The following is a 1153433-nucleotide window of genomic DNA, read 5'->3' as shown; positions in this document are numbered from 1 at the left end:
CCTTTCCTGTGGTTGTAGCCAAAGTCTGATTTGCAAAAGCTTCTGTGTGAGAATACCTGGTGACAGCCATTCAAATCACCCCACCCTGGACTCCCCCAGGTGTCTGTTTTTCAAAAATGAGCAGGTTCATCTTGTTTCCCTAGGTTCTGGCTGAGCTACGGCCCAAAATCCACAGTTACCCACACTGCAAAAAACGTCCGTTTTCAGCAGAAAAAGCTAGTGTATCTATTTTGCGTCTTGGGCCCTTTTTTTATTGTGGCCACTAATCCTACCCTCACAAATGAGATATCATTATTATTGGGAGACGTGGGAAGACACAATAGTATAACATTTGTTATTACCATTGGATTTCTCTGCATTTGTGCCTTCCAAACTTAAGCCAGTGTGTAAGAAAAAATATATTTTGAAAATGTCATCTCCATCACATGCTAGAACGGGTACCACTAATTCACAGATTTAGAAATACCTATTGCTTGTAAACTCATTATTTTGTGTACATTTAAGCAATATATAGGTTTCCTTCCTAGTCATTTTTCCCTCTTTATGTTTTACCATATGAATTTATTTATAATTGGTAAACAACGAAAAACCATTTTATGGTGCAGCTTGGTTGTTGGCTCTGGGTATCACTCGTTCTTGAAGAACCTACAAACCCTATATATTGCCACTACCAAAAGGTTCTAGTGAATGTAAATGTTTTGCAAATATGGCATTGTGACATTAACTTACAGATGAAAACATTGTCACAAATGGCTGTTTTTTTCCTACTCAAATTCAATTTTTTCTCAACAGTTAGGCACCAATTCGTGGTTTGCGATTCAAGTCCTGTGAGCTTATTAGGACGTGACCTGTTTTGTAAGCTAAATTGTTCTATTAGCTGCACTCATGAGGGAATAGTAATTCAGACAAATAGTGATGATGAAATGCCCAGTAAAATTGAAGAAATGTGCCATCTCATTTCATTTTTCCCAATGATGACAGTTAAGGATTTACCCGAGGACTTGCAAGAGACAGTTATGGTTAGAGTTTGGGATTTTTTAGGAAAAGATATTGGACTTATAAGAGGATTTGAGCCAGTTAAAAGCACAGTGAAGCCAATTGCAGTATATCCAAGGATTCCTCCTTATAACATGACTCCAGAAGTAATTGCTGGAATAACTCACGTAATTGAAGATTTCATTGAGTAAGGGGTTCTGGAAGAGATCCTGGGAAGTCCAAGCAAAACGCATATTTTAGGACTGAGGAATCCCAATGGAAAATACCACATAGTTCAGGATTTGAGAAAAGTTAACAAGATTGGCGCTCCATGTTGTCCTGTGGTGCCAAATTCTGCAGTGATTTTGTTCCAGATTCCTTGTGAAGCGGAGTGGTTTTCTTTCATTGACATGTGTCAGGCATTTTTCTCCATTCCACTCAATGAAGATAGCCAATTCCTATTTGTGTTTAAATTTAGAAGCCGTGTTTTTTCATGGTGTCGTAGGCATCAAGGGTATATGGAGTCACCATCCACTTTTAATCCGATTTTCAAAAAGAATTTGGAGTCCCTTAAAATGCTTTCTCACTTAGTGTTGGTGCAGTACATCAATGATTTGATGGTTGTGACAAACACTTGAGAAGCCTGTAGAAGACATACAATTGCCCTGTTAAACCACGCAGGTGAAAACTGTCATGAAGTTTCCCCCCACAAAATTGCACCCACCAGTGACACTAATAGATGTCAGAATGTTTCTGGGAATGGGAATGGTCAGTAACTGCCACCAGTGGATTCCGAATTTTTCACTTTTGTCCAAGCCATTATTAAAGTTGCCACACAAGGAAGTGTCTGATCCAGTATCAATTGATGAGACATGCATGAAGCCCTTCTTCAAGCTGAAAGGAAGCCTATGCCGAGCTACAGCTCTAAGAATGCTGAGGTACTCAGAACAGATAATCTCCATGGCCAGTAAACGCATAACATTCAAACAACACAGTACAGTACGTTGATAATTCTTACAAAGACTAAGAACACTAAAAGAAAATAATTTTTTTTCGTGATTACTAGATACAGTCAAGCACGCACAGCAGTATATCGAATATGGAAGAGACATTGGCACCTGTTACTCTTAGATACTAGTCTTGGCAAAACGTTAGGTAAAACACCCTCTATTACGCATTGTAGAGGACTGACTTTGAGGAACTTGCTCTGTCCTAGTTATGTTGCACCTTTGACACAGGAAAGTACTAAGACGTGGCTGCCTACTAGACCCAAAGGTTTTTACAAGTGTGGGGACTGTATTACCTGTCAGTTTGCACTTAACAAAAATTTGACATTTTCATACAACACACAGGAAGCCCACCATGGTAAACAATTTATTAATTGTAATACCAAAAATACGGTGTACTGCATAGTGTGTGTCTGTTGACTCATATATGTGGGCAGCACCATCCTTCCACTTAAAGAATGGATTCTGGAACACATAAGATCAATCAGAAACTTTAACACCAATTATCCACTAGCAGTACACTACAATTCGAGTCATGAAGAATTAGAGATTTCAAACACCAGATTCCATGGTATTACTCAGGTCACAGCCACTCCAGACTAGGTCACAGAAATAAGGAATTAAGAAAATGTGAACCTAGATGGATTATAAAATTGCGGGCTGTTGAAAATTGTTTAAATATGGATAGGGAACTACATGTGTTCTTGGAATAAAATCGTCCCCTATTTGACACATAGGCCCTCATTTTGACATAGGCGGTAAAATACTGTCGCCGTGGCTACCTACTGTGCACCATATTATGACCGTAGCCGTAATTCCGCCAGAAGGCTGGTGGAATTCCGGCTATGGTCATGGCTGGGAACGGCGGTAAGGTGACGCTGCAGCCAGCAGCACCGCCACGCCAGTAGACCGCCGCCGACTGCATCATGACAAATGATACGGCCTGGTGGTGTTCCGCTGGAGGACATTGTCCCGTCTACTGCTGGAGGACCCCCTGCAAGCAGGTAAATCGGGTGCTCCGACAGGGGAGGGCGGTGTTGTGTGTGTGTGTGTGTGTGTGCATGTTTTTGTGTGCGTGCATGCGTGTGTGGGGTGCTTGGAATGCGTGTGTGTATGAATGGGTGTGAGTGTGCATGTATGTTGTGTGGTGTGAATGTGTGTGTGCTAGGATGTATGTCAGTGTGTGTTGATGTGTGTGTGAATGAATGTATGTATGCATGGATGAATGTGTGTATGGGTGTACAGTATGTATGCATGTGCATGTCTGTGCATGTAGGTGTGTGTATGTTGGGGGCCAGGGAAGGAATTCCCTGGCACTGATGGTGCCTACCGCCATGGTTTTCGTGGCAGTAGGATTGCCACGAAAACCATGGTGGTAGGCGGGGTCATAGTCCCGAGGTTGGGACTGTGACGATCACCTGGCTGGAGACCAAAATCTCCAGCCTGGCGGCTGTTATCACCCTGGTGGATGGAGTGGTACATTGGCGTTTTGGCCTCAGCCAAACCGCCAACATCATATTTTGGGGAAAGGTACCGCCAGCCTGTTGGCAGTACCTTTCTCCAAAATACCGCTGTCATCTAGGGACGTAATGAGGGCCATAATTTTAACATCAAAACTGTTTGGTTAAAATCTGCCATGGTAAATGCAATGTGTTGTTTCAATGTTTTTTCTGTGACCAATAATCCATTGATATAGCATGTAACCTTACCATTTTCTGTTATGGGACACTTGATTCTTGTACTTTTGAATTTTAATGCTTACAGTATACAATACTTGGTATTTCCATTCCAGTACTGCCCCTAATTATTATCTATTGCCTCATGGTGGTGTGTTCTATCCCGCTTCCCTTTCTGGTTTAGTGATTACATTCCTGTGCTCCTTTTTGACTCTTCACCCCTTCTCTCACATACCCTTCAGACATTTGGATTTCTTTACCGATGGAGTGACATATATGAGTCTATGGGTTTATCATCTGTAGAGACTTCTTCCTATTCCGGTATACCGCTGCGAATGATCAATATATTGGGATTACGCTCCCAGTAGTTCCAAATCCTAATATGGCTGTTAACACTTGGAAAGGAATTAGACTCGTTCAGAGGGAGATATTTTTCCACTTCCTTTTCAGGCACACAACTTTCATCTCTTGAATTACTTTTTTCATCACGCTTTTCATGAAAGTTGTCGGATGAACGGACCACAGGCTCTTGGAAGACAATGACCGTGTCAAAGAGTCATTTGTCATTGAAACATGACAACGTTTGTTGGGATTATTTAAGAACAATAGCTCTTACGTGGGGATTTCCTTTATCTAGCATGACTGCCACAATCACGTACGATAGGAGGGTCTCTCCCATCATTAGTCCTCTCTCTATTTTCAGTACCGGTTTCTCTAACAAGTCACGCCCACCACGTCTCTTTTACACTCTGCATGATACGAGTACCTCTTACGTAACTAGTCCTCTTTCTGTTTTCAATACAGATGTTCTTAACGTACCACGCTCACTACATTTCTTCAACATTATGTCACTCCTAATCTCAAGGTATTTACCCTCACTGCTTATGCCTGCTCATTACATTTTGGTTACATCTGGACCTTAGTTTTTACTACACTACTGACCTTTGGTTGTTTCAATATAGTTTGTAAACATGATGGGCATAACATCCAGCTTTATATATATCTCAGCTGGTTGTTTAATATTTACATGGACTCAAAGTTCTTTTAGGCTTTCTCAATACTTATGGACTGCAACTCTTTTATACTTCTTGGGAGTCCCTCTCCAATATGATGTTACGGTCATAGATTTACTAGCATTTCGTACAGCTCTGTACTTTTCCTTGGCTGGACTACATTAATGGACTCAAGCTGTTTTGTGTGTTTTATTAGTTACATAAAATAATTTTAGCTATTCAAGCTCCCTTTTACGTGTCCTACCTCACATAGAGTACTTCATGCTATTTTTTGGTACTTTTCTTAGGTCCTTTTCCATAGGGTGGTTCATATATGATAACATGGTCATATATGCAATCAATATACCTAATTTACTTTTCATCAACACAGTAACACTGAGTGATTAGGGTCCATGTGCTTTACATTTTGTATGTGGTCACGTTTTATTTTATTTTACTACTTAGTTCTCTATTCATGTTCCCTTCTCCTACGTCTCTTTTTTTCCTTGTCTGGACACTGGATGTATCATGGTCCAGCAACTCTCCATTCCTGCTGTACATCTTGTTACAAACCTTTGATGTCTCACTTTCTCTGGAGATTTGCTAGAGGAGACAAACTTTTGGAGTAATTGCATCATTTAATCTGTTCCAGATACTAGACACAGGTACCTATCCTAGAATCCCTTTGCTCTTCAGTCTTAAGTTCCATGTGAAAAGGACCTAAGAGAAGTACCAAAAAATACCATAAAGTCAATGCGATGTAGGGCACATAAAAGGGAGCTTGAATAGCTAAAATGATTTTATGTAACTAATAAAACACACAAAACAGCTTGAGTCCATTAATAAAGTCCAGCCAAGGAAAAGAATAGAGCTGTACGAAATGTTGGTAAATCTATGACCGTAACATCATATTGGAGAGGGACTCCCAAGTAGTATAAAAGAGTTGCAGTCCATAAATATTGAGAAAGCCTAAAAGAACTTTGAGTCCATGTTCATATTAAACAACCAGCCAAGATATATATAGAGCTGGATGCTATGCCCGTCATGTTTACAAACTATACTGAAACACCCAAAGGTATGTAGGGTAGTAAAAACTAAGGTCGAAATTTAATGAGCAGGCATGAGCAGTAATATTAAATACCTTGAGATTAGGAGTGATCGTCCGTACGCGGTATCTTCGTTTCAAATGTCGAAGAAATGTAGTGGGCATGGTACATTAAGAATATCTGTATTGGAAACAGAAAGAGGACTAGTTACCTAAGAGGTACTCGTATCATGCAGAGTGTAAAAGAGACATGGTGGGCGTAAATAATCCCAACAAAAATTGTCATGTTTCAATGACAAACGAATCTTAGACAGGGTCAATGTCTTCTAAGAGCATATGGTCCATCCATCCGACAACGTTCATGAAAAGCGTGTTAAAAAAAGTAATTCAAGAGATGAAAGTTGTGAGCCTGAAAAGGAAGTGGAAAAATATCTCCCTCTGAACGAGTCTAATACCTTCCCAAGTGTTAACAGCCTTATTAGGACATGGAACTACTGGGAGCGTAATCCCAATATATTGATCATTTGAGGCCGTATGCCGTAATAGAAAAAAGTCTCTACAGATGATACACCTATAGACTCATATACGTCACTCCATCATTAAAGAAATCCAAATGTCCGCAAGGTATTTGAGAGAAGGGATGAAGAGTCAAAAAGGATCCCAGGAAAGTAATCACTAAACCAGAAAGGAAAGCGGGATAGAACACACCACCATGAGGCAATACATAGGCCCTCATTACAACCCTGGCGGTCAGTGATAAAGTGGCTTTAATGCTGCCAACAGGCCGGCGGTAATACATAGGGGATTATGACCACGCAGGAAACAGCTCAGACAGACAGCCACTTTAACACACCGACTGCCAGGACAGAATCAACAAGCACCACAGTGGTAACCGCCAACAGCCAGGCGGGAGACAATGTTCTGCCCACAGTAATATGACACACCTATCCGCCACCTTTTCTTGGGTGGTACCAATGACATTAAAAGCCTGGCAGAAACACTGCACAGAAGGGAAACCACTCACCTCTGGAGACCCAGGGAACAACCACACCGCCATGGAGCCCGAGTTGCATGTCTTTCCAATGTTGTTTTACGTCCTGCTCCACTATGAACACCAAAATCGGCGAAGACGGCCACGGTGAGTACAGCTGCCTAGCACACAGGGGAAGGGGGGGAAAGAGAGTGACACACACACGCAACACACAACACCCCCAACACCACACACACAACCAGATGTAGTAACATAACATACCCACCCCGTACCCCTCAGGAATAATGCAAGTACAACTGCTATAGTGTAAAAAGGTTGCAATAAGATAAATATTGTTGAAATCCGTGCATCCAAATCAAAAAGTATATAAATATTTACAATGCAAGGGACACTGCCCAGTCCTCAATGTTCGTGGGCCACAGGGCCCCACCTCACTCCTGCAGCAACACAGAGAGAACACTGCAGGGGCATCAGGTCGAAAATAGCCAGGCTCCTCAGCGGGACAGGGAACGGGGGGCACCTCAGACGGAAGATGGTCCTGGAGGGGGCAACATGCCCATTACTCTGTCCTGGGGAGTGCAAGGCCACAGTCTCTCAAGTGGGTGACTTGCCCACTGGCTCTGGAGGGGGCAACATGCCCTGTGCTCTGTCCTGGGGAGTGCAAGGCCACAGTCTTTCAAGTGCTTGGCTTCTCCACTGGTTCTGGAGGGGGCATTGTGCCCTGTGAGCTTCATCCTGGAGAGGATGGGCTGAGTGGACGGCTTTTGGTGGGGGTATCGTGCCCTGTGAGCTTCATCCTGGGGAGGATGGGGTGAGTGGATGGCATCTTCAGTGGTTCTGGAAGGGGCATCATGCCCAGTGAGCTTCATCCTGGGGAGGATGGGGTGAGTTGATGGCTTCTCCACTGGTTCTGGAGGGGGCATCGTGCCCAGTGAGCTTCATCCTGGGGAGGATGGGGTTAGTGGATTACATCTCCACTGGTTCTGGAGGGGGCATTGTGCCCTGTGATGCAGATCTTGAGGAGTGCAAGGTCACAGTCCTTCAGCTGGGTGTCATACCCACAGGATTTGCAGGGGCCAGGCCGCTCAATAGCCCATGGACGCAGGACTACACACTGTCCGCCGGCGGTGACGGCTGTTCATTGGTGGCAGTGGTGCTGCTGGTGGAGCACAGCACGGACGGCTGCACCACCATGGTTGGTGGTGGGGGTCACCAAATGAGTCCCAGCACCAGGCCCCTTGTCCTCACTGCCTGCTGGTGCAGGCCCCTTGCCCTTACTGCAAGCAGCTGGGGATGGCTCCTTGCCCTTCTTTCCTGCAGCACTTGGGGATGACTCCTTGTCCTTCTTTCCAGCAACACTTGGGGCTGCCTACTTGCCCTTCCTACCTGCAGCAATTGGGCCAGGCACCCTTTCCAGCTGGCTGCCTGGTGTCCGGGATCCTTTCCCAACACGAGTGGGTGTGGAGACTACTGTGCCCGTGGACTGGGTGGCTGAGATGCTTGCCTGGATTTTGACCACACTAGCCCGACGTGAAGGGCGGGTGTGGGAGGGGTAGGGAAGATGTCAATGGTGGAGAGGACAAGCTTCTTAGGGACATTGGGGTGGGAAGAGGGAGATGGTTTGGGAGTGGAGGAATAGGGAGTGGTTGTAGGAGGAGTCAGTCTGCTGCGTTTGGGTCCAGGTGCATGGGCTGGATGCTGTTGTGCGGTGGATGGCTGTTGGGTGTCTGAGTGCTTGCGTTTCTCCTGTTGAAGGTCAGGTAGCAAGTGAGTGAACAGATAGAAAATGGCAGTCACGTCCATGGCGGTGCGTACCGTCACTGCCGGCGTGCATCACCATTGGCCTCTGTACCCCATAGGGCCCAAAAAAAAACAATGAGGAGTTGCACAGCGGTTCTCACCCGCCTCCCGCAACGGCGCACAATGTCAGTGGAATTACCTCATTTCCACCTGTCCCTCGATACAGGATAGGCGGACGCCATTTCAGGGGGGGGCAGGCCATGGATCCTAACTGCATCACAGTACACGAATACACATTATGGACATATCCCACCTCATTATTGTAACAATTACAAAATGCATTGCTCTGTAGTGGTTAGAATGTACAGATAATGACAAACTTCTCACTCCTTTGCCCCATAGATTGCAACCACTGCAGCCGAATAGGAGATGGAGACATCCCACGTGTACAGACCTACGGTGGACTTGGCAAAAATGGTGGACAGGCACATCATCCTCACCTATAAACCTGACAGGGCCACAATCACAAAGCTGTGTGCCCAATTGGAGCCTGACCTGATATCTGCTATCCGTCACCCCACTAAGATCCCCCCTCTTGTGCAAGTGCTATCTGTGCTCCATTTTCTAGCAGCTGGTTCTTTCCAAGTGACGGTGGGCTTGGCAGCAGGAATGTCACAGTCAATGTTCTCAATAGTGCTGACCAGAGTGTAGGGTGCCCCGATTAAACACATGTGCAGCTACATTGTTTTCCCCAAAGTGGAGGATTTGGCCACAGTGAAGGCTGACTTCTATGCAATGGCGCATATCCCCAACATCATTAGGGCAATAGATGGGACACATATTATATTTGCCCCCTCCCCCGGCGAAATGAACAAGTGTTCAGAAATCAAAAGACTTTTAACTCCATGAATGTCCAGATGGTGTGCCTGGCCGACCAGTACACCTCCTGTGTCAATGCTAAATATCCTGGATCTGTGCATGATGCCTTGATCCTGTGGAATAGTAGAATCCCAAATGTGATGGCCCAACTCCAGAGGCATCGAGTGTGGCTAATAGGTGAGTCCTGGTTCCCACCCAGTGGATGTTGGTGTATGGGTATGGTGTGGGCCCTAATGGTGAGTGTGTGGCTAACGGTTGCCCCTCAATACTTGCAGGTGACTCTGGTTACCCCAACCTCTCATGGCTACTGACCCCTGTGAGGAATCCCAGGACAAGGGCAGAAGAACGTTACAATGAGGCATATGGGTGAACAAGACGGATTATAGAACGGACCTTCGGCCTCCTGAAGGCCAGGTTTCGGTGCCTCCATCTAACAGGTGGATCCCTGTGCTACTCACCAAAGAAGGTCTGCCAGATCATCGTGGCATGCTGTATGTTGCACAATCTTGCCTTGCGCTGCCAGGTGCCTTTTCTGCAGGAGGAGGAGGCTGGAGATGGCCGTGTGGCAGCAGTGGAACCTGTGGACAGTGAAGATGAGGAGGCAGAGGATAAGAACAACAGAAGTGCAGTCATAAGTGGGATTTATCGCCAATGTCATAATGAGGGCCATAATAATTAATGGCAGTACTGGAATGGAAATACCAAGTATTGTATACTGTGAGCATTAAAATTCAAAAGTACGAGAATCAAGTGTCACATAACAGAAAATGGTGAGGTCACATGCTATATCAATGGATTCTTGGTCACAGAAAAAACATTGAAACAACACATTGCATTGACCATGGCAGATTTTAACCAAACAGTTTTGATGTTAAAATTATGTGTCAAATAGGGGACGATTTTATTCCGAGAACACATGTAGTTCCCTATCCGTTTTTAAACCATTTTCAACAGCCCACAATTTTGTAATCTATTTAGCTTCACATTTCCTTAATTCCTTATTTCTGTGACCTAGTCTGGGGTGGCTAGTGCCCTGAGTAATACCATGGAATCTGGTGTTTGAAATCTCTAATTCTTCATGACTCGAATTGTAGTGTACTGCTAGTGGATAATTGGTGTTAAAGTTTCTGATTGATCTGATGTGCTCCTGAATCTGTTCTTTAAGTGGACAGATGATGCTGCCCACATATATTAGTCCACAGACACACACTATGCGGTACACCATATATTTGGTAAGACAATTAATAAATTGTTTAACATGGTGGGTTTCCCGTGTGTTATATGAAAATGTCAAAGTTTTGTTAAGCGCAAACTGACAGGTAATACAGCCCCCACACTTTTAAAAAACGTTGGGTGTAGTAGGCAGCCACGTCTTAGTACTTTCCTGTGTCAAAGGTGCAACTTAACTGGGACAGAGTAAGTTCCTCAAAGTCAGTCCTCTACTATGCGTAATAGAGGGTGTTTTACCTAAAGTTTTGCCAAGACCAGTATCAAAGAGTAACATGTGCCAATGGGCCTGATTCTAACTTTGGAGGACGGTGTTAAACCGTCCCAAAAGTGGCGGATATACCACCTACCGTATTACGAGTTCCATAGGATATAATGGACTCGTAATACGGTAGGTGGTATATCCGCCACTTTTGGGACGGTTTAACACCGTCCTCCAAAGTTAGAATCAGGCCCAATGTCTCTTAAATATTCGATATACTGCTGTGAGTGCTGGAATGTATCTAGTAATCATGGAAAAAAGTTATTTTCTTTTAGTGTTCTTAGTCTTTGTAAGAATTATCAACGTACTGCATTGTTTGGATGTTATGCGTTTCCTGGCCATGAAGATTATCTGATCTGAGTAGCCTTTATTGCAGAAACTATGTACCAGTAAGTCAATTTCTTCTAAAAATACCTCATTCTCACTGCAATTACATCTAGTTCCTATCATTTCCCCATACGGGATTGCATTAATCTGGGCACGTACTATGTGCATGTAAAATGGAATTGCACACACTTCGTTTCCTGTACATTCTAGAGAGTATCTTTTTATTTCCTGTATATAGCTTGAAGTCCAAAAATTCAATTCGGTCTGTACCCACATGGTGTGTAAAGACCACATTATAGTTGTTTGCATTCAAATGGTCAATAAAGACAACTAAATCCTGACTTGTACCAGTCCAGATAATCAGTATATCGTCTATGTATCTTCCCCAGTACAAGATATGTTGTGAGATATTTGGAGGACAATCTGTCCAAAGGTGGTGTTTTTCAAAATGTCCCATGTAGAGATTTGCATATGACAGCAAAACTTTCGCCCCCATTGCAACTCCCTGAGCTTGTCTGCACCAGTTACCATCATGCATAAACACATTTCTTTCTAAAATAGGTCTATCAACATTATTGGTATGTTCGTATAGTGTTGCATCCCTATGAGAAAGTCTAGTAGACAATGGGGGTCATTCTGACTCCCGCCGGGTGCGGTCACCGCGCGCCCGGCGGGAGGCGCCAAAATACCGTACCGCGGTCGGAAGACCGCGGCGGGTATTTTGAGTTTTCCCCTGGGCTGGCGGGCGGCCTCCAAAAGGCCGCCCGCCAGCCCAGGGGAAAACGACCTTCCCACCATGAAGCCGGCTCGTAATCGAGCCGGCGGAGTGGGAAGGTGCGACGGGTGCTACTGCACCCGTCGCGTGTTTCACTGTCTGCTATGCAGACAGTGAAATACAAGCGTGGGCCCTCTTACGGGGGCCCCTGCAGTGCCCATGCCATTGGCATGGGCACTGCAGGGGCCCACAGGGGCCCCGCGACACCCCCTACCGCCATCCTGTTCCTGGCGGGCGAACCGCCAGGAACAGGATGGCGGTAGGGGGGTGTCGGAATCCCCAAGGCGGCGCAGCATGCTGCGCCGCCTTGGAGGATTCTGACGGGCAGCGGAAAACTGGCGGGAGACCGCCGGTTTTCCTGCACTGACCGCGGCCAAAGCGCCGCGGTCAGAATGCCCTGCGGGGCACCGCCGGTCTGTCGGCGGTGCTCCCGCCGACCCTGGCCCCGGCGGTCTGAGACTGCCGGGGTCAGAATGACCCCCAATGTCTCCAATCCCCTTTCTAGAGGAATAGACATATAGAGTGAGTTCACATCCAAACTAACAAACTTGCTGTATTCTGTCTAATCTACATCCTCTAATTGGCATAATAAATCCCTTGTGTCCTAGATATAAGATGGTAAGTTACCTACCAAGGGTTGTAAAAAAGAGTCAATGTATTCTGAAATATGTTCCGTGGGTGACCAGATTCCATATATGATGGGTCTACCTGGAGGAAAAGTACCCGATTTATGAACTTTGGGGAGTATGTAAATACACGGTGCTCGTGGTGCAGAAATGTACATATATTTAAATTCAGTCTGAAATGAGACATAGATTCCTCCAGTAGAAGAGTCTGTTCTCTATCAAGCGTGTGACCTCCAGCAATGGGTTGCCAGTAAGACATAAATATGCATTTGTGTCCCCTAGTTGTCTGCTGATTTCAGACATTGGAGTCCTCTCTGTTCATCACTACCAGGTTACCACCTTTGTCTGCTTCCCTGATTATGATGTCCTTGTTAGTGGATAGTCTGTTTAGAGCTCATAGTTCCAGTGGTTGGAGATTATTCCTATGACCAAATCCAGCTGTTCTATGCTTGTCCTTCAAGCGATATAGATCTGCACTAACTGCTTTATAGAAAATATCAATATGGTTGTCCCAGGGTAAGGTAGGGATAAAGGAAGATAAACAGTATAGCTAGCAGTTTGCTAGTATCTGCTGCAGATGGTGCAGGTTTACACATGCATGGACCAGATATGAGCCTGCACACTGGTGTATCTTGAGTCCTATGACCACCAAGTTCATCTTTCTTCTGCCTCCCTGTTAAAAAGAAGCTTGGAAATTATGGTGCAGAAACAAAGCTTCACACTTGGCAGCATCACCTGTACTAAACACTGTGATCACATTAAAAGGAAACATTCTGAGCTGCCCAACTTCTTTAGCTCAAGATGGAAAATACATCATAACAGTGCATACTGCACAGAATGCAAAGATAAAGGCCCTCATCCTGACCTTGGCGGGCGGCGGAGGCCGCCAGCCAAAGTCCCGCCGTCAGGTTACCGTTCCGCGGTCGAAAGACCGCGGCGGTAATTCTGACATTCCCGCTGGGCTGGCGGGCGGCCGCCTTCAGGCCGCCCGCCAGCCCAGCGGGAAAGAGGCTTCCACGATGAAGCCGGCTCGGAATCGAGCCGGCGGAGTGGAAGCTGTGCGACGGGTGCAGTTGCACCCGTCGAGTATTTGACTGTCTGCGCAGCAGACAGTGAAATACATTTAGGGGCCCTCTTACGGGGGCCCCTGCAGTGCCCATGCCAGTGGCATGGGCACTGCAGGGGCCCCCAGGGGCCCCGCGACCCCCCCCTACCGCCATCCGGTTCCCGGCGGGCGGACCGCCGGGAACTGGATGGCGGTAGGGGGGGTCGGAATCCCCTCGGCGGCGCAGCAAGCTGCGCCGCCTTGGAGGATTCCAAGGGGCAGCGGAAAACCGGCGGGAGACCGCCGGTTTTCCTGCACTGACCGCGGCCAAAGCGCCGCGGTCAGAATGCCCTGCGGGGCACCGCCGGTCTGTCGGCGGTGCTCCCGCCGACCCTGGCCCCGGCGGTCTAAGACCGCCGGGGTTAGAATCACCCCCAAAGTGCCTTATGCAGCTGTCACAAGTGCCATGTGGAAACAATGTTCCCATGCTGCTTTTGAAAAACAAAGACCTGTCCAAATGCTTGGTGCGAGATTGAAGTAGGAAAGGCAGAGAATCCACAGTTGACTGCCAGATCCATGATCAGGCCACTTGGTGAGAAGATGTTTTTATTAATGTGGATAACCTCCTTGCTTGGGTTGGCTTGACTGCTGGTGCATGTGGTGCATGTACAGGAGATGGTGGATGGGCAGGAGGAGAGCAGCTGAGAAGTAAGGGGGTATTCCATAGAGTACATCATTGCACAATGAGTGATCTGTCAAACTCTGAGCCTATGCAAGTTGGTAGACTGTAGTTTCGGAAAAAAAGATCTAAAATTAGAGGTTGGAAGACCAAAAGTGTTTGGTTAAGTACCTGGGGAGGGACTGGATTGAAGTGGGGATAATGGAAAAGGACTTACATTCTATTATCTCTTTAACCAAGATCCCATGGATTTACCTGGCGGAAGGCACAATTTTGTTATTACTTCTTAGGTAAATATGAGTCGAGTGGCATTGTTCTGTCCCGTTGGATCTGGCAAGTGTCTTCTCAGATAATAAGAACAGTTTTGGAAAGACCTAGGCCTAGCTTTTTCAGTCAGTTTGAATAATGCTATGTATTTCCACTTGAGAAAGCTTTAAAAATATATACATTTTTTTATTATGATTATTATTTATATTTTTAGCCAATTTAGTGATATCCACACTGTTAGACTTGGCATCCTTGGGGTGGTCTCCCCTACCTTTTTGCCTCTGTTTCCCAGGTTGTTGATGTGTGCTCCACTAGAGGTGCCCAGGGCCTGTAGATCAAATGCTACTATTGGGCCTGCAGCACTGGTTGTGCCACTCACACGAGTAGCCCTGTAACCATGCCTCAGACCTGCCACTGCAGTGCCTGTCTGTGCAGTTTTTAACTGCCAATTCGAAGCGTATCCACTTGCCAGACCTAACCCTTCCCTTTTCTTACATGTAATACACCCCTAAGGTAGGCCCTAGGTAGCCCCATGGGCAGGGTGCTGTGTATATTTAAGTTAGGACATATACTAATGTGTTTTATATGTCCTAACAGTGAAATACTGCCAAATTTGTTTTTCACTGTTGCAAAGCCTATCCCTCTCATAGGTTAACATGGGGGCTGCCTTTAGATATGATTAAAGCGTAGATTCCCTTTGAGAGCAGATAAACATGTGGAGTCTGGGGTCTCTGAGCTCACAATTTAAAAATACATCTTTTAGTAAAGTTGATTTGTGTGTTTGAAAATGCCACTTTTAGAAAGTGAGCATTTTCTTGCTTAAACCATTCTGTGACTCTGCCTGTTTGTGGATTCCCTGTCTGGGTCAGTTTGATAGTTGGGCTGTTTGCACTTCTCTCTAGACAGTGACACAAAGGGAGCTGGGGTGTAGCCTGCATATTCCGATGAGCCACCTGTGCTAGGAGGGAGGGGAGAAGTGGTCACTCACACCTGAAAGGGCTGTGCCTGCCCTCACACAATGCAGTCTCCAACCGCCTGGTGTGTGTCTGGGGCCTGGCCTGAGCAGTTCGGGATTTCACAAACAAGAGAGACTTCCCTTTAAAGTAAGGCTACTTGAAAGGCCAAAATGGGTATAACCACGGCACTCAAAACCACAAACTTTTAGATCACTTCTGGAAATCAAGAGGAACCTCTGCCTGGAGAAGAGCTGAAGAGCTGAGGAGAAGTGCTGCCCTGCCTGTGACTGTGCTTTGTGAAGCTATCCTGCAGTTTCTGCTTCTGCCTGGAAAAAGGGGACAAAGACTGGACTTTGTTGTGCATTCCTGCTTGTGAAGAAATATCCAAGGGCTTGTCCTGAGCTTGCCTCCTGCTGTTGAAATCTCAGAGCCATCAAATACTTCCCCTGCCAGCACCTGGACTCTCTGCTGACACTCCTACCAAGGGATGCCCTATCCATTTCCTGGGGCCTTGATAGGTGAAGCTGGCAGACCAAGATTGAAAATCCACGCACAGACCGCTGTGCGGGTAAATTTCCGACACAACCTCCGAGACGCGGCTGAAGAAACGATGCGCCACCGGCTTCACAACTGACATCGACACTCTGCCTGCAAGGTGGATGGAAGATCGATGCACGCGGCTAGGAAAACGACACGCCACATCGCTAACGGAGGCTGGTAACATCGCAACCCACACAGCGCGGTTTTTCTGATACCGCGTGACAGGATTTTTTATGCAAACCTTGCTGGGCACGGAAAAATGATGCAACGCCTGCCCGGACCCGAGTGCTTGCCCAGATCGATGCATTGCTCTGCCACGGAGATTAAAAAAGACACACACCGACCCGACCGCAGAAGGAGAAATGACACACGATCTCACTTGCAGGTGAGAAATCGACGCATCGCCAACCTTTTTCGATGCGTGTTATTTTGATGCTACCCAGGTACTTTTCAACGCTAACAGTGTTTTTTTCTGTTTACAAAAGGATTTAAGACTCTTTTGCTTTTAAAATTAATAACTTGACTTGTATATGTTTGATTTTTGTTGTTTTGGTCTTGTTTTGTTTAGATAAATATTTCCTATTGTTCTAAACCTGTGTTGTGTCATTTTGTTGTGTTTTCACTAAGTTACTCTGTGTGTTGGTATAAATACCTTACACCTAGACTCTGAAGTTAAGCCTGCCTGCTCGGGCCAAGCTACCAAGGGGGTAAGCGGGGTTTAGATGAGAGTGATTCTCCTTTACCCTGACCAGAGTGAGGGTCCTTGCTTGGACAGGGGGAGCCTGACTGCCAATCAAAGACCCCCTTTCCAACACACACTAGGTAGATGGTTTCTTGCAAAGCTGCTCCAACAATTCAAGAACACTGATGTCCCTTCCTATGAGGTCACTTCATGTGATGTCACATCATTCAGGGGCCTCGCATGTTCCTTTTCTGCCCACGGCCCCATAAGCCCCAGTTGAGAGAGACTGGAGTGATAGAAAAAGGGATTTGAGTACTGGAAAATCAGACAGGCAAGCAGTTGAGAGAAGTAATGCATTATTACTTCTAAGCTCAAATTCATTGAAAGGGAACAAATAAAGGAGCTAGGAGTCGGAACGAACATATGAATATTTAGGAATAGTTGACAACAGGAATAAATAAGGGAAGGAAAGAAATAAAAGCAAATTTCTTTATAAGTACTAGAAAACACCATCACTGTGACAATATATTGAGCAAAAAAGAATAAGCACTGACAAACACTTCTTTTAATACGTTTTTAATACATTGGGAAACACTGAAAAAAACAGGATTACAACAAATAGAAAGTGAAAACAGGGCAGCATGTGCATGTATTAATGTCAGTTATTGTCTAATTACAAACTCACGTGCAGGTAAAGGTGGCTGACCACCCGCCAATAAACAGCCCACTTAGGGTGACACACTAAAGTATACACAACTGATCCAATTGGAGCAGGGTCAAGACTGACTTGCATATGGCTGGGTCCATCCTGAGGTTGCATGGTGTGCGGAATAGCAATGGATTGGAATGTGGCCCCAAGTAATTAGCAGTGGCTTAGATTAATTCAAGCAATCCTTCCATCAATTTTTTGTATACTTTAGTGTGTCACCCTCAGTGGGATAGGTTTGACCAGGTGTAGGTCATGTGCACACTGTGTCACTGGAACCAAGCTATACCTGACTAATGAGCCCTAACCAGAGCAAAGCTGGTCCTAGGCTGCTGGTGTTCTGGTTCAGCGATGACCTGGCCTTGAAGTTCAGGCAGGACTGTTCCCATTGGAGAAGGGTCAAGACTGATTTATATATGGCTGAGTCCAAACTGAGGTGCAAAATAATGATGGACTAAGAAATGCCTGAGCAACTACACCCATCACTGTTTTGTAAACTTGAGTGTGTCTCCATAAGTGGGATGGGTATGCCCAGACATGGGTTCAGTGTACATTGTGTCACTGGAACCAAGCAATACCTGGTTGATAAGCCCTAAGTTGGGAGAAACTGGTCCTAGGTTGCTTGTGTTCTGGTTCAGGGTGGACCTGGTCTGATACTTCAGGCTGGACTTTTCCCATTGGAGCAGGATCATGACTGAGTCGCATATGGCTTGGTCCAAGCTGAGGTATCATGGTGTGCAAAATAATTATAGACTAGGATGCAGACTCGAGTAATTATCAGTGGCTGAGAATAATTCAAGAAATGCTGATGCATACTTTAGGGTTTCACAAAAACTAGGCCCAGCTACTTATTCTTGGAGTGATGGTTTTCTAGGGGAGAAAGTACCATCAAAATACAGACACTGACTGACTCACGATGCAGGAAAGGCTGGGCAGTGGAGAGTGGGCTTGTAGGAGGCTGGCCTGGTTTGTAGTGGGTACTGTGGGTACTTACACCTTATACCAGGTCCAGTTATCCCTTATTAGTGAAGTAGTAGTGTTCTAGCAGCTTAGGCTGATAGAGGTAAATATAGCAGAGCAGCTTAGGCTGAACTAGGAGACATGCAAAGCTCATGCAATACCACTTACAGTAACTCAGTGCTTATACACAAGTAAAGACAATACTCAGTGTTACCAAAAATAAAGGTATTTATTTGGGTGACACAGTACAAAAAATATCTTAGAGACAATACTCCTTCTGGAGGTAAGTACTATACACAATATATACAATATATACACTAGACACCAAAATTAGAAAAGTAAATAGTCATAGAACAATGCAAGCAATAGGAAATGCTGTAGATTGCAATGGGAGAAAATAGGTCTGGGGCAACACAAACCATATACTAAGAAAGTGGAATGTGAATCACATATTCCCCACTAGACAAGTGTAGTGTGTGCAGAATCGCTGGGAGAATACAGTAAAGGTAAGTACATTACCCCACCCCAGAGGCCAGAAAAGCAGGAGTAAAGTACTGGAAGTTTCCTTAGGACACACTACACCTCGTGATTGGGATTTTGCAGCAGCCAACCAGGTCTGCAAATAACAACTGCTGGATTCCTGGACCTGAAGACCTGCAAAGGAAGGGGACCAAGTCCAGAAGTCAAAAGAAGTTCCAGGAATGACAGGAGCCCCTGCCAACCCAGAAGAGGGTGCAAAAGAAGAGTCCCCAGTTAGACGAAGACTGCAGGAAGGCACCCTAGGAAGATGCCAGCGGGTTCTTGCATGATACAAAATATGTCCCTCAGTGTGAAGATTGTTGTAGATGTGATTTTGTGTTGGAAGTCACCAACAAGCTTTGGCTACGACAAAAGAGTGTTTCGCATCAAAATGGCACTGGATGGACCCGGGAGGGACCTGGGGGCCTCAACTCTGTGTGAGGAGGAGGGGGCTCTCAGCACTTTAGAGAGCCCTCAGGGTGTCAGCCAGCACCCCCAGGAGCCACAGGAGAACAAAAGAAGGTCCCACGCCACCGGAGAACAACTCAGCGAGTTGAGCAGTGCAGGATGGAGTGCTTGGGACCTTGGCCAGGCTGTGCATGAAGGAATTGTGCACAGGGGCCTCAGGAGGTGAAGAAGATGCAGTACACAGGGGTACCATCACTCTCAGGGAAGGCAAGGTTTTACCTCCTCCAAATTGCGTCAACAGGACCTCAGGACACCATTGCACGCGTGCACTACATATAGGTCAATACGTATATGTAGCTTCACAATGGTAAACCCAAAAATGGCCATGTAACATGTCTAAGATTATGCAATTGTCCCCACATTCCAAATCTGGTATTGGGGAGCCAATTCCATGTATCCTTGGGGCACCACTATGGGTCCCCAGTACTGCCAAACCAGCTCTCTGGGGTTTTCTCTGCAGCTACAGTTGCTGCCACCCCACAGACAGGGTTCTGCCCTCCTGAGGTCTGGGCAGCCCAGTCCCAGAAAGGCAGAACAAAGCATTTCCTCTGAGAGCAGGGTGTTACACCCTTTCTCTTTGGAAATACGTGTTAAAGGCTGGGGAGGCTGGGTAGCCTCTCCCAGCCTCTGAAATGCTTTGAAGGGCACAGATGGTGCCCTCCTTGCATAAGCCAACCTACAGTGGTTTAGGGAACCCCCAGTACCTGCTCTGGCGCGAAACTGGACAAAGGAAAGGGGAGTGACCACTCCCCTGTCCATCACCACCCCAGGGGTGGTGCCCAGAGCTCCTCCAGTGTGTCTCAGACCTCTGCCATATTGTATTCAGAGCTGTGGGGGCACTCTGGAGGCCTCTGAGTGGCCAGTGCCAGCCGGTGACGTCAGAGACCCCTCCTGATATGTGCATACCTGACTAGGAGGCCAAACCTCCTCTGAGGGCTAGTTAGGGTATCTCCAGTGGGCTTTTGTTCAGATTACGACTTGCAAGAACTCGTCAGGATTCCTCTGCATTTCTCTCTTCGACTTCTGCCAAGGATCGACCGCTGACTACTCCAGGACGCCTGCAAAACTGCAACAAAGTAGCCAGAAGACTACCAGCGACATTGTAGCACCTAATCCTGCCAGCTTTCTCAACTGTTTCCTGGTGGTGAATGCTCTGGGGGCTGCCTGCCTTCACCCTGCACTGGAAGCCACAAAGAAATCTCCTGTGGGTCGACGGAATCTTCCCCCTGCTCCAGGAGACACCAAACTTCAGCTTCATTGGTACTCTGGGTCCCCTCTCATCCTGTCGAGCGTGGCCCCTGGAACACAGGTGGTAGACCCAAGTGACCAAGACTGTCCAGAGGTCCAACTGTCCGAATTTGGAGGAGGTAAGTCCTTGCCTCCCCTCCCCAGACAGTAATCCTGTGCACCGTGTGATCTGCAGCTACAAGGGCATTTTTAGAGTGAAAGTAAGACTGTTAAGTTTACTTGTGTATATTTCTAAGTATTAGGAATATGATTTTCTTATGAAAAGCACCAATGACAAAGTGGTAAAGCAGTTACAAGTACTTATCCCACTGCTGTACCACGAATGTAGGAGGCTGGCATGGCTTGTAGTGGGTACCACTGGTACTTACACCATATGTCAGGTCCAGTTATTCCTTATCAGTAGAGTGTAGTAGTGTTCTGGCAGCTTAGGCTGATAGAGGTGGCTATAGCAGAGCAGCCAAGGCTGAACTGGAAGACAAGCAAAGCTCATGCAATACCACTTATATCATATAGGTACTATATCATAAGAAAGACAATACTCATAGGGGGTGATTCTGACCTCGGCGGTAAAATGCCCTTACCGCCGGTCAGAAGACCGCCATAACACCGCCGCGGCCGCGGTCAACCGCCACGGTCATTCTGACCCACAACGGCCAAACCTCCAAAAATCCGTCCTCCACTGCAGCCCGCCACATCGGCGGGCAGCGATAAACTGGAGATGACCAAACCTCCACCGTCACGCCAACAGAAATACGCCCATGCCATTACGACCCACGAATCCACACGGCGGTCATTCAAACGCGGTATTCCATTGGCGCTACACACCGCCGCGGTCAGAATACACACACAGCACCAAAACACAGCCACATTGGACAATTTGAAAAACACACACCTGATACACATACACACACCACTCCCACACAATCAACCAACTATAAAACACACACCCACATCACCCACAAACCCCTGCGACTCCAATTAATGAGAGAAGGAGAGAGAGACACAGCAGACAATCCAAAGCAAGACACACTGAGGCACACTACACCATCACACACACCACATAGTAGCACAAAGCACCACTCACCAACACACTCCTCATCACATACACCACCCCACACCTCACCCACACCACCCCATGGCACCCCAAAGGCATCCACGATTTTCGGACCAAGAACTCCGGGTCATGGTGGAGGAAATCCTAAGAGTGGAACCCCAGCTCTTCGGCTCGCAGGTGCAGCACACCAGTATAGCCAGGAAAGCGGAGCTATGGCAGCGGATCGTGGACAGGGTCAACGCGGTGGGACAGCATCCCAGGAATAGGGAGGACATACGTAAAAGATGGAACGACCTACGGGGGAAGGTCCGATCGATGGTCTCCAGACACAACATCGCGGTCCAGAAGACTGGCGGCAGACCCCCACCCACCCCTCCCGAATTTACATCGTGGGAGCAAGAGGTCTTGACCATCCTGCATCCTCAGGGCCTCGCAGGAGTAGCCGGAGGAATGGACTCTGGTAAGTCCCATCTCAACTACTATATCCCCCACACCCCACCAGCATGCCAACCCACACCCCCACCCTCACCCCCAACCCCCCAGCACACATCCTTCCTGACAATGTCTCACCAGCACAACCCACCCATCCCAACACCAACTCCTGCATGCCAACACAAACCATGGGCACCCATCACCTAAGCATGACCACTGCACTAACCCCTCCCCCCCACTAAATACCCTCACAACACCTCCCTCCAGGGAATGCCTGCACTGGGGGACAAGGGCACCCACAACACGCATGCTATTGCACACACAGAAACAATAACCAAACTCTCTTACCCCATGCAGGACCCGAACGACAACACACCAGCCAGGAGGGTCCAGAAGTGTCCATCCCACCACCGGAACAGGCCCACACTGAGGATAGCAGCTCTGTCGACAGTGAACCTGATGACCAGCCCGGACCATCGGGGACCTCTGGGCAGTCGGTTCCCCTCACCCAGACACAGGCCACACCAGACCCGACCCCCTCTGCCGACACCAGCACAGCTCCCACCCAGCGGGCCCATGCCTCTGTCTCTAGGACAGCTCAATCAGCGGTGTGTCTGCCACTACAGGGCACCCAGGCTAACCCGACACCCCAACAACAACAGGGACCTGGGGGCAGTGGGAGCGGGCACACCGGCCAGGGGACAGAGGCCGGGGGAAACCGGGCAGCTCGGAGGGCTGCTGTGCGACAGGGGGGGGAGGAGAGGCCCAGGGAACCCACTCTCCTAGAGGCCCTCACCACCATCATGGGGGCATACCACCACTCCCAAGAAACGATGGCGACGGTACTGGCCAGGTTCACTGAGATCCAGGCACAGCAGGAAGAACGCTACATGGGGTTCAGGGAGGAGCTGAGAATCATCGGGACCGCAATGGGGACCATCGTCCTGGCCCTCCACAGGATAGAGGACGCGTTGCGGGACCATGGTGCACCACACAGGGCCCCTGTCACTAGGCCGGACCAGGAACAGCCTACCACCTCCGCCGGCGCTAGTGGACAGGAGGTCCCAACACCTCGACAGCCCCCCAGAACCCCACCTCCTGCTGAAGAACAACCACCCCGTAAGAGGAGCCTGAGACCAAAGAAAAAGACAGAGTAGGATGTCAAGACCCCCGCCAGCAGGACATACCCCCTCAAGTCTTCCCACTGTCCCACATTGCCACCCTGTCTAACCATGAACTGCCTATGCTCCATCCTTCCACAGGCAAAAGAACAATGCACCTGTGAGACTGAGAACTGGACTCTGCCATGGATATTCCTCCACCCCCACCCATCACCCTTAGAATCACATGTACCGGTATCTAGCACTGTAAATAAATCACATTTTGCACACAAACCTGTTTTGAGTCATGCTGTATTATTAACAAAGGGATAACATATTACTGTTCAATTTCTGTCCTGTCAATTAGTCATGACAACATACCAATGTCAATACGCTGTATTTCATGGGCGAACCAAGCAGAAGTCAGGTACTGAGTCAGACAGCACTGAGAAGGGAAGGGAAAGGCATAAATTAATAAAAAACATCTGTGGGGAACTACAGAAAGTATAGATGCAGGAGGCTAGAAGCAATTGTGAAATGGCGTGGGTGATTCTTACCTGGGTGTTACTGGAAATACTGTTGTATCACTCTGTCCCTATTGTCTGTGTCGTCCTCAGAGTCTTCCTCCTCTTCACTCTCCACAGGCTCCACGGCTTCTACAACACCACCATCTGGACCATCCTCCTGCAGGAAAGGCACCTGGCGTCGCAAAGCCAGGTTGTGAAGCATACAGCACGCCACGATGATATGGCACACCTTCTTTGGTGAGTACATTAGGGATCCACCAGTCATATGCAGGCACCTAAACCTGGCCTTCAGGAGGCCAAAGGTTCGCTCAATCACCCTCCTTGTACGCCCATGGGCCTCATTGTAGCGTTCCTCTGCCCTTGTCCGGGGATTCCTTACTGGGGTCAGTAGCCATGGCAGGTTGGGGTAACCAGAGTCACCTATTAGCCACACACGTTGTCTCTGTAGCTGCTCCATCACATAGGGGATGCTGCTATTTCGCATCACATACACGTCATGCACTGACCCTGGGAACTTGGCATTTACATGGGAGATGTACTGGTCAGCCAAACAGACCACCTGGACATTCATCGAATGATAATTCTTTCTGTTTCGGTACACCTGCTCATCGTCTTTTGGGGGTACCAAAGCCACATGGGTCCCATCAATGGCACCAATGATGTTGGGGATATGTCCAAGGGCATAGAAATCACCCTTCACTGTGGGCAAGTCACCCTCCTCGGGGAAAATGATGTAGCTCCGCATGAGTTTCATCAGGGCAGACAACACTCTGCTCAAAATCTTAGAAAACATAGGCTGAGACATTCCAGATGACATGGCCACTGTGGTCTGGAATGACCCACTGGCCAAAAAATGGAGGACTGACAAAACCTGCACCAGAGGGGGAATCCCTGTGGGTTGGCGGATGGGGGACATCAGGGCTGGCTCCAGCTGGGCACACAGTTCATGGATAGTGGCACGGTCAAGTCGGTATCGAAGGATTATATGGCGTTCTTCCATTGTCGACAGGTCCACCAGCGGTCGGTACACGCGAGGATTCCTCCTTCTCATCCCAAGTCCCAGCGGACGGTGCCTAGGAAGGACAACATGGAGCACAGAGTCAGCCAAACCACAGGTACGTACAGACAGCTTGCACAGTTAAAGAATGGCAATGGGTTGAAAGGCGTGTATGTGTGGCAATGCAAGGCCTAGGCCTGTGTGTCGCAGTCAAAATTAAGCCATGTGGGCCCTTGAAATGGCGGCTGCCTGACCTGTGAAGTGGGACAATGGGATGTGAGGTCACTGCGCTGGCGGGGCACACCGTGGCGGTAGGCGGTCGAAGACCGCGGCGCAAAGCCGCATTGGTTAACATTGAAGCCTATGGGTTTCAGGAGCCAATAACGAAGTGCGCCGGCGGTCGCGGTACGCGCCGCCGCGGTACGCACCGCCGCGGACGTGACCGCCATTTTCTATCTGCTTAATCACTCGAGACCTGATCATCCACAGGAGAGGACCTATACTGCAAGTGCTGCTGTGACCTCGGTCTGGAAGATACAATGGCTGCTACGACTGGGGAAAGGGCCCCTGCCTTCACGTCTGAAGAATTGGACAAGCTCGTGGATGGGGTCCTCCCCCAGTATGCGCTACTCTACGGTCCTCCAGACCAACAAGTGAGTACCCCGGGTGCTAATGGAATGGGCTATGCCTGTGTGGATTGGGGTGGATGTAAGTTGGTGGGGTGGGGGGCGAATGAGGAGTGCAACGCCCGACAGATGAGAGCATGTGCCATATGGCAAAGTGGGTGGGGGGGGGCCAATTACATCTAACATGCAGGCCATTGATGATTTCCTCCTTTCCACCCTGTACATGTCTAATAGGTCAGCGCCCATCAGAAGATCGATATTTGGCGTGCCATCGCCAAGGAAGTCCGGACCTTGGGGGTCCACAACAGACGGGGCACCCACTGCCGCAAGAGGTGGGAGGACATCCGCCGCGGAACAAGGAAGACCGCAGAAACACTGCTGGGGATGGCCTCCCAACCTAGGAGGGGTGCCAGTCGCACCATGACCCCCCTGATGTCCCGGATCCTGGCGGTGGCCTACCCTGATTTGGATGGGCGCTTTAAGACATCACAGCAGACACAAGGGGGTGAGTATCAGCACATTCTCCTATCTTTCTGCGCAGTGGAGGCGTCTGGGTGGGGGAGGAGGGCTGTGGGTGACATTAGGCCAGGGCGCTTTCTGTAGTGTAGTCCTCTCCCTTAGGCATGGCCCTGTGCCCCCGGCCCCCACCTCTGTAGGGTGACAAGTACAGCCATTGAAGGTCCAGCATCTCCCATGTGCGCGTTTGACGTCTCTTGGCCTGTTGTCTTAGTCAGTAGTACTGAGTAGTGTACCCCGAATGTGCGGCTTAGTGCATTAGGCACCTGTGTCTGTCCTCTCCGCCAACGGTGTTGACATTGCATGCACTCAACCTGGTCTTCTTTTTTCTCCCCCCACCCTTTCTCTTCATCTTCTTGTGCATGTGTGCATTAGCATCATCAGGCGGAGGAGATATGGCATCGGAGCACGAGGGAGCTGCAGGACACAAGGCCCCAGTGGGCCCAGGAACAGACACCGAGGGCACCAGTGATCCGGAGGGCGAGGGGAGCACCACGACGGGGACCGCTGGTGAGAGCAGCGAAAGCGACACGTCCTCGGATGGGAGCTCCCTAGGGGTGGCGGCAACATCCGTGCCCCCCGCCTCTACAGGTACAGCCGCCACCCAGCGCACCAGCCCCGCCCTCCCAGCAGCCCCTCAGTCTTCGCTCCGTGCCGCTTCGCCCAGGAAGGCGCGCGTCTCCTTCGCCCCAGGCACCTCAGCCCCTGCCCCTGTTGCCCCTGCTGCCCTCAGTGCGGAGCTCATTGACCTGGTAAGGACGCTCATTGTTGGGCAGACGACCCTTCTGAATGCCATCAAGGGTGTGCAAAGGGAGGTGCAACAGAGCAATGCGTACCTGGAGGGCATTCATTCGGGTCAGGCTGCCCATCAACGAGCGTTCACTGCTCTGGCCTCAGCACTGACGGCAGCCATTGTCCCTGTTTCCAGCCTCCCTCTTCTGACTGCCTCCAGCCTGTCTTTGTCTCCTGTTCCTCAGCCTATCCCATCCACACCATCAGACCAGCCTGCACACACCTCAACACCCAAGAGCAGCTCATCCAAACACAAGCACCACAGATCCCGCAAACACTCACCCGAGCAACACCCAGATGCAGACATGCCAACAGCCACTGCCACCCCTGTGTCCCCCTCCTCCTCGTCTCCCTCCTCCCTCCCTGTGACGTCTACACTCACACCTGCATGCACCCCAACATCAGCCAGTGCTTCCATCACCACCTCACCCTCCAGTACAGTCCACACTCGTGCAGTCACCACCCCCACTGCCATGTACACGTCCCCTGTGTCCTCTCCCACTGTGTCTGTCACCCCCTCTTCCAAGACACACAAACGCAGGCAGCCACCCACCCAACAGCCATCCACCTCACGACAGCCTACAGCACCAGCACCTTCACCCAATGACAGCACACCTGACTCTCCTACAACCACCTCCTCTACCTCCACTTCCATCTCCACTTCTCCTACCCTTTACCTTGGCCCTAAAAAACTTTTCCTGGCTAACCTTAACCTCTTTCCCCCCGATGACCTCCCCCATCCATCTTCAAAGAGTCCCAAGAGCACCGCAGCCACCACCAGCCCAGCTTCGGGTGTCACTGTTGTGCCTGGGTTCTGGAGCCCACCCTTTGCCAGCAGTGACACATCGATCAGCAGCAAGGACACGTCCAGCCCCCCCCCCGGCAAGAGGACCCGCAAAACCAAGGACCGCCGTGCGAGGACCGACAGGGCTGCCCCCAAGGAGCAATGTGCGGCCACTTCACCACCCACACCATCTGGGGGAGGCAAGGGCCCGAGAGCCCCATCAAAGGAGCGGAAGGGCAGCAGGAGCGCGGAGAAGGTGGACCCCACATAAAACATCCCAGCTGGGAAGGAGGACACTAAGGAGGCCAGGAGTCCGTCCCCGAAGAGTCCAGAAACGTCACGGTCCGAGGGCGACTGAACAGGGAGTCCAGGCCAGGTCTGGCTCCCTTGACCTGCTGGATGAGCACCGCTGAACAGGGCCCCGCCGTGGCGGTGCAGAAGAGCACCGCTGAACAGGGCCCCGCAGTGGAGATAGGCACCGCTGAACAGGGCCCGCGGTGCAGAAGAGCACCGCTGAACAGGGCCCCGCCGTGGAGATAGGCACCGCTGAACAGGGCCCGCGGTGCAGAAGAGCACCGCTGAACAGGGCCCCGCCGTGGAGATAGGCACCGCTGAACAGGGCCCGCGGTGCAGAAGAGCACCGCTGAACAGGGCCCCGCCGTGGAGATAGGCACCGCTGAACAGGGCCCGCGGTGCAGAAGAGCACCGCTGAACAGGGCCCCACCGTCTCAAGCACCGCTCTGCTGGGCCCCGCCGTCTCAAGCACCGCTCCGCTGGGCCCTTCCTCTCAAGCACCGCTCCGCTGGGCCCCGCCGTCTCAAGCACCGCTCCGCTGGGCCCTTCTTCTCAAGCACCGCTCCGCTGGGCCCTTCCTCTCAAGCACCGCTCCGCTGGGCCCTTCCTCTCAAGCACCGCTCCGCTGGGCCCTTCCTGTCAAGCACCGCTCCGCTGGGCCCCGCCGTCTCAAGCACCGCTCCGCTGGGCCCTTCCTGTCAAGCACCGCTCCGCTGGGCCCTTCCTCTCAAGCACCGCTCCGCTGGGCCCCGCCGTCTCAAGCACCGCTCCGCTGGGCCCTTCCTGTCAAGCACCGCTCCGCTGGGCCCTTCTTCTCAAGCACCGCTCCGCTGGGCCCTTCCTCTCAAGCACCGCTCCGCTGGGCCCCGCCGTCTCAAGCACCGCTCCGCTGGGCCCTTCCTCTCAAGCACCGCTCCGCTGGGCCCCGCCGTCTCAAGCACCGCTCCGCTGGGCCCTTCCTCTCAAGCACCGCTCCGCTGGGCCCCGCCGTCTCAAGCACCGCTCCGCTGGGCCCTTCCTGTCAAGCACCGCTCCGCTGGGCCCCGCCGTCTCAAGCACCGCTCCGCTGGGCCCTTCCTGTCAAGCACCGCTCCGCTGGGCCCTTCTTCTCAAGCACCGCTCCGCTGGGCCCTTCCTCTCAAGCACCGCTCCGCTGGGCCCCGCCGTCTCAAGCACCGCTCCGCTGGGCCCTTCCTCTCAAGCACCGCTCCGCTGGGCCCCGCCGTCTCAAGCACCGCTCCGCTGGGCCCTTCCTCTCAAGCACCGCTCCGCTGGGCCCCGCCGTCTCAAGCACCGCTCCGCTGGGCCCTTCCTGTCAAGCACCGCTCCGCTGGGCCCCGCCGTCTCAAGCACCGCTCCGCTGGGCCCTTCCTGTCAAGCACCGCTCCGCTGGGCCCTTCCTCTCAAGCACCGCTCCGCTGGGCCCCGCCGTCTCAAGCACCGCTCCGCTGGGCCCTTCCTGTCAAGCACCGCTCCGCTGGGCCCTTCTTCTCAAGCACCGCTCCGCTGGGCCCTTCTTCTCAAGCACCGCTCCGCTGGGCCCTTCCTCTCAAGCACCGCTCCGCTGGGCCCCGCCGTCTCAAGCACCGCTGAACAGGGCACCGCCGTCTCAAGCACCGTTGATGGTTCACTGTGCCCACCATGCCTCCTCCTTGACCAGTGGAGACTGTCATCCACCTGATGGACTGTGGCTTTGCACTCCCCAGGATGGTCCAGTGGGCAGCCCACCCACTGTAGAGACATTGAGAGACTGTGGCTTTGCACTCCCCAGGATGGTCCAGTGGGCAATCCACCCACTGCAGAGACTTGAGAGACTGTGGCTTTGCACTCCCCAGGATGGCCCAGTGGGCAGCCCACCCACTGTAGAGACATTGAGAGACTGTGGCTTTGCACTCCCCAGGATGGTCCAGTGGGCAATCCACCCACTGCAGAGACTTGAGAGACTGTGGCTTTGCACTCCCCAGGATGGTCCAGTGGGCAATCCACCCACTGCAGAGACTTGAGAGACTGTGGCTTTGCACTCCCCAGGATGGTCCAGTGGGCAATCCACCCACTGCAGAGACTTGAGAGACTGTGGCTTTGCACTCCCCAGGATGGTCCAGTGGGCAATCCACCCACTGCAGAGACTTGAGAGACTGTGGCTTTGCACTCCCCAGGATGGTCCAGTGGGCAGCCCACCCACTGTAGAGACATTGAGAGACTGTGGCTTTGCACTCCCCAGGATGGTCCAGTGGGCAGCCCACCCACTGTAGGGACATTGAGAGACTGTGGCTTTGCACTCCCCAGGATGGTCCCGTGGGCACGGTGGCTCCTCGTGGATCTGTCGTCGTGGACTCATGTGGCTGTGGTGCCCCCCCCTTCCCTTCCCCCTGAGGTGCCTGTAGTTTTTACATCTGATGCCCCTGCAGTGTTCTCTCCAAAGGACTCAGGTCTCCTGTGTGGGCTTTGCCCTTGTTTCTCAAGACTTTGGCCCACGGACATGCTGAATTGGTAGGATGTGCAGGACTTGGTACTTCAGTTATACACTGATGTGTATGTCATTTGTTTTGTTGTGGATATCTTTCATGGTTGTACGCTAATTTTCTGGAGCTTTTTGGTACATAAATATTTATTCCAAATATGATTATGTCCTAGCATTTTTCAGGGGTGTTTGGGTGGTGTCACTGTGACTTGGTGCTCTGCATTGGTGAGTACATGATTGGGGGGGGGGGGGTCGCATATGTGTGTGCCCGTAACCTTTCGTCCTCCCCCTCCCGTGTGTCGTAGGTGCAGTACTCACCGTTGTCGTCTGCGCCGGACTTCGTACTCGTGGTAGATGAGAAGGTAGACGAGAGCAGGTAGGATGTTTAATTCGGGTTCCATGCTGTCCTCCGTACTCGTGGAGTGTGTTTTGGTGAGCGTTTTCCCGTTCGTAGTCTGTTTCCGCCGTGTTTTTATCGGCGGTGCTCCCGCCCCGGAAAAGGTGGCGGATTGGTGAGTTATGATAGTGTGGGCGGTACATTGTCTGCCGCCTGCCTGTTGGCGGTGACCGCCGCGCTGTTTGTCTGTACCGCCGCGGCGGTCGGAGTGTTAAGTTGGCGGGCTGTGTTGGCGGTTCCCGCCAGGGTCAGAATTCCATTTTTTGGACCGCCAGCCTGTTGGCGGGTTGGCTGCCGCTTTAACACCGACCGCCAGGGTTAGAATCACCCCCATAGTTACTAAAAATAAAGGTACTTTATTTTAGTTGCAATGTGCCAAATATATCTCAGGGGATATACTCCCTTAGGAGGTAAGTAACATACACAAAATATACACAACTAACCAAATCAGGTAAGTAAAACAGTCAGAAAGTAGTGCAAACACTGTAAAACACAATAGGATGCAACAGACCTAGGGGCAACACAAACCATATACTAAGAAAGTGGAATGCAAACCACAAAGGCACCCCTAGGCAAGTGTAGTGTGTAGAGGGTAGCTAAGAGTGAGAAAACACTAAGGGTGTAAGGGAGACCCCACCCCAAGACCCTGGAAAGTAGGAGTAAAGTACTACCATTTCCCCCAAAACACACTAAAGTCGTGATGAAGGATTTTGCAAGGACCACAACAGACTGCAAAGTACTGAAGATGGATTCCTGAACCTCAAGACCTGCAAAGGAAGGGGACCAAGTCCAAGAGTCGCTAAAGTGTCCAGGGGGGCAGGAGCCCACTAAACCCCGGATGAAGGTGCAAAATGGCTGCCTCTGGTTGGAAGAAGCTGCAGTGTTTGCAACAACGAAAGGAAGTAGGAAGTTCTTCTTCATGCAGAAGATGTCCCACGGTGTGCTGGAGGATGCAGAGTTGTTTCCTTGGCAAAATACTGCAAACAAGCCTTGCTACCTGCAAGAGTGGTGGTTGGAGAAAAAGGGTGCTGCCTGGGCCCAGGAAGAACCAGGATGTCGCCACTTGGGAGAGGAGACAGAGGGGGCCCTCAGCAATGTAGAAAGCCCACAGACAGGAAGGAAGCACCCGCAGAAGTCCTTGAACACGGGTACAGTTAAGATAAGTAAATTACCCCACCCCAGAGCCCAGAAAAGCAGGAGTAAAATACTGCAAGTTTCCTTAGGACACACTATACCTTGTGATTGGGATTTTGCAGCAGCCAACCAGGTCTGCAAAGAACAACTGCTGGATTCCTGGACCTGAAGACCTGAAAAGGAAGGGGACCAAGTCCAGAAGTCGAAAGAAGTTCTCGGAAGGACAGGAGCCCCTGCCAACCCAGAAGAGGGTGCAAAAAAAGAGTCCCCAGTTAGTTGAAGACTGCAGGAATGCACCATACGAAGATGCCAGCGGATTCCTGTGTGATGCAAAAGATGTCCCATGGCATGAAGATCGTTGCAGATGTGATTTCGTGCCGTAAGTCACCAACAAGCCATGGCTATGACAAAAGTACGTTTTGCATCAAAATGGCACTGGATGGATCCAGGAGGGACCTGGGGGCCTCAACTCTATGTGAGGAGGAAGAAGGGGCTCTCAGCACTTTAGAGAGCCCTCAGGATGCCAGCCAGCACCCCCAGGAGCTGCAGGATATGGGTACAAAGGAGGTGCAGCACAACAAAAGAAAGTCCCACACCGCCGGAGAACAACTCAGCGAGTTGAGCGTCGCAGGATGGAGTGCTGGGGACCTGGGCCAGGCTGTGCATGAGGGAATTTTGCAAAGAGTGCACAGAAACCTCAGGAGGTGAAGAAGACACAGTACAAAGGGGTACAGTCGCTCTCGGGGAAGGCAGGGTCTTACCTCCTCCACATTGCATCAGCAGGACCTCAGGGCAGCCTATGCCGATGATGTCCACCCTCCGTGTCCTTAGGAGCACGCTCGTCACTGTGAGAGGAGTCCAAGGGTACCGGTCGTCATTTTGGAAGGTGCCTGCTTGGAGCAGGGGAGTGACTCCGTCACTTCACAGGACATTTCTTTGGCCCTTCTGGTGCAGGATGAAGGCAGGGACTCCCCAGAGCATGCACACCGTGGAACCTGTTGCAGTTGCTGACTTGGAGCTGAGGTTGCTGAAGAAAAGTGTCTCTTGTAGACACTTTGTTGCAGTTACAGTGTTTCTTGGAGCAGGCTGCGGTTGATCCGAGGTCAGAGGAGTCTGCAGTTGTTGCAGAGGATTCCTGAAAGAAACTTGCAAGCAGAATCTGAAGGGAACCCACAGGAGAGACCCTAAATAGCCCTGAGAGGGGGATTGGCTACCTTATCATGTATGGACCTATCAGGAGGGGTCTCTGACGTCACCTGCTGGCACTGGCCACTCAGAGCCCTCCAGAGTGCCCCCACACCTTGCAAAGCAAGACGGCTGAAGTCTGGGACACACTGGTGGAGCTCTGGGCACCACCCCGGGGTAGGGATGGACAGGGGAGTGGTCACTCCCCTTTCCTTTTTCCAGTTTCATGGCAGAGCATGGGAGAAGGGGTCCTTGAACTGGTGTAGACTGGTTTATGCAAGGAGGGCACCATCTGTGCCCTTCAAAGCCTTTCCAGAGGCTGGGGGAGGCTACCCCTCCCCAGCCTGTAACACCTATTTCCAAAGGGAGAGGGTATAACACCCTGCTCTCAGGTGAAATGCTTTGTTCTGCCTTCCTGGGACTGGGCTGCCCAGACTCCAGGAGGGCAGAACCCAGTCTGTGAGGTGGCAGCAGCTGTAGCTGCAGTGCAAGCCTCAGAGAGCTGGTTTGGCAGTACTGGGGTCCATAGTGGAGCCCCCAGGATGCATGGAATTGGCTCCCCAATACCACATTTGGAATGGGGGGGACAATTCCATGATTTTAGACATGTTACATGGCCATATTCGGAGTTACCTTGGTGAAGCTACATATAAGTATTGACCTATATGTAGTGCACACGTGTAATAGCGTCCCTGCACTCACAAAGTCCGGGGAAATGGCCCTCACACATAGTAACTTTGCAGCAAACCTTCAGCAAGTGAAGGTTAGACATATAGGTGACTTATAAGTTACTTAAGTGCAGTGAAAAATGGCTGTGAAATAGTGTGTGCACTATTTCACGCAGGCTACAATGGCAGTCCTGTGTAAGGGTTTGTCTGAGCTCCTTTTGGGAGGCAAAAGAAATGCTGCAGCCCATATGGATCTCATGGAAACCCAATGTCCGGGGTACCTAGGTACCATCTACTAGGGACTTATAAGGGGGGTCCAGTGTGGCAATTGAATTTGGTAACTGAAGTCACTGGCCTACAGTAACAAATTTAAAAGCAGAGAGAGCATGAGCCCTGAGGTTCTGATTAGCAGAGCCTCAGTGACACAGTTAGGCACTACAAGAGAATACACATTAGGCCATAAATTATGAGCACTGGGGTCCTGAAAACAGCAGGGTCCCAGTGAGACAGGCAGAAACATACTGAAATACAGGTAAAATTGGGGGTAACATGCCAAGGAAGATGGTACTTTCCTACACGGCTCATGAAAACAACAAACAGTACAACATAGCCTCAATAGACATGTTCACTTCTGGCTTGTGAGCACTTCTTTAGTAGATGTAAGAGAGTCAGTACATGAAGCTGTTTCAAACATGAAGTGGATGCTTGGAAACATACTGGGCCCGATTTACAAGCCCTAGCGCCACCTTGCCCCACGTTAGCGTCATATTATTTGATGCTAAGGTGGCTTAATGAGGCAAAAATCGCGGTGTCATATTTACAAAGTGGCACAATGCATGCATTGTGCCACTTTACAACCCCTTGGGCCACATTATGCCTGCGCCAGGCATAATGCATGGAAGGGGGCATTTCGGTATTAGGAGACCCACAAAAATGGCGCAATGAAATCTACAAGATTTCATCGCGCCATTTCTGGTGGAATTTTTAATGCCTACTCAAAGCAGACATTAAGAGGATGCACCCATTGAAGTCATTGTGGCTCTTTGCACCTTGCTGCACTAGAATCAACATTTTTTTACACTAGTGCAGCAAAGCACCACAATAGCGTCATAAATGTTGACACTATTGGCCTAACAGGCGCCATGGTGTGTTGTATTGTAAATACGGCGCACCCATGGTGTCGTTAGGTGGCGATGGGGGGTGCAAGAAATCTGGCACATCAGTACTGATGAGCCAGATTCATGTAAATCTGGGCCATTGTGTTTTTACTGTGGTTTTCTCTGCTTTTCTTGCTTCGCACCACTACTTCCATCCCTTCATCCTTATTGTTTTCACACTTTCAGACCCCTCACCGTTAGGGTTCTCAGCAGGTGTCACTGGCAGTCCTAGTGTCTCCAAAAATAAGTCCTTGGAAGCGTCCACTTAATGAGACAAATCCATTCTGAGAGAGAATCTAGTTCAAGATCTCTCTTTACACTTGTCCCTGTTCACCCTCTGGTCCCTCTGTCATTTCTGGGATACCTCTGCACAGTATTTAGGGACAGCAGGGTTCCCAACAGAGCGCGAAGGCAGAAACTGAGGCCCTCATTCTGACCTTGGCGGGCGGCGGAGGCCGACCGCCAAAGTCCCGCCGTCAGGTTACCGTTCCGCGGTCGAAAGACCGCGGCGGTAATTCTGACTTTCCCGCTGGGCTGGCGGGCGGTCGCCTTCAGACCGCCAGCCAGCCCAGCGGGAAAGAGGCTTCCACGATGAAGCCGGCTCGGAATCGAGCCGGCGGAGTGGAAGCTGTGCGACGGGTGCAGTTGCACCCGTCGCGTATTTCACTGTCTGCGCAGCAGACAGTGAAATACATTTAGGGGCCCTCTTACGGGGGCCCCTGCAGTGCCCATGCCAGTGGCATGGGCACTGCAGGGGCCCCCAGGGGCCCCGCGACCCCCCCTACCGCCATCCGGATCTCGGCGGTCCGACCGCCGGGATCTGGATGGCGGTAGGGGGGGTCGGAATCCCCGCGGCGGTGCAGCAAGCTGCGCCGCCGCGGAGGATTCAATGGGGCCGCGGTACACTGGCGGGACCCCGCCAGTGGTGCCGGTCCGACCGCGGCTTTACCGCCGCGGTCGGAATCCCCATTGGAGCACCGCCGGCCTGTCGGCGGTGCTCCCGCGGTCCTCCGCCCTGGCGGTCAAAGACCGCCAGGGTCAGAATGAGGGCCTGAGTGTGCCTATCTGTATGCTCGGATTATGCCTGTGAGCTTCCAGTATCAGTGCTGGCTGTGTCTTGCATTTGTTCCTATATGAATGTGGATGTCTTTGCACTATGGAACAACCCGACCTCTTGACTGTTACATTTCTTTTATAAAGTAGTTACATTTTATTAAATGGTAACAGTATGCATATATACATAATTTAAATGTAATCAAAATCATCTAAAGCTTCGAATCACTATTAGGCTCTTCGGGAATCTGAAGCATGTTTCTAGTTCTCGCATACATGCAATGCTTGGTTTGTAAAAACGAATTGAGTGCATGAGCTCAGGGTTTTACTTAGTTGCCTGCCACTGGGGATATTGAGCGGCAACTTGCCAAATAGAAAGGATGGCTACTCTTCATCCCACCTCATGCCTCGTTCTTCCACCACCTACACGTCTCGCAGATTCTATCGCCTACAGTTGTAGTCGTCTTAATTTTCTGTTTCCTCCTTCCCTTTCCCATTTGCAGCCTTTCATTGGTCCTGGGGCAAGGTCTGATAAAGAATCATTAAATGCTAGTCACTAAAGATGAGGGCCGTTGACCAACACCTAGAACCACACCCTAAGCAAGTCTTATGATGTAACAGCATTCTCTGGATAATGTTATTGCTCCTAGAGTTTTCGCTTTTCTACCAATGCTTACTAAAACTTTGAATTTCTACTAATTTTCCTGATTAGCTGTGCTACAAATTCTCAAGTGTGATATTACTTTATCCAAAAGCATAAAAATAACCCAGTACTTTGTAAAGCCGTTCTACCTGTGCAATGGTAGTCGTGGTACCAACTTTGGAAAGATGATGGTCGTAGTAGGTCTGACATATATCAAGCCTTTGGAGAGCACGTTTGTGCATAGTTCTCAAACCGAGCACTTAGGCACATATTTATACTCGGTTTGTGCTGAATTAGCATCATTTTTTTAACGCTAATTCAGCGCAATCCTACCTTGCTTCAATGAGATGCAAGGTAGGCGTTACTGTCTAGAAAATGACAATATGGCCTTAGCGCCATATTTATCCCTGTGCTAAAATCTAGCACGGGGGCCTTAAATAATGGCCCTAAGCTTGCTTAGGGCCATTATTTAACACCTGGGTCAGGGCAGGCATTAGGGTACCTGTGGGCTTTTTCCATGGTCAGAGACCATGGAAAAAGCCCACAGGTGTCTTTCCCTGCCCTCAGGGACACCCTCACCCACCCCCACCTACTCCGAGAAGACAACTAAGGATGGGGGGACCCATCCCAGGTAAGTCCCGGTAAGTATGGATTTCTTTTTTTGGCACCTGACTTGGATCCTCTGCATGGCCATTGGGGTGGTGGGCATTGCTCTTGTCTTTACTAAAACAGGAACCATGTCCATGGGGTTTGTGCACCAGGAAATGGCGTTACACTGCTAAGAGGCATTTTTTGCCTCTAAACAGTGTAGCACCATTATTCAGTGCACAAGCTCTGGTTTCCTCTATGCCTCCCCCACCCGGTGAGCGTCCTTTACAAGGACGCTAACAGGGGATTAGCGCCATTCCATAAATATTGCGCCAGTCCGGGACCCTGGAATGGCGCTACCCAGCGCTATACTTTTACACGCAAAACTGCGCTAACGTAGTTTTGCGTGTAAAAGTATAAATATAGGCCTTTTTCCTCCTTACCAACATGAAGATTAGACATATTTATAAGGGAAATAAAAGAATAGGTGGACGTGAAAACAAGTGTTAAAATACTCTTTGTTCATTTCCATAAGATTTCTAAAAATAAAGCAGCGTGCGAGACATTTTTCAGTGAGCACTGGAGCAAGTTGAGGAATATATATATGAAAGGCATTGAAAATACTTATGAAAAAGATTAGGAGCTGAGAGCAGACCACGAACGCTGTAAATAAAACCGAACCAAAAGAACTGTAGCAATCTGGGGTGGAGACATTAATATTGGATTATATATACAACTGTTGAGTTTTCTTAAAGTTGTCATACATAAGGAGGCTCTGAGCAGCCTGCGAGATGCGAATTCAGGAGTCCTCTATGATTAAACAGGTTGTAGAGAACTTGGAAATAGGTTGCACGATTTGTTCTCTCTCTTGAATTTAACGAATGGAGCGTCATTGTGCAACTTCAATATATTATGTCACGTTCCTCTTTGTAACCAGGTGACAACGGTACCGTTTCAAACATTCCATGGTGGCAAAGACGATGACAATGGATGTTGTTTTATTGTGCATTGTGTGCGTGCGGGGCATAAAAGGCTATACTCGCAAATGCCACTGTAGTAATCTAATACTACGAAACATTTATGCAAAGCCCTGTTTTGTCTGAGTTAACAACGTGCTTTGTTCCTAGGATGGACACCTCAAGGAAGTACCCTTGAAAAACTCCCTTGACGTTGCATGTCTGCAGCAGGATGCTGGTCAGTGTTTGCTTGCTGTTCTCCAAACTTTCTTCTCCATCGCAACCGTGGGGAAGTTGATTGACGTCCATTGTTCAAACATGATGCCTTAATGTGCAGCTGAATATCACTAGCATACTACTGTGCAGATACGTTAACAACTTTCAGTATATCTGACAGGGGCTCACGGTTGAGAGTTATTGTGGTGGAGATAGGATAGAGTCCCAGGATACACTGCAATACACACTGAAGTATGAGGAGCAGTTGTTACCTATTTTAACCAGGTATCTACGATTAAGAAGATGGGGTGAGAACGAAATTTGGACGCAAATGCCCATTTTGTATTCAGGCAAGTTTAGCTATCCGGCATGATCGGCAGTGTTGAACGCTGGCTGACTGGTCCAGTAAAACCAGGAGGAAAGGATCAACCTTGTCAATAATATTATAGATGCCATCAAACAATGTCAAGGTCACTGTCATCCTGGTGAAGGCAGATCTGAAGCCAGGTTAGTGTATAATGAGGAGATTGTTATCATTGACATACTTGGTCAACAGTTGGAGGCACAATCTTCAATGGCTTTGCCAAGCCACGGTGATCTGTGATTGACCTGTAATTGTAAGGATGCCCCTTATTCAGTTTAGGGTTTTTAGGACGGTAGTGGTTTGGTTATTTGTGAGACAATTGTGGAAGAGACCTTGCAAAAGGGAAGAATTAATAATGATAGGCGATTCTATTTTAGAGGTGGAAGCTGTGTTTGATGATTCAGACAAGGATGATTTTCATATGAAAGTAGTGTGTGTAGGCTTCAGAGATTCAATATAGCGATCAACTGAGGATAGGAGGGAGAAGGAAGCCCATATAGTAGCACATTTGGGAGGTGGATTGAATGTATGTTCAGAGATCATTCGAATTGTGTCAAGCATACCATACCTGTGAAAAAAGGATTTGTTACCAGTCCAGTAAACTGGATGGCTGCAGATGCTCAGGCCCACATTCTGTCATCTCATTTCATGAACAATATAAACAGGACCTAACTCTAAGCAGCATACAGCATTAAGAAAGTAATTTTTAGGTTTGGGTACAGGCAGTTTACATCGGTCTCACAGACAAATATACAGAGAGGACTATGGTTTAACCCCCTTAAGCCATTATATATTGTTCAGGCCCCTTGAGCAATTGCTTGTTTAAAGTGTATTTCATATTCTGTATTTGCCCACAGGGGTACTGCCCATTTACACATTTTGCAATAGTGACAGGAAAAGATGTCCATCTCCACCATCATATACAGGATGCAAAGTGAAACTAGATTGCAGTTGAGCATTTTCATATTTAAAACGTTGTTTCAAAATGTTTAAATTAAAGATTGCAATATTTATTTGTTTCCCTGTCTACTCACGTAGATTCCCTGTCTGTATGTTTCCCTGTCTACGCACCTCTTTGAAATAGTCCGTTTCAGGGACTAGATGATAAAAGTGGAAAAAAATAGCAGCACTGTAGCATCTCTGCCAAGTAATCATGGCTATGCTAATGAATCCTGGAATGGCTGATTACATAAAGTGTGAATTGAGAGATACAAGATACACAGCAATATAATATGAAGATCTGTGTTCTTATGCCAGTGGAATATTCAACACATGGAAAAGCAGCAAAAGGACTCACAAGTGATTGTTTGCAGCTTGAAAACAGCCCTACCGAAGTCACTTTTGAAAGACAAAAATGTATTAGTGACATTTTTCATGAGTTGATTAAGTACATATTGCTTCAGATTTGTTACAACGAGCAGTCCTTTCAGGTTGCAGATATAGCAGCACCATGCGCACCTTACAGTTGTTGTTTTCAATACACAGTTAGCGCAAAGCACCAGTGAATCAAAATACACCCAGATCTATAAACACCATTTAGTGAAACATTAAGCCTTTCTTAGTGCAAAGATTGTGGGTATTTCTATGTCAAAAATAATTTCAATAATTAATAACCTTAAGTTTAAGCTTTCACTGCCGCACAAAGTGCAATGGGATCAAGGAAAACACAGTATGAAACTTTTTCTTCCTAATAACAGATGGCGCATAAAAACTGCCATCCTAATAGTAGGATCCCTGCAACGATAGTGTGAGTTGATCTCATAAAGTTCAACCACACTTGGGAAAGCAAATAGCACTTCACACAAACTATCAAGCGCAACATACATTAAAGAGTATTTTTTCTACCGTAAAAAAACGACTGGAAGAATTTATGATTGTGCAATCGGTTGTGGGTATGTTATTTAATAAAAGGATTGTAGGCGGTATGTGGAGATCTGGTCCTTTTCAAGTAGCTGGCCTGCTGGGCGGGGAGGCCTACGGGTCAATTATATAAATGACAGGGAAACGAGATTATTATAAAGCTGGAACGAGACTACCGTCTGCCCCACCCCTGTGCTCATTTATTGGAAACATCAGTGTAATGCTGGGTTATACCAAAACCCACATGCACTCGGGTGAATTAACTAACTTACACCACTCCATATGCGGTGAGGTGGTACAGTACTGTTAGACTTTTGAGTTTATGCAGGGTCATCCCCAATCTTTTTACCTCCTGCTTCTTATTTTTCTGACCTGTTGCTATTGGCTTTTGAACTCTGAGCACTTTACCACTGCTAACCAGTGCTAAAGTGCATATGCTCTCTGTGTAAATTGTATTGTTGATTGGTTTATCCATGATTGGCATATTTGGTTTACTAGTAGGTCCCTAGTTATGTGCACTAGAGACACCAGGGCCTGTAAACCAAATGCTACTAGTCGGCCTGCAGCACTGGTTGTTCCACCCACATAAGTAGCTCTGTAATCATGTCTCAGACCTGCCACTGCAGTGTCTGTGTGTGCAGTTTTAACTGTAAATTCGACTTGGCAAGTGTACCCACTTGCCAGGCCTAAACCTTCCCTTTTCTTACATGTCGGACACCCCTAAGGTAGGCCCTAGGTAGCCCCAAGGGCAGGGTGCAGTGTATGGTTAAGGTAGGACATATAGTAATGTGTTTTATATGTCCTAGCAGTGAAATATGCCTAAATTCGTTTATCACTGTTACAAGGCCTATCTCTCTCATAGGTTAACATGGGGGCGACCTTTAAATATGATTAAAGTGTAGATTCTTTTTGGGAGCGGATAGACATGTGGAGTTTGGGGTTTCTGAGCTCACAATTTAAAAATACATCTTTTAGTAAAGTTGATTTTGAGATTGTGTGTTTGAAAATGCCACTTTTAGAAAGTGGGCATTTTCTTGCTTATACCATTTCGGTGACTCTGCCTGTTTGTGGATTCCCTGTCTGAGTCAGTTTGACAGTTGGGCTGGTTGCACCTCACCATAGACAGTGACACAAAGGGAGCTGGAGTGAAGTCTGCACTTTGCATTGCCTTCCTTCTTGTGAAGAACTCTCCAAGGGCTTGATTTAGAGCTTGCCTCCTGTTGTTTGAAGTCTCAGGGACAGCAAAGACTTCTTTCTGCCAGCACATGGAGTCCATGGAGAGACTCCTACTCTGCCAAATGGTGCCCATCCAGTTCCTGGGACCCTGAAAGGAGAAGCTGGCAGCCTAAGAGTAAGAAATCCACGCACCGACCGCTGTGCGGGGAAAACATCGAGGTGACTCCGTTCTGCGGCTGAAAAATCGATGCGCCACCAGCTTCGTGGCTGAAAATCGACGCTCACCTGCAATGCAACCTGAAGATCGACGCCTGGGGCTGGAGAAACGACGCATAGCATCGCTGACGGAGGCTGGTGAGATCGCAACCCACGCTGTGTGGTTTTCGGATCATCATACGGCTGGATTTCTGACGCAAGCCCCTTTGGACGTGTAAAACAATGCAAGGCCCACCCGGACCCGAGAGTGCTGGCCGGATCAACGCATCGCTCTACTGTGGAGAGAAGGAATGACACACCCCGACCAGACGAAAGGAGAAACAACACAAGGTCTCGTGAGTGAGTGAAATCGATGCATCGCAACCCCTTTTTGATGCACACCCGCCCAAGGAGGGGTATTTATGATGTACCTAAGATACAATTTCAGGCTAACAGCGTTCGTGTGTGTTTAAAACTACATGAAGACTCTTTTTGCTTTTTAATTGATAACTTGACTTCTGTATTGTGGATTTTTGTAGTTTTGGTCTTGTTTTGTTTAGATAAATATTCTCTATTTTTCTAAACCTGTGTTGTGTCATTTTGTAGTGTTTTCATTAAGTTACTGTGTGTGTTGGTAAAAATACTTTACATCTAGCACTCTGAAGTTAAGCCTGCTGCTCGTGCCAAGCTACCAAGGAGGTAAGCAGGGGTTAGCTGAGAGTGATTCTCTTTTACCCTGACTAGAGTGAGGGTCCTTGCTTGGACAGGGGGTAACCTGACTGCCAACCAAAGACCCCATTTCTAACAAGTACATTTCTCCCCAAACTTTTAACAATTGTGACAACAAACAGTCAAACATAACAGATTACTCAGACAAGTAATGTAGTTACCATGGTGCTGATTTCGACCAGTGCAGGCAACCTCTTCACACTAGAAAGTCTGTCAGTCAGAAGGAGGGCACTAGATTGGATGCCTTGAACAGTCGTTGTGACCTGAGAGGCTCCAGGCACTGACCTCCTAGGGTGATTTGGTGGAGACCCATTGGCTGGACTAGAGTTTTTCTGTTTCTCATCAGGATCTGGGAGCTTTCAGTGAGTGCCTTGGGATGAGGTGAAGATGGTGCATGCTCAGCACTGTCATTTGGTAAGTCATAGTCAGTGAGGGGGTTCAAAGTCTCTCCGATGGTTCCTCTGACTTTCTTGAAGCACACATTTCGAGTAATTCATTGTCACCTTGATGTGCCATGATCATTATGGGGGTCATTACAACATTGGCGGTAAAAGCCGCTTACCGCCGTGCAAAATACCGCCAACACACCGCCACGGCCGCGGAAAACCGCCACAGCTATTATGATCCACATCCCGAAATCTGACAAAATTCAGACACCCACACAAGTCCGCCACACCAAAGGTCAGTGATAAACTGGTGAAAACAAAACCTCCACCGTCACGCCAACAGAAATAAGCCCATGCTATCACGACCCACGAATCCACGCGGCGGTCTTTCAACCGCGGTATTCCATTGGCGGTACACACCGCCGCCCTCAAAATACACCCACATTTACAAAACACCACCACATTGGACAATTCGAAAGACACACACCTGATACACATACACACACCACTCCCACACACACAATACAATATAAAACACACACCCACATCACCCACAAACCCCTACAACAAAAAAGAAATCTGAAAGAAGGCCAGAGAGAGACACCACCATCCACAAACTAGCAGCTACAGGCACTCAACTCCATCACCCACACTACTTCCACGCACAAAACACCACACACCACTACATATCACCACAACTATCACCACATACACCACCCCACACATCACCTACACCACCCCATGGCACGGCAAAGACACCCCAGGTTCTCTGAGGAGGAGCTCAGGGTCATGGTGGAGGAAATCGTACGGGTAGAGTCACAGCTATTTGGATCACAGGTGCAGCACACTTCCATAGCTAGGAAGATGGAGCTATGGCGAAGAATAGTCGACAGGGTCAACGCAGTGGGACAACACCCAAGAAATAGGGACGACATCAGGAAGAGGTGGAACGACCTACGGGGGAAGGTGCGTTCCGTGGTCTCCAGACACAACATCGCGGTACAGCGGACTGGCGGCGGACCCCACCTCCTCCCCCACAACTAACAATATGGGAGGAGCAGGTCTTGACTATTCTGCATCCTGAGGGCCTCGCAGGAGTCGGTAGAGGAAGGGACTCTGGTAAGTCAAATCTTAACTATCATATCCCCCACCCTACCTGCATGCTATCACAGACCCCCACCCTCGCCCCCTCCCCTATCACTCCAACTCCTCACTAATGTACTAATAACACAAACCACACATCCCAACACCAAGCCCTGCATGACACAACAAAGCATGGACACCCATCACTAAAGCATGCCCACTGCACATACCCATAACACCCCCCTCAACCATCATCACACAAGCCCACACACAGGAATGCTAGCACTGGGGTACACGCTCACCCACCCATTGCACACCATGACACACAAAGATGCAATAATCATGCCTTTACACCCCTGCAGGACCACTACCCAACATCACCAGACAGGAGGGTCCAGACATCTCCACCCCACCCACAGAAGAGACCCACAGTGATGACAGCAGCTCTGTCCAACTGGATTCAGATGACCAGCCCGGACCATCGTGGGCCTCGGGACAGTTGGTTCCCCACACCCAGTCACAGGCCACCACAGACCTTCCACCCTCTGGTAACACCAGCACAGCACCCACCCAGCGGGCCCATACCTCCGTCCCCAGGAAACGTCAATCAGCTGTGTGTCCACCACTACAGGGAACCCAGGATAACCCACCAGCCCAACAACAACAGGGACCTGGGGGCAGTGGTAGTGGGCACAATGTCCAGGCGACGGAGGCCCAGGAACACAGGGGAACTGGGAGGGCTGCTGTGCGACAGGAGGCGGACAGGCCTAGGAAAACCCACTCTCCACGAGGCCCTCTCCCCCATCATGGGAGCATACCACCACTCCCGGAGACGATGGCAACGGTACTGGCCAAGTTTCAGGAGACCCAGCACCTGCAGGAGGAACAGTATTTGGGCTTCAGGGAGGAACTCAGAACCATCAGCACCGCCCTGGGCATCATCGTAGGGGTGCTGAAGGAGATACTTAACACCAGGAGGGACACTGTGGCACTCCAAGGGGCCCCTGACACTAGCATGGACGATGAACTGCCCACCACCTCCGCCGGCGCTAGTGGACAGGAGGCACCACCACAGGACCACCACACCAGCACCTCATCCCCTGCAGAGGGAGAACCACCCCGCAAACGGTCCCTGAGATCCAGGAACAAGAAAGAGCACGATGCCAAGACCCCCGCCAAGAAATGAGACCACCCTGATTGTCATCCCACTGTCCCACTTTGTAACCCTGTCCAACCTTAAGCTGCCCCAGCTCCACTTCCTATGCCCATATGGGCAATGCACCTGTGAGACTAATAGACTGGATTCTGCCATGGGCATTGCTCCACCATCACCCCTCACCATTTTACAACCCCCTCCAATATTTAGCACTGCAATAAACACCCTTGAAGCACAAAACAATCTGGAGTCAGTCTGTGATTTTGAAAATGTGTATTAGCAATGACAGTGACAAAATGCGTTCTCAAATGTAATGTCAACATACCTATGTCACACATCTCAAGGCCATGAGGAATCTAAGCAGATAACACACGTTGGAAACCACACCTGTGAAATCGTAATGGAAATGTACAACTCAGTTACCATAAACTGGTTGAAATCGACAGACAGGATAGAGGTAGAAATGTGATAGTACTTGTAGTAGGCAGGAATGTATTCTCACCTGTGTGTCACTGGAAATATTGCTGGATAACTGAGTCAATGTCTTCTTCCTCTGCTTCCTCCTCATCACTGTCCACAGGCTCCACAGCTGCCACAACACCGTCATCTGGACCATCCTCCTGCAGAAAAGGCACCTGTTGTCGCAAAGCCAAATTGTGAAGCATACAGCAGGCCACAATGATCTGGCACACCTTCTTTGGTGAGTAGAATAGGGAACCACCTGTCATATGGAGGCACCTGAACCTGGCCGTCAGGAGGCCGAATGTGCGTTCGATCACCCTCCTAGTGCGCCCATGAGCCTCATTGTAGCATTCCTCTGCCCTGGTCCTGGGATTCCTCACTGGGGTCAGTAGCCGTGACAGGTTGGGGTAACCAGAGTCCCCTAATAGCCACACCCGGTGCCTCTGGAGTTGACCTATCACATAAGGGATGCTGCTATTCCGCAGGATGTAGGCGTCATGCACTGAGCCAGGGAACATAGCATTTACCTAGGAGATGTACTAGTCTGCCAAACATACCATCTGTACATTCATCAAATGATAACTCTTCCGGTTCCTGTACACCTGTTCACTCCTGTGGGGGGGGGAACCAGAGCTACATGGGTCCCATCAATGGCACCTATGATGTTGGGGATATGTCCGAGGGCATAGAAGTCCCCTTTCACTGTAGGCAAATCCTCCCCCTGAGGGAAAACAATGTAGCTCTGCATGTGTTTCAGCAGGGCAGACAACACTCTGGACAATACGTTGGAAAACATAGGCTGGGACATCCCTGATGCCATGGCCACTGTTGTTTGAAATGACCCACTTGCAAGGAAATGGAGCACTGATAGCACCTGCACTTGAGGGGGTATCCCTGTGGGATGGCGGATAGCTGACATCAGGTCTGGCTCCAACTGGGTACACAGTTCCTGGATTGTGGCACGGTCAAACCTGTAGGTGATGATCAAATGTCGCTCCTCCAGGTCCACCAGCGGTCGGTACACCGGAGGATTCCGCCATCTCCTCACATGTCCCAGCGGACGGTGCCTAGGAAGGACAACAGCGACCACAGAGTCAAACAACTCAGAGGTATGTACCCACAGTCTACACAGAACACCATTCATACACTGAATCTGGCCTGTATTTGTGTTGTGCGACAAGGCCTAGGTCTGTGTGACGCAGTTGGTAATTAGGCCATGTGGGCCCCTGAAATGGCGGCTGCCTGACCTCTAAACTGGGACAATGGGATGTGAGGCAACTGCGCTGGCGTTGTATACCGTCGCGGTAGGCGGTCGAAGACCGCGCCGCAATGCTGCATTGGTTAACATTGGACCCTATGGGTCCCAGGAGCCAATGACGATGTACGCCGGCGGTGATGCTACGCACCGCCGTGGACGTGACCGCCATTTTCTATCTGTTCAATCACTCGATACCTGATTTTCAACAGGAAAGGACCTACACTGCAAGTGCTGCTGTGACCTCGGTCTGGAACAGACAATGGCTCGTGCGTCTGGGGAAAGGGCCCCTGCCTTCACTGCAGAGGAGTTGGAGAAGCTCGTGGACGGGGTCCTCCCCCAGTACACGCTACTCTACGGTCCTCCAGACCAACAGCACGTTGTATGGGCTATGCCTGTGTGGAGAGGGCTGGATGTAAGAAGGAAGGGGGCACAGTTCTGCGTGCATGAAGGACTGTGAATGCATGTGCCACATGGCAAGGCTAGGGATGTGGGCCACTCACTTCGACGGTGCAGTTGCTAATGACTTCTCTTCTTCCCCTGTACATTTCATGTAGGTCAGTGCCCACCAGAAGAAGGATATTTGGCGTGCCATCGCCAAGGACGTCTGGACCCTGGGGGTCCACCACAGACGGAGCACCCACTGCCGGAAAAGATGGGAGGACATTCGCCACTGGAGCAAGAAGACGGCGGAGGCTCAGCTGGGGATGACCTCCCAATGTGGGAGGGGTGCCCGTCGAACCATGACCCCCTGATGTTCTGGATCCTGGCAGTGGCCTACGCGTAGTTGGATGGGCGCTTGAGGGCATCACAGCAGACACAAGGGGGTGAGTACAACATAATTCAGCGGACTTTGCGCGCAGTGAAGGTGTCTGGGTGGGGGAGGAGGGTTGTGGGTTTTCCTAGGCCAGGGCGAGTTACGTAGGCTAGGCCCCTCCGTAATGCAGGCCATGTGGCACCCCACCCCACCTCTGTAGAGTGTCAAGTACAGGTATACATGCCCCTGTGTCATCTATGTGTGCAGATGTCCACCATAGCCATGTAGGCCATATCCCAGGAATTGCATCTGTAGAGCCCAACAGCGCGGCGTAGTGCAGGGGGCTGCTGTGTCTGTATTGTCCGCCAACGCTAGCGGTAAGCCATGCACTCAACCTGTCTTTCTGCTGTCCCCCCCCCCCCTTTTTGTGGTCTCCCTGTTCTTGTGTGAATCAGCATCATCAGGCGGAGGTACAGTGGCACCGGAGCACGAGGAAGCTGCATCACACATGGCCATGGAGTGCCACACCACGGACTCGGAATACACCAGTGGGACGGAGGGCGAGGGGAGCTTCACGGCGGTCACAGGATCTGCAACCAGCGACACGGACTCGTCCTCCGATGGGAGCTCCCTTGTGGTGGCGGCAAAATCTGTGCCCCCCACTTCTACAGGTACAGTCGCCACCCCCCCTACAAGCACTGCCCTCCCAGCAGCCCCTCAGCCTTCGCCCCGTGCCCGCTCATCCAGGAGGGTGAGCATCACCTTCGCCCCAGGCACCTCAGCCCCTGCCCCTGTCACCTCTGCTGCCCTCAGTGAGGAGGCCATTGACCTCCTCAGGTCACTCACTGTTGGGCAGTCTACCATTTTGAATGCCATCCAGGGTGTAGAAAGGGAATTGCAAGACACAAATGCATTCCTGGAGGGCATTCATTCTGGTCAGGCTGCCCTTCATCGAATCCTGCAAACTCTGGCCTCAGCACTGATGGCAGCCTTTGTCCCTGTGTCTAGCCTCACCCCTCCAACTTCCTCCACCCAGACCCAATCCACTGTACCCCAGCCTATCCCAAGCACCCCATCAGACCAGCATGCACACACCTCACCACACAAGGGAAGCTCAGGCAAACATAAGCACAACACATCCTACAGGCACTCACGCAAGCATCACACACATACAGACACAGCAACATCCACTGCCTCCACTGTGTCGCCCTCCTCGTCGTCTCCCTCCTCCCTCCCAGTCTCGTCTACACTCTTACCTGCATGCACTACCGCTACAGCCACTACGTCCCGCACCAGCACACCCACCACCACACCACGCTCACGTGCACTCACCACCCCCACTACCATTTACACGTCGCCTGTGTCCTCTCCAAGTGTGTCTGTGACGCCCCCTCCCAAAGTACACAAACGCAGGCACACACCCACCCAACAGCCATACACCTCACGACAGCCTCCAGCGCATGCACCTTCACCCAAAGTCACCAAACGTACACCTCCTACAACCACTACCTCTTCCTCCACTCCCAAACCCCCTCCAGCTACCCGTCCCAGTGTTCCTAAGAAACTTTTCCTGACCAAGCTTGACCTCTTTCCCACCCCCCCCTCCAATTCATAGGTCCCGTACTAGCACCTCAGCCAAAAAATCTCCGGGACCAGTGGTGCCTGTTGTTACAGGTATGTGGAGTGCACCGGGCACCAGGGCAGCCAGTGTGACACGCAGCCACAGCACAGCCAGTCCCCCCCCTGTAAAGCACCAGAAGTTGGACAGTGCCCGGCGGGAGAGGGTGAAGACTCTAGCCAGTAACGCCGCTCACAAGGGTCCCGGGGGGAGTGTCGACTCAGCTGTGACTCCTCCCAAGGTGGGGAAGGGGCAGAAGAAATCACCAAAGTCTGGGAGGAGCAGCACGGCGGAGAAGACCGCCATCATCCCCGCTGCCCAGGAGGCCATCGCCAGCCCAATCGTCAGTGGCCAGGAGGCCACCGCCAGAGTCAGTGACCAGGAGGGCAGCCCGATCGTCAGTGGCCAGGAGGCCACCGCCAGTGTCAGTGCCCAGGAGGCCACCGGCAGCCACAGCCCAGCTGGGCAATGAAGGACTGACAGCCCAGCTGCGCAATGAAGGACCGCCATGGCAAGCACATCTGAACGGGGCAAGCACCGCTGAACAGGTCAGAAACTGCAAACTCAAGCACCGCTGAACAGGGCAAAGACCGCCATGGCAAGCACCGCTGAACAGGGCAAACACTGCTGAACAGGTCAGAAACTGCAAACTCAAGCACCGCTGAACAGGGCACAGACCGCCATGGCAAGCACCGCTGAACAGGGCAAAGACCGCCAACTCAAGCCCCGCTAGCGCATGGACGGCAGGGGCAGTGAAGCAACTGGGACCGTCACGGGGTGAGGGATGCACTCTGGGCACCAGTCCCCCTCCAGAACCAGTTGAGACATGCATCCACTCCGTCTGTCCTTCACAGGATGAAGCACTCTAGGCACCAGTCCCCCTCCATCCACTCAGTATGTCCTTCACAGAATGAAGCACTCTGGGCACCAGCCTACCTCCAGAACCAGTGGAGACATGCATCCACTCCGTCGGTCCTTCACAGGATGAAGCACTCTGGGCACCAGTCCCCCTCCAGAACAAGTGGAGACATGCATCCACTCCGTCTGTCCTTCACAGGATGAAGCACTCTGGGCACCAGACCCCCTCCGGAACCAGTGGAGCCTGTTATCCACTTGAGAGACTGTGGCTTTGCACTCCCCAGGATGGTAAAGTGGGCAAACCACCCACTGTAGGGACTTGAGAGACTGTGGCTTTGCACTCCCCAGGATGGTACAGTGGCAAACCACCCACTGTAGAGACTTGAGAGACTGTGGCTTTGCACTCCCCAGGATGGTACAGTGGGCAAACCACCCACTGTAGGGACTTGAGAGACTGTGGCTTTGCACTCCCCAGGATGGTACAGTGGGCATCCCACTCACTGCAGAGACTTGAGAGACTGCGGCTTTGCACTCCCCAGGATGGTACAGTGGGCAAACCACACACTGTAGGGTCTTGAGAGACTGTGGCTTTGCACTCCCCAGGATACATCAATGGGCATTGAGCCCCCTCGTGGATCTGGCATCGTGCACTCATCCGGCTGAGGTGCCCCCCCTTCCCTTCCCCCTGAGGTGCCTGTTGTATTTCTATCTGATACCCCAGCAGTGTTCTCTCTGTTTTGATCAGGTATCTAGTGTGGGCCTTGCCCATGCATTTTGGGCCCAGTGGTCCACGGACAATGAATGGTGCATTACCTGCACTACTAATTGTGGTGTATATTTTGTTTAATGTGTATATATATATATATATATATATATATATATATATATATATATATATATATATATATATATATATATATATATATATATATATGTATATATTTGGTTACTGTATTTTGATATATTACAATGGTTCCACTCATTTCCTTTTGTCTGCATTTTTCCGGGGGGGTTGGGGGTTGTTACTGTAATGTTTGGATATGCATTGGTGTGTGTGTTGTAGTGGGTGAGGGTCGGGTGGGGGTGGGGGTGTTGCGTGTGTGTGTCCCTGTCTTTTGCCTCCCCCTCCCCTATGTCGTAGGTGCAGTACTCACCGTTGTCTTCGCCGCTGGCATTGATGATCGTCGTATAGGAGCAGGAAGACTAGTGCAGGAAGAATATGGAGTTCCTGCTCCATGGTGTCCTCGTTCCTCGTGGAGTGTGTAGAGGTGAGCGTTTTCCCTTTGAAATTCCTGTTTCCGCCGTGTTTTTATCTGCGGTGAATCCACCCCGGAAAAGTGGCGGATTGGTAGGTTGTGATACTGTGGGCGGTACTTTGTCTCCCGCCTGTCTGTTGGCGGTGACCGCCGCGCTGTTTGTCTGTACCGCCGTGGTGGTCGGAGTGTTAAAGTGGCTGTCTTTGTTGGCGGTTTCCGCCATGGTCATAATTCCAAAAATTTTACCGCCGGCCTGTTGGCAGTCTTTCTGCCGCTTTAACACCGTCCGCCAGGGTTGTAATGACCACCTATGTCTTGGAACCTCACCACTACCCAAGGATGTTCTTCGAAGGGTGGGCAAAATGTGCTGCCAGGGTACCTGGCTTCGATGATCACCAAGTCTACTGGCCTGATCTCGGTGGGCTTGGCTCTTCATCGATCACCGTCTCTCAGGTCAGTAGCTCTTTTTTTTGCTGAGAACTTCATAGTCTTTTAAGGCATGTGGAGTCCACCTCAGGTGGGGAGGAATTGTGTCAGTGATTATCCATCCCAAGCTAGCATGCCTCGGAGCTTCGCCGGTGGTTGAATGAGACTGGAGAACTTTAATTATGTCATGGGTGCCGACTATCTTCTCCATCTTTGCTATAACCACCGGGGTTAGACTGCAGATGCTCATCTTCTTTAGTGGTGCAGTGAAGCATTTCTAAGGATAGCAGGAGTGGACAAGATCTTTCTGCAACATACCGTACATATGCTTCAGTCACTTCAGCTTCCTCCACTTCTTTGAAGGCCACTGCCCTGAGATGACAGGAGAGACAGTCTGCCAGACTGGTGGAGCCAGGCTGAAAGCCAACACTGTAGGCATATTTTTGTAGTTGTAGCACCCGCTTCTTGATGCAGGGAGGAGGTGCCGACCCTTAGAAGAATGGTACGAGTGGTTTGTGGTCGGTGGGGACAACAAAGGGAAGAGAAGGACATACACATATAAATGGAAGTGTCTGCAAGCCCAGTGAATAGGAATAGCCTTGCACTCGATTTGTGACTATCACTGTTTGGTTTTGCTAAGCAATCTGCTTGCATAGTGACCAGGGTCTATCCTCCGTGTTTCAGGCTAGTGCTCATTGCAATGTTTGTCCATTTTGTGGGATCAGAGTAGGATTGGGTAGTGTCTGCTGGAAGTGCCTCTTTGGTCTTCTGAAAGGCTGCCTTTTGTTCGGCACCCCAGACCTAGGGGGCGCTTGCTTTGGTGAGTTCTGAGGGGTTGCATGAGGCCAGTTAGGTCAGGGATAAATTGCCCACAGAAGTTGACCATGCCCTGGAAAATCCTTACTTCTGAAATGTTGGTGAGTGCCAGGGCATCTTAGACATCTCACACCGTTTTCGGGTGTGGTGCTATTCCTTCTGCTGAGAATGTGTACTCAAAGAAACTAATTTTCTGTTTGAGGTACTCACATTTTTCTTTGTGCAGGGTTAGTCCGCAGTCTTTGATTCTCTGAAGAACTCTGCGGAGAGGTTCATGGTATTCTTTCAAGGACTTGGCATAGATGAGTGTCATCACTAATGTTGATGACTCCTGGAAGGTCATTGAGCATCTCCCAAATGGCATTTTTGAAGGCTACAGCAGTGCTAGATATGCTGAAGTTGCGGTGGTATCTTCACAGTCCTACGTGTGTTGAGAAGATGGTTATGTATTGCGACTCAGGATGCAGTGGCATCTGATTGTATCCTGAGCGGAGGTCTACTTTAGAAAATGACTGGGCACCACTGTTCTGTCCTAGGATCTCATCCACCACACAAGTCAGGTGCCACACTCTTTTGATGGCAACATTGGGGAGTCTCACGTCCACACAGATGTGGATTTCCCAGGTGTTAGAAATGGGGTCTGTAGTTGGCAGAGGTATACACCCTTGTCCAAGTAGGGACCACAATCCTAGTCAGGGTAAGTAACACACAATCCAAATTATCCTGTGCCCACCCTCTAGTAGCCTGGCACTGAGCAGTCAGGCTTAGCTTAGAAGGCAATGTTTAAAGTGTGTGTGCAATAAATCATACAGTAACACAGTGAAAACACCACAGAAATACACCACACATGTTTAGAGAAATAGATAATATTTATCTTAATAAAATAAGGTTAAAACGGCAAAGATCCAATAAGCACAAGTTGAAATATCACTTTTAAAGGGCTTAAAAGAGTTTCAATCCTTGGAAATAAACAGTTGTCTCTGTTACACACAGTAACAACGCGCGGGAACCGCAGAAGAGGAGAAGTATAAAAAAAATAGGGTATTACGTAAAATTTTCCAGTGCAACACAGATGATGCTTTGTTTATTTCCACGCTGCAAGGGATTTGTGTCATTTTTTGGCGCGCAGTCTTGGTTCCTCACTGCAGTGCGGGGATATTTTGAAACTCAGGGACAATGCAGCGAAAATACTTGACATTCTGGAAGAAAGCATGGGTGCTGCATCGATCCGGTAGGCGATGAGTCAAATTTTTCATTGTGAGGCAGGCACTGCATCAAATTTCCAGTTGGGGCTGCGTCGTTCCTGTCGGCTGTGCAGTGATTTCTCTATCCCAATGCTGGCCTCATGTCGATTTAGGCAGACGGTGCATCTATTTTCAACACACCAGGAGTTTCCAGAAGAGATTAAGGGGGTCATTCTGACCCTGGCGGCCGGTGACCGCCAGGGTCACCGACCACGGGAGCACCGCCAACAGGCTGGCGGGGCTCCCGAGGGCATTCTGACCGCGGCGGTTCAGCCGCGGCCAGAAAGGGTAAACCGGCGGTCTCCCGCCGGTTTACCACTGCCCTTGTGAATCCTCCATGGCTGCGGAGCGCGCTCCGCAGCCATGGGGATTCTGACACCCCCTACCGCCATCCTGTTCCTGGCGGGTCTCCCGCCAGGAACAGGATGGCGGTAGGGGGTGCCGCGGGGCCCCTGGGGGCCCCTGCAGTGCCCATGCCCATGGCATGGGCACTGCAGGGGCCCCCGTAAGAGGGCCCCGCAAAGTATTTCAGTGTCTGCTAAGCAGACACTGAAATACGCGACGGGTGCAACTGCACCCGTCGCACCCCTGCAACTACATCGGCTCAATTCTGAGCCGGCGTCCTCATTGCAGGGGCATTTCCTCTGGGCCGGCGGGCGTTCTTTTGGAGAGCGCCCGCCGGCCCAGAGGAAATGTCTGAATGGCCGCTGCGGTCTTTTGACCGCGGTGCGGTCATTCAGCGGCGGTACCTTGGCGGACGGCCTCCGCCGTCCGCCGTCCGCCAAGGTCAAAATGACCCCCTAAGTCTTTTTGGCCCTGAGACTTCAGAAAACAGGAGGCAAGCTCAATCCAAGCCCTTGGAGAGCACTTTTGGGGAAGGCAGAGTCCTTCTCAGAAAAGGCATAGGCCAGCAGGGCATCAGAGCAGCAGCAGGGCAGCAGTCCTTCTCAGCAAAGCAGTCCAGATGAGTCCATTGGGCAACCAGGCAGTTCCTCTTGACAGAGTGCAGGTGTAGTTCCAGAAGTGTCTGAGTTGGTGGGATCAGAGACCCAGTTTATATACCCAAAATGCCTTTGAAGTGGGGGAGACTTCAAAGAGTGGTTTTGAAGTGCACAAGTTCCCCTTTTACTCCAGTCCTGTCTGCCAGGGTACTAGTGGGGAGTTGATCAGTCTATTGTGTGAGGGCAGGCCACTGGCCCTTGAAATGTAAGTGTCAGGCCTTCCACCCTTCCAGCCCAGGAAGACCCATTCAGTATGTAGATAAATGCAGATGTGACTGAGTGTCCTGCATTTGTTGTTGTCTGGGTGAAATGCACAAGGGAGCTGTCAACCAGCACAGACCAAACATTGATTGGAGACAGGCTATAAGGCACAGATAGTTTCAAGAGCAGAGAAATGTGCTCTTTCTGAAAGTGTTATTTCTAAAATAGTAATATAAAATCCAACCTCACCAGTAAGCAGGATTTTCCATTACCATTCTGGCCATCCTAAATATAATGTGGTTACCACTTTCAGATCAGAATCTACCACTCAAAACGTTTATGAGGGCAGACCTAATGCTTGACTATGAAAGGAGCAGGCCACACAGTAGAGGAAAATTAATTTAGGAGTTTTCCACTACCAGGACATTTAAAACACTTATGTAAATGTCCTGCCTCTTACCTACATATCACCCTGCCCTATTGGTTACCTAGGGCCTAACTTAGGGGTGATTGATATGTAGAAAAAGGGGAGTTTAGGGCTTGGCAAGTACTTTTAAATGCCAAGTCGAAGTGGCAGCGAAACTGCACACACAGGCCTTGCAATGGCAGGCCTGAGACATGGTCAAGGGGCTACTTATGTGGGTGGCACAATCAGTGCTGCAGGCCCACTAGTAGCATTTATTTTACAGGCCCTAGGGCACATGTTGTGCACTTTACTAGGGACTTATAAGTAATCAAATATGACAATTGGGAATGAACCAATGTTACCTTGTTTAAGGAGGGGGCATATGCACTTTATCACTGGTTAGCAGTGGTAAAGTGTGCAGAGTCCTAAAACCAGCAAAAACAGTGTCAGAAAAGTGGAGGCAAAAAGTTGGGGGATGACCACCCTAAAGCTGTCAGGTCTATCACCTGGGTTGTTTGTGTTTTTTTCATCACTACAATCAGAGAAATCCCTGCGGTGAGTCCTGTCACCTTCTCAATGATGCCGGCACATTCTAGTTTCTCTGGCACTTCCTCAACTTTTGCCCAGAGATAAAAGGCTATGCGCCAGTGTGATGTGAAGTTTGACCTCTTTGCCTCATAGACAGCCAATGCCTTTGAAGATGTCAGCAAATTCTTCTAGCATAGCGCATTTTTCTCTTTCTTTTACTACAAGGGCAAAAGATATTAACTCTGGGGCTTCTGCAGTTTGTCCACTTACCAGCATGCTGTGTCCTTCCTATGCTCCATAGGCAGTTGAGTCGACGCTGACTCCTCTGTGGGACAATAGGGATTTGAAACACCCTAGTTGTATGTAGTTCATCTGGGTGCATGCATATGCTCTTTCATGCACATGCGTATATTGTAAAGTATGCAAGAGTACGCATGTAAATGACTTGAAACATAAGCTGAGGCCCTGAACACTGCATTTGTCTGACCATGGAACCCAACTTCCTTAGGTAGGACATTTATGGCGCTCTTCGTACTTTTCTTGCTTTCCTTACACAAATGACTTCTTGGGCAGGGATTTTGCTAAAACTTTACACGATGAAGGACAAAAAGTGGAAAAAAAAACAAATAAAAATAAAGTGCATTGTTATTTCCCGGAGAAGAGGAGGCTTCTGATCACACTTGGCAAGTTGTCATCTGGTAATTGGTTATGGGACTACACCCTTCTGAGGACTTTGAAGGGGCGTCTATTAATTACTTAATTTCTGCAGTCTGCAGAGGGACATGGATTAATGGCCTGCAGCTTTTCACCTTTTGTGATCGCTTTAGAGCAGAGGCCTTCAAACTGGGTCCACCCCCCAGGGGCCCGTGTATGTGTTTCCAGGGGAGCGCAAATGGCTTTTCAATTACACAGAAATGAAGAATGCCTGGAAGAGGGAGGGGCGCATTTCTAGGCTCTGTAAATTTACACGCAGCAGTTAAAGTACATAAAAAAAGTCGGGGGACTGTACTACTGAGTGGATTGTGGCAGGATCAGTTAGTGTGAAGACGGTGTCAAAGACATAGCTAACAATATAAAGAAGAAGAAAATCAGCATTTTACCGTTATTATTCATCTTTGGGTAACTGCATATAAAAAGCACACACACACCTCAAATGAAAAATAAATGCAAGTTAAACTATTCAAAGGGACTCTTTTACCTTATGCTACCACAGTTAGCTAATGTGATCACTCCAGATGCCTTTGTGTGTGACCAGAGAGTCATAGAATGAAATCCTGATTGGTTCAGTGAGGAATAGTGACTTGTATATAGGGCTACGAGGCCCAAGTCTGTCACAGAATGTACTGTGAATTTCATTACTTTAAAATTGTAGCACACTATATAAAGCAGGCTGCTGCAAAATACTGTTTTAATGGGCACATATATTACCTCTCAAAAAGAATGAATATTTGTGACCATGAAGCTGAGTGACTCCATTAATTAAAACCTACATTGACCCCAAAGCAGCCTTTATATTTGGTGATTAACCATTGCACATATTTACATTTCTTCCAGGTAGTGAGCATCTTGGTTGGAAGGGATGTTTTTTCTCAAGTTCTCTACTATCTGCTTCGCACCACAGGAGCCCCACACACCCTCGGTGAGTGGGAACTGGACCCTAGTTATGTCAGTCTTACTATGAAAAAAAAATGGGTGCATTTTCCTTGGTAGCAATAGGCCCCATTTTACCATTGTTGCGCATGGAACAGGGCCCAAGCAACAGAGTGCAGGGCTAAAGGTGCTTTTTGTTACTAGGCGTAGAAGTAATGGTCCTGTTGAGTGGGTACAGTAGACAACTTGCTTCGCAGACATACATACCGAAAGACATTACAATTATGATCTGCATGTTACACTTTACAGCAGGCACATTAGCCATCTGTGCTACTTAATGAGGAGCCAAAACTATAGACAAAACACAGAACGGTACGTTAACCAGCAATGTTATCTTGCCATTATTACCTTCAAAAATTGCATGTCACATAAAGGTCTCAGCAGGCTGTTATTAACTCATCAGTCACACTTGATCTGTCTCGACTCACCCCCCTCCTATTATAGTGTAAATGGCCCCATCGTCACCCCCACCCCAGAGCTGAGGCTTTTTTCTCCCCAGTGCTGAGTCATTTTTTGGCTATTTGGGGTACTCTGCTCTTAGACTTCCATAACTTTTTTCCACATAAGGTACCCATGCTAAATGTGTGCCCATTTTTCCCAACAACATGGGAATTCTACAGGTACCCGGGGTTTGTGGAGTCCCATGGAGGGGGCAGAGGAAATCGGCAAAATATAGCTACATTTTGAAAAATAGAAACAAATGCTCCGCATTAAAAAGATTTTATGTACTACAAGTCCCATCTTCCCAGCTTTCAGGAACACGCAGAGCTGAATAAAGAAAAAAAAGAATTTTTACAATGGTTTTGATATTTTTCAAAGAGATAGCCCTTTTTTCCTATGTTTTGTGCTTTCAATCTACTTACAGTTTGTGGGAGAAAACAGTAGTGTCCCAGAAAAGCTATACATTTATGAAAAGTAGACAAAATTCTGAGTTCTACAAGCGATTATATCTGTACATCCTTCAAGGTTTTCTGAAGAAAGTAACTAGAAATATAAAAAAAAATCTTGAAAATTAGTAGGGAAAAAAGCTAATTGTGACAAGGTTTCCATCTATAACTACTTGTCACAATGGCTGATTTACAAAAGCACTATATTATTATGTCAGCTAGACTGTGAATTGTCCAAGAATGGAATCAACCCAGAGCTAACAATTGAGCTACACCATGGTTTATTGTGTATTGAGTATGCCGCAATTCATGTGGTAAAATTTAAATATTGAAAAATGGGTATGAAGGAAATCACTGTATTTCTGAAATGTACAACATATGGTGATTTTGTGGGTACCCATTCTAGCATGTGATTCCAAGGGAATTTTTCAAAATGTCTCCTTTCTTACACACTGGTGTACACTTAAAAGCACAAATGCAGAGAAATCCGTTTGGTAACAACAAACGTTCTACCACTCTGGGTTCCCACAGGTCTCCCAATAAAAATGGCACCTCATGGACATATTTCATTTTCCCACTGAACAATTACTGTTTTTTGCAATGTGAGTAGCTGTGGATTTTGGGCTCTAGCTCATCTGGCACCTAGGGAAGCCCACCAAATTTGTAAATTTTTGAAAGCTAGACACTTAGGGAAATCCAGGGTGGGGTGACGTGCTGTCTCCCACTAGATTTTCTTACCCAGAAGCCTTTGCAAACCTCAAATATTGACTAAAAATACATATTTTCCACACATTTTTGTGAGGAAAACTACTGGAATTTTTGGGGAGCCACAAATGACCTTCCACCCAGCAATTCACCAAGTCTCCTGGTAAAAACAGTACTTCATTTGTGTGGGTAGGCCTAGCACCCATGACAGGAATGTGCCCAAAACGTGAAATAGATACATCATATTTTTCCATTGAAAACTGATCCCTTTGTTGCTATATGGGTAGCTGTCAATTTTGGGCCATAGCTCATCTAGCACCTAGAGAAACCTGAACCTTTTTGAAAACTACACAACTGGGAGAAACAGGGGTGGGGTTACTAGCATGGCTCTCATAAGGTTTTCCTACCCAGAAGCCCTTGCAAACATCAAACTTTGACTAAACACACATTTTACTCACATACCTGAGTTTGAAAGTTCCAGGATCTCAGAGGAATCCAAAATTTGACATGCCACTCAGAGATCCTGTGTGTCTCCTAATAATACAGGTTTCCCCAATTGTGTGGGTGAACCAAGCAATTGTGACATTAAAGTGCTACATAGAGAGATCAGAGCTAGAGATCAGAAATAGGGGAATCTGCTTGTATTTGGGACCTTGCTCATCTGCCACCCATGAAAACCCACCAACTACAGACATTTTTCAAAACTAGAACCCAGGGGATTCCAGTCCCTCAATCAATACATTTGTATGTCACAGTTAATCACCTGTGAGGGTATCCATGTGCTTTCAGGGTCTGAGGGACTCAGTTGGATAGCCAGGTCTTGAGCGCTTTTCTGAATTCCAGTAGAGAAGTGGAGGTCCGGAGCTGCAGGGGAGACCAGTCCATGTCTTTGCTGTGAGATAGGAGAAGGAGTGCCCTCTGCTTGTGCTTCTCTTGATGCAGGGAGTGCGAGCAAGAGAGAGGGAGGCAGAGCATAGTTGGCTGAATGGTTGGTGGAAGTTCAGGCAGTGGTTGATGTAGGTCAGTCCTATGTTGTGTATGGCCTTGTATGCTTAGGTCAACAGCTTGATCTGACATCTCTTCTGTACTGGGAGTCAGTGGAGCTCCTTGAGGTGATCGGTGATGTGGGACCATCATAGAAGATCAAGGACGAGTCTGGCTGAAAGGTTTCTGACTTGTCTGTAATTTCTGGAGGTGGTGTGCAGTGATCCCTCAGTAGAGGGCGTTGCCGTAGTCCAGTCTGCTGGTGATGAGGGCTTGTGTGACAGTGCATCTATTGTTCAGGAGAGGCCACCTGAAGATCTTTTGTGGCATACGGAGAGAGAAGAAGCAGGTAAAGGAGACTGTGTTGATCTTGACTTCGATGAGTCCAGAATGAGACAGCCAGGCCTGTGGTGAACGTCTCCTGAAGGGAATCAATTCAGAATGGCTCAAAAAGTCTTCACTGGCTCCCTGTCAAGCAAATAACAAAATTCAAAGCCTTGACACTAACATTGTGAGCCACTCAAAGGAAAGGCCCTGTGAATCTGCAATAAAATCAAAATATATCTTCCTCACAGAGCCCTATGCACAGCTGCTCATAACCTATTATGCATAATCAAAACTAAAAAGGCCAGAGCTCTTTTCTGGCCCTGAAACCCTGGAACCTCTACCCAGAATATATTAGAGGTGCCACTTCAGTGAACTTATTCAAAAATCTCCTTAAGACCCACCTCTTTAGTGAGATCTTTTGCTGATTAAGCCCTGTAGTGCTTTCCACCTGTGTCTTGCTTTCTCACCTAGCGCACAGTTTCTCCCCTTTTGAGTAGTTGTTTTGCACTTTATAAATCTGTTTTATTCATTCATTCATGATATGATGTTGAGTCCATAGGATCTGACGATGTTAGACAGGGCTGTCATGTAGGTGCTGAAGAGGGTGGGGCTAAGGGATGAGCCCTGAGGGACACCAAAAATTATTTCATTGGGTGAAGAGTAGAAAGGTGTTAGGCAGACTTTCTGTGTTCCTTCGTTGAGGAATGAGGTGATCCATCTGAGAACATCCCCTTGGATGTTGATGTCATGTAGCCCTGTAGCTTATGGTGGGAAATGGTGTGTAATGCTACAGAGAGATCGAGGAGAGTCGGGCTGCCATCTCTCCTCAATCAAGGAGGGCTCAGATGTCATTGTTGGCTGTGATCAGAGTGGTCTCAGTGCTGTGATTGCTGTGGAATCTGGACTGCGAGGAGTCAAGGAGTTGATTATGATTGAGATATTTGTTGAGTTGTTTGTTGATGGCTTTCTCCTGGACTTTGGCAGGAAAAGGGAGTAAGGAACTGGGCTGGTAGTTCTTGAGGTCACTGGGGTCAGCTAACGGCTTCTTGAGTAGGGTTTTTAAAGTGTGTTTCCAGTCTTCTAGAGTAGGGTTTGTGAGACATATTTTCTATCTTCTGGAAAAGTGGCCATGGTTATTCAGGTGTTGAGGAGGGAAGTAAGATTGTGGCCGATTCTGTCACTCCTGAGGCTAAAGATGTGGTGTGAGCAGAGCTCCTTGGGGGCCCCTGAGTGGGTGGAGTCCCTGATGGTGGTGGTTTCCTGGGAAGTGAGCAGGTTCCATTTAGTTAGTTGGTGGTCAGTGCTGGTGTCAGCGTCCAGGTTAAGGAAGTCTGTCGGTTTGGGCTCGGATTTGAAGTTTTTGCAGGTGATAGAGATCTTGTCTTGGAAGAAATGTGAGAGGTTGACACAGAGCTCCTGGGAAGGTGTGATTTCAGTGGTGTCCTTACTAGAGCACCATCTTCTTTCCTGTTGTCTGCAGCTGTGTTGTGCTGCTCCAAGTTCTTTGGTGTACCAGCTGGCCTGTTTTGTGGTTGCTGCCTTTTGACGGGGCAATCTTGTTTGTGTAGTTCATGAGCCAGGTGTTGAAGTTCCTGACACTCTGGTTGAGGAATGTGACAGGATTGGGGCCATTAAGGGCCTCTGTTAATTGGTTCTTGGATATTTCACTCCAGCAGCATTGAGGGGTGTTCTTCTGAGAGTGGTTGGTGATGTGTGGGCTGCCGACGTTGAAATAGATTATGTGGTGGTTGGTCTGGGTGAGCTTGGTGATGTTGTTGTACTTTTATGCGGTTGCTGAAGGTGAATATGTGGTTAAAAATGTGTCCTGAGGTGTGAGTTGGGGCGTGGAAGAGTTGGGTGAGTCCTATGTTGTTCATGCATTTGAGGAGGTTAGTGGTGTTGGTGTTGCTGAGGTCATTGAGGTGGGAATTGAGGTCATAAAGAATAAGAAGTTGTTGGAGGCAATAGTAAGGGGTGCAATGAGGTCAGTGATGTAGTTGCAGAAGCTGGGTTGTAGTCCAGGTGACTATTTGGCGAGGGTGTCTCTGATGGTCAACTTGCCATCAGTTCGGAGCCTAAGGTGGAGGTGGGGTGGTCTGTAGTTCGGGTGCACTGGATGATTTCATTGGTGATGATAGCAATTCCTCCTTTGGGTTTGTTGATGCTGTCCCATTGGGTGACGGGTACTGCTGTTGTGATGTCGGGCTGGATGACGGATTGAGCAAGGTCTTGGTGAGAAAAACAACATCAGGTGCAAGAGTGGAGATAAGGTCCGACAGCTCATTGGCATGCTTGCCCAGTGAACACGTGTTGAGGAAAATGCACCCATGGAGGGGGGCCTGCACTGTGGTAGGCTGTGTGTTTATGGGTGTGCTGTGGCAGGTGAAGTTGCAGAGGGTGCAGGTGAAAGGGCCTACTGCAGTATGAGGGGTACGCCTTGAGTGCCTTCCACTGGGTTTTCTTATCCACAATGCCCTGCAAACCTGAAAAGTTGCCTAAAATCACACATTTTCCTTACATTTCTGTAATGGAAATTTCCATAATCTTCTGGAATCCAAAAAATTCCTACCACACAGCGATACCCCACTTCTCCCGATAACAACGCTGCCCCACTTGTGTGAATGGGCCTAACACCTTCACTAGGAACATATTAAACCAAGCTCAATTGGAGTCCGCTGAGAGGACTACCATTGCCCATGGTTTGATCCATTCTTGTTTAGGGCAGCTGGGGTGGGGTGGGGTACAGAAAGACTATTTCCTAATTTCTAGGGTTGGGTATGGCCATGCCCCATGGCCATGTTCATGGAGGGCAGCACCCACACCTATGTTTTTCTATAAATATTGTTCCCTGGTGTCTATTAGGAGGAAACCACCCTGGGAAGGGAGGGGGGACTTGGGGGTAAACGTCCTCATCCAGCTCCTGAGGGGGCAGAAAGACTAAAGTGTTTTGGGGTCTTGGGTGGAGCAAAAGCCCTTGGCTAAGGGGTCGTCCTCCCTGGCAAAAAATCTCTGGTGTCTAGGAGGTGTGTACCTGCTTGGGGATCACTCTACTGTGGCAACACCCAAGCAGGGATCTACTGGGAAGAGATATCTTGAAAAGGGAAGATTCCCCCTTTCCAATGGAACCTCTCCCACCTTAATCAGTGCTCAGGTCTGAGATATGTCTCTAGGGCAAAAATTCAGTGAGCCAATTGGCTCGGTTTTCTTCACCTTTTATAGTATTGATGTCACAGAGCTGTGCATGGATCATGATTTCGCGTGACAAAACAGCCTCAGGCTACTCAGGAAACTCTTCCTGAGAAGCCTGAGTAAAAAGAAAAATGTAATCCCTCTGGTGTAAGTACACGAGGGTCCTATAAAACCACTCCCAAGAGGGCCATTGGTCTTCAGGTGCACAGGGAAAGGAGTGCGGGTAACGAACATTGGCTGACGTCTGCACTTATGTGGATGTCATTAGGTTAGTCTACTGAGAGGCAAATTTATTACTGCTCATCCCCCTTCTCAATAAATGTGAAGCACTGAAATAGTGTGAAAAAATACATCATTTTGTGTAAAAACTGTGTGAAAATATCCATATTCCATCATTGAATGTACTCCAACTAAACAACCGAGATTGCAAACAGGTTCTGACTGACAAAGAGTCAATACATCCAGACTATGGTGACGAGTGAGCCGAGTGATGATATAGGATTGATGTTAGAACTGACAATGTTAGGGTGGTCGTCCCCCGAACATTTTGCCTGCCTCCTCCATTTCTATGAACTCGTTTTTGCTGGTATGTGCACTTTACCACTGATAATTAGTGCTAAACTGCATGTGCTATCTCCCCTTCACATGACAATATTGTCTTATCCCCAATTGGCATATTTAATTTACCTATAACTCTCAAGTAAATTGCACTGCATGTGCCCAGGGCCTTTGAATTAAATGCTAATTTTGGGCCTGCATCACTGATTGTGCAACTAACTTAAGTAGCCCTTTAATCATGTTTCAGGCCTGCCAGTGTAGTACCTGTGTGTGCAGTTTTACACTGCCATTTTGACCTGGCAAAATAACCACTTTCCCAAACCATCCATTTTTATATGTTTAAGCTACTTCCAAGGTAGGACCTAGAAAATCCAGAGGTCAGGGTGCAATGTATTTAAAAGGTAGAACATGTACGTTTTAAATGTTGTATATAATGGTAGTGAAAAACTCCCAAAGTAATTTTTCAATACAGCACGACCTATCTCCCCCATAGGATAACATTGGGATTACCTTATTACATCTTTTAAGTGTAATTCGCAATCTGTAAGAGAGAAACTTTTTGAGTTTGGTGTCTCCTGAATCACAATGTAAAAGCACAACTTCGGGTGAAGTTGAATTTTAATTAACAATTCTGAAAATGGCACTTTTAGAAAGTTGGCGCTTTCTGACTTTAGCCGTTTGGTACCTGCTGCCTGTCTTTGATCACTTGTCTGGGGTAGGTGGCAGCTGGGCTTTGTGTTTTCCCTTTAGAGTGTCACACACAGTGGGAGCTTAAGTGTGACTTGATGAGTCAACCTGGGAGGGAGGGAGGGAGGGAGGAGCTGGACATCGTGTTGTTTATACCTGAACAAGCTGTGTCCTGCCCCCACACAAAGGGTTGTATAACCCCCTGCTGTGATTCTGGAGCCAGGGCAGGAAGGGCAGGACCCCTGTGCACATCAAATGCCTGTCTTTGAAGTCTCCCCCACTTCAGAAGCCCTACTGGGTATAAGTACTGGCCCTCTGACACCGCTAACTCATTACACTTCTGGACCTGCGAAGACTCTGCCAGGAAGAACAACTGCTGTGGTTCTGAAGGACTGACACTCTGTTTTTTGCTAGACTCCTGCCTTTCTGTGCTACCCTGCTGCCTGCTGCTCTCTTTTGCCTCGGTAAGATGGTCTGGGACTGCATCGCTTGTGTCTCTCAGGGCTAGCTGGCTGGCCTCCTAATCTGAAGTCTCAGGAATATAAAAGACTAACCTGCTGTTGCACCTAGACCTTGCCATCTGTGAGTCTGCCCTGCCAAATGGTACCACCCCAGTCCTGGACCTTTAGAAGTGGGTCTAAGATGTTTGCTCCAGCAGAACTGATGCATCCTCTGCTTTGGGTTCAGAACTAAAACCACACCGCTGCTGTGTGGATCAGAACTGGCGTACCACCGCAACTGCGTGGGTCAGAACTAGTGCAACAAACTTGCATCACTGCATCTTTAGAACTGCCACTGTAAGATGCTCTCCTCGGCACCAGCTCCACGCATCCCTTGTCGACAACAGCTTCAACAACAACGCTACAGTTCCACATCGCAGCCACTCCGCTCATCTGAACAGTTGGAAATGGCCCTTTCTGCAGGGTTATCCCCACATTTTTTTACTTTCTCCTCCTATTTTGCAGACCCTCTTTTTGTTGGCTTTAGAACTCTGGGCACTTTACCACTTCTAATCAGTGCATGTGGTCTCTCCCCTAAAACTTGGTGTAATTGGCTTACACCTGTTTGGCTTATTAAATTTACCTATAAGTTACTTGTAAAGTGGTATATCATGTACCCAAGGACTGTAAATTAGATGCTACTAGTGGACCTGCTGTGGTAATTGTGCCACCCACAGAAGTAGCCTTCAAACTACTTGCCAAGGCCTAACCTCCGTTTTTACTACACCTAAGTCACCCAGAAGGTAAGCACTAATTAGCCCTATAGGCATGGTGCTGTATATGTAAAAGGTAGGTCATATATTTTTATTTATTACATGTCCTAGTAGTGACAAACAGCCTATTCAGTTTTTCACTACTGTAAGTGCTGTAGGGTTGCATTTGGAATTCCCTTATATATGTCTAAGTGGTAAATTCTGATCTGTAAGGAGTAGCGTGGACATGTTTGGTATGTCTGGAATGGTAGTGGGAAGTACTGCTTACTGGTGTAGTTGGATTTTACATTACATTACTATTTTAGAAATGCCACTTTGGGAAAGTTGGCATTTCTCTGTGCCAATAACTCTAGTGGAGTCTAGCCTGACTCCAATCCACATCTGGGGCAAAGTGACAACTACACTTGGTGCATACTTTCCAGACAGCCAACACACAGGAGAGTATGGATGTGATAGAAGAGGCATCTGCATAGTGATAGTCTCCCTGGGATAGGGAGAGGGAAGGTCGGTCACACCTTACATGTGAATAGGCTGGAGACAGGGCTGGGTTGAAAGGATGTTGTACTGCACATGAAAAGGTCCCTTTCAAGTGATACCCTGAAAAAGGCATTTTGGAGTATAAGTAAAAGGACTCTAACCCCATGATTTTAGAGCACTTTCAGAACTGGGACTGAACCTCTGTCAGAAGGACTGCTGAGTGGCACAAAGGACTCATCTGGACTGCTCTTTTGTGGTTGCCCTGCTACCTGCTTCTGCTGGGGCGGGGGTCAAAAATGACTCCCTGGATTGCTCTTCTGCTTGTTGCCCTGCAGCCAGTTGTTCCCTGACTCTGGACTAAGTAACCGTTGCTCATCGCTAGAAGGAACTGTCACTACTGGCATCTGCTGAGTTGAGTGGGCCTTCCACTTAATGAGTCCCAGGCTGAAGGAGGAACTACTGCTGCTAGTACTTATCAGGGTGGGCTGGCCTAACTACTTTGTGCCCCATTACAAGTGTTATCCAAGGAACTCTGTGGTTCATGCACCTGGCCTCTTCATATTCGATGATTGGTGGGCACTGCATTTTTCCCTGCTGTAACAAGGATAGAGCATTAGCAGTGCCCATCCAGGCTCCTGCCCTGGCATGGGTTGCACTCCTTACATCGGGAAGCGCCCTGTGACAGCTGAGTCCTTGTTTTTCAGGATGTCCCCGGCCTAGGGGACCGTGACAGGCCACCTGGTAAGGGATCAGTGCTGTCCAGTGGTACCAACTCCCCCCATGGGGATACTCGCCCCGCCCATCTGGAAAGACCCCTCCCCCCCAGCGGGGTCCCATTCCAGGAAGAAGCCACTGAGCTGGGAAAATAACTCTCCTGTGGTTGGTATATCAGAGAGCAGGTCCCCAGGGAAGCAGGGACCACTCCAAGCACAACTGGGGCCTGCATTTAGGGATCATTCCCACCAGGAGCATAGAGGGTGAGTTGGGCCTACGGGGAGTTGTGTAGCTGCCCGCACTGCCTTAGCAGGCAGCCTTGCTCTTTTCTCTGAGCCCAGAGGGAATTGTTAACCAGGGAGTTGTTTTGTGCTTTTGGTAGCTGTGCCACGGACCGGCAGGCAGCTGCCTTTTTCTCCTTCTGCATGCATCAACAGTGTAGGTGCCACTTCCTGTATGGACATACCTTGGGGGCCACTCCACAATGAAGTAGTGGATCACCCTGGAAACCCCCTCAGGAAAAGCATGGTCTTGCCTTCCTGACGGCCCACACGAATAACCATATTGATCCTATTAGGAGAGCAGGTGCGCTGGGTCAATTCCGGGATTGTCATTTGGGGGGAAATTGGGGACTCACAGTGATACATGGTGATTTTTTATGATTTGTGTACTGCTAGCAATGTTTGGAAATTTGTGTGTCTTTTCCTGTTTTCTGATGAATTTCATACACTGATGCCCTAATGAATACCCTGATAACTGGATATATGCCATTCTACACAACAGCAGTAGCATAAGAGTGAATGCTGTTTCTGTGATCACATGCTATGCACAGTACCTGTGATTTATGTGTCTCCAAACAGGGTTGTACCTCTTTTATTGGTGGTGACACAAAGGTGGGTGTTTATGGGAGGTACTCATGGTGATTAGTGACTCATGTGTCTTCCCTATCCATGGTACATTACTCACATTGTGTAACTTGTTTATCATGGCCCAATGATTTACTGGTGTTCATCTTCTGTTACTATGGTTGACTGCATTTCATGATATAACATGTGTCATTTTGGCATGCCTTAGTAAAATATTAGGAACTGTTCAGCAACTGCACAAACTGCATCATATGGTTGACATATGGTCAGTGAACTGCTCTGTCTGCCGTAGCTCCACCTGCTAAGTAGAGCCCTCGTTCCTCTGAACTCCTGACCCCTGTCAGGAGTTCAAGGCCCTCCTCCAACCCCTGGCTCTCCCCCTCCCACTGCCGCTACACCCGTCTTCGTTATAACACCACCACCCTCCATGCCCTCAACACCGGCTGGTCACCCGCCTGCCATCAAGCCAACCCACAGCTCATCCGCGGACCCTTCTCCTGCCGGAACTGCACCTTCACCAGCCTCCACGCCAATGACCCACCCATCAAGGTAGGATGCAACCATCTCAGATGCATCCTACTGAACATCCGCTCTGTCCACAAACACGCCGTCAAATCTACTCAACTCAGCTACCCCAGACGTCGCCTTCCTGACCGCAGGGACCGCTCCAACAAACCAAGAGGAGGCATTGCCATCATCCATAACAATACCATCAGGATCACGACCAGCACCGAAGACACCCTCAGCACAGCCAAACACCTGCACTTCCAGATCCACACCGACCAAAACTCCACCCTCTGGGGGACCCTTGTTTACAGACCCCCGGCCCCAACAGCAGTTCAGCGACTCCATCACCGAGGTCATCAGCACGTACGCTCTCGCATCCACAGACTACATACTCCTTGGGGACCAACCCTGCTTGACAACCTCGCCCTCAAGCAGCTCGTCATGACACCCACTCACTCCGTAGGACACATGCTCAAGCCCATTTTCTCTGCCAGCAAACATGTCTCCTTCAGCAAAACCACCGAACTCCACTGGACCGTCCACTGCTGCATCCACTTCTCCTTCAAGAAACCCACAACACACCATCACCTGCAACAGATTCCCCCCGCAGATGGAACAAGGTCACCGAAGATGAACTGGTCACTACCCTCTCCCGGAACCCATCCATCGACACCACAACACTGACACAGCTGCTCGCAACCTAAGGCAATGGATCGACGACTGTGACAACACTCTTGCCAGATCAAATATCCTTCCAACAGACGCACCAACAGAAAGGCCTTCTGGTTCAGCGCCAACCTTCAAGAACCTAAGCAAACATGCCAAAGACTTGAAAAGAAGTGGCACCAAGACCAGAAACCGAACAACCACACTGTTGTGTAGCCATTTTAGTTATAGCTCCATGCACGTTATTTTAACATGCTAGGCCTGCCACTGTGGACTTTAACCTAGATATATTTTATTCAGCTTCGATTTATTTTTGTTGCAATAGCCACTTTTAAGGTCTTGTTTCTCTATCTAACTGTTTTTGCATAGGCCACCACTCTGTTCTCAAAGAAGACATTCTTGCTCACTCTGTGCTTCTTCCAAGGCTGCAGCAAGATAGGTTTCCGGTGAACATGGTATAAGTTTAGTCTCTGACATTCATAGAAAATACACATCCTTACGCAGGGACATTTTCTCAGAACATCAGCTGTTTTATTATAAAAACCCTTCCCTGTCCCTTACACGTTAGAGGGAGATTCCAGCCAGAGAACCTGCACCAGATTCCCCCCGCAGATGGAACAAGGTCACCGAAGATGAACTGGTCACTACCCTCTCCCGGAACCCATCCATCGACACCACCAACACTGACAAAGCTGCTCGCAACCTAAGGCAATGGATCGACGACTGTGACAACATTCTTGCCAGATCAAATATCCTTCCAACAGACGCACCAACAGAAAGGCCTTCTGGTTCAGCGCCAACCTTCAAGAACCTAAGCAAACATGCCGAAGACTCGAAAAGAAGTGGCACCAAGATCAGACACCGAACAACCACACTTTTGTGTAGCCATTTTAGTTATAGCTCCATGCACGTTATTTTAACATGCTAGGCCTGCCACTGTGGACTTTAACCTAGATATATTTTATTCAGCTTCGATTTATTTTTGTTACAATAGCCACTTTTAAGGTCTTGTTTCTCTATCTGTTTGTGCATAGGCCACCACTCTGTTCTCAAAGAAGACATTCTTGCTCACTCTGTGCTTCTTCCAAGGCTGCAGCAAGATAGGTTTCCGGTGAACATGGTATAAGTTTAGTCTCTGACATTCATAGAAAATACACATCCTTACGCAGGGACATTTTCTCAGAACATCAGCTGTTTTATTATAAAAACACTTCCCTGTCCCTTACACGTTAGAGGGAGATTCCGGCCAGAGAACCAAGACTGTATGCTGATTGATGAATGCTTCGCTACAGCTGCTAATCCAGACTTCAGGCATTTGCTCAGGTATGGGGGATGATGGCTTCCCAGGGGAACCTGAAGGGCAGAATTAGAGCTAAACACGCTGTGCTCTATTATAGCCTAGGTAGGAATTAGTCTATTGACTGTAATGACAATATGGTAGTGTTATTTCTATGCTTTACTCTCCTTGTCACAATTTTAATCTTGTCATGCTGTATTGCATGGTTATTGCAGCCCACGCTTTGCTATCTAAGATGCAGTTGCTTCATTAGAAGCATTACTGAAACATATATTGCCTCTGTTTGTGATTGTATGTATGAGACTAATGTAACTGAGAGAAACAGATGAGAACTAAATGACCACGACTTCCCTGGGAAACTAGTTATGTCATGTGCTCGGGTGCCCAATTATCCCTGCCCTTGGGTAGAGATGAGGCACTGCTAGTTAGCCTGAGCAAAATCCGGATTGGAGCGACAAGTGTTACCTGCAGTGGGTCAGACTCAGTCTCCCACACTGTAGGCGATTCTGTCACTTGAAATCCAGTAGTCTCATTAGAATAATGAGAGCCTACATGACATGGCACCGCCAACATTTGGTCAGGCTCTAATTTTCAGGTCCTCCTGAGTATCTCTGTCTCATTATGCACAAAGAAACCTCAGTACTATATACGGAGACGTCTGTGGTATTGAGGATTTCCTCCTCAGCTAAGTAGGACACCCTATCTGACGCTGGAGGTTGTACAAGCTTGAACTCTAAAAAGAAAACCCCTATTTGGCGTGCCTTCTCTGAACAAATTTACTATTTATTATGGCAAATCCGCAACAGGTAGCAATTGCAGTAAATATGAGACAACCTCTAACTGCATACATACTGGCAAATGGCCTAACGGCCTGGGGGGTCCAGTCGCATTTGTGGTGGATGCCCATCCAGCTTATAGAACAGAACTTTTCTATTCTTGGGTCACATTTCCAGCAGCTGATGGGAACACAAACACATTTCATCACTCTACACTTGCAAACATACCTGGACAATACAGAGCAAATGCATATTTAGAAATACCTTTATCGTATCAAGAACATAATAATTGGCTAGATGGCGTCCTACCCCACACGATATTACCAGTTAGGTTAGGTCATCTAAGTAATGGTGGTCCTTCCTGGCCTTTATTGGCCACTTATACACCTCACCCTGCAGTAGCAAATTTAGCAGTAGCTGAGGTTTATCGCTTAAATACTGAACTGACAGCAATATACAGACGATTAGTACAGTTTGTATGCAAACACTGAATACAAACCCAGCACGTGCTGCTCCAGCACAACCACATGCAGTGACACCAGGTATTGACCCTGCAACTGTTCATTCGATCATGGGTAAAGGTACCCGCCAAACAAGAGGAAACTCTGTTTTGGTTAGCTAAAAAATGTAATGCACTGGGAGCGATATTTCCCCATACAGGACCTAAGGATAAACATAGAATTCTAACGATGTGCTTGTCATTTGGTATGGTCCCAACAGTGGATAGCTGTAATACATGGGGCATGGTGTTTGCCGCACTATACACTACCGCACACAGCACACCGACACTTGCCAACTTGCCGGAAGTGTTGAAACAAATTCAAGATGAATACGAGGCTGCCCCAGCCCTAGACTTGGGGATGCAACTAATGGGCAATTTTGCCACAGTACCTCAATTATTGTAAGTAATCTTAAAGGGGAAGCAGTCGTACTAACAGTTCGCATGCAGCTCTGGGACGTTGCTCAACAGGATCAAGAACGTAAGCTGCCAAAGATCATCGCAGAGACCTATTCTAGTATTGGTCAAGATAGTCTAGGGGCCAGACCAACTAAACCACAGTTTCAGGGTAAATCAAAAAAAGATTTTTCCAAGCAAGCTCCTGAGGGTAACAAGAAATGCTGGGATAAAAAACCAACAAACTCCTGAAAAAGAAAGGGGAGAATCTTGGCGCACGGAGACACCACAGAATAGATATAATCTCTGAAATAGAGATAATATAAAAACGTCTGATAAATATCAATATACTAATACATGCCAATCTCGTTCCTTTCAGGACTCATTGGAAAAACGCAGTGAGAGAGGTGGGCGATCAGAGCGAAGAAATGAGTCCGTATAACCAAGACAGGAATCACAACGCTCATCAGAGGTTTCTATTAAAAAGGAAGAGAAACTTCCCCAACAAAAACCCCAATTTGAAAAGAAAAAGGTGGCAGCAGTTGCAGTACGACATGCCGCTCAAGAAGAGGGTCCTCTTGAAGAACAAGAAGTGGGCACTACGCTGCTAGGCAGCGCGGCAGAGGTCACAATAGTTCTCTGGAGTCTTCTAGAGCATCTGGAGGTGAAAGCAACTGATGACTTTCTATAAGTAGAGACAGCGGACATGCGAGTCTCCACGCATGATAGGGTGTATAAAGTAATGCTACAGTTAGAAGGAGACACTGAACGCTCAATAGACTAAGGGGGTCATTATGAACATGGCAGGAATCCCTGCCGTGTTCATGCTGGCGGTCTTATCAGAGACCACCAGCCTCCTTGAGACCCTGCTAGCCGAATAATCAACATTCTGCTGGGCCGGCAGGCAGAAACAGTGTTTCCACCAGCCGCCCCAGCTGAATGCTGGGCAGGGACATTGCCAACGGCTCCACATGGAGCCGCCGTCAATGCCGCTTTGCAGTGGGTGCAGCAGCACCCGTCGCACAGATCACTGCCTGTAAATCGGGCACAATGGGGCTCTGCAATTGGCATGGGCAGTGCAAGGATCCCCAGGGGGGTCCAGGAGCACCCCTTCCGCCTGCCTTACTCTGGCAGGTGAACCTACCAGGGAATGGCTGGCGGAACAAGGGTTCTTTATCCGGAGGGCAGCGCTGCCCTGTCCGATGAAGAATTCCACCATCGTCAGGCTGCCTGTCGGCGGTAGCCTGCCAGTGGCGGAATGCCGTCTGTGGAAGTCCCCACTGTCTTCATTATGTGGCAGTTGAGACCACCATGCCGGTGGCAGAAATTTCCATCTTGACCGCCAAGTTCATGACGAGGGCCTAAATCTTTTAGGATCGTGTGGTGAATATATATGTTTTGTTAGCCAAACAAGATTGGCCACCTCAATTTGTCTGTACCTGCCCATATGGGGAAGAGGTTATTAAACCGTCTTTCTCGCCCCTTGTTCCGGAGGAACTTGCTGAATCCTACGCTATCGATTGGGCATTTTGTGCAGGCACCCTCGTTATATCGCAATCACGTAGGATGGGATAAAGATTCCCCCTACCATGTAATTCCTATTAAAAATCAACCCCAACCTCAACCTCAGTATCCAATAAAACATGATGCAAAAGCACCTGTGAGAGAAATTCTCACACAACTAGAGTAACAGGGCTTAACTCAACCCTGTGTCTCCATAATCCTTTATTCCCTGTAGCTAAACCGGACCATTCGTACAGAATAGTCTTAGACTACAGACACTTAAACAGTCATACACGCACATATGCTATACAAAACTCACATGGCACAGCACTGATGAACAACATAGTGCGCAAAAAATACAAAACAACACTAGACACTTCCAATGGGTTTTTTTCTGCCAAAATATAGCACCTGAGAGTAGAGACTTAACAAGTTTCAGCGCACTAAGCTCTCAGAAAAAATTCTGTTGTTTACCCCAGGGATATAAGAACAGCCCAGGACTGTTCGCAGCTCGTGTGATGGCAATTTTGCACAACATTGACCCTGAAGCATTGTCCTATGTAGATGATATCTATCTTACGAATGATGAATTGCTACAACATTTAAAATGGGTAGCCCGCATTGTCGTGGGATTTGCTGAGTTTGTCTACAAATTCAACTTAAAAAAAACAAAAATAGCCTTCCTCACCGTCCTCTTACTGGGCTATGAGCTATTGAGTGAAGGAAAGAGCCTAATGCCACAATTCTTAGAACAATACGCACAATTACAGCCGTTAAATACGATTTAAAAAACTCCAGTCTCTTATTGGGTTTCCTAAATTTTGGCAGAACTTACATTCCAGATTATGCGTCACACATAAGACCCTTATATGACTTAATACGTCCAGATAGTCGAACACACACGCATTCTCAGAGACCTGCAGACAAACATGCTTGCAGCACAACATCTACACACGAGGGACAACAAAACACACTTGGTCATCAGAGTAATTGCTGGTGCCATTGGTTTCACCTATGTAACCTTTAATGAGGGTGAGACCTTCCCGATTGCATACAAATCACATTTGTACTCAGCAGCAGAACAACGCTTTGCTCCCACTGAGAAAATTCTCACTGCTGTTCAGATGGCTGTCATTAAAGAAAGACCTCTAGCCCAGGGCAAACACACCATTGTCGTTTCTCCCATCCCAGCCCTAGAGGCTGTCACAAAAGCCAGTGTTCCTAACGTTAAAGCATTGCATCCACGTTGTATACAATGGGCCACATCTTTGACAGCCACTGATGTAGACTACATTTTTTACCCAAAATTACAAACTCAAGAATTTTTGCAATATGAACTAGAATACCCAGTTCCAGCAAAGACACTACCTATTGAACAATATCATCGAGTCATGTACACCGATGGCTCTGCACAACCTGCAATTGCCACAAAGCACCAATACTCCGCGGCTTGCTCAGTCGTAAGTGGTTACATGGAGGATAATACATTTTGTCCCCAACACACATTCACGCAAACCCTAGGGGATTGCACAACTAGCAGAGCTGAAAGCTCTGGTGATGGCACTGGAACATACAGATCCTACACAGCACACGCTGATTGTCTGTGATTCGTACTATTGTGCCCAGTTCTTCAATGAATACCTGCATTACTGGCGCCAGAATCAGTTCAGAGATTCTAAAGGCAACACCATTAAACACAGACTTCTGTGGGGGAAAGTAGCGGATCTGAAGGAAACGCTACCAAATGTCCATGTTGTACATACACTTGGACACCAGCGCGTTGGAAAACACGTGACTGGGAATACACTGGCTGATAAAACTGCAAAGTCAGCAGTTGCTATGGCCACTCTTGCTGCAGTAACCCACTCAGGAGTGAAACCGGACAAAGATATATGGGCTGCCGTGAAAGCTTTGGCTGATGGTACGCCCTATCCAAATGCATTTCCTGCTAAATATTCCTACCGAATGAGCGGCTGCCTAAACGCTGAAGTTAAGATACCAGGCGTAGGGGTTAGAGAAATTCCCAATAAAGATATAAGACCAGAGTTGATTAAAGGAGTGCATGAGGGGGCAGCATCTGCCCATACTGGTGTGGCGGCTACAATATCATTGCTAGAAGCCCATTTTTGGTGGCCAGGCCTATACAAAGAGGCCAAGCAGTATGTCCTTTGTTGTGACATCTGCCAAAAAATCAAAGTTTCCACTGCTAAGCGCCCACTGCAGACACCCCTCCTAATTTCTAATAAACCTTTAAAATGTGTGTACTTGGACCATTGCAGTCCCCTAGCACAGGCACGGCATACAAATACATCCTAGTCGCTGTTGACTCTTGCTCCAGTATTCTATGGGTGTGGCCACAACGCTCAGCTGAGGCTCAGACTGTTATTGAAGATTTGCGAGTCCTTATCGATAAATATGCAGTTGCGGCATTCCATTCAGAGCAGGGCCCTGTATTCGCCTCCAGGGCATTCAGGGACGCCATGGCTTAATTTGGGGTCCACCTCCAGTACTCGTCTCCATTTCATCCTGAGGGAAATAGTGTCATGGAGTGATTGAACTGTGATTTAAAGCAATCCTTAACAGCCAGAGTCTTAGGTACGGGTCATAGTTGGCTTAATCACCTGTATGGAGTCCAGAGAGCACTTCATAATCTGCCTAGAAGGTCCCTGGGGGGGTCATACTTCATATGAGTGCCTGTTCAGAACTCAAATGTATGTTCCAGATCTTGATGGTCCTGGCGTGGACGCGGCAGAAACACCTTTTGACATAAATGAATGAATCACTGTCTCACAGGAATTACAACAGTTCAGTGATGACAACTCTTCTACCAGTGCTGCCTACATAGGAATTAAGGATGTACCTGTAAAGTCTATCGGCTGGATTCCTAGTGTGGGGCATCTAGTACTTGAAAAGGTTGCTGTGAAAAAGGAATTTGGACCTTATTATTGTGCACCAGTCCCAGTCTTGGGAGTGCACGGTACCAGAACTGTCATTCTACCACTGTTGGCAGGTGCCAAAGAAAACTGTTTTGTCTCTATCGACAATGTAAAACTACACCATGCGGCCGATCCTGCACAGCCGACCAAAAGGAACAGTCAGTAGCTCTCGAATCCCTCTCACTACTGGTCAAGAAGTTCCTCTACAAGTTGTAAGCAACAACATTGACACCTCTCCGAGCTTGGGGAGGGAGAAAAATGATCATGCATTGGTTCCACTAACACCAAATAATACAGAAACAACTGATCAATTTGACACAGCTTTGACAAAGACGGATGGTGCTATTGATTCGGTGCCACCATGGGAAACACCAACTCCACCAAATAACACGGCTCCCGTTTTTGCAAAAAACTGCTTCTGAATATTTTGCCAACATCAACGATGACGTCTGTGACTCATTCGCCTCTTCGACACCTGAACTGTCAAAAACACATAAGCTGATAAATTGGCTTAAAGTAACTTATTTCATTCTTCCATGGAGCTATCCGTGGCTTTCTCTGACTGTACTAGCCTTCCTTCTTTGGATTGGGTTTGTCATCACTTTCTTTTTTATTAATACATGGTCATTTTCTTCCTGAAAAATCAACAGTTGAACTGGTGGATGAGGTAGTAAAACCACATTTTACCTCTCACAAGGTCTGCAGAGACTTGTCTTTTGTGAAAATTTCCACTACACCAATTCCTGATGGGATTGTTTGGGATAAAGTAACATTTGATATGTACGGCCCTACGGAGGTCATTCAAATACCATATGTGTTTAACCTTTCAATAAATTATATTATAATACCCGGAGTTGTTTCTGACGATTGGGATGTGAAAACAGTTGATGCAATGATGAATGAATATACTGTATTTGAAACCAAAGATGTTTATCAATCTAAAGAGAATTATGGTGATATGTTTTGCTATAATTACTATGGGCACCAGTTCATCCACAGAGCAAGCAGCCCAAATACTTTTTTTAATTATATACAATGGGAACATTGTCCGACTCCACCACAAGGGAGTTCCAAAACGTATTCTGAAAAGTTTACATATTTTTCTGGGCACAATGTTAAAAATGCTGAGTCCTATTATTTTAAATTACCATCTACAGAAAACATACCCATATTATTGACAAATACAAAATTCATATATTCGGATTCCTTTGTTTCCCAGTTGACTATAGAAGGCTATGAATATTGGCTGAAATTGATTGACTTAAAAGGTGTGTGGAGAACTGACATTGGCAAATACGGGGGAAGGAGGCTTTATTTAGAGCATGCCTGATACCTGTTCAAATGGTGTTTTTAAATTAAACTGTACAACAAACAAGTTGGTTAGGCTAAGCAAAAATTAAGGAAATGAACATGCCCAGTATACCTATCCCTGCTAAATTTTACAAATGGCAAAAATATATAAATGCAACTGAAGATCAGCTCAATGAATGAATCTAGAATGGCACATTTAATGTTTCACTGACACGTCCTGGCGGGTGGTTATTGTGACCAATAGATACCAATGGGTGTCACAAACGTGTTATCAACTCCTCAGGGGATTTTAGAACTAGTCGGCCGGACCCTCGCTATATATTGTCCGAACATGCGGGTATAGTAACAACATACAGTGTAGGGGAAACTATGCCAGCAATGTTTAAGAACTTCTTCACTAGATGCAGTTAGAGAACACCTCAGCTTCCTGTTTAATAACACCGACTTACAGGACTTCCTGTTATGCCCCAGAGAACAACACAGAAAGCGCTTCTTATATGAAGTATATAATGATATCTGGAAGCTTCCTCAACAAGAAGCTGCTGCTCGGTTAAGGCAAATAGACCAGGAGAATTTTAAAAAGGCATTAGCTGTTGTAGATAATGGGATTAATACCCTGTCCGACCGGATATACACCTTAAACAACATTGTTTCTTCTGGCATAGACATTATACAAACGGATATGTATCATTACATCATGGGCAGAGTCAACTAAGGTCCATTATGCAGTTGGTTGAACACTGAAGGCGGGTCGCGTTCCCTGGCAACATGTCAGCGCAAGGGAAATATTTTCTTCTTTTAATTTAATGCAACAACAACAACTAATGGCTAAGAAAGAAGCGACTTATGTAATGCTAAACATCGAAAACTTTTACTGAAATACCATCTGCTCAGTGGTTAATACATGGGGTCATTAATCTGCCTATTTCCACACTACAATTCTCCTCCTGTTTAAAACACATTCCAGTAGGCAGATATGAAAGGCTGGGAGATAGTTACATCCATGAGGTGTGGGAGCTACCCTTCTCATACAATTGTCTCAGTGGCATGAAAGAAGTCTTTCTTAGTGGTAGTGAATGCGAGACTTCTGCCAGCCATTCGATGGTTTGTAAACAGCTGTCCTTGCATGGGGCGTGTAACACGTCTGCAGTGAACTTAGCTTGTTATCTAAAGGGAGTTCCAATCCCCTTGATTAGACCTTCATTCCAGGTGCTTTCAAACGGCAGCTATGTCTTCCTCAATGGTAAAGACTGTTGTGGGATTCGAGCCGGAATAGTTTATGTTGTTTCTGTCTCTAAGATTGTTACATGCTGCAGGAACGTACTTTTTCCTCCCACTAAAATAAAAGAGGTAGCAGACATTTGGCCTTGTATTGCTACTTTTAATGTGAATTTTGACAAGTTGGGCAGACTCAAGGCTTTATTGTTTCAGAAACATGTGGCTCTTACATCTGCACGCAAGACATACGCAGTTCAGGTGGCAAGGTCGTCAGCATAGATACAGTCCCTTTTAAGTACCAACTTTCCGAGACACTTTGGTGAACTCGTGGGACGGATATTTAATGCACCCAGTATTACTGGAATCGCAAATTTCGTTAAGGCTGTTGGTTCTGGTTTTGTTCACACCTTCTCCATATTCGGTTTAATACCATCAGCCATCCACTCAATATTTTCCAGCATTTTCGGGGGATTTCCAATAACTTTGGCTGTAATAGTTGGCATTTTGCTGTTGCTATTTTTTATGTGCAATGGCTGTCCCGCTGCATCAAGGAGAGATGAAAGCGCTCCCAGCAGCGCAGTTGTGTTGTGAACGCATGATGCAGAATTTTGAAGCAACACTCCTGGAGCAATTGGAGTGTGACTGGTCCCTGTCATTCAGACTGGTTTTACATTGTGTGCAGCCCGTGTTTCGGGAGCCTTTGGTGCTCTTTCGAACATGCACTTGAAGTTTGTATTCCTCCACAACGCTTGCTTTCATTGGACTCTGATCTGTTGATGTTCTATCGGAGGGCTCATCACCAGACATGCGCGTTGAGGGTGCATTTGCTACGGGAAGCTACTTATGAGTTGCCCTTCCGTGAGGACGTGGCTCTTAACTCATCATTGGGCACACCACGAATGTCGCCTTTGCTGAGGTCCAGGTTATGGAACATTACTGCACCTGCCGAAGTGGAAGATTTCCTGTCCTCCATTGTTCCAGAATCGATTGGAAATTCTAAAAATAACTCTGACTCTTGAAATTCGGTCCCTTTTATGCCACATGTTGACAGTTTTAAATTGTCCTTTTATACGCTCATGTGTCCTTTTAACTTGTCATTATTTACTTTTTTACATATATATCTTAGCTTTTAGCTAAGTAGCTTTTATGTATACTTAGGCTTAGAACCACCTTCAACTGACAAGGGGAGGGTGTTGTGTAGCCATTTTAGTTATAGCTCCATGCACGTTATTTTAACATACTAGGCCTGCCACTGTGCACTTTAACCTAGATATATTTTATTCAGCTTTGCTTTATTTTTGTAACAATAGCCACTTTCACGGTCTTGTTTTATTTCTCTCTATCTAACTGTTTTTGCCTAGACCAGCACTCTCTTCTCAAACAAGACATTCTTGCTCACTCTGTGCTTCTTCCAAGGCTGCAGCAGATAGGTTGCAGGTGAACGTGGTATAAGTTTAGTCTCTGACATTCATAGGGACATTTTCTCAGAACATCAGCTGTTTTATTATAAAAACAGTTCCCTGTCCCTTACACGTTAGAGGGAGATTCCATCTAGAGAACCATGACTGTATGCTGATTGCTGAATGCTTCGCTACAGCTGCTAATGCAGACTTCAGGCCTTTGCTCAGGTATGGGGATGATGTCTTCCCAGGGGAACCTGAAGGGCAGAATTAGAGCTTGACACGCTGTGCTCTATTATAGCCTAGGTAGGAATTAGTCTGTTGACTGTAGTGACAATATGGTAGTGTTATTTCCATGCTTTACTCTGCTTGTCACAATTTTAATCTTGTCATGCTGTGTCGTCCTGGTTATTGCAGCCCACGCTTTGTTATCTAAGATGCAGTCACTTCATTAAAAGCATTACTGAAACATATACTGCCTCTGTTTGTCATTGTATGTATGAGACTAATGTAACTGAGAAAAACGGATGAGACCTGAGTGACCACGGCTTCCCTGAGAAACCAGTTATGTTATGCGCTCGGCTGCCCAATCATCCCTGCCCTTGGGTAGAGATGAAGCACTGCTAAACCTGGAGCAAAACCCGAATGGGAGCAACAGGTGTTACCTGCATTGGGTCAGACTCAGTCTCTCACACTGCAGGTGATTCTGCCACTCGAAATCCAGTAGTCTCATTAGAATAATGAGAGCCTACGCGACAATACAGCCTTCAAAAACACCATCTGCAGACACCACGAACTAATTCGAACCGCCAAGTGAACCGCCTTCAAAGAAAGCATCGACAACAATGCACACAGCCACAGGGAGCTCTTCAACAGTTGTTTCTTGCTTCTAAGCCCCTTTTTACAATGTATTCTTTAAAAATTCATAACTCAAGTTCTACTTATTGAAATTTGTCATTTTGGTTGTTTCAAAGTTATTTTTCTAACCTGGTGTGGAATCTTTTTCTGTGGTGTTTTCACTGTTTTACTGTTAAAGGTGTTGCACAAGTACTTTACACATTGCGTCTAAGTTAAACCTGACTGCTCTGTGGCAAGCTATCAGAGGGCGAGTACAGGTTAATTTAGGATTTACCAGACAATTACCCTGACTAGGACCGTGGTTGTTTCTTGACCTGGGCCCATACCCCAGTCAACTACCAATCCAATTCCTAACAATTGACATTCTTTTACAGGAGTTTGAGTTATTCTTAGATCATGTTATTTGAAGAGAATAAGCACTACAAATTGATGCTAAGACCTTGTAAATTGTCTTTCCTCTGGCCTCAATACTTGTTGTGCTTTTATTGCTAAAGGAAGGATGAACTGCAAGCCAATAAAATATTTCCCTTGACCTTCCTTGCTTTTTTGACCTAAATGATAATTTGCAGACTCAGTACTGCACACCTTCTACTGAGTAAATAGGAATTCCTATTAACAGATTATGTAATACTACACTCTTCTGGTGGTACTACACCCTTCTACTGGCTTTATAGGGACTTGCAGTAACTACCTAGGGTATTGCACATTTCTGCATATTTCATATGACTCTCTAGTAGTGGCCTGTATTACTGCATCCTTTCTAATGGCTTCACCCTTGTAGAGCTGGCAGTTTAAGGTTGACGAAATCACTATTGAGCACGGATGGTGATGGGTGTATTTTTATCCACAAAAACAGAATGGGGTTCATTTAGTGTTTGGCACAATGCAACAGTGTGTAAAACTCGCTTGATGAATACACAGGCCTTTGTTTTCCAAAAATGCAGTGCCAGGGTAAGCGAATAGCAATTATAATAGCATGGCAGTCAGCACTGAGTAATTTAGTTAGGACCACCTTTCCTTATTGGTTTGCTTTTAACTGTGTTGCCATTTGGTGAATCTTCACAAACCTTCCAAAAAATGTCTCATCCATCTCAGCTCGTTCCTGGAAAATGTTGTGAAGCTAGGGACATGAAAAAGGGGGCATGCATGCCAATTGAAAAGATTCAGAGGGGAGGCTTCTGATTTTTTAAGCCCAAATTGATTTATTGTTCCTCGCCGCTCCTGAAACTGCCTATGCTTCAAGAGAAGTCACTGGGGGAAATAAGTTCTCCCAAATATGTTTTTAAACTCTCCCACTTTCTCTTATAAATTGTTGGCATGTATGGGGGTGTCCTGAAACCAGTTTTTTCAATGCAAGTTTCCATAGGAAAATTAGACACAGCTACAGCTAAAATGGCTGAATGGAATTACATTAAGTTTGCAGAAAGCTAGATCTTTACCCAGAAAGCATGCTTTTTGTTATTTGGTGTAAATCTGTTCAGTAGTCTTGAAGAAATGTAGGTTCAAAATGTTTGTCTAAATAGCAATGCAAGCAATGCAGAGGGTTGGTGGATCAAACAGATCAAAGGATAACATTTGAGTGTTTTTCAAATTTAAGCCCCTGTGGTGGGCCTGGGCCGGGGTGGGGTCAATGCAAGCTTAATTTAAGGTTAGGGAGCATGCAGCAACCCCAAACCATTTGAAGGCCCTATTGACACCATCCCCCTATGTGAAATCATTTTTATGGGAAGGGGGCATGTGGCCTCCCCTCCAAACCTTTTCAAGGCCCCAGGAATCCTATCGCCCAGGGCCTGACATTTAATTTCAGGATGGGGTTGTGAGGCGCTCTGCCTGAGCCGTAAGATAGGCCATGGGGCCACATTCTCTGGAACACTGACTTGTTCTCTGCCCAGGAAAGAACAGGCAGGGAAAATAAATGTAATTTCCTGTCTGCACTCTCCAGGAGAGGGAATTTAACAGCAGCAGGAGTAGAAATAAAAGCTGCTCCTGCCAGGTAGGAGCAAAGCAATAGAACCAGTTTCCAGCAGCACCCAAGATGGGTGCTGGCAGGGGGGCGGCGGGGCGGAGGAGGCTATGGGGCTCCGCCCTCAGCCCACAACATTTCCATATATTGTAAACAAAATAGAAAAACGAACATGGGCAGCACGGGGTAAATAATCCATGTAGGCTGTAAATATAGCAAATGCAAAAAAAGAAAAGCAGCATTAGCTCTTCATTACTATAGCGGCAATGCTGCTCATAAAATATTCACTACTCCCTCCTGGGTGTCCCATAATGCCCTGCACAGGCTTTTTTTCTTCTTTTTTTTTTGGGTGGATGTTTTAGTATCCGAAGCAGGGGCACTACCTCTAATTTCAAAAAGTGTTTTTGGGGGCTGCCAGAAGCACACAGCCCCCAAAAAGCATTTAGGGCCAGATGTATCAAACGAAATTGCATTCGCAAACGGTGCGAATTGCTAAAATTGGCCGTTTGCGAATGCAAAAACATGGTCTGCGATGCTTGAAAGGCATTCGCAGACCAAAAATAAGGAATCGCAAAAATAGCGATTTTTTGCGTTGCGACCTGGTTTTGCGTGTCGCAATTTGCGACATGAAATACCGAATCGCAAATAACGATTCGGTATTTCAAGTCGGAAATTGCGAGAAGCAAAATGCGACTCGCAAAACCAAGTCGCAATTCGATGCATCAAAAAATCACAAATATCGATTTTTGCACATGCAAAATACCACTAAGTGAAACCAGGTGGTAACAAGGTGCAACCTATATGAAAAGGCTCAGAATGCCTCAGACTCTTTTCCACAATGGCTGCACTCTATGTCATGGCGAGGAGAATGAGGATCTTGGCAGGTTTGAGGAGAGGGAGGAGGAGACCGGAGCGCATTTTCAGAGTGCGCATTACCCTTTTTGAACAGACTGAGGAGGGCATTTTTGAGAAGTACAGGTTAAGCTCAGCCATGATACTTGACCTGATAGCTGAGCTACAACCCATACTGCAGCGCACAACACACAGGACCATTAGCATACCCACCCATGTGCAGGTATTATGCTCCCTCCACCTACTTGCCTCAGGGAGCTATCAAGGGGTCATAGCAGCAGCTTGAGGAGTATCACAGAGTGCCCTCTCTAGATTTTTCAATGCATTTATCAACGCCATGCTGAGTAGGATACACCAGTACATCAGATTCCCCCACACCCCACAGGACATACAGCAGACAAAAATAGATTTCTACCAGATAGCACAGTTCCCCCACGTCCTAGGTGCCATGTTGGGACACATGTTGCAATCTGTCCATCATCGGCCACAGAGTATGTGTACCGCAACCGTAAATACTAACTTTCCATGAATATAGAGGTGATATGCAATGCCTCCTATATCATAACTGATCTCGTGGCCCGGTACCCAGGGAGCACACATGATTCATACATCTTTCGCCACAGCGGGATTCACACAAGACTGCTAGCTGGGGAGTTTGGTGAAGGATATCTACTAGGTATTGACCCTCTGTACACTGGCGCATTGATGGCGTTGTGACGTCAGATGGCTCACTTACTCATCATACCCTCTGTTCCTTCCAGGAGACAGTGCCTACACAGTGCGCACCTACATGATGACGCCCTACCTCAATCCTACAACACCAGAAGAATGGAGATACAATGCAGCACAGAGGGCAACCCGCAATGTGGTGGAGCGCACCTTTGGGCTCCTGAAGAGTTGCTTCCGGTGCCTCCACAAAAGTGGAGGGGCACTACAGTACAGCCCGGAGACAACATATAGAATAGTGGCTACTTGTGCGATCTTGCACAAAATAGCTACCGCCAGGGGCATACCTGTGTAAATATCTGATTCAGACTCTGATGAGGATGATGATCCCATACCCCCCCTACAGCCAGCAGACAGGACCAGTGCAGCAGAGGGCAGGCAAAGGCATGCTGACATCACGCACAACCATTTCAGATGTAAGTAATGACAACACAACTCCACTGACGTTTACTTGTAGTTAGAATATTTATTACCTTAACGTCAGGTAACATAAGTTTCACTAGCAGCACAAATAATATTATGTAACTTTAAAAAAAGCAGATAGCAGTATCTCACTATTCAATCATAGTTTACTGCATCACACAATGAGAAAACAGTCCCCTGTGGCCATTTCTGTCACTTTCTACGGCCACGCAAGCCACTCCAGTGCGCAGTGGCCTCACTGGCACCTCTGTTTTCAGCCTCAGTGGCAGTGCTGTGCCTGGCACTACAACGCCTAGCATCAGTGGTGGGCACTGCTACGCTGCTGAGGCTAGATGTGTCCCCCAGTCCCAGTTCACTGGGTGTGGTGGAGCGGTTACCCAGCATATTGTCAAGCACATTTGTGATCTGCACCAGTCCCTGTGCCACATCCCTACTGCTGTGCGCTGCCTCTACCTGTGCGGCCACAGCACGTTGCGATATGAGGGCTGTTGAAGTTGCAAGACGATTGACAGAGCGACAGACGCCACCAAACATCCCCATAAAACGCCTCTCCTGCCTGCGGTGGCTGACTGTCGTGCTGCAGCTCTGTACACAGATCCCTCACTGCACTTGTCAGCTCCCTGGTGTTTTCAGAAGCTTGGATCTGTCCCTCATACAGTTTTGTGAGGTTGGAATTGAGGCACTCCAACTGCCGATGCAGCCCCCCCATGTTGGAATTGTGTGCCTGCATCTGCCTTTGTAAAGCTGAGATTTTCCTGTTTTGCAGGCGCTGCTATTTCAACATAGCAGATTCCAGGCCACCGAAGACTGATGGCCCCTCTTCTGCTTCAATATGCTGATGCGCCTGCATACAAAGGCCGCCTGCGGGGTGTTGTGCTACGCTGGGGCTGGGGCTCCTGCATAACAGTGCATCTGCTATCTGGGGAAGGTGTGTGGCCGTCATCCCGCATGTCGTCAGAGTCCTGGCTCAATTCAGGTAGCGGTACAGCCCTAGCCCTGCGTCTGATAGCCGCTATATTCTGTGACTCACTGCTGTTTGAGTCAGATGCTGGGTGGGTTTCAGTATCCCCCACAATGGCACTTGCAGATACTGCTGGGCCTGGGCCACCTGCAACGACAATGTGCAGCATGTCAGTTATGTATGTATCACCAAAGGTTACACAATGGTAATAAAGGTACAGTTACATCTTATCACTATGTTGTGGGTGTTGTGTTCGTCTGGGTGTCGCACGGCCTAATTACATTCTATGTGCTACTTTCAGCTCTGGGTTGTGGACTACCATTCTTATAAGGCATTGTTGTGCCGCTTCTAAGATGTGGAATGGACTACTTCTCACAATGCTTTGCACTACTTGCCAATTCCTAAGGGGCATTTGTACATACACATATGGGGTTACATTTCAATATTGCACTTACCTTTACTGGTGCTTGGTGTGCTGGATGTGTCAATGTCAGTGACCCCACTGACAGCTTCTGGGAGGCGTGTCGACTCCACCAGGTCTTCCATCGGGGTGGAGGGTGTCTCTGTGGGTGGTCCACCTCCTGTGCTCCTTGCCTTCTGCAGTCGTCTTGCCACCTTCTCCTTGTCACGGGAATGCAGGTCGTACCTCCTCTTCTTTATCTCCTCCACAGAGCGCTGCGCGACTCCCACAGTGCAGATTTTGGTCTGAATGTCTGCCCAGAGTCTGCGCTTTTCACTCTCAGCAACCTGGAGTGAGCTTTTTCCAAACAGACGGTCATGCCTCCTCACCACCTCCTCAGTGAGCACCTCAAGTTCCTGCTCACTAAACTTGAGTTTCCTTTTCCTCTTTCCCTTCTCCTTTCCCTGTGCAGAGGTGTCCATGGTGGTTGTGAAGTCCTGCCTTGTTTACAGACTTTCTCACTGTGGCTGGGCTGTCTCTCTCTCAGTGCTCCTTTGGGTGTGGCACCTGCAAACTGCATGGGATGACTCACTTCCTGCTTGTGATGTCATCAGGCTCTGCCAGGTGTGCGTTCTCGCGATTTTCAATTACCGAATCGCAAATTGCGTTCTCGCAATTTGCGATTCAGTATTTGGGCCTCGCAAACCACAAATAGCGATTTTTTAGAAATCGCTTATTCCGAATCACAATTATGTTACATCGCATATTGCGACTCGGAAATAGCAATTTCTTAAAAATTGCTATTTGCAATTCGTAAAAGCCTTTCTTGATACATCTGGCCCAAAGTCCCTAGAGTTCTTGAATGCATGACCCCAGGAGAGTTCACTATTTAAAAAACAAATCTCCTAGCTGGAGCTGTATGTCACATAACCTGTGGGGACTCCTCATGGCTAGTCTATGGCTGCATCTTGTGGCCTGAAGAGTGTTACTGAAAGACTCAAACATCCATAGTTGTTTGGAATACAAATGCTCTATTTTAAAATTGTCTGTGAAATAACTGTTATGCATTACCATGCGTACTTATTGATTAATTATTGTGGTGACCTATGGACAAAGCTGGTAGGTCTGCCATACTTATATTTAGTGTTCTTTATATTATTACTTTATGTTTTAAAAAAATAGAAATTCACTGAAGAAACCAAAAGTTAAAGTGACATTACAGTTAGGTCTGGTAGTAATGATATCTTACTTTGCATCAGAAATCCCAGAAATTCACTGAAAAAAACAAAGGTTAAAGTTATGGTAGAGTCACAAGTTATAGTTATTTCAGCTAGACTATAACTGGTGAATTTCAGTGTTTTTTAGAACTTAAACATTACATTTTCACCTAACGGTTGCGCCACTTTAATCTTTGTTTTTGTCAGTGAATATGTGTTTTTTTTTTTACTGAAACAAACAAAGGTTAAAGTGAAGGTATACTTAAGTAAGTAGCAAAGTTTTAAATTGCATTACAAAAACCTTTGAAATTCACTGAAATAAACAAAGTTTAAAGTGGAGTTATTCATAGGGCGTCTAGTGGCAAAAACAAAACTACAGTTTTAAAACAAAAACAACTCTGCAATTCCCCAGTTAGACATAAGTATAACTTGCACTGTTGTAGATTTCAGAGGTTATGTAAAATAAACAGTGCATCATAGCGAGTAATATTTATGTATAGGTGACTCCCATATTCTATTACAAACACTGTGATGCTATGCCCTATACAACATGCCATTTCAAAGGTGATGATTTTTAAAGACTACACAAAGCGGTCCTTTTCTAGCAGTCACGCTGATACTTTGTACTATGAAATTGGACTAAATTCTGCGGTATCAAGCTAAGCTGAAAGATAATTTCAACAGGGAACACTTTCTTGAGCTTGGGAGTGGGTGCAGGAAAGGAAGGAGAGGAGCTGTAAGGTCCTGGTAAACGCAAGGGTTCAGCCCTGCCTCTTGGGTACCTGCCACTATGCAAATGCTTAGAGAGATAAGAGGTCAAAGGAAGTGCTTTGCCCATTTAACTTCAAAGAACTGCTCAGTTGACTGAGGTGACGTAGGAGGGAACGAACTCGGAGGATGATGGGGCCATGTCAGATCAGGACTTTCCTCTGTGCACTGATACTAATGGTTATGCACAATACAGACGTTTGTTTGGTCTTTTGTCTCTCTGCAAACCTTGGAACAGAATGCCCCCTGTTTCTTTGGGTGAGGAATTATTCCTCCTTGCCTATCTCCTTTCTAATATTGCCCAGTACAACAAATGACTAGACGTTGGCAGATGAATCTGCCACCATTTTTATTAGGACTGTGGCAGGGATGTGATGGAGGAACCAGTTGGCGGGACAGGAGAGACTGGACCTCTTTTGGCAATGTATTGTTTGTCCTCTCCTCACCTGCTCCTTATTGCAGGTGCTGGGGTGGCTTCCCCTGCCTTCACTTCACATATTACATCAAAGGATGATTTATCAGATTAAGATGGCATATGATGTTGGGACATTTCCTCAATTATCACTGCTGTGGTTTAGATAAGAACCTTTTTCATCTTTATTCTTAAGTTCTCTGTGGTGCTTGTCATGGACCACAGTTTGGGCAAGCAATGTTTCTGAGATAGAAGTTGAGGATGGGGGTGGTTTGACGGGGCTGAGGTTCTTGCCTGATTCTTTTACTGTGGTTGCTGTTTTCTAGTTACTGTCATTTGATTCGACACAGATATGACCCTCCCCTCTGTATAGAGCATTGCAACGGAAGCAGGCTCCTCCCTACCTCCCACGCAGATTGTGGACACTGCCCTGGATCATCAATGAACTCAACAATAGGCTTGAGAGAGGGGCTGTCGTGCAGTTTGCTAACAGACATTCCCCCACTGCCCTACTAGTAATGAAAATACATCTTTTGGGTGCTAATTGCCTTTCTTGGAGGTATATATTTAGTTAGACACTGGCTTACTGAGGCCTTCACTAGGGGTTTAAGAGGGGTGACTTTAATAAGTATGCCTCCTTTACAACGTATTCACATACACAAGGTTAATAGGTAATGTTGGCAAGTAATCTGTAAGGCAGGCCATGAGCACTAACCTGGATCTGCAGCCCCCTACCTTGTAAATATACTAAATAAAATGGACTTGTTGCGCACCCGATAAAGATGCCACAATAGAACATAATCAATTGGAGTGATCTTAACAGTCATTAATCACATGCTTGAACTGTGTAGGAGGCTGCTAACCTGTGCCAATCTTGCCAGCTCAGAGAATGGGCGGCTCCACTCAGATTGAGTGAAGTAAGGTTCTCTTGGAGCCCTCAACCTAGGAAACCCACCTCTCATTGGTTCTTGGTGCAAAAGCCGGTATTTTACCTTGTTGTTTTATGTTACCACACACCACTAGAGCTCAATGTTGGGCAACACTGTGAGGTGCAGCACAGTATTTGGTGTCCTGATGCCTACCTGGTGGTTGACTGACACCGCCTTGGTGAGCCCCTTTGCTACCAGATAGATGTATCTCACTTTGCACTGCGGCAGATAGACGTTGATGCAGCCAGAGTGCCATAAGTGACTTCACAACAAAGCATTGCAAATGTATATTAATAAAACAGAGGCATTGTTTTTGGGATCACTTCATGGAACAATACAGGGCAGATAACCTTTAAGATTTGTACTGCTCCTGAAACTTTGATTACTGGAGCTGTGGCTATTGCCAATTGCAGATTTCTACAATGACCTGTTGAATCCATGGAGACCTGATAGCTCGCAATAAATGCAATAAATGATGATTGATCCCAGAGTAGTGCTGGGCCTTCTTTAACAATGGATACCTACTTCTTCCTGAGGTTGCAGTATACTTCAGGGTCAAATGCAATCCCATTTGAAATGTTTAAAAACAGAGCATTCATCCTGATGCCATACCTAGGTGCAATGATCAATGAAGTTGCTCAGTGATTTACCTTCGCACTGAAGACGCCCATACTGCTACTATTACAGTAGTGCTTAAACTGGAACGTCTCACTGGCAGATGTAATACAAGTACACCCCTGTGCAGATGTCCTATCGGCCCATTCACAATTGAGGCCAAGGTCCTCACTGAGGGCGTGGTCTAATGGTTGGTTATGTGATTTGCTCTTCGATCCACAAAAAACAAAATCGCTTTACATCCTTGCATGCAAACCATCAAGAAAGTGTCAGAGAATTATGTTGCCTTGGTTCTATTTTGAGAGAACTGGGAACATGGCAGGTATTCCGTTTCTATCCTCTGCTCCTCTACCTCACAATTGAACCTCTTGCAGCTTGGATCTGACATTACTGTCTTGTCCAGGATTTGTAATGGGGAAATAGCTTTGATGACCACATTTGCCTGTATGCACATGACTAGTTTTGGTTTACTATGTGTGATGTACCTATGGTGGACAGGCTAACGACTGATGGAAATACTAGATGTATTTGGGAGAGCCTTGGGATTACTGGTTAATTGTCCTAAACCAAGGATATAGATGGTTCAATGGGACGCACTTGCAGTCAACTGTTGATTACATCTATGGTGGTCAGAGATAGCTTCAAATGCTTCAGTTTGCATATCACAGAAGACCTGTAAAGATGTTGGGGGTTTAATTTTCTACCCATCTCAGCTACTTTGCTTAAGTGGCATTTTGGGTTGGAACTCTCTCCTAAACCCTGGGTTTAGTTGGGTAACCCTTTTGAGGATGGTTTCCTATCCCTGACTCAGCTATGTCCTCCAGAGATATCCCTACAAAATGCACCTGTATTTCTTTTCAGAATGTTTGTGCCTCTTTCTATGCCCAATGGAACGAAACAATCTGAGTTTGTTTATAATGCTGGGCTAGCTACAGGAGGCCTGCAGCTGCACTATTGGGTATTACAACTCATTGAACACAATGATTGACTTAGGGCAACTTTAGCAACACAAAAAGATGATGGACGGAGAACTGAAACCTTCCAATCACTCACCCCTAGTCACAGATCTGGGTTTAATCCAGCATGTATTTGCTCGCCACGCCACCCCAGTTTGGACCCAGCCATATGTAAATCAGTCTTGACCCTGTTCCCCATGGAACAGTCCAGCCCAAACTGCCAGGCCAAGTGCATCACACACTGGTCTTTAATGGTCTAGACAGGTTTGATGAAATGAGACCAAATTCAGCTTGGTTTCCTAGAGGAAAATGAAGGGTGTTAAGCTAAGATGGTCACTCAAGATCTGTCACTTTCCAATATATTGTGCCTCATCCAATTCTAATATATCCACAGGTACACTACTCACCAGGTCGGTTTGGAGGATGGTTGATGGCACCTCCCTCAACTGCCTTTGGTGTTACACACATACTTAGGATTTCTTACATGTTATTTAAGAATGTACCGACATCCAGAGTTATTGGGTAAAGATCACATGTACACTGTTGACTGAGCTTGGCTGACAAGTAAATTGTCCCCCAAACCGGCATTATTGGGTGCTATGGAGGTGGAAGGCTTCCCGAGTTCCTGATATTCTCTTACTGGCCTAGGATTCCTACTTACCGACAGTTATATTACCAAAAATTGGTGGTCAGCTACTTCCCTACTCCACTAGGAATGGCTGTGAGGGATAAATAGGCAAGTTCGCTTAAAGATATTAAGATCAGCAATCATGGTCAGAGCATTTTCAGATCACTGTATGATAGTCCCTGTAACGGTTTTGTAAGTTTGGTTACTCCTTTTGTCTTCTGCCTTCTGTCTGAGAAATTTTGGTCATGCCATATCCTTGAACTATTTGTGCATCTATACTTGTTAGACCTGACAGCCTTAGGGTGGTCACCCCTAACTTTTTGCCTGCATCCCTCCACTTTTTAGATAGTGTTTTTTGCTGGTTTTAAGACTCTGCACACTTTACCACTGCTAACCAGAGCTAAAGTGCATATGCTCTATCCCTTTAAACATGATAACATTGGATCATACCCAATTGGACTATTTAATTTACTTATAAGTCCCTAGTAAAGTGCACTATATGTGCCCAGGGCCTGTAGATTAAATGCTACTAGTGGGCCTGCAGCACTGATTGTGCCACCCACTTAAGTAGCCCCTTAACTTTGTCTCAGGCCTGCCATTGCAAGGCCTGTGTGTGCAGTTTCACTGCCAAATTCAACCTGGCATTTAAAAGTACTTGCCCAGCCTAAAACTCCCCTTTTTCTACATATAAGACACCCCTAAGGTATGCCCTAGGTAATCCATAGGGCAGGGTGCTGTGTAGGCAAAAGGCAGGACATGTACCTGTGTAGTTCACATGTCCTTGTAGTGTAAAACTCCTAAAATCGTTTTTACAATGCTGTGAGGCCTCTTCCCTTCAAAGGGTAACATTGGGGCTGCCCTCATACATTGCTTGAGTGGTAGCTGTTGATCTGAAAGGAGTAGGAAGGTCATATTTAGTATGGCCAGATACAAAATCCTGCTGATTGGTAAAGTTGGATTTAATATTACTATTTTAGAAATGCCACTTTTAGAAAGTGAGCATTTCTCTACACTTAAATCCTTCTGTGCCTTACAATCCACGTCTGGCTGGGTTTAGCTTACAGCTCCTTGTGCATTCACTCAGACACACCCCAAACACAGGATACTCAGCCTCACTTGCATACATCTGCATTTTGAATGGGTCTTCCTGGGCAGGGAGGGTGGAGGGCCTGACACTTGCATGTCAAAGGACAGTAGCCTGCCCTCACACAAAGGACTGCCACACCCCCTACTGGGACCCTGGCAGACAGGATTGAACTGAAAGGGGACCTTGTGCACTTCTAAGCCACTCTTTGAAGTCTCCTCCACTTCAAAGGCACATTTGGGTATATAAACAGGGCCCCTACCAACTCAGACACTTCCTGGAGAAGAAACTGGAACCAGAACCTGCATCATGCTAAGAAGAAGTGCCTGGCTGCCCAAAGGACTCACCTGTCTGCTTTCTGTGAAGGACTGCTGCCTTGCTGTTGCCCTGCTGCCTTGCTGCTCTCTGGCTGGAAGAAGTGCTCTCCAAGGGCTTAGATAGAGCTTGCCTCCTGTTCCCTGAAGTCTCAGGACCAAAAAGACTTCGGGGGTCATTCTGACCTCGGCGGTAAAATGCGCTTACCGACGGTCAGAAGACCGCCATAACACCGCCGCGGGAGCAGGAAACCGCCACAGTCATTCTGACCCGCAACAGGCAAACCGCCAAAAACCCGACATCCACAAAAGTCCACCACACCAATGGCCAGCGAAAAACTGGCGATGAAAAAACCTCCACCGTCACGCCAACAGAAATACGCCCATTCCATTCCGACCCATGAATCCACGCGGCGGTCTTTCAACCGTGGTATTCCATTGGCGGTACACACCGCTGCGGTCAAAATACACACACAGCTCCAAAACACTGCCACATTGGACATTTTGAAATACACACACCTGATACACATACAAACACCACTCCCACACGCCCAACACAATATAAAACACACACCCACAAACCCCTACGACCACCATTTATTGACTATGGCCAGAGAGAGACACCACCAGCTAGTACAGAGCATTCACAGGCACATAACACCATCACTCACACAACATCCACGCACAAAACACCACACACCACCACACTCACCACACTCATCACCACAAACGCCACCCCACACCTCATCCACACCACCCCATGGCACCCCAAAGACACCCCAGGTTTACAGACGCTGAACTCAGGGTCATGGTGGAGGAAATAGTTCGGGTAGAGCCCCAGCTCTTCGGGGCACAGGTGCAGCACACCACCATTGCCAGGAAGATGGAGCTATAGCAAAGAATAGTGGACAGGGTCAACGCTGTGGGTCAGCATCCACGAAATCGGGACGACATCAGGAAGCGGTGGAACGACCTACGGGGGAAGGTGCGTTCCATGGTATCCAGACACAACATCGCGGTGCAGAAGACTGGCGGCGGACCCCCACCTCAACCCCCAGAATTTACAACATAGGAGGAACAGGTCTTGGCGATCCTGCATCCTGAGGGCCTCGCAGGAGTAGGCGGAGGAATGGACTCTGGTAAGTCGAATCTCAACTACTTCATCCCCCCCAACCCACTGGCATGCCAAATCATACCCCCGCCCTCCCCCCCACCCCATCACACATCCTCCTTGCTAATGTCTCACCATCACAACCCACCCATCCCAACACCAAGCCCTGCATGTGACCACAAACCATGGACACCCATCACCTAAGCATGCCCACTGCACATACCCATCCCCCCCCAAACCACCGTCACAACAGCCCCCACAAGGGAATTCCAGCACTGGGGTACACGGGCACCCACCCATTGCACGCTATAGCACACACAGAAGCAATAACCATACTCTTATACCCCTGCAGGACCCGAACGCCACGACACCGCCCAGGAGGGTCCAGAAATGTCCATTCCACTCCCAGAAGAGGCCCACAGTGATGACAGCAGCTCTGTCTCCCTGGACCCAGATGACCAGCCCGGCCCATCGGGGACCTCGGGACAGTCGGTTCCCCTCAGACAGCCACAGGCCACAGCAGACCTACCCCCCTCTGGGAACACCAGCACAGCACCCACCCAGCGGGCCCATGCCTCTGTCTCCAGGACACGTTAATCAGTAGTGTGTCCACCACTACAGGGCACCCAGGTTAACACACCACCCCAACAACAACAGGGACCTGGGGGCAGTGGTAGTGGGCACACGGTCCAGGGGACAGAGGCCCAGGGAAACAGGGGAACTGGGAGGGCTGCTGTGCGACAGGGGGGGGAGAGGCCCAGGGAACCCACTCTCCACGAGGCCCTCTCCTCCATCATGGGAGCATACCACCGCTCCCAGGAGACAATGGCGACGGTCCTGGCCAGGTTCCAGGAGATCCAGGTACTGCAGGAGGAACAGTTTATGGGGTTCAGGGAAGAACTCAGAAACATCAGTTCCGCAATGGGCACCATCGTTGTGGCTCTCAATCAGATTGTGAGCACATTGCGGGACCATGTGGCACCACAAAGGGCCCCTGTCACTAGCATGGACCAAGAACAGGCTACCACCTCCGCCGGCGCTAGTGGACAGGAGGCCCCGACACAAGAACAACAGGCCACCAGAACCCCACCCCCTGCAGAAGGAGAACCACCCCGCAAGCGGTGCCTGAGATCTAGGAAGAAGACAGAGTAGGATGCCAAGACCCCCGCCAGGAAAGGATACCCCCTGATTGTCATCCCACTGTCCCACATTGTCACCCTGTCCAACCTTAAACTGCCCCTGCTCCACCTTCCACAGGCATATGGACAATGCACCTTTGAGACTGAAAATCTGGACTCTGCCATGGACATTCCTCCACCATCACCCATCACCGAATTGCAACCATTTCCCAAAATTTTACACTTCAATAAACACACTTATTGCACAAAAATAATCTGGAGTCTGCCTGTATTTTTGAACAAATGTATTACACAGCACCGTGCCAAAATGTCCAGTTACATTGTGATGACAACACACCACTGTCACACAGCTGTAGTCCATGGGGAAACAAAGCAGAGGTCACGGAGTGGGGCCCACATCTCTGAAATTGGAAGGGAAAGTCACAACTCAGTCAACATACACTTGGGGGAAACTCAGACAGTAGAGAGGCAGGAGACTTTAATTAAATGTAAAATGCTGGTGTTGATTCTTACCTGTATGTCATTGAAAATACTGCAGTATTACTGTGTCCCTGTTGTCTGTGTCGTCCTCTTCGTCTTCCTCCTCTTCACTCTCCGCAGGCTCCACAGCTGCCACAACACCACCATCTGGACCATCCTCCTGCAGGAAAGGCACCTGGCGTCGCAAAGCCAGGTTGTGAAGCATACAGCAGGCCACGATGATATGGCACACCTTCTTGGGTGAGTACATTAGGGATCCACCTGTCATATGGAGGCACCTAAACCTGGCCTTCAGGAGGCCGAACGTCCGTTCGATCACCCTCCTAGTCCGCCCATGGGCCTCATTGTACCGTTCCTCTGCCCTTGTCCTGGGATTCCTCACTGGGGTCAGTAGCCAGGACAGGTTGGGGTAACCAGAGTCACCAATTAGCCACACATGGTGTCTCTGAAGTAGTTCCATCACGTAAGGGATGCTGCTATTTCGCATGATGTACGCGTCATGCACTGACCCAGGGAACTTGGCATTTACATGGGAGATGTACTGGTCAGCCAAACAGACCACCTGGACATTCATGGAATGATAACTTTTTCTGTTCCTGTACATCTGTTCACTCGTGCTGGGGGGGACCAAAGCAACATGTGTCCCATCAATTGCACCAATGATGTTGGGAATATGTCCAAGCGCATAGAAATCACCCTTCACTGTAGCCAAATCGCCCACCTCAGGGAAAACAATGTAGCTCCGCATGTATTTCAGCAGGCAGACAACACTCTGGACAACACCTTGGAAAACATGGGCTGAGACATCCCTGATGAAATGGCCACTGTTGTTTGAAATGACCCACTTGCCAAAAAATGGAGTACTGACAGCACCTGCACTAGAGGGGGGATCCCTGTGGGTTGGCTGATGGGTGTCATCAGGTCTGGCTCCAGCTGGGCACACAGTTCCTGTATAGTGGCTCTGTCAAGCCTGTATGTCAGTATGACATGTCTTTCTTCCATTGTCGACAGGTCCACCAGCGGTCTGTACACGGGAAGATTCCTCCATCTCCTCGCAAGTCCCAGCGGACGGTGCCTAGGAAGGACAACATGGAGCACATAGTCAATCAACCCACAGGTACGTTCCCACAGCTTGCACAGTACACGATTCTCAATGCATTGAATGGCTTGTATGAGTGTTGATGCAAGGCCTAGGTATGTGTGACGCAGTAGATATTAAGATATGGGGGCCCTTGAAATGGCGGCTGCCTGACCTGTGAAGTGCGACAGTGGGATGTGAGGTCAATGCGCTGGCGTGGCACACCGTGGCGGTAGGCGGTCGAAGACCGCGGCGCAAAGCCGCATTGGTTAACATTGAACCCTATGGGTTTCAGGAGCCAATGAGGATGTGCGCCGGCGGTACGCACCGCCGCGGTACGCACCGCGGCGGGCGTGACCGCCATTTTCTATCTGCTTAATCACTCGGTACCTGATCATCCACAGGAGAGGACCTATACTGCAAGTGCTGCTGTGACCTCGGTCTGGAAGAGACAATGGCTCCTGCGACTGGGGAAAGGGCCCCTGCCTTCACTTCTGAAGAATTGGAGAAACTCATGGATGGGGTCCTCCCCCAGTATGCGCTACTCTACGGTCCTCCAGACCAACAGGTAAGTACACTGGGACCATGCTTTGTGGCCAATGCCTGGGTTGAGTGGGGTGAATGAAAGATGGTGGGGAGGGGAGCGAATGAGGCATGCATCAAATGAAAGATGAGAGCATGTGCCACATGGCAAGGGTGGGGACGGGGGGCCACTCACATCGAGCATGCAGAAGGTGATGTTTGTTTTTCTTTCTCCCCCTGCACATGTCACATAGGTCAGCGCCCATCAGAAAATCGACATTTGGCGTGCCATCGCCAAGGACATCCGGACCCTGGGCGTCCACAACAGACGGGGCACCCACTGCCGGAAGAGGTGGGAGGACATCCGCTGCGGGAGCAGGAAGACCGCGGAGGCTCTGCTAGGGATGGCCTCCCAACGTAGGAGGGGTGCCAGTCGTACTTTGACCCCCCTGATGTCCCGGATCCTGGCGGTGGCCTACCCCGATTTGGATGGGCGCGTGAGGACATCACAGCAGACACAAGGGGGTGAGTACAAGCACATTCTGCTGATTTTGCGCACATTGGAGGTGTCTGGGTGGGGGAGGAGGGCTGTGGGTATCCCTAGGCCAGGGCGTTTTCTGTAGGCTAGGCCCCTCCGTTAGGCATGGCCCTGTACCCCCGCCCCCCACCTCTGTAGGTTGCCTAGTACAGCTAATCATGGCCCTGTGTCACCTATGTGTGGAGTTTTCGTCCATAGGCTTGTAGGCCATGTCCCACGGATTGAGTAGTGTACCCCAAGTGCGCGGCGTAGTGCAGGGGGCTTCTGTGTCTGTCCTCTCCGCCAACGGTGTCGCCAATGCATGCACTCAACATGTCTTTGTTTCTCCACCCCCCCCTTTTTTTGTGGTCTTCCTGTTCATGTGTGCATTAGCATCATCAGGCGGAGGAGAAATGGCATCGGAGCACGAGGGAGCTGCATCTCACATGGCCATGGAGGGCCATGCAACTGAGTCTGATTTCACCAGTGAGACAGAGGGCGAGGGGAGCTCCACAGCGGGGACACGTGGTGACACCAGCGACACAGACACGTCCTCGGAAGGGAGCTCCCTTGTGGTGGCGGCTACATCTGTGCCCACCGCAACAACAGGTACAGCCGCCACCCAGCGCGCCAGCTCCGCCCTCCCAGCAGCCCCTCAGCCTTCGCCCCGTGCCCGCTCACCCACCGCTGAACAGGACACCGCCATCTCAAGAACCGCTGAACAGGGCCCTTCAAGTCAAGAACCGCTGAACAGGGCCCTTCAAGTCAAGAACCGCTGAACAGGGCCCTTCAAATCAGCAGCCCCTCAGCCTTCGCCCCGTGCCCGCTCACCCACCGCTGAACAGGGCACCGCCATCTCAAGAACCGCTGAACAGGGCCCTTCAAGTCAAGAACCGCTGAACAGGGCCCTTCAAGTCAAGAACCGCTCCACAGGGCACCGCCGTCTCAAGCACCGCTCCGCTGGGCCCTTCAACTCAAGCCCGCTCTGCTGGGCCCTTCATCTCAAGCACCGCTCCGCTGGGCCCTTCAACTCAAGCATCGCTCCGCTGGGCACCGCCGTCTCAAGCACCGCTCCGCTGGGCCCTTCATCTCAAGCACTGCTGAACTGGGCCCTTCATCTCAAGCACCGCTCCGCTGGGCCCTTCATCTCAAGCACCGCTGAACTGGGCCCTTCATCTCATGCACCGCTCCGCTGGGCCCTTCAACTCAAGCACCGCTCCGCTGGGCCCTTCATCTCAAGCACCGCTGAACTGGGCCCTTCATCTCAAGCACCGCTCCGCTGGGCCCTTCAACTCAAGCACCGCTCTGCTGGGCCCTTCATCTCAAGCACCGCTGAACTGGGCCCTTCATCTCAAGCACCGCTCCGCTGGGCCCTTCAACTCAAGCACCGCTCCGCTGGGCCCTTCATCTCAAGCACCGCTGAACTGGGCCCTTCATCTCAAGCACCGCTCCGCTGGGCCCTTCAACTCAAGCACCGCTCCGCTGGGCCCTTCAACTCAAGCACCGCTCCACTGGGCACCGCCGTCTCAAGCACCGCCCCGCTGGGCACCGGCGTCTCAAGCACCACTCCTCTGGGCCCTTCAACTCAAGCACCGCTCCGCTGGGCACCGCCGTCTCAAGCACCGCCCCGCTGGGCCCTTCAACTCAAGCACCGCTCCGCTGGGCACCGCCGTCTCAAGCACCGCTGGCCCATTGGCAGAAGGGGCAGGCCCGCAACTGTGTTGGGCAGGGCTGCACGAAGCACTCTGGGCACCATGCCTCCTCCAGAACCAGTGGAGTCTGTAATCCACTTGTGAGACTGTGGCTTTGCACTCCCCAGGATGGCACAGTGGGCAATCCACCCACTGTAGAGACTTGTGAGACTGTGGCTTTGCACTCCCCAGGATGGCACAGTGGGCAACCCACCCACTGTAGAGACTTGTGAGACTGTGGCTTTGCACTCCCCAGGATGGCACAGGGGAGCAATCCACCCACTGTAGAGACTTGTGAGACTGAGGCTTTGCACTCCCCAGGATTGAACAGTGGCCAGGGAGGCCCCTCGTGGATCTGGCGTCGTGGACTCATCTGGCTGAGGTGCCCCCCCTTCCCTTCCCCCTGAGGTGCCTGTAGTTTTGCTATCTGATGCCCCTGCAGTGTTCTCTACATTGGAGCCGGGTATCGTGTGTGGGCTTTGCCCATGTGTTTAGGCCCATTGGACAACGAACAATGGCTGATACCCAATTTGGACTGGACAATTTACATATGTATATATAGTTAGAGATGTTTGATATTTTTTTACTTAGCCGTACAATATACTTCAAATTTCAGGATCATTTATTTTTGTCTTTGCATTCTTCCGGGGGGATTGGGGGTGTCACTCTGAGTTGTTGCTCTGCATTGATGTGTATGTAGTTGTGGGTGAGGGTGAGGGTGGGTGTGTCGCGTATGTGTGTCCCCGTAATTTTTTGCCTCCCCTGTGTCGTAGGTGCAGTACTCACCGTTGTCTTCTGCGGCGGCGTTCGTGCTCCTGGTAGAGGAGCAGGAAGACAATAGGTGGTAGGATGTGTAGTTCGGGTTCCATGCTGTCCAGATTCCTCGTGGAGTGTGTAGAGGTGAGCTTTTTCCGTTCGTAATGTCTGTTTCCGCCGTGTTTTTATCGGCGGGGCTACCGCCCCGGAAAAGGTGGCGGATTGGTGGGTTGTGATAGGGTGGGCGGTACATTGTCTCCCGCCTGTCTGTTGGTGGTCACCGCCGCGCTGTTTGTTTGTCCCGCCGTGGCGGTCGGAGTGTTAAAGTGGCGGTCTCTGTTGGCGGTTCCCGCCAGGGTCAGAATTCCATTTTTTTTACCGCCTGCCTGTTGGCGGGTTGGCCGCCGCTTTAACACCGACCGCCAGGGTTGGAATGACCCCCTTCATCTCTACAAGAAGGAAACCTTGTGGGACAAAATTCGACACACAGCCTGAACCGGAACGATGCAGCCAAACTTCGCAAAGAGAAGATCGATTACTGTAAATTCGACGCACGGACCACCGAATTGATGCACAGCCGAGCCAGAACGATGCAGCCTGACTTCCAGAGAGGAATTGACGCAGCGCCTGCCGTGTGGTAGAAAATTAGACTCAATGCCCACCGGATCGACGCAGCACCTGTGACTTCGTCCTCCCAGCGCAGGAAATCCACACATCGTCCCCAGGGCGTCTGAAAACCCTGCAACCCGAAGAGAATCCATGACCGAGCCCCGGAAATCAATGCACAGCCGTCCCCGCATGAAAACTAAACGACGCATCACTGTGTGCGGCCCGAGAAATCGAAGCACACCCCTTTGTTTCCACGCATCTCCTCTCTGGTTCTTTGTGAAGATTTTTCACGCGAACCAGGTACTTTGTGTTTGAAAGAGACTTTGTTTGCTTCTAAGAGACTTAAGACACTTTGGGCCTGATTCTAACTTTGGAGGACGGTGTTAATCCGTCCCAAAAGTGGCGGATATACCACCTACCGTATTACGAGTTCCATAGGATATAATGGACTCGTAATACGGTAGGTGGTAAATCCGCCACTTTTGGGACGGTTTAACACCGTCCTCCAAAGTTAGAATCAGGCCCTTTATATCACTTTCCAGTGATATAATTTACTTATTGCATCTTTAATCGTTGTGACCTGCATTTATCCAGATAAATATTATATATTTTTCTAAACACTGTGTGGTGTATTTTTGTGGTGCTATATGGTGGTATTGTATGATTTATTGCACAAATACTTTACACATTGCTTTCTACGTTAAGCCTGACTGCTCAGTACCAAGCTACCAGAGGGTGGGCACAAGATAATTTGGATTGTGCGTGACTTACCCTGACTCGAGTGAGGGTCCTTGCTTGGAGACGGGGTAACCTGACTGCCAACCAAAGACCCCATTTCCAACAATACTACATAACATTATCTGAGTTGCTGTTTAGCTCTAACATGGCAATGAAACGTTTTATACAAAAAAATGAAAAAGTGCACATTTGAACAAAGCAATCCTGATGAATGTGTCATGGTGCAACTCATATCCTGCATTAATATTATGTAGTAATGTGGCAAAAGGTAAAATGCACTATGGATCCCTGAGTAATGGGGTAAATCTAAACAGACAGTTAGAAATAATAATGGAAGGTGTAAATCTGAACAGGCATTAAGTATAACTAAGTGATTGAGGAAATCAGACGAAGTAAAATGTTGGTAATTCCTGATATGTCACAATTCATGACATGAAGGTGCCCATTCATATAAACTTCTTGCACTGTTATAATGGTAGTTATCACAATCATGGTCAGTGTAAGTCGCCAACAGACCTTAAATTAACCCGTGCTCACCCCTTGGTAGCTTGGCACAGAGAAGTCTGGCTTATCTTAAGAGGCAATGTGTTAAATATTTGGGCAACACTTCAAACAGTAAACCAGTGAGAACACCACACAAAAAGATAATGATTAAAAAGGTAGTGTTTAATTTAATGAACAAAACAAGACCAAAACAATGAAAATCCAATAAGTAGAACTTGAGTTATGATTTTTTAAAGAATAAACTAAATTGTAGTGCTTAAAAACATAAAGCACCAACTGGGACTATCCGGTTCTGCTGGACTGAGTCAAATCTGGAAAGTCAGGCTGACCATGATTGAGCACAGGGCAGATACAGGGAACAGCCTTGACCTGCTGAAAAAAGTACCTTGTTTGTGTCGATGTGGAAGAATATGCGAGAAGCAGAGGGGGCGATATGTTGTCATCGACCCTTGGGATGGAGGTGATGTGTCTGCTCTAAGCTGCACAAATTCGGAGATGCACTGGAGGTGATGTGCTACACAGTCAGCAATGCTTTGCACTCAATCCTTGCAACAGCAGAGATGCATCAGCATCGACTGAGATACGCCGGTTCTGAGTGGCGCAATGGCTTTGATGCGGGGATTCTGGTTGAAGCAGCACTTTATGCCCACTTCCAAGGGCCTAGGAATGGATTAACACCACTTGGCAGGGCATGACCCGCAGATGGCAGAGTCCAGGTGCTGTAGCAGGAAAGTTGGAAGTCTTTTGAGCCCCTGAAACTTCAGAAAACAGGAGAACAGTCAGCTGACCCTTTGAGTCACTGTGGGTGTTGGGTTCAAGTGTTTTGGTTCCAGTCCATCTCACCAAGGCAAATAGGGCAGCAGGCAGGAGGTCAGCACAACAAGAAAGCAGTTCTTCCCGAGCAGTAGTCCAGCAGAGTGGCAGTCCTTTTAGAAGCACAGCAGTCCTTCTTCCTGTCAGAGTATCGACAGGTCCAGAAGTGTGCTGAGTTGGTGGTGTCTGAGGTCCAGTACTTATAACAAGTTTTCTCTGTGAAGTGGGAGCGACTTCAAAGAGAAACATTTGAAGTGCGTGGGAGGAGTGGCCAAGATGGCGACCGCGACGAATGCCTGAGTTGTAGACTCCGTCTTGGTCCCACCTAAACATCCTGAGCGGCGCCTCCGGAGACGCCATGGAGTGGAGGTCGTTGCCTCTCAAGGCGATATAGACCACGGCGGCGCATCAAAGGAGGGTCGGAGCGGAGGGGACGGCTCCCGGAGGTTCCCGGACCGTGTGAGGCCTCCGCATCGAGGAGTCCTCGGCCATGGCGTAGCTGGGGGAGGCCCGCCCACAAGCCGACTTCCGGATTGCCAGGCCTCTCGAACTGAGCGCCGGGGGACGGTGAGTGAGGGAGGAGATTTGCAGGGGGGCCGTGGACACCCTGTCGGCCCCCCACCGGTGGATCGCTTGTTCCCCTCTCTCCCTTCCCCCCCCCACCCCTTCCGGCAAGGTAGCAGACACGCGCGGCGGCGCGTTGAAGAAAGATCGGAGAAGAGGAGACGGCTTCCGGAGGCTCGCGAACCGTGCGAGTCCTCCGCACCCGGGAATCCCGGTCCGTCGGGCTCTCTGCGGTCTGGACTCACGGGGGAGCCGTTCATATTCTACCGGCCCCCCCGCTGGAGACTCGCTCGTTCCCCCCTCCCCCCTCTACCAGCAATATTGAAGACGCACGCGGCCCCAGGAAGAGCCGCGCGCCCCCCCTCTCCCAACAGGAACGGGAGAGAAGAAAACGCAACGAGGAGGGGGGCCAAGGGGAGAGAGTGGGGAAGAGGCTAAAACTGACCTGGGTGGTCAAAGAAACACAGTCTGTGGTACTCGGGCTGGCTGGAGACGACAGGAAGGCCCCCCAAATGCACATAACTGCAGCAAAACTTTTCTTTTTTCCTTTCTGGCCCATGCCAGACAAGAATACCTAGGCTGGTCATAAGAGAGCCCCCCCCTCCTTTCACCCTACCCCTCCCCTCTCCTCCTACTATTCCGGAGTCCTAGAAGGGCAGTGAGATAAAATAGTGAAACAATAAGGAACAGCGAAGGTATCCCAGGCGGAGTCGTTTGCGAGACGCAGGAATAAGTTTGGTGCGCAGATCTGAACTGAACTGGGATTGAAACGAATGTTACAATGGGCCCTGCCATAGCACAAGATTTCGGTGCGGCGGGTCGCTGCTCTGGCAGCCGATAACACATGGAGTGAATAGGTAAAGACAACAAAGGATAAAGAAGGTGCTGCAACTATAGGATTTTCTTAGAACCCTAACTAGCCTGAAGAGAGAACATCTTCGAGACAACCCAGTGAAACAAACCCAAGGTCATAATTATATACTTAATTAAACACAGAGGAGCACTGCAAAACAGTGACTATGGCAGGGAAATCGAAGGCTGCTAAAGCCCAAGAGAGAGCCACCCTGGGCCCAACACTAGCTGATCAACAAGTGACGCCCAGCCTGTCCTCTTTGGAATCCACATTACAAGCCCACTCAACTCAATTTGAGAAAATTCTGCAGGCAGTACTGGACACTAAATCCTCACTAGAAAATAGAATTGACACAGTGTCCCAAGACCTCAACTTATTAAGAGTAGATCATCGCAATCTGGCGGAGAGAGTGGGTACAGTGGAAGACACACTGAGTGGACTGCCCCCATTGGTACAAGGAAACCAAAAACAGATTCTTCGGTTGGAATCTGAAGTGAAGATCCTATGGCGCAGGGCGGAAGAGGCGGAAAGCAGATCTCGACGCAATAATGGCCGCTTCTTGGGGTTCCCCGAGAAATCAGAGAGCCAAAACTCAGAACTATTTTTGGAACAATGGTTAATAAACGAAGTCTTGCAAGGCAACCCGACAAATATTTTCTCGGTGGAGAGAGCACACATGGTGCCCGGGAGACAATCGGTACCAGGAACGCAACCCAGGCCATTAATAACCAGATTTTTGAATTAGAGAGACCGAGACGCTATACTGCAACACTTCCGTAATGAGGGCCCTATCCAATTTGAAGGGTCATCTATCACTGCCTATCCAGACTTTACCCAAGAAGTGCAGAAGCAACGTAACTCTTATTTGAGGATCAAACAACGGATCAGGCAACATAACATCAAATATGCCCTAATGTTCCCTGCAAAACTGCGACTGATATCAGAGGACAAAACACACATCTTTCACTCCCCAGAAGATGCATGGACATGGCTACATGCCAAAGGGCTGGCACAACCCCGAGAGGGTACGGGGAAGGATGAAGAATGGATCACACCATCGGACCAAAAGAAAACCATGTAACGCTCTAAATTACAACCCTCAGTGAAACAAGCAGCGGCGGAGAGGGCAAAGGTAGTGCAAGAGACTTCCGTGCGCACACAAAATTCCTTCAATGTGTTGCGGTCTACTGTAAGCGACCTCACAGACTCCGACTCAGTAAGCTCCGACTCAACTTTGCTCGAGGCATTAAGAGGCCCAAAGGTTACTCCCAGATCAGCAGATGCACTATGATGGTGGCAAAAGAAAGAGTGAAAGAGACACCACTATTAATTAGACACAATGGGACTCTCATGAAAATTGTAGCGGAAACTCAAGACAAGACAAATGAGAAATGGTTTGAACGTAGTAGGTATGGGGTGCCATAGACCTGGGGGGTAGCTGAGGGGGGGGGACTTATTGCTCTGGCATATCACTGGGGCGGGCGTGTACCGGAGGCGCCATCGCTCGTAATTTTTTTTCTTTACTAGACATGTATATCTTGACCAAAGTTGGAGACCCCATATAAGGGTTGTCTCCAGTTGCTACTATGCCTCCCCAGAAAGTATCAACATGGATACAGTTTTTTGTTACTAGAAGTGTCATGTGTGCGCTGTATATTCAAGTTAAGTATTGTAGTGGAGACTTAGAGGGGGAGGTGGGAAAAAGGGTTAGTAGGGAGTTAAGTTTCACAGGTCTTTCTAATCAGCCAAATAATCTGATGCAACTTGCGGTTATTGTCGCTGATGCGGGGCGGGCGGGGTTGGGGGCGGATGGGCTGAGGACACCGGACTGGGAATACTGGTAAAATGCTTTAGAAGTATACAAGTCAAAATACAAATTGTATCATGCATGAATACAACATAATCACATGGAATGTGCGTGGAATGGCATCTCAGAGCAAAAGATATCGTGTACATGCCTATCTCAAGCGCCAGCGGGTACACATTGCCATACTTCAGGAGACACACTTACTGGAGGTTGACCTGAAGGGATTGCGGGACGATGGGGAGGACAGATAATAGGCACATCATACTCGGCTTACGCCAGAGGGGTACTTATATGGATAGCCCAGGGAGTACCATATGTGCAACACACACACAAAATGGACCAAGGAGGCAGATACGTTGTACTAGAGGGGCAATTAGATGGTAAACAACTGACACTGGTGGGGATATATGCCCCTAACAATGCACTGCCTGAATTTTTACGCACCCTCTTGCCAGCCCTATTAGTTAACACTGAGGCTCCAGCGGTGTGGGGTGGGGATTTTAATAGCATACCAGATAAGATACTCGATCGTTCCACCCCACCTCAGAGTGGATCGACACACAGAAATAACTTGGGGCCACTGGTGGGATGGGCTAGTGATTTGAGATTATATGACACTTGGCGCATAAGTCATCCAACACAACGGGAATATTAGTTCTATTCCATACCCCACAAAGTACACACCAGGATAGACATCATGTGGGGATCTCATGAAATATGTTCATTAGTCAAAGATGTAGAATATTTGGCCAAAACTTTATCTGATCACTCACCCTTGCTACTAATGTTGCGATGGGGGAAGAGGAGATCCACGATACCTACATAGCATCTGCAAAGGGAGGCTCTTCTAGACCAGGCTTTCAGAATAGAACTAAACACAACTATAAAGAACTATTGGGAAATTAATAAGGGCACCACAAACACAAGAGCGACAGAGTGGGATGCTCACAAAGTCATTGTTCGGGGACACTGTTTGTCTGCCACTTGGGGGGTCAGGCGCTCACTACATATCGAAGTCTCTACACTGGAGAAGGAACTGAGGAGACTAGAGGTCGCACAGGCACAGAATGGAGTAGCGCAGGAAGAATTAGGAAACACCCGATTAAAGTAAAAAGAAGCAGATTTGAGACTCCGGCGACATGACTACAAGTATTATTTAATGCGCCTGCAGACGGAAGGAGATAGATCAGGGAGATTATTGGCGTGGTTACTCCGCGAGGACCGGCAGCAAGCGCCGATAGGAGCTATTAGACAGGCAGATGGAACCATGGCTACTAGTCAAGAAGCAATCAATAAAATTTTGAAAACTATTATACAAACCTACACAAGGGACGGGGATCAGGCACTAGTCAACAATTTGGGTCATTTCTTAAGGGTGCGACCTTGGTACAACTGTCACAGTCGGATACTGAAGCACTGTAAACCCCACTGGCAATGGCGGAAATAGAAGCAGCCATAACATAAATCTCTAGAAACAAAGCACCTGGTATAGACGGATTACCAATAGAATACTATAGCATGTACTCCACACAGTTGAAAACGCATTTACTGGAGGTGTTTGAAGAAGCATGGACACGCAAAGTACTTCCATGCTCACTGCGTGAAGCATTAATAGTGGTTCTGCCTAAACAAGGCCGTGACCCCACAGATGTTAGGTCTTATAGACCACTCTCACTACTAAACCTAGATTGTAAGATACTAGGTAAAATCCTAGCAAACAGACTAGCCCCCATAATACACACCCTGATACACGAGGATCAGAATGGGTTTATCCCAAAACGCAACACATTCTTAAACATTCACAGACTGCTAAGCATACTAGGAGATATTCCACCAGAGACACAGGACAGTGTGGCAATGTCACTTGACATTGAGAAAGCATTTGACACACTGGGATGGAATTATCTGTTTGAAACGATGCAAAATATGGGGTTTGGACCTACCTATATAGGCTGGGTACAGACATTATACGCACAACCCAGAGCCAGAGTAAAGACAGGAAACACCATCTCAGACAGTTTCCCTATTGAAAGGGGCACCAGACAGGGTTGCCCACTATCTCCTTTATTGTTCGCCATAGCAATGGAACCACTGGCGACCAGATTACGCAAGGAAGGGGAACGATGGGGAGTGATTTCTGCAGGAACATGCCATACAATTTCATTATACGCAGATGATGTAAGAGAATGTAATGAAACTATACCGCTAGTGATATCCCTATTAGAAGAATTTAGCGCAATATCGGGCTTAAAGATAAACTGGGATAAATCATCTGTGTTTCCGCTGACTGTCTGGCCTACCGAGAATAGGGATGCAACACAAGAAGGGCGCTTGAAATGGTGCTTTGATACCTTCAAATACCTGGGAGTACATATATACCATAAACCCGAGGATTTGAGAGATGGGAACCTAGGACGCGCACTGAATTCTATAAAGGGGTCTCTGCGGTTTTGGTGCGCACTGCCATTATCGCCGTTGGGTAGAGTGGCAATAGCTAATATTCTGCTACTCCCCCTACTCTTATACTTCTTTGCGGCCTTACCCGTGTTAGTGCCCCAAAAATTATTTCGAGAATTAAATGCAGCTTTGTCGAGACTCATATGGGGGAATGGTAGAATATGTGTGGCCCTTACCACACTACAGTGGCCGTTAAAGGAGGGGGGAATGGGAGCTCCAAACTTTGAACTGTACTTTGCCGCCGCACAGTTACAGTGGATCCTGAACTGGATACATAGACCTGAATCTGCTGAAACCAAATGGATCCTGAGGCAGCTACATAGCAAACCATTGCTGGAGTGGTTGTTCAATGTCCATGCCAATAGAGCAACCGATAATCTATTAATGGTAACCGCACATGAATGCTGGACAAAATAAGTACAAAAAGGCCAAAAGGGAACCCCGTACTCCCCTCTCATCCCTCTGAGATACATCCCAGGTAAGGGTAACACATTGGGCATGTACTCTACTGAGATTTGGTCTGAGGCAGGTGTACTGGCAGTGGGAGATTGCTTTGAAGACAGGAAGCTAATGACATTCGGAGCCATGAGAGAACTCACCTCAATAGGAGTGGGCCAATTTATGGCATATTATTCCATTTGTCATTTAATTAAAAAGGCATGGTCGACAGGAGATCAGGAACCTAATATATCCCCTTCACTGCACCATATGCTAGTGTACGACAATCAGAACAAAATCATAACAAACACGTATAAAGCCCTGCATACACTCCCCATAAATAGACTAGAAAATGATAGAACTAGATGGAAAGCAGTGCTACCGGACCAATTGGCTGCAGAAGAATGGGCTCAAGCAGTAAGTCATACTCGCAATGTGTCAAGAAACCCTCGGTTTCGATACACTCAATTTAATTACATACATCAAACATATCTTGCACCTGCATGACTGAAGCGTATGTTCCCTGGCGCAGAATTCCAGTGCCCCCGATGAAATTCCCCTTCAGCTAATTTTTATCATATGGTCTGGGAGTGTGGCTCTCTGGATTCAACATGGCAAGCGGTAGTGACTGATATATCAGCAATTACAGACCTTGTATTTATACTGGATCCTAGCTCCTGTCTGCTCGGAATTAGGAAAAGAGACAAGAAACATAAACACATACATAGGTTTGCAGATCTAGCGTTTGTAATGTATAAAAGGTTGATCGCTATGAACTGGAAAGCCTCCAAACCACCAGATTTGAAAACATGGCGAGGCTTGACACTACGCTGGGCACGCACAGAGTATCAGGTCCTACGGAAATTGCGAGACGAAGGCCAGAAACACACTGGGTCCGAAGTTTGGGAAACATTTGTGGCCAAACTAGAGGTCAAAAATAATGAGCGCCCACCATGAAAAATTGACAGAGTTCTAGGCAAACATACAAGAAATTAATTATATATAATCACACATGAAAGGAAATTCTCCACATGGCTATAATGTGTATTAGTGGGACAAGCACAAACAAAATCAATAGTTATCCCCTGGCCCGGGGTTCCCCTTCCCCCCTCCCCCTCCCGCCCCCGCGCAATTAAGCGACACATGGAAAATAAGATTACATAGACCACCCGCTAAGATCTGACACCGAAGAGAGCGAGTGATTTAATTGCAAGATGTAAAATGTGCAAATAGATGGAGATAAGACCTGAGTTGTTGTTGTTATTGTTATTACGATTTACCTCAGATATATGTTATATCTGATACCATGACAATTGTAGATGTTATTGTTTGATGTGCAGAAAAACAATAAAACAGATTAGTAAAAAAAAAATTGAAGTGCGTGGAGACCCTGCCCTTCCTGCCCTAGCTCCAGATGCACTACAGGGAGGTTATGCAGCCCTATGTGTGGGGACAGGACACTGCCTATTCAGGTGTGTCAGCCCCTCCCGCCCATCCTGCCCAGCATGGCCCTTCAATCACACCTAAGCTCCCTTTGTGTGTGGCTGTCTAGAGGGAATGCACAAGCCCAGCTGTCAACCCAACCCAGACATTTATTAGACAGGCAGTAGGTACCAAGTGGCTAAAGTAAGAAACTACCAACTTTCTAAAAGAGCCTTTTGAGAAATACAATTCAAAATCCGACTTTCACCATAAGTTGTCATTTTAAATTGTGATTCCAAAGACAATAAACTTGGGGGTCTCATCTCCTCCCATTTGGAAATTACACCTATTTAAGGTAAAAAGGTAATCCCAATGTTGACCTATGAGAGGGATATGCTCTTTAGTTGTGAAAAACGAATATAAGAGTTGTTCACTACTAGGACATGTAAAACTTAAAAGCCCATGTCCTACTTCTTATACACATTGCAAAGTGCCCTTGGGCTGTCTAGGGCCTACTTTATGGGAGAATTGTATGTATCAAAAAGAAAAGTTTGGACATAGCAAGATGGTTAATTTGCCAGCTCGACATGGCAATTTACAACTGCACACACTGGTTCTGCAATGGCAAGTCTGAGACATGTGGAAGAGCTACATAAGTGGGTGGCACAATCAGTGCTGCAGGGACCAGCTTTGTTGGCTTTGCCAGCTTTGTCTGGACTCACAGCATGCCACTAATTATTTGTGGCGGATTCCCCACAATGCAGTCGGGTTAGGTTGCGGAACCTAGTAGTCCTTGGCACTAGTGGTCTCCGGGGCTCATATTTCACTCTATTATAACTCCTTCAAGGTGATTTCTTTTGAGTAAAGACAAGTTTCTTGCGCTCCTGTGAAAAGGGTATTTTTTTTTCACCCCTTTGCGCCCTCATTTGCCATATTGACGGCACTTCTGCTGTGACTTTCACCTGGAGGACTGATACGACCCTTGATTGTAGTCCCTATATCCTTGGCCATAGTATTGTGATTGACTGTTGGAGGTCTCTCTCCTCGGTTACATTTTCAATTTGTGTATTTTCACCACATGCAAGCATTTGTTTGTCCGAATGATGATCCTGTTATTATTAATGTGTCAATACGTCATAGAGTACAAACACTCTGACACTCATAGATGTGTTTGACTTCCTACGGGTGCAGAAGTGTTTACATAAGATTGTGACCACAAATACTTTATGTTATTGTTGGGTCAACCAATTTTGCCTAGTGCCAGCCTACCCGAGCTGCAAAATGACAAAAGCCTTTCTTCGCTCCAGGCACAGTATTACAGCTTTGGACTGGTAAAATACCATCCAAGCTAACCTGGAATAAGTAAAAGCAACCTCTGACATGTGTTTCTATGTCATCACATCTCTTCAGAGAGATTTGAGAAAGCATATGCACATCTTTATTATGTGAACAACATAAAGCTATGAAACCAACATGTTATCAAAGACAGCAAAGTGAAACAAAACAACAATCCTGGTTCATTACTGAATCGTTATGACAGGCTCAGTCACCCAACAGCAAGTGCTTCCTAAACAGAAATTCTATAAATCAGTAATCAAAATGTCATTGTGTCAGCAAATTAAAAACATCAAAGAAAACACAGTGGATCTCCATTACAAGGTATGTGTTCCATATGAAGTTTAACAAAAGGAGTGCTTGATGCCTCTTCACCCAAAACTAATGAGCCTACAAAAGAGACAAGGAAACCGTCCTTACAATATCATGATCTTAATGAACACCCAGACCAATCAATGGCAAACCACACAAAATACATAAAAACCATTGGCTAATGGTGACTAACTATCCCCCCAGTCTTTCTATATCTCTTTTAATGTTTTTGAATAATTGTTAGCATGAGGTAATTCACAAATTTAAAGCTAGACCTAGAATGATTCCCATTGAGAAACATTGCTTCATCCAATGCAGCCTGCAGTGCTCTCATTATTCTTTATTTTATGTTTGATATATGTATGCCCAATTCTTTCTTGACATGTGTGCCATTGTACCAATGTTTGCTCTACATCCTCCCACCAGGTGTATGATGCTCATTTCACTTTGAAGTATGATTCTTGTACTCTTGCCCTCCATCCCAACACACTACAGACTTCAGTGACTAATCTAGTTTAAATTAAATAACAAACAAACCTTGAAGTGTGCATGCTCCCTTCATCTATGCCTCAGCACCAGTTGCCCCCTACCCTCATTACAAGGAGCTGGTCGATCACTCCCACACCTTTGTTCTTAAAGAAAACAAAGCATGCATCATTCAGTCTCCAAATTTGCTGTTTGAAGTCAAGTGGGTATGTTTCCTATTGCACATTTTAGAAAATATGAGCCCAACAGTCCCTTGTGCTGCACTTTCCTCCCTTGTAGCCTAGAGTGCCCCACTCTCCCCAAGTCCTTCTTTGAATCGTTCTTGTGTTTGTTTGTGTTGTATTTTTTTTATTGAAATAGATTCATGAACATTAGTTCCAACTGCAACTGCAGCATATTGCAAAAGGCAAAACAAGTAGAACGCAAAGTCCATCATATCGGGAAGAAAATAACGTGAAGGGGACAAGCTGTATATGACTGACGTGTAGCGTGATCTGCTTGGAGAAATTAAAAGGACAGAAGAGCAAGACACCCTTGGGACACCCTGGGGAGGAGAGAGGACCAAGTGAGGTTCATTCCTGGAAGAGATGTGGGATAACGGAAACCTATACGGCATAGTTATATGGCTTTTGGAGACACAAGTAATAGGTAAAGCAGAGCCAGAGCGGCCATGGTGGGGAGGGGGGAGAGGAAAACCACAGAATGGGGGGGATAAACCACAATAAACTAATATACTGATAGCAAAACATGTTATAAGATAGAGGCAAGGGCGGGAAGGCAGTACTGCAGGCTCAATGACCGAGTGGAGGAGGCGAAAATGGATGGGGCCTCCGGAAGGGGACAGTGGGGGAGGGAGAGAGAAGAATAAAGGAGGCTGGGGCAGGAGGGGGGTGGAGAGAAAGGCAGAGGTAGGGAGAAGTGGAGAAAGAAAAGGGCAGGAGCAGTGGGGAAGAGACTGAGGGATGGGGAGGATGGTGGTGTAGGGAGAGGAAGGAGGGGTGGGTGGGGGAGTTAAAGGCCAGACGCTGTCATTGTTGCAGTCGTGGCACTGTACGGGTCATCAAGTGGCCACTGGGGCATCCCTTATGAAGGGTGCCCATGTCTGCTGAAATTAAACTGCTTGATCTTAACAGGTTATAAATGAAGCGTTCATGGACCTCCATCTAAACTATCGCCACCATCCATTCTACTGGTGATAGAAGCATGGGAAAGCGTCAGTGCCAAAGTATGCAGATCTAGGTGCTCACAAGGGCTGTTTGCAAAAGATGGCGTTGTGGGCTGGTTAAATCCGGGGTATCCCTTGTAACATGGAGGAGGATCAGTGAAGAAGAGAGATGTTCTGTAAGCATCATAGAGGCACCCATGGTATCACCAATCGCTCCCTAAAAAGGCCGAAACGAGGGGCATTCACAAAGGATATGGGTGAGGTCACAACAATTAGATGGGCACTACCAACAATTTGCATGTGGCAGTAAGCCCACCCTGTGAAGTTTCACAGGTGTCCAATGCCACTTGTGGAGGGTTTTGAACAGGCAGAATTTCAAGCGGGCTTCCCACGTACCCCTGGCCAAAGCCTCCAAGATGTCCGACCAGTCCTCTTCCTCAGTATCTACCTGCAGTCGAGATTGCCATTTGTGGAGAAGAGCAGCCATGAGAGGCTGCAAGAAGAGGTGACGTGTCAGAACCTCATAGAGGCCCGACATTAACCCCCGGAAACATCACCAGGTCCTCAGGTACGATACCAGGGGTGAAACCGGGAGGGGCCATGGATGGGGCCCCATGCAACGCTGTAGGCAATGCGATAGTTGGTGGTGTCCCCAAGCCTGGTGAAGGGGGAGCAAAATTCCTCCTGGAGATGCTCAAACGGTTTCAGTACGCCATCATCCAGGATCTGGCCTAGGGTATGGATATCCGCCTCATGCCATTGTGACCAGTCAAGGGTCTTGCCTTCTATGCATATGCGGTCATTGCCCCAGATGGAAGCTCCCAAGTGAAAATAGGGTTGTGCCCTGAGAAGGCAGTCGGCCCTGAACAAGGTTTCATGCATAGCCTAAAGCATTGGGTTGGGTCTGATTGTGTGAGGAGGAGTGACCATGTAGAGGAGCTTGAGGCCTCCAGTGTCAGAGAGCAGCCGTCGTTCGATAGAAATCCAGTGCAGAGGGTCCGGCACTCCAGGTATCATACATACCAGTTGCGATAGGTGAAGTGCCAATGTGTATTGTTCTATCGAGGGAAGTCCCCTACGCCCATGTGAGCAACGTGCCATTAGCTTGGCAGCTGCTAAGCGGGGTCGAGATGATCCGCAGGCAAAGGCTCGGATTTCCGAGTCTATAAAGTGGAGGGTCCTCAGAGGTACTAACAGGGGGAGCATGCCCAGCACATATGTGTTTCGTGGTAGCATGCTTATCCTTATCGCCTGCACTTTACCCCAAATGGACAGCCCTGAGAGCGACCACTTCAAAAAGTCTTGGCGCATACGAGCGATTAAGGGGCCAAGGTTATCTGTCACCATATGTTCCAGCACTCCATTGACAAGAATACCTAAATACTTACTTAAGATGGCATAGTGTCCATCGGAAAGTGAAATCATAAATAGCCTCCCTCGTCATAATGGTTGAGAGGGGCAAGGCTTCACTTTTATCCCAGTTCACCCAATAACTTGACAGTACCGCAAAACCGTCTATAAGTTGTAATAGCATCAGCACAGAACTGCACAGGCTCCGCAAAGTGAGCAGGATATTGTCCGCACATAAGTAAAGTTTAGATTTCCCACCCCAAAGTGAGATGCCGGTAAGGAGGGGTGATTAGCGGATGGTAGCTGCCAGAGGGTCCAAAGCTGTAGATCCCTGGCCTCCCACAGGTATGTGAAAGAGTGCAGAGATGGTTTCTAGAAGTGCATACCGGTATGAATCCCACTTGTTCGTTATGCACCAAAGAAGGGATCACCTTGCGGAGACGGACAAGCATCTTGATATCACCATTCAAAAGTGAAATGGGGCAATCACTGCCACACTTCAGAGGGTCCTTCCCTGGATTGGGGAGGACTGCTCTGAATGCTCAGTTGGAAATAGGACCCAAGGAACCTACCTGGACAGCTTCTCTGTAAGCTTCATAGAGGGAGTCGACAACCTGTCTCCCACTTATAAAATTCCATGGGGAAGCTGTCGACCCCAGGTGCCTTGTGGTACAGGAGTTTGGGTATGGCTTGTCCAATTTCTATTTTGCTTATTTCACCCTCGAGGAGGGCCCTACCCTCCTCAGAAAGGCTGAGTAGCTGTATGCTTTGCAGGAACTCATCCACCCGGTCTACATCAACCAACGATTCAGAAGCATAGAGCATGCAGCTGCAAACTCCCCCACCCGGTGTACATCAACCATCGTTTCAGGGGTATAGAGCATTCAATAAAAGGCCACAAACTCGTTCACTATCTCTTGAGGGTGGGTAAGGAGCACACTGCTTGAGGAGTGAATGGCGGGGACTGCCTACGCCTCTATTTGGCGTAATTGGGCTGCCAAAAGACAGCCAGGTTTTTCCCCTTGTTCATAGTGGCGGTCCTTCAGGCGAAGTAGTGAATATTCCTCCTTTGACATGAATAGCTCATTAAGAGCTATTCAATTCTGTTCAATATGACGGTGGTTAGGTAGTGTGGGATGGGCTGTGTAACTACAGGTGAGAGATGCAAAAGCAGTTTCTAATTCTTTTTGATGAGCCGCTCATTGTTTGTTAGCCAGCGATGTATCATGCATCATTTACCCCATACAGTTGCCTTCATGGCTGCCCACAGCACCCTCTGAGATGGGACTGAACCCTTATTGTCCTCTAGATAGGTGTTGATATGCAGCGGTGAGAATCCAGGACTCCCATATGTGGGCCACTAGTCTTTGGGAGACTAAGAAATAGTCCAAATGTGATTGTTTACCATGTACGGGGGACAGAAAGGTATACTCCCTGTCTACCGGGTGGGCGAGTAGCCAGTGTAGCCAGTGACCCACCAGACCGTGATCTGAGAGCACACCCCCTAGCAGGACTCAGTCTGAATTGTTACTTGCCTCCAGTGGTCCCTTCCTATCAAGTATTGCATTGCGAGCGAGATTCCAATCACCTCCAATTAAATACCGAGAGGCTCTAATCTCTATAAGGATGCAGTTAAGTTGTAGGAAAAAGGAGCATTTGGGGCCCGTGGGTGCGTATACTGAGCCAATACACAGCATGCTGTCCCCCATCTTTAGTCTGACAAAGGCATATCTGCCCTCTGCATCATGCCAGGACTTAACAATTGTAACAGACAAAGGCCCTCATTCTGACCCTGGCGGTTCTCTACCGCCAGGGCCAACGGGGGCGGGAGCACCGCCGACAGGCCGGCGGTGCTCCCTTGGTCATTCTGACCGCGGCGCTTTGGCCGCGGTCAGAACGGGAAAACCGGCGGTCTCCCGCTGGTTTTCCACTGCCCCTTAGAATCCTCCAAGGCGGCGCAGCTCGCTGCGCCGCCGAGGGGATTCTGACCCCCCCTACCGCCATCCTGTTCATGGCGGGAAAGCCGTCATGAACAGGATGGCGGTAGGGGGGGGTCGCGGGGCCCCTGGGGGCCCCTGCCGTGCCCATGCCCATGGCATGGGCACGGCAGGGGCCCCCTAACAGGGCCCAACTAGGCTTTTCAGTGTCTGCGATGCAGACACTGAAAAGCGCGACGGGTGCTGCTGCACCCGTCGCACGCCTTCCACTCCGCCGGCTCGATTCCGAGCCGGCTTCCTTGTGGAAGGCGCTTTCCCCGCTGGGCCGGCGGGCGATCTGAATCAGATCGCCCGCCGGCCCAGCGGGAAAGTCAGAATACCCCTTGCGGTCTATTGACCGCGGGGCGGTATTCAGGCGGCTTCCGACGGCAACCGCCGCCCGCCTAGGTCGGAATGACCACCAAAGTCTTACAGAGCAATATTGCTACTCCACATTTCCTTGACACCCCCAGGCCCATTGTCATTGGGGCTGGACAACTACTGTGTATCCCCAGTCGTGGCGCCGCTTCTCAGATTCAAGGTCATGCAGATGCGTCTCCTGCAACAGAGCCACATCCTCCCGCTTCGACTGGAGATAGAATAGCACTTTCTTGCACTTCACAGAGTGCTTTAGCCCATTCACATTCCAAGAGAATACTCAAAGGGAATGGAGAGTGGGAGAGGTCAATGTAGCCATGTTTGCGGCACTGAGATGTGTTGGGGTGTGAAGGAAAGGACAAAAAGGGGTAAGACAGGGAGGAGGGAGAGCAAGAAGTCAGGGGGAGGGAAGGTGGTACTGGCACTAAGAGGGTGGGCAGGAAGGAAGAGGCCTTGGGGAAGAGAGAACCTAAGGGGCCAGTCCAGAGGAGGGAAGGGGTGAAGACCACGGTTAGGGTGTAAAGGAAGAGGGACAAGGAATGTAATGTATTAGAGTAATGTAGGAGGAAGTAGGGAAAGAGAAGATGGGATGGAGGGAATGTGAGGAGTCGAAGATTGTGCAGTACTCTGAAAGGGGACGGGGAAGAGAGGATAGTCGGGGAGGTTAATAAAGAGCCCAGCACCAGGCTGGGGAAAGCTTCATGGGTCTAGGTCTGTAAACCACAGGTCCAAGCTTGTGGTGCCAGCATGCCAGATGGGAAGCCCCAGGAGTCAGGCAGTAATAGAGACAGGACACTCGAGGACTCAAGCGGGGAGAAGTGGAGGGGGAACAGACAGATCAGAGGTCTGAGTGGAAGGACCACTGTAGACTACAGAGTCTCATCATAAGATGGCATCTTGAAGCCTTTTCCTGAATTTTTGTAGAAATTTACCCACGGGCTACACTGTCGGGGATAACAAAGGTTGTGGGGGTGTCTTAGTGGTGGTGGAAGGCCGTGGAGGGCTGAATCACCCGGGCTTCCCCGTAGGGTAGAGCTCAGAGACTGTGTCATGTCCAGTGGGTGAGATATTGAGAAAGGGCAGGAAGGCTGGAGAGCATCCTACAGGATAATAGGAATTTACATATACAGAAGGCACTAACTAGTAATCTCCTGTACAACATACCTGGATAGACATATGAAACACATGATACCTACAGGTGCCATGCTGCATTTTAAACATCAATAATGCTAAGCAAAACAATGAAAAGGGAACAATGATCAATAGCTGTACCTGAGCACCAGGAGGGACGGGAGAGATGAGAGGGAAGAGACACATGATACCTACATTTGTTGTGCTGTATTTGAAAAAGCAATAATACTAAGCAAAACATTAAGGAGGCAACAATGAGCAAGGGTCAACACCTGAACAAGAGGAGGAATGGGAGAAATTCAAGGGAAGAGGTAAGGGAGGCAAAGAGGATGAGCTGCGGGACGCAACAAGGTACATGGGAAAGGATAGCTTGGAGGATGAAACACAGTGCCAGTTCCAAGGGGGGGGACAAGACTAAGACAGAGGGCAGACCAGAACCAACAGTTCATAAATGTTCAGGCAACAGAATACTCAGCCATCCAATGAATACATGGCGCGACCCCAGCAGTCACTCCATGACGGGAACAAGACCAAAGTTTGCAATACTAGATGGAGACCTTAGTCCAGATCAGGAGAAGGTTTCAGCGGCGATCATGATTTGTCCCTGTGAGTAAAATTCACCACCTCTTGGAGCGCCAAGTCCTTGTCATTGTGTGGCCTAGAGACTCTTTCAGTGATCCTGGCTTGGTGGTGCGGTCTGCCGTCAGTGTGATTCTATCCTTGTTTGTGGGTTGGGTCAGACTGGGGAGCCATGGAGCCACTCTGCTGCGAGGGAGAAGGGCTGGAGGATGCAGTGTTCATGTCTTGGGGTGAAAGCTCATTGAGGAAGAGGAACAAATCCTCTGGATTGTAGAAATCCTGCGAGGCAACATCCTTTGTGATCCACATCCGGGCTGGTCCAAATAGGCCATCTTTGATGATCAGGTGACAATGGCGGGCGTGAGAGAGAGGAAGGCCTTACAACGGTCATTGCTCTCCCTAGAGAAATCCGTGGCAATGCGTACCTCAGAACCTTCATGGTGGTATGGGCCATAGAAGCGTGCATTGGAGAGGAGCTGTCTATCCTGCTCATGTCACAGGAAGCAGGAATTGATGGGACGAGGGTGTGATGTTCTGTCTGGCAGTGGAGGGCCCACTCAGTGTGCCCCCTGGAGCTCCAGGGATGGGTCGAAAGCAAAGCCAGTGAGCGTGGAGAGAATATTCTTCAAAAACACTTTGACGTCCAAGCCCTCCACACGCCAAAGAAGCGGATGTTGTCCCTCTGACTTCTGTCTTCCAGATCGACAACCTTGCTGCAAAGGAATAGGAGTTCCTTATCCCTATCCATAATGTATTGAGGCGATCCTCCACCGCCGTGATGCTATGCTCGAGGTCTGTCACGCGATTCTGGAATTCTGCTATATCAGTGAGAAAAGATTTGGTCTCAGCTGTGAGTGCAGAGATGTTAGAGTCCATGCCTTCTAGACTGTGCCCCACCGCCATGATTTCCATGGGGCTTCTGGTGTTGGACCCACAGGGTCGGCAGCTTGGCCAGGTGTCGACAGACCCTTCGCAGCCACCATGGGGTGGGTCTGGAGGAGGGCTTCTGTAAGTCACAGCATTTGGAGGTAATCACTGATGCCCATGCATATCAGCAAACTCTGGAGCTTTCGGAACAACGCTCCCTGTCCAGTTTGGTGCCCCATAGTAGAGGAGAGAGCATGTATGTGAGGTAATTAAGCAATTAACAGCCCTAGGGAGGTCACCAGGGCAAAGCATATCGTTTAAACAGTGCTTCAAACAGTGCCTCCCCGCCAGAAGTTTCCTCCGCTGTGTATGATACCGCCGGGCTCCCTCTGATTTGGAAGTGGTCCTGAAGGGTATATCAGACTCCCTCCTTAGTGTAGAATGTTGCCAGGCAAATAAGAACACAGGAATAGTTTTTAAGGGGTTATAGCAGGTTCCCTCAGAGGTTCACTGTGCTGGTTAATGCGCAGGGGTGGGAGGGCCGGTGGTACAGTCCGATATGGTAATGGGTAGTACCAGTACTCACTGTGAGCTATGGATTTCAAGCGCCAAGTCTCATTCAAAGCAACCTCAGCAGTGGCGGTAGATGGTGATGGATCCCTCAGGAGTGATTCAACAGGTGACTGTTCAGGCTCCCCCTGGGGTGAGACGAGATTTCTGGAGAGCCTCTTGCAGGTTGGAGCCCAGAAACAGCCAGGGTAGATGCTCAGGCTTCCCCTGCAGCGTTACTTTAGGTGGGACACTCACAGAAAAGTCCCTCGGCCCCAGATTCAGGCTCCCCCATGGTGGGTGATGCCACTGGTCCTGTATGGAGGTCAGGACACTGTTCTGTACCGCGGCAGGTGGCCGCCTCCATCAGCGTGGGTTGCGGCCCCGTCCCTTGCACAGGCTGGATTCCAGGCACCTGCACATGTTCAATGAGTTATATACCCAGTACATATATTCCACTCATGCTCTGCACAGGAAAGTGCAGCATGTGAAGGAGAGGGAGTTAAATCTATATGCAACTCACACTATGCAATAAGACAATCAACCCTTATTTTGTCGTGAATCAATCCAGCACATTTAATTAGCAAGGTTTTAATGTTGCCAATATCCATCACGTCCCTCAGAACTCCCAGACCCAACAATACATTTCTTAAAACAATCACCATTGACACATCTTATTATTATTTCCATAACTCTTAAAGCACACCCTTATTCTCTTGACTCGTCCAATGGTTGATCTTGTGGGTGTCTAAATTCTTAGTCCATGTACCAGTCCACCATAGAAGTAGTCCACCATCCAGAAGATCACAACCAAAAACCTTTTCAATTTGTTGGTCCTCCTTGTATATCGCTTGAGCACTTGTTTTCATCTGTACCAGACTCGTCTTAAGAACTGTTGACGCTTTTTGGCCTTCTCCAACTATAGCCTCCTTAGGACAGAGGGGGAAAGACACTTTGCCTGCAGCAGTATAATTTGAAATACTCAGTCAATACACACTAGTAGGGTCATCTTAATCCGCCACCTTGTGCATCATTGTATGAATTCAATGTGTAATTTGGTGCCTACTAAACAAACTCAAATCATATACCAAAAGAGGTGCACTACTGAATGACACCATGTGCTGCCTTGTACGGATCACACTGGGGGACAACCCGTGGGTAGGGCAGCCATGCACCTAAGACCTTGGTGTGCCATCATCACCCAGAAGTGACAGAAATTCACCAAAACCATTTTACCTATTGACCTGAACCTGAACGAGTGCCAGACACTTGTATTCCGGGTATCTACCCACATCAGTGACACAGTGAGCAAGGTACCCACGTCTGGGCAAACCCTTCCCACTTTGGGTCACAAAAGGAAAAAGAACAGATGATAGCTGTAATGCTGAACAATGCAAACATTCACTCCCAGTCACAGATCTGGGTTTAATCCATTGTTTTTTTGCTCACCACATCACCCCAGTTTGGATTCCATCATATGCAAATCAATCATGATCCTGCTCCCGATGGGGACAGTCCAGCCCGAACTGCCAGGCCAGGTCCTGTCTGGGCCAGAAACAAGCATCCTGAGACCGGTTTTGGGGTATAACCCCTCATTACCAATGCTAGCTTGAATTCAGTGTCACAATGAGCACAGTGAGTTAGTTTTGCCACTGTATTCCAATATTTTTATGTAATTGAGTGTGAAGTATCTTCAGAAACAGGAAGGACTTCCAGCAAAGCATTAATATCCAAAAAGTATATGGCGATAGAAACACTTGCTTATTAAATATATTAACAAAAAAATCATAAGAAAGACTATAAGACATTGACAATTTGTGGCTCCTTCAGAAGAAGGGAGAAGATTATACATCAGGTAATTTGTAACCCCCATAATGTCCACATAATCCTTCAATACACTTCCATATATATTATATTTAAAGCTACTAAATAATTGCTCCCTATGTGTCAATCGCTCCCTACGTGTCATTCTGTAATGTTCAAATTCATTGTGTACTATAGTTAATTCAATCTGTGAGGAAGCACATCCTGCTGGAGAAACCGGGCATAGGAAAAGGTCAATTAAATCTACAAATATCACTATTAGTGAAATCAAAATTATAGTTTTGCTGCATCTGTTGTATGCCATTTTTATTGAGATCAAAAACAAAAATTAAAAGAAAATTCAGAACTCAAAATAATTTTTCAAGAGACATTTGTTTCCAAAACAATAAGATTTCTTTTATTCTCTTTTTAAAAAAATATAGTCAAAATCAGACAAATCAAGCTTCAAAGTTCTCTTTTTAATCAGTTAATTTGTTAAGTTTGTATTTTCAATACTGTATTTCTTCATCTGGTCTCCTAAATAGGGATAAAAAGTAATTTCTTGCAAAGTCAAAATCCTAGTTTCAAAATTCCACTAATTTGTCTTCAAAGATGAAAAAACAATAGTTTGCTGGATTGTAGACTTCCATATCTGATGCTTCTTCTTCAGATATGAATCCAAGATATGTCCACTCAGGTGAAGCACACTTTCTGTTTGGGATTCTCATTCTTGTTGGTCTTCTGACAATAAACGATTAACTATCACTATTCTCTGATTCAATTCCAATTATTTCTGGTTCTTCTCTGATTATTTTTGATCTCTCATTTTCCTAGTGTATTTTTCTGCATGTTCTCTTAGCTGCGTTAGGCCACTTATCTCCTCTGTACACCTTCTTATGTCTTGTTTCTTCACTTGTAACTACTGCTAAGTTTTTTTCATTCTCAATCGAACTTGCACTTTGGCCAGCATCAGTAACTCAACTCACTGTGAACTGCTGCCTTCCCTGGAGGTTCTTGAGACTCTAATTTTCAGATGGAGGTTTTCATGAACTGGATCAGAGACTGTTTCTTGCTGTTGCTTGTGATTTAGCAGACAGCTCTTCACTCTGTTTCTGAAAATGAAACTCCCTACTGTTGATTTCACCAGGCTCTTTGACTTCATCAACATCACCAGCTTCAAAAGGTCCAAGGTTTACTTCTCCAACTTCTCCTTCTGACTCAACGCTTCAAACTTGATCTTGACTGTGAATTACTGGTTTTTGCCACACTTGATCATCTGCCTCCTTTAACCATTTTGTCTGAGTAGTGTTGATCCGCTGCAGGATTCCAGCACACTCCACAGCAGCCTCAAGCACAATTTAGTGTGGTCTTTTCCTCCTGGTCTGGAGGCAGCTTTCACAAATATGCTTCTTAACCAGGACCCAGTCCCCTTGTTGCAGTAGATGACACTGAGATTCTATTGATGGTGCTGTTGCCATTCACCTGATGCAAGACAGATTTCACCACATCAATCAGACCTTTTCAGTAATCTATATAATCAGTTATTGGCACAAGTCTTGCAAAAGCAATGTATGCAATTCTCAGAATTCTGCCCAATAAAACATCATGTGATGAGAGACCTGTCTTTTTTATCTGGAGTGGTTGTAAGGCTCATCAGAACAAGAGAATGAGCATCTGGCCATTTTAGATTCATGGATGTTCATATCTTAATCAGCTTGTTTTGGATTGTGCCATTCACTTTCTCCACAATTCTAGATGATTGTGGATGATAACTACAATGGAACTTCTGCTCAATCTGGAGAGCAATACATAATAACTTAAGCATCTCATTTTTAAAATGAGTTCCACGGTCTCTCTTAATAGAAGTAGGCAGGTAATATCTTGGCTTCTCTGGGTTGGATAGGACTTCACCCATTTAGAAAACAAGCAGACAATAAAATAACATGTTTAAGCCCAATATAAACAGACCTCTTAATTAAGTCTGCTTGAAGACCTGTGAATAGCCCCTCTGATTTGTCAATATGGCTCATGATGACAAAAGGTATTTTCCTCTGATCGTTTCTCTGATAAATGACACATCTCTGACACAGGTCTTACTCTATTCTCTTAACTTTACATTATACCATTACTTTTTGGTCATTGAATCCCTCCTTACATGTGTACACCATGTAAATAACAAGCGATTAAGTATAATATTGAGTATATATAGACATTTAGGAGTAACCCACAGATCTTTAAAGTTCTTTTTGCAAACAGCTAATTTCCACATCTGTCTTTCATCTTTTGGTACTTCGTCCTGGAATTCCCTCAGTTTGTTTAATCTGGTCTGCATTGTATTTAACAGAAAGAATTGACATGATTTGCACTTTCAGCAGTTTTTACATTGTGTTCATTTTGCTCCCATTCTTGTACTGTGATTTACTCATTCAATTTCACAGTCACATTCTCAAGGGCACAGTACTTTACCACTTCGTCAGCATAATTAATTCTAATTATGGTTATATTGTCACCCTCCCAATGGGCTGTACATTTCTTTAGGTTGTTGTCTTGCTTCCAAAATATCAAGATTATAGGAATCATTCCTGATGGGAGTACCAACAGATGTCATAAAACCTCTTTATGACCACAGCTGCCATAAATCATATACCACTCAAAATCCATATTGACTGTCTTTGTAAATCATCGCACTCAATGGGGAGCAGGGCCATAAATGATGTGGATATGACTGGGTCCGAACTGGGGTGGCGTGGTGGGCAAAAAACAATGGATTAAGCCCAGATCTTTGTGACTGGGGGTGAATGTGTGCATTGCTCAGCATTCCATCCATCATCTGTTCTTTATGCCATTTCCTTTTAAACAATATTGATTTGTGCTTTTAAATGTCTTTTTTCTTGGCTTATGGTACAGAGGCCTCAACACCATCTTCTTCAAAATGGATCATGTCACATTGACAGTTGATTTTTTCTGCTGCACATAGTCAGCACGTCATGTTTGTTTTTTCTAAATTAAGCTTCTCAAAGAAGACTTTCTAGTATGGGCTCACTAAAGTTAAATTTCTTCACGGTTCTTCCAACTACACACAGTATTGGAATCATTTACAACAGTTCGCTGTTGTTTTTTAACTAGTTTGTTCTGACACACAGGATGTGACACTAACACAGAGGGGGGCTAAATCAATATTCATGTAGTGGGATAGAACTTAGGTGAGAAGGCTGTATGATATTGTATACTTCTATTCTCCGATTTGATGATAATGTGTTGCTTTTGCTCACACCATGATGAATCTGCACTTCCCATTTTATTATAGGAGAAGATTTCCTACACAAACCCTCACATTTTGGGGATCAGCCAGATGACTCTGTGCTACTGGGGATCCAACCCAATTACTTGCTGTTTATTTGCGACCTAGGGGTAATTTACATGTAGGCTGGAGGCCCACCTTTCCGCCACATGGATAGAGTAAATTACTCTGTCCCTGGGATGGCAGTCATTTATAAAATCACTGCCAGGAACCACCATCACAACGGTTCTTGTCAGTACCGTTTACTCTTTGCTCCAAAGCTTCGTCATCAGGACATAGCCTGTAGCATAGAGCATTTTTTTTCTTTACAAAAAGAAATTGCAGAAACGGTATCCTTCTTATTTGGATGTGTTTTTGATCTGCTAATATTAATATAAAGACCAAGGCACTCGTAGAATAATATGTAGTTGAAAATCTGTAGTTTGTGATCCTTGAATTCGTAACTCAATGATCCGATTCAAGTGGCGCGCATACATGAACAAAGTTCAGAGGAAGTCCATGACGTAAAAGGTTCATCTTTAATGTGTTACACACCAAACAGCCAACACGTGTTTCGTCATGGGAGTAAATACCCCCGTGACTTTTTCAAGGCTCAGTTAGGTACGATGTAGAGAATAATGACCACCTCAGAATCCGTGATCAGATAGGTGAACCCACTCAAGAAACACTTGTTAACGCGTCCGTCTATGTTAATTTATACACATCAGGACTCGTTTTAGGTCGATGATCTTTGGGCCCAGTGGTGAGTCTCCGTAAAACGAGATTACCAATTATCAAATCAATAACATTATTAAAAGTTATCATCAAAATATATTTCACAATAACCATTAATGAACCTTCGGCGCATTCATTAGTTCTCAGACTCAAATGACCACACCTTGAAGAAGAATGTTTGTGATTTTATTCCCTATTGATTACAATCTAATAATAAATGTATTAGTCTCAAAACCAAGAAGCATAAGAACATAATCACAAGGTGGCAACTATGATAAGCTTTCAATAATGCGATGAACAGAAACATAAGATAGATTCGTCAGAGTGAATAGAACACAGTGCATAATGATCCATAGAATATCAGTTCAGCATAGCTATATGTCAGTCAAGTCAGTTCCGTCAGTCAAATGAACACCTCATCTAACCTCAAATTAGCATTAGCATGTTGGGCTTCATGCAAAACAATTTAGAACATCAATTTGGAAAACATCTAACTAAGATACCTAATTAAACGTACAGCAGTTGGTACCTAGAAAGAAAAGGCAAAAAGATTCCGTTAGCATTATAATTACCCTCCTCGAGATAGGTCAGCATGCAGGATAGGTCTTCGTCCTCAGGACATCAGTTAGTTCACCGTCAGTCTCTCTAAGTTAGAGACAAGGGGACACTTTCCTCATAAGGAGGAAAGTGTAATGGGGCAGTCTATGGGCTAGGATGGTTTTGTCTAAGTCTCAAATCACCAAATAAAGTGACAGAGTTTCTGGATGCAATCGATATCATTCCCTACCTAATGCATCTCGTCTCTCGTGTCATGAGTTTTTATCCCCTTTTCGTAACACATTCCCCCAAAATTCTATTGGTTAATAACTACACCCCATTATTGGTAACCAATCAAAATATACATTAAGTAATGCATTTGTCATTTCTTGATATTAGCTCGTCTTCTAATTGGTCTTCATAATCGGCATTTTCGTAGGTGGCATGTCCGGGGTTACTTCACCATTTTGGCACACGTTTCAGGTCAAGAGTTCTTTTCTCCTCGCCTCAATGTCCTTGGAAGTGTCTATGTTTGTTTCAAATCACACAATTTTGAACTAGAAGCTACTAGCATGTGAATGGGAAAATTCCGCTATGTTGCTAACAAGTACAGAAAAGAACAATAGCTGGGTTATGGTTGTTTGCAAGTCCGCATACTGGAGAAGCAGAAAAATACGCCTTTAAATGAGAGTTACACAGTTAGTTCGTGACTCATGCTAACTTAAGACATACGAGTTCTAATGAATACAGTTTTGATCGTAATAATACATATAATTGAAAGATTATTATTAATTCAACATTAGTGTTCACAAACGAGTAAATCTTCACGTTTATTAATACATTTCAATTATTACTATTAATATTGCATTGTCAAATGTAAGCATTTCACGTCTATAATATATTATTTAAACTACGCTCTCTCAGTCCCTCCTCTGATGACGCTCGTCATCACACAATTCTTGATCTTCAATTTTTCACCTTGCGCATAATACGCATTTCAACATCTTGTCCTTTATGTGAACTTTCCCATATTTCATTGAACATTTTCTCTCTTTCACTTTCCTCATTCAGTCTGGCTCTTTTTGACAGGTTTCTTTTAATTTTGTCATTAATTTTGCATGCTCCCCATAATCCTAATAGACAGAACAAAATAATTAATAGACCTAACATAATTTTTGCAAGAACTCCGTTCCAAATGTTGGTAAACCAGCTCCCTACCCGGGCAATTCCTTTTCCAAAATTTTCCCAAACTCCAGGTTCTTTTAAATCCTTCAAATCTGTACTATCTCTAGTAAGGTTAGTAAGCATACTTCTAATTTTCTTACTATTATCAGGTATAAATGAACAGCAGTGACGTTCATTAAGCATTTTGCACACACCTCCATTCTTTGCTAAAAGAATGTCTAAAGCAAGCCGATTTTGAAGAGTCATGGCTCTTTCTGCAGCAAGTTCAGTATCCATCAATAGTATTGCTCCTGTGAAATTTGTCAGCATGTTATCCACAATAGTAGACAACTTTTGAATTTTCATAGAATTTAAGATAACCCCAACTGATGGGATTATTGCTCCAAATATGTCACCAATGACAGCAGCCACTGATTCTCGTTTCTGTCTAGAATGTTGTATTTCAGAAGATTTAGGTATTTGTTTTAAGTCATCAATCTGGTATATCTTTGGGAAAACTATTCCCAAATAACATGTCCCATACCATCCCTTTGGGAGACGGTAATATGCATTTAACCCACAGATGTAATAGATTCCAGGAATCGCTGGGTCTTGTCCATTTAACATGAAGGTCCATTTACTCTGAAACAAAAACACATGTCTACATTCACTCGTACCCACAAACAAATTGTCTTGATCAGATTTTGGTCTATATATACATAGCCTACCTACGTGTAATGCATCTATAGCTAATTTGCCTTGGGTTTTAATGGCTGTGTAAGCATAATCATTTGCATAAGTACGTTTTTCTAAGCCTTTCTCTAACTTCTCCTTTAATGCTTTGCGTCTATCATCTGTGTGGTCTAAAAAGCTTTTCTCTACTGAAGACAATAAGCAAGTTAGATTATTGCAATGTGCATAAGCAGTTCCAAATGTAAGTGTCGGCTCAAAGAATCCTCTAACTAGTTTAATATCATGTTCTTTAGCTAGCTTATTCAAAAATTCAATTACAGGCACAAAGGAAAACACAACATCCAGGTTTGAATAAAAGTATTGTACATGCTCTTGATTATAGAATCTTGTTAGTAGCAAACTACAGCTAATCCCATAAGTAAGAGGGAGGCTATGATAAGTAACTCCCTCCTGCACAGATGAAGGAATTTTAGTACACACATAGCAATCTTTTGTATCCATGGTTTCCACATACTCATTTAATAAGCGATAGAAGACATTAGTAGAAAGTTCCCCTTTTGTATTAGTTCCCTCATGCAGATGTCTAGCATCTTGTTCAAATTTCTCCCATGGTGATAATTTATTAGTAATAGTAGTAGTCTCTGGTTTTGAAGTTGCGTTAATAGTTTCTCTCTCTTTCCACGGCATTCCTACAATCACTCCTACAATCATTATTGCACATGCAACACCTACCACAAATCCTAACCAACCACACACCTTACTTCCTTTGTTACTATAAGCCATGTTTGTATAGAATCAGAATAGCAGATCAACAATCAACTCAAGATGATAAACTCTCTCTGCGTATTTACAGCGTCTTCTCTCACTCCAGGACCTTTTTCGTCAGTTCAGGTTAGCAGCTTGTTGTAATTCGGTTTCTTGATGTCAAATCCAGGTTTAATTGTCTCTTTCAGGTAAATTTATAAAGTCTCTTTCTTTTAATTTTTTCAAGGTTTTCTTTTGTAGTTTTCCTTCAGGTACCGTAGTATTGGCCTGGCACTTCTCGATTAAAACAAAATGCTAAGAATTCTTGTTGCCATTCAGAAGTTGTAGCATATGCCCATTCAGGACCTGTGTATCTTCGGTTTGCTATTCTCTTTCTTTTTAATCTTCGTTCACCTTGTTGTTCCCCTTCACTCAGATCATCTGCCTGTGAGGTATCGATTTCCTCTATTATTGTTTCGTTTGCTAATTCTCTTATTCTAAAATTTGAATTTTCTGGCCATTTATCACCTCTATGTGTCTTGTTTCGGTGTTTTCCTTGAACAGCACCCTCCTCTTGTGATATGTTGTTTTCTCTTGATGAACCTGCAATCAATTCAGAAGACTCTGATCCGTTTTGATTTGAATCTATGATTTCTCCTTCCCTGTCGTCTTCTGGTTCTATGCTGTATTCAGGCTCAGAATTATATTCGTCTGCTTCTGGGAGAACCTCTCCTTGTCTTAGTTCTCCTGTTGCCTCAACTGAGATAGGCACTCTGTCACCTCTCTCGATCTCACTTTCAGCTTGAGTGACAAGGCTGTCCTCAGTGGGCTCATCTGCAGTCACAGATCTTTCTTGGTTGATCTCTGTTTCTGTGGCCTCTCCACCTGAAGTTACTGTACCAGACTCTTCAATTTCCTCTTCAACAGGACACGTTACTTTCTTTGTATGACTGGCATGTATCCAGTTGGGAATTCCGGCACACTTCACAGCAGTAGTGGTAATCAGTATTACTTGATATGGCCCCTTCCAGCGTGGTTCAAGACACGATTTCCTCACGTGCTTCTTGACAACCACCCAGTCGCCAGCTTGCAAAGAATGTCCTGGTTCACCGATTGGTGGCAATGTGTTAGCTTCCACCTGGTGAGAGAAAGAGCGAATCACGTCAGCCAAACTTTTGCAGTAATCCAACACCATATCATCTGTAATATTCACTAGGGCATTTGCAGGTACCGCTGGTAACCTCATTGCTCTACCCATGAGGATTTCATGGGGGGACAGTCCCGTTTTCTTATCTGGTGTGTTTCTCATGGACATCAGTACTAGCGGTAATGCATCTGGCCACTTCATGTTTGTTGCTTCACACATTTTCACTATCCTTGATTTTAAGGTACCATTCATCTGTTCAACTAGTCCTGATGCTTCAGGGCGATAGCTACAGTGTAACTTCTGCTCGATGTTAAGTGCTGCACACAGAAGCTTGATCACCTCATTGTCGAAGTGTCTTCCCCTATCTGATTCTATAGAAACTGGAAACCCGAATCTTGGTATTAACTCCCTGAGTAATAGTTTTGCAACTGTGAGACTGTCATTTCTACGTGTATGGTATGCCTCAATCCAATGACTTAAAACACATACAATTACCAACACGTACTTCAATCCTCCACAAACAGGCATTTCAATGAAATCCATTTGTATTCTATTAAATGGACCTCCAGCTCTTCCAATGTGGCTCAAATTTACCACTGTTCCTTTTCCAGCATTCATCTGTTGACAGATGATGCACCTGTGACAAGTAATTTCTGCGGCATGTCTGAATTTTGGATTAAACCAATCAACTTTAAAAGATCTGATCATGGCATCTCTTCCTAAATGTGCTTGCCCATGATATAATCGGGCAAATTGTGACAGAAGACTATTGGGTAAGACCAACTTTCCATCATCTGAGACCCATATATCATCTGCCCTTTGTACACATTGCATTTTCTGCCAGGAACGTTTTTCTTCTTTGCTAGCACGGTTTTGTAGTGTCTTTAATTAATCTAAAGTATCAACCACCTGTAATGCTAGACTCAAAGTTGTGTCGTTTTCAGGCTGTGGTAGCAATTCCCACTGCTCTTTAAATGATATACAGTTCAATGCACAAAACCTTGCAACCTGATCTGCATAACCATTCCCCATTGACACAAAATCTTGTGATCTGGTGTGAGCACTGCACTTTACCACGGCAATTTCAAGAGGTAACTGAATTGCATGTAACAAATCTCTTATTTGTTCTCCATTTTTCACTGGTGATCCAGAGGAAGTCATAAAACCCCTTTGTGACCAGATTTGACCAAAATCATGTACAATTCCGAATCCGTATCTGCTGTCAGTATAGATTGTAACTTTCAAATTCACAGCAGCATGGCAGGCCTTTGTAAGAGCTATTAATTCTGCCACCTGTGCAGAGAATACCTTTTCAAGCCAAGAGGCCTCAACTATGCCAGATATTGTACATACTGCATAGCCGGCTCTCAATGTCCCTGTTGAATCTCTTAAACAGGACCCATCCACGAACATAATGCAATCGTTTTCTTTTAACTGGGTGTCCTGTATGTCTGGGCGAGGTTTTGTACAGAGGTCAGTCACCTCAAGACAATCATGCTCAAATTCTTCCCCATCTTTGATTTCTGTATTCTCATTGGGAAGTAGAGTTGCCGGGTTCAGTACTGTGCATCTTTTCAGTGTAACATTTGGTGACCCCAAAATAATCGTCTCATATTTGGTAAGTCGTGCATTTGTCATGTGTTGTGTTTTCGTTCTTGTCAACAAGATTTCAACAGAATGTGGGACTAATACTGTCAAAGGGTATCCCATGACTATGCCCTCACATTGAGAAAGGCTTTGACCAACTGCTGCAACTGCTCGCAAACAACCCGGTAAGGCTGCTGCGACAGGGTCCAAGGTAGCTGAAAAATATGCTACAGGGCGATTTGCATCTCCGTGGACCTGTGTTAAAACAGACAAAGAACAAGCATCACGTTCATGACAAAACAACAGAAAAGGTTTCTCATAATCGGGCATTCCTAATGCTGGTGCCCTGCACATGCATTACTTCAGCTCTAAGAATGACTCAAGCTCTTCTTTTGTCAAAGTGATTTTGTATGGTTCATCTTTGACATCTTTCCCTGTCAACTTTACTAGGGGCTTTGCGATGATTGAGAAGTTGGGTATCCATTGACGGCAATAACCCACCATTCCCAAAAACATCCTGACATCTCTCTTTGTTGTTGGGGGATTCATCTGTAGGACAGCTGTTATTCTCTCCTTTGATATCCTTCGGGATCCTTTCTCAATTAGATGCCCCAAATATTTTACTTCTTTCTGACAATATTGCAGTTTCTTAGGTGACACCTTATGCCCATTCTTTCCCAAATGGTTCAACAATGCAATAGTATCATATTTACAACTGTCTCTGGTTTTGGATGCAATCAACAAGTCATCAATGTACTGCACAAGAGTTGAATTAAAAGGCAGCACAAGAGGTTCCAGATCCTTCTTTAATATCTGATTAAAGATGGATGGTGACTCAGAAAACCCTTGAGGGATTCTGCACCAACTGTACACCTTATCCAGGGATTTGAAACTGAACAAAAATTGGCTATCCTCATGTAGCTGTATTGAGAAAAATGACTGTGATAGGTCTACTACAGTAAACCATTCAGCATCACAAGGAACTTGGAACATTATTACCGCTGGGTTAGGTACCACAGGGCAACATTTTATCACGATTTCATTTATTTTTCTCAAATCCTGCACAATTCGAACCTTCCCACAGGGCTTTTTCAAACCCATAATAGGTGAGTTACACGGACTGCTCAAAACTTCTTTCAAAACTCCTTGCCTGAGAAAATCTGCAATTATCTGTGTCACTTCAATGAGTACATCTTGAGTCATGTCATATTGTGGTACTTGTGGGAATACTGCATTTGGTCTTATCTGCACCTTGACTGGTTTGACCCCTTTAATTAATCCAACCTCTTTTCCTGTCAAATCCCACACTCTCTCTGTTACGGACCCTTGTAGGTCAGCAGGTAAGTCGATTAGAGTGAACACTGGGAACAAAGTAATTAAAGGGTAATCTTCACTCGTCTCCCCTCCTTCTATGAACTGGCCCTCATCTCCTTCATCATCACTGTTTGTCTGAACTTCTATTCCATCGTTGGAACAGGTAATTGAACATTTAGTCTTACATAGTAAGTCCCTTCCCAGTAGGGATACTGGACTTGAGTCGCATACGACAAACCTATGCATGCCTTGGAAATTTCCAATTTCAACCTGTACTGGGTCAGTAATTGGATGTCAAATACTGGTTAGCCACACCAACCACTCGTATAGTGCGTCCTGATAAGGGTAGTCTCGGTACTTCCACACTGCGGACTGTAGAGCGTGTAGCTCCAGTGTCAACCAAAAATGAAACCTTATAGCCCATTACCTTTCCCTCTACATATGGGCCCCTCTGATCTACTTCTAATGAGGCTGCAAGTCTGCACTCCTCACTGTCTGAACTGTCATCTGACCATTCCTCATTCATTTCATTTTCACCTCGTAATGGGAATTGTTGTACAGTGTTGTTTTGACTTGTCACCTGACCTGTGACCTGCTGAGGAAGCGTCACCTGTTGCTGACCCATCGGAGCTAGGGGTAACTGCATTTGCTGTCTAGGCACCATAGGGATCTGCTGCTGCATTGATTGTACGTTTTGAAAACGCGGCATTAACATTTGTTGCATAGGTTGTACCCCTGGCATTTGCATCAAATTATTCTGTAAGTTCGGGTTCTGTTGTCTCATTCTTGGACCTCGCGGATTCTGCTGTGCACCAACATTTATGCTCTGCTGAACTGTACCATCATGCACCATATTTGGACAATCCCGCTTCCAATGTCCCACGCCCCCGCATGCATGGCATGGTGACATCCTTTTCACTACCTGCCCGTCATTTTGAACGACGACATTATTCATGTCCAAACTACGATTCACAAAACCTCGGCCTCTACCTCTCGGCTGTGCCTGAAACCCACCATTCATTTGCAGTTGCTGGTGCATCATTTGCTGAATACCATTTCCCTGAATTCCAGCTTGTGCAGCTCTTATCTGCATCACTATCACTTTCTCTTTCAGCTTTTTCTGCTTCAACTCAATTTCATCACTACAGTATTTTGCATACTGTAGCACCTCATCAATCGGTTTAGCTTGCCAACAAATCAAATGGTTCTTAATCATCTGACCAACCTCTGGTCTCAGCCCTTCAACAAATCTAAACACAAGATGATTCATGTCTTTCGGTTCGATCGTCTCAGTACCACTGTAATGTTTAAATGCCTTTAACAATCTCTCATAATAGGCATGTATTGATTCCTTAACCTCTTGCGAAGTCCGGTCGATTTTCTGCCAACCGGTCACCTTCGGTGACACCTTTCAAAAACTCAATAACTTTATGATAATATTTCATCACCTCTTCCGAAGGTGCTCCAGTCACCTTATCTCTTGCTGGTTCCTTTGTGGGCCAATCTACCCCTCTTTTGCACTCGAGCCACAAATACGGTGGAACAATAATCTCAAACAAGGTATTTAAGTCTTCCCAAAGACATTTTGCAAGCTTCATAAATCTATCTGTCTGTTGATACCACTCGATCGTTTTTTCTCTTAACCTTGGGTAGTCATTCGTAAAGGACAAAATATCTCCCCTGGACCAAGGCACATGGACTAAAACACCACCAGCTGTTTCTCTCATGGGCAGGATTTTTACTGAATCTACATTGGGTGTGGTCGCTGTTTCAATAGACCCTGGGCTATCCCTCTTCCCTTTGTCTCTTTTCTCTGCCCATCGGCTTTCCCATTTTTCTAATGCTCCCCAAATTTGCGCACTCTGCAGCAATTCTTTCAGGTGTGTCTTCATGCCTGCAGATCTCATGTGATCAAAATCTTTAGTGTCAAAGTCTAATCTGTAACTCCTTTTCAAATGCTTCGTATTACCAATATCAATATTGTATTTGTCTGCCAAATTTGCTAGTCTCTGGTGTATTTTCCCTACCTCTTTGGTAATCTTAGGGCATAAGTATCTCAGTTCTGCCTCAGTGTAGGATTCCAACCTGTTCACTCCCATTGTTCCTTCTACTAATTCAGCAGCTTCTGCTCCTAGCCGTACAAGATTCAGATATTCATCTTGTTTTTCCCTTCAGGATTGACTTCGGTTACTGTAGTTTTTCGAGAAGTAGAAGTTTTTTCCAACCACTCGTTTAATTGCTGTATTGTAAAACCTTGCAGTGAGATGTTTCCTGCATGTATCACTGGAGTATGTGAGGTATTCGTACTCATAGTTTGGGGAGTCAAAACTCCCAACCCTGCTTGTCGCATTGCTTCAAGAGGTGCCCCTATTGGACTAAGGTCCATTAAGGGTCTCTGTTGCTCACATACCTGTTCTTCCTGGGCCTTTATCTGTGGAGTTCTAATAGACCCTCCTCTTATCGCTTCATGAATCATAACTCCCTGTTCACATGTCCTTGTTCTCTCTTGGGCATATAACGGTACTGGGGGACTGACAGTGATCGGTAGTGATATAGCGGCAGGTGTCTGACCTGCACCCAGGCTTCTAGGAGCCGCAACACCATAGGTCTGTTCTAATGTACCTGGTACAGGTACTAACGGGGGTCCTGCTACAGGGTTATATCCTGGTATCAGCTGTGGCGGTTGAGACACTAGCTTTGGAGTTGACTCAATCTGAATCAGCCTTGATTTTGTATATATCGGGTCTGGCGGCACCACCAAGTTCGTAGTAGTCTCAAGCACTGGAACATTGGGATAAATTATTTTTATCTGTGGTGGAGGCTGTAACTGTATCGGCACGTCTGGTGCAGTAGGTACACTGTCACCATTCTGTATCAAGGCTGTATCGCTAGTCTGTACCGTATCAGTAGCTCCCTTCTCCTGCGTCTGGTTCCCAGGATCCAAGCTAGTACTCGGAACATCGTCACTCACCGCATAAGGTGGTGGTCGATCATGCAGCAATCTATCCATAAACTCCTCATCCTCTGAGTCATCCTCTTCTTCCCAGGACCTTTTTTGTTCTTTAACTTTGCCTGAATCTTTGTTAGTTTTGCAAGAAGCTTTCTTTCCCTGTGTCTCTTCTCCCTGTGTTATCGCTGGAAACAGCTTTAACCCATCTACTATTCCTCGTCTCCACATCTTATTCTCGTTGTCCCATCTAGCTTCTGCATAGGATTTTTCTGCCCTTGTCAACCTTCTGTGAAACCTTTCCCGCCTATGTTTAAGAGCCATCAGGTCCCAGATCGCTAGAGCCTCATATTGTGCCGGTCTCGGAGGTGGTTTCTGCGTACTTAACATCCACCTCAAATTTTCTAATACCTTTGGATTGAATGTCCCATGTTCTGGAAACGCTAGGCACCCTTCTTTTTCCGTCAGTTTGCGCCATTGTTTTATCCATAAACAAGGTGCAACACCCTTTTCCTCCATAACTGTATAAGCTGGAGTACCCTCGGGTGGTGTAGGTTCCCCATCGGTTGCGACAATGTACACTTCTCCCCTCAAAGCGCTTTTGAATGCCTTAACAAAATTCATTTTTGCAATTCTTTTATTTTGTTTTAATCAGAAAATGGCTTAAATTCCCAGGACACTCTTCACCTACCCTTTTCTCAACCTGTTGTCTCTCACGGACGGCAGCCAATCCGTGCGCGACCCTTCTTAACATCTGACCTATCTCAGCGCGGCACCACTGACGTCACACTCACACACTCTGCAGCTGACAAAGTCTTGCGGCTTGTCCACACCTCACTAATTCATATAATCCATACAAACTAATGCGATTTATTGCAGACACTTTAGAATGACAATACAAATCTGTTGGTTTACTACAGGAAGGGTAACACATTCGCTTCAGAACTTTACGGAGATTTCACTTGAAGCCTTGGCCGCTACTCTTTCCTTCTCAGTTCCCACATGCGCAAGCAGAATTCGACCCGCAAATCCTACTCTCGACTTGTCAATGACTCACTCTAGTGCACTTTAGAGCTCGTCAAATCTCCATCGAAGGTTTCATACATACGTTATGACTCGAACCTGACTTGTCAATCACGCCCGATTGACCTATCAAACCGCACAGATTACAACATGAACCATAATTCTTATCCTACTCCGGAGTCTTAGACCTCAACAAGTCCGTATAATTTTGAACAATAAGCGCTGCATTCACATGAAGTACGCCGACTTCCCTACTCTCATACTGTGGAGTACGCCCACTCCTGCTAAACAACACTTAGGGGGTCATTCTAACCCTGGCGGTCGTCGACCGCCAGGGCTAAAATGACGGGGGCACCGCCAACAGGCTGGCGGTGCCCCGCAGGGCATTCTGACCGCGGCGGTTCGGCCGCGTCAGAAGTGGAAAACCGGCGGTCTCCCGCCGGTTTTCCGCTGCCCTTCTGAATCCTCCATGGCGGCGCAGCTCGCTGCGCCGCCATGGGGATTCAGACACCCCATACCGCCATCCTGTTCCTGGCGGTTCGCCCGCCAGGAACAGGATGGCGGTATGGGGTGTCGTGGGGCCCCTGGGGGCCCCTGCAGTGCCCATGCCAATGGCATGGGCACTACAGGGGCCCCCGTAAGAGGGCCCCACAATGAATTTCACTGTCTGCATTGCAGACAGTGAAATTCGCGACGGGTGCCACTGCACCCGTCGCACCTTCCCACTCCGCCAGCTCCATTCGGAGCCGGCGTCCTCTTGGGAAGGTTGTTTTACACTGGGCTGGCGGGCGGCCTTTTGGCGGTCGCCCGCCAGCCCAGTGTAAAACCCAGAATACCCGCAGCGGTCTAATGACCGCGGTGCGGTATTCTGGAGGGGGGAACTCTGGCGGGCGGCCTCCGCCGCCCGCCAGGGTGAGAATCACCCCCTTAGTTTGGCCTAAATACACACAAATCTTCACAATCTCCTGCAAAATGCATAAGCTTTGAGCAAGCGCAAAGACCCTAATCACACATACTATGGCGCCGAGAACATTCCCAACTTCATCTAGGCAGGCTCCGAGATCCCGGGAAAGCCCATGGCGAACCTAGCCACTCATAGTTTTGCCAGATTTCATTATCACAGAAAACAAAATTAACAATAAAAACTCCGTCCTAGGGCCCCCAAGGGCCAAACCGTCGCTCTGCTACCAGAACTGTTAACGCGTCCGTCTATGTCAATTTATACACATCAGGGCTCGTTTTAGGTCGATGATCTTTGGGCCCAGTGGTGAGTCTCCGTAAGACGAGGTTACCAATTATCAAATCAATAACATTATTAAAAGTTATCATCAAAATATATTTCACAATAACCATTAATGAACCTTCAGCGCATTCATTAGTTCTCAGACTCAAATGATCACACCTTGAAGAAGAATTTTTGTGATTTTATTCCCTATTGATTACAATCTAATAATAAATGTATTAGTCTCAAAACCAAGAAGCATAAGAACATAATCACAAGGTGGCAACTATGATAAGCTTTCAATAATGCGAAGAAAAGAAACATAAGATAGATTCGTCAGAGTGAATAGAACACAGTGCATAATGATCCATAGAATATCAGTTCAGCATAGCTATATGTCAGTCACGTCAGTTCCGTCAGTCAAATGAACACCTCATCTAACCTCAAATTAGCATTAGCATGTTGGGCTTCATACAAAACAATTTAGAACATCAATTTGGAAAACATCTAACTAAGATACCTAATTAAACGTACAGCAGTTGGTACCTAGAAAGAATAGGCAAAAAGATTCCGTTAGCATTATAATTACCCTCCTCGAGATAGGTCAGCATGCAGGATAGGTCTTCGTCCTCAGGACATCAGTTAGTTCACCGTCAGTCTATCTAAGTTAGAGACAAGGGGACACTCTCCTCATAAGGAGGAAAGTGTAATGGGGCAGTCTATGGGCTAGGATGGTTTTGTCTAAGTCTCAAATCACCAAATAAAGTGACAGAGTTTCTGGATGCAATCGATATCATTCCCTACCTAATGCGTCTCGTCTCTCGTGTCATGAGTTTTTATCCCCTTTTCGTAACACATTCCCCCAAAATTCTATTGGTTAATAACTACACCCCATTATTGGTAACCAATCAAAATATACATTAAGTAATGCATTTGTCATTTCTTGATATTAGCTCGTCTTCTAATTGGTCTTCATAATCGACATTTTCGTAGGTGGCATGTCCGGGGTTACTTCACCATTTTGGCACACGTTTCAGGTCAAGAGTTCTTTTCTCCTCGCCTCAATGTCCTTGGAAGTGTCTATGTTTGTTTCAAATCACTCAATTTTGAACTAGAAGCTACTAGCATGTGAATGGGAAAATTCCGCTAAGTTGCTAGCAAGTACAGAAAAGAACAATAGCTGGGTCATGGTTGTTTGCAAGTCCGCATACTGGAGAAGCAGAAAAATACGCCTTTAAATGAGAGTTACACAGTTAGTTCGCGACTCATGCTAACTTAAGACATACGAGTTCTAATTAATACAGTTTTGATCGTAATAATACATATAATTGAAAGATTATTATTAATTAAACATTAGTGTTCACAAACGAGTAAATCTTCACGTTTATTAATACATTTCAATTATTACTATTAATATTGCATTGTCAAATGTAAGAATTTCACGTCTATAATATATTATTTAAACTACGCTCTCTCACACTCATCCCATCCATAAGGGTCCTTGAGTGACGATATTATGGCATTCTCATCTGCAAAGTCTTGCAAGATAATAAGTATAGATCGGAGCCAAAGTAGAGGTTCCGAAAAAAACGAGTGGCGGACACGTTGCTTAATGAAAGAGTCTTTATGGGTGTAAGATTTTGGGTTGCACTGCGCCCACATGTGAGATCGGGGAGGGAAAATGACAGTAGAAAAATGGATTGGTAGGTAGAATAGGGAACTATCAGATCGTGACCACATTCTAAGAAATATGATTGGCCGAAGGAGCTCGAACATTGCCAATCATGTTCTAATTGGCATTAAACATATTTCAATGTAACCATGGAACACTATTTAAACTGAATGGGTAACAGTAAAAAAAAATCTTTTTTTCATAACACTATTTTTGTCTCCCTTTTCTCTCGTTGCTAAAGTGGGATTTGTAAAAAAAACATTGTGCATGAACATCTCATTTAGCGTTTCAAACTGTCCAAATCCGTGAATTGTTGATGCCCGGCTTAGAAACACTTTTGCACAGCAGACCTGTTTTTCTGGTCAGACAGGAAATTATATGGTGCCAGAAAAGTTGTCATTTCAAGAGAAAAGCTATCTACTGTCATGTAGCCATTCAGAGACAAAAGAAATCTGCCAGTAAAAACCTCGTGGTGGTTTTCTAAATCAGCTGAGCTATGGCGTGCATTTGCAGTCGCACTTGACGTTAGACAATAGTTGTCATAGATGTTTATCTATAAAGGTAGGTTCTTACGATTCTCACGAATGCACAGTGAACATTATTGACATTGCAGAAGAAGTCACAGGTAAAAAGGCTGACTCATCTCTTAGCAGATTCGAGACTGTGATTTGCAATCCTTCTCCGAATGTTAAGACTGTAGAACAGAAATGTTCTTTTTTTATCCGCTTCAGAAGGCTTTGGGTCACAGCTGCAGCGCATGCGAATGATCCATTCCCGGCTCCCACCCGAGCTTCTGCCAATTAACGAGGAAGCATTTAGTGCTCCTCCCTGGCTGACATCATATTTCCCTTCACCCGCAGCACTTCCCCACACCCTCACTAGCACAGGAAGCTACAAGACGCGTCGATGATATGGCAAAGAGAGCAGGAAAGAAATGCGCATTGAGTGCTAAGGGAGGAATGTGTTCAAGGCACCTCTCTCAGTTGTGCTTGTGTTAGAGAAGCTATAGGAGTAACTGTGGAGGTTCTGCTCTGAAGAAGTAGCTTATAGTAGTGTTGATTGATAACAATTTCAAGTGGATTCAGGTTCAACAGTGGGAGAAGCAAATACATGTTCATTGATAAGGTTTCAATGAAGGTATTGGGTTCCAATTTTGGGCACTAGTGTGCAGCTTTGCTCTGAAAAAATGCGGATGTTCCTGAATTGCACTGATATTGAGTAGTATAGAAATGCACTGCTTAATCCCAAGTTAAATGTATTAGTTGAATAGTTAACTGTATACTGAATGCACATTTACACTTGCTCTCACTTGTAGTAGTAGTATGTGTAAGTTAGTTGGAGCAATGGGGAGGTCACATCAGATGCTAATGGTCATCTTTTGTGCCTTTAGAGAAGGGAGCCGAGTGCTGAGGTATTGTTTGTGTTAAATAAATGTGTTGTAAAGGGATGCATTATGTTCAAGAACTCAGAGTGGCTTGTGTGATAAAATGTGGTGGTGTGTTGGGTGAGGAGAGACATGGATTACAGAAGAAAAGTCAAGGTTGGTAATGTGGGTAGCATAAGAGCCTCTATGTAGCAAAAACGGTAAAGTGGCTGCGAGGAAGTGTGTTAGCGCATCTGTTCTTATTTGTTCTTGGATATTTATTTCATAAGGATATGCGTTAGAGGATCCATAGACCTTTTTGACTACGTTTAGAGTGATTCCACCATAAGTCTCTAATTCACTACAATTTCAACATCATAATAAATAAACATCATCAAATATTCTTTGGAGTCAGTAATCTTTACACCCCATGACCCATGTGGTCACTAATAACCACACCTTTATGTAAAAGTTAGAACGTTTTTTTTACCTATATTAACAATGCTAATGTCACGTAAATTCATCTCAAAACCAACTGATAAACATATAAAAATAACACCGGTTGGCCAATCTTCTAAAGAATCTCAATTTAGTTAACGCATTGACCACTAAACATTCGAGAGTCACAGTACAAATCAATATCAAGAACAACTGTGCAATACAAATAGCATACAACTAGGTTTAGCAAATGAGCAACATCAACTTTATTAATAGTTTGTTAGCATTCTTTGGGTCTCCCTAACTAACCTTCTGATCAGAATAGCATGTTTGGACTTCATGCAAAACAAAATTTAGTCAAAGTAAATTTGGAAAACATATAACTATGGCTCTATCAAAATAGCGGTTGGTACCTAGAAACAAGGAACAATAGCATTTTGTTATACCGTTACTCATATGGATCAGCAAGCTGCAACTATCTTTGTCAGTTGGACATTGTTAGACCTGAGAGCCTTAGAGTGGCCACCCCTAACTTTTTGCCTGCCTCCCTCCACTTTTTGGACACTGTTTTTGCTGGTTTTTAAACTGTGCGCACTTTACCACTGCTAACCAGTGCTAAAGTGCATATGCTCTCTCCCTTTAAACATGGTATCATTGGATCATACCCAATTGGACTATTTAATTTACTTATAAGTCCCTAGTACTGTGCACTATATGTGCCCAGGCCATGTAGATTACATGCTACTAGTGGGCCTGCAGCACTGGTTGTGCCACCCACTTAAGTAGCCCCTTAACCTTGTCTCAGGCCTGCCATTGCAAGGCCTGTGTGTGCAGTTTCACTGCCAATTCGACTTGGCATTTAAAAGTACTTGCCAAGCCTAAAACGCCCCTTTTTCTAATTATACGTCACCCCTAAGATTTGCCCTGGGTAACCCATAGGGCAGGGTGCTGTGTAGGCAAAAGGAAGGCCATGTACCTATGTAGTTTACATGTCCTGGTAGTGTAAAACTCCCAAATTCGTTTTTACACTGCTGTGAGGGCTGCTCCCTTCATAGGCTAACATTGGGGCTGTACTCATATATTGTTTGAGTGGTAGCTGCTGATCTGAAAGGAGTAGGAAGGTCATATTTAGTATGGCCAGAATGGTGATATAAAATCCTGCTGACTGGTGAAGTTGGGTTTAATATTACTATTTTGGAAATGTCACTTTTAGAAAGTGAGCATTTCTCTGCACTTAAGTCTTTCTGTGCCTTACAATACACATCTGGCTGGGTTTAGTTGACAGCTCCTTGTGCATTCACTCAGACACACCCCAATCACAGGATACTCAGCCTCACTTGCATACATCTGCATTTTGAATGGGTCTTCCTGGGCTGGGAGGGTGGAGGGCTTGTTCTCACACAAAGGACTGCCACCCCCCCTACTGGGACCCTGGAGGACAGGATTAAACTGAAAGGGGACCTGGTGCACTTCTAACCCACTCTTTGAAGTCTCCCCCACTTCAAAGGCACATTTGGGTATATAAACAGGGCATCTGTCCCTTCCAACACAGACACTTCCTGGAGAAGAAACTTGTAACCAGAACCTGCATCCTGCCAAGAAGAACTGCCTGGCTGCCCAAAAGGACTCACCTGACTGCTTTCTGTGAAGGACTGCTGCCTTGCTGTTGCCCTGCTGCTTTGCTGCTACCTGGCTGTGGGGAAGAAGTGCTCTCCAAGGGCTTGGATAGAGCTTGCCTCCTGTTCCCTGAAGTCTCAGGACCAAAAAGACTTCTCTCTTGCAACTGGACTCCTTGTGCGGCAAAAATTAGACGCACAGCCTGCCCCCCGGTGAGAAAATTACCGCACGCCGAACCGGAACAACGCAGCCCGACTTCGCGGCGCCTGCGTTGCGACTGTAACTTCAATTGCCAGCCCACCGGATTGACGCACAGCCGACCAGGGACGATGAGGCCCGACTTCCAGAGGGGAAATCGACGCAACGCCTGCCATGCAGAAGAAACTTGTACGCAACAACCACCGGAACGACGCAGCGCTTGTGTCTTCGCTCCACAAGCCCAGGATTCCACACACAGACCCCGGGGTGTCTGAAAACCCCGCAACCCGAAGAGGATCCACGACTGAGCGCTGGAAATGGATGCACAGCCGTCCCTGCGTGGAAACTAAACGACGCATCACTGTGTGCGGGCCAAAAAATCCACGCACACCCCCTTTGTTTCCACATTTCTCCTCCTCTGCGGCCCATTGCAGAGATTTTTCAAGCAAACCAGGTACTTTGTGCTTAAAAGAGATTTTGTTTGCTTTAAAAAGACTTAAGACACTTTGGCCCTCATTTCAACCTTGGCGCCAAGGTTGAACCGCCAAACGGCCGCCTATGTGGCCGCAAACCCACCGGCCACATTTCAACATCCCCGCTAGGCGGAAACAGAGTTTCCGCCCGCCGGCCCAGCGGGGATGTGGGCCGTAACATTGCAGCGGGCTCCTAATGAAGCCGCCGGCAATGTGGCGGTGCAGCGGGTGCAGCAGCACCCGTCACACTTTCCACTGTCTGCTAAGCAGACAGTGGAAATCGCGATGGGGCTGTGCCTAGGGGCCCCTGCACTGCCCATGCTAAGTGCATGGGCAGTGCAAGGCCCCCCGCGAGTCTCCTTACCACCAACATTTCCATGGCTGTGTCTTCCGCCATGGACAGGCTGGCGGTAAGGGGAGTCAAAATCCCCAAGCAGCGCTGCCCTAGCGGATTGCGACCGCCGGGACCTCAATGGCTGTGAACCGCCAGTCCCAGTGGTGTGACCGTGGCGGTACCGCCGCGGTCAAAATGTGGCATTTCGTACCGCCAGCCTGTTGGCGGTATGAATGCCACTTTAACCCTGGCGGTCGGTGAACGCCAGGGTTGAAATGAGGCCCTTTATATCACTTTTCAGCGATTTTCATTTACTTATTGCATCTTTGATCGTCTGACCTGCAAATATCCAGATAAATATTCTATATTTTTCTAAACAGTATGTGGTGTATTTTTGGTGGTGCTATATTGTGTTATTGCACAATTTATTGCACAAATACTTTACACATTGCCTTCTAGGTTAAGCCTGACTGCTCAGTGCCAAGCTACCAGAGGGTAGGCACAGAGTACTTTGGATTGTGTGTGACTTACCCTGACTAGAGTGAGGGTCCTTGCTTGGATAGGGGGTAACCTGACTGCCAACCAAAGACCCCATTTCTAACAGACATCAGTTCGGTCAGCATCAGCAACAGGCAGTGAAAGGGAATGGTTCAGACATAGGGGTCTCTAAAGCAATCCCTGAACCATTTAAGAAGCAATGTCAGCAAGGTCAGCATTCAGCATCAGAATTTTTAAGAAATATAGTTTAAGATAGACATAAATCATCAGGGACTGTTCAGCTCCCCAAACACAAAGGAATAAGAACACCTCTCCTATGTACAGTTGGGCTAAATTAAAATCGCCTAAAGAACTTCCCACACTGTAATTGGTCAGAAAATTGTACGTTTACAATTTGTCCAATAAGAATAAAACCCCAAATATAAGATATAACTAAACTGTCTTTCACATGTCGATGATTGGCTACTCTTCTCCTGTTCCCATCGTCAGGCTCATCAGGTAACACTTTTGTATGCATCCGTACTCCAGTCAGTGCATCCGTTGTTAGCTCCTGGTAACATCGCTGTCTCCCACATCAAAATACAGTGTAATAAACTACTACTACAAGATACTCTAGCAAGCAGGTTCTCATGAGAAAGTCAAAAACATCTGCTAACGTTGGTCAATACATGCAGGCATACATACATGCATTAATTTTTTCTGGACATACATTCCCACAATTTTATTAAACACTGCAGCTTAATATGAAGATGTGCAAACTAGGCCCAAACCTCGCTAACTTAAGGCCTACAATTAATAAGCAAATACATAATCTAAATTCATTAATGTAACACACTGCTACCATAGTCTAAACGCAGGCACTTCAATTAATATAAATAAGCATTTAATAAAGACACTTCATACTTTAATGACGCCCACCCAAGTGGGCACATTTTGCAAATCGCACATTATTTTCTATATTAGTCAAATTCTATGCAAATTCAGAATCCAAAATACACGAAAATCATTACTGATAAATTTTGATTTCACAATTGCAAAGAAAAAGAAGGGTTCCTAGTCAGCAGAAAGTTTCTGTGATGATATAAATTGCTTGCATATAAGAGCTCTGTTTTGAACTGGATTTGTTTTTACATGTTTTTCTTTGGTTTTGTTCTTCTTTTTATGTACCGCATGACTATAATTGTGTTTTTCTTAAAGGTGATGTGGTGATGTAGAGGGGTTACCAAGGCACTGTAGGAATGCTGGGAGAATGGTTAGAGCTAGAAGCAGGAATTCTGTGCTTTTGCCTAGGCACTTTACATATTACTGCTGCTAAATTGTATTGCCTAGATTGGTCTTTAAAGCACTTTTAAAATATTGTGAAAGCATTTTTAGTCCATGTGAGATCGCCCGTATTTTAAAGGTTTTACTTTCGCACTTTACAAGTCTGTTGCAGTTGAGGGCTGATCGATTGTTGGGAGGTATTATTTGCAGAACGGGGCTTGTAGGGCATGGGATCATTGGTCTGCAGTGGTGTGTGTTCAGCCATGCAATCAGGGGGATTTCAGTGCCATTTTGGTCAGCACTCTAGTCTTTATAGAAGCTGAACATAAAAGCAAGGGTACTGTGAGGCTGTGCAGTGGGCGCACCAATGTCACACCAAAGTTGCAGCAAAGCAAGCCTGTCTGCGCCCATCCACGCACGGATGGAGCCCGGGGTCAGGACTCCTGGTCCTTTCAGGTTAGTTCCTATCCCATGCACAAAATGTGAGCTTATCTGCCTGCACCTGGCTTCCTCTACAGCTTGCAGTGGGTCCCTAAATGTAGGGAAGCTAGACTGCAGATGCAGCCTTTGTGGCTTCTCCCTCCCAACAGCCACAACCTTGGTAGCCAGGCTTAACCCTGTGGCACCAGAACACAATCATTGTAAACTCCTACCTATCAATTGTAGGTCACTGGTTAAACATAACATTGAGGGGCTTGATTTCATTGAGGAGCTTAGACCCTGTGCAGTTTTTTTTACCGAAACATGGCGCAATGGGGACTCCTTCCCCGATATCCTCCAGTTAATTCCGCAAGGCTATCTGATTGTTAGGCAAGATAGATTATTGTGGGGAGAGGGGTAAAGCTACAATTTTTAAAAGTGATCTTAAATATTCTTTCTCTTACCTTCCTATTGAAGTCTGTGAAGCTGCCTTTTTTTCTTTGGCCCTCACAAAAAACGTTGTTGTGTCAGGAGCTCTCATTTAGTGTCCCCTGGGGCTGAGGTCTAATTTCCTCTCTGCATTAGCAGACTCACTGTCCCTCCTAGCTCCACGCTATTCTAATTTAATGATTCTAGGTGATTTTAATATTCATTTTGATGACACAAATTGCCAGATAGGTAAGACTGTTATGGGGACCTAGACAGGCTACAGCTTTGACAACAAGTACTTAATCCCACATACAAAATGGTTCATATTCTTGACCCTGTGTTCTCTAACATGGCTAAAAATGAGATCTGCACACTCATTACATTGGTATGGTCAGATGACCTACTCATTCTTATAAAAGTGATCTACGCCAGGATGCCAGCAATCTCCAGGCCCACCCACATTCGGACTCGGAAGTGCTTGATAGTGACTCCGGTGAGACTTAATCAGTCCTTGAAAACTAATAGTTTGAGCCTGGATCACAATGTAAGCAAAGCCAGTACTCAACGGGACAGCTGGTTAAAGGAAACTATTGGCCAGATTGCATCCCGGGTCAAACAAGCTGTTTGTAGGTAAAAACCCTCTTTTGAACTTTTTGTCTTTAAAAAATAATTGTAAGAAGCCTGAATGCCTCTGCCATAAAAACTGTGACCCCTGTTGTAAGGCAACTTAAAAAAACAGCGTTAAAAGCATACCATCAGCTTATTTCTCAGGCAAAGTGGGAATACTTTTCACAGAAGATTACAGCTGCTAATATTTCCTCATGAAAAGTCTTTCAGATTGTAAAATTGCTCACTGCATTAGACGCTGTGTCACTTTATTCTTTGCTCTTGGAGGAGAATTGTAATGCACTAGCTTCCCTTTTTGTGGAAAAAATAGAGAAAATATATATTGCCTTCCCTACAGGCTAGGTATTACCCACAGCTGGAATTGCGGTCTGATCCGCCTACCACTAGTGCTCAGCTACTACAACTGTTGCGTAGGCTCTCATTATTCTAATGACACTACTGGATTTGAGCAGTAGAATCACCTGCGGTGTGGGGGACTGAGTCTAACCCACTACAGGTGACACCTGTCGGCCTAATCCAGGTTTTGCTCAGGCTAACTAGCAGTTCCTAATCTCCACCCAAGAGCAGGGATGACTGGGCAGCCGAGCGCATGACACAATTGACTCCTCAGGGAAATCGTGGTCACTCAGATCTCATCCGTTTCTCTCAGTTACATTAGTCTCACATATACAAGGACAAGCAGAGGCAGTATATGTTTCAATAAGGTTTTAATGAAGCAACTGCATCTTAGACAATAAAGCATGTACTGCAGCTCCCACACCTCATGGATGTAACTGTCTCCCAGCCTTTCATACCTGCCTACTGGGATGTGTTTCAAACAGGATGTGAGCTGGAGTGCTGAAATAGGCAGATTAATGACCCCGTGTATTAACCATTCAGCAGATGGTATTTCAGCCACAGTAAAAGGCAACTTCTCTAACTTTTCGATGTTTAACATGACCTAAATCACTTCTTTCTTAGAAGTTGTTGCCGCATTAAATTAAAGGTAGAAAATATGTCCCTTGTGCTTACGTGTTGCCAAGGAACGCGACCTGCCTTCAATGTTTGAAGTGTCCAACCCAACCTCATAATGGACCCCAGTTGACTCTGGCCATGGTGTAAGGAAGACATAGGGGGTCATTCTGACTCCCGCCGGCCGCGGTAACCGCGGTGCCGGCGGGAGCCGCCAGGATACCGCTGCGCGATCAGAAGACCGCTGCGGTTATTCTGTGTTTCCCGCTGGGCGGGCGGGCGACAGCCAGAAGGCCGCCCGCCCGCCCAGCGGGAAACCCCTTTCCACGAGGATGCCGGCTCCGAATGGAGCCGGCGGAGTGGAAAGGGTGCGACGGGTGCAGTTGCACCCGTCGCGAATTTCAGTGTCTGCTATGCAGACACTGAAATTCTCAGTGGGGCCCTGTTACGGGGGCCCCTGCAGTGCCCATGCCATTGGCCATTGGCATGGGCACTGCAGGGGCCCCCCGAGCGTTGTTGCCACACCCATAGAAATCTGGAGCAGGAGTCAACAGCGACTAGAATGTATTTCTATGAATTATCCACTGTTAGGGGACCACAGTGGTCCAAGTACACACATTGCAATGGTTTGTTAGAAATTAGAAGGGGTGTCTGTGGTGGGCGTTTGGCGGTGGAACCTTTAATTTGTTGGCAGATGTCACAACAAAGGACATACTGCTTGGCGTGTTTGTATAGGCCTGGCCACCAATAACATGCTTGCAAGAATGATATTGTAGCCGCCACACCAGCATGGGAAGATACTACCCCCTCATGCACTGCTTTAATCAACTCTGATCTTATATCTTTGTTGGGAATTACTCAAACGCCCACATCTGGTATCTTTTCTTCGGCGTCTAGAAAGCCTCCCATTCAGTAGGAATATTTTGCAGGAAATGCTTTTGGATAAGGCGTGCTTTCAGTCGTAGCTTTCACGGCAGCCCATATGTCATCGTCCGGTTTTGTTCCAGAACGGGTTACTGCAGCAACAGTAGCCGTTGCTACTGCTGATTTCGTGGCTTCATCAGCCAGTGTATTTCCAGCAACGTGTTTTCCAGGTGTATGTACAACATGGACATTTGGTAGCGTTTCCTTCAGATCCGCTACTTTCCCCCACAGAAGTATGTGTTTGATGGTGTTGCCTTTAGAATCTCTGAACCCATTCTGGCGCCAGTAATGCAGGTATTCAGTGAAGGACTGGACACAGTAGTACGAATCACAAATAATCAGTGTTAGCTGTGCGGGATCCGTATGTTCCATTGCCATCTCCAGATCCTTTAGGTCTGCCAATTGTGCTGTGTAATCCCATAGGGTTTGCATGTATGTATGCTGGAGACAAAATATATTAGCCTCCATATAGCCACTTATGACTGCGCAAGCAGCTAATATTGATGTTTTGTGCCAATTGCAGGTTGTGCTGAGCCATCGGTATACATGACTCTTTGATATTGATCAATAGGCAGTGTATTTGCTGGAACTGGGTATTCTAGTTCACATTGCAAAAATTCTTGAGTTTGTAATTTTGGGTAAAAAATGTAGTCTGCATCAGTGGCTGTCAAAGACATAGCCCATTGAATCCAACGTGGATGTAATGCTTTAGTGCTTGGAACGCTGGCTTTGGTAACAGCCTCAAGGGCTGGAATTGAAGAGACAACAATAACGTGTTTGCCTTGGGCTAGTGGTCTTTCTTTAATGACGGCCATCTGAACAGCAGTGAGAATTTTCTCAGTTTGAGCAAAGCGTTGCTCTGCTGCTGAATAGAAATGTGATTTGGATGCAATCGGGACTGTCTCACCCTCATTGAAAGTTACACAAGTGAAACCAATTGCACTAGCAATTACTCTGATGACCAGATGTGTTTTGTTGTCCCTTGTGTGTAGGTGTTGTGCTGCAAGCATGTCTGTTTGCAAAGTTCTGAGAATGCTTGTATGTTCGACTGTCCAAAATTTGCTTGAAAAGTTAGGACGTATATTAAGTCTGCCAAAACTTAGAAAACTCAATAGGGATTGGAGTTTTTTAATGGTACTTGGAGGTTGTAACTGTGCACATTTTTCAAAGGATTGTGGCGCTAGGCTCTTTCCTTCACTTGATAGCTCATATCCCAGAAACAGGATAAGGAAGGCTATTTTGGGGTTTTTTAAATTGAATTTGTAGCCGAATTCGGCAAATCCCACAACAATGCGGGCTACCCGTCTTAAATGTTACAGCAATTGAGCATCCTCGAGATAGATATCATCTACATAATACAATGCTTCAGGGTCTATGTCGTGCAATATTAAGTTCACACGAGCTGCAAACAATCCTGGACAGTTCTTGTACCCCTGGGGTAAACAACTGATTTTTTTCTGGAAGCCTTGTGTGCTGAAACTTGTTAAGTCTCTACTCTCAGGCGCTATATTTTGGCAGAAGAAACCATTGGAAATATCCAGTGTTGTTTTGTATTTTTTGTGCACTATGTTGTTTATGAGTGCTGTGCTATGTGAATTTTGTATAGCGTATGTGCGCGTATGACTGTTTAAATGTCTGTAGTCTAAGACTATCCTGTATGAATGGTCCGGTTTAGCTTCTGGGAATAATGGTTTATTCATGGGTGAGACACAGGCTTCGATTATGCCCTGGTACTGCAGTTGTGTGAGGATTTCCCTCACGGGTGTTTTAGCTTCATGTTTTATTGGATATTGGGGTTGAGGTTGATTTTTAATAGGGATTACATGATAGGGGGAGTCTTTATCCCATCCTATGTGGTTTGCGATATAACGCAGGTGCCCGTGCCAATGCCCAATCGATGGCGTAGTATTCTGCGAGCTCCTCGGAAACAAGGGGCGAGAAAGAAGGTTTGATAATATCTTCCCCCTATGTGCAAGTACGGACAAATTCAGGTGGCCAATCCCTTTCGGGCAGCGGAATATCATATAAGTTTACGACGGGGTCCCAAAAGATTGCGTTGATTATGCGCTCAATGTCTCCTTCTAACTGTAGCGTTGCTTTGTACACCCTATCAGGCGTGGAGACCTGCATGTCTGCAGTTTCTACTTGTTGGAAGTCATCAGTTGCTTTCACCTCCAATTGCTCTAGTAGATTCCGGCGAACTATTGTGACCTCTGCTGCGCCGGAAATAGCGCTAGTGCCCACTTCATGTACTTCAAGAGAGCCCTCTTCTTTAGTGGCATGTCGAACTGCAACTGCTGCCACCTTTTTCCTTTTGAATTGGTGTTTCTGTTGGGGAATTTTCTCTTCTTTTTTAACAGAAACTTCTGTTGAGCGTTGTGTTACCTGTCTCGGTTTCACATACTCAATTCTTCTGCTCTGACCGCCCACCTTTCTCACTGCATTTTTCCGATGAGTCTTGAAAGGAACCAGATTGGCGTTCATCAGTATATCGATATCTTTCAGGTGTTTTTGTATTATCTTTATTTCTGAGATTATATCTATTCTGCGGGGTCTCCGTATGCGAAGATTCTCCCCTTCCTTTTTTAGGTTTTTGTTGTTTTTTTATCCCAGCGTTTCTTAGTACTCTCAGGAGCTTGCTTGGTAGAATCTTTATTAGATTTACCTTGAAATTGTGGCTTTGTTGGTCTGGCCCCCAGACTATCTTGACCAATACCAGAGAAGGTGTCTGCGATAATCTTTGGCAGCTCACGTTCTTGATCCTGTGGAGGAACGTCTCGGAGCCGCATGCACACCGCTAGTGCGACCACTTCCCCTTTAAGGTTACTTAATATAATTTAGGATACCGTGGCAAAGTTGCCTATTAATTGCATCCCCAAGTCCTGGGACGGGGCAGCCCCGTATTCATCTTGAATTTGTTTCAACACTTCCCGTAAATTGGCAAGTGTCAGCGTACCGTGTGCGGTAGTATAGAGCATGGCAGATACCATGCCCCATGTATTAGAATTATCTACAGTGGGAACTATCCCAAAAGGCAAGCACATTGTTAATATCCTGTGTTTATCCTGAGGTCCTTTATGGGGAAATACTGCTTCCAGTGCATTTATTTTTTGAGCTAACCAAAATGGAATTTCTACTCGTTTGGTGGGTACTTTACCCATGATCGAATGTACAGTCGCAGGGCTAATACCTGGCGTTACTGCATGTGGTTGCACTGGTTCAGCACTAGCTGGGTTTGTGTTTAATGTTTGCATTACAAACTGTACTAATCGTCTATATATTGCCATCAGCTCAGCGTATAAGTGACGAACCTCAGCTACCGTTAGGTTTGCTGCAGCAGTGTGAGGTGTACAAGTGGCCAATAAAGGCCAGGTAGGACCATCATTACTAGGAGGACCTAACCTAATGTGTAAAATTGTGTGGGGTAGGACGCCATCAAGCCAATTATTATGTTCTTGATAAGATAGAGGTTTTTCTATATGCATATGCTCTGTTTTGTGCAGGTACGTTTGCAGGTGTATAATGGTGAAATGTATTTATATTCCCATCAACTGCTAGAAATGTGACCCAAGAATAAAAAAGCTCTGTTCTATAGGCTGGGTGAGCGTCAACAACAAATGTGACTAGACCCACCCGGGCCATTAGGCCTTGTGCCAGTAAATGTGGAATAAGGGGTGATCTCATATTGACTGTAATCGCTACCTGTTGTGGGTTCGCCATAATGAATGGTAAATTTGTTCAGAGATAAGCACACCAAAAGGGGATTATCTTTTTATTGGTTCAAGTTTGCACAACCTACAGCATTAGTTAGGTACTCCCTACTTATCTGAGAAGGAAAATCCTCAATACCACTGACGTCTCCGTATATAGTACTGAGGTTTATTTGTATGTAGTGAGACAGAGATACTCAGGAGGACCCAAAAATTAGAGCCTGACCAAACGTTGGCCGCGCCATGTCGTCTAGGCTCTCATTATTCTAATGAGACTATTGGATTTGAGCGGCAGAATCACCTGTGGTGTGGGGGACTGAGTCTAACCCACTACAGGTGACACATGTCGGCCTAATCCAGGTTTTGCTCCAGCTAACTAGCAGTGCCTCATCTCCATCCAAGAGCAGGGATGACTGGGCAGCCAAGGGCATGACACAATTGACTCCTCAGGGAAATCGTGGTCACTCAGATCTCATACGCTTCTCTCAGTTACCTTAGTCTCACATATACAAGGACAAGCAGAGGGAGTATATGTTTCAATAAGGTTTTAATGAAGCAACTGCATCTTAGACAATAAAGCATGTACTGCAATTACCAGGACGATAAGGCATGACAGGATCAAAATTGTGACAAGGAGAGTGAAGCATAGAAATAATGCTACCATATTGTCACTAGAGTCAATAGACTAATTCCTACCTAGGCTAAATTATAGCACAGCATGTTAAGCTCTAGTTCTGCCCTTTAGGATCCCCTGGGAAGACATCATCCCCCATACCTGAGCAATGGCCTGAAGTCTGCCTGAGCAGCTGTAGCGAAGCGTTCAGCATCAGCACACAGTCGTGGTCATCTGGCTGGAATCTCCCTCTAACATGTATGGGACCGGGAAGTGTTTTTATAATAAAACTGCTGATGTTCTGGGAAAATGTCTCTAAGTAAGAATGTGTATGTTTCTATGAATACCAGAGACAAAACGTTACTATGTTTTCCGGCAACGTTTCTTACTGCAGCCTTGAGAAAAGCACAGAGTGCTTGTTTAAGAACACAGTGCTGGCCTGGGCAAAGAACAGCTAGATAGAGAGAAATAAAACAAGACCGCAAATGTGGCTATTGTTAAAATAATAAACAAAGCTGAATAGAATATATCTAGGTTAAAGTGCACAGCGGCAGGCCTAGTGTGCTAAAATAACATGCATGGAGCTATAACTAAAATGGCTACACAACACACCAATTCTGTCCAATTTCTCCTACAGGTTTTTTTTTTATGTTGTACTGTTAAATCTGGCTTTCCTGCGGATGCAGTTTTTTCCACCATCTTGGACCAGACGTGTGAGATTATTCAACCTGCTGAGCACAAAGTGTTCAACATCTCTGTCGGTTGGCTATGATGCCCAACAATGGAAACAAGCAATGGTGGTTCCTTTGTTGGAAAAAACATTTCTGGATCCATCTAGGCCTGCAAATTACCAGCCCATTTCACTGATGCCGCCATTTGGTGAGCAAGCAGAAAAGCACGTAAATAAACAACTGTCCAGTTTCTTGGAGGATGATAAGATACTATCTGATTTGTGTCACTTACATTGCAGAGTCAGCTTTGCTACTTGCCTCTGAATCGCCAAGACAAATTATGGATGAGGGCAATACAATAGCCATTCTTATGCTTGATCTCAGTGACGCGTTTGGCACTGTCTCCTGCAGTATCTTGGTCAAGGGGTTATGGAACTGCAGCATTTGTGGCATTGCACTTCAGTGGCTGGTCTCCTTCTTCCAGAGGCGCACATTTCAGGTGACACAAAGACCATTTTAGTCTTCAACACGCTTTCTGCATCAAGGTGTGCCTCAGGGCTCATCATTGAGTCCAATTCTTTTTAATTACTATGTCAGCCTGTTGGCTGAGATCATTGAGCAATATGGTTTTACCATTATGTCATATGCTGATGACATTCAACGTGTCATCACTTTATCCCACAATTATGAGCGTATGGCCTCCTTTCTCCGGGCGTGTCTGTCAGGTGTGACCACCTGGGAGGATCTTCGGAGATTCTGTCACTGGGCAAGCATCTTAATATTTGGTCCAGTGAGTGGGGGCCAGACAACTTGGGCTCTTTACCATCCCCTGAACCCAAGGTTAAGAACATAGGTATCTGGTTTGCTGAGAAGCTTTCTTTTGATGCCCAGGTGGCAGCAAACTGTTTTGGAGCTTGAGATTGTAATAATTAGAACTGGGGTCTCTAGTTGGCAGAGGTATTCACCGCCACAGTCCTAGTCAGGGTAGGTAACACACAACCCAAAGTATCCTGTGCCCACCCTCTGGTAGTTTGGCACTGAGCACTTAGGCTTAACTTAGAAGGCAAGGCAATGTGTAAAGTATTTGTGCAATAAATCATACAGTAACATAGTGAAAACACCACAAAAATACTCCACACAGGTTTAGAAAAATATATGATATTTATCTGGTTAAATTAAGGTAAAAAAGATAAAGATTCAATTAGCACAAGTTGAGATATCACTTCAGCAAGATTAAAAAGAGTTTTAAATCTTAGAAATCTACAGTTGTCTCTTGTGTGCACAAAATATCTGGTTTGCGTAAAAAATAACACCCACAGAGACCACAGAGGAGGAGATGCATGGAAAAATAGGGTGTGAGTCGGACTTTCGAACACAACACAGATGATGTGTTGTTTCTTTCCACGCTGTAAGGGGCTTTGCGTCGATTTCCGGCACACAATCTTAGTTCCTCACTGCGATGCAGGAATCTTTTTGACACCCAGAGGCAGTGCGTGGAAATCCTGGCCGTGCAGGATGATGCCACAGGCATTGCTTCAATAAGGTATGGTGATGCGTCAGATTTTCTGTTGCACGACAGGTGCTGCATCAATTCTTTACACTGGAAGTCAGGCTGCGTCATTTTGATTTGGATGTGCATCAATCTGATAGGGCGTTACGTCTAATTTCCATTTGCAATGCAGGCGCTGCGACGAATCTCCACTCGGGAAGTCGGGCTGTGTTGTTCCGGTTCGGCTGTGCGGCGATTTTCTCGTCACAAGGCAGGCTCTGCATCATTTCCGTCAAGCTGTGCAGCGATTTTCACTGCACAAGGAGTTCCCTGAAGCGATTAAGGGGGTCATTACACCCTGGCGGAAGGCGGAGAACCGGCGGTAAGACCGCCAACAGGCTGGCAGTCTTATTGTATGGAATTATGACCATGGCAATCTGCCGGTTCTCCGTTCGGCCCGCCAGGGCGGAGACGACCGCCGGGCTGGAGACCTGGGTCTCCAGCCCCGCGGCCGTCACTATACCGCCGGCGATATTTTGACCCGGCTTACCGCCGTGGATTTCCAGCAGTTTGAACCGCCATGAAATCCATGGCGGTAAGCACTATCAGTGCCAGGGAATTCTTACCCTGGCACTGATAGGGGTCTCCCCCACCCCTCACCCCCACCCCGACTCCCTCCCCTACCCCCCCACTACTCCTGCCATCCCCCAAAGGTGGCAGGGCCCCCTCCCCACTCCGACCCCCAACATCACATCACCCATACCCACACGACACGCACGCAGGCACCACCTACACACTCACACGCACACATGCCCACATACATGCCTACATACACACACACAGGCAGACACGCACACCCACGTACAAACATACACGCACACATCCATACAGACATACATGCACTCATTCCCATACACACAACACCCCCGCAAGCATACACACACTCACACACCCCCTCTACATACACACATGCACACCCCCATGCACCCACACAACACACAACACCCCCCACCTCCCTCCCCTCACGGACGATCGACTTACCTGGTCCGACGATCCTCCTGGAGGGGACGGGAGCCATTGGGGCAGCTCCGCTGACACCACACCGCCAACAGAACACCGCCACGGCGAATCACAAGACGTGATTTGCTGGGCGGTGTTCTGTTGCCGTGGAGGTGGAGCAACCTCCACTTCCACGCCTCCCGCCAGTATGGCTGTTGGCAGCTCTCCGTCTGTAAAAGGACATAGAGCAGCCAACAGTCATAATATGCTGAGCGGCAAACCGCCACTACTGGCGGTCTTCCTCACGGCGATCCCTCTGCGGTCTTGGAAAAAGACCGCCGAGGTCAAAATGACCCCCTAAGTCTTTTTGGCCCTGAGACTTCAGAAAACAGAAGACAAGCTCAATCCAAGCCCTTGGAGAGCACTTCTCAGCAAAGTCAGAGGGCAGCAGGGCAGCAGTCCTTCTCAGCAAAGCAGTCCAGATGAGTCCTTTGGGCAGTCAGGCAGTTCCTCTTGATAGGTTGCAGGTTCAGGTCCAGAAGTTTCTGAGTTGGTGTGGTCAGAAACCTAGTATACCCAAAAAAGCCTTTGAAGTGAGGAGACTTCAAAGAGTGGTTTTGAACTGCAGAAGTTCCCCTTTCATTACAGGTCTGTCTGCCAGGGTCCCAGTAGGGGGTATGGAATCCAATGTGTCAGTGCAGGCCACTAGCCTTTGAAATGTAAGTGTCAGGCCATCCACCCTTCCAGCCCAGGAACACCCATTCAGCATTCAGATGAGTGCAGGTGTGGCTGAGTATCCTGTGTTTGTGGTTGTCTGGATGAAATGCACAATGAAGCTGTCAACCAGTCCAGCCCGGACATTGATTGGAGAAATGCTGTAAGGCAGAGATGGATTTTAATTGCAGAGAAATGCTCACTTTCTAAAAGTGGTGTTTCTAAAATAGTAATATAAAATCCAACCTCACTAATAAGCAGGATTTTGTATTAACATTCTGGCCATAATAAATAGGACCTGGTTACACCTTTCTTATCAGAATCTACCACTGAAACATCATATGATGCTATCCTATGAAAGGTAGAAACTCACAGTAGTGGAAAACCAATTTAGGAGTTTTCCACTACCAGGACATATAAACCACAGATGTGATGTCCTGCCTTCTAACTACATAGCACCCTGCCCCTTGGGTTATCTACGGCCTATCTTAGGGGTGGCTGATATGTTGAAAATGGGGAGTTTAGGGCTTTGCAAGTACTTTTAAATGCCAAGTCGAAGTGGCAGTGAAACTGCACATACAGGCCTTGCAATGGCAGGCCTAAGAAATGGTTAAGGGGCTACTTATTTGGGTGGCACAACCAGTGCAGCAGGCCCGCTAGTAGCATTTAACTTACAGGTCCTAGACACACATTGTGCACTTTACCAGGGACTTATAATTAAATTAAATATGCCTATTGTTACCATGTTTAAGAGAGAGAGCATATGCACTTTAGCACTGGTTAGCAGTGGTAAAGTGCATAGAGTACTAAAACCAGCAAAAACAGTGTCAGAAAAATGGAGGGAGGCAGGAAAAAAGTTGGGGGATGACCCCCCTAAGGTTCTCAGGTCTAACAATAATAAATCCTTTAACTCTATTCCTCACAGGAGTTTTCCTTCCGTGGCCAATTGGTCATAGCATCTACCTTAATTGGTTTTGTATTGAAGTTGTGTTAATGGTTCTGCCACACGCTGTCACAGGGTCCAAAGATTCATCAACCTCGAAGGGCACTGATTCCTGCAAGGAGCAAAATGCTCCAGTAGGTGTGGTAGTAGAGGTATGGTTTGTCCCACAAGAGGGGAAAACCATTCAAATGCAGTGGTACGGAGTTAGGATTGACCGATTCAAATGCCCAGTTCAAAAACTGTAAGCCCCAAATTCTGTACCAAGGTACGTTCTGAGACTGATGATGTTCCATTGTCATGCCTACAAGGAGGCTTAAATATTGCAGTGAAATGCTATGTTGGGAAGTGTTTTGGGAGTGGTCATACTCTGAATTATTATGATGCTTGTTGCTCAGAAAGTCCATGGTTGTTGTTGTTGACGGCTCCTTTGTGGCCTAAGATCCCGGTATTGCACACAAGTGTAGAAGGCACATGATTGATCTATTGTCTGCAGTAAGGTACTTGTCATGAGACGTTGACAGTGGCAATAATTTTCCTTGAGGGAGTGCAAATTATTGGTTGGTATTAAGTGAATCATGAGTGCATATGGAGGATCTGTATCAACCTGAGTGAGAATTGCTGGCCACGTTTAACTCGTTGTGTAACTGTGGAAGCTACAGCAGGAAAGTGTGACCCCGTAAAGCTTTGGAGTGTTTGAGTTCCTACCCATAATGTGCACACAGTTTTTGCTTGCATTATTTTGCCTTTGACGTGCATGTGAGCAATTATGTGAGAGACAAAATCTGAAGCAAATGCAATATTGAAAGACGTAACATGTCATTTTGTGCCTTGCTGGTATAGGTCAGTTGATGTGAAACTGCATTGGTATAGGTCGGCTGGTGTGAAGCTGCTCTGGTATTTGTGGACAGTGCCACGCTGTTATTTGTTGAGAACCTTGAGAGAAAAGGATTTTGTGATTGAAGTTACTTTCTGATTTGATCAAAAGTTATTGTTATTAATTGAATTTGACTGAAAAATTAAGTTTTTCAAAGCATTACAGTTTGTGTCTGTCATAAGGACTCTCATATCTCAATGAGACTGCTGGATTTGGGGCGGCAGCAACACTGCTTGTAGGGGACTGAGTCACTCCCACACCAGTTGGCAGATGTCGACCCAGTCCTCCCGGCTCTCTAGCAGCACCTCACCCAAACTCAAATGGTAAAGGTGATTTGTGGCAGCCTACCACATGGAACTCTGAAGACCCCTCAGGAAAATCATGGTGAACAAGTCTTACCCTTTTCTATCTAAAATAGAAGTCTCTAACACACACACACACACACACACACACACACATACACACACACACGAGATGCAGGACAGTTTTTAATACATTTATTAAAAAGACTGCAGTCTACGATAAAATGCATTAGCAGCAATGATTAGGATAGTGAGGAACAAAATCAAGATTGTGAAGGTCAGAGATGTGAAGATGAACAACCTTATAATCTTATAATATTGCAATAAACATGAATACACAATTCCTACCTAGAATCCCCTCTAAAGCCCTTCATCCTAGAAGGTGTTTATATAAGGAACATGTTTTGTTCTTGCAAAATAAGCCTGACCCAGGAATCTACCAAAGTGTTAGACTGTTTGCTCAGTCTTGTGGTGGGAATACAAAAATATTATCCTTTGTTCTTCGCATTCTGTTCTTGTCAACCCAGGGCAGAAGAACATGACGAAAATATGTCATGCATAATACTGATAGTGACGCTCTCGCATAATTGCAACTGATTACAAAAATAAAAACATCACCACTAAAATAAACTGTACTAAAATGAATAAAACAAATAAATGAAAACAGATCATATTATCTGGGTGACATAGCACAGTTCACAAGCCTAAGTTAAACCAAATACTGTGCCCAAGCAAGGAGCTAAAAATGGACCCACACACGTTAAGAGAAGATGCATTCATTCTAGTTAGAGAAGGTATAGACTTCCCATCTGAGGGAACTCCAGGTCTTTATGTGTCATTTGTCAAAGGATCTCATATGTGTGTATGGCTTGAACATGATTGCATGCATGATTACTGAGAAAGAAGGTGCCTTAGCTTTTTTCCGTTATGGAACTTTTAGTTTAATAATTAAAGATAACTTGAGGCAAATTATGTATGAGATGAAACCGGCTCTAAGACCAGCACAGTTTGAAGTGCTTAGTCTTTGAGAACTCATAGCATGAGAGAAAATGACAGCCAAGTACAAGAATAGAATGGAAAAGGCAATTATGACACTTCCAGAAGCTAGATGGGATGCAGAAAATGAGGAGAGTAGATGTGATTGAAGATGTCAGAATGTTTCCAGCTATTTCAAATGAAGAAGGTGAAAACACTAAACCTAAGAGTAGAAAGAAAAAGACAGTAAAGGCAGAACAGGCAACAAAAGCTGAGGATAAAAAGACAGTAACGTCTGACAGTGATTCAGATGATGAGTTTATAATTCAGATCCTGATGAATCATCCGCCTCAATATCACTCAGTTGACGTAGGAGCCAGAAGTAAAGCAGCACAGACCCTGAATCAGACAGTACCCAATACACCTGCAAATTCCGGGACACAAGTTCCCATAGTGTTTTCACCAGTTCCGATTGTTAACACAGTTCAGCCTGTACCAAGTCCAGTTGCAAATCAAGTCACACAAAGTCCTAATGTGAGTCGTATGGTGCAGTCACCTTATGTGAATCTGCATGTGCAACATTACCCTGAATCAATGTGTGCCAATGTTTAGTCGGGTTCAGTCATTGCCAAATGTCACCCCAAACAAAACAGGACAAAGTTTCAGTAATGTTATTACAGGACAGAGTGCTAGAATGGCAATTCCTAGAATCAGATCAATCATATGCGTCCCAATGTATTACCAGTTCCAGTGACAATACGTTCAGTTGTTCCCTTGTATGCTTCAAGTTCGTCATCAAGTAATGTCCACTCAATAAATGCCCCGACTATTCCTGATATACCAGTTACATCTGTTGGGATATCACTATTTGTTATGTGTCAATCAGTATATTCAAATAATTTGGAGATGGAGAGAACAGCTTCTCTTGTTTCGCATTTGACCCCACTCAAATTGCAGAACCTAACCCGATGTTAAATCAAGCAGGACTTACTCCCGATGCAAGGTTTCCTCAGGGAATCCCACCTCACTTTATGCTCAGACCTGATCAGATCCCGAATCTACAATGCAGCACTCTGCAAGAATAAGTATCACAAATAAATAATATCAGTTTACAAGGTTTTAAAGCACAACATCTGACAGATTGATTAATTAATCTGAGTCCTCAAGGTGCAACAGGTGTGACAAATTGCAGTACCAGAACAGAAGATACACCAGGGAGAGATAGATCAGTGAATGTGCCTAGATTGAAAATAGAATTAAATGAAATGATTTTAGAACGTTAGACACAGCCCAATTGGAAACTTACAAAGAAGATAAACTGCGGTACATGTGCAAAGATGTTACCCAACGTGCAGAACAAGTTTATGAGAGATTAGCTGAAGTGGACGAGAAATATGATGTGGATTTAGAAAAATCAGGAACCCTAAAGAGAACTTACAGATTGGAGTTCAGCACAAAGGACATAGTTAACATGAGATCACCCAGAATGAACCCACACATAAAGGAATTGATTACATACATTTAGGCATGGGGAGCCTTAGATAAGTGGAAAGGTAGATGGGCAAAGAAAATAAATCAGAAGAAAGCAAAGCAAATGTGCCTCCGGCAGGAGCAAATCAAACAGAGGCCAATGTGAAAACAATGCCCATGAGAGAAATACCAGGTGGAGATTATGTGCATGTACCCTGATGTAGGAGTGATATATTGTCATTCACAAGTTATTACCTGAGATTGAGAGAAAAGCCTGTAGAGTGGTACAAGCAAACAGAGAGATTTGTGAAACTTTCAAAATGCCTGTGGGAAGATTTGAATACGTTGTTTGATACTGTGGTCCTTACTGATTTATGGAATGCATTCAAAGAGCATGTTGATTGGCTTGATAGTGAACCTCAGAGATTTGGTAACAGGTGCACCATCTGAAGAGGTGATGAAAAAGTATTACAAGGTGATTAAGTTCCCGACAAATGTGTGCCCAAAAGATATTGATTGGCAGAAGATTGACAGAACAGCCTAGGAGTCTTAAGAGTCGATTCATGCTTACTATGAAAGGTTGCTGCAGGCTTTCAAACAGCAAAGTGGTACCAAGACTATAGAAACTAAAGCTATGGGTCACTTTCAGATACAAGTGAAATGATTCACAGGCACCTTATTTGTGGCAGAATAAACCGATTGATGAAATCCAGCGCTACTCAGAGTACTACAATGATAAATTGGAACTTAAGCAGAAGAAACTGAAGGAAATAGCAATGGTCATGCAATTGAAAGCTGCACAGAAAGCCAATCAGAGTCTGCTGATTATGGTGAACACTAGTACAAGGAGTGCCACAGCAGGTGACGAATGTTGTTCAGCCTAGAGGTAGAGGACATGGTTTTCGAGTAGATCAAAGTGGAGGTGGTCTTGATGTCCAGGCTTTAAAGAGGACTAATCTGTGTCATGTGTGTGTTCATTTTGGTCATTGGCAACTGCACTGCTCATATAATAATGTGAATAATCAAGTGCAGAATGATAGGGTTGCTCAGGCAATAATCAAGTTCAAGGTCAAAGACTTCATAGAACCCAAGTACAAAATGTGAATGTGTCCCCAGGACAGCAGATGCAGGTGCCACAAGGCCCGATGACAAAACAGCAAGTGATCATTCCTCAACAAACGTGAACCAAATTGAAAATGCAAATGTGAATCAGATAGCATCATAGTCTCCCCTAATGGACCTTAGTGTTTAGGAATTTTTAGAAATTCTTCCAACTGATAGCTCTGATAATGAGGATTGTATGCGAGGTGCATTCGTAGAACTAGATCAACGTGGTCCCTATGCAAATGCTAACGTCATGGGCTATGATGTGTCATTTTTAGTTGACACAGGAGCTACATGTTTCACTGTCAGAACAGCAGAAGTGCCAAACTTGCCCCTTTCAGGAAAAATAACTCAAGTTGTAGGAGTCACAGATAAGAAATTGACCAACCCTGTAACAGAATATGTTCCTGCACATATAGATTCATTTCAAGTTGAGCACCAATTTGTGGTCTGGATTCAAGCCCACTAAGCTTGCTAGGACATGATCTGTTGTGTAAGCTAAACTGTTCTATGTGCTGCACACCTGAGGAATAGCAATTCAGATAAACAAGGAAGATATGCCCTGTAAAAATGTAGTAATAATACAAGCTACAGGGGAACCAGTAAACTATGTTGAGACATGGGTAATTAGTGGCATCAGAAACAATGTATTAACAGGTATCAATCAAAAATGAACATAAACAAAATGTGTCTAAAGTGTATAGCTACTTCCGGCCGTGGCAGCTGCATTTTGATAGGGGGCAACTTGTTCTCTACAATGAATCCCAGATTCATTCTGGTCGCTAATGCCTCACTACGAAGCGATTCAGTTTGGTGCTGCACGAGTTGATGTACATACAATTGTCTTTTTGCTAAGATTATTCTGATTGATTCATACATTGTGGACAGATGTGAAGTACAGGGCCTTCCTTTGGACCAAGGTTTTTTTAATTGGGCCCTTTGCGATCCCCATTGATTGGTCAGGGATTTCTATCCATCCCTTCAACATCTTTTGTTGATTCATTAATGGTTACATTCCACTTAATGGCAGCCTTTCAGAACTTTGTTTTAACAGGCTGCGTCACATTGTCTACGTGCACTCTTGGTCCTGATGGTGACCGTAAATTAATATGGTCAAAACATCGACAACTAAAGCAGCAACAATCAAGGCCTTTCTTACATGATAATTTCAGTACTTTATAACATTGTTAACTTCATGTATCCTAAAGCTACACAATTGGTCTATATGCAAGCTGCTTCTCATTTTATGTTTTCTGTTGTGTTTCACCTGAGCTGATTTGGGGTACGTATTCACCAGCACTATGTGTTCACTTTTCTTTAATCACTGCACATTTTTTAATAAATGTGAATGCTATAATTTTCTTATGTTTACTTAATCTTTAAATACATTCGCAATATACTAGCTGCAGCTTCCCACTTTTCTTGTTTCTGTATGATTTTGTCATTGTTCATGATATTTTGATTGATACCTGCTGAGTCATTGTTGCTGATATCTGTACAATTGTAGAGCAGGATCCAAGAGTCACATTGTACCCAAAGATGACATGTGATGAGTTGCCCAATGATTTAAAGGAAACAATTATACCTGAGTTTTGGGATTTGTCAGGAAAAGAGATAGGATTCATTGAAGGAGTTGAGCCTATTAAAATAAAACTGAAGCCAAATGTAGTGTATCTAAAAACAACCCGGTCTAATATGTCCCACTAGACAATTACTTGAATTATCCCAATGATTAACTGTCTGATTGAGCAAGGTGTCCTGAAAGAGATTTCGGGAAGTCCATGTAACTCTCCCATTCTAGGGTTGTGGAAACCCAATGGAAAGTACTGCATAGTTTAAGACCTGAGAAAAGTGAACAAGATTGTTGTTCCATTTTGTCCTGTGGTACAGAATAAAGCAGTGATTTTATATAACATTCCCTATGAAGAAGTAGGGTTTACTGTGATTGATCATTGACAAGCCTTTTTCTCTATTCCGCTGCATGAGAAGAGCCAATTCCTTTCTGCATTCAAATTGGGCAGCCGTGTTTTGGCATGGTGCTGAAATGCACAAGGCTATACTGACTTACCATTCATTTTCAACCAGATCTTGAAAAAGAATCAAGAGTCCCTCAAAATGCCCTATTATTCAGTCTTAGTGTGGTAAATACGTGATTTGTTGGTGGGTCAAATACCCGAGAAGCATGCAAAAGAGATACAATTTCTCTTTTAAATCATTTAGGAGAAAATGGTCATAACATTTTCCCTGTAAATCTATAGTATTACAAGAAAGAAATCCTGTATTACAGTCACCACATTGAGAAGGGTGTGAGGAAGGAGTCAAAAGAAAGAATCTCAAAAAACATGAAAATGAATTACCTTGGAACACAGAAAGGAGTCCGAATGTTTCTGTGAATGGCAGGTTGGCAGTGGATTTCTAACTTTTCCCTTTTGGCCAAGCCTTTCAAGAGGCTAATATACAAGGATGTGTCTGATCAGGTACCATTGCATAATAACTGCATACTTGCTTTCCCAGAACTGAGAGAGCCTATGCCGAGCCCCAGCTCTGGGAATGCCTGATTATAACAAATGCTTTTCTTTATTTTGTTTTGAAAATGATGGATGTGCTCTCTCAGTTTTGGCACAAATGCATGAAAATGCAAACAAGCCTGTGGCTTATTTTTCTGCTACACTTGATCCAGTAGCAACAGCACTACCTGGTTGTTTAAAGGCCTTCGCTGCCCTCAGCATCAGCATTAAATAGTGCAAAGGCATTGTTACAGGCCACGCACTGAACCTTTTGGCCCCCCCCACAATCAGTGTAAATTTTGTTGACCCGTATCAAGGCACAGTACCTTACAAATGCATGTTTAACTCATTTTCCTTGCTTCCTCATTTGTGAGTATTAGCAGTTGCACTGTCCTAAAACCTGCCACATTGATGCCTAACCCTGTTGAAAATGCAAGTGACAGCGAGGATAAGTTTGAGCATGACTGCTTCGATGTGTCTGAATTGTGCACCAAACCAAGCCCTGACATTTAAGATATTTCCTTAGATGAAAATTACTGCCATTTTTGTTGATGGCCCCTGTTTTGGAGATAAACATGGTACCCTGAGAGCAGACTATGCTGTCTGCACAATCTCAGGTGTGATAGAAGCCTCTTGGCTTCGAGGAGTCTTTTCAGCACAAGTAGCCGATTGGTTGCTCTTACCAGAGCATGCTGTGTTTCTGAACAGCTTAAAGTGACAATTTTGATTGATAGAATGGTTTTTGTGTGGTTTATGACTTTGGGCAGTTGTGGTCCCAGAGAGGTTTTATGACCTCTTCTGGATCCCCCATATCAGAAACTGTGACAATAATTACAATCTGTTGACCACATTACAGTCAACTGCAAACATTGTTGTCGTAAAGTGCATGGCTCACAGAAAAGTTTTCTGATTATGTAACCTTGGGAAATACTCATGAAGATGAAGTTTCCAAATATTGTGCCCTTAGTTATACCTCCTTCTATTGGAGAGTGGGTCAGTGATACACAAGATGAGACAAATCAAAATGTCCTATTAACTGTTGTTGATACATGGAAGGAAGTGAAGAGATTGCCAGAAAAAGGGGTAGAGAAAGAACAGCAAAGTTGGGTTAAAGCAGAATGTATTAAGAGAAATGAAGATGATGTTTGGGTTTCAAAGACTAGTGTTGTCAAAAAGCTTACTGTCCACTATGGCAAGACATTACCATGGACAGGCACACGTAGGTAAAGATGCAATGATCAGAACATTCGGACAAACATGGTTTAACCCTAGATTCAGAGTGATTGCAGAAGCCATATGCCACAGATGTGTCACATGTCAACATTTGAATGTAGGAAAACACACAGTTGTTACACTGAGTCATATTTGTAAATAAGGAGGACAATTCAACAGGACAATTCAACAGGATGCAGCTGGATTTTATCGAGCTGCCAGTGTGCAATGGACTGAGCTATGTCTTAGTCGTATGCATTTTCTCAGACTGGGTTGAAGTCTAGCCCACTAAGATAAATTATAGTCTCACTGTAGCAAAGCTGTTACTTAGGGATCTGATACCTCATTTTGGCTTTCCAACTTCTTTAGAATCAGACCAAGGAACTTCTTTCAACAGTGATATCCTAAAAACATTATGTGCAGTATTACAAGTTGAGCAAAGACTGCCTTGCAGCTACAGACCTAACACTACAGGACTTGTACAACAAATTAATAGCACTTTAAAGTCCAGATTGACTAAAGTATGTGCATCCACCACACTGAAATGGCCAGACGCATTGCCTCTTGGCTTGATGAGTATGCGCAGTACACCTGACAGACAGACTGGATTGTCCCCTCATGAGATCACCAGCAGTGCCTGCAAACTTACTTTCTGAACATTACAGATGACTTAGTGGTGGATTATTGCAAAAGGCTGGTTGACATGGTGCGTTCTTTGTCTCACCAGGTTGAAGAAAATACTGTACAGCTACAGCAGTGTTAGAAATGGGGTCTTTGGTTGGCAGTCAGGTTACCCCCTGCCCAAGCAAGGACCCTCACTCTAGTCATGGTAAGTCACACACAATCCAAATTATCCTGTGCCCACTCTCTGGTAGGGTCTTAACTTCTTCAGTGCCCAGACCACAGCAAATACTTCTCTCTCAATAGCACTCCACATCTGTTCCCGTGGTAATAGCCTTCTGCTAATAAAAGCTACTGGTTGGTCTGAGCCCTCCTCATTTAGCTGTGCTAGAACAGCCCCTATGCCATGCTCTGAAGCGTCTGTCTGCACAATAAATTCCTGGGAGTAGTCAGGGGCCTTGAGCACGGGGGCCGTGCACATGGCTTCCTTCAGAGAATCAAAGGCTTTCTGACAAGCCTCCGTCCGATTCACCAACCTAGGTTGTTTCTTGGAAGTGAGTTCTGTCAAGGGTGACACAATGGTACCATAGCGCTTGACGAATCTGCGGTAGTATCCAGTGAGGCCAAAAAAGGCTCTCACTTCAGTCTGTGTTCTAGGTGGTTGCCAGGCCTTGATAGTTTCAATCTTGGCCTGGAGTGGCTGCACCTTGCCACCACCTACTCGGTGTCCCAAGTACACCACGGAACCCTGCCCAATCTGGCACTTACTAGCCTTGATGGTCAGGCCTGCCTGTTGCAGAGCCTGAAGCACCTCCTTGAGGTGGAGCAGGTGTTCCTCCCAGCTGGAACTGTAGACAGCTATGTCATCCAAGTAGGCTGCACAATAGGCATCCTTGCCAGCTGGGACCCAGTTAACCAACCGTTGGAAGGTAGCGGGGCATTTTTCAACCGAAATGGCATCACCCGGAACTGGTAATAGCCATCAGGTGTAGAAAATGCTGATCCCTCTTTGGCCCCCTCAGTCAGGGTGATCTGCCAGTACCCTGAAGTAAGATCAAACGTACTCCGGAACTTGGAAGTTCCTAGTCTGTCAACGAGCTCATCAGCTCGTGGGATGAGGTGAGCATCAGTCCGTGTGACTGAGTTGAGACCCCGGTAGTCCACCCAGAACCTGAGTTCTGGCTTTGTACCTGGGCAGCGGCCTTAGGAACCAGCACCACAGGACTGGCCCAGGGACTACTGGATTTCTCCATAACCCCTAAAGTCAACACCTTAGAGAGCTCCTCCTTGATGCTGGCCTTCACCTTATCCGATAACCTGTCAATTTTGTTCTTCACAGGGGCACTGTCACCCGTGTCAATGTCATGAACACATAGGTAGGTCAGTCCAGGAGTAAGGGAGCACAGGGAGGAGAACTGCTCTAACAGCTCATAGCAGTCTCCTCTCTGGTTTAGAGTCAGAGAGTCAGAGAGAATGACACCCTCCACTGACCCATCACCTTCTTTGGCAGAGAGGAGGTCAGGGAGAGGTTCACTCTCCTCTTCCATGCTCTCATCTGTGACCAGAAGCATACTGATCTCAGACCTCTCAAAGTGAGGTTTGAGCCTGTTGTGATGGAGGACCCTTAGGGGGTGCCTTGGGGTCTTGAAGTCCACTAGGTAAGTGGCCCACCCTTTACGCTCCTTGATCTCACGGGGGCCAGTCCAGCGGTCCTGGAGAGCCATGGGCTCTACTGGCTCCATCACCCAAACCTTGTCTCCAGGTGAGAACTCAACCAGAGTGGCCTTCTGGTCATACCACTCCTTCATCACCTCTTGACTTGTCTCGAGGTTACTCTTGGCCTGCTTCCAGAAGCGTTGGGTTTGGTTGCGGAGGGCCAGCATGTAGCTGACCACATCCTGGGGAGGTGTCTTGGGAGCTTTCTCCCAGCCCTCTTTAACAATGCTTAGCGGTCCCCTGAAAGGGTGACCATAGAGAAGCTCAAAGGGGCTGAACCCCAGCCCTTTCTGGTGAACCTCTCTATAAGCAAACAACAGGCATGGTAAGAGTACGTCCCACTTACGCCTCATGGCTTCAGTCAGGCCATTAATCATCCCCTTCAGGGTCTTGTTGAATCTCTCAACAAGCCCATTGGATTGAGGATGATAAGTGGCGGTAAACCGGTAGGTCACCCCACGCTCATCCCACATGGACTTCATGTACGCAGACATGAAGTTTGTGCCCCTGTCAGACACAACCTCCTTAGGGAATACAACATGGGTAAATATTCCCAACAGGGCTCTGGTCACCACCGGTGCAGTCACTGTTCTCAGAGGGATTGCCTCTGGATACCGGGTGGCATGGTCCACCAAAACCAGGATAAACCTGTTGCCCAAGGCAGTTTTGGGGTCCAAGGGACCAACAATGTCGATGCCCAACCTTTCAAAGGGGGTGCCAACGACGGGGAGTGGGAGCAGGGGAGCCTTAAGCTTTTTCCCTGACTTCCCACTAGCCTGGCAGGTGGGGAAAGCTCTGAAGAAATTATCTGAGTCGAACCTCATTCTGGGCCAATGGAAGTGGGTGACAAGCCTGTTAAAGGTCTTGTCTTGGCCCACGTGTCCTGCCAGGGGGATGCCATTAGCCAGACCCAGTGGGAAGGCCCGGTAACACTGGGGGACCACCAGCACACGTGCTGCCCCAGGACCTGGAACCTTAGGCTCACTGTAAAGGAGATCATTCTCCCAGTAAATATGGTGAGTGCCAGAGGCGTCACCTGCTGCTTGGGCTGTGGCCTGTTGCCTCAGACTTCCTTTTCTTTAAGTTTTTCTTCCCCCTCTTTCCTCTGTTTGGAACCCTGACAACCTTTGTGGGAGTCCCCCCCAGATGCCTTTTTGGTCACTCTGGTGCTAACCCAGAGGTCCGCAACCTCAGCAAGCTTCCTGAGGTCAGTCAGCTTACTATCTACCAAGTGCTGGCGCAACTCTGTAAAAGAAATATTGAGTATATGCTCTCTGAGAATCAAGTCATACGACCCATTATAATCATCTACTTTGCTGCCCGCACTCATCCATTTAGTGCCTTACTGGAAAAGTCAAAGAAATCCACCTATGTTTGTGCAGACTGTTTGGTGCTGTCCCTGAACCTCTGACGGTGTTTCTCAGGGGTCAGCCCAAACTTGGCAAGTAAAATGGCTTTCTGAAGTGGGTATGTGTTTTGATCCTTTGGGTCCAGTGTGAGAAGTGTGTCCCTCTCCAGGGCTGGCACATAACTCCACATAGCTGTACCCCATTGCCCTTCAGGAACCTCATGAGCCCTTAGTGCAACTTCATAAGCAGCTAACCTTTTATCTATGTCATCTCCCACCACAAAACTGGGCACCACATTTTTGGGTATACAAACCTTCTTTTCTCCAGCAGGTCCTGCCTGTCTGCTGCCACCATTACTGCTGGACTCAGACTGTCTCGCCTTGATCTCTAGCTCCTTGAGACTCAGTTCATGAGCCAACAATAGTTTTTTCTCAGCCAAGGCTCTCTCAGCTGCAGCTTCAGCTCTTTCAGCTCCAATCTGCTTGCCTGCTCTTTCAACCTCAGCTTGCTTGGCTTCTCTCTCTGCCCTCCTTTCTTCCTGTTGAGCCTCAATTTTTAGCCTTGCATTTGCAACTGAAACTCTCTCTTCTCTCTCCTTTCCTCTGCGGTCAGGCTTTGATCAGAGACACTGCTCCCTGGTTTGGCAGGGGGCACAGTTGCAGTGGTAATATCCACTGATGGCAAACAATCCTCTGGGGGGCCATCTCCTGGCACCTCCTCCTCAGCATCCTCCTCTCAATGGGCTTCTGCCCAGGCCCTCAGCGCCTTCTCCTTTCTGGAGGCACCTTGGGTGGGTACTCCCATATCCCTGCAGAACCCTTTCAGCTGTTTGAAAGTGTATGTCTCCAACAGGGCTAGGTCAAAATCTCCTCCTTGAGACCCAGCCTGAGACATGTTGAGTGAGGATTTTGGTCAAAAAATTTACAGGAAAAACGAAATTGCAGAACAAATATAAAAATCAAGTTGACCTTCAACTGTGGGTATGTAGTGAAATACTTAGCTACTGTATGTCGCTGCACAAATACAAGTCCTATCCTCACCGCTGATCACCAATGTTAGAAATGGGGTTTTTGGTTGGCAGTAAGGTTACCCTCTGTCCAAGCAAGGACCCTGACGCTACTCAGGGTAAGTCACACACAATCCAAAATTATCCTGTGCCCACCCTCTGGTAGGTTGGCACTGAGCAGTCAGGCTTAACTTAGAAGACAATGTGTAAGGTATTTGTGCAATAAATCATACAATAACACAATATAGCGCCACAAAAATACACCACACATTGTTTAGAAAAATATATAATATTTATCTGGATATTTTCAGGTCAAAACGATCAAAGATGCAATAAGTAAATGTAGAGATATCCCTGAAAAGGGATATAAAGTGTCTTAAGTCTTTTAAAAGCAAACAAAGTCTCTTTTTAGCACAAAGTACCTGGTTTGCATGAACAATCTCCGCAATGGGCCGCAAAGGAGGAGAAGCGTGGAAATAAAGGGGGTGTGTGTCAATTTCTCAGGTCGCACATGGTGATGCGTTGTTAGAAATGGGGTCTTTGGTTGACAGTCAGGTTACCCCCTGTTCAAGCAAGGACCCTCACTCTGGTCAGGGTAAAAGAGAATCGCCCTCAGCTAACCCCTGCTTACCTCCTTGGTAGCTTGGCAGAGCAGTAGGCTTGACTTCAGAGTGCTAGGTGTAAAGTATTTGTACCAACACACACAGTAAGTTAATGAAAACACTACAACATGACACAACACCAGTTTAGAAAAATAGGAAATATTTATCTAAACGAAACAAGACCAAAACGACAATAATACACAATACACATGTCAAGTTATCAATAAAAATGCAAAAAGAGTCTTTAAGTAGTTTTAAACACACACTAGCGCTGCTAGCGTGAAAATGTACCTGGTGTGCGTCAAAAATAACCCTGCACGGACGATTGAGCGTCAAAAAGGGCTTGCAAGGTGTTGATTCCACTCACGAGCGGGACCGTGCATCGTTTCTCCTTTGGCCGGGTCTGGGCGCATCATTTCTTCTCTCCGCAGGAGAGCGATGCGTCAATCCGGTCAGCACTCTCGGGTCCGGGCAGGTCTTGCATTGTTTTTCCACGCACAGCGGTACGTGAGTCGGAAATCCAGCCGCACGATGATCCGAAAACCCATCAGCGTAGGTTGTGATCTCCCAGCCTCCGTCAACGATGCTGCGCATCATTTCCCCTGCTCCGTGCGTCGATTCTTCGGTCGCGTTTCCTGCGAGTGTCATTTCTCAGCTGCCGAGCAGGCGGCACTTCGTTTTTTCAGCCGCAGATCGGAGTTGCGTCAATCTTTTCCCTGCATGGCGCTCTGCGCGTGGATTTCCTTGTCTTTATGCTGCCAGCTTCTCCTTTCAGGGTCCCAGGAACTGGATGGGCACCACAGGGCAGAGTAGGAGTCTCTCCAGAGACTCCATGTGCTGGCAGAGAGAAGTCTTTGTTGTCCCTGAGACTTCAACGGGAGGCAAGCTCTAAATCAAGCCCTTGGAGCTTTCTTCACAAGATGGAAAGCAGACAAAGTCCAGTCTTTGCCCTCTTACTCTGGCAGAAGCAACAACTGCAGGATAGCTCCACAAAGCACAGTCACAGGCAGGGAAGCACTACTCCTCAGCTCTTCAGCTCTTGTCCACACAGAGGTTCCTCTTGATGTCCAGAAGTGATCTAAAGTCTATGGTTTTGGGTGCCCTTCTTATACCAAATTTCACCTTTGAAGTATGCCTACTTCAAAGTAAAGTCTCTTTTGAATGTGAAATCCTGCCTTGCCCAGGCCAAGCCCCAGACACTCACCAGGGGGTTGGAGACTGCATTGTGTGAGGGCAGGCACAGCACTTTCAGGTGTGAGTGACCACTCCTCCCCACCCTCCTAGCACAGATGACTCATCAGGATATGCAGGCTACACCCCAGCTCCCTTTGTGTCACTGTCTAGTGTGAGGTGCAACCATCCCAACTGTCAAACTGACCCAGACAGGGAATCCACAAACAGGCAGAGTCACAGAAATGGTATAAGCAAGAAAATGCCCACTTTCTAAAAGTGACATTTTCAAACACACAATCTTAAAATCAACTTTACTAAAAGATGTATTTATTAATTGTGAGCTCAGAGCCCCCAAACTCCAAATGTGCATCCGCTCCCAAAGGGAATCTACACTTTAATCAGATTTAAAGGTAGCCCCCATGTTAACCTATGAGAGGGACATGCCTTGCAACAGTGAAAAACTAATTTAGCAATATTTCACTGTCAGGACATATAAAACACATTACTATATGTCCTACCTTAACCATACACTGCACCCGGCCCTTGGGGCTACCTAGGGCCTACCTTAGGGGTGTCTGACATGTAAGAAAAGGGAAGGTTTAGGCCTGGCAATTGGGTACACTTGCCAAGTCGAATTTACAGTTAAAACTGCACACACAGACACTGCAGTGGCAGGTCTGAGACATGATTACAGAGCTACTTATGTGGGTGGCACAACCAGTGCTGCAGGCCCACTAGTAGCATTTAATTTATAGGCCGTGGGCACCTCCAGTGCACTGTACTAGGGACTTACTAATTAATCAAATATGCCAATCATGGATAAGCCAATTACATGCACATTTTGTAACAGAGCACTTGCACTTTAGCACTGGTTAGTAGTGGTAAAGTGCCCAGAGTAACAAAAACAGTAAAATCAGAGTCCAGCACACTCCAACAACCTGGGGAACAGAGGCAAAAAGTTAAGGGAGACCACGCCAAGGATGAAAAGTCTAACATGCGTCGTTTAGTTTCCACGCAGGGACGGCTGTGTGTCGATTTCCGGCGCTCGGTCATGGATCCTCTTCGGGTTGCAGGTTTTTCAGGCGCCCCGGGGTCTGTGCGTGGAATCCTGGGCTTGTGGAGCGGAGTCACAAGCGCTGTGTCGTTCCAGTGGGCGTTGCGTGGAAATTTATTCCGCACGGCATGCGCTACATCGATTTCCCCTCTGGAAGTCGGGCTGCGTCGTCCCAGGTCAGCTGTGCGTTGATCCGGTGGGATGTGCGTTGAAGTTCCGGTCGCAACGCAGGCGCCGTGTCGATCTTCTCCTTGCAAAGTCGGGCTGCGTCGTTCTGGTTCGGCGTGCAGTGAATTTCTCGCCGCCGGGCAGGCTGTGGGTCGTTTTAAGCAAGCTGTGCATCGAATTTTCACTGCACAAGGAGTCCAGTTGCAAGAGAGAAGTCTCTTTGGTCCTGAGACTTCAGGGAACAGGAGGCAAGCTCTATCCAAGCCCTTGGAGAGGACTTCTTCACCACAGCCAGGGAGCGGTAGGGCAACAGCAAGGCCGCAGTCCTTCACAGAAAGCAGTCAGGTGAGTCCTTTGGGCAGCCAGGAAGATCTTCTTGGCAGGATGCAGGTTCTGGTTACAAGTTTCTTCTCCAGAAAGTGTCTGAGTTGGAAGGGGCAGAGGCCCTGTTTATATACCCAAATGTGCCTTTGAAGTGGGGGAGACTTAAAAGAGTGGCTTAGAATGCACCAGGTCCACTTTCAGTTCAATCCTGTCTACCAGGTTCCCAGTAGGGGGTGTGGCAGTCCTTTGTGTGAGAGCAGGCCCTCCACCCTCCCAGCCCAGAAAGACCCATTCAAAATGCAGATGTATGTAAGTGAGGCTGCAAGTGATCCTGTGTTCGGGGTGTGTCTGAGTGAGTGCACAAGAAGCTGTCAACTAAACCCAGCCAGACTTGGATTGTAAGGCTCAGAAAGATTTAATTGCAGAGAAATGGTCACTTTCTATAAGTGACATTTCTAAAATAGTAATATTAAATCCAACTTCACCAGTCAGCAGGATTTTATATCACCATTCTGGCCATACTAAATATGACCTTGTAGGAGGCTGGACTGGCTTGTAGTGAGTACCAAGGGGTACTTGCACCTTGCACCAGGCCCAGTTATCCCTTATTAGTGTATAGGGTGTCTAGCAGCTTAGGCTGATAGATAATGGTAGCTTAGCAGAGCAGCTTAGGCTGAACTAGGAGACGTGTGAAGCTACTACAGTACCACTTAGTGTCATATGCACAATATCATAAGAAAACACAATACCCAGTTATACTAAAAATAAAGGTACTTTATTTTTATGACAATATGCCAAAGTATCTTAGAGGGTACCCTCAGTGAGAGGATAGGAAATATACACAAGATATATATACACAATAGCAAAAATATGCAGTATAGTCTTAGAAAACAGTGCAAACAATGTATAGTTACAATAGGATGCAATGGGGAAACATAGGGATAGGGGCAACACAAACCATATACTCCAGAAGTGGAATGCGAACCACGAATGGACCCCAAACCTATGTGACCTTGTAGAGGGTCGCTGGGACTATTAGAAAATAGTGAGAGTTAGAAAAATAACCCTCCCCAAGACCCTGAAAAGTGAGTGCAAAGTGCACCAAAGTTCCCCAAAGGACAAAATAGTCGTGTTAGAGGGAAAATGCAAGGAAAACACAAATCAGCAATGCAACAACGATGGATTCCTGACTGAGGGTACCTGTGGAACAAGGGGACCAAGTCCAAAAGTCACAAGCAACTCGGAGATGGGCAGATGCCCAAGAAATGCCAGCGGTTGGTGCAAAGAAGCTCTTACTAGGCTAAAGAACTGTGAATACTGCAGGAACGACAAGGGCTAGAGACTTTCCCTTTGGAGGATGGATCCCACACGCCTTGGAGAGTCGTGCAGAAGTGTTTTCCCGCCGGATGGACGCCAACAAGCCTTGCTACACGCAAATCGTGCGTTTGGCGTTTTTGGACGCTGCTGGGGCCCAGGAGGGACCAGGAGGTCGCAAATTGGACCTGCAGAGAGAGGCGACGTCGAGCAAGACAAAGAGCCCTCACTGAAGCAGGTAGCACCCGGAAAAGTGCCAGAAACAGGCACTACGAGGATGCGTGAAACGGTGCTCGCCGAAGTTGCACAAAGGAGTCCCACGTCGCCGGAGACCAACTTAGAAAGTCGTGCAATGCAGGTTAGAGTGCCGTGGACCCAGGCTTGGCTGTGCACGAAGGATTTCCGCCGGAAGTGCACAGGGGCCGGAGTAGCTTGCAAAGTCGCGGTTCCCAGCAATGCAGCCCAGCGAGGTGAGGCAAGGACTTACCTCCACCAAACTTGGGCTGAAGAGTCACTGGACTGTGGGGGTCACTTGGACGGTGTCGCTGGATTCGAGGGACCTCGCTCGTCGTGCTGAGAGGAGACCCAAGGGACCGGAAATGCAGCTTTTTGGTGCCTGCGGTTGCAGGGGGAAGATTCCGTCGACCCACGGGAGATTTCTTCGGAGCTTCTGGTGCAGAGAGGAGGCAGACTACCCCCACAGCATGCACAAGCAGGAAAACAGTCGAGAAGGCGGCAGGATCAGCGTTACAGAGTTGCAGTAGTCATCTTTGCTACTATGTTGCAGGTTTGCAGGCTTCCAGCGCGGTCAGCGGTCGATTCCTTATCAGAAGGTGAAGAGGGAGATGCAGAGGAACTCGGCTGAGCTCATGCATTCGTTATCTAAAGTTTCCCCAGAGACAGAGACCCTAAATAGCCAGAAAAGAGGGTTTGGCTACCTAGGAGAGAGGAAAGGCTACTAACACCTGAAGGAGCCTATCAGCAGGAGTCTCTGACGTCACCTGGTGGCACTGGCCACTCAGAGCAGTCCAGTGTGCCAGCAGCACCTCTGTTTCCAAGATGGCAGAGGTCTGGAGCACACTGGAGGAGCTCTGGACACCTCCCAGGGGAGGTGCAGGTCAGGGGAGTGGTCACTCCCCTTTCCTTTGTCCAGTTTCGCGCCAGAGCAGGGGCTAAGGGGTCCCTGAACCGGTGTAGACTGGCTTATGCAGAATTGGGCACATCTGTGCCCAACAAAGCATTTCCAGAGGCTGGGGGAGGCTACTCCTCCCCTGCCTTCACACCATTTTCCAAAGGGAGAGGGTGTCACACCCTCTCTCAGAGGAAGTTCTTTGTTCTGCCATCCTGGGCCAGGCCTGGCTGGACCCCAGGAGGGCAGCTGCCTGTCTGAGGGGTTGGCAGCAGCAGCAGCTGCAGTGAAACCCCAGGAAGGGCAGTCTGGCAGTACCAGGGTCTGTGCTACAGACCCCTGGGATCATGGAATTGTACCAACAATGCCAGGATGGCATAGAGGGGGCAATTCCATGATCATAGACATGTTACATGGCCATATTCGGAGTTACCATGGTGAAGCTACATATAGGTAGTGACTTATATGTAGTGCACGCGTGTAATGGTGTCCCCGCACTCACAAAGTTCAGTGAATTGGCTCTGAACAATGTGGGGGCACCTTGGCTAGTGCCAGGGTGCCCTCACACTAAGTAACTTTGCACCTAACCTTTACCAGGTAAAGGTTAGACATATAGGTGACTTATAAGTTAATTAAGTGCAGTGTAAAATGGCTGTGAAATAACGTGGACGTTATTTCACTCAGGCTGCAGTGGCAGGCCTGTGTAAGAATTGTCAGAGCTCCCTATGGGTGGCAAAAGAAATGCTGCAGCCCATAGGGATCTCCTGGAACCCCAATACCCTGGGTACCTCAGTACCATATACTAGGGAATTATAAGGGTGTTCCAGTAAGCCAATGTAAATTGGTAAAAATGGTCACTAGCCTGTTAGTGACAATTTGAAAGTAATGAGAGAGCATAACCACTGAGGTTCTGGTTAGCAGAGCCTCAGTGAGACAGTTAGGCACCACACAGGGAACATATACATGCACACCTATGAGCACTGGGGCCCTGTGCGACAGGGTCCCAGTGACACATACATATAGGCCACAAACCTATGAGCACTGGGGTCCTGACTAGCAGGATCCCAGTGACACATAACAACCATACTGAAAACATAGTGTTTTCACTATGAGCACTGAGGCCTAGCCATCAGGATCCCAGTGAGACAGTGAAAACAGTGACAAACATCCTGACATACACTCACAAACAGGCCAAAAGTGGGGGTAACAAGGCTAGAAAGAGGCTACCTTCTCACACAACCCCCCCCCCAAACGAAGGACAATAAGGCTAACCTTGGCCAGTTGAGACTTTATTGTCTAAGTGGTGATAAGTAGAGAGTAGCTCTGCAATAGACTGGTTACTCCCTTTATCATCCACTATATGGTTACTTCCCTGTGGGGATGTAAACCACCCTGTTTGAAGTTTTTTAGCTAAGCAACAATGTGAAGATGTATTTTCAGAGTTTCTATCAGTAAGTTTTAGTTTAGAGCAGTGGGAATTGTCCACTGAACCTATTTGTAGTGATGGAAATGCCAGACAGGGATGCTGTCTCAGTAAAGCCATAGCTGGGCAAAAACTTTGTCCATTTGGCTGGAAGAGGGAACAGGGATGCTGTTTCTCTTGAGTTGGAGCAGGGCAGGGATGCTGTCCTATGAGCTCCACACTAGGGCAGGGATGCTGTCCTAAGTGTTGTGAGGTAGTGCAGGGTTTCTGCACTAAAGTTTCTCTGGGAGGGTTGGAGGGATGCTCCATGTTAACTAAAATGGTGCTGTTTTTCTCACCAATGTTAGTTATCCCACAGAGAGGTACTTCCACCTCAGGGAGTCCAGCTTTTCCAGCTGATGATTCCCTTGGAACAGGTGCCACCCCAGGAGAGGTTTCTCCCACCACAGGAATAGTATCCTGAATGGTAGGGTGGTTAGGGGATATTGTGATACCCTTTTTACCTGTTGATGGAGAGGGATCCTGAGTTTTCAGGCCTTCTCTCCTTAGCTTTTTCATTTCACTTGAAATGAGAGGGAACAATTCCTCAGGGATGCCCAGCATGGCTGCATGGGCATAAAACTCTACATCAGCCCAACCTGAGGCCTCTAGGTCATTACCTAAGAGACAGTCTACAGGTAAGCTAGGTGATACCACCACCTGCTTAGGGCCAGTAACTCCACCCCAACTAAACTGAATTATAGCTAAGGGAAGAAACTTAGTGGAGTTATGGACATCAATAATCTTATACTGTTGTCCAATGATGTGTTGTTCAGGAGGCACTAGGTTTTCAGTCACCAAAGTGAAACTGGCACCTGTGTCCCTGTAGGCCAAGGCCTCAACACCATTTATTGAAACTGTCTGCCTGTACTTATCCATTGTAAGGGGACAAGCAGCCAGTGTGGCAAGGCCAATGCCACTAGGTGTGACAGAAACTGTCTTGGGACTGATTACATCAGTTTCCACTATGGACCCATAAGTGAACCCAACTACACCCTTTGCTTGACTGTTGCCAGCAGTCCCACCACTAGTACCACTACTGCTAGGGGCACTAGAGCTTGATGTATTAGTGGTGGTAGGCTCAGGGGGTTTACCTGGACAGGACTTATCCCCTGGCCTATGGCCTCTGTTTTTACACACAAAGCACCAAGGCTTTTTAATGTGTGCAGGTTGGGAAGAAGAGGAAGAATTTGTTTTATCCCCACCCTCTGAAGAGTGTTTAAGATTTGAAGTGGGATCTTTGGTTTTACCCTTATCCCCATGCTTATCTTGAGATTTTTCACCATCTTTCTTCTTATTGCCATCTTTGTCACCCCCTGTATGAACTTTTCTGTTCACCCTTGTTCTGACCCATTTGTCTGCCTTCTTTCCCAATTCTTGGGGAGAGGTCAGATCAGAGTCTACCAGGTACTGGTGCAACAAATCAGACACACAATTATTAAGTATATGCTCTCTCAGGATTGTGTTATACAGGCTTTCATAATCAGTAACTTTACTGCCATGTAACCACCCCTCCAAGGCTTTCACTGAATGGTCAATGAAATCAACCCAGTCTTGTGAAGACTCCTTTTTGGTCTCTCTGAACTTTATCCTGTACTGTTCAGTGGTTAAGCCATAACCATCCAGGAGTGCATTCTTAAGAACTGTAAAATTATTGGCATCATTTTCTTTCACAGTAAGGAGCCTATCCCTACCTTTTCCACTAAATGATAGCCATATGATAGCAGCCCACTGCTTTTGAGGGACATCCTGTACAGCACAGGCCCTCTCAAGTGCAGCAAACCACTTGTTAATGTCATCCCCCTCCTTATAAGGGGGAACTATCTTGTGCAGATTCCTGGAATCATGCTCTTTTGCAGGATGACTATGGGGAATACTGCTGCTGCCTCCATGGGTATCTAAACCCAACTTATGTCTTTCCCTCTCTATTTCTAAAGACTGTCTATCCAAATCCAGCTGTTGCTTCTTGAGCTTCAGTCTGGTTTGTTCCACTCTCAATCTATTGAGCTCCCTTTCTAACAATCTGTCATCAGGGTGGGTGGGAGGGACATTTCTAGATACAGAGGTATGATGGGAATGAACAGAAGGAGACCTGTCCCTTACAGAGGGCACCCTAACAGCTTGGCTACCAGTATAATGTGAGAGCACATCATCAGTATGATGTGATTCAACCTCTGTACCAACTATGCTAGACTGTCTAGTAATGGGCAGGCTGAGAAGTTTCTTTCCTGAACCTTTTCCTGGGGGAGTCCCTGGATCAGATTGAGAACCATTAGCTACTTTTTCTACAGATTGGGCACTTATGGCCTTATCCTGTACTCTAAGCATATTAATTAACAGTTCTAAAGAAGGATTCTTCCCTACACTCAAACCTCTCTCTATGCAGAGACTCCTTGCTCCTTTCCAGCTAAGGTGATCATATGCAAGTTTGGACAGTTCAACTTTTTGGCCTGTGCCAGACATTTTTAGAGAGAGTTAAAGTGATAGACAAAGAGAAAAAAGTTTTCAGAACTTTTTGGAAAGACAGAAAAAACTTTTTAAACTTTTAAGAACTTTTTGAAAGTTTAGAAGTACTTTTCAGCACTTAGAAAAGAGTGAAAAGAGGAAATGCAAAACTTTTTGGCTATGTGTATATACACTGACCTTGTTTTGTATATTTTTCTCTTATGAAAAGTACAATGACAAGAGTGGTAAGTAGTCTCAAAGCACTTATCCCACCACTGCACAACCAATGTAGGAGGCTGGACTGGCTTGTAGTGAGTACCAAGGGGTACTTGCACCTTGCACCAGGCCCAGTTATCCCTTATTAGTGTATAGGGTGTCTAGCAGCTTAGGCTGATAGATAATGGTAGCTTAGCAGAGCAGCTTAGGCTGAACTAGGAGACGTGTGAAGCTACTACAGTACCACTTAGTGTCATATGCACAATATCATAAGAAAACACAATACCCAGTTATACTAAAAATAAAGGTACTTTATTTTTATGACAATATGCCAAAGTATCTTAGAGGGTACCCTCAGTGAGAGGATAGGAAATATACACAAGATATATATACACAATAGCAAAAATATGCAGTATAGTCTTAGAAAACAGTGCAAACAATGTATAGTTACAATAGGATGCAATGGGGAAACATAGGGATAGGGGCAACACAAACCATATACTCCAGAAGTGGAATGCGAACCACGAATGGACCCCAAACCTATGTGACCTTGTAGAGGGTCGCTGGGACTATTAGAAAATAGTGAGAGTTAGAAAAATAACCCTCCCCAAGACCCTGAAAAGTGAGTGCAAAGTGCACCAAAGTTCCCCAAAGGACAAAATAGTCGTGTTAGAGGGAAAATGCAAGGAAAACACAAATCAGCAATGCAACAACGATGGATTCCTGACTGAGGGTACCTGTGGAACAAGGGGACCAAGTCCAAAAGTCACAAGCAACTCGGAGATGGGCAGATGCCCAAGAAATGCCAGCGGTTGGTGCAAAGAAGCTCTTACTAGGCTAAAGAACTGTGAATACTGCAGGAACGACAAGGGCTAGAGACTTTCCCTTTGGAGGATGGATCCCACACGCCTTGGAGAGTCGTGCAGAAGTGTTTTCCCGCCGGATGGACGCCAACAAGCCTTGCTACACGCAAATCGTGCGTTTGGCGTTTTTGGACGCTGCTGGGGCCCAGGAGGGACCAGGAGGTCGCAAATTGGACCTGCAGAGAGAGGCGACGTCGAGCAAGACAAAGAGCCCTCACTGAAGCAGGTAGCACCCGGAAAAGTGCCAGAAACAGGCACTACGAGGATGCGTGAAACGGTGCTCGCCGAAGTTGCACAAAGGAGTCCCACGTCGCCGGAGACCAACTTAGAAAGTCGTGCAATGCAGGTTAGAGTGCCGTGGACCCAGGCTTGGCTGTGCACGAAGGATTTCCGCCGGAAGTGCACAGGGGCCGGAGTAGCTTGCAAAGTCGCGGTTCCCAGCAATGCAGCCCAGCGAGGTGAGGCAAGGACTTACCTCCACCAAACTTGGGCTGAAGAGTCACTGGACTGTGGGGGTCACTTGGACGGTGTCGCTGGATTCGAGGGACCTCGCTCGTCGTGCTGAGAGGAGACCCAAGGGACCGGAAATGCAGCTTTTTGGTGCCTGCGGTTGCAGGGGGAAGATTCCGTCGACCCACGGGAGATTTCTTCGGAGCTTCTGGTGCAGAGAGGAGGCAGACTACCCCCACAGCATGCACAAGCAGGAAAACAGTCGAGAAGGCGGCAGGATCAGCGTTACAGAGTTGCAGTAGTCATCTTTGCTACTATGTTGCAGGTTTGCAGGCTTCCAGCGCGGTCAGCGGTCGATTCCTTATCAGAAGGTGAAGAGGGAGATGCAGAGGAACTCGGCTGAGCTCATGCATTCGTTATCTAAAGTTTCCCCAGAGACAGAGACCCTAAATAGCCAGAAAAGAGGGTTTGGCTACCTAGGAGAGAGGAAAGGCTACTAACACCTGAAGGAGCCTATCAGCAGGAGTCTCTGACGTCACCTGGTGGCACTGGCCACTCAGAGCAGTCCAGTGTGCCAGCAGCACCTCTGTTTCCAAGATGGCAGAGGTCTGGAGCACACTGGAGGAGCTCTGGACACCTCCCAGGGGAGGTGCAGGTCAGGGGAGTGGTCACTCCCCTTTCCTTTGTCCAGTTTCGCGCCAGAGCAGGGGCTAAGGGGTCCCTGAACCGGTGTAGACTGGCTTATGCAGAATTGGGCACATCTGTGCCCAACAAAGCATTTCCAGAGGCTGGGGGAGGCTACTCCTCCCCTGCCTTCACACCATTTTCCAAAGGGAGAGGGTGTCACACCCTCTCTCAGAGGAAGTTCTTTGTTCTGCCATCCTGGGCCAGGCCTGGCTGGACCCCAGGAGGGCAGCTGCCTGTCTGAGGGGTTGGCAGCAGCAGCAGCTGCAGTGAAACCCCAGGAAGGGCAGTCTGGCAGTACCAGGGTCTGTGCTACAGACCCCTGGGATCATGGAATTGTACCAACAATGCCAGGATGGCATAGAGGGGGCAATTCCATGATCATAGACATGTTACATGGCCATATTCGGAGTTACCATGGTGAAGCTACATATAGGTAGTGACTTATATGTAGTGCACGCGTGTAATGGTGTCCCCGCACTCACAAAGTTCAGTGAATTGGCTCTGAACAATGTGGGGGCACCTTGGCTAGTGCCAGGGTGCCCTCACACTAAGTAACTTTGCACCTAACCTTTACCAGGTAAAGGTTAGACATATAGGTGACTTATAAGTTAATTAAGTGCAGTGTAAAATGGCTGTGAAATAACGTGGACGTTATTTCACTCAGGCTGCAGTGGCAGGCCTGTGTAAGAATTGTCAGAGCTCCCTATGGGTGGCAAAAGAAATGCTGCAGCCCATAGGGATCTCCTGGAACCCCAATACCCTGGGTACCTCAGTACCATATACTAGGGAATTATAAGGGTGTTCCAGTAAGCCAATGTAAATTGGTAAAAATGGTCACTAGCCTGTTAGTGACAATTTGAAAGTAATGAGAGAGCATAACCACTGAGGTTCTGGTTAGCAGAGCCTCAGTGAGACAGTTAGGCACCACACAGGGAACATATACATGCACACCTATGAGCACTGGGGCCCTGTGCGACAGGGTCCCAGTGACACATACATATAGGCCACAAACCTATGAGCACTGGGGTCCTGACTAGCAGGATCCCAGTGACACATAACAACCATACTGAAAACATAGTGTTTTCACTATGAGCACTGAGGCCTAGCCATCAGGATCCCAGTGAGACAGTGAAAACATTGACAAACATCCTGACATACACTCACAAACAGGCCAAAAGTGGGGGTAACAAGGCTAGAAAGAGGCTACCTTCTCACAGACCTTCCTTCTCCTTTCAGATCAGCAGCTACCACTCAAACAATATATGAGGACAGCCCCAATGTTAGACTATGAAGGGAGCAGGCCTCACAGCAGTGTAAAAAATGAATTTGGGAGTTTTACACTACCGGAACATGTAAACTACATAGGTACACGTCCTGCCTTTTGCCTACACAGCACCCTGCCTTATGGGTTACCTAGGGCATACCTTAGGGGTGTCTTATATGTAGAAAAAGGGGAGTTTTAGGCTTGGCAAGTACTTTTAAATGCCAAGTCGAATTGGCAGTGAAACTACACACACAGGCCTTGTAATGGCAGGCCTGAGACAAGGTTAAGGGGCTACTTAAGTGGGTGGCCCAACCAGTGCTGCAGGCCCACTAGTAGCATTTAATCTACAGGCCCTGGGCACATAGTACTAGGGACTTATAAGTAAATTAAATAGTCCAATTGGGTATGATCCAATGTTACCATGTTTAAAGGGAGAGAGCATATGCACTTTAGCACTGGTTAGCAGTGGTAAAGTGCACAAAGTCTAAAAAACAGTGTCCAAAAAGTGGAGGGAGGCTTGCAAAAAGTTAGGGGTGACCACCCTAAGGCTGTCAGGTCTAACAAGCAGGAACTGTGTCAAGACCTATGCCCCGGCGACAGGGTCATGATAAGAAACATGTGAGGAAAATGTGCTTGGAACTGCGTTCTAAAGGCTCTCTCACCAGGTTGTTCTGCTAACCACTACAGCTGTGAAGTGTGCTGGTCTCCCAAACTGGGTATACATCAGCCACACTCACAACATTCCAGGTCCCCTAGAAGAAACAGCACCTGTTCCAGAAGGGTTGGTTACAGTGAGTGAGAGTGATCAAGTTAGTCAAGCTGTTGGGACTGGACAAGTGGCTGCTGCAACAAGGTTTGATGGGGTTCTGAGCAAGTCAACAACATTTAATGTCACAGAAAGGTTGAGACAGAATCAACTGACTTATGCTAGCTCATACACTGATGAAGGACGTATTGTTATAAGTGTTAGAGCTGAACTAGGAGCCAATGGGCCTAAAGAGCAAACTGCACCAGCTGTACAAGTGTCTTTTACTATTGCTGCAAAAAACTGAAGAGTCGAGTCAAAGTGACAGTGATGCTGAGAGCCAAATAAACAAAAGGTCAAAGAGAAAAAGTATCAAGTTGAAAGTATTCAGCTCCTGAATGGACATATTTTGCTGCCAATTACTGGGAGCAGTTTTTTTTTAGCTTTTGAATATGCTAATAATTTGAATTAATTTATTTATTCTTGAGATTGAAATTGCATTGGAGCTGAACTTTGAACTCTCTTTGCCACCTGATGAACAAAGACATTATATTTTCGAAGTGATTGTCAGTGATTATGAACTGTGCCTTCATTAGAGACATTTTAACTTTTAGTAGAAAGCTTTTTGAACAGTTGCAATTAGAGAAAACTCTTGATGAACTTTCTAGAAGATCAAGAGACTTTGTGAATAATTACTTTTTAAATTACTTTTGATTTGCTCAAAAATAAAAAGGGCTGAAAAGATACAGTAATATTTTGAAGCTACTTTGAATTTTAATTTGTTTATGAATTTGGACTTTTGGTCTGGAATTTGAGAACTCATGGAGTCGAATCGAAATAGAAGTGGTAAATGTAAATACATATGCGTAGGCTTAGCAGTAGTGACAGTTATCATGATTATATTAATGCTCAATGGCTTGAGTTTGCAGATAGCAAATGATTCAGGGATGATTGCACCCACACTTGTCCAGAATTTAGCAAAATCTGTTGCAGATCAGAGTTCACGCAATGATGAGAAATATCTACACACTGATGGTTCTGGAAGTGATTTATCAACAAATACGTATTATACATCGATTTACAAATATGTTCACATCATGGAAGCTAGAAACTACTACATGTGTACACAATTACCTTCATCAGTAAGTGAGGAAATCACATATCACAGGTTTGGTTTGATGTTTTCAAACCTTTCAATTGTCCCCATCATGCAACATTTGAGTAACACTGAAAAACAAAGAACATTGACACTGTGGGAGGATTCTTTGAGCCTACATTGACATTTTGTACAGTATAGTCACACAAGAACAATTTGACCCACATTTTTAGCCCACTAGGAAGGGAGCTCATTGGACAAGTTGAACAGAGAAGAAGAAGAACTATAAAAGCAAAAATAGAAAAGGGATTTGTTTTACAGAATTGGGAAAAAGATGCAACACATCCAGTAGCTGTAAATCAAGGATTCCTGGCTATAGATTGGCAGCATGTAGGGAAGTTAAGTATTTACAGACTTAGATCAAAGATTGACATGCGTTCTGTAGGAACTAGTGAATGTAGACATGATTTGTTGTTTAAGAGTGTTTGGAATTTTATGCTAAATGGCCCAGACCACACCATACCAGGTATTTATATCATATGTAGGAAAAATGCCTATTATAAGCTGCCGAAAGGCTGATATGGTACATATTACCTAGGAATAGTGTTTCCAAAGATTTTTCGTGTATGGAGTGAGAAATCAAACTTCAGAGTTAAAAGAGGAGTTAGTACTTCAGAAGATTGCAGGAGACATTTCTGGGGCCATAATACCATCACAGGTGTTATCTTGAATGATTTTGAGATTAGAAAGTTGTCAACAATAGTAGATAAATAATCTACAGACAATGCAGGTGCCATACTGGTAACGGACACAGAAATTGTTGCTGTGAGAGCAATGCTTTTGCTAAATTGCCTTCCATTAGACCTACTCCTTGCAAAAGAAGGTGGAGTTTGCAAAATGTTACATGCGCAACAATGTTGCACTTGTATACCTGACAACAGTAAGGGGATAAGAAATTACAGGGCTCATTTACAAGCCCCTTGTGCCTCCTTGTACCACCATAGTGTTATTTTGTTTTACTCTAGGGTGACGTTAAGAAGGCCCCCATATGTACAAAGTGGCACAATGCACGCATTGCACTACTTTGTAACCCCTTGCTGCACATTATGCCTGCGCCAGGCATAAGGTATGTAAGGGGAGCGTTCCCCCTCAGAGAGGCCCTGAAAAAGGGCCTAGTGAAATCTAAAAGTAGTAATTTGGTAACGCCTGCTCAGGGCAGGCGTTAAACTGACGCTCACATTACACAAGGAGAGAGATGAGAGTTTAATTCTCCTCACATCCTCCTAACGAAGAAGCAACATACATAAAAGGTGTGGAGGAATAAACTTACTCCATACTGCCACATTTCACTTTCACATTTACCACCACTTGTCTCTTTTCCACACCGCTGTGTTGATTAGCTTGCAGGGCATTTCTCCTTATGGAAGAGGTGGTCTCACACACTTGGTTGTGTAATGCTTCATCACTGACCACCTCTACCTACCCTGGTAGGACAGTGCCACCAGAGCAGACTCAACCTCTTGGTGAACTGCACCTAGATGGAGTTCTTAGATAAAGCTTGCTGGATAATAGTGGGATCCAGCTCAGTTAAAAATACCTAGTGATTTACTGGTAAAATGTATCTTTAATAATGGTGTCTGATGGTATGGTTAAAAACATATGTCACTAAATTGTATTGACTGATGCTTGCTAAACCTGAGCACTACTTAATTTTTGTGTCAGAGTTTTCTTTAATGATAGTTATTATCATTCTTGAAAGCATAGTTTTGTTAATGTTTGTTCGCTTGAACTTATTTCATCGCCTTGGGCAATCCTTGCTGATACTATATCTTTATAACCTGGTTTTGTGAATTGTTTACATGACTTTGAGCTGGAGTTTGCAATAAATCCTTTAAATCTATTCCCGACTGGAGTTTTCCTTCTCTGGGTACATTGGTCATGGTGTGCAACTTCACTGGGTTTGTATTGAAGTTGTGTTAATGGTTCTGCTACCCCCCATTGCAGGGTCCAAAGATTTATCAACCTTGAAGGGTACTGATTCCTGCAAAAAATGAAAATGGTCCACAACATCAACATGAACTTATGAAATCTACAAGAAAGACAGGAAAAATTGTGCGGCCTCAGCTGCACATTTTTTTCTGTAGGTGATTTATATTCTTTCTAAATGTGTGTGTGCTTCGCCAACTGTATAAAAGTAGTTTAATTAATAAGGAGAAGTCTTTATATGAAGGGTCTGGCAATCATATGTTTTGTTAAGGTCAACAAATTCTAACAAATTTGCCACAAATAAGGAAAGCTTTACTTGTAACAAGAAGGTTGCTATTTCTTTTGCTGTGGAAATAGCAATCCTTTGATAATTTATAATTTGATATGTTCCTCATGTTAAGTTCAAGCCTATGTTAAGTAACATTAAGAATGGAAATTAAAATAACTTACTTTGTTATCCTGTTCAATACTTTACTTTTTTAGTTCACTAAATACCCTTTGATCTTACATAGTTTAAGGGAAGGGCAAAGTGTCAGAATTAAAGAAGCGGTACACTGTATGGTACACTGCTGGTGCAGTTCCTTAGCAACGGATGTTTATTTTTACATTTCATCAACATGATTAAAAAGCTTCACAATTATTTATTTGCTATTTCTCCATTTCTTTACACTTATGCACACACTTTAGACTTTTTGTACTGTTATAATGTGTCCTTATTTTCCTTGTATCTACAACAGTAAAACTGATATATATATATATATATATATATATCAGTTTTACATTATGTCTAGGAGTAGTTTGGTGTTATGCGTCCGGCTTCGTAGCTATGAGGTGCTTTGGTGCACTTCATCAATCACTGTATTTCTATCTTGATAAATTATTGAGGATTATACCATGGAATTAAAGAATCATGCAGATATCTACAAGCCAACAATCAAATCATTCACTGACTGCAAATGGGAATGCTCGACTTAAAAACATATAGCGTCTATCACAGCAGGGCAAGGACAGATCATTATTCACATCATGTATCACAAAACAATGTAATAAGCATTATGACTATGCACTCTTTTGTTGCCCTTTGGAAGGTTAATCTGATACTTTTGTATTTTGTACGTTTTCCTTATTTCCGCTGCCAACCACATACTACACCAGTGCATTTTATCAGCAATTTTGAAATAGTTTTAATCATTTTTGAAGACTTTAACTTAGCTTCCATTGTTTGATTCATTAATACATTCATATTGCTAATATTTATTTTAATTTCTTATATTTTTGGAGCAAATGAGGGAGCCTGGCCCGCACCCTTCATGTTGCACAGTTACACTAATTGATTTGAAACATGAAGAAGCTTTAAAAGTTCATTCTTGAAACTTTGAAACATACAAGTTCATGCCCTGATAATGATGTCGTTAACACTGTTGACTGACACTGTCTGCACAAAATGTTTGACTAAACCATTTCCAATCTTTCCATGTTTCAGCTTTTTTTAAGCAGATATCGTTTGCTTAAAACCGATTGTTTTTCATTTGTTCTAATAAACTGTTAGTGGGGTAACAAGTACTATGCAATCCAGTTATCACACACTCACTACTGCACTCTTCTACCAACATTTGATGCTTTAATCCCCGACTCACTGCTGCAGTTTCCCACTGAAGTAGTTATTTATTCATAAATAAATTCAGTGCTATGTTACTTTTCTCTTCACTCATTCACATATAAGCACTCAATTATTCATTAATTCTTCTCATTCATTTACTGCTACCTTCTGTACACTCTGCCCTCCATTTCTGGAACAGCTTATTTATTTCTGCACTTATTTGCTCCTGTGCACTCACTAGTTGATACCTATACCCACTCATTCACTCTGTGTATTCAAGCTTTCATTAATGCACTTATTCACTACTGCAGTCGTTCACTACTATAAAACAACAAATCCATTCCTGCTATCACTGTACAGTTAATACATCCATGTACTCTCTACTGCACTCATTCACTACTATAAAACAACACATCCATTCCTGCTATCACTGTACAGTTAATACATCCAGGTACTCTCTTACACCTCCTACCCTCATTCACTACTCTACACTCATGAGTTAATTTTTCCAACCAATGCTGTTTTAATCGCTGAATGCATTCACGCCTGTTCTCTCACTCATTCCTGTTCTCATTTAGTCACCAATGCACGTATTTACAAATGTAAACTCACCTTCTTTCCTGAAGCATCACGTCCACTGAAGCACTCATTCACTCCTTTATAGTTAATGCTTTCATGAATGTTGCTGGAAAGGACAAGTCATCTGCACGGTAAGAAAGGTGTACTCCTGCTCTGAATGCCCAACTGTACTTTTGTCTGGATCCCTAATGTTGAATTTTTTGTCTAGGTGAACATGGATCATTTGTGTGCGCCATTACATGGGGCTGCCTCACAAACTGCAGTCTTGTTAGACCAAGAGGGTTGCCCAAAGCCCTAACTTCATAGTAATGGAAGGCTACAGGCTCACTCATCTTTTTAAAGGTTTTGTTGGTGTATGCTCAACTCACCGCTGGACTACCCCAGGTAGATGTTGTGTGTGTACTGTGCAAGAGTGAAGACTGAGTTAATTGTATGTGTGTTTGGGAAGGGTACAGTACAAGGATGGGGCAGTGTTGTGCAGTACATGGGTAGTTAGTATGTGTGCTGGGAGTATGTATGCCTGAGAGGAATACAGTAAATAAGAAATGTAGGGCTGTGGTGTGATGTGCTGCCTGTGCTGGGTGTATGTGTTCTTGTGTGAAATACAATACATGAAGGGTGAAGAGTTGTGCAGTGCACACATAGTGTGTGTGCTGGCAGTGTGTGTGTTTCGAACTAACATAACCTGGTTAAAGATAGGAAAGCTACAGTGCTGGACAGTGCATGCAGATGAAATGTGTGTGCAGAATGCATTGGTACATGTGAGGATACAATGCGTAGATGTATTAGTGCTGAACTGAGCTTGTGCTGCGAATGTACACTGAGTCTGCCTGAAACGGTACACTGTATGGATCACCATGGGTTCCATTTCGGAAGCACAGGTTTGTCTGGTGAAGACATGAGGAGGAGAGGAAATGCCGACAGACAGTTTAGTGTATTGATGGGTGGAGACACACTGGAGGGAAAAAAAACTTTATTTCTCAAAAGACTTCTCTTTGATTCAGTGATAGATCGTAAGAAAGGTGCCTGGACAAATCTCAGGAGCAGAGATCGGGCTGATAACAGGATCATAAAGAGGAGGCAAGGGGGTCTGGAATCAACCCTTTGATACACGTCACTGTGGCTGACACCCAGGTGTAAACGCTGGACACTCCCAAGAATTATGTTGCAGACAACTTTTTTGTGAGAAACAAAGACAATTACCTTAATTTTGCTAACACGAGAAATAAAAAAATTAGCATTGCAGCACAATGTTTGGTGGACACAGTTCAGATAAGATTGTTTCTACCTTCATAAAATATTATGCTTTTGATTGGTGATAAATATGCCAATGCATATTTCAATCATTGTATTCCAATATATGCTTGTGCACATGAAGCTTTATGTTAACCAGTTTTGTAATAGTAAAGATGTTCTTTCCCAAGATACAATAATGAGATGATGTGATTTGGTCCTCACAATTTCCATTGTAATTAATTTTTATGTCAGATTTTATTTTTGCAAAAAACCTCGCCTCAATTATTATATTGATTATTAGGGTGACCAGTACTTCTTACATTTTGTGCAGTAGATATGGTTTTATTATATAGACACCACATTTCTTATTGACACTCAAAATCTCATAATACTTAATGATGAGGCGGTAACCTTTTAGGTCCTAGCTGTTTATACATATGCTAATACAGCTTGTCCACTATGGATATACCATACATTTATCTCATTGATTATTATTTATGATTTGGTATTATTTTTGACAATAACGTAGATATAATTCAGCTGTACCCATGTCAACTGTATGGATTCGCATATGCAATAATTGTGATATTGTGCCATATATTTTATAAGATGGCACCATCTTTATACTTGCTTTCATAGTCCTTTTTTAGGTTTTACTTGCACGCATGCTCACAAAATATTTTGTTAGTGGGGGAAAAAAAAAGACAAAAAAAACTAAAACTTACCTACCTGAACTTAACATTGGCTTAATCCAACGTCGCTCTGATTTACCTGCTTCGGACTGGCCAGCACGTCGTCTTCATGTCAGTTCCTGTTGTTGTCTTCTTCGCTGATCTCGCCGTCGCCTCACCTGTGGACTAAGTACTACTTCCAGTCACTTCCTATTAGAAACTGCCCAGTGCCCTTCCTATGGATGCAACACTGAAGGTTCTTCTTTTTAGGTCTAGCGTGAAAGTTCTCAGACATGTTGTAATCTATCTGTGGGCTTTTGACCATGCACGGCGCACGCCCATCACTAACACTCGTTCATGGGATTGCCTTTCAAAAACCCTTTGTTATCATTGGAAAATGCTTTCAGTTTTTCCCTTCTTGGGTCATTTTTGTTACCGCCTTGGCCATCGACCCTGTTACATGAATAATGGCACGTTTGCTGATACGTTTGACGGCGAGAAAACTTCTGTTTCCTTTTAAGTCTCTCCTTCACGCTCATGGCGGCGTGGCGCTTTGAATTAGCTTGCTTATGTCAACTGTATTATTTTTCATTTTCAATTTATGTGGCAAGAAAAGTTCAGTTAGGAATTTTCAATGCTAATAGCTCTAACTCGAGCAAGCGCAAGCCCCATTGCATTGCAAATGCTTGTTTCTTCTTGCATGCAGTCTTCTTTCCTTGCTGTCATCTTCTTTCTTCGAAGCCTTCTTCTCTTTCTTTCTTTGTTGCGTCTGTCGTTTTTTATTTTTCTGCATACTGCCTTCTGTCTTCGCTGTCTTCTTAACCGCTTGACGTCTTCTGTCTTGTCATACCTTCCATCTTCTTCCGTATTGTCACGCATTCTGTCATCTTCCGTCTTCTCACGTCTTTTCTTTCATCTTCTTTATTCGATCTCCTGTGTGTCCCAGTGTGTTTTAGGAGATGTGGATGCACAGCATGCCAGCGGCATGTGGTAAATACGTTTGCAGTGGCTTGTGCTTTCTGTAGTACACTGATTACTGTGAGGTGCCTAGTTTGCTCTTTGTGCACTGATGGCTGTTTAACCAACTGAGTGTGTGAGTGAGCATCGTCATTTATGTGCTCAAATCATGGCACAGTATATAGCATTTAAAGATTGGTCATCAAGTGGGTATCATCTTAAGGTGTTTAGTGCACCACTAGCAATGGTCATCTGCGAATGTGTCCTTGTAAAAATGTGTTGCGGTAACTGGAAAGAGGTGAGACTCGCTAGAAAAAATATTCTGCACAACATTTCTTACGAGACACCTGTCAACCACTTCATTGTCGACGAACCCGAGACATCAGGCTCACTCTTAAAGAGAATGGCACGGTTAATGTTCAATAATCTTAATTACTCTGAGTTCAGTTTTTTTTTTTCTAAGCTCAGTCCAAGGTTGTCCTAGGGTGTGCTAGTACCAAAGTGCAGAAAAGAGAATACAGACATACCTTAGAAGATTTGCAGACACGTTGTTCCTCCGCAAGGAATAGAAACCACAAATTGACAATTTACTCTGTGTATTGCTAGCCTGAGCAAAATGCCTGCATGCAAAGGGATTTAAAAAATATTGATGTGGGGCTGTGCTTTGGGTGGGTAATTTTGATTCCTTTATAACAGGAATCCATTACTCCTTAGGACTGCCGTGGCTACAGACTGCTGGGTTGGCTCGAATCAGGATTCTTTAACCACATGTAGTAGTAGTGTGAAAGCACTTTTCGACTGTGTATCAAGGAGAATGTTCATGGTTGGCCTATTGGGTTCTGCATGCCATTAGGTTGTACACACCCAGGCAGTGGAAAATACACGTTAACTGCATCCTAGATGTCTGAAGGTAAGGAATGTGCTTTGTTCAATCACATAATTTATGAAAAAACATCATATTAATTTCTCTTTTTTTATTATATCCAACAAGAGAAGCAATGCGTCCATGCATTCAGGGCAGCTTGGAAAGTGTACTTTTTAGGGTTTGCTTGTGCATATGCTTGCAAAATATTTTGTTGGTGTTGGGGGAAACTGAAAATGGGATTGGAACCAGCCCCTTATTTACCTAAACTTAACATTGGCTTGTTCCAAAGTCTCTCTGATTTAACTGCTTTGGACTGGCCAGCACGTCATCTTCATGTCACTTCCTGTCATCGTCTTCTTTGCCAATCTTGCTGTCAACTTCCCCGTGGACCAAGTACTCCTTCTGGTCACTTCCGATTGGACACTGGCCAGTGTCCTTCCTCTGGCTGCAATGTTGAAGGTACACCACTTTTTTCTTCTTTCGTGCAGTCTTCGTACTTGGCTGACCTTCTATCTTCAATGCCTCCTTCTCAATCTTCTTTCTTCACTGCTGTCGGTCTTCTTTTTCCTTTCTGCATATCATCTTCTGTCTTTTCTGTCTTCTTTAGTGCATGCTGTCTTTTGTCTTCTCACGTCTTCTGTCTTCTCTTTTACATCTTCTCTCTTCTCCCGTCTTCTGCTGTCTTCTTCAGTCTTTTACTGTCTTCTGCCGCCTTCTGTCTTCTGCCACCTTTTGTCTTCTTTCTTCTAACATGCATGCCAATATGTTTTGTCTTTTTTCTATGTAACTGGCTTGCAAGTATTAGGAAAATGTTATGAGTGTATGTTTTTAATTTAATAAAACAAATATAACATTTCTCTAATATTTGTAAGCCAGTTACATAGAGAAAGGGTTTCCCATTTTAATTTCCATAGAGATTTTAGACACAACTATAGCCCAAACTGCTGGACGGAATGACACCAAATTTGGCAGGAAGGCAGCTCTTTGTGCAGAAAGAGTCTTGTTTGGTGTAAATCCGTTTAGCGTTTTTTTTAAATATTGAAAGAAACCTAAATATAGAGCGGTGAACACTTCACAAATCTACCAGTGGCGTACCTGGGAAGCCTAAAGCTATAGAAACATTCGTAATGGCTGGCTGCAACCTGATCTGAAAGTTGCGCTGCCGTTTGTTATAACGGGGAATGGTTTCTGGGCTGAAATGAGGTAGTCTGACACCCATGAATGAAGTGGGAAAGTGATATTGTGACAAAGTTACGATTTTTAAAAATGGGAAGGTGTTTCCTTTTTTTAATGACATGGATATCTGCCGTGACGCCCAGTACGACCCCCCTGTGTAATGCTTCGGCTAATTCGCAAATACCAGAAAAAACAGACACACCCAAAAAACACTGGCATACTCATTCACCCACTCAAACAGTTATGGAAATACTTTCAGAGGCACTCAGTCATGCACCCACTCACAGACCCACTCAGAGACACATGCACCCACTCACAGACCCACTCAGGCTCATGCACCCACTCATAGATCTCATAGATCCACTCAGACACTGACACACTCACTCAGACTCGTGCACCCATTTTGAGCCACTCAGACACTGACACATCCACTTGGAGACCCACTCAGAGCATCAGGCACCCACTCACAGACCTACTGAGACATTTATGCAATCACTCACTGTCAAAGGTTAGTGGTTACAAGAAGGAAATAAAATTTTAAAAACCTTTAGAAATTCACTTAAAAAAACAAAGGTTACAAGGACGTATTAGTTCCGAAACATTTTTTTTAAAAACTGAGAAATTCACTGAAGAAAACAAAGGTTACAGGGACGTTATTGTTAGGTACTGAATTTACTCGCACAAAACCATAGAAATTCAGCAGTTATAGTTACCAGCTCTAACTATAACTTACACCACTGCAATGCACTGTTTATGACCTCACATATTACATCACTCATGACCTGGTCATTGACATAACTCATGACATCATCCACTAACAGAACTACACCCCAATCACACACACCCATACAAACCTCTCGTACATCTACTCACCCTCACACAACAGTTTACGTTTTATAGATTGATTTAATAAAACGACTGCATTTTAGATAATAAGGCGTGAGCCGCAATAACCAGAACCATACAACACAGTAGGATTGAAATAGTCACGAGAAGAGTGAAACATAAGAATAACGCTATCATAGTGTTAATAGATTACGTTACCTCAAATTAAGTTCTATTTCGAGCGCAGCATGTTAAGCTCTAAGCTTGCCTTTCAGATTCCCTGGGAAGACATCAACCCTCATACCTGAGCAAAGGCCTGTGATCTGGATCAGCATCTGCAACAGGGCAGTCAGTGTCTAGTTGTGGTTCCCTGGTCGGAATCTCCCTCTTACGTGTATTAGGACAAGGAAGTGTTTTTATAACTAACATGTCGATGTGGTAACAAAACGTCCCTACGCAAGAATGTGTATCGTCTACAACCCAAAGACTAAACTCCTACCACGTCTATCGGCAATGTACCAGACTGTATCCTTGACTGAAGCACAGAGTGAGCAAGAATGTGTTATTGAGAACTCCGGTGCTGAAGTAGGCTAAACAGTGTGATATAAAAAATAAAACAAGACCGTAGAACTGGCTATTGAAAAAATAACAGTACGAAGCTGAGTAAAATGCATCTAGAGCAAAGGAATAAAATGCATCCAGGGCAAAGTGCACAAAGGCCTAACGCCTGAAGCAAACGTGCAAAGGCTACATAAAAAAGCTACACTACACCCTCCCCTTGTCGGTAGAAAGTGGTTCTAATCAAAGCATAATAAAAAAATTTAAAAAATGCACCAGATATAAAAATCTACAAAACACATTTCGACAAGTCCAGAGGACACCAAAGCACGAAAAACTCTAAATTTAAAACTGTAAGTATGTGACTTGAGAGCCAAATTCATACAATATCAATTTTGAATAAATCCAATTCAAATGGAAGTCACGGAAAGCAGGATATTCTCCACTTCAGCAGATGACAAGACCGGAAAATCCACGCCAAACACTATCATGGAGCAGGTGTGTTCCAAAACCCCAGAACCATCCAAGGCGGCATCCCGTGCAGGGCCTATGAACGAGTTAATATCATCTTCCTCCAGGAAGGGAATCTCGTAAACTGCCTCACTAAGCAAACGCAGCCGCATGGCGCATGTCTGGGAATGAGCCCTGACTGGGAACATCAACAGATCAGCATCAACCACTGGGGGGCGCTGCAGTGAGAAACAGAGAGCTAGTGCATGTTCAAATGAGCACCAAAGGCACCGAAACACGGGTTGCACACAATCCAAAACTGGTCTGAATTACAGGGACCAGTCACACTCAAATGTCCCAGGAGTGTTGCTCCAAAATGCTGCATCATGCGTTCACGACACAGCTGCACCAATGGGAGCGCCCACATTCGCTCTTGTTGCGGCGGGACAGCCATTGTGGAAGAACAACAGCAACAGCAAAACACCAGCCAATAAAGCCAAAGTTATAGGAAATCCTCCAAAAATGCTTCTGAAAATAGAATGAATAGCCAAAGGTATCAAACCGAATATGGAAGAGAAGGTATGAGCAAAACCAACACCTACGGCTTTGAAAAAATGTGCTAGTCCAGCAGTGCTGGACGCATTAAATATACGTCCCACAAGTTCACCAAAGTGGCTCTGCAAGTTAGTATTTATCAGGGACTGTATTTCTGCTGATGACCTCGCCACCTGAAGTGCGTGGGTCTCGCGTGCAGATGTAAGGGCCACATGCTTTTGAAACAATAGAGCCTTTAGTCGACTCAACTTGTCGAAATTCACCTTGGAAGTAGCAATGTGAGGCCAGATATCTGCCACCTCCCCTAATTTAGTAGGGGGAAATAACACATTCCCGCAGCAAGTAACAACCTTGGTGACTAAAACCACGTAAACTATTCCGGCACGCATGCCACAACAGTCTTCACTGTTAAGGAGGACGTAGCTGCCGTTCGAAAGCACCTGGAATGTGTTTTTAATCACGGGGACTGGAACTCCCTTTAGATAGCAAGCCAAGTTCGCAACCGAGGCATTACACGCCCCATGCAAGGACAGCTGCTTACAAACCATTGAATGGCTGACAGAGGTTTCGCATTCACTACCGCTAAGAAAAACCTCTCTCATGCCATTAAGACATCTGTATAAAAAGAGAAGCTACCACACCTCATGTATATAACTGTCTCCCAATCTTTCATACCTGCCCACCGGAACATGTTTCAAACAAGAAGTGAATTGTAATGTGGAAATAGGCAGATTAATAACCCTGTGTTTTAACCATTCAGTTGAGTGAATCTCGACAACGGTAAAAGGCAACCTCTCCAATTTTTCAATATTCAACATAACATATGTCACTTCCTTTTTCGCCATCAGCTGTTGTTGACGTGTCAAATTATTAAAAGAAAAAAATATCTCCCTGGCTCTGATGTGCTGCCACGGAACGCGACCCGCCTTCAGTGTCTGAAGTGTCCAACCCAACTGCATAATGGACCGCGTTTGACTCCGTCCATGATATAAAGAAGACATATCTGATCTAATAATGTCTATAGCAGAGGAAACAATGTTGTCAATCATATATATACGGTCGGACAGGGTGTGTATTCCATTATCCACAACAGATAATGCTTGTTTCAAATGTTCCTGATCTTTCTGTCTTAACCGGGCCGCTGCCTCCTGTTGGGAAAGATTCCATATCTCATTGTACACTTCGTACAAAAAACATCTTCTCCGGGGCACTCTCGGGCCTGACAAAAAATCTTGCCAGTCAGTATAATTAGACAGAAGTGTGAGATGTGTTTTAACTGCATCTAGCGTGGATGATTTTAACCATTGTTGACATAGTTTCCCCACGCTATATGTAGTAATGATATCAGCATGTTCAGGTGATATGTAGTGAGGGTCTGCCCTACTTGTCCTGAAACCCCCTGAGGAGGTGACAAAACGTTGATGACACCCATTTGTGTCTATGGGCCAAAATAACCACCCGCCTGGACGTGTCAATGAAGTGTTAAACGTACCATTCTGGACCCACTCTGTAAGCTCACTAAAAGTGGCATTGATATATTGCTGCCAATTTTTTCATTTTGGAAGGGACAGGTATGCCAGGCATATTCAATTCTCTAATGGTTGCTAAGCCCAAACAGCTAGTCTGTTGTACAGTGTCATTTAAGAAAATCATTTGGACAGGAATGAGACATGCTCTAAACAATGTTTCTCTACCCTGCGTCTGCCAATGTTTTGTTCCCCAAACACTTTTCAAATCAACATTTTTTGACCAATATTCATACCCCTCAATAGACAGTTGGGAAACAAACGAATTTGAATACAGGAATTTCATATCAGTCAACAGTATTTGCTTATTTGCATGCGGAGTTAATTTAAAATAATATGACTTAGCACATGTTTGATGATGTCCAGAAAAATATTAAAATTTGTCAGAATATGTTTTAGAACTTCCTTGCGGAGGAGTCAGGCAATGCTCCCATTGCGTATAGTCAAATATTGTTTTAGGACTACTGGCTTTATGAATAAAGTGGTGCCCATAATAATTGTAACAAAACATGTCACCATAATTATCTCTAAACCGGTAAGCATCTTCATTTTCATAGACAGTATAATATTGCAACTCTGTCAACATAGAATCCACTGTCTTCACGTCCCAATCATCAGATACAATGCCTGGTATTACTATATCATTCATTGATAACTTTAGAACATACGGTATTTCAATTATCTCAGTGGGACCAAATATATCAAACATTACTCTATCCCACACAATCCCATCCGGAATTGGCACAGCGGAAATGTTCACAAAGGACAAGTCTCTTCGAACCTTGTGTGACGAAAAAACGCTGCTTCAACACCTCTTCCACCTGCTCAACCTCTGATCTCTCAGGAAGAAAATGACCATGTATTACTAGAAAAAAGGTAACGACAAACCCTATCCACAGAAAAAAAGCCATCAGAGTCATGAAAGGCACAGATAGTTCCAAGGAAAAACAAAATACGTATCTTTAAGCCAATACATCAGCTTACATGGACCCGGGTCAGGTGTTGAAGAGGACAAAGAGTCCGATAGACCATCGTCGTTGGTATTAAAGCATCCGGAGGCAGTTCTAGCAAAAGGTGACACCGTAAACAAAGGAGTAGCAGGTGTCTCTCGCCGTGGTACACTGTAGATAACACCCTCAGCAACATCAGCAGTCACAGCGACTTGATCAAAGGATTCCAAATTATTTGTCATCAGTGGAACAATCGTAAGATCATCTTCCACCCTCCCCAAGCTCGGAGAGGAAACAGCGTTGGTGCAAATCACCTGCAGGGCAACATCTTCCCCAGTAGTGAGAGGGATTCGGGAACTACTGGGCGTTCCTCTTGGTCTGCTGTGCAGAATCGGCCACATGTTGTAACTTGACATTGTCGATGGAGATAAAGCGATTTTCCTTGACACCTTGCATTGGCGGCAAAATCACAGTTCTTGTTCTGTGGATTCCCAGTACAGGGACTGGTGCTCGATAAGAAGGGCCAAATTCTTTTTTCACTGCGACCTTTTAATGTACAAGATCCCCAAGTCTGGGAATCCAACCAGTAAGCGTTACTGGCTCATCCTTAATTCCAGTGGAGGCAGCACTTGCAGAAGAGTTATCTTCACGGAATTGTTGTAAATCCTGCAAAACAGTGACATAATCATTTATGTCAAAAGGTGTTTCCGCCGCCTCCACACCAGGACCATCTAGATCTGGAACAAACATTCGTGTTCCGAACAGGCACTCATATGAAGTAAGACCCCCCAGGGACCTTCTAGGCAAGTTATTCAGTGCTCTCTATACTCCATACAGGCGGGTTAGCCAACTACGACCCTTACCTATAACTCTAGCCGTTAAGGATTGCTTTAAATCGCGATTTAAACGCTTCATGACAGAATTTCCCTCAGGATGAAATGGAGACGAGAACTGGAGCTGGACCCCCAACGAAGCCATGGCGTCCCTGAATGCCTTAGAGGCAAAAGCAGGGCCCTTGTCCGAATGGAAAGACGCAATTGCATATGTACCGATAAAGATGCGCAAATCTTTAATAACAGTTCAAGCGTCAGCCGAGCGCTGTGGCCACACCCACACAAATCTGGAGCACGAATCTACAGCTACCAAAATATATTTGTATGCACTATCTGGTGTCAGCGGACAAAAATGGTCCACGTACACATACCGTAATGGTTTATTTGATATCAGAAGAGGCGTCTGCGGTGGGCGCTTAGCCGTCAAAACTTTAATTTGTTGACAGATGTCACAAAAAAGGACATACTGCTTCGTCTCTTTATAAAGACCAGGCCACCAATACCGGGCCTGTAACAGCGAAATCGTGGCAGCCACGCCAGCATGTGCAGATGCCGCCCCCTCATGTGCTGCAGTAATTAATTGAGGTTGCACTATTTTATTGGGCATGTCGCGTACACCTACGCCTAGAATCTTAACCTCAGCGTTCAGCATACCACCCATTGAGTAATGATATTTAGACAGAAATCCTCTAGGATAAGGCGTGCCATCAGCCGTAGCTTTTATGGCTGCCAAAATCTCTGTGTCTGGTTTGGAACTCGAACGAGTAACTGCGGCCACAGTGGTAACTGCCACTGCCGATTTCGTGGCTTCATTAGCCAAAGTATTTCCAGCAACGTGTATTCCAACGCGCTGGTGTCCAAGAGTATGTACAACATGGACTTTAGGAAGCGTCTCCTTCAGATCTGCTACCTTCCCCCACAGTAATCTGTGTTTTATGGTGTTACCCTTGGAATCTCTGAACCCATTTAACCTCCAGTAATGCAAATATTCATTGAAAGACTGAACACAGTAATAGGAATCACAAACAAGCAGTGTAAACTTTGCCGGATCAGTATGTTCCAAGGCCAATAATAGAGCTTTCAGCTCAGCCAACTGTGCCGTACAGTACCCCAATGTCTGTGTATAACTATGTTGGGGGCAGAACTTCTCCTGCTCCATATACCGCTCACCAACGCACATGCAACAGAATATTGATGTTTTGTTCCCACCACGGGTTGCGCAGAGCCATTGGTGTACATGACTGTAGGAAGTTGGCTCTGTATGTGCTATTTCAAAGTAAGGAATAGCATGCACAGAGTCCAAGGGTTCCCCTTAGAGGTAAGATAGTGGCAAAAAGAGATAATACTAATGCTCTATTTTGTGGTAGTGTGGTCGAGCAGTAGGCTTACCCAAGGAGTAGTGTTAAGCATTTGTTGTACATACACATAGACAATAAATGAGGTACACACACTCAGAGACAAATCCAGCCAATAGGTTTTTGTATAGAAAAATATCTTTTCTTAGTTTATTTTAAGAACCACAGGTTCAAATTCTACATGTAATATCTCATTCGAAAGGTATTGCAGGTAAGTACTTTAGGAACTTCGAATCATCAAAATTGCATGTATACTTTTCAAGTTATTCACAAATAGCTGTTTTAAAAGTGGACACTGCAATTTTCACAGTTCCTAGGGGAGGTAAGTATTTGTTAGGTTAACCAGGTAAGTAAGACACTTACAGGGCTCAGTTCTTGGTCCAAGGTAGCCCACCGTTGGGGGTTCAGAGCAACCCCAAAGTCACCACACCAGCAGCTCAGGGCCGGTCAGGTGCAGAGTTCAAAGTGGTGCCCAAAACACATAGGCTAGAATGGAGAGAAGGGGGTGCCCCGGTTCCGGTCTGCTTGCAGGTAAGTACCCGCGTCTTCGGAGGTCAGACCAGGGGGGTTTTGTAGGGCACCGGGGGGGACACAAGCTCACACAGAAATTTCACCCTCAGCGGCGCGGGGGCGGCCGGGTGCAGTGTAGAAACAAGCGTCGGGTTCGCAATGTTAGTCTATGAGAGATCTCGGGATCTCTTCAGCGCTGCAGGCAGGCAAGGGGGGGGTTCCTCGGGGAAACCTCCACTTGGGCAAGGGAGAGGGACTCCTGGGGGTCACTTCTCCAGTGAAAGTCCGGTCCTTCGGGTCCTGGGGGCTGCGGGTGCAGGGTCTCTCCCAGGCGTCGGGACTTTAGGTTCAAAGAGTCGCGGTCAGGGGAAGCCTCGGGATTCCCTCTGCAGGCGGCGCTGTGGGGGCTCAGGGGGGACAGGTTTTGGTACTCACAGTATCAGAGTAGTCCTGGGGTCCCTCCTGAGGTGTCGGATCTCCACCAGCCGAGTCGGGGTCGCCGGGTGCAGTGTTGCAAGTCTCACGCTTCTTGCGGGGAGCTTGCAGGGTTCTTTCAAGGCTGCTGGAAACAAAGTTGCAGCCTTTCTTGGAGCAGGTCCGCTGTCCTCGGGAGTTTCTTGTCTTTTCGAAGCAGGGGCAGTCCTCAGAGGATGTCGAGGTCGCTGGTCCCTTTGGAAGGCGTCGCTGGAGCAGGATCTTTGGAAGGCAGGAGACAGGCCGGTGAGTTTCTGGAGCCAAGGCAGTTGTCGTCTTCTGGTCTTCCGCTGCAGGGGTTTTCAGCTAGGCAGTCCTTCTTCTTGTAGTTGCAGGAATCTAATTTTCTAGGGTTCAGGGTAGCCCTTAAATACTAAATTTAAGGGCGTGTTTAGGTCTGGGGGGTTAGTAGCCAATGGCTACTAGCCCTGAGGGTGGGTACACCCTCTTTGTGCCTCCTCCCAAGGGGAGGGGGTCACAATCCTAACCCTATTGGGGGAATCCTCCATCTGCAAGATGGAGGATTTCTAAAAGTTAGAGTCACTTCAGCTCAGGACACCTTAGGGGCTGTCCTGACTGGCCAGTGACTCCTCCTTGTTTTTCTCATTATTTTCTCCGGCCTTGCCGCCAAAAGTGGGGCCTGGCCGGAGGGGGCGGGCAACTCCACTAGCTGGAGTGTCCTGCTGGGTTGGCACAAAGGAGGTGAGCCTTTGAGGCTCACCGCCAGGTGTGACAATTCCTGCCTGGGGGAGGTGTTAGCATCTCCACCCAGTGCAGGCTTTGTTACTGGCCTCAGAGTGACAAAGGCACTCTCCCCATGGGGCCAGCAACATGTCTCGGTTTGTGGCAGGCTGCTAAAACTAGTCAGCCTACACAGATAGTCGGTTAAGTTTCAGGGGGCACCTCTAAGGTGCCCTCTGGGGTGTATTTGACAATAAAATGTACACTGGCATCAGTGTGCATTTATTGTGCTGAGAAGTTTGATACCAAACTTCCCAGTTTTCAGTGTAGCCATTATGGTGCTGTGGAGTTCGTGTTTGACAAACTCCCAGACCATATACTCTTATGGCTACCCTGCACTTACAATGTCTAAGGTTTTGTTTAGACACTGTAGGGGTACCATGCTCATGCACTGGTACCCTCACCTATGGTATAGTGCACCCTGCCTTAGGGCTGTAAGGCCTGCTAGAGGGGTGTCTTACCTATACTGCATAGGCAGTGAGAGGCTGGCATGGCACCCTGAGGGGAGTGCCATGTCGACTTACTCGTTTTGTCCTCACTAGCACACACAAGCTGGCAAGCAGTGTGTCTGTGCTGAGTGAGAGGTCTCCAGGGTGGCATAAGACATGCTGCAGCCCTTAGAGACCTTTCTTGGCATCAGGGCCCTTGGTACTAGAAGTACCAGTTACAAGGGACTTATCTGGATGCCAGGGTCTGCCAATTGTGGATACAAAAGTACAGGTTAGGGAAAGAACACTGGTGCTGGGGCCTGGTTAGCAGGCCTCAGCACACTTTCAATTGTAAACATAGCATCAGCAAAGGCAAAAAGTCAGGGGGCAACCATGCCAAGGAGGCATTTCCTTACACAACCCCCCCCCAAACGAAAGAGGATGAGACTAACCTTTCCCAAGAGAGTCTTCATTTTCTAAGTGGAAGAACCTGGAAAGGCCATCTGCATTGGCATGGGCAGTCCCAGGTCTGTGTTCCACTATAAAGTCCATTCCCTGTAGGGAGATGGACCACCTCAACAGTTTAGGATTTTCACCTTTCATTTGCATCAGCCATTTGAGAGGTCTGTGGTCAGTTTGAACTAGGAAGTGAGTCCCAAAGAGGTATGGTCTCAGCTTCTTCAGGGACCAAACCACAGCAAAGGCCTCCCTCTCAATGGCACTCCAACGCTGCTCCCTGGGGAGTAACCTCCTGCTAATGAAAGCAACAGGCTGGTCAAGGCCATCATCATTTGTTTGGGACAAAACTGCCCCTATCCCATGTTCAGAGGCATCAGTCTGCACAATGAACTGCTTAGAATAATCTGGAGCTTTGAGAACTGGTGCTGAGCACATTGCTTGTTTCAGGGTGTCAAAGGCCTGTTGGCATTCCACAGTCCAGTTCACTTTCTTGGGCATTTTCTTGGAGGTGAGTTCAGTGAGGGCTGTCACAATGGATCCATATCCCTTCACAAACCTCCTGTAATACCCAGTCAAGCCAAGGAATGCCCTGACTTGAGTCTGGGTTTTTGGAGCTACCCAGTCCAGAATAGTCTGGATCTTGGGTTGGAGTGGCTGAACTTGGCCTCCACCTACAAGGTGTCCCAAGTAAACCACAGTTCCCTGCCCTATCTGGCATTTGGATGCCTTGATAGAGAGGCCTGCAGATTGCAGAGCCTTCAAAACCTTCCTCAGGTGGACCAGGTGATCCTGCCAGGTGGAGCTAAAGACAGCAATATCATCAAGATAAGCTGTGCTAAAGGACTCCAAGCCAGCAAGGACTTGATTCACCAACCTTTGGAAGGTGGCAGGGGCATTCTTTAAACCAAAGGGCATAACAGTAAACTGATAATGCCCATCAGGTGTGGAGAATGCTGTTTTCTCTTTTGCTCCAGGTGCCATTTTTATTTGCCAGTACCCTGCTGTCAAGTCAAAGGTACTTAGGAATTTGGCAGCACCTAATTTGTCTATGAGCTCATCAGCTCTTGGAATTGGATGAGCATCTGTCTTGGTGACAGAATTGAGCCCTCTGTAGTCCACACAAAACCTCATCTCTTTCTTTCCATCTTTGGTGTGAGGTTTGGGGACTAAGACCACTGGGCTAGCCCAGGGGCTGTCAGAGCGCTCAATCACTCCCAATTCCAGCATCTTGTGGACTTCCACCTTGATGCTTTCCTTAACATGGTCAGACTGTCTAAAGATTTTGTTCTTGACAGGCATGCTGTCTCCTGTGTCCACATCATGGGTACACAGGTGTGTCTGACCAGGGGTTAAGGAGAAGAGTTCAGGAAACTGTTGTAGGACTCTCCTACAATCAGCTTGCTGTTGGCCAGAGAGGGTGTCTGAGTAGATCACTCCATCTACTGTGCCATCTTTTGGGTCTGATGACAGAAGATCAGGGAGAGGTTCACTCTCTGCCTCCTGATCCTCATCTGTTACCATCAACAGATTCACATCAGCCCTGTCATGGAAGAGCTTAAGGCGGTTCACATGGATCACCCTCTTGGGGCTCCTGCTTGTGCCCAGGTCCACCAGGTAGGTGACCTGACTCTTCCTTTCTAGTACTGGGTAAGGGCCACTCCATTTGTCCTGGAGTGCCCTGGGAGCCACAGGCTCCAGAACCCAGACTTTCTGCCCTGGTTGGAACTCAACCAGTGCAGCCTTTTGGTCATACCAAAACTTCTGGAGTTGTTGGCTAGCCTCAAGGTTTTTGGTTGCCTTTTCCATGTACTCTGCCATTCTAGAGCGAAGGCCAAGTACATAGTCCACTATGTCTTGCTTAGGCTCATGGAGAGGTCTCTCCCAGCCTTCTTTAACAAGAGCAAGTGGTCCTCTTACAGGATGACCAAACAGAAGTTCAAAGGGTGAGAATCCTACTCCCTTCTGTGGCACCTCTCTGTAAGCGAAAAGCAGACATGGCAAGAGGACATCCCATCTCCTTTTGAGTTTTTCTGGGAGCCCCATGATCATGCCTTTTAATGTCTTGTTGAATCTCTCAACCAAGCCATTAGTTTGTGGATGGTATGGTGTAGTGAATTTATAAGTCACTCCACACTCATTCCACATGTGCTTTAGGTATGCTGACATGAAGTTGGTACCTCTGTCAGACACCACCTCCTTAGGGAAACCCACTCTGGTAAAGATACCAATGAGGGCCTTGGCTACTGCAGGGGCAGTAGTCGACCTAAGGGGAATAGCTTCAGGATACCTGGTAGCATGATCCACTACTACCAGGATATACATATTTCCTGAGGCTGTGGGAGGTTCTAGTGGACCAACTATGTCCACACCCACTCTTTCAAAGGGAACCCCCACCACTGGAAGTGGAATGAGGGGGGCCTTTGGATGCCCACCTGTCTTACCACTGGCTTGACAGGTGGGGCAGGAGAGGCAAAACTCCTTAACCATGTTGGACATATTGGGCCAGTAGAAGTGGTTGACTAACCTCTCCCACGTCTTGGTTTGTCCCAAATGTCCAGCAAGGGGAATGTCATGGGCCAATGTTAGGATGAACTTCCTGAACAGCTGAGGCACTACCACTCTCCTAGTGGCACCAGGTTTGGGGTCTCTGGCCTCAGTGTACAGGAGTCCATCTTCCCAATAGACCCTATGCGTTCCATTTTTCTTGCCTTTGGACTCTTCAGCAGCTTGCTGCCTAAGGCCTTCAAGAGAGGGACAGGTTTCTTGTCCCTTACACAGCTCCTCCCTTGAGGGTCCCCCTGGGCCTAAGAGCTCAACCTGATAAGGTTCAAGCTCCAAAGGCTCAGTTCCCTCAGAGGGCAGAACTTCTTCCTGAGAAGAGAGGTTCCCTTTCTTTTGCTGTGCTGCAGTTGGTTTCCCAACTGACTTTCCTGTTCTCTTGGTAGGCTGGGCCATTCTTCCAGACTCCAGCTCTACTTGTTCACCCTGTGCCTTGCATTGTGCTCTTGTTTTCACACACACCAGTTCAGGGATACCCAGCATTGCTGCATGGGTTTTTAGTTCTACCTCAGCCCATGCTGAGGACTCCAGGTCATTTTCAAGCAGACAGTCCACTGGGATATTTGAGGAGACCACCACCTGTTTCAGGCCATTGACCCCTCCCCATTCTAAAGTAACCATTGCCATGGGATGTACTTTTCTCTGATTGTCAGCGTTGGTGACTGTGTAAGTTTTTCCAGTCAGGTATTGGCCAGGGGAAACCAGTTTCTCTGTCACCATGGTGACACTGGCACCTGTATCCCTCAGGCCCTCTATTCTAGTCCCATTAATTAAGAGTTGCTGTCTGTATTTTTGCATGTTAGGCGGCCAGACAGCTAGTGTGGCTAAATCCACCCCACCCTCCGAAACTAGAGTAGCTTCAGTGTGGACCCTGATTTGCTCTGGGCACACTGTTGATCCCACTTGGAGACTAGCCATACCAGTGTTACCTGGATGGGAGTTTGGAGTGGAACCTTTCTTGGGACAGGCCTTGTCTCCAGTTTGGTGCCCATGCTGTTTACAGCTATGACACCAGGCCTTTTTGGGATCAAAGTTTTTACCCTTGTACCCATTGTTTTGTGAAGAGGCTCTGGGCCCACCCTCCTAAGCAGGTTTTTGGGGGCCTGTAGAAGACTCTTTACTATTTTTAGTTTTGGTTGTCTCATCACCCTTCCCCTGGGGAGTCTTTGTGACCCCTTTCTTTTGGTCACCCCCTGTTGAAGTCTTGGACACCCTTGTCTTGACCCAATGGTCCGCCTTCTTTCCCAATTCTTGGGGAGAAATTGGTCCTAGGTCTACCAGATGCTGATGCAGTTTATCATTGAAACAATTACTTAACAGGTGTTCTTTCACAAATAAATTGTACAGCCCATCATAATTACTTACACCACTGCCTTGAATCCAACCATCTAGTGTTTTCACTGAGTAGTCAACAAAGTCAACCCAGGTCTGGCTCGAGGATTTTTGAGCCCCCCTGAACCTAATCCTGTACTCCTCAGTGGAGAATCCAAAGCCCTCAATCAGGGTACCCTTCATGAGGTCATAAGATTCTGCATCTTTTCCAGAGAGTGTGAGGAGTCTATCCCTACACTTTCCAGTGAACATTTCCCAAAGGAGAGCACCCCAGTGAGATCTGTTCACTTTCCTGGTTACACAAGCCCTCTCAAAAGCTGTGAACCACTTGGTGATGTCATCACCATCTTCAAATTTTGTCACAATCCCTTTGGGGATTTTTAACATGTCAGGAGAATCTCTGACCCTATTTATATTGCTGCCACCATTGATGGGTGCTAGGCCCATCTCTTGTCTTTCCCTTTCTATGGCTAGGAGCTGTCTCTCTAAAGCCAATCTTTTGGCCATCCTGGCTAACAGGAGGTCATCTTCACTGAGAGCATCCTCAGTGATTTCAGAAATGTGGGACCCTCCTGTGAGGGACTCACTATTTCTGACTAACATAGTTGGAGACAGGACTTGAGGGGTCCTGTTCTCCCTATTTAGGACTGGAGGAGGGACATTGGCCTCCAAGTCACTAATTTCTTCCTCTGTGATGTCATCATCAGAGGGGTTGGCTTTTTCAAACTCTGCCAACAGCTCCTGGAGCTGAATTTTGGTAGGTCTGGAGCCAATGGTTATTTTCTTTATATTACAGAGAGACCTTAGCTCCCTCATCTTAAGATGGAGGTAAGGTGTGGTGTTGAGTTCCACCACCTGCATCTCTGTATCAGACATTATTCTGCTAAGAGTTGGAATACTTTTTAAAGAATCTAAAACTGTTTCTAGAATCTAATTTCAAACTTTTAACAAACTTTTAAACTCTAAAAGACAATGCTAAACAGGGACTTAACACACAAGGCCCTAGCAGGACTTTTAAGAATTTAGAAAAATTTCAAATTGCAAAAATGAATTTCTAATGACAATTTTGGAATTTGTCGTGTGATCAGGTATTGGCTGAGTAGTCCAGCAAATGCAAAGTCTTGTACCCCACCGCTGATCCACCAATGTAGGAAGTTGGCTCTGTATGTGCTATTTCAAAGTAAGGAATAGCATGCACAGAGTCCAAGGGTTCCCCTTAGAGGTAAGATAGTGGCAAAAAGAGATAATACTAATGCTCTATTTTGTGGTAGTGTGGTCGAGCAGTAGGCTTACCCAAGGAGTAGTGTTAAGCATTTGTTGTACATACACATAGACAATAAATGAGGTACACACACTCAGAGACAAATCCAGCCAATAGGTTTTTGTATAGAAAAATATCTTTTCTTATTTTATTTTAAGAACCACAGGTTCAAATTCTACATGTAATATCTCATTCGAAAGGTATTGCAGGTAAGTACTTTAGGAACTTCAAATCATCAAAATTGCATGTATACTTTTCAAGTTATTCACAAATAGCTGTTTTAAAAGTGGACACAGTGCAATTTTCACAGTTCCTAGGGGAGGTAAGTATTTGTTAGGTTAACCAGGTAAGTAAGACACTTACAGGGCTCAGTTCTTGGTCCAAGGTAGCCCACCGTTGGGGGTTCAGAGCAACCCCAAAGTCACCACACCAGCAGCTCAGGGCCGGTCAGGTGCAGAGTTCAAAGTGGTGCCCAAAACACATAGGCTAGAATGGAGAGAAGGGGGTGCCCCGGTTCCGGTCTGCTTGCAGGTAAGTACCCGCGTCTTCGGAGGGCAGACCAGGGGGGTTTTGTAGGGCACCGGGGGGGACACAAGCTCACACAGAAATTTCACCCTCAGCGGCGCGGGGGCGGCCGGGTGCAGTGTAGAAACAAGCGTCGGGTTCGCAATGTTAGTCTATGAGAGATCTCGGGATCTCTTCAGCGCTGCAGGCAGGCAAGGGGGGGGTTCCTCGGGGAAACCTCCACTTGGGCAAGGGAGAGGGACTCCTGGGGGTCACTTCTCCAGTGAAAGTCCGGTCCTTCGGGTCCTGGGGGCTGCGGGTGCAGGGTCTCTCCCAGGCGTCGGGACTTTAGGTTCAAAGAGTCGCGGTCAGGGGAAGCCTCGGGATTCCCTCTGCAGGCGGCGCTGTGGGGGCTCAGGGGGGACAGGTTTTGGTACTCACAGTATCAGAGTAGTCCTGGGGTCCCTCCTGAGGTGTCGGATCTCCACCAGCCGAGTCGGGGTCGCCGGGTGCAGTGTTGCAAGTCTCACGCTTCTTGCGGGGAGCTTGCAGGGTTCTTTCAAGGCTGCTGGAAACAAAGTTGCAGCCTTTCTTGGAGCAGGTCCGCTGTCCTCGGGAGTTTCTTGTCTTTTCGAAGCAGGGGCAGTCCTCAGAGGATGTCGAGGTCGCTGGTCCCTTTGGAAGGCGTCGCTGGAGCAGGATCTTTGGAAGGCAGGAGACAGGCCGGTGAGTTTCTGGAGCCAAGGCAGTTGTCGTCTTCTGGTCTTCCGCTGCAGGGGTTTTCAGCTAGGCAGTCCTTCTTCTTGTAGTTGCAGGAATCTAATTTTCTAGGGTTCAGGGTAGCCCTTAAATACTAAATTTAAGGGCGTGTTTAGGTCTGGGGGGTTAGTAGCCAATGGCTACTAGCCCTGAGGGTGGGTACACCCTCTTTGTGCCTCCTCCCAAGGGGAGGGGGTCACAATCCTAACCCTATTGGGGGAATCCTCCATCTGCAAGATGGAGGATTTCTAAAAGTTAGAGTCACTTCAGCTCAGGACACCTTAGGGGCTGTCCTGACTGGCCAGTGACTCCTCCTTGTTTTTCTCATTATTTTCTCCGGCCTTGCCGCCAAAAGTGGGGCCTGGCCGGAGGGGGCGGGCAACTCCACTAGCTGGAGTGTCCTGCTGGGTTGGCACAAAGGAGGTGAGCCTTTGAGGCTCACCGCCAGGTGTGACAATTCCTGCCTGGGGGAGGTGTTAGCATCTCCACCCAGTGCAGGCTTTGTTACTGGCCTCAGAGTGACAAAGGCACTCTCCCCATGGGGCCAGCAACATGTCTCGGTTTGTGGCAGGCTGCTAAAACTAGTCAGCCTACACAGATAGTCGGTTAAGTTTCAGGGGGCACCTCTAAGGTGCCCTCTGGGGTGTATTTGACAATAAAATGTACACTGGCATCAGTGTGCATTTATTGTGCTGAGAAGTTTGATACCAAACTTCCCAGTTTTCAGTGTAGCCATTATGGTGCTGTGGAGTTCGTGTTTGACAAACTCCCAGACCATATACTCTTATGGCTACCCTGCACTTACAATGTCTAAGGTTTTGTTTAGACACTGTAGGGGTACCATGCTCATGCACTGGTACCCTCACCTATGGTATAGTGCACCCTGCCTTAGGGCTGTAAGGCCTGCTAGAGGGGTGTCTTACCTATACTGCATAGGCAGTGAGAGGCTGGCATGGCACCCTGAGGGGAGTGCCATGTCGACTTACTCGTTTTGTCCTCACTAGCACACACAAGCTGGCAAGCAGTGTGTCTGTGCTGAGTGAGAGGTCTCCAGGGTGGCATAAGACATGCTGCAGCCCTTAGAGACCTTCCTTGGCATCAGGGCCCTTGGTACTAGAAGTACCAGTTACAAGGGACTTATCTGGATGCCAGGGTCTGCCAATTGTGGATACAAAAGTACAGGTTAGGGAAAGAACACTGGTGCTGGGGCCTGGTTAGCAGGCCTCAGCACACTTTCAATTGTAAACATAGCATCAGCAAAGGCAAAAAGTCAGGGGGCAACCATGCCAAGGAGGCATTTCCTTACAATGACTACTTGATATTGATCAATAGGCAACGTGCCAGCGGGAACAGGGTATTCTATTTCATATTGGAGAAATTCCTCTGTCTGTAGCTTTGGGTCAAAAATGTAATCTACATCAGTGGCTGTCAAAGACGTAGCCCATTGTATCCATCGCAGGTGTAATGCTTTCGCATTAGGAACACTCGCCTTTGTAACAGCCTCTATGGCCGGAATTGGGGAAACGACTATGATGCGTTTGCCCTGGGCAAGAGGTCGTTCTTTAAAAACAGCCATCTGTACAGCAGTGAGAATCTTCTCTGTTTGTGCAAAACGTTGTTCTGCAGTAGAATACAAGTGAGACTTGTATCCTATCGGGACCGTCTCACCTTCGTTAAAGGTGACAGCCGTAAACCCAACGGCCCCAGCTATAACCCTGATGACCAGATGTGTCTTATTGTCCCGTGTGTGTAAATGCTTTGCAGCTAGGAGATCATTTTGCAAGTCTTGAAGAGTATGTGTATGCTCAATCGTCCAAAATCTACTTGAGTAATCTGGGCGAATCAACTCGTACAATGGTTTTATACGTGTAGCATAATCAGGAATGTAAGTTCTGCCAAAATTTAGAAATCCCAACAATGACTGGAGTTTCTTAATCATATTAGGAGATTGCAATTGTGCACATTTTTCTCAAAAGCGTGGCGCTAGGCTCTTACCTTCATTCGACAGCTCATATCCCAAGAAAATGACGCTGAGAAAGGCAATTTTCGATTTTTTGAAGTTGAATTTGTAGCCTATATCTGCAAATCGTACAACAATGCGGGCTACCCGCCTTAAATGTTGTAGTAACTCGTCATCTGTGAGATATATATCATCAACATATGACAATGCTTCAGGGACCAGTTTGTGCAATATTTCAGTCACACGAGCCGAAAACAGTCCTGGGCTATTCTTATACCCCTGAGGCAAACAACATTTTATCTGAGAGCCAAACGCACTGAAGCTCGTAAAATCCCTCCTTTCGGGCGCTATATTCTGGCAAAAGAAACCATTTGAGATATCTAAAGTGGTTTTGTATTTTTTACGCACAATATTATTAATGAGTGCTGGGCTATGTGAATTTTGTATAGCATATGTACGTGCATGTCCGTTCATATGTCTGTAGTCCACCACTATTCTATAAGAATAGTCCGGTTTAGCTACAGGGAATAAGGGATTATTCATCGGCGAGACACAGGGTTCAATAACTCCCTGGTACTCCAATTGTGTAAGTATGTTTCTCACTGATGCCCTCGCTTCATATTTAATAGGATATTGCGGTTGTGGCTGAGGTTCGCCCTTAATCAGAATTACATGATAAGGAGAATCCCTATCCCACCCCACATGATTTCTATATAAGGCGGGTGCTTGTGCCAGAGCCCATTTAATGCTATAGGACTCTGCGAGTTCTCCCGGAACAAGTGGTGAGAACGAAGGTGTAATAACCTCCTCCCCAACTGGACAGTCGCGTACAAAGTCAGGGGGCCAATCCTGTTCGGCCAGCAAAATGTCATATATCTTGACTACACGATCCCAAAAGATGGCGTTTATAGTGCGCTCAATGTCCCCTTCCAATTGTAAAGTTACTGTATAAACTCTATCGGTATCAGAGACACGCATATCTGCTGTTTCGACTTGTATGAAGTCATCAGTTGCTTTCACCTCCAGATGCTCTAGAAGATTCCGGCGAACTATTGTGACCTCTGCCGCGCTGTCTAACAGTGCTAGTGCCCATGTCTTGTTCTTCAAGAGAACTCTCTTCCTGTGTGGCATGTCTAACAGACTGCCGCCACTTTTTTCTTTTTAAACTGTTGTTTTTGTTGGATCGGTTTCTCTTCCTTCTTTACAGAAACCTCAGACGAGCGTTGTGAATCCTGTCTTGGCTTCACGTACTCTGTTCTCCGCTCTGATTACCCAACTCTCTCATTTCTCTTGTCCGATGAGTCCTGAAAGGAATGAGATTGGCGTGTATCAGTGTATTGATATCTATCAGGCGTTTTCAAATTATCCCTATTTCTAAGATTATATTTTGACTGAGGGGTCTCGGAGATTCTCCCCTTTCTTTTTTAAGTGTCTGTTGTTTTTTCTCCCAGCGCTTTTTATTACCCTCAGGTTGTTTAGTAGTATCCTTACTACCCTTACCCTGAAACTGTGGGTTCTGCGGTCTAGCCCCTAGGCTATCACGACCTATACTGGAATATGTTTCCGCTATTATTCTCGGCAGCTCCCGCTCCTGATCTAGTTGCGGGACGTCACGAAGACGCATACGCACCGCTAGTGCTACTGCCTCCCCTTTTAGATTACTCAATATAATGGAAGAAACCGTGGCAAAATTGCCCATCAGTTGCATCCTCAAATCTAAGGCTGGGGCAGCCCCATATTCATCTTGAATTTGTTTGAGCACTTCCGGTAAGTTGGCCAATGTCAGTGTACCGTGTGCTGTAGTGTAGAGCGCGGCAAACACCGTGCTCCATGTATTACAATGGTCCACTGTGGGAACCATACCGAACGGTAAACACATCGTTAATATTCTATGTTTATCCTGAGGGCCCGTATGGGGAAATACTGCCTCCAGCGTATTAATTTTTTGCGCCAGCCAAAACAGAGTCTCCTCTCGTTTAGCCGGTACTTTGCCCATAACAGAGTGTACAGTCGCCGGATTGATACCCAGAACTATTGCATGTTGTTGCGCTGGGGCAGCACGCGCTGGGTTTGTGTTTAGTGTCTGCATCACAAATTGTACTAAGCGTCTATATGTAGCCGTTAAGTCTGTGTATAAACGACGAACATCAGCCACCGCCAAGTTAGCAACCGCTGGATGTGGTGTATATGTAGCCAATAAAGGCCAGGTAGGACCATCGTTATTAAGTGGACTTAGCCTAACAGGTGTTATGGTGTGGGGTAGGGCGCCATCAAGCCAATTATTATGTCCTTGATAAGATGGAGGAATTTCTAAATATGCATATGCCCTGTACTGTCCAGGGGCGTTCGCAAACGTGTAGTTGTGAAATGTGTTTGAATTCCCATCAACTGCTGGAAATGTGACCCAAGAATAAAAAAGTTCTGTTCTATAGGCTGCATGGGCATCCACCACAAACGTGACTGGACCCCCCTGGTTTGTTAGACCATGTGCTAGCAAATGAACTGTGAGTGGTTGTCGCATATTAACTGCTATTTGCATTGCCCGGGGATTCACCATTATGAAAACAGCTATAGTTCAGAGAAGGCACACCAATATCAGGGTTTTCCTTTCAGAGTTCAAGCTTGAACGACCAACCGCTATAATTAGGATCTACCTATGTTGCGGTGGCGGAAGTCCTCAGTGCCACGGACGTCTCTGTTAACGGAACCAAGGAGTCCATATATATATGAGACAGCCGGACCCGAAAATTAGAGCCAGACCAATCATTGGCGGCACCATGTCGCGTTGGCTCTCATTATCCTAATGAGACTACTGGATTTCTAGGTAGCAGAGTCGTTCCTGGTGTGGGGGACCCACTAAGAAGGACCCCTGTCACCTTCAATCCGTTTTTGCTCCGGCTAACTAGCAGTGCCTCATCTCTCCCAAGGGGGAGGGATGATTGGGCAACTGAGTGCATGACATCTTTAGAACTTCTCAGGGAAGTCGTGGTCGCTCAGATCCCAACCAGCTCTCTCATTTACGGTATGATCTCATATACAAATGACGAAGGCAGTTTAAGTTTTATAGATTGATTTCATAAACAACTGCATTTTAGATAATAAGGCGTGAGCCGCAATAACCAGAACCATACAACACAGTAGGATTGAAATAGTCACGAGAAGAGTGAAACATAAGAATACCGCTATCATAGTGTTAATAGATTACGTTCCCTCTAATTTAGTTCTATTTTGAGCACAGCATGTTAAGCTCTAAGCTTGCCTTTCAGATTCCCTGGAAAGACATCAACCCTCATACCTGAGCAAAGGCCTGTGATCTGGATCAGCATCTGAAACAGGGCAGTCAGTGTCTAGTTGTGGTTCCCTGGTCGGAATCTCCCTCTTATGTGTATTAGGACAAGGAAGTGTTTTAATAACTAACATGTCGATGTGGTAACAAAACGTCCCTACGCAAGAATGTGTATTGTCTACAACCCAAAGACTAAACTCCTACCACGTCTATCGGCAATGTACCAGACTGTATCCTTGACTGAAGCACAGAGTGAGCAAGAATGTGTTATTGAGAACTCCGGTGCTGAAGTTGGCTAAACGGTGTGATATAAAAAATAAAACAAGACCGTAGAACTGGGTATTGAAAAAACAACAGTACGAAGCTGAGTAAAATGCATCTAGAGCAAAGGAATAAAATGCATCCAGGGCAAAGTGCACAAAGGCCTAACGCCTGAAGCAAACGCGCAAAGGCTACATAAAAATGGCTACACTACAATACCACTACACAAAAAAGTCACTCATAGTAAAATAAACTCACACCCAACCCTTCCCTCATGTACCCACAGTATTCACTTTGCCTTGAAATTACTTTCACACTGACTTACACAGTCATAATACCCATATAAGTACACAGCCATCTTACACAGGTAATATAATCTTTACTTATTCTCGTATACAGTCAGACTCACTCACATACCCAAACACATACTCATACACCCATTTACTCAACTATACAGCAAAACATACACCAAATCAGACATAGCCACCCAGACAATAGTCACTCACCTATACAATTACTTCTACTCCCACTCACTCATAAAACAAATAAAACCAAACACCTACCCACACAACTACTTACACACCCAATTGCGTACGCATATACATAGTAAAACATATGCTCTTCTATACACTCACTGACATGTACAAACTCAGCCATACATTCATAGACATACTCACTCACACAGTCACTGACACATCCACTAACTCGCCCATAGGGATGCTGACAACTTCAAAATTACTCAAATACATACTGAGCTATAAACACCCACAGTCACTATATTACCACTACAATTACTGAGAAAACTACTCACTCATGCATAGTACTAATCACATCCACTTGTTTATCCATACCACTACACAGAGCCCCACTCACTGAGTAAAACAGCTATTGACACAACCAGTCACCCAACTGTATTGCCACTCACATATAAATGCAGACACACCCACATCCACTCAGATGACATAGATTACAAATACTATCATTGATCAATAACTCTGGAAGCATACTAATATAACTTAGGCAATACATAAATATGTTTATTTAACTAATGTATACAATTTTTTACACACTTACACAACAGACTAGATGATGATATTTGACATGTCATCAGTGATGTCACTGGCCAGGCATGAGTGATGTGGCGGGGCCGGCGATCGTGGAGCAGGAATCCCCACTAGGCACCAGGGATTTGTTTTTTTGTTTAGTTTTGGGCGCTCCCATTGGGGGCTATTTTTTTCCTACTTCGCCCCCCCCCTGGGTGCAGATCGGATGATTTTTAGGCCGATCTGCCCCCGGAGGGGGTGGGGGGGTCCGAAAACCACTAGACACCAGGGAATTTATTTTCTTTGTTTTTGGGCAGCGACCCCTTAGGCAAGGGTCGCTCCCAATGGGGGCTATATTCTTTTCTATTTAGGCCCCCCCTGGGGGCAGATCAGCCGATTTTTCGGCAGATCTGCCCCCAGAGGGGGTGGGGGGGGTCCGAAAACCACTAGACACCAGGGAATTTATTTTCTTTGTTTTTGGGCAGCGACCCCTTAGGCAAGGGTCGCTGCCCCCGGGGCAATAATTTTATATGTTTCAGCTCCCCCTGGGGCTAGATCGCCCATGTTTTTGGCTGATCTGGCCCCTGGGGGTCGAAACCCACTAGGCGCCAGGGATTGTGTGGTGTGTGTGTGTGTGTGTGTGTTTGGGGGCACCCCTTGGGCAAGGGTCGCCCCCCCCCAAAGGGGGGAAATTTCGTATTGGCCATCTCTGCCCCCAAGGAGGGCAGAAACCACCATACGGCAGGGATTTTTTTCTTCCCCTTTTTTGTTTAGTGCTGGGGGTGCCCTCTTTGGCCCCCTTTGGCAAGGGTCGCCCCCTAAAGGGGGCACAGAGCTGTTGGCCATTTCTGCCCCCCCATTGGGGCAGATCGGCCAATTTTGTTTACATCCATCTGCCCCCAAGGGGGGGCGGAATCCACTTAGGCACCAGGGATCCTGTGTGTGTGTTTTGTGTGGGGGGGGGCGGCACCTTTGGCAAGGGTTGCCCCCCCCCAAGGGGTACGTTAGTGATGGCCATTTCTGCCCACCTTGGAGGTAGATCAGCCTATTTTTTTTTAGGCCCATCTGCCCCCAAGGCGGGCAGAAGGCACCAAGATGTCAGAGATAAAAATTTTTGGTTCCTTTTTTTTGTGCTGGGGGCACCCCAATTCGCCCCCTTTGGCAAGCCCCCCCCCCCCCCAAACAGGGTACAGAGCTGTTGGCCATTTCTGCCCCACTTGAGGGCAGATCAGCCTATTTTTTTTTTAGGCCTATCTGCCTCCTTGTGGGGCAGAAGACACTTATGCACTAGGGACAAATTCTAAGTTCTTGGTGGCGGGGTGTTTGTCAACTGGCAAAGTATTTGTATTTGTGATTATAACAGTTTATTTCATCTTTTTTTCTAGTTCAAAGCTTTTGCTTCCTTTGCTGTGGATCCTTGCGGTTTTGGCAGTAGTTGTCCTGCGGTTTGCATAGTTGCATGTTTTAGGTAAGTGAAAGCAATTTACTCCAAAGGAGTATTGTTGACATGCATGAATGACATGAGGTGTATTAAAATGCAGTATTGTGTGTGAAATTGTCCTTAGATTTGAGCACAATTATACTTGTGTTGTCATATGTCTAATTTGCTTTTTTCTTTTTAGTGGGATATCATTGGTGATTGCTGTGTCTGTGCAGAGTAGTTGATGGTGAGTAGCTTTTTCAGGCAAGCGAGTGGTATAGTTTTTTAGTACATAACTCTGTGATAAACTACACTTTGTTTATTACTTATTTAGTGCTAGTTGTTGTTGCAATCTATTTGTTGTTAGTGAGGATCATGACTAGCCGCAGAGTGACCGCTCAGCAGGTTGTTGGCATGCTCTTTGAGTCGTCTTCAGACCATGATTACAAGACTGAATCTGCATCTGAGGCAGAGAGGGAAGTGAGTGATTCTGGCAGTGAGTTTTCTGTAAGAGAGTATTCTTCTGATGAGGAAGCTACTCTCAGTGCAGATGAAGGGCCTGTTTTAGAGGAGGACATTGATGTGCCAAGTGTGCAGCAGCCTGGGGCTGAAGGGTTTCTCATTAGAAGACCGGACACCTGGATTGCCCCAAACATGGAGCAGCCATAGTTACCTGCATTTACTGGTCTCCCAGGGTGTAAAGTCAATACGGAAAACTTTTTGCCTGTCCATTTCTTTCACTTGTTTATGGACGATGTATCTTTGGGAAGAGATTGTGGGGCAGACTAATTTGTATGCAGAGCAATATTTGAGGGACAACGCTGCCAGACTTAGGTCTCAGTCTAGAGCTACTCAGTGGGTTCCCACATATCTGGAAGAGATGAAAAAGTTTTTAGGATTGACTTTTTTGATGGGGTTGATCAGGAAGCCGTCACTTGCTTCTTATTGGTCTACTAGTCCCTTGATGGCAACGGCTATATTTTCTGCAACTATGACACGTAATCGCTATTTGCTTCTTCTTCGTATGCTGCATTTTGTAGACAATGCTTTAGCCTTGCCACGAGATCACCCTGTTTGTAACCGTCTTTTTAAGATTAGGCCTGTCCTTGATTATTTTGTAGATCGGTTTTCAGAGGTCTATGTTCCAGGAAAAGAGATAAGTGTGGACGAGTCTTTGGTCCTTTTCAAGGGGTGTTTAGTTTTTAAGCAGTACATTGCTAGTAAGAGGGCACGGTATGGGATTAAATTGTATATGCTGTCAGAAAGCAGTACAGGATATGTGTATAATTTCTGGGTCTACACTGGTAGGGATTCCAGTATTGATCCTCCTGGTTGTCCGGCCACTTTTGGGTTAGCGAAAAAATTGTGTGGGAACTTGGTAGACGACTGTTTAACAAAGGTCACCATTTGTACGTAGATAATTTCTACACTGGAGTGCAGTTGTTCAAGAAGTTGTTTAGAGTGGACACTGTTGCTTGTGGCACAATCCGTTCTAACCGGAAAGGCTATCCAAGGGAGCTTGTCTGTAAAAAACTCGAGAAGGGACAGTGCAGTGCCTTGCGGAATAATGAGCTGCCAGCTCTGAAATTTTCAGACAGGAGGGATGTGTACATGCTATCTACCATCCATGATGAGAGTACTTCCCCTGTGACTGTTTGGGGCCAGGTTGCAGAAGTGCGCAAACCTTCGTGCATTTTGGACTACAACAGGCACATGGGGGGTGTTGATAGAGTAGATCAGAGGTTGGAACCTTACACTGCTCTTCGTAAGTCTTACGTGTGGTAAGAAAAGTTGGCCCTACATTTATTTCATTTGACAACTTTAATGCTTTTATTGTGTTCAAGGATTGTTCATCTGAGTCAAGGATGACATTTGTTTAATTTCAGGAGTCCGTGATAGAGAGCCTTATTGTGGTAGAACAGGCAAGAGTTCCTAGAGTAGAAATGGTGGAGGATGTGGCTAGATTGGAAGATTGGCACTTTCCAGATCACATTCCTCCCACTCCCAAAAAACACTTGCCCACAAAGAAATGTAGAGTATGTGCCCAGAGAGCAATCCAGAGGGAGAGACGGATGTACTGCCCAGATTGCCCTTCAAAGCCTGGGCTGTGTGTGCCTGGCTGTTTTAGAAGTTACCACACCAGGAAAAACTTTTGGGAAATACCGTGAGCGTAAACTGCCTATTTTATATTTTCATATGTTCAGTTTCAAGGTTGGCATTACTGTCATGTATTTAGTTAGAGCTTTTGTGTTTGTAGTTTTGTACTTATTTTATAATTAGTGGTTTCTTTGTTGTTTATAAACAAACAAAAAAGTGATGGCGGTGTGCGTGGGGTGGCGCTTGGCTGGCGGTGTGCGCGGGGTGGCGCTTGGATGGCAGTGTGCGTGGGGTGATGCTTGGCTGGTGGTGTGCTTGGGGTGGCGCTTGGCTGGCGGTGTGCGTGGGGTGGCGCTTGGCTGGCGGTGTGCATGGGGTGGCGCTTGGCTAGCGGTGCCAGCCAAATGCCAGTCCACACACTCATCAGCTGGTGTGATTGCTGTATCAGGCATGTGGGTGTATGAAAGTGATGGGCCCTTGACTGGCGCTGTCTGTCGATGCGAGTGTTGTAATGTGCTGGGCCCGTGGCTGGTGGCGTGATTGGTCTTGTCCATGTCATGTATGAAAGGTGTGTGAACGGACTGTAAAGCGGTTGGTGCCTTGCCGTGGCTTTACAGCTCACGAGCTGTGATTCATTGGTTCAGTTTTTTGGCCTTTCAGTTATTACCAGTGCATTTCACTTTTGTGAAATCTCTTGTTAATAAAATTTGATCTACTGAACCATCACTCACCCTCGTGCCAAATCCAACCAGTATGTGTGGTAAAAATTAAAAAATCTGCTCCGCTGCAATCAGGTGTCGCAGCACACTTGTGACACGCTAGGTGTCTCCGGTGGGACCCTGATGATGAAGCATGCCACCAACTTGGTTGGTGGGTGAGGGGTCTTTTTCACATAACCTAAGTGTGTTTCTTTTCACAATTTTAGTGTTTGGCACATCACAGACGTATGTGGACACATCAAAATGATATATTACAAAACTACCTGTGTTTGGGGGGGGAGGGGGCACCTATGTTTTGGGTCCTGGGTGCGGCCTTCATCTACGGAAACCTACCAAACCCAGACATTTTTTTAAATTAGACACCCCAAGGAGTCCAGGGAGGTGTGGATTGCGTGGATCCCCCAACATTTTCTTACCCAGACTCCTCTGCAAACCTCAAAATTTGCTTAAAAAAGCGTTTTTTCCTTATGTTTCTTTGTAGGATCACCGCTCCAGCACAAAATTCCTACTCCCCAGCGTTACCCCCAGTCTCTCAAGTAAAATGACACCTCACTTGTGTGGGTCCCCAAAGCAGAGTCAGCCTAAAGATGTATAAAAGAAGAATATGTGCTTATCAACTCGCTGTGCCCATAATCTCTATAAGTTTGTGGCCTTTTTCTGTTGCAGGCACGTGGCCCACCCACACAAGTGAGGTATCATTTTTATCGGGAGACTTGGGGGAACGCTGGGTGGAAGGAAATTTGTGGCTCCTCTCAGATTCCAGAACTTTCTGACACCAAAATGTGAGGAAAACATGTTTTTTAGCCAAATTTTGAGGTTTGCAAAGGATTCTGGGTAACAGAACCTGGTGAGAGACCCACTTGTCACCCCATCTTGGATTCCCTTAGGTCTCTAGTTTTAAAAAATGCACAGGTTTGGTAGGTTTCCCTAGGTGCCGGCTGAGCTAGAAGCCAAAATCTACAGGTAGGCACTTTGCAAAAAACACCTCTGTTTTCTGTAGGAAAATGCAATGTGTCCATGTTGTGTTTTGGGGCATTTCCTGTCGCTGGCACTAGGCCTACCCACACAAGTGAGGTACTATTTTTATCGGGAGACTTGGGGGAACATAGAATAGCAAAACAAGTGTTATTGCCCCTTGTCTTTCTCTACATTTTTTCCTTCCATATATAAGTGAGTGTGTAAAAAAGATATCTATTTGAGAAATGCCCTGCAATTCACATGCTAGTATGCGCACCCCGGAATTCAGAGATGTGCAAATAACCGCTGCTCCTCAACACCTTATTTTGTGCCCATTTTGGAAATACAAAGGTTTTCTTGATAGCTATTTTTCACTCTTTATATTTCAGCAAATGAATTGCTGTATACCCCGTATAGATTGAAAACCCACTGCAGGGTGCAGCTCATTTATTGGCTCTGGGTACCTAGGGTACTTGATGAACCTATAAACCCTATATATCCCCTCCAACCAGAAGAGTCCAGCAGACGTAACAGTATATTGCTTTCAAACATCTGACATTGCAGGAAAAAGTTACAGAGTAAAACATAGAGAACAATTGCTGTTTTTTTTCACCTCAATTTAAAAAAAAAAAAAAACAGTTGTTATTTTCTGTAGGAAACCCTTGTAGGATCTACACAAATTACCCCTTGTTGAATTCAGAATTTTGTCTACTTTTCAGAAATGTTTATGTTTCTGGGATAAAGCATTGGTTTCACACCCATTTCCGTGACTGACTGGAAGGAGGCTGAAAGCACACAAAAAAAAAATCGTAAAAATGGGGTATGTCCCAGTTAAGTGCCAAAATTGTGTTGAAAAATTGGGTTTTCTGATTCAAGTTTGCCTGTTCCTGAAAGCTGGGAAGCTGGTGATTTTAGCACCGCAAACCCTTTGTTGATGCCGTTTTCAGGAAAAAAAAAAAAACAAAAAAAAAACACCACAAGCCTCCTTCTGCAGCCCCTTTGTCATATTTTTTTTGAAAAACGAAATTTTCACTGTATTTTGGCTACTTTCTTGGCCTCCTTCGGGGGAACCCACAAAGTCTGGGTACCACTAGAATCCCTAGGATGTTGGGAAAAAGAAAAAAAAGGATGCAAATTTGGCGTGGGTAGCTTATGTGGACAAAAAGTTATGAGGGCCTAAGCGAGAACTGTTCCAAATAGGCAAAAAAAGGCCTGGCACAGGAGGGGGAAAAGGCCTGGCAGCGAAGGGGTTAAAAAAAAAAAAAAAAAAAGGTAGGGTATGGTCCCCACCCCAAATAAATGGGGACAAAGTTGTTCTGCCCACCGGTCGGCAGATGGGGCAATTACCCACGCTCCACTCCCCAGAGGAGGGGGGTGGGGGGGGAAGAGAGGCAGAAAGCCTACTACGTGCCAGGGAATTAAAAAACAAAAACAAAAAGTGGGATGGTGGCTACCAACCAGTATGGGCATGATTATGCCCCCACCACAACTGAAGGGTTAACATCTTATCCCGCAGCAATTAAGAGGACTATGATTATTTGGGGTTTTGGTTTTACATTTGGGTCATGAGAGTTTGTCTAACTCTCACCATCGTCCCACTTGGAATGTTGAGGGCTGCACTTTGGGACGCTGCCATGACGAAAAATCTATGAGACCTAAACACATCTGAAAACTAAACATCTTGGTGAGTCCAGGGTGGTGTGCTTCACAAGGAACCGCACAATTTTCTTACCCACAATGCCCTGCAAACCTGCAACTTTGCTGGAAATCACACATTTTTCCCACATTTTTGTGATGGAACCTTCCGGAATCCACAAAATTCCTACCAATCAACATTGTCGCCTCTATACCGATAAAAATTCCGCCCCACTTGTCAGCACAAAAACTTTTTCTTTTTTTTTCTTTTTCAAACTGCCCTTTTGGACCCGCTTTGGTTCCAACTCATTTTAACATGTTTTTGGCTCTTCCCGGTCACAGGCACTTGGCTCACCTACACAAGTGAGGTATCATTTTTACCGGGAGACTGAGGGGAGCGTTGGGTGGTAGGAAATTTGTGCCAGTGAGGTAATCCCACACAGAAGTGTGGGAAAATGTGATTTTTCTTTAAGCTAAATTTGAGGTTTGCTGAGGATTCTGGGTAAGAAAACACTGGGGGATCCATGCAAGTCACACCTCCCTTCACTAACTTGTGTGTCTAGTTTTCAGAAATGTTTGGGTTTGGTAGGTTTCCCTAGATAGCTGCTGAGCCCAGGACCAAAAACGCAGGTGCCCCTTCTGCAAAAACAGGTTGTTTTTGATAATTTTGATGCGTCCAATTAGTGTTTTGGGGCATTTCTTGTTGCGGGCACTAGGCCTACCCACACAAGTGAGGTACCATTTTCATCGGGAGACCTGGGGGAACGCTGGGTAGATGGAAGTTTCCAGAACTTTGCAGCAACGAAATGTGAGGAAAGTGTTTTATTTGTCAGATTCTGAGGTTTGCTAAGGACTTTGGGTAACAGAACCTGGTGAGAGCACCACAAGTTACCCCATTCCTGGGTTACCCTAGGTGTCTAGTTTTCAGAAATTTCCAGGTTTGCTAGGTCTTCCTAGCTGCCAAGTGAGCTAGAGGCCGAAATCCACAGCGAGGCACTTTGCAAAAAAAAGGACAATTTTCTTTGGGGAAATGTTATGTGTCTACGTTGTGTTTTGAGGCATCTCCTGTTGCGGGCACTAGGCCTACCCACACAAGTGAGGTACAATTTTTATCTGGAGATTTGGGGGAATGCTGGGTGGAAGGAAATTTGTGGCTCCTCTCAGATTGCAGAACTTTCTAGCACGAAATGTGAGGAAAAGGTGTTTTTTTGTGTGCACATTTTGAGGTTTGCAAAGGATCCTGGATTATAGAACCTGGTGAGAGCCCAACAAGTCACCCCATCCTGGATTCCCCTAGGTGTCTAGTTTTAAAACATTCACAGGTTTGGTAGGTTTCCCTATGTGCCGGCTGAGCAAGAGGCCAAAATCCACAGCTAGGCACTTTCCAAAAAAACATGTCAGATTTCAATGTAAAAATGTGATGTGTCCGTGTTGCGTTTCCTGTCGCAGGCATTAGGCCTACCCACACAAGTGAGGTACCATTAACACAGAAAAACAAAACAAGCATTATTGCCCCTTGTCTTTCTCTACGTTTTTTTCCCTTCCAAATGTAAGACAGTGTGTAAAAAAAGACGTCTATTTGAGAAATGCCCTGTAATTCACATGCTAGTATGGGGACCCCGAAATTCAGGGAAGTGAGAATAACCACTGCTTCTCAACACCTTATCTTGTGCCCATTTTGGAAATACAAAAGGTTCCCTTGATACCTATTTTTTCACTCTTTATATTTCACCAAATGAATTGCTGTATAACCGGTATACAATGAAAACCTATTGCAATGTGCAGCTCTTTTATTGGCTCTGGTACCTAGAGTTCTTGATGAACCAACAAGCCATATATATTCTAGCAACCAGAAGAGTCCAGCAGACGTAAGGGTATATTGCTTTCGAAAATCTGACATTGCAGGAAAAAGTAAGAGTAAAACGTGGAGAAAAATGGCTGTCTCATTTTTTACCTCAATTACAATAAAAAAAATGTAGCTGTTACTTTCTGTAGGAAAACCTTGAAGGATATACACAAAAGACCCCGTGCTGAATTCAGAATTTTGTCTACTTTTCAGAAACGTTTAGCTGTCTGGGATCCAGCATTGGTTTCACACCCTTTTCTGTCACTAACGGGTAGGAGGCTGAAAGAACAAAATATAGTAAAAATGGGGTATATGTCCTAGTAAAATGAAAGCATTGTGTTGAAAAATTGGGTTTTCTGATTCAAGTCTACCTGTTTCTGAAAGCAGGGAAGATGTTGGTTTTAGCACCGCCAACCCTTTTTTGATGCCATTTTCAGGAAAAAAAACATAAGCCTTCTTCTGCAGCCTTTTTTTCCCCATAAAAAAGAAATGCTGTATTTTGGCTAATTTCTTGGTCTCCTCCAGGGGAACCCACAAACTCTGGGTACCTCCAGAATCCCTAGGATGTTGGGAAAAAGGACGCACATTTGACGTGGGTAGCATATGTGGACAAAAAGTTATGAGGGCCTAAGTGCAAACTGCCTCTAAAAGCCAAAAAAAAAGCCCTGACACCTGAGGTGAGAAAAAGGCCTGTCAGCGAAGGGGTTAATGTTCACACATTAAAGGAGTATACACTGCCATTTGGAGGGCGGTCTTTTTTTCTAAAATAAAGAGAAAGTGGGAATATATATATACACTTACCTGCAAGTATAGTTGTCCAGTACTGGATTCTTTCATAGATTCACATGCTTGAATCATTCCTGTCGTTGAGTACCTTTTATAAAGTAGTATAGACTTAGGCCTAAAGCTAAAGGCCCTAGGCCTCTTAGTTTAGTATACTATCAAAGTAATTTTGAGAAAAGTACTAAATTTGAGAGTCCATCCAATCAGGCAACACCACCAATTAGATCCCTCATGACAGAAGCTCCAGGCCCTCATATTTTTCGGGCACTAGTGCGTAGTCATAATAACAGTAAATAAGATATGGGAGATGGGTAGACCACATGTGAATCCATGAAAGATTACAATACTGCATAACTATAGTTACAGGTAAGTAACTCATTTTCTTACTCCAGTCTTGGAACTTTCATAGATTCACATGCTTGAATCAAAGTAGTAAGCAGGAGTGAAGCACAATGTAGTATAAACTATGATTGTTTCAAATGCATATAAACAAGTAAACATAAGAAAGCCTAGAATCTAGATACTTGGATGTGTTACAAGAAACCATACTGTGTATCAACCTTTCATTTTTGATAGAGTTTAAAATAAACAACGTGCAGATCTGACCTTATGGCAAGATGGCAGAGATAGCTCACCTTTATTGGAACAGATGTCTTAGGACCCCCTAGCCCACGGCTACATCTCCTTGAGGAACTGCATAAAGGCAGTAATGTTGGGTGAATGTGTGGCAGTTCTTCCAGGTTGCTACCCTGCAAATGTCCTGCAGCGGCACCCCTGCAAACTGTGCAGTGGAAGTTGATACTGCCCTCGTAGAGCACGAACAGAAGCTCGTAGCGGCCTTCCTGCAGATTGATGGGAAAACCAGATTGTCGATGAGATCCATTTTGCATTGCTTTGCTTGGAAAGTGGATGACCTTTTCTAGGTGCACTATAAGCCACAAAATTGACTAGACTTGCGAAAGAATTCAGTTTTTTATTCAGGTAGGACTTTATGCATCTTTTTACATCTGGGTGAAGAGTCCTTTCTACTGCTGGGTTTGGAAGAACGTCTTTAGGACCAGCGGTTCATTGATATGAAAGTCTGAGGGAACTTTGGGTATAAACCGTGGGTTTGTATTTAGAACTATCACATCTTCCCTAATGTGTAAGAAGGGTTCTTGAAAAGACAGTACTTGGATCCCACTGACTCACCTGGCTGATGTAAGAGCTACCTGAAGAGCTACGGTCCATGAAAGAAATTTGAGAGTAGCCCTGTGAACTGGCTCAAATGGTTGTTTCAGGAGCTGCGCGAGGACTATGTTGAGATTCAATGAAGGAGGAAGAAGGCCTGAAAGGCGGAAAAGCGCTGAATAGGGCCTTTAGAAATTATTTGATTATTCTGGATGATCACAGCAAAGGTGAATTGTATGAGCGTCTAAACGATGAGATAGCCCCCAAATGAAACCCTAATGGATAAATGAGCTAGGCCGGAATGTGCCAGATGTAATAAATATACCAATATTCGTTCTGGTGAGGATAATATGGGATGCATCTCTTGCTGGTGGCACCATAGACAGAATCTCTTCCACTTACATAAGTAAGTTTTATAAGTGCTGAATGCTCTGGCCTGGACATTATAGCGCTGTACTCCACAGGGATGTTTAGATGTGCAAACTCACTGTGCTTAGGAGCCATGCTGATAAGTGTAGTGACTGAAGATTTGGGTGCAAGGCCTGCCCTTTGGTCATTGTCAGCAGACGCGGAGATATCTTCAGTGGGATGTGAGGCTTCTCTGAGAACAGGACAAACTCTGAATCAATGCTGTTAAGGCTACGTTGGAGCTATTAAGATCGGTGTGCACGGTTCCATCTTCATTTTGGTGAGAACCATCGGAATCAGGGGAATAGGCGGAAAGGCGTAGATTTTGCACCATGCCATGGAAAACGCATTTCCCTGTGATCTCTGATGGTGATGCCATCTTGCGTAGTATTGGCATTTGGTGTTTGATAGGTTGGCAAAGACACTGCGGTTGGGTGTCCCCATTGAGAAAATACATGAACTGATTTTAATCTGCTGAGAGAATCTGCTATTTTGTTTTGCTTCCAGGGGACATGATCCGCTCCTAGCAGCACTCCATGTTGCATGGCCCGTTCCCAAATTTCCTGTGCTTCTCAGGACAGAAGTAGAGATCTTATACCTCCTTACTTGCTGAGATAATGCTTTTTAGTGATATTGTCTGTTCTTATTAGTACCTGCGAATTGGCAATTCTTGGAAGGAACACCTGCAAGGCTAGGTGGACAGCCTTTAGCTCTAGGAGACTGATGTGTAGTTTCCAAAAAGGCGGTGACCATTTGCCACTGATCCATAGATCCTGCAGAAACGCTCCCCAACTTTCTAATGAAGCATCCGTGGTGATGACCCATGGAGGTGGCTGAGGCTGGAAAGAGGCTGATCTTTAGATGATCCTTTTGAGTCTACTAGCCTACAGCTTTGATCATGGGCGGAGTGATCTTGACTTGTCAAAGCTGCCTGTGGCTTGAATCCATTGTAGGCTGAGCTATTCTTGGAAGGGGCGCATTTTTAGTCTGCAGGACATCATCCCCAATAACGACTTGTAAAGGTGTACTGAAATCTTTTTTCTTCTTTGAACTGACTTTGCTAAGGCCATTAGCTTCTGCTGCCTTTCCGTAGTATGGCAGGCTATGTAGGAGTTGGTGTTCAGGTATGCTCCTAAGAAGGTGATCGTACCTGATGGTTGAGGAATGGACTTTTCCAAATTAATGGTTAGGCCCATGCTGTCTAGCAGGGCAATGCACTTTTTTGTTTACTTAAGTGCTGCTGAGAACGACTTTGCTTTTATCAGCCGGTCATCCAAATATGGGAATACTTGGTGCCTTTGTCTTCTCAAGAATGCGGACACAGTGCTCGGCACTTCGTAAATATTCTGGGGGGTGATTTCAGACCGAATGGCAGAACATGAAACTGGTAGTGGCTGCTGGCTACCGTGAATCTTAAGTAATGTCTGTGGGAAGGGTGGATTGGGATGTGAAAATATGGGTCCTCAAAATCTAGGTTGGACAGGTAGCCTCTGTGGTTCAAACAGAGGAGGACGTCCTGTAGAGTTATCATGCAGAATTATTGTTTTTCAGATAGGTGTTTACATCTCTGTGATCGAGGATAGGTCTCCAGTCTTTCTATTTTTTACAAATGAGGAAGAACCTGGAGTAAAATCCTTTCCTCCACTGAGACAGTGGAACTTTCCCTAATGCGCCTTTGAGAATCATCTTGTTGACCTCCAGTTTGAGTTGGTGGAGATACCTGGGAGTAGATTTGCAAGAAGGACTCGGAGGTGGCATCTGGACAAACTCCAGTGTGTGCACAATTTAAACCAGTTGCAAGACCCAATGGTCTGAAGTTATGGATTGCCACTGCTAGAGGAATGGTGAGATCTTGCCCCCTAGTTTGAAAGATAAAGGGATGGGGGTACCCAGAACCTTGGATGGATCACTGTCTTCGAGTTGAATCCTTTGCTTGATGAGCTGGTCATCCGCTAGACAGTTCTACTGTAGGCCGCTTGCGGCAGTTGCCTCTGAGCATAATGGTGGTGAAATGGATTGGCAGGTGGATGAGTATGAGGGATATCTGCATTGTTGATAGCACCCCCTAGCCCTTGTAGTATTCGTTGTCATCATCTTGATATTTTACATTCAGCTGAGAATGACTATGTGCTGTTCCACAGGGTCCCTCCTCATCAGATGTGTCATCCCCGTCCAACAGGTGGGCTGGTATCAACTGAGTTACCTTACTCGGGGAAGTATGTGCTGGGGTTATTTTTACAGCTTCTTGCCTTTTTTGCCATTTTCCACGAGGTTGTCGACGGTGCTGAAGATAAAGATGTCAATAATGCAACAGGTGCGCTTGTCGGCAGTTAAGTTGCTGTCATCAACAACTTAGAAGATATCTTTATGAGACTACTGCCCGACGAGGTAGTCATTGGAAGAGGCAGATAAAAAGGCGATGGTAACCATCAGCCTTGACGATGATGGCAATATCTACGTCTTCACCGACTATGCCCTCGTTGGCGTGGATAACACAGCGGCGCAGTAGGGTCATTGATGGAATTAACAATGAAGTTGTCGTCAACAGTGGGGAGCTCATAGATCGTCTGTCGACAGGTGGAACAGAGGAAGGCTTAAATGTATGAGACACCTTAATAGGAGGTGTAGGAGGCTGACATGATGATTTGTTTAGCCCTCTCTGTACTGCTGATATGCTCTTTCTTGTCCTTAGAAAAGTGGTAGTTGGATCTTTGAGATGAAGAAAGGCTGCAGCCTTAGTAAGACCCTTAGGTGGTCTTTCTATAGGTCTTCTTTGGCTGCTCTGAGGAGGGATCTTCCCTGAGGTGATCTCTCTCTTTTTTCTGTGATCTTCTAGAAGAGGTAGAGAAGTCTGCACTATCAGAATCAGGTTGATCTCTTGACTTCGGTTTCTGCAACCAGATTAATAACCTGCCTTTCTTGTCCTTCAGGGTTTTGGTGGAAAAGGTAGGTCATACCTTAAAATCCTTTGCAGAGTTGTCTGGTAGAGGCAGTAGATACAATTCTGGTGTGGGTCTTCAGAATGTAATCTCTTCTTATCACAGGTTTTAGAGGTTCTGAATAGACCCTTTTTAGGGTTTAGCGCAAAGCGCTCTGTCCCTGTTATCTCCCTACAGGCTTGTAACCACACCCATGAGTTCAGTTGGTTCGTGGGCTTGCCGTTTACAATTCGCTTCATTAATGGAAGGAGCATATGTCATGCCTTTTTCTGGGTTTTAGTCCCTCCTCGAGCTGAAAACATACGAGGCTCCATGTTTTCAATATGGGTTCTGGACTACCTTTTCTCTTTAGCGAAGTTCTGTTTCCTTTTGTGTCTCCGTGATGCTTCACTGTGGCTGTGGGCTCGCTTATGTGAAACTGTTTTACTTTTCAGTTCATGTGGCAAGAAAAGTCCGGTTAGGAGTTTAAAAAACGAATAGCTCTAACTTGGGCAAACACAAGACCCGTTGCATTGCAAATGCTTGTTTTTTGTCAGACATGGTGACAGTCTTCTATAGATCTAAGAACTAAAGGTGAGACCTTTAGAACCCAGATAAAAAAAAAAAAAGAGGCAAAATCTTTTGAATATTCAAAAAAACTGAGAAAAGCAGAGCAGAGCTCTGTGAAGACTCCCTAGAAGGATGTGCGGTAGAAAATCTGAGGGACTTCTGAGCTTCTCTCAGGAGGGGTCTTAAGCGGGGTGTCGCCTGATTGGTGGACTCTCAAATGTAGTCCATTTCTCAAAATGACTCATACTAAACGGAGAGGCTCAATCAGTCAATCAGGAATATGTAAAGCGCACTACTCCCCTGTTAGGGTCTGAAGGCACTGAGGTGGATCGAGTGGGGGGGTGCTGCCACTGCTCGAACAGCTAGGTTTTGAGAAGTTTCCTGAAGGTAAGGAAGTCGTTGGTCTGGCGTAGGTGGGTGGGAAGAGTGTTCCACATTTTGGTGGCGAGGTGTGAGAATGATCTGCCGCTGGTTGTATTTCTGCAGAAGATTGGGACGGTTGCGAGTGCGAGGTCAGCGGAGCGGAGACGCTGGGTCGGGGTGTAGAAGGAGAGCCGTCTGTTGAGATATTCTGGTCCGGTGTTGTGCAGTGCTTTGTGAGCGTGGGTGAGGAGTTTGAAGGCGATTCTCTTGTTGAATGGGAGCCAGTGCAAGTCTCTCGGATGGCCTGTGATGTGGCGGTGGATGTCCAGGATGAGGCGTGCAGAGGTGTTCTGGGATGCGTTGCAGCCTCTTCTGGAGTTTGCCCGTGGTTCCTGCGTAGAGGGCATTGCTGTAGTCCAGTTTGCTGCTTACGAGGGTTTGGATGACTGTCCCTCTGGTTTCGGTGGGGATCCATTTGTAGATCTTTCAGAGCATGCGGAGGGTGATGAAGCAGGAGGAGGGGGTGGCGTTGACTTGCTGGGTCATGGATAATTAGGAGTCCAAGATCAATCAAAGGGTGCGTGCATGGTCGGTGGGAGCCGGCGCTGCTCCGAGAGTGGCAGGCCACCAGGAGTCATCCCATGCGGATGGAGTGGAACGGAAGATGAGGGCTTCCGTCTTGTCGGAATTGAGTTTGAAGCAGCTGTGCTTCATCCATTCAGCGATGGCCTTCATTCCTTCATGGAGGTTGGTCTTGGCGGAGTCCTTGGTGAGGGAGAGGATCAGCTGGGTGTCGTTGGCATATGAGATGATGTTGAGGTTGTGGGATCGGGCGATGTTAGCGAGCGGGCCATGAAGACGCTGAAGCGGGTCGGGCTGAGGGACGAACCCTGGGGTACGCCGCAGATGATTCTGGTGGCCTCTGGGCGGAATGGGGGGAGGAGGACTCTCTGAGTTCTGCCAGTTAGAAAGGAGGTGACCCAGTCCAGGGCTCTGTTGTGGATTAATGCATTGCTGAGGCGTAAGCATAGGGTGTGGTTGCAGACTGTCGTACGTGGCTGAGAGGTCCAGGAGGATGAGGGCCACGGTTTCGCCGCTAGGCCTATGTCAATATTACCTTATAAAAGGTACCAGGGACTCCCATCTCTACGAAGGGGAATGATTCAACTATGAAAGTTGCAATACTGGAGTGTATATATATCACATCTTTGAGTGACGTCAACAGACCAACAGTGAAAGTGTTGATTGGGAAGCTGTATATATGTTTTTATTTTTAGTATGACATTTTTGGAAAACATAAGACTAGCAATGCAGCTAAAGCGGTCTTTAGGTCAAACCTAACAAGAACAAAGTCACCACTAACTTGCATGTACCTTGTAAGTTTCATATTGCTCAGAGAACACTTGTCAAACTCAGTGCATTGATGCTAAATACAAGTTACTCTTTCATTATGCGGTGCACAATTAAATACATCCATGAATAACAAATTAGCACTGAGTTAAGCCTAAAATAAAAAAAGGCAAATTTAAATTTGTTCTTATATATTTATTGTGAGGTTTCTGTTGGTATTTTATAAAGTATTCTCCAAAAAGTACACACATTAGAAACAAAGTCAAGCCCTATCCTCCATTCAGTATATAGACAATGGCACAAAAATACAAATGTTATTAAAATGGCACAAATATTATAATTAACAGTGCTAACTGTACCGGAATTTACATTGCAATTGATACAAAAAAAAAATCAAAACAGGGTTTATATCTTTCGGTGGAGGACATTTAATACAGGCACATAAATAAAATTATGTGGTGTAAAAAAGATAATCCAGTATCAAAGACTAGCATGTTGAGCAAGGAAAGTTCTTATCCTTTGTAAAAGTTCTTTTTTAACACTGTCTGGAACAAGAGCTGAAAAGGAAGAATAGAAGAATACAACGTTAAAGTAGTTCAGTGATCTTTCAAGTAAAAAAATACCAATTCTCATGCATCATAGTTTTAAGAAATAAAAGTACTTAATCCCACAGAAGGAATCTATCAAAACATTAACCATCTAATAGTCCCCATCAACGTGCTAGCTCTGAAAAAAATGGCATAGTAAAAAATGTATTCCCCCTTTTTATAAAAAGGCTCTCTGCCGAATATATCGACAGCATTTAATTTATTTTCCATTCAAAAAGAAGATAGTTCACATTTAAAGATTATTTTTAGAGAACCATTTTGAAAGGAAAATAAAGAAAATTTGTTAAGCTGAGCAACAAAGGAGGCAGTTTCAAAAAGTAGATATTTGCCATTGTGCCTTCATGGTAGCAGAATCTCAGCAGTACCTCTACTAGCACTTTCTTCTGAAAGTAACTTGTGATCCAGTTTTGATATGGATTGCCGTTCTGATACCACTGTTGAGAATAAGAATGGACTGTTCAGGACTTTCATGATAGTTATCCTGATGTAAAACTAGAATAAGAAATAATTGATGTTTTTTTCTCCTCCATCATGGGGATCTTCCTTAACAGTCCACATCGCTAAAGAAAAAAGCAAGCACATCCCCAACCAGAAGCGCTCATAACAGCAGGAGTGCAACCACCAGAAAGGAAAAAAAGAATCAATCACACACTTCATGAAGGCCTGACTGACTTAGGTGGGCGATATGGAGTCTGATTTTAAACAGTATTCTCTGAATTTAATACTAGTCCCCTATTTTCGAATGTCGTAGAAGGGATTATTTTTCAAATCCAAAGCTGCTGCTGTTCCTCTTTATGGAACGCATCCTGGTTTTCCCAGGAGGTGTTTTGGCCTTTAAACAACAAAGAGGTTGTAGTACACTGTCTACCCAGCTACAGAATGCTTAAAGAGATGCAAATTTTGTGTCATCAACCCACTCACCAGTGTCAGACGAGTTTAAACAGATAAAACAGACCTGGCCAGGCTGCACCAGTATGGTGGTAAAAATCAATATTTGCAAGGGTTCTTGTTATGCTTAGAGAGCCAAGAGTCTTGCTTCCCGTGTGCTTGGTGCTAGAACTTTCAACACCTCTCCTAATTCCAAGACTTGCTATATGGTACTTATAGCAAAAAGGTAATAAGTGATAAGAAGCAGTCAGCCAACCACTGCAGATCAGAAGTTCAGCAACTCTTCTCCTGCCTCCATTCCCTCTCCTGCGATTACAAGTTTATTTTTCAACTTTTTCTAGGCCCTTCATTGAAAATATTTGTAGGTATGTTTCCACATCACATCACTGTGCACTTGTCTTTTCTGTTAGAACCACCAGAACTTTGCCAAGCCTCACTTTGGAATACCGGTAGCCTAACATTGGAATAACAGTACGAGTAGGTGGATCACCTGTTTTTAGTAAGCCAAGACAGCACATTTCCCAGTTTACCATAATAAGCATCACTGGTTGACATGACTTATATAATAAAGAATCTGCCTGTCAATTCGTACGTAAAAAAAACTGTGCTTTTGGAATAGATTATTACCCAGTGTGCTACTTTCGTTGGTCTCTTCCAAGCTAAATATGTATTCATTTTAGTGTCTGCCTTAACTTTTCTTGGTCTCCCAAGAGAGATTTTAAGATACCATTGTGACAAGGTGGGCAACCATTGCCATGGGTAGATGATGCTGGCATTTCTGTTGAATATCAAATTAATTTTACAACAGAATGAAGAAAGGAAAACCACAAAGACCAGCAGACCATTCATCTAGATAAAGTCCATGGGGTAGAAGAAAGGCTCCCTCAAAACTGCGAAGAGAAGGGGTGTTGGTGTTTCATACAATAAATTAAGCTGCTTTATTTTTGGGGGTGTGATGTAAGAAAGAAGTCATCGATTAAGTGCAAAGAGAGCACATATTACCCACAGTTTTGTACTTAGAGACACCTACAGGTCATAAGTGACAAACAGTTTCCCCAGCAGATGGCTTAGGGGCTACTGGGGGGCAGTTTAACCCCTGGTGCCAAGGACAAGACCAGCTATGGGCCCCCGGGAGAGTGCTAGCCAAGCCAAGCACCCCCCTCCCCTGGGCAGGGATGGAAGGGGAAATCGCTTCCCCTTCCACCCCCTCATTCAAACCCATTGGCGTCTGATGAGGTCAGTGCGCAATCGCGTGCTGGCCTCATCAGGGGCCTAACTGATCGGAGGAGAAATGCAAAAGCATTTCTCCTCCGATCACGTGGAGGGGTCAAGAGAGGCACAAAAGGAATGGAAAGGCACGCTGACCCGACGAGAAACGACGCACGGTCTCGCTTGCGAGTGAGAAATCGACGCATCAATGGCCTTTTCTGATGCACACTTGCCCGCGCAGTGTTATTTTGATGCTACACAGGCACTTTTGTACGTTAACAATGTTCTCACTGTTTTCTAAAGGACTGAAGACTCTTATTCTTTGAAAATTCTGAACTTGGTTTGTGTATGTTGGATTTTTGTCCTTTTGGTCTGGTTTTGTTTAGATAAATATTCTCTATTTTTCTAAACCTGTGTTGTGTCATTTTGTAGTGCTTTCGCTGAATTACTGTGTATGTTGGTACAAATCCTTTACACATTGCTTCTGAAGTTAAGCCTGCCTGCTCGTGCCAAGTGGTGAGCGGGGGTTAACTGAGGGTGATTCTCCTTTACCCTGATTAGAGTGAACGTCCTTGCTGGGATGGGATTGTCCTATAAAAATATTTACTCTATTATCATCGATAACCACAATACAGTGCAGGTAAGTATTGTTTTACATTTCTTAACTCAACATCTAAGTACACTGATCATATATATGGATATTATGGGCAAAATATTTTTGCAGATCAATATTTAAAGCTCAATATTCTGGCGGCAGACCTTCTGTAGGCCTGGTTTTCACCACCAGGGTCACATAGAACATCAATAGTATTGCTCACATGCATTCAATAAAAAAATACCATGAAAATGTCTGGATTCTTAAAACAAACAAAAATAAATAAATAATCAAACACAAAGTATACATTTCTCACCTCTGCCTTTTGGAGTAATTTCTGCAACTAAATCATCAACAGTAACTTTTTCTAATCCCTTTTCTTTGATCACATCTACAACAAGGAATACATAAATTATTGACACAAGAACTACATAACTCACAAAAAAAGCTTTAATGCACTGTACAAAGCTCACCAGAGCTCAACAAGCTGAAAGTGTAGAACGTACTAAAATGCAAAGGTAAAAGTTGAGCTGAACGCAAATATACTTTTATAATAAGTAGTTCTAAACTAGTTAAACCTAATGCCTTTATCTGAAAAAATAACTTCTTGAATTATTTCTTCTTAGTAGTGTTTGAAACCTTTGCACATTACATAAGTAGACTTATTTCCAGTTGTGTAAAAATAGTAGAGAAGCCATATTATCATCAAGTTGATTAATAGTTAACCGTGGAATGGTGTATTCTCATCATTTCTGCACCAGTTTAATACACTTCAGGGTCATTTCTTCAGTAGACTAATGGCCCTTCAGCAGCATCCTACCAGGAAGGCAGAAATGAAGGCCCTCACCCCGGTATATAGCCATCTGACAAATTTAGAGTTCTCAGTCTGCCTGGTGGAAATCTCTGTGCCTTTTTGTAATTGTATTTATATACTGCTTACTACCCCCGGCGAGGCGTTGAAGCGCTATTTGGCGAGTAGCACCCTACTCCGGAACCCAACAAGAATTAGTGATGGATTAGTATCAGGAAATAGGAGTACAGTTTTTGTATTATTATGAGTTAATTTGAGCCACGGATATGAGAGTTTGTTAGTTAGATTGACTGGAGTAATGGAGGGGCTGGAGGAGGAAAGAAATCCAGAAGTGTTAATTGGGTGTATATCCCTGATTTACTCATCCCAAAGGCTTGGGATGAGTAAAGGGGGATGGAGGAGGGAAGAGTCTGTGGAAGGGTTAGGGAGATCATAGTAGCAGGGTGAGATAAATGAGGGTGAATTTAGTAGGGTTGTTTGGGAGGTCATGGGGGTAGAGTGAGGTTTGGTGAGTTAGACGTGGAAGCGGAGGGAAGAGCTTAGGCAGAGTTATTTAGGAGATGAAAGTAGTAGAATGGATTTGGGATGAGTCAGAGTGGGAATGGAGGATAGATTGATAGAGGCATGACATATGATGATGGGTAGATACGTGTGATAAGATGAGAGCGGGGATTCATAGATATCTAGTATTTAACAACCTACCTAGGAGCCATGCACTGATCCACGAACACACACACATATATATATATATATATATATATATATATATATATACACACACACACACACACACACACACACACACACACACAGGTACATACAATACATAATTAGAACCATGGGTACATATATTTAGTCAAACAGGTTTAAAGAGTGTGTGTATTTTATTGTTACGACATAGTAGCGATTAATATTTTCTAAAAAAATATAAACATAACTAGAAATGTACACAATCAGAAAAACATATTTATCAACATAGGCATATGCAGTCCATAGTTGTTTGATTATGGTGGTTATGAAGGAAAGAGCCAACTCTTGAGTAGTTTTCTGAAGACAAGAAAGTTACATGTGGCTCTTATAGTTGGGGGTAATGAATTCCATAGTTTGGCTGCTTGAACGGAGAAGGATGTACCACCTATAGTCTTTTTCTTGTATGGTGGTGTTCTAAGGCAGAGGTTTCTTTGTTGGATGTATTTGGTTATTTTGTTTCTGATAAAAGCGGTCCTGTTCCATGTATAGCTTTGAGGGTGATACAAAGCAGCCTGAAAGTGCATCCTCTGGCAATGCATAACCAGTGCAGTGCTCTCAAGGCAGGGGAGATGTGGTCTTGCGGCTTTACATGTAATAGTAGCCTCGCTGCGGAGTTTTGAATACATTTTAGTTTTTTCATAATAGATAGAGATGATCCACGGTAGAGGCCATTGGCATAATCCAGTTTGGATAGTACAAGCGAGATAGTAGCTTGCACCTTGTGTGGAAATCCGAGGTGGGGGATGATGCGTCGTAAAGTCTTCAAGGTGATGAAGCTTGTTCGTGCTAATTTGTCCACTTGGGCATTCATAGTTAACTTGGAATCCATGGTGATTCCAAGGTTTTTAACTTCCTTGGATAATTCAGGAGGTCGTCAGGCCAGACGCACAGAGGGCAAGCAGTGTGTCTGTGCTGAGTGAGAGGTCTCCAGGGTGGCATAAGACATGCTGCAGCCCTTAGAGACCTTCCTTGGCATCAGGGCCCTTGGTACTAGAAGTACCAGTTACAAGGGACTTATCTGGATGCCAGGGTCTGCCAATTGTGGATACAAAAGTACAGGTTAGGGAAAGAACACTGGTGCTGGGGCCTGGTTAGCAGGCCTCAGCACACTTTCAATTGTAAACATAGCATCAGCAAAGGCAAAAAGTCAGGGGGCAACCATGCCAAGGAGGCATTTCCTTACAATGACTACTTGATATTGATCAATAGGCAACGTGCCAGCGGGAACAGGGTATTCTATTTCATATTGGAGAAATTCCTCTGTCTGTAGCTTTGGGTCAAAAATGTAATCTACATCAGTGGCTGTCAAAGACGTAGCCCATTGTATCCATCGCAGGTGTAATGCTTTCGCATTAGGAACACTCGCCTTTGTAACAGCCTCTATGGCCGGAATTGGGGAAACGACTATGATGCGTTTGCCCTGGGCAAGAGGTCGTTCTTTAAAAACAGCCATCTGTACAGCAGTGAGAATCTTCTCTGTTTGTGCAAAACGTTGTTCTGCAGTAGAATACAAGTGAGACTTGTATCCTATCGGGACCGTCTCACCTTCGTTAAAGGTGACAGCTGTAAACCCAACGGCCCCAGCTATAACCCTGATGACCAGATGTGTCTTATTGTCCCGTGTGTGTAAATGCTTTGCAGCTAGGAGATCATTTTGCAAGTCTTGAAGAGTATGTGTATGCTCAATCGTCCAAAATCTACTTGAGTAATCTGGGCGAATCAACTCGTACAATGGTTTTATACGTGTAGCATAATCAGGAATGTAAGTTCTGCCAAAATTTAGAAATCCCAACAATGACTGGAGTTTCTTAATCATATTAGGAGATTGCAATTGTGCACATTTTTCTCAAAAGCGTGGCGCTAGGCTCTTACCTTCATTCGACAGCTCATATCCCAAGAAAATGACGCTGAGAAAGGCAATTTTCGATTTTTTGAAGTTGAATTTGTAGCCTATATCTGCAAATCGTACAACAATGCGGGCTACCCGCCTTAAATGTTGTAGTAACTCGTCATCTGTGAGATATATATCATCAACATATGACAATGCTTCAGGGACCAGTTTGTGCAATATTTCAGTCACACGAGCCGAAAACAGTCCTGGGCTATTCTTATACCCCTGAGGCAAACAACATTTTATCTGAGAGCCAAACGCACTGAAGCTCGTAAAATCCCTCCTTTCGGGCGCTATATTCTGGCAAAAGAAACCATTTGAGATATCTAAAGTGGTTTTGTATTTTTTACGCACAATATTATTAATGAGTGCTGGGCTATGTGAATTTTGTATAGCATATGTACGTGCATGTCCGTTCATATGTCTGTAGTCCACCACTATTCTATAAGAATAGTCCGGTTTAGCTACAGGGAATAAGGGATTATTCATCGGCGAGACACAGGGTTCAATAACTCCCTGGTACTCCAATTGTGTAAGTATGTTTCTCACTGATGCCCTCGCTTCATATTTAATAGGATATTGCGGTTGTGGCTGAGGTTCGCCCTTAATCAGAATTACATGATAAGGAGAATCCCTATCCCACCCCACATGATTTCTATATAAGGCGGGTGCTTGTGCCAGAGCCCATTTAATGCTATAGGACTCTGCGAGTTCTCCCGGAACAAGTGGTGAGAACGAAGGTGTAATAACCTCCTCCCCAACTGGACAGTCGCGTACAAAGTCAGGGGGCCAATCCTGTTCGGCCAGCAAAATGTCATATATCTTGACTACACGATCCCAAAAGATGGCGTTTATAGTGCGCTCAATGTCCCCTTCCAATTGTAAAGTTACTGTATAAACTCTATCGGTATCAGAGACACGCATATCTGCTGTTTCGACTTGTATGAAGTCATCAGTTGCTTTCACCTCCAGATGCTCTAGAAGATTCCGGCGAACTATTGTGACCTCTGCCGCGCTGTCTAACAGTGCTAGTGCCCATGTCTTGTTCTTCAAGAGAACTCTCTTCCTGTGTGGCATGTCTAACAGACTGCCGCCACTTTTTTCTTTTTAAACTGTTGTTTTTGTTGGATCGGTTTCTCTTCCTTCTTTACAGAAACCTCAGACGAGCGTTGTGAATCCTGTCTTGGCTTCACGTACTCTGTTCTCCGCTCTGATTACCCAACTCTCTCATTTCTCTTGTCCGATGAGTCCTGAAAGGAATGAGATTGGCGTGTATCAGTGTATTGATATCTATCAGGCGTTTTCAAATTATCCCTATTTCTAAGATTATATTTTGACTGAGGGGTCTCGGAGATTCTCCCCTTTCTTTTTTAAGTGTCTGTTGTTTTTTCTCCCAGCGCTTTTTATTACCCTCAGGTTGTTTAGTAGTATCCTTACTACCCTTACCCTGAAACTGTGGGTTCTGCGGTCTAGCCCCTAGGCTATCACGACCTATACTGGAATATGTTTCCGCTATTATTCTCGGCAGCTCCCGCTCCTGATCTAGTTGCGGGACGTCACGAAGACGCATACGCACCGCTAGTGCTACTGCCTCCCCTTTTAGATTACTCAATATAATGGAAGAAACCGTGGCAAAATTGCCCATCAGTTGCATCCTCAAATCTAAGGCTGGGGCAGCCCCATATTCATCTTGAATTTGTTTGAGCACTTCCGGTAAGTTGGCCAATGTCAGTGTACCGTGTGCTGTAGTGTAGAGCGCGGCAAACACCGTGCTCCATGTATTACAATGGTCCACTGTGGGAACCATACCGAACGGTAAACACATCGTTAATATTCTATGTTTATCCTGAGGGCCCGTATGGGGAAATACTGCCTCCAGCGTATTAATTTTTTGCGCCAGCCAAAACAGAGTCTCCTCTCGTTTAGCCGGTACTTTGCCCATAACAGAGTGTACAGTCGCCGGATTGATACCCAGAACTATTGCATGTTGTTGCGCTGGGGCAGCACGCGCTGGGTTTGTGTTTAGTGTCTGCATCACAAATTGTACTAAGCGTCTATATGTAGCCGTTAAGTCTGTGTATAAACGACGAACATCAGCCACCGCCAAGTTAGCAACCGCTGGATGTGGTGTATATGTAGCCAATAAAGGCCAGGTAGGACCATCGTTATTAAGTGGACTTAGCCTAACAGGTGTTATGGTGTGGGGTAGGGCGCCATCAAGCCAATTATTATGTCCTTGATAAGATGGAGGAATTTCTAAATATGCATATGCCCTGTACTGTCCAGGGGCGTTCGCAAACGTGTAGTTGTGAAATGTGTTTGAATTCCCATCAACTGCTGGAAATGTGACCCAAGAATAAAAAAGTTCTGTTCTATAGGCTGCATGGGCATCCACCACAAACGTGACTGGACCCCCCTGGTTTGTTAGACCATGTGCTAGCAAATGAACTGTGAGTGGTTGTCGCATATTAACTGCTATTTGCATTGCCCGGGGATTCACCATTATGAAAACAGCTATAGTTCAGAGAAGGCACACCAATATCAGGGTTTTCCTTTCAGAGTTCAAGCTTGAACGACCAACCGCTATAATTAGGATCTACCTATGTTGCGGTGGCGGAAGTCCTCAGTGCCACGGACGTCTCTGTTAACGGAACCAAGGAGTCCATATATATATGAGACAGCCGGACCCGAAAATTAGAGCCAGACCAATCATTGGCGGCACCATGTCGCGTTGGCTCTCATTATCCTAATGAGACTACTGGATTTCTAGGTAGCAGAGTCGTTCCTGGTGTGGGGGACCCACTAAGAAGGACCCCTGTCACCTTCAATCCGTTTTTGCTCCGGCTAACTAGCAGTGCCTCATCTCTCCCAAGGGGGAGGGATGATTGGGCAACTGAGTGCATGACATCTTTAGAACTTCTCAGGGAAGTCGTGGTCGCTCAGATCCCAACCAGCTCTCTCATTTACGGTATGATCTCATATACAAATGACGAAGGCAGTTTAAGTTTTATAGATTGATTTCATAAACAACTGCATTTTAGATAATAAGGCGTGAGCCGCAATAACCAGAACCATACAACACAGTAGGATTGAAATAGTCACGAGAAGAGTGAAACATAAGAATACCGCTATCATAGTGTTAATAGATTACGTTCCCTCTAATTTAGTTCTATTTTGAGCACAGCATGTTAAGCTCTAAGCTTGCCTTTCAGATTCCCTGGAAAGACATCAACCCTCATACCTGAGCAAAGGCCTGTGATCTGGATCAGCATCTGAAACAGGGCAGTCAGTGTCTAGTTGTGGTTCCCTGGTCGGAATCTCCCTCTTATGTGTATTAGGACAAGGAAGTGTTTTAATAACTAACATGTCGATGTGGTAACAAAACGTCCCTACGCAAGAATGTGTATTGTCTACAACCCAAAGACTAAACTCCTACCACGTCTATCGGCAATGTACCAGACTGTATCCTTGACTGAAGCACAGAGTGAGCAAGAATGTGTTATTGAGAACTCCGGTGCTGAAGTTGGCTAAACGGTGTGATATAAAAAATAAAACAAGACCGTAGAACTGGGTATTGAAAAAACAACAGTACGAAGCTGAGTAAAATGCATCTAGAGCAAAGGAATAAAATGCATCCAGGGCAAAGTGCACAAAGGCCTAACGCCTGAAGCAAACGCGCAAAGGCTACATAAAAATGGCTACACTACAATACCACTACACAAAAAAGTCACTCATAGTAAAATAAACTCACACCCAACCCTTCCCTCATGTACCCACAGTATTCACTTTGCCTTGAAATTACTTTCACACTGACTTACACAGTCATAATACCCATATAAGTACACAGCCATCTTACACAGGTAATATAATCTTTACTTATTCTCGTATACAGTCAGACTCACTCACATACCCAAACACATACTCATACACCCATTTACTCAACTATACAGCAAAACATACACCAAATCAGACATAGCCACCCAGACAATAGTCACTCACCTATACAATTACTTCTACTCCCACTCACTCATAAAACAAATAAAACCAAACACCTACCCACACAACTACTTACACACCCAATTGCGTACGCATATACATAGTAAAACATATGCTCTTCTATACACTCACTGACATGTACAAACTCAGCCATACATTCATAGACATACTCACTCACACAGTCACTGACACATCCACTAACTCGCCCATAGGGATGCTGACAACTTCAAAATTACTCAAATACATACTGAGCTATAAACACCCACAGTCACTATATTACCACTACAATTACTGAGAAAACTACTCACTCATGCATAGTACTAATCACATCCACTTGTTTATCCATACCACTACACAGAGCCCCACTCACTGAGTAAAACAGCTATTGACACAACCAGTCACCCAACTGTATTGCCACTCACATATAAATGCAGACACACCCACATCCACTCAGATGACATAGATTACAAATACTATCATTGATCAATAACTCTGGAAGCATACTAATATAACTTAGGCAATACATAAATATGTTTATTTAACTAATGTATACAATTTTTTACACACTTACACAACAGACTAGATGATGATATTTGACATGTCATCAGTGATGTCACTGGCCAGGCATGAGTGATGTGGCGGGGCCGGCGATCGTGGAGCAGGAATCCCCACTAGGCACCAGGGATTTGTTTTTTTGTTTAGTTTTGGGCGCTCCCATTGGGGGCTATTTTTTTCCTACTTCGCCCCCCCCCTGGGTGCAGATCGGATGATTTTTAGGCCGATCTGCCCCCGGAGGGGGTGGGGGGGTCCGAAAACCACTAGACACCAGGGAATTTATTTTCTTTGTTTTTGGGCAGCGACCCCTTAGGCAAGGGTCGCTCCCAATGGGGGCTATATTCTTTTCTATTTAGGCCCCCCCTGGGGGCAGATCAGCCGATTTTTCGGCAGATCTGCCCCCAGAGGGGGTGGGGGGGGTCCGAAAACCACTAGACACCAGGGAATTTATTTTCTTTGTTTTTGGGCAGCGACCCCTTAGGCAAGGGTCGCTGCCCCCGGGGCAATAATTTTATATGTTTCAGCTCCCCCTGGGGCTAGATCGCCCATGTTTTTGGCTGATCTGGCCCCTGGGGGTCGAAACCCACTAGGCGCCAGGGATTGTGTGGTGTGTGTGTGTGTGTGTGTGTGTGTTTGGGGGCACCCCTTGGGCAAGGGTCGCCCCCCCCCAAAGGGGGGAAATTTCGTATTGGCCATCTCTGCCCCCAAGGAGGGCAGAAACCACCATACGGCAGGGATTTTTTTCTTCCCCTTTTTTGTTTAGTGCTGGGGGTGCCCTCTTTGGCCCCCTTTGGCAAGGGTCGCCCCCTAAAGGGGGCACAGAGCTGTTGGCCATTTCTGCCCCCCCATTGGGGCAGATCGGCCAATTTTGTTTACATCCATCTGCCCCCAAGGGGGGGCGGAATCCACTTAGGCACCAGGGATCCTGTGTGTGTGTTTTGTGTGGGGGGGGGCGGCACCTTTGGCAAGGGTTGCCCCCCCCCAAGGGGTACGTTAGTGATGGCCATTTCTGCCCACCTTGGAGGTAGATCAGCCTATTTTTTTTTAGGCCCATCTGCCCCCAAGGCGGGCAGAAGGCACCAAGATGTCAGAGATAAAAATTTTTGGTTCCTTTTTTTTGTGCTGGGGGCACCCCAATTCGCCCCCTTTGGCAAGCCCCCCCCCCCCCCAAACAGGGTACAGAGCTGTTGGCCATTTCTGCCCCACTTGAGGGCAGATCAGCCTATTTTTTTTTTAGGCCTATCTGCCTCCTTGTGGGGCAGAAGACACTTATGCACTAGGGACAAATTCTAAGTTCTTGGTGGCGGGGTGTTTGTCAACTGGCAAAGTATTTGTATTTGTGATTATAACAGTTTATTTCATCTTTTTTTCTAGTTCAAAGCTTTTGCTTCCTTTGCTGTGGATCCTTGCGGTTTTGGCAGTAGTTGTCCTGCGGTTTGCATAGTTGCATGTTTTAGGTAAGTGAAAGCAATTTACTCCAAAGGAGTATTGTTGACATGCATGAATGACATGAGGTGTATTAAAATGCAGTATTGTGTGTGAAATTGTCCTTAGATTTGAGCACAATTATACTTGTGTTGTCATATGTCTAATTTGCTTTTTTCTTTTTAGTGGGATATCATTGGTGATTGCTGTGTCTGTGCAGAGTAGTTGATGGTGAGTAGCTTTTTCAGGCAAGCGAGTGGTATAGTTTTTTAGTACATAACTCTGTGATAAACTACACTTTGTTTATTACTTATTTAGTGCTAGTTGTTGTTGCAATCTATTTGTTGTTAGTGAGGATCATGACTAGCCGCAGAGTGACCGCTCAGCAGGTTGTTGGCATGCTCTTTGAGTCGTCTTCAGACCATGATTACAAGACTGAATCTGCATCTGAGGCAGAGAGGGAAGTGAGTGATTCTGGCAGTGAGTTTTCTGTAAGAGAGTATTCTTCTGATGAGGAAGCTACTCTCAGTGCAGATGAAGGGCCTGTTTTAGAGGAGGACATTGATGTGCCAAGTGTGCAGCAGCCTGGGGCTGAAGGGTTTCTCATTAGAAGACCGGACACCTGGATTGCCCCAAACATGGAGCAGCCATAGTTACCTGCATTTACTGGTCTCCCAGGGTGTAAAGTCAATACGGAAAACTTTTTGCCTGTCCATTTCTTTCACTTGTTTATGGACGATGTATCTTTGGGAAGAGATTGTGGGGCAGACTAATTTGTATGCAGAGCAATATTTGAGGGACAACGCTGCCAGACTTAGGTCTCAGTCTAGAGCTACTCAGTGGGTTCCCACATATCTGGAAGAGATGAAAAAGTTTTTAGGATTGACTTTTTTGATGGGGTTGATCAGGAAGCCGTCACTTGCTTCTTATTGGTCTACTAGTCCCTTGATGGCAACGGCTATATTTTCTGCAACTATGACACGTAATCGCTATTTGCTTCTTCTTCGTATGCTGCATTTTGTAGACAATGCTTTAGCCTTGCCACGAGATCACCCTGTTTGTAACCGTCTTTTTAAGATTAGGCCTGTCCTTGATTATTTTGTAGATCGGTTTTCAGAGGTCTATGTTCCAGGAAAAGAGATAAGTGTGGACGAGTCTTTGGTCCTTTTCAAGGGGTGTTTAGTTTTTAAGCAGTACATTGCTAGTAAGAGGGCACGGTATGGGATTAAATTGTATATGCTGTCAGAAAGCAGTACAGGATATGTGTATAATTTCTGGGTCTACACTGGTAGGGATTCCAGTATTGATCCTCCTGGTTGTCCGGCCACTTTTGGGTTAGCGAAAAAATTGTGTGGGAACTTGGTAGACGACTGTTTAACAAAGGTCACCATTTGTACGTAGATAATTTCTACACTGGAGTGCAGTTGTTCAAGAAGTTGTTTAGAGTGGACACTGTTGCTTGTGGCACAATCCGTTCTAACCGGAAAGGCTATCCAAGGGAGCTTGTCTGTAAAAAACTCGAGAAGGGACAGTGCAGTGCCTTGCGGAATAATGAGCTGCCAGCTCTGAAATTTTCAGACAGGAGGGATGTGTACATGCTATCTACCATCCATGATGAGAGTACTTCCCCTGTGACTGTTTGGGGCCAGGTTGCAGAAGTGCGCAAACCTTCGTGCATTTTGGACTACAACAGGCACATGGGGGGTGTTGATAGAGTAGATCAGAGGTTGGAACCTTACACTGCTCTTCGTAAGTCTTACGTGTGGTAAGAAAAGTTGGCCCTACATTTATTTCATTTGACAACTTTAATGCTTTTATTGTGTTCAAGGATTGTTCATCTGAGTCAAGGATGACATTTGTTTAATTTCAGGAGTCCGTGATAGAGAGCCTTATTGTGGTAGAACAGGCAAGAGTTCCTAGAGTAGAAATGGTGGAGGATGTGGCTAGATTGGAAGATTGGCACTTTCCAGATCACATTCCTCCCACTCCCAAAAAACACTTGCCCACAAAGAAATGTAGAGTATGTGCCCAGAGAGCAATCCAGAGGGAGAGACGGATGTACTGCCCAGATTGCCCTTCAAAGCCTGGGCTGTGTGTGCCTGGCTGTTTTAGAAGTTACCACACCAGGAAAAACTTTTGGGAAATACCGTGAGCGTAAACTGCCTATTTTATATTTTCATATGTTCAGTTTCAAGGTTGGCATTACTGTCATGTATTTAGTTAGAGCTTTTGTGTTTGTAGTTTTGTACTTATTTTATAATTAGTGGTTTCTTTGTTGTTTATAAACAAACAAAAAAGTGATGGCGGTGTGCGTGGGGTGGCGCTTGGCTGGCGGTGTGCGCGGGGTGGCGCTTGGATGGCAGTGTGCGTGGGGTGATGCTTGGCTGGTGGTGTGCTTGGGGTGGCGCTTGGCTGGCGGTGTGCGTGGGGTGGCGCTTGGCTGGCGGTGTGCATGGGGTGGCGCTTGGCTAGCGGTGCCAGCCAAATGCCAGTCCACACACTCATCAGCTGGTGTGATTGCTGTATCAGGCATGTGGGTGTATGAAAGTGATGGGCCCTTGACTGGCGCTGTCTGTCGATGCGAGTGTTGTAATGTGCTGGGCCCGTGGCTGGTGGCGTGATTGGTCTTGTCCATGTCATGTATGAAAGGTGTGTGAACGGACTGTAAAGCGGTTGGTGCCTTGCCGTGGCTTTACAGCTCACGAGCTGTGATTCATTGGTTCAGTTTTTTGGCCTTTCAGTTATTACCAGTGCATTTCACTTTTGTGAAATCTCTTGTTAATAAAATTTGATCTACTGAACCATCACTCACCCTCGTGCCAAATCCAACCAGTATGTGTGGTAAAAATTAAAAAATCTGCTCCGCTGCAATCAGGTGTCGCAGCACACTTGTGACACGCTAGGTGTCTCCGGTGGGACCCTGATGATGAAGCATGCCACCAACTTGGTTGGTGGGTGAGGGGTCTTTTTCACATAACCTAAGTGTGTTTCTTTTCACAATTTTAGTGTTTGGCACATCACAGACGTATGTGGACACATCAAAATGATATATTACAAAACTACCTGTGTTTGGGGGGGGAGGGGGCACCTATGTTTTGGGTCCTGGGTGCGGCCTTCATCTACGGAAACCTACCAAACCCAGACATTTTTTTAAATTAGACACCCCAAGGAGTCCAGGGAGGTGTGGATTGCGTGGATCCCCCAACATTTTCTTACCCAGACTCCTCTGCAAACCTCAAAATTTGCTTAAAAAAGCGTTTTTTCCTTATGTTTCTTTGTAGGATCACCGCTCCAGCACAAAATTCCTACTCCCCAGCGTTACCCCCAGTCTCTCAAGTAAAATGACACCTCACTTGTGTGGGTCCCCAAAGCAGAGTCAGCCTAAAGATGTATAAAAGAAGAATATGTGCTTATCAACTCGCTGTGCCCATAATCTCTATAAGTTTGTGGCCTTTTTCTGTTGCAGGCACGTGGCCCACCCACACAAGTGAGGTATCATTTTTATCGGGAGACTTGGGGGAACGCTGGGTGGAAGGAAATTTGTGGCTCCTCTCAGATTCCAGAACTTTCTGACACCAAAATGTGAGGAAAACATGTTTTTTAGCCAAATTTTGAGGTTTGCAAAGGATTCTGGGTAACAGAACCTGGTGAGAGACCCACTTGTCACCCCATCTTGGATTCCCTTAGGTCTCTAGTTTTAAAAAATGCACAGGTTTGGTAGGTTTCCCTAGGTGCCGGCTGAGCTAGAAGCCAAAATCTACAGGTAGGCACTTTGCAAAAAACACCTCTGTTTTCTGTAGGAAAATGCAATGTGTCCATGTTGTGTTTTGGGGCATTTCCTGTCGCTGGCACTAGGCCTACCCACACAAGTGAGGTACTATTTTTATCGGGAGACTTGGGGGAACATAGAATAGCAAAACAAGTGTTATTGCCCCTTGTCTTTCTCTACATTTTTTCCTTCCATATATAAGTGAGTGTGTAAAAAAGATATCTATTTGAGAAATGCCCTGCAATTCACATGCTAGTATGCGCACCCCGGAATTCAGAGATGTGCAAATAACCGCTGCTCCTCAACACCTTATTTTGTGCCCATTTTGGAAATACAAAGGTTTTCTTGATAGCTATTTTTCACTCTTTATATTTCAGCAAATGAATTGCTGTATACCCCGTATAGATTGAAAACCCACTGCAGGGTGCAGCTCATTTATTGGCTCTGGGTACCTAGGGTACTTGATGAACCTATAAACCCTATATATCCCCTCCAACCAGAAGAGTCCAGCAGACGTAACAGTATATTGCTTTCAAACATCTGACATTGCAGGAAAAAGTTACAGAGTAAAACATAGAGAACAATTGCTGTTTTTTTTCACCTCAATTTAAAAAAAAAAAAAAACAGTTGTTATTTTCTGTAGGAAACCCTTGTAGGATCTACACAAATTACCCCTTGTTGAATTCAGAATTTTGTCTACTTTTCAGAAATGTTTATGTTTCTGGGATAAAGCATTGGTTTCACACCCATTTCCGTGACTGACTGGAAGGAGGCTGAAAGCACACAAAAAAAAAATCGTAAAAATGGGGTATGTCCCAGTTAAGTGCCAAAATTGTGTTGAAAAATTGGGTTTTCTGATTCAAGTTTGCCTGTTCCTGAAAGCTGGGAAGCTGGTGATTTTAGCACCGCAAACCCTTTGTTGATGCCGTTTTCAGGAAAAAAAAAAAAACAAAAAAAAAACACCACAAGCCTCCTTCTGCAGCCCCTTTGTCATATTTTTTTTGAAAAACGAAATTTTCACTGTATTTTGGCTACTTTCTTGGCCTCCTTCGGGGGAACCCACAAAGTCTGGGTACCACTAGAATCCCTAGGATGTTGGGAAAAAGAAAAAAAAGGATGCAAATTTGGCGTGGGTAGCTTATGTGGACAAAAAGTTATGAGGGCCTAAGCGAGAACTGTTCCAAATAGGCAAAAAAAGGCCTGGCACAGGAGGGGGAAAAGGCCTGGCAGCGAAGGGGTTAAAAAAAAAAAAAAAAAAAAGGTAGGGTATGGTCCCCACCCCAAATAAATGGGGACAAAGTTGTTCTGCCCACCGGTCGGCAGATGGGGCAATTACCCACGCTCCACTCCCCAGAGGAGGGGGGTGGGGGGGGAAGAGAGGCAGAAAGCCTACTACGTGCCAGGGAATTAAAAAACAAAAACAAAAAGTGGGATGGTGGCTACCAACCAGTATGGGCATGATTATGCCCCCACCACAACTGAAGGGTTAACATCTTATCCCGCAGCAATTAAGAGGACTATGATTATTTGGGGTTTTGGTTTTACATTTGGGTCATGAGAGTTTGTCTAACTCTCACCATCGTCCCACTTGGAATGTTGAGGGCTGCACTTTGGGACGCTGCCATGACGAAAAATCTATGAGACCTAAACACATCTGAAAACTAAACATCTTGGTGAGTCCAGGGTGGTGTGCTTCACAAGGAACCGCACAATTTTCTTACCCACAATGCCCTGCAAACCTGCAACTTTGCTGGAAATCACACATTTTTCCCACATTTTTGTGATGGAACCTTCCGGAATCCACAAAATTCCTACCAATCAACATTGTCGCCTCTATACCGATAAAAATTCCGCCCCACTTGTCAGCACAAAAACTTTTTCTTTTTTTTTCTTTTTCAAACTGCCCTTTTGGACCCGCTTTGGTTCCAACTCATTTTAACATGTTTTTGGCTCTTCCCGGTCACAGGCACTTGGCTCACCTACACAAGTGAGGTATCATTTTTACCGGGAGACTGAGGGGAGCGTTGGGTGGTAGGAAATTTGTGCCAGTGAGGTAATCCCACACAGAAGTGTGGGAAAATGTGATTTTTCTTTAAGCTAAATTTGAGGTTTGCTGAGGATTCTGGGTAAGAAAACACTGGGGGATCCATGCAAGTCACACCTCCCTTCACTAACTTGTGTGTCTAGTTTTCAGAAATGTTTGGGTTTGGTAGGTTTCCCTAGATAGCTGCTGAGCCCAGGACCAAAAACGCAGGTGCCCCTTCTGCAAAAACAGGTTGTTTTTGATAATTTTGATGCGTCCAATTAGTGTTTTGGGGCATTTCTTGTTGCGGGCACTAGGCCTACCCACACAAGTGAGGTACCATTTTCATCGGGAGACCTGGGGGAACGCTGGGTAGATGGAAGTTTCCAGAACTTTGCAGCAACGAAATGTGAGGAAAGTGTTTTATTTGTCAGATTCTGAGGTTTGCTAAGGACTTTGGGTAACAGAACCTGGTGAGAGCACCACAAGTTACCCCATTCCTGGGTTACCCTAGGTGTCTAGTTTTCAGAAATTTCCAGGTTTGCTAGGTCTTCCTAGCTGCCAAGTGAGCTAGAGGCCGAAATCCACAGCGAGGCACTTTGCAAAAAAAAGGACAATTTTCTTTGGGGAAATGTTATGTGTCTACGTTGTGTTTTGAGGCATCTCCTGTTGCGGGCACTAGGCCTACCCACACAAGTGAGGTACAATTTTTATCTGGAGATTTGGGGGAATGCTGGGTGGAAGGAAATTTGTGGCTCCTCTCAGATTGCAGAACTTTCTAGCACGAAATGTGAGGAAAAGGTGTTTTTTTGTGTGCACATTTTGAGGTTTGCAAAGGATCCTGGATTATAGAACCTGGTGAGAGCCCAACAAGTCACCCCATCCTGGATTCCCCTAGGTGTCTAGTTTTAAAACATTCACAGGTTTGGTAGGTTTCCCTATGTGCCGGCTGAGCAAGAGGCCAAAATCCACAGCTAGGCACTTTCCAAAAAAACATGTCAGATTTCAATGTAAAAATGTGATGTGTCCGTGTTGCGTTTCCTGTCGCAGGCATTAGGCCTACCCACACAAGTGAGGTACCATTAACACAGAAAAACAAAACAAGCATTATTGCCCCTTGTCTTTCTCTACGTTTTTTTCCCTTCCAAATGTAAGACAGTGTGTAAAAAAAGACGTCTATTTGAGAAATGCCCTGTAATTCACATGCTAGTATGGGGACCCCGAAATTCAGGGAAGTGAGAATAACCACTGCTTCTCAACACCTTATCTTGTGCCCATTTTGGAAATACAAAAGGTTCCCTTGATACCTATTTTTTCACTCTTTATATTTCACCAAATGAATTGCTGTATAACCGGTATACAATGAAAACCTATTGCAATGTGCAGCTCTTTTATTGGCTCTGGTACCTAGAGTTCTTGATGAACCAACAAGCCATATATATTCTAGCAACCAGAAGAGTCCAGCAGACGTAAGGGTATATTGCTTTCGAAAATCTGACATTGCAGGAAAAAGTAAGAGTAAAACGTGGAGAAAAATGGCTGTCTCATTTTTTACCTCAATTACAATAAAAAAAATGTAGCTGTTACTTTCTGTAGGAAAACCTTGAAGGATATACACAAAAGACCCCGTGCTGAATTCAGAATTTTGTCTACTTTTCAGAAACGTTTAGCTGTCTGGGATCCAGCATTGGTTTCACACCCTTTTCTGTCACTAACGGGTAGGAGGCTGAAAGAACAAAATATAGTAAAAATGGGGTATATGTCCTAGTAAAATGAAAGCATTGTGTTGAAAAATTGGGTTTTCTGATTCAAGTCTACCTGTTTCTGAAAGCAGGGAAGATGTTGGTTTTAGCACCGCCAACCCTTTTTTGATGCCATTTTCAGGAAAAAAAACATAAGCCTTCTTCTGCAGCCTTTTTTTCCCCATAAAAAAGAAATGCTGTATTTTGGCTAATTTCTTGGTCTCCTCCAGGGGAACCCACAAACTCTGGGTACCTCCAGAATCCCTAGGATGTTGGGAAAAAGGACGCACATTTGACGTGGGTAGCATATGTGGACAAAAAGTTATGAGGGCCTAAGTGCAAACTGCCTCTAAAAGCCAAAAAAAAAGCCCTGACACCTGAGGTGAGAAAAAGGCCTGTCAGCGAAGGGGTTAATGTTCACACATTAAAGGAGTATACACTGCCATTTGGAGGGCGGTCTTTTTTTCTAAAATAAAGAGAAAGTGGGAATATATATATACACTTACCTGCAAGTATAGTTGTCCAGTACTGGATTCTTTCATAGATTCACATGCTTGAATCATTCCTGTCGTTGAGTACCTTTTATAAAGTAGTATAGACTTAGGCCTAAAGCTAAAGGCCCTAGGCCTCTTAGTTTAGTATACTATCAAAGTAATTTTGAGAAAAGTACTAAATTTGAGAGTCCATCCAATCAGGCAACACCACCAATTAGATCCCTCATGACAGAAGCTCCAGGCCCTCATATTTTTCGGGCACTAGTGCGTAGTCATAATAACAGTAAATAAGATATGGGAGATGGGTAGACCACATGTGAATCCATGAAAGATTACAATACTGCATAACTATAGTTACAGGTAAGTAACTCATTTTCTTACTCCAGTCTTGGAACTTTCATAGATTCACATGCTTGAATCAAAGTAGTAAGCAGGAGTGAAGCACAATGTAGTATAAACTATGATTGTTTCAAATGCATATAAACAAGTAAACATAAGAAAGCCTAGAATCTAGATACTTGGATGTGTTACAAGAAACCATACTGTGTATCAACCTTTCATTTTTGATAGAGTTTAAAATAAACAACGTGCAGATCTGACCTTATGGCAAGATGGCAGAGATAGCTCACCTTTATTGGAACAGATGTCTTAGGACCCCCTAGCCCACGGCTACATCTCCTTGAGGAACTGCATAAAGGCAGTAATGTTGGGTGAATGTGTGGCAGTTCTTCCAGGTTGCTACCCTGCAAATGTCCTGCAGCGGCACCCCTGCAAACTGTGCAGTGGAAGTTGATACTGCCCTCGTAGAGCACGAACAGAAGCTCGTAGCGGCCTTCCTGCAGATTGATGGGAAAACCAGATTGTCGATGAGATCCATTTTGCATTGCTTTGCTTGGAAAGTGGATGACCTTTTCTAGGTGCACTATAAGCCACAAAATTGACTAGACTTGCGAAAGAATTCAGTTTTTTATTCAGGTAGGACTTTATGCATCTTTTTACATCTGGGTGAAGAGTCCTTTCTACTGCTGGGTTTGGAAGAACGTCTTTAGGACCAGCGGTTCATTGATATGAAAGTCTGAGGGAACTTTGGGTATAAACCGTGGGTTTGTATTTAGAACTATCACATCTTCCCTAATGTGTAAGAAGGGTTCTTGAAAAGACAGTACTTGGATCCCACTGACTCACCTGGCTGATGTAAGAGCTACCTGAAGAGCTACGGTCCATGAAAGAAATTTGAGAGTAGCCCTGTGAACTGGCTCAAATGGTTGTTTCAGGAGCTGCGCGAGGACTATGTTGAGATTCAATGAAGGAGGAAGAAGGCCTGAAAGGCGGAAAAGCGCTGAATAGGGCCTTTAGAAATTATTTGATTATTCTGGATGATCACAGCAAAGGTGAATTGTATGAGCGTCTAAACGATGAGATAGCCCCCAAATGAAACCCTAATGGATAAATGAGCTAGGCCGGAATGTGCCAGATGTAATAAATATACCAATATTCGTTCTGGTGAGGATAATATGGGATGCATCTCTTGCTGGTGGCACCATAGACAGAATCTCTTCCACTTACATAAGTAAGTTTTATAAGTGCTGAATGCTCTGGCCTGGACATTATAGCGCTGTACTCCACAGGGATGTTTAGATGTGCAAACTCACTGTGCTTAGGAGCCATGCTGATAAGTGTAGTGACTGAAGATTTGGGTGCAAGGCCTGCCCTTTGGTCATTGTCAGCAGACGCGGAGATATCTTCAGTGGGATGTGAGGCTTCTCTGAGAACAGGACAAACTCTGAATCAATGCTGTTAAGGCTACGTTGGAGCTATTAAGATCGGTGTGCACGGTTCCATCTTCATTTTGGTGAGAACCATCGGAATCAGGGGAATAGGCGGAAAGGCGTAGATTTTGCACCATGCCATGGAAAACGCATTTCCCTGTGATCTCTGATGGTGATGCCATCTTGCGTAGTATTGGCATTTGGTGTTTGATAGGTTGGCAAAGACACTGCGGTTGGGTGTCCCCATTGAGAAAATACATGAACTGATTTTAATCTGCTGAGAGAATCTGCTATTTTGTTTTGCTTCCAGGGGACATGATCCGCTCCTAGCAGCACTCCATGTTGCATGGCCCGTTCCCAAATTTCCTGTGCTTCTCAGGACAGGAGTAGAGATCTTATACCTCCTTACTTGCTGAGATAATGCTTTTTAGTGATATTGTCTGTTCTTATTAGTACCTGCGAATTGGCAATTCTTGGAAGGAACACCTGCAAGGCTAGGTGGACAGCCTTTAGCTCTAGGAGACTGATGTGTAGTTTCCAAAAAGGCGGTGACCATTTGCCACTGATCCATAGATCCTGCAGAAACGCTCCCCAACTTTCTAATGAAGCATCCGTGGTGATGACCCATGGAGGTGGCTGAGGCTGGAAAGAGGCTGATCTTTAGATGATCCTTTTGAGTCTACTAGCCTACAGCTTTGATCATGGGCGGAGTGATCTTGACTTGTCAAAGCTGCCTGTGGCTTGAATCCATTGTAGGCTGAGCTATTCTTGGAAGGGGCGCATTTTTAGTCTGCAGGACATCATCCCCAATAACGACTTGTAAAGGTGTACTGAAATCTTTTTTCTTCTTTGAACTGACTTTGCTAAGGCCATTAGCTTCTGCTGCCTTTCCGTAGTATGGCAGGCTATGTAGGAGTTGGTGTTCAGGTATGCTCCTAAGAAGGTGATCGTACCTGATGGTTGAGGAATGGACTTTTCCAAATTAATGGTTAGGCCCATGCTGTCTAGCAGGGCAATGCACTTTTTTGTTTACTTAAGTGCTGCTGAGAACGACTTTGCTTTTATCAGCCGGTCATCCAAATATGGGAATACTTGGTGCCTTTGTCTTCTCAAGAATGCGGACACAGTGCTCGGCACTTCGTAAATATTCTGGGGGGTGATTTCAGACCGAATGGCAGAACATGAAACTGGTAGTGGCTGCTGGCTACCGTGAATCTTAAGTAATGTCTGTGGGAAGGGTGGATTGGGATGTGAAAATATGGGTCCTCAAAATCTAGGTTGGACAGGTAGCCTCTGTGGTTCAAACAGAGGAGGACGTCCTGTAGAGTTATCATGCAGAATTATTGTTTTTCAGATAGGTGTTTACATCTCTGTGATCGAGGATAGGTCTCCAGTCTTTCTATTTTTTACAAATGAGGAAGAACCTGGAGTAAAATCCTTTCCTCCACTGAGACAGTGGAACTTTCCCTAATGCGCCTTTGAGAATCATCTTGTTGACCTCCAGTTTGAGTTGGTGGAGATACCTGGGAGTAGATTTGCAAGAAGGACTCGGAGGTGGCATCTGGACAAACTCCAGTGTGTGCACAATTTAAACCAGTTGCAAGACCCAATGGTCTGAAGTTATGGATTGCCACTGCTAGAGGAATGGTGAGATCTTGCCCCCTAGTTTGAAAGATAAAGGGATGGGGGTACCCAGAACCTTGGATGGATCACTGTCTTCGAGTTGAATCCTTTGCTTGATGAGCTGGTCATCCGCTAGACAGTTCTACTGTAGGCCGCTTGCGGCAGTTGCCTCTGAGCATAATGGTGGTGAAATGGATTGGCAGGTGGATGAGTATGAGGGATATCTGCATTGTTGATAGCACCCCCTAGCCCTTGTAGTATTCGTTGTCATCATCTTGATATTTTACATTCAGCTGAGAATGACTATGTGCTGTTCCACAGGGTCCCTCCTCATCAGATGTGTCATCCCCGTCCAACAGGTGGGCTGGTATCAACTGAGTTACCTTACTCGGGGAAGTATGTGCTGGGGTTATTTTTACAGCTTCTTGCCTTTTTTGCCATTTTCCACGAGGTTGTCGACGGTGCTGAAGATAAAGATGTCAATAATGCAACAGGTGCGCTTGTCGGCAGTTAAGTTGCTGTCATCAACAACTTAGAAGATATCTTTATGAGACTACTGCCCGACGAGGTAGTCATTGGAAGAGGCAGATAAAAAGGCGATGGTAACCATCAGCCTTGACGATGATGGCAATATCTACGTCTTCACCGACTATGCCCTCGTTGGCGTGGATAACACAGCGGCGCAGTAGGGTCATTGATGGAATTAACAATGAAGTTGTCGTCAACAGTGGGGAGCTCATAGATCGTCTGTCGACAGGTGGAACAGAGGAAGGCTTAAATGTATGAGACACCTTAATAGGAGGTGTAGGAGGCTGACATGATGATTTGTTTAGCCCTCTCTGTACTGCTGATATGCTCTTTCTTGTCCTTAGAAAAGTGGTAGTTGGATCTTTGAGATGAAGAAAGGCTGCAGCCTTAGTAAGACCCTTAGGTGGTCTTTCTATAGGTCTTCTTTGGCTGCTCTGAGGAGGGATCTTCCCTGAGGTGATCTCTCTCTTTTTTCTGTGATCTTCTAGAAGAGGTAGAGAAGTCTGCACTATCAGAATCAGGTTGATCTCTTGACTTCGGTTTCTGCAACCAGATTAATAACCTGCCTTTCTTGTCCTTCAGGGTTTTGGTGGAAAAGGTAGGTCATACCTTAAAATCCTTTGCAGAGTTGTCTGGTAGAGGCAGTAGATACAATTCTGGTGTGGGTCTTCAGAATGTAATCTCTTCTTATCACAGGTTTTAGAGGTTCTGAATAGACCCTTTTTAGGGTTTAGCGCAAAGCGCTCTGTCCCTGTTATCTCCCTACAGGCTTGTAACCACACCCATGAGTTCAGTTGGTTCGTGGGCTTGCCGTTTACAATTCGCTTCATTAATGGAAGGAGCATATGTCATGCCTTTTTCTGGGTTTTAGTCCCTCCTCGAGCTGAAAACATACGAGGCTCCATGTTTTCAATATGGGTTCTGGACTACCTTTTCTCTTTAGCGAAGTTCTGTTTCCTTTTGTGTCTCCGTGATGCTTCACTGTGGCTGTGGGCTCGCTTATGTGAAACTGTTTTACTTTTCAGTTCATGTGGCAAGAAAAGTCCGGTTAGGAGTTTAAAAAACGAATAGCTCTAACTTGGGCAAACACAAGACCCGTTGCATTGCAAATGCTTGTTTTTTGTCAGACATGGTGACAGTCTTCTATAGATCTAAGAACTAAAGGTGAGACCTTTAGAACCCAGATAAAAAAAAAAAAAGAGGCAAAATCTTTTGAATATTCAAAAAAACTGAGAAAAGCAGAGCAGAGCTCTGTGAAGACTCCCTAGAAGGATGTGCGGTAGAAAATCTGAGGGACTTCTGAGCTTCTCTCAGGAGGGGTCTTAAGCGGGGTGTCGCCTGATTGGTGGACTCTCAAATGTAGTCCATTTCTCAAAATGACTCATACTAAACGGAGAGGCTCAATCAGTCAATCAGGAATATGTAAAGCGCACTACTCCCCTGTTAGGGTCTGAAGGCACTGAGGTGGATCGAGTGGGGGGGTGCTGCCACTGCTCGAACAGCTAGGTTTTGAGAAGTTTCCTGAAGGTAAGGAAGTCGTTGGTCTGGCGTAGGTGGGTGGGAAGAGTGTTCCACATTTTGGTGGCGAGGTGTGAGAATGATCTGCCGCTGGTTGTATTTCTGCAGAAGATTGGGACGGTTGCGAGTGCGAGGTCAGCGGAGCGGAGACGCTGGGTCGGGGTGTAGAAGGAGAGCCGTCTGTTGAGATATTCTGGTCCGGTGTTGTGCAGTGCTTTGTGAGCGTGGGTGAGGAGTTTGAAGGCGATTCTCTTGTTGAATGGGAGCCAGTGCAAGTCTCTCGGATGGCCTGTGATGTGGCGGTGGATGTCCAGGATGAGGCGTGCAGAGGTGTTCTGGGATGCGTTGCAGCCTCTTCTGGAGTTTGCCCGTGGTTCCTGCGTAGAGGGCATTGCTGTAGTCCAGTTTGCTGCTTACGAGGGTTTGGATGACTGTCCCTCTGGTTTCGGTGGGGATCCATTTGTAGATCTTTCAGAGCATGCGGAGGGTGATGAAGCAGGAGGAGGGGGTGGCGTTGACTTGCTGGGTCATGGATAATTAGGAGTCCAAGATCAATCAAAGGGTGCGTGCATGGTCGGTGGGAGCCGGCGCTGCTCCGAGAGTGGCAGGCCACCAGGAGTCATCCCATGCGGATGGAGTGGAACGGAAGATGAGGGCTTCCGTCTTGTCGGAATTGAGTTTGAAGCAGCTGTGCTTCATCCATTCAGCGATGGCCTTCATTCCTTCATGGAGGTTGGTCTTGGCGGAGTCCTTGGTGAGGGAGAGGATCAGCTGGGTGTCGTTGGCATATGAGATGATGTTGAGGTTGTGGGATCGGGCGATGTTAGCGAGCGGGCCATGAAGACGCTGAAGCGGGTCGGGCTGAGGGACGAACCCTGGGGTACGCCGCAGATGATTCTGGTGGCCTCTGGGCGGAATGGGGGGAGGAGGACTCTCTGAGTTCTGCCAGTTAGAAAGGAGGTGACCCAGTCCAGGGCTCTGTTGTGGATTAATGCATTGCTGAGGCGTAAGCATAGGGTGTGGTTGCAGACTGTCGTACGTGGCTGAGAGGTCCAGGAGGATGAGGGCCACGGTTTCGCCGCTAGGCCTATGTCAATATTACCTTATAAAAGGTACCAGGGACTCCCATCTCTACGAAGGGGAATGATTCAACTATGAAAGTTGCAATACTGGAGTGTATATATATCACATCTTTGAGTGACGTCAACAGACCAACAGTGAAAGTGTTGATTGGGAAGCTGTATATATGTTTTTATTTTTAGTATGACATTTTTGGAAAACATAAGACTAGCAATGCAGCTAAAGCGGTCTTTAGGTCAAACCTAACAAGAACAAAGTCACCACTAACTTGCATGTACCTTGTAAGTTTCATATTGCTCAGAGAACACTTGTCAAACTCAGTGCATTGATGCTAAATACAAGTTACTCTTTCATTATGCGGTGCACAATTAAATACATCCATGAATAACAAATTAGCACTGAGTTAAGCCTAAAATAAAAAAAGGCAAATTTAAATTTGTTCTTATATATTTATTGTGAGGTTTCTGTTGGTATTTTATAAAGTATTCTCCAAAAAGTACACACATTAGAAACAAAGTCAAGCCCTATCCTCCATTCAGTATATAGACAATGGCACAAAAATACAAATGTTATTAAAATGGCACAAATATTATAATTAACAGTGCTAACTGTACCGGAATTTACATTGCAATTGATACAAAAAAAAAATCAAAACAGGGTTTATATCTTTCGGTGGAGGACATTTAATACAGGCACATAAATAAAATTATGTGGTGTAAAAAAGATAATCCAGTATCAAAGACTAGCATGTTGAGCAAGGAAAGTTCTTATCCTTTGTAAAAGTTCTTTTTTAACACTGTCTGGAACAAGAGCTGAAAAGGAAGAATAGAAGAATACAACGTTAAAGTAGTTCAGTGATCTTTCAAGTAAAAAAATACCAATTCTCATGCATCATAGTTTTAAGAAATAAAAGTACTTAATCCCACAGAAGGAATCTATCAAAACATTAACCATCTAATAGTCCCCATCAACGTGCTAGCTCTGAAAAAAATGGCATAGTAAAAAATGTATTCCCCCTTTTTATAAAAAGGCTCTCTGCCGAATATATCGACAGCATTTAATTTATTTTCCATTCAAAAAGAAGATAGTTCACATTTAAAGATTATTTTTAGAGAACCATTTTGAAAGGAAAATAAAGAAAATTTGTTAAGCTGAGCAACAAAGGAGGCAGTTTCAAAAAGTAGATATTTGCCATTGTGCCTTCATGGTAGCAGAATCTCAGCAGTACCTCTACTAGCACTTTCTTCTGAAAGTAACTTGTGATCCAGTTTTGATATGGATTGCCGTTCTGATACCACTGTTGAGAATAAGAATGGACTGTTCAGGACTTTCATGATAGTTATCCTGATGTAAAACTAGAATAAGAAATAATTGATGTTTTTTTCTCCTCCATCATGGGGATCTTCCTTAACAGTCCACATCGCTAAAGAAAAAAGCAAGCACATCCCCAACCAGAAGCGCTCATAACAGCAGGAGTGCAACCACCAGAAAGGAAAAAAAGAATCAATCACACACTTCATGAAGGCCTGACTGACTTAGGTGGGCGATATGGAGTCTGATTTTAAACAGTATTCTCTGAATTTAATACTAGTCCCCTATTTTCGAATGTCGTAGAAGGGATTATTTTTCAAATCCAAAGCTGCTGCTGTTCCTCTTTATGGAACGCATCCTGGTTTTCCCAGGAGGTGTTTTGGCCTTTAAACAACAAAGAGGTTGTAGTACACTGTCTACCCAGCTACAGAATGCTTAAAGAGATGCAAATTTTGTGTCATCAACCCACTCACCAGTGTCAGACGAGTTTAAACAGATAAAACAGACCTGGCCAGGCTGCACCAGTATGGTGGTAAAAATCAATATTTGCAAGGGTTCTTGTTATGCTTAGAGAGCCAAGAGTCTTGCTTCCCGTGTGCTTGGTGCTAGAACTTTCAACACCTCTCCTAATTCCAAGACTTGCTATATGGTACTTATAGCAAAAAGGTAATAAGTGATAAGAAGCAGTCAGCCAACCACTGCAGATCAGAAGTTCAGCAACTCTTCTCCTGCCTCCATTCCCTCTCCTGCGATTACAAGTTTATTTTTCAACTTTTTCTAGGCCCTTCATTGAAAATATTTGTAGGTATGTTTCCACATCACATCACTGTGCACTTGTCTTTTCTGTTAGAACCACCAGAACTTTGCCAAGCCTCACTTTGGAATACCGGTAGCCTAACATTGGAATAACAGTACGAGTAGGTGGATCACCTGTTTTTAGTAAGCCAAGACAGCACATTTCCCAGTTTACCATAATAAGCATCACTGGTTGACATGACTTATATAATAAAGAATCTGCCTGTCAATTCGTACGTAAAAAAAACTGTGCTTTTGGAATAGATTATTACCCAGTGTGCTACTTTCGTTGGTCTCTTCCAAGCTAAATATGTATTCATTTTAGTGTCTGCCTTAACTTTTCTTGGTCTCCCAAGAGAGATTTTAAGATACCATTGTGACAAGGTGGGCAACCATTGCCATGGGTAGATGATGCTGGCATTTCTGTTGAATATCAAATTAATTTTACAACAGAATGAAGAAAGGAAAACCACAAAGACCAGCAGACCATTCATCTAGATAAAGTCCATGGGGTAGAAGAAAGGCTCCCTCAAAACTGCGAAGAGAAGGGGTGTTGGTGTTTCATACAATAAATTAAGCTGCTTTATTTTTGGGGGTGTGATGTAAGAAAGAAGTCATCGATTAAGTGCAAAGAGAGCACATATTACCCACAGTTTTGTACTTAGAGACACCTACAGGTCATAAGTGACAAACAGTTTCCCCAGCAGATGGCTTAGGGGCTACTGGGGGGCAGTTTAACCCCTGGTGCCAAGGACAAGACCAGCTATGGGCCCCCGGGAGAGTGCTAGCCAAGCCAAGCACCCCCCTCCCCTGGGCAGGGATGGAAGGGGAAATCGCTTCCCCTTCCACCCCCTCATTCAAACCCATTGGCGTCTGATGAGGTCAGTGCGCAATCGCGTGCTGGCCTCATCAGGGGCCTAACTGATCGGAGGAGAAATGCAAAAGCATTTCTCCTCCGATCACGTGGAGGGGTCAAGAGAGGCACAAAAGGAATGGAAAGGCACGCTGACCCGACGAGAAACGACGCACGGTCTCGCTTGCGAGTGAGAAATCGACGCATCAATGGCCTTTTCTGATGCACACTTGCCCGCGCAGTGTTATTTTGATGCTACACAGGCACTTTTGTACGTTAACAATGTTCTCACTGTTTTCTAAAGGACTGAAGACTCTTATTCTTTGAAAATTCTGAACTTGGTTTGTGTATGTTGGATTTTTGTCCTTTTGGTCTGGTTTTGTTTAGATAAATATTCTCTATTTTTCTAAACCTGTGTTGTGTCATTTTGTAGTGCTTTCGCTGAATTACTGTGTATGTTGGTACAAATCCTTTACACATTGCTTCTGAAGTTAAGCCTGCCTGCTCGTGCCAAGTGGTGAGCGGGGGTTAACTGAGGGTGATTCTCCTTTACCCTGATTAGAGTGAACGTCCTTGCTGGGATGGGATTGTCCTATAAAAATATTTACTCTATTATCATCGATAACCACAATACAGTGCAGGTAAGTATTGTTTTACATTTCTTAACTCAACATCTAAGTACACTGATCATATATATGGATATTATGGGCAAAATATTTTTGCAGATCAATATTTAAAGCTCAATATTCTGGCGGCAGACCTTCTGTAGGCCTGGTTTTCACCACCAGGGTCACATAGAACATCAATAGTATTGCTCACATGCATTCAATAAAAAAATACCATGAAAATGTCTGGATTCTTAAAACAAACAAAAATAAATAAATAATCAAACACAAAGTATACATTTCTCACCTCTGCCTTTTGGAGTAATTTCTGCAACTAAATCATCAACAGTAACTTTTTCTAATCCCTTTTCTTTGATCACATCTACAACAAGGAATACATAAATTATTGACACAAGAACTACATAACTCACAAAAAAAGCTTTAATGCACTGTACAAAGCTCACCAGAGCTCAACAAGCTGAAAGTGTAGAACGTACTAAAATGCAAAGGTAAAAGTTGAGCTGAACGCAAATATACTTTTATAATAAGTAGTTCTAAACTAGTTAAACCTAATGCCTTTATCTGAAAAAATAACTTCTTGAATTATTTCTTCTTAGTAGTGTTTGAAACCTTTGCACATTACATAAGTAGACTTATTTCCAGTTGTGTAAAAATAGTAGAGAAGCCATATTATCATCAAGTTGATTAATAGTTAACCGTGGAATGGTGTATTCTCATCATTTCTGCACCAGTTTAATACACTTCAGGGTCATTTCTTCAGTAGACTAATGGCCCTTCAGCAGCATCCTACCAGGAAGGCAGAAATGAAGGCCCTCACCCCGGTATATAGCCATCTGACAAATTTAGAGTTCTCAGTCTGCCTGGTGGAAATCTCTGTGCCTTTTTGTAATTGTATTTATATACTGCTTACTACCCCCGGCGAGGCGTTGAAGCGCTATTTGGCGAGTAGCACCCTACTCCGGAACCCAACAAGAATTAGTGATGGATTAGTATCAGGAAATAGGAGTACAGTTTTTGTATTATTATGAGTTAATTTGAGCCACGGATATGAGAGTTTGTTAGTTAGATTGACTGGAGTAATGGAGGGGCTGGAGGAGGAAAGAAATCCAGAAGTGTTAATTGGGTGTATATCCCTGATTTACTCATCCCAAAGGCTTGGGATGAGTAAAGGGGGATGGAGGAGGGAAGAGTCTGTGGAAGGGTTAGGGAGATCATAGTAGCAGGGTGAGATAAATGAGGGTGAATTTAGTAGGGTTGTTTGGGAGGTCATGGGGGTAGAGTGAGGTTTGGTGAGTTAGACGTGGAAGCGGAGGGAAGAGCTTAGGCAGAGTTATTTAGGAGATGAAAGTAGTAGAATGGATTTGGGATGAGTCAGAGTGGGAATGGAGGATAGATTGATAGAGGCATGACATATGATGATGGGTAGATACGTGTGATAAGATGAGAGCGGGGATTCATAGATATCTAGTATTTAACAACCTACCTAGGAGCCATGCACTGATCCACGAACACACACACATATATATATATATATATATATATATATATATATATATACACACACACACACACACACACACACACACACACACACACACACAGGTACATACAATACATAATTAGAACCATGGGTACATATATTTAGTCAAACAGGTTTAAAGAGTGTGTGTATTTTATTGTTACGACATAGTAGCGATTAATATTTTCTAAAAAAATATAAACATAACTAGAAATGTACACAATCAGAAAAACATATTTATCAACATAGGCATATGCAGTCCATAGTTGTTTGATTATGGTGGTTATGAAGGAAAGAGCCAACTCTTGAGTAGTTTTCTGAAGACAAGAAAGTTACATGTGGCTCTTATAGTTGGGGGTAATGAATTCCATAGTTTGGCTGCTTGAACGGAGAAGGATGTACCACCTATAGTCTTTTTCTTGTATGGTGGTGTTCTAAGGCAGAGGTTTCTTTGTTGGATGTATTTGGTTATTTTGTTTCTGATAAAAGCGGTCCTGTTCCATGTATAGCTTTGAGGGTGATACAAAGCAGCCTGAAAGTGCATCCTCTGGCAATGCATAACCAGTGCAGTGCTCTCAAGGCAGGGGAGATGTGGTCTTGCGGCTTTACATGTAATAGTAGCCTCGCTGCGGAGTTTTGAATACATTTTAGTTTTTTCATAATAGATAGAGATGATCCACGGTAGAGGCCATTGGCATAATCCAGTTTGGATAGTACAAGCGAGATAGTAGCTTGCACCTTGTGTGGAAATCCGAGGTGGGGGATGATGCGTCGTAAAGTCTTCAAGGTGATGAAGCTTGTTCGTGCTAATTTGTCCACTTGGGCATTCATAGTTAACTTGGAATCCATGGTGATTCCAAGGTTTTTAACTTCCTTGGATAATTCAGGAGGTCGTCAGGCCAGACGCACAGAGGGTCATAACTTTTCCATCCACCACATATGAGTATTTCTGTTTTGGAGGTATTTAGTTTGAGATGGCTCCAGGTCATCCACTGATCAAGGGCTCTGAGGCAACTGAAGATTTCTGAGTTTTCAATGTTTTTGGGGCATTCTAATTTAAGTAGTATTTGTGTGTCATCTGCATAGTTGTAGCATGTGAGATGAAAATCATTGATTAGTTCTGGTAATGATATCATGCAGATGTTGAAAAGCAAAGGTGAGATGATTGATCCTTGGGGGACCCCTGCTTTTGTGAGGTAGGGTTCGGACGAGAAGGGGCGCGACTAGATGATATTAGATCTATTTTGAGGATAGGAAGTAATCCAGTCGAGAGCAGTCCCTTGTATGCCGGCTTCGTGGAGTCTTTGAATTAGGGTGTCATGGTCAACCGCATCAAAGGCAGCCGAGAGGTCCAAGAGAAGTAGTGCAGAAACTCCATTGCGGTCGACTGTGTTTTTAAGAACATCCCAGATTGCTATGAGTGCTGATTCAGTGCCTCTTCCTGGGCGGAATCAAGTTTCGAAGTCTGAAAGTATAGATTTGTGACATCTGGGCAAATGCTGCTCTTTCTATCAATTTGCCCAGGAAAGGTCCATTTGTGATTGGTCTATAGTTGTTGGGGTCTTGCAGGTCTAGGTTTGTTTTCTTTAAAAACTGTCGTATGTATGCCTTTTTCAGGTCTACAGGAAAAGTTCCTGTAGTTAAAGAGTTGTTGATGATTCTTCTTACAGGTGTGGCAGCAGAAGTAGATAAAAGAATGTTCTTGAAGATTTGTGGTGGACAAGGGTCAGAAGGGCAAACGGAAGGCCTGCTTGCTTTGCCCAAATCCATAAATTCACTTTGGGATATTTGTTGCAAGGACTGTAGAGGCTGGGTTGGTTTATTCTTAGAGAGTATTTTAGAAAAGGGGTTGGTGCTGATGGTTTTCTTCTGTTTTAAATACGAGTCCAATGTGTCTGCCTTGGTTGTGTAGTGAGTTGCCAATTTGTTTGTGAAATCTTGAGTAGTGGGATGGCTTCCTTCCATGCATGTAGGTTTTCAAAATTCATTGAGAATTTTATAAAATTCCTTGGTTGTAGATTTAGCATTTTGAATTCTGTCTGAGTAGTACCTTTTTTTTTTTTTTTAGCTTTTTTGATTGATGATTTGTATATTCTGTTAAGTTTGTGTAGCTGCCGTTTGTCTTGACTGTTGTTTGTTTTGAGCCAGGTCCGCTGCAACTTTCTGGTTTGATGCTTTATCTTTTTACGTTCTGTGTTTCTCCAAGGTGTTGGCTTTCTTTTGCTTTGTTTAGTTTTTCTGAGTGGTATTAGGATATCAAAAGCTTCCTGTAGCCACTCAAAGTTTTGGCACAGAATTAATTGTATCTAGGTCTGTGTTGGCTGTTAGTTGTGTTTCTAAGTCATCCAAATTGAGTTTTCTCCGTGGTCGGTAGGTGCATGTAAGTAAGTAGTTGTGGGGTGTGTCAATTTGTGGAGTTTTATGTTGGAGTTTTATCAAATGGTGGTCTGACCAAGTGATTGGCGTGATGCTATGAACGGTAACTAATTCAGCCTTAGCAAAAATGACATCTAGAATGTGTCCAGCGATGTGTGTGGGACTGTGTACAATCTGATGTAGGTTCAATGCGACTAGGCCAGTGGTGATAGCTTTTGGATGGGGCATATTGGTTTTGTCATACCATAACATTTAGATCCCCAAGAATGCATAGGTTGGAGTATAGTGTAATAAGGTTTGAGCATGTATCTAGAAAAGCATCTGGGAATGTGGAGTTGTTAGGTGGGGGTCTGTAAAGGAGGATAAAGTTACAGGAGGAAGATGGAGTAGGGTGGCATCTGGTGAGGAGGGCTTCACAACCTTATATGGAAATGTTGTCTGTTTTAGTGAGGTGTATTGCCTGTTTGAATATAATAGCTAGTCCACCTCCTCTCTTGCCTATACGGTTTTGTGTGATGGTTTGATAGCCCGGAGGAAGGGCTTCGTGCAACACTGGGGCCATGTCATCTCCCAACCAGGATTCAGTTATGAACATTAAGTCAGGTTGTGGGTCTGAGCAGGTCGTAGATGTGGTGCTTGTTTTTTGAGAGTGATCGAGCATTTATGAGCTGGCAGTTTAGAAAAGGTGTGTTAGCTGTAGTGTTGTTTTGTTTAGGAGAAGGGTAAGTAGTATAATATGGGCTTGAAGCAGGAGTGTGGTTAGTTGTGATAACTGTGTGAGGCTCACAATAGTCTTGCTTTTCAATATAGTGTTCCTCTTTCAGCAGGTTAAGGAGGCATTTTGTTGGGTGTGTGTGTGGGTGGTGGACTTGGTGGCTGAGAGAGACATGATGAGTGTACTGTTTTTTGTAGGGTAGTCTTATTATGTAATAGACAAGGGGATGCGAGGTTGTCCAGAGTGGCATGTTGTTTATTTTCTTTACGTCTGTTTAGTGTGGATGGAGTATGGGTTAGGGGTGGTGGAGGAGCATGTGGATCATGATCTAAGGCTTTAGGGGAGCTAACGCCATTGCCCCTCTTCTCAAGGCACCAAGTGGCCAGATTGCAATGTTTTTGTTAATAAATTTTTTTTTTTTTTTTTAAAAGCTCCACTTGGAAATAAACAAAAATAAAAACCGCCAACCCTAAATTATCTAAAAATGACACAAATACATAGTAAGAAGGAGCACGACATAATGACCTGCCAAAGATCTGCTTAGCCCTGGTAAAACCAGTTCTACATGCACAAGTCAGCTTCAACTCAAAACGATCTGCGCATAGTACCCACACTACGGCCAATTTTCAAGAGGCTGGCTATTAAGGGAAACTGCTCCTTCAAAACATCATCCATGACTTAATATACGCAGAAACCCAACAAATGTATTGCTTTGACATTGGTATTGATCTCTTAGAAGCAGAAAGAGAATAGTGATTCACATACCTTGCATAGAAAAAGCACCATTGGTAGATCTTTTTCAGGCCAGGCAACTAAAATTTAGACACCTCTTTAACGACATCAGAAATACATTAATTATGATCAGCTTTTCTCTATGCAATTTATTTTCAGAGAACCACTATTACTGATCTTCCATATAACTGCTAAAAACATTAGATAAACAGAGCAATGGATGAAGAGGGCTTGTAAGAATCCATTTTGAATTGCTCCATTTCCTTTAACACGTGTAAGTTTGAGCTCTTTTCTCTCTGAACGCACTGCCTATCACAAATGTTATCTTATATCTTGCTCTGTGGTCTTCTGCCTTCTGCTCTTCGTCTTCTGTATCTTCTTTGTTGATCTTCTGTTCGTCTGCTCTTCTGCTTCTCCATCCCCTGCATCTCCCTCTGTGTTCTTCTGTTCTTCTGTGTTCTTCTCTTCTGTTCTTCTGTGTTCTTCGGTTCTTCTGTGTTCTTCTCTTCTGTTTTCTTCCGGTCTTCTGTGTTCTTCTCTTCTGTGTTCTTCCGGTCTTCTGTGTTCTTCGGTCCTCTCCGACTCCTGTCTCTTCCCGCCCCCGTCTCTGCCCTCCTGCTCCTGCCTCACCCCCCTCTATCTCTCGCTATCACCCACATCTACCGTTTCGCTACCTGCCTCCCTCACTCCTCTACCTATCTCTCCACCTAACTCCCTCACTCACCCCCTCCTCCTATCTACCTATTTTTCTATCTCTCCACCTATCTATCCATCTATCTATTTCCCTATCTCTCCCCCCGTCCCGACACCCCCTCTGTTACCTATCTCCCTATCCTCTCACTCTACCTCTCACCCTCACCCACCTCTACCACCCCCCTCCCCTATCTTTTCAACCCTACTCCTATCTATCTCCCTATTCTCCTAAAACTCTAACACTCACCCCCCCTCCACCCTTAAACCCCCCCAGCTCTTCTCACTCTACCTGTCCCCCCCTCCCTCGCGCTTTCCCGCCGCGACCTCCTGCACGCCCCCCCCAGCTCCCATTCGCCCCCAGCTGACCCCTCCCCCCCTCCCTCTTATGGCGGCCGCTGCGCGACAGTGGTAGCGACCCTTGACCCAAGGGTAGGTCACTCCCCCTGCCGCTGCAGCTCCTCCAGGTTCCTGAGTTCCTGAGACCCACCTCACAGTAAGTACCCCCCACCTCCCAGCCCCTCGCCCTGCCCCGCGCTACTCACCTTCTCTCCTGCTCCTGCTTCTGCTTCTTTTCCTCCTCTCTGTCTCTTCCTCCTCGCTCCTCCTCTGCAATCTTCTTCTGTACTCTTCTTCTCCCCGTCTTCTCTCTTCTTCTGTGTGCTCCTCAGCCTCTCCTGTCGCCTCTCTTCTTCCTCATCTTGCTCTGTGGTCTTCTGCCTTCTGCTCTTCGTCTTCTGTATCTTCTTTGTTGATCTTCTGTTCGTCTGCTCTTCTGCTTCTCCGTCCCCTGCATCTCCCTCTGTGTTCTTCTGTTCTTCTGTGTTCTTCTCTTCTGTTCTTCTGTGTTCTTCGGTTCTTCTGTGTTCTTCTCTTCTGTTCTTCTGTGTTCTTCCGGTCTTCCGTGTTCTTCTCTTCTGTTCTTCTGTGTTCTTCCGGTCTTCCGTGTTCTTCTCTTCTGTTCTTCTGTGTTCTTTGGTTCTTCTGTGTTCTTCCGGTCTTCTGTGTTCTTCCAGTCTTCTGTGTTCTTCCAGTCTTCTGTGTTCTTCCAGTCTTCTGTGTTCTTCCGGTCTTCTGTGTTCTTCCGGTCTTCTGTGTTCTTCCGGTCTTCTGTGTTCTTCCGGTCTTCTGTGTTCTTCCGGTCTTCTGTGTTCTTCCGGTCTTCTGTGCTCTTCTCTTCTGTTCTTCTGTGTTTTTCCGGTCTTCTGTGTTCTTAGCTTCTTCGGTCCTCTCCGACTCCTGTCTCTTCCCGCCCCTGTCTCTGCCCTCCTGCTCCTGCCTCACCCCCCTCTATCTCTCCACCTATCTCTCACTATCACCCACATCTACCCTTTCGCTAACTGCCTCCCTCACTCCTCTACCTATCTCTCCACCTAACTCCCTCACTTACCCCCTCCTCCTATCTACCTATTTTTCTATCTCTCTACCTATCTCTCCATCTATCTATTTCCCTATCTCTCCCCCCGTCCCGACACCCCCTCTGTTACCTATCTCCCTATCCTCTCACTCTACCTCTCACCCACCTCTACCACCCCCCTCCCCTATCTTTTTAACCCTACTCCTATCTATCTCCCTATTCTCCTAAAACTCTAACACTCACCCCCCTCCACCCTTAAACCCCCCTCCCCCAGCTCTTCTCACTCTACCTGTCCCCCCCCCTCCCTCGCGCTTTCCCGTCGCGACCTCCTGCACGCCCCCGCCCCCCAGCTCCCATTCGCCCCCAGCTGACCCCTCCCCCCCCCTCTTATGGCGGCCGCTGCGCGACCGCGCCGGATGCGCGCCAGAGTCAAGCCCGTCTGCGCCTGGCCCGCGCCCAGCGCCACGACCCCTGGTCCCCAGCCCTCCCCTACCCCGCTGACCCGCTACGACCCCACCACCCTCCACGCCCTCAACCCCAGGCGCTCCAACACCTGCTTTCAAGCCCACCACAAGCGCACCCATGGACCCTTCGCCTGTAACTCCTGCAAACGCATCTTCCACCACGCAACTACCACGACCACCAGCCCACGCGCCATCAACCACCTCAAGTGCATCCTGGTCAACGCTCGCTCTGTCCACAAGCACGCCGTTGAACTCTGGGACCTCCTGGACTCCACAGCTCCGGACGTCGCCTTCATCACGGAAACCTGGATGAACGCCTCATCAGCTCCAGACATCGCCACTGCCATCCCCGAAGGCTACAAGATCTCCACAAAAGACCGCACCAACTAAGTAGGAGGAGGTATCGCCATCGTCTTCAAAGACTCCATCAGCGTCACCACCTCCACCGAAGACACCCCTCTCGCCGCTGAACATCTGCATTTTCAAATTCGCACCAACCCCAGGACCACCCTCAGAGGATCCCTCGTCTACCGTCCCCCCGGACCGCGCGCCCCTTTCAGCGACGCCATCGCCGACTTCATCTCCCCGCACGCCCTCGCCTGACTACATCCTCCTAGGCGACCTCAACTTCCATCTGGAACAGAACAACGACCCCAACACCACAGCCCTGCTCGACAACCTCACCAACCTCGGCCTCAAGCAACTGGTGAACACCGCCACCCACATCGCCGGACACACGCTCGACCCTATCTTCTCCGCCAGCAAACACATCATCTTCAGCCACACCTCCACTCTACACTGGACCGACCACAGCTGTGTCCACTTCACATTCCGACGCGTGACCCGCCACCTCCGCACTCAACCCATCCCTCGTCGACAGTGGAACAAGATCCCCGAAGAGCAACTCTTCTCCGCACTCGCCGCCAACCAACCCACCCTCACCACCGACCCCAACGACGCAGCCCTCAGCCTCACAAACTGGATCTCCAACTGCGCAGACAACCTTGCTCCCCTCAAACGCACGCATCGACAGACCAACACCAAAAAACCTCTCTGGTTCTCTGACACCCTCAAAGAATCAAAGAATCAAAGAAAACTTGTCGCACCCTCGAGAAGGCCTGGCGCAAAGACCACACCGCTGACAACATGACCGCCCTCAAGAACGCTACCCGCGAACACCACCACCAGATCCGCGCTGCCAAAAGGAACTTTTTCACCGACAGACTGGACAAAAACAGCCACAACAGCAGAGAACTTTTCAGCATCGTCAAGGAGTTCTCCAACCCCAACGCCAATGCCAACGCCGTCACGCCCTCACAGGATTTGTGCGAATCCCTCGCCACCTTCTTCCATCGCAAGATCAGCGACCTCCACGACAGCTTCGGACACCAGACCCAACCAAACATCACCGAACCCGCACCCCCGGCCTTCACCCTCAACAACTGGACCCACATCAACACTGAAGAAACCAAATCCATCATGAACTCTATCCACTCCGGCGCCCCTTCGGACCCCTGCCCTCACTTCATCTTTAATAAAGCCGACGACATCATCGCCCCGCACCTCCAGGCCGTCATCAACTCTTCTTTTTCTTCTGCTACCTTCCCCGAATGCTGGAAACACGCCGAAGTCAACGCCCTCCTAAAGAAACCTACGGCTGACCCGAGCGACCTGAAAAACTTCCGCCCCATCTCTCTCCTGCCTTTCCCAGTCAAAGTAATAGAGAAGACCGTCAACAAACAGCTGACCACCTTCCCGGAAAACAACCTGCTCGACCCTTCACAAACCGGATTCCGAACCAACCACAGCACGGAAACCGCCCTCATCTCAGTCACAGACGACATCAGAACCCTGATGGACAACTGTGAAACAGTCGCCCTCATCCTCCTTGACCTCTCGGCTGCCTTCGACACCGTCTGTCACCGCACCCTAATCACCCGCCTCCGCTCCACCGGGATCCAAGGCAAGGCCCTGGACTGGATCGCCTCCTTCCTCTCAAACCGTTCCCAAAGAGTTTACCTCCCACCGTTTCGCTCAGACCCCACCAAGATCATCTGCGGCGTACCTCAAGGCTCATCGCTCAGCCCGACACTCTTCAATGTCTACATGAGCCCCCTCGCCAACATCGTACGCAAGCACGACATCATCATCACCTCCTACGCCGACGACACCCAACTTATACTCTCCCTCACCAAGGACCCCGCCAGCGCCAAGACCAACCTACAAGAGGGGATGAAGGACGTCGCAGATTGGATGAGGCTCAGCCGCCTAAAGCTGAACTCTGACAAAACGGAAGTCCTCATCCTCGGCAACACCCCGTCCGCCTGGGATGACTCCTGGTGGCCCCCGGCCCTCGGTACCGCACCGACCCCCACAGACCACGCCCGCAGCCTCGGCTTCATCTTGGACCCCCTTCTCACCATGACCAAGCAAGTCAACGCCGTGTCCTCCGCCTGCTTCCTCACCCTCCGCATGCTCCGCAAGATCTTCCGCTGGATCCCCGCCGACACTAGAAAAACCGTGACCCACGCCCTCGTCACGAGCCGCCTGGACTACGGCAACACCCTCTACGCTGGGACCACCGCCAAACTCCAAAATCGCCTGCAACACATTCAAAACGCCTCGGCCCGCCTCATCCTCGACGTACCCCGCAACAGCCACATCTCCGCACACCTGAGACACCTGCATTGGCTCCCAGTCAGCAAAAGGATCACCTTTCGACTTCTCACCCACGCACACAAAGCCCTCCACAACAAGGGACCGGAATACCTCAACCGACGCCTCAGCTTCTACGTCCCCACCCGCCTCCTCCGTTACTCTGGCCTCGCGCTCGCTGCCGTCCCTCGCATCCGCCGCTCCACGGCGGGTGGGAGGTCTTTCTCCTTCCTGGCAGCCAAGACCTGGAACTCCCTCCCCACCAGCCTCAGGACCACCCAGGACCACTCCGCATTCCGGAGACTCCTAAAAACCTGGCTTTTCGAGCAGCAGTAACCCCCCCCCTTTCCCCATGCGCCTTGAGACCCGCACGGGTGAGTAGCGCGCTTTATAAATGTTAATGATTTGATTTAATTTATGTATATTTGTTTAAGTAAAATAAGCCTGGCTCCACACCACAGGCTTGCAGCTGGTTTCTTTCCCTAGCTGGGGCACGTTACTCATTATAATCATGTGGTAAAAATAACTAACTGACCTCGGCTGTTGTATTTTGGGGAGGGAAAGGCTGATATCTATACCTTTGAACCACCCAATCCTTTGTGGGGAGTCAGGCAGCTGAAGAAGGGAATCGAGGACAAAGCAGGGAATGGAACCGGTGTGTGGAAACTGATTACCTCCTTAAAATATCTGTATGACGTATATCAGTATTTACATACTTATTGTATCCTTTGATGTATGAGTATAAATGTCACTGTTAAACGCTCCATGGGAGCACACTTCACTTCGGGCCAGGGATGCCAGTGGTAAACCTGTCCTCTTTTGCTGCAGCAAAAATAAACAGACCTTTGGTCATTGATTTTTCACTCCGGCTCTTAGTTTCAAAACTCCTTTGTAAATGCATTTGTAAGTATCTACAAAAACGTGCCTGACAGGCTGACTGAAAACCCCTGCATGTTTTTTTTACACAATCTATCGTAATATATTGTCTGTCTTCCAATCATGATGTTTGGAGACAAAATTTAATTACTAACCAGTTTAATGTTGTTGTTGTGTAGGATTTGAAGTGCTGCTTTGATACAAGTAAGATGCTGAGCGTTCTGCGCAACAAATGGTTATTTAAACGTAACTCTTCTAATTTTCAGTTTCCAATATTTCCCTTTCCAACTTGTGACCAAGAACATCAAAAAGACAAACACCGACTTTACTACAAAAAAATGCAAAACTAAGTTAACCATGAGCATAAGGTAGTTGGTAAAAATGACAGTACACTGGGAACCTTTCTGCTGCAAGGCTCATTGCAAAACCAATTAATGTACATGGGACCACATCCCAAATTCTTTTTTACATGGGACTTCTATCCCTCATGGATGAATAATCTAGTTAAAGAAGGGGAGAGGTGATGGGGTGAAGATGTACCTTTGCAGTGTGCCTTTAATTGGTCTTTCCAGCCGCACTCTATTAACTTGGCTCGCAGCAACTCTTTAAGCCTGGAAAATCAGAGAGATATTTATGACCTCAGTTTAAGCACTTTAAAGACATTTTTTTTAAACTGCTATGTTAGCATCTTCCTCAAACTGCAACACTTTTTGCCCTTCAGACAATACCACTTGAGGATAAATAGACACATTTCGGTCTCATTCATTTTAAACTACTTACCTTTCTCGTTCCCCAGTCTCGATAAGCTTCTGATTAATAGCTGCTCTCATTTGTGCATCTTTATTCATTTTGAAGACCAGGATCTATGAATGCTTGGATAGCTATGAAAAACACATTACAAAAGTGTTAAGACTCAGATCAAGTGGATCGGACATATATAGAAGACTTAAGATACCTGTGTTCAATAGGACTATTCAACATACAGGGAGTGCAGAATTATTAGGCAAATGAGTATTTTGACCACATCATCCTCTTTATGCATGTTGTCTTACTCCAAGCTGTATAGGCTCGAAAGCCTACTACCAATTAAGCATATTAGGTGATGTGCATCTCTGTAATGAGAAGGGGTGTGGTCTAATGACATCAACACCCTATATCAGGTGTGCATAATTATTAGGCAACTTCCTTTCCTTTGGCAAAATGGGTCAAAAGAAGGACTTGACAGGCTCAGAAAAGTCAAAAATAGTGAGATATCTTGCAGAGGGATGCAGCACTCTTAAAATTGCAAAGCTTCTGAAGCGTGATCATCGAACAATCAAGCGTTTCATTCAAAATAGTCAACAGGGTCGCAAGAAGCGTGTGGAAAAACCAAGGCACAAAATAACTGCCCATGAACTGAGAAAAGTCAAGCGTGCAGCTGCCACGATGCCACTTGCCACCAGTTTGGCCATATTTCAGAGCTGCAACATCACTGGAGTGCCCAAAAGCACAAGGTGTGCAATACTCAGAGACATGGCCAAGGTAAGAAAGGCTGAAAGACGACCACCACTGAACAAGACACACAAGCTGAAACGTCAAGACTGGGCCAAGAAATATCTCAAGACTGATTTTTCTAAGGTTTTATGGACTGATGAAATGAGAGTGAGTCTTGATGGGCCAGATGGATGGGCCCGTGGCTGGATTGGTAAAGGGCAGAGAGCTCCAGTCCGACTCAGACGCCAGCAAGGTGGAGGTGGAGTACTGGTTTGGGCTGGTATCATCAAAGATGAGCTTGTGGGGCCTTTTCGGGTTGAGGATGGAGTCAAGCTCAACTCCCAGTCCTACTGCCAGTTCCTGGAAGACACCTTCTTCAAGCAGTGGTACAGGAAGAAGTCTGCATCCTTCAAGAAAAACATGATTTTCATGCAGGACAATGCTCCATCACACGCGTCCAAGTACTCCACAGCGTGGCTGGCAAAAAAGGGTATAAAAGAAGGAAATCTAATGACATGGCCTCCTTGTTCACCTGATCTGAACCCCATTGAGAACCTGTGGTCCATCATCAAATGTGAGATTTACAAGGAGGGAAAACAGTACACCTCTCTGAACAGTGTCTGGGAGGCTGTGGTTGCTGCTGCACGCAATGTTGATGGTGAACAGATCAAAACACTGACAGAATCCATGGATGGCAGGCTTTTGAGTGTCCTTGCAAAGAAAGGTGGCTATATTGGTCACTGATTTGTTTTTGTTTTGTTTTTGAATGTCAGAAATGTATATTTGTGAATGTTGAGATGTTATATTGGTTTCACTGGTAATAATAAATAATTGAAATGGGTATATATTTTTTTTTGTTAAGTTGCCTAATAATTATGCACAGTAATAGTCACCTGCATACACAGATATCCCCCTAACATAGCTAAAACTAAAAACAAACTAAAAACTACTTCCAAAAATATTCAGCTTTGATATTAATGAGTTTTTTGGGTTCATTGAGAACATGGTTGTTGTTCAATAATAAAATGAATCCTCAAAAATACAACTTGCCTAATAATTCTGCACTCCCTGTATTGTTATAACATTAATGGGAGTGTGGGCTGTACTGCTCATCCAAATATAAATAGAAACCTTTATTATATAGTACTGAAAGGATTAAGATCTGCACAAAAATAGTTAAGATTGGAGTAAGGCAGTTCACGCACAGCATGGATTACTGTAGTTACCTGTATAAGGTAAAATGATTAGTACACAAAACCCCTCACTAGGAGCTAGATTTTCTCTTGTCCAGTCCCCTTGATACACCGAGCTTCTCAGGTGACGCATGCAATAATCACTCTAATTAACACCACCAAATAACTAATCACCTGAAATCTTAAGTCCCATAACTTAACAGTCTCCACACTCGACTGCATAAAGCAAGAGGTTTTTGCAGGGATAATTGTTTTTTTTCCATTTAGATTTTATCTTTGCTCATATTAGTGTATGTTATTTGCTATTTTTAGCATTTTTGTTCACAATGATGCAAGCTGTAACACCTCCAGCTCCTTTTCTACAGGATCCTGGGAAAGCTCCACTGAAGTGGTGATTCTGGCTCAGGTCTTTTAATGCTTATTTAGGAGATATTGACATAATCAAGTTTAAATCAGATCTAAAGAGAAACTTGCGATATTGTTATTTGAGGGGGGTGAGGGAAAAATGTGTTTGATCATTTGCCAGAGTATACGCCAGCTGAAGAAACTCATAAGTTTCAAAACACAGTAAAGCAACTGGAGATTAATTTTGAGGGTTTACGTTAATTTGGTAGTACACAGACAATTTTTTTATTTTTTTTTATTTTAACCAGAGTTGAAGGTTCTTTGGTGTCCGTAGACACATTTGTCATTGCATTTAAAGTTCTGGCATCATATCATGAACATGCTAATCTTACTTGACAGCTAATTTGTGATAAAATTGTTTCCAGGTGTAATTCTAAAACAATTCAGGAACTGTTCTTATCCTGCAAAAAACGCAATCTTGATGAAGTAATTGACTAAATTCTAGCATCAACCAAAATAGTTGCTGGTAGCAATAAGCACCAATAGTCAAGCGAAGAATCTAAACGTACTGACGACAGGTTAAACAAGTTAGTACTAGCTATAGAAATTTAGGCACTTTGAGGTGTAGATAATAAGGGTTATTGTGATCCTTATGTAGACGTTACTATTGAGACCAATCATATTTCTCACTTACTATTACTAGGTCCTGGAGCAAGAATTACTGTCATTGACATTGTTGTAAGAAATGTGAAAAACAAACGCATTACCCAGACTATGAAATGTAAAACATTGTGCAACTTCAAGCATCAACAGAGGCTACACCACTGTCACAATCAAAAAGCAGTTTAGGTCAAACCGTCACACTGACTCAAGCACTGTGAAAAGTTCATTCAAGGATGTAGCAGAGTAAGAAACAAAAAAGTGTCTTCTGTTAAAGGCCAACCCATGTCTGACCAACCTTCAGGTATTTACAACAGTAGCACATGAGTCCCCGGCACACCATCTAGGCCTTACCACAGATCACAGACTGATTAGATACTTGGCACATAACTGAATTAGGCCAAAGCACACAGGTGCGCGATTTAGAGTGGGTGCAAGGAAGGAAACCAAATTCCAAAAGCTCAGGAGTCCTGGACCAACAATGCTGTCAGCACACACTTCAAATAAAAAACATTTACTACAGAGCACGTGGACACTCACAGGTCAAAGAATGCTCAGTTATAAACCTTTGTTGAATGTACAATAAAGAGAGAATAATGTCTAAACCTAGAAACTTAGTGTTACGGGGTCACATGTTTCAGAGGGTTTTCCATTTTAAACTCCAACTTGAAAGTTATCAATTGTTAATCGTGTGTAATAAAATATTGTACAGGTTTGTATAAAAGGGCCTGTCTGAACAGGCTGATGAAAAAATGTAGAGGTAGGTCATGCAGGGCTGAGGCACAGTCCGCAATGTATTTCTCCCTGCTGTGTCAGTTAGCAAATACTGTCTTTGGAATTGCCAAGAAGAGTCAGTGCGTTCATTTCTGAGTCAAGAAAGGTATTTAGTAATTGTCGTTCAATGCCAGCCCACAAATTCGATATAAATCTTTTATTAAGTGAGGCTGCGCCCGCAGCCTTGTTCCTTAGGGAAACTTGGCTGCATGAAGGGCCGGGGCCAGATATTAACCTGGCATTACCTCCAGGATACCCGATAGCCAGGGTGGACAGAATTATCTCTAGAGGGAGAGGACTCGCGATTATTTATAAGGATTCTTTTAAGATGACTTACCAGCCCCTCCAGCTATCAGAAGGGGAAGGCATGCTCTTTTCCCTCGCGCTTAATTCTCTATTTACACTGTAAGGAATCTTACTCTATCGTCCTCCCAGCTCGCCAGAGAACTTTTTAGAGTCTCTCCCAGACCATATTGCCGATTTAATATGTAAGAGACCCAATTTCACCATCTTAGGCGATTTTAATATTGATGCTGAGAACCTAGATCAGCCGGCGGCGAGACGTCTCCTGGGCGACATGGACTCGCTGGGACTAGAGCAATTGGTGTGAGGCCCGACACACGAAAAGGGACACACCATCGACCTAGCGTTTAGCAATCTAACAGCTTAAACTTCTAAACCCCCTATTCCTTTGGCTTGGTAAGACCACTTCCTAATTTCACTGGATTTAGCCATTGATATCGTAGGAAGCAGCCCCAAACCAGTTGCGCAGCCCGGCAGGCCGTGTTACAAGCTTAGTACAAATGAATGGATTGTTGTGCTGAAAAAACGTAAACCCCTGTTTTTAACAGGGCTGATACCAAAGCGGAGTCATTCAATGATTGAATCATTGACAGTCTGGATATAGCACTCCCTCGTAGGGTAAAAAATGATATTCGTGGGAAAGCTGGTGCTCTGTGGTTTACCCCTCACCTGCAACTTCTTAAAATAAAGATTAGAAAAGAGAAGGTAGAGAAAATCATACGACCTGGCTGATAGGGATGCGTATGGGAAAGCAAGTAGATTTTACCACGCCGAGATAAAATCAACACAGGGCACCTATTATGCTGACAGAATTGAAGAAGCCTCTGGCTCTCCCAAAGAAGTCTTTCAGGTGTTAAAAGAAATTCTCCAGGTACCCCTAGAAGAGAATCTCATTGAAGCTTCCCTAGAGCATAGCAATAAGCTAGCCGGTTTCTTCCAACAAAAAATCCTGGACATACATTCAGATTTTTCTAACAGTATGCCCAGGTTAGAAGAGCAGGATAAATCCACCAATTACGGCATAGCAACTATTTCCCAGTTCGCCCTCCTCTCCCAGGAGCAGGTTGCTTCGCCTCTCACCTCACTCAAGACAGGATCTCCTTTGGGCTCTTCTCCCCCCCCAATATACTAGCTCAAGAAGTGGCGGCGATTGTCCTGGTTCTGACGGAAATTCTGAATGTATCAATATCTAGGGAGTCAGTCCCGGGTCAGTGGAAGCACGCTATAGTTAAACCACTGCTAAAGAAATCCATCTTGGATGCCGCAGCACTCAAGAATTACAGACCCATTTCTCTACTACCCACTCCGGCCAAAATATTAGAATGAAAATATGAATGTTTAATACTCAACTCTCCACCTTTCTGGAAGAAAGTAACTGTCTCCATCCTACCCAGATGGGTTTTCATCAAATTCTGTCCTCCTGTTTACAAGCAGTCACAGGATGGATGACGGACAGTAGATTGCAACTAAAAGGTGATCAAACGGAGCTAATGATCTTGGCCCATGATCCTGGTCCAGGCAAGCCGCTTATGATTCCAAGCGCACTGGGGGGGAACTTCCTCCCCCTAAGAAACATATTAAGAGCCTAGGGATATAGTTGGACCCCGCTGGAACAGCATGCTAGGCATATATCGGCCACTTGCTGTGACTTATTGAGACTCTTGAGGAAGGTTTTTACAATTCTTCCATCCCTGGCAAAAAAAAAAACGTATCATTCAGGTAATCATTCTCCTCAGACTTGATTACGGCAATGGTTTATTTCTTGGCTCTCCTACATATGTGAAAAAGAAACTGCAGTTGGTACAAATTGCAGCAGCCCATCTTCTACTCGACATCCCCAGACCTACCTCTGTTAAATCAGCATTAGTTTTGTTACACTGGTTGCCTGTGAAACAGCGCATAAAATTTAAGGCTTTGTGCTGTATTCACAGGTCTCTCTACAACAGAGGTCCTCTGCTACTAAAGAACTTTGCTTCCTTCTATAAGCCTAATAGAGACCTCAGGTCGGCATCAGCAGCTTTGGCCACCCTAACTAGAGTTAAAAAAGCTAGATGGAGTGGTGCCACAATGGCATATTTGGGAGCCAAGCTGTGGAACTCCCTCCCAGACCTCGGCATATAAGCCATGAATATAACTTTCGTAAGGCACTTAAAACCTGGCTGTTTTAGAATTGCCTGCCCCCTCTGCCTTGTTCAGGTTGCGGTCCGTCAGGGCTAGGAGGCCCCAGGGTAGCCATGTGCTTTATAAATTTTATAACATAACATATTCGTTCACCTCGCAACAACCTTGATAAGTTCAAAGAGAAGTGGTCTGATAAAAATCTATTGCCACCTGACGTCTTTCATTACCTCTGTCTTTCAGGGTAGCAGAAGTGATCGTAATGGGTACTTTTAGGCTGACATTGGTTTCTGTGACAGAATGATAAAAGGTAAAGTATATCTGGCTAAAAATTTATTCATGTTCTGGGTTGGGGGCATGAGGTAGATTTTGGTATGATAATCAGACCAGGAAAGCCATGTCCTGTGGCTTTACAAGAAAATCACTGGGGGTGCCTGCTTTGTCTAGGCATCAACAATTGAACATTTTTTTTTGTGTGATACAGATAGTAAAAAAAAATATTTAAAAAAATTTAAAAAAAGCTTTTGTTCACACCATTAGGGCTAAAGATGGTTTTCTTCCTGCGAAACACAAGTTGAACAATGTTCCTCTGACTGCGAGAGATGTCCTCACCAAAATGCTGAAGAAAATGCAAGCTAATAGCATTATTGAGGCAGAAGAAACCACGTTGTGGTTATCACCAGATATTTTCGCAAAAAAAATATATATATATAATGAAAAAAATATATATATTTTTTTTTTTTTGGCGTGAATTACGACCACGCACCGGGGTGAGTCCTAGTGATGTACCAAATTAACCACAAAGCAACACATCACCAGGTTTATTTTGGCTGAGAATTCACACCATTTTACCACTTTTGTTACTCCTGGTGGCACCTTCCAGTTTTGCAGGATGCTATTGGGGCAGGCGTCAGCTGCTTCGGTTTTTCTGAAAGTAAGGACTACAATATTGAAAGGGGTTAACAAACCTATTGCATTCCAGAATTATATTTTTATCTTTACCAATATCATTGAAGGGCACGACATTGTTTTGAGAAAATTGGTAAGCGCATTATTGTAAAATGGGGTCACACTGAGAAGGGATAAATGTGTTTGTGTGGATGAAGAAGAGCACTCAGGGTGTGTTTTGTCTCCTGAAGGTGTTTAGCCCAAACCGGGAATGGTTGATGTTATAGTGAAAGCGTGACACCCATGTGAAAAGGAACAATTGCAGTCTTTTCTTGGAATGTTTTATTCCAAACTCATGAAGGTATATGTTAATTTGGCTGAAAGTTATGGAGATCTACTCAAGCGTAATCCTGATTTTGTGTGGTCACAACTGTGTCAAGAAAACTTTGAACTCCTAAAATGCAGCATTGTGTTGGCAACATTTTTACAAGCTTATTCTGAGAAACGTAAAACTTTTGTCACAGTGGATGCCAGTGTTTATGGTATTGGGGCTGCTTTGTTGCAGTGGGAAGGCACCAAAGAAGTCACTGTTGGCTTTGCTTTGAAATATTTAAAGGAAGCTGAATCAAGGTATTCTAGGACTGAAAATGAAATGTTTGCCTGTACATGGGGTGTTGAGAAATTCAAGCCATATTTGTGAGGTGTGACATTTTAGCTATGCACAGATCATCAACCTTTTGCTGGTATTTTGCCTAGTGGAAAAAATAAATCTACTGTGTAGTTGGCTAGATTATCAACTAAAATGCTGGAATTCAACTTTCACATTGTTCATATTGCTGCTTACAAAACGTTAAGGATGACTGTTTGTCGAGATTACCGGTGGATGGACCGACATAGAAATGACATTGATATAGAAGAACGTATCATTACCAACACTGAAGATAGCATTATGTGTGACAGCATGGATGCACGGTGCAAGGAGGTTAATAAGGATATAATTTTGCACCAAATTATTGTTTTGTGACAAAAGGATGGCCTTTTGAGAATTACGTTGGTGTAAATTTGCAGCCCTTTTTTAAGATTGCTGATGAGTTATATGTGGAAGATGGTGCGCATGTGAGAGGTGTCAAGTGTATTCCTCCCATGAGGAACAGATCATTGCAACTGCTCATACTAGACACCTTGGCATGAGCTCCACCAAATGAATGTGTTGTAGCTTTTTGTGGCCAGGCATGGATAGAGATGTTAAAGAGCTGGTTAGCATTTGTTCACAGTGTCCTATTAGTGACAAACATCTTAATACCAATGCTCTGTGCCCTAAGGAGGTGCATTGTCCTGAGGTGTGGCAGACAGTCGCGGTAGATTTTCGTGGACCATTTAATGTTCTATCTACCCATATGAGAAATTTTATTATAAACAGATCATCATTAGAGGTGGGTGGAATATAAGAGTGTGGCTGAGCCCACAAATGACGGTCTCAATGTTTTTCAAGGACATTTTCGTTAGAGTTTCTTTGGAAATTTTGTTCGACAATGGGGTTCAATTCACGTCTATTGTTATGCAGAATTTATTTTTTAAATGTGGAATTAAACATTTGCACACTCCATTGTACTTTCCACAAGTTAATGGAAAGCGGAAAGACTTAACAGCTGTTATTTGAGTACATCAAAAGTTCAATCAAGTCTCATACTGATTGCATAGAAGTGTTCAGAAAGTTATTATGGGCTTATCGTACCACACTGCATTTTTTGACGAGTCAATTCCCTTTGAACTAATGAGGAGTACGATCGGTTTGTATCTTTCGCCACTTTGGATGGATACTGTTAAGGGTCACAAGGTGACTATGGTGCAGGTACTGCTACTCAAAGTGCCAGTAAAATGTGTTTATAATGAGTGTACTTTAAGAAGAAAAATACAGATTAACAAAGAATTAAGAAGAATTTGTGTTGGAGATTGGGCCCGTATTAAAGATTTGTTATTGTTTATATAGGGGTCTTCTAAATTAAGGAATCCAACACAAGTTATGGTAACGCATGGAAATGCTGTATGAGGAACATCTTGAAAAGTGGCCAAATATCTTTTTCATATTAAGGGGTGGAGGGTGGGGGAAGGGGTGATGGTATGGCTTTGTGCCCCAGTCATGGTATTCTTGTTTGCAAACGTTATTTAAAAAAAAAAAGAAAAAAAAAAAGGGAGTGCCTCAGAAATTCAGAGATTAAATCTGCTCTGGTTTTGATTTGCTTCTGGAATGTGCGCGATGTTGTTGTTTCTAGGTGATTAGTTAGGATGTTGGAATTTCTGTTTTTTTTAATATGCTATGTTGCAAAAATTGTGTTGGGTTTTAGTCTTCGTTACATTGTGTGTGTAAGGAAGATATGTGGTGTTCTCATTGTCATTGTTCAGCAGACTTTCTTCAGCTCATTTTTTTATTGGTGTTTTCTACTGGCCATTTCAATATTTTATGTTTAGAATGGGATGCGTTTAGAATCACATGGCGGTTGCCAGTAGGTAGTTATAATTAGAACCAGGTTTCCATAGAAATCTTTTTTTGACATTGCTATATCTTTGGCGCCGTTTGATGAGTCTTCATGAAATTTTCCCCAAAAAATGTCTAATTGGGTCTTGCTGTGCATGGAAAATTTCAGGGTGGTCCGTCGAGCGGGGGCTGAGAAAAAAGGGGTGGTGATGGCAAAAACATGAGTATCCCCTGTTAATTCCCTTAGACTCTTTAAACATGCCTGCAGTCCGAACCACTGGACGGAATTACACCAGATTTGGCTGAAAGGTAACTTTTGATCCATAAATCGCATTTTTTTTGGTGTTAATCTGTTCAGTAGCTTGAGATATTAAAGGAAACTCTAATTTGTATATCTAGAAGCGTGAATACTTTGCAGACAGTCCTGATCTCCTGTCAAAATTTGATTGGCTGCCAACATTTTAACTAGGAAGTGTTGGCAGCCATTTTGGGACTCTGCATCAGCCGAGTTCCCCATCAACCCCCTCCCCCCCCCCCCAAAAAAAAGAGGCAGGTTAGGAATACCCTAAACCCTAGCCTTGTTCCAGCAGTCCCCCTGGGATTCCACCAGGGCAAATAAGCATTTTGTGTTTTTAATGAACAGCAAATTTGCACATTTTTCAGTGAATCACACACAAAAAAAAAAACACGGAAGAGTTAGATTGCTCTCTTGTGCTTGCTTTTGATGTTTCCCCCACGCCGGCCAGATCCCAGGGAGGGGAGGCCATATTTAAAAATATGAATGGGGGGCGTGCATGGACCGCCAGGACCACCACCTCTGCTAAGCTAAATGTGGGTGGGGGGGGGGGGGGAGAGAGCCTTGCGAATCTCCCGAGCCCCTGGGACCTGCACCTTCCCGGTGCTACAATAGCATTTATCAAGGAGGACAGTGCAGGTCCCTGACCCTGGGGTCCACCACCTCCAGGGGGGGCAATTGGATAGTTAGAAAGAAGGAACCATACATGGCCCTGGAGATCGCCTCCTCCCAGGGTCGGCTGCTGAGATGCCCCTGCTGTAGGCCTTTGATAGCCCAGAGGGCAAGGTGTAGTGTATTTAAAAAGTTGGACATGTACTTTTAAGTTTTACATGTCCTAGTAGTGAGAAACTCTTAAATTAATTTTTCCACTACTCCACGGTCTATCTCTCCAATAGGATATCACTGGAGTTACTTTATTACATTTTATTTGTTTACTTTCCATAAAGGAAGGGATTATTAAGTTCTGTCTGGTGTCTCAGGAATCGCAGTTTAAAATCCTAACTTACAGTGAAGTCAGATTTTAAATTGCAATTCTGAAAATGGCAGTTTTAGAAAGTATGCATTGTCTTATTTTCGTGCCTTAGCCATCTGGTGCCTGTAGCCTGCCTCTGTTCACAAGATTGGGTGTAGTTGGCAGTTGGAGTTTGTGTATTCCGCTTAGGTAGCCACACACAATGGGGGCTCAGGTGTTACTGAATGGGCCATCATTGCAAGGATGGGAGGTGGTAGCTGGGCCCAGCCTTATATACCTGAACATGCTGTGTACTGTTCCCACACAAAGGATTGCATAACCCCCCCAACCCCCCCACAACCACGTATCCACAACTAGCGCTTTGTGCTTTTTTGGTGCTATTTTTACTTAAAACCTTGAAAGTCAATAACTCCGGTTCTACTATCTGGATTTTTGTTGTTTTGGTCTTGTTTTAGTTATCAAATTAAGCTCTATTTTTTTTAGGTTGAGCGTAAGCGTATGGCCTCTTGTATACTTTTGGTATAACTACTGTGGGCTTAAAGCTATTTAATTTGCTTGTTTCAGTGTCATTTAAAAATCCTTCCTTGCTAGTGGTCAGTCATGCCTCTTTCTCTTTGGAAGCATATTATCAGTACTGAATCCAGTGTCTTGCTTCAGACTTTAGAAAACTTTTAGGTGTATAAGCCAACCAAGTTAGTCTCAACATGTTCAGTATCCTAAGCTGCAATGCATAAATTGGAAAAAATGGAGGATGTGTATCATATTAAACATGATAGAGTGCATTTAGTAAGTTTACCAGTGACAAACAGGCCTATAAAAAACACACAAACCATATAAAATTCAATAAACATATATATTCACTAATAAAATGTTGACTCGTCACTTATTAATTGGGTCACATCATACAACTAACTATATTACGTAACTAAAGCTGTATTATTAAATTATCATCTTTGTAAGAAAAGGGGGTTTAATGGTGGATGTGAGTATTCACCTTAAATAACAACAATCCTTGAAAGGGTAAACCACTAAATTGACCTGAGCTCACCTCCTTGGTACCTTTTAGGGATTTTTCACTGTAAAGACATGTCTAACATTAAAGCTTTTCATATCTTCCATTTAATACCATGCACCTTGTCTTAAGGTAACTCAAAGGTGACATTTATTTTTTAAAGTAATGTTTAGCCCTGTCAAAACAGTTTATTTCGACAAGTCAAATTTGTAATTTAAACATGCCTAGCCAGGCTACTGGTGGCAGGCCTGAATTCAGAATTAAATTGCTGCTGTAGCGGGTGATGCAATGAGTGCTGCAGCCCAGTTGAGACATTTACCTTACAGGTACTGGGTAGCCTGTGGTACCATATACTAGGAATTTACAGGTAAGTTAAATAGGCCATAGGTAAGTAAACTGGGCAATCAGGGATATGCCAATGCCATTATGTGAAAATGGGGAGCACAAGCACCTCACAACTGATTAGCAGGGGTAAAGTGGACAGACTTCTACTAGCTAGCAAAAACAAATCAAGACAAAAATCTAGGGAAGTACCACGCAAAGGATGGTTATTTCCAACAATCTTAAATGTTAAGGTACTGCTAAACAGAGCACAAATTACTCTGGTTCTAGAAAGAAGATTCAGTACGTTCTTTCTTTATAAAGTACAATATTCTATATAAAAAATAAGTGTTTAGAATATTAGCCTCTTTATTATCCCCAATAACAAGCCAACAATAGAAGGAATACATTGCAATTTAATTGTACTATACACAGACGCGCCATCTGCCCGTCTGACTTTTGGCAAAATACCCGCTATGTTGCTTTCTCGGGCAACCCTCAATCAAAAGCATGGCAGTTAATTTAGCAAGAGGAGGACTGAACGTATCAGCACATAACAACATGTAGTACTCTTAAGCATCTGAGAAGTCTTTTTCATCTATGCACTATAGATCTGGAATAACATAGCCATATCCATCAGGGCTCCTCTAACGCTGCTCATATGTAGAAAAAGGTTGAAGACAACTCACTTTAAAGAATACTACATTGTTATGCATTAACTATCCACAACTTCACTTCCTTTCCTATTACTTCTTGAATTTTACCTGGCCTTTGACAATGTACAACACACAGCTACCTTTTAGTTAGGTATGTGCTATAGAAATATCATGTACGCACGTAAATACTATTTTGACTGATTAGTGCCCAAAGCACTTGGTCTAGCTTGACTCTGTTCACTGAGGCCGAACTGGGTAACAGCATAGTGTGCTTCAAGGAAAAAATAATTGAGGTGGCTCATGGAAAGCATCATGGGCTTGTGAAAAAGAGAACTGCTCTTGATCATTTACAGATGAGAAGAATAGTTCTAGAATCACCAATATACAGCTAAGGCAACCAGCAAGCTCATGCAATATGGGCCAGATGTATGAAGACTGGATCTGCAAAAAGCAGTTGCAAAATGCACACTGACTTTTAGTCAATCCAATACGATTTTGTGAACTGACCTGTGTACTACTAAACCAGTTGGCAAAACTGGAAACCTCACAGGGTCACACAACAAACTCTCCAAAGACTATCTATTAGCTTAACTAGCTAAGACACATTCTTTAGGAAGTTTGTTGTGTGACCCTGTGAGATTTCCTTTTTTGCCACCTTCAACTGTCTACTATCACAGGGATGGTGGCCTACAAGGGGCAGCAGACCACCAGCCCTGTGATTCTATAAGGAAAGAGATGTGCTTAAAGAATTAACAAAAAAAAAAGCAACAGTGAGTTGGCAGTGCCCCACCAGTCCCCACCCCAACCGGAAGTTGCGACCTATATTCTCACAAAGGGGGAGGGGCTATAGTGTGACCCCCCCTTCCCTTTGGCAAACCAGTTACCATCCCAACCTGGGAATTGGCAACTGATCATTAATTTGATACCAGAACTTCAGTCACAAACTATTAGTACACACCTTACTGGCTCTCGATTTAGAAAGAACAGCCAAAACATGCTCCTTCGAAATTATGATTCAGAAGTTGTTTAAAAAAAAAAAATTGTGATTTGGAAATCTTTTTCTGAATGACAAAATGAGGCCACAGGATTGGAAAAAAGGATTTTGCAGTTGTAAACCCTGTGATTTTGAGAATCACAAAGTTTGTGACCGCAAAAAGCCTAAGTACATGGGATGCAGTGCCTCTCATCCCAGCACAGTTTACCCCATTGCATCCTGGTAAATGAAGTAAGCTTACTTCAAAGCTGTTGTAGTTGTTCGCCAAATGTGGCTAGTAGTGCTGTTATCCAGAGACACATGTTGCCAGGTTTAGCACTTCATCAGTATAGAGAAGTAGTAGAGAGCAGAGAAAAGTCATCTGAGGTTGCTGAAATCTGTCCAAGTCTTAAAAGAACTACTCCACAAGCACACAGGTGCATCCCGGCGAGCTTGTCATCTCAAGGGAGCCTTTTAAAGCGAGCGTGTCATCACAAGGAGAGGTGTTACACTGCCTCATCTCAAATCCAGAAACGCATTCATCTGTCTGGAGATATAGAACACTATCTGCATCAACTTTGGTGAAAATCTACAGTCAAATTCGAATTAAGCACTACTTGTGTACCACATTTACCATAATGCAAAGGGGCAAACTGTGCTGGGATGTTAGGCAGTGTGCTCCCAAGCCCTCTTTAGTTTCCAAACCTGTTAAAGGAACTACTGGATGTAGACATCTGAGGTGCGTTCAGTACTTTAAGAGAGGGGCAGGTATGCTTTAATGTTAGCCAACCAATTATAAAAGTGGGCCGGGGAGTACATCAAATAAGTTACTAACAGCACTGTGTCATACTTAGGAAAGGATGTTGAAAAACAATGAGGGTTCTAAAGAAATTGGAGACCGAACGTTAAAGGGTCCATAATAATTAGGGCTCCCCGTTTTATGGTATATATTTTTTTTTTACATTTCTGTCTGTATTTGCCCATGTTTATTTTTTGGACATTTTATTGGTATTTATCCATATTTATTTTGTGGTTTTAAACTACATGGAGTAGCAAAATGGTATATTTCCATATTTATTTAACTGAAACATTTACTCATACATTGATATTCCTGCTGAGCTTCAGCAAATTAAGCAAAACACTACATCTACAGGTAAATGTTAGCATTATACACAAATGTATGTTAATATATGCCCGTATTTTGGGAATCTCATCCTGTTTTTAACATCCCATGGACTATCTGCTTAGCAGCTGGTCTGAAATTTGCGAAATACAGTGTGGGGGAGTCACTCACAATAAGAACAATTGTCTATATTTTTCGACTTTTCAAAATAAATACAAAGAGAAAACAGATTGTTTTCTGCCTGTATTCATCTGTAACAATCAGTAACAAATATTTGCAATGCAACGGGTCTCGCGCTTGCTCGCGTTACAGCTATTAACGTTGTAAACTCCTAACCTGACTTTTCTTGCCACATAAACTAATAATGAAATTGAAAAGTAAAACAGTTTCACATATGCGAGCAGATGGTCGCAATGAGCGTGAAGGAGAAACAGAAAAGGAAACAGAAGTTCGCTCGCAGTGAAACGTATTGCCAAAATTGCAATTATCCATGTTACCCGCAAAAGTACAATTATCCATGTAACAGGGTTGATGTCATGGAAAGCGCTCGACTTCTGTTCAGCGAGAACTCGCAGGGCAGGAAATGAAAAGATAAAGTAGTCCAGAAACCAGAGCCTCATATGTTTTCAGTAGTTTACTGGTGTGCTCGAGGAGGGCTTAACATTGGAAAAGGCATTTGACGTATGCAGGCCTCTCACAAATGGAATTAATCGAATTTTTAAAAGCAAGCCAACGAATTAATGAAAGCGACGGACGTGGTAATAAGCCTACAGAGAGATTACAACGTGGGCCAGAGCGCTTGCGCGCGCTCGACCCTAAAAATGGAAATCAGGGAGCCTTAATTATAATTCAAAGAAAAGATGGGATCTTGTTATTGGATTGTGCACAAACGGTAAACAACTCGGCGCACGAGAAATAAGCGTGGATCATAATTAGAGGGCTGGTGTGTGAAACATTACTGATGTACTGATCTACTCTGCTAAGGCGCGGCTGACAATATATGCCAATAAGGAGAATGGCATCAAGGTGAAGTGAGAGAGGTTACTTGAAACAAGCGGGTAAGGCTGAAGGAGACTATGATAGCTCGTTGTTAGGCGAAGGGAGAAATTAGGAGAGCCATTATGATCAAAAGGAAAGGAATGCAGAAACTTAAACTGGAGTGAACATAAGGGAGGAGAACGTGACGCGCGACTTTGTGTTGGAATTTAAACATTATAAAAATATATATATAAATAAATAACCTCTGTAACTGGCACATGCCAACACTTGCACCGACCTCTGCATTTTAGAGCATAGTTGGTAAGTTTTTCTTATGTCATGATTGACGTTTTCAAACAGAATGGCGTTTTAACCAAAAGCACGTTACATCTTGGGTCCAATAGATTCGCATGTAGCACTGTAATGATTGCCTCAAACCTATCTCAGAAAGTAAATATATAATGGGGCGTATTTGGTAGCCGTTTGAAAGATAAATGCCACACTCACCGCAATTTCAGGAGACTGTGACAAAATCACTCCAACAAAGTAACCCTGCACAAAGACGCTACTCGCATTAGCAACTGCACTCCGTAGAAACACAAGTAAGGGGGCGGGAGTCACAAACCGGACGTGACGTTTCATGATCAGGGTAGAGCCCGAGTGGCTCTCTGGTGCCAGGCAGCGACACGCACACGCTGCTTACGCGGCGCAGTCGGTGTCCGGTCACGTCCAGCCTTCATGGTGGGAGATGCACCCAGACATATTAACCACCTCCGCAACAGATGATTCCAGGCACATCTAAACCTAGAATGTATCACGTCGACAAACAGGATGACTCGGGTTGCTAGATTTCTCATACCCAGTTAACCAATCAATTACAAACAATACAAATCCAAGTTTCCAGTTCACTTTATCTTTCAAACACCCTATTTAAATATTCGAAAAGCAGATGATTCTGTGTCTCTTTAGATGTGCTGTGTCCACTGCGCAATGGCGGTGATAAACATTTTTTTTTTTATCGCCCGAGACTCAATCAATGCCTAGATGAATGCTTCACACAGCCTCAGAGCCAATAAAAGATTTCAAAGAGGACCCTCCAGACTACCTGACGCTACTTGCTATCCCTCAGCCAATAGGAATTTGATGGGATACTATTTAGCCAATCCAAGGTGATCACACTTGTCTCTCCCCAAATTAATGTTTCCGCTTGTCTGATAGGTTTTGAGCCTAGGGATGAAATAGTTCTGGTCTCGCGTGCTGTCTATTGCCATAATTATAAAACAAAAAAAAACTCCAGTATAGGAGTATAGACTGATAACGGGTTTCTTTTTAAAATAAAAGGATCCCTTTAGGAGTTTCTTTGACGGGTGGTCACTTTACTGGAGCAGCTATGGAGGCGGCTAACTGCTCGCTGCAGGTGAACCGGAAGCTTCTCGACCCAAAGTTTGAAAGTTACAAGTTATCGCTGGACCCTTTGCCCTGCTACACTCTGCAACTGGACTCAGGTGGGTGCTGGCTGCACATCTGTCAAAGAAAATACTGCCTCATTGGCAGCCGCGTTACGTTACCCAGCAGAACACAGCCCCAGAAAGACCTGGCATTGCACAGCCACTGTCAGCATACACCTCCTTCTTAGCATATGGCATTGTTCCTAGACTATGCAACCTCCTCTCCATCAAGAGATGCCAGGCAACAAGTAACCCCCTAAAATGTTTACTAAGCTTACGTGACGCAAAGAGGGGCGGAAGGGGGCGAGGTGGATAGAACTCGCGAAAGTAACAGCATGAACGGGGCACTGCCAGGGCAGTAGTTCGTCTTAGTAGCTTATGTGGGAATGAATGGCTTACTGATGCAGGGTAGTATTAACCTGAGACGGAGTAGCTGCAGGAATGAGTATGGATTAAACGAGCCTCATCTTCAGTTTTTAAATATATGTGAGGACAGGGCAACAGCCACATGAGATAAGCGCAACCATCAAAATATACTGTACTGTTTTTAATACTGGAGCATTTTTTTCCTTCGCAGGAATCAATGGCCCAAGAGGTCAACGGATCTTTGGACCCAGCATAAGGGTGTGGACAAATTAAACAACACATTTAAATACAAACCAATTATATTACACAGTATGACCCATGTGACCATACAAGAAAAATTCCAGCCAGGGAGTTTTATTACCAATTTAAGCTCAAAGTCGTGTAGACAATACTCAAAACAAAGTGATAAAGATACAGTTATCACCATGGGTTGACCAAGGTAGTGAAATTTTTTTTTTTTTTTTTTTTTTGTGGTTTTATGTAGTGCAAACTCAACCCAAAGGTATTGGATCACTTTACATGAGCATCAGTTATGTTACACAGGAACACATTCATTTTAGGTAGGCACGGTGAGATTAAGTGATTTGCCCAGAATCACAGAATGTTGAGCCGACTCCCAGACTAAACATGGTTCCCCATCTCCAAAGTCAGCAGCTCTGGCGGTTACGCTACATCCTCTCTCCAGTTCAGTCGAAATAACATTAAGAGAACTAAGCATACAACAAATACGATACAGAACATCAGTAAAATTATCTGATGTACAGAAAACATGCGCTGCTCAGTTTTAATAAGCATTTAGGCAATTCACAACATCAAGGTTCTAGTTTGGACAAGAGAAAACCGTGCAGATTAAGCCAATCAGGGTACAACATATGTTGGGCGGAACACATGGGCAAAAACAAAAAGGGCAAAAATAATTTAGAAAAAGGTCATTTTAGGCAACAGATCACTAACTAGAATGGACAAAAGTGAATAAAAAGGGAAAGCGTCAGCATGTCAGAAGCTCTGTCAAGAGGCGGCTTCTTTGTGTTTAGAAATCTCTACATCTCAGCAAGGCATTTCAAATGGGCAAGGGCAGAGAGGGCAATACCTCTTGAAGTCCGAGGTGCTCGGCATACAGGGTAAAGAGAAAGAAGGATTCTGATTGGACCTCCATGGATCATCTCTCGGATCTGACAAAAATAGAACTGTGCATCAGTATATTAAAATTCATAGGGCAGGATGATGTGTCAGTACATCAGTCCATCTGATGGTGATGGGCCGCATCCAGTAGATATTGATCATGCGACTCCAACTTGCAACATTATTATGGTTTCCCAGGTTTGTTATGAGAACGGTGTATATCTGTATTGTTAGAAGGAAATCTGTTAATAAAATAAGACAGATCAATTTGACACAGTAATATAGGTTGAATCGATTTTCAGCTGGGAACAACAGGCAGCCTCAACATAGAGGCCATGACTGAAGTTCAAAGTTCTAGTTCACAAGCAGTGGTAGTTATACTGTAAAAGCCACAAAAAACTATGCTGACCAGTTCAGCATTGACGTAAGCAAGAACAAGCAGTACAGATAAGATAATAGGGGAGAGGTACCTCTTGACAAGAGCACTTGCACAATTATTGGTCATCTCATGGGTGGGTAAGTAGCACTGTCGTCATTCTGCATCTCTATCTTTTCTGCACAACAAGTGATTATTTGTTACATGATGCTCAAGGTAGACCTGCCTTGTGCAAATGCTTATCTGACCCTTACACGGTTCCCCTCACCAAGATATGAATGACTTGTGGTTTTTAGGACCCTTGTGCTAAGGCAGGATACACCCTTTTGTTCCACCCTGTGTGCTAAGTGAAGATTTTGAAAGCAACAGTTGGTGCAACTTTAAAGAAAAACTCTCATTCCAATGTGGCTTGGACCTCTTGTGTGTTTCTAACTTAATAATGCAGCATGTGTATAAGTAATAAGTGTTTGTTTGTCCTAAATATGACCTACCTTTTCTATTGAATCCACAGTCTGTCTTTCTTTTAGCATGTCATGTATTAAGCCTTTCACTACTTACATTAGTTTACAACTATCCCTAGCCTAAAATGTTTGTATTGGGATTTGGGATCTTATGTTTGTAAGTATGTGATGGATATGATGTGTTCCTATTCTTCCTACATCATTCCCCCCTCTAGTTGATTATTCAACTACTTTTCCTACCTTCCCATCTACTAATGAAACTAGGAGAATCACCACATACCCACTACTCTGCCCACTCCCAATTTAGCTGTCATCCTTTTGCAACATGCTATTATTACCTGAAAAATAAGACACATCAAGAGCACCAACACGATCAAAGGCAAGAAGGCCTTGAACAACCCTGACACCCAGGACGGCACCCATTCAAACCAGCCATTGAACTACCCATCAGGGGCACTCCCCTTGTTGATCATTTTCTTTTGTAGATCATGCAATGTCTGAATGGCCCGAGTTAATGTCCCATTGTCCGCATCATTGGCCGGCACATAAGTACAACAGGCCGATCCAATCTTCTTACACACCCCTCCTTCCATGGCCGTCATTAAATCAAGTACATATCTGTGTTGCATTACCATCAGCCTAAGGGCTCGGTGTTCTTCCTTGATAGCATTGAACCCATCTTCGGTTGCATTTATGGTCTTCATCAATTCAATGCGTGTGATCTGCAGCCTGCATGATGTTGCTTTCACCTGAGTAAATGGTAGGATGCTACCAAAAAAGATTCGGGCATCATTAAATAGTCTATGTTCCTGTGGAACGTCTTTCCACACTGCAGTACCAAAAAACTCAGCAGCTCGTTTTGTCTGGTAATGGTGAAGCAAGGTTGTTGGATGGCTCATGGGATGGTCATGTAACTGAGAGATGTCCACACCTGGTATCACCAGGGTGGGGGTGTGCAAAGTCACTAGGGAGCAGAGGCCATTCCAGTTTGGGGGTGGTTGCATGTGGAGCCGGGCCCCACACATCCAGTAATGATCCATCAGGCTGGAGGTGCCGCCCTGCATATCAGCATTGTAGGTGGTGATGTTGCAGTTGAGGTTACTCCCCACCTTCACTGTCCCATTCCCTCTGAAACAAAGAGAAAACAGTGTTAATTTCATTGCTATTCTAGGGTGTATGGTAGTTCCTGTCCATGTATATCTCTGTATGTCCGCATCCCATATTTCCTGACATTGGCTTATTATCTTATTAAAACTTAGTGTGTCTCAGTGCCATTCCATAATGATATTGCTCTACATATGACTTTGGCCTCTGTATGCCATTTATCATGGGCAAATACTGATCCTGTGATACTAAGAACTGGCCTGCCTGCGCAATCAGGGGGCAGGGGTTTAGCTAAATAGTTACTACATTCAGATGATGGGTAAGACATTACAAAAATACCTTGATGTAATACCCCTATTTTCCCAATCTGAGTGAGACCTTTTTTGCCCTGCTTTCTTCTTTTTTGATATCTTTTCCATTATCTTTGGTTTTCCTGTCCGGACTTGTAGGACTTCTGGGGTGGTGTCAAATCTAGTTGTGTTAACTAGTGCAGTAACAGGACTAACATGAGTTGGTTGTAGCTGTGCTCTCATTCTGCATAAAAGTAGGTGCAGGAGACAATGCGTAATGTTTGGGGATACCTCTTTTGGGAGATGCAGTCTATCTACTCCAGCAGCATGGGGGATGAGAGAGCATACACAACAACTGGTGTTGGACGTGGATGTGCCTGTATTATGCATGTGCTGGTACCACATATTATCAAACAAAGCAGTATGGAGAGGGTGATGGTCAATATCATTCTCAACAGTTCTACGCATGCGTGTAATAATTAATATAGAATCAAAAAAATTAAAACATCCAAGGGCTAAAAACATCAAAATCAGTGCACCGAGGAGGAAAAACAAACATAAAATACATAATTGGAAAAAATAATTGTCTAATATTGGAGCTTTAGAGGGAGGCTTTACTCCGGTTGTTTCTCCTGTTCTCCCACCCCCCCCCCGCTCGGTGTACAAAGAGATGGATGGCACGGTCGGGGCCAGGCGGATATCCTGGAGGTGGTAACATGGTTTGTGGCCTTGGACTTTCACTGCTGTAGTCGTGCTGTCTGTAACTGGGAAGGGTCCATTGAATTTGCAGTCCTTCCACTTTCTGACAAAATTGCAAATATATAAGTTCCCAAAGGTAATGGTGTTTGTTGATCCTTTACAGGAGATGCATGGGCGCACTTCTTGGCTGCACGTGTAACCTGTTTAGAGAAGAACTTTGCAACTTTGGTTAGCTCAGACATGTACTCATTCATTTCAGTTTGTACAACTTCTGGTGCACTCTCAGTCTCCAACTTATGTCTATTTGATGGCACAAATGTGCTCATTGTTCTACCTGTCCCTATTTGATGAGTCAAATGGTGATCTGATCCTGGGGTATTTCTCAAAGCAAAGAGTGCTAATGGGAGGCAGTATAGCCATTTCTTTTTCAATGTCACACATAGTTTACTTATTTTGTTCTTGAGGAGGCCATTAAGGCGCTCCACAATTCCTAAGCTGAGGACAATTTGTGTGTTATTCCTAACAAGGTGGTGAGGTGAGAAAATATATTATTGACGAAGTGGGTGCCATTGTCGGATCTGATCCCCTCAGGGACACCCCACTGTGGTATTACCTCACAGATCAAAAAATTATCAGCAGGCTTGACATCACAGTGAACACAAGGTCTTGCTTCAATCCACCTTGAGAATGGGCAGACTACAACTATAAGATAGCGATAATGATTGCATCTGTCAATCATATCAATATAATCAATGTGCTGTTCCTTAAAGGGACCTTGTGGGCGAGGTATAGTGGAAGCTATTACCTTAGAGGTGGGACTTGGTGAATACTGCTGTCACACTGTGCAGGTGTGTATGTACATTGTAATCATCTCACGTAAGTTAGGGACAAACCAATCCTGACGTATTTGGAGGGACATACTGTCTCTAGCAGTATGTGAAGGAAGATGTAGCTGGTTTAGAGCTATCAGTAGCAATGCTTGGGGCATGACAGGCTTCCCTGTTGACATTTGTCTGTATATTAAATCTGTTCCTGTCTGTGTGCATCCTCTTGTTTCCCACAACTGTTTCTTATGCTCTGGGGCATTTTCTTGTATCTCTTATATGCAGATAAGCTGTCTCTGTGTAATGTCTGGATGCATTCAAAGGGTCTGAAGGTGTCAGTGTTTCACTAGCTAACAAAACTGTGGTATGTGTGTCACTAAGAGTGCGTGTTGCTGCATCTTTGGCTGCCCAATCAGCCAGAGCATTTCCACGGGACACAAAATCCTGACCATTAGTGTGGGCTGCGCATTTCACTACTGCAACTGCATGTGGCAGTGTTAAAGCTTGTATCAAGTCCTCTAAAAGATGGCGGTGCATGACAGGGCTTCCATCAGACTTGAGAAATCCCCGTCTGTTCCACCGCATAATGCTGGAATGCACTGTCGTAGTAACATAGGCTGAATCAGGGTATACTGTTATTGTTTCCCCTTCCCCTTGTTTGAAGGCTGCCACTAAAGCTACTAATTCAGCAGCCTGGGCTGAATATTGAGATAGCAAAGTTATCTGTTCGGTTATCTACAGTGTGTCTGAAGAGTTGTGCTGCATCGCTCTGACCACTACAGCACCTGTATGTCTTACCCCTGTGTACTGATCTATTGAGGAAGACCTATCCACAAAATATACAAGACTATCTAGAATGGGGTCTTCTGTTGCTTGGCTACCCTCATCTGGAGTATATGTGGTACAATCATGGGCATCATCGTCAGTGTCTGAAATGGTGTGTGCAAAGAAGGTAGCAGGATTGACTATGTGGTATTTAACCACCTTCAAGGATGGTAATGATAATATTATCTCGTAGCCTGATGCTCTCTGTGTTGTTAATCTTGTTTTAGCTTTCTGAATTATTGCAAACACAGCATGTTCAGCATACAGTGTCAGAGGTGCACCCGTGACAATGGGGACACTTTTCTCTATTGGAAAGGCTGCTGTGGCTAGTGCTTGTTCACAAGGGTAATGGCTTTTCATGACAGAATCAAGTAGGCCACTAAAATATGCAATTGTTTGTGGCCTAAAGGATACTTTTGGGTGAGGACAGCCGTCATCACCTGGCCATTACAGTGGCAAAAAAGAAAAAACTCTTTGTTGTAATCTGGTGTTCCTAACACTGGTGCATTTGTTATCTCTGTTTTTAGCTTACTGAAGGTTTGTTCCATCTCTGTAGTCCATGTTATCCTGTCTTTCTGTGTTTTCGCCTGTTTGATAGATGCAAGCAGTGGGGATATTAAAGTACTGTAGTCAAAAACCCATTGTCTGACATAATTACATAAGCCTAGGAACTTCTGCATTCCTTTCACAGTCTCAGGCTCTGTCATCTGCCGAATGGATGCTGCTCTCCGGGGCATAATTCGGTGGCCTGATGCTGACAGTAGTTGACCCAAGTATTAAACTTCCTCCTGGCAGTACTGTAATTTGTCTCTGTCCACCTTGTAACCTCTTTGTGTCCTTTTTGCACTGCTCCTCTGCTGGACTACAGATCAGTAGATCATCAACATACTGCAACACTGTGCTGTCACATTGAAAATTGGTGAGGTCATTCTTGACCATCCTGTTAAAGACACTAGGGGACTCACAGTACTCTTGAGGTAATCGGGAATGAAGGTACTGTGAACCGCTATAGGAAAATGCAGTCAAATAGTGACTGTCTTGGTGCAGGGGAATGCTGAAAAATGCATTCTTCAAGTTTAGGACTGAAAAGTATTTAGCATCTTGGGGTATGTTGGTTAGGTTGATGGAAGGGTCAGGTACTACAGGGAATGCTGGTATCACTATGTCATTAAGGGGATGCAGGTCTTGAAACATGCGCCACAAATTTCCCTTGGCCTTCCTTATAGAGTAAATTGGAGTGTTGCCGGGGGATACACCTGGGTATATGACTCCCTGCTCCACCAATGCCTGTATAACAGGTGCAATGCCCTACTCTGCGTCTTTGGGTAGAGGTTATTGTCTCACTCTTGGTAGTATTGTTCCTTCCTTCAAAATTATTCTGAATGGTACTGCAGTGCGGATGAGGCCTACATCATAAGGGCCTTTGTCCACAAGTTGGAGGGTACCTGCGCAAGGTCATTATCTTTGATAGGACTGGAGACATTTATTGGTATCACAGGCTTTGTCTCCAGTCTGGTGTGTAGAGTTACACTGTTTTGAAAAACAATCTCTGTCCTTCTAAGGTCATCAGCAAACAAATGGTCATCTGATATGTTGCCCACCTGCATGTTGGGATCATAAAAGATGACACATGCCCACATCGCACAAGTGTGGTCACTTGCAATCAGTGTCCCATAGGTGGGGGACACTTCTAGAGCCTCTAGTTCCAGAATGAGGTAGTTGTCTAATATTTCAAAATAGGGGCCCTGACGTCTAAAGAGAAAGCTCTTGGGTAATTCAACTAGCCTCCCTGTCAGTTCCGGTGTGCTTGATATGATGGTGTACACTGCTCTAGTAAAAGCTTAAATGTCTACAGGTCTGGTACTAACTTGGTTACCATCTGGGGGGGGGGGTTGTAACCATTGTCATAATGCGTGTACTAGATACCCCAGGTGTTGAACAGATCATAGTCCCATCCTCTTCAAAGTGAATAGTCCTGTTTAGTTTGCCATGAGATCACGTCCTAACAGATTCGCTGGTGCATTTGCGGAGAATAAGAAACATCCTTCAACATACCTTCCCCATATTTCCATCTCCACAGGTTTAGTGAATGGAACCATCATTAGAACCCCGGAGAACCTCTGTGTGTCCATTGATAAATTTGACAATGGCAGTCCCGTCTCACGGATACAGGACCTAGTGGCCCCAGTGTCAATGAGAAAGGTTTACTCCTTGTCATTTATGGCTACCATCACAGTGGGTTCCTCGTCTGGCCTGTGGGTTACCGATAAGACACATGGAAACATGAGACTTCTCCTTGGGCACCTTCATTGGACATATCCTCCCATGTAGTTTTGCTGGGATGGGTTTCCTCCCCTGACAGTTACCCCTGCTTGTAAGTTATGATGCTGCAAGGTGGGCTGCACTGTCTGCTGTGACCCATACTGTATTTGGGGCACTGATTGCTGTAACTGCTGAGGCTGTATCTGTGGTTGAGGCTGCAGTTGTATTTGGGTGCTGTGGGAGATATATCACTTTGGGACTCGTTGCAGGTTGTGCTACAATGCCACCAGGCGGTGCCATTTGTTGGACATAAGTTGCCCTTGTCTGGTTGCTAAGTTCATCTTCCTTTTTAAACCTACAGTCTCTAATGAAATGTCCTGTCATCTTGCAATAGTGGCATGTCTATCCACTCTGGAATGTGTTTACTCTATTTCCCCCAAACCTTCCTTGCCCTCCCCTTCCATTATTCCTGTTATTGCTTTTCTAGGCATACTGGTAGGGTTGCATTGGGATACCTGAAGGTGGCACTCCCAGGGAGGCTGCAGCTAACTGGGTGGTGGCAGTGGCAATTTCTTCCTCTGTTTTCTTAGCCAGTTTCTGCTGGACCAACTTAGCTGCTGCTTTCTCTATTTTATCGTTCTCGCGCTTTTCCTTTTCTTGTCTCTTCTTACTACATTTTTGTATGTGTGCTTGTATCTCTATCAATGGTTTGGCCTATAAGGCCACTATATTATCTAATGTATCCTGCACTTCAGCTGGCAGACCCTTTTTCACTATATTGTAAAATAGTATTGCATTCTGTCCAGTTACATCCCACCTCTATCCCACTTCCTGTGTCCATTTTTCCTTCATTATACTAAGGAATTGGGCTGGGTCCTCATTTGGCTGCATTGTTTGTGCCAAAGGGACCCAATGTCTGGCCTGTCTGGATACATTTTTCTCAGTTGTTTCCAAACAATTCCCCTTACTCTATTAAAGGGTGCCCCATCACGTTTTGGGTTGGTCAATGTCCCATCCTTTACTCCTGCCTTTGTGAACAGTAGGTCTGTCTCATCTCCTATAAGGGAACTTAGTAAACTCTTAATGTCCCCTATTGCAAGAGTAATCCCTGCAGTATGTTTTTCGAGAGCTGCTATCCATTTCCCAGCACCCTCAGCAAGTTGTGGCAACTGTTTTTAAAGATTTTCTTTGTCCATCTGGGGCCATGATATATACTGAGGCGCCCCTGGGCTCTTGAATATCAAGGGCAGTTGTGACAGGACTGTAGTCCTATTGCCAGTAGGGTGACGAGAATCATACTTAGGAGCATATTTCTGCCACACTGTTAGACCTTTCTGCATATAGGGATAATCCCAGTAAGGATCCCCTGTGCCCTGAGAAATGCACATTTCTGCATTAGCCATGTCTCGGGATTCAAAGGAACCTTCTCGCGGCCATGGTGTCATCCGTGATGCCAATCCTTCTGTCCAACCTGCTAGGTTGTCAGTAAAAGAAACAACATTATACCAACTATTTTCATACTGAGCTACTATTTCATTGGGTGTCAAATTATTGCCAGGGCATACAGGGAATGCATGTGCCATGTCTTTCCTCAGTGTAATTTTTCCTGCCATATCAAATGTTTCCTTTCTCTCATATGGGCGTGCATGCGCCCCATCAAATACTAATCTCTGTAATTCTCTTGGCTTTTTTTTTTGTAAAGTCTGTCCTGTCTTATTGTTTTCTTCTCCCTCACAGGCATATTGTGACTGTTCCCTGTTATGGTCCTCAAGAAGGGACATTCTTTTAACATGTTCAGTGATGTCATCTAATGCCCCCTCTGATCCTTTGTAGGATTTTTCTAAATCCAGATCTTCTTCACCTAAGCTGCTATGTGTGGAGACTGTGAACAAGAAGGACTAGAGGACAATCATTTGTGGCCCAGTGAGGCCCCTTGACTGCCTCAGGGGCCGTTCCTCCTTTTCCCAAGTCACTCTTTGGTCTACCCGTCCATCTTCCTGCACTGTGACCCCCTTGCCTACACTATTCTCCTCTGCTCCTGCGTGCATGAACCTCAAGCACTCTGTGGGAGGACTTTCTGGTGTGTAAGCTAACCTTGTCTAATTTTTAATGTTGGTACTTGGTTTTTCAAAACGCCTTCTTTTTTTCTAGCCCCCATCCATTCTCTGTGCCTCTCTGGACCCCTCATTAGGTATACCTTCATTTTTCCTAATGGGGGACATCTTGCCCTCTAAATGAAGTGTAAATGTGGCATCTACTGTCCCTATGTATTTAGTACTGTCCCCACCTAACATTTCCCATGGTGCACTGGCCATTTGAGGACACGGAGATGGGTGGACATATTCTCTATGTTCGGAAAAAGATTCTAATGGTGGGCTATACTCTGGGTCTGTATATCCCACAGTAGGGGGATGCGAAGAGGTGGGTAGTGAGTGTGGGGAACCAGGTTGCATCGTATACATGCCCTGTACCTTTGCACTGCCTAACCTTAATTGCCGTTGTGATAGGTGGGTGGAGGAGCCGAAGGGAGGGTCTGAGGCTTTGTCTTTGACTCATTCATATTTGTTTCACAAAAGACCCTCCATAGGTCTAGTATGATCTTCCTTTTCTCTAGTTTATTTCCCTTGAATTTACTCTGTAGGAAGGTGGCCATGTGTTCTATTGTTGTATTATCAAATGTGCCCTCTTTGGGCCACACATGTGCAAGTTTTAATGTTGCTTTGTGCCATTCCTTACATTATTTTCCTATCCTGTCCTTATCTCCTTGAGAACACTTTAAACATGTGTTCTAAAGGAGACCCCATGTCTGTTTAGTGAACTTAATCCTTTATACTATATGGTTTACACTGTAAATGGACTTCTATTTACTTCCTGGGGTATTTCCAGACTTCACATAAACTGTTACTAGGCTGTAAAGGTAAACATCAGATATATATATATATCCCTAATCTCTGAAAGACTTTGTTCACTTATATATATATATATATATATATATATATAAGGTAGGTGCATTTATGTGTGGCCTAAGTGGTTTGTTTGCCTGACTCAAACAATAATGTTATTGTGATATATATACATGTTTATAAGTTACTCATATCCTAAATTCCACACTGGGAGGTCCCTAATAAATGCATACAGTAAGAGGTCTAATGCTAAATATGAGTCGGTTGTTATTGCAGGGAATTCACGTGACTGTTGCCAATGGTTCCACTGAAAAATTGCAGTGAGTTCAATATATTCACTTTCTGGCCACAGGTGGGCACCAGTGTCACACATGAAAAATGAAACTGAATATTTCAAAGGCCTTCAAAGGGGTGCCTCACCCTTGGAAAGACAACTGCAACAGGTTTTGTAGATTTCAAAACAAACTCTTTTATTCTAATTATGCGAAGGTCCTGTTCACATCTATCTGAAAGGTAGTTAAATATATTTGTATGTATAGTAGCTGATAATTCTTCTTCTATTTGTATTCCCTCAAGATATGTGTATATGTCCCAGTCTCTGCTGTTTGATAATTCATCTTGCCTCCAATCTTGAGGCTCTATAGTTTCATAATGGGGATAATAGTTAGTAGTGTCAGTATTTCGTATGGGGTTCATGAGGCTACTACACTACATTTAACTTGGAGGACAATGTCCTTATATTAGTTCTTTGAATAATTATTTATAATTGTCTAACAGGCATTTCTCTTATGTCTATGTAGGTTGTTTTAAGGCCTACAGGTGATATACTATAAATAACTAGACATTCATAAACTTCTGACTTAAAAATACATGATTCTATGATATTGATATTACTGGTCTACTAAGGTCAGTACTGTTGCAGAGGGCGACAGCCTGACTGTTATAAAAATGAATAATTAATTCAGGGATGTGGGATTAATTAGTTGACTTTTTTGGGACATTTGCTCAATCCAGTCAATTACTTTACTTTTGAGTATACTGTTATAACTTAACCTTCATAAGAATAGGTGGTCTGATACTTATTCCTAAATTATACACTAAATAACATAAACTTATATAGTGACATTATTATGTGGCCACATTTCTATCTATACATGCATATACATACACAGTAATTCTTAATTTCATACTAGGGCAAACAAGATACTACTGGTCACTTTCTTCAAGATTCATTGAGGGGACATCTTTTCACTATTTGCAACTACAAATTGTGAGTTCCAGACTTAAGGTCTGGTTAGGTTGACTTGAGTGTTCTTTAGACATACATTGATTGCTCAGCCCCATGTCCAATACTACTCTTGACCACTTTTGACTTACTTAGTCAAGTTCCCTGTATCTTCTGGACTTACTACTGGGATCCCTTAATATTGTATCAATTCATACACAATCCTGCATGCAAACACCAAAATTATATACATTACAGTGTCAAAATTGTAAATGTCTTTATAAAATAAAAGGAACAGACCTTATACTTTGCCTACCTCAATGCCAACACCTGAGTCCCATCTGTCCCCACAAAATCAGATTTTTACTTAAATGTTGGCATCTCCCTTACCTCTTTAAAAAGTGTGCAAATCAACTCGTGGAGACAGGCAGGGCCCCCAGTCCAGCAGTTGGTGAGATCAAAGTAGAGGTCCTGGCTTAGCTGGCCAATATGTTAGAAGGAAATCTGTTGATAAAATAAGACAGATCAATTTGACACAGTAATATAGGTTTAACCGATTTTAAGCTGGAAGCAATGGGCAGTCTCAACATAGAGGCCATGACTGAAGTTCCAAGTTCTAGTTCACAAGCAGTGGTATTTATACTGTAAAAAACACACAAATCTATGCTGACAAGTTCAGCATTGACGTAAGCAAGAACAAGCAGTACAGATATGATAATAGGAGAGAGGTACCTCTTGACAAGAGCACGATTATTGGTCACCTCATGGGTGGGTAAGTAACACTGATGTCATTCTGCATCTCTATCTTTTCTGCACAACAAGTGATTATATGTTACATGATGCTCACGGTAGCCCTGCCTTGTGCAAATGCTTATCTGACCCTTACACAGTTCGCCTCACCAAGATATGAATGACCTGTGGTTTTTAGGACCCTTGTGCTAAGGCAGGATACACCCTTTTGTTCCACCCTGTTTGTGCTAAGTGAAGATTTTGAAAGCAACAGTTGGTGCAGCTTTAAAGAAAAACTCATTCTAATGTGGCTTGGGCCTCTTGTGTGTTTCAGTACAACTAACTTAGCAATGCAGCATGTGTATACGTTTCCTAAGTAATAATTGTTTGTTTGTCCTAAATACGACCCGCCTTTTCTATTGAACCCACAGTCTGTCTTTTTTTTTTTTTTGCATGTCATGTATTAAGCCTTTCACTACTTACATTAGTTTACAACCATCCCTAGTCTAAAACGTTTGTATTGGGATTTGGGAACTTATGTTTGTCTGTATGTGATGTATATGATGTGTTCCTATTCTTCCTACTTCAGTATTCTTCCATGCTAGATTGAAACAATTATACAAGTTGTCAGTCCACAGTCAAGGATGTGCGATCCCCAATTACGTTTTCATATGCTCTCTATATGTAAAAAAAAAAAAAAAAAAAAAAAAAATAAGGCATCTATTACCAAGCTAGCATTCTCTTGGGAACGAAATCTGAAAGAATGGTATGCATCAGCAAGATGACTTAATATTTTCTGTACTGCCAGGCCTCACTTAGGCTAATGCAGATAAATGAAACAGGATGTTAATCATTCAAATAATACATTTTAATATGCAAACTATAAATTAAGCATTACAAATCTTCATTAGCACTCATGTCGAAGTAACTTTAAAACAAAATAGCTTTGTCAATATATGTCCATTAGTGTGGCGCAGAACTGCATTTCTCTAATTTGCACACGCATTTTTAAAACACAACATTAAAAAACGAATATCGTTCCAATGCAAATTATTGGTTTAGACTTCAAAATGTAACACAATGACAAATCAATTCTTCAAACATGTAATTTAATCTCAATACCACCTAGGTCTGAAGTTAATGCACACTAACATGACTTCTCAGTGCATCTTATAACAATCAAACTATTAGTAATTCAATTAATATAATGCATAAACTGTCACATGTAGATGAGCACTCTGACATGTGGGACGATCTCTCCCCTTATCTGTTCACCCTAGCCCAACTTTCTGCACAAGTTTCTTCTGATCATCACATCTCTCCTAGTTTCTCCCTTCGACTGACAACGAGATATCATGGTCTGTGTCAGCCTTTCCGCTTGTTGCAAGTAACCCGACTTCAGCTCAATGCCATTCTCTTTATTGGCATATATTGTCTGCTACACCATAGCATAGTAGATCGACACATCATTACTAAAATTTCTGCCACTTCAGTAAACACCACAGATCTAGGAGGAAACTCTTAATTCACTAGCGTCAACAGACACATATTGGTTAGCATAAGAAAACAAGTAAGTAACTCTGCATTGTCACAGTGGGCACTAATCAACTAGTCCTAATCTGCAGTCGTAGGCATGCCAGCACTTCTGATTTATGTGGGGGGTTAGATTATGGATTTTTTTGGTAAAAAAAAAATATATATATATATATATATTCTATCTTTCCACACACTTAAAACCCCCTGCTTCAGTGCATTTTCAGGGGCCATTAGGCCTCAAGGACTATTCCCGGTAAAAAACTGTGCAGTAGGCCAAGGACTGCAGGGCCCAGGGAATAGGTCCCTGTTGCGCTTGAGGAGTGTCTTTCACCAAATCACTAAGACTTGCTATGATGTTTCCTGAAGCACAAAGTTTATAAACATGTAAAACCTTACACAAACATAAATGGAGGTATCCTTTATTCCGTGTAGGTTTATCAGTTAGTTATGTTAGTTTGCGCCCTGCTAGCGATAGTTCTTCTTTACCTCTGGGAATAGCGAAACAGACATCAAAATACAAACAAAACCGGTCTGGAAGAGCTACTCACATTTGGCTTAGAGCAAGTTGACATCTATTAATCTTTTGTCATTGTAGATCAATTATCTCGTTTTGCTTTAGTTTGAAACACATTTTTGTTTACTCTTCCAAAGAAATAAGTTTTGAATATGAAATACAAATCTAGACTTGAACCTAACATATGGCAACTTCATAGATCTCAATTTTTATTGTTGTCCTACGTTCATGCGTAAGCAGTTTCTAAGATCTGTTCTTTTTATGTTGCATTCTGCTGTTAGGAAAATTCTGATATCGTTTTTGTAAATTTACAATTGTATGCCTTGGGGCTAAAGAGACAACAGTATTTGGGGGTTATACTGGCAGTTGTCTCACTGCAATTTGAAGGAAGTTCCATTCTCCGCAAGGCATCCTTTTGGCCTTAGGACTACTACAACAAACTAGGCCTCTGGGGCGACAAAGGCTCTCAAAGGAAATTACACCCCTAGCGATATATCCCTGTAAGTAAGTGTGATAAAGCAGATAGCGAGCCCAGGATTGCTTATCTCTTTTATAATTTTTCACTCAAAGGTGGCAGTCGGTCTACGAAGAAGGCAGGCTTCCCTCTTCACTGAGGACAGTGTCTATGGAGCTCCACACACCTGGGTGGATTTTTATGGATTAGGGGACTACCTAGTCCCAGTAGCCAGTTGGTCGTGCTATCTTTGTCTTATTTATCTGCTGATGTGTTGTTGTATGTGAGACTTACTCTATAAACTGTCCTCTCCAAGATCAGTGCCTCCAAATAGTTGACCATTCCTCTTGGTAAGTTGCACTTGAAGGCGATCTTTCTCCTTTGATAATGGCTAGAGCTAGTCTGGCATTAAGGAAAGGGCAACCCAATAACCCTTTCATGTTTAGGTATGTAAATCTAACAAAATAAATGCAACCAAGTGGATAATTTACAAACCCGAATCAGCGAGTATTTACAGTGTGTCCTTTATAAAAGGGGTAACCATGAGTTTATGTAACAAACAACACAGAATCAATTAAAAAAAATACAGAAAGCTGTGTACATGTGGAAAAAAAGTAGTCTTTTTTTTTTTTTTTTTTTTTAGAACAAAAGGGATTCAGTTGAGTTCGATCTTTACTGTCATAAAAGGGTTCAGTTGTAGCAGATACCACATGTATGTCCAGGGTATACAGAAAGTTTTATAGTGTTCTGCGCTGGGAGGCACATGTTCTAATCCACTCTTGTCTGTACTAATGTCTATTTCAATTATCCATTCCTTGTACTTAAGTCATTCTTAATGATTCTGTGGTCAATGTTCAAAAGACAAGAAGTGGAACACACACCCACATTTTCGTCTCGTGGCTAATCAGTATGTTAAGTCAATCTTCAGAACAGTATGCTTGTGACAAAAATTGATGACCCCGCTATTTAAGATCACCATTCGGGGTCCCATCCAAATGGAAAAGTGCCAGACCACAGTGAAGGAAAAGTATGTAATTAAAGAGAAAGCGTACACAAGTCAATGTTGTCTCCAAGCAACTAATTTGTATCAATCTGAGAAATCCATGATTTCCTGTGAATAAACAGTTCTGTGTACTGTTTGCCATTGCCTCCCTGTCCTGATCTACCTCTTTAAATAATCGTGCATGCATACACACTCAGGATAAACTGAATGAACACACACACACACACACACCCACCCCCCCCTTCAGAAACCTATACAAACCCCCAGGCACAAATAGACCCCGAGGACACTGGCACACACCCTCAAACCCTGTAGACAAACACTTGCTGCCGCAGAAACATACCCCCAGCAAAGTTCCCCACCTGTAAACCCATAACCCCACTGGTGGATGCTGGTACCCGGATCAGGTTATGCACTAATTAGGATTAGGAGCAGTACAGAGGCTGCATTCATGGGGCTAGAGAGGGAATGTTGCCAAGGATATAGGCAGGGAGTTAGTAGCTCGGTATTCAGGAGAGGAAAGTGAGTTGTGCTACAGATGCATCCCTGAGGAGAAAACGGTGAGAACGCTGGCGGGATACGAGGACAAGGACAGTAGAGAGCTTAGATTGAGGCAGTGAGTCGGTGACTACAAAAGGGATGATTTTGGACCGTATTGCCAGTCTATGACTATATAAGAAAAGCTGGCAGTGGTACCAACGCAGCATGGTTAATGAGGCCTGGGGGCTTGACACTGAGGAGTTAAAGCAGACAGGTGCTTAAGGGAGAAAGCTGGGCCATGATAAGAAGTTTCAGTGGCTGAAGCACTGTGATCCAGTCCATTTTGCTCAGGCGGCAGCATTACTGCTGAGCCTGGACCACCTACAGAAATGGGAGCCAGGTTTTGTGCTTCATACACTGTGCTGGGTGTCTGGTCTTGTGCTAAATGTTCTTCAGTTTGCCTTTCCTTTATAAGCACTGTTACATCTGTGCTATGGCAATGATAGATGTGGCCCAGTTAAGCTCAAACTTGAAATTTGTCCTGTTTTTGTTTAATGGTATTTTTTTCATTTATTAAAGTAAGCCACGTCTGTAGATTACAATCGGAACAATTAAGTGTTGGAAGAAATTTTTGTTTACATTGTGCTTTTTATTTCTGAAATATATTATTATTCTATGAAAGCACCTGATTGCCAGAGTCCTTTTATGTTTTATGTATTTAATTTCTAATTATCTGTTGAACAAAACTGATTTAGAGTTTAGCAGATGGGGATACTCCGTCACAAACATGACGGATATCCCGTCTCCCGTATTACAATCCCATTATATCCTATGAAATTCGTAATACAGCAGAAGGAATATCTGTTGCATATCTGACAGAGTAACCAGTCCGCCAAACTCTGAATCGGGCCCTAAATCTTTTGGCTCCTCTCGTGCCAGCCCCCCCAATGAAATTCACGTTTCTTGGGCATCCGGAGATATAATTTCCACAACCTGCTCTGAAAAGTGTCTTGTTTTCCTAGTGGGTCTTGTAGGGTTGCGTAAAACTTCAATGAATAAACATGACAAAGTAAAGATAATTCACATCAGTTTGTAAGACTGTCTCAACCATGGCTCGAGAAGTGATTGCAGAACTATATATATATATATATATATATATATATATATATATATATATATATATATATATATATATATATATATATATATATATATATATATACATGTATAATGTCTTTTAATCTTTGAAGCCAGGGTAAAACCGGAATGACTTCTAGTCTTCAGGCCAGGCAATTTCTGCCACAAGTTTGTTAAAGTGACTTTGATAATGGCGAAGGTATTTGTTTCCCTGTCAAATACTAAGTAGTGCTTGATATACTACTCAGGTGCCATTTATTCTGTTGAAGACGGGATGGAATTCACACAAAACGCATTTCAGTATGATTCAGATTTAACATCTTTACTCGGCACATGAATGTGCCATAGAAGGATACCAATCAACCAAAAAAGTAACATAAAAATACATCAAGCGAATAGATAACATTAAATCCCCTAAAGCACGCATAAGTGCAATATAATTTGAAAGAATTTAGTTTAAAAAATATTAAAATTAAAGACTATACAATATTAAAAACCATAAAATAAAAAAAAGCTAAAATAAGCCAGTATTACTCAGGATGCATAGAACTTCTTGATCGTAAGGCTGAACGGAGGAACAGGCAAGTCTCCTCATCTGACAGCTGTTGCAAGTAAAAAATGCCTCATTACAGTTCCTAACATTCCTAAACGTCAAAAAGGATCACATATTGTCTAGTGTAAATGCTGCAATACCCGCAGAAGAATAAAAAGTGTAATATGGACTGGGGCGAAGAATGATTTCATGGGCAAATTCTGCTATCTAGGTTACGCTGTTAAACGTGGGAAGCACCGAAGATATTTAATAGTGCCTGCTCGGAACATAAACAGCAGTGCATGACCCTTGTGTTCCACAAACAACTGGTCGGTGAGATTGCCGGATCCAAAGTCGTATAACACACCACCGATGATTTCAATCGCTCCACAGCTTCCCTAACCTCTTGTAAATGGACCAGCACCAAATCTTGCAACTGCATCCTAGAGGTCTCCACACAGTGTTCCCTTTCAGTGAAAAGATAGCACAGTCCAATTTCATCAAATGTCTTGTTAATATATACCAACCAGGGAATCACAAGACCCTTATCGCAGGTCAGACAGTCATCAGTTATATCCCTGGTTAGGGCTGCCTCCTCTTTTTTCCAAATTGACAGCCACAGCCACAGCGGTTTGGCCCATATACAGTCGTTCATATAACCAACCCCAAGTTCCCTGTGGCATACACAGTGCAAAGTCGAGGGAGGTGCTCCTACATTTTTATCTAAAGAAACAATGTTCCTCCCTCTGTAGGATTTCACAATCATTAGTCCCCCAGATCCCAGCCCCATTTGCCGACGTGAAGAGACACTGTGCATTGTAAATCTGGAGCAAGGGTGTTGGCGCCCGACCTGATGGACAGGGGAGGCTGAGGAGCGACCCTATTGTTCTAGACAGTTTCGTTCTGCTGGTGCCCATGAATGGTACAATGGTACCTTAGGTGCCCATGAATCTGAAGAGCTAAAGAGCACCACCTGGTAGGAAAAACTGTCTACACTAGTCAGACGATAGCCCCCCTACCTGGACACTTGCCAGTTTGCTGCACTTGGGGCCACAAGGCATAGTAAAGGATTTAGAAAAATGAGTTATTAGTCTAAGGTTCCCCATAAATTTTACAAAAGAATCAAATAACTTGCACAATGTATTAGGGGTACGATAAATGAGCATGTCGTCATCCGCATAGAGCAGAATTGCTAACAAGACGACATTTATTCTGGGAACATCAATTTCATGCGCTTTATCCGTGCTCAAGCCTTTATGCCTACCAAGCCAATAGAGAACTTTATTACAAGCCTGCTCCCAAGATTCAGTTTGATTTTTCCTTTAAAGGTGGCACACCTTTCAACCTGTCAACACCACAAAATATGGGCAGACAGCAGGGGGAAGATTGAGAATCCCTCCATTTTGGACCAAGCTGGCCCTATCCGTTAAATCCACTCCACCTGTTGAATTATTCCGTGGATTCGGGCTACTATTCTGTGTGACCGAAATTGATTTGTGAGCAACTGCCCCATTTAATGCGGCGTTAGATCCAGGGTCATATACCATAATGGAGTGATTACCGGACACAGGTTCTTGGGTCATTTGCCATGGCACATGAACTAAGCACTCCGGGTCAACACTGGGGCAACATCAGTCTCTATATGACCGGATGGCTTATACAACTTGCTGCTAGGGGCAACCAAGGCAGCTAGATGCCTTTCATTGGTGGAGAAGTGATCAGCTAATGGTTCTAGATTTTTGCCCAAAATGTTCACAAAAGCATACACAAGTTTTGTGCATACTGCTTCTATGGAGATGGCCCCAGAGTTTGTTGGTACCAGGCCCTCTTTCTTCCCCTCTCCCCCACCCCCGCTCCTCTTAAGGGCTGTTTTAATTTGGGGCACACATGCTGTGGCTGGTCCTCCTTTCTTTTTCTTAAATGCCTTTGTTCAGGATCAAATTTGACGTGTTACCCGACCCTGTAACGGAGCAGACAACAGCGTTAGTGCCTTTTTAGGCACCGTATAAAGCGTGGCAAGAGAGTCTGGTACTGATGCTGCCCACGCACCCAATGCGACACCCTCAATAGTCCCCACCTCAGAGCTCATTCCTATGCAGCCGTTTGGGCCAGCGAAGATATCTTACCCTTTACAAGATTGTGCGCCACAATCCGAAGAAAGTCTTCACTCCGTCAGAGCTCTTTCGATAGGGACAACACCAATCACCCTTTTCAACATGGCATTGATACTTGTTGGCTTGTGTGGTTGCATAGCATGTCCGTTTGTGTTCTGTTTGCCATTTTAACAACAAAGAAACTCTTACCGTATGAAATGTAAGTAAAAAAAATTCTGCATCAACTTCAAATACTCTCAAAAAAGCAGGCATTAGAGGGGTGGCCCAGCCTCGTCTGGCTACGGATGGGCGCAGACAGGCCCACCCTTGGCCCTTGCACTTCCTGTGCATTGGGGTGCCTTCTGCACTATAAGCTCCTTCTGCAGCGTTCTAGGTGGTGCAGCAGCTCTCCCTGCTGCTGAGGAATCTTGGGAAGTGTAGTCACAGCCCCCGTTACCTCGGGGCTAAAAATCAGCTGCTGCTGGGCGCCCTCTGCACTATAAGCACTGCCACATTTCAGTCATAAAGGCTTGGGGTACTTTCATTCATCAAATAATGTGTCCATTGAGTAGCATCACCACCAAGGTAGGATATATAGAACACAACGTTTGACCATAGATGAGTAAGAGTAACAATATAGCAAATTTATATTTGTTTTGCGTGGTAAAGGTTTGGCTTTTACTTGTCTCACCATAATATCCCTTTAGGGTGGCCTGAGTCATAGATGGAGGATAAATAATGCAAGGGCCTACAGTTAGTTCTGTATAGGGATGAGCCGGATTATCAAGCAGTGTGACAACCAGTTGCTATTGCAGCTGATTTATGTGCACTATTCGACACATGCCTTTGAGAGAGAGACAATCCCTGCCACTGGTCATATGGACCGTTGTTCGTCGACAAGGAGAAATTAAAAGGACCAAACATCTGCATCAATCCAATGACATGATAAATCAATAATGACTTTAAGTAGTGTCAATAAAGAGAATATGTGTGAGTTAAAGGGTTTTATTTTTAGTTCTTCTTAACGTGGTCAATAATTAATATTTCAACATAAGGTAAAATAGAATATTATTCAAGATAACAGTGAAGTTTATAATAAAGCAGCAAGAGTGTTCCATAAAGGAAATTCCCTAATCTAAATAAATTGGAGTAGTAGAGAGTAAGGTATTAGTTCAGCTTCTCAATAAAGAACGCCTGCAGCACTAAATGCAGGAATGTCCATTTTAAATTTAACAAAGGCTTCCTCCTTGGTCAGGACCACACAGCCACAGTTGAATTAAACAATTTATCTCTCTCCATTATTTGACCAAATAAGTGTATATTTACTCATCCACCTACTTTTTACAAAATCCCTCTGGGATGAGTGTTTTAAAGATTTTAGGGCTGACTTATTGCCAGTAGTTTTGCATATAGCTTGCAGTGTATTTTTCCCCTCTTTGTTAATAACCATATTGGTTGCTTCCTGTACTTTGCCCGTTGCTGCTTCTGTTGTTGAAAAGTGAAGAAATAGTGGTTTTATTGTCTTAAGAAATACTGTTGACAGAATTTATAAAACCTGGCAGAGAATCTGTTGTTCCCTGATTTAAGTAATTGTATGACAGTTTCAACCCATTCTCTTTGTTAGCAGTCACTGTCTGATACAGAGGGGAGCTCTAGCTTCTTAATGGTAAGCATCACTCATCACTTAGAACAGTGGTTCCCAACCTGTGGTCCGCGGACCCATGGTAGTCCGCGAAGCCTCCTCGGGGCATCTGCGACAGCGTAGAAAATTAAACAATATTAATAGATTAGGTCCCCAGCTTTCGGTAATGACTTGGGGGGGGGGGAAGGGGAGGGGGGGACTCCAAAAATGATTCAACGGGGGTCCCCAGGTTCCAGTAATCACTAAGTGGGGGGCCCACAGAAGTCAAAAGGTTGGGAACCACTGACTTAGAACACAGTAATTAGATGTATAGATTAAATGAATGGAAGGCTGCAAGAGTGTCGTTATTATTTGTATGTAGCGTCCCGTCTTCACTTCAATGGCAGCAATATTTGAATAGTGTCTTTTAAATTTCAGATGTGAGGCAAGTATGTTCCCCGCTCAATTAAGGTCATATAGTTTCTTTGCTTGGTTAGAGCGGACCCATATATGAGTTCTAGTATTTTATTTTATTATTATAGTCCTTCTTGGGGAGGCAGAGCTCTGACGTGGATACCTAATTTTTTGTTTGAGCGACAACATTCAAGGGTAGTTTTTTTTACTTCTCCAAATAATTCAGTATAGCATTATTTTCACCAGCTCATAACACCTATCTATACTCCACTGATTTGTTGCCTTGATAACATCCCAAAGTACTTAGGAGGAAGAGTAAGTTGATTCATTATCCCAAAGAAAGAGCTATATTCCCCTAATGGCATGGGATTTAAATTCCTCATGTTTTAATATTTCTTCATTCTTATTCCATATCTTTTGTTTACGAATTGGCTAACCAGTTTCGTATTCCATTGATGGGCATGACCAGAAATTGTAATGGGTCCTATTTTTGGGTTCACAATCACACCAACATGTGGTGTACATACTAACATATTCTATTCTTGAGAAAGCGTGGTGTGGTTGGTGAGAGTAAAATGCTAAATCGTGTCCTTCTGCGTTGAATAGCCTCCAAATGTTTTAAATTATGTTTTACAAAGATTAATTATTGAAGAGTGTAATGGGGTTGGTCTAAATTTAAACAGGGAGATCTTATCTAAGACAATTTCTTGTATAATTTGACCCAGAACTCTGTAGCATTTTTGCTTACATGGTAATTACAAATAATTCAGAACCATCTTTTTGTAATCTCTTGATAATCCAGTGTCCCTTTGCATTGCTGTCCAAGACAGTCCCGACTTTTTCAATATTATTGTAATCACCCAATGTTTCATCTTTGGGAAGGAGAACTTGTTGAGTAACCTATCCACTATTTTCTCATTGAGAACTCCTCACGAACCCCAGTCGTAGTCTTCGTAAGGAATACCACATCTCCATGAAGTTTTTAAGGTAGTCCAATACATTTTTTTTCTTTTTACAGGCTGGTTCAGACCACTTGCGGTTAAGGGAAAGAACTCTGATTCTAATCACGATCCATAATTTGACTTGTTAATGAACTCATTCATTCAAGTAGTACAATAATCTCTAACTAGCCAGTTGAGAAACTTCTTCTGATAATACATTGCAATTAGTAGCGGAACAGTCTTGAACATGCATTTTAACAAGCGTGGAACAAGCAGAGGTAAATTAAATAAAAAACAAAGAAAAGGAGAAGAACAAAAAAGTCAAGGTCCATAACCACACAAACCTCCTGTCCCACATAATTTCCCTAAACCCCAAAACTGTTAAATGGAGAAGAGGAGACCACTAGGCAGATTTCCACAGTAACTAATAGTCAACAGTGGGTAAGGTTGCTCCTCTTCTGACTTGAAAATCTATTAAGGCTGTATCTCTTTAGAGTCTACAGTACACTGTGAGTAAGGAAGCACTAGTCCAAATCAGTGTTGGGATGGTATAACACAGTGCATGGTTTTGTAAGTAAGCTATAACTTTTCAAATTGTTTTCCTCCCTCATCCATTGCATTAAATCTTGAGAGCAGAGCAGCCTATAACATTCAATATCAAAAACTATCATCAGCCTCCGAAAAGTAGATGGAGCGGGACAAACACAATGTAAACAGTAAGATTACATAATGTGAGTGTGTTATCTTTGCTTCAGTATTGGCTGCCGTGCACTTAGCAGACAAAAAGTACCAATATGACTTAAGGTTTGATTTAGAGTTTGGCGGACGGGTTGCTCCATCACAAACGTGATGGATATCCTGCCTGCTGTGTTACGTTTTTTATAGGATATAATAGATGCTGGTGCATGGGAGAATTTATGAGGTGAGGAATTCACAGTTAGCTAGTGTATCCACCAGAAAAAGCGTTACCGAAGGTAAGTAACTTGTTCTTTTGGTTTATAAGATTGTATTCGCTAGGCCCGCCCAATGTGGAAGCACATACTTACCTCTAAGTTCATTTTTAGGCAGGGGTAATCAATGCCTAAGAGTGGTACAACAACCTTTGTCCCTTCCAAAACTAAGCACTTACCGTAATTCAAGAATCTGGACATATAGGGAGTTATGCACATTATGTGTGATATTGTAATTGTATTTATATAGCACTTACTACCCCTAATGAGGTGTCGAAGCGCTTTTGAGCAAGTAGCACGCTACTCCAGAACCGAAGAGGAATTAGTGGTGGATTAGTATATGGAAATATGAGTACAATATTAGTATTATTATGAGTTAATTTGAGCAGAGGATATGCAAGTTTGTTAGTTGGCTTGACTAGAGTAATGGAGGGATAGAGGAGGGAAGAATCCAGAAGTGTTAATTGGGAGTTTATAGTAAGAGAATGTGTTACTTGAGATAACTTACTTGGTTATGCCCCATCTCAACTAAAGGGGGTAACAGTCTTTCAGCTCTCCCCGGCACACTAAAATATCTTATCCCAATGGCAAGCAATAAGACATTTGATTATTTTGGGTTTTGGTTTATCATTTGGTCCATGAGAGCTTGTCTAACTCTCAAAAATATGGGGCAGCATGGTCTAAGGACAATGTAACGTTGATCATGTGGGTGGTAAATAATTGAAACTATTGTTTAAGGTTGTTTTAGCTGAAAAGTCTGAAAGTCGGTTGCACAAATTCATATCAATAACAACGGCCTTATCATGTTTTTAGTATTTTTTGTAATTTTGCTTGCCCTGTTGGATCGGGCATTGAAAATGATCATTTAAACAGCTACTTAGTAATTAGATTCGTCCACCTTAATAGGGTCTGAATGGAGAAAATACGAGAAACCATTCTACACTGTAAAATGTTGTTCTTGTTTCCACATGATTGCACAAGAAATCAATTATCCCTTGTTAGAAATGGGGTCTCTAGTTGGCAGTCAGTTTGCACCCTGTCCAAGTAGGGACCCTCACTCTAGTCAGGATAAGGGAGATACCCACTCAGATAACCCCTGCTCACCCCGTGGTAGCATGGCACGAGCAGTCAGGCTTATCTCCAAAGCAATGTGTAAAGCATTTGCACGTAACACACAGTAATAAGTGAAAACACTACAAAAGGACACCACACCAGTTTTAGAAAAATAGCCAATATTTATCTATATAAAACAAGACCAAATAAAAACCCAACATACAGTGAGACAAATATGAATTCTGCAAGATTTACTCAAAACTACGGTTCCTTGAAGTCGATAGCTCCACCTGGGGCTATCATGGCGTCGTGATCAACAAAGCCAACAGTTCAGGCCGGCCGCGGCGTTGCGGGCCAGCTAAGGTGTGGGTAAGACCCACAAACAGAACCTTGGATTTGCAGGGCGTCGTGATCCTCGCGGTGAGTTCCGGAGAGCAGGGTCACTGACGTCACGGTGTCGGTTCCGGAGTCGTTGGGCCCTTGAGGTCACACGCGTAGCAGATCGAACTCCAGGCTGATGAAGTCAGGTGCGCCAACGTGGATGGCGTCAGGGCTGCGGTGCGAAGCGGGACGATGCGACGTGAAGTGCCCACAGGTCACGGTGCAGACAGCGGCTTGGTGACGGTGTCCAGTGGCGTCAGTGAGACCAGGGCTGCGGTGTGCAGCAGGGCGGTGTGACGTGCGGTGCCCACAGGTCACGGTGCAGGCAGTGCTGTTGTTGCTGAATGCGCTGTCGTCGGTAGGCCCAAGCCAGCAGTGCGGGACGGGACGGTGCTTTGTGGCCCTCACGAGTGGTGTCCACATGCCACGGTGCAGACAGGATGCCTGGTGACGATACAGGAGTCCATGGTGCTGGCGTCGGAACGGGGCTGCGGTGCGGGATGGGATGGTGTTTCGTGTACCTCACGAGTGGGGGTTCCGCAGGCAGCAGCGCCGGTGTCAGCAGGAGCGTTGTCGTCAGGGATGCCCAGGCTGCGGTGTGAGCAGGTGATGCCGGAGTGCGGGGCCCACAGGTCGTGGTGCAAGCAGCAGCTTGGTGAATTCGTCCGATGTCGGTGAGACCAGGGTCGCGGTGCGAAGCGGGGCAATGCGACTCTATGTTGCGTCGGCAGGTCACGGTGCAGGCCAGCGGCTTCGTTGCCGGCGTTGCAGTGGTTTCTCCTCTTGAGCAGCACAAAACACACAGTTCCAAGTGCTGCAGGTCGAGGAAGCTGAAGTCTTTGGTGTCCCCGAGACTTCTAACAGGAGGCAAGCTCTACTCCAAGCCCTTGGAAAATTTTCTCAAGCAGGACACACAGCAAAGTTCACCCTTTGAACTCTTTTCAGGCAGACTGCAGGCCAGTCCAGCAAAGCAAGACTGCAAAGGGACAGTACTCCTCCTTCAGCTCTTCTCTTGGGCAGAGGTTCCTTTTGATTCCAGAAAGATTAGAAAAGTCTGGTGTTTTGGGTCTTTTTCTTATACCCAGTTCTGCCTTTGAAGTTTACAAACTTCAAAGCAAAGTATCAAGTGTTTGCAAGATCATTCCTTGGCCAGGCCAGGCCCCAGAGACTCACCAGGGGGTCGGAGACGGCATTGTGTGAGGGCAGACCACTCCTCCCCTCCCCTCCAGCACGGATGGCTAATCAAGATATGCAGGCTACACCCCACCCCTCTTTGTGTCACTGTCTAGAGGAGAGGTGTGAACAGCCCAACTGTCAAACTGACCCTGACGGGGAATCCACAAAGAGGCAGAGTCACAGAATGGATTAAGCAAGAAAATGCCTACTTTCTAAAAGTGGCATTTTCAAACTAACAATCTAAAAACCAACTTCACTAAAAGATGTATTTTTAAATTGTGAGCTCTGAGACCCTAAACTCCATATTTTTATCTGCTCTCAAAGAGAATCTGCGCTTTATGGATATTTAAAGGCAGGTCCTGTGTTAACCTATGAGAGGGATAGGCCTTGCACAGTGAAAAACGAATTTGGCAGTATTTCACTGTTAGGACATATAAACACACTAGTATATGTCCTACCTTAAACATATACTACACCCTGCCGATGGGGCTACCTAGGGCCTAACTTATGGGTGCCTTACATGTAGTAAAAGGGAAGGTTGAGGCCTGGCAAGTGGGTACACTTGCCAAGTCGAATTGGCAGTTTAAAATGGCACACACAGACACTGCAATGACAGGGCTACTAATGTGGGTGGCACAACCAGTGCTGCAGGCCCACTAGTAGCATTTGATTTACAGGCCCTGGGCACCTCTAGTGCACTTTACTAGTAAATCAAATATGCCAATCATGGATAAACCAATCAACAGTACTATTCCTATAGGGAGCACTTGCACTTTAGCACTGATTAGCAGTGGTGAAGTGCGCAGAGACAATAAACCAGCAAAAACAGACCTAAAAAAAATAGGAGGGAGAAGGCAAAAAGTATGGGGATAACCCTGCAAAAAGGGCCATTTCCAACATCCCTCAAGCTCTGAACGACATGCTTTACCACAGACCATTACTACGAAATTAAAGTCCCGTCAAAGGATTTAAGGAAACGGTCATTCTAATTTAGGAGAGAAGTCAGAAAATGTCCTAAAAACTGAGCACAATCACTGAGAAGGTGACGCGCTTCCTAGAACAGTTAGGCAGCTTGAGTTATCCGTTACAGATCTGAACTCTAATTTAAAAGAAGAGAAAGAGTCTGGGGGTACTAACCCTCCTGAGAGGGTATTAATGGAAGTTACAATGACTCCGCCCCTTCTCATGAAATCCTATCAACATCGGGCTTGGAATTATGGCTGCCTCCCTGTACAGCATGGGTCCACTGTTTTTATGTTTGAAGGTACATAAATTGTTGAAAAGAGTTACTTTAATTACATATCATTGTTCACTGAGAAAACTGTGTCTAATTCAGGCTCTCCATTTAGGTAATTTTCACACTTAAAAAGAAAAAACAAAAGCTTTCATGTACTTCGATTATATGCAAATCCTCCATATTTGTGTCTTAACACTGATGGGTGAAATCTTGAAAGAGGAATTGAATTGGGATAAGGGGAAATGGTCTAATGGTAAGTAAGTACATTGATTTATAAAATTATATGGTAATGTAAACAACCGTCTGAGGTGGAAAAATGTATCCCACTTTAAGAAGAATGCCAGATGCTTGGAAATGGATAGCTACATTGAGGTTAAATGCCGATGTGAAACAAGTGGAGCAAATATGAACAGTAATGAACTGATGATTGTGGACTCTCCGCGCTTCACTTCTGGATTTTTTTTTTTGCTTTTAGGTTACTGTATATATTTTAGTATGCCTTCTCCAGAGTGCTGAAATGTACAGAGGGTGGCGCTAGTAGTGGGCAGTTGCCCAGGATGCCACTCCTGCTCACGACCAGGTGGCCCACACCAGTGCACCACAGTATAAAACAAGCATTTGCAATGCAGTGGGTATCGCATTTGCTTGAGTTAGAGCTATTGGTGTTGTAAATCCATAAGTGGACTTTTCTTGCCACATAAATTGATCAACCCTGCCTCATAGTTTTTTTTTTTTCTGCCACATAATTCCAGGGCTCTGCATATAACTAAAGCACTTCCATTTACCTTCTTCCTCTGTTTGCAGCCGAACATGAAAATGTTGCCATTTAGCATCCTAAGTTAAATCTGCCATGCTAATTCCAATAGAATACCACTTTTACCACTCAACCATCAGAATTGCTTGCTAACACAATTCCCCCCCCCCCCAAAAAAAAACACAAGACTGCCACAGAATAGAAGTAACTAGAGAAATAAACTAGAAGGGTCACCTAAACATGTCAAGAGTGTTCAAATAGTCATAGTGAAATAAAGATGTTATGTGGACATAATTGCAACATGGAGAGATCAATAAAACATATACAATTATCATATAAACCCAATGAAAACCTTTATCTGAAATAAACGTATGGTATTAAACTATAATGCTCAGAATAGCCCCTAGAGGACATCACAATGAAAGTAGCATTTGTAAGAAACATGGTCATGCAAACATATAGTTAGTCCCTAGAGGGCATATCCACATGTAAAGAAAATGACCAAAAGTAATGCAGTGTAAGCATAATATATATTTAGCCTCTAGAGGGCATAGCAAATTCACATTTTCAGGGATAGCGGGTCTACTGCAATATTACAAACACGACCCTTAAAACACAAACTGTTCTCAACTATGAAACAGAAGTTCCAGCCCTAAGAGAGGTTAAAAGACACTGAATGGAGGGAGGGGTTATTATTTTGGGATCCCCGCTAACTTAGTGTGGGGGACCAGGGGTGATCTAGACAGAAAGAGTGGGCTGTGGTGAACGTTGTGAAGATGGTCTCATTGTCCTAGGACCACCAGAGGCTGAGTTATGAGAAACAATTTTTTGTAAAAGAATGCCCTGCAAAGCATTATGGGATGACCAAGTGCAGTGAATATTGTACTATGTTGACTGCAGTGCTCAGAACGGCCTCTAGGGTACACCGCAATATAAATGGCATTTGTGAGAAACAAGGTCCTGTAACCATATAGTTCGCTCCTAGAAGGCATAACCAAATGAAAACTGAATGGCTGAACGTAGTGCAGTGCAACCATATATTTTAGCCCATAGAGAGCATCGTGCCTTACTCATTTTCAGGCCTAGCAGGCCTACTGCAATACTAAGTCCCTTAGAACAAAAACTACTCCCAGCTGTTAAACAAAAGTTCCAGCGCTTAGAAAGGCACTGAATGGTGGGATGGGTTATTATTTTGGGGTCCCCACTAACTTAGTGTGAGGACCCAGAGAAGACCTAAACAGAAAGAGTGCCTTGTGTTGAATATTTTGGTGGTGGTTCCATTATCCTAGGACCACCAGAGGCTAAATGTTTAAAAAAAGAATGCTTACAAAGCATGGAGCAAGTTTTCCAGAGTGCAGTGAACATTGTGGTATCGGCTCTCCCGCTGTGCCGGGAGAGCTGTGTTGCTAATTTCTATGTTTTTTTTAGTAAAGCTTTTATTAATTACAAGTGTTTTTGGGAAAGCTATGGAGCGCAAAGGGGAGAGCCAAAAGAAATGACTCTGATTAGAGACCAATGTGACCAGTGCTCCAATACCGTCCCTGGAGTTTGCACTATGAGCGCCATGGCCGCCATGGGGCACGAAAGGGAAAAGATAAAAGAAAAAAATAGTTTGCCCACACTGAAGTATATCGGCAATCGTGCAATAATCCGTGCAACAGGCTCAGTCTGCAAGGCGGTAACAAAACCGCCTGAAGGGGGACAAACGTAAAGCATTTACCAATGACATCAAGGGATTTTTGAAAGGCAAGCCCACGAACAAGTGAAAGTGATCAGTGTGAGGAAGGCATGGTTAAAAGCACACAGATGGAACAAAAGGTTGGAAAAGGCTTGCACACTTGACATAAAAACGTAGTGTTGCGAGGCCCAGGGATCAATGGTGGTCAGTGCTGTGAGGCAAAAGAAAGGGGCACTACTCCCCTGGGCTTCACAGCAACTTGCTGAAAGGGCTTCAGAATCTAATCGCTGCAGCTGGTTAATTTATGTGCCCTTGCCTTAGGAGCGAAGAGCGCCCTGTACTGGCTTGAATTAACAAGCACTGGCAAAGCCACTTGGTTGCACCTATAAAAGAGCTGTTGGCTTTGGCACTGCGTTTTAGCCATGTTTTACACCACTGTAGCTGCTGCTCAGCATTGCTAAAAGTTAGTGGCCTCTAGTCTCCTAGAGTGAAATGGGGGAGTAGTGTGTCGTAGAGTAGATTTGTTGGAGTTGAGTGTTGTAATTTTGAGGGGATTGATGTAGTGGGGTGGAATAGATCGGGGTAGAATGGGGTGGATTGCATGGTGTAGAGTGGGGTGGATTGGAGTGGTGGACTGATTGGAATGGGTTGGTTGGAATGGGTGGATTGGATTGCGGTGGATTGGATTAGTGTGGGGTGGATTGGAATGGGTGTATAGGAGCCGATTTGATAGGAGTGGAGTGGATGGATTGGATGTAAGTGGGGTGGATTGGGTGAGGTGGAGTGTAGTGGATGGATTGGATGTGAGTGGGGTGGATCGGGTGAGGTGGTGTGGATTTGTTTGTTGGGGTGGTATGGACTAGAGTGGGGTAGATTGGAGTGGGGTGGTGTGATTTAAATTGGGGCAGATTAAACTGGCTTGGATTAGGGTGGATTACATTGATGTGGATTGGACTGGAATGGGGTGGATTTTTTTGGAGCGGGTGGATTTGACTGGATTGGGTAGAGGTCAGTTGGATTGCCTTGGAGTGGAATATCATTGATAGGATTGTCCTGGATTGGATTAAGGTGGGTTGTGGTGGATTGGAGTGGATTAAAGTGGATGGACTGGATAGGTTAAACTGAAATGAAGTGGCGTAGATTAAGTTGGATGGGAGTGGGTGGACTGGCTGAGGTGGATTGAAACGGGGGGGATTGAGGTTGATTAGATTGGATTTGGGTATATAGATTGAAATGGAGTTGGAGGAATGAGGTGGATTAGATTAGATTAGGTTGGATTGGATTGGGTTGGGGTGGAGGGGGTGAATTGGGTGGGGTGGAGTGGGGCGGATTGGAGAGAGGTGCATTGGAGTGTGGGGATTGTGGTGGGGGGTGTATTGGAGGAGGGTGTATTGCATTGAGGTGGATTTGATTGGAGTGAGGTGGTGATTTTTGGATTGGGATGGATTGGAGTGGGTTGGTTTTGATTGGAGATAGATTGGATTGGATAGGAGTAGTTTGGATTGATGGGGGCTGGATCGGATTGGAGGGGCTGGATTAGATTGGAGTGTGCAGGGTTAAGATGGTTTGGAGTGGGGTGGATTGGAGCAGGGTGGATCAAGGTGGATTGAAGTGGGGTGTATTGGATGTGTGGTGGATTGGAGTGGGATTGATTGGAGTGGGGTAGATTTAACATCATGGATTGGAGTGTGGGGTGGATTGCGATGTGATTGGGTGGGTTGGAGTTTAGTGTGGTGGATTTGGGTGGAGTGTGGTAGACTGAATGGTGCTGATGTGGGGTGGATTAGACTGGTGGGGTGGATTATGGTGGATTGGAGTGGGGGGGATTTGATTGTTGTGGGGGGATTGTTCGGTGGGTATTAGAATAAGATAATCATAGATATAAGAGGCAGGACCATCATGAGAACTTAAGTGGCTGGGAGAGGGAATGGTGGGAGGTGGAATGCAAGAGGGAAGAACCAACAAGAGCAGGCAAGAGGCTGAGAGAGAGTAAGGGGAGTGGTAGATGTTAGAGGGGGTAGAACACACAAGATAAGGTTAAGGCTGGGGAGAGATGAAAGGTAACAAGTACAGCCGGGGAGGTGAGAGATGAGCATAATCGATCAGAACGGTAAGAGACCAAGGGAGATAAAGTGCATTGAAAACCGTGAAAGGAGCGCTGGATGTAAGAGAAGAAGAAACAGATTAAGAGACAAAGTAAGAGACTGTTGGGGATGTAAAAGGGGAGAGGTAGATTTAAAGGTGCCAAACCAACAAAAGAAAGTAGGAGACTGAAGGGGGAGATTAGAGGCGAAGGGCAGTACATGGATGAGAGATGTAAAAGAGTCAGAACCAACAGGAGAACTTAAGCAGAAGGGAGAGAGAGGGGATGTGAGAGGTGGATGTGGGACAGAATCAGTGAGTAAGGTAAGAGGCAGGTGGAGAGAAGAGGTGAAGTATAGATGATTGTGATGGATATACGAGAAACAGAAAGGGAAGGGACAAAGATAGAAGAGAGATGGATGTGAGAGGGGGAAAATCCTCAAGCTAAGATTATGAGGCTGGGGAACGATGAGAAGAATAAAGAATAGAGGATGAAGATGGGTATAAGGGTGACAAAGTGAGTGAAAACGATAGGAGGCTTCAGGCGGATGGAAATGGAGAGGTGGATGTAAATGGGACAGAACAAGTGAAAAGGATAATAGGCTAGGGGAGTGATGAGGTGAAGGTAGTGCCTGAATAAGAGGTACGTTTAAAAGAGAGGCTGGTTCTGCCACATGAGCAGAGTGGTGATATGTGGATGTAAGAAAGCAAAACCATCAAGAGATTGTCTGGGAGAGGTGGATCTTAGATGGGCAGAACCAGCAGGAGGAAGTAAATGGTTCGGTGAGGGGTGAAGAGTAGATAAGAGAGGTAGAGGTCAATGTAAGGGGGGCAGAATCAGCAAGAGAAAGTAAGAGGAGAGAGGGAGGAATAAAAGGGAGAGGTCTGTCTAACTGGGATAGAACCAAAGTGTCACAGTGTACTTTGCTCGGGATCTGCATGTTGCTGAACAAAAGGCCCACCTCCTGGCGTCACCAACTCAGAAAGCTATTATAGCACAGAGTTATGATGAAGCCAGTCGGGGGGAGGGAATTAGGGTAGGGAACAGCAGGGAGAGAGATCTGAAAAGAAAAGGTTAGAACAAATATGCACTTACTCATTCATAGCAGTATAACACATCAATAGACTCTTGACTAAATGCGTCTCCATAATATCAGACGGAGACCCCTTTTGAAGTGAGGGCAAAGCCCCTCCTTTGAATCATGGAACAAGAACAAACTACAACCTCAGAACCAAGAGATGGCAAGAGCTTTGGACTATGATCATACTCTGAATATCAATCCTGTAACATCTATACATTCATAACATAAACCTTTGATCATGACCTAGAAAATCTCAAATAATTAAATATGCTTTTCACATAGTATGTTTCCCAAAAAACAATGAAAACTAAGATTTGCTAATCTCCAAAAATACTTTTACATTCACAACTATAAAGGCCGGAAAGGTTTTACCCATTGAACTTGAAGCGCTTTGTTCCTTATGCCAGATAGCGCTTTCATTTGTTTCATCTGAAGCGCTGTGCTCTGCCCGTTATGCTAAGGGGCGCCTTACTCATGTGGTCTGGATCACCTTGATTGTTGTGCCAAGGGCTTTTTATGCATGTGGATTGAAGCGCTTTGATTGCTGTGCCAAGGGCGCTTTACTCATGTGGACTGAAGCGCTTTGATTTTTGTGCCAAGGGCGCTTTACTCATGTGGACTGAAGCGCTTTAATTACCATGCCAAGGGCGCTTTACTCATGTGGACTGAAGCGCTTTGATTGCTGTGCCAAGGGCGCTTTACTCATGTGGACTGAAGCGCTTTGATTTTTCTGCCAAGGGCGCTTTACTCATGTGGGCTGAAGCGCTTTAATTACCATGCCAAGGGCGCTTTACTCATGTGGACTGAAGCGATTTGATTTTTGTGCAAAGGGCGCTTTACTCATGTGGACTGAAGCGCTTTAATTACCATGCCAAGGGCGCTTTACTCATGTGGACTGAAGCGCTTTGATTGTTGTGCCAAGGGCGCTTTACTCATGTGGACTTAAGTGCTTTAATTACCATGCCAAGACCGCTTTCCTCATGTGAACTGAAGTGCTTTAATTACCGTACCAAGGCCGCTTTCCTCATGTGGACTGAATCGCTTTAATTACCGTGCCAAGGCCGCTTTCCTCATGTGGACTGAAGCGCTGTAATTACCGTGCCAAGGATGCTTTCCTCATGTGGACTGAAGCGCTTTGCTAGTTGTACTAAGGGGCGCTTTACTTCTGTGCTCTGAAGCGCTTTAATCGTCGCGCCAAGGCGACTTTACTCTGAAAACTGAAAACGCTTTGCTCATTGTGCTAAGGGGCGCTTTACCTTTTGGTAATACAACCCCCTTCAAGATTTGTCTCATCTAGACCTTACCGCTACGAGTACGACCTACTCGTATCTGAATTCACCATGGAAACAAAGGTACTCCATTTGCCGTCTATCTGCCATGCAGGAAATCTGCTCTTCAGAGGAACCCCCACGAGGTCTGACTGCGTCAAAGACTTCAAAATAGTGAGCCATGTGTTTGGGTGTGGCTGGGCTTTATAGGCCTGCCACACCCCAAGATGGCTGCTTCCTCTAAAAACATGGGAATTGTAGTCCCTTCATGGAATAGCACTGATAAGTGCATCTTGTCCACCAATGTCCTGAACCTGCAGCTTTATGAGCTTTGCCACGGGGCAGACGATGCTGATGGCCACCTTTTGGAACAAGAGGGCATGGCAAGTGGTGCGCATAAAGCGCCGCAGAGCCGCGCAGCGGAGCTTCGGGCTGGACCTGGACCGTACATGGCGTTATTCCTGACACAGAGAGAGAAGATAAAAGGAAAAGGGAGAAGCTAAACAGCTGGGTGGAAAGTTGTGGGCTGGGAACTGAGATGCGCCTGGAAGAGGCAGCAATAGCAAGAGATGGTTGGAAATATGAGGTATAAAGAGTAGAGCATTGAGGGGAAAGATAGATGTAAGATTTGCAGAATCTGAGAGAGAAGGTAAGATGCTTGGAGAGAGATAAGAGATTAAGAGAAGATAATGCATGGGGCAAATCAGATAAGAGGGGCTGAACCAACAACAGTATTTCACCAGCCGGGCAAGAAATGAGGGGAAAAGAAGAGCATGGAGGTGAGAGGTGGATATAAGCGGCCAGAATCCGCAAAAAAAGAGCTCAGAAAAGAGATAAAAAATGACTTTAAACCAGTGTGTCCTGTTAAGCCTTCTGGCAAAGTGTGCAATTCCCTATATCTTAATTTTCAATGTAAACATTTTAAAAATGTGTCTGTTTTGAGACATATGTGTCACCCTTCACCAGTGGTTGTGATCTTGAACCATCCTTGACCGGTGTGCTAAATGTCAGCCTGTTCACTGTGTACTCTATTGCTCCTCTTAACTTTTCTATTAAATCTCACTCTCAGTGGAACCCTTTCCTGCCCATATCATGACTAGAGAGTGAGAAATCATTGCTCCTGCCCTGGCCTCCATTTGCAATATCTTGCTTGCCTCTTCATCAGTTCCTACCAATAAAAACAGGCCTTGGCAAAGTAGATAAGTTTCACCTATGCCAAATCTATTGATTTTGTCAATGTGCTTTACATGTTGCACAGCAGTTGAGATGCTGTGCAATGTAGCTTGAAAAAAAAGCACTGATGTGCCAGCATTATCCTCAGCTAGTGTACTCAGGTGCATTTTAGACGAAATAATTTTGAAGGACTGCTCAGAAATATTTGTGGGGAAGTATGACTTAATAGCAACAACAAGTGCACCTAGGTTTTACCATAACAAGTTGGCATTATACTACAGTGGGTTAATGCATCTGTTTAGTTTGCAGATGCACACTTTTTTTATCTTCTGGTTCACCTTTTCATTCTTTGGAGGTAGATGAAAGGAGTACCATTACATTGTGTAATTGTCACATTTGTTATTTACAGCGTTGTAAGACTGACAGCAACACTGTTTAAAACATATTGTAAAGTGGAATCCCGAAGTTCCTGGGTGTGCTGGCAGCTGCTCGTTGCTCATTACCTACTTTGTTTGTCTGCTGCGGTGTGAATAGCTTGTGTCAGAATGTGCAGACAGAGGTGTGTTGCAATTGTTTGCATCCCGTTGGACAATGTTTGAACCTTGTTGTGCATAATTGTTGGATCTGGCTTTTTTGCGGGTTCATCCCCAGACTTTTTACCTCCTTTCTCCTATTTTTTCTGACCTCTTGCTGATGGCTGTAGGACGCTGAGCACTTTACCACTACTGATCAGTGCTAATGTGCAGGTGTTCTCCCTACTACTGTTGGTGTGATTGGCTTATACCTATATGGCATATTTAATTTACCTGTAATTCCCTTGTACAGTGGTATCTCTATACCCAGGGCCTGTAACTTAAATGCTACTTGTCAGCCTGCAGAGCTGCTTGCGCCACCCACTGAAGTAGCCTTTTAAATCTGTCTCAGGCCTGCTATGACAGGGCCTGCGTGCACAGTTTTCTGCCACAGGGACCTGGCATCTAAATTTACTTGCCAGGCCCAGAACTCCCTTTTTACTACATGTAAGTCACCCCTAAGGTAGGCCCTAGCTAGCCCTATGGGCAGAGTGCTATGTGTGTTGAAGGCAGGACATGCGCATGGTTACGTGGCCTGTCCTGGTAGTGACTACCAGCCTATTTGGTTTCTCACTGCTGTGAGTGCTGCCTTCTCAGAGGATTGCATTGGAAATGCCCTACCTTATGTCTAAGGGGTATTGCCTCATTTATGAGGGGTAGTCTAGGCATGTTTGGTATGGTTATAATGGTAGTAAGAAATGCTGCATACTGGTATAGGTGAATTTTTTATTACTAATACAGAAATATCACTTCTAGAAAGTGAGCATTTCTCTGTGCTTATGACTGGGCAGAGTGACAGTTAGGCTTTGTGCATACTTTTCAGACAGCCTGTACACAGGTGAAGATGTCACAGAGGTGCATCTACATTTTGAATGGGCTTCCTGGGCTGAGAGAAGGAGGAGGAGGGGCACACCTGCATCTGTAAAGACTATGCCCTGGCCTCACACAAAAGGGTTGTTTATCCCCAACTGCTGTTTGGAGCCTGTGCCGGAGGAGAGGGGGGCACTCCCAGAACCAGTTGTAACTGGTTGGCACCTCCTCTCCCCTTCTTTGTTAAACCTTTACAAAACTGAGTATAAGTACAGGAGATTTTTTTCCCCACAATATGGAGACACTCTGAACTTACCTGTTACTGGACACAGAATGCTGCTGGAGGGACTCCCCAGGAACCGCCTTGGACTGCTGCTACTGTGCTGACCTGTGACCTTCTGGGTCACTAGGAGGAACTGCCAACTGCCTGCATCCACCTTGTGCTGGCCTACTGCTGGACCCTGCCCCCGTGCTCCATTTTGAGTGGTCCCCCATGGGCTGGGTGCTGTGCCCGACCCCTGCCATCATCTGTTAAAGCGCAGGAGGAGCATTTTGTTTGATTATCTCAAAGCACCTGGGAAGCGCTTTTGATTTGTTTTGCGCTCTGAAAGCACGTTGCTGTGCCAAAACCTTCCCCCAGCTCTTTGGGGAAGCACGTTGCCGTGAGGGGGAATCACCGCTGCAACACGGGTGTTGTCAGTTTCAAGAGCACTGGAGACACGCTGCCCATGGGACCCCCAGGGCACCACTGAAGCAAAGACAGGAGTGAGCACGCTCTTACCGTGCCCCGGGCTGAAACACACTCCGAGGAGTGCCCCCGGGGCACAGGCAGGCATCTCACCGCTGCGACCCGGGCGGGCTGCAGCTGACTCGCGCACAAGGCCGGGTGTGGGCAAGTCAGCCCTCAATTTAGATTGGGCGGGGAGGAGGCCTCGTAGGAGGCTCCCTGCCCCACTGAGCCCCATTTCATTGTGGAGATTGTCTAGGAGGAGGCCTCATCGGAGGCTTCGTGCCCCCACCGGGCCCCAGTTCCATGTGGAGATCGGGCGGGGGAGGAAGCCTCATCGGAGGCTCCCTGCCCCATAGGAGACCTGATTGTTGTTTTGGAGACCGTGGGTAGGCGGAAGCCTCGCCGGAGGCCCCCAACACCGCAAGGTACCCTCTTTGGCCCCTAATTGTTTATTGTAGCTTTGCCCCCTCCCCACTTTTCGGAGGGCCAATCTTGGCCCGGGGGGAGGCACCAGCCAGCGCAGGCCCCAGGAGGGGCTCACAACATACAAATCAGAGGTGGTGCGTGCCAATCCCCTGCCCCCAAAATCACCACTCTGTCCCTGTTTTGCGCAGCGGAGTGCGGTGGCCCCCTTGTACTTCACAGCACTAGAGGTTCCTTTTTCATCATAGAGACAGGTACTCTTTTACAGAACTACCCTTTTCAAATGTTCCTGGTATGGGCATTATGGACTGATGTGCTAACCTGTTTTCTATGTGATGTGACATATATGTGCTGATGTTCCTTTTATGGGCATTCTATGCTAATGGTTTTGACTTGCCATATGCTTTCTAATGTTCCTGGTATGGGCATTTATGATATTTTTATGACAAGTGCATTTCTTTAGTATTCCTGACTACTGCTTACGTTGCAGCATAGTAAGTAACCTATGTGTTGTGTGACTCCTGCTGGTTTCTGCAGAGTAACTATTGTGTAACGTACTGGCAACTGCTTGTGTAGCAGGGTAATACTGACATGTTGTGTTTGGTCTAATAATGTTGTGTACAATAAAGTTTATTTTTATATAACTTGGTGTTGTGTTTCTTTTGTGGTGGGGATAGTGTGTCACGTGTGTTGTGCAAACGCTTTACACCTTGCCACTGGGATAGGCCTGACTGCTCGTGCCAAGCTATCAAGGGGGTGAGCAGGGGTTATCTTTGACATGTAACGCCCTTGCCCAGACTAGAGTGGGTGGGTTCTGTCTGGCTTAGGTGCATATCCTAGCCAAAAGGAAAACCCATTTCTAACAATAATGTTCTGGGAAGTACCTGGCAGGGGGAGCTGCACCAGGCCTGAGCTGATTGTGCTACCTATATCTTCCTACTGGCTGCAAGAATAGCTCCTAATAGCTCCCATTAGCACCTGAAATCTCACAAATGGAAGACCTTCTTATCAAAAGGATCAACCAACTGGAAAGGAAAAAACAATAATTTGGAAGGAAGTATTGGAAATTCTGAAGAACAACACACTAGCATGCCCCTTGTTTGAGAATTTACATAGCAAGGTAAATGTGTTCATCAAGAAGACTTAGATACTTGTCCAGCAGGCAGAGAATCTGGTTGCAGTTAAAGACTGAATCCCATTTTTCATTGTAAACTAGCCTAGGTAATGGTTAGTGTTTAACTAAGGAGAATATTATTTCTGTAGATGAATGTCAGATTAAGAGCAATGGAGCTGAGTGGGAGCCTAAATCTACTCATCGGGGTACGAGACCAAAAGAGAATACGTAAGGATCTTCAATGATACAAAAAGCAAAAGTGATGTACATACAACATGTGGCCAAAACCCCCTTGTATTCCCCCAACCTTGCTCCTGAAACAATGCAGAGGCTGTTCTCTTTGGCTATCTAGATGGGTTGTCTTTATCCCTCTTTTAGTCTTCCTTAGTTAGATCTCTTAGTGCCTGGAAACCTTGTGAGGTAACCATCCGTTTTATAAATATTGACATAGCATAATAAAACTAATGCTGTCAATAAACATTTCCTAGCAAAATAAATGGTTGCAGCATTTCCCCCCGAGCTGGAAACACTAAGAGTTGTGCATTGTACAAAATGGCCTCGTGTGGAACCCCGAAAGAGCAGAAGAGTTAATGAAACCTATAAAGACTAAGAGGGGGAGGCAGGGCCTGCTAGAAGAGAAGAAGCAAATGTAGAACTTGTATTGATGTAGTGAAATGGTTTGGAAGATAAGATCTTCACTAAGGAGATACGGCAATGAATGTACAGGGTTGCAACTGAAAATTTACACAAACTCTCTTAATATTTAAATTGTACTATTAATGGTCACCGCTTTTGTACCCCACAATTATGCAAGCATTAATTCAGATTCATTCACTTTCACATTTCCATGCTGTTTTAGTCACAACAGTGTTTACCTTTAGAGGAGTGCCTAGTCCTAGTGGGGAAAGCCCACAGATCCAGGCAAACTGCATAGCATGCAGCCTTCTGTAGCAGGGAGGAGGCATACTTAAGAGTATGGCTGCATGTCAAAAAGTTAGAAAAAACAAAAGTGCCTGCACCGCAGCAGCCTACAGTGGAAGGACTTTGGCCACCAGCAGCAGTACTTAATCCAGGCTCCACGGCAGGACTAAGGTGAGGAGGAGGTGCTGACCAATAGAAAGCAAGGAAATGAGAATGACATAGGAGCCAACCAAATGATTAGTAAAATGACGTGGGAACCAGACAGTATTAAAGAAATTAAAGAAAGATAACTAATGGGCAGCCCCTTTTTAAGTTTTTTTTTTTTTAAATACGAGACATTTCACAAGCACAGCACAAGTGCTGTGCAGGTAAAACCTAAAAAGTAAAAAAAAAAGCTGTGGTTGTTCCACTGCTCAAAAACCTTAGGAGAGAGGCAGAAGTATATGGTGAGACCTTTACTTTGGGTCAATTGGGGCAATAGGTCATTATATGGCAGCATCTGTGGTGGATACGGTTGTATACCATGGCTTTTTTTAGAATTGACAGTTTCATTTCATTTGGAGAAGAGTTTTTCATTTTACAAACTTACCTTTCCAAAGGTGGCAATACTGAACAGGCAACACTCACTTCATGAGATAACGGTATTGGAAATTAAATATAGTATGTCATGATATTTTACCCAATAAGCACCTTATACAGTCAGCTTAGCCATGTCTTTTAAAAGGGATTTAGAGAAGGTGGTTATAGAATGAAAAAAGGAGAATTCACAGTTGACTGACAGGCTTATGACCGGGGCCAGTTGTTAGGATGATTTTTTTTCTTAACTGTGGATAAACTAGGCTCCTTGCTTGGGCTGGCTTGTCTATTGATGTACAGCACAAAAGGTGGTACAGCCTTAGTGTTTGTGTGCACAGAGCCAGTTTGGCTGTGCTCACAAACCGGTCTGGTACGTTGCCCTGTGAGAATGACAATGAGCTGGGCACGGCAAGCACAGTATGATATGTGCCTCCTGTCACAACAGATAATCCCAAAACTCAGGCAGTGACATTGAGGCCCAGGGAAATTGCTGCTTTTCAGGAGTAGTTAGTATTGCCCCCCCGGAGCAGGTGAGAAGAAGGGAGGGTGTACAGAGAAGGGGGCTGCAGGGAGGGGTGAGGGGCAGTGTGAAGAGAGAGGTTGAAATTCCACAGAGTACAGCAATGCCCATGGAGTGAGTGATCTGCCAGTCACTGAGCCTATATGAGTAGGTAGCCAGTGTGTTCATGGAGGCAGATTTACACCGGCAGTTGGAAGACTAAAGGTGTATGGTTATGTTGCCTGCGGCGTGACCAAAGGGACTGGTGATGATCAAAATGGCCTTGCAGGGGTCCTGAATTCAAGTATCTATTTAACTAAGATCCACAGTGGATATACCTGGGGGCAGGGCGCGATTCGGCTGCTACTTAGGAGAAATAGGAGTCGAGGGTCATTGTGGAACTTTTCAGTTGTGTTTACGGATTTGAGAATGCCTGTCTTTCTGCTCCGATTGTCACGTTATTACCCTTTCCTTGTGGTCATTCACTTTCATCCATTTCATAAACTTAAAAGTCCACCGTTGCCTTAAATTCTATCCACCAGGTTTTCAATTTATATTTAAGGGCAATAGGATGGCATGTTTCTTAAAAGTTCTTAAAGTGTAGTGAGTGTTACTTTTTCAGATCCTTTCTTTATTTCCTCACAAATTCTTTAATTCTGTTGTGTTTGTTATTGTGAATGACCCTCGCAAGTACTACAATTTGCTTGTATCTCTATTCGCTGGAGAAACCCATCCGTTAAGGTTGTCCTAAGCTGGTGTATTTTAAGGCAGTTCGATTACAAGGTAACCTTGCCCTTGTTTGGTCTTGAATTTGCAGAATAGTCATACGCCGAAGTGGTGTTCAAATTGTTAGTTGTATCAGAAAGTATACCAAGGGGTAACTGTAGCAGTTTTCAGGAACTATATTGGTGATCATTTTGAAAGTTTGTATCACTGGTTTCAAAGGCAGCGAGAGTGCTACTCCACAGACAAATGCCAAGATCTTCCCGTTATCTCCAAGGATTGGTTGTACTCAAGGAGCAATATTACTTTTGTTATTTTCTTTCTGAGCTAAGTGTAGCTTGCGGAATCTCTTCCCTGCCCCAGACTGGCCGCCTGTCCTCAGTTTCCACCATGGATTTGAAAGCGCACTTTATAACGAAGAGAAAAGTCTCATGTTGAAAACATTTTATAATATGTACCGAATTCATCCACACGGTGGCACTATAAAACCGACAAACCTTCACTCAGCGTTTCAGAAACCGTACTTCTTAAAAAAAAAAAAAACGTATTAGGGGTAAATTAAGTGTTTCGCCTAATGAATTCAAAGGGTTTATAAAAATCTAAAGTTCTAACACTTAAGAGAGGATTCTGCACTGTAGAGAACATGAGAGCGTGGCGTCAAACATAAATCTGGTTGCTGTAGTAGATGTAGCTCTGGCCCCTGTTAAAATGTCTCTGTGAGCTTTTCACCACGCCCATGACAAGCCCATCAGTTTTGTTGGTTCGTGGGCTTTCCTTTTAAAATATGCTTTTAAAATTCGCTTGATTTCATTGGTGAAAGCGATGCATACGTCATGCCCTTTCCGGTGTTTAGCCCGCCTTGACAGCACTGGTAAACTACTAAAAACATACGACGCTCCATGTTTCCCGCATGGCTTCTGGACTTCTTTTCCTTTTTATTTAGTAGGCAACGGTATCTCGCTGGGCAGTAGTCGAGCGCTCTGCATGTCATCGACCCTGTTACATAGATAATTGCATAACTGCAATACTTTCGACTGAGAGCAAACTTCTGTTTCCTTTTGTGTGCTTCTTCACGCTCATGCTCATGGCTTGGCGTTTTAAATCGGCTCGCTTATGTAAAACTTTATTACTTTTCGTTGTCAGTTTATGCGGCAAGAAAAGTCCAGTGAGGACTTTACAAGGCTAATAACTGTACGTTGAACAAATGTGAGACCTTTTCGCTTTGCAAATTCTTATTATATTTATTGTGCTTATACTACGGTACAACAAGTAGACAGTGAAAGGTGGGGAAAAATGTCTGTAGAAACAACAGGCAGTGAATGCTAAGGGAAGACAGCAGGTCTGAGTCGATAAGAACGACCAAACAAAATACATTAGGCGTGTTCAATAAATGTATGAATCACAGTGCAATTGCCAAACTCAACACTTAAAAGAGGTAGACTATTACACATTGCAGGTGGCCACTCCCAATAAAAAATGCACAGTTTTGAACTTGTTAGTTGTGGAAGAACTTGACCAAAGCTTTATTACATTTATTATACATACCACAAGCCTTGTGGCCCATCTACAGGTATAACATACTTCCACACAATCCTAAAATAAAACCAACATTATACTGTTAGGTCTGTTAGACCATAAATCAATTACATTAGGCACATGATCATAAATCAAATCCTAAATCATTCCAACATGTCATTAAGCTGCCAAACCACTTCCTAGAAACTTTTATGATGATTAATAGTCAACTCCTCGCTTGTCTCAGTCCGGCGTTTACTTGCTGATGATTAAGTTCTCGAGCTGGAGCCTCGTGAGGAGGGGTATTGCACCAAATCATTACTTTAGGCCCAACTCACTACCTTGTATTGTCTTTTGTGCTCCGCCGGGCTGCGAGTGCCGTGCCATGCCCCCTTTTTCCTCTCCGACCACTTTATCGAGAGGCATCCAAAGGTGAGTGCCCGGTCTGCCACCCCATGGTGGCCTTACACAACTCCTCAAGCTCACTCATCTTTCTCTTCTACCGCCACGCTGCCTGTGGCCTTACGTCCTCAGGCAGCTACCACCCCTCTCCAGACAGTGACACCCGGCTATAGCCATGGCTGCCCAGAGGTTGGACCAGAATACTTCCATTCCTGCGTCGGTTAGGTGGACCCGTCCTGTTCAAAATACTCTGAGCACTCAGTCTGACATGGTGGTGTTTTTTCTTCAGACCCCTGGTCAGCTGCATTAGCCTTCTTGCAAAGATTTGCGCTGCTGGGATGACCCTTGCTGCGAAGTTCAACTTGCCAATTAGCTCCTGCAACTCCCTGAGGGTGGCTTTCTGCTTCTTTGTCAACTCCTGGATTTTCTGGCTTATGTCCTGCACCTTGTCCTTTGGTATCTGCTAGCTGCCGGCCACTGAGTTCAGCTCTGTCCCTAGAAACACAATTTTGCTGGCGGGACCCACTGTTTTATATGCCGCCAACGCAACCCCTAGTTTGACTGCCAGTTCCTGGAAGGCCCACTAAAGGTTTACACACTCATCAGGGTTTGGCTTACCTGCAAACAGGAAATCGTCCAAGTAGTGCAGTTTGCTTCCTTCGTGGTTGTCTCTTGTGAAGGGTCCACTCCAAAAAGGTGGAAAACTTTTTAAAGTAGGTGCAGGATATGGAGCACCCCGTGGGCAGGGCTATGTCAAAGTAGGTCGCCCCATTAAATTAAAAACCCAGGAGATGGTAGCTATCTGGATGTACGGGTAAGAGCCTGAAAGTGGATTCAATATCCGCCTTTGCCATCAGAGCAGCTGGACCTGCAGCATACACCAGGTCGTCTGCGTCGTTCACGGATGCATAGCTGACCGTGCATTCCTCAGGGCTGATGGCATCGTTAACAGAATCCCCTTCAGGGAATGAAAGGTGGTGAATTAATCTATACTGGCCCTACTCTTTCTTGGATACCACTCCCAGGGGAGAGACTGCTAGATCCTCCGGCTTGTCCATGGCTAATGGGCGATTTTTCCCTGCCCAATTCCCTCTCCTTTTCAATTTTCTTATGTACAGTACCCAGGTACTGTAAGGCAGAACGCATGTTCTTGGTTCCCCCTGACCTGACCTGTCTTATAACTGGTATCCTGAAACCTCTCTCAGATCCCTCACACAGCAAAAGTGCGTCCGCTTTATTATCACACTCGTTAGCTAGCCACCCTAACCTTTGAGTGTCAATGGGAGAGCGATCTAGCTGAAATATCCCCCATGCCAGGCTTGACCCCTGCTTAACCCGGCTATTGCTTTGCCTTATCTCTCCTTTCTTTGTCCCCTCTATTTTGTTTTGCAGTCAACCGCTGGGTGCCCCTTTGATTCCCCCTCCCACCCCCCCAGCATGAAGAGCACATGTGTTTTAATTTGCACAACGGGCTCCAGGTACACTCTTCCTTGTCATACTTGTAGCACGTGGTGGGGAAACCGTTTGCAGCAGGCCCTCCTTTCCAACCCTGAAAGTGCTTCTGTTTGAAAAAAGGACTTCTGTTTGCCTTGATACCCTTTGAACTGACCCTTTCGAAAGCGGTGATCCAACTTCCCGGGTCTGGCTTCCCTAGCTACCATCATCTTATGCATATAACTGGACACATCTTCCTCATCCCACTTCATGTCAGGGTGTGCTTGCATCTTTATCCTGAAACACTTATCCTAAACCAGCCATGCATCACGCGTGAATTGCCTGTAAGCCTCAAGGATGTTAGATTTGTATAGCCACAAATCTTTTACGCAATGAGAAATTTGTCAACAAACATTCAGGCCAGTATTCTAAAGGCGTCCAGCCAATTATCGAAGTATCTTTCTTTCGTCACCCGAGCCCTTTCTCTCCTAGCCTCCTTTTTGTCACTTGTGGTGAGTTCTAGGCCTTCCATTTGGATCTCCAGTAAGGAGAAAATATCTATAAATTCTTTGTGCCAGATGAGCCCTTTTACTGCCAGCGGTATCAAGGTTGCTAACCCTGGGACCCTCGTTACCATGTATGGGTGACCCAGCATTCCCCTATTGTAGCCCCTGGTGCTAACTCCTCCCTGTTCTGACCTTGGTGCCGCCCGCTGATTTGTTGCCCCAAGCCTTCCTGGGTACTGTCTGCGCAGCGATCATGAGAGGGGGATCCTTGGCCGCGCTCGCTGTGGCCGATGTCTGAGGGGGTGCGCATGCATCACTTGCCCCTACAATGCCTCCTCCCAGCGAACCTGTCCTCCCCACCCAGAATTAGCGAACAGCAGTGGGGCAAAAATGTTTCAGACAAGCTTGCTGGTGCTGCGCCCTGTGGTGCCTTTGGCTTGTTCCCTTCGCCTCTCCTCTTCACTGCTTTTTTACCATCGTTGCTGGCAACACGGTGATTCTTCTCGGGCTCCTTTGTCTCCTTGCTCCTTCCTGATGACCCTGATGAGCTCCTCGCTCTCTCCACTGTCGCCAGGCTCCTCCGAGTTGCGACAATAGCCCCGCGCACCTCGTAACCGGTTCAGCAGCCATTCTTTGTTATGAGTGGTAGCTGCTTCTCTTGCTGCCCTTGTCTCCTCCGTATTTTCTGGTTGCAGCATGTTTCTTGGTTCTGCCATCCAGCAGACAGGTTGCGTCATCACAAGGTGGCTGTCCCTGCTGTATGCTGTGGTTCATCTCTGTCAGTGTGACCTGGGTTACATCACCCTTACCGGGCTGTCCCCAGTCAGCTACACTGTCCTTATGCCCCTCACGGCCTGAGTCGCGTCACCCCTTTCAAGGGGCTGTTCCCAGCCGATGTGACAAATTGATCTACCTCGAGTAGTTAATTGGTAAGTTCCCTTCAGCTATTAAATTGAAAAACTACTGCCCCCTTTGCTTCTGGGAGTTGCAAAATGTAGTTGATCAGGAAACCGGTGTTGTGGCACTTTGCCTGGACTCAGTCTGCTTACTGCCCCTTCACCGGCCATTAAGTGAGGGGGATGGGCTCCTTGTTGCGGTAACCTTCTCCACTGCGCAGCTCCCTTTTTTTTTTTTTTTTTTTTTTTTTTTTCAACTTATTTATTGTCCAATGGCAGCTTCTCTGGTGCCCTCTCAGTGAAAGCTTTCCTATTCCCTGAGGCCAGTCCACTTGAGAGCAAATGTCTTGCCCCCTCCAACTTCCCAGGTTAAGGGGTGTGGGTGGGGGCACTCCTCAACGTGTGCAGACAGAACTTGCGCCCTTTAAAACGATGTGCGGTTGATCGTGCACTACAGTTGCAGCCTCTTGCCCTTTCGCCAGGAATTGCTGGATGAGAGCCCCCTCACTTCCCAGTGTGAAAGTCTTGGGCCGCAGTAAACAATGAGCCCCAGGTAAGTAACTGCTGAATTGACTAAAGCTCGGCGACTCTGCTGAGCATGTTTAAGTTTAATTTAAATCGCCCAAGGCCACTCCCAGCCCCCCCCCCCCCCCCCCAACTGTGAACCCATAGTCCTCCAACAAACAGCTTTGTTTCCCCTTTAAGGGTTCAGTGGGTGGAGCCAGCACTCCTCTGACTTCCTTGTCTTGCTACTACACTGTCCGGATGGCTCCCACTGAACTCGGAGCACAAGGCTGCTGGACCACGGTGCAGAGTTGCGTCACTAAGGTGTAGTGGTCCTCTGTTGGTTGCCCCCCACTTCACGCTGCAGTTGCTATGGAACTTTCATATGAAAATTATATTTGTTTAAGAAATGGTTTGTTTGTTCCGCCTGCTGTCCTGAGGGACAACATTTTTAGACTTGCTAATGAGGGACACATAGGAGTTTCTGCTACTTGCAAGAAGTTGAGGCACACACAGTGGTGGTCAGGATTCGATAAACAATTTTCCTTTTTCATTGACATGTGTTCACAATGCATTGTCTATGATAAACATTGGAGAACTTTAACAAAACCTTTGTTTCCAGTTCATCTTCCAGACAAAGCTTGGGCTAAAGTGGCTTTGGAGTATTCAGAGCTATTTAACTTATTACCCAGGGATGAAAGATATTTTACAGTGGCTATAAACTATTTTTCTAAATGGATCTTTTATTCCTTTGTGAAGATTGCCAACTGCACAACAGTAATTTCTTTTCTGGATAATATTTTCATAGTTGAGGGATCTCCTTGCAATATTGTTACCGACATGATATGCATTTTGTTTCTTAACAATTGACAGATTTTATGGAAAAATGGCATTAAGCATTCACAGGTGGCTTTATACAGCCCCCCCCCCCCAACAACGATTTGGTTAAGAGGGCTAACCGTATTTTGAAGAAGGGTTTCAGACTTCCATTGCATCTACATTTTAAAAAGAAAAGATATGGACATTTCCCACTACTCCACATTCTACGATGGGAGTGACTCCTTTTAAGGCTCTCTGAGGCAGAGAAGCCAGATCTAAGTTAGTTCCAAATTGGTTGACCAATTTTTCTGTGGTTATGTGTGTAGTGAATGGAGGGAAGAATGTGGATTCTGTAAAACATATGAGAGAGAGTGTTGACCAAACAAGATGCAGAAGAGCAATTATTATTTCATAAAAGGAGTTAAAGGTGTTCATATCGATACGAATGAGCGGCTAGACCGGGGCTTGTATGCACTCCCGTACCTGTGTTTGGTTCTGTAATTTGTTATGATTTTTTTTTTTTTTAACCTTCTTCTAAAGGTTTTAGAAGACTACTTACTTGCACTTTGAAATCGGGGGATGTTTGAGGAATTACGGGTGGAGGATTTTTTTTTTTTTTTTTTTTTAGTACTTTGTATTCTCGTTGACACCTTTTGTGGGCTCTTGTCTGGCAAAATTACTCTCGTGGCCATTTTGGAGGTGCTAGTAAGTGCTGCTGGTTACCATTTCAGCTTTCAGCATACTTTCAGTACTCCTAATGGCTGAGGAGCTGATGCGCAGCGGCTAGACAGGGGCTTGTATGTGCTTCTGTACCCGTGCTTGATGCTGTAGTTAGTTTTGATCATTTTTCTCCTCGTATAATGTTTTAGAAGAATACTTCCTTGCATTTTGAAATCGGGGACTTGTTTGAGGAATTACGGGTGAAGGAATTGGGGTTTCCTTTAGTACTTTTTCTTTGTGCTGAAACCTTTTTGCGCTCTTGTGTGGCAATGTGACTCTCGCAGCAAATTTAAAGGTGCCAGTAATTGTTGCTGGTTACTGTTGCAGCCTTCAGCTTACTTTCAGTACTTATAATGGCTGGGGAGGAGATGCCCAGTGGGTGTGCCACTGGCATGCCAAAGGCAAGCTTATCTGCACCCGTCTTCATCCGAACGGGACCAGGTGCCAGGAACCCTGGTCCCTTACAACTGGAGAGGATGGTTTACTCTCCAGCGCAGCTAAAGGCTTTAAACTTTTCTTGCTTTACCGACTGTCGAGTATTTGAAGTGGGTACTTACTATTCTTAGTGTGATACTTGTGATTTTGCCTGTCCTACCCCTGGTGGAGTCATCACCTTACCACAACTGGACGATAAAGACTGGAATCTGTAGCCGGCAGGTGATGTACAACAGAATAAAGAGTTCCCCCATTTTAGCTCGAACTACTGGTCTTTTCCAAGACGCCAGCAGACTTTTTTTATTTTTTTTATTTTTTTTACATTTTCTATGGGATGATAACCCAGATGCTGTGTTTTTCATGGAGACTTGGCTCTATGAGGCACCCGCACCTGATGTAATTGCGACTTTCCCTCCTGGTTACTCTATAGTTCTTAAAGATAGACTGGATAGGCCGGTCGTGGGGATTGCCATCTTTTTTAAGAATGAGTATTGCTGTAGGATTGAAGATCTGGCTATCCCTGCCTGCGAAGTTATACTCTTTACATTGTCCTTCACACAGATATTTACATTATCAGGTGCTCTCGTTTACTGCCCCCAGGATTTGCTGGGAAGTATGTTAACTCTTTTTCAGACTTAATAGCCCCTTCATATTAAGATCTGCAAATTTCACTGTGCTTGGAGACATTAACCTCCACTTAGAAGATACTAAGTGCAGCCAGAGTGCCACCCTGATACAGGATGTGGGAGTTCTTGGCCCGAGGTTGTGTAATTCATCTCACTCTCATGTGGCTAGCCATCTCTTGGATCAATTGTTTTCTAATATGGTGGATCTGCTTACTGATTCCTTTATTGTGGTCCGATCATTTGGTGGTACCATTCAAGGTTAGGATCCCCCATGACCTCCGCACTAAACATCCCAAGTCTTAGCTTACTTACAGAAATTAGTTGAAACTGGGTATATCAGCTCCTAATGAAAGACTTAAGTGCACCTGGCCTGTTCTAAATTCGACAATTGAGGAAGATTGGGATATGGTCCATAACTGTGGATGAAGTTCTACCGCCCACAGAAAAATGCTCTAGCCAATGTCATTCACCAGCACCTTGGTTTAGTGATACACAGAGATTGGAAAAATAACAATGTAAATTGTTGAAACGTTGCTGGAGAAAGCACTATTCAGAGGAGGATAAAACTACTTGTAAAATAGGACTCAAGAAGTATCACAGGCTGTGCAAAGTGGCTTGTGCAGCACATTACTCTAATAAAATCTTAAGCTCTCAGAATTACCCTAAAACACTCTAGGGTAGTGCAGGAATTGTTGGACCCCAATAAACACTCCCCCCACCCCTTTTGTCTCAGATACAATGTGAGGAACCAGCCTGCTTTTTTACTAGGAAAGTCAATAATATACTTGCTCAATTGGGGAATGACTGCATTAGTGGAGTGTATATGACTAATGTGGCGGCAGATCCCGACAGCTGCAATTCCACCTTAGCAGATACTACGCGATTCTGTTGAGTTCTGTTAAAAGCCCCTCAGTAGGAGCATGGGCTCCATAAGATATGGCAACCTTCATCTCTATCTTCCAATCCATGAAATCAGGATCTCTGTTGGACCCTTTACTGCCTAGTAAGCTTGGATCACTGGACTCCAGCCTACTAGTTACAATTTTGGACTTCTTGAACTCCTCCTTCTATGAGGGGTACATCCTGCTGAAGTGGAAGCATGCACTGGTTCTCACACTGCTGAAAAAAGTTCCTCTGAATTCACCTACTTTGTCTAATTTTCACCCCTTTTCTCTTTTACCTAGTTTCTCCAAACTTTTGGAGAAACATGTTAACGCTCAGTTTGCTTGGTTTATAGGGGCTCAAACTTTTCTGCATTCCTGTCAGTCAGGCTATTGGACTGACTACAGTACGGAGTCTACTCTGTTGGGTGTGACTGAAGCCCCGAGTCAGCGCCTGGACGAAGGCGGCACTGCTGCATTGCTTCTGCTGGATGGCATTTGACACCATGTCTCACCCCATCCTGGTGGATAGGCTGGTGTCATTAGGGCTTAAAAGCTCTGCCTTGGCGTGGATTAGTTCTTTTCTACAAGATCATTTGTTCCAGGTCTTTTCTACGGGTGTTAAGTCCAGTTCACAAGCTCTAACTTCCGGAGTCCCCAAGCCTCAGTTTTAAGTCCCCTACAGTTTGTATGTCTCCCCTTTGGAGGACTCCGTGGGAGAGTTGTGGTTTGACTTTATTTAGTTACGCTGATGACGGGCAGATTATTTTTTCGGTGTCATTTCTTCATGGATGAATGACACACTCAAGCTCAATGGAGATAAGACGTAGGTCATGATTCTGGACAAACACTCATTGTGGGGCCCTCTATAGTGGCGACTTCCCTTGGAGCTCTACAGACTCCTTCTCCGAAAGTTACAAATTAGGGTTTTTATTGGATGATACACTGTCAATGAAGCCCCAAGTGTCGAAAGTGGCCACCACATTTTGTGCGGCGCTTAAATGGCTCTAGACGATCAGCTGGATGATTCCGGTTTCAGCCCCAAGGACTGTGATTTCGGCCTAAGTGCTGTCTAGGCTGGATTATGGAAATCTGCTTTACTTTGGCATAGACAAGGCATCTATGCTTTGCTTGCAAGTCATGCAGAACGCAGCTGCCAGGTTACTCTACCGCCTGCAGAAATCTGCCTCAGTTTACCATCGTTTTTTTACAAGTTGCACTGACTTACGATTCCCAAACTTATTATCTTTAAAGCCCTGTGCTACATGTTTAAGGCCAAAGTTGGCCTAGGAGCCCACTATATTCAAAATTTGGTGGTCCCTTACCAACCTCTTTGGTCCTTGAGATCTTCATATCGCACTCTTTTCTGTCACGCACGAAAGGGCGCTCTTTTTCTTACCTTGCCCTGAAATTGTGAAATTCTCTTCCAGAGCACCTAAGATCTTGTACACCACTGCTTGCTTTCCGTAAGGGCTTGAAGTCCTGTTTTTTTTTTTTGGCTGTGATACCCATAATGTTTCTGTTCAGCTGCTTGCACCGGGAAACCTCTAGGGGTAGCTATGCACACTATAAATCTGTGAAATAAATACGTAATGATTGGGTTTTAATTAACCCTATAGAGGCGGGCGACTGCCACTGGAGATTTTTTTTTTTTTCAAATTTAAATCCCTCTCGGGAGACATAGAAGAGCTTCTGTGTCTTTCCCCCATGGTCCCCCACCCACCCCTCTTGCGGCATGCTGATTTCAAAATTTGTTTTCCCCACCGGACCAGGAAAAAAGCAGGTAAGGCCATGTTCTCCTCTAGTGGGAAAAATGGGCCCAAAAGGGCCTCCCCACTGTTCGGGGCCTTCCTGAAATTGTTTCCTGGCAGTGGATTGCAGCCACGCTGCGATACACAGCCAGGAAACCCCACTAGACACCATGGATTACCATTGAAAAAGGCCTCCCCCCACAGCCCGGGCATATATTTTTATTTAAATGTTAGTTTACCCCTGGGGGTAAAAACATAATAAACAATTAAAAAAGAAATATGAAACTGACGGGGTTACCCGTGAGCAGGGCTGACCCCCAGTGGGAGCATTTCCTTTTTTTTTTATTTTTATAGCTGTACCGTTTTCCCTGGGGGCCACGATGGCCCCACCAGGGAAACCATACAGCTATTTAAAAAAATATATATACATCTATACATCTAAAATAAATAAATATATATATATATATATATTAATAATAATATGATGCGTAGATAGATAGATATAGGTCACTTTTATCAATGCATGTGTGGTTTCCCTGGGGGCTGCGATCTCTGCCCCCAGTGAAACTATACCCACATATAAAAGCGATTTCTCTATAAATATATATATTCGCCACCAGTTCTCTTGCATCTTGCGTCGTTAAAGCAATGCACATACTTCAACTGACGCCTTTGAACTGTAGCTTTTAGACAGCAATAAAAAAGTCAAGTAACTCTAGTGATTATGTTTCTGCTACAAAAGGATCTGACTTTTGTCTAGTGGCAGTTTTGATGCCATAAAGTAGCGCAGAAGGTTTATATTTCAAACAAAAGGAGGGGATAGGAGGATTAATGGTCCAGTGTATATCCTCCAAAGAACCTAGTAATAGAATATGATACACTGTTCCAAAGAAATAGGGAGAAGGAATAAAAGAGTCCTGATCATCAGGAGCAAGAGTCCTCACACACCATACTCGGTGTCATGCTTCCTCATCGGACAGCTCCTCGTCAGACCGGCGCTGCAATGTCTGACGGGCACCCCCCGAAGGGGGGCTCTTTGCCGGAGATCTTTTGTTTGTCGATGATGCCGCGGAGCCAAGTATGGGTCCGTGGGGAAAGAAAACACAAGAGTAAAGGATAAAATTGGCTCAGGACCCTCACTAATTATTTTATTCTTTGATGTTGGGAGATGGCCAAGATTAAAAAATGGCAAGGGAGTGAAAATCGAGATAATGCTCAAACACTCACACAAGACAATCGAATGGAGGAAGTCGGTAATTATCCGAAATTCCTTAGAATGCGGTCGACATGTTTCGCGTCTCTTATGGTCCCAAAAGGATCCTCTGACGCTTCTTCAGGACCTATTAAATTATTGGACTTCTTCAATTGAAACCAAGGTGAAAAAAATATATATAGACTCCTGCAATCTATTGTTCACAGTCAAGACGTCATCAGTCACTTACTAGGATGAAACAGGACTGGCTTTTTCCTATCAGTCACCCTGAATACAAAAAGAACAGAGGTTAAAATTGTATAATCTCTTCGTTGAACATGAAAGAGTAGTTCGATCAAGTCAATACTGAAATAGTGACAAACTGTGCAACACAACGTGCTGAGGTGGAAGATAGCAACCCATGCTGATGATATATAGGTGGGCTTACCATCTCCACTAGAGAAAGGGCTTCATGGGATCACGTAGGCCTGTTGCCTGATTCACAACAGATCTGGTCAAGGGGTAAACAGAGATACATAACAAGGAGAACACAAAAGTGAACAAAAAAAGTAAACAAAAAAGTGTCTGTTGCTAAATAGTAAACCAAACCATTCGCACGGTACCTGGAAGCAAGTAAAACGTACTTTAAAATGCAAGTCAGATGAAAAAGGCTACATAATATATTCTAATATGCGCAGAGAAACAACATTCACATAATCACGGAGTAAACAATGGTAGACACAATATCCCGGGTTTTAGATACATGTCCTTGTAATCTGTATCGTAGTCACATTCAGACAGATAATCAAAAATAGTAAGACGTGTACTCAAGAGACCCTGGTCATATAACAGGAATCAATATATCAGAGCTGTTGTTAAGAGTAGCGCTAGGGGGGATCTCGGTGTCAATTCACATCCTCGGTCCCTCCTTATTGCTGCCAAAGTCAGCCGAAGGCAACGAATTGAATAATTGACCTACGCGCGCTCTGCACGCGTACTATTTATGCCCCTGAGCACCCGGCTTCGTTCTCATTCGGGAACGGAGCCTGAGGGTAGGTGCTGCGTCAGGACACCGACTCACATTCAAGTAAGTGCCCACGGGCCCCTCGTTTTGTAAAATAACTCTGAACAGAATGCGGATTTCTTTACAACGAGATATCGGTCCCATGGGTGGGACGCGTGTCTCATTTGTCGGCACGCTTTTAAAGTGATTTGTTAACTGAAAGTGACTCTGACTCTTTTTGCTTAACTGCTCGGCTGACTTTGGCAGCAATAAGGAGGGACCGAGGATGTGAATTGACACCGAGATCCCCCTTAGCGCTACTCTTGACAACAGCTCTGATATATTGATCCCTGTTATATGACCAGGGTCTCTTGAGTACACGTCTTACTATTTTTGATTATCTGTCTGAATGTGACTACTATACAGATTACAAGGACATGTATCTAAAACCCGGGACATTGTCTCTACCATTGTTTACTCCGTGATTATGTGAATGTTGTTTCTCTGCGCATATTAGAATATATTATGTAGCCTTTTTCATCTGACTTGCATTTTAAAGTACGTTTTACTTGCTTCCAGGTACCGTGCAAATGGTTTGGTTTACTATTTAGCAACAGACACTTTTTTGTTTACTTTTTTTGTTCACTTTTGTGTTCTCCTTGTTATGTATCTCTGTTTACCCCTTGACCAGATCTGTTGTGAATCGGGCAACAGGCCTACGTGATCCCATGAAGCCCTTTCTCTAGTGGAAATGGTAAGCCCACCTATATATCATCAGCATGGGTTGCTATCTTCCACCTCATCACGTTGTGTTGCACAGTTTGTCACTATTTCAGTATTGACTTGATCGAACTACTCTTTCATGTTCAACGAAGAGATTATACAATTTTAACCTCTGTTCTTTTTGTATTCAGGGTGACTGATAGGAAAAAGCCAGTCCTGTTTCATCCTAGTAAGTGACTGATGACGTGTTGACTGTGAACGATAGATTGCAGGAGTCTATATATATTTTTTTCACCTTGGTTTCAATTGAAGAAGTCCAATAATTTAATAGGTCCTGAAGAAGCGTCAGAGGATCCTTTTGGGACCATAAGAGACGCGAAACATGTCGACTGCATTCTAAGGAATTTCGGATAATTACCGACTTCCTCCATTCGATTGTCTTGTGTGAGTGTTTGAGCATTATCTCGATTTTCACTCCCTTGCCATTTTTTTATCTTGGCCATCTCCCAACATCAAAGAATAAAATAATTAGTGAGGGTCCTGAGCCAATTTTATCCTTTACTCTTGTGTTTTCTTTCCCCACGGACCCATACTTGGCTCCGCGGCATTATCGACAAACAAAATATCTCCGGCAAAGAGCCCCCCTTCGGGGGGTGCCCGTCAGACATTGCAGCGCCGGTCTGACGAGGAGCTGTCCGATGATGAAGCATGACACTGAGTATGGTGTGTGAGGACTCTTGCTCCTGATGATCAGGACTCTTTTATTCCTTCTCTCTATTTCTTTGGAACAGTGTATCATATTCTATCAGAAGGTTTATATGCCTACTGCAAAGATCAAATCTGTATTTTATGTAAATAGCTGAGTGGATTAGTAAAGCCAGCCATTACCTGCTCTATAATACAAATGAAATGTATGTGCAAGGGGGGCTATGGAGAGATGAAGGGCACTTTTGCTGGGTGGTAGTGAGGGAATCTGAGGAGGAGGCCATGGGAGTGGGAGCACCAATAATGATTGTTGGACTGGGGGCCAGAGGTGCTGAAGACTGTGATGATTGGTATGTGACAAGGTGAAGTAATAATGTGCCTTTTTTGTTTTTTTGAGTGTCTTGAGAGAATGTGCTGATTGAGGGAATAAGCTAAGGTAAGGTGACCTTTACTGTTGCATAAGTCTCTCACACACACCAGCAATTCTGTGACTGTCTACGTAGGCTAGTGTTTTAAAGCAACATTTTAGCCAGTAGCAGACATGGCGTCTCGTTGGATGACTGCTGCACAAGCCCCAACCCGGGTTATAGAAGACAGCTCTGACATAGGCTCAGAGACCGAGACAGCAGATACTAAGACAGCATCTGAGGGAAAGGACAATGGCTCAGACTCTGGGAGTGATTTTTCAGTCGGAGGAGTCCTATCCGACAACTCCTCCTCTTCCAGTGATTCCGAGGGAGTTGATGAGGACAGTCCTGCTGTACCTTTGCAACCAGTTAGTGCAGCGGGACAATAGCGGGTTAGCCCAACCCAGAGAGCAGGTGCATGTGGCGGCAAGCACAGAGTGTGCTCTCTTGGAAGCTCCCCAATTGAGTTCAGCCCCAAATTTCGCAGTCCAAATCGTATTGTGGAGACATCAAAATTATCTATCACAAAAGGGTGAGGCAGGCACCTGTGTTTTTGGTCCTGGCTCGGCGGCCATATCGGGAAACCTACCAAACCCACACATTTCTGGAAACTAGACACCAGGGAAGTCCACAGAGGTGTGGGTTGTGTGGATTCCCCAAAGTTTTCCTACCCAGAATACCATGCAAAGGTGAAATGTTGAATAAAACTCAATTTCGTTCTTGCTTTTCTGTCACACCAACTACAGGAATATGCTTGGATCCACAAAATTCCTACCACCCAGTGTTTCCCCACATGTCCCGATTAAAAAGGCCACCCCACTTGAGTGCCTGTACCTAGTGCCCTCATGTAAGGACTAACATTGACCGTTGTGTGATCTATTCCTGACACGGGCACTAGGCCTACCCACACCAGTGAGGCACCATTTTTATCAGGAGAACTGGGGGGGTGGGGGGAGAATGCTGAGTGGAAGGAAATTTGTGACTCCGCTCAGATTCCAGAAGTTTTGAGGAAAGTGTTTTTTTTTTTGTGTCAAATTTTGAGGTTTACAAAGGAATCCGGGTAACAGAACCTGGTGGGAGTGCCACAAGTTACCCCATCCTGGGTTCCCCTAGGTGTCTAGTTTTCAGAAATGGCCAGGTTTTCCTAGGTGCCAGATCTAGAGGCCAAAATCCACAGCTAGGCACTTTTAAAAAAAACAGGTCAGTTTTAATAAGAACAAAAGTGATGTGTCCATGTTGTGTTTTGGGGCATTTCCTGTTGCGGGCACTAGGCCTACCCACACAAGTGAGGTACCATTTTTATCGGGAGACTTGGGGGAATGTTAGGTGGAAGAAAGTTTGTGGCTCCTCTCCGATTCTAGAACTTTGCAGCACTGAAATGTGAAGGGAAAGTGTTTTTTTTTTTGGCCAAATGTTGGAGGTTTGCAAAGGATTCTGGGTAATAAAACCTATTGGGAGCCCCACAAATCTCCCCATCCGGGATTCCCCCAGGTGTCTAGTTTAAAAAAATGCACAGGTTTGGTAGGTTTCCCTGGGTGCTGGTTGAGCTAGAGGCCAAACAAAAATCCACAGCTAGACACTTTCCAAAATACAGGTGAGATTTCAGTGTAAAAATGTGATGTGTCCATGTTGCGTTTCCTGTCGTGAGCAATAGGGCTACCCGCACAAGTGAGGTACCATTTCTATAGGGAGACTTGGGGAGGGGGGGACACAGAATAGAAGAACGAGTGCTATTGCCCCTTGTGTTTCTCTACATTTTTTCCTTACAAATGTATGACCGTGTGTAAAAATAAGTCTATTTAAGAAATGCCCTGTAATTCACATGCTAATATGGTGACCCTGGAATTCAGAGATGTGCAGATAACCACTGCTTCTCAACACCTTATCTTGTGCCCATTTTAGAAATAAAAGGCTTCCCTGAAACCTATCTTTCACTCTTTATATTTCACCAAATGAATTGCCTTATACCCGGTATACAATGCAAACCCATTGCAAGTTGCAGCTCATTTATTGGCTCTGGGTACCTAGGGTTCTTGATGAACCCACAAGCCCTATATATCCCCGCAACCAGAAGAGTCCAGCAGACGTAACGGTATATTGCTTTAAAAAAATCTGCCATAGCTGGAAAAAGTTATAGAAGAAAACGTGGACAGAAATGGCTCTCTTTTTTCACCTAAAGTTCAATTTTTGTTTTTATTTTAGCTGTGACTTTCTGTAGGAAAACCTTGAAGGATCTACACACATTTCAGAATTTTGTCCACTTTCCAGAAATCTTTAGCTTTCTTGGATCCAGCATTGGTTTCAAACCCTTTTCTGACACTAACTGGAAGGAAGCTGAAAGCACAAAATAGTAAAAATGGGGTATGTCACATTAAAATGCCAAAATTGTGTTGAAAAAAGTGGTTTTCTGATTCAGGTCTGCCTGTTCCTGAAAGCTGGGAAGATATTGAAGTTAGCACTGCAAACCTGTTGTTGATGCCATTTTCAGGAGAAAAAAAACATGCTTTCTTCTGCAATCCTTGTTTCCCAACTAAAAACTAAATTTTAGCTGTATTTTCGCCAATTTCTTGGTCTCCTCCAGGGTGAACCCACAAAGTCAGTGTACCTTCAGGAATCCCTAGGATGTTGGTGGGGGGAGAAGGGGGTGGGGGAAAGGACTCAAACTTGGTGTGGATAGCTTATGTGGACAAAAAGGTATGAAGGCCTAAGAGTGAACTACCCCAAATAGGCAAAAAAGGGCTCAGCACTGGAAGAGGGGGGGGAAAGGCCCAGCAACTAAGAGGTTAAAGAAGCATTAGAATCAGTAAAGGATAGTCAAAGTTTTAACTACCCGTAAATATGGTTCGGTTTTGTTGGATCGGAAGGGGTGGTGGAACAGAGACCGTGTGGTTCCACTATCTGATTTGCATGTGGATATTTACTTACTCACCTAATCTAGCAGGGAGACAAGAGAATCTATGTTGTCTACTGTTGTTTTTAACAATAGTGTTCTCTCACAAAATGCTCAAGAGACCATGTCGTCCACGATCACAAGCAAACATAAATAGGCCGATGGAGCCTGTGTTTCCGCCAGACCCATTACGAGGTTGCACACTGCCAGTGTGCACATGGCTGTCCAACCACCATGTACAAGCTGGCAGAAATGGACAGTATACAGGGACACACTGACCAGCAGGCAGCCACGCCTTTGGCGCCGCATGGAGCCTTTCGCAAGCGCCATGCCGCTGATCTTCCTCATCTTGAGACAACAGAATCAATGATGTGGGCGAAACCAGCCATAAGTACACACACCTACCTGTATCATTCACCCTTAAAAGCTGCACATAGCGCTGGCAAACACATCATGGGGGGTGGAACGCCACAGGCAGCAGGCACAAGTTTTATACAACACATATTCACTGACACACAGCAACATGGACACATACATACTCACAATACGCACACTTTATCCAGCACAAACACTGCACGATAACACCAAACAAATACACAGGGCCACACAGCTTAGGCACAGGGGCACTGAAGGCTAAACAACATTGTCACACACAGCAACAACACACCCTACAGCACATACACAAATTCAACTCACACGCTTGCAGCAAACACTGGCCAGGGACTGTCCCAAATACAACTCACATCTCGACCTCTGTGGCACGGAACACAAACAAAACCACCAGTAAACAACCCTGCTATGGACATACACAACACACACATCACACCACAATGGAAGCACAATGCCATGCACAAAACACAGAGAGACCAGTACACAAAGAGCAACTTCACAAGTATACTTGCATAATTGGGATGGCATCCAACCAGGGAAGGAGACTGCACTAGGACATACCACACTCCCAACAGGACTCTCAAACATGTCCACAGGAAATGGCCCTACACGGGTCACATGGACAAACAATAGTAAAAACATTTGCCATGCACATCTAAACAATGGGGAAGGGCATGTCAACAAAGCACCACAACTCCTACTGCATGGGACAGACCTCTACAGGAACCAGTTGCAAGTGACACACACTTAAATGAACACATGCACAGGCAAATGCAAACACATCTAGCACAACTGAACACACCCCATGTCTGCACATACAAAACTCATGGTGAAGCCATATCATGGGAACAAGCCCAACACATACGTACCACAACAATCACTACACAATGTCACAATACCAATATTGCAATTACACACACATACCTACACACATAACACAGAACCTCCTCTTGGGGGACACCATCACTGAACATAAAATCACATACTGCAAACAACACCACATGGAGCAGCAAGCAGGCACAAACACATACAACTGGATGCACACAGCTAAAGTCACACTGGACCTACATAAAGCTAGAAAAGGAAGTACAGGACAAAGGTGTACCCCAAAATAAACAAATGTTTGGGTTTATTAACTGTAAAAATTCAGACAGCCCAAGTCCATAGGTCAGTCCATCAATTTTACCTAAATGTCACAGTGTTGTGACAGCCATGTAACCTCCACGTAACCTCCACAGGAAGGGGCATCAATGGGGCAGGCAGGCTCCTCAGGGATTATCTTGGGGTAAGAGGTCGGACTTGAGAAGGGGGTTTGGGAGTGGGGGTTTCTTCTTGGAAGGGGTGGGGTTCTTGGTGGGGGAAGGGGTATGGGTGCTTGCAGGGGGTGTAGAGGAGGCCTTGGTGTTTGAAGGGATGGCCTTGGACAACACAGATGACCTTTTGGTTGTGGTACGGGGCAGGAGAGGACTACAGGAGTGAGGCCAAGGTCACACAAGAAAAACTTCTTGGACACACAGGGCAGTCATCAGAAGGGGGACGGGATTTGGAGGTTGAGGGAGTGGTTATGTGACATGTAGGTATGGATGTTGTGGGTGTTTGCTTGTGGGAGGAATGCTTGAGTGGTTGGTGTCTGGTGGGTGGGTGAGGGCCTTTGTGTTTTGGGCTTAGGGTTGGTGGAGGTGTTGGGGGATGCTGTGGTGGGTGGGTGGCTGTCTGTTGGGGTGGTGACTGCAGGTATGGTGGATGTGCTTGGATGTAGGTGTGTCTGTAGTTGTGGTGTCCGCAGGTGTGGTGATTGGGGTGGATGCCTGAGGGTCTGCTTGGGTGGTGTCTGCAGGTAGGATGGGTGTGGTGGCTGTATCAGTGACTGTTGATGTGGTGCCTGTATGTATACTTGATGATGTGTGTGTGATGCTCGTGGCAGTGGGGGTATCGGGGGAAGTTGTGACTGTTGCTGTGTCTGTGGGGGGATGTTGTCTGTGTGTGTGCTGGTGTCTTGTGGTGCTTGTGTTTTGCGTGTGCTACCTTTGTCTGTTGAGGCGGATGCTTGAGGATCTGTTTGTGTGATTTGGGTAGGTCTGGGAAAGGGGATTTGGACTGGGAAGAGGGAGATGGAGGGGGAACAAAAGGTGGCGTTGACTGGCTGGCATCAGTGTGGAGGCCAGAGCCTGAAAGGATCTCTGTAGACCAGCCATTGCACCATGAATGCCCTCCAGGAATGCATTTATCTGTTGGAGTTGTGTTGCCAGTCCTTGGATGGCATTCAGGATGGCTGACTGACCCACAGAGATCGTCCTAAGGAGGTCAATAGCCTCCTCACTGAGGCCAGCAGGGGCTACAGGGGCTGGGGCTGGGACAGAGGTGCCTGCGGCGAAGGAGATGAACAGCCTCTTGGGTGAGCGGGCACGGCCAACTGGGTGGGGAGAAACAGGGAGGGCGGTGATAGAACGGGAGGGTGGCAGACAAGGATAGGATGGGCGGTCCCCGATGGGTCCACCACTACTAGGGAGTGGCTCTAGAGGAGGAATCCGAAGATGATGATGTAGTTCCGCTCTCCCCCGCGGCACTCCCCTTGCCCTCATGACCACTGGGCTCCTCTGTGTCAGTTGTATCTTGACCTGAGGTCCTGTAGCCAGATGCTGCCCCACTCTGCTCATCCCCATCTCCTTCCCCTGCCAGTGCTGATGCTGCAAATACAAAGAGAAATGGGGTCATAACAAGTACATGGCTACCCTTCAGCCACAACTCCGAGTGACAGACACAACCGTCATTTCAACTAGCCACTAGCAAAACCTAGTGGCTTGCATGCCGTCTGGACTTACCAAAGTTAGCCACCAGAAAATCTGGATCTCAGACAACTAAAACTGAATGGATGAAGTTTAGCAACCACAAAAACATACCTACAACTAGGTGACCTCTGCATCCCCCAAGATGTGCCACATGCAGCAGACCCCAGTCAACTTGTAGCCAACAATGGTATCCCACTGTACACTACTCTGCCATATTTCACACAAGCAATTTCACACATCTAACTTGCCGTTACATGATGTACCAACAAATCGAGATCAGGCCAATGAAAACCAACTCACTTAGATTCCTATCTGCAATATCCTGGAGTAGGTGACATGGAAATACTCATGTCACAATGGACATGGACACAATGTCCATCTCAATAAGTTACAATTTCCCAATTGAGTCAAGGAGGTAGTAGCACTGTCACCCAGATAGGCCTCATGTGTCATGAAAATGACCAACATTGACGTCTGGCCTAATATGTCAGGAAGAGATGTCTTGAGAAAACGCACAACAATGAATCAGCAAGCCACAGGATAGCCACCACTAATGTCTGACACTAATCACAATTACATCATCTGAGTGCTCTACTCACCCGCAAAAGTTTGTATGATTATTGTGGCCTCCTGCATGCTCCACATAATTGCCCTGAGGAGGATCATCCCATATATACCTGATGAGGGGGAGCGATCAGTGCCACCGGGGGAGCCCCCTGAAATGCCAAGTGAGGACGACAGTAATGAAGGGGAAGGTGAAGACTTACGGGCAGATCTCATCAATCACTACTTGAGTGTAAGCATGTCAGGTGATGTGATTTCTATGACTTCCTGGGGAAATGTAAGGGGTCAGGATCTGTTGAGTGGGGTTATTTCCCACTCAAGACACGGCATACCATGCTATGCAGTAAACATCCAAGCTTTGCTGCTTAAGTCAGACTTGGACATGTAACTACCTTTACAATCTGCCTTGTTTGTCTCAGTCTCATTGCAATATGAGTGGATCTACGGTACTTTGTGATGTAGTGTTGGTAACGGGTATGAATTTTCATGCCTTAACGCCCTGTATTCCAATTTTCACACAGGTCTCTTCATCATACCATCCTCATGTGGGCATTTCAGAGTTGTGACATTGGCAGGTAGCTGTTGTGATATGTGAAGTGGACATAGATTGGTCCAGGTAATGTTGGTCACAGATTTGGGGTGTATGTGTCCTCTGTCAAAGGACCCTGGACAGTGGGTTGGGGGAGATCCTAAGTGCACGATACTCTTGTGAGTTGTGGTGTGATGGGCCAATTGTTTCATGTATGTGACCATGTAGCCTTGGTATGTCATCCAGTGCAATCCATCCATTCTCCCTTTACAGTGTATGTACAGTGATCCTGTATGATCATTTTGTGGCTCTCAATGAGTTGCCACTTAGCAGCCCACAGTGCCTGTGCCCCAACACGGACACAGGTTAGTATAATACCACCAGATGCTTGGTCATAGTAATAGGATGGACCAGGGATCAGAAAATTATGTACTGTACCCTGGTGTATGTAGATTTAGCAGTCCTGGCTTAGTATGTGATAATGCTTAAGCTGGTGACATCATCCACTAATCTGTTGGCCTTTTCTATGGGACAAGGTCGGACAAAGCATATTCTACTGTGGTCTGGGGATGGTTCCTTTGGGATATCTGGCCTGATTTAATGTGGGTCAGATGTTTCTGGCTATGGCAGTCCATACCTTTTAACAACCTATGTGCACTACAGTGCAATAAAAGTCTTGGTGTGATCAGACCTTTGTGACATTGTGTTGCTAGTCATCCTCAGCATGACACTACCTGAGATCTCGCCCTCCTTCCATTACCATTGAATGTCTTCCTTGTGTGCAATACATAGGTGTTGGACCTGGCTTTTTGACAGGGACATCCCCAAACTTTTTGCCTCCTTCCTCCTATTTTTTCTGACCTGTTGTTGTTGGCTTTTGACCTCTGAGCACTTTACCACTGCTAACCAGGGCTAAAGTGCATATGCTCTCTGTGTAAATTGTACTATTGATTGGTTTATCCATGATTGACTATTTAATTTACCTGTAAGTCCCTATTAGAGTGCACTACATGTGCCTAGGGCATGTAGATTAAATGCTACTAGTGGGCCTGCAGCACTGGTTGTGCCACCCACCTCAGTAGCCCCTTAACCTTGTCTCAGGCCTGCCATTGCAAGGCCTGTGTGTGCAGTTTCACTGCCACTTCGACTTGGCATTTAAAAGTACTTGCCAAGCCTAGAACTCCCCTTTTTCTACATATAAGTCATCCCTAATGTGTGCCCTAGGTATCCCCTAGAGCAGGGTGCTGTATAGGTAAAAGGCAGGACATGTACCTGTGTAGTTATATGTCCTGGTAGTGTAAAACTCCTAAATTCGTTTTTACACTACTGTGAGGCCTGCTCCTTTCATAGGCTAACATTGGGGCTGCCCTCATACACTGTTGAAGTGGCAGCTGCTGATCTGAAAGGAGCAGGAAGGTCATATTTAGTATGGCCAGAATGGTAATACAAAATCCTGCTGACTGGTGAAGTCGGATTTAATATTACTATTCTAGAAATGCCACTTTTAGAAAGTGAGCATTTCTTTGCACTAAAATCTTGTTGTGCCCTTCAATCCACGTCTGGCTAGGTTTAGTTGACAGCTTCTTGTGCATTCACTCAGACACACCCCAAACACAGGGTACTCAGCCTCACTTGCATACATCTGCATTTTGAATGGGTCTTCCTGGGCTGGGAGGGTGGAGGGCCTGCCCTCACACAAAGGACTGCCACACCCCCTACTGGGACTCTGGCAGACAGGATTGAGCTGAAAGGGAACTTGGTGCATTTCTTAGAGACTCTTTGAAGTCACCCCCACTTCAAAGGCACAACTTAGTATAAAACAGGGCCTCTGCCCTACCTCATTAGACACTTGCTGGAGAAGAAACCGGAACCAGAAACTACATCCTGCCAAGACGAACTGCCTGGCTGCTCAAAGGACTCACCTGTCTGCTTTTCTACAAAGGACTGCTGCCTTGCTGTTGGCCTGCTGCCTTGCTGAACTCTTGTCTGGCTGTGAAAGTGCTATCCAAGGGCTTGGATAGAGCTTGCCTCCTGTTCCTTGAAGTCTCAGGACCAAAAAGACTTCTTCCTTTCACTTGGACGCTCCGTGCGCCGAAAATTTTGACGCACAGCTTGTTTCGCGGCGAGAAAAACGCCGCACACCGACGCTGATCGACGCGACGCCCTCGGGACGATCGAGACTTCGACGCACAACCTCGCAAGGACAAAGCCGCCCGATTTCCAAGGAGAAATCGACGCGACGCTTACCGTGAGTGCGAAACTGACGCACGGCCTCGCAAGGACAACGCCGCCCGACTTCCAAGGAGAAATCGACGCGACGCCTGCCGTGAGACTAAAATTTCGACGCACGGCCTCGCAAGGACAACGCCGCCCGACTTCCAAGGAGAAATCGACGCGACGCCTACCGTGAGATCGAAACTTCGACGCGCAGCCCCGCAGAACGACGCGCAGCCGGAAAACAAGCAGGAGAATCCACGCACAGACCCGGGACATCTGGTAATCCCCGCGATCCACAAAAAGAGACTGTCTGCGCGCCGGAAAACGACGCCCGACTTCCCCGCGTGGAAAAGAACGACGCAAGTCTGTGTGTGCTGAGGAGAAATCGACGCACACACCCCTTTTTCCACGCATCTCTTCTCCTGTGGCCCTCTGAGGAGATTTCCCACCAGAAACCAGGTACTCTGTGCTTGAAAGACACTTTATTGCTTTTTAAAGACTTAAAGACACTTAATATCACTTCTCAGTGATATCTTTACAAATTCGTATTGCAACTTTGATCGTGTTGACCTACAATTATCCAGATAAATATTCTATATTTTTCTAAACACTGTGTGGTGTATTTTTGTGGTGTTATACTATGGTGTTGTATGATTTATTGCACAAATGCTTTACACATTGCCTTCTAAGTTAAGCCTGACTGCTCGTGCCAAGCTACCGGAGGGTGAGCACAGGCTGATTTTGGATTGTGTGTGACTTACCCTGACTAGAGTGAGGGTTCTTGCTTGGACAGAGGGCAACCTGACTGCCAACCAAAAACCCCATTTCTAACATTGGTGATCAGCGGTGAGGATAGGACTTGTGTTTGTGCAGTGACATACAGTAGCTAAGTATTTCACTACCTACCCACAGTTGAAGGTCAACTTTATTTTTCATCTTTTTTGGCTTTGGTTCTCTGATGTCCTCCTGGATATACTATTGATATTTTGGACTTTGGATTTTGGTTTTTGCTAGTAAGATCTTATCAGAATGGGATTGCTTACCAACTCATGCTTTGTTCGTACTGACCACCTCACTAAGGCTGACCTAAGGAAGCTTTGCAGACAATGGGGCCTTCCTGTAGCAAGGAGATCTACTAAAGCGGAGATGCTCCATCACTACATAGTCTGGGGGGAGGAAAGATAGGCAGAGAGAGAGGCAGCAAGAAACCAAATGACTAAGTACCCCTCAGATGAGGAGGAAGACTACTCAGATGAGGAGGAAGGCTACTCAGAGTTGGACAGTGACCCAGAAATAGATGAATGGCTCCGAAGTCAAAGGCGACAGGAGCAACAATTAGAGGAGTATCTTGCAGAGGTTGAGGCAAAAAGACTTTTAGCCCTGGAAGAAGAAAAGATTGCAGCTCAAGAGCTGAGCGGTAAAGAGCTGAAACTGGAGGCCGGAAGGGCTGAGTCCAGTTCAGATGGTGGCAGCAAAAATCTTGCATCTAGTACTGCTGAAGAAGGGCACAAGCCCAGAGATGTGGTGCCCAACTTGAAGAAGGGAGTTGACACACCCCAGGCAGTTCAAGGGTATGAGGTAGTTCCCGTTATGCACAGGGTCCCTGAGAAGGATTGGGGAACTGGCACAGGGAGTCATATTCCTACTGGGGGGAGGGACACTTTACTGACTCTAGCAGAGAGTGACAGAGAAAAGGGTTCCCCCCTGGTGGACGTCCTGGATATAGAGTGTAGAGACATCCCAGAAGAGTATGGGTTGAGTGTCAGGGACAGGCAGATACTGTCTCACCAGTCTCAAGAGGGTGACATAGAGTGCTTTTCCAAGGCTGAGTTACTGGGTGGTTGGGTGAAGGGTACTGTGGTTAATACATGTGAAGGGCAGAGCGATGTAATTGCTGGAGAGCATATGTCTGGTCCTTATTTTCCAGAGCTACGCCAACACCAGGTGGAGTGTGAGTTCTCTGACCCCAGGGAACTTACAGTGGAGGCAGACTTTTGGGTGAGTACCAGAGAGTCTGAAGAGGCATTAGGGGGTGCTCCTGAAGGGAGTGGTCTAGGTGGTTCCCGACCAAGTGAGGTGGGAGAGGATTGTAGTGTCCCAGGTAGGTCTCAGAGCCTAACCTGTACCGTAGGGCCACCTTTTGAGGGAAGCCCCGCAGTGTCAGAAGAACTTGGGGGGATGACTGTAGACAGCATCCCAACAGTTCTGGTGTCTGGCAGTACCACTCCTAGTGAGGGAGTGCAGAAGTCCAGACGTAGGGTTGAGAGGGGGTGGCAGACCCCAGTGGAGGATCTTGAAAGTCAGGGGTCAGCTCTGAGAGCAGAGCCCCCCAGGAATGACCCAGGTGAGACCGTTTCTGGTTTGGGGGAAACCCAGACTCTGCCGGATGGGCAGAGGTCGGGAGACCTGCGCCAACCAGACTCTTGTGTGGCCCTTGGGGACGGCGTGTCCCTTGTGGGGGTTGAGAGTGCCCCCCAGGAAGTCCTGGCATGCCAGGCAAAGATTCAACCTCAGGGTGGTGACTCTGGGTTGGATAACCGGGTTCAGAGGTTAAACTTTGACCTGGTGGGGGGTAGATGTGCCCCCCAGAAAGTCCTGGAATGCCAGGCAATGGCTCAACCTCAGGGTGGTGACTCTGGGTTGGCTTACCAGGTAAAGAGGTCAAACTCTGACCTGGTGGGGGGTAGGTGTGCCCCCCAGAAAGTCCTGGCGTGCCAGGCAGTTGTCCAACCTCAGGGTGTCGACTCTGGGTTGGATGGCCAGGTTCAGAGGTTAAACGCTGACCTGGTGGGAGGTAGGTGTGCCTCCCAGAAAGTCCTGGGGTGCCAGGCAATTGCCCAACCTCAGGGTGGTGACTCTGGGTTGGCTAACCCGGTTCAGAGGTCAAACTCTGACCTGGTGGGGGGTAGGTGTGCCCCCCAGAAAGTCCTGGTATACCAGGCAATGGTTCAACCTCAGGGTGGTGACCCTGGGTTGGAGAACCAGGCTCAGAGGTTAAACTCTGACCTGGTGGGAGGTAGGTGTGCCTCCCTGAAAGTCCTGGCCTGCCAGGCAATGGTTCAACCTCAGGGTGGTGACTCTGGGTTGGATATCCAGGTTCAGAGGTTAACCTCTGACCTGGTGGGGGGTAGGTGTGCCCCCCAGAAAGCCCTGGTGTACCAGGCAGTTGTCCAACCTCAGGAGGGTGACCCTAGGTTGGAGAACCAGGTTCAGAGGTTAAACTCTGACCTGGTGGAGGGTCAGTGTGCCCTCCAGGAAGTCCTGGCGTGCCAGGCGATTGTTCAACTTCAGGGTGGTGACTCTGAGTTGAATGGCCCAGTTCAGAGGTTAAACTCTGACCTGGTGGAGGGTCAGTGTGCCCTCCAGAAAGTCCTGGCGTGCCAGGCAATTGTTCAACCTCAGAGTGCTGACTCTGGGTTGGATAACCGGGTTCCGAGGTTAAACTCTGACCTGGTGGGGGGTAGGTGTGCCCCCCAGAAAGTCCTGGCGTGCCAGGCAATTGCCCAACCTCAGGGTGGTGACCCTGGGTTGGGGAACCAGGCTCAGAGGTTAAACTCTGACCTGGTGGGAGGTAGGTGTGCCTCCCAGAAAGTCCTGGTGCGCCAGGCAATTGTTCAACTTCAGGGTGACTCTGAGTTGAATGGTCAGGTGCAGAGGTTAAACTCTGACCTGGTGGAGGGTCAGTGTGCCCTCCAGGAAGTCCTGGCGTGCCAGGCAATTGTTCAACTTCAGGGTGGCGACTCTGAGTTGAATGGTCAGGTGCAGAGGTTAAACTCTGACCTGGCGGGGGGTAGGTGTGCCTCCCAGAAAGTCCTGGTTTGCCAGGCAGTGATCCAGTCTGAGGGTACAGACCCTGGGCTGGAAGACCAGGTTCAGGGTGTCCCCCCGGACCTGGAGAGAGGGGCTACTGATAACAGTGCCCCTACCCTATTGTCTTCTGAGGAGGCCACTCCTAGTTGGAGGGTGCTGGACCCCAGAAGGGAGGGCAGGGGGAGGGAAGCCTCACCCCGGACCCTAGTCCAACCTGAAGGTACAGACCCCAGGTTGGAGGGCCAGTTGCAGGTTAACAGCCCTGCACTGGTGGAGGAATGGTACAGGGCGACTTCTATAAGCACCCTGACCATGGTGGACTCTGGGGGTACCGCTCCAGGAGGGAGGGTACAGAGCCCCAGAGGGGAGGACCCGGTTCAGGCTGTCATCCCTGACCTGGTGGAAGGGAGAGTGGTTAAAGGGTGCCCAGCACCTGGGGCTACCGCCCCCCACTCTCCACAGCCACAGTGGTGGGAGAGCTGTGAGAGGCCTGGGGCCTGGCTCTCATCCCTGACAACTGTCAGTAACCACAGTGGCTTGCTGTCCGGGTGGACAGAGTTATCCCTGGGGAGGGGACAAGTGTCACACCCCGGGGATAGAATGGGCAACACCACTGGGTTGGTCCTGGTGGTACTATCCTGCTCCTGGGATACATCTGTGAGCAATGTAAGGTTAGGTGCTGCACAGATGGGATCCGCAGGAAAGGAGAAAGGTTCCCCATGGATGGGCTTAGTGGGCCCTGAGAGTATGGACAGAGGGATCCAATTGGAATCAGGAAGGCGAAGAACTGGAGCATGCCCCTGCTGTTGTGGGCCTGGGTCCTTGTTCTGTCGCCTCAAACAGGGAAGTACATCAGGATAGTGATTGTTCTCCCCTGGCTTTAGGCTGGTAGGGGGTCATGTTGGACCTGGCTTTTTGACAGGGACATCCCCAAACTTTTTGCCTCCTTCCTCCTATTTTTTCTGACCTGTTGTTGTTGGCTTTTGACCTCTGAGCACTTTACCACTGCTAACCAGGGCTAAAGTGCATATGCTCTCTGTGTAAATTGTACTATTGATTGGTTTATCCATGATTGACTATTTAATTTACCTGTAAGTCCCTATTAGAGTGCACTACATGTGCCTAGGGCATGTAGATTAAATGCTACTAGTGGGCCTGCAGCACTGGTTGTGCCACCCACCTCAGTAGCCCCTTAACCTTGTCTCAGGCCTGCCATTGCAAGGCCTGTGTGTGCAGTTTCACTGCCACTTCGACTTGGCATTTAAAAGTACTTGCCAAGCCTAGAACTCCCCTTTTTCTACATATAAGTCATCCCTAATGTATGCCCTAGGTATCCCCTAGAGCAGGGTGCTGTATAGGTAAAAGGCAGGACATGTACCTGTGTAGTTATATGTCCTGGTAGTGTAAAACTCCTAAATTCGTTTTTACACTACTGTGAGGCCTGCTCCTTTCATAGGCTAACATTGGGGCTGCCCTCATACACTGTTGAAGTGGCAGCTGCTGATCTGAAAGGAGCAGGAAGGTCATATTTAGTATGGCCAGAATGGTAATACAAAATCCTGCTGACTGGTGAAGTCGGATTTAATATTACTATTCTAGAAATGCCACTTTTAGAAAGTGAGCATTTCTTTGCACTAAAATCTTGTTGTGCCCTTCAATCCACGTCTGGCTAGGTTTAGTTGACAGCTCCTTGTGCATTCACTCAGACACACCCCAAACACAGGGTACTCAGCCTCACTTGCATACATCTGCATTTTGAATGGGTCTTCCTGGGCTGGGAGGGTGGAGGGCCTGCCCTCACACAAAGGACTGCCACACCCCCTACTGGGACTCTGGCAGACAGGATTGAGCTGAAAGGGAACTTGGTGCATTTCTTAGAGACTCTTTGAAGTCACCCCCACTTCAAAGGCACAACTTAGTATAAAACAGGGCCTCTGCCCTACCTCATTAGACACTTGCTGGAGAAGAAACCGGAACCAGAAACTACATCCTGCCAAGACGAACTGCCTGGCTGCTCAAAGGACTCACCTGTCTGCTTTCTACAAAGGACTGCTGTCTTGCTGTTGCCCTGCTGCCTTGCTGAACTCTTGTCTGGCTGTGAAAGTGCTCTCCAAGGGCTTGGATAGAGCTTGCCTCCTGTTCCTTGAAGTCTCAGGACCAAAAAGACTTCTTCCTTTCACTTGGACGCTCCGTGCGCCGAAAATTTCGACGCACAGCTTGTTTCGCGGCGAGAAAAACGCCGCACACCGACGCTGATCGACGCGACGCCCTCGGGACGATCGAGACTTCGACGCACAACCTCGCAAGGACAAAGCCGCCCGACTTCCAAGGAGAAATCGACGCGACGCTTACCGTGAGTGCGAAACTTTGACGCACGGCCTCGCAAGGACAACGCCGCCCGACTTCCAAGGAGAAATCGACGCGACGCCTGCCGTGAGACTAAAATTTCGACGCACGGCCTCGCAAGGACAACGCCGCCCGACTTCCAAGGAGAAATCGACGCGACGCCTACCGTGAGATCGAAACTTCGACGCGCAGCCCCGCAGAACGACGCGCAGCCGGAAAACAAGCAGGAGAATCCACGCACAGACCCGGGACATCTGGTAATCCCCGCGATCCACAAAAAGAGACTGTCTGCGCGCCGGAAAACGACGCCCGACTTCCCCGCGTGGAAAAGAACGACGCAAGTCTGTGTGTGCTGAGGAGAAATCGACGCACACACCCCTTTTTCCACGCATCTCTTCTCCTGTGGCCCTCTGAGGAGATTTCCCACCAGAAACCAGGTACTCTGTGCTTGAAAGACACTTTATTGCTTTTTAAAGACTTAAAGACACTTAATATCACTTCTCAGTGATATCTTTACAAATTCGTATTGCAACTTTGATCGTGTTGACCTACAATTATCCAGATAAATATTCTATATTTTTCTAAACACTGTGTGGTGTATTTTTGTGGTGTTATACTATGGTGTTGTATGATTTATTGCACAAATGCTTTACACATTGCCTTCTAAGTTAAGCCTGACTGCTCGTGCCAAGCTACCGGAGGGTGAGCACAGGCTGATTTTGGATTGTGTGTGACTTACCCTGACTAGAGTGAGGGTTCTTGCTTGGACAGAGGGCAACCTGACTGCCAACCAAAAACCCCATTTCTAACAATAGGTTTAACATTTGACATTTCAAAATTGTAAAAAAAAAAAAAGAGGTAGTAGGCAGTGTTTTTGTGATAGTTGTGTTTATTTACATATGTACATGGAATAAATGAGAAACTCTGGAGAAAAAAGTAATGTGAAGTGATCAGTCATGGCGGATGTAATCAATAGAGTAGATGCCACAACACTTGAAGTCCAAAGTCCAGTGTCGTACTAACATGGCAAGTGGAAAGTGGTAAAAGGCCAGTCAACAGAATGAATCTGTGGCACTCAAATGAGTTCCATCAGAAAGAGGTCACTTCCCCCTTCTGCTGGCTCCAGGTCCTTCATTGTCAGAGTTGGCTTGCTGTGACTCAGGCTTAGGATGTTATTGACTGTCCTCGGGACACAGGTTTTGGGGCAACTGGCTGCCTGAGATGTTGAGGCCTCGGAGCTGGAAGGAGTCTGTGGTCAGGGTGAGGCTCACTGGTGTCGTCTGGCCAGGTTGTCCCGATGGGTCAGAACCGTCCTGAAAGTCCACACATCCAAAAGTGGTGTCCTCATGGAGGGCTTTATCCATGGGGGTTGTGGCAGTCTCTTCAGTGGTGTCAGTAGTCGCAGTGGCTGCTCGACCTGTTGATGTGAGCGATACAATGTTACAGGTTGTATTGTGACATCTACCTCCATTAGGTGACTGTGACACTTGGCTAGGGCAATGTACACATTGGGGTTAGCAGCTTTCCCTTATGTGACAGGTTCAAATGCTATCTTTTGTAATGACCTGAGATTTGCGTAACATACCTATTCCATTCAGTCAATTGGCTTCAGAATATCTGAGTACCTTAGGGATGGTCATAGACTTGTATCTTGCCAGCAGTGCAGGCAAAACAGTGGCTGGATAGGATGTGGTTTGTGTCATCTTAAGACCTAGTTGGCTGTTATGCAGCCAGACCCAATACCTTTCAGTATATGTGATAGTTGTCACCATGTGGGCAGTGCATTGTGAATATGTCTGCTGTCAATACCATTCAGATGATGCATCTTCGGGCCTTTGATCTGTTATGAAGTTTTATAGTCCACAATTTGAGCCGTCCTTCCTGTCCAAAACATTTTATCTTGGCATAGCTGCTCAAGATGGTTCTGGGTGTGGCCACATCACAGGATGTACCGTGACCTGTATCTAGGTCCCTCCCAGGTGGGTAAGCTTCATTAGTGAGTTCACAGACAGATGCACAATGTCACATGGCCACTAACCTGGTAAAAGGAGTTACATGGACTTGCCCTCCTGGGATTTACATTGATGTTTCTCCAAGTACTACACACCGTAAACGTGGGTCATCCGCTGAGGTGTGTACATTTTCATTGCGAGTTAGCCTACATTGATATTGGAGCATATGCAGAGTAGGCTTGTTCTTTGATTTGGGTAGATCTAGCCTCCTTGCTTAGCAATCATGTGACTCCCTGTTCTTCAAGCACTTGTGTCATCCCCCCAGGTAAGTGCACTTCATATGTGTATTTCCAGGAAAATGTTTTTTTTTGGCAGGTGTTCACTGGATTGGTATTATGAGTGCCAGTTAGGGATCCTCCTGTGTAATGTAATATTTTGACTCCATGTATGACACACACCATACGGGCATGATCCTTTCTAGGTGAGTACAGTTTAATGGATGAGTAGAGGTCGAAGGCTCATTAAGGCAGAGAACACTGTGTTGGCTGATTGTGGTAACACTACTGGTGCACCATGGTATTTGCATCCCTGTCAGTGCCTGTACTACACCCACACACTATAAAGTTGTGATCCTTTCTAGGTGAGTACAGTTCAATGGCTGAGTAGAGGTGGAAGGCCTATTATGGCAGAGAACACTGTGTTGGCAGAGTGGGGTCACACTACTAGTGCCTCCTGGCCTTGGCAGTTCTGTCAGTGCTTTTGCTACACGTGCACACTGTACAGTTGAGCTCCTTTCTAGTTGAGTACACTAGTTTGAGGCTTTGCAATACACAGTAATTTTGTATGTGACACACAGTTCTGGTTTTGAAAATTGTAGGACTGTGGCTGCTGGGATTGTAATTGTGTCAGCCCCTGTCCTACACCCAGTATACACAGATGAGGTTTCCCAGGTGAGCCTAGTTCACATGCGAGATGGCAGACAGTGGTCTTTGGACAGGTGGAGACTCGGCTTGGGATTGGGGTGCCAGTGAAGATGTCCAAAGGTGAGCAGTGAGCATTTATACCAATCCATTTAGGTGCAATTTTTTAGTGTTGTGACTTACCCAACTCCACTACCTCAGGTATTCCTGTCAAGCCGTCAGGATGCAAGCTGGGCAAGACCTTCTCCTCCCATGATGTGAGTTGTAAGGGAGGAGGTAGGGGACCACTGCCAGTCTTCTGGACCTGCAGCTGATGTCTGGTTGCCATGGAATGGACCTTCCCCCCGAGGTCATTCCACCTCTTCCTGATGTCATCCCTTGTGCACAGGGTTGTGCCTACAGCCTATACATTCATTCTGTCAACTATCCTTTGCCACATTTCCATTTTCCGTGCAGTAGTAGTATGCTGGACTTGGGCTCCATATAAATGTGGCTCTACTCTAATGATTTCATCCACCTCAACTCTTAACTCCTGTTCAGTGAAATGGTAATTTTTCTTTTTTGACATGGTGGTGTTAAATATAGATGGGTGGGTGCTGGGGAGTAAATAGAGGTGGGAGGTGCAAAAGGCTGTGATAGGGGTGTGTTGAGGGTGTGTGATTGGTGTAAATTGGAGGAGTGCCTCGCTGTGAAAATGCAAAGGATTGTGGTGTGTGAAGGGATGTGTTTTATGGTGTGCTTTGCAGGTGTGAGAATGTGTGTTGGCTGTGTTGTTGTCAAATCCATCCAATGTGGTGTTGTGTATTACTGTGGTGACAGCTAACCGCAGCGGTTCGGTCTTCCATTGGAAGGCCGCCATGGCTGAACCGGCATTGCGACTTTTGACTTGTAATAGGTTCAGTGGTTGGTTGATGGGCTGGCGGTGCTGGTGGTCGGACCACCCATTTCCTGCCCTCACGAGACCTGGCGGTGCCAGTTTTTTGGCTGGCTTTTAGCGGTCCGGGCTGTGTGACTCAAAATACGGTGGTCTGTGTGACCGCCAGTGTTGCGGTCTGAGGGTCTGACCTCCAAACTTGTAATGAGGCCCTATGTTCTTTCCTAATTTTATTTTTGTTTGTATAAGGAAAGTGGGTAATGTAATATGCTTATGTATGTACTTATTTATTGTGTGTTGCTTTTAAATTATTGGAACACTGTTGGAGTCATGATGACATCGAGCATGGGCTGGTTCTGGAATGCACAGGTTTTAGTCAGTTGCCTGGTCATCTCGGGACATGTACGGTGGTTGATGATGTTGTGGGTCCTTTCCAATAAAGTATTTTGCTTTGCCACAATTTCTCCGCCTCCTGATCTCTTCTTGGATATCGGTCTATCCAGTTCTTTTGGTGGATAATGCTTCCCACTCTGCTTAGGGGAGTATTGTTCCTAAAAGGGTTGCGTAGCTCATTCCCGGGAGTTCCCCTTCCCCCCTTCCTCTTCAATGTGCTTTCCTGCCAGTGTAAGAGTTTGGTGATCAGTGGAAGAGTGCAGGTTTTCTCTGCGTTTTGACAGACCGTGGGCGGACTGTAAGACACTTTGGTTCCATTGAGTACATTTTATTTTGAAGCTGGTTGCCAAAGTGTCTCATCCAGAAGTAAGCTTGCTTTGAAGACTTGGTGCTCTCTCGGGCCTAATACAATTGTAAGTGATCAGTTTTACATAGCTTTGTCAGAAGAATATTGTGCAGCCTTGTATATGTTGTGAGACTTACATTTCCAGTTTGACTGGCTGAGCATGGCTTAATGGGATTATTTGGTTGAATTGCGAGGAACCAGGACGGTATCTTGTTCAGCTGTGTGCTTTCTTCAGAGAGCCATGGTTAGCCCTCTTTGATAAGAATGCAAATACTGCTGTGAGCTGTCTTCGGCTAACACTAATATAATGAATAGGTAGGTGGAAGAATATCTGGTCTGAAGCCTGTTGGGCGAAGTACAGTAACTAATTTAATAACTTGAATGGATGATACAATGTCACATGGTTTTGTATTATTACCAGGGGGACTATTTCGTAACATGCCCCTCACAGTTATCCCTAAGTGTTCCTTTCTGTCTTTGTTCTAAAACAGTGGTTCCCATCCTTTTGGTTTCTGTGGACCCCCACTTTAACATTAATGGAACCCAGGGACCCCCACGGAATCATCATGGGAATCCGGGGACCCCCGTCTGAGTCATTACTGGAAGCTGGGGACCTAATTTTTCAATATTTGTTAATATTTGTTTATTTTCTAGCCTCTCGCGGACCCCCTGGGAAGGCTTTGCGGACCCCCAGGGGTCCCCGGACCACAGGTTGGGAACCACTGTTCTAAAATATATGATCATGTCACAGAATTAGTCACCAAGACCGTTGAGTCTTGAATTTCTTTCGCTGAGGAGTGATGACAGAAGGAGCAGCAAGTAATTTCTATTTCTCAAACTATTCTTATGTGAAGTTTTGGTTTGACTTATATATAGCATGCCTACTAGTATGCGCCTTTAGGAGAAAAATCATTTTTTATACCTGTGTCAACGACCTTTACATTGTCCTTAGATAGACTCACACTATGTGCACTATTGATTAGTGCTCTCTTTGTTTTAGTGAGCAATCTTCCTGGGAGACTAGGTGTTAGACTGAACCCTGTGTAAGGCAGATTTTCTTCTTTTCAAAAGGGGAGATGCAGAACAACCAGGGTATATTTAGTTTTATTTTAATAAATATTTCAGTTGGATTTTTGTTCAGCTCAAGCTGAATTGGTAAGGAGTACTGTGAAATGCCCTTATGTTCCCTGATCACTGACTGCAGTGACCTGGTCATGGTGCATACAATTGAACTCAGAGGAGAAGCAGTATGACTATTTAATGGGAAAGGTAAATGCAACTTAAAGATTGGTCCTGTTCAGGACATTGTGGTCACTGCAAGTCGGTGAGGGTTACATTAAAGTACAAGGTCTAACAAGTGTCTTTCATGGGTGGCCCTTACTACATGCTGGGTAAATCACAGTGTGACAATGTGGCAGTAGAAGCCTTTCTATACTTCATAATCTTTATGCAAACAAAAGTTGTAATGTTTATATTTCTCCCAGCAAAATATTCACTTAGGGTAGTATGAGCAGTAGTGTTATTGCTATGTGTTAGAAATGGGAGTCTCTAGTTGGCAGTGGCTTGCATCCTGTGCAAGTAGGGACTTGTATTCCTAGTCAGGATAAGGGAGTTACACACCTAAGATTACCCCTGTTCATCCCCTTGGAAGCTTGGCACTAGCTGTCAGGCTTATCACAGAGGCAATGTGTAAAGCATTTGCACATAACACACAGTAATATAGTGAAAGCACTACAAAAGGACACCACACCAGTTTTTTAAAAATAGCCAATATTCATCTGTGTGAAACAAGATCAAAATGATAAAAAGCCAGCATACAGTAAAAAAAAATATACATTTTGCAAGAATTATCTTAAAAATACAGTTCCTTGAAATTGATAGCTCTGTCCCGGGCTATCTCAGCATCGTGAGCAACAAATCAAACAGTCGGTTCTGGAGGTCGGTGCAGGGGTCGTCGGGCCCTTGAAGTCAAAATGCGTTGCAGATCGAACTCCGCACTGATGACGAAGTCAGGAGTGCTGGCGTCAGGGCTGTGGTTCGAAGTGGGACGATGTGATGTGCGGTGCACCAAGGTCATAGTGCAGGCAGCGACTCAGTGACGGCAGGGGATCCAGTGAAGAGAGAGGCCTGGCAGATGTCTCTGGGAACTGGGAGGTCGGGGAATAACCTCTCCTAGGGATACGTGGATGGGTTGTGTCTCTGGGACATCCGGAATCTCTATCATATTGTCTATGCATCTGAGTTCCTCATCAAGGACCTGGGATCCTTGTGGACTGACGTGGTGGTTAGCCATATGAAAAGTGTTGAGTCTGAGCTTTAGCCAATAATCAGAGGCTTGAAAAAACAAAACATTTTGGTAGGTGACGGGGGTGGGGTGCAATCCAGAATATGGCTGTGAACGAAGGCAAAACGTGAGTGGGAGAGCCTGTGACTGAGCTGGTGAGTCTCAAGCCCCTCGGTTGAAATCCATATAGCCAATAACTTCCCCAAGCGTGCGGGCGTAGGGGAAATAATTGTTACTCTGCATTGAGCATTGCCCCAGGAGCTGAGCTCACACGTGCAGAGCAACGCACCTTCTCTTGTGCCTGCCCGATACAGGCCGGGACATCCATTGCACAAAACTTGCGGGGGCGAGAGCAAAACTGGACAAAACTGTCCATGCCGCAGTGCACGCTGCCTTCCTGCCTCTGGGCAGCCCCATTGGGTGCCCCTGAAATAAGGCCTGAAATAATTTACAAGACTTGAACCATTTAGCCTTCAGAGTGTGAGGCTACACCTTGACTGTTAAGCTACAAATGACTCATGATTGTCAAAATAACCAACAGATATAAAATCAATGATGAAAAACTACTTCTACTTATCTTTGGTGAAGCAGCATAGAAAGAGGACGGTTTTGGCGCCATGTTGTTTATATGCCCTGTCTTGTGATATGATTGGTATTATTGTTATAAGGTCACAATGAGAGTTATGGGTAATGTAGTTTTTCTGAAATTTAAATTTCATTGTCTGCTGTCATTTGGAGAATAATAAACAACAAATGAGGAGAAGCATAATCTGAATTCTCTGGTCCTGACATAGAATCTCAGTAAAATATGTACTACCAACAGCCAGTCAGTTTATTCCCTTGTGTTCTACTTTAGTCTTTCAGAGTGTTCTGAAGAACTATAGCGCTAACAGTATGATAAAAGTGTGGCACACCTGAAGCCATCTTGATTGAATCAAACTGGTAGAACTTAAATCATTTAATTTAGAAAGGAGCAAAATGAGGGGATTCATTTTATTATAGAAATGATGGTTAGTGCTGTAGAAAGAATAATTAGGACATGTCTTGAGTGAGCTCTCAAATCTTCCTCTTTTATTTAATTAAAACATTCTGACGTGCAGACTGAAATGTGCACTTTCGACACCAGCAGCAGACTGCCAGTTTACTTCCATGGAGGGCAATGGAAAGGCAAGAGAGGCTGTGACAATATAACAGACCATTGAGGGCAGAAGAAAGAGGCAGTGGCAGTAGAACCATGCATGCCAACAGACCAGATTCAGGCAGGAGACTCCCAAAGGTTTTAAGCTCAAAAGGGCTTTATTTTATCTGCCTCCAGCCTAAAATATTCTCTTTTTCAATGGGAGTTAATAGGGAAAATCGATTCCTCCAGGTTTATTTTTTTCAAAATCCTCCTTTTCCCAAGTTCAAAATATTGACAAGTGTCGTACATTGGATCACGGAGGCCATGAGGAATGGGGTAGGGACATGGACTCAGGTGGAAGGGGGGAGATAAGGCAGGTGTACCAAACTGACACTACAGGGCTGACGTCATGGGTTGCAGCAGCACAATACACCACACAGGGCAAGTGGGATGGTAGTGCAGCATAATGGACCATGGTAAGCAATAGGGAGGGGACAGGGCCATGCACATGGACAACCGAGAGCAGAGGGGAAAGAGGCAAGGGCAGCATGGTGACCATATCAGACAGACAGGAGGGACAATTACAGTATAACAGACCATGAAGGGCAGAAGGTACGGTACAGGGACACAACAATAGGTTAGCCAAGGCAGAAGGGAGGTGATAGGGGCCCCCTCATGGAAAATGGAGGGCAGGGGACAAGGGGTAAAGGCAGGAGCAGCAAGCTAATGGGCACTGGAAGCCCAACACACCATGGAGGGCAACAGTGAGACTATAATGGCATACACACAGACAACAGAGCGAAGGTGGAAGAGATGGGAGGCAGCAAGATGACCACACAGGGCAGATAGAAAGGGCTGTTGCAGCAGAGAAGAAAATAAATGGCAAGAGGATGGTTAGTGGCAGCACAACGGCCATGATGGGCAAGAGGGAGGAGAAAGGGGCAGGACCATGGAGTACATTAGGGAATGGTAAGGGCTGGACACAGACCCGAGAGGGCAGGGGAAAGGGCTTTACAACAGACCACGCAGACCAAGCAGTTGCAGCACAACAGAGCAGGGAGGGCAGAGGGAGTGGTAGGAAAATGGACCATGGATGATGGAGGGAGGGTATAGTGGCATGGAACTCGGACAGGGAGGATAGAGGTGGCAGGGACAGGCCGCAGCCATCCGACCACACTAGGCAGATGGGGCTGGGCAGTGGCAACTCAATAGAACACAGTTCAAATCTATGGAATATGGTGGGCAAAAAGGAGGGAGCAGGGGCATGCACACAGACATCAGAGGGCAAGGGAAGGAGGGCAGGGTCAGCAAGCTAAGAACAGAGGCTTAGTAGGAGGGAAATGATGGGGCATAGAATTAGGCAACGAAGGGCAGGAAGAGCGGGCAGGGACATCAAGCTAAATGGAGGGCAGTAGCAGCACATCGGACTAGGCAGGGCAGAAAGGAGGGGGCTGGTGCCTGGACTTTGATAGCCGAGGGTAGGGAGGAGGTGGGTGGGGCAGCATGCTAACTGTTCAGGGCAGGCGGGAAGGGCAGTGGCAGAACAATTGGCCACACAGGGCTGTAAAGAGGGAGCAGGGGCATTGTTTTGGACAATGGAGGAGCTGAGACAGGAGCAGCATGCTTGAGTGAAGCAGTACAATGCCAGACCCTTCCTCCATTCTGCCACCCCATCCCCCCCCACCATGTTCATTGCGATGGGCATCTTACTTAATGTTTAAAAAAACCTTGAAATTCAATGAAAAAACAAATGTTACAGGGACATTGTAATTAGGGAATGGAATAAAAAAGCATTAGAAATTCACTAAAAAAATCAGAGGTACAAGGATGTTATACTTAGTTCAGATTTTACACACACACACCCCCCCGCCATAGGTCTGGTCTGTTTTATTATAACAAGCTTTGATAAAAACATGAAGCCTGACCTATTGATTAGGAAAGGCATATATTAAAATCAATAGGTATTTGACTTCATACCTAAAGGTAGTTATTTTGTTATATATTGTTACATGTAGTGTCCTAGATCACCTTTGTTGGCAATGGTTGTAGTACTGGTTACTGTGTCTGACAAATACTTGGGGGAAGAAGATTTGCACTGTAATAATTCTTGGTGGAATCTTATGTTTGCGGTTTACCAGGATCTCATAATACAAAATAATTAACTCATACATCCATCTTTATAAATATATATCCACACAGATACATAGAGGTCCTTAGGTTAGGCTCTGGTTCAGTCATTGGTCTGTCTGGGTGACATTTACATTCTGTTTGCAGCATGTTTTTTTCTACTTGTATTCTTTTAATTGATGTTGCATATGTTGAGTCTGTGTGTGTTTTATTGCAGTCTTGTCAGAGGGGTAATGCAAGAATGAGTTAGTGAATGGCTGAATGGATGCATGAGTGCAAAGATAAGTGTATGTATGATGAGATGCACCTAAAGTCACCAGTGACACAAAATGCACTTTCGTAAGCCAGACCTATTGGAATTGTCAATACTTGTTAAGCTCTTTTCCAAGTCTTTGAAGGAAATGTCGGCTTGCTACTAAAGATCACGCCAATTGTTTCATGACTGATTTTCTTGCTGGTTGTTAGAAAATATTAGCAGCGCTGCCATGTGTTGGGGTAGGCTAAAATTGTCTTCCGAGTGGGTGGTTTGTCATAAGCATGCCAACTACTGGTACAGAAGAAAAGGTTCTTTTTAACTACATGTTGGAGTCGCCATAGTTAAACAGCAATATCACTTTTTTAGGCATCACTATAATCTATTAAATTAACATGGGACCTAAACCTGCATACTTGTGTGATTGGAGTGCCATTTCTAACCTATTGATTCAAAATTCAGCATAATTTGCCTCTTAGGCCAGGTTCGTTTTTTTTCCATTTTAAATTGTGTTCTGCCAAAGGCATAGATTTTATTGCATGCTACGGTAACGCTCTTCCCATGACAGAAGAGATAAGCGGTAAGGACAGGTTTTATACCTAAATGTTTCAGTTTATTGTGCCCTTCTATGATATTTGGTAAGTGTGGTGCTCCCTCAAATCGTCCCAAAGTGATCGCTAGTAAATCCGTAGCAATGAATGTAAAAAAAAAAAAAAAAAAAGAAAAAAAAAAAAAAGAGCTTGATCTAATATTAAAGTCCATCTATTTGTTCTTGACAGCCGTAGCAGAAGTGAAGCTTCGTGATGATCAGTATACCCTGGACCACATGCGTGCTTTTGGCATGTACAATTACCTTCACTATGATTCCTGGTACCAAGACAGTGTCTACTTCGTTGACCAGCTCGGGAAAGTACTAAACGTGCATGTTACTCTGGTAAGAAAAAATGGCAGAAACTGAGCATTCCCTCCTCACTCTACTTTTCAAAGTTAAACAGTAATTGTACTGCAAAAATCCGTAATCTCTGTTTAAGAGGTTAGTGTTACTGTTGGGGGCTTCCACAAAGGGAGGATCAGCTGCCGGAAAGTTTAGCCCACACAGATCAGCAGAGCTAACACAGAAACCTCTGTTTGTTCCCAGCCAAGAAAAAAATGAAAGCACTTTACTGCTGCTCTTGGTGCAGAGGTCTCCAACCTTTTCTGTAATAAGAGCTACTTATGTTCAATGAAAGTCACTGAAAGCTACTAATATTATCAGTGTTGCAATAGTGACCACATCAGACAAGATTATATTAGTGGCAACTTTATGCAAAATTACTACGGGCAATCACCTCAGTGCACCAGGGGTGGTTGCTTGTTGTATAAAAGGCAATATGACAATATGGAATGCCTCTACATAGGTAATACATTACAGCCATAGCCGCAATGCCTCTGGCACACCAAGATATTGTAAAACGTCTCTCCAGTGCCATATGATTTATCACTCAAATATAAGACCGAATATATTTTGAAAATTCAGACTTTTTCTCCAAACCTCTACTTAACGATTTCCTAAATTAAACACATTTTGTGTCTCAAATATACACTCTCCATTTTGGTATGCATATATCAATTCAACCAATTGAAAAGCTTCTGATTTTGAGGAGAGCTACTTACAGGTAGCTGGAGAGCTACCAGTAGCTCATGAGCTACTCGTTGGAGAAGCCTGTCTTGGTGGTTCCAGAGCATGTGGCCGTTTCCACAAAGGTCTTTGCTCAAAGATTTGTTAAATTAATTGGTATGGCGCTCCAACTTATATTTCCAAGCCCTGGCAATTGGACAGCAGCCATCAGAGTTTTTGAAAGCTAAACAATCCAATCAAAAAGGTCGATGCAGAGAGGATTGCTGGGAAGAGCACCTTATGCCCTCTTCCCAGAATGCATTGATGGCCTCTTTGTTATTCATCAAGCAAGGGGAGACCACTAACCCCAGAGAAGCTGGGGCTGTCATAGATAATTTGAATATTGTTAATGCACCACCCCACAACTCTATACTACACTGTAAACTGTCAACTTTGTTTTCACTTTAAATCTTGAACATACTGATATTTCTAAAAACTGTTCTTCCACTTAATCTCCTTTGCAACACCATTGGATGCTTTCTAGCACTCCATTATGTGTCTCCATTCCAGCTACAATCCCATTCCCATTGCCTCTTCGTTCAGACCACAACATCAACTTACTTTTCAAAGTATCACTACCACTTAGAACCTCCTACTCCACAACCCATTCATACCCAACAAACCTACCTCCATGCGTAACTTCGCCTATCATGTGTGCTTGCAAATACAAAATCTGCAAGTATGCAGTGCAGTGATTTATTCATCACAGAATCCTCGATAAATGAACATTCAAACTCTACCCATGAAACACCTGTCTGGCACAACTACTCAATTTTAAGGGCTGACAAACAACATAAAGTTATATCTTTTAATGCGTTAAGCCATCCCTCACTCTCTCACCTTCATCCACACTATAGATGCTCACATTCTACTATGCACCAAAGAACAATACTAAATTTGTTTATATGATATTGTAAGACCCAATTGACAGCCATATGCTCTCTAAAAACATCTTTCTGCATGATTTTAATGTTGACTAAAGAGAATCTCAAAAAGCATTTTACAGATTTATAAATCTTGATCCAGCTTTATAATATTCAGCAAACTTCTTTCTGACACCAACTCAAAAATCAAAGCTCCTGACATTCCAATCAAGTTTGCTGTCACCCCCTCCCCCCCAAATTACCACTGACTGATCATATCATCATGATGGTCATTTCATATTTTCCCTCAATCCAGTCTTCACTGCCACAAACCTTCCTTCTGCAAATTTTTTCAAAACCCCTAAAATGACACAGCTACCACACACGCTTGAACACATTACCCCTGAACATTGCAAGATGCCACCCTCTGAGAATGTTGACCTGAAATTCTGTCAGTAAGACAGCATTATTATTCTGCATTGGATCAACTAGCTCTCCTACCACTCATAAAGGTCTATATGCAACCCAGCCTACCATGGTTCTCAGAATAGATTATCCAGGCAATAAGTATCCATAGGAATACTGAGAATAAATGGATTAAAAAAAAACTGCCACAGCTTTTATCTATGTAGAGAAAACTTAGAAAACAATATAAAGTATTAATCTCTTCAAAACCCACCCAAATCCAAAAACAAAGAAGTGTACTCTTCTACAATATTAGAGAACTCTCAACCTCACAACAATATTTGTGTGGTTCCTATTATGGTAATAAGACTGCCTGTTTTAGGGCGGCAGCACCATTGGTTGTGGGTGACTGAGTCAGTCACACACCCACCTGGAAGCTGTCGGCCTGATTCCTGGCTAGACCACGGTGCCTCACCCAACCCTAGGAAGGAAAGGTGATTTGTGGCAACCTAAACATGACACTCTGAGTCCTCAAGGAAATCATGGTGAACAGATCATGCCCCTTTCACTCAGTTACAAGAGACTCCCACATGCCAGTGCAGAATAAGAGAAGCAAAATGGATTTCAATGCATTTATTGAAGCAATTGCATCCTATTATAAAAAGCATAGGCTGCAATAATTAGGAAAATGAAACATGACATTGTGATCATTTTTGCCATCAGTGTGAAGAATATAAACAACCCCACCATCTATCTATGATCCGAAATAATTCCTACCTACACCCTGGGTCTAAAATCTGAGAGCATAGCAGTGGTAACCCTTCTGCCTATCTCGATCTAAGAGAAGGACCCAGACCTCATACCTGTAAAGGCTGGCAATCTTCTTGGTTAGCTGAAAAATCAGTGCCGGGATCCGCAAAGCTGTCAATGGAGTGGTGTCCTTTGCAGGACGTTATGTCTGGAATGCACTCTGCCCTCATTAGGCCTATGTGGTGTTTATATAATAATAAATAATAAAGGCCTGATGTGATAATATGTCTAAAAATTGAGGTCTGCCTCTTGAGCTTCAGGAGCGGCAATATGAGTTAGAATATTATGTACCGAACATGACAACCTTGTACAGGGCACAATGTGAAATGCATGCAAAGGGCTGATAAAGTGTGCAGCACGAATAACTGTCTTCTTAGACAGAAGCAGCTGATTAAAATATGAAAAGAACGAGCTAAAGACTGGCTGTGCTAAAAAAAAAAAAAATGAAATGAATAAAAACATGTCTACGTGTAAAAGCACAGGCTACGGGCCTAATGCTAAAATAAGTGTGTCCAACACAGGCACTAAAGAAACCCACAACTCTCTCCCCCTTGTTGGTACAGGAGTGTAGGGTCCAGAACCTAAAATTAATAAAAAATATAAACCAACTAACTTGAAAGCAAGGGTAATATAAAATATATATATATATAAAAGACACAATTTTCATGTTGACAGGCAGACTGACCAAAGCATAAGGCCAAATTAAAACAAGTCAATTTGTAAAAAGTGTCAATTAAAAGCCATTGGATTCCGGCCTGAGCCCGTCAAACACATCAGGCTGATAACGAAACCACCAAAGCATCGATCTAAAGGTGGAAGGAGTACACGTGATCTGTTGTCTCAGCCAAAGTCACAGAAGAGGAGGCAACATTCTGTGCTGTGCCAGATGTTGAAACACTAGGATCCACTATATTTACAAAGGTTGGCTCATAGAAGGCTCATAGATGCAACCACAGGAGGCTCATGGAACAGATCCGGCAATTAACCCTCAATGAGAACATCATCAGGCTAATGTCCACAGAAAGTACATCTCGAAAAGCAAGGAACACTTCCAGTGCGTGTTCGATAGGGCACCATAAACAACGGAAGACTGGCTACACACAGCAGAGAACCTGTTGAAATGACAATGACCAATTCTTGTCAATTTCCTCAAAGTGCTGCTCCAAAGTACTGTGTGATGCGTTCATGACACAGTTGGGCTGGTCGGAGCTCCATCACTCCTCTTAGTTGGGATGGGGCAGCCATTGCAAATTACAAATAGCAACAGCAAGATAACACCAGTAAATGCCAAAACAATCAGGAAAACCTCCGGAAACACTCGAAAAAAGTGAGTGAAAGGCAGAAGGTATAAACAAACACAGTCTGGAAGGTGCTGATAAATTAGGAACCTTCACCTTTAAGTGTACAATCCCTGTGGTGTTAGATGCGTTACAAAAATGCAAATGACCAATTCACCGAAGAGTTTTGAAAAGTTAGTATTTAAAAGGGTCTGTATCTCTAGCGGACAACCTTGCCACTTGCAGGTCATATGTTTAACGGGCAGATGTGAGGGCCACGTTTTTTTAAACAAAAAATGCGTTTAGTCTGCTCAGCATGTCAAAATTGACATTTATAAGTGGCAATGCAAGGCCACAAATTCTCTACTTTTATCTCAGGCGTGGGAGGAAAAAGTAAATTTCCACAACAAGTTGCAATTTGAGAACTCAGAAATGCGACACCTGCTCTCATTTCACAACAGTCTTGATCACTCGGCATCAAATAAATCCCATTCGGAAGTAACTGAAACACTGGGCGAACCAAAGGAGCATGAATACCCTTCAAGTAGCAAGTTTAGCTTGCCACAGACGCATTGCATGCACCATGCAATGCCACCTGTTTACAAATCATAGAATGGCTTACAAAAGTTTTACAATCGCTTCTACTGGAAAAAAACCTCCTTGTCGCCATTCAGGCATTTGAAATCATAGGACAACTCCCACACCTCATGGATATAGCTGTTTTATAACTGCTCAAGTTTGCCAACAGGGAAATGTTTCAAACCCAAAGTAAACTGAAATGTCAGCATTGGCAGCGAGATCACTCCATGTGTTAACCACATTGATGTTGGTGTTTCGCTACAGTAAAAGGCAACTTTTCTGATTTCTCAGTGTTAAGCATGATGTAACTAACTTTCTTAACCATTAGCTCCTTGCTTACGTGTGGTTAAATGTGGCAAATAACTTCTTAGAGTTAATGTGCTTTCAGGGCACACAGCCACTTTTCACAACCTGTAAAGTCCAACTCAGTTGCTTAATGGACCTAAGCTGGCTTTGTCCATGGTGTAAAAATGACATGTTGTTTTGAATAATGTCAATAGCTGTGGAAACAATGTTGTTTAATGTGTAAATGCAAGTGAACAATGTGTTCGTACCGTTACCGACAACAGCTAAATCAGTCTCTAAATTTTCCTTATCTTTTTACCTTAAACGTGCAGCAGCTTCCTTTTGTGAAAGCTTCCAAATTATATTTTATATTGCATATAAGAATATTTTAAAGGGTGGTTTTCTGGGACCTAACAAGAAATCTTGCAAGTCAGTATCTTCAGAAAGGAGGGCAAGGTCTTCTTTTATAGCTGTTAGTGTGGAGCACTGTAACCATTGTTGACATAATTTACCCACGCTGTATACTACGATACCTAAGTGCTGTGTGAGGACGAAACAAGGGTACGATCTGCTTACTCTAAAGCCCTGTGTATAGTTGATAAAACGTGCATGACAACAATTTGTGTCCACTAGCCACAATAACAACTTGTTGGGACCTGAAAGTGATGAGTTAAAGGTATAATTCTGAACCCAAACATTGAGCTGTTCTTCTGCAACGTTCACAATATTTTGCCAATTTTCAAACTTGGATGTGGAGGGAATACTGGGCCCATTCATTTCTTTTACTTTTGCTAACCCAATGCAAGTTATTTGCTGGACAGTGTCATTTAGAAAAACCATTTGGAACAGAATTAAAGATGCTGTAAATAAGGCCCCTGTGCCTTGTATTTGATAATCGTTGTACCCAAAACACTGTTTGTCAATCAGTTTTTTTCCCCCAGTCTTCACAACCTTCTATGGCCAACTGGGAAACAAAGGAATCTGAATAAATTGCTTTAGTGTTGGTTGGCAGTATTTTCCTTGCTTTTGAATGTGGTAATTTGATATAATATGACTTTGCATTTTTAACATCATGCCCAGAAAAATAGAAGAATTTCTCTACATATGTTTTGGAACTCCCCACTGGTGGAGTCAGACAACGTTCCTATTGTGTGTACTTAAAAACTAAGCTTGGAGTACTAGCTTAATGTAAATAATAGTGTCTATAATGATGGTAACAGAACATTTCCCCATACTTCCCAGCATTCATAGATACATCTTCACTTTCAAACACAGTATAATATTCAAGCTAGGAAAGCATAGAATCAACTGTTTGTACATCCCAGTCATCAGAAATGACCCCAGGTGTAATAATGTCATTCATACAAATTTTAAAGTCCTGCAATTTGAATCATTTCAGTAGGACCATATATGTCAAAGGGTACTTTATCCCAAACAATCGCATTGGGAACTGGAACAGGAGAAATGTTCACAAGGGACCAGTCTCTTAGCACTTTATGTGAGGGCAAGTAAGGTTTTAAAACTTTAGCCACCAGTTCAACAGCAGAGCATTCAGAAAGATAGTGACCATGTAGGAGCAAAAAGAAGACGATAACAAAACCAATTCATAGAAGAAAGGCAAGCAGTGTCAATATGATCTACAGATCCTTGTACCATGGATGAATCAAATAATTTTGTTTAAGGCATTTGAAAAGCTTACGTATACCATGCACTGGTGCAATAGCTGATGCTGAAGAACCTGAAGGAAAATCATCAATGTCGGCAAAGTAACCAGAAGCAGTGTGCAAAAACTGGAGCAGGTGCTGGTGGAAGAGCAATTGTAGATATATCCGAAGATGGTTCATCATAAACAATCCCATCCATTTGAGTTACATTAGAAAATTGCAGATTAATATTTTGGACATTTGGGGGGTGATTCTCACCGAGGGTCGGCGGGAGCACCGCCGACAGGCCGGCGGTGCCCCGCAGGGCATTCTGACCGCGGCGCTTTGGCCGCGGTCAGAAAGGGTAAACCGGCGGTCTCCCGCCGGTTTACCACTGCCCTTAGAATCCCCCAAGGCGGCGCAGCTTGCTGCGCCGCCATGGGGGATTCTGACCCCCCCTACCGCCATCCTGTTCATGGCGGGAAAGCCGCCATGAACAGGATGGCGGTAGGGGGGGTCGCGGGGCCCCTGGGGGCCCCTGCCGTGCCCATGCCAATGGCATGGGCACGGCAGGGGCCCCCGTAAGAGGGCCCCTTGCAGACACTGAAATACGCGACGGGTGCCACTGCACCCGTCGCACCTTCCCACTCCGCCGGCTCGATTACGAGCCGGCATCCTCGTGGGAATGGAGTTTTTCCCTGGGCTGGCGGGCGGTCTTTTGGAGACCGCCCGCCAGCCCAAGGAAAAACTCATAATACCCTCCGCGGTCTTCTGACCGCGGAGCGGTATTATGGGGGCGGAATTCCGGCGGGCCGCCCGCCGGAATTAGAATCACCCCCTTGGTATTGATGCAGTGGTGACAGGAATCAACAAAAGGTCATTCTAAAATTTTTGGAAACCAGCCTGTAGATGTTGTTAACTCTCTCATTCCCAAGGTGGCGACGTGTTGATGAATATAGAACTAATGTAATTCCTGCAAGACAGTGAAACGTTAATTTATGTCAAAAAATGTTTTAATGCCGCCACCGCGACAGAACCATAAAGATCTGAGACAAACTTTGGGAAGCCGAACAGGACTTCGTTAGGGGTACAATCTCCCAATGACCACCTAGGTAGATTATTTAATGCTTTCTGGACTCCAGTGATGAATCCAACTATAATCTGAATTTAGTCCCCTAGCTGTTAAAAAATTGCTGTCACTTATGTTTCTTTCTCTCTGCAACTGAATTTCCCTTGGGATGGTAGGGTGAAGAATAATGCACCCCAACATCCATCATTCCCATGATGTCCCTGTATGCATCGTAAGCAAAAGCAGGGCCTTGGTCCAAATGGAATGCTGCCACTGTATATGTTCCGGAAAAGACTTGCAAATCTTTAATACCAGTTCACACCCATAGGAATGTGGAGCACAAATCTACAGCAAGTTGTATGTATTTGTATGCATCTTCAGAATTTAAGGGTCCCCAATGGTCCAGGTACACACATACACTGCAAAGGCTTATTAGAAATTAAGAGGGGTGTCTGTGATGGGCGTTTGATGGTGGAACTTTTAATATGACATACTGCTTGGCCTGCTTGTATAGACCAGGCCACCAATAGCGTTTTTGCAGTAAAGAGATGGTAGCCACCACACCAACAAGTGCAGAAGCAACACCCTCATGTGCAGAAGTAATCAGATCTAGACAATGATCTAAGTTGGGTATCACATGATCACCCACCCCTAGTATTGTAAGAAAGGAAATATTTTTGGCACTTAAATGGTAGGAATATTTGGTAGGGGACGCTTTTGGTAAAGGCTTGCCATCAACCAAGGCATTCAAGGCAGCCAAGAAATCATCATCCACCCTCGTATGAAAGTGAGTTATTGCATCAACGGAAGTCATAACAACTGCAGATTTGGCCGCTTCATCAGCCAATGAGTTTCCTAGAACATGTATTCCAACATGTTGGTAGCCCATTGTATGTATAACATGAGCCTGTGGCAGTTTGTCTTTGAGACCTGCCATCTTCCTCCACAAGAACTTGCGTTTTATGATGTTTCCTTTTTAAATCTCTGAACCCATTAAGGTGCCAGTAGTGTAAGTGTTCGTTAAAAGACTGGACACAATAATTTGAATTGCACACTAAGTGTTGGAGTTTCAGGATTTGTATGTTCCAGTACCAAAATCAAAGCTTTAAGCTCTTCAAGTTGTGCTTCGCAATCCCCTACGGACTATGTGTAGGTTTGTTGAGGGTGGAATTCACCCTCCCTCATTACTCCAAAAATGGCTGCACAAGCGGTGGAGTGCTGATGCTTGGTGCCTGCAGCTGGTTGAACTGAACCATCAGTGTAAATGATGATTTTGTACTGATCAGGAGGGGCATAACATTAGTGGGCATGGGGTATTCAAGTTAATATTGGAGAAAATGTTTGAGTTTGTAGTTCTGGATCAAAGGCATACTCAACATTAGTGGCAATCAAGGAGGTAGCCCATTGTACCCAATGTGGATATACTGCTTTTGCGTTTGGAATGCTGGCTTTGGTATCAGCCTCAAGGACTGGTATTGGGGTTATGACAATGATGCATTTTCCCGCCCAGTTGCAGTTTTAAAGAGGGTGGAAAAAACATTAGACCGTTTCGACATTGTGATGGAGGAAGCAGTTAACAGGTGCCTTCTCCATGGCCTCTTCTGTCTGACTGGGTGGGCCAAAGGTCACGTTTGGGTGGGCCTGGCACGCCTGGCCCACCTGGCCCCCCCTGCTAGAACCGGGCCTCGCGCTATCCCATCCCTCTTGTAAGCAAGATATTTTTCTCACTCTTCTCTCCTCTCTGTCAGTAGAAGTCGTGCAGAGGAATCAAACATACAGGTCTGCATTCCTACGTTGGGGAAATCTTTTGTCTTCTCCATAATTCCAATTCTCCTCTGTTTACCAATGGCAGCTTTTAATTTACCTAACTATTGGACGGCCAATTGTCTCCATTTTATGGTTTTTTTCAATGCAAAGAGGTGAGAACCAGCAAACAACTTGCAGGCCAATTTCATTTGTTTTTACTTAAATATTTTTTACTAGTACAGGCATGGCATTTCAGTCTATAATTTTCTTGATTATAGAAGCTCATAAAGGAGAAAAAACTCGATTTGTGTTTGATTTTCTGATGTGTTTCAGTATGAGGTGCTGCTTTGAATAATTTGTAATCTTTCAAACAAGTAACTAAGGGCCAGATGTATCAAACTGTTTTACCCATTCTGTGACTATGGGAAAATGTGTTTGCACCTATGGCCCTAAATATTTAACGTAATTTTAAATTCATTGTCTAATTTCCATTTATTTGTTAATTTCTGTATAGGAAAGGACGCTGCTGTTATATTTTTTTATTCATTGCATAAGAGATAATCAAATTTGGAGAACCACTCGATAACTTTGCATATCTACTGGTAGATATTCCCCTAATACCAGGTCATCTGCATGTAAATTGAAAGGATGTGAAGCCTTTTACTAATGGGAATACAAGTTTTTTCCACTCAGACTTAAAGTTTGAAAAGCTCCTAAATACCATCCTTGTTTTTTTTTTGGCCTTAGAAGTACCGCCTTTTTTGTTTTGGTTCCAGTTTGTGGCATGCTTTATACTGAGAGACCCCGCACTGGGACCTGTTAGCCCGTTAGACCTTAATAAGCAAACTTACAAGGGGACGCGAATAGGTCGATGAACCTTTTGACTCGCAATTGAGAAGTTCCTACCATAGCTCCAGTACATAAATCAATAATCGATACACAATAATCAACAATCATTACTAATCAATAATCAATGGAGTCAGTAATTATCACGCACAATGACCTTTCAGTCATGAATAACCACATCTTTAGTAAAAGTTTATTATGTTTATTTCCCTATATTAACAATGCTAAGATCATGTAGATTAATCTAAAAATCAAATGAAACCCATACAGAAACAACACTGGTTGTCCAAAGTGGCGGAAGAAATGCAATCTAATCAAAGCTTGAACTACCACACATTCTAAAGTTATGGTGCAAATCAATAACAGAGTCAACTGCGTCAACGAGATGAGATGCATGAGGTTAAGCAGAGAAATCCATCAAGCATTAGTCTCTATTGTCATCAGTCAGGATCCTCAACTAACATCAGATTAGCATCAGCATGTTGGGCTTCATGCAAAACAATTTAGTAACACCAATTTGAAAAAAAATCGAACTATGATAGTCATAGACAAAACAGTGCAGTTGGTACCTAGAAAGGAAAAGCAGATAAACATAATAATCACATTTCAGGGTAGTCCATTCCTCGGTATGGATCAGCAAAGCAGAATCAGTCTTCGTCCTCAGGACATCAGTCGATCATCAAGGCATCAGGCTCTCAGTCAGAGAATATGAGCCCAATTGAGGCAGAATATCGGAATGACAGAATGATCTGTCTTCTCTCAGAATGTCGGAATTAATTGTCTCTCTTGTCCCCCTCTGCGGTGTTGTTAGATCAAAGTCACCTAAGCTATCCCCTAATTACCTATTGGTCAGTTAATCGTATGTTCACACTCTGTCCAATAAAACTATTATACCAAATCTACGAATTGTAATATTTCTCCGTTCTCATATTGTTGATTGGTTCGTCTTGCGATGTCCTCATCATCCGGCTTTTTAGGTAACAATATTGTTGCAGCTTCCACTCTAGTCCGTATCTTCATTGTTCTTGTCCTGGGAAAGTCAGTCTCACACACATTACACATAAAATGTTGCATTAGCAAGAACATCATCTCCTAGCAATCTGTTCTCACGAAAAGCTTCCATTATGAGCACATTTAAACAATACAATAGACATTTCACAGTTTAATTCACTTGGTCAGCATTTTTATTAAACGCTAGGAAATACAGCTTCTGCATGAGGCCTGGCAAAATAGGCCAAGACACTTGCTAAGTTAAGGCCTACAATTGATAAAGCTAAAGCATACGTCATAACTCTTAATATGACATAATACTGCATTAATCTAACATATATTCAATATTTCATGAGTATTAATCATTGACTAGTACACTTCGTTAACATTAGTGGCCATTCTTCGTGGTCACATTTTCAAATGCATGCATTATTTTTCTACGTTATTTAATTTTCTACATAAACTCATTATTCAAAATACATAAACATTCATTAATAATTTCCTATTAAAACACCTGTGCCAGCAGACCTCAGATCCATAGATCCAGAATTACTTTTCCCATTGGTTTTAATAGGGTATCCCCTCGACACCCTTTGAAGATGTTCCAACTTCTGGCAGCAGTAATAGGTTTTTTGGAGGGCAATGGCTGCCCTCAGGAAGTTTGACTATGTGCTTTGCCATGTAAATTAGCTCTAGTGGCTTATGGCTTTTGTGGCCTGTTCTTCTTTATTTGTCTGTGCTTGAAAGGAAAATTACTTTGTGAATAATGGTACAGGTTATTAGAGTTACCCTTAGCCAAAGTATTCATATGATATTTCTGTAGCGCAAGTCTAGCCAAAAAACAATGGAGCGTAGATCTGTATATTTGAAAACATGGCAGACGAGTGGCAGAGAATAGATGCTGCTCACAGAGGACAACAACGTCAAACCCATTCCATGTTTCTGCCTTCCCTTACTGTTGTGTCTTGTCTATAAGAAATACACCAGAGTTTGCACTGAATCAAGCTCTGGAGGTTATTCCTGGCCGGCTACACATGGACAGTGTTAAAACAAAACTTTGTTCCAAAGGAAATACATTTCACAGCTAAACTAGATAAAAAACATACATATTATGACATAACCACATTTGCAGTTGATAAACATAGATCTAATGTGGTACCTGGGTACATGAACAGAATGATTATAAAGAAAATATGGACAAACTAGGTGTTTTGAGATTTTGCTACCTAAACAAATTAACCACTATCCAAATCAACCAGTGTAGTTGTTTGATTTGTGGCAATGCATTTCTTTAGACAATAGCAACCTGTGTGCCATACACAACATCACTCTTGAACAACTGTGTAAAAAGAAACAAGAAAAAAATAAATCCCTGAAAATGCTACACAGGGCCCAAGTAGGGCCGCCAATCAATACTCACCCAAGGAGAAAAAGATCCACCACTGTCAACAACCATTCGCTCCACCTATATTAGTGCCTACTTACGAGAATCCTACCAAGAATGGCACTATGGCCCTCATTATGAACCTGGCGGTAAACACAGTCGACCACCGTGGCGACGGCGAACAGAAGACTGCCATTGGCGGTGAACAGAAACCCGCCATATAATGAATCAAAAATCTGAATCAGACAAAAATCACCCTGCCACCAGTCACCGCCAGGACCTTGTCGGCGGAAATGCTGGACCTCCCACCCCGCCACCAGCGAGCACACCAACACCCCGCCCCTCACATAATGAAGCACAAATCACTGCAGCGGTCAGTAGAAGCCAAACGACCATTGGCGGTGCAGGTCGCCACAGGCGGCAAGTGGATCCAACAGTAAGAAGTGCACACATTGCATAAGTTAGAAACCCACATACCTGACACACACCCACAACACTATAAAACACCCACAGACACACCCCACAATCCTTTACAATGAAAGTAGGCCAACTAAGACAGAACACCAGAAGCAGACACCGAACACCACAATCCACAATACTTACACCCAACCTGTGAACAAAGGCCTCACGGATTTCAGTCCCCTCGAACCCCGTGAGGCCTTTGTTTTATTTATTAGAACAGTCTGCCCTCTAGTGGCAGAATGTTCTAATAGCCTTACAGACCTCTGCAGTTGGGCTATATCGACATTAAAGTCCTGCTGCCCTGTTGAAGGTTATCACCTTTGGCTTGGGCCTTTAATGCTGGAGCAGGCCTTTAATGGCCAGTATAGCCTGCAAGGCAGGCTAAAAGGCTATAGTAAATCAAACCATGTGGTCGTTAAATAGTTTACGACCGTCCTCACAAGATAGGGTAACCATCGAAAGGGGCAGAGATACCTTACCCTGCCAAGATGTAAGGATGATCCATATTGGGACACCACATCTCATTCACCACAAGTGTAAAAGAAGTAAACCCAAGCGGGTACAGTAATGCAAGTGACTACAGTTTTGCTGCAGTGGTTAAACCATTATTAACACTATCCACATTCCAAATCCAGCGACTTCCATGAAAATCAAAGTTTTCGACACATTCATTCATTTTTTTTTTTTTTTTATACTTATCCTGACCCCATCAAACCCCATCCACTGCAAATCTGAAAGTTTTATGCCTTAATAAAATATTCAGCTAATCGTGCATTAGTGACATGACCTCTAATTCGCGATAGCTGTTGAAAGATTTTGTTCTTATTTTGTTGCGAAACAATGTTGATTGTGTATTGCGATTTGACATGAATCTCAGTGACCTTTCTTTTCCATTACTTAAAAAATACTTCGTCTTTGTTGATGCTATTTTATCAGATAAGATAAAGCTCCTATGCAGGCTCAGGGACAGTGTTGAACCTCAAAAGTGTATGAGGCAATGTGTCCCTAAATGGCACCAAACACAAATGAAATAATTAGCATCTCATAAAAATAAGTCATATAGAGTACATAGAAAAATGTAAACCATGAAGATTTAGTAAAATAATCCAAGGTACGATGCAGAAGGCAAAAAATAAGTCAGTCAAATGCATAATAATCATTCATAGTGAGCGAGTGTAAGTAAGGAATCAGTTGCCATAAGGGCCAGCAGCAAGTAAGTAAATTCAGTATGAGCAAAATGAGAAAAATAGTCTAAGTTCAAAATATGCAGCAATTTAATATGTTAAGAAACCTGTCAGCATCCCTAGAGGCTTGAGACAAAAGTGTGGGTCACCCACAATTATAGGCGTTTGATTTTAGAGAAATTAACAACAAAAGTCAGTGAGAATCACGCAATCAGCAAGCATGCCCTTTTCTTAAATTGTTTTACCAAGATGTTTAGGTAGCCACACGCTTATAGTTTTTGAAATGCAATCTTTGTTTCTTGAACGAAGGAGAAACAAATATTTTTTTATTACGTTCCCACAGAATATAGAAGAGAACAAGTACTATACATTTTATACATCTGCTGCATTGGGTGCAGCGATTGGCTGTGGTCAGCAGGTGGAGCTGTCTAACCGAGAAAGATTATCCCTTCAGCTTACGTTTGCCTCATAATTTATATATAAAAAAAAAAGTACGTAAACGATGGGACTAAAGTGAAGTGGTGAGATATGAAGTTAAAAAATAGCTAACGCCAGACTGATTGACTGGCAAAATGCTTAAAAACAGTCAATGGTGTTGTAATAGTCGACAGTGACATCAATGGACGCACAAAGATTTATCCGAAGTACATCACAGGCGAGGAAGGGGTGGAGTCAGGATGTTTAATGAATCCCAGGCGACCTGAGCTGTGTGGAACAGGGAGCATGGCAGACAGTCAAGAATATTTGAAGGCTAGGGTGGAGGCAGTGCTTAAGTTTTACAAATAAAATAAAGTGCTTGTACCCTTCTGAGGAAGCCACTACAGCTTGCACCACCCATTGCCCCCCTGCCTGCTACAATACCAATAAAACTACTTACCATCAGACTCCTGTAGCTGTGACAATTCAGACTATTGCAGGCTGCCCAAAACTACAAGAATGGCGCTGGCGTCAGGGGTTATTCATTTTTAATTTGTGTTGAATCGTTAAACACTGTGTTGTTTAGCTCATCCCAAAATCAGACAAACAGCGTCACCATATGGTGGATTGCCATAAGCACCGATGTTGAGGATTAAGAGCCGGCGCCGGGCACCAGAGTCCACCAGCTTAAATTAAGCACTGACTGGAGGAGACTGGACACAATGGGTGCTGAAGCCCTTACAGGATGTGGAAGTTGTGATTGCTTTCAGTGTATGCTTAGTAACATCAGAGCACTTGTTAACGGTCTAGAACTATATAAGGGAGGGAGGGGAACTGCCACGACTGGATGAGCACTGGAAGCATAGCATGTGTAGTTAAGCGGTCTCCAAGGTACTTATATGAATAGCCAAGTCTTCAGCTTCTTCTTGAATTTAAGAAGTAAGTATGAGGAGGTTATTCCATGTCTTGAATGCGATGTAGGAGAATGAGCGACTTCCAGTTTTAATTTTGTGGATGTGGGGAATATGTGAGGGTGAGGCAGAGCATTAGTATGTGGTGGGATGATGAAAGTGTATGTGGCTGTTCAGGTATTCTGGTCCTGTGTTGTGTAGGGCTTTGTGTATGTGCATGAGAAGTTGGAATTGGCTGCACTTGTGAATGGTGAGCCAGTGAATCTTCCTGAGGTACGATGTGATGTGTGTGTGGCGTGAGAGGTTGAGTATGAGTCTTGCAGCGATGTTTTGAATCAGGTGGAGTCTGTTAGGAGTAGTTTGGAGAATCCAGCATAGAGAATGTTGCTATAGTCCAGACTGCTGATAATGACTGCTTATGTGATGGTCCCTCTGGTGTTCTAAGGCAATAATTTGAAGATGTTTTTGCAATATATGTAGGATGTGGAAGCAGGAAGTGCACACTGTGCTGACTTGAGTCGTCACGCTGAGCTTTTCATCTGATGCTTCCTAGATTTCTTACATGGTTTGTGGGTGTGGATGTTATTCCTAGCTGTGACCCTCACCAGGTCGAGTCCCTTGGGGAAGCCTTGTTGCCGAAGAAAAATACTTCTGTCTTGTCAGAGTTGAGATTCAGGCAGTTTGTATGCATCCAGTCTACTAACATGGCCATGCAGTTGGTGAAGTTAGTTCTGATGGTGATTGTTTTGTCCATCAGGTAGAGGATGAGTTGGATGTCAGTGGCGTAGGAGATGACTGTGATGTCTTGTGATCAGATGATGATGGCGAGTGGTGTCATGTCTATGTTGAAAAGGGTGGGGCTGAGGTATGATGCCGGTGGGACTCCGCATATCAATTTCTTGGTCTCTGATGTGAAGGGTGGCAGTCTGACCTTTTGGGTTCTTCCTGTGAGGAGCGGATGCTTGTATGCCAATCTCAAGGAGCCTTCTGATGAAGGTGTTGTGCGATATGGTGTTGAAGGCCGCAGAGAGGTCGAGCAGGACTAGGGCCTTTGTTAATCATTGGTCTGTGATGATTCGAATGTCATTACTGGCCACAATGAGTGCTGTTTTAGATCTGTGGATCTGTCTGAATCCTGATTGAGTGTTGTCTAGAAGAAGGTGAAGTTTGAGATGGCTGGTTAGGGAGGCAGGGAGATAGGCCAGAAGTTGCTGAGCTTATTTGGATGGTTGTGGGCTTCTCGAGGACTATGTTGCTTTCTGTAAGTTTCCATTCATCCAGGAAAAGTGGCAGACTTAATGGAGGTGATGATGATGTAGGTCAGGGTGGTGCTGATTGGTGATGTTTCCAGGTTGTAGATATAGTTGAGGCTTAAGCCCGTTGGGGCCCTTGAGTAGATGGTCCACATGATTACCACTGTATCGTTTCTGGTGAGGGTTATCCATTCAGTCAGGTGGCTGTCTTGGTTGGTGGGTGGTAGGTTAGCAACAGGTTCTCTGGGGTTGGGTTGGTGTGCGAAGTTGCTGTAGATGTTTGTGATTTTACTATGAAAGAAGTTGGCTAGGTTGTTGCAAAGTTGTTAGGAGGCAGCTATGTTGGTGACAGTGGCTGCGGGTGAGACGAAGTCCTTAACATTCAAGAAGATCTCCTTGCGGGTGTTGGAACTGCCTTTGATGTAGTCCACAAGTGCTTTTTTTTTGGTGTCTCTTATTTGCTGGTAATATGGTCTGAGTGCAGCCCTATATGTTGTTCTGCCGGTGGTGTCATGGCCAGCTCTCCATTTCTTTTCTAGCTTTTGACAGTGTTGTTTGGTGTCTCAGATCTTCTGTGTGCCAGCTGGCCTGCTTGTGTGATCTGCTATGCTTGTTGGGTTTGATGGATCCTGATGAAGTTGTTGATGTCCTTGTCAAGGTTGTCTGTGGGGGCTAGGTTGGTCTGTGGTGAAGGCCCTGAACCAGTTTGCTTTTGTGATTTTTGCCCCAGCTGCAGCTTAGAACGCTGAACCTGGTAGGGGTCTTGACTTGAAGTGTGTTCATTTGGAAGTGGATGATGGAGTGGTTGGTCCATATGCGCAGTGTGGTCGAGCTGTATTTGATGCTGCCTCTTCTGATGAAGACTGGGGTCGAGTGGGTGTCCTGCAGTGTGTATTAGTTCTAGGACGAGCTGGTTGAGTTTGATGTTGCTCAAGCTTTTAAGGAGTTCTGTGGAGCAGGAGTCTTTTCAGTCTTCTAGGTGAAAGTTGAGGTCACTGAGGAGAATGTAGGCTCTGGGGTCGATGGTGAGTGGAACTACTAAGTTGGTGATTAGGTTGGTAAATGTGGCTTGTGTTCTGAGCGGTCGGTAGGCCAGGGTTCTGTTTAGGAAGACATTTTCGAAGAGTTGCAGCTTGATGTGCAGGTGTTCCATGAATGTAGTGGTGTTCTCTGTGGATGTTCTGCATTTTATGGATTCCTTGTAGATGACAGTGAGTCCTCCCGGTGTGAGCCCAAATGGTGAGCTTCGAAGGGAAAGCCACCTTCGAAGGGAAAATATTAGTCACACATGACGGGGGTCTACTATCTGTTTTTGCAGACTGGCTAGCATCTCAAAAAAAAATTTTTTTTTTTCATGGGTGCATAGCCCCCAGGTAGTCACATCTCTGGGTTGGGCTAGGAAGCTCCACAGACCAAGAGAAAGGTTCTGCCATGTTGGCAGTAGGCCGAATAGTGCATTTTAGGCTAGCTATATGCCACTCTTCGCAGGAAGTCATCACTAGGTGGGAGGGAGACTGGTAGCCCATTGGCTGGTTAGTCGCCAGACCCCTACGCTCGTAGTTGGCAAAAAAAGTGGCACCCAGACCTCAGATCATGTAATTTCTGGAGGGAAGACCGAAGAAGGGCTGTTCTGCTGTTTCTTGGACCCAGCAAAGAGATGCTGCACCATAGGCTGGACTTCACCTGTTGCATATATGGCAAGCAAAGAAATGACTGTGCGTGTAGTGTCCTGCTTCAGGAAAAGGCGTCCCTGAGCACCAGATGGAGAAGGTAACTCCGCAAGAGTTAGTTGGCTGACTTCCTGTTACAGCTACATGGCCGTAAAAGCTGTGAAGGCTTCTCCTTTGAGAGCCAGTGCCAAGAACCCTGATTGCTGCTGGATGCGGAGTCCCTGCACTCAAAAGTTGCACCGGACTTTGCTGGACCCAGGATCCTGGTTGAAATGCAGTTTGGTTACCCAACACAGAATTTACTGCAAGTGAAAGGGAACTGATGGTTTTATAACTGGTTTTGTGCTGGACTGCACCCGGACTTCGTGGAATATCAACCTTCAAAACAAAGGTGCCTCTCCGTGTTTGTGGATCAATGTGTGGCCATGGGAGGACCTCAGACACCGGCTCAGCATCCTGCATTTCTTGCATCAGGATCACTCCATTGATTTATATGTCGGTTCATCCATAGGCCCTGGAACTGGACTGGAGAAAGCTTGAACTTCGAGGTTAACTGTTCAACTGACCCTCATTGTCCCTTGGCCCTGTGACTGTCTCCCCTCCCTATCGGAGTTGGACCCCACATGCGTGTTCCTATAGTGAATTCTAGGTTACTTGTTGTGGCTAAACTGCAAGTCACAGTAGATTGCAACTATTTATTGCCATACATGAAAAGCAGTGATGTATGTTTACTTTAAAAATGTAGATCTCCAAAACCCTCTGCTAGATGTTTGTCACTGATGTGTCTATTTAAAGATAAAACTACAACTTATTTTTATTAATTGGTTTTACATTTTTATTGTGTTGTACTTCTTATTCAGCTGTTTCTGTAGCTCTTGTTGCTTTAAACATGTTCTTTTGATAAAGCCTGACTGCTCTGAGCAGCTACAGCTACTCAGGACTGTGCTAATGTTTTACAAATAAAACGGATCGGACCTCATATGGAATTGTGTCTTGATTACACACTGAGGTGTCACAACCACACCATATCATAAACTACTTTCCTTACAAGCCCTATGTTATATTTTACCAGTGTAACACCAATATGCAATACATGTTAATGGAGGTAGTACCAACAATTAATAACATTCATTATACTATTAAACCTTGTATTGCCAATAAAGCATTATGTTTACAAACATGTTTCCGTGAGTCTTTTGTTTACTTTTACTAAGCTGCTAGTGCAGCTTTAGTACCAACCAAGAGGGATCCCTACACTCCAGAGCTTATGAGCATAAAGCTCCAGCTCCAGTAGTGCTTGAATTCTGCCAAACACCCTCCTTGGATCATGAACACAGCTACCTGGGAGACATATGATGACATTCTTGGGCACGTCCTGTGGATGGCCGCTGCACTCCTTGAAGCCCCTAAACAGTGTTTTCAAAAACATTGGTAGTGTCCCTGCCCATCCTGGTGCCACCACAGCAAATAGGATATGCAAATTTAAAGCCCATGCAAGGGCTTGTATAGCGCGGCTAAGGCCCAGCTGATTGGCTGCATTCCAACTAACTCTGCGCCTTTGCCTGCTCTCTTTCCATTCTTTCTTCCTTTTTTTTTTTTTTTTTTTTTGGTGTCCTAGTGCTGTGGTCTTTTTTTCAAAAAACTTGTTTTCTTTAAATCCCCGTAACCCATGCCCACCAGGTGCAGCTGTGTAATGGGTGGTATGGAGTACCCACTCCCGCACTTCTTCTACTAGCTCCCAGCACAACACCTGGGAAGAGCATGGGAGCCAGCATATCTTTTGTTCTGCTCCTGCCCACGAGTGAGAGCAGTGGACTTTCTCAGGCCTCGTAGAGCATGGGCTGGAGAACTGCAAAATATCCACAATCTTCTCCCCGAAGCATGCCCAACATTCTTCCGGTGGTCCATGGGGATGGGGTCCATGGGGCCCTTTGCATCTAGCCCTAGGGGATCTTATCTCTGCGGTCAAAGCTTGGTTTGGGGAGGAGGCTTGTGTGAACACCCCCAGCCTGGGATGGAAAATTTAGCAGATTGTCACCTCCTGTGAGAAAACAGGCTGATTGCAGAGGCCCCCTAACTTTTTGCCCCCATTTTCCACTTTTTGCTGGTGTTTTCCTGACTCTGATGGTGCCCTGGGTACTGCTAACCAGTCCTAGGGCCTGTGCTCTGTGTAAAATGGATATGCAAATTAGGCTAATTATAATTGGCTAAATTAACCTACCTATAAGTCCCTAGTATATGGTAGGGCATGTAGGTTTAGGGACCACAGCATAGGTAGTGCACCCATAGGTGCACTGCTGAGGTGCCCAGTGTCATTTTAAAGGCAGGCCTGCCTTGCTGGCTGCTTTTAAATTAAAGTTATATGCAAATTCGACTTTGGAATTAAAAGTAGTTCCAAAGTCTTAAACTACCTTATTTTTACATATAAGTCACCCCTAAGGTGTGCCCTATGTGCCCCTAGGGCTGGGTGCCATGTAACTATAAGCAGGGACTTTATAAAAATAGATTTATAAACCCTGGTGAGGTAAAAACAGCCAAATTTGTTTTTCCCTCATAGAAGTAAATGGCCTTCATAGGCTAGAATGGGGAGACTTTATTTTAAATTTTAAAGTCTCCTTAAATGTTGCATACCAAGAATTTGGTATCAAATTAATTGTTGTAATAAATCCCACAACTTCCAGTTGTTGGATTTAATATAACTTGTTCAGGTAAAAAGTTTTAGACTTTACCTAAAAAGTTGCCAATTTCATCCCTGCATTGTTTTTGCTGCTGTGCTCTGATTGGCCAGCCTGCAGCAGCTTAGCCAAGCTGCCTTGATGAGGTGTGAAGTGGCCTGGCTTCACACAAAGGAATGTGCCTGTGGGAGAGAATCTCCCCTCAGCAGATGGTGAGGCAGGAAGGGGGAGGGCTGCCAAACTGGTCTTCAAAGGCAGAGAAGGACATTTGGAGCAACCAGCAACACCCCCACATCCTGCAACCCCAGACAACTAGGTGCCCCTTTGATTAGATTAGGAGAGGGCAGGAGAGGGGTGTGTTTATGATTTTTAGCCACACCAGTGGGTGGGCTCAGCCAGATGTAACCTCCAAAAATCAGATTCAGCCATGTTGGATTTTTAGAGAATGTTGCCTTCTGGGATGGATTTTTGCCACACTTCCCAGGAAGTGGTCATCACAGGGGGACGACCCTGTACCTGATTGGAGAACCAGGACCCCCCTGCTTTTCACCCAGGAGCAAGGATAAAACTGGCAGACCTGCACCCACACCTCAGATCCCCATCAGATTCCAACAAGGAAGAACCAAAGGAGAAGAAGGACTGCCCTGCTGGACCCCTGGCCTGCACCTGGAACCTGCACTCAGAAGGACTGCACCAGCTGCACACTTGGGCTTCACCACAAGAAGGACTTTGCCTGGCTTCAACTGGTTCAAGGAGGGACTCCCTGTTTGCTACAGGTGAAAAATTGCTAACCAGAGTCCCCTGCACCAACTCCTGAAGAAAGAGACCAGCTGACCACTGCCCAGTGGCCAAAAAGGAGTTTGCGCCAGGTGCATTCTGGGAGTTGTAGTCTGCACCCCCCAAGGACCATCTCAGAACTTCTGGACCCTTGGGGCGAGCTGTGGACCCCAAAAGAACCTTAAAAGGACATCTGGGTGAAGCCCCAGAAGTTTGGAGAAGATTTGAGAATTTTTGTAAAAAAGCTCCATAGAGGGACCGACCCGCCGCAGAAATTCTAGCCGGCTTGCCTCAACCGCGACCCGGCCTGACTTGGTGGTTCGTCCCGGTAAAGAAAAATCTCTGAAAAAGAGACTAAGTCTGAAGGTAAAAAGTTGACCGGGACCTCCCAGCCATCGTATCCGAGAAGGGCTCCATGGACGTCGGATCAAGATCCAGGTTTACCCCGGTCGAAGGATTTTCACCTCAAAAAAACGACTAAGTCCGAAGGTAAAAATCTCCACCGAGGAATCCAGCATCGCGTATCCGGAGAAGGGCTCCAGGAGGTCGGATTGGACTGGCAGGCTCGTCCCGCTGAAGAAAATCTTCAAAATAAAGACTAAGTCAGAAGGTAACTTTTTAACCGAGGCCTCCCGCGACCTGTAGCCGAGCAGGGCTCCATCGCGGTCAGACTGAAACTTTGACTTTGCCCCGGTCGAGGTGCAACCAGATGACCCGATTGGCGCTTTTTGTTTCTAAGCGCTAGAAAAATAATAATTCTTTAAAAATTCATATCTCCAGTTCCCTTTATCCGATTTTATTCGTTTTTGTGTCATTTTAAAGATAAAAATATAAACTATTTTTATAAATTGGTTTTGGATTTTTAAACTGTTTCCTGTGTTTTATTTAATTACTGTTTTGTGATATTTGAATGCTTTACACACTGTCTCCTAAGTTAAGCCTTGACGCTCGTTGACAAGCTACCAAGGGTTGAGCTGGGGTTAATTTACTGAGACCTAACTGGACCTAAGTGGAGGTTAGTGGCTTGTTGCTAGGTGTAGGTACCTACCTGCCCTTACCAATAACCCATTTTCCAACACCTCCTGTATGGCTTTGCTCTTCTCAGGGGTGGATTATCGAGCTAGGCAGAGAATTGCCATGCTCTTTCTTTCTTCTTGTTTACCCCTTGGGGACTGACCTCTAAATGCTCACAGCTCTGACCCTGTAGGGTTGATACTGATGGTTCGGGACTCTTTCTGCACCTTGTGTCCAGTTGCAGCTACCAGTTCTTCCTGACCTCTACAATGGCATTTTTCATGGTTAGCTTGAGTTCAATTCTCCCTTCGCCATGCCTGTCCTCTGCCTGTGCTCCTGACTCTTTATCATGTTCGGAGGACATCTTTCACATCTCCACCGCAGCCAACCAGCAGAGCACCCTACCTGTTGTACTCTCTAGCCTCATGGCTGTCTGGGGAACATGCAAGAGTCCCCCATCAGGTCCTATTCCTCAGGGGGGCATAATGAGGCTAGAGCCACTGGACTTGGAGAGACCCATACAAGTTCTGGGAGTCAATTGGAGTCCGTCTATCCTTGCATGGCATTCTTTCGCCGTTGTCGCTCGCATTTGTGCAGTGGTTTTACTTGGGGTGGAAAGTTCTAGAACCAGACACCTCCCACCAATCCTAGGGTGCCACATCATTACTCCAGCTATGTCTCAATCCACCTGCAGAGCATTTTGTGGAAAGAGCTTCCATGAGATCCTTTGCTTTTCCTCTAGCTGGCACAGCTGCCTGACCACTTCCCCCCAAAACTTCAATGGCTCATGTGTTTGACTACAGAGGTCTTGTTCTCCTCCTTTATTTCTGGAAGTCTTTGGTTCAGTGTGACAAGAAATTAACAAATGGAGATTTCTTCACCACCCTTTTATTTCCCAGGAACTGGGTCAGGCTCTGTTAAAGCTATTGCGTGGACAGGCCGTTGATCCTCCAGCTGAAGAGCAGGCTAATTGCATTGGACTAGTAGGAGTGACAAGGACCTGAAATCTGATTATGAGCTGAGCCAGGGAAATGTGACAGTTCTTAAAGTGTTGTAAGGAGTGTAGGTATGATGTTAGAAGCTGTAGTTCTACACTATGGGTGCTGATTTAGCCCTAGATTGATATATCACTGGGCCATGTAATCATTAGAGTGGAGAAACTTGACTTCAGTCCAGAATTCCTCTATAATGTATGATAGTGTTTAAGCACCATGGACCTTCAGAAAGCACTAGAGACCTCTTGTGAGAATGCTGCCTCACATCACAAGGCCTACCCCAGATCAGTACTTATCTTTAAAGTGTCCCTTCTGCAATCCACTATCTGTGTGCAGATACCGGGCTGTGGAAGATGGTAGTCATATATGTGCACAAGCATGTGTCCACATATTTACTTGTAATAAAACCAGAGCCTCTTGCCCTAGCTGTGCAGCAGCGCCCTAATCTTAAAAGGTGGACACTGACTGTTAGCACTTTAAGTCCATTAACTGTGAGCGAGACTTAGGTAGTGAAGCTTCCTCAGAGCCAAAGTCCAAAAAACTGTGGTCAGATGTGAAAAATCTGGGGGATTAAACTTTTGGAACCAGTTTGTTGCAATTTAAATGGTATAGCTATTTGCGGAATCGTTCATTGGATAGTGCAGCAGCCCACACATTGATACTTGGAGAGGGTAAGGTGCATGAAAGCTGCTGATCATTCTTGGTCTAAGTTTGTACCTCTCCCACAGGCACTGCAGGAATGCATGCAGTAGTAGAATTACATGTATCCGGGGAGCATACTCAGCAGTCGAAAGTCTGGAGTCTCATGGAGCCTAAAGCAGCTGATGTTGCAGACTGACTGAACAATGGAAGAGCAAAACAGGAAGAATCATTACTTTGCAAATATTTTTTTGTAGTTTAATCTGCTTTATTTAAGAATAAATGCAATGGGAAGAATACTTAATATTAGCAAACATGAACAATAACAATACAGAACTGTTAATCATCAAAATAAAGCTGTTTACAATTTTATAATTTCAGTGGAGAAAAAGGAGGAATTTAAAGTGAGAAAAACAAATGGGGGAAGAAATATAAATCCACCGTTGGAGATTGGGTAAAAGGATACAATAATAAATCATGGGAACACAAGTACCATGAATTTGAAAAAAGAGCAAAGATTACGAATTATGGAGTCTTAAAATTTTCCGAACGTATAGGTTGAATACTTTGCTTAGCGGTTTAGTTAAAAAAATTAATTAGTGGAGACCAATATAAACCTCTTTTAACATATGATCTGCATGAAGAAGCAAAGGTAGAATCTAATTGATGATAGTGACAAACATTGTTCCACCAAGCTGTAAAAAATATGTTAGTGGAAAATGTCCAATTAATTGTGATTTGCTAAGAAGCTAAGGCTAGCATGAGGTCAAATAACCCCTTTTCATGAGATTGCAATGTGATATCTGATAAACTACCTAAATAAAGTAGGGATAATGACATAGGACAATATAAGTTAGAAAATGATTGTAAGTTGGGACCAAATTTTCTTCCAAAAAGCAGCAGCAGGGGGACGTAACAAAAGATGATGAAGTAAATCTCCACGAGAGTATCCACATGACCAACAAGCCATACTGGTCATAATAGAAAATTTGGCCATGGATGAAGGGGTATGATATAATCAATGATAGAGAAAGAACATAAATTGAGTTGTAGAGGACGTTCTTGAAATTTTAACTATTCTAGACCACATTTTGTTCCAGAGAAGAATGGTCTAATCACATCCCAAATTCAATTCCTTGGTTTTGGGTTGAGAAGTGTCTCGAGCTAGAAGCCTTAGGAATGAGTGACAATAATTTTAAAAGTGAACCTGAGGGAGAACAAGCTGTGGAATGTGATGGTAGCGTATAAAGAATATCCAAGACTGTTTCCATAAGATTTGAACATTTATGCGAAAATGATCGAGGACAATTAAAAGATACTTGAAATTGAGGGAAAGAACAAGACTTTAGACATTCAGATAAGTCAGGGACCCAAATAATCCTCTCCTGTCCCAGTTTTCCAATATAGGGGTCTGTTATTTATAGTAATGAAATGGTTACACCAAAGTGGGGGGGGGGTGTAAAAAGGAATCTTTAGATAATATGTGTATTTGGTAATAAAGCTTTAACAAAAAACAAGTGTGATTAAATAGTGGCAAAGAGATCATGATGTTTTTAGACGAGAATGTTAGAACTTCCTTAATATAGAAAGGAGCAAGCAAGGAAAGTTCAACATCAAGCCATAAGGGTGGAAAGGTGGAAAAGATAGAGGAGAACCATTTGGTAGCTTGTTTCAGGCAAAAGGCTTTATGATATGTTTCGAAAATCTGGAAAATTCGCACCTTCACCAATCTTGTTTTTTTTTTAAGATATGTGAGGGAAATTGGAGATTTTTTCATATTCCAAAGAAATTTGGAAAGAAGAGAATCAATTAAAAACAAAATTTAACTGGTATATGAAACGGAATCATGGAAAGAATATATAATAAAATCAGGAGTAATCCTCATTTTTATGGCGTAAAGATAACCCCTACCATGACAAATTAAGTTTATTCCAGGAGGATAGCAATTTATCAATTCTATTGAAACCTTCTTTCATATTAATTTGAACTGATTCTGCAGTAGAGTTAGTAAACCAAATGCCTAAGTATTTAATTTTAGAATTATTCCAGTGAAAGCCAATGGAGTTGAAGGATTTTTGGTACAAAATTTAGTAATAGGCAAAATTTCAGTTTTCTCAGAGTTAATTTTATAATCTGAAACAGATGGAAATTCTGTAATTCCATTAAGTATGGCAGGGATTGTGACATCAGGATTGGAAAGAAAAAGAAGAATATTATCTGCAAAGGGAGATAATTTTGTTAATCCCCATATTGAAAGCTTGATATAATATTATTGTCAAATGTGAGAAAGGCTTGAGGGCTAAAACAAATAAAAGGGGTGATAATGGCCAACTTTGACAAACTCCTTGTTGTAGGGAAAAATAGTGGGATATTCTTCCATTGACGAATACAGCGGCTTGTGGAGCTGTATAAAGCAAAGATATAAATTAAATTAATTTGGGGCCGAAACCATACCAATTCAATGTTTTGAGCAAAAAGGACCAGTTCACTCTGTCAAAAGTTTTTTTGCATCTATAGAAATAGCTATTAGGGGATGAGAAAGAGAAGAAGCTTTATTTAATAGATTTTAAAAAAAAGTCTAGAGTTATCTGAGGTTAATCGACCTTTGGCAAAGCCACATTGTTCTTTACCTATTAACTTAGGCAAAAGTGGTTCAAGACGTAAAGCGCGTATCTTGGCAAAAATGTAATAATCTACATTGACAAGGGATATAGGACGATATTTTTTTACAATGTGAAGGGTCTCTACCATCTTTGTGAATTAGATAAATTGTAGCTTCTTGAAAGATACTTCCAGCCTTGCCAGTGAAAAAGAAAAATTGAAAGAGCTGTAAAAGCTTAGGAAGCAAAATATTGGAGAAATGTGAATAGAGTTCTACTGTTAAACCACCTGGGCTTGGTGATTTCCCTTCTTTAACTGAATTAAGGGTTGTGGTTAGTTCAAAAATTGATACATCAAATTAAAGAGGATCAAAATCAAATGAATCATGTTCAGGAGGTGTAATAGTATAGAAATATGCCTTGATAAGACAAGAATAAGCGGTATGTTCCAGAGTATATATGTTTTTTCTGTTTTTTTTTTTAATACAATTTGGCAAATTTGTCCAAAATGTCTCCATCTATGAATAAATGTTTCCCATCTGAGGACTGAATCAATTCAATAAAAGAATGTTATTTTCGGATCTTCAAATAATTAGCTAGTAGTTACCCTGCTTTACTGCAGCCACTTTAGAATTGGGCGCTATTACGTAATAATATAGAGGAGGCTTGATCAGTAGTTTTTTGTTTTTAAGTCTAATTTCGCCTGAGCAAGTTCTTCGAAAATGGAGTCTGAGGCAGAGGAATACAATTGGTGTTCTAAACGTTTGATATTAGATAATAAAACGAAGTTGAGACCGTCTGTCAGTAAATGGATCAAAAATCTGGTTACAGTCACCACAAAATTCATCTTTGTATTAAAGACATTTCTTAGTAATATTAGGCCAGAATAAAAAATCGGGTTGAGTCTGTCCTTATACCTTAAAAACACTTAGCAAAACATCATTTAATCGCAGTTTTACAATTAACCATCTGCCATCAGTCATTTTATTGAACAATAACAATACCGTTTTAACTATTTATGACATAAAACAACTGCACCATTTTTTTAGTAGAAGTAGGGGAAACAAAGGCTGACACTATCCAATATTGTTTGAGCTTTAACCCCTTTGCTTTTGTAAGATGAGTCTCTTGTAAGAGTACTAAATCTGGATTATACGAGGCAAGGTGCGATAGTATTCTCTGCCTTTATATAGGGTTAACAAAACCTTTCACATTCCAAGCTATTACTCTGAATGTAATCAGCAGTAAACAAATATAAAACTACACGATCAACAGTAATGCAAAAATTTGCAATACAGGAAAAGGAACAAATAGATAAAGAATGAGAATAAAAAATGAGAAACAGAGGAGGATCGAGGAAAAGAAGAGTGGAAATGAAAAAGATAAAGGCTCAAATATTGTAAGAGAGGACAGTAAATGTCAAGATGATGACTGATCTACGAACCATAATGGGTAACAAAAAAGAAACCAGGGATGGCAACGTACAGGAGACAGCACAGCCAACAAGGAGGAACTCACCACACCAAAACGCAGTGTATAATAAATAGGAGCGAGAACATGAAAAGGTTTGATGCTCTGTAAAAGGATTAAAAGATATATTAGTAAACAAACAATCAAAATTCACCAATCTGTGAAGAATGCAAAAAAGCAATGACACTTAAGTTCAGCCGCAAACTATCTTGAAGAAGAAGGGCTAGCGATATCGATCAAATCCTTCAAATTAGATTGAAATGCATTTTTTTAGGCCTGTAGGATCATCAAAAGAAGAAGTATTGTTCTGAAATGTGACTTTGAACGTGCATGGATGAAATAAGCGATATCTCGCTCCTAGAGCATAGTGCTGGGCGAAGATCAAGAAAGTCCTTTCTTCGTTTAGCAGTAGCTGTAGAGACATCTTGCGACAAGAACAGTTTGGCACCAAACCATATTAGTTTTTTTTTTTTTTTTTGGCTGCTTTTGAAACTTGATAGAGATCTGTAAACTTCAAAAATAAAATAATCACACCTTGGGGCGTTGTTGGAGCAGATGGCGATGTACGTCGAGGACCTAGGCTATGGGCTCGTTGGATGCTTAAATTGGAAGATGTAGGCAAATAAAGCAATTTCTGAAGAAAAGAAGTGAAGAAAGAAACAGGATCTCCACCCGCAATGCCTTCTTGAAGACCTTATAAATGCAGGTTGTTCTGCCTATTTCTATTTTCTAAATCTTCAGCATGCTTTTTCAGCATTAAAACTTCCTTCTCCAAAGCTGTGATTTTAGGGGATGAATTTTGTATACTACTAACACGTTGCTCAACCAATGTCATTCTAAATTCCATAGAGGACCATTTATCATCCAGTTTTTGAATACAAGTGTTCCTCAATAAATGGTCTCAATGCTCGATTCTCTCTGTTACAGTATCCAGAGATATAGAATATGTAGATTTTGGACACAAAGGAGGGTCCTGTTTGTGTCTTTTATTGGCAGAGGATGGTAAAGGCGGTTCAAGGGTGAAATCGTCAAAGTCACGAGAGGAATTAGTTTGAGCTATGTCGAAAGAAGAGCATGAAGCTTACATTAAAGGAATTGTAAAAGTGTGGACAGAATCCGAGCCCGCGTCAGAAGCAACTTTAGCAGAATCTAAAAGTTTCTTAGTTTTGCTTATATATTTAAAAGTAATATATAATTGAGGAAAACTAGTTAAGATAGCATGTGCAGCAGCCAACAACACCCCTGAATTATGTTTACAAGAGGGTGACTGGGAACCTTCGAGGAATATTGACTCTCTAGAGAATAGGCATATTAAATAATTAAAAAGGCAGATATCAATCATTTAAGTGTCACTGCTGAGATGAGAGCATCAAATAAAATATGAGGATCATCAAAACAGCTGACTTGCATGAGGCAAATTAACTTCCATGAAGTGCTAAGGAAAAACACTGCAGCACGATGAAAAAACAAAATGGCGGCTGTAGGAATCCATTTGGTGTAGATCGCTATTTAGGAATGAAAGCACCATGAAAGAATGCCAAATATAAAAGAAAATCACTCCAGGGGCATTCCGCTGCATAAATCTTGCTATTACATTTGGACCTCCGAGCGGAAACCATGATAAAAATTACCTAGCAGTTTCCGTGAAGTGCAGAGCTCTGTGCCTAGACGGCCATCTTAAGTGGCATCCTAGCTACACTCCCATTACTTTGCAAATATATTCCAAGAATCTAGACCATTATGCAAAAATGCATTTCCACATAGACTGACAATGGGTGAAACCTGTGATTTTGCAGACCCTTATTGTTTAGTCAAAGACAGTCCTAAGGCATCCTGAAATGTCCAAATAATGTTAGAAACCGGTTACAGGAATTATAAGAAAAACTAAATTCAGATCCCTATTACCATGGCGACCTTACGATCAAGCAATTTGTTTCTACCAGTTCCCTCTGCAGGCCCACTGACAATGTCATAGCGTTTATCCTTGAGAAACAATTTATTCCCCCATCAATTTCCCTTGCTGATCACTGCAAGGTTTATGTTTTGCCATAAAAAAAAAAAAGTCTGAGACTGTTAAGTGTGCCCATTCTAAATGTGATGTACTTAAAATCCACCATGTTTATGGAAGGGTTTAATCTAAAAGCGATCAAAAAAGGAGCCTTGTTCAAGGCATTTGTTTACGCCTGAAAGCGGTTGTGCCAGCGGGAGTGTCTGGGCGCCTGCCCCTTCAGAACCATTAACTTTGATGAGCTTGTGATTAGCATTAGTATGTAAGTAACTCCAAAATGAAAAGGCCTAGACCTTTTTAGGTCCCATTTTGATGGACTGGCTCATTGCTTGTACAATGCTACTTTGCTGCATATAATAGCTTCCAGCTGTTCCTGTCTAGCCACGTTCAAAATGACTGGTACTTACCTAACCCCATGGTATAATGCCTCCTTCTCAGTATCGAACTTTGCACTGTGCTTCGGGCTAGTAGCTCTAAAAGGGCTCACATAATTATCTGGAACGTGTTTCTACAAGCACTGATTTTATTGATTTTCAGAAGCTTCTTCCTTATGGTATGATCTGTCAATGGTTCCTGTGGACCTTAATACCCTGTGATGGTCTGGAGATGATGACGTTCCCTCCACCTAGTTGATGTTTTTGGTAATCTTGGCCCCACTGATCGTAATGGTTAGGCTAGTGTCTCGAAGGCATGCAACAATTTATTGTTGCCGGGATAAGTTGTCTTTTCAACTGGCACCAAAAATGGTTGTGTCATCCAAATAAGATATACTGAATCAACCCTTCCTTGTGGTTGCTGAACTCTTCAACCCCAAAGGAATTGGATACTTGCATTCTAGACTAGATAATGCTGATTTCTCCTTGAACAATCAAAAACAACAAGATGAACAGTTTGCCTATGCTCAACCCGACATAAAAATCACCTCAGAAAAAGACATCACCTGGCAGAGATTAGCGCACCATGTAGCTGTATATTTGTCATACTTGAAAATCAACCACCTGAAATCTGAGTTTGTTAATCACCAGTAATAACCAACTGAAGTAAATATAGGAATGTCTTTCAGTAAAGAATATTGAGGGATCTACGCCACAGCTTATAAATTAAGCCAAATTATTACCTTTTCACATTGACTCCACGCTTGATTCAGACTGCATTCCTCGCAAAAAGACGTGAACTACCGTTCCACAAATCATGCATCACGAAGTGGAAGTTTCTGTGCCTGAAGCAGACTTCTGAAAAACTTTGCAACCCCTGTGTCGTTTTGATGACTGCAAATTCATCCTCTCCTTGCGTATAACAGTCCTATTTGTCCTTCTTGAAGGGTGTGGTGATGTCAAAGCCACGCTGATTTCACCAACTCTCTACAGCCCTTAAGGAATTATACTGGCTCCTTTTAACAGCCTGCATCTCCTTCAAAATATACTGTATCCTACTAAACAGTACACTTAAGCATCCAAACTTTATTTAAGCAGTAACTCTGACACTTGTAACCTTCCAAATAATGGACACCGGCTAGTAATCCCACTTGTTTTGCCTGCACCCCCTTCCATTGCCTCCTCTTTCTGCTGTATACCTCTAACCCAATACTTGTGTGCACTTTGTAGCTAAGCTCACACTACGTAAATAGCTCCGCACATGACTGTGTCACTGTTCTTTGGCTGTTGCCAGTGCAGCAGCGGAGGTCACTATTGGACTCTTTTCTCTTGATGTCTGTAATAACTCGCAACCAACAGAAGTAGTTGACCAGTTTATTGTACGTACTCCTTGCAAAACACCTCCTCACTTGACAGCTCCTTTTCTCCTCTCAACACTCTTCTCACCAACATTCTAAGGTGCACTCCTGGTCGTACCATTAGCTAACATTCTACAGGAGAGCCTAGGAGCGTACCATTACACTTATACTAATGAAATATAAACATACTTGTAAGGATTTAGCTATGTAGGAATTAAGTTAGTTAACTACGTAAAACAGTGTTTATATAATAGGTTAATATGTTAAAATACATAGGTATTCATCATTACAACAATTTTACAACAATGTCCTTGTGGATTAGTCAAAATATTTAAAAATCTTATCTTTTGAGACCCATAGCACAGTGCTGTTGTCTCTCTGATGCGGGTGGGGGGTGTTTTAGAATTCCATGAGTCATCTCTCACCTTTGTGGAACTCCAAATACATTAACCTTTAAAATTACATCATACAGGCTCTTAAAACTGTAAGCCTTTGTAATGCGTTTTGGGGCATCTTCAAACAAATTCAGTACTCATGGACGTATAATTTTCCAGATATACGAATTCCTTAATAATATTATGTCTAAAATAAACAATGAGACAGAAAAAAAGGGGATGAAGTCCTGATATTGGACAGCCTTCAAACACTCTATTAACAACGGTCGCACATATGAAACTCAGCATTTGTAGCGAAAGTTTTGCCTTTTGTGTCACATATTCCTGTCCGGTACTCATTGGATGCTTTTATTTAAACTGCTCCTCTTTCTTAGTCACATAGCTTGGCCAGTGTTGCTACCTTGCTATGTATACTTGCATTTACAGACTGAATAGTTGTATCTGTTTTTTTCTTCTCTTTTCTCTATCTAGAGTCATTTGTTTCTTTTTTGTATATTTTGCATACTTCCTTGGGTGGTCTTGTTGTTTGTTATAATAGGACACCATGGACTGCCTCAAGTGATGACAACTCTCTGTGTGAGATATTTGGATTATGCCCAATTTTAATCAGTGCTTTATTCCATGTTATTCACTACAGCAGTAGCATACGTTACATGTGAGCCATTGCCATATATCAGCTTTACATGCGAACGACTGCAAATCAAGAACTGCTCCAATGTTCTGCTGTTGGACCCACAGACCATGGACGTGTATGTCAGATCTTCTGGCTTGCTTTATTTTCTTTGTTTTTTGCTGCCTTGTAGTTGTCTCTCTTAATTACTTTAAGCCTCAATAAAACCTTATTGAACTAAAAGAGATAAGAAAGGTGATTTACAGCATCTGATGTAGCGCTGCACAATGACCCTTTCCTTCTGAGCGAAGGTATTAAAGACCCCCGAAGATGGAATGCGAGTTAGCATGACACTCCGCTTCGTTAGTGCAGCGCACAGGACATAAGATGCTGGAGTCATCCTTGATTGGCTTTATGACAAGCTTGAACTTGAGCTGACTCTTGTTGCCACTTTGCTATACATACATCTGGATGTTTGGGGTAGAGGCAGGTACCTCCCTGAAAGGGTAATTTTCTGGAGAAAAAAAAACCCCAAAATAGAAAACCATAAGGAAAACTGAACTGGTAGATCTGAAGAATATTGGTAACAGCAGAGGATCACTGGGCACAGCCTAGGGAATCTTATGTTTTTGGAGACCAGACAAAACAAATCTCTAAATATCTTGGGCCAGCAAGGGGCAACGAAAGTAACAAACTGTATCACTAGTACTACAGTTATCAGCTGGTTCCTCCTCCTTTTGTCGGATTCATTCTGGAAGTGTTGAAACTGAAAGAGAGGCTTGAGAAGTTAGGTGGCCATCTAGGCCCTGGGATATTTTGTAATTCATTCATACATTTTCTTCTTGAAATTGGATAAATGTCCTATTTGAGAACTGATGGTGTACCGTGCCCTTTTCCTGCCAGAAACACACATCTTGTAGCTATGTCATGGTCCATGTGTGCAGTCTCCAGGTAAGCGAATTAGCGTGAAAGCACACACTGAGAAAGTTTAGTGTGTGTGAAGATATTAAAATATATGGTTGTGGTAGGTTCCCATCCAGCCCATGGGTGATACAAGTGACCAAAAAACACTTAGTCTAAACTGACTTATCTCTTACAGCTGCTTTCCAAATTTTGAAGTTGCATTGCACCCATTGTATTGCCTGTGGCGCAGTCTGCACCCATGAAAAAACCCATGCATATCTCATTCCCCCAGGGTTAGCAGACCCAGACAAGAATTGGGGTCAAGCTTTAGCAGCGGGATGTGTCTGTGTGATAAATATTGGAGAGAATTACCTTTTTTGAAATCAGAATAGCTAACATCTTTAAACATCGCAGTCTGTGTGTCCTACCCAGTGAAGGCAAGGGCATCTGGCTTTTACCAATTGATTCCTTAAGTTGTACAAGTAAAACATCTATATAGTTTATTCATGTTCTATATAGTCCCGATTTTGCACCATAAACAGTTGTTCTGTTATGATTTAGCAACGTTTGCTAATACTATGTAATTGATAGTGCAGACTACATTTCCTAGGCAAGCCCAAACTCATTTTGCAAATGCAGTGGGGCACGTGGTTTGCCAAACTCTCGGCCCTCCCACCTTATTTAGAGATGGGTGGACTGTAAGCTTTCTGTCATTAGAGCCTTCATTGTCTCTGGGGGCATAGAACGTCCTCCCATGGCTCAAAACAGTAGGGGACATTTGTACCACCTGCCCTATTTAGCGTAGAAGGTGTATAATCCTTTTTTTTGTCTGAAAAAACCCATATAATGCCCCACACCCTCGAAGAAAAATCCCAGGGTGTAGGCGGGGGTGTAATTATTGTTTTTTGTTCTTCAGAAACAAACTACGCTTTGGGAATTTGTTTCTGAATGCCTAACCTAAAAAAAGGCCTGGAGTTTTTGCAGTACTTCCTCTTTTCAAATGAAGAGGGAAGAAGTTCAAAAGGGAAAATGCAATTGGTATAAAATAACAAGTATGTACATGAGAACTCAATGTGCAATGGATAGGTTCTGAAGTGAGGACTTGAAACTATCGAATACAGCATTGGTGATGAAGTGAGAATCTCCCAGTGATTGAGGGTACGGATGCATTTGTATTCGAGAGAGTTGAGTTAAATCACAAGAGACGGGCTAGTGCAAGAGAGTATACGGCCAAAAGGAACTTCTTTGGCAAACATCAAAGTTGAAGACAAAAGAAAGTATGGAGTTACCATGAAAAAAGCCACGATAAGAAGGTGTAGAACTTGAAAGCAGTTAAATGGAGCCAGTTTGTAAATTGTCTTTAGAAAAAAAGTGTAAGATCCTCCTTGAATATAGTAAGATGAGTGGGGTGTAAAGAGCAGTTGTTTTAAACCCACTGCTTGAAACCGGTCTGTTTATGTACGAATTTTGGCTCCCACTGTGGACAAAATGGCTTCTCTCATCCATCCATTGAACATTATTTGATCGTCTGCGATCTTCTGGGCGAGATTCTCACCTCCTTAAAGGCCCGCTACAGTGAAAGATGACCCACCTGCCTTTGCAGTGTCCAGTTAGCTGATGCCTTACGTTTAATCTGCTGCTGTCTATTTAAGGCCGGGTCCCTTCGCGATGCAGACATTTTCTTACTTTCAATCCTAAAACCTTAATCAGTTTATGGGTATTTTTTGACAAATATAGGAAATCCATAACCATACACAAACCGCCGGTGGCCATAAACTCCAGTGACACTGAGTGAAAACAAGCAAAAATGCTGAAAGGTTAGAAGGCACAGTTGATTTTAATGTGTCTCCATATTGCCATCAATAAATGCATTGCAAATTATTTTTCAATTACAGGTGTTGTGAAATGTGTTTTTATGTTCCGTTTCAAGCACATTTTAAATATGTAGGAAAAATAATGCAGTAGAAGGTTACCGTTTATTGCTGTAGTTTACCAGAACCTTTAATCGGCGTATTGTGAAAGATAAATCGACATTCATCAATCTGTCAGCACAGTAGGCGACCACAATCTAACCATCGTGTACGAAAAGCATTTAGGACCGCTTTATGCACACCCGCTATTTTAAGCGGGGAAAGTGCAGTACTAAATACTTAGTGTATTGATAAACACAGTAAGATGCAGGAGAAAAAAAAAGTGAAATAATTGATTGAAATTATAGGATATACGATGCAAGGATGTCCGGAAACAAATGCTCTCCTATGTTTTCTACTAAGCTGGGAGTTGAAATATTGCAGTTTACCAGTGTGGCTATGGGTATTACTTTATGAAAATAAAAGGGTTTTTATGAGTCTAGCAGAAGAATTTTGTGACATAAGAATTAACCTGCTACATATCGCTTGAATTACTCTATTTGCAGGTCATATAAATGGATTGATGTCGCTCCTGTGTGCTCCTCTGCAGTTTGTGGGATTCAGGCCAACCCACTGTCTAGTTGCTCGAGGGCCTGGAGATTTAATCGTGGAAGGGAGGTTAACAAATTCTAAATCTAGTGCTTGTTGAGAAGGCCCTGCTATTACTGCTACACACGGTAGTGTAAATGGTTGATGCTGATTTCCAACAAAATGTATTTATAGTTCAGAATTCCAGTTCTTAGACATCAATTCATATTAATTGTTAAAAAAGGTGGTCAATGATAGATTTTGACAGTTATCTTTTCTCCTTTCCTTGACGCCTGGTTATTAGAGAATGCAGCAGGCAATGTATTCATGTTTTTTTTTAGTCTTCTACACAATCATAAAATAGGCGGTAACTCTACCCACTGGCAGAGGCAAGAATGAGTGTCATCAGTTTGGAGGAAAGTAAAGTTGTTCCAAATGACATAGGCCAGTTGTTCCCAACCTTTTGACTTCTGTTGGCCCCCACTTTATCATTACTGGAATCTGGGGACCCCCACTGAATCATTACTGGAATCAGGGGACCACCCCCCCCACACACACTGAGTCATTACTGAAAGCTGGGAACCTAATCTGTAAATATTATTTAATTTTATTAGAGTCACAGACCCCCAGGGCGTCTTCGCGGACCTCTTGGGGTCCCCGGGGCCACGGGTTGGAAACCACTGAATAAGCATGAGAAGGAAGATGGTGGATGACTATTCCAGGAGGGTGTTCCTCGGTTTCAGAGCTTTGAGAATGAGCCGGAAGTTGTCCTGCAGTTGACCTAGAGCACTTGGTTAGGAGGGCGGAGTACAGAGCTGTAATTTAAAGTAGAAAGTCTTAGGCAGCAACCCACCACAGTATGAAGCAGAAGTGAAGCAGAGGCTTGGGGATGTTAAAAAAAATAATAATAATAACACCACAGCATTTTGGATCAAGTAAAAGGGCTCCAAAGCATACAGATGAAGTCTGGGCAATAGACTGAGATAAATGAGTCCTTACCCAGTGTAGGAAAGTACCATCTTGCCTGGCATGTTACCCCCATTTTTCCCTGTATATATGTTGTTTTAGTTGTATGTGTCACTGGGACCCTGTTCTCCAGGGCCCCAGTGCTCATAAGTGTGCCTGAATGTGTTACCTGTGTAGTGACTAACTGTCTCACTGAGGCTCTGCTAATCAGAACCTCAGTGGTTATGCTCTCTCATTTCTTTCAAATTGTCACTGACATGCTAGTGACCAATTTTACCAATTTACATTGGCTTACTGGAACACCCTTATAATTCCCTAGTATATGGTACTGAGGTACCCAGGGTATTGGGGTTCCAGGAGATCCCTATGGGCTGCAGCATTTCTTTTGCCACCCATAGGGAGCTCTGATAAATCTTACACAGGCCTGCCACTGCAGCCTGAGTGAAAGAACGTCTACGTTATTTCACAGCCATTTTACACTGCACTTAAGTAACTTATAAGTCACCTATATATCTAACCTTTACCTGGTAAAGGTTGGGTGCTAAGTTACTTAGTGTGTGGGCACCCTGGCACTAGCCAAGGTGCCCCCACATGGTTCAGGGCCAATTCCCCGGACTTTGTGAGTGCGGGGACACCATTACACGCGTGCACTACATATAGGTCACTACCTCTATGTAGCTTCACAATGGTAACTCCGAATATGGCCATGTAATATGTCTATGATCATGGAATTGCCCCCTCTATACCATCCTGGCATAGTTGGCACAATCCCATGATCCCAGTGGTCTGTAGCACAGACCCTGGTACTGCCAAACTGCCTTTCCCGGGGTTTCACTGCAGCTGCTGCTGCTGCCAACCTCTCAGACAGGCATCTGCCCTCCTGGGGTCCAGCCAGGCCTGGCCCAGGATGGCAGAACAAAGGACTTCCTCTGAGAGAGGGTGTTACACCCTCTCCCTTTGGAAAATGGTGTGAAGGCAGGGGAGGAGTAGCCTCCCCCAGCCTCTGGAAATGCTTTCATGGGCACATTTGGTGCCCATTTCTGCATAAGCCAGTCTACACCGGTTCAGGGACCCCTTAGCCCTGCTCTGGCGCGAAACTGGACAAAGGAAAGGGGAGTGACCACTCCCCTGACCTGTACCTCCCCTGCGAGGTGCCCAGAGCTCCTCCAGTGTGCTCCAGACCTCTGCCATCTTGGAAACAGAGGTGCTGCTGGCACACTGGACTGCTCTGAGTGGCCAGTGCCACCAGGTGACGTCAGAGACTCCTTGTGATAGGCTCCTTCAGGTGTTGCTAGCCTATCCTCTCTCCTAGGTAGCCAAACCCTCTTTTCTGGCTATTTAGGGTCTCTGTCTCTTGGGATTCCTTAGATAACGAATGCAAGAGCTCAGCCGAGTTCCTCTGCATCTCTCTCTTCACCTTCTGCCAAGGAATCGACTGCTGACCGCGCTGGAAGCCTGCAAACCTGCAACATAGTAGCAAAGACGACTACTGCAACTCTGTAACGCTGATCCTGCCGCCTTCTCGACTGTTTTCCTGGTGGTGCATGCTGTGGGGGTAGTCTGCCTCCTCTCTGCACTAGAAGCTCCGAAGAAATCTCCCGTGGGTCGACGGAATCTTCCCCCTGCAACCGCAGGCACCAAAAAGCTGCATTACCGGTCCCTTGGGTCTCCTCTCAGCACGACGAGCGTGGTCCCTCGAATCCAGCAACTCTGTCCAAGTGACTCCCACAGTCCAGTGACTCTTCAGTCCAAGTTTGGTGGAGGTAAGTCCTTGCCTCACCTCGCTAGACTGCATTGCTGGGAACCGCGACTTTTGCAGCTACTCCGGCCCCTGTGCACTTCCGGCAGAAATCCTTTGTGCACAGCCAAGCCTGGGTCCACGGCACTCTAACCTGCATTGCACGACCTCCTAAGTTGTTCTCCGGCGATGTGGGACTCCTTTGTGTAACTTCGGGTGAGCACCGTTTCACGCATCCTCGTAGTGCCTGTTTCTGGCACTTCTCCGGGTGCTACCTGCTGCTAAGAGGGCTCCTTGTCTTGCTCAACGTCCCCTCTACCTCCTGGTCCAATTTGCGACCTCCTGGTCCCTCCTGGGCCACAGCAGCGTCCAAAAACGCTAACCGCACGATTTGCAGCTAGCAAGGCTTGTTGGTGTTATTTCGGCGGGAAAACACTTCTGCACGACTCTACAAGGCGAGAGGGATCCGTCCTCCAAAGGGGAAGTCTCTAGCCCTTTGCGTTCCTGCAGAAACCGCAGCTTCTCCTGTCCAGTAGAAGCTTCTTTGCACCCGCAGCTGGCATTTCCTGGGCATCTGCCCATCTCCGACTTGCTTGTGACTTTTGGACTTGGTCCCCTTGTTCCACAGGTACCCCAGATTGGAAATCCAGCGTTATTGCATTGTTGGTTTGTGTCTTTCCTGCATTATTCCTCTAACACGACTTCTTTGTCCTTAGGGGAACTTTAGTGCACTTTGCACTCACTTTTCAGGGTCTTGGGGAGGGTTATTTTTCTAACTCTCACTATTTTCTAATAGTCCCAGCGACCCTCTACAAGGTCACATAGGTTTGGGGTCCATTCGTGGTTCACATTCCACTTTTGGAGTATATGGTTTGTGTTGCCCCTATCCCTATGTGTCCCCATTGCATCCTATTGTAACTATACATTGTTTGCACTGTTTTCTAAGACTATACTGCATATTTTTGCTATTGTGTATATATATCTTGTGTATATTTCTTATCCTCTCACTGAGGGTACACTCTGAGATACTTTGGCATATTGTCATAAAAATAAAGTACCTTTATTTTTAGTATAACTGTGTATTGTGTTTTCTTATGATATTGTGCATATGACACTAAGTGGTACTGTAGGAGCTTCACTCGTCTCCTAGTTCAGCCTAAGCTGCTCTGCTAAGCTACCATTATCTATCAGCCTAAGCTGCTAGACACCCTATACACTAATAAGGGATAACTGGGCCTGGTGCAAGGTGCAAGTACCCCTTGGTACTCACTACAAGCCAGTCCAGCCTCCTACACCCAGTGGATGTGGAATCCAATAGTTGCATTATAATGGTAGGCAGAGTGATGTTTACTGACTTCTCACATCTTAACAATGTATACACAGTTGAGATTTCACTCTCCTCCCTTAAAAAAAGGTCAGTCCTGCGACAGTAACTCGTAGTCTAAAAGCCCGTTAAGGTTATTATTTATGTTATACATTCAGTCCAAAATAACTTATTTCTATAAACCTATTTTTTATTAAGTCCCTAATCTTTGATTATTCAGCAGTCAAACAGCGCTCACAATATCATCGAACACTAGAGTTCCAGGCTCAAAAACAGTTTTTTTAAATTTATTTTAAAACTCATTTTTCTAGATGTTAATTTCGAAGAGCAATTTAGCCTCAGTCATTGTTAAAATTCTCATTCATTCATTACCAATGACTACCGGGACATGCCAACGACAGACTTTACAAACGCCAGTCGGGTATTACACGGTCTATAAGTGTACATCGTAAATAATGTTCCAGTTCAAACAAATATTTCAGAGATAGGAGCCCATGGAGCCATTCAGTTCCAGTGCTCCTTCTCATCTTGGACATCTTGGAATGTAAACTAGATCATGATTCTCATGATTGTATGTGTTCAGGGGCATAGCTTTGGCTCATATTTGAGACTGAAGGACTTTATTACGCATGGATGTTAACACAATTGCAAGTATTATGAGAGTGCTGCACTCACCTGGGTGGCGTGCTTCACTCGGTTTAGGGACTTGCACATGTGCCACTTCTAAACTACAATGGCACCTTTTCATTGTGCCTGTTATACATGTGCCTGTGACTCATCCCAGATCTGCAAGGTGACTTTCTTCAAATCTGCACAGGGTCTCACTCTTTCTAAGGAGGTACATAAGCCCAATTGAGCATGTCTCGGGTTCCTGCAGACTTGTTCGTCCTTTAATTATCAAGAGTATCTGTGTTTACTCCTTCATTCCCCCTGATCAGTTCCTATCTCGGGGAAAGCCTAAACCATGTCCTGGATTATACGGGGTTTTAATAACCCCAAAAAGTGGAGCATGCTTATGGGATACTCAGGTCCATGTAGCCGTATTAAAGGAAATGCATCTGGACTCCAATGGGGACAACATTTCGCCAAATAATTGGGTACAGTAACCTATTGTATGGTCCTTACATCTCCTCAGGTGGGGTTGCTCCATTGTTAAAGAAAATTATTTGCTAAAACACATGGAAGATATTTGGGGTCCGGCGGGCAGATTTGGGACTGTTTTTGGACGAATACATGACATTCCCATGATGCTCATCACAGTGTATGGGCCCCAGACGTCAGATAAAGTCACCTTCATTTAAGTTTGTACTGCCGGTACGAAATGCAATATGTATGTCAAGCTGCTAGATTCGTATGATGTGTGGTGAAAACAATGGGGAGATGGACACGGATTCTTTTACTATTCATCTGTATATGATGCCATGTCTTGAACATATTTTGGCTGTTTTTGCAGACAGTACTTAGTGCCATAACTGGCTACGCTATGAATTGCTTTGCTGTCAACACGGGCACTGTATCTTCACATTGTGTTCTGCGCCACAGTAGGCACTTACAACTGTTGCACGCTGATATTGTGTTTTACAACAGGCTGGGCTCCTTAAGCCCACACACGCCCACTCATGACCATCTAAATAGGTTAGAAACATCCTCATAATATATGGAAAAATGACTCTCATACTGGCAGCCAAACTGCACAACTGGTCAAAATCGTTGACACATTGACATAACTTTGCAAAGTTTTCTGAGAGAGAGGCCATCTTACCAGAAAAAGATGTCCAAACGCAGGTGTACAGTGAAGGTGACATTCCTAGTATAACACTGGCACAGTTGTTACATGATAGTTCCAAATCTAACGTAACAGCACAAGGGATCACTGTAACAAGATCCATTAGACATCTAATGACGTTCTCAGCACCGATGTGACTTATTACAAACTATACAGAGCCAGGATGGGAGTTAATTTAGCAAATGTATGCATTAGCCCTCTGACACTAGAAGAGATAAAAGGTCTAGTAGACTGCCTGGTAACTGGGCTACCGCCTGTGTCTGATGGGCATGGGAAGATAGTGTAAGCCCACCCTTCCTGGAAGAATATAATGAGAAGCTGTTGCTAGGTGTGTTCGCCAGATGTAATGTGGTAAGCGATGCTCATCACCTTATTGAAACACAGAAAGGACCCTCACATTGTCAGTCTTACCGATTCCTCTCTTTCTTATATTTCGATAGGAACATTCTGGCGTGGATCATAGCCAATAGACTTGCACCATTGAGATTGGGATTGGTTTTACCTGACCTGATGGTCTTTATTCTAGCGAGAGCCAGGTTCCACCATACACACTCAGTATTTGCTCTGCTGCATCCTATTAATCCCGAGATACCTGCAGTGGTGGTCTTCCTTGATGCTGCAAAGGTCTTTGACTGATTTGAATGGCCTTCTCTTAAAACACTGCTGGCTAGGCTATGACTTAGCAGATATTTTCTTGCATTGATAGACATATCTGTGCCCCTACTTGCATTGATTTAATATAAACAACCAGTTATCTATCCCTCCAGATCCACCTGACGAGAGGTATGAAACATGGCTGCACCTTTTCACCATTGCTGTTTTCTATAGCGATGGAGGCCGCGGTATGCAGGTTAAGTGAGTACCATGCTCACAGAGGCTCATATTCACAAGTCGGAGACTGAACACAGCAGCATATGAAGATGCTGTTCTTCTGCTGTTGAAAAACTTTAAAGTTAATGTAGCCCGTGTGATCAGATATATCTTTGGGTTCAGGGCCTGATCTTGCCAGTAATGCCATGGATGGCGCTCAAGGTACTAGATCCGTCTTTGCTATGGTAGACTCTGTGCCCTATCTAGACATCAGAATCCACAAAGACAGTCATACAAGATAACTATGGCCCAGACATGAACATAATATGCCCTCAGAGCGAGAGATGGAAACTCCTGCCACTCTCATTAGTGGGTTGAATAGGACTGATCTACATTGTCATACTTCGGAAACTACTTTATTTACCTCTTCTCCAATTTCCTAATTTTATTATCAACTGCTTTTCTAGCTTGTGCACAACACTGAGTGGCTTAATCTACGCTAACAAGCAGGCTAGATTGTTCCAAGAGATGCTTACACTACCATCTAAGAGATTTTAATTTGCCTTGCCGGGTCCCAGAAGATATTATCTTGTGGCAAAGGCGCAGTATACGGTCTATTGGTACCTACACCTACCATTTACACCATATAGGTTTGTAAAATTAATTTAACTAGGCAAGAGCATCTTAAAAATCAGTCTGCAATTCCCATACCCAAAGACGGCTTAGATACCATGGCATCCACTAGCATGGCTTGGTACCAGCTAAGGAATAAAGTTGATATGTTCACTATAGACTCACCAGTGTTAACATGCCTGTCCTTAATAAGTAAACTTACAAGGGGACGCCTATAGGTCGATGAACCTTTTGACTCATTTAATATGATCTTACCTTGGCTCCAGAATAGAAAACAATAATCAGTACACAATAATCAATAATCATTAGTCAAATCAATAATCAGTGGAGTCAGTAATTGTCATGACTTGTCAGCCATGAATAACCACACCTTCATTAACAGTTAATTTTTATTTCCCTATATTAACAATACTAAAGTCATGTGACTTAATCTCAAAAGCAATTCAAACACATAGGAGAACAGTATTAAATTGCCAAAAGACGCAAGAAACACAATCTAATCAGAGCTTGAGTCACTACATATTCCAAAGCTTCAGTGCAAATCGTTAATAAGGTCAGCTTCAATATTGCAACACGATCCATAACGTTCAGCAAAATAGTCAGTTAACAAAATTTTCTCTGTAATCTGTCAATTGTCATGCAGTAGATTTTAACTAACCCAGATTAGCATCAGTATGTGGGCCTTCATGCAAAACAATTTAGAACGTGAATTTAGAAAACATCTAGCTAAGGAAAACTAACTAAGACAGCGCAGTTGGTACCTAGAAAGAATAGGCACAAAAATGCAATTCAGTCATATTGTCATATCTACCTATCCATGGTATGGGTCAGCAATCAGAATCAGTCTTCGTCCTCAGGTCATGAATCGATCAGCAACACATCAGGCTTTTAGTCGGCGAGTATGAGTCCAATGACAGAATCTCAAATCTCTTCTTCTTCCAAAATATCGCATCGGAATAAGGTCTGCTCTCTAGTCTGGTCTTCTTCTCCTAACATCTTGCTCAAGTCTGAGTCTTTTTCCTCTGTCACATTGTTATAGCAAAGTCACCCAAACTATCCCCTAATTTCCAATTAATCAATTGATCATACGTTAATACACTATCCAATAATTTAACTGTCCCAAATCTATAAATTCTAATATTACTTCATTCTCATGATGTTGAATGGTTCGCCTTACGATGTTCTCATCATCCAGCTTGTCAGGTATCAATTTTGTTGCATCTTCCTCTCCAGTCAGTGTATTCATTCTTCGCGTCCTGGGAAAGTACATCTAGCACACATTACATACAGTATGATACATTTTAAGAATACTGTTTCCTGTTTGATGGTTCTCATGGAAAGCTTCTGCTAAGCAGTTTATTAAAACAATGAGCATTTCACAGCTACTTCACTCTGTTGGCATTTTCTATTAAACGCTAAGAAATTCAGCCTCTACATGCCTGGCAAAAACTAGGCCAAGACACTCACTAAGTTAGGGCCTACAATTAATAAGCAGGTACATATTTCATAACTTTCAATATGACATATTACTACATTAATCTAATACATTTTCAATATTTCATAAGTATTAGTAATTTATTTTGTACATTTCGTGAACTATGGTGGCCATTCTTCGAGGTCACAATTTCAAACATGCACATAATTTTTCTACGTTATTCATTTTCTACATAATTAATTACTCTAAAATACATAAACATGCATTAATAATTTCCAATTAAGACATCTGCTTCAGCACCAGTAGTACCAGTTTTGTATAATCCTTCCAGGCCAATTACAACAGAAACAGCGATCCAGTATGCACTCACCAAAAATATCATGGAATTGTGTTTGGCTAAACGTAGAATATCAATTGAATAGAACTCTGCTAGAGCACATAATATTGTAGGTGGGGTTACAGACATTCAGAAGTGGGAAGAGGCTTAAAGTAGGTTACTGAAAGCTGAAGCAGGGAAACACACATGAAGAAAGCACCTTGGAGATCTGGGATGAGTATCTAGGCAAATGTATAACAGTTATGGTGAAAATGTGCCTTTGTAGTTTAGAAGTGACACATGCTCAAGTCACTAAACCGAGAGAAGTATGTCGCCCATGTGAGTGAAGCACTCTCATAATACTTGCAACTGTTTTAAGGTGCATCTGTATCATGATAACAAATGTATAACTCTGGAGCAATATAAAGTGCTGGGTGATTCAAATGCACTTGATATATTCATGTATTTCAGAATTTGACTTTTCTGGATGAACTATGGGAAATTAATATACTCAGCTGTGTAGTGAAATTGGATTTTACAGAGGGTTAGTATCTAAGTTGTACAAACTGACCAGTGATGCTTGAAAAGAGGTGCAAATCTCCATGAACAAATCTTGGGTGGAAGACCTAGGGAATGATGGAAGGAAAAGTGCTGCTAGAAATAGAAACCATGCATATTGCTCATTGCTATTAACTGTTGGGGCACATGTCACCAAGGACACTCATTGAGGAACAACACACGTATCTCATTCAGTAAAACGTTAATAAAACCAGTAGCAACAAAAGTCACCTGCATTGGCAATGCTGGCCAAATGATAGAAAAACAGTTACATAGGTATATTGCAATGCTGGCATAACAATAGCAAAACAATCTCAAAGCAATTACAGTGCAATAATTTAAAAGCGAAATCATTTTGCAAGTGCAGGTAAAATGGAAGAAAAGGCCCTATGTCCTTGGATGACCCTGCTTTGGCAGCTGGCGCTGGGAAACCTGCTCCAAACACTCTCTGGGAATGGTGCAAAAGGGACAGCAGCTGTGAGGGATGGCAAATATGCACAGCTCTGTCTGTGAGCTTCCCTGAGGCATCTACCTCCCTCCTTTTCTACACTAAAAGCTGACCTTGCACAACATCATGTTAATTTCCTGTGCTAGTTGTTGTCGTGGTGTTGTCAGTATTTTCCCTAACCCACGATCCTCCCATCATCTACCAGCTGCATCTCTCTCTCTCTCATCCCTCTCTTCTATCTCTCTCTCTCCTCTCTCTCTCATCAATCAATTATCCTCCCAGGGGCTTCAACCTAATCCCAGGCTCATTTGTAACCGCACAAACTCAACAGTATTTCTCCCTCAATCCTCATGCCTTGGCATGGTACAGCAAATACAACACCTTGGCAGAACATATAGTTTTGTCTATTAGGAATGGCAAAAATAAGCATCACAAGATCATCTGCTGTCTCAGCTTGGTACATGGGTTTTCTGCATGTGTTTTCATTCATGAACAGCGTCTAAGCTAGTAAGCGTCACAATATCTTCTGCACATTATTCCTTATAAAGTGCACACCACCTATACTACATGCCAGTTAATTTGCACAGAATAGATAATCTGTGCTTGGATGTGTGGCTAATAGCCTAAAACTATCAGTAAACCTACTGCTGTAATTCTTATGCTGTCCGAAAGGGAGGTAGCTCGACGAACAATGAAACAGCTGTTGCCCATGGCCAGAGACTAGGGAAGTACTGTTGTCAAATGTGACCCGTGTGCTGAGAAATGTAGGGAGATGTTGTTGGCTAATGTCATACAGAGAAACATTTGATTTAATGTTCGTCTTATCTGTGGGGGGGCGAGGGGGGGGTGTTTGGGGTGGAGCACAGGCTGACTGCATAATGGGAAGTGTCGATGAGTATTATTCCCTCCCCTGCAAATAAACCATATCTGCGGGACCAGCTCATCCATCTCCTAGATGTAACATACTGCTCCGTGGTATCTGTACCTTGATGTGTCTGTCTCAGTTGTACTGTGTTCTTGACAGTATTGTATGATAAGTAATGTACTTGTATCAGTGGCGTAGCGTGTGGGGTGCAGGGGGGGGGCGGCCGCACCGGGCGCAACATCTTGGAAGAGACTCGAGTGCTAAAATCCACGGGTTAGGGGGCGCAAATTACTTGCCTTGGCTCGGGTTAGGGGGCGCAAATTACTTGCCTTGCCCCGGGTGCTGCCAACCCACGCTACGCCACTGACTTGTATTATCCTTAGATCCGTCTCAAGTATTATTTATGTTTGTGGTTAGAATAATTTTTTTTTTTTTTTAAACCTGAAATGTTATTGCAACGGATTGAAACGGGTTACTCAGCACTTTATGGACCTCCGTGAGGTCTCCAGTAGGTCTAAAGATCATTTCTGTCTCTTGGAGGTCATTCAAGTTGCGTTTGATGGAAGACGTATAAACCTGTACAGAAAGGAAATCTCTGCCCATCTCCAAGTGCAGTAAGGGAGCCCAGTATCTTGCGTGTTAATAGTTGTTTATCATCAGTTTCCCAGAGAATGAGTATTGTCTTCTCTAATTACACTTAAAAATTACAGACAGTACTCTTACACCCTCATGTATGCAGTTAAGCACCAAAGTGATGTTGCTGGCAAAAGACTGCCCGTTAGAACCAACTCGGATGAGAAGAACACATTTACACACATTACAGCATAACTAGTGCTGACAGCCAACCACCCAATCACGGAAAAATAGATAAGCCTTTGAGCGAACTCATTCTTACTGATGAGACACTGCACACATTTTAGAAGATGAAACTCGTTTGTCCTTCCTGTTAGCCACACAAACTACTTATAAAATAATTATTGAAAAACGTCCCTAGTAATCACCACAAAGTAGGAACCATTTTTGATTGTACTCTCAGTTCCACATTAAAGTGCTCCCAGATGACGGACGCACTATCATGTCTTAACAGTGGTGGTGATAATCTTGCAGGCAGCGTAGCATAAATGTATCGTTTTTACTTAGTAGTGCATTTTGGAATATTCACTGTTGGATTGTTTTGTCCTTGTAGACTGAAGCCACGGTGTTCTCTTTGTGTACACTGTGCTTAAAGGTATTTAATGGCTTTTCTTTTCCTACAGGACACCACCTTGGGAAAACCGAATGAGGTTTTCAGGTTACCCACAGATGTCACTGCTTGTGATACTCGCCTCTGTGCCTCAATGCATTTCCCATCTTCTTCTTGGGCTACTCTGTCTGATGGAGCAGGCAGGCTTTATCTGATCAGAACAGGCAGTCGTGAAGCCAGTTCATATGAAAAGTGGGAGGTGAGCTTTTATTTCTGTTCTTCATCTACTTGTGTTTTTTTTTTTTATGTTAGCAAAACTCACACTGGTTGTTATCAAATATATGTTATATACTTTAATTGTCTAAACTATTGCTACTCTGTTTTTTCCTAAGTGCAAGTGTGCCTGTCTTTGTCTAACTGCAAATGTGCTTGTAACCGAGCGTGAATCGTATAGCTGGGCTTACACTCGAATTCATCACTTTGTTTCTCTCTACCTCGTGTAACGCCATACATATGAATGTACACAAATATACGACCAATTAACAGAAATCACTAACAAAGCCATTCAGTCTGGCATTTGCTGTCAGCCTTTTGGCTTTGTGTTTGCTTCATTTGTCATGGTTATTGCAAACATTTGTTGGGGAGCCTGTTGGACCCTTATCAATCTATATAATAAATTGGCTAAATGTAAAAAAGATTTTTTTCTAAAAACGCGCACATTACTGTAGTAGTTCCGGACACTTAAGGAAACTACTTTATATGTGAAAGTACGCCTTGTGAAAGGGAAGAATGCTGTCACTCACGGTGACGTTAGCCAATGGCTGAAGTGGGTTGGCCCACTGCACCACACTACATACTGTAGTGGGCAGACGAAAAATGTAAATTACACAATAACTGAGCTATGCATGAAGAGTGCTAACACACCCTAAAAGTAAGTATACTGTACACATATTTTTTGTAAAATCTAAAGGTCTTGCATAACTGTTGACTTACTTAGCACTAGCAAAGCTGATAGGCCAGGCATTGGCTTCAAACCTTATTGCTTTGCCAATGCTTGTTTTATTTTGTCATCACTTTTGTAAAATGTCATATTCTGGCAGCTGCTGGGTCTTTGCCAATAAAAATAATAATGCTCTGAAAGGAAAAATAAATTGGTCTCAAAAAGCACACACTTTGTGTGCAGATGTTCTCCTTCTGAAAGAGCAGAATGTCATCACTCAAAGGGAAGCTAGCCGTTGGCTGAAGTGGACTGACTAATTGCTCAATGCTGTAGACGGTACAGTAGATGAAAAAGGTGAATGACTCAATGTAAGAAACTGGAATATTAGTGCAGTATGTGAAGCCTTCATTAGAAATAGGTCCACAATTTCCCCTTACTAGAACCTGAGCACCCCATTGTAGACTCTCTGAATAGCAGAGCAGTCCAAGGCCTACTCAGAGAAGGTGGTGTGGGCTAGTAATCACCATTACCTAAATGATTGTCCGGTCAGTGCTTTTTCTTTGAAAAAGGAAAACTACATTTATCATTCACACACTACTGAGTACAATGCAGTAATTCACAAATAAATACATCCGGCAGATAGAAATAGAAATAGGCGACATTCTGAAATCACATTTGACACCAATGGTCAAGACCCCAAAAAATCACAGTACCCCCACTTATACCAGCTACATCACAGTAAGAGGGGGGTATCACTGTTAATAAGGCAAGCTTATAGGTTATGTCAAGGCTTGTCACAACAGTAATATAATGCAAGCCTACTGGCTTTGTCAGGGTTGCCACATCACTATATATTAGGCACACCTATTGGCTGGATCAAGGGGAAGCTTCATTAAAATAACGACAATCCACCTTATAAATCACCATAATAAATAGCCATGTTTAAATGCAATCATCATTACCAATAACACATTTCAGTATCTCTCAGAAACCATTGTCAACCTCATATAGTTAATAAAGCATTTAAAATGAACATAGCCTGCTTTCACCTTTCTTAAACACCTTAAAGCCACATAACATACACCCACAGGACAAACTACTAACTGCACTGCACTCCCAGGCTGTAGAACAGGAGCTTCAGCCTTGAAAGTGCTTGAAAAACAATGAAGGAAAGCCTGGGGCCGGGGGGTTCATGCTTTTCATGACACCATAATCATAGGATAGCTTTACATTTTTACTTCTGAAGGGCTGCTGTAACTCTTACAGCCCCCCCCCCCCAAACACTTCTTAAATTCTATGATGGCGCCCATGCAGATCTGTGACTGGGGTGAATGTTTGATTGTCTCTGCATTCCGTCCATCATCTGTTGTATTTGCATTTGTCGCCCTAAGTGGGAAGGGTATGCCCAGACGTAGGTCCTGTGCTTGCTATGCCACCAGATTCAAGCTAGCCTGGCTGATGAAGGGTGATACCCTAAAACTGGTCCCAGGATGCTTGTTTGTGGTTTAGGGAGGACCTGGCCTGGCAGTTGGCGCTGGACTGTTCCCATGAGTAACAAGGTCAAGACTGATTTGCACATGGCTGGGTCCAAATTGGAATGGCATGGCAAGCAAAAAAACTTTGATGGATTAAACCCAGATCTGTGACTGGGGGTGAATGTTTGATTTGCTCTGCATTCAGTCAATGATCTGCTATTTTTGGAACTAATATTATAAGGCCCATCTTAGATCAACATTTAACCTTGCTTAGTCCCCTCTCCACCAAGCTATCTGTGTGCTGTTACCGGGCTGAACACAATCGTAGTCTCAAACACACACTCAGCCCTCACATGTGCACACACATGAGCATACATGTTCATGTGTGTAACCAGCCTAGCACCCCTTACCCGAACTGTGTTGCAGCAGCCTTATCTTAAAAGTTGGACTCTTGCAATAACCAAGCATAGTCCATTTACCATGAGATTAATGTAGGTGAGAGACAAATAGTGAGACTCGTCAAAAGTCCACAAATTGTGTGATCAAAAAGCAAAAAATCAGGACACATCAAATGGGCAGAACCCATTTGCAACACTCAACAACAGACCAATGGATGAAGACGGCTAGATGAAAGCTTCCACAAGTCAATCATTTCAGTAAAAGCAGAAGTTCTTAGCCAACATCAGACCTAAGCCGAGGACTGCTATTGTCAATGTGTAACACAACATTTTTAAAAATCTGACTTTCCCTTACCCTGAAGATCCATATACTTCTCTAATTCACATTTACCCAGTGTCTTTGAAAGGGCTGTAAAGCATGTTTGTTTGTTTTTTAATTATTTTTTAAGAAATGCACAGTAATTAAGTAAGCAGAGAAACAATGCAACAAACACCACTAAGACTACTGCCCGCACACTGCCAATGAGAAACCATTGAGTGGGCCTACTGACTTTTCTCGGCTTTCACATGGTAAAGCTCACGTAGTTTGAGCACAGGCATCTTAATGTATGTATTCTGACCCTTCGCTCGCATAAGGAAATTTTAGTTTGGCCTTTAGAAAGTGTTGCTTGGCTAAGCATCAGATGAACAAAATACTTGTTTAAATTTGCTTTTCACAATAGAAAAATCCGAGACTGTGTATCAACTGTGGAAAGTGATGTTACTGCACCTATAATATTATTTGATGAGAGAACAAACACATTAAAGAATAGAAGCTGAAATATATTGACATTGTTTGGGGTCTGGAAAAAGATAAGATGCATTTTCTTAAGTCACTGTCCATATTGCAAAAAACGCCATAGAGTTGACGGACTCCATGAAGACAGTGTTAGCAACGATCACAGAAGGCAGCATACTTGAAATTCGCTTTAAACTATGGCGAACAGGCAATAGTTAAGTATGACAAGGTATCATATTAAGGTATACTTTTAGATCCACAATTTTGGATGACAATTGAATTTACCAAATTTGGTTGGCTCCACTTCAAAAACTAGCACGGATTGCCCCATCGGCCTATTTATGTTGCTTCACATTCACTTGTGCGATGCTAGGGCAAATTCTGTTTAGTTAACAACAGTCTTTGTTATAAGCGTCTTGTATGTGTACCCTGTGCTAAAGTATTAGTAATTGTTTGTATGTGTATTTGTGATTGCATTTTTAAACTTGCCCCAGGCTGCCATAATTCCGAGCTTAAAGGCAGCGCCTAACAATAGTTGGCCTGTGCCTTTTGTTTATCCATTCATGAATATTCTAAAACTAAATAAAGGCTTGAACCAAGTGAGTTTGTGTGCTGCATGGTGAAATATACAGGCACTATTAAAGAGTGTGTTCAGCAAATTAAAATGGCTACTGGCACCTACACACACAATTCTGTTTAACAGAAGGCACTACAAGTATCAAAGGTGTATAGGGTATTTTCTTACAATTTAATTTATCAGTTTTAAGTCAACATTAGTAAACCATCTGTTGAATTTATCTTTTAATTAAGCATGCCTCTTAATAACATTTAACAATTATTAGTTTTGTGAAATTGTGTTTTTTTTCCAATCATGAATTGGTTCCCTATGACCTTGAATTGATGTACATTGTTAAGATGAAACGAAACCTATTGGTGTTCATTAGATGCCATTAGACCTAAGTGATGTTACTCACAATACCACAGCATGTCTGCTCTAAAACATTGCAACAAGCATCCAGTTCACAATGACTAATTGGTAGTTCTTGGAAACATGGAATTTCACAATTGAAAGGGAGTATCTATTTTTTTGCCCCTTATGTTTACACCTCAGATATCTGTCATCATCTCATCTGTAACATTCTCTTTCTGTGCCTACTCCAAACTTTGTTACAGTTACTCATTTGGTAAGTGAAAGTGTTGAGAGTTCTGACATTGAAAATACTTTTTGCCTCTCAAAATGAAGACACTGGTGTCCATATATGTATCTGTATGACACTTAACTAGCTCAAACCTAGCTAGAAAGCAACAGAGTGGTGCACACGATTGTATGTGATTTTAGTGAGAGTATGCAAAATGTTGTAGGTAGGTGCAGAGAGTGCATCAGGCGATCACGGGGGACCCAGAGGCAAAGACAGATTACAGTTAAGTGTGGAATGTGTGGAGAGCAAGAGTGAGTGTTGAAGATCAGGGAAAGGACGTAGCATACATTACAGAGTAGGAGGAAGGAAAATACAAAGAAGTTGCTCTGAAGGGAGTGGAAGGGGTAATGCAAGATCGCTAGGTATCATAGAAAGAGGTGGGGCATCTGCAGCTAAGTCCAGCGTAAGGAGGTTACACTGCAATGCATGAGGTGTTGCTTTGAGGGATGGGTCTTCAGTTCTTTATGGAATAGGAGGAGGTAAAGGGATTGGCAATTTTGAAATGGGATGGCAGAAGGCCTGTGTTCGAGAGTGTATTATTAGTAAGGGCAGGTAGGTACCTACACTTAGTAACAGGCCACCACCCCACACTAAGTCAGCTGGCTGCGATCAGGTAGGCTTAACTCAAGAGACAGGTATGTAAAGCATTTAAATACACCAGTACAGTAAATAATTAAAAAACAACACACAATAGAAGCCCCACACCAATTTATAAAACTAGGAGATGTTTATATCTTTAAAATGACACCAAAACAAATAAAATCCAATATAGGGAACCGGTGATATGAATTTGTAAACATGAAATCAAGAAACGTGCTTTCTAGTGCCTAATAACCAATAGCGCGAACCAGGGACATCTGGTCTTGCTAGACTGGGACCAAGTCACAATTTGAGGCCGACCACGAAGGAGCTGTGCTGGGATATACTCAGCAGGAGGCCTCAGTCAAACTTTTACCTACTGTCAAACCTAGAAACATTTTAGAGGATTTTCTTCCCACGTCGTGCAGTCCTCTACAGCAAGCTAATTTTAATGTGATGTCGTCTGATTACTTTTCCGCGAGTCACCGGTCAAATTATGGAAGTCTGGAGCTCCGGAGCTTTGAGTGGGACGAACCTGAAATTCAGGTAGCAGTTGAAAGTAGCCGGCTTGGCTCTTGACGCCAGGTCAGTCCACTTATGGAGCTTTTTCCAAAAGTTGCTCCAAACTTATCCAAACTTCTGGAACTTTTTCCTGAAGTTACCTTTGAGAGTTCAACGTGTCCAAAGAACAAATCCAAGGGTCTAGAGGCTCTGAGATGGTCCTTGGAAGTTTGGACTACAATTCCCACAGTGCACCTGGCCAAATCCTTAAAAGTCCACTAGACACACTCCAGGCTGGGGACTTCTAGAGGGATATGGTACAGGGAAGCTCTAAACCTGTTGCAGTCAGGGAGTCCACACCTTAATCCTTTTGGAAGCAAGGCACAGTCCTCAGGGCTGTATTTTCCATTGTGCAGCAGGAGCAGTCCTTCAGAGAGCAGTCCTTTGGGGTGCAGACCCGGGTTCCAGCAGGATATTCCCTCTTCTTCTTGTAGTTTCAGGTAGCAGATTTCAGTTGCTATGCAGCTCTCACATACTTAATCAATGGTCTGGGGGGGGCAAGCATGGGGCACCCCTGTTAAATGAAATGCATGACCGCATCCTCCAGAGTGTGGCATATCATTGTCCAACAAGGCACTGCACAAATAAGATGGAGGATCTTTCTCCAGGAGAACAAAGCTGGCTAAACCAACTTACTGGTGTGACTCATTTCCATTAACACCCCTGCTCCAGACCATCTGCAAATTCTATTCCTGGGCTTTCCATTTGGCTGGGGCACTGGAGGAGGGGTTAGGCTAGCTGGTGTTTCTTACTGTCCTGTTCTCTTTGAACCCAGTTTGATTTACCCAGCCCCCTTCCTGGCCTGAACTCTGCAGCTCCCCCCACCTGATAACCTCTGCTCATTGCAGGCCACTTATCACCAGTTCAACAGTGGCAAGTTGTTGGATTTATCATTACCAGTCTTTTAAGTCCTTGAATGACATTTCTAGCTCCTCCCTAGCAATATTTAAACTTAAATAAAATATTCTGATGTTCACCTATGGAGCTACTATCTACAGTTGGAAACATGAAATGGGCAGTTTTCCCTCACTAGGGCAAATAAAACCTCTTTTATAATGCCCCTGCTTGTAGTTACATGGCACCCCACCTGTCGGACACCTAAGCTAGATTACCACTTTGCAAGTACCTTTAATTCCAAAGTCAAATTTACATATATTTTCCTAGGGGAATCCAAGATGGGGTGACTTGTGGCTCTCTGACCAGGTTCGGTTACCCAGAATCCTTTGCAAACATCAAAATTTGGCCAAAAAAACACCTTTTCCTCTCATTTTGGTGACAGAAAGTTGTGGAATCTGAGAGGAGCCACAAATTTCCTTCCACCCAGCGTTCCCCCAAGTCTCTCGATAAAAATGGTACCTCACTTGTGTGGGTAGGCCTAGCGCCCACGAAAGGAAATGCCCCAAAACACAACATGGACACATCACATTTTTTCACACAAAACAGAGGTGTTTTTTGCAAAGTGCCTACCTGTGGATTTTGGCCTCTAGCTCAGCCGGCCCCCCAAAGGGGGCAGAAATGGCCTAAATACAATTTTCCCCTCCAGTGGAGCGACCCTTGTCCAAGGGGTCGCTCCCCATCTGTAAAACAAAAAACAAAAAATCCCCGGTGCCTAGTGGTTTCTGCCCCCCTTGGGGGCAGATCGGCCTAATCAAAATAGGCTGATCTACCCCCCAGGGGCAGAAATGGCCTAAAATAATTCCCCCCCCCCCCCCAGGGGAGCGACCCTTGCCTAAGGGGTCGCTCCCCTTGCGTGAAATTCATGAAAACTAAAAAAACTCCCTGGTGTCTAGTGGTTTCTGCCCCCCTTGGGGGCAGATTGGCCTCATCAAAATAGGCCAATCTGCCCTCAAGGGGGGCAGAAATGGCCTAAATATAATTTGCTCCCTAGGGGAGCGACCCTTGCCTAAGGGGTCGCTCCCCACCTAGAAAAAAACAAAAAACCCTTGAGTAAAACTTTTCTGTTCTGTTATGCTGCGTGTGCCTCAATCACGAAAGTTACATCTCCTCCCTCTTCTGTGAGGCTATGTTGCAATAAGTGAGTTGCAAGGGGGAGTCTCATATTAGCTGCAATTACAACCCTATTGCAGTCTGCCATTATAACAAATGTAAAACCTTGTTTAGAGGAAGAAACACCAAGTGGGGAGAATCCTTTTAAAGGTTCAAGCTGGAGCAACCTGCAGCCGTAAGTAGGTGCTATCTACTTAGCTGAGGAGGATGTCCTTAATACCTTAGATGTCTCTATATGGTAATTAGGGTGTAACATGTAATGAGACAGAGATACTTAGGAGATCTAAAACCGGTGCCTAATCAACTTTGGTAGCACCATGTTGAAACACTCTTGCCAAAGTAATGAGACTGCTGAGCTTAGGGCAGCAGCACCACTGAGTATGGGGGACTGAGGCCGATCCCAAGCCGCGTGGCAACTGTTGGTCTAACCCTTCCGACCAGCTGGCAGCACCTCACAGATACCACTGGTAAAAGTGATTTGTGGCAGCCTATCACATGACATTCTCAGATCCCTCAGGAAATCATGGTGAAAACAGATCATATCCCGTTCTCTCAGTTACATAAATCTCACACATGTAATGACAGGCAGAAGCACAACTTGTTTCAATAGGATTTATTGAAGCAAATGCATTCTACAAAAAAATACATGAAGTGCGATTTTAAGGATGATGAAACAAGACACTAGTACAACGATGACCAAGAAAGTGAAACATAGAAACAGTCCCACCATATTTGTCACAATAGCATCACCTATATTCCTACACACACTACTAGGCTTCCTACATGCAGTGATATAATACCTAGGAACCTAATCTGCCCATCTAGCAACGTATTATATGTAGCCTTGATGTGAGCATAGAATGAAATGTTGTGCAAATCAACAAATAACTACATTCTGCAGAGAAGGTTAACAGATGAGAATAATAAAACATCACCACTAAAGTGATGCCTTGCTAAAATAAAAGGAATAAAAAAGTGACTAGATGAAGGGTCACAGGCCTCAGACCTAGGCTAAAAGAAGCTAAAATAAATGTATTTGTCTGTACAGAGACTCATCTTGACTAACTGGACTGTGTTCTTCACGTATTACTCAAAAGTCTGTCCCATCATGCCATTTGGAGCACGATGAGCCAGCCCACATTTGAATGGGCAGGAGGGTGTATTGGGTAGGCATGTCCCCTATGTCTATTCCTGTGGATTGTGTAGTCATTAATTTTAGATCACCATAAGCTATTGCATCTGCCACTTATTCCGTTCCATCATCCATCACTGTTATATGTTTTTACAGACCAACATTGCTCCTCTCTGGTTTGTGAGTGGAGTACTGGGAACTTTACTACAACCAATTTAAAGGGGGAACGTTGGTTACTCTTCAGGGGTCTCCCTCACTAGTAGGTTTCAGCTACTGGAGGGGATAGAGAGTTGTGACTGACTGCCTATTATGTCACCTATTGAGCCCCTCCTTTTTGCCAAGACCGGGGGCCAGCCCCGGTTTGATCCTCCCTCAACGATCCACTCTCCATCTGATGTAGTGAAGGTTTCATCATGGAACATTGCGGGGCTGAGCAGGAAGGTGGGTGACCTGGAGTGGCTAGAACTTGTAGTGAACTATCAAATCATCTGCCTCCAAGAGACAAGGGTTACTGACTCATGTGACATTGATGAGTATCAGTCATATTTCACTTGCGTCAGACGCTCTAAGTCAGGTAGGGCTAAGAGTGGCCTGGGCCACATTTGAAATACATTATTTTTTGGTAAGAATCATTAGATATGAGTGGGGGACTTAAATGCACATCACTGCTCAATTTATTTGGAATCAAGTAAGAAAGTAGAAAAACTACCCACCCTCTTCCAATCTACTTTATGCAATCGACGCAGTCTTAATTGCAAGGACAGGGCGAGGTCTACGGGGCCTAATTGAAGATTACATTAGTTTTATGAAGTACCTCGATCTCCAGGTTAATGCCAGTTAAAACATTCAAAATGAGGTGTGGAAAATGACAGAAGAAAACCCAGCGCTTACATATTAATAGCACAGGATTGAAGAGACAATGACGTTCTCCTACCTGGAAGCCGTTTTTGATAACACATTCACATCGACGCCTATTGTTGCAAATAGGGTGTCAGTGATGTAAAAGACCTTAACCGATTCTGTGCCGAGGACGTAATGGTTACGTCCTGCGGCACAGTGCTGCTGTGCCCAGGACGTAACCATTACGTCCTGGGCACCCAGCCCAGAGGGAGCACTAGCGCTCCCTCTGAGGGGTTCACCCCCCAGCCCCCCAAGTCAGGGATGGAAGGGGAAGCCCTTCCCCTTCCGCCCCCGACACCCCCCCACCCCCTATGACGTCAGCGCACGAGCACGTGCTGATTGTCACAAAGCCTCAGCTTCCAGCGCGATGATCGGAAGGAGAAATGCTTTGCATTTCTCTTCTGATCACGTGGAGGAGGCAGAGAGGCTTCAAAGGGAAGGAAATGTATTTCCTTCCCTTTGAAGTATCTCTCTGCGTTTCGGCAGCCGGATTGAAAGCAATCTAGCTGTCAAAACGCCCACTGGGCACCAGGGATGTCTTTTGTAAAAATGAAAGTGGCATGAGGGAGCGACCCCTTGGGCAAGGGTCGCTCCCAGGGGGGGCATTTTTTTTTAAGGCCTTTTCTTCCCCCCCCTGGGGCAGATCGGCCTATTATTAGGACGATCTGCCCCCAGGGGGGGCAGAAACCTCTAGGCACCAGGGATAATTTTTATTTTTTTGCTTTGTTTTTGTTTATTTTTTTGTTTTAGGTGTGAGGAGCGACCCCTTAGGCAAGGGTCACTCCCATAGGGGGGAAATTATATTTAGGTCATTTCTGCCCCCCTTGGGGGCAGATTGGCCTATTTTTATGAGGCCAATCTGCCCCCAAGGGGGGGCAGAAACCCCTAGACACCAGAGAGTTTTTTTTTTGTTCGTGAATTTCATGTAAGGGGAGCGACCCCTTAGGCAAGGGTCGTTCCCCTGGGGGGCAAATTTATTTTAGTATTTTAGGCCATTTCTGCCCCCCAGGGGCGGTGGGGGGAGCAAATTTATTTTAGGCCATTTCTGCCCCCCCGGGGGCACATCGGCCTATTGGTATTAGGCCGATCTGCGCCCTGGGGGGCAGAAAACTCTAGGCACCAGGGCAAAAAAATATATATATTTTTTTTTGTTTTTGTTTGTTATTTTTAGAGATGGGGAGCGACCCCTTAGCAAGGGTCTCTCCCCTGGAGGGGCAAATTGTATTTAGAACATTTCTGCCCCCCTTGGGGGCAAATCGGCCGATTTTAGGTGAATCTGCCCCCAAGGGGGGCAGAAACCACTAGGCACTGGGGATCTTTTTTTTTTGCGCCGTCACGCAAGGGGAGCGACCCCGGAGCAATGGTCGGTCCACCGGACGGGGGGGGTGGGGGGTAATTTATTTTAGGCCATTTCTGCCTCCCCCCCCCCCCCCTGGAGCTGGCTGAGCTAGAGGCCAAAATCCACAGGTAGGCACTTTGCAAAAAACACCTCTGTTTTCTGTGAAAAAATGTGATGTGTCCACGTTGTGTTTTGGGCCATTTCCTTTCGTGGGCGCTAGGCCCACCCACACAAGTGAGGTACCATTTTTATCGGGAGACTTGGGGGAACACTGGGTGGAAGGACATTTGTGGCTCCTCTCAGATTCCAGAACTTTCTGTCACCGAAATGAGAGGAAAAAGTGTTTTTTTGGCCAAATTTTGAGGTTTGCAAAGGATTCTGGGTAACAGAACCTGGTAGGAGCCTCACAAGTCACCCCATCTTGGATTCCCCTAGGTGTCTAGTTTTCAGAAATGTGCTGGTTTGCTAGGTTTCCCCAGGTGCCGGCTGAGCTAGAGGCCAAAATCCCCAGGTAGGCACTGTTTTCTGTGAAAAAATTTGATGTGTCCATGTTGTGTTTTGGGCCATTTCCTTTAGTGGGCGCTAGGCCTACCCACACAAGTGAGGTACCATTTTGTATCGGGAGACTTGGGGGAATGCTGGGTGGAAGGAAATTTGTGGCTCCTCTCAGATTCCAGAACTTTCTCTCACCGAAATGTGAGGAAAATTTGTTTTTTTAGCCAAATTTTGAGGTTTGCAAAGGATTCCGGGTAACAGAACCTGGTCAGAGCCCCACAAGCCACCCCATCTTGGATTCCCCTAGGTCTCTAGTTTTCAAAAATGCACAGGTTTGGTAGGTTTTCCCTAGGTGCCGGCTGAGCTAGGGGCCAAAATCTACAGGTAGGCACTTTGCAAAAAACACTTCTGTTTTCTGTAAAAAAAAAAATGGGATGTGTCCACGTTGTGTTTTGGGCCATTTCCTTTCGTGGGCGCTAGGCCTACCCACACAAGTGAGGTACCATTTTTATCGGGAGACTTGGGGGAACACTGGGTGGAAGGAAATTTGTGGCTCTACTCAGATTCCAGAACTTTCTGTCACCGAAATGTGAGGAAAATGTGTTTATTTAGCCAAATTTTGAGGTTTGCAAAGGATTCTGGGTAACAGAACCTGATCAGAGCCCCACAAGTCACCCCATCTTGGATTCCCCTAGGTCTCTAGTTTTCAAAAATGCACAGGTTTGGTAGGTTTCCCTAGGTGCCGGCTGAGCTTGAGGCCAAAATCTACAGGTAGGCACTTTGCAAAAAACACCTCTGTTTTCTGTGAAAAAATGGGATGTGTCCACATTGTGTTTTGGGGCATTTCCTGTCGCGGGCGCTAGGCCTTCCCACACAAGTGAGGTATCATTTTTATCGGAAGACTTGGGGGAACATAGAATAGCAAAACAAGTGTTATTGCCCCTTGTCTTTCTCTACATTTTTTCCTTCCAAATATAAGAGTGTGTGTAAAAAAGACGTCTATTTGAGAAATGCCCTGTAATTCACATGCTAGTATGGGCACCCCAGAATTCAGAGATGTGCAAATAACCACTGCTCCTTAACACCTTATCTTGTGCCCATTTTGGAAATACAAAGGTTTTCTTGATAGCTATTTTTTACTCTTTATATTTCAGCAAATGAATTGCTGTATACCCGGTATAGAATGAAAACCCACTGCAGGGTGCAGGTCATTTATTGGCTCTGGGTACCTAGGGTTCTTGATGAACCTACAAGCCCTATATGTCCCCGCAACCAGAAGTGTCCAGCAGACGTAACGGTATATTGCTTTAAAAAATCTGACATTGCAGGAAAAAGTTACAGAGTAAAACGTAGAGAAAAATTGCAGATTTTTTCACCTCAATTTCAATATTATTATTTTTTTCAGTTGTTATTTTCTGTAGGAAACCCTTGTAGGATCTACACAAATTACCCCTTGCTGAATTCAGAATGTTGTCTCCTTTTAGAAATGTTGCGGTTTCTGGGATCCAGCATTGGTTTCATTCCCATTTCTGTCACTGACTGGAAGGAGACTGAAAGCACAAAAAACAGTAAAAATGGGGTATGTCACAGTAAAATGCCAAAATTGTGTTGAAAAATTGGGTTTTCTGATTCAAGTCTGCCTGTTCCTGAAAGCTGGGAAGCTGGTAATTTTAGCACCGCAAACCCTTTGTTGATGCCATTTTCAGGGAAAAAAAACCACAATCCTTCTTCTGCAGACCCTTTTTCCCATTTTTTTTAAAAAAAACTAAATTTTCACTGTATTTTGGCTAATTTCTTGGCCTCCTTCTGGTGAACCCAAAAAGTCTGGGTACCTCTAGAATCCCTAGGATGTTGGAAAAAAAGGACCCAAATTTGGCGTGGGTAGCTTATGTGAACAAAATGTTATGAGGGCCTAAGCGCGAACTGCCCCAAATAGCCAAAAAAAGGCTCGGCACAGGAGGGGGAAAAGGCCTGGTAGTGAAGGGGTTAATAGGGCTGCAGAGCTTTTGCAAAAAAGTTGGGCACCAAACCCATGAAAGAGTTTCTGACTGTTTATGCATCCAAAAAAGTGTCCATTTCTTTCTACGAGGAAGGTATATGTGGCATGGTGGACACGGGTGGTGTTCAGAGAGTAGAAAATGCCTTCCTTCTGTGTCACGAGGAGCTTCGTATGTCATATATTGAGGATAAAATAAAATTAGCTTTGCTTCTGTTATGGGGCGCTATCTGGGCCCGGGAATCTGCCCGAAAGAATCGTCTGGTTATTAACGACTGGGTAAGCCTGGCAAGGGCCTTAGGTATTCCCTGGCCCACGTATATTAAACTGACTTTTGAGAAGATTGGGTTACCGGAGCTGTTCTCATGCCCAGCATGTGTAGCAGTTGCTTCAAACGTATCCTGAAAGAGAAGTATTTGGGGGTAATGAGATCTGCTAGAGATGTGGCCAACTGGAACAAATGATCAGTCTGTATATAGGAGAGGTTACTTCCTCAGGCAGGGGACCGAACATACCTGTCTGATATTGAGGATGTACAGCACCGCTTTTTTCATACCATATTTCGTTTTTAACTACATACCTATAATGGCGGGATGTCCAGCCGAGTGCAACTCTCATACGGAGCTAGCCCCTAACCCATGGGATGTCAAATCTTCACAATAAACTATGCACATTATGTTTTTCTGCCCCTTTATGCTTCACCTATGAAAAAGATGTTATGCCCACTGCTGCAGCATAAAGTGGGTCACAATTAAGCATCACCCCGGGACCAACAAAGACACAAGAACATTTGGACGTTCTGTGGTAAGTTTGGTTACAGTGGCATCACCTAATGTGTAGGACAACAGCTAACATGCATGTTGACTTAGTACACCAAAGTACTGATGTGGCTAATAGCCGTGCACAAATTGCAAATTTGCTTGAGGAAATGCAACATGCTAAAGCAGTAAATAGGCCACCAAAGTATGTTGTGAGGAGGGCTTAAGTGTGAGCAGTATGTCAGTTGGTGAGCTAACTACCTCAAGGAGCACAAGAAACCAGAGAAAAGAAGGGCAGCTAAGAGCCACTAAACGTCAAGGTGTAAACAGTAAATAAAACTATGCCAATGCATGGATCACCGAGTTGATACATGTTATTCACTTTGTTTAACTGAAACGAAATCTGCTTTGTAAATCAGGAAAGTGACAGTTGAATTGCTTCAGAAACTTAATATTTGAATGACCAGAAAAACGTGTAATTACTACTTTGAACATTTGTTGAACTGTTTTTTTTATAGATACAAAATATGTGGGAAGTACCTTAAAAATAGTTACCAGTCACACCATCTCAGCACACATCTTTTAGCAGTTCTTGCAGCATCAGGTCCTGAGGTGGCTAGCGTGGGGAAATTTCAACCTTGGACTCTTCTGAATCCTCACTTGATGTCTAAATGGGTAGACTCATGCCAGGTTTCTGAGCATAGCACATATGGCTATTATTTTTCAACTCATTATAGGGTTCTCAAGGACACCCCCAGTTTTATGCAGGCATCTGAATCTGCCCTTAAGTAGGCCAAAGGTCTGTCTTTTATGCTCTTAGTTTGTCAGCGGGCAGCATTGTACCTCCTTTGTCCTGTTAGCGCGTCTGACCTTAATAGGTAAACTTACAAAAGGACGGGACGCGACTAGGTCGATTAACCTTTTGACACGCAATTAAGATGTTCTCATCATAGCTCCAGTACATGCAAATCAATAACCAATACAATATCAATAATCAATGACAATCAATAACATCAATAATCAATGGAGTCAGTAATTGTCACCATGACCTTTCAGTCATAAATAACCACACATTTTATTAAAAGTTAGAATATTTATTTCTCTATATTAACAATGCTAAGGTCATGTAGATTAATTTCAAAATCAAATGAAACACACACAGAAATAATACTGGCTGTCCAAAGCGGCGGAAGAAACGTAATCTAATCAAAGCTTGAACTACAATACATTCTAAGGTTACAGTGCAAATTAATAACAAAATCAACTGCAACAACGTGATAACATACATTTGAGTTCAGCAGAGAAATTAATCAAGCATTTTCCCTATTAGCAGATTTTCATTAGTGAGGATCCTTAACTAACATCAGATTAGCATCAGCATGTTGGGCTTCATGCAAAACAATTTAGTAACGCAAATTTGGAAAACCATCTAACTATGGCCATGTCAAAACAGTGCAGTTGGTATCTAGAAAGAAAAAGCAAATACACATGATAGTGAATAGCCTAATTCATAATACCTATTCTCAATGTGGTTCAGAAAACAGTCAGTCTTCGTCCTCAGGACATCAGTCGATCAGCAAGGCATCAAAATTCAGCAGCAAAGTTCAGAAAACGCAAAGTCTTTAAGCATTAAAGTTAAGCACGTCTCTTGCCAAGACGCAAAGTGGGCAAGAATGAGCTAAGACAAATGTAGAATACTTAAGGCAAAATGCAAGGGCAGAATGCATGCTTCTTCTCAGTGCAGAGTCGTTAAATCAAAACTACTAAAACTTTTTCCCAAATCCCTATTTTCCAATAAAACTAAAACTCCAAAACTATTAATTCTATCATTACTCAGTTCACATGTTGTTGATTGGTTTGTCCTTCAGTGTCCTCATCATCGGGCTCATCAACAATATTGTTGCAGCTTCTACTCTAGTCAGTATCTCCATTGTTCTCCTCCTGAGAAAGTCACTCACATGCATTACACACAAAATGTTACATTATCAAGAACAGCATCTTCCAGCAGTCATTCTCATGAGACAGTTCTCATGAGACACTTCCGTTGTGAGTACACTTAAACAATGCAAAATGAAATAACAGTTTAACTCTCTAGGACAGCCATTTATCAAACATTAAGAAATACTGCTTTGACATGAGGCCTGGCAACTAGGCCAATACCTTTGCTAAGTTATGGCTTGCAGTTAATAAAGCTAAGTCATAATGCATAACCTTTAATATGACGTATTACTGCATTAGTCAAACATATATATTCAACATTTCACAGTAATAGGATATTAATAATTCATGGCTTTAAGGAATATGCACTTTCACCTCAAATTTAACAAAGCAGATTGTTTTCTCAAAATGTACACATATTACAAATAGGTTTAGAGGTGACTTACACTGAACAAACAACCAGCTTCTCTAGACTCTCCTCTGGATAGCTGCTGATACAGTCCAAAGTATCTAAATATGTCAGAGTCATGAGTTCTCCCAGGTCTGCGATCAGGTATTTTGCATTACATACAAATTGTATGTTAAAGAAATATTGGCTCTTCATGCTTGAATCACATTCTCTCTGTCAGAGGGTGGACAGAAGAAAGTATGTGTGCAATGTATACATCCAAGCACTTAGGCAAATGATATTGCAACTTAGAGTTAAACTTTGGTATTTTCCAGTTCTGCTGGGGAAAGAATGTGAGAATGAACTCTAGCCAACATTGGCTCTGAGATTTTTTGGGGGCGGGGTGGTTGGATTTCCCTCCTGCAGCAGCGATAGTGCATACGTAGCTACCTGGCGCTAACAGGTGTAAGTTATGCAATTCCTGAATGTTATTTAGGCCTGCTGAATACAGGGTCCCCATCATTAATTAAATAAAGAATGATTTGTTTTGTAAACCTGCATCAGGCATACACTTCCTCATCAGTTTAGTCAACCAATGTCACCCTGTGCCTGAATATCCTTTCTTGTCTTTTCCTCTATTGAGCTTCAAGAGTCCTGGTGCTCCTTACTACACCATAGTGTATAGATTGCAAGGTATTTTGGCACCCCTTTTATACTTTGTAGCTGTTTACCCCCGGTTTCAAAACATTTGTATATTACAAATGCAAAACACAGTATTTTATTAAATTTCCTATTAGCAATGTTTGTACTTCGAAATAGTGACTTGCTCTCAGAAAATTGCATTTAGCGATTCAGTATTTCCTATGTCTAAAATAAGAAATTGCAATTTTTCTGGTGCAGAACTCTGCTGTAACACAAATTTTGCGAGACTTTGCACATTACTTTGAGAAACTGGGTTGTTGGTTGACTGGTGTATGTGCGTCCTGGTCAAGCTACAGCCACAGTTCCTTGCAGGATGAACCACAAAAGGTTATTAAATCAACCTGTGCTTAACCCTGGGTAGCTTGGCACAAAATGCAATCAAGCTTAACTTGAAGGCAATAGCACACCAATAGTAATGAAGTGAAAACACAACGCAAGAAAAATCCTGAACCAATTTCGAAAAATAGAGTAAAATGTAATAAATTATTTGACACCAAAATGACAAAAATCCAATCAATAGAATCTGAGCTATGAATTTCTAAGGTTCAAAATAGTGCCCAAAAGAGAAAAGCACCACCCGCGGACACCTGTTTGCACTTGACAAGGACAAAATCAAAAGTTAAGGCTCACCGCGATGGAACGCAGTTCAGATACAAGAAGTTGGTTGGGCCCAGTCAGTGCTTACCTTCGGACTTAAAAACGTTTGAAGAGAAAATATCTGCGAAGGTAGAAGTTCAGGGAGGCAAGGCTGCAGGAGTGTCCAAGGAGCGAAGCTATGGTGAAGATTTTTATCTTTGGACTTAGTCACCGAAATTTAAGGCAAAAATCTCCAGCGAGACAAAGCAGAAGACTGTAGCCTATGACAGTTTCATGAGGTTGGATACCCTCTAGCGAAGGACGGCTGAACCAGATTTGCTGATGGTGGGAACCTGCGGCTCTGAATAGGAGGCCCGCAAACTAGCCCTTGGAGTCACTTTTGGAGGTCCTGGGTGCAGGTGAAGATAAAGGGCTCAACAGCAGGCTGGCCTCTGAGGGTTCGAGACTGGCTCAAGGCAGCAAAGGCATAATTTTGGTAGAGTAGCAGTCTGGCAGAGTGCACAGCAGGTCACAGCTACAGGCAGTCCTCTGAGAGACCTTCCACAGGTCCAGTAGTGAACTGAAGAATGGGTCTAAGAGCCCTATATTTGTACCCTAGTGCCCTGCTCCTAAAAGGTTGGAGAAGTTTCTAGAAAGGTTCTTTGAAGTTCTGGGAGTTTCCTGCCTCCTATGCCTAGCTCCAAGCTTGCTGCACTGACAATACAGGGTTGTTAAGCCTATTGTGAGAAGACAGGGCACAGCCTATTCAAGTGCGGGGGTGCTGCCCTCCCCTACGCCAGTTGATGGGCCATTCAGGCTCTGCTGATCCCACTGTTGTGTGAATGTCTGGAGAAAAATGCACCAAGTCCTAACTGTCAGCTGCACCCAGTCATGTGACTCTAGACAGGCTGCAGGCACGAAGGGCTAAGGGCAGGAAAATGCCAACTTTCTAAAAGAGGGTTTATCATTACAAGTCCATAGGTACCAAAATTGACATATCGACCTTCTCTTATTTAGAGTCTCAGTTAGGAATTACAGCTTACTAAATGTAATTAGGATTTCCCAATGTTACCCTATGGGAGGTGTAGGCATCACAGTGGTGAAAAATAACGTTGGGAGTTTTTAACTACCAAACATGTAAAACCTACAAGTACATGTCTTACCTTTTAATTACACAGCACCTTGTCATATGGGCTGCCTAGATCTTACCTTAGGGGTAACATATATGTAATAAAAGGGAGGTTTAAGGCTTGGCAAGTGGTTTTAGATGCCAAATCAACATGGCAGTTTGACACTTGCATTCAGGCTGCAATGGCAGGCCTGGGACATGTTCTGAAGTGCTATGTAGGTGGGTGGTACAATAGGTGATGCAGGCCACTAGAAGCATTTAACTTACAGGCCTTTGGTACGTTATACCACTCTACAAGGGACTTATAAGTAAATTAGGTATGCCAGTTAGGTATATTAAAATCAAACCATGTTTAGGGGAATTAGCACACGCACTTCAGCACTGGTTAGCAGTGGTAAAGTGCACAGAGTTCTAAGGCCAACACGCAAAAAGTAGAAGGAGGAAGGCAACATGTTTGGGTCTGACCCTGCCAGGAGGGCTATTTCCAACAATTGCGATCACCCTATTTAGCGATTGCTAACCAGTTTGCAACTGGTTCCTCACTCCTAATTCTTTCATAAATCAAGCCATCAGCTCAAAAGATGATTGCCCAAAAGCACTTAATTTGGCCAAATGGGGATGGGCGGGATTAAAATATTTTTTCATAGCTCTACAGCTTCCAACAAGCCCACTAGACCGCAATAGTGATAGTAGTTATTTTGATAACAAGGCCAAGGGACCACAATTCCCAGGGAACTATTATATGTAGTGTTTATTTCCAGTGTTTATTTTTTAATGGAGCTTACTACCTGTATTGAACCTGTTTATAAGCTCCTCAATATTTTCATATAGTGTGATAAAGACGTGAGCAGATTACAAGACCCTTACTTTGGGCCCAGTGGCAGTAGATGGCTACTAGAAAGTACTTGTGGTGGTGTTGTATAGCTATTTTACCCATGTTTTAGACACGTTGTTTTAGCTAACTAGGATTGCCGCTGTGCACATTAATCCGATTACATTTTATTTAGCATTGCTTTATTTTTCTAGCAATAGCTACGTTTGCGCTGCTGTTTTATTTTCTCTATCTCCTTGTTCTTTCCCCTAAGAAAGCATCACGTTCTTAATAGGACATGTAGTTCACTTTGTGCTTTCTCCAAGGCTACAGTCAGATAGGGTTGCCGGCAAATGTGGTATGCTGTGTATCCAACATTCACCGAAAAGCGCACACTCATACGTGGGGACCATTTCTTAGAATGTTAGCTGTTTTATTATAAAAATACCCCTTTTTCCCCAGACAAGTTAGAGGGAAATTCCAGCCAGATGACCACGACTGTATGCTGATTGCTTCAAGCTTCACTACCGCTACCTACTTAGACGACCGAGCCCTGATCCAGATGGGGGCACGGTGTCTTTTTAGATTTCAGGCCTTTTCTTCAGGTATGACGGATAATGTTCTCCTAGGAGAAAACCCAAAGGGCAGATTAGGTTTAGTATGCTGTGCTCATACTTAGAGTAGGTGAGGGGTTATAGATCCACTACCCTGTTTAGACAGCATGGTAGGACTGTTTTTGTGTTTTACACTTTGTCCCATGCCTGTTCCTATTGTCTTTTTATCATCCTTGTTATTGCTATTCACATGCTTTTATCTAAAATGCAGATATTTTAATAAATGCTTATTGAAATATAGTCCACTTCTGTTATCTTTGCCTGAGTGAGATCTTGGCACTTGAGAGAAAGGAATGAGATATGATGTACCACGATTCCCTGGGGAGTCTATGAGCCCAGTTGCCACAATCATCTCGGTCAGAGATGGGGCGCTGCTAGTTAGCCGGAAACCTGGTGTGGAATTGTACTCAGTACCCACAACACAGTTGATCCTACTGTCCAAATCCAGTAGGCTCATTACCCTAATGAAAACCTACGCGACAGTGGATACTGATTATCTTCCATTGATATTACAGAATTACTCATTTTTTAAGTTTAAATTTCAGTATGAATAGTACTCGTACTTGATAACTTCACTTTATGAGTAATATCTTTTGAGATAGTCTGATTTAGAGTACCTGAAAAAAGGATAAAACCACTAAAAGGCAGTACGTGACCCACTAGCCCCCATTTCCCAAAAAGTCTTCTGGTGTGTCTGCACATGCTGTATGCTCCAAAGTGTTCATGTAAAGTTGGCTACCATACACTGCATTTATTGTAGAGGTTTCTCCTTCCCACCACTATCCCTGTTTCGTACCGTAGATAACTCAGTCGCCATTTGCTATGGTCTATCTGTTTTATTTATTTCCTGTGTTAATAAGTCTTTGTTTGGTTTATGCGTTTATAAGTCTGTGTTTGGTTTATGCGTTTTAAATAAAAACTATCCACTACATTTTGAAATCGAAAATATGAAAAAGCATATAAATCATGGTAAAAAAAAAAAAACTTTCCAGGCTGAGTTGTCTTTTTTTTCATTTCTATCCCTCTACAGATAATGTTTAATCAGGAACTTGGCGACCCTTTTATCGTTGTACACAGTGTCGCCTTTATGAAATCAGACTGTCATACCATAGAGGTCCTTTTACTTCGAGTTGAAAAAGATGAATCTGATTTGAAAGGAAGTGGATTTCATGTTGCTTTGGAATGGGTTACAATCGCATGTGCTAATAATTCCGGTAAGGGTGTTTTTTTCTGAATGCTATAAATGTTGATTATGCATGAAAGCGTAATTGAAAATGTAAACACAATGCCTGCTCATGTTGCACGAAGTGCAGCTGTGGCCAGACAACTGTGTGAATCACCAGGAGAGTTGCTTTGGTCATGTCCACATGTTGGGAGCCAAGAGTACATGTTTTGATTGGCAGAAGTTGTGTGCTTCCACAAAGTGTTTGCTCTCCATGCACCTGTGATTATTTTGTTTATCCAGCTTCCTGAGTGTGAACTTGCAAGGGCACGCCCCTGGCACTGTAATGCTATTAAAATGTCTTAGATAACAAGATAAATTATATTTTTCTTTGATGGAGTCCTATTTAGAGAGGGGCCTAGGCTCCACCAACATGTTGGTCACCCTAAGTACAGGATTTGATTGGACCAAATTTATGTGCTTCCACTTCAAAGACTGCTTGTATTGCACTTTGGCTTGTGGCAGTGTTCATACTCGATGCAGCAGGACTGAGTTGGTTATGGTGACAATCCACTGATCATGGCTGTTATGAAATGTTATGATAAAGGCACTAGGTCTGGCATATTTATTGTGAAAAGCATATGTTAATGCTGAAAAGCATTTAGGTGTGGATTGATGTCACTCTAAAGCCTGAAGAAAGGTATTTTCTTTCATAGAATCTCACAGATTACCGTAGAATGCAAGGTTTTTGGTTGGCCACCAAGTCTGATAAAGCCCGGGCGTTTCACTGTGATGAATCTTGTCCGGGTCTGTTGAGAGGGGGTGTATATTGTTTTGCAAACTGTTTTTCTACATATTTGTAATTTTATGATAGTATGTATGATGGTTCCGAGTTTGTGTACTTGAATAATCCGGTGTTGGATAAAGTGTAAAGCCAATGTTAAAGCATAAAGGCTTCATCAATTCATTGGGAAAAGCATGCCATTTTTCCTAAATTTGATCTATTTATTATCGGGCATCATGACAAAGCCAGTAGGCCTGACCTACTTATTATGACAAGCATGTGTTAAAGACAATAGCCTTTTTGAGAATGGTTTGTTAAAACACTGTGCCAAAACCTGTATTCAGGTACTCTGTTATATAGAATTTCAGAGATTACTGTAACAGGCAACAGGGATGTGGAATTCCTATCTCCCGACGCCCAGGACATATTGTTTGGGGTCAAGGGCAACAAGTTTTCATGTTTACTTTGTCCTTGGGACAAGTAGGCTAACCTCCTGCAGCACAAACCCCTTGGCTGCCAGTTTACAGAGAAGGGAACTGTCTGCAGTTGAGGTAATGCATGTGTCCATAAGTTAATGCTGTTCAAGCTTGTATTTATGGTTCATTAATGAAAAGCCTTCTTTATTAGGGTGAGCGCTATAAATAAACGTTTTAAAGCCACAGTGTACTACTGACTGATTCCAGTACACACATTTGAAAGCTTAACAATATTAGTCTAAGTATAATGCTCCCATAATGCTTTCTGATTAGATGCAAAAGTTTTCAGAAGCTTGTAAGCAAGAGTGATGATTCTTTGCTTTTAAAATGAAATGTTCAGAAAAAAATGCAGTACCAAATGGTACCAAAGGGACAAGTGGATTTTTTTTTACAGGACAAGTAGTTTTAAGAAGCAACCAGCCCTATTGACAAGTAGATATTTTATTAAATTCCACACCCCTGAGGCCAGGATTTTCGTGTTGAGCTCCTTGTGGGGACAGAAGATATGTAATACAATAGTCCATATTAGGCTGTCTTAGAAGTGATAGTATTTTGCTTTGCCAACTGTAATTTTGTATACATTTGTACTTTTTTTTTTTAACATGTGTTTTTATTGTCATTTTGAATATAATATCAGAGGTCGTACGCAGCATTGTTGAACATTTCACAGATCTATTCATCGCCGTCTCTCGCCTTCCCACTGCCCCTCGTGTAAACACATGTTATTTGGTGTCCTTGTATCAGTTTCAGGGTGTGACTCCCTATTACCAGAATAGTCAAGGATGCCAAATAGATGGCTGCTATAGGCATTCCAATCTTTCCAAATGTTACCACATTTTTGGGGTAAGCCCCTACTTTCATAAATAACCCTATCTGCCTTCATGAACCAGTCCATGTCTCATTTCCAGGCCTTAAGTTCCGAGGGCCTTTTCCTGCCTCATGCCTCAGCTATGTTTCTCTTAGCTACTGCAAGGCCCAATGTCATCCATATTCGCTGTGAGCAACCTGTAGCTTGTATCTGTTTTACCCCATGTGTTTAACACACTCCACTTGGAGATGGTCATACCCCCACCGCTCGTGGACCTCATGCAGTTCACCACCGTGGACTAGAACTCCTGTAGTGCTAGGCATTTCCCATAGGATCTGAAAAAAGGTGACAGTCTGGCCACACACCCTCAATGTTTTTACTTTTATGACTGTATGTCAGATGCTTGCCTTGTCCAAAGATTGCTCGGTACAGTGGACTTAAGTTGGTTATGGAGAAAAGCAAATGATGTAGCATATATGGCTGATTGTTTATTATAAAAAGTTACAATAAAAGCAGTAGGCCAGACATACTGATTTTGAAATCATATGCTAAAGTCAATAGACATCTAAGGGTGGGTTGTTATTATTCTGAGTTAAGTTTACAGACAGGGTTTTTGTTACATGAAATCTCATAGATAACCTTAGTAGGCAAGGGTTTTGGTGTTGTTTACCCCCTCAGATAAACCATAAGAATAGGCTATTTGCACTGTGAGAAGCTTTGTTGAGCCCCTTTAGAAGGAGATACTATTTTGCTTTGCTAACTGTAATTTTGTATACATTTGCAATATTATGACTGTATGCCTGTGGTTTGTCTTGTGGGAAAGTTTTGCTTCGTATAGTAGGCCTTAGTTGGTTATGGTTACAAGCCAAAGATAACAGCTATAGGCTTGATTGGTACGCTGAGAAATATTATATTCAGTACAACCAGTCTCGCCGCCTTATTTTGAAATGTTATTACAAAGGCAATGAGCCTGGCCTATTTTTTGTGAAAACCACATTGTAAAGCCAGTAGGCCTCTAAAAGTGAATTATTGTCATATTAGGTTACAAGCTGTAGAAACATTTGTGATTAAATGTAATCTTACACATTACCATTGCTGACAACGATTATGGTGTTGGTCAGCCACTGTGACAAACCCTAGGAGTAGAATTTCACTATGTTGAGTTTTGTCGGGCCCTATTGAGAGGGATTGTGTATTGTTTTGCCAACTGTAGTTTTGTACTTATTTGAAATTTTATAAATGAATGCCTTATGGTTGCCAGCTCCTGTGCTCCTATGTAGACCTGGGTTGTATATACTACCAAGCCATTGGTAAAGGGTAGAGACCTTGTGAGTTCAGTGGGAAGTTATGTCAGATTTCTTTGGTGTGATCTTTTTTATAATGAAAACTTATGACAAAGCAAGAGTCCTTACTTTTTGTGGTAAGTATGTGATTAAAGTCAACCAGCTTTTAACGCTGGGTTGTTATTACACTGTGCTAAAGCCTGCAGGCAGGCATTTTGTTACATGGAATCTCACAGATTACTGTAGTAGACACAATTTTTGGTGCTGGTGACCCACCTGAACAAACCACCGGGATAGACTATTTGCACTGTGGTAATCCCTATTAAACTCTATTAGTGGGGATCTTGTATTGTTTTGACCGCTATATTTTGTACATACTTATAATTTTACTGAAGTATACCTAATGGTTTTCGTGTGGGAAGGCTCATCAACCAACACAGAGTAGCTTTTCAGGCGGTACTAATCGGTTGCATACTTGTCACTTATTTCATCTATTCATTCATTCCACTTGGCCACTTCCTCTAAACCAGGAAATCATTAAGAGTGCTTGTTTCTAATTGGAGTAGTTGGGTGTAACAGAACTATAAAATGAGTCTCGTTCTGATTAGTTAACGCTAGTGCTTCAATTTAATAATTCTGCATCTGAGGACAAAATGATATGTTGTAATTGGAATATGAAATGATAGGCTGTAATTGGAATGTTCGGTTTACCACCCCTAAAAATAAGAAATACTGGTAATTCCAGCACTGTTTTACATGTTCAGCGTGGTATGCTTAAGATTGTTTGTTATTTACTCAAATATTGTAAGTGATATAATTTTATTGACTTTATCACGCACTCAAGTCACATTAGCTCTCAGTAATTGTGAGGAATTTCATTATCAAAAGGCAAATTGGATATACTTGGTCTCCCTCAGCCTCCCAGGTAAAGATGGGTGACCGTAAGCATGGTTGGTAAGCATTCCAGAGATTAGAAACTAATAGAAGTCTTGGTTTTCTTTTTTTTCCTTCTTTTTTATCTCTCCCTAATCATCCTGTTCAAGATAGTCCTGCATGGACTCAGTTGTCGACATTGCTGTAACCTGCCTTTTTATGTGTACAAGCCCTATTACTGAACCGATATTAAAGGTCCACAATGACCATCTTGGAATGAATGAGTAGAACACATGTTGGATACCTGTGAGAATGATCAATCTATTACATACCAGCATTATGTTATGATTAATGGCAACGTCCACCAGGACAATCTGCATGGAGTAAGGTGTAACAGAAACAAATTTGCTTGAAGCACAAATCAACTATTTTTTATGCATGGGTAATTGAATAGAAATAGGAGGCAAGAGGGTTGTGCATCGCAGAGAAAAGGGCTGGGGCTACACAGAGCCTGAAGATCCCTTGGAGGATATGCTAACAAGCCTTGTTAGCTGCAAGAGACACGGTGCTCGGTGGTACTGTCCTGCGTGGGAAGGCAAGGGCTTACCTTCAGCAAAGTTGGACAACTGGCAGAGAGGACCAAGGGGACCACTCCAGACCACCACCCGTGATGCAGGATCCACGCAGCTCAGGATGAAAGGAGATCCATGCAGCTAAGCTAAGTTGAAAAGGATCTTTCTTTAACCAAGACCTATTTGAACTTTAAGATGCATATTGAAAATGTTGCTTTCATTTTACAAAGAAGCTGATCAGATAAGTCTAATAGAAGTTGAGCAAGTTTAGAGAACCATTCTTTCTCTATACACTCTCAACTGATTTGAGTGTTTAGAATGCACTAACAGTGAGAAGACTGAGTAACTTGGCTGAAAAAACGGTGTTCCCAATCAGTGGAGGAAACAACTTGTCTGTCATGTATATGAGAGCTCATAAGTCATATCTGTGAAAATATGAGGTACACTCTAAAATAAATCTGTACCTGGATTTAGTTGCTAAGCATACTTGGTAATAGTAATGTGAAACAAAATAATGAAATATAGAATGAGTAAATGTATCTGTTGAGCTACTTTCCTCCACAACTATGAGTAAAGGTTTTAAAACGATTTCCACATGGGATACTTGAAAATTGCTCTATTACTTTATCTAACCAATGTCATTTTGGCCATTGCACCTTAGGAGAGGCAATTTGATGAGCTGCTTTGGGATGTGAAAATGGCCTATAATTGTACCTAAAACCGGAAATAGGTGGTTCTCTGTGAGAGCAGGTGTGGGCAGGTAACTAAACAGACAGCCCCCACAGACTGTGTCCTTCTGTGTCAGACAGAACTACAACAAGTGTGTATATGGGGTTGGAATAATGTGAAGGTTCAGTGGGGAGATTAGCATGACAGACCTGATACATGGGAAGTGATCAGTAAGCAGGTTTACAGACATCTCCACAGGCAGGAACCACGCTTTGCATCCTTGGGCTACCACAATAATTTGAAAATGTATGAATCACAACAGGTATACTTATCAGTGTGAAGAATCATTATCTTGCATGGTCAAACCTACAAGTGAACTAGCTCATGCAGGTGTTTGCCTATACTCGCTGAATACAATGCAGCTCTGCAGATACAATGAACTGAAAAAGAGAAGGCCAAATGCATACATACAGCACACGTCTCATGCATTTCAACACCATAAAGTCTATTCTTCAGGGATAATTATCACTAGTACTCACTCAAGTACTCACTTATTCACTATTACTTGTTTAGTTAGTCAATAGAGACATCAAATTGTACAAAGGTGATGGACTAGTCTTTAAACAAATGTCCATCTTGTGAAGTGCTATTATGAATTCCTTTGAATATAAAAAGTACTTTATAAAGTATTAAAATTGTTTCAACTGGCTTACTACCACTACCTTAAAGGTTAGCAGCTGTGCACTGATGGTTTCCGAAGGATTTCCCTGGTGTATTCCTACTCACTTGCCTCTTTGTAGGAAAGTACCCTCTTTCTTGCAAGGTTACCCCCACCTTTTGCCTGGGAACCTGCTAATCAGGACCACCGTGACTATGCTCTCTCCCTTTCAACTTTGTTGCCCCCATATAAGTCCCTAGTATATGATACCCGGTTACTCAGGGAATTGTGGTACTCTGGGTCCCCCATGGGCTGTATCCTGTATTATGCCACCCATGGGGAGCCCAGGTAAAGTGTATCTGCAGGCCTGCTATTGCAGCCTGCGTGAAAGCGTACATGCACCTCTTTCACTACTGGTCACTGTAAGTCACCCCTATGGTAGGCTGTCCTAGCCCAGAGGGCAGGGTGCAGGTACCTGTGTGTGAGGGCACCCCTGCATGAGCAAAGGTACCTCCACCAACTTCAGCTCCATTTTCATGGACTTCGGAAGTGCAGGGATGTCCTTTTTTACACGTGTTCTGGTCATGTGTAGCTGGACCTAATGGTAACTCTGAACCTAGGCATGTTTGGTATCAAACATGTCAGAATCCTACCCCAATAGTGCTGCCACAATTGAAAGTATGATTCCATGAACTCTTGGGTCTCCTTAGAGGACCCTGCTCCTACCAGCCTTCTGGAGTTTTCCAGGTAGCCCAAGCTACTGCCATCCCTCAGACCGGTTTCTGCCCTCCTGCTACTTGATCAGCTCAAGCCCAGGAAGGCAGAACAGAGGATTTCCTTTGGGAGGGGGGAGGGTAGGTTAACACCCTACCCCTTTGGAAATAGGTATTAAATGGCTTGGGAGGGGTAGCCTCCCCAAGCCACTGGTATGCTTTGAAGGGCATATTTGGTGCCCTCCTTTCATAAACCAGTCTGCACTGGTTCAGGGACCTCCAGTCCCTGTTCTGGTGTACAACTGGACAATGGAAAGGGGAGTGACCACTCTCCTGTCCATCACCACCCCAGGGGTGGTGCCCAGAGAACCTGCAGAGGATCTCTTCATTCTGCCATCTTGAATCCAAGGTAGGCAGAGGCCTCTGGGAGTATCAAGTGGCCAGGTCAGGCAAGTGACATCAGAGCCCTCTCCTGATAGGTGGTCACCAGGCTAGGTGACCATTCCCCCTTCCAGGTCTATTTAGGGTCTCCCTCCCGGTGGGTCCTCAGATTCGGCTTGCAAGATTCCAGCAGGACTCCCCTGCAACCTCTACTTCGTCTTCTGGACACCGAAACTGTGACTGGACCCTTCAGCAACCGACAGTCTGCATCCACAACGAAGATTCTGCTTGCAACATTGTTTCCACGGCTCCTTCCAGCTTCTGCAACATTTCCCCGGCTATGCATCTTCTGAAGGCAGCAAATCTTCAGTCTGCACAAGAAGAAAGAAGGAATCTCCCTTGGAGAGTAAGAGTCACTCACCTACATGTTCAGGCACCAACTGCAGCGACGACCGGCTGTGTGGATCTCCTCTCATCCCGAGCTGCGTGGATCCTGCATCATGGGTGGTGGTCTGGAGTGGTCCCCTTGGCCCTTGCTTTCCCACACAGGGCAGTACCCCCACGAGCCGCTGCTCTTGCAGCTACCAAGGCTTGTTGGCAAATCCTCCAAGGGTTCTTCAGGCTCCTTGTAGCCCCAACCCCCAGCACTCTTCCCTGCAACGCACAGCCCTCTGCATGCTTCACCTGCTATATGGGACCCTTCTTCAGCCGTGCTGCGCGGACTCCTTTGTGACTCCTGGGTCCTCTTCCAGTGGGTCTTCTATGGGAGCTGTCTTTTCTTCTGTGGATGCTCTGCCTTGCTGATCTGACAAGGGAGAGTCGCCTGGGACTCTCCCTGTGGGTTGAGTCCTCCTGGACCTTGCTGGTCCCCGGCAGTTCCACTTTTCTTATACCAGACTTGCCAAGGCTTGTTGGTGGCTTTTCCATGCCACAGACAGACTTCAATCTTCCATCCTGCGTGGGACGTCGACTGCATCCTCCAGGAACTCTTCACTGACTCCAGGGGTGCATTGCTGACCATCTTCGTCCTACAGTCGACCAACTCCTGCAACCGCAGACGGGTGGGTAGTGGCTCCTGCCACCACCGGACACTCCTCCGAGTTCTGGGCTTGGTACCCTACTCGGACTCCGAGTTCTGGACTCTGTACCCTTCTTTTTCAGGTCTTCTTCAGGAATCCACCACTGGTTTCTTGCAGTCTTGTCTGGGTGTTGCATTATCCTTATTTTCAGTTCTTTGGGTGGTTTGGGGAAAATCTAGTAACTTAGGGCCAGATGTAGCAAGGTCAGAATTTGCGATTCTGAAAGATTTCAGAATCGCAAATCCTGATGCAGAACGGTGTCTCAGACACAGTCTGCGACTCGCTATGGGGTCGCTAAAGACCCACCTCATAAATATTAATGAGGTGGGTCGCATTTTGCGACCCCATAGCAAGTCCCTGCACTCACAGGGATGGTGGCCTGCTGAAGTCAGCAGACCTTCATGTCTGTGACTGCTTTTTCAATAAAGCATTTTTTTATTTTTTTATTTCGCAGCCCATTTTCCTTAAAGAAAAACGAGTTGCAAAATAAAAAAAATAACGAAACCATTTAGTTTCGTTTTTTCAGAGTAGGCAGTGGTCCATTGGACCACTGCCTGCTCTGAAAAAAAAATTGGGGCAACATTCACAAAGTGGAAGGGGTCCCGTGGGGACCCCTTCCCTTTTGCGAATGAGTTGCAACCAGTGTGACACTGGTGGTAACTGCAAATTGCTTTGCGACCGCATTCGCGGTCACAAAGCAATTCTGCATTGTGATGCGAGTCGCAAATAGGAAGGGAACACCCCTTCCTATTTGCGAGTCGCATTCACAATTTGCGAGTTGGTAATGACTTGCAAATTGTGAATGTGCATCGCAGAAGGCTGTTTTCATGGCGCAAACTGCGATTTTCGCAGTTTGCACCATACAAACGGCTTACTACATCTGGCCTTTACTCCTTTCTTCCTGGTCGCTGGGGGGCACTGTGGTACTTACCTTTTGGGGTTTCCTAGTTTCTCCAGCTTCCCTCTACTGATTCCACTTATCTGGATGGGCGTCCTGCATTCACATTGCATTTATTTAGTATATGGTTTGGGCTCCACTTAGGGTTACTTTTGTCTTTTGCTATTGCATTGTTTTTAATTGCTGTTTATGCCTATTTCTGATTACTAGTGTAAATATTTAGTGTTTTACTTTCCTTCTGTTGGGGCATTGCCTATCTAGTATTTTTGGTAATTGTGTCGCTAAAATAAAGTACCTTTATTTTTGTAATTGTTTTCTTTTATGTGTGTAATTGTTGTGTGACTACAGTGGTATTGCATGAGCTTTGTATATGTCCTAGATAAGCCTTGGCTGCTCATCCACAGCTACCTCTAGAGAGCCTGGCTTCTAGACACTGCCTACACTTCCGAATAGGGGAACCCTAGACCTGATATAAGGTGCAAGTACCATAGGTACCCAGCAGACACCAAGCCTGCTTCCTATATTGGTGGCAGCGGTGGGATAAGCACTTGCAATTGCCTTACCACTCTGTCACTTGGTATTTTCCACAGGAAAGACCACTTACTGACTAGGGATACACACTGCACTTAGTGTCAGGGAATTAGTCCCCCAAGTGTGGGTAAGCTAGTGGTTTAGGCATAGCCATTTCTCCAAACGTCTGTAGGAAGAGTAAGAGTTAGAGTAGGGAGTTAGGAACACCTACACCACTCTAACAACACACTATATCTTCGGCAGAGAACACATCTCAGGCCATGGACTCACAATATGTGGGCCTCACTTTCGAAGAGTTGAGAGAGTTGTGTTCAAATAGGAAACTGAAGACAGGTTGGAACCCTAATAAGAGTCTGCTCCTAAGCCTGCTGCTCCAGGCTGACCAGGACAATGCTGGCAGTCAGGAGGAGAAGGAGAATGCAGAGTCTCACCCTCCAGTGTTAGAAAGACATGCTGGAGACACTGAGGAGGGTCAACAGGGTCCCTTGGAGGATCATAGAGCCCTTAGTAAACTCCCCAGCCCTCTGCGAGCACTACTGGTATTGGGAGCGGAGCCATATAAGTAGGCCCCCCTTTGTGCCCATAGAGTTGGTTGAGAGAGTAACTAAGAATAGGAGCAGATCCTCCTCTGCTCACTCTCATGTCTCCTCAGTATCTGAGGGGATACACTGCTCAACTTCAGGTGAAGACTCCGAAGATAGGTAACTCGGGCAACTGAGACTAAGGAGGCCAAGCTGAGGTTACAACAGCCGCAGTTCGCTCTAGATAGGGAGGCCTTGGCAGCGGAGAGAGAGGCAGAGTTTGGGGTTCGCACCCCATGGTGGCACCAGTTTTAGTTTCAGGGAGCCTAGGGTCAGGGATGACTCTTTTCACTCCAGAAACTTGAGCAAGGTGGGGTATGACATCTACAAATGTTTCACTACTTTGGAGAGGGCCTGTAGGGTGTTGAGGGTCCCCCAAAGATAGTGAGTAGCTATTTTGTGGCTCTCCTTCTCTGACAAGGGGATAGACAGACTCCTTACTTTCGGGAAGAGGATGCAGACAACTATTCAGTGCTCAAACCAGCTCTTCTGGATGGATTTGGTCTAACTACTGAACAATACAGGATAAAGTTTAGGGGGACCAGGAAAGAGTCCTCCCGAGAGTGGATAGGTTGTGTGGACTACTCTGTGAAAGCTCTGGAAGGCTGGTTGCATGGGAGCGAAGTCAGTGATTATCAGGGCTTATACAACCTAATTCTGAGGGAGCATATTTTGAACAACTGTGTGTCTGATTTGTTGCATCAGTACCCGGTGGACTCTGATCTGACCTCTCCCCAAGATTTATGAAAGAAGGCAGACAAATGGGTCCGCACCAGGGTGAGCAGAAAAGCTCACACAGGGGGTGACACAAAAAGAAAGATACAGGTAAGCACCAGGTGAAGTGTGGGGACAAATCAAGAGTCTTCATTAGGCCCACAAAATTTCTCTGGGGGTGGGGGCAAATCCCCTTTTTCTTCTTCCAGCTTTAAAAAGCCTTGGTGTTATGTCTCTAAGAACAACGGCCATAGACCAGGAGACAGTTCCTGCCCTAAGAAAGGCACCAAACCAACCACCACTACCAAACCCACTTCTAGTGACAGTAGCAATAGCAGTAGTGGTGGGACTACTAACAGTAGTTAGGCTAAGGGTGTAGCTGGGCTCACTTTAGGGACTGTAGTGCCGTCTGATTTGGTTAGAGAGACAACTGAAACCGTGTTAGTCCCTGATGGGGGCATTGACTTTGCCATCCTTGCTGCCTGTCCCCTTAATATGGGTAAGTACAGTCAGCATCGTCTGGTAAATGGTATTGAGGCTGAGGCCTAGAGGGACACAGGTACCAGTGTCACTATGGTGACTGAAAAACTGGTTTCCCCTGAGCAACACCTACTTGGTCATCAGTACCATGTGACTGATGCTAATAACAAGTGTGCGTGCCATCCCGTGGCAGTTGTTGATTTCAGTTGGCCGGCGGGGTTTTACTGGTCCTAAAAAGTTGTGCTGTCAACAGACCTACTTGTAGAGTGCCTACTAGGGAACGACTTGGGGACTTAAGTTTGGGCTGAAGAGGAGTTAGAGGCACATGCAGCAGTGTTGGGTGTAACAGGGCATATTTTTACCTTGACTAGAGCACAGGCTCAGAAACAAAAAGAGCTGGGAAACTTTGAGCCTGGAACAATGGCCCAAGAGCTGCCCAAACCTAAGAGAAGGAAGGGCAAAAAGGTACCCCCTACTCCAACTTCCAGTGAGGATTCAACCCCAGAGGGGAAGACTCCACTCCATTGGCAGAACCTACACCAGAGGAGCTACAAGCTGACACAGCTGATCTCTCGGGTGCAAGGGGGCCTGCCGGGGAGGAGTTCATTAGGGCACCAAAGATGTCTTCCACACTGGAGGCCTTGAGAGAGGCACGCGATGTCAGTGGCACCAACGAGGTGTATTGGGAAGACAACCTCTTGCACTCAGAGCCAAGGGAACCCAAACCTGGTGCCACCACGAGATTGGTGGTCCCTCTGCAGTACAGAGTGTTTTTGTTAACCCTTGCACATGATATTCCCCTAGCAGGTCACCTGGGGCAAAGCAAAACTTGGGACAGACTTGTCCCTCATTTTCCTGGCCCCATATGTCAGAAGACACAAAGGTGTTTTGTTGCTCCTGTGTCACCAGTAAAGCTACTTCCAGTGTTTGGGGTACCCTTTGAAAGAGCTGGGCTGGATATTGTTGGCCCCTTGGACTCTCACACAGCCTCTGGGAAGAGATTCATTCTGGTGGTGGTGGACTATGCCACCTGGTACCCAGAAGCTATGCCTCTTAGGACCACTACAGCTCCTACAGTTGCCAAAGCCTTCTTGGAATCTTTTCAAGAGTGGGTTTTCCTAAAGAGGTGGTATCGGACAGAGAAGCAAATTTAATGTCTGCATACCTGAAAGCAGTATGGAAGGAGTGTGGTGTTACTTATAAGTTTAAGAACACCACATATATAAGAGAAACAAAAAAGCATCAGTTATCATCTGATGTCTTGAGGCTGTCCGAAATTTGGTATATCAAGGCCAATCAATCTCTACACACAGTCTCCATTTGAATTTAGGCCTGTTCCAAAAGGTCCAGCAATCCAATTAGCGTTGACGCGTTTTGGTGGTCTAATCAAAATTCTTTCACCACCTTCTTCAGGACAGAAAATTATGTTCTCAATATCTGTAGTTCAAGTCTATACACAAATAAAGATAAAACATATGTATAAATCTCATACCCCAATAAAACCACTCAAATATAATATAAATCAACCTTCATTAAACATCGCAACCCATATCCCTCAGATTTATACCGAAGCCAAACAAAACAAAATTTCCCAGTTCTTTTATGTTAGACTCTCACAAAGGTGTTCACTCCAACTTATTCACCAATTATGTAAAACTCAATTATCTTCAAACCTACACACTCACCTGCATCCAACATGTATCATACATGACACTGGTCACAAATCATCACACGTTCATCATCCTGTTCCAATTCTGTATGTTGTTCCAATATATTCCGAAAGGTATAGAAAACTCTATAAGGATGGAAACGCCTACTCATGAATCTCTGTTAGGGTTCCTTCCCCAAACCATATAAATTCTCTCATCATATCAAACATCTTGCAGAGTGCTATCCCATGTGCAGGCATCTACCACATGCTGCTTCCCATGTCTTTCACCCAATAGTCATATATATAGAAAGCACTGCGCCGTAAGTGTATGTGTTTCACCCAAAAGTCAAATATATAGAGAGAAAGCTCCTGCCACCACCGGACACTCCTCCTAGTTCTGGACTTGGTCCCCTTCTTTTTCAGGTCATCCTCTTCAGGAATCCACCACTGGTTTCTTGCAGTCTTGTCTGGGTGTTGCATTATCCTTATTTTCAGTCCTTTGGGTGGTTTGGGGAAAATCATGTAACTTACTCCTTTCTTCCTTGTCGCGGGGGGGCACTGTGGTACTTACCTTTGGGGTTTCCTAGTTCCTCCAGCTCCCCTCTACAGATTCCACTTACCTTGGTGGGTGTCCTGCATTTGCATTCCATTTTTTTAGTATATGGTTTGGGCTCCCCCCTAGGGTCACTGTTGTCTATTGCAATTGCACTGTTTACTATTGCTATTTATGCCTATTTCTTATTACTAGTGTACATATTTAGTTTGTTTACTTTCCTCCTGTTGGGGTATTGCCTATCTAGTATTTTTGGTAATTATGTCACTAAAATAAAGTACCTTTATTTTTGTAACACTGAGTGTTTTCTTTCATGTGTTTGAGTGCTGGGTGACTACAGTGGTATTGCACGAGCTTTGCATGTCTCCTAGATAAGCCTTGGCTGCTCATCCACAGCTACCTCTAGAGAGCCTGGCTTCTAGACACTGCCTACAGTTCACTAATAAGGTAACCAAAATGTGTTCCTTCTGTTCCCATTTTACAATGAGTTCTGTGCTTAAAACATGCTTTATAGGAACAAGTTCTTTATAATCTACTCTTGATTGTATTGTCAGAAACTAGCCAGATTCTGCACTAATGAAAACAATACAAGTGGCCACATTGAAATTAAAAGCCTGAGGTAAAGAACCAGGTTTTTAATAGGTGACTGAAACAGGCTTCAGATAGGACCTGCCTCATTTTTTGAGGCCGGGAGATCCAGATCTTAAGAGCATAGTAATTAAAGGAACTGCCTCCAAGTCCAACGTTTTTTAATTTAGGGACCAAGCTAGTCTAGTGTCAGGTGATCTTAAGTTGCTAGCTGGGATGTATGGTTTGACCAGAGACTAAAGGTAATGCAGGCCAGTATTAGGTAATGCATTACAAAAATAGAGAGTTTTAAAAGCAAATCTTTGCTTAATAGAGAGCCAGTGCAACTTGTTCAGATCAGTTCTATGGAGGCATGTTTGGGAAGTTTCAGTAACAGATGTGCTGCAGAGTTGTGAATGCTTTGAAGTCTACTGAGTCGCGGTCTGGGAGAGGCCAAGATAAATGGCACTGCAGTAGTCAACCCTAGAAGTGACTAAAGCTTTGACAACAGCTTCCTGAGCTGACCTCATTAGAAATCATAAGATCTTCTTAAGGATTTTTAACATCCTGAAGCATTTTCTGACTAATGAATTAACTTGGTTGTCAAATGACAACTTGTGGCCAATCCAGATATCAAGATTTTTTAATTTTTGTTTTGCTGATGGTAGAGGACCTAGACTGGTGGGCCACCATGCAGTGGGCCACTTGTCAGGCTGGTTACACAGAATCAGAATCCCAGTCTTATCACCATTTAGCTTTAGGCAGTTGTAGTCCATCCAGCTACTTCCGAGAGGCACAGATCCAGTTGAGAAGTGATATTATTGCTTTTTTGGGGAAGAGTAATGATCAACTGTGTATTGTCTGCAGACAAAATGATGGTGAAGCTAAAGAGTTCAATAACATCTGCCGGGGGGTGGATGCAGATATTAAAAAGAGTTGGACTCAGGGATCATCTCTGAGGCACTCTTTCCGCAGTGGTAACGTCTTCGAGTGACATCGTTTTTGAGAGACCTGAAACGTTTGGTCTTGTAAGAAAGAGGCAAACCATAGCAAGCCCTTTTTGCCAATACTGCTTTCCCACAGTCTTTCTAACAAGATGTTATGAGATACCATATCGAAAGCAGCATTGAGATCAAGCATTAAGATCACCTCTGAATCACTTGAGTCCAAGATGCAGCACACCGATTCAGTGCCATGAAACAAACCAGAACCAGTCTGAATTCTATGGAACTGATCATTGCTTTCAAGAAAGTTGGAAGGCTGTTTGTTCACATTTGTCAGTGATCTTAGAGAAAAAAGGTAAGAGGAAAATGGTCTATAATTCTCTCGTTTCGAGGGATCACACAGGGGTTTCTTCAACAATGGAACTACCATTGCGTGTTCCCAACTTTGAGGAAGACAGTCTGAAGCTATAGAGCAATTCAGTAGGTCACACAACACAGGACAGACCACCGTAGAACCATGCTCTAAAATAGAAGGAGGTACTGGATCGAAGGCGGAACCAGATTTCACAGAAGAGCATAGTGATGTCACATCAGATCATTCAGTGGCATCGGATTGCAGGAGCCTGGACCTATCCTCAGATGTATTAAACCAAACACTCACACATGGAGAGTCTCTGGCTTCCAAGGGGAATGAAGCATAGATGTTATCCACCTTCTGAGGGAAAAAGGAGACTAAATCGTTGCATCTCTCAACCAAAGGCCAGATGGAGGAGGAGACTGACTAGAGTGAGGTTAATGATTTGACCATAGAGAAGATTTCTCTAAAGGCGTTAGTGGCTGATTGAATTTTAATTGCATACAAATCTTGATAAGATTGTTTAATAGAATGATGGTAATCCTTTAAGACTGCTAAATCTGCTTTGCACAGTGGATCAAACAATTTGCACCAAAAGCGTTCACGCCATTTGCATTTCTTATTCATTACAAGAAAGCCTTTATGGGACTCACAGGCTGACACCCTTTGCCTGTGATAGGCCTGCTTTGTGAGGGGGGGCAGTCTGATCTGTGCCTCCCTAATCTATTTGTTAGGTTCTTTATTGGCATTATCTATCCTCCTGTCTAGGATGGGGGTGACTGTTTTTCTAGGACTTGTTAAAACTTAACAGGGGTACATTTAGCCCACTGATGCAACCATTCTGCTCTGAACTTGATAAAGATGGGAACAGCGAAGTACTCGGACCAACTCAAAGGAAGTGGAGCCATGATCTTAAGATTGTTAAGATTAGAAAATACAGGACCAAGAATGTATCCAGACCTATGTGTGGGATGTGAACTAATTGAATGAGTTGTAGGCTCTCCATTTCCCCTAGTAAGGTTTTTACCACTGGGCAGCTGGTGTTATCAAAATGTTGATTAAAGTCACCTACTACTAGGAAGTTGGAATGATGAAATATTGGAGGAAATACAGAACCTCTAGAGAGGTGATACAGTTAGACAGTGGACAATAAATCAAAGCCCCTGGCAGTGTGAAATGTTTTGTAAGTGCCAGAGAAAAGAAGGATGCTTAGCAACCACCAATCACTAGCTCAAAAAAGAGCAATGTAGCCCTCGCCTAAAAATCACTACGTTCCCTTCTCCTCTATGGGTGACCTGTCCAGTCTGACAGTAGCATAAATAGCATAGCCTTGAGGGATGGCTTGCAGAATATCAGGGGCAGAGTCATCTTTCAGCCATGTTTCTTTTAAGAAGAGGGCAATAGACGAGTGCTCTTCAGGGATGTTGTAAGCATCAATGTTATGCGTTATCAATGACCTGCTGTTAAGTGAAAAAAGGCCAGTTATATACGATTGTTGTGACTGACTTTCCTCACCTGAGGATGGTGGGGCAGAAACCACAAAATTGCAGTGTTTGCAGTATGCCTCTTTCTTACTAGGATTCAGACAGAGTGTCTAGATAAAGCATGTGGGTCAGCTCAACAAGCAAGGAGTTCCTGCCCAGTGTAGGAGATGAGGCCTGATAATAAAAAAAAGGTCATGAGTCCTGCTTCTGGCGCCCTCCATCCACAATGGGCACACACCACGCACCAGCCATGTTACAATAGACCATCTCCTAAAAAAGGTGTGACTCTGGGCGTGGAGATGTGTGCAAAACTGGGGTGGGAGACAGGGGAGGTAGAGCAAACGGAAGACAAATTGTAGTCCAACAACTTCCCTCCCTACTGCACGGCTGCTCTTCCAGATGAGAATGCCTGCAACAAAAACAAAACCGTAAAATAAAAGAGAAAAACAAACACAGTGGCCAGCTTCTTCCAAAATGGCCTCCAAAGTCAGAGTCCGGCACCTCCATGCAGCGCTTACCGCTATAAGGAAAAGAGTCATGCGAACGCTCCTCACGAGAGCACAGTCCCCTCCACTCCAGTCCACTTCTAAGACTGTGAAATATGCTGGCACTCTGTCTTGAGGCTTTCTTGCAACCTCAGAATCCTCTGGCAGGTTATCTCTTAATCTGCAGCTATAAGTAACAGCTAGTGCTTAGCCTTAAACATCTATGTATGATACGTTTCTGCTCTTGTTTGATTCTTTTCTCTTAATGTGCAGTTTCAAAAGCCAGCTCCGGCTTTTATATTATATGTGTACCCAATTCTTTGGTACGCTGTAGTAATTCTGCTTCCAGTTGTGCTACCATGTGGCTCTGCGTACTATGTTTTGTGGCACAACACTGCTTGTACATCAAATTAAACTGGACCACTGTACACAAAATCACAAATACAAAATTGCTGTATCACCAGCACAAAGCCCAACACACATTCACACCGCATCCAAACATCACACACTCCATCCCACTCGAACATGCATACTGCTGTAATGGATTACCAAAACTGTTTGGAATTTGATGTGAAAAAGATTTATTTAGCCAATAAGCTTGACTTCTCTCCCTGCCAGCTCTGAACAACTGACTAAGATCAAACCCAACTTGCTCCCACAACAACAAGCCAGAATTACCACATTCTAAGATTCTATAGGGACGTTTAGTAGGGCCAAGCAACCACCTTAAATATATATGAGTATCTTAATAAATAAACATGTACATACATTACAACGTATCCTCCTCCCTTTATACAGTCCTATATCTTATGCAAAATACTCAAACATAGGGTCCATAGCAATAAGTTTAAAACAGAAATTCACTAAAAGAAATATTTTGTTAAACATTAATGAAAAGGAAACAAACTGAATTGACATGTGAATTTATGTATTATAATCCTTCAAATTCAATGGTGCTCTTCTTTGCCTTTGAGCTTTAATATTCGCAAAATACATATTCACTCTTTCTGCAGCTGCCTCCTCACCATGTTTGTCACCCTCAGGTGGAGAAAGCACATTATCTGTTTCTGGGACAGAAATGTTTTCAGGAGCCTGACTGTCATGAACAAAATAATCCTGAGGAGCCTGACTGTAGTGATCACTATCACCCACTAGCCAATAGCCCTGTTCCAGTCTTTCTTCTCATAATATTCATACACCTCTTTCCCTGAGTCAAACTTTACCACTCTCCTGAGATTCCTTTTCTCACCATGATTTAACACAGCATGCCACCTGTACACTTCTTTGACTTGGTACGGACCTCAAAACTTACTCAAACCCTCAACTACACGTCCAAATCTAATCTTCACCAAATAAACCTGCACAATTCTTGTCTTAGTCTCTATCACACCAGTACCACCTCTCCCATTGCCATCAACTTTGCCATCTAAGATGGCTTCCTTGGCAGCTCTCAAGAGAGCTTTCAATCAAAGTGGTGTCAACTTTGTGTTGGGCTTCCAGCCCCGATCAACCAAAATAGAGTGGTATTTACTGAGTCAATCTCCGTTGTACGGTATGACCACACCAAATCAGCAACAGTTCTCTCCACACTCTGCTTGTTTGCATTCACTAATTGAATTGCTCCTTTGACCACTCTGTTGGCCCTTTGCACAATTCCATTTGCCGGTGTTGGACAGAGCAGTGTGTTAATGTTTCACGCCAGATACCACCAAAAACTTTCATTTCATGGATGTTAACTGTGTACCATTGTCTGTTATTAGACACTCTGTGGAACCTTTATCTTTGAATATATCTCCAAGGACATCTATTGTGGCTGCCGTTATTATTTCTGACATAAACCTGACAACCAACCACCTAGAATGCACATCTAACAACACAAACTCAAGCCTCTGGTCATAGCTAGCTCTGTCAAAAGGGCCAATGAAATCGGCAGACACTGTATGCCAGACTTGTCCTGAATACTTATATTTCCAAAGTCTAACTGACTTCCTACATTGAACCTTTTCTCACCTTATATATATTCTGTACACCTCTCCACAAAATATCCTCATCCATTCCTGGCCACCGAAAGTCTGTCCAGAGACATTTTTTAGTAAAGGTCTGCCCCTAATGACCTTCATGGGCTATACCAAACAATCTTTTCCTTATATCTACAGGTAGAATAATTCTCTCCCCTCGTACTAACACATTGTCACCCACCAAAGATAACTCATCTACCACTGTGCTATAAGTTCTTAATGCCTTAGATAAAGTGCTTTCTCGCCTTTCACCTTTACAGACCAGGCTGACTACGCCACTCAAAACTTAATCTTGCAACATAACTTGACTCCAGTCTTCACTACTCACAGCACCTGAAGACCATCTCACTACATCATCCACACTGGCGACAGCTCCTTCATTCTCACTCCTCCTCACAGCTTCTTCATTGACCTTTTCCATTCTAAAAGCAGGCGTGACAGTCTGCATGTATATTTTTCCATCCTGGTATGTATTCTAAAGTGTAGTTATGCTCTTGTAGTCTAGCAGCCAATCTAGCAAGTCTGACAGAACCCTTCCCAGCCCCTCCTGGGGATAGGATTTTCATATGAGGTTTGTGATCTGTTCGTAGCTTACTTTGACTTTCCCACACATAGGTCCTAAAATACTCCATTCCCCATGTTGCTGCCAACGCCAACTTCTCATTGACAGAATAATGACTTTCAGTAACTGGCAATGACTGTGATGCAAAAGCCACCATTTTTTCAACAGAGCCATGAATTTGGGAAAGGACTGCTCCCATACCACATGCACTCTCATCTACAGTGACTACCAACTTAGATCTGGTGTCAAATGGTGCAAGGATGCCAGCCTCACACACCTCTTCCTTGATGTTTTCAAAACTTTGTTGTTGGGTCACTGCCCATGAGAAGTGTATTCCTTTTCTTAACAGTAACTTAAGAGTCTCACTTTTGATGCAAAGTTTTTTACAAATTGGGAGTAATGTTCAATTAAACCCAAGAAAGATCTTAACTGATCTTGTCCTGTGGTGCAGGTGCCAACTTGTTGGTAGCCAACAGATACTGAACATAACCCAAAATGCGTTCTTGTGAATTGAAATGTGCCTTCCATGGTTATGAACGCCATCAGGGGTTGGACTCCTTGTGTAACTTAATCTTATGATACGCATGGCTTAAGTCCAATTTGGAGATATACCTCCCACCCTTACTCATTGAAATGAGTTTGTTGATACTGGGGAGCGGAAAATTATCTGCCACCACATTTTGGTTTAAACTCCTCTAACCGACACAAAACTTGGGTTTTCCATCAGCTTTGTGTGTGATCACCACCGGAGGGATCCAATTTGATGCTTCTACAGGCTCCTTCACTATACTTGCTAGCATTTGATCTATCAATTTTTTTACGTCTTCTGTAACCATAATGGCCACTCCCCTTACTTTGTGCTGTACTTCGACCACCCCTTGTTTCAACATGATCTTATGGGTGTAACTTTTCAACCTCTGAACAGTCCCATTTTTCTCGAAATACACTCTCCGCATCCCTGAGGATATCCTCCAACAATTTGTCTTCAACAATCCTGACTTGTTTTGGAGTGCGAGAATTTATTACAATGTGTAAGTTGTACTGATGAACTCGCCCCAAAATCGGTGGACCTGATTCCGCTACGTGCACTTTGCTCTGTCCCCCAAAAGCAATTTCAGCCACGATGTACCTTATGGTGTGAATCGTTTCCCCTTGGTATCCTCCTGGATTAATATCTTAATGGTCCTTCCTCTAATCCTTCTCATGATACAAAAGGTACTTTTTGACTTTTTGACAGCTAGGTCCCCAGGGATTTGTGATCATACATGCACTGAGGAATTAATTCAAAATTCGAGGTAAGCCTTTCTCTTGCTTAAAAAAAAATAGATAACACCATCCAGTGTAGGATTTTTTGATGATTTGATCGCAAGCTTAACTTGCGTGATAGGCACAAACTCCAATAAGGTGCGGGCCTGATTGTTGAAGTAATCGCACATTAAACTGAGGCGTGGCACAAGTTCTCTTCATTCGCTTGCTGAGCTGTGTGCGAGGCGCGCGATCCCTTTACTGACTCACTGGACTCTGTGGGAGGAGCGAGTTCTCTTTACTCACTTGCTGAGCTCTGTGCGAGGCGCGATTCCCCTTCACTGGCTCGCTGAACAGTGCGGGAGTTGCAAGTTCTCTTCACTTGCTCGTTGAATTGTGTGTGAGGTGCGAGTTCCTTTCACCAGCTCTTAATAACAGCTGTGTAGAGAATGCCGTCACTGGAACAGTAATAATGAGACATTCGCTGCTACAACAATGTCATTGTTGTAATACTAGATAGATAGAATAGATAGCTATAGAATGTAGAATAGAATGTAGAATTCTGTGTGGGGAGATTGAAGTCAGTTGGGAGAGGAGGCTTTGCTGATCAGACGCTGTCGGTGAGCCTTTATTATTGATGCTTCTTGAAATAAAAGAAACACAAAGAACATCTGCAAGTGTGTACATCTTTGATTACAACAATTTGGCGACGAGTGTTGTTTAGGCTCATCGAATATTCTATATTGTGGATCCGGTGGAGGAAAGTTTTGGCGTTTTTATCTTCAAAGTACTCACCGCTTTTCAAAAAGGTACTGTAGCCGTGGGATTTGGAAATTTCCTCTTTCCTTATTAATTTATCGCCGTTTCAAGCACTCATTAACGAAGTGTACTAGTTTCCTAGCAATGGTTGCTAGTCATGCTGGAGTACTGTTTGTGTAATTGTATTGTGCCCAATCTCCAATGAAAACAAATATAACGCGGTGACATAAACAACAGCCATTTTGGATTGGGCAAATAGAGTGAAACAAGGGCAAATTCCTAATAAAAGTACTCATCAACGGCGGCCATTTTGTATGTCGATTTGGATATACATTGCTTTCAATTGACCAAGGAGTATACAGTAGCCATTTTAAGTTTGCAGGAGAGTTTCAGATTCTTGAAGAACGTTTTGGACACTGTGGAATACATAAAAAAAAATATATATATATATATATATATATATATTAATAAATATTTAAAGGAATAAATAAACTATGGCTCATAATAATTTTATTAACCAACCTGCGTTGTTTTTAAATAATCCTGGCAAACCTGTAATGAAATGGAGAAATTGGCATAGAGCATTTGAAAATTACTTGGTGGCTATTGATGGAATTTTTTTTTATCCAGAACGGAAAAAAGCATTGATGTTTGGCCTATTAGGCAATACAGGTCAAGAAATCTTTGACAATCTACCGGAGTATGAATCGCCTCCTGGACAATTTATTCCATTGAACGAGTATGAGGAAGTAGTTAAACGTATGGAAAAACAATTCACAGAGGAGCCCAATGTAATGGTGGAGAGGCACAGTTTCTTCAAACGGAAGCAAATGGAGAATGAAAGCGTAGAGGAGTTCATCGCTTCTTTGAGAGTCTTAGCTTCTTCATGCGAATTTAATGAGATGACTGATACCTATGTTCAAGATCAATTTGTATTTCAATGTTATTCAAAAAAAATACAAGAAAGGTTGTTGGCATGCAGAAATCCAGCATTACAAGAGGTTGTTGACATAGCCAAAGGAATTGAGAGATCGCTACTGTCCACTAAAGCTTTAACATCTGTAGATGTTTCTAATACAGATGTATATATGGTACAGGATCAAAAAACTAAAGACACTAAAGACAAAGATAGCAAGTACTACGGAAGGAAAAGTATACAATGTTACAGATGTGGGTCAAAATCACATTTGGGTAATAATCCCAAATGTCCAGCATTAGGAAAAAAAATTATTAAATGTAAAAAAGTCGGTCATTTTGCTGTTGTATGTAGAAGTACAAAAGAGGGCAATCAAATTAGAGTTGATAATTTTGATGAAGAAATGTGTGCAAATATTGTCCTAACTGTAGAAGATGATGGTTGTAGGAAAATGATGAACAGATATAAAGCACCACTTGGTTGTGTTAGTATTGGAGGGAAAGAATTGGAGGTCATGGCAGATTCTGGTTCTCCTATTACTATATTAGATAAGGACAAATTTTAGAAAGTTTGGAAAAACTTGAAATTAGAAAAGAGTGATGTAAACCCAAAGGCGTTTGGAGAGTTTGATATTAACATGGTGGGATATTTTTGTGACACTTTGAAATTTAAAAGTCGCAGCATCGATACTAAGATATATGTTGCTGAAAATGGCAGGAACATCGTTGGGTGGCAGGATTTGGGTAGACTGGGAATAATTTTGAAACCAGGATCAACTAATCCAATCATTCTAGGTGATATACCATGTTCAGATGTCAATAGCATTGAGGATACTGATATGTATTTGACTCTTGAAAAGGTGTTGACTGATAATCAGGATGTTTTTGCGAATCATATTGGATGTGTGAAGGGATTTGAACACGAAATTAAGTTGAAAGCAACAGCTACACCTGTCATTCATAAAGTGCGTCCTGTTCCACTGTCTGTTAGAATGGAGTTAAAAGATTTATTAAAGAAATTGTGTGATGAAGGTGTGATTGAACGCACAGATTCTTCTGAGTGGGTGTCGGCTATTGTAGTTACAAAAAAGAAAACTGGTGATATACGGTTATGTGCTGACTTGAGATCCTTGAACAGGAATATTGTAGTAGATTGTCACCCATTGCCCAGGATACAAGAAATTCTAGCAGCTACTAATGGTTCAAGATATTTTTCGTTGATTGACCTTAAGTCAGCATATCATCAAGTCAAATTATGTGAATCATCAAAAGATTATACCACTTTCGTAACACCATTTGGAGCGTACAGATATGTACGCTTACCTTTTGGACTTGCTTCCGCCGCTAGTGTATTTCAAAAGCTGATGGATTTTCTTTTTCAAGATATGGATGGTATTGAGAAATTTCAGGATGATATTTTGGTGCATGCGAAAACATCTTCTGAACACAATGTCATTTTGAATAAAGTGTTAAGTATTTTAAGAGAAAGAGGGATGACAGTGAGTAGATCGAAATGTAAGTTCTTTTGTACAGAAATAGAGTATTTGGGACACACTTTATCGGCTGATGGTATAAAACCAAAGGAGGATTTACTTAAAGCAATTTGTGAAGTTCCCAGACCTAGGGATAAGGAAACTCTAAAATCTTTTCTTGGGTTAAGTGAGTACTATTCTAGGTTAATTATGGATTATGCTGGCATAGTTGAACCTCTTAGAAAACTGCTAAGAAAGAAAGCAAAATTTGAATGGTCACATGAGCAAGAAACTGCATTTATAAATGTAACAAATGCCATATTGAAAGCACCAGCTTTGCAACCTTATGCTACGAAAGGACGCAACAGAATCACTGTTGATGCTAGTGCAACAGGTATAGGAGCTGTGTTTACTCAGATAGTGTCTGGAAAGGAAGTTACAGTAGCTTTTGTTTCTAGAATGCTTCGGAAATCAGAATGTTTTTACAGTACCATCGAAAGAGAGGCATTGGCTTGCGTTTGGGCCGTGGAGAAATTGAAGACCTATCTTTGGGGCAATGAGTTTGAGTTAGTAACTGATCATAAACCATTGGTATACATGATGGATGGGAGGAGTAATACGAAGGCATCTTCTAGGTTGATCAGATTATTATCTAAGTTACAAGAATATAACTTTGTGATAAAACACATTTCTGGTGGTCTGAATAGACGTGCTGATTGTCTATCCAGGTTACCTTTGGAAGATGATGATCACAGAAAATTTTTGGATGATGAATGTATAGTGGCATATATGGATGTTGTAGAACATTGTGATGGTGTGATTTCTGCTGAGGAGTGGTGCAAAGCTTCTGAAAGTGATTCAGTATTACAACAAGTAATGAAATATGTCACTGAAGGGTGGCCTCCGAGCAGAAATGTAGGTAACGTATTAAAGAATTTTTCACAAGTAGCTGAAGAATTGAGTATTGAATGTGGAATTTTAATGAGACATGATTTGTATGTTCCACCACAAGCTTTAAAGAAAAGGTTGATTGAATTGGCCCATAAAGGACATCCTGGCACTAGTCTTACAAAGAAAGCTTTAAGATCATATTATTGGTGGCCTGGGCTTGACAATGATGTTAATATGTATCTAGATAACTGTGTGGAGTGTATTAGAACTGACAAACATTGGAAACTGAGCAAAAAGGAATTACAACCTGTTTTGATACCTGATGCACCATGGGAGAAAATAGCTATAGATATTTCAGGACCATTTACTTTACTTGAATCAGATATGCGTTACTTAATTGTCATCACAGATTATTACTCTAAATGGATTCACTGGGAATTTTTAAGTAATGTTAGTACTGAAACGGTTGTTGAATTTTTGAAAAAAATATTTGCAATTGAAGGTTTACCCAGAATTTTAGTATCTGACAATGGTACACAATTAACTTCACAGAAAATGTGTGAATTTTTGGAATGTCATGGTATTCGACAAGAAAAAAGTCCTCTTTACAATCCTTCATCGAATGGTCAAGTAGAACGCATGAATAGATTTATGAAAGAAGGTATTCAATTAGCATTAGCATCTAAATTAGATGTATATGAATTTTTACGAGAGAAAGTGTATGGGTATAATTGTACTCCGAATTCTACAACTGGATTTTCACCTTTCCTTTTGATGAGAGGTAGGAAGGAGAAAACTTTACTCACTCCTAAATTTGGCAAGGTTGTGAATAATGGTAATATGGTCAAAATTGTGGATGATAATGAACTTCAAGTTAAACAAAAAATTATCGACAAACAAGTAAAAACTAAACATTATTATGATAAAATAAATAGAGTGAGATCTGGAGTATTCAACGTAGGTGATTGGGTTCTTGTAAGAAAACCCTATAAAGTACATAAAGGGGAGTCGGTATACTCTGCTCCAGTGCAAGTTTTGAAAGTATCTAATGGTTCTGTTCTTTTGAAAGATAAGGGTTGGTGGAGTAAAAATGCAGTGATCTTGTTAAAACCACATCAAGAGAGCATTTTGAAAAATGTAGGAAACAGAGTTAATGTTCATTTGGAAAATAGGGATTATTATGATTTTGGAGATTTAACTAGTGATGGAATGGAGGGAAAATCCAATTGCAGAATTGATGGAAACAATAGTAGGAGTAATAGTAGTATTTGTGACAATGAAATGCATAATTTAGAAATGGCACAGAGAGTTACAGAGAATGAATTAACTGATGTAACTGATGTTAATTTGAGAACTAAAAGGAAAAGACAAGTTCCAAATAAGTATTCTGAATTTGAAATGTATTAATGTTTATATGATGTAGTAATTTATTATCATTACTTATCTATTATTATTATGTTTTTTTTTTTTTTTTGGGGGGGGGGGAAAGAGATGTTGTAATACTATATAGATAGAATAGATAGCTATAGAATGTAGAATAGAATGTAGAATTCTGTGTGGGGAGATCGAAGTCAGTTGGGAGAGGAGGCTTTGCTGATCAGACGCTGTCGGTGAGCCTTTATTATTGATGCTTCTTGAAATAAAAGAAACACAAAGAACATCTGCAAGTGTGTACATCTTTGATTACAACAGTCATGACTAAAACGTTTATGATATATGGCACGAGCAGTGCTGGATATTTGTAGTAACTGAAAATGTCACTGCCATCACAAGAAAAAAATTGTTGGGCTTATTTAAAGCTGGGGTGTAACTCGTCTCAAACTGACACTGAGCACACTCTAAGCACTCTCTCTGCTTTCGCTGTTCAAGTCAAACCACTGTGCGCTCCTGATGTCACTCCACTCTGTGCCGTAAGGTAGACTTCTAAGCATATGTGCACGCCACCGCTCTTAATTTGCAGTACTTACCATCTCTCTTAGAAGGATTACACGATTCAGACACGTGTCCGACTGGTCTGTGTATTACCAGCAAACTGATTCAGCCGCCTCTTCATGCAGCACCTCTGACTTTTAAATGCTTGTTGCCTCTTCACTCTACACCTTAGACAGTGCAATGCTTACTGTTTTACTGTCCTTTTCCGCAAGCTCACACGAACCAGGTGCCTTTGTCTGGTCTGCATGTGGACAGCAAACGGCTTCACTGTTGACTCCCCTCCCACTCGCTGCATGCCGTCTGGTCGCATTAATAAAAATTGACCTCCTTGACATCACGCTATGACCTTTTTGTCATCTACAGCTCGAGTTCAGCTGCCTCTTGTCCCCGTCGCTACTTAGTTCACACTTTGACCTTTTTGGGAGCTGGCAGGCAACTCGCCGCCAAAAATATGCTGTAATGGACTACAAAAACCATTTGGAAGTTGATGTGAAAAAGATTTATTTAGCCAATAGGTCGAGCGTGACTTCTCTCCCTACCAGTTCCAAACAAGTGATAAAGATCGAACCCAACGCGCTCCCATAACAAGCCAGAAGTACCACATTCTAAGATTCTAAAATGATGATTAGTAGGACCAAGCAACCACCTTACATATACATGAGTATCTTAAATAAACATGTACATACATTACAACACATACTACCACATGCATTCATAACATCAAAACAACACTTACAATCCATCCTAAACACACCACCACACCAACAGGCACACTATTTTGGCAAAGCACATGATCACTGCTTTACACACCATCACATCAACGTGCACCCAGTGGCGGATCATAGGAGGTCACCCCACCCAACCCCGCCAGCAGCAGAAGCTGTAAACGTTTCAGACTGAAAGGATGATAAATTATGTTTATTATCCTTTCGTTCTGAAAGGGGCGGGCCATGGGGGTGAGTCCCCCTCAGAGCGCATGTGTGTTTGGGCGGCCGTCTTGGGCTGGCCAAACGCACATGAGAAGTAGGCTCTCTCCAGCCCAGCAACACAGTTGCTGGCTCCCAGTCTGCCTGGGAGCGCCCTGGCTGGCCGCTCCTAGCCAATCCTGATGCTGCTCTGAGCAGCGTCAGGATTGGCCGCAGGGCAGGCTAGGAGCCTGTCCCTGCAGTGACTCTGGAAAGGAGAGCGGTGCAGCGCAGGCCGGTGGATCAGGTACGTTTTTTAATTTGTTTTTTAAATATTTTATTGAATCCCCTGCTCCTCCACCCCCCCGCCACACCCTCCACGCCCCTTTTGAACGCTACAAGCCGCGACTGCGTGCACCCTATCCCAAACACACCACTACACCAGTAGAGAATGAATACACCTCACTTTATTTTTTCATTCGATCTCCCCCAACCCACATTAGAACACACAGTTTCGAAAAAACAAACTTTTGTCTGACTTGAGGCCTCTTCTAGAGGCGCAATGTACTGCAATCTGCATGGTGTAAGTGCTAATTGTAGCAAATAACGAAACCTACTGGCTTTGCAGATGTTTGCTTCCTTTTCCTATGAACCAGCATATGTTTTCATAAAACGTTTCTGCTTTTTATATACCTAACGTATTTGAATTAAAAAAGCAGTGAATAAGACTCATTTTCTTACTGTCGAAAATCACTCCGTTTTTCTAATGACTTTCAAGAGGTTTTTTTGCCTTCATCTAAAAGAATTATTCAGCTGCAAAGAAATAATGCATTACTTTTAGGACCTTATGTAAATTGTTTGTAAAGATAGAAAGAACGTTTAATGTTCCTGGCTTATAAGTTTATTTCAAAGCTGTGGGGTAGGAAAAACCTGAATTCTTATTTGGTTTTCTTCACTGTGCGTTTTTCAGTGGTTAATTGACTGTATTCCATTTGATATTTTCTATGGAGCCTCTCTTTTCAATGGAAAAAACGCTGTCCCTAAAGTAGCCAGTCAAAGCAAGATTGAGCTAGTTTTGGTTACACCCTTTGTTAGCTCCATGTCTCCCACTTGGTTCTCACATAAGTGTTTTTGCAGGATGTTTGAAAGATTTGTAGGGTAATTTATTAATTAGGTACCCTTGCAAAGCAATGTCTCCACCGTGCCGAGTTAAAGTCAACTAAAAGTGACATTGTTGCAGATCTTTCTGATAGCAGCTCGTCTGGCCCATAGGGTGCAGGGTGGTTCAAGAGCAGATCCCTAATCAAACACTGCTTTTTGATTGTTTCTGTAGTCACTTTTATATTGGAATTTAATTAGACTTAATTTGGGTGCTGTGGTATTCCTGCATGATCTACCGCTATGCCCAATAACAGGTGGCCCTTTGTTTCCACATCTGGATATCCCAGATGTTGGAACACTGTGCTGATTTTACTAGTTGGAAAAATCAAATGAGGCTCGGGCTGCAAGCACTGTCTGTGTTCTATGTCAGGACCGGAGGCTTCGGATTATGCTTTTCATGCCAATACTACAAAACATTATAGCTACCAACTTTAACAGCAGCCACCTTTAACGTTTTTAACATTAAAGTGAACAAAACTACATATTCCATGAACAGTGTATGACATCACACTCATCCTCCAAAGTTATGCCAACGTAGCCTATATAACCTCCTGCCACCATGTTTCTTCCTCTTTCTTTGCTGCCCTGCAGCCTTGGAATAAGTGTAACCTCTTTTATGTCTAATTGTATCTTTGAGATCCCTGGCTCAACTGGTGGAACTTTTAGCATCCTTCATCTAAGCATTATTTCCTTGTCCTCGACAGTATTCAGTACTTCAATGCCTTAAGATTCTGCATCTCCAGAGAGGGTTGTCATGTGCGGAATAGATCTCTCTTCAGAAGCCAGGACAGAGATCTCTTGGTGGTTAGCCCACATGTAAACCTGGAATGGCCAGGCTATTTTTGGTTGCACCCTGGATCTAGTGATCGAATCGGATGCCACCCGTTGATGCTGGGGGAGAACAATGTGGTCAGATTTCAACGGGGCTGTTGGTCCCCCTAGGAACTTCAGTTAAACATAAATTACTTGGAGCTTCTGGTGGGGTTGTTCACGATCCGGACCTTGTCCCCTCTCAAGGCTCAGTGTTGTATCCTGCTATGAATGGACAATATTTCCACAGTGAGATACATCAACAAACTGGAGGGCACCAAGTTGCACACGTGAGTGGAGATTGCCAAAGACGTTTGGCACCTTTGCCTTCGCAACAAGATCTCAGTGATGGCGGAATATCTTCCAGGCAAAATGAATGTGCTCGCAGACTGGCACTCTCGTTTTCTGAAAGATTTCAGTGGGGTCTTTGTGTAATAGAACTCATCGCATCGCATCTCATCTGAATGCTCAACTTCCAAAATTTTTCGGCTGGAGACGGGACTCTCTAGCGAGGAATTCAGATGCTTTCCTTGAGAATTAATTCAGGGACCTTCATTATGCTTTTCCCCCCTTTCTCATGATTCCTCTGGTCATTGCTCAGGCAGGTTCGACACCAGTTGGCCAAGTTAATCTTGGGGACTCCTTTTTGGAAAGCTCAGCCTTGGTCCCCTTTGTTGGTGGAAATGTCTTGTCAGAATCCGATTCAGATTCCAGTATTCCGGGACCTTCTTGTAGACCCATTAGGCCATCCTCATCCTCTACTTTTATCAAATCAACTGGTATTGATGTCTTGGAGGTTTTCTGGAGACAGTGATGAATGCTGGGCCTTTCGAAGCAATCTTCTTTCTACCTTAAACAATCATGGGCCCCTGACACGCACAAACGTTATGCCTCAGCCTGATGATGAAGGGTTTGTTGGTACGATGAAAAGTGTGTGGATCCCTTGGATGCTGACTTATCTATCATAATTAACTGCCTCTCTTTAGCAGACCAGGGCCCTGCTTACAGATCTATTAACAATTTTAGATCGGCTATCTTAGCCGGTCATCGCCCAATACATGATAAACTGGTAGGTGTATATACTTTAGTCCGTAAATTGTTTAGGGGCATCAGATTGCTTCAATCTCCAGAAACCAAATAGTCTGTTTTATGGGATGTAAATGTGGTGCTTCGGTTCATTTGGTCATGGCCTGATAACAAGGATCTTTACAGGAAACAACTGTCTGCAAAACCTACTGTTCTTTGCCTCATCTCTTGTATACCAGTCTCTGAGGAAGTGGGCAGTCGATCTAACGGGTAGAGTATTTTCTGCTTCAGGAGTGTTTATTTTGTATTTCTAAACTCATTCACATTTTGTTAGCTATCCTGCCTTTGCAGATAATCACAAACTGTGTGTAGTAAAATATTTGAAAACATACGTGGAATGCAGTCGAGAATTTTGACAAAACCCGGGGGCCAATTAATAATTTCCTTACAGAAACCTTTTAGGCAAGTCACCTTTGCCACTTTGGCAAGGTGGGTTAAATGGTTGTTGGCTGAAGCTGGCATTGACGACACTTGTTTTGGCGTGAACTCTTTACAAGGAGCTGTGGCATCTAAATCTTTTGCCTTAGGTTCCTGTCTGGAGGACATCGTGTCAGCTGCCGATTTGTCCTCCTATTCTGCTTTTAAGATGTTCAATCACAAACCAATTGTGGATCTGGCATCTGTAGCAGTGAGACCGCTTTGAACAAGAATGATCCGAAGTCTTCGGTCCTGACATGGAATAAAAATCTTTTCTAGCTATTGTGACAAAGGATGTTCAATTCTATCAAGGACACAGAGGCAAGGATTAGCTCTATATATGACCTCTGCTGCAGTCATTGTGTTATTTATGAAAATACAACCCACCCTTGTTAGTTGAAGAAGATATGTAATGTTGGACATTATCATGAAAACTTTTCCTTGTTCCTAGGTACAGATGGTAAACAGAACTGATTCGTGGTTCTCTGAAAGCTTTTTGAATGGAGGTGATTTTGCAGTGAGTTGTCATCGCTCTGGTACGATCTAGTTTTGCCTTCTGGGTGGTTGCCAGTTGCTGTTGTCATGAGGTTATTTTAGCGTTTGTGTAGGCACATTTATTTTAGCTTGGGTCTGAGGCCTGTGCCCTATCATCTAGTCACATGTCATTTTATTTCTTTTTTTTTTTTTTTTAGCAAGGCTTCAACTTAGTGGTGATGTTTTGTTATTTTTATCAGTTGCCCTTCCATGCAGAATTTCTTCATTTCTTTGCACTAAATTTTCATCCTGTGCTCACTCTGAGGATGCACATAATAGTTTACCGGGTATTGCAAGTCCAGAGAGTATAATGTCTTCCCAACACAGAAAAATGTGTGTTGTCACACCAGGGCAGTTCTCAGAACTACAAGGTGTTTTATTCTAAAACATGCTGCCCCACCACCTTAGAGGGGACATTCCAGCTTGCCTGTCATCTTGTGCTGCACGTCGTCGAAGTTTTTGCTGCCTCTTAGTCTATGTGGGAGGGCTCCCAGTAGACTTGCTGACCTCTCCTTTACCTCAGAACACAGTTATGGTGATTGGGCTTCCTTCCTGGGACTAGATGTGCGGATTAGGGCCACCACTGCTATTTGCTCTCATGTAGAATCTTAGTAGGCAGGGATATTAGATACACTATTGTGACAATAGGATGGGACTCTTTCTGTGTTTCACTTTCACGGTCACTGCTGTAATAGTGTTGTTTTTCATTAGCCTCGTAGTCGCAATTCATGCCTTTTTCACATAAAATTTAGTTGCTTCAATAAAACCTCTCAAACCAAAATCCTGCTTCTGTTTGTTTTGCCTGTATGAGACTTGTAAACTGAGAGAAAGGGGTACGATCTGTAATACCACAACTTCCCTGCGGAGTCTTAGAGTGTCTGTCATAGGCTGCCACAAATCGCTTTTACCTCTAGTACTGGTGATGTGCTGCTAGCTAGCCGGAAGGGTTAGGCAGACAGCTGTCACAGGGTGTGGGATCAGACTCAGTGCCCCATGCTCAGTGGTGCTTCCACCCAAAATCCAGCAGTCTAATTATTACAATGGGAGTCCTACGACAGTGTGTGGTTTCGGTTTCAGACTGTTGGATGGACATTCAAACTTAATGATGAAAAATCGCAAAGAAAAGAGGAAGAAACATGATGGTAACAGGTTATATAGGCTGCATACGATTGAAGTATGAGTGTAATGTCATACACTGTTCTTGGCATATGTAGTTTTGTTCACCTTAATGTTAAAAAAGGTTTTAATTGGCTGCTGTACTTTTGCAGTAAAGAAATGCGAAGCATAAGCCTCACCTATGTGTCATTAAAAAATTGAAAATTCTTTGTTGCAATAGCTAGAAAGTTTTTTACTGTACCCGATCCCCCTCACACCCCTCCCACACAACCCACAGCCTTTACTGTTCCATTGTAACTATTTCACAGGCACATGGCTTATCCTTATGAAAATATCAACAAATCTGAGTTAATGATGGAGGAGTGACACTGGGTGAACCCATTATCTGGCTCTCAGACCTATTTTATACCTCTCTTTCTACCCCTCAGCCTGTTTTAGGGTTGCCATCTGGCAGCTGTTTGCCAGTCTGATGTGTATTTTCAAGTCTAGGCCAGTAAAAAAAATATAGTGAAAAGCACTAAAATCTGGTATGTTTCCCTTTCCTAAGCATAAACCTAAAACAGCAAGCACCTGAATAAATAAGTTCAAAAGCATTTGATTTATCTAAATCTTTAACAATGATTATCAAATGGATAATTACCATATTATGCGAGAATCTTGACAATTTTACACAGATTCTTGCTCTTGGCTGTTCCAGAACAGCAAAACTTCAACAAATGGACAGTTTTTTTTAAACGTTTTATTTTTAACGTTTTTTTTTTAAGGAAGGTGTTACTACTTTTTGTTTTCTAAGTTATTGTGTGTGCATGTGTATGCTAATGGGATTTTGGCCATTTTTGTTTAAATACCTTAAATATCTTTTGATAGACCAAAAGATATTAAGGAACCTATTTTTCTTAGCTGCAAATTGGCATATGTTTCATCATTCATGCGCATGTGGGGGAGGGGTAACAAAAAAAAAATACTAATAAAAAAAAATTAAAAATGTACCTTCCTCGCCGCCTCCACTGTGCCGCTCCTCACAGCAGGCACAGGATCCCAGCCTGGCCTTCGGCCAATCCTAACACTGCTTGCATGCTGCTAGAAGCATGAAAGCAGTGTTAGGATTGACCGGAGTGCCCTGGCTTGGCGCTCCGAGGCAGAGTGGGAGCCTCTGCGCGCTGTCTCCAACCCAGCAACACAGTACCGGGTTGGAGAGAGCCAAGTGCGCATTTGTGTTTGGCTGGCCAAACATGCATACGCACACTCCCCCTCCATCCATGTCACGCCCCATGGCCCCACTTCTTTTACAATAAAACGATAATAAACACAGTTTATTATCGTTTTATTGTAAAAGGTTTGGAGCTGCTGCTGTTTGGGGGGGGGGGGGTGACACTACTCCGCTATTGTATAATACGGACGAGGCTCTGAGTAAGCACATAAACATAAGATTGAAGTTGTCTTTATTTTTTATTTGCATCCGCTAGTGACCACTCTTTGAGAAAGCTTCTCACTTTGTTTTGTGCAGTCTTTAATTGTAACATGCTGCTGCAGCTTTTGACCCTGTGATTCTGACACTGTCTAACTAGTTCTGCTGGCTAGGGTCTACAGCTGCAGTAGAAGGTAGCTGTAAAACATCTCATAAATTCATGTGGGATATATGAGACAAATGTGTAGAGAACTTTAGAAAGCGAACTGAGTGTGCTTATTTATTGATGCACACTCTTTCACGAACCACATTGCACACTGTCTCTTCAGTTTATACAAAGTCCAACAGGGTGATAAGAATGGATTGTTTTTTAAATTTTACATTTATTTGTTCTTCTAATAAAATGGCTTGTGTGGAAAGGAGTCCAATTTGTATGATCTATTCAGAATAACTGAGACCGATTCAAGGAGGGACTGTTCCTGATTTCCCTCCAAAAACCTGTTAAAAATAGTGCTGTTAGAAATGGGTGGTTCCCATGGCGTTAACAGGCTCTGCAATGTTAGTGATATTTTCCAGTTTACATTTCATATATTTTACTTCATCTTGCATTCCTTAGCTGTACGTGCTTTTCCAGATGTGTTTCTGTGCATTTCAATGTAACATACAGCTATAGTGCATACTGTGCACTGAGTTCCTTCTAGGTGTCTGGATGTCCTTGTCAATAGATGTTCATAAATAGGCACACTTGAGATATCTGTATGTTGAGGTTGAATACTGTGTGAGTTTCTCATAGAGCCTGTTAGTATTTGTGTTGTTCACACTACATAATCCAATCCCCCCAGTCCTTTGCATCTCTCTAGAGTGCAGGGAGCAATGGTTAGATAATTGTCAATCATAATTTCCATATTATGTGAGAGACTAACAGACTGAAATATTGCAGAAGAAAGGGATTTCAAGGGAAGAACAGGAGTAAACGAGACACGCTGAAAATAAATACCCCTTCCACAGACATCAGTAATGTTTAAATCAGTCTAATATTTATCAGAATTGAAGTTTTTCATTCAAATTATTTACTCCAAAGTCAGTCGCTGCTGCTAACGAGCACTAGCAATAGTTCTGGCTTGCTCTGTGTAAGTTGTGTGGTGTCTGGATGCAGTAACAGAAAACTCAGTGGCACCCAAATACTGGCCAGGTGGCACACTGTCTGAAACACAGGGTTTACTTTACATGTTTTAACTCACGCCCTCAATTACAGAGGCCATCCATCTTGGAGAGGACTCCTATGTATGCTTCTGTGGTAATACCCCTTTTACCTCCACCGTCCCTCACACATTTTATTTCATCCCACCTAAAGCACTGTTGTTTATGTTGCCTGCCTGTCTCTAAACTAAACATATCTCACAGAAATCTTAACCCCTTCCTCGCCATGGACGTAAAAGTTACGTCCTTGGTTGCAGGGCTCAGGTGTCAAGGACGTAACCGTTACGTCCTGGGACTGGCTCATGGGGGAGCGCTAGGCAGGGGTCGCTCCCCTGGGGGCATATTTATTGTAGGCCACTTCTGCCCCCCTTGGGGGCAGATTGCCCTATTTTAATTAGAAACCATTAGGCAGAAGGGATTTTTTAAATTATTTTTAAATGTTTTTTTTTTTTTACAGATGGGGAGTGACCCCTAAGGCAAGGGTCACTCCCCTAGAGGGCAATTTTATTTTAGCCCATTTCTGCCCACCTTGGGGAAGATCAGCCTAATTCTATTAGGCCATTCTGCCCCCAGGGGGGCTGAAACTACTTAGGCACCAGGGATTTTGTGTGCGTTTTGTTTGGGGGGCAGCACTTTGGGCAAAGGTTGCTCCCCATGGGGCCACATTACTGTTGGCCCATTCAATCCCCCTTGGGGGCAGATCGGCCTATTTTTGTAAGGTCCATCTGCCCCCAAGGGGCAGAAAGCCCACCAGACACTAGGGAAGATTTTTTATTTTTTTTTAAATTGTTTGGGGGTTGGCCATACCCCCACCCAAAATAAATGGGGACAAAGTTGTTCTGCCCACCGGTGGGCAGATGGGGCAATTATCCCCGATCAACTTCCAGGGGAGACAGAAAGCCTACTAGATGCGAGGTAATAAAAAAAAAAAAAAAAAATAGTGGGTTGGTGGCTACCAACCACTATGGTCATGGTTATGCCCCCACCCCAACTGAAGGGGGTAACAGTCTTTCAGCTGTACCCCTCCCCCCCCCCACACACTAAAAGATCTTATCTCAACGGCAAGCAAGAGGACGTTTGATTATTTTGGGTTTTGGTTTTACATTTGGGCCATGAGAGCTTGTCTAACTCTCAAAATCTTCCCACTTGGAATGGTGAGGGCTGCACTTTTTGGACTTTGGGGACGCTGCCATGTAGAAAAATCTGCGAGACCCTAGACACATCTGAAAACTAAACATCTGGGTGAGTCCAGGGTGGTGTGCTTCACATGTACCCCACAACATTTTCATACCCACAATGCCCTGCAAACCTCCAACTTTGCTTGAAATCACAAATTTTCCCACGTTTTTGTGATGGAACCTTTTGGAATCTGCAGGAATCCACAGAATTCCTACCACTGAGCATTGACGCATCTATACCGATAAACATTCTGCCCCACTTGTCAGCCTAAAAACGTTGTTTTTCAAACTGCCAATTTGGACCTGCTTTGGTTCCTCTCAATTTCGACATGTTTTTGGCTCTTCCCTGTCACAGGCATTTGGCCCACCTACACAAGTGAGGTATCATTTTTATTGGGAAACTGAGGGGAACGTGGGGTGGTAGGAAATTTGTGCTGGTGCGGAGATCCCACACAGAAATGTGGGAAAACTGTGATTTATTTGAGCTAAATTTGATGTTTGCTGAGGATTCTGGGTAAGAAAACACTGGGGAATCTACGCAAGTCACACCTCCCTGGACTCCCTTTGTTGTCTAGTTTTCAGAAATGTTTGGGTTTGGTAGGTTTCCCTATATGGCTGCTGAGCCCAGGACCAAAAACATAGGTGCCCCCGCGCAAAAACAGGTAGTGTTGTATTTGATCATTTTGATATGTCCACATAGTGTTTTGGGGCATTTCCTTTCATGGGCACTAAGCCTACCCACACAAGTGAGGTACCATTTTTATCGGGAGACTTGGGGGAATGCTGAGTAGAAGTAAATGTGTGGCTCCTCTTAGATTCCAGAACTTTCTATCACCGAAATGTGAGGAAAAAGTGTTTTCATTGCCAAATGTTGAGGTTTGCAAAGGATTCTGGGTAACAGAACCTGGTGAGAGCCCGACAATTCACCCCATTTTGAATTCCCCTAGGTGTCTAGTTTTGAAAAATGTATAGGTTTGCTAGGTTTTCTTAGGTGCTGGCTGAGTTAGAGACCAAAATCTACAGCTAGGCACTTTCCAAAAAACACATCAGTTGTCAGTGTAAAAATGTGATGTGTCCATGTTGCGTTTCCTGTCGCGGGCACTAGACCTACCCACACAAATGAGATACCATTTTTATCGGGAGACTTGGGGATAACACAGAATAGCAGAACAAGTATTATTGCCCCTTGTCTTTCTCTCCATTTTTTCGTTCCAGATGTAAGACAGTGTGTAAAAAAGAAGTCTATTTGAGAAGTGCACTGTAAGTCACATGCTAATATGGGGACCCCGGAATTCAGAGATGTGCAAATAACCACTGCTTCTTAACACCTTACCTTGTGCCCGTTTTGGAAATACAAAGGTTTCCTTGATACCTATTTTTCACCCTTTATATTTCAGCAAATCAATTGCTGTATAGCTGGTATACAATGAAAACCCATTGCAAGGTGCAGCTCATTTATTGGCTCTGGGTACCTAGGGTTCTTGATGAACTCACAAGCCCTATATATCCCCTCAACCATGTGCGGAGGAGCCGCACCTAACTGTTGTCTTTAATATTATTGGAATCCTGATCGACCAGATATTGGAATCCAGAGCAATTTGAAACTCCCACTCTTCATAAGTGGTAAAAAGCCAATTTATAGATAAATATTATTAAATACAGTATTTCAGTTTATTTTTAATAAACGCATCACTTTGGAAAGACAGCCTCGAATATTTTTTCTGTTTTGTAAGTGACGAAAGTATTTTTCAGAAAGAATGATCTTAAATGTGTATTGCAAGGGTTGATGTTTTGAAACCTTGTTTGCATAATTGTATACCAGTTTTACAAGACGCAGCATATAATTTCTACATCGTCACAAAGTCTGCAGAGTCTAACGGATATGAATAATGTTTAAAATATCACATAAATATTGATGTAGACTGCTCTGATTTAGTTAACTCGGTGTCAACCTTAAAAATTGCGGTAATTTTAAAAACTCTTCTTTATCATAGATGAAAAATATGAAATCTCAAATCGGCGAATTCTCCATGGAAAATCAGTACCACATTATGCAGCTATCGAATCGGTTGGTAATGGGTTGATGATTGCTTCCTACAAGCCCTTCAGTTTCCTAGCTGATGAAGGGAGCCATATTGATGAGGCTGAGGAAGAAAAAATGGAAGCAGATGAGAATAAAGGTAGGACTACTGCAAATGTTGCCTGCTTTTGTGAATCTTGTTGTGAGTTAAATATTATTAAATGTGGCATGTTATCTAACCTACATACCTGTGTTTGCAAGTTTTTGAAAGAAGGACCATATCTATTTCAGACTGTAGGTATAAGCAAAACCTTTTCAGTTAAAATCAAAATTAGTAGCCAGCACAACTTGTAAATTTACCTTGACCTGTAGCTAGCAAGCAAAAGAGTTTAAAGCTTTATTTTTAATTTGCCCTGAACATTCCCAAAGTGGTGAAGAATAATTTATATTTTTTCTTAAGTATGTTTATGCACTGGCCTACTTCTGTAACTCAGTGATGCCTGCCCATAGACTAAACTGTATAGATGTGGTTTTATATGATGACCTGGCATCTTGAAATTCTCCACAGACCATTACTTTCTGTAAGAACTCTTAGATTTATCAATAATTAACAGACCTGCTCTGTTGTAAATGTATTTTGAATTTGAGCTAGATGGGTAATTAATCGTGCTTTTACAATAAGTGTCCCTTCTGTGGCCTCCCTTCTTTATCCAGATTTGTGATCACAATAAAACATGTCTGTACAGCAGCATGGGAAATTCTGGTATGCCTACATATGTTGCCAGTTGAGCCCTTGGAAAACACCCAAATTCAGAATTAGAATAACTGTACAGTTTTCTGTAAAGGCTTAACTGGCAAGGTTAACCCTTCTTTGTTGGTGCAGTGAATGTAAAGGTTTAAAGTGTCCCAGCTTCCTTTACATTTGATGTTGTTCGGAAGGTAGAAAGAAGTGGTGGAGGACCCAGGGAGGTCTCCACCACTTCCTCTACCTCCCGGAAGGTCTTTATTGAATGAGTTATAAGTGGGCTGTGGGTTTTTCCTTTCAACCTACCCACTTGCTTTAATTTTCTTATACTCTCTATTCTCTCTGTCCTTGCCTATATCTTTTGCTCAACTCCTTCAGATGTCATAACCTTCCAGCTATTTTCCTATAGTGACTGGGTTATACATTTACCCGACTACCATCTGAACATCCCACCTCTCACCACCATCATTATGCTTGTCTTAAACTCTTATCGAGACGAGCCTAGCTTTGAATATAGGCACAAACATGAGAAGTGTACAATCCACCCCCCCAACACCCCTATACACTTTAAAACACCGGAAACTATTCATCACATTAGTTGACTTACTAACACAGGCGTGATGCGCTGGCTCGGATCCTACATCCCAAACGGGCTACATGCAAAATAACCCACTTTAAGGTACTCTCTCTCAACACAAAAAGAATTACCCACCTGGTAAAATGACGGACAATCCTGGATTACTGTGCCAAATTTAAAGGGGATATAATTGTTTTGCAGGAATCAAAATTAGGTAAAAACAAATGCAGGTTCATAGCTACTAAGGAATTCGCAGTATTTCCGCTGCCTCTTGCTAATAAAAAGAAAAATTGTGTCATCGCCCTCTAGCTTTTCTAGATATATCTTGAAGTCCTGAATAACACCCATGATATTGACATCAGGTGGCTAATCACTAAAATTCAAAATAACTGCTCCTCATTTTATATAATCAATGTCTACACCTGACCGGCTGATGATCTCTAGTTCTGGATTACCTTAAATAAACAACTGCGCAACCTATCAAATGACTAGCATTTTTCTGGCAGGAGACGTTAATCTCCTTTGGGTTATTTTTTTACTTAACAGTAGTTCAGCATGTAAATTCAGACATAATAATCCTCATAAACAGATAAGAAATCTATGCAAGAGCATTGCCTAAATGATATTTGACACCTCCACAACCCAACAGGAAGTGAATTTACATTGTATTTACACCTTCACAACACTCTCAAGAATAGACTACATACTCACAAACAATATCCTCACTCCGGGCACCTCTGCCTCTACAATCGAACCATGCTCAACTGAGGTGAGGTCCATGCCACCACACGAGCAATGCCCCAAGAGTTTGGACCGGGCCAGACGAGAGCTGGAGGACCACCAGACTAAAGAACGGATTCCAGCATCCACAGATCGCAGCATAGTCAATGGGGCCAGCAGGCGTAGCATGCCGAGTACATAGGTGAATCATGGCATTGTCACCATTCGTGCAGCGTGTACTCTCCCCCCACATGGAGAGTCCAAGTTGGGATCGTTTGTCAAAATTAAGTTTCATGCAGGCTTATAAGGGTGTCTAGATTTTCTGCTAGCATGTGTTCCAGGTGCCTGTTGGTATAGAACCCTAAGTACTTAAGGCGAGATGCTTTTCATCGGAAGGGGTAGCCAAGAATTTGCTGCACTCATAGTCGTGCATGAGAGGGGTAGATCTTCGCTATTGTTCCAGTTAACTCTGCACCCTGAGAATGATGCAATGTCAGCGATTGTGTCCAGCAGGGCCGGGACGAAGCGAGGTAGGTCTGTGAGGGTGAGTAGTACATCATCTGCATAGAGATACTGTGGATGTGCCTACCGGTATAGGGACTTTCAAAAGTAGCGGGGATTGGTGGATAGAGGCTACGAGGGGTTCCATTGCCAGGAGGAACAGCAGGGGTGACAGCAGGCAGCCATGCCAGGGTCCTGTGTCAGATTGGGAACGGATTCGACAGGAAGCCACTGCAGTTAACCTGAGCAGTGGTAGTGATAGAGCTAGCAGATCTTGGCAATGAACCCCTCCTCCTGGCCGAACCATCTCAGGGTTGCAAAGAGGTACCCTCACTCTATATCATTGAATGCCTTCTCGGAGTCCAGGAAGAGGGTGAGAGTCTCATCCGTGAGGTCCTTGGCAACCCATAGGGAATGAGCAAGGGTACGGAGGTGGTTTCTAAAGGAGCGGCCCGGGACCAGTCATACCTGCGTGTGGTTACTCAGGGTCAGGATCACCTTGAGAAGGTCGGCTGTGAGGACACCAGGGAGGATGTTAATATCCCCATTGAGTAATGAGATAGGTCTGCAACTGCTGCAGAGAAGAGGATCCTTCCCCTGTTTGGGGAGGACTGCTGTCACCACCTTATTGGAGATGGAGCCGAGGGAGCCTATCTAGTCTGATTCGCTGAAGGCATCATAGAGGGTTTTGACTATGCCCCTGCCCGCCCACTTATAGAACTCTGTGGGGAAGCCACCTTCCTCTAGGGACTTGTGGTAGGGCAATCTGAAAATGACTTCCACGATCTGTCTTCCTGATTTCTCAAGTCCATTCTGATTTGCCGGACTCATCAAGACTAGAAAGGTTTTATGCTATCGAAGAAGACCCTCAAGTGGGAAGGGTCCGCCATCTCCTCCGGCGCATAGAGCGTCTGGTAGAAGTTGGCCAGTTTGTTGACTGTGTCCTGCAGGCGGGTGTGCACCAAGCCATCCGTGGATCTTATGGCAGGGACAGTGAGTGCAGTTTCCTGCTGGCACAGTTATGCCGCTAAGAAGCAACTCACCTTCTGTTCGTAGTGGCGTCGTTTAAGCCTCTGAAGTGCGTATTTTGCCTTAGAGGTGAACAGGGCGTTAAGGTTATGTGCCTTATCCAGTCGGTTGCGGGTGAGGGAGGAGGGTTTTGCAGTATAGAGGCTTGTGATGGTCACAATTTCATCTTCCAGGTCTTTTTATTGGGCTACCTGTCACTTATTGGCCAGGGCCGCGTCTCTCATGAGCTGTCTGCAGATGGTGGCCATCACAGCCACCCACGGAACCCTGTGGGAGGGTGCTGAGCTCTTGTTGTCGACCAGTTATGTGGGGGCAGGGTTGTTTTTTGCCCTAAGCGGCATAGTAGCATGCCTCATTCAGGTCCTTAGGTTTTCAGCCAGGGGAGCCGAGGCCTAGGTCCAGTGAGAGCAAGACTGGGGAATGGTCAGACAGTGCAGCTTCTAGGATCCTGGAATCCAGTGCAAGGGCCACTACTCAGTGAGAAATCAGGAAGTAGTTCAACCTGGATTGGGTGCCAGGTGCTTTTGATAGGAAGGTATGCTCCTTATCTGCCGGATGCAAGAGTCGCCAGTGGTCTGTTGGGCCTTGGTCAGAAGTTACATCACTCAGGAGGGCTCGGTCCGCATTGTTTCCGGTGACCAGGGACCCAGTGCGATCCAACACCGCATTGCACGCCAGGTTCCAGTCGCCCCTGATTAGATGTTGGTTGGCACTGATTTTCATGAGGAGGCAGTTGAGCTGTAAGAGGTGCTTAGAGCAAGTGGCGGCAGAGACCGAACTGACAAAGAGCATCCATTCCTCGTGCTTCAGTTCAGTGAAAACATAGCGACCATCCGGTCAGACCAGGACTTGAGGTAGGTGATAGACAGGGATCTGTGTAAGATGATCACAACACGCATTTCCTGGGAGGGGGGATCCAGATCCAGGTGCAGTAGTTTCTGGGCAGCTACTGTGGATCACTCGTCACACACAGTCCCATCACAGTTTTTCAGACTCTGGATATGAGTGGTGGGCCGCCTGTAATAGAGCCACATCCACTTGTTTGGACTGCCAGCAGGATGGAACCTTCTTGCACTTTATATAATGTGCTAGGCCATTGATGTTCCAGGAGATGGTGCAAAGAGAGGGAGCCAGCATGTGTGTGGCGGCTGTCATGAGGGTTGCGTATGAGCAGGAGGACAATGGTGGGTCACGGGACACCTAAGGCAGTTGGATATGCGGGGGGGAGAGAGAGAGAGAGAGGGGAAAATAAAAAGGGGAGGGAGAAAAGGAAAAGAGAGAGGGTGGTAAGGATGTGGTGTGGGGACTCCTCGGGCACTCTCGGGCTAAGATGCCAAGTGCAGTGGGGGCAAGGAAGGAAAAACAGGGAGAAATGTGAACTGGCTCTAAGCCAAAGGCAAGCCTCAGAGGAGCACTGAATACTATTAACTGTGGGTTTAAGCTTGCGGTACCAGCGCGGCGGGAAGGCCGCCAAGAGACGCAGGGAGGGGGAAGATAACTCTCTGGCACACTAGGATTGGATTAGATCGGATCTAGGTCGCTGGGGGCAGGACGGGCCTACGTCTGGATTGGGTACATCCCCCAGTAATGTCCCTGTGTCTTCAGGCAAACTTGCCGTGTGTGGGGGTAGGTTTTGATACTGTCTGGCTGGTGGCCAGCAGTGGCCAGTCTTGTCAGACTTGTCAAGGGGGCTATAGGGCCAGAGTAGGGGTGGGGTGATGGTGACAGCTGGTGCAAGGGGGCACAAAGTCATTGTTCAATGATAGGTCAGAGGCCCCCGGGTGGGAGATTGGCTGTGCTGAGCATGCCCTCCGAGCTGGAGGCACAGTCCAGCTGAGGTTGCTGCAAAGATAACATTAACAGCCCCAATGGGGTAAACATCAGCAAACATCATATCATAGAGCAATACAGAGGCATGTGTGCTTGCAGCAAGAGAAAACAGTGCAACAGAAAACATTATGCATTATACATGGTGGCCACTGATCAGCATACGGTGACAACTTGACAATATATGCAGCTTTGAAGAGAGACATGCAGATGCAAGCGGTATACTCATCCGTCTGCCGATTAGAGGCAGATGGTCACAGTGTCCTGCAGCCAGTTTAGGGGGGTTGCTAAGATGGCAAGTCTCAGCCTTCGGGGTGGGGAGGGCTTTGTCGGGGACTGGGATTTGTCGTGGCTCTGATTCTGGATGCTAGCTGCCCCTTTCTTGAGGGCCAGATCCCTTTCATCCTGGGAGTGGGATGGGTGCTCCAGGGGAAGGGTGAGTGTGAGTCAGGCTGTTGGTCTGGAGGAACATGTTCCATGGTGTGGTCGGTGAGGAAAAGGCTCAGGGTATCCAGGTTGAGAAAGTCCTTAGACCTGCCATCTTTTGTGGTCCACATACAGGTAGGCTCGAACAGGACAAATGTAATGTCCAGTTTCCAGAGTTCAGGCCGCATACCAGGAACTCCTCCTTCCTGTTGTTGGTCTCCCACAAAAAGTCTATGGCTATGCAGATCTCATGCCCCTCAAAGTCATAAGAACCATGGGACCAGGCTGCATTTAGGAGCTGTCGCACCTGTTCATGGCAGGGTAAGCAGGTTATTAAAGAGCGCGGTTGTCCTGATGATTTGGGTTGTAGTGGGCCCATGTGGTGTGCCCACTAGATCTCCAGGGGGAGGGAAGGTTAGATCCGTGAGCATGAGGAGGACACTCTTAAGAAAGTCCTTGACATCCACACCCTTGGCGTGGCCTGGGAAGCCAAAGAAGTGGACAGTGTGCCTGCGGCTCCTGTCCTGTAGGTCTGTGATCTGCTGCTCCACCCCCTTCACTCTGTCCTGGGAACCCACGATTACAGAACGAACGGATTTGTTTTTGACCACTAATACTGTGATTTTTAGAGTCCATGCATTCCAGGCGATGGCCGGCAGTCATGGTCCCAGCAGTGGGTAGCCACTGAGGGGCAGCCATGGCACGGTGCTGGGAAGATGGCCTCTGGGAAGAGCATTGGATGGGAGGATCTGCCAGCGGACTTACCAGAGGGTGTCTCAAGGTTAGGGGTCCTAAGGAAGGGGAGGCATGGTGCAGGGGGGGCTGACTCCCCCATGAAGGGCCACATAGGGTTGCAGATGAATGAGCAGGTAGCTCTCCGCAGTAATGATCAGACAATGACAGGCTCCCGGAGATGGGCGGCTGAGTTCCACATCCACCCCGTGTCTCCCAGGGTTGCCGGGGGAAGTCAAACCATAAGTAGTAGGCGCCCCATCACTTCAGACGGGGGCAGCGAGCAGATTGGCGTGATATGTAAGGAGGTTCCGTGCTCAGGTCGGTGCGGACCTCTGCACCGTAGAGGGGGACCAGAGGCAGAGGTTCTATTTCAGGAACTCAGCCCTGGGGATGTCATCGGTAGAGAGGTACTGCTGCATTCAGTCTGGCTACCAGAGGCAGGGCAGGGCTCCGTGGATAGGCGGGTTGGAAGAGGGGCCTCCGGAGCAGTAAGCAGGCCTCCTTGAGGTCAGGTGTCCACTCACTGTGATGTGTCCTACCCCTCTACCTCCAGATTGGGGGGGCAGCCTCCAGCCGGCCATGAGACAACTCTCCTCCCTCCTCCCCCATTTGTGGGCAATGGGATACCTCACGTGGAGTGAAGAGGAGGAAAGAGTCCTTTGAGGCACCGTCCCTGAGTCCTGAAGGCTGGAAGTCAGTCCCCCACCACCCTCTCCTGATCACAGCAGGTTGGGAGGGGGGGGGAGTTGCAGGCAGGGCCTCTCCCCTCCCAGGGCTGGGGTGCTCACCTGATCAAGGCCGGTCAGGGTGGCATCCTGAGTAGGCCTCAATGCAATGAGGTGGCCACGATTCCTGGACCGTATAGCTGTCCTACACTGTGTGCCACCAGGTCAGGCCTGATGAAATGGCGGCAAGGGTGGTAGACAGCAACGTCACCAAGCAGCTCCAGCCCGCCCTGCTCTGCCGGTCTAGGCTGCTTTGTTGAGGGGTGAGACTGCAGGCCGGTCTGCTTGGTTGCTAGGCTGGCGTTTGCCCCCCCCCTCTCCCATTGGAGGCTGTGTGGTGGTGGAGGGGAGGGGAATGACGCCTCGCAGCTGGGTTGGCAGCCAGGAGGAGAGAGAGTGAAGTGGGGAAAGGACGGCCCCCGGGATGACACACATCTTAGGGGCTGGCGTCACCTCTGTGCTCCGGCTGGGCAGACTGTGTCGGCACTCCATGTCACTGCTTCAGGCCTGTGCCATGCTGTCTGTTGGGGTAGGCCCTGCGGCACTGTCACCAGCAGAGCTGCCGGGGCGTCATGTTTCCGTCGCCGGGTGCCGTGATGCAGACTAGGCCTCCCACTCTGCACTGGGGTTAGGGGTGGTGATGGATGCTGATATCCCCGTTGCCGGTACCGGCCCGCCGTCCTCTTCTGCCCTGGCATTTCCAGCAGTGAAGCGGCCATCTTCATGTGTGGGCCAGACCACACCCCACCACATACTGTTTCATTGCAAAAAGCGTAGCTCATTTTGGGACGAGACTCAAAAGGCAATTAATGCTATCTTCAACATTGAGATATCTCTGAACTTCTACATTGTCCCTGTTCTCATATCCCACCCCTAGAAGTAACCTCAACAATATGACCCTCACACTAATGATAGCTAAAAATGTTCTTTGTGAATGGAAATCTTTCCAAAACTTATCACACCACACTTGGTGGGCCTGGGTGTGCTTTACAAGAAGCGCAGATAATACATTCACAAACAGCAACTTCAACATCCAGACATCCCTGAAGTTATGGAATGAATTAGACCTAAATATAACAAATTTGGGCCTCCACGATTTAGTGCGCAACATCTCTCCCATTACCTGCATTGCACTATCCACCAATCCATACCCCATCTATACACCTCTTTTTTTTAAATTTTTTTTTTATAGAAACTGTATTAACATCCAAATCCACATCATTGGCATTGCACTACCATAGACAAAGCTCTTTTTTCCTTTCCTTCTTTCTCTCTTATCCTTCCTTCTTCCTTGGTTTTCTATTTTATCCTCTTTGTCTCACTTTTCCAGGGCCTACAACCATTAATGCTTCATAACCCACTTCTGTGCTATAGATTCTGTTTACCCATTTGATTAGAATGCTATACTCATGGATTTATTCATAGACTAATTGTTGGGTCTGTAAGCTGGGTGTCTCCAGCCAGTGCATAGAATGCTATGCTCGAGGCATGGGTAGGAGTGGTGAGGTAATGGAATGTGGTGGGAGACGGTTACGGGAGGCTGCCGGAGCCGGTCGTGTTTCCTGATGCTTAAATAAACTCATCATTAAACTTACATAAAGGAGCACTCTCTTTCTTTGAAGAAGACGTTTCAGTGGCGACGAGGAAGAAAGAAGTCCACTGTGACCGGTGGCTTCGCTCCTGGTTCTTACCTCGGTGATCGCATAAGGAAGTCAGTGCGGGCAGCCTTCGAGGAAGTTTGGATGCGAAGGATTCGGGCTGCCGAGGCATTGAAGAAGTCTGACGGTGATTTTATTTGTTTCCTGTTGGGATTTTGGGAGTTTGTGTGACGTTGAAGCTCCCACGTCATCAGCCTGAAGTTAGAAACGGACACTGTGTCTCACGTGACGCTTCAGAGCGTTGTCCTAGCAACCGGTGGAGTTTGTGTTAACAGCACTGAAATTGGGCGAGCGCTGTGTTCCAAGTGAGGTCAACGTGGTATCTTAGCAACCACTTCGGGCATCAGAAACGTGGATAACAAGTTTTGTTATTGTGTACATAGCAACTTGCACACAGTGCGTTTCGGTGATACGCACACCTTCGCATTGATATGTGTTTATTGTTAAGTTGCAGCGCATCAATGTCGCACACACCTTCCCATCACCAAACTGTTAGTGCAGCTATTGGAAGAAAGGATTGCAGTGCATTTCGCTGATGCGCACACCCTTATGCCACTAGGATTGTCGGTGTAGGTTGTAAGGAGGGACAGTATTGGACCATATTGTAGCAACAGTTCTACATGGTGCGTTGGTGATGCGCACACCTTTATATTTGGTTGTGGTGAGGTGCACACATTTGTATTTGGTTGTGTATTTCACTGTTGTTTAAAAAAATAAAAATGAAAAATAAAAATAAAAAATTTTCTCTTTGCTTTCCGTTTGTGAGCGTATTGTATAGGAAGGATATTTTGTATACCATTGCATTGTCATTTGTTCAGCATGCAGCAGTCTGTTATGCCACAAGTGTTTTTTTTAGCGTCTCCTGTCTTACCTTTAGTAGAGTGGGAACAATGGAAGGAAGGTTTTAAAGCCTATCTAGATGCTATAGAAGGGGAAATGTTTACGCACAAAAGGAAATTTGCTTTACTGAAGCATTTGTTAGGTGTGGAGGGTAGGAAAATATTAAAGCACCTACCTCGCGTTTCAGTTTTAGGTGATGATGATGAGGTAGATGGGTATGCTTCAGCTATAAAAGCCCTGGATGTATGTTTTAAGAAAAGAAAAAAATGTTTTATTTAGGGAGGGACATGGGGTCAGCCCCACCCATAAGCTTGTGCTAGACATACACTTCGCTCACTCCTCAGAAAACTACTACACCTGTGGAAGACCAGAAGGACGGAGTAGGCCTGCTGTTTGAGACCTGAGGGGTTGGCCTGCGCTCACGTGTCCCCAGCACAAAACAGTGGCTTCCAAGGGTCATTTAGCTGACCTCCTGAGTAAGCTAAACTACAGGGCCAAACAAGCTGCAAGAGGCTTTTTCCTGAAATGGACTTGACCTGACCTGGACCTTGCTGTGCTATCTGCTGGAGTAAGTCTTAAGTCCCAAGTGCTGTTTCTGAAGTTCTGGGACCCTTGACTCTGTCTAACTGGATTTCTCCTAACATCCCTGTAAACCTGGGAATTAACAATATTTTTGGACTTCAAGAACCTGTAGAGAGCTTAGAGAAACTGCCAAGCAGATCTGCCACAGGCATGTTGCTAGTGGACTGCAAAAACAGGTTTTCCTGCTCGGAGCTTATCCCCAGCACCAAATCCAATTCAGTGTGAACCCTATGAGAAGTTGCCTGTCCTCGTGTAGTCCTCTTCCAATACAGCTTGCAGCCTCTTAACCCACTAGAGCTTTCCAAGCTCTGAAAAAGAGACCAAGTCTGAAGGTAAAAAGTTTGACCAGGACACCAGAAGTATCCGGCCGGTGGGAAGACTTTGCTGGGTGCAAACATTTTAAGCTCTGCTACTCTGAGCTTTACCTGTCAAAACCAGTGGCTTCACCAGGACCTCATGCAAAGTCTGTGCAAACGTGTGGGCCCCCTCTCAGATATAGCCTGCAGCTTTGAAGTACTCTGGAAAAAAAAGACCAAGTCCCAAGGTAAAACCTCCGACGTGGTGGAACCTCCCACCTGTGCTGCATCATAGATTTCCAGTGCAAATTTCACCACAGATGTGAACATCATGGGGTATCTTAGTTTAATGTTCTGTGCAGGATGCGGCATCTTGCATAACAGCCATCATCCGTGTATCCGGTCACCTTACATCTATGAGTGATCCTATGAAAGGCCCTTGAAACAATGTGAACCCTATAGAACTAAGGCTCAGAAAACCTGCCAATTATTCACAGACACATTGAATAGGCTCTTAAAGTATAAGAACAAATTACCGCTCCTGACAAAAACATTTAGCATACTGAAGTTCTCAATATGAATACACGTCAAGGTTTTTATAAAAACAGAATCAATTTTATCCCAACAAAATTAACTACAAAAAACGTTGTAGTACAGTTTTTATATTTCACAGGTGAGGCATTCTGAAAGATGCTTTATCATCAGTTGGCATATTGGGAGCGTAAATACTCCGAAAAATGCATATGACTAATTAGGATAGTGTTTTTCGTATGGATCCGACAGATTTATGATCACATTTACGGTATTGAAAAGTGCCATTAATACGAGCAGAAATTCTCTAGCACTGACTAAACGGGGTCCACATATCACCCACCTGTGTGTATGTGATATTTAAGACCCAGTGGTAGCTGAATTGATGCAATTGTGCCTCAGAGCTTCCACTCCGTTCGTAGCACCGACGTCCTCAGGCTACCAGTGTCATGCTTTTCGATATAAAATGTGACACTAATTTAGTGGTGTTAATCTTGCACACCAAATCGGGCTCTTATGGTCCCTGATCCTCATCCTGAATTTACTTGTAGTGATTTCTATGTAACATATTGTTTGTTGCCAGGTTGTGTACAAAGCCACACCTAGGGCCAGATGTAGCAAGATATGCTTTTGCGAGTCTGAAATTGCGAGTCGGTGCGACTCGCAATTTCAGACTTGCAAAAACATATGCAGAATGGTGTCTCAGACACCTTCTGCGACTCGCTTTGGGGTCGCAAAGACCCACCATATTAATGAGGTGGGTCGCTTCTTGCGACCCCATAGCGAGTCCCTGCACTCACAGGGATGGTGGCCTGCTGAAGTCAGCAGACCTCCATGTCTGTGACTGCTTTTTAAATAAAGCAGGTTTTTTTTTCATTTTTCAGCCCGTTTTCCTTAAAGGAAAACGAGTTGCAAAATGAAAAAAATACCGAAACCATACAATACATACATACAATACAGAAACCTGCTCTGAAAATTTTTTTTTGTCGACATTCACCTAGGGGAAGGGGTCCCATGGAGACCCCTTCCCATTTGCGAATGAGTTACCACCAGTGTGACACTGGTGGTAACTGCGAGTTGCTTTGCAACCGCATTCGTGGTCACAAAGCAACTCTGAATTGCGATGCGAGTCGCAAATAGGAAGGGAACACCCCTTCCTATTTGCGAGTCGCATTCCCAAATTGCGAGTCGGTACTGACTCGCAATTTGGGAATGAGCATCGCGGGAGGCCGTTTGCATGGCGCAAACTGCGTTTTTTGCAGTTTGCGACATGCAAACGGCTTGCTGCATCTGGCCCTTAGTTCCTTGCTATGAGCGTTACTGGTGCATACAGTCCATTACTGCATAGAACATGTCCACACACAGGAGGCATGTTTAATTGGTGTCCTTGTTCGGTATGAGTGGGTTTTGTCTCAGTATGTGTGTGTACAAAGCAAACCGGGCGTTTCTTGTGCCATTTAATGGCAGGAAGGAGATTCAGAATGTTGTGTCCCCCAACATTCAAGATGTGCCAGTTCTATTTTCATACTCTTCTTAAAGCTGTTGATTACAGAGCTCTGTATAGTAACATGTAAAGTGGCCAGGTTGTTGAAGACGTTTCTAGTAAGCTAGCTCGATTATTTTTGGAGGCTATTTTACTTGCCTTCGTTAGAACTTTAAGGAGGATCGCCTTTCACAAAAGTGTCAACACTATGGCCGTCATTACAACCCTGGCGGTCGGTGATAAAGCGGCGGTAACACCGCCAACAGGCCGGCGGTAAAAAAATGGAATTATGACCATGGCGGAAACCACCAACACAGACAGCCACTTTAACACACCGACCGCCATGGCGGTAGCAACAAGCCCTACGGCGGGAACCGCCAACAGCCAAGCGGAAGACGATGTACCGCCCACCCTATCACAACAAGCCAATCCGCCACCTTTTCCGGGGCGGTACCAACGCCATCAAAAGCACGGCGGAAACAGTACACAGAAGGGAAATGACACCTCTGGACACTCAAGGAAGAACCACAACGCCATAGAGCCTGAACTGCAGATCTTCCCCATGCTGGTTTACCTCCTCCTACACCAGGAACACCAACGGTGGCAAAGACGACCACAGTGAGTACCCCACTTAGCACATAAGGGAGGGGAGAGGAAAAAGAGAGTGACACACACACACACACACACACACAACACCCCCACCCCACCCCCAACAACATACACACAAAGAGATGCAACAACAGTACATATCCACCCCGTACCCCTCAGGAATAACGCAAGGACAAAAGGAAGTGAGTAAAGTCAGTGTAATAATATAAATTTCAAGAAATACGTCCTCAAAGTACAAAACAGTATCTACAATATATACAAATGGAGGGACACTGCCCAGTCCAAATTATCCACATAGGCCAAGGCCCCACTTGACTCCTGCCTCAATACAGAGAGAACACTGCTGGGGCATCAGCTCGAAAGTACACTGGTACCTCAGGGGGAAGGGGAAAGGGGGGCACCTCAGCCAGAAGATGGTACAATGCCACTGCTCCTGGAGGGGGCCACATGCCCATCACTCTGTCCTGGGGAGTGCAAAGTCACAGTCTCTCTAGTGGGTGGTTTGTCCACTGCTTGGTCCTGGGGAGCGCAAGGCCACAGTCTCTCTAGTGGGTGGTTTGCCCACTGCTTGGTCCTGGGGAGTGCAAGGCCACAGTCTCTCTAGTGGATGGCTTCACCACTGGTTCTGTAGGGGGCCATGTGCCCAGTGTGCTTCATCCATCCTGGCAAGGAGGGGGTGAGTGGATGCCTTCTTCCACTGGTCCTGGAGGGGGCCTTGTGCCCCAGTGTGCTTCATCCTGTCAAGGAGGGGGTGAATGGATGCCTTCGTCCACTGGTCCTGGAGGGGCCTTGTGCCCTGTGAAGCAGATCTTGGAGGGTGCAAGGTCACAGTCTCTCACCTGGGTGTCACGCCCACAGTCTTTGCAGGGGCCAGGACGCACTACAGCCCATGGGGTCACGACTACACACTGCCCTCCGGCGGTGACGCCTGCTCAGTGGTGGGGCTGGCGGTGGAGCTGCCTATGGTGGTGGGGAGTCTCCAGCCCTTCCCCCACAGCATCGGACGGCTGCCCACTGGGGCTGCTGCTGCTGGCAGTGGTGCTGGTGGCGGTGCTGGTGGCGGTGCAGGTGGCAGTGCTGCCTGTGGTGGGGGGAGGCTTCAGCCCTTCGCCTGCAGCCTCGGGCGGCTGAAGCGCCATGGCTGGTGTATGTTCAGATGCGGCTCCAGCACCAGGCTCCATATTCATCCTGCCTTCGGTGTCTGTGCCTTTGTCAATGCCCTTGGCAGCTGGAGTTCCCTTCCTGCCCTTGGCAGCTGGTGGTGCCTTCTTGCTTCTGCCATCTGGTGGTGCCTCCTTGCATTTGGCAGCTGGTTGTGCCTCCTTGCTTCTGCCAGCTGGTGCTCCCTTTGTGGATTTGACAGAAGGCGCTTCATTTTTGCCCTTGGCAGCTGGTGCAGGCACACTGGCTGTGTGGACGGGTGTCTTCACGGAGCCACTCACAACTGCAGTGGCTGCAGAAACGACAGTGGCCGTGGCCTGGGTGGGTGACGTGCTAGCCTGGGTCCTGACCACCCTGGCCCGAAGTGAAGGATGGGGGGGAGGGGCAGGGAAGAGGTCAAGGGTGGAGAGGAAAAGCTTCTTAAGGACATTTGGGTGGGAAGAGGGTGAAGGTTTGGGAGTGGAGAAGAGGAAGTGGTTGTAGGAGTGGCTGTCTGCTGTGTTTGGGTGCAGGTGCATGGGCTGGATGCTGTTGTGAGGTGGATGGCTGGTGGGTGTCTTGAGTGCTTGCGTTTGTGTACTTTGGGAGGAGGGGGCACAGACACAGTGGGATAGGACACAGGGGACGTGTGCATGGTTGTGGGGGTGGAGATGCTACTGGGAGGGAGGTGGACGAGGAGGAGGAGGAGGGGGACACAGTGTGGGCAGTGGATGTTGGTGTGTCTGCATCTGGATGGTGCTTGTGTGAGTGCCTGTGGTGTCAGGCACGTTTTTGTAGATACTTACAAATGCATTTACAAAGGAGTTTTGACACGGAGAGCCGGAGTGAAAAATCAATGACCAAAGGTCTATTTATTTTTGCTGCAGCAAATGAGGACAATTTTACTACTGGCATCCATGGCCCGAAGTAAAGTGTGCTAGCATGGAGCTTTTAACAGTGATATTTATACTCATACATCAAAGGATACATAAAGTATGTAAATAATGATATACATCATACAGATATTTTAAGGAGGTAATCAGTTTCCACACACCGGTTCCATTCCCTGCTTTGTCCTTGACTCCCTTCTGCAGTTGCCTGACTTCCCACATTCTTGAGACCCTTCAAAAGGATTGCGTGGTTCAAAGGTATAGATATCAGCCTTTCCCTCCCCAAAATACAACAGCCGAGGTCGGTTAGTTATTTTTACCACATGATTATAATGAGTAACGTGCCCCAGCTAGGGAAAGAAACCAGCTGCAAGCCTGTGGTGTGGAGCCAGGCATATTTTACTTAAACAAATATTCATAAGATAACATATGTGATAGGCAGTGCGTTCAGAGAGAAAGAGCTCAAACTACACGTGTTAAAGGAAAAGGAAGAATTCAAAATGGATTCTTACAGTCAACCCTTTTTGAGTTTTTCTCCCTGAACATAATCAACGTTTTGAAAGGAGTTCTAAATTTCCTCATATATGTTGAATTTTACTCCTACTTCCTTGGAATTGACATTCATGGGGACATAAACAACCGATGGGTATGAGCAACCAGTATCTGTAGTGAGAATAGTGGGATCAATAGCCATTAGGGAATTTATCTCTTCTCTCTGCATCATAGTTCGATTGGTTTCTAGTATTTTAACTGAAGGAAGTTTACACAATTTTAAACAGGAACAGAAAGCAGGTAAGCACTGTACTAACAGACAGCTTAATATAATAGCTATTATTATAAAAAGTATGTCTTTAAACAACAAGCCCCACCCGCCAAGCCAAGACCATAACCATGATAAACTTAAATTGCCTCCTTCATATTGGCCCCGCTTTTCAAATACCTGTACTGCTTCTTTTATTTTCCCAATATCCAATTCTATCTCTGATGATTTGTTGACAAAGTAGCAGCATTTTTGCTGGTACGGATGTTGGATTAAAACACATACTCCTCCTTGTTGTACCCTAATCAAATCTAGAGCAAGCCGATTTTGTATCGCCAATTGGGCTGCAGAGTTTATTTCTAGCTGTACACTTCCTATGGCCTCCCTGGTGGCATTAAATGCAATGGCGAATTCAGCAGACATGTTCATCATTGCCAGCTGTAAGTCGAAAATTCCAAATCCTGGAATAAGAACATGTAGTACTTGAAATACCCAGTTCTTTCGTTCCTCTAATATGGGCGTCCCTCGTTTGTACCTATGTGCAAAACTCCCTATGTTAAGGGGCTGGGAAGATGATATATTTGATATCATAGTAATGTTGGGTGCCAAATATGCCAGTGAACATATCCCTTCCCAGTTTAGAGGGAGTACTTTATATGCAGTTCTTCCACATACAAAATACATGCCTCCCTGGATTTGTGAATTTATAATACTGCATTTTATTCGGGGCAAACCCACACCCTCGGGTGTGTCATGCTCAGAACTATTACAATACTTGTAATCCGCCCAAATTTAATTTAGCAATGACACATTTGCCCAGGGTGCAACATAAGAACATCTAGCCGTCCAGAGGGGGCCAAGGGAAACCCGGGACAATATTACAGGTGAATTCTTCCCATTTCTATCTCGTTCCCTGGAGGGATCATATAACAATCCTTCTGGATCTACCAGAACCTCATTTCCTCCCACCGTCAGGTTCCAATAATTTACAGTGTAATTTTGCTGAGTCCCATTAATTAATGCAGTCCAGTTTCTGTCTATTTTCTCCTCTCCTTCAAGATCCCAATTCCCTGTTTTAATATCAAATAACAAAGTGTAAACACATTGTTCAGGTGGGATCTTTCCCATGTATTTTGCCTCTGGGTTTTCCCCGTAAAAATAGGTACCAAAACATATGGGAAACATTTTAAGTGTGGCATTCTCTCCAGGAATCGGGGAAAGCTTGTATTCTGCCTGGGTATTAGGGAGCACAACACACCTAGGGTACCACTGATATTCTCGTTGGTCACATCTCCAAGTGGTATTTGGTACAAGACACACTTCCCCTCTTTCATATTCGCTTGGTGATACTGGTACTTCATAAAGGTCTATAGGGTCCTCAGGGTGTCTAGACAAGTGCCGTCAAATCCAGCAGTCAGTGAGACTTAATGTCTCAGCCTACTTTCCATGAACCTTTATCAATGGATGTAAAGTGGGATTTTGCAACAATGATGCAACACCGCTGGACATTATACATATTAACATGAGGGTCACTAGGTACTTCATTGTTGTTTTGTAGAAATAGTTATAAGACCACTCTTCTCTATTCTCTCGAGGGATATTTGTCCTGCCAAATGGATATATTTTCATAATTTTATTCTACTCTCCTCCTTGTTCCTACAACCTTTCTATGGTGCAGTTTTACTCGTCTCAACCACCTATGTGTGTTCACAAATATACCCACACAATTACCAAATATGCAAATGCAAAATATTGAGACCACTATACTAATATTCATATATGTATATATATACAAACAAGTGAGTTTCCTTCAATGTTCACAACCCACTAGAGTTCAGCAACGAAGTGCTTCCCACTCTACCACTTCGGCTGCACTAGTTGGTCCATGAACTAGTTTTTCAAATACTGGACAATAGATGTTGGCTTGATCCTAGGTCCCTTGACCGCTCCTTGTGGTCAAGGGACCTTGAGTTTTAACTCCTGATGAGAACTCAACTCCCAGTGAGTAAGTTGCGATACTTCAAAGTTCGCCTTCAGTATAGTTCGTCAGTTTTGTTCAGTGTTTCAGCAAAATGAGGGCAGAGGCCAGCAATTGCAACCAGATCGGTGGTGTGCTGGGTACTTAACAGAAAAAGGCACCTTCTTTCCCGCTGGGACTACAAACCGCACCAACCCTAATGACTGGCCGCTTCCGTAGAACTGGTACTTGTTTTTTCTCGCAAGTCACAGAACTGTTAACCCCACTTACACACTTTCTTATCACAGATAATATTGTTGCACAAGCTGCATCCCACTATGCTTGTGTTCTCGTTGAGACAGTTGTTCTGACCAATGTTCTGGTGTCGTTGCACAGGCTAGTCATCCATGTTCATGTTCATGCTGAAGTTTTAGTCATCGCAATCATTTACAACCTCGTCGCCCAAGGTGTGCGTAACAGTGAGGATAGCTTGTTTTAATGCTGGTACATCAGTGGCATCGGAAATGCCTGTGGCGGTGAAAGCGGGGAACTGTATTTCATGAAGGCAAGCGTGTCGTATTCTGCTGAGCAAAGGATTCCTTGGCCATTCAGAAAAGACCTCAGTTTGCTGTTCCAGGCTGGGAGCTATCAGGGTGATGTAAATGTAGCTTTTCGTAGGGGTAACCACTTAAAGCACCTTCAGAATTCTGTTCATTTGGCTGGGCGAGGACGCAGATTGTATCGATGAGTTTGTTGATCTTCAAACAGCAAACCTTCGTCACTGAGCTGCTGTGATACCTCAGGAGCAGAAATGGTAGCACTTGAATCATGTGGAGGTCTTTCCTGTCTCCCTACTTCTCTGTAATCAGGAGACAACGGTAATTCTGCTGCTGGAGTAGATTGCAGTGGAATTGGTGCACGCTTACAATGGCTAGCATGTATTCAATTTTTCCTTCCTTCCACTTTCACTGCCGTCTGTGTTGCAAGCAGTACTTGTGCAGGCCCCCCGCCACCTGGGCTGAAGACTGTTGGTTCTTTGAAAGTTCTTTGTCATAAGCCAATCCCCCGGCTTGAAAGGGTGACCAGGGCCTTCAAGAGGAGTCGGTAGGCTGATCTTGGCCTGTTGGTGGATCAAACGCAAATCTTTAGTCAATTGTTTACAATAGTCTACAAACAAAGGATATTGTACTTCAGAAAGCTTCTTTGGTCGTGGTACCCCGCAGATATTGGCTGGCCTTCCCATGACTATTTCGTACGGGGATAATCGTGACTTGCTACTGGCAGTCGTCCTAATGGACATTAATGCCAGGGGCAAAGCATCTGGCCATTTTAAATTGGTCCCCGCACAAATCTTAGCTATTTTGCTCTTCAAAGTGTAATTATACCTTTCTACAAGGCCCTCTGATTGTGGGTGATTTGCAGCATGAAATCGCTGTTTGATGTTAAGGGCGGTACAGACCTTTCCCATTACCTCATTAGCAAAATGAGAGCCATTGTCACTCCAGACTAATCTTGGTAATCCGTATCTAGGAAAGTATTCTTTGAGTAATATTTTGGCTGTAGAGAGGGCACCATTGTCTTTTAATGGGTAGGCCTCCATCCATTTTGAAAACATACATACTACCACTAACACGTATTTCAGTTTGTTACATGGTTCCATGTGGATAAAATCCATCTGTATAGCCTTAAAGGGGAGGTCAGGAGGGGCAAAATGGCCAGGGGGCGTAGGGGTCCCTTTTCCTGCATTGTGCACTGCACACACCATACAACTTTTGACCAGGTTATTAGCAGCTTTGGATATCATGGTATTACTCCAAACATGGTCCAAAGTTGTCTTGATGCCTTGGGCACTGATGTGTGCAGGACTGTGGGCCATAGTGACCATAGCATGTACATAACAATTAGGTAACATCCATCTTCTTCTGTCTGTGTCATCTGTGTAACAACCCTCACTGTCTAGTCTACCGTTCTTCTCCCACTGTTCCCGTTCCTCTGCTGTTGCTTCTGCTTGAATATCTCTCACACACTGCAAGGTATTTTCTAGTACTTCGTTCTTGGGCTCCCTACTGATAGTACTCTCAACGTATGCATTGTCAAATGGTTCTTGTGCTGTTGCTTTCGCAGTAGAATCTGCAAAAGCATTTCCTCGTCCTATATCATCAGTAATTTTCTTGTGGGCACTACACTTAATGATTGCGACCTGACTGGGCAAGCTGAGAGCATTCAAAAGTGCCACAATCAAGTTACCATGCTGAATGGTAGTGCCATGTGACGTGATAAAGCCCCTATTCGCCCAGAGTCGCCCAAAATTATGGGCTACTCCAAACACATACTGGCTATCAGTGTAGATATTAACACTAAGATGTTCACTTATTTCACAAGCTCTGGTGAGGGCAATTAATTCTGCAGCCTGTGCCAAAGTTTGCGTGATTCTATTAGATTCAACCACTGTTTTTAATGTGGTGACGGCATAGGCTGCAGTGGTTGTACCGTCTGGTAATTTGAAGCAAGATCCATCTACAAACAGCTCTCCCTGTGGGTCAGATAGGGGAGTATCTGTTAAGTCTACCCGTCCCTTGGTTTCTTCCTCAGTGGCAAAAATGCAATTATGATCGAATTCCACATTGTCCTGAGGGAGGGGTAGTAACGTAGCTGGGTTCAAGACATTGCACCGCTTCAAAGTAATATTTGGACTGAACAATGTTAATTCATAACCCGTTAGACGAGCACTGGTGAGGTGCTGCGTCTGTGTCTTGGTTAACAAAATATCAACTGCATGAGGAATCATCACAGTGAGGGGATTGCCACCAACAAACCCTTCACTTTGTTTCACCGCAGCAGCTGCAGAAGCCACTCCTCTAAGACAAGTAGGCAAAGCTTGCGCCACAGTGTCCAAGGTGGAAGAGAAGTATGCACAAGGGCGTTGTCTCCCACCTTGATCCTGTGTCAAAACAGACAATGTACAGCCATGCTTTTCATGCACAAATAAAACAAATGGTTTGCTGTAATCCGGATTACCCAATACAGGAGCAGAGCACATCGCCTTTTTTAATTCCTGAAAAGCCTCCTCACATCTGTCAGTCAATGGTTTTGCTATAAGTGAAAAATTTGGAATCCACTGTCTGCAAAAGGATGTAAATCCCAAAAATGCTCGGACTTCAGAAGGGGTGCGTGGTGCAGTCATTGTATGAACCAGTTTTATTCTGTCTGGATGTAATCTCCTTCCCTCCTTAAAGAGGATGTGTCCTAGATAGGTGACCTCCTCTCTACAATACTGCAATTTTGGGAAGGACACCTTATGGCCCAGAGATGCTAAATGATGTAATAATGCAACAGTATCAGTCTTACATTGTGTCATGGAATCTGAGGTAATTAAAATATTGTCAATGTACTGCAACAGTGCAGAGCCTGAAGGTGGATTGAATTGGTCTAGTTGACGTTTAAGACATTGACTATATACACTCGGGGACTCCACAAACCCTTGAGGAATTCTTGTCATTGCGAATGATCTACCAAAAATTGCGAAGCTGAACAAATATTGGCTTTCTTCGGCAATTGGAATACTGAAGAGCGCATTCTTCAAATCGATGACTGAGAAATAACACGCAGAGGGTGGGACCATGGTGAAAAGACTATTCATGTCTGGGACCACAGGAAACTGGGGAATTACTATTTTATTTATTTCTCGGAGATCAATAACTAATCGATATACCGTGTTATCAGTAACTGATTGCTCAACATCGGATCTATTAGCATCATTTTGTTTCTTGACAACAGGAAGAATTGGACTGTTACAGGGGCTGCTCACTATTTCCTTTATTACACCTGCATGCACAAGATCAGAAATGACTGCCTTGAGCCCTTTTTCGCTTGCTTTAGGTAATTTGTATTGAGGAACACGAGGTAACCGGGCACCTGGTTTGATTTTTATTACAATAGGGTCGATATCCATAATGCCTACATCATTTTTGCCTTTGGCCCATAAGCGAGGGTCTATTTCTGCTAGCTCTGTGGGTAAGTCGTATTCCTGTGAGAACATGCACCGGGTAGGGGCAACACTATCCATAGTTACATAGACACCATCCATTGAACAGTGAATAACTGCATTTAATTTCTTTAACATAACTAATGCAAACAAGTTTTCATTGCAACCTGAGGTTAAACTGTGTACTGTAAATGGTCCTACAGTTACTCTCATAGGTGCTGAGATGAAGCCCAGACAGGGGAGCCCCGGGGACTGCAGAATGTGCAATAGATGTTCTGGTGGCACCAGTATCTAGGAGAAACTTATGGCCCTCTCCTTCGATTTTTACATCGATATAGGGACCACTCTGATCTCCAGGAATACTTACTCGCCTCTGGCCCTGTCTGTAGCTGTCCTAATAATTGTAGGATTCAGAAAAGGAATCATCAGCATAATATTGTCGTTCAAATGCTTTGTCAAAAATATTAGTATTATGCGGGACCTGGTTCTCATTCTGCAAATTCTGACCATTTCTACCTCTTCCTCGCCCTTGTGCATTACCTGACGCGTTCCCTCTATCAAGTGACATACTTTGCCTTCCTTCCAGTAATGGGCAAGTATCACGCCAATGGCCATCTTGTTTACAGTAGGCACATTGGTTGATATTCAATCAGCGGTCCTGGGGTGGTGCAGATGCACCTCGGCCTCGACCCCTTCCCCGTCCCCTTGGTGGGCCACCCCTTGGCTGAGGGGTTGTGTCCCGTTGGGGATATGCCTGCTATAATAGTACCTTTTTCTTCAATTCTTTTACTGACTTCTCATTCTTTTCTAATTCTTCCTTAACCTGCTCTCATAATATTGTGCCATCTGTAAAATCTCTGCCTGTCCCTTCGTCATCCACGAACTCTCTGTTGCTTTTAATTTTTGTGATATTTCAGGTAGAAGGTCATTAACAAAGCGTTCCACAAATAGCGTGACACCTGTTATGGTGGCGAGGTCTTGACCGCTAAAATCTATGAAAGCTTGTTCAATTCTAGTAAAATAATCTGGGACATCTTCACCTATTTTCTGTTTATAAGTGGAAAGTTTTCCCCAATCCACATTCTGAAGGGGAATAACAGTTTCTAATTTAGTCAATATCCGGTTAGGTAAATTTAAAATATCCTGATGAGGCAGGGATCCTGGTGCCCTTCGTGCTTCATGTGCTTCTAAAAAAAAACATGTAGCTCCCAAAGTAGGCGCATCATCTACTCTTCGAATTTTATGCCAGACTTCAGGGCCCAATAAGACACCAAAAAAAAGTCAATGTCTTTGAGTGTCATGGTGGTAATGGAAATAGCAATTCTAAGATCCCGATAGAATCCAGCTGGATTCTTTCGAGGGTCTGGCAAGTCTTTTTTTATAGCCATTACCTCCTCCCTTTTCCATGGGATGTGGACAAATCGGGCCACCGGTACGGGAGGTGGTAGTTGGGCGGCAGCTGCCGCTGCAATTGCAGCTGCAGTGGGAAGATCAGGGTGTACTTCCCTCATTGGGTACTCCTTGTCATATGTATTGAGAATGTCTTCTCTGGCTATAACACAAATGCGTACTCATGCCCTTACTATCAAGCTTACAAGCCACACTGTCCCGCCAAAATTGGTGTAATTCCTGTTCATAAGGGAGAGGGGTAGAGTCGCTAATACAAGAATTCCAATCCCTTTCCAATTTTTCAGTCATGTACTGTATTGCTAATTGCTGTCCAAAATGTGACATCTGTTGTATTGTGTGCATAATATCGGTGTGAGTGTAAATAGGATGTGCCATCCAGGTCTCTGACTGATTTTTGATAACCCGTTTTTCCTCCTCCCCAATAGTGGAACGGGTACTAGGGTGCGAAATCGACTTCATAGGTGTGCTCCACAGGGGTGAAAGTGGATGAATGGTTGTATATCGTCGGCGTTGTCCATTTGGGGTATTAGGGGCAAAGGACATTATTGGTAAACTTGCAGTGCTGGCTGGTAGTGGTGGAGCAGGTGGCGGAGGGATTTGGGCTTGGGCTAGAGTCTGTGGTTGCTGTGACACGTGCTGACGTGGCGGTGCACCTGGATTTCCCAAATTGTGCCCATGCTGTTGCTGTGCCCCCATGATAGGTTGGGCTACTGCAGGGGGTGTGTAAGGTGGAGGTGCAGTGGGGCTATTATCTAATATCTGTAGCAATACCTCCTCTTCCACTAATGCATGTTTGGATTCTGTTGGCTTTAATACATAACTTCCCTCCACCGGGGCTCTATGGACTCTATCTTTAGCCTCAATTCTTTTCTGGGTTTGGGAATGGTGGTATAGTGCTGCTTTTTGCATGATGGTTTTCCTTTGCTCTTTCTCTACCAGTTTATCTGTCTTAATTTTTCTTTTGGTGGCCTCCGTTTCCCATTTTCTGTATACCTCAAACATGTGTTGTCTAGCCTTTTTATGAAAAAACATTCCTGTAGGTAGGTTATTTTCTTTAAATCAAAAGAACCATCCTCCGGCCACTGGAGGTCAGGGCAATGTCTAGTATATCTGTGCCATATACTGTTATACAAATTATTCTCTAAACCATAATCCTTTAACATGTCCCACCCTGGTGTTCCCTTTTTAGGGATTGGTTGTTTTTTATCTAAACGTGGAACATTATTTCTGAGAAAACGACGACATAGCCCTTGCCAGCATTTTTTATTTCCCATATCTAATCTCAGGGGTGTGGAATTTTTAAAATAATCTACTTGGCCAAGGGACAAAATGCTAATGAGATCTACATGTCCTGAAAAATCCACTTGTCCCACCTACATCAATTATAAGGGCTGACACAGAAACATGTAATATGTTTTTATTTTGTTTTATTAAACCAATAACTATTCAGTGGTTTGTAATCATGCTAAAGAAAAACTTGAAAAGCTGTTACATTATCCCTATTGTCCAAAAGTATAGAAATTGTATAGGAATACAGCAGTAAATGATCTTGCATGGCAAGCTGCTCTAAGACTCATTGTTGACAATACTTCAGTAGTTATGATAGATGTGGCCTCTTATGTCCGCACACATGCTTTGTGCCTCCTGTTGTAAGCCAGAGATCAATAGCTCTGCTGGGATCATATTCCTCAAAGATGGGCCCTTCTATTTTAAGAAGCATTAGATCTTGGAGAATATCTTGATTTAACCGTGTTCTTAGTGGGTTCTTAATGACATTCATTGCAGAAAACACACGTTCCGCTTCTGCTGTAGACACACTAAATGTGAACATCATCTCCACGAGCTTTAATATATTAGTTAACGTAGGAGGTTTTGTTGCTAGCAGGGTGGAGTATGCAGGCAATACAGGAATGCCTTTGCTCTGAAAGCTTTTCATATGGGTTTTAAGTCCACAAAACTCCTCTACAATTGCCAACCGCTCGTCTGTGGTGAAAAGTACTTCAAAATGTTGAACAATTGCCTCAATATCAGAGATCCCATATTTATACAGTTCCTCTCTACTCTCTGGCCATAGTGTATAATCAAATGCCTGAAATCCTTGAACTGGCATGGAATTAAAATTTTCAAACCTTTCATCAATATACTTAACTACACTGTCAATGAACTCACTGTCACTTTGGATTGTTGCTGCTGGTGGACAGCAGCCTGATAACTTTATTTCCCAGCCATCAGTAGAAATGTTTCCAAACTTTTTTTCTTCAGGGTGGTACAGTTTTTTAAACTGCTGCATGTATTCACCCAACTCACTCTTAAGGCCTACTAGGGTCAATGCACACTTCTCTACAGCAGGTGGAACATGCATTAAAAGCAGTTCATTAGACTGAAAGAATTCTGATAGCTTAGACACTGGCTTCAGAACATCTCTCAGGCTGTAAAGGTTTTTTATAAATGTAAAGCTCGTTACAATTGAGAGGTACTTTTTTGCCTTAGCAGCAGAATCATCACTCCCAGCTGCAACCTGTCCCAGGTGTAGAACCACAGTCTGCAGGTTTTGTTGCATGGCTGCCAAAGCTCGGGTTTTGCTGGATACCCATCTAATCTGTTTAATATCAGTGAAATGTGCAAAGTTTTCATCAATTATTCTTGAAATTTCTTTGGCATCTCGTCGCCTCTTAGGACTGTACCAGTAAAATTTGAAAATCCATTTCAAAGTTTCTTCAAACTGACAAATAGAGGGTTTGGATTTTACAGCGTCTAGAATCCCAAGCTGAAGTTTGTGAGCTACACAGTGGAACGGTAGAAGAAAAGGAATGTCTTTCTTTAGAAGTGCTGCAACTCCTCCCTTAGATCCCATCATTACTGCAGCACCATCAAAATTGACAGCTATTAGTGATGGGCCTGGATATTCTGTGGACCTCATGCCTACTAAATCCAAAGATAACCTTTGGATTCCTTTAGCTATACCATCCAGGACACCGCGAGCATGTGCATGTTCAAGTGGAACAAGATCTGCAAATAGAGTGTAGGGTTTCCCATCACTGACTACTCTCACCAGCACGGTTTCCTGTTCAATGATGGCATTATCTGTGCTTCCGTCCGCGATAATGCAAATTAAGCGAGAATTTGAAACAATTTTTTGGATGTCCTGTCGAAGTATATCTGCCTCACATCTTATGAACTCTGAGGCCTTTTCACGGTTTGTATAATTTTCTCCTATATCCACACCAGCTTTCTTCATAGCCCTACATATGATTTCCATGTCTGAGAGTGGCTTACCTTGTTTTGCTATTAGGTAAGCATTGTTAAACAAGATGGTCAGTTTCTTTCTTTCTCTCTCCTTCAGCTTTTGCAGTGCTTGCATGATGAGGGGCTGCTCTGTAGGGGGACTGGAATTTGAGGTACTCGCTCTAAGAGTCTGAGACTGCAACGCCATTTCTTTCATTTCCTGGCGATGCCATGAAACACATGTCATATGTGCCTTGCTAGTTTCATGAGCTCTAATTGGTTCAATGCGCAACTGGTCACATCCACTTAAGAATGCATTTCTACCTGAACCTGAATAGCTGACTGCTACAGTAGGATATTTTTGGCAAATAGTGCAGTACATTTTTGGTCCTTCTCCTTCCTGGCTTTCCTTCAGGGCTAGCCATGGCCAGGATTCAACCCAGTGAGACTGAAAAACTTGTTTTCTTTTTTCAGCATCGTACTTTTTGTTCTTGTTTAGGTTAGGATTATGTGGGGTGGTACAACACGGAACCTCAGTTGGTTCTTTTTGATTTCCTTCCCCTGGCTTTTCTTTATCAGTGTCTTTACTTCTTTTGAATCCAAAGTTGAAAAGACTTTGCTGGGACATATTTTCTATCAACAGGACAAAAAGTGATCAAGTCTGAGACTACTTGATTCAGTTTTATACTCACAGTCCAGAAATGTAGAGCCAGTTGCGACAAGCCTTTCACATAGGCGACTCCAATAAACCTAGAAACAGTTTTCCAAACTCTCTGCAAACAAGTGCCTGAGGCAGCCTGCTGCAATGAAGCTATGCTGCTATGGTTCGCAGTGATTTCCTGCCAAGTTGTGAACACACGGAGTCTGGTACTACACTGGCTGCACAGTAGACCTAGAAACCAAGAAAATATTTACACTAAGAACAAGGATGTGGGCTTTGGAAATGACAAGCTTACCTAAATGGGATTCAAATCTAACATCCATGTTACCATAACAAAAATTCAATAAATTATGTATAATTGACTGCTTAAGAAAGATACCTCTTGTGATTAATGTTCCTGCTAGGGAGAGAGAGGGGAGTTTTCTCTAGTGGTAGCCATAAAGTTAGCGTACAGGGTGCCTGCTGCAAATAACAGATTTATATCTTATGTGATAGTTAAGTTGATAAGTAAAGTCAGAGCCTTTACAAGTGCTTTCAAACAAATTAATGCATGTGAAAGAGGGCATTGGAAAGATGAGGGGCTGGGTGGAAGTGAGGGAATCGAAGGTGGTCATGGGGTGAGGGGTCACAATTGCAGGGTACCCCATCAAGTGCAGGGGCATCTGGGATTTCCAAAAACGTATTGTATCACAATACATTCACCTCTGAGGGAAGCCATATAAGCCCTTGCATCGGGTGAAATTTCCAAATTATTTCTCCTTGTGGTGCTCCACAAGTGGGCAATGTTAGAATCAACAGTTTTAGTGTATGTGCAGGGGGGCCTACCATAGGTGCTGCCGCACTTTCAGATGTTGTGCTTAAAGGTAGCCTTAAGTCTCCCAGGGAGTTACTTTAGTGCCCCTGGAGGGCATTTTCAAGGTATAAAGCACTCCTGGAGCTGGGGTTTTGCACAAGGGCTGTGGAGTGTGGGGAGCCCTGCTTGTTGGTCCTAAAGCTGCAGGCACACCTCGATCAAAGTAGAAAAAAGAAATATGTGTACACCTTGAATTTGTTTTATTAATGCTGTATTGACAATGATGATTTAGACAATGTAATGGTATTTGTTTTACTGGTCAGGAACCGCAATGGCATTAAAAAAATAAAATTAAAATAAAAGCAAAATACCTACCTCTACTTACCTGGAATGGTTTCCCCCATCCTGTGGGGACCCCCTGGTGTGGGTGGGGGTGTACCTGGGGCAGGCATCAGTGTGCTCTTTTCATGGTGTTTGACCATGGAAATGGGTCCACAGGCCCCCTAACTCCTGCCCAGACCCAGGCGTTAAATATTGCCGCTAAGGAGGCTTAGCGCCATTATTTAGTCCCACCTCCCTCCTGTACACCATCTTTGCACAGGAGGATAAATAAGGCATTAGGGCCATGGAGTCATTTTTTGGGCGGGAACGCCTACCTTGCATCTCATTGACCCAAGGTAGGTTCACACACTTAAACCATGACTATTATTATGACCGATATTTTAAATATAAATAAGGAGTTAAGTTTGCACTGAACTAGTGTTAACAAAAACAAAACAAAAAAAGACACTAATTCAGCGCAAATCAAGTATAAATCTGGGCCTGAATCTCATGGGCTCACGGCCAGTCCTACCATGTGATAAATGGGAAAGGGTGGGATCTATGCCTATGGATGACTGACGGCTGGCCTCACGCAGGGATGCAGCCTAAATGCCCAAACCCATGACACCAGCAGCATCACTGGCCTGCAGTGATATCACTACAGACTCCCATGTCACAAAAAGGGAGTTAGCAAGGTAAGCCCTGCGCTGTGTGTCACATTGCAGAAAGTTGATTTACTGCCTGACTTCTGGCTCCTTGTTCAAAGTGAGGCAGGGCAGACAGCCTGGCACAAGCAGCACAGACTTAATTACATGGATTTATTTAGAGATACAACCGTATCTCTCAATAAAATAGATGTATTTAATATTTTTTGCAGTAGAGCAGTAGGAATTTCAGAGGGGCGCAGCCCCAGCGCCAGTGGCTGGCCGGCAGTTTTAGGAGGGAAGGGGCAAGGATTCCAGTCGAAAGTACCTAATCCCCAGTCCTGCATCAAAATTTGTTGTTCTCTGTAGCGCAGACGGTTTATGAAATTTACAAACATCAATTGCAAACGTGATATTTCTTTTTCTTGCAAATCTGTATAATGAAACACACCATTTTGAATGTCTAGCTAACCCAGGTTATGTGTGGCACCTTCAGCCTAACTACATTCTTTGTCATGAGCACTTTGGAATATTTAAAACATCAATTATATTAATTAAATTGTGGGCTTTATCCACTTGTAGATTACTACTTTTCTGGGGAAAAAGGTGATTTACTTCGAATTGGAAAAAACAACTTGAAATGTTGAGAAAAACTAATTGTAGACTGGTATAGCAACCAGATAAAGTGCTTTAAAAAAAACACAGGAAAAGTAAAATCAGTTTCTAAAAGCACCTAACGCTTCCTGTCACTTGTCTGTACCATAACCTCCATAGTTTCTAACCCACGTCACAATTTTTAATTGCTCAACTATCAATATACACTGACCATTTTACTGTGCGAAACATGGTTAGAGTTCCATTGGCTTCTGTGAGCAGACTTCAGTGCCATTTGACATCTTTCAAATTCTGTAATTGTAAGATGTAATAACAACAACACTTATAACACAACACTAACTACACTTATAATAATTATTATTATTAGGAGGAGGGGGAATAATGGCAGTAGCAGTAGTAATAGTACTATCATGAATAATATCAGTACTAATAATCCCGCTACTATGGTTGCTACTGCTAATAAACGTATCCTAGTGTAATAATAACAACAATAATAATAATACCAATAACTAGTATTATTATTAGAAGGAGGAGTAATAGTAGTAGCAGTGGTATTAGTATTAGCAGTACTACCGTTATAAATAACAGTAGTAATAATACTGCTACTATAGTTGCTACTACTAAATGTCTCCTACTGGAATAGTAATAATAATAATGATAGCAATAATAACGACAATAGCAACAATAATAGTAGCAATATTAATAATAACAGCAACAACAATGATAACAGCAACAATCATAACAACAACGACGACAATACTAATGATCCCCTTTGCAGTACTCTTGGAGAGCCAGGTGGACTCCGTGTTGCTCACGCGGGTAGGAGGTGTCCCTCTGGTACTAGGGGGCAGCGTCGGTACGTCCACCCCTTCTTCCTCGGATGGGCGCGCGAGGGGAAGGCGGACCAGTTACCACTGGTTCTTGCTGGGCAGTGGGGAGCGTCCGCCCCTTCTTCCTCGGGTGGGCGTGCGAGGGGAAGGCGGACCAGTTACCACTGGTTCTCGCTGGGCGGTGGGGTGCGTCCGCCCCTTCTTCCTCGGGTGGGCTTGCGAGGGGAAGGCGGACCAGTTACCTCTGGTTCTCGCTGGACGGGGTGGGCGGCCGCGGACCCCCCTACAGCTGCTGAGGTCGGGGGTGCAGGTGACGCCGGGTACCCCGCAGGTAGTCGTTTCCCCGCTTTTGCTGCTGGGACACCGAGAAGCGTCCATGTCCGTCTGTCCCCCTCCATTGCATCCCGCGGGTAAATATATCACTAGACGCGCGACAGAAAGAAGTCACGGCCGGAGTCAGGTTAAGGGGTGGCGGCAAGGTGTGTGACGCGGTGGATATGGGATCCCCGCAGCTTTCTGTGGAATAAAGGGGGGGTCTGGGATTTATAGAGTCACTGACTGCGGCGCAGGGGGCACTGACCCCCAAAGGCGGGGATTATCGGGGTGACTGAGCGATGCAGTGTCTCTTGCCAATTCTGTCTTTTACGGTTTTCGGGGTTTCCTTTCTAATAAGAACCCAGAATAACAACGTCCCAAAACGAATCTAGAGCTGCGTCTCCCCCCAAGCAGGCACTGAGATCCGTGCTAAGCAGAAACCCAGACGCGTGCAAGAACACCGTGGAAAAACTGATGGATACAGCGGACACACCACAGAAAGAACAACCGACAAAAGCTTTTGGGCGCAAACCAACACACGCGCGCTGTCACCCGAAAAAGTAACAAGAAGGATTAATGCGCGCGTAAACACACAACACCACAAAAAACCTGAGCGCTAAAATCTAACCAAGCCTATCTGCAGGTGAGCGGAGTGTAATATGACATGTATTATTTACTAGGAGTGTATGTGGTGAGTCCATGACGCATGAGCGGCGAAGTCTCGAGGCGGTTGTGAGTACCTCGCCTACCTCAATATTAGAAATATCTGCTGCGGGAGCTCGGTCCGGCGCCCTCTGCCGCTGCTCCGGAGCAGGAGAGAAGGAAGGAGGCAGCGCCCTCTCGCTGCCCAGCGTCCGCTCACCACAGCCCGGCAGGGCTGGAGGAGTAGGCTTCTAGTCGCGTTCCGCTGATCCCGGGGAAAAGCCGCTGCATCCCCGACTGGCTGCACAGAGGGCAGGGCTGGCAGTGCCTTCTCGCTCGCGCTCTCTGGCTCACAGCGGATGCGTGCTCCCCAGCTCACCTCCGATTCCGCAGGAAACGTTGGAAGGCTCCAGCCACTCTGCTCCAGTTTACCCGCCACGGAGGGGGCGGGGCCACAGATTTTTCAAGTGCGTCGCCGCGGGGGAGGGGAGTGCAAACTGATAAAGCCCGAGGCAGCGCTCACAGATATTGATTTAATGTCTACTTGTCCGTCGGACAAAATAGACATTAAATCTTATAGCCCGTTGTGATAATCAACATGGCTCGGGCGTCGGGCGATACGATTTCCCCATCCCTGAATCTTTTAAATTTCAAAATGTAACATGCAACAAAGAAACTTTTTTTTATTTTTTTAAACGCTTTTATCAAATGTTTACCCACTTACAAATTGGTTCAGGCCTGGGCAAAATAATTAAAATTAACAAAACACATGTAATACAAATTGTCAAATGGTACCTTGTACAAATGCAAATTTACCAAGAACTAATCATTCCCAAAATTGATAACAGTTATCCAAAACAATTATTCTCTCAAATGCAAGTTAAAGCAGACAAATAGCCAGCGAGGAACAGTCTTACCCGACTATCTGCTTTTCCTGGATTTCTCTCCGGCCGCCCGTGTCAGACTAATCAGTCAAGTTAAAAACCGAAGTTCAGGGTCTTCGCTGGGATGTCGTGAAAAGCGGGGAGAGGCCTGCCCGGTGGATAAGATGCAGCTGCTTTGAAACTAAGTCTTTGTGCAGGGGCCCCTGGAATCTACACCTCCGGAATGGCGTACCCCCACTGGCAGCACGTCTCGTGACAGCGCTACTGAAGACATCCACTGGAAGGTCCCTGTTCGGGTGCCAAATTGTCAGGCACGTTTTTGTAGATACTTACAAATGCATTTACAAAGGAGTTTTGACACGGAGAGCCGGAGTGAAAAATCAATGACCAAAGGTCTATTTATTTTTGCTGCAGCAAAAGAGGACAATTTTACAACTGGCATCCATGGCCCGAAGTAAAGTGTGCTAGCATGGAGCTTTTAACAGTGATATTTATACTCATACATCAAAGGATCCATAAAGTATGTAAATAATGATATACACCATACAGATATTTTAAGGAGGTAATCTGTTTCCACGCACCGGTTCCATTCCCTGCTTTGTCCTCGACTCCCTTCTGCAGCTGCCTGACTTCCCACATTCTTGAGACCCTTCAAAGGATTGCGTGGTTCAAAGGTATAGATATCAGCCTTTCCCTCCCCAAACTACAACACCCGAGGACGGTTAGTTATTTTTACCACACGATTATAATGAGTAACGTGCCCCAGCTAGGGAAAGAAACCAGCTGCAAGCCTGTGGTGTGGAGCCAGGCTTATTTTACTTAAACAAATATACATAATATAACATATGTGATAGGCAGTCCGTTCAGAGAGAAAGAGCTCAAACTACACGCGTTAAAGGAAAAGGAAAAATTCAAAATGGATTCTTGCAGTGGGATGATGTGTGGTGCTTGTGTTTGCCTAAGCCACTTCTGTGTGTTGATTTGGGTGCATGCTGGTCTGAAGGTGTGCTTGGGATAGGCTAGGGTTGAGGGGAATGGGACTGGGTAGAGGAAGTTGGAGGGGGGAGGCTAGAGACAGGGACAATGGCTGCCATCAGTGAGTTTGCCAGAGCTTGGAATGATCTCTGTTGGGACGCCACTCCAGAGTGAATGCCCTCCATGAATGCATTTGTTGCAAATGCCCTGCCAGACCCTGGATGGCATTCACTATGGTTGACTGCCCAAAAGAGATGGATCGCAGGAGGTCAATGGACTCCTCACTGAGGGCAGCAGGGCTGACTGGGGCAGGGCCTGAGGTGCCTGGGACGAAGCAGATGCCCACCCTCCTGGGTGAGCGGGCACGGGAAACACGCTGAGGGGCTGCTGGGAGGGCGGTGCTGGTACGGGGGTGGCGGCTGTACCTGTAGTTGGGGTGGCCACAGAGGTGTCCGCCACCACCAGGGAGCTTCCATTGGAGGAGGTGTCGCTGTCTGAACTGTCTCCTCCAGTCTCCGCCGTGGTGCTCCCCTCGCCCTCCGTCCCACTGGTGCCCTCACCGTCGGTGGATTCAGCCTCATGGGCCATGTGGGATGCAGCTCCCTCCGTCGCCAGTGCCTCTGCTCCTCTGCCAGATGATGCTCATGCACACAAGGACAGGGTGACAAAACAAAAAGAGGGGGGGGCGGAGAGACAGAGGATACACTTGGCCAATGCCAGCAGCAGCAACACCACCATTGGCGCACACTACACACAGGGAACAGCCCTATGCACTAGGCCATGCACTACCAGTTACAATGCTTGTCACCATGCCATGGAGTACAATGCCTAACGCCAACAGCACCACACCTGAAACCCACAGGACCCTGCCCAGTAGTAGATGCCCACTAGCATATTTTGGGTTGGAGTGCATCATACCCTACCCATCATGGAACATACCCTGCCATGTTCGTCCTGGCTTAGGGGCACCCACAGACCCATATCCCCCACCCAGATAACACCTCAACACGCTTTATTTTATGATTCTGAAACTGTACTCTCACCCCCTAGTGGCTGCTGTGATGCCTTCAAGCACCCATCCAACTCCGGATAGGCCACCGCCAGGATGCGGAACATCAGGGGGGTCAGGGTACGATGGGCACCCCTTCTTCGTTGGAAAGCCATCCCCAGCTGGGCCTCCACCGTCTTCCTTGCCCAGCGGTGCAGGTCCTCCCACCTTTTGTGACAGTGGGTGCTCCGTCTGTCAAAGACCCCCAGGGTCCGCACCTCCTTGGGGATGGCACGCCAAATACCCTTTTTCTGATGGGCGCTGACCTGCAGAAAAAGATACATAAACAAAAGGTATTAGTCAGACCGTCCAGACTGTTACTCTCATGGCCCACCATATCCCTACCATCCCCTTACGCACTTACATCGACCACCATACATGCAGCACTCTGCCCCGGACCCCTCAGCCACCCCACCTTACACAAGCCTTACACACAGCACTCCATGCATTCATGCCCCATGCATCGTGCTCACAGTGTACTCACCTGTTGGTCTGGAGAACCATAAAGTAAATGGTACAGGGGTAGGATCCCATCCACCAGTCTCTCCAACTCCTCTGAAGTGAAGGCAGGGGCCCTTTCCACAGACACTTGAGCCATGGTCGCTTCCAGGCACAGGTCACAGCAGCACTTGCAGTGTAGGCCCTCTCTTGTTGAAGGTCAGGTAGCAAGTGAGTGAACAGATAGAAAATGGCAGTCAAGTCCGCGGCGGTGCGTACTGTTACTGCCGGCTTACATCACCATTGGCCACTGGAACCCATAGTGCCCAGTGATAACCAATGAGGTGTTGCACAGCGGTCCGGACCACCTCCCGCAACGGCGCACAACGTCAGCGGAATTACCTCATTTCCACTTGTCCCTCCACACAGGTCAAGCGTCCGCCATTTCGGGGGGGGGGGCAGGCCATGGCACATAACTGCGTCACAGCAGACATAGGCACATTAACGGAACTATACATTCACATACTGTTTCTGTCAGAACATGCAAGGCATTTTACTCTGAGTATATATTGGAATATGACCATCTGCTCACCGTTTTTCACCCTAGAGTTCAACCGCTACGGATGAATAGGCGATGGAGACATCCCCGTGTGTACAAACCCCTGGTGGACCTGGAAACAATGGAGGACAGGCATATTATCCTCACCTACAAACTTGATAGGGCCACAATTCAAGAGCTGTGTGTCCAATTGGAGCCAGACCTGATCTCAGCTATCCGTCGCCCCACTGGGATCTTGTGCAAGTCCTATCAGTGCTACATTTCTTGGCAAGTGGTTCCTTCCAAGCGACAGTGGCCATGGCAGCAGGGATGTCCCAGCCTATGTTCTCAATAGTGCTGACCAGAGTGTTGTCTGCCCTGATTAGGCACATGCGCAGCTACATAGTATTCCCCCAGGTGGAGGATTTGGTCACAGTGAAGGCTGACTTCTATGCACTGGGACATATCCCCAACGTCATTGGTGCTATTGATGGTACACATATTGCGTTTCCCCCTTCCCCTCCCCCCCCCGAAGAAATGAACAGGTGTACAGAAATCGAAAGAGCTATCACTCTATGAATGCGCAGATAGTGTGCCTTGCGGACCAGTACATCTCCCATGTGAATGCTAAGTATCCTGGGTCTGTGCATGATACCTTAATCCTGAGGAATAACAGCATCCCATGTGTGATGGCTCAACTCCAGAGGCACAGGGTGTGGCTAATAGGTGAGCCCATGGTCCCCACCCAGTGTTTTGGTATATGGGTGTGGGGTTGGCCCTAAGGGTTGACTGTCTGGCTAACAGGTATCCCTCGATATTTACAGGTGACTCTGGTTACCCCAACCTCTCATGGCTTCCGACCCCAGTGAGGAATCCCAGGACAAGGGCAGAGGAACATTACAATGAAGCACATGGACATACAAGGAGGATCATTGAGCGCACCTTTGGCCTCCTGAAGGCCAGGTTCAGGTGCCTCCATCTAACTGGTGGATCCCTGTGCTACTCACCCAAGAAGGTCTGCCAGATCATCGTTGCATGTTGCACAACCTGCCCTTGAGACGCCAGGTGCCTTTTCTGCAGGAGGAGGAGGCTGGGGATGGTCGTGTTGTAGCAGTGGAGCCTGTGTACAGTGACGAAGAGGAGGCAGAGGGAGAAGATGTGGACAACAGAACAACTATAATACAACAGTACTTACAATGACACACAGATAAGACACTGTAACCTCACCTTCCATTGCTGCTTTGTGAAGTGATTTTTCTCTGGATGGCTGCTGTTGACACTACAAGGGCCACTTATTGTACCCTTTAATATGTCTATTTGCAGATATTTGTGCCCTCCTGTGGCTCCTGGTGTATTGACTGCAGCACATTACAGGTCATAAGTATGTATACATCACTGTACACTCTATTTGCAATGTCTAATGATTGTTAAACAACTACATCCTTAAATCATATGACATACTCCATACTTGTTTTTTCCAAGGGTGTTTATTTCAGTGCTGAGAAGTAAATGGGGATGTGCAATGGGCTTGGGTGATGGCGGAGGAGAGTCCCTGATAGGGTCCAGTCTTTTTGTTTCACAGGTGCATTGTCCAAGGGGGCATGGGTAGGGGAGCAATGGCAGTTCAAGGTGGACAGGGTGATATAGTGGGACACAAGGGTGACATTCAGGAGAGTCATATTTCCTGGCGGGGGTCTTGGCAATGTTCTCTGGCTTCTGCCTGGATCGCAGGGACCGTTTGCGGGGTGGTTCTCCTTCTGCAGGGGGTGGGGTGCTGGTGGCCTGTTGTTCCTGTGGCAGTGCCTCCTGTCCACTAGAGTCAGCGGAGATGGAAGGCCTTTCATCAGTGTGGCTAGTGTCAGGGGCCCGTTGGTGTGCCACTGCCTCCCTCATGGTGTTGGCCATGTCTGCCAGCACCCCTGCAATGGTGACCAGGGTGGTGTGGATGTCCTTCAGGTCCTCCCTAATCCCCGGGTGTACTGTCCCTCCTGCAGCTGCTGGGTCTCCTGCAACGTGGCCAGTATCTGGCCCATGGTCTCCTGGGAATGGTGGAATGCTCCCAGGATGTTAGTGAGTGCCTCGTGGAGAGTTGGTTCCCTGGGCCTGTCCTCCCCCTGTTGCACAGCAGTCCTCCCGGCTTCTCTGTTGTCCTGTGCTTCTGTCCCCTGAACAGTGTGCCCACTGCCTCTGACCCCAGGTCCCTGATCGTCCTGTGTTTGTGGGGTTGCCTGGGGTCCCTGTAGTGGTGGAAACATTGCTGATTGACGTGTCCTAGGGACAGTGGTATGGGCCCGCTGGGTGGGTGCTGTGGTGGTGTTTCCTGAGTGGGGAGGCTCTGTGGTGGTATGGGACTGTGCCTGGGTAACAGACTGTCCAGAGGTCCCTGATGGGCCAGGTTGGTCATCCTGATCCAGGCGTGCAGAGCTGCTGTCATCACTGTGGGCCTCTTCTAGGGGGGACTGGATGTTGCTGGCACCTCCTCTCCGGTGACGACGTCTGGGGGTCCTGTGGGGATGTAAATGCAGTGTTATTGTTGCTGCGTGTGACATCTTGTGCCTGGGCATGTTTCCATCTATAGTTGTTATTACCAAGGCAGCTTTGGCTTGTGTGAGTTGTAATTTGGTTGGCTAAGTGATTATCACTAGTGTGCATGCTGTGGTTATGGGTGTCCATGCAGGTCTGTGAGTGGTGTCCATGCATTGGTGTTACGTGCAGGGCTTGGTATTGGGATGGGTGGGTTGTGATGGTGGGATGTATGTGAGATGGTGGGGTGATGGGGGTAGTGGTGGTGGTATATGATGGCATGCAGTTAGGGGGGGTGATAGTAATAGAGAATTGACTTACCAGAGTCCAGTCCTCCTGCTACTCCTGCCAGGCCCTCAGGATGCATGATTGCCAAGACTTGCTCCTCCCATGTTGTTAGTTGTGGGGGAGGAGGTGTGGGGGTCCACCGCCAATCCTCTGTACAGCTATCTGGTGTCTTGCAACCACGGAACTCACCTTCCCCCGTTGGTCGTTCCACCTCTTCCTGATGTCATCCCTTGTTCTGGGGTGCTGTCCCACGGCGTTGACTCTGTCCACGACTCTCCGCCATAGCTCCATCTTCCTTGCAATAGATGTCTGCTGCGCCTGTGATCCGAATAGCTGTGTCTCTACTCGGATGATTTCCTCCCCCATAACCTTTAGCTCCTCCTCTGAGAATCTGGGGTGTCCTTGTGGTGCCATGGGTGTCGTGTGAGTGTTGTGTGTGAGGTGATGTGTTGGGGTGTGTGCTGTGAGGTGCGTGGATGGTGTATGGGTGATGGTGTTCTGTGACTCTGGTTCTGTGGGTGCTCCTGGCGTGTCTCTCTCTCTGTTGTAAATTGTAGTGGTAAATGGTTGTGGGTAATGTGGGTGTGTGTTTTATAGTGGTGTGGGTGTGTGGGTTTGGTGTGTGTATGGGTGTCAGGTATGTGTTATTTAAATTGACCAATGTAATGTTGTTTTGTTAGTGTGTGTGTATTTTGAGCGTGGTGATATGTACCGCCAATGGTTTACCGTGGTTGAATGTCTGCCGCGGTGATTCGTGGGTTATAATGCTGTGGGCGTATTTCTGTTGGCGTAACGGTGTGGGTGTTGGTACCGCCATTCCATCACTGACCTTTGGTGTGGCGGACTTGTGTGTGTGTGCCATAATACGGGTAGCGGTATACCGCCGTGGTCGCAGTACGTCGGCAGCAGTCAGAATGGCGCTAAGGGGCACTTACCGCCAATGTCATAATGAGGGCCTATGTGTTACAACATTGTTGTGAAGTAAAATTACGTACTACAAGCAATTCATTCGGTTACAGAAAGAGCTCTTAAATTCTTTTGTTTCTGACTATGGCTCCCAGTTTTATTGTATTTTTTTTTTTTTAACAATTCTGTATCCATATTTATTTTTTGCCCATCTTATTGGTATTCATCCATATTTATTTTGTGTTACAGGAACAAATGGAGCAGCAAAACGGCATATTTCCACATTTATGTTACTGATGAACATGCATTTATGACTTCATGTCTGTCACATATTATTATTATATATATATATATATATATATATATATATATATATATATACACATATACATACCTGTATTTAAGAAAATCTTATCCTGATTTTCAATTCCCTACGCTTGCTATCTTCTCTGAAAGGTTGCATTAAGAATCACTTCCAAGAAACGCAATTTTCAATATTCGTCCGCTTTAAACAATAAATACAGACAGGATACACATTGTTTTCTGCCTGTAATTATCAGCAAAAACGGAAAACGGGGAGCCTTATTTATGACAGATGTCCAAACATTCTGGGAAGTTGTAATTTCCTATTGTAAACGTCTTCAACAACTTCTTCAATATCTTCAACATATATAATACGATTGTCACTGGTTTTGCAGGATGAACCTTTATTTTTCAAGGTTGTAAAGGATATTACAATACAATAAACAGTAAGTTTACCATATATTAAATTAAAAACATATATGTGAGAAACCTAATGGCATCCCCCACCCCCCTTGCAGCGCCTGGATAACCCTCAGGGTGATAAGCTGGGCTCTACAAGTACCCATTGATTGACTAGTTATTAAGCTCCTGATTCATGTCAGAAGCCACAATCCAATCGGAAGAAACCTGTTTGATTCCCACCGATTAAATGGACACCCTAACTGTTTTGCCTGTATCACCGCCAAAGATGAGTGGAGTTAAGTATTTAGGTTTTGAAATAATATGTTGACAGTGAGTGCCTTATTGAGCAGACGTTAATTAGGGTCCTCGCCCAGCTCAAGTAAGACGTCCAACACTGATGCATGCCACCTTTATCGCTCATGGGGCGTACTGTGTTATGCTAAATGCTTACACTCCAGTGTATTCCAAGCTGGTTGCTCAGTGGTTCCTTACCCAAGTTGCCCATTATCTTTCGCCCATTGCTATGGGATGGTGCCCCCTTCCTCCGGAAACGTTAGTTCCTAAAGGGACATATGATGAAGGTATGTATGTCTTTGCCCGATTGTATCAGCAGTCATGTGAGCTGATGATCACATGTCCTTATAACAATGCTATCTTGAAATTACTACATGTCAGGTCAGACCGAGGAACACTAGAGCATATTTACTAACACACGATTAAACACTTTGTTAGTGTCAAACCTAATATAAGAAATCATGACACTCGTATACAGGACTGGCCTGTGATAGAAAAGTGGAGAGGGTGCTCTGAGGTCCAGTTGCATACATTTCTACAATACTGGATTTTTAAATGTCAGATGCACATATGCGATTTGACTAATGACTGATTGGCATCTGCTAACAAAGTTATGAAAAGTGTCCATTACAGAGCTCCTCGTGAAAATAAAACAAAAAGTTACTGTCTTAATTTGTTTGCCAAAGCCAATTTTCTGAGTATTTTAGCTCCTTGTTAGTGAACCAATGAAAAGGGTATGATTTACAGCATAATTCAGATTGTATAATCTGTGAGAAACGAACATGATTTATCACAATTTTTTTAAAAGTTTTGTTCGGATAAGATACAGGATGTCTTAAATATCTTGTCAGGCATATCGTTAATGTTCATGTCAATATTCTAAATGTCTTTCGTAAAAAGGTGTAGCTCCTTCTTATACTTTATTGCCCTTACCTGGTATGTTTTTGCACCATTCATAAGGATTTGGGGACTTCATTTTTCATAGTTCCAGGTGCCTTCCTTTCTCACTTTGGTGGATGTGAGATAATGGGACACATGTGCGATGACGGTTACTCTTATTTCTAGGGTGGCAGGATAGCACGTTATGCTAATGGTTGACTAACATACCCTCGGCTTTGGCAACATTCCTGAAGGTATGTTTTTGCAAGAGGTTTCTCAATGAGCATTTGGAACCATGGACATAATGATGTTCCTGTCATATGTTTATGCTACTTGTTAAGCTACCCATTGGACAGTCTTTCAGTAACAAATGGAACCCCCAAGAGTACCCTGTATGTCGATGTCAACTTAGGTGAGCAGGTACATACATGGGCGACCACAGAAATGTTTTCAGGTGGGTGCGCCCTGGACTGTTTTTCACAGGGGCCGCGGTCGTACTAGTGCAGGCAGCGTAAAACTAAGGCATCCGTAGTGTTACGCTGCACTATGAGCCTGCACACCAGGCTGTACCTAAATCCAGCGGAGGCAACCAGTCACCCTTGCCCTCCTCCCGCATCCGCCCTTGGGTACTTATCGTTTGATTCTCAGATCTGCAACTGATGTGTTTTTATCCCTTATTTGAGACAGCATTTGTGTCAAGATGGTGTATGTATCAAGAAATTCGTGAGAAAATGTGTATTTAGATGAACTACACAGTGATGCCTGAATGCATACTGATGTGAGAGCTACATTTACTCACTTTTTCATTTGTTTTTGTTGTTACTGCTTTTATTCATGAATAGTAAAGGTATTCAAAGATAATTAGACATACATTTGTAAGATTTGAGTTGAGCTTGTTCTGCAGAGAAGGCAGTAGACCATGTTAATCACTTGCTACTATGATAATATGTCTATATTACAGATGAATGTGTGATAGATAATCCATACATACATATACAGATGTTTGGGTGTAAAAGGCCATCTTAGTCCTGAAGAATGCATATGACCATTTGACTGTGATTGATGCACTGAAACATGTTGACTGGCAAAGAAGTGTAAGTGAGCCCTTCTGTGGAAGAGTAGTATAATATATTATGGGCGAGTGAATCCCGCATGTTTTTAACTTATACTTCGAACGTAGAATAAAGATGATTTACTGTAAACAATAGACAATTTTAATTTACTAATTTTTGCACACACTTCATATAAAATTCCTCAAGAGACCGTTGCACGCTTGTAATTTGTTTCGTGGCCATTAGTAGCTCGAGTGATACAGCCTCAGTGAAGGAACCTCGTGAATTTTCTGAATTAAATGGCCAGTAGGGTAGGGTAGGGTAGGTAGGGTAGGGTAGGGTACCCTAAAGGAGCGTCCTTTCTTGTAACACTCGATGGTATAGAGCATGGGCGTAGGAAGTGTGGGGGACGCGGGGGATGTATCCCCCCCAGATTTTGGAGGGTGGGGGACACGGGGGGACGAAGGTGGGGGGGACAAGGGGACAAAAAAAATTCCCCTCATGTCTATTATTCAGAGGGCCATTAGCGCACAAAAGCGCTACTTATAATAGCCCTCTACCGACCATCCTCCAATCTGATGGTAACGGAATGAAGGTGAGTCAAGAGGCCCCCTGCGCCCTCTGCCCTTTTGTTTGTCCTGTTCACAGATGTGAGCATTAAGGGTGCTCAGAAACACAAAGGGCGCGCCAGGAGGAGAAAAGAGTTTTTGATGATTACTTTCTGCATCACCTGCTGCTGCCTTGAAGAGGAGCACCGCAGGAGGCCTTTAAGAGGAGCTGCAAGACAATGAGGAAGATCTAAAGAGGAAACAGAGTCCCACTCAGCCTGGTGCATGCAGGCTAGAAAGGAGTCTCTGTGAAACACAATATTTGTATTTGCCTAAAATCACACCAGTTGGTGAAACAGTGAAGTTGAGATTGAGCCCAGATTTTACCTTTTCACACAACAATTTAGCTATCAGAAGGGTATATTTTTCTAACATTTATGTTTAACATTTTGTTATCTAGGTAATGAAGGGCTTGATTACAGCTTGGCTAACAGGGAGAAGCCGTATTTCATTTTGGGCCATTATGCCTAGCGTTATAATTTATGTTGTTGTTATCGTTACATACTTAAGCATATTGAAGTATATTATCTTTTCTCTATCTTTTCTTCACTCTACTCTGAAACAATCCATCCTATGCCACTGCACCCTATAACACTTTTCTCCACTCTGTGCTACTCTACGCCACTGCAATCTATGCGGTACCACTCCACTCTATACCACTCTACTCTGCAGCACTCTATACACCACTGCAATCTATGTTATTCTACTCTAACCATTGAACACTACACCCCTGCACTCTGCCAGTTTACTCTTCACCACTTTACTCAAAACCAATGCACTCTATGCCAATCTACTCTGTACCACAGCACTCTATTCAACTGCTTTCAATGCCACTGTACTCTGCGCCACAGCACTCTATGCAACTCTACAATACACCACTGTACTCTGCGACCCTCTAATCTGCAACCTTGCACTCTCTGCCACTGAATTCCATGCCACTCTACTCTGCACCACTGCACTCAATGCCACTGTACTCTGTCCCACTGCAATCTTTTCTGCACCACTGCACTCTAATCTACTCTACACCACTCCAGGGCACTTCATTCTACTTTGAAATCATCTCCTCTATGCCACTGCAATCTACGCAACTCCACTCTCTGCTATGCCAGTCCAATCTACCCTGCGCCACTCCAATCTGCTCTGCACTGCTCTATGCTACTGCACTCTACATCACTATGCTCCTCTCTGCAACAATCTACTCTTCACCACTATACTGTACTCTGCAGCAGTCTACTCTATGCCACAGCACTCAATGCAACTCTATTATACTCTGCACCACTGTACTCTACGCCACTGTTCTCTACTCTGCATCACTCTACATCACTGCACTCTACATCAATGCATTCTATGCCACTCTACTCTACACCACTGCCCTTTATGACACTCTACTCTGCAACACGGCACTCTACTCTGCACCGCTCAACTATATGCCACTCTACTGCACTCTACACCAATGTACTATATGCCACTACACTCTGTCACTCTACTCTGCATCACTGCACTTCACCCCTACACCAGTCTACTCTACCTTGCACCACTCCACTCTATGATGCACCGCAATACTCTATGACACAGCACTCTGAACCACAGCAATCTATGATGTGCCACTCCACTCTACCATGCACTGCATCATTCTATGACACAGCACTCTGCCCCACTGCACTCCGCACCACTGCAATCTATGATGTGCCATGCCACTCTGCTCCCCTCTACTCTTCACCACTCTACACTACTGCACTGTACGCTAAACCAGTGCAGTCTTCGCCAATGCACTCTACACCACTTTACTTAAAACCAATGCACTCAATATGACTACACTCTGCGCCAATCTACTTTGCACCACTATAATCTATGCCACTTCACTCTAGACCACCCAACTCCGCTCTGACATTTCACTCTGACATTACACTCCATGATACTAGACTCTGACACTCTATTCCATTAAACTCTAACACTTTCTCCACTCCACTCTGTAACTCCCTACACAACTCCCTATACGCCACTCCATTCCACTTTACTCCACTCTATACCACTCCACGCCACTCTATGCCACTTCAATCTATGATACTCTACGCCACTGCACAACCCTGTATGCCACTCTACTATACAACAATGTACTATGATCAACAACGCACTACCCAACTTTCTCTATGCCACTTCACGTTACTCTACTTCACTCTATGCCATTTCACTGTTCTTTATGCCTTTCCACTCTATAACACTCTGCCACTCCACTTTGACACTCTATTACACTGTTACACTACTCCACTCTACAACTACTTTATGGCATTGGCGCTTGATTAGAGATTCAGATCTCTGTTGATTGCTTTCTCATTCATATGAGACGTGAGTCAGATTTATCTTCGCCATTTTGGTTACAAGCACTCTGTAACCCTTTTAACTCAAGCTTAATGAAGGCTGATCCTGATACTTGTCTAGGGGATCCAAATATTGTCGGCCAGAGTACCTTGGTTGAATTTGTGATATTGTACATAAGTTGGCATAAACATAAGTACTATGAGCTAATTACTTCTTGATTCACTATTTGAGTAATTCATGTAAAAGTCAGTGTATAAAAGCTTGTAAATCATTATTGTGGATGCTAACCTTGTAGGAAAGTAGCCTCTTTCTAGCTTGGTTACCCACACTTTTGGCCTGTTTGCCAGTGTGTTTGAGTGTGTCTACTGGGATCTTGCTAATCAGGACCCCAGTAGTTATGCTCTCTCCCTTAAATTATGGTTGTTGCATACAGGTAACCCAGTATTTTACCCAAAATTGGCATACTGGTGCCCCTTATAAATCCCTAGTATATGGTACTTAGGTGCCCAGGGCATTGAGGTTCCAGGGGATCCCTATGGGCTGCAGCATTTCTTTTGCCACCCATAGGAAGCCCTTGCAAAGGCTTCTGCAGGACTGCCATTGCAGCCTGCGTGAAAAGGTGCATGCACCCTTTCACTGCCAGTTACACTGCACCAGGTCACTTATAACTCACCCCTATAGCAGGCCCTCCAGCCCGGAGGGCAGGGTGCAGAATACCTGTGTGTGAGGGCACCCCTGCACTAGCAGAGGTGCCCCCACGACCTCCAGGACCATTTTCCCAGACCTCTTGAGTGCGGGATGCCATTCTACACGTGTACTGGAAATAGGTCACTACCTATGTCCAGCTACATAATGGTAACTCCGAACATAGGTATGTTTGGTATCAAACATGTTGGAATTATACCCCAAAGCTTTTGCAAGCATTGGTTGTATGATTTCATGCACTCAGGGGGCTCCTTAGAGGACCCCGGTATTGCCATTCCAGCCTTCTGAGGTTTTCCAGGCAGCCCCAGCTGCTGCCACCTCCCAGACAGGTTTCTGCCCTCCTGTTGCCTGAGGAGCTCAAGCCCAGGAAGGCAGAACAAAGGATTTCCTTTGGGAGAGGGGGGTTACACCCTCTCCCTTTGGAAATAGGTGTTACAGGCTTGGGAGGGGTAGCTTCCTTCCCCAGGCCACTGGAAATGCTTTGCCCTCCTTGCATTATCCAGACTATACTGGTTCATACTCTACTGGCTCTGGCACGAAACTGGACAAAGGAAAGGGGAGTGACCAATCCCCTGTCCATCACCACCCCAGGTGTGGTGCTCAGAGCTCCTCCGGAGGGTCCCTGGGTTTTGCCATCTTGGATTCCAAGTTGGCAGCGAACTCTGGGAGCATCTGAGTGGCCAGTGTCAGCAGGTGGCGTCCGAGCCGTCCCCTGATAGGTGTTTACCTGTTTAGCTGATCAATCCCCCTTTCAGGGCTATTTAGGGTCTCTCCTTTGGGAGGTTCTTCAGATTCGGATTGCAAGACTCCAGCAGGAATACTCTGCACCCTTTACTTCACCTTCTCACCGAAGAAACTGCAGCTGGACCCTCCAGGAACTCCACAAACTGCAACAATGAAGCAAAGACGACTTCTGCAACATTGTATCTTCAGCTCTTGCCAGCCAATGCAACTGGGTCCCGGTCGTGCATCCTCAGAGGATAGCCTGTCTTCAGCCTGCATTAGAAGAATGAAGGAGTCTCCCTTGGAGTGAAGGAGTCTCTCCCCTGCTTCAGCAGGCACCTCTCTGCAACGACGACCATCTGCGTGGGTCCACTCTCTTGACGAGTTGCATGGATTTTACATCACTAGTGGTGGACTGAAGTGGTCCCAATGGTCCTGATGTCCTACTGTCCAACTTTGGTGGAGGTAAGAGCTTGCCTTCCCATGCAAGACAGTACCCTTGTGCACCTTGTGTTTTTGTCCGTTGCCAAGATTTGTTGGCATCCTTTTACGAAATTCTTTGTGCACAATGTAGCTCCGGCCCCCAGCACTCCTTCCTGCGATGCACAGCTTCCTGAGTGGTTCTCTGGCGGCGTGGGATCCTTTGTTTTTGTGCTGTGTGGGCCTCCTTTTGTAACTCCTTTGTCCCCGTGCTGGGGGACTCCTGTGTGCGCATCCATCTTCTTGGGTGCAGTACTGACTGTTGTTCTTCACCAGTGGTTCTTCTTTTGCACCTTGATTCGGGTTTGCAGGGGCTCCTGCCCTTCCTGGACTCTTCAGTGCTTCTTGGACATAGTCCCATTCTTCCACAGGTCTTTAGGTCCAGGAATCCACCCTTTGTGTCTTGCAGTCTCTTCTGGTTCTTGCATTATCTTCTTTCTTGTGTTCTTGTGTGTTCTAGGAAAGTTACTGTGATTTATTTACTCCTGCTTTCCTGGGCTCTGAGGTGGGTTCTATTACTTACCTTTGGTGTTTTCTTATACTCCCAGCGCCCCTCTACACACCACACTTGCCTAGGTGGGAAACCAACATTCACATTCCACTTTCTTAGTATGTGGTTTGTGTTTCCCCTAGGCCCATTTCTAACCATTGTGATTTTCACTAATTGCACTGTTTTTGTAACTGTTTTTATTGATGTTGCTTCATACTAGTGTATATAATTGGTGTATTACTTAACTCCTTAGGGAGTATAGTCTCTATGGTATTTTTGGCATTTGTGTCACTAAAATAAAGTACCTTTATTTTTGTAACACTGAGTATTTTCTTTCATGTGTGTGAGTATTGTTTGATTACAGTGGTATTGCATGAGCTTTGCCTGTCTCCTAGATAAGCCTTGGTTGCTCAGCTACAGCTACCCCTAGAGAGCCTGGCTTCTAGACACTGCATACATTTCACTAATAAGGGATAACTGGACCTGGTATAAGGTGTAAGTACCATAGGTACCCACTACAAACCAGGCCAGCCTCCTCCAAACCACTGTACTATATAGGTTATTTTTTACATTGTAATGCCGGAATACCAGTCTTTCTTGATTTCCCCTGTTGATGTTTTCCCACTACATTTGATCTTCTATATTTTGATTGAATAAATGCATGAAACATTCCATTTGCATACTATATTAATATCATTGTTTATGGGAGTGGTGTTGAATTTTATTCAAGGGACCCCTGTTCCTTTAAAGTTAGTTTACTGCTCCATTCTAGGACACTTTACTTATTCCATGACACTACGCCACACCAGTCAATGACACATCATTCTCCTTTATGCCAGTAACTTTGAGCCATGCTGAATAGTAGTCTTACTAGTGTACAGCATGGCTAAAACACATTGGCAAAGGCAATAGAACTTGCATAGGTGAGACCTATTGGCTTTGCCAATGCTTTTTTATAAGGTATGAACTTCAAGGTGACTTGCAATATCCTTATGTGCAGAGGGGGTATTTTACCCCATATAATACATGGTCACACCACCAACTTTCCCACAAACCACTTAAAACCTTAGTGCATAGCTTCTGTCATTCCAAGCTATTGCAGTAGAGCAGAAGAAAGAAAAGCAACATTCCATGTTTTGCTTTAAACAGCTGCATTAATTATGCTCTGTGACCTGATCTGCCTTTCACCTTGGCTGCTAGCTCTGGCAGAAGGCATTGTAATGTCAGAACTTGACTGTAATAACCCTATCATAGTAATTTTCTGATGTCTTTTCTTTATAATCAGTGAATGTCTTTTCTTTATACACAGTGACTTGGTGCATCACAAACAGCTGATTCTAAATATGTTAGTGACTGCAGTTTATACAGAGAATAAAGAATCCATGTTTATATAGCCTGTAACTCCAAGAGCGTCTTCAGTTGCAATGCTTCTAGTTATGACTTATGTGGAGATGAGCTTCCCAAGATCACACACAGGAGTAGAAGTGTTATTAGAGCTATGGTTTCCGAGCACAGCTTACAGCTGTTGTACCTAATCGCTTTTGATATCTCCAGTGCGGTTCCAATTGGCATGAGGCGAGGGGCATGATGGGTGTGGGGAGCAAAGGATATGTTCTTCATTTTTACCCTCCTACCTTTATTTCCTTGGTGCATGAAGATGCAAGGTTAATCAACATGTTATTTTCACATTTGAGCTAATTACTTTGTGAATGTAAATAACAATAAAAGATACTTTCAGACTGCGAAAACATGCCTTCCTTTCTCCCTATTTCACTTCCAATATATATGATTGTGTATATTTATCGGAGCCTGCAGTTCGCAAACATCAAGCGATTTGTATAGGGTTGATTGAAAGTCCCCAAGGCTGTCCCTGTCCCCCCCAGAAATTTATTGTCTCCTACGCCCCTGGTATAGAGCTCCTTGGCATAGTACCTGGCTTTGGTGTTGTGTTATCTAAAATTACTGGGACGCTATAGCTGGATCGTGAGAACTACTGTCCTCTTGTGGGAAATAAAATAAAACCCAGGTTCAGTACTTTATAAGTGAAAGAAGGCTTTATATGAGATAATGGTTATTTACTTTAGCATGAACAAGATTTGCTTATCCTCATTTGCACCCACATTTTCTCTCGTTACGTACCCCTGGTTCATCTCAGATCTGTGTGGTGACTCGCTGCATACAGACAGAGCAGGAGAGGAATGCTTCCAGGATGCGCGAATTAAATTTCAAAACTGAAAATCCATATCCTGGCTCTGCCACAGCGGCCTTGGGTGTTAGCGCATTGGTAAATAGTTAAAGGAGCCCCGGTTTACAGAATGCGCGGCTCTTATATAAGTAACTGAATACGCGTCAAAACTCATTGTAATGTTTCAGATACAATCAATGTGGATATGTGGATGCATTCATGTCTTTGGGTGTTTTCAAGCTTCGCACTGATGAGAAAGTTAATGAAGGTGATAGATCTTGGGGGCATCTTTGGAGAGTGCGGCCCATCATTATGGCTGGTTCATTTTTGAAGCTAAAGTATTTGATTATTCGCTTCTGGGTGGAATATTTTCTTTTCATATTAACTTTTTTCTTTTCCTTCTAGCCTCTGTGCAAATGAAACATAATTTACTAATTTAGTTTGATGATAAGAAGCTTTGATTAATGGTGACACTGACAAAGGTTTATGGACTTCAGGTGGAATTATGGTGTCAATTAAATTCTTGCATCATTTCTGTTGCAGAAATCGCAGATTTAATGGACTAAAAATAGTCGTATTTGGCTAATAACTGTCTTTTTCTCCTTAGATGAACTTTGGTTACAAACTAGCATATTTCTTGTGCTTGCTTATTTAAGACGGTAACACTTTCTAAGAAGTTGCAGGTGTTTTGTTGGCGGGTTACAAATTTAGTAGCAGAAAGGAAAATATCACAGTTGCATCATAGTATATGTATTCGTACTGCATTATACACTTTTCTTGTCTCTTTAACCGTCTTTTTAGCAGGGAATGAGACCTTCTCAAGGGAACAGTAAGCACATATGTAAAGCAGACTCAACAAATTAGCAATGTAGAGAAGACCTAAACAAATTAGACATTAGAATGTCTAAACCGTGGAAAGGAGAACGCAGCCTCAGACGTAGAAATTGGGAGGTTATAAACGTGAAAAAATAGAAAAAGTCATTCAGAACAGACCGAACCGAATGGATAGTAAGAATTAATCCAAATAATTCACACTTGCAAAGGGAGAAATTGGCTAGGTAGGTAATGCTTGGGTCACATCGATTTTGCAGTGATGGATCCTCTCGCCATCGAGATTTACAGAACTCCAGCAAATGTTTCTGAGCATAGGAACAAAAACAACATGCATTAACTTAGTGTGATTATACTACAGCACTTCCTACTCTGAAAATGCCTTCTACTACTTCAAACTGACCACCAGGTGGAGATGACAAGAACCTTCCCATGGATCGCTCGAAATCCTGGAATATCCTCTCCTCTACACTGGCCATACCAAGAAACCCATTTCAAAGTTAACAAAGACCTCACCACCAGGCAGCAAAAATGTCCCTTACCCTCCTCAGTTGGCTTCACATCAAGTCCATTGTAAAGATCTTGACTAGTACATAGTCAAATCCAGAATCAAATTCAAGGCTTTCTGCACCCCTATAAAGCGTACCGGGGCAGCATCTCAGCTTAGTTTCTGAAACTGGTGCCCCAGGCAGAATCCTCTGGTCTTCCTTCACCCACTTGAGCCATCAACTATCTATCGTTCAAGCAGGTAAAGCAAGGAAGTAGCACTTATCACTAAATTCATCTTTAGGTTAGCCCATTCTTGAAGCAGTTTATATAGCTGGATTAGGAGAAATCTCACCCAAATAACACTAGAAAATTACAAGACAACATGAAACCCCAGTGAGTGGGCAAGGTCTCCGTGGCTTTGAGCAGGGACTTCGGTGCTTAATACCAACAATACAATTAAATTAAAGCAAATGTAAAGTTTTAAAACATGAAGCATCCACAAATATTGATATTTTGGAAGAAACCTGGGGAAATGAAACCCTCCAAAAATGAAGAAAAAATTATAGCATGTAAATACTTTGTGTGCAATAAGAGGGATTATTTTAATGAATAACATTCATGTGAAAGTGGGAAATAATAACTACTTGTAGATTTAAATGTATTTTTTGTCTCATTTAAGTGACATGACATATGAGTTAATCTCACACCAGCGGTGCAGAGTAGGCCAGATCACGGGGTCACTTGCATTGTTCAAAATTATAAAGAAACTGTGATGCTTGGATGTGGTTGATTGGATAAATTGTCTGTAGGTGCCAAATAAAAGGAAGAGATTCTGTACTGGTTGTTAGGTTATAGATGGTACCTTGACGCTATTTCAGATTCTCAGGAATTTAAAGATTGATACAGGGAATGAATACTTGTGAATCCTGCAGTTGGAAAATATAGTCTCTAGGCTTCTGATTAAAATATTCTACAAGAGCTTGCACCACATTGGTTAATGGAATGCTTGGATTATTCTGAACTACTAGTAACTACCTTTGGTAGCATTCCACATATATTTTTGCTGTCATAATCAAGGACTTGCCATTTATAGATTTGTACTAGCATTACACTAAACATAATATTGTAGAGCTGCCAGGGAACTTCTCCTGTTAATGGTAATGAAACCCCACAGTGAAGGTTCCTGTAACAAAATCTGTACTTCACCAGTGAGCATTATTTATTTGTGACATTTTTTTCTGTTAGGGTCAGCTGATTTAAGAACCCCCATGTCCACATGTGGCAGAAACAAATGGTTGGAGTCCAGTAGTCCTCCAAATTTCAGGTTCTTGTGACTTATGCAGAAGGGGAAATCTTTGAGATTGCCCCAAAGATGAAGAATCCTTTGTTGTATTTTAGCCCAACGCCCAGGACATATTGTTTGGTTTCAGGGACGTATGTATGTGAACTAATGGAAAACAAAAACTGAGAAACCTATTTGAAGGAAACCAACTCATGGAAAACCAATTTTCAGTTAATGAAATGCAAGATTGCATTAAACTTGGGTGGAGTTTAGTACTACTGTTAGTTTTTTGGGTTCAGGGATGGGTAATGTTTAGGGCGATGAGGACGATTAAGGGTCTGGAATAATTGGGGTTTAGGCATAGAAAGAGACTTTCAGGGTTCAGAGATGGGTAGAGTGTAGGGATGGTGAGGGGCTTCTAGGGTTGATGGGTGGTGTTTAGGTTTGCAAGGTGTTTTTATGTTTCAGGGATGGGTGGAGTGTAAGGCTGTTGAGGCGGTTTAGGGTTCATGGATGGGGGAGTTAAGAGCTTGTGAGGGTTTTTAAGGTTAAAGAATGGGTAGTGGCTGGGGTGGTGAAGAGGTTTTTGGTTGCAGGATGGGGTGGAGTTTTGGGTGGTGAGGAGTCTTAAGGATTCAAAGATGGAGGAGGTGTAGATGTAGACAGGGGCTTTTAGCGTTCAGGGATGAGTAGTTTAGGGTGATGAGTTCTTAAGGTCATGGATGTCTGGTGTTTAAGAGGGGTGAGGGTTTTTTAGGATTCAGGGATGTGTCGAGTGTGGGTGTGCTGAGGTTTTTTAAGGGTATGGGTTGGGTTGGGTGTGGTTTAGGCATAAAAAGGGGTTTTAAGGTCCAGCAACGGGTGGAGTTAGGGGTAGTGAGTGATTTTATGTTTCAGGGCTGGTGGAATATTGGGCTAGAAATGGTTTTAGGCTTTGGGGATGAGCGTAGCTTAGGTGTGGTGAGGGATTTTAGGCAGCCAGGAATATTGGTGTTTAGGGGTTGTGAGGAGTCAGCGATAGATGGTGTTTGTGTGGTGATGGGTCAGCGAATTAAAAGCATCCAAAGTCATTGTTTGATAGTGTAAAATATCTAAATATGAAATATTGTCCTCTGAAGTAAAGCAGTAAAATAAATATCTCAGACAAAACTGTTTCTGAAAGTAAGACCTGCAACGATTGTGTTCACACTTAAAAATAAGCATTCAAAAGCCAACTTCAACCAAAAAGACATTTTATGAATTGGTTTCTATGAAAAGATAAATGCCATTCATTCTGAAAATTTCCATTAAACATTTTAGATGGAATGGTTTCTCGGTAATTGTATTCTATGAAATCACTTTTCTATGAAATCACATAGAACTGTCAGGGACAACATGTTTTCATGTTTATTTTGTCATTGGGAACAGTTGACCCAGCCCTCCCCTCTCCGCTGCACAAACCCTTTGGCTTCTAGTTTACATTATGAAACAGGGAAGGTAATTGTCTGCAGTTGAGCTCATATTTGTGTCCATTTGTTAATGCTGTTCAAAATTGTGTTTATGGTTCATTAATGTAAGGCCTTTAATATTAGGATGAGCAATAAGATCGGACTGCAGTACTAACCCTGGTGCCAGTAAAAAATGTGTATTCAAAATATTGCAAAGTTTAACAATATGAGGTTACATATGAGGCTCCCAGAATGCTCTCTGATTTTTGCAAATATTTGCCGAAGCTTGAAAGCAAGATTGATGATTCTTTGCATTCAAAATAAAATGTTAAAAAATGCAACTAGTAAAAATGATGTTTTGCTGAGTTTCTGTAAATTTTGGGTACCATTTCTTTGAAACGTCATTTAGTAAAATGTGTTGATGCATGCTAGTATTTTGAAAAAAAAAATGTTCATAATGGAAAATCAGTATAACCAGTTTCAACAATATTATGGGAAACATGAAAATAAACAAGCATTGCAAAACCAATAAGTCCGACATTGGTGGTCAGTCTTTTGTTTTTGTCATTTTGTGTCTTGTTTTGACATGACTTTTGTAAAACCTTATTGCTATATGAGCTGCTGGGTGCTCACCGTTGTAACAAACACTGGCAAAAATCAAAAATATTTCTGGTCACATTGCCACAGTAGTTCCTGGCACTGCACAAAACTACTTTGTGTGCCAATATGCTCCGTGTGAAAGAGCAGATTGGTGTCACTCACCGTGAAGCCAGCTGACAGATGAATAGAGAGAGATAGAGTGTTAATAAAAACAAAGTCTCGGTTAACGCCAGACTTAGTTAGGGGCCCCATTCGTGAAGAAAGTTACAAAAGTGCACCCATGGTATGTCTTTGCATTTGTATAGATTTACCTAATCATGAATTCACAAGGATTTACAAAAGTAGACCAAGAAATTGTACTACTAAAAAATGTGTGAACTGTATTTTAGCATGAGCAAATACGCGTGTGTAGATTTACAAGTTTACTCTTCCTCCTACCGTTTTTTTCCAAACCCTGGAAGAAGATTTACTTCTGCCCTTGTCTGGAGTAAATTTCCAACCTTTCTCAGTATGGGAAAAGATTAGAGAAGAGCTGGAGAAAATCCTTAAAATATTTAAGTTAGTAGGGTTGCACAGACTCCAAAAGAGCATTCCAATCCGGGAACTTTTACTTACTGTTACATCCAACCCCAGTATGTTGATTTGTGAAAAGGTAGTAAAATAAGTGAATTGGTAGTATTCAAGCCCCACTATAATATTAGCCTTGCTAGAATATGAGAGTGTTAGAAATGGGGTCTCTGGTTGCAGAGGTATACACCCTTGTCCAAGTAGGGACCACAATCCTACTCAGGGTAAGTCACACAATCCAAATTATCCTGTGCCCACCCTCTGGTAGCTGCGCACTGAGCAGTCAGGCTAAACTTAGAAGGCAATGTGTGAAGTACTTGTGCAATAAATCATACAGTAACCCAGTAGAAACACCACAAAAATACACCACACAGGTTTAGAACAATAGATAATATTTATCTGAATAAAATAAGGTAAAAACGACAAAGATTCAATAAGCACAAGTTATACTATTACTTTTGAAAGGTTTAAAAGAGTCTTAATCCTTGGAAATTAACAATTGTCTCTTGATTACACACAGTACCTGCTATGCATCAAAAATAACGACACGCAGAGACCGCAGAGGAGGAGAAGCATGGAAAAATAAGGTGTGTGTTGGATTTTCTGGCGCGACACAGACGATGCATCGTTTATTTCCATGCTACAAAGTGCTTGTGTCATTTTTTGGCGCACAGTCTTGGTCCCTCACTGCAGTGTGGGAATATTTTGATGCCCAGGGACGATGCAGGGGAAATCCTTGACGTGCTAGAAGAAGGAACAGGTGCTGTGTCGATCCAGTAGGCGATGCGTAAAATTTTACATTGCAAGGCAAGTGCTGCATTGCATTTCCACTTGTGAAGTCGGGCTGCGTCTTTCCGGTCGGCTGTACGGCAATTTCTCGGTCGTGATCAATTTCGGCAGTCGGTGCGTCGATTTTTGATGCACAAGTAGTTTCCTTAAGAGAAGTCCTTTTGGCCCTGAGACTTCAGAAAACAGGAGGCAAGCTCAATCCAAGTCCCTGGAGAGCACTTTTGGGGAAGCAGAGTCCTTCTGAGCAAAGTCAGAGACCAGCATGGCAGCAGTCCTTCACAGCAAAGCTGTCCAGATGACTCATTTGGGCAGCCAGGCAGTTCCTCTTGACAGGATGCGGGTGTAGATCCAGAAGTGTCTGAGCTGGTGGGGCCAGAGACCCAGTTTATATACCCAAAAATGCCTTTGACATTGGGGAGACTTCAAAGAGTGGTTTTGAAGTGCACAGGTTCCCCTTTCAGTGCAACCCTGTCTGCCAGGCTCCCAGTAGGGGGTTTGGCGGTCCATTGTGTGAGGGCACGCCACTGGCCTTTGTAATGTGTTAGTCCCTCAACCCTTCCAGCCCAAGAAGACCCATTCAGTACACAGGTGAGTGCAGGTGTGACTGAGTGTCCTGTATTTGTGGTTGTCTAGATGAAATGCACAAGGGAGCTGTCAACCAGCCTAGCCCAGACGTTAATTGGAAACAGGCTGCGAGGCACAGATGCTTTTTAAATGCAGAGAAATGCTCACTTTCTAAAAGTGGCATTTCTAAAATAGTAATATAAAATCCATTCTCCCCAATAAGCAGGATTTTCTATTACCATTCTGACCATACTAAATATGACCTGGTTACCTCTTCCAGATCAGAATCTACCACTCAAAAAGTAGATGAGCGTGGTCCTAATGCTAGCCTATGAAAGGCACGGGCCTCACAGTAGTATAAAACGCATTTAAGGGTTTTTCCCCACCAGGACATGTAAAACACATAGGTGCATGTCTTGCCTTTTACCCACATTTCTCCCTGCCCTATGGGTTACCTCGGGCCTACCTTAGGGGTGACTTATAAGTAGAAAAAGGGGAGTTTCAGGCTTGGCAAGTACTTTTAAATGTGAAGTCAAAGTGGCAGTGAAACTGCACTCACTGGCCTTGCAATGACAGGCCTGAGACATGGTTAAGGGGCTACTTGGGTTGGTGGCACACTCAGTGCTGCAGGCCCACTAGTACCATTTAATTTACAGGCCTTGGGCACATGTAGTGCATTTTACTAGGGACTTATAAGTAAATCAGATATGCCAATTAGGGATGAACCAATGTTACCATGTTTAAGGAAGAGAGCATATGCACTTTAGCACTGGTAATGTTGGGGGATGACCATTCTAAGGCTGTCAGGTCTAACAGAGAGGCTATTATCAGAGCTCTTATTCAATGAGATTGCTGCCATAATTTGCCACCGCAGTACATTTCATCGGAGGACCAGTAGATTTATGAAGCAGCCTGTCCCTTGGACAAGTAGATCATTTATTAACTCCCACACATCTGTAATTCATTCTCAATCATTGTAAACATCTGTAAACATGGACTTGAGTCCAGTGTCTGCCTTTTAAAATAAGGTCTGCTCCTGTGCAGCGTATGTAAGAAGTGTGGGCTGAGAGAGTAGGACTAGTGTACAACTCTTCCTGATATCTACTCACAGCTAGCCTATAAGATAGGAGTTTGAATTAATTGGTTGTTGCCTTTGCTGGCCTTATAATTCAATTGGGCTTAAAAAAAGAAACAGCCCTGTTTATTTTTTACTTGAATGCCAGTCTGGAGTGCATTGCTGTAAGATTGTGTACCATCACATACTCTACACCATCTCTTTTAAATCCCTGTACACAAGTGAAACCTTAAGACAAGAGGTAACTGAGGAAGAGAAAAGGAAGGACCCTCTATCTAAACAGAACCTTGTCTGGACTTGAGGCACACTTTGAACTTGTACTTTCTGGACTTTATTGAAGCCCGTCTCCACAGTCTGTGACACAGCCCCCCATTTTCTCTGGGGGGGACAGGAGAAGTTGGAGTTTCTGGGAATCCTGGAGAAGGGAGTTCACTTGGATTTCTGTGGACCTTTTCTGGCAGGGGGCATCATAAGATTGGGTATCCCAGAACCTTGTATGCCACACATGTGCCCTGTAAGTGGCCAGAAGGTCTTGGGTCTGAGAGGAATACAGGCCTGCATTGAGGACCACAGTGTTCTGATTTTGGGAGTCCTAGGCTATGCTGCTAGGACTTGGAGCTAAAGGATCAGGAAGTCCTTGAACTCTTCCTCATCGAAGAAAAGAGCAGGTTAATTTGAAAAAAAAAGCCCCACCAAGACCATTTATGATAATTTAGAGGACTGGTTGCCCAGAAAACATTCCTGGTGCCTGGAGCACACAGCAGGTGCCACACATCACAAACCCCATTCAGATTGGCCAAACAGAGCCATAGAAAATAGCAGCTGCTTAACCCGTTAATAAAGGGACTTTCAAGCTACCACCACTCAGATGAGATAACCTACTGTATCCAGTAGATTCGTTATTTAAACACCTGGAGATGGTCAGTGCTCTTTGGAGTCCAGTCTGTAAAGGGCAATATTTTTCTCCCATTTCATCCCTTCCTGTTGTCCTAAGGAGGGCCAGTGCCTAGAGCAAGCTCTGCATCACAGTTTAAAACACCACCTCTGTGGATTGAGCCCTCTAATGTCCAGGGGCCAGAGGTACCCTGTAGGAAAGTACCATCTTGCCTGGCATGTTACCCCCATATTTCACTGTATATATGTTGTTTTAGAGTATGTGTCACTGGGACCCTGCCAGCCAGGGCCCCAGTGCTCATAAGTGTGCCCTGTATGTGTTCCCTGTGTGATGACTGTCTCACTGAGGCTCTGCTAACCAGAACCTCAGTGGTTATGCTCTCTCTGCTTTCTAAATTGTCACTAACAGGCTAGTGACCAATTTCACCAATTCACATTGGCATACTGGAACACCCTTATAATTCCCTAGTATATGGTACTGATGTACCCAGGGTATTGGGGTTCCAGGAGATTCACTCAGGCTGCAGCATTACTTTTGCCACCCATAGGGAGCTCTGACAATTCTTACACAGGCCTGCCACTGCAGCCTGAGTGAAACAATGCCCACATTATTTCACAGCCATTTTACACTGCACTTGAGTAACTTATAAGTCACCTATATGTCTAACCCTCACCTGGTGAAGGTTGGGTGCCAAGTTACTTAGTGTGTTGGCACCCTGACACTAGCCAAGGTGCCCCCACATCGTTCAGGGCAAATTCCCCGGACTTTGTGAGTGCGGGGGCACCATTACACGCGTGCACTATACATAGGTCACTACCTATGTATAGCGCCACAATGGTAACTCCGAACATGGCCATGTAACATGTCTAAGGTCATGGAATTGTCACCCCAATGCCATCCTGGCATTGGGGAGACAATTCCATGATCCCCCGGGTCTCTAGCACAGACCCGGGTACTGCCAAACTACCTTTCCCGGGGTTTCACTGCAGCTGCTGCCAACCCCTCAGACAGGTTTCTGCCCTCCTGGGGTCCAGCCAGGCTTGGCCCAGGAAGGCAGAACAAAGGACTTCCTCAGAGAGAGGGTGTTACACCCTCTCCCTTTGGAAATAGGTGTCAGGGCTAGGGAGGAGTAGCCTCCCCCAGCCTCTGGAAATGCTTTGATGGGCACAGATGGTGCCCATCTCTGCATATGCCAGTCTTCACCGGTTCAGGGATCCCCCAGCTCTGCTCTGGCTCGAAACTGGACAAAGGAAAGGGGAGTGACCACTCCCCTGACCTGCACCTCCCAGGGGAGGTGCCCAGAGCTCCTCCAGTGTGCTCCAGACCTCTGCCATCTTGGAAACAGAGGTGCTGCTGGCACACTCGACTGCTCTGAGTGGCCAGTGCCAGCAGGTGACGTCAGAGACTCCTCCTGATAGGCTCTTACCTGTGTTGCTAGCCTATCCTCCTTCCTAAGTAACCAAACCTCCTTTTCTGGCTATTTAGGGTCTCTGCTTCGGGGAATTCTTTAGATAACGAATGCAAGAGCTCATCAGAGTTCCTCTTCATCTCTCTCTTCACCTTCTGACTGCTCAGGACTCCTGCAAAACCGCAACAAAGTAGCAAAGATGACTACTGCAACCTTGTAACGCTGATCCTGCCGCCTTCTCGACTGTTTTCCTGGTGGTGCATGCTGTGGGGGCAGCCTGCCTCCTCTCTGCACTAGGAGCTCTGAAGAAATCTCCTGTGGGTCGACGGAATCTTCCCCCTGCAACCGCAGGCAACAAAAGACTGCATCACCGGTCCTCTGGGTCCCCTCTCAGCACGACGAGCGTGGTCCCTGGAACTCAGCAACTCTGTCCAAGTGACTCCCACAGTCAAGTGACTCTTATGTCCAAGTTTGGTGGAGGTAAGTCCTTGCCTCCCCACGCTAGACTGCATTGCTGGGTACCGCGTGATTTGCAGCTGCTCCGGCTCCTGTGCACTCTTCCAGGATTTCCTTTGTGCACAGCCAAGCCTGGGTCCCCGACACTCTAACCTGCAGTGCACAACCTCCTGAGTTGTCCTCCGGCGTCGTGGGACTCCCTTTTGTGTCTTCGGGTGAGCTCCGGTTCACTCCTCTTCCAAGTGCCTGTTCCGGTACTTCTGCGGGTGCTGCCTGCTTCTGTGAGGGCTCCCTGACTTGCTGGGCGCCCCCTCTGTCTCCTCATCCAAGTGGCGACATCCTGGTCCCTCCTGGGCCACAGCAGCATCCAAAAACCCTAACCGCGACCCTTGCAGCTAGCAAGGCTTGTTTGCGGTCTTTCTGCGTGGGAACACCTCTCTCTGCAAGCTTCTTCACGACGTGGGACATCCATCCTCCAAAGGGGAAGTCTCTAGCCCTCTTCGTTCTTGCAGAATCCACAGCTTCTACCATCCGGTGGCAGCTTCTTTGCACCCTCAGCTAGCATTTCCTGGGCATCTGCCCAATCTCGACTTTGTCGCGACTCTTGGACTTGGTCCCCTTGTTCCACAGGTACTCTCGTCCGGAAATCCACTTTGGTTGCATTGCTGGTGTTGGTCTTTCTTGCAGAAATCCCCTATCACGACTTCTGTGCTCTCTGGGGAATATAGGTGCACTTTACACCTACTTTTCAGGGTCTTGGGGTGGGCTATTTTTCTAACCCTCACTGTTTTCTTACAGTCCCAGCGACCCTCTACGAGCTCACATAGGTTTGGGGTCCATACGTTATTCGAATTCCACTTTTTGGAGTATATGGTTTGTGTTGCCCCTATACCTATGTGTTCCTATTGCAATACAGTGTACTTTTACACTGCTTGCATTACTTCCCTTTGCCATTACTGCATATTTTTGGTATTGTGTACATATATCTCGTGTATATTTGGCATCCTCATACTGAGGTACTCACTGAGATACTTTTGGCATATTGTCATAAAAATAAAGTACCTTTATTTTTAGTATATCTGTGTATTGTGTTTTCTTATGATATTGTGCATATGACACCAGTGGTATAGTAGGAACTTTGCATGTCTCCTAGTTCAGCCTAAGCTGCTCTGCTATAGCTACCTTCTATCAGCCTAAGCTGCTAGAAACACCTCTTCTACACTAATAAGGGATAACTGGTCCTGGTACAGAGTGTAAGTACCCCTTGGTACCCACTACAAGCCAGGCCAGCCTCCTACATACCCCCAGGGCATGTCAGAGTTTGCCTGAGAAGAGAGAGCTTCCCTGGGCTGAAATGCATCAACATGTTCTCTTGCGTAGAAGTGAGGGAGAAAGAACAGCTAGCTTCCTCTTCCAGTGTAGGTGGGTTGGGAAAGAAAAGCTGGTAGCTCTTCAGTCATCAAGAGGAGTGTTCCAGATGAGTAGTGGGCCAGCCTAACTGCATTGACTTTGGTTCCAGTGCAGTCTCATTGAATAGCATGCAGGTGCCTCACAGGTCCTCCTCACAGGGGAGGCAGGGGCACCAGCGAAAAGAGTAGATGTGTGCTAGGAGTAGCGGTGGGCCCACCAACATAACACAAGAGCACCACCTTGGATTTGATATTTAACACCCTGCTTCTTTTGGGATCGTAAGAATGATCCTGTGAGACTTTCTCTGAGATTTTGAGCACTCTGGGTATACAGACTTCTGTCCAGGAACTCCTTGATTCATTGGCCTTTAGTGCTAGATCATATGGTTGCTTGGCAATCTCAGTGAAGTGTTAAAATAAGACACCACAATGTTCAATAACTGAAAGCTTTATTGAAACGTGCTGAAATGAAAGTTAATATCAATGCATAATTTTTAAGACAATTAAAGGATTTTAGAGTTCGTTTGCGTTATGGTTGAAGGGCTTATGTCCATATGACTGTTATCTGTGACGTAATAATAATCATTAGACCTGCCTTTTTATTGAAGCACCCCTCCTGTTGTGCAGCAAAATTGATGCAGTGCATGTCACTGATTTTTAAAGCAAATACATTTTGAGCTGGAAGGGAACCTCTTCCTGAAGTGAGGGCATACAAAGGAAATCCCCCTTGCTTCAAAGGATTCGCTGCCTTTAGTGTGATGTGATGTTTATGACCTCTCTACTGGAATAATAGTGTGGCGGATGTGAACATCCCATCCTTCACACTTAGAAGTTAATACATTTATACAACTAAATAAACTCTGTGTTAAATTGATTGAAAAGGTTCCAGAATTCAGCTTGGAAAGCTGCCACAGATGCGGGCATCCAGGAGTAAGCCACAATGGATTTGTGAATACCTGAAATGATTGCTGCACACATGCAAAGTCTAAATAACCATGACTAGGTACATGTGCGATCCTGGAAATGCAAAGTCAGGTGGGTCTGTATAACTGATGTATGGTTTTATAATCCAAGTAAAGATTGAAAATTATTAGCAATTGGAAGCAGGAACCAGCCCACTTTCTAGAAGGACCCTTAAACTCTCTTTGGGCCATGGCTGATGCTTCATACAATCTCTACACCAGTCTGCATGTTCCCCAGGTCTTTTCAGATTTGTAATGACATCCCCTACAGTAATGGGCAGCACTTTGCCATCATTTACCAGTCCATGTTTTCCTGTCATGCCTTGGTCTATGGGGCAGCCTATCCTCCCCCATCCCCACATTCTTGCCACATCTCTTCTTACCAAAATTAGGCTTATGTTATAAAGCTTTTTTCATATTTGAAGAGTATCATGTCACTTCCTGTACCTAACAGTACTGTCTTCGCGAAACATTCAAGAGAGTCACCCCCAACTTTTTCCAGTTCTCCAGAAACTGTACATGGAGAGAAAGCCAAATGATGTGAAAGAACGAGCCTGTCTGTCCACAAACGCTAAGCATAGTGAAACATTAGCCCTTCTGAGCTTATGCATTTATATTCTGGTGTCATTGGTATGCTAAGTGATTTTCAATTGCAGCAGCCTGAATCCAGATTGTTTAGCCACTAATCTAGCATAGCTGCATGCCTCATCCCAGTCCGCCTCCTCACCCAATGCGAAATCCAGCTTCCAATAATTTCACAGTTTATCAAGTATTTTGGGTATATTATTCATAAGTGTCATATATATATGTTCGATGGCATGTGTAGCTGTGGATACACATGCTGTGCATAAGTCCGCCATCTAGTGTTGGGCTCTGAGTGTTACAAGTTGTTTTTCTTCAAAAAAGGTTTTCGAGTCACAGTATTGAGCGGTGACTCCTCTCTGTGATAGTGCTCCTGGGCATTGATGCCTTTGTTAGATTGTTTTCTTTCCGCTGTCGGGTTCTGACCTGTTTCCTCTTCCTCCGGTGAATCTCGGTTTGGTACTTCTGAACTTATTCTACCTTTTCTATAATATTGTCGGTATTGTTTTGATAATTTTTCCATTTATACTGGATCCTATTTAAACCGTTGGGGTGGAATTTCTCACCCTTACAAGGATCATCGCCCTTTTAGAACCTCCTTCAATGTAGGTCTAATGGAACAAACTCTATTTTGTTTCTGCCCTCGGTGTCACGTTAAATTTCAGTACACCGATCAACATTCTGTGTATAATCTTTGTCTACCTTCAGATCATCGAGAAGGAAATTGTGTCTCCTGCAGATATCGAGCGGCGAATCCTCTCTGTGATAGTGCTCATGGGCATCGATGCCTTTGTTAGGTTGTTTTTTTTTCTGCTGTCTGGTTCAGACTTGTTTCCTCTCGCTCCAGTAAATCTCAGTTCGGTACTTCTGAACTCATTCTACCTTTTCTATAATATCGTCGGTATTGTTTTGATCGTTTTTCCATCTATACTCTATCCGATTTAGACAGTCGGGGTCGAATTTCACACCCTAACAAGGACATCGCCCATTTTGGGCCTACTTCATTGTAGGTCTAATGGAACAAACTCTGTTTTGATTCTGCTCTCGGTGTCATGCTAAATTTCTGTACACCGATCAACATTCTGTGTGTAATCTTTGTCTATCTTCAGATCATCGAGAAGGGAATTGTGTCTCCTGCAGATCATTTTGATCTAAAAAGACTTTTCAGGACCGTAGAGCTCGTCGTCTCGAAATGGCGTCTAAATCCACAGAAGACACACAGGATATTTTTGGTGAAGAACTTGCTCAAGAAGAAGTTCGGCAAGTGGAAGTGTTTTCCACCCAAGACTCGCAGTCCAATCAACATTCCGATGATGATAGCCACCACATGCCTGCAGCACAGTACGTGAGTACAACTTCCCCATCGCACCACACAAAAATACTTAAAAAGACTCCAGCACTAGTCGTCGGTCCTCCACTGCCTTCAGGCCATGGTCAGATTCAAAAAGAAAGTCCTGATGACCAACCTTCAGGTTCGGCAGCAAGATTCAAGACTAAAGTGCATTCGGCATTGACCAAACAGACTCCTACACCAGTCTCGGAATCGAGCCAAAAATCAGAAAGAACATCTTCGCAGCCCAAAAAATCTAAACCACCTTCAGAGCTGATGCTTTCGATTCAAACAAAACACAAACTTTTGGAGTCGAAAGACACGGGCATTAAGCAAACTACTTCTATCCAGGAATCCGTGGACATACAAACTATTTTAGAGGTAATAGACGCTAAACAGCGAAAAATACACATTCCAAGGGACACAGGAAGAATAATTGCCTCCCCTTCAATGTCCTTCAAAAGGAAATTAACTTTTAAAGACACCTAAAAGGATGTACCTTCATCAAAAAAGGTCTTCAAAGGTAAACAACCAGAAGAGGCTATGAAACAAACGGCCTTCACCACCACATTCCCCTGTTATTCCCTCCATATCACCATCACCTACATATGAAGCATAATTATCACCACATACATCCTCATTATCCCCACATAGGGATGATATTAGTGATGGCCAGGAGGATACAGATCCATGATGGGATACATATGACTCTGATCCCTTTCTGCCAAATGACCCACATCTATATCCTGCTAGACCTTCACCACCAGAAGACACTACTGCATACAAACAAGTAGTGGCTAGAGACGTGGCCTATCACAATGTGCAAATGCATATAGATCAGATACATCAAGATTCCCTTTTTGACACACTAGCGTCTACACATAAATAATCTGAGGTTCGATGGCATGTGTAGCTGCAGATACACATGTTGTGCATAGCCCGCCATCTGGTGTTGGGTCGGAGTGTTACAAGTTGTTTTTCTTCGAAGAAGTCTTTCGAGTCACGAGACCGAGGGACTCCTCCTCTTTTGCTTCCATTGCGCATGGGCATCGACTCCACCTTCGATTGTTTTCTTTCCGCCATCGGGTTCGGACGTGTTCCTTTTCGCTCCGGGTTTCGGAACGGAAAGATAGTTAAAAATTCGGAAAATTACGTCGGTATTGTTGCGTTCGGGATCGGGTTAGATAGAATAGACACCGAATCGAATCGTGAAGAGCTCCGGTAGCCCTTCGGGGTAATTTCGATCCCCCGTCGGGGCCTGGTCGGCCCGACCGCGTGTAACATCGAGGCTGATGGAACGGACCCCGTTCCGATTCTGCCCTAAATGCCACAACAAATACCCATATACAGACCAACATTTGGTCTGTAGCCTGTGCCTGTCGCCCGAGCACAAGGAAGAAACTTGTGAGGCCTGTCGTGCGTTTCGATCCCGAAAAACGCTCTGTGACCTGCGAGCCAGAAGATTACAGATGGCGTCCACGCCGACAGGACACCGAGAGTTCGAGGAACAAGGAGAAGAAGAGGAAGCCTTCTCTATCCATGAATCGGACTCGGAGGAATTCGATGTCCACGAAACAGTGAGTAAGACGTCGAAGCCAGCACACAAGAAAACAGACAAGGCCCAGGGGACGCCACTGCCAACAGGCCATGGCTCAACCCATAAAATCGGTGACCGCCCATCGGCACCGAAAAAGGCCGAACTAGTGCCGAGATAGTCCGACTCGGGTCGAGACACAGGCACGCAGCAATCTCGGGACCGAGAAAGTGCTGCCGACAAAGATCGACGCAGAGACAGCGGCACCGAGGAGGATCGACGCCGAGAAGTCTCGACTCCGAAAAAGAGAAAAGTCGCCTCGGAGCCGAAAACGAGTAAGGACATAGTTTCGGTGCCGAAACGACCGGCAACCGAGCCAACTACCAGCTCATATTCAGAGGAGCAATCACTGTCCTCTCAATTGCGCAAACATAGATTCGAGGAAGAGTTACAGTCCACTGAAGTAGACCACACTCAAAAGCGGATCTTCATACAGAGTGGAACAGGGAAGATCAGCACCCTTCCCCCTATTAGGAGAAAAAGGAGACTTGAGTTCCAAACACAGGAACAAGCACCACAAACAAAAGTGGTGAAGAAGGTAACTCCGCCACCCTCTCCTCCACCTGTAACTTACATATCACCGGCACAGACTCCGTCACACTCACCGGCTCACACCACCATGAGCCAAGATGACCAGGACGCTTGGGACCTATACGACGCCCCATTGTCAGACAACAGTCCGGAGGCGTATCCTACCAAGCCCTCACCACCAGAGGACAGCACAGCGTATTCACAGGTGGTACCTAGGGCAGCAGAGTTCCATAACGTGTCGCTACACTCGGAACCTGTCGAGGATGACTTCCTTTTCAACACCCTCTCCTCCACCCATAGCACCTACCAGAGCCTGCCTATGCTCCCAGGAATGCTAAGGCACGCAAAGCAAATCTTCAAAGAGCCTGTCCAGAGTAGAGCAATAACACCAAGGGTGGAAAAGAAATATAAAGCACCGCCCACAGACCCTGCTTTCATCACCTCACAACTGCCACCAGATTCGGTTGTAGTAGGGGCAGCTCGCAAGAGAGCCAACTCTCACACATCAGGCGATGCACCACCTCCGGATAAAGAAAGCCGCAAGTTCGACGCAGCCGGAAAAAGGGTCGCAGTACAAGCTGCAAACCAGTGGCGCATCGCTAACTCTCAAGCGCTCCTAGCGCGATATGATAGAGCCCATTGGGACGAGATGCAGCACCTCATCGAGCATCTACCCAAGGATTTACAAAAAAGAGCGAAACAGGTGGTTGAGGAGGGACAAAACATCTCCAATAACCAAATACGCTCCTCTATGGATGCAGCGGACACAGCTGCTAGAACAATTAACACAGCAGTAACCATAAGAAGGCACGCGTGGTTACGAACATCTGGCTTTAAACCGGAGATACAGCAAGCGGTGCTCAATATGCCATTCAATGAGCAACAATTGTTCGGACCTGAAGTGGACACGGCAATTGAGAAGCTAAAAAAGGACACTGACACTGCCAAGGCCATGGGCGCACTCTATTCCCCGCAGGGCAGAGGCACTTTCGGGACCTTCTGCAAAACAACCTTCAGAGGGGGGTTTCGGGGTCAGCCCACACAAGCCAGTACCTCACATTCAACACCGTCTACCTACCAGGGACAGTACCAAAGGGGAGGCTTTCGGGGCCAGTACAGAGGAGGACAGTTCCCTAGAAACAGGGGAAAATTTCAAAGCCCAAAAACACCTGCAACCAAACAGTGACTCACAGGTCACTCATCCCCTCCACAAAACACCAGTGGGGGGAAGAATAAGTCCGTATTACCAATCTTGGGAGGAAATAACAACGGACACTTGGGTCTTAGCAATTATCCAACATGGTTATTGCATAGAATTTCTCAAAATCCCTCCAAATATACCACCAAAAACACAGAATATATCAAAACAGCATTCAGACTTCTGGAAATAGAAGTTCAAGCATTACTGCAAAAGAACGCAATAGAACTGGTACCAGGTACACAAATAAACACAGGAGTTTACTCACTGTACTTTCTAATACCAACAAAGGACAAAACACTGAGACCAATCCTAGATCTCAGAACACTAAACACCTACATCAAATCAGAACACTTTCACATGGTCACACTACAAGAAGTGTTACCATTGCTAAAGCAACAAGACTACATGACAACCTTAGATCTCAAAGACGCGTATTTCCACATACCGGTACATCCCTTGCACAGGAAATACCTAAGGTTCGTATTCAAAGGAATACATTACCAATTCAAAGTATTGCCGTTCGGTATAACAACCGCACCAAGAGTCTTTACAAAATGCCTAGCAGTAGTAGCTGCACACATCAGAAGGCAGCAAATACACGTATTCCCGTATCTAGACGATTGGCTAATCAAGACCAACTCACTGACAAAGTGTTCACACCACACAGATCAGGTCATACAAACCCTCTACAAACTCGGTTTCTCCGTCAACTATGCAAAATCACACATTCTGCCGTGCAAAGTACAGCAATACCTAGGAGCAACAATAGACACAACAAGGGGAATAGCCACTCCAAGTCCACAAAGGGTTCAAAATTTCCTAAAAGTTATACAAACCATGTATCCAACACAAGAAATACAGGCAAAGATGGTATTACAACTCCTAGGCATGATGTCCTCATGCATAGCCATTGTCCCGAACGCAAGACTGCACATGAGGCCCTTACAACAGTGCCTAGCATCACAATGGTCACAAGCACAGGGTCACCTTCTAGATCTGGTGTTGATAGACCGCCAAACATACATCTCGCTTCTATGGTGGAACAGTATAAATTTAAACAAAGGACGGCCTTTCCAAGACCCAGTGCCACAATACGTGATAACAACAGATGATTCCATGACAGGGTGGGGAGCACACCTCAATCAACACAGCATCCAAGGACAATGGGACGTACATCAAACAAAGCTGCATATAAATCACCTCGAACTGCTAGCAGTTTTCCTAGCTTTAAAAGCATTCCAACCCATCATAACCCACAAGTACATTCTTGTCAAAACAGACAACATGACAACAATGTATTATCTAAACAAACAGGGGGGACACACTCGACACAGCTGTGCCTCCTGGCACAAAAAATATGTCAATGGGCAATTCACAACCACATTCGCCTAATAGCACAGTTTATTCCAGGGATCCAGAATCAACTTGCAGACAATCTCTCTCGAGATCACCAACAGGTCCACGAATGGGAAATTCACCCCCAAATTCTAAACACTTACTTCAAAATGTGGGGAACACCTCAAATAGACTTATTTGCAACGAAGGAGAACGCAAAATGCCAAAACTTCGCATCCAGATACCCACACAGGCAGTCTCAAGGCAATGCCCTATGGATGAACTGGTCAGGGATATTTGCCTACGCTTTTCCCCCTCTCCCTCTCCTTCCATATCTAGTAAACAAATTGAGTCAAAACAAACTCAAACTCATACTGATAGCACCAACATGGGCAAGGCAACCTTGGTACACAACACTGCTAGACCTATCAGTAGTACCCCACGTCAAGTTACCCAACAGGCCAGATCTGTTAACACAACACAAACAACAGATCAGGCATCCAAACCCAGCATCGCTGAATCTAGCAATCTGGCTCCTGAAATCCTAGAATTCGGACACTTAAACCTCACCCAAGAATGTATGGAAGTCATAAAGCAAGCTAGAAGACCATCCACTAGACACTGCTATGCAAGCAAATGGAAAAGGTTTGTTTGCCACTGCCATAATAATCGCATCTCCAAAGGATGTAGTGGGTTACTTACTACACTTACAAAAATCGAACCTGGCCTTCTCTTCCATTAAAATACACCTCGCAGCAATATCTGCATACCTGCAGATTACCCATTCAACTTCACTATTTAGGATTCCTGTCATTAAAGCGTTTATGGAAGGCCTCAAAAGAATTATACCACCAAGGACACCACCCGTTCCTTCATGGAACCTCAACATCGTCTTAACAAGACTCATGGGTCCACCTTTTGAACCCATGCATTCTTGCGAAATACAATTCCTAACCTGGAAAGTTGCATTTCTTATCGCCATCACATCTCTAAGAAGAGTAAGTGAAATTCAGGCGTTTACAATACAAGAACCTTATATCCAAATACACAAAAATAAGGTAGTCCTAAGAACCAATCCTAAATTTCTACCAAAGGTTATTTCACCGTTCCACTTAAATCAAACGGTAGAACTACCAGTGTTCTTCCCACAGCCAGACTCGGTAGCTGAAAGGGCACTACATACATTAGACATCAGAAGAGCACTAATGTACTACATTGACAGAACAAAAGAAATCAGAAAAACAAAACAACTGTTTATTGCATTCCAAAAACCTCATACAGGAAACCCAATATCAAAACAGGGTATAGCCAGATGGATAGTTAAGTGCATCCAAATCTGCTACCTTAAAGCAAAAAGGGAGCTGCCCATTACACCAAGGGCACACTCAACCCGAAAGAAAGGCGCTAGCATGGCCTTCCTAGGGAATATTCCAATGAACGAGATATGTAAGGCAGCCACATGGTCTACGCCTCACACATTTACTAAGCACTACTGTGTAGACGTGCTATCCGCACAACAAGCCACAGTAGGTCAAGCCGTACTAAGAACTTTATTTCAGACTACTTCCACTCCTACAGGCTGAGCCACCGCTTTTGGGGAGATAACTGCTTACTAGTCTATGCACAACATGTGTATCTGCAGCTACACATGCCATCGAACTGAAAATGTCACTTACCCAGTATACATCTGTTCGTGGCATTAGTCGCTGCAGATTCACATGTGCCCACCCGCCTCCCCGGGAGCCTGTAGCCGTTTGGAAGTTATCTTCAACTTTGTACATTTGTAAATATATTACTTAAAACTTAATTGGTACATACTTATTCACTCCATTGCATGGGCACTATTACTAACACACACAACTCCTACCTCACCCTCTGCGGGGAAAACAATCGAAGATGGAGTCGACGCCCATGCGCAATGGAAGCAAAAGAGGAGGAGTCCCTCGGTCTCGTGACTGGAAAGACTTCTTCGAAGAAAAACAACTTGTAACACTCCGACCCAACACCAGATGGCGGGCTATGCACAACATGTGAATCTGCAGCGACTAATGCCACAAACAGATGTACACTGGGTAAGTGACATTTTCATTTCTTCCAATGCTTCCAGGAATGCTCAGACATGCTTCTGACATTTTTCAAGAGCCTGTTAAAGCAACAATTATCTCTCCTGGAGTGGATAAAAAATACCCAATCACCTCCTGATTCAATTTTAGTTGGTGCAGCAAGAAAAAGGGTCAACAGTCAGTCCACAGAAGATACCCCTCCTCCAGATAAAGAAAGTAGGAAAATAGATGCAGCTGGAAAAAGAGTAGCTTCACAAGGTGCAAATCATTGGAGAATAGCCAATTCACAAGCTCTTTTGGCTAGATATGATGGGGCACACTGGGATGAAATGGAAGAGTGTTAGACTTTTCGTCCTTGGCGTAGTCTCCCTAAACTTTTTGCCTCTGTTTCCAAGGTTGTTGATGTGTGCTGGACTCTGATTTTGCTGTTTTTGTTACATTGGGCACTTTACCACTGCTAACCGGTGCTAAAGTGCAAGTGTTCCTTTACAAATGTGTATGTAAGTGGTTTATCCATGAATGGCATATTTGATTTATTAGTAAGTCCCTAGTACAGTGCACTAGAGGTGCCCAGGGCATGTAAATCAAATGCTACTAATGGGCCTGCAGCACTGGTTGTGCCACCCACATAAGGAGCTCTGTAATCATGTCCCAGACCTGCCACTGCAGTGTCTGTGTGTACCCACTTGCCAGGCCTACACCTTCCCCTTTCTTACATGTTAACACCCCTAAGGTAGGCCCTAGGTAGCCCCAAGGGCAGGGTGCAGTGTATGGTTAAGGTAGGATATATAGTAATGTGTTTTATATGTCCAGACAGTGAAATATTGCTCAATTTGTTTTTCACTGTTGCAAGGCCTGTCCCTCTCATATGTTAACATGGGGGCTACCTTTAAATCTGACTAAAGTGTAGATTCCCTTTGGGAGCGGATGGACATGTGGAGTTTGGGGTCTCTGAGCTCTCAATTTAAAAATACATCTTTTAGTAAAGTTGATTTTAAGATTGTGGGTTTGAAAATGCCACTTTTAGAAAGTGAGCATTTTCTTGCGTATACCATTTCTGTTTGTGGATTCCCTGTTTGGGTCAGTTTGACATTTGGGCTGGTTGCACCTCTCACTAGACACTGACACAAAGGGAGCTGGGGTGTAGTCTGCATTTCCTGATGAGCCATCTGTGCTAGGAGGGAGGGGAGGAGTGGTCACACACACCTGAAAGGGCTGTGCCTGCCCTCACACAATGCAGTCTTCAACCCCCTGGTGAGTGTCTGGGGCCTGGCCTGGGCAAGGCAATATTTCACATTCAAGAGAGACTTTGCTTTAAAGTAGACCTACTTCAAAGGAGAAATTGGTTATAAGAAGGGCACCCAAGACCACAGACGAGAGAACACTTCTGGAAACCAAGAGGAATCTCTGCCTGGAGAAGAGCTGAGGAAGAAGAGCTGCCCTGCCTATGGCTGTGCTTTGTGGAGCTATCCTGCAGTTGCTGCTTCTGCAGGAGTAAGAGGGCAAAGACTGGACTTTGTGTGCCTTCCATCTTGTGAAGGTCTCCAAGAGCGTGATTTGGAGCTTGCCTCCTGTTGTTTGAAGTCTCAGGGACAGCAAAGACTTTTCTCTGCCAGCACCTAGAGTCTCTGGAGAGACTCCTACTCTGCCAAATGATGCCCATCCAGTTCCCTGGACCCTGAAAGGAGAATCTGGCAGCCTAAGAGGAAGAAACCCACGCACAGAACGCCATGCGGGGAAAAGAGCGACGTGACTCCGATCTGCGGCTGAAAAATCGACGTGCCGCCGGCTTCGTGGCTGAAAATAGACGCTCGCCTGCAACACAACCGAAGATTCGACGCACAGAGCCGGAGAAACTACGTGCAGCATCGCTGACGGAGGCTGGTGAGATCGCAACACGCGCTGCGTTGTCTTCGGATCATCGTGCGGCTGGATTTCTGACGCAAACACTGCTGGTCGTGTAAAAATGACGCAAGGCCTGCCTGGACCCGAGAGCGCTGACCAGACCGGCGCATCACTCTCCTGCGGAGAGAAGAAACGGCGTGCCCCGACCCGACGAAAGGAGAAACGACGCCAGGTCTCGCTTGTGAGTGAAATCGATGCATCGCAAGCCCTTTTTGACGCACACTCGCCCGTGCTGGGTTATTTTTGACGCACCCAAGGTACATTTTCACGCTAACCGTGTTATTGTGTGTTTAAAACTACATGAAGACTCTTTTGGCTTTTTAATTGATAACTTGACTTGTGTATTATGGATTTTTGTTGTTTTGGTCTTGTTTTGTTTAGATAAATATTTCCTATTTTTCTAAACCTGTGTTGTCATTCTGTAGTGTTTTCATTAAGTTACTGTGTGTGTTGGTACAAATACTTTACACCTAGCAGTCTGAAGTTAAGCCTACTGCTCGTGCCAAGCTACCAAGGGGGTAAGCAGGGGTTAGCTGAGGGTGATTCTCTTTTACCCTGACTAGAGTGAGAGTCCTTGCTTGGACAGGGGGTAACCTGACTGCCAACCAAAGACCCCCATTTCTAACAAAGAGCAATTACAATACCTCCCTCCAAAACACCAAAAGAGGGGACAACAAACAGTAAATGAGGGGCAAGCAATATCTAATAAGGCTATTAGATCTGCTATGGATGCAGCTGACACAGCAGCTAGATCAATAAATACCAGTGTGCTTATTAGATGACATACCTGGTTAAGATGCTCAGGTTTCAAACTTGAAATACAACAGTCAGTGCTAAACATGCCTTTTGATAAACAACATTTAAATGGCCCCTGAGGTTGACACAACCATAGACAAACTTAAAAAAGATTTGGAAACAGCTAAATCCATGGGTGCCTTGTATACCACACCCACCAGAGGTACTTTTCGTAGACCACCATTTAGAGGGGGTTTTCAAACCATCAGCTACGGAAACAATAACCTCCCAACAAAAACAATCCTCACAATTCTACACTAGAAGATTATTTAGAGGCTCCTATTCCTACAGAGGATCCTACAATAGAGGAAGAGGTAAACCGTCAATCTCCAGAGGTTCCTCTAAATCAAATAAACAATGACTTTCTCACCATCCCCACAGAGCACACATCTCCTGTGGGGGTAAGACTGGTAAATGTATATCTACAGTGGCACAACATCACAAAAGATCAGTGGGTTCTATCGGTTATCGAACATGGTTATTGTCTAGAACACATTTCCACTCCAGCAAACATTCCACCTCATTCACGCAAACTAACTCGGGAACATCTCATTCTATTAAAACAAGAAGTACAATCACTACTGCTCAAAGGAGCTATAGAGATAGTACCTATATCCCAACAGGAGTCAGGAGTATATTCACTACACTTCCTCATACCAAAAAAGGATGGTACTCTCAGACCAATCCTGGATCTCAGACCCCTCAATCTATACATACTTTCAGGATACTTTCATATGGTCACTCACAAGACGTCATTCACCTATTACAAAAACAGGATTACATGATAGCATTAGACCTCATGGATACTTATTTCCACATTCCCATACATCAAGCACATCGAAAATATCTAAGATTCATTGTAGCAGGAAAACATTGCCAATTCAAAGTGCCACCGCTCCGAGTAACAACAGCACCAAGGGTGCTCACCAAACGCTTAGCTGTAGTTGCAGCATTCCTCAGAGGACAACACATACATGTCTTACCATACCTCGATGACTGGCTCATAAAAGCCAGTACAATTCAGATTTGTCAACAGCATACTCAATACGCTATAAACACCCTGCACAATCTAGGATTCACTATAAATTATCAAAAATCTCACTTGCAACCACCACAAATACAAACATATTTAGGAGCAATTCTGAACACTCACTCAATCAGCATTAGCATACCAAAATCCAGTCAGAATTCAAGCATTTCACAATCTCATATCACAACTACAATACAACTACACTTATACAGTGAAGTTAGTAATGAAACTATTTGGAATGATGGCTTCATACATAGCAATAGTGCCCAACGCAAGACTTCACATGCAACCACTACAGCAATGTCTCTCTCAACAATGGTCTTAGGCACATGGTCAAATTCAGAATCTAGTGTTGTTGGACCGCCAAACGTACCACTCTCTGCAATGGTGGAATCACACCAACCTATCAAAAGGGATGCCCTTTCAGGACCCTGTGCCTCAGACCATAATCACAACAGATGCATCAATGATAGGTTGGGGGGCTTATCTCAACAACCTCACTATACAGGGGGAATGGGAATCAATCCAACAGACTTATCACATAAACCACCTAGAATTACTAGCAGTATTCCTAGCACTCAAAGCATTTCTGACATAAATCCCACGCAAAATAGTGTTAATAAGAACAGACAATATGACCACATTGTATTATCTACAAAAAACAGGGGGGTGGGGGGGACGGACATTAATCTCAAATGTCCCTTGTAGTGCAGACAATTTGGAAATGGGCAATTCACAATCAAGTTCAATTAGCGGACCTCTTAAGCAGGACGCAGCACCAAGTACACAAATGGGAGTTTCACCCACAGGTGATTCAAAAATACTTCCAAATGTGGGGAACCCCAAACATAGACCTTTTCGTCACAAGAGAAAACGCAAAATGCCAAAACTTCGCATCGAGGTACCCACACCCCCAATCCAAGGGCAATGCTCTGTGGATCAACTGGTCAGGGATATTTGCTTACGCTTTTCCACCTCTCCCACTAATTCCATCTCTGATCAGAAAGATGAAACAAACTTCGCTTACCATGATACTCATAAGTCCTACGTGGACACGTCAACATTGGTACACAACACTGTTGGATCTGTCTGTAGTAACACATAAAAAACTACCAAACAGACCAGATCTGTTGACTCAAAGGAGAGGCCAAATCAGACATCCACATCCCAGCATACTCAACCTGGCGATTTTGCTCCTGAAGTCATAGAATTTGGCTACTTACAGCTTCCATCTGAATGTATGGATATTCTAAAAGAAACACGCAAATCCACACTAGACAATGTTATGCAGCTAAATGGAAGCATTTTGTCTACTATTGTCAACCTAAAAACATTGACCCACTTAAACTTCAGTTTAGGATATTGTTTGCTATTAGCAACATTTACAAAAAGCAAACCTTGCATACTCCTCTATTAGGATACCATTAAAAGCAGTATCTGTTTACCTCCAAAACAGACAACATACCTCCCTACTTAGAATTCCTGTTATAAAAGCCTTTATAGAAGGTCTTAGGAGGTATTCTACCTAGAGTGCCACCAGCCCCTGTATGGAATCGTAACATTGTACTCACAAGACTTATGGGACCACCATTTGAACCCATGCATTCTTGTCCTCTTCAGTTTTTATTATGAAAGGTTGCCTTCTTAGTAGCAATTACGTTTTTAAGAAGGTTTAGTGAAATCCATGCATTCACTTTAGAAAAACCTTTTCTTTCAAATTCACAAAACAAAATAGTTCTTAGGACAAATCCAAAATGTCTACCAAAGGTGGTTTCACTTTTTGACATGTCAGTCAGTGGAATTACCAGTGTTCATTCCACAGCCAGATTCAGTTGCTAAAAGAGCTCTTCACACCCTTGATGTTAAAAGAGCTCTCATTTATTATATAGAGAGAACAAAAGACTTCAGAAAATTCAAACAACTCTTTGTGGCTTTTCAACAGCCTCACAAAGGTAATCCTATTTCAAAAACTGGAATAGCACGATTGATAGTCAAATGTATACAAACATGCTATCTTAAAGCCAAAAGACAGCTACCAGTAACTCCAAAAGCTCATTCTACTAGGAAAGAAGGGGCTTTGATGGCCTTCTTAGGCAATATACCAATGGCAGACATATATAAAGCAGCCACAAGGTCTACACCACACACATTTACTAAACACTACTGTGTGGATGTATTATCTCGCCAACTAGCAAATGTTGGACGGGCAGTGCTTAAAATACTTTTTTCAAACTACTACAACTCCTACAGGCTAGCCACTGCTTATTTTTTAGGAGGGACTGCTTTTCAGTCTATGCACAGCATATGTATCTACAGCTACACCTGCCATCGGACAGAAAATGTTACTTACTAGTAGACATTTGTTTGTGGCATGTAGTGCTGTAGATTCACATGCACCCTTCCTCCTCCCCGAAAGCCTGTGGCCGTTGTTGTAGTATTATATTGTAAATATGTATATACATTGCATGGACATCTCATTTCTTTACTATATTTGTGCATATACACTTGTACACTCTTTACTTCACCCTCCTACGGGAAAACAATCTAACAAAGGACTTGATGCCCATGCGCTATCACCGAGAGGAGGAGTCACTCGATCTTGTGACTTGAAAAACTTCTTCGAAGAAAAACAACTTGTAACACTCCAAGCTAATCACTAGATGGTAGACTTATGCACAGCATGTGAATCTACAGCACAACATGCCACGAATACATGTCTACTGGTTAAGTAACATTTTCAATATATATATATATATATATATATATATATATATATATAAGAGAACGAGAGAGATATTTTCCAGGGCCTTGGCACGCTGGGTGAGTGCATGTCTAAGTTGCACATAATTAATATCTTTGCAATTGCACCACTTCATACACTTAAGTAATGGGACCCTTACTAAGCCATATATCTCCTATTTTCGAAATGTCAGTCAAGCTCACTTTCATAAATTCGGTCAGTCCCTTTATGTCTTTTAAAAGTAGCCCTTTCTCATAATGAAGTTTCAAGAGTCAAACTCCCTTTTCATCCTAATAAAGCCAGGGCCACCTTAGATGCTCCAAGTACTGCCTCTTCTGGGCTGAGTATAGGACGTTTTGAGGATCTCCCCCTAGAATGAAAGAGGGTAGATGGTGTTCTTTTCTGCTTTGATTCCCATGTATGGAATGACTGTTGGTTTAGATGAAGTAAGAAGAAATACAAAAATGCACCATGATACCTTTGGGTGAACATGTACTTTATACGTTTTTCATTAACATTACCAGTTCTATAAGAAATAACAGATTCAACCATAATAGTTTTAGGATTAGTAACAAAGCAATTAGGTGTGGTATCCAAGTTAGTGGTAACTAAGACAATGATTCTATTATAGAATGTGATGAGTGGAGGCAGTTTGAGATCGTACCGCACACAGACGACATCTCCCCTAGCTTGCTTTAAACAATACATACTTACCACCAGTACTGTGTCCAGCTTTATATGTTCCCTCAATTTTGTGATGAGGGTGGGATATCTTGAGACTATACCAAGATGCTGGTCCAAGACAGAATGGCTTTAGATTATCTTTCAGTGTCTAAAGGAGGGATCTGTGCCATTGTAGGAACTGAATGTTTAACTCATCTTACCAACACTTCTGTTAGCATACATAAGCAGATAGAGGATATTAAGGAGAGTGTAAAGAAATTGCAGGTGATCCAAAGCAGTGCTGAGCTATGTCCCAATGGCACCTGAGCACGTTTGGAGGAGGTTTTTAGCCCTTGAGGTATGAAAGTGTTTGAATCCATTATTTGTATTGTTTTAATTGTGTTTCTGTTGTATATTGCCTTTAGACTAAAATTGTGCATCATCCAACAAGTTTGCAAAACAAAGGTATTCCCAATACTTTTACGCTTGTTGCTTCTCAGGATGGTGGTTAAAGCAAAAATTGACGAATTTAATAAACACTTCCATGTAAATGATGCCTAACAGCATACTAGTAAGGAAAATAAAAGTAACAAGATGCAACAGGAACTTAATTTACATCAAAATACTTATTCAGCCAATAATTTTCTGTTGAACTGCTGTAAACTGAACTTTTCCTCCCAAAAAAAGTGGGGGCTGTGAAAACGTATATCCCGTCTGTATCATATACTCCTTTGTAATACGGTACTAATCATCACATATATAAACAAGAATGTACTTGTATTTTATAATCAAATATAGATGTTGTTTCATACTAGATGTAAAGCTTCCTGTGCCATTTAATATGTTTACTAACTTTAATGGCTCAAGTAGGCCGTGAAGCCCGAAAGCTCAGGGTTGTACATTTGCACATTTCCTAGAGGCTCAAAGTAGCTTTCAGACTTGGCAAGTTAAGCTGGGATTTAGGGGATTAATGAGCTTGGTATTGTATGCAAGAATAATATCTTTTTCTGAAGAACGTCCAGCCCTATTTCTTAGAGAAGATTCTGACACCTGCTCATTGGATATGTTTTTGGGGAAAGCATCAAGCATGATTCAGCCCCTTTGGCTTTTATTGATAGAAAACCTTTATATATTATCTTACATTTTGTGTATTTTTCAGCTCTGTGCTTCAACTGACTGTGTTCTACCACAAACCCTGGTGTGGGTAGTTCAGACACTGGCTGTCTGATCTTTTCATGTGCTATCTGCTATTTTGATTAAATACTACTGGAACTTTAGGCTTCCAGTATTTTGTGTTTTATGTTTAATACTTAAAAGTGCTAGAACATCAATCATAATTCCAAAACACAGCTTTTTAACCTCTGATCAAACATGAGCCAGGATTGGCTTTTTTGAACTCTTTCAAAATATATACCAGTCTCAACATTACACCTAGAGAGAAGACTAAGGGGCAATTTCTAGAACAACTCACAATCCCTACTTTATTCACCAAAGATGCAGAAACAATAATGCAGGCATTTGAGGTGGAAGAAATGGAATGAGGTTATTGTGCCTAAATTAAAAGGTCCACTCAAGAAATTATTTAATAATATTCTACCAGGCTGCAAAATTCATCCATGTTCATAGTTTCTTTCCCCCCCAATTAGTTTATTATAATATACCATAACCTTATTAACTTTTATTAAATTGTTATTACAAAACATTAGCCAAGTAACTAGCTTTTGGATTAATTGCTAAAGACCGTAATCTGATAAATTTAGACTAGAATAGCTCCAATTTCGCACAGCACTTATACTCCCATATCCACTTTGTTGCTGAAGCAATCAATTGTTTTTACCTCTCATAAAGATCCAACTGCTGTAATATTTTTTCATGCAGAGAAGGCCTTCGACCACATGAACTGGGAATTTCTTTATAGGGTTTTTCATGTAATGAGATTCCCATCCAAGCTTGCGAGGAAGCTTGGTATTGAAAACCAGACCATATAAAGACTTAGGGGGTCATTACGACCCTGGCGGTCATGGACCGCCAGGGCCGGGGACCGCGGATGCACCGCCAACAGGCTGGCGGTGCATCCAGGCCTATTCTTACCGCGGCTTTACAAAAGGGAAACCGGCGGTTTCCCGCCGGTTTTCCCCTGGCCTGAGGAATCCTCCATGGGGATTCCGACCCCCTTACCGCCAGCCTGGTTCTGGCGGTTTTGACCGCCAGAACCTGGTTGGCGGTAACGGGTGTCGTGGGGCCCCTGGGGGCCCCTGCAGTGCCCATGCCAATGGCATGGGCACTGCAGGGGCCCCCTAACAGGGCCCCACCAAGATTTTTAGTGTCTGCATAGCAGACACTGAAAATTGCGACGGGTGCAACTGCACCCGTCGCACCCTTTCCACTCCGCCGGCTCCATTCGGAGCCGGCATCCTCGTGGAAGGGGGTTTCCCGCTGGGCTGGCGTGCGGCCTTCTGGCGGTCGCCCGCCAGCCCAGCGGGAAACTCAGAATTACCGCAGCGGTCTTTTGACCGCGCAGCGGTATTCTGACGGCGGTACTTTGGCGGGCGGCCTCCGCCGCCCGCCAAAGTCAGAATGAGGCCCTTAGTGGTTACTTGTGGGCCAGGCAAGGTTGCACAATGCCTCCCCTTCCTTATTCCCCTTATCTGATGGGGACTTCTGGCTGCAGATTCTTTAACTTTTAATTCTCCCCAGGAGTCAGACTGGATCAGAAGAGTTTTATGAGTAGTACCCCTGCGTGCTGGGATGTGGCGTCGATCACCTCCATTGTCTGCTTCATCTGTGCCAGAAATGACTTTGCGGTTCCTATATGGTTCCTATATAGATGTCATCTAGGTGGGCCAATTTGTTTTTTGTTTTTTTCCACGCCAGCTACCCCTCAGTTGCTTTTTGACTTGTCTTTTTTTTACTTTTTGTTAAATCTTTTTTTAGGTGACTCCTGGCGCGTTGAGGGATATCGTCTAGAAAGATGGGGTTCAAGCCCCGCGGTTACTATCAGCAGGCGATGTCTGTGACAGATTTGCACCTAATGTGCTAGTGGTGTCTGGGCTGCGACCAGGACCCAAAGTTGTGATTCAAGTGCTGAGCCATGTATCCGAAAGTTTTGAGGGAGTGGTCTCTAAAGCTGATCGCAGTCCAGCATGCAACTCCGTGCAGGTCGAGGTCTTGATTGAGAGGTTGCAGAGTCCAAAGTCATTGTCGTCCCACTCAAAGTCCATGGGGTGATCAAGAAAGTCAAAGCACAAGAAAAAAGTAAATAGCCGAAGGGCTTTATCTAGCCTTGTTCTTCGGAATTGTACCTAAGCTAACTCCACACCTCCCGGAATTTCCGGGAGCTGGAATGAACCGTGCCCAAGTCTAAGAATTTTATGAGGCCATGCACCTAATTTTTAGGCAGTCCGACCCAGCTGAAGTTGGGCCTTGAGGGTTAGAGGGGGTCCCCATTGGGTTGCACACCAGTGGCTTAGGTGACGATGGGCTCTCAGGAATCAAGTACTGGATCTGGAGTTGCGTTGGCTGTACCTCCTTGACCTTCCCTGGCACGGGTCCTCATGCTGACGTTCCTGGCACGCACCAGCAGTGTCATTTTCATTGTAATCCTCGACTCCAACATGGAGCTTGATGGGCGTCACCCAATACCGGCAGGAGCTTTGCTTCCTAGTTCGGGTCCTGAACCCTATTCTGCTGGACTAGGCCTCGGAAAAGAATGGGAGGGGTTGTTGGAGCCTTTAGAATACCAACCTTACGAAGAAGAAATGGACAGGCGTGTGGACTTGGATGAAGCCAGTTGACTGGACACATCTCCAGATACTGGTATGCTTTCTCCACCTTCTGTGGCTACGGAGGAGGGAGCCTCTTATCCTATTGTGGATAGTAGTGCAGCTGAGGTCCTGGATCTTCAGCTACCTCCAGGGGCCATCAAGAATAATCCCTTGACAGAGGTGCTGCGACCCAAAGCTTCCACCTCGAACCCCTGCTCACATTCAGATGCCCTCACTGACGTCCTTCTGAGTAATAAGTCCAAACCCCTTTGAACAGAACAATTGTCCATCACCAACGCCCCACACCTGAGGACCAAAGCTTCTTGACACAACACCCCATCCCTGAGAGCTTGGTGGTTAAAGCCTCTACTTTCCATGGTGCATTCCCTACTGCTCTCCCAAATAGCGAATCCAAAAGATTAGATTTGTTTAGGAAGAAGATGCTTTCTTCTGCCAGCCTTGCATTGTGATCTGTGAACACTGCATACCTTCTGAGCCATTATTCCCATACGTTGCATGATACAGTTGCGCAAGTGCTGCCACAGGTCCTTGAGGAGACCTGGGCTGTATTCTCTCAGGCTGTTGCTGACTGAACAGATGCAGCAAAGTTCACATTACATTGCGGACTGGACACAGCTCGCTTGGTAGAGTGGTTTCTGCAACAGTGGTCCTAAGCAGTCAACCCTGACTGATAACATCTGGCTTTTCGGGGAATGTCCAATCTTTCCTGATGGACATTCCCTTTGATGGCACCCGTTTCTTTGGAGACAAGGAAGATTTGGCACTGAAGTGATTCAAGGATTCTTGTGCTACAGCCAGGTCCTTGGGCCTCATGGCGGCCCCTTGTCTGAGCCCACACTCTCCAAAGCCCTCCTTCCCCCAGTCTGCCTTTTGCTCCTTTCATGGCTATGAAAGGGACTACCAACCATGCCAATTCCCTTCCTGACCCACTGGCAATCCATTACTTGAGATCAGTGGATTTTGCAGATACTCCGAAGGGACAACTTCCTACCCTGCGAGACTGCATCTCCATCCATGCCACCCTCTTACAACCGGACGATGGAGGATTACTTGTTCCTTCTCCATGAAGAAGTTGCAGCTGTCTTGGCCAAGGGATCTATAGAGAGGGTTCCGGTGCCAGAAGTAGGCTTTGGTTGCTATTCTCACTACTTTCTGTCCCCAAAAAGGACAAGGATCTTCTCCTTATCCTAGACCTACAAGCCATCAATCTCTTACTCAAAAAGGAGAAGCTCACGTTGGCTAAGGTCTTGTCTGCCCTATACCCAGGAGACTGGATGGTAGCGTTGGACTTGCAGGACGCTTATTTTCACATCCTAGTCGTGCCTGCCCACAGACAGTATTTGCAGTACACCCTTCTCCTCTTTGGCCTTTCCAGCACCCCTTGTGTGTTCACCAATGTGATGGTGGTGGTTGCAGCTCATCTCTGGAGATCAGGTGTATCAGTCGTCCTCTATCTCTACGACTGTCTGTTAAAGGCGAACGTATTGCTGGCTGTCCTTTCCTACCTCCAGACTACAGCCGTCCTCCTGCATTCACTGGGGCTCACTATAACCGTGCCAAAGTCACACCTGACGCCATCTTGGATGCTCCCTTTCATCAGAGCTGTTCTGGACACAGTGCAGATTTGGGCTAATCCTCCCAAGCGGCGAGTCCAGGATATTCAGGCTGTGATACCAATGTTTCAGCCTCTATCCTGGATTTCGGAGATAATGACACTGAGGCTGCTTGGCCTCATGGCATCCTGCAGCCTGATGGTGACACATGCCAGATGGCATATGGTGCTCTGCAATGGGACCTGACGCTCCAGTGGGTGCAGCATGAGGGTAATCTCTCCGACATGATCCAGATCTCAGAAGGAACTGCAAAAGATCTGCAGTGGTGGTTAACAAACCGTGATCCGGCCAGAGGCCAATCCCTTTCCCTTCCCCAACCACAACTGATAGTAGTGACAGATGCGTCAATCCTGGGATGGGGCGGCCATCTGGGAGAGGTGGTGATCAGAGGAATCTGTTCTCTAGCAGAAGCGGGACTCCTCATCAACATGGTGTACGTGTGTGCGATCCTACTGGCATTGAAAGCCTTGTTTCCCTCTATCAAGGGAAAGATAGTGCAAGTGTTCTCAGACAACATCACCGCTATGTGGTACTGCAACAAGCAGGACGGGGTAGGGTCATGCACTCTTTGTAAAGAGGCTGTGCTCCTCTGGATGTGGCTGGAGCAGCAGGGCATATCCCTGGTGGTTCAACATCTGGCAGGCTTTCTGAACACCAAAGCAGATGAACTCATCTAAAAATGCCTAGCGGATCTTGAATGGCATCTCTATCTGGAGGTGGTGCAAGGTCTCTTTCAGCAGTGGGGAGAGCCTTGGTTAGATGTGTATGCCTTTGTGGAGAACGAGCAATGTCAACAGTTTGCTGGAGTTTCCAAAGCAGCAATTGCTCGGAGAGACTTTTCAGTGCGGAATTTAGGCCTCTTGTACGCCTTTTCACCTATACTGCCCAGAGTTCGCAAGAAGATCAGGAACAACTGGGACCAAGTAATGTTTGTGACGCCAGTCTAGGCACGGAGAGTCTGGTATCTTGAGCTGCTCCCCTTCAGGGAGGATCTTCTGTCACAGCAGCACGGGAGGGTTCGTTATTCAAACCTGTCCGTCCTATCTATCCTCCTTCTTGCTTGGAGATAGAGGGGCAGCAGTTAAGAGGTTTTGACCTTCCTCCCGAAGGATGTAATGTCATCTTGGTAGGCAGGCATCCCTCCACTAAAATGGTATACTCCTTTTGTTGAAAGAAATTTGTGGCTTGGACCATAGACAAGTCTGTTGATTCTCCTTTCTGCCCCTCTTTCTAAGGTTCTACTGTTCGTTCATTCCTGTGCCTAGCAGGGCTCTGCTTTGGGCACTCCTAAGGGCTATTTATCTGCTGTTTCTGCTTTATTGTGGTTGCCTGATCAACCTTCCTTGTTCAGGTCCCCAGTTGTACATAGGTTCCTCAAAGGTCTTACACATCTCTTCCATCCATCCACATTCTTTATGCCCCAGTGGGATCTTAATTTGGTTCTGATTTTATGCTCCTTTCAAGCCTCCTCACAACTGTCCCCTCAGGCTTCTCACATTAAAATTAGCCTCCCTTGTGGCAAGTGCATCTGCCCACAGAATGAGTGAGCTGCAGGCTTTATTATAGAAGCCGCTATACCTTTTTGTTTATTCTCACAAATTGGTGCTTCTAGGGCCTCTTTTCTGCAAAAAGTGGTCATGCCTTTTCATGTAGGCCAATCTATCACCTTGCCTACTTTTTATGCACCCCCACATCCTTCTAAGGAAGAAGAGAGACTCAACCGCCTGCACCTAAAAAGGGCTTCGTGCTCTACCTTGATCGTACAAAAGAGTTCCGGGTGGATGACCAACTCTTTGTAGGGCATGTGGCTGTGAAGAAAGTTTGGGCAGTACAGACGCAGACTATCTCTAGATGGCTTGTACTCTGAATTAAGATCTGCTATACACTGGCCAAAAAGCAACCCCTGACTGTTAGTCATTCTACCAGAGCTGCAATTATTGTGTTAGCGCACAAACTTCCGTTCCTGGACATCTGTCAGGCAGCAATGTGGGCATCTCTGCACATGTTTATCAAACACTACTGCCTGTACAGTCAGCTCAATAGGGAAGGACACTTGAAATTGTTTTGCAGACCCGCCTCCGGTTCAGGGTATCTATTCATAGGTAAGGAATCTGCATCTAGAATTCTCTATTGGATAGACAAGTTTCCTACCTTTGGTAACGCCTTATCTAGTAAGAGACTGTACCTAGCTGCAGAATCTTCGCTGACCCACCCATCCTCTCCACTCTGCAAATGGATCTCTAGAGCAGGGACTTTCCTTTCAGGGCCCTAGTTTGAAACACCAGTGGTTAGTGTTCTTCATGGCCCCACGTGGAAAGTCATGAAAATAAACTTACGTCAGCGTGCTTGGATGGCACCTATATAGGAACCAGAATGTAATTTCCAGCGCAGACGAAGGACCTGGATCCAATTGACACCACCTACCACCTCGCAGGAGTACTGCTCACAAAAATCTTCCAGATCCAGTGTGACACCTGTGGAGAATTCAGATGTAAGGAATCTACAGTTAGATATAGTTTCTATCAGATAAGGTGTTACCAAAGGTAAGTAACTTGTCCTTCAGGGAGCAATTGTCTTTTGCTCCAAGAATGCAGTGTCTGATATACAAAGGTTGAATTTGCCAAAAATGTTTGCATATTACACACCATTTTTTGTTTTGCAAATGCAGTCTTGTTTTGCAATTTGACCTGTACAAATGGGTCAGTTCACAAAACACTGGATCACAGGGGTTCATGAAATGACCTGCCTAATTAACATTTATTAGATATGTCACAATTTGCAACCTTCTGCCATTGCCTGCAAGTGATGGTGGTCTTCAAGGGTCAGCAGACCTCCCTGCCTGTGATTGTGTTTTAATAAGCAAAGCTTTTTTTTATTGCAGCCTGGTTTCCTTAAAAATATTTCCTTGAACCAATGCCTACTCTTGCTGAAATTTGTTCAGTATTCACAAAGGGGAAGTAGATCCATTGGGGACCCATTTACCGCCTCAGCTTGGGAGTTGGTAACTGTTCAGTGGTTTGCAACTGGAATTAAGTTACAAACTGTTGCAAGATGTTAGGCATATGCAAGTAATATATCCACAATTTCTTGTCACTGGGAACCAAGCACCCCATTGTAGCACTTGACTCCTCCAGGGCAGTGAATCAGAGCAGTCCAAGACCTACTCACGGTGTGGGCTAGTAATCACCATTTGCTGGCACACAATAATGACTCAAATGATTGTCCAGTCTGTGCTTTTTCTTCAGAAAAGGAAAAGTACATTTATTGCGCAACCAGTGTGTTATCGTGTTACAGTTCCCAAATATATACATCAGGCACATAGAAATGCCTTTGTGACACTTTACATCACATGTAACCCATGACCACCAAAATTCAAAGTACTCACCCCCTTCAACCTACCCCAGATACCACATCACAGTATAGAGGAGTAGTACTGTAAGTAATCTGGTCTATTGGCTTTCAGTAGGTCATCACAACACACATAAGGCAAGTCTATTGGCTTTGTCAAAGATGCACCAGTTAAAAGACAAATACTTCACATTTTAAAAGCCATCATAATTTCAGTGTAATTAATAACTATACAACGTCAATAAATCATTTTCACATTGATTAAAAAAAAAAAAAAAAAAACAATCAGACTGCATTATACCATCAGTAATGCATTTAAAATAAACATAACATCTGATTTTTCTTTTTTTAATATACCTTCAGGCCACATAAAATGTAGCCGTAGGGCCAACTCCTAGAGGGTGCTGCACTCCTAGCTGAAACGCAAAAGCTACAGACTCTAGAGTTCTTTGGAATTAATGTTGAAAACCGTGGGGTAGGGTCATGGATTAGACCCCAGACAAATAGGGTTACGTTTTGTAATTCACTGTGTGGGGGCTGCTCTGCCCTCTATATCCCCCTACAACATTGTTTTTGGTAATCATGCCATCCTGGGCCACCACAAGTTTAGAAAGCACTTCCTTTTGAAAGCCCTGCGGGGGCTTGCTCGAAGAGCAATCAGTATTCAAACAGTGGCTTTGCTTGCAACAGCATGGCCTCATGTGGTTTCTTTTTATTTTCCTTCTCGTTTCGACCTCACCTGGACACCTTATGTTATGTGTATCTGTAAAGCAGACTGTCACTTGTGAGGGTATCCAGGCACTGAGTAGGTGTGTGTGCCTAACTCTATCTAGGTAGGTGTGTTAATTGAAAAACCAGGTCTTCAGCTTCTTGCTGAGAATGCGGAAGCTCTATTGTGTAGAGGGAGCTTGCTCTATGCTTTAGGAGCAATGTAAGAAAACACTCGTCCTTATGATCTGGTTGTGTATGTGAGGGATGTTGGCTAGTTGGAGAGCAGAGGTGTCTGGATGGTTGGTGGAAGGCGGTGCAACTGTTGAGGCAGGTGGGGCCTGAGTTTGAATTAAGCATGTTTGTGTATTGGAAGCCAGTTTGTCTGTAGCCTTCTAGTGAGTTGCTAGGTGATCCGGCGTAGAGGGTGTTCACTGACAGTTTTTCTTTTGTTTGTTGGGAGCCATTTGGAGATCTTACTCAGCATTTTGAAGGTGTGGAAGCAGGATGCAGTGATGGTGTTGACTTTTGCAGTCATGTCCAGTTTTCTTTTGATGATTATTCTGAGGTTTCTGACTTGGGTTCTGGGTGTGGTTCCGATTCCCATGGTGAGATGTTCTTGCCGAAGGTCACTTCTTCTGTCTTGCTGGTGTTGAGCTTGAGGCAGTTGACTTTCATCTAGTTAGTGGCTTCAGTCCTGCAGGCATTGAACTTGTTTCTTATGTTGGAGGTATTGTCCGAAAGGGAGAGTATGAGTTGCATGTCTGCATAGAAGAGGATGTTGATGTAGTGTGTGTGGATAACATTGGCCAGAAGGAACATGTATGCATTGAGGAGGGTGGGGCTAAGCGAGGAACCTTGAGGGACTCTACAGATGAGTTATCAGACTTGTGTTCTATCCTTTAAAAAGGAGCAGGTCCAGTGGGGAGCAGGTCCTTGGATGCCAATCTTATGCCCACACCTGATGAGGATGGGGTGTGAACGGGTGTCAAATGCGCAGAGAAGTCCAGGAGAATGAGTGCTGCAATGTCTCCTCTGTCAAGGATCCTGCAGATGTTGTCAGTGGCAGCAATGATTTGTGTTTCTGTACTGGTGGTTGCTGAGGTGGATGTTGAGGCATCAATTGATTTGTTTCTCTAAGACTTTTGCCGGGTTTTGAAGGAGGCCAATGGGTCTTCAGTTGGAAAGCGTGGCTGGGTCAGCAGATTGTTTCTTGAGCAGGGGCATATGACAGTGGCATGTTTCCTGATGTCCGGGAACTTTGCTGAGTTGATGGAGGCATTGAGGATGGGTTTTAGTGCTTCATTGATTAGTAGGAGCCCTTTAACATCTGTGTGATGGGGCAAGGTTCATATGGACCCCCTGAGTGGGTGGTCTTCCTGGTAGCAATGATTTTGACAGTGGTAACAGCAGGGCACGAGGTCAAAGTTTGTTCATCGGCTGTGATGGGAAGTTGAGTTGTAACGGTAACGGGCTCTGTTTGAGTGTTGAAGTTGCTGTATATGGAGGCGATTTTTTTTTCACAGAAGAATTTTGAGAGCTTGTTGCAAAGGTCTTGTGAGGGGTGATATTTCTGGAGGTGGCAGGAGGCGTGGTGAAATCTTTGATGGTGAAGAGTTCCTTGCTGCCATTAGTGCTGGTATCAATGCAGTCAGCAAGAACTGAGCTCTTGGTGTTCTGTATCTGCTGGTTGTAGAATTTTAGGGCTTATTTGAAAATGACTTCCCCTGGGATGGCTTGAAACTTGTTCTCCATTTGCGCTTCAGTTACTAGCAGTGGTGTTTAATCAGCCTGATTTACCCTGTGTTCCAGCTGGCCTATGGTCGTGCTCTTGCCATGGACTGTGCTGCAGGGGAGTCGAGGTGTTGGCACATGCAGTGACCCAGCTATTGAGGTTTTTGATGGGTTTCAGCAAGTTGCTGGTGCTCAGGGCAATGCACTGAGAGGGTGGAAGCCCACTCCTCTTCTGAGATGCTTTACTGGCTGGCGGGTCCTGTGATAGTAGGTCTGTGATGGTCCAGGATGGGTATACTGAAATTGAAGAGGGTGAGGTCTTTCCAGGTCATAGTTGCTGGCTTGTCAACTGTGATGTTGCTGGTTGAGGAGGAAATCTGGCCCAATAGGTGTCTGGCAGTATGGGTGGGTTCGGTAACGTGCTGGGTGAGGCCAGTGTTTGCAAGGTTTTCTAGAAGGGCCCTCAGATTTGGGTCAGTGCAGTTTTGTAGGTGAAGCTTGTTGTCTGCAAAGAGGATGAAGGTACTGGTGTTGATGATGAGGGGTGCGACGAAGTCCATTATGTTGTTGGCAAAATTGGTGCAGGGTCCAGGTGGTCTGTATACAAGGGTTCTAACCAGGGAGAATTTGGCTGCAATGTGTATCTTGAACATAAGGTGTTCCATGTAAATGTTGGGAGGTGTCCCTGTATGTAGTGCTGCTGATGGTATCTCCGAATATGATGGAGACATGTAGCAGCTGGGATGGCAGTAATGATGTCCAGTGCTAAGGTTGGGTTTAGCAATGTTTCCGTGAGGAAGAGCGGGACTGGAGCGTGGTCAGGCAGTAGGTCTTATATCTCTTTGGCATGTCTGGTGAGCGAGCTGGTGTTGAGAAGCATGCATGTGAGTGTGGCGTTTTGTTTGGTTGTTGTTTGGTCTGTGTGAGCGAGTGGGTTGATTGGTGGTGTTAGTGGTGGGTATAGGGTGTAGGAGAGTGCCCACCCAGAGGGGAACTTTAGGTAGTATGGCAGAGTGCCAAAGGCTCAGTTTCCCTAAAGGGAAGAGGGGGTTGGGGTCAAATCTTTAAAAAAATCATATTTCGGGCCCTGATGGGCCAGTTTCAGATTTCTTGGGCTTATTTTACTCCTGGTGATGAACTCTAGCCACGAGTAGCAGTATTAGCAGACCTCCAAGGAGGCACACTCTGCAGGGAGCTGGTTTTACTGGCTTCTTGCACCAGTTTTCCTCCTTTCCTTTGTCTCTGGTGCACCTCTCCTTCTGCGGGGCACAGAAGTAGAGATCTTCCTGCAACTGGTTCACAGGGGGTCTGAAGGGGCCAGCCTCACTGCTTCTTGGAGTGGTCGACTGGTCCTAGGGTCAACTTTGGGCAGAGTTGTTAGTCATTTAGGTTATCAAGGGGCTTGTCCTTCCAGTTGTCTATGGCTGCTCTCAGCATCTAGTTCCAATGTCCAAATTAACAAAAAGCAACTCTTGCTCCCTTATGCCAGGGTTTTTAAACAGAGGTGGAAGGCTTTAGAAGCCAGGTACCCCTGGCCGATCCTAGGGTGGAATATCATCTGTTCACCCCTGCCCCCAACCTTCCTGCACAGCATGCTGAGACAGTTCAAGATGGTACCGTCCAGAAGTCTATGATCTCTTCCCCTCAGGGAGCTTCAGCTCCACACTTAGCTGATATCACTGGTCCCTCCCACCAACACTTCAAAGAGGAGCCCCCTACTGTTTTGGCTCCAGTTGTCTGGACTTCCTCCTTTGTTCAGGGAGCCTGGCCTGTCCCAGTCCTGGCACTGTATGACATCTAATTAACATATGCAGATTTTCTTCTCCACTCCCTCCTCCTCAGAAACGAAAGGAAGCACTGTTAATTGTTTTTCTGAGTGGGGGAAGTATTTTTGTTGCCTCTGCCCTGGAGCAGAATAATTATCTTGGCCCAGCAAGGTGAAAAAAGGCCTGGATTTTGATCCTGAGCTGAGCTAGAGAAATATGAAAATTCTGGACGTCCCTTAAGGTGTACATATATCTGCTTGGGACTTGGGTAATCAATCTTGGTGCATGCTTTTCCCCCCATTGTCATACCTTGCTTGACTCTGAAGGTCAAAGGGAAGCAAAACTACACTCAAAGACAAAACAGTAAACCATACTGACTTTTACCGAGGAGTGTCCAATAATATTATAAGACCTACCCCAGGTCAATATGTAACCCTGCAGAGTCTCTTCTCTGCCAGGTTATCTGTGTGCAGTTATTGGGCTGTGCCCTAGGGTACAGCTCACACGTATTTACGTGTAACCAGCCTCTTACCCTAGCTGTGCCACAGCGGCCTTGTCTTAAAAGGTGGACATTGGGGGTAAAACGTGCAGAGTCCATTTACCAGGTGATGACCATGGGTGAGACATAAATAGTGAGACTCACCCACAGTAAAAAGCCCAAAAGAGGGTGTTAAAAACAATTGGGGCACACTAAATGGTCAGAACCCATTTTGCAACACAAACCATTTAAACATTAAGGAGGGAATCATTTTTTCAAAGGGTCGGACCACAACACACCTTTTTCAAATAGTAACTAGTTTCCATCTATTTCTAAACAGAATTGTTGATTCAGAAGCACCTTTCTGTATTGGTAACTGTGGTTAGTAAATACAAAAATACTTTTAAACAATTGCAACCCCTCTATGCATCTTAAATAGTTTTATACATGTGGCCCAAACTCGTTTATTAGTCCAGTTCCCTGTGATGCCCACGATTAATGCTGATGATTTTGATTTATTTTTATGTGCAGAAGAGTCAAATATGAAAATATTGGAGATAATTGATGTATATACTGCCTTAGAGGGATAGGGTGTTAATCCCACCAAAGCTGAGGCGTTACTACTTAATATTAGTCTTTAGGTTTTCACCAGTGTTTTAGAGTATAACTATATATTGGTTCCTAAAGATGTCTTGGAATTTTGGTATCGGACAGCTCTGAAGAACTTTATGATGTGAACTGCCATCCCCTATAAAAGATGGTCGCATTTTTGTTGGATCTGTGGGATTTGCTTTCCCTTTCCATAATCACTGATAAAAATGAATATACTGTATCTTTCTATTTCTTTTTGCAACTATACCCTCTGTTTTATATGTTCAAGGATTTCAGAAGGTTGCAGGCTTAACTAGTTGATTTATAAGGGGTAGACACCAAGCAAGAGTCTCACAGCTATTCCTATATGGCCTACCGGACCTAAGTAATTGATATGCGGTATCCCACTTCTTAATGGACATTATATCGAACAAAGACTTCTCACAAAATATTTTTGCTATTATTTTTTGTAATTTCATGTTAGGAAACAAATATATATTTTTGTGCCATATGAGACAAATATATCATAATCATAAACTTGTTAGCTATTGAATATTGAAATCATCCATCAGCGCCAGTTACTTAGCTGCTTGTTCTGTTTGTACATGCAGAGAGTCATTAAGGTATTGTATGCACAAATGGTAGCCATCCCAATATGTGGGAACGTAATTATATGGGATTATAAAACGTCAAAAAACAAGAACACGCTGGTTGGTATCAACTCTCATACCGCCAGATCATTGGGAATATTCATAATTTTGTTCATTGCAGACTGAAAATCTATGCCTGTCATTGAAATTTATGTGGACAATCCTCAGTACAAAGGGAAAGTTCAATGAGCGAAATATTTGTGAAGGATCAGAACTATAGATGTCCTCTTTTGGGGGTAAATGCAGAAATGGAAGAAGGATACATTTTTGGCAATTGGTCCTGCGAATTCCAAAGAAGCCTATGATCGATCCTATGATGTTAATAGTAATTGAAAAAGCTCCACATACACCGAAAGATTCGTGGACTAAAAGGGCAATAACTGACAGAAAAGTATAAATTATGCGAAAAACAGCAATTTCTTTCAACATTTTCCTGAATGGGTCAAAGAAGAGGTAGACCTCAGGTCAAAACTGAGCAGCAGTAAGAGAAGCGATTGTCAGAATACTGAATTTATATGCACAGTGGATTATTACACTACTGCGTATCTCCATAGATGAAAACAAGAGATCTCTGATCATTGTTTTAGCTGCTATTGTAATGGAGAATTAATCTGCATGTTTTGGTCATTCTCGGCACTTCAAACATAATGCCGCGTGGGATTTTTAGATCTGACCCCAGACACCCTCGCGGTATTAATAGGCAACTCCAGCCAACTGGCGATCTCACCAGAAGGGACATGTAGATGGGGGGTTTATCGGCATGCTCGTAGCAAGAGCCGTGTTTACGTGCTTGGGAGAAGTTAAAGACCTTCCCAAATTACATCTTTGGTTAAAGGTGAGACGAGAGGTTTATTTTCTGGAAAAAAAATATTTTCAACTAATTAACACTGTTAATAAATGTGATAAAGTTTGGTGGTGTTATAAGGATTGTACACGAAATTGGGATCTTCAAAAAAAAAATTAAAAAATCATCATCATTTGGCTCAGTGAAGATTTGCTGGTGAAATATACTTCAGGGTTCCTGTACAGTCACTGTCTATCAGGCTGAAAATTATTTGGGATGCTTGTTCTTGCAGGTCATATGCATTGACGTGAATCTCTTTTTGCCCTCTAACCTGTGAGTTTAACGTTTTAGTTCACATTCACAGGCACCATTGTTTTATATTGGATGCAGTTGACTGCTTGTATCAGTAATCATTGATGTAATCACTGCCGTTCATTGTGATACTTTTGCACTCGCTTGAGTAACCTTGCACTGTCTTCAGATTGCTATAATATTCCGCTTACTGGTTTTTAGAGAGACCAATATTGATCCCTCTGCTTTCGATTTATTATTATTTTGGCACATTAACTCAGTTTCTGCCAGATTTATAAGACTACAGTTTTTCTGAGCATGGATCTTTCCTATGGGGTTGATGATGAGGTGCACAATACTAGAGGGGTGGTAAATCCACATGCAAAAATAATATTGGCAGTATTGTGCAATTAGGAGTTAACCCCCATGGAATGGAGTAGTTGCTGTGTGAGACCAGATTCACCAGATGTAAACAATGTGAAATTCACAATTCTGTAGGGTTTAATGCATACATTTACCACCTGTTATTTGCCATTTGCTTTTAGCAGGTGGTAAATGTATGCTGCAGCTTCAATGTGGGGTGGGGAATGGGGCTGGGGGAATAGGAAAGTAGAGCCTAAACCAATCCAATTTTGTGTGCAATGGGGGGAAGTAGGTTATTTTAATTAGTGTAGTAGTTACAGAAATTGGGATGGCTCTCAGTCTGTAAGTTGAACATAATAAAGAAGTCATCCAACCAAATAATCGGGACATTTATGGTTTTATGTATATAGAAAATATGATTTGATAGAGACTTCTAGCTGCAGATGCCTTACCTTTGAATTCCCTGGCGTCAGCTTTGAATCCAGAATTTTTTGCTGAGCAATACCCTGCGCACGCCGTCGGGCGTCGTCGTTCGGATCCGCGTGCATCGTTCGGCTCCGCGTGGCATCGTTGAAGCCGTCTGCGATGTCACGGTCACCTATAAGGGCACCACCACGGTGCGCGTATGTCAGTATTTTTCCTTCTGTGCCAGTTAAGCGCAGTTCCGAAATAGAGCTACCCTCTGCCTTTTTTTGGCAGGCCTTTTTTTTTTTTTTTTACCCTTTTGTTGAAGCCCCGAAAGCTTTGAGAGAACGGTCTCTGAAGCTCGTATTGGCCCTGCAGTCTATGTCGGTTGGCGTGACTCCCAGGAGTTCACAGTCCTGCTTGAGGATGTGGTCATGGGACCACTCCAGGAGCCCCAAGTCATCTTCGCATTCGAGGTCCTCGGGGCACTTAGGGAAGAGGCACAAGAAGAGGAAGAAGAGCAAGCGAACTTCGAGCATGGTTCAGCGGAGCCGATTCCAGGGCCAACTTCGTGTCTTCCATCCCCCCCCCAGCCAGATTTGTGCAAAGCCATGCGCCTCGTATTTGAGCGGGCTGCACCTGCAGGTGGGTCTTCGGACCCCGCAGGGTCAGCAGGAGCCCCATTGTGTTTTACGCCGGCAGCATCAGCCTCAGCGCCGTTGGGGACCCCGGGGATCTGACATCGGATCTGGACTGACGCCGGTTCTACACAGTCTGCCTCCTCCAACACCAGTCCCGACGTGGACCCTCTCCCCCCCCCCCCCCCACTGCCAGCGCCCACCGGTGGTGCGAGCCCCATCCTCACTCCAGACGACCCGTAACAACGTCATACGATGCTGATTCAGACTTCAATGGCACTGACCCTGCCCAGATCAGTGCTTGAGGCTTATTTTGAACAGCCAAGCACAGGTGAGGGGTCTGAGGACCCTTAAGAGTATGGATTGGAGCAGGACTGGTATGACGATCTAGGTGAAGCCAGTGGACTGACTGAATACTTCTCCAGATGCTGGTATGCTCTCACCTCCTTCTGTGGCTACAGAGGAGGGAGTGTTGTATGCCACGGTGGTGCGTAGAACAGCTGAGGTCTTGGAACTAGAGATGCCTATGGTGGCGGTCAGGACTAACATCCTGATAAAGGTGCTTCAGCAGGGGATTGATACATTGGAGCCAATGTTACCCTTCAACAAAGCCCTTACTGATGTCCTACTGGGGGACGTGGTCCAAACCCAGCACAGAGGCTCCTGTAAATAGTACAATTAGCCACCGCCATTGACCAGCTCCTACTGACCCTAGTTTCCTCACCCAACACCCCACCCCAGAGAGGTTGGTGGTCCAAGCCTCCACTTCCCTTGGTGCCTTCCCTTCTGCTCCCCCCGGATAGGGAATCCAAGAAGCTGGACCAACTTGGGAAGAAGATGTTTTCTTCCTCCAGCCTGGCATTGAGGTCTGTAAACATCTCATGCCTATTGGGCCGTTTTCCCCATACTTTAGGGGATAAGTAGATGCTGCCCCAGGTCCCGGAGGGCGTACGGGACACTCTCACTCAAGCTGTCAAGGATGGGAGAGATGCAGCCAAGTTTACGATTTGGTGTGATTTGGACACGACCGACTCACTGGGCAGAGCTATTTAATCAACAGAGCCTTTTGTCGCCACACCTGGCTTCGTACCACTGACTTTTCTGGGGATGTCCAGGCAAACCTGATGGACACGCCCTTCAATGGCTCACGCCTTTGTGGAGAAAAGGCAGAGTCAGCGTTTGAGTGGTTCAAGGACACTCGAGCTGTGGCCAGATCCTTGGGCCTCTCAGCTTGCCTTTCGCCCCTTTGGAGGCTTTGGAAGGGGCAGGATACCACGCTACCCACAGGTCAGCCACCGTCCTCCATAATCACAGCATCCAGTGCGAGGATGAAGTTGTGGTACCTTCAGACCCAAAGGGTCTAGCCAGAGGTTGGCCACCCCCCAGCCCCCTCCCCCTCTTCCACAATGCCCAAGCCCTCCTAGTATGGTTCTGCAAGACCATGTTCATCCAGTTTGAGGGAGGATTCGATTTCATCTCCCACACTGGTGGTCCATAACATCGGACAAATGGGCCTTGCAGATCATACAGAAGGGCTATTCCCTCCCCTTCTAGTCTTTTCCTCCCTCAATCCCTCCAATGAAAGAATGGCTGATCATTTAATCTTGTGAGTAAGTTACGGCTCTCTTGGCCAAGGGAGCCATGGAAAGGGTCCCGATGTCAGAAGTAGGCAGTGGTTGTTATTTCTGCTACTTTCTGATCCGTAAAAAATAACAAGGGTTTTTTTTTTTACCCTATCTTGGATTTAAGGGACATCAATCTCTTCCTCAAAAAGGAGAAATTCAAGATGCTCACTCTTGCTCAGGTCTTGTCTGCCCTAGACCAAGAAGACTGGATGGTAGCGTTGGGCTTGCAGGATGCGTATTTTCACATCCCCATCCTGCCCAACCACAGGCGTTACTTGCGGTTCAATGTGAGCCACGAGCTCTTTCAGTTTACTGCGCTCCCTTTGGTCTCACCAATGCCCCTCAAGCCGAGATGGCGGTAGCAGCTCATCTGCGTAGGTTAGGGATTTCTGTCTTCCCCCGACCTCGATGACTGGCTGTTGAAGACTCCTACACCCCAGGCTCTCGTCACCCACCTTCAGACTATGGCAGACCTTCTGCATTTGCTGGGGTTCACTATAAACATGCCAAAGTCACACCTGACTCCCTCTCAAAAGCTCCCTTTCATCTGGACACACTGCAGTTTCGGGTTTATCCTCCCGGGCAGCGAGTCCAGGATGTTCAGGTTATGATACCGATGTTTCGGCCTCTATCCTGGATTTCTGTGAGACAGACTCTGAGGCTGTTAGGACTCATTGCTTCCTGCATCCTGTTAGTCAAACATGCCAGATGGCAGATGAGGGCTCTGCAGTGGGATCTGAAGTTCCAGTAGGCGCAGCATCAGGGAAGTCTTACCGAAACAGTTCAGATCTCGGAGGGAACTGCAAAAGACCTGCAGTGGTGGTTAGTGAACTGCGATTGGGTCAGAGGTAGACTCCTCTCCCTTCCACAGCCAGATCTCAGAGTAGCGACAGATATGTCACTTCTGGGATGGGGCAACCATCTGGGAGTGGCAGAGATCAGAGGCCTCTGGTCTCTGGCGGAATCTGGACTCCATATCAACTTGCTGGAGCTCCGGGTGATCCGACTGGCATTGAAAGCATTTCTTCCTGTTGTAAAAGGGAAGATAGTGCAGGTGTTCACGGACAACACCACCGCAATGTGGCACTGCAACAAGCAGGGCGGTGTGGGGTCGTGGACCCTTTGTCAAGAGGCTCTGCATCTCTGGACACGGCTGGAACAGCGGGCATAACCCTGGTGGTTCAACACCTGGCAGGTTCTCTAAACGCCAGAACGGGCGAACTCAGCTGTTGATGCCTAGTGGATCACAAATGGTATCTCCATCCGGAGGTGGTGCAAGGACTCTTTCAGCAGTGGGGAGAGCCTTGGTTAGATCTGTTCGCCTCCGCAGAGAATGCACAATGTCAGCAGTTTCCAAGGCGGCAATTACTCGGCGGCACTTTTCGTCGCAAGTGGAGTTCAGGACTCCTGTACGCTTTTCCGCCCATACCACTTCTGCCCAGAGTTCTAAAGAAGATCAAGAATGACTGGGCCCAAGTCCTCCTAGTGGCTCCGGATTGGGCACAGAGAGTCTGGTATCCTGAGCTTCTCAAAATGAGCATCAATCCTCTGATCAGGCTGCTCCTTCCAAAGAATCTTCTGTTGCAGCAGCAGGGGAGGGTTCTCCACCCAAACCTGTCAACTCTGCTCCTTCATGCGTGGAGATTGAGCAACGGCAGTTGATGGCTTTTGACCTTCCTCCCGAAATCTGTAAAGTTATTTTGGCAGCTAGGCGTCCCTCTACTAAAACGGTATATGCCTGCCATTGGAAACACTTTGTATATTATTGTACAGAAAGGTCTATTGATCCTCTTTTTGCTTTTCTTTCTGGTATCCTTCTCTTTACACTTTCCCTTGCCCAGCAGGGTTCTGCCTTGGGTACTTTCAAGGGCTATCTTTCTGACTTATCGACATTCCTTCGGCTGCCTGATCAGCCTTCACTGTTCAAATCCCCCATTGTACATAGATTACTCAAATGGCTTGTACATATGTTTCCCCCTACACCCTTTGTTATGCCCCAATGGGACTTAAATCTGGTCCTCACATTTCTGATGTGTGCTCCATTTGAGCCTTTACACAACTGCCCCCTCCGGCTGCTCACCATCAAGACAGCCTTCTTAGTGGCAATAACACCTGCCAGGAGGGTGAGTGAGATGCAAGCTCCTTCATCAAAGCCACTGTATCTCACTATCTATCCAGACAAGGTGGTTCTCAGAACTCGTGCCTCTTTCTTTTCCAAGGTGGTAACCCCATTTCATCTGGTTAGAACATAACCATGCCCACCTTCTTTGCTCCACCACATCCCTCTAAGGAAGAGGATCGACTCCACCGACAGGACCCAAGAAGAGCATTGTCATTCTAGTTTGACTGCACAAAAGAGCTCTGGGAGGATGACCAACCCTTTGTGGGTACATCGGAGCAAAGAAGGGTCGGGCAGTGCAGAAGTGAACCATTTCACGCGGGGTCATTCTCTGCATCAAGATCTGCTACGCATTGGCCAGGAAGCAGCCTCCTGATGGCTTGCAGGCTCATTCGCCCCTACAGCATATTTGCCCCCTACAGTTTATGCTGTGTTTTGTGTCTTGCTGTGATTTGAATTGTTAGCTCACATTAATGCAGTGCATGCAAACGTGTCACCCCCTACGACATATTTGCCCCCTACAGTTTATGCTGTGTTGTGTGTCTTGCTGTGATTTGAGTTATTAGCTCACATTAATGCAGCTCATGCAGACGTGTGGCTGGATATTAAGAAAATAGTTGTGGCACAGGCAGATTAATATTAATGCCAAGACACTGCACATGCTGCCTGAAAAAAAGGAGACAGAAAATATGCAAACTGAAACAAAAATGTGAGCTATAAATCCCAAAGGTTAGTTTTTACGTGACGATGTTTAAACACGCACACACTGTGTGCTGTGTACTGCTTTCTTGTTTATTTGTGTTAAAGCAACCCAAATGAGTGTTTGTATTTGTATGTTGTGTGCCATATTCCTGTCCCTTTTTGCTTCTTTTCCCTGCAACCCACCCACCCCGTCCTTTCTTATTCACTCTCACCCGCCCTTGTCTCATCTTTTCCCCACCACCACCTGCCCTCGTTCCTGTCTGGATTTTACAACTCTTTCTGTGGCTTGTTAGGGTCGAGCAAAAAGCGCTCTGGCCCTGGTGTCTCTCTATGGGCTTTTAAACACGCCCATCAGTTTGATTGTTTCGTGGGCTTGCCTTTTTAAATTAGCTTAATTTCATTAGTGAAAGGCATGCCTTTTCCGATGTTTAGCCCTCCTCGAACGCACCGCCCAACTACTAAAAACATATAAGGCTCCATGTTTTCCGTTTAGTTTCTGGACTACTTTTTCTCTTTATTTTGCAGGAAGCTTGGTCTCGTTGGGCAGTAGTCAAACACTTTGCATGACATCGACCCTGTTACGCGGCTATTTGCACGGTTAAATGGATAATTGCACCTTTGCTGATATGTTTCACTGCGAGCGAACTTCTGTTTCCTTTTGTGCGTCTCCGTCACGCTTCATGGTGGCTGTGGGCTCGCTTATGTAAAACTGTGTAACTTTTCAGTTTATGTGGCAAGAAAAGTCCAGTTATGAGTTTAAATTGCAAATAGCTCTAACTCGAGCAAACACGAGACCCGTTGCATTTCAAATGCTTGTTTTTTTAAGGGATCTTTCTGCTGACTGCCACAGAGGTTTGTTCACAGCTGGTACTTGCGTACAGCGGGGGCTGCCGCTCCATTAGGCCTAAAGTTATCACGTACTCCGGCCCCAAAGCCCCCTCTCCCTTTGAGCCAACCCATTTGCTTTTATATTAGAAGGACCTTCCATTTCACCCCGTTTTCCAAATTTACATTTCAATGAGATCACACAGATCCCTATTAAAGGGTGTATGTAATTAATGTCTGCTTTTTGTGTGGGGGAGGTGGTTGTAATTCTGTGCCAGTGATTACATACTAATGATCGCATTTATTGTCATGGAAGCGCTGTTGTGCACTATTCAAGATCTGCACATGGTGTCTGTCTTCAGATCCCAACAAAGATTTCTGCGGGTAAACATTTCTGTGTTCAGAAGCTTCTCAGACTTTGCTTCACTTAATTATCCTAAAACACAGGGTCACGGACACTTGATCGGCTAGTCACAGGTCATTAACACAGAGCGTAGAAGCACTCCATGCCTGTCAAGCATCCTGGTTCAGTCTTAAGCTACAACATACAAATAAATGCCTTCTGGGAGTCGCAGTCTTTGTGTGCTCCAGCCCCGTCCAACAATGATGTCCTGCTGAATTTACATTTAGTAAATGCCACTGCTAAACATGGCTAAAAGACAGTAGCATTAACAATGCCAGAAGCTCTCGGATTGCAGAGACCTATTGGCTTTGCCAGTGCTTGAGGGCGCTAGAGGGAGTTAAGGCTCAGAGGCGCTGCGTACTCCTTCATTAGCAGGACTTGAGAATTCCAGACCAGCGTGCTTGTTTTTTTTTGTTTTTACTCTGCGTAATGGGAATAAAAGGCTATACCAGCCGAAGATTACTGTGGTGTCCTAAAAGACATAGACATGAAAGAACAAGCATTGGCAAAGCCAATAGGTCTCATCAGTCCGAGAGCTATAGGCGTTGGCAATGTTAAATCATTTGTGTATGTCAGTAAAAACAGCCCCCGAGCCGTAAACAAATTCATTTATATTGCCAATACCTGTAGCTCTCGGAATTGCTAAAACCTATTGGCTTTGCCAATGTTTGTTACTGTATTGGAGTTTTTCCCTTACCACACATGTAAGTAGTCTGTACTGTTTTGTGGATTCAACCTTTTGAAATCAGTGTCATCAGTGTGTATTCAGCTGTCGAACCCCAAAATAGGCAAAACGTTTTTTTCCAATGTTAACAAAACATGTTGCTTTTTTTGCAGTGATTGTTATAAAGCACACATGAATTTCAAGGAGAAATAATACAAGGTATATAGAGTCTTCCCATTGGCCTTGTGTATAATTGACTTACGTTATACTGTTTTAAGCATTGTTCATTTTTCCTCCCATCTAAGTGTTCTCTCGCAAATATCGTTACCCCTCAGACTCACTCTATCAGGACCGTAGACTGATTTACAGGAATAATAATGTATTAAATATAAGACTGCTACACTCAGATTTTCTAATAAAAATTCAAGGGGGTCATTTATTTGGACATTGTCGGGGTGGTCACCCTGCCAACAGCCTAGTACCTTGTGAAACCGTCACAATTTTGCATTACCCCAAATTAATTTTTAGCCTTTCATTCTAAAGCACCTGAAACATGATGCTTTAAATATGCTTGCCACTGCTTTTTTTGCACTCTGCCTGACTACATTAAGGTTGTGCTGCTGTTGGGTGGAGATTTTTATCTACCCAGTTGTCCCTATGGCAAATAGCTTAATTTGTCAGTCCAGAGTTTTTAACAGACGTCACATTATATTATTGAACTTGACATTTTGCTACTAACCTTGTAACTGTGCTCAAATCCCCAGCAGTAAATTGTAGTTGGATAAGAAGCCAGTGTTCGCTGAAGGTATGACACATAACAATAGGAGACCTTACTGCTATGGATGTCATATGGGAAGTCTTGCCATGTTTCACCACTGTCTCAGTGCCTGGTGACCGAAATCTTTTCTCGGGCACTACACCTGGCATTGAATGTTTAAAGCCTGGGGTGTTTGGCTGCTATCTATTTTGACTTGTTAGAAGGGGTCTATTGTATCAAAGGTTTTGCCCATTCTGTGTCTCAGGGTAAATGTGATTGTGCACATTTGCCAAGGTTCGGATGAGCCAGCCATTTCATCAATTAGTGAAAGATTGCTGCCAAAAGATCAAACATTTTTTAACATTCACAGGTTTTTAACAGTGCATAACGCTGTTAGATACGACTTAAAACATGCTTTTAAACTCTGCACTTTCAGCTCAAGAACTCAAACACTGGCTTTTCGAGTTGACAAATGAGCATTGAAACCATGAATTTGTTCTTAAAGAAAAGATTTATTTTGTACAGTTCCGTGCATATCATTTACATATTATGTTTGTGGTCGTGAGCACTGCGCCACATGAAAATATAATACAGGTGATCGTACTATAGCCTTTCTGAACTCTTATTTGGTACTAAATGATCTAGATAACACTAATCCACTCAAGTAGTCAGCCGTGAGCAACAAGATTTCCATTCACTCACTAATCAGGTACCATTTTGGAAGTTGTTTGTGTGGACTGTTTCAGGGTGGATTAGATGTTCTTCTCTCGTTCCTGGGTCAGTATTCTTCCCCATCAGAATACAACCACAGACCTTCAACTCTAGGCATAGGATCTTACAGAGACTTCCCACTCAGATGTAAAACAGACAAGAAAACTGATCACTTACCTCTGTTCATTGCCGCTCGCGACTTAAGCCAGAAATTGTTGCAGATGTGATGAATCTCACCTGAAAAGTTAGATATACTTAAGGTGTAGAAAATTAGTGAAGGCGTTCATCCCTCTTTAAACATTACCAAAAAAAACTAAAAAAGTATGAGCTGCAAAATAGTATAACGTCGGGGTTCTATGGGCAACTTGTTGCTGTCCAGCTACACATTAGGGACTACTGCCTTAAACGATGGTGTAATCAAGTTTCACAAGCAACTCTCAATATCTAGTTCTTAAACCAGGATTAGCCACAGTATTTTACATTACTGAATGCAGTATTTATTTTTAAACATTGCTTGAATGGACTGTAATTCTGGGGTACTGTTTATAAGGAGGTAAGTATATCATAACAAATCGTCATACAACAAAAAATATTTTGACTGCCTTTTTAAACCCACTTTCAGACACTTTGGCATCATTCCGATTTTGGGGATTAACTGTGTGGTTGTACTGCAGAGAAAATATCAGTTCTGCAGGATGTGTATGTTCCATGTTACTTTCTACCGGCCAGCATGGGCAATAAGCGGTAACAGATCTTGATTTCCATTGGTCTAGAATGCAAATCCCAGAATATTTTGTTTCCTGCAGAGATTTTACCAGATTTCTCTTTTTAAAATGGCTGCAGAAAAACACGAGCCAGGTGGGGTGCGATATGTGCGCATAACATGTAATCCCGATTAGGGGCGGTCGTAGGCGGTTGGCAAACACGCATTTGTGCCAAAGTTGCAAATACTGTAAGAATGGTCTACGAATAGTGCGTATGTCTTAAGAGCGGAAACTGCTTTTCCACAAAAATTAAGACAACTGTAAATAACATGCTGAGACATTGTGTCTCAGAATCAACAAATTGTTCTGTCCTATAAGGCGGCTTCAATAGAAGGAGTTCTTTTTAGTTCAGGCTCCACGTTACTGAATCAAGTTGGTAGACATATCAGCAGTTTTCATTATTATTTAGCAATATTTACTGATTTATTTATTTCCAGCTCCTGCATATACATGGCAACAAACTGCAGAGGATTTGACAATTGTGGTAGTTCTCCCAGAAGAAAGTACAAAGGAGGATATAAAAGTCACGTTTTCTCCCAGTCATATTAGTCTTCAGTTCAAGGGTACGGCTTCTTTCTTGAATGGCCCGTTGCATGGAGCTATTGACCATGAAAGCAGCACATGGACCATGAACGACACATGCAGGTACATTGTTTTTTTAAATTGTATTCAATGATCACAATCAAGAAAAAAACATTTCAATATGTGTCTGTGTGTGTGTGTATATGTATGATTATCTGTGTATATATGTGTGTGGGTATATGTATATATATATTTGTGTAAATGTATGCGTGTATATGTGTGTGTGTATATATATATATATATGTTTTAGTACTTACATTTTCTTTTATGTTTTGTCTGAAGCAATCAAGAAATCTGGTTACCTCCAGTCAGTCCACACAGCAGTGTTTTAACATACATTAAGAGCAATTATTTAGAAATCCAGTTTCACCCACCATCGGATATCTACAGGGTGGACGACATGCATAGATACTGCATTTGTAGCACTGTATCAACGCGTTACGTTTATGTGTAATGTTCAAATGGCATGCTCCTTTTATTTTGTACTTTTAGTCCCAGTCGTTGTCACAGTTCTATCTGAGGCACCCATACAATCTTGATGATAAGTGAGTGCTGTCTCAATATTTTGCACAGTGGAACGAGTCTGCTTACTTCTTGAGCTGCAGCCCTGTAACTAGTGAGGATGTGTGTTCCTGCTGCTGTCTTTACATTGTCTGCGCTTCTGCGTGCCAAAGAGGATCAAATTTGTCCTACCTGGAATCTCCTAAACACCTGATGTGCACTGATAAGTATCTCTTTGCAGGGTCAGATAGATGCCCACCTGCATGCCTGAGCAGTTATTTAGCTTCTAGTTATCAACCAGTAATGATGCTTTGGAACTGCCTGAAGCTGGGTATGCACATCTTTGACTCGAAATTCGAATCCACTGTTGTTGACAGTTCTTAGATTGTAATTGTTGGAGGGATGGTGCATAGTCTATGCTTTGCTTTGACATCTGGGCTAATATAAATCTGCTCCTGTGAGCATGAGCCTGCTTCCAGAGTCCTGTGCTTTGCAGCTGTGCTGGGCAGTTTCTGTCCTCTTTTTTTTCTTGCTATTACTGCAAGGGTTTTGACATCGAACACGGCTTGTGATTCAGTAGCTTGACAAGTTTGGTTCACATACTGCTTTATGATCGCTGCTCCAAGAACATAACAATCCAGCCCTTAAATCCACCCTCACACTGCAATGCTGAATATGCAGATATAGCACAGAGCGGGCGACATTTTAATATTCAGAGATCAGAGTCAAATCACTTTGATATCATCAGCACGGTTCCTGACATACATAACCTATTTATCTTGTTGGCAAATCCACAATGAGGTTTCCATTCAGGGCAGTGGTGATCTACAGGCACCGTATTTTCTGTGCTTGCTCAGACCCTAGTTGTTACCTACATATGGTGTAAGGCATTTAAATCCAGGTCTTAAAAATTGTCACATGAATGGCACATTAGTACGTTTATGTCTTTTTTTAAATTGTTTTAAATATTTTTATTGAGTTTATATAGCAACAACATAAAGCCCAACAGATCGTAGAGGAGCCACATAAACCAAGCATCGTGTCAGACAATTGTACACAACATAGCGAAATCTCTTGGTCGAAGTACACTTTTAAAGAATCAACACAGCACATTTGACAAATGTACATTACCCATTATCGGTATCGTCCCCATCCATTTTCCCCTCACCTTATTATGTTTATGGGGGCAGCCCCTCGCTTCATACACAAGCTTTTCTTGCTGAGCACACCAGTCCACTCCTCTGCACCACTTTCCTACCGCTGAAGCCGTGTCTGACTTCCAGCCTGCAGCAATGTCCCTCTTGGCCACCAAGCAGGCCGTTCCGACGAATGCCCAGTCTGCTCTGTTTGAACCCACTCCATCAAGGACCCTCAAGAGGATGTGTACTGGGGCAACTTCCAGCTCCTCCTGCAAAACCCCAGCAATCTCAGCTGTTACTGCCCGCCAATAGGACACAATCTGCGGACAGGTCCACACCATATGAAAAAAGTCTGCGTCTGGGCCTGCGCAGCGTGGACAGTCAGCCTGGGGCCGGAGGCCCATTCTATGGAGTCTCGCAGGAGAGAGATAGGCCGCATGGAGATAATATTTTGCACAACCCGGAGTAGGGAGGTCATGGATAGTGTCCGTGGAGCCATCAGAGCGTCTCTCCAGTCGTCGTCATCCACTGGACCCACCCAGCGCTCCCATCGCTCACGGAGCGCATCTAAGGGCTGTGTTGTGTGTGTTGGCAATGTACAGTATATGCGCAACACTCCCCCTTTGCCCAAGTGACCCATCAGCGTCCTGGCCTCCACGGGGCTAAACTCAGGGAGGACCGTCCCTGCCTGAACGTGTACATGCAGTGCATGGCAAAGCTGCAGATATTTGTGGAACTGGGAGGGGCAAGGGAGAACTGCTGCTGGAGCTCTTGGAATGACCACATATGAGTACCTGCCCAGACATCTCCGAGCAGTGATATGCCAATAAAATCCCATTTATGGAACCCCTTGAGTGCTAAGACATCCTTAAGCCACGCTCCTTGCCACAGCGGGGTCTGCTGCGAGAGACGCCGCCACCACCCCATCTCCGACTGTGCCGCCCTCCACCCCATCAGCACCACCCTCGTAACTTCCGGGAGTTTGCGTGGCAGTGGGTCACCATATAGCAGTTCCATCAAACTAGGAAAGCTGAGCGTCACCAGCTCCAGCCGATAGGCCGGATCTGACCAGCCACCTCCCAGCCAGTCATTAATCACCAATAGCTGCATAGCAAGGTAATAATGGTAGAGGTTGGACATCCCCAGTCCACCCTCGTACACGTCTCCCTGGCAAAAGCGAAACGCCACGCGAGGGTGGGAATTGTACCATAGGAACTGTCCTTCTTTGAACCATTTCCTGGTGATAAGGTAGGGATAGTTCTGGAGCAGTTAAGAGGTATCGGGGGAGCACCATCATTTTGGAAAGCGCTATCCAGCCCAAGACATTGAGAGGCAGAGACCGCCATCTCTGGAGGTCCTCCTTGACCCTCTGTGTCAAGGGTTCAACATTGAGGGACCAGGCCAGTGCAGGCAACATTGCAATCTGCACGCCCAGGTAGCGGAAGCTGTTGCGTCAAATCGGAATGGTACTCCGCCAGTCATAGCAGTCCCTGGCCGGGTGGAGTGGGATCAGGAGCGATTTACTGGGGTTAAGCACCAGGCCGGAAGCCTCTGCGAACTGCTCCAGCAGGCGCATCACTCTAGGACCGCTACAAGCTGGGCTTGCTAGGAACAAAAGCACATCATCCGCATACAGGGCGATACAATCCTCTTCTCCGGTGGGCCATGCCCAGCCCTCAACCAAGGGGTCCTCCCTAATAAGCTTCGCCAACAGCTCCATCGCCAAGGCGAACAGGAGCGGGGATAGCGGGCATCCCTGGTGCGTACCCCGACGAATAGGGAACCGGTCAGACACCACCCTGTTCACTTGCACCCGGGACGTTGGATTGGAGTACAGGAGTCTTACTAGTGCTCGAAATCGTGGCACCAGCCCGACTTTTAACAGCACCCTCTGAAAGTAGGTCCAGTCCACTGTATCAAAGGACTTCTCGAAGTCCAGGAGGAGAAGCGCCAGCTGAGAGGTCAGCAGGTTCCGGTTGGCCAGGGCCTCATGTAGTCATCTGACACAGTGTCTGGTGCTCCTGGTCGGCAGGAAGCCGCATTGATCTGGGTGGATCAATGAGGGCAACACCTTTTTCAGCCTAGTAGCAAGGATGGTAGATAGTATTTTCAGTTCGGTATTAAGCAGCGAGATAGGGCGGTAAGACGCACAGCACTGCGAGGGGTGGGCTGGTCTTCGGGATCACCACCATGGTGGCCAGATCCAAATCAGGGGGAGACACCCCTTTCTTTCGGCCTCTTCGAACATGGTAAGCAGGTGGGGGTTAAGGATATCACAAAACATTTGGTAGAGCTCTGCTGGGAAACCGTCGGGGCCCGGCGTCTTCCCAGCAGCCAGCCCCGAAATGGCTTCCTCGACCTCATGCAGGCCCAAAGGCTCGTCAAGGTCTTCCTTTTCCTTTGGCGAAATCACTGGAAAGGACACGTCTTCCAGCAAGGGGGCTTCTCTCTCAACCTGGGGCCTGGGCCGCTCCTCATAGAGCTTCCTGTAGTAAGTGGCGAAGCTCTGCGCTATCTCATATGGGGTCCAGGAGATGGCACCAGAATCATCGACGACCTCCGGCACAATTCTATTCGCCATTGGTGCAGTGGCGAGCCAGTGGAGGAGCTTGCCATTCTTGTCCCCCACACGTATATGCGGGCTACGGACGCACGCCACATATGTTTAGCTGCCTCCATGTTAGTATGCTGAATCTCTTCCCTCACTAGGGTTAACTGCCGTGCCGCCGATGGAGATATGGTATCGCTAAGCTGGCCCTCTCAGCGCACAGCTCTGACCTCCAGGGCCGACACTTTCTGAAGACATGCACGTTCCCGCACCCGAAGGAGATGCTTAGCATGTCCCCTGAGAGTGACCTTGCAGGCCGCCTAGATCGTACCCGGGGATGATACGGACCCAAGATTAAAGGGGAAGTAGTCTGAAATATGTTCCCGGAGAGCTTGGGTCTAGTCAGCGTCTTGTAAGTACTACGTTTGGAGTGGTGGACCCCTCCTTTAAGTCGGAGTTCTGCAATCTGGCTCCCTGCCGCCGGCACCAGAGAACATGTCTCCATCCCGGTCTCCCCGCATTACCACGCATCAGTGGGCCAGGCTCAGGAGATCAGGGGGGACTGGCACGTTTATGTCTTTTTTAGCCTGTTAGATCAGTTGGCTTTAATTTCCTGAAATGGTCTCCATTGAAGCCTGTAGGTAAAACAGAGCAAACCTGGGACCACTCAGTTACATTTCCCTGATGTTAGAAGGTAGCTACAAGAACTTCGGGCTGTCAGGCAAGTTGATTGACCATTGGCATGCTTAGGACTAACTTGCTGAGTGATTACATGTATAGAGTGCACACTGCCTCAGCAAATCTCTGGGATCTGAAATAAGACTAGACATTAAAGTAAAAAACATGTCTTAAGTTTTTTCGAAAGACACCATGGAATCAGGTTGTCTGAGATGCATAGGAATCAGATTTCAAAAGGTGTGGTGGGCCTTGGATGGAGGAGTGTTAGAAATGGGGTCCTTGGTTGGCAGTCATGTTTACCCCCTGTCCAAGCAAGGACCCTCACTCAAGTCAGGGTAGAAGAGAATAACACTCAGTTAACCCTCACTCACCCTTTTGGTAGGTTGGCACGAGCAGGTAGGCTTAACTTCAGAGACCAAGTGTAAAGTATTTCTACCAACACAAACACACAGTAATATAGTAAAAACAGCACAAAATGACTCAACACAGGTTTAGAAAAATAGCCAATATTGATCTAAACAAAACTCTGGCATACACAAGTCATGAATTTTTAAAGCTTAAACTAAAAAATAGCACTTAGAAACACAAAATGCTTCGATGAGGTGATAACACGGCGTCATGACAGTCATTCCCAACAATCCGACGCCAGTGGCACCGGGGTGCGGAGTCACAGAGACCCCGAGGTACAGTACCTTAGTAAACTGTGAGAACAAGTCGGTGCTCGAAGTCGGGGATCACTGCGTCGCGGAATCTGAGGCGCGTCTGTTTCAGTGCTGCAGGACAAAGGAGCAGAGGCGTTACGAAGAGGCGTTGGGTCCTTGCTGCGGAGCAGTGGAGGTGAGGCAGCGTCAGTACGAAGCGTTGAATCCGCACACTTCGGGCATAGTCGATCACAACATGGTGTGGCGACTTCCACGGAGTCGCAGACTTCGGCAGGGCTGCAGTGGTGTCGGGCCTGCAGTGGTGTCGGGCCCGCAGTTGTGTCGGGCCTGCGAGGGTCGCCGCACTTCAGCGAGGACCACGAAGTCGGTTGCAGGCGGCGTCACAGGATTCGGCAGTGGTGTCATTCCGGAGTCGTCCGAAGTTGATTTTCTTGGATTTTCACCAGCTTCTCCTTTCAAGCGCCCAGGGACTGTATCGGCACCACTTCCCAGGGCAGAAGTCTCAGTAGAGAGTCCAGGTGCTGGTAGGGGAAGTCTTTGATGGCCCTGAGACTTCAGAACAGGGGGCAAGCTCAGTCCAAGCCCTTGGAGAGTCTTCTCAAGTAGGAGTATACCACAAAGTCCAGTCTTTCTCCCCTTTCACAGGCAGAAGCACCAACTGCAGGATACCTCCACAAGGCACAGTCACAGGCCCCTTGATTCCAGAAGTGATCTAATTTTCTGGGGTTTTGGGTGCTCTTCGTATACCCCTTCTGCCATTGAAGTAGGCCTACTTCAAAGGAAAGTCTCTCTTGTTTGGGAAATCCTGCCTTGCCCAGGCCAGGCCCCAGTCACACACCAGGGGGTTAGCCCTTTCAGGTGTGAGTGACCACTCCTCCTCTCCGCCTAGCACAGAAGGCTCATCAGGATATGCAGGCTACACCCCAGCTCCCTTTGTGTCACTGTCTAGAGAGAGAGGTGCAAACAGCCCAACTGTCAAACTGACCCAGACAGGGAATCCACAAAGGAGCAGAGTCACAGAATGGTTTAAGCAAGAAAGTGCCTACTTTCTAAAAGTGGCATTTACAAACACACAATATAAAAAACAACTTCACTAAAATATGTTTTTTTCAGTTGTGAGTTCAGAGACCCTAAACTCCATATTTCTATCTGCTCCCTTAGGAAATCTGCGCATTAATAATATTGAAAGGCAGCCCCCATGTTAACCTATGAGAGGGATGGGTCTTGCAACAGTGAAAAACAAATTTGGCAGTATTTCACTATTAGAACATTTCAAACACATAAGTACATGTCGCACCTTTTACATACACTGCACCCTGTCCATGGGGCTACCTAGGGCCTACCTAAGGGGTGCCTTACATGTATAAAAAGAGAAGGTTTAGGCCTGGCAAGTGAGTACACTTGCCAAGTCGAAATAGCAGTTTAAAACTGCAAACACAGACAATGCAGTGGCAGGGGCTGAGACATGATTACAGGGCTACTCATGTGGGTAGCACAACCAGTGCTGCATGCCCACTAGTAGGCATTTGATTTACAGGCCCTGGGCACAACTTGTGCACTTTACTAGGGACTTATTAGAAAATCAGATATTCCAATCATGGATAAACCAATCAACAATACAATTTACACAGAGAGCATATGCACTTTAGCACTGGTTAGCAGTGGTAAAGTGCCCAGAGTCCTAAAGACAACAACAGGTCAGAAAAAATAGGAGGGAGGAGGTAATAAGATTGGGGATGACCCTGCAAAAGGGGAAAAAGTCCAACAAGAAGGATCTGCCCTCTTTAAATTATGTCTTAAAGCATGTTTAATCAAAAAAATAAAAATGCATTCTTCTCCTGTCCCTATTCAGAATATTTGTCATTGGTGAAAAAGGATGTGTCAAAGCCTCGCTTTTGAGACTTGTTATATTTGTCAGTGCTCTTTAGCCATGCTGTACAGCATCCCTAGTGGTGTGCAGCTTGGCTAAATAAGACAAAAAGCGTATGATGTGCTTGCTTTTTTTTTTTTTTTTTTTTTTTGCTCTTACCAGTTGAAAATGGAGAAAGGAAAAGAAAACGCGCAGGAGATTTTTTTTAAATTTTTTTTTAAGCATGGGTGGCAGGGAAGCATCACGGAGGAGCTGATTTGATCCTTGATCCTGAAACATCCTGAGTATTTGGCCCATCTGTGATTTTGCAGCAGATTGAAGCCATCAGTTCAGGGTATTGTTGGGTCGTAGCTTGTAGAGCGCGCCGCTTTCTCATGCACAGTGTATTGTGTTGTGCAATTAGAATGCTGAAGGGTGAGAGATTCACTGGAATGCGGTTGGAGTAGGAGCTGTCTGGGTGATGTACGGAGAGGAGAGCTGTTATACCTGTTACTAAAATATACTAACTTATACATTCCGGAGGTTCATCCTTTCAGTGGCGACGAGTAAAGTGTAACAGTATCTCCACGCGTGCAGAGGAGCCGCGGAGTCCTGACAGCAGTTTTCACGATGAGCGTTGCTGACAGCTCATCCTCTTTGTGCGCTTTGATCCTTTACGACGTGGACAAATATTCCAGGAAGCTGTTGCACTTTGAGGATTTTTTTTCTACAGCTGCGTGATGTGGTTTTGGCAACATTATTAGCGTACGTTGGTGTACACCGTTACACGTACGTCACGTACGGCGGCCATTTTTCATTGGGATTGTACTAAGGGTGTCACGGTGACACTCAAACCATAATTGGGTGACATTTTGAATTGGGCAATCTTAAATCTGGTGGCTTCACATATTTTAACTGGAACATGTGCAAATTGATTTTAATTTATCTTCAGTGACACGCACACATTTTTTTATGTACTTTTGGTGAATTCTTTTCGGCATTATTTTTTTTACAAGTTATTAATTTTAAACAAAGCACTATACAACATCCTATTTTACCACCTACACGATTTGTTCCAAATCCTGCTTCACTGGATTCTGACTGGGAACAGTGGAAGGAAGCTTTTGAACTATATTTAGATGCATTAGAAGGTGAATATTTTACTCACAAAAGAAATTTGCAATTTTGAGACATTGTTTGGGAACTGAAGGTCGGAAAATACTTAAACACATTCCAAAAGAATTTGTATTAGTAATTGAAGGTAAAGGGGATGGAATTGAAGATGAGTATGAGACTGCCATCAAGTCGTTAGACTCTAAATTCAAAAAGTGCAAAAATGTCACATTAGACAGACATAACTTCTATAGGAGAGTGCAAGTGGAAGGTGAATCAGCATCCAGTTATGTAGGAGCTTTAAGGATCTTAGCTGTTTCTTGTGATTATAAGCAAGGAAATGATAAGAGATCAATTAGTGGAAAAGACAAATAATTAAAGTAAAAGAAGCTTTATTGTCTACACCCAATTTAACGTTACAAAAGGCAATAGAAGTAGCCACCAGAATTTAAAGTACTGGGTCCTTCATGGAATAAATGGCCATTACAGACAATAAAAATCAATCTAAACAGCAAGATGTGGTCGAGATAAAAAGTAAAAACAAAAAAGATCACTAAGAAGGACACTCAAAAACAGAATACTAGCAACATATCAGAGAGGAAGTATTCAAGTAGACCAACAGAGTGCTACAGGTGTGGCAGTATGTCTCACATTGGCACTGCTAAAATATGCCCAGCCTTTGATAAAACTTGTGCCAGATGTCCTAAGAAAGGACGTTTTGCGAGGGTATACAAGTCGAGTCAATCAAATATGAACTAAGTGAATAGTAGAGATTGGAACAATACCTCACCATCCAGCAATGAAGATGAAATATTTCTTGTTAGTGAGGCCAAGTCGCCAGTTTAGGAATTGAATGTATCAAGTCCAAGAAGGCGTTATTTCCAGGTGGCGATTAATGGAATAGAATGAAGAGTTATGGCAGACTCAGGGTCTCCATTCACGCTGTTGAGTGAGACAAAATGGAATTAATTGTTCAAGAATCAAGGAGCTACTTTAAGACATTCCAATATTCAGCTGGTGGGGTATGGTGGGAAGTCTATAGAGGTTGTGGGAGAGTTTGTTGCTGAACTAAAATTCAAATGCAATGTGTCTCAAGGAACAGTATATGTAGCCAAGCATGATGCATGTCTTCTTGGATGGTTTGCCCAAGGTAATCTAGAGATAGTGTTGGACCCGAACAATCCTGAGCAAGCTGTAATGAAACGAGAATACATGCAAGTGTCTACCATAAGGAATAAAACATGGGAACACCAGTACCCTGAAATATTTGAGTGGAGTGGGTTTATTCAAGGGTTTTGTCCATAAAATTTAAATCAGAGAGCACGCCCAACCGAAGGTACATAAGGTACGTAAAGTACCTTTGACCTTGAAGGAAGATCTCAAAAAGGAATTAGACAAACTGTGCAAGGATAACATAATTGAGCCTATTGAATTATCAGACTGGGTTCCACCTGTAGTTTTGGCCCGGAAGGCCACTGGATCGTTACAGATGTGTGTAGACATAAGAGACTTGAATGATCAAATATGGGTAAATCAATATCCTCTACCCAACATATCCGAAATGTTGCAGTCCATAAAAGGAGGAAAAATATTTTCCTTATTATATATGACATCGGCGTATCATAAGATTAATTTACATCCCAGTTCTAGACATTATACAGCCTTTATAACTCCTTTTGGCTTATTTCAATTTAAGCGCATGCCTTTTGGGTTAGCTTCGGCTTCCGCTGTTTTCCAAAGAACTGTTGAAAGCATATTCAAAAACGTGCAAGGCGTGAAAGTTTTTCAGGATGATATTTTAATTTACGGCAAGGATATGTCAGAGCATGATGAGAGATTGGGTCGTGCATTAGATGTGTTGAAGATGAAGGGAACAACTCAGTCCTAGCAAATGCCGCTTTGGTCTAACATCCACAAGGATTTGAATTATTTGAAGCGGGCGTTAAACACAAGATTAGGTTAGTGAAGGCGATTGATGATTTTGCTTGTCCCAAAAATGAAGATCAGTTAAGGTCCTTTATGGGTTTGATTGAGTTTTATGCAAGATTTGTACCGGGCTGTTCAGAGAAAACTTTCAATTTGAGAAACTTGTTGAAAAGAAATTCCAAGTTTATTTGGGATGAGTGTTGTGAGGGGTAGTTTGAATGTACTAAGAAGGAAATTGCTCAGGCTGTACCACTGAAACCCTTTGACACTAAAGATCAAACTATAATCATGACAGATGCAAGCAAGAAAGGGTTGGGTGCAGTTTTGATGCAGAAGAGAGATGGCAATGAGGAAGTTATAGCATTTGCCTCTAGGAGTTTGAGGGGTGCAGAAGCTACATATTCTGTGATTGCACGAAAAGCCTTAGCATGTTGGTGGGGCATAAATCATTTCAAACAGTGTTTGCGGCACTTGGTTCACTGTGAGGACGGATCATAAACTGCTTGTACAGTTATTCACGACAAAAGGTGCTGACAAAGCTACTCCTAGAATTGCTAAGTGCCAATGAAAACTTTGTGAGCATAACTTCAGGGTCGAGTATATTCCAGGTTAAAAAAAAAATTGTTGGCAGACAGTCTGTCTAGATTAACGGGGTCATGTGAAGAGGAAGTGACAATTGGAACAGATATTGAGTATGGTTGTGTGTTCTATAAGTGATCATTTGGAAGGAGCTTTATCGGAACAAGAGTGGAGCGATGCGTGTTAAGCCAATCAGGATGTTAAAATTGTAATGCAAGGGGTTATAGTGGGGTAGTCCAAATGGAATCCTGGGGAAGAGCTTAGTAACAAGTACAAGCATGTGTTTGACAAGTTATCCATAGTTAATAATTTATTGTTCTGTACGAAATCTTTAGTGGTACCCCTTGGGATGGGGAGTAAAGTTTTGAGTTTGGCACACAAGGGTCCCATTGGAATGCGAACCATGAACAGAAGGATTAGAGAAAGTTTCTGGTGGCCAGGTGTTGACAAGAGTATAGAACATTTTGTTAGAGAGTGTATGAATTGTGCTATCAAAGACAAGCCCCAAGTAACTGCTCCGAGTCCTGTGGATGCTGTTAAGGTTCCAGAAAAAGCCGTGGAGTAAGCTAGCAATTGATATTATTGGATCAATATACCTATTGGGTGGTATTCCGGAGTATAGAATAGTTTTAATATATTATTATAGTCGTTTGCCAAAAGTAACGTTTATGAAGGTACCAAACGCTTGCAACATAATAAAGTGGTTGGAATATATTTTTGTGAGGGAAGGTATTCTGGATGCAATTTTAACGGATAATGGTGAACAATCTACATCTGAGCAATTTGAGAATTTTTTGTGTGTTTTTGGGCATTAAACATACCATGACTTCTTTGTGTCACCCAAAGAGCAATGGCCTTGTGGAAATACTGAACAGAATTATAAAAGATAATGTACAGTTGTTTAAGGTGAATGGGTTAAATTGTAAATCTGAAATTGAAAAGTTGTGGTGGGCAGTACGTACCACTAATAATACTGACACACAAGTTTCGCCTTTTGTATTACTGCGTGGTCTCATTCCTTCATCCAAGTTAGTAAGAGAATGGATGGGTCAGTTTGTGGTACAATGGGATAAAGTTGATGATGTGATGAGAAAAAGGGAGTGTGCACAAAAGAAGTATGTCCAAGATCATCACTTGATGAGAAGTCGGAGATTCATATGGAAGGAAGGGGATGAAGTGAGAGTGAAGTGTCCAAGAATTATTTCAAAAGGTCAGTCGAGATTTTCTGAAAGGAAAAATATAGTGCAAGTGGGTGACAGTGCTGTGAAACTGGAGGATGGAAAATGGTGAAAATGGTGTAAATGGTGGAATAAAGGCAAAATTTCATTATCCAGAACTCTGGGTCACAGAAAATTTACCAGTGCCACAGTGGGAAGGGAAGATCCTATTACATGCAAGTTTCCCACCAGATCTGTCAGACCACCTAAGAAATTTGAAGATTACGTCATGGACAGATATTGAAATTTTTTAGATAAATTGTTGTGATGTATATACGTTGGGTACTACTACTACTAGGGTATTACAGTATGTTCTTGTTATTTGTTTTATTTTGTATTCTTTAACAATTGTATGTTTGATTATAAGGGGTAAGATGTGTTGGGTCGTATCTTGTAGAGCGTGCCGCTCTCTCACACACAGGTTATTGTGTTGTGCAATTAGAATGCGGGAGGGTGAGAGATTCGCTGGGAGGCAGTTGGAGTAGGAGCGGTCTGGGTGATGTACGGAGTGGAGAGCTGTTTTACCTGTTGTTACTGAAATAAACTAACTTATACCTACCGGCAGTCCATCATTTCAAGTATCACCCGTCATGAGCCAGGCTAGCTTGAATCCAGTGGCACAGTGAGCAAGGGACCCATATCTGGGCATACCTTTCCCACTAAGGGCAACTTTAGCAACACAAAAGGATGATGGTCGGAGTGTTGAAACCCTGAAACCAGTCCCAGGATGCTTGTTTCTGGTTCAGGGAGGACCTGGCCGGGCAGTTCGTGCTGGACTGTTCCCATGGGGAACAGGGTCAAGACTGATTTGCATATGGCTGGGCTCAAACTTGATTGGCATGGCAAGCAAAACAACTGATGGATTAAACCCAGATCTGTGACTGGGGTGAATGTTTGATTTGCTCTGCATTCCGTCCATCATCTGTTATTTTTGCACTTTCTAAAAGTGTCATTTCTAAAATAATAATATTAAATCGAACTTCACCAGTAAGCAGGATTTTCTATTACCATTCTGACCGTACTAAACATGACATGGCTACTTTTTTCAGATCAGAATCTACCACTCAAAAGTATATGTGGGCAGTTCTAATGCTAGTCTGAGAGGAGCAGGCCTCACAGTAGTGGAAACGAATTTCTGAGTTTTTCACTACCAGGACCTGTAAAATACATAAGTACAAGTCATCCCTTTTACTCGTATAACACCCTGCCCTATTGGTTACCTAGGGCCTATCTTAGCAGTGACTTGTTTTTAGAAAAAGAGGGGTTTAAGACTTGGCAAGTAATTTTAAATGCCAGGTCGCGGTGGCAGTGAAACTGCACACACAAGCCTAGCAATGGCAGGCCTGGGACATAGTTAAGAGGCTACTTATGCGGGTGGCACAATCAGTGCTCCAGGCCCACTAGTAGTATTTAATTTACAAGCCTGGGGCACATGTAGTGCACTTTACTATTGACTTACCCAATTGGCACATTTAATTTAATTGTATGAGTCAATATTACCATGTTTTTAGGGAGAGAACAAATGCACTTTAGCACTGTCCTAAAGCCAACATAAATGAGGTCAGAAAAAGAGGAGGAAGAAGGCAAAAAGTTTGGGTTGATCCTTTAGAGAGGGTCCTTTTCCAACAAGGACCATTTACTACATACAAATGAGGCCATTCCTGGTCAGCCAGTCCCCTTTCACATAGACTTAACAGACACAATTTTCAAAAGGGTGGGATGCAAACCATGGGCTCAAATGGCACTTCTCAGTTTCAGAAATGTTCTAATCAAGAGCCCCCACTCCACTTTCTGGAAATAGTAAATCAAAATCAGCTCAGATATTATCTAAGGGAAGATTGAACACTTTTTTCTTACCCAAGGTAAATGGTAGTCGCAAGAAATTAGAAAAATCGAGGAGAGGGTGACCTATCACAGACTGTTCAGTCTCTGACAGGCTTAGATGAGTCCTGTCTTGTCCTGGTATTTGTTCAGCGCTGCTGGAGAGCTAGTGCACTTCTCTTCCAGCTGGTGATGATGTGATGTGGCCTGGGAGGTGTAGTCCTGGTCTCTCAGGAAGAACACAAGTCTGTGGTGTCCTGTGCTGTGGGTGAAAAATTGTGCGTTGTAGCACTTCTTCTTCCTCCTTGCCCTCCCCAGCTGCTGATGTGGCCTGGAGGTGTAGCCCTACCCTCCCAAGCAGAAACAATGTCCATGGCGTCCACCTTTTTTCTAGGACAAACTGCTGTTAAGGACTCAAGCTGTATTTCTGCTGAAGGTGGGAATGCCTTTATATGTAGGACAAACCATCACCTTCCTCTCTGTCTCATCCCTCGAACAAGGTTGAGAGACTCCATCGTTTGGACCTAAGAGGGTACTCTGCTTTTACATTAATCGCATCGAGGAGCATCTTGTGTTCTATTACCTCTTTGTGAGGCTCTTGGAACGAAGAAGGGCAAGGTGATGCAGAAACTGGTCATCTCTCGATGAATAGTCCTCTGCATTAAAATCTGCTGCTCACTAGCTGAGAAGCAGCCTCCAGAAGTTCTAAGAGCTCACACCACCAGGGCTGCAGCTGCTACCACTGCGTTGGCATGCAGATTGGCTTTCCTGGATATCGGTCATTAGTGCACCCATTCACGAAGCACTACACAACAGTCACGCCCATTGAGATGGGTATTTTGCCTGCTATGTCCCGCAGGACTTTTAAGCCTGAGCCATTCCACAAAATCCATTACCTTAGTGGTTACTGCTTTGGTATCTATTCACAAGGTGACTAATCTGTGGTTACTACCATGCAAAGGAAACATTATTTACCTTTGTTATGCTTTTGCTGGTGGATACTCTGTCTTAAAAAAGATTTCTCACTGCCCTCCTGCCTCACCTTTTCTGTGATATGGTGTATCCATTTAAAAAGATTTCAGTTTAGGAAACTGCACACTGGTTCTTTCGATTCACCCATGTATCCATGTGTGAGGGTGACATGAAAGGGTTGCATTGCACTTCTATGTGGGTCCGTTCATCACTTCCCAAGTGGAATTGTGTTGATTCTGAGTTTCATTTCACCATCTATTGGTGTACAAGAGCACTGTTTTTCGAGTTTTCTGGATCCAGTCTGGTGACTGGGGGGGAATCTGTGATTAGATGGAGTGTCCACCAGAAAGAATGTTACTGGAGGTAAGTAACTTGTTCATTTCTGCACGTGCTTAAAATTTAGTTGAACATGTGAGAACTATAATCAAAATGCCTTCAACTGCTAAGGCAGACTCTCCTAGAGATGAACTATAATGCAGTGTTTCTGAAGACATCCTAAATAGCTCTGTATGCATAAAAAGCAGATTCCTTGAAAGTATTGACGGCAAACAGTTGCCTACTGCCTGCTAGGGAGAGAAAGGAGGTGTAAGCAATTGCTTAGAACATGGAAAGATCAGAGACTATGCAACAGAGAATTGTTAATGGACGCCAGCAGTGGGAAGGAGGGAAAGAAATAATGCACTTCAGGGCAGTGCCTTACAACAGAGACTCGAAAAAGGGCTGCTGTTGTTAAGGAAAGGAAGGCCATTTCCAGCACTTGTTTCAAGGGAGCACTATTCTCCTAAAACCCTGCCAGATAAAGCATAGTTTGAGTCATCAGAAAAATATGGCTTGTTACATAAATTAAATAATAATACCGAAGGTTCAGAGATACATCAAAAATACAGAACGATACGATGGTCATTTATGTTGCAATCCAGTCGATGTCCTGCTGGGGAAAAATGAAAAAAAGATAATTAGACAGCACAATTAATGGGTAGTGTACAAACCAGGGGCATCTACAGGTATGGGACATAAATTCAAAGAGACCAAAGGTCAGCAGCGATTCTATCAACAATGCTTTGCCAGCAAGTATGTCCATTTGGACCACAGTCATTTTTAACCTCGTGACAGCGAAGTCAGCGGACACGGAAGCGATCTCATGCGATAGCAAGAGGGAGGGGATAAAGCTTAAAAGGCTCTACCACTGTCTCCAAGTGAACGCCTGTTTGCTCCTACAGATCATACATGCCCAACCCCTGGATGTCAAAGATGTATTTTTCAAGCACAGTGCACAAAGATAACCTCGGCGAGATAGGTCCTAAACTTTATACTAAAAGGCATAGAGTTCTTAGCGAAACCACTAAATATTAGACCAGTGACCACCACAATCTTTAGGCACGGTAGTTACAAAAATAAATCAGTCAAGTGGCTTGTGAAAACAATTAATTTCGGTTACAGTTTATCAAGAAAAGTGTTTTTAAGAATTTGGGGGTACACTCTACAAGGAAGAAGTATTGTTCGTTAGCAGTTCAAAACAATGTTACTAGCAGTCATTTGTGACACAGCAAATCGGCATCAATTGCACACTTTTATCAAACATGTCTTTGTTGATAAGCAGTTAAGTAAGTAACTGTGGGGCAAGATGTATCTAACCATTTATTTCTCCTCTTTGCACTTCTCATTCTAACCCTGTTAAGTGGGGTATTGCTACATGGTCAGTGCACAGCATGTGAATCTAGAGTGTGTTTATGCAGCAAAAAAGAAGTTACAAATATATAAATGTATGAACTTTCCTCACTAGTAATCATAACAACGTCTGAATATGGTGATCATGTAGTGGGGCACTATGGGATCAGTGTCAACATCATCAGTAGTAAAAGGTTTATTTAAACTACTATGGTTTTCAGACCCAACCTCTAGAAGTCATAATAATGAACGTCATTTGAATTTACAATAGCTGCAAACCTACTGTTACAAATAAGTAACTTGTTTCTTTTTAGTCATTATATGTGAATCCTCTCGTTGCAATGTAGGACATTATTTCCTCAAATTATTGTAGAGGATGTACTACCATTCCTCCATGGTTATGATGAGCAGTGACTTGCTTGCTTACTAGCTCGCTCAATTGACGAAATTAGGAGTGGACGTTAAGGCTGTGTTACAAATTGGGTCCCTAATTGGCAGAGGTACGTGCATAGGGACAACAATCCTAATCGGGGTAAGTCAGATACACACCCTACTTTAATCTGTGCTCAACCTCTGATAGCTTGGCGCAGAGTAGTCAGGCATAACTTAAGAGGTAATGTGCAAAGTATTTGTGCAACACACACACACATATAGCAACACAATGAAAACTCCACACAGGTTTGAAAAAATAGAGAATATTTATGTGAGTTGAATGAGACCAAAACAACAAAAATCCAATCAGTAGAATAAAAGTGATTCACTTTTCAACGCATCAAATGGAGTGCTTTGACAAGACTCGTCTTAAAGTCTTTACGGTAATTTGGGTAATGCATTAAGACATTGCTATCCCAGAAGTCAATGTATTTCTTGTAAGTCAATTGCGACCCATTGGGGTATTGTAATTAAGAATAAAGTGTATGCCTCCCAACGGTTAGGAGCGCTGTGCAAAAACATCAGGACCACTCGGATCCAAGTTAAGCATTTAAACACACTGCTGTGGCCAGATACAATGAAATACCAGGTTAGATGCAGACGTCACCGCTTAGCGCAAAGTCAGGCTCAGGAGCAGCTCAGAGGGCAGGCAAGGTGCAGCTCATCGTGATTGCCTGGGCAACTGGGTGGGGCACTTCCAACAGCAGTGCCTGTGGAGATTGGCGAAGGCACGCCCAGCACATCAGAGTTGATCACAGCAACCTGAAGGTCTCCTTTGGTGCAGACTGCAGCAGAGTGCCACACTCGCCAGGGAGACCTCGAAGGGAATGACTCACTTCTCTCAAAGCAGGGTGGGGATGGCAATTATGAGGCGAGCTAGGTTTGAACCACTCATGATGTCTTTGATATCCCTGAGACCACTGGGAAGGAAAGGGGGCAAGTCAACAAGCCCTTGGAGTCTCTCTGGGGTAGTCCTTGGTACTTTTGGCATGGCAGATGTTAGCAGGCATCAGGGCAGCACTTCCTGGGAACAGTCAGGCCCTGCATGATGGCGATTGTAGGAAGTTGGCTCTGTATGTACTATTTCAAAGTAAGAAATAGCATGCACAGAGTCCAAGGGTTCCCCTTAGAGGTAAGATAGTGGCAAAAAGAGATCATTCTAATGCTCTATTTTGTGGTAGTGTAGTCGAGCAGTAGGCTTATCAGAGGGTAGTGTTAAGCATTTGTTGTACACACACAGACAATAAACGAGGAACACACACTCAAAGACGATTCCAGGCCAATAGGTTTTTAAATAGAAAAATATATTTTCTTAGTTTATTTTAAGAACCACAGGTTCAAGATTTACAAACAATACTTTAAATGAAAGGTATTTCACTCAGGTATCTTAGGAACTTTGAATCATCACAATAGCATGTACAGTTTTGGCAAAAATGGCAATAAGCTATTTTAAAATTGAACACAGTGCAAAATAAGTACTTGTTAGTGTCACAGGTAAGTAAAGCACTTACAGGGTTCAAGGTTGGGTCCAAGGTAGCCCACCGTTGGGGGTTCAGGGCAACCCCAAAGTTACCACACCAGCAGCTCAGGGCAAGTCAGGTGCAGAGGTCCAAGTGGTGCCCAAAACGCATAGGCTTCAATGGAAATAGGGGTGCCCCGGTTCCAGTCTGCCAGCAGGTAAGTACCCGCGACTTCGGAGAGCAGACCAGGGGGGTTTTGTAGGGCACTGGGGGGGGGGACACAAGTTAGCACAGAAAGTACACCCTCAGCGGCACTGGGGCAGCCGGGTGCAGAGTGCCAACAGGCGTCGGGTTCGCAATAGGTTTCAATGAGAGATCCAGGGGTCTCTTCAGCGAAGCAGGCAGGCAAGGGGGGTTTCCTTGCGGTAGCCGCCAACTGGGCTAGGAAGAGGGCAACCTGGGGGTCGCTCCTGCACTGGAGTTCGGATCCTTCAGGTCCTGGGGGCTGCGGGTACAGTGTGTTTACCAGGCGTCGGGTTCTTTGAAGCAGGCAGTTGCGGTCAGGGCGAGCCTCTGGATTCCCTCTGCAGGTGTCGCTGTGGGGGCTCAGGGGGGTCAACTCTGGCTACTCACGGGCTTGCAGTCGCTGGGGAGTCCTCCCTGTAGTGTTGGTTTTCCGCAGGTCGAGCCGGGGGCGTCGGGTGCAGAGTGGAAAGTCTCACGCTTCCGGCGGGAAATGTGGGTCTTTAAAAATTGCTTCTTTGCTACAAAGTTGCAGTTTCTTTGGAACAGGGCCGCTGTCTTCGGGAGTTCTTGGTCCTTTTAGATGCAGGGTAGTCCTCTGAGGCTTCAGAGGTCGCTGGACCCTGGGGGACTCGTCGCTGTTGCAGTTTTTCTTGAAGTGGGGAGACAGGCCGGTAGTTGGTGTCTCCGTCTTGTCTGCAGGGCTTTAGGTCAGCAGTCCTTCTTCGTCTTTAGGTTGCAGGAATCTATCTTCCTAGGTTCTGGGGGCCCCTAAATACTCAAGTTAGGAGTGTGTTTAGGTCTGGGGGGTTAGTAGCCAATGGCTACTAGCCCTGAGGGTGGCTACACCCTCTTTGTGCCTCATCCCGGTGGAGAGGGGGGCACATCCCTAATCCTATTGGGGGAATCCTCCATCTGCAAGATGGAGGATTTCTAAAAGTCAGAGTCACCTCAGCTCAGGACACCTTAGGGTTCTCCTGACTGGCCAGTGACTCCTCCTTGTTTTTCTCATGATCTCCTCCGGCCTTGCCGCCAAAAGTGGGGCCATGGCCGGAAGGGGCGGGCATCTCCACTAGCTGGGATGCCCTTTGGCGCTGTAACAAAGGGGGTGAGCCTTTGAGGCTCACCGCCAGGTGTTACAGTTCCTGCAGGGGGAGGTGAGAAGCACCTCCACCTAGTACAGGCTTTGTTACTAGCCACAGAGTGACAAAGGCACTCTCCCCATGTGGCCAGCAACATGTCTGGTGTGTGGCAGGCTGGCAGAACTAGTCAGCCCACACTTGAAGTCGGGTATGTTTTCAGGGGGCATCTCTAAGATGCCGTCTGGGTGTATTTCACAATAAAATGTACACTGGCATCAGTGTACATTTATTGTGCTGAGAAGTTTGATACCAAACTTCCTAGTTTTCTGTGTAGCCATTATGGTGCTGTGGAGTTCGTGTATGACAGACTCCCAGACCATATACTCTTATGCCTACCCTGCCCTTACAATGACTAAGGTTTTGCTTAGACACTGTAGGGGCATAGTGCTCATGCACCTATGCCCTCACCTGTGGTATAGTTCACCCTTCCTTAGGGCTGTAAGGCCTGCTAGAGAGGTGACTTACCTATGCCATAGGCAGTGTGAGGTTGGCATGGCACTCTGAGGGGAGTGTCATGTCGAGTTAGTAATTTTCTCCCCCCAGCACACACAAGCTGGCAAGCAGTGTGTCTGTGCTGAGTGAGGGGTCCCCTGGGTGGCATAAGACATGCTGCAGCCCTTAGAGACCTTCCCTGGCATCAGGGCCCTTGGTACCAGGGGTACCAGTTACAAGGGACTTACCTGGATGCCAGGGTGTGGAGACAAAGGTACAGGTTTAGGGAAAGGACACTGGTGCTGGGACCTGGTTAGCAGGCCTCAGCACACTGTCAAATCATAACTTGGCATCAGTGAAGGCAAAAAGTCAGGGGGTAACCATGCCAAGGAGGCATTTCCTTACAGCGATCCTTTCAGCACAGCATCGTTTACTTGAGCAGAGTTTTCTTGGAATCCAGAAGTGTACTGATTTCGGGGTGTCAGAACCCCAGTTCTTACACTAAACCGTGCCTTTGATGTAGGGTTGACTTTGAAGGATTCTTCTGAAGAGAGCATGTCCCCCTTTCAACCCAGTACTGGTTCCGGACCATCAGTAGAGGGGAATTAACGCTTTGTGTGGGGATAGGCACTTTCCTCTTGAAGTGTTGGTGTGAGCTCCCTTCCTGCCTTTCAGCCCAGAAAGACTCATCGGTATGCAGATAAATGCAGATGCAGTTGAGTCTCCTGTTTTGTGGGTGTCTGTAGGGAATGCACATAGGTAGCTGTCACCCAGCCCAGACCAAACGAGTACTGGCAACAGGCTATCAGGCACAAAGAGCAGTAAGAGCAGAGAAAATGCCCACTTTCTAAAAGTGGCATTTCTTAAGCTAGTAATAATACATAAGACTTTACTAGTAAAGAGGATTTATTATTACCATTCCAATGACATGAAACATGATGCAGTTACTCCTTACTGCTTTGGAATTACAGTTTAAAAGTATGTTAAAGAATTCCCAGTGTTGGCGTATGAGAGGAGCAAGCCTCACAGTAATGAAAAAAGTCTTTGGGAGTTTATCATTACCAGGACATGTAAAGTTTAAAAGTACATGTCCAGCTGTTTACTTACTGGCACCCTGCCCTTTGGGCTACCTATTGTCTACCTTAGGGGTACGTTTTTTGTAAGAAAAGTGGAGTTTAAGGTTTGGCAAGAGATTTTAAATGCATAGTAGAGGTGGCAGTGAAACTGTGCCCACAGGTTGTGCAACGACAGGCCTGAGACACGCGTTTAAGGGCATACTGAAGGGGGTAACAGTCAGTGCTGCAGGCCCACTAGTAGCATTTAATGTACAGGCCCTGGGTATATGGCATACCACTTTACAAGAGACTTACAAGTAAGTTAAATATGCCAGTTGTGGATACACCAAAGTTACCATGTTTAGGGGAGAAGCACATGCACTTTAGCACTGGTTAGCAGTGGTTAAGTGCTCAGACTCCTCTGGCCAACAAAAAGATACAGTGAAAAAAGGAGGTGGAAGTCAACGTCTGAGCGAAGACCACCCTAAGCATGCGAAGTCTAAAACGCTATATAGGCTTTTCAGTTTAGCCCAGGAATCATCCCTCTACCCACACATAGTTTTAGTGCTCCTGCACATCCTCGCAAGAGCAACCTTTCATTACCAAACAGCTGAGTTACATATATGGTTAGGGTGTAGTGTTTTACTCTGTTTTGACACCCTCAGAGCTAAAAGAACAAAAGATGTTGAAGACTTTTTTGCTGAAAAATGATATGGGTCATGGGCAACTCCTTCTGGGCCTGTCTTTAACTCCCACCCACCATTCAAGTATTAGCTCTGTTAGGGGAGCAATGCAAGGGAATAGACCCCCAATCTGGACCCCTACAGGGAAACTGTATTGCCTCCTGGATACCAGATGTTATTTTGTAGGAAACAAAAAAAAAAAGCTCAACCGGCAAGGCATTCCAGTATGATCTATGTCTCTCTCTGCCCAACAATAGTGTTTCCCCTTCTCTTGAGGAAACGGACTGGAGTAACCTACCATTCAGCTCATTGTAAGATCTGATATGAGTCCTGCATATCGGAAAAAGTTGTTTTTTTTTCGAAACAAATGTAGAAACAGGATGAATAGCAAAGCACTCTTTTACAGGGCATATTTTTTTCTGAGGCCGCTATCCCCTTCTTAATTTAAGATCAACAGGAACAGGCCAGGCAACTTGAACTCATCCTTCATCGGAGGGAAGATGAGACCCACTAAGTCCAATTAGGTTTTTCTATTGAGAGTTTAGATGAACTGCCAGCTAGGATGTAGTTGCTGGGCCAAACGTCACTCTGGCAAAAATGGCAGTCGATTAATCTAGAAGTTCCTCGTTGCCCTGCAGCAGTATATTATTATACTGCTTTGTTGTTGAGTATTATAGTATGCCAGACAAACCTGCTGCAAGCCATCTCAATAAACTTCATGTCTCCAAGCATCTGGTATCACTTCTCTTCCCAATTTTTAGGGGTCTTTTCTCCTAACATTCCTATGGAGATGGCTGAGGCACATCTAATACACCACAAAAGGTAGAAGGAATGTTTGTATTTTGTCTTACTAATGATCAGTCGGTGCCCTGTTTTGGTCAAGCAACAACATTTAGCTGAACAAAGTCATATCATTGAAACATTAGTGCATTTTATATTCAGAACCAGAGCTTTAGCTCGGTCAATGAACAGGTGGGTTACCTCATAAGTGCGCCCTCTGTTAAGGCAAGCAGTAAAAAGTGTAAAAAAAAAATCGTCTGCCCAGACAATGCAAAAATTAGGACAGACATACAGACTCTAACTAAACACACTCATTTTAAGTCCTGTTACTGAGTGAGTGCACTCAAACTCACAAATAAGGACTCACATGACTGAACTCCCACAAAAAAGCACAAAGTTGTTGGACTGCTTAAACCATCCAATCTGTGTTTCCTTATAATAAGTTAGCCTTTTCTCCCAAAGTTTGGCATTCACTAAGACATCCGTGTAATTTATAAACTATGGACTTCTACAAACCTACCCCTTTCCTTTTCATGAGTAGTAGTGGCCACCCATATGCCAGGAGTAATGAATTTTGTTGGGAAAAGTGTGAAACCGCGGAATGATAGAGCGTCTGCTGTTCACCATTAACGTGGGTACCTTCTGCACATAAATGTGAGAAAATGTATTTTAGCCCTATTTGACGTTTGTAGGGCATTCTCGATAAGAACACTAAGTGCGATGCTTGAAGCCACATCTCCCTGTCAAGTGATACGTGATAAAAGCACAATTAAAGATCGTTCTAGGCCATGGGTCAGTTTGTTACCTCTGCGTTTTGGGGTTCTACAAAACCTGTGTACGTCAGGAAATGTTTGAGAAACGTTTTGGCATATTTCTCTCTTAGATGAGCCTTAAATACAAAAAAACTACAGATATGAACTTTGTTGCCAATTTATTTTTTTCCAATTTGACTTCACTTTTTTAATTCACTTCTAAATTTGTTTGAAAAAAGTTAGCCAGTCTACTTTACCGCCCCCTTGTTGAGTTCAGAATATTGCTTATTTTGCAGGAATGTATAGTATGTGGGTTCACCCTTGACGTATTAACAAAACACACACACACAATTTATTGCCATTCCCTTTTCATTGTTTCAAAAAAGGTTCTATTTTAGGAAATGTCATCCACCCCTTCCAAAGTAAATCATAAGGTCTGAGTTTCTTTATAAGCCCCTGGGAAAGTTACATATATTTAGTCTGGGTGTCATTGTGGGGCAAAAAACGTATGAAAGCTTAAATGTGACTAGTCCCAGATGAAACCAAAGGCTTATAACTGTAGGGGTAACGTCTCAGCATCTTCAGATCAATGAATGGAACTGTGACTATTGCGTATGGATCTCTGTCAGATTCACTTATATTTTATCTGGGCCATCGTGCACACGCATGTAGTACACAATATTACAAAAGCCCCTTTTGTTTCAGGTTACCAGTAGAAATAATCTGGTTTGTTTCAATTTAGGGTGATCTTTTACAAATGCCACTACTTTGGTTGTGTCTGAAACCGTACTAACTGCCGGGTAATATATATCACTCAGGACTGTAAAGTAATTTTATTAGTCCGCTGTGTGTTCCCATTTACACATTATTCAGCCCAGTTTTTCATGTGCACGAGACAAATGTAGGCATTGTGACCTTTGCATTCTTTCTCGAGCTCCTTCATTCCTGTCTATATTTCCCCAGTAGGGCTATGTATACCCGTTGCTTGTTTGTATAAAACACAGATGCTATTCCCTTAGCAGACGTGTAGCTTTTCCTAGAAAAAGCTGTTCGCCAGCCTCCCATGCTCCCGAGAAGCCACCTGTAGACTCTGAAGAGCTTTTCTTCTTCGCTCTCGTGCTTTATCCTCTTGATGATTAAGGAAAATCACAGAAAAATCAGAAAGTGCTATCAATCGAAGGAGTGCATTTGAGAGCCTCATGCCCCCGTGCCTTTGCATGCTCTCTCCTGATTGGCAGAGCTCCAAGGATCGGCGGAGTCCGCCACCACCAGCCCCGATAGGCTCTTCTTGTGGAGCGCTGCTGCCCTCCTGAGCCAGCGCACTGCTGCGCGGGCTCCGTGTTTCTGCCTCAAATGCCCGATGTTATCTGCGGATAAAACACGCGTCGAGACCTTTACACTGAAATATCAGGAGAGCACTGTGCACAACACGGAGCCGTCCACTGATTGCAACGCACTTTGCGTCGCTCCTCGTGACAAGATCACTTAATGCTGTCGGTTGTTTGACGCGACTCTCCGTTTGGTTTCGAAATATTCCTTTTTCTATAGTGGCTCCTGATTAAGAGACTAATTATTAAAGTTTCTGAAGACCGCACTCATGCACTGTCCGTTAGATTACTTTTTCGTCGTTATGATTATTGTTATATTTTGTGTACATTCTCGTTTCTTTATATTCCCTGGAGCACCTCATGTTAGGACTTCCTATCTAGTGTAACGTCCATGCAGTGTTTTTACGATCCATAAGCGTTTTTTGCACATCAGCTCGGTAAATAGTCGTTATCTGGTGTGACGGGTGCTCGCGTGACCTCCGGGTTCGTTAGGTATTGTTTGTGGTTTAGGGTGAGCAGTTCACCGCTAGAAAAGCACTTTGAACTTCCTCGCCTCGGTGTACTGTACTTGAGCGAAGAACATTATTAACTCTAATGAACAGGGGATGAATGACAGTCACGGCCCGCTCTGCCTGCACCTGAGCTCATGTTTTGTTTGCCATGAAAAATACAACTTTTAAGAAAAGGAAAATTGAAAATTCTCAGAAAAAGAAAGCGGGCCTGTTTTTAGATGCTTTGAAACTGAATTATGTAGCGTCGGTGCACTATTCTGAATGTTATATTTCCAATTTCTTGGGTGCTAGTTTTGTTTGAAAGCTTACTTGTTAATCCCAAAACGAAAAAAAAATATTTCTTTATCACCCGTGTTTCGTAAAATTATAAATATAGTGCTCTTGTTTTAGAATTGTCCAACGCTGTAGTAGGTGACAAAGCAGAAAGACCTCTTCAGGTGTGACCTTTAATTAAAATTTCACCCTGGCTCGCCTCGGATGGTAGATTTTGTTAACAACATCCTCCCATCTCAACAAAAGGTCCTTCTTAGTCGATGTCCTCGCATTAATCTGCTGATTAAAATCACAACTTCACCAACAATCCCAGGGCTGCCTTTTCAGTGGTTTCCGCAGCTAGAAATCCCCTGGATGCGTTCTCATCGAGGTGTAACGTATTGAGAGAAATAACATGAGTTTCAATTATAGGCTTTTATTCTGCAATGCCCTACAACTCATGCTTCCGACACCATGTTTTTAAAGTCTTGCACACTCAGTTATCATATGGCACGTTAATCAAGAGCGGACCGCGGGTCAGCACCTCCTTAGGCCATTCATTTTTTTTTTTTTTTTTTAAGTGTCCTTCACGTATCGGATCAGCCAGAGGTGCAGCAGGTGTAGCGGCACTGGGGCCTAGAGACACGAAGGACCCAACGAACCCTGACAATTGCTATATTTCACTACCCTTGAAGCAGTCCAAGGGCCATTTTTCCTTCCTTGCACCAGGGTCCATTCGCTCCTGTACAGCCATTTAAACATGAAATGTTTGCATTCTGCCGTGCCAGGTGATTGACAAGGCTGTGTTTATCTTCAGCAACCACCAGTGACTTCTACTAAGTGGCAACACAGATGGAAGAGGTGGGCCATGCTGAGTAGAACCCAGTCCCTTCACTGACTTGGTGTTCCCTTGGCGGCCCTTCTGCAGGTACCAAAAGGTCCCTCCAAGAAAGCAGGGGCCGCTAAAAAACACAAATGTAGAAGTACAGCAGTTCTCAAGATCCACGCAGCTCTTTATTTCTTACCCTCTTGAGTATTTTGGTTGTGTAAAATAATTGGATTGGTTTACGTACACTTAACCACAAATTGAATAAATAAACATGCATGCTATTTGTGCTTTTGAAAAACAAAGTACATTATTAACAGTTTGTGTTCGTGAACGTGTCTGTTTAATGAACAGAGCTATCTGCTTTGTTACATGTGCGTATTTTCTTGTGTAATGCAGAATTAACCTTCCATGCTAAAATGGCTGGAACTTTTACTTATCTGTAGCTATTACGTGGCCGGGCTTGAAACCATGGGATTAACTCCATGGAATGACTGCCGGTGGATGGCGGCTGATCAGGCAGGCAGGCAGCGCCATTGCTTACTTTGTAAATACAAGCATTTACAATGCAACGGGTCTCGCGTTTGCTAATGTTAGAGCTGATCGCGTTGTAAATTCCTAACCCGACTTTTCACCTATCGGGCAAAAGTGCATTTATGTACATAACCCGAAAAAGTGAAATCAACTATGTAAAGCGCTCTACTTCTGCCAAGCGAGATCGCGCTCGTAAATTAGAGAAAAAGAAGTCCACGAGCCCAATGGAAAACAGCGAGCCTCGCATGTTTTCTGTACTTGGTCGCTGCGCTCGAGGAGGGCTAGCCACCGGAAAAGGCATGACGTTAGGGTCCGTAAATTTCACGGACTGTCCGTAATTTCGCCCTGCTGTCCGTTGTCCATGATGAAAGCTTTAAGGGACGGTCCGTAATTTTAGCCTTTCACCTAAAGGGCAAGGGAGGCAGGGCGAAATTATGGGCAGATCAGTTTCCCCAGCTGGACTGGAAGGGAGGGAGTCTCCTGTGCTCTGAGGTAGGGGCAGACAGATAAGAATCAGACCTTCTTGCCAGGGGGTCTCCTTCCCTAAAGACATGCAAATGTGCCCAACTGGTAAATCTGCAAATACAAAGGGGCTTGAAAACCTGCATTGACTTTATTAAAACGAGTCACTTGAAGTTTTCTGGTGGCGAAGATATTTCTTTCAGAGAGGTATTGTAATGGTGTTCCAAGGTGAGCTGTGAAGTGTGTGGTTTTAATGGAGTGTTATACATTTTTTTTATCACTAGGTATAAACTGTATGTTATTCAAATCTGTATTTGAGCAGCACTTTTTTTTTTATTTAACCAAAATGTATTTGCGCATTTTCTAGCATCCTTTATTATGATGCAATTGTATTTTTCACAGTTCTTTCAGGTACCTCGGTACCTCATAGTACTAACAAACATTGGCAAAGCCAATAGGTCTCATCTACGAAAGAGTTATTGGCTTTGCTAATGTGTTTTAGCCATTAGCCATGTTATACACCAGAGTAGCTGCTGTTCAGCATGGCTTAAAGCTAGTGGCATAGTGGTGTGGAGTGGAGTAGAGTAGCATGGGAGCAGTGGCGTAGAGCCCAGTGGTGCAAAGTACAGTGCAGTTGTTTAGAGTGCGTTAGCGTAGAGTGCAGTGGTTTAGAGTGCAGTGGCATGGAGTGGCATGGGACAGAGTAGAGTGGCTTAGAGTGCAGTGGAGTAGAGTGACATACAATAGAGTAGCAGATAGAGCAGTAGTGTAGAGTGGTGCAGTGGCATAGATTGCAGAATAGACTTACATTGCAGGGAGTGCAGTGGTGTAGTGTAGAGTGGTGCAGAGTAGGGCAAAGTGCTGTAGAGTGGAGTGATGCAGAGTAGAGTGGCATAGAATGCAGTAGTACGTAGTACATTGGTGTATAGTACGGTGGTGGAGAGTGCAACACTGTAGAGTGTCAGTGCAGTGATGTGGAGTAGAGTGGCACAGAGCAGTGGCTTAGAGTACAGTGGTACAGAGTAGAGGGCAGTGGCGTACAGTGCAGTTGTTTAGAGTGCATTGGCGCAGAGTGCAGTGGCATAGAGTGGCATGGGGTAGAGTTAAATAGAGTGCAGTGGAGTAGAGTGGCATACAATAGAGTAGCAGAGAGTGCAGTAATGCAGAGTGGTGCAGTGTCATAGAGTGTAGTGGTGTAGAGTGGTGCAGAGTGGAGTATTGTAGAGTGGTGTAGAGTAGAGTATAGTGCCTAGAGTGCAGTGGCATAGAGTAGAGTGGTGTAGAGTGTAGAGTTGCAGAGTAGAGTGTCAGTGCAGTGGTGTAGAGTGGTACAGAGAACAGTGGCATAGAGTACAGTGGTGCAGAGTAAAGGGCAGTGCAGTTGTTTAGAGTGCACTGGTGTAGAGTGCAGTTGCATAGAGTGGCATTGGGCAGAGTAGAGTGGCATAGAATGCAGTGGAATAGAGTATATTGGTGCTAAATGCAGTAGTACAGGGCATAGTGGTGTAGAGTATAGTGGCGGCCAGAGCAGTGTTGCAGAGTGTCAGCTTGCAGTGGTGTAGAGTGCATTGAACTAGAGTGCAGTGGTCAGAGTGGTATAGAGTACAGTGGCGTAGAATAGCTTGTTTCAGAGTAGAGTGCAGTTGCATAGAGTGGAGAGGTACAGGGTAGAGTGCAGTGGCATAGAATGCAGTGGCACAGAGTGCAGTGGCATAGAGTAGATTATTTCACAGTAGAGTGAGGTGGCTTAGAGTGGAGAAGTGCAGGTTAGAGAGGAGTTGCATAAAGTGGCATAGAGTGTGATGGCATAGAGTAAAATAGTGTAGAGTGCCGTGGCATAAAGTGCAGAGGTGCAGAGTAGATTACAATGATGTACAGTGTATTGATGTAGAGTGCAGCGGCATGGAGTTGAGTGTTACAGAGTAAAGTGCATTGGCATAGAGTGTATTAGCTTAGAGTGCAGTGGCGTACAGTGCAGCATTGCAGAGTGGCAGAGAGTGGAGTTGTGTGGATTAGATTGGTGTTGCCTAGACTGGAGTGGTATGGCATGCAGGCGAGCAGAGCGCAGTGGTGTAGAGAGGCGCAAAGTGCGGTGGCTTAGAGTAGAGTAGTACAGAGTAGAGTAGAGAGACATAGGGCCAGATGTAGCAAATTCCCAAATTGCGACTTGCAATTTGCGAGTCCCTGCAACTCGCAAATTGCAAGTCGCAATTTGGGATGCAGAAAGGTGTCTCAGACACCTTCTGCGAGTCGCTATGGGGTCGCCAAGACCCACCTCATTAATATTAATGAGGTGGGTCGCATTTTATGACCCCATAGCGATTCAGGGCACTCACGGGGATGGAGGCCTGCTGTGTAGTCAGCAGACCTCCATGTCCGTGACTGCTTTTAAATAAAGCAGTTTTTTTTTCCAAAGTGCAACCCGTTTTCCTTAAAGGAAAACGAGCTGCACTTTGAAAAATAAACCGAAACCTTTTGTTTCGGTATTTTTCAGGGCAGGTAGTGGTCCATTGGACCACTGCCTGCTCTGAAAAATTATTTTTTGGTCCAGACACAAAGGGGAAGGGGTCCCATGGGGACCCCTTCCCGTTTGCGACTGGGTTACCATCCACTTCAAGTGGATGGTAACTGCGCTTTCATTTGTGACCGCAATCGCGGTCGCAAATGAAATTGCATACCAGGGCGACTCGCAAATAGGAAGGGAACACCCCTTCCTATTTGCGACTCTGAAATGCATTTTGCGAGTCGGTTCCGACTCGCAAAATGCATTTCACATAGCAAAGTGTCTTTAGCGACTCGCAAACGGCGATTTTCGCCGTTTGCGAGTCGCTAAAGCTTTGCTACATCTGGCCCATAGTGTGAAGTAGCTTAGAGAGCAGTGGCATAATGTGGACTGGTTCCGAATGGAGAAGAGAACAGTGGCATGGAGTGGCGTAAAGTGGAGTGATACAGAGTAGAGTGCAATTCTGATATATTCTGAAGTCTATTTAAATGTTGTCATGTGATAGAAAAAACTCTTTCCTAACCCCAGTATCCAGCAAGATTGTTGCATAAATCCTCTCACCTTGAAGTCAGAGAAAGGAAAGTAAACACTAAGTTCCCACCGAAGACAGAGCCTGACATTTGACTTTGTTCTTTGAATGCACAGCAAATATGATAAGATAAGAACAAGATTTACAGGCCTGTTTACAGAAAGGGAGCACTCGGCAGGATACTGTAAATAAGGTTTTGGCAAGGGAAGGGACAAATTCAAGCTGCATAACCTAAAACAAATAAAGCCAGCAAATTGAAAGCAACAAATTGTGAGTTACAAACCACAAGGCCAATGGCAAGCAGTGGACAGAATGCATTCACAAGGAAGCACTATGAATTAACTTAAAGTGACAGCTGTGGGATACTTTGTGGGGAAAGTCGAGTATTTTAGTCCATATCTTGCAGAGGTGTGGCTACATCAATCATCCAGGTAGTATGACAAGAAGACCTGGAGTGGTTTCCATGTTGCAGGATAGGTCTGTACACCCATTCTATCAGTTTGCCACCATTTCCTATGGTACAGAGCTTCTGGCACACCTCTTGTAGGGTTAGTGCTAGGTAGCAGACATGAAATAGGGCATTTAATGATTATTTAAGGTGGTTGTAAGTAAGGAGTTGACCGGTGTGAAGATGGTAGTCTGCCACAAGGGTTTGGAAATTTAGTAGCTCACTGTTCAGAAACAAAGTCCCCAATTTTAAGACACCTGCAACATGCCACTGATGGAGTTGCTCTGAGCACAGCCATCCTGTGCGAGTGGGAAGGCTTAGCAAAGGTAGTGCAGGAGCATAGGGTTTCTTTGTGTCAGTGAGTTTACAGGTTCTGGCAAGGCAAGAGAAAGCCATGCATGATAACCCCAGATGGTGATCCATAGAATGGTCAGTAGGAAACGATGAGCAGTGCATTAAGCCTTCCTTAAAAGTCTTTACTGGTAAACCCCATCTCATGCAGGGAGGTGGGCAGAAAGCCAGTGAGCCACCCATTGGACATCTGCAGCTGAATAAAAGCATTCTAAGTCCAGAAGATCTAATCCACCCGCAGTCACAGTTAGCTTTAGAGTGGAAAGAGCTCCTGATGGTGCCGCATCGACCAAATCAGATGAGTGGCCTGTCTGAAGAAGGAATGAAGGACGAGCAGGGGAAGGTACGCAAAATAATGCTATCATTGGGGTAGCACACCATCTTCGCTAGTGCCACATGGCCTCTACAGAAAGCAGAAGAGAAGACCAAAAAGCAAACTGGGCTTGGAGGGACCGTTCGCTCTGCCGAGATTTTCATCCTGGAAATCAGTGTAAGAATGGTAGATATTAATCACTAGGTATCAAAAGGTAACTGGTTCCCAGTTCAATCTGAGATCTAATTGTGTACGAAGGCGAAAACAGTGCCATATGTTAAAGAAACACTAATTAAATTTAAAAATTTGTAAATTTTGTTTGTGCAATTTACATCCCAAATATTTTGAAGATTCTATGTGTACTTGACACTTAGGGATAACCCAGATCTCTAGTTTAGCTTTTGCTCAATTTCAAAACCATATAAAGACATGGACTAAGCGGGCAATTGCCTTGCACAACCTTGCGAGGGGTCTGGCCCCTGCTCACCCTACACAAGCACTAACAGCAAACCATTGCACCAGAAGAGTTTGCCAAGGTGGATGGGTGTTGATTGTTCAACCACTTGACAATGCCCCTTCTGTTTCGCTCCTGTGTTCAGACAACTCCCCAGGTACCCAATACCTTCAAATAGTCTTGGTGGACCCATCTTGTCTGATTTTAGGAATTGTCCCTCCTTGTTCTTCTCTTCTTTATTTATCCATTTGTTAGCAACAACCCTTTGAATTACTTGACGTGGATCTTCCATTTGATCTCGATTTCATCCTACTCTTTTATTATCTTTGATTGGTAGTCCGGGCTCCCATTTCTGAGATAAATGTAGAGTCCCAAACATGCACTATAGTGCAGTGAGACTACAGACAAGTTATGTGTACATCATATCCTGTCATTAGGTGTGAGACTGTCACCCACACCATCTGCCCTGCCTCTTTAAAAAAAATTAGGTGGAATGTCCATGGGCGGTTGGGGTAAGCCAGATGTTTTTGTTCAATTTGTTTAAACTAGAATAAGGTTAATTACCTTAATGTTTCCCAAACTGTTTGCCAGGGGTTTTGAAATGTTCAGAAACATAATAAAAATGTTGCTGTTACTTTCTCTTCAGGAAAGATCAGGTAGATTTGGGTAGGGGTGATGGCCTTGCCGTGAAGGGCATTAATTTACTACTGAACAAGGACGTAATGTGGCACCTGAATGTAGCACACCAGGAGGCAATCACAGTGAATAAATAGTGCTATGTTAAAAAAGAGTACATAAATGCACTGACAACATAGTGAGACATGGCCTCTCTTGCGTGTGTCTGTAAAACTGATGTTTGTTTCCCAGAATTTTTGTCCTGAATTTTGACACTTTGTCCTGAATTTTTGTCCTGAATTTTGACCCTTTGTCCTGAATTTTTTACAGTCCTGTCCAGAATTTGCCTCAATGCCAGGTGGTCACCCTACATGACGTATGCTTGCCTTCGACTAATGAAAGCAAGCAGATTTTATTAGGGAAGCCCACAAACCAATAAAAAACACTGACGTGAAGTTGATAGGGCTCCGAGCCCTTTTCTAAATACAAAAGAGTCTCGCTGCGATACGCATGCGCGAGCGCATGCAACGCAGGCTCGACCCTAAAAAAGGTGCCGGTGCCCAAAGCCCTCCTCTTAAACATGCAGCTGCTACAATTAAATGTGCGAACAAGGAATACTGAGGCGGCGTAATCTTGAAGCCATCTCGGGCCTCTTCAATCCATATAAAGCCACTGCCTGCCCCTTCAGCTCACTTTAGCAGCTTTATGCTTTCTCCCTTTGTGACGCTTTTTCGTTTTTCCCTTCTTCCTTCTTTCCCATATGTGTCTTTTGCTCACAGTAAATGCTTGAGGCAGAAGAATAAACCCCGGCCCTCAAAAGTAAGTGCCGGTGCTCAGCACCGGAAACAACAAGCACACATTAAGCACTGGGCAGCGCATAGGGCTACACCTGTAGCTTTTGCACTTACTAGGGGAGCAGCACTGTGCCTGCCATTTTTCTCCAGAAACTCTATAGCAGGAAGGTGGGGCTTGTGGCAGCATGTTGTCCATGACTGATGGGATGGCTGTTCTACTTCTCCTTTCACCTGTTTTACCTTCTGGCCTCCTCTGCCCTCCTCTCTGCACCACGAGTGGGAGCTTACAATAGAGAAGGCCAGAAACAGAGAAATGTAAGTGGAGGTGTGAGCCTGGGTACATTTAGCGTCTTCTGGAGCCCTGGGCACAGTGGTGGCCGGCAGCTTTAGGAGGGAGGAGGCAGGCGGGAAGCACATACACACACTCATTCTTTCACACACAGCCATGCATGCATGCACGCACACACATCCATCAACAACACTCATACCATTCAAACATGCACGCGCGCACCAAACATTCAATTTAAAACATCACACACACACACACACACACACTCACTCTCTCTCTCTCCCCCTCTCTCTCTCTCTCTCTCTCTCTCCCTCTCTCTCTCTCTCTCTCTCTCTCCCCCCCCTCTCTCTCCCTCTTTCCCCCTCTCTCTCTATCTCTCCCCCTCTCCCTCTCCTTCAACCTCCAGGTTCCAGGAGGGTTGGGACTGCTGCCTTCCCTTATTGGCTGACCTTAGGTCAGTCAATAAGGGAAGGCAGCAGTCCTAGCCTCGTCACAGAGTGGGATGGGGTCAGTGATACTGCTGACCCCACCCTACTCTGTGACGAAGTCACTGATTGACACTCACCCTGGGCGCTTCAGTGCTTAAACCTGAAGCGCCCAGGGCGAGTGTCAATGGGTGATGCTTTCCTCGTCACCCAGGGGAGGGCCTTGAGGCACCTTTGCTGAGCCGAGGAGGTCACGCCCATAGGAGCTGTGACCTCCTCAGCTCAGCAAAGTTCAGCTCAGGCAGCCAGGAGTCTGCGCAAATCGCGCATGGCTCACTCCTGGCTGTCTGAGCTGAAAATGAAGAGTGTCTGTCAGGCTAGCCTTTGTTCAGCCTGACAGACACTCTTCATGAGGGACAAAAGGTGGGGGGCATGGACCCTCCGCCCTAAAGGACGGGCTGCCACTGCCTGGGCACCCTTCCTGTCGCGGTCTATGCTCCAGTGTTATGGACTGGTTTTTGCACCATCCAGAATCCTGTTTATACAGCAATGTGCATCCTCCATAGTTCATGTCTATACCCCAGGCCAACCTTCATGAACTCTCAGAGCACCATTAATAGGCAGAGGTCTGAGCCAGTGACTAGTGTCTTAACGGGAGTCGATGGCAACAGAACTGTGGCACTGTGAGCACAGGATGAACCAGTCATCGTGCCTTGCCACCAGGTTTGGTCTGGACACTTTCTTTTGGAAGTATGAGCAGTGCTGCATTAGCAGAGTGCCTTGTCTTGCATTTCCAAGGCCAGTTACATCATGCTTGAGCCTTGCTCCTTCCTGAGTCACTGGTACAGGCTTTGCACACATTGGGCTCTAACACAACTGTCTGCCTGTCATTTGTTGTCAACTCTGCTCTTAAACTTTCCTTCTAGTTTCCGGACAGGTACTCAGTATTCAGTTAAAGGGAGGAGAGGTTAGGCTCATCTTTTTGTGAAGGCTTACTTGTTTAGGAATGTTGGGTCCTGGTAGGACTTTTGCGAGGACATCTTGGACCAGTGTTGGCCCCTGCTGGTTTAGTTTAATTTAAGTTCATTTTACATTTCAAATGTTATTCTCTTTAGTTAGGCTGCTTTTAGCAATGACTATTTACTTATTTTATCAGCAGGCATTTTCTTGGAGCATAGAGAACGCCCCTGCTGGTTTATTTAGCCTTTTCACAATATGTAATGAGTACTTTCTGTCCAAGGTTAGGAACATTGTACACAATATGCCCGTTCAGGTGACATCATCGAACTCCTAGCCACAGCGTTGTATCAGGACTGTGCTTCCAGTGCAGTGTGATTTTCTGAAATAAGTGATGCACTGACCCGGAAGGGGTAGACGGGGCTCTGGCCACGGCCATCCTTACACAAATGCTGTTTGACATGCTGTTCAGCTGGCACTAACCTACCTGGCCCAAGAGGCTTGCCACACACACTGCAGGCTGCCTCCTGACACTGTCATCCGGTATAGAGCTAGGGCTAATCCTTTAGATTGGGCCAAGAAGAAGGGTACACCCTCTATGCTTTCGAATAAAGTTTTAGGGTTAGGTAGGAAATTCTAGAACCTCTAGACATCCTAGAATCGCATACCGCATGGTTGGTTTGTCTATCTTCTTTACCATGCTGATTATGAGATGCCTAATTATCGCAGCTCATTCGCTTTATGCTAGACTGCGATTATTCCAATAAATGTTTTGGAAAATGTATCTTGCATCTCTTTGTGTCTCGCCTTGGCATGCATGAGTAAGACAACAAAAGGGTAAGATCTGTTTCACAACTTCCCTGGGGAGTTCAGTGTGTCATGTTCACGTTGCCACAATCACCTACCATCCCTGTTTGTTTGGGGGTTCAGGTGAGGTGCTGTCAGCTATCCAGGAATTGGGCCAACATACTGTGGACAGACTCAGTCTTCCGCATTCCTACGTTCTGTTGTACTAACATAGAGCCCTTTTATCATGGTAGAAACCGCATATCAGAACCTAAATCGGAACACCTGTCTGATCTTCCCATGTCTCTCCCTTTATTAGCCCCTCTTGTCACACTCTTTTATGTTTCTGTTCTAACTACATCTTTACATAGGATTAGTCACCATTGCATTCTCTCTTCAGACCTAGTGGCACCCATTTATAGCTGCGCCCGAGTTGGAGATACTGTTCAGCTGTGTGGACCTTGCATTGCAATTACCACGACTGAATGAGTAATCCTTATTCCTGCAGGTTGCTTCTCTGCTACTTAGAGCTGGTGGCATGAACAGAGTGCAACTTTGGAGTAAGTGGGCTGCCGGTTGGGAGGAAAAAGTGTGAGGGGGTTACCTTTTTTAACTACCAGCTTTGTCAATTGATAGATTCAGGGGACGCGCCAACCAAGTCCGGACCTGTCAAGGGGCGGGACCTAATGGCCCCTTTAAATCTGAAACGCGCACCCGGTTCCGCGGGACGCGCCAACCAAGACCAGACTTGTCAAGGGGTGGGACCTAAAGGCCCCTTTAAATCTGAAACACGCGCCCGCTTCCGCGGGACCCGCCAACGAAGACCGGACCTGTCAAGGGGCGGGACCTAAAGGCCCCTTTAAATCTGAAACGCGCACCCGCTTCCGTGGGACGCGCCAATCAAGACCGGGCCTGTCAAGGGGCGGGACCTAAAGGCCCCTTTAGATCTGAAACGTGCGCCCGCTTCTGCGGGACCCGCCAACCAGGACCGGACCTGTCAAGGGGCGGGACCTAAAGGCCCCTTTAAATCTGAAACGCATGCCCGCTTCATGGGACGCGCCCAGGCCAAGGGCGGGCCCGTCCTGCGCCCTTCATCGCCAGGAAGAGACTGGGCTGGGCCCCCCCCCTTTTCAACTTTGCCATCAGGGGCTCGGCGGGTAAGACTGATAAATGGAGAGCTGCTGCCGCTAGGAAGAGCTAGCACTATTTTGGGTTTTAAAGCCATTTTTATCTAGCACCTCTTTGTGTATTGTTGCCTCATATACGCATTAGGAGACGGCGAGAAATTATAGTATCATACCTTCAGGGCTCCTCTGCCAGAAAGCTGTGACTGGAAACATAAAAATATAAAATAAGAGTTTTAACTTTATTTAATATTGGGCACAGGATCTTGTTAAGAATCATTTGGCATTTTTCCTTTGTTAAAAGAACAGCCCGTTTTGATGGGGAAACGCAAAGGAGTCTGTGGGGGAAGGGATCCTACTCAGGAGTTTCCCCCCCCCGAGGCTGATAACCAGCTATTTAACCTCAGTGATGGGTGCTATTGAGTCGGAGATAGGGAGAGTGGAAGCTACCCTAGAGTCATCCCTCGAGAAAATAGGGAAGAGTGGGGGGTAAGAAAGGACTCTCCCTGCAAAATTTCCACCAGGCAAGACAAGAACAAAAAATCCTTGTGCAATAACAGACAAGGACTATAGAAATAATGTAATCACTCCTACGACCCCAGAGAGTCCACCCTCAAAGAAAAGCAGGCAAATAATCCTCCTCCCCCCCAACCCCCCCCCCCCCCCATGCTGCTGCTCCCTCCTCAGATTCACCTCGTCCTTTTTTAAATGGCCACGAGGTTTACCTAATTTATTTTAAAAAAACAACAGGAAAACAGATAAAGGATAGAAAGATCTTGGACTCTTCCAATAATTGTCTTTCTGAGATTGAGGACCAACTCAGGGCCATAAAAAAGTTATGTTCCCTGGTTCTAGAGAAAGTGGCCGCTCTTGAGGAAAAGATTGTTTCTATATCAATATCAGCGACAACGAATCCCACACTTCCGAGGGCTGAATCTCAGAATACTCATATTGCCTCTGCATGCTCACCTGTCTTTGCAACTTACCAATATCAAAATCGCAGGCCGACCCCTGTCCAGAACCCAGTCCCAAACCCCCCCAATCTAGAGGCAATGCAAAATTCCACAAATGTACAGCATCAGCAAGGCATAAATAAATGGGAGGGTCCAGTGGGCCAGTTAATTCCGAGAATCCAAACAGCTTGCCCAAGGATCCCATTGGCATGTGCTCCTTATATCTTAATCCTGGAAAATGTTCCTATATTAGGAAACACCCATCATGAGTCTCATGCATCATTGTTAAATAAAGTCATGCACTGGGTAGGAAAGAATTTGGGAGGGAGGACAAATTTCCAACAGGACATCTTAACCATAAGATGGGTCCCCTGGATCGGCCCATCTCCTAAAGTCTCACGGGGTGACTGTATTATAAACTTCAGGAGTCCCTGGATAGCCAATGATTTGTATCATATTTTTTCAACTGTAAAGCTACCTGCAGGGTCTATAAGAGTACAACGATTATCTGTGTTCATCCCCCCATCACCAAACTCATGTCACTTCGACTCAAACCATTCGAGGAAACAGAATTCTAGTAATCTCGGTGTCTCCAATTCTCTTGATGTTGTCCTTCCACTGTCCAACAGATTTGAGCCTTTGGCTTCACTGGAGCAGATAGATAGACTACCAGCAACTGGGCCCCTTTTGCAAGCCCCCTCGGAGATAAATACACTGCATCAATCTGTCTTGCAGTCCAAGGGAACCTCTGATACACACAATACACAAGACATCTTCAGGGATCATTTCTTGGAATGTGGCAGGCTTAAAATAAAAAATTGGAAATCCTGACTGGTTAGAATTAGTGACGGAAAATCTTTTTATCTGCTGTCAAGAGACTTGGCTGGTAGAGCCTCCGCATATTAATGGATATACCACATATAGAGGGTCATTCTAACCCTGGCGGTCGACGACCGCCAGGGCTAAAATGACGGGAGCACCGCCAACAGGCTGGCGGTGCTCCAATGGGCATTCTGACCGCGGCAGTACAGCCGCGGTCAGAAACGGGAAACCGGCGGGCTGCCATGGGGAATCCTCCATGGCGGCGGGGGGATTCCGACCCCCTTACCGCCAGCCTGGCTCTGGCGGTTTTGACCGCCAGAACCTGGCTGGCGGTAACGGGTGTCGTGGGGACCCTGGGGGCCCCTGCAGTGCAGGGGCCCCCTAACAGGGCCCCACTAAGATTTTCAGTGTCTGCATAGCACCCTTCCCACTCCGCCGGCTCCATTCGGAGCCGGCATCCTCGTGGGAAGGGGTTTCCTGCTGGACAGGCGGGCGGCCTTCTGGCGGTCGCCCGCCCGCCCAGTGGGAAACTCAGAATAACCGCGGCGGTCTTTTGACCGCGCAGCGGTATTCTGCCGGTTCCCGTTTGGCTGGCGGCACCCGCCGCCAGCCAAACTTGGAATCACCCCCATAGTGTCCCGGCAAGTAAGAATTCCGTAGGTAGGGCTAAGGGAGGCCTGGCCACCTTTGTATCAGTAATGGCTGGGGGTGGGAGGGCGTGTAGACGCGCATGTTGTGGGCATATTCCCCTTCTTTTTGGTCTTGTTATTGAAATTAACAGAGCCATTTGACATATTACTGATCAATTATTATAATAACACCTTTGATAATTTAGACACTAGTGTGGTTGGTAGTCTGGAGATGATAATATATAAAACAGCAAACACCAGCAAAAAGGACTTAAGAATATTCTGGGTCGCTGACTTTAATGCTCATCTGTGTGAGCCAGAATATTTGGACTGCTGTGGACTTATGAATGAAAATGATAGCCCCATCCAGCATTTTAAGCACTCTCCATATGCGAATGCTCTTAACTCCTTGATAATAGCCAATTCTGTACTGTTCCCCATACCAGCTGTTAGAGGGATACCAACATTTATAAGAGGAGAATGCCTATACTACTATTGATTTCATCATCTATTCCAGAGAGTTATCTTCTCTTGTTGGGCAGTTTAGGGTGACTCCAACCTGTGTTGGTGACCATAACCCTTTATTTATTGAAATAAGTTTGGACCTGAAGAGTGACTCGAGAAGAGAGAAGCGACACCCTGATATATTTTCAGCCCAAAAAGGCCTTACAACCAAATGTGGAAAAATAGATAGTAAAAGTTTTTTTAAAGATCTAATGGTGAAAAGATGGCCAGATGTCATGATAACTGTGGATGAAGACAGCCCCCCCCCCCCCCCCCCCCCCAAAAACTGTTTTTGCATTTTCTTCCTTGACAAAATATATGGCTGAGAAATTAGTCTTCTGGCACTAATAAAGCATATGGTCCGAAATGGTTTAATCCTGCATGTACCGCATCCTTAAATAACTTAAAGAAAATAACTAACGCATCCCCCCTAGATCGACAAGCAGTTAAAGTTGCTAGGAAGAACTACAAGGAAGCCCTTGTTAAGAGGAAATCCCAATTAAGTGAATCAGCTTGGGAGGAATTGATGGAAGCTAGCGTTCTGGCGTGTGGTTAACTCTCCACTGTTCAACAATAAGCATGAGACGTCTATGGACACTGTTATTCCAGCCCAAACCTGGGTGAACTATTTTACAATTTTTTTTTCACTAGAGTCTGACCTTCAACTAGATAAGACAAACTGTTCAAAGATAAGAGGAATTGATCAATTGTGTGTGGCTTTTGGCAATGCCATAAGTGTGGATGATGTAAAGCAACCTATACAAGATTGTCCACCTGAGAAAGCCCCTGGCCCAGACAAAATCCCTGCCGACCTATATAAAGCGCTTCCGGACTTCTGGGGGCCATTGCTTACTAACGTTCTGAGATCTGTTGTGACAGGCCCATTAGTAGACTCCTGGAGAGAGGCGGTCATCGTCCTGATTTTTAAGAAGGGGGACAGGGCAGATCCTCGTGCTATCAACCAATTTCTTTATTGGACAGCTCGGTTAAAATTCTAGGCCGAGTTATTCTAAATAAGTTGGAAAACTGGGTGACAGAATCTCACTCTCCTTCAGAAGTCCAATTTGGCTTTCGGCCCGGTCTGGGCACAGTAGAACAAACTCTCAACTTGACTCTCATTGTACAAAAATATACTAAAGTCAAAAGGGGGTGTATACATTTAGCATTTATGGATCTGTCTTGTGCCTTTGATACAGTTAACAGAGAAAGATTGTGGACGGTCATGCTGAACATGGGTGTGGACAAAGATATATTCATTCTACTTAGTAGACTCCACGCCTGCACCGGGTCCGCTACTCCCAGGAGGGTGGTTTAACAGAGAAGTTCTCCTCATTAAAGGGGGTTAGGGCTGTGTGTTGGCCCCTTTTCTTTTTCTTTTATATATAAATGGGCTTGAGAAATTTCTCTGCGAATCGGGGAAGGACTCTCCAGTTATCAATAATTCCCCAATTCCTGTTTTACTGTATGCGGACGACACTGTACTCATTTCAAGGACAGCAAATGGCCTCCAAATTTTATTGAATGCTTTTAATACATTTATGGGGAACCTTGGACTCAAAATAAATAGATCTAAGTCATATGTGATGAAGACCGGGCCCAAGCTAGCAAAAACTAAAAAAAAAATTGTTTTAGAGGGGCATGAGATACTCCAGGTCCCACATTTTACGTATTTGGGTGTCCCCATTGATGTAGATTTTAACTGGAAATTTTTAGTAAATATACGCTCAATACAATTCCAAAAAGCTATAGAAGCAGTTTTTAGGTTTGCGAAAAGACTGCAACACAAACCTGTTAAAGAAATGATGACTGCCTTTTCTACCAAATGTCTTTCTATCGCGACATTTGGAGCCGGGGTCTGGGGATATGCATAATGTTCGAGCCTCCAGATTGCAGAAAACAAGTTTTTAAGAAGTCTATTAGCAGTCCCTCAATCTACACCAACAATGTTTTGCCACAAAGAAGTAGGCTTGAGACATATATCCAGTTACATTAAGCTTCAACCTGTATTATTATGGTTAAAAATCTGGACAAAGCCAGAAGCTTCTCTATGCAGAAAGGTGATTCAGGACTGTCTCCTCTTGTCACGATCCTCGGATATACCTTGGCTTAGATATGTCCACTTCTCCCTACTATCTTTAGGATTAGGAGAATTTTTTTCTCAAACCTGATATTTTAACAAAACAGGATATCAAAAAGGTAAAAGATATATACTGGCAGAAATACCATGACCCGGAGTCAACTCCGGGCACGAGTAGAACACAGGTGAGAAATCAGACACAGCAAATGCATCCAAAGCTATATCTGACTACCATTAGTCTTGAGCGACAAAGGTTCCTACTCACGAGGTTACGCTTAAATACATTACACTTCTTGGTAACATTCCCAGTACGAGGAACCTGGTTCAAGAACCTTCCCCCATGTTGCGGTGATGGAAAGACACTCCACGGCACATTGCACTTTATGCTTTTTGGCACTCTCTATGATGTCCCGAGAAAAAGGTTTTTACGCCCGTTATTTTTATCAAAAAGTATTAGAACCAGCCAGATTGCTTATTCATACATACATAACTTGGGAAATGTGGATATAATTCAGGCTGTGTTAAATTTTATATTTGCTGCTTATGGAATTCGAAATATGTATTAATAATGTTTTTAGTAATTTTATGACAAAGAAACTTGTCTGATTTATTTATTAGATGTCTTTTATGATCTTTTTTTGTACCGAATAAAGTTAATTGATGATGATGATAGATTCAGGTTGCACAGGGCACTAACTGCAATTACATATAGGATACACACTAACAGTGGTCTAATAAGGATGCCCTATTAGCATCTCTGTTGTTTAAATAATTTGTTTAACAAACCTTGTTTACTCATTGTTCAGTGAAATTCAATTTTCACTCAAGTAAAGTCAACATTATGCAGTCCTGAATTATGGTAATGGCAGTGTCCTTTTGTCCAAGGTCAGTGTTGTCCTCCAATGATTTCTGGATGCTCCCTGGAAATATTGCCTTGCTAATAAGCTGAGTACCCCAAATCCAATTTATTAGCCTTGGGTTGAAAAAAAGAAAAGAAACGCCAGGTAGTTGGTTTCTAAATGGTACAGCCCTACTTGCCAGCTTATAACACCTGTGGATGTGGAACCATGAAAAGTATAAACATTTGAAACATTTTTCTTCCCTAAAACCTTAAAGATCAAGCCTGAATTTTGGATTACGTTGGCTAGCCAAATAATGTATGTGGCATTCTTTGGTGTCCCTTTGAATTTTTTTTAAATTGATATCCAATGAGCCCTGTCGAAGCAGGTTTTCCAGATGACTTGACTTCGAGCAGTGTCATACAATGAGGATGTTTTGTCCTGCCTAATCTTAATTCCCAAGCACAAATAAATATTTGAGTTCGGCCTTGTGAAACAAACTTGTGTAGTTGAACTGAATTTACCCATCACTGGGATGATTTCTTGATTAAAGACTTGTGCACCTTTAGAATTAAGCTTGAATGAATTTAAGCTATTTCATATACTGTGTTTAAACATGGATGAACATTACTAACCAAAGTTATATCCTTTGGAGAGAATTTCAGCACTCATGCAATGAAAAAACGTCATTCGTTCCAGTTGTCAAGTTATTCTGGTGGGCCCTCAGGCTCTGACTTTGAGTCTGGAATTTTTCAGTACCTCATTTGGACAGCAGTTCAAGTTGAAATATTTCCTAGGCTGGCTTTCTGAGGCACACCATTCCAATCCAAACCATTCATGACATGCTTTCTGCCTCACAGTGGGTGATACTAAGAAGTGACAATATGAGATGTCATAGTGAAGATCGTCTGTGCTTCTAAGTCTGACTTGCCCAGCACCATTAGGCCTTTGGGCTCAACATTGCTTTAATTTGCCGTAGCTGCTGCTAGAATAACTGCATGGTGGTGACTAGATACAGTTCGGCACACTCATAGTACTGCTCTTCGGTACTGCATGAGCCCTCTCTCGTTGTCCTCCATGGTGTAGATTGACATTCAGCCCGGGGCACTGCAGGGCTTAAAACTGATGCGCCTAGGTCCGAAACAATTAGTGACATTCCCCCTTGTCATGGGGGACAAAAGATGGGGGTGGAGGGCATGGCACCCGAGCCCCACTTCTTTCAAGATCAGCTGGCTTGTCCTCAAGTGTGCTTTTAACTGATCACTGGTCCTGATTTTGACCTATAAATTCATTTAGAGGTCAAAACACATTTGACTAATATACAACTCAATTTAAATCACCATTTTTATTTAAGATTCTTTCTGAGTCTAGAGTAATTTGTTTTATTTTCATACACACGTATCACTTTGTCATGTTTGCTGCACTGTGTGACCACTTCCCCTGAAGTACTCTGTTGTTGGTAATGAATGAATAATTTTTTTCCAGCAAATTTATTTAAGTGTATGCATTAAATATAGAAAGGATTCATGGCTAGGCTTTTTTTTATGTTGACGATTTAGCACAGTTGTGGATGAGTTGGACATTCTCCATAATTACTATTGTTTTACTAAATAAGTCCACTGTCACCTGTACAAACGTAATTATTTTCTGTTTATATACCTCCACTGATTTTCATATATTTCATCTACGTGCACATTTCGTATTTATAAGCACATATTGAATTTAGTGTTTGCACATATATAACATTAGCTTTTTTATAGTTTGATATTAGTTACATATTGTAGGAAAGTACCATCTTGCCTGGCATGTTGCCCCCACTTTTACTGGTGTGTCAGTTTGTTTTTGCCTGTCTCACTGGGATCCTGATAGCCAGGACCCCAGGGCTCATAGTTTGTGGCCTGAATGTGTTCCCTGTGTGGTGCCTAACTGTGTCACTGAGGCTGTGCAAACCAGAACCTCAGTGCTTATGCTCTCTCTGTCTTTAAAATTGTCACTGCAGCCTAGTGACCATTTTTACCAATTCTGTCTGGCACACTGGAACACCCTTATAATTCCCTAGTATATGGTACCTAGGTACCCAGGGTATTGGGGTTCCAGGAGATCCCTATGGGCTGCAGCATTTCTTTTGCCACCCATAGGGAGCTCAGACAATTCTTACACAGGACTGCCACTGCAGCCTGAGTGAAATAACGTCCACGTTATTTCACATCCATTTTACACTGCACTTAAGTAACTTATAAGTCACCTATATGTCTAACCCTCACTTAGGGAAGGTTCGGTGCAAAGTTACTAAGTTTGAGGGCACCCTGGCACTAGCCAAGGTGCCCCCACATAGTTCAGGGCAATTTCCCCAGACTTTGTTAGTGCGGGGACACCATTACACACGTGCACTACATATAGGTGGATACCTATATGTAGCTTCACAGTATTAACTCTGAATATGGCCATGTAACATGTTAAAGATCATGGAATTGTCCCCCCCATGCCAAATTGGATATTGGGGTGTCAATCCCATGCATCCCCAGGGCTCCAGCACAGACCCAAAGTACTGCCAAACTAGCTCTCTGGGGTTTTCACTGCAGCTACTGCTGCTGCCAACCCACAGACAGGCTTCTGCCCTCCTGGGATCTGGGGCCGCCCAGTCCCGGAAAGGCAGAACAAAGGATTTCCTCTGAGAGAGGGTGTTACACCCTCTCCCTTTGGAAATAGGTGTTGAGGGCCTGAGAGTAGTAGCCTCTCCTGGCCTCTGGGAATGCTTTGAAGGGCACAGATAGAGCCTCCTTGCATAAACCAGTCTACATCAGTTCAGGGATCCCCCAGCCCCTGCTCTGGCCCAAAACTGGACAAAGGAAAGGGGAGTGACCACTCCCCTGTCCATCACCACCCCAGGGGTGGTGCCCAGAGCTCCTCCAGTGTGTCCCATTCTTCTGCCATCTTGAATGCAGAGGTGTGAGGGCACAATTGAGGCCTCTGAGTGGCCAGTGCCAGCAGGTGACGTCAGAGACTTCTCCTGATACGTGATTACCTGACTAGGGGGCCAATCCTCCTCTGAGGGCTACTTAGGGTCTCTCCTGTGGGTTTCTCGTCAGATAACGAATGCAAGAGCTCACCAGAGTTCCTCTGCATCTCCCTCTTCGACTTCTGCCAAGTATCGACCGCTGACTGCTCCAGGACACCTGCAAAACTGCAGCAAAGTAGCAAAAAGACTACTAGCAACATTGTAGTGCCTAATCCTGCCGGCTTTCTCGACTGTTTCCTGGTGGTGCATGCTCTGAGGGCTGTCTGTCTTCACCCTGCACTAGAAGCCAAGAAAAAAATCTCCCGAGGGTCGACGGAATCTTCCCCCTGCTAACGCAGGCACCAAACCTCTGCATCACCGGTCCTCTGGGTCCCCTCTCATCTTGACGAGCGTGGTCCCTGGAACACAGGAGCTGGATCCAAATGACCCCGACAGTCCAGTGGTCCATCTGTCCACATTTGGTGGAGGTAAATCCTTACCTCCCCACGCCAGACAGTAATCCTGTGTACTGCAGCTGCTAGGGCTTCTGTGCACTTTTGCAAGGAATCCTTTGTGCACAGCATAGCCCAGGTCCCCAGCACGCCGTCCTGCATTGCTCAACTCGCTGAGTGGACCACCGGCTTCGTGTGACTCTCCTTTGTAGTGTTGAGATGACCGCTGTGTTCAGTTTTCTTGAACCCCTGTTCAAGTGCTTCTGCGGGTGCTGCCTGCTTCTGCGGGGGCTCTCAGTGTTGCTGAGCGCCCCCTCTGTCTCCTCATCCAAGGGGCGACCTCCTGGTCCTTCCTGGGCCCGGGCAGCACCCATTTTCTTCAACCGCGACCTTTGCAGCTAGCAAGGCTTGTTTGCGGTCTTTCTGCGTGGAAGCAACTCTGCATCCTCCTGCACGCTGTGGGACATCTTTTGTGCAAAGGAGAAGTTCCTGGCATCTTCCGTTGTTGCAGAATCTTCAGCTTCTTCCACACGGAGGCAGCCATTTTGCACCTTCATCTGGGGTTAGTGGGCTCCTGCCCCCCCCCCCCCCCCCCCCCGGACACTTTCGTGACTCTTGGACTTTGGCCCCTTCCTTTACAGGTCCTCAGGTCCAGGAATCCGTCTTCAGTGCTTTGCAGTCCATTGTGGTCTTTGCAGAATCTCCTATCACGACTTTAGTGTGTTTCTGGGGAAGTAAGGTAACTTTACTCCTACTTTTCAGGGTCTTGGGGAGGGGTATCCTGGACACCCTTAGTGTTTTCTAACACTCTCAGCGACCCTCTACACACTACAGTAGGCCTGGGGTCCCTAAGTGGTTCACATTCCGCTTTCTTAGTATATGGTTTGTGTTGCCCCTAGGCCTATTGCATCCTATTGTATTCTACAGTGTTTGTACTACTTTCCTAACTGTTTACTTACCTGATTTTGGTTTGTGTGTATATTTTGTGTATATTACTTACCTCCTAAGGGAGTATATCCTCTGAGATATTTTTGGCACATTGTCACTAAAATAAAGTACCTTTATTTTTTAGTAACTCTGATTATTGTGATTCTTATGATATAGTGCTATATGATATAAGTGGTATAGTAGGAGCTTTGCATGTCTCCTAGTTCAGCCTAAGCTGTTCTGCTATAGCTTCCTCTTTCAGTCTAAGCTGCTAGAACACTACTAATCTACTAATAAGGAATAACTGGACCTGGCAAAAGGTGTAAGCACCATCAGGTACCCACTATAAGCCAGGCCAGCCTCCTACACACACTTACATATATATATATATATATATATATATATATATATATATATATGTTCAATTGCATGTGTAGCTGCACATACACATGCTGTGCATATCCCGCCATCTAGTGTTGGGCTCGGAGTGTTACAAGTTGTTTTTCTTCGAACAAGTCTTTTCGAGTCACGAGATCGAGGGACTCCTCCCATTTCGGCCCCATTGCGCATGGGTGTCGACTCCATCTTAGATGGTTTTCTTTCCGCCATCGGGTTCGGACGTGTTCCTCTTCGCTCCGTGTTTCGGTTCGGAAAGTTAGTTAGATATCTGAAAATTCGACGGTATTGTTTGCGTTCAGTATCGGGTTAGTTAATGCAGATCGACACCGAATTTGGAAGAGCTCCTGTGGCCCTTCAGGGTTTCGATTCCCCGGCGGGGCCTGGTCGGCCCGACCACATGCGTCTACAAGACTATGGGAACGGACCCCATTCCGCTTCTGCCCCGAATGCCACAACAAGTATCCTTACACAGATCAACATTTGGTCTGTAATTTGTGCTTGTCTCCCGAACACAAAGAGAATACCTGTGAGGCCTGTTGAGCGTTTCGGTCGAGGAAAACGTTGAGGGACCGGAGAGCAAGAAGGCTTCAAATGGCGTCGGCGCCGTCAGGACACCACGACTTGGAGGAAGAAGAAACCTTCTCCATTGCTCACTCGGACGAGGCCGAAACAGAACAGGCGCCGAAAACCGTGAGTCAAACAGCCCGGCCAAAACTCACGTAAAAATCATCAAAGCCCAGGGGACGCCACCGGCGGCAGGCCATGGCTTAACCCGAAAAATCGGTGACCGTCCATCGGCACCGAAAAAGGCCACACATGTGTCGAAGTCATCCGACTCCTGTCGAGATACCAGCACAGAACAGACTCGGCCTGAGACACTGGTTCAGAACAATCTCGACATCGAGATACCGGCACCGAGAGATCGGAACAACGAAACTCAAAAAAGTGGCTTCGGAGCCGAAAAAGACTGTTGAAAAGGTTTCGATACCGAAACATCCGGCTTCGGAGCCGAAAACAAGTTCCTACACCGAGGAATAAGGGCTTTCCGCACAAATGCAAAGCAATAAATTCGGACAAGAGCTAGAAGCAGGGGAGCCAGATTATACACAGAAAAGGCTCCATATCCAAAAGGAGACGGGGAAGATAAGAACTCTCCCTCCTATAAGGATGAAAAGGAAACTTGCTTTCCAAGATAAAGATAAACAACCACAGGCAAAGGTGGCAAAACAAGTAACTCCGCCACCATCACCACAGTGCTCACCGCAACCATCACCAATTGCTACCCCACCTATGATGCAGTCTCCAACACACACAGGGATGAGCCAAGATGACCCAGATGCATGGGATCTTTATGATGCGCCTGTGTCAGATAATAGTCCCGACTGTTATCCAGCAAGACCATCACCACCTGAAGACAGTACGGCTTACACACAGGTCATGTCCAGAGCAGCTGCTTTTTACAACGTGACACTGCACGCTGAACCGATTGAAGATGACTTTTTATTTAATACTCTGTCGTCCACACATAGCCAGTACCAGAGTCTTCCGATGTTACCGGGAATGTTGAAACACGCAAAGCAAGTATTTCAAGAACCCGTAAAAGGCAGGGCCATCACTCCTAGAGTGGAGAAAAAGTACAAGCCTCTCCCAACAGACCCTATGTACGTCACGCAGCAACTGACACCTACTCAGTAGTAGTAGGCGCAGCACGTAAAAGGGCGAGTTCACACACCTCCGGAGATGCACCACCACCTGACAAAGAAAGTCGCAAGTTCGACGCAGCGGGGAAAAGAGTGGCAGCACAAGCAGCCAATCAATGGCGCATTGCCAATTCACAGGCTTTGCTGTCAAGATATGACAGAGCCCACTGGGATGAAATGCAGTACTTTATTGAACATCTGCCCAAAGAATTCCAAAAGCGTGCACAACAAGTGGTGGAAGAGGGCCTAAGGATCTCGAATAACCAGATACGATCGGCAATGGACGCAGCAGACAGAGCTGCAAGAACTGTAAATACAGCTGTCACAATTCGGATTCAAGCCCGAAATCCAACAGGCTGTGCTTAATATTCCTTTTAATGGACAGCAGTTGTTTGGGCCGGAAGTAGACACAGCTATCGAGAAGCTGAAAAAGGATACAGATATGGCCAAGGACATGGGCGCGCTCTACTCCCCACAGAGCAGAGGCACATTTATGAAGACACAATTTAGAGGGGGGTTTTGGGGCCAAACCACAGAACCCTCAACCTCACAAACCAGGCCCACATACCAGAGCCAGTATCAGAGAGGAGGCTTTCGGGGACAATACAGAGGTGGACAGTTTCCCAAAACTAGAGGCAAGTTCCAAAGTCCAAAGACCCCTCAAAACAAACAGTGACTTCAGTGTCACAAATCCCCAACACATTACACCAGTGGGGGGGAGACTAACAGATTTTTACCAAAATTGGGAGGAAATAACAACAGACTCGTGGGTCAAGCCATTATCCAACATGGTTATTGCATAGAATTCCTACAATTATCACCAAATGTACCTCCAAAAACACACAACATGTCCAAACAACACATGGATCTATTACAGCTAGAGGTCCGAGCGTTGTTGCAAAAAGATGCAATAGAACTAGTACCCAATCATCAGAAAGGAACAGGGGTTTACTCCATGTACTTTCTCATACCCAAAAAGGACAAAACTCTAAGACCCATATTAGATCTCGGAACACTAAATCTTTACATCAAATCAGATCACTTTCACATGGTGACACTTCAAGACGTAATCCCCTTGCTCAAACACCAAGACTACATGACGACATTAGATCTCAAGGATGCGTACTTCCATATACCCATACATCCTTCACACAGGAAATACTTAAGGTTTGTAATCCAAGGAGTACATTACCAGTTCAAAGTGTTACCATTTGGGATAACAACAGCACCATGGGTATTTACAAAATGCCTTGCAGTTGTAGCGGCACATATCAGAAGACAGCACATACACGTATTCCTGTATCTAGACGATTGGTTAATCAAAACCAACACACAAGAACAGTGTTTTCAACACACAAAATACGTCATAGAAACCCTTCACAAACTAGGTTTCTCACTAACCTACCAAAAATCACACCTACAGCCGTGTCAAATACAACAATACTTAGGAGCAACAATCAACACAAAAAAAGGGATTGCCACTCCAAGTCTACAAAGGGTACAAGCATTCCAAAACGTAATAAAAAGCATGCACCCAAACCAGAAGTATCAGGTAAAATTAGTGATGAAACTACTAGGCATCATGTCCTCACGCATAGCCATTGTCCCAAACGCAAGATTACACATGCGGCCCTTGCAACAGTGCCTAGCAACACAATGGACACAAGCACATGGTCAACTACAAGATCTAGTGTTGATAAACCGCCAAACACACACCTCGCTACAATGGTGGAATCATATAAATTTAAATCAAGGACGGCCTTTCCAGGACCCAGTGCCTCAATGCGTGATCACAACAGATGCTTCCATGGTAGGGTGGGGAGCACACCTCAACCAACACAGCATCCAAGGACAATGGGACACTCAGCAGAAACAACTTCACATAAATCATCTAGAACTACTAGCAGTGTTTCTAGCATTGAAAGCATTTCACCCGCTAATAGCCCACAAACACATTCTTGTCAAAACAGACAACATGACAACAATGTATTACTTAAACAAACAGGGAGGCACACACTCATCACAACTGTGTCTCTTAGCACAAAAAATTTGGCATTGGGCAATTCACAATCACATTCACCTAATAGCGCAATACATCCCAGGAATTCAAAACCATTTGGCAGACAATCTCAGTTGAGATCACCAACAGATCCACGAATGGGAGATTCATCCCCAGATACTACAAACCTACTTCAAAAACTGGGGAACACCGCAAATAGACCTATTTGCAACAAAAGAAAACGCAAAATGTCAAAGCTTCGCATCCAGGTACCCACGGCCTCACTCCAAGGGCAATGCGTTATGGATGAGTTGGTCAGGGATATTTGCTTATGCTTTTCCCCCTCTCCCACTCATTCCGTATCTAGTAAACAAACTGAGTCAAAACAAACTCAAACTAATACTAATAGCACCAACTTGGGCACGACAACCTTGGTACACAACACTACTAGACCTGTCAGTAGTGCCTCATATCAAACTACCAAACAGACCAGATCTGTTAACTCAACACAAACAGCAGACCAGACACCCGAATCCAGCATCGCTCAATCTAGCAATCTGGCTTCTGAAGTCTTAGAATTCGGACATCTAAACCTCACACAGGAATGTATGGAGGTCATCAAACAGGCTAGAAAACCTACTACAAGACATTGCTACGCAAATAAATGGAAACTATTTGTTTATTACTGTCATAATAATCAAATTCAACCATTACACGCGTCTGTTACACACATTGTAAGCTACTTACTACACTTACAAAAATATAAGTTAGCTTTTTCATCCATTAAAATACATCTCACAGCAATTTCAGCTTATCTGCAAATTACACATTCAACTTCACTATTTAGGATCCCAGTCATAAAAGCTTTTATGGAGGGTCTAAAAAGGATCATTCCACCAAGAACACCACCAGTTCCTTCGTGAAACCTCAATATTGTATTAACAAGACTCATGGGTCCACCATTCGAACCCATGCACTCTTGTGAAATGCAATACTTAACTTGGAAAGTAGCCTTCCTAATAGCTATCACATCTCTTAGAAGAGTAAGTGAAATACAAGCCTTTACCATACAGGAACCCTTTATACAAATACACAAACATAAAGTGGTTCTACGTACAAATCCCAAATTTTTGCCAGAAGTTATATCACCGTTCCACTTAAACCAAACTGTGGAACTCCCAGTGTTTTTTCCACAACCAGACTCTGTAGCCGAAAGAGCATTACATACATTAGACATAAAAAGAGCTCTAATGTACTACATTGATAGAACCAAACAGTTTCGCAAAACAAAACAATTGTTTGTAGCTTACCAAAAACCTCATACAGGAAATCCAATATCCAAACAAGGCATTGTCAGATGGATAGTGAAATGTATTCAAACCTGTTATGTTAAAGCTAAGAGAGAACTGCCTATTACACCAAAGGCACACTCCACTAGAAAGAAAGGCGCCACAATGGCCTTTCTAGGAAATATACCAATGACAGAAATCTGTAAGGCAGCCACATGGTCTACGCCTCATACATTCACTAAACATTACTGCGTGGATGTGATAAAAACACAACAAGCCACAGTAGGACAAGCAGTACTAAGAACTTTTATTTCAAACAACTTCAACTCCTACAGGCTAAACCACCGCTTTTGGGGCGATAACTGCTTACTAGTCTATGCACAGCATGTGTATCTGCAGCTACACATGCCATCAAACGGAAAATGTCACTTACCCAGTGTACATCTGTTCGTGGCATGAGACGCTGCAGATTCACATGCGCCCTCCCACCTCCCTGGGAGCCTGTAGCCGTTGTAAGTTGATTAAAATTAAACTCGTACATTTGTAAATTTGTAAATATAATACTTTTAGTCACATTATGTACTCCATTGCATGGGAATTATTACTATATACACAACTCCTACCTCACCCTCTGCGGGGAAAACAATCTAAGATGGAGTCGACGCCCATGCGCAATGGAGCCGAAATGGGAGGAGTCCCTCGATCTCGTGACTCGAAAAGACTTCTTAGAAGAAAAACAACTTGTAACACTCCGAGCCCAACACTAGATGGTGGGATATGCACAGCATGTGAATCTGCAGCGTCTCATGCCACGAACAGATGTACACTGGGTAAGTGACATTTTCCATATAGATATATGTATTCATATGATTTATAAGATTTTATAGAATTAGGTGAATATGCAACAAGATTGTGTTGATTCTTGCATTTGTCATCATTCGATGTTTGACCTACCGTTTGACAATAATTAGAAAAGTGTATTTGAGCAGGATACAGACATATACAAGGCAGAATATGATCTTCAGCTTCCTGGGATACTGCGATCGAGCAAGCAGAAGCTGTAAACATACTTCGTGAAGTCACAGGCTGGCATCTCAGGGTCAGTTTCACCTTATTGGCTTGCTGTGTATGGCATAGCTACTGAGCACAGAGATAGACAAAAGCCTTCTTCATACAGAATAATTCTTCTGTTGTTTCACTGAGGTATGCAGGTGGAGATTCCACCTTAGGCAGTCATACAGGCTCTTTGTGATGTTAAGACAGCCTATCTAGAGGCAAGAAAGGAGGGATTGGAGAAGTGAGAATGACTGCAAGTTTTCCTGCGGAGAAATAAAAGAAAATGTTATTGTAATTAATCTTGATATTTAGTTTATAAATCACTTTCATTGTCACTTTTTTGTTTATTTTCAGGGTGACAACTATATACTCTTTTGCACTGGGATAGCATGTTGATCTTAATAAAAAAATATATATTTCCCTAGTATGTGTTCTTGAAGTGTGCTTATTCATGATGAAAATAGATTTGAAATCCATTAATAACAAATCATCCTCTGAGCCTCACAGGACTGATTATTTCCCAGAATGTGCTATCCTCATGTAATACTCAAGTGGTTTGTGGGTTACAGTCTGCCAGATTTACTGTCTCTAGTTGTTAAGTTGGCATCAAGCCCTCACTTCCATCAGAAGGTCAAGAAAACCTGTGTGAGGGCCCTATTTTGAGAGAAAACTTCCAAACTCCCTTAGTTAATAAGTCCTGATTTCTGACTGGCATACTGGGTATCCCTTATGTTCGTTGCTGAGTACAGCTTTACTGGCTCTTACAATGCCCACCTGCCATTATAAGACAATAGATAAAAAGTGGTCTCCACGGAGCAAGTGTAGCCTTAGACTTCCACTGCAGTAGTTTCCCTCATAAAAACGTTTTTCACAGTCAAGGATTATTCATACATTTAATGCATATTTATTTCAGAAAAGATCAACACAGATCCAAAATGATAACTGTTATTCTCTAAAGTGCAAAAGTGATACGTGAATAATTAGTGCACTGGTGATACGTACAACCCTATATACATGTGACTGAAAAGGGATAGTTTGATGACTGTAGAGACACTCGTTTCCCAGGTGTCAACAGAGCCACATTCCAATTAAAAACAGTCCACATCTGAAAATTGTTGACGTTTCGACCCACAATGCCAAATCAATTAGAAATGGGTCATCAGAACAGAAAACTTGAAGGAGACACCGGATGCTATTAGGATGACAGTCTTGTATCCTCCAGTAACCCATTCAGAGTTTGCAACAAACCTTTCATCCAAGAGAAAAGTGTCTGTGTAACCAATGCCAAAAGGTCCATCCAAAATCCTTGTTAATTCATTTAAAAAGGGGGCGGGGTCGGTAAACATCCATATATGGCCCTCGGTCTCTTTGGACTCGGTGAGGAATTCAAACCAAACACATGAACAGTACCAGATCTTCATCATGTGGGCTTCTTGTATCCATGCTAGCTTGCATCACTCTGCTGTGCTCTGTGTGCACAAGTAGCCTTTGTACTCCTGGTAGCTCTGCCATACATTTGTTTAATTACCAGTAGAGCCCAGCTCTGCTAGCCAGGTGAAAACCGAGCCCTCCCCAAACCTCGTATGTTCTATATTTGTAACTTAAGCTTCAGCGAATGACTTCAAAGAAGACAGGCACAGTGAGAGAACAAGACCAGATCCCAGGCAGGGGCTAGATAGGAACGGAAGACAGATAGCTATAAAGATTGAAAGGTAAAGTGAGGGTGAGGGTGAGGGGAATGATGTACCCTTACCTGTAGATATATCTCTGTTTCCATCGGCATATCTGTCCATCTATGCCCCTATGCATACAAGTCCTAGATGTCCCTATCTTTTTTCATGCCTCCATCTACTTATGCCCCTAAATATTTGAATGTCTGCCTCAGTCTTGTGTTATTGTCTCTGTCTTTATACCCTGTGGTTTGTTTCTCTTCCCCTGCTTCTGTTTCTGACTTAGGCTGCGGGCACTGTGTCCAGCCCCGCCTCTCCCAGCGGGTCTCTCAGCCGGTTGCAGCCCGTGCTGAAGTTCTGAGCTCAGGATCTGACTCTGCCTGCTCGCCTGCAGGTCTGTTTAGATCTCTCTTCACTATGCCTCTGTGGTTGACCCTCACTGATTAATGAGACATGAGGTGTGCAGTGATAAACTAATCTTATTGGTTGGTGCTTAGTGGGGGTGGATGTGGATGACAAGCTGTTGGATCTTTACTCCAGTAGGCTTCAGGAACATCTTGAATGTAATCCTTGCTTCGCGCCGATAAAACACTGAGCGCTTGATTTGTTGGGAGGGGGGGTGCGGGCAAGGTTTGTATACCAATTTTGCTAAGAAAGTTCTTACCATAGCCACATCGCTATAAAACAGACATGAACTTTAGGTAAGCTAACCAAGTGTCTCTAATTTGCCAGTCAGTCATATTTTTACTCTATTTTTTGTGGCAAATTTCAGACATGTAATATTTTTCTTGGTTTTCAAGTATAGAGGGCAATTTGATACTGTGTAGAAGTTGCAGTTAATTCCACTTTCTCACCTTGTGTATATGTTGGTAAGCGCTGTCAATTGTTTTCTTTGCCCCTCACTCAATGCATAACTCTAGTGCTACTTCTTTATCTGTGGAATGCCCACATTTTTGGTTTTCAAAATCTGATCTTCCTACATTAGGATGAATACACAGACGGTTGTGTCCTTACGGAGTGTGCTTGGCCTCCATCTCGCAGAGATCTCAAGTTAACTATCATTCTTAGTATATTGATGCCAGAATTGAACATGCATTAGTCGAGAGCTGACTCGTCCCCACATGACAACTGTACTCAAAACTCAAGAATATACCACAACAATATACTCAGACAAGACGAACTATACTTCGCACAGTATTATACTTTGAACTGTGGCTCCTGTTATAAGCAGATACATTTATTTATGGGGAAAACTGGAAATTATTCCACAAGGTACATATGTATATCGGACCACTTACAAATTGCTGCTTCTCTGTACATATAGGTCCATATATAGTGTGCTTTACCTGCTACGAATCGCTACAATAAGTGGTATGTGTATATTTATGTACATATAAGTTAATTAAAGTTACTCAAAGCCATAAACAAGGTACCACAAGATAAACGTGGACAGTGGACCATGCAAATATTGCTTCTTCTGTGTACCTATGGGTACTTATGTCGAGAGTTTATTCTAGCAAACATAACTTTACCATTGTCAGTCGCTTCTCCCCTCTAAATTCCCACCCCACACTCTTAATGTTGCTCCCCTCACCTCCCGCTTTGTCTGTAAAGCCACAGTAACGGGTATATTTTTGACAGTGAATGACTAAAGAGCAGACTTTTAGGGTTGCTTAGTTTTATCTCCTACATGCCACATACTGTGCACAAGGACAGGCCTCGGCATGTAGGCATATAAAGGGTTTTATGGAGCTGGGGGCAGGGATGGCTGCTTAACTCACTAATGGGCATTTAAATCAGAAGGTGCACTTAGTATGACTGAAAAGGATATGTCTCTTCTCCTGAAGGCTCATAAGTCTTTTCTCTGCGGTACTCCAGGCTAGAGCATGTTTTGGGTCCCAGTCCTGTGGAAATTGTTAGGTCTTCGCAAAACTTTTTGCTTTACATTCTTACACAATTTTAATCTTTTTACAGGCTGTTTAAAGTTACCTTAGTGAAATTTTAAAAGTATTGAATTCAGTGTACATTTTTCTGATACCTTAACATATGAGTTTGCTTCTCCTCCACTATTTTTTTTTTTATCTGTGTGAGTTTTTTTCATACAATGCTTTGCAAATAAAGATTAGTAGGTTGGCACTTGAATTATTAATTTTATTTTTGAAAAAATGGGGCAACCCAGTACCCTGGGACCTGGGTAAGTGAATAATGTAACAGAAAAATGTTTTGGTCTCTCTGGGGGAGGGATATGAATTAACCTCCACGACAGTGGTTGTACCAAAAATAACTTTCTGTATCCATGAAGTTTGTGAGTAAAGTATCACATTTATTAGATACTTAAATTCCACAATTTAAAGTAATTGAGGTGCTTCTGTATCACGGCACAGTGTGAGTGAATTATGTGTTAGTATAAGTGTTGCAGTGCTAGTTACATGAAAACTAAAACCAAACTGTGGTTAAAAGCATGAGGTCTCAAATAAGCACCTATAACCATAGGTACTGTGAGCCTGCTGAATTTTTCAAAAGCCAATCCACATTTTCTAATACAATGTCGACATTTCGACCCCAATCAAAGAAATGTATTCAGGCGAGTCATCATCAAGACAGAATATTGAAATCGGAAGCACTCAAATATACTCAAACAAATCCTAGTTGTGTTAACAATAAAACTATACCAATTCACCTTCCATTTCATGTAGCCCTGGTGTGTTGTTAATAATACCACTTTTTTACTTTACCATCTAATGGCTTCAGGCAGGTCTTAGATCGTTCCATGAGAATGAGCCAATTGTTTAAAGTCCTTTTTAAAACATGTTGACGTGGTCCTATGTTAAAATTAAGGATCTGTAGCCCTGATTTAATCAGGTTAAATGCTTTGGCTGGTAGTTCAGCCGCAATCAGTGGATTCACCATGCTGCTGAACTACCATCCAAAGCATTTAACCTGATTAAATCAGTGCTGTAGATCCTTAACTGTGCTGGAAGTAGGTAATGGTTGTTATTCCCACTACATTCTGGTGTCCAAAAAGCACAAGAGTCTCAGCCCTATCCTAGACCGTCGGTCTCTCAGTCTCTTCCTTAAGAAGGAGAAAAATGCTCACTCTAGCTGTATCTCCCCTGGACCCAGGATACTGGATCGTACAGTTGGACTTGCAGGACGCTGACTTTCACATTATGATCCTGCCTGCCCATGGATGTTACTTGTGGTTCATGGTAGGCCACAAGCACTTTCAGTTCACTGTGCTCCCCTTTGGCCTTACCAGCGCCCCTCAGGTGTTCACCAGGGTGATGTAGGATGTCGCAGCTCATCTGCGCAGATCAAGAGTTTCAGTCTTTCCCTATCTTGATGACTAGCTGTTGAAGGCAGGCCTGCACCAGGCTGTCGTCTCCGACCTCCAGACAATGGTGGTCCTCCTGCATTCGCTGGAGTTCACTATAAACGTACCGAAGTTACACCTGACTCCCTTTCAGATGCTCCCTTTCACCGGAGCTGTTCTGGACATGATGCAGTTTCTGGCCTATCTTTCTGAGTGTCGAGTCCAGGAAAGTCAGGCTATGATACAGATGTTTCAGCCTCAATCCTGGATTTTGGTGAAAATGACACTGAAGCTGCTGGGCCTCATGGCCTCATGCATCCTGCTGTTGACACATGTCAGATGGCATATGCGGGCTCTGCAGTGGGACCTAAAGTTCCAGTGGGCGCAACATCAGGGGAATCTCTCCAACATGGTCCAGATCTTTGGAGGGAACTACCTGAGATCTGCAGTGGTGGTTAACTAACTGCGATTGGGTCTCAGGAACATCCCTCTCCCTTCCCCAACCAGATCTGACAGTAGTGACAATAGCGTCACTCCTGGGACGTGGTGGCTACCTGGGAAAGGCGGAGATTACAGGCATCTGGTCTACATCAGAGTCCGGATTCCACATCAACCTGTTGGAGCTCTGAGAGCGTCAACTATAATTGAAAGCATTTCTTCCTTCTCACAAAGGGAAGGTAGTGCAGCTGTTCATGGGCAATACCACCACCATGTGGGGTAGAGTGGCGTTGTGGACCCTTTGTCAAGAGGCTCTGCACCTCTCAACATGGCTGGAACAGCAGGGCATAATCCTTGTGGTTCAGCATCTGGCCGGCTCTCTGAATGTCAGAACGGGGAAACTCATCCTATAATGCTTGGTCGATCACAAATGGCATATCCAAAGGTGGCGATAGGTCTCTGTCAGCAGTGGGACGAGCCTTGGTTATATCTGTTTGCCTCTTCAGAGAATGTGCAATGTCAGCAGTATTGCGCATTGGAGTTTTGTAATCAAATTTCCTATTAATAATAAAGAAGTGACACAATTCTAATAATAATTGAGTATTTATATAAACAAAATAAAACAGAATACAATACGGCCGTGAGTACAGCACAGTTCTGCAACTGAAGCCACACTCAACTCAGCTCTTACACATGGTGATTTTTATACCTTCAGTGGGCGCTTGAAACCCACCTCCTTCACAACACTTAAAATTAACAAAAACAATAATTCTTTAAGCGTTATCTGACTGCTTGGTACAAAAATACAGTCCTAGCAGATTTACTACATACATAGTATCTAACATACACAATGTCCTTCGATCCTGCTCTGTGACCTCTACCAATATGTTCCCCCTACACGTCTACAAGACTCCAAAAGTTTTACAACCTGTCACCTCCCTTCTGCCAGCCTTGAAGCACAAACATCTAACGCCATGTCCCTTTCAAGTCTGTTGTGATTTACCCTTCTCTTTCCTTCTGTCAGAAAGTAGCTCAAACTCTCCCTTGTGTGTGTGCGTCCTTCTAAGTTATATGTGGTATGCTAGGATGAATTGTAACTGCTTTACCCTACACCTGGCCTCTCTCCTCATTCTCCTTTCTGTCCCTGCGTTCCTTATTGACCATTATGTTCAAACGGAGGCCTGTACTTTTCACGTATAATATAGACTTCTGCATGTTTGTTTTAGAATTTGTGTGTTGACCAGAGTAGGCCCTCTGTAGTTTTCTTAAGGCCTATTACATCCCCCCCCTCTAGTTGAATTTTCAACTACCTGCTCACTTTTCCTACCCAATATACCCATTTCAGTGTAGGCATTTTGCTTCTCCTTCCACTCTTTACTACCTAATCTATTAGTAAACATTCCCCCTAACTTTTGACTACCTGATTTGCAACACCTTATAATAATCTGAACTAGGCAGTACATTAAAAGAATCATCACAAGGATTGGAAGAAGTCCTTTAAACAGTTCAGGTAACCAGGACGGCATCCATAAAAACAACCCTGGAAACCACTCGTTGGAGGCACCTCCCTCTTCTACCATGTTCTTCTGCAGATTGTGCAAAGTCTGTATAGCCTCTGTTATCGTTCCATTGTCCACATCATTAGCCGGCACATATGTGCAACAAGCTGTACCGATCATGGCACAGACCCCACCCTCCATTGCTGTCATCAAGTCTAACACATATCTATGTTGCATAAGCATTACTTGCACTGCCCTCAATTCTTCTTTGATTGCATTGAAACCATCTTCCGTTGCATTGATGGATTTCATCAGCTCCCAAACAAGTTATTTGCAACCAGCGAGCAGCGGCTTTGGCTTGAATGAATGGGAGGACACTTCCAAAAAACACCTGGGCGTTGTTGAACAGTCGATATGCCTGTGGAATATCTGCCCATGTTGCAGTGCCAAAATATTCAGCAGTTCTTCTCCTTCGATGATGGTGTAACAGTCGTTTTACAGCTCATAGGATGCTCATGTAACTTTGAAATATTCACTCCAGGAATTACTAAGGAAGGGTTGTGCACAGTGACTAAATAACAGAGACCATTCCATCCTGCGGGAAATCGAGTATATAGCCGTTCTCCACATTGCCAATAATAGTCCATTAGACTAGAGGTGCCCCATTGCATGTCCTCATTATATCTTGTGACAATACAATTAACGTTTGCCCCTACTGAAATTGTTCCATTACACTTAAAACATAAGGAGAAAACACTTGGTGTTCAACCCACTCGAAAAGTTGTAGGTGTTTCTACCCAGGTTAAACTTTGTATATTTTCATTCCATATTACCTGACAATCTTGTTGTATATTAATGCTTTTCCCACTTTCATCCCATAAGGAGAGAGCTCTATATCCAAATACTGCACCATGGTGCCATTGACCATGGACATATACTGACCCATTTACCCTAAGATAAGGTCTCTCTTGACAGTCATAAGGCCTAGGTGTTGCTGTATAATCTCTGCATAAGAGAATAGATCGTGAAGCCCCTAAAAATCCCTGTCCTATTATCCTAGCTTTCCATCTACCCCCCTTGTACCTTAAGGCCCCTGTCCTTGACATTGCTTCTATTTTAGCTTCTATGTCATTACGATCAGTCAAAACATTTGTTATGTCAGCTAACCCTCTTTCGCATCGTGTGATGTTTACTAAAAATGTTCCCTGCTGCACTTGTGAAGGTTGCATCCGAGCCCTCATTCTACATAGAAAAAGATGGATAAGACACTGTGTAGCCTTAGATGAAACTTCCTTAGATGAGTGCAATCTATCTGAATCACTAGCATGTGGAATCAAAGAACATACTAAACACGATTCATTAGTACTTTGCATACCTATTTCCATCATGTGTTGATACCAAGCATTGTCAGTCAATCTATAATGTATAACATGAGACCTATTTGTATACACATTTCTTTTAGAATATGTCACCTTTGAGCATGATTCTATACATGGACTAAAATACCATTTCAAACCAGCAGTAAATAAGGAAAAACTTAAAAAGGCAAACACAAAAACAATCCAGGAAAGTATTTTGGCGGAACTAATATGATGCTCCACTCGTTCTCTGAAAAAGTATACTGTTATTTCCCCACTGGCTCGTTTTCCTGCAAAAGTTCCTTTGCCAGTGGCAACTCTTGACACAACGCAGGAGCCAGTCGAATGTCCGACAAATGTATCCATGGTTTCCTGCCCTCCACTTTTACTGCAGTGGGGGTGCTCTGAGTGACCAAATACCAATTGTCCCACGGAAATTGGACTGATCTGCTGGGCTGCGGTGGTGCTCTTCTGCTGCTGAGTTACCTGTTTAGAGAAGAACTTAGCAGAGTTCAGCAATTGAGGCAAATACCCACTCATTTCCTCCCCCAACACTTCAACAGTTTTATGCGCATCTGTTCTGTGCCTTGCTATTATCAAAGGAGTTGGCATAGGGTATCCTGTCACTATCTGATGCGGTGTGAGATGGTGGTCACTTCCTGGCGTATTTCTCAGAGCATACAAGGCCAACAGAAGACAATGGAACCAATTTTTATGCAAAGTAACACACAGTTTGCTTATTTTATTTTTCAATAACCCATTGAGGCGTTTCACTGTTCCATTACTTTGGGGATGATAGACAGATCTCAGTTTATGCTTTATCCCCAGAGAAGTGCCAATATGTTGCAAAAGGACGTTTATAAAATGGCTGCCATTATCTGATCGATTCTGCTATTCCCCATCTTGGTATTATTTCTCTTATCCAAAAATTAGCTGCTGCTTTAGCATCATTATGCACACACGGACCTGCCTTGATCCACTTTGAAAAAGGGCAGACCACAACTATTAGATACCTATAATTGTTACATCTATCAATCATGTCAACAAAATCTAAATGTAGATTTTTAAATGGACCTGACAACCGGGGAATTGTTGATGTAATTACTTTTAATGTAGGTCTTGGGCTGTACTGTTGGCATACTGCACATTCAGCAATATACATTGTAATCATTTCCGACAATTGTGGAATAAACCAATCTGCCTGCAACGTAGCTAGAAGATATTCTTTGGCAGTATGCGCAGGAAGATGCAATTGTTCCAGCGCTGTATGCAAAAATACTTGGGGCATTACAGGTTTCCCCGTGCTTTCTTTTCTATAAATAAAATCTGTGGCAGATTGTATACATCCTCGCTGTTCCCGTAACTCCCTTTCATGTGTTGGTGCCTGTTCCTGCAACTCACGTAAATGTAATTGTGCTGTCTCAATGTACGAGGGGGGGAGTCAATATAATTTTGTTGTCTAGTTATCATTTCCTGTATACTCTCTTCTGTATTAATATAATTCTGAGATGCCTTAGCTACTTCTTTAGCTGCCCAATCTGCCAGAGCATTACCCCTGGAGATGAGGTCTTGCTTATTCGTATGAGCTGCACATTTTATTACTGCCACATTAGATGGTAATGTTAAAGCATATATCCCTTTTGCCAATAAATCTCTGTGCATCACTGGAGATCCATCAGATTTAAAAAATCCTCTCCTTTCCCACCTGTGAATGCTTGAATGCACAGTAGTGGTAATATATGCTGAATCAGAATAGATTGTAACGTCTAATCCCTTGGCATGTTGTAACGCTTCTATAATAGCCACTAATTCTGCAGCCTGCGCCGAAAAATGAAAGGGTAATGGTACTTGACTCACTATCTGCAATATGTCAGACGACCCTTGCTGTTCAACTTTTACAACTGCTGCTCCTGAATGCCTAATCCCTGTTTCCTGGTCTATGAAAGAGGATCCATCCACAAAGAGCAACATGCTCCCTGGGCTGGGATCTTCTCCTACTTTACTCTCTTCCTCTGGTGCATAATTGGCACATTTATGTACTTGTTCATCGTCAGTACCTGGGTGTGCAAAGAATGTTGTTGGATTAACTGTATGACATCTAACCACCTGTAGGGAGGGTAATGAAAGTATTACTTCATACCCAGACACTGAGTGCTTTACCCTGCACCTGTCCTCTCTCCTCATTCTCCTTTCTGTCCCTGTGTTCTTTATTGACCATTATGTTCAAACTGAGGCCTGTACTTTTCTCGCATAATACAGACTTATGCACGTTTGTTTTCTAATTCATGTGTTGACCAGAGTAGCCCTCTGTAGTTTTCTTAAGGCCTATTACAGTTTCCAAGGCAGCACTCATCTGGCAACACTTTTCATCTTGAGTGGAACATGAGACTTTTGTACACCTTTCTGCCTATACCACTTCTGCTCAGAGTTCTGAAGAAGATCAACAACGACTGGGCCAAAGTAATCCTTTTGGCTCTGGACTCAGCATGAAGAGTCTGATATCCTGGGCTGTTGAGTATTGCCATTGATCCTCCAATCAGGCTGCCCCCTTCGGTAGGATCTTCTGTCACAGCAGCAGGAGAATGTTCCACCCGAACCTGTCCAATCTCCACCTTCTTGCATTAAGATTGAGCAGCAGCAATTGACTGCTGTTGACCTTTCGCCCGAAGGCTCTAATGTTATCTTGACAGCCAGGCGTCCCCCCACCAAAACAGTATACGCCTGTCAGAAGAAACTTGAGGCATGAGGAAAAGACAAGCCTGTTGGACACCCTCCCACCCCCCCTCTGAAGTTCTATCATTTAGCAGGGCTCTAGTTATTTGTCGTCAATCTCTGCTTTCTTACGGCTGCCTGATCAGCCTTCTATTTTTAAATCCCCTATTATAAATAGGTACCTTAAAGTCCTTATTCATGTTTCCTCATTCCTTATACATTATGCCCCAATGGGAGTTGAATTTGGTTCTGACATTCCTGATGTGTGCTCTTTACGAGTCTCTTCGCAATTGTCCTCTAAGGCTTCTCACTTTGAAAACAGACTTCCTTGTGGCCATTACATCTGCCCTCAGGGTGAGTGAGCCGGAGGCTTTGTCATCTAAGTCACCCTACCTTTCCATCTATCCTGATCAAGTGGTGCTTCACACATGGCCTCCTTTGTTCTGAAAATGGTTATGCTTTTCCTTGTAGGCCAATTCATCACCATGCCTACTTTTTATGTGCACCTGTAACCTTCTAAGGAAGAGGAGAAACTCCACCACCTAGACCCTAAAAGGGGGTTGGCGTTCTACCTTGATTGTACCAAGGAGTTCTGGGTGGATGACCAACTCTTTCTGGTTATGTGGGTGCGAAGAAAGGTCGGGCAATTCAGAAGAGAATCATCTCTTGATGAGTCGTACTCTGCATTAAAATGTGCTATGCATTGGCTTAAAAGCATTCCCCTGAGGGCTTGCATGCTCATTATACCAGAGCCAAAGCTGCAACCACTGTGTTAGCACATGGAGTTCCATTCATTGAAATCTGTCAGGAAGCAACGTGGGCATCTCTGCACACATTTACCAAACACTGCTGCCTGTATAGTCAGGTCCCTAGGGACGGGCACTCTGGCCGTTCAGTCCTGCATGACTTTTTAGTATGATTTTAGTGCGCAGACCAGCTCCAGGGATGGTATTGTTTGGATATCTATTCTAAGGTAAGGAGCCTGCAATTAGAGGTCTCTATCAGATAGACAAGTTACTTACCTTTGGGAAGGCCTTATGTGGTAGAGACATTATCTAGTTGCAGATTTCTTACCGACCCACCCATCCTCCCTGCTCTGCGTACTGATTTCTAGGGGCAGGGCCCTAGTTTTGACACACTAGTGGTCAGTGTTCTCCATGGCTCTGTGCTTCTGGCGTGGAAATTAGTGGAAAGAAACGGACGTCAGCACGCCAGTCTCTATGTAATGTTATTTTCGGAGCGGATGCCGGATGCGGAGCCCATCTAGGCCACGCAATGTTACTGCTCAAGACAAATCTCCTGATCCAGACTGATGGGCTGGTGGAAATTCTAAGGTAAGGAACCCGCAACTAGATATTGTCTCTACCAGAAAAGGTATTACCGAAGGTAAGTGACTTGTCCATTACTCAGTGTACTGAGCAGGAAATGGACCCCTTCAGGGTTTTCCTTTGTGGAGTATTCCGATTTGCACTCTTGCTGGGCCTGTGTGGTGGGAAACGTCATGGAATACATTGCAGGAACAAACAAAGGAGAACCTCACTTGACTGTCAGTTGTCACCTTAAATCAGGAAATGATAAAAAGCACCTTGCTCCAACAAATTATTGACACTATAATTCACACAGACAACTTCTTGATAATGATCTAAAGCATCACACTGGAAATTGACATCATACACATGACCCTTAACTGCTGAGCCTCCTCACCCTCCCCCCCAAAAAAACCCACCCCCAGTTTGGGTAATTCATGCTTAAGCCTCCACAGCCTATTTCCACATAAGGAATCAAAGCCAAATTTGAGAGGATCGAGAAAATAGACAAACTATAGCTACCTTTTGAGTTTAGGGAGAAAGAGGAAAATAGTGTTCTGTATAAAATATTTCTGCGTATTGTCTTAGAAATACATACAAAAGGTACCCTCTCATAACCATAAACTAAGGAAAGATATTTTTTAGGCGCAATTCAAGTAACCTGCCTTTGAGTACAACACAATTTTCGTTTGTGAACCTAAAGAGAACCTCTCATGTTTCAGAGTTATGCCATCTATAAGTAATATAAAATAAGGCACATTCTTGGAAACTACATTCCCCTGAACCACCCTGGCACAACGAGGATCATTTAAACCCAGAACTGCCGACCGGATAGATCGTGGCCACGGAAGTGAATACCCTCGACAGCGTCCGAGCTGTGTCCATGTAATGGAGTAAAGCCAAACCTATAGAATTAGGCAACCCTAGGCCTATACAAGGGCCTGAAGAACTTTGACAGGAGCACAGTGAGTCAGGCAAGCTGATAGAAGAATTAAAGCTGCGGAAGAGCAGTTCACAAGCATTTCTGAGCTGGTAAGAGTCGTTTGCAAGCAGCTGAAGTTGAAATGAGCAAGGTCACGGGCTCTAAAACTGATGTTGGATTATGGTCCTTTCGTAGCTATTGAATCCCGTGGGGTTATACCTGTGCCAACACATGCTAAAGAGGGATATTTGCCTTGTTACTAAACGTTCATATACAGACCCACTGTGAGGTATGTACGTTTTTTAATTTATCAACAGGCACTCCATCACCAGAAATTAAGGGGCTTTACTTATTGGGTTTATTCCTTTTAGTTTCTATTTTCTAGTGTTTTACAGATTGGTACAGACTTGAGGAAGACCTTCAGATTAATGAAAGGTCCCCATGAGGAAGTTTGAAATGCGTGGGCGTATTTAGGAGGTTGATCCTACCATCATGATCCCCCGATGGTAGGATTTGAATAAGACCTAGAAGGAGACTAGAAGCAACTTCACCCCGACCTAAATGGGACCTCTGATTTGTTAGTTCCTTTTAAACAAAAGGGAAGAGGGACTTGAATCATTGACATAAGTGGTTTTTTTTTATGTTGAACACTTTTGTATTTGACAATTCATTTGTATGTCGAACACCTAGTAATGTAAAAATGGGTGTGTGACCAGCCTTCAATTGTACAGTGTGTTAATGTCTTGCAATTATTTCATTGTTTTTGTGAAAGTTTTGTGCTAGTAATGTGTCCTTGTTGCAAGTGTATGTGACACGGCAATTGCTTTTAATATGTCTTATTTTGTAATATTTATTGATGGTGTGAGTGTGGACTTAAGGATCACAGAAGGAAATGTTGTTCTAAAGGATTAATTACTTAATGCATGCTTAAAAAATATATTTTGTTGATTTATTGTTATGTGGGGGTACCTATTTATACAGTTTAACTGATCCCTCCCTCATTTATTCTTAATTGGATCAAACTCCGTTCTGCATTTTCCTAAAAAAAAAAAGGCATCATGGAAAAAATTTATTTGCTAAAGTCACCATCTTCCCAGTTTTCTGGAACATGTGGAGCTAAATTAAAAAAATTAAAAAATTACCACAGTTTTAGCATTTTTTGTGTTTTCAACCTACTTCAGGTTTGTGGAGGAGAAGCCCCTGGGAAACTGATGGGAGGTCCAGAACAGCTATACATTTCTAAAAAGTAGATGTCATTTCCGCAAGGGGTAATATCTGTAAATCTCTCAATGTTTTCCCAAAGAAACGTAGCTGTTGAATTAAGAAATATTGAAAATGTGGAGGAAAAACGGCTGTTGGTGACAATTTTGTCTGTACCTTTTTGTCACGATGGCCAGTGTACTCCAGTAACATACCATTACATCCGCTTAGTCGCGGTTATATAGGGTTTGGAGGTTGTCCAAGAATCTGAGGTTCCCAGACCCAGCAACTGAACTGCATTTTACAGTGGTTTTGCATTGTGTATCGAGTATAGACCAATTCATAGGGTGAAGTATGTAGACTGAAAAATGGCTATTAATGAAACCTATGTATTTCTGAAATGGGCACCAGATGTGGATTTTAGGAGAAGTGATTATTTATACATCTCTGAATTTCTGGGTACTCATACTAACATGATTCAAAGGGCATTTTTCAAAATGTCTTCTTTCCTATACACTGGCTTACATTTGGAAGGCACAAATGCAGCAAACTCTAGTTGGCAGTAATAAATGTTCTACTATTCTGTGTACCCACATGGCTTCCTATAAAAACTGTACCTCACTTGTGAGGGTAGGCTTAGTGCCCACAACAGGAAATGGTCTAAAACGCAACATGGATACATCACATTTTTCAACTGTAAACGGACCCTTTTTGCTGTTTGGGTAGCTGTAGATTTTGGGCCGTGCTCAGGGGGCACCTAGGGAAACTTGGCAAACCTACACATGTTTGATAGCTAGTCACCTAGGAGAATCCAGGGTGGAGTGACTCGCGTGGATAATTTTATCCAGAAGCCCTTCCAAACCTCAAACTTTAGCAATAAAATACAGATTTTCTTTACATTTTTATTACAGAAAATTCTGGAATCTGCAGCGAGCCACAAATTTCCCACCACCCTTAGGTCCAGATGTACCAAAGGTTTTTACCCATTCTGTGTCTATGGGAAAAAGTGTTCGTACATATGGCCCTTAGTTCCCTCGCATGTCCTGATAAGAACAGTACCCCACTTGTGTGGCTGGGCCAAGAGACTGCCCCACAAAAAGCCCCTAGGTGCTACGTTGAGAGCTAAGCAATCGAGATTGCTGCGGGCCTTTGCATAGGCATGTGGGGATGTGTCGATGCTGGCTGTATCTGGGTAAATGACTGCTACAAACATGAATTTGCAAGGAGCAGAATTTGAAATGAGCAAGGTCGCAGGCAGCCCTCCTGGCATATGGCAGCTGTTAGACCTGACATCCTTGATGTGGTCTTTTCCCCATCTGTTTGCCTTCACACATCCTGTTTTCTGAAATAGTTTTTGTTGGCTTAAGACTTTCTGACCTTTTACCACTGCTAACTAGAGCTCAAGTTGTCTCTCCCTTAAACATGGTAACATTGGCCTACACCTAATTGGCACCATTCATTTACCTGTAAGTTCCTAATAAATTTGTGGTACATGTACCCAGGGCCTTTAAATTAAATGCTGCTAGTCAGCCTGCAGCACTCATTGTGCCTTGAACTGAAGTAGCACCTTAAGACTTGTTTCAGGCCTGCCACTGCAGCATGCCATGCAGTTTTTTAAACTATTTCAACCTTGCAAAACAAACATTTGGCCATACTAAACCTTTGTGTTTAGTACACATACACCACCCCTAAGGTAGGCCCTAAAGGCCCATATGACAGGGTGCAGTGTATTTAAAAAGAAGGATATATGTATAATTTTTTTTACATTTTCTTCTAGTGAAAAACTCTTAAATTGGTTTTTAACTATTGCAAGGGCTATCTCTCTCATTGGGTAACTTTGGGTTACCTTATTACGTTCAGTAAGTACTAACCTTTAGTTAGCAGCAGGCAGAAATATCACATTTGGGTGGAAATTAAATTGTAATTTAAAAACCTCTTATTTGAAATTGGGTCTCTAGTTGGCAGAGGTATGCACTCTTTCCAAGTCAGGACCACAATCCTAATCAGGTCAAGCCAATGACATGACCTGAATTACCCTGTGCTCTCCATCTTGTACCTTGGCATAGAGCAGGCAGGCCTAACCTAAAAGGCAGTGTGTAAAGTACCTGTGCGACGCACACAACAACATCAGGACATATACTACAGAAAATTACTCCACATGAATGCAGAAAAATAAAGCTTGTTTATCTGGTTAATTTTAAGATCAGCACGATACAGATCGAAATCATAAATATTTGCTCTGCAGACTTAAAAAATAAAGCAAAATTGTTGAACAAATGCAGAGATCAAATGGGTGGTGCGGGGGAATCCTCAGCACGGGTGAGCTATGCTTTGATGGACTCCGGTACTACCCTGCTTGGGCTTCTCTTGGGGAGCAGGGTGCAGCTAAGCTGGGCAAAGCCACTCAAGGTGACTGAAAGAAGCGAGCGGCAAAGGAAAGCAGGGCCGCTCTGGATGGTTCATAGGTACAAATGGCAAAGTTTGGCAGGGCCGCTCAGGTTGGTGGAAAGTAGCACTGCTCCGGCAGTTCACATATGCTAGCTGCGAAGTCTGGTAAAGCTGCACAGGTTGAGATTGAAAGTAGCGAGTGGCAAAGGAAAGTAGAAGCCACTCTGGGTTTAGAGTCTTGGGCTACAAGACAGAGATCAACAGGCAGCAGGGCAGCACAGCAAAGCGGGCCTGCAGTTCCCGAGAGCAGTCAATCCTGGCTGCTTGGCAATCCTGGCACACAGCAGCCTTTACTCCAGCAGTGTTTCCTGGAGTCTAGAAGTGTACTGATTTGAGTGGGTCAGGGACCCATTATTTCTACTAGAAAGTGCCTTTGATATATGGGATGACTACAAAGAGTTCTTGTGAAGTGCACAGGTACCCCTTTCCAGTAAGTCCTGACTCCAGACTATCAGCAGGAGGTAATCAGCCTCTTTGTGAGGACTCTAGTCACTACCCTTTGAGGTGTAAATGTTTGCCATTCCTAACCTCCCCTGGAAGACCCGTCAGTATGCAGATGCATACAAATGTAATTGAGTATTCTGTGTTGTGGGTGTCCGTAGGGAATGTACAAGTGTAGCTGTCACCTATCCCAAGCCAGACCTGTATTGAAGATATGTTTTTTCAAAGTTTAGGCAAAGATAGAGGAAGCTCCGCGCAAGCTGCCCTAAAAAACTGGCGCCTACCCAGTTGATATATTAACATTACACTAAGATTTCGTAGGGAGCCTTATACATGTTGAAACTTCACCAGCTCATTAAATACCTGGACCTCAAACAGTATATCAAATCCAAGACCTTTATTCAAAACATTCAAACAACCATGTGTATTGATAATACAAGCCCATTGAAACACATTTTTTATACGTCCATCTCTGAATGCACAAAATCTACATTTCCAGCTTCTCCTGTAAGGTTGTTAATTGTTATTGATTGCTTTAAAACATAGAGCTTCCAGCCAACACATGTTTCTCGACGGAATGCCGCTTGTTCAGGGCTTGAATTCATTATCACTTGCAGTATCTCATCAGGCCCAATTGCAACACCCAAAATCAAACTCCGTGTTTCTCTCCTGTGCTCAACATCTCTTAATATATGAATAACAATGTGTCTTTCTTTTTCCTTCCATTTTCAAATTCCTCAATAATTCACATTACTTGGCACCACATCGCCAGTAAAACATAAGACACAATAACTTCCCAAATGTAACTACTTATATAGTTCTTCCACTAATTGTTTGTTCTAAAAAACCGCCAATAAATAGCGACTGCCCCATATTTTGGGCCCACATCCACACCTCCTGTAAATCAGGTTAATGTGCTACACGTCCCAGGCATTTGCAACCCCATCAGGCTTGTCAGATGGAGTGGCAGAGTGTCAGTCATAGAACGTATCTGACTGGAAAGAACTGAAGTAAAAAAAACTGTCGGAAAGACTGGCTCTGCAGTGGAAGGTCGGATACATATTTACACGCCCATTTAAGTGTGTGGCACAATCAGTGCTACAGGCACACTAGTAGCATTCTATTTACAGACCTTGGGTGTTAGAAATGGAGTCTCTGGTTGGCAGTCAGTATGCACGACGTCTAAGCAGGGACCCTCACTATAGTGAAGGCAATGGAGATACACACTTAAGATAACCTCTGCTCACCCCCTTGGTAGCTTGGCACAAGCAGTCAGGCTTATCTCAAAGGCGATGTGTAAAATATTTGTAATAAAACACACAGTAATACAGTAAAAACACTACAAGAGGCACACCACACCAGCTTAGTAAAATAGCCAATATTTATCTAATTCAAACAAGACCAAAACAACAAAAACCCAACATACACAAGTTAAAGTATGAAACCTTAATTTAAAGAGAGTCTTGCTTCTTAGAAAACAATGGATGTGTTGATGTTACACAAAGTACCTGGTTTGTGTCAAAAATAAAGCTGCACAGGCGAGCGTGCATCGAAAAAGTCAGCAATGTGCCGATTCATTACTAGCAAGTGAGGCCGTGCGTCATTTCCTCTCCAGTCAGATAGGCGATGTGTCTTTTCTTCTCTTGCAAGAGACCGATGCATCGATTTCTGGACAGGCACCTCGGATCCGGGCAGATTCACGTCATCTTTGACAACCAGCGACACTGTGTGTGTAATCCTGCTGCGGTGATGAGGAACCTCACTGCATGGGGCTTGCGTCGATTTCATCAGCCACAAGTGGGTGTTGCGTCGTTTCTCCAGCCGCGATGCAGGTGATGTGTTGATATCCCAGCCGCGATGCATGTGCTTTGTTGTTTTACAGGCAAGTGATGCATCAAATTTTTCCCTGCACGGATCCTGAGTGGGCACCACTTGGCTGGGTAGGAGTCTCAGCAGAGAGTCCAGATGCAGGAAGAGAATGTCTTTGATGGCCCTGAGACTTCAAAACAGATGTCAAACTCAGTCCAAGTCCTTGGAGACCCTTCACAAGCAGGAATATACCACAAAGTCCAGTCTTTGTCCTTTTTGGCAGAAGCAGCAACTGCAGGCTAAACCAGCAAAGCACAGTCACAGGCAAAGGGGCAGTACTCCTCCTCCAGCTCTTCAGCTCTTCTCCTTGTCAGAGGTTTCTCTTGAGTCCAGAAGTAATCTAAAAATCTAGGTGGTTTGGGTCCACTACTTATACCTATTTCTGGCTTTGAAGTTGTCAAGCTTCAAAGGAAAGTCTCTGCTGTTCTCAAGATCCTGCCTTGCCCACGCCTGGCTCCAGACTCCTACCAGCCCGCTCAGGTATAAGTGTCTGCTCCTCTGTCCACTCTAGCCCAGATGGTCCATCAGGATATGCAGGCTACAACCCAGCTCCCTTTGTGTCACTGTCTAGTGGAGATTCAAAAACAGCCCAACTGTCAGTCTGACCCAGACAGGGAATACACAAGCAGGCAGAGTCACAGAATGGTTTAAGCAAGAAAATGCACACTTTCTAAAATTGGCATTTTCAAACGGACAATGTAAAAACCAACTTTACCAAAATATGTATTTTTAAATTGTGAGTTCAGAGACCCCAAACTCCACATCTCCATCTGCTCCCAAAAGGAAACGGCACTTAAACTTTATTTAAAGGTAGCCCCCATGTTAGCCTATGAGAGAGATAGGCCTTGCAACAGTGAAAAACAAATTTGGCAGTATTTTACTGTTAGGACATGCAAAACACACCAGCACATGTCCTACCCTTAACATACACTGCACCCTGCCCATTGAGCTACCTAGGGCCTCCCTTAGGGGTTCCTTACATATATAAAAAGGGAAGGTTTGGGCCTGGCAAGTGGCTACACGTGCATGTTGAATTGGTAGTTCAAAACTGCACACACAAACACTGCAGTGGCAAGTCTGTGCCATATTTACAGGGCTACTCATGTGGGTGGCAAAATCAGTGCTGAAGGCCCAGTAGTAGCATTTGATTTACAGGCCTTTCGGCACATCTAGTGCACTTTACTAGGGACTTACTAGTAAATCAAATATGCCAATCATAGAAAAGCCAATTACACATACAATTTACACAAGGCGCACTTGGACCTTAGAACTGGTCAGCAGTGGCAAAGTGCCCAGAGTACCAAAACAAGCAAAATCCAGCACACAGTCAAAACATGAGAACCAGAGACAAAAAAGACCGGGGAGACTGTTCTAAGGACGCCAGGTCTAACACTGGATATATGCTATACCACTTTATATGGAACTTACATTTAAATTAAAAGTGCTAATTGCAGATACACCAATGTTACCATGTTTTAGAGGAGAACCACATGCACTTTCTTTAGCACTGGTTAGCAGTGGTAAAGTGCTCAGAGTCCTAAGGACAACACCAAAAGGTACAGAAACAAAACCGGAGGTAAAGGCAAACAGTTTGGGGTAAGACCAACCTAATGATGCCAGGTCTGACACCTCTTTACTGCTAAAGCCAGATTTTCCACAAGAGGAGCCCGGTACCTGTGGGGAGTGGAGCGTGTGTCTGCAGAGCTCGGTGCCAAAATCCATCAACCCTCAACCAAGAATAACCATGCTCACTCAGACTGCAGGTATCAGGAGTTTACTCAGAAAAACAGACGTGTATCGGCCATCTCCGTGGCCTTGACCACCTTTTGTTTTTTTAACTGCTGCAGGTGTCAAAAGTTTACTCGGAAAAACAAATGCATTTCCGCCGTCTCCGCAGCCTTAGAACACCGTTTGTATACAAAGAATAAACAGCAAAGAAAGTCTCAATGTAATCCCAAATAATCAGCACCATCTTAAAGTGGATAAATTACATATGATTAAAAATAGAGCATGTAATGAAAAAAACAATGAAATTACAAAACAATTACATAAAACTAGGTAAGTAATTAAATATATACATGTTACAGTTGGAGCAAGGTGCAGAAAGTTACATAATATACTTTAATGTATATAAGATTCAGTATATATAGATCTAATCGCCCAAGTGGGCAGTTACTGTACCCAATATTGCATTCACAAGAAACATTAGTGTAATTTCATTATAAACACATGGTAAATTATATACAGCCCAAGTGGGCAATTACTGTACCAAGATTGCATACACCGAAATCATATGTATAATTTCATAACAAATGCATAGTACATTTCATACAGCCCAAGTGGGCAAAATGATGACAAAAACCAGCTCATACTCTGAGGAGACCATTACATAATATACATAAACTGAATCGGACAAATAGGGCCGCGGAGATGGCTGAAACACATCTATTTTTCTGAGTAAACTCCTGACACCTGCAGTCTGAATGAACATGGTTATTCTTGGTTGAAAGTTGATTAATAGTCAGATTTTGAGCCACGGTTATAAAAATGCCACTGCAAGATAGTTGGTGCTGCCAGTGTCCTGGGTCACATGACTTTGAATGGTTCTGCTCTTGGGGGTTTGTGTGTTCTTGTCAAACAGTGATACACAGTGCAGGCAGAATGAACGGCAGCAGAGTTGATCCCAGAGCCACTTACATTTCAAAGGGGCTTGCCTCCAGCATACACAATGGAACGTGAGACTAGCCTTTTGTCACCTCAGACTTTATGGAGCCTTAGCAGGGGAAGGGAAAAACATTCCAGAACCAAAGGTGGGGGTAGCCTAGAATGTTCCTCCACTGCATAAGCTGACACTAGGTATAAATAATGCACCTTTAGAACACCACTTCAGTGCTCTTCTGAACCTGTGGAAGACTTCAGAAGAACTGCCTGGGCTCCCAGAGGGCTGCCCTGCTGCTTGAAAGCCTGACTTTCTGTTTAAACAACAAATTGACCTTCTCCTTGAACCCAGGAACACCAAAAGTGCCTCAAACGGCTAGTTAGCTGGTCTCTTGTGTGAGCTACCGGAACATAGCAAGCTGCAGAGGCCTAAACCTCACGCTTTCTGGAGTGCGTCCTAACTTCCCCAGGTGGTGCCACCCAGGCCCGGTACCCTTGGAAGTAGTTTTAAAGGTGCTTCTCCTGCCTAACCTTAAAACATTGGACTTAGAAAGTTTACACCAAAAAGAGCTGTGAGAACCAGCAGAAGACCATGACCTACCTGTCAGCCGATCTCCCCAAGCTGCATCACTGCTAGTCCTGACTTTGATGTAGCTCCTGCTACGTTCTTCCAGGCAACAGCAAATTCTGTTCAGCAGGACCTATTGACGAAGGTATCCAGCCGCGTGGAGCACTCGTTAGATACAGCTTACAGCTTCATCCTGCTGTAGATTTTTGAATTCCAACAAAGTGACACAGTTCATAGATAAAAATCTTCACTGCTACCTCTGCTAGTGGCTCCCCGATGAGGACTTCTCCTTCTTAGACACCACCTGCTGCCCTATCCTGCGGGACTATACCTTCTCAGGAACCTTTCTTCAAAAGTCCAAAGGTAAATTGAGACCATGCCCAATCTGCCTTGTGCATCTGACCTGCGCGCCATCCCAGTCAGCCTTAACTTTTGACTTTGCTCCGGTCTCCCGCAACCAGATACTTGTGGTTGGGGCTTTGATCCTTAAGGTGCTATTTTGCACTAAGAAAATTGAAAATTCATAACTCCAGTTCTACTGATTGGATTTAATTTGTCTTGATGTAATTTTATTTATTAAAATGTACTCTGTTTATCTAAATTGGTTGAGGATTTTTGTTATGCCATGTTTTCACTTTATTCCTGTTTGTGTCAGCAAGAGGACTGAAAGGAGGGGGAGCATGGTAGCATAATGTTAAGTATTTTCTGTGTGTTCTAAAACGAACATGTCATGACTAAGGAATGGCTGCACAAAAAATATTTGCCATTTTAAACCATATGAAGCTCAGAATATTTATTTTAGCAACACATTCGGTTGTTTTATTCAGTTTGTTTTAGCAGTTTTATATAGTGCTTCTTGGTCTAAGTACCTTAAAGTACAATTCATGAGCACCGGAATACAGTACACAATGTCAGATTTATTTTGACCTTATGTAATGTAATCCGGTGCTCATGTAAAGTACTCTAATACCTTGAGCCCAGCTTACACTATGTAAAACTGCAAAGAAAAATGTGTTGTTAAATAGTTTTAGTTTCATATGAGTGAACATGACACAGATTATTATAATTATTATGTTTTTTTTTCTATCTCTTGGCATGGTTGCTTTATTTGGGCAACACAAAGAAAATACTGCACATTATACCGCTGTGTGCCTCGTCTTTCCACTCCTCACTGATAGCCATCAGTATCCACTTGGGAGATTAAGTGATTTGCCCAGAATCACATGATGTAGAGCCGACATCAGGACTCAAACCTGGTTACCCATGTCCCAATTAGGCAGCTTTGATCTTGAGGCCACATTATCTACCTCAGTGAGAGACTTCCCTCAAATGTATTGCTGTGTGCTCTAGTGAAGAACGAACAGGTGGAGAAAGGAGGTGACACAACAGAGACCCACCCAGTGCTCAACAGTGGCATGGAGGGGCCTAGTTGGTGAAGGAGGTGGCACATGATGGCAATAAAGTGAGATTTGCCTGTCAATCTGAACTGGTGAGAAGGGGCCAGGCGGTTGAAAGAGGGACCACACCACCGAGCTAAGGCGGAGTTTGTTATCATTATTAATATTAGGAAGCTCAAATTTTAAAATAATGTAATTCTTCTCACTGGATGACTTGATGGTCATGACATTGACTTCCAGCCATCTTCAATAAAGAGAATCATGTTCTAATCAAGTAGGGTTAGCCTGATAGGCATACATTATGCACACTGTAGGTAATGTGCACTGTTATTATGTCCACACACTAAACGAGAAGTCTATCGTATCCAATAGCACTAGAGTCTGAAGGAGGGTTTCCCCTTGCATTCTGCTTTATTATTATGCTTGAACGCAGCAGCGATAGGAATACCTTTTCTTAACTGATTGAAGAGCAAGTCAAGCACTCTTTTGGCAGAAGCACACAACTTATGCCCAATCAAATGCTGTACACATGTCACCAACATGTGGGCGGAGCCAAAACCCCTCTTCTGTAATACTCCTGAAAGCTTGTTTTTAAGTAATCACATAAGATCTAGCAACAAAAGTGCTGTTAAGCTAGACCTAGTAACGATTTCATTTTAAGGCTAACATATACATTGAGTTTCCTGAAAATGTCAGTCCTCTTCTAAATGACTACCTAATGGCTTCACAGCAACACTTTATGATTTTCGAATCAAGAGGTAGGTAACATCTTTTTTTTTGTGCATATATATATATATATAGTTTAACTGCATCTGAGTTTTGGAACCTTTTCTTTCTGATTACCTTCTTCAATGCTGAAGGAGCAATGGCTTGTTTATTTTTTTAGAGGAATTAGAAGCAATGCTTTGTCTTCATAATAAACACCGTACTTGAGCCTCCTGCTAGATTAATGCTTATTTTGTTCCTCTATTTACAAAGGTTGCTTTATTCCCATAATACTCATGAGATGTTCTTCAAGATTAGAGACAACAGTTAAAATGGATAAGTAAACATTTTGAAATTCTCCTCTTTATTATTTAGTCTTGAGATTACATTGGTGAAAAAAGAAAGTTTGATGTGGCCAGAGGTAATTATTGGTGACAAACGAGGAGAATATGTTCTGGATCCAGATCAGTCCGCTGCAATTGCTGACCGTCTGATGCATCTCACCTCTGAAGACTTGGTAGGTCATTAATCAAGTTACTGTTAGCAAAGATTACAAATGAGCTTCTTGAATCAGCTATCAAAGGATACACAAGGTTACACAAAATTGATCAGAATTATTTTGTTTTTGATAACTATCATCTGGTTTAAACTTTAACCAGAGACATGTTTGTTGTCTGACAGGGCTTTTGTGTAATCTTTAAAATTATATATGGAGAAAAGTGCTTTCGATCTGTTCCTTCAGGCATTTCCAGGTGGCTCCATCCGATCCCGAGCTCCCAGTAGCTCCCAGACAACTTCAGAGTAGAACATAGCCTTGAGTTTATTTTTATCTAAGCACAGGGTCACATTTTCCATTTAAAGTTAAGGGAAGGGTTTGTTTATTTTAGATCATTACCCTCAAGTTGCAGAGAGCAGGGCCTGATATTGAGCAGTGCTCAATCAGATTTATGACCCAGGTTGGAGCTGGGGCAGAGAGGTGTAGAACTGACACACTGAAGTACTTAACTCTTAAATAAAAGTCCTTGTCAACTCAGTATTGGAGTGTAATAAGCAAATTATGTTTCTGGATTCTGTTAAATGGGAGAACATTCAAATGTAAAGTTACCTTAATGATTAAGTTATTTCTTCATTTTAATTTTCTCCTACTTCAAAGTGTCACATTTACAAAAAGCAGGCCTCTTGCTGCCAGTGGCCAATAGATATTGTGCCATATGTATAACTGAAAAAATATTTTTTTTAAATGGGAGAAATTTAAAGGGCAGAAAAATGTTCTATATTTTGAATATGTTTGCAGAACGTTTCTGCATTTGAATTTTCTCCCGTTTAAAAAACAAAATGGCTGTATGTTTGTGCTATATATGTAACTGTGCTACGTATGGTGAAAAAAGTATATACAACACAAACTCTCGGTCATTCATACACACGCATGTTCATACATCCCCAAACCCTGTGCTCTCATACACACACACGGCAACCCTGTCATAATCCCCATAATCAAAGTATTTTTTTCAAACCGTACTAATCTGGCTCTACAGACATTAGGTTTAAAGTGAGGAAGCTGGGTGTAGGGGTGCCTGGTAACAATGCGCAAGTTGTTCAGCCTTCAGAATCTAAGATAATTGGCACTGATTAGAAGTAGTTCTCGCTACAGAAAAGGTTGGAAACTCCAATATAGAAGGTGCCAACTTTGTTGCCAGTGCTTATTTGTATAATGGGGACAAACGCATTTGATAAATGGATTCCATAGGAAATAGATTGCTTTATTTTCTGCAGCATCCATTTTTCAGTTTTTGTCTGAGCATGCTCCACAGTTCACAAGCAAGCATTAACAAAGCCATCAGTACACAATAGAAATTTTAAGTATATTGACTTTGCCATGTCTTGTTAACATTGCTGCTGAGACAGATCTTCAGACTTGTTCTGAAGCCTCAAGGTAGGTTAAAATAGTTTGCTAGAGCCTTGGATGAAAACGTGTTCGAAACAAATCCAACTGAAACTAGAATATACATATCAATTAGGAGTTCATTTTAGTCAGTCAAAAAACGTGCCCCTTTCAGTTTTCCCCAGCGAAAATTACAAATTTGGTTGCAACAATTAAGTATGTGCAACTTCGGCCTCGTAGCTATTGTTAGATAAACAGTCACCTGAAAACCCTATCACTAGCAAGCACCTCAAAAGTTAAATGAGGCCCCATGCTAATGAATCAAAAATTCCTCACAGACCTGCCAGATCTTCTTCCTACATTGATAGATGTCCCAGACAGAAGAAGAACGCCTTTGTGGGATACAGCTGTCCAGCAAAATGTGGCAAGAGGGAGTTTTTTGTGCTTGGGTGACCTCGGGTCATGCAGAGCTGAACAATTCCGTAATAAAGTAAAATTTGTGCCCTGAAGGTTGTGCACTTGGGGTACAAAGTAATTAAAATCTTCGCGGACTATCTTCTGATGGCCACCGCGTTTAGAATAATTTGTGTTTTGTTGGGGCTGTAGGTCATCATCTTTTCTAACAGTGGTAAATCCAGTACTATTATTGCATGTTATCTGCTGTTAGACAGTATGTAGTGGTTGCAGCAGTCTACTGATCTCTCCCCCACAGTTATATAAACCAGACCGTCCACGTTTCTGTCAGTCTCCCGTTTATACGGCGGCCATGAAATTAATGCTATGTCACTCTCTGCTATTCCTCTTGCTCTGTGTAGCTCTCAATCCTCTTCTCCAGAAAAAATTGATGAACAGTAATTGGGAGCATCTTCTGACCCGAATTAAATTTTCTTTCCTCATTTATAGGAGGAGAATTTCACAATTTAAGTCAGGTTAATAAAATATGTAGATGAAACCTAGCTATCCAAAATGTTTAGTCTCTTATAAGTATTACCATCTTGATGAAATGACACAGTATCTGTACATTCAAGTTTGATATTCAGTTACAAATTTTAATTACTGTAAATGACGTTCTGTATTTTGGAAGAGTAAATGTACATGGAAAAACAATGGTTAATATTGCAAGCTTAGAGCAAAACTATTTTCTAACATGTTCACAGTAGGGGTTGAATTGTTGGATTGGAAATACTTTCCCTTCTTTCCAATGTGTGGGCAGCAGTGTGTACATTTGCCAGTCTTCTTGTTCTTTGAGAGTCAGTTTGTCTCTGCAGATCCTCAAATTTGGTTGCCAACACAAAGTCTGGTATTTAGGCAGTTATATGTAGAGGGGCATCTGTAAGTTCGAGATGGCGCCCACTGAACAAGCAGCAGGTTTGAAGTTTATTCCATAGTACTGTGGACATTTCCCTCCTGTTCCGAAGGCCACCCATATCAAGATCAGTGGTGAAGGTCTGGAATATCAGAAGATAGGGTGTGAAAATTTGGTCTGTAGCAGATTACATTTAAAAATTCAAGTCTAACCTATATATGTAAGAGCAATGCACAAAGTACTAGAAGTGTTTTGAAAGACTTTCTCTGGGACTAGATAACCTGTTTACACCAGATTCTGTTCTGGTTCTAACATCAGTTACCTGTCAGCTGCAAAAGACACCACATTCAGCAGGAATGTATTTTCTAAAAATGCACTATTAAATCAGGTCATAAGGCCTGCTGTGCTAAGCAGATTCCAGTGACTTTAAAGTACCACACTTGCATCATGGTGCTATGGACTAAAGAAGCTTCATCAAACAGATACCTACACTACAAATGAGATCACTTCTAAACAATCCTAGTTCTTCAAAACAAGTTGGTCAAGAATCAGATAGGCCTGCCAAGCACCTCCATTAAGATCTTATTCTCATAATGGTACACTTTGTTTATATAGTGTAATATTTTTATTGAAGACATTAATGCAGCTGCAAATTAATTGTGGAATTGAAACTCACAACATAAATCCACTCTACTCAGTTGAATGATTGCAAACGCAAAAGGCATATGCATTTTTTTAATTTCTTCATTTCACTCTTCATTGTTGAAACCACCACCCTTTGAAAGAGCTGGATGAGTGAAAGAGCAATGTAGAGCAACCTTCCTTTAGGCTTCATTAATGGTAATCGAACATCTGAAAACTACTTATTCCAGCCCTCCATGAAAGTATTTCCATTTTAAATGCTTTAGTTCAGTGAAATATCTTATATAACCAGCCTCCATTACATAGGTAGCCAATTTTGTTTTTCCACATTTAAGATTGTGTTGACAGGACCCACCTTCCACTGGACCCATATCCTTTTCCTAAGTTTCATTAATCTCCATTATTTTCAGCATCATCACCTCATTTAGAGCGACATATAACATCTATTCTCCAACAGAGGATGGCCTCGATATTTTTGCATGCTGTGGTGTAACATGTCAAAAGGTGATTAGAGGCTAGCTGCGGGCGTGCAATCAGAACAGCAAGAAAAAGTTGGATTTAACTTTGGATGTTATGCTGATAATACGTAATTGGGTGTTGTATGCTAATGAATAATAAGCCATCACAGATATTCTTTCCAAAGCTACGCCTAGTATGATCTGATCTCTGGACATTAAGCAAACATATGTACATGAGCCGCTCAGCTGGTGAAGCTGGCCTCTAATTTTATTCAGAGTAATGTGAAAATTGTTCAAATTACAGTAATGTTGTGTTCTAAATTTGACAATGGCTGTAGTTGTATGTCTGTTTCAGAGGTTGTTGGAACATCTCTTCGATTATATCCAAACCCAACCAATTTGACCATTGTATAGCTCTCTGTGCCACATAAAAACATGCTTGGAAAAAGAGCTTATTTTAATATTTGCAGAAGCAGCATTGAGCAGTTTTTTGGCAGTGAATCGGGTTCTGTTTTAGTACTATTTGAACCAGTATTTCTCTAATCTGCAAATACTTCTAGAACTCCAACTGTGAGATATCACATTTGGAGGTGATATCAGGGAAGGATTTTATCGAACCTTGAGAATATACTTGATGCAAACATTTTACATTTGAATTGACCCTAATGGAGCAATTGTGTATCCTACAAGTTTCAGGCAGCAAGGTGGTGTTCCATAATTGTTGATATCCATGCAGTATCTGAACTTTCAAGAATCTGCAGATGTCTTGCCAGACCAAAGCCAGCATACTACCTTAAATTAAGCATGTTTTTAGTGTCTATTTGGATTTTGAAAAATTGAACAAAAAGAATGGGTACAGAGTGGAGAAATATATATTGATACATAAGATAGTAGATATCATCTTGTTCTAGCTTTGCCAGTTGGTTAGCAAGTGCTACCTAATTGTAAAACCTGAAATTCAAGATCCTCCATCCTCTCTTTTCCGAGGGAATTTGAAGAAATCAAACGGCTTACCTAGGTTTCTTATATGCCCAGATCAATTCAGAAATAGATGCAACTAACTCTTAGAAGTAGGAAGATATATTGGTATGTGCAAAACACATACATTACTTCAGGATCGTTATAATCATTTTAGGTGAGTAGGTAATAGATCTCACTTGGTCATAATTGGCTGTTATTCATATTGATAAGTATTTAATTTTTGAAAGTAGGTAACCACCATGTGATGCTGATAGTGTGGGGAAGAGGGTTGCTTGGGAGCTGATGGCATAGGACACATTGTTGGGTGGCTCCCTGGATGATGCCACTACTCTGGCCCCATCAGTCATTATTGTGGCCCAAGGGTGCCCATCTAAATACGGGGGAGGAGATAGGGGGTACCCTGAGACAGCACCCAGAATTCTGTGTCGCTGAAGACAATACCAGGGAGGGACAGCTTGGACGGGCTTGATCCCCGAGGGCGAAGAGAGGCTGCACAGCTGGACAAAATGGCAGCCTGGGCAGCTGCGGCTCACCGAATATCTCTTTGAGGGTTGGTCTTCAATGTGGGGGCCAAAGGGGAGAGGTGCAGTGGCGGAGCAGCCTGCCCACCTTCTACATGCTTTATGATACCTGGGTGATTGGGGACCAGTGTGCGTGAATGAGGCCCCAGCACTGCAACCATGAGTCTGGCGACAGGCACAGCAGGAGGGGCAGCAGCACTGGTGAGGCCTTGGGGGTGTGCCACTGGAGTAGCAGCCGGCCTTGCAGCCTGGATTGGCCTGGAGAAATGATGGGGTGCAGTGCACTGTAATTGATCCAACCTGTGGCTACCTACAGCTAACAGATAGTGCCTAGGAGCATGTAAATGATTCTGCAGGGTCCTCCCCCCAGGAATTCCAGGCACTTTCTCCCTCCATGAACAGTGGAGTAACCTAAGGAGCGCTCCTGGCCCCAGCCAGGTATAACCCCCTCCCCTTGCAAATTTACTGGCTGCTGTGAATCGCCACTCTGAGCTCAGTTTGTTCGACGACTGTGTGGGCTCACAGGCCTCGTACTGGGACGCTGAATCCTTCATCATGCCGAACATCGCTCCTCGTGAGGCTGGTGATCTTGGCTAACAGTGCTGAACCACCTATGGACAATGTTGTTTGGTAACTTTGTTGTGCGGGGTGGTGTGGTATGGTTTGATTTGATTTGGCTGCCACATGATGGGTTTGTTTCACTTCACTTTGCCGAGTCTCTCTTTGCTTGCACTACATTAGGTATGGACATCTAGGGTCTTCACTGTTTATCTATTGGGCACAACAGATCTTTGCATGGTCAGGGTGGTAGACGGAGACCTGGGGGCCTTCATGCCTTGGTGACCACAACCCCACAACTGTTCACTGTGTGATCTCATACACAGTACTTTTGTATTTTGTCTCGTTCTGTTAGGGTTCAAATTTTTTAGTGTTTGGATTAGGGGACTTTCCTGTCTATCCTGGAGGGGAGGACTTGGTTGCTTGTGTCGGTGGGGGACATCTGAATGACAGTGGCGAGAGGGGGGGGGGTTGGTCATGGGAGGCCACTCCGGGATCGAGGCATGCCATCCAGGCTTTTGAGCTGCAATGACCGACACATTGGCTGACTGTAGAGTGATCTCCTGCAGAAGACACATATCACTGACATGGAGGGAAGGGCATTGCAGAAACAGTGGAGGGGACACTTAATGCACACATACCACATACTCAGCCTTTGCGCGTGTTTTGCTTCACTAATGACAGAGCTGAAACACTCATGCACTGACATAAATCTCTGGAATTTGCTTCTTAGTCCAGAGAAGACATTTATTATTTCACTTCGTAAGGTTGGTAAAAGAAGATTAGCATGCTGAAAGCACACGTTCCAAAATGGTCACAGCAATGAAATGAAAACCTGTACAAATGATTCTTCATTGCAATATACACAGCAAACATACGTATCTATATCATAATGCAAAGCAAATAATGAATTAAAAACATGCATCACCATGAGTCAAGGGCACAACTGCTTCATCTCCCTCCTATTCAGCATCAGATCGCCAGATCCCCAGAATCAGTCGAGGAGAGAGAGAGATCAGTTATCCTGACTGGAAGGATGACAAACCCCAGCGGCCTCGGTATGCCTGAGATCTGCACACAATCTCAGTCCCCAGTCCATCTGGTCTCGGAGTCTTATACTTTGAACAAACAAGAGAGGAAAATTCTAGGACCTCTCTCACTGCAGAAGTTTATTTATTCAAAAAAATGCTGATTGCTTTAGACCAGCTTTGAAAATAACACGTAGGGACTTGGCCACAATCCCAAGGTGCCAATTCAAAACAAGAGCGTTCTCTGCCGTCTTAGTACATTCTTATCAGCCTAAGCCCTTGGTGGGAAAGAACACGAAAAATAAAAACATGACAGCGTGGAAAACTACTTGCAGCTTTTAACGTGGATGTGGCTAATGCTAAAATAAAGTCAATAGGCAAAATGAAGTTGCTGGTCACTAATGTGACGGTGTGCTGCTAAGCTAAGTGCAACGTTGAGTCAGTGGTCAAAACATAAATATCACTACAGAGCTTGGAGTGCTAATATGGATCTGCCCAGGGGTACAATTTCAAGTGCTGGAGGAGAGGGTGGACACAGAAGGGAATGTATGTAATACAGAGTGGAATGCTAAGAGGGAAACTCCTTATTATAGTAAATATATTTTCCCTCTTTACTGAGCAGAGGAAATTTGTGGATACATTGTCAAGGCTTTCTCACCATTCCTAACTGGCCACAAACGAACTGGGGGAGACTTCAGACCCCTTCTTGGACAGGTCCCATCGACCCCATGGAGACTCCCCTGTGCAACATACTCCAAAAAGGTTGTGTACTGGATGAATAGATGGGCCCTAGAGGGTTTCTGGTGGGAATGGCTTCTTGCAGAAACAGACTACTCTTTCTGTTTCTCATTTCATGATCTCCATGTGAGATTGGACATGTTTTTTGATTTGTGGCCGTTCAAGCGCAGGTGCTTTACTCAGTGTTTAGCCTGGGCATTATGTGACCACAGCCCCTCATGATTGTTCTGGCCTGGATACCTGCTTGCACATGTACACAGCTGGCGCTTTTGTTGTGAAATCCTGGAGGATCAGGTGTTTGAGAGTCTGGGAGAGAGAGGATATTAGAAACTACTTTACTGATAATGCTAAATTTACAGTGTCACACTTAACAGAGTGGGAGGCCTTTAAAGTCGTTGTTCAAGGGCATTGCATAGCTTGGACAGAAGGGGTGCGAAGAACATTACTGGAAGAGGTGATGGCACAGGAGATGCAGCTGCGCACCCTAGAGTGCCTCCGCTTCTCTAATCTGTCTGCATATGACACACCTTTGCAGGTCCGTATGCACATGACATACAATTTTATGGGAAAAATACCCTAGTAGCCCTAGTTGAGCAATTGCAATATTTCCATTACAAAGAGTATATGGTCAGAGCCATTTCTGAGCGTGACAACGCTGATGCTCTGCTAGCATGGCTGGTGAATCCAAACATGTGGGGCTCCCGCATAGAAGAGGTATAAGATGAGGCTGGTGTGCGGGTCGCTGACCTGATCCACATAAATTACCTCGCCTTCAATTATTACAAAGAGTTGTATGTGAGATGCCCTGGCCGGCTCCTCCCGCCCTGGACCTATTTTTTGGGACCTCTACCTTTACTGGTTGTGGAGCCCGAGGTCGCAGAAGGCCTGGGAGCAGACATCTCCATCAAGGTTACTGCTGCAATGCGGGCCATGGCAAGCGGTAAAGTACTGAGCTCAGTAGCTTGCTGGTTGAGTTCTGTGCGGTTTACATCACTCTGCTGGTTCATAGACTGAATTGTATAAATCAGTGTGGGTTGCCCGTGTATTGTCCCGTGACCAGGGAGACATTGCTGGTCTCTCTGCTTAAGCAGGAGTTTGCATCCTACAATCCCCTCTCTGAGCTTAATGTAGACTCTGCGGTGCTGAGTAGGATACTGACTATGTGTTCATTACCCCACATGCCAGGACTCATTCACTCTGACCAGACGGACTTCGTTTCAGGGAGTTGCAGAGTTCGATATCAGACATGAGATGCTGTTGCTTGCTGCTGCTGATCTGGATGAGCAGACAGCAGTTTAGACAGTGGATATTGAAAAGGCATTCAACAGCCTGGCTTGGGACTATTTGTATGCCTTGTTGTGCCACTTGGGGACAGGCTTCTGGCTTTGGTGTGGCTACTGTACACAACACCTACTGCGAGGGTTTGAACAGGAGGGATGACCTTGGACTCTTACGTTCATCTCTTCCTATCTCGGTGGTGGGGCGTATAGCTGTTGCTAAGATGATCGCATTGCCCCAGCTGTTCTGTTACTTTGCCCCGTAGTGATTCCCCACTCCAGATTCAGCGAGATGCACTCCCTGTTTGTGGACCTCATATGGATAAGCCTTAGGAAAGCTGCAACGGCCAAATCAGGACAGAGGGTTGGCTGCCCCCGATCTTGAGACATACAGCCTGGCGGCCCAGCTCCACTGGATGGCCAGGTAGGTAGCTGCTGAATTAAGTACTGGACCATTTGTAAAGAGAGGTGCGCTGGCCTGCTTGTTGCAGCTCCTGCTGGAGCATAAAAAGGTCTGTGCAGCCTCTTAAATTGCAACCTGTGGTGAGGCATTGCTGGCTCAAGATCTGCAGAGATTGGGAGTAGTTATTGCCTGTGCCCTGGCGATACCTCTCAAATGGTTGGCATGCTTTTTCACCTAGGGGTGCTGCCTGCCCAGTGCTTGGGGGAGTGGGTGGCTCAGGTTCTGATGACCCTAGGAGCTGTATGACACCACGGTTCTGCGGCCTTTCATGGGCCTGCAGATGGCATGTGACTTGCCGCTGGATCATTTCCTCTTCCACGGAGTGGTCATTGCAATGCTGAGGCGGCACTGGTGGAAAGGTCTGGAGGAGCCGCAATTGCTGCAGGGCTGTCAATGGTTGTGCACATCTACTGGCTGGTACATGGCCATAATGGGCTTTTACACAGCAATCTTCGCAGACACAAGCACTCCTTTAACCTCCCTCAGAGCCACCTGGGTATCCGACACTACCATTTCAGATGTGGATTGGATCAAAATACTTGCTGAAACACACTGGGTCCCTCATAATACCCGCTTTAAATTAATTAATTTTAACTACTTACATAGGGCGCACACAACTCCTGAGAAAATTAACAGGTTCTTCCCGGGAGTCCAGAAAGATTTATTGATTTGGCACTAATTCTGGCAAAACAGCAAATCAAGAATAACTGAAAGAACAAACGGGGACCATTGCTTCCCAGATGGACAGGGGAGCTCTATTAGTGGGTTGAATATGAGGGGGGCTACCTTGCTGAGGGAAGCTCAGAGGAGACAGTGCACTGTGGACATTGCCAGGGCGAGGGATGTTTCGACGGAAGAGCTTTGTATGATGTGGAGGGATCAGAAACCGCTTCCAGTGCAAATGGTTAGGATAACGAAGAGATTCCATCCTTCCACGATATGCCCTTGTTCCTCTTCCTTATTGGTTTTGCTTTGGGGGCCAGTGGGCTCACACAGTAGTCTTCTGGTGGAAAAGATGTTGTTATTGCTACCTACAGACAGGGCACGTGGGTGGTGGGGGGGGTAGTTAAGTTGATTGGATGATTGGTTGTGGTGCAGTAAATTTGTCAGGTATGCCATAACGTTGAAATGTTTATTAATTGGTATGGCCCTGAACACATGACTGCGATGTTGTAGCTACTGCTTTTTTACTGCTTCTGTATTGTAATTGTGATTGAAATGATAATAAACTTTGGTGCAAAAAATGTGATGCTTATAGGCCCATGAGGGAGGATCTGTGTTGTAAATTAATTTACTTTATAACACGGGACATCACTAAAGGAGGTGGCAGTAGCTTCAGTTGTAAGTATGGCTGAACTGGGCTAGCTGTTCAATTCATAAAGAGCCTCAATATGGTACAATATAGAGAACATTGAGAGCCAGAGGTGGGGAAGATTCTTTCCAGGTGCCTTGAGAGATAAGAGAAATGGGGCTGAGGAATGTCAATTCTCACAAAAACATATCCTGTACAATTTTTTCCCATACACAAGCATTGAATATCCAGCCTGGTTCAGGAAATCTTCATCTGACATCCCATGGAGATTTTTTATGACCCTCACAGATTGTGTTGGTGTCATCCTTCATCATCGGGTCTCAGTCTGGTTCCTATAAACTAGGAGGGGCTTGACCATATTCCAAGGAGCACTTTTGATAATATTGCAGACAAGGTCTATTTGAAGTGACATACAAATGCTTAGAGGGTACCACAGTTTCCCTAAAATGTTGGGTCCCTCTGGCATGATTAAAATCTAGTAAATGTGGGTGTCTAAAGCGGACATAGTGACTCTCCCTGTGTTTTGTTGCCATATTTCAGCCCTCTTTTAATGGCCTCTAGAGGACCTGGGCTTTCATCAGCATTTAAATGTTAGTACCCCTCTGTTTTGCTTTCACTAATGACCGAGCTGACAAAAATCTCTGGAATGCACTTCTCAGTTCAAAGAAGACATTTATTATTATTTCACCAGGAGGTTCCTAAAAAAGGAGATTAGTAGGTTGAAAGCACACGTTCAAAAATAGTCACAGCAATGAAATGAAAATATACCCAAATAATTCTCAACTGCAATGTACACAGCAAATATACATGATTATAATTATGCAAAGCAAAGAATGAAGTAAAACTTTATCACTGTAGTGCCTGCCAAGCTCCTCATCTTTCTCATGCCAGCAAGAAGATGACCCCGTTCCACTGGGACAAAGATCCCCACCCTCACGGGACAGAGATGTCAGGCATTCAACGTCTCATCCTGACCGAGGTCTTGGAAATTCAACTGCTACTGAGCAGGGCCACCTTTTTATACCTTAAAGAACCAAAAGGGCTTTCTGGAAGAAAAAAAAAGTCCCATGAAAGAGAAATATTCAAACATGCTGGCTAATGTAGGTCAGAGTTTAAAGGAACGTGTTGAGAATTGGCCAACATCCCAAGGCATTTCTCCCAAGGCCAAACCATTCCCTGCCTGCACAAAAAACAGACGTCTGGTACATTCTTATCGTGTTGACTGACTAACTGTTCGGTGATAACATGTCGTAGCTGTTCGGTGAGAAAGAATACGAAAACAAGCACAGTTTACAATGTGGAAAAAAACAGATGGATTTAACAAGGTCTCAACTGCAATGTCTGACGCTACGATAAAGTCAATAGGCAGCTAAACTGAATACAAAATGTAATGTGCAATTGGTGAACCCTAGACAGCTAATCGAGGTACAAAGTAGTGAAACACCGACAGTGGTCAAAAACACATATTTCATTACATTTCCACCCTTTGATCAATGACTTTGTGTATTTTTCTCTTATTTAAAAAAATAAAAGAACATTATAAGCAAATCAGGTTTGCATTGTATACAGCAACATAATGAAATGATAAAAGCAATCACTAGAAAGCAATGGAAGTGGATTAACGTAATGATCTTAAACACAGTTAAACCAGACACACCTACAATGAAAAGACTGCAGCTTATATATTCTGATTGGGATAATGACTGATTGAATAGTGTCTCTAGGATAGCAAGTTGGTGTAGAATTAGATGAAAACATCATGAGTTCTAATCATGTAAAAGTACATGGTCCACCTGAAAGGTTTGCTGGAATATAAGTGTTCCCATGCGAGAATAGTCCGCCAACTGGCAACTTAAACATGCTTAATGAGACTGGCAGCAGTCATCAGATGACAACAAGCCATCGGTTAGTTTCAGTGGAAAAATGTAATCAAACAGGTTGACAGAACATCCATGGTACTCTGTATTGTTCCCATGTAGAACTTGAATCTGAGAAGCAGAATTAGCGCAAAATGGATCAATAGGTTTTGTACTTTAAAAGTAGCAGGAGCCTTGCACAAAGGTTATCAGTCAGGTTCAAGTTGGGTGTGCGGTCCCTCCCCCGACCCCACACGCAAACGCCCGAACGGAGACCACACAGCACACTCGTGGTCAATGGCAAGTCACAGTAAGATCTGTAAAAGAAACAATTATTATTTTTCTTGCAAATAACATTTGTCATCTGAAATGTGCTCTCTTTATTCCTTTCCTTGTTTTATAATCAGTAGGACGTTATCGGGACCCTTTACTATAATTTCTGCAGGTTCTGAATGGCCATTTGGGGATTCAACCCACACCTTGGCACTTAGGTTTTTATCTGCTGGATCACAGCTTCCCTTTCCTTGCACTGTCAGAAGGGCTGGGGTAGTCCCCTTCCTTACCAATCCTCCATACACTACACCTATGACAAGTTGGACAATTTTGTCTCCAATCTGTATGAATAAATCACATTCTCCACAATGTAACAGAATAGCTTTGATTTCTACCTGTCCTAGTAACTTTCCTCTCCCCAATTGATCTTTGACTGTTTTTGGGACAGATCTGTTGTGTGTGCTGACAAATAGGACATTGCAAAATCACAGCTTTTATCAAATTTAAGGGAATGTGCATCCCTCTAATCTCTGCCCACCTGTAAGTTGCTTTTTGTCCCAGGTGTCCACATTTCTGGTGCGCCCACTTAGCCATCCCCACCAAGTCAGAATTCTGGGTTGACACTTCTGACTCTGAACTTTTGTCTTTGTCGTCTGCAAGGGAATTGACCCAGTGTTCTAGTGAGTCAACAGGACAATGAGCATCTATGATTTTACTCTGTTCTAACATTTCCCAAATTTCCTGCCACAACTCTTTACTCCACACCTCCTTTGAATGAATGAACCAGTTATGGGCATGCCATGTGGAAAGCCAAACGGCTAATCCATTAGCAATGGACCAAGAATCAGTGTAAAAATGACATGTCCTAGGCAGCTCTTGCTTTCGAGTCTGACACACAGTGTACAACTCTGCATATTGGCTACTTTTTCCTTCTCATGTGGTAGACAACAACTTTTCAGTAACTGGATTGTATGACATTGCTTTCCAATGTCTTTTAATACCCACATATTTGAATGAATCATTAGCGAACCAAACCTGCTTTCTATCCTCAGGGGACAAGAATTCAAATGATGCACTCCATTTCACTGTTGATTCTTTTACCTGTGGTACCTTCTGCACTCTCTCCTCACCCTGTACAGGGGCTTGTAACACCTGTTCATGTACGGCTGCAGTACCAACCAGTCCTGCTTGAGCCCTGTCTTGTATGTACCAGATCCAGTGTATGATACTAGCCTCTTGTGTATGTCCTGTATGGTGAGACCAAGGTGAACTGATCACCCACTGCATGATTGGTATTTCAGGTCTCAGAATTACATTATAACCTAGTGTTATTTGCTCAGTGTCCACTAGAGCCCAATAACAAACCAAAAGCTGTTTTTCAAAAGGAGTATAGCGCTCCCTAAAGTCAGGTAGTTTTCCAGTCCAAATTCCTAGGGGCACCCTTGTCCTACTCCTGTTTCTGCCACATACTCCAGTTTGCATATTGTCCCTGAGCAGTTACATGTAACTCTGTTTCCCTCTTGCACTGTACACAAATCTAAAGTCTGTTGAATTATTTAATTTGTCAAATCAAAAGCACACAGCTGCTCTTCACTCCATTCAAACATGTTTTTTCCTGGTTACTTTGTACCAAAGGGGTAAGATTTTACTCAGATGAGGGTCATGCTGTTTCCAAAAATCAAACAATTTCAGGAAACTCTGTGTCTCTTGCTTAGTGCAATTGTAGCAAACTCTAAAATCTTTTGTTTTACCTGTAACAACATCTCTCTATGTTCTGGATTCCACTGAATTCCTAGAAACCGCACATTTTGCGACAGTACCAGTGTCTTGTCTGAATTAATTGTACACATCATACTCTGCAAAAGTTGTCTGAATATACTGGTAACATCGCCAACTTTTTGCTCAGTGTAATCTTTTAAAGAATGCATTTCAACTCCTGCCAAAAACTGTGGCCTACTCTGCGCATGAACTACGCTCTGCTCGTGCAGCTCACACTGGCCCCCACCTTTTTTTTAACCTCCTCATTACTGGAATGTGAAAAGTCACATTCTCTTGTAACAGCTTGGTAGATCTCAGCTATGCCTTTCAATAATTTGTTCTGGCTGCCTTGCTCCTTTAATTTCTTATTTTCATTTTCTATGTAATGCTTACATCTCTCATGCATTTTTCTGTAAGCCAACAAAAGTATCCAGACTGTCTTGTCAAGAATAAAAGGGATATCATTCTTCTCAAAAAGCACCTTTTCTAAACATGAAAACACTTTTGTTTTATCCAAGCACCCATCCCAAAACCTAGAGAACCCTGATTAACAAGAAAAAACATTTGTCACAACATCATAAGGCATTTTAATTTCACATGCATTTTCAGACATGGTTTGCGGTGCTTCCTTTAATTCTCTGAACAAAAACCTATTTACACTTTTAAATTGTGCACTCTCAACCTCTCCAACCTCTTTCTTTTAGACTGTCTGATCTATGCCAAAATGTCTTGCTTTCAACAGTGACCGAGCTGGCAAAAAATCTCTTGAATGCACTTCTCAGTTCAAAGAAGACATTTGTTATTAATTCACCACGAGGTTCCTACAAAGGGAGATTAGTAGGTTGAAAGCACATGTTAAAAAATAGTCACAGCAATGAAATGAAAATATACCCAAATAATTCTCAACTGCAATGTGCACAGAGAATATATGTGATTATAATTATGCAAAGCAAAGAACAAAGTAAAAATTCAGCACCGTAGGGTCTCCCAAGCTTTTCATCTTTTTCATGCCAGCAAAAAGATGACCCCGTTCCATTGGGACAAAGATCCCCACCCTCACGGGATAGATACGTCTAATCCTGACCGAGGTCTTGGAAATTCAACCACTACTGAGCAGGGCCACCTTTTTATATCTTAAAGAACCAAAAGGGCTTTCTGGAGAAAAAAAAAACTCCCATGAAAGAGAAATATTCAAACATGCTGGCTAATGTAGGTCAGAGTTGAAAGGAACACGTTAAGAATTGGCCAACATCCCAAGGCATTTCTCCCAAGGCCAAACCATTCCCTGCCTGCAAAAAAAACTGTCGTCTGGTACATTCTTATCGTGTTGACTGACTAACTGTTCAGTATTAATATGTCCTAGATCTTCGGTGAGAAAGAATACGAAAACAAGCACAGTTTACAATGTGGAAAAACACAGACGGATTTAACAAGGTCTCAGCTGCAATGTCTAACGCTACGATAAAGTCAATAGGCAGCTAAACTGAATGCAAAATGTAATCTGCAATTGGTGAACAGTAGACAGCTAATCCAGGTGGAAAGTAGTGCAACAAAAAGTCAGTGGTCAAAAACACATATTTCACTACACCCTCCGTCTCTACACATGTGTTTAGTCCCCTGCATAATATAAGTTTCAGTTAGTTAAAAGCACAACTACGCGTACCAAACAAAGAATGAAATGCAGGCTCACTTACCTGTCACTGACGCATATATAATAACCTGCCATGTGGAAGAAAAATGAGAACATAAACACCTTTAATGCTGTAAGGGTCCGACATTCAGTATTAAACATATATCACAACCTTCTAGTATTTATTGAACAAGGACTAATAAAACAAACCAACATATTGTGCACTTTCATGCACACAGATGCACATGTTAGTATGCTTCGCTGTGAAGCAAACTTCATGCAAACACATCAAGGCCATTGTGAAATTGTGCCATCTTAACCATATACTCATGACAAACTGCATACCTGTGCGCTTACACCAGGGAGCATGCAGTGTTACCCCTTTCACAAGGTCAAGCTGAAGGGCAAGTCCCTGTAGTCATTCTCTGTGATAAAATTTTTGTCAATGTCCAGATATTGTTACCGTGTTTTCAGTCTCTCTGTTATAGCACTTCCTCTAAGTCTCGTTCTGCTCCCCTCGTAATGTTTAATGGTTTCGTATGTGGGTGCTTTATACCTCTAAGACTTGTTGTTCCTCCACATCCACAAGTTTGTCTCTCAGTAATGTTTCCTCTTGTAATGTTATTCAATATTGTTGAGATACATGAAGGTGAAGCCCTGAATGGCGACTTTCTCTACATCTCTTAATGTATTATCAGTGCCTGACTGAACGTTAGTTTCCAAGAATTCTCTTAGAAAATTCTTAATTGTGGTAGTATATTCTTAATCTCAAAGTAGGCCACAATAATGTCCTTGGCAATCTTTATTAAGGACTGCCTATTAGTCCTAGTTCTCAGGTTGTGTCCAACTGTAAGGCCACTGGAGCATTATCTGTATCCTAGACACGATGACAAAGACCTGGAAGATTTTTGTCAGAATACAGCTTACGAAGAAAACATTTATCGTGGAATATTTACTAGGAAAGTGAAGTCAAAAGTATAAATTCTGTCTTGGGTTTGTCTTCATGACTAAGTTAATGCCAAAATTGCATGTTGGACTTTTTTCATGGGGTAAATACAGTTGAAATCACCTGCTACAATAAATTTACCAGAGATGTTTTGTTGTTTGTCTTCGATTTGAGTCTATTACAAAGGGGAGTCTTCATTTGGACCATACAGGGGGGATACATGTAATTTTTCTTTGCCTATATTGACGCAATAATTTCCCATCTGTTTCCTGAATCTGCTGTGTTTTAGAAAACTTTAAGGGAAGAATCAAACATAAAAAGACGGGCCCTTAACAAATGCTATTTGAGAAGTAACATTAAATGATTTTGCCCATAGATGTGAGAAGATAAAATCTGCTTCTTTCAATTTCTGTTGCTTGCAAGCCTATACCGGACTAGGGGCCATATGTACGAAGACATTTTCCCATTTACACAGACTGGGAAAAACCCTTTGATACATCTGGCCCTAGGTGTGAGCTACATGCTTGCTCTAAAATGTTGGCATGTAAGTGGGAGAATTTAAAGGAATCGTTGGGAGAATGTATTTTCTCCACTGACTTATGTTGAAGCAGAGGCAATGTGTCTGCATAGGTCTGTTGGTATGCATGGTGAGAGACAATCATAATTTCATTTTTGACAGTTCAATAACATAGGGCAAACGGCAACAGAATTCTAAACTCTGTTTTTGTTTGTGCTATGTAGAACTGCCAAAAATAAAAAAATAAAATGCCGAGGACTGTCACATTCTCCCGATCGCCCCCTCCACAGTGTTTTTGATGTCAGAAGTATTCTTAGAGGGAGAGATTAGAGCGTGTGTGACAGGCATCACCATTTTATTTTTAGCAGTTTTACACAACTCAGAATCTGGTTTCTGCACGCAGGAATCGGGAGGCGGGAGACTAATCTTGAAATCAGTAGTCTCCCACTTGAATCGGGCGGGTTGGCATGTATGGAGCTATAATTAATGTTTCAGCTCGCTGGACTCTTAGTGCTCTTGTCAAAGTTCTTTCAGTTCCTATGTAGGCCTATAGTTGCCTAATTCTAAAGGTTTGACATTGGCACAGTTCAGACGCCGTCATGGGTACTCATTTCCTTGTGACGATCTATCCGGTCTGCACGCCTGGGTTAAATGATCTTCATTGGCCTGGGTGGTTCTGGAAAATGTAATTCTTTCTGGTTAATTCACTTATTCTTGCCTTGGGCAATAAAATATTGCGGGCAGTGTTTGGAAAATAGGTTTCACTTGAGCTTCCAGAGTACATTGTTAAAAAAAACTCAATCAAAGGGAAAATAGTAGACATGTTACTTGTTTTTAAACAGATGATGCAAAGGTGGTGCATTGTGGGAGACTAAGAGCCTTATTGAGAACTTGGCGGACGAGTTGCCAAAATATAAATCCCATATGATATAATGGGATTTATATTTGGGCGGACGGATTATCTGTCTCCGTTGTGACAGAGTAACTCGTCCGCAAAGATCTCAGTCAAGCCCTGAGTAACTGTAACTCACACATGGCTTAGGTTACAAGTCAAGGAAAATGTATAATGCCATTGTGCTGCATTGTAGGAGACAGAGGGAATATAGCTTGAAATAAATGATACCCCCTGCGAAGTATTCTGGGCAAATAAAAAGCGCCTTGTATTGTCCATGTTACAGTGCCTTCCCTAGAAAATGTGACCACTTTCGGATGTCTCATGTCTATTATCATTTGTCGTCAAGTACAAAATTAATCGGGCTTCCAGCCAAAGCATGTTGTTGTTAATATCACTCCCTGTCACGTCTTAGGACAGTCCATTGTGGTTCGAAGGCTGTATGATGTACCATCTGCAAATGTTCCGCCTGTGGTGCTCCAAGTGTTTTGCATCTAATTCAGGACTTGTGTAGCCTTATGTGTTTGTTTCTGATTTCATGGGCATTGCACCGAATATACAAGATTCTTGGTTTTGTGTATAGTTACTTCACTATGTTTTAAGGTCCTTCTATTGTAACTAATTTCTTCCCCTTCTATGGTGCTGGGAAAAGCTTGTACCATTCCTACACTTGTGATGACCCCTAACTGATGGAAGTCCCAAAAATGTGCACATCTGTGTTGTTCTGATCTTTCTGGAATCTACTAGACCATCTCAAATGTTACGATTCCTTTTTAATGCAAACAGTGGATGATTACTGAATTGCTCTATTTCTGAAACCATGTTTCGCTTTCTTTTTACTGTGGACTTTACAATATTTGTCACTCCGTTAAAGGTTGAAACACAGACATGGTGATCCATACTTTTATTAGCTTTAGGGATAAGTAACAGTTCCCGGGATGCCTACCAAGTATATTTCAATGCCCTTTTCAGTAGTTTCATTGGATATTGCTGCTCTCTTAGATCATTTAAAAGTCTGGTTGCATTACAAAAATAATCTTTTTTTTTTCATCAGTTTCTTTGTATCCAAAGAAATTAGCTGTATGGAAGATTATCCTTCAGATCACTTTGATGTGAACTACGATAGTGGAAGAAAGTATTCCAATTCGTATCATTTGTATATAGAGTTGTAAACATCTATCCTTCTTCATGCATTATAGTTAAATCCAGGAAGCCAATTTGGGTCTTACTTGATGTTATTTGAAATTGGATATTCATACTGATTCAACCAGTGAAAGAAATTTTGGAGTTTTCTTCTGATCCCTTCAGGATTATTATGATATTGTCAACATATTTCCATATAACAGTGTTCTTCTTGCATTTTTCAAAGATCCGTTTGGCCTCATATAAGGCCATGAACATAATGGCAATTTTTTGGATGAATGGACAGCCCATGCCACTCCCTTTGATTAGTAAATAGAATTGATTGTTGAAACATAAAAAATTCCCCCTAAGGCATATCTTTGCCATTTCTAGAATAATTTCAGTAGGGACCCAATGTGGTCTCTATCTGGTTTCAAGGCAGTATTTTATGGCTTCGATTACCAGTTTTGTGAAATGTTAGTATATAAACTAACGTTATCGAAAGTGACCATAACGTCGTCTTGTTCATTGAATGGGATCTCCTCCAGTTTATTTATAGGTTCCTTTGGTGCCCTTCAAATAACTCAGAATGTCACATATAAGAGGATTCAAACATAAATCATCATATTTTGCTAAAGGTTCTAATATTGAGTTCACACCTGAGATTTTCAGTCGTCCAGGAATTGCAACTGGATTCTTATGGATCATGGACAGTATATACATTACAGGTCTTCTGCCACTCTTGTTCAGCTAGTGCTCCTCCTCTTTCTTTGATACTCATCCTCCATGTACTCCTTGATGTATAATGTGCTCAATTCCAGGTAGTACGGACATGGTGGGTCTTCAGGTATACTTCTATAATGGTCATTGTTTTGAAGTTCTTCTATTGTTTCAGCCCCATATTTGTCCTTATTTATGAAGACAATGGCTCCCTCTTTGTCCGTTGATTTACTTATAATGTCATCACATTCTTTAAGTTGCAAAAGAGCATATTTTTCTTCCTTAGTCAAATTGCTTTTCACATACTTGTCTCTGAATTCCATCTTATCAATCTCATGCATCACTGTTTTTTCATCTGCCGGCATCTTTATGGACAAATGCTAGTCGGATAGACTTCATGGCTTTTCCCCCGCTACATTCTTCTCCACAGCAGCAAATCCATTTCAGCGGTCCTGTGTCAAAGGGTTATATGACCTTGTGCAACTGTCTTTGGCTACAACCTTCTGTTTTTTCCCGCTGGAGATTTTCGACTTCTAATTTGACCACTAAGTCCAAAGGTAAAAATCTTCACAGCGGCTTCATTCCATGGCCATCCGATGATGGCGCTTCCTCCTCGGACACTCCTGCAACATCGCCCCACTGAGGGTCTGCCTTCTCAGACACTTTTTATTAGAATTCTTTTAAGTCCAAAGTTCAGCGCTGACCCGACGCAATCCATTTCTTGTATCCGAACAGCACTCCATCGCGCTTGGCTTAACTTTAAACTGTGCCCTGGCGCTTTTCTCTTTTAGGCACTATTTTGAATCTTAACCTTTTAAAAATGAATAACTTTGATTCTAATGACTGGATCTTTGTTATTGTAGTATCAAATAATATATTGAAATGTACTATATTTTACTAAATTGGTTTGGGATTTTTCTTCCGTATTGTTTTCACTTTATTGCTGTTTGTGTGCTGCATAAATACTTAACACATTACCTCTAAGTTTGTGGTTCAGCCTGCAACGCATTCTGGCTGTTGCTTGACCGAGATTCACAACGCAGTCAACCAACAAACCAATTTCTCACAATAAATTACATTTATCCCAAATTGCTACTCATGCCTTAGTGCAGCATCTTCATAAGTTGTAGGAGTCTGCTTCACCTTGGTCCTTGTCCTCACCTTTTGATCCTCTGTTTTGGGCACAAATTAGACCACCTACATTGCAGCCTAATAAAAAAAACAAAGGAAAGTAATAGATTACATCTGAATTAAGTCCTGCTTCTTCCGGTGGTCCAAGTAGTAACCACTCAACCAACTCCTTAGCCACACCTAAATGTTTTAGTGGAGATGTTAATATGTTTACAGAGTATCTTTCTCAGTGCTATTTGCATTTTGAATGCTGTATTTGGATCCATGCTGTCTCTTCCAGGATTTCTGTATATTTTTTGCATTTTTGACATGAAGCCCCTTGACAATAGGTTGCTAACCCATGGAATTAAGTTGTTCTAATGTTACCCTTCTGTGCCTTCCGGGATTGTAATCTATTATACTATATCAATTCTTCAGTTCATTTCAGAAATGGTGTTGATGATTTGGGCATTTATTTTGGGTATACTGTGGAAAAGATTGTTATGCTCGGTTGGTACTAGTCTACTGACATAAGCAACTAGTGGATCGATCTGGGAGATTAGGACTTGTTTCTCGGGATTAATTATTAAGACTGCTCTGGTGTAGCAGGGTCTATAGCCGTAGATACTAACTGGGGGTGGCGGGGTGGCGGGGTGGCGGGGTAACGGTAAGGATATATTCTGATTGGGGCATTATGTCCTCAGAAGGGCTTCTGGGTAGAGGTACTAGCTCTCCTAGTTGAGCCCAGGTCATCTTGTGGTATATGTCTGGGATTGCTTTGTCTTCGCTTGTCCACAGCTAAAAGTGTAGAGAGAAAAAGGGGAAGTTGTAGCAGATGTGGCTGCTAAAATCCATCTTGACACAACTTCTCCCAGAATTAAAGATTTTGTCAGTCTGACCACTGAATCCTACATGTATACCAGTTGTGTGGTTGCAGGGAATTTCTAGTCTTTAGCACCTCCTAAATTCTTGCTGTAATGGCACTGTCTGTCATATGCCTCAAATAAAATGTCAATTATATCTCCAAAGTCTGTTCACAATGATATAGACACTCCCTGTAAATATATACTCTTACATGTGTTTCATGAACTTATATTGCAGAGTAAAGTGCTAATTGTGGCAGCCAGAAGATGTTTGAGTAGTTCCAGACCAGGCTTAGAAGGATATGCCCTCTCTGTACCAACTTTTTTCCTTTCAACATTGCACAGCCTTCCCTCTCCCTCCTCCCATGGTCTATTTTTTCCTCATGTGATGACATCAGAGTGCCAGTTATGTCAGTGAAAAAGAAAACAGCGGGAACCCCAATATCAGTTTGATAATTTTATGTGTGTGTGTGAGATCAGCAGTAGCAGTCTAGAACAAAGGAGTCTGCACATAACTATGGGAAGTTCGGAGTCCATTGTCCTCGAGTCTGTTTCTCCAGACTAAGAATGCAGAGCAGGTGTGTGGACAATAGTGAGAGGGCCTACATAGCTAAACTGAAAGCTACTGGGCATCAGCTGAACTTTAATCAGCGCAGCTTGAGTTCCTCACATCCTTGACATAAATTCAGCAGCAGCATTTGTCTATCAGAAGTAGTTTTCATGTAAGGTGTCTCTAGTCTTGAGACGAGGTTGAAGGGAGTCGGGTTATTCCTTGCCATCCTTCTGTCATCCTGTCAGCTGCTATTTTCCAGACTGGGTCTATATATTTGTACAGCTTCCCACTCGACTTCTCTCATCCAGATTTATTTTAATAAGACATATGAAAGGTACGGCGGACTCCAGATTAAGGTTTCACAAGCTCTTCTTTATTTCCAAGATATAGTAAAACAGCCTCAACTCCCGTCCGCCCACACTGGCCCCACAACGCAACTGCCCTCCACATTCAAACCCATACACAGCATTCCAAGTTCTAATCCATCTTGATTATATGCATGGTCGCGCGGTGAGCGCGTCGCATGCACATGTCATATACCTAACACATCTCCTTCCTAATAACAACACTTACAAAATTAACATAAACAAAATTACTTAAATAGTTTACATGCTACGACTTATATGGAGAATTCAATACCTATGCACTCCAATTCTACTACAGTCACATCGGCACATAATCATTGAATTTCTTAAGCGGATTAACATTTCTAGGAGATCGTCTGCAACGTTCTGTAGGAGGATCACATGTTCTAGAAGAAGAAGGCATGCTAGTGAATTCAACCTGTTCACCGGCACACACATCAGCTTTGTTCACAGTACTAGACAAAGATAATTTGTTCTTATTCCACCATTTACCATCTTCCAACTTAATGGCACTGTCTCCTACACGAATTATCTTCCTGCAGTCGCTAAACCTGGATTGGCCCTTGACCATGATCCTCGGAAACTTCACCCTAACTAGATCCCCCACCTTCCAATCAATCTTGAGGTTGTGATGCCTTTTGTATGACTTAACAGCAGGTTCAGTGTCCACCTTAGTTATATATTTCTGTTGTGCAGCTATGCGTTTCTCCATAACACCCTCAACTTTATGCCATGGCACAGCGAAACGGCCCATCCACTCTCTCGTTAACTTTGAAGATGGAATACGGCCGTGTAGCAGGACAAAAGGCGAAACTTGAGTGTCCAAATTGTTCGTGGTACACACAGCCCACAGCAATTTGGCTAACTCCAATTTGCAATGTAGACCACTAGACTTGGACAACTGAATATTATCCTTGAGCACCCTGTTGAACCTTTCTACAAGCCCATTGCTACGAAGATGATACAATGATGTCTTAGAATGTCTAATGCCTAATAACCTCACAAACTTCTCAAATTGTGTTGATATAAACTGAGGACCATTATCCGTTAAGATCTCATCCGGAATACCTTCTCTAGCAAAAATGCTTTCCAACCACTGGATCACATTGTTAGAGTCTGGAACTTTAAAATTTTTTACTTCTGGCCATCTACTGTAGTAATCGATAAGCACTAATCCGTACTCTTGGGACCCATAAGACAAATTGACTGGACCTATAATGTCTATTGCAAGTTTACTCCAGGGTTTATCTGGAACCTTAACAGCTTATATCGGGCTCGGTACAGTGACTTGGGAATTGTCACTAACTGCGCAATGCACGCAATCCCTCACAAAATACTCTACACATTTATCAACACCAGGCCACCAAAATCCTTCTCTGAGCCGCCTTTTCATTGCTCGCATTCCAATGTGGCCTTCGTGCGCTAAAGTCAAAACCCTCTTTTTTCATGCTATCCGGTACAACTAACTGTCTTGACCTAAATAACAAACCATTGATTACTGATAATTCATCAAAAACATGTTTAAACTTGTCTTTTAATTCATCCCTAGAGGACCACAAGGACCACCCCATGGTTACAGCGTGCATAACTGATTTCATGTCCTGATCTGTCTCACACGCATCCCTCCACTCTTGTTCATTCAGCGCACCTTCCAAAAGTTCACTAACTGAGAACACCACAACGTCATTATCACCCTCCTTGGCACCAAAATCAGTTGACAATTCTCCAGAAGAATCGGAGCTAGACAGTCTAGACAAACAATCCGCAAAAATATTTTTTTTTCCAGGTACATATTCTAACTTAAAATTGTGCTCACACAATTTGTATTGCCACTTGGCAATCCTTGGAGTAGCTTTCGCAGCACCCTTGACAGTAAAAAGTTCAACAAGCGGCTTATGGTCCGTCCTTACAGTAAATCTAGTTCCCCATACGAACTGTTTAAAATAACTGACGCCCCACCAACATACCAAGGCCTCCCGTTCGATCACAGAGTACGTTGGCTGACGCAAATGCTACAACTTCTTCCTTACCATCTCTCCTTTGTAATAATACAGCCCCCAATCCTTTCTGGCTGGCATCAGTCATTATAATAGAGTGATCCCGGGTGTCAAAGGGTTTTAAGGGAATCGCATGAGCAATTTCTTGCTTCACACTCTCAAATTCCCGGTTACAATTAGAGTCCCATAAGAATTTTACATTCTTCTTCAATAGATTCCTTAAGTTATATGTCTTTTCTGAGCAATTTGGTACAAATCTGGCATAAAACTCTTATCAGTCCCATGAAAGACCTCAATTGGTCTTTATTCTCCGGACACACAAAATCCTGAATGGCTTTAACCAAGCTTACTTTAGGTTTGATACCTTCGGCTGATAATTCGAAACCCAAGTAATCTACAGAAGACACACCAAATCGGCACTTAGCGGAACTGAGAGTTCATCTAGCACACAACCTAGTCTTTCGTCATGCTCAAATTTGTTCTTCCCATAAACCAAAATGTCATCCTGAAATGCCCTCACTCCACTCAACTCTTTGAACATACTCTCCACTGTTCTCTGAAACACCGCTGATGCGGAGGCCAACCCAAAAGGCATACGCTTGAACTGGAATAAGCCAAAAGGTGTAATAAAGGCTGTGTAATGTCTTGAGCTAGGATGTAGACTAATCTGATGGTAAGCAGATGTCATGTCAAGTAAAGAAAATACTCTACCGTCTTTAATAGAGGATAGCATTTCCGAGATGTTAGGCAGGGGTTATTGATCAACCCAAATTTGGTCGTTTAGATCACGCAAATCCACACACATTCGTAATGATCCATTCGCTTTGCGGGCTAACACAACAGGTGCGACCCAATTTGAAGATTCCATGGGTTCAATTATGTCCAATTCACACAGTTTGTCTAACTCTTTCTTAAAATCGTCTTTTAATGTGAGGGGAACCCTCCGTACTTTGTGTACTTTCGGTTGCGCATCCTTATTAACTTTAATTTTGTGAGCAAAACCCTTAAATAAACACACATTACTATTAAATATCTCAGGATAACATGATTCCCATTCATCACACTTGATCGAAGACACCAGCAAAAACTAATTTTTCATTACAACTTGTTCAGGATTATTTGGATCTAACACCAACATTAATTTACCCTGATCGCACCATCCTAAAAGGCATGTGTCATCCTTGGCTACATAAATTGTAGCAGGCGTAATGTTTTCTTTAAATTTGAGTGTCGCTTGGAATTCCCCAACTACTTCAATTGCCTTCCCTCCGTATCCAATAGGATGAATAGGTGAAGGTTTTAAGGTGACTCCTCTGGCTCTAAACAGGTCATTCCACTTGGACTCGCTCAAAAGAGTGAATGGTGAACCCGAGTCAGCCATCATGTGAACTTGAACACCATCTATCTCAACCAAACAAAATGGTCTTCTCATACAAGAGTCCCTTACTTCACCAACCAGGGGTTCTTTGTCATACACCATGAATATTTCCCCTTCCTCACTACTAGAAGAAGAGTAATTATTTGCAACAACACTATTAACCTTGTGGTTGAGTTTGTCTGAACTATTGGATACACTCGATTTACATACTCTCGCAAAATGTCCTTTCTTGTAACATTTGGCACACATCTTATCCAGGGCTGGACAGAATTTAGCATTACCTAAATGAGTAGTACTACCACATCTATAACACTCTAAAGGTTTGGATACATTTCTCCCAGTCTTGCTTCCTATAGGCTGCGGTGCATTTCCGCACTTCATGTTTCTATACTTGTATTTAGACTTAACAGCCAACACTTCAGATCGTAGCGACTGGTTCCTGTTGTCAGCGATTGACATTTGTTCCATGAACAACGCAGTGCTTTCAATTCTGGTGGCAATCTCTAAGGCTTTCTGTAAAGTTAAATTGGGGGTGGATAATAATGCTTCTTGTACTTTCTTATTATTGTTTTTTTCCACAAGCTGGTCTTTTATCATCTCTTCCTCAAGTTCTTTGTAATCACAAGAAACAGCCAAAAGTCTTAGAGCCCCAACATAACTGGACGCAGATTCACCCTCAGATTGGATCCTTTTGTAGAATTTGTGTCTTTCCAAAGTAACATTTCTGCATTTTTTAAACCTCAAATCAAGTGAATTAATCGCAGTTTGATACTCATCTTCTACACCGTCACCTTCCCCTTCAATTGCTAAAACAGGCCCTTTGGGAATATATTTTAAGATTTTACGCCCTTCACTACCCAAACAATGTCTTAAAATTGCAAATTTCCTCTTGTGTGTGAAGGTTTCACCCTCCAAGGCGTCCAAATACGCCTCAAAGCCTCTTTCCATTGCTCCCAATCTGCATCTGGTAAAGCTGGATTGGGAACAAAAGGAGGGGGAGGAACAATAGACTGCTGCATAATGATAATTACAAGCAATAAGAATATTAATCACAAAGATAAAACAACGTAAGTAACAAATAAGCTATTTACAATTTGTACAATTGTATGAATGTAACAATAAATGATGGGTGTGCGCGTCACCGAAGCACATTAAAAGCTACTAGTCACCATGACAAGCAACAGAGGATTGAATGTAACATGGGGCGCAGCAACGAAGAATAGTACATTTAAGATGGCCGCAGAATGTGTCCGCCGTCGAGGTGTGCGTGTCACCGTGACACGCAAGCAGAATACAAGGTGCAATATGGCTTTAAAATGGCTGCCGAAGCGTCTACAGAATGTGGAGGCAGTAGTCTAAATGTGTAAAAACGTATACACGGTGAGATAGGACGTGTTCAATATTAGCCACAATATGCAACTCGAATAAGAAACACTGTAGGTGAAATGGCAGTCGGGTGTGCGTGTCACCGTAGCACACAATCAAAATACGAGGTGCGATGGGCTAGAAGATGGCCGCCGAAACGTCCACGCAATGTGGAACCTGCGGTCTAGTTGCTGGAAACGTACTTACAGTGCGTCTGGGACGCGTTTAATTTCGGCATACGCCGAAATCCTCAAAGCGCGTAGAGTTCAAAGTACGAAGAGTTTGCAGCAAATATGCTTCACTCAGTGGATCTCGGCCGTCGGATGAAAAGTAGGCGTGGCAGGCTGAATAGCTGGCAGAACCGGACCCAACGGCAGAGGAAGCACAGGAAGAAGAGGCTGTAGCTTGAAAACCCTCGTCGCCACTGAAAGGTACGGCGGACTCCAGATTAAGGTTTCACAAGTTCTTCTTTATTTCCAAGATATAGTAAAACAGCCTCAACTCCCGTCCGCCCACACTGGCCACACAACGCAACTGCCCTCCACATTCAAACCCATACACAGCATTCCAAGTTCTAATCCATCTTGAATATATGCATGGTCGCGCGGCGAGCGCGTCGCATGCACATGTCATATACCTAACACATACCTGACAGTTTCCATCATGGTGCAGGCTGGCACACTCACTAGTATGATGCAAATAAATATTAAAGTCCCAATTCTGTATAAAGGACTCTTGGAAGTCAACATAAACACACCTAGACCCATACAAACAATAGACTTAATTTAGCATTGTTACTTTGCCCCAGCTAATTTTGACAGACCATGCCATTTCTTTAGGGATAACATATTTCAGCCCATCATTTCCTTTTAGAATATACAGTAATGTAGATGTTTAGTCTATTTGGTAATTCGAGTCCCACTGGAACAATTTCTAACAGAAGTCATTAGGCTGTTATATGAACGTTCAAGTCTGGAAAATATTGTTGCTGGTGGAATGGAGTCAGTAGGTAACAATTCCAACAAACATTTCACCAGATTTGTTTCAGAAGTTTTCAGCTTAACAAAAACACTCCAGATGGGAGTCTCTAGTGTTTGTAATTTTACTATAGGAGTATGTTTTTTTCCATACCTGATCAGCCACATGTGTAGATCTACAAACTATTAACTTCCAACTGATGTCCAGAAAATTGTAGCTTAACAAAATAAGCAAACTGGTAAAATAAAATTGATTAAAACATGGTATAGAAATTCTCTCCCATTGCCATAAAAGGGTGTGCTGCTATTCCTTTCATTGTTAAACCTAATTCATGGTGTATTTTAATTCAGAAGTGCCATACTTTTCTTTGTTTTCAGAATCCTGACCCTGATAAAGAGAAGCCTGCCTGTAATGCTCAAGAGCTGGAAGAATGTGACATTTTGCTAGAAGACAGCACAAGTTTGTGTAGATTTTTAGGGAGTTCAATGAAAACAACTCACGTGGTAAGTAAAGATCACGCTCCTGTTGTATTTTTTATGTATTTCTAATGAAATGTGTTTTTGCACTGTGTTCGTGTCTGCCTCTGTTTATGTGAAAGAGCTGTCTTCCTCCAGTGCGGCGTAGGCTTGTAATTAACCTTATCTAGTGGCAGTATTACATAATGGAAGCAGCATACTCTGTTTGCTCTGTCGAAAACCACATTTTTTACTTTTTGATATGAAAGTTTGCTGTGCTTTGATGCAGTTCTTAATTTGTAAATAAAAACGTGCTGGTGCCCAAAGCCCTCTCCTTAAACACGCGGCTCCTGCAATTAAATGTGGGAGCACAGAATACTGAGGCAGCATAATCCTGAAGCCATCTCGGGCCTCTTCAATCCATTTACAGCCACCCCTGCCCCTTCAGTTCCCTCCTGCAGATTTCTCCCACTGTGGCGCTATTTTGTTTTTCTCTTCCTCCGTCTTTTACATACATGTCTTTTGCTCGCAGTAAATGCTTGAGGCAGAAAAATAAGTGCCGGCACTAAAAAATAAGTGCCGGCGCTCCGCACCGGAAACAACAAGCACAAATTAAGCACTGCTTTGATGCCTGCAGAAGAAGCACAGCCTCTGGATGTCGAATAATCTATTAAGGTTCTACACCTCTAACCTTTAATGGTGACGGCTAGGGATTTGAAATTCGAAACGTAAGCCATCCCATGCCCCAAATTTAAAATGTAATACATCAGATTTCGTTTTTCAATTTTTTCTGATTATCCTGTGTTTCAGTCAGGCAGCATTTCAACAGAATAATTACTTTTCCCGATACTGTGAAAGCCGATTGATTAGCTTACATTCCTCAAGGAATTACGCCATTATAGGCAGTGAAGAGAATGAAGTGTTGAGAGATTGCATTTCTAGCTAAATTATTTAACCAACTTGTAGTAACAAGTCCTTTTAATTGAAGGTTTCTTTCTAGAATTATTCATCTCCATAGGACAATTTATAGGCTAACTAACTTTAGTCACAATGACATTAAGGCCCTCATTACAACCTCAGCGGTCTTCACAGAAGACTGTCGAGGCTGCGGGCGCCAGAATACCTCCAGTGCTGGCAGTATTTCTGTCTCCCTATTTCGACTTTTTTGCTGGCCTAGCAGAAAAGTCACATCAACATTGCTGCCGGTTCGTAATAGAGCCGGCAGCAATGCTGATGTGCAGCGGGTGCAGTAGCACCGTCGCACATTTCACTGCTCAAAATTCAGGCAGTGAAATGCGCGATAGGGTTATGCTTGGGGGCCCCCGCACTGTCCATGCCAAGTGCATGGGCAGTGCAGGGGCCCTAGGGGCACCCCAAGTCCCCCTTACCACCAGCCTTTCTATGGTGGTGTTTCCCACTGTGGCCAGGCTGGCGGTCGGGGATCATAATCCCCAGGGCAGCGGTGCTGGTGATTATGAGTCCCCGACCGCCTGGCGGGATAGTGGAGGGGCTGGCGGTATGGCCGTGGCTATTGCACCACAGTCCTAATAGCTCGCGGAACACTGCCAGCCTGTTGGCGGTGTTACTGCCAGTTTACTGCGGGCCGCCAGGGTCGTAATGAGGCCTTAAATGTCTCTATTCTCTTTGGAGTGAACCTGGAATTTCTTGTGATTTATTTTGCTTAGGAGCTCACTCCTTTTAGGAAAAACCCTGTTGTATTGGATCAAACCCAGCATTTTCTATGGCCCCAAGAATTCAGTCACAGTATGTTGCTTTAGAAGGAGTTCCTAGCGCAATAATTTTTTGCTCTGGCTAATGTTATGAATCCAAAGATGTAGCAAGACTTTTCTTTAAAACATCTAGCATAATAGGTATTTATTTGTAAAGAGCTGAAAATAGTACATCTGATAGAGACTTCTAGCTGCGGATTCTTTCCCTGCAAATTCTGCCCACGTCAGACTAGATCTGCAAGATTTTTCATGAGCAGTACCCCTGTGTGCCGGTAGGTGGCTCGATCGGGTCCGTTGTTGGCGCTGTCAGCAACAAAATGACATCAGTTCTTTTCTTTCTGCGTCAGCCAACGCTGAACCAAGAGAAGAACTACCCCTAAGTCTGTTTTTGGCTGGCCTTTTTTGACTTTTGAGGTATTACCTTCTAGTGTGTCAAGATGTCATCACATAAGGGGGGTTGTTGAGCCCTGTGGATCTTGTCATCGGGAGATGCCTGTGACAGATCCAGACCTCATGTGCTTGTGGTATCTGGAGTGTGACCATGACCCAAAGTCATACTTTCAGTGCTGGGCCAGGTATCCAAAATGAGCGCTCCCTAAAGCTCATGCCGGCGCAGCACGCACCTCCATGCAAGTTGAGGCCCCGGGCGAGAGGAAGGTCCCGAGACTGGTTGCAGAGTCCAAAATCATTGTCTTCCCACTCTAAGTCCTGGGGACTGTCAGGAAAGTTGAGACATAAGAAGAAGGGCAAGAAGTCGAAGCGGTATTCAACTTCTCCTCGTCCGTCCGCTGAGGCGACGGAATATTGTCATCCTAGGCCTTGTTCTTCGGAACCTGCGCCTGGTCCAATTCATGCCGCCCCAGCTTTCCGTGAGCCGTTGTGAGTCCTGCCCAAGAATTTTATGAAGTCATGAGCCTCATTTTTGGGCAGTTTAACCCTGTTGTGCACCTTTGGGCTTTGGGGGGGGCTCTATCGGGTTCCATGCCAGCGATTTCAGCCTCATGTCGATGGACTCCTATAGATCCAGTCCTAGATGTGGACTGACACCGGTCATAGCACCTTGACCTTCCCCGGCGCTGGTCCTGATGCCGGCACCCACCGAAGGTGCCAGCTCCATTGTCATCCCTGCCACCCGTGAGAGCTTGATGGTCGAAGCCTCAACGTCCCACTGCACTTTCCCTACCTCTCCCCTGGATAGGGAATCCAAAAGGCTGGACTCATTTGGGAAGATGTTTTCTTTTGCCAGCCTGGCATTGTGCCCACCTTTGGCGCCATCCCCATTGTCATCCCCGACTCAGACACAGACGGACGTTGCCCAGTGTCGACTGATGCCAGCTTGAACTTTTCCTCCTGGATTGGATCCTGAGCCCTATTCTGTTGGGTTAGGCTTTGGGGAAGACTGTGGGGGGGTTTGTTGGACCCTTTGTAATACCAGCACTGGTGTGAGGACCTGGGTGAAGCCAGCGGACTGATCACATCTCCCGATACTGGTATGCTTTCTCCCCCTACCATGGTTACTAAGGAGGGAGTCTCTTACTTAATGGTGGTGAGGAGGACGGCTGACGTAGTAGACCCTCAGCTTCCCCTGGGTGGCATTTGTTAGACCTGGCATAGTCTCCCATCTTTTTGCCTCTGCTTTCTATGTTTTGACAGTGTGCTGGACTTTGTTTTTGCCGGCTTTGGTCCTCTGGGCACTTCACCACTGCTGACCAGTGCTAAAGTGCATGTGCTCCCTGTGTAAATTGTGTGGGTAATTGGCTTTCCCATGATTGGCATATTTGATTTACTAGTGATTCCCTAGTGCACTAGAGGTGCTCAGGGCCTGTAAATCAAATGTTACTAATGGGCCTGCAGCATTGATTGTGCCACCCTTATGAGTAGCCCTGTAAACATGACTCAGACCTGCCACTGCAGTGTCTGTGTGTGCAGTTTTAAACTGCCAATTGAACCTGGCAAGTGTGCCCACTTGCCAGGCCCAAACCTTCCCTTTATATGTAAGGCCCTGCTAAAGTAAGCCAATGGGTAGGATGCAGTATATGTTCAAGGTGGGGCACAAACTGGTGTGTTTTTCATGTCCTAACGGTGAAATACTGCCAAATTCGTTTTTCACTGTTGCAAGACCTATCTCTCTCATAGGTTAACATGGGGGCTGCCTTAAAATATCTTTTAAGTGTGGTTTCCCTTTGGGGGCAGATAGAGATGTGGAGTTTGGGGTCTCTGAACTCACAATTTAAAAATACATTATTTGTTAAAGTTGGTTTTTAGATTGTCAGTTTGAAAATGACACTTTTACAAAGTGGGAATTTTCTTGCTTAAACTTTTCTGTGACTCTGCCTGATTGTGTATTCCCTGTCTGGGTCAGACTGACAATTGGGCCATTTTTGAATCCCCACTAGACAATGACACAAAGTGAGCTGGGGTGTAGCCTGCATATCCTGATGGGTCATCTGAGCTAGGGTGGAGGGAGGAGCTGACACACCTGAATGGGCTGTGCCTGTCCTCACAGAATGCAGTCTCCAACCCCCTGGTGTGAGCCTGGAGTCAGGCCTGGGCAAGGCAGGATCTTGTGAACACCAGAGACTTTCCTTTGAAATGTACCTACTTCAAAGGCAGAAAGAGGTATAAGTAGTGGACCTAAAACCCCAGATTTTCAGATTACTTCTGAAACCAAGAGGAACCTCTGCAAAGGAGAAGTGCTGAAGAGCTAGTGGAGGAGTACTGCCCCTTTGCCTGTGACTGTGCTTTGCTGGGTTGGCCTGCAGTTGCTGCTTCTGCCTGAAAGAGGACAAAGGCTGGATTTGTGGAATATTCATGCTTGTGAAGTGTCTCCAAGGGCTTGGACTCAGCTTGCCAACTGTTTTGAAGTCTCTGGTCCATCGAAGACTTCCTTTGCCAGCACCTGGACACTCTGCTGAGATTCCTACCCTGCCAAATGGCGCCCTATCCAGTTCATGGGCCCTTAAGAGGGAAGTTGGTAGAACTAAGGTGAAAATCCACACACGTGGAGCCGTACATGGAAAATTTAGATGCACCACCTGCAATGCGGCTGTGAAAATGACGCACTTTCTGCATCGCGGCTGGGAAATAGACGCATCATCTGCATTGTGGCTGGAGAAATGATGCGACACCCACTTGTGGCTGCTGAAATCGACGCAAACCGCACAGAGCTTGGATTCCCATCCTTGTGCGGCCGTATTTCGCACGCAACATCGCTGGGTGTCAAAATCGACGTGAACTTACCCGGACCCGAAGTGCCTGTCCATTAAAAGACTCATTGCTCTCTTGCGGGAGAGAAAAATGATGCATCGCCTACCCGACCGGAGAAGAAATGACGAACGGCCGCACTTGCAAGTAACGAATCGCCGAATCGCTGACTTTTCCGATGCACGCTCGCCCGTGCAGCTTTATTTTTTATGCAAACCAGGTTCTTTGTGTAACATCGATGCATCCATTGATTTCTATGGAGTATGACTCTCTTTAATTTAAAAATTCATAACTGTACTTGTGTTTGTTGGATTGTTGTCGTTTTGGTCTTGTTTCATTTAGATAAATATTGGCTATTTTTCTAAGCTTGGGTGGTGTCCATTTTCTAGTGTTTTCACTGTATTACTGTGTGTGTTGGTACAAATACTTTATACATTGCCTCTGAGATAAGCCTGACTGCTTGTGCCAAGCTACCAAGGGGGTGAGCAGGGTTTATCTTCAGTGAGTATCTCCCTTGCCCTGGCTAGAGTGTGGTTCCCTGCTTGGACTGAGTGCAAACAGACTGCCAACCAGAGACCCCATTTCTAACAACAGTCAAGACTAATCTTTTGACAAAGATGCTGCAACTGGAAGCTTCCACATCCGAACCCCTTCTGTTCAATAATGCCATCACATGCTCCTATTAGGCACCTGGTCCCAACCAAGCACAGGGGCTCCTGTGAATTTGGATAATTGCCTGCCTCCATCGACCCCATACCTGGGGACCCAACATTCCTTACGCAACACGACACCCATGAGAGCTTGGTGTTCTAAGCCTCATCTTCCCACTGCGCCTTCCCTACCTTTCTCCCAGATATGGAATTCAAAAGGCTGGGCTCCTTTGAGAAGAAGATTTCATCTGCAAGCCTTGCATGCCTTTTGGGCCATTATTCCCACACCTTGTGGGATGCAGTTGTGCAAGAGCTGCCACAGGTCCCAGAGGAAGCCGGGGCTGTACTCCCTCAGGCTGTTGGTGATGGGAGAGATGCAGCAACGTTCACAATTCATTGTGAACTGGATACAACCAACCCTCTAGGCAGAGCCATTTCAACAACAGTGTCCCTGAGGCGCAACCCTTGTATATGGATGTCTGGCTTTTCGAGGATGTTCTAGCTTACCTTGTGGACGTGCCTTTCGATGGCACCCGTCTCTTTGGGGACAAGGCAGAGTTGGTGCTTGAGCGCTTTAAGGATTCTCAGGCTACGGCCAGGTCCATGGAGATTGAGATGCCCCCTCACCCCCCACAACTACCTTTTGCTCCTTTTGTAACTACAGAATGGGCTTTCAACTGTGCCAATTCCTCCCCAGCCACCTTGCCGCGCTTGCTGCCCAGCCTTTTGGTGGACAAGGGCACAGTATCCACTGACCTCGTGGGTCAGTCTGCTATCCATCGCTGCTCCCCCCTGCAGCAGCCTATAAACCCTCCTAGTCTGCCTCTTTACCACCATGGGCACCCAGTTAGCAGCAGGATTCTCCATCACCTGCCCCACTGGGCAGTCCATTACTTCGGACAGATGGGTCTTACAGATCATCCAAAGGGGCTACTGCCTCCCCTTCGAGATTACCCCTCCCTCCATGCCATCATCTCACAACTGGATGACGGAGGATCACCTTTCTCTTCTCCGCGAGGAAGTTGTGGCTCTTTTGGCCAAGGGAGCCATAGACAGGGTTCCGGTGCCAGAAGTAGGCTGTAGTTGTTAATCCCACTACTTTCTGGTTCCCAAGAAGGACAAGGGTCTTCGCCCTATTCTAGATCTGTGAGCCCTCAAAATCTTCCACAAGAAGGAGAAATTCAGGATGCTCACATTGGCTCGATTCTTGTCTGCCCTGGACCCAGGAGACTGGGTGGTAGCGTTGGACTTTCAGTAAGCTTATTACCACATCCCTGTCCTGCCTAACCACAGAGGTTACTTTTGGTTCACGGTAGGCCACAAGCGCTTGCCTTCCCAGTGCCCTTTGGGTGTTCACCGAGGTGATTGCAACTCATCTGCAGAGATCAGAAGTGTCAGTCTTCCCCTATGACTGGCTGTTGAAGGTAGACTCACCCTGAGGCTGTCGTCTCCCACCTTCAGACTATGGTAAACCTCCTGCATTCACTGGGGTTCACTGTGAACGTGCTGAAGTCACACCTGACTCCCTCTCAGACACTCCCTTTCATCTGAGCTGTTCTGGACACATGTAGTTTCAGACTTATCCTCCTGAGCAGTCCAGGATTTTCAGGCTGATACTGATGTTTCAGCCTCTATCCTGGATTTCAATGAGACTGACTCCGAGGCTGTTGGGACACGTGTCCTCCTGCATCCTGTTGGTGACACATACTAGATGGCATCCTGCATCCTGTTGGTGACACATACTAGATGGCATATGCGGGCTTTGCAGTGAGACCACAAATTCCAATGGGTGCAGCAACATGGGAACCTCTCTGACATGGTCCAGATCTCAGAGGGGTCTGTGCAAGAAGTGCAGTGGTGGCTAATGAACGCGATTGGGTAAGAGGCAGATACCTCTCTATTCCCCAACCAGATCTGACAGTGACAGATTTGTCACTCCTGGGATGGGACGGCCATCTGGGAGAGGTGGAGATTAGAGGAATCTGGTCTCCAGTGTAAGTGGCATTCCACATCAACATGCTAGATCTCCGAGCAATCTGAACTGCATTGAAGGCCTATATACCGTCCATCAAGGGAAGGCTAGTGCAGTTACTTACTGACAACACCACAACTATGTAGTACTGCAACAAACAGGGCAGGGTGGGGTTGTGCACCCTTTGTCAATAGGCTCTACACCTCTGGACATGGCTGGAACAGCACAGCATATCACTGGTGATTCAACATCTGGTGAGATCTCTGAACACCAGCGCAGGCAAACTGAGCCAAAAATGCCTAGCAGATCACAAATGGCCTCTTCACCTGGAATTGGCACAAGGTCTCTTTCAGCAGTGGGGAGTCCGTTGATTAGATCTACTCAACTGTGCAGAGAACTTGAAATGTCGGCAGCTGGAGCACGCTGGAGTGTCCAAGGTGGTCCTCACTCTGAAACGGTTTTCATTGGCAGTGGAATTCATGCCTCCTGAAAGTCTTTCCGCCCATACTACTCCTGCCCAGAGTTCTGAAGAAGATCAGGAATGACCGGCCCAGGTAATCCTTGTGGCTGTGGACTGGGGGGCAGAGAGTCTGGTATCTTTAGCTGCTGAGTATGTCCATCGATCCTCTGATCAAACTTCCCCTTCGGGAAGATCTTCTGTCACAGCAGCAGAGAAGGGTTCTTCACCTGAACATGTCCACTCTGTTGCGTAGAGATTGAGCATCAACAGTTGGCAGCTTTTGATGCACAGACAAATCTGTTGATACCCTTCCTGCCCCTCTTTCTGAGGTTCTGCTTTTCATTCTTTCCCTCACCCTGTTACCTCTGCTTAGGCACTCTTAATGGCTACTTATCTGCCATTTCTGCCGTCTTGCTGTTTCCTGATCAACTCTTAGTTTTAATCTCTTATTGTACATAGGTTCCTCAAAGGTCTTACTCTCCTTCCCTCTTCCCTATTCATTATGCCCAAGTAGAATCTTAATTTGGTTCTGACCTTTTTGAGGTGAACTCCTTTCGAGCCTCTTCACAACTGTCTTCTCAGGCTTCTCACATTGAAAACTGCCTTTCTTGTGGCAATTACATCCGCCTGCAGAGTAATTGAGCTGCAGACCTTATCATCTTAGCCGCCGTACCTCTCTAGCTATCCTGACGAAGTGGGACTGCGCACTAGGGCCTCTGGCCATTCCTTTTCATGCAGGACAATCAATCAACCTGCCTACTTTTTATGCACCCCCACTTCCTTGTAAGGAAGAGGAGAGGCTCCACCTCTTGGACCCAAAAAGAGCATTGATGTTCTACCTTGATCGTACCCGTGAGTTCGGGTTGTAGGACCAACTCTTCATGGGGTATTTGGGTGCGAAGAAAGGTCCGGTGATGCAGAAGCGAACCATCTCTCATTGGGTCGTACTCTGCATCAAGGTCTGCTACACTCAGGCCAAAAAGCAACCTCCTAAAGGCGTGCAACCTCATTCCAGTAGAGCTAAAGCTGCGACACACGGAGTACCGGTCCTGGACATCTGCCAGGCAACATTGTGGGCCTCTCTGCACACGTTTGCTAAACATTACTTCCTGGACAGTCAGGTCTGTAGGCATGGGCACTTTGCCCGTTCTATCCTGTAGGACTTTCTCATTTGAAATTGGTTTGCAGACCCACCTCCTGAGATGGTATTGCTTATGTATCTATTCACAGGTAAGGAATCTGCAGTTAGAAGTCTCTATCAGATGAACAACTTACTTACCTTTGGTAATGCCTTGTATGATAGAGACTGTAATTAACTGCAGATTTCTTACTGACACACCCATCCTCCCTGCTATGCAAACAGATTTCTAGGGACAGGGACTTCCCTTTGAAAGCTCTAGTTCTGACACACCAGAGGTCAGTGTTCTTCATGGCTCAATGCTTCTGGCGGGGAAAGCTGTGAAAAGAATCTGATGTTGGTGCACCTGGGTGGTGAATATATAGGTACCTGATGGCATTTTTGGAGCTGATGATGCAGACGACGGATGTAGAGCCATTGAATGCCACCTACTGGTGCTCAGGAATACTGCTCATGAAAAACCTTCCGGATTCAGTCTAACACCTGGGGAGAATTCACTGGTTAGGAATCTGCAACTTCATATAGACTCTATCACATAAGGCATTATTGAATGTAGGTAAATTGTCTGACAAGGAAGAAACTCCACTGTACAGCTCTTGAGCAAGTAATTTGGAAGAAATATTCACCGGACTGCTTCCAGACTGTCTCCAGAAGTAAGCCCTATGTTCACTTTGTTAATTAACGTTTGTATCCAATTTTGACCAGGTTAGCATAACCTGTGTGGACTAGGTTCTGATTGTGGGACACTCCTGCTCCAGTAGAGATAATCATTGGAGACTGTCCTAATGATTTGGAAGAATTAGTGAAGAAGTAGACGAGAATCTTCCTTTTTAAAATCTGAATTTGAAATGTCTATTTCTAATGGATACGTCTAACCATAGCTTCCTCCCCTGATGATTGTTGCTCAGGCACCAGACTGGATCTTGAAATGTCACAGTAGTGCTCCTGGGCACATGCAGGCAATGCCGTCTGGCTTCACATTGAATGTGCACTGCCTTAGAAGTGATACAACAAAGTCTCAAACAAGCGCCATCCCAATTTCATAAATGTAATCGTAATTGTCAACACAGCTGAGAGTGACCCTGCAGCTGCGGCTATAGAGCATCGTCGTTTTCCTGGGGGTGTGTTCGTCCTCTCTGTCGGCAGCCCGGTCAGGAAAGTCTGCTGCGCGGCGTGCAGCTGCCTCTCTCGTCGGGGGTTTGGAGCCCTGATGCCCTGGAGCCCTGAAAGCAGGGGAAAGACCCGGGTAGCCTGCAGCTGCACTTCCCAGCTGCACCGACCACCCGGTGGAGCGCTGGAGCCAATGCAGCGGAAACTGCAGCCCTCCCCAGGTGAGCGGCCCACCGGAGCACACCGGAGTCTGCCGGCCGGCGCTTCCCAAACCGCTAGCACTAGCGGCAGCAACAAGGCAAGCGGCCCCCTGCAACCCCCCTGTGGAACCCTGTGGAAGTGGCCCAACCGCAGGTGTGGCTTGCGGGGGGGCCAAGAGGCCTCATCTTAAGACTCCCCCCCCAGCTCCACCTACCTGGGGAGCAACTAGGAGCAACTTGGGGGGCAGACTGAAGCGCACGCCAAGCCCACGCTGAAAGTTCAAGGCCCTGAGCCAAGTCGCCATCCTTCTGCAGGCCCCCAGTACCCCCCGTACCCTCGGGAGGCAGACGAGCTGCAGAGGGGGGGGGGAGGGGCGACACTCCCAGGCACCTGGTCTCCAAACATCGCCTGTCCACCTGCAACCCCCTGCCTCCAGCTTCAACCCCGCTTGGCCCCACCTGATCTGGACCGGGCTTCACCAGGGCAACACTACGTCTAGGGCCACATGCATTTGTAGGACTGTGCAGGTGCAGCAACCCAGACTGCACTAGTCCTCGATCCTTGGTCCCCCGGCCCTCGGTATCCCGAAGAGTGCCGAAGAAGCGACCACAGGGCAGAGCGTGGAAGTGCGCCAGCTCAGCGCACAGCAACAGCACCGAGCAGGGGAGCCAGAGCTCGATTCTAGACAAACAAATCTACAAACGGTCCACGTACAAACCACGGTCATAATTCAATCTAACTCGATTCAAGCTCCCCAAGAACAGAAAGCAGTAAGAGGCATCCCGGTTAATCTCCTGAGTGCATCAGTACCAGAATCACCTCACGTCAGCATCAAAGGCTAGCGGTTTCAACACCACTGGAAATGCCCAAAGGCATGTGGTCCGTCCTGCATAGAGCACGCACAGCCATCCCTCACAGCAGAGTCTCTGAAGTAGCGATTAGCGAGAGAAGACCTCCCAAATCCCCGTTGAAAGTTCAAATATGGAAAGAAGGAGGCAGGAAAAGACTGGTTCTAGGTCAGAGATCCCACCATGGAAGGGAATGGGTAGCGTCAGCCTCTCCTCCAGGAGCGATGGGTAACAGCTGAACTGCTGAAGAATCATCCCCACAAGGCATATTGAACATCTGTTCGTGGAACATAGGTGGCCTGCGGGCAAAGATGGAGGATCCAGCGGTAATAAAGTTCTTTAGCGCCTTCGATATTATACTTCTACAGGAATCCTGGGCGATGGAATCAATACCATTAGTAGGATTTATAGAACGTCTCAGCCCAACCACAAAATCTAACAGGCCTGGCAGGGCAAAGGGAGGCCTAGCGATATATATTAGCACGAGCATCCTAGCAAAGATCTCAGAGCACAAGGAGGAAGATCTTCCCTTTCAACTACTCAGTCTTGATGGATGGGGAAAGAACATACAGGAACCACTGATCTTAGTCAATATATACAGCAATCCAAAAAACAAAACAGTTAAAAGCAAATAAATTATTAAACCAACTGGTAAGGATGAAAAGTACAGTGCAATCGGCTTATTGGCTAATTTCGGGTGATTTCAACCTCAACCTATTCCACATTCCTAGTGAAGTTCACATTCAAACAGTGGCAACAGTGCCCGCCCAAACCCTCCCAATAAAAAACAGGAAAGACAAGCTAGGTGGGAGTTTTATACGCACCTGTGAAGCTGTAGGCCTTTTTGCATTAAATGGTCGAAAGTCGGCCGACATCCCACCAGTGTGGACAAGATCCTCTGGGAAAACAGTCTCCCATCTTGACTACAGACTGGTAACTCCCGCCCTGTATACATTAGTGAGTAACTTCAGCATCTTGGACCTCGTAGAACTGACCATAAGCCACAGGTAATTGGGATCTGCGCATCCCCATATAAGCCAGAGAAAGTGGCAGCCCTGGAAGGGGTAATTGGCATCGAAAACCTGAAACGACTTAAATGGTCATCCGACAGCATTGAAAGCCAAGCATAAGGGGCTTTACTAAGGCTAGAATCAATGGCCACGAGCAGGGCGAATTTGTCAACGGTCTGGGAGAACTTTGCAGCCGACCTGATAAATAAAGACTCCGTAGGAAACACAATAAAGGGAGCACAATTGAACCATCAAAAACGTTTACATCTACATCAGCCAGTGCATAGAAGGAAAGCAGCAGTAGGTAAATTACTAAGGCAAATGCATAAATTCCCAGACAATGGATCACTATTGGCTACCCCGCGAGAGAAAAGGAAACTACAAAAAGGGGAACTATGGTCCTTCAAAAAACATCAGGAGGAGACGCTTTGGGCCAAACTACACTATGCGTCTAAGACATCTGACCCCAAAAGATTCTTGACAATCATAAATACAATGGATAAGGTTCCAGAGGCAGCAAATAATGCAAATATATCAGAGGATTCATGGGTGTGCCATTTAAAGTCGCATCTAAAGGAGTTGGACACCGAAATTGTGCCGCAAACCCAGGGGTTTTATGTTACCAACATGGTTCTGCCCTTAAACTAGTCTAATACACGGTCTTAGGCATTCATCAGGGTTAATAAAGGTGGCGATCCCTCCTAACGGACGTAACACTTCTACTTGCAGGTAATACACGGGATTCCTAGCTTGTCCGCTAGAAGATGACCACCTAGGGAATAATATCATAATATCTGTTGCTTTATACTATAGAAACAATGATATAAAGTCAGCACATGTGATCCATTAAGTGACGCTGCAAATCAAAACACGCTACAAGTGTGAAAATGTGGTTCTGTGGAGACAAAAAAATACATGCACTCATTCATACCTCCTAACTTGCCTAACTTGGGCAAGTGTCTTACAACATGGTCCGATGCCAGGAGAAATGGCTCCTGCAGTCAGATACTAATATCATAGTATGTTATTAATTGGTGACATAGTCTAGGGCTACATTTCTGTTGGGAAACCTATCTTATAACGATGACATGATTAGGATGCTGCCCAAGGTTAGATAGTAGGGCCATCAGGTATGTGAAATAATACATAGCAGTATAGGTCAATCTTCTTTGTTTAGGTAGTTTAGATATAGCTTAAACCTAAGAACCTGGTCATAGCACGTAGAACTTGTGTCTGTTCAGATGGGGTTTGATAAGTGCACTTCATCAAGGAGCGGCGTCTGTCTGTTTACCAACACTGCTATTCGAGTCTGCTGAACACAAGTCAGCGGCAGGAGACACTGCTAAAAGCCATGGCAGACGCCATATTGGGGCATGGCTGAGAGCATGCATACAGCTAATGGTGGCCAACGAAGAAGCCATAGTAGCACACTATTGGATAACATATTATGACACGCCCTGGGGGACTATTGTGACACATTATGATAATTCTGGGATATGTAGTTCATTTGAAGGCATGGCATAATGGAGAAGCTGCTGAATGGCATATCAATTCAGGCAAAGAAAGGATCATGGGAGGAGTAGTTCAAATCAATAAAAAGTCTTCCCAAACACACTGGTTCTGCAGGCTCAGGCATCCTTCCTGCCTGAAGTTGTGATGCCGTTTTACATCAGCCAAACCGTCATCTTGTGGGTTTCTGTGCTCCACGTCATCCACCTTATGGAGGAGAGACCCGATTGCTTGGACCGCAAGAGAACTCCTAGCTTTTATTTAGAGCGTACCAAAGACCACTGGGTGCCGGTCAGCTATTTTTTATGTTCTATGAAGTGAAAACAGGCAAAGCAGTACAGAAGAGAACGATCTCCCCCTTTACGTTAAGATCTCTACACACTGGCCAAAAAGCATCCTCTAGAATGACTGCATGCTTATTTTACCAGAGCCAGAACTGCTATCACTGTGTTGGCGTGCGGTGTCCCTGTCCTAGATGTTTGCCAGGCAAATACGTGGGCATCCCTCCATAAGTTCACAAAGCATTATTGCCTAGATAGTCAGGTGTAATAGAAGGGGTATTTTGCCTGTTTCGTCCTGCAGGGCTTTGATTTGAGTCAATTCACAGACCCACCTCAGAATAGGTATTGCTTTGATATCTATTCAAAATGTGAGGAAGCTCCGGCTATAAGTCTATATCAGAAGAACAAATTGCTTACCGTCAGTAATGCTCTTTGTGGTAGAGATTCTATCTAGCCGCAGATTTCTCACGGATCCTCGTATCCTCCGCGTTCTGTGGTTGGACTCTATCCATTAATAAGATCCCAAGTATAAGAATCTGCATACTGTCTACCAGTTTGCTTTTGGGGCTTTGCGTCTGAGGAAATGAACAGTTTCGAAAGCAACTCATGCTGGTTTGGTCTTCTGTTATGCATCGCTTTGTCCAATCGATGAGTAGGTTGAAGAGTAACGTTGACATCATGCATCTGTGTCTCACACCAGTCTTTACTTAGAAGCTATACTCACTATCTTACAACTTGTAGGTAAAATCCACATAGATGCTCCTTATGAGGAGAACCATCTCCTGTGGCTCCTGGGTATTCACTGTGACAGCCTCAAAATCAATGAAGTTGTGTATAACTGTCTCAGCGCCGTGCACGGAGTGGCAATGCTGTTATGTAGAGCAAGGATCTGATCAACAATCCCTCTGCTTTTGTTGCAGAAACCAGTTCTTTTCATAACTGCTTGTCCACAACATCAGGAATGCACTGTATAATGATTTTCACCATGATTTTACTTAGAATTGACAGAAGGGTGATATTCCACATCAGTTGTTACTGTTGGTTAAAGCTTCTTTTTGAATCTTGAAAATGATGCCTTGATTACAGGCATCTGGTACTTTCTTTCCAGAACGATGCAAACATTGTTTGGAGGACCTTGGCTTATTTTTTAGGATCTGCCTTGAACACTTCTGCATTCAAGCTGTCTTGGCCCAAGAGCTTTTCCATTCTTGAGAGATTGTATGGCAGTGATGATTTCTTCTTTCTGTCGTTGTGCAGTGTTGACATCTAAGTCTGTTTCTTGTTGGTACAAGTCTGTTCAAGACCTGGAAATGCTTGACCTAGCATGCTTCCTGCTTTTCCCCTTTTGTGAATAGCCTGCCTTGCTTGACCATCATTGTGTATGTTACACAAGATTTATCACTGACTTTCCTCATTCTCTTAAAGACCTGTCCCTGTTCTCCTCTACTGGCTGTCTCCTCTGCTTGTCTGGCAAGTTTACCCATGTACGTCCGTTTGTCTGCTCTTGTCGTTAGTTTGACTGCTCCGTTTGCTTCTATGTTCATTTGCTTGTACTTCTCTTGCAGCCTCTCAGATTTGCCCTTAATGTGTTTCTTTTTTGCTGGCCTCCTGTCTTCAATAGCTTACATTGTGACTTGTCTTATCCATTCTTTCCTTTTTATTGTATTCACAAATATTGAAGAGACCTGTTCACATTTCTTTTTTGACTCGTCTGCAGCTGGCTCAGACTGACTTTCTGTGTCACCAGGAGTTGGAACCAGTTTTTTATTTGTCGCAAATGCCACTTGGTTTTGGGATCCTTTTGCCACATCAAAGTTCTCTCATCCTAATGTTTTTACGTTCGTTTTTTCTGCATTTCAGGTTTGCAAAAGTGGCAGCAAGATGGTGATCACTGCCCACGTCTGATTGCCTCTTCACTCTGATATCTTGCAGTGAGTGTCTTCAGGTCCCACTTATCATGTGGTCAGTCTGGTTTCTTTCTCTGTCATTAGGTGAGTACAAATTTAGTTTGTAAATATCACGGTGAGGAAGAGAAGTCCCTCTTATGACTAGATAATTTGGTATGCAAAATTGCAACAATCGTTTCCCACTGTCATTCATTGTCCCACAACCTTCCTTTCCCATGGCTCTTTCATGGTTCATGTTGTCATTTCCCACTTTAGCATTCAAGTCCACCATCATAATCCTCAGGTCGTGGTTTCACAGGGCTTCAAACTCAGCTTGCATCTGCTGGTAGAATATGTCCCAGGTTACTTCCCCTGCATCATTTGTTGGAGCATAGCCCTCGATAATGTTCGTGATGTCTGCCCTTTAACCTGGCTGTAAACTGCCTGTGGTGTATCAACTATTGACTAGCTTCCACTCAGACATTTCTCTATCCACTTGTTTGTGGTGATGGCTACTCTTTCATGATGTTTATCATCATTCCTTCTCTAGCACAGTACTGTCACTCCTGTGGTGGTTTTCATTCCGGTAGAACAGAGCCATCTACTTGGTTGCGTAGATCGTAGCAACTCATCTAGCATGTTATTTGAGCCAGTTTTCCTGTGTCTTGCATAGTCCAAAACGTTCCTGAATCTGATTCTGATATTTCCTTAGACACTCAGAGCCTCAGTCAGCCTGTCAGTAGTCCTTCGGCTTTGACTACTGTCAACATGCACGTTTCATGCATAAGTCTCTGGAAGTCCATCATTCCCAGAGGTTTGTGGTTCTTGCTGCTGTTTCTGTAATAAATGCCTTTTATGGAACAAGGTTGTTAGCCTTGTGCCCAACCTAAAGTACCAGTGGATCGCACTTCATCTGGTCTCTACCTTGTGACCTGTCCAGCTTGGGCAACCTTGCCAGACATACAGGCCCCTCGACCATTTCTGTGTTTTGATCAAAGGGGCTTCAGAAATCAACGGGTTACACTGCTGTCAATAATAAGCCACCTAATGGAAGATAGTCAGGCACCTGGTTTTCTTGATGTTCTCTATCAGTGAGGAGATCCCTAGATGCAGGATTCTCTTCATAGGTGCTATGCTGGACACAGGGCATAGTTCAGGGCGTTCCACTCCTGCAGCAAGTATGAGAGGCATTCAGGATATGATTTGGCTAGGACCTGGCTCTTGGTAACTGTTTCTGTGCTCCTAGCATTATCCATCCTCCTAGTCTTATTCGCCAGATGGCATATGCAGATGCTGTGATGGGACCTAAGTTTTTGAGGCGCCCAGCACCGGGTTTGCCTCTACAGTGCTGTCTAGATCTCACAGAACATGGACCAGGACCTCAATTGGTGATGGTGAGCTCATACCCACCCTGCGGTAGGTCACTGTCCCTACCCCACCCATATTTCACAGTTGTGACAAATGTCACTGGGAGCTTCAGCTCATTCTTTTTCTACTTCCGGTAAACTGTCTTGTTCTCAAAGCCTCCCTGCCCCCCGTGAAGGGAAGGCTGGTCCAAGTTCTAAGTGATAACACAACCATCTTGTGTTACTGCAGGGCAGGATGACATCCTGGATCCTGTGCCAGGGGATGCTGCGTCTTGCATGTCTAAACCAGGCAAAGGTCTTTTGATAGCTAAACACCCCGTGTGGTCCTTAAATGCCACCATGGGGGAGTTGAGCAGAAGTTGGCTTGGGGACAATGAGTGGTGTCTTCACCCCAAAGTGGCAAATGGCATCTTCAATCAGTAGAGCATACCCAGGCTAGATGTGTTCTCCTCAGTTGACAATGTGCAGTGTCGGAGCTTCTGTGCAAAAGATTGTTCTCCAAAGAAGTAATTGGGAGCTTCATTTTGCTTATGATGGGACATTTTCTCCTGTTTTACTGTACGTATAACTACTACTACCTCTCCCTGGAGTTCTTAGGAGAGTCGAGACAGAACAGACCCAAGTCATTTTAGTAGCCCTGAAATGTGCCAGGAGAGTATGGTACTCAGAGCGCCTGAGCATTTAGACTTTGGTAGCACTGCCTGACTGAGCAACAGAGGATGAGTCCTATACCTGAATCTCTGCAACCTACAGCTCATTGCATGGGACTGATCTACAACAGTTAAATTCTTTTGTCTTGCCACCTGAAGTGATAGATGTCATTCTTGCAGTCAGATGCCAGTCCACAAAGTCCATCTACGATAGGCCAGAGAAAGGATTCTGGCCTGGTGTGGGGTATGTAATCTCAACCCTCTGTAGTACAAACTCTCTATGTATTATTCTTCGTATTGTGGGCATAGAAAAGAATTACTTGTCAGCCCTTTTGGCCTTTTTATGTTTGCCAGAGCAACCCTCTTTCTTTAAATTACCTATTGTAATGCGCTGTCTGAAGAGCCTGTTGCATTTTTTCCCTCCAAAACCATTTGCCATGCCTCAATCAGACCGGACTAGTCTGGACTTTCCATTTGTGGATTCAAGCCTGTACGCAGTTGGTTGCTATGGCTTTTCACAATCAAGACAGTCTTATTGCCATCACATCATGTGTACTTCCTTATTGAATGATAGGCCACTTTCATTCTTCCCAGACAAGTTGATGCTGATGACGCAGACCGTCTTCCAGCCAACCGTGGTATTACCCTTCCACAGTCACTTGATTAACCTTCCTACATTTTTCGCTCTGCCTCCGCCCCTAAAAAGAAGAGCAAGTGGTCCATCAGTTTGACCCTAAGAGATCTTAGAGTTTCTAAGTTGATCATACGAAAGACCATAGAGAAGATATGTGGTCCACTGGGAAGGCAATGCATTGCAAAAGAGGACTCTATTAACAGATATATTCCACTGTATTACAATCTATGTGCAGGCTAAGAATGACAATCCCCATACACTGTTGTGAGGAATCTGCAGTTAGAAGTATCCATCAGAAAAACAAGTTACTTACCTTTGGTAATGTCCTGTCTGGAAGACACTCTATCTAAATGCCAATTCCTCAGGCCCCTCCCACCTCCGTATTTGTGGTGTAGACTCCTGAACATCATGATAATCTTCCAAGTTTATCATGGTAATCTTCCAAGTTAAATTTCAGCACAGTGTTACCTTCAGTTTTTTGTAGTTTACCTTACCTGAGGGCATTAAATGAAAAAGTTTAAGAAACTGACATCAGCGGGCAGGGGTGGGGCTTAGGTGCGGCTCTTCTTCATCATTTACAAAGAGAGCTGGTCAGGATCCTGGGTCCAGGATCCTGGATCCTGGTCAGGATCTAAAATCACACTGCATTATGACCCATGAAACTAAGGGGCTGGGTTACAAGAGTCCCGGAGGAGCTCAAGATAATTAGCTCTAACGTATATTATCTGATACTTCAGGGATCCGAATCTATTGGCTGTGATAACTATCACCAATTACAAGTTTATCTCTTCAAAATTAAGAAGCAAATTTTGGTGCTGTCCACCGGCATATCATCCAGATATACCTGCTAGTAGTTATCTAGATAAGTGTGAGTGTGTATGTACTTATTGAACCCCATAATTATTGTATGTAGTAAACTTTACCCAACTTATAGTTTCAACCTCATGCTAGTAGGGCTTTTCCATGGTGTCCAAGGTATCCAGACCTCTTGTAATCAGGGTGCAAGAGTTCCATATTTGACCTTGTGATAGCAAAAAAAAAATGCATTCAGCTCTTCAGTCTTATTAAACAGGTTAGTAAGATCACCTTTACAGCCTATTTATTATTTTAGCAGACCACAACAGGCAACAAGCCCAAATGGATATCTACCAAATGAGACATAAAAAATATTGATTTTAGGGTGTGGCCATCCGTCATGGCCTTATGGCTGTGATCCACAGAGGCTCCGCTGAGCAATCTGCATGCCAGGAAGATGCTGGCTTCATATGGTCCAGGATTCCCACCTAAGTGGCAGAAAAGATAAGGGGAACATATAGAGATGCGGGCGACGTGATGATCTTTGGCCAGGATCGACTTATTCCTCAGGAATGCCTGCGTGTCTCCTTGATATGGAGAGGAAACATGGCGGTGCGCAGGGCTGGGCCACGACTTCATGTGCACAAACGACGGTCCTGGTGGCATTTACACCCTGAGAGTGGACATTAGAGCTGGTAAAGACTCTGTGTCGGGAACGGGAATTAGGGCAACGGCTCCCACTCCCAAGAGAAAGCTGACCACATCGTTGCCTGACTGCGTCATGGTAACCGGTACGGACTAAATCCCCACGCATGATATCGCCTGCGGACTGCCTGGGCACTACCTGAGTGGTAAGGTGGGTGACCACAGTTCCTGCCTCGCTTCTGCATCTCACCCACCACATGACCTACCATGGGGCTCGCGCTTCAGTTTCCCTGCCGCCTGCACCAAATCTGAGAGCTTCTGTGCAATCAACACTGCCACTGCGATGGCTTAGGCCCCCTGTTAGCTCATTCACTGCAGATTTAAACAGAGCAATCTGTCATGGATTCTGTTGTGCAGCTAATCTCAGAAAAGAGAGAAATATATGGTTATGTAGCACTTTAATGCAGCAATGTATGGCAGGACCCGGGGGGAACAAGAGCCAGTGTGCTGGGGGGTGAGGGCTACAAACTATCAGGCAATAGCCCTCCATAGAGATAAGACACACAGCCATTTGTGTGGGAGACTGTGCCCCCCTTCCTGGAAATGACAGTGAAACTCCCCATAGCTTACCGTCCATGCTCTACTTGAGTACCTCCTGGCAGCAGCATCATGAGGACTTTACTGACCTGTACCCTGGTAGCCTCTATGCTTCCAAAGAAGAGACAGTCTAATAGGGTATCCAGCTGTTTTCCAGGGGCCCGGATGAGGGCCCCAGCGCAGCAATGGCCTTCTCTCCTCCCTCCGAGACTTCAAGAGGGAACTCTGGGATTAACTGAAAGCATATCTAATCTTCTTCCTTGAAACCCTCACAGCTGACATTAACTCCAGACTCTCTTCCCTGCAGACCGATGTGGATTCGGTGGGAGCATGCACACTTGATCGCAAGACAAAATGCCAAGAACTAAACCAGAGAATTAATCTACTGGAGACCTCAGTGAAGCAGCTAAAGACACAGCTGCAAGCAGCCCTACTAAATTGCGAAGATCTAGAAAATTGCTCCAATGAGACAATATATGGATCCGCAGCCTGCAGGAGGGGATTGGGAGACTGGACCTGGGGACCTCTATGTTGGGCATGTTCTCAGAGCTCCTGGGAGAAGACCATGCTGAGGTGTGGCTAAAGAAGGTACACAGAGTGGGTTTGCCGAAACCTGTAGAAGGGAAGCGTCCTAGGGACAACCTCTCTAAGGTGCATTCTTTTAAGACCAAAGAATTTATATTACAGGCAGGAAGGAAACTGGACTCCTTCATGTTCCAAGGGGCAATATTCTCTCTCCTCCAAAACATTGCCCCAACAACTCCGGCACAAAGTTTGCAATTTAAACTGGTGACTGACAGGTTGCACACAGACCATATCAGATATTGCTGGACCTATCTCTTTGGCATAGCCTTTGAATTCCAGAATAAAATGCACCATTTTACATAACTGGAAGATGTTGCTTCCCTGCTGGGACTGACACTAGCAGATCATCGAAGTCCCAATAGCGAGAGACAGGAGACCTTGGCAGCACTCGCAAGAACACAGGTCGAAGGCGCATGACAGACTCTGCGAAAGGGGAGACTATCTGGCAGATGACTTAAGTGGGATCAACCAGCTCACTTCAGTTGACCAGTTTCGATGAACATGCATCCAAGGAACTTAGCACCGAGAGTCCGGTCCCGCGAGGGATCATCGGGGGCCTACCTGGGGCTGTCCCAACTATGACACAAACTTATGGTTTGACCCTAATTGAATACTGCTGTGACCTCTTTGGCACATCCATGTGTGACTAACTCTTGACCAGATACTAAACAAATATGCTTTCCAAAAAGAACCTGCGGAGCGCAGCAGTAGACTTGGACCCAATACGCCTAAAAGTATTGGGTTTGATATATGTTTTTACTGTTGTAGGGAGATTAACCTCCCAAGTTTGAATAGTTTATTAATCTTTTAGTAACTGCATACCCGGAGACAATGGAGTGGAGGGTCAGGGCGGATGGGGGTGGACGGGACTGGTGAAGGGGGAAGAATTGCGAAAGGGGGTGGAGGAGGCTTTGTTCTTTTTTAGGCTTCCAGAGCAAGATGCTGAGGGCTCATAAACTATAGTTGCAATCCCCATGGTTTTAAACACTGTCTCGTGGAACGTTAAGGGACTTAACTCACCGGGTAAACGCCGCAAATGCTTCAAAATCTAACACTACAGGGCGTGCAGAATTATTAGGCAAATGAGTATTTTGACCACATCATCCTCTTTATGCATGTTGTCTTACTCCAAGCTGTATAGGCTCAAAAGCCTACTACCAATTAAGCATATTAGGTGATGTGCATCTCTGTAATGAGAAGGGGTGTGGTCTAATGACATCAACACCCTATATCAGGTGTGCATAATTATTAGGCAACTTCCTTTCCTTTGGCAAAATGGGTCAAAAGAAGGACTTGACAGGCTCAGAAAAGTCAAAAATAGTGAGATATCTTGCAGAGGGATGCAGGACTCTTAAAATTGCCAAGCTTCTGAAGCGTGATCATCGAACAATCAAGCGTTTCATTCAAAATAGTCAACAGGGTCGCAAGAAGCGTGTGGAAAAACCAAGGCGCAAAATAACTGCCCATGAACTGAGAAAAGTCAAACGTGCAGCTGCCACGATGCCACTTGCCACCAGTTTGGCCATATTTCAGAGCTGCAACATCACTGGAGTGCCCAAAAGCACAAGGTGTGCAATACTCAGAGACATGGCCAAGGTAAGAAAGGCTGAAAGACGACCACCACTGAACAAGACACACAAGCTGAAACGTCAAGACTGGGCCAAGAAATAACTCAAGACTGATTTTTCTAAGGTTTTATGGACTGATGAAATGAGAGTGAGTCTTGATGGGCCAGATGGATGGGCCCGTGGCTGGGTTGGTAAAGGGCAGAGAGCTCCAGTCTGACTCAGACGCCAGCAAGGTGGAGGTGGAGTACTGGTTTGGGCTGGTATCATCAAAGATGAGCTTGTGGGGCCTTTTTGGGTTGAGGATGGAGTCAAGCTCAACTCCCAGTCCTACTGCCAGTTCCTGGAAGACACCTTCTTCAAGCAGTGGTACGGGAAGAAGTCTGCATCCTTCAAGAAGAACATGATTTTCATGCAGGACAATGCTCCATCACACGCGTCCAAGTACTCCACAGAGTGGCTGGCAAGAAAGGGTATAAAAGAAGGAGATCTAATGACATGGCCTCCTTGTTCACCTGATCTGAACCCCATTGAGAACCTGTGGTCCATCATCAAATGTGAGATTTACAAGGAGGGAAAACAGTACACCTCTCTGAACAGTGTCTGGGAGGCTGTGGTTGCTGCTGCACGCAATGTTGATGGTGAACAGATCAAAACACTGACAGAATCCATGGATGGCAGGCTTTTGAGTGTCCTTGCAAAGAAAGGTGGCTATATTGGTCACTGATTTGTTTTTGTTTTGTTTTTGAATGTCAGAAATGTATATTTGTGAATGTTGAGATGTTATATTGGTTTCACTGGTAATAATAAATAATTGAAATGGGTATATATTTGTTTTTTGTTAAGTTGCCTAATAATTATGCACAGTAATAGTCACCTGCACACACAGATATCCCCCTAACATAGCTAAAACTAAAAACAAACTAAAAACTACTTCCAAAAATATTCAGCTTTGATATTAATGAGTTTTTTGGGTTCATTGAGAACATGGTTGTTGTTCAATAATAAAATTAATCCTCAAAAATACAACTTGCTTAATAATTCTGCACTCCCTGTATATTCGGGACCGAAGATTCAACATAATAGCGTTACAAGAAACTCACCTTAAAAGCAGTGAGGACTACAGGCTGTGACACAAGTCCTATCCACTAATTTACAAATCCTCGGCCACCACCAAAACACAGAGGGGTAGCTCTTCTTTTTCATTTATCCCTAAAATTCAAATCATGGACTGAATCAGTTAAAGAGGGGAGGGTGCCGATGATGAAGGGCACTTTTAAAGGACGTACGTACGTGTCCGATAGCCAAGATATATGCTCAGGCCAAGCGGAGTTCTTACTCTCTGTCCTACCATTGCTGGGCGGGTTTAAGAGGGGGGATGTAATGTTGATGGGCGATGTCAACCTCATCCAGGCCCCAAACATGGATAGTAGTCATCCTCACAGGTCACATACAGGCATCTCCACTAAGAATACGAAAGAAACACTCCGACCACAGGATTTGACACATGGAGAATATTTCATCCCACCACCCATGATAATACATTCTTCTCCCACCGCACATACTCCAGGCTCAACCATGCGTTCATCAACCAATCTATGCAGCATACCATAATAGGCAAAAACATCCATCCCATTACAATCATGTCCCAGTTGAGGTCACTCTAGATTTTGAAGCTCCGAAATCTGCATTTTGTAGATGGTTCTTTCCAAACGAGACCGTCTCTTCTGAGGCGGAATCAGTAAAATGATTAAAGACTATTTCCAGATGAATGACCCACAGAGCACTAACTACTCCATGACATGGAATGCCTTTAAGGCGGTAGTGAGTGGGAGATGTATCTCACTAATGACTACTCCTAAACAGAAGGCTTGAGAACGACTGGCGGAGCAGGCCCATAAAGAAACACCTACGCTTACTCTTCAGAGGAGGGTTACGGCTATACGTGGGAACATCAATGCTCTCTACAGTAACAGGGCAGAATTTAACCTTTTGCATCTTAAAAAAAAAAACACATACGAAGAGTGGCATTAGGTTGGAACACATTTAGCAAGACAGTTACAAATCAAACAAGAGAGTGAACCCAGGTCACGTTCAGGGGGAAACTGGAGATAGCCCAGACAGAACAAAAGAAAGCCAGGTCTTTCTGGGATTTTCATAAAAGTGCATACACTTCAAATTCCATGAATACAGAGGAACAGCTGCCATATATAGAGGGAGGATATTTATCCCGGTTCACACTGGTTCAAAACAAGATCCTGGAAGAGCCCATCAATACCAAGGAAGTCCATAGGGCCATTGATTCTTTCAAACTACACAAATCTCCAGAGCCTGACGGGGTTCACCTTTTCAATTATCCAGCCGAGACACATGCAGTGACTCCCTTAGTGTTTGAGGCGCTAATTACTGCCCTCCCAAAGTCCAGAAAATACCCCCTCAAATGCACATCATATCGACCAATAGCTCTGCTGAATTTAGACGCTAAACTATACACCAAAATATTAGCTAACAGGTTGGAGGAAATTATGCCAAAACTGATTCATCCAGCTCAATCGGGCTTCCACAACAGGTGGCAGACTCATGATAATTTAAGGAAGGTGATCCACCTGGTCAAGGAAGCAACTGAAAAACAGATCCCAGCCGTGTTTCTAGCATTAGACGCCAAGAAGGCTTTTTACTGGGTGGATTGTCCCTTCCTCATCCTCACATTACGCTGCTATGATTTTGGGCAACACTTTTAGCCATGGTCAAAGCTAACAATGCTCACCCTCTGTCTTGGGTGCTGGTAAACGGAACTGCCTTCAAATACTTCAATTTGAAGTTCGGCATGAGGCAGAGGTGCCCCCTCTCCCCACTTCTGTTTACCTCAGTATTGAGCTCCTAGCTGCTAGAATGCAAGCAGTGCCTTCAATCCAAGGCTCAGCTTTCGGCTCAGTGGAACACAAACTATCTATGTTTGCAGACGATGTCCAACTAACCCTCACATCCTCCTGGACATCATTGGCAGCCCTGCAAATGGAACTCTGAAATTTTGAATGCGTCGCTGGATTCTGTGTTAACCTTCATCTATCCTTTCTACTTAACATAATCGTTCTCGTTCTCAAGAATTGGAAGAGATAGCATCCTCCTCCTCCTTTCAGATCACCTATTTGGGAATAAAAATTACCCCAGACTGCCTGGCCTGTATAAAGCAAACTACCTCTCCCATTACGCCAGCCTGAAAACAGTCTTAGACTATGAGCGCCACTTTAATTGTCCTGGCTTGGTTGCATTAATGCAGTAGAGATGACAGTGCTGCTGAGAATGTCTCAATGTCTACTTGTCTACTTGTAGAAGTAGACCAGGAATTTTTTTCTATGTTGCGTTCCATGATTGCTAACGCTCCCAAGAGATGCAGAGCAACTGACCTTACCGAACTTTACACTCTACTATAGAGTGGCACATTTATGGCTCATATCGGATTGGTCTGTGAGGGAATATGACAAACACTGGCTCCACAAGGATAGAGTGGTAACTGGGAGAACAATTTGGGATGTCCCGTGGAAAGGCAAACCAGACCGACCGCTTAATGCCTATCTAAGCACCCAGACTAGAACCACTCTGAAAGCCTGGGATGAAGCAATTTGTTTGCATGGCTTAGCAACCTTCCTCTCACCATACACCCCTATACATTATAATACAGCCTTGAAATCAGCCTTATCACCAAACCCTTTGATCTATGGAAAGACGGGGGCTGCCTTACTATATCTGACCTCTTCTACAGGTGAGAAATTCTTACTTTTGATAATTGCCTATGTAACTTTAACTTACCTGCCACAGAGCTATACCATCACACCCAATTGAAGCACTGGGTAATGCAACCCAAAATGCGACCAACAGGGATTTTCTCCCTCTAAAGAATATATTAGACAACCAGGAGGCCCTTGGGGATTTAATTCCTTTCTGTACTCGCTTCTAGCTTCTGCTACACTCTGTGTCACTCTTCAACATATGACTTCTTGGGAACAGACTTTGGGGCAATCAATTACTTTAGATAAATGGTGCAGACTCTGGAATGACATCCCCAGATTAAAACGTTCACTTGGAGTAATGGTGGAAGCACACCACAAAGTGCTTTATGATTGGTATCTATGCCCGGCCAGAGTACAAAAACTATACCCGAAAACTTTGAATCGCTGTTGGAGAGATTGTGGCCTTCTGGGAGACTTCTGACACACCTAGTGGGACTATCCCGTGATACAGCTTTTCTGGGCAGAAATACTAGCACAGATGAAAGAGATTCTGGGATACCCTCGACCACAAACCACAGAATTTGTTCTTTTGGGGTTACGGGACAAAGCCCTTAAATATCAAACATAGGGAGACTGCTCCATTCTTTGGTTGTGCTCGGGGTGGCCAAAATGGCCCTAGCGGCAGCCTGGAAAAAACGTGACACCCCATCTGTGTCGCAATGGCATGCCATAATTTAGCAGATTCTCGCTATGGAACGAATGACTGATATTCCTACAAACAAACCGAAAGGCTTAGACTATGCTTAGGGACCGTTAGTGTATTTTGTTTCCATATGGCTCCCTCTGTTTTCCTGCCCCATACGTATAAGAGCACTTCACCTTTTCAGAGGTGACCCCCGGATTTCGGGCCCGTCATATACCTCTTTTGGGCGTGCACCGTTGCAGGCCTCCTGGATTTTCAGTTCCTAATCACCACACGTCAGTAATCACCATAGGAGCTCTGCACATACATGCAGTTTAGTTGGTTAGGGATGCTTGGAGGCGGGAGGTTTACACTGGGCGCGTATGTTTTTCAAATTGTGATATAACTTCATGACAATTAGTATGATGACTTCTTCTGTATTACTTATGGACACAAATGAAAGACCTGTTTGATGCCGGTACCCAAGGGCCAAATCACTCGGTGGAATGATGATGGACAGGATATGAAGATACTATATACTTTGGACCTTTGACCAACTTTTGGAAATATAGGTTGTTTTTGTGACTATAAACACCTATCAAAAATCAAACTATTCACTCCTCGGGAGACTAATAAGTACAGACTTGTCGTGGTTTCGCAAGAAATTTGGGAATTTCAGTTTGAATGGAATTTAACAAACTTAAAAAGAATAAGCCTTGATAAAGTCCTTCATAGGACGAAACATGTGTCGGCTGAACTTGGTTGAACATCAAGACCAATTCTTTTATTGGATGGAAAAGAAAAAGATGAATCGTTTTACCACTGACTCAATTATGCAATGTGTGAAAAAACACTGCTTAGTCTATGTGTAATATTAGTTTTGTATTGTACTATTATAGCTTTGTTATAATTTTTGTACATCATTTCATGAAATTGTGCTATATTTGTATTATGTGTATTAAATCCGTTAATGGAACAATGCATCTTTTGCAATTATCACTTATCATACTGATGCCACAGTTGTTTCACATCATACTTGTTGCTTAAAAGCTTTCTAATATAATTTAAGGATCCATGAACAAAACTGAGAATTTATGAACACTCTTCGCGTGTTCTCCATTCTCACCTTAGATATAACAAATGAAAGACCTACCTGTACGAAACTATGATTAATGCTGTTATTACTACATGTGATTGTGGTCTTGGGTCATTCTATTATGGTCAATGTAAATCTTATGCCCGAAAAAAGTTAATAAAGAAAGCCTGACAAAAACAAATATTGATCTTAAACTGTATGCCATGGTTCACTCACTCCAACTTTTTTGAACCCTGATCCAACCCCTGTTCTTGAAAAAAAAAATATGAAAAACATCTAAGGTTAATGCGTAAGCTAGTTCTGGCCACAAGTATGTCAGAACAATATAAAAAGCAGCTTATTGGGGCATTAATGCCAAGTGGAAAGCTCAATAAACCTCAGAACAGGTGGGAGGGAGATATACCTTGCCACCTCGAAGAGAGCACATCCTACATAAAGCTAAACGTTCCAGCTCCACAGAAAAACATCTGAAAGATTTAAAAAAAAAAAAAAAATCCAACAGTTGATCTCACGAGACTACTCCATCTGTAAGCCAAACTGTGAGGCATTGGCCATATATTTCACAGAAATATTTAAGGCATCACAAATTGATGCTAAATGCTCGCCTCCTCCCCTTGACTCAAAACCTCATTCACCCCCTTTTTTACGTTCTACTCAATTACAGAAGCGGATATCAGTTTTTTGTTGCAAATGTCAGAATTTAGTGACATGCATCTATTCCATTGCTGCATTCTCTTTCTAAAGAGCATGGCATAACACTTGTTAGTCTCTGGCTTCAGTTCATTAGTGCCTCAAACGAACAAGGCTCCTTCCTTGATTCTCTCACAATTCACAGTGGTCACCTACTTTTGAAAACAAATATTCTCTCTTTGACTGTTTAGATAATTATTAGTCCATTTGAACCGTTTCTAGCTAAGATCTCAGTGAAACGTCTTGCCACTAAAAGAAATTTACTCTTGGTTACCAACTTCAGGGATGAGTTCCAGTTTGGATTTAGATCTTCGCGAATCAGATGACTCTCCATTCTCACTACAGCTATTTCAGGTTGATAAATCGTGCATTCTATTACGCATATGCCTTGAAATTTCATGGCATTTAGTTCTATAAAGCAAAGCATCCTCGTTAGAACCCAAGTGACAGAATGTGCATCAAAGCTACTGTCTTCAAATGGCTAAATGGGTAGAACTGAAAGCATTAATGTAGGAAATACTCTGTTGACTGCTCAGGCTCCTTCTTTTTCCACCTACTGTATGTAATCTGTGTAGCGCCCTTGCATGACATACTTAAAATGGCTGCTGTTGCGCTCCACCACGATTGTATGATGGAACAATGCATGCAAGAATCACGCATACCTGAACAACGCGTGTCGGAACAACGACCACATTGTCACGAATGCCTTTACCACGCATGTCTTTACAATGATTTTTCGTTGTAAAAGCATGCCTAGTGAAGGCATGTGTGGGAATGGCATGCGTGGTTCTAGCATGCCACCCCCCACCCACACTAAGGCCCAGTAGTACCCCACCCCTAATACTAAAACTACCCTGACCGTCCCACCCCCAAAAACAAAAGTACCCCGAGCCCTAAAACCTTCCCTGACCCGAACCCACCCTAAAAACAACCAACCCCCCCCTCTACCCCTGCCCCTAAAAACAAAATGACCCGACCCATCCACTCCCACCCCTCAAAACAAAACTACCCCGATCTCCCGCCCTTAAAAACAAAACTACCCCAACCCCTCCACCCCGAAAAACAAAACTACCTCAACCCCCTCACCCCCAAAAACAAAAGTATCCCGATACCTCCCACCCACCCTGAGCCCTAAAACCTTCCCCGGCCTCCCCACCTGCCTTACAAACAACCGACCCCACCCCTGAAAACCAAACTACCTGACCCCTCCACCCGTCCCTGAAATCAAAATTACCCTGACGCCGCACCCCTGCCCCTAAAATCAAAATTCCCTGACCATCCACCCCTGCCCCTAAAAACAAAACTAACCCAACCCCTCCCACCCACCCCTAAAAACAAAACTACCCTGACCACACCACCCTGCCCCTAAAAACAAAGCTACCCCGGCACCTCCCACCCACGCTGAGTCCTAAAACCTTCCCCGACCCCCACCCCACCCCTACAAACAAAACTACCCCGAAACCCCACCCCTAAAAACCAAATTACCCCGATCCCCCACCCCGCCCCTAAAAACCAAACTACCCCCTCCCTAAGACCTTAGTCCACCCCACCCCTAAAAACGACCCCCAACCCCATTACCTGACCGTGTCCTCTCCCAATCAATCCACTCTGCCTTAACCACGCATATGCGTAGTTCAGCACATGCATGGTTAAAGCGGATAAAAAGGCAGTCGCTGTTCCGGCAAGCGTCGTTACCCTTGCGTTGTAGACATAATCGTTGTTCGGGAGTTGTTCAGGAATTTCCCCTCCACCAGTGCTATGCTACACAGCCTTCTTTAAAGATCGAGGACGTTAGCAGCTTCGCTTTTTAGCCTCCTGCCTTACTCCGAATGTTTTCTGGTGTTCCAAGAGCAGCTTAAGAGTGAGTTTCTTTTTCTGTCCCCTGGCAAATAATATATTATGCTTCGAGAATGGGCAAGTAAACTAATAGACTCTAATATACTCCCTAAAGTGGTGTCAGCAGTCGAGTCACTTGGCTTCATACTGGTCAAATCCCTCTTCCTTGGTTAAAGAGATTCCCAACGGTGCTAGATTTCACATGAGGATTATGCGCAATTGAACTATTAATTCTTAAATCAGACTTTAAAAGAGCTGCCCAGACACTGGTTCTTTCAAGAATTGACTGTTGGAATGCCTTAATTATTAGCCTTCCAATTGTACACCTGGCAACTCTCCAAGTTGTGTTACACTTAACAGCCAAGCTGCCTACAAACAACAAATAAAGTGAATATTTCCCGTTCTTGGTTCTGTAAAATGTATCCCATTGGAATAGATATCGATTTTACCATAGTTACCAAATCATTTGCAGCACAACGTGCAGATTTCATCCGAAAATGTTGTTTCTTGCTCAAACGGTTGGCAGGTGCGGTAAATTCATAATTATGCAGTAAACGCCGTGCCGCAGCAGAAGAATCACACAATGCCACTAGCTCTGACTTTGTCATTGATTTGTGAACCGTTTAATTATCAAAGGCAAACATAACGTAAACATTCTGATTCCAGTTGGTGCCCATTGATACAGAACCTTGAAGAGAGCAACTTAAACATTCTGTCCTAAATCCAGGCAGAGCTTTTTCCAACACGAAAGGAATATTTTACCTGAATCTGTACATACAGTATTGTTATCGTTTTTATTGCAAATAATCAAACATTAAATTAAAAATATCACCTCTTATTCTCAAGAAACTACCCATTTCATGCTAACCACACCAAAATAAACATCTAGTATAAACAAGAATTTGCAATGCAGTGTTCTCGCGTTTGATAGAGTTAGAGCTATTAGCGTTGTAAATTCCGAACTGGACTTTTCTTGCCACATAACTTGAAATAAAACTTAAAACAGATGACAAAAGCGCGCCAATTCAAAGCGCAACGGCCGCCGTGAGCGCGAAAGCTGGACCAAAAGGAAAAAAGTTCACTCAGTCAAACGTACTGGCAAACGTGCAATTATCCATGTAACAGGGTCAGTGGCCAAGAGGAGAGATAAACGTAAAGCATTTACTAATGATAATAAAGGATTTTTGAAAGGCAAGCCCAGGAATTAGCGATGGTGTGATGGGCGTGCAGTGGACGTGGTTAAAAGCCAAGAGGGTAGACTACAACAGGCCCGAGCGCTTGCGCGCTCGACCTAAAAAATACATGAGTTAAAATGTATATTATGGTCCTATTTTGCCATTTTGGGGTTCTGGTGATAGTTACATACCTCTCGCCCTTAAGCCTGTGGCTTATGACGCGCCAAAACCCTTCAATGCCAATATTGAACCATGATATGTTGTTACTCATGATGTATCCTATACAGTAGTTTTCAACTGCACTTTGTATAATCCTTTTGATGGGATCTGATATCGATGTTTAAGACAGTCATCTCTCATTAGTCTTGCTGGTGTTAATTTCCATTTGTTTCAGCAGCCATCTTCCCGGAGAGAATCACTAAAATCTAGACTCCATAAACCACAGCTGGAGAGATTGCAGCTTATCTATTCTCCAATTGTGCAAGTTTCTATTGCATTGTGTTTCATTACAACATAGCAATAAACTGACATCTAAAAATAAATGTGCGGATTATTAATTTATCAAATGTCAGGTACCTGCTATCAGCGTGGCTGGATATTTCAAGCCCGGAGTTGTTAATTTTACATCAAAGATCGCGCTTCAGCTGCAATTTTTTTTTTTTTTAATCTACTGTACCAATGATTACTAATTAATGTGAAATTGGAAATACAATCTAAAGAGAGCGTTGAAGATATACATGTATCTGAATTCTTGTCTGGGTTGTCCCCCTAAGCTTTGTGAAGAAAACTAGTATTTTACAGTAACAAAGTCAAGATTTGAAATCCTGGTTTGTTAAAGGTCCACTTCTTTTACACATATCGCAGAGTTTAGTAAGGAAAAGCAGAGGGGCAGTAGTAAAGCTAAGTGAAATCACAATTGTCTTAACAATACTAAAATATTTTAATATGCCGTTGAACCTGCAGTAATACAGCTTGTATTGAACAATATCTCATAATTGTTTCCTTACCTAATGGGAAAGGTCTTTACAGGAGACCCCCTTAAAAATAATAGAGATAGACTAACACAGGCTTTATCTGAAAAGTAGTTTGGCTCAGGGAGACTATGGCTATAGCTCTCTTACAGCCAGCTGTGATAGGGGGATTGCCACTCTGTCCCACACTGTTAAGGAGACCACTTCCTGTACTAGAGAGACTTAATTCTCTTTTGTTCTCTTGTATTGGGGCTACATTGCAAACGGCCCCAGGGGATGCAACAAACAAGTGTGTCGATTTTCTGCACCCCTGGGACACTGCCATTTCTGCTCCACCTATAATACAGATGGCACCAGTGCACATACGGTGGTAGCACAGTAACCTGGAGGCATGGTTTGATGCTAATTAGGGACACATTTTACCTCTGTGCCTGCTGTCTATTACACACTCGAGCACAAAGGCAAAGAAGCAGTCAGGAGGTGCACTGTGCACTACAAAAAGGTGGTACACAGTCGGTGTACCCCGTTAGTGAGACCCTTGCAACGGGGCAAAGGAGTCCAATGGTCCCCCACAGACATCCACCTGCTGGTGGGTGCAGTCACATACTGCTCCTGCTTGCAGGAGGATCTCTGCCCCTTCTATAAAGTGCAGTCTGGTGCCTTCTGCTCTGAGAAAGGCAGTGCGGCTAATTTAAACAGCTGCTCTGTATTCCACTAATACACTGCCCTCTGTCAGCATGAGTTTGTGGCTACCCTGGGATCAGCACCTTACTTGTAATAGGGTACACTGTTCCTCTTTGCACCTGGCGTACCCGTTTAAAGGTGTGTTGTGGCAAGGTGTATTTTACGTAATATTGACCATCGTCTACTCTGAGGATTGCGTATAAAGATGTATAGTTACTCAGCAATTCAACGCAGTCTGTTACGTCTGTTTATTTAATCACCAACAGGTTCACATCTATCAGGCATGGTTGTACTGCCCTGTTAAGGATTCCTGTCTTGTTGCATCTTATTAACTCTCTTCACAGAATACAACAGCAAAACATCCACTCTGCCTATGCTGGCGCTGATATTGACAACATTCCAGGTGAGCGGGACATTTCCTCCTCTCCCTTCGGTGCTCTGGCTGCATAGTGGATCTCCCACTGCAAGCCCCCTCCTCAAATAGAAGCATGGAAGTTGACAGTTACAGGGCAATATTGCGAGTCAGCCAAACACTCCCAAGAGGCAAACACTGCTGGGAATCAGAGACAATCCCACACCATACACAAGGAAGGGGGCAGAGCAAAGAATCAAAAGGAGCCAGGGCACAACCCCTTTGATTAAAGTTCAGCAGGGAGTAGTGGCAGACCCCAAGACAAGACTGCACCCAATAAAAAGAAAAATGAGGAGAAGAGCACAACAGACCAGCATGATGGGATTTCACAGACCACTCAAAGTAGTTACCTCAAGCTCTTACAGGCTGCACTGAACCAACAGGGACAGGAGCCGTGCCTTGCCACAGAGACCAAAAGTAGCCCAAAGGCACAAGACCAGTAGAGTACTGGTGAAGTAGATGCCCCATGTGAGAATCAGCACCCCGAAGCCCCCATGTCCAGCCGTGAGGTGAGGCACACATCACATCCTCGGCAGAAGCTCACCTTCAGCTCCAATCCCAGGAAGGTATCGAGGTAGGTGAAGCTGAAATCCGGACACCAAGCCCAATATTGAAGCAGGGGCACCAGAAAGACTCCAATATAGAAAGGCAGAGGTCCCCTGAGTCCAAGCGCAGTGGGAAGCAGTTGCAAAGTAACCACTCTCTAGTACCACCAACCCATAGCCCCCAAGTTTGACAGGAAGGCAAGGGTACAAGAGAATGTTCTGAGAGGGAAGCAAGCACAGGTTACATTAGCCCAGTAGCAAGCGAAAGAAAGCCCAATCTCTGTCTGCACCCAAAGAGGGCTGTAGGAGGCATTCCCAATTACTGTTTCCCAAGCACAGGCAGAACACCAACTCAGGAGAAGAAGCCAAACTCCGGCCCCTCACGCAGTAAAGAGCAAGGGGAGAGAAAAGGAACTCTGGAACAAGAAACTCATAGCCCACAAGCCAAGGCGGGGCATCATAGTATCCCTAAACAGGCAGATTGGCACATTCCCAAGAGCACTCAGTACGACCACCGCCAAAGGCCTGGGAGGAATGCCCAAACCCACTGCACACCCTACATAAAAAAATGGGGTGTGGAAGAGTTGGAGCACAGCAGCCAAGTGCAAGCAGACAACACCTGCTCAGAAATAGAGAATAGGAAGGTGCACACTGAAAGGGGCACCACACAGTCCCAAGAAGCCCAGAAGGGAGGTAAGGGCTCTAACAGCCTCTGCAAGACCAGTCTGCCGAACCCAAAGCTCAAAACCTCGGAGCTGAACAGGGAGAACAGTGAACCAGACCCAGATATTTAACAGCAGCACCAATCCCTACAAAGGAGACACAGCACCCATGAAGGAGGGTGAAACCCAGACCACAGCAAACCAGGGCACAGAAACAGGCAAATGCATCCTCGCACAACCAGACTCCGCTAATGCTAACAAGGGATTAAGTGGTAGACGATAGACAACTCGGAAAAGGGCCCAAGAAGAAAAATGCACAGCATCTCCACAGCTAGAGCACCACTCCACTACTACTGAGTGGGAAGTACAGACCAGGCTCATTGCACGAGAAGCCACTGCCAGAAAAGGAGGCTGGATAGTGGTTGTGAGTCCCACAAAGACCCACACCATGAAGCCTGGCACCAGTACTTGAGTGACGAACATCAAAGAGGCAGGGGACAAGGCAACCAAAGAAACTTCAAGCCTCCCCTTTACTCCTTTCTTTCACCCCCACAAGCACAAGCCATGCACTGGAGGGTAGGCAGTGATGTGCAGCCTGACACACCCATACAGCTTCAAGGCCATCCATTGCAGCTGGCAGAGAAGTCTAATGAGAATCGCCAAGTGTTCTTCACTGGCTGCCTACACAATAGGGAAAACCCAAAGAGTAACACCAGCCACGGACTGGAGGAACAAAAGAGCAGCAACAAGTGAAGCCCCAGACCAGCCCCTTTTAGGACGTGAGCTGAAATAAAGGTCTGAATGATCAACACACAGTGAGACTCTCAGGTCCAACCAGCCAGTCTTGCTTGCAGCTCAAAAGTGGAAGAGCATTGGAGCTGTAAACCTGGTCCACCACCGCATGGACTCCCACTCCCCAACACATCGGAGAGGGTTGGGGAATAGAAAAATTAGGCGTCAGGAAGGCAGAGTGTCACCATCTTTGGGGAGCAGAAGAAAGAAAGGCCAGATATGAGCATAGTTCCCCCTAATGCAGTGGGGTATCAAAGGTTCCTGCAGATCCTGTGGTATAAGGGGCCCCTGAGCTCTAGAGGTCCACCTTCAGCACAGTCCACTATGCATGGGCAACAGGCCCCTGAGGAGGGAGCCCCTTCATGTATTTTGCAAGGGGGCCAGGAACGTCAATGCACCAAAATGCCGGGGGTAGTGGAAATGACATCACACGCCATTTTAGCTTTATTTTGACTCACACACACATGCTTACACAAACACACATTCACTCATGCACACACTCTCTTTTACATAAGCACACTCTCACCTGCTGTGAGACAGTGCCTCTTTTAACATGGTTAGCCCCCCCACCTTTTGCCTAGTATTTGATGTGGATTCAAAGTTGTTAGTTCCCAGGGCCCCTGTTAACCAAGTTCCCTAGGCCAGATCTCTTCCCCAAACTGTTGTGATGTATTTGCATAGTTGGCAGTACCTTTAGCTGCCACTATAAGACCATAGTAAATGGTTCTTGGGTACCCAGGGCATGGGGTACTAAGGGTAGGCCCCCGGAAGGCAGAAGCACAGGTTGTGCTACCCTCAGGGAGCTTGCATCCAAGTGCACACAGCACTGCCATTGCAGGCTGAGTGTCCTGGTGCACAAGTAAAATGCAAAGCTGGCATGGCACACACCCTGTGTAACCTGTCCACTACACACTGCTTGCAGTATAAGTACGTCGCCCGTCTGGCAGGCCTTCCAGCCCTAAGGCAGGGTGCACTATAATGCATGTGCCGGCATAGATGCATGAGCATTATGCCCCTACTGTGTCCTTGCCAAACCTGGGACATAGTAAGTGAATAGAGCAGACATTTTAAATGTATGTGCTGGACACTGGTCAGTGCGAGTTTCACCAGTATATGATGGCCACTCTGAACCTTGGGTTGTTTGGTATCCAATAACTCAGAACAATAAATCCAAACTGGAACCAGTATTACATTGTTTGCAAAATGTACTTGAGGCCACCTTAGAGGTGACCCTGCAAAAGCTAACTAACCTTGGCACGGTTGCCGGCTCGTCACAACTAGCGTGCCAGCACCAGACAACATTCTGCAACCCGGGGGCGAGAGCCTGTGCTCTCCGGGTTTAGAAAACAAAGCCTTTCCTGGGCAGAGGTGTTACACTCCTCCTCCAGGAATGTGCACTGCTCTGCCAGAGAGCTTCAAAGGGGTTTCCGCCCTTGAAGATCTATGACCAACCCTGCTGCTAGCAGCAGATGGCTGCACCAGTTGCAACCCCCCGCTTTTGGTGGGAGCAACGGCAGGAAAATGCCCTCTGCCCACAGGTAGGGGTCACATAGTGGGTGTAGCCACCCTGAGGTAGAGACCCATTGGTCACTACTAGGAATTCCTCTAAATGCCCACTAAATTCAATATTAAGTGACTAGCCCTAGAGCTGCAGATCAGATTCCAATGACACAAGAAGACCAGCAACAAAGAAGACCTAAGGCTTGAGAAGTGCAGTCCTCTTGCACAAAGAAAAAGGTGCCAAACCCTGTTTGCTTCACCCAGGAATCGGCAGTCACCACTGAGGGGTTGCATGGGCATTGGACAGACTCTACAAAACCCCAGAGGACCTCCACTCTTCTGAAAATCACCAAAGATCTCCCTCCAGAGTGAAGGCGTGACTCCCTTAACAAAGAAGCAAAAGACCAGTGAAGTCCAGTTCACTGAACTGCGGATGACCAAGGAACCAGACACAGCAGTCTGACTAAACTCCACCCAACAGACCCGGAGGACAAATCCTGCAAGTGTGCCAAGTTTGGTGTCACTGAGATTTCCAGTGCCTGAATCGTGCATCAGCCAGTGCTACTGGACCCACAACATCTGACCAAAACAGTGACAACGAGGAAGATACTCATAGGATATGGGCGCTCACAGAAAGTCCATAGAATAAATCACACATTTAGTTCATGGCACGGTGCTTCTGACAAGAGGATCTCCCTCAATCCTCCAATGTTTCCAGAGAAACACAAAAGCATACAAACAAAAGTCGTAGCACTCGTGGTATAAAAACAGAGTTCGACGTTGTACGTATATCCAGTCTTCTTCGTAAATTATCAACCAAACTTGTGTTTGTATCACAGTCCAAGTTTTATTAGTACTGTTACGAAATCCTCCAAAAGAACAGCCTATTTATAATGTTCAGATATCCTCCATAAGAACAGCCAACACGTGTTTCATCCTCTGAGAAGTATCTCTCATTAAGGACTTCATCAGGGCAGTATAATCGAAAACATCCAGGAAAAAATCTATCATAAACAATGTGGGGCGAGCAAAAACTCCACTAACCTTACTGTACTTCATATATTCACAATAATCATATCGTTAGGTAGTCATCGAATATTATCTCCATCAAAGTGTCAGAATGACTAAATATCGGAATATCAGATACACTGCGGCCACTAGATTCGGGAACGCTGCGGGTGAATAAGACCGCGCGGCGTTCCTCCTTTTTTCCGATATTCCGATATTCAGAGATACTTCTCAGAGGATGAAACACGTGTTGGCTGTTCTTATGGAGGATATCTGAACATTATAAATAGGCTGTTCTTTTGGAGGATTTCGTAACAGTACTAATAAAACTTGGACTGTGATACAAACACAAGTTTGGTTGATAATTTACGAAGAAGACTGGATATACGTACAACGTCGAACTCTGTTTTTATACCACGAGTGCTACGACTTTTGTTTGTACCCACAACATCTGACACCCAGAAGAAAAGTCCACTCTAGGCACTCAAAGGACCAGGAGCACACCCCAGTCGAGTGACTTCAGGTCACCCCCAGAATGGCCCTGCTGACCTTCAATCCACCCTCAAATTGACCTGCCTTCTGCCTCCAAAAGCACCTTTGCGTGCAGCTCTAAGCTCACCTATCTGCTCTGCACCTGGCCTCCCTGAGCCCTGCACCAGAGAACCAGCTGTGCTCTAAGACCCCTTGCAACCTCTACACTCCAAGGAAGGGGACCCACTGGACTCTCCTTGAAGTCTCCCTGTGCAGTGCTTTCCAAGTGTTCCCTCACAGTGGTCTTGCACCGTCTCCAAGGGCTTTTCAGCAGCTGCTCCCGCCAAAACTGGGCAGCTGCCCAAACTTCCTCGGCTGGTCCACACAACTTCCACCTAAACATGAAAGGAGACATTGGTAAACGCATTGCCTGATTTTATATACATCTTTAAAGTTTACTTCCATTGATTCCTATGGTGCGTAATAATGCAGAAAAAGTCTATTTTTGCTAAACTTTGAACAAGCATAACTTAAGTACTTACCTGATTTTAATGATCTTGATCTTACAAAAATTATACAAATCTGAAGTATTTTTGTAAATTGGTCTTAAGTTATTCTTTTGAGTGTGTCAACATTTAAAGATACTGCGAGTACAACAAATGTTTAGATTGGCCTAACTGCTCGACCAAGCAACCATAAAAATTAGAGCATTAGGTGGTCAAGTTTTTACCTCTGTAAACCAACGTGGGGTTGCTTGGACGCTCTGCACAGTGCACATCATTTTTGTACATTATATAGAGAGCCAGCCTCCTACACCAGTAAACAGCACACAACATACACTTCAGTATTTTTTACCTACCTCAGCTACTAAGGAGGGTCGTAGTCCAGCTAACTGTACTCTATTTTTATTACACTACTAGTGAATTATGTATTATTCACTATTAGTGTTATAAAGAACCCGATTGAAAACACAGTTGGAAAGGTTGTGCGTTTTGGGTTCTAACTTTGGCACACGCTGTCATGGGGAGGTGGACTTGTCTCATTACCTTGAGGACGAGGAAGAGGAAGGGCTAAGGATGCAGTTGTCTTCCAGGACTTCAAGAGAAGGGGACTGCACGTTTATCTTCTGATGCACATGCCGAGCTTAAGGGTAAAGTCCGCTGCTTTCCTAAAGCATCCGGTGCGGTTCTGCACACAACACAATTCTGTTGTTGCGGGGCACTGTGTGCACTTTACTTCTGTATAGGTCTGTATGGGGCACGTTGAGAGTGGAAGCTACTTGTGAGGGCTGCTGCAGATTTTGCCAGTGTTAACATGAAAGTAGGATTTTAGCTTCTAAATAACTGAGGTGTACTCTCTGGACCCCAGAACAAGCCCAGAATCAGAGCTGAAATGTGGCATTGTTTGCGCCAGGTTCATATGCAAATGTTTCATTTACATACGGTTTCACGTTTTAAGTGCTTCGGATGTTTTCTTAGCCGTATCTTGGCATTTGCTTTACAGAAGTGGGTTATAAAAACAACTGAACTTCAAGGGTGGTGTTTGCACTGATTTTTAATGGTACGTGCACTACTGCAGTAATGGTGTGCGTCATTTTGACGGTTGATTGAATGTGCAGTAAGGATCATAAACCGCATTTCTGTAATATTAACCTCTGTACCCGCAAATTGAAAATCCCTTTCTGTTCGTGTAAAGTGTATAAACGTACTAAAGCATGTAGCCTGCTTTAAAAGTGTATTTATCCGTTTTAATTAACATAGCCCGCACAAACTGAATATATGTACCCCTTAGTGAATTTCGCAACACTTTATGTTCGATTTTTGTAATTGAAGAATTCGTCAGGTTACTTGGAATCAGCACTTAAAAACTATAGAAGTGAGGCAAGAAGCGTTACATAAAAGAAGTTAATGATGATTCAGCATGCATTGACTTTTCATTCTACGTTTTGTTTATTTTTAATAAACCCCACACATCATCTTCCTACCTATCCATCGTACTCAGATTTTGTCTCCATCTCGGTTTCTTTGCCCTCACATTTTTCCTTATTTCATACGTTCCTTCCTAGGCATCCCGCATACCTGGTTTCATTTGATTCGATTCGATTTGCTAATTACTTACAATTTACATGCCTGTGCCATTGCTTTTGACAAGAAAATATTCCTTATTGCTACATTTGGTGCACTTGCGATGCAAATTCATTCTGGCTCCGTGCAGCTTTATCTATTTCAACAAACTAGCTCTAGTGTTGTGACCACCAAGTATATGCCCCAGTTCATTGGACAATTACAGCACAGTTGAGGTTTCACATAAATGTTATTATTATTTCTAAAGCTTCCTCAAACACGTTAACAAGTTGCATATAGAGTATAAATGTATTTGTCTATTTAGTGCACCATTTATTCCCAGTAATGGCTTCTTGGTACTAGCTTCAGAACCAAAAAATGATTTGGTCAAATAGTGTATCGCAGGGGTGCTCACAGACATTATCCAAGGGCCCAGAAAGTATGGTCTGTAGTGTGCCCGAGGGCCGCATTGATGCCAGCAGGTGGGAGTGGGAGTTTATGGGTGGAAGTAGGGGATTTAGTTGGTCGAAGGAGAAGGAAATCATGTTGTGGTCAGTGAGTCCGAGTTATTTTGAGTGTTGCGTTCTATGCTGTCCTCTAAATGGAGCCCCTACTTTCTAATTAGTCATAGATTTGACAATACTGTGTTATGCTCTCTCAGAATTGCTGTCCTTTTACCGCACCTTAGGGTAAAACTTGAAAGAGTCAAGTGAATAAAGAAGTAACTTGATTATTGCATTGGAATGAAAGAGAATTGCACAATGTGAAACCAAAATCCTAGTATCATTCCCAGCTTCCCCACTTGGCTAAATTGTGTGATCCTAGGAAACTGTCTATTTTCATTATTCTTCATTTTTCAGTTCAGGATATGTACGCTGTACAAAACCTTCTTTTGTGTTTGATTTAATAAAGTATAATGTTGTACATGTGCAATAACAACCCAGGCCACACTGAGGGTTCCATGTGACAAGTGACTTGCCTCTTAGTTTACTATTGGCATTGTTGTGTGGGTGGAAGGAGGCAGAAATGCTTCGACATTCATTATTGAAAACTATCAGTTTTAAAGTTGTGAATGCACTGATATAATCCGAACTCTGAAGAAATAGCATATTTTTGCACATTTGTTTCAAGATTGCTTTAAAAATTAACGTGTTATCAAAGTTAAGTGGTGCAGGGCACCTTATTTGCTTCTTCTCCTTTAACTTTGGTTAAAATGTAAATAAACACTTGCCCGTTTATTTCATATCTATCGGAATGTTGGTGCTGTCTTAACAGCTCGTGGCTGGACATGAAGGTTAGGAGAGCTCCATGAGGCGAAATGATTTGGTTTTTGGTATTTCCAATGATAGCACGTTTATGGGCAGGCCACAAGTACAAAAAAAACCTTTGTCCGCTGCTTCATTATCTCATTACCTAGATTTGTAACAGGACCCACGGTGTTGTCTTGAAAAATGTACACATCATATTGAACAATAAGCATGTAGTTTAGTACTTCAGAACAGAAGACTTTTGTGTGTGTTAAAAAAATGCTTATATAACAACAACATTTTAAACTTTGATGGTGTGGGGGAGCTAGAGTGCCTGGCCCCAAGATGGCCACACTGTAGTGAGGCTCCTTGTGCCGGGGCACTCAATTGTTCATCATCCGCCACTACCAGACCAGCTGCGAGTGCCATATACCTGCTGGTGACGTGTTCCAGTGCTGTCCCTTGCCTGAAGTGCCTATGGCTAAATTTGAGGCCAGCTGTTCGCTAAGCAGCAACAAGGTGCTTGTAGGCCGCCTCTTGGAAAAGATGAATGAATTAGTGGTATTGATTAGATCTTGTTTGCGCAGCTGTCTGAAAAGTCCTATTGCGACCCCTTCTTTAAGAGATACTTAGAACGAGTTTTGTATCCACCTACAAGAGGTTTTTTTTTCTCACCACATGCCAATGGACGTTCCCTGCTTCACTGACCCTCTAGAAAGCACTTCCATTGGAATGCACGAGGAATCTTAAAAGTGCATTACCACTGAAAGGTATACTAAATAGTTAGTGTTTGTCATGTGAAGTTCCTTATCTCATGTGTGCGTTATATGCATTTGTATATGCAACGCATGCAAACAGCATTTGTCTGTGCCTGTATTTGCTCAATAAACTCAGGCTTTATGCTGATAACTACTTTTGAACGCATGCCTGCCTCCTGTATCCTGCCCCCATCAACCTCCTCACCCCTCCCATAAAACAAACAAAAAAGGTTGCCGGGGCTGCATCCGATGTTCTGGGGTGGTTCTAAAAGCCATCGGCTGCTTGCAGCCTCCAAAGAGTAGCTGGGACTCCTCCAACAAAGACCGATTTTACAGAGAAGCACCAAGGGTCAGAAGCAATCTGCTGCCACTGGAGGTCACCGGGCTATTTGTTTTGTCAGCATTTTCCTGTTTTTATTTACAAATACAGACAAAGAAAAACAAGATTTTTGTCTGTAGTTATATGTAAAAATTAGTTTAAATAGAAAACCAGTAACCTTAATTGTATCCGATGGCACTTGTAATACAGCGTTCTAAATACTTAACACGTTTTCTTAAGTTAAGCCTGCCTGCTTTGTCCTTTATCTAACAGGGGTAGAGCTCGGGTTTAAATTACTGAAACCTTCACTGGACCTAACAAGAATAGTGAATTATTACTTATAGTTAACTACCATCCGCCCTACTAACAGTCCACTTTCTCACATTTACTTATGCAGTATTTACTTTTAACCTTGCTTACAGCATCACTTTTTTGAGAGCAACATTTTGGTGCATACATCTGGGTTGGCAACGGATTTCTACAAATGTGAAGATCTTCATGCCTATGCCATGTTCTTATTGGGCCGAAAATTCTATATATAGGATTTTATTTATTTAGAACAAGGCAAGTGTTCTTTTGTCTCCAGTTGAGAGTTTGATGAAAGCTACTGTTTGTCCACATAAACTTCTCTTAAACTGATATATTTTGAGGTACACAAAGTTAGAAAATATATAAACTTTCTTCCAAAACGATCAAGTTTCCTAATATCTCTCAAAACAAATTAAGAGTGAAGCAGTGTTCCTTGTTGTTTGGCTTGAACTAAACACCAGAGTCTAACATAGGATTCTGCCCAACAACCTGTTGTAGGTTTAGTTTACAAATGTCTTCTTAGCAGTCTCTAGGGTTATGGTTCTTATCCTTTTGACTTCTGTGGATCCTCACTGAATCATTACTTGAATCCGTGGACCCCCACTGAGTCATTATTGGAAGTCAGGGACCGTCAACACTATGATGTGAACTTCAAAATAGTAGAAAAAATATAAACACAAGAATACAACTGACAAATGCTTAAATATTTAAATATTATGTTTAATTCACAATCAAATATAGAACACATGTTCATTCTGGTTCTTTGTTTGTATAAAATGTATTAATTTTAATTACCTACTGCTCTAATAATCAAATGACAAGCTTGTCTAATAATGATCCACTCTTTCAATAAGAAGTATTGCCTGTTTGTTTTTCTAAAACATTTATTTATTAATATAGATGTATCGGGAGAATCAGTTCAAAGAAGGCATTCTCCTAGAGGAGTTATGTACTTAAAGAATTCCTCAGTGCTTTTATTTGTAGATTTTTCCTCAAACACAGTCAACTTTTTAATATATTTATTTCTTGCACCAGACAAAGTGTGGTAATAGAAGGTCTAAAGAAAACAAAAAACTCCAGAGCAATGACAAGTAGAAACCCATGGGTAACAACGAACCGTGACTCAGAGGCACCTACGCACCCCCAACAAATGACCAGGTCCTTCAGTATAACGAATACATGGCTAGCTCGAAACAGCCTTCAACAGAGCTCCTCTTTCAGCCCCTCTCCCCCGCCCATCACAACCCAGCATGCTATAGGGTTTTTGAGTTTTATTGCAGTGCAAGTACAAGAGAGGCATCTTGGAGAAGAGTTGTAGCATACAGGAAAATGTGTAATAGGGTCTGCATGTTTTGGGCCTGCTGGCCAGTGGTAGGTCAAGTGGTAGAGGTCCAGCTATTTGTTTCACTAAATCAGGTCTTCTATCCAGGATTTGTCAGTCAGCGAACGATTTCTGACCCATACGCATGCTACCCAGCTTTTTGCCAGTGGAAGCACCACAGAGGCCGATCGTTGAATCCCTGCGGGACAGAGGAAAGTGTAGCCTAGCAATGCCATCTGTTGCAACAGCTGTAGTTGTGTGTCGAGCATTAGTAACAGGTGAAAGAATTTCTCTTTTAGTAGGTTAGATGGGGGTCAGGACCAGACTAAGTGAAAGTAGTTGGCCCCGGGGCCGTGGACCTCTAGCAGATCGTATTGTCTATCAGGCCTCTCCACACAAGGCAGGGTGCATTATATTACAAGTGAGAACATATATTCATGAGCAAATATGTCCCTACTGTGCCTTTGTCGATTCTTAGACATAGTAAGTGTGCAGGGAAGCTATTTTAAATGCTTGTGCTGGGCACTCGTCAAAAAGCATTCACCAACTACATGATGGCTTCTCTGAAGATAGGGGTGTTGGTATCAATCATTTTGTATTAATGAACCCTCACTGATTCCAGTGACGGATTTATTGGTACAGGTACCTCCTGAAGACCTACCAACCGCTGGTGAGCTCACTGACCAGTTCAGGCCAGTCTGCTACCAACAGAGAAGAATCTGAACCCCCTCGATGAGAGCCTTCGCTGTCTGGAGGTCAGAAACCAAAACCTGTTCGGACTGGTGTGTGGAACACTCCTCCCCACAGAATGACCTCCATTCCAAGGTAGGGAGCTTCAAAGAAGCCTACCGCCTTTTGTATGTAGATCTGGCCTCTCTCACAGGGAGCTACCGACCCCCCCGCCCCTGCACAGGACCCATCTCTCACCTGGACGGGCAGGAAAATTAGCTAGGCAGGAGGCATGTTACATTTCCAGCCTGGGAGCACCCCTGGGGTGACCAGCCTGAAGTAGACATGACTCAGGAAATTCTGCCATCTTGAGTGTGGTGGAATTTAGGAACTGGACATGGTGATGCCCACTCCCCACAGGATATCTAGGTCATCTAGGGGGTGTAGTGATCCCAGGGGTATGTAGCCCTTCGGCTACTACTCTTCACTCACCTTAAAAAAAAAAAACACCCCCAAATTGAGTTTTTAGGGGACCCCTGATACCAGGACTTCATATCTTCACTGGACACAAAAGGAGGAGTGGACAAGGAGCCTGCTGAACCCAAGAGCCAGTTCCCTGCACCTGCACTATCAGACTGATCAAACAAGCAACTACGAAGGCAAATCTAACAATAAGCTAGAATGTTGTAGGTTTAATAATCTTTGTGAATTTGCTGGATTTAAATAGAACATTTAGGGGTTATTTGTTTGGTAGGGGGAAACAGCTGGGATTGAACCTCATGTATTAGAACGTGCCCCATTAAGGGTCCCTTTGCATCCAATTTCATCTATCTGCATGTACACTATGGACCATGGCTGAAAAAAGTCTGAATTCATCCTGGGCTCGTTTCCACTATCCAGAGAAGTTGTGTTCCATTTCATGCTCCACTTTGTAAGCCGTATTTTTATTTCATGCTTCAGTTTTATTAATTATTATATGGGGCAAAATAATGTGTGTTGTGAATGGGCCATCGTCAAAAGTATATATCAGTACTGGAAGTAGTAATATAGGAGTACTGTTTTATGTGCTTTTATTTGTCTTCTTGAATTGGCCCAAAATATCCAACTCCCTATTATTAAATATGCATAGATGCACGGTCCTTTCACTTCATACTTATTGTATGTGACTATTCACTGACCATTCCAGTTTTATTAACCGTTTAGCAGTGGCAACCTGTACTTTAAGCTGGGAGAGGGGTAGTCGTGGCATAAACACACACAAAAACACTCACACTCATACATTAGTACACATCCATTCACAACATTCACTCCCAAATGTTCATGCAGGCACCAAATAAAATCATAGTTAACAGCATGCGTAGTGCTCTCCTTAGGAGATCCCTAGAGGGCTGAGACTGTTGCCTCCCCGCATCACATAGTCTTCGGAGGCCAGTGAGACTGCTGACCCCAGCCCACTCTGTGACGAGGTGTCTCTGACACTCCACCCTGGGCACTTCAGAACTTAGAACCGAGGCATCCAGGTCCAAAGCAATCAGTGATGCTACCCCTCTTCATGAGAGGGAAGGCCTCAAGGTGCTTTGCCAGGCTGAAGCGGTCACGCCCGCAGGAGTGTGGAATTTACTTTTATAGGTTTACGAACAAATATATTTTCCTTGTTTTGAGAGACATAGTTTTTTAACAAAGGAAGCTGATTGCATGAGCACATTGTTTTCGCCAAATCTGTCCAATTTTGCAGGGCTCATTTAGAAAATTAAGTAACAGATTCAGTAATGATATCTTCCTAGATTCCCTGGTTGTCTAGGAGTGATTCAGCAATGATTATGTTATGATCTGGTGTGGTAGTCATTTTAATAAAATCGAATGCCATGCCTGAGTGAATATATACAGCTTTTACTGTGAATTTCTGGATGTAGTTTGAAGGTACTTTCAATAACAAATTGTAATTGCAAAACTGGCAATTAAGCTTAGTTCTTTGTTATGCCTTTAAAGTATAAGGAAAACAGATAGATTTACAAATAGAATGTGGAGCATCAAGTTTTCAAAAAAAACATTAAATAGAGTGTACTAAATTAGATATGTAGCAGGTCCTGGCAGTGATCCCTCTAGTGGTAGCCTTTGTTACGTTGTTTTAGAACATGTGTGTATGTTCATTTTGTGTCCTTAATAACAGAGCACGAGTCATAGTAAGTTTGATAAATATGGCCAAGGAAAATGAGCATTTGTATTGGCATAGTTATGTAAAAGAAAAAACATGTGAAAAGAGACTAAAGTAAATGACATTGAAAATTGCCTTTGTGCTTCTCATCAGAAGTGGTAGATGGACTTTCCACGGGGTATTTCCTAAAGTAACTCTCATGACAAATGACCCAGTAATATACCATCACACTAGTAAAACATCCAGGCAGCCCTTGAGAACATCCATCAGTTATACAAGTCTGTCCTTTCTAGCATTAATGAACCACCTTTCCAGGCTGCAACACAACAAGTTCAGAACCTTAAGACATGGTATACTTTTTAAAGACTCACCCTTAGAAATACTATTATTTAACATCATTGTAGCTTCTACAATGCTAATTATCTTAGCCTTCAAAATGTTATTGGGACTGATGCTTCATACACCATTCTGTTGCAAATGTCTTTCCCTCCATGACTGAACAATTTTGACTTTTTAAGAGTCGGAGTGTGACTCTTGAGACTCAGGTTAGTAGTGAAGCTTAACCTGAATATTTCCTATAGTGAATGGGCATAACCAATACCATTAGTGAGAGAGAAGTGGGACTCTGGGACCTGCATACTGAATACCAGAGCCTTGCCCTCAGGGGCTCTGTTCATTGCTTGAGTAGTGCCGTATTTTGTGTTTGTAGATCAATACCTCTTTTTTCATTAAAACAAATATTTGACAGGACAATCATTTATTGCTGCTATTGAATGTATTTTGAGTTGTGAGCCCGTGTTCACCTCCTGCATCTATACCTTCTCATCCCATCCCCTAAGAAGCCTTGGACTACTCGACTCATGCTACTACAGAGAGTTAAGTGCTGAATGGGGTACTTGGCCCAGTTCCTTCTGACCCTTAGTAAGTCAGTCCGTGGGCCATCAGAACTAAAAGGCTTAAGTTCCTCACAGTTGGGCCCAGTATCTCCTGCCTGCCCTGTTGCCCTCTAGAAGTCCAAGGTGGTGTGCTTCACATGCACCTGCACCGTTTTCGTACCCACAATGTCCTGCAAACCTCCAACTTTGCTGCAAATCACACATTTTGTTTTACACATTTTTGTGATGGAACCTTCTGGAATATACAGGAATCCACAAACGTCCTACCACCCAGCATTTTTGCATCTATACCGATAAAAATTCTGCCCCACTTGTCAGCCTAAAACTTTTTTTTTTCAAAGTGCCCTTTTGTACCCGCTTTGGTTCCCCCTTAATTTCTACATGTTTTTGGCTCTTCCCTGTCACAGGCACTTGGCCCACCTACACAAGTGAGATATCATTTTTACCGGGAGACTGAGGGGAATGTTGGGTGGTAGGAAATTTGTGCCAGTGCGGTGATCCCACACAAAAATGTGGGAAAAAATGACATTTTTTTAGCTAAATTTGAGGTTTGCTGAGGATTCTGGGTAAGAAAACACTAGGGGATCCACGCAAGTCATACCTCCCTGGAGTCCCTCAGGTGTCTAGTTTCCAGAAATGTTTGGGTTTGGTACATTTCCCTAGATGGGTGCTGAGCCCAGGACCAAAAACGCAGGTGGCCCACCCTCCCCACAAAAACAGGTAGTTTTGTATTTGATCATTTTGATGTGTCCACATAGTGTTTTTGGGCATTTCCTTTCCGGGGCACTAGGCCTACCCACACAAGTGAGGTACCATTTTTATTGGGAGACTTGGGGGAACGCTGGGTGGAATGAAATTTGTGGCTCCTCTCAGATTCCGGAACTTTCTGTCACCGAAATGACAGGAAAAAGGGTTGTTTTGGGGTGAAATTTTGAGGTTTGCAAAGGATTCTGGGTAACAGAACCTGGTAAGAGCCCCACAAGTCACCCCATCTTTGATTCCCCTCGGTGTCTGTTTTTAAAAAATGCCTAGGTTTGCTCGGTTTCCCTAGGTGCCGGCTGTGCTAGAGGACAAAATCCACAGCTAGGCACTTTACAAAAAACAGCTCTGTTTTCTTTGGGAAAATGTGATGTGTCCACGTAGTGTTTTGGGGCATTTCCTGTTGTGGGCGCTTGGCCTTCCCACACAAGTGAGGTACCATTTTTATTGGGAGACTTGGGGGAACGCTGGGTGGAAGGAAATGTGTGGCTCCTCTCAGATTCCAGAACTTTCTGTCACCGAAATGTGAGGAAAAAGTGTTTTTTTGGGCCAAATTTTGAGGTTTGCAAAGATTTCTAGGTAACAGAATCTGGTGAGAGCCCTACAAGTTACCCCATCCTGGATTCCCCTAGGTGTCTAGTTTTAAAAAATGCAAAGGTTTGGTAGGTTTCCTATGTGCCGGCTGAGCTAGAGATCAAAATCCACAGCTTGGCACTTTTAAAAAAACACGTCAGTTTTCAATGTAAAAATGTGATGTGTCCATGTTGCGTTTCCTGTCGCAGGCATTAGGCCTACCCACGCGAGTGAGGTACCATTTTTATCAGGAGACTTGGGGGAACACAGAATAGCAGAACAAGTGTTATTGCCCCTTGTCTTTCTCTAAACTTTTTCCTTCCAAATGTGAGACAGTATGTAAAAAAGACGACTATTTGAGAAATGCCCTGTAATTCACATGCTAGTATGGGCACCCCAGAATTTAGAGATGTGCAAATAACCACTGCTTCTCAGCACCTTATTTTCTGCCCATTTTGGAAATACAAAGGTTTTCTTGTTACCTATTTTTCACTCTTTATATTTCAGCAAATGAATTGCTGAATACCCGGTAGAGAATGAAAACCCATTGCAAGGTGCAGCTCATTTATTGGCTCTGGATACCTGGGGTTCTTGATGAACCTACAAGCCCTACATATCCGTGCAACCAGAAGAGTCCAGCAGACGTAACGGTATATTGCTTTCAAAAATCTGACATTGCAGGAAAAAGTTAGAGAGTAAAACATGGAGAAAAATGGCTGTTTTTTTCACCTCAATTTCAATATTTTTTTATTTCAGCTGTTATTTTCTGTAGGAAAACCTTGCAGGATCTACACAAATGACCCCTTGCTGAATTTAGAACTTTTTTTATTTTTCAGAAATGTTTAGCGCTCCGGGATCCAGCATTGGTTTCACACCCATTTATGTCCCTAACTGGAAGAAGGCTGAAAGCACCAAAAATAGTAAAAATGGGGTATATCCCAGTAAAATTCCAAAATTGTGTTGAAAAAATGTGGTTTTCTGATTCAAGTCTGCATGTTCCTGAAAGCTGGGAAGATGGTGATTTTAGCACCGCAAACCCTTTGTTGATGCCATTTCAGGAAAAAAAAACACAAGCCTTCATCTGCAGCCCTTTTTTCCCCATTTTTTTGAAAAATACTAAATTTTTGATGTATTTTGGCTAATTTCTTGATCTCCTCCAGGGGGATCCCACAAACTCATGGTACCTCTAGAATCCCAATGATGTTGGAAAAAAAAAGACACAAATTTGGCGAGGGTAGCTTATGTGAACAAAAAGTTATGAGGGCCTAAGCACGAACTGCTCCAAATTGCCAAAAAAAAAGGCCTGGCACCTGAGGGGGAAAAAGCCTGGCATCGAAGGGGTTAATGACTTGCAGGAGTAGTCTTGCGTTGCATTCGGGTTAAAGTTTTAGCTAAGGAGTAGTAGTAGAATGAAATCATGGCAGTACAACTCAAAATTACATCCCAGTCTACAACATTGCTGGGCTGTTGCAGAGAATGATCGAAACTAACTCCCCTACATGGGGAACCTGTGTTTTTTTTACATTTTTGGTACATTTGCATCCTGGAAGGAGGCCTTATTTCCGGAAGACTGGCTCACCAACTCAAGCAACAAAACGTATTTATTATATGCACGGACATCAAGGGAAATGTTCTCCAAGTGAGGTAGTTTCAGAAATCGACCAAAAGATGGAATAATTGTAACCCACAGTGACTGTATTGAAATACTCCGATTTTTTTCAAATAAAGATTACAATATTTTTCTAAGAAATTTGAAATTAATACTGCAGGAATATTTTGTAAAATCCATAGCCTTTACATGCTCGTTTGTATTTTTCATGTTTAATTAGGATTTTTGAAAACATGTTTACTAAATTATCTTCGCTGCTGTCCTAGAACATTGTAAAAATCGCAAAAGAATCCGTCCTGGAAAAAAGTGGTGACAAAGAGTTGTGGAGGTTCCTGGAGATGTAAGAAGCTTGGTTTGATCACCATTTCAATTTACACCTACAAATCCTGGCTTTTGTCGAAAAGCACTTGAGGTGTCTCCGATGCGCAGTTTGCATTATGACCCTTCATCTTTTCGTGTTATTCATCTTTGTTCCCTGTTGAAAAGGTTAAGGATGTTATGAATGAATTAGTGAATAAACGATGGACTGACTACATTTGTCAAGGCAATATTCAACGTGTTGATAGATTGAACATTCAAATCAACGTCCAGGGTGACATAATATTGATATGGCTTAAGTACGGTGTAGCCTCCTCTTTTCAGATCTTTACCACTCAGATATTGTGCTAGATTTTCTTTCAGTTCTTTATTGGATACGGCTTGCAATTGTAAGTGTGTATAACAATTGTTTACAAATCCGCTCGCCCACGACATCCCTAGAGCCTCAAAACGAGACTCTGGGTCTGTAATCTGTAATCCAGGTGTGCGGCCAAGACTTTAGTCGGGATGATGCGGCTCAGTAAAACACACTCTCTCTGTTGATATATAAAATATTATTCCCCAAAAAATGTGTCCGCTTTTCCTGTGGATCGTCTGATGTCGAAATCATTTTTTTGTGCCTGGAAATGCGTCCATCATTATATCCGGCCATTGAAACTAAACTTGCTTATGTATATGTTTTACTGCCTTTAGGTAAATCTTGGAAGCAACCAGTATCTTTTTTCAGTGGTTGTAAATCCAGAAGAGATGCCATGCTTCTGTTTGCGGCACGACGTTGATGCTTTACTTTGGCAACCACGTTCCACCCAAGAAGACATGTGGCAGCACATCGCAACATTTAATGCTTTAGGTGTGTATTGTAGCATGTTGGCAGTTCGTTTACTTTTCATACTAACTTCTAAGTTATTGTTATACATTTGAACAATTTGGATATTATTTATTGATTGATTTGTTGACTGAGCAGATTTGGCTGAATTCGAATTTAAAGTGATAACGTTTTTCTTATGCCAGATAAAAATTCACATATGTACCTAAAAATAGACCCTTTGTATAACTCAACTTTAGAACGATGCTTTGTGACTAAAACGCCGTAAAAGTGTCAATACTTGCGTAAAGAGCGTTTAACAATCACCCGCTATAGGTTTTTTGTTAGTAGTCTTAAAGTAAAATTACTGAGCCAGACTCCTCTGACCTTCCCCCTACTCCGAGCCGCACAGGAGCTCACGATTTGTCATTTTTGATCGATATAGCTGAAACCCTACTCCAAATTCACAACTTTGTTCTGATGCCAGTATAGTTTTTCTCCAAAATACTGACGGCAGGTGTACATTGCAAAGTTATATTATATATTATTCTTCGCTCAAGCTTTTTAACTTGTGGTTAGCCAGATCCTTGGGCTTTTACTTTCTGTGTTTACTTACTCTCATCAGTCCTGCAAACCTCCAGTAATGTGTCACTGCACCTAACCCACAGAAAAGAGAGCACTGCTTCAAGCAACAATTACCCCCAGGAGCTGTCGGTAATACTCCACAACAGACACTCTCCACTTCATTCTCCATAGCCACTGCGTGCACAGCTCACTTTAGACCACCTGCAGAGTATAAAATAGGGAGTCTAATTGTTCACACAGTCGCCCCTAACAACACTCACCCACAGTCATTCTCTTTATCTATCATTGTTGGGGCAAACTACTCAAACTCATCCACAGCTCTTTCCAGAGCCGTTCTCCAGCCGCCCCTGCCGGTATTGCTAACCCATAGTCACACCGAGCGTGGCACACCCGCAGTCATCTCCTTGTCCAATTCGTCCTAATTTCTTTTACATTCTGTTATAGACTTTTCATTCTCCTGTTCCTAAAAAGTGCAGCAACATTTTCTCCTTTCTGATGAAAAATCTTCATTTTCAAATTTTCATATGTTGAGTTGTAATTTAAAAAGTATTTTTTCCAATCCTCTCACTTGGTTCGCCTTATTTGAGCAAGAATGCATGTGGTGGGGTTAAATGTATGTTCTGCCACAGTTGTGGTTTTCCAATGACTAATGTACGAAAACTTCAAAGGAATTAAAGGTATTTTATTTTTTCAAAATTGCATCATACTTATGGGGAAGACAAAAAAGCATCATGAATTGAAATTGAAAGTAGTTATGGAGATTCTTGGGGAAAAAAGGTTGCGAGCGGAAAACTCTAAATGTAACTTTAGATTATAAGAATAGTATACATATTTAGATGATGAAGTGGGGCGTGAGGACATTAAACCAAAGACAGCTTAATTCAAGCACTAGCAATGCTCTTGCACTAATGAACAAATATGATGTCAGAGCATTCATAGAATTAGCAGAATGATACTCAAAGTTTGTTAGAAACCTCACAGAGAAAATATATAGTTGCAAGCAGTTGTTAAAGATGGCACAGTTTGAGTGGACACGAGTCCCAGAATGATTTTGTCAATTTGAAAAATAACATTTGAGAGTCTCTGCCTCTTCAAGGACATGATCTGTTGAAAAAATGCATAGTCTCCACTGATGCCAGTGATAGAGGTAGAGGAGCAGTCCTGACACAAGTCGATAAGCAGAGTAAGGAAGTTATCATCGCCTTTTCTTCAAGATTATTGACACCCGCAGAAGAAAAATAATCCTTTATAGAAAGAGAAACACTACCATGTATTTGAGGTCTCAAACAGTTCCTTCAGTTTATCTGGGGATCTAATGTGTTTACATAAGACCGCAGACCATTGACAAAGTTGCTCACTGCTCAAGGGATATAATCAGCCAGGGTTGCAAGGATGTCAGTGCGGGTGTAGGATTTTAATTATAAGGTAGAACACGTGCCAGGAGTAAAGTACAAAGTGGCTTTTTTTTTATTTATTTTTTTGGGTGTCAATTCCAGTGAAGGGTTCCTAGCAATAAGTGGGATGATTGTTGTATAGCCAGTGTGTGTAGGAAGACTCAAGTGGAATTAGTGAAGAGGCCTGAAATAAAGAGTACAATTAAAATTAGGTTTTGATGAATGTAGAAAATTGTGGTCCATCTAAAAAAAATCATTGAATGGTGAAATTACTAAATTTGTGGGAAGGGTGAGAAGAATATGGAGTGTGGAAAACATGTTGGTGATATGAGGGAACAAGGTGATTCCTCCTGTGAGGGTAATGAGGGACTTTCTCATGTCATGAAAACAAAGAGAAGAGCGAAAACTGTCTATTGTTGGCCAAGTATTGATAAAGGAGTTGAGGGGAAAATCAGACATTGTATGGGGTGCATGAATTCTCAAAAGAGTCAAGTGACATTTACACCACCATTGTGTCCCTTGAGTTGCCCAAAAATGCCTTGGGAAAGAGTTGGTATTGATATAATGGGACCCTTACAATAAGAGTGGAGAAGTGAAATATATGCTTGTTATAACAGATTATTTTTTTTAAATGCCCAGAATGTGAAATTGTGAATTATGTCGATTATGTCAACTATTGTAGAGTTTTTCGATAATTTTCTTAAGAGGACTACCTAAGTACTTGGTGAGTGATAATGGACTGCAATTTGTCAAGTGAGGTTATCATCCTGAATGTACCAGAAGTGTTGAGAGATTTAACCGTGTGTTAAAGTGTAATCCGGTTTACGAGGAGCAGTCCACTTAACTGGGAAGCTGAAGTAAGCAAGTTAGTATGGGCATATTGCATAGCACCCGGTGAAGTGATGGTGTATAGTCCACTTACCATTATGATGAGAAGGATTCCCTTTAATAAGGATGTGTTTCTTTTTTAATTTTGTCAATTTGGCAGTGCAACCTGTACCTGACAAACACCTCTGATCCCTGGTGAAATCCATAGTATTCCTCAAGAGACTGTCCTGAACCTGACATTTCAAAATTGGCAAGTTGCGAGATTCCTCTCTCCACTGATGTACAAGGTCGCAATAGGAACCCCTAGTAAAACCCCCACTCAGCAGATGTGGAATCTGTGAGGTTCCTTTAGAGTGACCACATGTGCTCAATATTGGAAAGTGAATCCTTTGTATTACTGTAGTGTGTTTGGATGCAGGTGTGAAGGGTGCAGCCTCCAAGTGCTGCTGACCTCCGGCCAGGCATGCGTGCTTGTCAAGTGAGGGGTAGTATTTGGGCAATCCCTGAGCCCCCAAGTAGACGGAGACAGGTGACTACCACTAGGTGAGCTCATAACTGCATTGCAGTCCTTCTGTATTGCCTGGCCATGTAAATATTGAGTGATAAATTCAGCCACTGATTTTTGCATGGCACTTTTGTACCATCTGATTACCGCTTTCAGTACCTCCCCTTTATAATAAGTGGCTGGGTGCCAGTACTTTGGTTGATAGAGTAACTCCCTTTTGCCAAAGTTAAAAACAGTTTACTTTTCAAAATATTGTCATTCCTCTGTCGTCCAAAATGCTCTTAAAACTCCTTAGCCCATCCTCTCCCACCATGTTTTAGCTGATTATGCCACTGTGATGGTTAGGATATCTCGGTTTCAGAGGCCCAGATCTCATTAACCTAGGCAAGCCGCTGACAATGGCTTTGAATGAACTGATGTGGATTTGGCCTTACCTCTTATTACTACCAGACCTTAATAGACAGAGATTCAATTGATTGCAGAACCCTGGTTAAACATCTGTTAAAATTAGTACTAGTCACGAAATAATCTCTTCCCATTTAATTCTCTTCCTTCTCAACAGCATATAGTAGTGATCATCTAACTTGGTAAAAACGTATAGTCTGTTGTGCACTCACAATGCATTTAATGCTAGATTAATGACTGAACGTTAAATGTTGGTATCTTTTTTCATATTCTTATGTTTTTGCCCTTGATTTACAGATCAGTGTTTATTTGTATCTACATACGTTTACAGATGTTTCTAACATTATAAACAGAGTCGCTGTACATAAAAAAGCCTCACATTGAGTGAAAACCCCAAGTGCATAGAGGAAATTACATACATGAGGCATAAGAATTATACGAATGCGGGCTAGAGCATTTCCAGATTTAGTGCCAGGCAAGTGCTAGTTATCTTTAGTGTTTGCTAGATTGACAACTTTTTATCAGTACTAAACGAGCCAGTATACTGCCAGTTTTCCTGATCTTGTGGTGTAACTGTTCTGCTTCTGTGCTCTGCCTGCCTTCTTTGGGGCTCCAAGTACATGTGTCAAGTAGTTATGCAGTCTTTGAATTGGAGACAACCAAAACCCACAGGAGTTTTCTGAAGCTTAAGAATGTCGAACTCTGGTCCCCAAACCGAGTTGTTTTTGGAAGTGAACTGGTCCTGCTTGCAATGTTTGTGGTCACTGTCCAGAAACTGTATGCATTCACCCTAGCTTTGTGATAACAGTCCTGAAGCTACCTAGAAATGCCTTTATGGCACACTGTTATTACAGCAAAAGCATTAGCAATGTATGTGATTAACCCCTTAGCTGCTGGGCCTTTTCCCCCCAGTGCTGAGCCCTTTTTGGCTATTTGGGGTAGTTCGAGCTTAGGGCTTCATAACTTTTTGTCCACATAAGCTAACCACGCCAAATTTGCGTCCTTTTTTTCCAACATCCTAGGGATTCTAATGGTACCCAGAGTTTGTGGTTTCCCCTGGAGGAGACCAAGAAAATAGCCAAAATACAGTGAAAATTTTGTTTTTTCCAAAAAAATGGGAAAAAAGGGCTGCCGAAGAAGGCTTGTGGTTTTTTCCCTGAAAATGCCATCAACAAAGGGTTTCTGGTGCTGAAATCACTAGCTTCCCACCTTTCAGGAACGGGCAGACTTGAATCAGAAAACCACATTTTTCAACACAAATTTGGCATTTTACTGGGACATACCCCATTTTTACTATATTTGGTGCTTTCAGCCTCCTTCCAGTTAGTGACAGGAATGGGTGTGAAACCAATGCTGGATCCCGGAATGCTAAACATTTCTGAAAACTAGACAACATTCTGAATTCAGCAAGGGGTAATTTGTGTAGATCCTACAAGGTTTTCCTACAGACAATAACAGCTGAAATAAAAAAATATTGAAATTGAGCTGAAAACAACAGCCATTTTTCTTTATGTTTTACTCTGTAACTTTTTCCTGCGATGTCAGATTTCTGAAAGCAATATACCGTTTTGTCTGCTGGACTCTTCTGGGTTGCGGGGATATAAAGGGCTTGTAGGTTCATCAAGAACCCTAGGTACCCAGAGCCAATAAATGAGCTGCACCCTGCAGTTGGTGTTCATTCTATACTGGGTATACAGCAATTCATTTGCTGAAATATGAAGAGTGAAAAAGAGGTATCAAGAAAACCTTTGCATTTCCAAAATGGGATCAAGATAAGGTTTTGAGGAGCAGTGGTTATTTGCACATCGCTGAATTCCGAGGTGCCCATACTAGCATGTGAATTGCAGGGCATTTCTCAAATAGACGTCTTTTTTACACACTCTCTTATATTTGGAAGGAAAAAATGTAGAGAAAGATAAGGGGCAATAACACTTGTTTTACTATTCTATGTTCCCCCAAGTCTCCCGATAAAAATGATACCTCACTTGTGTGGGTAGGCCTAGTGCCCGCGACAGGAAATGCCCCAAAACACAACATGGACACATCCTATTTTTTTTATAGAAAACAGAGCTGTTTTTTTCAAAGTGCCTACCTGTAGATTTTGGCCTCTAGCTCAGCCGGCACCTAGGGAAACCTGCCAAACCTGTGCATTTCTGAAATCTAGAGACCTAGGGGAATCCAAGGAGGGGTGACTTGTGGGGCTCGGACCAGGTTCTGTTACCCAGAATCCTTTGCAAACCTCAAAAAGTGGCTAAAAAAAAAGTTTTCCTCACATTTCGGTGACAGAAAGTTCTGGAATCTGAGAGGAGCCACAAATTTCCTTCCACCCAGCGTTCCCCCAAGTCTCCCGATAAAAATGATACCTCACTTGTGTGGGTAGGCCTAGCGCTCGCGACAGGAAACGCCCCAAAGCGCAACGTGGACACATCCAAATTTTTTGAAGAAAACAGAGGTGTTTTTTGCAAAGTGCCTACCTGTAGATTTTGGCCTCTAGCTCAGCCGGCACCTAGGGAAACCTACCAAACCTGTGCATTTCTGAAAACTAGAGACGTAGGGGATTCCAAGGAGGGGTGACTTGCGGGGTTCGGACCAGGTTCTGTTACCCAGAATCCTTTGCAAACCTCAAAAAGTGGCTAAAAAAACAGGTTTTCCTCACATTTCGGTGACAGAAAGTTCTGGAATCTGAGAGGAGCCACAAATTTCCTTCCACGCAGCGTTCCCCCAAGTCTCCCGATAAAAATGATACCTCACTTGTGTGGTTAGGCCTAGCGCCCGCGTCAGGAAACGCCCCAAAGCGCAACGTGGACACATACAAATTTTTGGAAGAAAACAGAGGTGTTTTTTGCGAAGTGCCTACCTGTAGATTTTGGCCTCTAGCTCAGCCGGCACCTAGGGAAACCTACCAAACCTGTGCATTTCTGAAAACTAGAGACCTTGGGGAATCCAAGGAGGGGTGACTTGCGGGGCTCGGACCAGGTTCTGTTACCCAGAATCCTTTGCAAACCTCAAAAAGTGGTTAAAAAAACAAGTTTTCCTCACATTTCGGTGACAGAAAGTTCTGGAATCTGAGAGGAGCCACAAACTTCCTTCCACCCAGCGTTCCCCCAAGTCTCCCGATAAAAATGATACCTCACTTGTGTGGGTAGGCCTAGCGCCCGCGACAGGAAACGCCCCAAAGCGCAGCGTGGACACATACACATTTTTGGAAGAAAACAGAGGTGTTTTTTGCAAAGTGCCTACCTGTAGATTTTGGCCTCTAGCTCAGCCGGCACCTAGGGAAACCTACCAAACCTGTGCATTTCTGAAAACTAGAGACCTTGGGGAATCCAAGGAGGGGTGACTTGCGGGGCTCGGACCAGGTTCTGTTACCCAGAATCCTTTGCAAACCTCAAAAAGTGGCTAAAAAAACAAGTTTTCCTCACATTTCGGTGACCGAAAGTTCTGGAATCTGAGAGGAGCCACAAATTTCCTTCCACCCAGTGTTTCCCCAAGTCTCCCGATAAAAATGATACCTCACTTGTGTGGGTAGGCCTAGCGCCCGCGACAGGAAACGCCCCAAAGCGCAACGTGGACACATACAAATTTTTGGAAGAAAACAGAGGTGTTTTTTGCGAAGTGCCTACCTGTAGATTTTGGCCTCTAGCTCAGCCGGCACCTTGGGAAACCTACCAAACCTGTGCATTTCTGAAAACTAGAGACCTAGGGGAATCCAAGGAGGGGTGACTTGCGGGGCTCGGACCAGGTTCTGTTACCCAGAATCCTTTGCAAACCTCAAAAAGTGGCTAAAAAAACAAGTTTTCCTCACATTTCGGTGACAGAAAGTTCTGGAATCTGAGAGGAGCCACAAATTTCCTTCCACCCAGCGTTCCCCCAAGTCTCCCGATAAAAATGATACCTCACTTGTGTGGGTAGGCCTAGCGCCCGCGACAGGAAACGCCCCAAAGCGCAACGTGGACACATACAAATTTTTGGAAGAAAACAGAGGTGTTTTTTGCGAAGTGCCTACCTGTAGATTTTGGCCTCTAGCTCAGCCGGCACCTAGGGAAACCTACCAAACCTGTGCATTTCTGAAAACTAGAGACCTAGGGGATTCCAAGGAGGGGTGACTTGCGGGGCTCGGACCAGGTTCTGTTACCCAGAATCCTTTGCAAACCTCAAAAAGTGGCTAAAAAAACAAGTTTTCCTCACATTTCGGTGACAGAAAGTTCTGGAATCTGAGAGGAGCCACAAATTTCCTTCCACACAGCGTTCCCCCAAGTCTCCCGATAAAAATGATACCTCACTTGTGTGGGTAGGCCTAGCGCCCGCGACAGGAAACGCCCCAAAGCGCAACGTGGACACATACAAATTTTTGGAAGAAAACAGAGGTGTTTTTTGCGAAGTGCCTACCTGTAGATTTTGGCCTCTAGCTCAGCCGGCACCTATGGAAACCTACCAAACCTGTGCATTTCTGAAAACTAGAGACCTAGGGGATTCCAAGGAGGGGTGACTTGCGGGGCTCGGACCAGGTTCTGTTACCCAGAATCCTTTGCAAACCTCAAAAAGTGGCTAAAAAAACAAGTTTTCCTCACATTTCGGTGACAGAAAGTTCTGGAATCTGAGAGGAGCCACAAATTTCCTTCCACCCAGCGTTCCCCCAAGTCTCCCGATAAAAATGATACCTCACTTGTGTGGGTAGGCCTAGCGCCCGCGACAGGAATGGATCACACAAGGGTCAATGGTAGTCATTGCTTGAGGTCTACTGTTAACCCTGGAGTGATTCATTCCTGAAGCATGCACTAGGCGCAGGCACACAAGCGAGGTTGTGTTTTTATCAGGACAAGTGGGGAAACACTGGGTGGTAGGAATTTTGAGGATCCCTGCAGATCCCTGGACTTCTGCTCATTGAAATGCAAGGAAATGTGTTTTTTAAGCACATAATGTAATTTCAAGGGGATTCTGGGTGAAGGAAAACTGGTGAGAGCCATGCAAGTCCTGCACCCTTGGACTCCCCTGGTACTAGTTTGTTAAAGTTAACCCACCACTCACACTGGTTGGTTTTAGCACCACCAGAAATTATGGTTTCAAAGCATGATTACTTATCAAAGTATCTGAATATTGAAACCAAGCCTTCTGAAGGTGGGCCATAAAGCCGCGTCCAGGCACCAACCTCTTTATGGTCCATTCACACGCCATTCACGCACAACAAACAACCCTTTCATATCGCCAGCCACGGGCCCAATCCAATCAATCACTCCACTCACATTAACTTACCGCTGCCAGACAAGGGCCCATCACATTCACACGCCACAGAACGGAATAAGTTTGACTACATTTTACCACCTGTCAAGTAACTGCCTCCTTCTTCCTTAACATTAAAAAAAATGCATGCGTAACAAACCTTTACTAATGACTCCTGTGACAGCCACCTGAGGCTCAGGAAGACATGTTTTTGATGCGCCTTTAACGCACTCTCTGCGCTAAATCCAACTCCTTCCAGTTTGTGGATGCAAGTTGGGGGTGTCCGAGTATGCCGTACAAAGCGATTCCTCGAACTGAGTGTGCATATCTACCTTTGAAACTAAGGGAGACATGCTGGGGATTTCTCATGCTGTTACCTAAAGAGAAGGTCATAGGCTACCTGCCTCCTTCTTCCTTAACATTACCAAATGCATGCGTAACAAACCTTTACTAATGACTCCTGTGACAGCCACCAGAGGCTCAGGAAGACATGTTTTTCATGCGCCTTTAACACACTCTCTGTGCTAAATCCAACTCCTTCCAGTTTGTGGATGCAAGTTGGGGGTGTCCGAGTATGCCGCACAAAGCGATTCCTCGAACTGAGTGAGCATATCTACCTTTGAAACTAAGGGAGACATGCTGGGGATTTCTCATGATGTTCCCTAAAGAGAAGGTCATAGGCTATGGAAAAGGGTAGTGTTTGGTACATAGGGGAGTCCATGAGAACGTAGCATATGTCCCAGCCAACATTATGTGCAGTGATGTGACTATAATGCACTTATACAGCAAACTGAACATCTACTAAGTTCTGATGGAGGATGAACATGAAAAGCAGGTCAAATACTGACCTATACAAGTCATTCTCCTTCAGTGCTGGGATGGCACCAATGGGTTTGAATCCATAGGTGTAGATGATGCACATCTGTACTACCTTTACTATCTGCCTTCTACCTGTGCAATAACCCTGTGAAGGCACTCCTACCATAAGCTTTCCTTACCCATCCATGTCTCTGTTCTCATCAGAGTCCTGGCTAATCCTGTATAATAGCCAAGTGAACCTATACTAGTTTGTGGAAGCAAGTTGGGGGCTTCCAAGTATGCCCTACAAAGTGATTCCTCGAACTGAGAGAGCATATCTACTGTTGAAAGTAAGGTAGACATGCAGGTGAAGAAAGGGTACTCCATGGCAATGTGGCATATGTTCTGTCCACTAGTATATGCAGTAGGGAGAAGAAAATGCATGTTAATTGAACAGAACACCGACCACGCCAAAAGGAAGTCCATGATGAAGTAAAATTCTGTGGCTCCTTGCCTAACGAAGCAGTGGCCCATGGACGTTCGGTATCCATGCACTGCCACTGAAAGGATTACCCAACAGCAGCTCAACCTCAGTCGATTTCCCAGAACTTTGCTTTAGTATGATACAACGTAAAGCAAGTAGGGATACAGAGGCCTGGTTGTGATGGACACTGGGGACAGTAATACCGACTCTCCTGCCGCTTTCCATGCTTTGAGCACACTTTACAGCGACGACATGGACGATCCTTTTTGGGTGTTTTAGGTATGCGATCAGCAAAGTGTCGCTCCTGCAGCCTTGCCACATCCTCCAGAACATATGAGGTGGAGGCTGCTGCTTCTTCTGTAACAGCAGTGAGGCTTTCAATTACAGACAACTGGAAGTCAAGGAAAGTCATGAGTCTTCCTGTTGTTGTCTGACGGTAAACAACATACGCATTATATGTTGCCATCTGAATCAGGTGGGTAAACAGTTTCTTGTACCAAGGGCGAGTTTTACGACACGCATTGTATGGTTGAAGAACCTGGTCGTTCTTGTCCACTCCACCCATGTACTTATTGTAATCGAGTATACAGATGGGCTTGTGGACTTCGGCCATCTGACCCCAAACCGTGATGGGAGAAGTGCTCTCATCATGAATTGTAGTGAGCACGTATACATCACGTCTATCTAGGAACTTGACTGCGAGCAGTTCGTTAGAACGCAATGCAGTACTCTGTGATTTCTGGAGCTTCTTGCAAACAAGCTCCCGCGGGAATCCTTTGCGGTTACAACGAACTGTACCGCAGGCCACAGTGCCAGCTTTGTAGAGCTCACTGAACAGCTCTACTCCTGTATAGAAATTGTCCACATAAAGGTTATAACCTTTGTGAAGAAGTGGCTGGACAAGTTCCCATACAATCTTACCTGTGACCCCTAACACAGGAGGGCAACCTACAGGGTTTAGGGTAGAATCCTTCCCTGTATACACTCTCAGGCTGTACACATAGCCAGTAGAGCTCTCACACAGCATGTACAGCTTTATGCCATAGCGAGCTCTTTTGCTCGCAATGTACTGTCTGAAAAGCAGCCGTCCTTTGTACAGGATCAAGGACTCATCGACTGCTATATTCTTTCCAGGAGTATATATCTCTGGAAACCTGGCAGACAAATGTTCCACGACAGGCCGAATTTTGAACATTCTGTCATGATCTGGATGGTCCCGGGGCAATGCAGCAGAATTGTCATTGAAATGCAGCATGCGCTGCAGTAGCAAAAAACGATCTCTGCTCATGTATGGTGCGAAGATGGGAGTTACCCAAACCGTGCGAGTCGTCCAGTAGGACTGCAAGGTGGGTTTCTGTACTAACCCCATTTTGAGCGTAAGGCCCAAAAATATCTTCAACTCCGCCAGCGAAGTGGGAGTCCACTGGCGTGCCCTAGAACGGGGCCCTAGAGTGCCTCCGCGCTCCCTCAGAAATTGGTCTGCACGCAAATTTGTTTGCTGCACAACTTTCTGAAGAAAGTCAACATCCAAAAACAGATAGATGTAGTCGACTGGCAAAAAGTTAGCTGTATCGACTTTACATCCAGCGTCACCAGTAAAAGGTGGAATTTGGGGCTGAACCAAACAGGGGGGCTGCCAAGAGAGCACTCTCTCTGTGCTTGCGGCAGCAAGCACGTGCTCTCTGGGTTCGGCTAACCCAATGTGGTCCCGCTGCCCCGAATGTGCTTGCGAAGGGACAGCACGGATGTCGTCATTGTCTCCTTCAGACTCACTGGAAGAGGTGTCGTCAGATGGGACTCCGCCGACTGAAAAATCACTCCCAGAATCTGCCCCATTGTCCTCTCCCTCAGATGCTGTCTCAGTGAGTGCTGTCTCAGTCTCTGAGCCTACATCAGAACTGTCCTCCATAACCCGAGCTAGGGCTTGATCAGCAGTCATCCAACGAGACGCCATCTCTGCAACTGGCTAAACTGTCCCTCTAAATTGCTAGCCTACGTAGAAGGCAGATAGTCACAAAATTGCGTGTGCGTATGTTTGTTGTGTACAACAGGAAATGTCGTCACCTTACCTTCGCTTCTTCTCCAATTCTGCAGATTTTCTGAAAACACTGAAAAAAACAAAAAAAGAATGTATTACTTCAGCTTACCACACACCCTGTGCAACAGTCATTTTTGGTGCTCTGCCTCCCATTACCTCCTCTTCTAATTCCCTCAGTACTACCCAGCAAAAGTGCCACTCATATCTCCATAGTCCCCCTGGCATTACATTTGTTTTAAAGCGCAGGTAACGCTTGCCTTTACTAATCCACTCAGCTACTTTATGGCAACTGCCACTACAGAAAAGACATGCATGCATGTATATATATACATATATATATATATATATATATATATATATATATATACATATTGTGTGAACAAGATTCTCACCCCACTACACGAGGTTCAAATTGACATCTTTTATTGCAAGCAACAGCCACGTACGCGTTTCGACTCTCAAGGATTCTTGATCACAGTAAATGAGTCCCTCTTTTCTTTCATTGTTTATACTTGCGATAAAACATGTCAATTTGAACCTCGTGGAGTGCGGTGAGATTCTTGTTCACAAAATATTTTCGAGGTTGCTCTCCTCCATCACTGAGCACCGGCAGTGGAGTGCACTGCGCAACAGTCTTTTTAACCAATTTGTGTTGCATATATATATATATATATATATATATATGTTTAGAAACAAAGTGGTTGAAGGGTTGCTGGGCGGCACACTCCACTGCCGGTGCCCAGTGACAGAGAAGACCAATCTAGAAATTATCTAATGCCGAAAAATGTCACCACACTCCACGAAGTACAAATAAAAGTGTATTTTATTGCAGTCAATAACCACCAACGTGTTTCAACTCACCAAGGAGTCTTGATCACGGTCCTCGTGGAGTGCGGTCAAATTGTTCACCATTATAAAACAACACACACAAGAATAACAAGCATTTACAATGTAATGGGTCTCGCATCTGCTCGAGTTAGAGCTATTAGCGTTATAAACTCCTAACCCAACTTTTCTTGCCACATAAATTGATAATTGAAAGTTAAACTCTTTCACATAAGAGAGCCGATTCACAGCGCCCCGGCCACCATGAGCATCATGTGAAGAGTTACACAAAAGGAAAAGAAGTTCGCTCGCAGTTAAACATAACTGCAAAAGTGCACTTAGCCTTGTACCAGGGGCGATGGCCAAGGCGGTAACAAAACCTCCCCAAGGAGGGACAAAGGTAAATCATTTTCCAATGTCATCAAAGGATTTTTGAAGGGCAAGCCCACGAACGAGTGGTAGTGATGGGCGTGAGGTGGGCGTTGTTAGAAGCCCAGATACACACCAACAAGTCAGAAAAGCAGCACATGGATGCTGCAATGCTTGTCCTGAAAAAAAAAAAATATATATATATATATATATATATATATCTATATATATCTATATATATATGTGTATACATATATACACATATATATGAGAGAGAGAGAGAGAAAGAAAACACGACACTCATGTCACAAACCTTTTTTTTATACATGTGTGCTTGCCCTTGCCAAAGCACACATGTATAAAAAAAAATTGGCCCCATTGATGGTCACCCTAAGGGCTGACCAACAATTTTTTTTTTTTTTTCTTTTTTACCCTGGGGGGCGATTGCCCCCCCCCCCCCACCCAGGCAAAACTACATGTTTTTTTTTCCCCCCCCTGGGGTCGGCCCGTGTTCCAAGGGCCGACCCCGCCATTTTTTTTTTTTTTTTTTTTTTTTTTTTTTGAATTGTGGGGGGCGCGATCGCCCCCCAAAACTGTGTAAATTATTAATTATTGCCCCCGGGGGGGGCGGCCCGTTTACGAGGGGGCCGACCCCCCCAAAGAAGATCCCTGGTGCCTAGGGGCGTTTCCTGGCCGAGGATCGCAGCCGCGCTGTGATCCACGGCCAGGAAACGGTGCCAGGGAGGCATCGATGGAAAGGGGAGAGCCTCCCTTTTCCATTGATGCCTCCCTGGCATCTGGGGAGGCCGTTTTGGCCTTTTTTTCCCCACCGGAAAAGGAGAGAACGCTTACCTGCTTCTCTCCTTCTCCGGTGGGGAAAAACTGTGACGTCAGCGCGCCTTGCGGCGCGCTGATGTCATAAGGGGGCGGGAGGGGGGTGGGATGGAGACGCGGAAGCTCTTCCGCGTCTCCTACCGTGAAAAAAAAAAAAAATAAAAATCCTCCGGTGCATCGCACCGGAGGATTTTTAACCCCCTCCCTGGTGTCGGCCACTGGTCGTGACCCGCACCAGGGAGGGTGTGTGGGCGTCGGCCAGTGGCGGATGCCCGCACCAAAGGGGTTAAATCAGCCAAAAGAAAATGTGACCACTTTGATGATGGAGACGCCCACAAGCCCAAAACAGCCACAATCTGCTGGTCTAAAGAAGTGCTTTGGTAGTTCCGAGAAAATCATGGTCCACTAAGACTTTCCACACCTCTAGACTTTGTTTAGCATTACCTCATTCTCTGAGTGTGCCGTGGTGCAAATATTTCATATATATATATATATACACACACACACACACACAAAATATTGTTTATGTTTGGTATACAAACCCATTTATCATTGACACACCGTACTTATAATTCACATGTATACTTAAACACCTCCATCAACATAAATATAACTTGCGCACCTCCATACAGTCTTGTCAACAACACTACATTAACTATAACTTGCTACTGTACTGTACTGTACCATGCACTGTGTTCTGGCAAATCATGTAATTTCAGATGTCGTAAGTGCTGTTATTAAACCAATGATTTCACATGCTATAACTTCAGTAAAATGCATGAGTATAGCTAATGCATGGAGAAGGGGTGAGTTATAGTTAATTTAGTGTGGTGAGTGAGGTGACTGTATGGAGGTGCGCGAGTTATAGTAATTTGAAAGTTCTGCGTAAGTATAAATATGAGTGTAGGAGGCTGGACTGGCTCGTAGTGAGTACCAAGGAGTACTTGCACCTTGCACCAGGCCCAGTTATCCCTTATTAGTGTATAGGGTGTCTAGCAGCTTAGGCTGATAGATAATGGTAGCTTAGCAGAGCAGCTTAGGCTGAACTAGGAGACATGTGAAGCTACTACAGTACCACTTAGTGTCATATGCACAATCTCATAAGAAAATACAATACACAGTTATACTAAAAATAAAGGTACTTTATTTTTATGACAATATGCCAAAGTATCTTAGAGTGTACCCTCAGTGAGAGGATAGGAAATATACACAAGATATATATACACAATAGCAAAAATATGCAGTATAGTCTTAGAAAACAGTGCAAACAATGTATAGTTACAATAGGATGCAATGGGGAAACATAGGGATAGGGGCAACACAAACCATATACTCCAAAAGTGGAATGCGAACCACGAATGGACCCCAAACCTATGTGACCTTGTAGAGGGTCGCTGGGACTATTAGGAAATAGTGAGAGTTAGAAAAATAACCCTCCCCAAGACCCTGAAAAGTGAGTGCAAAGTGCACTAAAGTTCCCCTAAGGACAAAATAGTCGTGTTAGAGGGAAAATGCAAGGAAAACACAAATCAGCAATGCAACAACGATGGATTCCTGACTGAGGGTACCTGTGGAACAAGGGGACCAAGTCCAAAAGTCACAAGCAGCTCGGAGATGGGCAGATGCCCAAGAAATGCCAGCGGTTGGTGCAAAGAAGCTCTTACTAGGCTGAAGAACTGTGAATACTGCAGGAACGACAAGGGCTAGAGACTTCCCCTTTGGAGGATGGATCCCCCACGCCTTGGAGAGTCGTGCAGAAGTGTTTTCCCGCCGGATGGACGCCAACAAGCCTTGCTACACGCAAATCGTGCGTTTGGCGTTTTTGGACGCTGCTGGGGCCCAGGAGGGACCAGGAGGTCGCAAATTGGACCTGCAGAGAGAGGGGACGTCGAGCAAGACAAAGAGCCCTCACTGAAGCAGGTAGCACCCGGAGAAGTGCCAGAAACAGGCACTACGAGGATGCGTGAAACGGTGCTCGCCGAAGTTGCACAAAGGAGTCCCACGTCGCCGGAGACCAACTTAGAAAGTCGTGCAATGCAGGTTAGAGTGCCGTGGACCCAGGCTTGGCTGTGCACGAAGGATTTCCGCCGGAAGTGCACAGGGGCCGGAGTAGCTTGCAAAGTCGCGGTTCCCAGCAATGCAGCCCAGCGAGGTGAGGCAAGGACTTACCTCCACCAAACTTGGGCTGAAGAGTCACTGGACTGTGGGGGTCACTTGGACGGTGTCGCTGGATTCGAGGGACCTCGCTCGTCGTGCTGAGAGGAGACCCAAGGGACCGGTAATGCAGCTTTTTGGTGCCTGCGGTTGCAGGGGGAAGATTCCGTCGACCCACGGGAGATTTCTTCGGAGCTTCTGGTGCAGAGAGGAGGCGGACTACCCCCACAGCATGCACAAGCAGGAAAACAGTCGAGAAGGCGGCAGGATCAGCGTTACAGAGTTGCAGTAGTCGTCTTGGCTACTATGTTGCAGGTTTGCAGGCTTCCAGCGCGGTCAGCGGTCGATTCCTTATCAGAAGGTGAAGAGGGAGATGCAGAGGAACTCGGCTGAGCTCATGCATTCGTTATCTCAAGTTTCCCCAGAGACAGAGACCCTAAATAGCCAGAAAAGAGGGTTTGGCTACCTAGGATGGAGGAAAGGCTACTAACACCTGAAGGAGCCTATCAGCAGGAGTCTCTGACGTCACCTGGTGGCACTGGCCATTCAGAGCAGTCCAGTGTGCCAGCAGCACCTCTGTTTCCAAGATGGCAGAGGTCTGGAGCACACTGGAGGAGCTCTGGACACCTCCCAGGGGAGGTGCAGGTCAGGGGAGTGGTCACTCCCCTTTCCTTTGTCCAGTTTCGCGCCAGAGCAGGGGCTAAGGGGTCCCTGAACCGGTGTAGACTGGCTTATGCAGAATTGGGCACCTCTGTGCCCAACAAAGCATTTCCAGAGGCTGGGGGAGGCTACTCCTCCCCTGCCTTCACACCATTTTCCAAAGGGAGAGGGTGTCACACCCTCTCTCAGAGGAAGTTCTTTGTTCTGCCATCCTGGGCCAGGCCTGGCTGGACCCCAGGAGGGCAGATGCCTGTCTGAGGGGTTGGCAGCAGCAGCAGCTGCAGTGAAACCCCAGGAAGGGCAGTTTGGCAGTACCAGGGTCTGTGCTACAGACCACTGGGATCATGGAATTGTACCAACAATGCCAGGATGGCATAGAGGGGGCAATTCCATGATCATAGACATGTTACATGGCCATATTCGGAGTTACCATGGTGAAGCTACATATATGTAGTGACCTATATGTAGTGCACGCGTGTAATGGTGTCCCCGCACTCACAAAGTTCAGTGAATTGGCTCTGAACAATGTGGGGGCACCTTGGCTAGTGCCAGGGTGCCCTCACACTAAGTAACTTTGCACCTAACCTTTACCAGGTAAAGGTTAGACATATAGGTGACTTATAAGTTACTTAAGTGCAGTGTAAAATGGCTGTGAAATAACGTGGACGTTATTTCACTCAGGCTGCAGTGGCAGGCCTGTGTAAGAATTGTCAGAGCTCCCTATGGGTGGCAAAAGAATTGCTGCAGCCCATAGGGATCTCCTGGAACCCCAATACCCTGGGTACCTTAGTACCATATACTAGGGAATTATAAGGGTGTTCCAGTAAGCCAATGTAAATTGGTAAAATTGGTCACTAGCCTGTTAGTGACAATTTGAAAGTAATGAGAGAGCATAACCACTGAGGTTCTGGTTAGCAGAGCCTCAGTGAGACAGTTAGGCACCACACAGGGAACATATACATGCACACCTATGAGCACTGGGGCCCTGTGTGACAGGGTCCCAGTGACACATACATATAGGCCACAAACCTATGAGCACTGGGGTCCTGACCAGCAGGATCCCAGTGACACATAACAACCATACTGAAAACATGGTGTTTTCACTATGAGCACTGAGGCCTGGCTATCAGGATCCCAGTGAGACAGTGAAAACAGTGACAAACACCCTGACATACACTCACAAACAGGCCAAAAGTGGGGGTAACAAGGCTAGAAAGAGGCTACCTTCTCACACAACCCCCCCCAAACGAAGGACAATAAGGCTAACCTTGGCCAGTTGAGACTTTATTGTCTAAGTGGTGATAAGTAGAGAGTAGCTCTGCAATAGACTGGTTACTCCCTTTATCATCCACTATATGGTTACTTCCCTGTGGGGATGTAAACCACCCTGTTTGAAGTTTTTTAGCTAAGTAACAATGTGAAGATGTATTTTCAGAGTTTCTATCAGTAAGTTTTAGTTTAGAGCAGTGGGAATTGTCCACTGAACCTATTTGTAGTGATGGAAATGCCAGACAGGGATGCTGTCTCAGAAAAGCCATAGCTGGGCAAAAACTTTGTCCATATGGCTGGAAGAGAGAACAGGGATGCTGTTTCTCTTGGGTTGGAGCAGGGCAGGGATGCTGTCCTATCAGCTCCACACTAGGGCAGGGATGCTGTCCTAAGTGTTGTGAGGCAGTGCAGAGTTTCTGCACTAAAGTTTCTCTGGGAGGGTTGGAGGGATGCTCCATGTTAACTAAAATGGTGCTCTTTTTCTCACCAATGTTAGTTATCCCACAGAGAGGTACTTCCACCTCAGGGAGTCCAGCTTTGCTAGCTGATGATTCCCTTGGAACAGGTGCCACCCCAGGAGAGGTTTCTCCCACCACAGGAATAGTATCCTGAATGGTAGGGTGGTTAGGGGATACTGTGATACCCTTTTTACCTGTTGATGGAGAGGGATCCTGAGTTTTCAGGCCTTCTCTCCTTTGCTTTTTCATTTCACTTGAAATGAGAGGGAACAATTCCTCAGGGATGCCCAGCATGGCTGCATGGGCATAAAACTCTACATCAGCCCAACCTGAGGCCTCTAGGTCATTACCTAAGAGACAGTCTACAGGTAAGCTAGGTGATACCACCACCTGCTTAGGGCCAGTAACTCCACCCCAACTAAACTGGATTATAGCTAAGGGAAGAAACTTAGTGGAGTTATGGACATCAATAATCTTATACTGTTGTCCAATGATGTGTTGATCAGGGTGCACTAGGTTTTCAGTCACCAAAGTGAAACTGGCACCTGTGTCCCTGTAGGCCAAGGCCTCAACACCATTTATTGAAACTGTCTGCCTGTACTTATCCATTGTAAGGGGACAAGCAGCCAGTGTGGGAAGGCCAATGCCACTAGGTGTGACAGAAACTGTCTTGGGACTGATTACATCAGTTTCCACTATGGACCCATAAGTGAACCCAACTACACCCTTTGCTTGACTGTTGCCAGCAGTCCCACCACTAGTACCACTACTGCTAGGGGCACTAGAGCTTGATGTATTAGTGGTGGTAGGCTCAGGGGGTTTACCTGGACAGGACTTATCCCCTGGCCTATGGCCTCTGTTTTTACACACAAAGCACCAAGGCTTTTTAATGTGTGCAGGTTGGGAAGAAGAGGAAGAATTTGTTTTATCCCCACCCTCTGAAGAGTGTTTAAGATTTGAAGTGGGATCTTTGGTTTTACCCTTATCCCCATGCTTATCTTGAGATTTTTCACCATCTTTCTTCTTATTGCCATCTTTGTCACCCCCTGTATGAACTTTTCTGTTCACCCTTGTTCTGACCCATTTGTCTGCCTTCTTTCCCAATTCTTGGGGAGAGGTTAGATCAGAGTCTACCAGGTACTGGTGCAACAAATCAGACACACAATTATTAAGTATATGCTCTCTCAGGATTGTGTTATACAGGCTTTCATAATCAGTAACTTTACTGCCATGTAACCACCCCTCCAAGGCCTTCACTGAATGGTCAATGAAATCAACCCAGTCTTGTGAAGACTCCTTTTTGGTCTCTCTGAACTTTATCCTGTACTGTTCAGTGGTTAAGCCATAACCATCCAGGAGTGCATTCTTAAGAACTGTAAAATTGTTGGCATCATTTTCTTTCACAGTAAGGAGCCTATCCCTACCTTTTCCACTAAATGATAGCCATAGGATAGCAGCCCACTGCCTTTGAGGGACATCCTGTACAACACAGGCCCTCTCAAGTGCAGCAAACCACTTGTTAATGTCATCCCCCTCCTTATAAGGGGGAACTATCTTGTGCAGATTCCTGGAATCATGCTCTTTTGCAGGATGACTATGGGGAATACTGCTGCTGCCACCATGGGTATCTAAACCCAACTTCTGTCTTTCCTTCTCTAATTCTAAAGACTGTCTATCCAAATCCAGCTGTTGCTTCTTGAGCTTCAGTCTGGTTTGTTCCACTCTCAATCTATTGAGCTCCCTTTCTAACATTCTGTCATCAGGGTGGGTGGGAGGGACATTTCTAGATACAGAGGTATGATGGGAATGAACAGAAGGAGACCTGTCCCTTACAGAGGGCACCCTAACAGCTTGGCTACCAGCATAATGTGAGAGCACACCATCAGTATGGTGTGATTCAACCTCTGTACCAACTATGCTAGACTGTCTAGTAATGGGCAGGCTGAGAAGTTTCTTTCCTGACCCTTTTCCTGGGGGAGTCCCTGGATCAGATTGAGAACCATTAGGTACTTTTTCACCTGATTGGGCACTTATGGCCTTATCCTGTACTCTAAGCATATTAATTAACAGTTCTAAGGAAGGATTCTTCCCTACACTCAAACCTCTCTCTATGCAGAGACTCCTTGCTCCTTTCCAGCTAAGGTGATCATATGCAGGTTTGGACAGTTCAACATTTTTTCCTGTGCCAGACATTTTTTTGAGAGAGTTAAAGTGATAGAAAAAGAGAAAAAAGTTTTCAGAACTTTTTGGAAAGACAGAAAAAAACTTTTTAAACTTTTAAGAACTTTTTGAAAGTTTAGAAGTACTTTTCAGCACTTAGAAAAGAGTGAAAAGAGGAAATGCAAAACTTTTTGGCTATGTGTATATACACTGACCTTGTTTTGTATATTTTTCTCTCATGAAAAGTACAATGACAAGAGTGGTAAGTAGTCTCAAGCACTTATCCCACCACTGCACAACCAATGTAGGAGGCTGGACTGGCTTGTAGTGAGTACCAAGGGGTACTTGCACCTTGCACCAGGCCCAGTTATCCCTTATTAGTGTATAGGGTGTCTAGCAGCTTAGGCTGATAGATAATGGTAGCTTAGCAGAGCAGCTTAGGCTGAACTAGGAGACGTGTGAAGCTACTACAGTACCACTTAGTGTCATATGCACAATCTCATAAGAAAACACAATACACAGTTATACTAAAAATAAAGGAACTTTATTTTTATGACAATATGCCAAAGTATCTTAGAGTGTACCCTCAGTGAGAGGATAGGAAATATACACAAGATATATATACACAATAGCAAAAATATGCAGTATAGTCTTAGAAAACAGTGCAAACAATGTATAGTTACAATAGGATGCAATGGGGAAACATAGGGATAGGGGCAACACAAACCATATACTCCAAAAGTGGAATGCGAACCACGAATGGACCCCAAACCTATGTGACCTTGTAGAGGGTCGCTGGGACTATTAGGAAATAGTGAGAGTTAGAAAAATAACCCTCCCCAAGACCCTGAAAAGTGAGTGCAAAGTGCACTAAAGTTCCCCTAAGGACAAAATAGTCGTGTTAGAGGGAAAATGCAAGGAAAACACAAATCAGCAATGCAACAACGATGGATTCCTGACTGAGGGTACCTGTGGAACAAGGGGACCAAGTCCAAAAGTCACAAGCAGCTCGGAGATGGGCAGATGCCCAAGAAATGCCAGCGGTTGGTGCAAAGAAGCTCTTACTAGGCTGAAGAACTGTGAATACTGCAGGAACGACAAGGGCTAGAGACTTCCCCTTTGGAGGATGGATCCCCCACGCCTTGGAGAGTCGTGCAGAAGTGTTTTCCCGCCGGATGGACGCCAACAAGCCTTGCTACACGCAAATCGTGCGTTTGGCGTTTGTGGACGCTGCTGGGGCCCAGGAGGGACCAGGAGGTCGCAAATTGGACCTGCAAAGAGAGGGGACGTCGAGCAAGACAAAGAGCCCTCACTGAAGCAGGTAGCACCCGGAGAAGTGCCAGAAACAGGCACTACGAGGATGCGTGAAACTGTGCTCGCCGAAGTTGCACAAAGGAGTCCCACGTCGCCGGAGACCAACTTAGAAAGTCGTGCAATGCAGGTTAGAGTGCCGTGGACCCAGGCTTGGCTGTGCACAAAGGATTTCCGCCGGAAGTGCACAGGGGCCGGAGTAGCTTGCAAAGTCGCGGTTCCCAGCAATGCAGCCCAGCGAGGTGAGGCAAGGACTTACCTCCACCAAACTTGGGCTGAAGAGTCACTGGACTGTGGGGGTCACTTGGACGGTGTCGCTGGATTCGAGGGACCTCGCTCGTCGTGCTGAGAGGAGACCCAAGGGACCGGTAATGCAGCTTTTTGGTGCCTGCGGTTGCAGGGGGAAGATTCCGTCGACCCACGGGAGATTTCTTCGGAGCTTCTGGTGCAGAGAGGAGGCGGACTACCCCCACAGCATGCACAAGCAGGAAAACAGTCGAGAAGGCGGCAGGATCAGCGTTACAGAGTTGCAGTAGTCGTCTTGGCTACTATGTTGCAGGTTTGCAGGCTTCCAGCGCGGTCAGCGGTCGATTCCTTATCAGAAGGTGAAGAGGGAGATGCAGAGGAACTCGGCTGAGCTCATGCATTCGTTATCTCAAGTTTCCCCAGAGACAGAGACCCTAAATAGCCAGAAAAGAGGGTTTGGCTACCTAGGATGGAGGAAAGGCTACTAACACCTGAAGGAGCCTATCAGCAGGAGTCTCTGACGTCACCTGGTGGCACTGGCCATTCAGAGCAGTCCAGTGTGCCAGCAGCACCTCTGTTTCCAAGATGGCAGAGGTCTGGAGCACACTGGAGGAGCTCTGGACACCTCCCAGGGGAGGTGCAGGTCAGGGGAGTGGTCACTCCCCTTTCCTTTGTCCAGTTTCGCGCCAGAGCAGGGGCTAAGGGGTCCCTGAACCGGTGTAGACTGGCTTATGCAGAATTGGGCACCTCTGTGCCCAACAAAGCATTTCCAGAGGCTGGGGGAGGCTACTCCTCCCCTGCCTTCACACCATTTTCCAAAGGGAGAGGGTGTCACACCCTCTCTCAGAGGAAGTTCTTTGTTCTGCCATCCTGGGCCAGGCCTGGCTGGACCCCAGGAGGGCAGATGCCTGTCTGAGGGGTTGGCAGCAGCAGCAGCTGCAGTGAAACCCCAGGAAGGGCAGTTTGGCAGTACCAGGGTCTGTGCTACAGACCACTGGGATCATGGAATTGTACCAACAATGCCAGGATGGCATAGAGGGGGCAATTCCATGATCATAGACATGTTACATGGCCATATTCGGAGTTACCATGGTGAAGCTACATATAGGTAGTGACCTATATGTAGTGCACGCGTGTAATGGTGTCCCCGCACTCACAAAGTTCAGTGAATTGGCTCTGAACAATGTGGGGGCACCTTGGCTAGTGCCAGGGTGCCCTCACACTAAGTAACTTTGCACCTAACCTTTACCATGTAAAGGTTAGACATATAGGTGACTTATAAGTTACTTAAGTGCAGTGTAAAATGGCTGTGAAATAACGTGGACGTTATTTCACTCAGGCTGCAGTGGCAGGCCTGTGTAAGAATTGTCAGAGCTCCCTATGGGTGGCAAAAGAATTGCTGCAGCCCATAGGGATCTCCTGGAACCCCAATACCCTGGGTACCTTAGTACCATATACTAGGGAATTATAAGGGTGTTCCAGTAAGCCAATGTAAATTGGTAAAATTGGTCACTAGCCTGTTAGTGACAATTTGAAAGTAATGAGAGAGCATAACCACTGAGGTTCTGGTTAGCAGAGCCTCAGTGAGACAGTTAGGCACCACACAGGGAACATATACATGCACACCTATGAGCACTGGGGCCCTGTGTGACAGGGTCCCAGTGACACATACATATAGGCCACAAACCTATGAGCACTGGGGTCCTGACCAGCAGGATCCCAGTGACACATAACAACCATACTGAAAACATGGTGTTTTCACTATGAGCACTGAGGCCTGGCTATCAGGATCCCAGTGAGACAGTGAAAACAGTGACAAACACCCTGACATACACTCACAAACAGGCCAAAAGTGGGGGTAACAAGGCTAGAAAGAGGCTACCTTCTCACAGTGAGTCATAAGTATGACTTAAAATTTGAAAGTGGTGCGTAAATGATACATTTAAAAGATAACTAACTTTAGAATGTCTAATGTCTGTGTAGTTTAAGTCAGTGAGTGGTGAGTACATCATAAATGTAAAATATACATATACGTGTAGAATTTTTAACATAGTTTAAGTTGCCTTTGTATACAAAATATAACATTTTCCTAGCTATAACTTAGCTTTAACCTTTGTGTTTTTTTTCTTGGAAGTTCAGTGTTTTTGATCATTTTAATTAGAATTTATTTAATAATCGGACAGTTTACGGTGCTCAAATGGAGTGTCATTGAGTGTGGTGCAATATAGTGGAGTATGATCTGAGTGTACTGTGGTGCAGTACAGTGTGGTAGAGTGGACTGAGGTAGACTAGAGTGACATAAACTGAAATGGCATACAGCAGAGTAGCGTAGATTGGAGTAGCATATAGTGGACTGGTGTACAGTCAAGTCGGCTAGAGTAGAGTGGCATAAAAAGGAAGAGAGTATAGTAGAGTGGCATAGAGTGTAGTGGTATACTGTAGGATAGCATACAGTGAAGTGTGGTATATTAGAGTTATGTCCTGAATATTGTATAGTGTATTGGTGCACAGTGTTGTGGCATACACTGGACTGTTGTACAGTGTAGGGGCATATATTTTAATATATACTCAAATAGGGTAGAGTGCAGTGTGGTACAGTGCAGTGTAGTAAAGTGGAATAGCATATATAAGAATGGAGTAGAGTGGAGTTGCATACAGTGGGCTTGCGTAGAGTTGAGTGTGGTTCAGTGTAGTGTCATAAAGTCAACTAGACTAGACTAGAGTGGATTGGTTTATATTGGAGTGTCTCGCAGCGGAATAGCATATGCTGGAGTAGCATAGAGTGGAGTGCCATACAGTGAATTAGCGTTCAGTGGCGTAGTGCTGAGTGAAATGACATTGAGTGGAATGGCACTAAGGGGGTCATTATGACCCCGGTGGTCGGTGATAATGGCGGTACCACCGCCAACAGGATGACGGGACATACCGCCACATCATGACATTGGCGAGTTGGCTAAAGCCAACCCGCCAATATACCACACCGACTGCCATGGCAGTAGCAGCTGCCGGGTCCGAGATAACAATCTTCAGCCACGCGGCCGATGATGTACTGCCGGCGGCATTTTGACTCTCCCTACCGCCATGGTTTTTGTGGCATTCGTAACACCACGAAAACCATGCTGGTAGGCCCTACCATTGACAGGGAATCCCTGTCACTGGTAAGAGGCCCCCGCATCCCCCCCCCCCAACACCCCTCAGACGCCCCCCACTCCACCCCTCCATCCACGCTCCTCCCTTCCAATCCCCCACCCCCCATAAACTCACACTCGCAGACACGCATACACTCACACAGGCATAAAAACATTCAAACATGCATGCATCCATTAATTCTCGCACACATCCGTACCACATTCACACTGACATGCAGACACTCATTCACATTTCCATTCATACATGCATTCTCACACATGCACACACGCAAACAACACTAAACACACATTCGCATTCATGCACACCCCCCCCCCCCCACACACACACAACACCCCCACCCCTGTCAGAAACCCAACTTACCTGCATCCAGGTTGTCTTCAGGCAGGAGACTGGGTGCTGCGACCGCCACCAGAACACTGCCAGGCCGTATTATTTGTCATAATACGTCTGGTGGAGGTCTAATGGCATGGCGCTCCTGGTGGTAGCAGCGCCACCTTAACACCATCCGCCAGTATGGCCACAGCTGGATTTATGCCCTTCTTGTGGCGGAAATCCGGCTGTGATCATAATTTGGCGGACAGATGTTAGCCGCGGCAACGTTCTTTTGGCAGCCGTTGCTGCGGCGGTAGGTGGCATTTACTGCCAATCTCAAAATGTGAGAGTAAGTCTTGAGACGTACAGTGGAGTGGCATATAGTGGAGTAGTATAGAGTACAGTGTCATACATTAGAATAGGGTTGATTGTAGAAGCGTAGAATGTAGTTGTCAGAAATTTGGTTTTCTGGGTGGAAGAGGTATGCACTATGTGCAAGCAGGATCCACAACCCTAGTCAGGGTAAATCTGATACACATTGAGTTAACCTGTGCTCTCCACATATTATCTTGGCACAGGGCACAATCAGCCTTAACTTAAGAGGCAATGCACAGAGTATTTCTGCACCATATCAAACAGTAAAACAGTGAAAACACCACACAAACAGATGCCATACCTAGTTAGAAACATATATCTCAATTTAATGACCAAAACAAGACCAAAATGACAAAAACTCAGTAAGTAGAAGTGGAGATATGAATTTTTAATTTAAACTTATAGTACTTAAAGGCATAAAGTGCCAACCGGGGATATCTGGTCTTACTAGACTGGATGAAATCCAAAAGATCCAGCTGACTGTAATGGAGCGCAGGTTTATATAGTCCCAGACAAGCCCTGCTGAAGTTTTACCTCCTCAAATGTTGAGAGTCCCATTTGCGAGTAAGAAGTTTGCGGGAGCAAGGAGAGTGCCACTGGCGATGGTCATCTGGCATGAAGAGTCGACCGGGAGTCATGGATGTGCAGACTGGAGGCTCACGGTCACAAGTGGGGATGCTTGCTGTGCGAACAGATGAACTTGTGCAGGGGCTACCCTTCCTCCCTTGCCCTGGCTCCAAGCTGGCAGGAGTGACAGTACATGATTGTTAGACCTATGCTGTGTGGACAAGGCATAGTCCAGTCAGGTGAAAGTGTGAGGCTGTGACCAACTCCTCCCTCCCATCCTGCCAGGATGGCTCCTCAGTCACACCTAAGATTCCTTTGTTTGTGGCTGTCTACAGTGAATGCACAAACCCAACTGACACCCCATCCCAGATGTGTATTGGAGACAGGCTGCAGGCACATAGGGCTTAAGAACTGGAACATGCCCACTTTCTAAAAGTAGAATTTCCAAAAATTCTAATAGTAAATCTGACTTTACTGTTAAAGAGGATTTATCATTACAATTCCATAGGTACTAAACATGACAGACCTACCACTTCCCAATCAGTAATTACAGCTTATGAAGTGTAATAAGAAATCCTTTTGGTTATCGTACGAGAGGGGTAGGCCCCACAATACTGAAAAACACATTTGAGGGTTTTCAATTACTAGAACATGTAAAACTTAAAAAGACATCTCTTATCTTTTATTTATACAGCACCCTGCCCTTTGGTCTACCTAGGGCCTCCCTTAGTGGTGACCTATATGTAATAAAAGGAGAGGTTGAGGCTTTGCAGAGGGTTTTAAATGCCAAGTCGACATGGCAGTTTAAACTGCACACACAGGCTCTTCAGTGGTAGGCCTGAGAAATGTTTAAAGGGCTAAGTAAGTGGGTGGCCCACCAGTAGCATTTAATTTACAGGACCTGGCCTCCTGGGGTGCCCTTTACTAGGGACATATACGTAAATTAAATATGCCAATTGTGGATAAGCCAATGTTATCATGTTTTAAGCATGTGCACTTCAGCAATGGTTTGCTGTGGTAAAGTGCTCAGAGTCCTAAAGCTAACAAAAATAGGCCAGCAAAATGGAGAAGGAGAGGCAAAATGTCATGGGGAAGACCATCCTAAGACTGACAGGTCTAACAGTAGTCACGTACAGTGGTGTGGCATTTAGTAGAGTGGGTTAGAATGTAGTTTGTAAAATGTAGAATTCAAGGGAAGGCCGTAGAGTGGAATTGCATACAGTGCAATACCGTAGAGTGGAGTTACGTACAGTGGCATAGTCTGCAGTGGATCGGCTTGTAGTGTAGTGGCATACAGTCGAGTGCCATAGACTGGAGTGTTGTACAGGTTTGCGGTATACATTGTAATAACATATAGTAGATTAGCTTACAATTGAGTGGCGTACAGTCAAACCGACTTGCATAAAGTAGAGTGTAGTAGAGTATAGTGGTGTAAAGTCAAATAGCATACTGTAGAATGGTGTACAGTTGAGTGGGGTGCAGTGGAATGGAGTAGACGGTAATAGCATTGAGTGCAGTGGCGTACGGTGGAGGCGTTGTCCTCCGCCAATGTGGCGGTCCAACTGCTACATTACAACCTGTTGCCGTCGAACCGCAAGGAAACTGTCAGCTACTGCCATGAAACAGCTGGCAGAGAACAAGGTCGTAATCCCCAGGGCAGAGCTGCTTGGAGTACTGTTGAGCGGAATATCATTCTGTTTAGTGACGTGAAGTCTAGTGACGTAAAGTGGACTGGTGTGTAGTGGAGTAGCGGAGAGTACAATGTTGTATAGTGGAATAGGGTTAACTGTAGAAGCATAGATTGTGGTGACATAGGCCGTCATTATGAACTTGGCGGTAATCACCGCCGACCACCGTGCTGACGGTGAACAAAAGACCACCAGTGGCGGTGAACTGCACACCGCCGAATAATGATGCCAAGAAGATAAACCTCCAAAAAACTTGCAACCGCCACCCACTGCCAGGGCCAACGATGGTGGAATGGTAGTACACCCCACCCTGCCACCGCCATGCAGACAAATCCTCCACCCACCAACTAATGATGCACAAATCAGCTTGGCGGACAGTGAATGCCGAACGACCATTGCCAGCTATGGGACCCACCAACAACAAATGCACACATTGGCACGTTTGAAACCCACACACCTGACACACATCCAGTATACTATAAACACACACATACACACCTCACAATCCTTTGCAGCGCCAGTAGCACAACAGATATTGACAAAAAAAACATGCATACCCTGAACTCAACATCACACGAGTCACACACACACAAATACACCACTAAAATCCATACATACCCGAAACGCCATCACAAGCCACACACCCAACCACACAATAGCCCCCTCACCAATACACCTACAAAACACCACCCACAACACACACCATAGCACCCCCTAAGCACCCCAGCTTCACAGACAGGGAGCTAAGGACCATGGTGGCCGAAATACTTAGGGTCGACCCACAACTATTCGGGGCACAGGTGCAGCAGACACCGGTGGCCAGGAAGATGGAGCTATGGTAGAGGATAGTCAACAAGGTCAACGCAGTGGGAAACCGCCCACGCACAAGGTACGACATACGGAAGAGATGGAACGACCTGCGCGGGAAGGTTCGGTCCATGGCATCCAGGCACAATATCGCCATACAGAAGACTGGTGGTGGTCCCCCACCTCCTCCCCCAAATACTGTACACCGACTGGGAGGAGAAGGTCCTGGCTATCCTGCACCCGGAGGGCCTCACCAGACTCACTGGAGGACTGGACTCGGGGAAGTCAACTACAATATCTTAATAGTCACCATACCTGTAATGCATGTATCACCCCATCCCCTCATTACTACCAGTACCCATCCACTACCCAGTCCACAACACCCACATCCAAGTCCCCTGCATGCCCAGAATCCCTCAAACAAATCTCCATCCAGCCCCCTGTGCACAGTCGCCTACCCCTGCATGGAATCCCAGTGGCACTACAACACCTACAATGCACCTCCACCCCACCAAAAAATGCACCAAAATGTACACGAAGGGACCTTGGATGCCACTACAGGGGAATATGAGCATAAAATAATGCAGATCAGTGCAGCAATTGCCGAAAAATGTACAGGACACCCACATGTCCATTCTTGCACACACAGGCATCACCACCCATGCCACCTGGACGGAGACGTCAAGGAGTGCCAGTCTTCCACCTGAAGACAGAGGCCCCACTCAGGAGAGTGCAGAGGGATGTCTGGACACAGCAGAAATCCCTGGTCCTCCAAACGACCCCACATCACTGTTTCCCGGCCACGGACTGGCTGCCCGCATGTACAGAGGCCAGAGTCTCCACCCGCCAACAGACATGATGATGAAGGGCCCAGTGCAAGTGGGACTGCCAGACCTGTGCAGGGGACACAGGCACAGGGGGCTAGGGCCAGTGGGAGGACATGAGTGGCTAAGGGGCTTGCCAAAGGATGGATGCTGCAGCCCAGGAAGTAATTTCTAAGGTCCTGGGAGCATACCACCATACCCAGGACAGGATGGGCCAGATCCTGGCCACCCTGGAGCAGAATCAGAGGCTGCAGATAGCACGCCACCAGGAGACCATGGAGCAATGGAAACAGCTCAATGCCACCATGGCCTCCATTGCAGGGGTGCTGCAGCACCAGTACCACAGCCAGCCTGAGTCCTCCACCCACCTGCAAGCCCCAACCACGAGCCAGGACACTGACCTGCCATCTAAATCAGCAGCATCCACTGGACTAGTGGCACTGCCAGAGGACTCACAGGACATCAGCACACCTACCCCTGCAGCCCAGCTGCACCTTCGCAAACGTGCCGTCAGACCCAGATATCCCACTGAAACACCAGCGAAGATCAAGCCAAGCGCCAGGAAGTGACTCTGCCCTGAATTGTCTCCCTTGTGTGCCACTGAGCTACCTTGTTCACATGCCACTGCCATCACACCATCTTCCAATGGCCACATGGACTATGCCCCAGTGCAACCAACAGCTGAGCATATGTACGCTAGTATGTTTTTCACCATGTGCCCACTGTCCCAACACTTATGTATTTATTGCCATTGAATAAATACACCTATGCACTCAAATTATATGTTCTTCATCAATATGAGAGATCAGTTGTGAATGTGAATGCATTAGCCAGTTACTATCATAATCACACTTTTATTGCAGGAGGGGATCCAACACACTGAACACACTGTAGTGTCTGAACTATGTCACACTGTACCTAAAATTGCATTCCCTGGCACATGCCACTTCAGTCATGATTTAGCATTGTCACTGACAAAAGACACCAGAGTACTTATTACATGAGTCAGTCTGTAACTATGCAGTGAAGACATCAGCATCATTTAACAGTACCTTAGAGTCACTGGAAGTATAGCTGGATTAGCTGGGTCCTGGAGTTGAGATCTTCCCCCTCTTCTTCCTCTTCTTGCGTGTGCTGCTGTGTTCTGACTCTGGGCCCTGAGATGACACATGTCACAGTGGAATGGGCCCCGGACTTCACCGCAGAGGAGCTGGAAAAGCTGGTGGCCGGCAGTCCTACCCTTGTATGCAAAGTGTTATGTTCGACTAGAGGAGCAGGTGAATTGCCATCTTTCATCCTTAGATGTTTGTGATTGTGGCGGATGCCTGTATGCATGTGTGTTCGATGTGTGACTGCCCACCCGTAGGTTGCCTGGCACTTTCTGCCTGTAATTTGTTTATGTCAACATGGGCTGTTCAGTATGCAGGAAGCGGTGGGAGGACCTGAGGCACTGGGCCAGGAAGACTGGAGAGGCCCAGCTGTGGGAAAGCCTCCCAACGAGGAAGGGGTGTCCGTCAGACCCTGACTCCCCTAATGGCCCGCATTCTGACAGTGGCCTATACGGATTTGGATGGGAGCTTGAAGGCAGCACAACAGCCACAAGGGGGTGAGTACCTACACTGTTGTGTTACCATTTTGATGGGTGAATTTGGGTGCTGTGGGATGCATCCATTGTAGTGCCAGGCACTGAGACAGGTTTGTCCCTGCAGTCCTGCCCCCGCCCACGTCCTTGGGATAGTGTCATAGCTAGCTTTGGCAGGGTCTGCAGGCCTATGAGGGGTCCCCTTTTTCTCATCTGGTATTCATTGTGGCCTTATGGACTTGTAAGTGCATTGGCTTGGCATGGTCTCTCATGGGTGTACTTCACCTAGTGTATTAGAGTCGTGTTTCATGAGGGTTATGTGGTGTATTCTGTGGTCATGCCTAATAGTCAGGGGCACATTCATTGCATATGTTGTTTCTGCTGAGGGTTCGTGCCTGACCTGGGTGGGAGTGTCTGTGACCCAAAATGTACATATTTCAGGATTTGACATACTTTTTTCTTGTTTTGTTTCCCCATCCCTGTGCTCTTGTGTCCCTGTGTACATTAGCGTCATCTGACGAGGGAGCTGAGGCACCAGGGAGTGGGGATGCAGTAGCCCATGGTTCCAGGGGGGCAGAGTCGACCGACTCCAAGGGGACCAGTAGGTTGGAGGGCGAGGGGAGTACCACAGGGGAGGCAACTATCACTGGAGGTAGTAACTCTGATACCTCCTCCGATGGCAGCTCCCTGGTGGTGGCAGACCCTACTGGGCTCACCCATTCTTAGTCATCTTCCACCACTTCCCCCATACCATCACCGCCCTCCCAGTTGCTCCCCACTGAGTTGCCCGTGCCCGCTCACCCAGGAGGGTGGGCGTCTCTTTTGCCCCAGGCACCTCATCCCCTGCCCCAGTCAGCCCTGCTGCCCTGACGGAGGAGGCTGTTGACCTCCTGAGAACCATCTCTGTAGGGCAGTCAACCATTGTGAATGCCATCCAGGGGGTAGCATCCCAGATGCAGCAATGCAATACATACCTGGAAGGCATTCATGGTGCCATGTCTGGCCTACAAAGATCTTTTCAGGCTCTGGCCTCCTATTTGACGGCAGCCAGTGTCCCTGGTTTTTACGTCCCCCCCCCTCCCACCACCTCCACCCCTTCCAGCATCCCACTCCCTTCACCCATCCCAAGCACATACACATACAGACAAACAGCCATGCACACAGATCAACACACAAGAAGCACACAGAGAAACACAAGCACCACACTTCCCACCACAGGCAGGCACACACCCAACATACCAAAGCACGCACAACATCCACTTCCCCCAGTGTGTCAACCTCCCACGCCACTCTGTCACCTCACCATGCACACCCACACGCACTGCACCCTCAGTCACTGCTGCTACCCCCATTCATGCAGTCACCACAACATCTGACACCCAGACATGCACCCCAGACACCACACCTGCACTCACCATGACTACATTGACAGACACTTGCAGCACACTCACCAGACCTACAGACACCCAGACAGCATCCATCTACACTGGCAGCCTGTCTTCCCCCAGTGTGATCACCCCCTCCTTCCAAAACCCTCAAACGCTCGCACACATCCACACCACACACAACCACCACACATCAGCATACTTTACAGGCACCTGCATCCACGTCCGGCACACCTACACCTGGTAAGAGCACTCCCTCAACCTCCACTCCCAGACCTGACTCCAAATCCCCTCCAACTGCACTTAAGAAGCTTTTCCTATCCTGTGTTGACCTGTTTGAACCCACTGCCCCCGGTCTTGTCCCTGAATATTCCTGTGTCCTTGCCCAGTCCACTCCTTCCTCATCTAAGTCTGCCCTTCCCATTCCTGTGCCCCTTCCCCAGGGAGGAAGAAGCCCGTGTTGCCCCAGGTCCCTCTGCCACCCAACGGTCAAGGCCCACTCCCCCTCCTTCCAAGGGCAAACCCAAACCTCTCCCACCTCCCAAACCTAAGCCCAAGACCCCCCCCCCCCCTTCCAGACCTAAGTCCCCATCCCCTCCATTCCCTGCCCCTGTTCCCTGAGGTGCCTGGCTGTCCCATTGATGCCCCTTTCCAGGGAGTTCCCTTTGCACACGTGGGAGTCAAGTTTGGGCTATATTTGCCCTTCAGGGACTTTACGATGGACTGGCCAATGGCCTTATGTGGACATTACTTTTGATAATTCTAATACATTTTAAGTGCCCAGCAGTGCTGTTGGCACAATATAGTGATGTTGTTCACCCTTTCACTGTGGGTGTGTGGTGTGTGCAGATGTCTACATTTGTGCAGGTTTTTGTTGGCTTGTGTCTGGTAAGTACTTTTTGTATGGTATCTATGGCTTGGGATGGTGGGAGGGGTTGGGAGTGCGTTGCGGGGTAGGTGGGTGTGTAGTTGTGTCCTTTCTTCCCATGTGAACTAGGCTGCGGTACTTACCGTCGTCATCTTCGTCGTCAGTCACAGAGGAATATGGCAAGGAAAAGCACTGGCATTATTTCCAACTCTCGCTCCATGTCTGCATCGGTGTGTTCTGTGTACCTCCAGTGAGTGTTTCCTTTTATATTTTTCATTTCCGTCACGCTTTGCCTGGCAGTGGTTCCCGCCCCGGAACTGATGGTGGTGTGGTGTTTCATTATTTGGTGGGCAGGTTGGGCCTTTTCTCCGGCCAGGGGGCGGCCTCCTCTGTCGTCGTCGGGACTACAAATATGGCAGTGTGTGGATGAACCGCTACTTGTTTCTCATTGACTAGCCTGTTGGCGGTAGTTATCGCTGGCAGTGCGGTGTTTACCGCCATGTTCATAATGCCCACCATAGTCTACTGACATGAAGTACAGTGACGTGTAGTGGAGTGGCATAGAATGTAGTGTTGTAAAGTGTAATAGAATACAGTGGATTCTGTGATAGAGTGAGAAAAGGCCTCTATTGTCATGGTTAGCCCCCACTTTTTGCCTGGTATTTGATGTAGTCTCAAAGTTGTTAGTGTCCAGGGCCCCTGCTAACCAGGTTCCCTGGGCCAGATCTCTTCCCCTAAAACTGTTGTGATGCATTGGCATTATTGGTAATGCCTTTAGCTGCCACTATAAGTCCTGAGTAAATGGTACTTAGGTACCCTGGGCATGGGGTACTAAAGGTAGGTACCTGAGGGCCCTTTTGCACACAGCTCCTGGCTCACCGATTCACTCTGCACCCAGCTGCCCTATGCCCTGCACCGAAGAACCAACTGTGCCCGTAGGGTCCCCCACCCCTTGCGACCTCATCACTCCAAAGGGACCCTCTGGACTTAATTTTAAGTCTGCCTGTGCACTGCTTTTCCAAATGGTCCCCCGCAGGGGTCTGGCACCAGCTCCAACGACTTTCTACAACTGTTCCAGACAAAACCGGGAGCCGCCCGAACTTCTGCAGTTGGTCCATAGTGCCCACCGAGAACCTCAACATACCTGCAAAAGGAGCTTTCCGTAAACGTATTGCTTGATTTTTGTATGCATTTTTTAAGTATTTCTGAATTGATTCCTATGGTGCGTAATTAAACACAAAATCATTATTTTTATTAAAACCTTTAAAATCTATAACTTAAAAAGTACATACCCGATTTTGATAATAAAAATCAGTTGTATTTTTTTTTAATTAGTCTCCATTCATTCTTTTGAGTGTGTGGTCTCATTTATTGATACTGTGAGTACAACAAATGCTTTTCATTTCTCCAAGATTAGCCTAACTGCTCAACCAAGCTACCATAAAAATTAAAGCATAAGGTGGCCTAGTTTTTACCTTTGTAAACCAATATGTGGTTGCCCAGACCCTCCGTACAGTGTGCCTGGTTCTGCACATAAGAGAGCCAGCCTCCTACAGTTGTGTATACTGCAACTGAGTACAATGGAGGGCTGTGGAGTGGCCCAGTTGTTTGGCCCAGGCTCTTGCTTGAGATTCCTGTGTCTCAAGAAGCATGCAGTCAATGAAGAAACACTTAAGTGCAAAACTATGAGCCTGTTTTCCTAGCCAAGGTGTTCCAGCCACGCACAGATGGCCATCATCTCTCTTTGGCACTATCTTGGCTAACTACATCTGTCCAGTTGTTTGAGGCTTTCATTCCACTATCATCACCAGACATATATAACCAAAGATACATGGGTCTTCTTATCTTTGAAGAAAGTCTCTGCTCTAAAATCTGCCACATCACCACCATGCAGGCAGCTTCTTAGTAGTTACCATTTCAGGAAATTCTCCAGGAGGTTGAGATGAGGATCCACCTTATAGTATCAATCAAGTCTTCCTGCCATGAATACCATTGTGAGAGTTGAAAACTGTTTTAAAATTGCAGTGTCCTGAAAGTACAGATCAAACAGCAAGCATTCAAGATAGGAACACTAACTGGTTTTGGTCTCAAACTTTGACTTGCCAGAGGCAAGAAAAATGAAAACAGAATTAGAGAGACAGTGCCATGATCTCAAGCAATGTATAGTGAACCAGTATTCTCAGTTCATTCACTTTTCTTTCCTCAAATTAGATGGATTTCTCTTGCTCCATTTGCTTTGTGCTGAGACTGTTTTGGTGCAGGGGGTCTCGATATGTTATTTGGTCCCAGCATTTTACCATCATAAGCACTAACTCTTTGACAATTGAATTTTAGTAAGGTTTTTATTCCGTTATAGTATCTGCACTAGAGCTTCTAATCCCTAACTATAATGTACACAAGAGAAGGACTCCAAGGATCGGATAGCAGTGTGCAAGCCTGTTAACAGTATTAATGACTGGTTCAGGTGATGCCTGACGACGTTTTATTATATGATCGAGTATAGTCACTCTGTGGTAGTTGCTTAGCATCTCATTCAACTTATTAGAAAAACGCATCATTTGGAAGTCCATTATTTCTCCTAAATTGAAGCCCAGCAAGATTCCAGTACCCATCTGCCTTCAGTTTAAACATAACTTGTCCTTCCTAGACTTGGCATTCCACCTTTCCTAGTTTTGTTCACTAAATCTCTTACATTCACCATTTATTCTCAATTCAGCCTGACTGAGCATGTGAAAAAATAAACTGGTCAAAAAGAAGATTGTCTTCAACTCCCCATTCAACTTTAGGTTAGTAGTCCCAGCCTTGGTCCTTCCCACCTCCTCTGTTGCATCGTGCTACCCAAACACACTCCTCTATATAGCTGTTATCCAATGTGGAAAAAGGCTTGTCATTTCACTCCATTTGTAAAATAACTCCTTTGGTTACCTATAAAAGCTAACATCAACCTGCAGCTGGCTTGGGAAACCTCAAAACATACCTGCTCAATTTACTTCTATAGAACTAAGCAACCCTTTCATCTTATGTTCGTCATTCTGATAACTCCTTTCTTCTGTTGACTTCTCTACTCTTGTTTCTATCCTATTAACAAAAATAATTGATTCTTTGTTTCTTCATTACTTCACTGCATGTGAGTTTTGTTCTTTGTAAAGTGATCTGCCGCCCGTTTGGTGATGACCAGACTACATACATATTATTATTATGAATAAATAAATATGGTGAATTAATGGATTACTACAAATTTGTTTAATACGTAATAGGTTTTCAAGGCTGTAGAGTATATATTGGGAAGTCTTCTACTACTAGGCATTTCTTATGTAGCTAATCATGTTAAAACATTTGTGGAAAGAGCAGTCTGTTACACAATTCAAGTATAATATGTAAGCGTTCATATCAGCATACATGTTTTAATACTCATACAAAGATGAGCAAAAAATAAAAACTGTATGCAGAGGCATAACTAAGAAGGTATATTTGAAGAAGAACTTTATTTCTTGTGCAGTTTTAAATTTTCTTAACACTTCCAATTGTTTCTTCAGTCCTAGCTAGCTTGTTTTTTTGCCCTGTGAGGCTGGAGGGATAGGGATTTTTCAAGACTGGCAGTCTTGTGACTCAATATGTTTCTTGTTCTTTTGGCTCACTTTGTTTGTTTATTGCTGTTGGCATGTAGCATCAACACAGTTTTCAGAAACACGAGCATGGTTGGATTCCGCGACACAGGGAATAAACACTAAAGCCACCCATCATTAGATCATGAAGCTATTTCTTATTTTTCAAAATCACAGCACAGATACCATATTACAGTTCTTTCCCCTTTAAATGTTGTTTCCAGACTGTCTAAATTGAAGTACACAAGGTTTCTTGTCAAACTGTGCAGATGGCGCATATATGGTCATCTGCAACTAGACAATGGTCTCGTAAGTGTATTCTTGGGGATGGATTTTCCCAGACTTTATGTAGGGAGGAGCAGACTGCTTCAGTCTAGATGACTGGTTACTTTGGTGAATCAAGAGATGTGGAATTCCTGTCGCCCATCACCCAGGACATATTGTTTGGGACCAAGAAGAAAAGGTTTTCATGTTGATTCTAACCGCTGAGCAAATAGGCCCAACCCCTAGGAGCACCAGAACTTTGCCAGTTTACAGCACCGCAGTTTGGATCAGTAAAAGAGGATTGTATGCCACTAAGACAAGGTTTGTATTCATATGTACACGTTGTCCATACCTTTATATATGGTTCAGTAATGAAAACCCTTTACTATTAGGGCTTATTTTCATTGGAAATGCAGTGGGCTGTGAGTACAACTTGTATTAGTACTTGTGGGTCCAGTATAAAAATTTGAAAGTAGGTTAGAAATAGTTAAAAATTCAAGGTACTTGGTAGGGCCTAGAGAGCCCCGGGGCAAGATGACCGCACCGTAGTGCAGCTCTGACTGCTTGGACTCATTAACCGCCCAGAATCCTGCTAAATGGATACCATCCGCTTGTGAAATTGGATCTGAGGTTTGCAAGAAGATATTGAGAGGCCACCAACCCTCAAAAAACAGGCACCTAGTACTGCAGAGCACCCCCAGACGATATTTGAATAGTTGAGGCCAGACATCACTGCTGACAAAAAATGGCGACCAGCTCTGTACAAATCCTGTTGGAAAGCGCAGCAAGGGGCCACATTAACAGTGAGCAACGGTCGCGAAATAGACAAGCAAAGTATATGTGAGACCTGTAGTTGTGGCGGCCTTTCCTATGCACCTCCTAGAAGAGCAGTGTCGGCGGAGCAGTGCAGTCTGGCAAGAACTCCTCGGTGCGGTGGAGGGCAAGCAGCCTCGCGAACATAGATGCCTGCCTGGTGCTGTGGATGTGAGGGACTGGTGTGGCCTGTCGAGACTTCATGGGAGGACGGACGAGGAAGGTGATCCCCGCTGTGGCCCAGACACCAGAGCTGGCCTGTAAGACGGAACTGCACCTGGTGCATGCAGCGCTACTCAGCAGCCGACCGGGGTCTCGGTGCAGGCCATCTCCAAGCATGAAAGACCTAATTTTTGTCTAAGGTGACAGGAGAGATGCCTATAACTGTGTTTGGACAGTGGGGGTGGCTGTTGTAACAGTTGGGCAGCACCTGTCTACAGTATAACTACTGAAAACATTCCCACCCTGACAGCGCCAGACACACTGGAGTCTGGGATCAAAAGGGAATCGCTATCAGAGCAACTTGGGAGGCAACAACTGGAATTGAGGGTGTTGCTGCCAACTCCCCACCATTCCTAGGCTATACGGCTGATTTAACATGGGTAAAGCAGATAAAGGCCAGGCATGTCTCATTTGAGTTTCGAAAAGGCCCTAAGACTCACTCCGACTCTCAGGTGGATGATGACTTAGACCCGCAGCCGCTGACTGCAATGACTCTGAAGACTATTTTGATGGCTATGCAGCGTTGTCTTCACTCGATTAACAGCAAAATAGACCCTCTCAATCTTAGCATAAACCACATGGTGGCCAAATTGGACAAACAAACCATGCACATAACTGCGGAACAATGTATCTCCAATGCTAAGGACCAATTGCAATCAGTCACTTTGAATTGCCTTAACTTGGAAAAGGTCCTCACGGTGATACACGCTAAGAATGAAGATCTCGAGGTGAGGTCCCGCCGCAACAACCTGAGGATTGTGGGAGTGCCGGAATCAACCAACACAGGCACAGTAGACCAATATGTGAAAAATATGCTCCGCAGAATATTAGGGGCAGACAACTTATCTGCCATGCTAGTGGTGGAGAGGGCCCATAGATCCCTTAATTACAGTGCCCGGGATGCAGTGCTTTGCATGATGAGAGAAAAGAGCACAGTTCTATATCAAGGAAACAACCTACCATTTTTCCCAGACTTCACAGTGACAGTGCAAGCAGCCAACAAGGAATTTGCACCGATCAAAAAGAAACTGCAAAACTTGGCATACCATATGCCATGCTCTACCCGGCTAGACTACGTATGAAACACAGCGAACGCAGAAGATATTGGCCACCACCCCCCAGGCGGCACAGGCCTACTTAAAACTAATGTATTCACCTTGCAGCAACTGGACAACCTCAGACCTGGACGATCCAGATGACTGAAATGAAGGAGGTCTACCTTCTGCCATTAACTCCATTAATGGTCCTAGGTACGCCCATGGCCACAGAACTCCACATTTAAATAGCTGGTCGAGAGATTGCTCCTACTCGATTTGAACACAGTTATAGGAGTATGGCAGGTTGCAGTAGGTCATGGATGTTTGTACTCCTCACTCTATTGCCTGGGGAAGGCAACAGGTACCTAGCCAAAACGATCTTTGTAACTATGCGTGATGTTAATTTCATGTCAGTACTGAATCACATGCCTCAATATATGCTACACCTTAACATAGCCTAGTTTGGTATAGCCCTAGCCACCTCCTACCATCAGGAGGTTGCTCATAGTCTCTGGCAGCCCCTCAGCGGGTGCACCCCAACTGATTTTTTTTGTTTAGGTATGATGGTGTTGATATCTTGCAAAGTCATCTTTGAGCCACGTTGTTCACTGAAGTACAGGTACCCGGGTGACTTTAGCAGATTGCGATTGCTAAAGTGGGTGGGGGAGAGAGGTGTTCTCTGTTGGACTTTATTCCTATTCTTGCACTATTATGCTATCAACAGCTATGTACAGTACTCTGTGTGATACTGAGGGTTGAGGGATCTCAGGTCAGGATCTGATATGACCCCCAGTGCAGGGCAGTTCACATTGATAACTTGGAAAGTTCGTGGACTAAATAATCCATGGAAGACTCGACAGGTGCTCACATACCTTGATAGACATAATGTTCAAATCGCTCTCCTGCAGGATAAAGGCCAGGCACACCTCATATTTGAGTTGAGATCGCACCTCGCTAAGCACACCGAAAAAAACATTTGTGCTCAATGGGCGGGCGTTCAAATAGCTTCCTCCTACTCTTCTTACTCCAGAGGGGTCTTAATCCTAATTAACAGAGGTATCCCATTCACACTAACCCATTCCGAAACGGACAAGCTGGGGAGGTTTATACTGATACAGGGCAAACTATATGATACTGTGAGAAACTGGGGCTGATTGCAGAGGCCCCATAGCTTTTTGCCCCCATTTTCCACTTTATGCTGGTGTTTTCCTGACTCTGATGGTGCCCTGGGTACTGCTAACCAGTCCCAGGGCCTGTGCTCTGTGTAAAATGGATATGCAAATTAGGCTAATTATAATTGGCTAAGTTAACCTACCTATAAGTCCCTAGTATATGGTAGGGCATGTAGGTTTAGGGACCACAGCATAGGTGGTGCACACCTAGGTGCATTGCTGAGGTGCCCAGTGTCATTTTAAAAGCAAGCCTGCCTTGCTGGCTGCTTTTAAATTAAAGTTATATGCAAATTCAACTTTGGAATTAAAGGTACTTCCAAAGTCTTAAACTACCTTATTTTTACATATAAGTCACCCCTAAGGTGTGCCCTATGTGCCCCTAGGGCTGGGTGCCATGTAACTATAAGCAGGGATTTTATAAAAATAGATTTATAAGCCCTGGTGAGGTAAAAACAGCCAAATTCGTTTTTCCCTCATTGAAGTAAATGGCCTTCATAGGCTAGAATGGGCAGACTTTATTTTAAATTTTAAAGTCTCCTTAAATGTTACATACCAAGAATTTGGTATCAAATTGATTGTTGTAATAAATCCCACAACTTCCAGTTGTTGGATTTAATATAACCAGTTCAGGTAAAAAGTTTAGACTTTACCTAAAAAGTTGCCAATTTCAGCTCTGCATTGTTTTTGCTGCTGTGCTCTGATTGGCCAGCCTGCAGCAGCTTCTGCCAGGCTACTTTAATGAGGTGTGAAGTGGCCTGACTTCACACAAAGGAATGTGCTTGGGGGAGAGAATCTCCCCTCAGCAGATGGTGAGGCAGGAAGGGGGAGGGCTGCCAAACTGGTCTTCAAAGGCAGAGAAGGACATTTGCAGCACCCAGCAACACCCCCACATCCTGCAACCCCAGACAGCTAGGTGCCCCCTTGATTAGATTAGGAGAGGGCAGGAGAGGGGTGTGTTTATGATTTTTAGCCACACCAGTGGGTGGGCTCAGCCAGATGTAACCTCCAAAAATCAGATTCATCCATGTTGGATTTTTAGAGACTGTTGCCTTCTGGGATGGATTTTTGCCACACTTCCCAGGAAGTGGTCATCACAGGGGGACGACCCTGTCCCTGATTGGAGAACCAGGGCCCCCCTGCTTTTCACCCAGGAGCAAGGATAAAACTGGCAGACCTGCACCCACACCTCAGATCCCCTCCAGAATTCAACAAGAAAGGAACTTAAGGAGAAGAAGGACTGCCCTGCTGGACCCCTGGCCTGCACCTGGACCCTGCACTCAGAAGGACTGCACCAGCTGCACACTTGGGCTTCACCACAAGAAGGACTTTGCCTGGCTTCAACTGGTTCAAGGAGGGACTCCCTGTTTGCTACAGGTGAAAAATTGCTAACCAGAGTCCCCTGCACCAACTCCTGAAGAAAGCGACCAGCTGACCACTGTCCAGTGGCCAAAAAGGAGTTTGCGCCAGGTGCATTCTGGGAGTTGAAGTCCGCACCCCCCAAGGACCATCACAGAACTTCTGGACCCTTGGGGTGAGCTGTGGACCCCAAAAGAACCTTAAAAGAACATCTGGGTGAAGCCCCAGAAGTTTGGAAAAGATTTGAGAATTTTTGGAAAAAAGCTCCAGAGAGGGACCGACCCGCCGCGGAAATTCTAGCCGGCTTGCCTCAACCGCGACCCGGCCTGACTTCGTGGTTCGTCCCGGTAAAGAAAAACATCCAAAAAAGAGACTAAGTCCGAACGTAAAAAGTTGACCGGGACCTCCCAGCCATCGTATCCGAGAAGGGCTCCATGGACGTCGGATCAAGATCCAGGTTTACCCCGGTCGAAGGATTTTCATCTCGAAAAAACGACTAAGTCCGAAGGTAAAAGTCTCCACCGAGGAAACCCACATCGCGTATCCTGACAAGGGCTCCAGGAGGTCGGATTCAACTGGCAGGTTCGTCCCGGTGAAGAAAAACTTCAAAATAAAGACTAAGTCAGAAGGTAACTTTTTATCCGAGGCCTCCCGCGACCTGTAGCCGAGCAGGGCTCCATCGCGGTCGGCCTGAAAGTTTGACTTTGCCCCGGTCGAGGTGCAACCAGATGACCCGATTGGCGCTTTTCGTTTCTAAGCGCTAGAAAAGTAATAATTCTTTAAAAATTCATATCTCCGGTTCCCCTGAACCGATTTTATTCGTTTTGGTGTCATTTTAAAGATAAAAATATAAGCTATTTTTATAAATTGGTTTTGGATTTTTAAACTGTTTCCTGTGTTTTATTTAATTACTGTTTTGTGATATTTGAATGCTTTACACTTTGTCTCCTAAGTTAAGCCTTGACGCTCGTTGCCAAGCTACCAAGGGTTGAGCTGGGATTAATTTACTGAGACCTAACTGTACCTATGTGGAGGTTAGTGGCTTGTTGCTAGGTGTAGGTACCTACCTGCCCTACCAATAACCCATTTTCCAACAGATACTCTTATCACCCTGATAGCAACATATGGAGACAATACAGACAATCTTGAATTGTACATTTCACTGTGGCGTTGACTTCTTGTGTTACAACCCACAGCAATTATATGGGGGGAGGAGACCTAAACACATAGGCCCTCATTCTGACCTTGGCGGGCGGCGGAGGCCGCCCGCCAAAGTCCCGCCGTCAGGTTACCGTTCCGCGGTCGAAAGACCGCGGCGGTAATTCTGACTTTCCCGCTGGGCTGGCGGGCGGTCGCCTTCAGACCGCCAGCCAGCCCAGCGGGAAAGAGGCTTCCACGATGAAGCCGGCTCGGAATCGAGCCGGCGGAGTGGAAGCTGTGCGACGGGTGCAGTTGCACCCGTCGTGTATTTCACTGTCTGCGCAGCAGACAGTGAAATACATGTAGGGGCCCTCTTACGGGGGCCCCTGCAATGCCCATGCCAGTGGCATGGGCACTGCAGGGGCCCCCAGGGGCCCCACGACCCCCCCTACCGCCATCCGGATCCCGGCGGTCCGACCGCCGGGATCTGGATGGCGGTAGGGGGGTCGGAATCCCCGCGGCGGTGCAGCAAGCTGCGCCGCCGCGGAGGATTCAATGGGGCGGCGGTACACTGGCGGGACCCCGCCAGTGGTGCCGGTCCGACCGCGGCTTTACCGCCGCGGTCGGAATCCCCATTGGAGCACCGCCGGCCTGTCGGCGGTGCTCCCGCGGTCCTCCGCCCTGGCGGTCAAAGACCGCCAGGGTCAGAATGACCACCATATTTGGATCCCATTCTGGATCGGTCCGCTATTGGAGACTGGCAAGGGAAACAATCAGCTCGAGTGTTGCGAGAGGGAATAGGGGCCATTCAGCTAGTAGACCTGTGGCACCTGAGGAACCCAGCTGCTAAGGAAGGCACATTCATTTCCTCTGTACATAGCCCAGACTGGATTATTGATTAGAGACCAGGGAGTTAGCACCTGGCTGAATGTTATCCAACATATGCCAAGGACTCTGTCTGACCATGCACCGATGCGCATAGCCCTGCAAGATCCTGTCTTTAATAGCGGGGTGAGAGAGGCTGTACCTGAATTTTTTAGGAATAATATAGGCTTGGTGGAGAGCGATGCCACTCTTTTGGAGGCCTTTATGGTCAATATAAGGGGAATATGCATTAGCTAACAAGTAGGGGTCTTGGGTGACATAAGTACGCAATTGCAGAACACAGAGAACACTATTAGGAGGTTAGAAACCCAATATGAAATTGACCCAAGCCCCCACATCCAGCACGAGATCAACTGAGAGCATACAAAAATATGGTGGCACGAGAGGTGCAGCACCTCTCTAGACACCCTACTGCGAGAGCTTAAGGTGAAGGGGTAGATCTGGTAGAAATTTAGCAACCAGGCTTAAAGAGCCTTGGGCACACACACACACACATTACCAGCGTGATCAGTCCTAATGGCTCAACTGTTTGACACTCCCAACATTTTAGCAACGTTAACAGACTATTACACAAATTAATTTAACCCCGGGAGCTCCGCTTCAGAAAAAGAGAATGCAGAATATTTAGAGGATATAGCTCTACCATGGCATTTTGGATGGCCAACGAGAATACCTGACGCAGCCCCTGACTGTTGTGGAGGTGAAGGAGACTATATACACCATGTCTAATGGTAAAGCCCAGGTATAGATGACATCACCGGCGAGTTTTACAAAGAATTTGCAGATATCCTAGCCCTGCACCTGTTTGCTGTTTATAGGAAAGCACACAATAAACCTCCTTAGGGAGGCTCTCATCATTACCCTACTTAAGCCAGAGAACCCGTCACATAAATGTAAGTCTTACAGACTGCTATCGCTAATCAACATATATGCTAAGATTCTGGCAAAAATACTAGCCACTCGACCACAGCATCTGCTCACTAACATGAAATTACCAGATCGTCTGGTTTAATACCTCATCGATCCATGGCTCATGAAATGTGCACCATTTTTGCAATACTACACTGTTTAGATCCCGATATGCAAGCTGCTTCAGCGCTGTTGGATGCAGCCAAAGCATTTGACTCTATTGAATGGACATACATGTTCATGATACTCTGGTGCATGGGTATTCCACAGATATTCCTCCAGTGGATAAAATTGTTATACACCGATCCTATAGCTAGAGTGAGAATCAATGAACAAACGTCCCAGTCACTGGCTATATGTAGAGGTACAAGGCATGGGTGCCCGCTTTCCCCAATCATGTTCCCGCTGGCTCTAGAACAGTTGTCCTGCGTAATTAGTAAATGTCATGTTGCAGCTGCCATGCGCTTCCTCAGCGCCCCTTAGCTATGTTGCTCTACGCAGACTATATGGTGCTCTATATTCGACAGCCACAGGTGTACCTTACAACGGTTATACAAGAATATGTCAGATATGCGCATTACTCCTGCTTGACTATGAATTGGGCAAAGTCCACTGTTCTGCCTCTTCCTCAAAGCACAGTTCCTTATCGCTTAGAATACCCACTAGAATGGAGTACCGAACCAGTCAAATACTTAGAAATATGGATACACAGAGACCCAGTCCTTGTGCTTCAATGAAATTACGGCAAAACAGTTTTGAGGCTTGGGGGTCAGATATCTAAATGGATATGGCTGCCACTTTTGCTGCCTGACAGGGTGGCATTGTTGAAAATGATTGTACTTTCCAAGTTCCTATTCTTGTTCATTGTTGTTCCCATCACACTGACCCACCATTTTTTCAAGACTCTCCGATCGCATGCATTGACCCTGATTTGGGCGGGGAAACAACCAAGAATAAGATAGGATATACTTACTCTGGCCTATGATCGGGGAAGACTTGGTGTCGCTGATTTCCACTTATACTATCTCTGCACCCAGGCGCAATTTGCACAATACTGGTTATAACCACAATATGTAGATGACCACATCCCATTCCCCTCAAGGCTCACCTGACACATAGGAGACAGTTACAGCCCCAGGGAGAGAACAATACCATAGATTTCACTACAGCAGCTTGGTGATCCCTGGATGTAGGTGCAGCCAAACTTCCTTTGAATGCCCCTGCACTCTCGCTGCACTGCCACCCAAACATCTCTGCTGGACAGCATAATCAGGCAGTAGCACTACTGGGCAATCTAGGCCTTAACACAATTGGGGGCATATGTTCTGGAGGGCATTTTGTGTAACTGACGGGCCTAGTGTCAGCACAGCGACGGCCCCCTCTTCAGGTTTTCACTAATCACTGCTATAAAAAGGACCTTTACCCACAATTCCTGGCTGAACCTTCCACGCCTAAGGCACTACAATTCATACTTACTAGCACCTCTTCGAAGAAACTCGCAACACACTTATATATCACAACGAGAGTGTCAAGTGACTGAATCACCAGCTCTGCAGAAGTGGAATACAATACTAGATACACCTTTGAGCCGTGAAGTTCGGAGCTTCTGCTGTGCTCTCACAGGCATACTTGCATCCAACTGTAACCTTAGGATACTCCACTTTAAATACCTGCAACAAATGTACTACACTCCTCTAAGGTTATTCAAATATGGGTTGCAGACGGATGCTACTTGTATACAGTGTGGGATGGATGGGGCAGATTTCTTGCACATGGCACGGGGATGTATGAGAATATATAATTTCTGGGAAGAGTGACACATATTCTCACAGATATGAGATTGGAACCATAGAATGCATGCCTAGAATGTGCCTTCTCGGCCTTGTAAGATCTCTGCAGCAAATAAACACAAACTAACTGCAATAGCACTAGAGTGGCAATATGTTGGGGAATAGATTTGCCCCCACAGTAAATCTCTGGTTAAGAGAGCCACTGGCAAGAACAATTAGAATTGTATGCAGGAGAGCTACCACAGTCCTCTAGACCTAGAGACATATGGGGTCCGCTCCCAGCATACTTATTGTCTAGGCCCACAGCAAATGGGTCAGATCTGATGACCTTAGGTATACTAGTGTTATACGTGATCAGGATAACTCAACCACGGTAAAAAAAATCAGCTGTGTAAAGCATGCCTGGTGATTATTTGCTTTCACAATAAAACTGACAGTCAGTGCAAAACCATTATGGGCAACATGAAAATAAATGAGGGTCTCAATTTTTAAATAAAGTCACAAAAGATGCAGGAAAATGTCCATGCATTGGTGCATATTTTTGACTTTTAGAAATTCATAGTAGTTTACAGGAGTAGACCTGGAAAGCATACTCCTAGGAAACTTTTCTGAGCTCAATTTTTTGCGTAAGCAAATGGGTACGTGTATATTTTTTCATGCCAAAATCTGTGTGATTGCAAATTCATTTGTCCTGCACCCATTTTATCCCACCTTGAATAACGTTAACTCCTACTACCCTCATCAGGTGTAAATTTCCAATCTTTTCAAATGTGGAAAGAGATTGAATGTGAGTTGGTAAATGCCCAAAATGTGTTAGTTTGTGTGCGGTCTTGGATTTTCCACATCCTGCCTATTTCCAGCAGATTTGCAGAAACGTGGCAACATCAGAGCCTTGGTGGAATCCAAATAGGAGTTCTAACATATCCAGAGGCACCTTTTAAAGTTCTCATATAATGAGAACACTGCCATAGTTTGCATGGCATCGAAATGTACAATGGAATTCTTTGTAAGACAAGTATATACCTGAAGTATCCCGTTCCCATTTCTTGGCAAGTAGATATTATAGAAAATTGCAATCTATTGTGTGTATGGACACTGGCATACTGCCAGAAATATAAGTTAGTTTCCTTCTACATTTTTAGAATTACATTTTTTTTTGGGGTTTGCTAATAACTTTGGTGTCGTTTGATGATTCATCACAAAACTTTACTAAAACAAAAGTGCCTCATCCACCTCTACTCCTTTCTGGAGATTTTCCGGATGATCTATGTTAGAAATGGGGTCTCTGGTTGGCAGTCAGTTTTCACTCTGTCCAAGTAGGGAACCTGATGCTAGTCAGGGTAAGGGAGTTACAGTCCTAAGACAACCCCTGGTCACCCCCTTGGTAGCTTGGCTCAAGCAGTCAGGCTTATCTTAAAGGCCATGCATAAAGTATTTGTACCAGCACCCGCAATAATACAGTGAAAACACTACAAAATGGACACCACACCAGTTTAGAAAAATAGGTAATAATTATCTAAATCAAACAAGTCCACAACAAAAAAACTCCAACATACACAAGTCAAGATATGAATTTTCTAAGTAAACAAAAGTTGTACTCCATAGAAAACAATAGAAACATTGATTCTACACAAAGTACCTGGTTAGCGTCAAACATAAAGCAGCACAGGTGAGCGTGTGTAGGAATAGTCAGCAATGCGTTGATTCCTTACTCGCAAGTGAGGCCGTGCGTCATCTCTTCTCCGGTCGGGTAGGTGATGGGTCGTTTTTCTCCCCCGCAAGAGAGTGATGCGTCGATTTCCAGACGGGGCACCTCGGATCCACACAGGTTCACGATGACTGTGACACCCTGCGACGATGCGTGAGAATTCCGGTCACACAGTGTTAGAAAACCACGCTGCATGGGGTTTGCCTCATTATAAGCAGCTGCAAGCGGGTGTTGTCGTTTCTCTGCTGCAATGCATCGATCTCCCAGCCGCGATGCAGTTGGATCGTCGATTTCAGCCACTGCGAAGCGGGTGGCATGTCGTTTTTCAGTCGAATTGTAGATGTGCGTACAATGTTTTCCCCGCAAGGCATCCTGTGCATGGATTTCTGTCCTTTTTCTTCCAGCTTCACATTTCAAGGGCTCAGGGAGTGGATAGGGCACCACTTGGCAGGGCAGGAGTCTGAGCAGAGTGTCCAGGTGCTGGCAGAGGACGTCTTTGATGGTCCTGAAACTACAAAGCAGGAGGCAAGCTCAGTTTAAGCCCTTGGAAATTCTTCACAAACAGGAATATACCACAAAGTACAGTCTCTGTCCTCTTTGAGACAGAAGCAGCAACTGCAGACCAACCCAGCACAGCACAGCACAGTCACAGGCAAAGGGGTAGTACTCCTCCTCCAGCTCTTCAGCTCTTCTCCTTGGCAGAGGTTCCTCTTGGTTTCAGAAATGATGCAAAAGTCTGGGGTTTTGGGGTCCACTACTTATACCTCTTTCTGCCTCTGAAATAGGCAAACTTCAAAGGAAAGTCTCTGTTGTTCATAAGATCCTGCCTTGCCCAGGCCTGGCCCCAGACACACACCAGGGGGTTGGAGACTGCATTGTGTGAGGGCAGGCACAGCCCATTCAGGTCTAAGTGACCACTCATCCCTCCGCTCTAGCTCAGATGGCTCATCAGGATATGCAGGTTACACTTGGCTCCCTTTGTGTCACTGTCTAGAGGGGATTCACAAACAGCCCAACTGTCAGTCTGACCCAGACATGGAATACACAAGCAGGCAGTCACAGAATGGTTTAAGCAAGAAAATGCCCAATTTCTAAAAGTGGCAGTGTTCCGGGGACTCCCATTCCCCTGGACACTGTTTTGTTCCCGGGTAGGAAATTTAACCTAATTCCCTGTTCGCTCTCTCCTGGAAAGGTAGCATAGGTTTGCTTGGTGAGAACACAAAAAAAAACGCTTTCGCCAGGTGGGAGCACAGCAATAGAGGCAGCTCCTGCTGGCACCTGCGATGGGTACTGGTAGAGAAGCCCTCGTGGCTATGGGCGTTACTTGCTCCAACCCGCCCTCCCCCACCCCCAACACCCGTGGCCTGAAGGCCTGTGATTGTTATCGGTGTCCCGGGCTGGACTGGGGCACCCACAGAGACATTTTTGTTTAAAAACTTTGCCGGCTCCTGCTGACACACCAGAATAGATGCAGGCTAGTGGGGCCATGGAGGACTTAGGGGCCAGACGTACAAAGATTCCAGATTGCGATTTCCTAATTGCAAATATTTGCGTTTCGTAAACTGCGATGTACTAATGTGTCTCAGACACATTTAGTGATTCTCAGTGGGTCGCAAATGGACATGCCTCATCAATACTCATAAGGCAGGTAGCAATTTGCGACCCATTGCACATTTTTACAATCACAGGGATGTTGGCCTGCTGGTTTCAACAGACCACCATATCTGTGATAAATTTTTCAATAAAGCAATTTTGTTTTTGTAATGCATTACAAAAATCCAAAGTTTTCTTTTCATTTTTTAAGATTAGGAAGTGGTCCAGGGGACCACTGCTTGCTCTGAAAATATCTTTGCACCCCCATGTACAGAGGGGAAGGGAGGCCACTGGGGACCCCCTCCCATTTGCAAATAGTTACCACCAATGTTTTGTGACCGCATTCCGGTCACAAAACATTCACACATGCCACTGTTACTCACTGTTAGGAAGGGCCGCTCCTTCCTATTAGCGAGTCGCAAACCCTATTTTGCGAGTCTGTCATAGGTTACAGACTCTCAAAATAGGGTTCATACATGGTACAAGACCATTTAGCGGTTGCAAACGGCAAATAGATAAATAGCTTTATACATCTGGTCCTTGGGCTCTAGCCCCCAAAAGAGGAACATACTTGTTGGATGCCCAGGTGGGACTGGGACACCCTGAAAATAAAAAGCAAAAACAAACAAAAAAAAGCTCTGCATGCGGCCCAGGAAAAAGCATGCAAGCAAGTGTGGAGCCGGCTGGGTGGTGAGCCTCTTCCCATGGCCCCAAAGTAAGACATGTTTGCTGGGTGGGCCAGGAGGGACAGTTACACTCACAAATAAACATATAAAAAAACACAATACAATGATTATGAAACAACCGGTGCAGCCCCCAACTTCGCCCGCCTCTCCCCAACCCCCCGGGAAAAGGTTTAGGAATAAAAAAACATAAATTTCCTGGGTCGCTCAATACATGCACTCCAAGCTGGAGCTGTATGCTCTACAGCCTCAGTGTGGAGACCCCTTGTGGTTCGTTCCATGGCTCATGTGTCCTGAAAATCGTTAAAAATGGACTTTAGGAAATACTTATGGGTTTCATTAAAAATGTTTTATTGACATTTTAAGTGACTATAGCTATTGCAAAGCATTGCAATTTGTGTACATGTGGATACATTGGATTACAGTTACTGATAAATTCCCACTAATTAGTTTAGCTGCTGCCTTGAAAGTTTCTGAGTGATTCGTCAAGCGGAGGCCGAGAAAAAGGAGGGGTCCAAAACCACTTTTCCCCTATGTTATGTGTATGGGAATTTTGCAGTTTTTTAACACGACTACAGCCAAAGCTGCTAAACAGATTTACACCAAATTTGGCAGCAAGATAGATCTTGGTCCAGAAAGATCTCTTTTTGTTATTTGGTGTAAGTCTGTTCAGCAGTTTTAGAGTTATTAAAGGAAATAAAATGTTCAATGGCATCTGTCGCTGTAGATACGCATGTTTTGCATAGCTCGCCATCTGGTGTTGGGTCGGAGTGTTACAAGTTGTTTTTCTTCGAAGAAGTCTTTCGAGTCACGGGACCGAGTGACTCCTCCTTTTGTCTCCATTGCGCATGGGCGTCGACTCCATCTTCGATTGTTTTTTTTCCGCCATCGGGTTCGGACGTGTTCCTGTCGCTCCAAGTTTCGGAACGGAAAAACAGCTAAATTTCGGAAGATTTTCGTCGGTATTGTTGCATTCGGGATCGGCGTAGTCAGAATCAACACCGCATCGAAGATCGAAGAGCTCCGGAGCCCTTCGGGGTAGTTTTCGATCCCCGTCGGGGCCTGCTCGGCCGACCGCGTGTAGAAGAACGCCGATGGAACGGACCCCGTTTCGTTTCTGTCCCAAATGCCACAAAAAATACCCCTATTCAGACCAACACTTGGTCTGTAACCTGTGCCTATCACCTGAGCACAGTGAAGACACTTGCGAGGCCTGTCGTGCGTTCCGGTCCCGAAAAACACTCCGAGACCGTCGAGCAAGAAGACTTCAAATGGCGTCCACGCCGACAGCGCACCGAGAGTTCGAGGTACAGGAAGAGGAAGAAACCTTTTCGATACACGAATCGGACTCCGAGGAATTCGACGATCCACGAACCGTGAGTAAGACGTCGAAAAGCACTCATAAGAAGATTGTCAAGGCCCAGGGGACGCTACTGCCACCAGGCCATGGCTCCACCCATAAATTCGGTGACCGACCGTCGGCACCGAAAAAGGCCCAATCAGTGCCGAGACCGTCCGACTCCGGTCGAGACACCGGCACTCAGCCTTCTCGGGACCGAGAAAGTGCTGGAGACATACATCGACACCGAGATAGCGGTGTAGACACGGCTCGACGCCGAGACAGCGGCACCGATGAAGATCGACGCCGAGATGTTTCGACTCCGAAAAAGAAAAAAGTCACCTCGGAGCCGAAAAAAGATGCAGACAGGGTTTCGGTGCCGAAACAACCTGCAACCGACCCAGTTTCAGGCTCCTTTACCGAAGAGCAATCAATGACCTCCCAAATGCGAAAGCATAGGTTTGAGGAAGACCTGCAATCCACCGATGTAGACCATACGCAGAAACGTATTTTTATACAGCAGGGGACAGGAAAGATAAGCACCCTTCCCCCTATTAGGAGAAAGAGAAGACTGGAATTTCAGACTGACCAAACACCACAAACAAAAATGGTGAAAAGGGTTACTCCGCCACCCTCTCCTCCACCTATAATTCACGTCTCGCCAGCAGAAACTCCATCACATTCCCCGGCTCACACCACCATGAGCCAAGGTGACCAGGATCAGGACGCATGGGACTTATACGACGCCCCTGTGTCAGATAACAGTCCAGAGGCATACCCTACAAAGCCATCACCACCAGAGGACAGTACTGCATATTCTCAGGTGGTGGCTAGAGCAGCACAATTCCACAATGTAAGCCTCCACTCAGAACAGGTCGAGGATGACTTTCTATTCAACACCCTCTCTGCTACCCACAGCTCCTACCAAAGCCTGCCTATGCTCCCTGGTATGCTTCGGCACGCAAAAGACATCTTTAAGGAGCCGGTCAAAAGTAGGGCAATCACACCAAGGGTGGAAAAAAAGTATAAAGCGCCTCCTACAGACCCTATTTTCATAACTTCGCAGCTGCCACCAGATTCTGTCGTAGGAGCAGCTAGGAAAAGGGCCAATTCCCACACATCTGGGGACGCACCACCCCCAGATAAGGAAAGCCGCAAGTTCGATGCAGCTGGAAAGAGAGTCGCAGCACAAGCTGCAAACCAGTGGCGCATCGCTAACTCACAGGCACTTCTTGCGCGCTATGACAGAGCCCATTGGGATGAGATGCAACATCTCATTGAACATCTACCCAAAGACCTACAAAAGAGGGCAAAGCAAGTGGTTGAAGAAGGACAGAACATTTCAAACAACCAGATACGCTCCTCCATGGACGCAGCAGACACAGCTGCAAGAACAATAAATACATCTGTGACCATCAGAAGGCATGCATGGCTACGAACGTCTGGGTTTAAACCAGAGATTCAGCAGGCAGTTCTCAATATGCCATTCAACGAAAAAGAACTGTTCGGTCCAGAAGTGGACACGGCGATTGAGAAACTTAAAAAGGACAAGGACACGGACACTGCTAAAGCCATGGGCGCACTCTACTCCCCGCAGAGCAGAGGAAATTACAGCAGCTTCCGCAAAACACCCTTTAGAGGGGGGTTTCGGGGTCAGGCCACACAAGCCAGCACCTCACAGGCAACACCATCCAGTTACCAGGGACAGTACAGGGGAGGCTTTCGGGGCCAATATAGAGGAGGGCAATTCCCTAGGAATAGGGGAAAATTTCAAAGCCCCAAAACCCCTACAACTAAGCAGTGACTCACATGTCACTCACCCCCTCCACACAACACCAGTGGGGGGAAGAATAGGTCATTATTACAAAGCATGGGAGGAAATCACTACAGACACTTGGGTTCTAGCAATTATCCAAAATGGTTATTGCATAGAATTTCTACAATTCCCTCCAAACATACCACCAAGAGCACAAAATTTATCAAAACATCATTCCGAGCTCCTGGAGATAGAAGTTCAAGCACTATTGCAAAAGAACGCAATCGAGTTAGTACCAAACACACAAATAAACACAGGAGTTTATTCACTGTACTTCTTAATACCAAAGAAGGACAAAACGCTAAGACCAATCCTAGACCTAAGAATACTAAACACATACATCAAATCAGACCACTTTCACATGGTCACACTACAAGAAGTGTTACCATTGCTGAAACTACACGACTACATGACAACATTAGACCTCAAATACGCGTATTTCCATATACCAATACATCCATCGCACAGGAAATACCTAAGGTTTGTATTCAAAGGAATACACTACCAATTCAAGGTACTGCCTTTCGGTTTAACAACCGCACCAAGAGTCTTTACCAAATGTCTAGCAGTAGTCGCTGCACACATCAGAAGGCAGCAAATACATGTATTCCCGTATCTAGACGACTGGCTAATCAAGACCCATTCGTTAATAACGTGCTCACACCACACAAATCAAATCATACAAACCCTCTACAAACTAGGGTTCACAGTCAACTTTGCAAAATCCAACATTCTGCCGCGCAAGGTACAACAATACCTAGGAGCCATAATAAACACAACAATAGGAGTAGCCACTCCAAGTCCACAAAGAATTCAAAATTTCAACAACATCATACAACGCATGTATCCAACACAGAAAATACAAGCAAAGATGATATTACAACTCCTAGGCATGATGTCTTCATGCATAGCCATTGTCCCAAACGCAAGACTGCACATGAGGCCCTTACAACAGTGCCTAGCATCACAGTGGTCACAAGCACAGGGTCACCTTACAGATCTGGTGTTAATAGACCGCCAAACTTACCTCTCGCTTCTATGGTGGAACAATATAAATTTAAACAAAGGGCGGCCTTTCCAAGACCCAGTGCCACAATACGTAATAACAACAGATGCTTCCATGACAGGGTGGGGAGCACACCTCGATCAACACAGCATACAAGGACAATGGAACGTACATCAAACAAAACTGCATATAAATCACCTAGAACTGCTAGCAGTTTTTCAAGCACTAAAGGCTTTTCAACCAATAATAGTTCACAAATACATTCTCGTCAAAACAGACAACATGACAACAATGTATTATCTAAACAAACAAGGGGGGACGCACTCAACGCAATTGAGCCTGCTGGCACAAAAGATATGGCGTTGGGCAATTCACAACCAAATTCGCCTAATAGCACAATTTATCCCAGGAATTCAGAATCAACTCGCAGACAATCTCTCTCGAGATCACCAACAGGTCCACGAATGGGAAATTCACCCCCAAATTCTGAACACTTACTTCACGCTCTGGGGAACACCTCAAATAGACTTGTTTGCGACAAAAGAGAACGCAAAATGCCAAAACTTCGCATCCAGATACCCACACAGGCAGTCCCACGGCAATGCCCTATGGATCAACTGGTCAGGGATATTTGCCTACGCTTTTCCTCCTCTCCCTCTCCTTCCTTATCTGGTAAACAAACTCAGTCAAAACAAACTCAAACTCATATTAATAGCACCAACTTGGGCAAGGCAACCCTGGTACACAGCGCTGCTAGACCTATCAGTAGTACCCCACATCAAACTGCCCAACAGGCCGGATCTGTTAACACAACACAACCAAACGATCAGACACCCAGATCCAGCATCGCTGAATCTAGCAATCTGGCTCCTGAAATCCTAGAATTCGGACACTTACAACTTACCCAAGAATGTATGGAAGTCATAAAGCAAGCCAGAAGGCCATCCACCAGGCACTGCTATGCCAGTAAATGGAAGAGGTTTGTTTGCTACTGCCATATTAATCAAATCCAACCATTACACGCAACCCCAAAACATGTAGTGGGTTACTTGCTTCACTTACAAAAATCTAACCTAGCTTTCTCTTCCATTAAAATACACCTTGCAGCAATATCTGCATACCTGCAGCCTACCTATTCAACTTCCCTATATAGGATACCAGTCATTAAAGCATTCATGGAGGGCCTTAAAAGAATTATTCCACCAAGAACACCACCTGTTCCTTCATGGAACCTAAATGTTGTCTTAACTAGACTTATGGGTCCACCTTTTGAACCCATGCACTCCTGCGAAATACAGTTCCTAACATGGAAGGTTGCATTTCTCATCGCCATTACCTCTCTAAGAAGAGTAAGCGAGATTCAGGCGTTTACAATACAAGAACCTTTTATACAACTACACAAAAATAAGGTCGTCCTAAGGACTAATCCTAAATTTCTACCAAAAGTTATTTCACCGTTCCATCTAAATCAAACAGTGGAACTTCCAGTGTTCTTCCCACAGCCAGATTCCGTAGCTGAGAGGGCACTACATACTTTAGATGTCAAAAGAGCATTAATGTATTACATTGACAGAACAAAGAGCATCAGGAAAACTAAACAGCTATTTATTGCATTCCAAAAACCTCATGCAGGAAACCCAATATCAAAACAAGGTATAGCCAGATGGATAGTTAAATGCATCCAAATCTGCTACCTTAAAGCTAAACGACAACTGCCCATTACACCAAGGGCACACTCAACCAGAAAGAAAGGTGCTACCATGGCCTTTCTAGGAAACTTCCCAATGCAAGAAATATGTAAGGCAGCCACATGGTCTACGCCTCACACATTCACCAAGCACTACTGTGTAGACGTGTTATCCGCACAACAAGCCACAGTAGGTCAAGCCGTATTAAGAACATTGTTTCAGACTACTCCCACTCCTACAGGCTGAGCCACCGCTTTGGGGAGATAACTGCTTACTAGTCTATGCAAAACATGCGTATCTACAGCGACAGATGCCATCGAACTGAAAATGTCACTTACCCAGTGTACATCTGTTCATGGCATCAGTCGCTGTAGATTCGCATGTGCCCACCCGCCTCCCCGGGAGCCTGTAGCAGTTCGGAAGGTACCTTCAACTATTTGTATATATATTATTTTTACCTTAAATAGGTACATACTTAGTCACTCCATTGCATGGGCACTATTACTACAATACAACTCCTACCTCACCCTCTGCGGGGAAAAACAATCGAAGATGGAGTCGACGCCCATGCGCAATGGAGACAAAAGGAGGAGTCACTCGGTCCCGTGACTCGAAAGACTTCTTCGAAGAAAAACAACTTGTAACACTCCGACCCAACACCAGATGGCGAGCTATGCAAAACATGCGAATCTACAGCGACTGATGCCACGAACAGATGTACACTGGGTAAGTGACATTTTCAATAGGTATCTAGGGACGCAGATCCTTTGCGTATCCATGCACCGGGGATCCGCAGATCCCCGACCAAAAGCAAGAACCTGATTGGCTGCAACCTGAAAGAAAGGTTGTAGCTGCTATTTTGTTTGTCACCTGAGCTAGGGGAGGCCGATCCGCACATCCACTGCTGCACTCAGCACACACCCCCAGTGTAAAGTCGCGGAAGGTTCCATGGATCCAAACAAAAATGAAAAACACCAGCTCAAACAGCAAAACCCGCTGCACATGGCCAAAGGCCTTGCACAGCGTGGGACAGAGGTGCATACGGGGAGGGGTGGGTGCAGGGCCTGGCCACAAGCCAGGTCCTGCGGATACCCTCCTCTACGCACTGCCAAAGGCTGTGCACGGCAGTGGTTATATTAACATAGGTAATTATATATTACTTTACAAGCAGGTCCTCTTACCAGCTCCTTCAGAAACCGGTCTCCCGACACTGCTGTTCAGTGCTTGCATTTCCTACTCAGCTCTCTACTTGCCTTTTCTGTCTCTTTACTGTTGTCTTATTACTGTGGTCTTTTTATTGTAATCCTATGTGTGCCTTTTGTTGATGTTTCTTGCCTTCTGCCTTGATTGTCACTTTACTCACCTTCTGCCTTGACTGTCACTTTACTGCCTTCATTGTCTTTTTGCCTTTCCTTGGCTTCATTGTTTCTTTACCTGCCTTCTGCCTTTGTCTATTTTTGCATTTTCTTCATGGTCTCTTTACTTGCCTTCTGCCTCTATTGTCTCTTATTTCCTTTGCTTGCATTTTTTTGTCTCTTTACTGGCCTCGCTCTTCCACCTGCTTCCTGCCGTTTCCTTTCTCCTGTCACCCAGTGCCCCTCCCTCCCCCAGGACCTCCTTAATGGAGGCTACAGCAGACCTCATTGAGCAAGTCCTCCTGCTAGCTCCCTCTGCAACAGGTCTCCTGACACTACCTTTCAATTCTTGTATTTTCCTCTCAGCTCTTTTTTGTCTCCTTACTGTTGTCTCATTACTGTGGTCTCTTTATTGTAATCCTCTGTGTGCCTTTTCGTGCTGTTTCTTGCCATCTGCCTTGGCTCTCTCTTTACTCGCCTTCTGCCTCTTTCTGTCTCTTTTGCCTTTGTCTCTTTACTCACCTCGCTCTCCCACAGGATGCTTCCTTCTGCCCCCTAGTGCTTCTCTCTCCCCCAGAGCCTATTTAATTGAGGCCGCAGTGCGGCTGTACAGTGGCTGTGCCAATGGAGTAGCAAAGGCAAGCCTGTCTGCGATTGTACCGCACTCAGTGCCTGGAACCCTGTTCACCCTGCCACCCACCACTACACCATCGAGGATCTCCTGGCCCTGGGTACTGCAACTGCTGCACCTCCTTCCACGGGCCCAGAAGACCTCAAACAACCCAGAACCGCTCCGCTGCATTCTGCTCAACACCTGATCCCCTCTGCAAACATGCAATGGAAATCTGGGACCCCATCACCTCCCGCATCCCTGACGTAGCCTTCATCACCGAAACCTGGCTTAACCCCTTCTCAAACCTTAACATAGCCACCACAACACCTGACGGCTACAGGATGATACACCAAGACCGGACCAACAAACACGGCGGGAGGCATCGCCCGCCATCATCTTAAAGGGCACCATTAGATGTATCACCACTGATGGCACCACACCTCTCATGAAACATCTCAACTTCCAGCTACAGACCAACACCAACACAACAGTAGGGGGCATCCTCATATACAGACATCTGGGACCTCAACCGGCCTTCTGCGACACCATCCCCAACATCATAGCACCTCTAGCCATCGACTCCAACCACTACATCCGACCTCAATTTCCACATTGACGACCCCATTGATGCCAACTCCACTACTTTCCAGGAGAACATGAGCAACATCAGCCTCGTCATACTGGTCACCCAGCTCACGCACAAAGCCGGACACACATTTAACCCCTTCTTCACTGCCAGCAACAGTGTCAAATCCAGTCATGTCACAGAACTCACGTAGTCTGCCCACACCATTGTCCACTTCACCATCTCTTGTGCACAAACACCACAGTTCCAACCACCGCAGATGGTGCAAGTTAACAGAGACACAGCACCTCCCAACCAAACAGGCCGTCCAGGATTTCTCTACCTGGATCACTGAATGCACCGACAGAGTCGCCCGCTGAAGCCAGCCAGAACCAACAAAATCTTGGGACGAGCCAACTGGTACCCCCCAGGGCTCAGAACCTCCAAGAGCAGCTGCTACTGACTCGAGAAACCATGCCGAGCCACCAGAAACCTTTCCGGCAGAGCCTCCCACAAAGCAGCCCTTAGCAACTACCAGCAGCAAATCGAGGAAACCAAGAGAGCAGCCATCACAGCCCGCATTAACACAGCAGCCAACTGCACAAAAGAACTGTTTAAAATTGTCAAAGAATATTCTATCTGACAGCCACAGAGAAGATAATAAACCCTTTGAATAACTTGGCAATACCCTCTCGGCCTACTTTTACAGCAAGATTTCTGCCATCTACAACAACTCTGACCCACAGCTGTCAACCCCCGCAGCCTTGACCAACCAGTGCACACCAGCTAGACAATCACCACATGGACACCATTCAGTCCACCTCGGCCATCGTGTCATCCATCCATCCACTCCACGTTACCCACCAAACCATGCCCCCACCACCTCTTCAACCTCAGAACCAATCACATCAGCACAGAACTCACCAGCATCCTCAACTCCTCCATTACCACTGCAGTCTTCCCAGACAAATGGAAACACGCAGAAATCAGCCCCCTCCTAAAGAAACATACACTGACTCCAGCGAACTAAAAAAATTATCAACCGTTCTCTCTGCTCCCCTACTCTGCCAAAGTACTCAAGGAGGCAGTTCACTGAATACCTGGAACAAAACAACCTGCTTGACTCCTTCCAATCTGGATTCCTTGCCAGCGACAGGATTGAGACCCCACTCATGGCAGCCACTGATGACATCAGAACACTTCTCAACCACAGGAAGACCGCTGCCCAGATCCTCCTCGACCTTTCAGCTGCTTTCAGCAGTCTCCCACCACACCCTCATCAACAGACACTACAACATCAGCATACAAGAGAACAACCTTAAATTGATCTCCTCCTTCGTGATCGGATGTGCTCAGAGCATCCGTCTGCCTCCCCTCGCCTCAGAACCCAAAAACAACATATGCGGCATATACCTCCGCCCCACATTGTTCAACACCTGCATGACCCCCCTTGCCGACATTGTCAGATCCCACGGTCTCATCATTGTATCCTACACAGACGATACACAGCTCATCCTCTCGCTCACCGAAGACCCCTCCACCATCAGAACAAACTTCCACAACGGCATGGCCACCGTATCCAACTTGATGAAAGCAAACTGCCTTAAACTCAACTCTGACAAAAAGAAAGGACTGATCTTTGGGAGAAACACATCCATATGGGACCGCAACTGGTGGCCAGCTGAACTCTGACCCCCTCCCACGCCAACGGACCATGCACGCAACTTCAGCATCATCCTGGACAGCGACCTGACCATGATGCGGCAAATCAACAAAACTGCAGCCTCCTCCTTCCACATTACCTGCTTGAGTCGCAGAATCTTCAGAATTATCCCAGTCAACACAAGGAAAACAGTCACCCAAGCCATGTCACCAGCTGCCTCAATTACGGCAATGCACTCTACGCCGTCATCTCCATTCAACTCCAGACCGTACAGAACGTGCAAGCGTGACTCGTCCTGGACCTTCCCATATGTGCCCACATCCACCCCCACCTGAGAAACCTCTATTGGCTCTCCATCCAGAATAAATGCCAGTTTAGGATCCTCACACATGTCTACAAAGCCCTACACAATCAAGAACTGGCTTACATTAACCACAGACTGAACTTCGACCAACCCCCAGACACCTGCGCTCCTCCTCGCTAGCCCTCACACATACACCCCAAATCCGTTGCAGACGTGGCTGGTCCTTTTCCTACAGCGCAGCTAAAACCTGGAATGACCTACCCCTCCACCTCCAAACAGCAACCTCACTTGCGGACTTCAGAAAGTAACTCAAGACCTGGCTCTTCAATGGAGACCTTTCACCCCAGCACCCAGATACCCCCAGGGGCGATAGTGCTGCGCTCTACAAATACTGACTAATTGATTGATTGATTTATTAAAAGAAATACAGAAATTCACTGTAAAAAACAAAAGGACTTTATGTTTAGCTCACATTTTACCAACACAAAACCATTTAGTTAGGACCTTTTATTGAATAAGCGTTTTTGAATTGGCTATATCTTTGGCGCAGTTGAACGAATCTTCACAAAACTTTCCAGAAACAGTGTGCTCAAGGGTCTTGTTGTGCATGGAAAGTTTTGGGGTGATCCGTCATGCAGGGGCAGAGAATAAAGGGAGTGGTAAAAAAAAGTGTGTTTCCCATTTTAATTCCCATAGGGATTTTGAACACGAATGTAGCATGAACCACTGGTCGGAATTACACCAAATTTGGCAGAAGGCTAGCTCTTGGTACAGAAAGCATACTTTGTTATTTTGTTTAAATCTGTTCAGCAGTTTTTTAAATATTAAAAGAAAAACAAATTTGTATATCTAGAGGGGGGAACGCTTCGCTATCTCATGCAGCGATCTGGGTGGCTGGCAACACTTCAACCAGGAAGTGTTGGCAGCCATTTTGAGACTCTGCTTCAGCTGAGTCTCAAAGAAAAAAGAAAAGGGGCAGGGGACCTTTACCCTAATCCCCTTGCCTTGGTGCATGGGTCGCCCTAGGACCCCGTCATTGCAAGGAAGCATTTTTTTGTTTTTTTTTAAATTCTGAGCGATGTTTGCGAATTTCACAGTGACCTATTATTATTATTATTATTATTATTACTATTATATATATATATTTTTAAAGTAAGCATGGTCTTCCATAATTGCTTTTTATTTTGCCCCCGGGTGGGCCAGATCCCGGTGGCATGCTTAATGAAATGATTGAGGATTGGGAGCACCCCCCTCCTAGGACTTTCAAAACCTTGGGCACCACCACCTCCTCGGGGCTACAATAAAATTAAAGGAGGTGGTCCGTGCGGACCCCCAGCCCCAGGGACCACCACCTTCCTGGAGCCAAATAGAAAGAAGATATATGGCAGGGCCGCGAGTTACAGTTACCTTAGAGCATGAGTTGTAGTTGCTTGAAATAACTCTAGCTATAACAGCTGTATTTCTGTGGTTTTGTAAGTTTAAAATGTGAACCTAATTATAACGTTTCTGTAACCTTAGGAAATAGAAATAAAAAATATATATAAATTCACTTAAAAAAACAAACAATAACATCCCTGTAACCTTTGTTTTTTTCAGTGTGTGTGTATAAATATATATATATATATATATATATATATATGTTCAATGGCATGTGTAGCTGCAGATACACATGCTGTGCACTGTTCCTGCCATCTAATGTTGGGCTCGGAGTGTTATAAGTTGTTTTTCTTCGAAGAAGTCTTTTCGAGTCACTGGATCGAGTGACTCCTCCCTTTCTGCTCCATTGTGCATGGGCATCGACTCCATCTTAGATTGTTTTCTTTCCGCCATCGGGTTCGGACGTGTTCCTCTTCGCTCCGTGATTCGAATCGGGAAAGTTTAAGAAATCATCGAAAATCCGTCGGTATTGTTGCGTTCGGGGCCGGTTTTCTATAGATACATCGGCACCGATGAGACAACCGCTTCGGCGGCCCTTCGGGCTTCCGCACTCAACCGAGGCCTGGTCGGCCCGACCACACCCGTCGTCGAAGACTCATGGACTGGACCCCCTTCCGTTTCTGTCCGACGTGCCATGCCAAGTATCCTTATACAGACCAGCGTCGGGTCTGTAATCTGTGTTTGTCACCGGAACACAGAGAGGATACCTGTGAGGCCTGCAAGGCTTTTTGGTCAAAGAAGACCTTGAGAGATCGACGAGTAAGGCACTTGCAGATGGCATCGAAGTCGACACAACACCTCGACGTCGAGGAGGAAGAGATGGCTATCTCAATCCAGGGTTCGGAATCGGACAACTCCGATGGAGACCGACCACCGATGGCAGGACAAAAAGTGAGTACGCCTGCCCTGACCCAGTCCCAAAGTCAGTCGAAAAAACAGAAGGCCTCGGGAACGCCACTGCCGGAAGGCCATGGCTCGACCCACAAGAAAAGCGGTGACCAAATAACATCTTCGGCACAGAAAAAGGCCAAGATCGTGCCGAAGTCTTCCGACTCGAGTCGAGAAACCGGCATCAAAAAGAGTCGACATCGATTGGTCGAATCGAATAAGCCTCGAAAGAGCCTCTCGGAGCCGAGACCAACCGTAACCATGGGTGTTTCGGTACTGAAAAAAACGGCTTTGGAGCCGAAAAAGACTTCTTAAACAGAAGAACATGGGCTCTCCCAACAACTTAAAGAGAGTCACATGTTTGAGCAGGAGCTGGATCTTGAGGAGCTTGACCAAACTCAACCAAGGTTACAATTCCAGAAGGACACTGGAAAACTTCAAACCATCCCTCCGCTCAAGTTTAAAAGAAAATTGGCTTTTCACGCAGAGACTGAAACTGAGCAGCCAAGAGCAAAGGTGGTTAGAGAAAGGTCACCAATCCCACTTTTCACACCCGAGATGTCGCCACCACACTCGCCACAAGGGACAAGGTCACCAGTTGGCACACCAACTGCACAGTCACCCACACATACTGTGCAGACACAGGACGATGCAGATCCCTGGGACCTGTACGACCCACCAGTTTCAGACAACAGTCCTAAGTGTTATCCTTCAAAGCCATCTCCTCCAGAGGATAGCACATCCTACACGCAAGTACTAGCCAGGGCTGCGACATTCCATAATGTCACTATGCACTCAGAACCAGTGGAGGATGACTTTCTTTTCAATACACTCGCGTCCAAGCATGCGTCATATCAAAGCCTGCCAATGTTACCAGGCATGCTTAAGCATGCACAACAGGTCTTCCAAGAACCGGTCAAGGGAAGGGCCATTACACCGCGGGTGTGGAAAAAATATAAACCTCCCCCATCGGACCCTGTGTTCATTACACAGCAGCTCCCTCCGGACTCTGTTGTAGTGGGAGCCGCAAGAAAGCGGGCAAATTAACAATCGTCAGGGGATGCGCCACCCCCTGATAAAGAAAGCCGTAAATTCGACGCAGCAGGGAAAAGAGTGGCGTCAAAAGCGGCCAACCAGTGGCGTATCGCCAATTCACAGGCCCTCCTCGCCCGTTACGACCGAGCACATTGGGACGAAATGCATTATATTATTCAGCATTTACCAAAAGAACATAAAAAACGGGTTCAACAGGTGGTGGAGGAGGGACAGGCCATCTCCAACAACCAAATCCGTTCTGCACTGGACTCTGCTGATACAGCAGCACGAACTGTAAACACAGCAGTTACCATCAGGAGGCATGCATGGCTACGCAGTTCTGGTTTCAAACCAGAAATACAGCAAGCGATATTAAACATGCCGTTCAACCAGCAGCAACTATTTGGGGCGGAGGTGGACACTGCAATAGTAAAAATGAAGGACACAGACACGGCCAAAGCCATGGGTGCGCTCTACTCTTCCCAGTATAGGGGAACATTTAGGAAGCCACAGTTTAGGGGAGGGTTTAGACAGCAACCCTCAGAGCCATCCACCTCCCAAACAAAACCCACCTACCAGTCTCAATACCAGAGAGGGGGGCTTTGTGGTTCATACAGGGGACAATACCCAAGAGCAAGGGGAAAATTTCAGCCTGCCAAACAGACCCCCAGTAACAAGCAGTGACTTCAATGTCACACTTCCCCAACACACATCACCAGTGGGGGGAAGATTAACAAAATACCACAAACATTGGTCAGACATAACCACGGATACATGGGTTCTATCAATTATCCAACATGGTTACTGCATAGAGTTCACACATTTCCCTCCAGATGTTCCCCCAAGGACGCACAAACTGTCAGCACAACATCTAGACCTACTACAAATAGAGGTGCAAGCACTATTAACAAAACAAGCCATAGAACTATTACCACACCATCAAAAAGGAACAGGGATTTACTCCCTATATTTCCTTATTCCTAAAAAAGACAAAACACTAAGACCAATTCTATATCTCAGGACGTTAAACCTCTTCATCAAATCAGATCATTTCCACATGGTCACACTACAAGACGTAGTTCCCTTGCTAAAACAGGAAGAATTCATGGCAACACTGGATTTAAAGGATGCGTATTTCCACATACCCATCCATCCATCTCACAGGAAATACCTCAGGTTTATCATACAGGGCACACATTACCAATTCAAAGTATTGCCCTTCGGGATAACAACTGCGCCCAGATTATTTACAAAATGCCTCGCTGTAGTAGCAGCTCATATAAGGAGACATCACATGCACGTATTCCCATATCTCGACGATTGGCTAATAAAAGCCAACACTCAACACCGGTGTCAGTCACACGCAATATGTAATAGATACTCTACACAGACTAGGGTTTTCTATAAATTACCAAAAATCTGACTTGCAACCATCCCAAACACAACAATACTTGGGAGCCACACTCAACACGCAAAGAGCAATTGCCACTCCAAGCCCACAAAGAGTTCAATCATTTCAAAATATAGTGTCAAGCATACAACCAAACCAACAGTACACAGTCAGGTTTGTAATGAAACTACTTGGCATGATGTCCTCATGCATCGCTATTGTCCCAAACGCACGGCTACACATGCGGCCATTACAACAGTGCCTAGCAAAACAATGGACACAGGCACAGGGTCAACTTCAAGATCTAGTGTTGATAGACCGCCAAACACACTATTCGCTTCAATGGTGGAACCCTGTAAATTTAAACAAAGGGCGGCCATTTCAAGACCCAGTGCCTCACGCCATTATGACAACAGACGCTTCCATGATTGGGTGGGGAACACACCTCAACAATCACAATATACAAGGTCAATGGGACAATCAACAAAAACAACTTCACATAAATCACTTAGAACTACTAGCGGTCTCCCTAGCACTAAAAGCTTTTCAACCCCTTGTAGCCCACAAACACATTCTTGTCAAAACAGACAATATGACAACAATGTACTATCGAAACAAAAAGGGGGGGTGACACACTCGTCACAACTATGCCTCCTAGCACAAACAATTTGGCATTGGGCAATTCACAACAACATTCGCCTGATAGCGCAATATATACCAGGCATTCACAATCAGTTAGCCGACAATCTCAGTTGAGATCACCAGCAAACTCACGAGTGGGAAATACATCCCCAGATTCTACAAGATTACTTCTACCGCTGGGGGACAGCAGACATAGATCTGTTTGCAACAAAACAAAACGCAAAATGCCAAAACTTCGCATCCAGGTACCCATACCCTCAGTCCAAGGGCAATGCTCTATGGATCAGTTGGTCAGGGATATTTGCTTACGCTTTTCCACCTCTCCCACTCATTCCTTTCCTAGTCAAACTGAGTCAAAACAAACTCAAACTAATACTCATAGCACCAACGTGGGCTCGCCAACTATGGTACACCACACTGTTGGACTTCTCAGTAGCACCTCACATCAAACTCCCAAACAGACCAGATCTGTTAACACAACACAAACCACAGATCAGACACCCCAATCCAGCATCGTTCAACCTAGCACTCTTAGAATTTGGCTATCTAAACCTTTCAAATGAGTGTATGGAAGTCATTAAACAGGCAAGAAAACCGACAACAAGGCATTGTTATGCTAATAAATGGTAAAGGTTTGTTTTCTACTGCCAAGCAAACCAAATCACACCGTTAGAGGCCTCCATACAAAACATTGAGTTACTTACTACACCTACAAAAAGCAAATCTCGCTTTTTCTTCCATCAAAATTCATCTCACTGCAATCTCTGCTTACCTGCAGATTAAACATACAAAGTCACTTTTTAGAATCCCAGTTATTAAAGCCTTTATGGAAGGACTAAAAGATCATACCTCCAAGAACCCCACCAGTACCCTCTTGGAATCTTAATATTGCACTTACACGACTCATGGGCCCACCTTTTGAACCCATGCATTCTTGCCAAATCCAGTTCTTAACTTGGAAGGTAGCTTTTCTAATAGCCATCACTTCACTACGAAGAGTTAGCGAAATACAGGCGTTTACTATCGAAGAACCCTTTATACAAATACACAAACATAAAGTGGTTCTCCGTACAAATCCAAAATCTTTACCAAAAGTAATTTCACTGTTTCATCTAAACCAAACAGTAGAGCTCCCAGTCTTCTTCCCACAACCAGACTCGATAGCAGAAAGAGCACTGCATACATTAGACATAAAAAGAGCGCAAATGTATTACATAGAACAAAATCATTTCGTAAAACTAAGCCATTGTTTGTTGCTTTCCCTATATCCAAACAGGGCATAGCCAGATGGATAGTCAAATGCATTCAGACCTGTTACCTCAAAGCTAAAAGAGACTTACCCATTACACCAAAAGCACACTCCACTAGAAAGAAAGGAGCAACAATGGCCTTTCTAGGTAATATACCAATGACAGAGATTTGTAAGGCAGCCACTTGGTCCACACCTCATACCTTTACTAAACATTACTGTGTAGATGTGTTAGCAACACAACAAGCCTCAGTAGGACAGGCTGTACTAAGAACATTATTTCAAACAACTTCAACTCCAACAGGCTGACCACCGCTTTCGGGAGGATTACTGCTTTGTAGTCTATGCACAGCATGTGTATCTGCAGCTACACATGCCATCGAACGGAAAATGTCACTTACCCAGTGTACATCTGTTCGTGGCATGTTGCGCTGCAGATTCACATGCGCCCTCCCACCTCCCCGGGAGCCTGTAGCCGTTTAAGTTGCATTTAAATTGTACATATGTAAATAAATATTCCTTTACCACAAACTATGTACATACATATCTATTCCATTGCATGGACATCTTTAGTATCCTCATTCTACCACTCCTACCTCACCCTATGCGGGGAAAACAATCTAAGATGAGTCAATGCCCATGCGCAATGGAGCTGAAAGGGAGGAGTCACTCGGTCCTGTGACTTGAAAAGACTTCTTCGAAGAAAAACAACTTGTAACACTCCGAGCCCAACACTAGATTGCAGGAACAGTGCACAGCATGTGAATCTGCAGCGCAACATGCCACAAACAGATGTACACTGGGTAAGTGAAATTTTCCATATAGCTCACTTACTGGCAGTCACCAGCAAGTATAGTTAGGACCATGTTTCCATGGAAAAAGCATATATATTTTTTTTTACTTGCCTGTATCTTTGGCACCGTTTGATAAATCTTAACAAAATTTTCCATAATAAGTGTTCCGGTGATTCTAGTTTCGGGATGATCCGTCAGGTGGGGTGAAGAGAAAGGAAGGGTCAAAAAACCTATGTTTCCTGTGTTAATGCCCATAGTAGTTTTGACCACGACTACAGCTGGAAACGCTGGACGGAATTACACCAAATTTGGCAGAAAGGTAGCTTTTTGTTCGCAGATTACACTTTTTCTTATTTGCTGTACATCCGTTTAGAAGTTTCAGAGAAATTAAAGGAAATCCAAATTTATATATCTAGGGCCGTGGATCCTCCCTGACGACTTTGCGAATAATAGGAGCTTGTGCATAGATCTGCAGAGGTCTGACTGGCTGCCAACTCTTCAGCCAGGAAGGGTTGGCAGACATCTTGGAACTTTGCTTAAGTCACCCGGCACTACCATCTCCCTGGTGCTATTCATCGGAATTTAGAGGAGGCCTCATTGCCCCGGGGACGCCACCTCCCCAGGGCTGAATTGAAATAACGAGGGGGGTCAGTCGTTAATCCCCAACCCTGGGGACCCCCACCTCCCTGGGGCTATTAAATTAAGGAGGGGTCCCACCGCCACCACCACCTCCACCAACCTCCTCCTCTAACCTCCTCCTCTTCTTCCTCTTCAAATGTTGGATGGGGGCTGTATGCCCCCTCATGGAGTCATACGTGGCACCAGGGACCACCACACCCTCCAAGCCCCCATTCCTCCCTTCCCACCCCCCCTCATGAGCCTGCTCCTGCTATGTCCTGGGGTGCTCATCCCTGGGACCTAACTGTGTGCTCTGACTAGGCGGGAGCTTTGACAGCTCCTGCCAAATCGGAGCAAACACTCCAATGCTTGCAAGCAAGAGCTGTCAAACAGCTCTCGCTTGCTGGGAGCTGAGGTTTCCTCTGTTTCCCTGTCCACAGAAATGTGGGCAGGGAAACAGAGGAACCAGTCGCTCTCACAGACAGGTGTTGCATGTTTAGCAGCACCCAGTCTGTGACAGCAGTGCTAGCTCGACCCACCTCCCCCACACTGACAATTCAACTAACGAGGTAGCACTAACTAACCAGTGGAAAGTGCTCCAGTAGGGTAGACATTTTGTGCAAAACTGTGGACCCTTGTTGGATAAACGAGCACGTGGGCTTCCGTTTTGGCCATGATGCTCATTTCACAGAACCTAAACCTCAACGGGAAGCAGTTACAAATATGTGCCCCAGTTGAAGATCCATATCTGGAAAGGACAAATGATCCCAACTCCTGGGCTTGGTGACGTCAAAGCAGATGTGTTTACTCCGTGATTCCATATTGAAAAACAATCTGAAATCCTCATGGAGATGAATGCATCTGTCATCTATTGGACCACAATCAGGCACTCTGAAACACTCATAGAAACCTCTCACAGCCGCTCTCAAACCCAGAGATATCCTCTCACACCTATTCTCACTCCCAAAGAGACAGGCTCCGTGGCCAGCTGTCACTGCTCATGCCCAAAGACCATGCACAGCGAAGGGTTTGGTGGTTAGGGGGTTGACTGCAGAGCAGGCTGCAGGCCAAGCCCTGTGGCCAACCCCCACCCCTCATGGCCAAAGGACTCAAGTTATAGTTATTTGAAATAACTATAACTACTGAATTTCTCTGGTTTTGTTAGAGTAAACTCCAAACCTCACTATAACATCCCTGTAACCTTTGTATTTTTTCAGTGAATATATAGAATATATATATATATATATCCCAGTGACAATCGCTACTGATGCGTAGTTAAATTTAAGACTGCGTTTCCATAGGAAAGACATTTTTAGTTTGCCAATAACTTTGGCAGCTTGTGAACTAATTTCATGAAACTATCAAAAGTTCATCCGCCTCAGATCCTTCCTCAAAAGTTACATGATGATAGGTTAAGTGGGGGGCCGAGAAAAAGGAATGGTCCCAAAACTAATCTTCTCAATGCAATTTTCTGTTTTATTTTTTTTTAAAAGGAATACTGAAAAAAACTGCTAAACAGAATTGCATCAGATTTGGCAGAAAGCTAGATCTTGGACCAGGAAGTGTGCTGTTAGAAATGGGGTTTCTGGTTGGCTAGGGTATGCACCTCAGCCAGGCAGAACTTACCCACTCTTGTCAGGGCAAGGGAGTTACACGTCCAAGATAACCTCTGCTCACCCCCTTGGTAGCTTGGCACGAGCAGTCAGGCTTAACCTGGAGGCAATGTGTAAAGTGTTTGCACAACACACACAACACATGTGACGCAATATCCCCTCCACAAAGGAAACACAACACCAGATTATATGAAAATATACTGTATTGTACAAAAGGCAATTATCAGACCAAACATCACATATCAGTACTATCCTGCTACCTTAGCAGTTGTCAGAACTTTACACAGTAGTTACTCTGCAACCTAGCAGTAGTCACACATAACACACAGGTTACTCAGTATTCTGCAACATAAGCAGTAGTCAGGAAAACACATTATTACATCACAGCACTTGTCATAAGAATATCATAAAATGCCCATAGTAGGAACATTAGAAAACATATGGCAAGTTAGAAAAACATATTAGCAAGCATGTCCATAAAAGGAACATTTGCATACACATATGTAAAAACATCAAACGCAGGTAGGTAATATATGAATCAAACAAAAGTCTGTAGAAAGAACTTTGGATTGCAACTATATTGGTCCTTTAAACAGTACCTGGTTGGATGAAGGCACCTCCAGTGCCTAGAAGGCGAACAATGTGGCCCCCGGCGCTCCTATGCGCAAAACGGGGGCCTCCCTTATACTCTGGGGTCAGAGAAGGGCGACATGCACCTCGTCTCTTTTATAGACAGGCCCCTCCGGAGACCGTGATTACTGGGGGCCTCCCAGGTCCGCAACCGGCCCTCACGAGGGGGGCCAAAGTCAGCAAAAACAACTTGGGTCAGGAGGGGGGCACCACGCACCCCCTCTGGTTTAATGACAGGCCCCTCCCGGGACCCGCGATCTCTGGGCCCCCCCCAGGCCTCCACTGGCCCTTCCACCAAGGGGGGGGGGGGGGGGACCCACAATAATGCCCGTTTTACCTAACAGCAGAAAAGGAGCGTCCTGCTCCTAACACAGAGGCCAGGGGGAAGGGGGCACTCCCCGCGCCTTCCCCTGGTCCTGCCGTGAAGCCACAAGAAGATCGGACCCCTCCTGGGGCCTGAGCAGACACTCGCGTGCACCCGATGCGGTGAGCGAGTGTTCTTCCAGCTTTCCGGGCCGCTGCGGTGATCTTATTTAAAGGGGCACAATGCAGCAAGGAGCCTACGAGCTCCCAAGGCTCCATAAGCGTGCTGCAATCAGCGCTATGGCATCCGCAACTATGGAGAAGCACCCCTCGTGAAGAAATGGATGCAGGGGTCAGGGGCCACAGCACCCTGCCCCTGGGGAGCAGAATCTTAAGACAAGGTCCTCAGGTGGAGGGCCCAGCTACAGGCCAGCACAAGGGAAAGGCAGCAAGTGGCAAGTCCTTCACAGTGACCAGGCAGGTCACAGGTCAGCACAGCAGCAGCAGTCCATGGCGGTTCCTGGTGAGTCCTTTCAGCCTTTGGTGTCCAGTTCCAAGATGATTCCAAGAGTCTCCAAATTGTGGGGAAGATTCCCCTGTACTTATAGTCAGTTCTTACAGTGTTTTACAATGGTAGGGAGAGGAGGTTCCAGCCAGTTACAACTGGTTCTGGGAGTGCCCCCTCTCTCCTTTCAGCACAGGCTCCAAACATCAGTGGGGGGTTAACGACCCTATTGTGTGAGGCCAGGGCACAGTCTTTACAAATGCAGGTGTGCCCCGCCTCTCCCTTCTCTCAGCCCAGGAAGACTATTCAGTATGCAGATGCACCTCTGTGACACCTCCACCCTCCCTGCGTACAGGCTGTCCGAAAAGTATGCACAAAGCCCCAACTGTCACTCTGCCCAGACGTGAATTGGAGTCAAGCTGCAAAACACCAGAGTCATAAGCACAGATAAATGCGCAATTTCTAGAAGTGGCATTTCTGTGATAGTAATAAAAAATACACCCACACCAGTAAGCAGCATTTATTATCACCATCACAACCATACCAAACACGCCTACGCTACCCCTCATAAATCAGACAATACCCCTTACACATAAGGCAGGGCATTTCTAATGCAATCCTATGAGAAGGCAGCACTCACAGCAGTGAGACACCAAGTTAGGCTGTTTGTCACTACTAGGACAGGCCATGCAATATGGCACATGTCCTGCCTTTCTACATACATGGCACCCTGCCCATAGGGCTAGCTAGGGCGTACCTTAGGGGTGACATACATGTAGTAAAAGGGGAGTTCTGGTCCTGGCAAGTAAGTTTAGATGCCAGGTCCCTGTGGCAGAAACTGCGCACACAGGCCCTGCGCTAGCAGGCCTAAGACAGGTTTGAAAGTCTACTTCAGTGGGTGGCGCAAGCAACGCTGCAGGCCCACTAGTAGTATTTAATTCACAGGCCCTGGGTATAGAGATAACACTGTATAAGGGACTTATAGGTAAATTAAATATGCCAATTAGGTATAAGCCAATCATACCAACTTTAGATGGGAGACCACCTGCACTTTAGCACTGGTCAGCAGTGATAAAGTGCTCAGAGTCCTAGAGCCAACAGCGAGAGGTCAGAAAAACCAGGAGGAAGGAGGCAAAAAGACTGAGGATGACCCTGCGTAAGGCAAAAAGTCGAACATGTGCTTTTTGTGATTTAGTGTAAATCCGTTCTACAGGTTTTGAGAAATTAAGCCTCAAAATGTATGTATCAATCACACTGGAAGATCCGCAGAGCTGACAGATCAAAGACAAGCTGCCAGCAGATTAACAAAGATGTGCTGCAGCCATTTTAGGACTTGGGGAGTCAGTCCCTTGTCTTAGAAAAAAGGTTACAAAACTTATAGGGGGGCAGGGTAGGGATACCCTGACACCGTGGGCCTGGTGAGGAGATAATAAAGGGATTTCTCTTGGGTGAAATTGAAAAAATTATTTTGCGTTGTTGTGAATCAGTGGTACCACCACAGCGGCCAGGGCAGTCTCTGTGTGTGACTCCATGGCGGGATTGGGGATCTCTGACTTTAACACACAAAAGCATACAGTCATGTTTTCATCAGCTTCACATACACAATAAAAACACACCCACATGCACACCCTGATACACAGAGAACATATACACAACCTCTACATACACAACTACACGCACCCCCGACCTCAGAAGAAGACACAAGACATACACACTACAATGAACACATCACATACACATCCCTTTATCACACACCAAACACACATACTCCCCGCACACAGAAGCAGTCCCACACACACATACATAACACACACAACACATAGACCCAGAAACACAACACATACACAACCCCTAAACACAGCTATACACCCCTGCACACAGAGCCACAAACACATTCTCACACACAACACACATAAAACTCCTATACACTCACACACAGCTCACACATGACGTATACACAACAGCTGCACACATACCTGCACACTCCCCCACACACAGTTCTCACACAACACATACTTAAACACAACCCCTACCCAGAGATACACTCCCACACTCACCACACATACATATACACAAATCCTACACACAGAACCACACACACTCCCCCAGACATTACATAAACACAACACATACACAACCCTTACAGCTACACACACTCTCCCTTTTAGACATGACCCCTTGTATACACAACTACACACACTCCTGAAAAACCAACCTCAGACACTCCCACTCGCAGAACACATACCCCTGCACACACAATCACATACACTCCATGCAAATGCATACACCACCCTTTCCCACTACACACAACTGTACACACTCACACAGGAGACACAGTGCATACAAATCCCCCACATACTCAGACCAACAAAAACACATTCCCGCGTGAATACACACACACACACGCGTGCAACACCCGCATACACTCGTTTGGACACCGATACACAAAAGATCCCATTCAAAGTATCACACCCTCAGATGGACAAACACACACAGTGCACACACTTATAGTCACAACAACACACACACTTTCATGTACACACCCACTCACAAATACTCACAGGAACACTCACAGCCAGACATGTACATACATGCTCAGTGATTCACACATCTCAACAGACAGCCACATACTTACACACATAGTTGTTCTTTTGAGGGGGAAGTTGAGGTCCAGTCTTTTAAATATTAAATTGGTACTGCAGTAATACTACCATACCGATTAAATAACAGGAAACATGATTAATTTCCCCTTGAAATAGCGCAGTACTAACAAAATATTTTAGTTATTTCTTTGAAAGTGATGCAAGGTGGTTCTGAGAAGTTCTGTTGTAAATAATGTTTTATTTTAATGTGTTCGAAGAATGCCAACAGTAGAAGAAAAGGGAAAAGAAGAATGTAGTTATAAAGAGGAACAACTTGGTATATTATAATGACATACTGTTTGCTTTTCGTAACTATTTACTGGTAGGCCTGTCTGTCTACAGGCCATGCTATATACGGTGTACACCAGTGCTTTAAATGGGGAAAAAATAAGTACAAGCACTCACCAAATTTAGCTGTGGACTAAGAATGGAGTTTTGGGCGGAGCTAGGGGCAGGGCTAAGAGAAACATTTCTGCTATCTGTATTTTTTTTTTGCATCTGCAATAGGATATATTTAGCAAAGTTTTTTTTCACGTTTCAAATGTGTGTGCACATTGCTTCTGCACTTATGGCACATGAACAACATTAGAGCTTTCACTTATACACAATAATGGATACTGTGTGCAGTCTGATAAAGTAACCTAGACAAGGACATACCATGATCCAGTTAGTTATGACAATTTCTGCTTCTCCTTATCTAAATTTGTCCTGTTTATTCATCTATGACTGTTCCTGTTATCTTGAATTGTTTATTCACCTAACATCGGACTAGTCCGTTTAAAAGGTACAAAATAATGAAGTACATTGATGTAAACTATTTGAAGAACAGAAACAAAGGTTGTGGAACTCCATGTGCTGACTAAGAAAATAAGTATTGATTATTATTTAATTGCCCTATGTTGTTGTGAGCCACCTGACTTCATGGTAAAGTTGAAATTGAATTCAAAGTTCCTTCTGTATGTTTTTATTTATATATAAAGGGCCCAAAAGCCTCTTATAAATATTTATCATGAATATCCATAATTATTGTTTCATTTTTCCTTCATTTCACCCTGTAAACTTATAAGAGAAAAACAAGTATTTCAATTAATTTTAGAGTTAAGCTACTATTTCACTTAAGTGGAACCCCCTTAAAGTGATGCATTTGTAACATATTTTAAATAAAATCTGCAGTTTTCCCGTGTCCTTTTCTATCATTCTTCCTTCTGCTCTCTCATCCTTCTGTCAGTCTTTATTCCTCATTTTTAACTTTATCTCTGTGACTTCCTATCAGAATCATCCTTTCTTCTACTTCATATTGCTCTTGTCATCTCCTCTTATTGTTTTTTTCCTATCACCCTTTCTCATCTTTGCTTCTCCTCTTTATTTAGTACCTTCCTGTTACTCGTTCTTCTACTCCTCTCCTCATTCCTGTTCCTCCCTTTTCACCCTATTTCCAGTTTGTTTCACTTCGCCTTTCTATCTCCATCGCCTTTCGAATGGTCTCAAGGTGCGCATGCAAAACTCAAGATTAGACAACTCAGCCAGACCACTAGTCAATCATTGTTACCTCCTCAGACTGGCATTCATACAGGGCACATACCAGAAAGAGCTATCTGCCTGAGAATCAGCGTCAAACAGAATTAGCCTTGTCATAGCAGTCAAACACCCGATGTTCATATTTCAGGGCACTGGTTTGCAACCCTATATTCAGGGCCACTGAAATTCTGTGATTCTGTGATGCTTTTAGTATTATAATGAAATTGCCACATAAACTATCCTCTGCTGCATGATATATATAAACTCATGTGCACGGACATATATGCATTTGAAATAATAGAGGACCAGTCTAATAGATATGCATATACACCAATTCACACTCAGACAAAACCACAAACATAGATAAATGCACACATATGCACATATGTACGGGCACACCCAACAGTTATGCAAACCTAACACAGACAAAGACACACATGAAAATATACATAAGGCTTATAGACATATCTCCACTTCTATTAGCATACAAACTCATACACACACATACACATGCTGACACAGAACCACGCACATTAATACACAATCCTCCCTCCCACACATTCACACACAAACTACACACTAATACCCCAGTGCTCACACACACACATGTACACCCACAATCACACACAAACATCCATACCCACAACACACACGTCACATACACCTCACACATATGCAGCCATGCATTCACAAACACCCTTATACACAGTACACCAACCCATACATACATACATCATCATGCAGACACAGTATCATTCATATGCATCCACACAAGCCTACAACCATTCCCACAAACACCCACACAGCTTACTTAAACGCAAACACCCAATCATACACACTAACACAAACCTATATATAAAGACCCCTCTCACACACTCACATCCATATACACCATTACCCACCGCTACAGACATCCAACCATCCTGACAGACATACATTCAAACCCAGACTGTCCCCAGCAGTCTTCACATACATCTTGTCACACACACTCACACCCTTCAACACACTCACAAAAGCACAGCTACATGCAAATAGCTGCACACAACCAAGCACTCATATGCACATCCACATACGTTGTCAGAACACACAACCCATTTTACACATACACACACAGATTCCTCATAAACACTACCACACAGAGATTGACACACACACAGGACAGTGACTTTGACTTTTTAGTGATTTTTAAAATAATTATTCAATAGCTTCTTTATTTTATTTTCCAAACGTTTTGGGGATTCACCTGGCTGCCATTTATATTCAGTGATGAGCTTCTTTCTGGCAGAAACACACTGTCTCTTCAGGTGCAAATAAGGGACCAGCAGCAGAGGTGAATACTTCCTTGCTATCTTTCTGCTGTTGCATTCTTAGCACAGCTTGAGCAGTACATCTCAGATGTATTGGTATCAGATGTTTCTTATTTCAGAAGTGCTGAAAGAATATTGCTTACAGTTCTCCTACCAAGGTGTTTGTTTAACAATATACATGTAACAATTTTGGTGTTCATTTTTTTCCTGGTGTGGAGGGTATCTAAAAAAAAAAAAAAAAAAAAAAACTCCTAGATATTCAACTCTTACGGTGGGTTTAGAGTCTCCTCCATGTCCTACATCTGATCTCGGTTGTCTTCTCCTTATTGAATCTGAGTATCAAATCCCCAAAATGTTTGAAAAATTCCAACAAAAAAATCAGTTGAGCTCTGCACTGCAAGTGAATTCACCTAAGTGCAACTCCCAAGTGAGATTAAGAGGGGTAGGTACCGTATTTATCGGCGTATAACACGCACCGGCGTATAACACGCACCTCATTTTAAGAGGAAATTTCAGAAAAAAAACCCATTACATTTTATCGGCGTATAACACGCACACATCATTTGCCCCCTATTTTCAGGGAGAAAAAGTGCGTGTTATACGCCGATAAATACGGTACTTCATCAAAAACAATGCTGACAGTGATTTTAACCGACCAGCCTTCTGAGTATGTGTTATAGGTTCCACAGTAGTCACAAGATAGTGCTACGTCACTTCCACGGAGCAGCGAAACAAAAATAACACAGCGATTTTTATCACAAAAACAGCAAAGGTATCCTCGTAAAATGACACAAACTTGCAAAGAAATATCTCTTTCATAATAAACCCAACCTTTTTTTATGGTGGTTCCATGGAACCAATATGCGCCCTGGAACATGTGTTAAAACCGAATCAAAGCTCCCACATTGGTTTGCCGTTGTCTCCGGTATATCAGTGGCAGTACTGTGGTTCCATAGAAATGGAAAACAAAGAAGACTAATGCTGAAACTTGACATTATTGTAAAAAAAAACACTATTTGAAATTAATTAGAAATAAAATGCACCCAAATAGTAAAAAAAAAAAGAAAGATCTATGTTTAAAAAAACCAATGATTAAAATTTATATTTCGAAAAAATAAAAATTGACTGCAAAAACATAAAGGTAAGAGGGATATTTATAGTTAGGTTAAAGTAACACTCTTTTTTAAATGTTTTCAATCCAGAAAACACTGAGATTCGCCAGTTATAGTTTATCAAACTAACTATAACTTGCTCCCCCTCCATGCACTGCTATGACTTCTCATTTCACATCATAAATGACATGTTCAATGGCGTAAGTGATGACATCACTGATGATATCTAAAATGACAGTTGATAGCCTCACTGAAGGGCATGTGTGGCTTGTAAGGTGGGAATGGTTTAAGCCCCCACAGTGGGTTAGGTACAGGGCCAGACACTGCACTCAATCCCACACCGTGCTTGTCATTGGACGTTTTACTGTATGTGAAAAAAAAACACAGGAATTCACTGAAAAAAAGAAAGATTAAAGTGACGTTTTAGTTAGGAATTGTAATATGTTACTTTATTTTTTTTTTTACTTTGAAACTCACTGAAAAAACAGGTTATAGGGACATTATTGTTTTAAACTAACAAAACCACTGAAATTCACCAGTTATAGTTATCTCAAGTAACTACAACTCATATAGCTTAAAGTAACTATAACTCGTGCCCTCGCCTGGCACTGCTTTTAACCTCACATATTACACCACTCATGACATGTTCTGTGACATCATTGACAACATGACTGCAACCTCTGAAATTATACTGTTGATGACAGAATTGTGCATGGCAAGTTAGTTACTTTAGGTCAAGAGTTCTAGGTACTTGAGGTGAATATAACATGAATTTCAGTGTTTTTTAAAAGAGTATGCTTTACCTGCCATTTTCACCTACCTATCTCGTCCCATTAACCTTTCAATTTTCAGTGAACATATGTATATTTCATAGTATAGCTCCCTTTGAAATAGAATCTAGTTTTAAAATGTTTGTTTACCTCAAGTTTTGCATTGTTCCATGTCTTGCATCGAAAGTGGCAGTCCTCACATAGGTTATTACGACAAGCAGTAAGTGCCCACGGAAAAAAAGCATTGCCTCAACTGAAAAGCAAACAAAAACTAAACAAGCTAGTTTTCCATCTAAAGTAGGAACAAAATAAGTGTTATGACCTGCGGTTTCTGCTGAAATGGCTATATACTCGATTTGCCATTTTCACACTTCTCTCTCATAGATAGATTGCTGCCATCCGTACCTGTCTCATTATCAAATAGTCGTGGGCCATTGCCTGCAATTGTAAAAAGGAAGTGTGTTACTGGAGCCAAACACAAATTGGATTCACTTGTCAAAATTGGTGCTCGCTGCGTACTCTACATTGCAGTATAGACTTGTGTAATGTTAGTGCCCATAAAAAAAGAAACTTTATGTTTACATGGGTTGCTGTTTTTTTTGTTTTTTTTTTAAAAAGGTACTGCACGAAATGAAAATACAGAGGAGAAAAGAAATATTGAAGCAGTAGTCAGCGGCGGCTCCTCCACAATGGCGAAGGAGCTTTGCCTTTCTGGCTAAGAGCCAGCAGCCAAAAAATTAAAACAATATTTTATTATTATTTTTTTACCTGCTGGCTCAGCCAGCGTGTGCAGGGAGAGGTGGGGCTAGGCCATGGGAGGAGGGAGCAGAAGTGAAGTGCGCTTAAGTGCGCATGTCCGTTTGGCCGGCTGTCTTAGGCCTGCCAAACTGACATGCACAATTAGGTTTCTCCTCCCTAGCTGTTTTGGACAGCCTGGTTGAAGAAACAGCACAGGCACTAATTCACTATCTGAGCAGCAGAACAAGCTGCACAGACCAATCCTGGTGTTGGTCTCATGCTAGGTATAGCATGAGAGCATCACCAGGATTGCGTGCGTAGCCTGTGCTAGTGTCCCAGGGACTGCTGGGACACCATAAGGAGCAAGGCGGCTGCACAGGTATGTTTTTTTAATTATTTTGTTTTTCATTATTATTCCTCCTCTACCCACAACTCCTTCCTCCCCTTTTAAGATTAGCGGTGGCTGCACTGTGAAAGAGCTGGTGTCTGATGCCTTCGCAGTTGTTTTCTGGTCCTTGTGTCTGAACTCTCCGTTGTTCTCTGTGTATACCTGTTTAACTGTTGGTCATCTAGCCTGCCCTTTTAGAAAATGACTGTAAAATGTCTCGAAACGCCATACCAAAAAGTAGATTTTATTTTAAAGGAATACTTTATTGTTTTAAAAACGGTGTTATAATAAATAACTTGCTATGTGTACGCCTCAGGGTTCCATCAAAAAGCAACGTGATAAAATGCTGCAAAGCACATCATTGCAAAGATTGCAGAGAAACAGCTATTCCTTTAAAGCCTTATTTGCACGCAGTCGTTTTTTGTTTTTTATTGTTAGGTTAACCTAATCTTTCAATTAATGATTTACTTTAGTAAAAGTTTTATATATTGGTGACAGAGCACTATACAGGGAGTGCAGAATTATTAGGAAAATTAGTATTTTGACCACATCATCCTCTTTATGCATGTTGTCTTACTCCAAGCTGTATAGGCTCGAAAGCCTACTACCAATTAAGCATATTAGGTGATGTGCATCTCTGTAATGAGAAGGGGTGTGGTCTAATGACATCAACACCCTATATCAGGTGTGCATAATTATTAGGCAACTTCCTTTCCTTTGGCAAAATGGGTCAAAAGAAGGACTTGACAGGCTCAGAAAAGTCAAAAATAGTGAGATATCTTGCAGAGGGATGCAGCACTCTTAAAATTGCAAAGCTTCTGAAGCGTGATCATCGAACAATCAAGCGTTTCATTCAAAATAGTCAACAGGGTCGCAAGAAGCGTGTGGAAAGACACACAAGCTGAAACGTCAAGACTGGGCCAAGAAATATCTCAAGACTGATTTTTTTAAGGTTTTATGGACTGATGAAATGAGAGTGAGTCTTGATGGGCCAGATGGATGGGCCCGTGGCTGGATTGGTAAAGGGCAGAGAGCTCCAGTCCGACTCAGACGCCAGCAAGGTGGAGGTGGAGTACTGGTTTGGGCTGGTATCATCAAAGATGAGCTTGTGGGGCCTTTTCGGGTTGAGGATGGAGTCAAGCTCAACTCCCAGTCCTACTGCCAGTTCCTGGAAGACACCTTCTTCAAGCAGTGGTACAGGAAGAAGTCTGCATCCTTCAAGAAAAACATGGTTTTCATGCAGGACAATGCTCCATCACACGCGTCCAAGTACTCCACAGCGTGGCTGGCAAGAAAGGGTATAAAAGAAGGAAATCTAATGACATGGCCTCCTTGTTCACCTGATCTGAACCCCATTGAGAACCTGTGGTCCATCATCAAATGTGAGATTTACAAGGAGGGAAAACAGTACACCTCTCTGAACAGTGTCTGGGAGGCTGTGGTTGCTGCTGCACGCAATGTTGATGATGAACAGATCAAAACACTGACAGAATCCATGGATGGCAGGCTTTTGAGTGTCCTTGCAAAGAAAGGTGGCTATATTGGTCACTGATTTGTTTTTGTTTTGTTTTTGAATGTCAGAAATGTATATTTGTGAATGTTGAGATGTTATATTGGTTTCACTGGTAATAATAAATAATTGAAATGGGTATATATTTTTTTTTGTTAAGTTGCCTAATAATTATGCACAGTAATAGTCACCTGCACACACAGATATCCCCCTAACATAGCTAAAACTAAAAACAAACTAAAAACTACTTCCAAAAATATTCAGCTTTGATATTAATGAGTTTTTTGGGTTCATTGAGAACATGGTTGTTGTTCAATAATAAAATTAATCCTCAAAAATACAACTTGCCTAATAATTCTGCACTCCCTGTATATGGGAACAGTTTCGCATCAGCAGTAAACCCGCAGCATGAAAACAATTGGGTATTCTTACCTTTACTTTCATTTTCTTATTGGATGATTCAGAATATTATCATTTTCTACTTTTCTTGTATAAAATGGATTGTATTTCTCATTTTTATTGTTGTCCTGCTCTGCCTTATTTGCTTTTAGAACGGTAAACATGAAACATGTGGCCGTTGCATTGTGTCTTATTTTTACATGTACTCTGTGTTGCACAGTTGTTAATACTAAACGTGATAATGGGTGGGCTCAGCCAGCCCCTTCATCCATTGGTCTGTCCACCTGTCATTCACACTTTGCTTCCACTCACCACAGTTTGCAGAATGAGGCGATGTTTCAGCCCAATTCTGCCGTTCTTTCCATTCTCTGTGACTAATGACATTCTTCCCAAACATAATGTTTGTCACCCATTGAGAAAGTAGTTCTTTTGAAAAGTACTTATGGGCCATTGTGTGCTTTTTAATGATTTTTTCCTTTCCACTCGTGGTGGTTTGTGGCCACCAAATTTGGAAATGAGTATTTCAGTATATTCCAAGATGGCCACCCCCTCACATGTAAAAGGTTAACATCTTGGAAAGTTTTTCCAGAACTTTGTTAGAAAAGCATTCAATTACTGCCCCTACGTATCTGCACGTGTACACACCATGACAATTTTTTAATCTAACAAAACATTAGTAAACGCCACCTATGTCAGAAATATTGGCTTTGCCAATGCTTGTTTTTTCATGGGCATATGCTCATGCAGTGTCTGTGCAGCTGTTTTTTTAATTAACTGTGTGCTATGTACAACCAGAAGCTTGACTTAATTTATGGTAATCTTACATAGGGTGTGCCTGTTTCACTCATAGCATTCCCTCCATCTACCTGCCAAAAAGAGCATTTAGAAACAACTTATTAGGTCAATACAAACACCAGACTATAACCCTTTCTGTCCTAGGCATTATATGAGCCAAAATAGATTAAGGCACTCATTTAGACGGTTGAGGAACATCTGGAGGAAATGCCATGACACTGCAACATTACACACAACGTTACCTGATGATATAATGTCAAGAGACAGCCATTTGTGAATGGGGAATACTGTTAAACTAAAAGTGTTATCTCAGGTTTTACAACATGTATTGTGTTACATTTTACAGCGACCATATGCTCTTGAAAACCATTCACGATAATTCTACATAATAGTCCACGTGTTCATCTCAGTGAGCACAAGGGTATCAATTCGATACCTTTTCCATCCCTCTGTTTACCGTTCTGTTCCCTCCTGCAGTCGGAGTGGAGACGGCTAGCCTTCGCCATGGGAGGTGAAAGGTTTTGCTGACTCGCAGATGTTTTCTGACACACAACAAAAGAAAAATCCCTCTCCCCCCCGAGAAGCTCTGCCTATTGATTTGCTATGTCTAAAAGTGTTAAAGCTCCTTTCTGTAATGGCGCGTTTTTCTCCTGTAACATTCTGTGCATTTGTTTTTTTGCTCTGTTATACAAGCTTGGAAAAAAGTGCCAATTCTAACAAGTCTTGGGATTGTTTGTGGAAATGAGAGGTTGCCAATACCGACATTGCCATTATTAGTAGTATAACTCATGTCCCGTTGGTTAGACAGACCCCCGTTCCTTGTTCTAGTCATTTATCTTTTCTTAGGATTGTATTGCCGGAGTAAACCTGCTGTTTGAAATGACATATTTGCTCGTTTTCATAGTGTATACCCTAATACAGCGTAATTTATGCACCTGCATTTTTTGACAAGTGTGTCTGTGTCTGTGTCTTTAGTGGGTGCCTTCTTGTACTGGAACTATGGCATTTTAATGATATTATAGTTCTGCATTTGGACCTGTTTTTGGGTTTGCCTGCAGCATCTTTTGTTATGTTTGCCTGCTTAAACTCTGAACATTGTGTGGGTTTCAAACTGCAAACGGGGTATGTTTCATTTATGACTCGTTTCTAGTGTTATGGCCAAGACCATGGTGGGATCAAAGGAACATGGAGAAGCTAGATGGGTAACCCTGCTGAGAGTCTGACAGGCCCCAGGTGCAGGGCAGAGCCCCCCACCACCCCTTCTTTCCTTTGAGGAGAGAAACAGGGGGGGCGGAAAGAGCAACAGAAGTGAGCAGAAGTGGCACAAAGTGGGGCTCAGCACACTATTCTAGCTACACAATCAAGAAGAAGGGGCAGAATGTGATCAAAGGGTAGCGGGCAGCCACCATCAGCACCACCACAGGGAGCTCAAAAGGGCTTTGCCACCAGGATCTAATGCAGGAAGAAAGCAAGAGAAGCTGAGCATGGTAACTGGGAAGCAGAGCAGTCCAGCAGTGCACCAAGAGGACTGCTTGCAGATTGGGCCCTGTGACTGGAACTCCTCGTTGGCCATCGCATTGCGAGTATTCACAACGTAGGAGGCCCTTGCCCGCCGCAAGGGACTGTTTTCAGCTATAAGCGTGACCTCCCAATAGCAGATGTGGCAGAGCAAGACGGAACTGTTGAGAGAGGCCAGCAGGTAAGCGGGCAAGATTTATGCACCTCCTGCCCATCCAGAGTGAGCCTGCACCACTCCACACCAACATTTGAGCTCCTGTGGCACCCAGACGCTTCGGTTCCAGCACTGCTGCAGTGGGGCAGAGCCGAGAGTGAGGACGTAGCTCCCTGCTAGAGCTAGGGCAAAGTGCAACAAGAGATCCAGAAAGCAGAGGATGGAAGCCTGGGACAAAAATAGAAGAAGAGAATACCTGTACCCTCACCTGTCAGGAGATGACAATGGTTATTAGTAGGAAACAAGCCAAGGAGTTACTGGTATCTGAATGGCTGAGGCTACAAGCTCATTCTGAAATGTTTTCAACCCCCGGCGTCCTCTAATGAGTAAAGGAGTCTTACTGTCCTATTAGTCAGAAGACGTTTAAAGTGTTGCTTATTGCCAAAGGGTTAAGGCTTAGACTCTCACTCTAAAGATAAAGGGTTGGAGTCCTGGTGCAATGGTCATGCCATTAGTCTGAGATCTGGAAATTTGCAGAGTTCCAAGGTCTAACATATATATAAAACAATTGTTTCTGGATTGAGAGTGTCAGGAGGGACCACTTGCCTACCCAACCTTCTGACCTAAAGGGGTAATTATGAGCAAACCATAAACTATAACAATAATGGGGCACGAAGGGTGAAAAGAAGAGCAACAATCAAAAGTTGGCTATAGAATCAATAGTGGCAAATGGATCTCAACAGGCAACTGTTCCACAGAAGGCACATAACATCTGTAGCAGGAGATGGTTAGAGGATGAGCATGGCAGCGCTGAGAATAGAGGCTACCAGCCGAGCAGCCAACATCCGGGGCTGAAGACTAAAGCCAAAAGCAAGGGAAAGACTATCACTGGAGCCAGTGGCTGCAAGTTACGTGGCAGCAAAGAAGAGGCTGAAGAGTGAAGACAAAAACTTCAGGGCTATCGTGGCTTTGACAAGGGCAGCAACAGGCCACAGAGGAGAAGAATGCCTGGTAAGGCAGCTTCTAGAAAGTGCAAAGCCACACATGGATGGTGAAGAAGATGATTTCCATTAAGTCGAGGCCGAGGCATACAGAACAAGAGGTGAGAGGGCAGCAGGATCAAAGCCAAGGAAGCCATCAAAACAAGCAGGAAAGTGACAGCACAGTCCAGTCCTTGTAGCCAAGACAATGGCTGTGAGGCAGGGCGGTACATGGGCCCAGGAAGATGCTGAATTAGAGGAGGATGTTGAGCGTAATTGTGATTGGTGGCTATGAATGATGGTAGCAACTGTGCTGGGTTGGGTGCATAAGGGTAGTGTAGGCACATCAGGTGGAGCGACCTCATACCAGCATAGGCAAGCAACCAGGAAGGGCTAAAAGTAGTGCCAAGCCACACCACACGCCTGCAGCATGGGATGGGTCGGAGTAACTGGGCTCGACATGGCAAAGCACTACAGCTAACAGCACAATTACAACAGGGCACACACAGCAGGCCTGGTCCGCTTCAGCAGCCCTAGCAACCCAACCTCAGGCAGTGCAGTGTGGGATAGACAGGAACTGCCTGGCAGGGCACACATAACTTAGCAGTATTTGTAAGCACAGAAGGCATATGCAACAAGCATGGTTTGGGGCTGCTGGCAGTCGGGGGGCACAGACCAGCAGAATTAGGAGGACCCCCGAGCCTGGGCCTTAGGTAGGCTAGCAATTACCACATGCTAATTATGGAGCAACATATGTCGTCTCACATGCATGGAAAGTGAAAATGCAAGGGCACAAAGTGGATGGTCAGAGCCAGGGACTGCCGTAAGGCCTTCAGTAGGGAAGTTCCCCAATGATAGCTATGGAAACAGGACCAGCTAGCTTACTCCCTTGTCAGTGAAAGAACAATTATGGAGAAAAGAGTACATAGACATATTCATGCTGATAGAAATTGAACAAGCAGGCATAGATTTCGTCCAGGATAAGAAAGAGGAAGAAAAGAGGGAGAAGAAAAGGGTAAAAAAAAGAGAGGAGCATAGATAACTACATGCATTCAGAACACTAGCATGTTGCTAGGCACCGTGACTTTTCGAAGCCAATATCCAGGAGGCACAAAGGAATGTTGCGGGAGTGACAAGGGCTGCTGCTAAAAATGCGATGAAAGAGTGGATCTCAAGGACATCATCTGAAATACTCACAAAATTGTGGCAGCAAGAGAATAGGGAGTGAAATCTGGGCAGCCCTTTTGGCAGGCCACAGGTAAGTAGAGATTGACCAATCACTGCATAGATTTAAGTCGACAACAAGAGTTTTTTTTGGGGGGGGGGTACAAATGGAAATGCAGACATTCAAAGCGAGCCTCAGGCAAGAAAGAACTACCCCCAAATAAACACTAGCCACAGAAGAGCCCAACCACAAGAGCCCTTAAAGTGGGGGGTGTAAGCAATGACTTACAAGGGACAGTCATCCGGGAGAATGAAGTATTAGAAGGGGCAAAAGATATTGAATGAACAGAAACCCCAATTTCCGTGCCAGCATTAGGGAGGCATTTGAATGTTTAGCACAAGAAAGAGGAGGCAAAATATTTGTTGGTAATTTTTCAGCTAGGTTTCATCATTCCATACACTGATTCATGGAGCTAGAAAGCATGCAAAACCCTTGAATCGAAGGAAGACCACCCAACGGGAGTGAGAAGGTAGGGTAAGAGCTGAAACTAGGCAAAGTTGCCATAACGTTTGAAGCAGTGCTTTTCTTAGTGTTCATAATCTCCCCATTGGGTTTGGTCCCTGTGAAAATAAACAGGCAATTTAGACACACATTGTTTTTCATATCCGGAGGGCAGGTTCAGTAAAAGGTAGCATTGACCCTGAGCAGCGTTCTGTCCAAAATGCAAACATAGACAAAGCCTTGGACCTACTGAGGGCAACGGGGAAAGGAGTGGAGTTGGCCAGGGCGGATGTCGAGTATGCCTTCCGCTTACGACCAGTGCATGTGGACAGCTTTAAACTTCTTGGTTTTCAATTTGAAGGACACTTTTATTGTCAGGTACCTTCTCATGGGCTGTTCGGTTTCTTGTTCATACTTTGAAATGTTCAGAACATTAATTGAATGCACTGATCTCAAAACGAAGGGGGCAAGCTTCACTATCTGAACAACTTCTTATTTATAAGTAGAAAGAGGCCTAACAGCACTCTTGGAATCACTTTTGAGAGTGACAAGAGAGCTAAGGGCAGGCTGGGGAAAGAAAGGACAGTAGGGGCGGTGGAAGTAATCGCATTTCTGGGGATTGAAATTGATTTAGAAGAAGGGTGTGCAGACTTTCAAAAGGCAAGGCAAAAGAGTTGAAAGACACAGTGGCGGACATGGCTGGAAGGACTAAAGTCACACTAGAGGAGGTGCACTCACTGCAGGGCAAATTGAAGCACCTAGAATTGTTCACAGATGCAATGGGCAGCCTGGGTTTTTACATCAAAATGGGCCATGCGTGGTGGGCTCAGAGTGACCAATAAGTACACAAGAGCTTATGAAGAACAGAGCCCTATTGAAGTTGTTCCCAGTAGTGGTTGTGGTACATATGTGGTTCGACAAGATAAGGAACAGGAAAATCATATTGTGGTCGGGCAACCAAATGGTACAGCTCATTAAAAATGGTCATGTAAACTACTCAGGGGTACTAGGCCCCTTGAGACGTTGCGTTGCCAGCTGCATTGCAGCATAGAGAATAAAAGACAGGCTGCTTCTGGTTGAAATTAACTTAGTGCTGAATGCTCTTCGGTTACTGTGGGCAAAATTCCACGAGATGGCACCTCTCACGGATAAGAAGATGGCACCCCTCCTCTAAGAGTTATAGAAGCTAGTTAAACTGACCCAAGCACAGTGGCGCCAAAGTCAGCAGCTAGATATTGGGACCACATGGACAGGTTTCACAAAACAACAGGAGTAGGTAAATAGCAAGATGCAGAACAGACATAGAGGGGTCTGAACTATTTAAACTAGCATTTGCCAGGGGAAGAGCAGGATGTGGGCACACATAGGATCAGTTATACCCATCATAAAACTAAAGATAGGTAAGGATGTCTCAAAGAGTCACTATATCAGGCCTGCAATGAAACTTACAGGGTAGAATCCAGACCAAGAAGGAAAATGGCAGGCGGCTTATTGGGTCTGACAAACTTGGCCCTCTACATCGAAGCTAGAATTGGCCTTCCACTCATGGGTAGAGAAAACCATCTCCTGCACATTGTTTGCTATGGTCTACTTTTAGGCTTACAGGGTCAGCAAGATGGGCCACCTGCCTCCAATACCTGTGCAGGTGACTCTTATATCATATTAGAAACATTATGAATGCAATAGAAACATATTTCTGAGGCTCAGGAAATTAAAAACTGACCAACTAGGAAATGGCTTCATCAGCCTCTTGGACTACATAGGGCACCCTCTGAAATTCCACGTATGCCTGCTGTGAAAATACCTAGCGATATGACAAAGGGACGGGGTCTATTATTTAAGCACCACAATGGGAAGCACATGAGCATTTTCCAGTTTAGGCAGTTATTGAAAAACGCACTATCGGTTTACGGGTCTTCCGGCAGTGGAGTATGTCACACATGCAGCTTTAACAATGAAGGGTTCTACAAATCAGGAAGATGTAAATCCGGGGCATTTCAGTCATAAATTAGGGAAAAGAAATCTTAAAAACCCTGGTCTTTGTTTCTGCAGCACACTACTGACGAGGAATCAAGAACAAAGTGGCCTGGAATTTGGGACACTCCTGTATCTCGTGTGCCCAGCAATGGAACAGTGGAAGTAACAGCAAGGGGCTAGTATAAGGGATATCTATGAGGGAGTACAGCTGGGAAATTCAAAAGTTGAACTGTTTTGGATGCCTAGGAACGGTGCTACACGATGCTCGTACCTGAAATCAAAATGTTTATTAGGAAATTACTTGAAACACAAAAAGAGAGTGTCAGGAGTGGTTCAACCCCACACTTGCTCCTGATTAGGCTACAGAATCATCAGTACACTAAAGGTGTGTGTAACTGGAAGGAACTGGACTATTACGCCCAGTTCAAAAGGCGCTAATTTAGCACGTGTTTACCAGGTAGAGATGAGTGTAAGAAGTGGCTGTGTCTTTTTGAGGCAGTTCCCTTTACGGACTAGGTGGTCTCACACACATTATAGTGTCATGCTTCATCATTTGACCATCTAGCCCCACCCAGGTAAGATGATACTACCTGGGCAGACTCAACCTTGTTGTTAAAAGAACTGCAGAGGGAGTGCTGAAATTAAATCTGACTGGATATTACAGGGATCCAGATAAGGAATTGGTAAATAAAATAAATTACCTTACAAATCACCTCTCATTCGGAAATAATTTAATATAGGTGTTTGTAGGTAAGAGTAAAAACTGTGGTAAGGACTCTTGAGAATAATGACTCGCGGAGTCTAAAAATGAGGGACCAACATGTTTCTGCCCACACAAAGAGCTGGAAAGTCTGGGGCATTTGTCAGGGTCAGGGATCCCTATAGGAAAAAGAGCATGGGAGCATGCTTGGAAAATAAAGTGAGTAAATGATAAGCCTACCTGAACATTTTGTTCTATGGGGGGCCTAAGGGGAAGATAAAAACAGTGGCGAAATAGAGGTGCCACTTCAATCAAAAACACACAGCACACAAGGGTGACAAAAACATGCTGTGAATGTCTCACACAAACACTCATGCAATATAACAGCAGGCAGGGGAGCCCAGTCAGATGGACTTACCCTGCGAGACAAGACGGATTGCCTCTGGTCTGGGAAGTAACGGAGGGGGGTTGCCCCTTATAATCACACTCTGTTTCAGAAGACAGAGCACAAAAGCTAAAGAGGCAAAAAACTAGAAGGAGATCATGGCAGGCAAGAAGTAATAATGAGGAACTCCCCTTAATGAAGTAAAAAGGACTTATGTAAATAACGGTTGGTTAGGAAATAATTGTTCAGAAAGTCTATGAGGAAGTTACTTGGAGCACAAAAGGCTTATAGGTCAAAAAATCGAAAAATGCTTTATCTTATGGGAAAAACGTTACAGAAGTCAAAGGGGGCCCCCCTGTCGGGGCGAAAGAGTTTGAAAAACTTACCACTCCAAAGGGTTTACCCGGTGTAAGCACCTATGGTCCGTTTCCCAGCCGCTCGAATAGTGCTATGAGCGAGCGCTGGGAATTTAAGGGCCAGGCTGGTGCCAATTAGTCATTAATTAAATCATTATTAAGGCGCAGCCAGTGCCGTCCACTCACGACAAGCTGAGCTGCAAGGCTCCCGTTGGGGCCTCGCGGGGTCAGGAGCCCAGTAATGATGAAAAATAATGCAACGTGTCTCGCCGAGCCTCGGGCAGTCGGGAAATGTGGTACCCGGCTGCCGAGGATCTAGTGTTTACATGCTTGCTGAGGCAACCGGACTCGGAGCGTGAAGCCGCTGAGATTCAGCGGAGACGCGCTCTCCGATTTCCTGTCTGAGCAGGACACGGCTTCACAAAGAGAGACGGATGAAAAAGGGGGTGGGAGGTGGGGAGGAGGGGGGAAAGCAAGGGGAAAGGGGGTAGAGGAGAAAGGAAAACGAAAAAAAAAGGGAGGAAGAAATGGAGAAGAAAGAACGGAGGAAGGAAGGAAGGGAGGGGGGGACGGGGGGGAGCCAGAAAGAGAAGAAATTAATAAAGGGTTGATGGCCAGCTGGATGGTTGGCCCGGAAAAACAGGAAGAGGGGGGGAAAAGGGGGAGTGGGTGGGGGGGGTGGAGCACCATGGAATAAAGAGAGTAGGTGAGTGAAGGCAAGAAAAAGAGGGTAACGAGCAGGGTAGGAGTAATATTATTACTCCAGGGTTGACCATTGAATATTGTCCTAAGTATATCGATACTTAACCACCAAACCATGAACTTGAAGCAGAAACTACTGTTTTATGAACAAAGATGGGTGTGGAGGCTGCATACCGATACCATGGGACTGAACGACAATATTCAATGGTTAACCCTTGAGTAATGATATTACTCCTACCTTGCTCGTTACCCTCTTTTTCTTGCCTCCACTCACCTACTCCCTTTATTCCATGGCGCTCCGCCCACCCGCCCCCTCCTTTTTTTCCCCCTTTCTCCCTTCCTTTTCCTTGTTTCCCCCCCTCCCCCTGTTTTCTTCCCCGTTCTCCCCCTTTTTCTTCCTCAGGGTCTCCACTTTTCCTTTTCCATCTCAGGCCCTCCACCTTTCTTTTCCCTTCTCTATCCTTCTTTCTTAGCCCCCCTTTTGTATCCACTCATCTTCCAAAAGTTTAATTTTTTTCCTCCCTGTTTCCCTGGCTCAATACCTTGTCTTTTCCTTAAAACCCCCGTTTTTTTCTTCCTTTCCGCTTTCTCACTCTCCCTTTCTTTCATACTTTTTTTCCCCTACTTCCTGTTTTTCCGGGCCAACCATCCAGCTGGCCACCATCCCTTTATTAATTCCTTCTCTTTCTGGTTCTCCCCCACCCTCCCTCCCTTCCTCCGTTCTCTCTTCTCCATTTCTTCCTCCCTTTTTTTTCGTTTTTTTTTTTTCATTTTTCTTTCTCCTCTACCCCTTTTTCCCCTTTCATCCGTCTCCCTTTGTGAAGCCGTGTCAAGCACAGACAGGAACTCTGAGCACGCGTCTCCGCTGACTCTCAGCGGCTCTGCGCTCCGAGTCCGGTTGCCTCAGCAACCATGTAAACACTCGATCCTCGGCAGCTGGGGACCACATTTCCCGACTGCCCGAGGCTCAGCGAGACGCGCTGCAACTTTTTATTTTTTTTATCTTTACTGGGCTCCTGACCCCGCGAGGCCCCACCGGGAGCCTCGCAGCTCAGCTTGTGTCGTGAGTGGACGGCACTGGCTGTGACTTAATAATGATTTAATGACTAATTGGCACCAGCCTGGCCCTTAAATTCCCAGCGCTCGCTCATAGCACTATTCGAGCGGCTGGGAAACGGACCATAGGTGCTTACACCGGGTAAACCCTTTGGAGTGTAAGTTTTTCAAACTCTTTCGCCCCAACTGGGGGGGCCCCCTTCTGTAACGTCAAGACTGTGTTTTTTCCCATAAGATAAAGCATTTTTCAATTTTTTGACCTATAAGCCTTTTGTGCTCCAAGTAACTTCCTAATAGACTTTCTGAACAATTATTTCCTAACCAAGCGTTATTTACATAAGTCCTTTTTACTTCATTAAGACAAGTTCCTCATTATTACTCCTTGCCTGCCATGATCTCCTTCTAGTTTTTTGCCTCTTTAGCTTTTGTGCTCTGTCTTCTGAAACAGAGTGTGACTATAAGGGGTATCCCCCCTCCGTTACTTCCCAGACCAGAGGCAATCCGCCTTGTCTCGCAGGGTAAGTCCATCTGACTGGGCTCCCCTGCCTGCTGTTATATTGCATGAGTGTGTGTGTGAGACATTCACAGCATGTTTTTGTCACCCTTGTGTGCTGTGTGTTTTTGATTGAAGTGGCACCTCTATTTCACCACTGTTTTTATCTTCCCCTTATGCCCCCCATAGAACAAAATGTTCAGGTAGGCTTATCATTTACTCACTTTATTTTCCAAGCATGCTCCCATGCTCTTTTTCCTATAGGGATCCCTGACCCTGACAAATGCCCCAGACTTTCCAGCTCTTTGTGTGGGCAGAAACATGTTGGTCCCTCATTTTTAGACTCCGTGAGTCATTATTCTCAACAGAGTCCTTACCACAGTTTTTACTCTTACCTACAAACACCTATATTAAATTATTTTAAATTGAAAGAGGTGATTTGTAAGGTAATTTATTTTATTTACCAATTCCTTATCTGGATCCCTGTAATATCCAGTCAGATTTAATTTCAGCACTCCCTCTGCAGTTCGTTTAACAACGAGGTTGCGTCCGCCCAGGTAGTATCATCTTACCTGGGTGGGGCTAGGTGGTCAAATGATGAAGCATGACACTATAATGTGTGTGAGACCACCTAGTCTGTAAAGGAAACTCCCTCAAAAAGACACAGCCACTTCTTACACTCATCTCTACCTGGTAAATATGTGCTAAATTAGCGCCTTTTGAACTGGGCGTAATAGTCCAGTTCTTCCAGTTACACCCCCCACACCTTTGGTGTATTGATATTAGGAAACGACCCCTTCCCCACCTATGGGGCGATATCCTAGTAGTTACTGGAAGAAAAAGCATCCTGGATGCCTTAAATAGGTACTTCATCACACTAGCAGGGATGCTGGGTGAAGACTGCAATAATATGGTCACAACTAGTGTCTAGGTATGAATGGCGAGGAGGAGGGAGTCATAGCATAGTAGAGAGATGGAGGCAGAAGCTGAGCACAGCAATAAGCACATTTTGCAAGAGCAGGGTTTTTGAGAGCGTAAGAAACAGCCTTGTAAGCCTGAGGATGCCGCCGAATTACTCAGGAGATTGGGTATATGTTGAGGGCTTTGGCAGAGACATGATTATCCTAAATGTCACAGGGATCCTAGAGCTGTTGGTATGCAAATAATGAAAGACAAGGACGGACGCGAGGTTTGGGGAGGAGTTGCAAAGGAGCATGAGCACCTAAAGGGTGTGGCAACAGAACGACTGTCTGTCCACAACAAGACAATTGACATGAGCTTCAAGAGCAGCCAGATACGTCATCTCTTATCTGTTGGCCTTGGGATGCCAAACGGTAGGGCAACCTGAAGGAGACCTCAACGGCATTCAGGAGCCGTTGTACAGGCATTGCACTTGCAGCCCCAGTAGGGTGGGGACGTTCATGAGACGGTAGCTAGTGGAGCCTAGAATCCTGCAAGTGGTCGCCATCATGAAGAGTCTAAAGAATGAATTAAACAAAGGCTATAGTGATAATTATGAGGAATGATTATAAAATCAGGTCCCGAGCTTAATTCCACCTGCAAATGGGCGCATTCTTTAATAAAACCGAAGCCATATATTCTCAGGAACTTTTCTGTGAACTGTTGTCGAGCAAAAAGGATGGAAGGTGACCCAAGCGCAGGAGTTACGGTTTTCAGCAATGCACAATATACTATGTCATTCACCGCTTGATAAACACCACCTTTTGATCCGAGACAGTTAATCCTCTTTTAGGCTTTTATGCGCTATTTTAATAGGGCCCCACTTTAAGGCTGTACTTCGTGTTGCATTTGAAGTATGTTTACATTGTGTCATATTATGAGATCCCGAAAGCCATGTTTCCTTTTGTTTACAGTTCATAATAATGTTGCTTTAAGCACAGCATAAAAAACGATGAACAAAGCCATCCAGTCTGGCTTCCCTACAGTGCCAATTCAGTCAGCATATGCATGAACAGAGAACATACACGTGTTCATATGTGTTCATACATGCACTCCGTCCGTTCTGTTTTTTCAAACGTGTTGTCTTTGCATGTGCTTGTATACCGTGAATCCAGCTCTGTAAATAACAGATAAACGTTTTATCTTTGAAACTTTTCTGTACCTTACGTGGTGTGCTCTATCAATGTGTCATGGTTCTGTTTTTCAGGCTATGTCCAGGCATCAAAGCAAGATAAGAAATTCTTTACTTGTGCACCGGACTACTCCTACGCTGCTCTTTGCGAGTGTCTACGAAGGGTTTTTATCTACCGCCAGCCCACTCCTGTACCCACAGTGTTGTACAACAGGAAAGAGGGCAGACGAGTAGGACAAGTTGCTAAGCAGCAAGTAACAAGTCTAGAAACTAATGATCCCATCTTGGGGTTTCAAGCCTCAAATGAGAGATTATTCGTCCTAACTTCAAAAAATATTTTTGTAATAAAGGTCAACACTGTGGAATAATTACCAAATAGATCATGCACATTGTATAGGATTAAGAAATGACGAGACTGCAGTTATCAATTTGCATCGAAAAGCAAATTGTGAATTTGATGTCATAAAAGCATCTTTTACAAATAACAATTATAATGTTTTGCCAATTTTTTCCATTATATAAAATGAATAAAAAAACTGAAAGCATAATTTAGAACTATTTTGATTCATTCCTAGTGGCTTTACACGTTTGGTCGCCTCATAATGAGGCTACCACAACCTCTTTTGTTGGAAGGGTGTTTTGAAATAGGGATTTACATGCATGGGTGTTTCAACAGATATTTATTTAGGGAAATGTTTATTGATCTTGATTTGCAAGGTAAAAAAAATACTTTTTTCCAGTTGCTTGCCATGGCCTTGTAAAACAATCGTCCAGGATAATTTGCTTCTTAAAGCTATGATCTCACTATTCTGCTCTGGGGCTGGACGGGGGTGGGGTGCAGGGGAAGAGTTCGGTGGTCAAAAAAATCAGCGATCGTCATTGTTGTAGATTGTTTCACGCAATGTCCTGTTTTTATTAAATTTAGAAATATAATGCAAAATTATTTTGTGTCCTACACTGTTGCAGAAGACCAAATTGGATTGCAGCCCACCGGGCAGGTAAATTAAGTGACTTTCCATGCACCATAGTGCAATGAAGGGTGATTTCAAGATGCAGTACTCATTTTGAGAATAAACAGCAGTCTCCATGACTGATGCCCAGGGCATATAGTTTTGCGATCAAAGACAACAAGTTTTCAAGTTTATTTTTCTTGGTGCATTGGACAAGTATGCCCAAACAACTGCAGCACAACTCCATCGACTGCTTTTTTACAGTACCTCAGCATGGATCTCTCTACCACTAAGGGGGTTTATATCCACGTTTTCAAGTTGTTCAAATTTGAATATGATTCATTAATGCAAAACCTTTACTGCTAGAGTAAGCACTCTAAGGAGCTGTGATCTCCACTTACATTACTCAAAGCATTTGCAGTATGCACATGTGTATGTGTTTTCAGAATTTAAAAATCGCAGGCTACTGATAATGCTCTCAGAGTTCTCTTTGATTGTGTGTAAGTACATTCAGAAGCCAGAAAGCAACACTGGTGGTTGTTTGCTTTTAAAATAAAATGTACTCAGAAAATCTTTCAAGTTGAAAAAACATTGCCGAATTATTGCTTGGACTTTGATGCTATTTTCTCTGCAGCACCACTTAAAAAAATGTGTTTTTTGCATGCCAGTGATAATTAAAAAAAGACTAATAATGGAAATTCATTGTAAAATCATTATGGGCAGACCCTAATTCATGTAAAGTCACATATTTGCACTCACAGGTATATGTGCTTGCGTTGGTGCAGATTTACGACTTTCAGGAATGCACAAGATTTTACAACGATTATGCCATTTTTACATTAGCAAGTATACAGAGTGTTAGATATGCAAAAATGCTGAGTTGTTGCAAATTCACTTTTTACAGGCCATTTTCCCTCCCAGGAAAATATTTATTCCTGCACCTTTCCAGTGTGTTAAGAGCTTGTGGAGGAAATGGAGAATTCCCTTAAATGTGTACAGGCTTGAAGGACATTCCTACCCTGGTACTACATCTCCTGTTTTGCAGAAAGGTGCAAAATCAGCTCCTCACTAAAATTCAAACCCTAGTATAATATGAGCCATGCCTAACCAGATAGTCAGCTCTGATTTAATGAGGATACTGCCATCATTTGTTGCCTCTCTGCAGGTGTTATTGTTTTTATAGGGCAAGCAGATTTCCGGAGTACCCCATTTTTTATACAAATATTTTATACATTTCTACACCCCTGACCGAAGACTAAAATACACAATATGGTATTTATTCTCTGACAGCACGTGTTTACAAGTATTTATTTAACAAGTGCTTCTCTTAATCGGTATCTGTGAGTTGAAAGTGTATATGCTTTACCGTAGACATTTTCTGCTGCTAACTCCCCAGCAGAAGGGTCAACGAGGCACTGAAGCTTGGTTAACCCAACTAAAACTTGTATGTAAAAACGTTTCTACCTTAATATTCAGTACATGAGGACGTTCCGCAGCTGCTGCTAAGTATGCTGGACCAACTCTTACCTGTTAATGATATTCTTGTAGTATCCAGTACTTGATGACTCCCTGGCACTCTTTTCATCAAAAGCTGCATAACCTAGTCTGCAAGCTTGGGGGACCAGCTGTCTCTGTACAGAGTAACGCGGGCAAAACTTTAGACAGAGTTGAACCGAGTTTTTTAAAAAGGACCTGATTTGTCAATTGTTGTCATCCATTGATCAGTGGCTACATTGTTGTCACCAATCAGGTAATTAACAACCTAGCTCTACTAAGGCTAATAAAGTATGCAAACACCAAATAATTCACTGGTGAAATAGCATTTGAAGGAACCCTCACGAGAAAAGTAGAAAGGTGGTTGAGATCAATACAACTAAAGAATTTAGAACCCAGCCACGTTTCCTACACCAAGTTCAGTGCCCACCAATAAAGAAAAATCAATAGAACTAGTTTTTGTAAATTCATGCATTGCCATCAGAGTTGAAATCATCAGAAATGTAACCCATAGTCATGCTCTGCAATCAACAACAGATGAATGAATGGTGGGTCAACTTTTCTTTTGGTATTTAGGTAAGAGCTCATGAAAATAATTTGTGAAATGAACCCTACAGATTAATGATGCTCATTCCTTGTCCTACATCAAATACTCCTTAGAACCGTAGAGATACTTTGGGGAAAAACATCATCCATGCCTCTGTACGGTCTGGATGCTTTCAAGGCCCTCCAAAACAGCACACAATCCGTCAATAAAAGAAACCACACTTCAAATATGAAATGTAAGCTACTAACCTCCTAACACTGGTTGGCCTCTGCAAAATAAATCTTTATAAATAAAAGTGGCAACATAAATCTTCCAACACGTAGTAGATAGCTCCCCACTAGCTAACAGCAAACTAGTTTGCAACATTCTCATAGCATTGAAACCATTGCTTTTAAATTACTTAGTGGCACTTTTGGGAGATCTGTGCCACTTTGTGTAGTATCCGGTATGATTGACACTGGGAACATATGTGTAAGAAACTGTAAATATTAAGGGGTGTGGTGACCCACCTTTAGTAATAACGACTATCCTTGTCAGGGTGAACCACTAAAGCCGCTAATTTAATCTAAGCTCAACACCCTGGTAGTTATGGCATGCAGCAGACAGGCTTTACTTAAAGGCAATGTGTAAATTATTTTCGCTGAAGCAGAACAGTAACAAAGTCAAAACCCAACACTAGGAAAATCCCAAACAAATTTAGAAAATTATAATTAATTCTACTAAATAAAATTATACCAAAACAACGAAAATCCAATAAGGGGACCCAGAAATATGAATTTGTGAAGTTTTAAATACAAATAGTGGCAAAACACCTTAAAACCCGACCACGGTCCGCTGGGACCTAAGGAGATTTGGGGTCGACCGCAATAGAGCACTGGTCTGCTACAGAAGATACCAGGTTCAACCCTATCTAAAATTTAGCCTTCAGACTTCGGGCCTGATTTATATTTAGGCTGGCAGCCTGTTCATCCTCAGGGACAATGGAGTAGATTGCTTGTCGTCCTGACAGAGATGCCTCCCACCTAATTTAGAAGCAGGCGGTCATTTCGAAATCATTAGCAGGAACCGCTGTCACAGCGGTATCTGTCAATACTTTTTACCGTTTGTTTCGGGGCACCATCAAATTGGGTTTTCCTGGCAGTAATGGGCATCGAAAATTGGCCTCTAATTTCACCCATCTAAATTAGGTGGCCAGAATTTAAACTCTGCCTCCGATGGCCCATACACCACAGGGCCATTGGAGGGATTTAAATCACAGTGGAGTTGGAGTAATTCTTGGCATGATACCAGCAAGGATTAACTGGGGCCGGAAGTGTCTGAAATGGAATTCAGATATCCTCAGTAGGGCAAGGTATCCAGCTGTGGCCGAGGAAGGCTCCACATTGTTGGATTGCCTCTGGATGAGGTGTCAGTGAAACTGCAGACTTTCGGAGGGACAGTTCAGAGTGTGAGAAATTTGAATTTCACAGCCAGAGAAGGTCCCTCACTAGCAGCACACTTTTGGCACCTTCACCTGCTGAATGTTCCTATGTTTGGACTTAGCCAACTTTTTGGAGCTTGGATTCTTCCAGTAGAGCAAGAAAGAAGGGTTTTGGCAAAAAGTGGCCCACAAGCCTATATAACTACCTTCTCCTTGAGGTCCCACTGATTTGGACTTGCTTCTGCGGAAAAGTTCTGAGCTGGAGAAACCTGAATCTTCAGCCCAGTTGCAACGTATGTTCGTCAGATTGGCTTGATTGGTCCTGGTCCTCCAGGGGGCTTTGGAACCAAAAAGGACCTCTAGAAAAGCACTTGTGGGGTGCAGATGTATTCTGTCAGAGCCCAGCACCAAAGTTCAGGGCAGGTCCAGTTGGAACTGGACAGTTACGCAGCTGCAGGAAAGACCTCTTGATGCTTCTGGTGTTCCTGTATCTTGAACAGGAAGTCAGTTTTATGACCCTTGGCATCCACTTTTTTGTCCTGGGTACAAAAGGGAAAGCAGATCTATTCTTCTAGGTTCTTCTCGGGACTCAGCAGGCTAAGTCCTCTTCTGATCTTCAACAGGTCCAGTAATGGTCTGAGGGGGGCACTGTGGGTACCACATTTGTCTTTTACCAGCCTGTAGGCATGGGTGACTTCTGACCCCTCCCTAACCAGTAGGGTAACATTTCCATCCTGGAAACAATCCCACAGTTTCCCTTCCTTCCTAAAATCAAGATGGCAAAAGCTCTCTTCACCTGTGCAGGGCAGTGTGGCTAGGGAAATGATCAGCCCCTTCTCTGTGGTTACTCTAAACCAGTTCCACTGGGATGTGTCTGCCTAAATGGGGGAATAAAGGAAGGACCTGCCCAGGTGTTAGCTAACATTTGCCTGTGGCAGGGTAGGACTCTTTGACGTTAATCAGGTTCCTGGGCCATCCTGTCAAGGCAACAAAACCCTATACCTATGGCCTTTGTCTTACTCTGAGAGCAATTTTTACACCTCACTAAAGGGGCTATTCAGCTGCTAGGTGGAAGTTGGAGCTCATGCAAATGAGACTTTAGGCAGAGAAAAGGTAACTTTCTAAAAGTACTTTTTTGGTATCTTTAGAATCCCCGTAATCCCCATAATGTTTGGCAACAGGACACAAATTTGGCGTGGATATATTATGTGGGGAAAAATGTTATGTAGGCCTAAGTGCAAAAAATAGTTAAAAAAGAAAAAGCTCATGGATGAGGTGAAAATGCATCAGTAGTTAAGGAGTAAAATGTACAAGTTCTTCTGTATAACAAATTTTGTTCCTTTTGGCAGGCCTAAACATTCTTTTTAAATATTTATGAATAACTCTTGAGTAGGCATTATTGCCCAGTCGGCAGGGTGCATGATAATTTTTAGCTGGACATGTAAAAGCTGAATTGTAAACATGTCCTTACAGTGAGTAGCCCCTCAAAGATATTTTCACTGTAGTAAGGTTGGCTGTTCCATAGGAAAGCACTAGACTAATAGTAAATACTTCTACGGCACCTCTGAAATGGAACTAGTAAAGCAATTCATTAAAAAACTATTTTTAAAATGATTAAAAATGTAATTCAGTGGTGAAATTGGATTAATACTAGATAGTATGGAAACTTTTTCTTTCAGAAAGTTACCTGTGCCATGCCTAAAGTCCCTGAGAACTAAAATCTGTGTTTTTCTCTCCAGCATCTGCCAGCCAGCAATTACCATTTCAGTAGGCATGAATGAGATGTAAACTTATTCCCAGGACAGGCAAAAGGTCTTGGGTGTGGGGAGGTGTTCTTGTGCACTTGTCAGGATGGCCTGTGGGCTGGAACCAAGGACTTGATTAACTGTAAAGAGGCCTACATTGTTACAAGCAGATGTTGCAAACACCCAGGCCTGCACATTTTTTAATTCCTCCCCCATCCTGGCCACACTGGTTCCATCACATTGGCCCTCATGTTGACATCAGAGTGTCAGATCCTGCTTGGGTGTTGGGATCCTGCTTGACAGGTCTGCTGAGAGTTTTTTAAATTTGGTGTGCACTTCAAAGGCGGGAAACAGAATGCCAAAGCACTTTGGGTGTATCCACTGCCTGGTTGCTAAGAACACAGACTTAGGTCCTCATTATGACCCTGGCAGGCGGTGATAAAGTGGCGGTAATACTGGCAACAGGCTGGCGGTACTTACTGCCAAATTATGACCATGGCGGAAAGATCTCCGAAAGACAGTCAATGTACCACATCGACCACCAGGGCGAAAACAACAGCCACCAACGAGGGAGCCACCTACAGCCAGGCGGCAGTCAATGTTCCGCCCACCATATTATGACCAGACATTGTGCCACCTTTTCCGGGGCGGTACCAACGACATCAAAAGCCTCGCCGAAACAGAGCTCAGAAGTGAAAGGACTCGCCATTGGAGACACAGGGAAGAACCACGTCGCCATGGAACCAGAACTGCATGTCTTTCCTATGATATTCTACGTTCTGCTCCACCACGAACACCAACGCCGGTGAAGACGACGGTGATTACAGCCGCCTAGCACACAGGGAGGAAAAGAGTGACACACACCGCACAACACACACCCCACACACAACCATATGCATTAAAAAAACTATTTGACCCCGTAACTCGGCTGAGTGATGCAAGGACAAAACGATTTCGCAAAAGTGTATGTAATAAGATCAAATAATAAGTTAAGCAAGATAATAGATATATACATATGTACAGAAAAAGGGACACAGTCCAGTCCTCAATTTTTGTAGGCCACATGGCCACAGGCCAAAGTCCAAGGCCACACGTCACCTGCTTCAACACAGAGAGAACATTGCAGGGGCATCAGTTGGTAAATAGGCAGGCACCTCAGGGGGACGGGAGACAGGGGGTCACCTCAGCCGGGGGATGTAACAAGACTACTGGTTCTGGAGGGGGCAACGTGCCCTGGGCTTGATCCTGGGGAGTGATGGGCCACAGTCTCCAAGGTGGGTGTCATACCCACTGGTTCTGGAGGGGGCAACGTACCCTGTGCTTGATCCTGGGGAATGATGTGCCACAGTCTCTTAGGTGGGTGTCATACCCAATGGTTCTGGAGGGGGCACCGTGCCCTGTGCTTTCTGGGGAGTGCAAGGTCACAGTCTCTAAGGTGGGTGTCATAACCACTGGTTCTGGAGTAGACAGGCCGCACAGCAGCCCATGGATGCGGGATTACATACTGTCCGCCAGCGGTGATGGCTGCACAGTGGTGGTGCTGCTGGTGGGGAGAGGCTCCTGCCCATCCCCTGCAACTTCGGTTGGCTGCACAATGGTGGTGCTGCTGGTGGGGGGAGGCTCCTGCCCATCCCCTGCAACCTCGCACGGCTGCACAGTGGTGGTACTGCTGGTGGGGGGAGGCACCTGCCCATCCCCTGCAACCTCGCACGGCTGCACAGTGGTGGTACTGCTGGTCGGGGGAGGCACCTGCCCATCCCCTGCAACCTCAGACTGCTGCACAATGGTGGTGCTGGTTGTGGGGGGAGGCTCCTCTCCTTCCCCTGCGACCTCAGACGGTCGCATAGTGGAGGTGCTGCTGGTGGGGGAGGCACTTGCCCATCTCCTGCAACCTTGGATGGCTGCACAACCATGGTTGGTGGTGGGGGCTCTGTTACAGTTCCTGGTCCAGGCTCCTTGATCTTCCTTCCTGCTGATGCAGGCTCCTTGATCTTCCTGCCTGCTGGGGCAGACTCCTTGGCCTTTTGTGTAGCAGGTACAGGCTCCTTGCCCTTCTTGCTGGCTGGGGCTGTCTCCCTCCCCTGGAGGCTGGCTGGTGCAGTCTCCTTCCCCCCTCATTACATGTGGCCTGGATCCCTTTCGGGTTAGGACTGGGCCCATGGACTGTGTGGCTGAGGTGCTTGGCTGGGTTTGTGATACCCTTCCCATACGTGCAGGACAGGGGGAGGGGTAGGGAAGAGGTCAATGGTGGATAGGAAAGGGTTTTTAGGGACATTGGGGCAGGAAGAGAGAGAAGGAATGGGAGTGGAGAATGATGGAGTTGTTGTTGGAGGTGTCTGTGTGCTGCTTTTGGGTGCAGGTGCATGGGCTCTGTGCTGTTGTGAGGTGGATGGCTGTTGGGTGCTGAGTGCTTGCATTTGTGTACTTTGGGAGGAGGGGGCACAGACAGTGGGAGAGGACACGGGATGTGTGCATGGCTGTTGTGGAGGTGTCAATGGCTGCACCAACACCACCATTGGCGTACACAGCACCCTCACACACACAGAACGGCTACGCAATATGCATTGCACTACCAGAGAAATAGCATGCCTCCAAGGCATGGGGAAGGGCACACACCGCCAAATGCAGCACACCTGGTACCCACGCAGCCCTGACCGGTAGTGGATGCCTACGAGCTAGGTAGCTAAATTTGCCCTTCTGCACCCTAGCCACCAGGGGACCTATGCTGCAATGTCAGGCCTGGCCTAGGGGCACCCACTGACACACATCCCCCACCCGGATACCACTCTACCATGTGTAAGTTATAATGATGAGCACTGTACTCGCCCCCTTGTGGCTGCTGTGATGCCCTGAAGCGCCCATCCAGCTCTGGATAGGCCACCCCTAGCATGCGGGCCATCGGGGGTCAGGTTTCGAGGGGCACCCCTTCCTCGTTGGGAGGCCGTCCCCAGCTGGGCCTCCGCGGTCTTCTGTGCCCAGCTTCTTGGGTCCTCCCACCATTTGCGACATTGGGTGCTCCGCCTGCCATAGATCCCAGGATCCGCACCACCTTAGTGATGGCACGCCATATACCCTTCTTTTGATGGGCGCTGACCTGCAGAGTCAATACACACAGGAAAATAGAATTAGACAAACAGTCCTTCTTGTTACACATATGGCCTACCATACCCCTTCGCATCACCATTTACACACACATGGCCCAGCACACAACCTGTACGCCGCCAAGGGGACATACACCCACCCCCCTTACACAAGGCCATCACACACCCAACTCCATGCATTCATGCCACATTCATCGTGCTGACAGTGTACTCATCTGTTGGTCTGGAGGCCCATACAGCAGTCCGTACTGGGGTAGGACCCCATCCGCCAGTCTCTCCAACTCCTCCGAAGTGAAGGCTGGGGCACTTTACCCGGTCACACGGGCCATCGGAGGTTCCAGACACAGGTCACAGCAGCACATGCAGTGTAGGTCCTCTCCTGTGGAAGGTCAGGAAACAAGTAAGGGATCAGATAGAAAATGGCAGTCCCGTCCACAGCGGTGCATACCGTTACCCCCGGCGTAGATCACCATTTGGCGACTGTAACCCATAGGTCCCAATGTTAGCCATTTAGGAGTTGCAATGATGCACAACATCAGCGGAATTACCTCACTTCCACCTGTCCCTCCACACAGGACAGGCGGATGCCATTTCAGGGTGGGGGGGCAGGCCCTGGAATAATGCTGCGTCACAGGAGATATTTGCACATACTGGACAAATCACAACGACACTGCTTCATCCCCGGTTCCTCTCAGCATGGACAGATCGGAGAGAGAGTGCCCGGGGGCACCCTGCAGCCGCACCCGGAACTGGAAGCCTCGGGAAACCCGGATGTCCGGGTTTCCACCAACACAAAAGAAGGACCACCAACGCACATTGAGAGGAAGGAGGAGACGGAAGGCTGGCCGGAGAGACGCGCACCAGGAGAGAAACGCACCGAGGCAGGAACCGAAGAACGAAGAGGCGGGCCTGACCTGGAGACACAGTGCAAGGAGACCCCTAAAGGACACGTTTCCCGCCAAGTCCCTGGAGGGACGTGGCTAACCCAGGTATGTGCCTGTTTGCACCACCAAAATAGGCCCATTCTGGGGAGAGAGGAGGGAGCGGAGGTAAAGGAGGAGGAACCGGGGAGGTCCACGACTCCTCTGATTGAGAGGGGGACCAGGGAGATAACAAAACCGGCCTAAATATTTTGTGTCCTCATTAGTTTATTTTTTTTTTTCTCTTTATTTGCTTTTCCTTTCGGATCACTCCATTGCTGACTCACTTAAACAGCACACTAACCCACCACTTGGGCTGTGAAATCAACAGTCCCACGACCGGTGCCTACTTATTTACTATTTAGTGTTACCATTTTTTTTTTCCTTTCTTTCTCCGCTTTGTTGTTTGGCCTTGTGTGACAATGAGAAACACAGCACTATCGGGTGATCCCTCGAACCGGGTTGTGGGTCACCCCTGCACCTCTCTTCACCTCACCACACCCTCCCTTTTTTTCCCTAAAAACCCGTATAAATCGAACCCAAGGAATCCGGACTTACCTTTATTTTATTTTCCCCACGTCGCTCCGGCTCCAATCCCGACACCGTTGGCTCTACATAACGGCAGAGACCACGCAAGGCAGTATACGGAAGACCGCCTGAAAGACAAGAAAGGAGAGAGTTACAACAGTGAAAGACTGAGAACTAGACCTAACAAACAATACAAAGGAGATATACATAAGAAAATAAAAGGTGTCAACTTGAAAACCCATAACTCGACTTGGCTTGAGCTCTGTTCACACATCGCTACACAGACCCCTCGTACAGAGACATGCCCCCGTGTACAGACCCCTGGTGGACTTGGCTACACTGGAGGACAGGCACATAATACTCACCTATAGACTGGACAGGGTCACAAAAACACTGAGCTGTGTGCCCAGTTGGAACCTGACCTGATATCTGCTATCCATCACCCCACTGGGATCCCCCTCTTGTGCAAGTGCTATCTGTACTCCATTTCCTGGCAGCTGGTTCTTTCCAAATGACAGTTGGCTTGGCAGCAGGAATGTCACAGCCAATGTTCTCAATATTGCTGACGAGTGTTATCTGCCCTTTTAAAACACATGTGCAGCTACATTGTTTTCTCCCAGGTTGAGGATTTGGCCACATTGAAGGCCGAGTTTTATGCAATGGTGCATATCCCCAGCATAATTGGGGCGATTAATGGAACACATGTTACATTTGTCCCCCCCCCCCCATCAGAATTAGCAGGTGTTCAGGAATCATAAGAGTTTCCACTCTATAAATGTTCCGATGGTGTGCTTGGCAGACCAGTACATCTCACACGTCAATGCTAAGTATCCTGGGTCTGTGCATGATGCCTCTGTCCTGAGGAATAGCAGCATCCCAAATGCGATGGGCCAACTACAGAGGCACAGGTGTGGCTAATAGGTGAGCCCTGGTTCCAACCCTGTATATGTTGGTGTATGGGTATGGTGTGGGCCTTATAGGATAGTGTGTGGCTAAATGTTGTGCCTCAATATTTGCAGGTGGCTCTGGTTACCCAAACCTATCATTGCTGCTGACCCCCGTGAGGAATTCCAGGACAAGGGCAGGAGAACATTATAATGAGGCACATGGGCAACCCAGAAGGCTAATTGAAAGGACCTTTAGCCTCCTGAAGGCCAGGTTCCAGTGCCTCCATCAAACAGGTGGATCTCTGTGCTACTCACCCAAGAAGGTCTGCCAGATAGTGGGGGCATGCTGCATGTTGCGTAACCTGGCCCTCAGAAGCCATTTCCCATTCCTGCAGAGGAGGAGGCTGGAGAGGCCTGTATGGCAGCAGTAGACTCTGTGGACAGTGAGGAGGAGGAGGCAGAGGATGAAGATGAGGACAGCAGAACAAATGTGATCCAACAATACTTCCAATGGCACGCAGGTAGGACAGTGTTACTTCACATTTCAATTAATTTTGTTTTAATTTGTGTGCCAACGGCATGCTGATATTTGCAACTTCTATGGCCACTTACTGTTCCATCTGGCAGTTCATTTTGCAGATATTGGTGACCTGATATATTCTCCTGGTGTGAGCACTACAGCCAGCTACAGGTCCGTAATCTATGCTCATTCTCTGTTGTTTGTACCTGTTACAATTAATACATATTTGATATACATGACATACTCCAAAATTGTTTTTTCTTCCAAAGGGTGTTTATTGAAGTGCTAATAGATGGAGGGGCAAGTGCAATGGGATGGGGTGATGATAGAGGAAAGTCCAGGGTACTGTTCCAGTCTATTTGTAGCACAGGTGCATTGTCCATGGGGACATAGGAAGGGGAGCAATGGCAGTTCAAGGTGGACATGGTGACAGAGTGGGACACAACGGGGACAGTCAGGACTGTCTCATTTCCTGGTGGGGGTCTTGGGAAGTGTCTCTGGCTTCTGTCTGGATCGCAGGGAACATTTGCGGGGTGGTTCACCTTCTGCAGGGGGAGGGGTGCTGGTGGGTGTTGAGTCCTATGTCCGTCGTGGTGATTCGTGGGTCATAATGTGGTGGGCACAGTTCTGTTTGCGTAACGGCGTGGGTTTTGATAGCGCCACTTTAGCACTGAGCTTTGATGTGGCGGATTTGTGTATGTGGCTGAATACTTAGCGATTGGTGTGTGTGTGTCATAATATGGTGAATGGATATCCGCCACCGCAGCGGTAAGTTGGCGGCAGTCAGCGTGGCGGTAAGTGGGATTTACCACCAATGTCATAATGAGGACCTTAGTTTACCAGATGTCTGAATACACTCCCCACACAAACACACCCAGCAGCCCTATTTCTATGTGGCTGAAGATATCGGTCTTTTGAAAATGTCCAAAGTAGGTCTGTTTAGCTCTCAGAACCTTTATCCTATTGGTCAAGAGGACCACAGGGGCATTTCCCAACCACTAGATCATGCCGAGCATAAATGTGGCATCTCCAGGCACCCACTTTAGAGCACTCCTGTACCTGTGAAAGATCAGAAGAGGACTTAACCTGCTGTCTGAAACCTTAGAATAGCCTATAAGACTGGAGTGTCTCTCCTTTGTACCCAGGACAAAGAAGTGAACTCCAAGGGTCATAAGGCTGATCTCCTGTTCAAGCTACAGGGGCACAGCAACTGGCCTTTTCCTGCAACTGCCTAGGTGACCTGACCTTTCTGTTGGCAACTGCCTGACACCCTGTGAGTCTCTAAGTGCCCCTCCTGAAATCATGGGGGCTTTAGAAGTGTATTCATGTGGTGGATTGGGACTTAAAGGACCAAAGTCAAAAGATAAATTATTTAAGTAGGTCAAACCTGGTTAGTGTATCTGACCTGCTCTCCATCGTGGTCAGCTTCAGGTTGTACCTTGGTGCTGTTGGCACTTTGTACCCCTTTCTTGTGGTTATTTCTAGTTAAAACTTAAAAAAATTATATTAAAAATTCATATCTCTGGTTCTCCTTGTTTGATTTTTGTCATTTATTTGATTACATTTTACTCTTTTTTTCTAAATTGGTATGGAATTGTTCTTGTGTTGCATTTTGACTTTATGTTGGTTCCTTTCTTTCCACTCTACTAGAGGCAGATCCAGAGCTAATTCTTGTCTCTCAAGAAAACCGTTTACCTCAGAAATTCAATGTGCAAGGGATGTATCACCTGACAGAACTACAGTATTTAAACCTTGTAGGAACAGTTGCGAGCACGTGTCTGTGACAAATCCCAGTCATTTTTACTTGTGGTGCCTGAGATTGGACCACAACTCTAAGGCCTACAGCGGCTATGCATCGATGAACCTGAAAGTCATACAAGACTGCAAGGTGAAGCTATATGCACCAACCATTATAAGACTCCACGTTGAGATCGGTTCAAGTCCAAGGGATTTGGTCTCGTTCCAGGTCCAGAAGTCACAGGAGTCAATCCTACAGTTCCACCTGCCAAATGTCTTCAGCGTGCCCTTAGTGGAGCACAGCCACCCGATTGGAGAAAGGATTCAGCGATTCTTACCGGGTTGGCGAGAGATAACATCAGACATGTGGGTCATAAAAATTGTCCAGAAGGGATATGCACTACCCTTTGTGGCTGCTTCTACCATCCTTTGAGCAATGGACTGAAAATCATCAATCCGTCTTATGGCAGGGCGTGCAAACCCTTTTGGCCAAAGGAGCTATTGAGAAGGTCCCTGTACAAGAAGTGGGTTGTGGCTGTTATTCCCACTACATTCTGTTGCCAAAGAAGGATGGAGGCCTTTGTCCTATTTTAGAACTGTACCCTGGCACTACAAATACAATTACCCACCCTGGCCAGGTCTTGAATGCCCTCGTCCCAAGAGATTGGATTGCAACATTGGATCTTCAGGATTCCTATTTCGATATATCTGTCTGGCAGGCACCTAAGCACTATCAGCAGTTTTGTGGGACAGGGGCATATTCAGTTTGCTGTTTGTGACTGTTAAAATGTTAGCTATATGCTAATTCCCTTGAATCCAATGGTTTTGGCTAATCTGTAGTGACACGATTATTTGAATCAATGATATAATTAATTGAATCAATCCAGAAATGCTGGGAACTGGAAACTCATTGTTGTGCAGGTTTTGACTGAGTGTTAAAGTTCAAGATGCTTCTTTCCGTATCATACACACACTTATGCAAACACCTAGTGATATTTCCTCTCACTCACCTGTACAGGCACTGACTCACCCACTCTCTTACTAAATACAGTCACAAACATACTCCGTCACTCACCCATACAAACAAACCCACACCCATTCACCTGTATAGCTACTTACACATCTATAAAACCACTTACACTGGATTATGTCATTAGTGATGTCATCAGTGATGTTGTCAGTGATGTCACTGGCCATGTCATGAGTGATGCAGTATGTTAGGTCATAAGCAGTGCATTACGGGGGTGTAAGTTATAGTTAGCTGAGGTAACTATAACTGCTGAATTTCAATGGCTTTGTACATGTGAAATGTGAGCCTAACTATAACATCCCTGTAACCTTTGTTTTTCAATAAATTTCTACCTTTTTTTTTTAACGTAATGTAATTTTCATTACTATACATTAATCCAACCACCACCGTGCACGGCCTTTGGTTGTTTGCAGCTGCAGTTGGCCACAGGGCCTGGTCTGTGGCCAGGCCCTGAGGCCAACCCATATAACCACCCAATCCTGTGCACGGCCTTCAGCCATGCACAGCGGGGGTTGCCTGCAATGCCTGACCTGTGCCCAGTCCCTGCAGCAAACCCATGTAACCACCCAACCCTGTGCTGCTCACGTCCTACAGCTGTGTGCAGCGTGTGTTGGTTGATCATGGCCCCGGGGACCCCATCCCCTGGGGTCCAGCCTAAATATTTAACTTTTTTGGGGTGGGTTGGGGTCTTTGCGGTCTCCCTCCCCAGGCCGATACTGGCCTAAGGGACCTCACCCCCTGGCCTAAATATTTAATTTTGGTGGGCGCAGCTCTCCTCCCTAGGCCGATCTCGACCCCGGGGACCCAAACCCCAAGGTCTGGCCTAATTATTATTATTATTTTTTTTTGGGGGTGGGGGCACACCTGGGGCCTGGCCTAATTATTCTAATTGTTTTGAGGGAGGATGCCCTGTTGCCCCCCCTCTCTAGGGCTGGTATTGGTCGAGGGGACCCCTTCTCCCAGGGCACAGCCTATGAATTTTCTTTTGGGGGCTGGGGGCACGTGACCCCCCTTCCCTGGGTTGCTCTGTGCGCCAGGGACCCCATTCCCTCTGGCCCAGTCATGTGCCCTAAGTGCCTCTCAGGACACCCAGTCACAATGTTGGGGGCCGTGGGTGGAGTCTGAAGGCCCCCGCAGTCCCAGCCGACTCCCCACATCCTGTGGCAGTTGTCATTGCTGTCACAGAGAGGGAGCTGCTAAAACAGCTACCTCTCTTTGAGAGCAATGTTTCCTATTTTGCCCTGCCTACCACTCAGCGGGCAGGGGAACAGAGGAATGTTCCACTCAATGTAAGGGATAGCTGTTTGATAGTTGTCCCTCATTGCGAGCAGTGTGTTTGCTCTGACTTGGAGGTAGCTGTGAAAGTTCTTGCCAAGTCAGAGCAAATAGCTATGTGCCAGGGGTAGGCACCCCATGAAATAGCAGGAGCCGGCCCTGGGCGGTGGCGGTTTTCCGGGCCTTCAGTGGCTCCTTGAGGGGAAGTGGTCCCTGGGGTGGCTTGGGGCCGGGCACCCCGTGTTTGATTTAATTAAAGCCCCGGGGAGGTGGCGATCCCTGTGGGTGCGGGGGGTCTCCCGTGTTTGATTTATTTGAAGCACCGGGGAGGTGGCGGTCCCCAGGACTGCTGGGGAGCTAGGAGGCCCCCTGTGATTCATTAGACTAAAGCCCTGGGGAGGTGGCAGTCCTCTGGGCTGCAGGGGACCTCAGTGGCCCCCCGCATTTAATGAGATTTTAGTCCTGGAGAGGTGGTGGTTCCTGGTGCTGCGTGCCCCCTCCTCTGCATAATCTAAATCTTCACCCTAGGTAGGTGGCAGTCCCTGGGGCGTTGGGAAGCCCAATAGGGGGAAAATAAGCAGATCTGGATCTATGGACTTTTCTGTCATTTTGTTTCCATGCTTTTAAGTCCTGGCAGGGCCCCTCGGGGACCCCAGCACCAGATCAAAGGGGTCAGGGTGTCCCTACCCTGGCCCCCTATCTTTTTATATATATTTTTTTTCTGGGACTCAGCTGACATCAATTCCCAATATGGCTGACAACACTTCCTTGTTAGCAGCCAATCAGATATCTGCGTGGGGAAAGTCAGATCAACGACCATATATATCTATATTTTTTAAACTCTAGTTTCTCCAATTTATTGAACGGATTTACACCAAATCACAAAAAGCCTGCTTTCAGGACCAAGATCTGGCTTTCTGCCAAATTTGGTGTAAGTCCGTTCAGCGGTTCGGGCTGTGTTCAAAATTCTGAAAAATCCTATTGACATAGAATAGGGAAAAAGCGTTTTGGGACCACGTTTTTTTTCTCAGCCCCCGCTTGACAGATCACCCTGAATCGTTCCAGAAAGCAACTGATCTGGCCAAAGTATACATTTTGAAAATGTCATGAAGATTCTTGAAGCGGCGCCAAAGTTATTGGCAGAACAGAAAACACCCTGTCTATGCTTAAAGAAAAATAAAAAAAAGGCCTAACTATAACTGCCTAGTGGCGATCGCCGCTAGGTAATATAAAAAATATACATATATATATAAAATATCAAATAACCTTAGCTGTAATGAAAATAATACCTCATGAAAATTGGTAAACATAAAACCTGTTAGGATGGAAAAGTCCCCTGCATAGGCCTGTTTCATGATAATGCAGTTTTGTTAGAACGGGAGGGGTACGCTAAGCATTCCTTCAGTGGGCTGCTGTCATTACCAAGAGTTAAGTGATTCAAGTGCATTGGAAAGCATTTTCATAATCGATAAATTATTGTTTACCCGATTTCAACCAGTGAGAGGTCTACCTGATTTTGTCATTGCCTTATTAAAGATTGCTTTACACTGTAATTACTTTCCATATGACAATCATTGCTACCAACAGTGCTCTGTCACGTCTATGGGTGCTATTTTTTTACTAAATTTGGCCAATATTGTTGATGATTTTGAAAATAGTTTTGTGTTAACATAAACAAACATGTATCTCTCCAACATGACATAAAATGTTGAAAGTGATACATGAATGACATATTCTTGGTTTGGTCTGGAAATTGAGGATACACTTCTGCAGTTTTATGAATGGGTCACACAGATGTAGCTTGTATGAGTACATAGCAATATGGACTATTGGACACTTGACATGTCTGTTTCACAATGAGGCACTTCATACAAGAATGTGCAAACTATGAATTTACACATTAACATTTGGTCTGTTTGTTATATATTAAAGTTTAATTGTCTTTTTAATATCTTAATCAAATCAGGTTCTGTATATATCGATTTCTTAATGTACTTTTACTTTTTGTTACGTGCATTGAATTGTGATCATCTATCTGATGATTTAGCAATAGTCACCCAATATTCCATTTAAATGCATTATCCATTGTCCGTTCTCTTTGACCACACACGCTTTCCATGCCTCATTCTGGAATAGATCAGTGTCGGGATGAAACATGCTTCTGCGTCTTCACTTTGGACACTGACCGCGTCTTCCAAATGAAGGCTAACACACATAGTTCCCACAAGTTGTAGCCATAGCAAAGTATCTATTGTGATTCCCACCTTAATAGAAGAAGTGATAAGTTCCCTGAACATGAAATATGACCCGTCCTCGGGCCTTCACACCAGCCTTACTTGTAGGAAGTTCCCCGTCCTCGGTATAGACTCAGACCCGTCCTCGGGCCTTCACACCAGCCTTACTTGTAGGAAGTTCCCCGTCCTCTGTATAGATTCAGGTGTGGGTACTGTAACAAAAGAGTTAGACTATAGATACCTATCTTTTCCTTAGAGATTGAATGTGTTGATTTTTAAATTTAATTTCAAGATATTCAAACTGGGTCCCTGAGTGAGAAATGTTATCTTATTGCCCCAATTGGTGACTTACACAGATGTAATTTAAATTTTGTGCACATAACAAAGGCTACATAATATGATATGGTGCCACCATAATGATTCTATTATACTTATTCTATGGTACACACTTTGCCATCTCTACATATTCTAAAAGAATGATTTGCCCTGTCACTGGAGTAGGGCTTACAGGCCCACTCTTGTGCAGTTTGCTACTGTGTACCTAATTCTCCCTTGGCCTACATGGTGATGGTGTGTAGCGTCAGACAGCCTGCCATACTTTTGTGTGTGTGCTTGGATGTATGTATATGTGTTTCTACCTATGCATGGTACATAACATGGAGACCTGTCAGTTCCATTTTGGAAGCCCAGGGCCTGGGACATGTAGCGGAGGTAAACACTGCAATCTCCAGACAAGACATGTAGATTGCTGACATTCCGGAGGACAGAGGTAGGGACACACTAACTGGAGGAAAGGGAACAGAGTATCCTCTATTCAATTCTAGGAAGAGTTACTGGTCAGGGGGCCCATGATCATTGTGGAGATGGTGAGTCTGAGAAGGTTGACACTGTAAAACAGGTAATCCTTAAAGAGGGGAAAGACTTAAGCCTTTGAACCTTTATGAGGTATATTTCAGTTGAAGCGGACAACCATGTTAAATCCCCAGTTTCTCCTTTGGCCTTTACTGTGGGTCAATCAAAAGTGGAGCCACTGTGCTGTGGCAGAATGTCCCTTTGACAAATGAGAAAGGGCACTTTATCCACACCTACAACAATATCAAAGGACCAGACTAAATTCAAATCTGGCTTTGGACAATAAAGAAGGCGGTTTGAGTCCCACAAGTTGTTCAACAGCACTGTTTTACAGCCAAGTTCACCAAGACTTCTAGTTGCTGGGATGAAGGCAAGTGACCACAATCTACTAGTCTCCCTGCTGGATAAGGGGCTGTCACCCAAGAAATTAATACCACTGCCCTGAGCCTGGGACACCTGCCTATTGCCTGCTTGCCAAGACCAGCGTATCCTGTGAGGAGGAGAGCTTTTCGAGGGAGCAAATCCCAGCAGATATCTTGCAGGGTAGATCCTGATAATCGAAGTGTACGTTTCAGAATTGGGACAATTGCAAGACTGCAGGTTGTCTGCCCAAGCTCTTGTGGAACCTGGTGTAATTGCCCTTGTGAGAGATGAGATTGGCAGACCTCCTTTGTGCCAGGAGGGGCAAACAATTGAAGCTAAGGCCTCTGTGCGCCCTGAAATTGCTGACCACCATGTGACCAAGAGGGGTCAGATAAGGCTGTCGACTGCGTGAGCCAAGATTGGTGAACTTGGTGTGCCAGGAGGGGGCCACTGCAGTCAGGGACTTTGCCCTGGATGCTCATGCCAAGATTGCTGTGAAGAAAATGTGTAAATTGTTGCAGGAGCCAAGGGAGAACATCAGACACTGAAAGGGGCTCCGCAGTCTGAAACCTGAAGAAGACCGACCAATTAACATGGAAAGAACACAAGAGGTTGTGGGACTTTAATATTAGGAGAGTGGGGCCTGTGAAGAAGCACCCAGAACGCCCCGTGCTTGCCAGCTGCTTTACACCAGTTAAGACTATTCTAGGCCCTGTTGAGAACTTGCAGAAACATGGCCCCTACTGCTACTAACACTGACTCTTAAGGCCAAACTAGACTCTTTTCTTCAGCAACTATTTCGGTTCACATCTGGGAGTCACCTCCATTATCGAATCGGAATAACCAATCCTATTATAATGGGAGGAGAGACTTGAGGATTCCGCCCACGATGATGGTATCATGCAGACCTTAAGAGACTGTTGAGATTATTTAGCGTGATGTTTCTATAATTTGTGTGTTCACATTAAGGTACTCATAAAAGCAAGTATTTCACTGGAAAGTCATCTGTGTGTTATGGTTTGTACTTTGCATCTTATGCCTGTGCCTACCTTACACCTACCTCTCCTTTGAAGAGCCTTCTCGACCCTTGCTACCACAAAGGATCAAGTGCTGAAAGGGGTAGTAGTTGGCCCACTTATTCAGGACCCATAGTCAGTAGGGGCCCTGGACAATAGGAGGAAAAGGCCACAACCCCCACAGTGGGCCCAGAAGCCCCTGCTTGCCCTGTGGCTCTCTTGACAATTGGTGCAAGTGATGGGACACCTAATATTAAGTTCAAGGTTCAGTAACTGCAGAGGCCAATTCCAATTTATGCCCGGAGCACAATGAGTCCAGTATTTGTTTTTCATACAGTCTGCACACATAAATAATGGAGAGGACAGAGTTGGAAGTAGACCTTACTACCGTGTCTATAGATCAGCTGAAAGATCTATGTAGGGACAGACAATGGCGGGCTTCTAGAAGCGGCGACTGGAAGGTAATTGTTTTAAATTAGGAGCAGTTTGAGAGACTGGGTGAAGGGGAGGAAGCTGTGGTGGACTCTGGGGAGAGATTTATGCTGGGAGCCCAGGAGGAGGGCACTGCAGAGTTAGGCTCTCATATCCCTTTAGCACAGATCCATCCCAGACTCACAATAAGTGTTTTGCACTTTTCAGTTTCCTTGATATGAACATGACCACTAACTTCTAGGATACCGTTGTCACCAATTCCAGGACAATATCCCTTGGGTGGGTTAAGTCCAGTGCTGACTCTCCAGAAAGTGAAAACTGAGCAGAAGGCCAAGGATTTTGCGAGGAAAAAACTGAGGGTAACTCACCAGGAACAAGAGGAGAGGATGTTGGTCAGAGAGGATGACTGGGCCCAGGAAGAGAAATTGAGAGAACAGGATGAGGATCGAAGAGAGCTGGAAATCAGATGTGAAAAGAAAGCCAGAGAGAGAAAACATTGCCCTTGAGAATGAGAAGCTTAGGATGACAGAAGGAGCAGCTCCATCTGGGGGATGTAAATCTACCTCCAGTTCTGGGCAGGTAGTGACCAAGAGTCCATGAGAAATGGTACACATTTATGTGGAGGGGCAGGATATCTTGGAATGTTTGTGAGCTTTGAGGTTGTTTATAATGCACAGTCCTTGACTAAGGTGTCTAAGATAGCGGTTTTTAGCGGTTTTAATAGGTCACCTGCTTTTGGAAGGGTCAACCGTCATTGGAAGGATGCCTCTTGCAGACCAGATGGTCTATGACCAGATGAATGATGTTCTGATTAGGAGGTTTGGGCTGAAGCCCACTGAATACCTTCAGAGGTTCAAGTAATGCAAAACAGCAGATTGTGATCCATTTCAGGCTTAGATTCACAGTGTATTGTGGGACTGAAATTAGTGGATTAGAGGGTGAAGGACAAGGTTCTTTTTATTCTCTTAATCAGCTGATGGTGACAGAGTTAATCAAGGAGGACTGCTCTACCCCACTTAGTCAACCTGCATTGTTGGCTGACAAGTGGTTAGCTAATAGATTCACTAGGAGCTAGAGTAGCAAGATTTTCACTCAGAAGGGGAAAGGACCCGTCTACAGACTGGTTCCAAACTGGATTGTACAGCCAGGGTAAAACCGAACGGACTCAAGGAGCGAAATGGGAATGTAAATAGTGTGTGCTGTAAGGAGCATCATGGGAAGGGGGGCGGTACAGGAAGGTTCTTCCAAGTCCAAGGTGGTATCTTTTTATAAGTGCAAGTAGTTGAGACACTATAGAAGAAAGACCCTGTACTAGCAGCTCCTGTGACAGCTAGTGTGTTGCACATGGGCGAAGGGACCCAATAGGGTTCTTTTGTGCTCAACCTAGTTGCTAGGGATATCTGAGAGGGACCAAGGTACTCTGAAGCACAATCATCCTAACATGATTGGTTGTTGTGGAGGAAGTCATCCTCCTCTGAGGGATACTAGAGCTTTCAGGACTGCTTGAGAGGAAGTATCCTACTGAAGAGCTTCTCTTTGGGACCAAGGATAGTGATTTGGAAGGCATGGAGTACCTGATTGCATCAAGTATATCTTGGTTGTGGTGGATCACGCCACCAGGTACTCGGAGGCAGTACCTCTAAGGAGCAAGACCGCAAAATTGGTAGGAAGATCTTTCCTAGGGATCGTTTTTACAATCGGATTACCAAGAACTGTGATCTCTGACCAGGGAAACAGGATAGTATGGCCTACCACTTCTACACAACATATCACCCACACACCAACTGTTTGTTTGAGCAGGTCAAGAAGACTGCCAAGAGAATGATGGGAACTCTATCAAAGTATTTAAGAAGGAAGTCAATTTTCTGCCATGCTTCTTATTCACTTACAGAGAGATTCCACAGAATTGTGTTGGGCTCAGTTCCTTGGAACTTCTGTGTTGGCACACTGGTTTGGTTCCCCTCACATTAGTCAGGGAAGGGTGAGAAGGAACCTTGGCATCACCACAGAAGGTTGCAGTGCGCTAGGTGATTTGCCTCAGGAAGTTGGTTGTGCAATACATGAGTCATGAGTTAAGGCAATCAAAGTGCTTTTGAAGTATTGGTATGACCAGAAAACTATTCTGACTGGTTTTCAGGAAGGTTAGAAGGTGTTGATGCTGAAGCCTATTTATCCCAGGGATTTGAAGAACAAATGGTGTGGGCCATACAAGGTGGTTTAGAAGATTTCTGAGGATAACTGCTTGGTGGACACAGGTATTAGAAGGGAAATAGCTGAGGCCTTACCTCTGGAGCAATTACACAGTTAATGTCATGTCTATTGCAGAGGAGGTTGAGGAAGACAGTGAGGGGGTGATTCTAACTTCGGCGGGCGGCGGAGGCCGCCCGCCGAAGTTCCCCCACCAAAATACCGCTCCGCGGTCGAAAGACCGCTGAGGGTATTTTGGGATTTGCCCTGGGCTGGCGGGCGGCCACCAAAAGGCCGCCCGCCAGCCCAGGGCAAATCAACCTTCCCACTAAGATGCCGGCTCAGAATTGAGCCGGCGGAGTGGGAAGGTGCGACGGGTGCAGTTGCACCCGTCGCGTATTTCAGTGTCTGCTAGGCAGACACTGAAATACTTTGTGGGGCCCTCTTACGGGGGCCCCGCAGCACCCCCTACCGCCATCCTGTTCCTGGCGGGCGAACCGCCAGGAACAGGATGGCGGTAGGGGGTGTCAGAATCCCCCATGGCGGCGCAGCAAGCTGCGCCGCCATGGGGGATTCTAAGGGCAGCGGTAAACCGGCGGAAGACCGCTGGTTTACCCTTTCTGACCGCGGCCAAACCGCCGCGGTCAGAATGCCCTGCGGGGCACCGCCGGTCTGTCGGCGGTGCTCCCGCCGACCCTGGCCCCGGCGGTCTGAGACCGCTGGGGTTAGAATGAGGGCCTGAGTCTCTTCTTGACCTTCTGAATGGTGACATGAAGAATTGCACTTGGAATGGTTTCAGTGAGCCCCTGAGTTGATGCCTGAGCATCAGAGAGAGTGTAGAGAGGAGTTGCCAGTCTTTCTAAACCTCTTCTCGCAGACTGCTTGGTTGACACCTGTGTATACAGTATGACATGGACACGGTGGCGGCATGTCAGTGAAGGGTAGAATGCACAACATATCTTATGTGATTTAAGGATGTGTTAAGTTGTCACGATGTTGGATATTGGGGGTAATTGAGAGATTGTGTAGTCCTTGGTCTAGTTGTGTGGTACTAATACTAAAGCAATGATCTGCAGACATCTGTGTGGGCTACTGAACCCTCAATGAGGTAATCAAGACGTATGCACATCCAAACCTGAGAGCAAATGTGTTTATGGATTGGTTAGATGTTGCAAAGTACTTTAGCACCTTTGATTTGATCAATGTGTACTGACAGATCACCTTGGCACAGTGCCAAGGAGAAGACTGCATTTTCTATGCCAAGCAATTCATATCAATTTAAGGTAATTATTCTGCCACCATCAGCATTAGTCAGGCGTAGGTCTTGGCACACACGCATGATCCATGTTTGACCATGGCCAAAAATCAGTAGCAGGGATCTAGATAGCCATTCAGCTTGGTGAGGCACTGAGGCAAGATGGCTGTGACAGACTGGGGGCTCTCCACTCGCAAGTAAGACTCCTTTAATCAGTCTTTGAAAGCATGTAGAGGCATCTTCATGGCAGGTCACGCTGATCAGAATTACGCATGTTTCACTGACATAAAACATGCTTCTCTTGTTTCATGTGAGGATTTATAGCAATGCAGTCAATTTTTTATTCTTCGTCACTCTACCAGTGTGATGCTTGCTGACATCAGAGATTAAAGAGGTTCCTGTCAGTGTGGCTTCATGTTTAGTTCTTTTATTTCTCTTTGGTATGTCACCAAAACAAAATGGTACGCATCTTTAAAGATTTCACCATCTTGCAGTCTTTAATGAATAATCTGTGTCAGGAAGCATCCTTCACAAAGCAGACTTTTCCATGCATGACTTTACCATGTAAGACTTTACCACACCATAGCCTTTACCATGCATGCTTTTGTGGGCACGAGAACTCCTAAATTTGGACACCCCAGAATGTTACCTCAATAACGCGCCCTTGGGTTGATGAATCAGATACAGTGTTAAACCTCAATTTCGGTATCCCAGTGATAAGGCACTGCACAGTATACCAGAGGACCATTGATTAAGGACTCAATCAATGGTTGAGCTCTAGATCAGGAATTACATTTAAAGATTAATTACAGAATTACAAAAGGTTCAGTACACCGATCATACATTCAAAATCATGATGTCAATGCTGTGAAAAGCTCTCCGAATAGGGTATAAGCACATAATGTAGTCAACCAGCAACCACTATCCTTGTCAGGAAAAGGCACAAGCAAACCTGAAATTAACCTGTGCTCAACCCCTGGTAGCTTAACACAGAGCAGTCAGGCTTCACTTAGAGACTTAGAGTAAGTATTTGTGCAAAACTTAAAACAATGAAATCATCACACAAAAAGATCCCACAATGTGTTATGAAAGTAGAGCTGGATTTAGTAAATAAAACAAGACCAAACTGACAAAATTCCAATTGTTAGAGTTATTTTAAAGAATAAAGTGACTTATAGTGTGTAAATGCCTAGAGACAACTGCAGCTATCTGGTCGCACTGGACTGGGTGAAATTCAAAAGTTCAAGCTGGATGTGACGGAGCACGGGTTGGATACAGTCCCAGGGTAGTCCTACTGAAAGTTTACCTTCTAAAGTTTTGTGCTAAGAGTCCAGTTTGCATTGAAGTGGGTTGCAGGAAGCAAGGAGAGCTTCACAAATGGTGGTCGAGATGGCGCGAAGAACAGGCCAGGTGTCGCAGGCAGTTGGGCTGGAGATTTGCGTTGGTGGTCCTCTGTGGGTAATTGATGCTTGCTGTGCAAAGTCAGCATCCCATGCTGATTTCTGGGGAGAACAAGACTGTTTGGAGTTGCCAAGAACCAGAAACCTTGATTTTGAAAGCATGTGAGCCATACCAAGGGTCAAGGACTTGAGAGGCACCACTCGGGGGGGGGGGCAAGGAAGCTCTACTACTGGGTCCAGGAGCGAGGCGGAGAGCCTTTTGTGTCCCTGAGGTTCAGGTCTGGATGCCAGCAGACTAGCCCTTAGAGTCAATTTGGAATCCTGGGCTCAAGATAAAGTTGCAGTTTCCAGTTCATCTTCCCCAGGCAAGACACCAGCATGTCAGCTCAGCAAGAAAGCAGTTCCTTTAGAGCAGCAGCCCAGTAAAGTCGGACTCCTTGTAGCAGCACAGCAGTCTTTTTTTCCTGGCACGGCATCCACAGGTCCAGAAGTGTACAGAACAGTTGGCATCTGAGGTCCTTCTTTTATACACATCTGTGACTTTGAAGTGGGGAAAAGCTTCTAGAGGCATGCCTTTGAAGTGCACAGATGCCTGCCTACTTGGCCCTGGCTCCAGGCTAACTACAAAGGTTATGGGGTCCTTAACCAGGTTGAAATGGCAGGTTAAAACTGCACATACAGGCTGCAATGGCAGGCTTGAGCCATGTTTAAAGGGCTACTTAAGTGGGCACAATCTGTTCTGCAGCCCACTTATTCAAGTTACAGGCCCTGGGTATGTTTAGTACCACATTACTAGGGACTTATAAGTCAATTAAATATGTCAGTTGGTGATAAGCCAATGTTAAATTGTTTTAAGGAGTGAGTACATGCTCTTTAGCAAGGGATATCAGTGGTAAAGTGTGCAGAGTCCCAAGGCCATCAAAAATGGAATCAGCAAAAATATGGGAGGTGAAGGCAAAACAATTTGGGGGAAGACCACCCTAAAGCTGACAGGGCTAACAACAATCCTTAACACATAGTACTTTCTTGGCATCAGAAAACTTTAAAATACCCTTAGATACCATGCCAGGTAGTTTAACTCCAACCCACTCCCCCTCTTTGAACAAAACATGACACTTTTTGGTATGTCTTAACACTCCCATATTTCATTTAAGCATTCTCACATTTATCTTTTGCCAACAAACATTTTTCTTCCAACACAAATAAATCACATATCCAATGGTGAACCAACTTGGTGGCTTCTTTTTGACCCTTTAATAATGAAAAAAGAGACACCTCCATGATAGCACTGGGAGTGGTCCCAATTGCCCACAGTAAATCCTTGAGCTCCATTTTGCAGTCCAACCCTTTGCCACAGACAATTGAACATTGCCCTTGATGGCTCTATGGCGCAGTTCCATCAGACCTTTGCTCCTAGGATGATACAAGGCCATAATCACATGCTTAATACCCCAATGAGCCAAAAATGTATGGAATTCGTTGGAGGTAAATGGCATTCCATTGTCCCTTACCAATTCTCCTGGAGCGTATTCCTTTTAAATCAGAGAGCGCAAAAAATCTGTTACCTCCTCTGTACTAGGAGATTTCACAAGTTTTTTATTTCCAGCCATTGCTTGCAATAATCCACCAGCACTATCCCATATCTACAGTGCTCTTCAAGAACATACATCAGGCTAATGTCCATTTCAACCCAAAGTATAGCTTCTCCTGGCCTAGGAAAAGTAACCTGGGTTTTATCACCAACAGCACAAGCTACACAATGCTTCACAAAATGTTCCACGTTTCTATTCATGCCTGGCCACCAAAACATTTCTCCGATTCTCCTGGTCATGGCCTTCATGTACCAGTTTTAACATCTTTCCCCTCATATCCCGAGGGACAACTAGTAAACCTAAGTATGCCATAATTAACATTTAAATCTGGGAAAAACATGCTTGGATGAAGTAAGCTATTCACTAGCCCCATACTTGGGCAACCCCCTTTAACCAGCTCAAAATGTATGCAAACCCCCCCCCCCCCCCATCACAGCCAACTTCCAAATCTCCTCTGAAATGCAAAGTTCCTCATTATCTGACTTGAAAGCAGTTATGCAGACATTCCCATTATCAACGTTTTCTACTCCATTCTCTACTCTGAGCAGTAGGCTAGAAAAGAAATCAGCAAAGACATTCTTCTATATACTCCAAATGGAACGGAAATTCCTGCAGTCTGTAATTCCAGCTGGGTGTAGCTTTTCCTGCACCCTGGAGTGTAAAGACATTGACTAAATGTTTATGAGCCATCTTAGTGGTAAACTCAGTATCCCACAAATAACTTTCCAAAGTAATCTACACTGCACCAATAAGCCAACGCCTCACGCTCTCTGGCTGGCATCAGTAACAACCACACATAGATCTGATCCACTGTATCAAATGGTTTGAGGGGAATAGCATTAGTTGGTTCATTCTTAATTGAATCAAACTTCTTACCTAGCTTCTCCTTCCACACATTTTTGATTTTCTTCCTGAGTGATGGTAATTTATGTATTTTATTTCACTACACTTTGTAATGAAGCGTGCAAAAAAAAATCCCCAAAAGATTGACTCTTATACTTGGGTGCTGGAAATTCCACAAAGGCGTTTACCAAACTCTCCTTCAGCTATATTCCTTGAGCAAGTAATTTTTAACCAAGATAATCCACAGTGAATCTGTACTTATTAGCCTTAATAGTGACACCTTCCTTCTTTAAGATTGTTAAAACAAATTCCAGTGTAGTGAAGAAACCATATCACGTGCAAATTCCAAAGTACCATCTTGGAAACACCTAACATTTGGCATTTCCTTGAATGTGGCCTGCACCACCCCTTGAAAGACAGATGAAGCCGAAGCCAAACCAAGCAGCATCCATTTAAATTTATAGGTTTCACCATGAGAAACAAATGCTGTTATATGGCGAGACCTGTGATGGAGTGCAATTTGGCATGTCTAACTTTGGCCTCTTTGAGCAAATTCGACATTTTTGAAATGGTAGGCAGGGAATGTCTGTCACCCGGATTCTCTCATTCAAATCTTTCAAATCAATTCACATCCTTAGATACCCATTTCCCCTTCTTGCTAATACCATTGGAGATGAACTCTCGAAACTCTCAATGGGCTCAGTAATATCCTGTTGATGCAAAGTTTAAATTAAGTCTCTAGTTCTCTCCTCATAGCAATTGGTACCCGTTGTACCTTATGCACCACTGGACATGCATCAAAGCTCAGCACAACTGGGTGAGAAAAACCCTTAATCTTACCAAGCTTTGCACTAAACACTTCTGGGAAAACCACTTCCCAGGCACCTTTATCAACATTCCATTCTATCCAGCCCTCCTTTTTCAACATGTCTTGCTCAGTACTATTGGGATCCAAAATTATTCCTAAATTCCTCTGTTCCAGCCATCCCAACAGAAAGGACCCATCCTTGCTGTAGGAAGTTGGCTCTGTATATACTATTTCAAAGTAAGAAATAGTGTGCACAGAGTCCAAGGGTGCCCCTTAGAGGTAAGATAGTGGCAAAAAGAGATAATTCTAATGCTCTTTTTTGTGGTAGTGTGGTTGAACAGTAGGCTTATCAGAGGGTAGTGTTAAGCATTTGTTGTACACACACAGGCAATAAATGAGGAACACACACTCAAAGACTTACTCCAGGCCAATAGGTTTTTATATAGAAAAATATATTTTCTTAGTTTATTTTAGGAACCACGGGTTCACGATTTACAAGTAATACTTCAAATGAAAGGTATTTCACTCAGGTATTCTAGGAACTTTGAATAATCACAATAGCATGTACAGTTTTGACAAAAATGGCAATAAGCTATTTTAAAAGTGGACACAGTGCAAAAATCATCAACAGTTCCTGGGGGAGGTAAGTAATTGTTAAGTTCACAGGTAAGTAAAACACTTACAGGGTTCAAAGTTGGGTCCAAGGTAGCCCACCGTTGGGGTTTCAAGGCAACCCCAAAGTTACCACACCAGCAGCTCGGGCCGGTCAGGTGCAGAGGTCAAAGAGGTGCCCAAAACAAATAGGCTTCAATGGAGAACAGGGGTGCCCCAGTTCCAGTCTGCCAGCAAGTAAGTACCCGTGTCCTCGGAGGGCAGACCAGGGGAGTTTTGTAGGGCACCGGGGGGGCACAAGCAGGCACAGAAAGTACACCCTCAGCGGCACAGGGGCGGCCGGGTGCAGAGTTCAAACAGGTGTCGGGTTTTGTATTGAAAGCAATGGGGAGACCCGGGGGTCTCTTCAACGATGCAGGCAGGCACAGGGGGGGGCTCCTCGGGGTAGCCACCACCTGGGCTAGGCAGAGGGTCGCCTGGGGGTCGCTCCTGCACTGGAGTTCGGTTCCTTCCAGTCCTGGGGGCTGCGGGTGCAGTGTTGGTTCCAGGCGTCGGGTCCCTTGTTACAGGCAGTCGCGGTCAAGGGGAGCCTCTGGATTTCCTCTGCAGGCGTTGCTGTGGGGGCTCAGGGGGGACAACTCTGGCTACTCACGGGCTCGCAGTCGCCCGGAGTCCTCCTTGTAGTGTTGGTTTTCCGCAGGTCGATCCGGGGGTGTCGGGTGCAGAGCAGAAAGTCTCACCCTTCCAGCGGAAAACGTGAAGTCCTTGAGGTTGTTTCTTTGTTGCAAGAAAGTTGCAGATGGTTGAACAGAGCTGCTGTTCACAGGAGTTTCTTGGTCCTTGGGTGCAGAGGGCAGTCCTCTGAGGCTTCAGAGGTCGCTGGTCCCTGTTGGATGCGTCGCTGTTGCAGTTTTCTTTGAAGTTTGGAGACAGGCCGGTAGGGCTGGGGCCAAAGCAGTTGTCGTCTCCGTCTTCACTGCAGGGCTTCAGGTCAGCAGTCCTTCTTCTTTAGGTTGCAGGAATCTGATTTCCTGGGTTCAGGGCCACCCTTAAATACTAAATTTAGGGGGGTGTTTAGGTCTGGGGGGGGTAGTAGCCAATGGCTACTGTCCTTGAGGGTGGCTACACCTTCCTTGTGCCTTCTCCCTGAGGGGAGAGGGGGCGCATCCCTATTCCTTTTGGGGGAATCCTCCAAAATCAAGATGGAGGATTTCTAAAGGCAGGGTCACCTCAGCTCAGGGCACCTTAGGGGCTGTCCTGACTGGTGGGTGACTCCTCCTTGTTTTTCTCATTATCTCCTCTGGACTTGCCGCCAAAAGTGGGGGCTGTGTCCAGAGGGGTGGGCATCTCCACTAGCTGGAGTGCCCTGGGGCATTGTAACACGAAGCCTGAGCCTTTGAGGCTCACTGCTAGGTGTTACAGTTCCTGCAGGGGGAGGTGTGAAGCACCTCCACCCAGAGCAGGCTTTGTTTCTGGCCTCAGAGGGCACAAAGGCCCTCACCCCAGGGGGTCAGAAACTCGTCTCTCAGCAGCAGGCTGGCACAGACCAGTCAGCCCTGCACTGAAGGATTGGGTAAAATACAGGGGTCATCTCTAAGATGCCCTCTGTGTGCATTTTTTTATAATAAATCCAACACTGGCATCAGTGTGGGTTTATTATTCTGAGAAGTTTGATACCAAACTTCCCAGTATTCAGTGTAGCCATAAAGGAGCTGTGGAGTTCGTTTTTGACAAACTCCCAGACCATATACTTAATATGGCCACACTGTACTTACAATGTCTAAGAATAAACTTAGACACTGTAAGTGGCATATTGCTCATGCAGCTATGCCCTCACCTGTGGTATAGTGCACCCTGCCTTAGGGCTGTAAGGCCTGCTAGAGGGGTGACTTACCTATGCCACAAGCAGCATTTTGTGTGCATGACATCCTGAGGGGGATGCCATGTCGACTTTGCCTTTTTCTCCCCACCAACACACACACTCTGCAATGACAGTGTGCATTTGTTAGGTGAGGGGTCCCTTAGGGTGGCACAACATATGCTGCAGCCCTTAGGGACCACTGGCACCTTTTACAAGGGACTTATCCGTGTGCCAGGGATGTGCCAATTGTGGAAACAATGGTAAATTTTTAGTGGAAGAACACCGGTGCTGGGGCCTGGTTAGCAGGGTCCCAGCACACTTCTCAGTCAATTCAGCATCAATACCAGGCAAAAACTGGGGGGTAACTGCAACAGGGAGCCATTTACTTACGCTTGCCCACATACATTTTTCCTTTGGCTCTGTTCCCCTTGAATCATAAAGCAGCATAAAATTCTCCCAAAACTTTAATAGGCTTGCTCCCATAGGCAACAGGTCTAACATGACTTTTTGAGGGTGCTGGCATGAAACATCTTCAATTACTCTTGTCCAGTTGGAGTAAAGAAATAACCAGAATCATCCATCATGGCAATGAGAACATTAGAAATAGGGTCTCTAACAGGGCACATTTCCACCTGTAACACTCCATCTGTAGCACACTTGCATTAATTAAAATGCTTGGCACCCGCACCTTCAATCATCATAACCATACTATTTTCATCCAAATCCGACCACACCACAGCATCCAAGTTACCATCAACCATTAGAATATTCTTAGATAGGGTTTTGGAGTTTGGAACTTTTGATTTATACACTTTGGCAAAATGCCCTTTATTCTTACATTTTGTATAAAATGTATCCACAGCAGGGCAACTACAACCACTACGTTACTGATTCCTACTACCCCACCTGTATCATGTAGAGCTCACCTAATTCTTTTTCAACTTTCTCTTAGACGTATCATCAGCCCGAATGGTACATGCTTGGGTGCCTATGGCCATATGTTCCAAAGATGACAAGCAGCCTCAACCCCACTAGCAATTTCAAAAGTCTTCTCCAACGTCAAGTTTTCAGCTAACTTTTCCTGAACTTTATTATACTACTGGGTTTCACAACAACCCGATCTCTTATTTCATCTTCAAATGTCTTATAATCATATCTTGCTGCTAAAATTCTTAAAGCACTGACAAACTTTTCTGCACATTCACTAGGCAATTTACATCTCAAGTAGAATTTATGCCTCCGCACTATAATATTTAGATTTTTATTGCAATTAATATCTAGCATTTTTTTGGCATAATCGTATTCATCAGCTGCATCCCTCTCCCCCCACACAGTTGAAGCAGGTAAATGTTTCAATACTTTCCTATCTTCTGTACACAACAAATGATGCAATAGGGCAGTTTTTTTTATTCTGTGTAAATACCTGCCCTTCTGTAGCCTTCAAATAAGCTTTAAATTCTCTTTCCATAATTCCCACTCAACCGGAGATTACCCAGATCATGATAGAAAGGCAGGTGGAGGTACATCTCTTTATTGCATGCTGGTGGCTGAGGTTAACACACAGCATAGTACTGGAACCTAATCTGTCACACAGCTCAGAAAGTATACCAATGATGAACATGCAGATAAAGCTAACATCAGTACTTTGCTCTCCAGTATACAAATCACCAACGTTCTAACACATGTGATCAGCACAATTCTATCAGTGTTGTTTTCTGATGTGTGAATCACTGAGGGACTAATGTCACAGAACAGTACCCGAATGATTGGTGTGTGAATCACCACAGTGGTTGGATAATTAGCACTGTATACGTTAATTGTTGTGCAGATTAGTGTTAGCGGGCATAATGCCCAATCCAAAATGCCACTGATGTGGCACACTGCTGTGAAGTCACTGCGCGCGCTCTGGCACACCCTGGTAAATGTAGCTGACAGATGAGCCAAAACAAAGATTGCAGCCATGTCCATAGAGAGAGATGGGGGATGTTCTGGTCCCCATACTACCTCCCTAACTCAAAACCCATATACACATAAAGTGTGCTACCTGAAGAGTTTTGTTCTCCTGGTCATGAGATCACTCTTTTCTGTCATCTAATTGAAAATGCAGTATGATTGTTATGACCATGTTCTGGGGATCTACTGGGGGATTCCTCCTTACGGAATAGGTGGTCTCACAAACATTATAGTGATATGCTTCATCATTTGACCACCTATCCCCACCCAGGTAGGACAATACCACCTGGGCGGATTCAACCTCGTTGTTAAATGAACCCTGAGGGAGTGCTGAAATTATATCTTTCTGTATAATCAGGGGATCCAGTTGTGAGAGAGATCAAATAAAATTACCGAACAGATCACCATTGTGTCTAACACCTCTAATGATGGTGTCTGTTGGTAAGATTAAAAACAAAGTTGGGACACTATTGGGTATAATGACTCATAGTGTCACCCTTGTCCTACTGGCCAACATGTTTCTGCCCACTCATCTAGCCAATACTGGTCTGGAGCATTCATCAGGGCCTGAGATCCCTCCTAAATTTATAGTGAAGTGAGTGCCTCTCGTAAATTAAAAGTGAAAGGCTCATACATAATACATACTGGGCCTACCTGAGAATTAGCTCAGATAAGGGAGGCCCTATAAAATAAGTGCAGGTAACCCTTTGTCTTGGGGAGGGCGGAATGCCCCTTATAGTCACACATTCGTCAAAGGGAGCAATCTGACGTGGGACGCAACGCGTTCCAGTGACAATGCAGGATCTTCACTGCCTCACTTCAAATTCGGACGTCTGAGGACCAGATGTCACCAACTGGTTTGCCAACCCTCTGAGACTGGCGCCCTAGTTTAAGATCAGGATCCACGCAACAAAAGGAACAGAATCTGCACACTCACCCTGCCAGTCAGTAGTCACTGCCAGGTTCCTGCTAAAGGAGACACTTGACAATCTTCAAATGTACCAGTACAGGTACATTTATTTCACAAGATGCAGGGCTAAGATCACACCTGTAACTTCCTTCTCATTTCATCCTGGCAACATTCTGTTACCTGTATTACATCATATTCTACATCCCAAAATATATTTAGTGACAAAGCCTAAAAACAGCCCATTTCAATATTGTATAGTATTGGTATTAATTAGAGCACTTTTATAGCCATTTTATGCACACAGCATTTTGGGTATCATTTGGATATTACATTGAGCTGAATGTGTGAATGCATCTTTGTTTTCTGGATAGTTCTATTATTTGACAGTTGACTTAAAACCAAACATTTACGACCTGTCAGGGCTTAAAAAAACAGTCTGTCAAATGCATTAATTCTGGACTTTACAAACCTCTTTATGGCTAAGAGTAACTCTCACCCTAAACCAGACATCACCTGTACATTTTCTCCTTTTAGTGTAGCATGTAATCATAACACCTGGTAGCATGTGATAATGTCTCCAAGGGTTCAGTTTGGCACATTGTATACAGTATGGCAACATCAATGACAGTGCATTCCAAGGAATTCTCCCCCATACATTTAGTGTGGTGTGACATAGTGGTTGTTGTGGGTGTTTAAGAATATTACCAAACCAGGGAGCTACCATCTGACCTGTTATTAATCACTATCATCATCTTGGGCTTTAATGGATTCTAGCAATGCATCAAACTCATCGCTATTGTTTTTTTCCCACAGACTCCTACACTCCTCTGCGTAGAGCTGTGCTTTTCCCCAACCCCTGCCTGTCTACCTCCTCCCTCTATTGTGTTAGAGTCGGTGACACTGCAGACTTCGACCTCTTGGTCTCTATTTATGTGGGGAGGTGGGGATTGAATGAGTATTCAAGCATACCCATATGGTGGCTCTGCCCAACATATATCAGTGTCCAGCCCTGTACCCAATGCTGTAAAGCTTTAGCTTGTTTCACTGACTTGGCACCTGGGAGTGGGGAATGTGAGCGAGCAAGATCCATGTTGAAGACTGCATTGAAGTCCCCACCCAAGATCCAAAGTTAGTGTGTCAACTCTGCTAGCAATGTGGATAAGTGAGTTAAGAATACATCCTACTCTAGATGCTGCGTCTGTAGTGTTGGGGAGCATATATGCCCCGAATACAAAGTACCCCAAAGGAGGACGTATCTACTGTGTACGTCACTTTAGGTGTCTTGGGCTAGGAAAGGGAAGCTTATCCATATTGCAGCTCCCATTGCAAAAGCAGAATATGTGGTGTAGGATCACTGTCCCCGCCATTTTTTGTGTGCAGTTTGAGGGTCTCATAGCTGGTCAAATGTGTTTCTTTGTGGCACACCACCTGTGCACAGCGGCGATGTAGGTGTGCTAATATCTTACTGCCACGGGGTGAGGTGAGGTGTCAGTTCCTTACAGTTGCAGAGGAGGTGATGCGGTGTTGGGGGTGAGACGTCGGTTCCTTGCATCAAGGCAGGACCGATGAATCCAGCCGGTCAAGACGCGAGGCCTCGGCTTTGCAATATCTCAATCACACCATGGGGCAACAGGTGCTGTGGTGGAGTCGGGTGCCACGGATGTTGGTGACATGGCATTCTGGACTCCCGCTGAGGCAGTGTCAGACCTGCATTGTAGGTCATGGTCATTGCACTCAGCGAGGACCACGGATCCGATGCAAGTAGTGGCGCAGGGTCAGAGAGTGGCACCGGTTATGAAGCTGTTCTAAAACGTTGATGCACTAGTTTCTTCCTTGATGCACTAGAACTCACTCCCAAGGGCCCAGTAACTGGATTAGGCATCACTTGGCAAGTCAGGACTCTCAGCAAGTGAGCCTAGGTACTGGCAGGTGAGGTTTTTGATATATATCCCTGAGACTTCTTAACAGGAGGCAAGCTCAGTCCAAGCGCTTGGAGAACCTTTGGAAGCAGGATGTAGAAAGCAAAGTCCAGTCCTTTGATTCTCAGGACAGAAGCAGGAAGTAGCAGGCCAGCACAATAAAGCAACAGGCAGAGTGGCAGTCCCTCCTAGAGCATCCAGCTCTTAATCCTGGCAGAATGTCCTCAGTCCAGAAGGATTCTAACTGTGGTTTTAGAGATCCAGTACTTATACCCATTTCTGTCTTTGAAGTAAAACTTCAAAGAAAAGTCTTTATAGTGTACAAGATGTTGCCTGGCCCCAGGCACACTCCAGGAGCTTGGAGACTGCTTTGTGTGTGGACAGTCAAAACCCTTTTTAGGTGCAAGTGTCAACTCCTCCCACCAATTTAGCTCAGGACGACCCATCAGGATATGCAGGGCACACCTCAGCTCCCTTTGTGTGACTGTCTAGAGTTAAATCACAACCAGCCCAACTGTCATCCTGACCCAGACATGTATTCAGCAGACAGGCAGAGGCACAGAATGGTTAAGCAAGAACATCTCCACTCTCTAAAAGTGGCATTTTCAAACTCACAGTTCAAAAAACAACTTCACCAAAAGATGTATTTTTAAATTGTGAGTTTAGAGACCCCAAACTCCAGATCTCTTTCTGCTCCCAATAGGAAATTACACTTTAAAGATATTTCAAGGCAATCCCCATGTTACCCTATGGCAAAGGCTGGCCTTGCAATAATGAAAAACAAATGTAGCTGTATTTCACTATCAGGACATTTAAAACACATCAGTACATCCTACCTTTTAAATAGACTGCACCTTGCCCACGGGGCTGCCTTGGTCCTACTTTATGGGTGATTTACATGTCGTAAAAGGGAAAGTTTGCACCTGGCAAGTGGGCGTACTTGCCAGGTCGAAATGGCAGCTTAACACTGCACACACAGACACTGCAGTGGCAGGTCTGAGATGTTTACTAGGTTACTCATGTGGATGGCACTATCAGTGCTGGAGGCCCACTAATAGCATTTGATTTACAGACCCTGGTCACACCTGGTGTACTTTACTAGGAACTTACTAGTAAATCAAATATGCCAATCATTAATAATCCAATCACCAATACAATTTAGACAGGGAGGATTTGCACTTTAGCACTGGGCAAAGTGGTAAAGTGCCCGGTCCTAAAGCCAGCAAAAACTATATGCAGCACACAGTCAAAAACAGGAGAGCAGAGGCAAAAGGTTTATGGATAACACTGCAAAAAGGGTCATTTCCATCAATCATGATATATAGGCATCAGTCGGGTTGTTGTGATGTTAACATAAACTTTAGTAAACCCGAACCCTAGGTCCTGCGAGCGGAACCTGTTCTACCAAACCTTTAAGGAAAAACATATAAACAACACAACAATGTGTGCAGCTGTCCACCAGACATAGACATTGTGATAGTAAAGTAAGTAGGTCTATAACAGCTGGGGGCCTCCTGCTCCGAGGTCTACCATCCAATTACTAACATAATTTGCTCAGGTTGAGGAAGAGGAAGATGCTCAACGTGTGGTGTACCTTAGTGGAGAGCAGCATGATTTCAGTGTAGTAGAAATTGAAGTGGATGACCTGCACAATAAGGGCTTCCTCCATAAGGCAGTCCCACTCGCACAATCTTCCCTCAGACAGCAACACAATCAATTTATCAGTAAAATACAAAGCTCCCCCCGCTCCATCAGCAAGGGCTGTTCTCATTCCCCCACATTGATACTACTTACTGAGTCTTTACTCCTACGAGTCATTGGCAGTTTGTTGGGTGATAGAGGGGGGAACAATGCAATGCTGTCCTCCGAGTCCGAAATGTAAACACTGGTGGTAATGAAACAACACTGGAGTGTGATTGGGTGTCTCAGAGGGTAGTTGCCAAGATGAGTACTGCCCTCTGGCCGTCCAAGACCTGGTGGGGCATCGGGGTTAGGGTCTTGGGTGTCCCCCACTCTTCTTCACAGTGTCCTCTCCGAGATGGTTGTTGCTGTTTGGGCAGCTGAGACTGGGATTGTCCACATCTACGCATGTCTGAGAAATGCTGTTTTATCCAGTTCCACCCAGCTTCCAGCATATCAAAGATGTTACTCTTGTGGTCATGTGTCACCTCAAGCCGTGCTGGGAACATTAGAGCATAGGAGAGGCCTATAGCTTGCAATCTTGTTTTCACCATCTGGAGGGAGGCTGTTTGACGCTGGACCAAGAGTGTATAATATGAAAGCAATGATACCCTAGCATTGTCCACTAGGAAAAGTGCTGCCTCCTGTGCGCTGCAAAGGAGGGTATAATGGTCTCTATAATTTAGGATGTGGGCCACCACCGAGTGCGGCAGTGCCCCCAGTGGGAGTTTCGTAGTAGGAACGTGATGTGCCCTCTCGACCATGAAAAACTGTGAGAGCCCTGTCAGTACCACTGTGGTTTTCAGCCAGATCTCCACATATGCTGTAGCATTAGGGCCCTCGATTCCCTCCAGTAGCTCAGTAGTCCGGATATTGTTTCACCATGCTCGCCTCTCAGCGTCTTCTGCTCGTTCCTGTAAACCTGTTGGAGTTGTGTAATGGTAGTGGTGCATTCCGATTGCCAGGGCATGAGGGTAGAGAGAGCAGATTCATTGTTTTTCACCCTGTCAGCTAGTTTCTTATGATCATCTCTAGGGAGGCCAAGATAAATGGTGATGGTCTCCAATCGTTGCTCTAGCGCCATTCTGGACTCTAGTATTTCACTCAAGATAATATCCAATTTGTTCTGTGTAGGGACCATGCTCATGGGAGGAATGCAGTCCTCAGTCATCGTCGCAAGGGAACCCTCCGATGGGGTAGATTGGGACTGAGCATGGGTCCGAGAATCAGTGTTTTTGCACCTGGTGTGTCCCATTATATTGGAGAGTCAAGCAGTTATTTGTGAATCAAACAGATCTCTGGGATTTCAGAGTGAAGTCAATACTTCGGGAAGAGGTGCCTCTGTCATCACTGACACTGGGTGAATTCCCGGGAGGGAGGTCGAGAATAGGAATCGCACATGAACAGTTCCCAAGGTCACTCACTGTGGGGTCCTGTATCTCTTGTCCAGCATTCCATATGGGTAAAAGCAACAGCTCCCAAATGAGTTGCAAGGTATTGAGGGCCAACTGCACTCATGGCAGTTCCCGCAGAGGCATCACCCACTGGCAAGCTCTTCAGGATTCAGGAAAATTGGGGGCAAGGAGGAGCCATAGTAATCAGTTAACCCCAGAGTGAGTCTATAATACGTCTGTGGGCACAAAAAGATGTGGAGCAGTAGTGTCTCTGTATGTAATGGTCATACATTTTGCACAAGCTTGGTAGCATTGCTCAGTGGGATCAGGCATGTGGTTATGAAGGGGTCCTCCTCGCGCTACAGCAGGCCATATTCATGCAGGGCCTCAGCAATTCCTTCATCCTTGCATCGCATCGGCAACACCCTGGAAGCCACAGAAACAGACTCACAGTAGTCTGGTTGTGGGGCCGATAGTTTCCTTCCTGCTGCGGGCCTCCAGGCAGTGTGAGGCCAACAGGTGATTCTCCCTGTCACACTCATACCGTCCTCCTCCACCCAATTTGGGATTGCCGTCTCTCATCAGGGCAGGCTCCACAGACGAGCACCAAATGTCTGCGACTTTGCAGTCCCGCACTCAAGGCCACCCGATCAAGCCGGTACAGCTGACATTTAGCTCCGCCTCCTGTCTGCTCATTTAATATGCTTACTGGGGGGTCAGTAGTATGCTGTCAGCATTGACGGATTCACGGGCGAGTGGCAAGATTACTGTCAGCAACCGGACACTTCATTTGTCACTTCCGTTTTCTGGAGCGTGGCCCAGCAGGGAGAGCTCGCCTTGGAAATCAGCATGGGACTCCAGAAGCTGCATCTTGTCACCCCGAGATAGTAAACATGCAGGGCGTTCCTCTGGTGATGGATCGTTGTCAGTATAATCGGATACTGTAGGATGTGCGACCCCAGGCCCAGGAGCTTCCTGTTATGCGGCTGTCATCTTCAGCGGTTGGCCAAGTTCCCCCCCCCCCCAACATGAGAAATGTATGTGTAGAACCCTGACAGTGAAAAAATTGTGTGCAGGGTGCACATTTCAATCCCTGTTAAAAAACAGTCTGTGACACCTCAGAATATGCCTATTTGTTGCAGTGATGATTTAGGATCACAAAAAGCGAGTTATCATCTTGTAAAAGTTATATTGGATATGCATGTAAAATGCAAGAACAAATTTGATGTACGGTGCATTCTTCTTTTATGTATTGCATAAATTAGATAGATTTGAGTAATTTGCTGAAAGTGATGTAACACGCATTGGCAAAGACAATACTACCTGCCTTTCTGACTTTTGCCTTTGGCAAAAATATTTGGCTATGCTGTAAAAACATGATGCCATGTACACATGAATGTGCATATAATGATGGTGTGGTGGCCCGGAGTGATGATGAACGTACGCACATTGCATTACGCTTCTGCTATTTAAGATTTTCTTTTATTTACCAATCCATGAGGATGTATTTGAGGGGAAAGCAGCATGCGAGGGAGAAAGCAAGACACAGGCACTTTAATGGTATGCTGAAAGTAAAAAGTAGTTCACTGAATGTCAGCAGTAGAAGGATACATTTCATCCAATCAAAAGAATGGTAGGCAAACCAGGGGAGGGACAAACACAAGAAGAGAAAAGAAAGCAATGAAATAAATAAAACAAGCAAATGAAAGCGACAAAAAAGCCAACCATTGATATGTTACGGACGGGCTCTAGGTACACTGTAAGTTAAAGTCTAAAATAGCTAAATCTGTCTGTAGGTGAAACCTAAATATAATGTGTGCATGTTTAAGTTATACTGCTGACGGTGGGAAAATGGCTCATATTCCATTGAAAAGTCACTTGATGCCATAAATTATGATTTAATTGTCCGCCTATGCTACAGGAGATACCTAAATGACAAAGGAACAAAGGGGGTCATTCTGACCCTGGCAGTCGGTGACCGCCAGGGTCACCGACCACGGGAGCACCGCCAACAGGCTGGCGGTGCTCCGAAGGGCATTCTGACCGCGGCGGTTCAGCCGCGGTCAGTAAGGGTAAACCGGCGGTCTCCCGCCGGTTTACCACTGCCCTAGAGAATCCTCCATGGCGGCGGAGCGCGCTCCGCCGCCATGGGGATTCAGACACCCCCTACCGCCATCCTGTTCATGGCGGGAAACCCGCCATGAACAGGATGGCGGTAGGGGGTGCAGCGGGGCCCCTGGGGGCCCCTGCAGTGCCCATGCCAATGGCATGGGCACTGCAGGGGCCCCCGTAAGAGGGCCCCACAAAGTATTTCAGTGTCTGCAAAGCAGACACTGAAATACGCGACGGGTGCAACTGCACCCGTCGCACCTTCCCACTACGCCGGCTCAATTCTGAGCCGGCGTCCTCGTGGGAAGGTAGATTTGCCCTGGGCTGGCGGGTGGCCTTTTGGCGGCCGCCCGCCAGCCCAGGGCAAATCTCAAAATACCCTCAGCGGTCTTGCGACCGCGGAGCGGTATTTTGACGGGGGAACATTGGCGGGCGGCCTCCGCCGCCCGCCAATGTTAGAATCACCCCCAAAATTCTATAGATGTACTTGAATCAAACGATCATAAGGATGAGGTTATGTAAGCAGCTAAAGGAGAGACTACTTTGTTTCCCATTACATGTAGCCCCTCAATTCCGATGGGGCTAATAACAGCAGTTCCACAGGAAATTGCTTTTTTAGTTTGCTTATCACTTTGGTGCCATTTGACGAAACTGTCCAAAAAAGTGCTCTTTTTTGCCTATTTTCTTCATGGAAAGTTTCGGGGTGGTCTGTCAAGCAGAGACCAAGAAAAGGGTAGTCCCAAATGCGAATTCCCCATGCAAATTCTCTAGGTATTTTTTAAAAGGGCTACAGACAAAATGGCTGTACAGAGTTACAGCAGATTTGACAGGAAGCTAGCTCTTGGTTTAGAAAGCATGCTGTTTGTGATCTGGTGCAAATCCGTTCAGTTGGTTTTGAGAAATTAAGCATCAAAATATTTGAATCGAGACGGTGCGTTCGAGGGACTCTTGTGAGAGTCTTGCAAGCCCACCTTAAAAGATAAAGCATTCTTATTGGCCTAGGGGGCTTTTTTCCCTTGGGCTATCTCACTCCCACAGGAGCGAGCACTGATTAACAGGCCACAACATGAAAGGAAATGTTGCAGCAACCGATTCAGGACTCCGGGGCCTTAATCTCCTGTCCTGAAAATTAGTAAACATAAAAAAGGTATCCGGTAGGGGTACCCTGCCCTCCCTAGTCCTTGTGGATGTTCTGGGGACAACACAACATTTAAAAACAAATTGAGGGGTTTCCCTACACTCCCCATAACAAAATGTCAGCCACAAAATGTTTAACTCTAAATGATCCTTGGTGGTGGCAGGGAGAGGGGTCAGATCATATAGTATTTGGTGAGGGGGATGTGTATGGGCCAATTTCTGGCCCAGGTATCCCATCACCTGGGCCCTATGGTGTTAAGAGGTGTGCCCCTTCCTCTCCCTGAGCCTATCGGCCCAAATGTTTTAGAACGGGGGCGGGCCCACAGCCCTCATCGTTGAGCCAGTATTGGGTCCTGGGACCCCCATCCCCCAAGGAATGATAGTGTACAGTATTCTGAGAAGTCCACTCCCACAGCACTGTGGTTACCAGTGTGGGACTGTGCAGGCATAGCCTGCATGGCAGAGAACTCAACTTGGCTCCTGCTCACTGGAGCAGTTAAACAATGCTGCTCCCCACTGTGTGAGAGTTAAGGGAAGTGCCGGCTACAGCCAGCACCCAGTATGGTGCTGGCTGGGGAGCTGTGTGGGGTTGCGGGGTCTTGGGGCTCCCACCCCAGTCTCAACTTATGAGTATTGTAAGTGCCTTGATTGGGTAACACGCCACCCACCTACATTAAAAAAACAGCTGGCTCCCACTAGGGAACATGGCTGGTGCCACAAAGGCCCTGGCACTCCAACCGCTGCCCCCAGTGAAAATTGGAGCTATGGCACTTATTAAAAACCATGCTGGCTCCTACCTGTACCCTCTCTGGGTGTGGGCTAGGGCTGCAGGTGCTCTTTGGCTCCCACCCTAGCCCTTATAGAAATTTGGAATGTGGATGCCCTGGGTCGGCACAACCGCATTTTTTTGTTTGAAAAGTCAATAATAAATGAATGTCTGGAGCTGCTCATTTATTTTTCATTGTGTTTTGAAGGAGCACCTATAATGCTCTGCAAGGGCTTTGTGATCTCCCTATAAGGGGCTGGGGGTACCACCAAGCATTTTTGTAAATGTTGTGGGGAGGCCTGCAGGGAGTGCAGCACCCCCCCAGCAACATTTAAACAACGGTCAGTCTCCCGAGGCATTAAATCGGAAATACACCAAATTTGGTATGAGAGATAGGTCTTGGTCCAGAAAGTGTGCTTTATGGGATTTAATGTAAATCTGTTCAGATGTTTTTGAGAACTTAACTTTGAAAAACGTTGTATACTTGAATGGTTAGGTTCAACAGTTATAGTTATTTCAAATAACTATAACTCACGCCCTCACCATGCACTGATTATGACCTCACGTTACAACATGTTCTGTGACATTATTGATACCAGCATTGCTGATGATAACAGAACTGGCATCATTGATGACATGACAAGGCGTTTCAACTTTCCGTCTTTTTCAGGTAGTTTCAGTCTGCATGCACACATTATTCAAAATAACCTGCCTTCTAATAGAACTTGCCAAATGGAAAATGTCATCTGGTAATAAAATGGAAATTGCTAAGTGGAGCCCCAGGGAGTGCAGCGTTAATTTTAATATATATACATTTGATTATATTTGATCACATAGTCACTCCATGACAAACTAATCCCATTCGTTCTCAGTTTTTGTCGCATGTAGGACACCGGCACCACCAATTCGAGTACAAAAGGTTTTCTTTATTTCACTGCATAAAGTATAGAGTGCTGAGTGCAATTCCCCCCAAAAATGGCCTGAGCCTTCAACTGGACGTAGTGGCATGTGTGACTAGAGTGTGTTTAAATCATGTGACCGCCCACATACACCAATTAAACTCCATTCACTGCTTGATTGCTAACTATTCCACTATGTAAATACCCTTGGTTTATTTTCTGTTTATTATCTTTCGTTCTTCATTTCTTTTAATGCGGTTGAAGTATTTAAAAAAGTCATAATGATTTATAATAATTTGATTGTTTATATGCATGTTTCTGTATCTGATTCTAAATGTTTTTAATTCAAAAAAGTAAATGACCCAATATTCACATTATCCACAACCATATACACAGAGACCTGGTAAGATTCATACCAATTAATACTTCAACCGCCAATACCTACTCTACAAATTAGCTAATATATTTCAATTTTACTTCACATCAAACATGGCAGAGTAGGAATTCACATATTGGTAAAGTACCTATTTCTATTTTTGTTCTATTGCAGTCCATATTTAATATTACATTTCTTCGGGAACAAATCATTGTCTTCAGTTCTGGAAGTATAATTCTAAAAGACAATCTCACCAACAACCATTTGTCAGGATTTTCTTTACAGTCTACATATCACCATAACAAAATGCAAGTCCCTCTAGAGTTCATAAAGTACAAAATGGGGATGAGGATGCTAATTAAAGATATGGATATATCAAAATGTTCCAAACAAATGTCCAACATTTAGGATACATACAATATTATGTTCCCACATAGTCTAACACCATGGTATATGTTGCGTTCTAAAAATAGTTCAGATTGTGTATGTTGAGTGTCCTCTCGAGTATCTGTCTAATTCCACATTTATATTGATAAGGTGCAGGTACATCATATGTTTTCAAGGTCTCTCCCTATTATACATCTTCATTTCTTTGAAATTCCTCCATATGCTCCCATATTCACTTTTCATACATCCTAATTTTCCAACAATGATTCTTAATTAAATTAACCAGTTTGAACTGACAAAGTCTACACAGTCACATAACTACTATAGATGTCTATGTAATTCTGCATCCGCATTCAAGCCCCAAGGCATTTCAGTCCCAACCAAAATGATCCATTTGGATTCCATCCTTCTTAATATTAGTTCACGATCTCCTCCTCTGGCATTGGATCTGATATATTGAATGCCATAATATTTTAATCCCTTTTATTTACCCTAATGTTGTTCCCAGATATGTTTTGCCATTGAATATGTTGGGTCCTTTATGTTTATTGACCTGAGATGCTGTAATATGCGTAGCTTCAGTTTATTCACTGTACTGCCCAGGTACTTTTTGCCACAGACGTATCCCAATACATAGATCACACAGGGAGTGTCACAACTTATCTTTTCCATAATTTGCATTACTCTGCCATTTATTGTTTTGAATGTTGTCATGCTTTTCCCAAACATGCATGCCTGGTCGATTGTACGTCAGCCAATTTGATCCACTTTTCTTTTGAGGGCTCATGTAGCTGCTTGTTAAACAATTACCCAATGATGTTGCTTTCCTGTAGGTAATTAGTGGGTGGTCAGGCAATATCTTATATAATGTTTCATCTAATAATAACAATTTCCAATTATCTTCTAGCAGTTTCTTTTTCATGTGACTACCTGCATCAAACCACATGATGTATCTCACGTCACTAGTTCTTGAGCCAGCCTGATTATTTTTTAGCTTTGGTATCAGTAGTTCATCTCTTTTATGTTGCATTGCCCTATGCAAGGTATCATTTAGAACTGATCTAGGATATCCTCTATTATAGAATCTCTCATACATATCATCCATTTGGATTTTCAATACCACATCCCCCTAGCAATTACGCTTCACTCTTAAAAATTCACCATATGGCACACTCCATTTTAGAGCTTTAGGATGTCCACTGTTTGCATGTAATAAACTGCTTGCACTTGTTTGTTTCCTATGCAGTTTTGTGGAAATGTTTTCATCTTTAATGTAAACCCCAATGTCTAAGAAATTAATCTCCGTAAAGCTGATTTCATAAGTAAATTTCAATTGTTGAGGATTATCATTAAGGGAAATTATAAATTGCACTAGAGTCTCTTGTTCTCCTTCCCATATGAGAAAGAGATCATCAATGTAATGCACCCACTGAATTATATGTTTTAGTATTTCCTGATTGTTCTCTTGCCACACTGTTTCTGATTCCACCAATCCCACTGTGAGGTTTGTATATGTTGGTGCAAAAGAAGTACCCATAGTAGTTCCTTGTTTTTGTAAGTAATATCTACCATCAAATATGAAAACATTGTGGGTCAAGCAATACTGTAACATTTCCAATAACATCTCTGTATGTTGTATGAGACTAATGGACATGGATCTTAAGAAGTATCGACAGGCTTCCAAGCCATCTTCATGCCTTATTGAGGTGTAAAGGAAAACTACATCAATTGTAGCCATTATGGAATTATCTCTCCAAGGTATGTTATTGATTCTATTTAAAACATCCATGGAGTCCCTTAAATATGATGGAAGACTTGAAACATATGGAAACAAAAAGATGTCTATGAATCTAGAAGTGTTCTCAAGTAATGATCCAATGGAACATACAATTGGACATCCAGGTGGATTCGATTTATTTTTGTGTACTTTGGGCAAAAAGTATATTGTGGGGATAATTGGATGTTCCGTTTTGAGGTACCTGTATTCTTCCTCCTCCAATAATCCCTTGTCCAACCATGTTTGCAATTTATGATGATACTCCACAATATGTGTCTCAATTGGATCATTTTCTAATTTACTATAGTTTTTATTGTTTTCCAATTGTCTCTTAGCTTCTTTAATATAGTTGATACAGTCCATGACCACAATATTTCCTCCTTTATCCAATGGTTTAATAACAATTGTATTGTCTTCATGTAAATCTTTCAATGCTCTCCAATCTTCTTGTGTCATATTCATATATCCATGTTTCATTGTTTTTTTTGATAATCCTAAAGCCATCTTTGTTAATCCATCTGTCATTATCTCTTGGAAGATGTCTATTTTATTACCAGACGGAAGTTGAGGGCAAAATTTTGATTTAGGTTTGCATTGGCTAGAAATATTTGCATCAGTTGCTAATCCCAGAGTGTGACACAGTTCATATTCAGATAAATCTTTATAGTCTGGTTCCACCGGGTTTTCCCCTGAATCCTGTTCTAAAGCTGACAGAGTTCTCAATAGTCCCATGTCAGATGTATCGAAAGGAGAAATCCATATGGATTTAGTCTTCTCCTGTCTCTTTGTTTTTGATGCATAGAATTTTTTCAATTTTAGTTTTCTACAGAACTTATATAAATCAATTCTGGCAGTTGCTAAATCCATAGATGTAACCGGGCAGAAACGCAGTCCTTTTTTCAATAATCTCAAATGTTTGTTGTCAAGTATTTTGGAGGAGAGATTGATCACCACATTTTCTTGAGCTGTTACTTCTTCCACTTTTAAACTTCTCATCTTTTGCCCCTTCCTCTTCCTCTGGGATCTCCTTGTGCCCTTGTACCCGTTTTGTTTCGTGCTCCTCTTCCGCGCCTTCTTGTTTCCATATGATACAGCCGCATTTCTCATGAAAAATCCAATTTCGGTCCTACCACTGTTGGTAATTCGTCCCCCGAAATTATATCAGAACTTTCAATGCTTGAAGGGACTCTGTCTTTTCCAATGGATCTATCCATATTTTGTTTACAATAGAAGGAGTCAAAGCGTTTTGCAAATGTGTATATCCTTCCTGTGAAATAATCTATTTTATCCCTATTGAATTTCTTTGCTTTTTTCAATTGTATCTCCTTTTCATGTTTTTCCAATTTCTTTTCCATTTCTTCTATCATCTTTCTCACATCTTCTGTGGCTTGTACAGGGTGTAATTGATCTTCAATATCCTTAATTTTCAATAGGGTCTTCTTCAATTTACGCTCTGCCTGTATTATGGGTGTCTGCATCAGTTCCATAGAACATTCCGTTGTATCTGTTTGCCATTGTCTGAGTAAATCCAAATCCGTATCATTTAAAGTTGGTAACACAAAGATTCTCAGTCCCCTTGGGACTCTCCCACTCTCAATATATTTTTGTAATGTGGCTTTCTCCCACCATTTGTTGATCTCCATTATTTTTCCTTGTTCCAACTCTTTTATTAGTATATTGAGAGGTAACTCACAATTTTTCGAAGTGGAAGGTTTTTGCACATTCCTCTCTCTTCCCTTCTCAAATAAAGTTTTCATAATTTGTTCCCATTTAGAAATTCTTTCAGCCATAGTTAGCGATCCAATAGTAATTCTGTATGTAAATAACTAAAATCTGGATGCATCCCACACTCTAATATATCATATACTTTTGTATCCACTCTGGTACTGGAATTGGTTCTCTCAATTAGTTGTTACTTAATCCATTCCAAATTATAAAACCACATTTGAGAAAAATTGAGGTACACTTTCAATGTCTTTGAAATTCCTACCGGACATTTCCATTTGTTTGTTAACACTATAAGTTCACTTTTTCTTAAGAATACGGAACGTGAAAGGTGTTGAGGCTTCTGATCAACGTTACCCTTTATTAATATACTTCTGTTGTTACTGTTCCAAATAAATGGAGGAAAACGCAATCAAAAAAACAGTATCATCAAACAAGACAGTAGCATGAGGGTCACATATATTTCCTGTCAGCAAAATCTCCCATAGCAGTCTCTTGTATTACCGCTTACCATAGTCAAGGGAGGGAGAAGAACTCACATTGTCCGTCTTCGGAGAATACTCTTTCTTCCTTGGTATGTTTTTTCATCGCTGTCATATAGCAATCTTGTTGTTCAAGTATCCTACATCATTTTATGTTGTTCTCAGTATAATTGACTACTCACAGAGACCACTACGCCGATCTACCATTGTTGTTCATGGTGTCTTCGTACTTCCCATCCCACAATGCAACGCATTGTGTTCAGAGCCACCGTGGAACCAGTCTTGTATCCCGCATTCCTCTCAACTCACAACAAACCGGAGCCACAGCATGGCACCAGTCTCCCACTTCACATCCACAGCTTCAGGTAAAATCCTTTTCTTTTTACTTTTTCCTTTTTTTTCAGTGCAACCAAAGAAAGCGGAGCAGGGTTGTGAAATCTTCATCAGTTACATTACCAGAAAGATAACCTCTGCTCACCCTCGAGTGCCCGATCGATGCAGTCCAGTTACTACACTTATTATTGATCACATAGTCACTCCACGAACAAACAAATCCCAGTCTTTCTTGGATTTCGGCGCATGTATGACACCGGCACCACCAATTCGAATCCAAAAGGTTTCCTTTATTTCACTGCATAAAGTATAGAGTGCAATTCCAAAATAAATGGTGACACGTTTCGAACTGAGCCCATTCACCAGATGGAAGAAGCACTTCAAACAATGCTCTAATATAGAATACACATTTTAATGCATTAAATAGCAGATGTAGTTAAATCATAGGCAATCTGTAATCATACCCTGCATTCCTTGGGTAATGGGGAAAATGGTGCAGGAAACTCCCTTTTGTTTCTCATAAGATGTTTTAGTTGGACAGAGCTTAGAGTACACGTTGCATCAAAGTAACTGACTTTGTATTAAAAATTGCATAAATGGATGGCTCATTAATATTATTGGTGTCAGTACCCTATTATTTAACAGTTGGCCTGTGGTGGGGTCATGTCAGGAAGGGTCCACTATATCAACCCATCCTGCAACCTCTTTAATCGAGTAAACACATGTACACCATTCTCCTTGACCTTCCCTCCTCCATCCTTTCTGTGGGTTTTGGTCAGAAATGCTAGGCTCTGATCTTCTGCCAGCCAGAGAGGATCATTCCAAATTCCTAGTTAGAAGGCTATTTTGGAGATTGTCCGGCAACTGGTTTGACTCTTTGTGATGTGATGGTGTTGTCTAGAAGTAGACTGCTGTAAAGGTCAAGGAAGGGATTGGAAAACAAGAGTTGAAACAACTAGACATTACAGGCTATGGAGAGGCATAACATGTGGCACCTTTTTGAAGACCTGTGCACCATATGCAACATAGCACACATCTCAGTAGACGCTGATCTAACAATCCTGTGGTAAATAGCGAAAAGCAACAACTTAATCTATTGGAAGATATCTTGCTTTGCAAATGTCATCTTCTGGTTTGAGCTGTGGTGTTCTGTATCTGTTAGTTATGTTGTACAACAATGTTCATAACACAATTGTGAGATTCTGCATTATCAGCATGGGGCCGAGGGTCCACTAAATGTAGTAATGAAATATCTTGTTGGGTCAAAACACACTTTGAATTAGAAACCCTGGGTAGCTTGTCTAGTAAGTGGTCTTTTTCACAGTGAATTGGTTGTTATGTATTCAAGCAGCCCCAGGCAAAGTCACAACATGAATACAATTTATAAAGTAATTTAGTGAAAATGTAAAACATTTCAGAACAAAACTGTTTAAAATAGGTAAAAACAGATCAAGAGAAGGGATATGACTTTTTACAATTTTGAGTGGAAAACATCCATGCAAATCAATGACTGCAGTTGACCAAGAATTTTGTGTGATTTTAGCTCAATTGTGATGCAGCTGGGTGCGGGTAAGTGTGGGAAATTGGGTTAATGGTTGAGGGAGGTGAAACCGTACTCTATCAACAGCCACTATTGTTGCCAGGGTGAACCAAAAAAAGTCACTAAATGAACCAATGCTTAACCCTCTGGTAGCGTGGCACAAAAGCAGTCAGGCATAACTTAGAGGAAATGTGTAAAGTATTTAAGCTACACTTAAACAGTAATAAAGTGAAAACATAACACAATTCAATACTAATTTAGAAAAATACACTAGATGGTAATAAATTATTTGACACTAATACAAAAATCAAATAGTAGAACAGGAGTTATGCATTTTCAAAGCTTAATTTGAAAAGTAGGGCCTGTAAGATCAAAGCACCAACTGCAGACATCTAGTCACAAGAGATTGGAGTAAATTTCTGCTTACCTTTGTACATTGACATTTAAAAAAAAAGAAAATGTCTGAGAAAGTCAAGTACAGTGGGTCAAAGCAGTCTGCACTGTCCAAGGAGAAGGTGTCATAGTCAGGGCCCGCTGGACAAAGTTGTGGTGAAGATTTCTAAGTTCAGACTTAATCACTTTTATGGAAGTCAAAGTCTCCAGTGTGACCAAGCTGAAAGCTGTAGCCAAAGAGAGCTCCATGAGGTTGGGCACTTTAGCATGACTTCTAAGGGTCCAGGACTTGGAGGCACCGCTTGGAAGGTCAGGACTCACTCATGCTGGGTCCAGGTTCAAAGTGGTTCAAGCCTTTTCAGTCCCTGAAGCTCTGATCAGAAGGCTAGCCAACTAGCTCTTCTAGTCACTTTGGAAATCTTGGGTTCAAGTAGGATAGCAGATCTCAGGCAGCAGGGCATTTTTTTTTTCCAAAGTCGTCATACACTTCCAAGACTTTGTCACGCCTTCAATCCGCAAGCTTTTCACTTTCCCTGACCAAAAGTATGAAAGTGGACATGCAGCCCAAGGAGGCCCATCTTACCCACTCAGCCTACCTGAGATCACCCTCGTGGCTGGCATGGATGGAAAGCGGAATTTGAATCATTGGACTAAAACCCAAGGATAATGAACCTTTGGCAGCTCTGATAAAGGGTGGGGATGGAGGGTGAGGGTGGAGAGGGGGGCCCACTCCATAGCTTCTTTTTCTTCAACCTCCTCTCGGGGCCACCCACCCTTATGTCCAGTTTGGCCATCTTCAGAAGAGCTTCAAACCAACTCCAGTGCATGGAGGGGGAGGGGGACCATAACCCACTTTCTAGCCAGAAGAATAGCATAGAACAACAAGTTCCTCATTTCTCTCGACCAGACCTTCCGATCTTGTAGTCTCCCAAAAATGACGAGGGGGAGATTTAGTTATTTCCCTCCCTAAAACCTATGACACTGTTCCAGCCACCTCAGACCAAAAAGCAGCAATTTCCGGGCACTCCATAAAAATATGAATATCAGTGGCATTGGGGGCACCGCATTTAGCCCAGTTCATCACTTCCCCTTTCTTTATTTTAGTGAATTGTGCTGTGATGTAAGCTGTGTGTATCACATACAAGTGGTTTTTCCTCAATGGAGCAGCTTTTACTACCTCAAAGCACATTCTCATAGATCCTTGCCATCCTCGCTGTGCCACTTCTTACATCATGGGGCCTCCCCATTAATGCTCAGGCAATTTAAAGTCACCATCAATTAGCTCCAGAATACCTTTTTCCTACTTGAGGAGCCATTAAAAAGATCTTCTGCTAAGGGATTTTCCCCCCGCCGACTTAATCGAACAGACTGTGTCCAAGCTTCCAGTTGAATATATTAAAACCTAGTCAGAGCGCCACCAGTTTGATCCCTTAATTCTTCTCAGGGAATTAGCACTGCTTCCCTCAGAAGCTCGCCCTAATATTCCAGCCCGGCGGCCCGTATTGGTTTGGCCAATGCATTTTTCAAACATTCTGGTGTTCCTGGAGAATCCCAAATCGGAGCCCACTGGTTATAGTAAGCTATCTTGGTGATCGTTTTAACCTGGTGCCAACATGTTGTAGCATCCTTCAAAACTTTTACTCTTATCTTCTTGAAACTTTTTGGATCACCAAACTTAAAAAGAAAATTATTTCAAGCTCCATAAATAGCTCGGGTCATGGCCTTAAACATAGCACCCATCACTGTATCATCCGGTGAAGCAAATAGCAACCTTTAGTTCCTCAATAGGAATGCCCATGCATATAATTGTAAATTTGGCAGTGATAGGCCTCCCTTCTCTCTCTTCCTCCGCAATTTTTTCCACGCAATTCTGGGACCTTTGCATACCCATATAAATATTTTTTTTTAGCCCTGTTGAAGCTTATTGAGATACCTGCGGTTCATCTGTAAAGGGATTGCATTCTGAAAAACATTTATTTTGGGCAAAATAATCATCTTAACCAAGTTTACCCTCCCAGTATCGTCAATGGGAGATAAACCCAGCCCTTCATTAAATCAACACACTCCTCTAACAGCTTTTCCTGATTTTTCACTACAAGTTTCTCAATATCTTGTGTAATAACTAGCCCTAAATACCTAATTTCTGCCTTCCCCTGCCGTACCTCCCCTTCCTGATTCCAAGCCATTATTTCAGTCTTTTCTGAATTAACCTGATAACCCAAAACAGAACCAAAATCCTGGAGTAACCTTAGTAAAGCAGGAAGCGCAGTGGACAAATTTGTGGTATACACCATTAAATCGTCCGCATAAAGAGCTAATTTCCTCTCCCACTGCTCCCACCTAAAGGGGACTATTTCAGGATCCTGTCTTATTCTCCTAGCGAGAGGTTCAATATACAGGTAAACAGCAACGGAGATAAAGGGCAGCCCTGTCTAGTACCCCTAGATATTGTGAAGGGCTGTGTTAATTTCCTGTTAATCACAATTCTGGCAGAGGGGGCATAATAAATCTGTTTTATGGCCCTACAAAAGTTATCTCCTAAGTTATGATTCCTTAACAGTAGAGTAAAATAATCCCAATTAACCCTATCAAAGGCTTTCGTAGCATCCAGAGTTATGACCCCTAAAGGAGTCTTATATGCAGTAGCCAGACCTATTGCCCCAATTAAAGTATGCGTAAACTCGTGTAGGTACCTGCCCTTTTAAAGCCCTTCTGATCAACATTAATCAAATCTTTCACTATAACGTTTAATCTATCCGCTAATATTTTTGCAAAAGGCTTGTAGTCACAGTTTAACAATGAAATGGGTCTATCTGACTTGCACCTCACCGGATTTTTACCTGGTTTCAAAATCAAAGAAATGGTTGCCTCATTCCAAGAGGCTGGAATGGAAGTATCCTTCGCAAAGACCTCAGAAAATAATTTTAACAGGAAAGGTATTAAAACCTGCTCCAATACATTATACAGTTCACCCGAAAGACCATCTGGGCCCGGGCTTTCCCTCCTTTACTACTCCTTAGGACAGCAGTTAATTCCCCTGACGTAATGGGTCTATTCTACCAAAGCTGCTGCTCGGATGATAAAGTAGGAAGAGTATGTGTTATATTATGTGGGTATGCACAAGTGGGCTTCTTGAGCTCGAGCGCTTGTCTTGAGTCCGAGGGCGCTCGTGCCCTGAAGGGAATGTGAGGGCGGTTTTGAATGTGGGGAGCGGTTGCGCAAATGTGAAACGCGACACCGCTCAAGTAGGTCGATAAAAGGAGATCTTGTTGAGAAATTATCAGGTCTCCCGTGCTTAGTTTTTATAACATTGTTTGTCGACGAGCGGACGTATTGACCTACTGAGTGCCGATCACCAATTTGCGTACTTGTCCATACAGAGATTTCAGGTACGGCACGTTGCGGGCGGCCCTTTCCATGGGCATTCATGAGTCTGGAGCAACGCGATGGAGAAGACGCCTCGTTTCTGGAGATTGAGGTGTGTCTTTGGCAATACGGAGGTGGTGCTTGTCTGTTTGCTCAAATTAAAGGGGAAGTCGCTTCTTAAAGCGTCTGGTGTTCTTGGACTTAAAGGGGAAGTGCGGATTTAAAGTCCCTAGTTTGAAAGATGCGGTTGACATGGCCAAAGGAGGAGAAGAGGCAGACTTGTGCATGAAAGTAATGGGGAGGTATGGTAATGGTGGTAGGGAACAACAAATATCGCAGGAAGTTGTAGGAGATGTGGAAACCAAAGGTAGTAGTGTGGGTGCTGTGGAAAGAAAAACACAAGAGATACAGAAAATTCAGAGATTGAATGTGAATAAGAAGAGGTGTAACAGATGTGGTAGTAGTTCACACAACAGTGAATTTAAGGTGTGTTTTGCTGTTGGTAAGAAGTGCAGAAAGTGTGGGCGTAAGGACCATTATATGCAGAGATGAGACAATGGATCGCATACTTTGTTTAGGTGAGGATGACAAAGTGAACTGTGACAAGAGAGAAAGTAGGCCCAAAGCGTGGTTCACTTTTGAGAGAGAGAGAGTGTTGAGTTGATGGTGGATACTGGATCAAAGTACACAATTATTTCTAAGGATGTTTTTATGAAGAATTGGCCGCAGCTTGAGTTGACGGCTAAATCTATTTGTCCTGGGGGCTACCAAGGGGAAGAGATTGAGATCTTGGGTTTCTTTACAACCGTCATTAGCTTCAAAACAAGAGAAACCTTTGGTAAAGTGTATGTGGCTGAGTCCGGGCCACCAATATTGGGTTGGATGCACCAGTATGACTTGAACATAATTGTAAATGCTAGAGGTACTGAACAAATATCGATTGTTGATCTTGTGGATGTCAATGTTATTCTTGAGGAAGTGAGGGAGGTGTTTCGAGAGGAGTTGGGGGAGCTAAAAGGTTATGTGCATAAAATTTGTATGAAGCCGGGAGCTGTTGCAGTGAAACGTAAGGTGAGAAAGGTACCTATTATTGTTAGGGAGGAGGTGAGCAAGTTGTTGAAGGATATGTTAAAAGAGGGGGATATTGAACCTGTTAAAGCTCCTGAATGGATTTCTCCTGTTGTTATCACCAAAAAATCGAACAGCCAGTTAAGATTTTGTGTGGACCTCCGCAGTGTCAATCAGAACGTTGTGACTGATCATTTTCCTCTACCAAATATCAATGAACTCATTCTGTTACTCAATGGAGGAATTTTTTTCTCCCAAATTGGATCTTAAGAGTGCTTTCATCAAATACGGCTACATCCCAATTTGCGGGACATTACAACATTCATCACTATGGATGGTACCTTCCGTTTTGTCAGAATGCCCTTTGGTTTATCATCTGCTGCAAGTGTTTTTCAGCATATGATGTCACGAGTGTTCGAGGGTTTAACAAAGTTTTTATTTCTTCAGGATGACATTTTAGTATTTGCTTCAACTATAGTAGAACATAATCAAATTTTGAGAAAGGTGTTGAAAAACCTTTGTTAGGTGGGACTTACTCTAAGGAAGGAGAAGTGTGTTTTCTTGACTAAGGAGATTGAATATTTGGGACACACCATTTCTGGTAAAGGAGTAAAGCCTAAAAAGGATTTGTTAGAAGCCATTAAGCTCTCTCCGTGTCCGAGGAACAAAGATGAATTGAGGTCCTTTATGGGTCTCATAGAATACTACTTAAAATTTGTTGAGAATTTTGCTGACAAAACAGAAGGGTTAAGAATGTTGTTGCGCCAAGGTTGCAATTTTCTGTGGTCGGATTTGCAACAAGACATGTGCTGCGAGAATTCTGGTACCCTTCAATACATCTTCTCCTACCATCCTCACTGTGGATGCAAGTGTGTCTGGAGTAGGTGCAGTTTTGTCTCAAATACACTAAGGTGTGGAGAGGACGGTGGCTTTTGCTTCCCGCTCTCTCACTGAAAGTGAAAGAAATTACTTGGTTATTGAGTGAGAGGCTTTAGCGGCTGCCTGGTCAGTGGAATATTTCAGAACATTTTTGTGGGGCATTTGTTTCAAGTTAAGAACAGATCACAAGCCTTTAGTTAAGGTGCTATCAGCAGGAGGTGCAGGTAAAGGTTCTACAAGGTTGGCCAGGTTGGCGGCTCGTTTACAGGAGAATGTGTACAGTGTTGAATACATTCAAGGGTGGAGAAACGCTCAGGCTGATGCTCTTTCACGGCTAGCGGTGGATTGGAAATTGGTTGATGGCGAGGCACTGCTGATGAAGGGAGAAGATGGAGGGGTGGCATGGATGGAGGATATAGTGTAACATGGTGTGGCAGTTTTCTCTAAAGCAGAGTGTTTGCAAGGGATGATGGAATTCTATGCAGCAGTGTGTGAGTAAGATAATTGTTGATGGAGGAAGGATGGAGAGTGCTGTGGCAGTATCTGTGAGACCCTGTATCAAGGTTTTGGATGAGCTGTCGTTGGGGGATGGCGGTGTGATGATGAGGGGTGATAGATTTGTGCCCCCATAGAATTTAAGAAGGAAAATTATACGTTTGGTACATGAAGGGCATTTAGGACAAATGCTTACTCAAAGAAGGGTTAAGGAACATTTTTGGTGGCCTGGTGGCAAACTGCTCAGTGGGTGGAAGAATGTGTACAGTGTAGGGAGAGCGAAAAAAGACTAAAACTTATCAAGAAGTCTTTGATGAGTCATATTGAATATCCTGGTGAGGCGTGGCATACTGTCTGTATGGACTTTATTGGGCCACTGCCTGGGGTAAGTCATGATACAAGGTTTGCTTTAGTCTTGGTGGATGTGTTTTCTAAATGGATGGAAGTGGAGTTTATGAGGCAAGTGTCAACAAGGAGCACCATTTCTGTTTTAAAAGTACTCTTCCGGAGGGAAGGTTGTCCTCATACCATCATTACTGACAATGGTATGCAATTGATGTCCCTTGAGATGAAGGAGTTTTTGTTAACTTATGGCATCGCTCACAGACGTACTGCACTTTATAATCCCCAAGCCAATGGCATTGTTGAGCGTATGAATTGTATGGTCAAAGGTACAATTCAGTTGGCGGTGCAGGGAAATCAAAACATTGGTTCAGCTGTGCAAGAGGCGATCTGGGCTCATCGTACCACGCAGTTGAAGGACTAGGGGAAAACACCTTTTGAGTTCATTAGGGGGCGGAAGGCCAGAATGAAGTTGGTTCCTAGTTGGTTGAAGGATGGTCTGACCAAGTTCGAGAATCATGGGGAAATTCCACAGTCAGGTAGAGGTTCTGGTATACAAGTTGGAGATTGGGTGAAAGTCAAGGATGGACGTAGGGGTACAGGTTGGTCTAAGTTTTGGGGTCCTGTTGAAGTCAAGCAAGTGAACAATTTCTATGTTGTTTTGGCCAATGGCACTAAGTGGAATAAATGGAGTGTGGCCTTGTATCACAAAGGTGGTGTAAATGAGGGTAAAATGAACGTCGCTGATGAAGACGATGAATGTATGGGTTTTATGTTATCTGAGGGAGGTGTTGAGAAACCAGAGTGTGATGTTTCACCAAGTTTTTCTCTGTGTGATGATGAGAGGGGTGGTCCAGGTGAACAATGTGGTGTGGAAAAAGAAGGGGATAAGAGGGAGAATAGAGTGGTAAGAGAGAGAAGACCACCTGCATATTTGAATGATTATGTGAGGGATATAAAAAACAAATGACAACTTTCTTAAAGTAATGGATGGAAGGGGGAAGAGGAGGAACAAAATAAAATTTTTCTGTATTTGTTCATTTTATTATTTTCTTCCATTCAGAGTTTGTTCTTTTCTAATTCTGTTGCAAACTGCTATATTCTTGTTGGTAATCGACGACAGAGAGGGATGTGTTATATTATGCGGGTATGCACGAGCGGGCTCCTTAAGCTCGAGTGCTTGTCTCAAGTCCGCGGGCACTCGTGCCCTGAAGGGAATGTGAGGGCGGTTTTGAATGCGGGGAGCGGTTGCACGAATGTGAAACGCGACACCGCTCAAGTAGGTTGATTAAAGGAGATCTTGTTGAGAGATTATCAGGTCTCCTGTGCTTTGTTCTTATAACAGTATCCTTCCTTAACCAAGTTTGAAAGTCTGTTTCCCCAAACATTATTTCTTCTGTATGAAGTTGAGAAAAAAATAATCAAAAAGGCACTGTTTATTTTTTCACTCTCTATAGTCTTCTCTCCTCGATCCAAATCAACTTCCTTGATGCAATTCCTCACTTGATCCCTTTTTACTTTCCACGCTAATAATTTCCCTATATTTAAAATGCGCCAACTTGCTTGCCTCCCATTGCTTTACAACTCTTGATTGCGGAAGGGCTTCAAATTGTTTTTGATAGAGTCCAGGTTTTGTTGCCCCACCAGTTTCTCCCTTTCACCTGTGCTCTTCAAAACCTGCTCTCTACATCCCTTCATTTCTATTTCTAGATGCTCCAGTTCCGACCTATACTGCTTGTCCTTATAACTAGCAATATTCATAATTACCCCTCGAATCACTGCTTTATAAGCACCCCAGACCACGTTAAATGAAGCTGAACCTAAATTCTCCTTGAAAAACTCCTCAGTCTCTTTGCTCAGCTTAACTACATCTTCATCGAATAATAAAGTACGATCTAACGTCCATCGGCTCGCCTCTCTTTCCTTCAATAAGTTCATATTTGATACTACAGCCCCATGATCCGATAAATGGGGGGGAAGGTACACTATATCCTCTACCGCTTCAGACCATGCCTGTTCCACCAAAAAATAATCGATACATGAAGAATGGCTGTATTTTTTATTGTTGTAAGATAAAACCTGCTGCAAACCGGCTTTTTCTCTACACCAATCATGCAATGCCCTTTCCCTCCACCAATCATACAATGCCCTTTCCCTCATCATCCTTCTCAAAAACTGCTGAGATTTCAAGTTAGCTACTGATCTACTTTTTGTTGGTCTATCCAGCTTACTGTCTAAAGTTACGTTAATGTCTTCTGCCACTATTCCTGGATCCGGAAAGTCCAAGAGCTGACAGAATATCTTCCTGAGTGATTCTATATCATCACAATTGTGGCCATAGTATCCTACCAACGTAAAAGGTCTCCCAAATAACCGTACCCTAGCTATTACCCATCTCCCTGTTTTATCTTTATCGACCTTTAATATGGCTACCTCAATCTGGTGCTTAAACAATATTGCCACCCCTCTAGTATTAAAATCCTGTTCAGTGCATACACAAAGGCCAACCCATTGCTGTTATCTAAACAACTCCTTACATACAACCCCAGTTAAATGAGTTTCTTGCAATATCAAAATCTGGGCAGGAGAATCCCTCAGATACTAAAAGATCCTATATCTCCAACCTCTCACCCTCAGGCCATTCACATTCCAAGACAAAACTTGAAAACCTTAATTATGACTGGGCCCTTGGGCTGCTCCTTTTCTATCCATCTTTTGCAGTTTGTTTAACGACTTCTGAGGTGTAGGGGACTTTTTTAACCCAATTTTTCTCACATCTGCTACCCACCCAATGCTCCCCGAAACTCCCCTCCCCACTGTGCCCTCTCTTACCAGCCTTGGAGAAACCTCCCTTCATGCAGACCGCAAAAAGGGCCCAATTTTGAAGCACAATTGGATCTTCCTCAGCAGGCGCCCTCTCTTTAGTTATTTCTGTATATCTCTGTTTTTAATAGTCTCCAATAGCTCATCCGATGCTTTAACCTCTCTTATATTATACATTTTGTTGTTATGCATAATCCTGAGAGTCACTGGGAATCTCAACTGTACAGATGCACCCAGTTTCCTGAAATTCTCCATCCGCCTCCCGAGCTCCCACTGCCTATTCATAGTCACGCTAGACAGATCGGACCTAATCTCAAAGGTAAAGTGATCTCCCTTTAATGTTATCTGCCTGAGTGCCAAGGACAGGATTTTTTCTTTTAATAGGTATGTCTGAAAGTTTACCAAAATCTTCTGGGGTTTAAGACTATCCGGTTTCCTCTTTAAAGGATCCCTGTGAATCTTCTGAAAATCATTCACTATTTCTTCTGGACTTCTTCCGGACTTTCTTCCAGCGAAAGCAAAACTTTCAGAAGACATAAAAAAACGTTTTAAATGTTCTCCTTCTGCCCCTTCCGGAACATTCAACACTCTCAAATTATTCCTCCTGGAATTATTTTCTAGCTGTTCCAGTTTATTTTGCAACAACTGCTCATTTCCCTTTAGTGTGTTGATTTCTCCCTTGTGGTCTCTAATTTCATCTTTCATTACTTCCACTGCCTCTTCTAATGCTTGGGTTCTTAGTACTAGAAGGTCCAGCTTTTTTACCAAGGCACTGCATGCCTCTCTAATTTCTCCTTGATTATTTTCGGAAATCATAAAACCCCTTTTAATACTGTATCTTTAGACAAAGCCAAGAACACCTTCTCAATAGAGGAGTCTGGATTTTTAACAGATAAAGCAGAACCTGGGATGGGGGCCAAAGACAGGGAAGTGGAGAGAAAAGATACCTTGCTTCCCGGTGTCACCAACCCTAAGGGATTGGCAGCATCCGGTAGTATAACCTCATTACTGGTACCCTCTTCACTCTCCTCCCAAAAATCAGCAGATTCCTGGGATGCCATCAATGGCTGTTGTTGCAGTTTATATGGGGAGCTTTCTTCTTGATATACCCCCTCACCTTCACCCTCCATACCCGGCACCCCTGAGCTCTTAAGCGATCTTTAAACGCTAGCATTCATACCAGCTTCTTCACCGGCTGGCTTAACTGGGGGCCTTACTTTAAGAAAAGTTTTCAACGATGGAGTCAACTTTGAACTAGTGGATTTAACAGTGGTTTTCTTCTTTACTTTAATATTTTTAACAGTTTTTAAAGCAGTCTTTTCACTTCCTTCTCCAATTTCCTATTTAGTACTAGGCAAAACTTGCCTGTCTGATGGATTGTTACGCCTCATAGAAACCACTTCAAATTGTGCGTGTCCCGGTGTTCTCTCCCCCACTCCTACCGCCTCCTACCTCCTCACAGTACAGCACTCCTTTACTAGTCGAGCTTGCGGGACTACTCCCATTCAGGACGGCCGAGCGGATCCTGAAAAGTACGGCTCCAGCGCGGACGTCCACCGGGGCCCGTTAGTGCATCAGCGTGCTGCAAAGCGTGCAGCCGCCATGTTCTCCCCAGCAGGGCAGTCTTTTGAAGTCACAGGGCAGGCACCTGGCAGCATGGCAGTCCTCTTGGTGGAGCAGGGCAGTCCTCTGAAGTACACGCATGCCACAGGCAGCAGAGCAGTCCTCTGAGTCCTTCCACATGTCCTGAAGTGAACTGAAGAGTGGGTCTGAGGGGCCTACTTCTAGTATACCTGGTGCCACTTTTGAAATGGAAGAACACTTTTGGAACGTTTCCCCCTCTAAGGTGCCTGAAATGTCCTGCCTCCCTGCCCTGGTCACAGTCTGTCTGGGGACACAATAGGCTGGTGTGAAATTTTCTGTATGTGAGCTTAGGTAGGGTCTTTGAAGTGCAATGAAGGCTTTGCTCAGCTCTACCTCCGCAATACTGTTTGAATTATCTATCCTGCCAACAACCAGTCTCTCTATTTTGGGGCTGTTTGGGAGGAATAAACAAAGGCCAACTGCACCTAGTCATGTGAGCCAGAAAACAGGCTGTACAAACCAATTGGTTAGGACAAGAAAATGTCAACTTTGTAAAAGTGAAATTTTCAGAATTTCGACTTAAAATCTGACTTAACTGTTAAAGAGAATTGTAAAGCACAATTTCTTACACACCAACATATCATTTCTAACTGCTCCCAAGCACAACTTAGCACATATTAAATGCAGTAAGGGAACCCAATATTATTTTAAGGAGCGATAGGCCTCACAGTAGTGAAAAAACAAAAATTGTGAGTTTTTCACTGCAAGCACATGTAAAGCTTAAATGTAGGTATCTAAGTTTTTACATACATTGCACCCTGCCCTACGGGCTGTGTAAGGCCTACCTCAGGGGTGACATATGTAATAAAAAGGAAATGTTTGGCCTGGCAAGAGCTTTATTCTTCAAAGCCGAATTAGCAGTTTAATACTGCATACAGGCTACAATGGCAGGCCTAGGAGAAGTTTTAAGGGTCTACATAAGTGGGTGGCAAAATAAGTGCTGCGGGTCCACTAGTAGCATTTAATTTACTAGGTCGGGTATATGGAATACCACTCTATTAGAGACTTATAAGGGAATTAAATATGCCAATGAGGTGTAAGCCAATTTTACCATATTGCAGAGAGTGAGCACAAGCACATTAGCCCTAGTAACAGTGGTGCAGAGAGTTCTAAGGCCAGCAAAACAAATTCAGCAACACAGGGAGATGACAGAATGTTTAGGGGAAGACTACCCTAAGGCGGACAGGTCTAACAATAAGCCAAGTAGACCCTATTAGTTAAAGGTTTTAACTCTTTGATCTTAGTCATTTTTATGAAGGTAGTACTCCCCAAGCGGGGCAAAATATAATGCTGCAGCTGGCAACCTCCAACATTTGTGGAATGGACACAGTCTCTCCTCACATGGACACAGGCTGAAAGTATAGTGTTACACAGAGAAGATGGCCTGGGACTAAACAAATACCCTAATAATATTATGATAATCATGTAGCTACTAACTGAGACACTTTCCTGATGGACTTTCAGGCTACTGCACAACAGGAGGTTGGGAGTCAGGTGGTTTCACGGGGCGGTGGAGATTAAATGATAGTTCATCACACCCCTCATGAATGGACTGTCATCTACAGAGGTCTGACTACCTCCCTGTATGCGTTCTTTCTGGTTATTCACTTATACGTTCTTAAGTGTAATCACGTGCTCTTCTGATTAAACATGTGGTGTGGGGACAGAGCTCCAGTTTAGGTTCCCCTTTTTCTCCTTTGCGTTTATTATTCATTGTTTTTCCAATTCATCATAATGGAATATTTTACCCAATTTGGCCCCTAAATGATCATCTTGTGTCTCTTGTGTCTCTTGATGCAGGTAAGTACTTCAATAGATTTGTATTTTACATATGTATCAACATTACTTTGTTTGAAATCGATAAGTTATACAGTTTTTGAAATATTGGCAATAATCTGTTTTGAAAATGGACTGCAATTTTCATAAACCGTTTCTGGGGGAAGAAAAGTTTGATCATTTCACAGGTAAGTACAACACTTACTGTTTCAGTCTCTGGTGGTTAGGAAGTTCACAGGTTGGGGTTCAAGTTAACCCCAAACACCCACCACCAGCAACACGGGGCCGGCCGGGTGCGGAGATCAAAGTGTAGGCACAATTAACATAAACTCCTATGGAGACTGAGAGCACTCAGATTCAGATCTGCAGGCAGGTAAGTCTTCGGAGGGCAGACCTGGGGGGTTTAGAGGACCACTGAGGTGGGGCACAAGTAGGCACCAAACATACACCCTCAGCGGTGCAGGGTGCAAACAAGGTTTCGGGACTCCAATGATTCTCTGTGAAGGGACCCCGGGGTCACTCGGCTGCCTGGGTCTTCTTGGCAAAACCACAGGCTGGACAGGGAGGAGGGCCACCTGCTGAACACTGCTGCACCGGGTTCCGGTTTCTCCAAGGCCTGGGAGCCGTGAATGCAGTGGGTCTTTAGGTGTCGGATATCTTGGTCCGGAGCTTTCGCGGTCATGGAGGTCCTCAGGATTCCCTCTGCAGGCTTCATCGTGGAGTGCTGGAGAGGTCAACCCAGGGTGGGCACTTGCTTACAACTGCCTTGGGATCCTCTCTAGCTCATTGGGCCACCTGGACACAGGCCGTGGGCATCGGGGGCAGAGTGGTCAGGACTCACACATTTGGAGTGAGGTAGGAGCCCTTAGTCGTTGGTTTCTTCTTGGAAAGGGCCACTGTCCACGGGAGTTCTTGGAACTTCTGGGTGCAGGGCAGTCCTCTGGAGCTTCGCAGAGGTCGCTGGTCCCACTGGATGCGTTGTTGTTTTTTTGCAGGTTCTTTGAAGCAGAAGACAGGCCGGTAGGGCTGGGGCCAAATCAGTTGTCATCTTCCTTCTTCTCTGCTGAGGTTTTAGCGTTGCAGTCCTTCTTCTTCTTGTTGGGTCACTAGGAGTCTGGTGAGGTGGGTTCAGGGAGGCCCTTAAATCCTAGATTTAGGGGAGGTTTAGGGGTCAGAGGGCAGTAGCCAATGGCTATTGTCCCTAAGGGTGGCTACACCCTACTTGTGCCTACTTCCTTTGGGGAGGGGGGCAAAAACCTAATCCAATTGGTCCCTGTCTTCCAAACCAAAATGGAGGATTCTGCAGGGAGGGGGTCACCTCAGCTCTGGACACCGTAGGGGTGGTCCTGGCTGGGGTGGTCACTCCTCCATGTTTTCCCTAATTTTCCTGCTGGACTTGCCACCGAATTGGGACTTTTTCCAGGGGCAGGCAGCTGAACTGGCTGGTGTGCCCTGGGGCACTGTAATGGGAGGCTTGAGCCTTTGAGGCTCACCGCCAGGTGTTACAGTTCCTGTAGGGGGAAGGTGTGAAGCATCTCCACCCAAGACAGGCTTTGTTTCTGACCATAGGGTGCACAAAGGTTCTCATCCCATGTGGGTTGAAACTTGTGTGAAAATGGCAGGCTGGCACAGACTGCTCAGTCCTACACTAACAGTTTGGCTAACATACAGGGGGCATCTCTTAGATGCCCTCTGTGTGCATTTTTCAATAACTTACACACTGGCATCAGTGTGGGTTTATTGTGCTGAGAAGTTTGATACCAAACTTCCCAGTATTCAGTGAAGCCATTATGGACCTGTGGAGTTCGTAATGACAAACTCCCAGACCATATACTCAATATGGCTACACTGCTCTTAAAATGCCTAAGAATTGACTTAGACACTGTAGGAGCATATTGCTCATGCAGCTATGCCCTCAACTGTGGTATAGTGAACCCTGCCTTAGGGCTGTAAGGCCTGCTAGTGGAGTGTCTTACTTATGCCACAGGCAGTGGTTTGTGGGCATGGCATCTTGAGAGGGTTGTCATGTCGACTTTGCCTTTTTCCCCCCACCAGCACACACAGGCTCCATAGGCAGTGGATATGTGCTTAGTGAGTGATCCCCCAGGGTGGCATAATACATGCTGCAGCCCTTGGGGACCTTCCCTGCCCAAGGAACTTAACTGTGGGCCAGGGTTGTGCCAATTGTGGAAACAAAGGTACAGATTTGGGGAAAGAACACTGGTGCTGGGGCCTGGTTAGCAGGATCCCAGCACACTTTCAATCAAAGTTGGCATCAACACTAGGCAAAACATAGGGGGGGGTAACCATGCCAACAGTGGCACTTTCCTACACAATGTTACTACTTTCAAGAATACATTTGATCCTTGAGTGAAACAATGTTTTTCTACCTGAATAAAAGGTGGTCTCTCACTTATGCAGCAAGCATTACCATCATGTGTGATGTCTCATTGAATGTTTTGATTTTTCTCAGAATCAGGCTCTATGGGAATATCATGAAGACCCTTCTTCATAGCAATATTATGCTGTAAGTCACATGTAGCGATTATCTTGCAGCATGTATCCGGTCTGGGCAGTAGTGCCCCAGCGGTCTTGTGGAGGCAGCGAAAACGGGACTTTAGGATCCCAAAGGTTCTCTCCATTATTGAAAGCATTGTCCTGTGTGCCCTGTTGTACTGCCTCTCACTTCTTGTCCTCGGAGTCAGGTATGGTGTGAGTAGCTAGGGACATGAGGCATATGCACTGTCCACCTTAATAGCATGAGAAGGAACAACATTAGGTGACATTACACACACCATCCTGGCCACTATAATAATAGAGTTGGCAATTCTCTTACCTAGTAGGAAACCATTGCCAAATTCACTCTGTGCCAGTTGGCTTTGTGTTCCACTGTGGCTGAACATGAATGAGTCATGGGTACTGCCTTAGAATCTGGCCACAAGGCCTGTTATGAAACAGAACGTATCCCACACTACATACACAGTGAATGGGTGTGAGCGTTTCCTGTGTATGTATTCAGTTGCTGAGGGAGGGACATATACAAATATGTGTGCCATCAACACAGCCAATGACATGGGAGAGGTGTGCTACCCTGTAGAACAATAATTTGGTTGTTGTAATAAATGGGGGAGGGGTGTTGGCGAATAAAATATATAGGTTAACCTTGCTCACCATGATGTTCAGGAACCAATGAAAGAGCCCAGAAAAGGTACTTTGTGACACCTCACTGCCACTGTTATGATCCCCTGGTAACTGACAGAAGCTAAGAGATGTAGGCAACACAATACCTGCACATGTGGTGGGATTGCACTTCTTCTGAGTATTGGGTCCTCTAGCTGAGGTTGTAACTCAGCAATTAAATCAAGTATTACTCAGTCTGTACCTCTCAATAATCTCCTCAGTCTGTTGAAGCAGGGTGACCCTCACCCTAAATATCCTCTTGTGTCTCCTTCTCCTTCTCCTTCTCTAGCTCACATCCAACATCCTCCTCCTCCTCACCAGAATGTACAAAGCCGCAGTTGTGAAAGAGCCTGGTACATTTTGGGTTTCTTTTTATAATTTGCAACTGGTTACCACCTGATCCAATTCAATGGTGACTGCATTTCCTAAATAGCCATTTTGCGACTCGTCACAATTAGGATATCCTTTGTACATATGGTTAGCGATTCTCTTTTAGGAAATCCCTATTTGAGATGTCCTATTTAGTGATTTCCAGAATGAACTTTTTACAATGTAGAAATTGCACTTTGCAAAATGGCAAATGCCTTTTGTACATACGAACATGGCATTTTACATTTCCTAACAGTCCAAAATAGGCATTCACACCATAAAGAAATGCAGAATGCTTTTGTACCTATGGGCCAATACCCCCTGAAAACCAACTCTGTCTTATTAAAAAGCTACTTCCACCCATTTGGTTGGGGAATAAATCACTTCGAAGAGTTTGTGATCCTATAGCACTTTTTGTGTACAGATGACACTCTGGAATGTTCCAGATAGTTCATTTCCATGACATGTTGACATGTGCTGTTCCTACGCATTCACAGCTGTTATGTTGGCAAGTATCCAAAAAAACTTCCTTCCCCCATTCTTGCCTAGCAGGCTCATGCTTTCTGACTTCTGCTAAGAAGAACTTTTCACAATTTATCAAGAAGCTAATTTATACTAATAGAGAGAAGAAAGATTGTGCAGAACTGAACAAATTACGGTCCAGGCTTGTATACATAGTTAAACCAGTTTTATAAAATGTTTTTTGAAATATATTTAACAGAAATCTACATTCACCAGAGAATACAGTCTTTGATACATTCTCTAACAGTGCATGGTTCAAATCTGTAGCATTTTCCTACCTTGACTTACAGAAGCAATGACCTTTATTCAAAAGCAGACTTAAACTATAAGAAACACTACTTTAACCTATGTATTGAAAAGAGCTTTTATATCCTATCACTGTACATTACACATCTAGGACTTTTGGGCTCCAAGGCACTACTCATGGGTGACTTGTCTAACATTGTTAGTAGGTTTTTAATGTCACAAATGACCCACTAATGCACATTGGAAGAGGCCTGTTCCTTGTATAACCATTTAAACGTAGATAATTTATGTTATGTTTCAGCAAATTATTTTATTGATCAAAATATTTCTAGTGTTAGACCTGACAGCCTTAGGGTGCTCACCCCCAACTTTTTGCCTGCCTCCCTACACTTTTTTTGACACTGTTTTTGCTGGTTTTAGGACTCTGTGCACTTTACCACTGCTAACCAGTTCTAAAGTGCATATGCTCTCTCCCTTATGACATGGTAACATTCATTCATACCCAATTGGCATATTTGATCTACTTGTAAGTCCCTAGTAAATAGTACTACATGTGCCCAGAGCCTTTCAGATTGAATGCTAATAGTGGGTCTGCAGCACTGGTTGTGCCACCCACATAAGTAGCCCCTTAACCATGTCTCAAGCCTGCCATTGCAAGGCCTGTGTGTGCAGTTTCACTGACACTTTGACTTGGCATTTAAAAGTACTTGCCAAGCCTTAAACTCCCCTTTTTCTACATCTAAGTCACCCCTAAGGTAGGCGCCTAGGTAACCCAAAGGGCAGGGTGCTGTGTAGGTTAAAGACAGGACATATACCTGGGTGTTTTATATGTCCTGGTAGTGAAAAACTCCTAAAAAACCCTACATTTGTTTTCCACTGCTGTGAGGCCTGCTTCTTTCATAGGCTAACCTTAGGGCTACTTTCATATACTGTTTGAGTGGTAGATTATGATCAGAAAGGGATAAACAGGTCATATTTAGGATGGCCAGAATGGTAATACAACCCCCTGCTGACTAGTGAGGTTGGATTTTGTATTACTATTTTAGAAATGCCACTTTTAGAAAGGAGGCATTTCTCTGCACTTAAAATCCATCTGTGCCTTACAGTCTCTCTCCAATCCATGTCTGACCTGACATGGGCTGGGTGACAGCTCCCCTTTGCATTTCACCCAAACACCAAAAACACAGGATTCCCAGTCACACTTGCGCACATCTGCATACTGAATGGGTCGTCCTGGGCTGGAAGAGTGGAGAGGCTTGACACTTACATTTCAAAGGCTAGTGGCCTGCCCTCACACCAAGGACTGCCACACCCCCTACTGGGACCCTGGCAGACAGACCAGTACTGAAAGTAGACCTTGTGCACTTTATAACTGCTCTTTGAAGTCTCCCCCACTTCAAAGGCACTTTTGGGTATAAAAACTGGGTCCCTGAACCTACCAACTCAGACACTTCCTGGGACAGATACTCTGAACCAGATCCTGCAACCTGCCAAGTGGAGCTGCCTGGCTGCCCAAAGGACTCACCTGGACTGCTTTGCTGTAAAGGACTTCTGCCTTGCTGTTGCCCTGCTGCCTTGCTGGCCTCTGGCTCTGCTGAGAAGTGCTCTCCAAGGGTTTGGATTGAGCTTGCCTCCTGTTCTTAAAGTCTCAGGGCCAAAAAAGACATCATCTCTTCAAAGGAACTCCTTGTGCGGTGAAAATTGACGCACAGCCTGCCGGAATCACCGCACACCCTGCCTAGTGGTGAAAGAATCACCATATCGCCGACCCGGAACAACGCAGGCCAGCTCCCTGAATGGAGATCGACGCAGCGCCAGCATTGCAACAGGAACTTCGATGCAAAGCCCAGCGGATCGATGCATTGCCGAACCGGAATGACGTATCCTGTCTTCCTGCATGAGGAATCGACTCAGCACCTGCTGTGTAACAGAAACTCCGACGCATCGCCTACCGGATCGACGCAGCACCTGTAACTTCATCCTGCACGCCCAGGATTTCCACGCATCGTCCCAGGGCGTCAAAAGACCCCAGATCGCAGTGAGGATCCTAGTCTGCATGCTAGAAATCTACACAAAGCCCTTGCAGCATGGGAAGAGTCAACGCATCGTCTGTGCGCACCCAGAAATCTGACACACACCTTCCTTTTTCTACACATCTCCTCCTCTGCGGTCTTCGTGCATGTAATTTTGACACATACCAGGTACTTTGTGTACACAAAAGACATTTGTTGCTTTTTAAAGACTTAAGACTCTTTTTATCATTGCAAAAGTGATATATCAAATTGTGCCTATCAAATCTTGATCGTTTTGAACTTAATTTACCCAGATAAATATCTTACATTTTTTTTAAACCTGTGTGGTGTATTTTTGTGGTGTTTTCCCTGTGTTTTTGCATTATATATTGCAGAAATACTTTACACATTGGCTTCTAAGTTAAGCCTGACTGCTCAGTGCCAAGCTACCAGAGGGAGGGCACAGGATAATTTGGATTGTGTGTGACTTGCCCTGTCTAGTATTTTGGCCGCTCCTTGGACAAGAGTCTGCCAACTAGAGAACCTATTTCTAACATGTAGAAATTATTTAATTTCATGTCTTAATATTTTTCTATTTTCAATATTCTCATTCCATTTAAAAAGTGATGATTCGAGGTCCTTATACATTTCGGGAATACCTTTCATTAGGCAACACAGTAATAAAAGTTCACTTTATACATAGTGAGTAAGGTGCTGCAAACATGTTGGCATGTGTAAATAAATGGCGAAAAAAAGTGATAAAACGAAATGGCCATACTGCTGCAATGCCTTTATGTCCTTTAGGGAGCGATGTACGAAATCCTGTTAGGGGTGTTCCAGGAACTAGACTCCCTTTTAGTCGAGTTTCTCTGGGCTGGCGGACGGTGCAAATTAGGACGCAACATCTTAAAAAGAGAGTGGGGAAAAGGGGGAATGGAAATACCTGACCTAGAATTATACTACCTGGCAACACAGCCGCAACACACAGTCCACTGACATGATGACAAGCTTAACTGGGAAAGGGAATTATTTGAGGGCACACATTGCTGAGTCCTCCTAGGAAGATTGTTGGCGCAGGGTTGGAATGTCCCCGATACCTTTACATTCTTGATACACCAAATGCGCACACCATGGACTAGGACGGATCAAAGGTGACAGGGCATGTACTATATGCCCAGAGCTTAGATGTGGATACTGCAGCTATTTGCACAAATATCAACATACATGGACGTAGATAAGTGGCAGGGGAGGAGGGGGATGTCTGATGCTATCGTATTTCTATCCAGAGGGGCAATTTATCACTATACATGAAACCATAACTACATTCAGACTAGGCCGTCGACAATTTCTATAATACGCAAAAATAGCAGCTTCTGCTAGACAGCTGTGGCCTACACATCCTGAAGCACCTAAACCCTCGCAAACCATGGTGACGCTCTCAAGTATGGTAGGGGGATGCCGGCCTATAACACTATATAGAGCTCTACAAGCAGATAGGCGGACAGGGCCACTGTGAGTGGAGGAGGCATGGCAGCACCTTTGCATCACATCCATCAACCAAAAACACTAGTGCAAAATACACACCGGGATTTATAAAGCGGCTCCATGTGCTAGGTTTCGACAAATACAATATAATGTTGTACATTTACAATGTTTACAGACCATTTATCTGACATGGGACTCCTGCTGTGGCGCAGACTATGCGGATTTCATACACTTACTCTGGTACTGTACTTTGGTGATTTCCTTCTGGGAAGTTGTCCTCACTAGGTTAAGATATGCAATGGGCTGGACATACCGAGGCAGATCCCTGAGTGCTTGCTGGGGCTGCTCTCTGAGAATCCACAAGGGGGCTTTGAGCAGACGTTATGCACTGCTGGGACTTACCATGGGAAAGCAACTTTTAGCCCCGAAGATTGACAACTGGAAGAAATACTTGATTAAGTGGGCAAGAGCAGAGGAGACTCACATGCGTAGGACACATAGAGACTGGAAGGCAGCAGTAGCCCTGATGGCCTGGGGAGCAATGACACAGGTACTGAGACCCCTGAAGTGGCCACCCAAGACATTGGGAATGAGGAGGAAGATCCAAACCCACTATCCCATACTGCTTAACCAAATAGATATCACCAGGGCTGATTCATTACCGCACTGATAAATAATGTTATCAGGTACCCTCCCCAACTTATCACTTGCTTAAGTATTAAGGAATCAATCAATCAATCAGGAATTTGTAAAGCACACTACACACCCGTGAGGGTCTCAAGGCGCTGAGGAGGGGAGGGGGAGAAGAGGGGGAGGGTGGAGAAGGGGGGGAGTTGTTGCTACTGCTCGAACAGCCAGGTCTTGAGAAGTTTCCTGAAGGTAAGGAGATCTTTGATCTGGCGCAGGTGGGTGGGAAGAGTGTTCCACATTTTGGCGACGAGGTGCAAGAATGATCTACCGCCAGTTGTAGTTCTGAGGACGCGTGGGACGGTTGCGAGGGCGAGGTCGGCGGAGCGGAGATGCCAGGTCAGGGTATAGAAGGAGAGTCATCTGTTGAGGTATTCTGGTCCGGTGTTGTGCAGTGCTTTGTGAGCGTGGGTGAGGAGTTTGAAGGTGATTCTCAGGAACACATATAGAACATAAAAAACAACTCTGTGCAAGTGACCGTGCAGAATACGACCTGGCGGCTCCTTGGGTAGGGTGGGCGGGTTGTTGGGATTTGATGTTATGGTTTACACTGGTTATAGTGCAATTAAAACCACTGTTAGTAATGATATTATATCTAAAACTTAAAGGTACTGAGCATGTTACTATTCCTAGACACTAGGTGACCCGCTGTACATCTACAACTGTGCTTAACTGAGATACTCTAGTATCTATTTGTAAGTTATTCAAAATGTTATGACACTAATGTGCACAGATGACTTACACCTGTCATGGCAGACTGAGACTCTGATAGTAATTTCTGACGGATACCTTGTCATTCCATTTAAATGCTAATAAAAAAATATGTGAAAAACAAAGTGTTGATTTTGAAATCTATTTTTCATGCAAAAGTTAGTTACCTGATCGTATCGATTCTGGTGCCAAAATATAAATAAATATATTTGCTATTTTTGTAAATTGGTGTGGATCCCCTTCTTGAGTAGTGTGTCTCATTTATTGATTGTGTGTGTATTTCCGGATCTCTATCACTCCTCACTGATAAACCTAAGGTTGCTCAACCACAATGCCCCCTAAAAAAAGCACCTTGGGATTGCTAGAGCATGTCCCTGTCCACTACTAAGGGTACTCCTGGCCTCTTTGCACAATAAATATAATTTTGATATATCATATAAAGAGCCAGCTTCCTGCATTGGGGGCAGCAGTAGGATACAAGACTTGACATTTTCTGTACCACTCAGTAAATAAGTGATGCCACTAAGGAATCTAAAATTGCCCTTAGGAAACATTTTTCAATTTTTCTATTTTTCTAAATTGTTAAAAAATTACTGTTAGGGCCTTGTGGTAACCCCCCCTAGTCCAACCTATTTAGAATTTAAAATACTTTAGTAAGTTAGGCCTTTTAGTAGTTCACTTAGAAATGTTTTTAAAGTTTATAATAGGGTCCCAACTATATTAAAACCATGACTAATGCAGCAGGTTTTTCACAGGGGCTCAACCTGGGCCCCTACCGAAACCTTAAGTTGGCCCAACTTAAGGGTCTCTGCCAAGCATGGAAACTTGCCATGGGGTCTAAACCAACAAAAGCCCATTTGCAGTAGCTGCTGGCAGAAAGTGATGGAGCCATAGCAAGTTAAGGAATCCCTCAGGAGAATGAGGAGGAAGAGGAGGTTAAAGAGGATGATGAATCCCTCTACAACTCCACTGACAGTAACACCACTGGGAGCACATCGGATAGTACCCCAGAAGATGGAGACAATGAAGATGCTGAACTCCAAAAGTTAGCTAAAAAGATAGAGTTACAGTCTAGACTCTTAGCTATGGAGAAAGAAAGAGTTGAGATGGGCATAGGACCCGACTCTGGTGGCAGCACAATTGTAAATAAGGAGAAAGAGGAAGGTTTTGATCCTAAGATCCCCAAAGGGATTGTCCTCAAATTTTTAGAGGGTGATGATATCACCAAATGGTTCACAGCCTTTGTGTGGGCTTGTACCATGAGGAAACTCAACCAGAAGTATTGGGACTCTGTACTCTGGGAGTTGTTCTCAGAAAAGTGTAGGGATAAACTCCTGACACTGACTGGAGCGGATGCTGAGTCCTATGACCGCACAAAGGATACCCTGATTAAGGGCTTTGGACTCACCACTGAAGAGTACAGGATCAGGTTCAGGGAGACCAGAGAACCCTCTAGTCAATCCTGGGCTGGTTGAAAGGGAACTGTTAGAAATGAGGTCTTTGGTTGGCAGTCAGGTTACCCAATGTCCAAGCAAGGACCCTCACTCTAGTCAGGGTAAGTCACACACAATCCAAATTATCCTGTGCCCACTCTCTGGTAGCTTGGCACTGAGCAGTCAGGCTTAACTTAGAAGGCAATGTGTCAAGTATTTGTGCAATAAATCATGCAATACCACTATAAACACCACAAAAATACACCACACAGGTTTAGAAAAATATAAAAGATTTATCTGGATAAAATAAGGTTGAAACAATGGAGATTTGCTAAGTACACTGTGACGGGCCAGACTGGGTCGGCCCGCACAATTCCTCTACTGGTGCTGGCGCTGCCACTGAGGACCCGGAAGTCATCGGCCTTCACGCCAATCCGGACGCGTCAAGGAGGTCATGGCGGGAAGGCGGAAGCTTAAGAAACCCAACGTCGGTTTTCTGAGGAGAGGAGGCGAACGAAGAGGAGGCGAACGAGGAGGAAGACGGAGGAGTGGAGACGAAGATGCGAGCAGGAGGACGGAGAAACCCGGGAGACCGAGGAGCCGTGTGTCCCAATCGGGGACAGGAGGAGTGGAGAGATCCGAACGTCGTTTGTCCCGATCGGGGACAGAAGAACCAGACTCCGGGAAGCAGAGCCCAATAGCCCGCCACGCTTCTGGAGAAGCGTGGCATATCCAGGTGCGTGGGAGTAGCTGGGGCAGGGGTAGGGAGTACGGGTGGGGAATCACTAGAGAGGGACTGGAGGGGGCTGCACTACCAAAATAAACAACACGGGGAAGGTGAGGGGATTATCAGAGAGGGGTGTAAAAAGTGACACTAAGGATTGCGGTATTGACTGAAAATGAGACAAAAAGAAAGGTAATTAAATAGTGCGATAGAGAAACCCAGAAAAGAACAGGAAGAAAAGAAGAGAGAGAGAAAAAGTAAAGGCAACCTCCTATCAGAGAGGGAAAGCACAGGAGAGCTGCAGAGAGAGAAAGAGAAGAAAAGAGAGGAAATAGAGACAAGAAAGAGACAGCAGCGGAAGAGGGAAAGCCAGAAACAGTAAACCAAGTGAAAACACAAGCACTTACCAAGACTCTTCTTCTTTTCTCCACATGTGCTTCCCGAGAGATCTGAAGGAGCAGAAAGAGAACAAGGAAAAGACTGTGAACCACTAACTGGACCATAAGTACAGATATTGAAAGAACAACACAAGAAAGCCATCCATACTAAATTGTCACTATATGCAACCAATAAAATAACCTCTATCAGAGTACCAGACGCATTTTTGCGTAGTTATTTGTGCCATCCCTGCGACATACACATTGAAATATCACTTTAGAGAATGATTAAAAGAGTCTTAAGTTCTTAAAGCAAGAAGTGTCTCTTGCAAGCACAAAGTACCTGGTTTGCTTCTAAATTGTCCGCAGAGGAGGAGATGCGTGGAAAACAGGAAGGTGTGCGTTGGTTTCTACAGGCAACATGTGTTGATATTTTTTACGCAGCCAGGGCCTTGTATCAAATTCCGGTGTGCAGACTTGGATCCTCTTTGGGTTGCGGGGTGTTTGGACACCCCGGGGACGATGTGGAGAAATCCTCGGCGTGCAGGACGAAGTCACAGGGGCTGCATTGATCCTGTGGGCGCTGCAGGGAAACTTCTTTTGCACGGTAGGCGCTGCGTCGTGCAGGAAGTCAGGCTCCGCCGTTCCGGCTTGGCTATGCATCGATCCAGTGGGCCATGTGTCGAAGTTCCGGTCACAACGCTGGTGCAGCGTCGATCTCCACTTGGGGAGCCGGGCTGCATCGTTCCGGTTCGGCATGTGGTGATTTTCTCACTGCGATGCAGGCTATGTGGTGAAATTTCACCGCACAAGGAGTTCTTTGCAGATATGACGTCTTTTGGGCCCTGAGACATCAGAAAACAGGATGCCAGCTCAATCCAAGCCCTTGGAGAGCACTTCTCAGCAGAGCCAGAGGGCAGCAAGGCAACAGCAGGGCAGCAGTCCTTTGCCGAAAAGCAGTCAGGTGAGTCCTTTGGGCAGCCAGGCAGTTCATCTTGACAGGTTGCAGGTTCAAGTCCAGAAGTATACCCAAATGTGCCTTTGAAGTGGGGGAGACTTCAAAGAGTGGCTTAGAAGTGCACAAGGCCCGCTTTCAGGTCCATCCTGTCTGCCAGGGTCCAAGTAGGTGGTTTGGCAGTCCATTGTGGAAGGGCAGGCCACTGTCCTTTGAGATGTAAGTGTCAGACCCTCCACCCTCCCAGCCCAGGAAGACCCATTCAGTATGCAGATGTGTGCAGGTTTGACTGAGCATCCTGTGTACGGGGTTGTCTGAGTGAAATGCAAAAGGGAGCTGTCAACTAACCCAGATGTGGATTGTAAGGCACAGAAGGATTTAAGTGCAGAGAAATGCTCACTTTCTAAAAGTGGCATTTCTAAAATAGTAATGTTAAATCCAACTTCACCAGTCAGCAGGATTTTGTATTACCATTCTGGCCAGGCTACAAATGACCTGGTTACTCCTTTCAGATCAGAATCTACCACTCAAACAGTATATGAGGGTAGCCCTAATGTTAGCCTATGAAAGGAGCAGGCCTCACAGCAGTGTAAAACGAATTTAGGAGTTTTACACTACCAGGACATATAAACTACACAGGTACATGTCCTGCCTTTTCCCTACGTAGCACCCTGCCCTATGGGTTACCGAGGGCTTACCTTAGAGGTGACTTAGAGGTAGAAAAAGGGGAGTTTAAAGCTTGGCAAGTACTTTTAAATTCCAAGTCGAATTGGCAGTGAAACTGCACACACACAGGCCATGCAATGGCAGGCCTGAGACATGGTTAGGGGGCTACTTATGTGGGTGGCACACTCAGTGCTGCAGGCCCACTAGTAGCATTTAATATACAGACCCTGGGCACATGTAGTACACTTTTACTAGGGACTTATAAGTACATTAAATAAGCCAATTGGGATGGGCCAATGTCACTGTGTTTCTAAGGGATAGAGCTTTTGCACTTCAGCACACGTTAGCAGTGGTAAAGTGCACATAGTCCTAAAACCAGCAAAAACAGTGTCAAAACTTGGAGGGAGGCAGGCAACAAGTTAAGGGTGACCACCCTAAGGCTGTCAAGTCTAACAGGAACCATGTGCAATACTGTGATGGGATTTATAATCTTATTATAAAAGAGCATCTGTTAAGTAACTGTGTTTTTGAAAAATTGCTTCAGCACCTGGTAATCGTAGGTCTAATTTCTCCCCAAAAATTGGAAAAGAAGGCAGACCACTGTTTCAAGACTAGAGTATCTAAGACAAATCATGGTGGGGTCACCAAAAGAAAGGGGTTGCTAAGCCCCCTTCCCCCAAGGGAAAGGTGGTGACCCGTCTAAAGATAAAAACAAAGAATCTTCTAAAGGCCCACAAAAACCTGTTCAGGAGGGTGGGCCTGAGACAAGACACAGAGCAAGGGTGGGTACCAGGTTAAGAACTGGTATCCCAGGAAGGCTTCAAGATGGGATCCCAGGTGTGCCCTCACAGAAGCAACTTTAGTCTGAGGATCGGGTAGCCGCCCTGGCTGTCTGGCCCAGTAACCTGGAGAAGTAAAGATAACAGCCTCATATTAATGAGAGTTGAAGCACTGAGGGATACAGGTGCAAGTGTCGCCATGGTGACTGAAACACTGATATCCCCAGAACAGTGTGTGACTGGTGAAACTCTCACAGTCATCAATGCTGTCAGCCAAACTGAGGTCCATGCCATGGCAATGGTGTCCGTAGAGTGGGGAGGGCTTACCGGTCAGCTATAGGTGGTGGTATCCTTTGCAATTCCTGTAGCCTGTCTGCTAGGAAATGATCGGGGGTCCTTGCAGCTAAAGTGGGTATATTTTAATAGGTGTGTGTGAAATTCAGAGCACATTGCCAAGCCCTGGGTGAAAAAGACGTGCTGGAGCCAAGAATAATGGCCCAGCCTTCCAAGAGGAAAGGCAGTAAGTCAGGTAAGCCTGCCTCTGAGCAGCCCCAAGCTCAGGTCTCCTCTCCTCAGGGAGAAGACCTGGCAGCGCTTGAGGGAATGGAGCCACGGGAACTTGGACCTTACGCGGCAGAGCTCCTGGACCCAGTGGAACTCTCTAGGGAAGAGCTGCGCCAGAGACAGAGTATCTGTCTCACTCTTGAGAGCCTGAGACTGCAAGCTGCTGACCAGGAAAAGGGAGATATCAGTGGCTCCCACATAACCTATTGGGAAGAGGGACTCCTCTGTACTGAGGCCAGAAACCCCAAACCTGGTGCCACTAGGAGAGTGTGAGGGACTCAGATGTATAGAGAGTTCCTTTTCACTACTCATGAAATCCCCCTAGCTGGACATCTTGGCCAGACCAAACCTTGGAGTAGGTTGGCTCCTCACTCCTACTGGCCAGGCATGTCCCAGGCAGTGTAGGGGTTTTATAAATCTTACTTCACCTGTCAAGCCGACAGGTGGACACCCAAAGGCACCCTTAACTCCACTTCCAGTGGTTGAGGTTCCCTTTGAAAGGGAAGGGTTTGATGTTGTTGCCCCCCTAAACCTTCCAATAGCCTCAGGGAACAGATTTGTACTGGTGGTAGTGTATCATACCACCGGGTACCCTGAAATTATCCCCCTTAGGAGTACCACTGCTCCTGCAGTTGCCAGGGCACTACTCAGTATCTTTACTAGAGTGAGCTTCCCTAAGGAAGTGGTATCAGACAGAGCTGGTAACTTCATGTCTGCATACCTCAAGGCCAAAATATTCAACAAAACAAAACCATAAAAGGCATGATTTAAGGACTCACTGAGAAACTCAAAAGAAATTGGGATATCCTGTTATAATGCTTGCTCTTCACCTACAGAGAAGTGCCTCAGAAAGGCATGTGTTAACCTTTTGAACCAGTTGGTCATCCTGTAAGGGGACCACTGTTTCTAGAGAGGGGAGGCTAGGAGAGGCCTCTCAAAGAGCCCAAACAAGACATTGTGGACTATGTGCTTGGCTTACATTAAAAAATGACTGAGTAGATGGAAAAAGCACCTAAAAAGGTTGAGGCCAGTCAAGATCTCCACAACTATTGTAGAACCAGAAGGCTGCCATGGTGGCGTTCCAACCAAGGCAGAAGGTGTGGGTACTTGAGCCTGTGGCTCCCAGGGCACTCCAGGACAAATCGACTGGCCCTTACCCTATCCTTGAGAAGAAGAGTGAGGGCACTCCTGGAAACCTGCAAAGGGTTATCCATGTGAACCACCAAAAGCTCTTCCATGGCAGGGGTGATGTGGCCATGCTGATGATCGGTCACCAATCAGGTTCAGGAAGAAGAGAGTAAGCCTGTACCTGACCTCCTTTCCCGCAGCCCCAAAGATGGGTCAGTTGATGGAGTGGTCTTTTCAGACACCCTCACTGCCCAGCAGCAAGCTGGCCACAGGCAATTCCTACAGCAGTATGCTGAGCTCTTTCCCTTCACCCCTGGTCAGACTAACTGGAGTGTCCATGATGTGGACACTGTTGACCATCCGCCTGCCAAAAGCAAAATATACAGACAGCCTGATCAGGTGAAGGATAGCATCAAAGTTGAAGTAAGCAAGATGTTGAGGTTAGGAGTAATTTAGCCCTCTGGTAGTCCCTGGGCCAGCCCAGTGGTCCTAGTCCCCGAACTTCATTCCAAGAGAGGTAAACCAGAGCTGAGATTTTGCATGGACTATAGAGGTCTCAAAGCTGTCACCAAGGCAGATGCACACTCTATTCCAACGGTAGATCACCTGATTGACATGTTAGGGGAGCCACATTTCTCAATACTTTTGATTTGACCAGAGTGTACTTGCAGATTGGTCTGACCCCTGGAGAATAAGAAAGATCAGCATTCTCGACTCCAGATAGACATTATCAGTTCACTTGTATGTCATTTAGTCCCTGTCACCTTCCAAAGGATTGTGAATAAAGTACTTGCTGGGTTGGAAGCCTTTAAACCAGCATATTGTGATGTTAATGCTATTTATAGCTTTAATTGGCAGGATTACCAGATCCACCTTGAGAAGGTCCTTGAAGCTCTGCAAAGTGCAGGCCTCACTATCAAGGCAAGCAAGTGCCAGGTAGGACAGGGCAGGGCTGTACACTTGGACACCTTAAAGGTGGAAGCCAAGTTAAACCACTACAACCCAAGATCCAGACAGTTCTGGACTAGGAAGATCTAACCATCCAGACCCAAGTCAGGGCATTACTTGGATTGACTGGGTACTACAGGAGGTTTTTGAAGGATTATGGTACCATTGTGGAACCCCTCACAGAATTGAACTCCAAGAAAATGCCAAACAAAGTAAACTGGACAGTGAGCTGTCAAAAGGCTTTTGACACTGGCGGAAGAAATGTGCTCAGCATCCTTTTTAAAAGCTCCAGATTATTCTAAGCATTTCATAGCACAGACAGATGCATCCGGACATGGGATAGGAGTGGTCCTATCCCAGACCATTGATGGTGGCTGTGACCAACCTGTTGCTTTCAGTAGTAGGAGTTTACTCCCCAGAGATCAGCTTTGAAGTACCATTGAGAGGGAGGCCTTTGCTGGTATCTGGCCCCTGAAGAAATTGAGACCAGCCATGTTCGATTCTCACTTTCTTGTTCAAACTGACCACAGGCCTCTCAGATGACGGATACAAATGAAAGATGAAAAACCCAAATGCAGATGGCCTTTCCAGGTTCTTCCACTTAGACAATGAAGATTATCTTGGGAAAGGTTAGTCTCATTCTATTCGTTGGGGGGGGGGAGGGGAGTGCCCTTTTTGACATGGTCGCTCCCACTTTTTTCCTGGTAAATGATGCAGTTTTGACTGAAAGTGCACTTGGGTTGCTGCTAAACAGGTTCCCATTGCCCGATGTCTTGCCCTTAAACTGTGCAATTGTTCCCCAATTAGCAATACCCTTGGCCCCCTGTATGTCCATAGTTAATGGTCCCACCAGTACCTAGGGCATGTGTACCCGAGAGGGTCCCCAAGGGCTGTAGCATGTATTGTGTCACACTCCGGGACCCCTCACCTAGCACATGCAGACTACCTTTGCAGGCTGCATGTGTAAGTGCAGCTAAAAGTCAAAACACAACCTGGCACGCAGTTTGTGTGCCATGTCCCTTAACAGAGGATGCAATATATATGTCACCCATACAGGAAGCCTTGCAGCCCTAATGCATGGTGCATCATATTACATGTGAGGACATATCTGCAAGAGCCGATTCTCAGACATAGTGAGTGGACAGGGAAGTCATTCACAGTACATGTGTTGGACACTGGTCAGTTCATGTTCCCCAGCTACATGATGGCTTCACTGAAAATAGGGATATTTGGTATCAAACATCTCATATTAACAAACTCTCACTGATGCCAGTGATGGATTTATTAATACATGCACCCCAAGAGCACCTTAGAGGTGCCCCCTGAAAAACCTACCAGTTACTGATGTGCTGGCTGACCAGTCTTAAATGTCCTGCCACCACCAGACATGTTTCTGACCCCCAGGGATGTGAGCCTTTGCTCTTGGCCAGACAGTAACAAAGCCTGCTCTGGCAGGTGTGTTAGTACACCCCTCCCACAAGGATGACCAGTGAATTTGCAATCTAAGGCCAGCAATTTCAAAGAAGCCCACCACCCTTGATATGTTGATCTGGCTTCCCTCAAAGGAGAGGATGCTACCCCTCCTGCCCCAGGGCCCAGCACCTGGGCAGGCAGAAAAATTTGTAGTTAGCACCCCTCAGGTCAGTCCTACCCCTAAGGACTGATATGGACACAACATTTAGAAGCATGCCATCTTGGTGCTGGCAGATTTAGGAATTTAGGACAGGGTAAGGCCCACTTCCCACAGGAAGTGGTTATATAGGGGGTGTAGTGACCCCAGGGGTAAGTCACCCATTGGCTTCTACCCTACACTCCCCATATCACCCAATAATTCAGTATATAGGGGAGCCCCTGGCACCAGGAAATCAGATCATGCTGACTTGATGAAGAAGCACACTCCAGAGATGCAAAAGCGAGAATTGAAGACCGAGGACGGACTCGGCGCCAATCCTGCCAGCTTGCCTGCCTACAAGGACAATCGTGCCAATGTTTCCTAGTCCTCCAGGTGCTGAAACTTCCCAAAGACCGGGAAGACTACCAGCCTTCACCTCAGCACTAGGGAACTCCTGTGGAATAGTGGAGCTGCTCCCCTGCATCCTGGCAGGCACCCAAAAACCAGTGAACAGAATTCTGGACCACCAAAACCGACACCAGACAGCACCACTGCACCTGAACCTCCCAACCCATGTTGAAGAGGGCCAATGGTGCCGTACTGGTCCCAAGCCTCTCTAGATACAAAGTTAATTGTGGGTTTCCCCGCCTCGACCTTCACTCCGAGGACTGCAGTCTCTGTGTGCAGGCCCCCCTCAATTGCAACCGCCTCTGTTGGTGGCAACCCAGATGGTCAACTGCACCTCTGCACCCGGACCCCACAGTCATAGGAGAAGAGAACCCCTGGTGTCTCTAGCTCCCCCAGGCTTGCGAGCCTTGAGCCCACTTTTTGGTTCACCCGAACTGGTCCCCCAGTCCACTCTTGCAGCCTGTTACTGAGAACCCCCTCCACCGTGACAGACACTCTATGGTCCAAGAACACTCTGCACCCACCTGCCCCGTACCAAAGAGAAGAGGACCACTAGCATTCATACGTCCCCAAGCATTGCAAGGCCCGAGCCCACTCTGTGGCTCACCCAAACTGGACACCTAGTCCTAACCTGCAGCCTCCTTTAAACTGGATGGATCCCCATTAACTTACACCCAATGCCGTACCACACCTCTGCATCCTACTGCCCGGTGTGACCTGTTTTTGTGGTCCTGACCGTTGCCCAATACTTACCTGAGGACCAGGAGGTTGGTCTCGTATGTAGCTGTACGATACCTGAATGCAGTACTTGTTTTTCTCTCCAGAGGATAACATTGGCGCTTCTGAAAAATGCACTATCGACTTTTGAAAACAGTAATTATTTTGTTTTGCAAAACATACTTACCTGATCATATTGGTTCTGGTGCCTAAATATATATAAAGCTACTTGCTATTTTTGTAAATTGGCATGGATCTCCTTTTTGCATCATTGTCTCATTTATTAACTGTGTGTGTATTTGCACACCCCTAACACTTCTCTCTGAGAAGCCTAATGCTGCTTCACCACATTAACCCCTAAAAAAGAACACCTTGGTATTGCTAGAGCAAACCCCTGTTCACTAATAAGGGAGCCCCTGGACTCTTTGCATGATATATCTTATTTTGATATATCATGTAAAGAGCCAGCTTCCTACATGCAGTGGTGGTCACACCCGTAGTTATAGATAGGTCAGAGTTTCCATAGGAGGAACACTTTTTATTTCGTTAATGACTATGGCGTACTTCAAAAATCTGCTCAAACCTTTCCAAAAAGTCAACCCACCATGGCTCTTTCCAGAAAGCACAGGGTGATCCGTTAAGTGTGGGCCAAGCAAAAGGGTCAAGACATTGATTTCCCATGTTAATTCCCATAAGAAATTGAAAGGCATTGCACCAAATCCGATTGAAAATAATAACTTTACTCAGAAAGCATGTTTTTCATTATTTGGTATAAATCCTTTCAGGCATTTTCAAGAAATTTGCATTTAAAGAGGTACCTGGGATGCTTATGAAGGGGTTAAATAAATATGTAAATCTGGGCAGTTGATCCCCTTGTACTGAAAATGCAAAATATAGGGCCTTATGATTGGTTCAGGGAGCTTTTTCTCCCATCAGCCATTTTGATACAGTCAGACAGGTACCAGTCTTGCGATACCAAGATTTCTGATTGGCTGAGTGCAACCCAGAGAAAACTGTTGCGGCTGCCATCACAGGGCCTGGAGACTCAGTCCTGATATCTTCAAGTTAAGTTAGAAAGAAAACATATAACAGGACAGGCAGAGTAGGGACACTCTGACTTCTTGGCACCTTTATGGGGCGGGGGGCTGGGTGCAACATAGGGGAAATTCCATAAAAACATTTTGGGCCCACCTGTATCATAGTGCTCTCACAGGACACAGCGCCCTCCTCAAATGAGATAGTGTGTTACTCCAACAGGAGCTGGGATGCAAGATTCATCCCTGTGGTACTGTGGTACAGTGGAAGCTAGAACATTTGTCCATAGATGCACCGTGTGGAATTACATCAAGGCTGCTCACCCTATGGGAAGTTGTCAGAATAAATGGATGATGTCATCAGTGATGTCATTAACAAGTCATTTGAGATGTCACCAATGAGGTCATCAACAATGTAATTTGGGAGGTCATCGGGGAAGTCATCAATACAGTAATTTAACATGTCATGAGTAATGTAATATGTGGCAGGCTCACGGACTTGACACAGTGGGGGACGTCTTTCAAGAAGGTCAACTTCTAATGTTTGACCAACTTCTCCAGGATTATGCCACCCCCAAGGCCAATTTCTCACATATGGACACCTGTTGGCCTCAATGCACTCTCTGTGGGGACCTCTCACAGAGGAAAGCCTAAGCATGAGACACTTCACTTCATGAGACACTTTACCTCATGGGACACAGGCTTTACAAAGTCATCAAAGCACACACTGATACACCCCTGACTCAACTCAGGCAGCACTGGGAGGAGGACCTTGGGACCAGAGCCCTGGAATCCCCCCAAGACTGTCTCCTGCAACGCTTGTTTTAAGAATATCCAGTATATGCTCCTCCACCGGCCATACCTCACCCACACCCATGTGAACAGGTTATTTCCTGCGGCCCTTCTCACCAGCCCGCAATGCTCTGATCCAGTGGCAGACATTCAACACATGCTCTGAACTCACCCTGAACATCCTTTTGAGAAGAGAATCACACTACGTTAGCTACCAACACTGAGCTTACCACATAGAAATCATGGTAAGCCATAGTGTTAGGCCTTTTCCCTCAACAGAAGAAACTCAAGGTTCGAGCCCACTTTGCTACTCTGGCCCTCCTGCTGGCCAAAAGTGTCCTGACCCTTCATTGGAAGGCTCTGCACCCCTCATTGCAAGCTCAATGGCACTCAGCGGTTTCCTGCTGGAGGGAGGCAGAGAGTTCTGCACTGCCCTGGTAGGATGCCTTGTGAATTTGTCAGCACCCCATCATGACGGCATGGGATGTGATGCTATTAAAATAGAAACACCTTATAGCAGAACATTCCCCGCATAGAACTTCACCCGACTAAAATGCATAACAACATACGATATGAGAATCAATCAATCAGGATTTGGAGAGCGCGGCTAATTACCCATAGGGTCTCAAGGTGCGAGAAGAGACCCCACTCCACAAAAACAGAGGACAGCACCCCTGGGCATGCCACTGAGAGCATGCAAGCATCACCCTCTCCTAACTGTATGACTGTGCTCCCCCCATCCTACAGGGGCCTCTCCCACGATGGATCATCGCATGCGTCCATACTACAATGGCAACACCCGTCTCCCCCCCAGCTTCTCTCCCTCTAAGCCCTCCACCAAGACATCCCCCCTGTCCTTTCCCCTTTCTAGTTCACTGTCACCAGGTGATTTACAGCACTCTGAGGCACCACAGAACAGGGGACTCTGGGTGCTCCTCTGACTCCTGAATAGTGGCCTATCACCACGGTTCATTGTCTCTGTATGTTATACCGTACTAGGTACCCTCCGCTATCTCCCTGGGCAGCCCGCACTTATCCTCCATTCATACCTCTCCTTCTTGCATGCAGCCGTGCCAACGTGATTTCTCTGCTTACACGATGTGGCATACAGGGTACCTGTTAAACCAGGGGACACACACTGAGTCACCATTGCATCTACATATGTTATTGTATGTTGAAACTTGCTACCTATTGTTTCCACCGAATAATCTATCTATATGTTTATATATACACACACACACACACACACATATATATATATATATATATATGTATATATATATATATATATATATGCTTTCCTGACTCCGGACTGAATGATCAGTTTGAGCAATACTTGTAGGCTAATTGTTCTCATCTTGCTTCGCAGGATTGTATTCTGAATACTTAAGAACATAGCTCTGTTTGTGAACAATTTGTATATGCTCTTGATTTTGGAGCTAAGCAAGGTGTGCTACACGTGCCGGTATTTGCTGTAGACGAGTTGAGGCAGTGCCCATACAAAATTGGTGCTAGTGCCATCTGCCTATTGCACAATTCAAAAGCCTAGCTCAATATCTATTACTATTATTGTATGCTCCAACTTTAGCTGCCTAATATTTGCAACGGTTTCTAATGCAGCATGCATAATATTGTAACGCTCAGAAATAAAAAAAAATTATATCATGAAATACATATCTATGGTTACATTTTACTCTCCATATTTTTTTGCATTGTTCAAATGTTCTCTAATTTCCTAAAACCAGAAAATGGAGTAGTTGTTCACTTTCTAACCTCTGGGAAAAAAACAGAATCCGCTGGTGAGCGTATAATGCTGTTAGTCACTCCTCAGAGCATTACATCCTTCCACATCAGAAGGTGACTAGGATGTGCACTCTTGAATGTCATGCATCTTGTTCATTTTACAGCACAGCAACACATCCCTGAAGCTAAGCAAGTCTCCTGCCACCTAAACGACGAGTAGAAGTGTTAACTTTCTAAACTCTAGGCCAATGCGCAAGCCTGGTCTTTTCAGTGAGGTAAGACCACCAAACCAAGTATGGAGTTCTGCTGAGAATGTCTCTCTCAGAGAGCAATAGCCCGTCAATTTAATAACGTCGTTTCCTCGCTGTATTTACCTTAAGTTTAGAGCTGCATTGTAATAATAAGAGATGCAATGGCAAAACGACATTATCTCAAATTGTTCCCGTTTACCACCAGCATATCGAGGTATGTCTACTTAAAACACCGCAGTATCCATGAAACAGAGTACCACATTATCGTTAAGATAAGTATACATAAGTAAGAACTGATTTACATTATGAGGGCAAGTAGAAGAGAAGTTATACCTATATATACCAACCTTCATTAGTTTCTGGCAATTGATATTCTGGATACAGCATTTTGGATGGAAATTTTTTGTAGATATTCTGAAATTCATCCAATTTTTTCTGTGGTTGCATCAACTTTATCACAACGTGTTATTCTGTAGACCCCTCTGGTGTAGGAAGAAGGACAAATTTAGGCAAGATGCTGTTGGACAAAAGGCACTTTTGAAGCGTGTCATGAAATGATATATTTAGTCAGAATTTCAATGCCACTTTTCGATCTTATGTCGATGCAGAAATCACAGATCCAGTAACAACATTACTAACAACCATTTCTGCAATATTTTTAAACTGGGAAGAGTTTGGGACCATATACTGCAAAAAATGTTTCTGCTAGTCTCTTTGACAGCATAATGCTGCTGGTGATGACTCCTATTTCTTGGAGGAGTTACTAGGTCTTCTAGGGCCATATTGCGAAAGTGCCCCGGGGGAGCGGCGGGAGTTTGCGCCCGCTTTGTGCGCCCTCCCCCCCTGGCCAGCGCTATCACCAGAGGGTGTTCCCTCATGCATAGAGTTGTGCATGAGGGTATTCCTTTGTCTCTGCACCCGTTCCATATTACAGTCGCAGGCGCAGTGGCATAGAAGCTGTCAGAAGGAGCACTGACAGTGTGCTACCTAAAAGGTGGCTCACTGTCAGTGCACCCCCAGATGGCAGCCCTTTGGATGAGGGAAAGAGGGCCCTATGGACCCCCCAAACATCCCCTTGCGGGCGGGTGTGGTCAGTCAGTGTACCTGCCTGCAAGGAGATCTCTAATCCCTCTAAAAAGTGTAGGCGGATTGCAGCATGCACTTTGAAACATAGAGCGGCTCTCATGCAGCCATTCCGTTTTTCACATGAATGCGCTGCCCCTAGGGCAGGGCGAGTTCGCAGCTACCCAGGCAGCAGCACATTTATGCTAATATGGTGCATTTTCTTGGTTTGCGCTGGGTGCACCTTTTAAAAGGTGCACCCAGCGCGAACTAGGAAAATGTGCGTAAGCGTAATGCACCCCCTGATATTTTAGTATCATCTACAACAAATATTTGAGTAATCAGCACACATGCTGCTTGTCAGTTTGTTATTCTGCTCTTAACTTTCTATCATTTTTAGAAGCTTGTGTTTTTACGGATTTTAATTCTGTGTGAAAAATGAAAACACTGTTTTATTCCATGATATCGTGAACGGGGGAATATTTTAAGATTATTTAAGGCAATTTCCGAGTTAGGTGGCATAGGCTCTATGATATTGCCTCTGACCGCGGAATCCACTGTGGTGACGTTTTCCTCTGCTGCCTTATCACGGTCAAAATTAGCCAGAGCAGACATATTTTATTTAGGAGCATAACGATCAGCGCCTAAGATTCCCGGCTATCCTTCTTCGCTGTCCGATCCAGTAATTCCAAAAGTCCCTTACGGGATGAAACCATTCTCAGTTCTGAAAAATGCTCAAGGTAGCTCCTTTTCCCGCAATAGTGAAAGAAGAGGTGAAGTTGGTAACACCATGGGGTTAAATTGGGATTGGCTGCCTACAATACAGCCTTTGCTCATCGGTGCCACAACTGAATTGCCTCGGGATGTCTTTCTGACTTCAATATGAATCTGTTAAGCTCTGACACAGTAGTTTAGTGTAAAGAGCTTTATTCAAAAACCACCAACCCAACAGCAGCGTCAGCTCCCATTTCCTCAACCGTCCGGTATCTCTCCACTCCCAGACCATCCTCGAGACCACTCAGTTAGAATCTCAATGACAGAGATTCCAGACTGTACCCAACATTCTTAAGCAGCCACAACACATCCCCCTTATTACACTAGAGATGGTATACATAAAAGGAACAACAACAAAAAAAAGGAAAAAAAAGAAAATATAACATATGTGTGTGGATAAAACAAATAAGCAACAATATGACAATGTAATGGCCGGAATAACAGGATAATACAGAATATTTAAATTGCACAGAAGTATGCAGGAAAAACATCAGAATTCAAGAAACATAGTCCTTCCACCACACTGGTTTAGAACGGAGTCTGACAGGAGTTGTCTTGCATGGTGTTACCTTGGACTCTGTCCTTGCGGTGTGGTTCGCTCCTCGGTTAGACAGATTATCGGAATCAATCCTGGGACAGTTCCATTTTGCAATTCTGGACATACTCCACACTTCACCATTATCCAGCACAACCACATTTTCCCTCACCTCCTTAATACGGAAAGGGCCTTTGAAACTTGACCTCCCTTTAGTTTTGTAATTAGGGTCTTTCAACCATACCAAGTCATCAACCTTCCATGCAACATCGGACACACAAGATTTGAAATCATACCGCAATTTGTACTTTTGTTGATGATCGCTCCTACGCATGGACGCTTTACCAAGTTTCTCCTGGTCAAGTTTCTCTGAAATACATGATCCCAACTTATCTCTGAACCATGCTGGGAACATCTTGTTACAACCCAACCTTCCCCTCATGTACTCAAAAGGGGCGATTCCCGTAACGCTATTGGGAGTATTACGATATGCCCACCATTGGTCTCTCAGGAGACTCCCAAGAGAAACTCGCGTCTCAACTGCTTCCTGGACACAGTACTTCACCATCCTATTCATACGTTCTGCAAGACCATTGGCCTGGGGTAAGTACAAGGCAGTTCTCAAATGCACAATAGCTAAAGAGTCCAAGAAGGACTTCATCTCCACGGATGTCAACTGTACCCCGTTATCTGTAACCAAATGGCTGGGTACACCCTCTCGTGAGAACTCCTCCATTAAAAACTGAATCACCGTCCTGGTATCTAGGGAGTTAACACACTTGGTCACTACCCATCTTGAAGTATAGTCCACCATGAGAATGACATACCGTTCACTAGCAGGGAGAAGATGGAAAGGGCCCATGAAATCTAGACCTAGCTTCACCCAGGGCCTTTCTGGCACAGCAACTGGGGAAAGTGGGGGTTTCGATACCACTTTACTCTTGTCACTTCGTGCACATGTCACACAATCTTTAACGGTCGCTTCGACCTCACGATCCAACCCTGGCCACCAATATATCAATCTCAACCTTGATTTGGTGAGATTCCTGCCCAAATGACCCTCATGAGCCAAATTGATGATCTTATTTCTTATACCAGTGGGAGGTATGCATTTAGTACCCCTTAATACCTCACGACCACTTAAAGACAGTTCATCCCTAATGTTCCAGTAACTCTTCAAAGGTTCAGGAATGTCCTTATAATCCGGCCACCCTCTTACAATGTAACCAGCAAGATCATGTCTAATGGAATCTTGATCCACAGCAGTCTTCCACTCATCTTCACTTATAGCCAACTCATTCACCCAACTAATGACACCCTCATCCTCGCTTTCGTCATGACTATCAATCGAACTCCTAGACAAGAAATCAGCTACCGTATTCTTCGGCCCGGGCACATACTCAACAGAAAAATTATACTCCATTAACCCTTCAACCCACCTCTTTATTCTAGGTGTCAATCCCTCACTTTTCTTTGAAGAAAAAATTTGTACGAGGGGTCTGTGATCAGTTCTCACAACAAAGGGTAATCCCCACAGATAGAATCTGAAATGCTTGACTGCCCATGAGCACGCAAGAGCCTCCCTCTCAATAACGGAATACTGTTGCTCTGACCCCTTCAGGGAACGGGAAGCAAAGGCAATGACCTTCTCCTCTTGATTTTCTCTTTGGATCAACACTGCCCCCAATCCAGTTACACTAGCATCAGTGTACAAGAAGGTTTTAGCGTGTGTGTTGAAATGGCCTAATGTGGGCATTTTCCCAATACAGTCTTTCACAAAAGTGAAAGCAGCTGCACAGTCTCTAGACCATGCAAATGTGTTTCCCTTTTTCAACAGGGATCTCAAAGGTTGTGTCACGCTCGCAAAGTTGGCAACAAATTTAGAATAATACTCTGCCAGCCCTAAAAAGGATCTCACACCCTCCTTGTCTTTGGGTTCAGGGGCGCTGACAATAGAATCAACCAACTCAAGCTTGGGTTTAATCCCTTCACTGGAAATAGTATGACCAAGGTAGGTCACAGAAGAAACTCTAAACTTGCATTTTTCCTTCTTAACCGTGAGGCCAGAACCAACCAGTCTACACAATACTTCTCTAAGGATTTCATCATGTTCCTCTAACGTTTTGCCATGAACCAAAATGTCGTCTTGAAAGATTAGGACACCCAAAACCCCCTCCAGAACTTTCCTCATAATACGTTGAAAACAGGCAGCAGCGGAGGCTAGCCCGAAAGGCATTCTACGAAATTGATAAGCTCCTAGCGGAGTTACAAATGACGTGAGGTGTCTAGAGTCTGGGTGTAAAACAACCTGGTGATATGCTGACGACAAATCTAGTACACTAAATACTTTTGAACCACCAAGCCCTGACAATTCCTCAGAAATATTGGGCAGGGGTTGGCGATCAACCCAAATATGCTTATTAAGGTCTCTGAGGTCCACACACATGCGAATTCGTCTCCCATTGTCCTTCGGCGCTAGAACAATGGGAGCCAACCATTCAGAGGACTCTATCTCCTCAATCACACCAGCATCCAAAAGCTTGTTAAGCTCCACTTTAAGAGGTTCTAACATTAATTTTGGAACTCCTCTCACTTTATGCACAGAAGGAGTGGCATTCTTCTTAAGAATAATTCTGTGTTCAAAATTGGACAGACAACCTAGTTCTTCTCTGAACACAGTAGGGAAATCCTTCAGAATATCAAGATCCAAGTTGCTATCATTCACTACCATAACCTGACTCTTGGCATTGGGGTCCAATTTAATCCCCATATCACGTTGGTGACGCCAACCTAGTAGATTGTTCCCACGTTTTGCTACATAAACTTTCCCTACAGTGGCCTTACTTTGGAATTGAATACGCATGATCTTATAGCCTATCACTTCTATTTTAGACCCCCGATAACTGACAGGGTTGATATCAGGTGCTGTTAACGAATGGAAATCCTCCCCAAAAATTGCCCGGTAATTCTTGTCACCCACCATAGTATAAGGAGAACCCGAATCAGCTAATACTGTTACAATTTTTCCATCAAGCTCAATAGCACACTCAGGCATGGTTACAGGTCCTACATCTACCATTCCAGACTCATTCACAATGTTGCCGGAATCTGAATCAATGCATAGGATCATCTTGTTAACATTCTCAGTGACAGCATCTATATTGTTCTTGTCACTATTGCAGACTCTAGCATAGTGCCCTTTTTTCCCACACTTCCTACACTGAGAATTCCGTGCGAAACAATTAGGACTGTTCGCAGCATGTCCTGTATTACCACAACGGAAACAACGCTGAAGTCTAGGCTCTCTCTTCCTCTCTTGGGTAAATCCTGGGGTTTTACTGTCACTGTCACAGCTAACCCTCAAGACCTCCTCGCGAAAATGCGGTGCTTGAACCATGCACAAATCATTGTCTCCACTCATCTCCTTAATCCAACTATTGGTGCTCTCCATCCCTTCAACAATTGCAATGGCCTCTCTTAAGCCTGGGTTTTTCGTCAGTAGCTTCTCCTGAACTCTCTTGTTGTTAGTACATCGGACGAGTTGGTCACGGATTAAGGAATCCGTGATGTCACCAAAATCACAAGTGCGTGCTAGCGTGCGCAAAACAGCAATGTAATTACCCACACTTTCAGACTTCCCTTGTGAGCGTGCAAAAAACTTGTGTCTCTCAAGAACAACATTGAGTTTGGATTCAAAGTGTGCTGCTAAAATGGCCACAGACATCTCATAACAGTCTCTGGGTTCACCTTCTGCCCCTCCAAAGGACAAGGTCTCTAGACTATCATAGATATTCCTGCCCTCAATTTCTAAATTGTGCAACAAGACTGCTTGTTTCCTTGCAGGAGAGAACTTTTCCCCACCTATCGCTATTAAATAGGAATCAAAAAGATTCTTCCAACGCTTCCACAGAAGAATCGGGTCGCCTTTATCCGTTAGAAAAGGAGGAGGCTGAGACATTGTAGGAGTAGCCATAACTTGTAACGCGTCTTAAGTCCACTGTAGAAGAAAATCCCTTTAAACTGTTCCACAATGTAGCACTGCACAACGAAGAGGAGAAAAAGAAAAAAAAAATATATATATATATATATATAAATCTGGCTTGGACGATTGAGACGCAAGCGCGTTGCTAGGCAGCGTTGCTATGGCTGCGCACGCAATGCAGGCTCGCGTTATTAGGCCTTCCGTATACTTCTCGTTGCCAGGGCCGCGTTGCTAGGCTCCTGTAGCAACAAATGTGCGTGCCCACTCGAGCGCGCTGGGTCCGTTGGAGGCTCGCGCTGAACTGAAAAAAACTGTAGCCGGCAAGAAAGGAGAAAAACACAAACAAATCCACTGTCTAGAGCAGACAGAAATTGTTCCTGGAACGTGTTCTCACCCCCACCTAGTGGAGACCGCGAAAAACGTCCACGCTGCCACTGACACAGGGAAAATTTGATGGAGGTCGCCGAAGACGCTTACTCTGCCAACAACACGGAGAAGACCATCCGTTCAACCAGGAAAACAGGCACTTTCGTTCGATCAGGTAGGAAAAGCGCAGCAAGTCCCTGGGGAAATGGCGTCGCGACAGAAGAGTAGAAATCCGTGGGTTCTGGGTTGGTGGTCACCTCGTCGCCAGTGTTAAGCTCTGACACGGTAGTTTAGTGTAAAGAGCTTTATTCAAAAACCACCAACCCAACAGCAGCGTCAGCTCCCATTTCCTCAACCGTCCAGTATCTCTCCACTCCCAGACCATCCTCGAGACCACTCAGTTAGAATCTCAATGACAGAGATTCCAGACTGTACCCAACATTCTTAAGCAGCCACAACAGAATCACTGTCACTATGTTCCTGGAACATCAACGTCATAGCTCAGAAGGCATGATCTTTGGTTTAATTTTGTTCTAAAATGGTTATAAAATCATCGCTTTGCAGGAAATCTGGGTGGAGACTAATTGTGTGCTGCGAGGGTATCTAGAATTTTGGAAATCTGCTTCCAGAGAGTATACAAGTGGCAGATCTAGAGGCGGGTTATCCATATATATTGCAATCAGATTAAAAGGGTGTATTGCACCTTTCACTCTGGAGGAAGGTCTGGCTGCAAGGTATTAAGATCAGCAACTAATGACTGCAGCAAACCCTCTTTTTGATAAACGTTTATATCAATCCTGGGGCAAAGGAAAAAAAGGTGGAAGTTAAATCGTCTGATTCAAATAATGGGTGATCTAGCCAGCGAAAATCCTCATGCTGACTGCTTAATAACAAGGGACTTTAATGCAAACCTGTTCCAAGATTCGGCCGAGGTCTTTGGGTCCTTGAGGGGCCCAACCTCTGTAATCAATTGCTGGTGCCAGAACAATCCAAGCTAATAGGCTGTTCTCACAGGTATGGTGTTACAGTTAAACAGCATGGGATACAGAGTATTGAATGGCCACTTGCTGCAGGACAACCCCCCCCAAATGGACGAGATCCGATTGGCGGACACACTTCTACTTGGACTACACTATTTGTAATATGGAAATGTTTGGTTTCATCGAAAAATTTCTAATATCTACACAGCCTGAGAGTAACCATTACCCTCAGACCATCATCATAAGGTCCAATCTTCAACACCACTTCACGGCGAATGTTGTCAGCTGCAGATTATGCATTGAAACTTTAAAGCGTATAAAATGGAGTTCCCTCATTAGTGATGCAGTAATGGCAGAATGTGTTGATTATCTAGATTTTGCTGAGGTTGGCTGAGTGTCTCCCATCATGTTATGGGATAGCCTTTTAGCTAAACTGTGGACAAGGTTTCAACAACCAGTTAGCCACCCTGATCCAACTGCACAGCTCATCACTTCAAGGGAGATAAAGGAGCTAAAGAGTGCCTGTAATAAGGTGGCTAGGGAAACCCGTAAAAGCCTAGATTCAAATTACTTATTGATCACATTTAAGGGAGCGTAGATGGCCTACAGGAAAGCCATTTGTGGGAAAAACATAAACACTCTGATCTTTTCTGGGCAAAGCTTGTCTGTGCCAGCAAGGACTCGAATTCAAGAAAATTTGGGTCCCTAATCATTAAATCAGCAAACGGACAAAAGGAGACGGGAGGTCCCTACATCTCAGAAGGAGAGTGAGCATCATTTTTGGTCAGTCACTTTTCTGCTAGCGAGCTGAAAGACCATTTGCTGTGTAAGGAAGTGCAGAGTTCCACTGTAGTTTCAACCAACTCTTTATCCCCAGCGTTTGTAATCTTTGCATTTCCAGTTTAGAGCCATGACCCCTCCCTCACAGCGATTACGGCACATTATATCCAAGGCAAAACGAGATGGGGCTCCAGGTCCCAATGGTCTTCCGCAACTGCTGTTTAAACAGGACACAGCCTTTTGGGCTGATCAACTTACAAATCTCTTCACCTATTGCATCATGTGTTCCAGAATTCCTGTGTCATGGCGTGGTGCCATAATCCATCCGCTGTATAAAGGTGGTTCAAGGTCGGATCCAGGCAACTATAGGCTATTAGCTTTAATTGACAATGAGACTAAATATTATGCTAGTCTCCTCTTAGAGGACTTGCGGGCTTAGGCTGAGCTGAAGGGGTTAACTTCTATATGCCAAACGGGATTTATTGCTGAATCTGGTACATTGACCAACCTAATGGCTTTATCTGTTTTAATGGACAAGGTAATATCATGCTCTGTGCTGCACTGTTGTTTTGTGGATTTCAAGGCGATGTTTGATCGGGTCCCCAGGGGGATTTGTGGGCTAAATTACAAAAATTGGGATTATTACCTGTGCTTCTGGGGGCAATAATCGAGCTGCATACTGATACTTGGGTCCACATTAAATTGAGAGATGGCTACTCGCTTTGGAGGAAAATCTTCACAACTCGTGGAGTGAAGCAGGGATGTATGGTTGCTCCCCTGCTTTTCAATCTTTATATTGAGGATCTGTAAACACTACTCGATGCCACTAACTGCAATCCCCCTAAGGTTGGTGGGTTACAGCTCAGCCACCTGCTTTACGCTGATGATCTGGCAATGTTCATCCATTCAATGGTGGGCCTTCAGCAGTTGCTTAACCAGTTATCATCTTACACAGCTTCCAACAACTGGGAAGTGAACTTGCTAAAAACAAAGGTGGTTTCTTTTGGTACGAAAAAGCATCTGGGAACCAGCTAGTATTATAATAGCAATAAAATCAGTTCAGATCAATGTTACAAGCACCCAGGGGTGAACATTAATGCTAGGGGAAGTCTTGTGAAGCAGATAAAAGTGGCTGAAGCAAAATCTATGGCCTTGCACGTGTCTCTTTTAAAATTATTTAAGTTTTTCAGGGGGCCAAGTTTATCACCATTGTTTTAAGAGCAAAGATCTCTCCCTAATTGTCTACGGCCACAAAATTCAATTGGGTAGAAATAGTTGTTTGCTGAACAATTTGGTTGTTAAGATTTACAAGAGGGTGTTTTGTCTGCTGAAATTATCATCACCTGCCCAGGTGCGGCTGGAATTTGGCCTTCCAGACCTGCTGGCAGCTGGTGCTTATTTGAAATTGTGCCATAGGTTATGGAGGGCAAGAACAGGCAGTTTGGAGTCAGTTTTGGGGCTTGAAGCCAGCTCCAGTGAGATAAGAAGGTCACACCACTGTTTTTGTTTTTTAAGATTATAAGTGGTTACTGAGAGTAGAAGATCTTTTGACTGATAATACTTCTCAGTTATTGTTTAAGATAGCAATCAAAAAGGCTGTGCAGTTATGGTCTTTTCATTCAGATAGAACCATCCTTGCCAAACATAAGCACGCTTGGACAGTATTAGCTTCTATCAACCAGCTCCCCAGACAATTATCTTTCATGTACCTAAGGCATTTATTTGAAGGAGAAATTTATGGCTTTTAGGTTGGGAGACTGGGCTTTTTTGAAACATCTTCCCAGCTGGTGGCAGCCAGTGGCAAAAGTAACTTGTGGAGGTTGTGGCAGCTAGGAGGAATCTTTCGAACATGTGGTTTGGCTGTGCCCAGCTTTTCTGAAGGCATGCAGATTCGTACTACGGGGTAAGTGTAATGAATTAGGGATCCGTTCATGTCGGCAGGCCATAATTGCTTCCCTAGATCCCGACAACCTGATGTTGAATTTTTTTTGCTAATGAAATTTATTAAGGTAGCACTAAACAGGTTCACCGGGGACACTGTGAGCAGCGATTAATAGGTTGTGCAAATATTTCCTGCTCTCGCTCCATTGGCTTCTGGATGATTATATGATAATGGTTGATTTTTGTAAGGTACATGGTTTTTTGATTTGTTTACTTTTGTTTGCTCTATTGATTTAAGTTTTTTTTCTTCTTTTGGGAGATAGAACATGCCAAGCAAGCAAGCACTTTAAGGACTCACATAGCTGTTTTTAGCAACCAACCCATGCAATATGATTTTCTATTAATTTAATTTTGCAGTTTGGATTTTTCTTCGATGTTTAGGCCTTTTTTATGTTATTATTGAAATGTATTTTCTTACTGAAAATGTATAGTTTGTTAGTGTTTGTGAATTTGTTTACTGTTGTTGTGCATAAACAATTATTGTAACTAAGTGCCACTTACCGCCATGATGACTGCCGCCAACATACTGCTACCGCGGTGGTATACTGCTACGGGTATTATGACCCACACATAGAAAAACACCACTATACAGACATACACACAAGTCCGCCAGCCCAAAGGTCAGTGATAAACTGGCGGTACCAAAACCCACACCGTTACGCCAACAGAAATACACCCATAGCATCATGGGCCACGAATCACTGGGGCGGTCATTCAACCGCAGTAAACCATTGGCGGTACACACCGCCGCGCTCAAAATACACACACACTAACAAAACAACACTACATTGGACAATTCAAAATACACACACCTGACACACATACACACACCACACCCACAGACCCACAACACTATAAAACACCCACTCACAATACTCACAACCCTTTACGACCCAAAGATTTTGGCAAGTGAGAGAGAGACAAGCCAGGAGCACCCACTGAATCTGAGCCACAAAACACCATCACCCATACACCATCCACACACCTCACAGCACACACCCCAACACATCACCCCACACACCCTCACACATACCACTCACACTACACTCATGGCACCACAAAGACACCCCAGTTTCTCAGAGGAGGAGCTAAGGGTCATGGTGAAGGAAATCATCTGGGTAGAGCCACAGCTATTCGGATCACAGGTGCAGCAGACGTCCATTGCTAGGAAGATGGAGCTGTGGTGGAGAGTCGTGGACAGGGTTAACGCTGTGGGACAGCACCCCAGACCAAGGGATGACATCAGGAAGAGGTAGTACGATCTACGGGGGCAGGTACATTCTGTGGTTGCAAGACACCAGATAGCTGTACAGAGGACTGGCGGTGGACCCCCACCCCCTCCCCCACGAGCAAGTCTTGGCGATCATACATCCTGAGGGCCTGGCAGGAGTAGCACAAGGACTGGACCCTGGTAAGTCAAATCTTTACTACTTTATCCCCCCCTACCTGCATGCCTTCACAAACCCCTACCCCTACCCCTGCCCTCACCCCATCACTCCACCACCTCACATACACCCCACCATCACGACCCACCCATCCCAATACCAAGACCTGCATGCTACACAAATGCATGGACCCCCATCACAGACCTGCATGGACACCCATCACCACAGCATGCACACTAGTAACAATCACTTAGCCAAACCAAGCACAACTCACACAAGCCAAAGCTGCCTTGCTAATAACAACCATAGAGGGAAACATATCCATGCACATGATGGCAAACGCAGATACAATAACACTGCATTTACATCCCCACAGGACCTCCACTCAATGTCCCCAGAGAGGAGGTGCCAGCCACATCCAGTCCCCCCCAGAAGAGGCCCACAGTGATGACAGCAGCTCTGCACGCCTGGATCACGACGACCAACCTGGCCCATCAGGGACCTCTGGACAGTCGGTGACCCAGGCACAGTCCCAACCCACCACAGAGCCTCCCCCTCAGGAAACACCACCACAGCACCCACACAGCAGGCCCATACCTCTGTCCCCAGGACACGTCAACCAGCAGTGTGTCCACCACTACAGGGACCCCAGGCAACCCCACAAACACAGGACGATCAGGGACAGTGTGCACACGGTTCAGGGGACAGAGGCACAGGACAACAGGGAAGCTGGGAGGACTGCTGTGCGACAGGGGGAGGACAGGCCCAGGAACCAACTCTCCACGAGGCACTCACCAACATCCTGGGAGCGTACCACCATTCCCAGGAGACGATGGGCCAGATTCTGGCCAAGTTGCAGGAGATCCAGCGGCTGCAGGAGGGACAGTACCTGGGGATCAGGGAGGACCTGAGGGACATCCACACCACCCTGGTCACCATTGCAGGGGTGCTGGCAGACATGGCCAACACCATGAAGGAGGCAGTGGCACACCAACGGGCCCCTGACACTAGCCACAACGATGAACAGCCCTCCACCTTCGCTGACACTAGTGGACAGGAGGCCCTGCCACAGGACCAACAGGCCACCAGCACCCCACCCCCTGCAGAAGGAGAACCACCCCGCAAATGGTCCCTGCGATCCAGGGAGAAGCCAGAGAACACTGCCAAAACACCCGCCAGGAAATTAGACCCTCCTAATTGTCACCCTTCTGTCCCACTCTGTCACCCTGCCCACCTTGAACTGCCATTGCTCCCCTTCCTATGCCCCTTTGGACAATGCACCTGTGATACAAATAGACTGGACTCTACCCTGGACTTTCCTCTATCAGCAACCCAGCCCATTGCAATACCCACTCCACTTATTAGCACCAAAATAAACACCCTTGGAACAAAATCAAATATGGAGTCTGTCAATTGCTTGACAAATGTATTAGTTTCACAAACTGTAAGCATTGCAATTCAAATGCACTGTAATATTTACATAGGTATGACCGGTAGTGGGCAGCAGTAAACACACCAGGAGCCAGAGTGGGGCACAGAGATCTGAAAATAGAGATGCCAAAGAATACAGTAAGTGGCCACAGAAATAGGGAATTCAGGCTGCCATGTTCAATGTCAAACACAAAACTGCAATGGAAGATGAAGTTACAGTGTCTTACCTGTGTGTCACTGGAAGTACTGTTGAATTAGGGTAGTTCTGTTGTCCACATCTTCTTCCTCTGCCTCCTCTTCGTCACTGTCCACAGGCTCCACCGCTGCCACACAACCATCCCCAGGCTCATCCTCCTGCAGAAAAGGCACCTGGCGTCTCAAGGCCAGGTTGTGCAACATGCAACATGCACCGATAATCTGGCACACCTTCTTGGGTGAGTAGTACAGGGATCTACCTGTCAGATGGAGGCACCAGAATCTGGCCTTCAGGAGGCCAAAGGTTCACTCAACTATCCTGCTTGTTCGTCCATGTGCCTCATTGTATCGTTCCTCTGCCCTTGTCCTGTAATTCCTCACTGGGGTCAGTAGACATGAGAGGTTGGGGTAACCAGAGTCACCTGCAAATATCAAGGGATACCTGTTAGCCAATCACTCACCCTTAGCGCCAAACCCACACCCATATACCTACATCAACTGGGTGGGGACAATGGGCTCACCAATTAGCCACACCCGGTGCCTTTGGAGTTGAGACATCACATATGGGATGCTGCTATTCCTTGGGATAAAGGCATCATGCACAGAGCCAGGATACTTTGCATTGACACGGAAGATGTACTGGTCTGCCAAACACACCATCTGCACATTCAGAGAGTGAAAGGTTTTTCTATTTCTGAACACTTGTTCATTTCTCCGGGGGGGCACAAATGCAATATGTGTACCATCAATGGCACCAATGATGTTGGGGATATGTCCCAGTGCAGAAGTGCATAGAAGTCAGCCTTCACTGTGGCCAAATCCTCCACCTGGGGGAATACGATGTAGCTGCACATCTGGTCAGCATGTCTGAGAACATAGGCTGTGACAGTCCTGATGCCATGGCCACTGTCGCTTGGAAGGAACCACTTGCCAGGAAATGGAGCACAGGCAGGACCTGCACTAGAGGGGGGGATAACTGTGGGGTGGTGGATAGCTGAGATCAGGTCTGGCTCCAATTGGTCACACAGTTCTTGGATTGTGGCCCTATCAAGTCTGAAGGTGAGGATAATGTGCCTGTCCTCCATTGTCACCAGGTCCACCAGGGGTCTGTACAGGGGGGATGTCTCCATCTCCTATTCATCCTCAGTGGTTGAACTCCAGGGTGAAAAACGGTGAGCAGAAGGTCATATACACACATATTACAACAGTAACATGCCATTTTTTCTTTACAGAAACAGTATGTGAAGTCGTAAGTCAGTTGATGTGCCAATGTCTGCTGTGATGCAGTTAGGTGCCATGGCCTGTGCCCCCCTGAAATGGCATCTGCCTGACCTGTGGGGAGGGACAAGGCAAATGCGGTAATTCCGCTGGTGTTGTGCGCCGTTGCGGTCGGCGGTCGACGACTGCCGCGCAACACCGCATTGGTTATCATTGGCCCCTATGGGTTCCAGGAGCCAATGGCGATGTATGCCAGCGGTGACGGTACGCACCACCGTGGACGTGACCGCCATTTTCTATCTGTTCACTCACTTGCTACCGGACCTTCAGCAGGAGAGGACCTACGCTGCAAGTGCTGCTGTGACCTGTGTCTGGAAGCAACAATGGCTCGAGTGTCTGGGGAAAGGGCCCCTGCCTTCACTTCGGAGGAGTTGGAGAGACTGGTGGAGGGGGTCCTACCCCAGTACACTTTACTCTATGGTCCTCAAGACAAACAGGTGAATACACTGTGAGCAAAATGCATGGGCCATGAATGTATGGATTGCTGTGTGTGTAGGTGGGTCTGAGGGGTCCTGGGCAGAGTGCTGCATGTATGGTGGGCAATGTATGTGCGTAAGGAGGTGCAGGGATTATGGTGGGCCATGAGTATAACAATCCGGACGGTATGACTAATACATTTTCTGCTGTATTTTTTCTGCAGGTCAGCGCCCATCAGAAAACGGGTATTTGGCGTGCAATCGCCAAGGAGGTGTGGACCCTGGGGGTCTTTGACAGGCGGAGCACCCACTGCCATAAACGGTGGGAGGACCTGAACCGCTGGGCAAGAAAGACAGTGGAGGCCCAGCTGGGGCTGGCCTCCCAACGAGGAAGGGGTGCCCATCATACCGTGACCCCCCTGCAGTTCCGCATCCTGGTGGTGGCCTATCCAGAGTTGGATGGGTGCTTGAAGGCATCACAGCAGCCACAAGGGGGTCAGTACAGATTCAGAATCATAACTTTGCACGCGTTAAGGTGTTACCTGGGTGGGGGATGTGGGCTGTGGGTGCCCCTAGGCCAGGGCGAACATGGCAGGGTATGTTCTTTGATGGGCAAGCTCAGATGCACTCCCACCCCAATAATGTTAGTGGGCATCTACTACTGGGCAGGGCCCTGTGGGTTTCAGGTGTGCAGCTAATGGCGTTAGGCATTGTACTCCATGGGCTGGTGACTAGCATTGTAACAGATAGTGCATGGCCTAGTGCATAGGGCTGTTCCCTGTGAGATGTGTACGCCAAAGGTAGTGTTGTTGCTGGCATTGACCAAGTGTATCCTCTGTCTCTCCCTCCCTTTTTGTTTTGTCACCCTGTCCTTGTGTACATTAACATCATCTGGCGGAGGAGCAGAGGCACCGTCGACGGAGGGAGCTGCATCCCACATGGGCCTGGAGGCCAAATCCACCAACGGTGAGGGCACCAGTGGGACGGAGGGCAAGGGGAGCACCAAGGCGGAGACAGGAGGGAACAGTACTGACAGTGAAACCTCCTCCGATGGCAGCTCCCTGGCGGTGGCGGATACCTCTGTGGCCACCCCAACTACAGGTACATCTGCCACCCCGTTCCAGCACCGCCCTCCCAGCAGCGCCTCAACGAGTTTCCAGTGCCCGCTCACCCAGGAGGGTGGGCATCTCCTTTGTCCCAGGCACCTCAGGCCCTGCCCCAGTCATCCCTGCTGCTCTCAGTGAGGAGGCTATTGACCTCCTGAGATCCATCTCTGTTGGGCAGTCAACCGTACTGAATGCCATCCAGGGTGTAGCAGGGCATTTGCAACAAACAAATGCATACCTGGAGGGCATTCACTCTGGCATGGTGGCCCAACAGAGAGCATTCCAGGCTCTGGCCAATGCACTGAAGGCAGCCATTGTCCCTGTCTCTAGCCTCCCCCTCCAACTTCCTCTACCCAGTCCCAATCCCCTCAACCCCAGCCTATCCCAAGCACACCTTCAGACCAGCAGTCACCCAAATCAACACACAGAAGTGGCTCAGGCAAACACAGGCACCACACTTCATCTCACAAGCACCATCCACATGCAGACACACCAGCATCCACTGCCTCCACTGTGTCCCCCTCCTCCTCGTCGTCCACCTCCCTCCCAGTAGCGTCTCCACTCACACCTGCATGCACTTCATCCTCATTCCCTACTTCCATCACCAGCACACCTATCACTGCACGCCCCTCACTGGCAGTCAACACCCCCACATCCATGCACACGTCCCCTGTGTCCTCTCCCACTGTATCTGTGACCCCTCCTCCCAAAGTACACAAACACAAGCACTCAGGCACCCGACAGCATCCAGCCCATGCACTTGCACCCAATCACAGCAGACTGACTCCTCCTACAACCACTCCCTTTTCCTCCACACCCAAACCTTCACCCTCTTCCCGCCCCAGTGTCCCTAAGAAGCTTTTCCTCGCCACCATTGCCCTATTCCCTACTCCCCCCCTGTATCCTGAGGAAAGCAGCATCCCACATGTGATGTCTCAACTCCAGAGGCACCGGGTGTGGCTAATACGTGAGCCCATGGCCCCCCCTACTCACCTCGGGGCAGGGTGGCCAGAACCCAGCCCAGCACCTCAGCCACCCAGTTCACGGCCACTGTAGTTTCTGAAGCAACTGCAGGTGTGAGAGGCTCCAAGGAGTCACCCGTCAGCCCAACCAGTGTGCCAGCACCACCCGCAAGGCCAAGAATGGTCCGCCACCTAGCAAGAAGGGGACACCAGCCAGCAAGGGGAAGGAGGCACCACCATCCAGCAAGAGAAGAACACCAGCTGGCAGAGGCAAGGAGGCACCAATATGTGCCAGGGGCAGGAAGGGACGCACAACACCAGCCATAGCACTTCAGCCATCCGAGGCTGCAGGTGAAGGCCTGGAGGCTACCAACACCACTGCCAGCACTGCCACCTGCACCATGGCCAGCACCGCCACCTGCACAGTGGCCAGCACCGCTACATGCACTGCCGCCAGCAGCACCACTGTCAGCAGCAGCAGCCCCAGTGGGCAGCCGTCCAAGGCTGCAGGTGAAGGCCTGGAGGCTACCACCACCACTGCCAACACCACCACCTGCACCGCGGCCAGCACCGCCACCTGCACCGCAGCCAGCAGCACCACTGCCAGCAGCAGCAGCCCCAGTGGGCAGCCGTCTGAGGCTGCAGGTGAAGGCCTGGAGGCTACCACCACCACTGCCAGCACCGCAACCTGCAGCACAACTGGCATCCACTGAGCAGCCGTCACTGCCGGCGAGCAGTGTGTAGTGGTGACTACATGGGCTGCAGTGCGTCCTGGCATCTGCAACACCTGTCGGTGTGACACACAGGTGAGAGACTGTGACATTGCACCATCCAGGATGAAGCACACTGGGGACAAGGTCCCCACCAGAACCAGTGGAAAAAACATCCACTCAGCCCCTCCTTGCCAGGATGAAGCACACTGGGCACAAGGCCCCCTCCAGAACCGGTGGAAGAAAACATCCACTCAGCCCCTCTTTGCCATGAAGAAGCACACTGGGCACATGGCCCCCTCCAGAACCAGTGGAAGAAAACATCCACTCAGGCCCTCTTTGCCAGGATGAAGTGCACTGGGCACAAGGCCCCCTCCAGAACCAGTGGAAGAAAACATCCACTCAGCCCCTCCTTGCCAGGATGAAGCACACTGGGCACAAAGCCCCCTCCAGAACCAGTGGAAGAAAACATCCACTAGAGAGACTGTGGCTTTGCACTCCCCAGGACCAAGCAGTGGGCAAACCACCCACTTGAGAGACTGTGGCTTTGCACTCCCCAGGACCAAGCAGTGGGCAACCCACCCACTAGTGAGACTGTGGCTTTGCACTCCCCAGGACCAAGCAGTGGGCATGGAGCCCCCTCCAGACCAGTGGCGTTGTACCATCTTCCGGCTGAGGTGCCCCCCATTCCCCGTCCCCCTGAGGTGCCTGTGTGTTTCGACCTGATGCCCCTGCAGTGTTCTCTCTGTATTGAGGCAGGAGTCAAGTGTGGCCTTGGCCTATGTGTTATGGCCCAGTGGGCCACGGATATTTTGGAGTGAGCATTGTCCCTCCTTTTGTATATATTGTACATGCTGTTTATTGTTTAAGAACGTATTTTTCTATATTTAAAATATTACTCTCAATTTAATCCATTCCTTTTGCCCTTGCGTTATTCTTGAGGGTTATGGAGTGTATATTTAATGTTGTTGCATCGGTTTGTGTGTATGGTTTTGTGGTGGTGGGTTTTGCAATAATGTTCCAGCAAGAATTTAAATGCAACTTCTTGGAACTTTGTATTGAGGGAAGTGAAGCAGCTGTCTTTTCTTTGCCACTGGCAGGCAACGGTACTTTGTTGGGAGCTTTGATATATCATCCCTCAGGGACTGCCACTTGCTGGAGACCCATTAGTACTCCGATGTGCTAATTTCACAGTGGTAGGAGACTTGAATCTTTATCTTGAGGATATTTCTTGCACCACAACCATGGCTTCTAGAGTTAAAGAAAATTTACAAGTGGCTGGAGCACCTCTGGTGCAGAGAGTATGGCCTTGATCACAAAATAAATTTTAGAACAGCATTAAAAGTCTAACAGAGGAGCATTAAAAAAGGATGCTGTGAATTTTCTACTAATAAAATCCAACAGGCCCAAGATTCCTCCCATGAGCCTTACAAGGTAGTGAAGTCTCTTTCTTCACTAAGCACTGTTGCAACATCCACCACCCCTACAGAGGAAGGCTGCAACATGTTAGCGCACTTTTTTCCAGAATAAGGTAGCCAACAATTATAATGCTTTTCCGACTTAAGTTAGAAACATCCCCTGCCTGAACATATGGTTTGAACATTCAGAGGACAGTTTTAGGTTGAATAGCTTCAGTCCTATTGATGTGGAAGAGTTATCTGCTGTATAAGGTCAGTTAAATCAAGCTCATTATTAGGTCCTGCCTCTCCATCTATTCTGGAACGAGGCTTGGAGGTGATCCACCGAGTTTTAAATGAACTGATTAACACCTCTTTAAACTATGGCCAGATCCCCAGGAGGTGGAAGCATGCAGTGGTGGTCCATATTTAAAAAAAGCCATTGTTAGACCCAAGCAAGCCTGAAAATTATGGCCCGCTTTCACGCCTTCCACTTTTTGCTAAAATTACAGAAAAAGCTTTTAATAAACAGATTTCTGCTTTTATAGAGAGCCACGATTTGCTGCATAAATCTCAATCTGAGATCCACCTTGCATACAGCACCGAGGCGGCCCTGCAGCTGGCCTCAGAATCTGTGTGCCAAATCTTGGATGCTGATTGCTCAGCAGCAATACTGATGTTGGATCTTAGCTCTGCTTTTGACACTGTGTGCCACAACATCTTGTTCGGGAGACTCTGGAACTGTGGAATAGGGCACAAAGCCTTGCAATGGGTTGAGTCCTTTCTACAAGGACGCACCTTTCAGGTGGCACAGAAGCCTCATCAGTCTAGCGCAGTGGTTCCTAACCTGTGGTCCAGGGACCCCTGGGGGTACGCGAAGCAGCCTCAGGGGATCCGCACCTGCATAGAAAATTAAATATTATTAACAGATTAGGTCCCCAGCTTTCAGTAATGACTAAGTAGGGGGTCCCTGGGTTCCAATAATGATTTAGTGGGGGTCCCGGGGTTCCAGTAAAGATAAATTGGGGGTCCACAGATGTCAAAAGGTTGGGAACCACTGGTCTAGGGTGCTTCCACTAATGCAAGGGGTTCCAAAGTGCTCCTCATTGAGCCCAACCCTGTTTGATGTATATGTGCGCCTGTTAGCTGATGGAATTAAGAGCTTTGGTTTCTCAATTGTATCATATGCTGTTGACACTCAGCTGAATATCACTCTGTCAAAAAATGTTGCCCAAGTGGCTCCGTCTCTCAGCCTCTGCCTGCTAGAAGCCGCTAAGTGGATGGACCTTAATTGTCTGAAACTTAATGCAAGAAAAACAGAGGTTCTGATGTTGGGTAACGAGGCAAATATTTGGTCACCAGCCTGGTGGTCCAAGAAGCTGGGCCCAGTTCTGGAAGCACAACCCAAGATCAAGAATCTCAGCATTTGGGTGGATGATAAATTATCTTTTGCTAACCAAATCTCTGCGGTGGCAAGAAAGTGCTTTGGTCTTCTGAGAATATTGAAAAATATGATGTGCTTCCTATCAACAGGCTGGGCTACTGTAATGTGCTATACTTGGGAGTGACACAAAGCAGACTCATAAGAGTGCAAAATGGGCAGCTAGGCTCAATTTGAGTCTGCCTAAATGGGCACCCATGGAAGATGCACTGAGGCAGCTTCACTGACTCCCGGTGAGAGAAAGAGCAGCCTTCAAAGCCTTATGCTTCTGCTATAACGCCATGAACAATAAAGAGGAACAGTACTTGCAACCACTGGTGAGACCTTATATGCCCCGTAGGAATCTTAAATCAGCAATGGATCTGTTGGCTACAGTGACCAGAGTGAAGAAAGCACAGATGGGGGGGAAGTAATTTGGCTACCTTGCACCAAAACTGGGGAATTCTCTGCCTCTGGAAGTTTGGTTGGTCCAATCGGAGGAAATGTTAAGAAAAACCTCAAAACATGTTTTTTTAGATCAGGATGCAGGGGGGTCTGAGAACTGCACATATCCATATGGACGTCGATACCGATCGCTGGGACACCTCTGACGAGGTAGCTATGTGTGGTAGAAATATTATTTGTAATGTACTGGTTAGGAAAAATGTTTGGCAACAATCTTTTAACTTCCTGGCTACCTACCAGCGATATTAAGATGAATAGGCTTTCTTGCAGGATACTCTGGTAAACACTGCAAAGACGGGAGTGGTGGTCACCAATGCTACCTTAATGGCTAGGTAGAAATGTGGTAGCACATTGTGATGCATTGGCACTTCCTTACTCATGTATTATGAATAGGGTGGAATACACAGGAAAGTAGAGACAATTGTGTGAGTGTAAAGAAGGGGAATGGCCAGACGTTGTTTGTCAAGTAGTGTAACAGTGGTGTGCTTTGCCTGCTATGCTTGGAGCATTCGCCTGTCAAGCCATGACACAGCACTCTTCAGTGCAGTGGGCGTAAGATGATGTGGTTGTAGGTGAGGTCACAGAAAGGGCAGAGCATTGCAAAGTCAAATTTGTAACTTTTGTGCTATCCTTCTACTTCAGTTAAAATGTGAAGGCAGACATCTAACTGGGACTTTAGGAGGATGCCATTGTTGATGATAATGCTGCAGGGTGAACCAAGAGCTCCACCTCAGTGATGATCATCACTCCTCTTCCTCATTGAGAATGTAGCGTTCCAGGTGGTGTAGCTGTCAAAAGTGCAGTATGGAACTGGCCCAGGGATCCTAGGGGGCCATGGCATCCCAACTATGGCCTTCATTACAACCCTGGTGGTCGGTGTTAAAACGGCGGTAATACCGCCAACAGGCCGGCGGTAAAAAAAATGGGATCACTACCACTGTGGAAACCGCCAACACAGACAGCCACTTTAACACTCCGACCGCCACGGCGGTAGCAACAAACACCGTGGCGGTAACTGACAACGGTCAGGTGGAAGACAATATACCCCCCACTGCATTACAACACTCCTATCCGCCAGCGGTACCAACGCCATAAAAAGCATGGCGGAAACAGTACTCTGAAGGGAAACAACTCACCTCTCAACACTCAAGGAAGAACCACAACGCCATGGAGCCCGAGCTAGACTTTTTCCCAATGCTGGTGTACCTTCTCATACACCAGGAGCATGAACGCCGGGAAAGACGACCATGGTGAGTACTGCAGCTAGCACACAAGGGAGGGGGGAGGAAAAAGAGAGTGATATACACACGCAACACGCAACACCCCCACCCCCACCCTCACCCACAACACCATACACACAAACACATGCATCAACATTACATTTACACCCGTAACCCCCTGGAAGAACGCAAGGACAAAAGGAATTGAGTTAAACAGTGATATTTTGGAAATAGGCAGATATACGATTGGTCCTGGGGAGTGCAAGGCCACATTCTTTCAAGTGGATGGCTTCTTCAACTGGTCCTGGTGTGGGCTTTGTGCCCAGTGTGCTTCATCCTGCCAAGGATAGGGTGAGTGGATGCATATCCCCATTGGTTCTGGAGGGGGCCCTGTGCCCAGTGTGCTTCATCCTGCCAAGGATAGGACGAGTGGATGCCTTTCTCCACTGGTTCTGGAGGGGGCCTTGTGCCCAGTGTGCTTCATCCTGCCAAGGACGGGGTGAGTGGATGCATATCTCCACTGATTCTGGAGGGGGCCTTGTACCTAGTGATGGAACACTTGGGGTGTGGCATTTCACAGTCCTTCACCTGGGTGTCTGAGGCACGAGATTTGCAGGGAACAGGTTGTATGATAGTCCATGGAGGCAGGGCTAGACTCCATCCTCCGGCGGCTAAGGCTGCAAACTGTTGGTAGTGCTGGTGGGGATGCTGCCAGTGGTGGTGGGAGGCTCCAGCCCTTCTCCTGCAGTCTCGGACGGCTGCCCACTGGGGCTGCTGCTGCTGGTAGTGGTCCTACTGTCAGCGGTGCAGGTGGCGGTGCTTGTGGCGGGGCCTGCGGCAGTGCAGGTGGTGGTACGGCCAGTGGTGGAGGGAGGCTCCAGCCCTTCTCCTGCAGCCTCGGACGGCTGCCCACTGGGGCTGCTGCTGCTGACAGTAGTGGAGCTAGCGGCCGGGCTGCTGGCGGTGCTGCCCGCGGTGCAGGTGGCGGGGCTGGCGGTTGTGCTGGTAGCCACTAGGCCTTCACCTGCAGCCTCCGACGGCTGAGGTGCCTTGCCTGGTGTTTTCCGCCCCTTCCTCACCTTGGCAGATGGTGGTGTGAACTTGGCTCTGGCAGCTGGAGTTTTTAAGAAGGCCTTTCTGGGAGGTGTTGCCCTTGCTGCATGCCCTCTTCACCTTGGCAGGTGGTGGAATGGTTTTGTCCTTTGCACGGCTTGGTGGCACACTGCCTGGGTTGACGAGTGCCCCCTTTGAGCCTCTGTGAGTTGCTTGTACCACAGCGGATGTCGACTTGGTGGCTGAGGTGCTGGCCTGGGTTCTGGACAACCTCGCCCGAGGGGAAGGATGGTGGGGGAGAGGTAGGGAAGAGGTCAATGTTTGCCAGGAAAAGCTTCTTAGACACACTCGGGCGGGAAGAGGGAAGAGGGAGAGGGTTTGGGAGTGGAGAAAGAGGGAGTGGTTGTAGGAGGTGTCTGTCTGCTGTGTTTGGGTGCAGGTGCATGGGCTGGAAGCTGTTGTGAGGTGGATGGCTGTTGGGTGGGTGGATGCTTGCGTTTGTTTACTTAGGGAGGAGGGGTTACAGACACTGGGAGAGGACACAGGGGACGTGTGCATGGATGTGGGGGTGGTGACTGCCCGTGAGGGGTGTGTTGTGATGGGCGTGCTGGTGATGGAGGTAGTGGATGATGATGTAGGGCATGCAGGTGTGAGTGGAGATGCTACTGGGAGGGAGGTGGACGATGAGGAGGAGGAGGACACAGTGGAGGCAGTGGATGTTGGTGTGTCTGCATGGGGATGGTGCTTGTGTGAGTGCCTGTGAGATGAAGTGTGGTGCTTGTGTTTGCCTAAGCCACTTCTGTGTGTTGATTCGGGTGAATGCTGGTCTGAAGGTGTGCTCGGAATAGGCTGGACGTTGAGGGGATTGGGTCTGGGTAGAGGAAGTTGGAGGGGGAGGCTAGAGACAAGTACAAGGGCTGCCATCAGGGAGTTGGCCAGAGCCTGAAATGCTCTCTGTTGGGCCGCCATGCCAGAATGAATGCCTTCCAGGTATGCATTTGTTTGTTGCAAATGCCTCTTCACACCCTGGATGGCATTCACTATGGTTGATGGCCCAACAGTGAGGGATCTCAGGAGGTCAATAGCCTCCTCACTGAGGGCAGCAGGGCTGATGGGGGAAGGGCCTGAGGTGCCTGGGGCGAAGGAGATGCCCACCCTCCTGGGTGAGCGGGCACGGGAAACACGCTGAGGGGCTGCTGGGAGGGCAGTGCTGGTAGGTGGGTGGCGGCTGTACCTGTTGTTGGGGTGGGCACAGAGGTGTCTGCCACTGCCAGGGAGCTTCCATCAGAGGAGTCACCACTGTCTGTGGTCTCCCCTCCTGTCCCCATCGTGGTGCTCCCCTCACCCTCCGTCCTACTGGTGCCCTCACCCTCGGTGGATTTGGCCTCCAGGCCCATGTGGGATGCAGCTCCCTCCGTCGCCGGTGCCTCTGCTCCTCCGCCAGATGATGCTAATGCACACAAGGACAGGGTGTCAAAACAAAAAGGGGGGGGGGAGACAGAGGATACACTTGGTCAATACCAGCAACACCACTACCGTTGGCATACACAACACACAGGGAGCAGCCCTATGGACTAGGCCATGCACTACCATTTACTAAGATTGTCACCATCCCATGGGGTACAATGCCTACCGCCATTAGCTGCACACCTGAAACCGACAGGACCCTGCCCAGTAGTAGATGCCCACTAACACTATTGGGGTAGGAGTGATTCTGAGCCTGCCCAAAAGAGGACCTACCCTGCCATCTTCACCCTGGCCTAGGGGCACCAATTGCCCACATCCCCCACCCAGGTAACTCTTAACGCACGCAAAGTCGGGATACTGAATCTGTTCTCACCCCCTTGTGGCTGCTGTGATGCCTTCAAGCGCCCATCCAACTCCGGATCGTCCACCACCTGGATGCGGAACATCAGGAGGGTCATGGTGCGACGGGCACCCCTTCCTCGTTGGGAGGACAGCTCCAGCTGGGCCTCCGCCGTCTTCTTTGCCCAGCGGCACAGGTCCTCCCACATTTTGCGGCAGTGGGTGCTCCGCCTGTCAAAGACCCACCAGGATCCGCACCTCCTTGGCGATGGCACGCAAAATACACTTTTTTCTGGTGGGCGCTGGTGAGGATTAGTCATACCGTCCGGACTGTCATACTCATGGCCCATCATATCCCTCCCATCCCCTTAAGCACATACATTGGCCACCATACATGCAGCACTCTTCCCAGGACCCCTCTGCCCCCTACATGTGGCTTACACACACATCACTCCATACATTCACCACCCACGCATCATGCTCACAGTGTACTCACCTGTTTGTCTGGAGGACAGTAGAGTAATGTGTACTGGGGTAGGACCCCATCCACCAGTTTTTCCAACTCCTCCGCAGTGAAGGCAGGGGCCATTTCCCCAGCCACATGAGCCATTGTCGCTTCCAGACACAGGTCACAGCAGCACTTGCAGTGTAGGTCCTCTCCTGTTGAAGTTCAGGTAGCAAGTGAGTGAAGATATAGTAAATGGCGGTCACATCTGCGGCGGTGTGTACCGTCACCGCCAGCATACATCTCCATTGGCTCCTGGAACCCATAGAGACCAATAATAACTAATGCAAAGTTGTGCGGCCGTCTTTGACCGCCTACCGCGATGGCGCACAACTCCAGCGGAATTACCTAATTTCCACTTGTCCCTTCTCACAGGTCAGGCAGCCGCCATTTCAGGGGGCCACAAGGCATGACACCTAACTGCGTCATAGCAGACACTGGCACAGCAACTGACTGTCGGATTCACATACTGGTTCTGTAAAGGAACAAAATCATCATTAGTGCAATAGATGTGTGAATATGACCCTCTGCTCACCGTTTTCTTCCTTAGGCTTCAATCGCTGAGGCTTAGTATGAGATGGCAACATGCTCCGGTGTACAGACCCCTGGTGGACCTTGCAATAATGGAGGACAGACACATTATCATTACATACAGACTTGATCGGGCCAGAACTGTGTGCCCAATTGGAGCAAGACCTGATGTCAGATGTCCGCCAGCCCACAGGTATCCCCCCTCTAGTGCAGCTCCTGCCAGTGCTCCATTTCCTGGCAAGTGGTTCCTTCCAAACAACAGAGGCCATGGCATCAGGAATGTCTCAGACAATGTTCTCCAATGTGTTGACCAGAGTGTTGTCAGCCCTGCTGAAACACATGTGCAGCTACATCGTATTCCCCCAGGTGGAGGATTTGACCACAGTGAAAGCTGACTTTTATGCCCTGAGACATATACCCAACATCATTAGTGCCATTGATGGTACACATGTGGCATTTGTGCCCCCCCGGAGAAATGAACACGTTTTCAGGAATAGAAAAAGCTATCACTCTATGAATGTGCTGATGGTGTGTTTGGCGGACCAGTACATCTCCCATGTGAATGCCAAATATCCTGGCTCTGTGCATGACGCCTTTATCTTGAGGAATAGCAGCATCCCATATGTGATGGGCCATCTCCAGAGGCACTGAGTGTGGCTAATAGGTGAGCCCAAGGTCCCCACCCAGTATAAGTAGGTGTCTGGGTATGGGATTGTCCCTAAGGGTTAGTGTGTATCTAACAGTTGTCCCTCGATATTTGCAGGTGACTCTGGTTACCCCAACCTCTCATGGCTACTGACCCCAGTGAGGAGTGCCAGGACAAGGGCAGAGAAACGTTACAATGAGGCACATGGGCGTACAAGGAGGATTATTGAAAGGACCTTCCGCCTCCTGAAGGCCAGGCTCCGGTGCCTCCATCTGACAGGTGGATCCCTGTACTACTCACCCAAGAAGGTGTGCCAGATCATTGTTGCATGTTGCTTGTTGCACAACCTGGCCTTGAGACGCCAGGTGCCTTTTCTGCAGGAAGATGAGCCTGGAGATCGTCTTGTGGCAGCGGTGGAGCCTGTGGACAGTGAGGAAGAGGAGGCAGAGGAAGAAGATGCTGACAACAGAAGTCATATAATTCAGCAGTACTTCCAGGGACACACAGGTAAGACATTGTAACTTCACTTAACTTTCCAGTTTTATGTTGGACATTGTACATGACAGCCTGATTTCCCTATGTCTATGGCCACTTACTGTACCCTTTGGCATCTCTATTTTCAGATATCTGTGCCCCACTCTGCCTCCTGCAATGTGTACTGCAGCCCACCAAAGGTCATTCCAAAGTATATTTAACTGTACATATGACTTGCAATGCTTTGATAATGTTGAACTAATACATATTTGAATCACTGGACAGACTCCAGATTTGTATTTGTTCCAAGGGTGTTTATTTAAGTGCTCATAAGTGGAGGGGGATGTGCAGTGGGCTGGGGTGATGGTGGAGGAAAGTCCAGGGTAGAGTCCAGTCTCTTGGTATCACAGGTGCATTGTCCAATGGGGCATAGGAAGGGGAGTAATGGCAGTTCAAGGTGGACAGGGTGACAGAGTGGGACATAAGGGTGACAATCAGGAGAGTCCTATTTCCTGGCAGGGGTCTTGGCAATGTTCTCTGGCTTCTGCCTGGATCGTTTGCAGGGTGGTTCTCCTTCTGCAGGGGGTGGGGTGCTGGTGGCCTGTTGGTCCTGTGGCGGGGCCTCCTGCCCACTAGCTCCTGCGGAGGTGGAGGGCTGTTCTTCGGTGTGGCTAGTGTCAGGGGCCCGTTGGTGTGCCACTGCCTCCCTCATGGTCTTGCCCATGTCATCCAGCACCCCTGCAATGGTGACCATGATGGTGTAGATGTTTTTGAGTTCCTCCCTGATCCCCAGGTACTGTTCCTCCTGCAGCCGCTGGCTCTCCTGCAACTTGTACAGTATCTGGCCCATGGTCTCCTGGGAATGGTGGTATGCTCCCAGGATGTTGGTGAGGGCCTCCTGGAGAGTCGGTTCCCTAGGCCTGTCCTCCCCTGGTCGCACAGCAGTCCTCCCAGTTTCCCTGTTGTCCTGTGCCTCTGTCCCCTGAACCGTGTGCCCACTGACACCAGGTCCCTGATTTTCTTGGGTTTGTGGGGTTGCCTGGGGTCCCTGTAGTGGTGGACACACTGCTGATTGACGTGTCCTGGGGACAGTGGCATGGGCCCGCTGGGTGGGTGCTGTGCTGGTGTTTCCTGAGGGGGGAGGCTCTGTGGTGGTATGGGACTGTGGCAGGGTAACCGACTGTCCAGAGGTCCCTGATGGTCCAGGTTTGTCATTCTGATCCAGGCGTGCAGAGCTTCTGTCATCACTGTGGGCCTCCTCTGGTGGGGGGGGGGGGACTGGATGTTGCTGGCACCTCCTCTCCAGTGACGTTGAGTAGGGGTCCTGTGGGGATGAAAATGCAAAGTTATTGTATCTGCGTGTGCCATCTTGTGCATGGGTGTGTTTCACTGAATGGTTGTGATTGCCCTGTCAGCTTTGCCTTGTGTGTGTGGTGATTTTGTGGGCTAGGTGATTCTCTCTAGTGGGCATGCTGTGGTGATGGGTGTCCATTCAGGGCTGTGGTGAGGGTCCATGGATTGGTGTTACATGCAGGGCTTGGTTTTGGGATGGGTGGGTTGTGATAGTGGGGTATTTGTGAGGTGGTGGAGTGATGAGGGTGAGGGTAGGGGTAGGAGTTTGTGATGGCATGCAGGTAAGGTGGGGGATAGAGTAGTAAAGATTTGACTTACCAGAGTCCAGTCCTCCTGCTACTCCTGCGAGGCCCTCAGGATGCATTATTGCCAAGACTTGCTCCTCCCATGTTGTTAGTTGTGGGGAAGGAGGTGGGGGTCCACCGCCAGTCCTCTGTACAGCTACCTGGTGTCTTGCAACCACGGAACACACCTTCCCCCATAGGCCATTCCACCTCTTCCTGATGTCATGCCTTGTTCTGGGGTGCGGTCCCACGGCGTTGACCCTGTCCACGATTCTCCACCATAGCGCCATCTTCCTAGCAATGGACGTCTGCTGCACCTGTGATCCGAATAGCTGTGGCTCTACCCGGATGATTTCCTCCACCAAGACCCTTAGCTCCTCCTCTGAAAACCTGGGGTGTCTATGGGGTGCTATGGATGTGGTGTGAGTGGTATGTGTGAGGATGTGTGGGGTGATGTGTGGGGTGTTGTGTTGTGAGGTGTGTGGATGGTGTATGGGTGATGATGTATTGTCCCTCTGATTGAGTTGGTGCTCCTGGCTTATCTCTCTCTGCTTGCTATCTTTTTTTCGCTGTAAAGGGTTGTAGGTAATGTGGGTGGGTGTTTTGTAGTGTGGGTGTGTGGGTATGGTGTGTGTACTTTGAATTGTCCAATGTGGTGTAGTTTTGTAAGTGTGTGGGTATTTTGAGCGTGGCGGTGTGTACCGCCAATGGTTTACTGAGGTTGAAAGACTGCTGCGGTGATTCATAGGTCGTGATACTGTGGGCGTATTCCTGTCGGCGTAACAGTGTGGGTTTTGCTATTGCCAGTTTATCACTGACCTTTGGGCTGGCGGACTTGTGTGGGTGTCTGTATAGTGGCAGATTTCTTGGTGTGGGTCATAATACCCGTAGCGGAATACCGCCGCGGTCACGGTATGTTGGCGGCCGTCGGCACGGCGGTAGGCAGCATATACCACCAGGGTTGTATTGAGGGCCTATGTCTTTCTTTTACTCCACCGGGACGAACAATTCCCTCACTCGCCTTATGGCTCATGGCGCCCTTCCTATACCGCTATTTGATCCAATTCATCACACAGAGAAATTAAATTAACAAGCCGGAAAACCTTCTGAAAGAAGAGATCTTTTCACATCCGCAGTAGAACATCGATTTGAAATGTGGCTATAGCCAGATTCCTGAAACAAGCATCCGCCTGTTACACGCAGACAAGTGTAACCAGATTGTGGTCTTTTAACGAGGAATGATGACAGTCATTACAGTGGGCTTTCTGAAAGGAGTACTGCACTGTTGTGTAGCACATCCTTTACAGCACGGCGTAGGTGAATATCCGTTGCTGTACACGTCATCTTCTGTACATATCAATTAATTAGAATTGAACTCTTGTTTGCTGAACAAGCCGGATTCACTTATTTTAGCAGTCGACAGCAGTGTGCCTCGACGTTTAACAGGTAGGACGTTTACACCTGGAACTGATTGCAATATGGCTTTTAGTGAAGCGGCTCCTTGTAAGATGGAAGCAATTATCCTTGCTTATTCTGTGCACAGCAGAGACAAAATGTGCGCAAAAGGAAAATCCCTGATGGGCTAATGCTCGGTGAAAGCGTGTTTCCAGTCCCCGTTAAGTGGTAGCAAACAGCTGCTGCTCCAATTACTGCTGGGCGTACAGTTGATGAATCTGTTACCTTGTTTTCTTTCACGATGCACACTGGCCGTAAAATCATGCCCTTAAGAGAAAGAGAAAACATGACAGCTTCAACTTGCACATCATACGGAATTTGAAAGTGAATTAGAAACTCGACCAGGCCCACTCATGTCAACTGAAAGCTTTTATTCTCTTCAATAAAGTGCAAACATTGCATCTGCGCCTCTCTTGCGTTAATACCACACACAGAATTATTAATTTTGAAATTTTCTCCCAGACATGTATTGCTGCAAGCCTTTAGACTCAGTCATTAGTCTGCAACTTGAAGGAGCGATAGAGAAAGCAATGTTTAGTCATTGCTTCCTGATGTGCTATAGCTGTTGATCAGTTGGATACTTAGACACGTAGCCTACAACAGCCAGCAGGGCAGCTCAGTGAGTTAATCATCATAACTTTATTTCGGCCATTGGCCATAAAAAGTACAAAATCATCTGACAGCAAAACTTGAGAAAATAATAAAAGCTCCTATAAATATCTAAAAAGTCCTTCAGGGCAACACAAGATAAACATAATATAGCAATCATTCATAATAAAAAGTATAAAATATATGAATCAAACATTAATGAGTTAATTACTTGATGCTGGTATCTACGGGAATGGTAGGAATAGCCCATACCAGCCCAGCTCATCCTGGTATCTACCAAAATATCAATATCAGAATATCGGCTAACCTAAATATTGAATTATAAATATTATTTTGAAAAATACTACCTCATGAGGGATAATAATATATGTTCTGCACCCCAAGTGAGATTATACCTTGTGAATAATTTTTAGAACACAACGTTTCTGCCATACGACATCTATAGCTATTATTGCACATTCCACCCTATTACGTCTTTTCGCATCTTCTTAACACCGTAGGGCTTGAAACAGAGCAACCACATGTAGTGCCTATTTCACAAGGAAATCTGATAATCAATTCTTTTAATTTCCAGATACATTTGAGTTTGAATTTACAAATGTAAGGAATTCTCAAAAGCTAACTGTGACAGTAATAAGTTCCCATAAGTACTCCTGGAAAACATTCGAAAATTCTCCTTTATGCAAATTTGAAAGTGTTTCGGCACTTGTAGTTGTACATTGTGTACAATTACACATACAAAAATTGCTTCCATAAGACTTTTGAACTTTGTTATTTTTTTCTCTGCAGAAGAAATATTTTAAGCATGGAGAGAATTTTCCCTACACACCCACCAATTTTAGAGTTGTTCTCTTTCCTTTGCCACCATGGAATTCTAGTTCTATGGAACTCTTGTCTTACAGGAGTAAATATCTGGCTATTTCCAGGATGCGGCTGGGCTTAGAAAACGTTTGTTATACCTACTGATTCAGAAGGTTATAAGTGTACACAATCTTGGCAGGCATAATTGCTCTGATGTGCCCACTCTCCTAATAGTGAGTTGATTAGTCCAATGTAATATTGAAACATTAGTTTAGGGATTTCATGGATTACATGCCCCAATTCGTTTTTGGTGAATGCAAAACATGAATTTGCAATCATAAATATGGGTACCTCCAAATGCAAGCTGAAATTCTATGTGCAGATGGCTTCATGAATCAGACATCTAGGGGGTTATTATGACTTCAATGGACAGATTGCACCATTCGCCGAAGTCCCGATGGTCAGATTGCCACCAATGTGGCCGCCTTCCCGCCGGCCCTATTAAGAGTTCTCCGCTGGGTCAGCGGGTCGAGACGGTGTTTCCGCCCGCTGGTCCAGTAGGGCACCGCCTATAACATTGACGCCAGCTCATAATAGAGCCGGCAGCAATGCTATAGTGCATAGGGTGTACCAGCAACCGTCGCGATGTTGCTGGCCAGGGGGGCCCCTGCACTGCCCATGCCAAGTGCATGAGCAGTGCAGGGCCCCCCCAGGGCACCGAGCAGCCCGCCTCCTCCAGCTTTTGCATGGCGGTGCTACCACCTTGTAAATGCTGGTGGAAAGGGGGGTCGTAATCCGCAGGGCAGCACTGCCCTGGCAGATTAGGACCACCTGGACCGCCAGTCCCTCTTCTGGAGGAAAACTGGCGGTGCTGGGGGTCCAACCGCAGCACAACCGCCACAGTCACCAGGAAAGACTTTGAGAATTCACATTTATGATAATGAGAAAACAATCATGCCTTATATATCAAACAACCTAAATATGTGCCTTTTCCAACTTTGCTTCCAGGATCTAAAACAATATTTCTATCTACATCAGAACCATCCTAACCCTTCAGCAAATCAGAAAGGTATTGAAGGCCAATCTCTTTAGAGAACACTACACATGATAAAACTCACCACCCACAAACATTCATTCTTCTTTTCTTCACTTTACTTTATATGGTTTTGAATCTTAACTTAGAGATCCTACCCATACTCAGTGCTTCATTGCTGTCTAGGTAGGTGTGTACTCTCTAAATGTTTATACATAAGCACAAATCATAATATAGCCCTGATAAACGAGGCTATTCACTCTTATTCCCACACCTGCAAGTGGCATTTTGAGAGTAGCCCTAGACCTGCTCAGTAAACAAGCTAATTGCAGCAGTGCCTGCCGCAAATGTCAAGGGGGGGGACAGGGGAAACAATTAATAATAATAAAAAACACTTACCTTCCACCGTTCCTGCCGCTGCCTCCTACTGCCTCGCTGATCTGCTCCTGATGGTGTCCTAGCATTCACTGGAACACCAGCACAGCCTCCCCAGAAATCCTGGTGCTGCTCTCATGCAAAAACTAGCATGAAAGCAGCGTCAGGATTGGTCTGAGTGGCTTGGACTGTGGCTCAGTCAGTGCACTGGGGTCTGTGCAGATTCTCCAGCCTGGTTGTTCAACACAGCCAGGTTGGAGAAACCTAAGTGTGCATGTGTGTTTGGCAGGCCTACGATGGCCAGCCATATAAAGAAAAACAAGGGGTCTACCCTGACAACCCTGCTATACCTGGGTAGAATAAATTTAATCCATAAACACGAGTGGTACAATAGTTGGGACGGATCCGAATGTTGAATTACTCACAATTAACTTCTAAATTGGTCATTGGCAGTGTACTTTAATTACAACAAAGTTATTCTCTTCGTTTTTTTGGACATAAAACCCAAAATGACAGACATACATCATATGCATAATGTACAAATAGACTTACATCACAATTATTTACAAGAACTTATATACAAACATACACAAACACTGTCTTCATCGGTCTCCGAAATTCGTTAAAGAATGTGGTTGTCAGAATGTATTAAGACTTTCATCCACATAAAAAAGATGGTTGCGACAGCTATCACATCATGTATTCCTGCTTTCCTTAAATATTTATGAATGGCGAGATGTGAGCTCTAATCATAGTCCATATGCTAACTATTTTCTGCAACCTCCTTGTCAAAAGTTCGACGCGTTTCGGCCCCTTTATATACGGCCCTCTTCAGGACTCATGGAGAGATAAAGACATTATAATATATTGTAATATTGTAGCCTACAGCAATGGGAACATTTTAGAAGGGTCGATTTGCCGGGAAACGTGCAGACCTCTCAAAAAGATAACAATACATTGAGGCTGCGAGTTTGGAAATTTTCAGACTTATAATGTCTTTATCTCTCCATGAGTCCTGAAGGGGCTGAAACGTGTCGACCTTTTGAGAAGGAGGTTGCAAAAAATAGTTAGCATATGGACTATGATTAGAGCTCACATCTCGCCATTAATAAATATTTAAGGAAAGCAGGAATACATGATGTGATAGCTGTCACAACCATCTCTTTTATGTGGATGAAAGTCTTAATTCATTCTGACAACCACATTCTTTAAAGAATTTTGGAGACCGATGAAGACAGTGTTTATATATGTTTGTATATATGTTCTTGTAAATAATTGTGATGTAAGTCTATCTGTACATTATACATATGATGTATGTCTGTCATTTTGGGTTTTATGTCCAAAAAAACAAAGAGAATAACTTTGTTGTAATTAAAGTACAATGCCAATGACCAATATAGAAGTTCATTGTGAGTAATTCAACATTCGGATCTGTCCCTACTATTGTACCACTTGTGCTTATGGATTACGATGGCCAGCCAAGCACCCATGCGCACTTAGTGCACTTTGCTTCCCCCCCCTCCCGTGGCCCAACCCGCCCCTCCTTGTACTGCTGGCTGAGTCAGCAGATGAAAAATAAAACTATAGTAAACTATTGTTTTATTTTTCATCTGCTGTACTTTAGCCAGAGGGGTGACGCTCCTCTGCCATTGTGGAGGAGCCACCCCTGGCTAATTGTAAAGTTCAGATAAACCCCATGGGAAACATGTTAATATTTCTGTTTTCTCATGTCCTTCTTTTTGGTGAACATGTGGGACTGTGCCACTATACTCCTTTACATTATGGTATACTATTGGTTTTCAAAAGCTGTTTGATGCCTCTTGCTATATTTGCATGTGCTGTAAGTTTATGATGTCAATTCCTAGACAAGGCATACAAATTGCAGATTTTGAAATGCCTACTCAACAACATAAGTAAACACAAGTTTGTCTTTGACAATGCGGCTGTTGTGAGAGCTGATCAGTATTTCATGCCAAATCTATATGTTGTAATAGAAGAAGCCACACTTATCTTTACAGGTGGATGTGGTAAACTTAGCATTAAATGCAGTATAGAATATTTATTGCTTACATTAATATAGCAAGTGAGAGAATAGTAAGGATTGTAATGTGCAAATTGCCTTGCAAAATGCAGTCTATGCTCCCGTCATGCAGTTTTCTCATCAATAATTTCACTGGAAATGTTGCAATGATATTATCAATGATGTCATGAGTGTTGCAATACGTGGGGTAATTAGCAGTGCATGACGAGGGCTCGAGTTATAGTTACCTTAGGGCACGAATTATAGTTATTTGTGATAACTAGTGAAATTTAGCGTTTTTTAGAGTTTAAAACGTTACATTGTTACTGAACATTTCACTTACTATAACATTACTTTAACCTTTTTTTTTCAGTGAATTTCTAGGGTTTTGATAATTAACATATGTAAACCCGACCCCCTGCAAGCAGCCAATCCCATATTGCTGTGGGGAGGGGGGGCGTTGGCCATAAGGCCTGGCCTGTGGCCAGGCCCTCTAGCCAACCACCAAAAAGCCAGCCAACCCCACACTGCACAGGGTCTTCGTTTGTGTGGCCAGGTCCTATCACACCCCACTAAGGGCAGCCAAACCCTGCCAATGACAGTTCAGTATGGGCGGTTGGCCACAGGGCCTGGCCCCTAGGCATCCCATCCCTTAGGGGCTTTCTTTTAAAATGGTCAGGGAACTGCATGGCGCACCCTTCCTGAACCCATTATGGCCCTGGGGTCCCAATTCCACAGGGCCATATATATTTCAAAGGGGAGGGCGACCCCATGGCCCCCCTCCCTAGGCCTTATTAGCTCCTGGGGACCCCATATCCCAGGGAAATTATTTAATTAAAGGGGAGGGGGCCATGTGGCTCTGCTCCCCAATCATTATTTGGCCCTGGGGATTCCATCCCCCAGGGTCACTATTTGAAATACAAGGGAGGGAGCTGCGTGGGCCCCTCTCCCTGAACCCTTACCTGCCCTGGGTACTCCATCCCCTACGGCCCACATTTCTAATAGTGGTTGCCATGGTGATCCCCCAGGGAACCCACCATATACACCTGAGGGCCGCTGGTGGAGCCCCAAGGCCTCTGCAGCCCCAGCCAGCTCCCCACATGCAGCAGGAGCCAGCATTTCTCCTGCCTGAAGGGATCAGTTACTATTGTTTCTCCCTCCAGGTGTCAGCAATATTTTGATCTGTTCTGCTGCCCACATCAGTGTGGGCAGGGAAACAGATCAAAAGTTTACTCTCAGCCGGCAGAGCACTTTCAAAGCTCCCACCAGCTGGGAGCAGATTTTGTGTTTACTCACTGCATGAGCATGGAAACCTGTATGTCTCGGAGATGGGCTCCCCAAGACATAGCTAATGAGCCGGCCTTGAGTAGATGGTGTCACAGGGACTAATAATGGCTCAGGGATGGGGCCATGCGGCCCCCCTTCTTTTTATCAGTTGAGCGGCGGAATGAGATCCCCGGGTTTAGAAGCTTGGGTACGGGGCCGCACAGCCCCGCTCCCCTTAAACAATATGTGGGGCCCTGAAAGATGTGGTCCCTAGGGCTGAAAGCAGCCCAGCGAGAGGGAGAGACCCATACCCCAGAAAAAGACATCAGGCCCCTGTCATGCACAGTTGCCTCATCAATTATTTTACTGCAAATGTTGCAGTGATAATTTCAATGATGCTATAGAAGATGTCATGACTGATGTAATATATGGGGTAACTAGCAGTGCATGGCGAGGGCATGAGTTATAGTTACTTTAGGGTACAACTTATAGTTACTTGAAATAACTCCAACTACAACTGCTGAATTTACATTTTTTTATGTTTGAAATGTGCGCCTAACTATAATGTCCTTGTAACTTTTGTTTTTTTTAAGAACATTTCAATAGTTTTCTAATTCTGTTTCCTAACCAGGTCCCTGTAACCTTTAGTTTTTTCAGTGAATTTCTATGATTTTTTTTATGTTAAGTAATTTTAATTACTTTCGGGTATTCCAAACACTGCTGGGCATGACCTTTGGCCATGCACAGCGGACATTGGCTGCAGGGCCTGGCCGTTGGCCAGGACCTTGCTCCAACCCCCATACTCACCCAATGCCATGCCATGCACCATCTTTGGCCGTGCACCATGGGGGTTGGTGGCCAGGCCCAACAGACTACGCCCTATAACCACCCAACCCTGCACCATGCACAGCCTTTGGCTGTGTGCGGCGGGGGATGGTGCAGGGCCAGGCCTGTGGCCAGGTTATTTCGGCTAACCCCCTATAAGCACTCAACCCCGTGCCATGCATGGCCTTTGTCTGTGCATGGCGGGCGTTGTCCCCAAGGCCTGACCTGTGGCCAGGCCCCTCAGACAACCCCCTGTAACCAACAAACCCTTGTGGCGCAGGTTGGCAACAGGGATTGGCCTATGGCCAGGCTCTGAGGCCTACCACCTATAACCAGCCAAACCAACACCATGCATGAAGTGCTTCTTTGTTTGGTGGAGATAAGATCATATTCCGGTGCATCAAGAACACATCTCCAAAATCGGTAGGAAACGTGGTCGGGGGGGCTGAGTAAAGGACGCCAAGATGATGTCTCCATTGTAACTTTGAAAATGTGATTGTTCCTCAACTGTCTTCATCAGATAACCTTTCAAGGTGGAACTTCAAGGAAAAAACACTTGCTTTGCCTCGGCCAAGCACAAGAAGTGAGGGTGATTTCTACTTTACAAAAGTAAGTGCTTCTTTTTGTGGTGGAGCTGAGATGATCTCTCTGATGGGGACCACGGGGAGAGCCTCAGGCCCCCACGGTCCCAGCCAACTCCCTGACTCCTGTGGGAGCCAGCACTGCTCCTGCAACCAGGGAGCTGCTAAATATGCCCAAAATGACTCACTGCATACAGAAGCAATACTTCATCTATTTCCCTGACTGTATGACAGGTCTATGCACCCCCCTCCTTCGAATATATGAAGCTGTAGGGAGGTGGTGGTCTCAGGAGCTAGTTTGAGCTCATGAAGGGGAGTCCACGCAGCCCTCTCCAAAAATAATAATAAAGCCTCAGGGAGGTGGTGGTCCAAAGTGCTCTGAAGAGGGGGCCTCTGCTTTTTTACATTTATTTGGCATGCCCCCTGGACCTGGCCCACCCGGGGGCAAAATTAAGAACAAGCACAGGAGACCTTGTTTTGTTTCTTTAATATGCGCGGATTAGCAGATCCTCTGTGAATTTTCCCAAAAAGTTTTTACTAAATGTTTTTTTGCCCTGTTGTGGTACCAGGGGGACCCCAGCACCAAGGCTAAGGGGACAGAGTGTTTCTACCTTGCCCCCTTTCTCTTTTTATGTCTTCTTTTGGCACTCAGCTGAAGCTGAGTCCCAAAATGGCTGCCAACACTTTCTGGTTGAAGTGTTGGCAGTCAGTCAGATCTCAGCACAAGATTTCCAGGATCCATGGAGCCTCCACATCCCTAGATAACCTACTGAATGGATTTACGCCAAAACACAAAAAGCACACTTTTTGGACTAAAAGCTAGCTTTGTGCCACATTTGGTGTATTTCTGTCCAGCAGTTCGGGCTTTAGTTGTGTTCAAGATCCATGTGGGAAAATTAATGGAGAAAATGTGCTTTGGGATCCTCTTTTTCTCGCCCCCCGCTTGAAGGATCACTCTGAAATTATGAAGGCAGCAGCTGAACCAACTGTCGTATCAGTTTAAAAAATTTCATGGAGATTCATCAAATTGCCAAAGTTATTGGCAAAACAAAAAAAACGCTTTTCGTGTGGAAACGAGATCCTGACTATAAATACCCACTGGAGCCCATATATATGTCTATATCTATATCTGCCAAGCAGCGCTCTGTTACTGTAAACAACAGACAATACTCGCACTCCTAGGGATGAAGAAATCACCAAAGATCTTATCGAAAGGCTGATGCCTTTTTAAATTTTGTTTCCAGTACTGCACTTCTCCTGTGGTACTGGTACCCACATTTCACCCAAAAACACACATAGGACAAGAAATCAAAGTGGAGACCCCACAAATGATTCCACTGGCTAGAGATACAACATATTCATTTTGAAAAAACTGCCCTCACCCACTAATAGTGGCATGCTTTATCATAGAACTATGCTAACACATTCCTACACTAGCCAACGTAAGGAATGGAGAAAAGGGATGGAAAACAAATAACATAAAATGACAAACGGGGCCCAAACACATATAGAACAGCTCATTCACATCGTTAAAACTATCTCAAGTTAATCCATATTCAATTTTATTCTGAGATTCACCAGATAGGATTAAAAGAAATTCGAGAAATGGTGGTGAAATGGGGACGTAATCACCCCTAAACCCCAAATATCTGTTCAAAGGTCAATATGTTTTCGGCCGCTTCCATCACCCATAAGGGTCACTTGGCCTTCATCAGGACCATCGATCCGATTACTATTTCATACCCTACCAGTGGTGCACTCAATTTATAATCAATAATGACTTTGGGTTCAATTGTCCCCCTTTCTTTTAGTACACACTCTCAGGATTACCTACAAGGGAATATAAAAACACACATTTAAAATTTGCACAGAGCCTGCTTAATCCACATCCTGACTCTTGCTCCCTTGTGCTGTTATATTTGTAACAATATGCCCTAAGCCCCATAGCAGTGCATACACTCCTTGCTCAGTCTTATCCCAATCGGTAATTGTTAATACAAATTTTGTGCAATTACATCTTTCTCAAGACCCATCACCCCAAATCGTGACCCAGGCATCGGTATGTGTGAACAAATGCACTTACCGAGTAATCATTATCAACCTCCAAAACTGGAGTTCGGTGGGAGCACCTCCCTGCAGTCACACACTAGATGCAAGCACAGGAAGATGTAAACAGATATTCTTAAAATCCATACCCCACCTCCTTAATACTCTGAGCGTTTCGTTCTCTCCCTCTATTGAAAAGCCGGCTACCCGTCCCCCCTCCTCACCTTGTCAAGAGACCTTTGTTGGCCATCTACCAAAAATAACTCCGTGTAGGTCGAGGAGGCATTCACCATTCCTCCTCTTATTTTCCTCTCCGCGACCAGGTGATCGTGCTTTGCCTAAGGGTCGCTAGACTGTTCTGTCTCTTCATGTCCATGCGCGTCCGCCATGTTGGAAGAATGTTATTCTTCCCTCTTTTGGGTCCTGGTAAACCCACATTTCACCTCCATAGAACTGTAGTACAATGCAAGCTTCTCCATATAAAGGAGGTCAAGCTTGTGTGGCAGCCCCTGCTGGAGTACCGCAGTACTGCACAGTAGTGCAGTGTTGGGTCTCACAGTGGTACTCTGGTGCCAGCATCACAAATCCTTTACAATTTTGTGGCCCTGAAGTGTTCATCTTGACACTGCACAAGTGCTAGGACGTTAAGATGTCCCTACCCTGGTGTTTGATACCCTTCTTATCAACACTTTTGTAGGTCACGAGGGCCAGGTTCTGAGTCTTTTAATGGCCAGCAGAATATTGAGGCTTAAGGCTTCCCCCTAAGGGGTGTTTTCTTTTTAAATAAAAAAAATAAAAAATAAATAATAATTAAAAATATATAGAGAGACCACGGGGAGCTCTCAAGGCTTCCCCTGCGGTGCCAGATACCCCGTAAAGGGCTTTTGATATTTTTATTTTATTTTCAATAAATTATACAAAAGCCTTAAAGGGCTAGAAAAAAATATAAATAAAAAATAAACCCCCATATCTCAGTGTGAATGTTGCAGACCTTCACAAAGAGCTATGGAGGTTTGAGTCCAGCTGGACTCATTTCCATTATTTTGTTTTTATTTTATTTTTAAATAAAAAAATAATTATTATATTAAAAAAAAAAAAAAAGCTTTTTTTATTGTAAATTGGAGACAAATAACTCGTTCTAAGTATATTGGACATCAAAGCCTAAAAAACTCTATCTCCCTCTGCCTCACTTTCTTTCTCTCTCTCCGTCTCTCTTTCAATCAATTTTCCCACACACACATCCACTCAGACACTCACGCACCCATTCACACACCCACTCAGACACTCACAGTCCCAATCAGACCCTCATGCTCCCAATCAGACCCACTCAGACAGTTACTCACTCGCTCACACACCTACTCAGACCGTCACACACCCACTCACACACCCACTGACACCCTGATGCACCCACTCACAGACCCATGCACCCTCTAAAACACTGATGTACGCACTCTCATACCGAGACAGACACTCTCACAGCCACTCCTACCCCCAGATACAGCCTCTCACACCTATTTTACCGCCCACAGGGGCCACGGCTAACTTCCGCTGTGCATGCACAAAGGGCCATACACAACATTGGGTTGGGTTGGGTGGTTAGGGGAGTTGGCCGCAGGGACTGGATGCAGTCCAGCCCTTGCTGAGAGCCCCTACGGCACACAGGAGAAGCCAGTGCATGGTGCAACGTTGGGTGCTTATAGGGGGTTGGCCTCAGGACTGGGCCGCAAGACAGGCCCTGTGGCCAACTGCCACTACGCACGTCCAAAGTCTGTGTGTGGCAGTGGTTGGATTCACGCATAGCAATTAAGATTACTATACGTTCAGAAAAACATAGAAATTCACTGAAAAAAACCCAAAGGTTACAGGGATGTTATAGTTAGGTTCTGAATTTACTTGTACAAAACCATAGAAATTCAGTAGTTATAGTTAGAGTTCTTTCAAGTAACTTAAACCTGCGCCCTCAGGTAACTATAACTTGCGCCTTCACCATGCACAGCTAATTACTCCACATATTATATCATTGATGACATATTCTGTGCCATCTTTCATACTCTCACTGCAACATTTGCAATAAACTTATTGATAAGACAACTGTGCATGGCGAGGGCGCTTGAGTAACAGCCACATTGCCAAAATACACCTGACATGGTCACTGGACACATTGCCTTGTGATCCTTTACACAGTGGAAGCATAGAATGTGCACTATACATTTACCCAAAGAGGTAGCACTTATTAATTAGCCAGTAGAAAGTACTCCAGTTGGGTAGACATTTTGCGCAAAACTATAAACTCTTCTTGAATAAATAATCAGGTGAAGATCCATTCTGCCACTGATGCTCATTTCACACAAATTAAACCACAATGGGAAGCACTTACAAAATGAAACATAGCAGGTGCCCCAGTTGAAGGTCTGCTTCTGTAAAGGACAAATATTCCCAACATTTTTAATTTATCTAAGGCAAAGCAAGGTGTTTGCTCTGGATCTCCACATTGAAAAAGGCTCTAAAATACTCCATGGACGTGATAGCATCCTTGCTCACCCCAGGGTCTATAAAACTGCCAACCAGGTCCCCTGGGTGGGGCCCATGCCCTGTGGACAGCCTCTGCCATGCACGGACATACCCTGCCATGCATGGCCAAAGGCTGTGCATGGTGTGGGATTGGGCACCTACAGGGAGTCAGCCACAGGACCTCGTCCCAGGCCAGTCCATTTGACCAACCCCCACTCCGCATGGCCAAAGGCAGTTTGTGGCATGGGGCTGGATGCCTTTGTGGGGTTGCCGAAGGGCCTTGCTGCAGCCAGGCCACCCATGCGCAGTGAGGGTTGGATTAAAGTAACATAATTTAATATTACTTAAAACTAAAAAATAAAATTCACTGAATTAAAAAAAAAACCTTAGAAATGTTCTAGAAAACAAAGGTTAGAGGGACATTATAGTTAGGTTCAGATTATACACGCCCAAAACCATAGAAAATTAACAATGATAGTTATGCTTATCTCAATACACTATAACTCGTGCTCTAAGGTAACTATAACTTGCGCCCTCGCAATGCACTGCTACTTACCCCACATATTGCATAAGTAAAGACATCTTTTTTGGCATCATTTAGAACATAACCCCCACATTTGTAATACAATTATTGATGAGAAAACTGTGCATTATGGGGGCTTGAGTTAGAGCATGAGTTATAGTGTCTTGAGATAAGTTTAACTATAACTGTTGGATTTCTATCAATTTGTGCATGTAAAATCTGAACCTAACTATAACGTCCTACTAACCTTTGGGTTTTTTAGTGAATATAAATATATCTATGTATATACTCTAACTACCTACTGGCGACTGCCAGTAGGAAAAATATATATATATATATGCATAAAAAAGTGCATTTCTCATGTTAATTCACATAGTAGGTTTTAACACATTCACAGCCCGAACTGCCTGCTGGACGGAATGATACCAAATATAGCACAAAGGTAGCTTTTGGTATGAAGATTATGCTTTTTGTTATTTGGTGTAAATCCATTCAGTAGGTTGGTAGATAATGAAGGAAAACCTCTTTTATCTAGAGCCGTGAAAGGTTCATGGATCCTCCTGATCTAGTGCAGAGATCTGATAGGCAGCCAACACTTCAACCGGGAAGCCAAGACCCAAAAAAAAACACAATAAAATAGCCTCACTCTTGGTGCAGGAGTACCCCTGTGTCACGAACTGACCAATCGCCTGGATAACGAAATCACAATACAGCCCTCTTCTCCCCTGCAGGGCGAATACCATCACTGTTAGGGAAGTTTACATTTTGAAGAAGAGGAGCGGCTAGAAAATAAATTCCTGGTCCTGACCCTGAAGTCAGGGGTAAAAAAGGGGCCAGACTTGAAGGTGGTGTTTTCGCAATGCCAACAGGAGGTGGAGCCAGGAGAGCGCTGCTCTGAGTGGCCCGAAGAGGAACATGTTGCTCCGAGGTCTTTGAGGGCCGATTGGAACCAAAGAAGATGGTGGGACCTGCCCCCTTTGCTGTGACCCAGAGTAGGGGACTACACAAGGGAAGCAACCCAAAGCAGACCAGGAGAGGGCTCAGGAGTTTTTTTCTGTGGAGCTGCATCTTCCTGCCATGCTTCAGGAGGACCGAGGCTCCTTCAAGTGTGTGGCCAGGTATGGGGTTTGGGAACGACACTTGTGGCTATCCAACAGCCCCAGTAGTTCCAGCAAAGAGAAAAACAATCACGAGGTGGAACGGGGGGGCTCTGTCTTGCATGTTGGGGAAGGGCTGAGCATAAGCCTCGCTACCCTATTTGGGCACCACATACATGTCTTCATATTTTTCTTTTTCCTCCCAGACCTAAAATGGAAACAAACCTTTCTTTCTTCCACCCCCCTTTTGAGCTTTCAATGCACACTCATGGTGTTTCTGGTGATGGTGTTAAACCAAAAAGGAGAACTAAATACTAATTACTCCTTACTGTGTTTTTTTTTTAGGGGACAGCAAAAGGACCTCCTCCTTGGAACCTAGAAGAAAAACAAAAAAAGCAAGCATTAATCGTCATTTGATGTTTATGTTGAGATACCTTGAGAAAAATAAATATAAAAAATGTAAACCCTAACTAGAGTACAACTAATTTCTGAGAAGCGCTACCAGAACCTCACACCCTGGTACCCCACCAGGGCTAAAAAGCACTTTTTTAAAATTCATGGTTAAAATTGCAAATATTCACAATTTTAGCATTGATTTTTTAAAAATATATTTTTTAAAGCAAGCCCGATTACCTGCGCTTGCTTTCAATTTTGCTCCCAGGTGGGCCATGCCTCAGGGGCATACTAATTTAATCATATTGAGGAGGGGGCGCATAGCCCCCCCAGGACTTACTAAAACCTCAGGGACTGCTGCCTCCCCAGGGCTAAGTGGATAAAGTATGCAGGGACTGCATGTCCCCCCACGCCTTGTTGACCACCACCTCCCCAGGGCAACTAGTAAATAAATATGGGGGGAGGTCCTGTGCCCCCTGGCACCACCAGCTCCCTGGGGCTATAGAATAATTTAGACAGGGCAGTCCATAGTGGACCCTCAGCCCTGGGGACCTCCACCTTCATGAGGCAAAATTAAGAGCAAGGGGGGAGTGGCAAGCCGCCCCCCCCCCCTTGGGGCCATACATGGCCCCGGGGACCAAACCCCCCCCGGGTCAGCTCCTGTTACCTCCTAAGGTGCCCACCTCCGGGAAGTAGCTATTTGCTTTTGCTTGGCGGGAGCTGCGCAAAAGCAAAAATAAATCCACTTTCAGCAAATGGGAGCTGTCAAACAGTTCCCGCTTAGTGAAAGCAGAGTTTTCTCTCTCTTACCCTGCATGCTAACATGTGGGCAGGGAAATAGGTTAAAACATTGCTCCTGTAAGCAAGGAGCTGCTATTTAAAACAGCTCCCTGCTTGCGGAAGCAATGCCAGCTGCTGCGGGAGGCGGGAACTGGCAGGGACCGCGGGGGCCTTGAGGCTGCCCCCACAGTCCCAAAAGCACTTGGTGCAAGTGAATTTTCTCTGCAATTCTGCCATGTGAACTTATCTTATGAGGACACTCAAAGAACAATCACATACAAGGTCACTGAAGACATTTCCTCGACGTCCTTTACGCATCTATAATGTTTCAAATGCACTATACATTTACCTAAAGAGGTAGCACTTAGTAATTAGCTAGTAGAAAGTATTTCAGTTGGGTAGACATTTTGCACAAAACTGTGGCTTTTTTAGTATAAATACGCATTGCAGTATTCATTCTGGCATGATGCTCATTTCACAGTAATTAAACCTCAACGGGAAGCACTTGCACATATAAACAAACCAGGTGCTCAGGTTGAAGCTTCTCTTGTGTAAAGTACTAATCATTCAACTTTTTAGTGCATGGTCAAGGCAAAACAAGTGTTTTTTTCTCTTCATATTTACTTTGAAAAGTTGTCTATAAACCTTGGTGGAGGTGTTTGCATACTTGCATTTTTTCAGTGCAATATCTTATGTAGTGACTGCGATGAATGGGTTCTTTCTTCTGAACTGCTGCTGAGGTGGGGTTTGCTGATTATAGGGGGAATAGCCGCAAGGTCTGACTGCAGGCCATGCCCTGAGGCCAACCCCTGCCGCACACGGCTGAAGGGTGTGCATGGAGTGGATTTGCATTAGAGGGATGTTAGTTAGGCTCACATTTTGTTTCTCAAGTTTATTTCTTTGGTATATTGAAACCAATTTCCTAACTATAACATTCCTGTAACCTTTGTTTTTTTCAGTGCTATATATATTTTTTAATATATATATATATATATATATATATATATATATATATATATATATATATATATACACATACACACACACACACTGACACACACACATATACTTATCTGATCTAGTCTTACCTTTCATTGTAAAGGCATGCGGAATAAAGGTATATTTGTGATAAAGGCATGCTTGGTAAAAACGCAATGTGTGGCAATGGCATTGTATTGTAAAGGCATTTTGTTGTAAAGACTGTCTCCCGAGTACATATCACTCTCTTTTAATTTCAGTGGAACAGCTTTTATGTTTTAGGTATTTGGTACCAATTATTTTAAGAAAGGGACATAGTGGGTGTACAGTATCTGCATAGAAAATGTTTTCCTATAACATATATGACATTACGTGATGGGTGATAGAAAACTATTACAGAAAAAGCCAGCTGAGATAATTTTAAGTTCAAGTTTATTTTAAATGCATAGTTAATTAAAACCAATACATCATACATGCTCACAGCAATTATTAAATTTAAACATATAGGCCCTCATTTCAACCTTGGCGGTCGGACGAGGCCGACTGCCAAGGCTGAACCGCCAGTCGGCCGCCCATGCGGCCGGAACCCCACTGGCTGCATTTGGACCTCCCCGCTGGGCCGGCGGGCGAAAACAGAGTTTCCGCCTGCCGGCCCAGCGGGAAAGTCGGCGTAACATTGCAGCCGGCGGCAATGTGGCGGTGCGGCCGGTGCAGGCCAGGCAGACATTGAAAATCACGACGGGCTGTGCCTGGGGGCCCCTGCACTGCCCATGCCAAGTGCATGGGCAGAGCAGGGTCCCCCAGGGGCCCTGCGACTCCCCTTACCGCCAGCCTTTCCATGGCGGTGTCTACCGCCATGGACAGGCTGACGGTAAGGGGAGTCAAAATCCCCAGGGCAGCGCTGTCCCGGCGGTGTGACCGCGGCGTTACCGCTGCGGTCATAATATGGCAATTCGTATTGCCAGCCTGTTGGCGGTACGAACGCCACTTTAACCCTGGGGGTCGGTGACTGCTAGGGTTGTAATGATGCCCATAATTTCCATAAAACTATCTGAGAATTCTTCAATTTTAATATCATACTATATATTATTATATCACTAGTTGTGGAACATTGTGATAATATCTACATAAGTATTTCAGTTTTTAATGTCGTTCTTCCTTTAAAACATTTTTTTTGCATATTCAAATTGTAAAATTATATATAAATAAGTTGTTACTCAGAAAACAAAAATACCTTCATGGATTCCGAACAGAGAAAACTTTAGGACGGCATGATGTTCATCTTATAGGCCAACAACATATATTATGTTTATAATGATTGATAAATATTTGATCATTTTCTAACTATCAAATGCATAAACTTTATAAATCTGGCGTTCAGGATGTAATCAGAAGGTTTAAAAGAAGCTATCATCGCTTTTCTGCAGGATCATATTCCTCTCTGATTAAAAGCTGTTTTTAGTAAAGTCATTCAGCAGACCATTACATATACAGATCAAATGGGTAATGTCTTCCACTCCACACCCGCAGAGTCCACACTGGAAGTTTGCTGCGGTACGTTCCCATGGGGGTAATTGAGCACCTCCAGGAATAAGTCCAAAGCGGTGTTTGATGAAAAGATCCTTATTTGCTTTTGACCATCTGGCCTCCAGATACGGCTGGCATTTAAAAAGAAAATTCTCATTGATAATCATCCATGAGTACAACCTAGTTGCTAACAGGCTGTTATCCATAAGTACAGATCCTTTCTTCACTATTTGGTTTAGGATCTATTTAAAGGTGCAGTAGGAAAGATTTGAATCCCATAGTTCCCATACCTTCAAGTCCTCTAGAGCCTGATCTAAATACTGTTGAGATTTGGCTGTTGGATTTGAGCTGCTCTCCTTCCAGAGAGCCTGGCAGAGATGATTTTCCTTTGTTAATTGTACATGTTTCCATGTTTTAATGTAGCTACATTTCCTAGATATATATTTGGTTAAAGTACCCAAACTCCAGTCTAATTTGAGCATGCGAAGTGTATCTTGGTAGTTGGAATAGAGACCTAAATACTTTTCCAATTATTTTACATTTAGAATGGCTGCATCTTGTCCTCGCAGTGCTTCACTACCTTACCTTATAGATGAATTTAGTTTTGCCGCAATAACTTGTATTAGGGGGCGATAGCTGCGACCATTCTGAGACTTTTTCAAAGTGCCAAAAGCAAGCAGTAGAGCGTTTCCTTTCCTATGTAAATCCTGCATCTGAGGGAGAAAGGAACCCCATTTATCAAACAGTACTCCCAGGTATCTGTAATGGTTTATTTGTTGTAATACTGCCCCCTGTGTGCACCATTAGTCAGCTCTAAAAGTTTTTTTACTGACTTTCATTATTTATTTATTTTTTGTATTGATTTCCATCCCGTTCTGCTCAGCATATTCAATTACATTTGCAATAAGCCGACGTAAACCAACTTTAGTTTGGTTTAAGAGTACTACATCATCCGGGAGATAACAGATTGGAAATAGACATATCAACAACCTTAGGTGAGTGCTCATTTACCTTATTGAGCTTAAGAGTTAAATCTGATAAAAAAAGATTAAAAAGGTACAGGGCCAGTACGAACCCCTGTTTCAGTCCTTGTTTTGTTTCAATTTTTCTTGAAAGGAAGGAACCATCCCCTATTTTAACTCTAATCCGTATATAGCTGCTCAAAAGCCTTTAATAATTTCTCTGGTATGCCCCAGGCAGCAAGCTTTTCCCATAGAAGACTTTGCTGTACCAAATCAAGTGCTGATTTGAAGTCTACAAAACACAGATACAAAGGTTGATTTTTTTGTTTGCATTTGTCAATGAGTTAAAATGTTTGCAGCCGTTCCGGGGCCCTTTGCAAAGCCAGTTTGATTAGGGGTAATTATATTTTTTCAGTAGCCCAGGTGCGAATGTGCTCCAATAATAGACCAGCATAGTATTTTGCCTCTACGTTCGTTAGCGTGATCAGTCGATAATTTTCAGGATGAAATTTGCTACCTCCTTTAAATATTGGATGAATTATGGCACCCCTCCAAGAGTTTGGAATACTTCCCACTTCTATGGTTATATATCGAAACCAATTTTTTGCCCCAAAGGTTTTTTTTAAATAGTGCATTTGGAATCCCATTTGGGCCTGGGACCCACGCTCTTCTACTGCTCTATATTGAGTTGACCACCTCCAACGTCGAGTAGACTAAATATGCGGATTCATTTTTGCCAGTTGGGGCAATTGGTGTTATTCTTTCTGAGCATTGTTTGCTTGTCCTCACGTCCTCATTTTTTCCATCATGTCCACCGAAATGGTAAGCTAGGTGTTCGGCACATGAAGACTCAGATATTAGAACTGGTTAAAGTCATTGGGGCCTTATTCAATTTATTAACCATTCTGCAGAAATCCTGTGAATTTGAGTTTTTACTCAGGAATAGTGCCTTTGCCCAAAGGTCATGAGTGTTCTGCATTTTTGTGGTTCCATATTTGTTTATGAAATAAATAGTTGATTTTTTTTTAGATCATCCTTAAAATGACAGTCAGTTGGGTTTTTCTTACATAGCCTTAGAAGACCATTCCGTTGCCTTCTTAATTTGATCACATGTGCTGAAATTTGTATCTGCTTTTTTTATTTTTCCTCGTCCCTGATTTCTGTGGGTTTTTTGTTGTGTAAGAGGTCCAACTGTGAATTTATCCAGAAAAGTTGACCATACGATTAGTGGGTCACAAAATATATAATTATGGCATTGTTCAAATATCGCAGATGAGAGGTTACCAATCGACTCCATTGATTTGTCATTCCATCAAAGTTTCTTATAGTTTGAGGTAGTAACATCACTTGGTGCAGTAGGAGCAGGATTAACTATAGGGAAGCCACAGCCAATCTTGAGACATTTGTGACCATGGTCACTCTTTTTTGTACTTATAATGTGATACTTAGTGATTAAAGAAAATAGGGACAAGGAAGCCACGGTGTAATCAAGTGTTGCTTGGGTTCCAGTGGCATAACATGTGACTGCCAGCGGAGTGTCTTGTGGAAATCTCCCATTTAGGAGTCTGAGTCCGAGGCCCTCAAGGTCTTTTATTAAGCAGAGTACCTTTGTATCAGGTTTAGCTCTCTATAAATTCCAAAGGGACTGTTGCAGCACTACCCACTGCTGATCTTGCAGCATAATGTGGGAATCCCTTTCAAAGGGATTTAGTAGTTTCGTATTAAAGTCCCCAGCTACTAAAGACTCCGGGGATCTTAAGTTATGATAGGTGGGTAGAATTATGTCTATCAATTTAGAGGATATGTGTTTTCTGGAGAGTACATCAGGATGGACATAAACATTTATTAGCAAAAGTGGGCTCATAATCTCCTTGTTCCATCCATCTATTTTTACTATCAAAAAGTCTTCATTTTCCACATATACCCGTGTGCATACTATATTTAATCCAACTGAAATAAAGATTGCTAACCCCACCCCTTGGGTAACCAAATCTTTTTTCCCTGATTGCTGTGGAACAATAACCCATAAATCCATCAATTGTAAATTGAATGGTGGCCCAGGTCTCCTGTAAGAGAATAATTTGAAATCTTTTTAGTACACTAGTAAGGTATTTTTGTTGGATATTTGATCTAACCCCATTTATATTCCAAGAGCATACCTGGAGAGTTTTGTCATAGGGAGTTACCAAGCCCGATCGCGTTGGGCTAATCGGAAGTCACTGACTATTGTTTTTGTGGAGTGCTGCCGACAGCCACCCTAAATCTAGATCCTGTAAATGGTGAACGTAATACATTTTGTGCCCTATATATTGGTCATCTGGACATTGATTCCCAATTGCAGATCTAAGGACTGAAAAGGGTTGATTTAGGCCTTTTGTTCTCTTTAATTTTTTTATTTTTTTATTTTGGGCCTTTAATGGGGTTGGATACCCTATTTGTTGGGGTGTACTAACTCTAATTCCCCATCTTGTGAAAAAGCCTTTTTTCTTTTATGACTCTTTTAACCACTTGTGATGAATTCCAGGTAACCAGAGTTGATTTGTTTGTTTTTCCTTAATTTCTCTTTGCCCCTGGCAGGAATTCTATGGAGACAATATCAGTAGATTCTATATCTTTTAGGGCTGGAATAACTTGTAGAAGTTTTAATATATCCCCTCGATTTAAGATATCAAAAGGGCCCCTAGACTGATGTTGTGGTTCCAGAATCAATTGCTGACAATCTGCGGGAGGACTATTTTTTGGACTTCCTGTAGAGAAGTCTTGTTCTCCCACGAGAGCTATTCCTTTGTGTTCTATTTTCTGGAAACCTGGCGAAAGTCCTCTATCCGGCCTTCCTGGATTTGATACCTTTAGACTCACATCTAGTCTAGTTTTGGGCTGTATCTCAGAGAGTGACCTGGGAAGTTCCAGCATTTCCTTTGCCCCAGGTCTCACCATTTCCAATTGTCTAATGGCTGACCCATTTCTTTTTTCTGCCTGAAGCTGAGTCTATCGAGCCCCTTGTTGTTCGGCACATTCGAGATTTAAAGCAGTAATACATATTGCTTCTTCCTCCTAAAACCTCCTACAAGTTTCTGGAGTAATATTTGCTTCGGTTTTGGACTCCCTTTGGTATCATTTAATATTTTGGGGTACCTGCTTGGCTTAATATGTTCCTTTTAGGTTTGTCAAATCCTGTCTGTCCTTTTTTTATTCTATGCTGTATTGTAAAATTGGGATCATTTGAATCCCTACGGTCAGGGTTTGTGGGCCCCCTCTTTTGAAAATTGAATAATGGGAAAAAATTGTTGATGGACTGTACTTTTTGTTGATACTTAAGTCATGAGCCATTTGTATCTCATTACTTAAATCTTGAGGGAGAGAGGAGCTCATCTTTATAGTAATATGGCCCATTGCAAAGTCCTTTTTTTTATTCCTTGCTTTCTGTTGCTTTTTCTTTTGGTGGCCAGCTTCTCAGTGTAACAAATTAATTGCAGATTTAGGGGGGGTGGATTATCAGGTATTTGGGTCTGCGATTGACCACTTTCCCCTTCCTCAGAGGATTTCAGTAGAGACACCTTTTCCCTGGAGATTTCCCCCTGACCACACACCCCTTCTTCAGAGAAATCTATTTTATTATTGGTTTTGGTCTCAGAACAGAGAGTAGCTGGACTGGCCAAATTTACTTTTTGACCCACCAATTCCTGCCACTTGGGAGATTCTTGTTCTACAGATTTTATTTTATTTAGATTTACCTTTAGATCTGTTATCATTAAATTTAAGGACTCTGGGAGTGTAGCCAGTTTGTTAATTATGGGCTCACAGGTACAATCTGTTTTTGTCAGCTCTGTAAAATTCTGTGCTCGCTTAATCAAGATATTTCGATTTGCCAGCTTCTGACCTATCCCTGAGACTGATTTTGGCATGACATTTTGCAGGTCCGCTTGGACATCCATTTTTGACAACTGATATGACAAGGCGTCAAGAGTCAGTTGCGCTGTCTTAAAGAAGATATCCCATACTGCATTTTGATCCAATTTGGTTGGTGTAGTTGGTGAGTTCACCTTTATGGGCTCTATATCTTCAAGTTCATTTATTTGTGTTTTTGATATAGCAGAGGCATTTGGGGATCTAACATCAAGGGCAGAAATAGCTGATTGAGTATCTGAAGTAGTAGCTTGCATTTCATGTGGAATTGCTCCCGTATCTTTAGTTGGAAAACCTTTAAAGGCGTGTAAGGTGGAACACAATTCTAATTGCTTACGTGGTGGAGAACTAGGGTTACGATTTAATGAGCCTATTTTATTGTAATTATTGTTCGAAGTATGACTAGTTTCTGAAAAGTGGTTCTCCTTTCGCATTTGACAGGCCTCCTGTGTCCCCGAACCAGATAGTCTTAACATAGAGTCCATACTTCTTTTGATAACTACATTTACCTCAAGAGGAGGTTTAAAACCCACTTGTGGATGGTCAGTCAGAGTTTTTAGGGCTGGACAAGTGGAGGCGACTGGGGACGGTGATGATGACCTGAGGGTCAAAAGTTCTAAGTAGCTAATCAAACCCCAGACATTTTCTTTATTTTTATTTTCCATTGACTTTGTTGTATTATCAGAAGCAGATTTCTCAGCCACCCCCTCCTCCATGAGCCCACTTATATCACTCTGTTCGTATAGCAGACTACTCTTGCTGTTTATGGGGAGATAGGATGGGGTAGATCCGCAGAGCCATTAGGTATAGAAAGAATTGCGTCCACAGGGTCCTTCAGAAAGTTAAATTTATGGGGAATGTTCACCAAATTCTCAAACCTTTGTAAGAAGGGGGGAATATTGGGGAGATGAAAGACTGATACTCGGACTTTGTTTTTGCTTTCTGTTTTTCTGTTGAAATATGGATCTTTTTACTCCTCTTTATTTGCAGCTGAAAGGCCCTTTCTTTCCCAGATCGCATCTTCACCGGCCTTATTTTTTTTCTCCACACTTGTTTTATAGAGCCTCTGCCACGCCTCAAGGATTGAGGGGTACGAGCACGCGCACTTCTCCTCAAACAGCTACTGGACCCTCCTGAATCTGCTCCTGGATACTCCGCAGACCGCTAGAGAGCTTGGTCGACCCCCAGGGGTTTCCAGTGAGTATGGCCTTGAGCACCAAGTTCAGTCAAAAAATTTCCGCGCCGCCACACCTCAGCCAAATGAGGGGTATGAGCACACACAGTCCTTCTCTCCACCTAGACATCCGGTAGAGCCTGTTGGCTAGGTACTCAATATGGTGAACGGGTTACAGTGGCTACCCACAAACCACCCCAGGCCTAGCCAGGCCACTTCTGTGGTGGCCTGGACTCTCCATTGGCAGCAGTCACCTACGACTGCCGCACTCACCAATACTGTACCAATACAGCCAATACTGTCAAAGGCTGTCCTGTTTTTGCTGTATTTGGCTGTAGTTTGCTGTATTTTGCTGTATTTTGCTGTGCTTGCTGTGCTACGTTCCTAATTAGGACTCTTTGCCACTGGCCTTCTTCTGTCCTTTCTGTCCTTTCTCTGGACCCCTGGACTCCTGGCCTCCTGCCTCTTCCCCCTGTGTCCCACCTCCACAACACCCCCCCGGACGCCTTCCTACCTCCCTCCTCCTCCTCTTTCTCACCCTCAAACGCTCTCCAAGGAAGAGGGATGAGGGAATGTTCGGGAAGTCTCCACACTGCGGAGTGGTGCTGGTGGTGGCTGGGAGGGCTGCCCAAGGTTATAGTAACGTTATAATGCCCCTTGGATGGTTTATGTTAATTATGTTACACAAACACTGCAGCAGCAGCAATAGCACAGCATGGTAGGTGCGGGGAGTGGCATAGCACAGCATGAGCAGCGCGGGTTGCAGTGGCACTTATCACTTTGATTTCTTTCCTGCCTCTCACCTGACTCAGGTCCTTGCTTAGCTTGGCGTGCGGCGTGCGGCGTCACCTCCTCCCGGCGTACTTGGCGTCCTCGCTCGGCGCCCCCAGCACAGCCACACAGCCGATGGCTGTGCTCGCTCTGCTCCTCCTCAGCTTCCGGTGCTCTCTGTGTCCTCGCTGTCTTCATCCTGGCACAGCTTCCGCGTCCTGGCTCTCTGTGTCCTCGCACAGCTTCCGCATACAGCAATAGAAGTTACACTATCACTCCCTCTGCACCTGCAACAACTGGACTGCGAGAGCGTGTCTACATCCCCGTGAAAACCTAGGAAATGGCTTGCAGACTGCACGCTCAGTTACTCCATGCCACCTCCTGCTCCACTGAGTGGAGAAGGTGCAGGTGGCACGATTACATCACTAGCAGCAGCCGGGACAAATGCAAAGACTTCAGCCGTGCACCAGCGCCAGCTGAAATAATGAACTACTGTGTAATTTAAGAAGTTATTTCAAATATTGATGTTACTCGCAGTTTCTATGGGTAACTGTGAATAATGCGGGTTGAGGCGTTTTACTCCAGATGTAGTGGGGCTTGACCTACTATGGATCCTGAGCAACTGGGCCAAGTACCCCTTCAGCACTTGACTCTCAGTAACAGGGGTTGGCCAAGCAGTCCAAACTTTTTTGGGTGAGAGGTGGATACGGGAAGTGCACATGTGCTCACAACTAAAAAATCCCGCAGCAGCAATAATAAATGATTGTTTAGCAAAATACTTCCTTTTGTGAAAAAAAAAGTATTTTATTTCATTGCTTTTAACACAAAAAGAAATCCGACATTCACAAACAACTTCCACAGTCCCTTGCGGTCTGGGCTCTGGGCTCTAGTGTTTCTTTAGGCAGTTCCCTGAGTCCCATTCTTTCCTCGCTCTAGCGATCATGGTTATTCCCAATTCATTATATGTGAAATTCAGGTGAAGCCTCACCAGTAACCAGGGACTCAGGAGTCTTGCTCCGACTTTGTATTTAAAGTCCAAAGTGTTCCAGTGCCGAAGTGCTATCTTGCAAGCAAGCTTGGCCGGGGTCAGTTGGCCAAAAAATCAGACTTACCCACACCTGCAGGATCGGAGTGACCGGATTCTTTTGGCACACCACCTGCAGAGTCATAGGAGCTGCAGTGGTAGTCTTCGATAATGTCTCTGTGTGTGGCTCAGGCAGGCTGCCCTTGGCGATCCTCAGGTTCCTGATACACGGCCGCAGTGACCACAGGTTTTTCGTGGCTCTTCCAAGCTGGGTAAGTTCTTTGGTTCTTTCCATGGTGAGTCGGGGGAGTACTATGAAGGTCCTGAAGCTGGTACTCAGTCATGTTACATGTCCATAGGGGTCCACAGTGACCACTTTCCTCCAGAGTTGATTCTGACCATGTCTCTCTTCTTGTGTGATTCCATTGGCCCCTTCTGGCATACAGGGTTACTGTCTCTCCTCTGCACATGGGCTAAGAACTGATTAGCGCAGCAGAATTCCTTACATTTACAGCCACCCAAGGGCTACAGCACTCTCAGCACAGCAAACTCTTCACAGTGGCCCCTCCCAGCAAATGGTGTTGCCAGCTTCCATCACACATGCCTAATGGCCCACTCCATACAGCAATCTCTTCACAGCAGCCTCTCCTGCAATATGGGGTTGCCAGTTCCTCACTGAACAAGAGTGATGATCCATTTAGCACAGTGATAATAAAGGCTCACTTCACTCCTTTCCTCCTCTGGCATGCGGACATCACTGACTTTCCCTGCACACCGGCAGTGACCCGATTGATGCAGAAGCCACCTCCTCACAAATACCAAGGGAATCCACTCAATAAGATTTCCCACTGGACCTCGCTTCTCCAACTTTCTCCTATTCCTCACAGGTCACATAGGTCTCAGCAAGCAGGCTGGCACTGGTGCTCCAGTATCCAGGGTAGGTGGTCTTGGATTCCCTGGGTGATGTCAACTCACCCAGCCAGGAGACTAGCAGGCCTTGGCTCCCAGTCCTGGTCACTAGTGAAAGTTTTGCAGAGCTTCTCCTTCTCGCACAGCCCAACTGGCTGCTTGAAATTTGGTTATTGGTTTAGAAGGGGGGAAAACCTACTCAAGCAACAGCCATAATCCCTGCCAGGGTTAACCACAAAAAGTCACTAAATTAACCTGTGCTTCACTCACTGGTACCTTGACACAAAAGAAGTCAGGCATAACTTAGAGGCAATTGGATTGGGCATGGTCTCCACTTACCTTCGGACTTAGAAGATGTTTTAAAGAAAAATGTCTGAGAAGGTAAAATTCAGCAGGGCAAAGTACCAGGCAATGTCCGAGGAGGAGGTGTCATTGTTAGGAAGCCACTGGATGAAGCAGTGGAGAAGATTTCTACATTCAGATGTAGGGCCTGATTTAGATATTGGTGGACGGGTTACTCCATTACAACGGTGAGGGATATCCTGTCACTGAAATCTAAATCCCATAGGGTTTAATGGGATTTAGATTTTGGCAGGCAGGACATCAGTCGCCATTGTGATGGAGTAACCCATCTGCCAATATCTGCATCAGGCCCTTAGTCTATTTTTTGGAAGTCAAAAATCTTCAGTGACACAAAGCTGCAGGCTGCCGCTGATGAGGGCTCCACAAGGCCGGGTACCCCTTTTGTGAGGAGCTACTAAACAGGTTTTGGTGCTGCAGAGAAGAATATAGCAGGAACTACTGCAAAGTCAGGGCGATCAGCAGTGTACATTGGGCAAATTGGCAAGCAGATGTGTCCCCATCTCCTCTCGGTTTTTACAGCACTTTTTGGCAGTAAATTTTCTAAGTCCAAAGTTTTGGAATTGGGCAATCTGGGCACCATCAGCACCACTTCCAAGGGTCCATGTGGGAGGGGCTCCATTTGGAGGGTCAGTACTCACTCAAGCTGGCACCAGGTGAAGGTTTGAGATGGTTGGAGTCCTTTCTGTCCCTGAGGCTTCAATCAGGAGGCCAGTAAACTAGCACTTGGAGTCACGCTGGAAGTCCTAGATTGAAGGAGAAAAGCAGGTCTCAAGTAGCAGGGCAGTGCATTGAGGGCACAAGGCAGGCTTCGGGCAGCAGGGCAGTTTTCTCGGTGCAGCAGATCAGTCCTTTGAATAACACTGCAGGCCACAGGTAGCATGGCAGTCCTTTGGGAGCCCCCAGAGGTCCAGAAGGGAACTGAAGAGTGAGTCTGAGGGTCCTTAATTTATATCTGGTGCCAGCTGTTAAGTGAGGAAAGTTCTGGAGTTCCCCCCAACACACGTGCAGAAGTATAATTTCCCACCTCCCTGATGTGGTCTGGGAGCACAAAATGTTGGTGTTAAGTTCTTTGGGTGAAGGCGGAGGCAGCTGCTTTGAATTGCAAATAAGGCTGTGCACTGCTCCACCCCCCATACTGTCACTATGGCTCATCCTGCCAACAACCAGTCCCCCTATTGTTTGACTGACTGGGAGTACACACAGGCCAGCTGGCAACTACACCTAGTCATGTGACCAGCAAATAGGATGCAGGCACCAAATTGTTAGATTAATAAAATGTCAACTTTCTAAAAGTGGCATTTTCAGGGTTGTGAATTAAGTCCAACTTTATCATTAAAGATAATTTTTAATTAAAGTTTCTGAGACACCAAACATGACATTTCTACCTGCTTCCAAACAAAATTGCTTTTTAAATGTGATAAGTTAACTCAATGTCATCCTATGGGAGGGGTCAACGTCACAGTAGTGAAAAATGAATTTAGGAGTTTTTGACTACCAGGACATATAAAACTTAAAAGATGTTCAACCTTTTAAAATACACTGCATCCTGCCCTAGGGGGATGTTTAGGGCCTACCTGAGAGGTGACTTAGACGGAGGACATTGCTAACAAAATACATTAAAAATTGTATCAAAGAGCGAGGCAGTAGGTGTAGCTGTACCACAGTGAAGAGGTTGGAATCTCGAAAGTGTGCACCATTGGGAGAGGATTTGGGGAAACGACCAGAGCTGCCACCTTTGGCATTGGGAAACCAGGTTTGAGTCTCGGTATCAGGTCAACATCCTGTGATTCTAGGCAAATCACTTGATCTCCCGTGCCTACAAAAAATGAATGCATCCTTCTGGAATGTAACTGGTGCTCATGTAAAGTGCTCCAATACCTTTGGGTTTAGTTTGCGCTATATAAAACTGCAACAAAAAAAAGACTGTGATCGAACATGGAGCCTTAGCAAAGAAGAAAGAATGAGCAGGGAAGATGTACTTTTTTTACAGCATATGTGCGCTGGACCAAGCAGAACCATACTAAAAGTAGCTTTTCATACTAAACTCTCTGTTTTATAGTCCTTTTACATTAGTGAGCTATCACCCTGATGTGTGCTAAGGATTTCCCTCACACACTGTAATTTATTTTACACCCTAGGCAGTAAAGATATATTTAGTTGCTATACGGAAAATAGAAAATGGAAATATGTCCTACCACCCCTTCCCTTGCATCCTACCTGAAAAGTGCTTATTTTTGGTTGGACATACAGACCTGCAAACAAGGACGGGTTGTTGGTGAGTCCCGGTTAGCGTACTCAATAAATTAACACAAACATGCACGCATGCACGCACATACAACATTCAGTGCATTCATTCATTATTAAAGTAACTTACCAGTGAAATAAATTACTGTGAAGTAAAGGTACAGAGAGTCAGTGGCATAAAGAAATGTGAGGAGGCCCACCTGCAAAATACATGGATAAGTCCCCTGGACCTGGCTAGGGGCCTGGCACCTGTGTCCAGTGCAGTATGTTGAGGGCACCTACTAAAGCTTGCCCCGCACTGCGGGGCTAATGTTACACCACTGCTGAGAGTTACTTCGATATAACGGCTCCATATGTAACACCTGGGATGTTACAAATCCCAATGTAAGGCCTGTAGAGCCTGCAAAGTATTGCTAGCAACTGGTGCTTCTTGCTCACTATAGGATCAAAAAGTGGAGAAGGAAACGCTTGTTTCCCTTGCCCACATTGTCTCCTCACTAAGGCCCTCATTACGAGCCTGGCAATCCAAGGACTGCCAGCCACGCAGTGACTGTTGGACCGCCACATTACAACCCTGGCAGGCAGATCCGCCAGAGGAATGCCATTTCTGTCAGGGACATGGTTCCCGATGGTCCAACGGTGGTCTGAGTTGTACTCAGCCAGGGGTGTGCTGATTACAACTCAGTTTTCCACCAGCTTTCTCATGGCTGGGTCACTGCCATGAGAAAGCTGTTGGAAAGCCAATGCTAGGGGGCCAGAGGGGGGCCACTGCACTGCCCATTGCATGCATGGGCAGTGCAGTGGCCCCCCTGCCCAGGCCCATCAGAATGCACACTTTGCAGACAGTGCGCATTCCGAGGGTGCTTTGTGCTATGGTATTGGCCTCGACTCCCTTCAGGGAGCTGAGACCAATATAGTAGTACTGTCCCCACGGGCTAGCCCGGCGAAAACACTGTAATTCACTCGGGGGGTTGCCACTGCTATGGAAGTGGCAGCTCCCCCCCCCGAGTTCGGCTGTCCTGTGGTGGGACTGCCAAACTCATAATAAGGTCCTAAGTCACCCACAGACAATTTGCGGAGCTACCACAATTTAATCACTGCTTTCACCCCAACTCTACCGCATTACATCAGTGCATGTACTTGGAGTATGGTATGGTCTTACACTATCTATTTTTGCCAGTTATTGCTATCATGTGTGTTATTCAAGTTGGTTCAATGGAACTAAATAAAAACTACAGCTCCTATTAGCTTGTAATGTGAAAACAAGCAATTAAGACATGGTATGCTTCTAAAATAGAATGAGGTGGCAACCCTAACAACGGGGCCTTTTCTTCTACTAACTGCCCCCCCCACACAAATGCTTTAACTCATTCATAGCTATTATTCTGCCATCAATTTAACCACATCCATTCATCCTTATACCAGCACCTATCAGCCCTTCCAACCTTCCACTCAAAATTGTCTACCTATCAGCAGCAGCTGACTCAAATTAAAAGTGGTGAGGCAGGTGGGACGGGTGGAGGGGGCACTGGGCAGCATGTGGGCACATAAAAGGCAAACTAATTGGGTTTGCCAAAGCTTCTTATACATGGCACTTTTTAGGTCGAGCCTAGCAGCGCGCATGCGCTGCTCTCTCAACATGCTGTAATCTACTCTGGGCTTTAACTACACCCATCTCATGCCCATCACTTTAATTCGTTCCTCGGCCTGCCTTTCAAAATTGCCTTGATTTCGGAGGTAAATACCTTACCTTTGTCTACTCTGAGGCTGTTTTGTTACTGCCTTGGAGACTGACTTGTTACATGGATTATTGCACGATCAGCCATATACTTTAGTGTGGTGCATTACTTTTGTCTTTTGCCTCTCACTTCACACTTCATGGCTGTATGTTGTTTCTTTCTCTTCCTTGTTTTTGGGCATGGTGCTGTTTCTCTGTGGTGTCCTCGCCCAACTGCTGCAAGCTGGATGGGGGTTCTTCTTTCATTATTTATTTGAAGTTTCATATAACTTGATTGGAGGAACGCATTACATCAGTACCACTTATGTACAAGTTTAGCAGTTGAAAAATATACAAACTAGTGCATTTCAAACAGAAAAAACACAGAAATCCTCAACGAGGCTCAGCGGGAGAGCCGATACTACACTGCATTCGGGAAACATGCCCCATAATGCTTTGCAGGACATTTCTTTTACAAAACATTTTTGCCCATAACTCAGTCTGTGGTGGTCCTATGGCAATGGGACCACCACCAAAACGTTTAGCACAATGCACACTTTCTGTCTATCTCTGGGTCCCACACTAGGTTGGTGGGGACCCCAAAATAATAACCTCTCCAACCATTCAGTGTCTTTTTAAGCCCTCTCATTGTTGGAACTTTTGTTTTATAGCTGGGAGTGGTTTGTGTTTTAAGGGCCTTGTTTGTAATAATATTGTAATAGTCCTGCTAGGCCTGAAATTGTGCACTATGTTCTGTAGGGCTCAGTATATGGTTACCCTAAATTGCTTTCTGCCAATCTCTTTTGATGTGGTTATGCCCTCTGGGGGCTGACTATATGGTTACATGACCAAGTTTCTTTCAAATGCTATCTTTTTGTAGTGCCCTCTAGGGGCTGTTGTGAGGATTACAATGCCAAGTGTATGAAGGAATGCACAGACACAACATTTCTGCTAAAGGTTTTTATTGGGTTTACATGACTATTGTATACGTCTTATTGATCTCTCCTTATTGCAATTATGACCAAGATTCATGCCAACATAACATTTCTATTACACTATGACTGTTTGGACACTTTTGATATGTTTGGGTGACCCTTCTTAGGTCATACCAGTTGTTGCACAATGTCAGCTATGGCATGTTCCATCTGCCAGTGCAATGTACTGCACAGCAAATACATATAAGGTCTCAAAGGCGAGACCTATTGGCTATGCCAATGCTTGTTAGCAAAGTGGTTGCTTTTTATAGTGATGTCAATAAATAAGTATTATTATTTCCAACTTAGTGGTACTCATTTTATAAACCTCAGAAAGATGAAAAGGTAAAAGTTGTGTTCACGACAATGAGAGTTGAAACTGTGATGTTCAAGCTGATCATGGAAGTGCTTGGGGGTGTCAATAGTAGGGCCACAAAAATACTGAGCTAATTTAGTGGCGAACGTGAGGGCCAGTCGAATCAGTTGAGGAAATTACGAGTATACCACCTGCAGAAATCAGTTGATATACAAAATGTCTCGGCTTCCATTTCAGGTAAAACAGCCAAGTGGTTAATGTGCCTGCAGCACTGCACTGTATGTAATCTGCAACTCAAATGCTAGAACCCTAGAAGCCAAAACAGTGGATTAGCAGGGGCGGTCCCTCCACAAGGGGGGTGGAGTGTCACCCACCAAAAAAAATGCCCCCATAACACAAAAATAAAGTGGTGATAAACTTTGTTCATTACCATTTTATTTTTCAGCGCCCCGTCCTGAACCGAGGGTCAGGATGGGGAGTGGCAATTGCTGCTGAGTGGCAGCAGGGAGCTGTGCACTTGTTTAAAGTGCGCATGTCCCTTTGGCCGACTGTCTTGCGATGGCCAGCCAGACTTGCGCACTTGAAACATCTCTAACCCAGCTGTTTTAAAACAGCTGAGTTAAAGAAAGCATAGGCATCCATTGCTCTGGTTAGTGCTGAGAGAGCCGGCTCCCACCAATCCTGACGCTGGTTTCATGTTGGTTACCAGCATGAAGCCAGCGTCTGGATTGGCTTGTGCAGTTTCCTGGGTCCCGTGACTGTCACTCGTCGGAGCTGGGAGAGACGACGCAATGTGAGGAGAGAAGATCGTTGACAGGTAGGTGCCTTTTTTAAATTTTATTTTTATTGTATCATTCTCCAGCCCCCATATTATAAATACCAGCTAGCTGCCACTGTGGGTGAGTGCATTTGTTACGGAGATCAAGGCCTATCGTACAGATCCCTGAATTGATTTTTACTAAAATAGCTCACTGGGCTTCATATACACTCCAAAGAAATGGGCCGTAGGCAGAGCCTATGTTTGAATCACTGTAGGGGTAGCTGAAACTTTCATTCTTCTGATGTGGATATAATTAGTTACATCTTTCTTATCTTACAGGCTGAAATCTCAGACAGACGTGGTGATTATCACTCAAATAAAAGTGGATGGATGCGACCAGAAAGGTTGTGTGTGGACAAACTGCAGCTTCTTCTACAACTGCAGACATCAACTCCGCCCATAAACAGGAACCTTACCTCCTCTTTCCACGCAGCTGAGCTGTGGGCACTACCCTCGCAGTCAGAGCAGCTGTTTGGTGAAAGTGCAACAGCAGGAGCTTCCCTTCCCCCCTCAGCACCTTCTTCTACTCCTATGCCACAGGCACTGCTCTGCTTTCACGATTGCATGATTAGTGAGTCTAGAGAATGTATTTTCTTGCTTTCGTCCTTCTTCATAGCCTGATACATTCTTGCTAATATAGCTCAACGGGCTCTGTAACAACAGCAAAGAGGTGTGTGTGTAATGCGCAGAGGACATGCTTGTATGCCTGCAGAGATAACTGAAGCTTTCACTCTTTTGAGGGGGAATGAGTTGGTACATTATTACATGGAGCTCATGGAAACCGGTGTCGCTAAAATGGCATTGAGCACAGGGTGCTGGGGGTGCTTCAATGTAGGACTGATTCATTTCAGTTTCTCTGCATCTTCAGAGTACATGGCCATAATAATGGCCCCACCAGGAGAAATTTAAAAAAGATGTTCATCCCTCATGGATCAGATGCCATCTGACACCTTTTGCAGGATTGCACATGGAACAATCAACACATCCCAGACAACCTTTCCCTAAGCCAGCATCACAAAGGAGCAAGAGACATAGACCACATGTAGAAACAGGGATACTGCATAGGGTAGGCAAATATTTATGGGTATAATCTTAAATATATGAAAGTGAAATGCTTAAAAAGTGAAACCTCAAATTAATGTACTGGTGGTTGTGATAAAATGTAAACTGATCTTAAGACTAATGATATTATTCAATTTGAACCTCAGCAATGCTGGTAAAATAAAGATAATATTCCCAGCATAACATATTTCAAAATATCTGTATTTCAGCTTTACATTTACAGTACTTGTGGGTTGGGTGTTTTAATTGTACGTCAAAAAAACACATAATTTTGTTCCCTGTGCCCAGAGCTCCTCATATTTGGCCGTGTTGTGCAATCTCTCTGCACATGCACCGTATGCCCCACACATTCAGCCCACGTGACCAAAGATCCAAGCACCCTCAACCCATGACCTTCAAGGTGCGGGTGCTATCTGCCCATGTGCTTCAAATCCAAAGTATGTTCGCTGTTCACTATGTCCAAGTCCTTCCCTTTTTCTCCATGTGACACAATCGCCTTTTGCAATTCTTACATATGCCCCAAGATACCATTCATACTACCTGCCAACCTGTCTTTTTATGCTCCCCAGTCTCTTTATACGTATGGACATGCTGTTCCAATGCACCACACACTGTCTTCCCCATATGCCCCAAACCCCTTACAATGTTAGTACATATGCCACATGTGCCAAGCACAGTAGGTACATTCCATGCAGTAATGGATGTGTTCACATATGTAACTGTTATAAAGTGCCCTTTTTGGATGGTCAACCCCCAATATTTGCTATTTGATGCTGTCATTTTTTATCTTAAAGTGCACTGAGGCCTGCTAATCAGACCCCAGTGCCAGTGCTCATTCCCTTAAATTGTAAATGTGATTGGATTTCTGATTTGGCAATGACTTTACCACCACTCTAAGGCCCTAGTAAATGGTACCAGTGATACCCAGGGTAGGGATGATAAAGGGGTCACTAGGGCTGCAGGACTGATTGTGCCACCCTGAATGACCCGAGTAAAAGCAAAGCCTGCAGGGCCACCATGTCTGCCTGCAAGAGCAGCACACCTGCTCGAGTTCGACTCTGCTCACACCAGGTGCCGGCAGAGCCACCCCACTGCCCATAACATAAGTCTAAGGTAGGTCTCCTATAGCCCAGGAGGCAGGGTTCATTGTTTTATGAGTGTGGACATATATGTACAAGCATATATGGCATTGTCGTAGCATTTAAAACTTAATGCTACTACAAGTGACTTGCGGTTCATAGGATAACATGGGCTAGCAGCCGGGAAAACCCCAGATGCCCAGTTTCATGATGGTGTGACTGAATTCCCTTGTGTTTGGTGACAAACACCATGCTTTTTAATCCTGAACCCTGAACACGATTCTTGTGTCCTCAGAGGATGCCCACTGAGTTGCTAGCTTTCACCTGCCTCAGCGGGCTTTCCCGGGTGTTGCCACCAAGACAGAGTCACATGCTGGGGAGTGTCTGCTGCTCTCAGAGGTCAGGACAAAGGTCTCTGCAGGAAGGAGGTCAAACATCCACCCTGCCAGGTTGGCTAATGATTAGACCCATCACGGTGGTGAGCTTCAGCGGATGCACCACCGATGCTGTGCAAAGGAATTTGTCTCTCACTGGAGGACAAAGCCTCTCCCTGCCCCAGGTACCTTCTGATGTGTCAGGCAGGAAAATAGCTAGTCAGGAGGCGGCACTCCCCTAAGGCTGACCACACCTCCAGGGTGGGCCAACTGGAGTGTACCCTGGCATGTGGCTCATGCCATCTTGAAAAGGCTTTAAATTAGTGGAATCTGGGTAGTTTAGTGATGCACTTCCACCGCATGTGGTCATCTCAGAGGTGGATTAGCAGCAAGATTAGTTGCCCTTTGGCCACTGGTCCTCACACCCACTAACACCCCTAAATCTCGGACTTAGGGGGCACCCCTGGCAGCAGAACCTCAGATCTGCTGTGAAACAAGAAGAGACCAGACTCCACAACAAAGCAGGTCTCCACCTGTGGCAGCCACTGTGCACATGCTGGACTTCGACTTGCCCCAGACCAGAGGCCAGTTCCGCAAGGAAGGTGAACCCCTCTGCAACTGGACCCCTTCACCAGAACTCTCTAGTACTAGAGGGAATAGTTCCCTCATGATGGCAGGACCAGACCACAATTCCATGTTCACCGACAACCTGACCACCAGGCCCTGAAGCATGGCCACCCAAAAGTAACTAGCCAGGTGCCTTCAGACAACTGCAGACCAGACCCTCAGCGAAGCCCAGCTTTCTGCATCGTTCCTCTGGAAGAAGATTCCCTAGACCATTGTGCTTGCCAGCACCAAGGCTTAACGGTGGTCAGCCCAACTACTACCTGCTTTATTTGGCGCTCCAGGCCCAAGGAAGCATTGTCACCATGCAACAACCCACCTCAGTGGCTCCACTTTCCAGACTTTGCATCTCCTTTCAGCCTGCATTGGCACACCTGGGAAAGCCATCACCCACAGATCCCGTTCAGAACTCTGGACAGTCAGGAGCACCTCTGCACCCAAGTCACCCAAGTGTTGCTGAGCATCTCTGCCTGGTGATTCGTGATTCAAGGCCAACTCCCAACCTAAGAACTAAAGGGCTTCATTGAACTTGACCTGCAGGGCACCTTTTGCTAAGGTGCCCAACCCAAGACTGCGAATCCCGTTCAGCACCAAGGACAGCCAGCATCACTCTGCAACCCAACCTCTTGAGCCAGGTAAAATTGTACTGACTATTGTTGCATGGTCTGTGGGCCCGCAAGACCTTAAACCCAGGTGTGTTCCAAGGAACTCACATCACAAGTGACAGATTGGATACTGTGTTTTTCCCACTGACCACAATGAAAGAATTTGACAGTTCTGCAAAGTATTGATTTATTTAATGCTGTAGAATCAATAACTCTGGTCATCTGCCATGAATTGACTTCATTTTGGCTTTATTTTTATAAATTGGTGTTGGATTTCTTTTGAGTCACGTAAATTTTCGTCCATGTTGGTATTGTGAAATACTTAACACCTGTTCCTCTAAGTAGCCTAACTGCTTTTTGCTACTCTACCAGGACTGGGCTAAGGTTTACTCCTGTGAATCTGAGGTCCACTTTTGGGTATCGTGTTAGTTTTACCACAGAATTCTTCCACCTGGCTGAGGTGACCATGTAGATATGTACGAATTTGTTCAGACGTATATAACGTAAAACTAGTCACGGAGGAGAAAAGGAACCAACTACCATGGAGTACAATGTCAGTTTCAGGCCTGTGGTATTCATAAATGACACAACTTGAAGGTAAGTAGCTTTATTGTAGATAAATGTCCCCAGCAGCGGAGCAGTGACCGTCCAGGGAGACCACCAGCTACCAGCTGTCTAGGGCACTTAAACCATTACAATTCTAGAACCCAACTCTGCTTGGAGTAAGACATCAGCTGAAACATGCGAGCAGCTTGTACGCATATAACTAACAATCAAACAATTAGATAAATCTTGATAACAAGTAATGTAGAACTGTAACACATCTCAATTCTTTAAAACAAAATGAACATGCACTACATAGAATGATAAGGCAAGAATGAGATAGAGGAAGAAAAGACAAAGAAATAGAAGAAACAAGAGAAATCAATTCACCTTTAAATAATGGTAAGACCTACATTTTAGCCTAAAATAAACTCTTTTAATCTTTTGGGTGCAACAATTTCTCTTAGGACAGTGGTCCCTAATATCTGTTTCCATAATAGATGGGGAACCACTACTTTGACCTGATGGTGTGGTGATCTCATCATCCCCTTCCATGAAAACATCGACTTCTTGCTATCACCATCTGTAAGATCCAATAACTCTTCTTGATAACAAAATTAATGGGATAACTCATGTGCACCAGAAGTTATACTTTGAAAGGGAAAATTGATCTAGAATCTATGAAAGAGGAAAATCGTAAACTGAAATCAACATCAGCACCATCCAAATTCTTACTCTCATTTTGTCAGGGAGACCAGGTCCTCGGGGCCTGCGCACGTTCCCAATATGTCCACCACTAGACAGCTCCAAAGCTCCAATAGATATACCACAGAGTCTGAGAGAGTCCAAGTGGGGGAAAAGGGGATTTGGTAGGGAACAGCTGGGAAGGAGGCCTGTAGGAAGCAAGAGGTTAAACAACACAATGTCAAGATATAATCACATTGACTTCCAATAGACTATGGTTCTAATAATTCTTATACTGTAATCATGGATAACCTAGGAAATTACTATAACTAGACCTAAAGAAATCTAGGTACCTGGAAAAATCAAGAATGGGTTAATACAATGTTTCATATGAGCTTTTTAGGAAATATCACATACTGTCTAGAATACAAGAACCTTCTTCAATAATGTTTCAGAATAAACATTGCATTTTTACATGAGGACAAAGGCTATCTGAACATTCCCTGGAAACAACAGGAACTGTACTAGGAACTTAATATGCACAAAGAATGTCGCACTTTGAATTAAGCGTTTCAAAGAAATCCAAAAGCTCAGGATAAATGTGTGCACCTCAACAAACACGGCACACCAAAGTTTTCAATGTTATGAAATGATTGCGCGCACTGCCGATCTAAAAGCCAAGAGTTTTATGCCAGGGTTAGATCACGCACACTGTTGCTGATTCGAAATACACAATGCAAATGTCAGGAAATGATTGCGCACACTGCCGATCTAAAAGCCAAGAGTTTTATGCCAGGGTTGAATCACGCACACTGTTGCTGATTCGAAATACACGATTCAAATGTCAGGAAATGATCGCGCACACTTCCGATCCAAAAGCCAATAGTTTTATGCCAGGGTTGAATCGCGCACACTGTTGCCGATTCGAACAAGAATATGCAAAAGCCATGAAATGATTGCACACACGGTTGCCGATCTGAATGCCAAGGGTTACATGTCAGAAATGAACCGCGCACTCTGCCGATTCAGACAAGAATATGCAAATGCCATGAAATGATCACACACACTGTTGCCGATCTGAATGCCAATGGTTACATGTCAAAAATGAATCACGCACTCTGCCAATTCGGACAAGAACATGCAAACGTCATAAAATGATCGCGCAAACTGTTGCCGATCTGAATGCCAAGGGTTACATGTCAGAAATGAATCGCGCACTCTGCCGATTCGGACAAGAATATGCAAATGCCATGAAATGATCACGCACACTGTGCTGATCTGAATGCCAAGGGTTACATGTCAGAAATGAATCACGCACTCTGCCGATTCGGACAAGAATATCCTGTTTGTAGGAGGATTACCTCCTGAAGCTTGAGGAGGAGGACCAGGCCAAGCCACACCCAAAGGACTTTGTTCCTTCTTTTCTACCCTTTCCTGCAACTGACTCACTCTCTCAGCTAAGCTGGCTGCTATATCCTTAGATATAACCACACCCAGTCATGCTGCAGGGAAAGCTTCTAGAAGGTCCTAGAAAGGGACCACACCCTAACACACTCAGTAAGCCTGCAGCAATACCTTGCAAATGAACAGTTATTCCAAACATCATTATTAGTGTTTTTCAAGGTTAAACTCTGCAATGCAAAAGGTTAAAATACTGCAAATAAACACAATGCATGAATTATGCACTTGCATAAAGACTGGATTTTTTAATTTTGTCGCCCGTAGAGCGCGCACTGTCCTGATGTTGATACATTTCTTTTACTGTTGAACAAACTTGCATCAACTTTAGCCACCCTGTTCAACCTCCACCAAGAACCATTTTTTAGTTTAGCAGATTATTTTCCTACCCTGACGTCTATGAACACTTTGGAGTATTTTGATTCACCTATTCGGACATGAAGCAGAAGGTTAACTTTGACTCTATCCCCCACCTGCAAAACAGTAATGATGTGACCCAAATTGCTCTTATTATCCTCTACAGAATCAACTTTTCCTCTAACTTAAATATTATTTTTTGCCAAATCATACATCTGATTAAGATTCAAAATGGGTAATTATCTTGTAATCCAAAAAGGAGCAAGAGCTGTCCTAGGAGTTTGACTCTTGGGCATCGAAAATGGAGAAAAGCATGTGGTTAGATTGAAAACAGAGTAATACGCCCAAATTGTTTCCTCCGCAAACTCCCTAACATTAGCCTTGTTAGCCAGTGCTGCCTGCACTGCTTCCACAACAACTCTATTAAACCTTTCCACAAGGCCATTCGTGTTTGGAGAATAGAGGGAAAATTGAATAGTGGTGTCATTGGTGGGCTGGGATACCGATTTCATTTCTGCCCATCTAGAAAAATAATGAGAATATAGTCATACACCTTGTCCCTGGTAAAACGTTCATAAGGTCCTAAAATGTCCAATGTAAGTTTATCCAGCGGCCTAGAGGGAAACTCTGAACAAGTAATATTCAGTTTGTTTGTGAATAAAGATGTGTTAGAATTAATACAAATGGGACACTTTCACAAAGTTTGAGATTTCTGAATCCATGCAAGGCCACCAGAAAACTTCCCTAACCCTCTTCTTAGTAAGAGTTTCACCCAAATGACTCGTATTGGATAACCTAATGATTGTGGGATGAATATCTTTGGGTGGAATAACATAATCTTTCTTCAATACCAAATCACCAGAAATGGATATGGTATCCCTAACGTTCCATAAAACCTGAAGTGCAGGGCTTCACAACTTTACACAAGGCCAACCTTTATTGCTAAACTCTATGATTTTTTAAAGTTGTTTGTTGGAATGAAAGCTTTATATCCAACTTTCTTTTGATAACTCACTACCAAACAAGGGCAGTACCTCTTTGACCGAAGCAACCAAACATTTTTCAACAGTCTCAGAAGAATATATGGCAGACGGATCAGGTAACCTGAATAAATAGTGATCAACAATGTTGACTGCTCCTCTAATGTGATCAGCATGAAAGTTGTACTTGTACATTTTCGAAAGAGCTCTAAATAAACGTGCTGAAGTTCTCCCTGTGCCGTTACTATTAGCTACAATAAATGCTTGTGATCAGTCTTACTGGTAAATTCCATTCCACACAGATAGGTTTAAAAAAATCCACGGCCCAAGCACATGCCAATGCCTCTGTTTCAGTGGTGGAATTTTAGGCTTCAGAACACAAGTGAGATCGTGAAGCAAAGGCCACTGTTTTCTCCATCCCTTGCTTTTTTTGATTGAGCATGATCCCAAGCCCTCCAACACTGGCATCAACTTGTAAATAACACATCAACTTTTGATCAAAGGGTAACAGAGGCAGTGCATTGGCCATGTAACACTTCAATTTCTTAAAGGCATCCTGATGTACACTGGTCCACCCAAATTTAAAGCCTTTTTAAGAAGCTCTCTTAGGGGTGAAACTAAGAGGGAAAACTTGCTTTCAAACCTGGAGTAAAACTCACACAATCCCAAATAAGATTGTTTCTGATATTTATCTGTAGGTATGGATAACTTTTCAATAGACTGAATAAGACTAGACTTTGGTGAAATTCCCTTGCCCGAAATAACGGGACCAAGATATTCAACCTCCTGGGTGCAAAAATTAAATTTCTTCATATTTAATGTCATACCCCTGTTTTGCAAAATAAGTAGTACTTACTATAAACATGAGTTGTGAAAGTCAATAGAATCAGCAAAGACTAAAATGCCACCGAAGAAAGCCATGACAGCTTACATGCCCTTGAAAAGAGTAATCATGAGTTTTTGAAAAATGGACGCAGCTGACGCTAGTCCGAATGGCATGCATACACACCTGAAGGCACCCTTGGGCGTAATGAATGTGGTAAGGAGTCTATAACCCTCCAGTCCCATTTAGTAATATGTAGACTTGAGTTCTAAAGAAGTCAAAAGCTTAATCTCCTCTAATTATGCTAGTAATTCCTGAATTTTGGGTAAGGAATGATAGTCCACAATAATTTGTTTATTGAGAGACCTCAAGTCTGCACATAACCTCAATGAACAAATTGTTTTCCTAACTAACACAATTGGGGAAACCCACTTAGATGCATCCACGGGATGAGAAAGTTATCCTTTTAGCCCTGTTCACTTTAATTTGTTCTGACTGATACGGGTGGTAATTGACTCTGACTGTGTCCTGGGCTCTGCCAACCAGGCCTCGGGCCAGTGCTCTGCTGAAAAAGATATATGGTAATTAGGTAAAATTACAATTGGCAATGGCAGACTGCTGTAAGTCCATAGTATATAAGGCAAGGGGATAAAAACGACTTATAAATCCCTAGAATATAATAGCCCATGGAGGTTTAGAGGCCCAGTAGATTTCCTGCACTGAAATGTGTACTGCTATGTTGCATACTGTCACTTTTAAAGGCAGCCCTGTTTTGCAGACTGTCTTTAAAAGTAAACTATATGTAAATTCGACTTTGGAAATGAAGGTACTTCCAAAGTGGTAATCTGACTTATTTTTAGATATGTCACCCCTACGATCTCCACCAGGTGCCCCAGGGTTGGGGTGCCATGTAACTATAAGCAGGGATATTATTAAACAAGTTTTATATGCCCTGGTAAGGGAAAAATAGCCCTATTCATTTTTTCCTATTGTAGATACTTCTCCATAGGCTAGCATTGAACTATTTTTATTTAAGTATAAATATTACCAGATTGCAGGCCAAGGAATGGAATTTGCAGATGGTCTGGAGGGGGAGTGTTAAAAGAAATGAGAGACACCAGTAGGTTGGTTTAGCCTGTCTTACTCCTCTGGAGAGGAATCCTCCATCTCGGATTTTTAAAGTGCAGTGTTTTGTGGAACAAAAATATGTCACACTGTGGAGGACGCTGTCATGTAGTGGGGTGGCACCCTGCATTTCATTGGACAGTGGCTCTCTCCTGCTTGTCCCCCCAGACCATTGAATAAATATGTGAGAGCTGCATAATAACTCAGATCTGCTGCCTGAAACTACAAGGAGGAGAAGGACTGCCTTGCTGGAACCCTGGTCTGTGCCCAAAGGACTGCTCCCTGAAGGTCTGCTCCTGCTGCACACGGAGAACTACAGCCTTTGCCTTGCTTTCAAAAGGATTAAGGAGGGGACTTCCTGAAAGCAACAGATTAACAGAGCTTCTCTGTCCCATCTCCAACAAGAAGTCCCCAGTGTAGAGTGCATCCAGTGGACTTTTAAGGATTTGACCAGATGCATTGTCGGAATTGTAGTCCAAACTTCAAAAGACCCTGCCAGAGCTTCTAAACCCTTGGATTTGTGTTTTAAACACTTTGACCCTCAAGAGGAACTTCAGAACCTCAAGAAGAAGTTCCAGAAGTTTGGAGCAACGTTTGGAAAAAGCTCCATAAGGGGACAGACCCGTTGATGAGAGTCAAGCCGTTGCCACCAAATCGTGACCCGGCCTGAATTTCAGGTTTGTCCCGCTGAAGCGCCGGAAAAGTACCTTGTTGGTGAATAGCCATACAATAAGTCAGAATGTTAGGAGCTGTAATAAAGAATGAGTCCAAGGTTTCCCTGGTGCCTCGATCCCAACACATGTTGACCATTCTGAAAAACATATATTTTTCTTAGAATAGTGTGAGATAAAACTGAAATGGATGCAACAAAGTAGCTTATAATGTTAATTATTGACTTCCCATAACCATAAGCTTTTATGTCATTTTCTTCAAGATCTCCTTTCCTCCAATGCTCCCTGAAAAAGGCTTCTGACACCAAAGAAAACTGTGAAAGTGAATCCACCAACATTCATGAGATGACACCATCAATGACAATCTCACCATTGGGCTTTTTGCATGGATTTAAGTTAACAGATGTGATTACAATATCCTTTTCATAATTTTCACACTCTACCATTAGGATCCTGGTCTCATCCTCCAAGGTGTCTTGTGGCGTCTCCGTTTTTTTCTCCATAACCATGGTGATATTATGTTGTGATCTTCATCTGCTAAAAATGTCCAGGCTTTCTACACTTGAAACATTTTTTTAGACAAGGCCAGGCATGATGCTTTGTTGACATGCATATTAGAACCAAATCTGGTACATTTGGATTTGTTAGAGAGACCTGTACTGGTAATCCCTCTGTGGAATCTGTTTCTGTTGCCATTGTGAACAAGGGTGATTTTTTAGGTATTCTTCATTAAGCGCTTTGCATGATCTACAGATCTTTCTATTCCTTTAGCAATTTTTATCACTTCAGCAAGCTTGGGATTTTTGTGTCAAAGCAGCTGATTTTTTTTTATTATAACAGTGAATAATTATCCGATCTCGAATATACTGATCAGTTAAAGTGCTGAAGTCACATGCTGATGCTAAAATGCAAAGTGTAGCTGTAAAGAAATGGCTCCCTGTTGCAGTTACCCCCCACTTTTTGCCTGATACTGATGCTGACTTGACTGAGAAGTGTGCTGGGACCCTGCTAACCAGGCCCCAGCACCAGTGTTCTTTCACCTAAAATGTACCATTGTCTCCACAATTGGCACAACCCTGGCACCCAGGTAAGTCCCTTGTAACTGGTACCCCTGGTACCAAGGGCCATGATGCCAGGGAAGGTCTCTAAGGGCTGCAGCATATCTTATGCCACCCTGGGGACCCCTCACTCAGCACAGACACACTGCTTGCCAGCTTGTGTGTGCTAGTGGGGATAAAATGACTAAGTCGACATGGCACTCCCCTCAGGGTGCCATGCCAACCTCACACTGCCTGTGGCATAGGTAAGTCACCCCTCTAGTAGGCCTTACAGCCCTAAGGCAGGGTGCACTATACCACAGGTGAGGGCATAGGTGCATGAGCACTATGCCCCTACAGTGTCTAAGCAAAACCTTAGACATTGTAAGTACAGGGTAGCCATAAGAGAATATGGTCTGGGAGTCTGTCAAAAACGAACTCCACAGCTCCATAATGGTTACACTGAATACTGGAAAGTTTGGTACCAAACTTCTCAGAATAATAAACCCACACTGATGCCAGTGTTGGATTTATTAAAAAATGCACACAGAGGGCATCTTAGAGATACCCCCTGTATTTTACCCAATTGTTCAGTGCAGGACTGACTGGTCTCTGCCAGCCTGCTGCTGAGAGACGAGTTTCTGACCCCATGTGGCGAGGGCCTTTGTGCTCTCTGAGGACAGAAACAAAAGCCTGCTCTGGGTGGAGGTGCTTCACACCTCCCCCCTGCAGGAACTGTAACACCTAGCAGTGAGCCTCAAAGGCTCAGGCTTCGTGTTACAATGCCCCAGGGCACTCCAGCTAGTGGAGATGCCCGCCCCCTGGACACAGCCCCCACTTTTGGCGGCAAGTCCAGGAGAGATAATGAGAAAAACAAGGAGGAGTCACTGGCCAGTCAGGACAGCCCCTAAGGTGTCCTGAGCTGAGGTGACTCTGACTTTTAGAAATCCTCCATCTTGCAGATGGAGGATTCCCCCAATAGGATTAGGGATGTGCCCCCCTCCCCTCAGGGAGGAGGCACAAAGAGGGTGTACCCACCCTCAGGGCTAGTAGCCATTGGCTACTAACCCCCCAGACCTAAACACGCCCTTAAATTTAGTATTTAAGGGCTCCCCAGAACCTAGGAACTCAGATTCCTGCAACTTACAGAAGAAGAGGACTGCTGAGCTGAAAAACCCCTGCAGAAGAAGAAAGAAGACACCAACTGCTTTGGCCCCAGTCCTACCGGCCTGTCTCCTGCCTTCTAAAGAAACCTGCTCCAGCGACGCTTTCCCCAGGACCAGCGACCTCTGAATCCTCAGAGGACTGCCCTGCTTCAAGAGGAACAAGAAACTCCCGAGGACAGCGGCCCTGTTCCCAAAAAACTGCAACTTTGTTTCAGAGGAGCAGATTTAAAGACCCCTGCAATCCCCTCAAGAAGCGTGAGACTTGCAACACTGCACCCGGCGACCCCGACTCGACTGGTGGAGAACCAACACCTCAGGGAGGACCCTCTGGCGACTCCGAGACTGTGAGTAACCAAAGTTGTCCCCCCTGAACCCCCACAGCGACGCCTGCAGAGGGAATCCCCAGGCTCCCCCTGACCACGACTGCCTGACTCTAAAATCCCGACGGCTGGAAAAGACACTGCACCCGCAGCCCCCAGCACCTGAAGGATCGGAACTCCAGTGCAGGAGTGACCCCCAGGAGGCCCTCTCCCTTGCCCAGGTGGTGGCTACCCCGAGGAGCCCCCCGTTGCCTGCCTGCACCGCTGAAGAGACCCCTTGGTCTCCCATTGGAAACCCGACGCTTGTTTGCACACTGCACCCGGCCGCCCATGTGCTGCTGAGGGTGTACTTTCTGTGTGGACTTGTGTCCCCCCCGGTGCCCTACAAAACCCCCCTGGTCTGCCTTCCGAAGACGCGGGTACTTACCTGCTGGCAGACCGGAACCGGGGCACCCCCTTCTCTCCATTGAAGCCTATGTGTTTTGGGCACCACTTTGAACTCTGCACCTAACCGGCCCTGAGCTGCTGGTGTGGTGACTTTGGGGTTGCTCTGAACCCCCAACGGTGGGCTACCTTGGACCCCAATCTTAACCCCGTAGGTGGTTTACTTACCTGCAAAACCTAACAATACTTTACTTCCCCCAGGAACTGTGAAAATTGCACTGTGTCCACTTTTAAAACAGCTAAATGTGTTTTATGTAAAAAGTATATATGCTACTGTGATTATTCAAAGTTCCTAAAGTACTTACCTGCAATACCTTTCAAATGAGATATTACATGTAGAATTTGAACCTGTGGTTCTTTAAATAAACTAAGAAAATATATTTTTCTATAACAAAAACCTATTGGCCTGGAATTGTTTCTGAGTGTGTGTTCCTCATTTATTGCCTGTGTGTATGTACAACAAATGCTTAACACTACTCCTTTGATAAGCCTACTGCTCGACCACACTACCACAAAATAGAGCATTAGTATTATCTCTTTTTGCCACTATCTTACCTCTAAGGGGAACCCTTGGACTCTGTGCATGCTATTCCTTACTTTGAAATAGCACATACAGAGCCAACTTCCTACAGTAGCGACATAACTTTCAATAGGTTCATTGGTTAATTAAAATCTTGATCAGAAGTTAAAGCATTCCAAAACCACATTTGGCTTGATGCAGAGATGCAACTTAAGTCTGTTTAGAGCCTCCTTCATCATAATCCTCCATCAGGAGCTTGAAGAACAAGTAAGTGATCGAAAATTTGTTTGAGCCCCTATGGTGTTTAGTAACAATCCTTTCTTCCTAGCAGAAGTAAAACAGTGGCATGTATGGCAACCATAAAGTTGTTAACTAACCCTAGTCATTTGTTCCATTTCATGGGTTGAGTCCCAGGATTTTGTAATAATGTAGGCAGAGGATTATAACACTGTTGCATGCTGAATTTAAGATATAAGTAGTTTGTGACACCTGAAATTGCAAACATATGAGAATGGTGTGAAGTGCACATAATGATGAAGCAGCAATAAGTAGACTGTGAGTAATGGTAGCTGGGTAACACAAGTGATACTGACCAGTAACAGAAGGATTTTTTTTTTTAAATGTTCTCTGTGTTAATAATCTTTAAAACAGATTCGCTCCTTTGAGCTCACTGACTTACCTCTCCTTAGTGCCAGCACGCCAGTATTAGCTCATGGCCAGTCTCCTCAGACTCAGCCTTGCTCGACAATTGTACTTACAGGTGCGTAAAGGGAAGTGCAAGATGGAGGCACATATACGTTGTGCTCCCCAGGTAGTTGTCGTCCCTGGAATGCATCAAGAGGTGTTTACTTTGGAACGAGAAGGCCAATGTTTGGTTTGTTCTAATGACGTGATGTGGGCCACTGACGTGGTCTATTTCACAGCAGTCTAGTGAGGGCCTCTTCCAAACCTAGTTTAAGACAGTAAAGCCCCGATGAGCACCAATACCTATGAACAGCGAAAAGCCAGTGGCGGGACTGTGGTGAGGTGGCACGGGTGCCATCACAGAGCCATGATCAAAAACTAAGTATTAAGTGGCGATATTCCCCTGATTCCTCTGCAGTGAAGCCACAGCTGGGGACTCCACCACTCACTGCCAAAATGTAGTATTGATGGAGGACACAACTTGAGGGTGAGTAGCTTTATTGTAGATAAATGTCCCCAGCAGTGGAACAGTGACCACAGGGGGAGACAGAAGGTTGCCAACTGTCTAACTTTTTGCCCTTTTTTACTTTGTGCTAATGTTTTCCTGACTCTGATGATGCCCTGGGTACTGCTAACCAGTCCCAGAGCCTGTGCTCTGTGTAAAATAAGTATACAAACTAGGCTGATTATAATTGGCTATGGCAATCTACCTATAAGTCCCTAGTCTATGGAAGGGCATGTAGGTTTAGAGATCCCAGCACAGGTGGTGCACCCATAGGTGCACTGCTGAGGTGCCCAGGATCGTTTTAAAGTCAGACATGCTTTGCTGGCTTCTTTTAATGTAAAGTAATGCGCAAATCTGACATTGGAATTAAAAGTACTTCCAAAATTGTAAACGATGTTAATTTTACATATAAGTCACCCCAAAGGTGTGCCATAAGTGTCCCTAGGGCTGGGTGCTATGTAGCTATAAGCAGGGACCGTATACAAATGTTTTATAAACCCTGGTGAGGAAAAATAGCCAAATTCATTTTACCCCCATTGTAGTGAATAGGCTTTATAGGCTAAAATGGGGCGACTTCATTTCAATTAATAATGTCTCCAAATGAGCTAGATATTAAAAGTTTGGTATCAAACGTATTGTTAAAATAAATCCAGCAACTTGCCATTGTTGAATTTAATATAACTAGTTCAGGGAAAGTGTTTTAGAACTCTACCTGAAAGTTGCAAACTTCAGCTCTGTAGTGCCCTTCTCCGATTGGCCAGACTCTGGCAGCCTGGAGAGGCAGCCTTGATGAGTTGTGAAGTGCCTGGGGGAGGAGATCTGCCTCAGCAGATGGCAAAACAGGATGTGGGGGAAGCAGCCAAACTGATCTTCAAAGGAGGGAAGGACATTTGGAGCAGCTCAGAATTCCCCCTCCCCATTTCATGCAAACTCAGGCAACCAGGTAGCCCCCAGATTAGATTAGGAGAGGGCTGGAGAGGGTTGTGTTAAGAACACTTAGCCACACCAGTGGGTGTACTCAGCCAGACCTAATCTCCAAAATTCACTTTCTGCCATTTTGGATTTTTAAGAAATGTTGCTCCCTGGGATTGATTTTTGCCACACTTCCCACGAAGTGATCATCCAAGAGGGTGGTAGCCTGCCTGTGATTGGACAGTTGCCCCGCCCCTGCTGCTTTTCATCCCAGGAGCAAGGATACATTTGACAGAGCTGTACCCACACCTCAGCTCCCTACAAGGAACAACATCAGAAGAAGGACTGCCCTGCTGGACCCCTCAAATGCACCTGGACACTGCACTCTGAAGGACTGCACCAGCTGCACACTTCAGCTTCACGACAAAAAAGGACTTCGCCTGGCTTCAACTTGTTCAACGTGGGACTCTCTGCTTGCTTCAGGTAAAATATAGCTAACCAGAGTTCCCTGCATCAAATCCTGAAGAAACTGATAAGCTGACCACTGTCCAGTGGTCATTTTGGAGTTTGAGCCAGGTGCATTCTGGGAGTTGGAGTCCTAACCCTCAAGTAGCAACTCAGAGCTTCTGGAACCTCGGGTGAGTTGTGTACTCCTAAAGGACCTTCTTGAAGAAGATCCAGAAGTTTGGAGAATTCTGGAGAAATTTTGGAAAAAAGCTCCTTAAAGGGACCAACCTGCTGTGGTGAGTCAAGCCTGCTTACCTCAACCGTGACCCGGCCTGACTTGCAGTTTCATCTCACTAAAAAGCTCCTGAGCCCCAGACTTCTAGGATTTCACAGGGTGCTCCTGGAAAGGTGATCCGATGACCTTGAATCAAAATCAGCTTGCTGTAGAGGGTCGACCGCCAATGGAAGGAAAAAGCGCCAAAAAAGTGACAAAGTCAGAATGTAAAAAGTTGACCGGTACTTCCTGTGAAGCGTATCCGAGGAGGGCTCTAGGGACATCGGATCAAGATTCAGCTTTGGCCCGGATGAAGATTTCCATCCTGAAAAATCATCTAAGTCCGATGGTAGAATTCTTCACCGAGGTTTTCTGACGTGTGTCTGACGAGGGCTCCAGGGAGGTCAGATTGTAATGGTGACTTCATCCCGCTAAAGAAAATCTTCAAGAAAAAGACTAAGGCCCTTATTACAACCCTGACGGACAGCGGTAATTTGGGGAAAGGTACTGCCAACAGGCTGGTGGTACCTTTCCCCAAATTATGACATTGGCGGTTTGGCTCAAGCCAAGCGGCAATGTACCACTCCGTCCGCCAGGGTAATAACGGCCGCTGGGCTGGAGTCTTCAGTCTTCAGCCAGGAGGCTGTCACAATCTCACCCTTGGGATAATGACCCCGCCTACCACCAGGGTTTCGTGGGAAATTGTACCGCCAAGAAAACCATGGTGGTAGGCACTATCAGTGCAAGGGAATGCCTTCCCTGACACCGATAGGCGTCTCCCCTGCCCCCCTCCCAAGAGTCCTCCCCCACCCTCTCTCTCCTTCTCCCGCCCCACATGTCTACACACCCACAAGCGTACACATACACACTCATAGATACACGCCTACCCACAGCCACCCACGCATGCACACATACGTACCCACACACTGCAACACACACCAACATACATGGTCGCACACACGCATTCACAACACACAACATACACGTACATTCACATTCAGTCATTCGTGCATGCTTTCAATGTGACTCACACCCACATGCATGCATGCAAAACATACACACACCCCCTCACACAACTCCCCACACATGCACACACCACCCATCTCCCCCTCTCCTGGCGGAGAGCCTGACTTACCTACTTGCAGGGGGTCCTCCGGCAGGAGACGGGACGCGGCGCTGCTGCCAGCAGCAGCGTCCACCAGCAAAACACTGCCAGGCCATATCATGGCTCATGATACGGTAGGCAGTGTTTTGCTGGCGTGGCTCTACTGCTGGCAGCAGTGCCACCTTACCACCGTCCCCTGCCATGACTGTCAACGGTATTCCACCAGCCTTCTGGCGGAATTCCATCTACGGTCATAATGTGGGTGGGTGGATGGTAGCCACAGCGATGGTATGTTGGTGGTCGTCGCCGTGGCGGTAGGGGGTAGTTACCGCCAAAGTTATAATGAGGGCCTAAGTATGAAGGTAAGCTTTTGACCGAGGTCTTGGGGTTGCTGTAGCCAAGCAGGGCACCATCGCAGTCTGCCTCAAACGTTGCCTTTGACCTGATCTAGTGCAAGCAGATGACCAGAGTAGCATTTTTAGTTTCTATGCGCTAGAAAACAATAATTCTTTACAAAATTCAAATCTCTGGTTCCCCTTATACGATTTTGATAATTTTGGTGTCATTTTAAAGATGACAATATATAGTCTATTTTTATAGATTGGTGTTGGATTTTTTACTGTGTTTTGTGTTTTACTTATTTACCTTTTTGTGATTTTTAACTGCTTTACACACTTCTCTCCTAAGTTAAGCCTTGACGCTCATTGCCAAGCTACCAAGAGTTGAGCTTGGTTTAATTTATTGAGACCCAACGGGACCTAGTGGGGGTTAGCAGCCTATTGCTAAGTGTGGGTACTTACCTGCCCTTAATAATAATCCACTTTTGAACAGGTAATTAGACCATTACAATTCAGGAACGCAATTCTGCTTGGAGAGAGACAGCAGCTGGAACATGCAAACAGCTCGCGCAGCATATAACTAACAATAAAACACTTAGCTAAAACCTTGATAACAAGTAATGTAAAACTACAACAGGGTCTCTTTTAGTCTTGATTGGATACCGGTAGGTGTCATACTTCTCTTAGCAATAATGGATGAAGTGCTTCTTACAGAAATGTGTTTTAGCTCGTCATGAAAGTGGAGCGGTGAAGCAGTTAATCTGGACTAGGGTCTGATGTAGTTTTAGATCACTCTTACATTATTTTAAACACTTGTATTCTGTTTTTCTGGTTCTGCACTTCTTGGGATGTTCTGTCTTCAAGTGCTTTATTCATTTCCTACCTAATTTTACTGAGTCTTTTACAGTATGGTAGAATAGTGCAACTGCGGTAAAATGGTAGCTCCTGAAGGCTGGGGTTATTGTTATTCTGTTCTGCTTATGAACAAACTTAGCTTTAGGAGTTCTTGTAAAACAAAATAAGTTGCTGCACCACCAAGAAAAGCATGTCAGCCACTTGGCAAAGTTCGAAGTCTTCAGTGGAGCCACCACAGCTGAGATGCCTGACAGGCAGGTGGGGATCTCTAAATTTGGCAGGCGGTCCTCCAAGATGGAAGCCTGAACCTGTGGACTGGTGGGCCACCCACTAGGGTGTAAATGAGGCCATTAGTTTTTTCATCAGGTAGTGAATACCTAGCATCTGACCTTGTGCCCTGTAGATCCTCATTTGAATGGTCTGTGAGCCTTAGTCTCCTCATATCTCAAGCTCCTTATTATGTCCATCTGCATACCTCATACTCTGCAGACTGTGTCAGGATACTTCAATTCGATTTCCTCAGAAGCAGAAGATAACTCCTCAGTCCCGACCCGAGCTACTCACAACGAATATTAATCCTTCGTGCTGAGTACCCCGGAGGGGGAAAGGGGAATGGGATGGTAGAGAGACTGCCACAGAGATGATGAACGCCAGTACTCAGTCTGCCTCTTCACATCTAAGATTGGATACAGCACCTGCAAGAGTCACAGTCGCAATTACTAGGGACATACAACATCAGTTTTTCACTTTCTATTCTCAACACTTAATTCTCTTTAATTCTATTATTTCTTCACTCACCCTGAGTTCTCTGTAGCCTTGCTTCTCTCTATAAATGATAGCTCTTCTTAAAAAAATGCTTATAACTGATTCTGGAAGAACTTCTCAACCTTTGTTAGAGATTGGTTTTATGTTGCTATATATATATATATATATATATATATAGTTGGTGATAATGCGTTCTTCAAATCAGCTGATGTTATTTAATTTCTCCTGTCTTATTGTGACTTCTGTCAATAATTGTATTTGTAAATGCTTGTTTATTAAAGTTCGTTTCTCCTTTCTTACTTCGACATTTGTTGATAACTTGTATTTGTAAATGCTTGTTTATTACAGTTAGTTTCTCCTTCCTTACTTCGACATCTGTCGATAACTTGTAGTTGTAAATGCTTGTTTATTTAAGTTTGTTTCTCTTTTAAACTCTATTTTGGTTTATTACCATTGAATTTGTAAATGCTTATTTGTTAACAGTTCGTTTCTCCTTTAAACTTGGCCTTTGTTTATAACCTTGACATTTGTAGATACTTGCTCTTTTAAAGTTCGTTTTTTCTTTGACTTTAATATCTTAAACAAGAACCTTGTAAACATAAGGTTAATTCATACATTAACTCTGTAGCCTTGCCGACTTCCACGGGAACGGTCTACTATCAAACTCTTCGAATAAACCTTGACAATATTTATCCGTTTTCTGTAATATAATCTTCAAATGTAATTTTACCTCACAGGAGTTTCTGTTCTGAAGCGCGCTCTCTCTCCACACAGCTGATTCCTGTCAGACCTCAGTTGAAGTGCAAGGCTTCCAGCTGGAGAGCTCGTAACCTAGCAACCAACCGATTGCAAGACTAGAACTGTAACTAACCTTCAGGACTCCTAGCGGCCATCTTGGATCTTCTCTTCCTGATTCTTCCTTTGAAATAAGCGCAAGATTACTCTGCAAACCTTCTTCCAGTTTGGGCTTTGCTGTCTCCACTGAGGATATCTCTTTGCTTTTCTCATGCACTTCTTTGATTTGACTTGGCAAGTTTGTGTGGTCATGACAGTCTGCAAGAATCTTTATTGATAGTTAAATAACCCCATTTTGTTTCTAATAATTCTACTAAAGAAAATCAATAACTAAAAAATTAGGACAGTCGCAGTCGTACACTAGGCCGAGGCCACAATCTTAGTGGTAGCGCCAGTCATCAGATGCGTGTCGGGGAGATTACCCCAGCGAGGTCCTAGTGTGATGGTTGTCCTCAAAATTAATGCTCCATCACATCGGGGCACTGGTCTTCACTGTAGAATTGGCAGAACGCTGTCCAGGCAAATTTGTTTTTGCAGCAGCAGGCTCTGCAGAGCTTAGAAAGGGAACTGCCACCTTGCGCAGACACTGTCCATGCCCACCCCTTCACTGCAGATTTGGCAGAAGGCTGTCCAGGGCCAGGGAAAACTGTTTTCAAAGTGGCGAGCTCAGAAGGCCTTAGAACAGTGGTCTCCAAACTTTCTAATACCGCGCTCCTCCACAGATGAAAAATAAAAATCATTGCCCCCCTCAGAATTTATGATGAAGATTTTATAAAGATGTCAATTTTTAAATATGTCTAGATGTATTTAAACATTGCAGTTATGTTACCTTTTTAAAAATGCAATAACATGTATCTGCTCAAAACAAAACACTGTTATCTATGTAATGCTTCTTTTAGCTAGAGCCTTGCGCCCCCCCCCCCCGGGATCACCTGAGGCCCACCCCCCAGTTTGAAGACCCCTGCCTTAGAAGGAAGCCACCCTCTTACGTGGATGCTGGCCACACCAACACCATGCCAACATCACCCAGATCCTATTCCCTTCTTATTGCCTCACATGATGCCACTGATACCCACCTTCCTACCCCTTCATCCCCCCTCACTTTAACCCCTTCGCTGCCAGGCCTTTTCCCCCTCCTGTGCTGAGCCTTTTTTTGGCTATTTGGGGCAGTTCGCGCTTAGGCCCTCATAACTTTTTGTTCACATAAGCTACCCACGCCAAATTTGCGTCCTTTTTTTTCCAACATCCTAGGGATTCTAGAGGTACCCAAACTTTGTGGGTTCTCCAGAAGGAGGCCAAGAAATGAGGCAAAATACAGTGAAAATTTTGTTTTGTTAAAAAAAAATGGGAAAAAGGGCGTGCAGAAGAAGGCTTGTGTTTTTTTCCCTACAAATGGCATCAACAAAGTGTTTGCGGTGCTACAATCACCAGCTTCCCAGCTTTCAGGAACAGGCAGACTTTTCCAACACAATTTTGGCATTTTACTGGGACATACCCCATTTTTACGATTTTTTGTGCTTTCAGCCTCCTTCCAGTCAGTGACAGAAATGGGCATGAAACCAATGCTGGATCCCAGAAACCCAAACATTTCTGAAAAGTAGACAAAATTCTGAATTCAGCAAGGGGTAATTTGTGTAGATACTACAAGGGTTTCCTACAGAAAATAACAACTGAAAAAAACAAATATTGAAATTGAGGTGAACAAACCTGCAATTTTTCTCTACGTTTTACTCTGTAACTTTTTCCTGCAATGTCAGATTTTTTAAAGCAATATACTGTTACGTCTGCTGGACTCTTCTGGTTGCGGGGATATATAGGGCTTGTAGGTTCATCAAGAACTCTAGGTACCCAGAGCCAATAAATGACCTCCACCCTGCAGTGGGTTTTCATTCTATACCGGGTATACAGCAATTCATTTGCTGAAATATAAAGAGTAAAAAATAGCTATCAAGAAAACCTTTGTATTTCCAAAATGGGCACAAGATAAGGTGTTGAGGAGCAGTGGTTATTTGCACATCTCTGAATTCGGGGTGCCCATACTAGCATGTGAATTACAGCGCATTTCTCAAATAGACGTCTTTTTTACACACTCTCTTATATTTGGAAGGAAAAAATGTAGAGAAAGACAAGGGGCAATAACACTTGTTTTGCTATCCTATGTTCCCCCAAGTCTCCCGATAAAAATGGTACCTCACTTGTGTGGGTAGGCCTAGTGCCCACGAAAGGAAATGGCCCAAAACACAATGTGGACACATCCCATTTTTGGACAGAAAACAGAGGTGTTTTTTGCAAAGTACCTACCTGTAGATTTTGGCCCCTAGCTCAGCCAGCACCTAGGGAAACCTACCAAACCTGTGCATTTCTGAAAACTAGAGACCTAGGGGAATCCAAGATGGGGTGACTTGTGGGGCTCTGACCAGGTTCTGTTACCCAGAATCCTGTGCAAACCACAAAATTTGGCTAAAAAAACACATTTTGCTCACATTTCGGTGACAGAAAGTTCTGGAATCTGAGAGGAGCCACAAATTTCCTTCCACCCAGCGTTCCCCCAAGTCTCCCAATAAAAATGGTACCTCACTTGTGTGGGTAGGCCTAGCGCCCACGAAAGGAAATGGCCCAAAACACAACGTGGACACATCCCATTTTTTGACAGAAAACAGAGGTGTTTTTTGCAAAGTGCCTACCTGTAGATTTTGGCCCCTAGCTCAGCCAGCACCTAGGGAAACCTACAAAACCTGTGCATTTTTTAAAACTAGAGACCTAGGGGAATCCAAGATGGGGTGACTTGTGGGGCTCTGACCAGGTTCTGTTACCCAGAATCCTTTGCAAACCTCAAAATTTGGCTAACAAAACACATTTTGCTCACATTTCGGTGACAGAAAGTTCTGGAATCTGAGAGGAGCCACAAATTCCCTTCCACCCAGCGTTCCCCCAAGTCTTCCGATAAAAATGATACCTCACTTGTGTGGGTAGGCCTAGCGCCTGCGACAGGAAATGGCCCAAAACACAACGTGGACACATCACATTTTTTCACAGAAAACAGAGGTGTTTTTTGCAAAGTGCCTACCTGTGGATTTTGGCCTCTAGCTCAGCCGGCACCTAGGGAAACCTACCAAACCTGTGCATTTATTTAAACTAGAGACCTAGGGGAATCCAAGATGGGGTGACTTGTGGGGCTCTGACCAGGTTCTGTTACCCAGAATCCTTAGCAAACCTCAAAATTTGGCTAAAAAAACACATTTTCCTCACATTTCGGTGACACAAAGTTCTGGAATCTGAGAGGAGCCACAAATTTCCTTCCACCCAGCGTTCCCCCAAGTCTCCCAATAAAAATGGTACCTCACTTGTGTGGGTAGGCTTAGCGCCCACGAAAGGAAATGGCCCAAAACACAACGTGGACACATCCCATTTTTTGACAGAAAACAGAGGTGTTTTTTGCAAAGTGCCTACCTGCAGATTTTGGCCCGTAGCTCAGCCGGCAACTAGGGAAACCTACCAAACCTGTGCATTTTTGAAACCTAGAGACCTAGGGGAATCCAAGATGGGGTGACTTGTGGGGCTCTGACCAGGTTCTGTTACCCAGAATCCTTTGCAAACCTCAAAATGTGGCTAAAAAATCACATTTTCCTCACATTTCGGTGACAGAAAGTTCTGGAATCTGAGAGGAGCCACAAATTTCCTTCCACCCAGCGTTCCCCCAAGTCTCCCGATAAAAATGGTACCTCACTTGTGTGGGTAGGCCTAGCGCCCACGAAAAGGAAATGGCCCAAAACACAACGTGGACACATCACATTTTTTCACAGAAAACAGAGGTGTTTTTTGCAAAGTGCCTACCTGTGGATTTTGGCCTCTAGCTCAGCCGACCCCAGGGGGGGCAGAAATGGCCTAAAATACATTTGATCCACCAACCCCCCCCGGGAGCGACCCTTGCCTACTCGCCCCTGCGTGACATTGGCACAAAAAAAAAATCCCCGGTGCCTAGTTGTTTCTGCCCCCCTTGGGGGCAGATTGACCTAAAATAGGCCGATTTGCCCCCAAGGGGGGCAGAAATGGTCTAAATACAATTTGCCCCCCAGGGGAGCAACCCTTGGCTAATGGGTCGCTCCCCATCTCTAAAATAATAAACAAACAAAAAACAAAAACACCATTTTTTTTTTAGCCCTGGCGCCTAGAGGTTTCTGCCCCCGGGGGCAGATTGGCCTAATAACAATAGGCCGATCTGCCCCCAGGGGGGGCAGAAATGGCCTAAAATAAATTTGCCCCCCCAACCTCCCTGGGGAGCGTACCTTGCCTATGGGGTCCCTCCCCTTGCGTGACGGTGCAAAAAAAAAGATCCCTGGTGCCTAGTGGTTTCTGCCCCCCTTGGGGGCAGATTGACCTAAAATCGGCCGATCTGCCCCCAGAGCGGGCAGAAATGGCCTAAATACAATTTGTCCCTCCAGGGGAGCGACCCTTGCCTACGGGGTTGCTCCCCTTGAAAAAAGATTTCTGCCCCCCTTGGGGGAAGATTGGCCTAATTAAAATAGGCTGATCTGCCCCCCTGGGGGGCCGAAATGGCCTAAAATAAATTTGCCCCCCAGGGGAACGACCCTTGCCTAAGGGGTCCCTCACCTTACGTGAAATTCACGAACAAAAAAAAAACTCCCTAGTGTCTAGTGGTTTCTGACCCCCTTGGAGGCAGATTGGCCTCATAAAAATAGGCCAATCTGCCCCCAAGGGCGGCAGAAATGGCCTAAATATAATTTGCCCCCCTATGGGAGCGACCCTTGCCTAAGGGGTCGCTCCCCACCTCTAAAAGAAAAAAGAAAACAAAAACAAAACAAAAAAAAATAATTTAGCCCTGGTGCCTAGAGGTTTCTGCCCCCCGGGGGGCAGAAAAGGCCTTAAAAAAAAATGCCACCCCTGGGAGCTACCCTTGCCCAAGGGGTCGCTCCCTCATGCCAGTTTCATTTTTAAAATTAAATCCCTGGTGTCTAGTGGGCGTTTCAAAAGCCGGATTGCTTTGCAATCCGGCTTTTGAAACGCAGAGAGAGACTTCAGAGGGAAGGAAATAACTTTCCTTCCCTTTGAAGCCTCTCTCGGCCTCCCCCATGTGATCGGAAGAGAAATGCAAAGCATTTCTCTTCCGATCGCGCTGGAAGCTGAGCTTCCAGCGCGATGGGAGGAGGCTCTGTGGCAATCAGCGCGCGATCGCGCGCTGATGTCACAGGGGGGGTGGGAGGGTGTCGGGGTGGAAGGGGAAGGGCTTCCTCTTCCATCCCTGCCTTGGGGGGGTGGGGTAGGAACCCCACAGAGGGAGCGCTAGCGCTCCCTCTGGGCTCTGTGCCCAGGACGTAACCATTACGTCCTGGGCATAGAAGGGGTTAAACAATACGTCAAAACATTCTACGGATGTGTACAATACGCTCATCTCTATGTCATGCACCAATCAATTTCATTATATCTCCATCATCTAAAGCTTCAAACCTCTCCCACACATATATGAGCCAATTTCCCTCTACAATCTCTTAGTATATAGTTGATAAACAATGGTACTCTATGTAAATGACTGGAAAATGCATTAATGTCATATGGACTGTACATACCCTGACTACACTGCTGATTTTACCTCCTTGTTTTTTCTTTACCTCCTCTTCTCTCTCCTTATTTCTTCACTGTATTGTTTTTATTTGTTATGAAAAAGGTCAACAAAATTTTTTGAATAAAAAATAGATGTAAAATTAGATAAATCACAATTTTCCATAATTCTTATGATGTATAATGCAGATGGTCCAGTTAAAAAGGGGTAACAGCCATTTCAATGTGAGCAGAGCCAAGCGTGCCTTTATTTTACAAGTGGAATCATGCTTGCCTGAACCACGCATATGCCTAACCACGCATATATGTGGATAAGGCTCCACCCATATGGGTGGTTAACACACACACACTGGTCCAAGGAATAGCAGGGAGAGGAATAGGAAGGAAGCTCCAGATGCAGCCAGGTAAGTGGGGCTGGGGCCGGGTTTGTTGGGGTAGGGTAATTTTAAGGGCAGGCTGGGGTTGGAGAGCTCAGGGCAGGAGGACAGGGGCAGTTTTTGGGGGCAGTTTGAGGAACAGGAAGGAAGCTCCATACCCGGTCTGGTAAGTGGGACTGGGTTGGGGTAGTTTTAAGGGCTAGGGTAGGGTCAGAGGTCAGAGGGTGGGGGAAAGGGACAGTTTTGAGGGGTGGTTTTATGGCTCAGGATGGGAGGCCAGGGTTGTTTTATGACAGGGAGTCAGTTTTAGGGCTCAGGGCATGGGAGGGCTGGGTAGTTTTCAGGGCAATTTGGGGTCAAAGGGCTCAGGGCAGGAGGAAGGGGCAGTTTTCATGGGTGGAGATTGGTTTTAGGGCTCAAGGCGGGGGCGTCTGCGTTGTTATTTGGCGGGCGGTTTTAGGACTCAGGGTGGGGGAGGGCAGGGTAGTTTTCAGAGCAGGGTGGGGTTTTAGGGCTCAGAGTAGATAGAAGGGGTAATTTTCGTTAGGGTGTAGGTCTTGGTTGTTTTTTGGCAGGGAGTTGGTTTTAGGGCTCAGGATGGGGAAAGAAGCAGTTTTTGGGGCAATTTTAGGGCTCAGGGCAGGGGGTCAGAGTTGTTTTTTGACAGGGGGTTGGTTTTAGGGCTCCAGGTGGGGGGAGGGATGGGTAATTTTCAGGGCAGGGTGTGGTCAGAGGGCTCAGGGTTGGGGGTAGGGGCAGTTTTCAGGGGTGGGGCAGTTTTAGGGCAGGGCAGCTGGGGACGAGGAACTTATTGGCAGGGGGCAGGGTTATAGGCCTCAGAGCAGGGGGGAGGGAAAGGAGTAGTTTAAAGGACTGGGTCGGGTAGTTTACATGACTGGGGTATCGCATGTTAGGGCGCAGGGTGGGGTGGTGGTGTGTGCAATTTACCACACATATTCCTTTTGTGAACATGCTTTTACATAAAAATTAGTTGTAAAGGCATGAGTGATAGAGCCATGCGTGGTAACAGTGCGGTCGTGGTTCAGACCGCGTTGTTGAGGCATGTGTGCTAGATAATGGTAAGCCTGAGCTTGAACAAAGCTGGCACACAATAGGATACTGTGTTTTCTTAAAAAATCACTAGCACATTGATGAGCGCTGGTAATGGATTATTTTGAACATAAGAAGTTGTCTTTGTTATCGTCTTCTATTGTCTTTGAGGCGTTTAAAATGGTATTGCTACAAAATCCTTTTTCCTTTGTTTGGGGAAGAGAAAGACGGAGCATGACAGTGGTGGCTGGTGAATTTTGAAATTAGTGGGGCAAAAATATGTCACTGTATATTATCAAAGGAGTAAGCGAAGGGAGCAAGGCTGACTCCTAGTGGGTACTGGCAAGGAGCTGTGACATGGAAAACATTTTTTAAAACATAGTGCGATGTTGATTTAACTGTCATCTACTAATTTCTTCTATATAATTCATTAATAGATCTACCCATCTAAATGCAGGGTATATGAGTGCTTCGATCGCACAGAGAGGCACACTAAATCATACAAGTGTATAAATCAGTATACATGGAAATGGAAATGTTACACAAGACATTGAGGGCCTCAGTACGACTTAGGCGGTCTTTTTGTAAGACCCTTGTGGTGGCGGCTGCCAAAAGACCGCCATGTTGGCGGTCTTCCGACTGCCGTAATAAGAGTCACACAGTGAAGACTGCCAAAATACAGCAAAGATTCTGAGACCAACGGAACACAGGAGGGCGGGAAAGAGGTGGTTGCACCACCAGCACCCCCAGACCGACAACTTCCCACCCACCACATTACGAGCCACATATTACCAAAGGGGTCCTTCCATGGTGGAAAACCATTGGCGGAGTGAACCACGTCAGAACACAACACCACATTGGACAATTCGAATACCCCATACCTGACACACATACAGACACCAGACATACCTACTCACTGCACTATATAACACACCCTCACACAACCCACAATTCTTTGCTACTAAAACGACTTTCATTGACACAGAGGAGCCAAATTAGAATGAATTTGCACTTGTACACCAGATTCACATATACACTTCACACTCAGCACAACCCACACAACTGCACCACAAACAACACAACACACACATCATGACTACACACAAACACCACAACCAAACACCCCCACCACACCAAGCACCCTACACTGCACCCTTACACACATCACCCACAACACAACCACCACCATGTCCCGTCAAAAGCACCCACACGTCACAGGCGATGAGTTGAGGGCCATGGTCGATTAAATCATCAGGATTGAGCCACAACTTTTTGGAGCACAGGTCCAGCAAACATCTATTGCCAGCAAAGTGAAGTTATGGCATAGAATTGTCGACAGGGTCAACTCAGTAGGCAACCATCCACGCACAAGGGAGGACATCAGGAAGAGGTGGAACGACCTACGGGGGAAGGCATGTTCCATGGCATTGATACACCAAATTGCCGTGCCGAATACTGGAGATGGGCCACCACCTCCGCCCCCAGAGTTCACATGGTGGGAGGAGAAGATCTTGGACATCCGGCATCCAGAGGGCCTGACTGGAATACCCAGAGGACTGGACTCTGGTAAGTAACTACCATCTCCTGGCACAAATAACTCCTGTCTAGCATGCTTCCTCACCACCTAAACACTCTCCAATTCACTCTATCTCCCGCTACACCTCCCAACTAATCATCTGGTGCCCCTCTCCTGCATGCCACGCCACCACCCAGCCCCAATGTCCACATAGTCCCTGGCAAGTGCACGGATAGCAGTGCCAATAACAATCACTATGACTCCCACAATGCACTGGCCCAACTAAGCTGCTATGTTGACTTCACAGCACATCTCTTGCATGTATGACTATTGCACTAGCTACGCCAACTTGATGCTTCGACTGAGGACCCCTACATGGCAATGATGGCAATGCAGTGGCACCACCCAATGCCACACAAGGCCAAACATAGCCACATCACTGCACCATACAAATGGCCACCTATCCAGATCTACAACCCTGAAATGGACTTAGCATGGCCTAGAAAGTAAGAAGGTAAACCCCATGCACCAAATGCACACACAGGACAAGTTACTATGCGTTCATACATACCCTCCTCCCATTCGGACACCATGCTGCAATATACAGCCATCCCAACCTGATTTACCACAAGAAAACAGGGCACACCTGCCATGCAAACCATCACACAGTACCTGATACCACCCACCCACCAAAAGTTACCTATCCCGATTGACACCAATTCTCAATGGAGCATGGTACACATGTCACAATCCACTATCCACAAATAATGTTTGCAATGCTGCATCTGTCATTGCCATTGCTGGGAATCATATCAAGCCACTGTATGCATCAGACAAAGAGACAACCAATCACACCTCCACCATGTAACTGTCTCTCACTCAGCCCACAGGTACCCCTGCCATTGCCACCATGGAGAGGATGCCAGAGACAGACAGCCCTCCTCAGGATGAAGGCCCAGTGAGGACAACGCCTCTGGATGTCGAGACATTGACGACTTACCTGGCCCATCTGGGACACCTGGTCAGTCCACCACTCCCTGCCTCGCCCTGCCTGTAGGAGGCTTGTCTGGCTTATAGTGGGTACCTTGTGGTACTTACACCTTGTGCCAGGTCCAGTTATCCCTTATTAGTAGATTAGAGGTGTTCTAGCAGCTTAGGCTGATAGAGGTAGCTATAGCAGAGCAGCTTAGGCTGAACTAGGAGACGTGCAAAGCTCCTACTATACCACTTATATCACTTAACACTATATCATAAGAAAACAGATTACTCGGAGTTACTAAAAATAAAGGTACTTTATTTTAGTGACAATATGCCAAAAGTATCTCAGAGGATATACTCCCTTAGGAGGTAAGTAATATACACAAAATATACACACACAAACCAAATCAGGTAAGTAAACAGTTAGAAAAGTAGTGCAAACACTATAGAACACAATAGAATGCAATAGGGAAAAATAGGCCTAGGGGCAACACAAACCATATACTGCAAAAGTGGAATGCGAACCACGAATGGACCCCAGGCCTAGTGTAGTGTGTAGAGGGTCGCCGGGAGTGTAAGAAAACGCTAAGGGTGTCCAAGATACCCCACCCCAAGACCCTGAAAAGTAGGAGTAAAGTTACCCTACTACCCCAGAAAGACAGTAAAGGGGATTCTGCAAGTGACTGACTGCAAAACAACAAATGACTGCAAAACACTGAAGGTGGATTCCTGGACCTGAGGACCTGCAACGGAACGGGACCAAGTCCAAGAGTCATGCAAGTGTCTAGGGGGGGCAGGAGCCCACTAAACCCCGGATGAAGGTGCAAAAGGGCTGCCTCTGGGTGGAAGAAGCCAAAGATTCTGCAACAACGGGAGGTGCCAGGAACTTCTCGTTTGGTCAGAAGATGTCCCACGGCGTGCTGGAGGATGCAGAGTTGTTTTCACGCAGAAAGACCACAAACAAGCCTTGCTAGCTGCAAGAGTCACAGTTGAGGATTTTGGGTGCTGCCAGGGCCCAGGAAGGACCAGGAGGTCGCAGCTTGGAGGAGGAGACAGAGGGGGCGCTTAGCAACACAGAGAGCACAGAATCAAGCAGCACCCGCAGAAGTACCTGAACAGGCGTTCAGAATATCTGAGGATGACAGTCGACTCAGAACAACAAAAGAGGGTCCCACGACGTCGGAGTCCAACTCAGCGAGTTGGGCAATGCAGAACGGAGTGCTGGGGACCTGGGCTAGGCTGTGCACAAAGGAAGTCTTGCAAAAGTGCACAGAAGCCTGAGCGGATGCAGTTCACGCAGTACACAGGATTACTGTCTGGCGTGGGAAGGCAAGGACTTACCTCTACCAAATTTGGACAGAAGGGCCACTGGACTGTCGGGGACACTTGGATCAAGCTCCTGTGTTCCAGGGACCACGCTCGTCAAGATGAGAGGGGACCCAGAGGACCGGTGATGCAGAGGTTTGGTGCCTGCGTTGGCAGGGGGAAGATTCCTTCAACCCACGGGAGATTTCTTCTTGGCTTCCAGTGCAGGGTGAAGGCAGACAGCCCTCAGAGCATGCACCATCAGGAAACAGTTGAGAAAGCCGGCAGGATGAGGAGCTACAGTGTTGCTGGTAGTCTTCTTGCTACTTTGTTGCGGTTTTGCAGGTGTCCTGGAGCAGTCCGCGGTTGATCCTTGGCAGAAGTCAAAGAGGGAAGTGCAGAGGAACTCTGGTGAGCTCTTGCATTTGTTATCTGGTGAGATACCCACAGGAGAGACCCTAAATAGCCCTCAGAGGAGGATTGGCTACAGAGAAAGGTAAGCACCTATCAGGAGGGGTCTCTGATGTCACCTGCTGGCACTGGCCAATCAGAGCTGTCCATTCTGCCCTCACACCTCTGCATCCAAAATGGCAGAGGTCTGGGACACACTGGAGGAGCTATGGGCACCTCCCCTGGGAGGTGCTGGTCAGGGGAGTGGTCACTCTGCTTTCCTTTGTCCAGTTTCACACCAGAGCAGGGCTGGGTGGATCCCTGAAACGGTGTAGACTGGCTTATGCAAGGAGGGCACCATCTGTGCCTTTCAAAGCGTTTCCAGAGGCCAGGAGAGGCTACTCCTCCCAGGCCCTTCACACCTATTTCCAAAGGGAGAGGGTGTAACACCCTCTCTCAGAGGAAATCCTTTGTTCTGCCTTTCAGGGACTAGGCTGCCCAGGCCCCAGGGGGGCAGAAACCTGTCTGAGGGTTGGCAGCAGCGGTAGCTGCAGAGAAAACCATGGGAAGTTAGTTTGGCAGTACCCGGGCTCTGTGCATGGCCATGTTCAGAGTTACCATGGTGACGCTGCATATAGGTATTGACCTATATGTAGTGCACACGTGTAATGGTGTCCCCGCACTCACAAAGTCCGGGGAAATTGCCCTGAACAATGTGGGGGCACCTTGGCTAGTGCCAGGGTGCCCTCACACTTAGTAACTTTGCACCTAACCTTCACTAAGTGAGGGTAAGACATATAGGTGACTTAAAAGTTGCTTAAGTACAATGTAAAATGGCTGTGAAATAACGTGGACGTTATTTCACTCAGGCTGCAGTGGCAGTCCTGTGTAAGAATTGTCTGAGCTCCCTATGGGTGGCAAAAGAAATGCTGCAGCCCATAGGTTTCTCCTGGAACCCCAATACCCTGGGTACCTAGGTACCATAAACTAGGGGATTATAAGGGTGTTTCAGTGTGCCAATCAGAATTGGTAAAATTAGTCACTAGCCTGCAGTGACAATTTTAAAAGCAGAGAGAGCATAAACACTGAGGTTCTGGTTAGCAGAGCCTCAGTGATACAATTAGGCACCATACAGGGAACACATATAGGCCACAAACCTATGAGCACTGGGATCCTGGCTAGCAGGATCCCAGTGACACATATCAAACATGCTGACAACATAGGTTTTTCACTATGAGCACTGGGCCCTGGGTAGCAGGATCCCAGTGAGACAGTAAAAACACCCTGACATATACTCACAAACAGGCCAAAAGTGGGGGTAACAAGGCTAGAAAGAGGCTACCTTCCTACACTGCCCACATCAAACCCCCTCCAACCCTGTGGCATCAACATCACAGCCAACCCTTCATCCCCAAACCTGTGTCCCAAGGACAGTTCAATCAATAGTGTCCCCCACAGTACAGAGACCTGAGTCGACCCCTACACACTCAAGACAATGAAGGTCCTGGTGACAGTGGGAATGGGCACACAGTGCCAGGGGTACAGGCACAAGGAGGCAGGGGGAGGGAGGGAACCTGTGGGCCAGAGGAGGGGGACCCCACGGACTCAACTGACTAGGAAACCATCTCCCAATTCCTGGGAGCATACCAACAATCCCAGGACTGGACAATCCCAGATCTTTACCATGTTGCGGGAATACCACCAGGAGGTCATGCAGCAGTGGCAGGTCCACAATGCTGCCATGGCTTCCATTGCAGGGGTGCTCGGGGACCTCACCACCATCCTGCATGCTTCTTCCACCCACCAACAGACCCCTTCCACTAGCCACATAACAACTGAGCCTTCCACATCTGATGCAGCTAGTGGAATGGAGGCCCTGCCAGGGAAACCGCATGCCTCTGGCACCCCTCCCTCTGTAGCTGATGTACTCTCCTGGAAATGTGGATGTCCATCCAGACATCCGGCTGGAGCAGATGCCAAGACAAAACCCACTTCCAGGAAGTGAACTCTCCTGATTTCTCGCCCTTGCGCCACTGAGGCACCCTTTTGACTTTTCAATAACATTACTCCATTTTCCCATTACCCTTGGACACTGGACCTGTGCTACCTACAGGTGTGCCACCTACTCTGATGATTACAACTATCATCACCCCACTCATCACCTGTTTCTCACTATGTGCACCATAGATTTGTTGTTCACATATCCCCTGCATGCCCAATAAACACTATTGATTACAGCAACTGCATATGTGTCTTTATTTGAACATGTACAATTGTTTTGTCAGCAAACTGTCATGTGGGTATGGCCCCCAAAAACAACTGGAAGTGTAATGGACAGCAGAAGGAGGCATCCTCTGCAGGAGACACAGTACAACAGATATGTCCCAGGGCAGATGTAAGGAAGTCACCAGTCCAGGCACACACTACAGTGAATTCACTCATCCAACCTGCAAAAGAGAACATTACATAGAGCTACATCAGGATAGAAGGCATGGTGTCACACAAAGCACATGTACAGTACACAGTTGTCCATCCCACCGAAGCAGGGTAAAACTGATTACATTTCAACATCCCCAGTCACAGGAAATACATGACTATACACTTTAACTGCCATCTGTCATGTGCAAAACTCCATTCTGTATATAGTTAGCAATGGCTAATGAGCATGAATGCCTCAAGCCATAGGTAGCAGAGGCATTGATTTGCAGAACACAGTCAGTGGATGGAAAAACATGAGGACAGGAGACCGCAGGACACACTGCTCAACACAGGTCTGACCATAGGAGAAGTGAATCTATCAACCTGCAGTGAGTACACATGTTAGATAGGATACATGTCAACTCAGCACCTTACATTCAAGCACTCACATCCACCAACACACAGATAGGGAAAGGAACACATTGCAATAACACTGATGAAACTAATCAGGAGGACCATTGTCAGCAATGAATGTGTATACACATCACTTGAAAATGCACAGTCAGCTTTCCTGTATGTCACTGGAAGTACTGATTGATGAGCTCAGTCCTACAGTGAGATACACCATCCTCCTCTGCCTCCTCATCACTTTCCATGTTCGCATCACCAGCCACTGGTCCAGCTGCCTCTTGATCATTAGCTAGCGATGGTATCTGATGTCTCAGGGCAAGATGTGTGGAGCATGCAGCAGGCAACTATGATTTGGCACACCTTTTGGGGAGCAAAGAGGAGGGCACCCCCAGACACGTCCAGGCACCTGAACCTGGCTTTCAGAACTCCAAATATTCTTTCAATTACATGCCTCTTCCTGCCATTGGCCTCATTGAAATGGAGTTCCCCTTTTGTAGCAGTGTACCTCACTGGTGTCAACAGCCAGGGAAGGTTAGGATAGTCACCTGTGTGCATCAAGGTAGGACCTGTAACAATGCAGGTACAGCCACAGGGAATAATGTGATGACAGGTGCCATAACAGAGACACACATCCAAATGCATACATACCAATGAGCCAAGCCCTCTCTCTGTGTAGTCGGGCCATGATGTGTGGGACATTGCTGTTCCTCAGAATGTAGGAGTCACACACAGAACCTGGAAACTTTGCTGTCACCTGTGCAATGTACTGGTCTTATAGACACACCATCATTGATCGAGTGGTAGTTCTTCCTGTTCCTGTTCACCTGTTCATTGGCACTGTGAGGGACAAAAGCTATATGGGTGCCATCTATGGCCCCTATCACATGAGGGATGTGCCCCACATCATAGAAGCCTGCCTTCACATAGGCAAAATCTGCATGTTAGGGGAACCTGATGTAGCTGTCCAGGTGTTTCAATAAAGCACACACTACATCCTTCAACACAAGACTGAACATGGGCTGTGACAACCCAGCTGTCAAGCCCACTGTATTCTGAAAGGACCCAGTGGCAAGAAAGTGTGGGACTGACAGAAATTGTACTGTGGAGAGATGGCATAGGGATTATGTATAGCAGGTAAGAGATCGGGCTCCATCCGGCCACATAGATCCATGATGGTCTGACGATTCAGATAATAGGTCTTTATGATATGCCTGTCCTCCATGGTAGCAAGAGCCATTAGTGGTCGGTACACCTGTGCATGTCTCAATCTCCTCATGGCAGGGTATCTAGGATAGACAGTAGAAAATTTACTGAGTGATGAGTACTTCACACATGTAAGCAGTACATGTCATCATCGCACACACTGAATACTGTAGACATGCGTCGCCCTGCTGACATACCATTATGGACAAGATGAAGCATCACAGTGATATGCAGATATCCATGTCACATGTTTTGGGTAAACTATGATGTCACAACACAGGCCTACGCTGCACTGAAATGTGTATGACACACTTATTTAGGGACTTCAAGGCATGATATGTGCACAAAATGGCATCTGCCTGGCCTGTTGCACAGGACAGTTTAAAGTGACCTAAGTCCGCTGGCGTATGTCATCATGGCGGTAGGCAGTCACAACTGCAATGCAACTTCTCATTGTATAACTTTGCTGCCTATGGGGGATTGGGGCCAGTGGTGATCACCGCTGGTGGTGATGGTCCTGTACACGGGGGCTGTGACTGCCATTTTCTGCTGCTTTGCTCACTTGACTCCAGACACTCCTGCAAGCAAGACCTCCATGAACTGCTGTGTCCTGTCTCTGGGAGCCATAATGCCACCTCCTGCAGGTGATAGATCCCCAGCCTTCTCCCCAGAAGAGCTGGTGAAGCTCGTGGATGGGGTCCTACCCCTGTATGGACAGCTGCATGGGGCACCAGAGGAACAGGTGAGACCAATGCCATAGTCATGTGTGATAGAGGTGGGGGTGATGGTGTTAGGGGTAAATGTACTAGGGAAGGAATACATGCATGCTGGGGGCATGGAGTAGAGGCATGTGAGCCAAAAGGAAGGGTATGTGTGGGCACTTGGTGAGTTAGATGAGTATTGTCCACTGCTGTTGGTATGGGGCATGTGTACCTGACTTTCTCCTTCTGTCTGTCATCCATGTGTGTGAACGCCCATCAGAAGAAAGGGATATGGTGTTCCATCGTCAAGCAAGTGTGGACCTTGGGGGTCCACAGCCATTGGAGCACCCACTTCAGAAAGTGGTGGGAGGACCTGAGAAACTGGGCCCGGAAGACTGCAGAGGCCCAGCTGGGGATGTCCTCCCAACGAGGAAGGGATGCCCATTGGACCCTGACCCCCCTAATGACCCGCATTTTGGTGGTGGCCTACCCTGAGGTGGATGGGCGGTTGAGGGCAGCACAGCAGCCACAATGGGGGTGAGTACAGACTTGATCCTGGCACTTGGCTGGCCTAAATAGGGATATTGTGCATCAATGCAAGCAAAGTGAGATTGTTGTTTTCACATCCTGTGTATCGTCTATTGGGAAAAGGTATTAGATATCATAGTATAGATAGGATAGATAGCATATGTGTTGGCATGTCTTACTGTGAGTGGATGTGCATCTCCCATTGAAATATCTTTCCATGGGCCTCATTCTAAGTCTGGCGGGCGGCCGCTGCGGTTATTCTTTGTTTTACACTGGGCTGGCGGGCGACCGCCAAAAGGCCGCCCGCCAGCCCAGTGTAAAACTCCCTTCCCACGAGGACGCCGGCTCAGAATTGAGCCGGCGGAGTGGGAAGGTGCGACGGGTGCAGTTGCACCCGTCGCGACTTTCACTGTCTGCAATGCAGACAGTGAAATTCTTTGTGGGGCCCTCTTACGGGGGCCCCTGCAGTGCCCATGCCATTGGCATGGGCACTGCAGGGGCCCCCAGGGGCCCCACGACAACCCATACCGCCATCCTGTTCCTGGCGGGAGAACCGCCAGGAACAGGATGGCGGCATGGGCTGTCAGAATCCCCATGGCGGCGCAGCGAGCTGCGCCGCCATGGAGGATTCTAATGGGCAGCGGAAAACCGGCGGGAGACCGCCGGTTTTCCACTTCTGACCGCGGCAAAACCGCTGCGGTCAGAATGCCCTGCGGGGCACCGCCAGCCTGTTGGCGGTGCTCCCGCCGACCCTGGCCCCGGCGGTAAGGAACCGCTGGGGTCAGAATCAGGCCCCATGTCTGGAATGTGGAGATGCTCATATGAAATTGCCACATGTGTGAGATTATCCTGCCTATTGTAGGAGGCTGGCCTGGCTTATAGTGGGTACTTTGTGGTACTTACACCTTGTGCCAGGTCCAGTTATCCCTTATTAGTAGATTAGTAGTGTTCTAGCAGCTTAGGCTGATAGAGGTAGCTATAGCAGAGCAGCTTAGGCTGAACTAGGAGACATGCAAAGTTCCTACTATACCACTTATATCATATAGCATTATGTCATAAGAAACACAATACTCAGAGTTACTAAAAATAAAGGTTCTTTATTTTAGTGACAATGGCCCTCATTACAACCCTGGCGGTCAGAGTTAAAGCGGCGGTAATACCGCCAACAGGCTGGCCGAAAAAAAATGGAATCATGACCATGGCGGAAACTGCCAACATAGACAGCCACTTTAACACTCCGCCCGCCACGGCGGTAGAAACTAACACCGTGGCGGCAACCACCAACAGACAGGCGGAAGACAATGTACCGCCCACACTATTATGACACACCAATCCGCCACCTTTTCCGGGGCGGAACCAACGCTATCAAAAGCACGGCGGAAACAGTACACAGAAGGGAAAACACTCACCTCTCCACACCCCACGAGGAACCAGTGTGCCATGGAGCCCGAATTGCAGATACTGCCGATGCTGGTGTTCCTTCTCTTCTATCAGGAGCACCAAAGACGGCAGTGATGACCACAGTGAGTACTGCACCTACATCACAGGGGAGGAGGGAGGGAAAAGAGAGTGACACACACACACAACACGCAACACCCCCACCCTCACCCACAACACCATACACACAAATACATGCTGCAACATTACATATACACTCCCCCCACCCCCTGGAAGAACGCAAGGACAAAAGGAAATGGTTTGAACAAATGTAATCATGTGAAATCTCATTATCAAAGTTCAAAATCCAGTAAATACAAATATGTACACCAACTACACAAGTCCGGATAGTGTACTAATCATTGTCCGTGGACCACTGGGCCCAAAATGCATGGGCGAGGCCCACACATGATACCTGACTGGAAATGGAGAGAACACTGTTGGGGCATCAGATCGAAATGAAACAGGGACCTCAGGGGGATTGGAGGGGGGGGGCCTCAGCCTGATAAACGCACGACGCCACTGCTGCACAAGGGGGCTCCATGCCCATTGAGGTATCCTGGGGAGTGCAAAGCCATAGTCTCTCAAGTGGGTGGTTTGCCCACTGCTTTATCCTGAGGAGTGTAAATCCACAGTCTCTCAAGTCTCTCAAGTGGGTGGGTTGCCCACTGCTTTATCCTCGGGAGTGTAAACGCACAGTCTCTCAAGTGGATAACAGTCTCCACTGGTTCTGGAGGGGGCTTTGTGCCCAGAGTGCTTCATCCTGCCAAGGACAGAGGTAGTGGATGCTATTCTCCACTGGTTCTGGAGGGGGCTTTGTGCCCATAGTGCCTCATCCTGCCAAGGACAGAGGTAGCGGATGCTATTCTACACTGGTTCTGGAGGGGGCTTTGTGCCCAGAGTGCTTCATCCTGCCAAGGACAGAGGTAGCGGATGCTATTCTCCACTGGTTCTGGAGGGGGCTTTGTGCCCGGAGTGCTTCATCCTGCCAAGGACAGAGGTAGTGGATGCTTTTCTCTACTGGTTCTGGGAGGGGCTTTGTGCCCAGAGTGCTTCATCCTGCCAAGGACAGAGGTAGTGGATGCTTTTCTCCACTGGTTCTGGAGGGGGCTTTGTGCCCAGAGTGCTCCACGTGCAGTGTGGCCGGTACAATTCACTCACCTGGGTGTGCATGGCATGATATTGGAGAGGTACAGGTATCATGATACGCCATGGAGGCAGCGACATACCCCACACTGCTGCGGCTGCACCTTCCACCTGCAGGTGCCAACAGTGATGACAGTAATGCTTCATGGAAGCTGCCCAGGGTCCTGGAACACTCCTCCAGCCTCGGACGGTTGACCACTGGGGATGGTAGGGACGTCGCGGGCCGCTGGGGGTGCTTGCGGCGGTGTCTGTGGTGGCGGTGCTGGCAGCGAGGTCTGTGGCTGCGGTGCTTGCGGTGGTGTCTGTGGTGGTGGTGCTGGAGGCGGGGTCTGTGTCAGCACCTGCTGAGGGAGAAAGCAGGATGTCTCCTGCAGCCTCAGACGGCTGCCCACCGGAGAAGAGGCTGGGGACTGTCGCAGCGGCTGTAGACGTGTCGGAGGCGGTGCAGGTGGCGGAAGGTGTGACACTGGTCCCTCAGTCGGTGCCACCATGCCCTCTCCTGACCTGCCCTTCAGTTCTTGGCCCTTCCCCACCTTTGATGGTGGCACAGTTGTCTTGCCACTATCCCCTTTCAATTTCGCTGACCCCTTGGTGGCTGGTGGTTTCGGCTTCTCCCTCCGGAATGTGGGCACCTTTTTCACCTTGGCAGGTGGCAGAATGTCCTTGCCCTCGCTACGTGGCACATTGGCAGCCCTGATGGTTGGCGCACTCCATGACCCCGCAGTTGCTGGCACCACTGTGCCTGGGGATGTGGTGGCTGAGGTGCTGGGCTGGGAAATGGAAAGCCTGGCCCTAGGGGAAGGACGGGGGGGAGGTGTAGGGAAGAGGTCAATGTTAGCCAGGAAACCTTTTTTAGACACACTGGGACGGGTAGATGGAGGGGGTTTGGGAGTGGAGGAAGAGGTTGTAGTTGTGGGAGGTGTACGTCTGCTGAATTTGGGTGAAGGTGCATGGGCTGAAGGCTGTTGTGAGATGGATGGCTGTTGGGTGGGTGTGTGCCTGCGTTTGTGTAGTTTGGGAGGAGGGCTCACAGACACACTGGGAGAGGACACTGGGGATGTGTGAATGGTAGTGGGGGTGGTGAGTGCATGTGAGCGGTGTGTGGTGATGGACGTGCTGGTGATGGAGGTAGTGGCTGAGGATGTAGTGCATGCAGGTATGAGTGGAGACGAGACTGGGAGGGAGAAGGGAGACATGGAGGAGGGGGACACAATGGAGGAAGTGGATGTTGGTATGTCTACATGGGTATGGTGTTTGTGTGAGTGCCTGTGGGATGTGTGGTGCTTATGTTTGCCTGAGCCACTCTTGTGTGTTGATGTGTGTGCATGCTGGTCTGATGGTGTGCTTGGGATAGGCTGAGGTACAGGGGATTGGATCTGGGTGGAGGAGGTTGGAGGGGGGAGGCTGGACACAGGGACAATGGCTGTCATCAGTGCTGAGGCCAGAGCCTGACATGCTCTCTGTTAGGCTGCCTGCCCAGAATGAATGCCCTCCATGTATGCATTTGTTTGTTGCAAATGCCTCTCAGGTCCCTGGATGGCATTTAGAATGGTAGACTGCCCAACAGTGAGGGATCTCAGGAGGTCAATAGCCTCCTCACTGAGGGAAGCAGGGCTGACTGGGGCAGGGCCTGAGGTGCCTGGGGCGAAGGGGATGCCTACCCTCCTGGGTGAGCGGGCACGGGACAGACGCTGAGGGGCTGCTGGGAGGGCGGTGCTGGTAGGGGGGTGGCGGCTGTACCTGTTGATGCGGTGGGCACAGAGGGGCTCGCCACCGCAAGGGAGCTCCCATCAGATGAGGAGTCGCTGTCGCTGGTCTCTGCTCCTGTCCCCGCCGTGGAGCTCCCCTCGCCCTCCGTCCCACTGGTGGCTTCAGAATCCGTAGCTTCACCCTCCAGGGCCAAGTGGGTTGCAGCTCCCTCCTGCTCCGGTGCCAATGCTCCTCCACCTGATGATGCTATTGCACACAAGAATAGGGAGACCACAAAAAGGGGGGGGGGAGACAGAAGAAAGACATGTTCAGTGCATGCAACACCACTACCGTTGGCGGACACAACACACAGGGAGCAGCCCTCTGCACTACGCCATGCACTTATAGTTCCTAGATTTTTCACATGCCCACGTGGTACGAGGCCTAAGACCAATTGCTGAAGTCACAGGAGCCTGACTAGGTGTATATGTCTCTTACCACTAGTGGGGTTGGGGTGCCACATAGCCTGCCTCACAAGGGACCTTGCCTACCAAGATCGCCCTGGCCTAGGGGAACCCACTGCCCACCTCCCCCACCCAGACACCTCGTAATGCGCGCAGAGTCAGCTGAATGAGAGTGTACTCACCCCCTTGTGGCTGCTGTGATGCCCTCAAGCGCCCATCCAACTCCGGATAGGCCACTGCCAGGATCCGGAACATCAGAGGGGTCATGGTGCGATGGGCACCCCTTCCACGTTGGGAGGCCATCCCCAGCTGGGCCTCCGCCGTCTTCTTGCTCCAGCGGCGCAGGTCCTCCCATCTTTTACGGCAGTGGGCGCTCCGTCTGTGGTAGACCCCCAGGGTCCGGACGTCCTTGGTGATGGCACGCCAAATACCCTTCTTCTGGTGGGCGCTGACCTAGAGGAATGGTACAGGGGTAAAGGACATTACTCACCCAGCCGGACGTCATACTCATTTCCCACCGGTTCCCACCCTGCCATGACGCACATACACTCACCATCAGCCCTCCCCCTGTTTCTTCCAGCCACACCACTCAAAGCAGGCATTGCCCATTCAGCATGCTCACAGTGTACTCACCTGTTTGTCTGGAGGACTGTACAGTTGCGTGTACTGGGGGAGGACCCCATCCACTAGTTTCTCCAACTCCTCCGAAGTGAAGGCAGGGGCCCTTTCCCCAGACACTGTAGCAATCGTCGCTTCCAGACACAGGTCACAGCAGCACTTGCAGTGTAGGTCCTCTCCTGTTGAAGGTCAGGTATCAAGTGAGGGAACAGACAGAAAATGGCGGTCACGTCCGCAGCGGTGCGTACCGTCACCGCCAGCGTACATCGTCATTGGCTCCTCAGACCCATAGGGCCCAATGTTAACCAATGCAGAATTGCGCCGTGGTCTTCGACCGCCCACCGCAATGATGTACAACGCCTGCGCAGATACCTGATTTCCCCTTGTCCCCCCTTACAGGTCAGGCAGCCGCCATTTCAGGGGGCCACATGGCATTAATGATAACTGCGTCACACCTATCTAGGCCTGGAATACACACAGTTACAGGCACATTGCGGACTAATAAATTGACAGCAAACAACATTTTGTGATACCTCAGTGTTGGCTGACTCTCTGCTCGCTGTTCTCCTCCATAGGGCACATCTGCTGGGGCAGGTGATGAGATGGCGGAATCTTCTGGTGTACAGACCCCTGGTGGACCTGTCGACAATGGAAGAGAGACACATCCTAGTCACATACAGACTTGATCGTGCAACAATCCAGGAACTGCGTGCCAAGTTGGAGCCAGACCTGATGTCAGCTATCCGCCATCCCATAGGGATACTCCCTCCAGTGCAGGTCCTGTCAGTACTCCATTTCCTGGCAAGTGGTTCCTTTCAAACAACAGTGGCCATTGCATCAGGGATGTCTCAGCCAATGTTCTCTAACGTGTTGTCCAGAGTATTGTCTACCCTGCTGAAACACATGCACAGCTGCATTGTGTTCCCTCAGGTGGAGGATTTGCCCACAGTGAAAGGTGACTTCTATGCCCTGGGACATATCCCCAACATCATTGCTGCCATTGATGGTACACATGTGGTATTGGTACCCCCCCCGCAGGAGTGAACAGGTGTACAGAAACTGGAAGAGCTACCATTCGATGAATGTGCAGATGGTGTGTTTGGCAGACCAGTACATCTCCCATCTGAATGCCAAGTTTCCAGGCTCAGTGCATGACGCTTACATTTTGAGGAATAGCAGCATCTCTTATGTGATGGGGCAACTCCAGAGGCACCGTGTGTAGCTAATAGGTGAGCCCAAGGTCCCAATACAGTTGACATAGGTGTCTGGGTATGGGGTTGTCCCTAAGGGTTAGTGTGTCTAACAGTTGTCCCTCGACATTTGCAGGTGACTCTGGTTACCCAAACCTGTCATGGCCACTGACCCCAGTGAGGAATCCCAGGACGAGGGCAGAGGAACGCTACAATGAGGCACATGGGCGAACTAGGAGGGTGATCAAACGCACCTTCATCCTCCTGAATGCCAGATTCTGGTGCCTCCATATGACAGGTGGTTCCCTATACTACTCATGGAAGAAGGTGTGCCAGATCATCGTGGCCTGCTGTATGCTACACAACCTGGCTTTGCAACGGCAGGTGCCTTTTCTGCATGAGGATGGGCCAGATGGTGGTCTTGTGGCAGCTGTGGAGCCTGTCGACAGTGAAGAAGAGGAGGCAGAAGAAGAGGACATCGACAACCGAAACAACATAATCATGCAATACTTCCAGTGAGACACAGGTAAGAAGATGTCACTGCCTCCCACATCTCATACTGTTGTTGGAGCTAGCATATGTCTGTCATTTTCACTCAGTGTATGGACCCTGACTTGTTACTTTGCCTTTCCATTTCACAGATGTGGGTCCCACTTTGTGCCCTCTGCTATGTTTCCTCCTGGCCTACAGCTGTGTTACATTGGTATGTGCACAAGTAAATTGACATTGCTATATTCCATGGTTATTGCAATTACACATTTGTGAAAGCACAGACTGACTCCAGATTGTTTTGTGATTGAAGTGTGTTTATTTCTGTGCAAATAAGTGGAAGGGGTTGTAAAATGGGCTGGGGGGATGGTGGAGGAATGTCCATGGCAGAGTCCAGTCTATTTGTTTCACAGGTGTGTTGTCCAAGGGGGCACAGGAAGTGGAGCAATGGCAGTTTAAGGATGGATAGGGTGACATAGTGGGACAGAAGGGTGACATTCAGAGGGGTCTCATTTCCTGGTGGGGGTCTTGGCAATGTTCTCTGTCTTGTTTCTGGATCTCAGGGACCGTTTGCGGGTGGTTCTCCATCTGCAGGGGGTGGGGTGCTGGTGTCGTGTTCCTGTGGCGGTGCCTCCTGTCCACTAGCACCGGCGGAGGTGGAGGGCTGTTCATCGTCCAGGCTAGTGTCAGGGACCCCTTGTTGTGCCACTGTGTCCCTCCTGGTGTTGACAAAGTCTTGCAGCACCCCTGCAATGGTGACCAGGGTATTGTTAATGTATTCAAGTCCTCCCTGACCCCAAGGTAGAGTTCCTCCTGCAGCCGCTGGGTCTCCTGAAACTTGTCCAGTACCATTGCCATCGTCTCCTGTGAATGACGGTAAGCTCCCATGATGTTGGAGAGGGCCTCGTGGAGAGTGGGTTCCCTGGGCCTGTCCTCCCCCTGTCGCACAGCAGTCCTCTCAGTTCCCCTGTGTTCCTGGACCTCTGTCCCCTGAACCGTGTGCTCACTGCCACTGCCCCCAGGTCACTGATCGTCCTGTGTTAGTGGGGTTGCCTGGGTTCCCTGTAGAGGTGGACACACTGCTGATTATCGTGTCCTGGGGACAGAGGAATGGGCCCGCTGGGTGGGTGCTGTGCTCGTGTTTCCTGAGGGGGGTGGCTCTGTGGTGGCTTGTGACAGTGTCAGGGGAACCGACTGTCCCAAGGTTCCAGATTTGCCTTACCAGAGTCCAGTCCTCCTGCTACTCCTGCGAGGCCCTCAGGATGCAGTATTGCCAAGACTTGCTCCTCCCATGTTGTTAGTTGTGGGGGAGGAGGTGGGGGTCCACCGCCAGTCCTCTGTACAGCAATCTGGTGTCTGGAGACCACGGAACGCACCTTCCCCCGTAGGTCATTCCACCTCTTCCTGATGTCATCCCTAGTTCTTGAATGCTGTCCCACTGCGTTGACCCTGTTGACAATTATGCGCCATAGCTCCATCTTCCTTGCAATGGAGGTGTGCTGCACCTGTGATCCGAATAGCTGTGGCTCTACCCAGATGATTTCCTCCACCATGACCCTGAGCTCCTCCTCAGAGAACCTGGGGTGGCGTTGAGGTGCCATGATGTGGTGTGGGTGATGTGTGAGGTGGTGTGTTTTGCGATGTGTGAGAGGATGTGTTTGTGTGTGTTGTTTGAGGTGCGTGGATGTTGTGTAAGTGGTGGTGTTGTGTGTCTGTGGATGCTGCTGTTGTTTAAGGTAGTGTATCTCTCTGGCCTGCTTTCAATTTCTGGTAGTAAGGATTTGTGGGTGATGTGGGTGTGTGCTTTATATTGGATTGGGTGTGTGGGTGTGGTGTGTGCATGTGTATCAGGTGTGTGTATTTTGAATTGTCCAATGTGGTTGTGTTTTGTACGTGTGTGTGTATTTTGAGCGCAGCGGTGTGTACCGCCAATGGATTACCGCGGTTAAAAGACCGCTGCGTTGATTCGTGGGTCGTGATAGTGTGGGCGTATTCTTGTTGGTGTGACGGTGTCAGTTTTGTTATCGCCAATTTATCACTGACCTTTGGTGTGGCGGACTTGTGTGGGTGTCGGTATTGTGGTGGATTCCGAGCTGTGGGTCATAATACCTGTAGCGGAATTCCGCGGGCGCAGCGGTATGTTGGCGGTCTTCTGCATGGGTTGTAATGAGGGCCAATATGCCAAAAATATCTGAGAGGATATACTCCCTTAGGAGGTAAGTAAAATACACAAAATATACACACAAACCAAAATCAGGTAAGTAAAACACTTAGAAAAGTAGTGCAAACACTGTAGAACAAAATAGAATGCATTAGGAGACAATAGGCCTAGGGGCAACACAAACCATATACTCCAAAAGTGGAATGCGAACCATGAATGCACCCCAGGCCTAGTGTAGTGTGTCGAGGGTCACTGGGAGTGTAAGAAAACACTAAAGTTGTCCAAGATACCCCACCCCAAGACCCTGAAAAGTAGGAGTAAAGTTACCCTACTGCCCCAGAAAGACAGTAAAGTCTAGATAGGGGATTCTGCAAAGACAACAACTGACTGCAAAGCACTGAAGACGGATTCCTGGACCTGAGGACCTGCAAAGGAAGGGGACCAAGTCCAAGAGTCAAGCAAGTGTCCAAGGGGGGCAGGTGCCCACTAATCCCCGGATGAAGGTGGAAAAGGGCTGCCGTCAGGTGGAAGAAGCAAAAGATTCTGCAACAACGGAAGATGCCAGGAACTTCTCCTTTGGTCAGAAGATGTCCCACGGCGTGCTGGAGGATGCAGAGTTGTTTCCACACAGAAGGACCGCAAACAAGCCTTGCTAGCTGCAAGAGTTGCGGTTGAAGATTATGGGTACTGCCAGGGCCCAGGAAGGACCAGGAGGTCGCCCCTTGGAGGAGGAGACAGAGGGGGCGCTCAGCAACAGAGAGAGTCCATGCAGAAGCAAGCAGCGCCCGCAGAAGTACCTGAACAAGCATTCAGGAAATCTGAGCACAGCGGTTGTCTCAGCACAACAAAAGAGGGTCCCACGAAGTCGGAGGTCAACTCATCGAGTTGGGCAATACAGGACGGAGTGCTGGGGACCTGGGCTGTGCTGTGCAGGAAGGAAGTCTTGCAAAAGTGCACAGAAGCTCTAGCAGCTGAAGATTTCATCGACCCACAGGAGATTTCTTCTTGGCTTCCAGTGCAGGGTGAAGGCAGACAGCCCTCAGAGCATGCACCACCAGGAAACAGTCCAGAAAGCCGGCAGGATTAGGCGCTACAATGTTGCTGGTAGTCTTCTTGCTACTTTGTTGCGGTTTTGCACGTGTCCTGGACCAGTCAACGGTCGATCCTTGGCCGAAGTTGAAGAGAGAAGTGCAGAGGAACTCTGGTGAGTTCTTGCATTCATTATCTGAAGAGAAACCCACAGGAGAGACCCTAAATAGCCCTCAGAGGAGGATTGGCTACCTAACCAGGTAAGAGCCTATCAGAAGGGGTCTCTGACGTCACCTGCTGGCACTGGCCACTCAGGGTCTCCATTGTGCCCTCACACCTCTGCATTCAAGATGGCAGAGGTCTGGGACACACTGGAGGAGCTCTGGGCACCACCCCTGGGGTGGTGATGGACAGGGGAGTGGTCACTCCCCTTTCCTTTGTCCAGTTTCACACCAGAGCAGGGGCTGGGTGATCCCTGAACCGGTGTAGACTGGTTTATGCAAGGAGAGCACCATCAGTGCCCTTCAAAGCATTTCCAGAGGCCAGGAGAGGCTACTCCTCTCAGGCCCTTAACACCTATTTCCAAAGGGAGAGGGTGTAACACCCTCTCTCAGAGGAAATCCTTTGTTTTGCCTTCCTGGGACTGGGCTGCCCAGGTCCCAGGGGGGCAGAAACCTGTCTGAGGGTTGGCAGGAGCGGTGGCTGCAGAGAAACCCCCAGAGAGCTAGTGTGGCAGTACCTGGGGTCCATGCTGGAGCCCCGGGGATGCATGGGATTGGCACCCCAATACCAGATTTGGCTTGAGGGAGCAATTCCATGATCTTAGACATGTTACATGGCCATGGTCGGAGTTACCATTGTGAAGCTACACATAGGTATTGCCCTATATGTAGTTCACGCGTGTAATGGTGTCCCCGTACTCACAAAGTCCGGGGAAATTGCCCTGAACAAAGTGGGGGCACGTTGGCTAGTGCCAGGGTGCCCTCACACTTAGTAACTTTGCACCTAAACTTCACTAAGTGAGGGTTAGACATATAGGTGACTTATGAGTTACTTAGGTGCAGTGTAAAATGGCTGTGAAATAACGTGGATGTTATTTCACTCAGGCTGCAGTGGCAGTCATGTGTAAGAATTGTCTGAGCTCCCTATGGGTGGCAAAAGAAATGCTGCAGCCCATAGGGATCTCCTGGAACCCCAAATACCCTGGGTACCTAAGTACCATAAACTAGGGAATTATAAGGGTGTTCTAGTGTGCCAATCAGAATTGGTAAAATTAGTCACAAGCCTGCAGTGACAATTTTAAAAGCAGAGAGAGCATAAACACTGAGGTTCTGGTTAGCAGAGCCTCAGTGATACAGTTAGGCACCACACAGGGAACACATACAGGGTACAACTTATGAGCACTGGGGTCCTGGCTACCAGGATCCCAGTGACACAGGCAAAAACAAACATACATACAAGTAAAAAATGGGGGTAACATGACAGGCAAGATGGTACTTTCCTACACCTATGTAAAGCATATTTGTATTAGTATCACCCAAAGCAATGAGTATGACTAGCTCCATCCATCTGCATTTGTGGCTCTGAGGTGTCAGTCCACTCCCATTAGTATTACCCTCCATGGGACTAGACCATTGATTTGATAGCTGTATTGTCATATTTAGGTGATCTGCTGACTGTAGGATATGTGAAGGTAGGCTAACTTGGAAACTGTTACATGTACAATTGATGAGGTCTGGCTGCAGACATTCTGCATTACTAGGTGCAATACTTGTGGGGATTTAACCCTTCAACTTATGGAACGGTACTAAATTTGGTAGGTGCCTTAACAGGTCTTGTATATGTCAGCATGGTATGTACATGGGATGTATGACAATGGCCTAGCAATTGATGTGCTACATTGAAAAGTTACTGGTAACATCATGTCCTAATGGTACGTTTGGGGCACACCTGATGGACTGAGACTTTTCTGCTTGCCTTTGCCAAACTGAAGTGGCAGAATAGGAGAGGCTGGCCTATTGCATGTCACATGGCATGTAGATGTGATTCTAATATTGCTTTTAGTCTCCCCTGGCTGGCTCATGTACTTGTGGAATGTGTAAATGGCATGTGGGCTGCGGTGTTGGTCCATTTGTGCCTAATGCATCCTGACATTTACCGTCTGAAATGTGTGTTTTCTGACCTCTGTGACAGGTATTGTCATGACTGGTTTTAGGGTGGAGTTGTCATGTAGCACAGTCTGACAGGTGTGACTGCATGTGTGGTTGCATTGTAAGTGGACCATGATGTAATGTGCGTGTTCCAGACGTACATCTAGTGTGACACTGCACTCAGTGATTGTGTATGGAGGTGTCATATGTGCTATATGAGACTTTTTAGATGACCTTGGCAGTATGGTCAGTTGTGATATATATGTGTTGGGTGTCTGCTAATTTGGCTTTATGATTGGGTCAGACAATTCTAATGGCTATACCACAGACTCTCATTTTACACATTAGATGTCAACAGTTTGGGTGTGTGACTTGTAATGGCCAAATCAGTGTTGAATTCCATATTGAGATCACTGTACTGAGTGTTTGGTCTGGCATGTAATGTGATAGGCAGGTGCAGTGTGGACTGCGAGTCGAGTTGCCTTCAGTGTTACGGAGCTGTTTCAGAGGGCATGGTCTGATCATGTGTTGTTGCATTAGTGGCTAGTAGTGTTTTGTTCAGTCAGCTGGACATCCAATGGCTGATAGCGGCATGGAGAGGTATGATGTGTATTTGGGCATACATTTTATGCTGCATCCCGGGCATGCTGTGCTTGCAGAATTGGCTTTCGTAGTCATCATATGGATGACTCCTGTTGTGCTGTCCTACATAGGCATTGATATAGGAGTGAGGGTTGCAATACAGGTGTGGGTAGGAGGGACGTGTGACATGATGCAGGGACCCAGTGGGATGGAGGGTGAGGGGAGTGCCATGGGGAGACCAGATCTACCACCTCTTCTTCGGAATCCTCCTCCAGTGGACACTCCCTGGTGGTGGCGGACCCATCTGGGACCACCCCAGCACCATCATTGCCCTCCACCCCCCTTACTACCACTTCCCTTCCTGTAGCTCCCCACCCAGGTGGCAGTGCCCGCTCACCCAGGAGGGTGGGCATCTCCTTCGCTGCAGGCCCTTCTGCCCTCAGTGAAGAGACTATTGACCTCCTGAGGTCCATCTCTGTGGGTCAGTCAACCATTGTGAATGCCATCCAGGGACTGGCAGCTCAAGTCCAACAGAGCAATGTGTTCCTGGAAGGCATTCACAGTGCCCTGGCCGGTTTCCAGAGATCCTTTCAGGCTCTGGCCTCCTCACTGACGGCGGCCAGTGTCCCTTTGTCTACCGCCCCTCCTCCACCTACCTCTTCTCAATCCCAAACCCCTCTCCCCAAACCCATCCAAAGCACACATACACACAGGCATGCATACACCCCAACAAACAAGGTTAGCACTGACAAGCATAAGCACCACAAGACCCACCACCGGCATGCACACAAACAACACCCACCTGCAGACACAACAACATCCACTACCTACACTAACTCCCCCCACCCCCTCCATTACAGACACTACACCTGACACGCCTGCAGCCACCACACCATCATTTGCGGATCCAGCCACAACACCTGTCTTACCCACAGTCACCACAATATCAGACCTGCAGACATCCACCCCAGTCACCACATCCGCACCCACCACAACCAAAGACACTCCCACATGCAGCACATGTACCATACCTGCAGACACCACCCCAACAGACATTCACTCATCCAGCATGGCATCTCCCTGTGCATCCTCCCCCGCCTCCCAAGATGCCTAAACGCCTGCACTTACTCACCCAACAGACACCCAGCACCCACAAGCATTCCACAGACGCACTTGTACCCAAAACATCCAAACCGACACAGCTTACCACTCCCTCTTCCTCCACTCCCAAACCCTTTTACCAAGACCACCCCGTGTGTCAAAAAAAGATTTCCTCTTGGAGTTTTCCTTGTTCCTTACTTCCCCCCCGTGATACCGGCAAGTGTTCTTCCTCCCTCCCCAAGTCTAGCCCTTCCACCTTCAAGTCCTCTCCTGCCCTCTCTGCTAGTGCCTATGCCCCTCCCTCTGCCAAGAAGTGTACCCCTCCAAAGCCCATGCCCAAGGACCCCACCTCCCAAACCCAAACCCAGGCCCAAAACCCCCCTCCCAAACCCAAGCCTAGCCGACCCCTTCCACCCACCCCCTCAACCCTTGAGGTGCCTGCCTGCCCCCTTGATGCCCCTACCATGTGGGGCTGTACAAGGAGCCATTGTTGCCTTTTGCACTTCAGACTAGTCATTGTCCTTTTATTTGTACATAGCTAATTTTATTATATTATTATTTATTAATACATCAGGACCAACATGTTGTTGGATTCAGTGTATACATACTTGTCCTGCCTTTCTTTCTACATGGCAGTTTGGTGTTTGTAGACTTTGGTTTGTGCGTGTCTGTGTTGGTTGTGCCAGCTGTTGTGCCTGGACTGCATGTGTGGGTGTGGCCCTGCCATTTGTCCCCCTGTTATTGCTGTGTAATGTGTGTAAGATCTGATTGTGTTGTTACATGCATGTCTGTGGCAAAATTGTGTATTGTTTGTGTAGAGATGTGTAAAGGTGGTGTTGTGTGCCCTTGTTTGGTTGTAGTGTGTGCGTCTGGGTGTGTGGTGATGGCTCTGCCATATGCGTTGTGTGTGGTGTTAGTGTGTTGTGACATTTGCCTCATTGTATGGCAGTGAGAATGTGTTTACTGGTTCTCTGGTGTTGTTATGTGTTATTGTCAGTGTGTGTTGTCATGTAGTGGTGTGCAATGACATTGCTTGGCGTAGCATCCATGTAGTTGCAGTTGTGTTGTTGTGTGTATCGATGCTGTTGTGGATGGTTGGGTGAGACAGTGGCGGTGTTGTGTCTGCAGGTTGGTGTGTGTATGGCAGGTGTATGTTGCCTGTTGTGTGTGTAGCATGGGTGTGCGTGTGTGTATATGCGTATAGGTTTGCGTGTCACTGACGCCTGCCATCCTGGATGTGTATGTTGTGTGAGTGTGTGTAGTTTCAGTTTTCCCTCCAGTGTGAGGTAGGTGTGTGTAGTCACGGTTGTTGTCTTCGTCGCCGGTTCCGGAGTTGTTTTGCGAGCAGTGGGAGGACTTCCAGTTCAGGTTCAGTGGAGGCTATGGTCAGGTATGTGTTCCTGAAGGTGAGTGTCTCTTTTTATAGAATAGGTTTCTGCCAGGGTTTTTGTGGTGGTGCAACGATGGAGGAAACCTTGGCGGTGTGCAGCCTCGTAATATGTCTGGCGGGAACATGGTCCCCGCCGGCCTGAAGGTGCATACCGCCATCTGTGGTGGCATGTCAGCACTGGCGGTACTGGTGACTGTTTGGCTGTGTTCTGTTGGGAAGACCGCCATGGTCATAATATGGCGGTCTTCACCGCTGGGCCATTGGCGGTACAACTACTGCCGCCATCATGGCGGTCCTGAGACCGCCAGACTCGTAATGACCCCTGAGCCTTGTCAGACCAGCCCCTGTGTTGGGGGACGATTCAATTGCACAGCACTGCTGCTTTTGTTCCTGGGCGCTGATACTGCAGCACTGCAGCAAAACCAGCACCCACCCTTCCAGCCTCCAGGGGAAACACCCAGTCCTTGCTACAGCCAGTCCAGCCCTGCTTGTACGGTATAGGAATCACATCATTCATACTTGTAGACATATGTTAAGAGTGAATGGTTGGGAGAAACACAAAGTCAGAATATAAAATGTAATGCAGTTGGTTGTTGTCTGTACTAACAAGACTGTTATCACTTCCCAAAGGAACCCTACTTTGCAATCTTAGAATAACAACAGATTAAGAAAAAGTAAGAATCTAAACCCATGAATTACAGTTTGCATACAGATCCTTGATGCCAGTAAATAGGTCACTGTACTTAATTAGAAGGATTTCAATTTATGAACGGGAAGTAATAAAATGATCTCATTGTCAGAAGCACCTAGCTAAACAATCTGTGATTTGCATGCTACACGGTGCGTCTTGCAGCAGGCACATTCATTCTCTATGCTACTTTATGTCTCAATGCTGTGACTGTGCAAAATAAACAACTCTCCCATAGCTGTGTTAATCACTAGAGTCATCTTAACGCTAGTGTAATCCATTTAAAATTGCTGGGAAGACAGATCTCTGCATCAGGTGTCTTAACCCTGTAAGCTATTTTGAAATACTTTCTGACCAGTGAGGTAATCTAAAATAAATTTACTGTCATATAAGTGCTTGCTGCCAATTTCATTGCAGCAGATTTATTTTTAAATACATTTGCAAATTAACTGCCGGGTCCTGGTTTTCAAGCACGGGCCCTCCTGACTTAAAACCCCTTTCCTCTGCCACACATTGTAGTATTTTTTGCCAATTCCAGCACTTGCACTCACTGATATTTAAAGCAAACAAAGACATAACAATGACTACAGAAGATCTAAATAAATAATCATATATGAGGGAAACGTAGACAAAATGCTTCTAAATGAATCCATATTGCAGACAGCATTTGGAAATTGTATCAGGCTTCATTTTTAAGGCAGTGTTTAATTTCAGTAGGCACTGTGCCACTTATAGTGGAATTCTGCTCTACAAGGATTCCTTTCAGAGTTTAGTTTATTTACATTGGTGTTTCTACACATCGTGGATGGCTCCATTTGGCTTTTATGATTGTGCTGATCACAGCCCTATCAGAAATCAGAATAGAGTTGAGGGTTAACCCTTTTTATCACCCCTGCTCCATCCTGACTCCTGATAGGGCCTGTGGCGATTTTGCCTCACTGCCCATGCATGCATGCTTTTTAGACAAGCTGTGCTGCAAAGGACATGCGCAGCATGTCTGTGGGTTGCAAATGTCTGAAGAGGGCTGAAATCAGTGTTGTCAAATTTTAAAAGCCTTCTAAAGCCCAAAGCTGTTGAACAATCAGCCCAAAGAAAGCCCAAAATGAACCGGTCCCAGCCCAAAAAGTAGCCCAAACTTTTAACACTGAAATAATGTAATAGGAGGCTGAAGCAAACATTTTAAAGCATAAATCAGATTTCTACTGTAATCAAATATGTGGATCTCATCGTGCCTAGATTATTCATTTTATGACAAACTAAAAATGGAAATAAACATGGAACGATGGTCAGCTAGTAACCCCATTGCATTACGAGTGAAAAACAATAACTTTGTTATCACCAACCTTCATGTGATTCCATCCAGTGCTTAATTTGTGCTGGTTGTTTTCGGTGCGGAGCACTGGCACTTATTTTTTAGGACTGGCACTTTGTTTTTCTGCCTCAGGCATTTACTGTGAGCAAAAGACACATATGGGAAAGACGGAGGAAGAGAAAAATGAAAAAGCGTCAGAAAGGGAGAGCAGAAAGCTGCAGGAGTGAGGTGAAGTGGCAGGAAATGGCTTTAAATGGATTAAAGAGGACCGAGATGGCTTCAGGATTACGCTGCCTCAGTATTCCATGTTCGTACATTTAATTGCAGCAGCTGCGTGTTTAAGAGGAGAGCTTTGGGCACCGGCACGTTTTTATTTACAAATTAAGCACTAGCTATGCCAACCTGGATGCCACTCACTCTGGTGCCCACCTGAAGCTCAATGTACCCTTGTATGCCAGGCTAGATGGCACAAGACAATGCCATTGTCTGCCACTCCAGCCTGGTTACTCCTGTAGCTGGGAGAAAAGCTGCCGAAGGGAATTTTGGGAGCTGTAGTCTTTTCTGTAGGTTGGCCACTAGTCTAAGGTGCTCAAAAGTGCAGCAATTGTCACTAAATTCCTAAAAATAACCCTTGTTAGCGAACACCCAAACTACCCTCCCTTAAGTAGCCATTAAATCCTGTAAGGGTTTGGACAATGTTACTGAAATACAATGCGCCATGTGCCGCATCTTCAAGGGGCCTCCCTCTGCAGTGCCAGCTGCACGGGGTTTTTTAGTCCTGCGATGCTTCAGATCCACTGCGCTCTCAATCCACAATTAGCCCCTGAATATTAAAAATAAGGAATACTTATACTTCTTCTGCTCACAAAGGCACAAATTGCAGCACACCTGACCTACCTTGTCTTCTGCTGTGCACCGACCGGCCGCACGTCGTCAGTGTCGGAGGGGGGGGAGTGGAAGCAGGCACAGCAGCTAGCGGGTTGTTTGACTTTGGCACTTGGCCTGGGGAGCCTCCCGGGCCCCCCCAATCTCTTACTCTGGGGATGGCAGGCAGTGGCAGCCGAGCGCCACCCACAGCCATGCTGCTGTGCACAAGAGAAGAGAGGGCCAACCACGTTGCTTAAGGTGCGCGCAGTGCTAGGCGAACGCAGCATCGGGGCAACGTCCATCACATTCAAGTTCCAACTTCAGTTCCTTCCTACTACGGCGCACGGGTGGCCTGCGGGGGCAGGCCAATAATTTTTGCAGGGCCGACAATTGGTAGTGCTTTTGCGCTACTAGATTGATGGCCCTCTGCCCCAATTAGCAACATGATTACATGAATGATCTTAGCACAGCAGTGAATCATAACCAGACACGTGCTGCTGTCGGCTGTCTGCTGCACGTGTTGTATGTAAATAATTTGTATCCACTAGTAATCCAATCCAATCATTTTCCACAATCCGACCTTCTACATTCCATTGACTGACAGCCCACACTGTCCAATCAATGTTGACTGCACGCACGCTGCAAATCGCACCATGCACGCTCATTCGCTGTCACTCAGCAGTGGCAGCCCTGTGACTCTCCTGCCCACTGCCACCAGCTGCACACTCACTAGTCATTGCAGCATGGATCATCATGTGACACTGATGGAGAGTCCATTTAATATATTCCCACATGGGGGAAGTGCACGTCCGCTGCTGGTGGCGCCGCCCCGCAAACAATTTTCCACACAACGGGCTAATAATCGCCCACCAGTTAGGCTCCCGCAACTGTTTTTTTCCCCGCACAAATGGGAAAAATAAGCCCAATCTGGCATCACTGGCTGAAGTGAAAAGCGCTCTTTACACATGCGTAATACATGGAGCCTGATTGACCCCTCCCCTGAGTTGCTCCTTTGCTCACTTCCGTCTCACCAGCACAGAAGTGAAAGCAAAACATTTGTCAGTTAGTCTGTTTACATTTCAGGTGCTTGGAGATGCACAGAGTAGCTTTTCTCTCCTCCTGCGTGCTGGTAGGTCACCACACGTTTGCCCCAGTGCTTAATTTGTAAATTAGGAGGTGCCGGTGCTCAAAGCGCTTCTCTTAAACACGAGGCTGCTGTAATTAAATCTGCAAGCACTGAATACTGAGGCAGCGTAATCCTGAAGCCATCTCGGGCCTCTTCAATCCATTTACGGCCACCCCTGCTCCTTCAGCTCATTCTGCAACTTTCTACTTTCTCCCTTATGACGCTTTTTAGTTTTTCCTTCTTCCGTCTTTCACATATGTGTCTTTTGCTCGCAGCAAATGCTTGAGGCATAAGAATACGCCCCGGCCCTCACAAATAAGTGCCGGTGCTCAGCACCGGAAACAGCAAGCACAAATTAAGCACTGGTTTGCCCCCAATGGACCAGCCACGACTGGAGCATTGGCTGGTGACTTATGAAGCACAAATAACGAGATTAGAAGAGAGCGTTCTAGTGCGACAGACAGAGTCAGAGAATAGAGGCCTGGAGTGGCTTCGTCAGTTAGTAGTGGAGAAATCAATGCACATTGCGAAATTGGCTTAGTATCAACTAAATATAAATATATGAGCTTGGGACCAAAATGCGTAAATTGTTACACTGGCTTTCCCAGCGGGAGAGAGCAGTAAATATTGTCCCTGTGCTCCATAATTCCCATGGCCAAGAATAACCGATTTACAGGAACGTTTGCAGATTACTATAGGGAGCTATATCAGGGGCACCCCCCCTTCTGCATTAGAAAGTACTGCATCCGATTGCCATCAATTCTGCATTAGAGCTCTTACTTCTGATGAGCGTGCGGAGCTAGAACAGCCGATCTCACTAGAGGAGATTCAGAAGGTGATTACCACTACTGCTTCAGAGAAAACATGTGGCTCAAATGGCCTACCAATTGAGCTTTTCAAAAACGACTCCTCTCTTCTTTCCCTGTGCTTCTTACATTTATTTGAGGAGTCAGGCAGCACTGCCACACTATCAAGAAATCTATAACAGGCAAAAATCTCAAACTTAATAAAAATCCAGAAAAGGTGGGTCATTTCACTTCTTGATCGTAATGTAGAAACCAAGCTATTGCCCAAAATGCTATCTACATGTCTCGCTGGAATCGCTAGGAGCCTATTGCACAGAGACCAAAACGAGTTAATATCCAGTAGAGGAACTGCTTGTGCTGTGTCCAGACAGCGCTTACCAGAACGCCTCAGTTGCAGGGTCTGGCTTCTAAGTTGTTTATTGATTATGAAAAAGCCTTGGAAACGGCGCACTAGAGCTTTTTGTTACGGATAACTCATAGAATGAACCTCAGCCCACTCTTACTGAGCTATATACATGCTTTACATAATTCCTAATGTCATGAGTAAGGATAAAAGGGTTATTTCATCGTCCTACCCTATAGAGCATGGGTACTCGCAAACATTTTCCCAGGGGCCAAAAAGTTTGGTCTGTGACTTGCCTGGGGCCGCATTGATGCCAGGGCAGTGGCGGTTGGGTAGGGTGACTAGGGGGACTGGTGGCAAGGTAGGTGTAGGGGAAGTAAAGGATATACATCTAGTGGATGAAATAAACAATGGGAAACCAGAAAACCTGGAATTAATCCTGGCGTACCCACTTTTTAAATTGTGTGATCCTAGGCAATTGTTTAGTGTCACTTTCCCTCCTTTTTCTGCATTATCACATTTAAGATGACCTTGAAATACATGATTCATGGTGTGCGCTGCACAAAACCTGCTTCTATGTTTGATTTAATAAACTATAATGTTGTTTTTGTATGATAGGAACCCAGGGCCACCCATAAAGTGCACATACCAAGTGACTTGCCTCTTTAATTTACTATTGGTGGTGTTCTCAGGGTAAGGGAAATAATTAATGTTTCCAAATTTATGTTTGAAAATGCACTGATAAAATAAATAGTACTAAGGCGAAAAGGTTCTGCATGTTAACTAAATAGACTTAATTAATTTTGAAGAGTCTGTCTTAGTTTTACACTTATGCTGCAAGATGTCTTTAAAAATGAAGGCGTTTCTAAAGTTAAGTGCAGGAGTCCCTAGTGACTTCCTTTCTTTAACACCAATTAAGTTTGAAATAAATGATTGTGTGTGTATTTAATATTTTTGTTAGTGCAGAGTCGAGCAAACAGCTGCCCAGTGCTCCTGTTGCCCAGGGGGCCTCATGTTACGGTCAGAGGGGCCGCATGAGGCCCGCGGGCCGTACTTTGAGTATCACTGCTATAGAGTGAGAAACAAGGCAGGGATACCCCTACTCCCCACTCCGCTTTGTGTTGATGATTGAAGTGTCGGTGGAGTGGATTTGAAGGGATGTACAGGTCTTAGCAGCCGAAAGCGACGTATTCCTGTATGCACATGATGTGCTTCTGTTTCTTCAATACCCACTGGCTTCCGTCAATTGCCTTGTCACTGTATTTTAGTCCTATGCATGAGATTTGGGTCTCAAAGTGAATTGGCACAAATCCTCCTAAATACAGCTTTGGGGCTACTGCCCAGTTATGCCACCATCCAGGCATCAATTGACCAATTTAAATATTTAGGTATTATGGTCACTCAGAATAGACAGCTGGCAGGGAGAAGCTGTATAAGATGGTCACCTTCCCTCAAATCGTATATGTGCTGCAGATTTATCCTTTTATACTCCCATAAACCTTTTTTTGCAAAACTGTAAACAATTGTGCCAAAATTCAGGTGGAAACGTGGTACAGAAAACTTCAGTGAGTTTCCTTCTGTAAGTGTTACCAATGGTGTATGAGTGAGTATTCAGATCGCCAGACCAATTGGTTACTATTGAGAACTGGCTCTTCGGAGATAGGATGGACCTGACATTTTGACTAGAGTTGGAGACTCTAGAGAAGGTCAGTATCCTACACCTTTTATATGGGGGCATCATCCAATTACTTTGCTGCAACTCTCTAGAATTTCAATCTTTTGTTGGTGAGAGGCCTTGAGACATATATAGTGGCTCGGTAAACTGATTAACCGGACCCATCTTTCAGTGGAGACCCAGCTTACAGTTAATGCAAAGTTGTCTCGATTTAGCCACTTAAACCACATTGGCTTTTCATGTCTGGGAGACATGTGGGACCACATTCACATACCGTCTTTTGAGCAGCTCAGTACAAAATTTAATTGCTGAAATCACAATTAATTAGATCGCTTCAAATTCGGCTTTCATTGGCTTTCATTGGCCCAACACTAGGAAGAAATGGATGAGAGTTACAGATTGTATTTGCTTGGAGACCAAGTTGGTACTGGAGCCACTGGGCAGGAAGGGACTCCAAAGACTATATAGATCCTTAATTTTGAATGGTTCAGGTGCTACCTGGGGACAGGATGTGATAGAGCTCGATGAGTTTGACTAGCGGAATCTAAAATGGCACCTAGTGTTCTGGTGATCGCCTCAAATCTGTGAATAATTTAATTAAATTACCTGCATATTTTAGCCCCAAATGAATCTGGAAGATAGACCCTTTATGTGAACACTGTAAAAGGTGAGAGGCCCTCTTCATCATGTCATATGGGGCTGCCCGCCCATTTGACAATACTGACAGATGATTTATAATGCAATGATGGAATGAATACTCACCCCAGCCAAACTTGACCTCAAAATAGCATTGTTAAGGTTAAAACTATTGTCTAATAGATGAAAGTGTTAATCATTGATATCGAGTCATACAATACTGGGCCAAAGTTGCGAAATATGCCTGACCACAGTGAAGTGTGGGTCGGATACAAGAAGTGAATTTGACCCATTTGGGGTATCCTTCAGACTTAAAAAGAAATTGGAAAAATATCTGTGAAGCAACACTGCAGGCGTTGTCCGAGGAAGAGGCATCATCATTGGGGAGCCACTGGATGAAAATGCAATGAGGATTTCCACATTGGGACCCAGGGCCTGGTTTAGATTTTGGTGGATAGTTTATACCATCACAACAATGAAAGATATCCCATCCGCCAAGATATTAATCCCATTATTTCCTATAGTATTTATATTTCAGCGGATGGGATATCTGGCACCGTTGATGGAGTAACCCATTCTCCACAATTTAAATCAGACCCTTAGTTTCTTCTTTGGAAGTCTAAAACTTACAGCAGGATAAAGCTACAAGCTTTAGCCGATGAGGGCGCAACAAAGCCAGACATCCTTTCTGCCAAGGGCCACCGAGCAGGATTTGCTGCTGTGGAGAAGAATGTAACAAGAGCTGCCGGGAAGTCAGACTGACTGACAATACACCTTGGGCAGATCAACAAGCAGGTAGGTCTCAGTTTCCTTTCAGTTCTCAGGGCACTTTTTAGCCAAAATTGTCCTAAGTCCCAAATTTGGGATTTTGGATATTGACAACGCTTTAGCACCAAGTCCAAGGGTTCTGGGCTGGAGGATCACTTGGTTGGTGAGGACTCAGACAGCCTGGATCCAGGTGCGGGTTAAAGATGGTTGGGGCCTTTTCTGTCCCTGAGAGTGTGATCAGGAGTCCAGCCAACTAACCCTTGGAGTCACTCCGGTAGTCCTGGGTATAAGCAGTGGAACAGGGCAGGCTTCTGAGAGTTCAAGACATGCTTCAGGCAGTAAAGGAGCCCTTCCAGATGCAGCAAAGCAGTCTTCTGAAGAACACAGTAGGCCACAGCAGCAGGCAGTTCTCTGATAGTCCTTCCAGAGGTCCATTAAGTGAACTGAAGAGTGGGTCTGGGGGTCCTATTTTATACCTGCTGTCTTCTTTGAAGTAGGGAGAGGTTTCTATTGATTCCCTTTGGAGTTCTTGGAACTTCCTCCCTCCCTTGCCTTGGCTCCAGCCTGACTGGAGGCACAGTGCATAAACGTGGAGTTCTATGCATGAAGTCATGGCACAGCCTATTAATTTGTAAGTGAGGCTGTACCCAGCTCTGTAGCCCCATCCTGACAGTGATGGGCCATCCAGGCATAACTAATTCCTGTACTGTGTGGGTGTCTGGGAGGAATGTACAGAGACTAACTTCTAACTATACTCAGTCATATGACTCAGGAACACGCTGTAGGAACCAAATAATTAGGGCTGGAAAATGCCAGCTTACTTAAAATGGCATTTTCAAAATAGTAACTTAAAATCTGACTTTACCATTAAAGAACATTTTAAATTACAATTTCTCAGGCATCAAACATGAAATCTCTACCAATCAAAATGTAGTACTTATTAAATTTAGGAGGATAAATGCAAATAGTATGGGGGTGAGCCTGCAGAGAAGGCCAAGTCCAACATGACCCCCTTCCAGCGAAAAGCCATAGTAGACTAATCAATACCCTGATGAGTGTCCCTGCTTATGTGATAGAACATGGACATTGGCCCTCTACTACAGATCCTCTTGCCAGTTCTGTGCCCCTTTTAACTTAGTCGGATCCCTCTGTCTACACTCTCCTCTGCCACTGAACTGACCAATGGGGATTCTTCTCCTCTCCTGTAGACCCCTGCTGTGCAGCACCTAATGTTAATTTACTCACAGATGCATCCCAATAGGCAGACATTAAAACCATGGCCAACAAAGTGATGTGGCCTATTCCACCCCTTGGATCAGATTTCTCTCTCCAATTCAAGGAAAACTCTGTCCATGAGAACAACAACCAACAGAGGCCACTGACAGATGTCAGTGTAAGAGCCAGGATGCAGGCTATCCAGGGTTCTCTGACCCCTGAGATTTCTCAGAGTGGGGGACAACAACAGGAGAAGCAGCCACCTTTTGGAGCACACAAGCCAACTTCACTCAGTTCTGTCTCAAACAGCATTGTCTACTGTCCAGGAAGAGCTTGCGGTTTCTACCTAGAGGCTCATTCGCATTCTAGAAGCAGCCCACTCTACCCTGCTCACATCACTGTATCCCCCTAGGCCCCATCTGAACTACACTAGAAATTTTTAACGACTTTGGTAGTCTATACAGTTCTTGTACATGTGTAACTGATTTCAGCCTTTGGTGCCTTCAGCATTGTTTGATTAGTCCCCATTCTCCATTTTTCTCGGGCTCATTAATTGTTACAGTCCTAATTATGATCCTCCTATCTGTCTAAATGATCATAAAGTTGTTGACAGACTCAATTTGATTGTACATAAGAATATAATTGGCCATGTTGTTCTTACTTGATACACACTGTTGATTATGTATTGTCACATGTGTACCATTTATATGACAGTACCAACCATGTTTCTCATCACACACCCACTGTGCTGTCACATTGTTTTTAATGTTTTTCTATACAATTGAATACATTGGATGAATTTTTACATTGATTGTGATATCTCTGGTCTTGGAACCAGTGTTCTTTACTCATAGGCTTACCCAAGGTCCAAGACAAACCTCAGGTTTCCTTGTTGCCCATAACTCAATCAAAAGGTAGCACTTATTAACTGTAATAAGGCAGCCTGTTGTTACCCCATGGGAGAGGTAGGCCTCACAGAAGTGAAATTGACTTTATGAGGTTTTCACTACCGGGACCTGTAAAACTTAAAAGTACATGTCCAACCTTTTAATTATAATGCACTCTGCCATATAGGTTATCTAGGGCCCACCTTTGGGTGACATATGTAGCTTTAATGTAATAAAAGGGGAGTTTAAGGTTTGGCAAAGGGGTTTATTTTTGCCAAGTAGAATTGACAGTTTTAAACTGCATACAGGCTGCAGTGGCAATTTTAAGACATGTTTTAAGGGGCTACTTAAGTGGGTGGCACAATAGGTGCTGCATGCCCAGTGGCAGTATTTAATACTGGTATATGGTACACCACTTTACTAGGTACTTATAAGTAAATTAAATATGCCAATTAGGTGCATGCCTATTTTACCATGTTTTACGGAGTGATCACAAGCACTTTACCACTAGTTAGCATTGGTAAAGTGCAAAGAGTACGAAGGCCTCCAAAGATGAATTCAGAAAAATAGGAGGGTGAAGTTAATAAGTTTGGGGATGACTCTGCAGAGAGGACAAAGTCCAAGAGGCGCTGTTTGACTAATCTTCCCCCCCCCAACCAAAAAAAGAAGATTAATTTGCTCCAGCTCCTTACTGAAATGTTTCGAGGTACTCAATAAAGGTGGGGCAAAGAAAAATTAGGGTCCAGAAAAAACGCGTTTTCTCTATGCAGTTTCCCGTAGGAATTTTAGACACAGCTACAGGAGAAAATAGCTAAATGCAATTTGACCAAATGTAGCAGAAAGCTAGATCTTTACCCTGAAAGTATGCTTGTTGTGATTAGGTGTAATCTGTTCAGTAGTCTTTGAGAAATAAAGATTACAAATTTATAGATATCTAGAGATGCTGGAGTAACGTTGGACCAGCAAATCAAAAGATATGATCTAATTTGCTGCCTCATATCAACAAAGATGCTTTAGAGACATTTGAGGACTCAGGGTCTCAGTCCTTGAAGGGGGTGTGGGGTCCCAGAGGACAGTTACAGTTAGGACCTCGTTTCCATAGGAAATTTATTTTTTGGGTCATTTGATGGATCTTCCCAACACTTTAAAAAAAAGGTTCATCCACCTCAACTTCTTCCATGACAGTTTTGGGGTGACTTTTTTGAGAAAAATGGGAGGTTCCAAAGCAGGTTTTCACTATGCACTTTTATCAGTAAGAAAACTGAACAGCGATACTGCAAAGCTGCTGAATGGAATGACACCAGATTAGGCGGAAAGCTAGGTATTGGTCCAGAAATCATTCTTTCTGTCATTTGGTATAAATCCTTTCAGTATTTTCAGTGTTTGTTGAGAAATTAATATTATATATATATATATATATATATAGAGAGAGAGAGAGAGAGACACACATATACACAGGGTCTGCAGATCAAAATATATGAACTGATTAGCTGCGCTACATCAGCAAAGATGAGGTGGCAGTCATTTCAGGACTCGGGGACTCAGTCCCCTGTCCTGTAAAAAGTAAAAAAACATGTCAAAGGGAAGTAAGGAATACCCTTCCTCCCTATCTTGGTGAGGAAGACCACCAAGAGCCAAACAAAATATTTTTTCAGAGACCTTTGACCCACACAAAACCTTAACACTCCTCTTAAAGTGCAACACATTCCTGCCCCTGAACTCTAAAGCCTTAATACACATATTTACTATACTACACAGGTGGTGATTATAGTTATTGTAGCGTTTACATAGGAAGAGCATTTTTTGTTTCTCTAATAACGTTTTCCTGGAATATTTCTGGGTGGTTTGTCAAGCAGGGACCAAGAGAAAAGAAAACGGGGGAGGGGAAGTCCCCAGAACTTTCCATGTCAATTTGCATAGGAATCTTCTGTTGCAGCTACAGATGGCCGAAAGGAATTGCAGTAAAGTTGACAAAAAGTTAGAACTGTCCTCAGAAAGTATGCCTTTTGTCATTTGGTTTAAATCAACTAATCTGTTTTTGAGTAATTTGAAATAAGTTCTGGAGGTGATTGTGAAGGGGTTAAACAAGGTATATTTAGATGGTTGATCCTTCAGGAGTCCAATAGTGCTGTAATTTGAAAAAATAGGGACCTTTGATTGGCTAAGGGAGATTTTCCTTCCAAATGCCTTTTTTTAGTACCCTAGGGCTGGTACAGGTCCTGCGGTACTGAGTAATCTGACTTGCTGGCCTCAACCCAGAGAAAAATGTTGCACTGGCCATTATACGATGTGGAGACTCGTCCCTCCTGCCTTACAAATATTTCCAAAAAGGTTTTAGAGGCCAGGGTAGGAAGACTTTGACATCGTAGCACTTGTGCAGGATCAAGAGGGACCATTCATGGGCAAACAAATGTTGATGCTGGCACCACAATTCAATTGCAGGACCTAGTGCTGCCCTCCCATAAGGAACTGTGGTACTCAAGCAGGGGCTTCCACACAAGCGCCACCTCTTTCAACCTAGGGAAGCTTTCATGGTACCGAAGTTCCATGAAGATGAAGCTTGGGTGCCAGTACCACAGGAGTATTGTAGTACTGAAATAAAATGTAAAAGGTAATAAACGCAACATTGGTGTCTTCGAGGGGATGCACGCAGATTGGGTGTTGGGTTCAAGGCCAGGCCCTGTGGCCAACTCCCCACAACCAAAGGCCGTGCATAGTGGAGAGTTGGCTACCCTCAAGGCGATGGGGGTGCATCTGGGGTAATTAGCAGTGCATGGCGAGAGAGCAAGTTGTAGTTACCTTAGGGCGTGAGTTATAGATACTTGAAATAACTCTGACTATAACTGCTAAATTTCTAAGGTTTTGTGTGAGTAAATTCAGATCCTAACTATAACGTCCCTTAACCTTTGGTTTATTTCAGTGAATTTCTATGTTTTTTCAAATTCTATTTCTTAACTGTAATGTCCCTGTAATCTTTAATTTTTTTCAGTGAATTTCGTAGTTTTTTTTAACATAAAGCAATTTTCATTATTATATGTTAATCCAACAACCACTGCGCACGGCTGCAGTGGTTGGCCACAGAGCATTTGCTGTGGCCAGTCCCTGCAGCCAACCCCTGTAACAACCCAACACCACATGCCCACCCCCCCCCGGCCAATGTCGGTCTCAGGGACTCCTTCCCCTGGGGCCTAGCCTAAATATTTAATATTTTTAGGGGCTGTGTAGCCCCCCCCAGGCTGATCTCGGCCAGGGCGACCCCATCCCCCAGGATGCAGCTAAATTATTATTATTTTTTGGGTGGAGGAGTGCCACATGGCCCCCCTCCACAGGGCCGATCTCGGCCCCGGGGACACCATCCCCTGGGGAGCGGCCTAATTTTAATTTTTTTTAGAGGGGGGCAAATGATTCTCCTCCACTCTTTAAACGTTCTTATCTAATTTTGAGATTTCAATTTCATGCATATATTACTGTTATACAATAGTGAATAATGACCACATTTGAGGAGAACAGAGATTTACTATTAGGAGAAGTTTTCAAATCCAATACTCAAGGGATGAACTTGGTGGGTGCATCAAATGTTAACACAGGGGGTCTCAAAATGAAGTTTGTTAGATTAGAACGTTTAAAGAAGCAGGAACTGTCACGATGGTGGGACTACACTATCCTGGAGAAATACATTGAGAACAAACAAATACCAAGGGGCTTACGGGTAGTGTTATTTCCACCTTTGAGGACCTTAGTCCTGGCTTACTTGAAGAATGGGAAAAATTGCTAGTCACTTCCTCTTTCGGTATGATGGACATTTTAATTAGAGATGCGAAATATAACTACATTTCTTTGAATAAGTTCCACTAACGGACGTTCACGACTTATCAAGGTCAGCATTTCCACAGCATACTTATGCTTTACAATTTGTTATATATCTGGCATTATTTTGTGTCTGGAAGATAGGAAACCTACACAGGAATATATATTGATGGGGCTCAGAAGATGATAACTTGGCCTTGAGAAAGTCTTATTGACGAAACACATGTCGGCTGTATTTTCTTTTGAATGGTGTTCTTATTGGAGATGTACAAAAACAAATCAAATTAAATCTTCTTGATGGACCACATTACAGTGTTATATATTTCTGTATAAATACACGAAGGACTGAACCTTATGGACTTTTTGGTGTGCCATGGTACATTGTTGTTATGAACTTTGGGTTGTTTTTCAACCAGCATTTGTGCACCTGAAGTGGTTAGGTGTGGTACCATTTGGCACCCTGGTTTCATTGCAGTACAGCATATGACTAATTGTGTTACTGAAGGAAGTGCGAACCATACAGCACAGCCACTTTTGTTTGTATAATAGGAGGAACTGACTGACGGCAATTCCTTGTTCTGGCCTGTGTTTTTGGACCCTACAGCCCTGTGCTCCCCCTTGCCGTCTCCAGGGGCTGGGTGTGTGGCCCCTGTTCCCCTGCTCTGTTTGAGCTCAAAGCCCAAGGACAGCGCTATGTGTGGAAGCTCCTGTGCTATAGCGTAGCACCTGAGGGGCACTATTGTGAGTGCTTTCTTCATCTTCTCGAGGGAGAAATCACTGACCTGGGACACCCTAGCGCATCCAAAACGCTATTTATGAGGTGCCCCAGGGGCTCGGGAAACCGAAGGCTGGAGTGAATGTGCTCCTGGTAGTGCCCACCAGGGCGAGGAGCGCTGTGGAAGGTGCCCTTGGGGCACAGGCCGGCACCAACTACTGACCCGACTTCACTGCAGTGGTCTGGGGATTTAAACAAGACACTCACACCAGATCGGGTGCGAGTGAGTGTGTAGGAGTGGCCCCAGGAGGGAGGCAACCTCATCGGAGGTCCCTCCTGCTCCCAGGGCCACACTAGGGCCTGTGACATTGGCATAGCGCTCTCGGGGTATACCCATGGTCCCCCGAGGGGTGAGAGGTAGCAGGAGCCTCTTTTCTCCTACCGGGCGGCCAGGAAACCTCATCGAAGGTTCTGCCTGGTAGAGACGGTGTGCATGGTGCCCCCAGACGAGAAAGGGGCACCTGAGGAGCAGTATGTGTGGAGGTGAAGGTAAATCCCTCTTCCCTGGTCCCTGCGTGAGGAGCGTTAATGCTTCAAAAGTACCTTTGAGTTTCTGTGGCTTTCCTGCCCCCACCAGGGTCGATCGTTGCCCCAGGGGCCGCTGGGGCACTTTGCGTTCCTTGTTGGAATTGTTTCTGTGGGGGGAGAGGCCTCCCCAGAGGATCAGAGGGGGTGCATACCGCCCCCTTCCTCACCCATATTCAGACAGCTTGATGGGCAGGAGGGAAACCTCAGCTGAGTTCCCCCTATGTGGCCCCAGGATCTTGGCCTGTGAGTAGGTAAGGAATGCTTCTTTGTTCTGGGCATTCCTGATGATTTGACGACATTTGTTTTGCGTAATATAGGGCCTCATTACAACATTGGCGGGCACGGCCGTGCCCATTCTGACATCCCTGCTGGGCCGGCGGGCGGAAACAGAGTTTCCAAATGGAGCCGGCGGTGTTGCAGCTGTGCACAGTGAAAAGCAGTGTGGGGCTGTGCCTGGGGGCCCCTGCACTGCCCATGCCAAGTGCATTTATGATGCTGTTTGACCTTGTAGGTGATGGGTATTTCATGATATGTGCCTTTCTAGTGTTCTTGTTTCCTGACTTCTGGTGATGTTTCGGAATAAGAAGTAATATATGTGTTTCATGTGACTACTGCTGACGTTTGCAGAGTACCAGTAACTGAGTATTGTTCTGACAACTGCTTGTGTAGCAGGGTATTACTGACATGATGTTTTTGGTCTAATAATGTTGTATACAATACAGTTTATGTTTATATAACTTGGTGATGTGTTTCATTTGTGGTGGAATAGTGTGTCAAATGTGTTGTATGTGTTGTGCAATCGCTTTACACATTGCCTCTGGACTAAGCCTGACTGCTCGTGCCAAGCTACCAAGGGGGTGGGTAGGGGTTATATTGGGTGTCTAACTCCCTTGCCCTGGCTAGAGTTGGTGGGTTCTGCCTGGCTTAGGTGCAGACCCTAGCTAACCAGAAACGTAATTTCTAATAGCCAGTGAGTTATTGTGAGGAAGTGGAGTATTAGTTGGAATGGATGAGAGTCCACGACAAGTAATATTGTCACTACTTGTTAGGTCCAGTAATGATTGCAATAATTTAAACCTGAACTTAAACTCTGGTTGCTATGACACAGAACAGGTAAGCTTAACTTAAGAAAATGTGTTAGGCATTTAGATACCAAAATTGTAAAAAACATAACACATTAGAGGAACTGAAGATATATATATATATATTTTAATATTTAAAAAAAATAGTGCAAAAAAGTGTTAAGTACCAATGTGCCAACTGGGTGCTGTAGACCAGGACCTAGTGTAATTTCAGGCTGATTGCAGTGGAACACAGGTCATATACACCAATCAGGTCCTATTCAGTCAGAAAAGTTACCTTAGGATTTAATCTTGAAAATAGAAGCCAAAGTCATTCAGCTTAGTGAGGCAGCAGGTTGTATCTGAGATGGGGTCTGTGACATTGTGCGGGTGGTGGACAAGGTCCCATTGAAGTCAGTAGATTAAGTGGAAAAAGCTCTGACTGGGAAATTTAAAGGTGCCTGTCCAGGAAGCCCTCACACAGGCTGGATCCTTTTTGGTGCCTTTGTCTGGTCACATTTTCTATCTAGTAAAGCTCAGACCTAAGGGAGCCCCAGGGCTTGGCAGCCCACTAGATCTTGTTGGGCCATCGACAAGTAGATTTCCTAAGGCTTGCCAAGTAAAACAGCCTGTCTTCGAGTAACACACCGAGGCATGTCTGACAACAGGATTTGATGGACCCTTAACTTTCATGGTGAAACTCAGAGAGCCACTCCTAAGGGTTATCGTCCTGCAGGCCAGTAACTGGGCACAGGACGAACTTAGATTCCTATGGGATTTCCTTTCCACTGATATCTGCCATCAGTGGCAGACACTTTCGACTTCTGAGCCAGGGAGCAAAGGCAAAACCTATTAACTGTCTGGATCTAAGAGGTCCCTTACAAGAAACACTCCTACACGTTCTCTCAAGAATATTTGTTGCCACACAGCTTATTTCCTACTATGGTTTCGTAGGCACAGGACTCATCTGGGGGTTATACACCATTCAGGGAGTGTTGAGTTGTCCCTGCCCAGAATGAATTGAAAGAGATCTGTGTGTAAGCCCCTCGGGCTGAGAGAGCAAGAAACCAAATCTATGGTTCTGTGTTCTCCTACACCTGACTTTCTAGGGAGCCTCCTTTGCCTTCTTAACATTTGACCATTGCACTTGTCAGAGGCGCTGACACGTGTGAATGTCCTTCTTGGACAAATGTGAAATGTAGGTTTCCTTCGAGTCCCAGAACTGAGGCATTTGGTTCACAGTATGAAGTTCCACCCCAGGAGGGGGGGTGTAGGAGGCTGGCCTGGTTTGTAGTGGGTAACTTGGGTATTTACACCTTATACCAGGTCCAGTTATCCCTTATTAGTGAAGTAGTAGTGTTCTAACAGCTTAGGCTGCTAGAGGTAGCTATAGCAGAGCAGCTTAGGCTGAACTAGGAGACATGCAAAGCTCATGCAATACCACTTATAGTGACACAGTACCAAAATAATCTTAGAGACAATACTCCTTCTGGAGGTAAGTATTATACACAATATATCCACTAGACACCAAAATAAGGCAAGTAATTAGGCATAGAATAGTGCAAACAATAGGAAATGCTATAGAATGCAATGGGAGAAAATAGGTCTAGGGGCAACACAAACCATATACTAAGAAAGTGGAATGCGAGTCACGAATTCCCCCCTAGACAAGTGTAGTGTGCGCAGAATCACTGGGAGAGTAAGAATACAGTAAAGGTAAGTGAATTACCCCACCCCAGAGCCCAGAAAAGCAGAAGTAAAGTACTGCAAGTTTCCTTAGGACACACTACACCTCGTGATTGGAATATTGCAGTAACCAACCAAGTCTGCAAACAACAACTGTGACCAAGTCCAGAAGTCGAAAGGAGTTCCAGGAAGGACAGTAGCCCCTGCCAACCCAGAAGAGGGTGCAAAAGAAGTGTCCTTGGTTGGACAAAGACTACAGAAATGTACCCTGGGAAGATGCCAGCGTGTTCCTGCATGATGCAAAATATGTCCCACGATGTAAAGATGGATGCAGACGTGATTTCGTATTGGAAGTCGCCAACAAGCCTTGGTTACGACAAAGTTGCGTTTTGCGTCAAAATGGCGCTGGCTGGACCCAGGAGGGACCTTGGGGCCTCAACTCTATGTGAGGAGGATGAGGGGGCTCTCAGCACTTTAGAGAGCCCTCAGGATACCAGACAGCACCCACGGGAGTCCCAGGAAACGGGGACGAAGGAGGGGCAAAACGTGGTTGGTGCAGCACTTCAAAGAACGGTCTCACGCCGCCGGAGGTAAACTCAGCGAGTTGACCGTTACAGGATAGAATGCTGGGGACCTGGGCCAGGTTGTGCATGAAGGAATTTTGCAAATAGTGCACAGAGGCCTCAGGAGGTGAAGAAGACGCAGTGCGCAGGGATACTGTCGCTCTCAGGGAAGGCAAGGTCTTACCTCCTCCAAACGGCATCAGAAGGACCGCAGGACAGTCTGTGTCGACGGGGTCCACCCTCAGTGTTCCTGGGAGCATGCTCGTCACTGTGAGTAGAGTCCAAGGATACCAGTCGTCGTCTTAGAAGGTGCCTGCGTGAGCAGGAGAGTGACTCCGTCACCCCGCTGGAGATTTCTTCGGCCCTTCAGGTGCAGGGTGAAGACAGGGAGTCCTCAGAGTGTGCACACCATGGAAACTGTTGCAGTTGCTGGCTGGAGCTGAAGTTTCAGAAGAAAAGTATCCCTTATGGATACTTTGTTGTTGTTACAGAGGTTCCTGGAGCAGGCTGCGGTCGATCGGAGATCAGGGGATGAAGTAGTAGTTGCAGAGGATTCCTGATGGAAACCTGCAAGTAGAATCTGAAGAGAACGCACAGGAGATACCCTAAATAGCCCTGAGAGGGGGATTGGCTTCCTTATCAGGTAAGGACCTATCAGGAGGGGTCTCCGATGTCACCTGCTGGCACTGGCCACTCGAGCCCTCCAGAGTGTCCCCACACCTTACAAAGCAAGATGGCTGAAGTTTGGCACACACTGGAGGTGCTCTGGGCACTACCCCTAGGGTGGTGATGGACAGGGGAGTGGTCACTCCCCTTTCCTTTGTCCAGTTTCACCCCAGAGCAGGGCACCATCTGTGCCCTTCAAAGCATTTCCAGAGGCTGGGGAAGGCTACCTCTCCCCAGCCTGTAACACCTATTTCCAAAAAGAGAGGGTGTAACACTCTGCTCTCAGAGGAAATGCTTTGTTCTGCCTTCCTGGGACTGAGCTTCTCAGACCCCAGGAGGGCAGAACCCTGTCTGTGAGGTGGCAACAGCTGTAGCTGCAGTGCAAGCCTCAGAGAGCTGGTTTGGCAGTACTGGGGGTCCATAGTGGAGTCCCCAAGATGCATGGAATTGGCTCCCCAATACCATATTTGGAATGGGGGGGCAATTCCATGACCTTAGACACCTTACATGGCCATATTCAGAGTTACCATTGTGAAGCTACATATAGGCATTGACCTATATGTAGTGCACACGTTTAATGGCGTCCCCACACTCACAAAATCCCAGGGAATGTCCCTGAACTATGTGGGGGCAAGGGTGCCCTCACACTTAGTAACTTTGCACCTAACCTTCAGCAAGTGAAGGTTAGACATATAGGTGACTTATAAGTTACTTAAGTGCTGTGAAAATGGCTGTGACATAACGTGTGTGTTTTTTCACGCAGGCTGCAAAGGGTTTGTCTGATCTCCTTATGGGTGGCAAAAGAAATGCTGCAGCCCATTTGGATCTCCTGGAACCCCAGTGCCCTGGGTACCTAGGTTCCATATACTAGGGACTTACAAGGGGGGTCCAATGTGCCAATTGAAATTGGTAAATGAAGTCACTACCCTACAGTGACAAATTTAAAAGCAGAGAGAGCATAAGCACTGAGGTTCTGATTAGCAGAGCCTCAGTGACAGTCAAGCACTATACAGACACACACATTAGGCAATAAACTATGAGCACTGGGGTCCTGACCAGCAGGATCCCAGTGAGACAGGCAAAAACATACTGACATACAGGTAAAAATGAGAGTAACACGCCAAGGAAGATGGTACTTTCTTACAGGAGGTTTATAACTCAGAAGTGTGGAAACCAGAGCTACTGCAGCACCTGTTTATAAAAGTGCGACATAAAAACAAATGTATTGATATTTTCAAGAAAAGGCTCTTACCTGAATACATTTGCTTGAACATTGTACTTCAGTGGCTGCCGTGAATAAATGCACGCTGAACATCAGTAAAAATATGCTGTAAAAAATCGGATCTGAAAAAGAGTCACAAAGGTGATTTTGGTAAATAGTAGCGTTTTCGATTTATATTGTTTACTCTTCATCTGTGGAAGGCGCAATATTTTGGCAGGTATCGAACAGAAAGTGCAGAGTCGTTCATGCTTTGAAGGTACGTTTGACTGTAGATGTATTTACAGTAGGTGGCTGGAAATAAGAGCCGCCGTCTTTCCTTTGTGGACGGATTCTCTTTTATCTTCAGCGGGGGATAAATCAATGTGCGGGAAACTGATGATAATGCCGGGCTCCTTTCTAGCAAAAAAATAAATGTGCCTTTACAGGTGGCTCCTTGCTGCTAATATAGGAGGGCGGGAAGACAAAAGCCGAACAGCTTTATCCTCGCAAACAGCGGAGAAGGAAAAGAAGTGTTTTATGCAAGTACTATGCTGATGAAAGGGCTGAAGAGAAGCTGTACATTTCAAAAGAACCTCTTAAAGATGGCGTTATTCCCAAACAGAAAGCCCCACTTTGCTTTTACCAGTTTCTTGTCGTGCATTCTTATTTTCAAGATACATATTATTTGTCCTTGCTCTATCAAATGTGTTAAGTTGAGTGGAGGGCGAAGCTAAGTTTTGGAGAGAAACGAATGTAAACATTTGACAAATCACAAACATACCTTGGTGTCTTGTTACCAGCTTCACATTGGAGAATATAGTCCAAGAAGCCTCTGCTTTTAATATAACATATGTCTTTGTGACAGCACTCCTGTGTACGTAAAGAACAGCGTGGGGTGTTGCAGTTAGTTTTTCTGGCCAAAATATTTTTCAGTTTAAAAAATAAGTCATCACTGATGTCCTAATTTGATGTACAGTTGCGATGTCATCAGTGATGTCCTAAATGACGACATAGAAAATGTCCTGAGTGATGCAATCTGTGAGTTCATAAGCAGTGAATGGTGGAGGTGCAGGATATAGGTAGCTAACTATAACAGGTGAATTTCTGTGGATTTTTAGTTAAAAACATTAATGTTGTCACTGACATATTCACTTAACTATAACGTCCATGTAACCTTTTGTTTTTTTAGTGAATATATATATTCACTGAACTCAAATAACTATAACTCCCGCCCTTAGGTTCGACTGCTTTAGTTACCACTGTAAGGGACAGATGTAGGTAGCTAAAAAATTGCGAGTCAGAACTTGCGAGTCGTCGCGACTCGCAATTTCCGACTCGCAAAATGGTATCCAACAAGAAAAAGCAACTTCATTTTGCGACTCGCAAATAAAGTCGCACCGCAGTTTGCGAGTCCGCTTTTTGCGAGGTCGCTTTTTGTGACCTCGCTAAAAACGAACACGCAATTTGCGAGTGGGTGTCGCAAATTGCGACTGTGCCGCAAATTGCATGCAGGTGCAGCAGAACACTCTGGAAAACACTTCCTGGCTCTTGATGATGACATCACAGCCAGGAAGTTTACTAATACACCTGGAAGGAGGGAGGACCACACCCATTTCCAACTGCTGAACAGCCAACAGGAGGAACAGCAGCAAAAATGGAGGAATCAGCCAGAAAGAGAAAGATCAAGTTTTCTGAAAAAGAACTGGAGGTGCTGACGGATGAATGCTGCCAGGACCATGATCAACTCTTTGGGAGAGCAGCCCTCAGTGTGCCAGAGCTGGAGAAAAGGAGGATTTGGACTGAAATCCAAGACAAAGTTAATTCAATGGGTGTGAGCCACAGGAGCATTGAGGAACTTAAAAAAAGGTGGTATGACCTGCGCTCCCGGACCAAGGAGAGGGTGGCAGAGCGCCTCCGGGAGATGAGGGGCACTGGAGGAGGACCATCTACCATACCACCACCCACACCCTTGGAGGAAAGAGTGGAAGAGACCCTGGAGCCAGAGGCAGTGTCTGGAATAGGAGAGCTGGACACATCAGCGCCAGGACCATCAACCAGTGAGTACCATGAAACATGCATGTACACCCATATCTGCCATACCCCCACCCACCTAGTACACAGCAACATGCACAACCAAAATAGCTCCATTTCAGAGTAGCAACCACCTGAATGGTGCATTATGGGCAATGTAGTCAAGTAGGCAGCTTATAGGCAACAGTTTATTAGGAAGCATACAACAGATGGTAGATACTGACAGTGTGTTCCCTATGTCCCACAGGTCTCCCACAAGACACCACCTCCAGCCACACCGTCCAGGGGCCAGAGGTCAGCCACCAGGCAGCACAGGACCCAGGAGCAGCCACCACAGGGACCTGCACCACCCAACCACAGTCCCCTTCAGATGCACCAGTGGCCATACTGGAGATAGAGGCAGCACCCGGTCCCAGCCACAGTGCCAGCGTACAGGACACAGATCCACCACTGCGTCGCAGGCGACGTGTCAATGTCCCTACAGTGTCACAGGGAGAAGTAGGGGACGCCTCCATTTCCGCCACTGAGGCTGCACTCATCCATGGTCAGCGCCTGCAGACAAGGCAAATGAGACTGATTTCAGGGGCCATGCGGCGAATGGAAAGGAATCAAACAACAGGGCTGAAACAGGTCCACACAGAGCTACAACACCTGAACAGCAATGTAGGTGACCTTGCGCTCTCAATCAGACAACTAGTGGCTGAACTTGTCACGGAGAGAGAGGGTGCAAGGCACCGTGACCGGCAGCTAATCCACCTGCTAGACCGCATGGCTGCCTCCATTGTCCGCCTGGCTGTAAATACCACAGGGCTGTCACGCCGCACAGTCAGCCTACAGGTGGACATGGGCCACTTTGCCAGCGATGTGGCTCGTGGGCTGGGACGCATAAGCCACGCAGTGGACATGATGGAGGCACGACAGGTGGCTAGGGGTGGGCAGACACGCCGCAAGACAGTGAGGAGGGCTCTACTATAAGTAGTGAATCTGCCACAGACAACAGGGTGTTGCGTAGTGGAAGTGCACGGCAGGGAACTGCAGACGCTCCAGGAACCAGCCATGCTGGGCGTCCCAGGCCTAGGGTGTGAGCTACGCACTGACATACAATGGAGGCACATGAGGTTAATGTGTCCTCATAGCAGGTGGACTTTTACAGCCCCTGATCAATAGTTCATTTACATAGTTTATTGGTTCACATCATTAAAGTTCTTGTTTGTTCCACTTCACACCTGGGCTCTTTGTGTGTGACATTCGTGTGTGTGGTGACAGCACGTACCTTCCAAAGTATTGGTTTGCAATGTGGTCCCGTCTCTGTCTGCCTTGATTTGCAATGCCTCTATCCCCATGATGGCGATGTGGTAGCTCGTGCTCGTCATCCTCCGAATCTGGGTCTGCAGGGGAGAGATGTAGCCCACGTCTGGTGGCAATGTTGTGCAGTATAGCGCATGCGCCAACAATATTGAATGCTGTTATTGGGGCATACTGGAGGGCACCTCCACTTCTGTGGAGGCATCTGAATCTTGCCTTCAACAGTCCAAAGGTCCTCTCTATAATATTTCGGGTCCTCCTATGTGCACTGTTGTATCGCCTCTCTGTAGGAGGCTGGACTGGCTTGTAGTGAGTACCCAGGGATACTTACACCTTGCACCAGGCCCAGTTATCCCTTATTATTGTAGAGGGGTGTCTAGCAGCCTAGGCTGATAGAGAAGGTAGCTTAGCAGAGCAGCTTAGGCTGAACTAGGAGACGAGTGAAGCTCCTACAGTACCACTGGTGTCATATGCACAATATCATAAGAAAACACAATACACAGATATACTAAAAATAAAGGTACTTTATTTTTATGACAATATGCCAAAGTATCTCAGTGAGTACCCTCAGTATGAGGATAGCAAATATACACAAGATATATGTACACAATACCAAAATATGCAGTAATAGCAATAGAAAACAGTGCAAACAATGTATAGTCACAATAGAATGCAATGGGAGCACATAGGGATAGGGGCAACACAAACCATATACTCTAGAAGTGGAATGCGAACCACGAATGGACCCCAAACCTATGTGAGCTCGTAGAGGGTCGCTGGGACTGTAAGAAAACAGTGAGGGTTAGAAAAATAGCCCACCCCAAGACCCTGAAAAGTGGGTGCAAAGTGCACCTAAGTTCCCCAAAGAGCACAGAAGTCGTGATAGGGGAATTCTGCAAAAAACAGCAACACCAGCAATGCAACAACAATGGATTTCCTGACGAGGGTACCTGTGGAACAAGGGGACCAAGTCCAAGAGTCACGATCAAGTCGGGAGTGGGCAGATGACCAGGAAATGCCCGCTGTGGGTGCTAAGAAGCTGCCACTGGATGGTAGAAGCTGTGGATTCTGCAAGAACGACAAGGGCTAGAAACTTCCCCTTTGGAGGACGGATGTCCCACGTCGTGAAGAGTCGTGCAGAGGTGTTTCCGTGCAGAAAGACTGCAAACAAGCCTTGCTAGCTGCAAGGGTCACTGTTAGGGTTTTTGGATGCTGCTGTGGCCCAGGAGGGACCAGGATGTCGCCAATTGCGTGAGGGGACAGAGGGGGCACCCAGCAAGACATGGAACCCTCCCAGAAGCAAGCAGCACCCGCAGAAGTGCCAGAACAGGCATTACAAAGTGGAGTGAACTGGAGCTCACCTGAAGTCACGAAAGAGGGTCCCATGACGCCGGAGGACAACTCAGGAGGTCGTGCACTGCAGGTTAGAGTGCTGGGGACCCAGGCTTGGCTGTGCACAAAGGAAATCCTGGAAGAGTGCACAGGAGCCGGAGTAGCTGCAAAACACGCGGTTCCCAGCAATGCAGTCTAGCGTGGGGAGGCAAGGACTTACCTCCACCAAACTTGGACTGAAGAGTCACTGGACTGTGGGAGTCACTTGGACAGAGTTGCTGAGTTCAAGGGACCTCGCTCGTCGTGCTGAGAGGAGACCCAGAGGACCAGTGATGCAGTTCTTTGGTGCCTGCGGTTGCAGGGGGAAGATTCCGTCGACCCACAGGAGATTTCTTCGGAGCTTCTAGTGTAGAGAGGAGGCAGACTACCCCCACAGCATGCACCACCAGGAAAACAGTCGAGAAGGCGGCAGGATCAGCGTTACAAGGTCGCAGTAGTCATCTTTGCTACTTTGTTGCAGTTTTGCAGGCTTCCAGCGCGGTCAGCAGTCGATTCCTTGGCAGAAGGTGAAGAGAGAGATGCAGAGGAACTGTGATGTGCTCTTGCATTCGTTATCTAAGGAATTCCCCAAAGCAGAGACCCTAAATAGCCAGAAAAGGAGGTTTGGCTACCTAGGAGAGAGGATAGGCTAGCAACACCTGAAGAAGCCTATCAGAAGGAGTCTCTGACGTCACCTGCTGGCCCTTGCCACTCAGAGCAGTCCAGTGTGCCAGCAGCACCTCTGTTTCCAAGATGGCAGAGGTCTGGAGCACACTGGAGGAGCTCTGGGCACCTCCTAGGGGAGGTGCAGGTCAGGGGAGTGGTCACTCCCCTTTCCTTTGTCCAGTTTTGCGCCAGAGCAGGGCTGAGGGATCCCTGAACCGGTGTAGACTGGCTTATGCAGAGATGGGCACCATCTGTGCCCATCAAAGCATTTCCAGAGGCTGGGGGAGGCTACTCCTCCCCAGCCCTGACACCTTATTCCAAAGGGAGAGGGTGTAACACCCTCTCTCTGAGGAAGTCCTTTGTTATGCCTTCCTGGGCCAAGCCTGGCTGGACCCCAGGAGGGCAGAAACCTGTCTGAGGGGTTGGCAGCAGCTGCAGTGAAACCACGGGAAAGGCAGTTTGGCAGTACCTGGGTCTGTGCTAGAGACCCGGGGGATCATGGGATTGTTCCACCAATGCCAGGATGGCATTGGGGGGGCAATTCCATGATCATAGACATGTTACATGGCCATATTCGGAGTTACCGTTGTGAAGCTATACATAGGTAGTGACCTATGTATAGTGCACGCGTGTAATGGTGTCCCCGCACTCACAAAGTCCGGGGAATTGGCCCTGAACAATGTGGGGGCACCTTGGCTAGTGCCAGGGTGCCCACACACTAAGTAACTTAGCACCCAACCTTTACCAGGTAAAGGTTAGACATATAGGTGACTTATAGGTTACTTAAGTGCAGTGTAAAATGGCTGTGAAATAACGTGGTCGTTATTTCACTCAGGCTGCAGTGGCAGGCCTGTGTAAGAATTGTCAGAGCTCCCTATGGGTGGCAAAAGAAATGCTGCAGCCCATAGGGATCTCCTGGAACCCCAATACCCTGGGTACCTCAGTACCATATACTAGGGAATTATAAGGGTGTTCCAGTATGCTAATGTGAATTGGTAAAATTGGTCACTAGCCTGTTAGTGACAATTTGGAAAGAAATGAGAGAGCATAACCACTGAGGTTCTGATTAGCAGAGCCTCAGTGAGACAGTTAGTCATAACACAGGTAACACATACAGGGCACACTTATGAGCACTGGGGCCCTGGCTGGCAGGGTCCCAGTGACACATACAACTAAAACAACATATATACAGTGAAATATGGGGGTAACATGCCAGGCAAGATGGTACTTTCCTACACAACCCCCCCTCCCCCAAACGAAGGACAATAAGACTAGCCATGACCTGATGAGTCTTCATTGTCTAAGTGGAAATATCTGGAGAGTCCATCTGCATTGGAGTGGGTACTCCCAGGTCTATGTTCCACTGTATAGTCCATTCCCTGTAGAGATATGAACCACCTCAACAATTTAGGGTTTTCACCTTTCATTTGTTTTAGCCAAAGTAGAGGTTTGTGGTCTGTCTGAACAATGAAGTGAGTACCAAACAGGTATGGCCTCAACTTCTTCAGTGCCCAGACCACAGCAAAGGCCTCCCTCTCTATGGCAGACCAACGCTTTTCTCTAGGGGTCAACCTCCTGCTGATAAAAGCAACAGGTTGATCCTGGCCCTCAGAATTAAGTTGGGATAAGACTGACCCTACCCCTAATTCAGATGCATCAGTTTGGACAATGAATTTTTTGGAGTAACAGGGGCTTTTCAGGACAGGTGCAGAGCACATGGCCTGCTTCAGCTCCTCAAAAGCTTTCTGACAGCTAGCTGTCCACAATACCTTTTTAGGCATTTTCTTAGATGCGAGGTCATTAAGAGGGGCTGCAATGGAGCCATAGTTCTTTATGAACCTCCTGTAATACCCAGTGAGGCCTAAGAATGCTCTCACCTGAGTATGAGTTGTAGGTGGAACCCAATCTATATTAGTTTGGATTTTCCCCTGAAGTGGTGTAATCTGTTCTCCACCTACCAGGTGTCCCAGATAAACCACTTTCCCCTGCCCTATCTGGCACTTTGAAGCATTGATAGTGAGGCCTGCCTTTTGCAGGGCCTCCAAAACTTTCCATAGGTGGGCCAGGTGATCATCCCAGCTGGAGCTAAAGACAGCTATATCATCTAGATATGCTGCACTAAAAGCTTCCAGCCCTTGCAGGACTGTGTTCACCAACCTTTGAAAAGTGGCAGGTGCATTTTTCAATCCAAAAGGCATTACTGTGAATTGGTAATGGCCTCCAATGGTTGAAAATGTAGTTTTTGCTTTTGCATCTTCTGATAATTTGATCTGCCAATACCCTGCAGTCAAATCAAAGGTGCTTAGATACTTGGCAGATGCCAGTGCATCTATTAGCTCATCTGCCCTGGGTATAGGGTGAGCATCAGTTTTGGTTACCTGGTTGAGACCTCTGTAGTCAACACAAAACTGCATTTCCTTCTTTCCATCTTTGGAGTGAGGTTTTGGTACAAGTACCACAGGAGAGGCCCATGGACTTTCAGAGTGCTCAACCACTCCCAGTTCAAGCATTTTCTGCACCTCTTGTTTTATGCAGTCTCTGACATGGTCAGGCTGCCTATAGATCTTACTTTTGACAGGCAAGCTGTCTCCAGTATCTATAGTGTGCTCACACCAAGAAGTGGTGCCTGGCACAGTAGAAAAGAGTTCAGAAAACTGACCCAGGAGATTTATGCAGTGGTCTTTCTGCTCAGCAGTAAGACAATCTGCCAGTACTACACCTTCCACTAGAGCATCTTGTTCTGTGGAAGAGAAGAGATCAGGGAGAGGGTCACTCTCTTCTTCCTGTCCCTCATCTGTTGCCATGAGCAGGGTGAGATCAGCCCTGTCATAGTAGGGTTTCAGGCGATTGACATGGAGCACCCTAAGGGGACTCCTGGCAGTGCCTAAGTCAACTAAGTAGGTGACTTCACCCTTTTTCTCAACAATAATGTGGGGTCCACTCCATTTGTCTTGGAGTGCTCTTGGGGCCACAGGCTCCAAGACCCACACTTTCTGCCCTGGTTGGTACTGAACCAAAACAGCCTTCTGGTCATGCCATTGCTTTTGGAGCTCTTGGCTGGCCTGAAGATTTTTACTGGCCTTTTTCATGTACTCAGCCATTCTAGATCTTAGGCCAACTACATAGTCCACTATGTCTTGCTTAGGAGCTTTTAAAGGTTGTTCCCAACCCTCCTTCACAAGTATTAGAGGACCTCTCACAGGGTGTCCAAATAGGAGTTCAAAGGGGCTGAAGCCCACTCCTTTTTGGGGTACCTCCCTGTAAGCAAAAAGGAGGCAAGGTAACAGGATATCCCATCTCCTGCGGAGTTTTTCAGGGAGTCCCATTATCATTCCTTTGAGAGTTTTATTAAACCTCTCAACCAGTCCATTTGTTTGTGGATGATAGGGTGTGGTGAACTTGTATGTAACACCACATTCCTTCCACATGGCCTTTAAGTGAGCAGACATGAAATTGCTTCCCCTGTCTGATACCACCTCTTTTGGGAAGCCCACCCTGGAAAAGATTCCCAGGAGGGCCTTTGCCACTGCAGGAGCTGTAGTGGTCCTTAGAGGAATTGCTTCAGGATATCTGGTGGCATGGTCCACTACCACCAAGATAAACCTATTGCCTGAAGCAGTAGGAGGGTCAAGGGGGCCAACTATGTCAACCCCTACCTTTTCAAAGGGAACCCCAACCACAGGCAGTGGAATAAGGGGTGCCTTTGGAGTGCCACCTGTCTTGCCACTGGCTTGACAGGTTTCACAGGACTTACAAAATTCCTTTGTGTCCTCTGACATTCTAGGCCAATGAAACAAGGGGACAAGCCTGTCCCAAGTTTTCATTTGCCCCAAATGTCCAGCTAAGGGAATGTCGTGGGCTAGAGTTAGGAGGAACTTTTCTGTTCACCCTTGTTCTGACCCATTTGTCTGCCTTCTTTCCCAATTCTTAGGGAGAGGTCAGATCAGAGTCTACCAGGTACTGGTGTAACAAATCAGACACACAATTATTAAGAATATGCTCTCTCAGGATTAAGTTATACAGGCTTTCATAATCAGAAACTTTACTGCCATGTAACCACCCCTCCAAGGCCTTCACTGAATGGTCAACAAAGTCTACCCAGTCTTGTGAAGACTTCTTTTTGGTTTCTTTGAACTTCATCCTGTACTGTTCAGTGGTTAAGCCATAACCATCTAGGAGTGCATTCTTAAAAACTGTCAAATTATTGGCATCACTGTCCTTTACAGTAAGGAGCCTATCCCTACCCTTTCCACTGAAAGATAGCCATAGGATAGCAGCCCACTGCCTTTGAGGGACCTCCTGTACAACACAGGCCCTCTCAAGTGCAGCAAACCACTTGTTAATGTCATCCCCCTCCTTGTAAGGGGGAACTATCTTGTGCAGATTCCTAGAATCATGCTCTTTTACAGGATGACTATTGGGAATACTGCTGCTGCCACCATGGGCTCCAAACCCCAACCTCTGTCTTTCTTTTTCTAAATCAAATGCTTCCCTGTCTAGATCCAGCTGTTGCTTTTTAAGCTTCAGCCTGGACTCTTCCACTCTCAATCTATTTAGTTCCCTTTCTAACATTCTGTCTTCAGGAAGGGTGGGTTGGGCATGTCTTGACACAGAAGAATGATGTGAATGAACAGAGGGAGACCTGTCCCTAACAGATGGCACTCTAACATTCTGGCCTATAGAAGTCACACTCCTACTATGATGAGAGGTAACACTCTTACTGTGATGAGAAGTCACATTAGTACCAGCTATGCTAGGTGGCCTGCTAAGGGGCAGGTTGGGAAAGTTTCCTTCTAACTCTCTTACTAGGGGTGGCCCAGAATCAGAGTGGGAACCATCAGCTAATTTCTCACCAGAAGTGCCAACAAAGGTCTTATCTTGTTCAACGAGCATGTTAACTAATAGTTCTCTAAAGGGATTTTTCCCTACCCCTAAACCTCTTTCTACACAGAGACCCCTTGCTGCCTTCCAGCTAAGGTGGTCATAAGCAGTCTTGGCCAGATCCAGAGTTTGACCTGGACCAGACAAAATAGAAAAGGTTTAAGGGACAGAAAAAGAAAGAAAAAAGTTTTCAGAACTTTTTTAAAGGACAGAAAAAAACTTTAAAACTTTTTAAGAACTTTTTGAAAGTTTTAGAGGTGCTTTTCAGCAAAGAAGTGAGAGGAGAAAAGCAAAACTTTTTGGTTAGGTGTACATACACTGAACTTGTTTTTTGTATATTTTTCTCTTATGAAAAGTACAATATGACAAAGTGGTAAGTAGTTGCAAAGTACTTATCCCACCGCTACCCAACCAATGTAGGAGGCTGGACTGGCTTGTAGTGAGTACCAAGGGGTACTTACACCTTGCACCAGGCCCAGTTATCCCTTATTATTGTAGAGGGGTGTCTAGCAGCCTAGGCTGATAGAAAAGGTAGTTTAGCAGAGCAGATTAGGCTGAACTAGGAGACGAGTGAAGCTCCTACAGTACCACTGGCGTCATATGCACAATATCATAAGAAAACACAATACATAGATATACTAAAAATAAAAGTACTTTATTTTTATGACAATATGCCAAAGTATCTCAGTGAGTACCCTCAGTATGAGGATAGCAAATATACACAAGATATATGTACACAATACCAAAATATGCAGTAATAGCAATAGAAAACAGTGCAAACAATGTATAGTCACAATAGAATGCAATGGGAACACATAGGGATAGGGGCAACACAAACCATATACTCCAGAAGTGGAATGCGAACCACGAATGGACCCCAAACCTATGTGAGCTCGTAGAGGGTCTCTGGGACTGTAAGAAAACAGTGAGGGTTAGAAAAATAGCCCACCCCAAGGCCCTGAAAAGTGGGTGCAAAGTGCACCTAAGTTCCCCAAAGAGCACAGAAGTCGTGATAGGGGAATTCTGCAAGAAACAGCAACACCAGCAATGCAACAACGATGGATTTCCTGACGAGGGTACCTGTGGAACAAGGGGACCAAGTCCAAGAGTCACGATCAAGTCGGGAGTGGGCAGATGCCCAGGAAATGCCAGCTGTGGGTGCAAAGAAGCTGCCACTGGATGGTAGAAGCTGTGGATTCTGCAAGAACGACAAGGGCTAGAAACTTCCCCTTTGGAGGATGGATGTCCCAGGTTGTGAAGAGTCGTGCAGAGGTGTTTCCGTGCAGAAAGACCGCAAACAAGCCTTGCTAGCTGCAAGGGTCGCAGTTAGGGTTTTTGGATGCTGCTGTGGCCCAGGAGGGACCAGGATGTCGCCAATTGCGTGAGGGGACAGAGGGGGCACCCAGCAAGACATGGAACCCTCCCAGAAGCAAGCAGCACCCGCAGAAGTGCCAGAACAGGCATTACAAAGTGGAGTGAACTGGAGCTCACCTGAAGTCACGAAAGAGGGTCCCATGACGCCGGAGGACAACTCAGGAGGTCGTGTACTGCAGGTTAGAGTGCCGGGGACCCAAGCTTGGCTGTGCACAAAGGAAATCCTGGAAGAGTGCACAGGAGCCGGAGTAGCTGCAAAACACGCGGTTCCCAGCAATGCAGTCTAGCGTGGGGAGGCAAGGACTTACCTCCACCAAACTTGGACTGAAGAGTCACTGGACTGTGGGAGTCACTTGGACAGAGTTGCTGAGTTCAAGGGACCTCGCTCGTCGTGCTGAGAGGAGACCCAGAGGACCGGTGATGCAGTTCTTTGGTGCCTGCGGTTGCAGGGGGAAGATTCCGTCGACCCACAGGAGATTTCTTCAGAGCTTCTATTGCAGAGAGGAGGCAGACTACCCCCACAGCATGCACCACCAGGAAAACAGTCGAGAAGGCGGCAGGATCAGCGTTACAAGGTCGCAGTAGTCGTCTTTGCTACTTTGTTGCAGTTTTGCAGGCTTCCAGTGCGGTCAGCAGTCGATTCCTTGGCAGAAGGTGAAGAGAGAGATGCAGAGGAACTGTGATGAGCTCTTGCATTCGTTATCTAAGGAATTCCCCAAAGCAGAGACCCTAAATAGCCAGAAAAGGAGGTTTGGCTACCTAGGAGAGAGGATAGGCTAGCAACACCTGAAGGAGCCTATCAGAAGGAGTCTCTGATGTCACCTGCTGGCCCTGGCCACTCAGAACAGTCCAGTGTGCCAGCAGCACCTCTGTTTCCAAGATGGCAGAGGTCTGGAGCACACTGGAGGAGCTCTGGGCACCTCCTAGGGGAGGTGCAGGTCAGGGGAGTGGTCACTCCCCTTTCCTTTGTTCAGTTTCACGCCAGAGCAGGGCTGAGGGATCCCTGAACCGGTGTAGACTGGCTTATGCAGAGATGGGCACCATCTGTGCCCATCAAAGCATTTCCAGAGGCTGGGGGAGGCTACTCCTCCCCAGCCCTGACACCTTATTCCAAAGGGAGAGGGTGTAACACCCTCTCACTGAGGAAGTCCTTTGTTCTGCCTTCCTGGGCCAAGCCTGGCTGGACCCCAGGAGGGCAGAAACCTGTCTGAGGGGTTGGCAGCAGCTGCAGTGAAACCACGGGAAAGGCAGTTTGGCAGTACCCAGGTCTGTGCTAGAGACCCGGGGGATCATGGGATTGTTCCACCAATGCCAGGATGGCATTGGGGGGGCAATTCCATGATCATAGACATGTTACATGGCCATATTCGGAGTTACCATTGTGAAGCTATACATAGGTAGTGACCTATGTATAGTGTACGCGTGTAATGGTGTTCCCGCACTCACAAAGTCCAGGGAATTGGCCCTGAACAATGTGGGGGCACCTTGGCTAGTGCCAGGGTGCCCACACACTAAGGCCCTCATTCTGACCTTGGCGGTCGGCGGAGAGGCGGCGGTCGGACCGCAAACAGACCGGCGGTATAAAAAATGGCATTCTGACCGCGGCGGTCACCGCCGCGACCGACCGCAACTTCCCCACTCCGACAGCCACGGCGGTCATGACCGACGGGCTGGAGTCTGCGCACTCCGGTCCGGCGGTCGACCCAAGACCGCCAACGGTATCATGACCCTGCTTACCGCCGCGGTTTCTGGCGGTCGGGAACCGCCATGCGAACCATGGCGGTAGGCACTATCGGGGCCAGGGAATTCCTTCCCTGGCACTGATAGGGGTCTCCCCCAACCTCCACTGCCCCCCCGAGTCCTCCCCCCACACCCTCCACCCCCCTGCCACCCCCCAGAGGTGGTACGAACCCCCTCCCCACCCCCACCCCGACATGCACATACACGCACCCCGACATGCACACACCCCCAACATGCACATATACACACCCCCTACACACACACATACACAACGGGGACACATACCCGCACACATACATGCCGACATGCGCACCCGCCGAACTACACACATTGCCCATAGGCACAGCAGCACTCCCCGCCCGCATGCACGCACTCACACACCCCCTCTACACACTCACACGCACACCCCCATGCACGCACACATCACACAACACCCCCCCCACCCCCTCCCCTCACGGACGATCAACTTACCTTGTGCGTTGGTCCTCCGGGAGGTGACAGGAGCCATGGGGAGGTGACCGCCAACAGAAGACCGCCAACAGAAGACCGCCACACAGAAATGTGGGTCGTAATTCTGTGGGCGGTGTTCTGCTGGCGTGGCGGTGGAGGTTGACCAGTCTCCACTTTCCCGCCGACCGCCAGTGTGGCTGCTGGCGGTTTTCCGGCGGAACGCTCCCAGCGGTCAGAATGCGCACAGCGGCATACCGCCGCGGTCGGCGGTCTTCACCGCGGCGGTAACTCGGCGGTCTTGCGAAAAGACCGCCAAGGTCAGAATGACCCCCTAAGTAACTTAGCACCCAATCTTTACCAGGTAAAGGTTAGACACATAGGTGACTTATAAGTTACTTAAGTGCAGTGTAAAATGGCTGTGAAATAACGTGGACGTTATTTCACTCAGGCTGCAGTGGCAGGCCTGTGTAAGAATTGTCAGAGCTCCCTATGGGTGGCAAAAGAAATGTACCATATACTAGGGAATTATAAGGGTGTTCCAGTATGCCAATGTGAATTGGTAAAATTGGTCACTAGCCTGTTAGTGACAATTTGGAAAGAAATGAGAGAGCATAACCACTGAGGTTCTGATTAGCAGAGCCTCAGTGAGACAGTTAGTCATAACACAGGAAACACATACAGGGCACACTTATGAGCACTGGGGGCCTGGCTGGCAGGGTCCCAGTGACACATATAACTAAAACAACATATATACAGTGAAATATGGGGGTAACATGCCAGGCGAGATGGTACTTTCCTACACTCTCTGTCTCATTGCTGGGTGTTAAGTACGGGGTAAGTATCCATGGTCGTAGTGCATATGCACTGTCACCTGTTTGGCACAAAATGTACAATGTTAGCTGGGCATATATGGGTTCCACATTGACATGTGTGTATGTATGCAAGGTGTATTCAGCTATACCTAGGAGGTATCCGTCTCCAAACTCCCCACGTTCTAGGCGTTGGTGTATCCCACTGTGCCTGAAAATGTAGGAGTCATGTGTACTCCCTGGAAATTTGGCAACCATGTCGGTTATAACATAATGGGTGTCACATACCACCTGGATGTTCAGTGAGTGGGTACACTTCCAGTTGCGGAACAGATATTCCAGATTTGCAGGAGGGCAGATTTGTATATGTGTCCCGTCTACACAGCCTATTACATGCGGGAAGTTGGCAATCCTGTAGAATTCCATCTTGGTGCTGTTGATTTCTGCCTTATTCCTGGGTAGGTATATGTATCTGGACATGTGTGTGAGTATGGCATCTAGGAATGCTCTGAAGAACCGTGAGAGTGCACTTTGAGATACCCCACCTGCCACTGCAATGACCCCCTGATAGCTACCCGAGGCCAAGAGGTGCAGTGAGCATAGCACTTGCACATGTGTGGGGATGGCGCTGCCGCGCACAGTCTGGCGTTGAATCTGCGGAATGAGTAGATCTATTAATTCTAATATTGCTGCACTGTTGAGTCTGTATTTACCATATATCTCCTCCTCAGTTTGTTGGAAAAGTGTCTGTCTGGTTCTGTATATCTTCTCCTGTCTCTGGCTCCTCCTCTGCATCTGCTGTGCGGCGTGGGCTCTCCTCCTCCATGCTATCACATATATCTCCGCCATCTTGAGTGACCCAGATGCCTTCTGGGTCCCCTTTTATACTTTGGTTATGGTTACCACCTGCTCTGAGTTAGTGGTAAATTGGAAGTGCAAAATGGGCTTTTTGAGACTAGTCGCAATTTGCGAGTGGCTATTTCATATGGTTTGCGACCCGCAAATTGCGACTTCCTATTTGCGGGTCGCAAAATGGGGTCGCAATTCTTGCGAGTCGGTAATGGCTCGCGTCACAATTTGCGAGTCGGAAATGGGATTTTTGCATCCCATTTCCGATTTTGCGGGGTCGCAAATTCCGATTCGGGCCATTTGCAACTCGCAAAAGTTTGCTACATCTGGCCCTAAGTCCCTAGTAAATAGTACCCTTGGTGCTTAGGGCATGCAGCACTAAAGAAGGCCCCTCAGAGCTGCAGCACAGACTGTGCCACCTACAAGGGCCCTCTCACCGACTGCATACAGTGCTGCCATTGCAGACTGTGGGGGTTATTCTAACTTTGGAGGAGTGTTAATCCGTCCCAAAAGTGACAGTAAAGTGACGGATATACCACCAGCCGTATTACGAGTTCCATAGGATATAATGGACTCGTAATACGGCTGGTGGTAAATCCGTCACTTTTCCGTCACTTTTGGGACGGATTAACACCTCCTCCAAAGTTAGAATAACCCCCTGTGTCTTGGTGCAGAGATAAAATTAACACATGACATGGCCCACAGCCTGTGTGCCAAGTCCCCTGACACTGCCTGCAATATATGTAAGTCACCCCTCTGGCATGCCTTTCAGCCCTAAGGCATGGTGCATTATATTATGTGCCCCGTTATGTCTTTGTTGATTCTCAGAAATAGCAAGTGACTGGTGAAGCCATTTTAAGTACCTGTGCTGGACACGGGTCATTACGAGTTCCCCAGCTACATGATGGTGTTGCGTAGGTTCCCATTATCCTAATGAGACTACTGGATTCGGGTGGCAGAATCACTTGGTCTGCGGGGGACTGAGTCTGAACCCCCTACAGGTGACTCCTGTCAGCCTAATCCGGGTTTTGTTCCTAACTTGTAACTAGCAGTGCCTCATCTCCACTCTAGAGCAGGGATGATTAGGCAACCGAGCGCATGACACAATTGACTCCTTAGAGGAATTGAGGTCACTCAGATCTCATCCATTTCTCTCAGTTACGTTAGTCTCACATATCCAAGGTCAATCAGAGGCAGAGTATAGTTCACTAAGGTTTTATTGAAGTAACTGCATCTTAGATAATAAAGCGTGTAGTGCAATAACTAGGACGATGAAGCATGACAGTGTTAAAATCGTGACAAGGACTCCATACAGGTGATTGAGCCAACTGCGACCCATACCTAATACTCTGGCTCTAAGGATTGCTTTAAATCTTGGTTTTGTCGCTCCATGGCACTATTTCCCTCGGGATGAAATGAAGACGAGTAATGGAGTTGGACCCATAATGAAGCCATGGCATCCCTGAATGCATTTGAGGCGAAAGCAAGGCCCTGGTCTGAGTGGAAAGCAGCAACTGCATATGTGCTGATAAAGACTTTAGTAACAGCCTGAGCGTCAGCCAAGCATTGTGGCCACACCCATAGAAATCTGGAGCAGTCAACAGCGACTAAAATGTATTTGTATGCACTGTCCGGTGTTAGGGGACCACCATTTTCCAAGTACACACATTGTAATGGTTTGTTTGAAATTAGGAGGGGTGTCTGCAGTGTGCGTATGACAGTGGACCCCTTAATCTGTTGGCAGATGTCACAACAAAGGACATACTGCTTGGTCTGTTTGTATATACCCGGCCACCAATAACGTGCTTGCAATAATGATATTGTAGCCGACACACCAGCATGGGTGGAAGCAACCCGCTCATGCACTGCTTTAATCAACTCTGGTCTTATGTCTTTATTGGGAATTACTCGAACTCCCACGCCTGGTATTTTTACTTCTGCGTTCAGAAAGCCTCCCATGTAGTAGGAATATTTAGCAGGAAATGCTTTTGGAAAGGGAGTGCCTTCAGCCATGTCTTTCTAGGCAGCCCATATGTCATTGTCCTGTTTCGTTCTAGAACGAGTTACTGCAGCAACAGAAGCCGTAGCTACTGCTGACTTGGCTGCTTCATCAGGCAATGTATTTCCAGCAACGTGTATTCCGACGTGCTGGTGTCAAAGTGTATGTACAACATGGACATTTGGTAGCGTTTCCTTCAGATCCGCCACTTTCCCCCACAGTAGTATGTGTTTGATGGTGTTACCTTTGGAATCTTTGAGCCCATTCTGGTGCCAGCAATGCAGATATTCATTGAAGGACTAGACACAATAGTACGAATCACAGACAATCAATGTTAGCTGTGCAGGATCCATATATTCCAGTGCCATCACCAGAGCCTTTAGCTCTACCAGTTGTGCAGTGCAGTCCCTTAAGGTTTGCGTGAAAGTATGTTGTTGATAGAACTTATTACCCTCCATATAGCCACTTACGACTGCACAAGCAGCGGAGTATTGTTTTGTGCCTATTGCAGGTTGTGTTGAGCCATCGGTGTACATGACCCTTTGATATTGATCAATAGGCAATGTATTTGCCGGAACTGGGTATTCTAGTTCATATTGCAAAAATTCTTGAGTTTGTAACTTTGGGTCCAAAATGTAGTCGACATCAGTGGCTGTCGAAGACGTTGCCTATTGAATCCAACGTGGATCCAATGCTTTAGCATTTGGAACACTGGCTTTGGTAACAGACATAAGGGCTGTAATTGGAGATATCACAGTAATGTATTTCCCCTGTGCCAGTGGTCTTTCTTTAATGACAGCCATCTGAACAGCAGTGAGAATTTTCTCAGTGGGAGCGAAGCATTGTTCTGCTGCTGAATACAAATGTGATTTGTATGCAATCGGGACCATCTCACCCTCATTGAAAGTTACATAGGTGAAACCAATGGCACCAGCAATTACTCTGGTGACCAGATGTTTTTTATTGTCCCTTGTGTGTAGGTGTTGTGCTGCAAGCATGTCTGTTTGCAAAGCTCTAAGAATGAGTGTGTGTTCAACTGTCCAAAATCTACTGGAAAAGTCAGGACAAGCTAAGTCAAATAAGGGTTTTATGCGTGATGCGTAATCTGGAATGCAAGTTCTGCCAAAATTTAGGAAACCCAATAGGGATTGGAGTTTGTTATGGTATTTGGAAGTTGTAACTGTGTGAATGTTTCCTAGAATTGTGGCGCTAGGCTCTTTCTTTCACTTGATAGCTCGTATCCCAAAAACAGGATGCTAAGTAAGGCTATTTTTGTTTTCTTGAAGTTGAATTTATAGCCTAATTCGGCAAATCCCACAACAATGCGGGCTACCCGTCTTATATGTTGCACTAATTCATCATCCATGAGATAGATATCATCTACATAGGACAATGCTTCAGGGTCAATGTTGTTCAATATTGAAGTCACACGAGCCGCAAACAGTCCTGGACTGTTCTTGTACCCCTGTGGTAAATGACAGGATGTTTTCTAGGAGCCTCGTGCTCTGAAACTTGTTAGGACTCTACTCTCAGATGCTATATTTTGGCAGAAGAAACCATTGGAAATATCCAGTGTTGTTTTGTATTTTTTGCCCACTATGTTGCTCATAAGTGCCTTGCTATGAGAGTTTTGTATAGTATATGTGTGTGTATGACTGTTTAAATGTCTGAACTCTAACACTATTCTGTATGAATGGTCCGGTTTAGCTACAGGGAAGAAAGGATTATTCATTGGTGAGACACAGGGTTCGATTATGCCCTGGTACTCCAGTTGTATGAGGATTTCCCTCATGGGCGCTTTAGCACTATGGGGGTCATTACAACATTGGCGGTAAAAGCTGCTTACCGCCGTGTAGAAGACTGCCAACACACCGCCGCAGCAGTGGAAATTCCGCCACTGTCATTATGACCCACAGCTCGGAATCCGCCAAAATTGAGACACCCACACAAGTCCGCCACACCAAAGGTCAGTGATAAACTGGCGATAAGAAAACCTCCACCGTCACGGCAACAGAAATACGCCCACACTATCACGACCCACGAATCCACGCGGCGGTCTTTTAAGCTCGGTATTCCACTGGCGGTACACACCTCCGCGCTCAAAATACACACACATATACAAAACACTACCCACATAACATCCACGCACCTCACACAACACATCACTAAATATCACCTCACATATCACAACACACACCACCCCACACATCACCCACACCACCCCATGGCACGGCAAAGACACCCCAGGTTCTCTGAGGAGGATCTCAGAGTCATGGTGGAGGAAATCATCCGGGTAGAGCCACAGCTATTTGGATCACAGGAGCAGCACACCTCCATGGCTAGGAAGATGGAGCTATGGCGAAGAATAGTGGACAGAGTCAACGCAGTGGGACAGCACCCAAGAAATAGGGATGACATTAGGAAGAGGTGGAACGACCTACGGGGGAAGGTGCGTTCCTTGGTCTCAAGACACCACCTTGCGGTTCAGAGGACTGGCGGCGGACCCCCACCTCCTCCCCCACAACTAACAATATGGGAGGAGCAAATCTTGGCTATTCGGCATCCTGAGGGCCTCGAAGGAGTAGCTGGAGGAATGGATTCTGGTAAGTCAAACCTTAACTACTATATTCCCCACCCTACCTGCATGCCTTCATATACCCCCACCCTTGCCCTCACCCCCCACTCCTACTCCTCACAAATGTCCCAATATCACAAACCACACATCCCAACACCAAGCCCTGCATGCAACAACAAACCATGGACACCCATCACCAATGCATGGCCATTGCACATACCCATACACCCCCTACACCATCATCACACAAGGTCCCACACAGGAATGCAAGCACTGGGGTACACGGTCACCCACCCATTGCACACCATGGTACACCCAGATGCAATAATCATGCTTTTACACCCCTGCAGGACCCCTACCCAACGTCACCGCACAGGAGGGTCCACACATGTACACACCACCAACAGAAGAGGCCCACAGTGATGACAGTAGCTCTGTCCAGCTGGATCTAGACGACAAGCCCGGCCCATCTGGGACCTCGGGACAGTCGGTTCCCCTCACACTGGCACAGGCCACTACAGAGCTTGCCCCCTCTGGAAACACCAGGACAGCACCCACCCAGCGGGCCCATACCTCTGTCCCCAGGAGACGTCAATCGGCAGTGTGTCCACCACTACAGGGAACCCAGGCTAACCCACCACCCCAACAACAACAGGGACCTGGGGGCAGTGGCAGTGGGCACACCGTTCAGGGGACAGAGGCCCAGGGAAACAGGGGAACTGGGAGGGCTGCTGTGCAACAGGTGGAGGACAGGCCCAGGGAACCCACTCTCCACAAGGCCCTCTCCAACATCATGGGAGCATACCATCATTCCCAGGAGACAATGGCAACGGTACTGGCCATGTTTCAGGAGACCCAGCGGCTGCAGGAGGAACAGTATTTGGGCTTCAGGGAGGAACTCAGATCCATCAATTCCACCCTGGGCACCATCGTAGGGGTGCTGAAGGAAGTCCTCAACACCAGGAGGGACACTGTGGCACAACAAGGGGCTCCTGACACTAGCCTGGACGATGAACTGCCCACCACCTTCGCCGGTGCTAGTGGACAGGAGGCACCGCCACAGGACCACCACACCAGCACCCTACCCCCTGCAGAGGGAGAACCACCCCGCAAACGGTCCCTGAGATCCAGGACAAAGACAGAGAACGATGCCAAGACCCCCGCCAAGAAATGAGACCACCCTGAATGTCATCCTTTTCTCCCACCTTGTCACCCTGTCCATCCTCAAACTGCCCCAGCTCCACTTCCTCTGCCCCTTTAGACAATGCACCTGTGAGACTAATAGACTGGACTCTGTCATGGACATTCCTCCACCATCACCCCTCACAATTTTACCACCCCCTCCAATATTGAGCACTTAAATAAACACCCTTAAAGAACAAAACAATCTGGAGTCTGTCTGTGATTTCAAAATAGTGTATTAGCAATTACAGTGACAAAATGCTCTTTCAATTGTAATGTCAACATACCTATGTCACACAGCTCTAGTCCATGAGGAAACAAAGCAGATGTCACACAGTGGGACCCACTGGGTGAAAAGGACAGACAGTAGAGAGGTAGTAGTGTTAAAGTACATGTAGTAGGCAGGTTTGTCTTCTTACCTGTGTCTCACTGGAAGTATTGCAGGATCACAGAGTTCCTGTTGTCGGTGTCCTCTTCTTCTGCTTCCTCGTCTTCGCTGTCCACAGGCTCCACAGCTGCCACAACACCTCCATCTGGACCATCCCCTGCAGAAAAGGCACCTGTCGTCGCAAAGCTAAGTTGTGAAGCATACAGCAGGCCACGATGATCTGGCACACCTTCTTTGGTGAGTAGAATAGGGAACCACCTGTCATATGGAGGCACCGGAACCTGGCCTTCAGGAGGCCAAAGGTCCGCTCTATAATCCTCCTAGTTCACCCATGTGCCTCATTGTAGCGTTCCTCTGCCCTTGTCCTGGGATTCCTCACTGGGGTCAGTAGCCATGAGAGGTTGGGGTAGCCAGAGTCACCTGCAAATGGCGAGGGACAACTGTTAGACACACACTAACCTGTAGGGATATCCCCAGATCCAGACAACTATTCCCACTGATTTGGTTTCAGGTGCTCACCTAATAGCCACACACGGTGCCTCTGGAGTTGCCCCATCACATAAGGGATGCTGCTATTCCGCAGGATGTAAGCGTCATGCACTGAGCCAGGGAATTTGGCATTAACATAGGAGATGTACTTGTCTGCCAAACACACCATCTACACATTCATTGAATGGTAACTCTTCCGGTTTCTGTACACCTGTTCACTCCTGCACGGGGGACCACGGCCACATGTGTCCCATCAATGGCACCTATGATGTTGGGGATATGTTCCAGGACATAGAAATCACCTTTCACTGTAGGCAAATCCTTCACCACCTGAGGGAAAATGATGTAGCTCCGCATGTGTTTCAGCAGGGCAGACAACACTCTGGACAACACGTTGGAAAACATAGGCTGGGACATCCCTGATGCTATGGCCACTGTAGTTTGAAAAGACCCACTTGCAAGGAAATGGAGTACTGACAGCACCTGCACTTGAGGGGGGATTCCTGTGGGATGGCGGAGAGCTGACATCAGGTCTGGCTCCAACTGTGCACACAGTTCCAGGATTGTGGCACGATCAAGCCTGTAGGTGATGATTACATGTCTTTCCTCCATTGTCGACAGGTCCACCAGCGGTCTGTACACCGGAGGATGCCGCCATCTCCTCACATGTCCCAGCGGACGGTGCCTATGAAGGACAACAGCGAGCACAGAGTCAACCAACTCAGAGGTACGTAAACACAGCTTATTCAGAAAACCATTCATAACCCGAAGTTTGCCTTTATGAGTGTTGAGGCAAGGCCTAGGTATGTGTGACAGAGTTAAAAATAAAGCCATGTGGGCCCCTGAAATGGCGGCTGCCTGACCTGTAAAGTGGGACAATGGTATGTGAGGTAACTGCGCTGGCGTTGTATACCTTCGCGGTAGGCGGTCGAAGACCGCAGTGCAATTCTGCATTGGTTAACATTGGACCCTATGGGACCCAGGAGCCGATGACGATGTACGCCGGCGGTGACGGTACGCACCGCCGCGGATATGACCGCCATTTTCTCTCTGTTCAGTCACTCGATACCTGATCTTCGACAGGAGAGGACCTACACTGCAAGTGCGGCTGTGACCTCAGTCTGGAAGAGACAATGGCTCGTGCGTCTGGGGAAAGGGCTCCTGCCTTCAGCACGGAGGAGTTGGACGAACTCGTGGATGGGGTCCTCCCCCAGTACATGCTACTCTACGGTTCTCCAGACAAACAGTAAGTACACTGTGAGCATGCTGTATGGGCAATGCCTGTGTGTGGGGGGGGAGAATGATGCGTGCATGAAATGACAGTGAGTGCATGTGCCACATGGCAAGGATAGGGATGCGGGCCAATGACTGTGACGGTGCAGTTGGTAATAACTTCTCTTTTTCCCCTGTAGAATTCATGTAGGTCAGCGCCCACCAGAAGAAGGATATTTGGCGTGCCATCGCCAAGGACGTCCGGACCCTGGGGTTCTATCACAGACGGAGCACCCCCTACCAGAAAAGATGGGAGGACATTTGCCGCTGGAGCAAGAAGACTGCGGAGGCCCAGCTGGGGATGGCCTCCCAACGTGGGAGGGGTGCCCGTCGCACCATGACCCCCTGATGTTCAGGATCCTGGTGGTGGCATACCCGGAGTTGGATGGGCACTTGAGGGCATCACAGCAGCAACAATGGGGTGAGTACACTCTCATTCTGCTGATTCAGCACGCAGTGGAGGTGTCTGGGTGGGGAGGTGGGCTATGGGTTTCCCTAGGCCAGGGAGGGTGTGCTAGTTAAGTCCCCTTTTTCAGGCAGACCCTGTGGCACCCCACCCCATCTGTGTACAGTGCCAACTACACCTAGTCAGGCTCCTGTGACATCCATGTGTGCAGATATCGGCCATAGCCTTGTAGGCCGTGTCCCAGGGATTGAATAGTGGACCCCAAGTGCGCGGCGTAATGCAGGGGGCTTCTGTGTCTGTCGTGTCCACCAACGGTAGCGGTAATGCATGCACTCAACATGTCTTTCTTCTGTCTCCCCCCCCCCCTTTTTGTGGTCTCCCTGTACATGTGTGCATTAGCATCATCAGGCGGAGGAGCAGTGGCACCGGAGCAGGAGGGAGCTGCATCCCACATGGCCCTGGAGGGCGAGACTACGGAGTCTGATTTCACCAGTGGGACGGAGGGCGAGGCGAGCTCCACGGCGGGGACAGGAGCTGACACCAGTGATACGGACTTGTCCTCTGATGGGAGCTCCATTGTGGTGGCGGCCCCATCTGTGCTCTCCGCATCTACTGGTACAGCCGCCTCCACCCCCCTACAGCACCGCCCTCCCAGCAGCCCCTCAGCCTTTGCCCCGTGCCCGCTCACCCAGGAGGGCATCTCCTTCGCCCCAGGCACCTCAGCCCCTGCCCCAGTCACCCCTGCTGCCCTCAGTGAGGAGGCCATTGACCTCCTCAGGTCCCTCACTGTTGGGCAGTCTACCATTTTGAATGCCATCCAGGGTGTAGAGAGGTAGTTGCAACAAACCAATGCATTCCTGGAGGGCATTCATTCTGGTCAGGCAACCCTTCAGCGAGCTTTTCAGACTCTGGCCTCAGCACTGATAGCAGCCATTGTCCCTGTCTCTAGCCTCCCCCCTCCAACTTCCTCCACCCAGACCCAATCCCCTGTACCTCAGCCTACCCCAAGCACACCATCAGACCAGCATGCACACACCTCAAAACACAAAGGAAGCTCAGGCAAACATAAGCACCACACATCCCACAGGCACTCACGCAAGCATCACACCCATGCAGACATAGCAACATCCACTGCCTCCACTGTCTCCCCCTCCTCCTTGTCTCCCTCCTCCCTCCCAGTCTCGTCTCCACTCACACCTGCATGCACTACATCTACAGCCACTACTTCCATCACCAGTAAACCCACCACCACACCCTGCTCACGTGCAGTCACCACCTCCACTACCATTCACACATCCACTGTGTCCTCTCCCAGTGTGTCTGTGACGCCACCTCCCAAGGTACACAAACGCAGGCACACACCCACCCAACAGCCATCCACCTCACGACAGCCTCCAGCGCATGCACCTTCACCCAAAGTCACCAAACGTACACCTCCTACAACCACAACTTCTTCCTCCACTCCCAAACCCCCTCCAGCTACCCGTCCCAGTGTTCCTAAGAAACTTTTCCAGTGCACCCTTGACCTCTTTCCCTCACCTCCCCCACCCCGTCAGTCTCCTAGGGCCCGACTCTCCAGGTCCCAACCTAGCACCTCAGCCACAACATCGGCGGGACCAGTGGTGCCAGTAGTCACCGGATTCTGGAGTGCACCAGGCAGCAGGGCAGCCAGTGTGGCAAGGAGCCACAGCACGGACAGTCCCCCACCTGTCAAGCATCAAAAGTTGGCCGGTGCCCGGTGGGAGAGGGGGAAGACAACAGCCACCAAAGCCGCTCCCAGGGGTCCCGGTGGGGGTGTGGAGTCAGTTGCGACACCTTCCAAGGTGGGGAAGGGGCACAAGAAACCCGGCAAGTCTGGGAAGATCAGCCCCGCTGCCCAGGAGCAGGCCAGCAGCAGCCCCGCTGGCCCAGACAGGACCGCCAGCAGCAGCCCCGCTGCCCAGGAGGCGACCGCCAGCAGCCAAGCTGGCCCAGACAGGACCGCCAGCAGCTGAAGCGCTGCCAAGGACACCGCCGCCACAATCACCGCTGCCAAGGACACCGCGGCCACAAGCACTGCTGCCAAAGACACCGCCGCCACAAGCACCGCTGCCAAAGACACCGCCGCCACAAGCACCGCAGGCCCATGAGCTCCAAAAGCACTGACGCTACTGAGGCCGCCACGAGCAGGATGAAGCACTCTGGGCACCAAGCCCCCTCCAGAACCAGTGGAGATTTACATCCACTACCCCTGTCCTTGGCAGGATGAATCACTCTGGGCACCAAGCCCCCTCCAGAACCAGTGGAGATTTACATCCACTACCTCTGTCCTTGGCAGGATGAAGCATTCTGGGCACCAAGCCCCCTCCAGAACCAGTGGAGACTGTTATCCACTTGAGAGACTGTGGCTTTGCACTCCCCAGGATTGAACAGTGGGCAACCCACCCACTGTAGAGACTTGAGAGACTGTGGCTTTGCACTCCCCAGGATTGAACAGTGGGCAACCCACCCACTGTAGAGACTTGTGAGACTGCGGCTTTGCACTCCCCAGGATTAAACAGTGGGCAAACCACCCACTGTGGAGACTTGAGAGGCTGTGGCTTTGCACTCCCCAGGATTGAACAATGGGCAACCCACCCACTGTAGAGACTTGTGAGACTGTGGCTTTGCACTCACCAGGATATAGCAGTGGGCATACCACCCACTGTAGAGACTTGTGAGACTTGTGAGACTGTGGCTTTGCACTCCCCAGGATTAAACAGTGGGCATGGGGCCCCCTCGTGGATTTGGCGCCGTGCACTCAACCGGCTGAGGTGCCCATTCTTTCCCTTCCCCCTGAGGTGCCTGTTTTATTTCTATCCGATGCCCCTGCAGTGTTCTCTCCGTCATGTTCAGGTATCTTGTGTGGGCCTCGCCCATGCAGTGTGGGCCCAGTGGTCCACGGACTTTAAGGGTGGAATACCTTGGACTAGTATTCTTGGTGTATATATTTGTAAATAGTGTATGTATATTATTTGACCACTGAATTTTAATATATTACAATCGTTCACCTCATTTCCTTTTGTCTTTGCATTCTTCCGGGGGGGTTAGGGGGTGTAACTGTTATGTGTCAATATGTATTAGCGTGTGTGTTGTCGTGGGTGAGGGTGGGGTTGGGGGTGTTGCGTGTTGCGTGTGTGTGTCACTGTTTTTTCCCTCCCATGTGTCGTAGGTGCAGTACTCACTGTGGTCTTCGACGCCGGCGTTCATGCTCCTGGTAGAGGAGCAAGAAGATAAAGGCTGGTAAAATGTGGAACTCTGGTTCCATGGCGTCCTGGTTCCTAGTGGGGTGTGCAGAGGTGAGCGTTTTCCCTTCGAAGTCCTGTTTCCGCCGTGTTTTTGTTCGCGGTGAATCCGCCCCGGAAAAGGTGGCGGATTGGTAGGTTGTGATACTGTGAGCAGTACATTGTCTCCCGCCTGTCTGTTGGCGCTGACCGCCTCGCTGTTTGTTTGTACCGCCGTGGCGGTCGGAGTGTTAAAGTGGCTGTCTTTGTTGGCGGTTTCCGCCACGGTCGTGATTCCATTTTTTTCCGCCCGCCTGTTGACGGTCTTACCGCTGCTTTAACACCAACCGCTAGGGTTGTAATGACCACATATGTCTTTTTGTTACCTTGGTTGAGGTTCATTTTTATTAGGAATTATACAATAGGGGGAATCTTTATTACACCCTACTTGGTTGCGATATAACGTGGGTGCCTGTGCCAATGCCCAATCAATGGCATAGGATTCTGCAAGCTCATCGGGAACAAGAAGTGAGAAAAAAGGTTTGATACATCTTCCGTATATGGGCAAGTACGGACAAATTCTGGTGGCCAATCTCTTTCGGGCAGTAGAACATCTTATATATTTACGAAGTGGTTCCAAAAGATGACGTCGCTAGTACGTTCAATGTCTCTTTCTAACTGTAATGCTACTTTGTACACCCTATCAGGTGTGAAGACACGCATGTCCACAGTTTCAACTTGTAAGAAGTCATCAGTTGCTTTCACATCCAGATGCTCTTGAAGATTCCGGAGAACTATTGTGACCACAGCCACGCTGTCTAGCAGAGCAAGTTCCCACTTCTTGTTCTTTAATAGAGCCCTCTTCTTGAGTGGCATGACGAATCGCAACTGCTGCCACTTTCTTCTTTTTGAATTGGGGTTTTTGTTGGGGAAGTTTCTTTTCTTTTTTAACAGAAACAGATAGAGCGTTGTGATGCCTGTCTCGGTTGCACAGACGCAGTTCTTCGCTCTGACCGCCCACCTCTCTCACTGCGTTTTTCCAGTGAGTCCTGAAAGGAACGAGATTGACGTGTATCAGTATATTGATATCTGTCAGGCGTTTTTATATTATCTCTATTTCTGAGATTATATCCATTCTGTGGGGTCTCCGTATGCGGAGATTCTCCCCTTTCTTTTTAGGCGTTTGAAGTTTTTTATCCCAGCATTTCTTAGAACCCTCAGGAGCTTGCTTGGTAGAATCTTTATTAGATTTACCCGGAAACTGTGGTTTTGTGGGTCTGGTTCCCAGACTATCTCTGACAATACTAGAGTAGGTCTCCGCGAAACACTTTGGCAGCTCACATTCTTGATCCTGTGGAGGAACATCTCAGAGCTGTATGCGCACTGCTGGTGCAACTGCTTCCCCTTTAAGATTACTCAGTATAATTGAAGATACAGTGGCTATATTGCCCACAAGTTGCATCCCCAAGTCCAGGGCCGGGGCAGCCCCGTATTCATCTTGAATTTTTTTTAACACTTCCGGTAAATTGGCGAGTGTCAGTGTACCATGTGTGGTAGTATAAAGCATGGCAAATACCGTGCCCCGTGCATTGCAGTTATCTACTGTGGGAACCATCCTAAATGGCAAGCACATAGTTAATATTATATGCTTATTCTGAGGTCCCGTATGGGGAAATACTGCTTTCAGTGCATTTAATTTTTGAGCTAACCAAAACGGAATCTCTTCCTGTTTGGCGGGTACTTTACCCATGATTGAATGTACAGTCGCAGGATTAATGCCTGGCGTTACTCCATGTGGTTGCGCCTGGCCAGGACGTGCTGTGTTTGTATTTAATGTTTGCATTACAAACTGTACTATTCGTCTGTATTTTGCCATAAGCTCAGCATATAAACAACGGACTTCAGCTACCGTCAAGGTTGCTGCAGCAGGGTGCGGTGTATATGTGGCTTATAAAGGCCAGGTAGGACCATCATTACTTAGAGGTCCTAACCTAACGTGTAGAATTGTATGTGGTAGGGCGCCATCAAGCCAATTATTATGTTCTTGATAAGATAGAGGTATTTCATATGCTGTATATTGTGCAGGTACGTTTGCAGGTGTATAGTGGTGAAATGTATTTGTGTTCCCATCAGCTGCTTGAAATGTGACCCAAGAATAGAAAATTTCTGTTCCATAGGCTGGATGAGCCTCAACAAATGTAATAGGACCCCCCGGGCTGTTAGGACATGTGCCAATAAATGTGCAGTAAGGGGTGGTCGCATATTGACTGCAATTGCAGGTTCGCCATGATGAATGGTAAATTTTTGTTCAGAGATAAGCCCACCAAATTGGGATTATCCTTTTAGAGTTCACGCTTGAACAACCTAGAGCTTTAGTTAGGTACTCCCTACTTACCTGAGGAGGAAAATCCTCAATACCCCAGACGTCTCCGTATATAGTACTGAGGTGTCTTTGCATGTAGTGAGACAGAGATACACTGGAGGACCTGAAAATTAGTGCCTGACCAAACGTTGGCGGTGCCATGTCACGTAGGTTCTCATTATCCTACTGAGACTACTGGATTCGGGTGGCAGAATCACTTGTACTGTGGGGGACTGAGTCTGAACTCACTACAGGTGACACCTGTCAGACTAATCCGGGTTTTGTTCCAGCTGACTAGCAGTGCCTCATCTCCACCCTAGAGCAGGGATGATTGGGCAACCATGTGCATGGCACAATTGACTCCTCAGGGAAATTGTGATCACTCAGATCATCGGTTTCTCTCAGTTACATTAGTTTCACAAATGCAAGGACAATCAGAGGCAGAGTATAGTTCAACAAGGTTTTATTGAAGTAACTGCATCTTAGATAGTAAAGTGTGTAGTGCAATAACTAGGAAGATGAACCATGACAGGATTAAAATTGCGAGAAGGAGAGTGAAACATAAAAATAACACCACCATATTGTCACTAAAATCATTAAGAATAGCTCCTACCTAGGCTATGTTAGAGCACAGCATGTTAAGCTCTAATTCTCTCAGGAAGACATTATCCCTCATACCTGAGCAAGAGGCCTGTGGTCTACATAAGCAGCTGCAACGAATCACTGAGCAACCAGCATGCAGTTGTGGTCATCTGCTGGAATCTCCCTCTAACATACATGGGTCAAAGTAGTGTGTTATAATAAAACAGCTGATGTTCCAAGAATGGATTCCCATGTAAGAGTATGTCAAGGTTAAAGTGCACAGCGGCAGGCCTAGTTTGCTAATATAATGTGTATGAAGCTATAACTAAATGGCAACACAACAGTGGCCTGCAGCCTCAATCCAAAGACTCCCCCTGACCCCAACCGTCCAGTAAGCTTTTTTTTTATGTCAAAGGACACCCCTGCATCTGGAGCCCCTGCACGGTCATAGCCACGAGGGGGCATTTGAGGGCCAGGCCAGGCCAGCCCAAATTAATCCTTGCCCCCCCCAAATGACCAGACAGCTGGCACAGTATAGAGTTGCTGGAGTCCAGAGCATGGATGAGTAATAAAAATGCCTTTATGTTTAGTTTTTACCTTGATACATATGCTGCCCGTTCCAAGACAGGTTAAGGGGCACATTTATTGATATTTCATGCAGTGCAGCAAGTCACCTTGCTGCACTGCTCTATGTGAAAGGGAAAGGGCAGGAATACGCCATTTTAACATAATACAGCACATTCCTGTCCTTTCCTTGCACTGGTAAGCTCTTGGCTGCCTTGTGTCACCACAAGCACCCTTGTGCTGTGGTGTAAGGGTGCTGGGCGTTGCAGGCAGGATTGTTTTTGTGCAGGAAGGGAAACTTTCCTGCAAATTTTTTTTATCTCTGAGGCATTTTCCTCTTTCTATGAAAGAAAGAAAAAACAAGTAGAAATAAATATATTTCTCCTTGTTTCGCCTCACCTGGGGAGGCGTAGAATTTTGAGGCATTCACAGGTCTACCAGTAATGATAAATCTGGGAATGTTCTAAAATCTATTGGATGCGTGAGAACACCTACACTCCACCTATGGAATGCCTACCTAGGGAAGATTAGCTACACACAGTGATTTGCCCTGTAATGTATTACTCTAGATTTATCAAGCAACGCAGGGCCACGCAAGATGCCCTTACGTGCCATGATAAACATGATAAATGTAACTTAGTACCTGTGTCGCCCTTGAGCCCCGATGAAACTACTTAATAAACATGTCCCTTAATGTCAGGCTATAGTTTTCTGACAAATTGCTGCCTATTCTTTTAGGTGGAGATGTTGTTTACTTTTCTTTCTTTGACTGCAAATTGAGATTATTTTGTAAAGTGGAATTAATGACAATTGGACAGGGTACAGATAGGGCCTCTCAAATTAGGCAGCAAAAAACAAATGATGCTGCTTAGTTTGGCACATTTTGTGAAAGTATCATTTCATTTTGTTTAATTCTTAGACATGTTAGCACTCCCGGGGCAAAGGTTTCACTTCATTAATACCAACTCCACATCCAAATGCAGCTATAAGTAACTGAAAGGTGACTAGTCAACTTTTGTGAAGGGCCTTCCACTGCTCGGCAGCACATGTTGCAGCATTTTTTGTAACTTTTGATCTTTTGATCTGTTTCAGCTAGAAACAAAATTTATGTTCTATGCAAAATTCATAATTAAGTGGAAAATTCCACAGAATTGCATAATTCTGATGACCTAGCGTAGAGGAAGTGCAAAAAGAAGTACTGAAGGATGTAGAATTGTTTCTAATTCACAATAACTGTAAATACCTGTGAACAAACTGTAGAAATTTTTCAATCTATACCAGCAGTTATGAAAGCACAAATGAAGCACATTGTTTTATAATTCTGAAGTGTAATGGAAACATAGATTTTAATAGGCTCAAAACAAATATTGGTGACGCAAAAATGATAAATATTGTATTGTACTGTATTACACATTTGTATAACACTTACTACCCTTCTCGTTCCACTCGGAAACAATTACGTACATGGGCAGCAAGCTTCGTCATATAGAATGGTGTATGGTTGATATGGTGTCGTCCTTGTTTTGTGATCCTATAAGGGAAATGTGCAAAGTGTGTCCATGTCATTGTGTGATGACCACCAAGGTGTGGTTATCGTGTTTTGGGACGCAGCTCATAGCAGTGTGGCGGATGATGAGGGGTGAGAGACCTAGATAAGGTTAATAATTTTTCAGTACACTGGCAACATTGACAGCACTGAAGATCCTTTATAGTAATTCTTCTGATTATAGTCTGCTTAGGTGGTTTCTACACTTGGTAATCCAGTCAGAACATTTTATGGGCAGATTTACTTACATTTTACACAACACAGCAAGGCAACTTGCTGCGCTGTGTCACTTGAAAGTGAGACTGCAGAAATGTGGCATATTTGCAAAGAAATTGCACATTTCTACTGTCTCCTACCACTGATGCACTGTGTGCTACCTAGTGCCTCGGGCACAATAGTTTTGTGCAGGAAAGAACATCATCCTGCACAAAATATTCCTTAGAGTTGTTTTTCTCTTTCTATGTGGCTGCAGATATATAAAGAGGAAACAACAAGGAGCAATAAAGAGATTTCTCCTCAATAAGTTAAATTTTGATGCATTTTCAGGATTACTAGCTTTAGTAAATCTGGGAATGCGACAAAATCCATGGGTGGATGCATGGTAACGCCCAGGCTCTGCCCATGGAAAGCCTTTCCAACGTGACCTAATGTTGGTGCCTTGCGTTACAGTGTATATACTAAACCACACAAAGTGGCTTTGATCACTTAGTAAATACCAAAAATGATTTGGCTCTGGGGCTGCACCACAAAAATGACATAAACCTGATGCAAAATGTTGGTAAATCTGTCCCCAACTGTATTGTTTAGTACCAGAGCTGGCATTGTTGGAGGGAGAGAAGAGTGAGAGGTCTCCTGGAACTTGCATTGTTACTATCATCCCATATCTGAATGAAATTGTGAGATGAAAGAAATGGCCATGGTGTATAGATATGTCGGACTTGTAGTCATGCTCTAGATTGAAATCCTAGATGAACCCACAGTGTGTGACAGATCTCACCAGTTATTCCATGCCAGTTTTTTTTTTTTTAGTAATGGCTGTCTATTACTAAGTGCACAGCACTGGTGATGGACACTTTTTGTAGCAAATGTGCCTTAATATGCCTCAATTGAATGTAAGAGGTGTATGTTACAGTTGGCTCCCGGCCTCTGTGGGATAGAAATATATTGTATGAACTTCCACAACTATGTAATACCCTGGCAAAGCATTGGTCAACCATTTTTAACTTACCTGCTTACTGAAAGTAGTTTGCTGATTGAGTTATTTCCAGCCTGTAGATTGTAAATTAAAGATTAAGTTTGAGGGTGCAACTGTCTTTCTGGGCTCTGTGGCCGGGATATGGGTGGTGAAGTTGTCTTAGAAATAGCCATGTTTTCTACTGCCTTTTGTGGTGCATATGTTCCTGGATGCTTTGAATGATGGCTGGTAGTGAGTTCCAGAGCTTGGCAGCCTGTACTGAGAAAGCAGTGCCTCCTATGGATTTTTTTGTAGTAAGGTGGCAAGGTGGTGCCATCATGGACTGCAGTGTCCTGATTTGTTTGTGTTGCTTGAATTGAGCTTCTAGGTATAGGAGTCCTTTTCATTGGAGGTTCTGTGAACAATGCAAAGTGCCTTGAACATCGCCCTTCTTGCTATAGATAGCCAGTGGAGTGATGACAAGACTGGAGTCATGTGTTCACTTGGGTGAAGGCAGAGAAGTCTTGCAGCAGCATTCCGGATGAGTTGTGTTTTGGATATGATGAATGCGGGTGCAACAAAGTGTAGGCTTTTGCCATAGTCAAGTTTGTAGATTACAGCGGAGGATGGCTTGCAGATTCTATTGGTATCTAAACTATGGGGGGTATGCATCATAGTGTTTTCATTGCATAGAAAGCACTCCATAGTTATGCCTAGATTACAGACTTCTCTGGATATTGTTGGAGGAGACTCATGCTCCTTAAGTCATATCTCGGGAGGCTGGTATTTATGTCACTGTCAGCAGGTCATAAGCTCTGTCTTTGTGGCATTTAGCTTTACATGGCTATTTATCATCCATATATTTATGGCCCAAAGTTGTATAGGTCTTCCAGACCATCTATTTTTAAACATTATTTGGGGGTCCTCTGCATAGTTGTATTAGGTGAGGTGGAATGACTGAATTAGGTTTGTTAAGGGAGCTATGTAGATGTTGACAAATAGAGGGGATTTAATGAACCCCTGTGGGATGCCAAAGTGTTGTGTCTGAGGAGCTGATATGAAAGATGGTAACCACAAGTTCACTGTCACAGCTGAGAGGCCAAGAATTCAATGAGCATCAGATGGACTCCCTTCTTACCTTTCACACATGGTATGCCAAACAAGAATTTACTGTACAACTGCAGGACATTGAGTCATGTTGTTCCTAAGCCAAAACTTTCCTGACATTTCCTATTCATGATACATAAGTGGTTGCCACTATCTAAATCTACCAGTGATTCAGACCCAATGTTAAATCAGAAATCTCCAGATTTCATCATGGCATGATGCTTTGATTAGCGTATTGTGCTGGGTCAGCATTATCACAAGTCGGGTACGACTTACAATTGACTGATATTGCTCAAGTCTAATCTGGCCTGTTGTGAAATATAGCTCGGTGAGATAATGTATCTGCTTTAGAGATAGTCATTTTGTTTACAGGAGCCAGGCAGTTTATTAAGTTAATGTTGACTACTAACTAGAGTAATGAGTAAAATTACCCAATATTGCCTGCTATGTCACAAACAGCTGCTGTAACAGACTATCATTCAAAATGGTTTAATAGCTAGATAACCCTGCCAGGCTCAACACACTGAGGAATCATCTATTTGAGCTAAATATTGTGGAAACCATAATCAGGGAATATAAGGCTGAGAGCCTTTGTATTGTAATTTGACCACTCTACACATCTCCGCAGGACATCAACTAACATTTTCTGAGTTTTGCATATTATAATTGAACATCTGTGTAGTATGAATCTGCTTTTTGAAATGTATTGACTCCTTTGAAGTTCTGTTTAATATTTTTCTAATTTAAGGTCATAGCAAATAAATAGCTGTTTTGAGGTCCTATGTCTTTAATGTACTAAATGCATAATATTTGAATATTTGGGATAGAGGTTTCATTGGGAGAATTGTGGGAACTCTGGGTGATAGCAATTTTATTGATTCTCACAGATTATGGAATTTACCTTCTCAGAAATATGACGTAAATCTGTGATGTAGCCAAAGTTTGGTGTTTTCAAGGCATTCTGCATAAGAAAAAGTATTGGGATCCAGAGAAGCCACACTGCTCCACCCTAGGTACCTTGGTTTCAGAACTGCCTTGGGCTGGCAGGGTTCTTGGATGCCAATCGAGCCCTGGCCTAAATACCCTACCCTAGGTACCGAAATGTCTGAGCCTGGCAGGTTTCCCAGGGTGCCAGCTGTGCCCTGGCCTAAATACCGCAGCTACTCACATTGCCAGAATTGGTCAATATGCAAGGTAAAATCTTGATGTTTCCTTGTGTCTTAGGGAGCCTTTCCTTTGATGGGGGATAGCTCAGAAGTCGGGTACTACTGTTATCTGGAGAACAGTAGGAATGCTGTGTGGTAGGGAATATGTGGATTCCTGCAGATCAAGTTAGCGCTGTCTGCTTTAATTTTTCTTTGCAGTGTAATGTTAGTATGTTCAAAGTGCTTTGCAAAACAGCAAAACAAAAAGTCGAACTCAGGACTCATGGAAGCATTTTCCTTGCATCACGACTTTGATTTTGGAGCAGAAACCTTTTCTTTTCCAGTACTGTGGATGATCCTCTTTTGTCCTCCGCACTGTGCAGGTAGTATGGTAGATGTCAATGCATCAGTGTCTGCCCTGAAGCAATAAAAAACACACCAGATTCATGCAGTCTGATGTCCAACAAGAACTGACAGCAAGCTGCATGGATATGATGGCCATGTTGCACTAACCTCTTTGTTTCATGATCATAGGGGACTTCTCCAGTTCCAGGAGTCCCCCAGGATGCTAGGCTTCTGAGACTGGGGACAGCAAAATGCACAGTGGTCAAAGAGGTTTAATTTGCCATACATGGTCTATAGAGAAGAGGGCAGAGAGAAAATAATAAATAATGAGAAGTACAAAGAAGATAGAAGATTAGAAAGAAGAGGTTCTAGAAAAAGAGATGATTGAGGGAAAGAAAGGAGAGTAATTAGAAAAAGCAAGAGAAAGCCAGGAGAGACAGAAATGGGGAGATAGATGCAGCAAAAAAAAAGAAAGGGATAGTGGGGAAAAGGTTGAAAGAGGCAGTAGAGACAGAGATTGAGATATTGGGAGAGAATAGAGAAAGTGAGAGATAGCCTAAAGGAGCAAAAGGAAAGCCAGATACACATGGAGAATTGGTGATTAGAGATGTTAAGTGGAATTTTTAGCTTCTCATATTTTGGCCAGTACACCTGGCCAAGCGTGATTGATTTCAAAGCACAGTTCTGCATTTATTTCTAAAAGGGATCTTAGTATAAGATCTAAAATCACCTTACATAGTGGTCTTCACCATCTTTGTAAGGTCTAACCATGACTTTATCCACATTGCTTTTTGCTTCCACTGGTTATTTGTAACTATATTTTCTTGGTGAGAATTGCAGATGCCTTCTCTTTTATTGCATATCAGCCAATGTCTATATTTGCTGGTATAGTTGCCATAAAGTACAACCCACTTGCTGAGATATGCAGGTTATATTAAGGAGGTGATTTGGCTGCCTAATATACATTTAAATATGGCAGTCTCCTAACAGTTTCATAACATGAAGCTACAATATTCTGGGGGTTGATATTTATTCATACAACAGGAATTTAGGAAAGAACATGTCTACAGTGCACAGCTTGGATGGTTGGTCATAGGTGAGGGCCATGTCCCCCTGAAAAGATACTTCTGGCTATGAGCCTGATCCCCTGGACCTTGGGGAGCTGGACCGATTATGTCCCTGAGTCCTTCAACATCCAAACCTACTTAGGCAGCTGTGGGTTTTCTTCATTCAGCCTCCTGGCCTTGAGCCTGCAGCCTTTTTCCAAAACCGACCTCCTCCATTGAATTGCATTGAGAGCCTGATGCTGTGTTGGCACTCTATACACAGCCACCCCTGTGCTGCTGAAGTTGTAAATTTGCTACTGCCTTGTGCCCCTGATGCTTCTCTCAACCCCTGGCCTCACTTTACTCACCTGTGAGTAGCACATCTTTGGTCACCCATAGTTTTCATTGGTTAACACTAGGTGACCAACTCTGTGTTGGCATTCTGCACCTGGCCGCCCCTGTGCCTCTGAGGGTGTAAGTTTGGTGCTCCCTTGTGGCCCCCCCCCTTGTACTTACTTCAACCCCCAGAGATCGACCCTTGACACCGCTTTCCTCACCTGTGAGCAACGCATCTTTGTTCACCCCCAATCTCCATTGGTTATCATTGGGCATCAGATCCAGAATTTGACCTCTGCACCCTGGCGCCCCTGTGCCACTGTGGGTGCATTATTAGTGATGATTTGAACCTTGCCTGGTGTTGATCTAAAATCCAGAGACTGGATTTGTAAGTTGAGTACTTACCTGCAAAACTGCTTTCTTGTTTTCCTTCCATAGGTTAACATTGAAGTCTCTGAAAAGTGCACTGTCGATTTTTGAATCTGAAAAGTATTTTTAATTTAAAAACTGCTTACCTTATAATGAAGTTCTTTGATTCAAAGCATATATAAAAGCAAATGTTATTTTTCTAATATAGGGGGTTATTCTAACTTTGGAGGAGTGTTAATCCGTCCCAAAAGTGACGATAAAGTGACGGATATACCACCAGCCGTATTACGAGTTCCATAGGATATAATGGACTCGTAATACGGCTGGTGGTAAATCCGTCACTTTTCCGTCACTTTTGGGACGGATTAACACCTCCTCCAAAGTTAGAATAACCCCCTTAGTCTCAGATTTATTCTTTGAGCGTGTGTCTCATTTATTGCCTCTCTGAGTACAACAAAAGCTTAACACAACTCCTTGATAGGCCTAACTTCTTGCCCACACTACCACAAATATAGCATTTGATCTATCTATTTCTGTTGGGGATCCATTGGACTCTCTGCATGTTGTACTTCATTTTAGAGCACCATATAGAGTGCCAGCTTCCTACTTTGGTGGAACAGCTGTAGGGTCTGCGATTTTGATTTGCTGATGCCACTTAGTCACTAGGTGAATACTCAAATAAATAAAAAAATTGCCTTTAGTTAGATTGCATTTTTTGAATTGGGTACTTTCCCAAATTCCTAAAATTAACTCTTAGGGCCCTGGTTAGGTCCCTATAGCTCTACAGTGTAAAAAACTTACTGTAGTTAGGACTGCAAAACCAGTGTTAGGATTTTCTTTTTCTTACTCAAAAAGAGTCCCAACTTTAGTAAAATAATGAGTACCTCAGAGGACAGTGTTGTGGTGCTCAACCTCACCCCCTACCTTTAGCTTTCACACAAAGATCTGAGGGCCCTCTGTAAAAATAAACGGATCAAAACACGTTCACACCATACCAGTGCACAACTCCAGGAGTTTCTGCCAGAGTATGACCTGGCCAATCCTTCAGAGAAGGCCACTGATCCGATAACTCAATAAAGTGAGGAAGAGGTAGGACCATGTCCTGCCCCCAAACTGAAAGGGTAGAACCTGCACACAAAGTGTCCAGGGCACACTGTTCTAGAGAGGATGGTGCAAGTTCTCTCAAATCCAGATATAGACTCTCTAAACAAGTGATGCTTTTATGACAACTGGCAAGGAAAATCATCCTGGATGACAAGATCCTAGAAATAGAGAGGGAAAGAAAAGAAATGGGTTTAGAACCCATGAATGGTGGCAGCAATATTATAACTAGGGACAGAGTAGAGCATTTTGGCCCTAAAACCCCTAAAGGGATTGCCCCCAAATATGAGGAGGGTATTTATATCACCAAATGATTCACAGCCTATGAGAGGGCCTGTGTTTCCAGAAGACTTAAGAAAGAGCACTGGAGACCTCTACTTTGGAAGCTGTTCTCAGGAAAGGGTAGGGATAGATCCTTACACTGAATCAGACAGGTGTAACCTCATGACCTCATGAAGGCTACCCTGATTGAAGTATTTGGGTTGACTCCTGAGGAGTACTGAATCAAATTCAGGGAGGCTCAAAATACCAAGAGATAGTCCTGGTTTGAATTGTGGACTTCTCAGTGGGTACACTAGTTGGCTGGTTAGAAGGTAACAATGTGCATCATTACAAAGGGCTGTATTGTTTAGTAATAGAAGAGCATCTCTTGAGTAATTGATTTCAAGAAAAGTTGCACAGGTACATAGAAGATCTAGGTCCACTTTCTACTCAAGAATTAGGGAAGATAGCAGATCTCTAGGTCAACCTAAAGGCCCCCAAAAACCTGCACAGGAGGGTGGACTCCGAGACTCTTCCCAACCCAAGGGTGGGTACAAAGGAAAAATTGGGATTTTAGAAAGGCTTGGTGCCGTACTTGTAAAACCAATGGACACCAAGCTGGAGATCTTAACTGTCCTAACACAAAGAATGCATCGAGTGTACTTGCACTACCTGCAGTGGTAAGTGTCCAGATGGAATGTCAGTGAGCCTAAGGAGGCAACTTTAGTCTGAGAGGTTGGGGTAGATGTAGCTGCCCTGGCTGTCTGGCTCAGTAGCCTAGAGAAGTACAGACAACAGCCTCATATAAATGGGATTCAAGTTGAAGCACTTAGAGGCACTAGTGCCAGAGTCACCATGGCAACTGAGCAACTGGTGTTCTCAGACCACTATCTTCCTGGAAAGACATTTACTGTCCTCAATGCTGACAATCAGGCTAAGGTCCATCCCTTGGCAATGGTGACCTTAGAATGGGTAGAGCTGACTGGCCAAAAGAAGGGGGTGGTATCTCCTGCTATAACTGTCCGATGCCTGCTAGGGAATGATCTGCATTCCTCAGCATGGGCTGAGGTAGAAAGAAAGACCCATGCAGCTATGCTGGGTATCCCTGAGTGGGTGTGTGTGCATCAAAACCAGAGCACAGAGCAAATTACAGGGTGAAAAAGTAGAACTGGAGCCTGGACTAATGGCCCAGCCTACTAAGAGAAGAGGCAGGGAGACAATCTAACGACCCCAGAGGGAACTGAGCATCAGGAACTTTGGACTTACACAGCAGAGGTCCTAGGACCAGGGGGGCCCTCTAGGGAAGATCTGAGCCAGGGACACCAAACCTGCCCCACTCTTGAAGTCCTGTAGGAGGCTGGCCTGGTTTGTAGTGGGTACCAAAGGTACTTACACCTTATACCAGGTCCAGTTACTCTTTATTAGTGAAATGTAGTCAGTGTCTAGAAGCCATGCTGTCTAGGGGTAGCTGTAGCTGAGCAGTCAAGGCTTATCTAGGAGACATGCAAAGCTCTTGCAATACTACTGCAGTCACACAGTACTCACACACATGAAAGAAAATACTCAGTGTTACAAAAAAATAAGGTACTTTATTTTTGGTGACACAATGCCAAAAATACCTTAAAGTCTATACTCCCTTAACAGGTAAGTAATATACACAGTATATACACTATAATGCAGAAATAGCTGTAAAAACAGTTGGAAAACAGTGCAAATAGTGAAAATCACAATAGGTTGCAATGGGTCTAGGGGGAACACAAACCATATACTAAAATAGTGGAATGCAAAAGCCGGTTTCCCACCTAGGCAAGTGTAGTGTGTAGAGAGGCACTGGGAGTGTAAGAAAACACCAAAGGTAAGTAATAGAACCCTCCCCAGAGCCCAGGAAAACAGGACTAAACCATAGTAAGTTTCCTAAAACACACAAGAAGTCGTGATAGGAGATTATTCAAGAACCAGAAGAGACTGCAAAACACCAACAATGGATTCCTGGACCTGAAGGCTTGTGGAAGAAGGTTACCATGTCCAAGAAGCACTGAAGAGTCCAGAGACCGGTCCAGAGACCTGGATGAAGATACAAAAGAAGAACCACCGGTGAGAAGACAAAGTCAGTTATGCACCCAAGAAGACAGATGCAGGTTACTGGTTGGTGCAGAAGATGTCCCACGCTGGATGGAAGATTGCAGTCTGGTTTGCATCACTGGATTCTGCCAACAAGCCTTGACACAAGCAAAGCTTGCGTTTAGTGGAAAATGGCACTGCCCGGGACCAGGAGGGACCTGGTGGCCTCTACCTAGGAGAGGAAGACAGTGGAGGCCCTCAGCAACTCAGAGAGCCCTCAGAAGATCAGGCAGCGCGCACAGGAGTCCCACAGCATGGGGATATAGAAGTTGCAAATGGAGACCCACACATCACGGCACAAAGGGATCCCACGCCGCAGAAGAACCACTAAGGAAGCTGTGTATCACATGAAGGAGTGCTGGGGGCCGGAGCTGTGCTGTGCCCGAAGAACTTTGTGGAAGATCACACACAAACCTTGGCAACTGCAAATCATGCAGTGCATGGGGGTACTGTCTTGCGTGGGGTGGCAAGCTCTTACCTCCACCAAAGTTGGACAGCTGGACCTTAGAACCATCGGAACAAGTTCAGTCCACCACCCATGTTGATGGATCCACGCACTTTATCAGGAGAGGGGACCCACGCCACCGGTCATCATTACAGAGGGGTGCCTGCTGAAGCAGGGAAGGGACTCCTTCACTTCAAGGGAGATTCCTTCATTCTTCTGTGCAGGCTGAAGACAGGCAGTTCTTGGAGGATGCCTGACCTGGAAACAGTTGCAGTTGCTCGCAGGAGCTGAAGATACAATGTTGCAGAAGTCATCTTTGCTTCTTTGTTGCAGGTTGTAGAGTTCCTGGAGGGTCCAGATGCAGTTCCGTCGGTAAGAAGGTGAAGTAAAGGATGAAGAGGATTCCTGCTGGAGTCTTGCAATCTCAATCTGAGGCAACATCCAGAGGGGCGACCCTAAATAGTCCTGAAAGAGGGATTGGTCAGCTACACAGGTAAGCACCTATTGGGGGAGGGCTCTGATGTCACCTGCTGGCACTCGCCATTCAGATGCTCCCAGAGTGCCCCACCACCTTGGAATCCAAGATGGCAAAACCCAGGGGCACTCTGGAGGAGCTCTGGGCACCACCCCTGGGGTGGTGATGGACAGCGGAGTGGCCACTCCCCTTTCCTTTTTCCAGTTTCGTGCCAGAGCAGGGACTGGGGGTATCTGAACTGGTGTACACTGGATTATGCAAGGAGGGCACCAACTGTGCCCTTCAAAGCATTTCCAGAGGCTCTGGGAGGCTACCCCTCTCATGCCTGTACCACCTTTTTCCAAAGGGAGAGGGTGTAACACCTGTCATCCAAAGGAAATACATTGTTCTGCATTTCTGGGCTTGAGCTGCTCAAGCAACAGGAGGGCAGAAACCTGTCTGTGAGGTGGCAGCTGCTGGGGCTGCCTGGAAAACCTCAGAAGGCTGGTATGGCAGTACTGGTGGCCACTGTGGAGCCCTCAGAGTGCATGGAATTGTAAAACCAATACTAAAATCAGTATTGGGGTACAATTCCCAGATGTTAGGCACCTTACTTGGATATAGATATTGACCTGTGTCCAGTGCACGCATAAAATGGCAGCCCCACACTCACGAAGTCTGAGAAAATGGTCCTGGACAATATGGGGGCACCTCTGCTAGTGCAGGGGTGCCCTCACACACAGGTACTTTGAACCCAGACTTCAGGGTTGGAAAGCCTGACATATAGGTTACTTATAAGTGACCTGGTGGAGTGTAAATTGGTGTGAAATGGTGCATGCACAATTTCACGCAGGCTGCAATGGCAGTCCTGCAGAAGACTTTGCATGGGCTCCCTATCAGTGGCAAAAGTAATGCTGCAGACCACAGTGATCCCCTAAAACTCCAATGCCCTTGGTACCTCAATGCCGTATACTAGGGACTTATAAGGGTTGACCAGTATGCCAATTTGGGATGAAATACTGGTTTACAAGTATGCAGTGACAAATTTGAGAGGAGAGAGAGTATAAGCACGAGGGTCCTGGTTAGCAGGACTGCAATGACACAGTCAAACACACTGACATCAGGCAGAAATTGGGGGTAACATGCCAAAAAGAGGGTACTTTAATACAATGCCTGACGCAGCAGGCTGCTGCACAGGAAAAAGTTGATATTAGTGGTGCCCACAGGACCTGTTGGGAGGAGGGACTTCTGTATACTGGGGCCAGAGACCTTAAACTTGGTGCCCTCAGGAGATTGGTAGTCCCTCAGCAATGCAGATAGTTTCTCCTAACATTGGCCCATGACATCCAAAGCATAGTGTCGTTCGTCAACCACTTCTACTGGCCAGGCATGTCCCAGAAAGTAAAGGAGTTTTGTAACTCCTGTGTCACCTGTCAAGCCAGTGGCAAGACTGGTGGACAAACAAAGGCCTCCTTAATTCCACTTCTGGCGATTGGGGTTCCCTTTGAAAAGGTTGGAATCTACATTGTCGGTCCCCCTAACCTTCAACAGAATCAGATTTATACTGGTGGAAGAGGATTATGCCACCAGGTACCCCAAAGCAATTCCCCTAGGGACTACTACTGCCCCTGCAGTAGCCAGAGCCCTCATTGGTATCTTTACCAGAGTGGGCTTTCCTAAGAAGATGGTGTTATACAGCGGTACCAACTTCATGTCTGGCTACCTGAAGCACATGTGAGCTGCGTATGGTGTGATCTATAGGTTCACAACCCCTTATCATCCCCAGTGCAATGGTCGTGTTGAGAGATTTAACAAGACCCTTAAAGGCATGATTGGTGGGCTCCCTGAAAAATACAGAAGGAGATGGGATTTCCTACTTCCTTGTCTACTTTTTGTCTACAGGGAAGTGCAACAGAAGGGAGTGGGTTTTTTCCCATTTAAACTTTTGTTTGGGCATCCTGTTAAGTGACCACTTTGTCTTGTGAAGTAGGGATCAGAGAGACCTCTCAGATAGCTTAAGCAGGACATAGTGGAGTATGTGTTTGGCCTTCATTCTAGAATGGCTGAATGCCTGAAAAAAGCAAACAAAAACCTAGAGGAGTTCCAGAATCTCTAGTGTGACCGAAAAGCTGCACTATGTATTTACCAACCAGGGTAGAAGGTATAGACAAGTGGAATGGACCCTTCCCCATCCTAGAGAGAAAAGGGGAAGTCACCTATCTGGAAGACCTTGGCAGCTGCAGTAACCCCAAGAGGGTGATCCATGTTAACTGCCTGAAACCCTACCATGACAGAGTTGAAGTGGCCATGCTCATGGTTACAGATGAGGGACAGGAAATTGAGAGTGAGCCTCTCCCTGATCTCCTCACCAGCAATCCTAAGGACGGTTCAGTTGAACGAGTTATCTTTTCAAATACCTCTTTGACCAACAGCAGGCTGATTGCAAGCAAGTCTTACATCCATTTGCTGAACTCGTCTCCTTGACCCCTGGTTGAACCACCTGGTGTACCAATGATGTGGACACAGGAGACAGCTTGCCTGTCGAGAACAAAATATATCAACAATCTGACTATGTCAAGGGGAGCATCAAAGCTGACGTCAGCAAATGCTGGAATTGGGAGTCATCAAGCACTCAGAGAGCTCCTGGGCCAGCCCAGTTGTGCTAGTCACCAAACCTCATTCCCAGGGTGGAAAGAAAGAGATGAGGTTCTGTGTGGACTATAGGGGTCTCAATATAGTGAACAAGACAGGTGCCCACCGAATTCCAAGAGCAGATTAACTCATTGACAGATTGGGAGCAGCCAAATATCTGAGTACGTTTGATTTCACATCATTGTACTGGCAGATAAGCCTGACTCCAGAAGGAAAAGAAAAGTCTGCATTCTCCACTCCTGATGGGCATTATCAGTTCACTGTTATTCCCTTTAGTCTGAAGAATGCCTCTACCACCTTCCAGAGGTTGGTGAACAAAGTTCTTGCTAGATTAGAAAACTGTAGTGCAGCATATCTTGATGACATTGCTGTCTTCAGCTCTACCTGGCAGTGTCACCAGATCCACCTCAGAACGGTCCTTGAGGCTCTAAAAAGGCAAACCCCACTATCAAGCCAAGCAAGTGCCAGACAGGGCAGGGTCAGGTTGTAAACCTGGGACACCTTCTTGGTGGAGGCCAAGTGCAACCACTCCAACCCAAGATACATATTATTCTGGACTAGGAGGCACCTACAGCCCAGTCCCAAGTCAGGGCATTCCTTAGCTTGATTGGGTATTACAGAAGATTTGTTAAGGGTTTTGGCACCATTGTGGCACCCCTCACAGAACTGATATCCAAAAAGATGCTCAAATAGGTTAACTGGCCAGTCAGCTGTCAAAAAGACTTTGACACCCTGAAAGAAGCAATGTACTCTGCACCTGTTCTAAAAGCTCCAGATTACTCTAAGCAACTCATGGTGCAGACAGGTGCCTCTGAACAAGAGATAGGAGCAGTCCTGTCCTCAATTAATGATGATGGCATGTCCACCCTGTTGCTTTTTTTAGCAGGAGGTTAACTCTCCGAGAGCAGCGTAGGAGTGCCATTGAGAGGGTAGCCTTTGCTGTGGTCTGGTCCCTGAAGAAGCTGAGGCCACAGTTGTTTGGCTCTCACTTCCTTGTTCAAACTGACCACAGGCTTCTCAGACGGCTAATGCAAATGAAGGGTGAAAACCCCAAATGGTTAAGGTGGTCCATCTCCCCATAGGGAATGGACTTTACAGTGGAATGCAGATGGCAATTTCAGGTCGTTCCCTTGGGAAGGGTTAGCTTCATCCTCTTTCGTTTGGGGGTGTCATGTAGGAAAGTGCCTCTTTAGACATGGTTACCCCCCATTTTTTGCCTGGTTTCTTTTGACTGAAACCGGTCCCCAGTGCCAGATCTCTTTCTCCCAAAACGTTTTTCCAGCTGGAAAATCCTTTAGTTGCCACTGAAAGTCACTAGTAAATGGCACCCTCTGTACATAGGGCATGGGGCACTAATGGAGGCCCCTGGCTGCAGCACAGACTGTGCCCTCTCATCAACTGCACACAGTGCTACCATTGCAGACATAGCAAGTGAGCCATTTTAAGTGCATGTGCTGGGCACTGGTCATTTCGAGCTCCCCAGTTACCTGATGGTTTTACTGAAGATAGAGATGTTTGGTGTCATACAGCTTGTATTAATAAACCCTCACTGAATCGAATTATGGATTTAATAATACATGCACACAGAGAGCACCTTAGAGGTGCCCCCTGAAAATCTACCAACCCCTAGCGTGGTCACTGACTGGTCCAAACCAGTGCAGCCACCTAGGACAGTGTTCTGGCCCCCTGAGGTGTAAGCCAATGCTCTTGAGGGCTCACAACAAAGGCCTGCTCTGGGTGGGGGTGATAACACCTCCTCCGGGCAGGATGGACATTCCAGGGCAGGGAGCTTGAAATGCCTTGTCACCTTTGAAATGCGACCCAGGCCTCCCCAAATGGTAGAGAAGGCCGGCCCCCAGTTCCTGACCCCACGTTTGGCAGCAGGATTAGCGGGAGTTCCCACTTCATGCCAGTCCCACCCCTAAGGTGGACAAGCTGAAGTGGACACTACTTTTTTCCATTCCTCCATCTTGTTTGTTAGGAATTAGGCCAATAGGGTTAGGGCTCTGCCCACTTGCCAAAGGAAGGGGTCATAAGAAGGGTGTAGTCACCCTAAAGGTGAGTAGCCTCATTGACTACCACCTGACACCCCTGTAACGCCCCTGCATTCATTAATTAGGTGGCACACCTGAACCTTAGAACTCAGATTCCTGATGACCTAAGAGCTGGAACCTAAAGTGTTGCACTAGCAGAGAAGACTGCAGACACCAACTGACTTGACACCAGCCCTACCGGCCTGTGTGCAGCCCTCAAAGATTCTGCATCAAAAGACGACCTGCCCTGCAGCCCAGTGACCTCCAAAGTCCTGGTAGAACTGCCTGCCTTCAACAAAGACCAAGATCTCCCGTGGACAGTGGACCGGTCCAGAAGAAATCAACTTTAAAGTAAAACAACTCTACATTGAGGAACTATGAAACCACACTTGGACCCACATCTGCACCCGTCACCCACAGCCTGAGTCTGAGTGGCCAATCGGTCCTGTGAAGGTTCCCCAGTGAATCTGAGCCTGAGTGCTCTGTGGGTTGAACCCTGCCCGGATTCTGCCTCAAAGCCTGTAGCCTCAATTTGAAGACTCCCCATGACCGCGACCTCCCAGTAAGCTGTTTTCTGACATCAAAGGACACCCATGCATCCAGAGCACCTGGATATTCGAGAGCTGGACAGATGGTGTCCCTCAGTCCTTCAACATCTGAATTTACATGGGCAGCTGTGAGTTTTCTTCTTACAGCCTCCTGGCACTCGCCTGTAGCCTTTTTCCAAAACTTACCTTCTCCATTGACTTGCATTGGGTGTCTGATGCTGTGTTGGCACTCTGCACCTGGCTACCTTGAGCTGCTGAGGGTGTAAGTTTGGTGCTGCCTTGTGGCCCCCCTTGTACTCACCTCAACCCCTGGAGATTGACCCTGACACCGCTTTACTAACATGGGAGCAGTGCATCTTCTTTCAGCCCCAGTCTACATTGGTTAACATTCAGCACCCGATCTCGAATTTGACCTCTGCCCCCGGCACCCTGTGCCGTTACGAGTGCATTCTTGGTGCTGATTTGAACCTTGCCTGGTGTAGACCTAAAATCATGGAGACTGGATTTGTAGGTCGAGTACTGACCTGAAAACTGTAATCTTGCTTTCATCTCATAGGTTAAGATTGAAGACTCTGAAAATTGCACAGTATCAAATTTTGAAACTGAAGAGTATTTTTTACTTGGAAACTTCTTACCTTATAACGAAGTTCTTTGGTTCAAAGCATATATTAAAGCAAATGTAATTTTTCTAATTTGGTCTTGGATTTATTCTTTGAGTGTGTGTCTCATTTATTTCCTCTGTGAGTACAACAAATACTAAACATGACTCCTTGATAGGTCTGACTGCTTGCCCACACAACTAGAAATAGAGAATTAGGCCTATCTATTTCTGCCTCTGTAAACCACTGGACTCTCTGCTCGGTGTACTTCATTTTAGTGCACCTTATAGAGAAAAGTGGGCAGTTATTCTTGGTGTGCATGGAACGTTTTGGGGTGATCCATCAAGCAGGGGCCGACAAAAAGGGGGCTAAAAAACAGTACGTTTCTCCTGTTAATTCCCACAGGATCTGTCAACACGTTTACAGCCCGAACCGCTGGACAGAATTACACCAAATTTGGCAGAAAGCTTGGTGTCAGTAAGCAGATTGTGCTTTCTGTTACTTGGTGTAAATCCGTTCAGTAGTTTTTCTTGGAAATTTAGGGAAATTCTAATTTGTAAATCTCTACCCGCAAAGCATTTGCGAACAAAGACAAGCTCGTACAGGGAAATGCACAGCTCTCGTTGTCTGCCAACACTTCAAACCAGGAAGTGTTGGCAGCCATCTTGGACTCGACTTGGGCCGAGTCCTAGAAAGAAAGTTTAAAAAAATGAAAAGGAGCCAGAGAAGGGACACCCTAACACCTTAGCACTGGTGCGGGGGTCCCAGAGGGAGCTGCCCAGATCTAAAAAAAAAATTGTAATGATCTTTTTGCAGTGAATTAACAGCCAAAACCTCCCCTAAAAAAAGGGGCTTTTGTTTTTATAGGCCCCCAGGTGGGCCAGGTCCCGGGCACATTATTCATTTTGTGTAGAAGAGCCCCCTGGAACCCCACAGCTCTGGCGACCACCAAATCCCCGGAGCTTTAATTTTTTTATATTTGGTGGGGTTGTAGCCCCCCGTTGCCCTGGGGAGAGCCACTTCCCCAGGGCTTCTATTTTTATGTATGCCGGGGTCTGCAGCCCCCATACCCCGAGAACCATCACCTCTCCAGGGCTTAAATTTTTTTATATGCAGGGGGCCCATGGGCCCCCAACTGCCCCAGGGACTGCCACCTCCCAGGGCTTTTAGTTAAATATATGCAGGGGGCTTGTGCCCTCTCGTGCCCCAGGAACCACCACCACTCCCGGGGCATTTACGAAAGTTTATGTGGGGGAGGGGCATGGTCCACCACTCCCCAGGGACCTTCACCCCCCGGGGCTTTTAATTATATACATGCAAGGGTCCCCCCACATCCAGGCAACCACCATCCCCTGGGGCAAACTGTAAAAAAAAGAAAGTGGGTCCCTTTTGAACTCCCAAACCCCGGGGACCACCACCCCCATGTTGGAAGGGACCACCATCGAGGAGCCTCTGATGGCCCTGGGGACCTGGCTCCTGCTATGTTCCGGGGTGCCCACCCCTTTGACATAGCTGTTTGCTGTGGCTTGGCTGCAGCTCTGCAGCTGCAGCCAAGCCGCACCAAACACTCTGCTTTTTTACAGCGGGACCTTTAAAGCTGGTCCTGCTGTCAAACAGCTGAGCTTTCTTCTCTGTCTCCTGCATGGACAGAGATTAAATGCTTCAGGTAGCAGGGAGCTGCTGTTAAAGCAGCTCCCTGCTTGCTAAAGCAATGGCACAGCAGGGGAGGCCTTAAGGCTTCTCCTGCAGTGCCAGGTAGCCAGTAAAGAGCTTTTTATTATTATTATTATGTTTTTTTAAATAGTATATAAATAAATACAAAATATAGAGGGACGCAGGGGAGGCCTTGAGGGCTCCTTCATGGTCCCTGAAAACCCACATGCTGACTGTCATTTACATTCACACAGAGGTTTGGGTGTTCAAGTCCAGCTGGACTCATTCACTTTTTTTAAAAACTATTATATATTTTAAAAAACAAATACATTTTTTATTTTAAATTGGAGACAAAGAACTCAGTCTAAGTAAATCAGACATCAAAGCATAAAAAACTCTATCTCTCTCCCTTTCTTTCTCTCTCTGTGTCTCTCTTTCAATCAATTCTCCCACTCAGACACCCACTCAGATTTACACCCACTCACAGACCCACTCAGACACTCATGCACCCACTTACAGACCCACTCAGACACTCACGCACCCTCTCACAGACCCATGGAGACCCTCATGCACTCACTCACAGCCCCAGTCAGACCCTAACATACCCACTCTGATCCACTCAGACAGTTACGCACTCACTCACACACCCACGCAGACCGTCACACACCCACTCACAGACCAACTGACACGCTGATGCACACATACTGACGCACCCGCTAAAACATTGATGTACGCACTCTCACACCCAGACAGACACTCTGACAGCCACTCTTACCGCCAGATACAGCCTCTCACACCTGTTCTCACACCCAGAGAGGCTGCAGCCAACTTCCGCACGCATGTGCAAAGGGCCGCACACAGCATCGGGTTGGGTGGTTAGGGGTGTTGGCCGCAGGGACTGGCTGCTAGCCAGCCCTTGCGGGCAACCCCTACTGCACATGGGAGAAGGCCGTGTACTGTGCAAGGTTGGGTGCTTATAGGGGTTTGGCCTCAGGGCCCGGCCGAAGGCTGTGGGTGGCGGTTGGATTCACGTATAGCAATTAAAATGACTATACGTTAAAAAAACATAGAAATTCACTGAAGGAACAAAAGGTTACATAGGCGTTATAGTTAGGTTCTGAATTTACTCATACAAAACTATAGAACTTCAGCAGTTATAGTTAGAGTTTTTTCAAGTATTTAAAACTCACACCCTAAGGTAACTATAACTCGTGCCTTCGCCATGCACAACTAATTAGTCCACATATTAGATCATTGATGGCGTATTCTATGCCATCTTTCATATTCTCACAGCAATATTTGCAATAAAATTATCGATGAGACAACTGTGCATGGTGAAGGTGTGGGTTATACCTTAGGGTGCGAGTTTTAGTTGCTTGAAAGAACTCTTACTATAACTGCTGAATTTCTATGGTTTGCACGGGTAAATTCAGAATCTAACCATAACATCCCTGTAAACTTTGTTTTTTTCATTGAATATGTGTGTGTATATGTGTGTATATATATATATATATATGCATTGTAATTAGGTGTACACTTTGGGCTTTGTTACAATCCTGGCCGCCAGGGCAACGGTGGTGGTTGGACCGCTGGCAACATGGCGGTCCGACAGCCACATTATGACCGTGGCGGTTGCGCCACAGTCAGACCACCAGGACCTGCCACTTCTCCACTGGAGGAGCTGGCGGTGCTGGTGGTCTTAATCTGTCAGGGCAGTGCTGCAAGCAGCGCTGCCCTAGGGATTACGAGTCCCCTCTCCGCCGGCGGTTACATGGCGGTAGCCCCGCCATGTAAAGGCTGGTGGAGACGGAGTACAGGGTGCCCCAGGGGGGCCCCTTCTCTGCCCACGCACTTGGCATAGGCAGTGCAGGGCCCCCCTGGCAAGCCCTCTCGCGATTTTCTCTGTCTGCTTTGCAGACAGTGAAAATCGTGATGGGTGCTGGTGCATCCTATGCACTTCAGCATTGTTGCCGGCTCTATTCTGAGCCAGCGTCAGTGTTGTAGGCTGTTTCCCTCTTGGCCAGCGGCGGAAACTCTATTTCCACCCGCTGACCCAGCGAGAAACTCTTAATGGAGCTTGCGAGCAGGAGACTGCACAGGCGGTATCCTGACCGCAGGCGCTTGGCGGACGGCCTTTTCCACGCGCCAAACTTATAATGACCGCTTTTGTTATGCATAGCTTTACAAATAGAATACAAGTTTTAACAGAAAAGGGGACATTTTTTAAAAGTAATGGAAAAGTGTTATGAAAGGGAAATGCTGTTACATAATAAAATTGGAAAAAGAAACAGTGTTTTATTTATTTGCGAATTTCTCTTAATCTGCTACTGTGCTAAAAGAAACAGGTAGTTATATTCAACCAACTATCGTTGCATATTTATTATTAAAGACATCATCATTCAAGACAACAGTATTTAAAGCTTTTTATTTCAGATGATGATTCCAGGTGACAGTGGCAGGCTAAAACATTTTCAAAAATATGAACAATTCTGCTAATAAGGAGCGCGGTTCATGGATGTTCCCGAGGAGTGGATATGGCAGTATAACAATGCTGCAATTGTAGTGAAACATAGACTGAATTCCAATATTTTGGTTCCATTTTTGAGAACGTCTCTGTGTGCACGTCAAGAAATCTGTATGTCCAACACCATATTATCAGAACAGCAAATTAAAACAAATGAATGAGCAGAGACAATTAGTCAACAGCACTGTGTTTTTATGACAAGCTTCTCCCTCAACCAGCACCAACTTCCTAAGTAAAGAATCACTGGCAATGTCAAGCCATCTCACTAGTTTAAAAGAGCTCACATGAAAACCACTATCACACCGACGATACAGGGATACATTTGTTTCCCAGGTATATGAGTCACCCACTCCAAACTAAATCCATGGCTGATAACCACGGCAGAAGTCTGGGGTGAGGATGAATAGATGGAGCAGTATGAAGAGATGGGATGGTGCTTGGCGGATGTTGGATAGTGAGGTAAGTGAAGACAGGTCAGGAAGACGGAATGACAGACATTTATGACGGGGAGGGAAGTGAAATAACGAAAAAACGAAAAGTGTAGGGAAGTATGAGAGAATCATGGGGAAGTGGCAGAAGAGTAAGGGGGATGCCAGAAATTGAAGATGGGGGGGGGGGGATTGTGCAAATACCAGGGATGCAATGATGATGAGATGAGTCGAGGCAGGAAACACGGAAAGAGAGGAAGACACATGTAGAGAGGGCTCCTTGAAGCCCATTCCTAGCATCTAATTTCTGTTTCAAGATAAAAAATGTAAATCAAAGGACAAACAATGGTTTTCCTTTAGAAGCTAAGGTTATGTTGCATCTAACAAAAGGTTTACCTGATGTTCCATCTCCAAACCTTAATTAGAATACAGAGCGGGCAATGTAACCATTCATGTAATGCATGGTCTTGCTGGTTAGCCCATCCTAGCAGTGGCAAAACTTGACAACCAATTAATTGCCAATACATTGGTCTCTTTCTTTTACTCAAAATTATAGAAGCAATTTTTTGCAAAACTATAATCAACTGTGGATGTGAAAAAAAGGTGCCTGCAATAACCGTAAGAGGAAAATATTTTAATTTGAGATGTAAGATATTAAAGCATGAGCCTATGATGATATCAAGGCTTTGTAAGAATCGAGGCGCAAGAAACAGGCATTGAAGGAAACTCTTTTATAAATTATATAAGTGTTATATCAGTGATGGTTAATAATCGTGAGGGGGAAACTGTTGAAATTATTTTTGGTTTCAATCATTTTTCTTAAGACCATAAACATGTTGCATTTGAAACAATGCCGTGAATTACAGAAATGTGTTTTCTTGGTAAAAGCCGAACAAGGACTCTATTAGGTCTTGCTTCTCTATTGGATTTTAGAGGATCCATGGTTTTATCATTTTTTAATTTCTTTATGACTCTGCACACAGCAACATGGGCACTGATGCTTTGAGGTGACACACTGTTCTTGGAGAGCCATGGCGGATTTTCTTTTGATAATTGTTTCTCTCTAACGTGTCTTCCTCTCTCGTTTACTGTAGATTCATTCATTTATGCGGAGTTTATTAATATTCATTTAGGGAGATAGTGGTAGGAATGGTGGCATTATGTGACATTGCATTAGTTCTGTATTTTGATTTGGCAACATACAATATATTTGTTAACTCTACGCTGACTGTCATTTTCATTTGTTCCCATTATGAATTAATCTAGAAAAAACATTGTTTTCGAGGCTCCGTGAGTCCTTTCTCTGAGCCTTTGGGGGCACTGCCCGATTTCCTATTGATCTGCTGCATATTCTGGACTTACTTCTTACACACTGTCTTACATTCTAAAGGCGCGAATGCAGGGAAAGGCAATTAGTAATAACACTTATTCTGCAATTCTATGTTCCCACAAGCCTCCCGATAAAAATGGTACCTCACTTGTGTGGGTAGGTCTAGTGCTTGCAACAGGAAACGTCTTGAAACGCAACCTGGACACATCACATTTTTCCACTAAAAACTGATACATTTTTTGCAAAGTGCCTAGCTGTGGATTTTGGGCTGGAGCTGAGCCGGCACCTAGGGAAACTTAGCAACCCTGTACATTTGTGAAAACTAGACCCCTGGGGAAATCCAAGAAGGGGTGACTTGTGGGGCTCTCACCAACTTCTGTCACCCAGAAACCTTTGTAAGTCTCAAAATATGTCTAAAAAACACATTTCCTCATATTTCTGTGATGCAAAGATCTGAAAACCTGAGGTGAGCCACACATTTCCTGCCACCTAGTGTTTCCCCAGGTTTCCTGATAAAAGTACTACCTCACTTGTGTGGGTGGGCTAAGTGCCCGCCACAAGAAATACCCAAACGCAACATGGGCACATCAAAATTATCTAGTGCAAAACAACCTGTTTTTGCAAAGGGTACACCTGCGTTTTTGGTCCCTGGCTCGGTGGCCATCTAGTGAAACCTACCAAATCCAGACATGTCTGAAAACTAGATACCTGAGGTGGTCCAGGGAGGTGTAGTTTGAGGAAGTCCAGGGAGCTGTAGCTTGCATGGATCCCCCAACGTTTTCTTACTCAGAATCCACTGCAAACTTACAATTCAGCTAAAAAAACACATTTTCCTCACATTTCTGTGTGGGATCACTGCCCCTGCACAAATGTCCTAGCAACCAGCATTCTCCTTGGTCGCCCAATAAAAATGATACCTCACTTGTGTGGGTGACCATGTTTAAAAAAAAACTGTGCTCATGAACACGCTTTGGTGCCCCTTCAGCCTCTACACATTTTCAATCCTTCCCTGTCGCAGGCTCTTGGCCCACCCACACAAGTGAGGTACCATTTTTATCGGGAGACTGAGCGGCATGCTGGGTGGTAGGACATTTCTGGTTTATTTCCGTTTCTGGAAGAATATGGTGCAGAAATGCAAGGCAAATGTGTGATTTTAGTTACAATTTGAGATTTGCAGGGCATTGTGGGTAAGAAAACTTGTTGGGATTCACAAGAGGCACACCTCCCTGTACTCCCCTGGATATCTAATTTTCAAGCATAGCAGAGTTGGTAGATTTTCCCTAAACAAGAAGCGAGCACTCTACCAAGTCACTTACTTCTGTGATGTCCCAAACACTCAAATTTTGAAAAAAAATGGCATGCTCCATCATTGGGGTCCCACCCGAGACACCTAGCATGTCAGGGGTGTGCTTCAATGCCTGATTACATCAGCGTGGGTTTTTTCATGAGTTGAGTTCCTAACTGAGAGAACTGCAATGAAATTGTCTTGTGGTTACCAGCCAATATGGCATGTTTTTAATCATGGTAACTTTAGGAAAAGGATGAAAACAGTGACTTTCATAGTTTAAGTGTTTGGGACATCACAGAAGTAAGAGACTTGGTAGCGTGCCCACTTCTTGTGGTTGTTAATAGTAACTTGGAAAGGTGAGCGAGCTCTCTCTTTTCACTCTCTTCACTGGTGACCATACTTCCTGGTTGGAGCTGGCACTAGGGTGATGGATGGTACAATATATGACATTTTATTAATAAGAGATTTAAAAAAATGAAATGCACTGTCAATAATTGATAGGTCAAAAAACAGAACCATTGACTTAAAGCCATGGCAAGGCACCAACCACTTTACAGGCCATTCACACTCCTTTCTTATGTGACACACACAAGACCATTCACACTGCCAGCTGCGGGCCCAGCACATTACAACATTCACAACAAGACACAATGTAGAAACAATGTACACCCTGGCAGAGAAAGACAAAAAAGACAATTATTACTGCACAACCATATATTCATCAAGTACACACACATACTGGTTGGATTTGGCACGAGGGTGACTGATGGCTAAATACATACAATTTTAGTAACAAGAGATTTCATAAAAATGAAATGCACTGATAATAACTGTAGCTCAAAAAAATGAACCAATGCAAAGCCATGTCAAGGCACAAACTGATCTAGAGTCCATTCACACACCTTTCACATGTGACACACAAGACCATTCACACCCCAGCTGTGGGCCCAGAACATTACAACACTCACATCAACAGACAGTGCCATTCAAGGGTCCATCACTTTCATATGCCCAAATGCCTGATACAGCAATCACACTGGCTGATGTAGTGTGTGGAGAGGATTTGGCTGCACTGTATGTAGTGACCAGCAGCAAATCACTACTCACACACTGCCAGCCAAGCACCAGCTTTCACACACATCACCAGCCAAGAACCAGTCCACACACCGCCAACCAAGCACCATTCCATGCACACCACGCAGCCAAGTGCCAGTCCATGCACATCACCAACCAAGCACCGGTTCACATTCACCAGCAGCCAAGCATTAGTCCAAGCAGACCGCCAGCCAAGCACCAGTCCACGCACACCACCAGCTAAGCACCAGTCCACACACACCGCCGCCAAGTGTCAGTCCACACACACTGCCAGCCAAGCACCAGTCCACATACACCACCAGCCAATCACCAGTCCATGCACACCACCAGCCAAGCGCCAGTCCATGCACACCGCCCAAAAATGTTTTAACCAAAAAGAAAACACAGACTAGTTGTAAGAGAATACAAAACAACAAACACAAAGCTCTAACTAAATACATTAATGTCAAACGTGAAGCTGAAAACAAATATAAAACAATGTAGAACAAACAATTCACTTTTACGCTCATGGTAGCTCCCAAAATTCATTTTGAGTGCGGTACATCCTGAAACAGGTGAGCACACGCAGCCCAGATTTAGTGGGACATTCAGGGCAGTACATACGACTCGCCTTCTGCACACCACTTTGCATACAGCTTCTACATCTGCTACTGGGAATGTCTTTTCGAGTGTGGGAGTAATGTGATAAGCAAAATGGCAATCTTTCAATCTAGTCACATCTTCCACCACTCCAACTCTAGCAACACTTGCCTGTTCCACTACAACAAGCCTGTCTATCACAGACTGCTGAAACTGAACATATGTCACCATGGTGTCATTTAACAAAAGCATTAAGGGTTACTACGTGGAATAAATGGATGTCCAACTTCTTATACCAAATGTAAGCCTTACAAACAATAGTGTAAGGTTCCAAACTCTGATCTAGTCTATCAATAAAACCCATGTGCCTATTATAGTCTAAAATGCACACAGGCACTTCCTGACCCCTAACAGTCACATGTGAAGTACTTTCATCATGGATGGTAGTCGGCATGTACACATCTCTCATGTCTGCAAATTTCACAGCTGGAAGTTTATCACTATGCAAAGCACTGCACTGTCCCCTCTCAAGTGTTTTACAAACAATGCTCTCTCGAGTAATGTTTACGGGTAGTGTGGATTATGCCACAAGCAACTGTATCCACTTTGACCAATTCTCTGAACAATTGCTCAGCTGTGTAAAAGTTATCTATAAATGGTGACCTTTGTTAAAATGTCCTCTATCAAGTTCACACAAATCTTTTCACTAACTCCAAAAGTGGACAAACAACCAGGGGGGTCAATACTGGAATCCCTACCAGTGTGCACCCTGAAATTATAGACATATCCAGTCCTACTCTCAGACAGCATATACATCTTAATTCCATAACGTGCCCTTTTGCTACGAATGTACTGCCTAAAAACCAAATGGATACCTTGAACAGGACTAGGTTACAGCTATTTCTTTCCCTGGAACATTGATATCTGAAAACCTATCTACAAAGTGATCAAGGACTGGAACGAATCTTAAAAAGGTGGTCACAATCTGGGTGATCTGGTGGCAACACTAAAGCATTATTAACAAAATGCAGCATCTGAAGCAGAAGCAAATACCGATCATGACTAATGGTTGCAGGAAATATAGTCGCTGCCATGAAGGGATTAGTAAACCAATATGAAGACAGTGATGACTTACTTATCAAGCCCATCAAAAAATGTAACCCCCAAATCTCCAAGGGGCCACCCTAAACATAAATGTATTATTTTTCTCTGGTGATAGTGGTTTTTTCTGCCCCCACCGGCACTTATGCTGCCATTCCCTGTTGGGGGTTGAAGTGGGCTGCTGGGGGGGGGGGGGAAAGAAGTGCCAGCGCTTTCCCCGCTGGCAAGCACGAGAACAGAATGGTTCAATCCTCCGCACATGCCCACTTGTGTAAATGACAGAACCATTCAATCATGTGCACCTAAGAAGTTAAGGCTCATCAATGTGCCACATCTTGTTAGCAAGCATTGACAACATGATGCAGTGGATAGTAAAGGAAAATAATGCAAGTAATACAGGTAATAAAATATATAAAAAGCGCAAGGTATCTTTTCAAACCATTGGACAAAAATAGCTGAGGGTAAGAATCAAGAAAAAAGGTTATTCTCTAAATAAATACATTATAAAAAGAATGATGCCCCAGTGGACAAACACAAATACAGGATGATACCTGAATGATTCTGTTCCTCAACATCATGGGCAAACAAGACATGCACTTGGGTGGAATGATCCTATCACATAGATGTAGCACAATGCTAGATGATGCTTCAATTCATGCTGGTCTTCAACATATCAGCAAAACAAGGAGAAATGCACAAAAATGGATGAAATAGCCCTGTGTGCATTTGAGGAGGAATCAATGTGCGTTATAGTAGAATATGCTAAATTCTAGTCAAAAGTCCAGCTAGAAATGCATATAGTAAAAGGCGCATAAATGCAGAGACAAAAAGCAGTTGGTGACATGAGATAAACTTGCCAGGTTACAGAAATAGCAAGCTGCACACCCATATCTACAAGACTATGCAAAGCCACTTTGCATAGCTAAACATGGCCTTGTAGGTATGGAGTAAGTCAGTACAGTGCAAGTCACTATGTTGCCTTAATTTGCGCCATGGAGGTGTTTCCATGGGTACTGCGAGGGTGTTCCCACGCAACACCCATGGATTTTGATGCGTTCCTAGATTTACAAGGTTTCTTAAACCCGGGAATGCGTCAAAAGCCTATGCCTCCCAGGGGTGGCATAAGAGTGGTGCAACAGGAGAAATAACATTATTTCTCCCCGCTTTTTCCTCTTTCTATGTTCGCTGCATTCTTCCGTACCTTGAAGATACAGCACATTTATGCCCTTTCCCTGGGGTGCAGGGCACTGCAGCAGGCCACTTGCTGCACTGCCCTGTGCCATGGGCCTTGTAAATATGGCCCTTAGTTATTGATAGCTCTTGGTACAACAGGGACACAGTGATAGCTTTTGTATATGGCTAGTTCTCCATCCTTATACAATCCATTTGGATATTTGGTATCCTGATTCAAAATAAGGCGGGATTCCAAAATTCACAATTTATTTCTTCTATCGCTACCCCGTCCCAATCTATCAACTCTGTCCATGCCAAAAAATAAGTCTGGATTACTCAGACGTATTTCGGCAAAATGCCTATGTACTAGTTATGTAGCGTCACAGTTTTCTATGGCACATAGGTGTTCCATCACCCTACTGGAGAGATTGTACTGCCAACATAGTGTAATTTGAAGGGCATTTCAACACATATACATAGTTTTCCGATCAACATATAATTAATTTCACAATAGATTTCATTTCTCCTGTTGGTAATGTGTATGTACTGTGATTACTGCTGTTCCTACATGCCTTGATCGAACCACATTTATGGAAACCCTGAGATCCCTCTAGCAATGTTCTAGATTTTGTTTTCGGGACATGGCTTGGAACAAGCAGATCACTAAGTACTCTGTCAATATCTAATACCATATCAAAACGAGGTTGCCCATCTAATGTATCCATAAACGTTTGTGTGAGGTGAAGTGTTTGTTTCTGTCCAGACCACCTGCTCCCTACACCAGCTCATGAAAAGATTTGCAAAAGTGGCCATTGCAATTCCAGATAGTTGTCTGTTGTATGTGTCTTCAAATATGAATGTGTTCTAAGTCAGACAGTTAATCATCATCTTCTCTGCCATGCTTGTATGCTGAAATAGCCTCAGGGATCTACTCTTAAGAAAATGTATATATGCCTTTATTCTCAATCATGATTAATGCTTGTATGTAGCAAATTTACAGGCAGCATAATCATGATATGGCTGGCTTGCCCTGTGATGCCATGATTATTTTTGGAGGAAATCAAAGATGTCTTTACAAGAAGAGAGCAAGACAGTGACAAATGGGGCCAGGGAGAAGTTCAAATATATTGCTGCGTTCTCCATGAGCCTCCCACTGTATGAGACAATTGGTGTTCTTGGATGGTTAGTGGAATATATATGGATCTTAGGCCATTGCTATTAATTAACATGACAGCACAGGATTTTTGTTTTGAGGAAGCTACTTTCATCCAAGCCAATAATGCTTTGTTCTTCCAAATCCCAGAGAAGCTCATGATCTTCATAAATGGTATTTCTATATTATAAGCTGGAAAATGCCTCATAACAATTACCTTTAGCTAGCTATCATAATACTTTTGTCCTTTACAGGTCCAAATCTATTACCACAATGTTACTCTCTTTTCTGAGGGTTTGCTAATTATAATCTGTACCTTGGTGAGATTGAAATTAATGTTTCACTTCTGATATCTAAGATTTTTCATTTCTCCTCCTACGATGTCATGGAAAGTATCTGGGCGATCCTTAGGATTGGGTTTGAAACCAGTACAGGAGGCTGTATCTGTTTAACACCCAATGTTCAATAATGTGTTTCTGGAACCATGCATTTCCTCATCTGCATAGTATTGTTCTAGTTCCTGAAGACCAATTACATGATTGACACCATTGATAGCAAATTCACATGTAGGAATGAGGGTATTAATCTTCACTTTTTTTTTATTCCCTCTCACAGCCTACGCATTTTCAAGAATTTCAATGTATTTATTAAAAGGAAGAAATAAGTTGCAGCTTGAAAGTAATTAAAATTAGTATTGGGGCAGAAGAAAAGTTCTTTCATCAATAATGTTAATTCATTGACTGTGAATGTGTGTTTAGATAAATTAACAATGGTTATCTCAACTGTTATATCTTGATTCTGTCCTACTTCTGATCTCATTGGACTATCTTGATTCTGTCCTACTTCTGATCTTGTTGGAAGTGGTCTTTATCTCTGTTCTCCCCTCACCCTTCTAGTTTTGTGGCTCATTTGTTTACTCCTCTGCATCTTCCTTTTGATCTCCCCTCATGGGATAGTCTTGTTTCTGTTTCAAGAGTCTAAATTCTTCTAAAGTAAATAGTTTACTGGTAGTGCAAGATATTTAATCTACCTCAGAGCTGACATCCAAACTAGATCCTGTCACCAATAGCTCATGCTGTGATTTGTACTTTGGTTGTTCTTAATTCTTTCATGTATAAGTCATATTTCTGTGTCAAAGACAATATGCCATGCTCTATGTAATCCTTCTTAATATCGAGAAATTTAGGTCCCTTTTTAACTTGATTATGTCCTCAAATTTGGCCAGTATAATTTCTAATGCCTTGAAAAGTTCTTTCACTGTATTCTCATATTTGTACTTAGCTATTTTATCCTGCAGTTTCACCAGTTTATGTTTAGTGGTCTCCAAATCGGTTTTGGCATATTTGACAAAAAATTGCAGCATGCCTTTGCAAGTTTTAAGCTTAAATGCTGACCATTCTTATAAGAGTTACCAATGGGGTTTCTCGTAGGTTTTAGGGTTCATGGCGGGGGTGTCAGGGTCGTTTTTAGGACAGGGTGGGCTACTTTTTAGGGCTCAGGGCAGGGGTTTGGGTTAGTTTTTAGGACAGAGCAGGTAGGGTTTAGGGATCAGGGCATGGGTGGGGGGGTCAGGGTAGTTTTTAGGACAGGGCAGGCTAGGGTTTAGGGTGTTTTTTAGGATAGGGCAGGGTAGGTTTAGGGGTGGAGGGGCAGGGGTGAGGGTAATTTTTAGGACAGGGTAGGGTAGGGTTTAGGGTAGGGGCATGGGGTTGTTTTATTAGGGCAGGGTAGTTTAGGGATCAGGGTGGGGATCAGGGTCGTTTTTAGGACAGGGTGGGGTAGGTTTTGGGGTGAAAGGGTCAGGGTAGTTTTCAGGACAGGGTGGGATAGTTTTTAGGGTACAGGAATAGAGGTCAGGGTAGTTTTTAGGACAGGCCAGGGTAGATTTTAGGGTTCTCGTTGTTGAGACCGCGTTAAGGTATGCTTGGTTGAGGCATGCGTAATTCTATCATACATTCATCTGATATGAATTACGGTACCCAAAATGCATCCTAATGTTATTATTCTGTTTAATAAGGATCCAGCTGTATGTCAGTCAAGTTATTAGAGTGAATCATGACATCTCTCATACATAGTAAATCTCTATGAGGAGAAGTGAATACAACATACCGTGCCTGTGTATAATTAGTCATGTGCTCTTTGTGGAGGCAGACTCCCTTACATTGCCCATATGCATTAAAGATCAGTAGTAGTATAAGTAAAATAATTAATTTTAAGAGCCAATAATAAATGTCTTTGTTATGAGATGAGAAAAAAAAGGGGTGGGGGTCAGAACATCTTTTTTCCATGAAATTTACCATGGGATCTTTGGGAAGGGATTCAGCTGAACAGAAATACAGCAAATGTGGCAGAAACCTAGATCGTTACTGAGAAAACATGCATTCTGTGAAATTAAGATTCAAAATGTACTGATATAAGGAATCAAGAAAGTTGGTCTCATGGGAATACTGTGGCACTCCTGTGGTACCCCAAATAAAAAAAAATAGAGCATTTAGATTGGCCAAGAGAGGTTTTTTTTCTGCCTGATTGGCTGGCAGCAGCATAAAGAGAAATGCTGAGCCTGCAATTACATGACACAGTGGACTCATTCCATGTGTCCTTAATGTCAATAAAAAATTGGACATAAAGGTTCAGGGTAGGGGTAGTCTGACCCGCCTGGCACTTTCAGGTGGAGCGAAAGGGACCTCCAGGGCCATTGTGAAAATAAAAGATTTTCATGCTTGCTTGGACATGGGGTAACCTGACTGCCAACCAAAGACCCCATTTCTTACAAAGCTCCACACTGCGCAAGGCCTTCTGTCATCTTTCTCAAACAATCCCCAATATTTTTAATCAAATGTATATTTCAGTAGTGCATTGCAGACAGGGAACAGCGTGACGGTTGCTGCTACAACTTTCAATGTTCTAGGCTGTTCCCCACTGGGCCAGTGGGTGGAAACGTTTCTGCCCGCCGTTCCAGCGGGGAACTCGTGATGGGGCCTGCGGGACGGTGGCTGCACTAGCAGCATCCTGACCGCAAAGTTTGGCAGACATGCTTTCCCATCTGAAATCCTTCCAGAGAGCATATGCCAGGAGCTCAAGAAGGAACACTAATATCCTTTATTGAACGTTTAGTATTAAGCAATCAACATTTTTTTAACAAATAACACTCTGACTTAGACTTGTTCACGATCTCCTCAAAACGCATAAAAAAAAGAACATTCACTCTAAATAAATAGCGTTATTGTTTTTTCCTAATAACACCCAAATAACATCTCAACATGATATGAGTCGTTAACACATAAATAGCCTTTCCACATAATACGAGTTTGTTTCTCCTATAATCAAGAATCACAACAGAATAAATGCCAGCTGAAGAAAAACTAAACAACTCCGGTAATTACAGCAATCGTAAAAACTGCTCGCCTCAGAGAACCAAGGGAGGAGCGGAAACAAAGTAGCAAAAGCCGCTCGCCTCCAAGAACAAAGGGAGGAGCAGAAACAAAGTAGCAAGGTTCTCAAGAAAGAACCACAAAGGCCACCGGGGGATGCTCCGTCGGAACAAACTCACCAGCAGCGAGTCCGTCCACTCGCTCCAAGAGAATCCACTGTCAGACGACAGGAGGAAACAGAGAAGGTCTCACTCGCAGGGAGGTTTCCAGAATAATAAGCGCTGGAAACCGGGTGTGGCTGGTATCTATAGACCAGCCACACCCCAACATGGCCGCCCGTGAAGGTTGTTGGGAATTGAAGTCCCCCCTGAAAGTGCAAGCCCAGAATGGAAATGGGAGCACTGTATCCACCATCTAGCACTGCCTCCAGGCAGATGTGATTTGCCACAAGGATGGCATGGAAGGCATGGCCTGCTGCAAGAGAGAACGTAGCAGGCATGCACATTAGCAGAGAGATCGCCGTAGGGGGTCTGTGAGAGACTGCGCCACCTGTGAATCCTGACACATGGTTGGTGGTATGGACTCCGACTGAGTCCCAGCACCAGGCCCCTTGTCCTTTTTGCCTGCTGGTGCAGGACCATTGCCCTACCTTTCAGCAGCTGGGGGTGGGACCTTTCCCTTCCATTCAGCAGCTGAGGGTGTCACCATTCCTATCTTCCATTCAGCAGCTCGGGGTGGCATCTTTCCCTTCCGTTCAGCAGCTGGGGGTGGCACCTTTCCCTTCCGTTCAGATGCTGGGGGCATCTTTCCCTTCCGTTCAGCAGCTGGGGGTGGCACCTTTCCTTTCCTTGCAGCAGCAGCTGATGGTTGCTCCTTGCCCTTCCTGGCAGCACTTGGGGCAGGCATCCTTTCCGTGTGGCTGCCTGGTGCCCAGATCCTTTCCCACCAGGAGTTGCTGTGGACACCAATGTGCCCGTGGACTGGGTGGCTGAGTTGCTTGCCTAGGTTTTATCCACCCTGCCCAGACATGGAGGACGGGGGGAGGAGGGGCAGGGAAGAGATCAACAGTGGAAAGGAAAAGCTTCTTAGGGACATTAAGAGGGAGAAGGTTTGGGAGTGGAGGAAGAGGGAGTGGTTGCAGGAGGTGTCTGTCTGCTGTGTTTGGATGCAGGTGCCTGGGCTGGATGCTGTTGTGAGGTGGATGGCTGTTGGGTGTCTGAGTGATTGTGTTTGTGTACTTTGGGAGGAGGGGCACAGACACAGTGGGAGAGGACACAGGGGACGTGTGCATGGATGTGGGGGTGCTGACTGCCAGTGAGGTGTGTGTTCTGATACATGTGCTGGTGATGGTTGTAGTGGATGAGGATGTAGTGCATGCAGGTGTGAGTGGAGGTGCAACTGGGAGGGAGATGGAGGACGAGGAGGAGGGGGACACAGTGGAGGCAGTGGATGTTGGTATGTCTGCATCTGGATGGTGTTTGTATGAGTGCCTGTGGGATGAAGTGTGGTGCTTGTGTTTGCCATGTCCACTTTTGTGTGTTGTCCTTGGTGCCTGCTCATCTCCCTGTGTGCTTGGGATAAGTTGGGGTTGAGCGGAAAGGGACTGGGTAGAAGAAGTTGGAGGGGGGAGAGTGGAAGCAGGGACAATGGCTGCCATCAGAGAGGATGCCAGAGTCTGGATTGATCTCTGTTGGGCCGCTAAGCCAGTGTGAATGCCCTCCAGAAATGCATTGGACTGTTGCATTTGGGCAGCCAGCCCCTGGATGGCATTCACAATGGTTGACTGCCCACCAGAGATGGATTGCAGGAGGTCAATAGCCTCCTCACTAAGGGCAGCAGGGCTAACAGGGGCAGGGCCTGAGGTGCCTGGGGCAAAGGAGATGCTCACCCTCCTGAAACTAGCTGAGGGGCTGCTGGGAGGGTGGTGCTGATACGGGGTTGGCCGCTGTACCTGTAGCTTGGGTCGGCACAGAGGTGTCCACCACCACGAGGGAGCTTCCATCGGAGGAGGTATACGTGTCAGAACTTTCCCCTCCAGTCTCTGCCGTGGTGCTCCCCTTGCCCTCCGTCCCACTTGTGCCCTCACCATCAGTAGATTCGGCCTCCTGGGTCCTGTGGGATGCAGCTCCCTCCGTCACCGCTGCATCTGCTCCTCCGCCAGATGATGCTAATGCACAGAAGGACATGGTGACAAGATAAAAAGGGGTGGGAAGAGACAAAGAATACACTTGGTCAATGGCGGCACCACACACTCACACACAGGCAACAGCCCTACGTATTAGGAAATGCACTACCAGTCACAATGCTTGTCACCAGCCCATGGATAGGGACGCCTAACGCCAATTACAGCATACCTGAGACCTACATACCCCTGCCCAGTAGTGGATACCTACTAGCTTGGTTGGAGGGCTTTCACATAAAAACTCTGCCCAACATGGGACCTACTCTGCAATGCCAGGCCTGGCCTAGGGGCACCCACAGACCCACATCCCCCTCCTGGATACGACCCTACCAGGCGTAAGTAGTAATGAAGGTCGCTGTACTCACCCCCCTGTTGTTGCTGTGATGCCCCCAAGCGCCCATCCAGCTATGAATAGGCCACCGCCAGTTTGCGGGCCATCAGGGGGGTCAAGGTTCGACGGGCACCACTACCTCTTTGGAAGGCCATTCCCAGCTGGGCCTCTGCCGTCTTCCGTGCCCAGCATCCCTGATCCTCCCACCGTTTCTGACAGTGGGTGCTCCGCCTGCCATAGATCCCCAGGGTCCGCACGTCCTTGGCAATGGCACGCCATATTCCCTTCTTTTGATGGGCACTGACCTGCAGGGAATCACACACAGGGAAAGGTATTAGTCAGACTGTCTTGCCTGTTACATTTATGGCCCACCATGCCGCATCCCATCCCCATTAGCACAGACGTGGCCCAGCATACATGCTGCACACTTCCCAGGGCCCATCCACACCCCCACATCAGGCCTTTACACACAGCACTCCATGCACTCACGCCCCATGCATCGTACTCATGGTGTACTCACCTGTTGGTCTGGAGGCCCATACAGCAGTCGGTACTGGGGTAGGACCCCATCCACCAGTCGCTCCAACTCCACCAAGGTCAAAGCAGGGGCTCTTTCCCCAGTGACATGAGCCATGGTCGGTTCCAGACACAGGTCACAGCAGCACATGCAGTGTGGGTCCTCTCCTGTTGAAGGTCAGGTAGCAAGTGAGTGAAGAGATAGAAAATGGCGGTCACGTCCGCGGCGGTGCATACCATCACCTCCGGCGTACATCACCATTGGCCACTGTACCCAATATGGCCCAATAATAACAAATGAGTTGCACAGTGGTTCTCGACCGCCTTCCGCAACGGTGCACAACGGCAGTGGAATTACCTCATTTCCACATGTCCCTCCATACAGGGCAGGTAGGCGCCATTTCGGGGGGGGGGTGCAGGCCATGGATCCTAACTCCGTCACAGTACACAAATTCACATTATGGACATATCCCTCCAGAATATTTTAACAATCACAATATGCATTGCACTATAGTGGTTAGAATGTACAGATAATGACTAGCTGCTCACTCTTTTGCTCCATAGAGTGGAACCGCTGCAGATAAATAGGAGATGGAGGCATCTGTACAGACCCCTGGTGGAGTTGGCAGCAATGGAGGACAGGCACATTATCCTCACCTATAGATCTGACAGGGCCACAATCACAGAGCTGTATGCCCAATTGGAGCCTGACCTAATATCTGCTATCCATCACCCCAAAGGGATCCGCCCTCATGTGCAAGTGCTATCAGTGATCCATTTCCTGGCAACTGGTTCTTTCCAAGTGGCAGTGCACTTGGCAGTAGGAATGTCACAGCCAATGTTCTCAATAGTGCTGACCAGAGTGTTGTCTGGCCTAATTAAACTCATGTGCAGCTACATCGTTTTCCCCCAGGTGGAGAATTTGGCCACAGTGAAAGCTGACTTCTATGCAATGGGACATATCCCAAACATCATTGGGGCAATTGATGGAACACATATTGCATTTGTCCCCACCCCGGCGAAATGAACAGGTGTTCAGAAATCAAAAGATTTTTCACTCCATAAATGTTCAGATGGTGTGCCTGGCGGACCAGTACATCTCCCACGTCAATGCTAAGTATCCTGGGTCTGTGCATGATGCCTTTATCCTGAGGAATAGCAGCATCCCAAATGTGAAGGCCCATCTCCAGAGGCACTGGGTGTGGCTAAGAGGTGAGCCCTGGTTCCCATCCAGTGGAAGTTGGTGTATGGGTATGGTGTGGGCTCTAAGGGTAAGTGTTTGGCTAACAGTTGCCCCTCGATATTTGCAGGTCACTCCGGTTACCCTATCCTCTCATGGCTATTGACCTCTGTGAGGAATGCCAGGACAAGGGCAGAGGAACGTTACAATTGGGCACATGGGTGAACAAGAAGGATTATAGAAAGGACCTTCGGCCTCCTGAAGGCCAGGTTTCAGTGCCTCCAATCAACTGGTGGATCCCTATGCTACTCACCCAAGAAGGTCTGCCAGATCATCGTGGCATGCTGTATGTTGCACAACTTTCCCTTGCGCCGCTATGTGCCTTTTCTGCAGGAGGAGGAGGCTGGAGATGGACGAGTGGCACTAGTGGATCCAGTGGACAGTGAAGATGAGGAGGCAGAGGATGTGGATGAGGACAACAGAGGTGCAGTCATTCGATAATGCTTCCAATGAGACATAGGTAAAATAATTTTATTTAGCATATCATAGACATTTTGATGTGTGACATTGTCAGTTGCAGGCTGTGGATTCCTACTTCTATGCCTACTCACTGTACCCTTTGGCATCTCTTTTTGCAGATGTTGGTGCCCCACTATAGTTCCTGGTTTGTTCAGTGCAGCCAACTACAGGTCTTTCCTATGTAAACATTACTGTACAGTTGAATTGCAATGTTTGAACCTTGTTAAACGTATATATTTTAAAATCATTTGACATACACCATACTTGTATTTTATCAAAGTGTGTTTATTTCAGTGCCCTGAAGAGGAGGGGGTAGTGCAATGGGGTGGGGTGATAATGGAGGAAAGTCAAAGTTAGAGTCCAGTCTATTTGTAACACATGTGCAGTGTCCAAGGGGGCATCAGAAGGGGAGCAATGGCAGTTCAAGGTAGATAGGGTGACTGAGTGGGACACAAGAGTGACATTCAGGAGAGTCTTATTTCCTGGCAGGGTCCTGGCAATAGTCTCTTGCTTCTGCCTCGATCGCAGAGAATTTTTGTGGGGTGGTTCTCCTTCTGCAGGGGGGGTGCTGGTGGCCTGTTGGTCTGTGGCTGGGCCTCCTATCCACTAGCAGCAGCGGAGGTGGAGGGCTGTTAAGTTGTGTGGTTAGTGTCAGGGGCCCGCTGTTGTGCCACTGCCTCCTTCATACTGTTGGCCATGTCTGCCAGCAACCCTGCAATGGAGACCAGGGTGGTGTTAATGGCCTTCAAGTCCTCCCTGATCTACAGGTACTGTCCCTTCTGCAGCCACATGTTCTCCTGCATCTTGTCCATGATCTGGCCCAGCGTATCCTGTGAATGTTGATATGCTCCCAGGATCACAGTGAGTGCTTCCTGGAGGGTCGGTTCCCTGGGCCTGTCCTCCCCCTGTCGCACAGCAGTCCTCCCAGCTTCCCTGTTGCCCTGTGCCTCTGTCCTCAGAACTGTGTGCCCACTGACCCCAGGTCCCTGATTGTTTTGGGTTTGTGGGGTGGCTTGGGGTCCCTGTAGTGGTGGACACACTGCTGATTGAGGTGTCCCGGGAACAGAGATATGGGCCCGCTGGGTGAGTGCTGTGCTGGTGTTTCTTGAGGTGGGAGGCTCTGTGGTGGTGTGAGAGTGTGCCTTGGTAACTGACTGTCCTGAGGTCCCTGATGGGCTGGGTTGGTCATCCAGATCCAGGTGACCAGAGCTGCTGTCATCACTGTGGGCCTCTTCGGGGGGGGCTGGATATTGGTGGAACCTCTTTGCGGGTGACATTGGCTGGGTTACCTGTGGGGATGTAAATGCAGTGTTATTGTTTCTGCGTGTGACATCTTGTGCATGGGTTTGTTGCCCTCTATGGTTGTTATTACCCTAGCAGCTTTGCCTTGTGTGAGTTGTTATTTGGTGGGCTAGCTGATTGTCTCTAGTATGCATGCTTTAGTGATAGGTGTCCATGCAAGTCTGTGAGTGGTGTCCATGCATTGGTGGTGCATACAGGGCTTAGCATTGGGATGAGTGATATGTGATGGTGGGGTGTGTGGGAGGTGGTGGAGTGATGGGAGTGAGGGTAATGGTGGGGGTATGTGATGGCATGCAGGTAGGGGGGGTGAAAGTAGTAAAGAGTTGACTTACCAGAGTCCAGTTCTTCTCTGGCTCTGGCCAGGCCCTCAGGACGCAGTATTACCAACACTTGCTCCTCCCATGCTGTGAGTTGTGGGGGAGAAGATGGGGGTCCACTGCCAGTCCTCTGTACAGCGAGCTGGTGTCTTGCTGCAATAAAACGTACCTTCTCCCATAGGTCGTTCCACCTCTTCGTGATGTCATCCCTGGTGCTTGGGTGCTGTCCCACGGTGTTGACCCTGTCCACGATTCTCCGCCGTAGCTCCATCTTCCTAGCTATAGATTGTATTGTATTGTATTGTATTTTAATAGTATTTATATAGCGCTTACTACCCCTGATGAGGCGTTGAAGCGCTTTTCGGTGAGTAGCACGCTACTCTGGAACCCAACAAGAATTAGTGATGGATCAGTATCGGGAAATATGAGTACAGTTTTAGTATTAATATGAGTTAATTTGAGCCACGGATATGAGAGTTTGTTGGTTAGATTGACTGGAGTAATGGAGGGTTGGAGGAAAAAAGAATTCCAGAAGTGTTAATTGGGAGTATATCCCTCATTTACTCAACCCAAAGGCTTGGGATGAGAAAACGGGGATGGAGGAGGGAAGAGTCTGTGGCAGGGTTAGGGAGAGCATAGTAGCAGGGTGAGATAAATGAGGGAGAATTTAGTAGGGTTGTGTGGGAGGTCATGGTAGTAGAGTGAGGTTTGGTGAGTTAGATGTGGAAGCGGAGGGAATAGCTTTGGCTTTGAGTTATTTAGGAGATGGAAGTAGTAGAAAGGATTTGGGATGAGTCAGAGTGGGAATGGAGGAAAGTTTGATAGAGACATGACATATGATGATGGGTAGATAAGTGTGATAAGATGAGAGCAGGGATTCATATATATCTAGTATATATAACAACCCACCCAGGAGCCATGCAATGACCCGCGAACATGCCAAGCACAGAAACAACATACATATATATATATATATATATATATATATATATATATATATATATATATATACATACACACATACAAACACACATGAATACACACACATATGCACACATATATGTACATACAATACATAATTAGAACCATGGGTAAAATATACTTAGTCAAACAGGTTTAAAGAGTGTGTGTGTATTTTATTGTTATAACATAGTAGCGATACATATTTTCTAAAGAACTATACATAACTAGAAATATACACATAATCAGGAAAAATATTTATCAACATAGGCATATGCAGTCCATAGTTGTTTGAATATGGTGGTTATGAAGGAAAGAGCCAACTCTTGAGTAGTTTTCTGAAGACAAGAAAGTTATCTGTGGCTCTTATAGTTGGGGGTAATGAATTCCATAGTTTGGCTGCTTGAACGGAGAAGGGTGTACCACCTATAGTCTTTTTCTTGTATGGTGGTGTTCTAAGGCAGGGTGCCAATCTTGAGCAGAGGTTTCTTTGTTGGATGTATTTGGTTATTTTGTTTCTGATAAAAAGCGGTCCTGTTCCATGTATAGCTTTGTGGGTGATACAAAGCAGCTTGAAAGTGCATCTTCTGGCAACGGGTAACCAGTGTAGTGCTCTCAAGGCAGGGGAGATGTGGGCTTGCGGCTTTACATGTAATAGTAGCCTGGCTGCGGAATTCTGGATATGTTGTAGTTTTTTCATAATAGATAGAGATGATCCATGGTAGAGGCCATTGGCATAATACAGTTTGGATAGTACAAGCGAGATAGTAGCTTGCACCTTGTGTGGAAATCCGAGGTGGGGGAAGATGCATCGTAAAGTCTTCAAGGTGATGAAGCTTGTTTGTGCTAATTTGTCCACTTGGGCATTCATAGTTAACTTGGAATCCATGGTGATTCCAAGGTTTTTAACTTCCAGAGATATGCTGCACCTGTGCTCCAAATAGCTGTGGATCTACCTGGATGATTTCCTCCACCATGACCCTTAGCTCCTCCTCAGAGAACCTGGGGTGTCGCTGTGGTGCCATGAGTGTAGAGTGAGTGGTGTGAGTGAGGGTGTGTAGGATGATGTGTTGGGGTGCGTGATGTGGGGTGCGTGGGTGGTGTATAGGTGATGGTGGTGTATGGCTGTGGTCTTGTCCGTGGTCGTGGTGTCAGTCTTATGCCAATTGTTTGTAGTCATAAGGGGTTATGGGTAATGTGTTTGTGTGTTTTATAGTAGTGTGGTGTGTGTATGGGTGTCAGGTGTGTGTTATTTAAATTGACCAATGTACTGTTGTTTTGTTTGAGTGTGTGTATTTTGGGTGCAGCAGTATGTACCGCCAATGGTTTACTGCCACTGAATGTCCGCCTTGGTGATTCGTGGGTCATAATGTTGGCGTTGTTCTGTTGGCGTAACGGTGTGGATTTTGATACCGCCAGTTTATCACTGACCTTTGGGCTGGCGGACTTTTGTGTGTGGCTGAATAGTGACGGATTGGTGTGTGTGTGTGTCATAATATGGTAAGCGGATATCTGCCGCCGCCGCAGTATGTTGGCGACAGTCGGCATGGCGGTAAGTGGGATTTACCGCCAATGTCATAATGAGGGCCTATATGTTAAACAAAAACATTAAAAATGTATACATATTGTAACAGCCATTATATCAATTTGATATTACTAAAATAAACTTAAATTACCCCAAAAAGATACAATTCAACACAAAAAAATATTGATAAAATATATTTACAATAAATACTATCAATAAAACAATAAACAAAAATAGCTATACGTATATTCATACAAAGTACATCCAAAATAAAAACAAAAATTATTTATCTATCTATGTATATTTAATATATATATATATATATATATACAACATTGAGAAACTACTCATTTACCAGAAAACAACAGCAATCACATACCTGGAAAAAGGCACACAAAAATTAAGTACATTAAAAAAAATTACTATATACCAACTCATCCTAAAACAGTTAAAGTAAAATTATGCTCTCTCACTCCCAATAACTACCAATAAACATATGTTTAAAATAAAATGTAATATTTTTTTTCACCAACAGAAAAGGAGCCTCCTTGACCCACATTACAACACCTCCAATGAAATCCTGAGCATAATGTCTGCAATTACCAGCAAGAACACATATCTAAGTATAAAATAGAAAACATGTACCATCATTTTAAGTGTGTATAATACATAGTTTAAAAAAATGTAAACATTTAATTATTTGTATTATTACAACATTTTCAGACATAATCCCAGAAAGAGCAAGAAACATTACATCACAGAAATGGAAACATTTACTCTATCACATGGGCTACACTTACAGCCAAAAAAGTACAAGCACAGGAACTGTCATTTGAAAATGTACTAAATAGTACTCAAATACTAACAGTGGGAGAGCACTACAAAATACAACCACCCCTAAGTCTCAATGAAATTGAAGTAAGGCATGTACTACAAGATTTAAGAAAGGCAAGCATTAGCTCTCAGGAGGCCACAACTAAAATACTAAGATCTGTACTCCCTAAAGTCCCTGAGCACATCACAGGTCAGGTACTAGCTATACCCACCTTAAAGCATGTAATAGCATAAACTAAAAACAGCACGAGTAATACCCTTTCTTCCCCTACAAGATTTGAATATTTCCAAATTCCTGAACACTTAACCACCACACATAATAAGGGACATACTCTTCTTACATGATAACCTTAACAATACCAAAATATCATAATATTTACTAACACAGATTAAAACTAAGCCAATTTCAAACATGGATGATTAATGGGACTTTCAGAATGTGTCCCAAACCATTTACTCAAAGAGACAGGATACATGGTGTATATCAAAACACTAATATCCCACTTGAAAAATGGTTCCTATTTGTTCATTACAAATGAAACATGCTCTAGAATAACCAGTGGCCAGATATATTTGTTATTAGACACCCTGAAATGTTGTGATGTAGCCTTGCATCTACCCTCAACACCACTGGAAGCTTTTTGAATAAAGATCCCTTTTCCCTATAATTTACCATACTGAGATTTCCACCCCTGACTTTGGAGGCTCCTTATGGTAAAGCGTAAGGAAAACTCGAAGAAAATGCATTTAACTGGAAAATAAATATTACAAATATGTTTATATTAATTAAAATTAATTTTATGTAGTTTTTTAAAATCTTTAAATGCAGACCAAAGTATTAAAATGCCACAGCACTATTAAAATAATTTTAAATTAAAACTTTTGGCCTCATTATGAGTTCGGCGGACGGGATACCCATCCGCCGAACTTCCGATGGGGAGGTTGCCGCCATGCTAGCTACCTCCCCACCGGGCCCATTTCAACTTTCCCGCTAGGCTGATGGGAGGAAACCAAGGTTTCCACATGTCACCCCAGAAGGAAAGTGGCAGCAGAATTGTTGCTGGCAAAGCCGCTGCTGCTAAGTGCACCAGAACCCTCGCAATGCTCACTGTCTGCACAGGTCAGGGGGACCCCTGCACTTCCCGTGCCAAGTGCCTGGGCAGTGCAGGGGCCTTCCTGTGTCCCCCTGCACCTGTTCTTTGACAGCCTTTTCAAGCCATGAAAAGCCTGATGGAAATTCAGGTCATAATCAGCAGGGTGGCGCTGCATGCAGGGCCACCCTGGCTGATTTCGACCTCTGCCACAGCGGTACCCTGGCAGTCTGACCGCCAGGGTTGTAATGTGATGTTCAGATTGCCACTGCAGCAGCTGTCCTGACCGCCACCAGGAGGCTGGTGGTCTCAAGACTGCCAGCCTCGTAATCAGGCCCTTAATGTTTCAATAGATTTTATTAAGGTTTCACAGATATGAATATGCATACAACCTTTGCTACAACTGCCAACCAACACGGTCATTAACAATGCTCACCACCCCAAACCCCGCCATTAGCAGTAGCATTGGAGCATTACCACCTAAACATCAGAGCCTGATGGGAGTGCCACACCATGGAGTGACAACTCTGTTGTGTTCATGAGAAGCAGGGCTCAGAGCCTCTGAAGGCATTTATTGCCCTAGAAATCAAATTGGAGTTCTCGTTGTGAAGGGCAGGATCCCAGAGCTTGTGGGAAAGAGGGCTTTTATCTACTATATTGTAAGTGAAATTTTCAATGCACAATTAGAATCACAGTTTTCAGAGCTGTATTTAGTATGCAGGAGGGGTGGGCTTGCCCCAAAGGTAAAGGAACATCTGTTTAGCAGCCAAAAACATATAGGAAATGCATTTGCCCACGGTGGAGTGAAGGAGGTAAAAGACCTCAACAGGGCTTCCCAAGATGGAAAGCTCAAGGAGTCAATCCAGATTCCTACCCTGTATCAGGTAGATTGCCTCAATTAGTGCATCCCAGGAGGTGTTTTAAGTGAGGGTGACACAATAGAATGTGGAAGAGGGTACCAGTGCCACCGCAACCTTACCAGCATGCTGCTGAATGGACCACAGTCTTGACATGCAGTCGATGGGACGTCAAGTGCCAGTGATAAAAGATTTTGTAGAGTGTCCCCCTACCCTGTACATGTTTGGTGAAATTGGTGTTGTGGAGGAACATCTTTTGCCAGTGCTTAGTGTCAAAGCTGGATATTTCTCCCCCAGTTCAGCTGATGCGGCATCTTCGGAGGTGATAGATTGGCATTAAGGATATTACAAATACTGGAGAACAAAAGCCTAGAGGAGGTGATGCTTTAGAGCTTGCGCTCGAAGTGAAGAGCAGTCTATTTGCTGCAGACCTTACAGTGAGATGGGAAATCCAGTAACGGAGCTGGACATTATGAAAATGCTCAGTCTTTGGGAGTCTTTAGTGGAGCTTATGTTCCTCAAAAGTCTTGGGGGCAGATTTATTAAAAGTGGTGCCGCTTACAGAAACACTTCCATGCATGAAGCATCAAGCTGGTCGGTTATATAAAATGACTGACAAAAGGACTGGAAAGCATGTAGCTTATCTTCCATTGCAGTGCAAGTCACGTTACCCACCCTGATTTCCCCTGTATGACGTCAATCCTGTTGGCATTGCAGTTTATGGGCTAGTAAGGTGCCAGCTTGGTTGCCCACATCGTGGAAACATGCACACATAAGGGCTAGTAAATAGTGGGCCTTATCAAGCTCCATTGTACAAAGTTGGCACATTACTGTCAGAACTTTATATCACAGCTTATTAGATGAGGAGCGTTTGTGTTGCTGTTCAAGAGTTGCTAATTCTGTGGACAGTTTGGATCTAGCAAGATCCTCTGTGCACTTGCGTCTGGCTACTTCTTAAATGAAGTGGCCCTTGACATCTGCTTTGAGCGTGTCGCAAACCACTCGTGAGTCTGTGTGTCAACCGTTGCATTGTGCTGCAAGTAGTTGCTGAATGCTGCTGGATTGTCACCGTCATGAGTGGATTGCAGAGAAGGGAGTCCTTGAGGTGCTGAGAACCGTGGACAATATTGCTATTGCCTTCTATAATTAAGGGCCTTCTGCAAGCACTACTACAGAATAGAGAATGTCACTAAGAAAGCACTCCTGGCCTGCGTTGGGCATGTAAATGGAGGTCTGGCCCACTGGGTCACCCTACCAAAGGCCATTGTCAAGTATCCATGTTCCCACCCACCTCTGGATCTATGGCTATGCTCAATGAAAGGAGCAGCATGGACAATCAGGACTGCTGCTCCTGTTGTTTTATTGCGGGAAGAGGCACGATATGGTGTAGGAAATTTCCAGGAGCGAAGATTGCCAATGTCAGAATGCAAAACATGAGTTTCCTAGAGGAAGCAAATGTGGGACTTCAAGGTGGAGAACGTTTGAGGATGTCTAGATGCTTGGCGGGGCTAATAAGCACCCTGACATTATGAGTGGCTACTGTTAAAGATGGAGGCAGCGTGCAAGCCTTCTCTTGACCCCAATGGGAGACAGAAACAACAAGAGAAACAAAGCATTGCAAACCAAGAACCCAAAAGGCTAAGCTGGGGTCTAAGTGGTGCTCCCAGACTGGGTGGGGCCCCTGCCAAGGGGCCTTCAGTCCTATTTCTTTGTTGAAGTAGGAGGAGTCAAGGACATGGAACCATCATGAACGGAGTGGGCTGCACCTCGGCAAGTAGCAATGGGGGACCCTGGAGGGAGCACAACGGCTGCTAGGGATCATGGTGAAACAGCAGGCTCAGGCACCGGCTCAGATGAGGCTGAAGTAAGCCAAGCCTTGCTATGTTTAATCTCCAAGGTGCTGGGGCCACTGGGCTGCTCACTGCTGGGCACCAGCTGCCACTCACATTCTCGGGGCAGGCTGGGAGCTGGAAGGAACCTCACACTGGTCCTTGGTTGGCAGATTTAGGATGCACTTGTTCTCCTGAAGGGAGTGTGTGTTGCCCTCCCAGGAGAAAACAATGTGGGGGGGGGGGAACCCAGCTATATTTTGTGTCTGGAGATCCAAAAGTCTGTGACTGGTTTAAAAGCCCATCATGTGTCAATCAATCAATCAGAGATTTGTAGAGCACACTACTCACCCGTGAGGGTCTCAAGAGGCTGAGGAGGGGAGGTGGGAAAAGGTGGGAGGGGCAGGTATGGCTACCGCCTGAACAGCCAGGTCTTGAGAAGTTTCCTGAAGGTAAGAGGTCTTTGGTCTGGCGCAAGTGGGTGGGAATAGTGTTCCACCTTTTGGCGGCGAGGTGCGGGAATGATCTACCGCCGGTTGTAGTTCTGCAGACGCGTTGGACGGTTGCGAGTGTGAGGCCGGCCGAGCGGAGATGCCGGGTCGGGGCCCAGAAGGAGAGTCATCTGTTGAGGTATTCTGGCCTGTTGTTGTGCAGTACTTTGTGAGCGTGGGTGAGGAAGTTGAAGGTGATTCTCTTGTTGACTGGGAGACAGTGCAAGTTTTTCAGGTGGTCTGTGATGTGGCAGTGGTGGGGGATGTCCAGGATGAGGCATGCAGAGGCGTTCTGGATGCGTTGCAGCCTCTTCTGGAGTTTGGCCGTGGTTCCTGCGTAGAGGGCATTGCCGTAGTCCAGTTTGCTGCTTACGAGGGCTTGGGTGACTGTTCTACTGGTTTCGGTGGGTATCCATTTGTAGATCTTTCGGAGCATGCGAAGGGTGTTGAAGCAGGAGGAGATGGCGTTGACTTGCTGAGCCATGGATAGTGAGAGGTCCAGGATGAATCCTCGGTTGCATGTATGGTTGGTGGGAGTCGGAGCGGTTCCGAGAGTGGCAGGCCACCAGGAGTCATCCCATGTGGAGGGGGTGGAGCCGAAATGAGGACTTCTGTCTTGTCCGAATTGAGTTTGAGGCAGATGCTCTTCATCCATTTGGCGATGGCCTTCATTCCTTCATGGAGGTAGGTCTTGGCGGAGTCCTTGGTGAGGGAGA

General features: G+C 45.2%; 2 protein-coding genes and 1 long non-coding RNA gene across 4 annotated transcripts; 1 reads left to right on the top strand and 2 right to left on the bottom strand.

Moving 5' to 3' along the window:
- Positions 1-236227: 236227 nt before the first annotated feature.
- On the bottom strand, positions 236228-240847 carry LOC138282756 (uncharacterized). Its single transcript, XR_011200999.1, has 2 exons — positions 239670-240847; positions 236228-236610 (listed from the first exon to the last, which is right to left on the bottom strand). It is a non-coding gene; the product is annotated as an uncharacterized lncRNA (long non-coding RNA).
- Positions 240848-263756: 22909 nt separating this feature from the next.
- On the bottom strand, positions 263757-295520 carry ENY2 (ENY2 transcription and export complex 2 subunit). The gene is made up of 5 exons (XM_069220627.1): positions 295365-295520; positions 279077-279177; positions 278837-278907; positions 267199-267273; positions 263757-264139 (listed from the first exon to the last, which is right to left on the bottom strand). The coding sequence occupies exons 2-5, from the start codon at positions 279142-279144 to the stop codon at positions 264063-264065; spliced, it is 291 nt and encodes a 96-aa protein (XP_069076728.1). The 5' UTR covers positions 279145-279177; positions 295365-295520; the 3' UTR covers positions 263757-264062.
- A 535-nt stretch (positions 295521-296055) lies between these two features.
- On the top strand, positions 296056-852573 carry NUDCD1 (NudC domain containing 1). 2 transcript variants are annotated; one of them, XM_069220624.1, is made up of 10 exons: positions 296056-296362; positions 380521-380675; positions 429584-429769; positions 451256-451439; positions 490530-490715; positions 594752-594959; positions 673575-673716; positions 703066-703191; positions 755925-756081; positions 852101-852573. In XM_069220624.1, exons 1-10 carry the CDS (start codon positions 296248-296250, stop codon positions 852391-852393), a joined length of 1752 nt encoding a protein of 583 aa, XP_069076725.1. In that variant the 5' UTR covers positions 296056-296247; the 3' UTR covers positions 852394-852573. The 2 variants fall into 2 exon arrangements, with proteins under 2 accessions (XP_069076725.1, XP_069076726.1); XM_069220625.1 differs by lacking the exon at positions 755925-756081 and having other exon boundaries at positions 852101-852397.
- Positions 852574-1153433: the final 300860 nt, after the last annotated feature.

This window comes from Pleurodeles waltl, chromosome 2_2, assembly GCF_031143425.1.
Source record: "Pleurodeles waltl isolate 20211129_DDA chromosome 2_2, aPleWal1.hap1.20221129, whole genome shotgun sequence".
Classification (NCBI taxonomy): Eukaryota; Metazoa; Chordata; class Amphibia; order Caudata; family Salamandridae; genus Pleurodeles; species Pleurodeles waltl.
This window is presented reverse-complemented; position numbering and strand designations above follow the sequence as displayed.

Bases quoted from the DNA above. Each gene is read 5' to 3' on its own strand.
- ENY2 (XM_069220627.1), bottom strand. From the start codon at position 279,144: ATGAATAAAGATGCACAAATGAGAGCAGCTATTAATCAGAAGCTTATC. The intron at 267,274-278,836 runs GTACATCTTCAC...TCCTTGTTGTAG, and splicing joins ATTAAAGGCACACTGCAAAG to ATGTGATCAAAGAAAAGGGA. The intron at 264,140-267,198 runs GTGAGAAATGTA...CTTCCTTTTCAG, and splicing joins AATTACTCCAAAAGGCAGAG to CTCTTGTTCCAGACAGTGTT.
- NUDCD1 (XM_069220624.1), top strand. From the start codon at position 296,248: ATGGAGGCGGCTAACTGCTCGCTGCAGGTGAACCGGAAGCTTCTCGAC. The intron at 451,440-490,529 runs GTAAGGGTGTTT...TCTTTATCATAG, and splicing joins CGCATGTGCTAATAATTCCG to ATGAAAAATATGAAATCTCA. The intron at 594,960-673,574 runs GTACATTGTTTT...TTTATTATTTAG, and splicing joins ACCATGAACGACACATGCAG to TCTTGAGATTACATTGGTGA.